The following is a 1,153,433-nucleotide window of genomic DNA, read 5'->3' as shown; positions in this document are numbered from 1 at the left end:
ATCACTGGCCTCTCCCCTCTCCACCCACCTCTCCCTCCTCCTCCTCCCTCTCCTCCACCCTGACTTCATTGCAGCAGGAGTGTGGCCTAATGTAATTGATGCCCTGTTCATACTTTAAGGAAGTGGTATAGGGGGTTGGACAGATGGCAAACTCTGAATTCTTGATTGTTACATTTTATTGCTTTTGCCTTTGTTAAATACTTATTATTTTGTAAATACATTGTGTAATTGTGAAACATGAATGTATTACTTAAGACCATGAGACATAGGAGCAGAATTAGGCCACTTAGCCCATTGAGTATGCTCCTCCATTCAATCATGGCTGACTTTTTATCTCATCCCCATTCTCCTGCCTTTTCCATATAACCCCTGATCCCCTTATTAATCAAGAACCTATCTATCTATGTTTTAAAGACACTGAATGACTTGGCTTCCACAGCTTTCTGTGGCAAAGAGTTCCACAGATTCGCCACTCTCTGGCAGAAGAAATTCCTCCTCTTCTCTATTTTAAAGGATCGTCCCTTTGGCATTTAGAGGTTGTGCCCTCTGGTTCTAGTTTTTCCTACGAGTGGAAACATCTTCTCCAAGTCCACTCTATCCAGGCCTCTCAGTATCTTGTAAGTTTCAGTAAGATCTCCCCTCATCCTTCTAAACTCCAACGGGTACAGACCCAGAGTCCTCAATCATTCCTCATATGACAAGTTCTTCATTCCAGGGATCATTCTTGTGAACGTTCTCTGGACCCTTTCCAAGGCCAGCACATCCTTCCTTAGATATGGGGCCCAAAACTGCTCAGTATTCCAAATGGGGTCTGACCAGGGCCTCATATAGCCTCAGAAGTACATCCCTGCTCTTGTATTCTAGCCCTCTCAACATAAGTGCTAACATTGCATTTGCTTTCCTAACTGCTGACTGAACCTGCATGTTAACCTTAAGAGAATCTTGAACAATGACTCCTAAGTCCCTTTGTGTTTCTGATTTCCGAAGCATTTTCCCATTTAGAAAATAGCCTATGCCTCCATTCCTCCTTTCAAAATGCATAACCTCACAATTTTCCACATTGTATTCCATACTTCTTTGCCTACTTTCCTAACCTTTCCAAATCCTTCTACCGCCCCCCTGGGTCCTCAATATTACCTGTCCCGCTACATATCTTTGTATCATCTGCAAACTTAGCAACAGTGTCTTCAGTTCCTTCTTCCAAATCATTAATGTATTACTTGGGAAGAGTGTATTCTGCAGACACCATCATTCTGAAGCAGTCTGGGAAGCAGTCCCTTAGTTCTACAGGACTGGGAACCTTACTACAGCTGCAAGGTAAGAGGTTTTTTTCTTTTTAGAGGTTAGTCTGTTTGGTGACTTGTTAGTAGTTAGTAACTTTGTTTGTAGTCAGTAATCCTTGGTGGATTGGTGGGTAGAAAAGTTTTGATTGGCAAGTAAAGGTTAGCTGACAATTAATCTTTCTTATCCTGACAGATTTAGGGGGGGAATGAGATTTTAATTACAGTTACCCATTCATAGTCTTAGGGCTACAGGAGTAGGAAGTCTAATAAATTAAGTCTACTAATTCTAGTCAAAGTCATTAATTGTAAATTTAAGAGGTGTCAGGAGAGGCCAGCTGAGTGGAATGTGTAGATTGTGATGTGTGGGGTGTCCTGGATGCTGCTAGCATCCTAGATGACCATATTCCGGAAGTGCTCCCAGCTGCTGAAGCTGGAGCCTCGGGTTTCAGAGCTTGAGCAGCGGCTGAAAACACTGGCGCATCCGTAAGGCTGAGAGTTCCATGGATAGCATGTTTACAGAGCTGGGCACACCACAGCTCAAGGAACTAGAGGAAAGGAGGAATGGTGACTACTAGACATGTAGAAAGAACAGGCAGTCAGTGCAGGAGTCCTCTGGGATTCTGCTAGCTAACCAGTTTTCCATTTTGGAAGCTGATGAGGGCACTGGTACCTCAGGAGTTCAGTTGCAGCCAAGCTTCTGGAACCATAAGCAGCTTGACAGTACAGAGTGGGGGCAAGAAGTAAGGAAGAGCAATAGAAATAGGGGATTCTTTAGTCAGGGGAGCAGACAGGCATTTCTGTGCCTGAAGATGTGACGCCAGGATGATATGTTGCCTCTCGAGTTTTCCTGGGAAGGGCACAAGCTGATTTTAATATGTAAATTCTTATTTTAATACAGCTAGTGAGTCCTGGATGCAACTGTCCGGGCTCAGTTGCCTTAATGGCCTTGCCGGTTAAGGTCCTCACTGGCGAAGATCAGTAATGGGGACCTGTCCTGATGGTTTCGTCAGTGGGATAGGTGATCATTGAGCCCCTCCAGGTGGTCACGGCAAGGGTGGGCAATGGTCCTCGGGTAGTGACCATCGTGATAATGCCCAACACGCACCAGGCAGTGCCATGGGGCATGACCTATAGGAAAGGGTGGAGTTATGATGGGGGACAGGGCAATGACAGAGGCAGTAAGGTACTCTGCATGGATATCAGGGCGGTAATCAGTGGGGGTTATCAGGGAGGCCAGTCATCAGCCAGGGAAATCAGCAATGATTGTCCCCAGTGGACACTGAGTGGATTCCTGTACAGACATTTTAATTCATTCTTTTTTATAGGAGTTCCTCTCAAATTATGTTTAACTATCTTTTTAAAATATGGTTCTATTACTCCATTTATTCCCTTGCCACCAATATCCTTCCTTTATTCTCTCCTCTATTCTCCTTCCTTGCTTTGTTTACATTTATGCTGTTTATATTTCTTGCAGCACCCTCCCCATCTTATTAATTTAAAGCCTTTGCCAGCTCCTTGTTTAACTTTGCAATGAGGAATCATGCCCCATCCAGGCGGAACCCATCCCATCAATACTGCCCCTTCCTGTCCCAGAATCTATTTCTATAGCCCATGGAAAGGAACCAGCTCTTCAGCCACATGTTAGCACTCTTGATTTGTCTTCTACGGTAATTGGCATATAGTGTAGGTAATAATCCAGAGATTATTACTCTTGAGGTCTTGTTTTTCAATTTATAGCCTAACTCCTAGTACTCCATCAGCAGGACCTCCTCCCCATTCTTCTTTCTGTTGTTTGTTCCAACATGGACCTCAACAACTGACTTATCCCTTCCCATTCCAATTTCCTCTCTGCTATTCTGCGATATCTTTACCCTGGCATCAGATAGGCAACATGCCCTTTGGGATTCTTGTTCATGGCTGCAATGGAAGCTATCTATCCTCCCAATTATAGAGCCTGTTATTACTACCACATTTCTATTCTGCTCTTCCTCCTTTGGACAGCGTTCTGAGCCAGGGTGCCTAGGTCTACAATGTGGCTGTCCTCCCCACGATCTTTTTCTTTGTCCTCACACGTAGTGTGTATGTTGTGCCTGTTGGACTGGCATAGTAACTGTGCTACCTCCCTCAAAGTTTTCTTGCGTTGTGTATCTACAGCTTCAACAAATTCTCCAAAGAAGTTGTATTTTCTTGCCTTTGACAGCCCCATCAGTGTTGTGTAGTCAATTAAATCCACATTGACTAGTTCACCATCAGTCACAGCTCCCTTTCCTGAACCAGTGAATTACTCTGGAGTATGCCTGTATTGCCCAGAAATTCCTCCCCCTCCTTTGCGTTGGAGTCTTTCCAATTCATGCTCCTACGCAGTAACATTGAGCCAGAAAAATTTCCAGGTGGAGGCACCTCCAGCAGACATGTTTGCTCAGGACAGTCTCACCATCTGTACTCCCAGGCATATAAGCTGCTCTGCCATATTTTAGACTGGCCATATTGTATTTAATCAATTCAACTCTTCACTCAACCATTATTTGTTTAGATTAAGTATTTAACTAGCTAAACTATAAATTTAATACTTACAAAAAAAGTATGAAAGTATTTATCCTTTCCTGATTCTAGCTTAAACTACTGCCTGGTATCGAGGAAAAAAAAACATAAACCTCCCTGCTTGCTTAATTAAGCCTCTGAACTTCCGCTCTTGGTTCTTGCTATCTCCTGTGTCCTCATTTGGATCAGTTGGTGTCATACTAAATACTAGAATAGCACCTCTCTCCTCACTGTGCCAAATTCCCTCACTCACCAAATTCCCTGAGTTAAGATGGAATAGGAATTCACTGCAGAATTTTGGTTTAACTGGAGTTCCTGAAGCATTAAAGTGAGAAGGTCAGTAAGGAAAACATTCAAAAATCAATCCGTGAGGAATAAAAGCAGTATTATCAGGCCTTGGTAATTTCTAACAAGACAATGGATTGAATAACACTCAACAACATTTTTATTGATGAACATTTTGTGTTCAGCCAGCTGAGGAGTATTGGCACTGGAAAATAAAACTTTTTTGTTCCCCACGTTTATTGTCAGCATCAAGCACAACTAGGCCAGATGCAAATAGAAGTGCTTTTATTTTTCCTCAAAAACATGTCTTATCTCGTTTCCTTATGAACTTTCTGTGTGAGGTTTCTAATTAGCATCAATTTATACTGTGTGCCTACACCTGTTAATAACTATGCTGAGATCGTCAACATTTTTCATGTACAACCTTTATAATGAGGTAGCTCAAGAGACTTTAAACACATTAGTCAGGATTGTATTCACACCCATGTCCCAGATTTGAAAGAAGATTGTGACACCTCAGCCCAGTTCAAAGATTTAAATGCTTTAATTGGTGTATAAGATTTTAAGAAAGGATTTGATGCAGTGGCTTACCTGAGATTGGCATAAACATTTTTTCAGATATAATTTTATAAATTGGCTATAAATTACCAAAATAGTAGGAGAGAAAGGCTACCAATCAACAGCAGTCGCTCAGCAAGCAACCCTAAAGATTACTCAAAGACCTTTGTTCTTAATCCATAATAAAGATTTTGCAACCGCATCCATTCTCCTCTACAAAACCTCACTGTCGTGACATTTTTATGTCAACTTTTTCCATTAGAAATTCTTTGTTCTTTTCATCCTTTCTCCTTCCAAGTGGATAGTATGTTAGGGAACATAATGGGCTGAATGTAAAGGGCATCATGGTTCTCCCCACCCCCTCCCCCCTCAGATTAAATGTTGGGGGGACCCCAGCCAAGGTCCTAAGGAAGCCCTGGCAGCAAATAAACACTGAGAGCAGCATTCATTTCTTTAAGGTGAGACCCACCTTATAATGCTGCTGGTCTATCAGATTGGATGGCAGCTCTGTGGTCACAGCAACACTAGCCAGGAGCAATAGGCACCATTGTGACTACAGGCAGTTTCCTGAGAAGTCTGGACTGACAGGTAATTCTGGGATTGAGGGTCTCAATAAGGGGTTGAGTTGGATGGTAGGAGCTGGCTGCTCAGTTCAAGAGGTCAGAGGGCAGAATGATCCTGTCAAGGTGCCTCCAGTGTGCTCAAGGAGATCCTACTTGGCAGAACACGCACAGCTAAAGCTGCTGGACTTCCTGTGTGGTTTGGGCCTCTCCCTTTCACAAGTGAAATACTAGCGGTGGCAGGATGAGGCCCATTGGCCACTTCAGGACCTCAACAGGCTGAAGGGTGAGCAGGTTGCTTAACAGGTCTCTTCCCCCACCCACCCATCACAGGTCAGGTGGTGGGGGCTACTGGATTTTACATGCAACAGTCCGCCTTCATTCCCACCAGCGGGGAATTGTAAAATCCAGCCTTACATCTTTTCCTTGCCAACTTTTTGTCTCAAGTTTTAGAAATTAGAATCTTTGTCTTGCTGATGCAAATAATCAGCATTGTCTTTCCCTAACTGTTAATACAGCACAGATAAAACAATCAGTTGCCGTTGATATTCAACTTGTGATTTTCTGTTAGTTGATGTAATATTAAATGAGGCCCCCAAATAATGATCTGGAGGTGGGGCGGGCTGTTAACGCGCAAATAAGTGCGACGTGCAGGAATGGGATGGCAGTAGTTATGGGAGATTTCAATCTGCATATTGATTGGTCGACCCATGTTGGACGAGGTGGGCTCGAGGAGGAGTTCTTGGAATGCTGCCGGGATAATTTCCTTGAACAGTGTGTGTTGGAGCCGACGAGGGAGAGAGCTATCTTGGATCTGGTGCTATGTAATGAGGCGGGTAGAATTAGGGACCTTGCGGTGAAGGATCCTCTTGGAGAGAGTGATCATTGCATGGTGGAGTTTCTGTTGCAGATGGAGGAGGAGAAAGTGGGTTCCCGGACACGCGTCCTTTGTTTGAATAGAGGGGAGTATGGTAGGATGAGAGAAGAATTGGCGAATGTGGACTGGGGGAGCGCGTTGGAAGGTAGGTCTGCTGAGGAGCAGTGGAGGATCTTTAAGGAGATCTTTCTTGGTGCTCAGCAGAAATTTATTCCGATGGTCAAAAAGGACAGTAGGAGGAGAGGTAATAAGCCGTGGATAACAAAGGAGGTGAAGGAAAGTGTTAAATTAAAAGCGGAGGAATTTAGAGTAGCTAAGAGCAGTGGGCGAGAAGAGGATTGGGAAAGGTTTAAATGTCAACAAAGATTGACAAAGAAGTTGATAAAGGAGGGTAAGGAGAAGCTATGAAGCTGGGCTAGCGCTTAATATAAAAAAGGATAGCAAGAGTTTTTATAAATATATAAAAAGGAAGAGGCTGGCTAGGGTGAACGTTGGTCCTTTAGAGGATGAGAAAGGGGAGCTAGTGGTAAGGGATGGGGATATGGCTAAGGTATTGAATAACTTTTTTGTTTCTGTCTTCACGGAGGAGGACGTGAATAATTTGCCGGGTGTTAGCGATGGAAAGGTGGTAGGACTGGAGGGTCTTAATGACATTACTGTTACTAGAGAGGTGGTGCTCGACAGACTGGAGGGGCTGATTGTGGACAAGTCCCCAGGACCGGATGGAATGCATCCGAGGGTTCTGAAAGAAATGGCGGAGGTTATAGTGGATGCCTTGGTGGTTATTTTCCAGACGTCACTGGATTCCGGGGAAGTGCCGGAAGATTGGAAAACGGCTAATGTTACGCCGTTGTTTAAGAAGGGTGCCAGGCAAAAGGCGGGGAATTATAGGCCGGTTAGTTTAACGTCTGTGGTAGGTAAAATGTTGGAATCCGTCATTAAGGAGGAAATTGCGAGGCATCTTGAAGGGAATTGCTTGATAGGGCAGACGCAACACGGTTTCATTAAAGGGAAGTCGTGTCTGACAAATTTACTGGAGTTCTATGAGGATGTGTCTAGGGCAGTGGATAGAGGAGAGCCGGTGGATGTGGTCTTTCTGGATTTTCAGAAGGCGTTTGACAAGGTACCTCACAAGAGGTTATTGCAGAAGGTCAGGGGACATGGAGTTGGGGGTAGGGTGTTAGCGTGGATAGAGGATTGGTTGTCAAATAGGAGGCAGAGAGTGGGGGTCAATGGGTGCTATTCGGATTGGCAGTTGGTGACTAGTGGGGTGCCCCAGGGGTCGGTGCTGGGGCCTCAGCTATTTACCATTTATATAGATGATCTGGAGGAGGGAACCGAGTGCAGGGTGTCGAAATTTGCTGATGACACCAAGATTGGGGGAAAGGCAAATTGTGCGGAGGGTGTGGAGAGTCTGCAGAAGGATCTAGATAGGCTGGGCGAATGGGCCAGGAAATGGCAAATGGAATTTAATGTTGGCAAGTGTGAGGTGGTCCACTTTGGTAGGAAGAATGGTAGGAAGGACTATTACTTACGTGGCGAAAAACTGCAGCAGGCGACGGTGCAGAGGGACCTCGGGGTCCTTGTGCATGAGTCGCAAAAACCCAGCTTGCAGGTGCAGCAGGTGGTCAGGAAGGCGAATGGGATGCTGGCCTTCATAGCGAGGGGGATTGAATATAAAAGTAGGGAGGTCTTGCTGCAGCTGTATAGGGTATTGGTGAGGCCGCAGCTGGAGTACTGTGTGCAGTTTTGGGCGCCGCACCTGCGCAAGGATATTTTGGCCCTGGAGGGAGTGCAGAGGAGGTTTACTAGGCTGATACCGGAGTTGAGGGGATTGAGCTATGAGGAGAGGCTGAATAAACTAGGCTTGTACTCGTTAGAGTTTAGAAGAATGAGGGGAGATCTCATTGAGACGTATAAGATGATGAATGGGATGGATAGGATAGAGGTGGAGAGACTCTTCCCGCTCAAAAAAGACAGTAGGACTAGGGGGCACAGCCTCAAGATAAAGGGGAGGCGGTTTAGAACGGAGTTGAGGAGGAACTTCTTCACTCAAAGGGTGGTGAATCTCTGGAATTCTCTGCCCGTTGAAGTGGTGGAGGCTGCCTCGCTAAATATTTTTAAGAAGCAGGTTGATGGGTTCTTGATAAGAGAGGGGATTAAGGGTTATGGGGAGAGGGCGGGAAAGTGGAACTGAGCCACGACAGATCAGCCATGATCTTATTGAATGGCGGGGCAGGCTCGAAGGGCTAGATGGCCTACTCCTGCTCCTATTTCTTATGTTCTTATGTTCTTATGAAAAATGCAGCCCCTCCTTTATTCTCTAATTTTTCTCCAACTCCAATCCGTGTATGTCTCTGATGTTTAAGCAATAATTAGTCTTGACCTTTTCTAACTGTCAATGGAATACAATTAACTGACTTTCAGCTTAATAGACTTTCTAAAGTTTACAGTACTCAAGTAAACAGCTATAACCAATGGATATGCTATCTCATCCGGACACATGCAGTTTCCTTGACTTTTTTTGAGTATAAATGTTATCTCATAGCTTTTAAAATTATTGTTGTTTTTTTAAGAAATTTACTGAGTTAAAAAGTGCTTGAAGAAAAAGCTTCTGAACTTATAATTGGCTATGGATACATCCTGCAAAATTAGGCACACTGAACAGTTATTAACTATACAGTTCCAATTCTGCACCCAATACTGGACGAAAGAACATGTCAACTTCAAACTCAGGAGAAATTGAAATCTTCAAGTAAAATTTCATTAAAATATACAAAAACCCATCAATTGATTCATTTTATCTTGCTATTTGGAGTAATTTGCCAGACTTTTATTAAGTGTATTCATTCAGAGTGTGGCGATTGCTGGCTAGGTTAGCCTAATCCTAATTTCCCTTGGAAAAGTGGTGGTGAGCCAACTTCTTGAACAGTTGCAGCCTATGTGTTGTAGATATACCCACAGTGCTGTTAGGAACTGAGTTCAAGATTTGACCCAATGACCATGAAGGGATAGCGGTATAGATCCAAGATAGGAAATTGTGTGGCTTAAGAGGAGAACCTGTAGATGTTGGCATCCTCATACATCTGCTGCCTTTGTCCTTCCAGATGGTAGAGATTTCAGGATTGGAAGGTGCTATCAAGGGAACCTCAGTGAGTTGTTACAGTTCATCCTTTGGATGGTACACATTAATGCTAATGTGCATCAGTGGTGGAGGGAGTGAAAGTTGATGGCAGATGGGATGCCAATCAAGTGTCCTGCTTTGTTCTGAATTGTATCACATGTCTTGAGTGTTGTTGGAGCTGCACTCAGTGGAAAATAATACTTCACGCTTCTGACTTCTGCTCTGGGAAAGCTTTGGGAAGTCAAGAAGTAAAATATCCGCCGGAGAGTTCACAACTTCTGACTTACCCTTGTAGCCACAATATTAATATGGCAGGTCCAGTTCAGTTTTTGGACAATGGTAATTCCTAAGATGTTGATAATGGGGGATTTGGCAATGTTCATGCTATTGAATGACATGGGGCAATGCTTAGATTTCCTCCTGTTGGAGATCGCCAATGCCTGGCATTTATCAGCTCAAGCCTGAATATTATCCAGGTCTTGCTAATATTTGGATACAAGCTGCTTCAGAGTCTGAGGAGTCGTGAATGTTGCTGAACATTGTGCAATCATGAGCAAACATCCCCACTCTGACCTTATGATGAAAGGCAGGTCATTGAAGAAGATGGTTGGTCCCAGAATACTACTTTGAGCAATTTCTTAGAGCTTGTCTTGGGATTGGAATGACTGTCCTCTAACAACCACAACCATCTTCCTTTGTGCTTAGTAGCGGAGAGTTTTCCCCTGATTCCCATTGATTCCAGTTTTGCTAGGGCTCCTTGATACCATATTTGGTCAAATGCTGCCTTGATGTCAAGGCAGCAGCTCACTTCACCTCTTGAGTTCAGTTATTTTATTAATGTTTGGATCAATAAAGTCAGGAGCTGAGTGGACCTGGCAAAACCCACACTGTCTGTGAAAAGACCATAATGAGATGTGGCCTTCACTAGCAAGGCCCTTGCCTAATTGCTCCTGAGAAGGTGGTGGTTACTCAGTGCAGGATTCCTAGACCCTACCCTGCTAGGAAGCCAGGAAGAAGATTGCCAGTGTGAAAATTAAAAGTAGTTTTAGTGTTGAAGCATTGAAAGTGTTAAGACAGTGTAGTTGTGAAATAGAATATTATTGTGCACAAGTAGATCAAAGTTTTAGCTGAGAAATAGTTCAAATAAATTAAATATATTAGTAAAAACAAAATTAAATGGATGTATTTAATAAGGTTAGAAATAAACATGGAAGTTAATAAGATAGCTGTTAAAAATACATTTTTAGAATAAAATATTTCAAGCCCAGTGAGAACCAATGTAATAGAATGTGGATGTCACAAAGAAAAGCTTCAATGTCCTAATGAAAGATTTTGATCAGATTAGTATGTCAACATATTTTGATGGGAGCTTCCAACGCTCACCAAATCTCACAAGGAAATTGATTTTGATCCTGTTTACGTCTTTAAAAACTTCACAGTGATGCATTTTGTTCCTACTGAACATCTAGGGCAATAACTGAAGTCAGGCATTTGTTTCAAACAGAAAACAAGACTGAGTGCCACCTGGCTTAGGAATCCATTGAGTATACGACACAAACAGACAATTGAAACCAGCCTGTCTATTCCGATGTTCAGGTTTGACTGGAACTTCTTCCCATCCTTTCTTTATCTAAATCTACCATCATTGCCATCTATTCCTTTCTTCTGCAAATGCATGTACAGCTTCCCCTTAAATGCACTCTTCATTATTCACTTCAAACATTCCCTATGGTTGCGAGTTCCACATTCTTGACCCGCTTTGAATAAAGAAGTTTCTGCTGAATTCCTTATTGGATTTCTTGGTGACTATTTTATATTGATGGCCTCTAGTTATGCTCTTTCCCATGAGAGGAAACATCCCCTCTATATGTACTCCATCAAAATCCTTCAGAACTTTTAATTCATCTTTTAAGGCATCCCTGGTTTTCTTTTCTAAAGGGAAGAGAGCCCCAGCCTTTCAATCCTTTCCTTACATGAATGCCCACATTTCTGGTTTCATCCTTAGAAAAGAGGATCCAGAGAAGATTTATATGTCCTTTAATGATATGATGACCAGAATTATGCATAGCACTCTAAATGTGGTCTGACAAAATTTTAATACTAGCTTAGCATAACTTCTGTATTTTTCAGTTCTGTCCCTCTAGAAATGAAGCCTAGTGCTTAGTATGCTTTTGTAAATGACCTTGCTGACCTGTGGCACAATCTTTGGTGATTGGTGTATTTGCACTCTGACATTCCTTTTTTTCTTTTACCCTTGCACCAAGACTTGCACCTTCCATTCTTCCAACAAAATATCCGACCTCACGTTTATCAGTGTTGAACTTGATTTGCCAATTATTTGCCCATTCCAAAATGTTTTACACATCCCCTGAAACTTGTTGCAGTCCACTTTAGTATCGATTATCCTCCCCAATTTTGCATCATCTGCAAATTTAGAAATTGTGGGGAGCAAATTTGACAAAGTGTCATTTCTGGTGAGAAAACTGATGTGAAATACTTCAGCTTCACTTGTCTGATTTCTCTCCAGAACTTGACACATTAACATCTTAAAAAAAAAAGTGGGATTTGTGCTGTCACTCTGGCAGGGCAAAACGTCTTAGAGCTGGGAATCGGTTCCTTAAAAAATGGTTCCCTGATCAGATGTAAATTGTGAACAGCAGTGGCTCCAGCATTGGTCCTCATGAAACATTGTTTCCCACCTTCTGCAACCCTGCAATCCTTTGTTCCCACTCCGTTTTCTGTCTCAAAGTCAATTAGCAATCCATTCTACCACTTGTCCTCTGAATCCGTATTCTTTAACCTTATTCATGAGTCAATGATGGGACCTTATCAAAGCTTTTTGAAAATTCAGGTAAATTATAGCTACTGCATTACCATTGTCTACTCTGTTGTCTTCTCAAAATATTTAAAAGATTGATCAAGCAAAATCTTCCCTTTTGAAATCTATGCTGATTATTCATTATTATATTCTCATTTCCAGATGTTCAGATATTCTTCTATTCTCTCCTTTAGTAGTGATCTCATTATTTTCCAACCACTGGTGTTAAGCTGGCTGTTTTATTTTCTGTTCTGCCTCCTTCTTAATTATAAGAATTACATTAGCTATTCTCTAGTGCTTTGGCACTACCCTTTTTTTCTAAGGAATTGTTAAATATGCGTAGTAATGCCTCTTCATACTTTCTTTAGATCCTTTCAAAATATATGGATGCAGTCCATCCAGAACAGGGTTTTCATCCTTTTTACATTTTGTTAATTTCATTAATACATCCCTTATTTTATTTCAAATACATTTATCACATTGTTCATCTTCTCATTCAATATCATTTGTATCTGCTCTGTCTTCCTGAAAAGTACCAATCGTAAGATAACTATTTAATATTTCTGCCATCTCTCTATTGTTACAAGACTCTATTGGTATTGTCCTGTGTATCCCTTACAGAGCCGCCCTTCAGTATTTTATACTTCATAATGCTGTGATACAACTGAATGAATTGTTGGACTATTATGGAGACCATTTAGGATCAATCACATTTCTGTGGGTCGGGAATCACATTTAGGACAGACCAACTAAGTACAGCAGATTTCCTTCTCTAAGGAGCATAAGTGAAGCAGTTGGGTTTTTACAACAATAGTTCTGTAGTCACCATTACTGATGACTAACATTTAATGCCAGACTTTTAAAATTAATTACATTTTAATTCCATCAGCTGCTGTGATGGGATTTAAGCTCTTGTCCCCAGAGCATTAGTCTGGGCCTCTGTCCAGTGACGTTTTCACTAGCCACCCCCTCTCCCATTCAAAACTGGAGTCAGTGAGAATCGGAAGAAACTCTCCACTGGTTGAAGTCATACCTACCATAAAGATTGTGGTTGTTGGAGGTCAGTCATCTCAGCCCTAGGACATCACTACAGAAATTCGTCAGTGTCAAATCCTGGACCCAACCATCTTCAGCTGCTTCATCAATGACCTTCCCTCCATCAGAGGTGGGATTTTCACTGATGACTCCACAGTTTTCAGCTACCTTCACTGTTCCTCAGCTACTGAAGCAGTCCATGTCTATCAGGAGCAAGACTGAGATATCATTCAGGTTTGGACTGAGAAGCGGCAAGTTACATTAATGCCACACAAGTGGCAGACAATGACCATCTCCAATAAAAGAGGATCTAGCCATCTCTCTTTGACATTCAATGGCATTAACATTGCTGAATCCCCCACTATCAACATCCTCGGTGTTACCATTGACCAGAACCTGAACTGGACCAGCCATACAACTGCTGTGGCTATAAGTGCCAGTCAGAGACTGGGAATTCTGCAGTGAGTAACTCACTTCCTCACTCCCCAGAACCTGCCCTCCATCTACAAAGCTCAAGTCAGGAGTGTGATGGAATACTCCACACTTGCAGTGCAGATGAGTGCAGCTCCAACAACACTCAATTACCAGATCAAAGTAATCCGATTGATTGGCATTCTATCTGCCACATTCACCATTCACTCCTCCTACCATCATCGCACTTTGGCAGCAGTATGTGTCATCTACAAGGAGCACTGTAACAACTCACTGAGACTTCTTCAACAGAATTTTCCTCACTCAGAACCAATTCCACCAAGAAGAACAAGGGCAGCGAATACATGGAAAGAACACTACTTGCAAGCTGCCCTCCTCACCACACACCATCCTGACTTGGAAATTTATCACTGTGTCTTCACTATCAATCCTGGAACACCCTTCCAGAAGGCACTGAGGGTGTACAGACACCACATGGATTGCAGTGGATCAAGAAAGCAGCTCACTACTACCATCACAAGGGTAATTAGGGATGGACGGTAAATGCCGGCCTAGCCAGCAATGCCCACATCCTGTGAAAGAATTTTTAACATGTATTGATGCACCTGTAAAAATGTTACTATTTTGTTTTATAAGATAATTTAATTTCACAGTTCCTTTTTGCCTTCCTTTTTTTTCTCTCCTAACACTTTGAATTTCCTCTTATCGTGCACTCCCCTGCTCTCTATGTACTTAATGAATGCCTCTTTCCTGACCCTCAACCGTTTCTTTATGGTTTTATTCTGTCATGGAGTCCAAGAAGCATTTAGTTTGTTCTTTCCTTTTAGTAGAATAGATTTTTCCTGCACTCTGCTGAATACTGTTTGAACTTTTTTCCCATTGTTGTTCCAAATTATTGTTTGCTTTTCTGGTTTTCCAATTTTTAGTCTTAGTTCCTCAATCAACTTTTCTTTCCAATCTATTAAGTTGGTTTTCAGTATACATAGCTCATTCTCTGTCATAATCTTAAAGCATATTATGTTATAAACGCTATTGCACAGATGTTCCCTACTTTCACTTCTCATATCTGCTCTGTTTCATTTACACTACACGATCCAATAGTAAATATTTCCCTGTTGTGATTTTGCATAATAGGTTAGAAAGCAGACCTATACACCTTGAAGAAACTCCCCCTTCTTGTTTGCATTATCTACATCTTCTGTCCAGCTAATGTCAGCTTTTTGAGATTCGTATTCTATCCCTCTGTTTATTTATTACCTTGCCATTAATGTCAGGGGCGATTCTTCCAAAAAAGTTCTGTCCAATTTGCGTAATACTGGAGTAAGTCACGCTGTTTCTTTCAGCAGGAGTTTCAAAATGAATCTCCCACACTCTGTGACTCACAAGGAAAGCCTGTGGGTCAGACTTATTCCCGTTGGAGAGGACAGCAGCATAATGCTGAGTGGGCTGTTGCATACGTACCAACCTGTCAGGGCCAAGAGCGGCACATGCACAATAGCCCTGGCCAGCACAGAAACCCCTGCTTCCATTAGGCCTCACCCCACTTAGGCACCTTGGCCCTTGCCTGATACCCAGTGGCAGTTCCAAGGTGCCCCTGAGCATTGCCACTTTGCCCCTTGGACAGTGCCAGAGGGCCAGGCTGGCACTGGCAAGGTGACAATGCCTAGGGCACACACCTCTTTCGCCCCGACCCTCCGGGACTTCAGTCCCAGGCCTGCTAATCCAATTAAATGGAAACAATAATTTGAATAAATTATGCAGCTCCCAGTCAACTTCTGGCAAAAAGAGCTGACGGCGCCAGAAATCCAGGGGCTGGAAACTCGCAGAGGCCATGGAACCCAGTAGGGAGCCCACTAAATGGCCTTCACTTGAGTGTCCTGGCCCGCTGTGCTGCCCCCATCATCTTTGATTTATTCGTTCCTATGTTCTCCGACCCTGTTTTTGTTCACAATTGGACTGTTAATTCTTCATGTCATTCCTTCCTACTAATTTAAATGCTTTTCTACCTTCCTATTGACCCTTTTCACCAGGCCAAGTTTTCCTTCCCAGTTTGGGTGGAGCCCATTCTAAAGTTCCTTCTTGCTCCAGAGCTGGTAACCTTCACTTCCACACCAATCCTTTAGCATTAATTCCCCTGATCTGTCTGCTCCTATTTCACTTTGCAAGCAGTTTGCACAGTAATCTACAGATTATTACCCTTGAGGTCTTGCTTTTTAATTCAGAGCTGGTACTCTTCACAGAATCGTTACAGCACAAAAGGAGGTCATTCAGTCTGCTATATCTGTGCCAGTTCTTAGAGGAGCAATTTACCTAATACCACTACGTCACCTTCTGTCTATCGTCCTGCATATTCTTCCTTTTCAGAAAGCAACTGATTCCCACTCGAATGCTTTGAATTGAACCACATTGTCAGTGCATTCCTGATCCAAACCACTTGCTGTATGAAAGAGATTTTCCTCATGTTGCCATTGTTTATTTTGCCAATTATCTCAAGTTTCAATCATAGAATCTCTACACAACCGAAGGAATCCACAACAATTCTCTGACATCTTAACCAGATACATTCCGCACCCTAGTGCATTTACTCCACTGATCCCCCTAACCTACACATCTTTGGACACTAAGGGACAATTTAGCATGGCTAATCCACCTAACCTGCAAAGCTTTGGACTGTGGGAGGAAACTGGAGCACCTGGAGGAAACCCAAGGCAGAAGGAGAATGTGTAAACTCCACACAGAAGTGACCCAAGGCTGGAATTGAACTTGGGTCTCTGGTGCTGTGAGACAGCCTAGCTAACCACTGTGCATTCGTGCCAACCTGTTTGGGTCCTCTTGTTCTTGATCCTTCCACCAATGGGAATATTTTTCCCTTTTTACTTGACAGATCCCTTTTAATTATGAAGCTCTCTCAGATTCTCCTCTTAATTTTCTCAGTCTAAAGAAAAAAGTTCCTAATTTTCCAATTGATCCATGTAACTGAAGTTCCTTGACTGAGGCCAATTCTCAGGAATAATTTCTAAACTCTGATTCCTTTACAACTTTCCTAAAGTATGGCTCCCCAAAATTGGATCTTTGGTCTCTGGGAAGAAACCAGAGCACCCAGAGGAAACCCACACCTACATGGTAGAACGTGCAAACTCCACGCAGATAGTCACTGAAGACCAGAATTGAACCCAAGTCCCTGGCATTGTGAGGCAACAGTGCTAACCACTGTGCAGCTGTGCCCCCAACTTATCTCCTCTTTTTACTGCCTGGCTCAGCATTTTGGTCCTTAGTAAAAAAAAATCAAAGTATTCATTTTAATAGCTCAGCCATCCTCTGCCTCCCCGCGCAAATTCTTTTATCGCCCCTAGTCAGCCCAATCCTCCATTTGTCACCCTTTTACTATTCATATGCAAACGGAAGACTTTTATATTATCTGATAGTCTCTTTTCATACTCTCTATACTTTTTCACTTCATCCCTATACCTTCTACATTCAGCCTGTTTCTTAGTTGTATTGCCCATCTAACATGTGTCAGAGTGCATTTTTTCTTCTTCATCTTAATCTTCATCTGTTTTGCCATCCAGAGAGACTGTGATTTATTTGCCTTGCCTTTCTATTTTGTAGGAATGTACCTTGTCTGTGCCTATTTCTTCTCTAAAGGTAGCCCTTATTTAGATGCTGTTATGCCTTCCAACATTTGATTCCACTTTATCTGGGCTAGATCCATTCTCATCCATTGAACTTGGTATTCCCAACATTAATTAATCTTATGACAATGTTGAACTAACTGGCCTATACTTTCCTGCTTTCTATCTCCTCCTTCCTTGAAAAGAGGTGTTACATTTACAGTTATATGACGTGTTTGGACTTCTCCAGTAACTAGGGAATTTAGAAAAATTACAACCGATGCATTCACTTCATCTGCAGTCACTTCCTTTAAAACCCAGGGAACTTGTCAGCCTTCACTCTCATTCATTTCCCAAATACTTTTTCTCTCATAATCTTGATTGTTTTAAGTTCTTCCCTCCCTTTTGCCCCCTGCTTTTTCTATTATACTTGGCAGGACCTAATCCCTGTCCTACTGCCATTGTTTATTCCAACATGAAGCACAACAATTGGATTTGCATCCTTTCCAAGTTCTTCTACAGCACTCATGAGTTATACTTACTGGATGGACAACAATTCCTTCCGGATTCTTGTTCTTGGCTGCAGGGAATGCCATCTATCCTGTTAATCATAGATAATAGAAAATGCTGGAAAAGTTCAGCAGGTGGACTCAAAATATTGACTCTGTTTCTCCATAGATGCTGCCACACATGCTGAATCTTTTCAGCATTTTCTGTTTTTACATTTCCAGCACCCGCAGCACTTTTCTTTTATTTTCCTAATCATAGAGTCTACTATACCCACCACATTTCTAATCAGTTCATTCTTCCCTGGGGAGCCTTCTGAGCTGTGGTGCCTTCGTCCATATTGTGATTGTCCTCTTTGGCTTGTTGTACTTGTTTGACAGGAAGAATGATTGAGGTACCTCTTTCTCAACTTCTCCTAAGTCCCTGGTGCCTGGTTTTTTGTAAGTCACAAACTCCCTCTCCTAATCCTGTGATTTCCCCTGGGGTGTGACTCTATGCTGGATAACTCAGTACAGAAATTTCTTACCCTCTCTTGTGCGTCGGAGTCTCATCAACTCAAACTCCTGCTCAATGACTCTGAGCCCGAGAGATCTGAAGTAATGATACTTTCTGCAGACATGTTACTCTGGATAGCCTTGCCATCTACAAGCTCCTACGTTCAGTTGAGATACACAAGCTGCTCTACCATATTTTAGCCTAGCTATATTTTATTAATTAATTAAAGAATTCATTCAATTATTATTTATACCTGTATCAACATTTTTAATTATTGCTTTTTGAATCTGTATATTTAATTTCCCTAGTATTGCCCTTCGATGATTTGCCTGTACAGTTACAGACTCACAGGGTGCAGGGAGGTCAGCTCACTCAGTGAGTTATCCACTAGTTGGTCAACATCTATGCACTTGCATAATCAATGACAAGCATGCGCTTTTGAGGGGACAGCATGGTGGCACAGTCGTTAGCATTGCTGCCTCACAGTGCTAGGGACCGGGTTCAATTCCAGCCTCAGGTCACTGTCTGTGCAGAGTTTGCATGTTCTCCCCTTGTCTGCATAGGTTTCCTCTGGGTGTTCAGGTTTCCTCCCACAATCCAATGATGTGGGGGTTAGGTGAATTGGTGATACTAAATTTACCATTACTGACAGGGAGATTTAGAGGATAAATATGTCAGGTTACGGGAATAGGGCTTGGGTGGGATTTATGGTCTGTGCAGACTTGATGGATTGAATGGCCTCCTTCTGCACTGTAGGGATTATATGAAAATGATTAGTCTGCTTGGCAAGTTGACTCAAATCTGTGCCTTCCTGGTTAAGCAACCATATCCTTAAATCTTCTGAACCAGAAAATCATCACCTAACAGTAATTAATTAATAGTTCTTTATAAGTGGCTATATTTGCCTCTTCCAACTACAATTTCCATTTATCTTCCAGCTCTGTTGGCAATGTTCTACTAGCTGGGTCTTTCCACAGCTTTTCAAATTTTTACCAGCAAGCTTCAAATAATATGTTGTGATATGTGCAAATTTTTTATACTGCGCTGTCCACTAACCCACAAGTGAAAACATAGTAAATGGTGGCAAGATAATTTCTGTCCAAATTACATAGTTCCTTAAGAATCCATCTATTTTATTTTCCTTACAATTTGGTACAAGATTGAATTTAGTAAATTTATTCCACGCTTGGTTAGGCCAAATGTGCCCTCAGTTACCTGACATTATGTCATTAAATCTTCTGCTAGTTAAGTGCACATCAATGCTACTGCTTTTTCTCTGTCTTGTGTTTGTGGTGTCTCTTTTTTGTTTGAACTTGTACTATTATTTTTTTTCTCATGCTTACTCTGCCCATTCAATGTAGCCTCTAGTTTAAGCTGTCAATGTACAAGGGGCCTCGCCTGTCTTTTCAGTTTTTTTTCCCCCAATGTGGAAAATTCCTTTATCCCTTTGCTGCATGTTAGCAGAGCTGGGATTATAGGGGATGGAAGATGTGAGGAGTAGTGTTTGGGATGCAGGGATGTTTTCATATTCCTGTTGATTAAGGGGGCTGTGCTCTAATCTGGCTAGGAGCAGCTTGAAATATGTTAAAGCAAATTTGGGGGTAAATGCAGGGCACTCAGCTACAAGTTTTCATGCTGACAGGTCCCATTCAGGTAGAGCCCATTCAGGAGCACCCCAACTTTTGTCTTTGGAGGCACGTATTCCAAAGATTATGGTAATAATATTAATAATAGGAAACAAAGCAATAGCAGAAGAACTGAATAGTTACTTTGCATCAGTCTTCACAGTGGAAGACACCAGTGGGGTGTGCCAGAGTTCCAGGAGAGTCAGTGGGCACAGGTGAGTGTAGTGGCCATCACCAAGGAAAAGGTTCTGAGCAAACTGAAAGGTCTGAAGGTGAATAAATCACCTGGACTGGATGGACTACATCCCAGAGTGCTAAAAGAGGTAGAGGAAATTGTGAAGGCATTGGTGGTGATCTTTCAGGAATCACTGGAGGCAGCGAGGGTATCAAAAGATTGGAAAGTAGCTAATGTAACACCTCTGTTTAAGAAGCGAGGGAGGCAGCAGATGGGAAATTATAGACCAGTTAGCCTGACTTCGTTCATTGGCAAGATTTTAGAGTCCATTATTAAAGATGAGATTGCAGAGTACTTGGTAGTGCAAGATAAATTGGTACTGATTCAGCACAGCTTTGTCAAAGGGAGGTCATGTCTGACAAATCTGTTCTTTGAGCACGTAACAAGGAAGATAACGGAGAACCAGTGGATGTGATTTATTTAGGTTTTCAGAAGGCCTTTGACATGGTGCTGCATAGGAGACTGTTAAATAAGTTAAGTACCCATGGTGTTAAGTGTAAGATCTTGGCATGGATCAAGGAGTGGCTGACTGGCAGAAGGCAGAGAGTGGGGATAAAGGGGTTTTTCTCAGGATGGCAGCCAGTAACTAGTGGTGTGTCTCAGGGGTCAATGCTGGGGCCACAATTTTTCACAATGTACAACTAACGATTTGGAGGAAGGAACTGAAGACCCTGTTGCTAAGTTTGCAGATGATACAAAGATATGTAGAGGGCCAGGTAGTATTGAGGAAGCAGGGGGGCTGCAGAGGGACTTGGACAGGTTAGGAGATTGGGCAAAGAAGTGGTGGATGGAATACAATGCGGAAAAGTATGAGGTTATGCACTTTGGAAGAAGTAATGGAGGTATAAACAATTTTCTAAATGGTAAAATGCTTAGAAAATCAGAAACACAAGGGGACTTGAGTGCTTGTTCAACATTCTCTTAAGGTTATTGTTACAGATTCCGTCGGCAGTTAGGAAGGCAAATGCAATGTTTATGTCAAGAAGGCTAGAATACAAGAACAGGGATATACTTCTGAGGCTGTATAAGGCCCTGGTCAGACCCCATTTTGAGTATTGTGAGCAGTTTTGGGCTCCATATCTAAGGAAGGATGTGCTGGCCTTGGAAAGAGTCCAGAGGAGGTTCACAAGGATGATCCCTGGAATGAAGAGCTTGTCGTATGAGGGATGATTGAGGTCTCTGGTCTGTACTCGGAGTTTAGAAGGATGAGGGGGGAATCTTATTGAAACTTATACAATACTGCGAAACCTGGATAGAGTGGATGTGGAGAGGGTGTTTCCACTAGTAGGAAAAATTAGAACCACAGGACACAGCTTCAGACTAACGGGATGATCTTTTAAAACAGAGATGAGGAGAAATTTCTTCAGCAAGAGAGTGGTGATTCTATGGAACCCTTTGCCGCAGAAGCTGTGGAGGCCAGGTCATTGAGTGTCTTTATGACAGAGATAGGTAGGTTCTTGATTAATAAGGGGGGGGTCAGGGGTTATGGGGAAAAGGCAAGAGAATGGGGCTGAGGAAAATATCGACCAAGATTGAGTGGCGGAGCAGACTCGATGGGCCGAGTGTCCTAATTCTGCTCCAATGTCTTATGGTCTTATTGTGTTGCTGCCTTTAATAGTGGTAAACTTCTCAGCAATCACCACTATTGGGAGCACAACGTCTGACCCTAGCCTTTGTATCATTTCAAAATTTTTAGTTTAGGTCCACAGTGCTACTTTATCATAACTTTCCTACCATCAAATCTTAGGACTGTTCAAACTGTAAAATTTCTGATGCCCAATAGCAGTTAATTTCATCGGCAAACTCATATTTCCTGGAAAGCAATATGTGAACTAATCCAGGATGGTGAGTTACTGGATGAACAATGAACTCTTATACTGATGAGGCAAATAATATGATTACCACTACTCTTTATTTCTCAGACCAGTACTAATAGCACTCTGGCCGATTAGAGAATGTGATCTGTCCAAAACCATAAAAATATCTATTTGGCATGTTTCATCATTCAAAACAAGATATGTAGCTAATGTAATAACGAGCATGTCAAAGTATTTAGAGAAGAATTCAATTCATCTCTGATTCAGCATGGAAGGCGAATTTCGTGTAAAAAGTGGAGGACAAATGGACAGATTGAATCCTGAAATTGAACTTATACATTGGAACCAACAAAATATGCTGAATTATTTTCTTGTTACTGACTTTCTAGAGCCCAATTAGTGAAAGTTTAACATGACCAATTGCACCCTCTTGATGTGGATGTTTTACTATTTAACTTCCACTATGTAAATGGAAAACATTTTCTTCACTTTTTCTTTCCATTTTATTTGCTTTTCTACTTTTCTTTTCAAATCCCCACATCACACCCTGACTAGCTATTTTTTATTCATTCATGGGATATGGGCATCACTGGCTGACCAATTTTTATTGCCCATCCCTGTCCTTCTTGAGATGATGGTAGTGAGCTTGCGATTGCTTGAAGAAAGGTAGATCTGTAGCCAAGCTGTTTTTGTGAGTCCTGCTCTGTAACTGGCTGTGGTCTGAAAAGTTATCGTGTGGTTGATTTTCTCTGGTCTTTCTTCAATATCTTCGAAGAAGTAATTTTGTCTCTTTCAGAACTGTCTGAAATGTCCAATTCTGAGAGTTAAATCCCCTTAGATAAGAAGTCACCGGCATAAACCAGTCTATGATATGACGTCAACACATTGTGCCAGCCCACAACCCAAGTGTTCATAACAGACAGGAAATGGTTAAATCACATAACATAACGGACAGAATCAAGAGAAGCTCCCAAAAGTGAAAAAGGCGGCACGGTGGCACAGTGGTTAGCACTGCTGTCTCACAGCACCAGGGCCCGGGTTCAATTCCCAGCTGGGGTCACTGTCTGTGTGGAGTTTGCATATTCTCCCCATGTCAATGTGGGTTTCCTCCTGCAGTCTGAACGATGTGCTGGTTAGGTTCATTGACCCAAACAGGCACCAGAATGTAGCAACTAGGGGAATTTCACAGTAGCTTCATTGCAGTGTTAATGTAAGCCTTCCTTGTGATGAATAAATAACCTTTCTTTTAAACTTAATTGTGCAGGAGAGAAAACACAGATTCCCAATGGCAGAAGGAAAGTTGGGAAGGAAGTTGATGGTCGGTGAAAGGCATGGATCATTGTTCCCAATAGCAGGAACATATTTTTAATGCATCAGCATATTAATTAACACACATGGTCAAGCATATTAAATTGTCCTCTTGTCAGTAAGTCAGCAGCAAACATGTCTTCAGAATCTGAACTGGGTAAATGTGGCATGGAGCGGGTGAGATAGCCTTCCTGTTGAATTTGGAGTGAGTAGGAACTGTTTCACTTGTATGGAAGTCTTTATAAGCCATGGGAGAGGAAGCTGAGCTGTTGCAATGAGCTTGGGTGGCAACTGTTAAGGGAATTTGGGGGCGTGGCTGTGTGAAGCAGGAAGGGCAACAGCTGCAAAGGCAGGTTAGAGTATGACTCTGTGAAGGGGGAGGGCAATGGCTGCCAAGGCAAGTCCCAGAAAAGCATTTGGCAGTGACCCTGAGCAAGCAAGGTTGTCCAAACAAGGAGATTGAGTTGTGAGGACAGGGAGAGCTGGACAATAGCAGGAAGATCAATCTCTCCCAAAGGCAGCTCCAGTAAATGGGAGGGAGATCAAGGGTGATTGAGGCAAGGTCATAGGCGACTTTGGGAGAGTTGAGGGTATCTGAGGACAGGTCAAGCATGACAGAAGGAGGATAGAGAATTAGTTGGCAGGTCCAGGGTGCGGGGGGGGTGGGAGGGAAATCAAAACACAATGGTTTTGGGGGCAGTTGTTTGTTGACGGACAGTTGATCAAGAGTGATGGTGGGTGGCTCAAGGGTGTAGAGAGTAGGACTAGGCTGATGGAGAGAGGGTTAGGGTTGATAGAGAGAAGGTCAAATGTAAGTAAGGGAGATTTCAGGTGATAGCTTGAATCTCTGGGGTGAATTTTTCTGTTCCGCCCACCACAGGAATCGTAGCGGTGAGGGACAGACCATGGAAAGGTCCGTTGACCTCAGGCAGGACTTTCCACTTTCAGGGCAAGCATGGACGGGAAAGCTGCCCTTAGTGTCAGAGTGGGAATGTCCAGGGAACAGCTGTAAGAGTTGGCTAAAGAGCAGGTCAGAGGAGGAGTTGGCCGTGGTGAGGTGGGTGGAGACCAGGGTGTGCAAGCCCAGTGCAAGAGTATACGATATCCTAGGCAAACTCTCAGCTTTGCATCATCCCCATCCCACTCCCATAATTAACTTTCGAAAATGAATATTATGTATTAGTAGGAATACAAATTCTGCATTTATAATTACAGATTTATTGTAAATGAGAAAGAGAATATTATAATACTGATTGTACTTTCTCGTACATTTTTGCAGGATATGTACTATAATGTGTAATGTGGTTCAATTGTCATAATACTGTGTTCCCATAACAGTTGTGAGATGATTTTACGCACAATTTATACAATCAATAACGGTTTCAATAGAGTGAGCTAGACTAAATTAAATTCTTTGATATTATTTACTGGTTTGAGGTTTTGGAATAGCCATGTAGATGTATATGTTTGTAAGCCTGTTGCATAAATAGAATGAGGGACAGGTATAAAATTTTGGGAAAGACAGCAATGTAAATAGATAAAGTAAAATTTATTTATTAGTCACAAGCAGTCACACTGCAATGAAGTTACTGTGAAAATCCCCTAGTCGCCACATCCCGGTGCCTGTTCGGGTACACTGAGAGAGAATTTAGCATGGCCAATTCACCTAATCTGCACTTCTTTGGACTGTGAGAGGAAACCGGAGCACCTGGAGGAAACTCACGTAGACGTAGGGAGAACATAGGGAGAAACCCACGCAGACATAGGGGGCGGCACAGTAGCACAGTGGGTTAGCACTGCTGCTTCACAGCTCCAGGGTCCTGGGTTCGATTCCCGGCTCGGGTCACTGTCTGTGTGGAGTTTGCACATTCTCTTCCTGTCTGCGTGGGTTTCCTCTGGGTGCTTCGGTTTCCTCCCACAGTCCAAAGATGTGCGGGTGAGGCTGACTGGCCAAGCTAAATTGTCCCTTAGTATCCAGGGATATGTAGGTTAGAGGGATTAGTGGGTATAATATGTAGGGATATGGAGGTAGGGCCTGGGTAGGATTGTGTTCGGTGCAGACTCGATGGGCTGAAGGGCCTCTTTCTGCACTGTAGGGTTCTATGAACGTGCAGACTCCACACAGACAGTGACCCAAGCTGGGAATCAAACCCAGGTCCATGGTGCTGTGAGGCAACAGTGTTAACCAAAGAAGGTGATTGCAGATGATTCAATCACACAAGTTCCAATCTAGACAAGGCCTGGTCATGAATTCTGTGTATTCACTACAAAATATGGAATGTCTCAGCTGCAGGTACTGCTGAGACAACAGCTTCAGAGGGGTGGTAATGTTCTGAGCAACATGTGTTAGCTTACCAACTCAGTTTCAATCCCCAAGAGGTTCAGACGAGGCACCCTCACCTCCCAGCAGGTATCCTTTGGAGTAAGGGAGGTGCCATTGTGTGCCAGCATGAAGGAGGGATGCCAGCAAACTACATTGGGGCATCATCTTAGGGCTTTTCAAGGTTCTGGCCACACTCTAGTTTTTATTCCTTTCCTGCTGTGAATGACTTCTGTTTTCTGCTTGCTTCATATGGATACTGACTCTACTTGTCTTCCAGAACTGCTTGGTCACCACCCCCACCCCCCTCCCCTCCCCCCAGGCTCCTATTTATTGAATCAAATGTTGAGTGTTCCTCACCTACAAACAGTTGTTCCTTAGATTTGCTCCTTCAGAATCTCAGAGTTTAACATTGGAATCTCTCACACAGTCTCCTATTTGTCTTGTGTTGACAACCAGCACATAAGAACATAAGAACATAAGAAATAGGAGCAGGAGTAGGCCATCTAGCCCTTCGAGCCTGCCCCGCCATTCAATAAGATCATGGCCGATCTGTCGTGGCTCAGTTCCACTTTCCCGCCCTCTCCCCATAACCCTTAATCCCCTCTCTTATCAAGAACCCATCAACCCGCTTCTTAAAAATATTTAGCGAGGCAGCCTCCACCACTTCAACGGGCAGAGAATTCCAGAGATTCACCACCCTTTGAGTGAAGAAGTTCCTCCTCAACTCCGTTCTAAACCGCCTCCCCTTTATCTTGAGGCTGTGCCCCCTAGTCCTACTGTCTTTTTTGAGTGGGAAGAGTCTCTCCACCTCTATCCTATCCATCCCATTCATCATCTTATACGTCTCAATGAGATCTCCCCTCATTCTTCTAAACTCTAACGAGTACAAGCCCAGTTTATTCAGCCTCTCCTCATAGCTCAATCCCCTCAACTCTGGTATCAGCCTAGTAAACCTCCTCTGCACTCCCTCCAGGGCTAAAATATCCTTGCGCAGGTGCGGCGCCCAAAACTGCACACAGTACTCCAGCTGCGGCCTCACCAATGCCCTATACAGCTGCAGCAAGACCTCCCTACTTTTATATTCAATCCCCCTCGCTATGAAGGCCAACATCCCATTCGCCTTCCTGACCACCTGCTGCACCTGCAAGCTGGGTTTTTGCGACTCATGCACAAGGACCCCGAGGTCCCTCTGCACCGTCGCCTGCTGCAGTTTTTCGCCACGTAAGTAATAGTCCTTCCTACCATTCTTCCTACCAAAGTGGACCACCTCACACTTGCCAACATTAAATTCCATTTGCCATTTCCTGGCCCATTCGCCCAGCCTATCTTCACTCCATCTACGTAACATGAATTCTTTCTGTGTTCATTACCGTCATGGTGATAAGACATGAAAGAAATCATATGAGTTGTTTAAATCAATCCTTACTTTCTGCTTATTTAAAAATGGGCTTTGCTGGACCATAAACATAGCTGTTGCAAGCCATATGATTGAAAATTGGCTACAAATCTAGAAAACCCAACAGTAATTACAGCACAAAGCTTAACCCTAATCTTGGTAGAATCTCACACCTATCTTTGTGTGGACCCATTACAATCAATGAAACAAGGGAGTCGCAGACTATCTGTTTCCACAGCTTAGACTCATAATATAGAGAGAGAGTATAAAAATTAATTATACCTTCACATGTGCTAATAGCCACAATCTATCTCTGAAGAAAACAATGGATATTGACCAGAGACATAGAAACTGATTGTTAATATGAAACTGGTTCATCAATGGGCAACACCACAAGATCTAAGCTCCTTTGGCCGTAGAAAGTTTTAATGTTAAATTCTTGGACTCTCAGGGCAGCCTGCTGTTAACATCTAGCCTGTCAATACCAATGCAGAACTCCACACTTATAACAAAGCCTGCCTCAAGTCTAAACCTCCTCATAACCTGGTTTTTCTGGAAGATTCCTACCATTATCTGTAAAGCAGTCCAAATTTCTGTATACCAACCTCATCTTGCTGCGTCATCACTAACTTTGAAATAATTCTGCAACTGCTGCTTCCAGCACTTACTGGACTTTGACATTCTGGACTAACATTCCATTTGTGTTGTTGTTCTAGGTTATTCCTAGTTGTAAAGTTATTTTCTTTCTTATCTCTTTCGTGTATGTGTAATTATGTTTGTGATGACCATCTCCCAGGTCTGAATGCATGAATGAACAATATTTCTGACTTAATCCTAAAGACAGTTTGCTACGAGCTACTTTAAAACTGACTTCACAAACAGTGGGGTTGGGGAAACATGTAATTGTTTATTTCAAAAATTAAAACACATCTGCTTATGGAGAGACAGTGAAAAAGATATCATTCAGTTTGCCTTTCTCTCCTGTCTGTAACAGTGCACATATGTTGCTGCCAACCTGGCCCTGAACCCATTATTCCTACCACCCTGTTTTCCCCTTTTGGACTTTCTTGGACCCTTCATAACATGTCTGTGCATTCTTATTGTCCAGTAATATCACCTTAAATATTGCAAATTTTTTCCCTCTTTGATACTTCTGATATTTTCATCCTCTCTTTATCCACAACTTATTATCCCGATCCATTCATTGCTACTCTATTTTTCTACTCTCCTAACATTGTCCTAGTCCTTGGATGAGACCACAACTCTCTAAATCCCTCTTCATCACCTTTATCCCCTGTAAGGTTTTTACGCCTTCCCATCCCAATCGTACCCCTAGAATTAGTAAGTTGCATTTAGAGAGAGCCATGCTCAGCATTCTATGATGTGCCCACCAAGGCCTGCATCTTTCTACTCTTGCTGCTCAAATCTGTCTCTCATCAACTATCTTATTGAGTGTCCACATGAGAGCTGATCTTGCTGATCTGTTCCTGTCCCTGTCCTTGTCCTGCCAATAAATTAACAGGCACCGCCCCTCTCCATATATCCCTCCAGGATGTCAATTTCATCACAAATGAGGCCCTTGGCATTCATGTGGATAATTGAATTGAAATAATGGCTTTGGTGAGAACTTACCTCACAGGTGATGACACAAAATGACAGAATCACAGGATTGTTGTCGTACAGAAGGAGGTCATTCAGCCCATTGTGTTCGCACTGGCTCTCAAAATAAGCAATTAACCTAAGTATTCCGCTGCCGCCACCTTCTCCCTATTGCGCTGCACATTCATCCTTTTCAGATAAAAACCTAATTCTTTTTTGAATACTTTGATTAAACCTGTCTCCACCATACTCTTAGACATTGCTTAAGTACTCAGCGATTGCTTACAAACTCACAGTATGAGAAATATTTTTCTCAAGCACTGACTCTGTTGTGTGATATTATTCTAGCCAGTGAGGCAGGCACCACTGGAGCCAACCACCATTGCAGCTATATCGCAAAATGTGGGAATTCTGCCCAATGTGATCACAGATGCTGTATCCAGAGTTTAACATCCACTTAGGAACAACCCAACCAACATTTAAACAGAGAACAACCAACAGAGCCAAGGAGACATATGTAGTCACTGGTAGCACAGAACTTGACTTTGCTGAACAAAGTGAAAAGCTTAGCAAAATTGAAGATGTGAATGTCTTTGTATATATGGGCTAGAGTCCTCTGACGTCACCTGCGGCTGGGATTCCCCAGTCACGTTGCAGTGAATGGAGTTTTGGCTGAGTGCCAAATTCTCTGTTCTCGCTGGCAAACAAGATTGGAGAATCCTGGCCATGATTTTTGTTTCTTGTCATGAAATGAGAGTGAATGTCATTTCATCCTGTGTGTCGTGGAGGTGTCAGGAGGATATGCCTTTTGAAGATATGGAGCTGAGTCATCCAGGCCCACCTCAAATCAGAAGCTTAGTGTGTGGCAAACTAAATCTGGCAGGAGGCCAAAAATCAATTTCCCAATGGTGAGATCAACCTTTGCAATTAAGCTCTTGGAAATTTAAAGGTTGGTCAAGCTCACTGATACTGAAACTCTTTAAGTAATTTTGCATGTCATGCATGCTCAATAAAAGGCCAGCTCACCAGAATTAAGTGCACCTTCCAAGTTAAGTTTTCCACCAGTGAGAAATTTGTGCGATCATGTTTATGAATGCATATAAGTAACATGATCCTGGACTTTGGAGTCAGCAATTGCTGCTTGGGGACTGCTGTGAATATCAGCATTTTGATCAAGGTCAGGTGTCAGGAGTCTAAAAGATGCAGGATCAGCAAGGAAGGACAAGAGGATAACTGGGGCTGGAAGCCAGATTGTCCAGGACTTGTTGGGAGTGTCGGGGGGAAGATAGACTGTCTGGAACTTGTTGGGATGGTGCCTGGGGAAGGATATCAGATTGTCTGGGTCTTGTTGGGAAGGTAAGCATGTCAATCTTGCCTTGGTCCTACCATAGGATGGTGGATGGGCTCTCTGGCTCTGAAGAAGGTTTAAATTGCAGGATTGGTAATGTCCAGACTTTGGTCCTAAGGGTTTTGATTGAGGATACTGGGAGACAGTCAGAAGCAGCTGTCGGACCAGCTAAGCTGGAAGCATTAGGGACATGGGCTGGTAGTGGATGGTCTCAGGGGGTGTCACAGAGAGTCAGTGTATAGCTGGCCTCAAGTGCAGAAAGGGTCAGAGTCAGGAAAGCATGGGCATGCAACTGTTATGGGAACAGAGGAATGCCTACGTATGTGATTAAAGGGTCAAGGATAATCCAGGGGTTGGGGAAGGTCAAAGAGAAACAGAAGAATGAGGAATGACAAGGTGATGATTATGTCAGAGAATGAGGAAGGCAGATTGGTGAGTAACAGGGGAGGGTTAAAGGTGTTTGACTTGAGGTCAAATCTCACATGCACCACACTGAAGCTGGCAAGGTTGTTGCACAGATCATAAGATTGTATTCAATATGGGAGGCATTTCTTTTTGGGTGGGATGAGTTAATGCTATGTTTTTGGGCCAAGTAAAGAGGCGCCCTATTAATTTTTAATCCATGGAGACCAAGTCCATCTGAGATCTCCTCTCGAGGTTCCAAAATCCAATAAATCAGCATTGCTCCATGATTAATGCATCACATTCCAGAGGGAACCCATCAAGGTCTGGAGCTGCCATATCACCATGTGCTGATTGGCATCGACTGCTATCAGAGGCGGGGGAAGGGAGTCGGGGAGGAAGGGAGATGGCTGGCCCCAATTCCAAACCTCCATTCTCTTGAGTAAACGGTAATAGCTGATGGTCTTATATGGTAAGTCTTTCTCTGATGTTGAGACAATGGTGTCCCTATAGCATCTCAGGGACAATGAAGGCAAGCTGGAGAGTGTTTGAAAGTGGATTCTCACACATCGATGTAGTCATCCAGGTCAATGTGTAACGTTTCTGTGCACATTCTGGTATGAAACAGAGAATTTTTCATCCATGGTTCTCCAGAATGCCCTTCACCATGAAGGGTGGGGTAGGGAGGCCATATCTAGATGGATGTCAAGCTTAGTATTGCTGAAAGGCTCTACAAAGAATATGCTGACTAGATGGATTTCTGCAGTTTGTTCACAGATAAATCAAGGCATATATGATGTTAGCTCCAGGCAACTGGAGAAGCGGAGAAGTGGCAGATGGACTTCAACACGGATAAATGTGTAGTGGTCCATTTTGGCAGGACCAATGGGATGAAGGAGTACAATATCAAGGGTAGGAGTCTTAGCAGTGTTGAGGAGCAGAAGGATCTTGGGGTCCATAGGACTCTTAAATCGGCCTCGCAGGTGGAGGATGTGGTCAAGAAGGCATACAGTGTACCGGCCTTCATTAATCGAGGGATTGCGTTTAGTCGTCGGGAGGTAATGCTGCAACTTTATAAGACCCTTGTCAGACCCCACTAGGTGTACTGTGCGCAGTTCTGGCCGTCTCACTACAGGAAGGATGTGGAAGCTATTGAGAGGGTGCAGAGGAGATTTACAAGGATGTTGCCTGGATTGGGAGGCATGTCTTATGAGGATAGGTTGCGGGAGCTAGGTTTGTTCTCCCTGGAAAGACGAAGGATGAGAGGCGACCTGATAGAGGTTTATAAAATGTTGAGAGGAAGATATAGGGTGGATTCTCGGAGGCTATTTCCCAGGGCTGAAGTGGTTGCTACAAGAGGACACAGGTTTAAGGTGCAGGGAAGCAAGTACAGAGGAGACGTTAGGGGTAAGTTTTTCACTCAGAGGGTGGTGAGAGAGTGGAATCGGCTGCCGTCGGTGGTGATAGAGGTGAACTCGCTGGGGTCTTTTAAAAGACTTCTGGATGAGTATATGGGATCTAATTGCATTGGAAGTTACTGATAGTTCTATGGCTTGGTAGGTATGGATGTGATCAGTGCAACTTGTGGGCTGAAGGGCCTGTTTGTGCTGCCGTGTTCTATGTTCTAACTCTGCTTGGCTCTGGTCCAAGGAATTGGCACAAATTACCTGAGGACCAGGAGGAGAAACAGGCAGAGCAAGGGGCAACAGAGCCTTAAGAAGGTCAGGATACTAGTGCCCAGTGGCCTGAACTTGAGTATATTGCAGGAGGTGAAGTTACCTGCAAATGAGCTAAATGGCAGAGGTGTCTTAGGATGTCTCAGAATGTGGTTGCTCTAATATGCTCATTTCTCCATGAAGACCTGCATTCTTAGAGGCAATCCTGTGCCAGTGACATTAAAAGTGACATGGGAACATACAAATTGGGAACAGGAATAGGTTACTTGGTCCCTCAAGCCTCCTCTGTCATTCAATAAAGATCATGGCTGGTCTGACTGTAACCTTCATTCCACATTCCTGCCCCTTTCCAAAAACCTTTCAGCCCCTTGTTAATCAATTCTCTGTTAGCTCTGCCTTAAAATATTTAGAAACTCTATTTCCAGCATCTTTTGAGTCAGATTTCCACAGACTCATGATGCTCGAAAAATAAAAATTATTCTCACCGCTGTCTTAAACAAGAGACCTCTATTTTTAAACCATGACCCTGGTTCTAGATTTGCCCACAAGCGGAAGCATCCTCTCCACATCCACTCTGCTAAGATCCTCAAGGCCTTAAATGTTTCAACCAAGTCACCTCTTATTCTTCTAAACTCCAGTGGATACAAACCTAACTTTTCCTCATAAGACAATCCATCCATTCCTGGTATTAGTCTCATAACATTCTATGAATTGTTTCTAATGCATTTACATCTTTCCCCTAAATGAAAAAACCAATACTGTACACACTACTCCATATATGGTCTCACCAGTGTCCTGTACAACTAAAGCATAACTCACAGACAACAGTCAGTAAAGGTAGGCAACAACAGCACCTCCACGATCATCTGCAACATGGGTGCCCCACAAGGCTGTGTTCTCAGCCCCCTACTGTACTCCTTGTACGCCTGTGACTGTGTGGTCAAATTCCCCTCCAATTCGATTTTCAGGTTTGCTGACGACACCACCATAGTGGGCCAGATCTCAAACAATGACGAGACAGAGTACAGGAATGAGATAGAAAATCTGGTGAACCGGTGCAGCAACAATTATCTCTCCCTCAGTGCCAACAAAACAAAGGAGATTGTCATCGACTTCAGGGAGCGTGAAGGAGAACATGCCCCTGTCTACATCAAAGGGGACAAAGTAGAAAGGGTCAAGCGTTTTAAGTTTTTAGGCATCCAGATAACCAAAAACCTGTCCTGGTTTCCCCTCAATGCTGACACTACAGTTAAGAAAGCCCACCAACGCCTCTACTTTTTCAAAAGACTAAGGAAATTTGGCATGTCAGCTATGACTCTCACCAACTTTTACAGATGCACCACAGAAAGCATTCTTTCTGGTTGTATCACAACTTGTTATGGCTTCTGCTCTGCCCAACACACAAGGAGCTACAGAAGGTTGTGAATGTAGTCCAATTCATCACACAAACCAGTCTCCCAGCCATTGAATCTGTCTACATTTCCCACTGCCTCGGCAAAGCAGTCAAGCATAATGAAGGACCCCATGCACCCCAGACATTCTCTCTTCTACCTTCTTCCTTCGGGAAAAGGACACAAAAATCTGAGGTCATATACCAACTGACCCAAGAACAGCTTCTTCCCTGCTACAGTCAGACTCTTGAATGGACTTACTTTGCATTAAGTTGATCTTTCTTTACACCCTAGCTATGACTGTAACACTACATTCTGCACTCTCTCGTTTCCTTCTCTACGAACGGTATGTTTTGTCTGTATAGCGCACAAGAAACAATACTTTTCATTGTATATTAGTACCTGTGACAATAATAAATCAAATCAAAAAAACACTACTTTTGTTGTCAATTTATCTCAGAATAAGCAATAACATTCTATTAGCTTTCATAGTTGCATAATAGCCTTTTGTGATTCTTGTACTAAGGTGCCCAGATCCCTTTGAATCTCAAAGCTCAGCAATCTCTCATTTAGATAATATTCTTTTTTATTCTTCCTGCCAAAATGGACAATGACACATTTGTCCACGTTATACTCCAGCCTACATACTTAACCTATCAATGTCAGTTTTTAGCCTCCATACGTCGTCTTCACAGCTTATTTTCCTACCTATCTGTAGTGCCAACCAAATTCAGCAACCATACCATCCAAGATATTTGTATAAATTGTAAAGAGTTGATGCCCCAGCACTGATCCCTGTGGCACAATACTTGTGGCATTCCACTAACTAGAAAAATACCATTTATGGCTACATTCTATTTCCTGTTAGTTAGCCAATCTTTTATCCATTACAATATGTATCCCTACTCCATGAGTTTTTATTTTCCACAATAGCCTTTGATGTGGCACTTTATCAAATTCTTCTGGAAATCTAGTTACAGTAAATCCACCATTTCCCCTTTATCTACAGCACATTTGGCTCTTTCAAAGAACTCTACTAACTTTGTTAAACAAAACCATGTTGATTCTACATGATTGCATTAAACTTTTCGAAGTGCCCTGCTGTAACATCTGTAACAATAACACCTAACATTTTCCCTATGAGAGATGTTAGGCTAACTAACCTGTCATTTCCTGCTTTTTGTCACCCTCAATTTTTGAATAAAAGAATTAGATTTGCTATTTTCCAATCTAATTAAACATTCCACAAATCTAGTGAATTTTGGAAAATTAAAACCAATACTTCAACTATTTCACTGGCCACTTCTTTCAAGACCCGAGGATGATGTCCATCAAGGCCCAAGGACTTGCCGGTTCACAGTTCCAACAATTTGCTGAAACCACTTCTCTCATGATTGTAATTTTCTTAATTTCCTCGCTCGTTCCATTTCCTGGTTTACATCTATTTCTGGGATGATACTTGTATCCTCTTAAGTGAAGAGTGATGCAATGTACCTGTTCAATTCATCTGCCTTCTCCTTATTTTCCATTACTAATTCTCCAGTCTCACATTCTGTAGAACCAACACCCACTTTGTTAACTCTTATTTAAAGCTCTTACTATCTGTCTTTATATTTCCAGGTAACTTTCTCTCATTCTGTAATTTTCCCCTCCTTATTACTCTTTTTGTCATTCTTTGGTGTTCTTTATGTCTTGTCTGATCCTTTGTCTTGCCACTCATTTTTGTGCAATTATATGCCCTTTTTTTAACATTTGATACTGTTTAAAACTTCTTTAGTTAACCACAAATGGTGCATCCATCTTTTCATTTGAATGTATCTATTCTGTGCAATCTGAAATATCGCTTAAAAATTTATCCCTTAAGCTCATTTGCCAGTTCACTTTAGCTAGTTCTGCTTCCATGCCGTCATAATTGTTCTTATTTAAGTTGAAAATACTAGTCTTAAACTCACTCTTCTCTTCCTCAAACTGAATGTAAAATGAAATATTAAGTTTGTTGTTACCTAGGGAATTTTTTGAAGTTATCAATGAATCCCATTATATTACACAGTACCAGCTCTAATATAGTCTGCGCTCTGGTTGGTTTCAAAACTTGCCATTCCAAGAAACTATTCCAAAAATATTGTATGAACTCCTCAGCTATGTTATTTTGCACACCTGACCTTTGTGCGGTCAATCTGTAGGTTAAAATCTCCCATGATTATTGCTGTACCCTTCTGACAACCTGCCATTATCTCTTCTTTTATATTCTGTCCCACTTTAGAGTTATAACTAGCGGAACTGTACAACACTCCCATATTGTTTCTTATTTCAACCCAAACTGTTTCTACATTCTGGTTTCCTGATGTTAGATTAACCTTCTCTAACATGCTAATACCACAATTAATTAACAAAACCGCCCATCCACCTTTTTCTAATTTCCTATCCTCTCTACATGTCACATATCCTTCAGCATTTAGGTCCTAACCTAAATCATTCTCTAGCATGTCTCTGTAATAGCTATCAGATCGTACTTATTTATTTCTATTTGTGTAATCAGTTTATGTGCTTGGTTTTAAATGCTGCAAGTATTTAGATGGAGAATGTTCAATTTTGCCCTTTTAGTGGTTTTGTAGGGTCTGGTTTTATCTGCTGATTTGCTCTTAGATTTCTACATTCTGGTGGGATTTTATAGCCTCACTTGACCCAAGACCGAAAAATCTTGCCTGATGTCATTGGACATTTACACTGTCCTCCACTTACCCACTCTGATTCCATGGTGGCCGGGGCAGTAGAATTCCAGCATCAGTCTCTTCCTGTCTTGTTCTGTTTATCATTTCCCATCTTAGTACCTTTTCCTCTTGCCTTGTCTCTACTCTTTTGGCTGAACACATCATCCAAAATTTGGTCCCTTGTCCCCAATATTTACTTTAAAACCCTCTTTACTTCCCCAGTTATATGGCTTGCTAGAACACCAACTCCAGCACGTTTCAGATGTAAACCATCCCAATGGGTACAGCCCTACTTTCCCCAGTACTGATACCAGTGCCCCACAAACCAGAACCTACTTTGACCATATCAGTCTTCAAGCCATTTCTCTAATCTTATTTGCCTTCTGCCAATTTACACATAGCTTAGGTAATAATTTAGAGATTATTAGCTTTGAGGCTCTGTCTTTTAATTTAGTGCCTAGCTCCTCATACTGCCTGTGCAAGACCTCCTTCCTCATCCCTGTCCACCCAATTTTTTTTTGCTGGTGGTTCCTTCCAGGGCTCTGCTGTGAAGCATTTCCCAGTCAGCAATGCACAAGTGTATCCGGAGATGACAGATGCCCTCTTCAGGAGAGTGCACCAACTTGTCCAATTCTGCTTGGATCCCAAGAACCAGGCTGTAAGAATGTTGAGTTTTGCAGCAATCACAGGATTCACACAAGTGCATGGGGGAAATGACTGCAAAAATATACCATTGAGGGCTCCCTGGGTTCAGTGAGTCACGTACAGCAACAGGAAATGTTTTCACTCATTGAGCATGCAGCTGTCGTGTGATCAGACAAATCCTGCATGTTTGTGCTCAGTTCCCAGTTCACTCTCACATTGCCTACATTCTAAAATACTCCCAGGTGCCACAGGTTTCTGGAGGACCAATTGATCACAGGCCTGGCTCCTTGGGGATGAAGGATACCCCACAAAAACCTGAATGATGATGCCAGTTCACTGTCACAGGGTATCACCAAGGAAAGGTGCAATATTGCACAGGCCTCCGCAAGGTTTGATTTTGATTTGAATTGATTTATTATTGTTGCATGTATGTATACAGTGAAAATATTATTTTTTGCATGCTATACAGACACAGCATACCATACATAGAGAAGGAAAGGAGAGAGTGCAGAATGTAGTGGTATAGGGTGTAGAGGAAGATCAACTTAATGTGAGGTAGGTCTATTCAAAACTCTGATGGTAGCAGGGAAGAAGCTGTTCTTGAATCAGTTGTTATGTGTCCTTAGACTTTTGTATCTTTCTCCCAACAGGGAAAGGTGGAAAAGAATATGTCTGGGGTGCGTGGGGTCCCGAATTATGCTGGCTGCTTTTCCGAGGCAATGGGAAGTGTAGCGGATGAATGGGAGGCTGGTTTAAGTGATGGACTTGGCTTCGTTCATGACCCTTTGTAGGTTCTGGCAGTCTTGGACAGAACCTAGCTGTGATATAACCAGAAAGAATGCTTTCTATGGTAGATTGGTAAAAGTTGGTGAGAGTCATAGTGGACATGCCAAATTTCCTTAGTTTTTTAAAAAATAGAGGTGTTGGTATGCTTTCTTAACTAAAGCTTCAGTGTGGAGGGACCAGGACAAGTTGTTGGTGATCTGGACACCTAAAAACTTGAAGTTCTCGACCATTTCTACTTCGTCCCCATCGATGTAGACAGTGGCATGTCCTTCACTATGCTTCCTGAGGTCGATCACTATCTCCTTCATTTTGTTGACATTGACGGAATGATTATTGTTGTCATACCAGTTCAGCAGATTCTCTAACATTTTCCTGTACTCTGTCTTGTCATTGTTTGAAATCTGACCTACTACAGTGATGGTATCAGCAAACTTGAAAATGAGTTGGAGGGAATTTGGCCACACAGTCATAGGTGTATAAGGAGTACAGTAAGGGGCTGAGGACGCAGCCTTGTGAGGCACCAATGTTGAGGATGATCATGGAGGAGGTGTGTTACATGTCCTTACTGATTGCAGTCTGTGGGTTAGGCAGTTCAGGATCCAGTCACAGAGGGAGGAGCTGAGACCCAGGCCACGGAGTTTGCAGATGGGTTTTGTAGGAATAATGGTGTTGAAGGCTGAGCTACAGTTGATAAATAGGAGTATGACATAGGTGTCTTTGTTATCTAGGTGTTCCAGGGTTGAGTGCAGGGCCAGGAAGATGGCATCTGTTGTGGTAGTCAGCAAACTGTAGTGGATCCAGGCAATTTGGGAGGCTGGAATTGATTTGTGCCATGACTAACCTTTCGAGGCACTTCAAAATGATGGATGTCAGAAACACCAGATGATAGTCATTAAGACGTGCTGCTTGATTTTTCTTTGATACTGGGAGGATGGTCATCTTCTTGAAGCAGATAGGGACCTCAGATTGTTGTAAGGAGAGGTTGAAAATGTCTGCGAATACATCCAACAGTTGGTCCGCGCAGGATCTGAGTGCTTGTCCGGGTACCCGATCCAAGCCAGTCACTTTCTGTGGGTTGACCTTCAAGAAAACTTCTTTGACATCTGCAGTGGTGATCTTGGATACAGTTTGTTTGAGGATCCCGGGGTGGAGGGCATGCTCTTGTGACCTATTGCTCAAAACAGCATAGAATGCATTGAGCTAATCGGGCAAAGGTACGTTGCTGAGGTGATTTTAGGTGCCTTCATCTTTCTGTCTGCTATGTCTTGCAGATCTTGCCATAGTCAGTGGGGGTCCGTGTGGCTTGCCTGGAACAATTGCTTGGTTCGGTACCGTCTTTTGGCATCTTTGATGGATCTCCTTAGATCTTACCTAGCTTTCTTACTTGAATGACTCAGACCTGGACTTCAGCAAGCAGTGGTTTCCGGTTGGGAAACACATGGATTTGCTTCTTTGACATACAGTCTTCTACAGATTTACTAATGAAATCAGTTAGTATAGTGGCATACTCATTCAGACTGGTTGCTAAGTTTTTAAATACTGACCAGTCTGCTGACTCTAAGCAGTTCTGTAAGAGATCATCCGATTCCTCAGATCAACATTGCATGACTTTCTTTGGCAGATTCTCCCATTTCAGTTTTTGCTTGTAAGCTGGGAGCAAGAGTATAGCCTTGTTGTCTGATTTGCCAAAGTGTGATCAGATGATAGAGCAGTAGACATTTTCGTTACAAGGGACACCATTCAGGAGGCAATAGGTCTCCTAATGTTAAGGTTTAGATGTTTGGACTGCTTAGGTGGGGCATTCCAATATTCCACAGTATCCAGATTGTTGTTGTCTGCTGCACCCTGCAGAGTAACAAAGTAGGGATGCCTTTGCAGAGGGATCTATTGGGCAGAGGTTTCCTCTGAAAATCAAGATGGGGAAATGGATGGTGATAATGATACACAGGATATCACAGAGACACCTGCAGAGGCCATTGCAAGTGTATGATGTGGCAGACAGGCCCTTTACAATCTATCAGCAAAGTAAGCTGGCAATACTTCACTGTTACTATTTGGTTTTCAGTCCTCTGTTAGCTGGCAGGTCACAGTCCCTTATTTGCTACACACATTATAGCTTACTCTCATGTACCTTGATTATGACAGTTGAATTAAATTGTATGACTTAGTGATAACCTTGCTGATGTTGTGATCCTTTGCATATACAGACCACTTGTGACAAATGTATGCATCAGAACCAACACAACATTCCACTCTCCCACGACCTCAGGCACCTGCAAGTAGAAATTAAATTCTTCCTAAGTGCTTATAAACTGCATATGCATGGCACATTGAAAGCAATATAAGAAACTTAAGTTATAAGAATAGATTGGAGAGTTTGGATTGTTCTCCTTAGCGAGAAGAAGTCTGACAGGGGATTTGATAAAGATGCTTAAAATCATGAGGGGGTTAGACAGAGTAGCTAGGGAAAACTGTTCTCCCTCAGAAAAGGATCAAGAATGAGTGGGCACAAATTTAAAGTCATTTGCAAAGGAAGCAAATGTCACGCGAGAAAAAGCATTTGGACGTGAGTGGTTCGGGTCTGGAATGCACTACCTGGAAGTGTAGTGGAGGCATGTTCAATCAAGGCATTCAAAGAGGTACTGAATGATTACTTGAATAGAAACAATATGCAGGGAGACACAGGGTGCTTGTATAGTTCTCAAATGCAATGAAGTAAATAACATACCTTAGTATAGAATTATTGAAAAACCTAGAATTGAATGATGATGACCTAAATCATTGAGTGAATCGTGCATTCAATAGACTTGTAAAGTGAAGCAAATTCATTCAACTGACAATAATAAAAGCAAAATATTGCAGATGCTGTAAATGTGAAATAAGAACAGAAAATGCTAGAAAAACTCAGCAGGTCTGGCAACATCTGTTGCGAGAGAAACAAAATTAACATTTCAAGTTGGTATGACTCCTCTTCTGAGTTCTCTTAACTGATTGTTGTACCAACTTTGAATTCATTAAAAGAGATACACGACAAGGCAGAATCGCTGAGCAGAAACTGATAGCCAAGTTCCACACAGATGAGGATGGCCTCAACTGGGATTTTGGGTCCATGTCAGAATACCTGTAACCCCCACAACTTGCCTGGGTTTACAAAATCTCACTAACTGTCCTGGCTGGAGACAATTCACATCTTTTTAACCTGTGCTTAACCCTTTCTCCACTTGCATTGTCTGCACCTGGAAAGACTTGATTATCTGTTAAGACTTGCATTCCAACCATTATCTTGTAATTGAGTTTGTGTCTATATATGCCCTATTTGTGAACCCAACTCTCCACCCACCTGATGAAGGGGCAGCGCTCCGAAAATTTGTACTACCAAATAAACCTGTTGGACTTTAACCTGGCGTTGTGAGACTTCTTACTGTGCCTACCCCAGTCCAATGCCGGCATCTCCACATCATTCAAAAAAGAACTCTTTAGGATAGACTTGGAAGCTAGTAATCTATAATACATCGTCCTGAACCAGCACAAATTATTATTTCTAGAAGTGCAAATTCCAGGAAATAACTTGTATTACGTTTTAATTCTTCACAATTAGTGCCAATAGAGTACTGAAAAATAGCAGAAGTGCCTTTTCCAAACTTAATAAATCTGGAGATTGATAGCTGATTCTCAAAGGGGAAAAATTGTACTATAAAAAATAGTCATGTAGCTCAAGGGAAAGAAAGCAAGGCTTGGTGCAATTATTGGGATTTCACATTATCTCTTTTTTTAACGTTATTTATTTGTCACAAGTAGGCTTATATTAACACTGCAATGAAGTTACTGTGAAAATCCCCTAAATGCCACACTCTGGCGCCAGTTCGGGTACACTGATGGTGAATTTAGCATGGGCAATGCGCCTAAGCAGCATGTCTGTCGAACTGTGGGAGGAAACTGGAGCACCCGGAGGAAACTCATGCAGACATGAGGAAAATATTTAAACTCTGTGCAGACAGTGACCCAAACCAGGAATTGAACCTGGGTCTCTGGTGCTGTGAGGCAGCAGTGCTAACCACTGTGCCATTCCTGGAATTTATTAAAAGAGAATATTTCTATAAAACATTAGTAAAGATGTATTGCTATGTCATAGATAACAATACGATTGAGAATAATCAAAATTAATTGAACTAAATAACAGTATTATCCTTTTTCCAGTTCTTCCCTTCAAACACACACACTTGCTGAAATGCATTCCAACAGTTGCTTGAATCCCTCCAGTAGTTTGTGGTGAATGTTATCACAGATCACATCCAAATCTAACACTGTCCCTCTGACTTCCAAACTGCAGACATTTTCTTGTCCTCCGAAACTCTGCATGCAGATGGACACTGAATAGCAAAAATAGCTGCCTGATTTCTCTCTCCTCCTTAGCATCAAAGCAAGTTATATAGTCAAAGTAGTGTCATGCCTGAGATCTGTTAGTACAGTATAAGCTGGAATCCAACTTGAGATCTTTCCTTGAAAAGATATTAGGCATCTTTACACCGAGTTACAAATCTAGGGTTACAGAAAATCGGCAGAGAATTGAACCTCCAAACCAGCCTTTGCTAGTTCACATTGCACACAAACTTCCTAACACTCTAATTACCTCTTCCCAACCTCCTGCTATGTCGACTATTCTACTTCCCTTTTCCTTATGTATGCACTACAAGTACTTTAAACATGACTAGGGGGCACAGCCTCAAGATAAAGGGGGGGCGGTTCAGAACGGAGTTGAGGAGGAACTTCTTCACTCAAAGGGTGGTGAATCTCTGGAATTCTCTGCCCGTTGAAGTGGTGGAGGCTGCCTCGCTAAATATTTTTAAGAAGCGGGTTGATGGGTTTTTGATAAGAGACGGGATTAAGGGTTATGGGGAGAGGGCGGGAAAGTGGAACTGAGCCACGACAGATCAGCCATGATCTTATTGAATGGCGGGGCAGGCTCGAAGGGCCAGATGGCCTACTCCTGCTCCTATTTCTTATGTTCTTATGTTCTTATGATTTGCTCCAACCACTTCACCTGGCAGTGAGTTCCGTGTATAAATACATTATGTGTAAAATCTTTACTTTATCTGTTAGTGGCTAACTTCATTTAAGTATCCTTCTCCTGGACTCCACCATATGGAAACAATTTCTCCACATTCACCTAATCAAACCCTCTCATAATTTTAAAGACGCCTATGAGTTCTCTTCTTAGACTGTTTTTTTCCAGAGAAAATGAATGCAGCTTCCTCAGTCTTTCCTGTTAGTAAAAACTGAATGATAGTTTCTAATCAATAACTCTAACATTTCAGTATAATTTTCCTTTGAGGATATCTTATTCTTTAGTGCCACTAATCATATTTTCCTACTTATGTCTCTATAGGATAGTTCACTATTTTTCAATTTTTAAAATATTTTCTTTTCATATTTCCTCTTTGCCTACTTCCTTTTCCTTTTTTCCACTTTTCCATTTATTGTTTATTTATGTCTTTTTTTTAGGTTCCATGTTATCATCCTTTTAGTTATCCAAGATATCTGATTTGTGATTTGTTTCTTCTCATTTTCAGTGGTTTATAGTCTTCCTGCACTGCATTGATTTTACCCATTATTTTTCTACCTCTTTGTCAGTCAATATTTTTTCCACTGTATCTTCCTTAACTCCATCCTTATTCCTACATTATGAGCTTTTTAAACAAAGTATTGCTTTGATATTTGTGCTATCTAGATCTTTTAGTCATTATATTAAACTTTATTTTACTGTAAATACTACTCCCCAGATGTACTTCCACACTTACTGTCTTATCTCCTCCAGTTCATTTCCCATTATTAGCTTTAGCAGTGTTTCTTCCCTTGCTGGGGTTCTTATGTATTGGATCAAATTGGAGTCTTGCACATGTTGCAAGAAATATGATCCCCTTCTCGCTTTTACTCAGTCTCTTGCTGTTTATTTGACAGGGAAGCAAACTGGGAGTGGCAGATAGTTAAAATTCTGCATTTGTATGATTCTATTTTTTACTCACGTCATAGATAAGCCTCAATATTTCTCCCTTCCCTTCGTTTCCACTCCTTGGTGCTGTGTGGTGCACACCTAATAGGGTGATCAAACCCCTCCTTGACTTTTATTTCCAACTATATGTAATTGATTTCTATCTTTTTAACCATGTCCTTTCTTGCTCCTGCCATGTTATTTCTGAACAAAACAACTAGCCCACTATCCCTTCTTCCTTCCCAATTATTTCTATATTTAATACCCAACTATATTTAGTTGTCAATCTTTCCCTGTATGAAGCCATATTTCTGTATTCCCTATTACATCTAATTACTTCCAGTTATTGCCTCCAATTTTCCTCTTTGTTGTTGGTGTTCTGTACATTACTGTGTGCACAATATAATATGTTCTTATTTTTAATTACTCTTGCTTTTTATTATTTATTAACTATTACTGTTCCCTAAGTATGTGTTGCCTTTATTTCTTCAAGCATTCCAACAATTGTCCCCTTTTTCTTATCTTTAGCTTACTATTGTATTCATGGAATCACTGCCACCACAAGCAGCCCCCCATTATTAATTCTGTGTCACTTTTACAGTCTATGTATTCTTTCCAATACAGCATCTGTGTAAAAATGCTAAGATGCTGAATTTTGAAGCAGAAATACAAAGGAGTATGAAACATGTAGATGTCATCAGCAAAGGGAAAAAAGAACTCCAATATGATTATTTACCATCAACATGAAGCTATCAATGGGGCTAATCAAATATGGGACTCTGTGGACTTTAACTCTGCATAACTCAATTAGTAAATTTGCACTTAGAATATTGTCTACAATTTTAGGCATCTTATCATCAAAAGAAAATTGAAAATAGTTTAAAGAAGATTAAAGAGAGATTAAAGAGGGGCTTTTATTTTAAGTTTCAAAGAGTTGAACCTTGGCTATCCTGGATAAATAATTGAGGATAAGAGGTGATGTTTGCCTTTAAAATAAGAACATGGATAATGTAAATTTAAGCAGGTATTTAACATACTACGATCCTAGGACAAAAGACCACAAGTACAAGACTAGGATGGAGCAAATGCTGAATGGGTCTCATGAAAAAGTTGTCTGCATTAATTAAAAAATTTTCAATGTACAAATTCAAGTTTAAATTGAGGATTGAATGTTACAGTAAAGATGGAGCGGAAATTCTGCTCCAATGCACTTCTGGCACAAGTGCATTTTGGGTAGAAAACTAGGTCCACAATCAATTTGATTTGATCTGTGCTTGCTTTAGATAAGATAGTGGGCATGCCCTGAAGACAATGGGGACTGGCATTGCTCCATGCCGTAAGTCTTATTATAACAATAAGTTTGGGGCAAGTGTTTAGAGTGGGGCTTGGAAATTCTGATGACTTGTGCCTTTGACATGAGGCCAGGGCTATATACCATTAAAGGTTGGAGCAAAACATCCCTCTGAAAATGAATTGTGACTGAAAATAGTTGGAAGACTGTCCAGAATGGCCTTTCAGTGATGCTAGTCTTCATTTTCTTGCTATTTTGGTATCTTGGCAAAAAAATTATTACTTGCATCTTTAGATTTGATGTTTATTATTTGGTCCCAACTGTAGTGTAGTGTAGTGCATTCACCTCACAAAACACTTGTCTCTGTTATACAGAAAATATATTTCCTGATAATTTCATCCTATCTCATTTCTAGTGCTGACACCTTGCTGAAATATCGTTCAATGGCCACCAGGCATTCTCATCCAAGAGGCCATTATTCAAGTGTGTATCTGTCAATGGGAAATCATGTGAACTGATCCTGCTCTCCCATTACATCCATACACATGCACTTCGACAAAGGGTTCCCTGGTCAATCTTTCTCGCTGCATTGCAAGAGCATTGTTCACTGGATAAACTCAATGATGCATTGTGAGAGCCCAAGTTATATTTCCTCCAATTTTGTATCAGATTATAATTTTTTTCTACTTACTCAAAAATTGTAGAAAACCAACTTCTACATACATACAAAAGTTTGGAAAACAAGATATTATTATGATGGCACACAATTAACAGATGAATTGGGTGCTCTATTTTTCCTCTATTAGTGCCAGCCAAAAAAAATTATGTTTCATGCTTCATTATACATTTTTGTTATATTAATTTGTAAACTACAGCAAGCCAACAATAAATAAAATACTAAGTAACTGAGTTTCTGAGGGATTGATCTGAGTTTCTGGGTTGAGTTAAACCATACAAAATTAAATTGATATTTTCTATTTGTTATGTTTTATGGGGTATAATAAAAGAACCTTCACTTGATGAATACAAATTTGCTTTGGAATAAGACATCAATGATGTCCCAAAAAACTAGTACTCATTTATTTGAACTATAAATACGACAAAATTACTTATTTTTACAAAACAGAAATCTGCTATTTATGCTATAAGTGAAATAGATTATGGTTCTGGGTGATATGTAATGATTAACATAAAGATGAAAAGTTATATTGACTAAATCTTGCTTTCAGATGGGCATAAATTGTGATAATACCAACCCAACTCAATAAACTAGCATTTTAAAAAGAGGAGATATTGTGATTTTTAAGTTAAAATACATTTGTGGTAAGTTTCATTCAATTCTGTTAACATTTATAAAATATGGCATTCCTTATTTATTTAAAGTTACATCCTGATTTGTGGAATTGTTGATTAATTCAGCTACCATGGCTGATTTAGTTCCTAGTTTCCATGAGGGGACAATCTTCTATCTCCATTGTTTCACTAACAAAGATAATTTTCCAACAAATATCTGAATCATCAAAATAAAAACTGGAGCAAACTATGTAATCAGTGTAACTCTGAGATTTTCACTTAATGTAAATGAAAGCCACCCTTGGAAAGGATCAATATTATGGTAATAAGTCAAACTAGAGTGAAAAACCATTGATTCTCACCTAAAGTATTGAGGGGAAGATATTGACTTATAGAATAGTTACGGCGCATAGGGAGGCCATTCAGGCCATTATGTCCGTGCCGGCTCCCTGCAAGAACAACTTTTTTTTCAATACCATATGAAGAGAAATTGTATCTCATTCAAATCAAATGTTTTTCAAAGTAGGCTTTTTTTGCTTTGTGATTTTAATGAAATTACTGAATTGTACGCTGAAGTGATCAAATTTGTATTCCCGGAATGTAGCAGTAAAAAATCAATAACTGCAAGCACAGCGCAGCTGTCTGATGTAGATCTTTGGGTCAGTTTATGATCAAAATAATTAATGCCATGTTACGAATTGAACACCGCGTATTTTACAGAACCGTCCGTCTTTGCTGCATCTTTGGGGGGGGGGTGGGGGAAGGAGCCCATGCACCTCAAAATGATTTCAGTACAAGATCTTTCCTTGTGAAAACGACTGACGGTTTGAATGGCTTAAAAACATTCCGCACCTTCCCCCTATAGATATGTATGTGCTTGGATTCAATCATTGTACTTGCAGTTATTATGTTACAAATGACCGCGGCATGAGGGGGGGGGGGGGGGGGAAGCTGACATTGCCAGATAGCGTAACAACAAAAAAGGACGAGAAGCTTAAAAAATGAAATAATGAATTGTAATGCTCACGTGTCCAGATAGTTTATGATCCTTTAAAAAGAAAAATAGGGGAAGTTTATCTTTTAAAAAGAAGAAAATCCCCAGTTGATTATGGGGGAAAGAGAGGTGTATGTGTTTTTTTGGGGGGGGGGGGCGGTGGTGGAATAAGGAGGGTGTGCTTTGTAGAGACTATAATCCAGTATGTTTTTCCCTGCCGCTAGATGATAAGCCGTTTGGTTTCATTTCGGAAATTTTTTCTTACGTTATAAACGACCACGGTTGTTAAAAGGGGGGAGCTGACATTGTCAGAGAGCGCAACAACAGCAAAAAAGGGACGAGAAGCTAAAAAATGAAATAATGAATTGCAATCCTCACGTGCTCTGATAGTTTATGATCCTTTTTTGAAAAAGGAAGTTTATGTTTTAAAAGAAGAAAATCCCAGTTGATTGTAGGGGGGGAAGAGAAAGGTGTGTGTATGTTGGGAGGGGGGAGTGAGAGGGGAGGAGGAGGGTTTGCTTTGGAGAGTCTATAACCCAGTGTTTTTTTTCCTGCCGCTAGATGATAAACTGGTTTCATTTAGGAAAATGTTTCATATGTTACAAATGACCACGGTGTGAAAAAAGGGAGAGGGGTGCTGACATTGCCAGAGAGCGCAACAACAACGAAAATGATGAAAGAGGGCAGAGAAAAGATGAAATAATGAATTGCAATCCTCACGTGCTCTGATAGTTTATGATCCTTTTCTTTTAAAAAATAGAAAAAAAAGGGGAAGTTTGTGTTTTAAAAAGAAAATCTCCAGTTGATGGTAGGGGGAGAGAGAAAGGTGTGTGGGGGGTGAAGGGGGTGAGAGGTGAAGAGGAGGGTGTGCTTTGGAGAGACTATAACCCGGTGTGTTTTTTCCCTGCCGCTAGATGATAAACTGTTTGGTTTCATTTAGGAAAATGTTTCTTGTAGCAGCAAGTTTCATTGTTTGAGCCTTGCCTGACGTCACCAGTTCGTGAACCACATGCATTGAGAAGCCGAAAAAAAGTCTCGGTCCCTATCTCTCTCCCCCCTCCCCTCCTCCTCCTCCTCCTCCCTCTCCCTTCACAGCTTCTGGCGAATTAACGAATTCTCCCCCTCTCTCCTCCCGCCTCAATTAAAAAAAAAGTTTCGAAACGAAAACAAGAACGTTAAAAGATAATTCTACCATCTGTCCTCCAAACTCCCGACGTATCCGGAAGGGAAGTCGATGACATTTGCGAGCTAGGTGAGTTGCATTTTCTTTTTCGTGTGTTGATGGACATTTTTTTTTATTTTTAAAAAAGATATTTATTATTTGGTGTGGTGATGGGTGGGCGAGAGGAGGAATGGTGGTTTGATGTAGGCGGCGAGAGATGTGTGTGTAAGTGGGGGGGAGAGAGGCGGTTAAAGAGACAAATAATTGATAAATACGAGGAGTTGTTTGTTGTTGGGGGGAGGAGGAGGAGGAGGAAGGAAGGAAAGCGAGAGAAAGAATTAGTAAAATATTTCTCGGGCCGGGGAAAAAGTGCTCGGTAAGGGTCCAGGCCGGTGAGGCTGTTTTCCTCCTTCCCTCCTTCACTTTGTGTCTCTAACCGTCTCTTGTCTTTTTACATGTCGCTTTGAATCGGGATCCTTTTGTAGCCGAGAGCTCGGAGAAGGACTTTAAAAAATAATCACCTCAACGGGCACATTGTGTGTGTGTTTTTTTTTGAGGGGGGAGAGGGAGAGAGAGTGAGTGATTTCCATTCGCACTAAAACTTGTGTTTTTTTTAAGGTTTCTATTTTTTCAAATTATTTATTTTCTGAGGGGAGTGTGTGTGTGTGTAGAGAGAGAAAAAAGACGCTTTTGTGTCCCGCTCGCAACCTCTCTTGTTTACCATTTGATCCACTTTCTCTCTCTCTCTCGTAGTTTATTTTCAAAAAGACACAACAAACGGACGCAGCCTGAGGAAGCGGCCCCGGGGGGGGGGGGGGGGGGGGGGAAGAGGAGGAGAGGGCTGAGGGACAGAGATGTGTTGTTTAAATGTGGACAGGACTCCTGAGGCACGGAGCCCATGTCCCGTGGAGGGAGGAGGGGGTGGTTTGTGGTGTGAAAGTGGGCCTCACACACACCACCCTCTCCCCTCTCCCTCCTTTTGACAGTCCGGCTGCCAGAGGCTGGGCCGGACCAGGCTAGGCCAGGCCGGCCTCAACAACACGGCCCCGGCGTCACCCGTCACATCTGCTGCGTCCCATCTCAGTCCCTTCCCCGTCAGCACAAGAGACACCGACATGCTTCACTCAGATCGATTCTGCGATAACTCCTCTTGTTTTTATTTTAAACCTCTCTCTCTCTATTTCGATATATATATATATATAAATCTGGTGACTCCCCGGGGCTGTGTGAGGGGGTGCCCAGCCCGCTCCGGGTGCCTCCCCCTCGTCCTCCTCTCCATCCCTCTCCCTCCCCTCTTTGCTTTTGTATCTCCGCCGCTTCCTTATTCAAGCCGGCTGCAGGCGAGTTGTTGAAATTTATCCCTTTGTGTATATTACAATATCCTCCATTTTTCTTTTCTTCAAAACAACAACCCTTCGCCATCTTGGGTAATGTGTTTTATTTTGAAGCCTTTTGTTTAGAGGGCGGATTTGAACCCCGCTCCCTCCCTCCTGCTCCTCTTTAAGTTTAGGCATGGTTTCTGGGGACAGTGACGTCATGTAAAGTTTAGTCAGATTTTGCCCCTTCTTGGATTTATGGGCTCTTTTTTATTCATCCTGTTCTTGAAAGGACTTTGTTTCTTTCATCATCTGGTTGTTAGCTGCTTTAGTTGCAACAGTTTTTAAACATGAAAGAAATGAAACTATACAGGAACTTTAGATAAGCTTCATTGTGGGTTCAGAATGACTACTACACTAACAAATTCCCAGTCGTAAAATTCAGCATTTTTTTAGAGTAAGACCACTGCTGCTGCTTTGTCGGGTAAAAATCTGTACATGTGTGCCTTTTTTTGGAAAAAGGGAAATTGTTTCCATGTAGTACGTTGTGAGATTGCTTAACATACGAAAATTTGCTTACGAAACAAACCATTGCTGGCATCCAGTACTTCACAATGAATGTGCATTAATGTGGTTAATAAACTGTATATTCAATAATAATTTCAAAGTGTAGATAGTAGAATGGTAATAAATACAAAGCATGGTTTTGAAGAGATTTTCAAACTTCCATGATTAACACTTTTTCTAGACGTCTTTTATGGTTCTTTCAAAAAGCAAGACCTTTTAGAAAAGACTTGCTTACAAAGTGTACATGAAATGGTAGGCCCACAGCATATTTCCAGTGACATCTGCAGCTTTATGTATTAATTTTAAAAGACTAAACATATGCACAGCCTCATTTTAACTAAAGAGTTGATTTCAACTCGGCTGCATAACCATAGATGGCAATAAGAGCAAAGTTGTAAACATTCTAAGGTTTGAATTTGTTTAAATAAGATCCTTGTATTTCCTCTGGCTATATTCTCTTGTGTCAGATTAGTATGAATTTAAACAAAGTGGTACTGTCCAATTTTTATACCTGTGAACAATAGAATTCTCTTTTCATTGTGCAAAGTTCTGAATCCCTTGGCAGAAAATAATAAAAAGAAAATCAAGCTGGAATGCCAGGCAGAATTGGCCACATTTTAGCTTAAAAATATCATTCTAGCTTTTAAGTGGTTTTGTGGTTTTATGAGCTACCATATTTTTTAAAGTCTTTGTAGTGGGGAAATTTAAAGACATGTAGAAAAACTGCTTTGTCGTTTTTATATGTAACTACTATTTTCACAAGGGAATGCACTGAAACAGGATACTTGAATATTCGTAACAAACCCATTCTGTTGTAACTCTGATCTTAAGTTTTTTTTTAAAATGTAAAAGCCCAAACAGCAGATGGCTTTAAATTATACATGCAACAAAAGCCTGCAAGATTTGGCAGATTAAGCAGGGGAAATAAGCAGATCAAAGGAACACAAAATATTGCTTGCATCATAGTTGAATTTCTTAAGAGTTGCTTGAAATGCTGCATTTCATATTGTACATGGATATTACTTTATTTGGTGATAGTAAGTAAAGTAGGTCTTGGGATTGATGAATGGACTTCCTTTAATTGTTTGATATAGCGTTTATGTGATGCAAGGATTTCCTTTATCAAGGTCAATTGATAAATAGTCTAAAGTTTGTAACTACTTGAATCTGAGCCACATTTTGAGAAAGAAACATATATGTATTTTTATTGCAAGTTACACTAATAATTAGGTGAACTTTGCAGCTGAAATGTAATATGTGCACTCCTTGTGACATCTTTGAGAAAAATATCAATAGTTCACCTTCCTTTCCACAAAGTAATACCAGTTAGAGTCAATCATCAGTTTAATGCAAGAATAAATATGGATTTTGAAATATTGCATCTTAAACTGAAAAGGAAAAAATATTTTGCTGGTGCCTGTAGTATTCACCATTTATTATTTAAACCTGAGAATTCAAGTACAGTGTTTTAATCACTCAGTATTACAGTTGAGACCTGATCACATTTTCAACAATAGCACACTATTAATATGCATTGAGGTTCTGTGAATATTTGTCCATAATAATTTTGTTATCTATCAGAAATGCTTATGTGAAAATTGCACACAGTATTAGTAGTGATATAAGTAAATAATTTTTTTTTTTGTTAAGGTGCTATGCTTCGTTTAAAAAAAACAAGGTATTTCTTTGTTTAGCTGTTTTTGTTTTGTCAGATGAAATGTGAAGGAGCAGATGTTTTGCCAAACATCCTGATGTGCTCGTTTCCTTATGGGAGTGTATGACTTTTTCTTCTGATGCATTGAGTTGACAGCTGCTTGATTTCATGGAGCTGCTAAGAACCCATTAGTGGTGTCATTGAATTGAAACAGAACAGTCACTCCCAGCTTGAATTGTAATTCCAAATGTCTTCAATTGTTCTATATTTGCAACATGAGATTTTAATATCATACATTGATGAGGTCTGTTCCCTACATACTTGTTTGCAGTAGAGATGGAAAGAATAAGCACAAGCTTATGTTTCAATTTAAAAATATTGTAGAAATGTGGTTTTATTAAATTGTACAGTGGCAAATGTCATTATGGAAAATAATCCTTGTGAAGCTAGTAATTCAGGTGTTAATAAGTCCCTTGCATCTAAACAGTGTGTCACTAGTATTCCTGTGTCTTTTATACCAGAAATAATTCCATTTGTTCCTTTTACCAATTCCTACTTGTTCCTAATGGGGAAGATCTGCAGGCCAACTCAACGGGTAACTGTTTGATCAGAATGTAGGGTGTTTGGGTTGTATGCATGAGTGGGTCGCCGGTATATTTAAATTGTTTCAAAATTATCTGCATACTTAATATCAGAAAATAGTTTCAACTTAAGATACTTTTAAACATATTGGCAAAGCAGAACTAAATCAGCAATTTTCTTGGTGGAATCCTTAAAGGTGTGTTAACAGATTGGAAGCAGCGGGCTGATGTTTCTTTTTAAATGTATTTGTTTTTTTCAAAATCTTGATTTCAAAGTGCAATTTATGAAATATTTCTATTAACATAAATGTGTGTCATCGTCTCTTGCCATTATTTATGCAACCAACTCGGTGGTTGTTTAAATATTTCTGCATTCAAAAACATGAACCTGCTCTGCCATTCAAGAGATCACGACTGATCTGACTGTGGCCTTACTTCCACTTCCTGCTTGTCTCCCATAACCCTTAACTCCCTTGTCAATCAAAAATCTGTAACTTGGCCTTGAATATATTCAGTGACCTAGCCTCCAGTGCTCTCTAATGGAAGAGAATTACAAAGACTAACAATCTTCTTGAGAGAAGAAATTTCTCCTCATCTTAGTCTTAGATGGAAGACTCCTTATTTTTAAACTGTGCCCCCTAGTTCTAGAACCCCTGATGAAAAGGAACACTGCCTCAGCATCTACCCTGTCAAACTCCCGGAACCTTGTGTTTTAATAAGATCGCCTCTCGTTCTTTTAAACTCTAATGATTATAGGCCCAGGCTGTTTAATCTTTCCTCACAAGACAACCCCCATCCCAGGAATCAGCTGAGTGAACCTTTTCTGATCTGTTTCCAATGCAAGTATATCCGTCCTTAAATAAGGAGATCAAAGCTGTGCACAGTACTACATGTGCACTGTTTATGCACTCTGGAATTTGCCATGGACCTCAGACCTTTGTGTATTAGTATGCACACACTGCCTTCCTGCTTACACTTTTTTCTGTCTCCTGCTACAGGTGTATGAGATGATCATACTTTTTTTAAAAGTATGATTTCTGTGTTGCTTTAAGCATGTTGCACTGATGTGTAGATTATTTTACAGAATAAAGGTACACTTGCAGCTTGTTGAAAAGTTGGGATTAATCTTTTATGAGTTTCAGCCTGGGTGTCTGTTGCACATTTGGTTCTTGAGGTATTCTATCAACATTAATTTAGTAAACAAGTTGATCTTGGCTCAAAAAGAGTAAAATATTGTCAAAATAAAGATGTGTTGTATCTTTTTTGTTGGATCTAAATCAAAATATGTTTTTAAAAACTTTCCAGTTCAATTGCAAGAACTGCTCTTACAAAACTATAAATGTAGAATTATTAAAAATAACCAGAAACTGGTGAGTTTGTCTTGATTAACCAAATGCACAATCTTTGGTATTCTTTGGTAAGCTATGTAACTTTACTTTGAGGAAGGTTTTTGGGTTTTTTTGATTGGGAGATGTAAAGGGTAGATTAACTTGCTTTAGTTTAGTTTGAGTGGTTGAATTTTAAAGCAAGATAGGGGTGTGATTTTTTTTTCCAGCCGCGCTCATCCAAAAACTGAGAACCATTTGCTTACCTGCTGAAATGTGTTCCAGATTGGGAAAATCAGAGTTTGGTGGGACAGAGATAATCTTTACTTAATATAGGCAATGGTTAATGTAGACACTGCTTCTCAGTAGGTAATAGCTTGAATAGCAGGCATCTTGTATATTGCGTTTGTCTCTTGCTACATATACTCAGTGGCCTGTAACTGTCCTTGGATCTTCTGCAGAGAAATGAAAAATCAAACAGGTCAGCAGTTCTTGTGGGTAGTTTCACTGATCAGAATTTTGAAACAAAAGAAGAAACAGCCTGAAAGCAGCTGCTGTAATAATGTACCAGTTTGATCACTGTCAAAACTGGCAAATGAAAAAGTGTACCTTCAGTGTGATTTTTCTAATGCTAAGCTTGATATTGATACATAGCACAAAACATTGAATTGTCCTGATTTGTGGGTGCTGGGAATGTGAAACTGCTTAGCTGCAGTGTAAAATGCTGATGAAAAAGTCCAATGTCTAAGACCAGTGTGCTGATCATAAATAGGACATCAAGTACATCACCCCTCAAGAGAGGCATCAGGTTAATTATTGCTGTGGCATTTTTGTGCAGGGGATAATTGTGTTTTTACCTTGTTTTTTTGTTCTTACCTTTTCCACAAGCACATACTCATTAATCAAACAAGCATGACTCCTGCTGAGGGCAGAGAGGTTCATCAAATTGGCAGTTGGTTTGGTGTTAAAAACAGTGCTGAGGCTCTTAAAGGATGGGCATAAATAAATCTGAGATCTTTGTATGCAAACCCTGGAGGTTAATACTGTATAATTCAATGTCCTTTCCCTGTTTTGTATGATTGATGTTTTTTTTAAGGATTTGAAACAAGATGCAAGTCTTCCAGTAGGTCAAGAATGACACCTTCTGATTGGTGAAATTGCAAAGTAAAGGGGGTTGGGAAGTGGGGGGAGGCCTTGGGATATTCTGCAGAGATTGCTGATTTTCCCTGGGATCATTGTCATATTGCCTGTGCTGTTATAAGAACATCTGAGTGATTGACGTCTCCTGCTGTGATAATGGGGCCTGGTGTTTCAAATGCCAGTAGTTTTGCCTGTTAGTGCTGCAGATTAATGCTGTTTGCACTCTTAACATAGCTAACATGTATTACATGAATAAACTACTGAGATTTTCCTACAAAAATAATATTGAGATTTGGCTGTGGGAGGAATGGTCTCTTAATAATTTAACAGCAGTTATGGAAAGTGTACTTCCATTTGCAGATTTCATAAAGGCTTGCACATCAAAACTGCATTGGGTAGCAATAGTTTTTATTGATCATCTTCATTTAAGAATCTGGTCACTTCTGTCACATAAGGCTTTCTTTTCTGCTGTGCTGGCAACATGGCTTCAATTTTGAATTAGTAATGTGGCGAGACAAATTGAGGCATATAGTGGAGCAGAGCACAAGCTGTTGTAGTTAGTGGTCTAAAAAAATACAAAATTGTTATTTAAGAATTTCAGAATCTTTAATCTTCAGCTGGGTCAGTGGTTAAGAATTTCTCTGTCCCTTGTTCAATAATGCTTTTGTTACCTTTCTGCCTGAAGTTAGCTGATTTAATTTACATACATAAGAATAGGCAAACTGTGATGAGTGGTTCCATTTTATCAACAAGCAGGAAATGTTACTTTGACACCAATAGATTAATTAATTATTATTTATCAAATAGCTACTGTGAATTGTGGTGTTTAAGTTGACCTTTGAAGCCTCCAAAAACAGGAATCAACTGATATGCTGAGTGTAAAATGTGAACCATTGGTGTGGGTGATTGCTATTATGAAATGTGAAAAGAAAGCATAACATCAGTAATTCATATCAAATTAATGTGGTGCGATTTATTGAATTAATTAATTCTACAAAGATATATCTTTAACCACAGTCAGTGTTTTAAAACCCATCAAATTCATTGTCTTTGGCATCCACAAGAACACAATAGGAATGGGAGCAGACTAGGGCGGCACAGTGGTTAGCAGTGTTGCCTCACAGCGCCAGGGACCCGGGTTTGATTTCCGGCATGGGTCACTGTGGAGTTTGCATGTTCTTTTTGTGTCTATGTGGGTTTCCTCCGAATGCTTCGGTTTCCTTCCATAGTCCGAAAGACATGCTGGTTCAGTGCAATGACCATGCTAAATTCTCCCTCTGTGTATCCAAACAGACGCCGGACAATGGTGACTAGGGGATTTTCACAGTAACTTCATTTTATTGTTAATGTATACCTGCTTGTGACACTAATAAGTACATTTTTTAAACCATGTGGCGTGTCAGACCTACTTTGCCATTCAGTATGATCGTGGCTGAAATTGGACTTGAATTCCATCTTCCTTCCTGCTTCCCATAACCCTTATTTGTTTGAGAGACCAAAAACCTGTCTATTCCAGTCTTAAATGTATTCAGAAGTGGAGCATTCCCAATCCTCTGGTGTAGAGAATTCCAAAGAGTCGCAACCTTTTGAGTGAAATAATTTCTCTTCATCTGGGTCATAAATGATTGGTCCTTTATCTTGAGACTGTGCCCCTGTGTTTTAAGCTCCCTGATGAGTGAAACCTATCAAGCCTTTTCAGCGTTTGTCTGAATGCAATTGTTTTTCATTCTTCTAAGATCTACAGAATATAAGCCCAATTTACTTAGCTGTCATCATAGGACAACGCCTGCATCTCATGGACCAATTTAGTGAAGCTATATATGAACATGCACATGAGCTAGAAACAGAAGTAGTACACTCGGCCCTTTCAGCCTCTTCCACCTTTCAATCAGATCATAGCTGATCTGACTGCAACCTCCCATCTACCCTGGTAACCTTTACCCCTTGTTTATTTACCTCTACCTTGAAAACATTCAAAGACTCTGCTTATGCTACCTTTTGAGAAAGGGAGTTCCAAAGATTTATTACCTTCTGAAAGAAAAATGTCTTAGATGGGTGACTCCTTACTTTTAAGCAGTGATCCATGGTTCTAGATTCTCCCAAAATAGGAATCATCCTCTCCGTATCCACCTTGTTAGGATTTTATTCAATCAAGTAGCTTTTTAATCTAAACTGGAGTGTGTGCAAGCCTACCCTGTTCAATTTTTCCTCGCAAGATAATCTGTCCATTAATGAAATAAAATCAAAATATTGCAGCTGCTGGAATTCTGAAATAGGAACAGAAACTGTTGGAAAGGCTCAGTAGATCTGGCAACATCTGTTGAGAGACAAACAGTCAACATTTTGTGTCTGTATGACTCTTCTTCAGAGCTCAGATTTTAGGTCTCAACGTTAACTCTGTTTCTCTCTCCAGAAGTACTGCCAGACCTGCTGAGTCTTTGCATCATTTTTCTGTTTTTAGGTAAGTGTGGTAAATCTTCCTTGAATTGCTTCTAATGCATTTACTTTCTCCTTTTTTTAAAAAAAAGGAGCCCAGTATTGTACACAATATTCCAGATGTGGCTCACCAGTGTCTTTGTACAACTCAAGCATAACCTCCTTACTTTTGTATTCAATTCGCTTCACAATAAACAATAACATTCTATTAGCTTTCCTAATTACTTGCTGTACCTGTGTACTAACCTTTTGTGATTCATGTACTCAGGCACCCATATTTCACTGAATCTTGGAAGTCTGCAATCTCTCACCATTTAGATCATATGCTTTTTTTAATCTTCCTGCCAAAATGAACAATTTCACATTTTTTCACATCCTAGTCCATTTGCCAGATCTTTGTATCCTCTTTATCCTCTTTGAACTTACTATCCTATCTATGCTTTTATCATCAGCAAATTTCACAACCGTACCTTCAAACCATTCATTAAATCATTTGTATAAATTGTAAAATGTAGAAGGCCCAGCATTTATTCCTGTGGCATACCACTTTTACATCCTGCCAACCAAAAAAAAACCCATTTATGGTTACCCACTGTTTCCTGTTGGCTAGCCAATGTTCTATCCATTCCAGTGTTACCCCTTATGTTATGGACTTTTATTTTCCGCAATTACCTTTGATGTTACACCTTATCATATGTCCTGGGGAAATCTAAGTACAGGACATCCACCAGATTCCCTTTATCCACAATACAGGTGAATCCTTCAAAGAAGTTCAATAAACTGGTTAAATATGATTTGCTTTCACACAATCAAATTGACTCCTAGATATCATCATAGAATTCTAAAGTGCCGAAGGAGGTCATTTGACCATTGAGTCTGCACCGACCACAATCCCACCTAGGCCCTATCCCCATAATCCCATGTATTTACCCTGCTAATCCTCCCGACACTAAGGAGCAATTTAGCACAGCCAACCTATCTAACCCATGCATCTTTGGACTGTGGGAGGAAACCCACGCAGACACAAGGAGAAAGTGACCCAAGCTGGGAATTGAACCTGGGTCCCTGGCGCTGTGAGGCAGTAGTGCTAACCATTGTGCCATCGTGCTGCCCTTTATGCCTGCCTAATTATCTGGAAGTTTTCTAAGTGCCCTGCCATGACATATTTAATAGTAGCTTCTAACATTTGCCCCATGACAGAGGTGAGTTGCCCACTCCCAGATCAGTGGGTAAAGAAATCTGGAATCACAGCAGTCTGGAGAGTTTTGGCACACCACTGTGCTGCAACACAGCAGTTGGGAACCAAGAGAATGAAGAATAGGAGAGTAGTGTACGATGTGGCAGTTACATACATTAATTAGAAGTGGACAAGCTAATCCAGACTAACAGTACTGGTGAAGAACTCTGTCTATTTTTTGATGGAGATATCTGCCTAAATCTGCATAATGTAATTTTCCTGAAGTTGCAGCACTTCAATCAGTAACTGCTTTTGTTCAAAACTCTGAGTTATTTCAATACAAAAATACATTGCATAATGCAACTATTAATGATATCCTCATCAAGTCTTGTCTAGGTACCATTGTGATCTATAAATTATAGAAAAGATTGAACAAAGGAAAGTTTGACCAAACTTTCTTTGTTATAGCAGACATGAAATAGTAGTCATATGAATTCATATTTCAATACTATTCCTTGATGCCATGTTTAACAATTTGCCAAATCAGTTCCCTCTTTTTTTTAAATTTGTTCCTTTTTCAGTTTTCCTTTTTCTACTGGAATGTTCAGATATTCTCCAGTGGGAATTTTAAAAACTCATTATTCATTTGAGTTAGACAGTGAATTTTATTCTTTGAAGCAGTTAACTACTGTAAACTTCATAGACTGTATAAAGGGACAATTTACACAAATTACATCCCATCATGAACATCATTGTTTGTTGCCAAGCTGTGGAAACATAGCTGAGGCTTGCTGATTAAATTGTTACTACTTTTAGATATCATTGAAATGGGAAATTCTTTTTTCTCTTGGATCAGGATGTAAAAGTTACTATATTTACTGATTCATTTTTCTTTGACCACTTTACTTTAAAAAGTACTAGAAAAGAATATGTTGAGGAATTTCACTGAGGGCACAATGCATATCTGATCACAATATATCCTAACTCAAACACATGTAATGTGTGATATTCTTCAGCTTAAGTTGTGGATGTTGCCTAATAATATGTAACATTATTCAGCTAATTAAAAATAAGATTAAATGGGGCAGTTGTGCCTTTTAAGTTAACTTAGTTTTGATTACCTGTGCATCTGCTCACACTTGCTTTTGTAGAATTTGATTTGTACCTAATGTTGACTAGCATTTGAAAAAGTTACAGTTCTTCATAAGTAAATTCAGTTTCAGAAGTACTCCTCCAGCTTTACGGTTTTGTGCCTGGACTAGGCCAATTGATATAGGGAAAGAGGAGAAGAATAATGGAAACAGTTCAGGAATTTTATACTTTTTGAGTCATTTGATCTTGTTCCATTTTTGCATTGCAAACAAGTTACTACAGAACAGTCCTCAATTCCATGTTTTCCCAATTTAAAAACATGTTTCTGAACAAACTTTGTTTTTGTATATTATACTTTTAAATTGTAAGATTCAGCCATTGTTATTCCCATTTTGAAATGACAAAAAACACTGAGCAAGAATCAAATTTTTTTTTTGCTGCATATCCGCAAGGAGGTTTAAAGCGTCCTTCCTGGTATTTCTTTTCAGACACTTAGCCTCCAATTGGTAAAATCGGGCCCTAAGGGCTGGATCCGGGCGTAAAACGGATCTGAGCCTGGCATCCTCATTCTAGCGCGCCCATAAGCTTCTTGCCGGCTCCGAACTGGTCCGTGCTGTGGGTGGGGCTTAGCACTGCCAGAATGATCGGAGCTCTGAACCGTCAGAAAAATAATCTGAAATAGCGCGCCTGGGTGCGAAAGACGAACACAACAGAGAGGGTGGGGGGAGGATGAGCTGCGATCATACCCCCCTGGGAGGCAGGTCCCCCCCCATCCTCCCAGGAGGCAGTCCCCCTGCCAGAGAGCACACCCCCAACCTACCTCGATCGCTGCTGTCCCTCCACCATCCTTCTGACCTGCATTCGTTGATGTGGAGATGCCAGCATTGGACTGGGGTAAACACAGTAAGAAGTCTCACAACACCAGGTTAAAGTCCTGTTTACCCGCCCCCCGCCACACACAACCCAGAGATCCATCTGAGCCTGCCGTCACTCCTCCAGCAGGCGCCAGCGGAAGGCCAGAAAGGTGCTGCAGGCTGTCCAGTGGGTGCAGGTGAGAAGGATGGTGGAGGGAGAGCAGCAATCAGGGTAGGTTGGGGGTGTGCTCTGCTGTTAGGGGCCTGCCTCCTGGGGGGGAGGGTCCGAATGTGGGGTGTGGGGGGGGGGCTCTGCGAAGGATGATCGAGGAGGATGGGCTTCGGAGGTTCCCCTGCAGATTAGGAATCAGCTTCGGATTTTTATTCTGCAGGTTGATTACAGTGCGGATCCGGATTGGACCCGAAGTCAGTAAAGTGGGATTTGGTGGTAGAGTTGGGCACGCGATTCATTAAATTGATTTAAATGCATGCTAATGCTTTGGGTATTGGTAAACTCACGCAGGCATGGGGAGAATGCACAGACTCCATACAGAGTGATCCAAGTCAGGAATCAAACCAGGTTCCTGGCGCTGAGGCAGCAGTGCTAATCTCTGTGCCTATCTGCTCAGATTTGGGTGCAGATCACGTTACAGGCCCTACACCTGAATTTACCGTGATTTTTGCGCCCGTTTTCGGGCACAAATTTTTGGTAAAATCTGGTCCTTAGTGTCATCTGAAATATTTCTGTTTGTTATTGAAATGCACTTTTGACCAGTGTGTTGTTTACAGCCATCTCTTTAGAGTCATTGAAAGACTGGAAAGTTATCTTTGAAGATTTGGGTCAATGTATTAATCTGTCTTTGAAATTGCCTGTAGTCCAAAAGTTAAAGCAGAACTAGTGCTGTAGCTCACAGAAAAACACGTGGAAAACAAACTTTCAGTCTATTAAGGCAGGTTCTATGTCACTTTGTCTAAATTGAAGCTATAGTGTCAGCCTTATCTTGATAGTAGTGCTTTTACCTCTTGAGTCAGATGACTGGGTTCACGTCCCATTATTCCAGGTGAACACATAGTAAAGGCTGGTGTTTCAGTGCAGTATCAAAAGATTGCTGGGAGGTGTAATCTTCCAAATGTAATAATAACTAAGTCTTTGTTATTTCTCTTTAGAACTTTGGGATCTTTTATGTCTATTTTTCATAGAAGTTGGGAGTCTTCTTGGCAGCCTGGCCAAAGGTTTACCCTAAAGCAGCACCATTAAAATAGATTGCCACCATGCTTGAAATCATAGGCACAGAGATTAGCACTGCTGCCTCAGCGCCAGGAACCTGGTTTGATTCCTGACTTGGATCACTCTGTATGGAGTCTGTGCATTCTCCCCATGCCTGCATGAGTTTCCTCCCGGTGCTTTGATTTTCTTCTCCAGTCCGAAAGACGTGCTGGTTAAGTGCATTGGCCGTGCTGAATTCCTCCTCAGCGTACCCAAACAGGCACTGGGGTGTGGGGACAAAATGATTTTCATTGTAACTTCATTACAGTGTTAATGTAAGTCTACTAGTGACACTAAATAAACTTCAAAAATTCTTGTCTCTGGGACAGTGTTGTGTGCAAATGGACTTGTGTTTTTGAGCATTACAACACTAATATTTTAGAACAAATTAATGACTTTTGAAGTGCTACAAGATGATCTGAGATTGTGAAAGGAATGATACAAAGGCAAATTTGTAGTTCTTAGGCAGATATTGTTAGCCTTTTACTTTTTAAAAAAAAGTGTGGGAAGGATTACAGCTATTATCACAGGCCACTTGAGCATTGTGCTAACCTACTGCAATATACAATAGAAAGCTAATGCTGAAAATCTGAAGTTTATAATTACAATTATAATTATGAACAGAATTTGTGTTTCCTTCCAGTTTCTAATTGGTGTTTCTATATAAGGTGTGTATTCACTACCCTCAGTGATATTTTCCAATTTAAAATAAATTCCAGTAGCAAGCTTTTTGGCGGTTTTAAAAATATAGAAGGTTATTTGTTACCATGTGCTTGCTCTGGATGTCTCAATCACTCGTCTCACGTTACCACACACAGATTAGATACAGATGAAGTTAAGGCCATAATTATAAAAATAGAATTTATAACTCAGTCCTGATGTCAGTGCAGGCCTGATGTCATCTTAGTTGATGCTTAGTTGGTGCTTCAGATGGTTTGAAGGTTTTCGAAAAACAGAGGATTCTCATGAAACTGCTAAACTTGTAGATGAAAGCCAGGCGATTGGTTCTTGGGTAGACTTGGAAGTTAGAACAAGTACAGCACTTTTGCTTCAGTTGAAGACTTGTAGCTATGATGATTTGGCTGTTTCAGATATTTCTGGAGTTTTGGATGTTTCTCTGCAAGATTTGCTTTGTTCAGGATATTTTAAACTGCAGTCACTGAAAGTTAGTTTCAGTCACATGACTACAAAGTTAACACTTCTGAGGCCCAGACAACCATGTTACGTTAATAGTTGATATTGATCATTCACTGTTATCTCTGCTCCAACTTGAGCTCAAATATCCTCCTTTGATCAATGTCTTTTGGAAACCAATAGTGTAAAGGTCCCATATTCCTCAAATGCTTGTTCATCATTGGACAACGAGATGTTTGAACTTCACAGCTGACTGCAGAGTATCCTTACTCAGGTCCATGTTCAACTAAATATTGACCACTGATTTGAATACTGTCCCAGGGATAAATACCCATCGTCATATGCTAGGTTGCTATTTTAACAGGTTGTGTGGCTACTTCCGCGTGGTATAATCATACAGTCCAAAGATCCGATACCCTCATGCTTGTAGTGAACGTGTCATGGAATATGACATTTTCCCTTGATTCTCCTGTGAAACAATGAAAAAAGCACATCTTAATTCTGTGCATTCACACAGGAATCTATCATTGTTACAAATTTTCCTATTGGTTGCATTCTCTGGGTAGCCTATGCTATGGATAGCATTTTAGCAATGTCATTATTTTTTCCAGCAATGGAGGCAATCTTTAATTAAAAGACTAAGAGTAAATTCCATTGGAAGAATTTAGCACTGATCACTTTAAATTTCTTAAGGATCTTAAAAGTCTTATGGTCTATATATATATAGGGTCTCTTGGTTTCCATTTTTAATATAGACCTCAAAATGCTGGCCAGCTAATGTTTCTTGAGTAGAATGCTTTTGTTGATACTTATTTAGATTTTTGAGGATTACCAATTGGGTGTTCAAATCCGTAGTCTTTTTCCTGGTATGGGACAGTTGAAATATTTACTGAAATATGGGGCAGCTAGCACGGGCTCATTTGTGAAAATGGATTTTGAGAAGCCATTTGGAATATCTCTGTCCACACTATCTTTGTGATTTTCTACAGCAAATCTGTTATGGATATCAAGGGGGTTAAAGTTGGGATAAACACTTGGTAGAACCCATGCATGTTCAGAAATTACAGGATTTTTCACCTCATTTAGGATGTATATTTTTGTCGTTTTCTTTCTTCCTTGATTAATCTATGTCTTTCTAAATGAAGATTTACGTTTGTCCTCAATTGTTTTGAATAATTTGCCCACAACTAAATGGCCTATGATTATTCCTTAACTGACCTATGCTTACTCTGAATACTCCTTTTTTTTAAAGAATACACATTGGCAGCTCTCCAAACCTATGATGGTCAGAGCCTCCACAATTTTCTCATGTTTTTACAAATTGGGATATATTTTTCACCTGAAACTAGTGGTTTATGTACTTTTAAGGATGTCAAACCCTTTAAAACTTCCTCTTGCATGTTTTTCCAATCTAACTATGATATTGTTATTGGCTATACTATCAACTATGGTATTATTATTGGCTCCGTCTTTTGTGAAGATTTCCATGAAATATTCATTAAGAACGTCCCACTTCCAGACGCAAGTTACTTTTTTGGTCCTGAATGTGCCCTACTCTTTCTTTAATTATCCTCTTGCTTTTTATATACCTGTAAAACATCTTTAAATTTTCCGTGATTTTACTTGCCTGTATTTTTTTTTCATGCACTCGTTGCTTTCCTATTTTTCCTTTTAATTTCATCCCTACACTTCCTGTAGACTTCTAGACTTTCTGCAGTATTAAGCTCTTGATGTTTGGCATCAGCTTTCCTTTTCTTTTACCTCATTTTATGCCCCTTCACATCTTGTCACCCAGGGTTCTTTGCCCAGCTTTTTGTTGAACCCCCTAAATTTATTCTTAAATGTTTGCCATTGCTCTGATATTGATTTATATGTAGCTATTTCTAGTCCACTTTGGCTGAAAAGAGATTTAGCAAAGTAAAATTGGGCGTCCCTTAATTTAGAATCTTTTCTCCTATCTTAACGTTATGCTTTGCCATCACTAGGCTAAACCCAACTGAATATGATTACAACTCAACAAGTGTTTTCCCACTCATATTTGTTCCATATTCTCAGCTTTGTTCCCTAAAGCTAGATTTAGAATTGCACTCCTCCCCCTCTACCTCATGTTGGGCTTGCCACAAACTGGCTAGTAAGGCTCTCAGAATGCAGTTTAGGAATTCTGTACTCTCTGAACCTTTGACAATTGTCCATCCATCTCTTCAATGTCCCATCATTAACTTGTGCTGTAGTAATAATAAGTAAATCTTCCTCATACTGTAGTAAGGTGAAGTCGCCATAGTCCCAGCTGACCTCCCCTTTTGAAGGGGAGAATTGACTGGTGGTGATCTTAACCTGAGGATCACCGTATCTCAGGCAAGGGATAAAGTTGAGAAGACAGTCCTTCATGAATAACCTCAGTTGGTACTGGAATTGAACTTGCTGTATAGGCATCGCGCTACATCACGAACCAGCTGTTCACCCAACGGATTCGATTTGACCTAAGCTGATCCTCATACTCTAGTACTTTAGATCCTCTTACTCTAGTATACCAGGAAATCTCTCACCCCCACAGTCTATAACTTGAATAACTTTTTTGTTTCGGTCATCACGGAGGAGGACGTGAATAATTTGCCGGGTGTTAGCGATGGAAAGATGGTAGGAGTGGAGGGCCTGAATGACATTATTGTTACTAGAGAGGTGGTGCTCGACAGACTGGAGGGACTGATTGTGGACAAGTCCCCAGGACCAGATGGAATGCATCCAAGGGTCCTGAAAGAAATGGCGGAGGTGATAGTGGATGCCTTGGTGATTATTTTCCAAACGTCGCTGGATTCCGGGGAAGTGCCGGAAGATTGGAAAACGGCTAATGTTACGCTGTTGTTTAAGAAGGGTGGCAGGCAAAAGGCAGGGAATTATAGGCCGGTTAGTTTAATGTTGTAGGTAAAATGTTGGAATCCGTGATCAAGGAGAAAATAGCGAGGCATCTTGAGGAGAATTGTTTGATAGAGCAGACGCAGCACGGTTTCGTTAAGGGGAAGTCGTGTCTGACAAATTTATTGGAGTTCTATGAGGATGTGTCTAGGGCGGTGGATAGAGGAGAGCCGGTGGATGTGGTGTTTCTTGATTTTCAGAAGGCGTTTGATAAGGTGCCTCACAAGAGGTTATTACAGAAGGTAAGGGGGCATGGAGTTGGGGGTAGGGTGTTAGCATGGATAGAGGATTGGCTGTCAAATAGGAGGCAGAGAGTGGGGGTCAATGGGTGCTATTCGGATTGGCGGTTGGTGACTAGTGGAGTGCCCCAGGGGTCGGTGCTGGGGCCTCAGCTATTTACCATTTATGTAGATGATCTGGAGGAGGGAACCGAGTGTAGGGTGTCGAAATTTGCTGATGACACCAAGGTTGGTGGAACGGCAAATTGTGCGGAGGGTGTGGAGAGTCTGCAGAAGGATCTAGATAGGCTGGGCGAATGGGCCAGGAACTGGCAAATGGAATTTAATGTTGGCAAATGTGAAGTTGTCCACTTTGGTAGGAATAATGGTAGGAAGGTCTATTACTTACATGGCGAAAAACTGCAGCATGCGACAGTGCAGAGGGACCTCGGGGTCCTTGTGCATGAGTCGCAAAAACCCAGCCTACAGGTGCAGCAGGTGGTCAGGAAGGCAAATGGGATGCTGGCCTTCATAGCAAGGGGGATTGAATATAATAGTAGGGAGGTCTTGCTGCAGCTGTATAGGGCATTGGTGAGGCCGCAGCTGGAGTACTGTGTGCAGTTTTGGGCGCCGCACCTGCGCAAGGATATTTTGGCCTTGGAGGGAGTGCAGAGGAGGTTTACTAGGCTGATACCGGAGTTGAGGGGGTTGAACTATGAGGAGAGGCTGAATAAACTAGGCTTGTACTCGTTAGAGTTTAGAAGAATGAGGGGAGATCTCATTGAGACATATAAGATGATGAATGGGAAGGATAGGATAGAGGTGGAGAGGCTCTTCCCACTCAAAGGACAGCAGGACTAGAGGGCACAGCCTCAAGATAAAGGGGGGGGGGGGGGCGGTTTAGAACGGAGTTGAGGAGGAACTTCTTCACTCAAAGGGTGGTGAATCTCTGGAATCCTCTGCCCGTTGAAGTGGTGGAGGCTGCCTCGCTAAATATTTTTAAGATGCAGTTGATAGGTTCTTGATAGGCAAGGGGATTAAGGGTTATGGGGAGAGGGCGGGAATGTGGAACTGAGCCACGACAGATCAGCCATGATCTTATTGAATGGCGGGGCAGGCTCGAGGGGCTAGATGGCCTACTCCTGCTCCTATTTGTTATGTTCTCTACATCATTGAACTAATAATATGCTAAAGTACCACATCCTGTTCAGTGAAAAACTTAGCTAAGAGATACAGTAGACTCGGAGATATCTGTGGTACAGAAGGAGGCCATCTGGCCCATTGACTCTTTGCTAGCTCCCTGTGAAACAGTCCAGTCAGTTCCACTCTCCAATTTCATCTCCATAGCACTGCAGATTTATTTCCTTAGTGCACATTCAGTTTTCTTTTCCAATTGCATCACCACACACTTCTTTGTATTGAATTCCATCAGCTACTTGTCTGCTCATTCCAGTAGCTTATCTATTCCCTGTTGATAGGTGATTCTTATTGACCTCATTGCTTGTCACTCCTCCAGGTTTGGGATCATAGGCCATTTTTGAGATTTTACTCTATGTTCCAGGTTCCAAGTCATTTATTTACAGCAAAAGAAAACAATGACCCTCGTACCGATCCTTGGTGAACACTACTGTCTATTACCAGCCAATCTGAAAAACAACAATCTACCATGACTTGCTGATTTTCATTCTTAAGGCAGTTTTCTATTCGGTTAGATACTGACTCTTGAAGTGTTGTATCATGGGATCACCCAGGCTTGTCCAAGATGCCGGTTTAAATTTTATGGAGTGGATGTAGTAGTGAATGTGACCTTTTGGTCAGGCAAGGAAGCTGATGATTGTGCATGGGCCAGTCTATGATAAGCTAAGGAGTGTGACCTTGGATCAGGATAGAATAACTTGATGAATGATCAATGAGCTATACTATAATAAATTGATTGCCTGACCTCAGCTAAAATGTGCAGAGCCCAGACGGGTGGTAGAATTCCATTGTTTAAGAAGGGCAGTAGGGATAATCCAGGAAATTATAGGCCAGTGAGCGTTATGTTAGTGGTAGACAAATTATTGGAAAAGATTCTTAGGGACAGGATTTACTCACATTTGGAAACAAATCGACTTATTAGTGATAGACACCATGGTTTTGTGAAGGGGAGGTCGTGCCTCACTAATTTGATCAAGTTTTACAAGGAAGTGATGAAGATGATAGATGAAGGAAAGGCAGTGGATGTTGTATATGTGGACTTCAGTAAAACCTTTGACAAGGTAACTTATGGTATACTGGTACGAAAGATGAACTCACACAAGATTAGAGGAGAGCTGACTAGATGGATAAATGGCTTGGGCGTAAAAGACAGAGGATAACAGAAGAGGGATGCTTTTCTGAATGGAAGGATGTGACTAGTGGTGTTCCTCAGGGATTAGTTCTGGGATCTTTGTAGTATATATAAATGATATGGAGGAAAATGTAGCTGGTCTGATTAGTATGTTTGTAGACAACACAAAAGTTGGTGGAATTGCAAATAATGAAGAGGATTGTCAGAGGATACAGCAAGATATAGACTGGTTGGAGACTTGGGCAGAGAAATGGCAGATGGAGTTTAATGCGGACAAATGTGAGGAAATGCATTTTGGAAGGTCCACTGCATGTAGGAATTATACAGTAAATGGTAGAACCCTTGGGAGTATTGAAGATAGAGTTCTGTATTAACATGTCCACTGATCACTCGAGGATCAGGTAGTCAAGAAGGCATGAGGCATGCTTGCCTTCAGTTAGGGCATTGAGTATAAAAATTGGCAGATCATGCTGCAGTTGTACAGAGCCTTAGGAAGGTCTCATTTGGAATTTTGTGTACAATTCTGGTTGCCACAGTACCAGAAGGATGTGGATGCCCTGAAGAGTGTACAGAAGAGGTTTATCAGGATGTTGCCTGGTCTGGATGGTATTAGCCACGAGGAAAGGTTGGATAAACTTGGTTTGTTCTCACTGGAACTACGGAGGTTGAGGGGTAACCTAATAGAGGTTTAGAAGATGGAGTGGCATTGACAGAGTGGGTAGTCAGATGCTCTTTCCTAAGTAGAAAAGTCAAGTTGTCGGGGATCTATGTTTAAGGTGTGTGGGGAAAAGTTTGGAGGAGATGTGCGAGGCAAGGTTTTTACATCGAGGGTAGTGAATGTCTGGAACACGCTGGCTGGGAAGGTGGCGGAAGCAGGTATGATAATGGCATTTAAGGGGCGTCTAGGTGAATATATGAATAGGATGGAATGGAAGGATATAGACTCCATAACTGTATACAATTTTAATTTAGGCAGACATCATGATTGGTGCAGGCTTGAAGGCCTGAAGGGCCTGTTCTTGTGCTGTACTGTTTTTTATTCTTTGACTGAGCAAGTCAGTAAAGTATCAGGGTAGATAAGTTTATGTTTTGGAATAAACTGTGGGCATTGTGTGCGCTAAAGCTCAGGTCATTTTGTGATTATTTTGTAAACTCATCTGTAATTGCGGATGTACCGAACTAGACGTACAAAAGCACTGTGGGTTCATAACCCTCCACTTTCCAAACCTCTGGCACCAACCTCACATCTGGGAAAGATTGTAAGATTTAAGGCAAGCCCTTCTGCAATCATCACTCTGACCTCCTTCATTAAGCTGGGATGCAACCCATTTGGACCAGATGACTTTTCTATTATTGATACTTCCTGTTTTCCACCCTCTCTACTTCCTTCCATTCCATCCTATTCATATATTCACCTAGACGCCCCTTAAATGCCATTATCGTACCTGCTTCCGCCACCTTCCCAGCCAGCGTGTTCCTGACATTCACCACCCTCTGTGTAAAAACCTTGCCTCACACATCTCCTCCAAACTTTTCCCCACGCACCTTAAACATAGATCCCCTAGGACTTGACTTTTCTGCTTAGGAAAGAGCATCTGACTCTGTCCATCCCACTCCATGTTGTAAACCTCTATTTGGTTACCCCTCAACCTCTGTTGTTCCAGTGAGAACAAACCAAGCTTATCCAACCTCTCCTTGTAGCTAATATCCTCCAGACCAGGCAACATCCTGATAAACCTCTTCTGTACCCTCTTCCACCACCATGTTTCCATCCTAACAAATCTGTCTTTCCTTTTCCTGTAGCAGTTGATAGGTCCTTCGTATAACTCTGCAAGCCTTAGGAGCCTCTCAAATTTGCATGAGTTTCCATTCTTCGTATCTGCAAGATTGTTTTGGGTGGAAAAGGGCATTGTAACTGAGTACAGTCTTGCATTCACCCACGATTCATCTGCTGGAGTCCCTGGAGAGTATTTGGGAGAGAGGATTTTTGGCCACTTTTTTTCCTCTGTGACCGAGGAACTTGAGACCAATTCTAGTATTGCTATCAATATCTCAGCTAGAATTGAGTAGTGAATTGTCTTCCTGTATGGTTCAGTGCTCCACTGTGATGTTGGAAAGGCTAGTTTCTGACTATTTAATGCCATTTTTAAATGACTACAAGCAAAGTTGTATATTGCTTAAAAAAGAGACATGTTGCAGCCTTTCATTTTGCACTGATCAGGACAACACAAGTATCAAATTTCAAACAATTGCAACAGTTTTATATTACAGGAGAAAAGGGTGCTGGTTGGTTTGCAAACACACTTTTCTCTAGTATAAATTGTTGTGATCATTTGAAATTTGGCATTGCTGTGTTTGGTCTGATGAATGCAAGATGAAAAATTTCCAACAACATGTTTCTTTTTTCAGCAATATTTAAGTTCTGTACTGCCAAGAAACAAAATTTTGAAGAGTCTTTTCAACATTAAAATTGATATGTAGTACTGTGATGCATCTGTCATTTAAAATAGATTAGCTAGTATAATCATATGTGAGAACATTGTTTCATGGAATGTTACAGCATAGAAGCAGGCCATGGTGTTCCACATGAATCACCTAATATCATCCCACTCCCTTGTTTCTTTTTCAGTATTCCTTTTTTGCATGCATTTAATTTCCTTTTAATATTGTAGGATCTGTTGTGTTTTGTGGCAAATAATTTCAGTGTTAAAAACTTTCTTCTATTCTCTTCTGATCCTTTTGAAAATTATTTTACATTTATCCCCTCTTCCTCTGAGTGATGGAAAAATCTATCAGTGCATTACTTGATCATAATCCTTAATATCTTGGCACACTCATTTGTCTTCCTATTTGTGCCAACCCCAAGATTGCTTATTTCCACCTCTGTAACATTGCCCGACTTCTCTTTGCCTCAGCTCATTTGCTGCTGAAATCTACATTTGTGTCTGTGTTAGCTTCAGACTTGATCATTCCAATACATTCCAGGCTGGACTCCCGCATTATAGCCAATGGAAATTGAAGTAATCTAAAACTTTGCTTTTTGTGTCTTAATCCGTATCAGTCAGGGCATTGTGGGCATTGAAGTTAGGCTTTTATAAAGCACTAACTAAGCCAGAACTAGAGTATTGTATGCTGTTTGGGTTTTAGGAAGGATGTGAAGGCCCTTGAGGATGCAGAGGAGATTAACGAGAATTGGTTCCAGGGATGAGAAAATGGGTGCTACTCTGGTTGGCGGTTGGTGACTAGTGGAGTGCCGCAGGATCGGTGCTGGGCCTCAACTGTTTACCATTTATATAGATGATCTGGAGGAGGGGGCTGAGTGTAGGGTGACGAAATTTGCTGATGATTCGAAGATGTGTGGAAAAGCAAATTGCGTGGAGGGCGTGGAAAGTCTGCAGAGAGATTTGGATAGGCTGAGCGAGTGGGCGAGGACCTGGCAGATGTTAGCAAGTGTGAGGTTATCCACTTTGGCAGAAATAATAGTAGGAGGGATTATTATTCAAAAGGCGAAAAGCTGCAGCATGCTACTGTGCAGAGGGACCTGGGGGTCCTTGTGCACTAGTCGCAAAAACCCAGTCTACAGGTGCAGCAGGTGATCAAGAAGGCGAATGGAATGTTGGCCTTTATAGCAAGGGGGACAGAATATAAAAGTAGGCAGGTCTTGCTGCAACTGTACAGGGTACTGGTGAGGCCGCAGCTGGAGTACTCTGTGCAGTTTTGGTCGCTGCACTTGCAGAAGGATATATTGACCTTGGGAGTGCAGAGGCGGTTCACTAGGCTGATACTGGAGATGAGGGAGTTGGACAATGAAGAGAGACTAAATAGACTAGGTCTGTATTCGTTGGAGTTTAGAAGGATGAGGGGGGATCTTATAGAGACGTATAAGATAATGAAGGGGATGGATAGGGTAGAGGTAGAGAGATTCTTCCCGCTCAGAAAGGATAGCAGGACTAGAGGACACATCTTCATAAGGGGGGGGGGAAGCCAGTTTAGATCAGAGTTGAGGAGGAACTTCTTCACTCAAAAGGGTGGTGAATCTCAGGAATTCTCTGCGCATTGAAGTGGTGGAGGCTACCTCGCTAAATATATTTAAGTCACGGGTAGATAGTTTTTTGATCGACAGGGGAATTAAGGGTTATGGGGAGAAAGCAGGAAAGTGGAACTGATCCACTTCAGATCAGCCATGATCTTTTTGAATGGCGGGGCAGGCTCGAAGGGCTAGATGGCCTACTCCTCCAATTTCTTATGTTTTAGATACAAGCTTAGGTTGGAGATTCTGGATTTGTTCTCCTTGGAGCAAAGGAGGTTGAGAGGAGATCTGATAGAGGTGCATAAGTCTATGGTGCATGTAGATAATGTAGACAAATAAAAGCTGTTCCCATAACTGGTGCAAAGTTTCAGCAACATTGATTTAAGGTTAGGGTAAGTGATTTGGGAGATGTGAGGTAGAACTTTCTTATGCAGCAAATGATAATGATCTTGAACTTTGACGGTGTTGGAAATGAAATGTGGGTGATCAGTGATTTCAAAAGGAAGTTGGATGAGCAACTTGAAGGAAATGAACCTATAGAACTATAGGGACAGAGCAGGGGAATGGGGTTGATTGGATTGGTCTGGCATGGACTTGATAGGAAAACCGGCATCCTTGTCTGATTCTGACAAGGCTCTGCCCCTCTATCATAGAGTAATTGAGATTTACAGTATAGAAACAGGCACTTTGGCTCAACTTGTCCATGCCGCCCAAATTTTACCATTACCACTATTCAGAGAAGAATAGCAAGCTCATTTGGCTACCATTGTTTCTTCGATCAACAGTATAAAAAAATTAACTAGTCATTCATCTGATTTCTATCCTAGAATTACAGAACAGTACAGCACAGAATGAAGGCATTTGAAACAGGGGTTTGTACCAGTTCGTTTAAAGAGCAATTCATGTCAACCTCGCCCTCCACTCTTTTCCAATATCCTTTCAATCTCCTCCTCTTTAAACATTCATTGAATTCATTTTTGAAAGCTATTTCCAAACCCCCACCCACCCCAGTCTTCCAGCCGGTACATTCCAAATCCAGGCCGACCTGTTGCATCATAATGTGTCTTTCCTCACTTTGTCATTGTTCCTTTGGATGTTCAGGTAAATGACTAATAGCGGAAACTTGCAGTACTATAGCACCTCACATAGCAAAACATCCTTACGTGCTTCACAGGAATTTGACCAAACAGAAATAGATACTGAACCACATCAGGATCCAGGAGTTCAGCCTCAAGTGTCTTAAAGTAGAAGCCAGAATGATTTTGGGAGAAACCGTATGTTGGTTCAAGCAACATATTGATTTTAAAATTTTCATCCTTTTTAAATCCTCCAAGGCTTTGCCCTTCTGTAACCATTTTAAGCCTTTCAACTCTGAGTGATCGGCATTTACCTAATTCTGACCTCTTGTGTATCCCTGCTTTTAATTGCTCCATATTCGGCTGAGCCTTAAATTATCTATATACGCTGTCGTGGAATTTCCTTCCAACACTACCTCTTTTAAGATGCTCCTACCTCTTTGATCAAATTTTTGATCATCTGACTTAATGTTTAGGCATGGTGGCACAATGGTTAGCACTGTCGCCTCACAGCACCAGGGACCCGGGTTTGAATCCCAGCTTGGAGTTTGCACGCTTTCTTCATGTCTGTGTACGTTTCCTCTGGGTGCTCCGGTTTCCTTCCCACAGTCCTGGATAGGTGCATTGGCCATGCTAAATTCTCTGTATCTAAGCAGGTGCAGTATTGTGGCAACATGGGGATTTTCACAGTGACTTCATTGCAGTGTTAATTTACTTGTGGCACTCATTAAAAAAAAATTCAAAGATGCAGATTGAATGAGAGGAAAATGGTGGGAAATACAAATACCAGCACTGATTAATTGGGCTGAATGGCCTGTTTCTTTATATGGGCGGCACGGTAGCACAGTGGTCAGCGCTGCTGCTTCACAGCTCCAGGGATCTGGGTTTGATTCCTGGCTTGGGTCACTGTATGTGTGGAGTTTGCACGTTCTCCTCGTGTCTGCGTGGGTTTCCACCAGGTGCTCCAGTTTTCTCGCACAGTTCAAAGATGTGCGAGTTAGGTTGATTGGCCATGCTAAAATTGCCCCTTAGTGTCCTGAGATGCGTAGGTTAGAGGGATTAGCGGGTAAATGTGTAGGGATATCAGGGTAGGGTCTGGGTGGGATTGTGGTCGATGCAGATTCATAAGAACATAAGAAATAGGAGCAGGAGTAGGCCATCTGGCCCTTCGAGCCTGCCCCGCCATTCAATAAGATCATGGCTGATCTGTCGTGGCTCAGTTCCACTTTCCCGCCCTCTCCCCATAACCCTTAATCCCCTCTCTTATCAAAAACCCATCAACCCGCTTCTTAAAAATATTTAGCGAGGCAGCCTCCACCACTTCAACGGGCAGAGAATTCCAGATATTCACCACCCTTTGAGTGAAGAAGTTCCTCCTCAACTCCGTTCTAAACCGCCCCCCCTTTATCTTGAGGCTGTGCCCCCTAGTCCTACTGTCTTTTTTGAGCGGGAAGAGTCTCTCCACCTCTATCCTATCCATTCCATTCATCATCTTATACGTCTCAATGAGATCTCCCCTCATTCTTCTAAACTCTAACGAGTACAAGCCTAGTTTATTCAGCCTCTCCTCATAGCTCAACCCCCTCAACTCCGGTATCAGCCTAGTAAACCTCCTCTGCACTCCCTCCAAGGCCAAAATATCCTTGCGCAGGTGCGGCGCCCAAAACTGCACACAGTACTCCAGCTGCGGCCTCACCAATGCCCTATACAGCTGCAGCAAGACCTCCCTACTTTTATATTCAATCCCCCTCGCGATGAAGGCCAGCATCCCATTCGCCTTCCTGACCACCTGCTGCACCTGCAAGCTGGGTTTTTGCGACTCATGCACAAGGACCCCGAGGTCCCTCTGCACCGTCGCCTGCTGCAGTTTTTCGCCACGTAAGTAATAGTCCTTCCTACCATTCTTCAGATGGCCTCTTTCTGCACTGTAGGGTTTCTATGATATGTCTTCTGTTCTATTCTAATTTCAGTAAAAAGTCTGACAACACCAGGTTTTAGTCCAACCTATTTATTTAGGACTATTTATTTATGGACTAAAACCTGGTGTTGTCAGACTTTTTACTGTGTTTACGCCAGTCCAACGCCGGCATACCCACATCATGACTATTCTAATTTACCATAGTTGTTGCTGGTTCAGCCCACCAGTTGAAGATCTGGTGGGAAACCTGCATTGTTCCTGAGTTGGAGGCCTGACCAGTTAAATTACCATACTGGCCAGCAACACACCTTCCTTGGGATTCAGGGTACCAGGGGTGGAAATCTGCTTTCTAAAAGCTGCCAACCAATTTGAGGCTGACAGTTTTTCATGCCATGTAGCGCCGTTGTCCTTCTAAATGGGTTTGGAAAGTGATGTCCAAGAAGCCTTGGTGAGTTCCTGCAGTGCATATTGTAGATGGTACACACAGCTGCTACTGTGTGCTGGTGGTGAGGGGAGTTAATGATTGTGGAAGCATTGCCAATCAAGTGAGCTATATTGTCCCTGGTGGTGTCAAGCTTCTTTGTTGGAGCTGCATTCGTCTGGGCAAACGGAGAGTAGTCCATCACACTCCTGACTTGTGCTTTGTAGATGGTGGACAGGCTCTGGCGAGTCAAGAGGTGAGTTACGTGCCGCTGAATCCCCAGCTTCTGACCTGCTCTTGTAGCCACAGTGTTTATATGGCTAATCCAGTTCAGTTTCTCGTCAATTCTAATTCACCAGGAGGTTGATAGTGGGGGATTCAGCGATGGCAATGCAATTGAATGGCGATTGTTAGATTCTCTCTTGTTGGAGATGGCCATTGCCTGGCACTTATGTGACGTATATGTTACTTGCCACTGTCGGCTCAGTCTGAATTTCATCTGTGTCTTGCTGCTTTTGGACATGGATTGCTTCAGTATCTGAGGAGTTGTGAATGGTGCAATCGTCAGCAAACATCTCCACTTCTGACTTTGATGGAGGGAAGGTCATTGATGAAGCAGCTGAAGATAGTTGGGCTGAGGATGCAACTCAGTGGAACTCCTGCATTGATGTCTTGGAACTGAGATGATTGGCCAACCAATAGAGTGTTTTCGCCCTGAATCCCATGGATTGCAGTTTTGCTAGGATTCCTTGATGCCACTTTTAATCAAATGTGGCCTTGATGTCAAGGGCAGTCGTTCTAACCTCATCTTTGAGTTTGGCTCTTCTGTCCAAATTTGAATCAGGGCTGTAATGAAGACAGGAGCTGAGAGACTCTGGCGGAACTCAACCTGAATGTCAATGAGCAGGTTATTGCTAAGCAAGTGCCACTTGATAGTGCTGTTGATGACCCCTTCCATCACTATTGATGGGGCAGTAATTGGCCAGGTTGAATTTGTTCTGCCAATGTATAATTTACCTTCCCAAGGGCTGAGTGGCTCACTAGGGCATTTTAGAGGGCAATTAAGAGTCAACTGTGTTGGTTTGGGGTCGGGAATCGCATATATGATGGCAAATTTCCTTCCTTAAAGGACATTAGTGAACCAGATGTTTTTTTCTCCCCGATCATTAATTCCAGAGTTGACTAATTGAATTTAAATTGCACCACCTGTCATGGTGGGAATTGAACTCATATCCCCAGAGAATTAGTCTGGGCCTCTGGATTATTGCTCCAATGACAAAACCACTATGCCACCACCTCCCCTTAAGGAGAGTGGATTGATAGTTTGAGATCTCAGTTTAATAGAAAGTGAATAAGATGCCTCTTTACAGTGCTGTATTCCTTCTGTAGGTAATACATAGAAGTATCAATTTATATACTTAAGTCTCACAACCTTTAGACTCTGATCATGCTGTTAGTGCTATGTTAACACTGCACCTAAGAATGAGGGTTTTAAGCCTCAACAAGGACAGACTTACTCAATTGTGCCTTTCAGACTTGTGACCTCCACTCTTCAAGCTCCTTACAAGCCGCACACCATCTTGATATGGGAATGGTATTCGTTCATTGCTTTTGTGTCAGCATCCTGGGGCCTACCGAGATAACAGCATGATGGACGCATGCACATAAGGCATAATGCAGTACAGGATGTAGAGAGCTGCATTTTGGACAAGTTATAGTTTATGAAGTATGAATGAAGGCTAGCTAGCAGGCCAGTGGAATAATTGAATCCAGAAGTGACTTGGATTTGATTTGATTTATTATTGTCACATGTATTTAACATACAGTGAAAAGTATTTTTTTCTTGCGTACTATACAGACAAACACACCGTTCATGGAGAAGGAAATGAGAGAGTGCAGAATGTAGTGTTACCGTCATAGCTAGGGTGTAGAGAAAGATCAACTTAATGCAAAGTAAGTCCATTCAAAAGTCTGACAGCAGCAGGGAAGAAGCTGTTATTGGGTCAGTTGGTATATGACCTCAGGCTTTTGTATCTTTTTCCCAAAGGAAGAAGATGGAAGAGAGAATGTCTGGGGTGTGTGGGGTCCTGAGTCATGCTGGCTGTTTTGCCGAGGCAGGGGATGTGTAGACAGTCAATGGATGGGAGGCTGGTTTGCATGATGGATTGGGCTACACTTACGACCTTTCGTAGTTCCTTGTGGCCTTGGGCAGAGCAGGAACCATACCAAGCTGTGATACAACCAGAAAGAATGCTTTCTATAGTGCATCTTTAAAAGTTAGAGAGAATTGTAGCTGACATACCAAATTTCCTCAGTCTTCTGAGAAAGTAGAGGCATTGGTGGGCTTTCTTAACTATAGTGTTGGCATGGGGAGACCAGGAAAGTTGGTGACCTGGACATCTAAAATCTTGGAATTTTCGCCCTTTTCTACTTGATCCCTGTTAATGCAGGCAGGCGCTTTGACACTTCCTGAAGTTGGTGATAATCTCCTTTGACATTGAGGGAGAGATTATTGTTGCTGCACCAGTTCACCAGATTCTCTATCTCATTCCTGTACTCTGTCTCCTCATTGTTTGATATTTGACCCACTACGATGGTGTCATCAGCAAACTTGAAAATCAAATTGGAGAGGAATTTGGCTGCTCAGTCATAGTTGTATAAGATTATAGTAGGGGGCTGAGAACACAGCCTTGTGGGGCACCGGTGTTGAGGATGATCGTGGAGGAGGTGTTGTTGCCTATCCTTACTGATTGTGGCCTGAGAGTTAGGAAATTCAGGATCCAGTCACAGAGGGAGGTGCCATGGAGTTTGGAGATGAGTTTTGTGGGAATAATAGTGTTGAAGCTGAGCTGCAGTCAATAAATAGCTGTCTGACATAGTTGCTCTTGTTATCTAATTGTTCCAGGGTTGAGAGCAGGGCCAGGGAAATGCTGAATGCTGTGGACCTGTTGCAGCAGTAGGCAAACCATAGTCCAGGTAGTTTGGGAGGCTGGAATTGATTCTTGCCATGACTAACCTTTCGATGCATTTCTTATTAATAGATGTCAGAGCCACCGGCCAACAGTCATTAAGGCACGTTCTTGGTTTTTCTTAGGTACTGGAATGATGGTCATCTTGTTGAAGCAGATAGGAACCTCAGATTGTTGTAAAGAGAGGTTGAAGATGTCTGTGAATATCCCTGCCAGCTGATTGGCGCAGGATCTGAGTGCATGTCCGGGTACCCCATTTGAGCCAGTCAGTTTCCGTGGGTTGCAAGTGTTCCATTCTGCAGGGATGCAGGTGGACAGTATTACATACATTTAAATAAACAATCTTGATGATGGATACAATGTGGTGTTTCAGCTTAGTTCTGAGTTGAATAAAATGACAAGGTTGCAGACAGTGTCCTTCACCCTCAATAAGAAAACAAAGGGTTGAAATCTGTCAGTGAAACAGAATTTTTGGTGGGACCAGAGAATAATCAGTTTGATAATGTTCAGTTGAAGGAAGTTTTGGTTCATCTAAGACTTGATGTCAGACAGGCAGTTTGAAAGCGTGGTGGTAGTTGCGGTTCAAAAGAAGTTGTGAAGAGGTAGGGGTAGGAATTGTCAGCAAACATATGGAACGTGACCTTGTGCCTATAGATGATATCAGAGAGGGGGTGCATTTTAACAAGGACAGCTAAGATTGGATCCTTTGGGGATTCCTGATGTGTTGATGCTGGTTGAATTTTGAAGGGCATGAGTGGAATTGTAATTTGTGTGGAAGCTGGACACTTTAATTGTGCTAAATTCAGCAAATAGATCAAGGATAATGAGCATGAGTAATTTCATGATTACTGGGATAGGTGACATTATTCATGATTTCGTCAATGGAACAACACACGCAGCTCAACACCATTCATAATTGATTGGCATCTCATGCACCCCATCCACCATCAGTGCATAGTGACTGCTGTATATACTATCTACAAGTCACATGCCAGTAATTTGCCAAGGTGTCTTCAACAACACCTCTGACCTTTATTGTCTGAAAGGACAAAGGCAAATAGTATATGGGAACGTCACCATCTGCAAGTTTCCCTCCAAGCCAACCATCCAGATTTGGAACTGTAGCTCAGTTCCTTCATCAGGACTATGTCAAAATAGCAGAACTCCCTACATACTTAACAGTATGTACACTACACAGACTGTGGAGTTTCAAGAAGGAGGCCCCATCTTGAAGGCAATTAGGGATGGGCAATAAATGCTGACTTTGCCAGCAAGGCCTTTTTTTCTGTGTACAGAAAACAAATTCAGTAGCAGTATGAGCGACACTGGATGATAAGGGGGACTTTCTGGAGAGATGGACAAGTTGGGAGGTGACTAAAAATATTGAAGGGGAAAGAAAAGTTTTAGAGAATGAGAGAATGGAAGCACCAGGGGTAGGTTTTTAGAGTGGTTGGTATGAAGGTGCTGTGGAAAGAGAACATTTAATGATCAGAAATTAAATGAAGTTATCATGTGAAGGGGATGCCACATGAACACAAATTTGGAGCAAAGTGAAGAGAAACTTCAGAATGGGCACTAATCGAGGCCGGAGGGATTTAAGATGGGGAGATGTGGGATAGTGTGGAAGGAAGCGGAGACAGGTGTCTGGATGGCCTTACTTCTTGACAAAACATCCTAGATTTCATTACATTATCGTATTGGGTGTGGGATTGGAGGGAGATGGTGAAGGGTGTTTGATGGGGCAAAGCGAAGCTGAGTTTTGGCCTTCATCTCCAGGATGATCTTGGATTAGTGTATGTTTTGCCTCCAGTGAATGAGGCATGGTAAAGCTTGATGTGATCAAACCAGAAATAGCAATTGAAGATCAAGCCAATTTGGACCTAGTTATGTTTAAATATATTTTCTTCTGAAATGAGATTGGGAAATGGTTGCATTACAAGGATGTGTGACAGAAATGGGAGACCAATGGATTAACTTGCTGGGAGCAACAGAATTGAAAGTAGAAGCGAGAGGACAGGTTAGTCAGCTGATATTAAGTGTTGCAGTACAGAGTAGTAATAGAAGTAAAGGAAAGGGAGTTATGAGCTAGAGAGAAATATTGAGGCAGTTGGTGGAAAGCTTTTCCATTGACAAATAATGGCCTGGACTTTGCAGCTATAATGACAGTGAACCACTTGGTGTTTGCTGTTGTTATCATGTGAAACTGACGACTTCTGGTGTCCACGCATGCACAGTTAAACCAGGAAATTCGCACGTTGCTATCGATGGCTGCACTGTAGGCTGTGCTGATGAAGTCCTAGTAGCTCGTGATCTTCAGAAATCACAGAACTGTCAAGAACTTCCTATTTTGTAATGTTAAAAGCTCCTGAAAAGTTACACTTGTTTAATGAGGTGTATCGGGGATTTTAATTAAATACTAAATCACAACTACTGCTGAACAACCTTCTTGGCCCTGGAAAACTAATTTTATGTTTGTTTAATGCCAAATGTTTCCATTATGATAATTCCATAGTTTTTAAATATAATTTTAAAAAATGATATTTCAGCCTCTAATGTGTACGTCCCAATTGTTTTTCACTCATAAGTTATTAAGAAGTGAAGTAAGATAATTATGGAAAAGTACAAAGATAAAACAGGAGTTTGGGCAAGGCCAATTTTACTCAGCTGAGGAGCGATTTATCAAAAGTGGACTGGAACGAATACTTGAAGTGAAACCAATGTCAGAGCAGTGGGAAGCATTCAAGGGTTTCTGAATAAACATATCCTCACAAAGGAAAAGGGTGAGTGTCCTAATCTAGAGCTCCCTGGATATTAAGGAGCTGAACACTCCACTCACCTGATGAAAAGAACAGCGTTCTGAAAACTAGTGGCGTTTACTACCAGATAAACCTGTTGGACTTTAACTTGGTGCTGTGAGACTTCTTACTGTGTTAAGGAGCTTACAGGGCAAGATAAAGCAAACAAAAAATCTTATGTCAGACAGAGAGCTCAATACTCAAAGAGGAGTATAGAAAGAGAAGGTGAAATCAAAAAGAAAATTAGGAAAGCAAAGGTGGGGCTTGTAAGAATATTGACAAGCAAATTAAAGGAGAACCCAAAGTTTTTTTTAATCAGTATATTAAGAATAAGAGGGTAACTAAGCAAAGAATAGCGCCCATAAAAGACCAAAAGGTAATCTATGTGTGGAAGCAGAAGATATGGATATAGTTCTTGAGGGGCATCTTGCATTTGCCTTCACAAAAGGTGGGGGACAATGCAAACATTGCAGTTAAGAATGAGGAGCATGAAGTATTGGGTGTGATACATTGTGTAGAAAGGAATTCATAAAGGGATTAGCATCCTTGAAAGTGGATAAATCACCAGGGCAGAAATTAGGGAACGTCCAATCATCATTTTCCATTCCTCACTGAATACTGGTGAAGTGCCAGAGTTTAAAAAGGGAGTGAGGGATAGGCCAAATAGTTAAAAGGCCAGTCAGTCTGACCTCAGACGTGGACAAATTATTGGAATTGAGTCTGAAGGGTAGGGTAAACGGTCACTTAGAAAAGCACGGATTAAGCAAGGACAATCAGTGTTGATTTGTTAAGAGAAGGTCATGTCTGACAAATTTGAATTTTTCAAGGAAGTAACCAGGAGACTTGATGAGTGTACTGCAGTTGTCATGGTCTACATGAATTAGAACAACTTTTCTGACAAGGTCTCATATGGTATACTGGTTAAAAAAATAAAAGCCCACGGGGTCCAGGGGCATGTAACAAGCTGGATTCAAAATGGGCTCTGGCAGGAAACAAAGGGTAATTGTTGATGGATGTTTTTGAACTGGAAGGCTGTTTCCAGTGGAGTTCTGCACGTCTCAATACTAGGTGCTCTGTTTTTGGCATACATTAATGATTTTCTATACATTAAGGGCAAATAATCAGGAAGTTTGCAGACGACACAAAAATTAACCTTGTGATAGACAGTGAAGACAGTTGCTGTAGACTGCAGGAAGATCTCAATGGACTGGTGAGGTGAGTAAAAATGGCAAATGGAATTCAACCCAGAGAAGTGTGAGAGAATGTGTTTTGGGGAAGTCGAATAAAGCCAAGGACTACACAATAAATGAGAGGATATTGAGAGGTGTAGAGGAAGTGATAATCCTTTGTGTGAATGTCCACAGATTCCTGAAGGTAGCAGGACAGGTTGATAAATTAGTTAAGAAGGCATATGGAATCCTTACGTTTTATGCCTCGGCTAATAAATGAAAGAGTATGGAGATTATGCTGGAACTCCATAGAACACTAGTTATGCCATAAATTGAGTAATGTGTGCAGCTGTGGTCACCTCCTTGCAGAGAGAAGATGTAATTGCATTGGAAAGGATACAGAGAAGATTTACAAGGATTTTGCCTGGACAGGAAATTGCAGCTACGAAGAATAATTGGATTGGCTGAGGTTGTTCTCCTTGAAATAGAAGAGGCTGAGGGGAGATTTGATTAAAATGTACAAAATTGTGATGAGCCTGGAAAGAGTGGGTGGGAAGGGCCAGTGACAAGGGGGCATAGATTTAAAGTGATGTTTCACCCAGAGGGATGTGGGGGACGTGACCTCACTGCCCAAAAGGATAGGTGAGGCAGAAAACTCATGTAAAATCTGTCTAGATATGTACCTCAAGTGCTATGGACTAAATGCTGGAAAGTGGGATTAGGCTAGGTAACTTGTTTTTCAGTTGGCGCAGACATGATGGACCAAGTGGCCTCTTTCTTTGCTTTAAACTTTGTATGATTCTATGAAGGCTAATAAAATTTGATGTCATAAGAATTATTTGTGATTGGATGCTTAGGTTGCTTGGTGACATCACTGTTGCTGGAGGTCAAGGAAAAAAGTCCTGGAGTTTCATACTAAAATCACTTTGTGGGCAGCAGTCTTTCAGGCTAGTAGCAAGCCCCAGTGTTTCACTGCTGGGGAATGTGGGTGATCAGAGAAGAAAGCAGTCAAAGATTGTCATACTTGTGATCGGAACTTCGTCTTCAGAGAGAATACGAGCTGGGATCGAGGGATGAGTTGATGAGTATCTAGAGAGTAAAATGGAGGACAAGGGGGGAAATAAATTGGAGGTGGGGTTCTGGTGAAGTGAGTAAAATGGGAAAGAGAAAATTTGACTCCAAGTGAGCCTGATGGATGAGTTGGTTATGGAGTGAGAATGAAGCACTTGAAGCTGGTCTTCTGATTGCACCCCACTTTGTCAGCACTGTATCAATGGAGATACTGGTAGAGGTGCAAAGAAAGACATGGGCTCACACGTGAAAAACATACTTGGACAGCAACAGGAGAGAATGTAAGATGGGGAATAATTCCAGATGGCATTGTGCTTAGGAAAGGAGAAGAGCATAATATCAGATGAAATTAAACTTAAAGGTAGAAACAGCCATGCACGGAGAAAACGGGAGATGGGAATCTTTGTTTGAAATGGCAACCAAAATCTGTAGGTGAGGGATGCAGAAGGAATTTAAATTACATGGCCCAATGGGAGAGCTCTAGGCACAGTAAGAAAGCAGAAAAGGAGCTGATAAGAGATAAAGTAATTAGATCTTACATAAGGGGAAATGGTAATTTCCCCTTATGTAAGATCTAATTGCTTTACCATTTATATAGATGATCTGGAGGAGGGGGCTGAGTATAGGGTGATGACACGAAGATGAGTGGTAAAGCAAATTGCGTGGAGGGTGTGGAAAGTCTTCAGAGAGATCTGGATAGGCTGAGTGAGTGGGTAAGGACCTGGCAGATGGAGTATAATGTTAGCAAGTGTGAGGTTATCCACTTTGACAGAAATAATAGTAGGAGGGATTACTATTTAAAGGGTGAAAAGCTGCAGCATGCTACGGTGCAGAGGGACCTGGGGGTCCTTGTGCATGAGTCGCAAAAACCCAGTCTGCAGGTGCAGTAGGCGATCAAGAAGGCGAATGGAATGCTGGCCTTTATAGCGAGGGGGATAGAATATAAAAGCAGGGAGGTCTTGCTGCAACTGTACAGGGTACTGGTGAGGCCACAGCTGGCGTACTCTGTGCAGTTTTGGTCGCCGCACTTGCGCAAGGATATATTGGCCTTGGAGGGAGTGCAGAGGAGGTTCACTAGGCTGATACTGGAGATGAGGGAGTTGGACTATGAAGAGAGACTAAATAGACTAGGTCTGTACTTGTTGAAGTTTAGAAGGATGAGGGGGGATCTTATAGAGATGTATAAGATAATGAAGGGGTTGGATAGGGTGGAGGTAGAGAGATTCTTCCTGCTTCGAAAGGATAGCAGGACTAGAGGGCACAGCCTCAAGATAAGGGGGGCGCAGTTTAGATCGGAGTTGAGGAGGAATTTCTTCACTCAAAGGGTGGTGAATCTCTAGAATTCTCTGCCCGTTGAAGTGGTGGAGGCTACTTTGCTGAATATATTTAAGTCACGGGTTGATAGGTTTTTGACAGACAAGGGAATTAAGGGTTATGGGGAGAAAGCGGGAAAGTGGAACTGATCCACTTCAGATCAGCCATGATCTTATTGAATGGCGGAGCAGGCTTGAAGGGCTAGATGGCCTACTCCTGCTCCTATTTCTTATGTTCTTATGAAAATAAACTTCAGATAATATTGGAATTTTGCTTGGGAAAATGATGAAGGAGCAAGCTATGGTAGCAATGATAACAACTAGACATGTTGACCAGCTGAGGAGTAGTGGAATTAGATTGATTAAACCCCCGTGAAGCTTGGGTTGATCTGGGAGATCAATGAAACCCAAAAGCAGTTACAAACTAGATAGTGATGCTGAGTACAGAGGACATAGAAGGAGACTCAGAATAGTGGCAAATACAGGGGCTATCTTTGTTATCAGTGGGGGTTGTTATCGTTTGCCTCGGAGTAAGGCCCAAACCAGTGAGTAGTGAGAGTAGACCAAAGAAACCGAGGCAACAGAGCAGCAAGCTTTAATTGGAGGCCAGTGCAATCGAAGTATGGATTACTTATAATTTCCCTTTCCTCTTCATTTCCTTCCTACTCTTTCTCCCTCCTTTTCCTTTCCCTACTAATGTAATGGGAGCTGTATGTAGCAGAAATGTTGGAAACCCTCGGGGTCTAGGTATGCTGGAAATCAACTGCTGGGGCCAAACAGCAAATAGCTAAGTTTCCACACAATAAATGCAAAAATGAGTGATCCATCTCTGTTAGTGGACAAATGGTATTCATGGGGTCATTCAAAAGTAGTCGCATGGGCTATCATATGTGATACTGATTGAATCCACTTACCTCCCCTTCTGACATATTATCTGCACAACCCAACTCATATTCTATGTGTGGTTTAGAGCCACACCATTGGGAGGCAATTGAGACAATAGAAAAGGTACATTAAAGATTTAGTAGGTTGTTGTCTGATGTGAGGAAATACAAAAATGAAGAAAGACTGGAATAGATGAAATTGCAGAGTGATTTAACAGTTATTTAACATTATTAGGAAATGGGACATAAGATAGAAACAGATTGTTTTTGGTAGTTGAGGGGCTCAATGAATGAATGTAAAATACAATATAAAGAGATTTACAGCAGCAGGAGACACCTCTCATTCCTCAAAAGGTTGTAAGGCTATAGGGAGATTTAAAGAAGAGAGCTTGTCATTTTTTTAAGACTATCTTATCTGGATGGTCAAAGGAAAGTGGGACAACAAGAAGGCACATTGTACCACTGACAAGGAAACACTGGGGAAAAAAATACATGAACAATTTATAGGAATGGTACCAGAACTGAGTACAGGTATCAGGAAAATTTAACAGGTTTGGGCATTTTCTTTAGAAAATTGAAGATATAGAGGTGACCTGATTAGATTTCCTTAAAAATCTAGATGGGTTGAACAAAGTAGATATGAAGAGAATGCTTCCACTCGTGAAAGAATCCAATGTAAAACAAGGGGGCATAAACACAAGATAGTTAAAAATTAATCCACTTGAGAAATGAGGGCAGATTTCTTTACTGAAAGATTGGTTAGAATCTGGAACTTGATACTATAGGAAGTAGTTCAGGCAAGTAGCCTAAATACTTTCAAAATCTAACTGGATCAATACATGAGAAACAAAGGAAGTAGAAAGATGTCTTGAAAGGCTGAGTTGAGATGGATAGAAAGGGAGGCAACTTGTGCAATATGAACATTTGCAAAGACTACTTGAGTCAAATGGCCTGTTTCCATGCTGTGCAATTTGTCTAATGGACTGGCTGAACTAAATGGCTTGTTTGTGTTACAATTTCAGTTTAATTTTAATTAATTCCATGTATGCTTATCTTTCTTAGTAAGTTTGGATGGTTCCTTGTTCTGTCATAGCCCCAACCTCAAAATCATCATTTCATCTTCAATTCCCTACATAGTCTGTCTCAATTTAACTTCCATCCTAATTTCCAGACCCATGCCTTCTCCTTTTTAACGTGTTTTTTTTTCCCCCTTCTCTCTCAATGCTTAGCAAACAGCTGCACCACCTGTGGCCATAATGCCCCGTGCTATTATTCACTTTTTCTAAACATTTGTTTTCCTATATCTCCCTCCTTCAAAAGCCTCATCATAACACAACTCTGACTGCTTTCGTCCTTTGTGTTTGATCTACTAATGCTCTTTTAAAACGTACGGGATATTTTATCACACAAAAGGCACCACATTAAAAGTAAAGTACTTCGAATGATTTTGAGTTGTCTATCTTTTTACAGGGAAGGCCTGTTATTTCCTTTCTGGACACTTTGTTTACTATTTAAACCTATAAAATCAAGGACAGAACTATTGTTGCTACAGCAGACTGTATCCATGTAATGTTAATGGCACTAGTAAATTAAGTGCAATAAGAATTTTAAAATCAACTGGTTTGTTTACTTTGATTTGTTATTTTCTAGTAATTAACTGAATATCCCCAACACCTAAGGGAATAGATGCTGAGCTGAAATTTTGAATATCTGCAGGTTTTTCCCAGTTTCATTTGTATTATAAATCATTATTTTGCAATGTCCGAAAGCCTTTCTCACCATGAATTTTGAAGCACAGAGACCTGAAATGTACAAACAAATTGTCTCATCAGGACCTTCCTTAACCAAATAAAGTAACTTTATGCTTTCAAGTATTAAATATGAAGTACAAAGTTATTGCGTCTGTGTTATGGAATCCTGAAGTTAAATCCTACTTTTTGGAAAAATGATATCAAACAGGTCTCTGCACATCAATATTTATATTTTTTATTGTTCATGTAGTCCTGTGTGCACATGCTAAAGGTAGCCTCTCTCATTTTCTATGTCTGCTCCTAAATATCCCTGTAAAAGAACAAAGAAATGTGCACACACACATTATTTGATTCTTTCCCTTGAGCTTTAAGAAAAAAATCTGGAATGCAGGCTTGGAAGGGATACTGTCCTGATGCCATTATGCTGATGCATTAAATGATTACAACCAATTTGAAAGGCCGCCTTGGGAAGCAGTTGTTGCTTATTAGACGGGAGGGAAATATACAGTATTGTCCCCTCGCAGTTGGTATTGGGACCACTGCTCTTTTTGATGTGTACTAATGACCTGGACTTAGATACTGCAGGCATAATGTTTTCAGATGGCACAAAGCTTGAAGATTTAGATAAGAGTGAGGAGGATTGTAGTAAGGAGGGTATAGACATTGTGAAGTTTAAAACAAAATCGTTTCATAAGATGTAAGCATTTATTGCCGATCTCTAATTGCCCTCGAGAAGGTGGTGGTGAATGTTCTTCTTGCGCTGTTGCAGCCCATGTGGTGTAGGTATACCCACAATGCTGTAAGGGAGGGAGTTCCAGGATTGTGACTCAGCAATAGTAAAGAAGTGAAAGGTCAGGATGATGTGTGGCCAATACCAATGTTGCTGCTGAGTGATCCATCTGGTTTCATTGCTTTTTGTACTTCATTGCAATTTTGATGCAACTGAATGCCCTACAGGCCATTTATATGGGAACCACATTGCTGTGGGTCTGGAGTCACATGTAGGTCAGACCAGGGCAGCAGATTTCCTCCCCTTAAAGGACATTAGTGAACCAAGTGTGTTCTTACAGTAATCAATAATGGTTACTATTACCGAAACTAGCTGTTTTTAAATTCCAGATTTATTAACTGAATTTAAATTGCATCAGCTGCTGTGGTGGGATCCTATCTCATGACCCGAGAGCATTAGCCTCTGGATTACTAGTCCAGTGACATTACCATTACACCGCCCCTTTTGTTTTGGAAAGAAAAATAAGTGGCGCAGTAATCTAAGTAAAAGAGAATAGAGCCAATGTTTTGAGCTGGATGACCCTTTGTCAGAGCTGAAAGCAAAGAAAATCAGACAAGATTTACATTACATAAGAACATAATAAGAACATAAGAAATAGGAGCAGGAGTAGGCCATCTGGCCCTTCGAGCCTGCCCCGCCATTCAATAAGATCATGGCTGATCTGTCGTGGCTCAGTTCCACTTTCCCGCCCTCTCCCCATAACCCTTAATCCCCTCTCTTATCAAAAACCCATCAACCCGCTTCTTAAAAATATTTAGCGAGGCAGCCTCCACCACTTCAACGGGCAGAGAATTCCAGATATTCACCACCCTTTGAGTGAAGAAGTTCCTCCTCAACTCCGTTCTAAACCGCCCCCCCCTTTATCTTGAGGCTGTGCCCCCTAGTCCTACTGTCTTTATTGAGCGGGAAGAGTCTCTCCACCTCTATCCTATCCATCCCATTCATCATCTTATACGTCTCAATGAGATCTCCCCTCATTCTTCTAAACTCTAACGAGTACAAGCCTAGTTTATTCAGCCTCTCCTCATAGTTCAACCCCCTCAACTCTGGTATCAGCCTAGTAAACCTCCTCTGCACTCCCTCCAAGGCCAAAATATCCTTGCGCAGGTGCGGCACCCAAAACTGCGCACAGTACTCCAGCTGCGGCCTCACCAATGCCCTATACAGCTGCAGCAAGACCTCCCTACTTTTATATTCAATCCCCCTCGCTATGAAGGCCGGCATCCCATTCGCCTTCCTGACCACCTGCTGCACCTGCAGGCTGGGTTTTTGCGACTCATGCACAAGGACCCCGAGGTCCCTCTGCACCGTCGCCTGCTGCAGTTTTTCGCCACGTAAGTAATAGTCCTTCCTACCATTCTTCCTACCAAAGTGGACCACCTCACACTTGCCAACATTAAATTCCATTTGCCATTTCCTGGCCCATTCGCCCAGCCTATCTAGATCCTTCTGCAGACTCTCCACACCCTCCGCACAATTTGCCTTTCCCCCAATCTTGGTGTCATCAGCAAAAGGGTCAGGAACAAAAGGGGGCTGCTGGGAGGAGGAAGGGGGGTGAGGAGCGGAGGCCTCAGCCTCTTAATCTGCATAACAGGTTTGAGGTTCTTGCTTCCACTCTGGAAGAGGACAAGGCAGGTGAGGTTGGTGAGCAAACTGCACACGGTACAGTGATGCAGCAGGACGTAGGCAAAGAGAAGGGGAAAAGGAACGTAGTAGTGATTGGGGATAGTGGGGTGAAGGGTATTGACACTGTCCTTTGTCACAATGACAAAGTGCACAGAAGGGTGTGTTGTCTGCCTGGTGCTCGGGTACAGGATGTCGCAGCTGGGCTGCAGAGGAATCTGGAGTGGGAGGGTGAGAACCCGGTTGTGGTGGTACATGTGGGTGCCGGCGACGTAGGCAAAGTGCGGACTGAGGATCTGGGGAGGGAGTATGAGAAGCTGGGAATGGAATTAAAAAGTAGAACCGACAAGGTGGTCTTCTCTGGGCTACTGCCTGAACCGAGTGCAGACGGGCGTAGGGTTGACAGGATAAAGGAAGTGAATGGGTGGCTCAGAGATTGGTGTGGGAGGAATGGGATCGAATTTATGGGGCATTGGCACCAGTATTGGGGTAGGTGGGACTTGTTCGGGCGGGATGGGGTTGGTCTGAATCGTGCTGGGACCAGAGTGCTGGCGAATCGAGTAAAGAGGACTGTAGACAGGGCTTTGGTGTGTATGTGTGGTTGGGGGGGGCGGGGGCAGTGGGGTGGGAGATTGGTGGCCGGAGATTGGCTGCAGTAGTACAAAGGAAATGTAACTAGTGATGATAAAGGCTGAGAATAGCACTTCCTGTTTTTGTTTCAGATTCTAGTACCTGCAGAATGTTGCCTTTATTTTAGAGGTGTATAAAGATTGACAATCATTTGAATGAAGAAACTTCTCATCTTAGACCTAAATCATCTTAGGCCTTCTGAGATTGTATCCTGTGCTCTATATTTGTCAGTGAGGGAAATTAACCTTTCTGAGCCTACCTTTCAAAATCCTGTACATTTCAAAAGGACCAGCTCATTCTTCAGATACAGTCTTTGAAGATGGCAGAAAAAGTTGTTAAGGCTGTTTTTTAAAAAAAATTCATTTGCGACCCATGACTTCAAAAATTGAGTCTCTGGGCTGAATTTTGTGGGTGTCAGTCATGTACGCTAGGCAGAAGCCTGTGAAACCCACTTTTGCCCAACATTCCTGGAGAGAAACACATGTTGGAGGGTCAATTAAGGGCCACCCAGCGTGGAAAGCATGTGGTGTTAATACTTCAGCTTTTTGGCTATGAATGATCCTAACTGAAACTTTCACTGCTTCAGTGTTTTTGGATATAAAAGAACAAAGAACAACCCAGCACGGGAAACAGGCCCTTCGGCCCAACGAGCCCGCGCCGCCGCATCACCCTACACCTATTCTACCCTGCATGTCTACGAATGGAACCCTACTCAGTCAGATTCAGGGAAGAAATAGTGTCAATTTGGTAAAAACCGATTAGCCTAAGAGCACATCTTTGGGGTGTGGGAGGAAACTGGAGCGTCCGGAGGAAACCCACGCAACCACAGGGAGAATGCGCAAACTCCCACAGACACAGGCCCAAATCCATGTGTCTGCACAGCCAGCAGTGCTAGTCACTGAGCTGTTGTGGCGCCCGTCTACCGGTCCAGGATCAAGCACTCACACCGACATGAAGTACTAGGCCACTCCTGGAACTTCCAAGAGCAGCCCACGCACGACCCGCCGTGTGCATGCCCCTCGTTTGACACGAGGTGGACCTCCACCTGTGGAATAAAGACAAAAATATTAATCTTACAGCCTGCCTTTCCGGTGTCTCCCGAGGTTTAACCCTATTTAATAGCCCCTACCATATCCCTCCATGCTCGTTTCACTCATGTGCCTATCTAACTGCATCTTATCCCTACTACCTTTTTTGAACAGCGGGACCACATTTGCTACCCTCCAGTCTTCTGGGACCTCACCTGTGTCCAAAGAAGAGACAAAGATTTGCGCCAGAGGCCCAGCAATTTCATCTTTCGCCTCCCTAAGCAGCCTGGGATAAATACCATCAGGCCCCGGAGCTTTATCCGTCCTTACACTACCTAAAAGCCCTAGCACTTCCTCTCTCGTAATAACTATATCCTGCAACTGAACCTCCGCTCCCTCCAAGAGACCGCACGATTCCGAACCCCTCTCCTTCGTGAATACCGACGCAAAGTATTCATTCAGGAGCTCCCCCATTCCCTCCGACTCAATACACAACTCTCCACTCTTGTCCCTAAGAGGACCAATTTTCCCTCTAACTACTCTCTTGCCTCTAATATAGGAATAAAATGCCTTTGGATTTTCCTTAATCCTACCAGCCAAAGCCATCTCATGCCCTCTCTTCGCCCTTCTAATTCCCCTTTTTAGCTCCCTCCTACTCCCTCTATATTCCTCCAGCGCACTCTCCGTACCCATTTGTTTTGACCTAACATACGCCTCCCTCTTCTTCCTGACCAAGTCTTCAATATCCCCCGTAATCCACGGCTCTCTAATCCTACCTTTCCCATCCTTTCGCTTAACCGGAACATACCTCCCCTGCAACCATTTCATTTTGTCCCTAAAAGCCTCCCACTTGCCAACCGTGGACTTGTCAGCTAACAGTCCCTCCCAATCAGTTTGCTGCAGCTCCCTCCTAATCCTGCCATAGCTTGCCTTACCCCAGTTCAGCACCCTCCCGTTCGGACGGCACTCGTCCCTTTCCATTTTTATCCTAAAGTAGACGGACTTGTGGTCACTGTTCGCCACATGTTCGCCTACCTCTACCTCACCCACCTGCCCCGGCTCGTTTCCCAACACTAAATCCAGTATAGCCCCTCCCCTAGTCGGGCTAGTTACATACTGTTCTAGCGACCCTTCCATAACACATTTCACAAACTCCTCTCCCTCTGTACCCCCAGCTCTAGGCCCCCTCCAATTCACTCCGGGAAAATTAAAATCACCTACTACAACCACTCTATTCTTCCTGCACCTGTCCAAAATGCCCCTGCAAATGCCTTCCTCCACTGACTTTGGGCTGTTGGGTGGCCTATAGTACACCCCTAGCAATGTGATCTCTCCCTTTTTATTCCTCAACTCCACCCACACTGACTCAATCCCTATCTCTTCCATATCGTCCTCCCTCTGCACTACTGTGATGTTTTCCTTGACTAACAGTGCCACCCCTCCACCTCTCTTCAACCCTCCTCTGTGTGTATGTAGCTCTGAAACAAGTCTTGAAGATCTGGAGGTGCAGCATCTGCTACTGATTCAACTAAACTTTGTGGTAGCAGTGAGAAAGCTGTAGGTAGAGGGAAGGGGGAAGGAATTGTGGAGGGTGTCCCGTCATCTACTCTCATCAGTGGAAAATAAAAAATAATGAAAAAACATTTCTCCAGCAACTTTCGTGACTTCCGGATGTCCCAGATTACCTCTCTGCTTTTTGAAACGTGATCACTGCTATAATGTGGAAAGTGTGCTGGCCACAGCAAGCTCATGTAAACAGCAATTTTAGATCTTTCTTGCATCACCTGAGGGTAGATATGGGGCAAGTTTCTCCAGCCCTTCACGCCAGCGAGATTGTCCTGTCCTGCTGCAGTGAACGGAAGCTTGGCTGAGCGTTAAACTGTCTCTCTGCTCTGGCAGTGGTGGCGGGGCATGAATGACTGGAGAATTCCAGCTATGGTCTCATTAATATGTCACTTGAGCACTGATACCATAGACTGTGTAGCATTTTTTTTCATGACTGCCCTGGGATTGCATGCCAAAGTGCTCAATTCTCTGGAATGGGATTTGGACCCAGAACTTACAGAACTCCAGAGTGCAGAATGCCCCAATGTGGTAGACATCCATACCATCAAGGGTGTATCTGGTCTATCTGCTGTTGCAGCAGCTCTGCACTGCCAGAGTGTTGTCTAATTCTGGATGTGACACCTTTTAGGAAAATTGCTCAGGCCTTTGAGAGGGGCAGAGGACTTCACATATGTGGAGACTAGAGAAACTGGGATTGTTCTGAGAGGAGAGATTAGCATGGTTGGTGTACTTATGCCACATAGGCTGCAGTAATTTAAAAAAATGGTTCACCACTACCTTCTCAAAGGTAATTGGGGTGGGCAACTTCCCCAATCTCATGAACTGATGAAAGGTAATTAATAGAGGAATTCAAAATTGGGGAGTTTTGATAGAGTAGTTGGAGTAGCCAAGGGTGTTGGTAACCGAAAGACTTAGATTTAAGCTAATGGGGCAAGAATTCAAAGGGGAAATTAGTTTTGAACACATTTGAGTTGCTGCAATTGGGAATGCACAATCTGAAAGGTGATGGGATTAGATTCAGTAGCAACTTTCAAAAGAAAATTGAACTTCTCCTTGAAAAGAAGAAATTTGCTGGGCAATGGGCAAACAGCATGGTAGTGAGGCTAATTCGATAGCTCTGTCAAACATCTGACATGGACACAATAGGCCAAATGGGCTGCTTCTGTATTCTATAATTCTATATGATAGTCCAGAGAGCTGACATGGTGCAAGGTGCCAAATACCATCATCTGTATTGTATGATTTTAATGCTTTACTCATAGATAGTGAAATTGTCATGAAGGAGAGCTGTAATTTGAATGATGAAGGCTAGTTGACAAGCAGTGGGTTTCTTGTAGGGGTATAATCAAGGAAAGCAAAGTGATTTCTAGATAGGCAAAACAAAATTAGTAAAGGAACAGATGAACTGTCTTCTGTAGACTGACATACAGCCTGCATGTTTCTGAGAAATTGTGCTTCCTGGATAATGGAAAATGCTTGAAGCTAAATAAATGTTTAATTCTGCAAGGTACAAAGGGTGGAAACCAGATGCTATTTTTAAGTTGGACTAGCTTATTGAAGGCTGTACTTTGGACATCTGAAAGCAGGACTGTCTCAAGTTAGATATCCTGCCCTTGGGTGCTACAGCACTTAAAGTGCTAAAGTGCACTGTTGTTTATAGCACTTTGAACCAAGTGAACTATCCCCTATAGATCACAGTTGCATAAATTCTGTGCAAGATATTAAATATATATTAATTTAAAAACTTCTACTTCAGTGTCATTGGAAATGCAACTGCAGGCTGACTTGAGTATCAGTTTTGCTGTACGTATTTGAAAACGGAATCCAGTTTTTATTAGGAATGTTTTCAATATGGTACTAGTTAGCTTCAGACAGACGTTGTAGATCATGTTCCTTGTCAAACAACAAAAACACACATTTTTGCATTTTGGACTGGACATGTGACAGTGTTATTGTAGGTTAATACAGTATAAGTACATTTCAGATGAATTTGTTGGCTTGACTAGATTTTTATGAATGTAAACATTAGAGGATGAAAGCATTGCAAAACTGATAATGGTGCTGAAGCATCCATCATACAATTGTTTAATGCTGGCAATTTGCATGAAGATCAGTGCAAGATGGATATGCTTAGTCTAGAAGCTACCAGGTGCAATTTATGTCCTTTTGTAAGCTGTTTTCATAAGAACATAAGAAATAGGAGCAGGAGTATGCCATCTGGCCCTTCGAGCCTGCCCCGCCGTTCAATAAGATCATGGCTGATCTGTCGTGGCTCAGTTCCACGTTCCTGCCCTCTCCCCATAACCCTTAATCCCCTCTCTTATCAAAAACCCATCAACCCGCATCTTAAAAATATTTAGCGAGGCAGCCTCCACCACTTCAACGGGTAGAGAATTCCAGAGATTCACCACCCTTTGAGTGAAGGAATTCTTCCTCAACTCTGTTCTAAACCGCCCCCCCCCCTTTATCTTGAGGCTGTGCCCCCTAGTCCTACTGTCCTTTCTGAGCGGGAAGAGTCTCTGCATCTCTATCCTATCCGTCCCATTCATCATCTTATACATCTCAATGAGATCTCCCCTCATTCTTCTAAACTCTAACGAGTACCAGCCTAGTTTATTCAGCCTCTCCTCATAGTTCAACCCCCTCAACTCTGGCATCAGCCTAGTAAACCTCCTCTGCACTCCCTCCAAGGCCAAAATATCCTTGCGTAAGTACGGCGCCCAAAACTGCACTCAGTACTCCAGCTGTGGCCTCACCAATGCCCTATATAGCCGCAGCAAGACCTCCCTACTTTTATATTCAATCCCCCTCGCTATGAAGGCCAGCATCCCATTCGCCTTCCTGACCACCTGCTGCACCTGCAGGCTGGGTTTTTCCAATATTTTATGTGAAAAACATTCCTTTATTTTCTAATTGATGTATTTCTAGTAAGTGAAAATAACATTTTAGTTTAAGTCCGTTATCTATTCAGCAATTTTAAGTCAGTTTATATAATTGCACCAGAACAGGCCAATCCGTATTCTGCTCAAGTCTTCTCTTGCCATTCCTCATCTAACTGGATCACCATGACCCTCTAGATTTTCTTCTTCCTCATAAGCTTACCTTCACGTGTATCTATACTGTTCACTTAAACTACTATGTTTATATGACAAAAGCAAAATACTGTGGATACTGGAATAGGAAACAAAAACAAAAAATGCTGGAAAATTTCAGCTTTCTGTATTCTCCTTTGTATTCCGTTTGACCAACCCTGCCCCCTCCAAATAGTGTGCTGATTCCGACGGGTCATCTAGACTTGAAATGTTGTCTGTGTTCTCTCCCCACAGATGCTGTCAGACCTGCTGAGATGTTCCAGCATTTTCTGTCTTTGTGTTTATATGACTTTTGAAGTACAATTCAAAACAATGACTGTCATTCTTCCTTTTTTTTCCGGGATAAATGAGACAATAGCAAACAGAAGATTTATTGTATTTTGATGTGCCAAAAATAGTTCAATGGTACAAAATTCTGTAGTTTGGTTACAGCTTAGCAGAATGCAGATTGCAGTATAATTAAGGTAAAATTGACTATTTACTGAATGCGCTTGATAGAATCGAAGAAGCCTTTCAATAATTCACCTCCAGAAAATGAAATCCTTTCAATGTATTAGTCGAATTCTATGCCCGTCAGAGACCTGGAATTGCAGAAATGCGTGCATCGACGTGCTTTTAGCTACTTTTATCCAAACTTGCACTAACGTTCAAGTTGAGTTCTAGCCATCAGATGATACGACATGTTAGAAATGTGGAGCAAAACTTTTTACTCTACTACAAACTCTGACAATACCTGCTGGTATCAACTGTTCTGTTATTTTGACATTTTCATTTTTTATTTTTAATTTATTCATGGGATGTGCATCAGCATTTATCGACCATTTCTCACTACACTTGACCACCACCTTGAACTGTTGCAATCCAGGTAGTATAGTTATAACCATAGTGCTGTTATTTAGGGAGTTTCAGGAGTTCGATCCAATGACAGTGAAAGAACAGTGACATTGTTCCAAGTCAGGATGGTGTGTGACTAGGGAGGAGCTTGCAGATGATGTTGGTGCTTCTTTGTTACTGTAACCCTTGTTCTTCCAGATGGTAGAGATTGTGAGTTTGTAAGATACTGTGGAAGGAACCTTGGTGAGATGCTGCTTTGCATTTTGTACATGATGCATACTCTGCCATTGTCTGCTGGTGTTGTTTGAGATGGTCGATGGGGCACCAGCCAACATTCTAACAGTGACCAGACTTCAAAAATACTTAATTTGCTATAAATCACTTTGTGACATCCTGAGGTCGTAAGAGTCGCAATACAAATGCAAGTCTTTCTTTATTAAAGCCAGTGAAAGGATGGTACATGAAAAGCAGAAAATGAACAGCTTCAGCATTAGTTGCTTCTTTGAGATTGGAGCTGATGCATGATTTGCAGACAGAATAGAGGAAATTTTATTTGGCATCTAGGGGGTGTGATGTATAACTTGGGAGTGGCAGCCAATTCGAGAACACCTGTGATAATGATCAGATCATCTGCTTTAGTAAAGTAAGCAAAATACCGTGGATGCTGGAATCTAAAACAACCAAGGATGCTGGAAAAATTGTCCTGGATGGTATCTCGCTACTTCAGTGTTGTTGGAACTGCACTCATTCAGGCAGGTGGAGAGTATTTTGTCATCTCCAGAAAATGAAATCCTTTCATTGTGTTGATTAGATTTTTGCCTTGTAGTTGGTGGGTAGGCTTTTGGGAGGCAGGTGGTAAGTTACTTGCTATAGAATTTGCAGTCTATCACCTGTCCTTGTAGCCACAAGAGCTGAAGCCATTTTTAATGCCCTTATTGCAACCTTGCGAAACCTGGGTTATTAGCTGAGTGTGAATCTGGGAATTCCCTGGCTCCACTACTGAATAAATTTGATTTGCTTCTGGGGAGTACTTCCAATGACTGCCAAAGAAAAATCAGAAGTTCAATAAAACATGCAATTTTTTTTAAAGAAGAGATTGATGAAAAGGTACTGGTCGCTACTTGAGCAATTTTAATTTTAAACAATATTTTCTTCCAAATTTTTGTACTCCTCAAGGTGTGGAGAATAGAATGCTTCCCATATCAAGCATCTACTGTCTGCGTCAAGAGCTCTCAGGTTGTATATCACACTCCCTAAATGCCAAATAAAACTTCCTCCATTCTGTCTGCAAATCATGCGTCAACCCCAATCTCAGAAGAGTAATTAATGCTGCAACATTTTCCACTTTTCATGTACTATGCTTTCATTGGCTTCAATAAAGAAAGACTTGCATTTATATTGTGACTGTCATGACCTCAGGATGGCACAAAGTGTTTTATAGTGAATGAAATACTTTTGAAGTCTGGTCACTGTTGGAATGTTGGAAATGTGGCAGCCAATTTGAGAAGACTTGTGATAATGATCAGATCATCTGCTTTAGTAAAGTAAGCAAAATACAGTGGATACTCGAGTCTGAATCAACCAAGGATGCTGGAAAACTCAGGAGGTCTGGCAGCATCTGTAAGAAGAGAAATCAGAGTTAACGTTTTGCGTGCATTTGGCTTTTCCTGTTGCTGTATTGCCTGTGCCACTTTGCTGTGTCCTTGCACTGCCTCTTTTTTTTAAGATCCAAAACATTTGAACCTTAGGTAGACCAATTTGGAGAGGCAGAAATTGAAAAACCCTTAAAAACAATTCCTGAAAGAACAGTCAGGGAATTGTTGACTTTGAGCAACAAATAGTGGTTTGTTGAACACTATGGCAGTTATTTTTTATGAAGCCATTTAAACTTTCGGATAAATCTCATTGATATAAGAGAAAGGAAAGCTTGCTGCAAAAAAATGTTGTTTAGCATCAGTAATTCGAGTTTCCACTGTTTCACACAATACATGTTTTTATTTTCCATATACACGGACTGCACTGGCAGAGCTCCACTTGGTTTCATGAGAAGGCCCCTCAAGTCTCCTCCACGGTGGCACAATGGTTAGCACCAGGGACCTGTGTTCGATTCCTGGCTTGGGTGACTCTCTTTGTGGAGCCTGCATGTTCTCTTCGTGTCTGCATGCGTTTCCTCCAGGTGCTCTGGTTTCCTCCCACAGTCCGAAAGATGTGCTAGTTAGGTGCGTTCGCATAACTTCATTGCAGTGTTAATGTAAGCCTACTTTAACTTTTTTAATTTTAACTTTTGTTTCAGTGAGAGCATGGCTGATCCATGACTTAATTCTGCACACCTGCCTTTGCTCAATATCCCTTGGTATCTTTAGTTCACAAAAATATACCAATCTCTAATTTAAATTTAACAATTGATCTAGCGTTAATTGCTGTTTGTGGAAGAGAATTTCAAACTTCAACCACCCATTGTGTGTGAAGTGTTTCCTAATTTCACTTCTCTAATTTTTGGACCAGTACTAAACTCCTCAGTCAGCAAAAATAGTTTCTCCTGTTTCTGTACTTGTTAGCACATGGCACTGGGAGTAATCCAGAGTTTACAATCTGCTTGAAAATCTGCTGCCTAGCTCCCTGAATTCTTGATTAAAAAACCTCATTCCTCACTTTGCCCATATTGTTGGTGCCAATGTGTACCACTACCTCAAATGCATCACCATTTCAGGATGCCTTGGAGCCATTCAGTAACAACAGCAAAGTAACCCGCCATCCTGGAGTCATGTCGTGTCTTCAGCCACAGAAACATCTGTATGCTCCCCTGACTAAAGAATCCCCTATTTCTATTGCTCTTCCTTTCTTGCTCCCACTCTGTACTGTCAAGTGCTTTTGGTGCCAACAGCTGGACTTTGACTACACTCCTCTGAGGTACCAGTGCTCTCATCAGCTTCCAAAATGGAATACTGGTTAGCTAGTAGGACCCCAAGAGACTCCTGCACTAACTGCCTATTTTTTCTGAACTGTCTGGTGGTTATCATTTCCTTCTTTCCTCTAGCCTGGCAGTTGTATGGTGTGAATGTTACCTGCTACTTGTCAATCCAAATCGAGATATTGTCCAGGTCTTATCACATTTGGACGTGATTTGCTTCAGTATCTGACGAGTTGCGAATGGTACTGGACATTGTACAGTCATCAGAGAAGGTCCCCACTTAAGACTTTATGATGGAAGGAACGTCATGGGTGAAGCAGCTGAAAATGATTGGGCCTAGGACGCTACCCTGGGGGACTCCTGCAGTGATGCCCTGGAGCTGAGATGGTTGACCTCCAACCACCACAGCCATCTTCCTTTGTACTAGGCATGACTCCAGTCAGCAGAGGATTTGCCCCAATCCCCATCGACTTCAATTTTGCAAGGACTCCTTGATGCCATAGTCAGTCAAATGCTGCCTTGATGTCAAGGGCAGTTACTCTCACCTCACCTATGGCATTCAGCTCTTTTTGTCCATTTTTGAACCAAGGCTGCAATGAGGTCAGGAACCGAGTGACCATGGCGGAACCTAAACTAAGCATCTGTGACCAGGTTATTGCTAAGTGCCACTTGATAGCACTATTGATGACCCCTTCCATCACTTCACAGATGATCGTAAGAAGGGGGGTGGCAATTTTCCACACTGCTGGTTTGATGACAGTGTTGTAACTATACTGATACAGTGTGGCTAGGGACGTGACAAATCTGGAACAAAGGTCTTCAGTACTGTCAGGGCCCATCGCCTTTTCAGTATCCAGTGCTTTCAGCCATTTTTTTAATATCATGTGGAGTGAATTGAATTGGCTGAAGACTGACATTTGTGAGGTTGGGGACCTCCGGAGGAGACTGAGATGGGTCATTCACTCGGCACTGAAGATTATTGCAAATGCTTCAGCTTTATCTTTTGCACTGATGTGCTAGACTCCTCCATCATTGGGGATCTATGTGGAACCCCCTCCTCCAGTTAACTGTTTAATTATCCACCATCATTCATGGCTGGGTATGACCGGGGTGCAGAGCTTAGATCTGATCCATGGTTGTGGGATTGCTTAGCTCTATCTTATTACTTATTGCTAATGTTGTTTGGCACTCGTTTTTAAAGTATGCCGTGTGTTACTACTGGCATGCCCTCCTGCATTTTTCATTGAACCAGAGTTGATTCCTTTGGTGGTGATGGTAGAGTGGGGGATATGACGGGCCATGAGCTTACAGATTGTGGTTGAGTACAGTTCTGCTGCTGCTGGTGACCCACAGCGCCTCGTGGATGCCTGATTTTGTTTTGTTCAATCTGTTTGACATCTATACCATTTAGCACAATAGTAGTGCCAATAATATTGATGATATTGTTCCAAGTCAGGATGGGGAATTTGCAGGTAATGGTGTTCGTAAGCATTTGCTACCTTGTCCTACTAGATGATGAGATCATGAGTTTGGAAAGTACTGTTGGAGGAGTTTTAGCGAGTTGCTGCTGTGTATCTTGTTATGGTTCAGGTCAGAACTTCCAAAGTGTTTTATGGAGCCCAATTGGATCATAAGTTCTGCATTTTGAATATGGCTTAGGATATGTTTCACTTCAGGTATGATTCAAATTGTCCTCTGGGGAGCTTTAATCAAACAAAGTTTATTTAAGAATGTAGGAATGTAGTTAACATGTATGGAAAGAAAAGTAGCAATAACTTTTATTAATTACAAACAACAACAAAACAATAATGTAAATCCTTAACTAATATATCAAAGATGTTCCAATCTATCTAAAACCTTCAATCAAGTTCAACACAGCAAAGTCTAATGCTCACGTGATACCGGAATTGAGTCCTTTGGTTGGAGAATTGAAAACTGTTTTATAAGTTCTAGTCATCCTCTTGACAAAGTCCGAACAGTTTAAAGTGAGAACAGCTTCCCAGAACCCCAGGTAGACTCTGGTCAAGCCATCAACAGCAGATTCTCCCCTTTAGAAAGGTAAGATCTTATTTTCAATAATCAGCAGAATTTTCAAATGAAACGGGGAGAGAGAAATATTATTTTTCAGCTTGCTGCCTTTCTTAAACTGAAGTGAAAACAGCGGCTCAAACTGAAAACAAAAGAGCTCTTGTCACCTTACCTGCAAACCAATTTTTCTCCTAATGCAGATTCATAAACATCCCAGTAAAAATAAATGCACGTTTAAGGCACAATAAAGAGTCCTGCAGACAAACTGGTGCTATAATGAGAAAACAACTGAAGCCAAAAAGGCTTGCTTACAGCTGCACAAAAAATTTTTAAGAAAAAAAACTCTTAAAGGTACACTAACATCACACTTGTAGATAGTATACACTTGGTGTCAGTGTGTCAGTTGTAGAAGGAACGAAAGTTTACGTTCATGGTTAGGTGCTGATGAAGTGGGGTGCTTTGTCCTAGATGGTGTTGAGCTTCTGGAGTGGTGTTGAAGCCATGCTCGTTTCCAGGCAAGCTGCTGTTATGCATTTTGTATCTGATGCACGCTGAAGCCATGGTGAGCTGATAGTGGAGGGAGTGAATGATGACAGTGATGGATAGGCTGCTCTGGCATGGATGGCATTGATTATTGTTGGACCTGCACTCATCTGTAGAATCCCTACAGTGCAAAAGGAGGCCACTTGGCCCATCGAGTCTGCACCATCCACAGTCCTACGTAAGAACATAAGAAATAGGAGCAGGAGTAGGCCGTCTAGCCCTTCGAGCCTGCCCCGCCATTCGATAAGATCATGGCTGATCTGAAGTGGATCAGCTCCACTTTCCCGCTTTCTCCCATAAACCTTAATTCCCCTGTCTATCAGAAACCTATCTACCTTTGACTTAAATATGTTCAACGAGGTAGTCTCCACCACTTCAACGGGCAGAGAATTCTAGAGATTCACCACCCTTTGAGTGAAGAATTTCCTCCTCAACTCCGATCTAAATTGAACCACCCCCCCCCCCCCCCCCCAAATCTATTCAGTCTCTCTTCATAGGCTCGCCCCCTCATCTCTGGTATCAGCTTACTGAACCTTCCCTGCACTCCCTCCAAGGCCAATATATCCTTCTGCAAGTGCGGCGACCAAAACTGCACACGGTACTCCAGCTGCGGCCTCACCAGTACCCTGTACAGTTGCAGCAAGACCTCCCTGCTTTTTATATTCTATCCCCCTCGCTATAAAGGCCAACATTCCATTTGCCTTCTTGATGACCTGCTGCACCTGCAAACTGGGTTTTTGCAATTCGTGCACAAGGACCCCGAGGTCCCTCTGCACAGTAGCATGCTGCAGCTTTTCACCTTTTAAATAATAATCCCTCCTACTACTATTTCTACCAAAGTGGATAACCTCACACTTGCTAACATTATACTCCATCTGCCAGGTTCTCGCCCATTCGTTCAGCCTACCCAGATCTCTGCAGACTTTCCACACCCTCCACGCAATTTGCTTCTCCACTCACCTTTGTGCCATCAGCAAATTTCGTCACCCTACCCTCAGCCCCCTCCTCCAGATCATCTATGTAAATGATAAACAGTTGAGGCCCCGAGCACCAATCCCTGCAGCACTCCACTAGTCACCCATTGCCAACCAGAATAGCACCCATTGATTGATTCATTACCCATTGATATCCCTATGACCCCATGCATTTACCCTAGCCAATCCCCCTGACACTAAGGGGCAATTTAGCATGAGCAATCCATCTAACCCGCACACCGTTGGACTGTAGGAGAAAATCAGAGCACTGGGAGGAAACCCACGCAGACATGGGGAGAATGTGCAAACTCCACATAGACAGTGACCCAAGCTAGAAGCGAACCCAGGTCCCTGGTGTTTGAAGCAGCAGTGCTAACCACTGTGCCACCATGCTGTCTCCAGGCAAGTGAGGAGTATTCCATTGCACTCCTGGCTTGAGTGCCTTACGGAAAGTGGGCAGGCTTTGGGAGGTCAGGTGGTGAGTTAGACCTAAGATGTAGGAACAGAAGTAGGCCGTTCGGCTTAATACTCATCACAGAATTTATAGTCCCTGATCTGATCTGTGACTAGTCCAATTAAGTTTCTGGTCAATAGTAATCCCCAGGATTTTGCTGGTGAGGAACTAAGCAATGTTAATGCCATTGAATGTAAAGGGGACTGATTAGTTCCCTCCTGTTGTAGATAGTAATTGCCTAGCACTTGTGCAGTCTTAATGCTACTTGTCACTTATCAGCCAAAGCTTCAATGTTGTCCATCTCTTGCTGTGTATGGGCTGAAGAAGTGTGAATTTGAATTGGACACTACAATCATCAACAACATGCTAACCTCTGATATGATGAAGGAAAGGTAGCATATGACACAGCTGAAGGTGGCTGTGCCGAGGACACTGCACAGAGAAACTTCTGCAGCAATCACCAAGGGTTGAGTTGAATTTATTTTCAATGACCAAACCTATCTTCCTTTGTGATAGTGGAGAATTTTCCCCCAAATCCCATTGATTTCATTTTTAATGCCACACTTAGTCAAATGCTGCCATGAGTAGTCACTGCCACCTCGCCTATGGACCAAGATTATCATGAAATCAGAGCTGACAGAGCCCAAACTGCATGGTAAGTTAATTGCTGCTTGATAGCATTGATGTTGATGCTGTTGATCAATTTACTGATAATTCAGTGTAATCTGATGAAGTGGTTATTTGCAAGATCACATTTGTTCTCCATTTTGTGGACAGAATATACTTGAGCAAGTTTACTCTTTGTTGGGTAGATGCCAGTGTTGTAGCTGTATTGGAAAACTTCGCTAAGAATGTGGCTTGTTCTGGAATACAAATCTTCAGCACTACAGCTGTGGTGTTGCCAGGCTCATATCCTTTGCAGTCTCCATTGCAGTCAGTTGATATGACATTTGCTGCCATCTCCATGCATGCGCAGTTCCATTTCTCCAACTGTCTACTTTCATTTCAATCCCAGTTTCTATTCCTGTCCCCCACAACCCTTCTCCCAGACATGTTGAGAATTTTACTAACACCTCTTCCTGCTGAGGAGAAAGTGTTCATGGAGTTTATGCTGTCATTAGTTTAATTGTCCATCACAATTCACAACTGGATGTGGCAGAACTGCTAAGCTTTGATATGACCTATTCATTGCAGGATCACTTGGCTCTGTCTGTTGCAGGCTGCTTTGGCAGTTGCAGTGTGAATGTATCTTCATCAAGTTGGCATCTCATTTTTAGGTGTGCCTGGTGCTGCTCCTGGCATGTTTTCATACACTCACTATTGTATCAGGGGTCTTCCCTTTTGCTAATGCTAGAATGAGGAAATATGTAGTGCCATGGTGTTATGGATTATGCTGGAATGCAAATCTTCTACTGCTGATGACGCATAGCATTTTATGGATGGCCGGTTTTGATTTGCTACTGCTCTGGATCTTTCCCACTTGGCATGGCTGCATGACATAATGGAGGATTTGATTTGACTGCAACATTATATTTACACCCTTGTCTTTCCTTTCCCCCTGTGTATTCTATGAATGATATGTTTCGTCTGTACAATGTGCAAGAAACAATACCTTTCACTGTCTCAATACATGTGACAATAATAAATCAAATCAAAAAGGATGTCCTCAGTCCAAATACAGGACTTTGTATGCACAAGAGCTGTGTAGTGATCAGTCGTTGTGATAGGTTGATGAGGACAAGGTCAAGTAGATTTTCCCCCTGGTGTTAGTTCTTGCAATGTGCCTCAGTTATAATTTGGCGAATATGTTTTATCAAATCTGATCAGCAGTGGTGCTACTGAAACAGTCTTGTAGCTTACCTTTCGCCTAGGTTCTGCAGTGTGTAAACCAGCTTCAGTTTTTGCTTGAGGTTTTCGTAACAATTTTGTACAGCTGAGTGGCTTACTTATACCACTTCACAAAGTCAAAAAACCAGACAATGCTGGAAAATGTCAACAGATCTGATAGCATCTGTGGAGAGAGAATAGAGCCAATGTTTTGAGTCTAGATAACCCTTTAAATGAAGGGTCACAGAGCTGTGTGCTCTGACAAAGGGTCATCGAGACTTGAAATGTGGGCTCTATTCTCTCTCTCCCCAGATACTGTCAGATCTGCTGAGATTTTCCAGCATTTTATGTTGTGTTTCAGATTCCAACATCACAGCTTTTATTTAAGAGTCAAACATATTGTTGAGAGTCTGGAATCTCATTTCCAGGATGTCAGGTTTCCTTCCTTAAGAATGTTAGTGAATGAGGTGAATTTTCACACCAATCTTGCAGTTTCATGGTCACCTTTACTGAGGCTAGCCTTTTCTATATTCTACCTTTTATTTAGTTATTTGAATTCAAATTCCTTAATTGCTCAGGGCGGCATGGTAGCACAATGGCTAGCACTGCTGCCTCACAGCGTCAGGGACCCAGGTTCAATTCCAACCATGGTCACTGTCTGTGTGGAGTTTGCACATTCTGCCTGCGTCTGCGTGGTTTCCTCCGGGTGCTCCCTTTTTCCTCCCCCAGTCCAGAGATGTGCAGATTCGGTTGATTGGCCATGCTAAATTGTCAGGGGTATTAGTAGGGTAAACGTGTGGGGATTATGGGAATAGGGCCTGGATGGGATTGTGGTTGGTACAGACTTGATGGGTCAAATGGCCCCCTTGTGTATTGTAGGAATTCTATGATTCTGTGTTGTGGTGGGATTTGAACTTGCATTTCCAAAGTCTTTGTGCAGATCCCTGGATTCCTAGTTGAGTAACACCATCCCTATGCTATTGTACCCTCTAACCAAGGTCACAGAAAACACTATTGCAAATAGAGTTTCAGTCATTAACTGCTCCTTTTCATGCTTGTGTTGCTGTAAGTTATCTGGGATCTATCACACTGACACTTCAGTGCTGCACTGGTCACATTTTGAAGGTATGCTTTGTACTATTTGTAAAGATTTGCTTCAAAAAAGCCAAAACTGTCTGTACATTTTGATAACAGAACTATAGAATGGAAGTTGACAGTGCACTCCCTTTGATTTTAGTTCATTTTCAAGTGTAAAAGCTATTGGCCATATCCTAGTTGTTGAGAAAGTTACCTATATGATATCTATCTGTTGTATATAGAGCTAAAGGTTTATAATGGCCACTTTAATTTTCAGTGCCTCTGGCATCTTGCAGACTTCTGCTTCTGAAGTGCTTTTTTATGGGGAAATGTCTTTATAGAACTTCCGTTTTGCATTATGACATCTAGCTGTGTTTCAATGATGACAAAAATTAAGACAATTGTGAGTAACATTCCCAATTTATGATGTTACTAGAGTTGAACTTTATGAAGTGCAATTGTGTAGTGTTAGATGAAGTATCTATTAGTCATTCTGAAACATGAAAGTGCAGCTATCATCCTTTTATTTTGGGTTATGAGACTTTTCAGTTGAATTTGCTAATTTAAGTTTTGTTGTGATTTTAGAAAATGTGCTTGATTATAGTAACATACTTTTATAGTGAATGTAAGCATTTATGTATTCCACTACGCAAGGATAGTTCATCTTCAAATCACATAAAGTAATTAGCAACTTTAAGGTAGTGTTTTTTTGGTCTGGGAAGCAGACCAAATTAATTAAAAATAAGAATCAGTTGTTAATTATTTTTGGATTTCTTCTAGGTGAAAACACCACCTATAAGGTGATCATCCTGCAGTCCAAATGAGAGCTGACAATTCAATTGCGATTGGTATGATGTGTGTTATGCTGCACTGAGATTTTGCCCCTTGAAAAGTGGTGAGTTACTGAACTTTTAAAACGATTCTTTCATGGGATTTGAGCATTGCCGGCAAGACCAGCATTTGTTGCCCATCCTAGTTGCCATCCAGAAGAAGGCAGTGGTCCATTTGGTAAATGTGCACCCACAGTGTTCTTTGGAAGAGTGTTCCAGGGTTTTGACTCAGTGACAGTGAAAGAATGGCTAAGTCAGGATGCTGTGTTGCCTGGAGGGGAACTTGCAGGTGGTGGTGTTCCTGTGTGTTAGCTTCTGTTGCTCTTCTAGGTAATTGAGAATGTGGGTTTGAAGATGTTGTCAAAGGAGGGTTGGCAAGTTTATGCTGTGCATTTTGTATATGGTACTACCATTGTGTGCTGGTGTTGGAGTGAGTGAATGTTTAAAGTAATGGGTGGGGTGCTGATCAAGCAGGTTGCTTTGGCCTGGATGGTATTGAGCTGCGTGTTGTTTGAGCTGTGCTCATTCAGAAAAATGGAGAGTATTTCACCATGCTCCTGATTTGTGCCTTGTAGATGGTGGACAGGCTTTGGGAGAGTCAGGAGGTGAAGTTACTTGGTGCAGAATTCCCAGCCTCTGACTTGTTCTTCTAGTTACAGTACTTGTATAGCTGGCCCAATTCAGTTTCTAATCAGTGGTAACTCCTGATAGGAGGGAATTCAATTATGGTAATGTCATTGAATATCATTGGGAAATGGTTGGATTCTCTCATTTTGAAGATGGTGATTTGCCTGGCACTTGTATGGCATGAATATTAATTTTGACTTATCAACTGAAGCTTGAATGCTGTCCAGATCTTTCTGCAGGTGGACAGGGATTGCTCCAACATTTGAAGAGTTGCCAATGCTCCTTAACACTATGCAATCATCAGTGAACGTTGCCATTCCTGACATCATGATGGAGGGAAGAAGATTGATGTAGCAGCTGAAGATGGTTGGGCCTAGAACACTACCCAGGAACTCCTGAAGTGATGACCTATTTGGTTGCCAACAGCCATAACCATCTTTTTTTGTGCTAGGTATGATTCAAACCCATGTAGTTTTTCTCCCAGATCCTCATAGATCTATTTTTGTTGGGACTTCTTGACGATGCTTGGTCAAATGCTGCACTGATGTCCAAAGTGATCACTCACTGGCTACTTGAACTCTGCTCTTTGTCTGTGTTTGGACCAAGGTTGCAATGGAGCTTGGAGCTGATTGGCTCTGACAGAACCCAGACTGAATGTTGCTGAGCAGGTTATTGCAATGCAAGTGTCACTTGGTAGCACAGTTGATATCTTCCATCATCGCGCTGATCATTGAGAATAGACTGGAGTGGGAATTGGCTAGATTAAATTTGTCTTAATTTTTGTGGACAGGACATATTGGGAAGTTTTCTGCATTGCCAGATAGATGCAGCTGTACGAAAATAATCTTGCTTAGGGGCATTCCAATTCTGGAGCACAAGTCTTTAGTACTATCTCCCAATATTTTCCATGCCCATGGCCATTGCTACGTACAGTCTTGTTGTTCAGTGGAGTTATGGCATAAACTTAAGTCTGGCATCTATGACACTGGGATCTTTAGTCCGTGGGCCAAGATGGATCATCCACTTGACACTTCTGGTGGAGGATGGTTGCAAATGCTTTCTTTTGCACTGACTTGCTGAACCACGCCCCACCTTGATCTTTGAGGATGTTTGTGGAGCCTTCCTCTTCGGTGTTTCTTGTTAATTTGTCTGCAACCAAATAACTCTGCTGCTGTTGCTGATGGTCTAGTTTTCAGTTGCTAGATGTGTTCTGAATCTATCCCATTTAGCATGATGATTATGTCACACTATGGATGATATCCTTAGTGTGAAGATGGGACTTTTTCTTTGCAAGGTCTGTATGATGGTCACTCCCTAACCTGGACCCAGAGATGGCCTTAGAGGGAATTGGTACATTAACTGTAAGATATGAATTGGTTAGTAAAACTGTTGGCTAGTTTTACTTGACGAGCCTGTGGGACTGCTTCCCCAATTTTGGCACAAGTCCCCAATAAGGAGGACTTTGCAGGATTGATTGGCCAGGGCGTACTGTTGCTTCCTGATTGTTTTTATTTTTCTATTTTTCTATAGTGGTTTTGAGGGGAGCAGTTAAGAGTCAGCCATGTTGCTGTGGATCTCTGTCGGCCAGGCGGAAAGGGATGGCAGATTTCCTTCCCTGAAAGGCATTAGTGAACCCGATGAGTTTGTATAACAATCTACAACAGAAACAAAAAATGCTGGGAAATCTCAGCAGGTCTGACAGCATCTGTGGGGAGACAATAGAGCCAGTGTTTCGAGTCTAAATGACCTTTCGTCAGAGCTGCTTTTAATTTGTATAACAATCTGGTAGTTTCATTGTCACCATTACTGAGACTAGCTTTTAAATTCAGATTGAGTAATTAATTGAATTTAAATTCAATCTCCCCAAGGTGTGATTTAAACTTGTGTTCCCAGAGCATTAGTAGTAGCACTTTGAATTGGTAGTCCAGTAATATTGCCACTGTCCCATTAATGCAATGGCCCATTGTGTATTTTGTGTTTTATAATCCATGTCTCAGTTCAGTTAAACCCAATAACGTTTAGTGGTTTACCTGTTCAAATAGAAAGCTAGATTTTCAATTCTTTTTCCCCACCTGAGAGTGTTCAAAAGCTAAATTTTCATGCTGAACTGAAATTTATTCCAACTTTCTCACATTAAAATCTCATCATAGTTTTAACATTTTGTGAGTTTTCTTGATCCTTGGTTTGTATGATAATGAATCATATGGCATGGGTGCTTGTCTTTTTTTGTATGTAATAGAATGCTGTAAGTTGCTTCTTATATCTTTTGACACATTATTCATCTACTTTTGTTAGTGACCTAGGTTATATTTTCACCATATGACCCAACTATCTTCTGTAATAAAAAAACAAATTCAGCTGAGTCTTCGTTTGCAGCTTCAGACTAATTCTTCCCTATATATTCATATCCTTCTGTGGGAAGGGGAACCAAAATTACATGCATGATAGCTCAATGTTATAGACTAGTTCAAATATCTTCATGGTAAAGTTGTAAAATGAATTTAGGAACTCTGGTGAGTATGAGCCAGCACCAGAAGATGGTTGTAAATGCTGCAATATTTATTTTTCACTGGAAACCCCGCTGCCTTTACTAATGGAACTTACCACCTATTCCTGATCTGGCCTACACATGACTCAAACCCACACTGCTTGTTTGACTATTGATGCCTTCAAGGCAACAAGGGAGGGGCATAAATACTGCTTTCCCAATGTTACCCACATCCCTAGAGCAAACATAAAACAAAATCTAAACGTGAACTTTCCACTAATTCAGGCAAAGTTCGAGTTTTGTGCCTCGACATAGGTAAATGGCCTTAAGAACATTCTAAATATGTGATGAATCTGCTTGACGACCATTTCATACTGACTTAAAAATTTAGGACAAATAATCAATAATCCTTAAATTGTTTTCACTTCTAAATTGACTAATTGACAATTGAACTAACATCAAATTTTCATTTTGTATGCATTTCATTCTTGGTGTTGCAATATACATGGGCTTATTTGTGTATACACATTAAAATCTGTCTGCTCATCCTGAACATAAAAAGTAACTAGTAAGGGAGTTTCTACTTTCATCAAAGGAATGTAAAGCTGCAGGAGAAATTAAGTGTGTAGTTGAGCACAGGAATTTCATTCAAAGGACCTTAATGTGAAATGCAAGCATGGCTGAGCAGAGATATTTGCTGCTTCAATTTCAAACCACTAGATGGAGTGTGCCACAGTAGTAGTTGCAGTTGAGAAATGGTTCAGTAATATTTTGTCAGGACGCATGTATGCAGAATCATTTAAATTCACATTATCTGCACAACACTGGAAAACTATGTACCAAAACACGTACGGTAGTTTGCTACTTAAAAGATTCTATAACTAGAAACTAAGTTGCACAATTCATGTTCAAGAAGGTCAACCAGTGCAAAATCAGATCACTGAAGTGACCTGAGCTACCAATATTGAAAAAATATTGGCAGCTTTCTTTATACAGATGCAAATGGAACTGCTTTTTCTGATTACACCAGTGAAAATGAACTGGTTAAATGTTTCTTGGAGTCGCTGGAAGAAGCAGTGCCTCCTGATTCATTTACTGCACAAGTCTGGACATCTTTTGACGGTCACTGTAAAGTGAATAGCAACAATACTTTCATCTTTTGATTTATTTGTAAATAGCTATGTGTTGAAGCTTAAAATTGCTACCAAAGGAGGAAAATTATTGGACTTAGTTTTTGAAATTTGGCATTTGATTGAAATGGAGGGAGTGCCTAAATTTTGCGCTAAAGTACAATAGCTATGTCTGTCTGCAAGGAGTTTTGATTTTTGCTACTTTGTGTGTAGTCTACCTGTGCCTTGAAAGATACAAAGATACCTTTGTATCTTTTGTCTAGAAAGATATTTTATGTTGTAATTCTGAAACTGTACTCAGAGGCAAGTAATGCAGTGGTAAAATATCCCAAGTTTCAGATCTGTCTTTTGACACTAAATTGAATGCATAACATTCTCAGCCCTTGCTTGTTTCTGTTCCTAAAATAAAAGTCTTGGGAGTAATATAGATGGGGTGCATGATATATACCAATACTATCTAGAAATGTGACCTTGATTTCCATATTTTAAATTTATAATTTGTAATTTATTGAACAAACACTTTGAATTGCATGATTTGGCATCTGGTGTCAGACGTGGGTGGTTGTGTTGCTACTAAACTGGTGGTTGTTTATACACGTGGATGGTAAGCTAACTTTTTATACAAAATACCAATTAAGATTCAACATGCCTTTTTATAGTATACTAATTACCAGAAATTCTGTCTCTTGCATGCAAGAAGTTGACTTCAGTAAGCAGTAAAGCCCTGAACCAAGGTAGCTGGAGCATTAAATTTTGTGTTGTGTATGACTTGGCTCTTGGTATACCACACAATTTCTCCTGTTTTAGTTTCCAAATAACCATTAGGATAAAATTTATATGTTTGCCTCTTTCCGCCTATTAAATAGTAAATATACAAAAATAAATGTGAAGATGGATATTTAGTTCTGAGTTCAACATCGTGATTAGAAAATAAAAGTAATTTTGCTTTGAACCTGTAGAGTGAATGCATTTCAGCTCACCTTGCATTTCAAATATCCATTTTAAAATGCTGAAATACTATAACATGACTTTGGTTTGAAATATGTAAAAACATTATTAAAAAATCTACATGGATGTCTTTTTAAAATCTGGGCTTAAATTGATTCAGGATACATATGACTGTGATTTCTGCCAAAGAATGGATGCTAAGCATAAATTGGATGAGATTGTTGATAGAAGTTGTGCCAAAGAGGAAGTCAAGAAAAGAGTGCTGAAATTCCTTGATTATAAGGTGTGTTTGTTTTAATTTTGCCAAATGTGCTGGCTTGGGATGTTTAGAGAGATTTGTGTTTATAAAAGCTACTATTATGTAAATCAAAACAAATGTTAGATTTTATCTATGGTGACTGGGGAACCTACTGCTCTCAGTAACTCTCAGCTACTTGCGTGATAAACTCGTTGAGCTATTAAAGGAGTTAGTTTTGACAGGTTTAAACAGGTAATGTTTATAAACAGTAAATGGGAAGACCAAGAAGCCAGAGGCCAGTTTTAGCATAATTTAAAATAAATCATTTGAAAACTAAGGAGAAGGAAAATCTTTGAAATTTGAAGCCAAAATAATTTTACAGTTGGAAAGCATTTGAATGAGAAAGAAAAGTTAATGGATTTCAGCTGTAACGTCAACCTCTTTGTTTGAGATCCCGACCAGCTATGCATTTTCACTGATCTTTCTATTTCATATATCCAACATTGAAGGCTTTTTTATTTTAAGTTTTTGTTTTCACAAAGATTGTTGCTACAAATAAGTACATTTAAGCTAGTACCTGGCTAAAATATTTGAATTTAGATGAAGACAAACATTACCATGATTGAAGCTGATTTATTAAATATCCTCCACTCTTTGTACTGATGTTTTCCCCCCTATATAGAAGCAGTGCATTTTTTTCTTCTTTAGTAAGAATGCCACCATCTCATTATTTCCTATTGTCACGCTCCTGATCAATAATCTTATTTCATTTGCAATCATCTTACTGTTGACCAATTTTAAGACGGTGAAGAGCTTGACATAGAAACAAAGTTTTTGAAAAACACAGCCGGTCTGGCAGCATCTGTGGAGAGAGAAACAGTTAATGTTTCATGTTTGTATACTTCTTCTTTGGAACTTCTTCAGAAGATTTGAAAAACTGAAATTAAAGATTTAATTATCTTATTAAGCACTGGCTCGCCAATGACATTGTTCATTTTCTTGGAGATAACAATTGTAGTTAAGTGGTGACTAAATAATGGAGTAGCCTCCAATATATTTAAAATGCTTCTGCATTTTAATGATTCTTCTATGCTACTGTCAAAAATATACGTGTGTATATATATATACCCTAGTTCTTTCTGAGGATTGAAAACAAATTTGAAGTGAAAGAGAATTTCAGCTGCATGACCAAAAATGTCAAAGTGGTGGATTTTAAAGAAGAACTTGGAGGAGAAAGCTACACAGATGCGTGAGAGTTTAGGCACAACATTGCAGAGCAAAGGACCTAGACAGCTGAATGTATTGCTATCATTGGTGAGACAAAGTGATTAAGGAAATGCACAAGAGACTAGAATGGAGGGAATGAGTGGAGTTTGCAGGCCTTCACAAAGTTTTTAAAAAAGGGTCCTTTAAAGAGTAAAGGTCATTATTTAAATCCAAGGATAAAGCACTTTTGAGCTGTTGTGGGATCAAGAATATGGTAACAGTGGACTAATATGGCTTGTGGCAACCATCTTGAATGGCAGAAGGTTATGGAGTCCAGCCATGATAGCATTGAAGAAATAGTTTAGAGGCAACAAAGGTATGCGTGAAACATTTGTTTACAGATAGATAGATACAAAGACAATATGATGTACATGGCTGTATTAGAGGCAGGATAACGGCTCAAAGGCTCAGCTTTGGTCAAATAGGTGTTTTGAGATTTGTAAATGGTCTAACGGCCTAAAGCAGTGACTGGTAGGGGTGTGAGAATGGGCTTGGGAGATGAGGTGGTGAAGGGGAAAAGGAGAGGGTGGTGATTACTCCAAAAGATCCAGCTTTTGTCTGTTCCTTTTCCTGATCTACATGTTAGACGTTCTGGACCTAATCCCTAAAGCTGTGTGAGATGTAAACCTGCCCAGGTGATAGTGTATGTAAGAGGCTTCCTTACCTCCTTGAGGACCAAGTGGGATTAGATGAAAAATAGAGACAAGGAACTAAAATACAAAGAACAAAGAAAAGCCCTGACTAAACTTAAAAAAAGCCTGTCCTTGCTTGGATTGTATCACACTCTTCCCTCCCTATTTGTGTACCCTCTTAAACATGGCCTGCTTCCACCACCTGGTAATATGTTCCAGACATCCACCACTATGAAATATGAAACACAATTTTGGAAGAACGTAATAAGCATGAGAAGAGAAAAGGGATTGAGAAAAATTGAAGTTTTAAATAATTTTCTCATTGTTATGAAAACACTCGGTTCAATCATAAGAACATAAGAAATAGGAGCAGGAGTAGGCCATCTATCCCTTCGAGCCTGCCCCACCATTCAGTAAGATCATGGCTGATCTGAAGTGGATCTGTTCCACTTTCCCACTTTCTCCCCATAACCCTTAATTCCCTTGTCTGTCAAAAACCTATCTACCCATGACTTAAATATATTTAGCAAGGTAGCCTCCACCACTTCAACGGGCAGAGAATTCCAGAGATTCACCACCCTTTGAGTGAAGGAGTTCCTCCTCAACTCCGTTCTAAATCCTCCTCCCCCCCCCCCCCCCCCCCCCCCAATCTTGAGGCTGTGCCCTCTAGTCCTGCTGTCCTTTCTGAGCGGGAAGAATCTCTCTACCTCTACCCTATCCATCCCTTTCATTATCTTGTACGTCTCTGTAAGATCCCCCCTCATCCTTCTAAACTCCAACAAGTACAGACCCAGTCCCTTTAGTCTCTCTTCGTAGTCCAACCCCCTCATCTCCGGTATCAGCCTAGTGAACCTCCTCTGCACTCCCTCAAAGGCCAATATATCCTTCCGCAAGTGCGGTGACCAAAACTGCACACAGTGACCATTAATATGGCCCCTTTGACCATTTAATATGGTCCAAATTAAGCACGCATGTCAACTACTATAAAACATTATCCATGCAAAAGTTGACTTCATGACATCAGCTAGGTAATTTCAATGACATCACTGATCAGAGGTGCTACAGAATGGCTCGTATTCTGTGATGATGTATCATCTGACTGGTCTGAGCTTCTCTGGCTCCTAGAAAACTATATTAGGGGTTGGAGATGCAAAAATATCTGTAGCAGCTCTTTGTTGCATGAAAATCACGTTGTTTCCAAAGATCCGATCCACTCCACAGACCTCACCATTGTTATTACCGCATGGCAGGGAGTGAGACCAGAATTAATGGACTTCCTGGAAAAAATGGTTATTACTTTAAATAAAAATTCAAATCAAAATTCTTCTCAGGCTGACTTTTGTATACAATTGCTGCAATGCAGAAGGAGGCCATTCGACTTATCAAGTCTGCACCGACTCTGACAGAGCACCTTACCAGGCCCCATCCATAACCCCATACATTTACCTCAGTAATCCCCTTCATCTCCACATCTTGGTATACTAAGGAGCAATTTATCACAGCCAATCCACTGAACCTGCACTTTGTTGGACTGTAGGAGAAAACTGGAGCACCTGGAGGAAACCCACACAGACACGGGGACAAAATGCAAATTCCACTCGGACTGTGTAACAAGAGGAGGGGATATGTTTTATTTCGTGAGATGTGGACATCACTAGCAACGGCATTATTTAGCGTCCAACTCTAATTGCGTTTGGTGGTGTGCCACCTTGTTGAAATGTGGCAGTCCTTGCATTGTAGGTATGCTCCCCATACAGTTAGGGAAGGAAGTCCAGGATTTTGACCCATCAATTTTCAAAAGAGAATCTTGCTAGATTTTCTATTCCCTTCGACAAGAATTCAAAGCTTTTTAAAAATAATTTTCTTGCCTTGCTGTATAGTTTGTCACTGTTTCTTGAAAGTGCTGACTTTATTATGAAGAAGGTACCTTTTTGAGGCTTTATATTGTATATCAATGCCACGGTTTTTATTGATGATGCAGCTAACCAATCAATCATTTTTTAATCACAAGAAACATTAATATTTCATAGGAGCCAGTTTTCTGCTTGTTCCCAGAGTGGGTGAGAAACAGACTTTTCACTTTTTAAAGTGTGAAGCCTTTGTTTTGGAAAAAGATTAAGTGTTTCATTATCTAATGTGTAATTTTAGTTGACAAATAATTCTAATGCTAGCAAAGGGTGGCTTGGTGGCACAGTGATTAGCTCTGCTGCCTCATAACGCCAGGGACGTGGGTTCAATTCTGGCCTGAGGTGACTCTGTGAAGTTTGCATGTTCTCCCAAAGCCTGTGTGGGTTTCCTCCCACATTCCAAAGATGTGTGGATTAGGTTGATTGGCCATGATAAATTGCCTCATATTGTTGGGGATTAGCAGGGTAAATACATGAAGTGACAGGGATATGGCCTGGGTGGAATTGTTTTCGGTGTGAGCTCAGTTGGCTGAATGACCTCCTTCGGTACAGTAGGAATTCTATGATTTTGACATTGTTTAAAGATGACGTTAATGTCTGCTTGCTCATTATTTTATAAATTTTGCACTAAATATATTAGTGGAAGTAAAAATTGAAGCTTTCTAAGGTCATATACACTTTGCCTTTCCATGATTTGACCTCTCTGACCTAATGCATGATGAGTTCTATCATTCATTGACAGGTCTGGATGACCCTAATAAGATCTAATCTGTCTCTCTTTATTCGGTTTATAATTTCGGAATTATTTTGGAAGGCAAATCATAATCTTTTCTCCATTTTGGGGTACTTCATCAAATCTTTTGTGACTCTTTGCTGTGTAAGTGCTGCGCTGTCTGTGTTGTTTTTAAGATGAGACATTTAATCAGTCGATCTAAGAGTTCAAAGTAAAGTGGGGGCATTATCCTTCCAGTGTCCGGGCCCAATATTTCCTGGCAGGTTTTTGCCTTGTGAAATGATGGTTTGCATCTTGGTGATCAATTCTGTGTTCAACTGAAGCCTTGTTTGTCATGCAGTTGCTGTAGTTAATGGCAATGAGTTGATGTGGTCCAGGATTTGCTGGCCTTGGTTTGCTTTGGGCTCTCTTTTCAGCCAGTTGAGGTTTCTGTTTCTCCTTGTCTCTTCCAGTACACTTCCAAATTGTCAGCCTCCAGAGATCCTGGCTGTCAATGTCAGTCTCCCAGTTATCTGTACCAGCGATAAACATATTTGTATCTTAGCTGCACGTGTCCTTGGATTGGCGATATGGGTGCTAATAAGACAGTTCGTTGCCCATTGACCATTTCACAATACAGATACGTCCGTACATATGAATTAGGAGCAAGAGAAAGCCGTTCAGCCCCTTGAGCCTGCCCTGCCATTCAGTAGGCTAACGTGATTACTCCCTCAATTTCACATCCCCCCTATCCCTGATAACTTTAGATTCTTGACTGATAAGGGAGTCACTGTGTCTCTGCCTTTAAAAATATTTAATGACCATGATATTGCTGTCTGTGGATGAGAGTTCCAAAGACATACAGCCCACTGAGAGAATAAATTTCTTCTCATCTCCATCTTGAGTGGGGACCCCTTATTTTTAAACTGAGCCCCCTAGTTCTGTCCTCCTGGAAGGGAAAATAACTTTTCAGTATCCACCGAGTCAAGTCCCATCAGGATTTTGTATGTTTTGATAAGGTCGTCTTTCATTCATTTAAACTCCAGTGGATACAGGCCCAGCCAGTTCACGTAAAATAAACTCCATCTTGGGCCATAGTCCAGTGCATCCTGTTTGAATTGCTTCTAATATATTTGTCTAAATAAGGAGACCAAAACTGTACATAGTGCTCCATGTGTTGTCCCACTAATGCCCTATGGAACTGTAGGAAAAGATCCCTACTTTTATATTCCAGTCCCTTTGCAAATGGACACCATTCCATTTGCCCCCCTAATCACTGGCTAATCACCTGGACAGTAACTTTTTGTTATGTTTTCTTCACAACTTCCTTTCCTGTCTTTGTGCTGTCAGCAAATTTAGCTACCATACATTTGGTTCTTTCATCCAATTTATTGATATAAGTTGTAAATAAACAGTTGAGGTCCAAGTACTGATCTCTGTGGCATTGCACTCATCGCATCTTGCCAACCTGAAAATGACCCATTTATGCCGATTCTCTCTCTGTTCCATGTCTTGCTTTGTGTGATGTGACCTTGTCAAATGCTTTTTGGAAATTCAAATACAGGGCATACACAGGTTCCCCTTTATCCATGCTGTTTGTTACTTCTTCAAAGAACTCCAGTAAATAAGCCAAACATGCTTTCCCTTTCACAAAACTGCCCTGTTTGAGTTGAGAGCCAGAAAAAGGATGTTGAGAACAAATTTGTTAGTCAAGTTTATGCCCTGCTCTTCTCACATTTCCTCAGAATTCCTTCCTTGTCAGATGAACGCATTTCTTTTGGTGATTGACTCTGACTCTGACTAAGTCTTGACTCTTGTTACGTTGAACATTGACATCCCTCTCAAGTTCCATGTTGATCTCAACTGAGTAGTTGTGCATTAACCCCATGCATGTGACCCTGATGTTCCAGCTTGCCAGTTGGAGAATTGATATCTTCTTTCTTTTCAGTTCTCTAGTGTGATGAATTTTGTTCACTTGTTGGGCAAAGACTGTAAGTTGCAAGCACACCTGAAGCACATAGACCATGGCATGTAGTGTTTTATTAGTTGAAGCTGTCAAGGTTAAAGTCAGCAGGAACTGACCAGTTGAATGTGATGGTGCCTCCCATTGTTGGAGATAACCTATAGCACTGGTCTCTGTGCCAGCTTAGTTGGGCTTGTCACTTGTAACTGCTGTCCCCAGAGTTATGTTAATATTCTGCTGCAAACTGGAGAGACCACTCTAGGGCACAAGCCTGGGCAAAATTTAGGGAGACCTGGGATTGCCCAAACAGCAAACAACTTTTCAGCACTCATCCAGTCGATCATCAACGCCCTCTGAAGGGGATTTAGGGATGGGCAGAACCAATTTACTAATGATGCCCACATCCTGTGAGTGAACTTAAAAATAAATATCTAGAGGAAATGAGTTGAATGATATATTCATTTCCTAGCCTGACCAAGCAGATCAAGTCAACCGTCAACTCAGACTGATGCAAGTTTAGTTGTTCCTTTCACTTTCCACTTGCTCTCTCCCTTACTTTAACGATGCTGTGCCTGCAACAAAGGATTGCGAAGTGCTGACTGCACCTGTCAAAGACTTGTAAATAACAGACTCCTGTTATGAATGTGGGATTGGGGATATGATAGGACAATACCTTGTAATTGTTGCTGTAAGCCCTACAGAGACCACCCTGAAACCCATCCTATCCATCTCCCAAACAATGATACTGTACCATATATAAGGTGAAAGGCTAACGGAGGAAGGAGATGGAGACTTTGAGGAAATCTGACCTGTTTGCTGAGTGGAGATTCGGAGGTGACTGCAGAATTAGGTGATCATAACACCAAGGACATTGCAACAATATGTACAGTGTCATCCTTGGCTCAGCAGAAACTCATTTCTGAGTGAAAAGGTTCAAGTTCCCCCTCCAGAGACTTAATCACATCATTTATGCTAATATTTATTTCTTTTCTTCTTTTCCATTCCACTTTTTTCTCCCTTTTCCTGTTTCCTTCCCTCTGAAAAATAATGTTATTTTAGAATCTGAGCACATAACTGGCAAGCAAAAAAAAACTTGATGACCTACACAAGAACAAAGGGGAGAAAATTGTGCTTCCACAGACCATCACTTGCAGAATGCTGAGCTGAGATAAGTCAAATTTCTGACTGGAGGAATCATCGATCCTTTTTGACATACTGCTGGCACCTTGCCACAAGACAAACTTGTAAGGATTGTAATGTGTAAAGGAAGTCCCTTCACTCCATCTCAAGCTGGCAACAGCTCATGACGTAACATCGGGCAAAATCAGGATGCTTTAATGTATGATATAAGGAGATGCGCAACAAAAATAATTTAAATATATTGGTATTGCTGTATTGACTCACTCCATCCCTGATCAGGGAACCATCCCTTTATAGGCTCCAAAATCACCTGATTAAGATTGAGCTAGCTCTCAATTCTAGAATGATATGTCATTGTATGTGACCTCAATTGCATATACATGTTTTTATTTGGATCCTATTTGTCAATAGGTACACGGAGTCCTCACTTAAGTTTGTGTTGCATTCCTGAAAATCGTGACTTTAAGTGAAATGGCTTGAAGTGAATCTCAGGTTCCCAGAGGAATCAATGTTAAAACTGGAGTTAAGCTTCTTTGGACATCCAGGGAAAAAAGTGTGTAAATTGAAATACTAGTGCAACACTGGGCATTCCTAGCTGAAATAATTTGTAAAACTAAATTAATCACAAAATACAAACTAAATGCAATACAATGCAAAATGCTTAAAAGAATTGCAGTGCGGATTCACCGGGCTCTTTCTGGTGGCAGGGGTTAGTTGGTGCAGCTAGCAGCTAAAGCCCAAGGACTACCTGCATCAACCAGCTTTTTCCACCAGATGGATGCCAGTCCTTAGTGCAAGATCAGCAGTCAAGCCATGAATGAGGAACCAGCAATGAGAGCAGAGTGGCAAGAACAGACCCTGGGGACTAAGGTTTAATAGAGGCTGGGGAGTGGCACCAGGAGACAATGCCAGGCTGGGTGGAGGCAAGGTTGGAAATTAATGCTGGGAGGCAAGGCTGGCAGCAGGAGGAAGAAGAAGAATTGACAACGAAAGTGCTGCGGGAAATGCCATGTGAACATGTAGAAAAGGGTGTCTGTGGCAAATTGCTAATGAAATGGGCAACCTTAATTGTTAATAGATTAGTATTAATATAGTCAGTGTTAAAATGAAACAATGTTAACTGAGTTAACATTAAATGGGGACTTAGTGTATTCACTATTTGAAAGTATTTAACTGCTTAAGCTAAATAAAACTGCTCTTAAAATATCTACTGTTGTGCTCAGCAGGTCCTTGGCCCCGAATCAACAATTTAAATGACATTTGTGTATACTACTTCTGATTAATCATAATAATAATACTTGTAAAAATTGTGAACAAACTGAAAAATGTGTTCAGCTGATTGAAATGCGCTGCAATTGGATCTTGTTCAGTATTTTAGCAGTTCCAAGTCTTGGCAAAACACTCTGGTAAACATTTTATGATGGAATTTCTCAGTTTGCAAATTAATTTTTAATAAGGGACACTTGTAAATTCATTTACATCATTACTTACTCACAGGTGTCCATTAAAATTCACCACAATGTTAACACTAATAAATTTGTTGCGATTTTCACAGATAAACAATACTGCTTGAAATTGGCTAAGCTAAATGCTGAATTAGCATGTCTTTTTAGGCTGATTTCAGCTATAAACTAGCATATTGATTTAATTAACATGTCTTTTAAGAAGATTAAATTTTATTTATTTTCACGGTATGCAATCCTTTCCCTCCAACCAAGTGTCACAGTGCAATGAGCCTTCAATGAGCTGGTTTCTTTTTATTTTTTAGCTTTTGCATCATGATTCTGAAATACAGACTCGTGTTACAACAACAAAACTTCTCAAATGTCAGAAGTTTTTTCTTACTGTAATATAATCGCAGCCCACAAAATAAGATCGTAGGTTTTAATTAAAATTTTAATTTGAGGCTTGCTTAGATGCTACTTGTATCAAACTGAATTTCAATTCAAGCTCCTGTAGAGAAAATATTTGCACCTTCAGCTGCACACGTTTACAGAGGTGATGTCAAGGTGAAAGCAGAAATGCAGAATGGTTGGAAGTCATTGATATTCTGACTCTGAAGCTACAAATGGCTCTGTGGCAGATGGAGTCTTTGTCAAGAAAGAAAAATGGCAGCTCAGTAGCATCAGAGCTGTTTCTGCTATCAACTCTGCTCACAGGCTGTGACCTTCTAGTATTCAGTGACCTTTGGTTTCCTCTGATCAATTGTTCTCATTTTATTGCTAGGCAAGAGATGTAAAAAGTGTTCTGATTGCAGAAATCCACTACATTGTATCAAGGTTTTTCGCTTTGGCAAACTGTTTTGTAATTGTGCAGGGTAAATGGAATGAAGTAAGAAAATTGTTTCAGAAGTGAGTAAAATATTGTAGCTTGTATGCTAATTTTTTTTCTCATTAATTCACACTGATTTGGCACTGGTGAACGGCAGTATTATCAAATATTTGTTGTGATACATAGTGATGTGAATTAAATGATTTGTCTTTGGGTTTGATTATTTTCAGCTATATTTCTGTCATTGCTATCAAGTTTGAAATAACAACATCTGTTGTAGCACAAGTCATTTTCCAGGAATTCTGTGATATATGAACAGTTTAAAGAAATATGAAAATTGATTTGCATCCGGAAAGAACATGTTACTCAATTTAGTGGTTTTCCTCTCCAGCGGGAAGAGACCAGAACATTAACATGCATGTCTATATGTACGTTTGCAATATATTCTTTGAGCTCCAAATCATTTGATTCTTCCGTATCTTGTTTACAGGTTTATATCACCAATTGTCATTTGTCTATTTGAAATTGATAGAAATGTGAAATTAATACATTCCATAGTATGGTATTTACGATTGTAATTTCAATTTCAGATTTGGTAATCATTTTTAGTACTTTTTGTGTTTCGCAAAGTTTATCTTTTGTGCTCTGAGGGTGGGGTGGTAGCAGGACCTCTGCCCTCAATCAGGGGTAGAGAAGGCAGAGGTTGCAAACATTGGGCATTAGAGATGTTTGTTTGAATTCTTTTGAGAAATGATGGATAAAACATGGGACAGGTCCTTTGGCCCATAATGTTGTGCCGAACGTGACACCAAATTAATCTTTTCTGCCTGTACTTGGTTCATATCCCTCTTTTCCTTGCATAATCATGTGCTTACCTAAAAGCCCCTTAAACACCTCTACCATACCTGCATGACCAGCCCTGGCAATGTGTTCCAGACATCTACCACAATGTGTTTTTTAAAAAAAAACTAGCCCCTCACATCTCCTTTGAGGGTGCGAGGGGCTTGTTAGTCTTAAAGCTTTGTTTCGGTAAGTGGATGTTGGCTGCTTAGCGAGATGATGACATTTGCTTAATGTTGTTGGAGCATTGACCTAATTGTTAAGAATGTTGGTGCACATATATTGGCTTGGAGAGTGGCTACCCCTCTGCTTGGTTGGTAAATGAGATTTCTACATTGTTGGGGTGATCATAGAATCATAAAATGGTTACAATACAGAAGGAAGGAGTTTGTCTCCTTGAGTTTATTCCTGCTCTCTAAGTACAATTCAGCAAGTTCTACCCCTACCCCTTCCTCACAGTCCTACAAATTATTTCTCTTCAGGTGCTTATTCAATTCTCCATTGAAAACCACAATTGAATCTGCCTGTAGCGCTCTTTCAGGCAGTGCCTTTCAAATCATAACCACTTATTTGCTGAATAAAAGTGTTTTTCCTCATTTGCCTTCAGCACTTTTGCCAGTCACTTTAAACCGGTCGTTCTCAGCCCTGCGCTCAGTAGGAAGTTTCTATCTACTTTGTCTGGCCGTTGTGACTTTGAATACTTTAATCAAATTTCCCCTCAATCTCCTGTTCTCTGAAGAGAACAACCCCAGTCTTTCCATGAAACTCAAATCCTATGTTCCTGGAACCATGCTTGTAAATTGTTTTTGCACTCTCTGTAAAGCCTTCACATCCTTCCAAAGTGTAGCTCCCAGAATTGGAGACAGTACTCCAGTTGAGGTTGAAGCATTGTTTAATCAATGTTCATCGTACCTTCCTTTCTTTAGTACTATATTTATAAAAGTTCAGGACCCTGTATATCTTTTCAACCTACCCAGCTACTTTCAACAATTTGAGCATATTTATACCCAGATCCCCCTTTCTGTTCAGGCTTGAATGTTGGGATGGCTAGAAGCTGATTTTACATCAGTGGAGATAGAAGTGGCATAATTTCAAGTTAATGGAGGTACATGCAATTTGGAGGCAGGGTGTGGTATCCTGAGTGCCTACTCAGTGGGGTGAGAAATCATATCTTGAAGGATTATGGCAATTGCATTGAATGTTCAAAACTAAGGATAATATTTCTTTCAGTGTAATTGCTGAAGCCATTCAGTTTCTTACCTTTCTTTGAAGAGCAAGCCAAACAGCTATTGCTTCAGTTTTTCTTTTCGAAGATTGATTGCTTTATTGTGTCCTTTGACATTTTTCAGTTTTTACCTTTGGCTTTTGGGGTATGGGAATGCCTGGATGTCTGCTCAGCTTTGGTGCAAAGATTAGTCCCAACTTGTACTAGGTAAGGATAGACAATAGCTCTTGGGCCTAAAGAGATCAAGGGATATGTGGGGGAAGGGGGGGATCAGGATATTGAATTTGATGATCAGCCAAAATGGATGGCGGAGCAGGCGCAAAGCATCAGATGGCTTACTACTGTTTCTAGTTTCTAGGTGGAGTGGTGGTACTTAAAGAACTCAGGATATTGAGGTGAGTGGGTGTGGAAACAATATCTACACAACGATGAAAGGAATTTTGGAGTTTAAATGGTTCTGAGCTGGAGTCAGTAACTGTTCGGTTAGTGGGAACAGTACCTTAGTGGAGAGAAGAAATTATGTCTAGAGTTTATTTATATTCATTATCGGGGGCGAGGAGTGTGTTGGGGTTGACCACAATATTTGCTGTGTGGGGATCCTGCTTTGTTGAATGCAGGAGAAGTTCTGCTGGCCTGTTGCATGTACATTTTGGGGAGAAGAGGTCTGACTGGGGAGGAGATGTGGTAACTATTTTCTACATTTGGCTGTGTTGGTGGTTCTGGGTAGATTGTGATTTTTTTTTTCTCAGGGGCGAAACTTCTATATCTTAATTGGCACAGATGAGCGGGGAAGATGTACAGGCTATAAGCTTTCATTTTACTCTTGTCATCACTCACTCCAGCAGCTCTTCAGGTAGCTGATGACCCTCCTGGTTTATTTATTTTTTTTGCTCGTATGCTACCTGCATTGGCATATGCACTTTGTGTGCTGAGAAGTGTGTTGGCAACTTTCCAGTTTGCTGGTTCCAGCCACTTTTTCATGTTTCATCTTTTGAAAAATGTTTTGATGACAGATATTTTTCTCTCTGTTTAGTTTTTCCAATGGTTCTTTTACCATCCTTACCTTATCTCCGTGATTGGCTAATTAAGTATTTTTTCCCTGGTGGTGGCTTGAATGAATGCTGCTTCCATACTTTGTACAAGTAAATGCCCTAATCACTTTCATATTTTACAATTATTTTCAATAACTTATGGGTCTAAGCATGTAATTTTCTTCCCTTGGACAATTGAATCTGGATCTTTGAAGTATAAAATGATGGAAAAGAGAAAGAATTAATGTTCAGGTTGGTGGCTTTCCATGCAAACTAGAAAATAAACTTATGGTTGCTTTAATTAATTTTTTACTGTCAACCAGAAGTTCAGTTGTCAATTTTTGTAGCTCTAGGGCACAAGCATCCTGTTGGTCAATTTTGGACTTAAGCGTTGCTGGGAATTGCACCTGAAAACAGTATTTTAGTATTTGATGGGGATAAAAATTTGAGGACAATTAGCTGGTTTATGTTGTATTATCAGGTTAAGAGACAAAAATAACTTGTGGGATTTTTTTTTGCTCATTAGCAAACAATCACTGTTGTTCTCACTCTATTTATTTTCAGATTATTAATCTAGACAAAAAAATTCTCTCAACCTCACAATAGCTGGCATTTAAAAGATCGATTAATTGTCCAATTTTTAACCTGATTCATCACCCAATCTGAAATCAGAGACCATTCACTGTTAAATTATTACGGGTTGTAGATAGAGGGGAAATAAAGCAATATTACTAAGACAGATTTCTAGGTAACGTTCACAGCCTGAACATGTCTCAAAGCATTTCATAGGCCAGGAAGTACTTTGTTGTTTTGTAGGCAAAAAAGACAATTTGCACACACCAAGGTCCCACAGAAAGCAGTCAGATAAATTACTAGTTAACCTGTTGATTCATGTTGATTTGAAAATAATGATTGGCTAGGATACTGGAAGAACTTTGAGTCATGCTGTGAGATATTTTATGTCTGTTTGAACAGGCAAATTCACATTTCATTGGAAAGCTGGCTCCTTTTACAATGAAGGAATGCTGCATTGTAACAGTGAAAGTCCTGGAATGAAACTTTAACCCATAGCTTTCTGACTCGAAGACAGAAGTGCTATATTTCTCAAAGGTGTATAATGTCTAATGTAAAATTGCATGGCCTTTGATTAGAATTACTTGCCCTGCTTTAAGTAGGTAAACTTCAAATGGGCAGCAGCATTTTTAAAAAAATGCTTAGCAGATCCTTACTCGTTTTCAAATGATGTATGCTGTGAAATCAGTCATGGTATCTTATTGCGTCATTTCTAGAGCATAATTTTCCTCCAAGCAAAGCTTGTTTCTGCAAAATGATACGTCTTTGAAATAACATTGCCCATAGTTTTGATATTTTCTACAGTATACAGAAAAATACAAACTTTCCAATTCTGAGTGCTTTTGCTGTCTCTCTGGGCTATGTTTACACATGATGTGGAGATGCCAGTGTTAGACAGGAAGCATGTTACCCTCTATAAGGCTGCTTAAGTGACCGTTGTATCTGCTTGACCTCACTTTCACCAATCTGCCTGTCACAGGTACATCTGTCCATGACATTATTAGTAGGAGTGACCACTATACCAGTCTTTGTGGAGATGAAGTCATGTCTTAACACTGAGGATATCCTTCATCAAGTTGTCTGGCACTACCACTGTACTGAATAAGATAGATTCAAAATAGATCAAGCAATACAAAATTGGGCATTCAAGAGGTTTTGTAGGCCATCAAAATTACAGCAAAATTATATTCAATCACAATCTCTGTTCTCATGGCCCAACACAACCTTTATTCCACCATTTCCAGCAAGCCAAAACCTTGATTCGGTGGAGAGTTTTTAAAAAAAAATTAGGATGTGGGTGCCAGTAGCTAGGGCAGCATTTGTTGCCCATCCTAATTGCCCTTGAACAGATGATGTAGAGCTGCCTTCTTGAATTGTTGGTTTTTCTAATATAGGCACACCCAACAGTGCTGTTAAGAAGGGAATTCCAGGATTTTGACTCGGTGAAGTGAAGGAAGATGATATAGTTCCAAGTCAGGATGATGTGTGCTTGGAGGGGAACTTGCAGTTAGTGGTGGTGCATTTGCTGCCCTTGTCCTTCTAAGTGGTAGAGGTTGTATGCTTGAAAGGTTCCATTCCCCTTGCAATGAATGACCACATTCAATTTGCCTTACTAATCATTTGCTGATGTTTTGCTGACACTATTGTAGTGTCAATACAACAGTATTTTATAATTTATGTTCCAGGAGACCTAGATCCCTCTGTGCTGCAGTTCTTAATTTAAATTAATGTTGCTTCTCTATTCTTCCTGCCAAATTGGAAAGTTCATATTTTCCCACATATTCCATCTGGGTAGCACTGCTCACCATGCCTGGGACCCGTGTTCACTCCTGACCTCGGATCACTGTCTGTGTGGAGTTTGCACATTCTTCTCATGTCTGCATCGGTTTCCTCCGGATGCTCTGGTTTCTTCCCACATGCCAAAGATGTGTGTGCTAGGTTGATTGGCCACGCTAAATTGCCCCTTAGTGTCAGGAAGACTAGCAGGGTAAGTATGTGGGTTAAGGGGCTAGGGCTTGGAGGGCTTCCTTCTACACTATAGGGATTCTATGATCTGCTAAGTTTTTGCCCACTGACTTGACGTAACTATATCCCTTTACAAATTTTATTCCTATCCTCTTCACAACTTGCTCTACTACCTATCTTCATGCCATCATATTCAGCAACATTATATTTGGTCTTCCAAGTCATTGACGTAGATTTAAATAGTTAAGGTCTCAGCACCGATCCCTGTGGCACTTCTAAGGTTACATCTTGCCAACCCTGAAATGAACTATTTATGTTGCTCTTTGTTCTGATTAGGTAATCAATCATTTATCCGTGCTAATACAGTGCCTCCTACATTATGGGCTTTTGTTCAGTGTAATAACATTTGATGTGACATCTTGTCTGATGTCATCTGGAAATCCAAGTGTACCAACCACATCCACAGGTTCTCCTTTGTCCACGTTGCATGTTACTTCCTCAAAGAACTGTAGTAAATTAGTTAAACATGATTTCCCTTTCACAAAACTATTTGACTCTGCCTGATTACTTTAAGATTTCATTGCCCTGCCGTAACCTCACCAATAGTGGATTCTAGCATTTCCCTATTATTGATATTAGCTGGTCTATATTTGCTACTTTCTGTCTTTTTTTTGAATAAAGTTGCTACATTTGCTAATTTCCAATCTCTTGGAATCTTTCCAGAATCTAGAGAAATTTGGAACATTAAAAACAATGCATCTTCAATCCTGCAGCCACTTCTCTTAAGATCCAAGGATGAAGTACATCAGGATCTGGAGACTTGTCAGCCTTTAGTTCTAATAATTTTCTAAGTACCCTTTCCTGTTATTATTTTAAGTTCCCTCTCTTTCACCACCTTAATTTACCTGAATTTCTGAAGGATAAATGAGTAAAATACTCATCAACAAATCTCTTATCTATTTGCCTACGACGTCGTACTTTGACTTTTTTTCTCAGGTTTATTGATAGAGCCTATGCACTCTTGAACTCTCGCCCGATCTACTCTGCTCACGCCAATTTGGAATTCTCATCAGGTCCACTCTCCCTCTTACTTCCTCGTGTGCACCTTACGCACTCTCACCGGGGACCACGCTCCCTCTTGCCTCACTTCTGAAATGAAGACAGACACAATTATCTACTTATTGCATCTGCCAATTCCTTATTTCTCTTTCAAAGAAATAAACTTAATTTGCAGAGGACCAGTGCTCACTTTTGGTACCATTTTCTTGCTGTGTGTTTTTTACTTTTAGCAAGCTTTCTCTCGTACACTAATTTCTCCCTCTTTGCTGGTTTTTATATTCTGTCCAATCTTCTGACCTGTTATCAATTGTATTCTCTCTCTTTGAATTAATCACGAATGATGCATCCTTTTACTTTCTTTGGTGCTGGAATGTACCTTTACTGAATGTGATAAAATACCTACTTAAATACCTTCCACTGACCTAAGTCTGAACCTAATTTCCCAGTTCACTTTAGTCAGCTCTGTCCTCATACTCTAAACATTCTCTTTATATAAACCTTGAACACTAGTCTTTGACCCACGCTTCTCCTTCTCAAACTGAATGTCATGCTAATGACGCTGGAGACTTCAGGGGGAGACCGTAATTGACCATCCATTTGGCACTTCCGGATGAAGGTTGTTGCAAATGCCTTGTCTTTTTCATTGATGTGTTGTGCTACCCATTGTTGGTGATGGAGGTAATTATGGACCTGCCACCTCCCATTAATTGTTTAATTGTCTACCACCATTCATTGCCAAACACAGACAATTGAGACTAGCTGGGAGGCACTATGGTCGGCTGGATAGGTTGGGCCGAAGGGCCTATTTCCAAATTGTATTGCTCCATGATTCTGAATCTATGACTGGATGTGGCAGGACTGCAGAACTTTGATTTGATTCATTGGTTATGGGATTGCTTAGCTGTAACAATCACTGTTTGGCATGCAAGTTGTTTTGTGTTGTAGCTTCACCAGGTTGATATCTCATTTTTAGGTATGCCTGGCATCACTCATGATCTCTTGTACTCTACATTAAACTAGAGATGATCCACTGAATTGATGGTAATGGTGGAATGAGGGGATAGATCAGTTGAAAGTTTAAAAGCGGTGCCAGAGGGAATGAGCGAAAGAGTGGATCTCATAAGAGTTCAGAAGTGGTATGCAAGGGAGAAAGGGGGAGAGTAGTCCTGGCGAGTGTTAGAAAATGGCATGATAAGGAGAGTGGACCGGGCAAGAGGGAGTGTGGTCCCTGGTGACAGTGCGTAAGTTGCATGCGAGGAAGTAAGAGGGAGAAGGGACCCGATGAGAGTTCCAAATTGGCATGAGGAGAGTGGATCAGGTGAGAGTTCAAGATGCATAGAGTCTGTCAATAGACCTGAGGGAAAAAAATCAAAGTATGATGTCACAGGCAAATAGATGAGAGATTTGTTGATGAGTATTTTACTCATTTATCCTTCAGAAATTCAGGTAATTTATTTGTTTTATTAATAGTAAGGTTTGCTAGCACTTGTAAAGCTTCTTAGGAGTACTAGAGTTTATTAATTATAAGCTGGGGAAAATAAATTAATGAACATGTAATAAAAATGGCAGGGCAGGTGATGTGTTATGGCTACAGTATGTGGAGTTGATGGACACTAGTGTAAGATCATAAGATGAAGGAGCAGAAGTATACCATTTGGCCCTTCGAGCCCATTCTGCACTCAATAAAATCAAGACTGATCTGATGTGATAATCCTCAACTATACTCTCCTGCCTTATCCCTATAACCCTTGATTCCCTTACTGATTAAAAATCTGTCTCTCTTTGCCTTTAGCATACATAGTGACCCAGAAACCAATCACCCCCTTAAGATAGAGCCATTTGATTTAGTCAGCGGCTGCACGTGAGGACTGAGATGTAGAATGATAGAATCTACGCCCTTGCAATTGTCCAACAGGTTCCAGGTTCTTGCAGCTTGGGTGGATGAGAGCAAGGGTTGCAAGGTGGATGAGCGAACTGGCCATGGCACTCTAACCTGAAGCTACTTACGTGAGATCTGACGAAGGGTGATCCTGATTTGAAACATTTGGCTCTATTCTGTCTTCACAGATGCTGTCTGACATGCTAAGATTTTCCACATTTTCTGTTGTGTTAGCAAAGGACAGTGTGGTTAGGGGAATCGACACAATTTTCTGCAGTTCAGAGCATGAGTCCACAAGGCCGTGTTGCATGCCGTCTGTGTTTGAGCTATCTCTTCTGGGCTGGAGAGGAACTTGCAGCGAGAGAGATCATGTCCTATGTTGGTACCATTGACATAGGACTAAAAAAAACGAGGTTCTGCTTGGGAAGTATGAGCAGCTAGGGGCTAAATTAAAAAGCAGAACCTCAAATGTAATAATCTCTGGAGTATTCCTGAGGCACGAGCAAATAGATGTTGGATAAATAAGATTAGAAAAGTGAATACCTGGCTCAAAGACTGGTATGGGAGAAATGGGGTTGCGAATCATGGGTCACCACACTAGCACTGGGAAAGTGGGAGCTGAGCTGTATTAGGTCCAGTGTTATTTCAAGTTGTGTAATTCGGGTGGTAGAGAGGGTTTTGAACTAAATAGTGGGTGAGCATGTGAGATGATATGTGGTAAGCCAAAAGAAAGCAATGAGGTAATAGCGCAGGGTTGTGATTTGAATAATGATAACCAGAGTATGGCAGGAAGGGACAGGAATACAGGCAGATATGACCAGATATTTCAAAAATGGTAAAGAAAAATGAGTCTGTCTGAAAGCATGCAACATTTGTAACAAAATGGATGAATTGTTAGCACAAATACGTCAATATATATGACCTATTAACCATTTTAGTAATGACTGGATAACTGACCCTGATAATATGCTGCCCACATCATAAAACAGTAGTTATGGTCAGTCAAGTGGGAATGGGCAGCCTCATTTGCTTTTTAAATTTCAATGGGTGGGGGGGGGGGGGGGGGAGAGGGGAGTACTATCTTCAGGGATTGCTGTTTACAGACTGGGGGCAACCCACCTAAGTTAGAACTCCCTCTTTCTTCCTAACCGTCTGTTGCATTAAAGGTGATGGCCTAGTGGTATCATCACTAGACTATTAATTCAGAAATTCAACGATCCGGGTTCAAATCCCACCATGGCAGATGTTGGCATTTGAAATCAATTTTTAAAAATTTGGAAATTAAGAATCTACTGATGACCATGAAACCATTGTCAACAATCAAGATAGTACCCACCCTTTCTTCCCACCATTGAAATTTAAAAAAAAGGACTACCCACTCCTACTTGACTAACAGTGCTGACTGTTTTATAATGTGGGCAGTGTGTTATTGGGGTCAGTTATCTGTTTAAATATGCTGAGCAGTCTGCCGATTTTGGCACCCATCCGCCCCATCTATTGGGGGTGAACTCGGGTGGGTGGGAAGGTGTGGGTGGGGTGGGGGGACACCTGCCCTACTTTGTGCCAAAAACGTGTGCAGCAGGTACCTGTAAAATGCGGCCATGGTTGCAGGGTGGTCCAAGGCTGTTGGGTATTTGAACTTTTGAAAAGATGTGAATAGGTGGTGAAGTAGTTCTGTTAATTAAGGATGTCATTAGTACACGATATTTGGAGATGACATTCGTGAAAGAGCAAGTGGAATCAGTTTGGGTAAGGATATGGAATAGAAATGATAAGTCTCATGAAGGAATAGTTTATAGGCCCTCTAATAATTGTCACACTGGATGACAGAGTATAAAGGAAGAAATAAAAGATCATATAAGAAAGATACGGCAATAATCATGGATCATTTCAATCTACATGTAGATTAGGTGAATCAGAGAAGTAAATGTAAACTGGAAAATGAGTTCACAGTCTGTTTTTGGGACAGTGTCTTAGACATGTTTGTTCTAGGGCCAACCAGGGAGCAGGCTGCTCTAGACTTGGTAATGAGCAATGAGACAGGATTTATCAGTAACCTTGTGGTTAAAAAAAAAGCTCTGGGTGGCAGCAATCGTAACATAAGAACATAAGAAATAGGAGTAGGAGTAGGCCATCTAGCCCCTCGAGCCTGCCCCGCCATTCAGTAAGATCATGGCTGATCTGTTGTGGCTCAGTTCCACATTCCCGCCCTCTCCCCATAACCCTTAATCCCCTTGCCTATCAAAAACCTATCAACCCGCGTCTTAAAAATATTGAGCGAGGCAGCCTCCACCACTTCAACGGGCAGAGAATTCCAGAGATTCACCACCCTTTGAGTGAAGAAGTTCCTCAACTCCATTCTAAACCACCCCCCCTTTATCTTGAGGCTGTGCCCCCTAGTCCTACTATCCTTTCTGAGCGGGAAGAGTCTCTCCACCTCTATCCTATCCATCCCATTCATCATCTTATACGTCTCAATGAGATCTCCCCTCATTCTTCTAAACTCTAACGAGTACAAGCCTAGTTTATTCAGCCTCTCCTCATAGTTTAACCCCCTCAACTCCGGTATCAGCCTAGTAAACCTCCTCTGCACTCCCTCCAAGGCCAAAATATCCTTGTGTAAGTGCGGCGACCAAAACTGCACACAGTACTCCAGCTGTGGCCTCACCAGTGCCCTATACAGCTGCAGCAAGACCTCCCTACTTTTATATTCAATCCCCCTCGCTATGAAGGTCAGCATCCCATTTGCCTTCCTGACCACCTGCAGGCTGGGTTTTTGCGACTCATGAACAAGGACCCCGAGGTCCCTCTGCACCGTCGCATGCTGCAGTTTTTCGCCACGTAAGTAATAGTCCTTCCTACCATTATTCCTACCAAAATGGACAACCTCACATTTGCCAACATTAAATTCCATTTGCCAGTTCCTGGCCCATTCGCCCAGCCTATCTAGATCCTTCTGCAAACTCTCCACACCCTCCGCACAATTTGCCGTTCCACCAATCTTGGTGTCATCAGCAAATTTCGACACCATACACTTGGTTCCCTCCTCCAGATCATCTATATAAATGGTGAATAGCTGAGGCCCCAGCACCGACCCCTGGGGCACTCCACTAGTCACCAACCGCCAATCCGAATAGCACCCATTGACCCCCACTCTCTGCCTCCTATTTGACAGCCAATCCTCTATCCTCGCTAACACCCTACCCCCAACTCCATGCCCCCTGACCTTCTGTAATAACCTCTTGTGAGGCACCTTGTCAAACGCCTTCTGAAAATCAAGAAAGACCACATCCACTGGCTCTCCTCTATCCACCGCCCTAGACACATCCTCATAGAACTCCAATAAATTCATCAGACACGACTTCCCCTTAATGAAACCGTGCTGCATCTGCTCTACCAAACAACATGATAGAATTTTGTGTTCAGTTTGAAGGGGAGAAGTATGGGCCTAAGATGATGTTTTAAACCTGAGTAAAGCTAATTATAAGGGTGTGAAGGCAGACTAGCTAAAGTGAATTGGAAAATTAGGTGAAATGGTTGGACAGGAGAGATTCACCGGCTGACATTTAAGGAGATAAACGCTCAGCTGAGACCTGTACCAGTGAGAAAGAAAGATTTTTTTTCTCACCAGCATTTAGTGAAACAGATTGACCATTAATCTTCTGGCTGTTTTGTGGGAACTTGATGTGTGAAAATTGGCTGCCACCTCGTGAGGACATGAAAGGCGCTTTATAAATACAAGCTTTTTTATTAATGCATTGTACATGTATGATGCTTTTAACTAACCATTCTTCTTTGCTCCAGTGATATTGGCAAATTTATCCAGGCATGTATTTTTGTGATTTACATATTGGGATGGTCCTTTATTTGTTAAAAGTCACGTCTTTCTTCCAAGTATTTGTGATCATTGCATTACTGCATTGCCTTTTTTGTAATCTATCTCTTGTGCATTTGAGCAATCTGACATGATTTCCATAAGAGGTCATTATTTGTTTCTGGCACTTGTGGATGAAGCTGTATAAGAGGGTCAAACACCAAAATGCTGTTGCATTTTTCTGCCATATTTTGACTGGTATTAAGTGACAATTATGACAAAGAAAAATGAAGTGATTTTTAAATTTTTCACTGTTATTGGAAAATGGGGAAAAAATTTAAAAATATAAAGTGTAGCTGAGGAAATTGACCTGCACCAAACCTTTGATCAAAGTTCTGTAAGCAACATTGTCTGTAATTTGTATAATGACTTCCCCCAATCCATAATGTACCTTGCATATGTGTCAGTTGAACTGCTGTTGCTCTGTAGCCTTCATTTTCTCTTAGCTTCTCATCTTGTCTGGTTTCCCTAGTGCATGTACCATCCTTAACTAGGATCATGTTTCTTCAGTTTCAAATGCTGGAATGAAATGAAGCACCATCTATAAAGTTTTGGTCACATTGTTTCCTGTGTATATAAAATTTTGGTGCAGTGGTACAGTTGGGAACAAGCAATAGATAGTACTTCAGCAAAATCACCAGAAAATTGTGTGTGTGTGTGCATGTAGGGTTAAAATGTATTAACAGAAAGAGGTAGACTATATTGCACATGATTTCATTAAAACCGTTATAAAATGATTTATAAAGCTTTTAATGAAAAGTGAAACACAATAATGTACTGGTCTGTTGTATAAAAATGTTGATGGCATTATAATGTCAGATGTTGTAATATATTGTATCAGGAAAAATGCATTTTTGTAAATAATAAAAAAACTGAACAGTTACAGTGTAATTGAAAATGAAGCTGAATTTCCTATTTGCAAAACACTATGCATTTGTGTAATGCTGATGATCTTGATTATACAGTCTAATTTCATTTTGGATGCAAATCTAAAACTTCAGATTGAAACAAATAGATTTGAATTGTTATGAAAGTGACGCATCAAAGAAAGAAAGTTAGCAAAGGGAAATTAAGAAGGCTTCAATATGATACATATGTAGGTGTGGGATGATAGTTGATTTCGTTAGTGTTTCTCATTTATATGCACTGCCTGTCATTCTGCAGTAAAATGAATATTCTGATGCCTCCTTTTGAAAGGATGATGCATTTCAATATGTCATACATTTACAGGATATGAAAGTGTGCCTTTTTTAGTTTCTCTTTATTTTCTGGATGCAGAGTTTAAATAAGGAAGCTTGGAAGTGTCCAAGTTTTTCTATTAAGGTAAATGGGTATATTTGCTCTTTGCAGACATTCAAATCTTAATCATCATTTCGCCATCCAAAATATTTCATACAAGGGTATGAAAGGATTTGTATATAGGTGAAACACTAGCATTAAAAGCTACTTGTATCATTGGACAGCAGTTAATGTCTGTGTCTATGCTTGTTATTTTTAACTAAGGTAAAGCCAGAAAGGCACCGTAAACAAAATGGTTCTGGAAACTCCTGGTATTGGGTGGGTGGGGAACAGACAGAAATTTTCAGTATCCTCTGGTGCTGCTGTCACTTTCAAAGCATATTGATAAATGAAAAGTATGTTTTGTTTTCTAATCCTCTTGCTGCTATATCCATTGCTCCATTGTCAGTCAGTTATGCCATTCAAAAACCCCTTCGTTACATCGGCAGTAATTAATACCCTGGGAGTATGTAAGACAATTTTTAATAATCTTGGGCTTTGCACTTATGACAGTTGTAACAGAAGTTTCTTTTCCCGTGAAGATCTCTAACAGTAGAAAGGTCAATTCACTATTCTAATGTAAGATATTTCCTCCACTGGTGTAGTTTCTAACTAGATGGTCTACAAGGAAGAAGGTGAATTTTATTCCTCTCTACAATAAATGGAATCCAGAACTGCAGATGAGGAGTAACATGAATGCTCAGAATTCAACCGCTGGGAAACTTTCTTCCTGAACAGTCTGCTTGATCTTTGTTGCATAAACTTCAATTTTAATGTTTTTGTTTTAGCAGCTAGCCCCTTCCCTTTGTTTTACTCATGTTAGTTTATGACTCCTTGTTTTCTCATTAAACTTGTGTCATTGTTAATTTTTTTACAGAAACATGCTAAAACTACTAGATAATGGGATATTCAATTTTCCTAATGTAGACTGAAATGGTTAGTGTATAGGGGAAATTGGGAGGAATTCTTAAAGTACGAAAGGGGACTTCTTGACTTCTATGTTTTCGACTTAATGAGGAAAGAAGCAGTGCTAGATTTAGCTCTGGGAATCAAAGATTGCTGAAAAAACATGAAATTGAACAAAGAGGACATGATTTTGGTAAAGGGTAGAAACATTCCTATGAGAGGTAACATTCGGGCATCCAACATTAGAAATCTGTGGCTGACTAAAGATATAAAGGTTAAAATGAGACTGAAAAAGGAGGCTTATGTCCATTGAAAGACTAATACAATAGAGAACCAACCTGAAAATTAGAAGTGCAAAGGAAATTCAAGAAAAGAATGAGAGTATGAGTATTGGTTATCGGCTACCAAAAGTATTTTATCAATGCAAATGGTAAGTGAATAGTCAAAGGTGGGCTGATTAAGAACCTAAAAGGAGATCTTCTTGTGGAAATAGAAGACATAATGGTTGAGGTATTGAATGAGTACCTTGCACCTGTGTTTGCCAATGTAGCGATAAAGGAGGATTCAATAGGAACACTGGATAGGATGAAAATAAGAATACATTTTAAAACGTTGACAGACTTCAAAGTGGAAGAGTTAACAGGTTTGTACTTGTGAAGGAAGTGAGTGTGGAAATTACAGAGGCTTCATTCACAGAGAGAACATCAACCCCACAATTTCATCAATCCTACCTGTTGTTTAATCAAAGACTGAATTAAATTAGTCAAAAATGACTTGCTTTTAACAAATCAGGGCTTTCATTTAATAATCCATTTATTTTCCAAATGGCAATGAATTGTTTTCTGAATAATTATTTCTAAACGTTTCTCCACTATTAATGTTAAAGTGACTGGCCTCTTGTTGCCAGGTTTATCCTTTGCCCCTTTTCTTCAGCAAAAATATAAAATTTGCTATCTTCAAATCATCTGGCATCATCCTTCTATCCAAGAAGGTTTGAAAGATTGTGGACAAAGCGTCTATAATTTCCATACTTCCTTCACCGCATCCAAACCTGGTGACTTTTCCACTCTAAGGAATGTCAACCCTTTGAAGTGTATCCATCTTTATTTTTTATCTAATGTCCTTACTACATTCTCCATTACTGCTACAGTGGCAGATTAAACTTAATACCAAGAAGTGACATTTGGGTAGGAAGAATGAGGAGTGGCAATATGAACTGAATCGCACAATTTTAAAGGGAGTATAAGAACAATGAAACCTGGATATCTTTGAAGGTGTCAGAATAAGTTGTGAAGACAATTTAAAACATATGGAATTCTTAGCTTTGATAATAAAGAAGCATGGAATACAAAGCAAGGATGATTTTGCATAATCTTTATAAAACACTGAATAGACTTCAGCTGGAGTAGTGTGACAAATCTAGGCACCATATTTTAGGAAGGAAGAGATTTACTAGCAAGGTACCAGGAATGATGGATTTGAAATCTCTCCTCTCCTAAAATGTGGTGCTCTGATTTGGACGCAATACTCCATCCGAAGGGATTCTGTTATGTGCAGAGTCTGGAGAAGCCGATAGGGGTGTTCCGCTGAAGCAAGGAAGTTGAGAAGAGATTTACTCAAACGAGGAGAAACTGTTTCAGCGACAGGGCAGTAACGGAGGACAAGTTTTAAGTTGAATGGCAGAAGAACCAGAAACAATATATGAAGAAACATTGTTTACGTGTCAACTTCTTGTGATCTGGAATACACTACCGAGGGATGGTGGAAGTAGATTCAATACCAACATTCAAAAGAGAATTGAGTGCGTATTTAAAGAGAAAAAATATAATGTTAAGGGACAAGAACAGGAGAGTGAGATTAATTGGATAGTTTGAGCAAAGAATCGGCTGACATGGGCACACTGGGCACAGTGGCCTTCTGCTGTGCTGTATCATTCTAAAATTCTAAAGTATATCACTAACCACCTATTGGGTGGTATTTATATGGTTTAATGAGGAAAATTTAGAACTTCAAATCAGAAATGTTAAATTCTCTGAATTGGCTAATATTATTTCTCTGTTGAGCAGTGATGTTAAACCAAAATGTTAGGATTAACAAGCAATGTCACCTTCTTCACCCAACCCACAAAAAACAAGGAACCCATGTACAGCAGTGCTACGATAAAGATCATAACTTGAAAAATATTAGTTATACAATTGTCTTTCAGTTGATTTTGTTTGGAATAATGGCTGTAAAATTGGTAAAAAGTCAGTGAGCTGTGGTGCAGGTGTTCCCTTCCACTGGAGGAACAGATAATACTATCTGCATCTTAACTTAATCTTTACTTGAAACTTTATTTAATTCTTTACATAAGAACATAAGAAATAGGAGCAGGAGTAGGCCATCTAGCCCTTCGAGCCTGCCCCGCCATTCAATAAGATCTTGGCTGATCTGTCGTGGCTCAGTTCCACATTCCTGCCCTCTCCCCATAACCCTTAATCCCCTCGCTTATCAAAAACCCATCAACCCGCGTCTTAAAAATATTTAGCGAGGCAGCCTCCACCACCTCAACGGGTATAGAATTCCAGAGATTCACCACCCTTTGAGTGAAGAAGTTCCTCCTCAACTCCGTACTAAAAAACCCCCCCCCCCCCTTTATCTGTGCCCTCTAGTCCTACTGTCCTTTCTGAGCGGGAAGAGCCTCTCCACCTCTATCCTATCCATCCCACTCATCAGCTTATATGTCTCAATGAGATCTCCCCTCATTCTTCTAAACTCTGACGAGTACAAGCCTAGTTTATTCAGCCTCTCCTCATAGTTCAACCCCCTCAACTCTGGTATCAGCCTAGTAAACCTCCTCTGCACTCCCTCCAAGGCCAAAATATCCTTGCGCAAGTGCGGCGACCAAAACTGCACACAGTACTCCAGCTGCGGCCTCACCAGTGCCCTATACAGCTGCAGCAAGACCTCCCTACTTTTATATTCAATCCCCCTCGCTATGAAGGTCAGCATCCCATTTGCCTTCCTGACCACCTGCTGCACCTGCAGGCTGGGTTTTTGCGACTCGTGCACGAGGACCCCGAGGTCCCTCTGCACCGTCGCCTGCTGCAGTTTTTTGCCACGTAAGTAATAGACCTTCCTACCATTATTCCTACCAAAGTGGACCACCTCGCACTTGCCAACATTTAAATTCCATTTGCCAGTTCCTGGCCCATTCGCCCAGCCTATCTAGATCCTTCTGCAGACTCTCCACACCCTCCGCACAATTTGCCATTCCACCAATCTTGGTGTCATCAGCAAATTTCGACACCATACACTTGGTTCCCTCCTCCAGATCATCTATATAAATGGTAAATAGCTGAGGCCCCAGCACCGACCCCTGGGGCACTCCACTAGTCACCAACCGCCAATCCGAATAGCACCCATTGACCCCCACTGTCTGCCTCCTATTTGACAACCAATCCTCTATCCACGCTAACACCCTACCCCCAACTCCATGCCCCCTGACCTTCTGTAATAACCTCTTGTGAGGTACCTTGTCAAACGCCTTCTGAAAATCAAGGAGGACCACATCCACCGGCTCTCCTCTGTCCACCGCCCTAGACACACCCTCATAGAACTCCAGTAAATTTGTCAGACACGACTTCCCCTTAACGAAACCGTGCTGCGTCTGCTCTATCAAGCAATTCCCCTCAAGATGCCTCGCTATTTCCTTCTTGATGACGGATTCTAACATTTTACCTACAACAGACGTTAAACTAACCGGCCTATAATTCCCTGCCTTTTGCCTGCCACCCTTCTTAAACAACGGTGTAACATTAGTCGTTTTCCAATCTTCTGGCACTTCCCTGGAATCCAGCGATGTTTGGAAAATAACCACCAAGGCATCCACTATCACCTCCGCCATTTCTTTCAGAACCCTCGGATGCATTCCATCCGGTCCTGGGGACTTGTCCACAATCAGTCCCTCCAGTCTGTCAAGCACCACCTCTCTAGTAACAATAATGTCATTGAGACCCTCCAGCCCTACCACCTTTCCACCTTACCTTGTTGCTCCTCTTTTTCCCCCTCTCCCCTGCTCTCCCACCACCACCCAAAACAAACTGAAACAAAAATGTTTGCTTTAATAAGGACTCATTGACATTTATGTACAATGCTTCCAAAGGGATGAACCCTTCAATAATACCTAAAGTTGTGAATTAAAACGCCATAAAAAAGTTATCCGTGTTTTACAATGCACTTTTATTTATATTTAACAAATTAGGATTCACAGATACTGGCACAGGTTGACAGTTAATTAAACAAGAAAAATGTTTGAATCTAATTTTCCCATGTTGGCCGGGATTCACCTGACTGCACTGTAAGTGCTTCTGCCAGTGGGGACAACCAGAATATTTCCTGCTGGTGTTAGCAGTGCCTGTTTAGTGAGATTTTCCTACCTTTACAATGTGAACAATGAGCACGGGCTCATTGGGCCGAAGGGCCTGTTTCCCGGGCTGATTTTGTTTTTTGTTCTTTGTTCACACTAGCCAGCTTGACCTTAGAGATTGGGGGCTCCATTTTTAATGGCCACGCAATCTAAGTGCTGAGAAACAGACCCCCTCACACCCACAATGGACAATGGCAAGTCCTGCGGGCACAGGGAGCACCCCAGCTCCTCAGCACAGAAGGGTATCCTATCCCTCCCCCACCATTGAAAGAGCAGGTCAACACCCGCTCTCTGCCCTCCACTCAAATGCATCCCAGTGCTGCCTTTGTTCCTGACTGCAATGTTTATAAACTTCTGCCTTTGATTGACAGGTTGGATCATTTACGAGGTTTCACTCCCTCTTTTCTAACTGCAATGTTTACAAAGCACTCCAGATGCGTTCAACCGTGAAGGGAAAGAAAAACAAACATAGCTCCTGGCTAGTGGGTAAGTGATCCAATCTGTCCATTAAAGCACTTCAAAGGAGCAGGACACCAGATGCTGTTCTTTCTATGTTAAAAGCAGTCTCCCCAGTGAAACTCCATCCCACTGTCCATCAAATCATTTCACAGGTTTCAGAGCAGTTCTGTCCTGTGAGAGAAGGCAAGGGTATATCCCTAGTAAAACTGTCAGACCTTTTCTATAAGAACACTTTAAAGAGGTCAATTAAAACCTGGAGCTTATGACGTTAACCTCAGCCGATCCCTAATTGGAATGGAGTGCTGCAGTGATTTTGAAAGTCTCCAGGTGTCCATGGTGTGTGGATATCAAAGTGACCAGGGCACTTCAGAGGTTTAAAGGACAGAAGTAGTAACAAATATCTTTCCCTGGACGGTGCCTGAAATCATCAGTGTGAGAGCAAACACCACCAATCCCAGGGCATCAATGGCAAGTCCAGTCAAGGAATCCACATCTGTGTGGAGGGTGCCAAGTTCACCACCACCACCACCACCACCCCCACCCCCATTTGTGAGGATCTGCACCAAAGCAGGGGAACATGCATTGTGGAAGGGCTTTTGAAGCAGGCTTCTAGCTGGGTAATCAAAGGCATATTAGCATTTCTTGAATATTTATCAGGTGGGAACCTCATTGGGGCCTGTGCGGCCAGCTGGGAGCATTGCGACGAGTTTGCTGCCCAGTGTGAATTTGGGCATAAGGCCTAAATTGTCATTTTGGCGCTGACAGCTTTATACTACCTGCCATTAATTTGTGGTAGTATTGCAAAAATGTAAACTTTGTCAGATAAATACCATAATAATTGACTGCAAAACCTAAATTTAAATAACTTGGCAGTTTGTGAAAAGTTCTGAAAAATATTTGCAGGTGATGTGTTGTATGCTGTATTCAAATCTAAGTTTTTTGGATAAAAATTATTTTAATAACAGGACTCTGTTTAGCAGAAGCATTATAAATGCTGGTGTTATACTGAGATTTGTAATATTTTTATGAAAAATGGGTGCTGTAAAATTAGTTTTCTTAATATAGCACATTTGATTTGCAAATTGGGAAGCGCTTCATATTTACACTTGCACAGCCTTAAAGCCTGCAAACTACTTGCTTTACTGTTTGTTTGTTTGTCTTATGGAAGACATTTAGCACCACAGAGGCATTGATCTTCCGTGAAACTATGAAGTCTAGCTATTGAAATGAGATAAATTGGTAGCTGTGTGATGGCATAGCATTGATTTTGCTGTGAATCACCAACGTTTGATTTTTTTTTGATTTGATGTATTACTGTCACGTAACGTACAGTGAAAAGTATTGTTTCTTGAATGCGACACAGACAAAGCATACCGTTCATAGAGAAGGAAATGAGAGTGCAGAATGGATTGTTACAGTCATAGCTAGGGTCAAGAGAAAGATCAACTTAATGGGAGGTACATCCATTCAAAAGTCTGACAGCAGTAGGGAAGAAGTTGTTCTTCAGTCAGTTGGTATGTAACCTCAGATCTCCCAAAATGCACTTGTGTGATAATAATTTATTTATTACATAATTGTTACAATTTGATATATTTTTGAAGACGTTTTGAGATATTGGTTGCCTGCAAAACATACTTTTTTAATAAAGTGGTTCATAATCAGAACAATTTCAATTTATTCCAAAACTTTTAACAATCCTCGAAGGAGGAATTTCCTAAACATATTGCCTTTCTTTTACATAGAGTTTGTGTTCAGGCTGCCTTAGAATTGCCCTGTGAATATGTTTATATGCAGTCAGTTCTTTTTAGTGCAGCTACTGCTAAATCAGTGAGTGAAATTTGCATAGATAATTTCTTGCAACTTGGCAACACTTCTCCCAGGGCACATTGTCCTAAATTCAGCGTCAACATTTTTAACAAACTGGACTCGAGAGTTTTCAATGGAATGCATAACTTACTGCTGTGAAGGAGGCCATTTTGTGCTATTTGTAATGATGTTGGCATTCTCTAATGTACGTCATTTTCATTGGATCATTTTGTATTCTTCTCACCTGCTCATGCTCTTTATTTTTTAAGTTCTATTTTACTATTTGCCTCAATAGCACTGGTAGTGAAGTACAGGGAAACAGTAACGCATTGAATCATAGATTAATAGAATCCCTACAGAGCAGAAAGAGGACATTTGGCCCGTCGAGTGTGTACTGACCACAAACCAACATAGGCCCTATTTCTGTAACCCCACATATTTACCCTGCAAATCCCCTGACGCTAGGACCAATTTAGCACAGTCAATCACTCTAACCCACAAACCTTTTGGACTGTGGGAGGAAACTGGAGCATCTGGGGGAAACCCACACAGATATGGGGAGAACATGCAAACTCCACACAGATTGTGTCGCAATGCTGGAATTGAACCTGGGTTTCTGGCACTGTGTGGCAGCAGTGCTAGCCATTGTGCTGCCCTCATTGTTTTGTGGGAGGCACAGTTGCACAATGGTTAACACTGCCTCAGCGCCAGGCACCTGGATTTGATTCCAGCCTTGTATGGAGATTGCACTTTCTCCCCATGTCTATGTGGGTTTCCTCTGGGTGCTCAGGTTTCCTCCCACAGTTCAAAGATGTGCAGGTTAAGTTGATTGGCCAGGCTAAGTTGCCCCTTTGTATCCAAAAGGTGTGTAGCTTTGGTATGTTAGCCGAGGAGATGCATGCCCTATCCAGGTCAGCGAAAATCCAAGCATGGTTGTGAGAGGTGTGTGTTGGAAACCCCTAAATGTTCTCAGAGATTTAACCTAGTACGTGTTTCATTCTAAGTCTTTCCAGAAATGTGGGGGGGTTATGGGGATAGGACAGAGGGAAGGGCCAGGAATAGGATGCTCTTTTAGCGAGTCAGTGAAGACTCGATTGGCTGAATGACCTCTTTCTATACTGTAAAGATTCTGTGGTTCTATGGTATTGTCACTGGACTTGTAGTCCAGAGACCCAAGGTAATGCCCTAGGGACTTGAGTTCAAATCTCACATGGCAGATGGTGAAATTTGAATTTGAAGTCTGATGATGATCATGAAACCATTGTCAATAGTTATATAAGCCCAACTGGTTCCCTAATAGCCCTTAGGGAAGAAAATCTGCTCTCCTTACTTGGTCGCACCTTTATGTGAATCCCGATCCACACCCATGTGGTTGATTCTTAAATGGCCTTACAAGTCATTTTAAGGGCAAGTAGGGATGGGCAATAAATACTGGTCCAGCCAGTGACACCCATATCTCGTGAAATAATAGAAAAAAAAATTAGTCCTTAGTTCTAAAACCTTCCTGCTCCCTTTAATTTCAGTTCTTCCATGAGAATTTGGAATTTTCATTCCCTTGTTCTCCATTTGCCTACTTTTGGAAATAATCTTTCACCTACTTCACAACTCTTTATTAGCCGTTCCTGTCTTGGCACAACTCCCACTTATCTTTTTCTCCCGGCTGTGCAGGAAATACCCATTCCCCACTCATTCTTCCTATCTCCCTGATCCTCTGCACCCTTAACCCACCGCCTACAGTCTATTTTCCCCTAACTTCTAGATCTTGGTTACACGTTCTTATCCCTTGCGTACCCAAATCAAGTATTCCTTAGATCCTGTTCATCTTTTTCCAACTCAGTCCAGCACCTCTGCTCACTCCACGTTTATCACTCTGTCTCGCTCTTTCTTTCCTTAACTGCAGATGGATCTCTGCTGAGAAAGGGAGGTGCAGGAGAAAAGTGATGGTTCTGAGTTGCAAACTTTATGGCAGCAACTGAAGATCTTGTCATGTTTTGTTAGAGGGAAGTGTCAATTGTGCCGAGAAAAGACAGTAGGACTAGGGGGCACAGCCTCAAGATAAAGGGGGGGCGGTTCAGAACGGAGTTGAGGAGGAACTTCTTCACTCAAAGGGTGGTGAATCTCTGGAATTCTCTGCCCGTTGAAGTGGTGGAGGCTGCCTCGCTAAATATTTTTAAGAAGCGGGTTGATGGGTTTTTGATAAGAGAGGGGATTAAGGGTTATGGGGAGAGGGCGGGAAAGTGGAACTGAGCCACGACAGATCAGCCATGATCTTATTGAATGGCGGGGCAGGCTCGAAGGGCCAGATGGCCTACTCCTGCTCCTATTTCTTATGTTCTTATGTTCTTAAACTGAATGGGTGGTGTCTTCTCTGCCTGCTAGCAGTAGTTCCTAGGAGATGCATGCTCTATCCAGAAGTCACTGAAAATCCAAGAGTGATGGCGGGGTGTGTATGTTGGAAACTGTAGAATGTTCAGAGATTTAACCTATGTGTAGTGTAAAGCTAAATTGTTCCAGAAATGTTTCTCATCAGCATTTTGTGGTGTATGGTCCTTAAGTCATGATGACAATGATTAAAATGTAGATGGTAGAATCCTTTCTTTGGCACATGGTTAGCACTGCTGCCTCACAGCACCAGGGCCCCAGATTCAATTTGGCCTTGGGTGATTGTGTGGCGTTTGTACGTTCTTCATGTGTCTGCGTGGGTTTCCACCGGGTGCTCCAGTTTCCCCCCTCAGTCCAAAGATGTGCAGGTTAGGTGGATTGACCGCACTAAATTACCCCTTAATGTCCAAAGAGGTATAAATTAGGTGGATTAGCCATGGTAGATGTGTGTAGTTAAAATGTTAGGATTGAGTCTTGGTAAGATGCTGTTTTGGAGAGTTGGTGCAGACTTGATGGACTGAATGACCACCTCCTGCACTCTAGGGACTCTATTGACCTGTGGAATAGGTTGTCAGTATATGCAATGAATGTGGATTTGCTATATTTCTTCTTCAGTTGCGCACTTTGTAGCAAGCAAAAACCTTGGGATTTGTGGAATGATGTAGTCTATTAGAACTTTTTAGGCAGACTTTGAACACACCTCAGTCACGAGGAACTACAAAATAACACGTGGATCATTCTCTGTGCTTTCATTAAGTGTTGCTGTAAAGTTCATTGTGTGCAGACAATTAATATTTTGGCACTATAATCTGATTTAGAGATTTCTTTATGGAACTCCCCTGCTCTTCGGAATACAGTGGTGTCATGAGATCTTTCATGCCTAATAGAGAGGACTACGGGGACTTTGGTTTAATGTCTCATCCAAAAGACTCCACCACCAGCAATGCAACATTCCCTCAGTACTGTGCTCAAATGTAAACCTAGATTGTGCACTCACATCTGAAGAGTATTGTACTGAGCGAAGTTTAAAAACTAGGTTCATTTCCAGACAATTGTCCATGAACGTGTTTAAAACGAGAATAGCCAGCATATAATAGATTTCATTAGATTTTTGTTTGAGAACAGAAATTTCCTGTAGTCAAAATATTGGGAAGAATGAAGCCATTGTTTTTCATCCCAAAATTCTATTTCCTTGTAACTGACTACATCTGTTTCTGGCAACAGCCTGAGATTAACTGAGCCTGCTTGCAACTTTGGTGTTCTATTTGATCCTGAGATGAGCTTTTAACCTCATATTCGCGCCATCACGAAAGCTGCCTATTTCCACCTCTGTAGCATTACCCAGTTTCATCCCTGTCTTGGCTCATCCCTACTGAAACCCCATTCTTACATCTGTTCCCTAGACTACATCAGTGCACTTCTGACTGGTCTTAAACATTCTACCCTTCATAAACTTGAGGTCAATCTAAAACTCTGTGTCTTGCAGCATTTTCTATTGTCCAATCATTCTTGTGTCACTAACTTGCATTAGATCAAGCAAAGTCTTGATTTTAAAATTCTCATCCTTGTTTTCAAATTCCTCCATGACCTCGTCTCTCCCTATTCTGGAATCTCCTTCAGTCCCACAACCTACCAAGATATTTGTGCTCCTCTAACACAAGGCTTTTGTGCACTCCCAATTTTAATTGCTCCACCATTTGTGGAGCACTTCACTAAATCACTTTTCTCCTTTAAGGTATTTGTGAAACCTTCGGCTCTGCAGCAGATTTCTTTCCTCACTGAGCTCACCTTAGGACACCGATGTTACTGCACCAGTCAAACTTCCCATCTGATCTAATATGCCGTCAAATCTAATTTTATAATGCTCCTGTGAAATACCTGAGAGGTTTCATTACATTAAATGCACAAATTAAAACAAGGGTCAAAGAGCAAAGAAAAGTACAGCACAGGAACAGGCCCTTCGGCCCTCAAGCCTGCGCTGATCTTGATGCCCTAATTAAACCAAAAAAAAACCTTCTGCCCATACTTGGACCTTATCCCTCTATTCTCTCCCTATTCGTGTATCCATCCCGATGCCTCCACAGAGTGCCTGCTTCCACCATCTCTTCTGGCAATACGTTGCAGGCACCTTCCATTCTCCGTGTGAAAAACTTTTCCCCCACATCTCCCTTAAACTTTCCCCCTCTCACCTTGAACCTATGCTCCTTGTAATTGACACTTCAACCCTAGGAAAAAGCCCCTGACTATCCACCCTGTCTCTGCTTCTCAATTTTGTCGACCTCTAGTTTCCCCTCAGCTTCTGTCTTTGCAGTGAAAACAATCCTAGTTTATGCCACCTCTCATAGCCAACACCCTTGAGACCAGGCAACATCCCAGTGAACCTTCTTTGCACTCTCTCCAAAACTTCCTCGTCCTTCTGGTAGTGTGGTGACCAGAACTGCACGCGGTACTCCCAAATTTCGCCTAACCGGGGTTTTATATAGCTGCAACATGGTTTCCCAACTCTTGTAGTCAGTGCCCTGGCTGATGAAGGCAGGCATGTCATATGCTTTCTTAATCATCTTGGCCACCTGTGTTGCCACTTTTAGGGAACTGTGGACCTGCACATCCAGATCCCTCTATGTTAATGTTCCTAAAGGGTTCTGCCATTTACAGTATATTTCGCACCTAAATTTGATCCTCCAACGCATTTATCTGGAACAAACTCCATCTGTCATTTCTGTCTCCAATCTAAGTATATACCCTGTTGTATCCTCTAATTCCTGGCACTGTCAGCACCTCCACCATCCTTCATGTCATCTGCAAATCTATTAATCAGATCACCAAATTTTCCTCCAGATCATTTCCATATACTACAAACAACAGAGGTCGCATCATAGAATCCTTATAGTGCAATGGAGGCTATTCAGCCCATAGTGTCTGCACCAACCACAATCCCATCCTACTAGTCTCCAACACTAATTGGCAATTTAGTATGGCCAGTTTACCTAACCTGCACATCTTTGGACTGTGCAAGGAAACCCATGCAGATACGTGGAGAATGTGCAGACTCCACACAGACAGTGACCTGAGGCCAGAATTGAACCCGGGTCCCTGGCACTGAGGCAGCAGTGCTAACCACTGTGCTACCTTGTCTCCCTCCACCCCTTCAATCACTGATTCCTGCAAAACACTACCAACTATAGATTTTCATTCTGAAAAACACCCTTCCACCACTACTGTCTTCTATAACCAAGCCAGTTCTGTATCCAGCTAGCCAGCTAGCCAGCCAGCCCACCCTAAATCCCAGGTGATTTTAGTTTTTGTACTCGTCTACAATGTGGGACCTTGACAAACGCCTGACTAAAGTCCGTATTTACTGCCCTTCATCGATTATCTTTGTCACCTCTTCAAAAAACTTACTCAAATTGAAGAAACGTGACCTTCCCCATACAAAACCATGCTGCCATCACTAACCAGTTCATTCTCTTCCAAATGTGCATATATCCTGTCCCTCAGTATCTTCGCCACCGCTGACGTCAGGCTCACCAACCTGTAATTTGCTGGGTTATGCCTGCTTCCTTCCTTAAACAAGGGAACAGTGTTGGCTATTCTCCAGTCTGGTAATTCAATTCCAGTGCATAAATTTTTTGCTTTCCGTTGGTGTCTATGCTTGACCGCTCTGTGTTTGAGACTGTTTAGATCTCCTTTACTCCAGTTATATTATTTGAAAAAATTTACAAGACTAACACCAGCAATAGGTGGGTTGTCTTATGAGAAAAGGTTGAAAAGGTTAGGATAAGTTTGGATCCACGGAGTTTTGAAGAGTACGAAGCAACTTGATAGAAATCTTTGAGATCTTGAGTTGTATTGACAGGGTGATTGTGAAGAGGATGTTTCATCTTGTCAAAGAATTTAGAATTAGGGATCACTGTTTAAAAATAAGGGGTCGTTCGTTTAAGACAGAGATGAGGAGAAAACTTTTCGGAGGGCAATGGAACTCTTCTTTAGAAGGCAGTGGAAGCAGAGCCTTTGAATATTTTTAAGGCTGAGCTAGATTTGTGCTTAACAAAGGATCAAAAATCTTATGGGGATCAGCTGGAATGTGGGATTGAAATTACAATTAGATCAGCCATGATCTTATTGAGAGGCCTACTGCTCCTAATATGTATGTTCAAAAGTAAAATTATTTCTTGCTCAACCTTGGTAAAATTGCGCGGCCTATCCATCTCTCCGATGGTTTTTGCTTGACTGGATGATCTCCAAACTCTCTCAAAGGTTAATGTTCAAGCACCTCGTGTACCATCCAGTCTACGTTTCAGCCTCATGTAGCCAATATGACTTTATCATTCCTTAAGAAATAGAAAGTAACGTTAAGCTTGTGGCTTGCATAAACTTTCTGTGCACCATTGCTTCTATTTGTTTATCCATCTACTGTTTGATGCATTTGTTTCACAGTATCGCAAAGTGTTTATTGTACCATCTTTTGAAATCAAGGAAGATCATTTGAGGGTATGTGATATAATCAGCAAGCTCAATTAGATATGAAGGTTTCCTGTCTAACCTAAACTGACTGGTCATATGCTGCACAGGTTCGCCTCCAGGATTTATCTGTGAGGCTGAAGTAGAAAAATATTAAGTCTGAAAAAACCCCCCAAAAAGTAATACTATTTTGAATTGAATTGAATCCTCCACACATCAGCCCTTGACTTGAATTTTAGTTTTCACTGATGCCTTCTGTCACATCTGGCTAAAATCATCTTAGGCTCTGGTCTTATTGCATGCTTCTCCCACATCATGCATATCAAAAGGCATCTTAAAGAGAGATTGTAACTCACAATTTTCACTGAATGTTACAAACGTTCCATGTCTTTTCCTATAATGTGTGAAGAAAGACTGTGAATTAAATGTTCTATCCCTTTTTGCAATATTATTATTTCATCGATACTGCCGTATTCTACTGGATCACTTTGACCAAAATAAATGTTGTATAAACTCTTTCAAATCAGACTAATTACAAATTTAGTATTTTAAACCATTTAATATTAAATAATAACTATATTTCAACTTTCTAAGTCTGGTTTGCAAACATTCATCTTATTTTGACCTTCTCACTTAATGCAGCTTATAATTGTTCCCTATAATTTCTCCTAACATGTGAAAGAGAAAGGTATTTATAAACCTTAAAATGTAAAGGTCTTTATAACTTAGAAAATGTAATTTAAGATATAACTAAAACCTCTAAGAAGTAATTGTTTTATTTATGCCCATATCATGTGCACAAAATTGTAAATAGGTTGTCTAAATCTGGGTTGCTATCTGTTATAGGAAGTTAGTCAAAGTTATTTTGCAGAGGATTTGTGTGGTATCAGGTGGAGCTCCATGTTGTGACGTGCATGTGGTTTACCTGCTTGAGTTCCTATTCAGATGTACAAGCTCATCAGTGTGTTGACTGCTCCACCTGCTTTTTAGTTGTTTCCAGGAAATCATGATGTGTGAACAGCAGGAAGTATTGCTTTGACCCCACAGACAGTATCTCATTACAATAATTGCTAATCTCTGAATAAGACAGCCATGTTTTGCGTGTGAGGCAAGATGGTGTGGTGGAGACCAGCTGCTCTAGAAATCTTTAAAATATATAAGGAAGCTTTGGCTTGTGGTTTGTTTTGAACTGCTTTTTTTTCCTAATAAGAGTTGCCTCTTGTGTGCTCGTGACCTCAAAAGGTCAGTAGCTGTTGGCAATACAGTATGTATTCGTTCCTTCATTCATACAAACTGAAAAACAACACGGTCTGTTACGCGAGCTGTCACTACTGTGCAGTGGAAGGATAATGGCTACTTCCTGATTAAACCACCGTTTATGCAGCTGATATTTAATAACTGCTTGTTCCTCAAGAGACTACACTCAGTATATGGATGTCTTCCTGTCTTTTTTTATAGAAGCAAAGAAGTTATTTCTACACATACCTTTAAAAATTGTGGGGCAACATTATTTAAGAAGAACTAAAAGACTGAAATGCCAAAACCAGCAATGAAGTGAAGAAGTCATTTTTTAAAAAAAGCCTTGATTAAATTGGGAAAGTTTCAAAAATATGCAATGAAACTACAGCAAACTACCTAGATATATTGTGAAAACATTTTCTCCAAGAGTCACTGGTTTGGTTGACAGGTACTGTACTTTGTAAAGATTTGCCCAAATTTTTGGAAATGTGTTTTCAAACTGATATAGCTAACTATTTATTAACTTGTGTGCATGATCTGTTATATGTTCTTAGAAAGATGTTTTAGAAATAGGTTTTATAATTGAAAATAATTATCAGTGGTGACACTAGGAATAATGGTGTTTACAGTAAACAGTTTTTTCCTGTTTTTTTTCAGTAGTCATTTATGTCTTTTACCCCTGCCATTACACACAGTCTTTCTGCTTCCTCTTAAAGTAATGACTCATGTTCATGCAAAGGTACCTGAAATCCTCTAGTGTTTTGCTCAAGCACAGATGTGAGTCTAAATAATGTTGACGATATTCAACAGGAGGGGCATCACCACAGAGCCTGACCCTGTCCTCATTGATGTAGCTGATTTCCCACTCCAAAAAGTGGAAGGTTGTTAGGAAGCTGCAGTACAAATACTCTTGCCCTTGTGATCAACAAACTCAACTTGGAAGAGGAAATGAATTTATCAGTGAGCCAATAACAAACAATTAAAACTTAATTTTAACCTGTAAATATAACTTCTCCAGACAAAATATTGCCAAACTAATTATTTGATTGTTTAGCAGAAAATGTTTGTGGGTGACAATATTCCTAAAATGAATGGGAAAACATAGGATATTACATTGTGTAACTTGGAAACACTAGTCTCTAGTTATAAATGTTACTAAACAGTAATAAACTAAAACAAGTAACTTCTCTCTCACTTGTGGCAGGTCTTCTGCATAATAGTACTATACCTGGATAATGTCACAAGATCTGTTCCCCACCCCACACTTGAGGCCTACTTTTGTTGATGAGATTTGCATTGTGAAATGGCAGATGGTGTCATTATGTTTTGTGACGCTAAATGTGTTTTACAACATGAGTTTGGCCTTGTTTAGTGCTTTTGTATATTGAGGTCTGAGTTTGTCTCATGACCCTACAGCCAGTAGCAAAGTAAACATTGGTAATAAGATTATAACAAATTCCACGTTTTCTAGCTTTAAACATGGCCTTTGTTTCAGAGATTTCTTTTTTGTAACATGAATGAAATTTGACCTGTTAACTTTGATCAGTTGGCAAGCATTTCTGTTTTGCAAACATATTTAAACAGCACTGTAAATTTTGCATTCTGAGTAAATGTGTAACCAGTTCATGGCATCTAGGGATTTTATACATTAGGTTTTCTATTTAGGATTTTTATTAAAACTCGGACAGTGCTTGTTTACATTCAGTAAAGTTTATTTATCAGTCACAAGTAGGCTTGCAATCAAGTTACTGTGAAAATTCCCACCTGTTTAGATACACTGAGGGAGATTTTAGCATGGCCAATACATCTAACCAGCACGTCTTTTGGACTGTGGGAGGAAACCGGAGCACTCAGTGGAAACCCACACAGACATGAGGAGAAAGTGCAGACTCCACACACAGTGATCTAAGCCGGGAATTGAAGCTGGGTCCCTGGCACTGTGAAACAGTAGTGCTAACCACTGTGCCACCATGCCACCCTGTAGGTTAAGTTGATTTCACTTTTTTGACCTTGCTTTATGTAGTTTTAGATTTTTGTTTTGTTTTTATTTGATATTTCAACATGAAGCTGGTTCTTAAGCTCCAAGAAGCAATGACTTTGAACCTAGGCCGACAACTGTGGTTAAGGTGTCAATTTCCTTTATTTATTTATTATTGCTCCTCCCAAAGTTGGACTAAGTTTGAGACAAGACAGAATCCTATTGGAAATCTGCATTGGTGTAAAAATGCTATATTAAGGAGAAACAAATTAAGAACATCAGTTTTCTTATTATTAAACACAATAGGGATGAAATTGGTCAGTAAACAGAATTTTCTGAATGGTAGAATCATAACTGGCCAAAATGAGACACAAAGGATGCTGTGCACGATTTTAGGTGTGGAATTTTGTTGAACAGTTTAGTCTCTCTAGGCCTCTAAGCAGTTTGTTGATTAGAATGTCTCTACCATCTTAAGATCCATACATACCTTGGTTCAGTTGACCTGTGTTGGAGACCAGAGGATCAAGTTCAGGAGCTACGTGCAGACAAAGCAGTGCAGGAGTCTACATTTAATACCTTTCCTCAACTCAGTGCAACAGATGTTAACAGCTTGGTAGAGTCAGTGATTGAACCTGTGCAAAGTACCACTGTATTTTTGGTATGAGCTTCAATAAAATAGTAGATATATGCAAGCCTTATTTGTATAACATTGTGGTAAGGGATTATAATGATCAATGAGGTAATCTAAAATAATGTGTCAGAGCAAGATAATTATATGGGGAAGCTCTCTTCTAATGGTTGCTCTATAATCAGTGCTTTATCTGGTTCACAAGAGCTCAGACCTTGATATAGCAACTTCCAGCAAGAATTGCAGTACTTTTGCTTCCTTCCGAGAGCCTGTAACAAATTTTGGCTGTTCTTTTCTAGAACTAGTAGTTGTTGATGAGTTTTATTTTTAAAAATTTTACACCATTGTGTTCAACTGCATAATTAGGTTTAAGAAATAGACCTGAGTACTTAGTTGAAGTCTTTGAGTGATTAGCAAAAGTGGATAGGTTGGAGGAGATGTAGAATATAAAATTTTGCCCAATAAACATGTTCCTCCTTTTTCTGTGCTCTGCACCTTTTTACTGTTGAACCTAACCACAGTTATCATCAATAAAAGGATTCAGTTAACTTTTTTTTGATATTTTGACTCCATAGTTTTGCAGGATGTATAAAAAGTATATCTATTTCAAATTTGAAAAAATGTTAAAATGCGGTATGAATTAAGTATAACATACGAGGCAATGTAATGATTTATTTAGCCAGATCTCCTCATTCTCTCAATTGCAGTTATTGAAATTACTTGGTTGGTTCTCTGTTCAATGGTATGTTCTTTCCTTTCACTACTGTTTCTTAGCAGGCATCACAATGTTTCATAAATTTGTGCAATAATTTAGTTGGACTACAATTGAATTGATGTGCCCTGCTTTAAAATCAATTTTAGCTTCAACTTTCATTGTAATTTGCTAATGAACAGCATTTGCAGGTATTGCTGAAACATAAGAAATTCTGCACAGTCAAGCTGACTGGCATAAAAATAATTTTAGGACTGCAAAGTTCAGTTCCACAATGTGCAGGTGTTAGAGAAGCCTGGAGCTCATTAAATGACGGCCATACTGTTTCTGGCCACTTCAAGTGCAGCTTGCAGTGATTGAGGTTGCTAGTGTATTGGCTGGATCATCCAGAGTGGATTCCCTGGTGCCGGTTTTACTGGTGTCTTTGTCAGCCTTGGTTTTGCTAAGCAGTGCAATTTGCTCTGCAGCAAAACCTGTGCTTGCTCTACCTGTAAGTTGACACATGTTCTAACCTTTACCCTAGCCTTCCTGCAGCCCAGCACTCACCATGTATTAATCAGGACTCTGTGTATGACTTTCCAAAGCAACTGCAGTTCCTTTTTCTGAGCTAATGTCTGTGAGCACAAGATCAAGAGATGGTGTTTATTCACCAGTAGTTACTTTCACCTTGTGTAATGAAGTTGCTACACTGCTTGACCAGGTGGCAATGGGTATTTGAAAGCAAAAATGCAGAGATGGAGGATTGGCATGAAGGAACAGAAAGGGAGCTTTGGACTTGAGGGCATAGTTGAGAAGTGGTATTGTCACTGGACTAGTAATCTAGAGATCCAGTGTAATGCTGAGAGTCCTGGGTTCAAATTCCACCAAGGTAGATGGTGAAATTTAAATTTGCTGGAATTAAAAGTCTAATAATGACCATGAAACTATAGTTGACTATCGTAAAAATCCATCTGGTTCACTAATATCCTTTTAAGAAAAAAATCTGGCATCCTTACCTGATCTGGCATACATGTAACTTCAGATCCACACCAATGTGGTTGATTCTTTAAAGCCCTCTGAAATGGCCTTGCAAGCCCCACTCAGCTGAAGGGCAATTTGGGCTGGACAATATATGCTGGTCTAGTAAGTGACACCTGCATCATTTGAAAAAGTTTAAAAATTAGAGTCATAATCTTCAGGAATGAAATCAGGAAGCACTTCATGAGAAGTGAGGCACAGCTTTGGAACTTCATTCTGCAAAATCAAATTGACGCTCGATCAGTTGTTAATTTTGAAACTCTGAAAACTGTCATTTTAAAATTCAGACTGTTAAGATTTTTGTTAACCAAACTTATTAAGAGATATGAGGCAAAGGTTGATATGTGGAATTGAGGCTTGAGGCCCTCTGAGCCTCTTTTGGAAACCTTACCCCTCCTCCTCAATCCTCTGTTTTAAGATTCCAGTGCCACGTCAGAGAACCTGGGAACTTCTCTGTGGCCTTTTGTTCCAGTTGGCCATTTTCTTCCTTCCCTTAAAAAATTTTCTGACAGTTCCAGCATCTGTAAAAGCATGGATGCAACCTTCCACTTAAGAGGACAAATTGCCTTTGAGAAGTGCAAGCCAACGGTACATCGTGCTAGCCGTATGCACTCCTGAATGCCCCTGTTGCCCTGTAGTTGCTTAGCAGTGTGGTTGCATTGGGGTGCAACTATTAAATTATTAAAACCACAATTATTAAAATGAACAGGCAGTACAAAGTTTGCATGCTGCCTACTTCAACTCAATTGATTGTGGGGCAATCAACATTATGATGACATGCCTAATAATGAGCTTAACCCTTTTAGTCTGTTTGAGAGTCTTATTTCTGAGATTTACTACAGAAATACTGGCTGGAATTCTCCAGTCTCGCATGCCTCTCCAGCACTGCCAGTGAGAACGTAGAAGCTGGCACTCAGCCAAATCTCCATTCACTGCAGTGGGACCAGAGAATCCCAGCTGCAGGCAAGGTCGGAGAAGTCCAGCCACTAAATTAAAAAGTGCGTGCGTAAGAACAGTTGATTCATCAATGAAGATTCAATCACAAATCTGTTGTAACCATACTTCATAATAAATACAAATATTTTATGGATTTGTTAGTTTAGGTTTGAAGGAGAGGTACTTTTGATACTTTTATTGGGGGAGCGTTGTGTGGGTAATGGATTAGTTTAAAGCTGCCTTAAAGATCATTCATTGATTTATTTTCCAAGCACATTGAACTCCCGCAATGTCTTGCGGCTCTGACTATTTTCACAAGATACCACAAAGTGTGTGCTACAGTGAATGTGAAGTGTATATCAGGATATTTTGGGGAAATGGGTGGGATGGAGAATCTATATCAAGGCACAATTTTATGCCCAAATGTAATTATCTTTGAACTTAACAGGGAGGGGGCTTTGTCTTGCATAGTTTGATACTAAGCCATGTAACAACAAAAACAACTGTTTGCCTTTAATGTAGTAAAATGTTCCATGATACCTGACAATAGTGTTATCAAGCAAAATTTGGTTTTGAGCCACAGATATTTAGGTCAAGTGACTAAAAGCTATGTCAAAATGATAAGTTTTGAGAAGTCAAATGTAATCTAGGGAGGAAGCCTGAAACAGGAAAATCACAGTACTCTGGAACATTGTTTATGGTTGACCAACCAGTCTGTCTCAACAATAGTATCTACAAGGATAAAGCTGTCACTGATAACCTTAAGTTTTTTCTACTTGGCTGTGGATAATTTGCAAATTCTGCTGTGTAAGTTAGTCCTCAGTGGTCAAGTAGTGGGAAAATTTTCAGTGGTCATTGCTGATGGATTGAGTTATCAATTCTGCAGTGTTCTTGTAGATGGTTTGAGTTCCCTTAGCTATGGCTCTTTGCAAGCTGCAAGGCACCCAAGTAAGTGGGTTGTAGAAAATTTGATTCCATAGTTGGAGATTCTTAACCCTTGTGAACGGTTGCTTGCAAATTGGACAACTGGATGACAAAATAAAATGATGTATGAAGTGGGAATATAGGACTTAGGAAAAGTGCCTTGTAGAATAATAGAAGGCTTGCAACTAAATTACTGCATGGCTGTTGAAAAATGTCTAAGTATGACACCAACTATAACACACTACGAAGATTGTAGATCATCCTGCATAATCAAAGGAGCATAATTAGAGAATTAAAAATTTGACAATGAGCTCAACAATAACAACTTACATTTATACAGTGCGTTCAACCTACTGAACCCTGCAAGATTTTTGCAGTCCTCCAAACCTGGCCTGTTGCGCATCCTCGATTTTTACCATTTGCTTTTAGCTGTTTAGGCACTAAGCTCTGGAATTCCCATCCCAAACCCCAGCTCCTTTCTACTTGTTTAAGGCTCTCCTTAGAACCTTCCTCTTTGAATTAAGATTTTGGTCAATTGTTCTAATTTCTCATTATTTGCATGAGTGGCAAATTTTTTGTCTGAAAACATTCCTATGAAGAGCCTTGGGAAGTTTTACCATATTACTAGCACCATACAAATGCAATCTACTTTTGTTGAGAGAGGAAAAGATAGAGGCAGAAATTTGGGGAAAGAATTCCAGAGCTTGTGCCCTAGATGGCTGAAGGCATGACCACCAATTGTATGTTTGGGGGCGGAGGCAGCCCACAAAAGGCTAGAGTGGAGGAACACCAGCTCTCGGGCCAGAAGATATTAGAAGTAGAAAGAAGTGAACTGCTGTTTGGATTGCTTTGAAGGAGTCCTGCAGTGGCAGAGTGAGGTTGAAGATTCATGGTGGTCTGCTGCACATTTGAAGCATGGTGGTCTGTTGCAAGCTAGAATCGTGTTTTATGAAGCCCTGCTACCAGCTGTATGATGAGGAGTAGGGGGATCAAGAGAAAGGTACGAAGTGAGTAACACACCATTTTCTGGCCAAACTGTTGGTGATGCCAGTAAATGCAACCTCAGTTCCCCAAGCATCAACAGTCCAACATCTCATCATCACTATATCCCCTTTGCCAAAGTGCAAAGATAAAAGCCAGCACAATGGTAATAATTCCAAATAACTGTGACTGCAACATGACATGATTCAATTCAATTTCAACCAATCACCCTTGTGCATTCCCTTAGTCCTTGTCTTTTTCATGTCCTAATACTCCTATGAAATATGATGTGAAAGGCTTTCCATGAAGGGGATTTGGGTGACCACAAATTGCTCTGAGTCTCGTAGTCTGGCTTTGGACAGCACCACTGTGTGGTAGGGGTGGCAGCAGTCAAGGCTGACAGTCTGACGGGCAAAGTCACTGGTCGTCTAACAATGGTAGGATGACAATTGCTGTCATCCTGAGAGAGGACAGAAGGCTTGTGCTCCACAAAGTCATTGTCACTTTGAGGTGATGCTTCAGCAATACTGGTAACCTGGAGAATAAGCGGATACATTGCTGGACTATTGTGGCACCCTGTAACAATCCCTGGTATCCACAGTTGTGATGGAAGCAGTCTTGGCTTCATGACAGCAACTGGGCTTGTATGTCAAAGTTTGAGCTTCTGTTGCAGCATCCAAACATTGGGAAATTTCTACTTGTGCTCCAATAGAACTTGACAGATTCTGCATCATGCTGCTTGTTTTCAGTATGCAGAGAGAGGGGTTGTACATGGGCTGCCAATGTCACGCAATGGACCAAATTGCCTACTACTTCTATGTTTTATAGCCTTACAGTCTAAAATATCAATCATTCAAGACTGGCTGTCAGGCAAGCAGTCCGACTTAAGATTGTGAAGGAATTGAGGGATGTGATGGTGAGGTCAGGCATTCACGTGCAACCTGAAGTAATGTGTTTGATTTCTTCCTCATACTCAATTACACGTACAACATAGTCCATTGATACTTGAGAACTCTGGAGATGCCATTGTATGGGTTTATCTGGCTATGAGCAATGAGTAACGGTGGAACCAGATGACAACAATCTCATTCCAGTGCATAACAGGTGAAAGGCATTGGAGGAGGATGGTGTAGTTAACTGTGCAAAAGGTGTCTGATATGTTGATAAGGATAGGGTTATATTTGTGATTTTGGCTCGAGCTGTTTTGTTCTTGTGGCAGGAATGGAAACGAGATTGGAGAGACCCAAACACGAGTTGAATGAAAAGCATGGATTTGGGAACAGATAATTTGTTAAGTACTGTGGAGAATAAAGAAATGTTGGAGATGGGATGGTAGCTTGCAAAGACACGAGTTGGGTGTTTTTTTTTTGAAGCTGCTTTGAAATTGAAGTGGCACGTTATGCGAGGATGGGGAACTGTTTACAGTATCATCCAGCCAGGAAGGCAAGTTAGGTGGTAACCATTGAGATGGAATAGATTCAGAAGACTAGGTGATGGATTTCATAGACAAAATAAATGTGGAAATGACATGAACTGAGTTAGGAGAGAAACTAGATTGTGTATCAAGTGTAGAAGATTGGTTGTTGAAGGTGAGGGAGGGATAAAGTGACTGAAAACTATAAATTTGAATAAACGGATTGTAATTGTTGTAGGAAGATGTTTTTAATGTTTTAAGACTAGTGCTGAAAACTAAGCTATAATCTCTAGAAAGTGATCTGATAAATACCTTCAGGAATATGAAGGGGTATGTAATGGTATTATTTGTTTTGATCAACAAGGTTCTTGTAAGCAGGCACAAATCACCACTAATCACAAAAATAATGAAGTAATAATTATTCCTGTTTTTATGGATGTTTAAGTAGAGTTCCAAAATTATTTTCAAAGGAATTACTTGAAAAGGAGAAATATTGAAAAGTAATTGGAAGAAGCAAAAAAGCAAAATTGGCCTAGGGGGTTCATGGAGAAAAATGGCTGCATTGACTTAGTGTTTCTGCTTGGTAATGTTCGATGATTCTATGATATTGCCATTCAAATTGTGATGAAGTATCACTATCAAAGACGGCTGTAGGATTGCAGGGGCCTACGATTCATTGCTGAGATCTGTCATCTTTTAAAAAAATAACAAGCAAACAAGATCATGTCATGAGGTTGATTTTGTTTCTTTTTGTGTGGGTTAACTTGCAGGCTGGAGTGTGTTATAAGATAGGTGCATCTCAAGGTTTGGATAACCATGGCACACTGCAAACATTTTGTGGTTTGATGGTTCTCTTGATCTTAGTCTGTTGCTACCTTGCAACATAGTCACTTATCTCTTAATCTATATCTAATAGGATTTTTTTATTCTATCCTTTTAACCTAATTTTTTTAAACAGAGTGTGCTGAAATGCAAGAATGCTCCGTTTGTCTGTTTACTTTAAAGGAATCGGAACTTTTTTTAAAAAGTAAATATTTTTTGGAACTTATGAAAAGTTTAGCATTTTGTGAACATGAGCTGTATAGTGTATTTTTTTTAGCAGGGTAACAGAATCACTGAGCTCAAAGACAAAGCAGTGCATGAAACCCCGTTCAGTGGAAGACTTGTAACCAGTTAACAGATTTAATTGCCACTGCATGTTGCAAAGAGTACAATAAAATTAGGGGTGGGTAGGGCAAATCATGTAATACCCACATTTGTTTTTTTTTAAATCTGTGGGTATATCAATAATCTGTACTGCTGGTATCCTAAGCAGAATTCCCTTTTTTAAAAAAAAAGCCTCTGATAAATACCTTGTTTAAATAGAGAATGATTGCCTAAAATTTAAGCAGCTTTTTTCATACCTAGGGTCAACATTATAGACGCTGAGCATTGAGTTCCTGTAACCTAACAACCGATAAATGCCTTGTGTATGTACATAATAGCATGAAAGAAAACCTTTCAAAATGTGCCCAATGTATTTTCATGATTTGGTATGTGTGCTTAAAACAGAATGCTAATTTTATTCTTCTCACACTCCAGGTTGCACTGTGTTGCTGAATTTATTAATATTGTAGCAATTTCTGCAGTATATCTATTTACTTACAGATATAAAATAGATGCAAATATGCATATCAGTATATTTTAAAGGCAGTTGGAAATATTTAAGTAAGTTTGCTTCTTAGTTGTAAAATGTCTTTTTGAAATCTTAGAATTCATTTACTTATTTTGCTGTTTGTATTTTGCCAAAGATTTATTTTCATACAGAATGTTATAAATTGTAATAAGAAAGAAGTTTTATGTCAAATCTTGTAGTTGTAGCACATATTGTGAACATAATCATATTAATTGCCAATTTATATTGAAACAAAGTAGAGGCTTATTTACTTTTGATGTGTTGGTGCAACCCAATTTGAGACTATTGAACATAGTTGAAAAATATGACTTTCCCAGTTGCTGCACAGTGCCTACAGTGGTGATGCCACATCACAAAATTGTTAAATGATGCAGAAGTAAAGCTCAGCTAAACACCTGCCAGACTTGTTTGTCATGTGGATGATTGGCAAACAATAGCTAGTGCTTCAGACAAAGCCAGCTCAAGCAAAACTAACGTCTTAAGACCCTTGGCTAACTATGCATTTTAATTAATGGTTGATTGGTAGGAAGTAACGAAGAATCAATTCAAATGTTAATTGAACCCAATACACTTTTGCTTAATTTAATCTTAATTTCTTTCAAAAAAATTTTTGTTTTTCTAAACTACACCTGTACGCAAATATATAGTTTTATAATTACGCTGACCATCATAACTATGATTTGTGCATTGGTTTCAATCCTGGTCTAAACTCATTAAGGATTAAAGTTTGTGGATCCTGAACTACAACATAATGAAATAATACTAATCTGCCTTATGTGCTTTGTAAATTATGCTCTAAAAGCACTGCCTTCAGTTGCAGTGTTGCCTTACTTGCCTTTTATGCCTGTTAAGCAGCATGTTTTCCAAATAAATTTGCATTTTCTGATCGAGGTATGTATTGATAAGTTCTGAGTGATTGCTAATAAAAAAGGTGTGCATTTATTTAGCACATTTTTATTAAAACAGATGTCCCAGAAGAACCAGCGAGTACTTTTGAAATGTAGTCACAGTTATGATGTAGGAAAGATGGCAACCAGTTCACAAACTGTAGGGACCATAAACAGCAGCATGATAAAGATCAAATAATTTGTTTTTGTGGTTTTGATTGAGGAGTAGATATTTGCTTGGACCCTGGAGACAACTTCCCTCACTCTTCTTTGAAATAATGTTTTGGAAGTGGATGTGCCCTCTGGATAGTTGGTGCAGCAGTCCCCCAGTACTTTGGTGGAGTGTCAGCCTTGGTGTTTTTGCTCTAGTGTCTGGAGTCGGACTTGAATCCAAACCTTCTGATTCAGTGATGAGGATGTTACCAACTTGTAATGCACGTACTTCATCTATTGTTCATCCATTCTGACTGCTCGCATTTCTGCACAATATGATGCTTTATGATGTTGAGCTATTTGTAGAACAGGCTAAATGTAATCAGTGGTGCAAGATGTGAATGACTAGCATGTATTTGTGTAAAAGACAATTTTTCTGCCCAAGCTTGTGTTGCAGTTACATTTTTAAACTTTGGTTCTGTTGGAATATTAAAGGGGTACCAAACTGCAAAATATTATTATTAAAGGGAGATTATTAAATATTTTGGAATGGAAATGAAGTTCAAACTTCTACCTATTAAATAGCACTTTTCAGATTTTTGTAATGTAACCATTTTTGTCAAAAAGATGTCATAATGTACTCCATCATACTAGCTTAGTCATACTGGAGCGAATCCCCCACAATGCACAGCACAGCATGCAAAAACAGATGCTTTTGTTGTTTTTCAGTTGGTTCCCTTCATTTTCAAAATAATTTGCAGAAATTTTTAAGTGTAGTTTAACATTTCTACATCTATTCTGCAACTGGATCAAAATATAAAACAACACATCTGAGTAAAGACCATTTCAAATGTGCTTTTTGAGCAATTTTCACAGAACATGTAAGTGCAAAATGACATTTGCAACTAATCTTAATGTTGTCAAATATATTTTCCGTAAGTTCTAGTACCTGCTCAGTATATGTGCTGTGCATATACGTAAAAGCTGAAAGTGCAGAGCTGTGTAGAAACCAAAAGAATTAAATGGAATGGCTACTGATGAAGGAATGGCAACTGTTTTCCATCATAGTGTGTGTTAAACCTTGTGCCAGGTGAGGTTTTAGGAAATCAGGAAGTGAGCCACTAGTCACAGAATAATGACAACAGTTTATGCTTAAATATTGGCTTTTGTGTATTAAAATGGTAAAGATTTTTTTTAACTTTATTCCAATCCAATCAAGTTAAATTAAAGCCAATTCAGAGTCCCAACAAGTTGGGACATTCCTGATCCAAGCTGACAAGACAGGGCTCTCACCTCCTGTCTCGGGCTTGATCTACATGATCCAAGCTGTTTGGAGTAGGTGTAGCTCCACCTACAACGCTTGATCTAATTTGCATCTTAGCCAAAAGGCCCAGATGCCGCTTTAAAAAATTGCTTCAAATGAAGCTGAAATGTAACCTAATGACTTCAACCAAGAGCAGCATGTCGACACTACGCTTGATCTTAGCCAAAAGGCCGAGAAGCGATGGTAAAGATGCTTTACAAGTGTTATCAAACAAAATTTGAAACTGACCCACAAAAGGAACTATTAGGCCGGATGACCATGATCGTAGGTAAACTTTAAGGAGAGCCTTAAAGGAGAAAAAAATAGAGACTGAGATGTGGCGAGGGAATTCCAGAGCTTTGTGCCGTGCCAGCTGAAGGCATGGCTGCCAATGATGACATGATTAAAATCAGGAATGCTCAACAAATCAAAACTGGTGGAACACAAAAGTCTCTTAGGGGGCTATAGGTGTGACAGGTGGCTGAAAGGGTGCAACAAATTACAGCAATTAAAAAAGGTTGAGGCAATGAAGGAATATAAAAATAAGAATATAAGAACTAGGAGCAAGAGGAGGCCATCTGGCCCCTTGAACATGCTCTGCCATTCAATAAGACCCCACCCCCCCAACCACCACCACAACCCTTAATTCCTTGACTGTTCAAAAATCCATCCATCTTTGCCTTAAAAATATTCAGTGAGGTATCTCAACCTGTTCACCGGGCAGGGAATTCCACAGATTCACAACCCTCTAAGTTCCTCCTCAACTCAGTCCTAAATTTGCTCTCCTCATTTTTAGTTTTAGTTTCACCTGCCAGTGGAAACAACCTCCCTGCTTCTTTCTTACCTATTCCCTTCATAATTTTATATCTTTCTATAAGATCCCTCCTCATTCTTCTGAATTCCAATGGATATAGTCCCAGTCTACTCAGTCTTTCCTCATAAGCCAACCCTTTTAACTCTGGAATCAACCTAGTGAATCTCCCCTGCACCCCCTCCAGTGCTCTTACATCCTTTCTCAAGTAAGAAGACCAAAACTTACACAGTACTCCAGTTATGACCTCACCAGCACCTTATACAGTTGCATTTAAACTCCATTACTCTGGCAATGAAGGACAAAATTCCATTTGCCTTCTTAATTACCTGCTACACCTGCAAAACAATTTTTTGCACAAGGACACCCAGATCTCTCTGCACAGCAGCGTGCTGCAATTTTTTACCATTTGAATAATAGTCCATTTTGCTGTTATTCCTATCAAAATGGATGACCTCACATTTACCAACATTGTACTCCATCTGCCAGACCCTTGTTCGCGCACTTAGGCTATCTGTATCCTTCTGCAGACTCTGTGTCCTCTGCACACTTTGCTCTACCACTCATCTATGAACTTTGACACACAACACTTGGTCCCCAACTCCAAATCATTTTTGTAAATTGTAACCAATTGTGGTCCCAACACTAATACCCAAAGCACATCACTAGACACTGATCGCCAACCCAGAAAAACACACATTTATCGCCAGTCTTTGCTTTCTGTTGGTTAAGTAATTTTCTATCCATGTTAATACATTACCCATAACACTGTGCACCTTTATCTAATGCGTAGTCTTTTGTGTGGCATCTTGTCAAATGCTTCTGGAAATCCAGATACACCACATCCACTGGCTCCCCATTGTCCACCGTGTTTGTAATGCCCTCAAAGAATTCCAATAAATTAATTAAACATGACCTGCCTTTCTGTTGCATCTGCCCAATGGGACAGTTTCTATCCAGATGTTTTGTTACTTCTTCCTTAATAGATTCAAGCATTTTGCCCACGATAGAAGTTAAGCTAAACGGCCTATAGATACGAACCTTTTCTCTACCTCCATTTTAAACAGTGGTGTCACACTTGCTGTTTTCCAATCTGTCAGAACCGTCCTAGAGTCCAGTGAAATTGGGTAAATTACCAGGAGTGTATTTGCTATTCACCTGCCATCTGTTTGAGGATACAGGGATGCATTCTTTAGTGATCGTTTCTAGGTCCTCGCGTGCCATAGCTGCCTTGTCATCAATTTTTGGCATGTTATTTGTGTCTTCCATCGTGAAGACCAACACAAAATACCTCTATAATCCCTCAGTCATTTCCCAGTGTTAAATCCCCCTTCTCGCCCTCTAAAGGACCAGTGTTTACCTTAACCACTCTATTTCATTTTATGTATTTGTAGAAACCTTTGCTATCTATTTTTATATTCTGAGCTAGCTTACTCTCATAATCTATCTTTTCTTTATAGTTTTTTTGTGGCTTTCTGTTGACCTTTTAAGATTTCCCAATCCTCTAGTTTCCCATTAATCTTTGCCACTTTGTGTGCATTTTCTTTCAATTTGATGTCCTCCTTTATTTCCTTAGATATCTATAGCTGATTATCTCTTTCCTACAGTTGTTCCTCATCACTGGTATGTACTTTTGCAGAGCACTGTGGAAAATTGCTTTGAAACTTCTTCGTTGTTCTTCAATTGTCCCACCATAAAGTCTTTGCTCCCATTCTACCTCAGCCAGCTCCTCCCTCATTCCGTTGTAATCTCCTTTGTTTAAGCACAAGATACTGGTATTGGATTTTACCTTCTCACCCTCCATTTAAAATTCAACCACAGTGTGATCGCTCCTTCTGAGAGGATCCCTAATTATGAGATGATTAATTATTCCTGTCTCATTACACAGAACCAGAGCTAGTATAGCTTACTCCTTTGTAGGTTCTATCACACACTCTTCGAGGAAACTGTTGCTGACACATTCTATGAACTCCTCCCTCAAGGCTGCCTTGACTGACCAGGATTGACCAATCAACGTATAGATTAAAATCCCCCATGATAATCGCCATACCGTTGTTACATGCATCAGTTATTTCTTCGTTATTGCCTGCCCCACCATAAAGTATACCACTGTAGGTATGTGAACTCGGGGGAGATGAGTGAATGGGATTTTGTGCGAGACATGGCTAACAAGAGTTTCAAATGACCTCATGTTTGTGGAGGTTAAGATAGGGAGCCCAGCCAGAAGTGTGCTGTAATAGTCAAATCTAGAACCTACCAAGATGAGAGCTTGAGTAGCAGATAAGCTAAGACAGGATGGTGTTGGCTAGTGTTACAGTGGTGGAAATAGATGTTCTTGGTTGTGCAGGTATGTGGTATAAAGCTCATCTTGGGTCAAATATAACAAGGTTGTGAAGAGATTGATTCAGCCCTGGAGTCAGTGATGGAGGACGAGGTTTGTGATGAGGACTTCTCAACATTTGGAGGAAGTTTTTGCTTATTCAGTACTGGATGTCGAACAAGCAGTTTGACAGTTTAAGAGATAGTGGACATATCAAAAGTAGAGGTGAGGAGATGAAGCTAGACATCATCAAAATAGATGTGAAATTCCATGCTGTTTGGATGATAACCTTATATAAAAGATGCATGCACAAATAGAGCATGTCACAGAATGTGTATCAGCCACAGCAGGGGAGATTCTCCGGCCTCCAAATGGCATGTTTCCAGGTGGCAGGAGGCAGCGTGTCATTTGCTGGTGGCAAGATCTTCTAGTCCCACCGCTGTTGATGGGATTTCCCATTGACTCTACCCCATGCTGCCAGGGAACCCGTGGTAGGAGTATTACCGTTGCCAGGACTAGAAGGACTCGTTGGCTTGAACAGGCAGAGAATTCTGACCAGTATTTGTGGTTGGTTTAGTTGAATTTCCTGGTTAATCATGATCCTTAGGTTAGGATGATTCTTGTGGGAAATGCTCATTATCCTGTACTTCAGTGGTGTGGATGTTACTTGCCACGTCAACTGAATACTGCAGTCATCAGCAAATGACCACCTAGTGATAAAGGAAAGGCCCTTAAACAGCTAAAGATAGCTAGGCCTAGGATGCTAGGCCGAGGACCTTCTGTAGCAATGCCCTGCTGCTGAAGTGATGGGTCTACACCATTCACCTCTCTGTCAGGTGTGAGTTCAGTGACTGGAGTGCTTTCCAACTTTTAGTTTTACTGGCAATCCTTGATGTCAGGGCTAATTGCACTGAATTCATCTCTGGAATTTATCCCTTCTATCTGTGATGGGTTGCCAATCAAGCAGGTTGCTTTATCACAGATGGTGTCAAGTCTTCTTAGAATCTTAGAAACCCTACAGTGCAGAAGGAGGTAATTTGGCCCATCGAGTCTGCATTGACTCCCTGACGATTATCGCACCCAGGTCCTTTTCTGTCGCCCTATCCTCGTAACTCCACACATTTACTATGGCTAACCCATCTAACCTACACACCTTTGAAACATATCCTTTCACCTTACCTGTGGAATCTAAATCTCTCGTCCATGTTTTGACCAAGACTGTAATGTGAGATCTGGGACTGAGTAGCTGAACCCAAACTGAACATTTGTGAGTAGGTTGTTGCTGTCTAAGTTGCTTGTCAAGATTATCTGTGTCATCAGCCGACACTTTGTTGATGATCAAGAGTAAACTAATAGGGCGGTAATTGGCTGAATTTCCAGTCTAAATGCCAGTTTCTATCAGATTCGATAGTTTTGTGATGACTTTTACTGAAACTAGCTTTTTGATTTTGGATCTAATTTCAGATTCAATTTAAATTCCACCAGCTCTTATGGTGAGATTTGAACTTGTGACCCCAAATTGCTTGTTTGGGCCTCTGGATTATTGTACTAAACCAGTAATATTTCTAATATATCACTAGCTCCCTGAACCCCTCCAGTTATAATTTGACTGGTCTTTGAGGCAGTTCTCCCAACTTTGATATCAGCCCCAGATGTTACTGAGGACTATTTTGAAGCTCAAACTTGGCTGATGTGTCTTTTCATAAACTTATTTTGTGCTTAGCTCAGCAGGGTGATCATTTTTAAAAAAATTCATATTCTTTGTAGCAGTGCGACAGAATGGTGTGCTAGACATTTTCACATTTTCCCTTTGCCTGGATGAGAAACATTGGCAGTAATGTTCCTAACCCTATGGTGATGGCTGTGAGGGTGTGAAAATTTGGAAAGAAATGTGTTGAACTGGATTCCTGACATGTTTTCAAATCCTAGTGCTTTGTCTGAAGGTGAGCTCCCAAAGGCAAATTAAAGCCATTGAAAGTTCAATTATCCACTATTTTGGCAGTTCCATGTTATTTTCCAAATGTCACGTTGGGGCCCCCTGCTGTGATTGCAGCTGGTCGCAAAACTGGAGGCAAGAGCAGACTGGAAGTTGGAGCGACATGATAGGCACATCCTGAGGTTTTGTAAAGAAGTCAAATTGTTCTTCGCATCACATCTGGTGACAAAAGCTTTCACTTGGAGACATTTTTCCTACAGCTGGATTGAAGGTGTTTGCTAGGTGACTGGTTATGGCTGCTGGTTCCAGCATCGGTATTGTCTCTCTATTTTGTGCTGATCTTACCACTTCTGTATACCTGAGCAATGCACAGTTCTCAGTGGGACTGCTTGCTGCGCCTTGTTTCGATCATGCTGATGGGCTTACCTGGGATTGTCTAATTAGACATTTTCACATTTTCCCTTTGCCTGGATGAGAAACATTGGCAGTAATGTTCCTAACCCTATGGTGATGGCTGTGAGGGTGTGAAAATTTGGAAAGAAATGTGTTGAACTGGATTCCTGACATGTTTTCAAATCCGAGTGCTTTGTCTGAAGGTGAGCTCCCAAATTCTAATTGGATAGTGGATGTGGATGCATCCTTTTAATTGGCTGCCTTCTGTAAGGCTGAGCCAGAGGATGAGCCCCTGACATGAATAGGGTTCGGACCCAGGAATGGTTCTGACGTTAGATTCTCGAGGCTGAATATAGATAATTTTCTTTCTTATAATAAAATATATTTTCCAGAAGTGATTACTGGTTTGCTCTGGGACTTTGGAACCTTTGCTTCCTTTCTCCCTTTATAACTTCAATGGGGTAAACCTGAGTTCAGACGTTTGCAATTAACTAAAGTCATAATTATTTATGGCACAAAAAGATGCTTTTCAGCTTATCCTGGTGTCACATTTGATCCCAGTTGAGCTTCTGACCTCACATTCGTGCCATCACAAAGACTGCTTATTTGTACTACCCAACTTCATCCCTGTTTCAGCCCATCTCTTTCTGAAACCCTTATTCATGCATTCGTCATCACTATACTGAATTATTCCTATGCGCTACTGGTTGCTGTCCCACATTCACCTAAAATGCTACTGTCAGTGTCTTGACTTGCGCCAGGGTTTCTTCACCTGTCACCCTGTAGTTGCTGACCTACCTGGGCTCCTGGGTCAAGTAATGTCTTGACTTTAAAATTCCATTATTGTTTTCAAATTTCTCCAAGACCTAGCCCCTCCCAATCTCTCTACCTGCCTCCAGTCCTGCATCCCTCCGAAATATTTATGCTTCTCTAATTCTGGCCTCCTTTGCATTTCCAATTTTAATTGCTCCACCTGTGGCTGTGCCTTCAGTTACCAAGGTCCCAAGTTCTGGAATATCCTTCCTACACCTGTGTGTCTCCTTCCTCTTTAAGATACTCCTTAAAACCTCTGACCAAGCTTTTGTCCATCTGACCTAATTCTTCTTATGTGGCTCATTTGCTCTGCCTGTAAAGCGCTCTGAGACAGTTCGTTACATTTAAGGCTTTATACTTGCATAAAGTTGTTGTTGTTGGGGCCTTTTTGGTGCCTCAACTATTTGCCAGCTTAAAATAATGTTGTTAGGTCATTCTACAAAGACCTGAATATGGATAATTTTCTTTGTAATAAAATATATTTTCCAGGAGGGATTACTGGTTTGCTTTGGGACCTTGGAACTTTGGCTTCCTTTCCCCCTTTATAACTTAAATAAAAGATATTCTGATTCATTTGGAGAACCTAAAATACTACCTTGGCTGAGATCAGTAACTTGGGTGATTGCCAGAAACATACTAGGGTCCTTCTGGTCTATGTTTCACCAGGTTATTCTTGCATCACTAGTTTCAGCTTTACTTGTGAAATATCATTTATATTTATGCAGCCAATAGAAAAATGATTCTGTAAACAACCTTGCATATTGTTATGTACTGTGGAATTTTCTTAACTGTAGAATGCCTTGTTAGTTTTTGTGACACTGACATTGAGTTAAACTTTCATGATTATTGTATTTAATTTTTCAAAGAGGTTATCTTTTTCTTTTAACCTCAAAAATGGTAAATTAATGAGGCTGAGAATTTGCACATCTGTTGCAGAGTTACATATCTGAGCCCTCAGGTTCCTAGCATTAAAGTATATCCTTTCTAAATGAATCTCAGGAGAGTAAATAAGTGAATGGAGGGCACATGAATTTTGTGAAATTGTCTTCACTGATGTTTATAAGGAGTAGCCTTTTTCCTTTGTCTTGCTTTTCAGATTCACGCCTACTGCATTATGCATATTGTGTGTGACTGGTGCTGTAAATCCCTACACAGCTGACACTTAGCTACAGTGCACTCCAAGTAGCTTCTTGATTTGCTGTTCATTAAATTGGCAGACATAATGGAGTTTTTTTGGTGAAATAAAGAGGCAGGCATTTTCCTTTGTAGAATTGTTTTCCTTTGATTTGATTTTATGTCATACAGATTTAGCATTATAATAAATGTACTGTAGTTACATGTTTAAGAAAGTCTGGCACTCAGATGTATTGACATTAGGCTGAAGGGTTGCATGATTTAGTTTACACACTTTCCATTTAGCACATGTACTGCTTAAATAATGAAGATCAATGAAATAGGTATTCTGTAAAGCTATGTTTATATATACTCTGAATTGCAAAACCATGAGTCTAACTGTGATTATTTGGTTGATCAGTTTGCTTTGTTTTTTTTTAAAGCAATGTAATTCATTATAAGCAAAGATTTTTTTCTACTACTTACACTGGAGAATTTAAAGATCAAAATTGCAGTACAGTTTTGTGCTTTAAGTTCAAAATTATATTGGCTGGATTGTGGCAAGATTATGATGTGTTCTTCCACTTTAAAGAACATTACAAGGCAATAATGAATTTGTTCAAACAATATTATAACATCGTATTTTTATAATGTCATATGTTATATTCATGGGGTAAATGTATGTGTGCCTTAGGTGAGGGATATCAGCAAAAGACTGCAAACGTTGAACGTCTGAAGCGTATGAAGAGTTAAAACCTGCAATATTCATTTTTGTCCTGAATTTTTCAGCATTTTCTATTTTTTGCGCACTTTCCTAATTTTGGTATCTACAATCAAGGCTTTGAATGGTCCAGCAGCCTAAAAACATCCCTTAACCTCCATCTCAAGAGAAGCACTCCACTTGATGGAACTTTTCCATTTCCCAAGCCAGTTAGGTAGATTGCCCATTTTCTTTATTCAATCCACACTCATCAGACATTGGGTTTGCGCTTCACAAACTAGTATTGTGCGTGCTTTGTAGCTACCAGTCATGCCATTTCATCCTGAAATTAGATCATATGAAAAATAAATAAAACTTGTATGTAACAGCTAATTGGCAGCTAATATTGCTTGTTTAAGGCTTGTGTAATCCTACATTGGAAAGTGTATGTTGCATGCTAAAATTCTGATCAGTAATTCATTTTACTGGTTACCTAGTTTTATTGTAGAAATCCAATTAGAATGCGCTCAATTCCGAACAGGTTAAATTATCTCATGGTCTCAAGTATATACATACTGTAGCTGGTTAGGTTTCAAATTAATATAGTAAAACAAGCATGTAGCAAAATGATGCATTTAATTCTCCTCCTTGTTGTGTTGTACTTTGGGTCGTTTGTGTTAGTGATATTTGTCATGATGTTTTAATATTAAGAAACCAAAACATCTTGTGTAGTAACTGCCTGTTAGTTTGGAAGTAGTGCTGATTCACTCCAGTCTTAGACTAAGACTCTTCATTTGTGCTGTGCAAAGAATGAACCCAACCATTTGCTCAAACTATTAGCTACTTTGGGATCTATTCAGTTGTATGCTGAACTTCTGATCCCTTATTCCTTTTCCTTAAGACTGAATCAGCACTACTTCCAAACCAACAGGTAGTTGCAGCACAAGATGATTTGGTTTCTTAAATATTAAAACATCATGATAAATAAATATCACTATCACAAACAACAGAAGCAGAACATAAGGAGGAGAATTAAATGCATCATTTTGCAACATGCTTGTTTTACTATACTTCATAACATTCAGGCAATCCAAAACTCTACTGGCTATATCCTTCTTGGTACCACAATTATACTGACCCGTTAGAGCCATCCTTGCTAATCTACATGGTGAATCACAAGGAAGAGAATTTTAAATTTGCAAGGGCTTCCTCAGTAGCTTCACTCCACCACAATTTTTTAATTTCCTATCCTGAAGCGCTGACCTCTCTATTCTTTGACTCTGACATGTTAAACATCTCTCCCTTCTTCTTGCCCCTTATTCATGGCTGTGCCTTCAGCCAGTCAGCCATATAGAATTCCATCCCAATTGTCATCGAACCCAATTACTTGTTCCTTGATTTAGCCTCCATTTTCGTCGTGACTCATTTAAATTGACGCTTTTTCAGGTGATTTACAAATTTAGTGTGTGATTTTAGTCATTAGTTCCCATGTTTTCTTTACAAATAATAATTTCTTCAAATCTTAATTATAATAGGTGACATAGAACATAAGAACTAGGGGCAGGAGTAGGCCATCTGGTCTCTCGTGCCTGCTCCTCTATTCACTAAGATCATGGCTGATATTTTTGAGCATTTAGCTCCACTTACCTGCTCACCATAACCCTTAATTCCTTACTGTTCAAAAAATTACCGATCCTTGCCTTAAAAACATTCATTGAGATAGCCTCTATTGCTTCACTGGGCAAATACAAATGATACATTTTTTAAAAAATTCATTTTTATTTTATCAAAAATATGAAAAGTTCCTTTTTGTTTACATTAATAATTGGACAGTTGGGACCTAATAGTTTTTGATATTTTCAATATTTTGTCTGGCTATTCTTTTGAATGACTGATTAGTCATACTTTCTTCCACCTTCTTTCATTGGGAAAAAGATACAAAAATCTGAGATCATGTACCAACCAACTTAAAACCAGCTTCTTCCTTGTTGCTTTCAGACTTTGAATAGACTTACCATATATTGAATTGATATTTCTCTGCACCGTAACTATAACTGAAACACTGCCCTCCCCTATGTATTCTATGAACAGTATATTTTGTCTGAATCGCACACAAGAAACAATACTTTTCACTGTACCCCAGTACATGTGTGACAATAAATCAAATTAAAGGGAGGGACAAATGTCTGGGCAGCTTGGAACTTCATTGAGACAGGTCATATGGATGACGGTTTTGTGGCTCCTCACTTCTGTGGTGTCCACTGACCTCACTGTCACTTAGAGTTCACCTGGGCGCCTCCCTTGAGAGCTCCATTACACATTCCTCCAAAGGGGCCAGGAGATGCAATTTGAACTCCCGCCAGTCTTCTCCTGCTTCCTCCTCTATGGGCCACCTTCGTCTGCAGAAACAAAAGGGGATGATTGAACCCTGACGTCTGACAGGCCTGGGGGATGGGTGGGGCTGTGTATGTCAATACCATGCCTAGCCAGGACGAAATAGATAGGCATTCACCCTTGCAACCCAGATGAGGTTGTTCGTGTTCTTTCAGCATTGGGCACCAGTGCTCATTATCAGTCTGCAGGCACTGACTGCTGCGGCTCCCACATCCCAGACTGCATTCGAATCCCTGCTCCTGGATTGTCTGCTCTCTCGGGGGTGCAGGACAGCATGCTTCTCCTCCACAGTGTCCAGCAGCCAAGCTGGGTCTTCATGAAATGTGGATCTACGCACTGCCATCTTCCTGATGTGACTGGCTGTGGGTGGAGTGGGAGCATTTATATGTAGCTCCCATGGTTAATGGCATACAGCTGCAGCCAATTTGGGTGTGTCACACATGCGTGGGGACTCCATAACATTATGTTTCAAGTGGAGACTCTTTCAATGCACTAAGTGTGGGATGATCGCCTGAGAGACTGGCGTGGATCACTCTGTTATTCTCACCGTTATGACACTTCGTTTTTTTTTGGGAGAACTCCACCCAATGTCTGTGGGATTTGTTGTTTATAATTTGGTCTCATACGTACTGAGAAGACCAATTTTGCTGGTAGAATGACTACCTGCTCTGATTTACAGAACATCCTGTGCAGATTTGAAGAAATTATATTGCATTGGAACGAAATGATGCAGAATATTTACATCAATAGTTTTTTCAAATCTGGTACACATGCATGTATCAGTAGATTGAACGGGATTATGTGTTTGAATTTTAATGACTGGATAATTTGGACATGCCTTAATCTGATGATTTACTTGTATTCTAAAAGCTGTTTATAATGGAGTAAATAGCTTGAATAGCAGAAATTATAACATTTGTATGAGGCTTTATGTAATAGTTTAACTTTGCTACTGTTTCTATATTTGTTCTGGAAGAAAGTAGGGCGCCATGATGGTTAATTAAATTAATTTTGGGGAGCAGAGTGGCAAAAAGAGCAAAGGATTGTGACTACATGGTTAATAAATACAAGACAATTAAAATTTGACATAAAACTTATATATTTACATAAAGTAATCCATATGCAGTATGAAGATAGTAGTTTCATTTTATGAAGAATTTGGGACAGAGGATTTGGGTTTTCTTTTTAAAAATTCAGTTAAGCCTGTTGTATAGTGCTTGCATGTTGAATGCAAATAAATGTGTTGACGCAGTTGTGCAGGAATGGTGGTGCCTTAAAATTTACTTGCCTAGGACTAAGTGTGCACAAAAATCTAATTATGATCCAGTCATCAAAAGATGAATTGGATTTAAAGTTTTGAAAATTAGAAGTGCCAGTCAAGTGTCTTTACTGATGCTTTTTGGTTACAGTACTATTATTATATTGAGAAGCATTGCATTGGATTTTTTTTAACGTTGCCTGGTAATTTGATGATAATCAAGGATAGGTGTGCAGTATGTGTGAATGACTATTGTGGTTTCTAGTCAATAGAATTTATTCATGTATGACCTAATTTTGCTTTGCCTTGTTTCAGTCATTAAGCATATCTGCTTCATACAAGAAATGTAAGCCCCTTTGCAAAGAAGTTGCTTTCATCTGTGAAACTGAACATCAGGTTCTCGAGTGTTAATTGCAGTAGTTCATGAAAGTAGATGGACACCCAGGTTTCAGCACTCCAGTAGCATTCTGGAGGTAGTCAAAGTGACTGTCATAATGGCACAAGAGGAATTCTTGCTTGTCTCAAAGGAAGGCAAATAAGAAATAAATACATCGTTGATTTAATTTGGCTAGCTATGGTAATGTTTGCGGTATGGAGTGAATACTGGCCTTATTTTGACACAGACGTTTTGCTTTAACAGTTGTATGGTGATAAATAAATAAACAGCAACGGGAGAATAGAAAATGCACTGAAACCAACCATCCCTGACTTTGAAAAAGGGTCGATGCATTTAAGAAAAAAAATCTCTTTCCCAGCCTGCACCTTTCATTAGCGGAAAGACATTGTGTCCAGCAGCATGATTATTGCTGATCCATGCTGATGACTCTGTTGCAGGGATTATCTCTTGAAGCATCAGCCATCTGTTATGGCACTGTCTAAAAAGGAATTGGACAGAAATGCTCAGTGATGTCTTAGTGCTTTTATTGTTTACAGCTTTAAAATTGTATTGATAACTGTGCTAATATTACAGCAAGTTGTTTTATAATTTAACTATTTTAGAATTATAGAAATTTTAATTGTGCTTTCAAAAAATCTAATAGTTGCTTTATGAATAATTGAGATTAGTTCTTATTAGCAGCAGGAAAGAATCTTGGATTAGCCAGTGTTCAGATTACAATATGCCTGGTATATTAGGTTTCAAGTGACAGCTGTGGGCTTGATTTTATAGTTGTTTACAGAAGAAGTGATGTTGAAACAATTAACATGTAGTTCTCCAAAACTTAAAAAAATTTTCTAGTTGTAAATGTACTGTAAATCACAAAACTTGCCAAAGATGTGAAGACAGTTACATCAAAATGATCAAATCTGCTAAAACAAATGAGAAATAAGATTTTGTAAAGTATTTGGTCATAAGAATGAATAAGTAAGATGGAAACTAATATGCAAAGAGTACAGTCAAATTGGAATATATAAAGTATTCTATATTTCTTAAATGTGATCTTGAAAATCTGTAAAGTGAGATTACATTTTGAAGGCACGAAGTATATATTTCTGTCATTTCTGTAAACACTTGATGGCAATCTACATCTGTGCAGTGAACTGGTGACAACATTTTGACCCATGTCTGCCTTTATTCATTGTTTATGTGAGTGTGAACTAGTTTTAATGAATAACTAAGATAGAGGGCAAAATCTGTTCCCTTGTTTTCTCCTCAAATCTTCCCAATGTGCCTAATCCAGTACAACAAAATAGCTCATGTGCACCATAAACTCGAGGTCATTCAAAACTCTGCTGCCTGTGTCTTAGTTTGCAGCAAAGTTGTGCTTGCTGACCTATATTGACTCCTGGTCTTGATTTCAAAATTCTCATTTTGTCCCCCTTTGCAATTTCCTCCAGCTCTGGAGACATTTGCAGTCCTCTCCTTCTCTCTTGTTTATCTCTAATTTGAACTGCTCCTCTATTGGTGGCCATGCCTTCAGTTGCCTATGCCTCAATTTCTGGAATACCTTGCTTTCCTTCTTTAAGATGTTGTTAAAACCCACTTCTTTGACCAAGCTTTTGGTCAACTGATACTTCCTTACATGGCTCAGTGTTATACTTTGTTTTATAATGTTCCTATGAAGCACTTTAGGATGTTTCTTTACATTAAATTTGTTATATAAATATAAATCAGTGTTGCAAGCTTCAGTGTAGACATATCCTTGTGCACAGCCCTTTGATTTGAGAGACACAAGGTGGCATTCCCTTCCCATGTGCACTTAAGCTTGATTTCTCTTCCTCCACCTCGCATTAGTTGGAGGAAAGGACAGTAACTTGACTGAACAATTTCTTAGAAAATAATATGCTCAAGTACAAAGAAAGCAACTGCACTGTAGGGTGTTAAGATATTGGATTGTGGAGTGCTGTGATCTACTTTCACATCTGAAATGAAATAATCTTATCTAGTATCCTGATTATGATTGTAGGCGGAATCACCTGAACGCCTTGCTTGCTTTCAATTTGTGGCTCCTAACATTGCAAATGAAGTCTGCTGTTGAAAAACTAGAATTCTGAACATATTAAAGTTTATTTTCACTTTTGTATTTGATTTCTATTTTATTCTGATTTCAATTACATAGTGTTCTGCAATTATAATTGTTAAAGGCTCCTTTTACCAAATCTGGAATGGAGCAAACATGGCTATTGCCTATATACAACCAGTAAAATTTTGCCCTCTGCTATATTTGTGATGATTATCTTCAATTGGCATTGTTTTAACATGAAAATGTTAGTATAAGCTCAAAAATCTGTTAGTATATACGCAACAGTTGGTTCAATAGAAAGTACCAAATAAAATGTAATTTGTTTTTATTAATTCCATTTCATGTGTTCTTGTATTCATTAAATTGTAAGTAGCATAAAGGAGGTATTTCACTAATGAGCTAAGGTCTAATTTGGTCTTGAGTTTCCAGCAAGAATATCATAAAGTATGCCTGGCTCATTCATCTGTAGTCATTTTTATTTCTTCCGTGAATATATCTCCATGAGAAGAATATGAAAAAGTAGCTTCAGTATTTCCATTTCCTTGTGGGTAATTTATGTTCATTAAGATTGCTGGGTAATGGGAGTCCTTATCACCTGCTGCCCGCCCCATCCCTTCACCCAGCTTCAGTCATCCAATGTTAGAGCTAGGTAATCACATGATGTGACCAACTGTAAACCTCAGCCCCTCCTCCTCTAACAATGTGTCTTACCTTATCCTCTGAGCACCCTCTGCTGCACATTTTCATTTTCTGCACAAGTCAGTTTTCTGTCTCTTCTGAGTGACTTTGCTAATTTGGTAGCAGTTATTGAGTCTTTGGTTAAGGGTGCCTGAGTTTATTTCACTCTGTACCATCATAGACAAGATACTCACTTTAGAAATAAAAGGTTTGGGCGCAAACCCATTCAATCCTTTCAAAAAATTACTTATGGAGGCCTCATAAAAATGCTATTTCAATTTGAACATTCATGTTTGAAGTTATACATTAACCAGTAATAGAGATTTAGCATGAAGAATCCCAATAACAAATTTTGTTATTTTAAGCTCGTAATTTTGGTGTACTAAATTTTAAGTAATTAATGTAAGTATAATGCTTTTCAATATTTACTGTCACTCTATCATCTGTGCTACCTAATCTGCTTTCCTGAATGGCAGGAAAGATTAAGCAAAATACAGTAGCATATTGGTAATGTTACTGGAGTAGTCATCTGGAGGTCTGGATGAATGCTGTAGAGACAAGTTCAAATCCCATCACTGCAGCTTGGAGAATTTAAGTTCAATTAATTAAATATTTAATATTAAACTATAGGAGGAAAAAAATTCACCAAGAGGATAGTTGGAGTCTGGAATGAACTTCCTGAGAGGGTGGTAGAGGTTGGTCTGATCGAGGTGCTCAAAAAAGAACTAGATTGCTATCTTTAAAAAAAATCCAAGATTATCTATCCTATTGTATTTCAGTGATAGCTTTTCAAGTTTGGATCCCCAGGGGATTCACAAATGCATTGAATTTTGTTGACTTTCTATTTCTGCCCATCTGTTAAGTTTGGCATTTTTGTATCACAGTATATTCAGGATGATGCAATTTGTTATGGATGCCAAACAATCTGTTTTTAAAAAGTGAAAGAAAGTAATATAATTGTTGAGTTGTTCTGACTTGGAGTTTCAAATATATCAACAATTTGCTAATTTCTACTTAGCCTGAGCAATTTAAACCAAACCTACAATCTCATAGGGTGCAGTTGAGTTGTGGCCTTCAAGAGTTTTGAATACTCCTAAATGAACAACACAAATATTCTTTGGATCTGAGGCTGCTTATGAGATCCACTAATACCAATAAACATTATTTTGAACTGAGAATAGTGCTATCTTTAGAGTGACTGATATTGTCTTTTAAAATTTAAGCCAGTGGCTCCTGTGGTCATATCTTGGCATTGGCAAGAATTGGCTGTGGGGATGAGTGGGATATTAATATTTACACAGGATTTTCACACAGCAGTTTGGAGAATACTAGTTTGAGGTTCTATGTCTCAAAAGGGAAAGTTGGCATAAACAATTTGTGAGGTTGTAGCTTTTTTTTTTGAAGCCCCAAGAGCCTTTATTTGATTTTAGTAATAACACTTACAGCCATTGCATTTCTACATTTATGGACACTTAGGAAAAAAGTTCTACAAGGGCATTAAGTGATTATTTTGTACCCAGAAAATACCATAAATGCACGAGAATCTGAGGAAACACCTTTATATACTTAAGATGAAAGTGAAGCATAGCGCCAGAGTATCAAAGAATTGTTGAGAGTGACATTTGGAAAATGAACAGATGTGGAAAGCAGCACACATGGCAAGAAGTTGGTATATGAAAATGTTACAGATATGATGCGGGGGTGGGGGTATTAACTTTAAACAGCATGATTTTCTCCACTCACCATGGAAAAGCATTTTTGATTTGTTTCTTCCATCAATGGTGGTGTATTTCCCAACTCGTTGGTTCAGGTGTGATTTTTGTTTTCTCTTAATAATCCCATAGCAATCTCAAAATGGGATGAACTCAGAGTTAGTTTATTTGCATATGCAAAATGTGGGCAGAGGGATGCAACATTGCCTTCTTGGCATTCCTGCAACAAAAGAGAGAGAGCGAAAGAAAAGATTTACAGTGCAGATGCCACAGAGACAAAAAACATTGTGTCACATGGATTCCAGAGTCTAGAATCAAGGTCCAAAGAGGTATTCCTTCATAGAGGTGGATGAGCTGAAGGTCAATGCTGGATAATTCACTTTTCCAGTGGTATAGCCTTGCAACAATGAATTAGTCTTGTAAGCAATTGTACAGAATTCCCAGCCAAAGCATTGTAGATGGGGTTAAAATGTCCAACTTGAGCCAGATCTCCACGTCTGTGATTCTGCTAGTTAGATGGTAAAATGGCAGACTGAGACTTTGCAATTCAGTATGGCTTTATTACTGGTTCCACTAACCAGTGGCCCATTTCACATGACTTCCCCCTTTCCACCCTGTCTTTAACAAGGGATGCATATCCCTTGTCTGGGTCCCTGAGATTGTTGCATGTCTCAACCATTAAGAATTGAAAGGAAGGTTTTTTGTTGATTTATGGGATGCAGATGTCATTGACAAGGCTAGCATTGCACTTGAGAAGGTGGTGGTGAGCTGCCTTCTTGAACTACTGCAATTCCTGTGGTATAGGTACACCCACAGTGCTGTTGCAGGGCTGTTTGTTTCAGTAGACAAGCAAACTCCTGTTGACCAGCCTGGGTAATGAAATGCAGATGGTCTTTGTATAGCTGTTGTTGAATTTACAAGTGAATCATGAGCGACTCGTAAGGGATAATGAGGTGCAAGTTTCTTGGATACTGCTAGATAGTTCTTTTTGTTTTGTGTCACAGACTGACAGAGATTCAGCCATTTTAGGTTTTTGTCCAGTTTGGAAGTTTTTGAGATGGCATGAGCATTTCACATATGTACAAGATATATTATATAGGATACTGTGTTAGTCACTCAGAATAGGAAAGGCAAAACTATAGTTATGTTGATTTATCTATGTTCCAAGATGCACAGAAGTTGAAGCACCAAGAAAAAGCTGGTATCAGTCTCATTTCTATGATTGTTGTGAAGAGAATGCAGCTGAACACAGTCCTGATGGTGCTTTTGGCTATGGGAACATTACAATAGACCGGTACTTGGTGACCACAGGTTAAATACACTAGTCCATTAGGATTCAGATATTTTTCTTTTGGTGCTGAAACTGTTAACTCGAGCAGTGTTCCTCAGTTATATCATCAAATGTCCACTCTGCTGGTATTTCCAGTCCAGTTTCCAAAGCAGTTGGTATCCTAAAGCTTGTTGTTTTAGGTTGAATTCTGGAAGATAACCACTCTAAGTAACTCCTCACGTTCATAAATTACTGAATCTGATTCTCATAAGCACTTTAAAAAAAATCTACATTTTCCCACTTGAATAATGGATCTCATAATCTGTATCCAAAAATTTGGTCCATGAGTGATTTGTGTCTCAGGGTTCAACTTAAATGAGTAGCTGTACAAAAACACCTTTTGTTAATCTAATCCTTTTCAATCAAACTCTTGTGTCCGTGAGTCATATGAACCAAAAAAGTTTGTCTTAAAACTTATAGGGATAATATGTTCTTAACATCAGTTTTTATAATGTATGAAGTTTGGAAGATGCTTAAATAGCTCAATTCAAACTTGCATACTGACATGAATTTGTCAAATGAATCTCATTGATTCCTAAAGCACTGAGATTAAATGAGTTTGAAGTACTTTTTTATTCTCATCTGTTTATAAAACTATACAAGTTTTGCTCTGGTTGAATTATCATAAGTACTTCCATTGTTTATTAATCACTATTTAGTACAGGCAATCCTCAATTTTACAATGTTCGAGTTACAATGAACAACGTTCGTAAATTGTCGTGGTATTTTAACACAATGTCAGTTGCTTTGATTTTATGACACCATGCCAGTAGACTGGTAGTCTTTACCAACTGTTATGTTCCCTTATCATCCACTTCTTACAACCTCGAGGGCAAATTGCTTCTTGTATACAGTGTGGAACTATTTTTGAAAATGTAAGCACTGTGACATCCTGGGAAGTACACTGCTGTAATGCAACTATACTAAAGCAAGATCTCAAATTTTTCACTACTCAGTGAAAATATGGTATTGCCCTTTGGTTCTGGAACCAATCCCTCAGTTATATCATTGTTCTTTTGGGAAAACCAGTTCAGACTTATGATGTTTTGACTTGCATCACGGTTTTTGGGAACCAATTCAGTTGCAAGTCCAAGGACTGCCTGTAGCCTGGAATTGTGTAACAAAAGTGGCAAGTCTAACTGGCTGAAACATATTATGGCGTACTTAAAATTCACTCCACTGATGTTGCTGTCACTCCAGGTCTTGCAATGTAAAAGACTAAACACCTCAGAAATAAGTCAAAGTGTGCATCTATGTCGGTGAGACATTAGTTGAAGTATGCTTTGAAATCTACAGCCAGGGATTTTAATGATGCTGAGAATTTTCAGAAAATTCAGTGTGTCCATATTGGTTGTGGGGATAATTAGGTGATACTAGCACGAAAGCAAAGAAATATCCAAGCAGCCAGAGTTCAGCATCTGAAATTTGCTTTGACATTTATCAGCTAAAATGCCCATGCCCACCAATATTTGTATTAAGTAGGATATAGAAGGACTGTGGTGTTGTCAGAGATATGAGAATAAAGATTAAGCCATTGATGCATTTGAGTTCATTGGAAAATGGCCAGAATCATTGGGAAATCTGGTCAGTGGGTAAGTTTGGCATCCCTGAAGTATCACTAGTTGCAGCACCATTTAATTGTGCAGTGCTGCATTGCCAAATAATACTGAATTTGCCTTCTGTTGTGTTGAATTCAGTTAATAGAATGGTGTGCCACAGAAATCAATGCTGGGGACTCAACCTTTTGCAATTTGTATAAATAAGTGACTTGGATGAAGAGATCAAATCTATGGTTGCTAAGTTTGCTGATGATACAAAGATAAGTAGGAAGTAAATTATAAAGAGAACATAATAATGCTTCAAAGGGATATGGATAGGTTGTGAGTGGGCAAAAATCTGAGAGCACAATGTGGGCAAATGTGAAATTGTCCATCTTGGCAGGAAGAATAATAAAAGAAGCATATAACCTAAATTGTAGAGCTCTGAAATGCAGAGGTATCTGGGCAAGTAATTAGGAAAGCTAATAGAATATTATCATTTATTGTGAGGGAAATTGAATGTAAAATTAGGGAGATTATGCATCATTGTATAAAATGTTGGTGAGACCACATCTGGAATACTGTATACAGGATTGGCCTACTTAGTTAAGGAAGGATGCACATGCATTAGCAGAACAGAGAAGGTTTACTAGACTAATACCAAATTGGGCAAGTTGTCTTATGAGGAAAGGAAAGGCTAGGCTTTAATGCACCAGAGTTTAAAAGAGTAAGAGGTGACTTGATTGAAACACTTAAGATCCAGAGGAGTCTTGACAGGGTGAATGTGGAGAGACTGTTTCCTCTTGTGAGAGATTCTTTGAGTGAAGGTCACTGTTTTTAAAAAAAAAAGGGTTCCCTATTAAGACAGATGAGAAGATTTTTTTCTCTCTAAGAGGAATGACTCTTTGGATTCACTTCCTCAAAAGACAGTGGAGGGTAGCCTCTGAATATTTTTAAGGCATAGGTAGATAGATTCTCGATAAACAAGGATAGGTGGGAGTTTACAACCGGGTTAGCCATGATCTTATTGAGCAGATGTGAAGGGCTGAATGGCACAGTCAGTTCATTTTTAACTGTTTAGCATTTGAATTGGGTCATTCAGTGTATACTGCAGCATATTACAGACCTCAGTTCCTCTTGATAGAAGGTTCCTCAGCCCGCTCATCAGTATATGTTCTTTGCCATGGTACTAAAGGCTTACAAATGCATCTGATTTTTAAGCAAAAGGACAAGAAGGAAAGATAACAACTCTTGAAGTGCAACATGGTTTTGTTCTCCAGGCCCAATTTCCAAAATATCTCCTGAACTGGAAGGGCACTCTGCATTGGAACTGATTCATTCCTTCTACAAAAATGACTATCCTTTACAATCTGTTTTCTCTTTCATCTATTCAGTGAAAAGTTTGGAATTGTATGTGATAATGAGGGATCATCCAAATTAATTCTGGAATAAATTGATGCAGTTTTTTTTTGAAGTATTGCGTCTTGCCAAAAATTCATATTTTACAATGCATCTTTGATGGACATCGTTTTGTTTTTATTCAGTCATGGTATGTGGATGTCACAGACAAGGTCAGCATTTATTCCCATAGCTAATTACCCTTGGGAAAATGATGGTGAGCTGCCACCTTCAACTGTTGTAGTCTACGTGATGAAGGTTACTTTGTCGTAGTGGTTTGGTACGGAGTAGTTTGCTCAACCACTTTAAAAGGACAGTTAAGAGTCACGTATACTGGGGTCTGGAGCTCCATACAGATCAAACTAGATAAGGGTGGCAGATTTTCTTCCGTAAAGGACGTTTGTGAATTGAAGGTTTTTATGACCACTACTACTGTTGCTAACTCTTATTAAATTCTAGATTTATTTAATTGATTTTAAATGGCCTAGCTGTCATGGTGGAATTTGAATGTGTATCTCCAGATAGTCCAAGCCTCATGGTTACTGTCCAGGAAAATAGTCCTGATGCTAACACTCCGGTGCATATTTTAGTTATTTCTGAAATTAAACATATATAATACTTTAAATGTCTTTCTTAAAAAAAAGACAATTTGTTGCTCACTTTGGATAAATTCCAAAATACTCTCGACAGAACATCCATTGTGTTTTCAACAAGCAGTGTTTTCCTTCTTGGGCAATAGACCTTGAAAAATACTGGACAAACTGGTCTATTTTCCAAAGAATTGATTTTTTTTTTCTCCCTTATTTAGATCTGTGGTAGACTTTAGCAATGAACTAACAAGTGTAGGTGTAAACATGAAAAATACCTGGTCGAGTTCAATTAATATGACAGTTGGTTGCAGTAAGTTTTCAAGTACTTTTATACAATACCATTCTAATGTGCCATATTAATGTTCATCATGAATAGTTTTGGCAAACTGCTGACTCTGCAAAAATATTTCTTGGCTTTAGAAGCTTGCCTGTGTCATTTTTATAACTTGTGGGAAAGTGAGTTTTCTCAGTTTTGTAGGCAGTAGGGAGAAAAAGCACTTCCACTAGTCTAAGGTTAAAATAATGCCGATGCTGGAAATTAAGATAAGAACAGAAAATGCTGGAGGCAGTCAGCAGGTCTAGTATCATCTGTGAAGAAAGAGTTGATGCTTTGGGTCTATGCCCTATCATGCCATCACTGTAACTGGGATGTCACTGGGGTCTGTGGCCATTGATGAAAGGCCACAGACGTGAGATGTTTTTCCCAGCACATGATGCCAGACTTGCTGAACATTGCTAAGATTTTCATAAGTTGCACAGTTTTCACTTGAAGTGGGCATGTTAAGGAGAGAGAAAACCAGTCAAATGGAAATCCAGATTGTAGTTTTCACTTCCTTCAGCAATATAAACATGTAATGGATTTACAGTTCAAATTAGTTCAGACTGACTTTGGAAATGCATGTTCAAAATCTCTATTTTAAAGTCAGATGTTAAAGTACATACATTGAAGAATGCAATTTATTGCTTGAGAATGATGATCAATAGCTGTATAAACTTGATCAAATGAAGTGGATTTTATTTGCTTACGTGATAGGTTTTATGTCGATCTAAGTTCAGGGTGATGTTGCAATGCAAGCATTGCTGGCAGCTGATGTCACAACCTGGATTAAAAGACAGAAGTTTTTGATGAGTCAAGTGGTCTAATCTTTTCATATCTGTTATGGTGCTAAAATCCAAAATCATTATTGCCGTAGCTTGTTTTAGGCAGTTTAATAGGTGTGGTCATATTTAATGGGTGTGATACCTGTCAGGCTGCTTAAAACCTGGGTTTTGCAGAAGGTGTTTTTAGATTTCTATTTATAATTGCAGTTGGACATGGAGTTGATCTTGAAATAGCATTCAAAAAAGCAAAATGAAGTTCAGTGTGCTTGACATTTAGGAAACTGCTTATGTTTATTCCTAAAGCTCCAATAAAATATAATTTCTGTCTCTGTATACTGAAATAAAAGACAATAGTGCCAAAAATACAATTGCCGTCATTCTCTGCTGGTGTGACAATCTTAACACTCACATGGTATAATAGCTCTGTAGTGTTAAGAACTGGGTGATGGTGGGGTAGGTGGAGTGATGTATAAAAATTGCACAGCATGTGTATACACATTTTCCTGAAACAAAACTGCTGGAAGGATTTGGGGGCGAGAATTTAAAAAATAAAATTGAGCAAGGGTTTTTGTAACCCTTGCTATTTGATTTGAAACAAAAACACAAAATGCTGGAAAACTCAGCAGATCTGACAGCATCTGTGGAAAGAGAAAAGAGTTAACGTCTCAAACCCTCTTCAGAGTTAGAGAGGGAGAAATGTGATGGATTATATACTGTGTAAGTGGGAATGGAACAGGTGGAATAAAGTAGATTTGTGATTGGTGGGAGATAGGATAGATTGCAAAAAGATATGTAGGTCATATGGCAGAAGAAGGCGTTAATAGTTGTATAAAGATAAGTTATAAGGATGTGTTAATGAGAGAATAAAGTTCAGTGCTCATGAAAGCAAAACTTAAGAACAAGTGGCAGATGGCTGGTGGGGGAGGAGTTCTTTTGCATTCAGAGAGAAAAGATATCTGGAAGATCAGAAAGGTCACACATTTTTCCTCCTTATTTAGTTCTGAAGAAGAGTCATACAAACTTTGAATTTTAATTCTTTGAATTTTAACTCTTTTCTCTCCCTACAGATGCTGCTTGACCTGCTGAGTTTTTCCAGGATTTTCTGTTTTTGTCTCATTTGAGTATCTGCAGTATTTTGCTTCTCTTTGGTTTGAGTGTGTTTTCAATAATTCCATTGTGTGGAATAAAGTGATGACATGTCAGAATACTACAACTTTATTTTGTTTTGTAGGCATCAAGTGCTAGTTTCCTTGAAGTTATATTATGCTGCTATATTTTCAGAAAATGCTCCGTCTTGTACAGGAATTCTGGATGTCATTTGTGCTCCTCATGCCAGACACCTATCATTAGTTTGCTGTCAGGAAAGGGGCTGCTAAGTTTATGCCTGTTAATATGACACCAATAGGGTGAGTGATAGTTCTGAGAATAGCATTGCTCAGATTATTTTACGTAGTTTGGATCAGAGAATAATTACAATTATGCAGCTATGGTTACAAAACTATGAAGGAAGATGAATGCAACGAACTACAGTAGAGAGCTCGAGGAGTAGACAAGGGAAAGTTATGCAATTCAGTTAAAAGTTCAGTTGAAACACAGCATGTGGCGACATTAAGTTGAAATGATGGTTCTGTTGAAGTGATTTGACATTGAACTGGCCCAAAACATTTAATAAATTAAAAACCATGTTTTACAAGTTCAAGGTAATAGATATTTATAAAATTGTGATAACCATTTCCCTGTTGATACTAACATTTACAAACACGCATTCCTGCTGGGTTTTCTGCTTGACTTTCTGAATTTTGTTCCAGCCAGACTTGCAACAAATTTTATCCCTTTAAAGTATTTAACTACCTGTGCTGCCACCTCAGTCTAAAATACTGGAGCAGTTTTTGTATTCATTCAAAAAACTTAACACAAACCTATTGGTTGATGCAAGAGGAGGGCATCAATACTACAGAGAGTGTAAAGTGTCATTCACACAATGTTACGTCCGATTATGTTTTAAAATAATGCACTTTGATGTTTCTAGATATATCTTTATAGGAAATATTTCTCACGTGGACAACATGACTGTCAGTATTCAAGAGCTAGTTTAATCCATGTACATGGCCACAAGAGGGTGCAATTATACTCCTCCCTCCTCAATGAAAAACAAAAGTGTTCACATGCCACATAATCTTAATACATTTATTGTTGTTCATGTATTACACTTAACCACTACTTTCATATTTCTCCTTTCTTAACCAAACATTCAGAATTTTGGGGGGCGGGGGGGGGGCGGTGGAAAAATCTTGACCCACTCTAGCCTGATTCTTTTGACCTTGATCTTCAATTGAATTGTCCACTTCATTGGTCATGTCTGACTGACTCGGGCCCAAACTGGTTTCTGGTACCACTTGTGTTGGATTAACTATTGGTACTCTACTTATATCCAAACTAATTCATTAGACTCACTTAATTCCTCCAAACTTCCTTCATCCTGTGAACCCCTGAAGTTAAAAACTGATTTGTACATACAAACCTAATCTTTCCACTAACAAACACTGTGACCAAGTCTATCCATGGATGACATTTTCACTTTGTGGTAACCACTTATAATCATGAATCTTCACTTTCACTTTCACGTTTAACTTCAGACTTTTTAAAATCACTCTGCTGGGGCAATCTCTCTTCTACTGACTGCTAAATGCAACTTAAGCAGTGAAAACCTTGATCTGGGCTGTCCTCTAAGAAACAATTCAGCTGGCATTGTATGTATGAAGTATGTTATGATAAATAAGCGGAAAGGTTGCCAGTCTGTGATCCAATTTAAAAAAAATTCTTCAGATTTGTACCTAGCATTTATTTAACAAGTGCGTACTAAATTATTTGTACTGTGTGGTCTGCTGCTCCTTTGGAAGTAGGATGATATGGTGAAACTTTATCGCATTTGTTCTCATGAATTGTGCAAACTCTTGAACAAAACTCTGGTTTGTTGTTGAACATAGTTTCCTCTTGGAACAATTAAACAGCAAACAAACTACGCAAAGTATCTAAAAGTTTGCCAGTTTTTGTTTGGTTCATTGGAAACCCCTCAATCCACTTTGAGTGGCTGTTTATTACATAAATAATTGTTGTCCATAAAATTTGCAACTCTAGTTGGCCATTTCCCTGGTTGCAAAGGTACTCAGGGCAATTTCTTTCCCAACTTCCCCTGACTAGACCTGACTACCCCACCAACTAGACCCAACTCTCTCTCACCGCACCCAACCGCACAACTACCCCCTTGACCTATTTATTCCTTCACTCATTCATTTATAAAATTGGACCTTTGAAAAACATTCATATATGGGAGCAATTGTTCTAAAATGGGAGGCGGCTAATGTCCTCTCCTTCTTTTGTTTCTCATGCACTGCTGGCCTCATGCTGTCGAGGGAGAGGCTGTGATTAGTTGGGATTGAAGTCCTGACTGAAAATGGGCTGTGTCGTTAATCCAGAGAAAACTTTGCGCCCAGCAATGTAGCTTGCATTGAACTGGTCTAGCCTTCCTGTAAACTCAGATGTTAGCCTTGCATCTTTGAATTAATTTTCTGGTTTCACTAATTAGCTTAAGGAATTTGTCGATTGCGTTGTCTTGCAAAATGAATTTTGTTTGTGTGAGAAAGCTTGCTCCAGTTCAACTTTTAAGTGCTGCCAATCAGTTGCTTCCTGATATTAGGGTAGCAGATCAGAAAACCCAAGGTATATATATTATTGAGCTGGATTAGACCCCAGCAATTTTTCTGTTTTGGCATTAATTTGAGGATAGGCTGTTTCACTTCAAGCATGATTCTAGTGACAAGCCAGGGAGTTTTTAATCAAAATGCATTGGGCGGCACGGTAGCACAGTGGTTAGCACTGCTGCTTCACAGCTCCAGGGACCAAGGTTCGATTCCCGGCTTGGGTCACTGTCTGTGTAGCGTTTGCACATTTTCCTCGTGTCTGTGTGGGTTTCCTCCGAGTGATTCGGCTGAGGTCCTGAATAACTTTTTTGTTTCTGTCTTCACGGAGGAGGACGTGAATAATTTGCCGGGTGTTAGAGATGGAAAGTTGGTAGGACTGGAGGGTCTTAATGACATTACTGTTACAAGAGAGGCGGTGCTCGACAGACTGGAGGGGCTGATTGTGGACAAGTCACCAGGACCGGATGGAATGCATCCGAGGGTTCTGAAAGAAATGGCGGAGGTGATAGTGGATGCCTTGGTGGTTATTTTCCAGACGTCGCTGGATTCCGGGGAAGCGCCGGAAGATTGGAAAGCGGCTAATGTTACGCCGTTGCTTAAGAAGGGTGCCAGGCAAAAGGCAGGGAATTATAGGCCAGTTAGTTTAACGTCTGTTGTAGGTAAAATGTTAGAATCCGTCATCAAGGAGGAAATAGCGAGGCATCTTGAGAGGAATTGCTTGATAGAGCAGACGCAGCACGGTTTCGTTAAAGGGAAGTCGTGTCTGACAAATTTACTGGAGTTCTATGAGGATGTGTCTAGGGCGGTGGATAGAGGAGAGCCGGTGGATGTGGTCTTTCTTGATTTTCAGAAGGCGTTTGACAAGGTACCTCACAAGAGGTTATTGCAGAAGGTCAGGGGACATGGAGTTGGGGGTAGGGTGTTAGCGTGGATAGAGGATTGGTTGTCAAATAGGAGGCAGAGAGTGGGGGTCAATGGGTGCTATTCGGATTGGCGGTTGGTGACTAGTGGAGTGCCCCAGGGGTCGGTGCTGGGGCCTCAGCTATTTACCATTTATATAGATGATCTGGAGGAGGGAACCGAGTGTATGGTGTCAAAATTTGCTGATGACACCAAGATTGGTGGAATGGCAAATTGTGCGGAGGGTGTGGAGAGTCTACAGAAGGATCTAGATAGGCTGGGCGAATGGGCCAGGAAATGGCAAATGGAATTTAATGTTGGCAAGTGCGAGGTGGTCCACTTTGGTAGGAATAATGGTAGGAAGGATTATTACTTACGTGGCAAAAAACTGCAGCAGGCGACGGTGCAGAGGGACCTTGGGGTCCTTGTGCATGAGTCGCAAAAACCCAGCTTGCAGGTGCAGCAGGTGGTCAGGAAGGCGAATGGGATGCTGGCCTTCATAGCGAGGGGGATTGAATATAAAAGTAGGGAGGTCTTGCTGCGGCTGTCTAGGGCATTGGTGAGGCCGCAGCTGGAGTACTGTGTGCAGTTTTGGTCGCCGTACTTACGCAAGGATATTTTGGCCTTGGAGGGAGTGCAGAGGAGGTTTACTAGGCTGATACCGGAGTTGAGGGGGTTGAGCTATGAGGAGAGGCTGAATAAACCTAGGCTTGTACTCGTTAGAGTTTAGAAGAATGAGGGGAGATCTCATTGAGACGTATATGATGATGAATGGGATGGATAGGATAGAGGTGGAGAGACTCTTCCCGCTCAGAAAGGACAGTAGGACTAGGGGGCACAGCCTCAAGATAAAGGGGGTGCGGTTTAGAATGGAGTTGAGGAGGAACTTCTTCACTCAAAGGGTGGTGAATCTCTGGAATTCTCTGCCCGTTGAAGTGGTGGAGGCTACCTCGCTAAATATTTTTAAGACATGGGTGGATGGGTTTTTGATAAGAGAGGGGATTAAGGGTTATGGGGAGAGGGCGGGAATGTGGAACTGAGCCACGACAGATCAGCCATGATCTTATTGAATGGCGGGGCAGGCTCGAAGGGCTGGATGGCCTACTCCTGCTCCTATTTCTTATGTTCTTATGTTCCTCCCCCAGTCCAAAGATGTGCAGGTTAGGTTGATTGGCCATGCTAAAAATTGCCCTTAGTGTCATGAGAGAATAGAGGGATTAGTGGGTAAATATGTAGGGATGTGGGGGTAGGGCCTTTGTGGGATTGTGGTCGGTGCCAACTTGATGGGCTGAATGGCCTCTTTCTGTACTGTAGGGTTTCTGTGATATCTATGTAATTGTATTTAACAACACAGTTTAAACTGTAATAAATCAATTAGCATGACTGTTAACAATTAAACAATACTTAAACATGATGAGGTACAATTCTTAACTGTTAATCTATCATTGAGTTTCAATCAAGTAATTTTTTTTCTTGTAGACTTAAATCCGTCTTTATAATTAGTTAGCAAAATACATGCATACTTGTTTGTGACTAGGTTAACAATTCTGGAGCTTTCAGAAAGCCTTTGGAGGGAGAGAGAGAGAGAGCCTTGTTTTTTCTTGCAGGTGTAGGCAGCAACTGCTTGTATTTTTAACTGAAAATGAAACTGCTTGTTATTGCAAGCTTGGCTCCTCCCATTAAACATGACTCTGACTATGTCAATTAACCTAATACAAACTCTCATGACTCTGCGTACCTAGTCTAAAATCCCAGGAGAGCCTAAATAAGCAAAGATCCAATAACTCTACGAAGTAATACATTGCTGGCTAAAATTAGTGATTAGCCAGCATTCTTAGCATCTGTTGCATGTTTATCTCACAAATCCAATCTTGTGACCAAACATTGCCTCTTAAAACAATCCCACCTTACGCGTAAAATATATCAAAATCATCACACAAAGCTGGTTTTTCATCTCTCGTTACATTGGAGGTCAATTTTGTATCTTGCTCATTGTATGTGACTGGAATCAACACGCTTATAGGAATTTACTCTCATTCACAACTGCCTTAGAATATTCACGATATTCCAGCCAATGTTGGCTCAACTTTTCATGATAATGACTCGGGGTTACACTAACTGATGCCTGAGTCAACCTCTGTGTCTACTGGAGTTACATCCAATGCTATTTGGACAGTGATGCCCTAAGAATTTGTGTTGGACATCTTGGTGTTTTTGACTGTGTATGGAACGCAACCAATTCCTCTTTGACCTGCTGATGTTCACCAAACATATGCATTGTCATTTTCTGCAGCCAGTGCTCTCTTCATTTATCTTACTGCGATTAGCCTTAAGACCCTTCTTGCAGCTGTCATACTGTGTTTTCCCAAATGAATAATTTTTTTTAACTTCAGCAGACATTTTCGGTTGTTGACTCTAAACTTCCCTCGAGTCATGTTCCACCAGGTCCATAAGCAATGCTATTTGGAAAACTATTAATGTGGCAATGACATCAACCCACTGTCAATGTTCTCACTTTTTAAACTGCAAACAAATCTGTCGTGCAACGCACTTTCCAGACTCCATTATTGCAATGAATGGGAAGCTTTTTCAAGGCTCCAATTAAAATCTTTCATGCCCTTACTGGGCAGCTGATTCCCAATTCCAAAACATTAGCTTTCTGCAAACTCTGAAGGCTTGGGGTTGTAGTATTAACATAAGAACATAAGAAATAGGAGCAGGAGTAGGCCATCTAGCCCTTCGAGCCTGCCCCGCCATTCAATAAGATCATGGCTGATCTGTCGTGGCTCAGTTCCACTTTCCCACCCTCTCCCCATAACCCTTAATCCCCTTGCCTATCAAAAACCTATCAACCTGCATCTTAAAAATATTTAGCGAGGCAGCTTCCACCACTTCAACGGGCAGAAAATTCCAGAGATTCACCATCCTTTGAGTGAAGAAGTTCCTCCTCAACTCCGTTCTAAACTGCCCCCCCCTTTATCTTGAGGCTGTGCCCTCTAGTCCTGCTGTCCTTTCTGAGCAGGAAGAGCCTCCCCACCTCCATCCTATCCATCCCATTCATCATCTTATATGTCTCAATGAGATCTCCCCTCATTCTTCTAAACTCTAACGAGTACAAGCCTAGTTTATTCAGCCTCTCCTCATAGCTCAACCCCCTCAACTCCAGTAACAGCCTAGTAAACCTCCTCTGCACTCCCTCCAAGGCCAAAATATCCTTGCGTAAGTGCAGTGACCAAAACTGCACACAGTACTCCAGCTGCGGCCTCACCAGTGCCCTGTACAGTTGCAGCAAGACCTCCCTACTTTTATATTCAATCCCCCTCACTATAAAGGCCAGCATCCCATTAGCCTTCTTGACCACCTGCTGCACCTGCAGGCTGGGTTTTTGCGACTCATGCACAAGGACCCCGAAGTCCCTCTGCACCATTGCATGCTGCAGTTTTTCGCCATGTAAGTAATAGTCCTTCCTACCATTATTCCTACCAAAGTGGACAGCTTCACACTTGCTAACATTAAATTCCATTTGCCAGTTCCTGGCCCATTTGCCCAGCCTATCTAGATCCTTCTGCAGACTTTCCACACCCTCCGCACAATTTGCCATTCCACCAATCTTGGTGTCATCAGCAAATTTCGACACCATACACTCGGTTCCCTCCTCCAGATCATCTATATAAATGGTAAATAGCTGAGGCCCCAGCACCGACCCCTGGGGCACTCCACTCGTCACCAACCGCCAATCTGCCACTAGTCACCAATTTGCTCAAACATAGTCAAAATGTCTGACTGCTGTCAGTTTTCCTTTGCCGGGGTGATCAAATTCTCAGCACCTCATACACCTCCGAGCCTGCTTACGTCAATAAGATCACCCTTTTCCTTTTCCACACTGGTTGATAGTTGGACCATCAGGTCCTTCAAGGATATTGTTGGCAGTGAAAACATCTCTACCCGTTCCATGTAAACACCAAAAGGCTCTTGGTGATGGTCATTTACCATAGGTGCAAGCATCTTGGTCAGACCACCCACATGTATAATGAAAATTGTTTTCATCAGATTTTAAACCTATTTCTCAACAAAGAAAACTCAAGTTCCTCGATCAGTTAGCTCCAACACAAAAGTTATATCTAGAGAAACCATTGCTCCCATCCTCGCTTCCAAATTTGTCATGTCTTTATAGACAAAAATTACTGCTGTGGACAATATGGCTCGTAAGAAGTCTCAACACAAGGTTAAAGTCCAACAGGTTTATTTGGCAGCACTAGCTTTCGGTGTCTCGGGCTCCTTCATCAGTTGAGTGAGGACTTGCGTTCTCAAACAGGTTAGGTACCGACACAAACTCATTTAACAAGATAATAGTTGGAATGCGAGTCTTTACAGGTAATCAAGGTGCAGACAATGTGAGTAGAGAGAGGGCCAAGCACAGGTTAAAGAGGTGTGTATTGTCTCCAGCCAGGATAGTTAGATTTTGCAAGCCCAAGCAAGTTGTGAAGATTACAGATAGTGTATCATGAACCCAAGGTCCCAGTTGAAGCCATCCTTGTGCATGCGGAACTTGGCTATGGGTTTCTAGTCAGCGATTCTACATTGTCGTGTGTTGCGAAGGCCGCCTTGGAGAACGCTTACCCGAAGATCAGAGGCTGAATGCCCTCCTAAATATTGACACTAATGATCCAAATACACTGCTGAAGCATTCCCCGACTGGAAGGGAACACTCCTGCCTGATGATTGTTGAACAGTGTTCATTCATTCGTTGTCATAGTGTCTGACAATATGGGTGTCAATAAAGGGGAACCTGTTTAACCCAGTTTTACTGTGTGTACATAAATACATGAATTGCCACAAGAGGGCGCCATTACACTAGGGCACTGCTATTGTTATTGCTTGATTTTGAAATGGCTGAAATATATGGAGGCACAACTGAAAAATAAAGTGTGCCGTAGTTCAGCATTTGAAATCAAAAGTCATCCAAAGGAATTTATTGTGAGATGGTGTTCATGTATGGATTTGGTTTTGTTTAACTTCAAATGTGATATCATAGCAAACTTTTAATAATGAATCTAAATTTATTTGGAAGGAAGAGTCATGACCCCTGATCTTCTGAGAAATAAGTTTTACAGCATCAGAATTCACTTTCCTTTTCTTAGCTCACCATTAGTCATCCAAAATTGCACTTGTGTGGATTTCAACTTTTTTCAGGTGGGGAATATACCACTGAGGAACTGTACTCTTTTGATATCATAATTTTCCTGAGCCATTTAATTGTATCTTTTGATGGCAATCTATAGAAAACAATGTTAGAAATCACTAGTAACTCAGATGGAGATCATTTGCATTCTCTAAATTAACTTTGTTTTGCTTTTATTTTTGATAATGGTTGATTTCCTTTTTAGATATGGAGTCTGGAGAGTGGTTGGCATCTACTTCCTCCACCCCTTCTTCTACATCTTCAGCATCCTGTACAGCTACAGCATCAGCTGCTTCCAAAGGCAGCCTTTCCACAGGGGCTGCAGGGTTTGGCTCCACACTGTCGACCTGCGGTAAGGACAATTATTTGCTTCTAGAGCTTATCACCACGTTATAAGCTAACTGTTGAAACGTTAAGAATAAATTAGGGGTGCACAGGAGTCTTGAAGCATATGTCCTTTACTTGCAGCTGTCTTTATTTCTGAAAATAGTCATTGTATATGCGGCAAATTGGATGAAACAGATAACCTAAGATTGAATAGATCTCCTGAGCATTCATTTCTATGACTTCTCATCTGGAAACGTGTTTACTTCTGGAGTCCTGCGAGTGGAATTTTATGTTCCTTGGGTTTCCCAGCTCATTGCTGTCCTTGAACACTTCTCTGTTGAGGGCAGAATGTATGCTGGCAGCCTCCATAGGGCAAGGCAGCTATTATAGGTCTAGTGCCTGGGTGATTTCAGCCAAATTAGGAAGAAGGGAGAGGGAGGTATTACTTGTTGTGCTGTCCCTCGTTCCCTGTGTTACAATTGCTGTTTGAGTGCTGTGGGTGGGTAGGAGGCTATTTAGCAGCTCATCAGTACCTGACATACTGGTTGAATGAGATGTGATCATTGAATTGCAGCATTACTTCTTTCCATTTGTTCTTGGCTTGTTTTGAGTTGAGTTTTCAACTTGTTGATAGAAGTCTAACCTGAACTTTTCTCGAGTGTCACCTGCTTTGCATAGCTTTAATACCTGATAATGTTCGACAAGAATGGAAACAATCAGTTTCATTGTCTAAAGTTGAAATCTTGCATAAATTGCTAGACTGATGTTTGAAGGGCTACTGTGTTAGAGTTGTCAGCTCTTACCTTTTATAAAAGTTATTACGCCTGTACACAAACTGTCTTGTGAGAGTTCAAAGAACCTGGAGGTCAGCGTAAACAGCCAGAGGGGAAACCAAGTAATTGCAGCATATGAGGTCCCTGGTGCTAGCACTCTCCCCTCTACTCCCCGACTCTCTTCTTTTCAGATATTATTCCCCTTTCATATTAGATATTTGTCTTTGGGGTTAGCCATTTGTGATGAAGGATCCCGTGGTCTCAGTTTAACAGCTTCACCTTTCGGTTCTCGACTCTACTAACTACTCCTCAAAACTATTGCCACTGTATGTTGCCGCTGTTCCTTGCTCTGCAAGTGGTAGTGGTGCTCATCCCCATCCGCACCCTTTCCTTTAAACTTAGGTGTTCCATTGCACTCCTCTTCATCAGAGCCCTTTGTTTTGCACAGAGCCTTTCTCTTCCCTTTCTCCCATAATCCATTTCTCAGCGTCCACATGTTCCTAAGCCCCCATTGCTCTCATGTTCCAATTTTAGAACTCCGAATATAGAGATTCCTTGAAATGCTGAGATTTTCCTGACCCTGGGCACCCTCCTAAATATTGACACCAATGATGCAAATGACTGGCCACTTTCTGAGTATACTCTATATGGTCGCAGCTCTCTGCAGTGGTGGCCAGATGTTATGCTGCAGACGTACTGTAGTCAGGATTTTAATGCATGAGCACTACGTAAATAACCTCCATAAAAGATCCCATTATCTCCTTGGCTACTGGAGGCAGCGTTTTGGAGACATGCCCATTTCATGAGTGTACTCGTTATTCTGATGTTGTGTTAAGCATCCATTTTGGCAGAGAAACCCACTGTCCCTGAAACGAAAGTCATTTTTTTCACCTGTAGTTGCCTTGCACTTGGCCACATGTCCAGTATTTTAAATTTCAATTAAATGTGTTGCATTGAGGACTGTTTACCGTTCACAGTTTCAAGATTCAGCGTGTATCACTTATAATACAAGTTATTTAGGACAGCCAATTAGTGAATTTTTTTTACACTTGTCTGTAGGAGTTTTGCTCTGATAATTCTGTGCTACTGATATATTTGAGGGGGTCTGCTTTTAAGATGCAGTGTTTTGTTACAAGCAGTTGGTTAGGCTGGCAGGAATACAGCAGGTGCTGGAAAGCAGGATATTTACTTCTTTCAGTCGGGAATGTATTTATTTTGCATAAGGATTAATGAGCTTTTGTTTACCAAAGAAAAGCCTGTGGAGTAATGGAGTTAGGTATATAAGATGATGTAATAATGTGATGCTAGAAATGGGATGAGTTAGGTTTGTAGCTGAGATAAATACTTTCTAAGTTCACTGGCTGGGGAGGGCTGTTTAAAGATAGCAACCTACAAGCAGCTCTCTCTCTCTCTCTCTCTCTCTACAAAATCTCTCTGTAAACTCCAAAGCTATTAACAAAGGTTAAAGTAAGTATGCCTGGAATTGCTAACTATTAAAGTGGGGTTTAAGTTTATAAGATAAATATTGCTTAATCGTAATGGAATAGTAATAAGTCAGATGAGTTTTTTTCATGTTTAAAGATTGTTCAACAGTTAAGAATTAAACTGTTTCATTTTGTTGGAGTTGTACTTAAACTGTGTTATAAATAAAGCTTGCTTTGATAAAAAGATCCTAATTTGTCAGTGGAATCACCCTGATGTGAAACATCCTTTCCTCACATTTATGCCAAAATAAAAGAATTGTTGGGTCTAGTCTGGCTTCATAGTATTTCTTGGGATTTCTGACTCGGCACTCCAGCAACCCTCTAGAAAGCATAGAGATCGGTCATTTGGCCCATTTAATCTATACTGGTGTGTATGTTTCATATGAGCTTTTTCCCACCCTACTTTTTTCAATCCTTATCTGCATGTTCTTCTATTCCTTCTCTCATATACACATCTGCCATTCATTTTGCCTCTCATTCAACTTGTCCTAATCACGCTGAAGGATCTCTGCATCATCCTCACAGCTCACTCCCACTTAGCTTTGTGTCGTTTGCAAATTGCCAGAAAGGCGTTTATATTATTAGCCTCAACCACATAAAGTGAGAAGGTTGTACCTACTGAGTTTTGATGTTATCCATACGAATCTTATTTGAAACATATAAAGTAAGAGCAGGAGAAGGCCATTCGGTCCTTTGAGCCTGTTCTGCTGTTCATTATAACCATCGCTGATCATCCAACTCAATAGCCTGATCACGCCTTCCTCCCATATCCTTTGATCTCATTTAACTGAAGTGCTAAGTCTAACTGCTTTTTGGAAACATTCAATGTTTTGTCCTCGACTACTTTCTGTGGTAGTGAATTCCACTGGCTGACCACTCTGGATGAAGAAATTTCTCCTCATCCCTGTTCTATTGAGAACATCCTTATTGCATGTTAGAATTTTATTGGTTTCTGAGATTTCCCCCCCTTGTTCTTTTGAACTCCAGCAAATATAACCCTAACCATCTCAATCACTCATCATGCATCAGTCCTGTCATCCCAAGAATCAGTCTGCTACACCTTCTTTGCACTCTCTCTGGAGCAAGAACATCCTTCTTCAGATTAGGAGACCAAAACTGCATACATTGTTCAAGTATAGCCTCCCCAAGGGCCCTGTGTAACTGCAGCAAAATATCATACATTTGTACTTGAATCCTCTCGCTACTAAGACCAACATACAGTTGTTTTTTTATTGCCTGCTGCATCTGCATGCTTACCTTCAGTGACTAATGTACAGGGATATCCAGGTCTTGTTGCACATTCCCCTCTCCTATTTATGACGATTCAGATGGTAATCTGCCTTCCCATTTTTGCTACTGAAGTTGATAATCTCATGTTTATCCAAATTATACTGCATCTACCATTCATTTTCCCATTCATTCAATGTCCAAATCACACTGTAGGATCTCTGCATCATCCTCATAGCTCACTCTCCCACCTAGCTTTTGTGTCATTTGCAAATTTGGAGGTATTACATTTAGTTCCCTCAAATCATTAATGTGATTATATAGTGAATAGTAAGATTACTAAACACGCCTACATAGTTTATGTAGGAATTGCCTTTATGATCCAAAGTACATTTACAAGATCTGAAATATTTCAGTACATTCTTCTTCCCAGACAACATCCAATCCAATAGATCTATAAGTTCAGGCCATCGTATAGTTATCATACTGTATTTGAATAGTTATTTTGGGGTTTATTGGTTCAGTGAAAATAGGTGTTTTAATTGCCTCTATGAATGGTACTCTTCACAGTGGTTTCTGGTCTGCTAACCAGTACCAGTTTACAGGTTGCTAACTGGACTCTACGCATCAGGCTGCTAGATTGCTACTGTCTCTCCCCTTGCACAAAACAGCTGCCAATTAGACCATTGTTTCCTTTTGAAGATACTCTTTTAGCTTCTGTCTGCTTGGCTTCTGTAGTTCTAACACTAGCATATGCATGTCTTTCCTGAATGGTACTATCATCTACCCCAAAGTATTTCTTATTAGCAGGATGATATATTTCTTTTTTGGTCTGTCTACATCTGCTGATCTCATTATTGGGATTCACATCCTGTGAAATACATTTTGAAATACTGGTGGCTTTGGACCTGCTGGCATATTCATGACACTAGCCTTCTAGCTATTTCTTTCAAACATCTCTGTCCCGATGGATGATATGATGTTCAGTAAATTATGATTAGGTAGTTTAGTCTACACCACTGGTGATGAAGTGGAAATGGTTGAGAGCTTCGAATTTCTAGGTGCTCAGATCACCAACAATCTGTTCTGGTCCCTCCACGCTGCTGCTATAGTTAAGAGAGCCCACTGACACCTCCATTTTGTCAGAAGACTAGGAAAGTTCAGCATGTCCATTCCAACTAACCAATTTCTAGTTGCACCATTCAAACCATCTTTTCCAGTTGCATCACAGCTTGGTATGGCTCCTAGTCTGACCAAGACCGCAAGAAGCTACAAAGGGCTGTGAACATAGTCCAGTCCATCACGCAAACCAGTCTCCCGTCCATTGACTCCATCTGCACTTCCCACTGATTTCAGAAAGCAGCCAGCGTGATCAAGGACCCCACACACCCCGGAACTCTCTTCCAGCTTCTTCCATCAGGAAAAATATACAGAACTCTGAAACATGAACGAACCAACTCAAGAACAGCTTCTCCCCTACTGCCGTTAGACTTTTGAATGGTCTTATCACGCAATAAGCTGATCTTTCTCTTCAACCTATGGATAACTGCAACACTATATTCTGCACCCTAGCCTTTCTTTCTCCCCTGTGTACGGTATGTTTTGTCTGTAACAGCTCGCAAGGATCAATACTTTTCACTGTATCCCAATACATGTGACAATAATAAACCAATTGAATTCAAAGATTTTCACATATCTATCATGGAAAATGTTTGAAATGTAATTGGTAACAATTTACAAAATGAGTGAAACACTTAAATATATACACATAATATTGGTATTGGACTTTTCCAAACTGGCTTCAAACTCTATTAAATGTAAGTTTTTCACTCCCCAATACAATTTTTATATACTATAGCATTAATCTTTATTTCAATTTCAGGGCAAATGTTTAGAGCAGCAGCTGGAGATCAGCCTTTTAACTTGTCTGCAGTATCGAGTGCCTTCCCAATGGTTAACCACGCAGCCTTTGGACTGCACACTACAAGCTCAGGGCGTTCGGAGTTTGGCGGTCTGGGAACAATTGGTGCATCTACAGCCTTAGTGGGACACACACAACTATCATCTTTTCCAGGTATTATAAGGTTTTTAATTAATTTCATCACATTGTAAAAGCCTCCTCTAACTTTGCCTCTAAAACAAACATGCTGCTATTATTTGAATTGGTGCTTGAGTCAGATTGAATGACATAGATCTTCCTGAAGGCTTGCCTCCCCTTCCTTGACACAGGGGCTTCCAAACTCTGCTTCTGTAAAGGAGAGGGATAAGGGTTAGTATTTTTGGTGCGAAGAGTGAGCTGTGGTATAGCCTGTTCTATTATGGGTTTTATCTGTGTAAACACTCAAAACAATTTGAACCTCGGTTGTCATAGATTGGATTCCCACAATTTTCCCTCAAGACATCATGTGAAATTGTTTTCCACCTGGCTATGTTTCATCAGTAACTAAAATTTCTAATGCCCAACAATAAGACTTTAAACATATAAAAAATAAAGCATTTATTTCACAATAACATGATTAAATACATCCACTTTGTTGTTTTACCCATGTTTCAATGCCTTTAATGAAGATTTTAATCCCTCTGCCTCCCCTAAATGTCTGAACTTGGATTTAATATACTTATCTAAAGCTGTGACTGCGCTGAATTTAGTTGGCAGTTTGAACAAGTGTAGTGCACCCATCTTCCCTGGATACATCCATACCATTCAATCAGCAATTTCCTTTTATAAGCTTCTAGCAGTTTCTGCTCAAAGGTTTTCAAAATTACTTGAAAAACTGGAGGATTAATGCAAAATTATTATTCAGGTATAATTCATTCAGATTTATTTAGACATGGAAATATATCACCATTCCTCGTTCGTCCCAAGGTCAAAATTCTGCTACGTCCCCCTTAATATCATTCCTCACAGACTGCAGAGGTTAAGAAGATGGTTCATCACCACCTTCAACGGCAATACGGATGATTGGTAAATGCTGGCTTTTCCAGTGATGCCCACATCCCAGACATGAATAAAATAAATTTAATTACAAGACAGATTTTAGGCTGAACGCACTTATTATTTATGCATCTTAAGCTGGTTTTGTTACCTACAGAGTTGAATATTCAATGAAATACAAGGTATTAAGAATTCATGGTTGAACACTAGCCCCCTCCCTCCACTTCAACTCCTTCCACTTCACCTTCCACTCTGCCCTTCCTTACTCACTCCCTCTTCCTGCTTTGCCCTTCCTTAATCCTGTTCCCCCCTCCCATTAACCCTCTTCCACCTGTCCCCTTAACCCTTTTCCACCCTTCCCCTGTGGGACTGGAGGCTCAGAGGAGAATAGCTAACAAGGATAGAAGTTGGAAACTGTTTAATTGTAGCAATGATCTTGAAATTTTAAATAAATGCATATTTTTTTTCAACAGTTACTCGGTTGAATGTGGCATTAATTCCATTCTTTAAGATTAGCAAGAAAATAAGTTGGCAGCCAAGCTGCCACATTAAGCTGAACATTCTTTTAAGCCATCCCAATGCATAATAATCAAGAAACATTTACATAGGCAATTTTTATTCTAGATGCTGATAGACAAGTTGGTAAAAGGAAAAAAATATCAAAAATTGTGACAGCAGGAAGGGAAATCATTTTGACAGAAACTGTATTTCAATTTAATGGGCTAAAAATTCATCTATTCCTGTTTTCGGGCACAGGGGTCATGATCCTCACTCTGTCTAAACCCAGTCCTGTTGAGGCAGGCAATATCCAAACTTAGTGCTGCCTCCTCATTTTTATATAAGCATTCAACGATGTAGGACCCATACTGCCGGCCGGCTGAATGCTCAACAGGGGGCCTCACAGCATGCAAAGCTAGCATGTTTCAGTATGCTCCTCTTAAAACTGAACTGCTGCTGACTGCCAGTACTATAACTGAAAACAAAGCAAATCTACACTGGGCAAAGAGATCGCCATTCACGTGATGCTAATGTAATTATTATTACATTAGCATCATGTATGCTTCTGATATTAACTCTTTACAGTGACCATTGTAGAAATGGCACAGGTGGCTTAGTTATCTCTTCAATACTCCAAAGGGCATCACTGAATAGCTTGAAATACAGTCACTTATTATGTTGGTGAACATAACATTTTATATGCAAAATGGTCCTACAAACAGATCAGTGAACAATTAATCCATTTTGGTTGTTGTTGTGGTAATGATGTTAAAATGAAACCAGGAAATCTCTCTGGTGTTTTTCAGTTAGTGCAATGACATTTTTAACATTCATTTGAACCACCAGAGCAGGCAAAAGGAATCTTGATTTAATACATCCAAGATGGCATCTTCTGTAATGCATTTAAGTATCAGTCTAGGTTGCAAGTTAAAGATCTGGAATGGACTTGTTACCCAGACTTTGCCGCAGTCACCAACGTTGCAAGGCTCTAGATCTTGATACATTTATGGCCATGAATGGCGAGTTTCTACACACCATCTTTCACTTCGCTCCCAGCAGGCATCATTCTCAAGTTTTAAGCACCTAAACATATTTTTAAATTACTTCCTGTTCTGAGTGTGAGTCTTTTAGCATTAATTATCACATCACAATGAAATATAGACAGAACTGTTTGCCTGAGATTGAGTGTTAGATGGCACGATGATCTAAGCTTATTGGGAGACAATGGGGGGACTTTTCCTGTCCTGCCCACCTCGGGAATTGGCCGGGCAAGGAGTGGACCATGCAAAGATCCGTTGACCTGGTGGGATTTTCTGATTTTAAGGCGAACGCAGCCAGAAAATTTTGCTCTACAACAGTAGGTCATTGAAGAGTGATTTTTTTTTAATTGATGGGGCCAGCTACGTTGCTTTAACTCTGAGAGTTTATGTTGATGTTATCTATGAAGGCATGCTAATTCAAGAATGAGCCCTACTCAGGTTTGTGAAGGTTAACAGGTTTTTCATTTGACAGCCCCTGTTTGATGACAGTTACTTAAATTTGTAAGCTGTTGAGAAAAAGTATTTATTTTCAGTCCTTATTTCAGAGCACAGGATTGGTGATTACATGTTTTGGTGATTAATCCATTTTTTTCAGTGAATTGTTTTGTGAAATTTTGGCAAATATTTTAGCAGATTTTTTCCATATTTTTGTTGCCTCAGTAGATCACAGCTATGAAGCCTTATTTCCCAACTCACCTTTCTTACATTGAAAGGAGCTAACATTCCTTTGATGTGCACAGAATTTGAGTTTAGGAAGGACAAAATACTTGTGCGAAGGACAAATCTTCTATTAAGTATCAGACTTCACTCTGAGTAACCAAAGACTAAAAGTTGGGTAATGAAATGTATTTGTGTGTCCTTGGTGAGGCAGGGCTTACTGAAGGATGGAAATCTGTTAATTATGCGCAAGTGCCACATTCTGGGCAAAGATGAAGGATTTGGATTCAACATTATCTAGAAAGTATTCCATGGTATTTGAAGTGGCAATATCAATTTATCTAATGTTTTGGTATACAGCTGCACCCAACCTATTGAACTGAAATGCTCATTCTGTTTTTACCTCCACAGATGCGGTCTGTCCAGCCGCATGTATCGCAGTGTTTGTTTTTATGTGCATTCTGTCTTTGATCTGATTATGGTTTGAACTCTTTGAATTTGTTATTGTTCTGGAAGGTGAATGGGAAGGGAGAAAATAAATGCATGAGCAGTGGGAAGGCTATTTGCCCTACACTGTACCAAACATGGGGGATTAGAAAATTTGTGACAGAATTTTGCTCAGAACAACAGATATGGATTACATAACCACTGATATTTGAGAAGATGTATTTTCCATGTTTGATTTAAGTCCTTAATTCAGTATTACACAATTATCTAAAAATCTGAACTCTTTATAAACATGTGGTTTTGCCTTTGGAAAGGTACAGAATGGTGGCGAGCTACAGAGACACAGACTCGTGCAGGGACAACTTTTTTCCCATCAGGCATGCTACGAATTCCACCAGTGTTTGCTGCTTCAACTCCAAATCATGATTCCAATCCATTCCATTCCCGAAACACAAACAAATTTGGTAGAGGGATGCAAAAAGGTGAGTGTTAGCAAACTATACTTATGAACAGTCTGAAGAGTTTTATAAACCCTAAACAGCTCTTTAAATATGTGGTTTGGATTTCATTAAATTAATAAAATGCAGTTCCCACTTCTGACTTATGCCTTCTGAGCACCTGAATATATGGCTACAGTATTATATCTTGGCTGTAACTCATTGTCAATTGATAAAAGCTGAAGTACAAGGTGAGATGAAAGTGACGGCCCTTGACATCAAAGCACCAGTGGAATACATGTAGCACTGAAGTTGCAGTAAAATTGGTTGTTCTGATTATGCGGGAAAACTCTCCAGTGTCTGGAGTAATACCTTTCATCTTAGTTCCAGGATATAGCTGCCTCTAAGACACACCCATCTTCAGCTGCTTCATCAATTATCTTCCAGCCATTCATTATAAGAACAGAGATGGGGATGTTTGTTAATGATTGTACAATATTTAATTCCATCTACAATTCCTCAGCTAATGAAACAGCCTATGCTTGCTTGCAGCAAGAACTAGAAAACATTCAAGCTTGGGTTAATATGTGGCTAGAAATATGTATGCTACACTATTGCCAAACAACGGAGATCGCCAACGGAAGACAGCATTACTACTTGCCTTTATATTCAGGAAGTTACCATTGACTGCACTTGCTACATGCATGCTGTGGATATCATCCAGGAAACAGCAATGAGCACCTCATTTTCTAACCTAAACATCATTCCCACCACTATGGCATACTGTGACTCCAGCGTATACTATCTACAAAATGCACTGTAGCTGCTTGATGAAGGTTTTTCAGAAGGATATCCAAAGCCTGTGACTTTAAAGGACAAATGGTGCAGGTGCATGGCAGCACAATCAAGTTTCCCTTTAAGAAAGCATTTCCTAATGCTGTAAGCCTCAATGAGGCGCTCCATGTTGGTATTATTCCTTTTTAACCCCAAATAACCTATGAAAACTGGGCCACCACATTTATTGATTGAGGTTGGGTGGCCAGTTTTCTTTCTTGTGTGTGCTGCGGACAAGATGCCATGCAACTGCTGCTTTGCAGAAGTGGGGTTGTGGTACACAATAGTTTACCTAGCGCAATTCTACTATTATTAATATATTAGTATAAAATTAATGTTAGTATAAAATGTGTTTCTTATCCCCCTTAGCTATGCTAAGATAAACTGCATTCTGCTATCACTTGTGAATAAATGAGCAACTTTTACAAATGTTTTCTCTCTGGCAAATGCATACACACACATCAGAAAATTAACGCCCTTAATTCTTGGAAACATTAATTTTATACCTAAAATTATTCAAAAAGCTTAGATAATAGAGACAAAATGTATCTGATTAGTATTTCATGCAAAACCTTTGCTTCTCCACAATACTGTAGCCAAGAACAAAAAAAACGTTTGGGCATCCTTGCTTCACTCATACAAACAGTTGTTTGACAAATAGTATTGGAATACCTTTTCTCAGTATGCATTTTCTTTTGAAGGTATGAATGGGTCACTGAATGGTAACAGCATTACAGCAGTGTCAGGAGTCAGCACGTCGGGGCTTGCTACCATTGGAATGATTTCATCAGGGCAAGCTAAAATGACAGGTTCTGGAAAGGGACGCAAGTGCATTCTTGAACAAAATAAGCATCCAGAAACTCGAGCAGACAAGCTAAAAGAGAAAGTATGTAGTGTTTTATTTTATGTCCTGTAAAATTTTGTTTAAAGTGACTTTTATTTCAATAATAGCAAAGGCTCACTGTTATGGCTAGTAATTTTTGGCTTAATAATTCACTTCTGTGGCAGCTGTCGGTTTGGCATTCTGGGTACAGTTTTGCTACTATAATGGTATATGTTCTGGGTGTCATTTTGATAAGGGTGTTAGTGCAGTCATTTGGAATGTACACCTGAACTATGGAGTTATCAGATTATCAATCAGTGTGTAATGGTGTTTTGAGGTAAGTGTGACTATTTTTACCTTGGTGCTTTCGCTAGCTCTCTCTTAAAAAACATGCACAATCATTGAATATATTCATGGCTGAGTTAGACAGGTTTTGATTGACGAGGGACTTGAGCGTTATGGGTGCAAGCAAGGCCTCAACTTTATCTGCCATGATCTTGTTGAATCTCAAGGGGCAAAATGGCCTATTCTTGCTCCTTTTTTTATGTCCTAATGATACCAGGCATGAACCTGATTGACAAATGGCCATATCGAGGTGACAGGGTGGATGGGGAGCCCTCATTTAAAGGGTCAGTTGGGGGTTGGGGTACACAAATTCAAGGTCAGAGGGAATTTTAAGGGCAATGTGAGGCAAACCTTTTTTTACCCAGAAGGATGTGATGGTCTGCAATATATTGCCTGGAAGGAAGTAGAAGCAGGTTGCCTCACATCCTTATGAACACTTGGCACACCATAATATTAAAGACAAAAGATCAAGTGCTGGTAATTGGGATTGGGTAGGTAAGTCGCTGCTTCTCACATGATTTGGAGATAATATATTTAGTTCCCTCATCCAAATCATTAATATATATTGTGAACAGGAGGGGTCCTAGCACAGATGCTTGTGGTACCCCACTAGTCACTGCCTGCCATTTGCTAAAAGACCCATTTATTCCAAGTCTTTTCTGCCTGCTAACCAACTTTCTATCCATCTCAAGATACTACCTGCAATCTCATGCGCTTAAATTTTACATAGTAATCTGCTATGTGAGACATTGTTGAAAGCTTTATGAAAGTCTTCCTGCATTGCATCTAGGTTCTCGATGTTAGATTGCTTGCATTGACAGTGATGGCTATCTGCTCCCATTACTTAGTGTCTGCCTGGAGGGCCTTCTGACTCTTTGTGGGTAGAGGACCTCTGTTATCCTGTCCACTTCCAGCACTAAGGCCTCCAGCACTGTGTCAGATAATCTTGGAGCATTCCTTTTCTACGTTGTGCCACCTTTACTCTTGCAGATCAGTGTCTTTTCCAGCCACATCCAGCAACAGTTGCAACCAGAATGAACCTCCCCTTAGAGGTGCAGACTGGTCTTAGGAAATACTAATCTTGCACAAGTTTGACAGTGTGTGGACTGCATACTAATAACATTCAAATTAGCAGACAGCTTGAAGTTTGCACTGCCTTGCAATTAACTCCTGGGAACTGTGATGCTCCTTTTTGGGGGGATTTTTTCCAGTGTTTGCCAATCTTTTGAAATTTGTATCAGCATAGTTAAGCTCTGGCTACATCTTTAGCTGAAGTATTTAAAGGTTGCATGATTTTTTTTCTAGTTTCATAATTTTCAGATAGGCCAGAACTTTGACAATGTATTTTTTTTAAAAGTCTCACACTAGTGATGTCCCAGAGGTAATGAAGATGGTTTACTCATAACGCAGTTTAAATCATTATTTAACTTTTAAAACCAATAGTGACAACTTTTCATTTCCAAGTAATGACTTATCATCATTCAATGAGAAAATGGAGCTATATTTAATGAGAAACTCACAATATTAAACATGTTTTAGGTTAGTTATATTGGCCACTAAGTGACATTAGTTTTGGATAAGTTATCTCATTTGTTGTGAAAATAATTCTCTGGCAGATAACTTAGCCTTGATGGTATTTCTTTTCCGGTTTCATTTGGAGGCATCAAAAAGATTGATGTAAAATGTGAAAAATTCTTACTCAGCAAAAAGATACACATTTGGCATTAGCTACAACTAAATACATTCTGAAAAAAACCCCCAGCTTTTCTATGCACCTTGTTGTGCTGTTGATATTGGTTAAGAATAGGGCAGTCTGCAATTCCTGGCTGCTGCCCCTCATCTTCATAAGATCTAGAATCTTGAGGGCTTTTTTTTTTAGGTGCTGTTCTCAAATGTCTGAATCTGTTTTGCCATGAAGTAGAAGTAATTTTGCATCTGGAATACTTGCTACAGTGCATGTGTCCTGTGTGTTCATTTGGAGCTGCTGCTGTCCAGGCTGGAGCGATTAATTTGAAAAATATTTCAGTCAAAAATGATAATGCTTTAGTTTTCGAGCAGATTGTGTCCACCTTGTGTTCAGCTGCAACTGTGCCATGATACGTGGGAAGATAAAGATGGGGTAGTTTTATATTTTTAACATCAAGTATTTGGATTGCTGAAGGGAAATATCTTGTACAATTCCTCAAATTGCAAAACTTTTAATAGAAACCCAGAAAGAAAGCAATTGAAAGCTCCAGCAATAGTGAAAGCGAATCCGGCACGTCATCAGACTCTTCCAGTGAGGGTTTGAGCAGCAGTGATTCTGACGATTTTGATGATGATGATGACGACGACGACGATGATGACGATGATGATGACGATGAGGAGGAGGAGGATGATGATCATAGTATTGGTGAAGAAGATAGTGAAGAGGGTGATTCAGATTCCGAAACTGAAGCTCCACATGCGAAGAAGACGAAGGTAAAATTAAAAACCCAACAAATTGTTGAGTCCTTAAGTAGGTGTGCGATGTTTTATTCTGATTATTCTTTGATCAACTTTGTACTTACGTAATTAGTATTTTTGTTAATCTGTGCTGAAACATTCATTTTGCCTTTCACCAGCTTGGATTTACATTTGCATTGACTTTCATTCTTTCCACCCCTCCCCTCCAACAGTGGCTGCTTTTCAAAAGACAGTCAATGCATTTCATTAATTATTTGCCTAAGCTTGCTGATGTTCTTTTTGATAAGTTGCGCTCAATTGATTTTAACAATTTTTTTAAGAAAATTGTTTTGCTACAGTTTTCTGTTTCTCATTTGACCTTTTGTGGTTTCATTTTGTTTGGTTCAGTTTTGCACAAAAATGTGTCTTAACATAAATTCCATATGATAACCTGCTGAAAGTTTGTGAAGATCAATTGAAACAGCTGTATGTCATAAGATAGATAAATCATGAATTAGATAAAGAACTTCTAGGTATTGATCAAACAATTTGGTTATACACCACAGCAAGGTTACTGTAGTGTAATCAGTTATGTTGTAAAGCGTAACCATTAATTTTAATACACATGGAAGGTCAAAGGTAACAGATGCAAATATGTGGCAGCATACATTTTAACAGAACTGAAGATAAAACATTCAAATCATGCCATACAAATATGATCTATTTGACACTTTGTACCTGTTGTCAGTTCTGCCTGAATGCTGTTGCAATGCATATTAATCAATGCTGACATCAGTCTGCTGCTCTTTCTTTACATGGTCCAAGTAGTCTTAAAATATAGTGTAAAATCCTGAGCCCGTCAGATAATGACAAAAAAGACTTTGGGCACAATCTTACCTGCCAATCACATCATGCTCCCACTGCAGTGAAGTCGGAGATTTTGGCAGCCAGCCAAATCTCCATTCACTGTGGCGGGATAGGAAAATCTTGCCAGATGGAAAAATCCCACCAGCCTAAACAGTGGTAAGATTCTGGCATTAATTTGTTTATCTGGATTATCAAAACTTATAATTCAGAGGTAGCTTTAATAGCACAGGGTAAATGTTTGACACTCGTGCCTGAGTGTGGATTGCTTTAATATTTTGTTTCCCTCCTGATGGGATGTAGCTACTCTGAAGGATTCAGATTGCTACCTTGAATCTTAATTAACTGTGCAGAATTCAGATTATTGCAGGGGGAAGGAATATTTTGTTACTACATTCTTACTTTTTGCTAAGAACATCAGCCTGGAGGGGGGTGGTGTCAACATTTTCACATAGAAAGGTGCAGCACGGAAGGCCATTCAGCCCATTGTGCCTGTGCCAGCTTTGCGAAAGACCTGTCCAATTTGTCTCATCCTGCCTATAGCCCTGTAGATTTTTCCTCTAAGTATTTAACCAATTTCCTTCTCCAGGTTATGTTTGAATGTGTTTCCATCACCCTTTCAAACAGTACAGTCCATGTCATTAGAACTGATGTCCCTCAGATTGCTTATGGATCTTATTTAAAGTTTTTTATTATTGTCACAAGTAAGCTTACATTAACACTACAATGAAGTGATTGTGAAAATCCCCTAGTCGCCACACTCCAGTGCCTGTTTGGGTACACTAATGGAGAATTTATATCTTTTGGACTGTGGAAGGAAACCGGATTACCCAGAGGAAATCCATGCCTACACAAGGAGAACATGCAGACTCTGCACAGATGGTGACCCAGGCCAGGAATCAAACCCAGGTCCCTGGTGCTGTGAGGCAGCAGTGCTAACCATTGTGCCACAATGCCATCATGTCAGTTACCTTAAATTGTGGCTTCTTATTGACACTTCTGCCACTACAAACTCCATTCAAACCCTTCATGGTTTGGAACAACTTTTAGCAAATCTCTTCTTAACTTTCTTTGCTATAAAAAGAAGTTATAGCACAGTTATTTCCAAATAACTGATGTTCTTTATCCCTAGTGCCAATCTGTTAAATCTGCTCTATGCCAACTCCAAGGCCTGGTGTTCAGAATTTGCACAGTACTCCTTCTGGGACCTAATCAGATGACAAAAAATCAAATAGAATGTGTAATTCAGGAAATGGACTGGAAGGGAGATGAGTAGAATATTTTTATGCAGTTTGATCTGGAGTGCACCGCCTGAAAGAGTGGTGTAAATAGATTCATTAGTAACTTTCAAATTTAATAAATATTTGAAAGGGAAAAATTTGCAGGACTATAGGGAAAGAGCATGGCAGAGGGACTAATCTCTTTCAGAGGGATGATTTTCTGTGCTTAGAAATATTGAAAAGATGGGTAATGAATTAAAAAGTGACAAATGGAACATCATATCAGGAGGTGTATGATGGTATATTTTTGTAAAAGAACCAACACTTGAAATTATCTTCTATATTGAAGTACCCTTATCGATTTAAGGTTCATGGGGCTTCAATTTAAGGCTGTAAAAGAAAAGCTAGTGGAGTTCTAGGTTCTGCTACAAGAGGTATTGATGTTAAAGCCAAGAGGTGATGGTCTGTATCTAACTTATTAAGAATAATTAGTACCAAGTTAGGCTGCATGCTGTTGGGAGGCTAGAGGAAAGAGGCTTTAGCGAGGGTACAGTGCAAACTCAGTAGGGTGTTCCATGATCTCACCAACACATTTTATACTTGCATGTAAGGGAATAATAAAATCACTCTCCATCTGGCCCAAGCTTGCTCTCTCATCTATTCTACTTATCCATACTTGTAACGAAAGGTCTCTGATGATTTAGTTCCTTAAAAGAATGATTAATTCTCTTAACTATCTAAACCATTTAAAACAGATTTGATCCTCTTCACTAGCCTGAGGAATGTTAGTAAGAGCGCCATAATCTGCATTCATATTTCTCAGGAAATGATAAACCAGCCAGGGTTTTTACATATGCACCTTTTGAGAGCTCATTCTTAATATGTGAACCTACTTGATTGCTGTTAGCAAGGATTCAACTGTGCAGAGCATCACAAGCAAACCAAATTGTTTTCTCTTCTCAGCTTCCAGTTGCTTGATTTTCTAAAAAATTAACTAGATAAAGGCAGGAACAAGGACCCAATCTCATTCTTTCCTTGGACCTTTATCTCTTCCTACACCACTGGCTCCAACACAAGTGCTGATGCAATTACTTATGAGGATGTGAGGATAGAGGGGAACTGGTGGATGTGGTGTTTCTCGATTTTCAGAAGGCGTTTGATAAGGTGCCACACAAAAAGTTGTTACAGAAGGTTAGGGGGCATGGAGTTGGGGGTAAGGTGTTAGCGTGGATAGAGGATTGGCTGTCTAATAGGCGGCAGAGAGTGGGTGTCAATGGGTGCTATTCGGATTGGCGGTTGGTAACTAGTGGAGTGCCCCAGGGATCGGTGCTGGGGCCTCAGCTATTTACCATTTATATAGATGATCTGGAGGAGGGAGCTGAGTGTAAGATGTCAAAATTTGCTGATGATACAAAGATAAGTGGAAAAGCAAATTGTGCGGAGGGTATAGAAAGTCTGCAGAGGGATCTAGATAGGCTGAGCGAGTGGGCGAGGACCTGGCAGATGGAATACAATGTTGGCAAGTGTGAGGTTATCCACTTCGGCAGGAATAATAGTAGGAGGGACTACTATTTAAAGGGCGAAAAGCTGTAGCATGCTACGGTGCAGAGGGACCTGGGGGTCCTTGTGCATGAGTCGCAAAAACCCAGCCTACAGGTGCAGCAGGTGATCAAGAAGGCGAATGGGATGCTGGCCTTCATAGCGAGGGGGATTGAATATAAAAGTAGGGAGGTCTTGCTGCAACTGTACAGGGCACTGGTGAGGCCGCAGCTGGAGTACTGTGTGCAGCTTTGGTCGCCGTGCTTGCGCAAAGATGTTGTGGCCTTGGAGGGAGTGCAGAGGAGGTTCACTAGGCTGATACCAGAGTTGAGGGGGTTTGAGCTATGAAGAGAGGCTGAATAGACTGGGCTTGTACTCGTTGGAGTTTAGAAGGATGAGGGGGGATCTTATTGAGACGTATAAGATGATGAAGGGGATGGATAGGGTAGAGGTTGAGAGGTTCTTCCTGCTCAGAAAGGACAGCAGGACTAGAGGGCACAGCCTCATGATAAGGGGGGGGGTGCAGTTTAGAACAGAGTTGAGGAGGAACTTCTTCACTCAAAGGGTGGTGAATCTCTGGAATTCTCAGCCCGTTGAAGTGGTGGAGGCTTCCTCGCTAAATATATTTAAGACACGGGTAGATAGGTTTTTGATGGGCAAGGGAATTAAGGGTTATGGGGAGAAAGCGGGAAAGTGGAACTGATCCACTTCAGATCAGCCATGATCTTATTGAATGGCGGGGCAGGCTCGAGGGGCTAGATGGCCTACTTCTGCTCCTATTTCTTATGTTCTTATTTTCTGTATGGAAATGTCCTAATTTTCCCCAAAAACATTAAAGATAACATTTTTTAAAGTTAATCTTCGCATTGCCAAGTATGGTATAAAAAGCTGAAGAAAGGATCCAAATTTAATTGTTTAAAAATCCTGTGGTCTTGCCTCATGAATTTAAATTTTGTTTGCAGAGCTTGATGCACATTACGAAGGAGCCAAAAGAAACAAGCCAGACTCTTCGTGACCTTATGCATTCACATGACAAAAGAATGAACCAGCATCTACATCTTGCCACAGAATCTCAAACTTCACATTCATTCCAATCCCAGCAAAAACAGCCTCCGGTTTTGTCACAACTTTCCCTCATTTTCCAGACCTCTCACACAAATGATGAGTCTGGTAAAAAACATCAGAGTGTCATTCAGTCCACAGGACTAACAGTTGGGATGAAACCTGTGCCTTTGGTCCATCAGGGAAGGAAAGAATCTTCTCCAAAACTAACTGGTGCTTTGCCTGAACTTCTCAAGGCAGGGAATATATCTGCTTCTGAAGAACTGGGGTCACCACATGATCTTCGTTTGAAGCAGGCAAGTTGATTTAACTTCAGTTATCGTATTTTGAATGCATAAAACTGAAAAATCTAGGCACCACGGCAAAACTCATAATTCAGGCCACCACCGACCTTAAAGGAGTAAGAGGATAAATGTGATAATTTGAGATATAGTTGATCAGGCAATGCAAAGCTTGAAGTTTAAATGCCAGTGATTGTAAATTCAGAGCTTGGTTTAGGTTTTTTACGTTTTGAATTGTTTTCTAAGTATAGTGTTATTGGTAACAAATCCTTTTCACTTGCCATAATGCAACTGCTGCAGCGGTCAGCACTGCTGCTTCACAGCTCCAGGGTCCTGGGTTCGATCCCCAGCTCGGGTCATTGTCTGTGTGGAGTTTGCATGTTCTCCTCGTGTTTCCTCCGGGTACTCTGGTTTCCTCCCACAGTCCAAAGATGTGCGGATTAGGTTGATTGGCCATGCTAAGAAATTGCCCCTTAGTGTCTAGGGATGTGTAGGTTAGAGGGATTAGTGGGTATAATATGTAGGGATATGGAGGTAGGGCCTGGGTGGGATTGTGTTCGGTGCAGACTCGAGGGGCCAAAGGGCCTGTTTCTGCACTGTAGGATTCTAAGGTAATGTAAATCCTTCACAGCCGTGTTTGAAAGAGCTTAAACCATTGCACCAGAACTACTCCACATTGTTCTGTAAGTTTACCTTTACAAAGAGACAACTTTAAAAATGTTTTTCTTTAACATACAGAGCCAAATCTGCCTTCCTCCCGCCCACAAAATCTTGGGGATCTGTCAGATACCATCTTTATGATTCAGACATACTGATAACAGTTCTTGTAATGCTTTACATAAATTTGCACCATCTGATATTTGCTTTAATTCATATTGTCTGTACTTGGTGATTTGCAATATCGGGCTGTGACCAATAAGTGGAGGTCTTGAAGACCAACGAAAATATATTATTTTAATAGCAATGAGCATTGATCTTTGGACCAACTATTGAGTTATATGGTTTAGGCTCCTGCCTTGGCTTTACATCTGTTTTAAAAACCTGACCTTAATGTAGCTCTGGTCTTTATAAAATGTACAGCTATGCTTCTACACTGGATCCTAATGAAAATTTTTTGAATTTATTTGGGCTGATTTTACAAATGCTTATCTATTGGTCCTAGGATTATGTAGAAGTCACACCTGTAATCTGCAGCATGGGTTCATTGTGAGCAAAGTTCTTCACCAGTAGTGTGCTTTCAGAAAAGTAGCATTATAGTTTCTATTTTGAAATTATTGCGAATGTACTAGGTAGTGAAGTGAAACCAGAAAGATAATAGACTCACTAAAATGACAAGCAAGTAAAATTCACCATTGTTGTCATAAGTGTTTGTATATTGTTTTTGGCTTGCATTGTTTTTATTCTATTCAACATTTTACTCCTGCTTGTTAATTCACTATTCCATTTTATGTACAGGAATTATTTAAGCAGTCATTTCCAGCACAATTAAAGAAACAACAAGAACAGTACAAGGCCCAGAAGAAGGCAGCAGCAGGTGGTAACAAGAGCTTCCAGACCCCTTTGTCTAGTCCAAAATCTGCTGCTAGTTCACCAGCACACCAGAAGCTGCCTCCAGTTGATGGTAACCAATCTAATCCCTTGATAATAAGTGCACTTGTAGCACAGCAGCAACCTAACGGGGTAATTCAGAGTGTCATTCAGGAAGCCCCTTTGGCACTTACGACCAAATCTAGAATCCAAATTAAGAATACTGACAAAGTAGTTACAAACTCTGGTAGCACTACATCCATTTCACCACTTTCCCTGGGTTCTAATTTGAAGAATCATTCCAGCAATCATGTGACACCAGTTCGACATTCTACCTCTCCTGTATTATCCCAGAATTCTCCAAAAGACAAATCAATGAGTGTTAAGATCACTGCACCTATCCAGCATCAACATCATTCTACCCAATCTTTGGCTGATCATTTTAGAGGGAATGACTCTGATGTTCCAAGTAGCAAAGATTCTGATGAGTCCAATGAAGAGGAAGAAGAGGATGAAGATGATGATGATGAGGAAGATTCTGATAGTCAATCAGGTTGGATTTTATATTAATGTACTTTATTAATATATTTTGAATGGAGGTTTTTTTTATGAAATGTAGAGGTTGAAGTTCATGTTAGACGAGAGCAAAACAGATGGTAATGAATCCAAAACCTGTTTTGCCCTTTGGCTAATCTTCCTTTCTATTGAAGTTAATGGAAGGGAAGTCAGATGGTGAATAAAACAAGCTGCTGATTTTTTTTCATCTGTTTCATGCTATTGTTCTAGACAACTTTTGCCCTTCATTTTTCCACACGTTCTATTTGTATCAATAGGAATTTCAAGCTTGTATCAATTTCATAACTGTAGATCCTATTTCAGATCACTTAAATTCTCTCCATCCAGTGTTTACCACTGAATGTAAATTTATTTTATCAAACCACTGCAATCTCTTGATTGCTGTAATTTATTTTCATAAACATTTGGAAGCCAATTGAATATTGTGCTAATTATCTGGAAACAATTTTAAAAAATTCAAAGCAAGATAGCTGAATTAATGACACCAATGGGGATAAATGGCTTTGACCAAATAGCCACCATTGAGATATGGTTGAGAACTAAATATTCCAGGATATTTAACTTTTAGAAAAGGATGGAAAATAAGTTAGGGTAATCCTGATAAGGATGAAATAAAAGTAGTAGAGAGAGAGGATCTTAGTCTAGAAAATCAGAATGTAGAATCAATACTGGCGGATCTAAGGAATAGCAAAGAGCTGAAAACACTGGAAGTAGTTTATAAGTTCCCTGATATCAATGAAGCATTGTACAGAGTATATATCAGGGAATTAAAATAACATATAATGAAGATAATACAATACTGTGGGACTTCAATGTTTCTCTAAACTAAATTGGCAGAAATAGCTTGGACACAAGTTTATATGGAATGCATTTTATTTTCTGGGATATGTAAAGGAACCAATTAGGGAATAGACTATCAATATGAGGGGATTTTTTCTAATAGTTACTGACGACAAATTATTGAAGGAAGGCTTCTATTACTGGTCAGAAGCATTTATTTTCCCTTTTTTGTTCTTGCGTTGATTCCATGCTGAGAGTAGTTACATGCAGTTGGCTCTCTCTGGTATCTGACTAAAGTGTTCATTATTTATTTTAGCCAAGATGATGTGTTGATGCAGCCAAATCCAGTACTGTTCTTGTCCAATGTCTATCCATCTGTGTTTCCAGCATTGATACTAAATAACAAGCAGCGGTAGAACTCTGATGAAATAACTCGTCCACAATTTGGACACATTGTTGCTGATCAGGAAGCAATTATTGCAGCTCCAATGTGGCGTCTTAACTGAAAAATTGTACGATCTAACGGAAGCAATCTTGTAAGCAATGGAATTCTGTTGGCACTTATGTTTCTCATTCACGTATCAGGAATATTTGTCTCTCAGTGCAAAGCTATCCTACACCTGACTGCAATTTTGTAAGGGTAAAGACATGAGTAATTAACATAAATTGCTAACACAGCATTGACATTGTGCTGGCACTTCATGGGGTATTTGTGAAAAATGTGGGGGGGAATTTTGTACACCAACGATCTGCGCGGAATCAGCGGTGCAGCCACAAAATCTGGAGAGAATTGGGAAAACCCAAATTTCACCGGCGAGATCGCGATTTCTGATTTTCAGCAGCCCGGCGGAATAATTTTAAATGCCGCAGGAGTCTGGGAATCTCATTTTAATACATTAGCATATCATTATCAAGCACTCAGCCATGACATACCCCCCACACTAAATACTCAGTGGATGCTGCCATGACTGGATCTGTATTAATGTGAACCTGGTGGGCTGACCTCCGACGGAGATTTCAGAGGTGAGTGCTCATGCAGCCATCACCCTTCAGGGTGCCTAATGCTCAGGGGACACAGGTAAGTTCACCTTGGGGTGGGCGTCACTGTGACAGTCTTTTGGGGAGAGGGTACCTTGCAGTCTTGATCTTTCCTGTCTGCTGGGTCGCCTCTTGCTCTATGGGGGCTTTGTGGTTGGTAGACAGGCAACACTTCCCATGCCCTCCATCCAGGGCTTGTGTCCAAACTGGGTGCCCTTCCTTGAAGGGACCCTGAAAGTAGTTGGGGAGTACTGGGGGCTACTATGAAGTCCTTGGTTTCAGATTTGTAAGAAGCTAGGCAGAGTGGGGGTCTCAGTAATGGGCTGCTTTCCTGCCCCATGAGACATGAAGATCCTCTCACTTGAGGAAGGGCAACTACTGTGTGCCTGGAACCCACATTTGGGCAAGAGTGTCAGTCCAAATAGGTTTAGTAGCATGGAAGTATAAAACCACTTCTCAGTCAAGTGTGACTGTCAGGAAGAGCTGTTGATAAGTACAGATTTGCCTCATGAAAGGGAGATCAACTGCTCTGCTCTTGTGACTTGGGAGAATGAGGCTGCCATTTAGAGAATTGCTGGTCATACTAATTGCAGTCTTCTTGAGAATCAGCTGTGCCTGATCAACCAAAAGGGGAAGCCAGTTGCCACAGCAACAATCTTATCCTCCCAAGACTAGTCAATCCTGCCAATTAAATTTCCAGAGCTAAACATTAATGGCACAGATTGGAGCCGAGGCGTAATCCTTTGGAATCCAAGGCGCCCTGGGTTGGAGGTGTTGCTTGCAGCTGTTGCATATAACCGCAGGATGCATTGGTTAATGGACTCCCAAGATAGCCATCCTTTTTGCAATCTGTAGACCATGTTTACGTAGGTTTAGAATGAGGAGGATCTCCTCGTGGACCTGTTCCAGGGCCTGGCCAAACTTGCCAGGTCCAGGCAGTGGGGGCGATCGAGGGGCTTGTCCGACCTGACTCCTCCTCTTCCGCATCAGTTGACAATTGGGTATCCCTGGAGAGGAAGTATGTGGTGTCCACAGGCACCACAGCAAGTGCCTTATAAACTCCATTAATCACATTTTCATTTGACGTTTTAAGTTTCATTTAACATTTTAAGTTTCATTTATGATTTATTTTTGTTTAGGGCAGTACCCCTTAAGGGGCAGTCCCTTTTTACTTTATCCTTCAGGTTGTTTAATTTGGTTTAATAGTTTTTTTAGCAAAAGTGTTAGAATCCAAGGTGCCAAACATCTTGATGTTTAGCTCATACAAGCCTCAACGCTATGGAGATTGCACTGATGTGTACTTGTATATTGATGTCTATCATCACACCCCACTCAACGTCATGTCCACGGCTATCTTTGAGGTTTCCAGTCATGATGTTGTCATTCAGCTGCCCTTTTAGCGTGATGCCCTGTTGGGCAGTGAAGGTGGAATGCGGGGCTTGGATGCAATGAAGGGTTGTCAAGGTTCACCCTGGTGGGGTTGAGAAGAATCACAGTATGGATGTGCGTACCGTGGCAGAAGGGAGCAGCACCACAGATGGTGAAGCCTTGTAGGAGACAGTATTGGCCAAGCGTCTTCTGACATCAGTCATCCTATCTGCAGATGTCGGAGCTTTAGTGCTATTGAGGACTCCGTTTGTCCCAGGGGACAGTGGATCACCATTTTCCCCTTACTGCAAGAGTTGGCATCTTGTGGAGTGGGAGGACACACACAGCCTGTGACCCTTAAAGCTACTGCTGTTCTCAATCCTAATGCAAGCGTCTCATTTCTGGGCAGCACAAGAGACCTTTGTTGCACCTCCAATCAGCCGCACACAAATGCATCAGGGCTTGCATGTATATTAACTTGGACTGGGGTGAGACTATCAAGGACACCAGAGTCACTTAACAGGCATGTACCCGTTGCAGGGCTTGATTGACTGCACCTAACTGGCCCTGCCTATCCATTACGCAGAGCAACACCATTCATGAACCGGGAAGGATTCCACTCCCTCAACGTCTAACTCATTTGCAACCACATGATATGCATAATGCAAGTGTGCCTGCTTCCCAGGCATATGTGGATAAATACATGAATAGGATGGGAATAGAGGAATATGCTCCCTGGAAGGGTAGGGGTTTTAGTTGTTGGGCGGCTTGTTGGTGCAGGCTTGTAGAGCCGAAGGGCCTGTTCCTGAGCTGTAGTTTTTTTGTTCTTTGAATCATTCATGACAGATCCCAGCTGTTTTTGAAGGAAACCGGCAGTCGGAGGGATGGCTCCTTAGGGACAGGGTACCTACTCAGGAAGTGGCTGATGATGCCAGTGCTGATACCACATGCACTGGTAGAGTTTTACTATAATAAGGCTCATGTATCAATGCACTGGGTGAGCAGACAGTTGGACTGCTCAAGATGCGGTTCCAGTGCCTGCGCCAGTCAAGGGGTTCCCTCCAGTGCAACCTCAGGACATCCCATATTATTATGATCTGCTATGCTGTACACAACTTGCCACTGCAAATGGGAGACCATGAGGTTCAGGAGGAGATGTGGGAGTGCCAAATCTCCCAGGATGATGAGGGTGGTGGGGCTGACCACATGGAGGAGGAGGAGGAGGAATGCCAGGCAATGGGCCGATTGCAAGGGATGCCCTCATAGCCTCTCGGTTTGGGGATAAGCAGGACTAGGTGGTGAACAGCTCTCCTACCATGGTGTCTAACATCTAATCAGTTATCGGTCCTTATTATGTTTTCATGATGTTGCCTGAATTCATGGGCAGGGACCTGAAGCCATTGGCTGAACTCTGTAGGAGAATGATGACGATATACTGAGGATAAAGTGATGCTCCTCTCATCGTCAGCGGTATGTCTGATTCCTGCCTGACAGAGAGCTGAAAGGGCCTTGTGTAAGCTGGAAGACTAACCTCACCTACTGTAAGCCCTTCCGGGTTTAGGGCTCCCAGTGTTCGCATGTATCTTACAGCCGACTTGTGCAAGCTGTCAGCACCTCGACAGCCCTTGTCCTCTTCATTGTTGGAGAAGAGAGGCACAGGTGAGAGGCGTGAATGCTGATGAAGGGAAGGTGGTTTCCTTCCTCCATGGAATGTCTTTGGGGAGTGGGGGTGGGGTGCGAGGGAGGGTGGGGAGTGGGGGGTGGGGTGCGAGGGAGGGTGGGGAGTGGGGGGTGGGGTGCGAGGGAGGGTGGGGAGTGGGGGGTGGGGTGCGAGGGAGGGTGGGGAGTGGGGGGTGGGGTGCGAGGGAGGGTGGGGAGTGGGGGGTGGGGTGCGAGGGAGGGTGGGGAGTGGGGGGTGGGGTGCGAGGGAGGGTGGGGAGTGGGGGGTGGGGTGCGAGGGAGGGTGGGGAGTGGGGGGTGGGGTGCGAGGGAGGGTGGGGAGCGGGGGGTGGGGTGCGAGGGAGGGTGGGGAGCGGGGGGTGGGGTGCGAGGGAGGGTGGGGAGCGGGGGGTGGGGTGCGAGGGAGGGTGGGGAGCGGGGGGTGGGGTGCGAGGGAGGGTGGGGGGCGGGGTGCGAGGGAGGGTGGGGGGCGGGGTGCGAGGGAGGGTGGGGGGTGGGGTGCGGAGGGGGGAGGGGGGTGGGGTGCGAGGGGCGGTGGTGGGGGGCGGTGAGGAGTGGTGGCGGGGGGTGGGGGGAGGTGATACTAGCACAAGTGCTTTGTCATTGTGCAGTCAGTTTGGGACGGACATGGCGCTGCCATTCTCACTCCGATGCAACGAGGCCAACACTGCGAGAGTGATGTCTCCAGTGGAGACCTCAGTGCAGGATGTGAACTTTATGGCATGGGATGTCCACTCCATGGTTCACTTCATGGTTCACTTCATGATTCACTTCATGATCTCCATGGACCCACAAGGATGGAGCATTAAGTGTGTGTGGGGGTTCGCTGAGCTTGTGTATGAAATAACGGGGTTGGAGGCTCTGTGGGTGAAGAAAGAGATTTTTAATTATACAACTATATTACAATGGCGACCTATCTACACTGATGCCTGTATTCACTCATGCCTACTAGGTGTCTATATTTCTTTACTCTTCTTACCCTCCTGCTGCATGTAGGAATATCTCCAGGAGGAATATCTCCAGGATCCACAGCTGAGGTTGATGCAGCCTGCTGAGTTCCTTGCCCTGTTGCCTGAGGTGATCTTGATGGGCGTACCACTGGGCCTTGAGGGTCCAGACCTGCTTTCAAGATGGGTGTTGCAATGCTACCCACCTCTGCGTGCGGGGCCAGAGGTGTGTCACTCCAGGGAGGGGGATGTCAGATGGACTGGCCACACCCAGAGCCTCGTGGATGGAAGATCCGGAGTGCGGTCCTTTGGTTGCCTGGCGGCCAGTTTGCCCCTCCATGGAATAGAGGCACAGCAGGAGAAATTTAGAAGGCCTGTGGCTTTTGGCACTAGACTCATGAATTCCCACTGGTGCCTGCACCATGGAACTCAGCCATGGAGTTCACATCCTGCACGCCATGGAGTTCACATCCTGCACGCCATGGAGTTCACATCCTGCACGCCATGGAGTTCACATCCTGCACGCCATGGAGTTCACATCCTGCACGCCATGGAGTTCACATCCTGCACGCCATGGAGTTCACATCCTGCACGCCATGGAGTTCACATCCTGCACGCCATGGAGTTCACATCCTGCACGCCATGGAGTTCACATCCTGCACGCCATGGAGTTCACATCCTGCACGCCATGGAGTTCACATCCTGCACGCCATGGAGTTCACATCCTGCACGCCATGGAGTTCACATCCTGCACGCCATGGAGTTCACATCCTGCACGCCATGGAGTTCACATCCTGCACGCCATGGAGTTCACATCCTGCACGCCATGGAGTTCACATCCTGCACGCCATGGAGTTCACATCCTGCACGCCATGGAGTTCACATCCTGCACGCCATGGAGTTCACATCCTGCACGCCATGGAGTTCACATCCTGCACGCCATGGAGTTCACATCCTGCACGCCATGGAGTTCACATCCTGCACGCCATGGAGTTCACATCCTGCACGCCATGGAGTTCACATCCTGCACGCCATGGAGTTCACATCCTGCACGCCAGGGAGTTCACATCCTGCACTGAGGTCTCCACTGGAGACATCGCTCTCGCAGTGTTCGCCTCGTTGCATCGGAGTGACAGCAGCACCTCCTCAGACAGAAGGGGATGAGACTCCTACAGCAGTCTGAGTAGGGAAGCTGCCATCCCTTCCTGATGCTCGTGGCTTTGCCTTTGTAGCTCCATCAGTTTTAGAATGACCGGATCCAGGGGTTTGTCATTGGCCAGTGGCACAGCAAGTCTGGACCCTTGTCATCCCTCTGAGTGCCGGTTTCCTGGTATGTCCCTGCCGCCGCTTGCTGTGGATCTTCGGCCGTGTGGTGCTCACCAGTAAGTTACCCAGAAGCCTGTCTACTAAGTAACCCTACCAAAGTGTAAGTATCTGCACTGGTGACAGGTATGGATAACAGCTGTGATGCTACTCCACTCCGGTGGGTCCGAGACATTTCCCTTGGAGCTGCTCATGTCTGTGGGCCTAGCTGTTTGAGTGAGTTGCCTGCAAAGGCAGGGAGTTGGCATTAGTGCATTACAGGTGAGATATGAAAGGACATTTACTCATTTGCAGCTTGAAGAATGACTGCCGTCTTGAGGATTCTCACTTTCATTTGATGCCCCCACCGCCATTGGCGCAGGTGCGGACCTCCTCCTCACCAGCCAACTGAATTGCTCTCTTCTTAAAGGGCTTGATGATACCGAACTCTGGCATGACTCCACCAATTTGCACCTGTATGGTGGAGTTTGTTCTGCAGTGAGACAGACGGGGAGACCGAAGGTGGGAGTGCTGCCAGTTCTCCCATCAGCTGGGAGTTCGCTGAGCTTGGTGTATGAAATAACAGGGTTGGAGTCTCTGTGGGTGAAGAAAGATATTTTTAATTATAGAACTATATTACAATGAGATGTGGTACGTTTGGCCCTTGAATGGGTGTCAGAGCATAGTAGCTAATGTGGGGGAATATGGGGATTGGGGGGACCATAGGAATTTGTGGGGGGAGAGGGGTGTACCTCGTGAGAGGTGTAGCCAACCCACAAGGTGGTTGGGTGAGAGATCAACCAGGAGGTGTGAGGGGGTGTATGGGAGGTTCAGCAGGAGACTGGAGAAGGCAGACTTATCCTGACCATGCAAAGAAGACCATTCACCTTCTTATGACACTGCTGGCCTGCCCTCCTGCAGTGAGTTGGCACTGACTAAGGCTGTCACAGCCTCCAGGCAGGGTAGTCACCTTGCTGGAAGGATGTTGCATGACTGTGGATAGAGGACATTCCACCTCTGCTGTACACCATTCAGGAATCTGGCCAAGACTACTTCTGAGAAATGGCTTCCAGCAGCCAGCCTGTCAAAGGGATTTGGAGCAAATGCTACGGAGACATTTATGTGGAGTTCCCAACTGATCGCAGAGATTAGATTGACCTGGGCTGAGTGATTCAGAGGGAGGTCATCATGCAAGTAGCATAAATCTCGAGGAAATATAAAATTATGTTAATTAGACTCAATTCCTGTGAGAAATCTCACCAGCGAGCTTAGCACAGTTCTTCATCCGGAACTGACATTAAATTCTTCTCAGATTTACCCCATGGTTAACATGTGAATTTAAATTGATGAGCCATATAAGAAAGAGTAAGTGGCTGCATATATAGATAAATGTTTGTTTCAGCATTTATAAAGTTTCAAAAATAGTTTTAAATTTTTGTCAGCTTTTGCCATTGCTATTAAAGGTGAGGGGAAGAAAGAATTAAATGGAAAAAGGTCCAATATCTAGGCACTTGCAGACTCACCAGATGCTGGCTGGCCAAGTAGATTTGCAGTTTTATGAGATAAGTATAAAGTTGTTTAACATGTGAATGGCTTCAGTAATGCTTCGTGCTCTTGAAAACTTGCTAACTGTGAAAGATTTTGAGGTGATGTCACCTTTACACAAATGCAAGTGTTTCCTTTTGCAGACAAAGCATCTTGTTACTTTCTTGATGTGATCATTGACAGCAGTTGCATTTTTGGTGTCATTGCTACTCACCATCCAGTTCAAGTGATGATGAGATGTGGTATATTTGGCACTTGAATGGAAGCAGAGTGTGAGGAGCATAGTACTGATTGTTTGCACATTCTCCCTGTGTCTGCGTGGGCTTCCTCCGGGCGCTCCAGTTTCCTCGTACAGTCCAAAGATGTATGGGATAGGTGGATTGGCCATGCTAAATTGGCCCTTTGTGTCAGGGGAACTAGCTAGAGTCAGTGTATGGGATTATGGGGATAGGGCTAGGTGGGATGGTGGTCGGTGCAGACTCAATGGGTTGAATGGTCTCTTTCTGCACTGTAGGATTCTGTGATTCTTGTTAATGGACCCTCCTCTTCCTTATGGCCAGAGTATACTTTTTCCTGCCCAGTATCTATTTAAATGGGAATAAAGAGAGAAAACTTTGTCTTCTCCACTCCAGGATAATTAAATATATTGCATGTTATCATGTGATTTCCTCAACTTCAAGAGGGTAGAAGAATACCAGGTCACAATTCATGCTATAAATGAACAGTATTGAACGTTAAACCAATGAGTAAATGATTAGTAGTCAGCACAAGCCATTTATTAACAGTAATAAAATTTACAATGCTCTGTGTTAAAATGGCAGACACTTTTCTAGCATTGGTGCTTAACCTTAAATTGACCCAAAGATTTAGCTACCATCATTACCAGAGTCCCTGTACAATTGAACTGAAACAGCCAGAGTCTGCTTCCTATAGTTCATTGTTACCAACTTGTCTGTTCAACAGGCTACACAGAATTGGGACCACGTCCCCCTCTCAAGTCTGTCTTAAAAACAGATTTAGCTGTCAATCAAATCTATTAGATTAACAAGATTTCCAGGACATTAATTATATTAAATGTTTGTATTTAATGGTTTAAACTGTTGAATAATTTGAGATGGGTCCCAATCCAAACATAATGGGAGCAATCAATTTATGCAAATAAGTAATAAGTCTCAAAACACCAGCTTAAAGTTTAGCAAGTTTGTTTGGAATCAAGAATTTTCGGAGTGCTGCTTCTTCCCCACGTGGGGAAGAGTCACTCGTGATTCCAAATAAACCTGTTGGACTTTAACCTGGTGTTGTGAGACTTCTTACTATGCCCATCCCAGTCCAACATCGGCATCTGCACATTATGCAAATAAGGCTATACAAAAAAAAGTTGCTAATTAGCAAGCTTGGGATGTGTGTTTTCTGAAGCCTGAGAAATAGTTAGCAGTGACCAACTTTAGCCATGTCCTCTGACCAACACAAGAAACCCAATAAATAATTTATCATAAAATGTTTCAACGTATTCATTCATCAATTCTAGTTGTGGATTGATGAAAGATTTGATTTTCATTGGTTCAAGATAAAAATTTCATAGAATAGAATCGGAATGGTACAGCATTGGAGGAGGCTATTTGGCCCGTTGAATCTGTACTGACTCTCTGGAAGGGAAGCTCAGCTAGTCCAACTTTCCCACCCTTTTGTCGTCCAGCAATCTTTTTCTCTTTAGATGATTATTCAGTTCACTTTTGAAAGCCGCGATTAAATCAATCTCCACCACATTTTTTCAGGCAGTCCATTCCAAATCTTAACTCACAGAAAAATTTTTACCACATGTTGCCTTTCATTTTTCTGAATTTCACCTTAAATCAGTGTTGGCTGGTTCTCCACCTTTCCACCAGTGGGAACAGTTTCTCTGTATCTACACTGTCTAGACCCTTCAAGTTTGTGTACCTTCATTCAAATCTTCTGTCTTTTCCCTTGGGAACAGCCCCAGCTTCTCCAATGTACCCATGTAACTGATGTTCCCCACTCCTGAAACCATTTTGGTGAATCTTTTCTGTATCCTTTCCAATACCTTCACATCCTTCCTAAAGTGTATGGTGCCCAGAATTGGACACAATACTGCAGTTGAGACCAAACCCAGTATTTTAATATTGTTTTAATCCTAATCTAACTTTCCAAACAACCGTTATTAGACATAAGATTTGATCATGTGTTCTCAAATTTACTGAGGACCTGATTAATCAATTTTACGTTAAAAGCAGTAACATTCAGATATTTTTCTGTGAATGTTTTTGTAAATTCTGGCTGAAGCAGACTTTTGTTTATAGTAAGGGAGGATGTACTTGCCTTGGGAGTGCAAAAATCACAAAACTGATCTCCAAGATGAAACAGTTGCCCAAGATGAGAGATTAAGTAGGCTAGACATATATTCCCAGAGTCAATCTCATTGAACTATATAAAAGCCTTAAAGGGCTTGGTAGGTTGTATGCTTGAAAGTTGATTTTCTGGCTGAAGAGTAGAATTAAGGAAGGCACAGTCTTGGTTGACCATTTAGAACAGAGATGAGAATAAATTCCTTTACTCAGAGAATTATGGTTCTTTGGAATTATTTATCTAAGAGGACTTTGGCTGCTCAGTTGTTGAGTATATCCATGGCAAAGATCGATAGATAGATACAAAGGTGATTTAAGTAATATGGAGATTGTGCAAGAAAGTGGAGTGGAAGCTAGAGATGAGCCATGATTGTATTAAGTAGCAAAGCAGCTTTAAAGAGCAAAATAACCTACTCCTATTTCTTGTATTATGCTTTCAAACCAAAATAGCATAGATTGTATGTCATAACTTCTCAACTGAAACAAAGTAGAGAAAATGTGAAGGAATTTAACATAACATTTTAGTTGCATTTTCTTAGTCAAATTTAAAACAATTTAATGGCTTCAGAAATGCAATTGTGATTTCTATTTTACTTATTTGCAATGATGTGAAGTTCAAAGTTCAAATGAAAGGTGGCACCATATATGTATAGTGTCATGACCAGCGTAACCATAGATCTTAATTTTGCACATGTTTTTAGGCAGGGCTAATTATAGAATTTCTAAAATATTTATTCTTTTCCAATTAGAAGCTGATAGTGACTCAGAGACAGAAACAGATGGATCAGATGAAGAAGTTAAGGAGCAAGATAAGACCGAAACAGAGAATGAAGGAGAAGAAATTCCTCATAAATTAAACAAAGCTGCTCATTCAAGTCAGACTTCCAATCAGTCAGCCCACTCAACGCCCATTAGTCCCCATGTATTGAAGACTCCAAAGTCAGCACCTGGCTCATTGGCATCAGAATCTACAACACTGGCCTACACAGGGACCCCATCGTCTTCATTTGCACCATCTGGTAATATTTACTTCTTCCATTCCATTCTCCTCCTCCTCTTTTCCTGAAGACAACAATTTCTTGTCAGAATAATTTTTGAGGGGTGCCAAGCCTCCTGCAGAACCTTTCAATTTTTTTTTATTGACTTACAAAATGTCTACTGATGAGCAGTTCAACCACTTATAGGTGGTGAGGGCAGGGGGAGCAGCAGCATCACTGAAAATCTACTCCTGCCCTCCCTTATCTCCACATTATGTGCACTTACGATGGGGCTGTTGGACAATGACCAGGGAAAAACTGGTCAATTGTTCACTTTCTAAGCAGGGTAATTGAGCTCTGATATAGTGTCCCTACTGCTGCCAGGGCTGAAATCTTAATGCAGCACATAGTAGGTATGGGTGAAACCTAGGCTTTCTTTGTCAGCATGCCTTAGCTGGTTAAAGCATTGAGGAACTGTGTTGTTAGAGGAATGATTCAGTTTCTTTTATGTTGAGAGTACCTTTCATTGTACAGTGATCACTGTAGTAGTTGTATCAATTTTTTTTTAACTTTGCTGTGGTTACATTGCAAAGTGCATAAGTCTTCAATTTTTCAAAATATTTTGGATTTGCTGTTACATACATGGATGAATATTTGGAAAAGTCTTTTTTTTCATAGGTCCTATGGCAAGAACTTGATTACATGTAATATTTTGGGCACATATTTGATTTGTCTTGCAGGGATATTGGGAATTGGAAAGCAGGATGTCTGTATGATGGCACATCACATTGGTGCGTGCCAGTGTGACACTGTTGCTCAAGCAAGACATTGTTGGGCAAGATTTAACTAGTTCAAAATCCATCCATTGAGAGTTAAAATTAGGCCCCTTGTGCTTTCACCTTGAAATGGAAAGAAATCTGGGCGCGTGTTAATGGACTTGTGTCCTCCTAGCTCATGAAGTAATATTTGATATGGGCCTCTGATTTAAAGTTGTGTTACAATCAGCTTATAGACTAGACTGCTAACTTTTAAAAAGATATTTGAGGTTTCAGTGACTGACTGCAAGGATTACACAACAAGATTTCATGTTTTAAGACTTCATAGAATCGTAGAATCACTACAGTGCAGAAGGGGGCTATTTGGCCCATCGAGTCTGCACTGACAACAATCCCACCTAGGCCCTATCTCCGAAACCCCAGATACTTAACCCGCTGATCCCTCTAACATACGCGTCCTGGGACACTAAGGGGCAATTTAGCACAGCTAATGCACCTACCCCGCATATTTTTGGACTGTGGTAGGAAACCAGAGCACCCAGAGGAAACCCCGCAGACACTGGGCAAAGTGCAAGCTTCTCACAGACAGTGACCCAAGCCGGGAATTGAGCCCAGGTCTCTGGAACTATGAGGCAGCAATGCTATTCACTGTGCCATCGTGCCGCCTCTACCACTTCCTGAAACAAATTTAAAAACAACACAACTAAAAATTACTTTTGTTGACAAGTTATACTTTAAACTACAGAAAAGAACCACCTCCATTTACCTGATTACACAGCCAAGAAGTCCACATAACCGTTGTACGTTGTTTCTTAAGTAGACACTTTATGTTCCAGGAACCAGACCAAAGTAATTCTTAGTTTCCGAAAGTTTGCGTCATGTAGTTTCTGTTCCCATACAGGCAGTTTTTAATCCAAGGATTGACTTTTACATTGAGGCACAAATTGGGGACTCTTCCCTTTAGCCAAGTTAGATGAATCTTCTGGTCTTGTTTAAATCTTCACAAACTCAGTCTCTTCAATCTGAGAACAGGCTCCTGCCCATGTTTTATATGATGACTGACAAGTGACAGGGATAGCATTCTCTCTGCTTAAGATTTCAGATTCGCTGTCTCTGTCTTTTAGTTCTCTCTCTTGCAGTCTGCCAGATTCAGTTGGATTCAACCATACCTTAGAAAACTTTCTAAGCTGATACTCAATGGCTTACTATTGATTTTGACTTCCGAAAGCCCATCCCCATGATATGAATCATATGGGCCTTCAAGTAGAAATACTAATTAGCAATCTCCTCCCCGTACTCTGCTCTGTCTTGAAATTAAATGGATGGTTTGAAGTATAAATTCTGAGCCGGGGACATTGGTAGGTGTTGAATGAATACTTCATATCCCTCTTCACCAAGAGAATGAGGAGAATGGTAAGGAATTCAAACAGTGAGGTTCTTGAGCAAATTGATATAGGGAAGGACAAGGTATCGGTATTGGCAGCTTTAAAAGTGGATAAATCTTCAGGTCCAGATTAATTGTACCCTCAGTTGCTGTGGGAGGCGAGGGAGGAGATTGCAGGGGTTGTGGCCCAAATTTTCAATTCCTCTCTGGCCACGGTGGAAGTGCCAGATGACCGGAGAACTGCTAATGTGGTTCTGCTATTTAAGAAGAGTTACAGGAATAAACCGGGAAACTACAGGCTGATGAGTAAAGTATTAGAGAAACTTCTGAAGGAAAGCATCTATCTCCACTTGGAGAGGCAAAGCTTGATCAGGGAATGTTCAACGTGGCTTCATCAAAGAAAGGTCATGCCTAACAAATTCAATTGAACTTTTGAGGAAGTGACCGGGTGTGTAGACGATGTAGTTTATGTGGACTTCAGCAAAGCCTTTGACAAGAACCCACATGGGATTCTTGTACACAAGGTAAATTCACATGGGATCCAGGGTAATTTGATAAAGTGGATTCAAAATTGGCTCAGTTGTAGGAGACAGAGGGTGATGACATGAGGCTGCTTTAATGACTGGAAGCCAGTGTCCAGTGGCATACCACAGGGATCTGTGTTGGACTCCCTATTATTTATTTATACAAATGACATTGATGACTATGTAGGGGGTAGGATTAGTAAGTTTGCGGATGACACCAAGATTAGATAGGTGGTTAACAGTGAGGCAGAGCTAGATATGGATGGAATGGTCAAATGGGCAGGTAAGAGGCAGATGAAATTTAACTCTGAAAAGTGTAAGATGATACACTTTGGAAGGAGTAATTTGACAAGAAGGTACTCAATGAATGGTATGACACTAGAAAGTTCTGTGGAACAAAGGAACCTTGCTGTGTTTGTACACAGAACTCTGAAAGCAGAAGGACATATTAGTAGGGTGGTGAAAAAGGCATATTGGACATTTGCCTTTATCAATTGAGGCGTGGATTACAAAAGTAAGGGAGTCATGTTGGAATTGTATAGAACTTTGTGAAGCCACAGCTAGAATATTTTGTTCTGGACACCACATTGGGGGAGGAGTGGGGGGAGAAGAGAGAGAGAGAATGTCCTGATCAAAGTGTACAAGATTATGAGAGACACGGAATGAATGGGTAAGGAGCAGCTGTTCCCCTTAGTTGAAGGGTCAGTCGTGAGTGGACATAGGTTCAAGGTGAAGGGCAGAAGTTTTAAGGAGGAATGGGAGAAAAAACTTTTTTAACCAGAGGGTGGTATTAATCTGGAATGTGCTGCCCGGGAGGCTGGTAGAGGCGAGTTGTCTCACATCCTTTAAAAAAAATCTGCATGAGTTCTTGACACATCACAACATTCAGGGCCATGGGCCAAGTGCTAGCAGATGGGATTAGGTGGGAGTTCAGGCGTTTCTAATGTGTTGGTACGGACTCGATGGGCCAAAGGGCCTCTTCTGCACAGTATGATTCTATGACATTCATCACACCTGAGACCTGAAGACCAATTGTCTATCTGCAGCCAACACAGGTGCACTTGCCACTGACTACAGGTGTGAATATATTGCATCTTTTTTCCAGGAGTAGAACAACCTGGGCCCCCCTTAACAACGAGGCCACCCAGGTTAGTTGTCTGGCAGAATTCAGAACAGGCACAAACCCCTTCATTCCTCCATTTTTCCCTAAATTAAAGAGACAGTTTTAAAACATACAATTGTTGCAAATACAAAGTTTGTAGGAATGTTATGTTCTCCTTCGAAAGTCTAGCACCTACATTCTGCATGCTCGTGGACATTTGTTTGAATATAGGCATCGTCCTCTCCTCCATTCTGTTTTTTTTTAAACAAAATTTTGTTTACCTTTAAAATAGCTTTACAATTTTCAACCCCAAAAATATTATGAAACAAATCAGTTGAGGTTGGCAGCTTAGTACCCGAGGTGTGGCTGGTGGCTCATGTCCCAGGTGTGGTTGGTTGGCAGTTCATGTTCTAAACACTTTTGGCGGCTCGTGTCGCAGGTGCAGTTGGTGGCTATTGTAGTTGGAATTGGTTATGCAAGTCACAAAGGACTGGGAGGATTTTGTCAAATTGAACATAAGAATACAGTATATTGTGAACATAAATAATAAGGAATTTAAGACAGAATTCATTGCAAGATGCTTATGTTTCATTTATCAAGATAACCTTATTAAAATTTCTAGGTACTTTTCTGTTGTTTAAGAGGAAAAATGGATTATCAGCTACATTTGTTCTTCAAGACGTGTTAACTTATGTAATGGCACTGGGCTAGCAACCCAAATATCTCAAACTCAGAACTAGCAAGTTGTGAAAATTAATTTGATTAATCTGGTAATTTGTTGGTGAGGGCAAGAAAAAATATTACATAGAAAGTTGTTAGTTTTCACCATAAACACAACTGATTTGAAGAATGCAACCAGGTATACTAACCACCCCTGGCCCTTCACTATGTGGTTGATTCTTACACTGAAACCAAGTAACAAAAGTGACAATAGCTGCCTGCATCGTCTTAAGTCTAAGAGGATAAAAAAGCCTTCCACCAAAAATCACAAATTTCAGTTTTTAATCTGAATTCTCCACTTCATAACTCAGTTGCTAATTTTAATGTCGGACGGAAATCAGGCGTTCAAGCAGTTTTTCAAATAATGCAATTCCTAATCTGAGAGTTGCACATCTTTGTAATTGCAAAAACAATTAAATAACACTCCTATTTAAATGGAGAGCACGTGTGCAACAAAAGAAAATTAGAGGGAGCATTGCTGGGAAGGCACTTACTGCTCATCCCTAAATGCCCTTGAGAGCGTAATGGCAAATCATGTCATTCCACATGGTGTAGGTATACCCACTGTACTGTTGGGCAGTTGGTTGAGGGAGGTAGGGTGGGGATGTAGCTTCGTGGGGGCAGGACAATTCCAATACTTCAGCATTCTTTCACTATTGCCAATGTATTTCACTGTGCAATTTCAAGGGGAACTTGCAAGTTGTAGTGTTCCCATGTGCCTGCTGCCCTTGTCCTAGATGGTGGTGGTCAGAGGTTTAGTAGTGTTGTCAAAAGAGCTTTGATGGGTTGCTGCTGTGCATCTTGGAAATGGTACAATCTAAAGCCACGGTGTGCCTCTGCTGGCTGAAGTGAACGGTTGATGGGATGCCAGTCAAACAGACTGCTTTATTCTGGATGGTGTCTGGCTTTTTGAGTGCATTATACTTCTGACTTTTGTCTTATAGATGGTGGACAGGCTTTCAAGGGTTAGGAGATAAGTTACTTAATACTCAGCCCATAATCTGCCCTTGTAGCCACAATGTTTATTTGGCTAGTTCAGTTCAGTGAAGCAATCAGAAATCGTTGTCACTCAATATGTAAGTTTCTAATCAGCAGTTAACCTATGTCACATACTTGTCCAAGTATATTGTTCACATTTTTCTAATCGAGTATCTATCTCAGACAAAAAAAAATTCTTGAATTAAGCTCTGCATACAGTCTTTGCCCAACATTTTCCCTGTTAAGCTTGCAGTATATAACTAAATTTATATTTTTATGACTGTTTATTTCATATGGATGTGGGGCCTGAATTTTATTTTAAATCCAAATTGGAAATTCAACTGCACCTTTGATGCTGGTGATCTCCAGCAAGTGTTGACAAATTTCTTGTGTATGTTTTGATGCCCAATAAAAGCTGTTGCTTACCATTGCTTCTGTGGAAATACACTTTCCTCAGTGTGATGTGGTAACATGGCAACCAGCCAGTTCATTTACAAAGCACAGATCATGAAGGAAACAGAAAATAATGAAGCAAAATAAAACCTATCAAGATTGCTTTATTTCAGTTTGAGCTATTGTAAAAGCGTATAAGTGATGATTTTGAGATGTAAAATTTTGAGTTGCGTAGTAGAACTATTTACACCAGGCCTAAAGGTGCATGATGAGGCAGTGATTTTAAACTTGTACGTCTTAGTTGGACTAGGCTGTATAAATTTGGTAACTGACTAATTGGTCATTGACTCAAATGAGGGTGGGTGGGGGTTCCTCTCAAGTTACTGTAGCACCAAAATCTTCAGGACCAAGTCGATGTTGATAAATAAGAGAGAAAAGCGTATGTTTTATCGTTGTTTGTTTCAATCTTTAATCAGTCTGATTTTACTCGCTCGTTCCTGGCTGAGTGGGTGTGACTTCAGATTTAGTGTGATTTTCTTTTCTGAATGAACCTCTTGTTTGTGAGAAAGGAAAGGTTTGGGAAAGCAATGTGAGAAAAAGAATTGGGGAAAAAAGAATCTTGAGGAAGCAGAAAAGAAGACTGAATAAAGTATTTTAAACAAATAGTAGGTGGTAGAGCAAAAGGTGTTTATTAATGTTAATTAAGGGATTTTCAGAGAGAAAACAGGAAGTTTCACATTTCTTCAGATTTTGATATGTCAAAATTGTATTACAAATACAATGTCTGAGGCTATCAGTAAATTGTTTAATACGTGATATATTGCTTATATTTACCTATTTGCAATGATGAACAATGTGCTTATTGCACCTCAGCTGCAGTTGGGATCACATTAAACATCAGAAGCCATACTCCAGATTGCAGGTTATTAATCAGCATGGCATAGGAGATCTAGTTGTCCTCAATTAGTTTACAGTGCATTTTGTCTAACTATATATAATTGCTAATAATTCACTTGATAGCAGAACATGCTTTCTGATGTATACATTAAACTAAACCTTTATCTTGTGAAATTCTGAAAGGGTAGGTTTTGAGAAAAAGAAATTAAAATTGTGGAATCGATTTAGAAACATTGGCTTCTAGAAGTGATTTACAGTTGCATCTGCTTACCATGATCATCATCAGGATTTGTGTAGCCATTTCATTTCTTGCAAAATTGTCTTGTTTACATGTAAAGTTTATTAGTCCACCAATGACATTTTTATAACACCTGAGTTTTGACTTTATAGGTTCAGGCAAAAGAAGAAGAGTCACGGATGAAAGAGAACTGCGTATTCCCTTGGAATATGGGTAATCATTTTATATAATATGAGTTCCATTTATTTTATTTGTATTACAGTTGAATATTTGGTTTGTAACTCAAGTCTGACTTGAAATACAAATGTCACAGTGGAAACTTGGTGGAGAAAATCATTTAGCAAGCTGGTCTTGTTGTAAAGTTCTTTAATTGCAAGAGAGAGAGTAGTTTTCCTGGCATGTATTTCTACCATAGATTATAATATTTGATAAAAGGATTGATTTTGGAATTGACTGGCTAGTTTATATTGTTTACAAATCAATGCTATACTCTGATACTATTTAAAGGCAGAAGGTTCTGCTTAAGAAGTCCCATAATTTGTTCTGAAATGCTTTGGAAACCTCTAGAGAACATGAAAAGTATGATATAGATGCCTCCCTCACTGCCCTGCTGCAATCTTGTTGGCTGCAGTCAATCTGGGGCATTTCCCAGGCATGATCTTTGTTGCAGTATGACAGACAGGTCATGTTTCAACTCTCACCTTCCCATCACATATAATTCCTCTACATATTGTTTTCAAGAATTTGCTTTCAAAGGAGTCACTAATGCTTATGAATTGGTTATGAGAGTGTTCTGCTTTACTTGACCTCCCATCTCATTTATTTTCCATTTGTCCGGTGTTTAATCTTTGTAACAGATTTTAGAACCAAATAAATATTCAAACAAGAAGTGATTCAGCTACAGAAAGCAGCAAAGGTGATGCACCTTAAGCCAGAGTGACTCGGGGATGAATAAAGGAATTAAAATGAAATTTCAAATGATCATGTAGATAGAAATTAGATGTCAATTAAAGTGGAGCAATATGAGGTAATGTATTTTGGGAGGAAGAATAAGGAAGGGACATGTGCATTAAATTGTAAAATTTTAACGGGGTAATTGTGCAGAATACTGGAGATTTCAGTTGCACATATCTTGAAAGTGGAAGGGTGTTAATTAGGAGACAGCTATGGAGGGGGGAATGGTAGAGTGGGGCATAGAGTATAAAAGCAAAAAAAAGTGCTAAATCAATACAAATGATTGGTTTGGCTGCAGTTAAAATGTAGAATGGTATACCACAGAAAGCAGAGGGTTGGTCCATCATGGCTGTGTCTCTCTGAACAACATAGCTAGTCCTATTGCTCTGCCCTTTTCCTGCAGCCCTGGAATTCTTTTCTCTTCAAGTGCTGATCCAATTCACTTTTGAAGCCATGATTGAATCTACTACTTCTTCACCCTCATAGGCAGTGCATTCCCCATTTAACTGCTAGCTGTGCAAAAGAGTTTTTCTTCATGTCACTGTCAGTTCTTAAGCCAATCTTCTTAAATTGGTGTTCTCTGAAGTATTTCAATCATTCCTGCAATTGAGTACAAGATTCTGAAGGAGCTTGTTAGGGTAGACACAGAGATGGGGAACCTAGGACATAAGGGCAGTGGTCTCAGGGCCGAGGTGAAAAATCTCTTCCCTCAAAGGTTTGGGAATTTTTTTAGCTCTTTTTTGCAAAGGGTTGTGAATGCTTTATCATTGCCCACATGTCAGACTGAGATAGACTTTTGATCTCAGGGAATTGAGGAATATAGGGAACAGTTGAGAAAGTGGAGTTTAGGCTGAAGATCAACCATGATTTTGTTGAAGGATGAAGCTGGCTTTAAGGTTTGTATGGTCTATTCTTGCTCCTATTTCTTATGTTCTTATTCTTGCAAATCTTCTCTGTACCCACGCTAATGTCTTCACATTCTTTCTTAACTGCTTGTCTAAAATTGGATGCAGTTGTGCAATTGAGTCTGAAACTGTTTTCTTTAAAAGTTCATCATAACCTCCTTGCTTTAGTATTCTTTTCCTCTATTTATTCTATCTACATTTTCAGCCGCTTTTTAAACCTGTTCTGCCACTAACAATTTGTGCACATACACCTGTCTGTTCCTGCATTCCCTTTAGAATTGTACCCTTTATTTTATATTGACACTCCTCCTTCCTACCAAACTAAACCTTCTCTGCATTACATTTCATTTGCCATGTGTCTGTCCATTCCACCAACCTGTCTATGCCCCCTTGAAGTGTATAACTATCCTTCTTACACTTGAGAATACTTACAAATTTCAGAATTGTGCTCTGTTCACCCAAGTCTAATCATTAACATGAATCATGAAAAGCAATTCTAGTACCGACCTCTACCTTTCTCCAGTCTTGATACAACTGTTAACTGCTACACAATGTTTCCTGTCACTTAGCTAACTTCAGGTCCATATTTCCATTGTCCCTTTTATTCCATGGGCTTCAGTTTTGATGACAAACCTATTATTGAGCACTTTATTAAACACCTTTTGGAAGCTAACATACACCATATCAATGGCGTTATCCTCATGATCCCTTCTGTTACCTCATCAAAAAAGTGAAATCAACTGAGTTAAACATGATTTGCTTTTGACAAACCTGTTCTGGCCTTTCTAGCTTAATCCACATTTGTCCAAGTGAGTGTTAACTTTGTTCCAGATTATTGGTCCTAAAAGCTTTCCCACCACTGAGATTATTATGTCCACAGTTTTGCGTTCATTACCACAGAACATATGTCAGCAACATGGAGAGGGTGCAGAAGAGACTTAGAATTATAGAACCATACAGTGCAGAAGAGGCCCTTTGGCCCATTGACGCGTTAGAAGCCCCTGAACTCCCACCTAATCCCATCTGCCAGCACTTGGCCCTTAGCCCTGAATGTTATGATGTGCCAGGTGCTCACCAGATATTTTTTAAAGGATGTGAGATAACCTGCCTCTACCATCCTTCCAGGCAGTGCATTCCAGATTGTCATCAGCCTCTAGGTAAAAAGGTTTTTCTTCACATCCCACCTAAACCTCCCGCCCCTCGCCTTGAACTTGCGTCTTCTTGTGACTGACCCTTCAACTAAAGAGCAAAGCACTTCCTTATCCACTCTGTCCATGTCTCTCAATCTTATGCACCTCAATCAGGTTGCCCCTCAGTCTTCTCTGCTCCAACGAAAACAACCCAAGCTTACACAAGCTCTCTTAACTTAAATTTTTCATCCCAGGCAGCATCGTGGTATATCTCCTCTGCATCTCCTCCAGTGCAACCACATCCTTCCAATAATATTGCAACCAGAACTGCACACAGTTCTCTAGCTGGTGGCCTCACCAAAGTCCTATACAATTCCAACATAACTTCCCCGCTTTTGTAATCTATGCCTTGATTGATAAAGACAAAAATCCCATCTGCTCTTTTCACCATCCTACTAACTTGCCTTCTGCTTTCAGAAATGCCAAAGTCCCTCTGTTCCACAGAACTTCCTAGTGTCATAACATTCATTGAATACTTTCTTTTCAAATTTCAAACTCCTTCCAAAACGTATCACCTCACACTTTTCAGGGTTAAATTCCATCTGCCACTTATGTGCCCATTTGACCATTCTATCTATATCTTCAAGTAGCCCAAGATACTCTGCCTCACTGTTAACCACCCGTCCGATCTTTCTGGCAACTGCAAACTTACTAATTCTACCCCTCCCATAGTTATCAATGTTATTTATATAAATGACGAATAATAGGGAGCCTAGCACAGTTCCCTATGGTAAGCCACTGGACACTGGCTTTCAGTCACTAAAGAGCCTTCAGTCATCACCCTCTGCATCCTACAACTTTGCCAATTTTGAATCTACTTCATCAAATTACCCTTTATGCCATGTGAATTTACCTTCCTTACCGATCTCCCACGTGGGATCTTGTCAAAGCCTTTGCTGAAATCTATATAAACTGCATCAACTGCACTGCCCTCGTCTACACCCTGGTCACTCCTCAAAAAATTCAGTCAAGTTTGTTCAGCATGACCTCTCTTTGCTGACTACCTGTGATCAGGCTTTGCCTTATTCAGGAGCTAATTTTGTGTCGAAAATTGAGATTTGCTAGATTTGAATAAAAAAAAGTCTCTCAGAAGCTGTCAGTGTGAATTATAGGAATACAGCCGCATTGATTCTATAGATGAAGAAGATGATGGTCTATACCCTCCAGGGTTAATTCCAATGGCCGTGCCACTGCACAAAATTCGATTCAAGGAAGGAGCAGTTATCATGTAGCTATGAAGCTTTGACTTGTTTATATCAAAAAGTACTATTGCAATAAAGATACTGATGTGACCACAAATGTCTTGCTGGTTTCTGCTAGTATTAAATATTACTGTCACAAACACTAATTATGCTAATTAAAATTAAAACGCAGTAGGGAATCTGATTAATGTTGTCCTTTATCACTTGAAATTAATGGGATTCTTTGTTGATTAGGTGGCAGAGAGAGACCAGAATTAAGACTGTTGGTGGCCGTCTCCAGGGTGAGGTGATTTATTATGCTCCTTGTGGGAAGAAACTTCGTCAGTACCCTGAAGTAATCAAGGTAATTGCTGAGTCATAATTTCACAAAATTATGTTTTCCCAAATCTTGTTGAATCTGAAACATACTTAAGAATTGTAATTTGCAGGTAAAATTAATTACTTTTCAATTTCCTGTGATATATTGTTGGGATTTAATGAGTTGTATTGATTTTAACATTTTATTTGTTTTTGCTTTAGTATTCAATATTTTGTATGACATCCACCTTCTTTCCATGAGCTCACATTTCCTACATCGTGATTTACCAATTCTAATAGGATTCCGATGTTAGAATGTGCTCACTAACTTGTAACAATTGCTTGTAATGCAAGTAGGCAGTGGTCTAATTGGATTGCAATGTTAAGTGATAACGTCGGCCAATTTTGCTACTGAACTGGTACTGTTGTTCCCTTTTTCCCTATAAATCACTCTCACGCAATGCCTTATCTTAGCATTGATAACTTTTCTACAGCAATGGCACAGGCAGTTTAAATGTGACGTATGTACGTTGCCCTGACACTTATACCCTCATACTAGTTCACTCTTCCCTCATTACAGGTCAATAATATGGGCAAAATTTTCACTCAGTCGAAACGAACACACTTATACTGTTAAAATTGAGGCCTAAATATCTACTGCTGCTCTGAAGTTTACATTCCCTTTTCTCTTAAAATTCAGGGCTCTCTTCCATAGATACAAACCAATAGACCCCCACATCCATGCATGCTGTCAAATATCAGCAACAGTATATAGTCAACTCCAAGTTTAATGTTTTATTTTTAATCAAAGTGCAGTTACTACAATCTGTGACTATCCGTATTACTTCCAAAATTTGAGATATCCCCAAATGTGTGAAACCCTATTTTCTCCAGTAATGGTAAATATCAGCCACCTGTAACTTGAGGGTTTTTCTTTTATGGTTTTCACAGAATAATGGACATTGTTGTGGAATTACATTCCAGCAACATCATTAAACATTCAGAATACTATTTAATGCAATGGAATGTCTTTATTTACGCACTGTAAATTAGTGGGAAACATTTTGTTCTATAAATGGCATGAAAAATTAGATTGTCATAAAACGATATCTTTGATTCATTCTAAACACTGAAGTGAGAGATCTACTGTTACTTATAAAAGATATTTTTATTGAGCACCTCCTGTACACATAGCTTGTAACTATCACATTTATTTCCTGTAAGTTCCATGCTTAGCCCCTGTAACACTTTCCCTGTCACACTTAATGGATATTGCCCCATTGTTTAAAAAATGTACCCAATCATTCACCATGTGCAATCCCATTAAAAGATTTGTTAGTATCACTTCAGATTTAAATGTATTTATGTAATATTGTAAATATTTAAACAATCAGTAAAAATACTTGCTGCTGATTTATAAATATTCTTTCACTTATTTTCTTTCTTATAGTACCTTACTAGGAATGGAATAACAGACATCACTAGAGATAATTTTAGCTTCAGTTCAAAAATGAAGGTTGGTGACTTCTATGAAGCCAGAGATGGGCCTGAGGTAATGCTGGTTTTAATTACAGATCGTTACTGTTGACATTTATCATGAATTTGGTTTTCACTAACTGTAAATCTTAGATGGTCTCTTCCCTAGACCAGAGGGCCAGTGGACTTCATGGCAGGGGACTGAGAAATACAAACCAGGATTATCTCTGTTTCGGTCTCTGGTTTATGCTGTTTGCCAATGTCAACCAGAGCGGGATAGTCAAGCATACTCACCACCTGTTAGTTGTAGATAGAGAAAAATGTCCAAGCTTTCCTGCTCTTTGATATCCACTGACTCCTGCTCATGGAGTTACGCATGTCAGGATGGAGAGGGTTATGTTGAGGCCTCCTACTGGCTAGTATGTATTGAAGTTGCTTGCTTGAGCAAGGTAAGTGAGCACGGCTAGTGTCTATAAACTCTTCCCAACATGAAATCAGTGCCTTAACAACATATTGTGGGAAAGAGGAAACTTAGGCAATGCAGTATCATCTTTGTTGACGTGTGACTTACAAAGACCAAATTAAATAATTGTAATACTTGTATCATTAATTCTATACAAATGAGATTTACAACTCCAAATTTCATTTGAAGCAATAACTTTTGACCATTATTTTGGATGAGGATGGCAATCACTCAGGAATGCATCATAGCTGAATTTCCTTTTTTTAACTCCAGGCTTTCATTGTTTGAAATGTTACAAAGAATATTCATCAAACTGATGTGCCCATACGAGATAGAAAATCTTTTCCTGTTCATTTTTAATTGCCTACCATATTTGTTATGATCCGCAAACCGTAATATTCCCCCTCTAATTTTAGGTCATTTGTGTAGCTAAGAATAGGCAGGTATTATTGTAAATGCTTAATTTTAATGAATATCAGCTTGTCTCAATGGTAACTCTTAAGATTCTGATTCCAAAGTCATATGTGCAAACCCCACATAGTCTAGGTTGACTTTAAGCAGTACTAAGGGAATGGCACGTTGTTGGTAATGTAATCTTCCAGATAAGCGTTGATTTGAGGCTTGTCTATTAAAAATTTTATGAAGTGCATGATGGATTCTCGAAGTTCCCAGGCCGACAATTATCCCTTCACTAACACCAAAAGGTGAAGTAATTTGCTATTATCTCACTGCTGGTTGTGGGATTTTACTGTGAATGTATTTGCTGCTCTTTATGCATACGTCACAGTGGTGTTTGCACTTCTGAAGTGATTAATTGGCTGTAAAGCTTTGTTAGACTTCCTAAAAGGTACTGCATAAATGCAAGTTCTTTGTTTCTCTTGAACCCTTGTACTTTTACCAAGCGCCAATTGAAATAGGGTGCAAACAGGTGCATTTTAGCATGATGCTTTGAACATTATCTTCAGCTGTGAGACATACACAATACCACCTCAGTGATACTAATTTGACAGTTTTTTTATTCCCAGTAATATTGCCTTGCATAACCTCTAGAGATTGGTTTAGTATACATCAGTTTTGTACTTGGCAATCCCTTTAGATTTATTGGAAAACCTGTGTAAGGCAGATTCACTTCTCTTCGTAGAATTAGTTATTTTGGAAATAATTTTTAATAAAGGGATGGAAAATACCTTTCCCCATGAAGATATCATAATTATCCTGAGTGATGCAAAATGTCACAAAGTATTCTATTTGGAACAAAAGAAATTCAAATAATCAGATAGCATACATATTTGAGAAATAAGTTCTGCGGTTTCAGGATTTAAACTGCCCATAGGGGTAGTCACCCCAAATAATTTTGCTTGTGATACAAATCAACCTATGAATGACATATGAAATATTATGTAATTGAAAGAATGAAGAATACTGCATTAATAAAAGTGAACAATTTAGGTATGTTGTACATGAGCTTTAATTTAAAACTATTAAAAAAATTTCAGTTTAGACTAATGTAAAAAAAGTTCTGCAAAACATCATTTCAGGGTATGCAGTGGTGCCATTTAAAAAGTGAGGAAATATTGCCAAAAATAAAGGCAATGGAAGGACGGAGAGGCCGTCCACCGAATCCAGAAAAGCAACGCGCTAGAGACGAATCTAAAATGAGACGTCGTAAAGGCAGGCCACCAAATATTGCAAGACCAGATTTTCAGAAGAACAGTGATGCAAAACTGTTAAGAAAATTGGAAGCTCAAGGTAAGCATATATAAACTGGATGCATTACATTTCATTATCAAAAGCCAATTACTTGAATTTTATTGTGAAATGTTTTCAGCATATGCAAGGAAAGCAGCAGAATTAAAGATGATGCAGAAACTTGAAAAGCAAGCATTGGCACAGAAAGCTAAAGAAGCTAGAAAACAACAAGGTAAGTACTTGAAAACAATTGTTCATTGGGATTGGCACCTATTGCACAAAAAGGTTACAGATTTTTGGATTGTTTGTTTAGACCTGCTGAATTTACTGGGCAAATATTCTTTCCAGCAATAATGGCAGCAGAAGAAAAACGGAAACAAAAGGAGCAACTGAAGATGATGAGACAACAGGTACAACTATATGTTTAATTTGCTGCTTTTAACGTTTACCAAGTTATCGTATTTGTATCTTTGAGCAACAATTTTAAGTGTTTACTCATTCATACCAAGCACAGTTTTATTCCACCCTTTTGATGGTAAGTCAGTTATAATGAACTTAAGTGTGCCAAAAAAGTAGGAGCTTTGGGTTTATGCAACTATTGCAACCTCTGTTATGAATTGTGATTGAAATGTACAGTCAATGTATTGATCTGTCAGTTAAACACAAATGTGATTTCCGGGAATAGCTGCTTCTAGATTACAGACTGGCATTTCACATATTTGGGCCTTTCTTGTATTTTTCAGTGTTGTGTTCATTTCATGTAACCAGAACAATCTTTTTTACGGACGCCATAATTATCCCCCAAAGTCCTTGGTAGCTTTACTGCAAAAATTAGAGCTGTTTCTTTCAGTGTCTTATGCTTTATGTATAAAAGCTTTTGGTATCAATTTTATGTCTAACAATTCACTAAAAATATATTTTTAAATTAAATATTACTATGTGCAACAAAGTGAGACTACATATGCACAAATCTCAATACGTTAGCTTTTATGGAATTTTTATCAGTGCTTTTTTTTGGCTATGCACATTTGGCTAACAGTTATGATTGTACCCAGAATAAGTAGCTAGATTTTTTAAATGTTACATTTTATTCACATCCATGTTTATTAAATAAGAATTCAGCAATAGATTTCAAGGCTATCAGATTTTAAGCCAAACATTATTTGAATCTGTATAAATGAAGTGTGACAAAATATTTTAAATGCTGTGAAATCTCCCACATACCCATTACACAGTAGAAGTAGACAAACTCCTCAAGTTTTGAAACTTCTTTAATAATTTTCAGCTGAATTTGAAAAAGACTTTACCTCGTTTTCCACAGTAACTTCATTGCGATGTTAATGTAAGCCTACTTGTGACTAATAAATAAATAAGCTATTTTGGAGGAAAGAAAATACACATGTTTCAAGACTTCAGCAGTTAAGGTTAGGAACATACCAAATTAAACTTTTCTGTGAAACACTATAAAATTATCTGAGCTAATTTCAAAAAATGCTGAAAAGGCTTAATGTCACCTGAAAATTATTGAAGAAATTTCAAAAGTTTGTCTACTTATATAGTGTAATAGATATATGGGGAGATTTCAGATCAAAAATTGAAGATGTCTTTTTACTTAGGACCTTTCTCGTTGCATAGTGGAACCCAAATTATCTCAAACTGCAAGAAAGGGCTATCCATTTTTCTTTTCCAAGAGTTTTCATGGATAATAGGTAGGCAGGTGTCAAGCTGTTACTCTTGTTTGGTGCTGGTACTAGTAATATGTGATGCCAGCTCAATAAGTTGCAGGTTAATGTATGTAAGAGCATAGTAGTTAATGATTTGGGTGCTGTTGGAGAGGATTAAGGTAGACCAAACTGGAGAAACCAACCAATCCATCGCGTTCAGTAATTTGAGGACTCCTGATTCTTTTGCTAATTTTGGTTGATCACCAGGTGAACAGTCCATGCTATGAATATATAAGGAATGAACCTAAATCAAACAGAGGACATAAGGATGCTACAAGGGAACATAGGTTAAATGAGTGGACAAAGATCTGGCAAATGGCGTATAATGTAGGAAGTTGTGAATTTGGCCATCTTAGTAGGAAAAATAAAAAAGAAGCATATTAGCGACATGGTAAAAGATTGCAGAACTCCGAGATTCAAAAGGATCTGGGTGTCCGAGTGCATGAACTACAGAAGGTTAGTATGCAGATGTAGCAAGTAGTTAGGAAAGCTAATAGGATGTTCTTGTTCATTGTGAGGAAAAGTGAATATACAAGTAGGAAGGTTATGCTTCAGTTGTTTTGGATACTGGTGAGACCACATCTGGAATGTTGTAGGTCTCCTTATTTATGAAAGGATGTAAATGCATTGGAAATCATTCAGAGAATGTTTACTAAACTATTACTAGGAATGGGTGGGTTGTCTTGCATACAAAGATTGGATAGACTAGGCTTGTATCTGCTGGAGTTTAGAAGAGTTAAGAGGTGATTTGATTGAAACATGTAAGATTTAGAGGGCTCTTGACAGGGTGGATGCATAGAACATGTTTCCTCTTCAAGGAGAATATAGAACTGGGGCCCACTGTTTAAAAATAAGCGGTCTCCCATTTAAGACTGAGATATGAAAAAAATCATTTTTCTGAGTCTTTGGAACTCCCTTTCTAAGAACATAAGAACATAGGAGCAGGAGTAGGCCATCTAGCCCTTCGAGCCTGCCCCGCCATTCAATAAGTTCATGGCTGATCTGAAGTGGCTCAATTCCACTTTCCCGCTTTCTCCCCATAACCCTTAATCCCCTTGCCTGCCAAAAACCTATCTACCCACGTCTTAAATATATTTAGCGAGGTAGCCTTCACCACTTCAACGGGCAGAGAATTCCAGAGATTCACCACCCTTTGAGTGAAGAAGTTCCTCCTCAACTCTGTTCTAAACTGCCCACCCTTTATCTTGAAGCTGTGCCGTCTAGTCCTGCTGTCCTTTCTGAGCGGGAAGAACCTCTCCACCTCTACCCTATCCATCCCTTTCATCATCTTATACGTCTCAATGAGATCCCCCCTCATCCCTCTAAACTCTAACGAGTACAAGCCCAGTCTATTCAGCCTCTCTTCATAGCTCAACCCCCTCAACTCCGGTATCAGCCTAGTGAACCTCCTCTGCACTCCCTCCAAGGCCAAAATATCCTTGTGCTAGTGCGGCGACCAAAACTGCACACAGTACTCCAGCTGTGGCCTCACCAGTGCCCTGTACAGTTGCTGCAAGACCTTCCTACTTTTGTATTCAATCCCCCTCGCTATGAAGGCCAGCATCCCATTCGCCTTCCTGACCACCTGCTGCACCCGTAGGCTGAGTTTTTTTCGACTCATGCACAAGGACCCCAAGGTCCCTCTGCATCGTAGCACGCTGCAGCTTTTCGCCCTGTAAGTAGTAGTCCTTCCTACTATTATTCCTGCCAAAGTGGATAACCTCACACTTGCCAACATTGTATTCCATCTGCCAGGCCCTCGCCCACTCGCTCAGCCTATCTAGACCCCTCTGCAGACTTTCCACACCCTCCACACAATTTGCTGTTCCGCTTATCTTTGTGTCATCAGCAAATTTCGACATCTTACACTCGGCTCCCTCCTCCAGATCATCTATATAAATGGTAAATAGCTGAGGCCCCAGCACCGATCCCTGGAGCACTCCACTAGTCACCAACCGCCAATCCGAATAGCACCCATTGACACCCACTCTCTGCCTCCTATTTGACAGCCAATCCTCTATCCACGCTAACGCCTTACCCCCAACTCCATGCCCCCTAACCTTCTGTAACAACTTTTTGTGCGGCACCTTATCAAACGCCTTCTGAAAATCGAGAAACACCACATCCACCGCACTAGACACATGCTCATAGAATTCCAATAAATTCGTCAGACACGACTTCCCCTTAACGAATCCATGCTGCGTCTGCTCTATCAAACAATTCTTCTCAAGATGCCTCGCTATTTCCTCTTTGATGATGGATTCAAGCATTTTTCCTACAACAGACGTTAAACTAACCGGCCTATAATTCCCTGCTTTTTGCCTGCTACCCTTTTTAAACAGTGGCATAACATCAGCCGTTTTCCAATCTTCCGACACTTCCCCGGAATCCAGCGAGGTTTGGAAAATAATCACTAAGGCATCCACTATCACCTTCGCCATTTCCTTCAGAACCCTGGGATGCAAGTCCTGGGGACTTGTCCACCATCAGTCCCACTAGTCTGTCGAGCACTACCTCTCTAGTAACAATGATCTCATTCAGGCCCTCAACTCCTACCATCTTTCCATCGTTAATACCCGGCAAACTATTCGCGTCCTCCTCCGTGAAGACTGAAGCAAAAAACTTATTCAAGGCCTCAGCCATTTCCTCATCTCCCCACCACTAAATCCCCCCTCTCATCCTCTAAGGGTCCAACATTCACCCTAGCCAGCCTCCTCTTTATATATTTATAAAAACTCTTACTATCCTTTTTTATATTTAGCGCTAGCCTAGATTCATAGTCTATCCTTCCTTTCTTTATCAACTTCTTCGTCATTCTTTGTTGATATTTAAACCTCTCCCCATCCTCTTCTCGCCCACTACTTTTAGCTACTCTAAACGCATCAGCTTTTAATTTAATAGTCTCCTTTATCACCTTCGTTATCCACGGCTGATTATCTCTTCTCCTATGATCCTTCTTTACCATCGGAATGAATTTCTGTTGAGCACCAAGAAAGATCTCCTTAAAGATCCTCCACTGTTCCTCAGCAGACCTACCAACCAATCTGCGCCCCCAATCTACATTTGCCAATTCCTCTCTCATCCTATCGTACTCCCCTCTGTTCAAACAAAGGACACAGGTCCAGGATCCTACTTTCTCATCCTCCATCTGCATCAAAAACTCCACCATACAATGATCACTCTTCCCAAGCAGATCCCTCACAACAAGGTCCCTAATTCTACCTGCCTCATTACATAACACCATATCTAAGATAGCTCGCTCCCTCATCGGCTCCAGAGCACACTGTTCAAGGAAACTATCCCGGCAACATTCCAAGAACTCTTCCTCAAGCCCACTGCGTCCAACATGGGTCGACCAATCAATATGTAGATTGAAATCCCCCATAATTATTGCCGTTCCATTCCTGCACGCATCATTTATTTGCGCGCTTATAGCCCGCCCCACCTCCAGGTCATTATTTGGGGGCCTACAGACCACACCCACCAGCGTCTTCCTCCCCTTACTGTTCCTTATCTCCACCCACAACGATTCCATGTTCTGGTCTTTGGCGCCTATATCTTCCCTTACTACCACCCTGATACTATCCTTAATCAGCAGAGCTACCGCTCCCCGCCCCCCCCAACTTTTTCCTACCGTCTATCCTTCCTAAACACATGATACCCCTGGACATTCAACTCCCGGTCCCTGTCACCTTGCAACCACGTCTCTGTAATGGCCACCAGATCATATCCATTTGTGCTGATCTGCACCACCAGCTCATTCACTTTGTTCCGAATGCTTCGTGCATTCAGATAAAGTGTCTTCATCCCAGCCTTCACTTGGACCCTAATTTGAAGGAATGCTACCAACCTTACTCATGCTCCCTACTCCCTTCATTATTGGGATGTCCTTGACCTCTTCCTGTACCAGTACCCTCTCCTTTACTTTAGACACTGTAATTTCACCTACCCTCGCACCCTCCCTTCTTCCCCCCCCCCGCCATTAGTTTAAAGCCCTATCTACAGTCCTAGTTATACGATTCGCCAGGACTCTGGTCCCAGTACGGTTCAGACCAGCTCAAAAGCTAGTGGAAGCAGAGTCTTTGAATGTTCTCAAGGTAGTGATGGATAAATTCTTGATTAAAAAGAGAGCGAAATATTGTTGAGGTAAATGGAATGCATGCAGTCAGATCAACTGTGCCCTTATTGAATGACAACACAGGCTCAAAGGGCCAAGTGTCCTGCTCCTAACTGTGTGCTCATGTGTATGTATGTTAATGGCGGTGAAAAGTAGCTAGATATATTTATGGTTAAGAAATGGGTTCAAAGTTATGAATAGAGAGGTGGATAATTGAAAGTATTGCAAAGCTCAGAGGTTAATGTGCACTTGGGTTTATGGAACTATCCTTTGTAGAACAGAGCAGTTCATGTTTGAATGATGGTTTTTAAACTTGCCCAAGAGTTAATAAATTGGACTGTCCATCACTTTGCATTTGAACTTTACCTATTTGCGATCCTTAAAAGCCAAAGAGCAATTTCTTGTTACATTATTTTTGCCTTGTATCCATATTCCTTCACACTGCTCTCTCTTGATAACTGCTTTATCTCTATAATTTGGGTTATTGGTATTTTCTATCATCACTGATCTTTATGTGCAGCATTGCATGTTGTGGTAAAGAATGACCTCGGAGCTTAGGTTTTCTGTCCACCAGTAACTGTCAAAATAATCAAAAGGAGTTTGAAAATTTAGGCTAAATATATAGCACTTTCAACTACTTCATCTTATTTCATTGGAGCCCCATGTTTTAAACTGTGGATTGGAGTCGATGCATGGGAAGTCGGCACTCTGTTGCCAGAGTGCCTAGAGACAAGCAGACAGGATAGACAGGGCTAAAGGGGAGAGAGAATATATGACCAGATGGTGGAAAAGAGAACCTGCCAGAAGTAACAAAACATCAGTTGATGCCAGGCCAACTATTCATCTGTGCCAGCTGCAGAAGAGAATGCAGTTCATAAATTGGCCTCTACAACCACAACCGACTCAGTTAAATCTAGAAGTGACGTTCACCCTGGGTGCCATCCATCCTGGGATTGACGCGTACAATCACTTGATTTTAATTTAGTATGTGCTGATGTCTGTATGCAGTAGTGAAGGTCTTAAAGGAGATTAATCTGCCAGCTTTAACCAGTTTTATAATGCATGCAAATCCACAGCATAAAGCTGTCCATAGTTTGTCACCCATTGCTTGCTGGCAAAGAACATCGAATGTACGAAATGTGAAGTTCACAATAGTGCATCCTGTGAGCTATTTTGTTTTGTTTGAGTGGAATTACGTTAGCAGAGTATAGAGTTTTCCTGACTCTCTGGTTCATGCTTAGCCTAACTTGAGGCTGCTTTATGCCAACAGTGACAGTCTAAGGTGAAACATATTTTTTTTTTTGCTGAGCATTAATGTAGGGAAATTTCCTGACTCCAGCTCCCTGCTTCTAAGATGAAAATCCAGGTCTTCATCTCCAAGTCCCAGGGAAGCAATAAGAATGTCAGGTTTTTAAAAATAAAATGGCTTTATTTTAAAATTATCTATTTTCAAGATAGAATGGAATTTAGAGACTAGCTAATTAACATTTCTACCTGGATATAATGACTAAATGATTCATGTTGCCACAGGAATATGCTTTAAGAGAAGAAAGGTCCATAGGAAATCATTGTAAGAACTGGTTGCAGGTTTCCTAAAAATATCACTGCATCCTACAGACGGTTAGTCTGTAGGGGCAGTAAATCTCTTGTTGCTCACCATGCACGATGCTTGCACTCAGATTGAAGAGAACTAAGCTTGCACTCTGATTGAAGAAACACAACTGGATAATTCACCTACTTTTGGCTAGAGGGAGGGGTCTCCAATTCATCCCTGACCATGAACGACAGTTTTCAGAGTAGAAGTTGTCCATTTGGAAAAGGATAAAGGAACTGAGCATAGCTTTGGACTATCCCTCAAGAATGAAGTATCCACTTAAGGGACGGAGTAAAGTGTAACCATTGCAGGGGAATTTTTCATCATTGTAAAAGTTAAATGAGGGCTCTTTGCCGCAATTTAGTAACCTACTAAAATGGTGTTTAACCAGTGTTGCATTTTGTTTGTTATATTCTCTCAATTCTTTGAGCGAATTCACTGGAAGTTCAAATTTCTTTTCAAAATTTTTAGTCTGTACGGGGTTGTAACATTGGTCAGCTTCTTAATTTACAGAGGCATTTTCTGTTTGTATCCAGCATTTTAAAGAGGCCCCTTTGTGGACTGGCGAAGGGAAAGCTTATTCCATTCCCTTATAAGTGATAGATAATTAATATTAGTATTACTGCTGGTTTATTGAAAATAATTCACTACTGGAACATTGAATAATTTTATAACTAGTAAATGTACAATAAGGTAGACTATTCTTTTTGATGAAATCAACAGAAACATAGTCATCTTTCCACTTTGCCCTTCACCTTAATACTGCGTGGGTGCCATAACTGTGTTTAATTTATGCAAAAATGCAAAGTTAGATGTTAAAATTAAGCAGCTCTGATAGGATCTTAGTAATGGTTACATGAGTGCAGCTCTCGATAATGGCATTTTATGCTACGTTGATTAACATCTGCAAAAGATTATAGTCTGCAGGTATCGAAAGAAGCAAATAGAGTTGTGTCAATTTATTTTTACAATATAAATACTCAACCTGCTTAACCAAAATATTTTGCTTATTTAATTTTAAGAATAGTTATGCACTTTTTAAAATGCTGATACTGTGAATGTTTTTCTACAGGAAAAAATCAAAAGAATTCAGCAAATAAGAATGGAAAAGGAACTGAGAGCTCAGCAAATTCTAGAGGTAGAATCTCCCATGGATTTCTTTTGTGTATGTTGAGACTTAAAATAAGTAATTTGATGTGATATGCAGATTGTTGTGTTTTGATTTTATGTCTTGCAATGCATGTGTAAGGGCTATTCCAGAATCTAACAGATATTTAGGTGACATTGTGTGGGTCTCCTTATTTTAATTTGACACTAAATCATGCTGAGTATAATGGTAGCTAGTGGAGGCCTGTCTCCTCACCTTGCCCCACACTTGCAGAATGGTGCCCTTCAAGCTTTATATAACCAATTGTCCCTCTCGAAAGCAGAAAGATGCCAATGGCTCTATATGGACTGTGGCTAATTACTGGTTTACTTAATGACTAAGATCTTCTCAGACCTCTTGTTTGCAGTGCATATTGTGAAGTAGTTTTGTTGTGGACCATGGGGGAAAGTTGGGCATGTGACACTGGGTGAATTACTCTTGCAGAGAGTGGGCATAGGCACATTTGGCCAAATGGCCTCCTGTGTTGTAACCAATCTTTGGTTCTGCCTTGTGTTTTGTGGATTTGCTGTAGTTGCTTAAGATGTAAGTAGTTAATTTTCTTGTTCCCCAATTTAAAAAAAAATACATTATTTGAAATATATTTTCTCTTGTTTTCTTCCAAATGGTAGATTTGGTAATTGTAGCTGAGACAGTTCTTTAAAAATTACTGTTTCTAATAGTAAAGTCTTCCAAGGACCCACAACATGGGCCCAATTCTCCCATCGCAACGTGCTAATTTTTTGGAGCGTCGGGTTGGGAGATGCGCATGTCGGCCATTTCGCGGGTTTTGCACATGCATTCCCAACGTATGTGTGTCGCCCACCACCAGAGAGCAGGCACGGTCAAGACCATGCTGGAAACTGGTGGGAAGACCAGGTAAGTGATTCTAATCTATTTTTCATGCAATTCATATTCATATCTGGCCCAGGACTGAATTCTCCAGGCCTGATAGCATCTCCCACCCCGCCAGGAATATTTCACTCCAGCTGGGTTTAGAGTAGTTCCCCACATTTGGAGAACTAGTGTGAGACCCTGCTGGCATGAAGGGGGGCAATTGGGGCCTTGCAGGGAGTTGAGTGGTGGACGGATGGTGTTCCCTGAGCATGAGCACCTTGGCAGTGCCAGCCTGTGCCCTGGTACTGCCCAAGGGACAAAGTACCCATGTGCAGGGGCACCTTGGCACTACCCACTGGGCATTAAACATTGCCAAGGGGGAGGTGCTATTGTGGTCAGGCTTGGGGGCAATCAGTGGGGGTGGGGGCTCCATTGCCACTCTGCATGTGGGGATCAGTTGGGCTGGAGGTAGGCCAGTGATTGTTGTGATCGGGGGGGGTGGTGGTGGGGAGAATCGTCATCACTAAGGGGGTTGTGCTGGAGATCAGGGTGCTCCGGCGGTAGAGGTTAAGAGCAGCATTGCCAAGGTCCTGGGCTGGTCAGCGATCAAGCAGGCCAGCAAACAGAAGGTTGATGCATCAGGGCCACTGTGCATGTGCAGAAGCTTGGAACTGTCAGACTCTGGCGTGAATAGGCCCTGCCCCCCCCACCGAGCTTTTAATGATATTCAGGATTGTGATCTCTGCAGCGCACAATGTGTGAGAGATTCGAGTCTGAACTCCCACTGAAAAAAAATGGTGATTTGCACCATTTTTCCTGCCAATTCAGCAGTTAGAATTTTTTTGGGAGACTCGCACCCTCCCCCCCCCATGTGTTCATTCTATGTGGATCTGGCTAGCTGATTGATGTTTGTGGCAGCATCTAAGCTGAACATCCAAATGCTTCAAGCATTACAAACTCATAGGTAAGAAGATTTATTTAAAGTTATCCAGAATATTGGAAGGAAATCCTCTACAAAGACTAAAATTGCTTTTTTTGAATGCGTATTTGTCATGTGACAGTTTGTTTGGGTGTGTGCTGGGCACAGTACTTCCACCTGAACAGACTGAAAACTCCCATAGGATATTTCTGTCTTGCAGAATTTGATCCTTGTAGTCGGAAATTCTCAGTGCCCTGTTCAAATGAAAGCAAGTTGCATTTATATGGCACCTTTATCACAAAATGCCCCAAGTTGTAGTTACAGGAACATTGTAAAGCAACAATTTGACACCAAGCCGCATGAGGCACATGATCAAGCACAATCAGAAAGGTAGATTTTTAGAAGTACCGTAAAGGAGAAAAAAGGTAGAGAGTCAAAGTGCATTAGGGAAGAAATTCCAGAGCTTAGAACCTAGGTAACAGAAGATACAGCAACCAGTTGTACAGCAGTTAAAATCAGAGATATCCCAAGGCAAGACTTACTTGAATGTAGATATCCCAGAGGATTGTAGGGCTGAAGAAAATTGCTGATAAAAGGAGAGGTGAAGCCAAGAAGGGACTTGAAAACCAGGATGAGAATTTTATAATTGAGGTGTTTCTAGACTGGGTACCAATGTAGGACAGTGAGCACAGTGGTAATGTGTGAATGGATTTGGGAACAAGGACACAAGCAGCAGAGGTTTGGATAATCTTGAGTTTACAGAGGGTAGGTTTTTTTAAAAATATAATTAATGGACTGAGCATCACTGACAAGACCCACACTTAATGCCCATCACTAATTGCTCTTGAGAAGGTGATAATGAGCCACTTATTGAAACTGCTGCAGTTCATGTGATGTAGGCACAGATGCAGTGCTGTTGGAGATGGAGTTCCAGTATTTTAACTCAGTGACAGTGAAGAAATGGCATCCTGGTTGGGATGGTGTGTTACTCGGAGGGGAACTTGCAGGTGGTGGTGTTCCCAGTCTGGGACTGTATACCTTGGAGTTTAGAAGAGTGAAGGGTGACCTTATTCAAACATGCAAGATCCTGAGGGGTCGCGGCAGGGTAGATGGTGAGATGTTTTCACTAATGGGAGAGTCTCAAACAAGGAGATATAGCTACAAGATAAAGGGACAGTCTTTTAAAACTGAGATGCAAAGAAATTTCTTCTTGCAGAGGGTAGTGAATCTCTGGAATTCTCTACCCCAAAGGGCAGTAGAGGCTGGATCATTGGAAGTATTTAATGTGGAGGTGGACAAATATTTGATAGATTGATGAACAGAGGGCTATAGGGAATGGCACAGAAAAGGAGTTGAGACCAGCATAGATCAGCTTTGATCGTATTGAATGGTGGGACAGGCTTGAATGGCCTGGTGTTCTGCTGCTTTTGTTCTCCTATTTTGTAGAGGTCAAAGATTTGGAAGGTGCTGCTGGTGAGTGGTTATATTACATGTTACAGATGGTGCATACTGTTGCCATTGTCTACCAGTGTAGGAGGAAATTAGTGTTTTAAGACGATGGATGAGCTGTTGATCAAGTGGGTGTTTTTGCCTCAATCTGTTAAGTGTCCTGAGTGGTGTTGAGGCTGTGCTCCAAGCAAATGAAGAGTATTCCATCACATTCCTAATGTGCCTTGTAGATGGTAGGGGGCAGCTGGGATTGAGTTGGAGTAGTCAGGTCCAGAGGTTACAGAGGCATGAATGAGTGTTTCAGCTGAGCTGAACATAAGAACATAAGAAATAGGAGCAGGAGTAGGCCATCTAGCCCTTTGAGCCTGCCCCGCCATTCGCTAAGATCGTGGCTGATCTGTCGCTGCTCAGTTCCACTTTCCCGCCCTCTCCCCATAACCCTTAATCCCCTCTCTTACCAAAAACCCATCAACCCGCGTCTTAAAAATATTTAGCGAGGCAGCCTCCACCACTTCAACGGGCAGAGAATTCCAGAGATTCACCACCCTTTGAGTGAAGAAGTTCCTCCTCAACTCCGTTCTAAACCGCCCCCCTTTTATCTTGAGGCTGTGCCCCCTAGTCCTACTGTCTTTTTTGAGCGGGAAGAGTCTCTCCACCTCTATCCTATCCATCCCATTCATCATCTTATACGTCTCAATGAGATCTCCCCTCATTCTTCTAAACTCTAACGAGTACAAGCCTAGTTTATTCAGCCTCTCCTCATAGCTCAACCCCCTCAACTCCGGTATCAGCCTAGTAAACCTCCTCTGCACTCCCTCCAAGGCCAAAATATCTTTGCGCAGGTGCGGCGCCCAAAACTGCACACAGTACAGGGCAGGGGTGAAGTTTGGTAATGTTATTGAGATGGAACTAGGAAGTTTTTTGTGGTGGTCAGAGGTCTTTGAGTTGCAAACAGCGTTGTCCAGCTTCAAACAGTTACCATTGTACTGCCATTCAGCTGGACATCAGTGGAAATGTGGCCAGATATGTCAAAGGCTGTAGACACCTCGAGAAGGACAAAGAGGCATCAGTTATTTTGGTTACTGCCACATAGGATGTCATTGATAAGAGCTGCTTTCGTATTGAGACAGTGGCAGAGACTTGATTGGTTGGATTCAAGCATGCAGTTTTTGGGAAGGTGGGCACAGATCTGGGAGGTGACAGCACTTTCAGGGACTTTGGAGAGAAAAGAAAGTTTGGAGATGGGTGGTAGCTTGCATGAATGATGTGGTTCTTTTTGAGGAAAGTGATGATAATGGTAATTTTGAAGGAGAGGGGGACTGGAGGGAAGAAGCAAAGGCAGCTGATCAGATTACCTTAGTCTTAATGACAGAGAAGTTAAGAAGGCAGGGGAGAGGGGCATAAAAAATCTGTTTGCAGTAGAATAGGGAAACCTATTTGCAGCAAAAGGAAATAACGAATCTGGCAGTTTGTTTTGTATTCTGGGGTTATCCTGGAGTAGTAAGCACATTTAGAGGATGAGAACTGAACTCAATAGTTGTTCATGACAGAGCTCTGGCAAAGGGAGAAGGATCATCCAGACTTGAAACGTTGGCTCTATTCTCTCTCCACAGATGCTGTCAGACCCGTTGAGATTTTCCAGCATTTTCTGCTTTGTTTCGGATTCCAGCATCCCCAATAATTTGCTTTCATCGACAGTTGTTCAGGTGTTCTAGCCAGATGTGCCAGTAAATGGCTAAAGCAAGAATCCTGTATATTTTTCAAGTCTGTATTCCCTTGCACTTAAAGAAGCAGAGATAAGCACCTTCCTGGGGAATGGTTAGTTTGAGGAAGTGTTATGATTTTAGTGGGAATTACAGTATCAAAGAAGGAAAGTTAGTAACTGCAGAAATGTCATGGTGAACAGATGACTGACAGCTAGACAGTTGGGATTTTAGAAGTGTGGCTACAATTGGGGAGTAGTTTTTTTTTCATGGATGGCGCAAAAGGCAGGAGGGAAATTTTGAGTTTAGGTCCAGGTTTCAGGTTAAAAGACAGCTTTGTAAAAGTTCTTGGAGGTATTTCTGACATTTTATTGCCAGTTTTAGAACTATCATGATTTTATTTCAATCTTTTTTACACTTATTTGTTTCAAGTTCTTATTTAAGTAAAGAAATGGTCAGAAACCATGGTAAGACTTATTTGAGCAGGTTTGGTCATATTTGTCACTATATGTATTACTGGATGGTTGATTTGGAGAAAAGTGAGATATGAATTTCTTGGATTTCTGCTGTTTGCTTGTTTCTCATTCATTATTCCAGGTACTTTTTACTTCAGTCACGTTTAGTGAATTGGACTACTAATTTATCACAACAGATTTGTTTTTGTACAGCAGATTTTGATGTTTGGAGATACCCTTAGGCCACAGACAGATGTAAAGCTTTTGAAAGATGTGATGCTATTGAAGTGTGCAAGGCATAGTGTGCAGCTTAGGTGGTATAAAATACTTTGCTCTTGTGACATTGAGACCTAATTGTTCAGTCCATCGGATCTCTTTTTTTTGAAAATTGTGAATCACCCAATATTTGAACAGACCTGTCATGCTTTTTTGTTCCAAGGAAGATTTTCTTACAAGTGATGGCATTGCTAGTGATGCTATTTGTTATATCACTTGTCTAATTTCTTTTTGAAGAGAAACTTGACAAGCTGCATTGATTTTGCTTCCCTTTTGTGAAATGTTCCTTTCGGGCCATTTCTCATTTGAGTGCTGCCAGCAGCATCATTATTCAAAAGTGCTATTCAAACTGAATAAAAATACTTAATGGATATGTACAGTTAGGTTTTCCTGGCGCATAGTGCCTAATTTGGAGTCATGGAACCTATGGTACCTATGTTAAGGTACACGCTATTTCAGAAAGAAATTTATGACCTACATAACTAAAGTATTATTTAATATATGCAGTTTTGACTTTTTTAAAGTATTGTTTTAATTAGTGCAGCTTAATATAAAAAATGTCTTCAAAGCTTAGGGCTTCCTGACTTGCTGAAAGTTTGGCCGCAGTATTAACACACCTATGGGGTACATCATTATTATGATACAGAAATTTCAGGAAATTATGGCATCCCTCTCTTAAGATAGCTGGGTTTGCTCAATTAATGCCATGCAATTGTCATAATCACGGTATTTCAGAAAGGCATTGCAGGGCTCAGAAAGAGCATTCAACCATTTGGTATGTTTCAATACATTTTGCATGAAATGCCCACTCATTTGTTGGGCCTAAAATATTAAAGGAGTGTTATATTAAAATGTAGCTATTTTGAAATTTGATTGCTTGTTGAAGAATGACGTTGATTTATTTAAAAATACAACTCTGGTAATGGGAGATGCAAGGACTTGCTGATATTGTTCACTGTGAGTAAGAGAAATTTTTCACATCTGGCTGATTTATCAGGAAAGGAAGTGTAAACAATTTTACCTAAACTTTTGATAGAAAGTAAGTTTAGAGAAACCGAGAACAGAACTCAGGGCAGCATGGTAGCACAGTGGTTAGCACTGCTGCCTCACAGCGCCAGTGACATGGGTTTGATTCCTGGCTTGGGTCACTATCTGTGTGGAGTTTGCACATTCTCCCTATGTCTGCATAGGTTTCTTCCTGGTGCCCCAGTTTCCTCCCACAGTCCAAAGATGTATGGGTTAGGTAGATTGGCCATGCTAAATTACCCCTTAGTGTCTTAGAGACTTGGAGTTACGGGGATAGGGCCTGGGTGGAATTGTGGTCGATGCAGACTTGATGGGCTGAATGACCTCCTGCGCTGTAGGATTCTGATTCTGACCCCATTGCAAAATATAGTTGGCCAACAAAATGTCTGACACATTATGCACTTTTTAAATGGAGGCTTGCAAGGAGACAAACTTTACCAGAATTTTGTGTTCTTTCAAAATAAAGCTATTGCCATCTACTTTCAAGATCGGCTTTTTGGAGTGAAGTGCCATTTTTCACCAGCCTGATATGCCATAAAAATTGTTTGCAAAATAAGAAAAATATTTCTATATGTACCTTTTTTTCAAACATGAAAAGAGAAACCCTGGAGAAATGATTCAGCTCTTTTTTGTATTGAAACATTAAGTATTTATTGCTCCATTCTGTGGAGTGTTCCTGTGTTTTCGATGTGTATTGGATATTGGCTGTGTTGGTTGTAATCGGCTACTATGTATGTTTGCTGCGGCATATTCTAATTGTTTTTCTAAAATTCTGGTGTGAATACAACAGTGGAGGATTGAGGTGAACTAAGGTTTAAGTTATGTTCACTGCTGTTGCTGCAAATTCTGGGTCTTAAACTTGTTTTCATAGAATGAAAAAGATAATCAGTTCTTTGTAGCTAGATGACTTGATGTGTTACTGGCATTATTTGGTGATCAGTTCAGCTTTGCAAATATTTTTCTGCTGTGATCCCATTTTGATCTTGAAGATTGATGCAACCCCTGATTAATAGCAAGGGGTTTGGGGCTTGTTGAATGGGGGCCATGAATTTTGTTTGTAACTGTTTTAGAACATTACAGTGCAGAACAGGCCCTTTGGCCCACGATGTTGTGCTGACCAGTTTAAAAAAAACAATGATCCACTAATCTAAACCAATCCCTTTTCGTCCATAAACCTATCCACGGATCTCTTAAACGCCCCCAAACTAGGCGCATTTACAACTGCAGCAGGCAGGGCATTCCAATCCCTCACCACCTTCTGGGTAAAGAACCTACCCCTGACATCCGTCCTATAACTACCCCCCCTTAATTTAAAGCCATGCCCCCTCGTGCTAGCTTTCTCCATCCGGGGAAAAAGGCTATCACTATCCACCCTATCTAAACCTCTAATCATCTTACATGTTTCAATAAGATCCCCTCTTAGCCGCCTTCTTTCTAGCGAAAACAACCCCAAATCCCTCAGTCTCTCCTCATAGGACCTCCCCTCCATACCAGGCAACATCCTGGTAAACCTCCTCTGCACCTTCTCCAAAGCCTCCACATCCTTCCTGTAATGTGGGGACCAGAACTGCACACAGTACTCCAAGTGCGGCCGCACCAGAATTGTGTACAGTTGCAACATGACGCTGCGACTCCTAAATTCAATCCCCCTACCAATAAACACCAAGACACCGTATGCCTTCTTAACAACCTTATCTACTTGATTCCCAACTTTCAGGGATCTATGTACACATACACCTAGATCCCTCTGTTCATCCACACTATTCAAAGTCCTCCCATTAGCCCTATACTCAACACATCTGTTATTCCTACCAAAGTGAATCACCTCACACTTCTCCGCATTAAACTCCATCCGCCACCTCTCGGCCCAGCTCTGCAACCTGTCTAAGTCTCCCTGCAAGCTATGACACCCTTCCTCACAATCTACCACACCTCCGACTTTGGTGTCATCAGCAAATTTACTAATCCACCCAGCTATACCCTCATCCAGATCATTAATAAAAATTACAAGCAGCAGTGGCCCCAAAACAGATCCCTGAGGCACACCACTCGTAACCGAACTCCATGACGAATATTTACCATCAACCACCACCCTCTGTCTCCTATCTGCTAGCCAATTCCTGATCCAATTTCCTAGACTACCCTCAATCCCATACATCTGCATTTTCTGCAGAAGCCTACCATGGTGAACCTTATCAAACGCCTTACTAAAATCCATATATACCACGTCAGCTGCCTTACCCCCATCCACCTTAATTTATTTTTCTAATTATAGGTGCAGTTAATAGTTCTAGGATTATGATGGATGAATAAGAGAATTTGACTGGAAGTGTGGACCTGCATAGAAGAGTATTGTGAAATGATAGGTTTTCTTTTTACAATTTCAAAGATCAACAAGCAGTGTTGCACAAAATTGACTTTTTTATTCTTCGTTCAGAATCTCTAATCTGTTTTTCAGTGCATTGATTTTAGCACAGAACAGCAGCTCCCATTCATTCAGTCTGTGCCTGAAAGTGTGTGTTTTTTGCCCGTGTCATTTTGAATCATAAGTAGTAGATTTTCTTGGATGAATGGCATTTTCTTTTCTTCTCATAGTAGATATTATTAATGAAAATATCTGAGATAGTTGAGTATGTAAATGTGTGTACATGCAAGTGTTTGTTCAGTGTGTTTGGTGTTTTAAAAACAATTGCTTGATTGCTACACGCAGTTTTAGATATATTCATCTATCTCCATAGTCTCAAGGCTTTTCTTTGGGCACATTTAGTTATGAATTTAAATGAAGTTGACAATTCTGCTGAACACAGTCTCTTCTGATGGTGGTCCTTGTCCTGTATTGTTTTAAGAAATCTCATATTTCTGACAGTATACAATTGCAAGTATTTTGGACTTGACATAGAGAGTTCTTGAATAGCCCTTAAAATCTTTTCTTTATCTCTTCAAACGTTTAAGTTATTTGTAATTTTTTTTGTGTTCAATTTTAAGCTGTTAGAAATATTTGTGATGTACAAATCCTAGCTGAAGTTCTGTAGAAACTGTAGCTCATTGGCACTTTGCTGTGTTGTATAGCATGTAATTCTTAAAAGCTTGAGATTGTTTCAAGTTTTAGTAGTGCTTTTTGCGTGACCTCCAGACCTGTTTTGCATGCACAGGCTAAGAGGAAAAAGAAGGAAGAAGCAGCAAATGCAAAATTATTGGAAGCCGAGAAACGGATGCAGGTTAGTTTAGATGGATCTCTAGACCAATGAACTTCAATGGGCAATTGTGTAGGGAGCTTACTTAATTATTAAGAATATTCAGATACATTGAACATCATCACCTATTACATAAGGGCCTTAACCAAAATAGAAGAAATAATTTAGATACGATAGGACCTTGTTCATGGCGCTGTGCCATTTGATTGTATTGTTTAATATGGAAAGTTTTGTCTTTGGTTGTTTCTCTTTGCAAGTAATTCAAAACAAAGTTACTTTTACCTTTTTTACTAATTTCAGAATCTTGCACTTCATGCCGGTCAGAAACGATTGATTGGCATATTATTAGATGTAGTCGCCATCTAATTAGCCTCTTTCTTGTGTATAAATGCTGTATTGAAAAATTTATATATTCTATTCCTTTTTAAGGAGAAGGAATTGAGAAGGCAACAAGCTGTCCTCCTTAAGCATCAGGTTGGTAATTTATCTATACTGTATATTACTTAGTGAATTATTGCTCTACTGTCTGGTTTCTTCTTTAGCTATGGGTAATATGTTGAAGTAAACATTTGTTCAAACTACAAAAAATGTATCTTTCCTCATTGTAATTATACATAATTTTTTCCTCAAGTTAAGTTGTCTTGCTTTGGTATTGGGAAAGTAATTTTTCTTATAATATGAACTGGTTTTATCATTTTGTGATTACTGTTTCATAATGATGTGCCAACTCTTTCTACCAGGAGTTGGAGAGGCATAGACTAGATATGGTATGGGTATGTTTTTTGTACATCTAACACCGCATCGTGATTTGGTTGTGATATGGTTGTCATAGTAATGCATAAAGTGTAGCACTGGCTGCTGTCATACTACATACTTCTGCATGGCTTTTACAGCACAGTGCATTGCATACATCTGCTATAACTTCAAAAGAAAAAAACTTTTAAAATCAACTGCTGTAGCTTCCATGTTCAACAGTCTCCTTAAAAGATAGCTTCACCTCTTTGCAGGAGACAACAAAAGGATAAATATATAAGCCCTAAAATTGGATCAATTTCTTCTGAGATGATTAGAATATCATTAAATGTTTGATTTGTAGCACAATTCATTTCCTTGCCCCACATTCTATTAAAGTTTATTCTTTACATCTCAGTACAATGCCATTTCCAGCAAACCAAATTTCACATAATTAATCACAGTTGCTTTGAGTTTTATCTAGCTGTTACTAAATTGACAAAGGCATCCATATGTTATTGTGAATGATGAAAATTGCACAATCCATTATTTCTATTCATAGTATCAATTAAGTGGATGTTGTGATATTACAATCATGAATTTATTCAGCTTGTACTTTATGATGAACTTAGCTTCCTTTAACCAGCAAATCTAAAACATAAAACAAAAATACTATGAAACACCTGTTTCTGTGCAGATAACTTGCACTGTAACATTTCAAGAGAATTGCATATTTTTTATTCACTGATGCAGGTTCAATTGGTTTGCTAGTTCATTGCCGTGCCATTGTGCATGAGCAAAGACCAAGATGTTTAGATAAAGTGGGGTTTAAGAGCGTGGGATAATTAGAGCTGAACATGCTAATGTATTTAAAGTATGCTTTTATACAATATTGTGCTATTTATAGTTAAATAGCAAACAATTTGACTAGCTTAGAACTGGAGTTGATTGGGGCTCAGGAGTTTGTCTGCAGTGCAGAAACTGGAAGATGAACATCTGTGACCTGAGTTTTCCATTACAAGTGTGGACATGCAGAAATACATTGAGATTCTACCATTCTTTATGTATTGTAAAGATTGTAAAATTGCTATTAAGTGAAGAATTAAGATTAAAGAGAGAGGGAGTGAGAGAAAAAGCAAGAGTGACCTAGAATAAGCTTCCGGTGACCCTGCAGCTCCACTCCATGATAAAGCTTGTCTTCTAGATTTGAGATTTCTCATTCTGGTTTGAGATTAGTAAAATAAATAATTTTGTTTGCTGGAATTTGAGCATAACATGCTAAAATCATAAATTCTTCCTGAATAAAATTGATGTGGGATAGCTCAATATTTTTCCTCTAGTTGATGTTTTGGAATGCTAATTCTAATCTTGCATTTAAAACTTAGATATGCAGGTAATAAATGTTACAAAATTGGCTAATTACAACAGCTATTTATACTAATTGGCCTTTTACTAAATGTTTTGCGTCTGAAGCAGATGTAAGGTAATTAGCCTGTTGAAGCCGACCATTGCGCTTTATACCTGACAGCTATGGAGAAGCATCGCACTGATTTGCTCTGCTTTTCCAAGAACTACGTACATAACTTAAAGCATACGCTTTCGTTTTACACTGTCTTTACATCTGTTGCTTTTTCTGTTTTGCTTTTGATTGTCCATGTTACTTCCTAATCCTCAACTAAAATGTACACAAACTTGGCCATTGTCCGTTTTTATTGTAAATTGTTCACTATTGTCTAACTTTGCTAAATATAGTAAAACTAAATTTTTGCAACTTAAATGTTGTTATTAATGTGTAGTTTAACCACATAAACCTAAAATTTGTCTTGTGCACTGTCAGGAAAAAGAGAGGAGAAGACAACATATGATGCTTATGAAAGCAATGGAAGCCCGAAAAAAGGCTGAAGTAAGTAAAGAGAACACAGATTGGTTGGGCATGTGGGCATGCTTCTTTCTGCATGTTCTATGTAATCTATAGAATTATAGAAATTTACAGCTTAGATGGTGGAAACCATTCAGCCCATCGTGCATGAAGTGGGCATTTGAAAGAACAGTTTTATTTTGTCCAACATAATCCTGTAAGTCTTGCATCCTGAAATATTTGTTCAACTCCTCTTATGGAATCAGCTTCCACTGCCTTTTCTGCTAGACCTTTCCAGGCTACAACGTCTTTTTAAACAAAGGGATTTCTCCTCAATTTTCTTCTATATTACTTGCAGTGATTTAGATTCTGTGATTTCTAGTTAGGTCACCTCTTAACCTTCTCTGCTGCAGAAGAATAGTCCTTTCCTCATCCATGGCAGCATACTGGTGAACTTCCTTGCTATCCTCTCTAGGGCATCTATTTATCTTCCCTGATATGTAAAGCTTAGAATTGTCTATAATACTTCAGCTAAGGCTAACCAGTGATTTATAACATTCTAGCATCATCTATTTGCTTTAATATCCTTTGCCTCTATTTATAAACTCAAGTAACCCAAATGCCTCAGAAATTTTCCTCCTATCTGTTTTCATGGACTCTATATTCCCACCATTTTCAGGATCCCAAGAACACTCCCATCTAGGGAAATCAATATCATGTTTTAATCTGTCACGTACATCCTACCTATCCTAGTTATATGTATTTGAGCTTTAAAACATTTCAGATAAATATTGACCACATAGTTCAAGAGTAAGGTTGAACCACATATACACAAAGGTGAAAATAGTGAATAAAGTAACAAGAAATAGGCCAATAAAATTAAGGCACAGCACATCTGTGCAAGCCATGCAGCTGATAGTTGCACTTGTGCAACAGGTGAGATTAACAAATATCAAGTTTGACTGTTGATTGTATTAATTTCTCAGTACTGGTGAACATGAAACCTGATGTGTTTCTGTCCACAATTAGGTCCCTTTTGCCAATGATTCCTATACATTGAATGAATAATGAACTGACCTGTGAATAGTCTTAAGCAAATAAGTTTACATTCATTTGACAGTTTAGAGCACTAGCTTTGAAGACAGACGGCAAAATCCTGTTGCCATTCACTCCAACAGGATCTTATGGTCCACTGATAGCGCACGCCTGATGCAGGTATCCAGTATCGGAAGGAAACCCCGTTTATAATGGCGAGACCATAAAGATCCCACAAATGCAACACATGCCATGGAGAGGGAATAAAATCCATCCCATAGGCTAGATTGGCAGATAAATATCAACAGCAGCAAGTTATAATTTAATAGTGCTTTTAACATAATGACATGATCTAAGGCGCACGGACGAGCATTATGAAGCAAAGTATGACAACAAGCCACGTAGGGAAATAGTGGATTAGATGGCTGAAAAAACCTGGTCGAGATGAAGGTTTTAAGGTTTGCCTGAAAGGTGGAAAACCAGGTGGAGTTGGGTGTGTTGGTGGCAGTGTGATTCCAAGGCCTGCAGCTGAGGCAACTCAAGGCGCTGACGCCAGTGGTGGAGCATTTAAAATTCAGGATATACAGGAGACCAGAATTTGAGGTGTGCAGATATCTAGTTATGAGGCTGGAGGGGATTGCAGAGACAGGGAGACACAAGGCTGTGAAGTAATTTGAAAATAAGGATGAGCATTTCAAAATCAAGACACTGCTTGACCTGACCAAAACTATTTGACAAATTGTCAATCAGCCTTTTTGTTTCCTTAATTACCCTTATAATTCTGCAAATCTTTGTTTTTCTCACGCCAATAAATTCTTTGACTAAATCTGTTTCCTTATCATTGCACTCTTCTAACCAGTAGCACAAGGATGATAAGGGGCATATGTCTTGCTGCGAGTTAGCACAAAATGCGCCAAATCCATTTGCAATGCCACGGAGATCTGCCTGTATATATTACTTTTAATGTTAATTTATAATTACAGAGTGTAGTAGTGCTAATGTTCTAAATTTGAATGATTGTAACTGCATGAATTTCTGAATGAAATACATATTAAGAAGAAAAAAAATTATAACCTGTATTATTCAAAGGAAAAGGAACGGCTAAAGCAGGAGAAGAAAGTTGAAAAACGTTTAAATAAAGAACGAAAATTAGAGCAGAAGAAATTGGAACTGCAAATGGCAAAGGAGCTAAAGAAACCCAATGAAGATATGTGTTTGTCAGATCATAAGGTAAGATTATTACAAGCATTAACCAATTTGTTTCAAATTTTAAAAAAGGTATTAATTATCAAGAAGTCAATTCCCTTTCTATCAAGTCTTCTGCAGTGAATGTGTCAATTCAATTGAGTATTTTGACCAGATAAGACAAGATGATGAATGGGATGGATAGGATAGAGGTGGAGAGGCTCTTCCCGCTCAGAAAGGACAGTAGGACTAGGGGGCACAGCCTCAAGATAAAGGGGGGGCGGTTTAGAACGGAGTTGAGGAGGAACTTCTTCACTCAAAGGGTGGTGAATCTCTGGAATTCTCTGCCCGTTGAAGTGGTGGAGGCTGCCTCGCTCAATATTTTTAAGACGCGGGTTGATGGGTTTTTGATAAGCGAGGGGATTAAGGGTTATGGGGAGAGGGCGGGAATGTGGAACTGAGACACGACAGATCAGCCATGATCTTATTGAATGGCAGGGCAGGCTCGAAGGGCTGGATGGCCTACTCCTGCTCCTATTTCTTATGTTCTTATAATACCAGCCCATGAAACAAGATGTTCTGAGATACAACCAGTTTGAAGAAATAAAAGAAAGAATTATATAAATCAAGATTTTTTTTATTTGCTCACAGGATGTAGGCATAGCTGGCTGGTCCAGCGTTTATTGCTCATCCCTAACTGTCTTTCATTTTAGAGGGCGTTTGAGAATCAAACACATTGCTGTGAGTCTGGAGTCACATGTAGGCCAGAGTATGAATGGTGATCTTGGATTTAGAAACTAAAATATTGTAGGTACAAGGGAAAGCAGAAGAGTTTTGAGATTTTTGGAAATTAACTAACTTACAGTAGAAGACTGTTAACCCATCTGAGAGGGAGAAAGGGGAGGAAAATGTATGGAGCTGATTATTTGCAGCTTACGAAAAATAAGTGATGAAAGTTCAGAGGGGTGCTAATCAAAGTACTATTGATAAAAATGGAGATACAAGAAGTAGTCGAAGAGGTTAGAAATGAGATGAGCATTATACATATGTTGATTTTATCTTGTCCCAAGTGTGCAAGAAAATTGTTTGGAAGTAACTTGCCAGCTATTGGTGTTATTTAGTTGTTGGATGCGTTTCGCCTTCATGGAAAGTTAAAAGATGTTGAGACGAAATATGTATTTGGGATGAGAACACAAGCCTCATGACAGTATCTTCACCTACTTCAGCATTTGAATGGTGGGGAAGGTTTCTAGTTCAGTCATGGGATGTAAGCATTGCTGACAATGCCAACATTTAATGACCATTCCTAATTGCCCTTGAAAAGGTGGCGGTGAGCTATGCAATTGTCAGTAGATTAAAAAATTAAACGTGCAGCCATCAAGGAGAAAAGTTAAGAAACATGACGTGTAGGGAGGAAAAAGAACTAGATTTTCATTGCCCTGTCAAATGTACAGAACATATGAGCATGTAATATCTAGCACATTCTGCTAGTGGCACAGATAAAATAATGGTTGGAAGAGTGCAATGATGAGGAAACAGATTTAGTCTAACAATTTACTGGAGTGAGGAAAAACAAAGATTTGCAGAATTATAAGGCTAATTTAAGGATACAAAAAGAGTGACAATTTGTTCAAATAATTTAGACTAGCCAAGGGAATCTACATTGCTGCTAATCTGGTGCAGAGGTGTGGAGTTAAGTGAAAAACATTGATTTATTAAAATTGATAAAAATGTTAGTTTTCAGCAAAGCGAAAGAAGTTAAATTTAGCTTTCTTGTTTTAAATAGAAGGTTGAGTAATCCAAATGAGGGGAAGGGTAGGATGGAATTTAATGTCGGTGACAAAGCTCTTACCTGTTGCATTAAATGTCAATCTGGTAAGACTCCTGCAGGATCAGAGATCAACAGCTTTTCATTGTTTGGCATTGACACCATGGAGATGGTGGCTGCTGCTGGTAATACACCTGCCGCTGCCCTATCTGATTATGCTGCCCCACCATCAAACTCACTGTGGCGAGGAGACATTAAATTGCGCACACACACACGGACAACACGCATCTAGTGAAATATACAGAAGATAAAGTCAGGTGATTCAAGTGAGCTAAGGCAGATAGTGACAATATCACCAGGAACATTCCTGAGTATCACAGTTAGTTTGAAAATTGAGTTGGAAATGCAAGAGGGAAAAATCATTAGAGTTGAAACTTGGATTTCAGTAGAAGTAATAAGTTAGGTTGGGCTGACTTGAGATGGAAATAAATTTAGGATTAAATGGAATCCCATGAATATTAGTGAAATGATGGCAAAGCAAATGGAAGAAATCATAAATGTAGTGTGATCTAGTTAAGTGTGTTTAATGGTTTGCATAGACCAAATAGCAAAGTTGCTGGTTCACTATGTTGTTAAATCTTGCCATCTTATTGATTTCCAGACACGCAAGTCATATTTAGATCGATAATTGTTTCATCAAATTAGACTTGCCAGTCTTAATTTTCTTCTCAAGTTAAGTGTATTTTCAGATATCTTTGAACAACTAGTCAAAGCACTATGAATCTGTGATGCAGATTCTCATTGAGTTTCTTCCCTGAGAGAAAAACCTGTGAATACTTGTTTATTTTGCTCTCTTATTTTTTCACATTGTTCCTTGGAAACATTTTAAAATATGCACTTGGAGATCACAAATTTTATGACTTTATGCTTTTACTTTTTATTCCTTATTTTTCACTCAATTTGCTGGTTATGTTCCATTTGAATGAGCAGGGAAGGAAACTTCATTCTTCTGTTTGGAGAGTCAGAAAAGCGAAACTAATTGCTGGTATGGTTCAATGGAGGCATTAATTGCAAATGATCATATGAGAGAGAAATTCTAGTTAGGCCATCTGATTAAAACTTTTGTTTGAGGAGATGAACTCTCCAGGGAGCTAAGGAGAGTACTATAGAAATGATGATCAAGGGAAAGGAAATGTCCAAGTTTATTGGAATTCTTCAGCTCGGGTTTTGATGTTCAGAAGTGCATTTTGCACTTTTATAATAATGTGAAATGTTAGTTTGACATCTGTATTTAGTTAACTGGAGATGCACTTCAACTTGACTTTCAGTAACCTATTCAGTTATTTCCATTTTTTCCCAATTTTATCATTAATTAAGTACTCATGTTGAGATAAAATCTTTGTTTTTTTTTAAAAGAGGACTTTGCAAAATCTGCTATCATTTCTTGGAAAATGGCATCATTATGGTCTAATAAATTATAAAGAATGGCTGGTTGTTCTTCAGTGAAATATTTCTGTGCACTAATTTTTTTTTTTAATCTGCTGCTAGGCTCTACCAGAGTTCTACCCCATTCCTGGCCTTGTACTGCCTGGGGGTGCCTTTGCTGATTGCCTTATGGTCGTACAGTTTCTCCACAACTTTGGTAAGGTTTTAGGCTTTGATTTGAGCATTGATGTCCCAACTTTAAGTGTACTCCAAGAAGGACTGCTTAATGTGGGTGACAGCATGGGAGAAGTTCAGGATTTGTTGGTGAGACTATTGGCTGCTGCTGTTCATGATCCAGGACTACCATCAGGCCATAAGGTATGACACCCACTTTAGTTTTATTGACAAAAATATTGGAAAAAAAAGCAAACCAGATTATTGCTTGTGTAGCTGATTTTTGTTTAATGACATTCGTCAAAAGTTTCTTTATATTATGTATTTTGTTTCACCATTGTTTTATTGTCAGTGCACTTGCTTACTGATTAAGCTGGAGGATAATTTATCTGTCATTATCAATTCAACTTGCATCATCATCATCTAAGGAATCAGTTCACATACAAAGATGCTCACAAGATAATTTTAAAAACAAAGTCTAAAAATTATTTTGCACTTTTAAATGCTGAAATTAATGATTAACTCTGAGCAGATAGATAAAATTTACTTTAAATAGTTGCTGTCATTGTTTTCTAAGAACACACAAATGTGTGTCTGTATGAGAAATTCTAAACTTAAATAGAAGCTGCAGAACATGGCTCAGTCTGAGTATACAATTATAGATAATTGAGTTAAATCTGTTTGAAGATTATAATAGATATTGTTATAATGTGAAATAATGAGTGGGATTTTCCAGTTGCGTCCACCCAGAGACTGGAAATTCCCACCAGAAGTCAATGGACCTTCAAATGGTCTGTCTAATTTTCTGTCCTGCCTAGCAGAACTGGAAAACTTACTGCAATGTTTGAGTTTACTTTTTCCTTAGATTTAAGCAAGTCTTCTGAAATAATGTTGGAATAATAGCAATAAGTTGTGGCACATTAATGATGCAGCTGTATAAGTACATTCAGCTTACTTTAAGTCTCCATTTAAAACCGTTGTTAAGTATTGTCAAATTGTATCCTAATGAATTGACTAGGAAGCCAACTATTTTTGTTACTTCCAACCTCCATCTTCAACTTTTCTAAAGGTTTTTTCACCTTGTTGCCAATAGAAAATGCAGTTTGAGTGCTATGCTAATCTCTGCACTACCTTGCAATGTTTATTTTAACACACTGTGTTACTGTCATGAACCTATAGGATGCCAGTTGAAAAAATTACAACCCATTTTTCCTGTCCATTTTCAAAACATATTGAAGGCATTATGGGTATTCAATTTGACAGAGAATTTTAATTGGGTAGTTTCTTACATTACTAATTTGACTTGAGATGCATACCAGCATCACAGCTCATCCTATCCTGGGTTTTGAAATAGAAACTTTCTAATTTACAAAAATAAAAAATCCTTTTTTAATGTCATGGTGAACTATTCTGAAAGAAGAACTAGCACATGATCCTTAAATTGTGCCTTTATATAGTGAAAGAAGAGGATAATGCAAGCAATGTCACTAATCTCAAAATATGCCTTGAAAGAATGTCTGTTGTATTTTTGGGTATGAGCATTCTATGTTTGCTTGAATTGAGCCTCAGTTGTCATTTCTGTCAGCAGATGTCACTAGAGTGCACCCTTTTCTGCCCACTGTCTAGACTAATGATGATGGGACTACAGGTTGCAACAGAGAATCCCTATGATGTAATCCAATTTCTAGAATGTATAATATGTAATTGTGTGATTTTGCTCTTTTCAAAACATTTTCTTGTTAGATCAAGGCTAGATTTTGGATCAATGCATTGTTATATTTATTTAATGCAGAATTGAACAATATAACATAGTTGATCTAGCACGAAAGTCTTTTTAAAGGAGGACAATCACACACTGGCATATTATACATTCTGGAAATTGGATTACATTGCAGGGACTCTCTGTTGCAATCCCTGGTCTCATCATCATTTAATCTAGACTGTGGGCAGAAAAGGGTGCACTCCACGGACAGAAATCACAACTGAGGGTCAATCCGAGCAAATATAGAGTGCTTATATATCCAAAAATGTGTTTCTCCTTTTTGTTTACAAAAAGTAATAAAGACAATACTTTATCGCTCTAGATGTTGACTTTGGATACTTCTGCAAAATATAAGGAATTCTGCATTTCAAGGCAGAGATGTTACCACATAATTAATTTTTAAAACTTGTGTCACAGGCACGGACTTTTCTTGGAGACCATGTGACCAATGTCAGGATCAACAAGGACACCGTTTCAGAGATTTTGCAAATCTACCTGGAGGCCCACAATGGACAAACTGAACTTACAGAAAGTTTAAATACAAAACCTTTCCAGGCGCACACTCCAGCTCAGAAAGCTTCTGTACTTGCATTCTTGGTTAATGAACTTGCGTGCAGCAAGGTCGTAGTAAAGTATGTGCTTTTCCTTGAAATTTCATGCAAAATGTGCCTTTTAGAATGGGGCCACTATTAATTTGCAATGCATTTCTTCTAGTGAAATCGATAAAAACATTGATCACATGTCCAATCTGAGAAGAGACAAATGGATTGTGGAAGGCAAACTTCGGAAGTAAGTTGTTATGTTTTTCCTTGGACTTCACAAATTAAATGAATTTATCACTATTTACATTTTAATTTGAAATATTCCTAGATCTTAAACTTTTTTTTCAGTGTTAAGTTGGGAAGCTTCCCCCCTCCCCCATAAATTATTCAGTATTACCACTATCCTTTCCCCTGTTTCAATCAAATGACATAACTGAATAATGAGACTTGTGAAAATTGTATTGACTGGGTGAAATTTATCAGAAGGGAGACTATGAAATTCTTGCATTTTCTTTTCCCATAAGTCTTTGAGCATGCTGCTTGTGAACTGCCAGAGATCATGATACAGTGCTTTGATTTAAAAGACTGCTGACATACTTTAACTATTCCCAGGCTTAAAATCATTCATGCGAAACGAACTGGTAAGAAAGAGACTATTGGCAATGCTGATAGCAATGGAGAGCACCGTTTTTTAGGAACTCCCACTCCTGGCCGGAAGAGAAAAAGAAAATGTGGGGATAGTGATGATGATGATGATGACGATGATGACAGTGATGATCAGGGAGATGATGAAGATGATGATGAAGATAAAGATGAAGAGAAGAAATCAAAAAAATTGGAAATTGCTGAAGATGAGGTAATTGGCACAGTGCCTATTTTGAAATATAGTTAAAACTGAGCTTGTGTTTTGTAACAGAGTCCAGAATTCAGATCTTGTTGGTTGCTAATGGAGACAGTGGAGGTATCAGTTTGATTCGTATTTGCTTGGCGATAAGGAATTGGCAGGTCCAAGTTATATTGTTGGCTTTGCACTATTTTCTGGTCAACTAAAAATGAATTCTGCAGATGCGTGCAGGCCTGATTATGTGTATGCATAGCTGTAATACTACTCTTGTTTGATTTTGGTACAACTTTAACTGGACACAGGATCCAGGACAACATGGCAATGCGGTAATGAGTAAGACCACATCACATTGTAACTAGTACATGCACTCAATTCATTTATGCATTTGCACATTCGTGAATATGGCTTACTGATCAAACTTTTAGTTATTCCACCTAATCTCTACCTGATTTGATATCAGTTTTCCTTGTTGCTGTTTGTCAAAAAAGAAATTGGACAGTTCTAAGATAAATCCTTGTAAATGCAAGCCGGTATGATTGGACATTGCACTATTTAAGTTGAGGCATATTCATAACATATGATGCATCACAGAGTCACTTCATTAAGCTTTCTCTTGGAGTACTTTGTGTGTAACAGAAGTGATACTGCTTAAATGTAGAACTCATAAAATGGCTCTTTCTAGTACTTAAAAATGTTTAATATTATGTAAATGAACTCTAAGCTATTAGTGTGATTTATCAGTATTATCAATATCAAATGCCAATCTACTATTCTGTTGCATCAAAATCAAATTTCAATTGATGAAAATCACAGGAAATAGCATTTAAGTCAATGGTGTTCACTGCCAATCATTTTGACTGTAATAACTTGGCGTGGCCAGGTGACTGGACATGGAGCCCACTTTACAGTTGTTTGCAATCAAGAAAGAAGACATGGATTAAAAATTCTTTTCCTTTTAAAAAAAAGTCAGTCCTTGTCTGTGCTTTTAATTTTAACATGTTGCCTACAGTATATACTACTTTAAAGATTAAATTTGCATTCACCAAGATTTCAATTAATAACAGTGAAGTTAGACAAGACACTATAATAAATGATGGTATTTAACCCTATGATCTAACTAATATGTGCATTTTGAAAAGCTCTGCCCTGTAGGATTATCAGAGTTGAAGTTGATTGCAGTTAATCTTAGGTGAACTTCACTGCACCTAATTTTGGACATCTCTTAAAATGTCACAAGTACCTATTCGTAATTATAGCTGTCTGTGTTTTCTTTTTAGGATGATGGAGAACAGTCGACTAGTGTGGAGGAATTGGAGAAACAGATTGAGAAGTTGAGCAAGGTAGAGATTCTCTTGCTTCCAACCTGTAATTTGTATCCACCTGTAATGAATATTTTAGATCATTATTTTTCTTGTCCTTTGGATTCAGAAATTTCTGACTTGTTGCCTTTGTTGTGTCAGTCTTCAGTCAGGATTAAATTATTTGAGTTGCATGTTTCTAGATTGCATTAATCAAACACATTTTTAAAGAGAGGCTAGAACTGGTTCAGGTTAGGAGCACAAAACCTAGCACTTTGTTAACATAGAACTGTTGCATATTGACCTGTAACTTCCCTGAGTTGGACTTAAGGGTTACTCCAAAGGTCTATTGGGGAGTTCCTCTCTCAGGTTCCCAGGGCAGACTTTATCCAGCAATTGTCCAGAAGCGCTAACATCCCATGGACAATCGCTCTGTGCTTTAGATGGTTCTGCTATTTTTACATCAATAGTTACTCTGAAAGAGTTAAAATAAATAAAAACCACCTCTGGCTTCCATACTGAGACCCGCACAGGGAACCCCACACACTCCAGAGCCCCAACTCATCAACCCCAGGTTGTTCCCAACTCCCAACCCAGCTGCAGTTGAATGTGTTCAGCTGCAGGGTACGTGAGGGAGATTCAGACAGTGGTAATCACTGAGGCTTGGCATTGGAGGGGCGGGGGGGGTCTGTGTCCAGGCTCAAATTCCCATTTTCAATTTAAACCTTGGTGCCCTACATTATTGATCTCAATTAAACTTCTTTCCTATCACTAGGACTGATGTGCTGCAGAGACGGCAGGGGTGCTGTGCTTGATGGACATGATGTTTCAGTTTTCCACTGGTCTGTGGTGCTGGCCATTGTTAGAACACTGAACAAGATTAGTTGGCCTGATGTGAGTGGGTAGAGACATGTGCATGGCAAGCAGAGATGTTTGAGGGCTAGATACAACATGAGGCACTGGGAAGACAAAATGTAACCATGAGCCTATAAATTTGGATTCTTTGTTCAGACTTTAAATTAACTGCTTTGCTTTGCATATGGCAAGAATTTAAGTAGATTCTGGAATTTTAAAAGAGAACTTCTTTGATTCACTATTATATTATTAAAACTCCACCTATTTTGGCCTATAAATGTCAGTATTCAAAGCAATTCAAATGATATATTGAAGTGATGGGAATTGTTTTATATTAACCATTTTATATTAATTGGATAACACACTGCAGTGCATTTTAAGTCACCCTGAACGCTAACTCTGGTTGGTAATCATTGAATTGACTGTATGGACTTTAATCCAAAAACTACAACTTTGAAAGCCCTCACTGAAACAGTTGCCAAAATAATATAAAAACAATCCTCTATTTTAGAGGGGACAAATAACTGATCCTCAGATGATTGCTTTTATAAATGCAGTGGTGTATGCTATGAGCGTGTCTCTGTTCAAATAATCATCAAATACCCTTCAGTGCTTCGAATGAACCTGTCTCCACCTCATTTCCAGGTGGTACGTTCCAGAGATCTGAGCCACTTGTATAAAAAAGTATTTTCTCGCATTTCATTTGCTCCTTTTGCAAATTACTTTAAACCTGTGCCTTCTTGTTCTTGATCCATTTATGAATGGGAACAATTCCTCCCTATTTACTCTGTGCTGCCCCCTCATAATTTTAAACATCTTTATCATATCCCCTCTTAGCCTTCTTCCCTCCAAGGCGAACAGCCCTAACCTCTCCAATGTATCTTCATAACTGAAGTTTCACATCCCTGGAAGCATTCTTGTTAACCTTGTCTGCACTCTCTCTGATGCATTCATATCCTTCCTATAATGTCGCGCTCAGAACTGCATATAATATTCCAGCTGACAGTGTATTTTATAAGTTATAATATTTTATAAGCATAATCTCCTTGTTGTCATACTCTATGCCCCTGTTAATAAATCCCAACATACCATATGCTTTATTAACTGTTCTTTCTACCTGTCCTGCCACCTTTAATGACTTATGCACATAAACACCCAGGCCCCACAACTGCTGCACTCCACCCGCCCCCCCCCCGCCAAAAGAAAAATTACCCCTTATTTTGTATTGCCTCTCCATGTTCTTCCTACCAAAATGAATCACTTCACACCTCTCTGCATTTGAACATCATCGGCTACCTATTTGTCCGCTCCACCCTTTAGAACTTGTTTATGTCCTCCTACACTGTCCTCTTCACATCTTACACTTCCATATTTTGTATTTGTAATTCTGGCTTGCGCTTTGGATGGAACGTTTGACAAAGTGAATTTTGCATTTTGTCTCTCCACTGAGGAGGCTACACATTAAGTAGATGGTACAGTGGATTAGATTGGGGAATCACGCAAGATTTTCTGTTTCATAGGACTATGGGGTTCTGGATAGCACTATGACAATTTGTGAATTGACAGGTGTTCACATTTCTTCTGTCGGCTGCAGTTGAATGAGAAAGAAGTTTAATGTTCAGTGGTGGAATGAAGCAGAGCATCAAGAGGGAATGGGTTTTCTAAAAAGATGGAGGGGAAGGTAAAATGGAATCACATGAAAAGAAATGTCAAAATTGGTGACTAGAAAGACTCAGGATGGATGAGGACAATGATAATCTTGTTATCTTTGTGAGATGAGGGGAAGGGAGTGAGGGCAGAATATTAAGACAAAAATGATCCAGGACCCTATTAACACATTTGGAGAAAGTGTCATCTGAGAATAAAGGAGAATATTTTTTAAAGTTTTAATGTGTAAGTGGAGTAACTCAATGGAAATGTGATGCAGATAGAGAAACTGAAAAATAGGATTTTGATTTACATGAAGCAGAGCACAAAAGTCAGGTAAATTTAAGGATCGTTGGACTTCTAATATCTTTGGAAAGTCTGTTGCTGAGATTGAACAGGTCTGAGGTAGTTCCTGGGCTTGCCCTTCATTTTCCCCCGATTTCCTTCATTTTCCCATGATTTCATTGCACAATTGTGCCATGGTTAGCAACTGTCAGACAATGAGGGTGTTGCATAAAGTGAGCGAAGGAATAGAGAGACTATGCAAAGATGAGAGATGGGGTGAAATCTGAATGGTAGTCAAGAAATTCTTCTGACCAAAACAAAAGTAGGAAATGCTGCTTGTAACAGAAAGCCCAGAATGGTATCTGTGTGGGATTAGAGCTGAAATGTGTATAGGATATGTTTGGCTCTGATCCATGTAAGTTCTCATGGTGACAATTTTCTTAAGAGTGTTTTTTTTTAAATATTTGCACTTGGGGTGTGAGGGTTGCTGGCAAAGCCAGCATTTATTGCGCATCCCTACTTGCTCACGATCAGGTGGTGGTGAGCTGGCTACTACCAAGTGGCTACCAAGGTCATTTCAGGGCAGTTAAGTTGATCATATCGCTATGGGTGTGGAGCCACATGTAAGCTAGACCAGGTAAGGATGGTAGATTTCTTTAAAGGATGTTAGAGAATCAGATAAACTTTTACAACAATCCGATAATTTCATAAATATTATTAATGAGACTAGCATTTTATTCCAAATTAATTAATTGAACTATGTATTAAACTCTGGTTTGGCCTCAGCTGGAGTGTTGCAACCAGTTCTGGGCACCACATTTGAAGACATTAGAGTATGGAAAAGATTCACAAGAATGGTTCCAGGGACGAAGCACTTTTACAGAGGTAGATCATAGAAGCTGGAAGTGTTCTCTTTGGGGAAGGAAGGTTAAGAGGAAATTTGATAGAGGTATTTAGTGTTATAAAGGGTCTGGACACAGTAATAGGGAGAAACTGCTCCTATTGGTGAAAGCATCAAGAATCAGGACTCAAATTTAAGGTAGTTGCGAAAAGAAACAACGGTAATGTGATGAACATTTTTAAAGCAGGGGTTGGTTAGGGTCTGCAATGCACTACCTGAGAGTGGAGGCACATTCAGTCAGGCTCTGCAAAAGTCAAGGGGACTTGAAATGTTATTCTCTCCAAAGATGTTTCCATACTTGCTGAATCTTTCCAGCATTTTCTGTTTTGATGTTCAATTGTGGCTTTCAAAAAGGAAATTGAATCATTATATGAAGAGGCAACATTTGCAGGGCTACAGTGATAAGACAGGAGAGTGGCATTAAGTGAATTGCTTTTGCAGGGAACCAGCACTGACACAATAGCCTCCTGTACTGTAACTGTTCTATGATTTTAAACTCCCCATTGCTGTGGTGAGATTTGAACTTGTGTCTCCTGAGCACTAGCCCAGGCCTCTGGGCTGTTAGTCTTGAGTTACGAGTCCAGTAGCATTACTAATATGCTGCCATTCCCTTGAGTTGAGTGGATTTTAAAGAAAACTTAGTTTGAGATCAGCAGGGTGGAGAAAGGTACTGATGTGGATTTGCTGTTCAAGAAAGAAGCCAAACAAAAGGACAGAGGTATTGATGGGCTGTATACTCTTAGTGGATAAGAAAGGATGCAAAAGAGTTACAAATGTAGGTGGCTAGAGATTAGATAAGGGAAGAATAATAGTCAAGAAAACGTGAAACCAGTTTAGTTGGAAAGGTTACAATAATTAGTTTGTCAGGGACACTCCTATTGATGCATCTAGGAAGGAGATAGAAACCAGAATTCGCTACGTTTGCTACTCCTGTTCAATGACTTTTTGTATTATTCATAATAATAGCTGATAGTTTACACAAACGCTCAATGTAACTTCGTATTCAGTGAACATCTAATTAACTCTAGGCAAAGCAGGACAGTTTATGGTCTGCAGTCTATTCTACCATTGCTTAAACTATCACCAAGTTAAGCCAAATGGGCAGTGACAAATAGCTACATAGCTACAAGTAATAGTGAATGTGATTTATACTTTTAGGACATGGCAACAGTTTATTTTATTCTGAGCTTTGACTGTTACTGAATAAATGTTTATTTGACAAGCCTGTAAGGATACTGCTCTGTATTTAGTACAGTTGTGATTTATCATTTCAGTATTTCTATAGAATTTCTCTCAAAGAAACCTTAACTTATAATTGCTTGGCTATTATTTCAGCTTGATTTTGCTGCAAATTCTACCAAAAGGGACTGATACCAATTTGAATCACATTTAAATAATTCAAGATATTGGTTGTTTGCCCTTTTGTTTTAACAGTATATGAAAATTGAAGCAGCTGGCCAAATATGAGGATGGACAAGAGTCTCCCAAATTGTTTTTTAGGTTGGACTTTCTCCTGAGTCAGGATGTTTATTTTTCCTGTAATGTTTCCTGAACTCCTGCCTTTCACACAAAATGAACTATTGGAGTCATTGGTGGAGTTTTACTCCTGAAACGTCCATATCTTTGCAATTCTTTTGATCTACAATTTCTCCAACACTATGTCCCCAAGCCATAATTATCTGCAAGCTCTGTGGTTCTGAATTTGATCACTTGGGTATCTCCCCTTCCCTTTGCACTATGGTCGTCGCCTGTAATTTCAGTTGTCCAAGTCTTATAGCTTGGTATTACTTCCTTAATACCTTCACCTCCCTCTCGTATTTTAAGATCTTCCTTAAAACCCTTCTCTTTAGTCAGGATTTTAGTCACCTACTACTTTGGATCAGTATCTATTTCTCCCCTTTCAATCTCATTGTCCTTGGATATTTTTGTGTTGGAGATACCATAGAAATTGAAATAGTGGTGGTGCATACATATTGCTGTACAGAAACCTAACTAATCAGGACAATATATTTTAAAACTTTGTTTCACTATAGCATTTTGTTACTCTTTGTTCTGGTCAGAATATCCTTATTTGGTCAGAATATCCTCCTTGCCATGTTCCAGCTCTTCTGTTAACTCAAAAACATGCTTGTAATTAAACTAAACAGCGAAGTATATCTTACTGCAAGTCGTGTTCAATATTGTAGAAATATTTTTGTAAAAATGAATATCATTGCCTGACTATAAATGTTTTATTTCAACAGCAACAAAGCCAATACCGTAAGAAGCTGTTTGAAGCCTCTCATTCATTGCGTGCCATGACATTTGGCCAGGATCGTTATAAACGACGCTACTGGGTACTTCCTCAGTGTGGAGGCGTGTTTGTTGAAGGCATGGAAAGTGCAGAAGGTAAAGTGATGCTGGCTTTTTTTTACTGCATGTGATCTTATTGCTGTGGCATCTGAAATCCTTGGAAATAAGCATGTTACAATCAAACTAACATGATAAATGAGAGAACCTACAATCTTGTTCCAGTCGAAAGTGGATAACTCAATGGTATATTTTTAAAAATTAACATAATTTTGCTTTGATAAAAGGTATGTTCTTTTGGCTTTTTCTGCCTGTTTTCTATTAATAGATCCTTCTCAGCATAAATATCATCAGAGAATGGCTAGATGCTTCTCAGTACACCTATTTGGCCAGGTACCAAGAGATAGGCACCGTGACGTGGTATGGGCAGCTTGTGTCTTTTTTCCTATGACTTTCTACCTATTTCTTTGGGAAATCGTTCTATTTTTTATTACTTAAACAACTTAGAACAAGAAAAATTATGCCATTTATTCAACCACTTTCTGAATTATTGAAACATAGCTATAGAAAATGTACTTTGTAGTTTTACACTGAGGTTGTTGATGCTCAGTCCATTTTAAATCATTTATATAGTAATCCCAATTTAAACCATGCCAATATGGATGCTGTTTTAGAAAATAGTAAATTTGATTTTGTTGAATTGTTTAATATCTTGCAAACAAAAAAGCTTAACAAACTTATTTCTTTCAACAAGATTATATACATCCATATCGCATCTCTGAACCAGCTCAAAGTACTTCAAATACTGTGAATCATTTTCAAATGCACCATCTGTTGTTGTGCAAGAATATGCAACAATAACATTGCACAGAGCAAGATTCCACAAACAACGTAATGGAATTAATAACTAGTTGACTTTGATTAGTCAAGGGAGAGATATTGGCCAGGAGACCAGGAAAGTTTATGCTCCCATTAACATCTCCCTGAATCACTGTGTCAGGCATATGGGGTATTGCTTCAGAATCTCATGGAAGGATGGTACCTCTAGCATTATTACATTTTATATGCTCAAGTTGAGCAGCAATGCTGAAATCCAGCATCTTCCAACTCCATTATCCTATACCCTGGGAGAGGTTGCCACTTTTCAATGTCATTAAATTCAAAAATAATTAAATTAATCTGGAGTAATGTTTTTAAAATCATTTTTGGCTCAAGTTGCCAGTGGGGAATTTTTGCATCTCCTGGAAACTTTCAAAATGTGATCACATTTTTTCAAGTCTATAAGTGAATGCAACAGCCTGTGCACAGCAGGATTCCACAGACAAACATTAATCAATGTGGAGCCCATCTTTATTTTGATGATTGTTGGGAATGGACAGGCAAAACCTTTGGTTTTAAAGCAGTATCATGACAGGGATCACCTGAGCAACTACATATAAATGCAACTGTTTGCCATTATTCCGTAACGTGTCGACCACGGGTAAGTTGATAGTACTCAGCTTTGAGTCACAAGGTTGTGGATTCCAAAGCTGGAGCACAAAAATCCAGCTTGACTCTCCAATGCGATATTAATCAAGTGCTGCACTATCTGAGGTCCCATCTTTCAGATGTGACGTGGCTCTGCCTGCCCCTCAAGTGAACATAAAAAATCCCACAGCAATATTTTGAAGAATTAAATGCTGGCCTAACCAGCAAAACCTATAACCCATAAAGTAATTTTTAAAAAAGAACAGAGGAATTATCCCCAGTGTCCTAGCTAATATTTATCTTTCAGTTAACCTCATCAAAAACAGATGATCTGGTCATTATCACGTTACTGTTAGTGAGAGCTTGTTGTGCACAAATCAGATTAAATTATAGAATTACAGCACAGAAGGAGGTCAGTTGGCCCATCGCTGTAGTGCTGAAATAGGAAATGTAGTCATGTTTGTTACAACTTCAGAAGTACTTGATTGGCTGTAAAGCACTTTGGAATGTTGTCTTGTGATTGTGAAAGTTGCTATATAAATGCATCCTGTACTAGCAGATGTTGCACTTAGCTGCATGCACAGTTCTGCCCTGTACATCAGGAAAGGGGGGGTGTTCTAACCCATAGGAAACAGAGATGGTAAATTAATTAGCTAGAGCTTCATTAATTATAAAAGTTTAGATCCTTGGATGTACACTGAATTGACAATTTTAGCTGCTAATTGGATGGGCATCTGCATGGTGGAACAGGGAGTAAAAAAAATGAACATTTTGGGACCAGGAGGAGCTGGAATACTGTTTGTGCAGAACCATTTTTGGACATCATAGAGAACAGTTCACAGCAACAGAAAATATAATCTTCTTAATTGCAGGATGTTGTTAAGAACAATATATTTCCAGTTGAGCTATGAAACTACTTGTTTACAGATAGTGGACTAAGAGATAATTACAATGGTTATCCTGATTTCATTTGGCTCCTTTCTTGTCAAGTAACTAAAGTCATGTATAAAGTGTAGTGGAAGATCACTTCTGGGAGGTATGCAAGTGTGTGAAATTTGCTAAAAGGGAAAGCTTGGGTTTTACTCTTTGGATTTTGTATCTGGAAAAGTTATTGTATTTGCTTAATCCTGTTGAGACCACTTTGATCACCTTTTTGCTATGTTCTGTAAGTGATCATGTTGGCTTGACCACCAACAGACCATGTGGCATATTGATGACTCTTATGAGGCAGTGAATAGTCCAGTGCTGGAAACCTCTGAACTTGTTCACGGCTGGGATTGTCCAGTGCCACTACAGTGAGTGGAGTTTTGGTTGAGCACCAAATTCTCCATTCTAACTGGCAGCAGTATGTGAATGAATGAGATCTGAGAATCCACATCAGGTTTGTGAGGCCAGTAAAGTAATAAGTCAAATCATTATGTTCACAACGTTGGCTTTGTCTTGTGAAAATTTATGGATGTGGCTGTTGGTTTTCATCTTTTAATTCCACTTTGTTTGTTGTAAATATTTCATAGTTTTTTAAAAATATAATTTGAGTATATGTTATCCAGGATAGCTGGACTTCAAAAGATAGTGTTGCACAGAATGCCATTTAACCATATACTTAATGTAAAATGTTAATATGTTGGATTTTAATTAAAACTGATTTATTATTTCAGGCTTTGAAGAGCTGACAAAAGAAAGAGAAAAACTAAAAAATGCTAACAGTTTGCAGATTAAGGAAGAGCCTTCTGAGCCACCTGAAGAGAAATTAGACAGCTCTTGTTCAGCAACTAACTGTGATGATTTGTGCAAAAGTGACTCAAAAGGAAAAAGTAGCACCAACCTTTTCTTGCAAAAGCCAGGTTCTTTTTCTAAACTGAGTAAGCTCTTAGAGGTAGCAAAAATGCCTCCTGAATCAGACTTTGTGACTCAGAAACAAAATGTGAACCAAGTAATTGCCACTCCATCATCATCTCCTAGTCGTTGTAACTCTCAGAACTCCATCTCAAGTTCCCAGCTTACGATTCCATCTAGTAACTCGGAAAAAATAGACTCGTGTGCAAACCTCTTTAACCCACTGATAGCTGGCACAGGGAAACTCTACAATTCTCCTTTGCTCCAAAATGACCAGTTGCTGAAAGTACTTACAGAGAAAGGTGGACAGTGGTTCAGCCTTTTACCAAGAATGCCTTGTGATGAATCTTCCATCACCTGTACAAATGTGCCTCCAGCCTCCTCACAACAAATGGCACAATCTCAATTTAACTCCCAGTCTTTGTCCTCATCTCCACTTTTGGGTTCAGGATCCCTGCCGAATGCACTGGGACTCAATCCTTTTGCATTATCAGCACTACAGGTGTGTACTCTTTGTTTCTGTTTATTTAACTAATATCTTACCTAACCAGTTCAGTTACACAAAAACAAACTGTTGAAGATTCAAAATTTAAATGTTTTATTATTCAGAACAATTGGAAAGGGTTGATCAATTTCTTTCACATGTCTCCAATATCATTTATGGTTTTTTAAATAAAATGTTTTGAATGCCATGTTTTGTCAATATTCCTCTGAAAGACATAATAGGAAGAGTTTTTTTTTTGTGTGTTCTTCTTTGTGTTTGAGGGAAAGTAGCTCAACTCTGGTTACCATTTTTCTCTTCATTCCTTGGCTGATATCTGGAGCTCACTACTTAGAGAGTAATTCTCTTCCCCTAGTGTACTGCTTCACAAGGCCATTGGGAACATGTTATTCTTAGTTAATATGCAATTCCCAAAGCAGAGATAGCATGAAATTAAATTTCAAGTATCATGTTAGCAAATCACAAGACGCAGGTCTGAAAATTTCACTAACTATACCTTCCTAACATTAATTGAAAGAAACATGCATCTTGATCAGAAAGAACTTGCCAGTTAAAGCTTGTGTTTTATTTTTGAAAATCCACAGAATACTTCCAAGATCCACTTAGCCATTACCTTATTGAACAGTGGACAGCTCAAAGGGCATGTCCCTTACTTCAGTTTCTTGTGTTGTATATTCCTTGAGTCTTTGCTATTAATGCCATTCGATGGGATGGGGAGGAAGAAATTGAAGATAGATGAACACTTTCGACATTAGTACTATTTTGTCATTTTGATCAAGTATACTTTTTAATTTTCGAATCTTTTTAGCCACACTTTTTTTAGGTTTTGACAACATTATCAAGTTCCAATTCTTTCACAGGGTGTTGGCATTGCTAGTTAGGCCAGCATTTATTGCCCATCCCTAATTGCCTTTGAGAAGGTGGTGGTAACAATGTTGTCTTGAATCACTGCAATCTGTTTTGTGTAGATACACTCTGTGCTGTAAGGGAGGGAGTTCCATGATTTTGATCCAACAAGAGTGAAGGAATGCTGATTAGTTCCAAGGCAGGATAGTGTGTGGCTTAGGTGGGAATTTGCAGGTGGAGATATTCCCATGCACATGCTGCTAATCCCCTTCTGGTGCTGTACGTCATGGGTTTGAATGGTGCTGGCAGAGCTTTCGTGAGTTGCTGCAATGTATCTTGTATATTATGCACATTGCTGCCACTCTGCGTTGATGGTGGAGGGAGTGGGTGGGGTACAAATCAAGCAGGCTGCTTTGACCTGGATGGTGTCAAGCTTTTTGAGTGTTGTTGGATAGGGACTGCCTGTGCCTTGTAAGTGATGGCAGGCTCTGGGGAGTTGAGATGAGTTACTAATTGCAGAACCTTTTGGCCTGCTGTTGTAGCCACAGTATTTATATGGCTGGCTCAGTTCAGTTTTTGGTCAATGGTAACCACCCCACCAGGATATTGATACTGGCAAGGTCACTGAATTTCAGAGGCTGATTGTTCGATTGTCTCTTGTTGGAAATTGTCATTGCCTTGGCAGTTGTATGGCATAAATGTTACTTGCATTTGATATTTTGTATTTCCACTTCACGCAAAAGGGACTGAAGTCCATTTTGGACAAATCTAGTTTGATTAACTATTCTCTAGGTCCAGTTGATACTGTCAGTTGGTTCTAAAACATGCAGCAAATTGTGTTGATTCTTCCTATGGCTACTATCTGTTGTGGAGACCAGATTACAGTTTGTCTCCATTACTCCTCATATTCCCTTTTCAACCTAAGGCAGGAAAGGGGATCAGGCTAATGAGTTGGATGATCAGTCACGATCATTATGAATGGCAAAGCAGGCTTGAAGGACAAAATGGCCTCATCCTTCTCCTATTTTTATGCTTCTAAGTCATCCACATGAGCCACTTGCTGCTCCCCTGGTCCTATTCCCACTACACAGCTAACCATCTTCCTTCCTCAGCTGACTCGTATGCTGGTTGACATTGTAAATGATTTCACCTTCACATGCACTGCTCCCCTTCCCTTGCAAAACTTTTTATCAGCCCTTTTCAAAAAAATCCAGTCTCAAAACGCTCAGTTTTCCTATGCTTGCAAATTGCTACTTCATCTCCAAGCTGCTTTTTTTTTTAAGTCCTTGAATATGTTATTGCTTCACAAATCTCTGTCAGATCCATTTGTGGTGCATTCGTTTGGGTTTTGGCTTGACGCCAAGGCATTGAAATGACCCTAATCCGAAGACACGAAGGATGTACTCACCTACGATGATCATGGTGCATTATTCCTCTTGTCCTTTTCTGCTGGCTTTGAAACAATGAACTGCACGAGTATTGTTCAGATTTAATTTCTGGCTATCCACAGCTGTGGCTACAGTGACACCATTTTAACCCCAAACGCTAATTTTAATGGAAAACACCTTCCATATACTCTCATGACACTGTTAAATGTACTTCCTGAATATTTAGTAACAAGGAAGTAAAGCAGTCAACAACCAAAAAACACTTGTATATTATGCTTTTTGTCTTATATTAAAAGGTTAATACATTTATAACATATTATGTTATAAATATTGAGGTCATATGCTCATTGGCATTGTCTTTTGTTCATCTCTTATGTATTAATCAAACTGCAGTTAGCCATATATGTACTTCTCACTAAATATATATGGATAATGACCAACACATTGACTGGATTACATCAACCTTCTCCAAAATCTTTTCTCCATTATATTGAAAACAACATACTCTGCGTGGATGCTGTAAATCTGAAATAAAAATAGAAAATGCTAGAAAAACTCAGCAGGTCTTGCAGCATCTATGGAGAGAGAAACAGAGTTAATAGTTCGAGTTTGTGTGATTCAGGGCTGAAGAGAAGGAGAAATGTGATGGATTTTACACTACTGAAGATGGGGTAAAGCAAAGTAGATGGGAGTTGGGAGAAATCTGACAAAGAAGTCACGGCCTCAAGATAAAGGGAATGTTAATGGTCATGTTAAAGACTAAAGAAAGTGCTGATAGTGTAATAAGGTTGCAGAGAATCCCACAGACTAACAACCTGAGAGAAAACAAATTCTTCTTGCTGCCCACTTAAATGGGAGACTCCTAATTTTTAAAATTGTCCCTCGTACGTGGAAACCATCCTTTCAGCATTCACCCTGTCAATTCCCCTCAGAATCTTGCATGTTTCAATAAAATCACTTCTCATTATTCTAAACTCCAGTGGATACAGATCCAATGTTTCTGACCTTTTCTTATAAGGTAACAGCTTCATCCTGGGAATTTGTTGAGTGAGTCTTCTCTGAACTGTTTCGAAAGCAAATTATGTCCTATCTTAAATAAGGAGATCAAAACTATATGCTTCAGATTGTGGTCTCACTAATGTTTTATACAAATGCAGTAAAAAGCCTCTATTCCATTCTCTTTGCAATAAACGGCAATCCATTTGCCTTCTGAAGTATTCCTTGGCCACACCTCGGGTCATGGGAGAGATCTAGTGAAGACCAATAATGTTTTGTTTGAAGTAGATGAAGTTTGAAATTCAAAGACACTTGCTAAGTGAACGAAGTCACAAGGTTTCACGGGATTGGAACAAACAAAAATTAACTTTATTGTACATGTTCAGAAAGATAAAACAACTTACAAAATCAGGGTAAGTATAAGATGCATGTGAATTAATATGCAAACTGTGGTTTAACGTGTCACACTGTGCAATAAATGACCAATGTGACCAAATACAATTCTATGAATTTCTCAGCAGCCCACTCAGATATTAATCATAGTGTGAGCCAACCAATCTCACTGAAACTTGTCATTCTCATAAAGGTTTCCAATCTCCACCTTCAAAGATCTCAGTTTGAAATTCCCTCTAAAAGTCACTCCCACATGGACAACTTCAACAATGACCCAAATTTTCGGGTTTCAATCTCATCTTATAAGATCCCTTGACTCTAGATCTCTGAAAACACAAGTTGCATGTTCCAAGCACAGTTTCAGATCTTCAGGCATGTCAAGTAGAACATCATTGTTTCAAAAAGCTACTTTTGCCCAATGGCCCCCAGCATAGAGTCAGTACCCTTCGGCTGCTGCCTTGAATCTTCAGGGCTTCTCAATGCCCACTTCACTTAAAATCTACTCCCTGCAACTCTTTCTTTAATTTGGAGCCCATGTCTCTACTTTATTTTAACTTAACAGCACTCATTTCTGTTCCCTGCCTTTTATCCCATGCTCGGGACTTCCTTTTGGGACCTTTTCCTGCCTCCCTCCCTCGTTTGGAACCTCTCCTGTGTCCTGCTCCCTCCTTGATAATGGTGATCCACTCCAGGTTATCTGACCTTACTTTTTTAGCAGTTCCTCTTTCTGCACAAGTGTGCAGGGCTGTCCTTGGCCTGAAGAATGAGATTGGACGTTTGCTAAATAATCCTAAGTGTGCTAAGAATCATGCTGACCAATTTAAGATTGTCTGTTGGGCTCAGTGTGGCAGATGTGTATACTGGAAGCTGCATGTATTCATACACTGGTTCCTGTTCTTTGCAGACAGAAGGAACATGCAAACCCATTAGCTGAATTCCTCAGGGAAATTCCTTGACTAATCAGGGTCAAATTGCTTGGTTTAAATTTCAAACAGCGCTTGGCAGTTAAATGTCAGTCACCGGGTGCATTCTCCATGGTAATACCTCTAACTATCAGAGGCTACTTACCAACCAATCAGCATTTTTGCTTATGCAGTATAAATTGTTGTTACTCTTTATATCAGCATTCTTGCAGTGCTACGATGAGATACAGTTCACGCTGGCATCCTTAATTCTTTTCCCTTTTAAATTCAACCTGGAACTTTTTTTCTACCTCACCTGACTGTAGTGAACACTGTACTTCCTCTCCTCCACTCATTCCACTTCTTCACTCAGTTCAAGTTTGTAGTCTACAATCAACCTTCGTTCAGTTCATGCTGACAGCCTTTCTACCACTCTTCCCAAATTTTCTTCCTTCTCTAAACTAAAACATGACTCCCTGTTTGTTCCCTTTTATGGCCACTTCCCTTATCTCTTAATTGCTGTATATTTCTTCCCTTCCTACCTCCGTTTGGCTGCTAAGTCATCCTGCAAGTGCTTCTGTGTACTGTGGATTTGAGCACCGATTCAGAGAATTTCCATCAATAGTATGCAATGGCAACAATCATTTCCATTAATATTAGGGGCAGCACTGAAGAATGAGGAGCCTATCTTGGGAGGTTTTTGTCAGAGAGCATTGACCTGGAGACCAGAACCCCAAAACACAAAAATAAGGATTTTCCCTGGAACTTGCAGGGATCCTGACCAGATGTGCTATTTTCATGGGGATGGCCACTTAATTGAATGCTGCCACGCTAATTGTCCTATTAAGGAAGCTAGGCTGGTACTACTACCAGTCCAAGCACAGGGTACAGAGCTCTAGAGCCTCAGCATCCCCAACAGAAGGAAGGACATTGTGAAGGCAGATGGAAGGGCACGTGGAGCCTCCAACTCCAGTGGACATTAAGCTGGTGGCCTCTGCAAACAAGAGGGGCCACTTCGCTGATGGCAAAATAACAGTGAACCTCTAAATCATCTTTAATCAGGGCCTTAATGTTGCTGAGAAACTTCCTTGGAAGCAAGAATGCTTTGCGAAACCATACCGATGTGGCTTCCCAATGTTTTCCTGCTCCCTCCCAGCCCATCGCCAAAGGACTGGGACAATCCAGCCTTGAATGCCAATTAAAAATGTCAACTGTCCATGTACAACAATCTAATAAATTAATCTAGTTCATTTTCTTGTTGAGTATCTCTCCTTATGTTAAAGATAAAACAAACTTTCCTAATCATATTATTGGCATAAACTTTACAATTTTTTATAATTATAATTATTGTTTTTGTTAATGGATTTTATAAATTCACTCTACCTTGCTTGTCATAAAGATACGTAGTGATCAGCTGCACATTGTTAACCAGCTTCTGATGAAGCAGCCAATATGCTTTTTCAATATAAGCCATAAATGTTTCCTGTCAATACAATCTTCATGTGTTACAAATGCAAATAAAATCATTTTAAACCTTTTTTTTTCAGATGAAACCAGGGTTACCTCTAATAGGACTTCCATTCTGTGGATGGCCAACTGGAGTACTCAATCCAAGTATTGCCTTTTCCTCACCTGGCCTTGGATTATCTGAAGGAAATGCTAATCCTTTCCTGTTACCTAGCATTCCTACGAATGAATCACCAGCAACGCAAAATGAGAAACTGCAAAACAATGCACCTTCTTCAATAGCTGAAGTAGCAAAACCAGTGGATTATTCTAGTCCAAGGCCCATTGCAGAAGGTAAATGGAAAAACTCTTGAGTTGTGCTATATTCAAACAGGGAACAATGATGCCAAGTTATGATAGAAATTGCAGTCATATCCACAGCAAAAATCTTTTTTGGTCTACTCAAATATCATAGTTCTCATTATCATTCGCCGTGTTTTGATCCTTGTTATTGAGCTTGTAGATTATAGTGTCAGCAGAGCAGAAAAATTGTGTTTTTATGTTTCCAGATATTGGAATGTTTAGAAGATGCACTTTTAAAAGTGGGGTAGAGAATTCCATAATCCAACAACCCACAGGAAGATTTTCTCCTCATCATTTTAAATGGGAAACCCCTCATTTTTCAATTGTGTTCTTTACCTCTAGTCTCTCTCTCTCTCAAAGGAAAGGTTATTCTCATCTTTCCAAATACCCTCACGCACGCACACACACACACACACACACACACACACACACACCCTTCCCCCCACCAAACAAAAGCTAGTGGCCATTTTTGTGGCTCACCAGCCCTGCTGCTGGGAATCCCACCATAGTGGGTCAACCTCGGTTGGATCAGAAGATCTTGTCATTGGAAAAAACTGGAAAACTTCTTCACTCAAAGGGTGGTGAATCTCTGGAATTCTCTGCTCGTTGAAGTGGTGGAGGCTGCCTCGCTCAATATTTTTAAGACGCGGGTTGATAGGTTTTTGATAGGCAAGGGGATTAAGGGTTATGGGTAGAGGGTGGGAATGTGGAACTGAGCCACGACAGATCAGCCATGATCTTATTGAATGGCGGGGCAGGCTCAAGGGGCTAGATGGCCTACTCCTGCTCCTATTTCTTATGTTCTTATGAAAATCCCATCCAGGATTTTGTGTTACAATAAGTTTACCAATTATTCTTCTAAATTCCAATTGCTGTGGGCCTAACCTTTCCTCATATGATAGCCCTTTCACCCCAGAATTGGTCAAGTGTACCTTCCCTGAACTGCTTCTAATTGCTATTATATCCTTTCTCAAATAAGGAGATCAAAACTCCTGACGTGGTTTCTGTAACACCCTATAATTGAAGCAAAACTTCCCTAATTTTATATTCTTTCTCTTTGCAAGAGACAACAGAACTCCATTTGCCTTCCTAATCACTTGCTAACTGTTCATGGTTCATATTACAAGGATATCCATATCCTTCGGCACCGCAGTTTTGCAATTTTGCTCCATTTAAATAATATACTGTTTTTCTATCCTTTCTGCCAAAGTGGACAAGTTCACATATTCCCACGTTTGTTCCATCTGTTGATTTTTTTTTTGTTTGCCCATTCACTGAACTGATCTAAACCCCTTTTTAGACTCTGTGTCCTCCTCACAAATTACTCCCCTACGGATCTTTGTCATCAGCAAATTTTTCAATTATACATTCTATCCCTTCATCCATGTTATTGATGCAGATTATAAATAGTCAAAGCCCCAATGGCACTTCACTAGTTACAGCTTGCCACTCCAAAAATGACCCATTTATCCTTACTCTCTGCTTCCTGTTAACCAACCAATTCTCTATCCATGATAACATGTTACCTCTACTCAGTGTACTCTTATTTTATGTAATGACCTTTGTGGCACCTTATCAAACCTCATTTAGAAATCCAAGTGTGCCACAGTTACAGGTTCCCCTTTATTCACGTTGCTTGTTACTTACTAAATTAACTCTGAGAAGTTAATCAAATGTGATTTCCTTTTCACAAAACCATGTTGACTGTCCCTAATTACACTAAGATGTTCTAAGTGCCCTGCTGTAAGCTCCACACAAAAGGTTAATTCACAAGGTTAAATCACGTGGGATATGGGGTAATTTATTAGCTTGGATGGGTGACTGGCTGATGGAAGAAGACAGAGAGTCAGGATTAATGGCAAGGAATAACCCTGTGGGGTGCCACAGGGTTCAGTCCTTGGGCCCCAGCTATTTACGATCTATATTAATGACTTGGATACAGGGATAGAAGGCTGTGTAGCCAAGTTTGCAGATAACACAAAAAAAGGCAGGACAAGTAAGTTGCAATAAGGAAATGAGAACCTCACAAATGGATATGGATAGGTTAATTCCAAAATGTGGCAGATGGGGTTTAACGTGGACAAGTGTGAGGTTATACATTTTGGTTGAAAAATGGGAAGGCGACTTATTATCTAAATGAAGAGAAATTTTGTGGTGCTACAGTGCAGAAGGATCTGGATATCCTCATTCATGAGTGACGGAAAATCAGCATGCAGGTACAGCAGATAACAAAGAAAGCAAATGGAATGTTGGCATTTATAGCTAAAGGAATAGAATGTAAAGGTAAGGAAGTATTGCTTCAGCTATAGAAGGCATTGGTGAGGCCACACCTGGAGTTTGTGCGCAGTTTTGGTTCCCTTATTTGAGGAAAGATGTAGTGGTATTGGTGGCAGTTCAGAGGAGATTCACTAGATTGCTTCCAGAGATAACGAGTTTGTTGTATAAAGAGAGATTGAATTGTTTAGGCTATATGCTCTGGAATTTAGAAGAATGAGGAAAGATCAAATTAAGGTATACAAGATGATAAAAGGTGTGGATAAAGTAGACATGGAGTGGATTCTTCCACTGATGGGGCATTCTAGGATGTGAGGCCTTAGGATAAAGGGTAGCAAATTTAAAACAAGAGTTGAGAAGAAACTACTTCTCCCAAAGAGTTCTGAATCTGTGGAATTCACTACCCCAAGTGTGGTGGATGCTGGGACAGTGAGTAAATTTAAGGAGGAGTTAGGCAGATTTTTAATTGATAATGAGTTGAAGGGTTATTGGGAGAAGACAGGAAAATGGGGATGAGGAGCGAATCAACAATGATCGAATGGCAGAGCAGACTCAGTAGGCCAAATGACCTAATCCTGCTCCTATACCTTATGAACTTAATAATATATTCCAGCTTTTATCCTGATGACAGAAGTTATGCTAACTGACCTGTAGTTGTCTCCCTCGCCCTCTATTCAATAGAGGTGTTAGATTTGCTATTTTCAAATCTAATGGGACCTTTCCAGAATTTAGGGAAAATTGCAATCGACTGTCTCCACAATCCTGTAGGTCCGGTGACTTGTCCACCTTTAATTCTAATAGTTTTCTCAGTATCTTTTCTCTGGTGATTGTAATTGTTTGACGTTCTTCCCTCCCTTTCACCTCTTGATTTACAAGTATTTCTGGGATATTATTTGTGTTTTCTATTGCGAAAACAGATACAAAATATCTGTTCACTTCCTTTGCCATTTCCTTATTTCCCATTATTAATTCCCCAGATCCATTCTCCAAGGAACTCTCGCTCACTTTAGTTCTTTTCAAACACTTGTAAAATCTCTTATCATCTGGTTCTAGCTAGCTTTCTCCCTTTTCACAATAACATAGAAATAATAGAAGCAGGAGTATGTCATATGTCCCTTAGAGTTAACTCCACCATTCAATAAGATCACAGCTGATCTTTGACCTCAAATTTCCAGCCACAATATCCCTTGATTCCCTTAGACTTGAAGTTTCAGCTTTGAATATATCTGATTGAGAGAATTTCAAAACGTCATAACCCTCTTGAGTGCAGAAATGCTTGTCTCAGTCTAGCTTGGGAAAACTACTTCTCAGCAACTATCCTCTCGAACTCTGTCTGAATCTTATATGTTCTAATAATCATCTCAGGTTCTGCTAAATTGTAAAGCATATGGGGCTCATTCTACTCCAAAAAGAACAAGTCCTGACTGTAAAGTGATTTGAGGCATCTCGTGGTCTGCTGTTAAGTAGCATCAGGAATACCAGACTTCTGCCATGATCAGGCTGATTGCATGCCTGATTCTCAGTAAGCTCTCTCACAACGAATACATGTGACCTGGGACAGCACTAGTGGGTAGATGAAATGTGTGACCCGCTCCTTGTGCGCCCGTTTTCCGATGCAATGGAATTTCTTGATCAATATTTTTAATCATTCCAGGTGGAATTTATTATTGTACGCTGAGCAGATGGGGTATTTTCCTTGAAGTAATTTTCCTCTTGTTTCTTCTACTACTTTTGTTCATGGTTACTTGTTATTCTTGGCACCATTTACTCTATCCTTTGCCAGCAAATCGGTTAGATTATTTTGCATGGTGCATTTAGTATGTTTTCTACCTCTGATTAAAATGACCGTGGTGAGTGATTTTTAATTTCATTGTGAAGTAGGTGCTAGCCACCTTGTAGTGTAACTATGACATTTAGCCACCAGTGTTAAAATGAAATCTGAGCTGTTGAGTTTTCCTGCTTGACTGCCACTCGGGCAGTCAAATTCCTGGAATCCTCACAGTGATGGAAATGTAAAGAAAGCTTTTTGGAAGAATTTAAGGTCACTCTTTAAAAAAAAATATATAGTTGTGTGTCAGTATGTATTTCTTCCTTTCATTAGAAATGCAACAAGGCTGGTGGAGAATAATTGATCCAGAAGAGCTCAAGACTTTGTCTAAAGTACTTCACCTCAGGGGAATAAGAGAAAAGGCTTTGCAGAAGCAACTTCAAAAGCACATGGATTACATCAGTCAGGCCTGCATCAAAAGCAAAGATGGTATGTAGTTTTAAAAAGTTTACTTGTACAAACAGATTTCTTACTTATTAGATGTATTCTCTTTATTAATTACTGAAAGATTAGAATGTAGTCTTTGCAGCATCCTACATCTATATTTGGAGACATAATAGCAACAGAAAGATTTTCAGCAATTCAAAATTATTTCCCACTTAGTTGCAATATTTGAAATTAGTGAAGATGATGAAGAAAACCAGGTTACTGATGAAGCTGTGCACAACTGGTCAGTTGAAGATCAAGCATTCGAAATTGATGTAGCCATACTTCAGCAAGTTGAAGAGCTGGAAAGGAAGGTGGCATCAGCAAGTCTGCAGATCAAGGTATGGGACCCATTTCAGGCATTCATTTTGTCCAAAATGATATAAAAGCTTGCATAAACTGATGAAATGTAAAGTTAGGGACACATGAAATAGTGGTTAAAATTAAAGATGATTAGGATGATACCTATAATTAAATCCAGGTATGGTTGTAGAGTTGTTATTTTACTGGACAAGTAATGCAGAGTGGTAATCTGAGTTTAAATCCCATAATAACTGTTTAGAAAATGTAATTTACTTGAAAAAAACCTGGAAACAAGAAGATGGTACCAATAAATCTAGCTGTCGGAATGCCAAACTGATTCACTGATGCCTTTTAGGCAAGGAAACCTTCCCAGTCCAGCTGAATGGGTAGGCAAGTGAAATTTAATACAGAGAAGTGTAAAAGGATGTATTTTGGCAGAAGGGATAGGGAGAGGCAATATAGACTTAATGGCACAATTCTAAAAATTGTGTAGGAACAGAGGGACCTGGGGGTACGTCTCTGAAGGCAGGACATAGTGGTTAGTAAAACATGTGGAATCTTGAGCTTTATAAATAGAAGCTTTGAGTACAAAAACAGAGAAATTATGCTGAAGTTTTATTAAGCTCTAGTTAGGCTCCAACTGTAGTCCCTGCATCCAGTTCTGGTCACATCACTTTAGGAAGGTTGTGAGAATCCTTGAGAAGGTACAGAGGAGGTATACCAGAATGGTTTTAGGGTTGAGAAATTTTAGCCAGATTATACTGTTTGCCTTGTAGCAAAGGAGTTTGAGGGGAGATTTGATGGAGGTGTACAAGATCGTGACCATTTTGGATTACTTAGATGAGGAAATGTTATTCATATTATAATATTTGGTATTCACGGTTGAAAAAGATCTGGGTGGTTGTACTGCAGGCTTACGGTGGACTGAAAAGGTTGAGTATGTGGACATTAAGAAAGAGGATGTGTTGGAAGTTTTGAATAGCATCAAGATAGATAAATCGCCGGGACTGGATGGGATGTACCCCAGGTTACTGTGGAAGGCCAGGGAAGAGATTGCAGTGTCCCTGGCGATGAACTTTGCATTGTCGGTGGAGACAGGAGAGGTTCCAGAGGATTGGAGGATTGCGAATATGGTTCCTATATTCAAGAAAGGGAATAGGGATAGCCCAGGAAATTACCAACCGGTGAGTCTAACCTCAGTGGATGGTGAGTTGATGGAGAAGATTCTGAGGGACAGGATTTATGAACATTTTAGAGAAGTTTTAGTATGCTCAATAGTAGTCAGCACGGCTTTGTCAAAGGCAGATCGTGCCTTACGAGTCTGGTTGAGTTCTTTGAAAATGTGACCAAATACGTTGACGAAGAGTGGTAGATGTGACTTATGTGGACTTCAGCAAGGCGTTCGATAAGGTCACCCATGCAAGACTTCTTGAGAAAGTGAGAGGGCATGGGACCAAGGGGCTGTTGCCTTGTGGATCCAGAACTGGCTTGCCCGCAGAAGGCAGAGTGGTTATAGATGGGTCTTTTTCTGCATGGAGTTCAATCACCAGCGGAGTGCCCCAGGGATCTGTTCTGGGACCCTTGCTGTTTGTAATTTTCATAAATGACCTGGATGAGGAAGTAGAGGGATGGGTTGGTAAGTTTGCTGACGACACAAAGGTTGGTGGTGTTGTAGATAGTTTGGAGGGATGTCAGAGGTTGCAGCATGACACAGATAGGATGCAAGGCTGGACAGAGAAGTGGCAGATGGACTTCAACCCGGATAAATGTAAATTGTAGTGTGGGACTGACTGGATTGTTATGTGGAGAGCTAGCATAGATCCAGTGGGCTGAATTGCCTTTTCAGTGCTATGTGACTCTATGACTTTAATGTCTAACATCATAAGAGGCTTTACTATATCACATCTGATCTAACTAGCTGAAAATTACGTGGTTGTTGGACTGGGATTGTGATTAGAATTACCACGAGGGAATAACCCTTTTGACTTCACCATCAGTAAACTATCACAGATACACCTGTCCGTGCCAACATTGAAGTGTAGCCACTGCACCGTTCATGTGGAATCAAAGTCTTACCACCTGAGGGCACCCTCCATTGTGTCATATGGACATTCTAAGTGGAATAGATGAATGACAGATATGCCAGCTCTGAACTGGTCACCTATGAGGCATTGTTGGCAACATTAACTGAATTGCCCACCATTGCAATCAGTAACCTCATGGCCTGGAATTTCCTTCACTTCTCTATCATTATCAAGCTAGGTGACTAACACTCTTTATTGGAAAGTCTAGCAGTACATACTAGGAGGAGCTTCGATTGTAACTAGTGAAGCTACATTACAGTACTATCTGCACATAAGCATCAAAAGTAGCACAGGCAGGCTGTTTTGGACAGTGGGGTCCTCCACCCATCATCTGAAGAGTTGATAGGGAATGCATTCCTGCTGATACTGGCAGCCCCACAGCCATTGTATACTCAGTGGGTATTAGTTGGCCAAGAGCAAGTTTCCTGCCTCCATCAGGGGAGGAAGTCTTACCTTGAAGAGTTGCCAGCCAATTTGCCAGCGCTCTGTAGCACCACCAGGTTCAAGTGTTGGCCATGGGAGGAGCAAATTGAGGCCAGACTTCCAGGGGGATGGAGTGGGGGAGGAGAGTGGAGGGGGTGCGAGGCTGTGTGTGTTGTTGTGGAGAGTGTCTCAATAATAGGCATAGGGGTACTTGATGCTGAGTTTGGATTCCATCTCCAGGGTTCTTGACAGCCTTGGTCCAAACATGGATGCTAGCTAAATTCTAAAGGTGAGGTGAATGTAATGACCCTTGTCATTAAGGCAGCATTCAACGGTTTGGCACTAAGGAAATCTAGTCAGTGGGAATGAGGGGAAACTGCAGTAGATTGGGGTCATGACTTAAATATAGGAAGCTGGCTATAGTTCTTGTAGGCCAATCATCTCAGTCTTTAGAGATCATTGGCAGAGTTCTTTACCAAAATGCCCTAGACCAACACTCCTAAGCTAAAAATTTGAATCGCTGTGGGAAAAGACTGAAGGAATTAGATTAATTTGATAGTTCTTTCAAAGCATTGGTACAGGCATGAAGAATTGAATGGTTTCCTTTGTGGCTATATGATTCTGTGATGCAATGACCTCCCCTCCATTTTCGATAGGTAGTGTCCATTAACTAACTACAGGATGCAATGCAGCAAATCACCAAGGCATCTTTGCAAACATCACCCAAACCCATGACTTCCACCACTACAAATTGCAGTTGTAATAGAGGAAGACCCATCACATCCTTCTTAAATTCAGCTATTTTTAATCATTAAGTGCTGGACCTATTATCCAAAGATTACATGTATTATTAAAAAAAAGCATTGCTTGCCTTTTGATGATCTTGCTTTTTGTGTGGATTTTATTTAAACTTTTTACAGCTGTCTTATAGTTTGCTTTAATTATTGGTGATTATTAAGTCTAATAACCCTGTTCCTGGATGGATTGTGATAGATCATGTCCAATAGTTTTTGAATTATTCAGCTCTAACTGTTTTATTAAAATAAATGTTACGTTTTGGAGACTAATCTACAAGAGGAAACCAAGTGTGGATGTCTTTACAGGTTAAGATGCCCATGCCACATTTTTTAAAATATAAACTGCTGGATCCCAATATGCATTCTGTTTATCTAATACATAGATTGCAGATCCTACATCTTTCTCATACGTGTCTATAACAATTGACTATACAATGTGAAAAATATTTCCCTAAATTATGCTGCCTGCAAGATTAGCAGTGGGTAGATCTAGATATGTCAGGTGTTCTTGCTTTATTATAAATATAGTCATCCCCAAAAGCTCAGTGATCTCTGGTCTGTGCAGTATTATTTTACCTCAGTCAGTACAGTGGTAAGGTAATTACAGTGCACAGTGGCATTGTAACCCAAAGGAAAAATTAGCAGGGACTACCCTTGAAATCTTAATGCATGCATTTGATGTCAAAGAATGGAAAGGATCGTTGATTCTTCCTTTTCCCTTCCCCTTAGTTATGTAATCTACCTACACTAATTTTCCAGGCTTTCACATGACTGCACCCAAGAGCTGCCAGCACCTGTAGAATTGTACCTCCCTATATGATTGCATACAGGAGAGCCAATTCAAAAGAAAAAAATATTTGGAGAACAATGAAGCAAACTTTTTTATCCTTATACAGGGCTGGATTTGTCCAGAGCCTGCTTCAGACCGAGATGATCTAGTCTACTATGAACATAAACCTTTTGAAATGGAACAGACTGATGGAGAACACACTGGGGAAGAGGACGAGGAAAATTACAGCAATATAGAACGGCGAGATGGCAACCCTCTAGATATAGCTGTAACGAGGCTGGCTGATTTGGAGAAGAACATAGAGAGAAGGTATCTGAAGAGCCCCTTAAGTACCACCATTCAGATCAAACTGGATAATGTGGGCACAGTTACAGTTCCTGCTCCTGCACCATCCAATACTGGTGATGGTGATGGGTAGGTTATCGAGATTAACTTGGAAAATTATTGTGCTTTTCTGCTAATTGGAGCCTTTTTTCTTGCCTGTTTTCCCCCTTGTTTCTTGTGTGTGTGTGATCCATGTGGATCATCCTTATCTGCATGGTGCTTTGTAGAGACTTCTTTTACTGTGGATGTTTTTGTCTGCAGGAATGTCCTACGTCATATTGGTCCTTTATTAGCTTTAAGGCATGTTGCCACAATGCTATAGGGGAGTTCAAATGCCTAAACATTATATCAACTCTTTACTGGCTGTGCACACTGCTATTTAAAAACTGGTTGGCTTTATGTAATGTTTATGTACTTGGCAATATGATCCAAACTGAATTAACTTTTTAATCTCTAGTTTCTTATTGCTTTCAACAGAAGTGATGAAGACATTGCCCCTGGATTGAAAATGTGGCGTAAAGCCCTGTCACAAGCTCACAACGCTGCTCAGGTAGCAATGTGCCTTCAACAATTGGAGAAGGCAATAGCATGGGAGAAATCAATTATGAAAGTTGTGAGTGCTGTTTTCTCTTTCTGTTATCATTAATTAATGTAATTATCATCAATTCTCCCATTACATCTATAAACACCTGCAGCACACTTCTTCATGAGACAATTTAGCGCAGAGGGTGTCACTTTGATCAGCTTGCCAAAGTGCTCTGTGTGTGAAACTGCAAGCTTTTACCCCTCTTTCAAAATATTCATATAATAATCTAGCAAGGAGCGAGAAAAAACTAACCCTTTTCAGAATAGATAGTTTGAATGATTCCTGCATGTGGCATCCCAAATGGACATCACAAATAGGAGTCAGAGCACAGTTGCACAGACTAGGCCACAGATGATTATTTTATATAAAAACAAAAAATTCTCAAAATTCTGTAGGTCTGGCAACATCTATGGAGAGAGAAAAACGTGTTAACGTTTCAAGTCCATTGTCTCTTCAGAGCTCAATTGAAGGAGAAGTGTAGAATCGTAGAATCCTTACAATCCCGAAGAAGGCCCTTCAGCTGATCGAGTCTGTACTGACCACAATCCCACCCAGACCCTAACCGATAACCCCACACATTTACCCTGATAATCCTCCTGACAGTAGGGTCAATTTAGCATTGACAATCAACCTAACTCACACCTTTGGAATGTGAGAGGAACTGGAGCACCAAGAGGAAACCCATGCAGACACAGGGAGAATGTGCAAACTCCACACACACAGTGACCTGAGGCTGGAATTGAACCTGGGACTCTGGAGCTGTGAGGCAGCAATGCTAACCACTGTGCTGCCTCATGTGATGGAATTTATACTCTTTAAAAGGAGAAAGTGGAGTAAAATAGGTTTAAAGTTTATTTATTAGTGTCACGAGTAGACTTACATTAACACTGCAGTGAAGTTACTGTGAAAATCCCCTGGCTGTCACACTCCAGCACTTGTTTGGGTACACTGAGGGAGAATTCAGCATGGCTAGTGCACTGAACCAGCACATATTTGGACCGTAGGAGGAAACTGGAGCACCTGAAAAAAACCCACGCAGACACGGAGAACGTGCAGATTTCGCCTTGGCAGTGAGCGAAGCCAGGAATGAAACCCGGTTCTCTGGTGCTGTGAAGTGGCAGTGCTAACCACTGTGCCACCCAGGTCGGGGATAGATGCAGGCTTAGGAGAGAATGAACAAATGATTTGATTTGATTTGAAATTTATCATGGGCACAAGGCAAAGGTAAAGACTAAAGAAGATGCTGATAGTGGCATAAAGGTAGCAGAATATGTCAATAGCAGAACAAAGGTCAGCCTTCTGCAAAAGCAAGACTCAAGAACAAGAGACACATGGCCCTGTGAGGAGCAAAGGTGGATTGGGACAAAGGAAAAAAATGATTAAATGGGGTCAAAGTGGAAGAGAGAGTTCAAAGTCTGCTCAAGATGGAGGATAGAGTTCATTGGTCTTAATTTTTACTTTGAGTGCTGCTCCTTGTTTTTCTATTGACACAGTTTATTTTCTTTATGCTGCCAACAGCACCTTTTTTCAGTCTTTAATGCTGCCATTAACACCCCGTTTGTTTCATGCCTATGATATTTTGCCAAATCTCTCCTGAACTGCCACCTGTCCTTAACCTTCTGTTTTGCTCCACCCCACTTAAAAAGTATAAAACCAGTCATTTTCTCCTTCTATTTAGCTCTGAAAATACTATACAGACTCAGAACATTAACCCTGATTTTCTGTCTAGATCTGTGCTGCTAGAGCTGTGTTTTTCCATCTTCTGTCTTTATTTCTTTTCCTGCCCCCACAGTATTTTGCTTTTATTTTGATGACTGATTCAGTGTTGTTATGATGTACCTTTTTTAAAAATTTTTGTAGCAAGAAGCTCTAACAGCTGACAGCTGTCTGCTCAATAATGACCTATTCTAGTGATATTTAACAGTAGCCACGTGATTTCTTGATCCAGTTTAACCATACCTTTTTTGTCATTTTCATCAGTACTGTCAGATATGTCGAAAAGGAGATAATGAAGAATTGCTTCTACTTTGTGATGGTTGTGACAAGGGATGTCATACTTACTGCCACAGACCCAAGATTACCACAATTCCGGATGGTGACTGGTTTTGTCCTGCCTGCATTGCTAAGGTAATATAATTTGAAGATTCAAATCTTGTGCACTTCATGATAGGTGTTTGTGTAATATTTTCTGCTGTTCGTGACATTTGTCGACTGTTACATTTGTGCTTGCAAGTTCAATGGCGTAGCATAACAGGTTGTCTATAGAGGCGAACTGTGAATGTTGTGACTAGATTTGAGGGTGCTACACTACAAAGAACAGTACAGTACAGGAACAGGCTCTTTGGTCCACCAAACCTGCACTGGTCACATTGTCTTATCCTATCCCTCTACTCCCTGCCTGTTCATGCGTCTATCCAGATAAGTCTTAAATGTCACTAACATATCTGCCTCAACAACTTCACTTGACAGTACATTCCAGGCACCCACCACCCTCTGTATTTTAAAAAAAAACTTCTCCCATACATCTCTCCTGATCTTTTCCCCTCTTATCTTGAACTTATGCCCCCTTTTAATTGCCATTTCTGCCCTGGGAAAAAGCTTCCAACTGTTCATTTTATCTATGCCCTTCATAAATTTATAAACTTTTATCAAGTTGCCCCTCAGCCTCTGTCTTTCTAGGGAGAACAATGCTAATTTATTCAGTCTCTCTTCATAGTTAATACCAGGCAACATTCTGGTAAATGTTTTCTGTACTTGCTCCAAAGCCTCTACGTCCTTCTGGTAATGTGGTGACCAGAATTGGACACAGTATTCCAAATGTGGCCTAATCAACGTTTTATATACTGTAACATATCTTGCCAATTTTTACACTCTGCCCCAGCCAATGAAGGCAAGCATGTCCTATGCTTTCTTCACCACCTTTTCCATGTGTCACTTTTAAGGATCTATGGGCCTGTACTCCTAGATCTCTGTGTGTCTATGCTGCAAATGGTTCTGCCATTTATTTTATAGCTCCCACCTGAATGGATCTACCAAAATGAATCACCTCGCATTTGTCTGGATTGAATTCCATTTGCCATTTTTCCGTCCAATTTTCCAACCTAACTATAGCCTACCGTATTCTCTGACAATCTTCATCATCCGCAAACTTGCTAATCAGACCAGCTACCTTTTCTTCCAAGTTATTTAGATGCATTATAAATAGAATTCTCAGCACTGATCCCTGCAGAACACCACTAGTTACAGACCTTCATTCAGAAAAACACCCTTCACCGCTACTCTCTGCCTTCTAAGGCCAACACAGAAAGAAGTCTCACAACACCAGGTTAAAGTTCAACAGGTTTATTTGATAGTAAATGGCACAAGCTTTCGGAACACTGTTCCTTTGTCAGGTGAGTGGAGAGTTCTGATCAGATCTCTCCGCTCACCTGATGAAGGAACAGCATTCCAAAAGTTTGTGGCATTTACTATCAAATAAACCTGTTGGACTTTAACCCGGTGTTGTGAGACTTTTTACTATGTTTACTCCAGTCCAACGCCGGCATCTCAATATCAGTTCTATGGCCAAGCCAGTTCTGAATCCATCTAGCTAGTTTACCCATGATCCCGTGTAGTTTAATCTTTTGCACCAGCTTGCCATGGGGGACCTTGTCAGATGCTTTGTTAAAAGTTCATGTAGACAACATCCACAGCCCTCCCCTTATCAATCATTTCTGTCACCTCCTCAAAAAACTCAGTCAAATTAATGAGATTACATCTCGTACAAAACCATGCTGTCTATCGCCAATAAGACCATTCAGGTCCAACTGTATGGATCCTATTCCTAAGAATCTTCTCCAACAATTTCACTATTACTGACAGCAAGCTCAGTGGCCTATAATCATCTGGGTTATCCTTGTTACCCTCCTTAAATAACGGGACAACATTGGCTATCCTCCACTCCTCTGGGACCTCATCTGTGGCCAACAGGGAACAAAGATTTCTGTTGGAGGCCCAGCAATTTCCTCTCTTTTTCTCCCTCAGATAGATGCCATCTGACTCTGGGGATTTGTCTACTGTAGTGCTTTTTAATACGCCTAACGCTTCCTCCCTCATAATGAAGACTTGCTCTAGAGGGTTTACATATCCCTCTGCGACACCATCAATCAACGTATCCCTCTCCTTTGTGAATACCAATGCAAAGTACTCAGGGATCTCACCCACCTCTTTGATTCTATGTATAATTCCCTTCCTTTGTCCTTGAGTGGGCCAACTCTTTCTCTGGCTACCCCTCTTGTTCCTAATATATGTATAAAATGCCTTGGGATTCTCCTTAATCCTGTCTGCCAAGAATATTCTGTGATTCCTTTTTGCCCTCCTAACTCCCTGTTTGAGTTATTTCTACTTTCCCTGCACTGATCAAGTGCTTCATCTGTTTTTAGTTGCCTAGACCTCATGTATGCATCCTTTTCCTTTTTGACTAGACTCACAATTTCCCTGGTCATCCAAGGTTTCTGAATCCTTTCTTTCCTGTCCTTCCTTTTCACAGGCACAAGCCTATCCTGCACTCTGATCAACTGCTCCTTAAAAGACTTCCAAATGCCAAATGTGGATTTCCTCTCAAACAGTCTCTCCCAAACAACAAGTCCTGCAAATCCTGCCTAATCCAGTTGCAGTTAATTTAGCAAATTTACCTAATTTAGCACCTTAACCCTAAGACAACACTTGTCCTTTTCCATGAGTATCTGAAAACTTGCGGAATTGTGGTCACTGTTTGCCACGTGTACCCCCACTGAAACTTTGAGTTGAGCTCATTCCCTAGTACCAGGTCCAGTATAGCCCCCTCGCTAATCCAACTATCTACATATTGTTCCAAAAAACCTTTCTGGACACACTTAACAAATTCCTCACCATCCGGACTCCTGGCCCTAAGAGATTTCCAGTCGATATGAGGAAAATTGAAGTCTCCCACTACAACAACCCTATTATTTCTACATCTGTCCAGAATCTACTTACATTTCCATTCTTCAACTTCCCATGGGTTGTTGGGAGGCCTGTAGTACACCCCCATCATAGTGACTGCCCTCTTCCTGATTCTCCGCTATACCCACAGTGTCTTGTTACATGATTCTTTCAAGATGTCCTCCCTCTTTGCAGCTGAAATAAGTTCCCTAACCAGTATTGCAACTCCCCCACCTCTTTTGCCTTCCCTGCTGCCTCGCTTAAAATACCTATATCTCAGAAAATTTAGCTGTCAGCCCTTTCGCATTTTTAACTAAGTGTCTATTACCACAACCACATTCAAGTTCCATGCATGAATCAAGGCTCTAAGTTGATCTGTCTTGCATGTATTACTCCTTGCACTGAAGCAGATGCACCTCAGACCTCTAGTCCCACAGAGTTCGACCTCTCCCAGTCTTCTCTTCTTAACTAGCCTGGCCGTGATCACATGCTCATCCCCAGTCTCTACACTTGCTGACCTGTCCAGATTCCTGCGCGCGCGCGCGCACCCCCCCCCACACACACACTCATTTAAACCCACCCGAACCACAGTGGCAAACCTCCCAGCCAGGATATTGGTGCCCCTCCAGTTCAGGTGTAACCCGTCCTTCTTGTACAGTCCACCCTCCTGCACCAGTTCTTTAGCCATGTATTCAGCTGCATTATCTCCCTGTTCTGAGCCTCACTAGCACATGGCATGGGGAATAATCCTGAGATTACTACCCTGGAGGTCCTGCTTTTTAATCTTCGACCTAAATCCCTAAATTGCCATTGCAGGATGTCATGACTCCTTCTATCAAAGTCATTCATGCCAACCTGGACAATGACATCTCTCTAATTTCCCTCCCATTTTAGAATGCTTTGAACCAGCTCAAAGACATCCAGGACCCTGCTGCCAGGGAGGCAAATTATCATCCTGGAGTCCCTTTTGCAGCCACAGAAGTGCCTATCTGTGCTCTAATGGCAGTGAATCCCCCACCGCTATTGCTTTGCTATGCTTTGTATCACCCTCTGTGATGTGGGTATGCTGGCGTTGGACTGGCGTAAACATAGTAAAAAGTCTGACAACACCATTCACCTGACGAAGGGGCTAACCCCGAAAGCTTGTGAGTCTATTATCAAATAAATCGGTTGGACTAAAACCTGGTGTTGTCAGACTTTTTACTGTGTTCACCCTCTATGCAGCAGGGCTAGCTATGGTGCCTTGGCTTTGGCCACTGCTACTGCTGTTCCAGATGGACCTTCCTCCTCATCAGTATCCAAAATGGCATACTTGTTAGATAGGGGCACAGCCGTAGGGGACCGCTGCACTGACTGCCCACCTGTCTGGCAGTCACCCATCTATCTTCCCACATCTCTGTAACTATTATCTGTAACGATTTCAACTAATTATGTGCTCCTTAATTCTTCCAGCTGCTTCTCTAACCAATCCATACATTCGGTGAGCATTTGCAACTGGATGCACTTCTCACAGATGTAGTCCTCAGGGACATTTAAAGTGGCCATGATATCCCATATCTCACAGGAGTAGCACACAACCCCGCTAATTGACATGTCTCTCCCTCGATTGATAGATTAAAAACTAAATACTAGTTAGGCACATAAAAATTACTGCTGCAGTTCTCCCCCTAATAAGTATCAAGTTTTGCTTGCTACCCTCTCGTAAGTATGGGGAAAAAAATCTTACCTTACAAAATGTAGCTCAGATTCTAATCCTGTGAACCTCTGAATGAATGGATTAAGGACACAAGGTCACCTGATTTATAAAGAACCAATCAGGAGCCTCTCTTTTGAAAGTCTGCAGGAAGTAATCCTGAAGGTTCTCCTGGTGCTGTTGAAAATGAGGTGCCGATTTGGGTCTCGTGGGTTGTTCCTCCTCAAATAGGCTTGCTGGAAAAGATTAGGCCGCGAGTCCACCTCGAGTTCTATTTATACACTTACTGTCCTAGGTTTATGCCTCCCAGGTGCAAATTCAGGTCTCGCTGGCTGCTCCTCTCAGCTAGGCCTCCTTGCTCTTACTTTTGCTTGTCCTTCTCACAGTGCCTTTTTTTTTGGTTGGAGGTGGAGGGATGGAGAGAAACACTAATGTAGTGTCTCAGGTTTAATTGGTCCTTGACACCAATTCTTCGGCTACTCACACTACAATCAAGGTGACTGAGTTGACGTCTCCCAGAATCATCATCTGCACCTCTGCTAGATGATCTTCCTCCTGTTTGCCACTGGAGGGAAATGCTACATTGTTCTTTCACATTTCTATCATTATGATAGAAATGTTTGTAAATGGCATGACCATATTGTGTTTTACTTTTCAAAACTCTATTTGTAATATTTAGCTAATTGGTTTGATTTATATTGTTTATATTAATATCTGCTTTTCATGTTGTTTTACTATCAATCTTCTTCCAAACTTGAGTAGTCTGAAGAGAGCATTTAGTTATAAAACATTTAGATGGGTGCTAGTAGCTACAAGACTTTCAACATTGGCAAGTTTGGAAGAGTAGAAAATGGAAAAAGATTTAATAAATAAATTGATTGAAAATCAGAGAAAAAATTGACAGTTAATTTTCAATTAGCTTTTGTACCGTGGATCAAGGCTTTTCCTACTTTACTTCCAATCCCTACTTCTCTTCCATTTATATAGATGATCTGGAGGAGGGAACCGAGTGTAGGGTGTCGAAATTTGCTGATGACACCAAGATTGGGGGAAAGGCAAATTGTGCGGAGGGTGTGGAGAGTCTGCAGAAGGATCTAGATAGGCTGGGCGAATGGGCCAGGAAATGGCAAATGGAATTTAATGTTGGCAAGTGTGAGGTGGTCCACTTTGGTAGGAAGAATGGTAGGAAGGACTATTACTTACGTGGCGAAAAACTGCAGCAGGCGACGGTGCAGAGGGACCTCGGGGTCCTTGTGCATGAGTCGCAAAAACCCAGCCTGCAAGTGCAGCAGGTGGTCAGGAAGGCGAATGGGATGCTGGCCTTCATAGCGAGGGGGATTGAATATAAAAGTAGGGAGGTCTTGCTGCAGCTGTATAGGGCATTGGTGAGGCCGCAGCTGGAGTACTGTGTGCAGTTTTGGGCGCCGCACCTGCGCAAGGATATTTTGGCCCTGGAGGGAGTGCAGAGGAGGTTTACTAGGCTGATACTGGAGTTGAGGGGGTTGAGCTATGAGGAGAGGCTGAATAAACTAGGCTTGTACTCATTAGAGTTTAGAAGAATGAGGGGAGATCTCATTGAGACGTATAAGATGATGAATGGGATGGATAGGATAGAGGTGGAAAGACTCTTCCCGCTCAAAAAAGACAGTAGGACTAGGGGGCACAGCCTCAAGATAAAGGGGGGGCGGTTCAGAACGGAGTTGAGGAGGAACTTCTTCACTCAAAGGGTGGTGAATCTCTGGAATTCTCTGCCCGTTGAAGTGGTGGAGGCTGCCTCGCTAAATATTTTTAAGAAGCGGGTTGATGGGTTTTTGATAAGAGAGGGGATTAAGGGTTATGGGGAGAGGGCGGGAAAGTGGAACTGAGCCACGACAGATCAGCCATGATCTTATTGAATGGCGGGGCAGGCTCGAAGGGCCAGATGGCCTACTCCTGCTCCTATTTCTTATGTTCTTATGTTCTTTCTTTTTTAGTGGAGCCAATGTCCTATCAAGGGAGGCATAGTCCTAACTTGACATGAATCTTTAGACTCTATCATCTTTCTCATCTATGTACTATATTTAAAAGGGCTTCATTCATAGGAGGTTTTCAATAAAAGCTGCACCTTCGCGTTAATAATTTTGGATGATTTGAAACACTTGTACCTTTTTTTAACGGAGAGAATAAGATTAATGACCTGTTTCCCGTTGTAATGAATGTAACAAACTGAAATCCTGGTATTATTCTTGTTGCATTTCAATATCATGTAATAAGTCCATTCCACCAAACAAAGGAAAGTTTCTAGTCAGATTTGACAAACATCATTGTGCTTATATCACCATTTTTGGCTATATTTTGAAATGCAACAGCATTTAAATCTAAAACACAGAATGGCTTCCTTCTGTATCAAAAGGAGGCATTGCTATTGGACAGAGAAATTCCCTTGCCTTGTCTAGTAAGAGATCTACAAATTTGAAATGATTTACTGGATTATCTTTGGTTTGGTTAATCCTAAATTAGTCTGTTTGCTTCCCAACTGCTTTGATAAACAATACTAGTTGGGCTTTTCAAAATAAGAATACTCTACGTAGATTAGGCAATTTAGCCAGTTACAACAATCACATTGAGATATTACTTGTGAGATATTGAGCAAAACTAAATCACCTCTTCGTGTAGTGCTGAATAGATGCTTAGTATTTTTGATAATCTTTTGATTCTGATTCCAGTAGTCATGAAATCCTAGAGGAACAAGTTAGTTGGGTCTTTTTATTGATCTTTATAGTTTACCAAAAAGAGGTTGTGCAATTCAGTTAAATTAATAATCAAAGCCAACAATTGCTAACCTGGAATACGAGTTCAGTCGGAAGTGAATTCTCAATAGATTATGTTGACTGCTTCAAGTTTTTAATACCCATTGTAAACCTTGCTGACATTGTTATTTTGGCGAGTATGAATATTTGGTGAGGGAGGAGCATATTGCAGGGAAGCCCTATAATAATGTAGGGCATGGAAAATCGGGAAATCAGAGATTGCCAGTGAGAATCTTGTTTCCCAACTCCCCTTGTTTTTTGTGCTGATAGCTAACATCAGTTGAGCCAGCTGAATTGAAAAACTCATTATTAGTGAACCAGTTGACTTGCAATTTGTAGTGAGGAAAAGCTGCCCTGTGAATTGTGGATTCTGTGACCTGTTGCACTATTATTTTGTGTAAATGGCACCTAGTGCTTAAACCTCCCATTAAGTATTTGCACATTAACTGTGCATTAAACTTGCTACAGAAAGTTAAGTCTAGTAACTATCAGTGTAAGTACCCTTTTAATAACATGATAATTAGTAATGTCTGTTAATCAACCTCATACCTAGAAAGTGAACAAAAATGAGTGTGGAGTCTAATTCCTTCAGCTTGTGAATTGTTTTAGAAGATTTAAAAATGTATTTTTTTTCCCTACTCTTTCCTTGTTTCTTTTTGTTTCCCACATGATCCAGTCTATGGTTCCCTCTATTTCTCTTTCTGCATTGAATTAGTTGATTGAATTAACCCATTCTAATTCACCCTCGTTCTCATTCCCTTCTCAGTTTATTTCTGAGGAAAAAGATGCACTATTTGTGCCATTGCTCACCAAGATCTCAGGTTCCCCATTGCCCCTGTTGCACTGCTTCAAATGCATTTCTCACAACTTTGGCAGTGTTTTTAAAGCCTAAATGTACAGAAACAAGTCTAACTGATGGGGACGGCATGAAATTTCCAATCCAGTAAATTGTGGCCCAGTAGCATGTCATTTTTCTCAAGGCAACTATGCCCTTGTTCTTGTGGTGCCCTTATTCATGACCTTGTGCTACCCCACCATGACTGCCACCAGGAAATAGCCTGTAAATGCCATTATCAGCGCAAGTATTTTTTGCATTTTTAAATTGCTGTCTTCATATCGTGAAATTTTGGACATTTAGACAAAATTTATAATTTTACTACAGTGTATTCAGTGTTAAGAGCAGGAGAAGACTATATAGTCCATTGAGCCTGCTTCACCATGCAATTTGTTTCCCTCCCCCCTATTGTGGTAGATAAATAGTGTCCTTGACTTTGCCTGTTCCATTTTCTGTAGCTTTACCCTTACCCCTTCCTCCCAAAAAGATGAAACGGGTTCCTGTACTACTCATCAACCATCCTCCAGGACCAGCATTCAACAGATCATCCACCATTATTTCCAGTACCTCCAACGTGACTCTACCAAACACATCCTTCTCCCTGCACTCCCTTTCATAATTTGGCAGGGACCCTTACTTATTGATTTTGGGCTTCACTTTTCTGTCCACTCACCATGCCCCTTGATTCCCTGAGACCAAAAGTCTGTCTATCTCACCCTTAAATATATTCAGTGATGGCAAATCCACAACCCTCTGGGCTAAAGAATTCCAAAGATTCACAATCCTTTAAATGAATACATTTCTCTTCATCACAACCTTTCCTCGTAAAACAACCCCATATTATTATCGTTGTACCTTATCAAGTGTCTTACTGAAGTCCAAGTATGTTACATTTACTATTTGATTTATCTCACTAAGTTCTTCACTAACTTATCCTTGATAAATGAATCTAGAGGTTTCATTGGTACTGGTGAGGTAACAGTCCCTGAACACTGATATTCAATATGGTGACATTGAGTATTGATAAATTTTTGACTGCTGTGTTACTGAATGCAGTGCAGGTAACTTTCAGAATACATAAATGGATGGCATTTCCATTATTTGCTGGCAGAGGGCAAGCTTCCTCCATTGATTCTATATAGACTGATGCTTAAAAGTTTGATCACAAAATTATGCTTTGTAAAATTCTAGATTTTGTGATTTTTGCTAATCTAATTTCTCTCTGTCCAATATTTCCTTTTGTTAGGCAAGTGGTCAGTCTCCACGGAGTAAAAAATTCCTAAATCGCCCAAGAAAGAATTTTGAACAGAAGAAGGGCAGGAGATTATCTGGAGCTGGTGTTAGTGATGAAGAGGAGACAGCTAGTACAAGTAGTACCCCAAAGAAGGGAGGTAAAGAATCCAAAAAACGAAAAGTGGATGACAGCTCGTCTGTGAACTCACCCAGGCTAGAGGGACCTTCACCTACCAAGAAGTGGAAAACTATAAAAGATAGTAGCAAGGATTTGTCTATGTGCAGGTATGAATTGAACTTTTAAATCTATAGATATGTTTAATATAAATAGCGAACTTCATCTGTTATTAACTGAAGCAATTCTCTGACAAAGCAGAGGTGCTGCAATCACTGGCACGTACGATGGAAGAGAAAAGGCATCAGTGATGCAGACCATCTGTCAGCCAATTGCAGATTCCCATCCCAAACACCATTCTCCGATGTGCTGATGTTCCCATTCTACATGACCAGCCCAGCTGAGAAAAAATGGTTAGAATCTGAATTTGTTAATGACTGCGTGAAGGTCTGAAGCCTGTAAAGTGTCTAATGAAACCAAGAGGTGCTATTCCTCCCTATTTTGTTGTTCCAATGAAGCCATTGTGGAAGGCCAAGGAAAGAAAGGTCAGACAGGGAATTAAAGTGGCAGGCAGCCTGAAGCTCAAAGTCATACTTTTGGGAGGAATGAAGCTGTTCAGCTAAGTAATTATTTACTCTACATTTGACCTCCCCACTATAAAGCAGGTCACTTCATGAACAAAACAATACAGTATATTCGTTTGAAAGAAATTCAAGTAGATCTCCATTTTACATGGAATCAGTTTTTTAAAATTTATTATTAGTATCACAAGTAGGCTTACATTAACACAGCAATTAAGTTACTGTGAAAATCCCCTACTTGCCATACTCTGGCACCTGTTCGGTACAATGAGGCAGAATTTAGCATGGCCTGCCTGTCCACCTCACACCACATCTTTTGGACTGTAGGAGAAACCGGAGCACCCTGAGGAAACTGTGGCATGATAGCACAGTGGTCAGCACAATTGCCTCACAGCGTCAGAGACCTGGATTCAATTCACAGTTTGGACCATTGTCTGTGCAGAGTCTGCACGTTCTTCCATGTCTGCTTGGGTTTCCTTCCATTGTCCAGAAGATGTGCTGGTGTTAGGTGGACTGGCCATGCTAAATTCTCCTTCACTGAACCCAAACAGGTGCTGGCATGTGGCGACTAGGGGATTTTCATTGCAGTGTTAATCTAAACCTATTTGTGACACTAATACATTAACTTTAGCAGTGTTTTGGATGCCAAGTGATGTTATTAAAGCAGCGGAAACGGCAGATGTAGCAGCTCCTGTTGTGGACCAGTACTCACTGGAGCAAGGAATGGTCCCTGCCAAATTATGAAATGAGTGCAGGGTGCAGGATGTGTTTGGTAGAGTTATGTTGGAGGTAGTGGAAGTGATGGTGGATGATCTGTTGAATGCGAAGACTGATTTTGGAGGATGTTTGATGGGTAGTGTGGGAACCCTTATTATGGTTCTGGGAGGAAAGAGTAAAGATAAAGCTACGGAAAATGGGACAGACACAGTCAAGGATTCTATCTATCTATCTATCTATCTATCTATCTATCTATCTATCTATCTATCACTGTGGAGGCAGTGGAACAGATGGGGAAAATACTCATTTCAGAAGTGCCAATGTGGAGTGGCACCTTTAGAGCAGTTACTGAAGAAACTGAAAGAAGAGAATGGAACACTCTGAGGAGGTTGGTTGGGAAGAGATATAATCAAAGTTGCTGTGGAAGTTGGTCAGTTTTGTGGAGGACAGTGAAGAGTCTGTGACTGACTCTGTTAAGGTAAGGGAGAGGAATGGAAGTTTGAAGTTTAAAAAAAAATCTTGCATAATAACAAAATGCAGCTCAGATGCAGTCATCATTATATTGGAAGAGAGATTAAGGAAGGGGATCTGAACTTCACTGGAACAAAGAACTTGCAAATGAGCAGCGTGGCGATCTTGGAGGGTGATTTAGGTTTAGACAGTTTGAAATTGCTTATTTAAAAGGAGCTGGTTGAGGCCAAACATTGGAATTAATTAAAGTGACAACATCAGAAGGTTTGTTGATATATGTGGATAGGGTTTGGACAACAAAGAAAAAAATAGAGTTGAGGTAAGCAAAAATAAGATCTGTGGGGTAGGAGTGCTGACATAAGTCTTCTGGAACAGTATTGTGTTTGGATCTGGGGTAAGACTCAGAATTTAAGAATAATAGTAGAATATTCAACTCCTAGAGCGTGGGCTTGCCCATCCTTTTCACTGTGGGGGGAGGGCAGGGCACCCATTTCCATCATTTTCTCATTCAAGGGGCAGATGATTAAATCTCTAAAAGATAAGGTTTGACAAAACATTGAACAAGACTTTTTAAAAAGGTTGAGCTATGAGGAAAGTAGTAAACTTCATAGAAATCATAGAAACCCTACAGTACAGAAAGAGGCCATTCGGCCCATCAAGTCTGCACCCACCACAATCCCATCCAGGCCCTACCCCCATAGTCCAACATATTTACCCACTAATCCCTCTACCTACACATCTCAGGACACTATGGACAATAAGGACAATTTTTAACATGGCCAATCAACGTAACCCGCACATCTTTGGACTGTGGGATGAAACCAGATCACCCGGAGGAAACCCATGCAGACACGAGGAGAATGTGCAAACTCCACGCAAACAGTGACCCAAGCCAGGAATCAAACCCAGGTCCCTGGAGCTGTGAAGCAGCAGTGCTAACCACTTTGCTACCGTGCCACCCGGTTGCTCAGCAAAAATAAAACTTGCTGAGCAAAAATAAAACAATGTCAAAGCAGTAAATTGATAAGTTTTCGAAACATGACCATTGGAATGTGAAAGTATCAGTTTGCATGTGTCCGACACATACCCCGGCTCGGTGTGCTCAGTCACTCACCCAGAGGATAAAGATATGTGTTGGTGTGTTTTTTTTCATTCATTATCCGGGATGTGAGCATCACTGGCTGGGCCAGGATTTATTTCCCGTCCCCAATTGCCCTCCATTTCAAAGGGCATTTGAGAGTCAACCACATTGCTGGGATCTGGAGTCACATGTAGGCCAGACCAGGTAAGGACAGCAGATTTCCTCACGTTGCATTAGTGCACCAGATGAGTTTTTTTATGACAGTTGGCAATGATTTTATGGTTATCATTGGACTTCTGAGTCTGTTTTTAGTGAATTCAAATGTCACCATCTGCCATGGTGAACTCAACTCACTGCCTAACAGCAGCAAACACAGGAATGGAATGGCCCGTTGGAGGAGCAGCTCCATTCAGAATTTTCTACTCCACTTGCACATTTTACTGGCATGTTGAGAACTGGATCTATGGGCTGCAGTAGAAAGGCTTCTCAAGCTGCAGGTTGGATAATCCTGTGCTGGAGCCCATTTCACTGTTCATTTGGATTGTGGTTGATCTGTATCTCAAATTCATTTACCTGTCTTTGTTCCATATTCCTTTGACATCCTTATCTATCAAAGGTATTAACATTGAAAATTTCAATTGGCCTAAAATGCATTTGTTTAGCACATAAAATGTAGCAAAACATCTTGAGGTGCTTCACATGAGAGTTAAACAGAATTGACACCAGCCCATAAAAGGGGACATTAGGGCAAGTGTCCAAAAATTTGGCCAAAGAGCCAAGTTTTACCTGTTGACTTAAAGGAGGAAGAAGAGCTAGGGAGGTGGAGTTTTTTTAGGGAGGAAATTCCAGAGCTTGGGACCTAGGATGCAGTCTTCCGGGAAGCAGTTTACAGAGCTACACTTTTTAAGTGATAGTGTTTTTTGATTTTAGTCCTAGATGATCTAGCTGTAATTTTAAGATTGTTTCCTTTTGTTCTGGAATCCTGATCTGGAGGAAATAATTTATCTGTCTGTATTGCTGAAATGATGTGGAGATGCCGGCGTTGGACCGGGGTAAACACAGTAAGAAGTCTCACATCACCAGGTGTTAAAGTCCAACAAGTTTATTTAGTGGCAAAAGCCACTAGCTTTTGGAGCATTGTTCCTTTATCAGGTGAGTGGGATTTCAGTTCATAAGCAGGACATATAAAGACACAAACTCAATTTACAAAATAATGGTTGGAATGCGTGTGATCTTCAGGTAGGCGTTCTCCAAGGTCACCTTCATGACACACGACAGTGCAGAGTCGCTGAGCAGAGACTGATAGCCAAGATCCCGCCTTAACCGGGATCTTGGGTTCATGTCACACTATCCGTAACCCCACAATGTGTCTGAGCTTGCAAAATCTCACTAACTGTTCTGGCAGAAGACAATACACATCTCTTTAACCTGTGCTTAACCTTCTCTCCGCTCATTGTCTCTACCTTTAAGACTAGATTATCTGTAAAGACTTGCATTCCAAACATTATTTTGTAAATTGAGGTTGTGTCTTTATGTACCCTGTTTGTGAACTAAAATCCCACTCACCTGATGAAGGAGCAGCGCTCCGAAAGCTAGTGACTTTTGCTACCAAATAAACATAAGAACATAATAAGAACATAAGAAATAGGAGCAGGAGTAGGCCATCCAGCCCTTCAAGCCTGCCCCGCCATTCAATAAGATCATGGCTGATCTGTCGTGTCTCAGCTCCACATTCCCGCCCCCTCCCCATAACCCTCAATCCCCTCGCTCATCAAAAACCCATCAACCTGCGTCTTAAAAATATTTAGCGAGGCAGCCTCCACCACCTCAACGGGCAGAGAATTCCAGGGATTCACCACCCTTTGAGTGAAGAAGTTCCTCCTCAACTCCGTTCTAAACCGCACCCCCCTTTATGTTGAGGCTGTGCCCCCTAGTCCTACTGTCCTTTCTGAGCGGGAAGAGCCTCTCCACCTCTACCCTATCCATCCCATTCATCATCTTGTACGTCTCAATGAGATCTCCCCTCATTCTTCTAAACTCTAACGAGTACAAGCCTGGTTTATTCAGCCTCTCCTCATAGCTCAACCCCCTCAACTCCAGTATCAGCCTAGTAAACCTCCTCTGCACTCCCTCCAAGGCCAAAATATCCTTGCGTAAGTGCGGCGACCAAAACTGCACACAGTACTCCAGCTGCGGCCTCACCAATGCCCTATACAGCTGCAGCAAGACCTCCCTACTTTTATATTCAGTCCCCCTCGCTATGAAGGCCAGCATCCCATTAGCCTTCCTGACCACCTGCTGCACCTGCAGGCTGGGTTTTTGCGACTCATGCACAAGGACCCCGAGGTCCCTCTGCACCGTCGCCTGCTGCAGTTTTTCGCCACATAAGTAATAGTCCTTCCTACCATTATTCCTACCAAAGTGTACCACCTCGCACTTGCCAACATTAAATTCCATTTGCCATTTCCTGGCCCATTCGCCCAGCCTATCTAGATCCTTCTGCAGACTCTCCACGCCCTCTGCGCAATTTCCTATCGGACTTTAACCTGGTGTTGTGAGACTTCTTACTGTGTATTACTGATTCATAATTTTCATAATTTTAAAACACTTTGTATCATTCTATAACTTTCTAAACTCTTGGTAATACAAGCCAAATTATGCAGTGCATCTTTCTAAACCCTGCAATCATTCTGATGAATACCCTTTCCTGTGGTTCAGTGCCCTAAACTGAATGCAGTATTTCAGATACAACTTAACCAAGTCCAAGAAATATTACTTTTTCACTTTGGAATTTAAGTCCTTTTGTGATTAAAAACTAACATGCCGTTAGACTTTTGTACCTATTTACTAGCTGTAGTGATTTGTGTACATGGATGTCAAATCCCTTTATTCTGCCACAGCTCTTAGGCTAGAATTTTATGCTGCCCCCATCGGGGTTTTTGGGGATGGGTACTGAGATTGTAGGGACGGATTTCCCACTGGGTTCCTACCTGGCCTGGCATTACAGCGATTTAATGTTCGGGCAGGCAAGGCCATGGGTGGGAAGTCTATCCTTGTGCCAATTGAGGGCATAAATGGCCACTTAAGGGCCATTTCCTGCTCAACCTCAATTTTTAGGCTGGCGGGTACATTGAAACTCCATGGGAAAACCAGAAAATAAAGAATGGAGTTTGGGCTGGAAGAACGAGGATGCCTCCATCAGAAGCTCCTTTCTCACACACTCTCAAGATTTGGTGACCTGGAGCTCCCTTCATCCACACACACACACACACACACACACACACACACACACACACACCACCCCCCCACCCCCCAGCCTGCATTATACTTACACTTAGATTTCTGAGTCTCTGGTTCCGAGGACTTGGATTTGGGCAGTTAAATTTCAGCCAATGGAATTAGCTGGCAGGTCTCCAAGGCGGGCTTCCTGCTGAGTGAGGGATGTAAATCCATTCACCATAAATTTGAATTTGCAGGGGGACAGCCAGAGTTTCCACCATCCTAAGAATTCATGCCCTTGTCCAGTGGTTCCCAACCCAGTGTGCCATGGAGATGCCATGGGAAAAGACAGACAACTGGAGATCTTGCAAAGGGATGATAAATGATCGACCTCTTTGCTTTCTGATTCTATAATAACCTGATCTTCACAAATCCACACAGATGCTTCTGTCATACTCCATAAGATTGTATCTGACACGTTCATATAATCTCCCAATAGTTGACAATTTTTCACTTTCATGACTCAAGATATGAAGCAACATATGCAATTTTCCAAAACAAATGCTGAATCTAAAGAGCATTTAGAAAATTGATTAATGCATCTGTAATCTCATCACCTTTTTTTAAATATCCTAAGATGGAAAGCAGCAGATCCTGGAGATTTGTGTATCTTAAATCCTGTTATTTTCTGTACTTTTTTAAAAAACTTGTTGAATCTATTATGTTTATACCCTTGTATTTATACCACTGCTGCTTTGTCCTCTTCCTTCATGGTGGAAATATGGTACAAAGTATTAACTGAATAAGCCTTTGATTTCCTTATTATCTATTTAAATCACCAGCATCCATCTTTAATTGATTCACATTCGCATGACCACTTTATCTCAATATATTTGTAATAGCTTTTGCTGTTAGCTTTGATATCTCTTGCAAGATTTCCATAGTTTCTTTTTGCATCACTTATTTTCTTTGTATCTTGTTTTGTATTTCTAGCTTTTCCCAGTTATTCCACTTTTTCTTACATTTGTCTGAGTCTTTTTGACTTAATATTATCTCTTATATTATTTGTTGACCATAGTTTAATTAACTACATAAGTGGAACTTATAGAAATTAGAACTGATCTGGCATCCTACCAGATGTTTTGTGAATACTTCCCACTGTTTGTAAACTTATTTATAACAGCTAATCATAGTTTGCTGCATTATTTATTGCCCATCTCTGAGAAGGTTCCCTCAAATTTAAAAAGTTGGGTTCTAACTCTCCTTGCTGCCTCTCAAATGTAATATCAAATTTGATTCGGAAAATGCTGCCTTTACTGTCAGATTGCTAACTAGTTATGTTTTATTACTCATCACTGAAACCAACATGGTCTTTTGCCTTGCTAATACTAAACACATTGGTGCAGAAAATGGTCTTGAATATATTCTCAACATTTGTTGTATTTATCACTTGACTGCATTTCCCAGTCTGACATAATTCTAGGCTTTGTTGTGTCAACTCCTTATTGAAGTTAAGGAACATTACTTTCTTTTAAACAGCATTATGTTATCAGAGCTGGAAACTCATGAGGACGCTTGGCCCTTCTTGCTCCCTGTGAACTCCAAACTGGTACCGGGATACAGAAAGGTTATAAAGAAACCTATGGACTTTTCTACTATCAGAGAAAAACTCAGCAATGGACTGTAAGTGTCTGTATATTTTTTCATCAACTTTTTCATCATTATCTTTAAAATATTCTAAGTAATATAGAATGATCTTCCTTTGGTGATAATACTAATTCCTAAATACACTTTCTTTTCTAGATACCCTAATACTGAAATATTTGCTGTGGATGCAAGACTAGTTTTTGACAACTGTGAAACATTTAATGAAGATGATTCAGATATAGGCAGAGCTGGTCACAACATGAGGAGATTTTTTGAGAAGCGATGGGCTGAGCTTTTTAAGGGAAGCTAAAGCAATCAAAATACAAGTGAAAGTATAAAGACATTGGGACCAGCAGCCTGAAATACTGGTATCTTCATATCAATGGGGAAGTGCAAGATAATTTGCACAAAGCAACAGATACTTCACATCACTTCTTAAAATGTGGAAATGCCAGCCAAGGATTATTCTAGAAAAGAAGGTTCGCTCCTTTGGAAACCGTAGCTCTTGAGCTATGGAAATGTTTTACGGACAGCTTCGGTAGAACAGGGAAGCACACCCAAAGAGTTCAGTGGCATGGGGTGGTCCTAGTGCAATAGCAACCAATATTTCAAAACGCACTGAATTAATATACAACCACCAGAGCTGTAATGGGGGACTGGAAATCCTCTCCCCCTTGTGTAAAAAAAAACATGGAAGTAAATGGAAAAAATCTTGAATTTTTTTTGTAGCTTATATTTTAGTGAATGTATTTAATTTTTGTTAATTTATGAATAAAATGTCAAATCTTCATTTTCTATGAAAAGGAAGAGGCAGCAAAATTGCTTTAAATCTTCAAGGAAATAAAACAACGAATGTTTTTGAATAATAAAACAAAGCCAATTGATAACTGTTTACACTGTTCTGTCCAAAAAGGGCACTGGAGAACCTGTTGTTACTGTAGACAATAAATTTATAGATCTGCTTATCAATGCACCACCTACTTAGTCTCAAAATGAATTCGAGAACAGTGGATCAACAAAGAAACATCTGTATATAATTGTTCATTAATGTTAATATTAATTAAGTCTTGTTCAAATATGTATGATGTGTACATATTGTTTGCAGGCATTGAATATTGTTATGCCTTAGAATAACCGTAGCATTTTATTTTAGTCTTAAAATGATTATACGTATATGGCTTGTACATATCCTCTACAAACACTGTGGAGTCTCCTAAAGTTGGGTAGTGCCTGCCTTTAAAACAGGGTGTAGGGGATATTAGGTTTTCCATTTTCTATTTTGTTATATAATTTTTGAGCCACTGTGGTCTCAAATTCCAATATAATCATTTGTATCCATACAATAAATTACAATTTCCTATACACAGTATTTTTCATAATGCATTTCCCTCCATCTGCCTTGCCACGGAACCTGGTACACAATGGCTCTTTGTGACCGCTGTGTTTAACCATTGTGTTTAACTACTGTGAGTTGCAGTGGCTTGTTGGAGGCAGCTCAGATCAGAAATTTTTGTACCTGAGTCAAAGTACTTGAAGTTATTTTATTTAAATATGTTGTGAAAAAAGGGTAGTTTTCTTTCTTAGGAATATTATTTTTCACTAGTATGTGTGGCACGGACATAATAAAAGGGTGTTTTCCAATTCTATTTTCTATTTGTTTTGATTTCTACAATCTATATACTTGAGCTGTTCTATTTTCCATTACTATGTCAGTTGTGAATAATTTTGTAAATTTAACGTTCCATATAGATCTGGCATTCTAAGTTGTATATGAAAATGTTTTTAGTCTGTTTTAGCTGCTAAGGAATTATACCATGGATTATTAGAATGGTTTGCTCAAACTGATGCTTGCTGAAGTAAAATTGAACTATTTTAACAGCTGTTAAACGAGCTTTATTGAATGTGGTCCACTTTGACAGATAGTCGCTAACTTTTTTTGACATTTTAGAAATTTATCACTAAAATTTGGGATAATTACTGAGAACATTGAAATTCTAATCAATGCTTAAATATTGGAAGAACTCTCAAAAGAAATATGTTAAGCTGGGAATAATGGCATACATGCATTTTTAGTAATGCATTTTACTGCAGTTTTTCAAAATACTAGTAGATCTCGAGTGATGCTCATTCATATTCTAAGACAAGGATGGGGAATGAAGCAGGAGAGAAATATCTGGGCCAAATGGAAGTTGGAGTAGAAAATCAAAGCAAGAGCTTGTATTTGTAAAGTGTTTTGCATGACTTTCAGACGTTCCAAGAAATGTTTTGAAGTTGTTATGAACTAGAGGCCATAATAAAATTAGAATTAGGTCATTCAGGAGCGAAATCAGGAAACACATTTTCAGACAAAGGATAGTAGATATTTGAACTTCCTCCCCCAAGAGACTGTGGATGCTTGGGCAATTGGTGTTTTCAAGACTGAGAGAGATAATTGTTAGGAAGGTAAGGAGGGATATAAAGCAAAACTAGATAAATAGTATCTAGATAAATAAATAAACCCCAAATATTAAATTTAATAGTGTGTGCAGGATGTAAGAAGGACTGAACAGCCTACTCCTGTATTAAACCTTCTTATGAAATACAGCAGCCAATTTCTGCTCAGCAAGAGTTTGAAGTGAGCAACTCAACAATGAGATATTGTGAGCAAACTTGAAGAACTATCCTGGTGTTTTTTGAATAGTGTCATAGGATCTTTTAGTTCCATGTAATAATGCAGCCGGAGCCTCAGTTTAATGTGTCATTAGCAAGATGGCACCCTTAGCAGTATGGTACTCCATCAATAATAATTATTTAAGTCTACTCAAGAAAGGAGGGAGACAAAGTAGAAAGCTCAAAGCCAGTTAGCCTAACGTACAACAGTGGGAAAATGCTATAATTCATCATTAAAGAAGTTGTAGCAGGACATTTAGAAAATCGTAACAGTCAGGCAGAGTCATTCTGGTTCTGTAAAAGGTCAATTGTGTTTGACAAATTTATTAGAGTTCTTTGGAGATGTAACAAACTGGATAGATAAAGGGGAACTGGTAGGTATAATGTATTTGGATTTAGAAAACGGATTTACTAAGGTGTCACGCACGAGGTTACTGCATAAGAAAAGACCTCATGTTGGCAGTAATTTATTAATGTGAATAGAGCATTGATTGATCAACAGGAAACACAAGATCAGGATAAGTGGGTTATTTTCAGCTCGGCGAACTAACTAGTGAAGCATACTGAGGCTTCAACTGTTGATGATCTGCATTAATGACTTGGATGCAGGGACTGACTATTACAGACAAATTTGCTGATGATACAAAGATAGGAAATTAAGCTGCATGGAAGATACAAAGGACGGGATTTTTCAGACACGCTCACCTCAAAACCAGAAAATCCCACCTAAGGCCAATGGACCTTTGCATAGTCCACATCCTGCCCTCTACAATTCCTGTGGCAAGAGGGACAGGAAAATTCCCCCCAAAGAATCTGCACAGGTATTTAGATAGTGTAAGTGGGCAAAAATTTGGCTGCTGGAATATAACGTGGGAAAACGTGGACTTGTATGCTTTGGTAGGAAGAATAGAAAACAACATACTATTTAAATGGGGAGGGATTCCAGAATGCTGTCATAGAAGGGGTGCTGTACATGTACATGAATCACAAAAGGTTAGTGTGCAGGCACTGCAAATAATTAGGAAGACAAATGGAATATTGGCATTTATTGCAAAGGGAATGAAATATAAAGATAGCAAAGTCTTGCTACAACTGTTCAGGGCATTGTTGAGACCACACCTTGGGGGTGGGGTGGGGGGAGAGAAATTTCCATCCCTGTTTTTGACAGATGGGAAAGCTGGTGGGGGGCAGAGAATCCAACAGGAACAGGGGAGGGTCATGTCCAGATAAAGCCTGGGGAGTTCCATTGGGGAGGTTGGGGGGCGCTGGTGGTGTGGTGTTGGGGTAGAGAGGCTTCTGTTTGGGAGGTTTGAGTTAGGGACAGTGTCCCCTGTTTGAGGGGGATGGTGTGCATGGAAATTCAGTTTCCATGAAGAGGATTTGTTTTTCAGTTTGGGGTATCTCTCTGTTAGGGGGCAAGGCTGTCGACGAGGTGGGCTCATTCGCGGCCCTCCCCACCAGCATGACATTGTGCATCCCACCCTTTTTCTAAAGTGCTTGAAAATGTGGCAGGAAAAGCAGCCGAGGGCTGCCCTTCGTTTATCCTCCCTAAGACATGACTTGGGGAAAAAAATGATAAAATTCTCCTCTACAGCGTTGTGTACAATTTTGGTCTCCTTACTTCAGGAGGGGTATATTTGCAGTTCAAAGATTCATCAGGCTGATTCTAGGGCTGAAGGGGTTAGAATAATAGAATCCTACAGTGCAGAAGGAGGCCATTCAGCCTGTTGAAGTGGTGGAGGCTGCCTCGCTAAATATTTTTAAGACGCGGGTTGATAGGTTTTTGATAGGCAAGGGGATTAAGGGTTATGGGGAGAGGGCGGGAATGTGGAACTGAGACATGACAGATCAGCCATGATCTTATTGAATGGCGGGGCAGGCTCGAGGGGCTAGATGGCCTACTCCTGCTCCTATTTCTTATGTTCTTATCAAGTCTGCACCGACCACAAACCCACCCAGGCTCTATCCCTGTAACCCCATGCATTTAACCTAGCTAGTTCCCCTGACAGTAGGATCAATTTTGCATAGCCAATCCACCTAACCCTCACATCTTTGGATTGTGGGAGGAAACCAGAGCAGACATGGGGAGAATGTGCAAACTCCACACAGTGTCCCAAGCTGGGAATCAAACCTGGGTTTCTGGTGCTGTGATGCAGCAGTGCTAAGCACTGTGCTGCCATGCTGCCTCATCCTCTAATGAGGAAAGGTTAAGCACAGTGGGCCAACATACATTGTGTTCAGAAGAATATGAGGTGATCTTATTGAAATATATAAGATCCTGAGGAGGCTTTTATACTGTAAGGATGTTTTCCCTCACCAGGAAATCTTGAACTAGAGAACAGTTTTGAAATAAATGGTCTCCCATTTAAAACAGGTGGGAAATTTCTTCCCTCGTAGGGATGTTAGTTTTGGAATTCTCTTTCCTCGGTGAACAGCAGAGGCAACATCATTGAATATATTCAAGGCTCAGTTCCACAGATTTTTGTTTGACAAGGGAGCTAAGAATTGTGGCGAGCAGACAGGCAACGATTTTATTGAACGTCCGAGCAGGTTTGAGGGACTGAATGGCTCACTCGTATCTATTTCTTATGATTTGAATCCTAGACTGGGGCTTAAACGCATCACTCAACCCGAGGGAATGGAGTATCTTGGGAGTTCTTTGCTTGAGCAGCTGTTTAATGAAGGAAGCTGGAAGGGAGAGCATTTTGATAGTGGTGATCATAATTCAATTAGATTTAGCATAATTATGGAACAGGGTAGATCAAAAGTAAGATTCAACTTGCAAAAAAGTCCATCTTACTTAGCTGAGATGTAATTTGGCAAAAGTGAACTGAAAACAGCTTTTGAAAGTAAATCAATGTCGGAACAGTGGATAATATTCAAGGCAGAGATAGAGAATTTCTATTCCTAAAAAGCAAAATAGTGGGACTAATACATTTTTCCCCTTACCTCTAGATGTTAAATAGAACAAAAGGGAGATATGGCAACAAAATACTGAAAACTCAGGATTGCAGAAGAGCATAGAATGCACATGATGAAATTAAAGGGAAATGAGGAAAAAAAAGATATAGCATTAAAATATTGGCAAATTAAGTCAAGGAAAACCCAAAGAAGTTTTATAAATGCAGAAAGACCATGAGTATAACTAGGAAGATTGGGGCCAATGAGGGACTAAAAATGCAACTTGTGTTTTGGAGAGCAAGACATGAGCATGGTTTTTGATGAATACTTTGTATCTGTCTTCACAGAAGATAGGGGTGCTGCAGACATTGCAGTTGAGATGGGGCATGAAATGTTGCAATGGAAACAACTTAGAGAGGACATATTAAAGGGTTTAGCATGTTTGAAAGTGGATAAATCACCAGGCCTGATTGGATTAAGAACCATTATTTGAGATCTGATCCACAATGGTGGTGTCATCAGCAAACTTGAAAATTGAGTTGGAGGGGAATTTAGCCACACAGTCATGGGTACGTAAGGAGTATAGTAAGGGGCTGAGGAAATGTCATTGCCTATCCTTACTGATTGCTGTCTATGGATTGGGAAGTCTAGGATCCAGTCACAGAGGGAAGAGCTGAGTCCCAGGACATGGAGTTTAGAATGAGTTTTGTAGGAATAATAGGTGTTGAAGGCTGAGGTGTAGTCAATAAATAGGAGTCTGACATAGGTGTCTTTGTTATCTATGTGTTTCAGGGTTGAGTGTAGGGCCAGGGAGATGGCATCTGCCGTGGCCCTGTTGCTGTGATAGGTGAACTGAAGTGGATCCAGGCAATCTGGTAGGCTGGAATTGATTCATGCCATGATTAACTTTTCGAAGCACTTCATAATGGTGGTTGATCGGACTGGTGGACTATATATATATACATATATATTAGGACCATTGCTTTTCTTGAATTTCAAAATTTGTGCATGACACAAAACTTGGAAGTATTGTGAAACGTGAGGAAGATAGTAGCAAACTTAAAGAGAACATGTATTGGTGAAATGAGTGGAGATATGACTGATGAAATTTAGGGCATAATTCTAGAGGGGGTGGAAGAGTAATATTTTAGATTGCAGGGCAGGTCAAGAAAATGTTTAATAATGCACACAGGCCTTTATAGGTCGAGATGTAGAGTACTTAAGCGTGGATGTTATGCTGAACCTTTACAGTGAGGCATCAGCTGGAGCAGTGTACCCAGTTCTAATAGTTCTGAGCACTGCACTTTAGAAAGGATGAGAAGACATTGGAGAAAGTACAGAATGGTTCTAGGGATAAGTCACTTCAGTTATGAGTTTAGATTTCCAAAAAGAGAAGGTTGAGAGGAGATTTAAGAAGCATTCAAAGTCATTAGGGGTCCAGATGGAGCAGATAGGGAGAAAGTGTTTTGAACAGGGAGGGAGGAAATCCTGACTTTATTTTCTCACTGTCCGTAGTGGAGTTGTTTTAATTTTTGAATAGGTTGTGGTGTGTTTCCCCAGATCTTCTGTTTGTGAGATCATTTATTTGAAAATGACGCAGCATATTCTTTAAGATTAAATCAAAATTATAGCTTATTTGCACTTTCAAACCCAGAGAATGGTCACAGACACGCATATATATATACACACACAAACAAGTATACAATAAGAAGGTGGGAAAGAGGAGTTATTACAACTATAAATAACTTAAAAGTTTCGTTTGTGAGGTTGCAAGAGTTAAAGTCAAGAGTCCAGAAAAGCTACCTTCAGGGAGGAGCTACAGTTCAGGTGGGTTCAGAATTGTTTTAAAGTTGATGGTGATACAGAATGATGAGGTAAGTGTACAGAGACTTAGTCTGCTTGGCAGGAATCTTCTAGAGAAACAAGCTCCAAGGAGACACCGATGTGATGCTGGCTGTTGGTCAGCCTGGAGTCCCATTTTAATGTTTGTGGCTGGGGTTTAAACTGCAAACTGAGTTGTGTGTCTAGAAATGTAATAAAACTTTCCAAAGGCCAGAAGCTTGGATCATGTGATACTACCCAAAATTGAGTCAGTTACAGGTAGTTTCTATACCTCTGGTCCAAATCCATTGTTCATCCTAAAAGATAGATACTAGCTTTTAGAAGCTCAGCAGGTTTAATGAGTTTTGATGGTGCTCCCTTTGTTCTAGGACGATGCTGAAGAGACAGATTGACTGCTGGTCCTTGGTTTCATTCGTTATAATGTGTCCACATAATGATAAATCTGAGATTCCACAAGGATGAGGGTTGAGGTTTGGTCCTGTAATTGTTGGGAATTTCCAGAAACTAGCCAACTTATGATTCATGTGACCTCTGGCAACCATTTTTAGGTAGAGCAAGGTTCACTTTTTAAATAATCAAAAATATGTTTGATTTAAACAATTTAGGATCTCTTTCGTGTCTTAGAGACATGGTGGTTTCCATTGGCAGAAAGGTTAAGAACCAGAGGCTACCAATTTAGTGATTGGCAAAAGCCAGTGGCAACAGGAGGAAATTATTTTATGCAGAAAATGGATAGAATGTACTGTCTGGGTATCTAGTGAGGCAGATTAAATCATGGCTTTCAAAAGGGAAGTGGATAAAAGGAAGAGAAAATATTTTTGGGGGAAAAAGGTGGGGCAGTGGAACGAGCTGCACTGCTCTTGTTGACAGCCAGCATGGACTCAATATGTTGAAAGGTTTCCTTCTTTACTGTAACCGTTCTATGATTGTATGTGCCATCTACAGATGGACATCAAAGATATGGAATTTCTTCAGGAAACAAGAAATTATCCATGTGCCCTGTTCATCATCTATCTCTCAAACTATACCATCAGAATAGGTTAACTGGTCCCTTACCTCATTTGTGAGACCATTCCTGCTTTTGCTTACAAAGCACATATGTAATAGCTTGCATTTATGTAGCATCTTTAATATAACACATCCCAAAATAATTTACAACTCTTATGAAACAAAATTTGACATCAAGGTATTTAAGTTATTAGGCCAGCTGACTAAAAGTGTTGTCAGAATTAGGTTTTAAGGAGCATTTTAAAAGAAATAGAGACGAATAAATAAGAAGGGAATCCCAGAGATTAGGGCTTAGGCAGCTGAAGTCATAGTTCCCAGTAGTGAAGCAATTAAAATCAGGAATGCTTAGTGGCTGTGAAGCACTTTCAAATATCCTGTGGATTTGAAAGACGCCATATAAATGCAAGCTTCTCTTTTTTAGCAGATTCTGGTATTCGTACTATCAACTATGTAGGCTAAATTCACTGGCCTTATTTTCATCAGTTAGTTCAGTCCAAATCAAAGATAGATACAGCACTGACCCAAAGTGATTTTAGTTTTACCAATGTTCTACTGAAATATTAATTTTGTCATGGACGAGATATCAGTGAGATAGTTGGAGAATTTAGTAATGTAGTTGATGATATGTGAAGGTGAAGCTGAATATCGTTGTATGCATGTGGAAATTGACTCAGTCATTGCAGACCGTATTAACAATAGACATTGTATAAGTTATGGAGATGGGGACAACTATAGTAGGGAAAACCATTGAAAGAGTTTTTTTTATTCATTCATGGGATGTGGGTGTCACTGGCCGTCCATCTCTAGTTGTCCTTGTTCAATGAAGATAGTTGAGAGTCAATCACTTTGCTGTGGCTCTAGAGTCACATGTAGGCCAGACCAGGTAAGGATGGCAGATTTCCTTCCCTAGAGGGAATTAGTGAACCAGATGGGTTTTTCCAACAATTGACACTGGTTTCATGATCATCAGTAAATTTTAAATTCCAGATTTTTTTAAATTGAATTGAAATTCCACCATTGGCAGGATTCGAATCCAGGCCCCCAGAACATTAACTAAGTTTCTGGATTAATAGTCTAGCGATAATACCACTAGGCCATCAGCTACCCAGTGCAGTGGGTCTGAGTGGAGCAGATTTTAAGACAAGTTTGAATTATAGTGTTGTGACAGTGATTTAATTAAAACATTTTTGTTCTGTCTCAACTCCTTCAAGACCTCAACCTTTGGCTATAGGGCATCTACCTGAAAACAAAACTAGACTACCATATGGAACTGTACTGTTGTGGGAAAATTACCACTTCGGAGTCAGACTGGAGAAACAACAATATAGTTTTATTTAACGAAGATTTGTGGAGAAAAGGCACCAGCACTCTGCAGTACTGGACAGCTACCTTCTCTTGATGAAACAATAGAAGCAGTCCATCTTTATACCCTTGCCAACTTTAAGGGCATTCAAATGGTCAGTGGATAGGCAAATGGATAGTTTAGGTTAGAGGGTCATTAGATTGGTTCCACTGGTTGGCGCAACATCGAGGGCTGAAGGGCCTGTTCTGCGCTGTAATGTTCTATGTTCTTTACACAATAGGTGAACCGGACACTATTATCACATCATTATAGTCAAATGGGTACAACATTTCTTAGCTCATTACTGTGGACAGGTACAGCCATGATAGTTTCAATATTACATTGTTCTATGAATGGGTGCATTTCCTCTTTATCAATGACTTAATTTTATTCTATTCTTGTAGTAAATGGTCCCTTTGTGTTTATGCATTCCTATTCTTAATCTCCCTGTCAGACCCCATTATCCCAGGACTATCTTTATCTCTTTTAAGGTGCCTGGCTTCCTGAAGCGTCTGTTCCCTGTTTTAATTCAATTAACTGTCTGTCCTGTGGTTTAAATTTTAAGTAGTTGTCTGTGTTTGAAAGTCAGCGTCTGTGTTGGAAGTCAGTGCAGGTTTAATGCCTTTTAACCCCTTATGTGTTGGACAGCTATTTTTATGCCAGGTATCCATCTTTATGGCTTTTTTCCGCCTTCAGTACGAATTAAATAGTTAGCCATTGATTCTGTGAATATAATTGCAAATGCCAAATGGATCTGATTCACAAACGCCTTAATAATTTCTGATGATATGGTGCCTCTGCCATCGAAACCATCACAAAGTTAATAGCAGCACCATAGTATTAGGATCTTTGCCCAGACCATCTTCTAACCAACAACTTGGCACAGGTCTTCCTGGTGAGGACATCCATTATCAATTAGTGGACAAAATAAACACACCAAATTTGTTACCAATAGACTTAATTTCACTGGATTTGGAGAAGGAAATGTTAGTCGGGGCTATCTCCATGGACTGGATTTTACGGGTGCAAATCAGGTGGGTATTCTCCCCCCCCCCCCCCCCCCCCTTTGCTTGTAAATGGAAAATACAGCATAATGACATCAGGTCAGCAATACAATGGGACCTGTCACCATTCCTCCACTGTGGTCAGGCCAGAACCCTGCAACTTCCTAAAAGCACTGTGGGTGTACCTACACCACAAAGAAAGCCTCACTGAGAGTGACCAATTATGCTGACCTAGCAAGTAGCACCCACATGTTTTGTGGGCATTTTTGTGTAAAATGTTAGTCTCCAAAATTACAGATAATGATTGAGTATCAAAATCAGAAGCCTGCCCACCATTTTGAAATTAGCAAATTGACAAGATTTGATTCGATTTATTATTGTCACATATATTAACATACAGTGAAAAGTACTGTTTCCTGCATGCTATACAGACAAAACATACCATTCATAGAGAAGGAAACGAGAGACTGCAGAATGTAGTGTTAGAGTCATAACTAGGGTGTAGAGAAAGATCAACTTAATGCAAGGTAAGTCAATTCAAAATTCTCTCAGCAGCAAGGAAGAAGCTGTTGTTGAGTCGGTTGGTACATGACATCAGACGTTTGTATCTTTTTCCCAAAGGAGAAGGTGGAACAGAGAATGTCTGGGGTGCGCGGAGTCCTTAATTATGCTGGCTGCTTTGCCAAGACAGTGGGAAGTGTAGACAGAGTCAATGAATGGGAGGCTGGTTTGCATGATGGATTGCGCTACATTCATGACCTTTTGTAGTTTCTTGCAGTCTTGGGCAGTGCAGGAGTCATACCAAGCTGTGATTAAACCAGAAAGAATGCTTTCTATGGTGCATCTATAAAAGTTGGTGGAAGTCATAGCTGACATGTCAAATTTTCTTAGTTTTCTGAGAAAGTAGAGGCGTTGGTGGGCTTTCTTAACTATAGTCTCAGCACCAGGACAGTTTGTTGGTGATCTGGACACCTAAAAACATGAAGCTCTCGATCCTTTCTACTTTGTCCCCATTGATGTAGACACGGGCATGTCCTCCTTTATGTTTCCTGAAGTTGATGAACAATCTTCTTCGTTTTGTTGACATTGAGGAAGAGATTATTGTTGCTGCACCAGTTCACCAGATTCTTTATCCTGTACTCTGTCTCGTCATTGTTTAAGATCCAACCAACTATGGTGGTGTCGTCAGCAAACTTGAAATCGAATTGGAGGGGAATTTGGCTGCACAAAGGTGTACAAGGAGTATTGTAGGGGGCTGAAAACACAGCCTTGTGGGGCACCAGTGTTGAGGATTATCATGGAGCAGGTGTTTTCACCTTACGGATCCTTACAGATTGTGGTCTGTGAGTTAGGAAGTTCAGGATCCAGTTGTAGAGGGGGGTGCCGAGGCACAGGTCATGGAGTTTGAAGATACGTTTCATGGGTGTGATAGTGTTGAAAGCTGAGCTTTGGTCAATAAATAGGAGTCTGACATAGGTGTCCTTGTTATCTAGTTATAGAGTCATAGAGGTTTACACCATGGAAACAGGCCCTTCGGCCCAACTTGTCCACGCCATCCTTTTTTTAACCACTAAGCTTGTTCCAATTGCCTGCATTTGGCCCATATCCCTTTATACCCATCTTACCCATGTAACTGTCTAAATGCTTCTTAAAAGATAAAATTGTACCTGCCTCTACTTCTACCTCTGGCAGCTTGTTCCAGACACACACACCATCCTCTCTGTGAAAAAATTGCCCCTCTGGACACTTTTGTAAGTCTCCCCTCTCACCTTAAACCTATGCCCTGTAGTTTTAGATTCCCCTATCTTTGGGAAATGATATTGACTATCTAGCTGATCTGTGCCCCTCATTATTTTATAGATCTCTATAAGATCATCTCTCAGCCTCCTACGCTGCAGGGAAAAAAGTCCCAGTCTATCCAGCCTCTCCTTATAACTCAAACCATCAAGTTTGGGTAGCATCCTAGTTAAATCTTTTCTGCACTCTTTCTAGTTTAATAATATCCTTTTTACAATAGGGTGACCAGAACTGTACACAGTATTCCAAATGTAGCCTTACCAATGTTTTGTACAACTTCAACAAGACGTCCCAAACCCTGTATTCAATGTTCTGACCGATAAAACCAAGCATGGTGAATGCCTTCTTCACCACTCTGTCCACTTGTGACCCCACTTTCAAGGAGCTATGAACATGTACCCCTAGATCTTTTTGTTCTATAACACTCGCCAACGCCCTACCATTAACTAAGTAAGTCCTGCCCTGGTTCAATCTACCAAAATGCATCACCTCGCATTTGTCTAAATTAAACTCCATCTGCCATTTGTCAGCCCACTAGCCCAACTGATCGAGATCCCACTGCAATCCGAGATAACCTTCTTCACTGTCCACTATGCCACCAATCTTGGTGTCATCTGCAAACTTGCTAACCATGCCTCCGATATTCTCATACAAATCATTAATATAAATGACAAATAACAGTGGACTCAGAACTGATCCCTGAGGCATTGGTCATAGGCCTCCAGTTTGAAAAACAACTCTCTACACCATCCGCTGGCTTCTGTCAAGAAACTAGTTTTGTATCCATTCAGCTACCTCACCCTGGAGCCTGTGAGATTTAACCTGATGCAACAATCTACCATGCGGTACCTTGTCAAAGGCCTTGCTAAAGTCCATGTAGACAACTTCAACTCCCAGGGTTTAAACAGCAGGGTAACCATTCCAAGGGGTGAAGCCAGGTTGTGAGTTGAAGAGTTGTTCCAGGATTGAGTGCAGGGCCAAGGAAATGGCGTATCCTGTGGACCTGTTGCGGCAGTAGGCAAACTGTAGTGGATCCAGGTAGCCCAGGAGGCTGGAATTGATTCGTGCCATGACTAACCAAAGATGAATTGTTAAAGAACCACTTGTATGTGTTTTTTTTGTTACCTGTGCATTTCTCAGGCATCAGTGGGAAAACATTTGGGAGTGCTTTATGGCAGATATGATGAGGCAGCATAAGGGTGGAAAAAAATCCCTACTAGGACCATGGTTGCATGCAGCAGCAGTTTCTGCTGGTGAAGGTGACAGTGTCTGTATGATTTTTGAGCTCATTTATTGATTTTTTGAGCCTGCCATAAGAAATAAAGACATTCTTTAAATTTGCAGTGGTGAGTGACTTGCTGTTTGCACCATAACTCTTCTGCCATGTGGCATCCTGGCCTAGATGCCAGGGCATGGAACTCCCCCGTTGCTTCTCTAACTAACTGCCTGATGATCTGGGATGCAGCGAGTGGTGGAGCATCCGCATTCTGTTCCACCTTCCTCACCCTGCTGAGGAATGTTTTCTATCCCTGTTCGGAAGTGTGGGAATGGCAAGTGTTAACTAATATTACATTTCCTTCCTCTCAAACCACTGGCTGCTATCGGGACACAGGAGGTCAGTGCAGTACTATTTGCTCAACTCAGTCAAAATGAACAAATGCATCATTTTTGAAACATTTCACTGCTTTCTCAGAGTTAAAAAGCTGATGGTCAGTCGATGGGGCAAACCCCAATCCATCCCCTTGCTCACTCCAAAAAACAGTTCAAATTGAATTCAATTCATCATCTCCAACCAAGGGACATATCAGATCCAAGCTAACAGGAACAGGCATTACACCTGCCCTTATGCTAAATCCTAGACAAAATGCTGACCAGTGATCAGATCTATGGTGTCTGCACCCATCACAAAATCTGACTTGAACAGTTTCAAGGTTGAGATCGATAGGTTTTTTAATCAATTGGGAATTAAGGGTTATGGAGAGAAGGCAGAAAGTGGACAGTGAGTGTTGGCTCAGCCATGACCTTACTATATTGAGGAACATGCTTCAAGGGCTGAATGACCCACAGCTACTCCCATTTCTCATGGTCATATGGTCTAGCAAAGTAAGAAATCTTACAACACCATGTTAAAGTCCAACAGGTTCATTTGGTAGCACAAGCTTTCAGAGCCTTGCCCCTTCATATGGTCCAGATCACTGCAACTGACTCGACTCCCTTCATGGTTCTTGTCTGGGAGTAGGGGGCGGGGCCACTGCCGGGGGGGGGGGGCGACCTGGGCGGAAGGGGCGGGGTCAGTGCCAAGGGGCGGGTCAAGTACGGAGGGGGCGGGGCAAGTGCGGAAGGGGCGGGGTCCGCGCAGTGAAGCGGGGCCAGTATCGAGGGGACGGGTTAAGTACAGAGGGGGCGGGGCCAGTGCTGAGGTTGCTTCCCTCTTCCTGACGGTGCAGCTGTGTCGTTGTTGGTGACATTGGGTAAGTAGCTGCAGGTTCCCACTGCCTGGCCCTCCTGATGTTGTTAAAGCTGTCGGTTTACCGAGCGAGTAATGGCGGCTGTGATTGTCAGCTGTCCCCGGTCCCGGTGGCAGCAGGTGCGGCCCCGGCACCGAGCGGCCTCCCTCCTGGGAGCGGGTTGTTTTTACCCAGACACCGAGTGCTCACCGCAATCTGTGTTTGTTCGCGCTGTGGTGAATGGGCGGGGAAGCCTTTCCCTGTTTGTGGACATACCGGTTGCAGGAAAAGTTTGTTTTTATCATGCGTTCTCTTCCGCGAGGGAACATTCTGGATCCCGGTTTCCCTCTGATGGGAGCGTTCCCACCTCAGGCCACTTTAAACCAGTTTGTAGCGAAACATGACATTGTGTGCAATGCAGTACAAAAGAAGACGTAAAATGTTATTAATTTCCATGAGATCCTGGCGAATGTTCTTATCAGTTTCTGGACGCATTGTCTATGGGTTAGAGAATCACAAAATTGTCAAGAGGCTGAAGACAGTCATTCAGCCCTTCGTCTCCTCACCGGTTGTCTGAATGAGCAACTTTACCTCATGCCATTCCTCCTCTCCACCGGCCGATAGATGCCAGTCAGCCGTGATATCAAAAATAGGCTGAAGGCATTTGGGTACTGCGAAGGCACTGGGTACTGCAAAGGCCCTGAAAATATCACAGCAAAGACACTGAATGTGCTCCAGAAAAACTGCATCCTTGGCTAAGGATGACTGATCTGATATAATCTCTACATTCCTGCCTTACTCTCACAACCCTTAAAAATCTGCTTGTATCAACCTTGAACATTATGACCCAGCCTCCATACCTGGGTTCAACTTAGTGAACCTTTGCTGAACTGCCTCTAATGCGTGTATATCTCCCTTTAGATAAGGGAACCAAAACTGTTTATAGTATTCTAGGTGTGGTCTAACTAGTGTGTTGTACAATTTTAGCAAGACTTCTCTATTTTGCTAGACTCCACAGTTTGGAGTCATATTAAGCACAGTGAAGATGGTTGCAGTTGTTGGAGGTTAAACATCTCAGTTGCAGGGCATTAGAGTTCCTCAGGGTAGTTTTATTAGCCCAACCATCTTCAGCTGCTCCATAAGTGGCCTTTCTTCCAGCATAAGGTCGGAAGTGGGAATGTCTGTTGATTAGACAGTTTTCTGCAATATTTGATACTTCTTAGATACAGAAGCAGTCACATCTCATATGCAGCAAGACCAGGACAATACTCAGTCTTCTGCTGATAAGTGGCAAGTAACATTTATGCCACACAAGTGCCAGGCAATGACCATCTCCAACGTGAGAGAATTCAACCATTTCCCTGTGACTTTCAATGGCATTGCCATTGCTGAATCCCTCATTTTCAACATCCTAGGTATTACCATTGACAAGAAAGAGAATATGGACCAGTCATATATCCCGAAATGGGGAGATGGTTGAATTCTCTCACATTGGAGATGGTCATTGCCTGGCACTTGTGTGGCACAAATGTTACTTACCACTTATCAGCACAAGACTGAGTATTGTCCTGGTCTTGCTGCATATGGGCTGTGACTGCTTCAGTATCTATGGAGTAGCGAATGTTGCAGAAAACTGTGTGGTTATGAGAGCAAGTCAGAGGCTAGGAGTTCTGCAGAGAGTAACTCCCTTCCTGATTTCCCAAAACCTGTCCACCATCTACAAGTACAAGTCAGGAATGTGATGGAATATTCTCCACTTCCCTGGATGAGTGCAACTCCAACAATATGGTTGACACCAATTGAAGAAGGCAGCTCGCCACCACCTTCTCAACTGCAATTTGAATGGGGCAATAAATGATGGCCTAGTGACACCCACATCCCATGAAAGAAAAAATGTAACTAACAGTATTGCATTCGAGTGCTTTGGAACGCATTGTTATATGTTTTCTTATTTCAAGTAAATGCAATGTAAACATTTCTTAGGCTCACACTTTACTGAAATTTAATTGGGGAAAGCTACACTTTATGGAGTAGCAGTATGAGGCCTTGCTTAGCTGTTAAGGGTGATGACTGAACAGGACTTTGTGTAAGATAGGCTATGGGTAACAGAGGTTTGGATGCTCTTAAGTGTATGGAGTGCGACTGATGAGAGATGAGCTAGAAAAGGATGCATTAAAATAGTCAAGCTGGAGATAACAAAGACATAAGTGGGTGTTTCAGCAGCAGTTGTGCTGAGGTAGGTGCAGAGGCAGGTAATGTTGGAGAGCGAGAAACAGGTACTGACGTTGGTGTCTAAGGAATAGACTTTGTGATGGAGTTTGAAGGCAACGGCTCCAATGGTCCTGATGTTTAGTTGGAAGAAATTTCTGTTCGTCCTGTAGTGGAAGAAGTCTGGCAATGTAGAGACAGTGGAGGGGTCGAGCGGTGGAGGTGAAATGGAGCTAGTACCTGGAAGGTAGATACAGTTCAGGTTAATTACAAGCCTCGTATATAATGGTGAATATAAGAATTTCATACTGTCTCTCTTCCCTGCAACAGTAAGTAAATATGTCACTGCTTTAATGAAATTCACTTTTGACTTCCAACTAAAAGCGCCAACAATTTTCATATCTTTGTAAGCAATTGTCAAGCACACACGCAATAACACAAGATGTAGGAACAGGAATAGACCATTTGGCCCGTGGAGCCTACTCTACCATTTAATACGATCATGGCTAATTTTGAACTTCAACTCCACTTTCCTGTCTGCTTTCCACATCACTTGATTCACTGAGGGACCAAAAATTTGTCTATCCCAAAAATGCTTGAAAATCTCAGTAGGTCTGACAGTATCTGTAGGGGGAGAATAGAGCCAGTGTTTCGAGACTAGATGACCCTTCATCAGAAGCAATAATCTGTCTTCCTATGATTGCTACAAAGTGGATAACCTTGCATTTATCCACATTATACTGCATTTGCTATGCACATGCCTGTGCACTCACTCTGTCCAAATCATGCTGAAGCATCTCTACATCCTCCTCACAGCTCACCCTCCCACCCGACTTTATCTCCACATTTGCAGGTGGTACAATACACTCAGTTTGCTCTTCTAAATCATTAATATATAATGTGAACAGGTGGGGTCCTAGCACAGATCCCAGCGAAAACGCACTAGTCACTGACTGCTAATCAGAAAAAGACCCATTTATGCCAACTCTTTGCTTCCTATCTGCTAACCAGCTTTCTACTCATCTCAAGACATTACCTGCAATCCCATGTGCTTTAACTTTACATAATAGTCTGTTATGTGAGACCTTGTAAAAAGCCTTCTGAAAGTCTAAATTAACCACATCCACTGGTTCTCCTTGGTCAACTCTACTACTTATGTCCTCAAAGAATTTCAATAGATTCGTCAAGCATGATTTCCTTTTGTAAATCCATGCTGACTTTGATTATATCACTGTCTTCCAAACGCCAAGTTATGAAATCCTTGATAATACACTCTAGCAACTGACGTTAGGCTCACTGGTCTATAGTTCCCTGTTTTCTCTCTCCTGCACTTTTTGAATAGTGAGCTTACATGAACTACCCTCCAGTCTGTAGAAACCAGTCCAGTGTCCAAAGAATTTTGGAAAACAACCACCAATACATCATTATTTCCAGGGCCACTTCCTGGAAGAGGTCCCAATGCCCTAGGACTCTGAAACCTTCATGATCTTTTCAGCCACATACTCATCCTATGTATCCTGTTGCTTCTACTCTAACTAGCATGTGGCACAAGTAGTAATCCTGAGATCACTACCTTTGAGATCCTCCTGTGCAGCTTGCTTCCTCGTTCCCTATATTCTCTGGAATAAAGATTATCAAGACCTAGAGATTTATCCACCTTCAAAATTGTCAATTTCCCAAAACCATTTCTCTACTTGGGTGGCATAGTAGCACAGTGGTTAGCACTGCTGCTTCACAGCTCCAAGGACCTAGGTTCGATTCCTAGCTTGGATCACTGTCTGTGCAGAGTTTGCACATTCTCCTCGTGTCTGTGTGGGTTTCCTCCAGGTACTCCGGTTTTCTGAGTTAGGTTGATTGGCTATGCTAAAAAATTGTCCCTTAGTGTCCCAGGATGCTTGGTTAGAGGGATTAGTGGGTAAAATATGTAGAGATATGGGGGTAGGGCCTAGGTGGGATTGTGGTTGGTGCAGTCTCGATGCACCAAATGGCCTCTTCCTGCACTGCAGGGTTCTTATGATTTCTATGATTATTAGTGTTGATTTCCTTCAGCTCCTCACTAAAACTTGTTTCTCTCAGCACTTCTGGCATATTATTCATGTCTTCCTTTGTGAAGACGGAAGCAAAGTACAAATTTAATTCCTCAATCATTCCTTTATTCCCCGTTATGAATCTTCCTGTTTCTGACTGTAAGGGGCCTGCATTCGTTTTTGTCACTCTTTTTCTCTTTACATACCCATAGAAACTTTCACAGTCAGTTTTTATGTTCCTTGCAACTTACTTTCATTCTCTATTCTTCTTAATCCGTTGGTCGTCCTCTGCTGAATTTTAAACTGCTCCAAATCCTCAGGCCTTTTGCCTTTTCTTGCCAATTTGTATGCTCCTCCCTTGAATCTGATGCTATCTCTAATTTCCCTTGTAAACCATGGTTGGGCCACAATTTCCTTACCACTCTTGCCCAAATAGGAATAAACAACATGTGGAGTTCACTATTCATTCATTAAATGCCTGCCATTGCTTGTCCTTTCAGTAATGTTTCCCAGTCCAACATTGCCAATTCATGCCTTATGTCATTTTAATTACTTTTATTGAGATTCAGGACCCTGGTCTCAGGATCAACTACATCATTATCCACCTTGACAAAGAATTCTACCATATTATGGTCACTCGTCTCCAAGGTTCTCTCTCAATTGGATTGCCAACTAATCCTTTCTCGTTACACAACACCCAGTCCAATATGGCCTGCTCCTTTGTTGGTTCTCAAAGTATTGCTCCAGAAAACCATCCCATATGCATTCCAGAAATTCCTCCTCGATTGTATTGGGAGATTTGACGCTCCCAATCTATATGCAGATTAAAGTTGCCCATAATCACAGATGTTCCTTTAACACATGTATCTCTGATTTCCCGTCTAATGCTTTTCCCAACATTACCACTACATTTTGGTGGTCTGTATACCACTCCCACCAATGTTTTTTGCCCCTTGGTGTTTCTTAACTCGACCCATACAGATCCCACATCATCTGTGCTAATAGCTTTCCTCAGTATCTTATCAATATCATTTTTAATCAACAATGCAATTACACCACCACCTTTTCCTCTCCGTCCGTCCTTCCTAAACACTGAATAGTCCTCAATGTTTAGTTCCCATCCTTGATCACCTTGGAGCCATGTCTCCATAATGCCAACTATATCATACACCTTTACATCTATCTGTGCAAATAATTCATCCATTTTGTTTTGAATGCTCTGAGCATTCACGTACAATACCTTAAGGTGGGCACTTTTAACATTGCTTTTCCCGTTCCAACTATTTTTTACTCCCCTTATCAGTCTCTGGCCCTTGATGTCTCTGCCTCTCACTTTCCTTATTCTTCTTACTGTCTTTTCCTCTTGTCCTTAATTCCCCTTGCTCTGTGTCCTTGCAAAGGTTCCCATTCCTCTGCGATATTAGTTTACACCCTCCGCAACCACTCTAGCAAGTACCCTCTCCAAGGACATCAGTCCCGCCCTGCCCAGGTAGAACTCTTGCAGTTTGTACAGGTACCACCTCCCCAAAACTGGTCCCAAAGTCATAAAAATCTGAACCAACCCCCCCACAGCCTCTTATTAGCATATTCTGCAGTTTCTACTCTGACAAGGATGTGGCACAAGTATCAATTCTGAGATCACCACCTTTGAGGTCCTACTTTTCAGTTTGCTTCCCAGCTCCCTATATTCTGCTTTTAGGACCGCATCCCTTTTTTTTTTAAAACCTATGTCATTTGTACCGAAATGTACTATGACCACTGGCTATTCCCCCTTTAGAATGTCCTGCAGCCGCTCAGACCCTACCACTAGGAAGGCAACATACCATCCTGGAGTGTCATTTGTGCCCACAGAAACGCCTATCTCTTCTACAATTGAATCCTCTATAACTATTGCATTTGTACAGTTTTTACTCCCCTCCTCTGCAGCAGAACCAACTGTGGTGTAACGGACTTGCCTGTTGCTGATTTGCCCTGAAAGGCCATTCCTCTCAACAGTATCCAAAACGGTATATCTGTTTTGCAGGGGGATAGGCGCAGGAGATTCCTGCATTGCCTGCTAGCTCTCTTGCTCTGCCTGGTGGTCACCCATTCTGTTCCCTGAGTCTATGGAGTCTGAGCCTGCAGTGTGATCACCTCTCTATATGCGTTACCCACGATACTCTGTGCCTCGTGGATGCTCCACAGTGTCTCCAGGCGCTGCTCCAGCTCCTAAACATGGGCTTCCAGGAGCTGCAGCTGGCCCCGGGCACTGGAAATATTCCCGACCTCCCATATGGAGTACAAAGAACAGATCACGGTTTTGAGCTGTCCTGTGTTGGCTTACCCCTTTAAATTAAGATAAATAAGCAAGATTAGTTCAGAGCCCAAATGTGTTTATGGATTAAAGATTGCAAAACAAAATTTTTTTATTTACCCTGTTCAAAATATTTCAGAACAAGGAGTGATAAGCAGAGAAATCAAGGGCCAGAAATTGATAAGGCAGAGTACAAAAAAAAGTAGGAAAGGGAAAAGAAATGTTTAAAGTGCTCATTTAAAGGTTTTGTGCCTGAATGCTCGGATCATTGGAAACAAGATGGGTGAAAGATGTTTTGTTTCAGATTATATCCCATTCTCTAGGGCCTTCTGTGTTCTAGATTCCCCAACGGAAACAAACTGTGTTTCCCCTGTTGCATCCTTTTATAATGTATGTTTCAATGTGATCACCTCTCATTCTTTGAACTTCAAAGAATTCCAGTGAGGCAGTTGCAAACAGTTTTCCATTTGAAGGGCTAATATTTTTGTCAATTGTAAATGTTTTCTGAAAATACTTAAAGGCAATATTTATCTTAGTTCTGAGCCCCAAATTTGTTGATGGATTAAAGATCATAAAACAAAATTGTTTTATTTACCCTGTTCAAAATGTACCAGAATGTGTTATATGTTTCCACTCAAAGTAAAACAGCTATAAGCAAATCTATCAGAACTGTAGTCTTGAGGTGTAAGGCTATTTATTTATTAGCATCACAAGTAGGCTTACATTAACACTGCAATGAAGTTACTGTGAAAATCCCCTAATTGCACACTCCGTGCCTGTTCAGGTACACTGAGGGAGAATTTAGCATGGCCAGTGCACCTAACCAGCACGTCTTTTGGACTGTGGGAGGAAACCGGAACATCTAGCGGAAACCCACGCAGACATGGAGAGAACATACAGAATCCACACAGGCAGTGACCCAAGCCAGGAATTGAACCTAGGTCCCTATTGCTCAGAGACAGCAGTGCTAAGCACTGTGCCACCCCAAAGTGGAAATAATTGAATTATATTTTTCACCCCTTCTGTTTAAGACATATTCTGAAATAATTTTCTGTTTTTCACACTTCATCAGAAAGCTTCCCTGAAAGTTGAAAGTTTGTGTTCAAATTATTTTCAAAATAATGCAAAGTGAAATGTTATTAACAAAATAATTTGACTTTACTGCTGAAGAAAATGCATTATTTTAATTAAATTAAATAAAAAGAGCTAAACACACACGCTTATTACCACCCTACAAAATTTTAAATCGTTTCTCCTCTTTCGTGAACAAAAATCACAATCTATTTAAGAGAATGCTCAGTAAATTTCTTAACTTCATCTGGCTTTTCTTCAAACAATTTCAAAAACCAATCAAAATACTTGCAGAGATTCCAGGGAAACATTTTTTCCATCTGAAGTGATGAAATGTTGCTGATATATGCTGAACAAGCTCAGATTGCAAAATCTGTCTTCAGCTATGTACAGCACTTATAAACAAACGTGAGAGGCCAAAGCTGTAGCATTCTCGCTTCAGAGCCGTTGGTGTCGTCTATATGGATTTCAGTAAGGCGTTTGACAAAGTCCCTCATGGTAGGTTGGTACAGAAGATTAAAGCTCATGGGATATGTGGTCAGGTATCTAGATGGAGAACTGGCTTGCAAAGAGGAGTCAGAGAGTAGTAGTGGAGGGGTCTTTTTCTAGCTGGAGGTCTGTCACTAGTGGTGTGCCGCAGGGCTCAGTACTGGGACCTCTTCTCTTTGTAGTGTATATAAATGATTTGGAAGAGGGAGGAGGTGGTGTGATCAGCAAATTTGCTGATGACACCGAGATGGCTGGATTGGCGGGCAGTGAGGAGCAGTGTCTGGCAATACAGCGGGATATTGATAGGCTGGTTGATTGGGCAGATACGTGGCAAATGGAGTTTAATCCGGATAAATGTGAGGTGATGCATTTTGGCCGGAATAATGTAGGGGGGAGTTATATGGTAAAGGGTAAGCCCGTAAGGAGTATAGAATCACAGCGAGACCTGGGGGTGCAAGTGCACAAGTCTTTGAAGGTGGCAGTGCAAGTGGAGAGTGTGGTGAAGAAAGCCTATGGTATGTTAGCCTTTATAGGAAGGGGTATAGAATATAAGAGCTGGAGTCTAATGTTGCAGTTGTACGGAACGTTGGTTAGGCCGCATTTGGAGTACTGCGTCCAGTTCTGGTCGCCTTACTACCGGAAGGACGTGGAGACTCTGGAGAGGGTGCAGAAGAGGTTTACCAGGATGTTGCCTGGAATGGAAGGACTGGGGTATGAGGAAAGATTGAAGAAATTGGGGCTCTTTTCCCTTGAAAGACGCCGACTGAGGGGGGATCTAATAGAGGTATATAAGATTATGAAGGGTATAGATAGAGTAAACAGAGGTAAGCTATTTCCTATGATAGAGACACACAGGACAAGGGGCCATGGACTTAAGGTGAGGGGGGAAAGGTACAACACAGATATTAGAGGGAGGTTTTTCACACAGAGGGTAGTGGGGGTATGGAATGCTCTGCCAAGTAAGGTGGTGGAGGCAAACACACTAGAGTCATTTAAGAGTAACTTAGACACGTGACTGGGTTGGAGATGGGTGGATATAGGAGATTGTTTTAAATAAGGGTCATTAGCATTGGGGCGTCCCTGGTAATGTAATTGGATATGGTATGATAATGTTTTTTCTCTTTTCATTCACAGGTTTTAAGTCAGTCCACCTCGTGTCCAACGCGGGGCATACACACGATGGGTCGTACTGGGGCTGCTCTTGGTTTTTCAAGATTGGCCTAGTGCTTCATGTCGTTAGTGTGTGCCTAAACTGGACAAGATACTGGGCAAGACGACAGCTCAGTGACTATTGCTGATTGCTGTGCAGACACATGGATTTGGGCCAGTGTCTGTGGGAGTTTGCGCATTCTCCCTGTGCTTGCGTGGGTTTTCTCCGGGTGCTCCGGTTTCCTCCCACACCCCAAAGGTGTGCTGTTAGGCTGATTGGCAGTAATAAATTGTCCCTAAATCAGATTCCCTCAATCTGGATGGCCATAAAACATTAGACAGGGGTCGTGGGTGGAGAGGGGGACTGGTGGTGTTGAGATGGCGGCGCGGGCTCGTTGGGCCGAAGGGCCTGTTTCCCAGGCTGATTTTGTTCTTTGTTCTTTGAGTCTGAAAGCTTTGGAATTATGCCCCAACTGGAGGGTCTTGAGCAATTCTGATGGAATTTTTGAATGACAGGACTGCAATCTTCTAAAGCAGACATTAAACCAAGGCCTTTCCAATCCTCTCAGAGTAATATAAAGGACCATGTGACACTATTTCACAGAGCTCATGAGTTCATGTTGTGCTAACCAATATTTATCCAACAACCAAGATCTTTAAAAAATGTCATTTCCTCTTGCAAATTGAACACCACATTTCTGACACTTCAAAATTACCTAATTGGATGTAAAAATGCTTGGTGACATCCTGAGTTGTGAAAGGTACGAAATAAGTACAAGTCTTTTCAAATCAAAGCGTTTCTTGTGGTGATCAACAACATAAAACAAGGATATAAAGTACTGGTAAGAGATTGCCTTGGTGACCGAGAATGCAGGAGTAGAGGTGCCATGAGAAATCGTAATTTGAGGCTTTGGCTGTAAATATGGTTTGGAGAGTTTAGGCAGAACAGAACTGTGATGAATCCAGTGAAAAGGTAAGGGGATTGGGATAAAAGTTGAAATTATAGGGAATGTAGGCTCATGGTATTGCGATTGAGGGAGTTTGTCTCTGAAAGAAACCTGTGACGGGACTTATGGTGGTAGGTGACATTTTAAAGGGGAGACAAATGGAGTGGAACAATGGAAGTTCTTGAAGGGAGAAACATACCAGAGGAATAAGGGAAACAATCAAAATGTGACTTGGCAATGAGGGTCACACCACTCCCAAGACTCAGGCAAGGCAGCTGAAAAGTGTAACCAAGCAGGAAGCCTTTGGTCAGGGGCAAGGTATTACATCATGTGTCAGAAAAAGTACTATCTCACATTTATTGATGTTCATTTTGTCAATTATGTGCCATTCTGAGAATTTATTGAAGACTTGATTCATTTCAGCCTTGCTCTGTATTAGTTGCAACAGCCCTTCCGCCAAAATTTGTTACCATCTGTAAATTTTGACCTTGTATTTCTGATTCCCAAGTCCAAGTAATTTATGTAATTGACGAACATAGTTGCCCCAGCACTGATCATTCCTCATCGATCATTGCCAATCTGATTAACTGGATCAAGAGCAGCAAAGAATGCAGAACCAGAGAAGAGTGAATTTTAAATCTAAGGGGATCACAGAAGTTGAGAAAGAAGCTCCAAGTACAGCTGTATAGCAGCAGGATCACTAGATTGGGAAAAGTGCAATAATTCGGTTCAGTCCGGTAAACAGAATAGAGAAAGACTAGAGGATTAATGGAGTGGAATTAGTCACCATGAGAAATCATTAAGTTGACCTTTCTCTACACTCTAGCTATGACTGTAACACTACATTCTGCACAATCTCCTTCTCGATGAATGGTATACTTTGTTAAGCGTGTGAGAAACAATACTTTTCACTGTATACTAATACATGTGACAATAATAAATCACATCAAGTGAGAGGATAGAAGCACCACAGGGCATAATTCAGCAGGATGGCAGTAATATAAGGGCAATAAAAGGAGATGTTGGGCTGACTAGGACCTTTAAAAGGGGATTTACAGATGGAGGCAAGGAATGCCTGAAGTATTAAATGAGTACAATGTATCTATCTTTATCTAGGAAGAGAATGCTGATCAAGTCATAGTGAAAGCGAGGTGATTAGAGTACTGAATGGGTTAGAAATAATGAAGAAAAGGTATCAGCTGGCTGTACTTGAAAGTTGTTAAGTCACCAGCACCAGAGGAAACGCATTTGAGGATACTGAAGGAACTAAAAGTGTAAATTGCAGAGCGCCTGATCTTCCTTCTAGAGGTGAGAAGTTTCTGCCATTAGTTGAATTATGACATTTGGAATATGGGATTATGCCATTTTTAGTTTTTTGGCTGATCTCCGCCAATACTGAGATTGGAAGTGCCAAAGTTTAAAGTGTCCAATGAAATTGACAGGCTAGGGAGAAGGTAAGTGTCTAAGGGAAATGGATAGGATTTGGGTGGTCAGAGGTCAGGAGGTGTGTAGGGCTTCAGATGCAGGTCAGATGGGTGGGATGTTGGAGGTCAGTGGTCAGGGGCTGAGGGGACAGAGGTGGGGAGGTATTCAGGTCGAGTCCATGGGGGTGGGTGAATCAGATCAGTTGCTCAGTGGTGTTGAGTCCAGTCATGAGGAGTTGGTTTGGGGTCGGGGGAATTCTTGAGGAGTCAGGATAGTGGGGAAAACTGTCGGGGATGAGGCTATGGGGAGTTTTCTGAAGGGTCAGGGGTGGGGAGAGCACTTTGAGGGGGACCGTTCAGGGCCTTTTCAATACCATCCAGATGTTAAAAGCAATTTCAGTTCTTCTCATGTTTTTGCAGTAGCTACTGCTGTAACCCCAGGTGGAACTCTCCATAGTTAGTGACTTAAATCACATTTTTGGGTGGTTCTTCTGTGCAACAGTATTGTAGAGAGGAAGTTAGCACTTTTAGGCAATTATTGTGCAAACCCTTATCTATGAAGTTCCAATTATCCAGCACATCTTTGGGGTACCTCACAGATTGGACATGGGAGTGCAGAGTTACGGCCCAATTAGTATACATTTTTGTTTGGAAGTCCCCAAGCGTGTCATGATGTCATTGAGAAGGGCTGTGGAGTTATGGAGGGTCTGTGTTAATTTTGTGTGTTTTTGCTTACTGAAGCAGATAGAGGCAGGTGCAGCTTTGGAATTATGTGGCTTACAGCTTAGAGTCAAGGGAGCAAAAGCGATGAATGTTGGCTGGGTCTGCACCTAGGGCCAAGAAAGTGCTACCTTTGTCGTTCACTGCACAATTGCAGGTGAGAGCTCATGCTCAATTTGGAGGCAGAGTTTGTTAGTGAAAGAGTGGCTGGAAGATTTGCTTAGCTTAGAGGTGGAGGAAGAATCTACAGTGACCTTCATAATGAAAACAAAGAGTTTGGTTTGGAATCAGGTAGAGAGAGAGGAAGTCTGACAGAAGATGTAAAATATCTGTGACGAGGGGAATAGAGCTCTTGGAAATCAAAGTTGTTTCTAGCTTTTTGTTGAAGATTCTGTGTATAAATTGCATGAGAAACTCGGGCTTCAATTGAAAAGTCCCGGACATAAGAACATAAGAAATAGGAGCAGGAGTAGGCCACCTAGCCCTTCAAGCCTGCCCCGCCATTCAATAAGATCATGGCTGATCTGAAGTGGATCAGTTCCACTTTCCCGCTTTCTCCCCATAACCCTTAATTTCCTTGTCTGTCAAAAACCTATCTACCTGTGACTTAAATATATTTAGCCAGGTAGCCTCCACCACTTCAACAGGCAGAGAATTCCAGAGATTCACCACCCTTTGAGTGAAGAAGTTCCTCCTCAACTCCGTTCTAAACTGCCCCCCCTTATCTTGAGGCTGTGCCCTCTAGTCCTGCTATCCTTTCTGAGCGGGAAGAATCTCTCTACCTCTACCCTATCCATCCCTTTCGTTATCTTATACGTCTCTATAAGATCCCCCCTCATCCTTCTAAACTCCAACGAGTACAGACCCAGTCTATTTAGTCTCTCTTCATAGTCCAACCCCCCCATCTCCGGTATCAGCCTAGTGAACTTCCTCTGCACTCCCTCCAAGGCCAAAATATCCTTGCGCAAGTGCAGCAACCAAAACTGCACACAGTACTCCAACTGCGGCCTCACCAGTACCCTGTACAGTTGCAGCAAGACCTCCCTACTTTTATATTCTATCCCCCTCGCTATAAAGGCCAGCATTCCATTCGCCTTCTTGATCACCTGCTGCACCTGCAGACTGGGTTTTTGCGACTCATGCACAAGGACCCCCCGGTCCCTCTGCACCGTAGCATGCTGCAGCTTTTCACTCTTTAAATAGTAATCCCTCCTACTATTATTTCTGCCAAAGTGGATAACCTCACACTTGCTAACATTGTACTCCATCTGCCAGGTCCTCACCCACTCGCTCAGCCTATCCAGATCCCTCTGCAGACTTTCCACACCCTCCGCACAATTTGCTTTTCCACTCATCTTCGTGTCATCAGCAAATTTCGTCACCCTACACTCAGCCCCCTCCTCCAGATCATCTATATAAATGGTAAATAACTGAGGCCCCAGCACCGATCCCTGCGACACTCCACTAGTCACCAACTGCCAATTAGGATAGCACCCATTGATACCAACTCTCTGCTTCCTATTAGACAACCAATCCTCTATCCACGCTAACACCTTACCCCCAACTCCATGCACCCTAACCTCCTGAAGCAACCTTTTGTGAGGCACCTTATCAAACGCCTTTTGAAAATCGAGAAACACCACATCCACCAGTTCCCCTCTGTCTACCGCACTAGTCACATCCTCATAGAAATCCAATGAATTCGTCAAACACGACTTCCCCTTAATGAATCCGTGCTGCGTCTGCTCTATCAAACCATTCCTTTCCAGGTGCCTCACTATTTCTTCTTTGATGACGGATTCAAGCATTTTTCCAACTATAGACGTTAAACTAACCGGCCTATAATTCCCTGCCTTTTGTCTGCTACCTTTTTTAAACAGCGGCGTAACATTAGCCGTTTTCCAATCTTCCGGCACTTCCCCGGAATCCAGCAAATTTTGGTAAATAATCACTAAGGCATCCACTATCACCGCTGCCATTTCCTTCAGAACCCTAGGATAAACATAAGAAACAGGAGCAGGAGTAGGCCATCTAGCCCTTCGAGCCTGCCCCGCCACTCCATAAGATCATGGCTGATCTGACGTGGTTCAGTTCCACTTTCCTGCCTTCTCCCCATAACCCTTAATCGCCTTGCCTATCAGAAACCTATCAACCCGCGTCTTAAATATATTTAGCGAGGCAGCCTCCATCACTTCAATGGGCAGAGAATTCCATAGGTTCACCACCCTTTGAGTGAAGAAGTTCCTCCTCAACTCCGTTCGAAACTGCACCCCCCTTATCTTGAGGCTGTGCCCTCTAGTCCTACTGTCCTTTCTGAGCGGGAAGAGCCTCTCCACCTCTATCCTATCCATCCCATTCATCATCTTATACGTCTCAATGAGACCTCCCCTCATTCTTCTAAACTCTAACGAGTACAAGCCTAGTTTATTCAGCCTCTCCTCATAGCTCAACCCCCTCAACTCCGGTATCAGCCTAGTGAACCTCCTCTGCACTCCCTCCAAGGCCAAAATATCCTTGCGTAAGTGCGGTGACCAAAACTGCACACAGTACTTCAGCTGCGGCCTCACCAGTGCCCTATACAGTTGCAGCAAGACCTCCCTACTTTTATATTCCGTCCGGTCCTGGGGACTTGTCCACCATCAGTCCCATTAGTCTATCAAGCACTACCTCTCTAGTGACAGTACAAAGAAGTTGGAGTTTGTCCCAAGAAAGTGAATAACCTTTAGGAACCTGATGAGCTATCAAAGATTTTGGGTGGAACTTGTAGCAGGAGAGGAAATGTTCAATTGAGAATTTTATTCTAAGGTATCTGTGCTGTTTCTTCTTATGTTTATCTGTATACTACAATTAATTACCTAAGGCAGTGTTTCTTTTGTAGTTTTTGCTTTACTTGATGCTTGCAGAATAAAATGCATTTGTTTTAATTGGTAGAATATTGTGGCTTCAAAATTTCAATAATAACTGGAACTTCAAATTTCCTTTTAAACATTTAGTCCCTAAGAAGATTGTAACATTGTTACTTTGTTAATTGCATCATCCACCCAGACAGTGAAATCCTCTGACAGTTACATAATCATAGAGGTTTTCCTGTCGTTCTGTGTAGTGCACTGTATAACTACAGTCCCTGTTGGTGACATGTGTTGGGCAGGTACTCAGAAAGCTGTCCAGGCATGGTAACCTTCTGGTGTTTCATACAGTGTTGCCAGAGCCAGATGTAGATTTGCTATGCTTGTTTATTGTCATTGTTTCCCTCATGGACAAGGACAATCATTTTCATCCTTGTCTGGCTGCAGAGACAATTATAGACAACAGCATGGTATGGGAGTACCATGAATTGTGGCCACAGGCAGCAAGCTATCAGCCAGAGTTGAGCTGAAATCAGTGATCAGAGGTTCTGCAAGCGAGCAAGCTAGGGAGGGTCTGGGTTGAGCCGCAGTCAAGTTTGAATATGGTCACCTTAATTTTTCATGCACAGAAACGAATGAAAGCACTATAAAACTCTGCTGTAAGCTACCAGGGTATAAATCACTGGTTCCAGACAGCTAGCCAATACCTGGATTTAGGTCTGTGACTTGGAATTGCTAATTGATAGATTATAGTCAGAAACTCCGGAAGGGGAAAGTAAAAGTACAGAATCAATCTGAACAATGCAAAAAAGCACCAGTGTGTATTTCGATTAGATATTTCCCCTGCAAACTGAGTGGTGATTGTCGACACCACCTGTTACAGTGGGAGCCATATTTAGCAGAGGTCAAGATGTCATGATTAGATGAGGAGTATTGGTTATGCCTCCTATATCCAGTTTTATTCTCAGAGGTTTCCTCTTTAAGTATTGCTGAGACATATCCTGACATGATGTTTGTCCCTCTTAGCAACATCATGTTGGGGGTCACCCTAGCAATGCAAAGAAAGACCTGCTGACAGAATGGGCGAGTGCCTTCTACTGTAATTTATGTCATGAAGATTCACTCTGTTTCTCTGTGCATGTTGGATGAAGTCTGAGCTGCTAGTCTTAAGTGGAACTGTCCTGGAAAGGGTCAAAATAGAAAGCTGAGAAAATGGAGACGTAGCTAGTGGCAAATTAACAGTGGATACGAGAATAGGCCTGACTCATCCTACTCAACCAGGCTTCTGTTAAAGAGAGATGGTTTGATCCAAGGAAGTGTTTTTCAGGATCTTCGACGCAGCAGTAGTCACAATGGCCTGGCTCCAGGTTAACCACTCTAAGGCTGTTCAAAAGATCAGGCGTCTGACTGAGTGGTGGGGGGAGTGGTGAAGGAATTTGAGAGGGGAGTTACTGAATGAGGTGGAGACGGTTTGAAAAGAGTAGCTGCTGAGTGTGTGTAGCATAGGAGTAAGAGGGATGGGGTGAGGGACTGATTTCAATGTGTATGTGGGAGAAGAGGTGCCTCATTGCATCTTCTGCTCAGGGAACATGCAGAGCTTGGCTCAAATCTACATAAATGCTTTGCCATTTAACTAACATCATGACTGATATTATCCTGGTCTCAGCTGCACTTTCCTGCCTTGCTCCCCATAGCCTTTTATCCTTCTTTTCATCAGAAACATCTATCTCTTTTTTGAATCTGTGATTGATTCTGCTTCTGGGGCAGTGAGTTCCACAGATCCACAACTTCTGTCTATTTTAGGATACTAATGGAAAAAGATGAGTGCTGCCCTAAGGGGAGGGTGCTAAATTGGGGGAAGGCTAGCAACAGCCGGATTAGGCAGGAACTTATGGATACTGATTGGGAGAGCTTGTTTGAGGGTAAATCCACGTTCGGCATGTGGGTATCTTTTAAGGGAAAACTGAAAAGTTGCAGGAAAGACATGTGCCAGTTAAGAGGAAGGATGGGAAAGATAGGATTAGAGAGCCATGGATTACATGGGATATTGAGTACTTCAGGAAGAAGAGAGAGGCGTATGTTAGGTCTAAGCAACTGGGAACAGAGAGAGCATTGGAGGAATACAGAGAGTAGGAGGGAGCTCAAAGGGGGAGTTAGAAGGGCGAAAAGGGGGCATGAAATGGTTTTGGCAGACAGGATTAAGGAAAATCCAAAGGCATTTTACTCTTATGTTAGGAACAAAAGGGCGGTTAGAGGAAAAATTGGTCCTCTTAGGGACAGAGGAGGGGAACTGTGCTTAGAGTCCGAGGGAATGGGCAAGATCCTGAATGAATACTTTGCGTCAGTATTCATGAAGGAGAGGGGCTTGATGTCTAGTACTGTCTTGGAGGGAGCTGTAGACTAGTTGAAGGAAATATCCATTACGAGGGAGGAAGTGTTAGGGTTTTTAGGTAGCATAAAAACTGATAAATCTCCAGGGCCTAACGGCATTTATCCTAGGCTGCTTAGGGAGGCAAGGGATGAAATTGCTGGGCCTCTCACGCAAACCTTTGTCTGTTTGGACACAGGCGAGGCCCCAGAGGACTGGAGGATAGCGAACGTGGTACCGTTGTTTAAAAAGGGTAATAGGGATAACCCTGGCAATTATAGGCCGGTGAGTTTGACATCAGTGGTAGGGAATTTTTTGGAAAAAATTCTTAGGATGTATATGCATTTAGAGCGTTGCAATCTGATTGGGGATACGCAGCATGGCTTTGTTAAGGACAGGTCTTGCCTTAAGAATCTAGTAGAATTTTTTGAGGAGGTGACAAAAACGGTCAACGAAGGATGAGCCGTTGATGTCGTCTATATGGATTTCAGTAAGGCGTTTGACAAAGTCCCTCATGGTAGGTTGGTTGAAAAGGTTAAGGCTCATGGGATACAGGGACAGGTATCTAGATGGATTGATAACTGGCTTGGTAATAGGAGACAGAGAGTAGTAGTGGAAGGGTCTTTTTCTAGCTGGAGGTCTGTCACTAGTGGTGTGCCACAGGGCTCAGTACTGGGACCTCCTATTTGTAATATACATAAATGACTTGGAAGAGTCATGAAGAGCTATGAAGCTGGGCTAGCACTTAATATAAAAAAGGATAGCAAGAGTTTTTATAAATATATAAAAAGGAAGAGGCTGGCTAGGGTGAACGTTGGTCCCTTAGCGGATGAGAAAGGGGACCTAGTGGTAGGGGATGGGGATATGGCTAAGGTCTTGAATAACTTTTTTGTTTCTGTCTTCACGGAGGAGGACGTGAATAATTTGCCGGGTGTTAGCGATGGAAAGGTGGTAGGACTGGAGGGTCTTAATGACATTACTGTTACTAGAGAGGTGGTGCGCGACAGACTGGAGGGGCTGATTGTGGACAAGTCCCCAGGACCGGATGGAATGCATCCGAGGGTCCTGAAAGAAATGGCGGAGGTGATAGTGGATGCCTTGGTGGTTATTTTCCAGACGTCGCTGGATTCCGGGGAAGTGCCGGAGGATTGGAAAACGGCTAATGTTACGCCGTTGTTTAAGAAGGGTGCCAGGCAAAAGGCGGGGAATTACAGGCCGGTTAGTTTAACGTCTGTGGTAGGTAAAATGTTAGAATCCGTCATTAAGGAGGAAATTGCGAGGCATCTTGAAGGGAATTGCTTGATAGGGCAGACGCAACACGGTTTCATTAAAGGGAAGTCGTGTCTGACCAATTTACTGGAGTTCTATGAGGATGTGTCTAGGGCGGTGGATAGAGGAGAGCCGGTGGATGTGGTCTTTCTGGATTTTCAGAAGGCGTTTGATAAGGTACCTCACAAGAGGTTACTGCAGAAGGTCAGAGGACATGGAGTTGGGGGTAGGGTGTTAGCGTGGATAGAGGATTGGTTGTCAAATAGGAGGCAGAGAGTGGGGGTCAATGGGTGCTATTCGGATTGGCGGTTGGTGACTAGTGGGGTGCCCCAGGGGTCGGTGCTGGGGCCTCAGCTATTTACCATTTATATAGATGATCTGGAGGAGGGAACCGAGTGTAGGGTGTCGAAATTTGCTGATGACACCAAGATTGGGGGAAAGGCAAATTGTGCGGAGGGTGTGGAGAGTCTGCAGAAGGATCTAGATAGGCTGGGCGAATGGGCCAGGAAATGGCAAATGGAATTTAATGTTGGCAAGTGTGAGGTGGTCCACTTTGGTAGGAAGAATGGTAGGAAGGACTATTACTTACGTGGCGAAAAACTGCAGCAGGCGACGGTGCAGAGGGACCTCGGGGTCCTTGTGCATGAGTCGCAAAAACCCAGCCTGCAGGTGCAGCAGGTGGTCAGGAAGGCGAATGGGATGCTGGCCTTCATAGCGAGGGGGATTGAATATAAAAGTAGGGAGGTCTTGCTGCAGCTGTATAGGGCATTGGTGAGGCCGCAGCTGGAGTACTGTGTGCAGTTTTGGGCGCCGCACCTGCGCAAGGATATTTTGGCCTTGGAGGGAGTGCAGAGGAGGTTTACTAGGCTGATACCGGAGTTGAGGGGGTTGAGCTATGAGGAGAGGCTGAATAAACTAGGCTTGTACTCGTTAGAGTTTAGAAGAATGAGGGGAGATCTCATTGAGACGTATAAGATGATGAATGGGATGGATAGGATAGAGGTGGAAAGACTCTTCCCGCTCAAAAAAGACAGTAGGACTAGGGGGCACAGCCTCAAGATAAAGGGGGGGCAGTTCAGAACGGAGTTGAGGAGGAACTTCTTCACTCAAAGGGTGGTGAATCTCTGGAATTCTCTGCCCGTTGAAGTGGTGGAGGCTGCCTCGCTAAATATTTTTAAGAAGCGGGTTGATGGGTTTTTGATAAGAGAGGGGATTAAGGGTTATGGGGAGAGGGCGGGAAAGTGGAACTGAGCCACGACAGATCAGCCATGATCTTATTGAATGGCGGGGCAGGCTCGAAGGGCCAGATGGCCTACTCCTGCTCCTATTTCTTATGTTCTTATGTTCTTAAGAGGGAGTACCTGGTGTGATCAGCAAGTTTGCAGATGACACGAAGGTGGCTGGACTGGCAGACAGTGAGGAGCAGTGTCAGGCAATACAGCGGGATATAGATAGGCTGGTATATTGGGCCGATAAATGGCAGATGGAATTTAATCCTGATAAATGCGAGGTGATGCATTTTGGAAGAAATAACGTAGGGAGTTATATGATAAAGGGTAGACCTATTAAGAGTATAGAAATGCAGAGGGACCTTGGGGTGCAAGTGCACAAGTCTTTGAAGGTGGCAGCACAGGTGGAAAAGGTTACGAAGTAAGCTTATGGTATGCTAGCCTTTATAGGAAGGGGTATAGAGTACAAGAGCAGGCGTCTGTTGTTGCAGTTGTACAGAACGTTGGTTAGACTGCATTTGGAGTACTGCATCCAGCTCTGGTCCCTTACTACCGGAAGGACGTGGAGACCCTGGAGAGAGTGCAGAAGAGGTTTACCAGGATGCTGCCTGGTATGGAAGGACTGGGTTATGAGGAAAGATTGGGTGAATTGGGGCTGTTTTTCTTAGACGGAGAATAAGGGGGGATCGAATAGAAGTGTATAAGATTATGAAGGGTATAGATAGAGTAAACAGTGGTAAGCTTTTTCCTAGATTGGAGACAAGTATCACGAGGGGCCACGGGCTTAAGGTGAGGGGGGCGAGGTATAATTCGGATACTAAAGGGAGGTTTTTCATACAGAGGGTTGTGGGGGTGTGGAATGCACTGCCAAGTAAGGTGGTGGAGGCAGGCATGCTGGAGTTGCTTAAGGGATATTTGTATAGGCACATGAGTGAAATAGAGATGGAGGGATATAGGAGACTGTTTTAAATAAGGATCAAGGGCCTTGGGACATTCCTGTGGACCTTCCAACATATTTTCTGTTCTACTTTTGAGCTTCTGGGGATTCCCTCGAATGTTTGCATAAAATGTGCATGTTATTGATGTTTTTCTCTTTTAATCCACAGGTGCTTCGGTCCGCCTTGTTGTCTAACGAGGGGCATACACGCGGTGAGTCGTGTGAGGGCTGCTCTTGGATGTTTTGAGAGTAGCCTAGTACTTCACGTCATTTGTATATGCTTAAACTGGACCAGCTGATGGGCAACACGACAGCTCAGTGACTATTACTGTTTGCTGTGGAGATGCATGGATTTGGGCCAGTATCTGTGGGAGTTTGCGCATTCATCCCATGCTTGCATGGATTTTCTCCGGGTGCTACGGTTTCCTCCCACACCCCAAAGATGTGGTCTTAGGCTGATTGGTGTAACAAATTGTCCCTAAATTAGTCTCCCCTCAATCTGGTTTCCAATGTGGAGCACCATAAGCGCAGACAAGGGTCATGGGTGGAAGAGGGAACTTACAATGTTAAAATGGCAGCGCGGGCTCGTTGGGCCGAGCTGTGTTGTTCTTTGTTCTTGTTTCTCCTCATCTTGGTTTTGAACCTGTCTGTGGCAGCAGCTTTCAGTATACAGAAGTTTAAAAACTGACCTAATAGAGGCTTTCAAGATGACACGAGATTTTAGAATCATAGAATCCCTACACTACAAAACCATTCGGCTCCTCGAGTCTGCACTGACTGTCTGACAGAAGATCTTAACCAGGCCCACCCTATGTCCCATCTCCATAATCCCATGCATTTACCCAAGCTTATCCACCTAACCAACACTTCTTTGGATACTAAGGGGCAATTTAGCCTGGCTAATCCACCTAATTTGAACATCTTTGAACCGTGGGAGGAAACTGGAGCACCTGACAAAACCCATGCAGACATGGGAAGAATGTGCAAACTCTACACAGGCAGCCATCCAAGATCAGAACTGAACCCAGGTTCCTGGTGCTAGGAGCAGCTTGGCTAACCACTGTGTCACTGTGCTGTAAAATAAGTATAGAAAAACCACTCCCTCTGCTGAATAATTCAAAACTCAATAACCAAAAGTCATGGGTTTTAAAATCACCAACTGAAGGTCTAGAGGAAGGATGAGGAGAACTTCTTTTGCTCAAATTTGTTAGGATCTGGAAAAATCTGCATGAAGTAGTGGTGGAAACTGACCCCATAAATAATTTTTAGAAAGGAATTAGACTGTATTTACGTATGTTGATCTTCGAGGTTTATGTCCAAAAGCAGGAAATGGGACTAAACGTGACTGCTCTTTCAAATAGCCTGCACAGGCATAGTGGACTAAAGGACCATTGCAGTGCTGTACATTTCAATGATTCTGTCAGTTGCTTTGAAAAATAAAATTTTGTAAGGCATTGACATTGTAGGGGTAAGTTTGTATGTTTTAATATTGGCAGTTAAATTAATATTTGGTAACAATTCACAATGTACTTTGAATCAAGAATGTTTTGAAAATGTATTTATTTTATTTTCCATACCTATTACATGAGAACAGCTATTTTTACTGACATGCATCATCATTGTTGCAGATAACAGCACTGATATTAATCTCTGCTTTTCTCTGGACTTTGTTACAGGCTCTTTATTTTGAGAGCAAGAAAGAATCCTGCTGTTACAAAATTGCTGATCATGGTAACACTCATCCAAACTCTTACAGATCATACTGATGATGTTAACTGCTGTGCTTTCTCTTCTACTTACCTGGCTTCCTGTTCACTGGACAAAACAATACGTCTTTATTTATTGAAGGACTTCTCAGAGCTCCCATTCTCACCACTAAAAGGTCATAGCTATGGAGTACATTCCTGCTGCTTTAGTTATTGTGAGAGATTTCTAGCTTCAAGTTCAACTGATGGGATGACTGTGCTATGGAACCCCCAGTCTGGGGAGAAGTTGGTGTCATTGAAGCAGCCCAGTGAAAGTCCAGTAAGGGTTTGCAAGTTCTCTTATGATTCCAATTATTTGATATCTGGTGCAGCTGATGGTACCGTGGCATTATGGGATGTTCGCCTGAAGAAACTTCGCAGGTTAGTTAGGTCAAGAGGATGCAACTTTTTCATTGCCAATATTTCAATACATATTTTGATTTAAGCTTTGCACTAGTGAATTTATATATTATTCATTTAAACAAACACTGAAGCAAATGTACATACGAGATTGAATTGAAGAAACTAAATCTCACTATTGAATTACTTCAATACTTTTTAGTCATCTTTCAATCATCAGAATGGTTTTTCTGTAATTTCAACATAAGTCAAATAACCCCATTTCAAAAAAAAGCTATCATCAACCCCTGTGTCCACTTGAACTGTACCCACCTTATCTCTAACCTTGCTTTTATCTCCAAGGTCCTCAAATATGTTGCTTTGCACCCACCATTTCCTATTCGACGCACCTTTCCTAGTCAATCCGCAATGGCATCTATATAACCTCTTTGCCTTTGTGGTATGCTCTGGAGCAATATATATAGTTGATTCTTTCTTGATCCATATTATGACACCTCCCTTTCTTGTTTCACCCCTACCTATGGAAAAGCCCCCAGTCCTTGACTGTCAGTGATTTCTCCTCCCTCTTCATGTGATTTCCACCATGGCTTAAGGCTTTTTACTTGGTCCTGTCCCTTTCCTCAGCTATATGCTGTCCATCAGCATATTTAAGCATTGGAGCAGCTTCTACACACACGCCTGTGAATATACTTGAATTTGCAACTCCAGTTCTATGCTTGACCCTTGATTGCAACTTGTGTTGTTTGTCTGACATCAAGCCCTGGGTGAGCCAGAATTTTCCACTATCCTGTTTAGCTCTTGTTAGAAGTTATCAATCTCCAGGACCAATACTGAGCCCAGTTTTGGATGCTTGGTCAAAATGAATGCAATAATGCACTATCTTAATGCTCTCTTTGACCACAATTTTTTTTTTCCATTTTTGCAGGCTTTCATGGCAGTTTGATCTATTTTAGGTCTGTGGTGTAGAGTTTGAACTGCCACACCTTTGCATGCTCTCTCTATCCTATGGCTTCTCCATACCATCACGTTTCCTCAAAAACATTCCTCAGCTAGGTTTTCATTCATCACAACTAATTTCTCTCTTCCTGCTCAGTATCCATTGTGCTCCCAATAGAGAATCTGTTTAATAAGATTGTCCAGGATTAAATACTATGTTTAATTTATTGTTTTGCAGTAGGTCAGAATTTTTGTTGCATTTTTATGGCCCTAATCTACAGCTCATTGGCTTTACATGTTAAATAAAATTTATATTTGGCACCATAATAATAAGATGCACAAAGTTAGTTTACAACCCTGTTGGTATAATGACCTGTTGGTTTGAGACAATAACCTGAGACAAAATTAATTGGCACAGAAAAAATATAGGTGAATAAATGAAAGCCAGTATGCATTTGTGCCTAATTGTGTTTTGCTAACTTAATGGAGCTTTTTGAGAGGACTGATGAGGGTAGCACAATTGATGTAATGTATAATAATGTTGATATGCGCTTGATGATGTACCAAATAATGAGGGAAAGAGCTAGAACCTCGAGGAGCAACAGCTGTCTATAAATGAAGGATCTTTTGGGAAGAGGGCTTGTGCATTCTTTAAGAAAACATAGAAGGTGATGGAAAACCACCTCGTGTATTCTTTTCCCTAGCTCATTGAAATTTAGAATGGGAGACTCTTGCAGACAACTGAAGAGCAAAGTGCAAGGTGCAGAGAACGATAAAATGGTTATAGCAGAGAAGGGCACCACTCAACCAGCTTTGTCTATGCTGGCCTTCTGCAGAAACAATTCATGTGGTGCTATTACCCTACCCTATCAGGGAAGATGTTTCCACTGGCAGGTGAAACCAGAACTAAGGGGCATGGCCTCAAAATAAGGGGAACAAGATTTAGGACTGAGTTGAGGAGGAACTTCTTCATACAAAGGATTGTGAATCTGTGGAATTCCCTGCCCAGTGAGGCAGTTGAGGCTACCTCATTGAATGTTTTTAAGGCAAGGATAGATACCTTTTTGAACAGTAAAGGAATTAAGGGTTATGGTGAGTAAGCGGTAAGTGGAACTGAGTCCACAAAAAGATCAGCCGTGATTTTATTGAATGGCAGAGCAGGCTCGAGAGCCAGATGGCCTACTTCTGCTCCTAGTTCTTATGTTCTTTTCGCTGTCGTCTGCACGTTTTTTGTTTTTGATAATGATCCCTCTTGAATGCCTCTATTGAACTTGCTTCCGCCACTCGCTGAGTAAAAGATGTTTTACTAAAAGTTATCATTGTTTATTTTGCCAATTACCTTAAATTTGTGCCTTCTGCACATTGCGTCCACGAATGGAAACAGCTTCTCCTTGTCAACTGTTTAGATCTATCAAGATTTTGACTATCTCTATTATATCTCAAAAGCTCACAATACTTCCAAGTGTCATATTGTCTGCAAAGATTGAAATTGTGCCCTGTTTATCAAGGTCTGGATCATTAATACATATCAGGAAGAGCATTGACCCCTGGCCAACTCCACTATAAAACTTTCTCTGGCCGAAGATCAACCATTTGACACTACTCCATGTTTCCTGCCACTCAGCCAATGTCCTATCTTTATGTTGCTATTGTCCTATCTTTTATTCCATGACTCTAACTTTGCTCATGTCTGTTACATGACACTTTATCAATTGATTTTTGCAAATTCATTTACACTACAACAACACATTACCCTCATTGACCCTCTCTGTTCCCTCAACAAAACCCCCAAGTTTGTTAAACACCATTTGCTTAACAAATTTGTGCTGGTTTTCCTTAATCAAACACATTTCCTCCAGTGACTATTAACTTTGTCTTGAGAAATTAATGGAGGATATGCCCGTAAACAGATCACTAATACTTGGATACACAGGCCATGATTTCAATGTTTGCAGATGACCCAAAACTTGGAAATATAGGAGACAGTGTGGAGGAAAGTAGCAGAGGGCATTTGTGGTACTGATATTTGTATTTGGCACAAAATTGGGAGGTACAGTTAATACTGAGGGAGATTGCAACTAAATGGCAAATTAATTTCTGTATAGATAAATTTGAGGTGGTGCATATTGATATGAGGAATAAGAAAGTCACCTACTGCTTGGATGACAGACTGTTAGAAACTGAGATGTGACCTGATGGAGGGCTTCAAAATTATGAAGAAGTCTGATAAGGTAGATGGAAAAGCTGTTTTCACTTGTGGACAAACCCAAAATCAAGGGCCATGAATATAAGAAAATCATTAATCCAATAAGAAATTCAGGAAAAACAACTCAGTGGTCAGAATGTGGAACCTGCAAACAGAATTATAGGGTAAATAGCATATATGCATTTAAGGGAGAGCTAGATCCTTAAATAAGGAGAAAGGCATAGAAAGATGTGTTGATGGGATGAGATGAGGGTAGGTAGGCAAAAATTCATGTAGAAAATAAATACCTGCATAAAATTATTGGGATGAATGGCCTGTTTCTGTGCAGTAAATTTCATGTAATTTATTTAAAGTTTATTTTATTAGTGTCACAAGTAGGCTTACATTAACACTGCAATCAAATTACTGTGAAAATCTCCTAGTTGACTCACTCCAATGCCTGTTCGGGTACACAGAGAGAATTTCATATGGCCAATGCACCTAACCTGTACAACTTTCAGACTGTGGGAGGAAACTGGAGCACCCAGAGGAAACCCATGCAGGGGAGAATGTGCAAATTCTGCACAGACAGTGACCCGATCCCGATCCCAGTCCCTGGCGCTGTGAGGTAGCAGTGCTAACCATTGTGCCATCGCGCGTAATTCTGTCATATTGCATCATTATGATTTACTATCTGTATGCTAATGTTACATCTGTTTACATATCCTGTCAACATTTTCTATTTAAAATTTTTATGACCACGCCTAGACTGGAAAGTTAAAAGATGACCAGTGAGAACACTTCATTGTCAGTGTGGATGTAAACATAGAGGAAGTACTGATGGAAAGCCCTCCTGTTTATGGACTGTCTGTAGAGATTGGATAAAAATGCAAGTCTGAAAAAAAAGATAAAATCAAATAAAACAAATATGACACTAAAATGAGGACCAAATTAGATCAGCCTGGTTCAATGATCCCTGTCCTTAACTTTTTCTCACCAAAAGTTTACATGTTCTTCACTTCATGTGTACAATGCAACTGGTGAAGATAACTGGTATCTTTATTAAAAGCTTCTGTAGGCCAGATACTTCCTGTCCAAAAACCTTGCTACTTGTTATCACTACTTTGTAACATTGTTATTAATATTTTCTTGTCAACATTTAACAGTAAATTCAGATCTGTTAATGTCACTATTGCTTAGGATTCTGCCATTTGGTTATGTGGTGATTTTGTGTCAAATTTCTGATATTTTTCTTGCAGATTGTCATTTTTGTTTTCTGTTTCTGAATATGCATCTCATCCCCCTCTATTCTGCTCTATCTGGGCTTCCACTGTCTTTTTAACTAGCCTATGTCCTCCTTACTATTCATATCACTACTCTTACTCTACCTTCAAACCATCTTCCAACCATTCCAGGACACTACCCCACCCCCAATCACCAAATATGCTCTAACTGTATCCCTAATGATCAGTATTGCTCTATTTGAGTATAATGTTTGTGTAAAATATTTTCTGTTCAGTTTTTTTGTACAGATTATTTAGCTAAAGATGGGCTATGTGTGACATTCTAGTGTAACATTTGTGGCTTATCTGAATGTTACTTCAGGACAGGCTCTGTTGAGGATGGATCAATAATTGCCTGTGACTTTTCTCCTGGTGGTAATTACTTTGTAACTGGCTCAACATCCGGAGAGCTGACTGTTTGGGACTGCCAAATGAAGTGCCTTCTTAATTTGAAAACCGCTCATGACCTGGGAGTCACCTGCTGTGAATTTTCATCTCAGCCAGTCAGTGGTATGTTTTACCTTGAGTAGTTCAGCAAACACTATTTTAAATATTTGAATATTTATGCAATGACATTTTGAGGAAATTATTGATATTTCATCACATTTTGGTTCTATATCTTTTGGAGAGAAGTATCAAAGGGGCACTACAATTTGAAAAGGTATTTTGTTAGTCCTAAGATGAGTCATTTTGAACATGAGTTCAAATAACCCACCTCAACAAAAAAAACTTGCCCATTTAACTGAAAACTTGATACCTACAGATATTTTAAAAATTAGCAGGCAGAATTTTAAAAAATAATTAATTAAATGACCACTGAATCATTGTTACTATGAATTCAACATTATAAGGAAGTAATCAAGCATTTAAAAAAGATGAATTGCAATGAATTTAATATACATTATGTTTTATCTTAAAACTGCCTATTTAAAATCAGGCTCTGATTCACCCTTGCTCCCCCAACTGGGACCCAAGATTTAAAAAAATTATCCACAACTGTCTTAGCGGATGTGTGAAAGTGGCCTAAGGAAGTGGCAGAATTGTGGTCATGATTAAGTGTAGAAATTTATGTCACCATTTTATTTCTAAAAAGTGCACCATTTTTGATGCAGTTCATAGGCAAAACAATAATTCAAAAAATTCAGAATTTTTCTGTGCATTCAAGGATAGAAAGAACAACAGCATTAGGCCCATAGGAAAAGATTTTCTCATGAATTAACTTTTTTTTGTCTCTTGCAACTTGGGTACAAGTTCCAAGTTTAGGGAGTCATCTGACAATTAGCCATAGGAGGGTGGGGCAGGCAATCGCAGACTGTGCCTTCATGGGAATCATATTTTCCAGCATGTGTCACTAGATATCATAGGGGCAGGAACTGGAACCCAAGCCTGCACTGACAATCTTACCCACCCTATCCCCATAACGCCATGTATTTGCCCTGCTAATCCCCCATCACTAAGTGTCAATTTACCATGGCCAATCATCTTAACGTGCACATTTTTAGATTATGGGAGGAAACCCGAGCACCTGGAGGAAACCCATGCAGACATGAGGAGAGTGTACAAATTCCACACAGACAGACACACGAGGCTGGAATTGAACCCAGGTCTCTAGTGCTCTGAGGCAGAAGTGCAGAGGCAGAAGACTGTTCCACTATGTCAGCCTTAATGAATTCTTCCCAGACTAGGGTTCAAATCTGGGACTTTCACAGTCGCTATGACACAGTCTTACTAGGCAGTGCATTTACTTTTAATTAATTTGGGCAGTTTAATAACCAGCATTGACTTGATTTGATTTATTAATGTCACATGTATTAGCATATAGTGAAAAGTATTGTTTCTTGGTCGTACACAGACAAAGCATGCTGTACATAGAGAAGGATAGAAGAGGGTGTAGAATGTAGTGTTATGGTTATGGTTACAGAATCTAAAATAGTTAGAATAGAGTTTTAAAAGCATAGATTGAGAGTAAAAAGTAGAATTAGAGGGAAGTTGCCATGCTCCAGTGCTATTTTGGAAATAGATCTCTGCACCTGTCGCATACATGGAGCTAACCAATGTTAACGAGAGCAAACTTTTGATCTATATCATTTCAACATTATTGCTTTTGGTTTACAAAAACGTATCCCTTAGTAGTCAGAATTGAACTAACCTTGTAGACAAGTGCACTGATGACCCTACTAGAATGCATCTGATCAACACCTAGCGATTCCCCTGGGTCAAAGTCCTGGAATTCTCTAATAGCACTGTAGGTTTACCTGCACCACATGGAATACAGTTGTTCAAAAATGCAGCTTACCTTCACCATCTCAAAGAAAGTTAGGGACAGTCAGTAAGTACAGGCCTAGCCAGCGATGCCCAAATACCATGAAAAGCAACATTCACAACACACGCAGCTATCGGAAGGTTGACTCCTTGCTTGCACCAGGCTGAAAATGCAAACCTTGAAGGTTTTTTTTAATTCAAAGCAGTATACCATTCTGTATCAAAGTCAGGGTTACTGCCGACCCAAATTAAAACCAACAGTTCCTCAACTTAATTGAACAGGAGCTCTCAGCATTCCTAAATAGTCACTGACAGCTGTGACCTCTGGAGGCTGTCTGTTTGGAAGGGCTTTGGAATAAATGAGCTGAAATAAAAAACTCAAGTGACCAAGAAGACTTACTGAAAACTGAACCCAATGAAACCGTCTCAGCCACTATCTTCCTCTGTAGCAAATGTGGCAGAGGTTGCATGTCAGAGTGGGGCCTCTTGAGCCAAACCAAGCAGTGCATGACAAAGTTGATCAACCCTCCTCCATCTGTGGTAGGAGGCAGAAGGCTGCTGCAGATATATTGCGATACTTATGTATAATCACCTTTTGCCTCTTCCTGGAGGTTTTTAGCAGGCCATATAATCAGTTTCTAAGACTTTTGTGAGTCTTTTTGCAAGCAGTGCTGCATTTATATATAGTCTTTTTGCTTTGCCAGGTGGCATGAATAATTCAGGCTCCCGGTGTTTTCTGATGGCTTCCTGTGGTCAGGATAACAAAATAAACCTTTGGATTATGTCACACGAAAACACAGCAGGTGAGTTGAATATGAACTCTTTCAGGTGGCAGACCCATATGTTCCTCGGCCTGTATAGATATCACTCTGAACCAAGCAAGGGGCATACTGTCCCAATCATAGCTAACTGTTCTTATGTATGGAAATTTTCTTGCCTTTGTTTAGTGTCTTCAGGTAACTGACAAGCTGCGAGCAAAGGGATTGGGATCAGGAAGCAGCAAGCATGGGGATGGTGTGGAAGAAACAGTGAGTGGGAGAGTCAGGAGAAGGAAGCTGCAAACAATGCTGTCAGTGGGAAGAAGCAGTGTTCAAGAGTGGGTAGAGGTGGCAAGCAGCAATTTGTTTTCAAAAAAAGTCAGCATTTGGAGTAACTGCGCCAAAACAAAATTGGAGGCAGGGCTATGAGAGGAAATTCCCTAATTTACAAACTGCACTAGGATTAAAACACACATTATTGGAATCTGTTTTAAACAGTGAATATCTTTGTTAACCATAACCATGAGATGCCGTTTTTTGAGAATCAATCCAATATTCCTTTTAAAATTCTGCATGTATCTATTAGCACAGGACTTTTTTTAAACAAATTTAACATTGGCTGCTTGATCCTGGTAGAATGCTGCAAGGATCAATGCTGGGGACCTGGCTATTGACAACCTTGTTAATGATTTGGATGAAGGGAGCAAGTGTTATGTATCCAAATTTACAGCCCATACAAAGCTACATGGGTAAGTAAACTGTGATGAAGACAAAGAATCTACAAAGTGATAGAGATAGGTTTTGTGCATGGGCAAGATGGTGGAGGTTTCTAATGTGAGGTTATTCCATCCTTGCCCATAAATAGTTAACATGCGGATGGATACAACAAGCAATTAGGAAGGCAAATGGCATGTCATCCTTTATCGCTAATGGATTGGAGTGCAAGCGCACAGTCCTGCGGCACTTAATTATATAGAACTTCGTGGGACTATGCCTGTATCCAGTTTTTGTCTCTATAACCAAGGAAGATGGGTGCAATGAAGGTTTACTAGATTGATGGCTGGGTTGAAAATATTATCTTGGAAGAGTGCCCGATGGTACCATTGAAAGGAGCGTGCTCTTGGTAGAGTTTGACAGCAGAGATGCTGAGTGTTTGTTTCCCCTGGCTAGAGAATCTAGGACCAGGAGGCATTGTCTCAGGATAAGAAGACAACCATTTTAAAATGAAACGAGGACAAATTTCTTACCTCAAATGATTGTGAACCTTTGGCATTCTCTACCTCAGAGTACTGTGGAGTTATTAAATAACATATATTCAAGGCTGATTTTTGGACTCTTAATAATGAAGGAATATTGAAATCAGGATAATGGAGTTGCAGTTGAGGATCATCCATGGTCCTGGTGATGGTGGAGTAAACTCAAGGGGTTGTATACTTCACTCTTGTTATGATTTTTTACTGTTAGTTTGTTAGTCTGTAGTGTTATCCATGGTTCAGTTAGTAGCAGTAGCTATCATCACAATCAGATGATTGTTGATTTGCATTCCACTCCAGGAAAATACAAGGCTGGTGCTCTAGTGCAGTACAGAATTACCTTTCTTTTGGATGAGTTGGTAAAATGAAGCCTGTCCATCCTTGGTTGCGTGTGAAAGATCTAATGATACTATTTTGAATAAGAGTTATGCTGGTGTTCTGTCCAATATTTTTCCTTCAATCAGGATCACTAAAAAAGATTGTGTGGCCATTATCCCAGTGCTGTTGTTTGGAACTGGCAGTGTGCCGACTGATCACTGCATTTTCTACATTGCAAAAGTAAATAAGTTTCAAAAGTACTTCCATTAACTGTAAGGCACTTCCCACATTAAAATTAAAACCTGCAAATCAGAAAAGATTACTACTAGTAAAGATAATATATATTCATTGTGATAATCTCTATTGATTGTGAGACATAGAAGTCTCCTTCATTTCAAACGCAGAATTATGCATTTCAGGGGATGCTAGAAAGGAGTAAATGGTTCTTCTGTTATTTACATGAAGATGGTTGGGAGAACGCTAATGTAGAGCATAAACCAGTTTGACTGAGTGGCTGTCTCCAGCCTGTGTCCATTCTATGTAAAATTGGCCTTTACTGCTGTCAATCATACTTTAAGTTAATTTGGTTGAAAATATTGGAATTATGAGTATCTATTGGGACAAAATATGTAGAAGTATCCTCTGCTTTGTTACCTACTACGTTTTTTAGTGAAGATCCTTTTTATATTTGTAGGCTGTGACCTTAGAATGCGATGTTCATTAAACCGTCACACAGCACCTGTTTTGTCCTGTTGCTTTTCACCAGACGGGCAGATCTTAGTCTCTGGGTAAGTGCAGTATCTTTCCTGATACTTTCTAATTTGGTTATATTATATTAAAATTCTAACTTCATTGAAAGAGTCATACTTGCCCCAATTTTCCTCAAAAAAATTATAAGAATTACATGCCTGTTAAATATTAAGAAAATATGTGAATTGATGCTTTGGTTCCTTGAATTTTTTAAGGTTTTTGCAAATAAACTTCACTTTATATGAAATTTTGCTCTGCTTCCATACACTGAGTTGGTAGTTTCACATTGGCAACTTGTGTCCCATCTTACTCATCTCGTGCTGCCGCAATTAAATCTTAAGTCAAATAGTTGAAATGGTTGTGTATTGACACTTCCGAAATTTTTCATTGCTCTTTCTGGATATCATAGAAAATTGTGCAGCCATACGAAGCATAGTGTATACGAACATGTACACCAGGCAATTAAGATAAAGGCAAAATACTGCAGGTGCTGGAATTGAAACAAAAACAAATTGCTGGAGGAGCTCAGCATCTGTGGAGAGAGAATAGAGCCAACATTTTGAGTCAGGCAGACCCTTCAGAGCTCAAATCTGGTATTTTTGTACAGCAGATAATTATACTGATTGACCTCATGTTTTGTGGACTTCCTGGCTTCAAATTCAGAGGTTCTGGTGAACTCTCTTAGACCAAGATCTAGATACATGGGAGCCTGCTTTGGAGATGTTTCTCTAATAATGTTTCTCTTGTGATTGCAGAGCCTATGCCTGTTAGGCCTTTACATGGGGGTCAACATATAAAGATGGGGTGATGGAACAGACTTAGAGCAAGGTTCAGTGGGCATCCATAAAACATGATACAAGGCTGTCCTTTCCAAAACGAAAAGTTATAAGAGTACACCAAACACCCATCATCTGGTTCTTTTAGCAGGCCAGAATAGACAAAATGGCAAAGTGCCTTAGGATTCTTACATTTGGTCGTATAGTTTTGCCCTTTTTGACCATGCATTGATCAAAAATAAAATATCACTGTAAGTTAGTGTGTGTGCCACAGTAGCACCTTCCAGAAAGGTTAAGTACCGTACAAAATGCAATCAATCACCAGTGTTCGCAATCGTTGTATAAAATATTTTTCACCCAAGACTGCAAATTTGTCTCACATTTGGAACTTCTTCAAGCTTTTCCACTACACTTGAAACCCAATGTGCCCAGCAACTCCAATCAGTTATCTCTAAATGTTGGCACTTGATAGTCCTGAGGAAGCTACAGCTGAAAGTTTGTCAGAATCAAATTCTATCAAACTGAAGAATGATTATACTTCACCCCTCTAAAGAGGTAACTTTTGGTTTCATAACCAGAGTTCCATCATACAATTGACCCTGACGGTATGCATCCATTCTTGCTAATTTTGTGTATTTTGCTCTAAAAAATCCAATAATTTAAAATAAACTAAGTAAAATAGCGCAGCAATTATTTGCAGTGCATCAGTTGATTTGAATTCAGCTGCTTGAAGTTAAGAGTAGCAGACTAACATGAAAGCGTTTCACTTTGAGGTCCAAAGCAGCTGGGCGCACAGTTTGGATTTTAGTGGTAGTATGAGCATCTTGAATTTATTTTGGTGAAAAGTCATAAAGTGACTGCTGGACAAATAGGTCATGCTAAATGCAAAATGTCTCATTTTTAGCTTAGAATTTTAGCTTGTGACGTCCTCCCCCTCCCCTGTCCTGCAGCAGCTCAAGCATTCTACTTGACCTCAATATCTTCCTATTTCACTTGCAAACCAAGGGGGATCACAAACAACACGCCCTTTGTCAGCCACTGGCTTTCTCCAGGTGATTCCTATGAGATAGAGTAACATAGCACTCAGTACTTTTCAGCAAATTTAGAGAATTGCTGGCATCAATGTTGGGAAATGAGACTATATAAAATAGAAATGAAAATGCTTTAGTTAGGAAGACAATGGAAAATTGGAAAGGGAGCCATGAGAGAGAGAGGAAGGCAATAAGAGGAGAGAATTGGAAAAGGAAAGGCTCAGTACACAAACTAGAATTAGTGATGAAAGATGGGGATGATTTCGAGCAAACTACTCCTAGTTTTCATTTAGCAAGGAATATTCACTTGGTATCTAAGTTTAATGAGGCAGAGTAAATGTACTTTGTAGGAAGAACAAAATGTTTGGGAAAATTCAACGAACCTGAAGAGGCCTAAGCTATCTTGGACTAGGTCCCAGAGAGTATTTTCAGAACAAAAGGTGTTGAGGGATGCTCATCTTTCAGAGAAGCGCTTGTGTAATAATGATTTGGGAAAGAGGAGCACTTTTAGTTTAAGTATCGATTGCAGGCCAGTTGTGTAATCAATGACACAAGCACGAAAAGTGGCAGAATTAGGGAAATCTGCTGTTAACTTTAAGGGGACAATAAAAGGCCATGTCTAAACAATGTAGGTGGGAACTGAGGTTGAGTTGAGATGGATGTGGGATGACTGCTGACAGAACATGTTTTAAAATGTTGTTGTTAGGTTGAAAAGTTTCCAAAATGTAATTTTCAGGCTTTAATTATGTGGCTAGCAGAAGGAGGGGGACTTGAAGACTTGATGGAGAGGTATTATTAAAAATCTTGTGGAATGGCACCATTCAGTGTACCCTCCAGACAAGAAAACATTTGTATTCACATTTATCTATCCTGCCTCTTTTTGTCTTCAAGCCACACCTTTTTGCTATTCATCTGTCCAATCTAATCTTGAATGTTGACAATCATTATTCCTAGAATTAAATTTCATATCCTCACAATTCTGTTTAAATTTAAACATTGAAGATGTTTTGCCCATGTATGATTAAAAGAAACTACTTAAACAAAAACAATATCTCATTTATGGAACAATGCAATTCATGAGGTAAAACAGTCATCAGTGAAACAAATAGAAATTTGTTTTTACAAAATATGATTAAGCAGTTCAAACGTTTTGTCTTTTAAAGGTCTGTTGACAAATCTATAATTATTTGGAATTCGGTAAGTATGTTCCAGCTGCCTTGATCTAGTTGAAAATGTTACAATGGAGTATTCCAAAGTGTGCAAACTAATATAATGTAATACTTTTTTCACACTAAACAATAGAGCTTGTAAACTCATGTTAAGAGTATGCCGTTGATACCTTCTATTTTTAAGTCCAGTCTGGTCAGCTGCAATTATCTGAAAGCTAATGAGATAATGCTTGTTTAAGGCTAGTTGCATAATATTTTTTACAATGTAGCATAAAATGTTGCAATTTTAAGGTCCAAACTTAAATAAGTTATTCAATAAGCAATTTAGGACTCAGTTTTGGTTGATGACACATTTTTAATTTAAATGATTGTATATTTGTTACAACAAAGAAGGTATCAAATTTATTCCATTTTACTGTCGCTCTTTTGTAATGCAGAGCAGTGGAGCACCACTTTACACACTGACACAGCACGAAAGGTATGTACCTAACATTTAGATGTAGAAATGCCGGCGTTGGTCTGGGCTAAACACAGTAAGAAGTCTCACAACACCAGATTAGAGTCCAACCAGTTTATTTGATAGTAATCTCTCAAACTTTCAGAAACGGTATTCCTTCGTCAGGTGTGTGGGAAGTTCTCTAACCTGGTGTTGTGAGACTTCTTACTTAACGTTTAGAGTCAGAAGAACAATGTTGTTTCCTGTTGTCATTGCTGCGTTATTCATGGCTGCCTATTTTATGAAGTAGTCTTTCATGTGTCTGATGGTGAGGGGTGGCAATGGCTTATCTTTCCCTTTTCTGCTCTCAAAACTTCATTAGCTAATACAAATTAGGATCTTATGGTATACATAAGATCCAACTGCGATTTTGGTCTTTCACTGGGCAGAGTAAGCTATGCAAGCCAGTCAAACTATATGTAGAACTGACTGTGATAGGTACTGCTAGAGCTGCTATGAAAAGGGAAAGGTTTTTTTTGTGGGATCAGGAGAACCAGGTTACTCTTTGACATGCCCTCCCATCCCTCACTGGAATTCAGCTGACTTGGCTTTACAAAGAAGCTGATGGATTTCCTACCTACTCTGTCTGACCCAGAAACAGCTAGCTGCCGTTGGCACCAAATGCACTTAATGAGATCTGGGGATGTAAATTTGTCAGTGACATCAGCCAGGTTCACTCCTCTCATTGCCCAATGCCTAAGTAAACGCAGAATTGCCTCTGGTAATATTTTGCAATTTTATTTAGTAAGTAAACTAATGGAAAAAATGGAGCTAGAGCTTTTACATACTGACTTTATTTATGCTAAATACTACTTGGTTTTAGATTAATGCCCTGCAAGGAAGTGAATGTGCCACTCCAATTTGATCTGATCTGTATGTGACTTGTTCACATTACATGTTTAACTCTTAATATCCTCCAAAGTGGTCTCAGAAATTACTCAGTTGGATGGTAGCCATTGTCTCCTTTATGGTTTATGTAGAACAGCAACTATAATTTTACATTGCATCAGGAATAGTATGTGTAATGCTGTGGTGCCTCCTTTTTATCTGAGTCAGGCATGGTCCGTGGTCTGTTCTGGGTGACTAAAGTTGTATTTGGGCACCAAATATCTGTATTTACCCTGATTTCCAAACACGCAGTTTGGGCTTACCCATGAACTTTGTGGAAGGGATCTACTGGGTCAAGACTTTCACAGGGTATTTATTTACGATTTCTTGTGAACTTCACTTGGTTTTCCAAACTTGTTGACCTTTCAAATAATTATGGAGTCTCAGAGGTAGCAGGAATATGCTACCACCACAGGGCACTGTTATTTAGTTTGGCAGCATCCAAACTTCACGAAATCTGTTCCAGTTAAACTCCCTGCTGTGCACCTAATTTGACATATGAGGATATTCTCCTACATAGTACTATACGTTCTTCTGTACGTTTTTTTTGTCCTCTGGGTTTATTATCTTACAAGTTGATTTTTGATTACATTTTCAGGTATGTGACAGCTTGTGCATTTGCACGCAATCTCCCCTTAATAGCAACTGGCTCTATGGATAAAACTGTGAATATTTGGAGAATTGGATCAGAAAACAATTCTGGTTAGTATTTAACTTTGAAATTTCATGAACATGCAGGATGCATTGTATCAGTTTTTTCACACAGAGCATGGTGTGTGTCTGGAACAAGCTGCCAGAGGTAGTAATAGAGGCAGGTACAATTTTGTCTTTTAAAAAGCATTTAGACAGTTACATAGATAAGATGGGTGTAGAGGGATATGGGCCAAATGCAGGCAATTGGGATTAGTTTAGGGGTTTAAAAAAAGGCAGCATGGACAAGTTTGGCCGAAGGGCCTGTTTCAATGCTGTAAACCTCTATGACTCTATGAATTAACTGAAGACTCAGTTCAGTCAGTTTGTCTGGTAATAATTTCTCAAACCTGAGTATTGTTAAGACTTAATAAAATTATATAGAGATTGTAATGGGAAAAGTGAAAAACGTACAGGTATAATCTGTGGATATTTCAAATGACTGTTATAATTTTTTTTCAAGATAATGATTTGAACGGGAAGCTTAAATGCTCTGTTCAGCACTGGTCGGAAGATGAGGTCTGTTCTTGGCTTTCAGCAGAAGGGCTGCAGGAATTAATAGTTGTTTTCAAATCTAACAACATTGATGGCCAGGAATTGTTGAACCTTACTAAAGAAAACCTTGAAAAAGACCTGGAAGTTGGTAAGATCAGTAAAATAGTAATGCTTAGAACAATGTTGTGATTTAAATCAGATTTTTAAAAATATTAAATGTGAATGGTTATACTTAGATATGTACTCAGTACTATATCACAAAATAATTCAGTTAGCTTTTATCAGTGTCCACAAGACTAAACCCCATATTTCAGCTAAAGCTAGGTTCCTAATTGGGGAAAAAAGACAGATTATGAAATTTGCGGTCTAAGCTAACCTGCTGCTTTAATGAACAAGGTTCAAGTGCTTAACTACTTCGAAGAGGTTGTAAACCAAATGAAGTTTATATCATAAAGTCGAATCTGAATGACTGGCACTTTGAGGCAGTGGTGCTAGCCATTGTGCCACCCCAAGTATCAGAAAGAGACTGAAATACTAGTAAGAGGGAATTAATCATGGTGAGATTTGTCAAGTTGGTTTTTAAGGAAGTAACAGATCCAGAGACCAAGAAGTCCAGGTCTGATGATTAATTTAATTTTAAACTACTGTCCTAGTTTGCAAATTCTACCATGGCCTATCTCTCACCTCCGCAAATCTTGCCACGCTCCTGCAAAAATATATGCACATGCTTAGCAATCAGTTTGTAAAAGGCCTGTTCGTTTCTGCAACTTGTGGGGTGGGATATCGTACTTGGTGACACCAGGATTCTCAGCCTACTGATAACTGTGTGCATGTGCTGAGGACAAGAGCAGGTTTTAAGTCGGTCCACCTCGTGTCCAACGAGGGGCATACACGCGATGGGTCGTACTGGGGTTGCCCTTGGTTGTTCGAGATTGGCCTGGTGCTTCATGTCGTTAGTGTGTGCCTAAACTGGACAAGATACTGGGCAAGATGACAGCTCGGTGACTATCGCTGATTGCTGTGCAGACACATGGATTTGGGCCAGTGTCTGTGGGAGTTTGCGCATTCTCCCCGTGCTTGCGTGGGTTTTCTCCGGGTGCTCCGGTTTCCTCCCACACCCCAAAGATGTGCTGTTAGGCTGATTGGCAGTAATAAATTGTCCCTAAATCAGATTCCCTCAATCTGGATGGCCATAAAACATTAGACAGGGGTCGTGGGTGGAGAGGGGGACTGGTGGTGTTGAGATGGCGGCGCGGGCTCGTTGGGCCGAAGGGCTTGTTTCCCGGGCTGATTTTGTTCTTTGTTTGGCTAGTTTATCTGGTGGATTGGTTTGTTTATGTTTGTGTGACCTATTGGGAAAGAACTGCGTAATGCATATTTCCCGAGAGAGTAGGTCACACATCAAAGTATGGTGCAACAAATGCCGGTGAGTGGTGATGGTGCATAATCCACAATTTTGTGTATAGTGTCTTAAATTGCTGTAAAGTCAGTATTCAGCAGATGCAACAGATGTTGAAAATACAGAAGAGAGCAAAAATGAAGAAAAATGGAGTAATTGGATCATGAGGATTTAGTGTGTTCAGAATGCTGTCACTAGTTCAGTAGTGACGTGATTGCTGTTTTCAGGATCCTAAGGAACTATCTAATATAAGCTGTTTACATTGCTGAGAATGATGCCATTGTCTGTGTTTAAAATGGGAAGTAAATTGAAAACAAATTTGCAGAAACAACTTTTCAGTAAGTGAATGGTCAGTCTGCAGTGGAAACAGTATTGACTAGTTCAAATGTGAATTAGATTTATTTCAGAAAATATCATTTTGGATACATTTTAGGAGTAATTTATGGCATGACATGTTAAGTCATGCATATTTAAGTAGCATAAGTAGTTATTAAGTAGCATAAGTATAAATATGCTACTTAAGTATTAAGTAGCATATTTAAGAGGAAGAGGGACTTTAGACCCATTGTTCCCAGAACGGTCTGCTACCAGAATAAACTTAAAAGGTAAGCTTGGGATGGGTTACAAACAAGGACAACTGTGCGTTTGAGCTAGAAAGGAGTTCAGGTAGGCATTGCCATCATAGGTTACGTATTGGACAATTCTTAATGCATATCTGAAAAAATTCCAACAGAAGGATAAGCTAGATTACATTTGTCCATATGCTTTTGAGCAATGTTTTGCTGTTTACTCATGAAACACAATTGCTATGCAATTGCATGAAGAATTTATAACAAGATGAGTTGATTGCAACACGATTGGGGTATATGTGCAGTTACAGAAATGTGGTTGCAGAACGACTAGGTCTGGGTGCTTAACATTCCAGGGTATACGATATTCCAAAAGAACAAGCTAAAGGGGGAAGGAGGTGGGGTAGCATTGTTAATCAAGGAAGGTTTCAGAGCAGTGCTGTGTCCTGATATAAAGGCAGTAGATAATAATATAGAATCAGGTTGGTTGAAATCATGAATAGTCTGACAACACCAGGTGTTGTCAGACTATTCATGATTTTTTTACTGTGTTTACGCCAGTCCAACGCTGGCATACCCACATCATGAAATGAATAGCAGGGGAAAGAAGACAAGGGTAGGAATAGTCTGTAAACCATCAGAATATGACCTCTCAAAAAGCCAAAGTATAAATGAGAAAGTATCCAGGGCATGTTTGAAAGGAACTGCAATTATCATGGGAGATTTTAATCTGCATATTGATTGTAGAAACAAGCCATGAAGGATGGTATAGAAGAAGAATTTGTGGAGTACATCAAGGATTGCTTTTTAGAGTGGTGGAACCTAGCCAGGAATTAGCTATTTTAGATTTGGTTCTGTGTAATGAAAAAAGATTAATAAGGGATCTTGCGATTAAGGTTCACGTAGCTGGTGGTGACCACAATATGATAAAATTCCAGATAACTTTAAGGTCCATAATCAGTGTCTTCAACTTAAATAAGAGAAGTTTTAATGGTATGAAGGAGGAGTTGTCTAGAGTGAACTGAGTAAACAAGTGAAGACAGAAGTCAGTAGATGAGCAGTGGCAGATATTCAAACAGGTTGTCCAAAATGCTCAGCAGAAGTTATACCGATCAAAAAGAGGGATTCCATAAGAAAGAAGCAAAATCCAAGGTTAAGACAGGAGGTCAAGGCTAATATTAAATTGAAAAGCAGGATATACAAAGTGGCAAGGGATAGTGCTAGACCAGAGGACTGGGAAGTTTTTAGATTTTTAGAATCCAGTCGCAGAAGAAGGGAGAAAATAAATCTTGAGAAATCTTGAGACTTGCATGCAGCTTAAAAACAAACAGTAAGAGTTTCTGTGGATTTATAAATAGCAAGTAGGCAACTAAGGTAAATGTAGATGCTCTACTGAATAGGACAGGTGAATTGATAGCAGCAAACAAAGAAATGGCACATGTGCTAAAAACATTTTTTGCATCCATCTTCATGGTGGAAGACATTGAATTCAAATAACATGGTTGAACTTAAAAAATCACAATCATAGGCATTAAAGTATTAGAGAAACTCAAGAGGCTAAAGACAGATAAATCACCAGGACGTGATGAACTGCACAATAGTGGAGCTATTGGTTGAAATTTTTTTGTAACTCTCTCAATTCCGGGAGGATACCCTTGGATTGGCAAATAGCCAATGTGACACCTTTGTTCAAAAAGGGAGAAAGGCAGGGAACTACAGAACATAGAACATTACAGCACAGTACAGGCCCTTCGGCCCTTGATGTTGCGCCAACCAGTTGAACCAATCTAATGACCCTCTAACCTAAACTATTCCAATGTTATCTGTATGCCTAGCCACTGACCATTTGAACGCCCTTAAAGTTGGCAAGTTCACAACTGCTGCAGGCAGGGCATTCCACGCCCTTACTAACTTCTGAGTAAAGAACCTACCTCTGACATCCGCCCTATAACTACCACCCTTTAATTTAAAGCTATGTCCCCTCATGTTAGCCGTCACCATCTGAGGAAAAAGGCTCTCGCTATCCACCCTATCTAACCCTCTGATCATCTTGTATGCCTCAATTAGGTCACCTCTCAACCTTCTTCTTTCTAACGAAAACAACGTCAAGTCCCTCAGCCTTTCCTCATAAGACCTTCCCACCATACCAGGCAACATCCTGCTAAACTTCCTCTGCACCCTTTCCAATGCCTCCACATCCTTCTTATAATGCGGCGACCAGAACTGTACGCCATATTCCAAGTGTGGCCGCACCAGAGTTTTGTACAGTTGCGACATGACCTCACGGCTCCGAAATTCAATCCCTCTACCAATAAAAGCTAACACACCATACGCCTTCTTAACAACCTTATCAACCTGGGTGCCAACTTTCAGGGATCTATGCACGTGTATACCGAAATCTCTCTGCTCATCGACACTACTAAGAGTCCTTCCATTAGCCCTATATTCTGTACTCCTGTTACTCTTACCAAAGTGAATCACCTCACACTTCTCCGCATTAAACTCCATTTGCCACCTCTCAGCCCAACTCTGCAGCTTATCTATGTCGCTCTGCAAACTGTAACACCCATCCTCGCTGCCTACAATTCCTCCGACTTTGGTGTTGTCAGCAAATTTACTAACCCATCCTTCTACACCCTCATCTAGGTCATTTATAAAAATGACAAAGATCAGTGGCCCAAAATAGATCCCTGAGGTACACCACTTGTAACTGAACTCCAGGTTGAATATTTCCTATCAAGCACCACCCTCTGTCTTCTATCAGCTAGCCAATGCCTGATCCAAACTGCTGAATCACCCTCAGTCCCATGCATCTGCATTTTCTGCAGTAGCCTACCATGGGGAACCTTATCAAACTCTTTGCTAAAATCCATATACACCACGTCAACTGCCTTACCTGTATCCACCTCTTTGGTCACCTTTTCAAAAAACTTGATATTGAGACGTATAAGATGATGAATGGGATGGATAGGATAGAGGTGGAGAGACTCTTCCCGCTCAGAAAGGACAGTAGGACTAGGGGGCACAGCCTCAAGATAAGGGGGGGGGGGGCACGGTTTAGAACGGAGTTGAGGAGGAACTTCTTCACTCAAAGGGTGGTGAATCTCTGGAATTCTCTGCCTGTTGAAGTGGTGGAGGCTGCCTCGCTAAATATTTTTAAGACGCGGGTTGATGGGTTTTTGATAAGCGAGGGGATTAAGGGTTATGGGGAGAGGGCGGGAATGTGGAACTGAGCCACGACAGATCAGCCATGATCTTATTGAATGGCGGGGCAGGCTTGAAGGGCTAGATGGCCTACTCCTGCTCCCATTTCTTATGTTCGATAAGGTTTGTGAGGCACGACCTACCCTTCACAAAACCATGTTGACTATCCCTAACCAATTTATTTCTCTCTAGATGATTATAAATCCTATCCCTTATAATGCTTTCCAAAACTTTGCTGACAACAGAAGTAAGACTCACTGGTCTATAATTCCCAGGATGGCCTCTACTCCCCTTCTTGAACAAGGGGACAACATTTGCTATCCTCCAGTCTTCCGGCACTATACCTGTAGCCAATGACGATATGAAGATCAAAGCCAAAGGCTCTGCAATCTCCTCTCTAGCCTCCCAGAGAATCCTAGGGTAAATCCCATCCGGCCCAGGGGACTTATCTATTTTCATACTCTCAAAAATTGCTAACACCTCCTCCTTAAGTACCTCAATCCCGTCTAGTCTAAAAGACTGTATCTCGGTATTCTCCTCGCCTACATTGACTTTTTCCTGCGTGAATACTGACGAAAAGTATTCATTTAATGCCTCTCCTATCTCTTTAGGCTCCACGCAAAACTTCCCACTACTGTCTCTGACTGGCCCTAATCTTGCCCTAACCAATCTTTTATTCTTGACATACTTATAGAAAGCTTCAGGGTTCTCCTTGATCCTATCTGCCAAAGTCTTCTCATGTCCTCTTTTAGCTCTTCTTAACACTCTCTCTTTAGCTCCTTCCTGGCTAATTTGTAACTCTCCAGTGCCCTAACTGAGCCTTCATGTCTCATTTTTACATATGCCGCCTCCTTCCACTTCACTAGAGATTCAACTTCTTTAGTACACCACGGTTCCCTCGCTCGACCACTTCCTCCCTGCCTGACAGGTACACATTTATCAAGGACTCACAGTAGCTGCTCCTTGAATAAGCTCCACATTTCAGTTGTTCCCAGCCCCTGCAGTTTCTTACTCCAACCTATGTATCCTAAATCTCGCCTGATAGCCTCATAATTACCTTTCCCCCAGCTATAACTTCTGCCCTTCGGTTTACACCTATCCCTTTCCATCACTAAGGTAAATGTAACCGAATTGTGGTCACTATCACCAAAGTGCTCACCTACCTCCAAGTCTAATACCTGGTCTGGTTCATTACCCAGTACCAAATCCAATGTAGCTTCACGTCATGTTGGCCTATCTACATACTGTGTCATGAAACCTTCCTGCACACATTGGACAAAAATTGACCCCTCTAACGTGCTTGAACTATAGCTTTTCCAATCGATATTTGTAAAGTTAAAGTCCCCCATAACAACTACCCTGTTATTCTTGCACCTATCCAGGATCATCTTTGCAATCCTTTCCTCTACATCTCTGGAACTTTTTGGAGGCCTATTAAAAAAAAAAACTCCCAGTAGGGTGACCCCTCCTTTCTTCTTTCTAATCTCAGCCCATACTACCTCAGTAGACAGGTCCACATCAAACATCCTTTCTGCCACCGTAATACTGTCCTTGACTAACAATGCCACGCCTCCCCAATCTTCTACCACCTTCTCTGCTCTGACTGAAACATCTGAACCCCGGAACCTGCAACAACCATTCCTGTCCCTGCTCTATCCATGTCTCTGTAATGGCCACAACATCGAAGTCCCAGGCAGCAATCCAGGCTGCAAGTTCGTCCACCTTATTGCGTATGCTCCTCGCATTAAAGTATACACACTTCAACCCACCCTCCCGCCTGCCAGTACTCTGCTGCGACCTAGAAACCTTATCCATGACCTCCCTGTTCTCATCCTCCTGTACTTCGGAGCTACAATTTGGGTTCCCATCCCCCCCTCTGAATCAGTTTAAACCCCCCTGAATAGCATTGGCAAATCTTCCCCCCAAGATATTAGTACCTCTCTGGTTCAAGTGCAGACCATCCCTTTTGTAGAGGTCCCACCTTCCCCAGAATGAGCCCCAATTGTCCAAGTATCTGAAACCCTCCCTCCTGCACCATCCCTTTAGCCATGAGTTCAAATGTTCTCTCTCTCTATTCTCCATGCCATCCTGTGACACAGGTAACAAACCAGAGATAACAAATCTGTTTGTTTTAGCCCTAAGCTTCCACCCTAACTCCCTGAATTTCTGCCTTACATCCCCGTCCCTTTTCCTACCTATGTCATGGGTACCTACGTGAACCATGACTTGGGGCTGGTTCCCCTCCCCCTTAAGGATCTCGAACACTCGATCAGAGACATCACGGACCCTGGCACCTGGGAGGCAACATACCAACCGTGAGTCTCTCTCGTTCCCACAGACTCTCCTATCTGTCCCCTTAACTATGGAATCCCCAATCACTAATCCTGTTCTTTTCTTCCCCCTTCCACCTGAGCATCAAGGACAGGCTTTACTCCTGAGACCTGTACCCCATGGCTTACCCCCGTTGAGTCTTCCTCCCCAACAGCATCCAAAACAGAGTACTTATTTTGGAGAGGAACAGCCTCAGGGGATCACTGCTCTGACTGCTTCTTCCCCCTTCTAGCGGTCACCCACATATCACTTTTAGGAGTAACTATCTCCCTGTAACTTTTGTCAGTAGCTGCCTTTGCTTCCCGAATGATTCTTAGTTCTTCCAGTTCCAGCTCCAGGTCCCTAATACGGTCCTCAAGGAGCTGGAAATGGATGCACTTCCTGCAGGTGTAATCAGCCGGGACACTACCGGTGTCCCGCACCTCAAACATCCCACAGGAGGAACATCACACTGCCTGCACTGCCATCCCTATTACGTCCCTTACCAAGAAACAAAAAAAACTTACCTGCTCTCACTCCGAGTCACACTCCTTTTTTTCAGGTTAGAGGAAGGGGGAGGGTGGGATACTCTACACATGTAGAGTGTTGGGATTCCTCACTGTTCCAATTTATGGGGGTCCAGAAAAAAAAACTACTACCCAGGCCTCCTTGTGACTACCGGTATCCGGTTTAAAATTTAAAAAAAACTAAAGGTGCTATTTTTAAAAAAAACAGTAGCTTACCCACAAGCTCTCCTCTCACCAATCACTGCCTCTCTGATGTGCTCCCAAGGAACAATGAGCCAGTTAGTTTGACATCTATTATTGGTAAGATGCTGGAGTCAATAATCAAAGACAAAATACCTAATCACTTAGAAAAGCTGTATATAATCAAATCTAATCAACATAGTTTTATGAAAAGTAAATCATGTTTGACAAATTTGCTCGAATTCTTTGAGGATGTAACAGGGAGAGTAGATAGAGGGGAACCTGTAGGTATAGTATATTTAGATTTCCAATTGCATTTGGCATTAGAGGCTGGTACACAAAATAAAAGCCCATAGAATTGGAGGAAGTGTGTTAACAGGGATTGATAGCAGAAAGTTGGAATAAATGTGTCCTTTACAGAGTGGAACAATGTAATTAGTAGAGTACTGCAGAGATCAGTTCTTGGCCCGCAATTGTTTACTATTTACATTAATGATCTGGAGGAAGGAACAGAATGTAAGGTTTTTCAGATTTGCTGGTGATAATGAAGCTGGATGGAAGGGCAGGTTGTGATGAGGATGTTGTGATTCTACAACAGGATATACAGAGTTTAAGTGACTGGGTGAAACTTGGCAAATAAGAGTTTGTGAGGAAGTGTGAGGTCATGCATTTTGGTGGAAGGAAAACGCAGAATATTATCTAAATAGAGAGAGACTGCAGGTGAGTGAAGTATAAGAGTTGTTCTAGTAAATGAAATAAGCTATCATGCAGTTCCAATAAGTAGTTAAGGCGGAAAACAGTATTTTGGCCTTTTTTGCATAGGATTTTAAGTTTAAAAGTAGGGACATTTTATTGCAATTGCAGAATGTTGGTGAGGCCTCATCTGGAATATTGCTTACACTTTTTGTCCTCATTACCGTAGAAAGAATATAGTAACATTGAAGGCACTCCAATGTTTTTCTCTTTTAATCCACAGGTGCTTCGGTCCGCCTTGTTGCCCAACAAGGGGCATACACGCGGTGGGTTGTGCGAGGGCTGCTCTTGGATGTTTCGAGAGTAGCCTAGTGCTTCATGTTGTTAGTGTACGTTTAAACTGAACCAGCTGATGGACAACACGACAGCTCAGTGACTATCACTGTTTGCTGTGCAGATACATGGATTTGGGCCAGTGTCTGTGGGAGTTTGCGCGTTCTCCCTGTGCTTGCGTGGGTTTTCTCCGGGTTCTCCGGTTTCCTCCCACACCCCAAAGATGTACTTTTAGGCTGATTCGTGTAAAAAAAAAGTCCCTAAATTAGTCTCCCTTCAATCTGGTTTCCAATGTGGAGTGCCATAAGCGCAGACAAAGGGTCATGGGTGGAAGAGGGGACTCACCATGTTGAAATGGCGGCATGGGCTCGTTGGGCCTATTTCCCATGTTGTGTCGTTCTTTGTTCTTTGTAAAGTAGATTCACCAGGCCAGTTCCTGGGATGAGAAGATTGTCCTACCAAGAGAGACTAAATAGTCTAGGTCCATATTCCTTGGAGTTTAGAAGAGGGGTGACACTACTCATATAAGATCTTGAGGGGACTTGACAGGGTAGATGGTGAGATGTTTTCACCAGTGGGAAAGTCTTGAACAAGGGCTCATAAAGTGCTGGTCATTTAAAACAGGTTTCTTTTTGCAGAGGGTGGTGTATCTTTTGAATTCTTTGCCCCAAAGGGGCTGGATCATTATAAGTAGTGATGGATAGATATTTGATAGATTGAGGAATAGAGGGCTATGGGGAAATGGCACAGAAAGGGAGTTGAGTCTGGCGTCGATGAGCCATGATCATATTGAATGGTGGGATAGGCTTGAAGGACCTGGTGGCTTACTCCTATTGCTTGTTATGTTCTTTTGTTTTTCATTCCATCAAGTAACATTCATGTTGTTGTTTCATGTACACTTTGGCTTGGAAATCATGTTGCAGGGTCACTTGGACTGCGTAATAAAGCACTGCGCAAAATTGAAGAGCTAAAAGCCAAACTGGAATCAATTTGTATTGGTGTACCAGATGAATTCCTCTGTCCAATATCCAGAGAGATCATGACTGATCCCGTGATTGCTTCAGGTATTTAGATTAAATCAAGTATATAATTGTCAAAGTTGGATCATATTGTGTATAGGTTAAGCATATGAAAATTTTTTGTTACTTTTTTCACGGAATGTGGGTGTTGCTGGCTGAGCTGGCATTTCTTTCCTATCCCCAAATGCCCTGCAGTTGCTGGTTGGAGTCTTAGTTTCATGGAGCTAAATTGAAAGCCTAGCTTTTTCACAATTTGGGGGGGGAAAAAATTGGATATAAATTATTTGCTTAGTATGCAGTATTGGAGCATTGATGCAGCCGCCTGATGAAGGAGCAGAGTTGGGTTCACAAACAGGGCATATATAGACACAGACTCAGTTTGCAAGGTTGGAATGTACGTCTTTACAGGTAGACAACATGTCATAAAAGATGAACTTTTCATCAAGGTTATTCTCACACCCTACTTGCCTTCAAACAATTATGCAAACTGTCCAGTCTTCAGGAGACCAGTGACTACACAACCCAGCCACAGCAACCTCTGCAAGATGTGCTGGATATTGACATGGATGCCATCATCTCACATGAGAACACCATCTACCAGGTACATATGCTGCAGGGAAGGATGTCCTGAGGCATGTTACATTACGAGACCATAGGTCCAGACAGTGGGCGATCAACAGGGTCTGCCCCTCTACCGCGGCCAGGTGTCCCTGGAGAGAGAGCATGTGGTGTCCACAGGTGCAGCTGACACCTTCTGCACCTGCTAGGCACCACAGAGGCTGGGATATATTATATCCCAACTCTGCACTCACCTGATGAAGGAGCAGTGCTCCAAAAAGCTCATGCTACCAAATCTGTTGGACTTTAACCTGGTGTTGTGAAACTGCTTATTGCGTGTACCCTATTCCAATGCTGACATCTCCACATCATAAATAACTATAGCGCTGATGGGTTGGTCTATGGTATGAGCTCCCTTTTGCATGTAACACACACTCACTCACTTCCAAAATGTTTTTTTTCCCTGTGATAGATGGCTATTCATATGAGAGGGGAGCCATTGAAAGCTGGATTAATACTAAAAAACGTACAAGTCCTATGACAAATAAGCCATTGGAGTCATCTTTAATAACACCCAACAGAACACTTAAAATGGCAATTGACCGTTGGATAGAAGCCCAGCAAGTACTCCAACTGCCAGCAAACCAAAGGAGTTGAATCACAGGTACTTTAGCTGCTGCAATACACTTACTTGCATTCCCGGGAGTTTAACAGGATCAATAAGATATAAAGAAAATTTGTCATCACAACTTTTATTCTATATAGCAATTGACAGAAACACATGTCAAGGCCAAATCACTGCTAGTTACAGGTTATTGGTGCAACTAAAGCTGTGGGAAGAACCTTTTTCCAAAGTTTTGTATGCCAGAATGAATCGAGTCTCTAGGGAATGAGTATTGGTGAACAAGATATCCACATTTATTGGGCTCATGGGTTTAAGCAGAAATAAAGTCTGGTAACATTAAAGACAGTTCACAAACCCAGAAGTATTAGAATATATTTTTGTATTTTATTTTGAATTATTATGCCATATATTCCAAGAAAGAAAATTAGTCAAAATAGAATGCTATAAGAAATAAATTATTACAAGTTTATATTGAAAATAGTTGGTGCTCCTAAACGTAAAGACATAGCTTACGTAACTAAAGTTTTGATTTTACAAATTTAAAAGCATAAGCAAATAAATAGTATTGGAAAATTGATAGAACCATTGTATTTATATAATTTTTAATTAGATTAATGTGCAACATAATCCTCGATTACAGATGAGTACTTCATTAAATTTTGAAAGATTACATAAGCCATTCTACAAGTGGAGGAATGGAATTTGTCCAAGAAATTGCAACTTAATGTGGCTGTTCAACAACTCCCTTTTTACGGATAACAATGCATGTTCTTTGTTCCTTAACTGAATCTATACAAGATAACAATTTAAATTACAGCAAAAGCACTTCAGGACATTTTATAATAATTTGTACTTTTAATAAAGTGCAGTTATTGTTTTGTGTTAAATGCCATATTACAATACTCAGTGCAATAGCCAGGTGGATTAAAGCTTACTTTTTATAACCAACATGCAATGCTGTAGCATAGTCAAATTTTACTGATAAGCACCAAACTGACAATTACAATACAAGTGGCTACAAATTCTACAATTAGATTACAAAGTAGTAGTTTTCAATTGTTGCGTACAGGTAGAATAATCCAATTTACACATTAGATTCTATAAAAGAACGCTTTGGTTTTACAGAAGTAATATTACTTGACTGTGCATGAGATTGCGGTTTAGAAACACTCTGTGAAACCATCAAGGGTGAATTGGGTTCTTGAAAGTTTGTAGCTGTCTGACAGGTCTTGGAATGCATTCCATTGGGAAGACTCCCAGCAGAGCCCTGAATTGGAAGTTTTATATGGTCATGATAGGTACTAACAGATTTGGCGAACTGTGTATCACAGTGAATGTTTTGACCACCACCAACTGAAGTTGCATTTGTAATTATTCCATCTGTTGATTGATCATGCCATATGCGAATCTGTTGACTGTTGGACTGATGCTGCTGGATTCTTGCTGTTTTGTCTATTATTCCCATAAATGGTGTAGTCCTTGGTCTGCATTCAGCCCCACTCAAGTTTTTGTTGGACTTCTCCATCTTGTATTCCAGGCTGTTTTTGATTTGAGCTTCTGAAATTTGCCCAATGTCAGAGACACTGCTGTTGGAGGTTAAACTGCTAGTAGAACCAGAAACTTTCATGAATGTTTGATGCACAGGCACAGAAACATTTGTTATCAATGTATCCTGGTTTATATCTGAAGATTTTGCTTGAGTTACATTTTCTGATAAATCCATATTTAGCTGAGACTGTGTAAGAGGACTTTCTGCTGGTATTGTCATATTTGTAAAAGTGTCAGTTGTAGTAAGTTCACTGTTCTGCAAAGACTGAGCAGAAGTGACCCTTTCTCCAGAAGTCCCAGAACATGTTCTACTCTTGACTGCAGATTCTATTTGTTGCACATTTCTATTGCTTGGCAAGGGAATTGGAGTTTTACCGCTGTGTTGATAATTTGTAGCTCTGCCCCCAGGTTGTAATAAATTCATATGCTGGTTTGTTTTCACAATTTGAGCTTGTTTGGGAGGTTGTGGAACCAGTCCTTGCTGTGTGAGTGGTTCTCGAAGGTACTTGTGTTTAGATTTATTCTGAGGAGAGACAGGTCTTGGATTCTGTTGAGAACCTGCATCATTTTGAAGTCCCTTTTTAAATGGAACTAAACTTGGAGAATGTCTTGCTGAGGCAGATTGAATTTCAGTCAGTGACCCAGCACTAGGCTCATCAGTGCCAAATAATGAACTCTCAAGTCCTTGATGTAGTAATTCCTCTTCATTATCAGATTCATTGTTTTGCTGTGGTTGCAGCTTCTGTTGTTGCACTCGATGCAGCTGTTTGTATTCCTCTTCAATCCGAGCCAGAAGCCGCTTAATTTCTCGGTTGTTAGGACAAAGCTTAGCAGCTTCTTGTAGATCTGAAAGTGCTGCAGAAAATTGCCTGTAGAAGAAAAATAAGATTCAACTAATGGATTGGAATGCTGTAGCTATCTTCCTACACCACCAACAGCACTTCTTTGTATCTTTTGCAAAGATATTTGGGAGGCCTGGTTAGAACTTCTCACCTGCTGCTCCTTTTAGCCCTTCCTCTGGCATAGTAAGCTTCATATGATTTTGGCTTTAATTCCAATGCCTTAGAAGCAAATTCCTCTGCCATTCCAAAGTCCTGCCAACAAACAAAAGGAAAACAATGTGATATTTTTACCTTGATCAGTTTCTCTTAAAAAGAAAATTCCTTAGGTGTATAAATATTGTACTGAAGAAGGAATTAGAAGGCTAAGTTGGGTTTGGAATGCATAGAACATGGGAAGTAAGGTTTGAGCTGCAGGTAGTCAAAGATCATGAAGAGCAAGTGACACTATTGATATAAGAAACACACTTGAAAGGTGAGGGTGGTCAAAACCATGTGTGTGTATATAGTATCGTAGGCTGCCAAGTTGTGGAAATGAGATAGAGGGAACAATTTCTGAAACATATGCAAGTTTTATGGTGAGTTTTCAGCCCAGCAGGGCTATATATGATGTAGTTCTGGAAAGGACAAGAAACAATCAAGTGTAAAAAGAAACTTGACTGTAGGACTAAATTCAATGAATTTAGGCAAAACAATAATTATACATAGACTATCACCCAAACCACTGCCTTTTTGAAGGCTACGTAGGGGCAAACAACTGAAAAAAAATTGCCCTGAAGCTGAAATACGTAAGATTGAAAACTCAGGGATGCAAAATAAATTTTTGGAGTTTAGGAAAGGAAGTTCAGATTTTGAAGCAGCATTAAGACTTTTTTCTTATAAGTGACAACATGACATTCATTGGTATTGACATTGCCCCACTCTCAACAGGTTCGTATTCATCAGAAACTGAACCAGCCCTATAAATACTATGGTTCCAACAGCAGATCAAACACTGTAAAATCTGCAGAGATTAGATCTTTAACTCCTCAAAGCCTGTTCCACACCATATGAAAATATGCTGAGTCAGTGCTATACCAATTACACAAGTTTAGCAGCCCATCAAATGCTTCCATCTGAGAGAAGTTCTTGAAACATTATTTTTTATATTATTTATTCATTCAAAGTTAAGTCAGGAACCAGATATGAACTAAAGGAAATTTTTTGAATGCTGCTCTGAAAAGGGTGGTGGAAGAAAATTCAAAAGTAGTTTTCAAAAGGGAATAGAATAAAATGAGGAAGGAAAAAAAGTGCTCTGTGGAAAGAAAAAACATGTGGGATTAATTGGATAATGCCACCAAAGAGCCAACAATGGCATAATGGGCTTGGTCCAAGATGAATCTCATTAATACAGCATACTAAGTCAAACCAAAAGCTGGTAAGTGAGAGAAGTTCCATCTAAAGCAGGGAATGACTGACCCACAGAGGATGTTTATGAGCCAGGATTAACAGAAGAGTGATAAGTTGCGATAACTGTCTAGACAAAGGGAAACAAAATACTTTAAAAATGTCTTTCACAACTACGTCATATTTTACTTCTGAAGTGTACACATTGTGGTAATGTAGGAAATGTGACAACCAATGTCAAAATGATCAAATAATCTGTTTTTATGATGTCATTTGTGCAATAGATTACTAGCCAGGACACTAGCGATAATTCCCCTACATTTTAAAATAGTACTTTAAGCTGAAGTTGATCGTCGAAAGAACCAAAGCTCTACTGAACTGTGAGCCTTGATTTCTGTATTTAAGTCCTGAAATGGAACTTGAACCCACAACGTTCTGACTCTAGCAAGAGTACCTACCAAATGAGGTACAGCTGCCACAACAGAAAATGAAGCAGAAAGGTTCAGGAACATGCATTAGTCTTTGTAAATGTGGCATCATTGGTCTCTGAAATGGCAGACTAAGAACCAGATTCTTGAAATAGAGGCAAGAAACTGAGGGGAATGAAGGCAGTGGAAATAATGTCCAGATTGAGATGTATTAACAAAGCCTGCAAAGACATTTGAGGTGACAACAATGAATAGATATGAAGCTCTGTTTTATCAAAATAACAGTAAAGGTAGTCTCAAAAGTGGTTGTATACAAAATAGGAGACATTTGGATTGAGATATAGTTTGCAAATTACAAGGAGATTACAGTCAAAAGGGCTCTGCAAAGGAATATGACCAAACACCATGTGTAGTAATGGCAATTCCATTAGGATGGTTTATTTACAGTGAGGGTAGCACAGTGATTAGCACTGCTGCTTCACAGCTCCAGCGTTCAATTCTCAGCTCAGGTCACTGTCTGTGTGGAGTTTGCACATTCTCTTCATGTCTGCATGGGTTTCCTCCAGGTACTCCGGTTTCCTCCCACAGTCCAAAGATGTGTGGGTTAGGTTGATTGGCCACATTAAGAAATTGCTCCTTAGTGTCCAGGGTAACTGAGGTTAGTGGGTATAATATGTAGGGATACATAGGGGTAGCGTCTGGGTGGGACTGTGTTCGGTGCAGACTCGATAGGCCGAAGGGCCTCTTTCTGCACTGTGTAGGGTTCTATGATCTACTTATATTAAAGAAACCACTACAAAGATGACAGTGGCAATAATCCATGTAGGGATAAACAACAGAAGCTTAGGAATGCAAAAATAAAGTTTTACAATACATGTTAGGAGTTCAGGTAAGTGAAATCACAGTGTAAATTGAGGATGTAAATAAATGCCTGACAACTTAAGTAACTCAAAACACATTCAGATAAAAGAAGAATGGTACAAGATAGGGTAGCACCTAAAACACAAAACAGAATTTAGAAGACTGATGCAGCAGAGTCAGAGTTTTACAGCAGAGACAAGGGCCCTTCACCCATCTTGCCTGTACTGGCCAAATACCTATCCATTCTATTCCAGCACTTGGTACATAATATATGCCATGAAGAATCATTTAAACTAGACAATATAATGGTTAAGGACAGGGACTGAACCATATTCCAGACAAGCAGCTGAGTAGAAACTGGCTAATGGACAACAATATATTAGAGTGACATACAAGAACTGGAACCAAGGAGTTGATAGGAAATAAAGTTATCCACAAAATGCATCTGTAGAATACTAAAAGCATTGGAGACAAAGTGCCAGAACTGGAAACTGATGACAATAGGGAACAGAAACGAGGCTGAGCCAGAGCATGGAAATGAATTTAACGCTCACTAGATTTGAGTGTTCAGAAAACAAAAGTGCACAGACAACAAGCATACACCTGTATGTCAGGAACACTGCAGAGGTAAATGAAATCAATTTGAGGGAATAAGCTGCAAAATGAACTACCCTGATCAGACTTAAGTCTCTGAAAGACAAGCTTACACCAGGGGTAACTCTCAGACCTTCCAGCCAGCATCAGGAGAAGGGCCGTTTGGTCTGGAGATTAGGAAAGGGCTAAATGCGAATAAACGTGGAAACAATGCAACAAAATGAATTGGAGTAAGTTGCTGTATGGCACATCAGTCAGCAAGTAGAACCTTCAGATTTAGTTTAATCTGACATTTTTGAGATTATAAAGAAAAATAAATCTCTTTTCTCCCTACAGGATTTGTAAAGTGAAAGAAAATGCAGAAACATACTAAGCAGATGCACAGAAGAGATAATAGAAACTAGAAAACCATAGCAACAGAGGATAAATACAACAGTAAGAGAAACGACAGACGAAAATCCTAAAAATTGCAAATGGGCTCAAAACCAAAACCTTTAAAGGCCAAGTCCTCATGTGTCTTAAGAAAAAAAGTTACTTGAACATTTCAACTTGCAAAAATGGCTAAAGAGATTTGGTAAGTAGATAGGGAAGTGAAATAAAAATAAATCTGAATGAGAACAAGTTGGGACATTCATTTAAGCTAGTAAAATTTACAACTAATGTCAGGCGATTTACTTAAATATATAGAAAAAAAACAAAAAAACAGGGCCAATGGTAGATGTAAAAGTTCTGGAAATTGTTGAGAAATAAATTGGACACTGAGATAAGGAACATGAGGTTATTTTTGAATGATTGGTTGCATACCTGCTTCATCTGTAACTTTCTTAGGAAATGGGCCATACACACTTGTCCAAAATCTATTGTTTAATTTTCATGTACAACTAGCAGAATTATTCCATTCTTTGGATCCTAAACTTAATTTAAATCACTATCAGACGCTTAGTTTTTAATTTATTAATACTTGCACGAGTATGCACAATTATTATTGAAAATATAACAAAAAAACAACGGTACCAAATTTGGAAAACGCTGGAATTCATATAAAGCTAGGTTTCTGGGCAGATTGTTAACAAAAGAACTCACAACGAACAGCTAGTAAATTGCTGGTTGTTAATTGAGTCACAAGTGCCATAAAACTGCAGGATAGCAAACTTAAAAGTCAAATTGATGATGCAGCGCTCAAAATAAGCATTCAGTACTACTCTCGAGGAGACTGGTTTGAATTATAGACTGACCATGCTGGTGCTAAATGCAAGAGAATGTTAAATATGCATATTTAGTGATGCAAGGACTAACACGGGTGTTAAAATAAGGTGGTTCTCAAACATTTTAGCCAATACTGATATCTAGTAAAGATCTTGGTGACTAGGATTACCATTTTCATTATAGGTTGATGGTTAAGCTCACAACAGATTGGTTTCAATCATTTCTGAGATAAAATCAGCAATGCTTTTCTCAAGTGAGAAAAAGGCAAGAAGGGAGAGATAAGGAGAAGCAAAAAATCAGCTATTTTTTCCAGAGTGCTGTGTTTAAGTACATAATTGCTTGAACAAAGCTTGACACAATTCTACAAAATCAGAAGTGCTGGGAACAGGGCAGGGAGAGTGAGCAGTTGTAAGTGAAACTATAAGGTTAAAAGTTTATACTGATAGAAGTAACATGTAAATACAATGGTGATGCATTTTGTAAGGTTGTAGTTCTAAATTAAAGGAGTTTATTGACAATCTCGAGAAACATGTATGTCAGGTTAGCTCAAGCACATGATGACAACTGAAGAAACATGAGATTTCAAAGAGGACCATTTGAGAGTTGAACAAAGTATGCTTCCAATTCAGTCAACTTGAAAGACCACGTATGTTCAGACCCAGTGTAACCGAAATACTAAAGCTTATGACTTATCAACATTAAGTACAAACTGTAAATCTGGTCTTGCTAATCTATATACCTTAAACATTACATTTAACAATGTTATGGCAAATTGAGAGAACTCAGCTGCAATGGAGGATATTTTAATACACTTAAATTATATTTGTGCCTGTAATGATGCACTTTGTTGGACTAATCTACACTCAAGCACCTGTTGTAATTTCCAGCCATAAGAGGTGCTGAATATGTAAACACAAATAAAACTGTTTTGACTTCATCTTTAATGACTGTCAAAGTTCATTTCACTCAAACGTTGTACAGGAATCAGTTGGCTTGGGATGAAATTATTAAGTAAACTTAACTTAGGAACGGTAGATGGGTATAGGAGAAATCCAGTTCTACTTTTGCATGCATGTGTTAGGCTTGGTTCCTAAATTGACCCCCTCCCTTTCCCTCCTAATTCCATATTCATTGACATCCATTTGACCATGCCATCTCATGATGCCTTGATAGTCCCACAATGTCAATTCTAGACAAGGACATCTCTCGCATCACTTACCATCCACATGCCCATTACTTACTCCGATCCTACCTCCTCTGTGCTAGTCCTTGGCATAAACTATCCCCCAGTTAACCTAGAATTCAAAAGAGCCCAATTACCAAGCTTTTAGCCCTCCATTCGCTACAACATTTCTGCAGTTATTGATTTTCTTGAATATACCCTCACTTCCATCCTTGATGTCTCAGGACCCAATAAAACTATAACTCCCTCACCTTAGCATTGCCCTCATTTCAACTTCCTTATATCCAAAGGATGCAGATTTGAAATGATGTGGCAGATATTCTTGGTTTAGTCACCCACTGCCAGATCTGTAAGGTTTATTTAAACAACCATTGTATCCTGCTGTCATCTGCTAAAACTACTGCGTATTCCAGGATCACCCTGGAATGCAAAAATAACCCCAACTTTTTTTCTCTACTGCAAACTGTCTCCTTAAATCCCTGCCTCCTCACAAAAAAGTGATTTGTTTCATATTAAAGGGGGCATAAAAAGTACAAGTTGTTGTCAGATTTTTTACAGATATTAAACATACATAGTGAATATTGGAAATACCAATAATCAGCACTAATAGGCATGTTCTACCATCCATAGGTTACCTTAGTCCACTCCTTTCCTTATGCCAAGTAATGTGTAGCTAGACCAAGTTTTATCTCACCACAATGTAGCTTACAAAACCCCCATATAGCCCCTAGAATGTTTGTTGAAAATGCCAGTAGGACAGGTTACTGAGTTTGAAATTTCTGCAGAAGATGACTGCTCCAATCACAGCTCATTTCTCTCTTGCATTTGCTGCTGATATTGAACTTACCAGCAGCAAACAAGCAAAAGAAACAGGCTATGACTGGAGGAACAGAAAACACTTGGGGCCATCATGCTCCTTTCTCATCCCACAATGCTTTAGGCCACATTCCCCCAGTTCTTCCTCTGTTCCCCTGGCTTAGGACCACATTCCCTTATTTCCGCTCTGCAACCTACTGGCTCCTAGTGCTTCCCTTGGCAGGCACCTGTGTTTGGTGTCACTAGACCTGCCTCACTCCAGGCCTCTCATCCATTCTCATGTCACCTCCCTGGCTCTTGCAGCCAATCTGATGAGTGAGGAAGGAAGGTGGGTGGGTGAATGTATATGCCAGAAAGAGCATGTGTATGTCTGTCTGAGGGAGAAGGGTGTGTGTGTGTGTGTCTAGTTCACATTCAGTCTCAAGATTCTTATTCACCCTCACTCCTCACACCAACAGGCATTCTCAGTGGTGAGATTGGACTGTGAGCTGCATACACAGTGTCCCCTTTCACACTTAAATGGTTGTTCCAATTTCAAAAATAGAGTAACAATAAGTCATAAATAATTAACATGTATTTTTTGTTCCGCAAGCTATTTATTTTCATATGCTTGCCTTTATTTTTTGAAAGCCAGTGGATGTTATTTACTTGGATTTCCAAAAACCTTTGAAAAGATGCCACATAGGAGGTTGTTGAGTAAGATAAGACCTCAGGGTGGTGAATCTATGGAATTCATTGCCATAGAAGGTGTGGAGGCCAGGTCATCGAGTGCATTTAAGACAGAAATAGATTGGTTATTGATTGGTAAAGAGATCAAGGGTCATGTGGAAAAAGCAGGGGAATGGGGTTGAGAAACTGTCAACCTTGACTGAATGGTGGAGCTGACTCAATGGGCCGAATGGCCTAATTCTGCTTCTATATCTTATGGTCTTATAAATTCATGTTTGTTGTCATGCCAAACTTTATCTTTGTTAAATTTACTTTCTCTTCTCCCTCCTACTCCAACTGAGAAAAACCCATCTGCTCTTGCCATGCAAAAAGTTTGGATGATCCTGAGATAGACACTGCAGTTTGTTTTGATGTTAATAGTTGGTGCGCTCCAGCGTTCTCAACATTTAAACATCTCTTATGAGGAATCACACCACTGGGAATTCAGCAAACATTCCGTCCTGCACAATCTGTCAAGGCAGCATTAGGTTTCCAAATAGTAGTATGGAGCACATCACCTTCTGACCCAGAGGTCAAAACTGTAACAGCTGTGCCAAGTTGACACTCAATTGAAGATTAGTAATGCCATTTTTGATTGGTATTACTTAATGACCTGTGAAATTGCAAAAGTAATAAGTAAAATCTTCAGAACTCTAGTTACATTTCATGAGAACAACAGAAAATAAAAAAAGTTGAGATAAATACAACCAGTCACCTTTTAAACAAAGAATTTTCAATAAGTCAGGCTTTAAATAAGCAAACAAGTAGAATAACTAAGTCAAATAGTACAGCTTACATTAGTTTTCCTCCGACATCGGGATAGGTTCAAATAAAGAGAAACTCTCAGATCTCTAAAAGATTTCATCTCATCCCCAAAGCCTTCTCGTGGAAATTTTCTTAATGCATACTGATATCTCTGGGCTGCTTCTTTCATCTTTCCTTTCTGCAGACATCAAGAGGATAAAACACATCATGAGTATTATAAATATCACCTCACCTTTGACATATCCAGCCAAAACAACATCTCTCTTCAGTCATGTCTAAGATTATTCATACTCTTAAGACACCAGTTTGTTTTTACCCAAAGGATATCAGGGGAAAAAAAGGATAAACTCAATGTATCCAACACCTGCAATGGACTTGTGTATGAATAAATTGAGGATGCAATATATTGTTGGTTCAAAGAAATAAAACTCCTAAAATTAGGTAATCTTGAATTCTCGATTCCTTCACTCCTTCATGAAAACTGGCAATACCACGGTATTAAAAAGAGGGTCTGTCGATAGAAACAGATTCCAAAATCAAAACACCAAAATGTGAATCATCACAGTTCCTAAGCTTAACCAGTAATCTCACTATATTAGTTTCACAGATGATTTTGATGATTATTTCACTAAATGCCCGCAAGGTGATTGGGGATCTAGTTGAATATCAAAGTAAAATGATTAGTTTTTCTACAATCACTTGGGAACGAAGGGGACATAAAATCTGGTCCTGTCAACATCATCTTCCTTGATAAAGTCCAATGCAATGTAGTAATTTAATATCTTACCCACACCCTCTGCTTCTGTGCATAAAACCCCTTTTTAGTCTCTCATCATCAGCTCTATACCCACTTGGAACTTCCAATATTCAGCTTGATTCACACTTTAAAAAAAATGAACTTCACATCTGGCATATACTTTTTCAGCTTCTTCTCATACTCACCGAATCGTTATCCAGGGAGCTCTGGCTTTGCTTGTCTAAGCTTTCCCCCTATGGAAATGATCGCACCTGAACTATCTCCTCTTTAAACTCAGCTCATTGTTAAATTGCAGTTTTGCTTGCTAATCTTTGATTCCAATTTACTTGGGCCAGATCCATTCACACCCCACTGAAATTGTCCTTCTCACAACTGTATTTTTACTTTGGATTGCTCTTTACCTTTTTTATAGTATCATGATCGATGACCCCCAAATGATTTCCTTCTGACACTTGACCCACTTGTCCCATCTCATTCCCAAAAACCAAATCCAGCAAAGTCTCCTTTCTTGTTGGATTGGAAACATACCGATGTAGAAAATTCTCTTGAAACTGTTCCCCTCTCTGCCCTCTATAGCAATACTATTCCAAGTTACATTAGGATAGTTGAAGTCCCTCTTAGGGATGCCAGAGAATTCTAATGTCTTGTTTATAAATTGGTGAACAAACTGAAGGCTGCACCTCACCGGAGTTTGGAGAGGATTACATGTACAGATCCTTCTCATGAATTGTGAAACAAGATGGAACCTTGGAACACCAAGGAAGACTATTAAGGAACAGCTGATTGAACCTTATTGTACTGGGTTTCAACAACAAATTGAGTATTCAAATATTAAACAAACTATGATTGGAAGATCACAAACCTCCTACATTTGACTTTGTAAACTCTTTCCGATAAAACGTTTCCTACATTCTAACAGGCATTGAAAAATGGATCATCTGCATATGAGCTAGGTTATATTTTAATTTTTAAGTACAGTTGTAGGCCATCTACATTCTTGATGCAACCTAATCATTATTTAATGCATCGTGATCTCTGCTTTTCTACTCAATCTTTGCCCTCATAAAGTCATATTTAAGCTCACCCACCTCTAAGAATTTATTCACCTGCATATTTAAATTGCTTTTTGGTTTCACTGCAATTTGGTCTCAATCAGTGTATGAGTATACAATAAGTATGTTACAGGTGGAAGCCCTGGTCTGAAAGTGATAGCAACACTGATACTGCCCAGTTGCTACAAATGGCCTTATCACCCATGTTTGGGAAGGTAAAAAATCATCCAGCATTCCCACACATTCTGATGTCCAGAATCTTTGAAATGGTCGGACTGGGTTTGACTGTAATGATCTTCATGGTAAAACAGCTTACTGTCTCTAATTGTGAAGGGTCGTACATGAACAGCGATTTGACGTAGTACTGTTAGGACAGTTGGATCTCAGAATACATTTAAGAATCAACATCTTGAAGCAGGCAAAAAAAATGCAATAATCTGGAATTATGGTCACAATGATCAATATGGAGATGGCAAGCGCTTACCCTTCTGCTCTGCCTCATGAACTTCGGAAACTGAGAAAGGGGCAAAATGTAGCTTGACCTTTCTTTGTAAGCAGTCTTTGTAGCCTCCACCCAAATTTGTTCAAGATTCAGACCAGAAGAGAGAGATTTGGCATTTGCTAAGTGAACTATCAGTAGATAAGCCCCAAGTACTGAAGTGTTTGCAACTACTTAGAAATAAATCCAGTCACGAGCTGGGTTATGCCTCACTAATTACATTAACAGTTGTATTGGCCAGCCTGGCCAGGCACCTTTCAATATAAAAATACTCCATGCTTCGAGCAGCAACAAGTCTTGGCATTAGCCACTGATAGAAGATATTGTTATTCTCTCTTCTGAACAGATGAATTCTTGGTACTGATTCTAGGAAGTTGCCCCTTCTCAACCAACCATTCCCCTCCCAGTAGATCATACTGGGTACTGACAGAAATTGCAAATCACTAAATTTGATCACATCTTTCAATATAAGCTGGAACTAGTAAATGGCTAGCATACACTGGATTATCTTCAGGGTTAGTACCATCAAGCCAGATCATTACCACTCTTCAGGGTTCTGAGATGGAGTTAGTTTATGTCAATACAGTGTTGTCTTGGACATGTTAGAAGAGAACATGAGATTAGGGGATAACATCTGAAGTTTGTAGCATCAGACAATACAGAAAAGATTCATGCCAAATCAAATAACAAGACTAATTTTCAATTTACGTTTAAGTTGATGGAGCCCATACATTTGATTCTGGTAGAAACTCTGCGACTAACTTATCTTGCTGCGGTGTTACGTATCAATGGCAAGTGTCAAAGACACATGGCCATGCCTGGCATTGCATTTAATTAATCCACAATGAACATAGCAAGTAAAATGTTTCAACTTTACTAAAATTGGATGAAAAAATACTAATAATTTATTTCTCTTCCAGTATTATGTGGAAGCTGCCAAGATTAGAACTACTTTCATGCTAATATGAGTCACATGTAACTGCTTTTTCTAAACTTATGCATTATAACTATACTCTTTAGTAAAAACAAAAATCACAAATATTGTGGGAATTGCGATTTTAAGAGGCCATTACCTTGAATTCTATTTATTGCTTTTTTTAAATATTGGGAAACTTAATTGAAGGGCCAATACCTTTATTCCAAGACATCAAGTTGAACAATGGGAGGAAGAAAAACAGTGTCTATCAGATCTCTTTGGTGCAGGGAGGAGGGAAAGGTTGAATAAGGTACAGTAAAAGCTCCATAATTTTGAGGTCCTGGGAAAGAGTGGATTAGAGTATGCTCACAGCAAAATATGTCAAACAAATAATGCCTTCTGAAATGTAATTAACTTTATAAATAAAGCTATGTGCATTGTCCCAAGTTACATACATTTCAAAAGATAATTGGACTATACCTTATAAAGTAGATTTCCCTCTTCCATTAGTTTCTGTAATAAAATGATCAAGATGTCTGGTTTGGATGTGGCCATTGCCCAAGCTGCATTACCTACACAGGTAACAATAAGAATTTATTTTAGAAAAGCACAAGGTCATATCCTTACACAGAAAATTTGTAAAGTTGCCCTAGCAAATGATGTTGAAAAGCAAATTCTGTTTAAAACCAATACCTGAACAGTCATAAGAACTTCTGAAGCCTTTGTAATGTATTAATGGAAGCATTTAAGGAAAGGAAAAATGAAAGGTTAAAAAGTTAAAGGACTTTAGTCAATACAATTGACTTTTACTTTCATATAGGAAGCTAATTTATTTTACAGCTTTGATAATTTATTTTAATTTTAATGCCAGATGTCCTACTGAAAATTATATTAGCAATATGGTTAATTTGACAAATCTTCCATTGCTATAACAAAAGCTATTTCCACTTTGCACTTGTTTTCAAATATTCTGTTTGAAATTAATCATCTGTAAATAGGTATGGTAAAGTCGGCATAGTCGTAGATGACCACTGCCTGCTCTCCCCTTTGAGAGGAAGAGCTGACTGGTGGTGATTTAACCTGAAGATTTCCACACCTCAGGCGAGGGGCAAGGTTGACAAGGCGAGGTCTTCAAGGATAACCTCAGCTGGTACGGGAACTGAAACTGTGCTGTTGGTGTTGCTTTACATCACTAACCAGCTTTCCAGCTAACTGAGCTGTGTGTTAATGTTCATAGCTTAAACAGGAAATTTAAAATTCCAACATAAACATTTAAAGCCTGTGCTACCACAGAAGAGGTACTATATTTAATATATTTTGTTAAAAATAATTACCATGGCACTGGATAACATTATTGGTAAGTGTTAAATAGCAGATCAATGCAGTTTAAGAAAATTCTTCCAGAATATATACTGTCATATTGTTGTCCAGGTAAGGTATTTAAGGGAGGCAGTGGTGCAGTGATATTGTCACTTGGCCACATAATGCTCTGGGGACCTGGGTTCAATTCACACCACAGCAGATAGTGGTGGAATTTAAATTTAGTAAATAAAAACAACTGGTTCACTAATGCCCTTTGAGGAAGGAATCCTCAGAAATGTGGTTCATTCATACATCCTCTGAAATAGCCAAACAAACCACTCAATTGTATTCAACTATTACAAAGTCAATAAAAAGGAATGAAACCAGACGCACTGGAAACAACAATGGCAAATCCCGGCAAACTTGCAAAGTCCACCTTATTAACATCTGCGGGGGGGGGAGGATGGTACCAAAATTGGGAGTGTTATCTTGCAAACTAGTAAAACGACAGTCTTATGCAGTAGCACTCAGAATCATAGCGCTTAGATAATGCCTCAGACACCATCACCATTCCTGGCAATGCCCTGTCCCACTAGCAGGATAGACTTAGCAGAAGCAATGGGCACAATGGGCCTGGGAGTCTTAAACATTGACACCAGATCCCGTGAGGTCTCATGACATCAGGTCAAACATGGGCAAGGAAACCTGTTGCTGATTATCATATACTGCCACCCTCAGCTGATGAATTGGTGCTCCCCCATGTTGAGTACTACGGGTCCTAAAGGACATAGCTGCTAGACTGGAACTTTGGCAGGTGGTGAAGGAACCAAGAAGGAAAAACATAATTGACCTCATCTTCACCAACCTGCCTGTCACAGATGTATCCTTCTATGACAGTATCAGGAGGAGTGACCACCACACAGTCCTTATGGAGACAAAATCCCATCATCACACTATACGTTGTGTTCTGTGGCACTGCCACCATGTTAAATGAGATGGACTTCAAACAGATCGAGCAACTCAAGACTAGGCACCCACGAAATGCTGTGGGCCATCAGCAACAGAATTGTACTCAACCACAATCTGTATCCTAATATCACCCACTTTAACATTACCATGAAGGCAAGGGATCAATCCTGGTTCAAAGAAGAGTGCAGGAAAGCATGCCAGGAGCAGCATGCTTACCTAAAGGGGTGGCAACCTGGTGAAGCTACAACACATGACTATTTGCGTGACAAACAGCATAAGCAGCGAGTAATAAAGCTAAGTGATCTTACGACTAGTGATCAGATCCAAGCTCTGCAGCCCTACCACATTCAACTGTGAATGGTGGTGGACAATTAAACAATGGGTTTAATTCCGGCCTTGGGAGACTGTGTGCAATTTTCCCCTTGTCTGCGTGGGTTTCCTCTGGGTACTCCGGTTTCCTCCCACACTTCAACGATGCGTGGGCTAGGTTGATTGGCCATGTTAAATTGTTCCCAAGTGTCAGGGGAATTAGCAGGGTAAATATGTGGGGTTACAGGGATAGGGCCTGGGTGTAACTGTTGTCGGTACAGGCTCAAAGTACCCTCACTGGTACACTGAGCCTATACCCTCACCGTAGAGAGTCTATGAACTCACTAGAGGAGGCAACCCCACATTTACCCCCATCCTCAATTATGGGAGGAGGCCAGCACATCTGAGCAAAAGACAAGGCTGAAGTATTCGCAAAAATCTTTAGCCGGAAGTGCCAAGTGGATGATCCATCTCAGCCTCCTCTGGAAGTCTCCAACATCAAGATGTCAATCTTCAGCAAATTCGATTCACTCCACACAATATCAAGAAATAGCTGAAGGTAATGGATACTGCAATATCATCCCTGACAATATTCCTACAATAGTACTCCAGAACTGCCTCGCCTCTAGTCATGCTGTTCCAGTACTGCTACAACACTGGTATCCACTCAATAATGTGGAAAATTGCCTTGTTGTGCTCTGCACACAAGAAACAGGCCAAATCCAACTTGGCCAATTTTGGTCCCAACAATTTCCTCTTGCTCATCAATAAACTGAGGGAAGCGGTCACCAACAGCGCTATCAAGTGGCACTTGCTCAGCAACAACCTGCTTACAGACGCTCAGTTTAGATTCCATCAGGGTCACTCAACTCCCGGCCTCATTACAGCCTTCACCCAAATATGGGCAAAAGAGCAGAATGCCTTAGGTGAAATGGCTGCCCTTGACATCGAGGCAGCAATTGATTGATTAGGGCATCAAGGAGCCTGGGCAAAACTGGGATCAGTGGGAATGGGGGAAACGCTCGCTGGTTGGAGTCATACCTAGCACAAAAGGAAGATGGTGATGGTGAATGGAGGTCAATCATCTCAGCTCCAAGGGCCCAACCATCTTCAGCTGCTTCATCAATGACCTTCCCTCCATCATAAGGTCAGAAGTGGGTAGGTTCGCTAATGACTGCTCAATGTTCAGTACCATTCACAACTTCTCAGATTACATTTGGACATAGACTGCTTCAGTACAAGACCTGGACAAATCCAGGCTTGGTTGACAAGTAACAAGTAACATTCACGCCACACAAATGCCTGGCAATGACTATCTCCAAAAAGAGTGGATCTAGCCCTGTAACATTTGATGACATTACCATTGTTCATTCCCCACTATCAACATCCTGGGGGTTACTACCATTGACCAGAAACTGAACTGGAAATGCTGTGGCGACCAGAGCAGGTCAAAGGCTAGGAATCCTGCTGTGAGCAACTCATCTCCTCACCCCCCAAAGCCTGTCTACCATCTACAAGGCATGAGTCAGGAATGTAATGGAATACTCTCCACTTGTCTGAATGAGTGCAACTCTTGCAACACTCGAAGCTGGAGACCACGCAGGACAAATCAGCCTGCTTAATTGCTACCCCTTCAACAAACATTCAATCCCTCCACCACCCATGAACAGTGGCAGCTATGTATACCATCCATGAAATACACTGCAGGAGCTCATTAAGATTCCTGAGGCAATACCTTTCAAACCCAAGATCACTAGTATCTAGAAGGACAGAAATGGCAGATACCTGGGAACACTACCACCGGGATGCTCCCCTCCGAGCCACTCACTGTCCTGACTTGGAAATATATCGCCATTCCTTCATTGTTGCTGGATCAAAATCCTGGAACTCTTTCCCTAACTAGCACAGTGGGTGGACGAAATCTCAGGCACTGCAGCAATTTAAGGCAGCAGCTCACCTTCATCCTCTCAGTAAATTTTTCACAGATTTTCACAAGTAACTTCATTGCAGTGTTAATGTAAATCTACTTGTGACACTAATAAATACTCTAAACTTCAAGGGCTACAAGGAATGGGCAAAAATTGCTGGTCTGGCCACATCCCAAAAATGAATTTTTAAAAACCACTTGGCGGAAAAATAATGAGGACGATGGCTTAGGTGAAGTAGCACCAAGGGTGTGGGAAACAATGAAACCATTTACAACCTATTTGCAAAAGCAAGCCGCACCTTTGAGAGTAGCTTTATTACAGTGGAAAGAGTGAACTAAAACCAGAATTATCAAGAACTGAGAGGCACTTCACAAAAAGGTCAACTACAAATGATACATGGCATTTTGGTCTCTAGAACCAACTGCTGCATTTCATTTACAAGATAATTTACACAAAACCTCCACAATTAAAGAAAATGTAAAACTATCACTTCAACAGCCTAAATTTTTCAATCTGAGATATTTCATGACTCCATCAATCCATTTATAATTCAAGAAAAATTGCAGATTGGAAGATCTTGACCTGTTATGCCTGACCAAAGTTGTGGTCTGTGTACATTCACAATGGATATATTTGACAAACAATTTACAAACTCAAAATTACGACTACTTGTCAATGAAAACACAGCTCTATGCTGAAGTCCCAAATTGAATTAAAATCCTCACAAGAATTGTATGTCAAAAGAAATTAAATCAGAAGAGAGAAACAGAACTACCAGCAAACTGAAACATGAACTCTGTTTCTCTTTACACGGATGCTGCCAAATCTGCTGAGTATTTCCATTGTTATCTATTTCTCTTTCAGATTTCCAACATGAGTACTTGCAACATTTTGCTTTTGAAATTAAATTAGGCCTGAGCGTGTAGTGGTCCATTCATTCACAGGTTAAAAGCTCATGCAAGCTAAAACTGCTTTCCGTTGATACTTAAGACTGTAAATCAGATGTGAAGCTTCAAACTCTGAACTGGAGTGGAATGTGATTTGCTTTTTCAAGATCTCACCAGATGTAGGTGAAATGCTGGCATCTCAACACCAAAGTTGAAAAGGCAAGATACTGGCTTTGTTGGCTATGTAAGCTGTTCCAAGGTTATCATCAACTAGGTTTACAACAAAAACAAAGTATCTTCACATTTTCAGAAGTCGTCATGTTGCTCGAGTTATTTCCAACCCTGCAAAATCTAACTCTGGTCTGGAATTGGAGCTTGATCAATACTATAAGACCAGAAGACATAGGAGCAGAATCAGGCCACTCGGCCCATCCAGTGTGCTCTGTCATTCAGTCATGACTGATATTTTTTTCATCCCCATTACTCCTGATCCCCTTATTAATCAAGAACCTATTTATCTCAGTCTTAAAGACACTCAATGACTGGCCTCCACAGCCTTCTGCAGTAAAGAGTTCCACAGATTCACCACTCTCTGGTTGAAGAAATTCCTCCTCATATCTGTTTTAAAGGATCGTCCCTTTACCCTGAGGTTGTGCTCTCTGATTCGAGTTCTTCCTACTAGTGGAAACTTCCTCTCCACGTTCTCTATCCAGGCCTCGCAGTATCCTGTAAAGATCCAATAAAATCCCCTCTCATCCTTCTAAATTCCAATGATTACAGGCCCAGACTCCTCAACCGGTCCTCATGCGACAAGCTGTTCATTCCAGGGATCATTTTTATGAACTTCCTCTGGATCCTTTCCAAGGCCAGCACATCCTTCCTTAGATATGGGGCCCAAAACAGCTCACAATGGGATCTGACAGAGCCTTATACATCAGAAGTACATCCCTGCTCTTGTATTCCAGCCCTCTTGACATGAATGCTAACATTGCATTTGCCTTCCTAACTGCCAACGGAACCTGCACATTAACCTTAAGAGAATCTGATTCTGATTTTTGAAGAACTTTTCCATTTAGGAAATAGTCCCTGCCTCCATTCCCCCTTCCAAAGTGCATAACCTCATACTTTTCCATGTTGTATTCCATCTGCCACTTCTTTGCCCACTCTCCAAACCTGTCCAAGTCCTTCTGCAGCCCCCCGATTCCTCAATACCATCTGTTCCTTGACATATCTTTCTACCTCTGCAAACTTAGCAGCAGTGCCTTCAGTTCCCTGTTCCGAATACTGACTCATTTGTAGCTGTATGGCAACATACTGCTTGCTGCAAATGAAGTGTAGATTGAGGGCACCTGCAGTGTTTATTTTCCTTTTGGTAAGGCAAGATGGGAACCATCACCAATATCAATCATGTGATTAATTGGAGGTCCAACTGCTCAAGTCATTTATCTTGTGTCAGTGTTAATTGGCATGATACGCAATTTTATGTCAAAGAATTATATAGCTTGACAATGATGTCACTGGAACATCGATATGCAATTCAGCCACTTGAGGCTGCTCCACCATTCAGTTATGCCAGTGGATGATTTATACCTCATCTCTATTTAACTGTCTTACCTCCATTATCTCAAGATCCTCATCTAATAAAAATTGTTAGGCAAGATGTAAGAGTCTATGAAACTAATAATTAAGCGACAAAGTACTTGTTTTCCTCTTGCATGCATACAGTGCCATCCAGTGCACATCTGGTAATCAATCCACACAAATGCATGGCAACTAATAGTCCTTCTCTACTGACAATTAAAATCCCTATTTGGTGCTGTCCAGGAGAGACATTATTTCTGCCAATTAATTGAAGTAACACACTGTTCAAAACTTGTGTTCAGTAAGAATTTGTTAATTAACCAATAAACAGCAGCGTTGTGTATTTAAAATGGTCTTAATTTAGGGTGAATAACTGGTTATTAACACATTATTAGTAAAATGTAAATGCAAGGAAATGTTCAGCACAAAATATTTTTATTATAAACAAATGACATCTAAAGGTGCAAATACATCTGACCTTTTTCCTCGAAAACGAATTACATGGCATTTGAATAGGGAACAATTAGGATTTCCGTATGATCTTTACAGGACCTCTGTGAATTTAAAGTTTATTTATTAGTCACAAGTAAGGCTTCCATTAACACTGCTATGAAGTTACTGTGAAATTCCCCTAGTCGCCAGTCTGGTGCCTGTTCAGGTCAATGCACTAACCAGCACGTCTTTCAGAATGTGGGAGGAAACTGGAGTATCAGAGGAAACCCATGCAGACACGGGGAGAACATGCAAACTCCACACAGACAGTGACCCGAGCCAGCAATTGAATCTGGGTCCCTGGCACTGTGAGGCAGCAGTGCTAATCACTGTGCTACTGTGTGGGGATCAGACAAATAACAAAATTTACACTGAGCACCAAATTTCACAGATTTTCAATTGATGATAACAATGAAAGAGGTCTACAGAAAAGTTGGCTGCATTCTTTATAACACTATGTCGAGGACAAATCTATTCCCCTTTTTGTCAATCAAAATTATGAACAAAATTGGCACCATACTTTATGAACAAAGTTACAATTCATTTCTGTAGTCTTGTTTTCTATCGGTCATAAAGCCATACCTAATTTTGCACCTTTCTTGAGCAACATCACCACCACTGAAGTATTGCAACATCCAATTGCTCTGTCTAACGGACGCATTCCACTGTAGTCAACATGCTCAATCATTGCACCTTTTTCCACAAGATACTGAACCTGAAACAGTAAATATGAAAATTAAACATGTTTATTATATCTGATGATAAAACATTTCCTCACCTGTTTTGACAAATCACCTCTGATTTTCCAGGATTATTATTTTCAAGTGAAATGTTTGAAACAGCTTGAATATTCATTAATCCTTCCTCGTTGTTTAGAGGTGATTGAAAATGTGTTCACATGAAACTAACATTCAGTTACATTGAGACAGTGATGGTGAGCAAGATAATGGTTGAAATGACAGTCAAGTTTTTCACGTATACACAATGCAAGTGGAGAGAGAGATAATCACAGGTTAGAGTGGTGTGAATTGTCTCAAGCCAGGGCAGTTACTAGGATTTTGCAAGCACAGGCCAAATGGTGGGGATTACACAGTGTGACATGAACCCAAGATTGAGGCAGTGCACGGAACTTGGCTATCCATCAAGAAGGGGAACTCCAGCCAAATTCAGACACTCACTCACACACCTTATACTGGTGTTTGGAAGCCAGGTACACCGCATGAGTTGAATTCATCACCAATCAGGGATCAAATCTGAACCTTCCCCGATCTTTATGGCTCAGCTATGGACTGCTTACTACCACTGACCCTCCGGAGAAGTTGTCAATTTCATTGACGAGCTAGAAATAAAGAACTCTTTCTATTTGCAGGTAAGTTCCTTAGGTCAAGAGGTACCTGATTGGGTAAACATTTTCATCCATTGAATAATATAGATTACAAAAGGTCCCACGTTCAATCCCTGATACATGAATCATAATTCATCCCACTGTCCCTGATTAGTGAGAAAGTCAAAGATGGATTCTGCTCCCAAATTCAAGGCAATGATTTGAATACCTATTTATAAGCATTGATCAACGCTTTGTTACCAAACTCAACACAATGTATACATCATATGCAAAGGTTGGTAATACTCACAATGTCAGAATCTCCATAAAAAGCTGCTAGATCTAGAGGTGTGCGACCATTCTTATCCGTGTGGTCAATAGCTGCACCCTTCTCCACCAAAGTCTGAACCAAAGGTTTTTGACCCTTCAGACAGGACCAGCTCAAGGGAGTTAATCCTTCCTTATCCACTGAAGATATGGAAGCACCTAAAAATCAAAATGAAATAGAATATTGAAACTTAGCAGAAAAATATAAATGCACAACTTAACAAACAGTGACAATAGCTTACCTTTTGAAAGTAGAAATTCAACAGTGCTCACATGGCCTTCACAAGAAGCCACCATAAGTGGTGTACGTCCCTGCTTATCTGTTGTGTTCATATCAGCACCATGCTGAAACAATAGGTCAGCAATCTAAATTTCAACAAAATTAAAAATGAGTACAGCACTACATTGGTAGATATTACAGTGCTCACCACTTAAATTGCTCATATTTTGATGGGTAATCATTTAAATTAACTAATCATTTTCCATTATAGTCAATTACAATATGTTGAGTGGCTTGGATATTTTAGGCAGAAACAAATATCTATCGAGTAGTTTATACTTTTGGTTACGCGTACAAGGTAACTGTGCTATAATCACTTGCAAGCGTGGTCAGGTTATAGCTCACATTACACAGGACAGACGTCAATAACATTCCATTAACAAAGCAAACAGCATTTTGTGAAAGTCCAAAGTACAAGACTGATAATTGATTTTTTAACTTTATTGTTCAGGTTTCTGACTACACCTACTTAAGAAATATTCACAAATATTAACATATTTATTAAAGTCTATTTCTGCTGAAGTGTAGCTAAATTTTAATGAATATGCTTTATACATCTGTTGACATATTAGCATTAATTATTTCACTGAATTTAATTCCTTGTGCAAAATATCACAAAAGCTGCACTTACGTATAGTCAAATGTGTAGAATCAGAATTGCAGCGCCACAAAAATGCCTTTTATAAGCAGTGGAGACATTACCAGTTATTTTAAATCTACATTTTATGTTGTACTGTAAACAAAAAATATGTTTTCCAAGCATTAAAAGGTAATTTCAACTTGGTATTTAAAGTACCTGCCAATGACCTTGCCTTGCTGCACAAAATACTGGAGCAATTCCCCTTCGATTGGGATGGGATACCACAGCTCCTCTTTGGAGCAGCAGTTCACAGACTTCCAGTTTACCCCTGCCTGCTGCTGCCGTGAGAGCTGAAAAAGGCAAACAATGCACAAAACACAAGAGAATAAGATTCAGCCCATTTTGCCTGTGCTGCCTCCTTGAATGATGTATTCAATTAGGTCCACTCCCAATTTTTCCCTATTGCCCTTGCAAATACATATTCAATTCTCTTCTGAAATTACTGCTGAATCTGGTTCACCATTTCAGGTAGTGCGTTACTTGCCATACAGAATAAATTCTCATCTCCCCGCACCAGTGGAAAATGTATTCCTATCTATTTAACGAAACGCCACATAATTTTGAATACATCCGCTGAATTTGCCTTGAACTTTCTCTTCTCTAATTTCAGTTTTTTTTTCAGCAAGTCTTTTCATTTAGCTGTCTCCCATTTTTGGAGGTGAGTAACATTTGCAACCTTCCCACATCTAGGAAGAATAAAATTTGTGGTGAGAGTGCTGTTTTTCCCACTCTTCCTGTCCTCTGTAACTTTGGCACCTCATCTGGACCAGGTGTCCTTTCTACTTTTGAGTGCTGGCAATTTTTTTAGCACATTTGACTCATTTTATTCCTATCCATCTTCCTTTACTATTATTGGCAGTATTGTCTTCTTTTATGAAGACTGATGGAAAGTACTCACTTAGTATGTCAGCCATGTATTCTGCCACCTCAAGATTTCCTTTTAGGTCTGTAAAACAGCCCAAATGTCCTTTGGGTATCCATTTACTTTTATTCTTCCATTTTATGAAACATATGGTCGGCATCTGTTCTCCTTCACACTTCATTATTTGGCTTGATTCTTTAATTTTTTTTTTAATATAAGCTTAGCATTTATCACAAGGCTCCTTTCCCTTGCTTTGGAACACAGGAACAGAAGTAGGCCATTCAGAACTCCATAGCCTGCTCCAAAAATCAACAAGACCATGACTAATCTGGTTGAATTACTTTATTTATCAAGGTTCTAGCTTGGAATGTTCTTCTTTTACCCCTCATGAGAAGGTATTTTATTTATATCCAAACTATCATCTTCTTTGATTTTCTCATCGACTGTTTTAACTATTAATCTTTGATGCCAATCCACATGGACCAGAACTCATTTCAGCTCAATGAAATTTGCTTTCTTCCGGTCAAGTATCTTCATATTTAAGAACATAAGAAATAGGAGCAGGAGTAGGCCATCTAGCCCTTTGAGCCTGCCCCGCCATTCAATAAGATCATGGCTGATCTGAAAGTGGTTCAGTTCCACTTGCCTGCCTGCTCCCCATAACCTTTAATTCCCTTATTGATCAGAAATTATCTACCTGTGACTTAAACATGTTTAACGAGGTAGCTTCCACCGCTTCAATGGGCAGAGAATTGTAGAGATTCACTACCCTCAGAGAAGTTCCTCCTCAACTCTGTTCTAAACTCAACCCCCCCCCTTATTTTGAGGCTGTGTCCTCTAGTTCTTGTTTCCTTTCTAAGTGGAAAGAATCTCTCTGCCTCTATCCTGTCTAGCCCCTTCATTATCTTATATGTCTCTAAAAGATTACCCCTCAGCCTTCTAAACTCCAACAAGTACAGGCCCAATTTACTCAATCTCTCCTCATAAGCTAACCTCCTCAACTCTGGTATCAACCTGGTGAACTTTCTCTGTACTCCCTCTAAGGCCAATATATCCTTTTGCAAATAAGGGGACCAAAATCGCACACAGTATTGTTCCTTCTCCTTTTCTACAATAGCTCTAACCCTAAGGATATTGTGATCAAACATTTTTTCACACACCTACTTCAAGAGCCAACTCAATACAACCCATGAATGTTTCCAATTTATTCTGAAATGGATCAGCTGATGAAATCAGTTATAAGATTAAACAAATCATCTCCTAGACAAAAGGGTGGCATTGCTAAGTATTATTAAAACAACGGCAAATTCAACCAAAATTCAAAGTAATGAGGTTATACTGAGTTGGCTCTTGAAGTAGGTGTGTGAAAAAGTACGTTGATCACGATATCATTAGATTTAGAATCATTGCAGAAAAGGACAAGGAAGAAACAGGGACAGTAAAGTACATTAAATTGTAAGTTCCACAATATTAGTGCTCATTGCTAACAATTAACTGCAACACAACAATTAAAATGTGATCATAACAAATCATTCTGTTGCCTGATGAAATAACAAGAGTACACAGAATCCTCCTTTATACTTGATTTATACTGCAAACAAAAAACTCTCAAAAATGATCAATTACCTGTTTCACCCCAAAGAGTGTCAAAGCTATTGACCTCTATTTTATGCTCATTGTCAAGTTCTTGTAGATTCCTCACAATCTGTAAGTGGCATAGATGCAAATAAAGAAAAATTGAAAAGGATGCAAGTCAAACAGGAATCAAACATCATTTCCCAAACAGGAGATGCAATGTAATGTTCTTCAACATTTGTCAATAAAATTAAGAACTTAAATGTATGGCTGGCAAACTGATGTCAAAACAATAATTTATATTGCAATAAAATCCTCAAAATAAAAAGGATTGGTGTGGGAGAGATAGATTGCCCACAGATTCAAACTTACAAAACATAGCATCTGGACTTATATTAGGGAATTCTTCTTCACACAGTGATCAATAATTGGAATGGACCTTTGAGCAGAGAGGTAATGATGAAAACCCTAGAATCTTTTAAAATCAATTTGATACAGCAATGGAGTATAATGCTGCTCTGGATGGATGAATTCAAATGCACAGAAAGCTCTCTCCCATCTGATTATATTATGAATAAACTCATTAAACATAGTTGAGCTCTAATTTTTAGGGGTTAAAATCTTCTGCAACATACACTTAGAAAGGATGAGGTACTATTCCCTGTGTTTGGATCTTTCTGCTCTTTATACATTTTCCACCACTAGGCAATGTGGGAGAGCCACCTACAGTGATTCTTCCACTTACTTCCAATATGAGGAACTGCTTGTTCCAAAATATAGCGTGAAAAAAAGCATTTTGCTTACAAACATTTGCAAAGAATATTCACAAAGTAAATCTCGAGTGCCACAATACAATATCCACACAACAACTATTTCATTTCAAACAAAAGAATTGATGAGAAATGCCAGAGAGGCAAGAAGCTACTCAAAAACAAACTTGCGCAGGCCCAGTTAATTGCGTGGCCAATAGATAATCACATGCAAAACATCATGATGCGTTTGCTCCATTAAATGCTGTAGATATGTAAAGGATATATATTCCTCAAAATATTTTGGTGGAAAACTCCATAATTATAACCAGGTTGATCCACTACTTTCTTGGTACTCACTTCAGTATGTCCCATGCTTGCTGCTGCAACCAGAGCTTGTTGAAGAGCCTGACTTTTCTTGAAAGAATGCTGGCGCTGTGTGGTTAATGTCCAATCTGCTTGGAGTAAATATTCAATAACTTCACAATGACCCCGTAAAGCAGCATGAACCAATGCACACTGGCCATTTTTATCTGTGTAATCAACCTGGAAGTTAAAACATTTAAATTACTTCAGAGTAACTGCACATTTCATTGTTTTCAAACAGGAACATGGGATCATCTTTTAAACTCAATATACTATGATTCCTATGAGTACATAGGGTCTGACAGCTTTGCATTTTAAATTTCTGCATCATGATCAAAGGTTTTTCAATCAAGTAGTTATTGAAAATATTTACATCTGAAGATTTTGTATCATCCATAAACAAGAGTATTATAAGAGATTGTTTCATTATGTGTTACTTTTGCTAATTATACCAAATTATTTGAAATAGCTCATTACATATGATTCACTAATTCAATAAACTGGGATAAAATATATTTTGAAACACAGTAATAAGGTGGCAGATGGCCCCAGATTACAACATGAAACTTAGAAGTTTCTCTGGCTCACAAAATAAAGATATGATAATTTACTAACCCACCTATCACTGTACAGGAGTTGCTGCCTATTACATAAAAACAGTTAAATGACATTAAGTCCATGCTATCAACCTTTCACTCATTCAATTTTACATCACCAGGACAGGAAGGCATAGAGCAGATTCCCTTTAGAAGTACAATTATCCAGCTACCCTCAAAAGATCAAAGGTGATTGATAAATTAATAGCACATAATGAGCAAATCTAGTAAATTAAATGAAATAAATTTAGTGAATTAAAACAATTCCTGAACCCCACTAAAGTGTTTTTAAATATTTTGCTTTTGTTCAGTGCTGAAGGCCATTCATGTTATTAGCCCTGGTTCCAAAGAACTGGTGCAACTTTGTACCCAAGAATCTCAATGCAGCTTTACAGAGATTGAACAGAAACCCAATTTATTACAAATTAGCTCACTGAATGGACATAAGTATTGTTGCAATACCCCATAGAATATTGCCAAAATACAGTTTCAAAATTTTCAACTGATCCAGTCTTAACAGCTAACTACCTACCGCCCCACTAATGTGAGTTGCACACTATCAGACAGGAGTATGTGCAATTTCAAACCTATGCATCAGAGGGTAAATAGTAGTTTTTTTATGCTGCACATTGTCACATCAGCAATGCACTGACCGAAAAGTTGGTGAAAGACTCAGTCGTGGGTTTTGAATCAGATATACTCACTGATTATTATATAACAATGGTCCAGAATTTACTAGAGATTTAAGTATTGAAAAATAAAGAGAAAAAGGATGGAGAAGACAACTGAACTAGGTTGGGTGAATTCAATATCAAATCAAGTACAAAAAATGAAATAAAGAGAAGGAAAACAAAGATTGCATTAAGAAAAAAGGAAACTAAATATTTTAATTTGGCATTACATTATAAAATTTCTAACAATTTGTACAAGGAATGAGATTCCATACTTCTAATTGTTCATTTTCTGAAAGGTTGAATGGTAACAATTACAATCATTATTCTGTTGAAAGGCTGCTTATGCTATTAATTACTAGACGTAACTTTGCGGCAATTTTAATGGGTAATTGATCTAGATGAAGTTTTTGCAGTTTCATGAAGTGCATGAAGTGTTTAATGGTGAGATGCCATTTCCTCAAAACTAATGGTGAAATGGCATAAATTGCCCAGCAACTTGTGCTGATTCACAATTCATTACACATTCCTTCCTCTCCACAAGTTGCTAGATGATTTGCACATTTACATCATTCAAATACCAGCACATAATCATCATCAGTCTCTTGTTTGAAGGAATGCCTACTCAATGTTGCAACTTTCCACTATGGGCCAGCATGTGACAGAACAGGATGATTCTCGATCCACAGATCTTTAGACAAAGGACATTGCATGAGGCAGTGGGATCCAGAGTGCAAGATGTGCTTCTTTTTCTTTCTTTCTCTGCCTCATCATTAAGGTGTTTGGACTCAAAACATGATGCAGCTTGACATACAAGCGATCACTATTTTGAACAACTGGTAGCAAGCTCCTTCCAATCATTAGTGTCAATGCTGCACACTTCAACAAGAGCTTCAAAGCATCTTTCTAACTTTTTCTTTGTCCTCTCGTAGAATACTGGTCATTTAATATATACACGTATGCGTACGTGCACACACATGCACAGAAACATTTAAATTGTTCTTTAATTAAAGTCAGATGAACGCAGATAACTACAGGCCAATTCCTTGACTGTAGCTAGGAACCCCACTACGAAGTACACTCAATTGCAATCAAAGAATTTAGCGTATAAAGAGCTCAAAACATGACTCTTTTCTTTGCATTCACTCTGAGGGAGCTGCTTACCTGAAACTCTGGTTCACAGAATGTCTCTTGCAATGAAATACAAGGCAAAGGCAGTTGTATCAGTTTGGTTCGATTAGCAGCACTCCCCATATAATCTGTGCTGGTACTTTTAATGCAGTATTGGTGGAACTGCCACATTTGCCTTTTTACTAGATGTAAAAAAGGTCCATGAATTTGAGCAGTGATTTTGCTCAGTGCCCTAAAGAACATTCCTTTTTCATCATCACCATTAGCTGGTCATTTCCCTTTGTAGGAATCTTGCTGAAAAATGTTTCAATAAAACACGAATCTATTTGAAGTGTTTCAATAACCTTGCTCAGTCATATTCTCTAATCTGCAGTCACAAGATGTAATATATTGTTCTGTATGGCTTCTGCAATTTTCAACTTCAACTGTATATCACTTGGTTTCTCAAAAATTGTGTTTTCTGATGGTTTTGGAAAAACCCGCTGCAGAAAATCACCAATGAAACTAAAAGACATACGTACAAACTTGGGGAATACTTCCAATACTCAAATACTCAGGTTTATTTTATGAATTGTCAACAAAAGCAATTAAAAAGTAAGCACCCTCTTACCTTTGCTCCTTTCTTGTACAGAAGAGATACAAGATTAAGGTGTCCTGCCGCTGCAGCATGACAGAAAGGGGTCATACCACTTTCAGAAATATTGTCAACTTCAGCTCCAAATTCAAGCAGCAGATTTACCATTTCCAGATGACCAAGATGTGACTGAACACACAGAATGGGTGCATTGTTCAACGCCTCAGTTCGGTAGTTCACACTGGCTCCTCCCAAAATCAACAATCGACTTACCTACAATTTGTTACAGAAATAGAATATTACGCCAAAGCCTGCCTTAAATATCCTGCATTTACTTATTCCAGTGGATTAAGATTACACCCTAAACACAAGGAAAACAAATCTGAAATACTGCTGCAAGATCTCCAAAATTGGTCTGTGTGCAATGAGATCAGCAGCAAACTGGACAATTTTGCTAACAATTCTTTTTTTTATATACAAGATGATACAGGTGATCTTATTCTTGCCCATTTTCTGGCAGATTTAGTTATGAAATTGAAGTTTATACTGAAAGTGTTTTAACAGATACAAACTAGAATGCATGTGCAAATTAACCATTTAAGTGAACTCGGCCAACACGGATCAATACTAATGTTCATCTATCATGTGCATACATGACCACTGTCTTCAAGATAATCTTCTGAGTGCTGACAGCAGTACTGAGGACATTGAAAGAGATTCTGTTTTTCAACGAGTTGCTAAACCAAGGTCCCATCTATCTGTTCATGTGAACATAAAAGATTTTATGCTACGAAAGGCCAATCAATGCCAGGGAAGGTGGGAGCTAAGGAAAAGGAGGGCGTGGACTGGTGCTTCTAATGTGTTCCCTCAGGGGAACAGCCGCTGTGGAGCTGTCTCAGGGAGCTGCACAACTGTAAAAAATAAACTGCAACTGAAAAACCATGCAAAGAGTTCTAGACAACACATTCAAACACAAAACTCAGTCCCCGGACAACATTTTAAATTTTACTTCAGCTTCGACATTTCATCCCACCCTGGATTGAAGTTGAAGCTAAACAAAGACCACATAGCCAATTAACCAGCCTGTCAAATTTAAAAGCAGACAGGCCATGCAAAACTGGCCACTTAATAGGCTAACTTGCCTGCTTGCCTGCCACCTAAAATACAGCTCGAGTGAGCGACTGCGTCAAGACATGCACTGTCTCCTTGTGTATTTTCGCGTGCTTTGGATCAGGCACTCTCCATTGTCACTTAAAATTCTGGCCATAATGTTATGGCAGTAGTGCTTGCTTTGCCTTTTTTTTCCCCACACACAGCAAAGGTGGTCTTGCTCAAAAGTGTGAAAATATGTGGCATAATTTTTCAGTTACACTACAAATTGTGAATTCATGGTAATAAATTAGGTACTTGAATCCTTAAGTTCTGAAGACTGACTTGGGAGGCAAGACTGATGGGAGGCAATACCGAGGTTCAAAAGGGCAGATTTTTCCCACTTTTGTTCAACCATCCGTGCAACTAATCTATTCCACAACTTATCAGCAATCACGCCAAAGACATTAGTAGCGCTTACTTGAATACCAAATATGGAAGATCATTGCATAGACTGGGTATACATATTGAAAATCAGTGATATCTGCATCACACAAATCTAACCATGAAGTGCTGTGAGACATTCAAGTGTTTTGTGAGCTGGACTCCAGTCAGTTGGATACTAATGACGGTTTGGATCTTCTACTGAAGTTCTTAGGTGAAATACACAAGGACGATGTACTAATTCAAATGGCTATTCAATGCAGGAATACACCGTGAACTTTAATAGAGTTGAATAAAAGATTGGAGAAATTCAATTTAAAGATCTTTGGTTCAGTGTTAGCAGTTAAATTGCTGGATTACATCAAAGTACCACATATGGACAGGATCCTAGTTCTACTGGCGTTCGGCCTTCACGGCCACTTCCTGTTGGAATAGATTTCCGTCACCTTGAAAAGGTTTCTCAGAGAACTGTCATTCCTAATGGAATGGAACTTAAGGCTAACATGTGGCTAGTTACTTTGGATTTAGGAGGGAAACTGGGTATTAGATGTTGGCGTGGATTCTCCCACAGCTGGAAAACTAATTTTGAAAATTCTTTTAGCTCTATAGATTAAATGAGATAAAAGCTGCATTTCTGCAGAATGATATACCGCTCATATTATGAAATCAACTACCCTTGAATACCCATTAGGAAGATTTGCATACAAAATATCACCAAAATTACGTTTCACATTTTTAGGATCTCTAAAAGGTAGCAGCTTAAGTATGCTTTCCTCCATGTTTAATTTTTCTTGTTGCTTTAAAAAAGCGAAATGTTTCTCAAACCATCCAAAAAAGCAGATGCAGAAGGGCAACTTTGGAGACCAAATGCTTCCTTCTATGGCATCCAGCTCAAAATGTTTGAATGATGCTTCCAGGGCACTTTTTTTTTAAGTGAGAACCGTTTTGTTGAAAATTAGATTGTCTTTAGCTAAAAGTAAATCCTCCAATGCTTTACTGGAATCATAAAGGAAAACTTCCAGGCATCTTCATGATTTTAATGAGCTGGAACTGCGGAATTAAAATTAAAGTCGAGATTGAAAATTGAGAGTCAGGCTTCTGGGGCTTTTAAATATATTGGTTTAGAAACTAAGCAGAGTATGTCTTGAATAATTTTAAATCAACAATTGTATTTAGACAGTGTTACTCCTATCCTGGTAAATTATGCTTGGTCATCACAAAAGGTAAATGTTATATCTAAAGAAGAAACAAAGCAATTGCAAAACTTGATTGTCTAACCAGTTCAACTGACCAGACTACACAAAATGCTGGTTTTGATGTGTTGGAATAAATTATGATGAAACATCCTAAAATGGTTAATATTTTAGGCTAAATAAAGCATCAAGAAAATTAAACACAGAGAAAAGCATAGTTAAGCTCCTATCCTTAAGTTACATAAAATCATGAAATTCTTCATTTTTAGTGATGCTTTGCATGGGAATCTTCCCAATAGATGATCAAGCACAGTTGCTGATGGGGTTAAAAAGAAGAAATTTTGCCTTGAGCTTGAAAAACTATTAAAAAAAAGTTGTTAAAAAATACCTTACGGAAACACAGTTGCTTGCAGAGGCACTGGATACGGGATTCTATTTATCAAATTTTTAGACGAGATTCCACACAAGGTAGAGAGCATACCCATTTAATATTATGTAGATAATCATTCCCATTCATAACCAACCATGCATGCTACAAAAGTTGAGAAAAAGGACCAGTATTTATTGTCCATCCCTAATTGAGCTAAAATAAATGCTAGAAACAAATAGAGTCTTTAGAATGAAATGGGTAGATGCAATTCATCAGTTATCCGATTCTGTTACAAAACTAATCCCTGGTATGAAGAAATTGTGAGGAGAAAGGATGTCTCATAGTATAATGTTCTGTATGCAATTTGAAGATTTTTAAAAAATTTGTTTTGAAATCCCATTTATGCATGTTAACGACAAGTTTTATTTAAAAAGGAATATGTTAACTCAATTGTGTTTAATAATATACAAGTACAGGACAATAATTGAGTTACACTTGAGCACATTGAAAAAAGACTTTTTTGGAAAATCTGTCAGGTTGAGTTAAGAAGTTTCTGCTTGTAATGTTTCACTGTGCAAATAAATACAAGGCTGAATAAAAATTAGCTACAGTACTCCATATTCACTTGCTGGCTTTCTGAAGAATAGCAAAGTGAAAATGTTAATTTTGTCCAAAAGCAATGCTTACAATGTAGAACAAAAATCAAAATGTTACTCCAGCTACAATAATGTTCTTACCTTCACATTGGGAGTGTAAAGATTTCGTAAGGATGTGAGAGCAGCAGACAATCCATCACTGCCATAGCTTATCCAAAGAGCCTGAAGGATACTAGAAGAGATTCCTGTCCTTTTGCTTTGGCCCTGTGAATAAATTAAAATCATGAATTATTACATTTCAAATTGAAATCCATTACATATTATTTTCTAACTCCTTAAACTTCCTGGTTAACATTCAAACATTACGTGAAAGCCGTGTTTTATCTCTGTGAACCAACCACTCTGTTGTACTTTTCACTTGGGTCAAGAAGGTTCTACTGCACAGAGTAAAAAGGTGAATGTCGCATGAGAAGTTAAGTTTGTGGAGGCTCGGCAATTTTTGTGAAACACAAATCTTCTATAGAACAAATGCATCATTAAACCTGAAGATAAAATCATGTGCTTCCAACATACCTCCTGAACTCTCTTTCCAACAGCACAATGAGTGTATCTAACATATATGGGCTTCAGCAATTCAAGAAAGCAGCTCACCACCACCTTCTCAAGGGCAATCAGGGATAGACAATAAATGCTATTCTAGTCAGTGCCGTCCACATCCCATGAATTAATTTTTTTTAAAAAGGTCGCAATCAATGTTTTTGGAGTCCTGTTCACATGCCAATATTTTCTGCCACTTAAGGGGGCTGGAGTGCATCACACCCTCATATAGCTGCTTAAGTCTTGATGTTAAAGAGTGACTCTAGCCCTTGTGCACCATAGTTGGAATTTCTAGCAAAGGGAGAGGGACAGGGCCACAGATGGCACTGAAAAAGAGAAATCTAAAGCTGAGATGGTGGAAAGCAGAAACTGTCAGCTTAAATTGGAAAATGAAAAGCACCAACTCAAACAGGCAACTAGAGAGAAAAATTGTAGATTGAAATTGCATGTCTAAGCTAAGTGAGAACTAGGTTTGAAGGAAACAAGGATGCTAGTATAAATTGATGGGAAACAACAATATGTCCCATTGAAATGGGATGCAGGTGGATGGAGAGGCAGAAAAGCGCCAAGATAAACAGGAATTGGACGAGGAAAGGGCATCTCTCCAAAGACGTGTGGGTTAGGTTGATTGGCCATGCTAATTTGCCCTTTAGTGTCCCAGGATGCCTAGGTTAGAGGGAGTAGCGAGGTAAATATGTGGGGTTATGGGGATAGGGCCTGGGTGGGATCGCTGTTGGTGCAGACTCGATGGCTGAATGGCCTTCTGCACGGTAGAGATCCGATGTAGGGATTCTTCTCTTTGAAAGCTGAGAGTGTGGAAGACGTTGGGGGTATTTCTATGAACTGAGGCAGAAGAGTAGAGGTTTCAATGTGGGAAAATGGCCCAGTGTATCACAAGCAGGCCATGGTACACACTGCAGCAACTTATCAAGGACGTTTTGGCAGTACCTCTAAAACTGTTCCTTTACTAGCTCTTAACCAAAATGATGGAACTCCTTAAGCAGTGATATGAGAACAGATTCACAATACAAACTGCAGTAATCCATGAAACCAGCTCACAACTTCCCAATTTACCTTGGAGGTGGAGAGTAAATGTTAATCTTGCCCACATATTCCAAGACAAGTATGCACTGAGGAAGTGGTGGTCTGCTAAAAATCTATCTAATAACTGCAAAGTATAAAAATGCCCTTAGCTGGAGAATGATGTTGAGTCATCTACAGTAATCTGAGATCAGGATAGGCTGAGCGAGTGGGCGAGGACCTGGCAGATGGAGTATAATGTTAGCAAGTGTGAGGTTATCCACTTTGGCAGAAATAATAGTAGGAGGGATTATTATTTAAAAGGCGAAAAGCTGCAGCATGCTACAGTGCAGAGGGACCTGGGGATCCTTGTGCACAAGTTGCAAAAACCCAGTCTGCAGGTGCAGCAGGTGATCAAGAAGGCGAATGGAATGTTGGTCTTTATAGCGAGGGGGATAGAATATAAAAGTAGGGAGGTCTTGCTGCAACTGTACAGGGTACTGGTGAGGCCGCAGCTGGAGTACTCTGTGCAGTTTTGGTCGCCGCACTTGCGCAAGGGTATTTTGGCCTTGGAGGGAGTGCAGAGGAGGTTCACTAGGCTGATACCGGAGATGAGGGGGTTGGACTATGAAGAGAGACTAAATAGACTGGGTCTGTACTCGGAGTTTAGAAGGATGAGGGGGGATCTTATAGAGGCGTATAAGATAATGAAGGGGATGGATACGGTAGAGGTAGAGAGATTCTTCCCGCTTAGAAAGGATAGCAGGACTACAGGGCACAGCCTCTAGATAAGGGGGGGGGGGAGGGGGGTGCAGTTTAGATCGGAGTTGGAGGAGGAACTTCTTCACTCAAAGGGTGGTGAATCTCTGGAATTCTCTGCCCGTTGAAGCGGTGGAAGCTACCTCGCTAAATATATTTAAGTCGCGGGTAGATAGTTTTTGATACACAGGGGAATTAAGGGTTATGGGGAGAAAGCAGGAAAGTGGAACAGATCCACTTCAGATCAGCCATGATCTTATTGAATGGCAGGGTAGGCTTGAAGGGCTAGATGGCCTACTCCTGCTCCTATTTCTTACGTTCTTATGTAATGTCTCAACCACTGCCATTTTCGCATTTTAATCAGTATTCTGTAAACTGTGGGTGCCTTTATATACCTTGTTTGTGATCAGAACTCCCCACTCACCTGACAAAGGAACAGCGTTCCGAAAGCTAGTGGCGTTTACTACCAAATAAACCTGTTGGACTTTAACCTGGTGTTGTGAGACTTCTTACTGTGTTTACCCCAGTCCAACGCCTGCATCTCCACATCATTGTCGATACAGCCCATGAAGTGATGCTGGACGTTGCTCAGAAACAACCCAAAAGAGATTATTAACTTCCGTCACTACAATTTCCACACCACTGCATGGCGTACTAGCTCTGACTTCCAGCCAGATCCAAAAAGCGAGTTTAGTTCTTGCATTCCTCAACTAGTGAGCTGTAAAATGACAGTCAGCATGCAGAGCTTGCAGAATACCTACAGGAAGCCCAGGCTTCAAAACAACTCTCGTTTCACACCAATTACAATACATCAACATATGACTTCAGTTTCAGTTTAGCAAATCTTGCAGATTTGCAGAGATAAGTTACATCAGAGTTTATAGTTCTGACGCTGCAGAATATTGCACAATTTCATATTGGTTCTGATGTAAGTTCACACACCTGAAATAGTGACCATAACCTCCAAGCTCCAGGGATTCATATTGATCGTATTAAGTGGTAACCCAAAGATATGCTGGGTAAACCACACCTCATCCAGAACTTCACAGGTAAGTGAAGTGCAAACATCCCCATGATAATTATCATGTGCTGGGAACCATGTGAAAATGTGACTTAAAATGGCAAACTTTAAATATTCCTGTTGCATATGATGTCACTGCTGAATACCATGCTGCATTATGGATTTGTTTGTGCTATAAACTATTATTAATCTTTAGCTATTTATAGATCTTAGTTACTATAAGGCATGGTGCTACTATTCCATGCAGGCTGCTTCTTGGAGAGTTCTCAAGATTACCATGAGATTCTATACGAATGTTCTTTTCTAGTCACACATTAACACCTTTTCATTATAATGGCATGCAGGCACATATTACAACAGTACTGACTTGGTTAAATCAATAGTTACCTCGAAAAAGTTGGATGAATTAAAACCATTTTCAACTTTTAGGTAACTATTGCACAGGCCCACACCAACTCCCCATTGGTCTCCTCTTACCTTCTGACCACTTCTCCCACCTCCCTGACACTCCCAGGAGTGTCTCACCTTCTTGCCACCCCAGGCAGAACTGGACTTCACCTAATGCTGTAAAAAGGGGGCATGGACTCCTTGCATTCAAACTGCACTTGACACTAGACCCAAGGACATGCTGCACTGCCTAAATCTTACCCAGCCTGAGTTGGGAGGTCAGGCCAGATGGAATCAAAAAGCTTTTTTTTTTAAAGAACTAGGAGAGCTGTGGCAATCAGACTCTGACGCACAGGCCAATTAACTCTGTTTTCCCTGCAGTGATGTTACCTGGTGTACAGAGCATTTCCAGCATTTTTGTTTTGGATTTGTTAATCTAAAAAAAAATGAAAAGCAAATACAGGAAATGGCATGACACAACAAAGCAAACAATAAGGCTGTGTTCATTGTGCTTTACCTGACTATGTTATTCAGTCCAAATTGCAGGTTCTCAATTATTTGCTAATTATAGCTATCCACACGAAGGGAGATCATTCTCCAGTATGGAGGGGGAAAAAAGATGAGGATTTTTTCAATATCTAGATACGGCTAGTCACACTACATTGCTGTGGAACGTTTGCTGAGCAGGCTGGCCCTATGTCTAACAATTTCTTTTGATTAGACTTGTGTATCTTTTGAATTCCCTAACATAAAATAAACAAGTTCCTAAAACATGAAACTAAAAATTGTGGTCTTCTCCAAACTTAAATATGCATCTAGTAATATAATGTAACATTTACACTATATAAATGACATTACTTTTCATTTCGTGATTTAATTGGATCTGCGCTTACCTTGAAAATATGCGCTTTCAATATGTGATGGCCAAATTCTACTGTCTGTTGTCGGTTTAGTTTTCCTTCTTGGCGAGAGAACATGAATGCCATAAGAGCATGCCCACTCCTGACAAAGAACATGAATTAAGACAGAGTTTTAACTGATTATCTAAAGCTGCCCTGGAAAAACTGTCACTTCAGCATATTCTACTCCACCTCAGACAATACTATAATATCTATGCAGTCACTGTAGTTGCCTTTGCTAACAACTTAAAATTCTGAACTGATGAGGATGAGAGAGTATGGTGGGAACATTTTTTTTATATATAGATACAAAGTTGTAGGCTACTTCAGTAAGACATATGGAATCCCTACGGTGCAGAAGGAGACCATCTGGCCCATTGAGCCTGCACTGACTCTCCAAAAGTAATGCATGTTTTATTACACTAACAGGAATACATAAATATAAGTTCTTGTTGGAAAACTTTGTGGCATCATCCCAAGCTTCAGACTAACGAAGTAAAATAAGATCCATTTGGCTGCTGAAAATAAGCAATAAATAAAAAACTCTTATCTCAGCCCATCCCACTGCCCTATCCACATACTCATCATGGCTAACCCACCTACCTTCACATCTTTGGACACGAAGGGGAAATTTAGCATAGCCGATCCACCTAACTTGCACATCTTTGGCCTTCATAGAACACTATGGTTTCATGAACATTTTCTTTTCAAAAGATTGCAGAAATTATTCGTTCATTTTTTTTCAAGAGATTTAACCTTACCTGGAGGTTTCTCCCGATTGGCTGTTTTCCATGCCAATTAACAACCTTTCATGTCTTGGTTGCAAATTCTAGGGAGAAAATATTTCTGAACTATATGTGGAGCATTAAGGTCATTTCTGCAGCACGGAGGTTATTTCTTTTATGTAAATACCAGACTTTCTTTTAATTTTTGAAGCATGGTTTGTTTGTTTGTAGATATTTATGCTAAATAAAAGCCAGTTGTCACAAAGGTGCTTTAGGATACAAAGGCAAGACAGTGAAGGCAATGGACGGAGTTGCTTGGTGGCCCAAAGCAATAGATTTAGGGCTAACAAGTGGGGGGGCACTTGTCATACCAGAAATGGGAAGGAACTGCTTATTTCACAATTTGCCCAAGCTTCATTCTCCCATAACTCTGTCTGGGCCAGTCTCCTCAATAGTGCCATCTCTCAGCAAACCATCCAACATTGCCAGACACAACTCCCATTCTTTTCTTCATGAAGCCCCAAGGACTAGAATTTCACTCTTTTCTCACAGATCCGGGTGTTCCATTTCAAGAGTTCATAAACTAAAAACACACAACTTAAAGCAGGAAGTGCAGGCATCAAATGCTCTGACAAGAGATTTGTAATGTTAAATGCTTCCCTCTCTACAGATACTGGCAACCTGCTGAGTCTACGATTTTATATTTTTATTTCAGATTTCTAACATCTACGATATTTTGTTTTTGCATAATTTTATGGACAGAGTTCAATGGACCCAGTGTTTCAAGTTCCCTGATGTCAATGAAGTCTCAATTTGTTGTTCATTTGCTAATTTTCTTTTATGGTCAACTAGCATAGTAACACACGTAATTCACGAAAAGATTTTAACACCCTTATTTCCAGCAATCAAATAGATTTGATTTTAGTTTATGTTAGTTTGAAGTTTGGGATGAAGCCACAAGGTTTTCCACACAAGAACTTATACTTCCCCTTTAACATAATAAAACATGCTCTACAGCAGCACCAAAAGCAATAATAAGACATTAGGTCAGCTAACCAAAAGTTGGGTCAGAAGTATGGCTTTTAAGGAGCATCTTAAATGAAAAAAGGGGTATAGAAACAGAGTGTTTTAGGGAGGGAATGCCAGGGCACAGGGCCAACTCAGCCCAAGACACAGCCAATTTTGTGCGGGTACAGCAATCAAAATCAGGGATTCTCAAGAGGTCAGAAGTAAATAGATACAAATATGCCAGAGGGCTGTGGAGCTGAAGGAGATTGTAGAAATAGATGGGATGAGGCTATGGACGAGAATTTTAAAACTGATGTGTTGCTTGATTAGGAGCCAATGTTTGTCAGTGAGCACAGGAGTGATGGGTGAATAGTACTGAAGCAGGGACAGACAGCAAGATTCAAGAAGGGCAAATTTGTCTAAAATAAATGCACAAAAAATACACAAAGTAAATCTTCAGTGGTAAATTGATGTGTGTAAGAGTTGTTTTAAAATCCAAATACACCAACCTGGGGTCACAAAGAAAGTCCATGTTTTCACCATCTGCTCTCCAAACAAGCCACTCCCTAAAGGATGGGTGGCAAAACATTCGGGTTTTGTCCCTTCGTTTGATCAGAAAACATGAAAGGCTCTCCATTCTCTGCTGGAAGTCCTCCCACTCCAAGTCACCCTTCACGCAGCCAGCATTTATCGCTTGGTAAATCTGTTCATCTGTCAGTGGATGAAGGGAAGCCAAGGCTACATTCAACACAGGAAGAGCCTTTTCAAAGGAAGTATGTGTTAGAAACTTCATGTTGCATTGTAACAGATACAATTCAGACAAAGACACTGGAACGACCTTGTAACTTGCACTCTTAATAACCAAATGGCCCTTTTCAAACAAATCCAAGGTCAGCTTCAAATACAGATAAGATCCCTGGCTGCGCATGATGAGATGATTGCTGACTTTGCTCACAGTAATGGTGTCAGTTTTTCCACTCAAAAAGATATTACTGAGTATTCCGTCACTACTGTTAATTCTGTGATGGATGTATGCATTCAGATCCCGGTTAATATCTTCGTTTGCTGGAAAATCATCTAGAGAAATTTTGGCGAATGGAAGTAGACTTGTGATCTCCTACATGAAACAAAAGAACAAAACATGTATATATTGCAAATCTAAACTCAAATATTTATAGAATCCCATAAAATTCCTACAGTGCAGAAGGAAGCCATTTGGCCCATCGAGCCTGCACCAACACCAATCTCACCTAAGCCTCATTCTCATAACTCCACAGATTTACCATGCTAATCCCCCAACACTAAGGGGCAATTTAGCATGGCCAATCAACCTAACCCACACCTCTTTGGACTGCGGGGAGAAATAGGAGCACCCGGAGGAAACCCACATAGACGTGGAGAGAACGTGCAAACTCCACACAGACAGACAGTCACCCAAGGCCAGTATTGAACCCATGTCCCTGGGACTGAGGCAGTGGTGCCAACCACTGTCGCCCTTCTATTACAGCAGAAGCACTTTAGCATACCATTTCATTTTTTTTTCACCATTCTATAATCTGGCAACTTATTCTACTGCAATAATTTAAGGAACTCAGCTAAGCAGTGTTGATTAGTGATGTTTGATACACTTAAATTTTTGTTTTGGAGATCCGAGGATTATTTTGTAAATGTCAAGATATACTATATGGCCCATTACTCCAAGTGATTTCAGATCATTAAAAAAAAATCACTCCCCACACCTTCCTTTCCCCACTGAGACAACCTTACTTTGAAAATTAAAAATTCGAACTGAATTATGTTTTTTGTGTTATATAATTTTGTTATATTAATTTGGAGTGACACACACTTGATGGATTTTTCCAAATGAATTTGCATTGCATCTTTAACTTCTCAAATCTCTTCACAGCCAATGAAGTTCTTTTGAAGCAGTGCCACTGTTGTTAAGTTGGCAAAAGATGGCAGTCAAATATCACATAGCCTGGTCCTACAACAGCAACGAGATAAATTCCATTTCAATTCTCAAAGACAGATTTTCTTCTGTTTCTATATTAATAATTCCTGGAACAGGTTGCCTGTCTGTTGCCAGAGGCTTTCAGCTCGAGGCTGACTAGGAGTCTCTCCTGCTCTTACCACCAGCTTCTGGCATGTTGGAAGGCTTCACAGATTGAAACTCAACCCATTTGGCCATGATGTGAATTCACTTTCACTGGCCACCAAGTCCTGGGGTGGGACTTGAACCTGGAGATTCTGGCTCAGAGGCAGGAACGTTAGCCACTGTGCCACAAGACCTCCAATGAGATAAACAGCTGGTTTTATTTCAATGGTGTTGGTTGAGGGTAAGTGTTAGCCAGGATACCAGCAGAATGTCCCTGCTTCCCCCACCCTCCACAGTACTATAGCATATTTTACAACCACCTGAAGAGATGAAATAGAGTCCAAGCTTAACATCTTTTGTAAAAATGCAGTATTTTTCAATCCCATACTGACGTGTTCAACTCCCTAGAGTTCATACCCACAAACTCAAATTTATATAAATGTTTGAATTTTTTAATGGTCATGTCCGTTTTCTTATGTTCAGTATTGTCAGTGTGCAACAATTCATATTTGCACTGATATGGCAAAGTAAACACTAGAGCAGTACTTAGAAGAGGCATATTGATAAGCCTTGCAAACTCTTTCCGGAACCATCTCGTTGGTGCTGACACAGGTTACCCTGGGTCTGCCCTGACAAATAAGTCAGCACTGGCCACCTGCTGAAAGCAAAGGCAAACTGGGAGCTAGCATTACAAAATGAGCCACTGTCCCCTGGTTGTGTTTAGTTTTTTAGCGAATTAAAGCACTTCTAACAGATGATGCATGCTACAGGGCAGTTCTTTCAGGGCTTTCCAGCTGAATTTTAGTCTTCTCATAAATATCTCCTGACTGATGTTTTAAGGGACAACAGGATTTAATGTATTCCAATAGGGGTTGGGATGTTAAAAATTTCTCATCTGTCTTAAATGATTATTTTTAAACAGTGACACCTAGTTCCAGATTCTTCCACAATAATACATTTTCCATGTCCACACTGTCAAGACCTCTTAAGATCTTAAATGTCTCAATCAAGTCACCTTGTATTCTTCTAAATGTCAGCAGATACATACTTAGCCAGTCTAACCTTTCCTTGTAAGGCAACCCTCTCATTCAAACTATTAGTTTATTAAACACTTTCTGAACCGCTTTGAATGTGGTCACATCCTTCCTCGAATTAGGAAACCCATACAGTGCACCACACTCCAGATGTGGTTTCACCAATGTCCTGTATAACTAAGCATAACCTCTCAACTTGTATATTCAATTCCTCTTGCAATGTACAATATTCTATTTTCATTGCCAATTACTTGCTGTACCTGAGTACAAACCTTTTGCAATTCATACGCTAGGGCACCAAGGTCCCTCACATTTCAGAACTCCATGATCTCTCATCATTAAGATAATATGCTTCGTTTTTATTCTGCCTGCTAAAATGGACAATCTCACATTTTTCCCATATGATACTTCATTTGCTAGATCTTTGCCCAAGTACTTAAACCTATTATATCCCATCGTAGATTCCTTCTGCCCTCTGTATGACTTTCTCTCCTATTTTTGTGTCATCAGCGAATTTAGTTGCAACACTTCTGGTCCTTTCATCCAAAAAAAGTATATAAATTGTAAAAGATAGAGGCCCCAGCATTGTGTTGCAACACTTATTACATCTCGGGGCAATATGGTGGCTAGCATTATTGCCTCACAGAGCCAGTGGCATGGGTTCGATTCCCAGTTTGGGTCACTGTCTGTGCGGAATCTGTACGTTTTCCCGTGTCTGCGTGGACTTCCTCCAGGTGCTCCAGTTTCCTCCCACAGTGCAATGATGTTCTGGTTAGGTGGATTGGGCATGCTAAATTCTCCGTGTACCTGAACAGATGCTAGAATGTGGCAACTAGGGGATTTTCACAGTAACTTCATTGCAGTGTTAACATAAGCTTACTCGTGACACTAATAAAAAGGGAAATTACCCATTATCTAAATTTCTGAAGTCAGTCTGTCAGGTCAATTATAGTTTTTGCTATGGTGAGGTTTATTTTGGGTACGGGGCAGCAGCGTTGTTCCAGGAGTGGAAAGAAAAATGGGGTGTTGTGGTGGAGGGGCAGTAAGCATCATTATTTGGTTCCATAACTGTTAACTTTACAGCAAATTAAATCACACATAAACTAAACATTTTCTGTAATTTTCTCAAAAGTATTGACAGAATATTTTTTAAAGGTGGAATTATTTATTTTGTTCTGGAAGGACGCACAGTAAAGACTTCAAATGAAACACTTTTAGAATGCTTTTAAACTACAGATGAGCCATCTCCAGGAGTCAATTATTTTTCAGACAATGAGCGGTTTGTTTACTAGTGAGCCAGTGAGTTATTCTTTTGAATTTGTTCAGAAAATGAAATGAAGCAAGAATCTGCAAAATTTCCCAGTACCTTCCACTTTTTGCAATTTGAATTGACATTTGGGTGATGCTAGAAGAGTAAATGGACATGAACAAAAATCATAAAGGACACAAGAAAACAGTTGTCATTGTCATTACTACTACGAAATTTCATATAAATCAAATGAGCATCAAATTGAAAACAATTCCTGCGCCCATTGCCAGGTCTTCTCTTACAATGTGCTACGGTTTGAGAAATCTATTTGCACTTGTTCTGATATCACGGCACACTTTTGTGCAGGAGTAATATTAACACGTTGAGCAATTTGTTTTGGGTGGGGGGGTGGGTGGAGGACAGAAAGAGAACTATAAAAACTAAGTATCTAGAGTACAAATGTCAACAGCTGGGAACCCGAATGCAATGTACGTTTTTAAAGTTATTAAAAGGAAACTTTCTTTACCCAAAAGTATATATAGACAGCAGCGTAAGTATGAAACAAATTATAGGTGTTCTGAAGATGGCAAGTGGACACAGCTACTTAGCCTGGATGCTAACAATAAAGTTTTTGTTAGCATTCAGGTTGGTGAGGAAGTTTCTCAGGGTCGGCTGAACAAGGCAAACATCACTCTCAATTTTACAATGGAGCAAATGTAATTGGAAGCATTAAATAACTTACTGGACTGTTTAATGACAGAAAGAGTAACAATTCAATGAAATTGTTTCACTTCCTCTCCTTACACTACAAAAGCAATACGAAAAGCTTGTTTGGGTAAGGTTTTGCAATAAGAAAAAGATTTGCCACTTGAGTCTTGATAGCGTGATCAAAAAGGATGGGAGGAGAAAATGCAAAGGGAACCATATTAAGAAAGGTGATCCCCACTCCCCTATACACAGTTCAGTGCAGTTTTAGTCACTTCTTTCAGATAATATGATAAATAAGGCAGGTAAATTGCATGTACTGTCTAAGAAGAAGTGGGAATAATCTTTCATTTCAAACATTTCCCTTTGCAGGGAAATCTTCTCCCATCCTTCTTGATCACACTATCAGGATAATCTTTATGTTCTTTCTTCCTCATGAGCTTACAATGTGCTATGATCCTTGAATACATCATCTATATCAGCATCAATGAATAGTTACAGCATAGGAAAAGGCCATTCAACTCATCGTCTTTGTGTCAGTTCCATGCAACAACAATTCTGCTAGACCCACTCCACCACCTTTTTCCAGTAACCCTGTAAAGTCTTCTCTTCAGACAATTACCCAGTCCACTTTTGAAAACCACAAGTGAATCCATCCTCACCACAAGCTCAGGCAGTGCATTTTAGATCCAAACTACTTGTTGATTAGAAGCAGTTTTTCCCAGTGTCACCTCTAGTTAATCACCTTAGGATTTTCAACATTTTGCCAAAAGGAAAAGTTCAGCTCCAATTCACTATTTAGATCTATGAGCAAATCTCCTCTCAACTTTCTCCAGGAAGAACAGCCCCAGCTTTGCCAGTTTATCCACATAACTGAAGTCTCTTATCCTTTGAGCCATTCTTGTAAGCCGTTACTAAAACCTTCACATGGCTGCCATTGAAGCTGGACCAGTGTTTTATGGAGGTTAACAACTTACTTGCTTTTGTACTCTGTGCCCCTATTTTTAAATCCAGGATTCAGTATCATTTAACAGCATTCTTAACATGCCCAGTCACTTTCAATGACTTATGTACATATACATCCAGATCCCTCTGCTCCTCTTCCTCCTCCTCCTTCTGATCAAAATATATCACTTTGCACTTCTCTAGATTAAATTCCATTAGTCACGTATCTGCCATTTCACCAGCCTATATCCTCTATCCTATTGTTTACAACACTTCCAAGTCTTGCATCATCTTCAAATTTTGCTATTGTGTCCTGTACACCCAGGTCTAGATTACATTAATATAAATCAAGAAAAGCAGTGTTCTCTCTCCGTACAATCCCCCAGTCAGAAGTAAAATTTTCTTTAATTCATGTTTTAAATAGTCTTGAATTAAATAAAGTGTTGCATAATGAAATTCTAGCTATGTTAAAAACTAATGATTCAAAATACCACGATTCAAACTGAAATGCCAACCTGCCCTAATATTTTTCACTTAAAAAGCATAGATTGACTAATGTTTGGGGGATTCAAATGATTATTACATTGGAGTGCAATATTAGATTTAGATGTGATATGGCGAACATTTTCTTAGAGCTCTGGCACCACTCATCTCAAGATGATAAAAAGTAACTGGTAAAAAGTAAACATCAAGATAACGCTGAGTTGACTGCTGTTTCAACATGAACATTTAATTATATATGGACCATATTGAAATTCAATACTTTTGTCTGTATTCTGATATAGCTAGTGTATTTTGAGTGTCCACAGTTATGATGGAAATAGTCAATGCAAACTGTCAAACTGTATTTACATCCTCTGACCGGTGATGGTACTGCAGTATCTTCACAAGAGTGGGGAATACAGAGGATGCAAGATACAATTAAAAAATGGCAACTTTACGTACAGTTGATACCATCTCTATGCACATCAGAAGCTAAAAATAGAAAAGTTGTCAGGAAACGCATGCTGAAGTAGTGTTTTATTATAGATTTATACATATTACATAATTAGGATTCAAAAATTAATAATTTTTCTTGTGACATACAAACAAGAAAGAATTGTCCAATTTAGATTTAAAACAAGCAATGGATTGAACCCCTCAATTAGTTTTAATTAAAAGACCCCTTAAACTGCGCATTCAAATAATTCTCTGTGCTGGTACCTGCCTGCAAGAAATGTTGTTTATTGACAGTATGTTGCATTGTTCTGAAGGATCAAACTTACTCAGAAATCACTAATGTTTAAGTGATGAGAACATATTTTAGCTTTCGAAGGCTAAACTTGATTTAACATTTTGTCAGCTTCTGCTGACTATATCACCTCAGGATCTGTTAATGAGGATCACATAATGAATGACAACTATTCCTGAGCAACACTGTTAAAATCAATTTGTTATACATCAATAAACAACTGAAATCCTTTCAACAAAATGCCTACAAGTGCAATTATGGAAATTTAACCAGCCAAATGAATGTAATAAACATTCAACCATTTTAATTGCTCTGGTGTCCAGCCACATGGCCATCAGCCAATAAGCCCATTTTCATGTTAGAAAAGCAATGCAATGTGTTTCGGTTTCCTCTTTATTGGTGCCCCTAGTTAGATTACAGGGCTGGTGTTTAAATATTTTGTTAACTTTATCTGTGCAATCTTTGCAGCAAATTAATGCTGTTGTTGTTGGGCTAACATGGAGACTGATTTTCTTTGTATTCTTTACAATTCTGCTATCTACGTGAAATAAGTATATACAGGAGAGTATGAGGAATAAATTGTTTAATTGTTGGAATTCATAAGGACATTTGCCAAATCAAAATATTTTATTTTGGTAACATGAATGACAAATTTACAAATGCTAGCACATAAGAAAAAATGGTATAAGTAAATATTAATTTGAATAGTGTAGTACCAATAAAATTGGTAAACTTGCATAAACTACACATTTATTAACAGCAAAATATCAGTGCTAATTTTAAAAAAAATAAAGTGCTAATTTCAGCCAATGCAACCAAAATGTACATTGATGTTTTACCTGTAGATTAGTTCGAACAGTAACAACCAGCTTTAGCCAAGATGGAAACTTGGAAATTATTTTAGTGATAAAGGAAGCAATTGTGTCACCATAATCAGGCTTGTGGAATTCAGCTTCATTTAAGCCATCTACTAAAATAATATAGTTATCTGCAGGGATCTTCTTTTCTGTAGGACAAAATTTAAAATTAGTTTGTGACTATACAGAATCTATATTATCACAGCTCCCAACTGTCTGTTCTATTGCCTGAAAGAAGATTGAATTATAAAATAGTTACAGCACGAGGGGTTGTAATTTGGCTTGTCAAATCCATGCCAGCTCTTTATGAAAGTAGTATAGATAGTCCTTTCCCCAGCCCTTTCCCCATTGCCTTGCAAATTCTTGCATTTTGGACACTTATCCAATTCCGCTGAGAATCATGGTTGAAGTCGCCTCTATTACACCTTCAGGCTGTGCATCCCAGATCCTATCCACACACTGCATAAAAATACTTTTCCTCATGTCACCTTTTCTTGTTTTGCAAATCACTAAGACTGTGTCCTCTTTTTTAATGCCCCTCCTGCCAATGGAAACAGTTCTGCTCTTGTTTAGGCCGCTTATGATTTTCAGTGACTCTTAAATCACCTCTCAATCATCTCTTCTTGAAGAACAATCCCAGATTCTCCAGTCTATCCATTAAACTGAGTGTAACTGAAGTTCTTCAACCCTGGAACCATTCTCAAATCATTTTAGAACTTTCTCAACAGCCTTCATATGTTTCAAGTGTAGTGATGAGTATTGTATACACTATTCCAGTTGAGGCCAAATTAGTGTTTTATAATACCATACTTGCTTTTATATTCTACAGCATTATTTGTAAAGCTCAGGATTCCATATATTTTTAACCACTTTCTCAGCATGTCCTGCCATTTTCAATGATTTGTGCGCATACACCCCTACGATCCTGCACACTCTTTAGAATTCTACCCTTCATATTTTGTCTCCTCATTCTTCCTACCAAAAATGTATCATTTCACACTTCTCTGCATTAAATTCCATTTGCCATGTGTCTACAATTTCACTAGCCTGTGTGTTGTTGAATTCTATCACTAGCCCTCTTAAACTTCACAATATTTCCAAATTGTGCCATTTTCACATTTTGAAATTGTACCCTCAAATCCAAGTCCTTAACACCTGGCTCTATTAACATCCTGGAGAAACATCACTGTATCCCTTCCTCCAGTCTGAAAAATAACTTCACCATTACCTCTTATTTTCTGTCATTCAGCCAACTTTCCCTTTTATTCCATGGGTTTCAACTAGGCTGACAAGTCTATTATGTGGCACTTTATCAAACACTGCTTTGATGACTAACACATGGTATTTCTACCCACAAGAGTTTGTGTTTAACCTTAACTTGGTGAGTTCTGCTACTTTGTAAGCTAATCAATTCATTTCATATGTTAGAGATGAAAGAATAAAGTATATTACACTACAATGTTTCCCCCTGCACATATGCACACATGCCTGCAAGCACATCATCATCAACCCATGTGCCTTAGAAGAGATCATCAATCCACATGCTTCTGTGCTTTGGATTTAACCTATCCCCAATTTAGTCAATGATTTCAATTGTGGAAAGAAAAATGCAGTACCAATCATACAGAATTTAGCAAAGAAGTCTACATGAACACAATTGCTTTTTTTTAAAAAGCTTAAGTTTTTAAATGAAAAGTTACAAAAATATGAGAACTTATCAACATTACAGGTCATATTTTACATGCATTTATTAACATACAAACAGGCCAGTAATTGGTAATGGAAAAGAAATCTCAAAGTGCAAATCGGCACAGTTTGTTGCCAAGTGACAAAGCTTCACAATGAACTTTGTAAAAACAAGATCTCACGCTTAACTTATTTTTAGATTTTCACTTTTGATTTTTGTAAAATTTCTGAATTTGCACATTATGCCCATTAAAAATTTTAAGGCAAGTTAACTCTTGTAATTAATAGCAAACAGACCCCTTTAACAATCAACACCTCTAGCCCCGGAAGTAGACAATTATAAACATGGACATTCATTCCTCCTGACCACAAATTGTTTCAGTACTTTTTAAAAGTGTTTTAAAATCTTTTCTTACGTTTCCTCTCTCACCATTTATCTAATCTTTCTTTATTTCTCCTTTGATATCTAATTTGACATTGAATATACCCTCTTTAATTCATCCTCCTTCTCAGGCCGTTTTTTCTCAATCCATTAATTTCATTAGTTAAGGACACAACATTAGTCACATTGCTCATTAAAGTTGCAACAGCCTATTAACCCTGCTGTGCAAGTGCTAGTTCTCAATTCCAAAAGCTTTGTTGACAAAACAAAAACTTAAAGTTCCCAAACAAGTATAAATAATAGGGTACATCATAACATATCCTGCATCAGCAAAATCTGGCCATACATGGTCATTTCAAGAATTTTGTATACTTTATTTTTTAACTTAATGTCATATTTAAAGCATGTCCTATGCTGGAACATGCCTCCAGCAGGCATTAATTCTAGTTACATTCACATGAGACATCCAAGGCATACCATTTACATCTATGAGAATCTTACCTTTTATGAGGTTTACAAGAGGTTCCAAAATACCTCTCTTAAAGGCAGCCACAGGATCCTGGACACAGGAACGTAGACTGAGTATGCTCTGTATGTGCGATTCCTTCAGCAGAAAATCTCTGAATGCTGCAAGCTGAGGTGCACGGCAAAGTAAAGCTGCTACACTGTGGACAAATTCTGGTACAAGGCAGGTATAGGTGTTATCAGCCTGGCAGTAGTGATAGGCAACAACCTGTTTTTAAAAAAAAAACGACTTTTATTTCTGTATTTTACTCTTTATAAAGCAAGAGATTTCCTGCGGTGCAACAGCAAAATACCGCAGCTGCTACAACTATGAAGGACAATCAAAGTGTGCTAAAACATACAGCATGTCAGGCAGTATCTGTGGAGAGGGAAACAGTGTTACTGGTTAAGGTCAACGACCTTTCCTCATCTCTCCACAGATGCTGCCAGATCTGCTGAGTATCATCTACATTTTCACTTTTGTTTCAGATTTCCTGTAGTATTAGCCTACATTGGATTGAATAGATTGCAACTACAAAGGATGCTTGGGTTCGTGATTGCTCCTTCTCTTAGGCTTGCTTTTTTATTCTCACTCCTTGCTTTCTTTAATTTTCCTACTTCTACTCCCATTTCTGTCACTACTTAATTATTCACTCTCTTTGTCCAGCTATTATTGGCCAGCAAGCACTCTGCATGAGTGAGCGAATCAGCAAGAGCAGTAGTTGATTCAACAAACAAACAAGCAGGAATTGCTCGAGAGTGATTGTTCTAACAAGTAGGCCAGCCAGAAGACGCCCAGAGGGTAATGAGCGAGCCGAGAAGCACTCAAATTGGACAAGTTAGAGGCTCAGGAAAGTTTCAGAATGAAAAGAAAAAAAATAAATGGGCCAGAAAATATTCAAAACAAACAGACACAAGGTGATCTGCCAAGAAGCATTTTTCCTTGGCCAACCACTATAGCAAGTCAGCAAAACTGAAGGCAAACTGTCTTGTATTGCTGAAAAGGTCACCGCAAGATGTGGGGGAGATCTATTCAGTTTGCAAAGTATAGTTCTACTTCCAATAGTGAGTCACAATCAACTCTGCATCTGTCCCACTCTCCTAACTTCACAGCAAGGACAGTCAAAGTAAAAAAACAAAAATGTACAAACTTAAGTAATTAATTAAAAAATTCCCAACTATCCTGATAAAACAACTTTCAACCTTTGTGATGTTGCTATCTGAGCTGCCCCCCCAAGTACTCACTATAGCCACACAAGCCCTTCAGTCATATTTTAGACATACATCAGCAGAGTATAAGAAAAATAAATTTTATTTTAATGCCACAGGACATTTTATCCATATTTATTAAAGCTATTACTGTGAAACAGTTAAACGTTTTGCTGAAGTGCACTGTTCGCAAGTCCCAAATATATCTGCATGTACCACCAAATGAACCAAACGATCCAAGTAATTCCTCATTTTGTTTTCTGCCACCATTTTACATGGTCTAACCAGCTTAAAATGCATAAGAACATAAGAAATAGGAGCAGGAGTAGGCCATCTAGCCCTTCGAGTCTGCCCTGCCATTCAATAAGATCAAGGCTGATCTGTCGTGGCTCAGTTCCACATTCCTGCCCTCTCCCCATAACCCTTAATCCCCTCGCTTATCAAAAACCCATCAACCCGCGTCTTAAAAATATTTAGCGAGGCAGCCTCCACCACTTCAACAGGCAGAGAATTCCAGGGATTCACCACCCTTTGAGTGAAGAAGTTCCTCCTCAACTCCGTTCTAAACCCCCCCCCCCCCCTTTATCTTGAGACTGTGCCCCCTAGTCCTACTTGTCCTTTCTGAGCTGGAAGAGTCTCTCCACCTCTATCCTATCCATCCCATTCATCATCTTATATGTCTCAATGAGATCTCCCCTCATTCTTCTAAACTCTAACGAGTACAAGCCTAGTTTATTCAGCCTCTCCTCATAGCTCAACCCCCTCAACTCCGGTATCAGCCTAGTAAACCTCCTCTGCACTCCCTCCAAGGCCAAAATATCCTTGCGTAAGTGCGGCGACCAAAACTGCACACAGTACTCCAGCTGCGGCCTCACCAGTGCCCTACACAGCTGCAGCAAGACCTCCCTACTTTTATATTCAATCCCCCTCGCTATGAAGGCCAGCATCCCATTCGCCTTCCTGACCACCTGCTGCACCTGCAGGCTGGGTTTTTGCGACTCATGCACAAGGGCCCCGAGGTCCCTCTGCACCGCTGCCTGCTGCAGTTTTTCACCACGTAATAATAGTCCTTCCTACCATTATTCCTACCAAAGTGGACCACCTCACACTTGCCAACATTAAATTCCATTTGCCAGTTCCTGGCCCATTCGCTCAGCCTATCTAGATCCTTCTGCAGACTCTCCACACCCTCCGCGTAATTTGCCGTTCCATCAATCTTGGTGTCATCAGCAAATTTCGACACCATACACTCGGTTCCCTCCTCCAGATCATCTATATAAATGGTAAATAGCTGAGGCCCCAGCACCAACCCCTGGGGCACTCCACTAGTCACCAACCGCCAATCCGAATAGCACCCATTAACCCCCACTCTCTGCCTCCTATTTGACAGCCAATCCTCTATCCACGCTAACACCCTACCCCCAACTCCATGCCCCCTTACCTTCTGCAATACCCTCTTCAATCCAGAGAAAACACTAATCATATACTGCAGCAATTTTTTTTATATATATAGCTTGCATTCTTGTATTGTTAAATTCAGTGTGCAATGGGTTAACTCCCAAAATTGAACACAGTTTTCTAAACCAATTTATTCAATTTTCCTCATGATTGTATTCAATCTGGTTTACACAATGACAGTCTAGGATGTTAGCTATTCATCCTGAGTGGGAACATGATTTACTCGTTCATACACCTTCAATTTGTTAGATACTGCTCCATTGATCACAGGATGATCAAATAACACCTGGTTCTTTCCCAGGTGGTAACTTGATTTGACAGATATTTCTAAGCCCTTTGAAAATAGAGGTAATCACTCAATTAGCTGGTATCCATTGTGAGTTCAGTTTTTCAGTTCCATGAGTGAGTACAGGACAGTCAACAGTTTGGTAACTTGCAGTTACGAGCTATGTTTCAGTCCCAAAAGAGCTTAACCAGCAAATATCAAGCTGGTTTGATGCTATGTAAAGTAATCGTTAGTGATGAAACCTATTGAGCACAGGGAAAATATATAGTCTTAGTATGTACTGTTCATTCATATCTCAAAAAAAAACTATCTGCTGTGTCACAGCCTGTTTCAATACAGTTAATTTTTTTTGGCCATCAATAACATTTTAGAAGCTGCTGTATAAGGGCTTTACAACTCTTGGGTCATGCTCATTTATCTAGAGTGGAAAAGGGTGTGGCATGGATCACAGAGGGCATAAAAGGTTTCTTACAGAAGTGATACTGAATCTGGAGCTAAGACCTCAATTTTGACACTAGGCTATAAAATTGAGTGCTTAATTCTGACGTTGTTTATAAAAGATTTTCACTGTACAAATTTGCTGTTCTAACTGCAGTGAGTATTCCATTTTAGCTGGTCCATCACATAATCTTAATGAACTTCCCTCCATCATAAGGTCAGAAGTAGGGATGTTCGCTGATGACTGTGCCATGTACAATTCTACTGGTGACTCCTCAGGTGCTAAACAGGTTGATGCCTACAAGTAAAGCCTGAACAAAATTCAGGCTGAGGCTGTTAAATGGCAAATAACATTTAGGCCACACAAATTAGGCAAGACCATCTCCAACGAATGAAATGACAATTCAATGCCATTACAATCACTGGATCCATCACCATCAACATCCTAGGAGTTACCATTGACCATAAACATAATTAGACCAGCCAGTTGGTTACAAGGGCAGGAAGAATTCTGTGACATCTAACTCACCTCCCAACTCACCAAAGCCTACAAAGCACAGGTCTGGGGTATGACAAAATACTTTCCACTTGTCTGGATGAGTGCAGCTCAACTTAATCTGAGAAATTGCAGCCCACTTCAACAGCATCCCATTTGACCCCCCAAGACATTCACTCCCTCTACTGCCAAAATACAGCATCTCATGTGCCACCTAAAATATTCACTCCCTCTGCAAAGTAGTGCATTCCATCTATAAGATGTATTGGGGCAATTTACCAATGTTCCTTCAACAGGACCTTCCAAATCTGTAGCCTCTGTCACTCAGAAGGACGAGGACAACAGACACATGGGAACATCAGGAGCTGCAAGTTCCCCTCCAAGCCACGTAACCATCCTGATGTGAAACTACATCAATGTTCTCTACATTGTCACTGAGTCAAAATCTGCACTCCCTAACAGCACAGTGGGCATATCTACACCAGATGATCTGCAGCAGTCCAAAAAGGCACCTCATCACCACTTTCAAGGGCAATTATGGTTGGACAATAAATGCTGGCCTTGCCTGCATTCTTTCTAGTTCAATAATATTCTTTCTATAATAGGATGACCAGAACTGTAAGCTCATTTCTCAAGAACAAATAAAAAATCATTTTTATGACTGGCAGCTCAGCAGTTAAATGGGGGAAGATTTTTTAAAAATATCTTAAATGTTTTTGCATTAAGCATCAGTGTAAGTTATTTCATCAGATCTACTCCTGACTCCAAAATCTCTGCCTATTCACAAAACTTTTTTTATTACCGTTCAAACAGAAGAGAATTTTTGGAAGAGTTAATTTAAAATGCTAGAATCTGTTGTATTGCTTATTTACTTGTTGTGCAATGATTAAAGGATAAGGGTTCTTTAAAAATGAATTTCTAATTTCTTGTAAATGGGTTTGCCTCCAAAGAACAGGAGATGACTCATCATAACTGACATTCTATGAAATATCGTTGGTAATTCTTTTGAGGGAAGGCTCAGATTTAGTAACTTGGGAACTTTTTTTTATTAAGCAACTGGGCTAGCTAAGAAGAACCAGATAAAACTAGTGGCTGGAGGCATGTATTCAGAAATATTGTAGGCTCAAGAGATACTGCTAGTTCCCATCCACTCTGGATGCCAAGTAGTCACTCCAAAAACAAATACTGGATTACAGTCATGGAACCATGCATCAACTTTTGGGCTGCAGGACTGTACAGCTACTAATAGCAGCTATATGACATATTTCAACCATTGTAACTTGTGATTTTTAAAAATTCTATTGCTTTCATCTGATTGTCCTTTCTGCACTGGTACAGTTTTGATCAAAAATACATCACTATTTTTTATAGCAAGTGCTACATCCTTACAAAGATTGGCTAACACGTCTTTCAAACCACATTGACAAAAGGCTCCAAACACTTGTATTGCTTATTTACTTGTCATGCAACGATTAAAGGATAAGGGTACTTTAAAAATGAATTTCTAATTTCTTGTAAACGGGTTTGCCTCTAAGGAATAGGTTGTGACTCATCGTAATTGACATTCTATGAAATATCATTGGTAATTCTTTTGAGAGAAGGCTCAGATTTAATAACTTGGAAACTTTTTGTTTTAAAAAGCAATTGGGCTAACATGAGTAACATATTTTCATGGGAAATGATGGACTGGTAAATAAATAAATACTGGCCTGACTAGCAACGTCCAAACCCAGAGAAGGAATTTTTAAAAACTGAGATGCAGGTTTCTTCACTTATGTATGTGTGGAAGATGTGTTAAGCAAAGTTTAATAACCTGTCAATAACCTGTTAAATTACATGCCCTTCCCGATCTACACGTAAAACAAAACGCATCTTACATTGCTGTAAGCAACCCTCAAAGCTTTGGGTGGGCAACAACCAGTGCCACAAGCACAGAAATAGGAGTGTTGTGAAGTCACTTCCCACACAGAAACAGATAACTCGACCCATCAAACTATGCACGTCCTCAATAAGTAATCCAGCCAGTCTCATTCTTCTACTCTATGCTCATAATCTTACACGTTTATTTCTTATAAGTGCCCATCCAACTTTCTTTTCAAACCATCAACTTGCACCAAACTCTTAGGCAGCCAGTGAAAAAGTTCTTCCTCACAAAGAGGCTGCATATACTGACTGGTAATAAACGTAATACTAGATAATGAATTGTTGATCAATGCAAATTTTTTAAACAAATAATTATTCACATTTTTAACCTAGTTACAAAGTTAACTTTTTTAAAGAGCAGCTTATCAATTTGTAGTATTTTAATGGAAAGTAAGTAATTACTATTAAAGGGGTGAATAAGCATAAAAAATGTTTTCATGTGCTCTATGCTGCTTGGTAACAGGATTTCCAGTGTGATTTGCCAAATATTGAATCATACTCTAAAATTACATAACAAACAGGTTCTGCTGCTTTTCAAGAGCGTTCTTGCCTCACAGACATATTTCCTTTTTGGGAAATAACTACTTTCCCCTATTCATATACTTCCTGACAATTCATTGGTTACAGGGCAACATTTGCATTTTGATGTTCCCCTTCTCAGCTAATGAATATATAAAGTTCATTTATTAGTCATAAGTAGGCTTACATTAACACTGCAATGAAGTTACTGTGAAAATCCCTTAGTCGCCACACTCCAGCACCTGTTGAGGTACACAGAGGGAAAATTTAGCATAGCCAATGCACCTAACCAGCCATGCTAAATTCTCCCTCTGTGTACCCCAACAGACACTGGAGTGTGGCGACTAGGGGATTTTCACAAACCCTTCATTGCAGTGTTAATGTAAGCCTACTTGTGACTAATAAATAACTTTATACATTCATTAGCTGAGTAGGGGAACATCAAAATCTTTCAGACTGTGGGAGGAAACCGGAGCACCTGGAGGAAATCCACAGACATGGGGAGAATGTCCAAACTCCACAGTGACCCAAGCCAGGAATTGAACCCGAGTCCTTGGTGCTGAAGCAGCAATGCTAACTACTGTGCCACCATACTGTATACATGAAATAAAGTAAGAAGAACCCATGACTATGTATATTTTAATAAAAACAAAAATAGTCAAAATTTTGGTCAATGAAATAAAGTTTTGAATCATTCCATAGATTTTGAAATCTTAAGAGGATTTCTGTTTTTTGGATCAGAAAAATGGAACAGGTTCACAAAATCCTATAAAATGAAGAATTTAACTTATTTAATCATTGCAAACCTGTAACCGGAGAGCCATTGCATCTTAGCATGTTATGAGCAAGCCGTTTCCTCCTGCTTTCTCAAAACAAAAACAGACAATTACGCAAAGCTACTTCCAAAATATTATAAGTGTTGAAATCATATGCATTCTCCATAAATCAGTGCCCCTATAAAGAAAATCTGCCAGAAAATAGATTTCTATGTCAAAACGCTACTACAATGCAAAGAGGCAGTTTACCTGTGTCGCAAGTCTCTTCAAAGCTTCCTCCCTTTGTCTCTGTAGCTCAGGAGTTCCAGGAAAACTCCCATCACTCGGGGTATTGGTACTGCGAAAGGGAGAAGAGGTTTGGGACAGCTGGCTCAATGGAAGTTCCTGGTGTAGGTTTGTATCTGTCGATTGTAATTTGTAAAGAAAATGAGAACGTTAAACAACATCCATTTTGTCCCACTTCCACCCCAAAGAAACATTGTTGAAAATAATTATTAATTCATTCACAAATCAAAGTATATACAGGTAAAGAAGTGTCATTGATTAAAGAGGCCCCTGTTTCTAAAAGTTTACTGCCAGTGTGAGGATAGTCAAGTTTAAACAGAGAGAATCGGATCTTGCTGGAAAAATGAAAGCTCACTAACAACACATTGTCACTAATATACAAATCAGCCAACAAGTGCGAGGGATTAATAGCTAAACTGAAAATTACAAATCTCCAGAATTTATGGCACTTCATTATTTACTTTGCACAAATTGTCAGGCTTCCTGTTTTTCTGGAAACTTGTTAAATTTGCGCACATTAATTCACTAATAAACTTGCCACCAAAAGTTAACCTAATAATTAGTGCAAGTACCCTTTTAACATTATAGTTGTCAATACATTGCCAACCATTCTTGCCCAGAAATCAAATGTGGCTGTTTTAGGCAATATTTAAAGTGTTGAATTTTACTTCTTTTTCCCCTTACTTCTCCTTTTTTCTCCCCTCTTAATCCATTTTTCCTTTCCCTTCATTGCATGATTTGACTCCAGTTCAGTTATTCTAATTTATCTTCCTCTGCTATTGTTCCTGTTCTTTCCTCAATCCTTAATCATGTTGTTTATGTTAAGTTGTTGGTCATATCACTAACTAATATCCCAGATGTCCACTACTCTTGCGCAAATCATATGAGGTGGAAGGTGAAGAATATCTTATAAATGGGGCTTACCATTAGTGTCCTTTATAGCTTACATTTTTATGTAGAAAATATAATGCTAATATTAACAGGAAACTCACTTTTTGAGAGCACACTGGAGCTATTTGATGCAATTTGTCTCATTCGACCTCCATGACAGCTCAGTGCCACCAGCCTGGAAATAATGGCTGTTTTTCCAAATCCAACATTTCCAACAATTATTGTTCCTTTGTTCTCTAGGCTCACTCCATCGTTCAGATTTTCATCTATCTTCTGGAACAGCCAATCCCGACCAATAAATATTGAATCTGTCGTAATGCTTGGTACCTCGAACAATAATGGCTTTAATACAATATCAACTGGCTTGTAGGGGGTGAATCGCACTAAATAAAAAAATTAAAATATACTGGATTAATTTTCATCACTGAGGTCTCTGACAAATATACTCAGAACAGCAATATTTATGAAGCTAAATCTCTGGCCAAAAAATCAATTGTATGTACCGTAATCAGAAAACGTGAAATAAAGCAAAAACATTTCAGATTGTGTCACTGCTCAGAAATATTAACTTTACATAAATTTTAACTTAGCTTATTTCGTAGATCATAGAACCCTACAGTGCAGAAAGGGGCCCCTTCAGCCCATCGAGTCTGCACTGAACACAATCCCACCCAGGCCCTACCCCCATAACCTTACATATTATACCCACTAATCCCTCTAACCTACGCAGCCCTGGACACTAAGAGGCGATTTCTTAGCATGGCCAATCAACATAACTTGCACATCTTTGGACTGTGGGAGGAAACCGGAGTACCTGGAGGAAACCCACGCAGACACGAGGCGCATGTGCAAACTCCACATGGACAGTAACCCGAGCCGAGAATCGAACCCAGGACCCTGGAGCTGTGAAGCAGCAGGGCTAACTACTGTGCTGCCCATTTCAATGTTGTTTTGAAAAGAATATTAATTTGGTATTTAAGTGTTACCACAACACATCTCATACAATATAATTTAATTGAAATTGATTGTATTCATAGTTTGTCACAATATTTTGTAATGTAATGGCAAAAAGGGTCAATTCTGACAATGTCAATAATTAAATTTACTTAGCAATGCTGGGATAAATAAATCCCAGCATAAATGTAATCCTTTAAATGGGATTATTTAACCTTTTCCCACTAAATTTTAAAAACTACCATGTTATTATTTATTAGTCTATTTTCCGTTACAGGTAATATTGTAATCACAAAGTTAACCAAAGCTTTAATTCTGGTATCCATTTGTGACCGAGAAGTGACCTCATAACTGCCAGATATCAATCACTTTGACAGGGCTACAATGGGTTAAAAATAAGTTCATCATCCCTTTAAGCTAAGTTATATTATTTATGCCACTATAATATTTCAAATAAGTAGCCAAAAACTTTAAAGAATAGTCTTCAGGGGTCTTCACTTCACACTTTAATAGACTCACATTTGGATAGGTTTTTTACAATGATCAGTGCCATTTCTTTCAATCATACCAAATTGGGGCACTCAAAATCTCAAACCCTGTTATCCCATTCAAATGTGACACAATCTGGCATGAAGATATAAAAAAGTAATAACACTAGCGAACCTTACAATAGCACAGTTATATAGTGCCTTTAACACAAGCCTGTTCAGCTTATGGCACTTGAGCTGGGTTGCGGGCTCAGTTGGCTTGCAAAACTTATTGGACATGCAACTTTAAAATGGTTTTAAAATAAAAGTTAGCTGAAAGAACAAATAAGGGAAGACAGGTAGGACAAAACAGAGTGCGTGTGTGTGAGCATGGGAACGCACAAAAAGGTACAGCAACTGAAAACCTATTCATCATCACAGGTGGGACTGGCAAGGAGGAACATGCAAGAGAGGGAGGGGTAAGTGTGTGCACAGATCTGGCTCACTCCCAACACAGGTTCTCATTTACCCTCGCCCACTAACACTCTCACAGTTGGCAAGGGGGAGTGTGTGCACACCCTGCAACTAGAAGGGGGACACACTCACACTCTAATATCCAATTCATTGTTTTGTCATGCTTCGCAAGCTGTTTCTTCTTGTAACCATTTTGAAATTCATATTTGATTTTGTGTCAAATCTTATTTTTCCAAAATTTATTCTCACCTGAATGAGTAAAAAAAGTTTGAAATGGGTGTCCATATCAATTTGTATAGATGTATGGACACTTAGGTGATTGTGACCCATTGGGCAGTTCACCATACGGAAGATCCTTGACACACAGCCATTACTTATCCAATGAACATGATTGAGACAGCACAGATGTTGCTGGCTTACTAAAGTGCATGCTCATGGAATTAGAACCTTGGAGATGGTGGCCTTGCCCTGCCAAATTTGCGGAGAATATATCTGAGATAGCAAAGGTGAAAACTATTCAGCCTTTTCATATTTTGTTCAAGTCTCACCACTGTAGAGCAGTGTGCTGAGGATGCAAGCTTGATAGATTCACAGTTAGATGTTTGCACTCTGGCTGCTGCTGTTCCACACTGGTTTACTCAGCTTGGACATAGCTGCAGACTTTTGCGATGCATATGATTTAAGCAAGTGACAGATGGTGGGTTCTAAATGCATGAAGCTAGGAACAATTTCTAGCATTTCAGTGACAATACTGATGTTTGGCAGTTTAGCAAAATTCTGGATCATGATATTTGTTTTTTTTTAATGCTCATGGTCAAACTAAACTCTCTACAGGTATGAGCCTGTCTATTCATTTGTGGCTGAAGATATTCCTTGATGTGGACTTGTTGCACCTGTATTTTAGATTTCAAGTGAACATGGCTCAACAGCTTTCTGTCAGTTCTGGTATTTCAGTAGATGCCCTCAGTGGATGACGAAGGAATATGACAGCAGCAAAGAGAAGAATACTCTGGGGTGTTGGTGGCAGAAAACAACCCTGTCTGACCCCATTGCCATTCTCTACTGCATATCATAGTTGACCATACTCAGTGCTGTCAAGGAAAGGGATCTTTTTGAGCAGATTTGGCACTCAACCAATTTTCTCCAGCGGCTTAAAAAGACGACCTCTGCTCACATGGTCAAATGCCTTGCTGAGATCGATGAAGGCAATATAAAGCGATGTCTTTTGTTCACAGCATTTCTCTCGCAACTACCAGAACGAGAAGATCTAGTTCTGAAACCACACTGCAATTTAGGGTAGATGCATTCAATCAGGTTCTGCAGTCTGGCAAGGTTAATGTAGGCAAATACATTTCCCATCTTGCTCAGCAAGGAGATGTCTCGAAATTTGTTGCAATCCTGCAGTCATCTCTGTTCTTGTACATGGTCACAATCTTTGCATCTCACATACCATGGGACACCACCCCCTTCCTCCAATGAGCCATAGAAGTTTGTGCACATGCTGCAAGAATGCCAGTTCTCGGTGCTCAGGTTCAGGTGACATAGCAACAGCACCTGAAGCAATGCCCATGGCAAACAAGTCAATAGCTTTCCTGAGCTCCTGCACTGTGAGTTTGATATCCAGCTCTGCCATGACAGGCAGGCTTTCAACGGAGTCTTTTCCTTGGTGAGGTCGAGAGTACACCTCAAGATAGCATTCTACCCATGGCTCCAGTTATTTATTGCAGTCAACAATGACTACCCCATGCCTCCGTTTCCATGGAGTTGCTTCTTTTGCTGATGGATCTATTGCCTTTTATAATCCTTTCATGCATGCCCCTGACATTCCATGTTGAAGGACATCTGGATATTCTGGCATAGTTGTAGTCAGTAGTCACTGGCACACTGCCAAGCAATCTGTTGGACTTTGAGTGGCTCTTAGTGCATTCATAATCTTCTTACTTGGATTTATCTTACAATTAATAAGAACAGACCATTTGGCTTCAATGAGAGATTCAATGACAGTGATGTTAGCCTTGAGTTAGCCTTTATTTTTCCACTCTTGCTTCCCATATGATGAGAGTACAGAATGATGTCTCCAAGTATGTTTCACTTTACTTCTATGCTCCATGTGGGAATGCAAAGAGCACCTGTTCAACTGAGTAAAATAACATTTTTAAAATCTGGATAGGCAGTATTGCTGATGTTGACACAAAGATGCCACTTCTGTTTTGAGAATGGAAAAACTTTACAGGTTGCATCCTAACCCTGGCACATACCAGAAGTGATCTGCATCTTAGTTACTGCTATGAAGTTGCATGTGTTGCGAAAGCTATTCACTAGGTTGCTTCTGGGATAAAGCGATTGTTTTATGTGGAAAAGTTGGGTTCTATATAAGAATAACTCTTATTGAAACATAGAAATTTCTGAGGGGGCTTGACAAGGTGAATGCTGAGAGGATGTCTCCCCTTGTTAGGTAATCTATAACTAAAGAGGGAAAGTTTCAGAATCGGGGATGTCTTATTTAAGATAGAAATGATTAGTAATTTCTTCTCTTAAAGGGTCACTAATTTTTGGAACTCACTACCATAATACCTGTGGAGGAATTCATTGAATATATTCCAAGCTGAGGTAAGCAAATTTTTGAAACATAGGGCAGTCAAGGGTTATGCAGAACAGGTAGGAAACAGGAGGTTGAAGCCTGGATCAGTCAGCCATGATCTCACTGATGAAGGGTCCCATACCTACTCCTGCTCCAATTTGTCTTTTTATTGTATGGATTAATAATGCAGAATACAAATTTAATTAGGTTAACAATCCTAATTGGTTGTAATTTTATACATTTGTGGCCATAATTTTAATTTGAAAAACAACAAATAATCCAGACAGGCATTTAAGTATTTAGAAAACAGAGCACAAAATGATTTTATGTAAACAGGTGGACTGGGTGACAGGGAGTGTTTAAACCTATTTGTATATTTAGATACAGGGAAAAGTATCACATGGAAAGTAGTCATGCAGAATGTAAAATAATGGCAGAGTAGGGCCGAATGGCCACTCCTGCTTCTAGTTGCTATAGTTAATTTTCTTCCCATCAACCTGCATTATTTATTTTTAAATCATTGTCACCTATTTACATTCTTTCAGCTTTCATTTACACCACAATGCATTATCCACTTTCTCAATGTTCCATGATTTCCAACTTTCTTCTCATTTTTATGATTTTGTTTCTGCCCAGTTTTACTTTCATTTTTAAGATTGTTGTATTGAAAAAATACAACAGCCTTAACATAAAACAGATTCATAAAATAGCAGCTCAGTTGGTAAAAAAGTTAGTTGATCTCCCATTACATTCAAAATTGAAAAATGGAAGATGCATCTTTCCGTTCCCTCCAACTGTCTCTGCTTTATCTGTCTTCCACTTTCTTTTTGCCTAAAGCAGATGCAAGACTTTTAACTTTAGTGTTGATCATTTCATTTGTCTATTTCCATGGTTTGAAGTATCCCAAAATCAACATTAATACTGAATAGGTTTCAGAAAATTTGACTCATGTGTCAGGGGCATCACAAAAATACTACAGAATGACCAGGACTTAAAAGAATTATAATCTTGATAAAAATAGTTCAGTTGATGCTTGTCACTTACAGAAAATTAAAATAGTTCCTAGTTTTAATCAATAATATTCAACTATAGGTGGAAGAAATGTATTTAAAGAAGTAGGACAATGTGTACAAGTTTGGTTTCTATTCAAGGCTTATTTACCATAACTTTCAGGTTTTACAGCAACTTTTTTAAAAATGGGAATATTATTTGATTATGTAATGAACCATAATGTAGCATTTCTAACCTTTAAACACTGTTTTGTAATTTGCTTCAAAAACATAAATAGCATATATATTGCAATACAACACCTTTCACATTTTGCTGCACTCTTCCTCCAGCTGTGTTATGCCAAGGCATCCTAATAGAGGTACGCAGTGGTGTACTCCTTTCATCCAAATAACTCAAATCTTCCAGTTTTGCTGAACTAGTTGCTGTGACAACAAAGGGTCAAACCGTGCAATATTAATATCAGTTAAAACCATATCCAGGCATCTTTCAAGTATATTGTGCCAATCAAAAAATGATAGACTAATTATTAACATTGCAAATTAATACCCTAAATGCAAGTGCTCTTCTCTATCATTAACACAGCATGTGTCAATAATTTCAGTTCTGTAATGTCATATTTTACTCAGATATTTATATCTTCATTAAAATGCAAATTCCATACTTACACATTTAATAATGAAGAGTAACAGATGGGAAAGCAATGGGTATGATAATTCTAGCCATTTTCCTTGATAGGGTCCAGCAGTCATGAATACTTTAGTGAAACCCTGAACATTTTTAGCACAGAATTACGGTACAACTAAATAGTTCTTCTGCACCAGTGATTTAATCCAGACATTGACAGTTCTCAACTTGTAATTACACTTGGCACATTCTCTGCAATGATGCCACTTCCCCAGAACAAAACACGGTATAGAGGATTAATGTATTTCTTCAGAGTTCATTAATCAAGGCTACAGAATAACAATGTATCTAAGTTCCGAAAGCTCCTGCTCATACTCTGCTGATTAAGCATGGTTTACGTTGGTACTGAACCATCCATCTGAAATTAATCTGTAGCACAACAGCAGCAGACATTCTTCTTTCACTAGTGCAATGAATGAGAAGAGTGAAGACATGCAGGGAAGATGGCCATACATACAAGTTACACAGCCCTGTCGGACACATCACTGTTCGCATCAGACTGCTCTCAACCACAGTTTACATTGAATGGTTTTCACAGACAGACCTCTTCAGCATACAAAACTGATATTTTATTCCATTGTTCCAGACATTAGGGGTGCTTTTAACTCTTGAAGTGCTTTGATAATAAGTAACAAATTACATCCTAAAGCTCCATCAGAAGTTATATTAACTAGAATTTATACTACCATAGCAAGAAATATATACTGAACTAAAGTAAAAATGTTATTTTGGTAACAACTTCATCATAAACAAAAACAAATAAAATGTAACAAATCAATATTCTGTTGAAAAAGGATTACCATGAGGGGATTACAATTTCAATCCTACCTTTAATTTTTACATAGCAGGACTCCTTTAACATATTTTATACTACATGAGCCATTAGTGAATTGGTACTGTAGAGGCGATTATCATTTTTATTAAAAAAGCAATTGATTATTCTACACAAACCCAGATTTCCCACATGCATTTGGTTGAAGTCACATGCTGTCTTTTAGCTTCCCAAAATGCCATGCTTTTTTTTCCCCTGCTTTGCATTCCAATTAACTTATGTCACAGGATAATACTTTTATGCTTTGCAAACTCACAGAGAACGTGCTGAGAATGGAATACAGATTGTGCGCACTCAACTTCATAGGCAGCACTGTGGCACATTGGTGTTGGGCGGGGTGGGGGGTGGTGTGGTGATGGGCAAGATTCTCTGTCAGAATTAGTGCAGACTTGGTGGGCCAAATTATCTCTTCTCCACTGTAGGGATTCTATGAACTTCTACAACTATACAAGTTTATACTTTCTACCACTTACTTATTACACAATTTTAAGAGTCAACGTATTTCATAAAATAAATTTTTTCTTAAAATGAGAACACTGAAAACATTACACGCAGCATCTCATTAAATTGCTACTAATTGTGAATAGACATGACAAATCATTCACTTTCAGTTAGTTGGCTTAATCTCTTAGTTGCTCTTTTTAATATCCCTTTATATCTTTCTACATCAACCATTGGAGTAAAAAGAAAATAACATTCTACTCTCCATATTTAGATATATTTGAAATTTTTATATTTGAAATATTTTGTCCTGTCAAATACTTTCAGCAAGCTAGGTGAAAATTCCTCACTTTGATATCACTATTCAAAAGAACAAAAAAATGTAATAAAAGAATATACTGACAAACAGCACTTGAATGTCCAGCATAATTTGTTCAATAGAATACCACAAATAAAGCAACTAGGTAGGGAGATTTCTTCATGGCCTCCCAAGTTTATATCTAATAGGCATAGAGTCAATCAAGTTTTACGGAAGATTTCCTATCATTCCACAAGAATTTTTCCTGTGTCATCAGCAATCGCTCATCTTTCACTTCAGTGTAAAAGAAAACTTAAAATGTGCTGAATTCAATTGCTTAAAACCAAATCATTCAGGGCATTATCATTGTAGCCCAAGTGTTATACTTCTTTTATGATACTGGCTCATTATATAATTTCACCAATTGACATGCATCAATTTAGCAGGAAAAGAAAACCTAATTATGCAAGTCCCAATTCTCTGAAATGTTACATCTTTAAATATCTGAACCAACTGAGTTCAATCTCAAAAGCAGGGGGTTTGGAGGTCTAGGACCTGAGGAATATTGTATCACACATATAATGATCAATTTAAATCCAAAAATAAGGCCTATGGCATCCAACGTATGAAACATGCAGTAGGATGATTGCAGGCTTGGAGAATTAAAACAACTCATCATGGGCATGACGTGAGATTTTACCTCCCAGCCGAAGACCAAAGTAATGATAAGATGAGTAAAGGATCATAAACAATAGAAGATCAGCCCATTTGCAAAATTATAAAATATGGTGATGAACATAGGAGTAATTAATTTGCTTTTCTGCCATGAGTTAGTATGGATTGAATAAACTAGGCTTGTACTCGTTAGAGTTTAGAAGAATGAGGGGAGATCTCATTGAGACGTATAAGATGTTGAATGGGATGGATAGGATAGAGGTGGAGAGGCTCTTCCCGCTCAGAAAGGACAGTAGGACCAGAGGGCACAGCCTCAGGATAAAGAGGGGGCGGTTTAGAACGGAGTTGAGGAGGAACTTCTTCACTCAAAAGGTGGTGAATCTCTGGAATTCTCTGCCCGTTGAAGTGGTGGAGGCTGCCTCGCTAAGTATTTTTAAGACGGGGGTTGATGGGTTTTTGATAAGCGAGGGGATTGAGGGTTATGGGGAGGGGGTGGGAATGTGGAACTGAGCCACAACAGATCAGCCATGATCTTATTGAATGGCGGGGCAGGCTCGAGGGGCTAGATGGCCTACTCCTGCTCCTATTTCTTATGTTCTGTCATGCATATATTCAAATTCAAAGAAAATTCATTCATGCATTACATGCAGGATTTCACAAGATAACAGTGTGCATGCAAAAAAAAAAATCAGCAGGGCAAGACATTTGTTTCTCATTTGATGACAATCTACAAGTTTATATGTGGAACAAATTGATGACCTATTCATTTGGCAATCCTGTAAATATGGAACAATCAGTATTAGAATAAATTAAAATAATGGCAATTGGATAGGAAAAAATGCTCAGCAATTTTCTTTTTTTGTTATATGCAACTTCCAGCCTTCAACTGTCAGGGGAGTGTAAGAATGTCTTTGCCACATATTTTGCAGTCTAGTAATTTCAAAAGGCTACCAATTAGTTTTCCCAAACCAAAATAAAACTATAAATATTTAAGTTGGCAAAAAGTATATAATATTAAAATATATCACAATCAATACAAGTTTAATTTAAATGTATAAAGAAAAGTCTAATGAACTGAAGATTTCATCCATGAATGTTGGACCTAAAATACTTCTGCATTGAACAGCATGTAAATAAGCCTACTGACAGTGAAGTAACCTCTGGAGAAAAATCCCAGCTGCTGTGAGCAGTTTCTAACCTTGAAACTGAGCAACTCCTAATTTCTATTATAAAAATTCTAACTGGAATAAGTCATAAAGCTATACCTTTGGGAACTGAGTTCAATATGCCAATTTGAACAAAGCACTCTAACTTGAATTATGTTTCTGCATTCAAACACGATATAGAAAACAACAAGAATCTGAACTATAAATAAAAAAATTCTGTTCAGCTCTTCCATCCCATCCAACAGTTAGTAATATTTCACTGAAAGCTCAGTACATACAAAGCTCAAAAGGCACACACCTGCAGCCTTGCTAAGGCATCTCAAAATGATAGGATATTTAGGGTTGCTTCAATACACATTTGAAAGTTTGAGAGATATTTTTCTTCATCTTTTCAAATGCCTCTAATGCTCTCCTCACCAGAATCTCATCCTTCCTTCCAGAAACTTCAATTCATCTGAAACTCTGCTATTTACATCCTAGCTCAAACATCCTGCTCTCCCATCATCCCTTTACTCACTGATGTGCTCAGGTTTCCTGTGCCCCAATATCTCAAATTGAAAATTCTTTGAATGTAATTTTGACATTGGCTAACAGTTTCAAACCTGCAATAATCAAGTTGGCCAGCCATGAAACATCTCTCCAGATTTTCATTTAGGGAGTTATTTAATGGATGGCTGAACCGATATCACGCATTTTACACCATCATCCAAAGTCAAAATGACCCTGCATGTGTTTAAAGCTCTTCATTTTGTCACCTTGCCTCAACTCTATAATTTCACTTGGCATAACAATCATTCTTCCACAAACTATAAATTCCTCTGATTCCAGTCGCCTTATGCACCCTTCATTGTTCTCATTTTACCCGCTGTCAGTAGCTACATCCCTGGTTGTCCAAAAGAACCACACTCTAGATCCTCTTTCTTTAAGCACCCCTTCTCTCTATATCCCTCTCCTTCTTTAAGGCTCGCCACAGAAAGGCATCCGTGTGGCTAAAACTTTGGGCATCACTCTTAATATCTTCCCCATGGCTCAGTAGCAGCTTTTCTTATATCTCTGTGGAGAAACTGTCAACTTTATTCAGCAAAAATGGTGTTAAATAAACACTGCTGTTGTTGCCAAGATCATCCCACAATCTACACCACTGACAGGACAAGGGAAGCAAAATGTATTAGAACACCATCAACTCTAAGATTATACCCTGACTGCCAAAGTCATTCAACATTCCAATTTTAATATAGATCACCTTGCTGGGTCAAAATCGTGGAATTTCCTTCCTGATAGAAATATGGGAGCATCTTTGCTACATGGATTGCTGCTGCTAAAGAAAAATTCCAACTACACAGATATTACAACGGCTGCTGCTTGTAACTACTCCTGCTAGGAGATCTGTAGGTGGGGCATGCCATGCTCAAAAGTCTTACACCATTCTCACATATCCATTGCAATGTATCTGCTACCACTCAGACATCTGTCATCAAATTACACCTAGGTTGGCCCCATTTCCTGATGCTCTCAAGAAGATATCTCTGGGTTTTTTTTAACCTTCGATCAAATGTGTTCCCAAGGGTGGGCACAATGCAATGTAAAATAAAGTGGATCAGGAGCAAAGGAGCAGTTTTAAAAAGCAGTGCAAGGATGAGAATTAAGGAGGCATCAAGTTTAGTGACCAACAAAGCATGATTACTTAAGATGGAGAGCACCTGTTCCACACTAAAGAAAGAAGGATTCTTACTGACCAACTAACAAGGTTAAATTATGTAAAATGACTATTTTATCAATGAAAAATGAATTGTTACATTGTTGATATTAACTATGGTAGGAAACTTACTCAAAAGATTATAAGCTTAAAACAATTATTTGCAGTCAACCAACCATCACACATGGTTTTCCGCAGGAGTGTTTGCAAAGGCCAGAATAAGATTACGTTCAAAACTAAAACAAAACATATCCTTCATGTAAAAGGTTAAACTAATAAGCCTCCAGAACTATTTAAAATTACCACAAATAACTACTGGAGATTGCAACAAGATAAATCAATTAGAACGAAAATACATTTGACTCTAAATCCACAGCTTCAGTACAATTTGTCATTTTTGTTGCACAATAGAACGTTTGATGATCATTTTGAACAATGGCAGTTTTTACTGTAACAAACCATAGGAACAATTAATGAAATGTCACATGTATCACTTAATCTGTGATCACTTATGATCACTGGACCCTGATAAATACATCACAATTTTTCTGCTAACCATTTCTCTTTCAACCTAACCACCACAGAAACAATAAAAGGTGAAATCATGGAGTAGTTTCAATGATTTTCATACTTCTAAAACAATGGCAGGGAACCATCCAAAAAAATCACAAGCTTTGGGCGGTTCTGACTGTCTTACAGCAATAATTATCCAGAAAAGGTTAGAAGAATTACTACTCTAACTTCTGGGTAACTACTGTACCGACACATCCTGACCCCTTGACCATCAGGTTGAGTGAAGTTTTACAGTGTATGTGAGTTTGGGGCTGCTGCAAAATGTTGAAAACAAATGACAAACTGATTCAAAACAGTTCAAAAGGTTACTCCAGGTGTACGAAATTATGAGGGACATAGACAGGATAGATGGAAAGAAACTTTTCCCCTTAGCAGAGGGTCAATAGTCTGGGGGCATAGATTTGAGCTAAGAGGCAGGAGATATAGAGGGGATTTGAGGTAAACCTTTTCACCCAAAGGGTGGTGGGAATTTGGAACTTTGCCTGAAAGGGTGGTAGAGGTGGGATTCTCACAATATTTAAGAAGCATTTAGATGAGCACTTGAACTGCTATATCATACAAGATAACAGGCCAGTACTGGAAAATGGGCTTCTTTCTGTATTGTCCATCTCTATGACTCCATGACCATGCATTATGGTGAAATGGGAAATTAAATACATCACTGCTATTAATACAATATTTATCTCCTTTAAACATCCAAGCTCATAACCAAGCACTATTTTTAGTTGGAGTAAAGGTTTCTGTGGGAGAGATACAGTTACACAAAGATAGCTTTAGGCTCCCATTATTCAGCCTCTCTTCTCAGTTTCCATTTCACTATTGAAACTTATAAAGTATCTTGCTCTTTCATACAAAAGAGCATTAAACATACCTGCAACAGAATTAGGTCGTGGCATCAGGTATGGTGACACACTCTGGTGCGCGCAAGCAGTAGGACCATCAAAGGTGGCTTCTGATTTTGAAAGGCTGGTGGCAGAATCATGTGGTTCTTCCTCTGCTACAGGCAAGCAACTCTCAAGTCTTAAACCCTTTGTGATACCACGTGGTAGACAGTCCCGCATGCTGCCATTTTTGCTCAATTCGAGGCTTGAACCACTTTTTTCTTCATTTTCAGATGAGCTGGTTACTGTAGCTGAAAATAAAAGCAACCCAAGTTAAATGCATTCTAGATAAAAAGGTAAATTCACTCACATTGAAAAGTATTATCCAATGCTGCTGCAGCAAAAAATTGAAACCAGTTTCATATTGGATCACGCATAACTCCATTTCTCCAAGTTCTCTGATTAAAGACAGATTTTTGGCAATTTTTCGCCAAACCACAGCAAGATGTTGTGTTTTCTTTTAAACAGAGGGGATGAGATGGCAGGCCCCTAGTCTACATCAATCAGGACGGGGATCAAACCCTGTACTGTTGACGTTAACCTGATCTGCACAGTAACTGCTTAGCCAAATCAGCTAACTGGACCCCAGTTCAGAACAGAGGAACAGGAGTAGGCCATTCAGCCCTCCGAACCTGCTTTACCATTCAATGAAACTGTGTTTGAACTGGTTTGTGATCTGAACTCCACTTCAGCCTTGCACACATAACACATCATAGAATCCCTATAGTGCAGAAAGGATTCGGCCCATTGACCTGCACCAACAACAATCTCACTCAGGCCCAATCCCCGTAACCTCATGTATTTGCCTTACTAGTCCCCGACACTAACAAGAAACTTAGTATGGCCAATCAACCTAATCAGCACATCTTTGGCATGTGAAAGGGAACCAGAGTGCTGGGAGGAAACCCAAGCAAACACAGGGAGAATGTCCACACACTGAGGCTGGAATTGAACCCAGGATTGCTGGCACTGTGAAGCAATGGTGCTAACCACTGTGCCATCACGCCGCCCCTACAATTGACTTTGAAAATATTAAACCATCCCAGCCTCTGCTACATTCTGGGAAGAGAATTCCACATACTAACAACATTTTGACTTCAGTGGTAGGCAAGTTGATGGAGAGGATTCTTAGGGATAGGATGTACGAGCACTTAGAGCGTTGCGATCTGATTAAGGATACGCAGCATGGCTTTGTAAAGGGGAAATCTTGCTTTACGAATCTGGCAGAATTTTTTGAGGAGGTGACAAAAACAGTCGACGAAGGACGAGCTGTTGATGTCGTCTATATGGATTTTAGTAAGGCGTTTGACAAAGTCTCTCATGGTAGGTTGGTAGAAAAGATTAAGGCTCATGGGATACAAGGCCAGGTATCTAGCTGGGTGGAGAACTGGCTTGCTATGAGGAGGAGTCCTTTTCTAGCTGGAGGTCTATCACTAGTGGTGTGCCGCAGGGCTCAGTACTGGGACCTCTTTTCTTTGTAGTGTATATAAATGACTTGGAAGAGGGAGTAAGTGGTGTGATCAGCAAATTTGCTGATGACACCGAGACGGCTGGATTGGCGGGCAGTGAGGAGCAGTGTCTGGCAATACAACGGGATATTGATAGGCTGGTATATTGGGCAGACATAAGGCAAATGGAGTTTAATCTGGATAAATGTGAGGTGATGCATTTTGGCCAGAATAATGCAGGGGGGAGTTATATGATAAAGGGAAAGCCCATAAGGAGTATAGAAACGCAGCGAGACCTGGGGGTGCAAGTGCACAAGTCTTTGAAGGTGGCAGTACAAGTGGAGAAGGTTGCGAAGAAAGCATATGGTATATTAGCCTTTATAGGAAGGGGTATAGAATATAAGAGCTGGCGTCTAATGTCGCAGTTGTATAGAACGTTGGTTAGGCTGCATTTGGAGTACTGCGTCCAGTTCTGGTCACCTTACTACCGGAAGGACGTGGAGACTCTGGAGAGAGTGCAGAGGAGGTTTACCAGGACGTTGCCTGGTATGGAAGGACTGGGTTGTGAGGAAAGATTGAGCAAATTGGGGCTGTTTTCCCTTGAAAGACGGCGACTGAGGGGGATCTAATAGAGGTATATAAGATTATGAAGGGTATAGATAGGAAATAGCTTACCTCTGTTTACTCTATGTTAGAGACACACAGTACGAGGGGCCATGGGCTTAAGGTGTCGGGGGAGAGGTATAACACAGATATTAGAGGGAGGTTTTTCCACACGGGGTAGTGGGGGTATGGAATGCTCTGCCAAGTAAGGTGGTGGAGGCACGCACGCTAGATTTGTTTAAGCGTAACTTAAGACAGGCACATGAGCGGGTTGGAGAAGGGAGGATATAGGAGATTGTTACAAATAATGTTCATAAACAGTGGGACGACCCTGGTAATGGAAAAGGATATGGGATGATAATAATGTTTTTTCTCTTTTAATTCACAGGTTTTAAGTCGGTCCGCCTTGTTGTCCAACGAGGGGCATATACACGATGGGTCGTAGTTGGGGCTGCTCTTGAATGTTCGAGATTGGCCTAGTGCTTCATGTCGTTAGTGCATGCTTAAACTGGACCAGATGCTGGGCAACACGACAGCTCAGTGACTATCACTGTTTGGTGTGCAGACACATGGATTTGGGCCAGTGTCTGTGGCAGTTTGCGCATTCTCCCCGTGCTTGCGTGGGTTTTTTTCCAGGTGCTCCGGTTTCCTCCCACACCCCAAAGATGTGCTGTTAGGCTGATTGGCAGGAATAAATTGTCCCTAAATTAGTTTCCCTCAATGTGGATTGCCATAAAAACAATAGATAGGGGTCATGGGTAGAGGGGGGCCTGGTAATATTAAAATGGCAGCGCGGGCTCGTTGGGCTGAAGGGCCTGTTTTCATTCTGTGTTATTAAAAAATAATCTCTCAACTCCATCTTAAAAAGGAGTCTCTTAGTTCTAGTCTCCCCACACAGGAGGAAACACCTCATTGGCATCCATCCTATCAAGTTATCTCAGGATCTTGTAAGTTTCAATAAGATCGCCTCTCATTGTTCTAAATGCTAATGGGTATTGGCCAACCTGTTCAATTATTTCTCACAAGATAAACTCTTTATCCCAGGTATGAATTGTATACATCTCTGTGGTCAAAATCCAGATTATGATGATACCAACATTTAGTTCATTTAATTTTCCTGTAATATTTAAGTAACAGTGCTTCCCTCAACACTTAGAAGAGCATAGGAGACAACTGGAACAGAAGAAATAGGCACCCCAATGTCAATAGCGTAAAAAAGGACACGAGGGCATTTTATAGAATAAGTGAGCACCTAACAGATATTGTGGGGTGCAGTCAGCTCGATTTTGGAAGTAACAAGTCATGCCTTATGAACTGACTAGAATTCTTTGATGATGTAACTAAGTCATTGCACAAGTGGAGTCAAGTGGATGTAATTTAGCTTTTTAAAAGGCATTGTTAAAGTTCCTTATGCTGGAGGGTGAGGGAGAATGAGGTTCATTAAACAGGTAACAAGTTCTCCAGATTGACTGAGAAATTACTACAGAAGACATCGTGACAATAAATGAAAAAAATTCTACCTAGGAAAAGGTAACCAGTCCATATGGCTACTCTGTGACTTCTAAAACACGATGGTCAGATTCTGTGGTGATAACGAAGGAAGACTGTCAATGATCACTATCATTATTTCTCTGATACTGACAACTACAGGGTCAAAATTTTTAAACAGTGACAGAGGTGAGACCAGAGGTGGCAGGCCCGCAATTCCCACCAGGCTTGTTGGTGTGTCCCTGCTTCTGGGCCATTTTTAAACATGCAATTTACAGGGATGATAGCCACTTGCCCACAAACAGCAAATAATGCCCTGTGCATTCTGAAGTGATAAATAAGAACAAAAAGCTACATAAAATGAAGGATGCAATTCTAAAGGAGTACAGTAACAGATCTGGCAGGTAAACGTGCACAAATCATTGAAGATGGCAAGGCAGGCTGAGAAAAGGTTTAAAAGAGCATTTTGGATCCTAGGCGCTCTAACAAAGGATCATTCAGACTCAAAATGTTGCCTCTATTCTTTCTCCACAGATGCTATCAGGCCTGCTAAGATTTTCCAGCATTTTCTGTTTTTGTTTCGGATCCTACATTTTATAAATAGAGGCATGGTGTACAATAAGGATGTTTTGAACCACCTTTATAGAACAATGGTTCAGTCTCAATTTGAGTAGCGTCCAATTCTAGGCACACTTTAGGAAGGATGCAGGAAAGTGCAGAAGATCTACAAGAATAATTCCAGGTATGAAGGACTTCAGTCACGTGAAGAGATTAGAGACGGTTGAGAGGAAATTTGATAAAACAGTCTAGACAGAGTAGATAGGGGGAAACTGTCCCAGCGGTGGAAGGGTCAAGAAACAAGACACTGACTTAAGGTGAATGGCAAAAGAATTAAAGGTGATGTGTGGAAGAATATTTTAATGCGCAGGTAGTTAGGATCTGGAATGTAATGCCCAAGAATGTGACAGAGGCAGATTCCATTCTAGCTTTCATAAGGGATTTGGATAAGGACCTCAAGAGAAAAAAGTTGCAAGGCTACGGAGAAAGGGCTGAGGATTACTCTTGGAGAGCTGGCACAGACAACAGGGCAAATAGCTCCTTCTGTGTTGCAACAATTCTATGTTTCTAACACGCACTTAAAGATGCGATAAGGAAGCTCATTAGGAAACATTCATACATTGACTCTGGATGGAGTGGGTTCAATAGACGAAATGGCTTTTGCGTACTTTGTAATTGTACTATTGTTAATTTACATATGTTACGTAGTTTCCTAGACTATGTGCTCAAGTTTAGCAATTCAAACTTCGCTGATCAGGAAAATTGAAAAAAAAATCAGCTTTTTTGGGTAAATTTAGACCATCATAAAAGTAGCCATCAGGTCTGGGCACATACAAAATACTCAAACGTTCCAACAGAAGAAAGTAAGAGAAAAATCAAAGTAGGCATTATGGTGAAGATTGTCAAAGCAATAGTGGTGAGTGGACATACCCAGATCAGACCAGGAGCAGAGTACAAAAGTTTGAAGTAGGAATACAAGCAGTGGAGAACATTAGCCAATCAAACCAATAATAAATATATAATATCAGTCCATCTTCTTGGAGGAGTGGTGGCATTGTGGTAATGGACCACAACTTCCTTGGAATGTCAATCCAATACAACTGCCATTCCGTGCCCAATTAATTGCATTTTTTCCTTCCACTCTTTCTGGCCCAAACTTTGTACGCAGGTCAGGTGATATCCAAACAGCGCAGCTCATCCCCAAGGTCTAGCTCCATCAAACTGAAGGAGGACATGCTCCCTTTATTCATAGCACTAGCTGCCATAAACCAGACAAGTTGAAAGTCACAAAGTTTAAAGCTCCTTGACAGACTAGGAAGAAGTGTCTAAGGTATATGGATAGATTTTAGTGTGGGGAGAGGGGGGAAGCAGACCTGGGCAGGTTGAGGATAGGGAATTGGAACAGGAGGATGGGGGTGAAAATTGGGGCTATGGGGGTTCCTTAGCACAGGGTAATTGCCCAGGCAAAGTTTGCACTTCTGGGAAGTTCTAAAAGGAACATATCTTTGGGGAACCCACCAATCCAATAGTGGGGAGTTCAGAAGTTATGGCCCATTGTCACCGGACTAGTAATACAGAAGCCCAAACTAATGCTGTGCACACAATTTCAAATTTCATCATTTAAATTCAATTAAATCTTGAATTAAAAGCTATCTTAGTTCCAGTGATCATGAAACAATTGATTGTGCATCAGATACGAATATCCTTTGGAAAGGAAATTTGCCATCCTTCCCTGGCCCGAACTTGATCTAGCCCATATGTGAATTACGCCCACAGCATTGTGGTTGATGCTTAAAAATATTCTCTGCATTGACCTAGCGTCAAACTGACAGTTGCATCGAACTACTGGCAGTTCACCATTGCTTCCTCAAGGGCAATTGGGGATTGGTAATAAATATTGGCCTGGCTAGGGATGCCCACATTCTTTGAAAGAATACAAAATGTTGCTTGGTAGTACACAATGTCAGCATGGTATATCAGCACAATGTGGTTAGCACTGCTGCCTCATAGTGCCAGGGACTTGTGTTCAATTTTGACCTTGGGTGACTGTCTTTGTGGAGGTTGTAGACTGTCCCTGAGTCTGTGTTTTCCCAGGCAGACTTGCTATATTAAAATTCCTTTAGTGTCCAAAGATGTGTAGTTTAGGGGGAATTAGCCGTGCTAAATACACAGGATTACAGGGATGGGGCAAGAGTGGATCTGGATAAGATGCTCCTTTGGAGAGTCAGTGTAGATTCGATGGGCTGCATGGCTTCCTGCTACACTGTATAAGTTCTATGGTTCTAATAGGGAACATTACTGAAAAGAAGTCTGATCAAAGAATCCCTACAATGCCAAAGGTGGCCATTCAGCCCATAACAGGATGTCGCAGCTGGGCTGCAGAGGAACCTGGAGTGGGAGGGTGAGAACCCGGTCGTTGTAGTACATGTGGGTGCCGGCGACGTAGGCAAAGTGCGGACTGAGGATCTGGGGAGGGAGTATGAAAAGCTGGGAATGGAATTAAAAAGTAGAACCGACAAGGTGGTCGTCTCTGGGCTACTGCCTGAACTGAGTGCAGACGGGCGTAGGATTGACAGGATAAAGGAAGTGAATGGGTGGCTCAGGGATTGGTGTGGGAGGAATGGGTTCGAATTTATGGGGCATTGGCACCAGTATTGGGGTAGGTGGGACTTGTTCGGGCGGGATGGGGTTGGTCTGAATCGTGCTGGGACCAGAGTGTTGGCGAATCGAGTAAAGAGGACTGTAGACAGGGCTTTAATCTAATTAGGGGGGGGGAGGGTGCGAGGGTAGGTGACGCTACGAGGTCTAAAGTTAAGGATAGGGTACAGGTAAGGGAAGAGGACGAGGATGTCCCAATTGGTGGCGTTACGGCAAATAGGGTCCAGGTGAAGGCTGGGATGAAAGCGCTTTATCTGAATGCACGAAGCATTCGGAATAAAGTGGATGAGCTGGTGGCGCAGATCGACACAAAAGGATACGATCTGGTGGCCATTACAGAGACGTGGCTGCAAGGTGACAGGGACTGGGAGATGAATGTACAGGGCTATCAAGTGTTTAGGAAGGATAGGCAGGAGGAAAGAGGGGGTGGCGTAGCTCTGCTGATTAAGGATAGCATCAGGGTGGTAGCAAGGGATGATATCGGAGCCAAAGAGCAGAACGTGGAATCGTTGTGGGTGGAGATTAGGAACAGCAAAGGGAGGAAGACGCTGGTGGGTGTCGTCTATAGGCCCCCGAATAATGATCTGGAGGTGGGGCGGGCTGTTAACACGCAAATAAGTGCGGCGTGCAGGAATGGGACGGCAGTAGTTATGGGAGATTTCAATCTGCATATTGATTGGTCGACCCATGTTGGACGAGGTGGGCTCGAGGAGGAGTTCTTGGAATGCTGCCGGGATAATTTCCTTGAACAGTGTGTGTTGGAGCCGACGAGGGAGCGAGCTATCTTGGATCTGGTGCTATGTAATGAGGCGGGTAGAATTAGGGACCTTGCGGTGAAGGATCCTCTTGGAGAGAGTGATCATTGTATGGTGGAGTTTCTGGTGCAGATGGAGGAGGAGAAAGTGGGTTCCCGGACACGCGTCCTTTGTTTGAATAGAGGGGAGTATGGTAGGATGAGAGAAGAATTGGCGAATGTGGACTGGGGGAGTGCGTTGGAAGGTAGGTCTGCTGAGGAGCAGTGGAGGATCTTTAAGGAGATCTTTCTTGGTGCTCAGCAGAAATTTATTCCGATGGTTAAAAAGGACAGTAGGAAGAGAGGTAATAAGCCGTGGATAACGAAGGAGGTGAAGGAAAGTGTTAAATTAAAAGCGGAGGAATTTAGAGTAGCTAAGAGTAGTGGGCGAGAAGAGGATTGGGAAAGGTTTAAATGTCAACAAAGATTGACAAAGAAGTTGATAAAGGAGGGTAGGAGAAGCTATGAGGCTGGGCTAGCACTTAATATAAAAAAGGATAGCAAGAGTTTTTATAAATATATAAAAAGGAAGAGGCTGGCTAAGGTGAACGTTGGTCCTTTAGAGGATGAGAAAGGGGAGCTAGTGGTAGGGGATGGGGATATGGCTAAGGTCTTGAATAACTTTTTTGTTTCTGTCTTCACGGAGGAGGACGTGAATAATTTGCCGGGTGTTAGCGATGGAAAGGTGGTAGGAATGGAGGGTCTTAATGACATTACTGTTACTAGAGAGGTGGTGCTCGACAGACTGGAGGGGCTGATTGTGGACAAGTCCCCAGGACCGGATGGAATGCATCCGAGGGTTCTGAAAGAAATGGCGGAGGTGATAGTGGATGCCTTGGTGGTTATTTTCCAGACGTTGCTGGATTCCGGGGAAGTGCCGGAAGATTGGAAAACGGCTAATGTTACGCCGTTGTTTAAGAAGGGTGCCAGGCAAAAGGCGGGGAATTATAGGCCGGTTAGTTTAACGTCTGTGGTAGGTAAAATGTTAGAATCCGTCATTAAGGAGGAAATTGCGAGGCATCTTGAAGGGAATTGCTTGATAGGGCGGACGCAACACGGTTTCATTAAAGGGAAGTCGTGTCTGACAAATTTACTGGAGTTCTATGAGGATGTGTCTAGGGCAGTGGATAGAGGAGAGCCGGTGGATGTGGTCTTTCTGGATTTTCAGAAGGCGTTTGACAAGGTACCTCACAAGAGGTTATTGCAGAAGGTCAGGGGGCATGGAGTTGGGGGTAGGGTGTTAGCGTGGATAGAGGATTGGTTGTCAAATAGGAGGCAGAGAGTGGGGGTCAATGGGTGCTATTCGGATTGGTGGTTGGTGACTAGTGGGGTGCCCCAGGGGTCGGTGCTGGGGCCTCAGCTATTTACCATTTATATAGATGATCTGGAGGAGGGAACCGAGTGCAGGGTGTCGAAATTTGCTGATGACACCAAGATTGGGGGAAAGGCAAATTGTGCGGAGGGTGTGGAGAGTCTGCAGAAGGATCTAGATAGGCTGGGCGAATGGGCCAGGAAATGGCAAATGGAATTTAATGTTGGCAAGTGTGAGGTGGTCCACTTTGGTAGGAAGAATGGTAGGAAGGACTATTACTTACGTGGCGAAAAACTGCAGCAGGCGACGGTGCAGAGGGACCTCGGGGTCCTTGTGCATGAGTCGCAAAAACCCAGCTTGCAGGTGCAGCAGGTGGTCGCTCGGGGTCCTTGTGCATGAGTCGCAAAAACCCAGCTTGCAGGTGCAGCAGGTGGTCAGGAAGGCGAATGGGATGCTGGCCTTCATAGCGAGGGGGATTGAATATAAAAGTAGGGAGGTCTTGCTGCAGCTGTATAGGGCATTGGTGAGGCCGCAGCTGGAGTACTGTGTGCAGTTTTGGGCGCCGCACCTGCGCAAGGATATTTTGGCCCTGGAGGGAGTGCAGAGGAGGTTTACTAGGCTGATACCGGAGTTGAGGGGATTGAGCTATGAGGAGAGGCTGAATAAACTGGGCTTGTACTCGTTAGAGTTTAGAAGAATGAGGGGAGATCTCATTGAGACGTATAAGATGATGAATGGGATGGATAGGATAGAGGTGGAGAGACTCTTCCCGCTCAAAAAAGACAGTAGGACTAGGGGGCACAGCCTCAAGATAAAGGGGAGGCGGTTTAGAACGGAGTTGAGGAGGAACTTCTTCACTCAAAGGGTGGTGAATCTCTGGAATTCTCTGCCCGTTGAAGTGGTGGAGGCTGCCTCGCTAAATATTTTTAAGAAGCGGGTTGATGGGTTCTTGATAAGAGAGGGGATTAAGGGTTATGGGGAGAGGGTGGGAAAGTGGAACTGAGCCACAACAGATCAGCCATGATCTTATTGAATGGCGGGGCAGGCTCGAAGGGCTAGATGGCCTACTCCTGCTCCTATTTCTTATGTTCTTATGTTCTTAAAATCTGCACCAACTCAGCATCTCACCCAGGTCTACCCTGCCAGCCTATCACTAAAACTCCATGCATTTACCATGGCTAATAAATATAATCTGGACACTAAGAGCAACCATGATGAAACTTTTCATCTTGCAATACTCAGGACAAATGCATGAATGCCAAATTTTTAAATGATCACAACTCACACTACAGGAGAAAAAGGAGCAAATTGGTTGACAAAGCAATTCTCAAGACTTTGCCATGGAGAAAGCAATGGGAAACTATAGGCTCCCCAACTTCCTAGGTAATTAAAAAGGTGCAAAGCTGGAACATATTCTTTTTGTATTGAAAGAACAGGTCCCTACATTTGCATGCATGTTCCTTCTAACAAGTATAAGTCAGCCACATTATGAACTTGATTATCTTAAATTGGTTGTTCATCCAGCTGTTAGCATACTCAGGATTGTTTGGCAAGTGCTACTCAATTACAGAAGCCCAACTGCAAGCATTGGCTGCACTTGCTGAAAACTATTCTCCGAAGTTTAAAATTAGATACAGCAGATGGGGTTTCTGTTTTTTTCCAGATGAAGTCAAACGGTTCAAACAGATTACGTTACAAGACTCATCTATTAAAAGTCAAAGGTCAAATTCATGGCAAAGCTGAAATATAAAGAAATCATTGAACTCTCATTCAAAGTCAAGAGTGCTCTCTACTAAGCAAGGAGGCATGCCTAAATGCAAAATTAACCCATAAAGTAGACAAAGTTACCAGTGATAACTTACAGCAGTACATTTTGAAATTAATTTCTAAGATTGTTTATAGGTCTAGGGATGCTAAAGACCAAGTACCAAATCTCTCTATGAGCTGATGCTAAACCAATTTGCTTCTTTACACCAAGATTAATTCCTTACCCACTCGGAGTCAGGGTGAAATTGAACTGATGCAGCAGCAAGGGGGTTATCTCACCAGTCCCAATGCCAACAAAATGGTATTCAAGACTGTTTACAATTCCAAAGTCAAACAACCTTGCGTGGATTGAACTCAAAATAAATCTGTGGATGGCCTCAGTGGATGACAGCCTTGCCAAACTAGCCAAAAATACTTTATTTGCCAAACTGATGTGAATGATCAGTTTTGGCATTTGTCTCTGGAGAAAGAATCCAGATTGCTGACAACTTTTATAACAGCATTAGGTCATTACTATTTCAATAGATTGCAATTTGGAATAAGGTCCATTCCAGAGTTTTTCCAGAGAACACATCTCACAATAAAAAGCCTGGAGAAATAACATACTACACGAACGACATACATGGCTCCACAAAAGAAGAGCATGATCACAAAATCAAATCAGTTCCAAGGGTATTACAAGATACAGACCTAACACTGCATAAAAAAATGAGAGTTTGCCAAACCAAGATCAAGTTTCTTGGTCATGTGGCACCAACCACTTATGGTCTTATGGTGATACACAGTAAAAAGTCTGACAACACCAGGTTTTAGTCCAACCTATTTATTTGATAATATACTCACTAAATATACTAAGTATACTAAATATACTAAGAGTATATTATCAAATAAATAGGTTGGACTAAAACCTGGTGTTGTCAGACTTTTTACTGTGTTTACGCCAGTCCAACACCGGCATACCCACATCATGACTTATGGTGATAGTCAGCTGATGCACATAAATAAAAGTAAACACAAAAAAGGAACTGAGCTTCAAAGATTCCTTGGAATGGTCAATCAAGCGGTAAATTCCTACCAAACCTAACAAAGGTTAAATGAACCATTGAGCTGTTGAGACGGTCAACAGTGGTGCTGCAATGTGGCCAAGCAAAATACTTTCAATGGGATATAACAATTTTTAATCTCTTCTGAAATCCTGGCACGTTGCGATCAAGAATTACCAACCAAAGTAGCAGCAAATAGGGGTAGTTTTATATCAAGTACAGAGATGAAAAGCATAGACCAGTCTACTATGCCTCTAGGTCACTAACAGAAACAGAACATTGATATGCCATTATAAAAAAAGCATTAGCAACAATTTGGTAGTGGGAAAAAATTTCAAACATTATGGGATTTCATTTTGAAATCAAAACAGACTATAAGCCACCAGGCACACTTCTGAACATGAAAGAAATTGCAAAGATGCTGCCTGGAATGCAGCAGTACACAGTAAGATTGAAAAGCTATGACTCCATCATAGTGTACGTTCAAGGGAAAGATCAAATAATAATAACCACACCGTCATGAATACCATCAGAAAGAACCAAGCAATAGGATTTACACTTCATCGAGGTGGGTTTAATTCATTTCATAGAATCCCAACAGTACAAGAGGTGGCCACTCGGCCCATCAAATCTATATCAATAGGAGCAGAATTAGCCACTTGGCCCATCAAGTCTGCTCTGCCATTCAATCACGGCTGATATTTTTCTCATCCCCATTCTCCTGTCTTTTTCTTTAATCAAGAACCTATCTATCGCTGTCTTAAAGACAAATCAATTCTGAGGCAAAGAGTTCCACAGATTCAACACACTCTGGCTGAAGAAACTCCTCCTCATCTGTTTTAAAGGGTCCTCCCTTTAGCCTGAGGTTGTGCCCTTTGCTTCTAGTTTTTCCTAATTGTGGAAACACCCTCTCCACATCCACTCTACCCCGGTCTCATAGTATGCTGCAACTTTCAATAAGATCCCGTCTCATCCTTCTAAACTCTAATGAGTACAGACCCAGAGTCCTCACTCGTCCCTCATATGACAAATTCTTCATTCCACAGATCATTCTTGCGAATGTCCTTAGGTATGGGGCCCAAAACTGCTCTAGACTCCAAATGGAGTATGACCAGAGCCTTCTACAGCCCTCAGAAGTACATCCATGTTCTTGTATTGTAGCCCTCTCAACACGAATGCTAACATTGCATTTGCCTTCTTAACTGCTGACTGAACCTGCGCATTAACCTTCACAATCCCACTCAAGCCCTATTCCCATAACCCAACACATTACCCTGCTAATCTCCTGACAGTAGGGTCAATTTAGCATGGTCAATCAACCTAACCTGCACATCTTTGGACTCTTTATGGGATGTGGGCATTGCTGGCTAGGCCAGCATTTATTACCCAGCCCTAGTTGCTCTTCAGAAGTTGGTGGTGAGCTGCCTTCATGAATTGCCGCAGCCCATGAGGTTTAAGTACACCCACAGTACTGTTAGGGAGGGAGTTCCAGGATTTTGACCCAGTGACAGTGAGGGAACAGCAATTTATTTACAAGTTAGAATGGTGAATGAGGTGAACGACATCCTGGGGAACCTCCAGGTAGTAGTGTTACCAGGTATCTGTTGCTCATTCTTCTAGATGGTAGTGGTCATGGGTTTGGAATGTGCTGCCTAAGGAACGTCGGTGAGTTACTACAGTGCATCTTGTAGATGGAATACACTGCTGCCACGGTTTGTCAGTGGCAGAGGAATTGAATATGGTACACCATCAATTTCAAAATAATTGTATCCAATTAAAACAAACAATATCTGCTGTTTTCTCACATCTGGATTATACCATACAAAATAGTTTTAAGAATAATTAATACGCTTTCAAGTAACGAAGTGATAATCAAGAATTGAAGGTAGTGGCCGGAATTTTACTGCCTTGCCTGCCCCGGAATCGGGGCAGGTGAAGCTCGCAGAATGAATTCTCTGTTGGCCTCAGGCGGGATTTTACGAGCCTTGCCCAAGCAAAGTTGTAAAATCCATCCAATGTATAGGCATTACACATTTTCAAGAACACAAATCTCTTACCTATGATGCCACTATCCTTGCTTTCCAGTGTGGAGCTTAAGCTGGCAATAGTTCCACAGGGACTGGGTTTTTTTGGTGGTGGTTTGCTGATGCAGCTATTCAGGGTTGAGCATGGGCTGTCAGTGCCTGGGGATGCAGTGCTGCTCGTGAGTGTTGAAGACGGACTGATTCCCTGAACACCAGTTGAAAACTGTGAAAAACATAAAACATTTAGTTGTAGAAATCAAATATTTATAGAATAATGATTTGATAACTAATAAGTAAAGTCCAGCAGGTCAAACAGGATTAAAGGCAAAAGATGATTGAACCCGGATGGAGGGAGAGAGAGAAAGAGAGAGCAGGGTAGAATGCAAAATGAAAAAAGGGGGCAAATCATATGGGTAGGAGGGGGAGAGGGAAGAAAATTCTAATAAGAGTATGAGCGAGCACAGGAAAGTGAGATGGTGAGTAAAATTGTAATTTTAAAATGTTTCCAAGTGAATATTAAATAAAATCCAAAATCAAATAATATTGGAAGTACTAAATTGCTACCAAAAATTATGACAAATCAACTTATTTCATACAGTTCAGGTAAATCTTAACCAATAAATAACTTTGTAACTATAGATATATTAAGAGCAAAAGGATCGTAAGGGATAAAATTGGTCCTCTTGAAGGTCAGAGTGGTCGGCTACGTGTGGAACCAAAAGAAATGGGGAAGATATTAAATGAATTTTTTGCATCCATATTTACTAAGGAAACTGGCATGGAGTCTATGGAAATAAGGCAAACAAGTAGGGAGGTCATGGAACCTAAACAGATTAAAGGGGAGGAGGTGCTTGCTGTCTTGAGGCAAATCAGAGCAGATAAATCCCCCGGAGTGGACAGAGTATTCCCTCAGACCTTGAAGGAGACTAGTGTTGAAATTGCAGGGGCCCTGGCAGACATATTTAAAATGTCAGTATCCACACGTGAGATGCTGGATGATTGGAGGATAGCTCATGTTGTTCCGTTGTTTAAAAAAGGCTCAAAAAGTAATCTGGAAAGTTATAGGTGGGTAAATTTGACATCAGTAGTAGGTAAATTATTGGAAGGAGTACCAAGAGATAGGATCTACAAATATTTGGATGGACAGGGACTTATTAGGGAGAGTCAACATGGCTTTGTGCATGGTAGGTCATGTTTAACCAATCTTTTAGAGTTTTTTGAGAAGGTTACCAGGAAAGATGAAGGGAAGGCAGTGGACGTTGTCTACATGGACTTCCGTAAGGCCTGTGACAAGGTCCCACATGGGAGGTTAGTTAGGAAGGTTCAGTCGCTAGGTATACATGGAGAGGTAATAAAACAGATTAGACATTGGCTCAATGGAAGAAGCCAGAGAGAGTGGTAGTAGAGGATTGCTTCTCTGAGTGGTGTGCCACAGGGATCAGTGCTGGGTCCATTGTTGTTTGTCATCTATATCAATGATCTGGATGATAATGTGGTAAATTGGATTAGCAAATTTGCTGATGATGCAAAGATTGCAGGTATGGTGGATAGTGAGGAAGGTTTTCAAAGCTTGCAGAGGGATTTGGACCAGTTAGAAAAATGGCAAATGGAGTTTAATGCAGACAAATGTGAGGTATTGCACTTTGGAAGGACAAACCAAGGTAGAACATATAAGGTAAATGGTAGGACACTGAAGAATGCAGTAGAACAGAGGGATCTGGGAATACAAATACATAATTCCCTAAAAGTGGTGTCACAGGTAGATAGGGTCATAAAGAGTGCTTTTAGTACTTAGGCCTGTATAAATCTAAGTATTGAGTATAAGAGTTGGAATGTTATGGTGAGGCTGTATAATGATGTGGATATGCCGGCGTTGGACTGGGGTAAACACAGTAAAAAGTCTGACAACACCAGGTTTAAGTCCAACCAATTTATTCGATAGTACACTCACTAGCTTTCAGGGTTAGTCCCTGCGTCAGGTGAACGGAGAGTTCTGGCCTCAGACAGAGCATATAAAGCACAGACAGTTTACAGATTACTGATTAGAATGCGAATCTTTACACCTAACCTGCTGTTCAAGTCTTAAAGTGGCTGACAATGTGAGTGGAAGGACCACTGATCACAGGTTGAAGAGATGTGTATTGTCTCCAGACAGTACAGTAAGTGAGGTTTTGCAAACCCAGGCAACTCATGGGGGTCACAGATAGTGTGACATGAACCCAAGATCCTTGTTGAGACCGTCCTCATGTGCGCGGAACTTGGCTATCAGTCTCTGCTCAGCGACTCTGCGCTGTCATGTGTCGTGAAGGCCGCCTTGGAGAACGCTTACCCGAAGGTCAGAGGCTGAATGCCCGTGACCACTGAAGTGTTCGCCAACAGGAAGGGAACAGTCTTGCCTGGTGATTGTCAAGCGATGTTCATTCATCTGTTGTCATAGTGTCTGCATGGTCTCCCCAGTGTACCATGCTTCGGGACATCCTTTCTTGCAACGTATCAGGTAGACAAGGTTGGCCGAGTTGCAAGAGTATTTACCGTGTACCCGGCCAACGTTGCCTACCTGATACGTTGCAAGAAAGGATGTCCCGAAGCATGGTACACTGGGGAGACCATGCAGACGCTATGACAACAGATGAATGAACATCGCTCAACAATCACCAGGCAAGACTATTCCCTTCCTGTTGGCGAACACTTCAGTGGTCACGGGCATTCAGCCTCTGACCTTCGGGTAAGCGTTCTCCAAGGCGGCCTTCACGACACATGACAGCGCAGAGTCGCTGAGCAGAGACTGATAGCCAAGTTCCACACACGAGGACGGTCTCAACAAGGATCTTGGGTTCATGTCGCACTATCTGTAACCCCCATGAGTTGCCTGGGTTTGCAAAACCTCACTTCCTGTACTGTCTGGAGACAATACACATCTCTTTAACCTGTGATCAGTGCTCCTTCCACTCACGTTGTCGGCCACTTTAAGACTTGAACAGCAGGTTAGGTGCAAAGATTTGCATTCTAATCAGTAATCTGTAAACTGTCTGTGCTTCATATGCTCTGTCTGAGGTCAGAGCTCTCCATTCACCTGGCAAAGGTACTAACCCCGAAAGCTAATGAGTGTACTATCAAATAAATCGGTTGGACTTAAACCTGGTGTTGTCAGACTTTTTACTGAGGCTGTATAAGACATTGGTGAGGCCGAATTTAGAGTATTGTGTGCAGTTTTGGTCATCTAATTACAGGAAGGATATTAATAAGGTTGAAAGAGTGCAGAGAAGGTTTACGGGACTTGAGAAACTGAGTTAAGAGAAAGATTGAATAAGTTAGGACTTTATTCCCTGGAGCGTAGAAGAATAAGGTATATAAAATTATGATGGGTATAGGTAGAGTGAATGCAAGCAGGCTTTTTCCACTGAGCTAGGGGAGAAAAAAAAACTAGAGGACATGGGTTAAGAGTGAAGGGGGAAAAGTTTAAAGGGAATATTAGGGGGGGCTTCTTCACACAGTGGTGGGAGTGTGGAATGAGCTGCCAGATGAAGTGGTAAATGCAGGCTCACTTTTAACATTTAAGAAAAACTTGGACAGGTACGTGGATGACAGAACAAAGAACAAAAACAGCCCGGGAAACAGGCCCTTCGGCCCAACAAGCCCACGCCGCCATCTTAACACCACCAGTCCCCCCCTCCACCCATGACCCTTGTCTAATGTTTTATGGCCATCCACATTGAGGGAAACTAATTTAGGGACAATTTATTACTGCCAATCAGCCTAACAGCACACCTTTGGGGTGTGGGAGGAAACCAGAGCACCCGGAGAAAACCCACGCAAGCACGGGGAGAATGCGCAAACTCCCACAGACACTGGCCCAAATCCATGTGTCTGCACAGCAATCAGTGATAGTCACTGAGCTGTCATCTTGCCCAGTATCTGGTCCAGTTTAGGCACACACTAGCGACATGAAGCACTAGGCCAATCTCGAACAACCAAGAGCAGCCCAAGTACGACCCATCGCGTGTATGCCCCTCGTTGGACACAAGGCGGACCGACTTAAAACCTGTGGATGAAAAGGAGTGTGGAGGGATACAGTCCAGTTGCAGGTCAGTGGGACTAGGCAAAAAAATGGTTTGGCACAGCCAAGAAGGGCCAAAAAGACTGTTTCTGTGCTGTCATGTTCGATGGTAACTTGCGCAAAATCAAATTGTTTCACCTAAATGGCATTATAACGCCAAATTATATATCAAGTAGCGTCTTTCCTGTTAAAAAATAAACGCATGTTGATTCTTTTCCTTATGGAATCATACCATTTTTTCATTTTTCTCTTCCAAAGGTATTCGACTAGAACTTGGAATCCCTTCTCCCAACAGAAAGCCCAATCTCGTCATCAGTTCCTGAGCAGCTGGGGAGGAACTTCGTTCATGACTCTTCTGTGGCTCTGGGAGAGAAATATCTGCAGTTATTCAATTTACTACCATCTTAATTGTAGATTTTTGTTTACAGAGCTGGTTTATACATTACCATTATATATACTAGTCTGTCATATATTACCAAAATATATTTTCATCTTATTTTTTGATGCTGATTTAGTACAAAAGCAATAATGTTAAATTAATTGCATGTTGCACAAGTTTATGCCATTTACAAACATAAAGCAAAATAAAGCAGATGCAAATTTTTAAAAATATACAACAAATGCTGAAAGTACTCAGTATGTCAGGTTAAATGCATCAAGAAAGTATTCAACACTTCCCCAGAACTGGGAAAGTTTTTTTCCTCCCAACAGTTGTCTGCCCTGCTGAGTGTTTCCTGCATTTTGTTCTCATACCCTTTATGCTCGTGTTAAGTACTACCTGCCTTAGTGCTCCAATGCATTTGTCATTGAAATTTTGCATACAAAACATTTTCTGCTCAATTTCCTATTGTTCATTCAAGTAAATTCAGATTTAAAACAGTATGCTTACTTTGTAGAAAAACTTAGTACTCCAGAATATAATGACCCAGTTCACAATTTTCAGATGATCAGCAACTATTAGTATTTTTACATTAAGGTGAACAAAAATTTTTTACCTAGCATATGATTGGTAATCTAGAAGCTACTCCCATAAGTTAATGACAATCTGTCACAAAATTGTAGGAACTATTCTAGACCTTTCTAAATAGAAATAGACCTTTCTATTTATAGATAGGTCCATGGCTTAGTAGGTATAGAAGTGATCGGCGCAACTAGTGGGCCGAAGGGCCTGTTTGTGCTGTAGTGTTCTATGTTTCATAAGGACAGACAGGAAGGAAAGGGTGGCAAGGTAGCTTTGTTAGTATGAAGTAAATAAAAACGATAGCAAGAAATGATTTTGGATTAGATGATATAGAATCCATATGGGTAGAGGTACGAAATGACAAAGGGAAGCAAACACTAGTGGCAGTAGTTTTTAGGCCCCCTGGCAGTAGCTATACTGTGGGATTAGTGGTAAGCATGGTAAGAAGTCTCACAACACCAGGATAAAGTCCAACAGGTTTATTTGGTAGCACAAGCCACAAGCTTTCAGAGCGTTGCCCTTTCATCAGATGAGTGGGAGTTCTGTTCATAAACAGTACATACAAAGACACAAACTCAATTTACAAAATAATGGTTGGAATGCAAGTCTTTCCAGGTAATCAAGTCTTAAAGGTACAGACAATGTGAGTGGAGAGAGGGTTAAGCACAGGTTAAAGAGATGGATACTGTCTCCAGCCAGGACAGTTGGTGAGATTTTGCAAGCCCAGGTAAGTCGTGGGGGTTACAGATCGTGTGACAGGAACCCAAGATCCCAGTTGAGGCCGCCCTCATGTGTGTGGAAACCACACTGTTTAATCTGTGCTTATTCTTCTCTCCACTCACATTGTCTGCACCTTTAAAACTTGATTATCTGTAAAGACTTGCATTTCAACCATTATTTTGTAAAATGAGTTTATGCCCTCTTTGTGAGCAGAACTCCCACTCACTTAATGAAGGGCAGCGCTCCAAAAGCTTGTGGCTTGTGCTACCAAATAAACCTGGTGTTGTGAAGCTTCTTACTGTGCTTACCCCAGTCCAACACTGGCGTCTCTACATCAGGATCAGTGGTAAACCAGAGGATTGGGAAGTTTTAAAAACCAAACAAGAGACAGTCAAAAATAATAAAGAGGGAGGAGGAGGGAGAAAGAGGGAGAGCATAGTGGCACAGTGGCTAGCACTGCTGCCTCACAGAACTAGTGATCCAATTTCAATTCTGGCCTTGGGTCACTACCTGTGTGGTGTTTACACACATGTAGAAGTGAAGAAAGAAAGAAAAGTTGATCAATGCACACAAAGAGAGACAGATAAAAATGCTCAGGTATGAGACAGACTAACATGCTCTAGAAGTATATAGGTGAGATGTGCAGAATAAATGCACAGAGAAAGAGACGTATAAATAGAAGAGAATAATAAGTGAGCAAATCAATAACTAAAGCAGTAACCCAGGTATTAATCTTGCAATTTCCTCCATTTTTTCCTAATTGCTGACTGGAAGTTTTCAAGTCCATGACTCTGTTGTTGTGAAATTTTGCTTGCTAGCTTAAATTGCTTGAGCTTACTTCTGCCAAAGTGGGTTTACGTAATTTTTATTTATTTCACTTTGTGAAATGTGTCGTTATTTTAAATTGCATGTGACCTTATTTTAAACATTTGTAGTTGCACTTCCTAGGAAAATAAATGATGCCTTTTCTCTCCAGAAAACATTTTGAATGGAGAAAAAGATATGCATCATCACATAGCAGCGTTACTGCAAAAAATTACAATGTTTATGATAAGACTTGGAAATCCTGAAAGCACTTGCCACAAGGAAGCATCACAGGCAAACGTTAAGAGTAACAGGCACCTTCATTGGATAACAATAACTTCCACAGGGATATTTTCATGCTACACGTGACCCATGAACAAATTGTAATAAAAATCATTCCTTGTAGCATCGCGTGTGGGCCACGCAAATGAACTGTAATGTTTTGAGAGTAAAATTAGGAAGAAGATATAATTGAACCAGCAATAAAATCATGCTTTTACAATTGATTAGAAATACAGGTACTTTTTGCACCTCACACCAAAGCAGGGGAAGGGGAAAAAGAGGCCACCATAAAAACGCAAGTGCAAAAAAGTTCCTAAAATGACTTTAATAAGCATGCTTCTATTTTCAGTATTATTTCTCCACTTAATTCTTGTGAGGGATCCTCTTGGGACAAGTGATCATAGTATGGTTGAATTTCTGTTGCAGATGGAGAATGAGAAAGTAGGGTCCGGAACCTGCGTCCTCTGTTTGAACAGAGGGGAGTATGATAAGATGAGGGCAGAATTGGCGAATGTAGATTGGGGGCGCAGATTGGTTGGTAGGACGGCTGAGGAACAGTGGAGGATTTTTAAGGAGATCCTTTTCGGTACTCAGCAGAAATATATTCTGATGGTAAAGAAGGACCATAAGAGAAGAGATAACCAGCCATGGTTATCGAAGGAAATAAAGGAGAGTATTAAATTAAAAGCTAATGCGTTCAGAGCAGCTAAAACTAGTGGGCGATTAGAAGATTGGGAAAGTTTTAAAAAACAACGAAGAATGACTAAGAAAGCGATAAAGAAAGGAAAGATAGAGTATGAAGCTAAACTAGCTCTAAATATTAAAAAAAAGTAAAAGTTTTTACAAATATATAGGAGGAGGAGACTGGCTAGAGTGAATGTTGAACCCTTGGAGGATGAGAGGGGGGATTTAGTGGTGAGTAACAAGGGAATGGCTGAGGCTTTAAATAAGTTTTTTGTGTCGGTCTTCACGGAGGAGGACACAAATAGCTTGCCGAATATTGAAGATAGAAGGATGGTGGAAGATAAGGTCCTTAATGCAATTACTGTCACTAGAGAGGTAGTGCTTGATAGACTAACAGGACTGAAGGTAGACAAGTCCCCGGGACCGGATGGAATGCATCCCAGGGTTCTGAAAGAAATGGCAGAGGTGATAGCGGATGTCTTAGTAACTATTTATCAAAATTTGCTGGACTCTGGGGAAGTGCCGGAAGATTGGAAAACGGCTAATGTTATGCCACTGTTTAAAAAGGGTAGTAGACAAAAGGCAGGGAATTATCGGCCGGTGAGCTTAACGTCCGTAGTTGGAAAAATGCTAGAATCTGTCAAAGAAGAAATAGCACGACACCTAGAAAAGTCTGATCAAGCAGACACAGCACGGATTCATGAAGGGGAAGTCGTGTTTAACGAACTTATTGGATTTCTATGGGTATGTGACTGGTGCAGTAGACAGAGGGTAACCGGTGGATGTGGTGTTTTTAGATTTCCAGATGGCGTTCGATAAGGTGCCTCACAAAAGGTTGCTGCAAAAGGTTAGGGTGCACGGAGCTGGGGGTAAGGTGTTAGCGTGGATAGAGGATTGGTTGTCTAACAGGAAGCAGAGTGTTGGAATCAATGGGTGCTTTTCTGGTTGGCAGTTGGTGACTAGTGGAGTGCCGCAGGGATCGGTGCTGGGGCCTCAACTGTTTACCAATTACATAGACGATCTGGAGGAGGGGGCTGAGTGTAGGGTAACAAAATTTGCTGATGACACGATGACGAGTGGAAAAGCAAATTGCGCGGAAGGTGCAGAAAGTCTGCAGAGAGATCTGGATAGACTCTGAGTGGGCAAGGACCTGGCAGGTGGAGTATAACGTTAGCAAATGTGAGGTTATCCACATTGGTAGGAATAATAGTAGGAGGGATTATTATTAAAAGGGTGAAAAGCTGCAGCATGCTTCAGTGCAGAGGGACCTGGGGGTCTGTGTACACGAATCACAAAAACCCAGGCTGCAGGTGCAGCAGATGATCAAGAAGGCGAATGGAATGTTGGCCTTCATGGTGAGGGGGTTAGAATATAAAAGCAGGGAGGTCTTGCTGCAACTGTACAGGGCACTGGTGAGGCTGCAACTGGAGTACTGTGTGCAGTTTTGGTCCCCGCATTTGAGGAAGGATATATTGGCCTTGGAGGGAGTACACAGAAGGTTCACCAGGCTGATACCGGAGATGAGGGGGTTAGTTTATGAACAGAGATTGAATAGACTGGGTCTGTACTCGTTAAGAGTTTAGAAGGCTGAGGGGGGATCTTATAGAGACTTACAAGACAATGAAAGAGCTAGATAGGGTAGAGGTGGGGGGTGGGGGGTGGGGGGGGGGGTGGAGTTTAGAACAGAGTTGAGGACGAACTTCTTCACTCAAAGGGTGGTGAATCTCTGCCCGTTGAAGCGCTGGAGGCTACTTCGCTGAATATATTTAAGTCACAGGTAGATAGATTTCTGATAGACAAGGGAATTAAGGGTTATGGGGAGAAAGCGGGAAAGTGGAAATGATCCACTTCAGATCAGTCATGATCTTATTAAATGGCGGGGCAGGCTCGAAGGGCTAGATGGCCTACTCCTGCTCCTATTTCTTTTGTTCTTATGTAATTCTATATTCTTGCAAAATAATTCAATTACTGGTGCAAAATGTCATTTTAACAAATTATTGCGCTCACGTTTCATGAATATAACCCCCACATTTAAGCCACTCATTTCAATCAGGTAATCACAAATTGGGAAATAGTGCAAACATCTGTTATTACCATTATCACCAATTACACAGTTACCATATACAATATGTTAAGCCTGCTGCTTTTTTTTGGGTAATTACAGGTGTTCCAACTGAGCAGTTCACATTTTGTTCTGCTGCAATATTACATTTTTTCTTTCAGCACACCAGCTATTTTAGCCATAGAGCATCAAGAAATTTAGCTAAAGAGATCCTGAACAAAATTGTCTGAACCGTGATAGGCACTGAAGCATGGAAGCATAAATGAGATGGTCATGGTTCTTTGCCATCACATTGTGTGAAAACAACACAGAACATTACATAATCACTGAGTTATATAGGATACAGTGTTCCGACAGAGCCTTCCATTAACAAATTGCTATGGGTAGAGTCAACGAAGAGCAAGCTTAACTAGCTCTGAACTAAATTATTGGAAATAATCAAGAAAATTATTCCAGTCAGTTATGGGCAAACAACATAGATTCAGGTAAGCCATCTATACACTATACCGGGCAAATAACATTTGGATCAATAAGCTTACTATAATGGTGGGGATTGCAAATTAGCACAGCTTCAATGCCATGAAACACCTGTTCGTCACCAATAGATTCTTGTCAAGTCTTCTGGATAAGGACATATTATAACCCTACATGCAGAATAAATGCGTCAGTGTTCAGACTGGAAAATAAATTGCTTGTGATCAGGGCTCGAATAAATGACTTATGATATCAGTGATAAATGCATCACAGGTAATAATCTTGACAAAACTTGTCTCTAGATCAAAACAAAATCATTGGCACATTTCTTGATATCATGCAATATTTTGGCTTACAGGGGCCAGATAAGACAACCAATTATAAGCAAACCAATTATAACTCAGCCTATTGTAGTTTTCAGCTGTTCAAGACACACCTTTAAAGGTCCAATACAATAGTTATTTTTTCCATAAATATGTATACTAAGCTTAATATTTGATAAAGCCCTCGCAAATACACTCAACATGCGCTTTAGAAATGGGCATCCTAAAAGACTTAGGAAAACAAAGGTAGTTTTATGGGATTTATACTGAAGAATAGTTTTAATTGCAATTAATTTAATGTTTCTCTGCCTGGAGACATAAAACAAGTTAGACTCATGGTGACAAAGGTGTTTACATGTGTGGGGGTCAGTTTCAATTCCAACTGTGATTCTATTGTGCTTAGAGTGAATTACAGTGTGAAGAATAAATAATAGCAGCTGTGATTTTTTTTAAGCAGTGGGGGCCTTGTAAGATAAAACAGTTTTAACTCTTAGTTTTAGCTAGATATATTGCAGTTGTGGACTTCTCTCAATTCTGCCAGGAAAAGCTGGATCCATCAAGAGGAGGTGCAAAGAGGCAGGCTTTCTAAGGAACAAGGTACAGTCCAGTTAACAAGGGAATTAAGAGGAAGAATTTCTCAACAGGACTAATGCTAAGAGAACAGAGATAAAGGTATTACCAGATTTGAAGTAGGACAAAAGACTTCAGAAGTAAATCACACATTTGATGCTATTTTACTAGAGCCTGGGAATTGGGTTAAATCAATTGTGAACAGTCTGTGCAGCAGTCAAGACTAAGAAATCCTAAAGGACGATGGCATAAATCCTAGACTGGATTCGCTGTTAAAAGTGGAGCAGAAGCTTTGTTTAAAAGTATTTGGAAAACAGATTTTTGGAATGCAAATCAATAATGGAAAGCATTATTGTGAACAAAGATTTTAAAACATGTTTTTTCAGGGTGCACTTTGGAAACTCTCATGACAATCTCAGGGGACTTCTGAGGAGAAATCCACAGATACTAACTTGCATTCAAAGCAGAGTGTGTATTTGACCACAGTCAATCTGTACGCTTAAAGGAACTATATGTTAATGAGATCATTATAGTTTAATATGTACTTTGTAATCTAATTTAAAATCTGGGAGTAATGTTAAACTGAGGGGGGAGTAAAGGAGTATTGTATCATAATCCAATCTTTTCATGTTTAATAGTTTTGTTGTTAAAACTAATTAGCAGTCCTATGATCAGTTCCTCCATATTTAAAAAAAATTCCAATCTTGAGCCAGGTCCAATTTAGAATTTTTCCATTCAGTTACAACTGGGATCATAAGACAATTACTTGATTTGAGTTCACTTGCCTAGCAAGCAAGCAGACTTGAAGAGAAAATGTGTCTGAGAAAGGGCTACAACATACTTGGCCAAATTCTGCAATCCATGTTCCCATTACATGCAGCTCCTCGTTAAAGGGATGAAATAGCAGATTTGACCACATAACACCAAGAACATTCCAGACTCACTAATGATTTTATATAAACTTTGTAGGAACTTTTCCTGGTCAAAATTGCACATAAAGCATCAAAATGCTGAAGACCTTTAAATGGACTAACTTTTTCCTCCACTTTAATAATGTTTAGCTATAGCAGATTCAACATTTACTCTTAACACTATTAAAAATAAGAACCAAGAAACTCACCATTTTGTGCTAATTGGGAAGGGTCTGTTTTCTGTGCCAGCTTAGTCAATGCCGAAGCAATTACATCATCTCCTGGCACCTTTGGGCTTTCCACATATTTCAGCTTCCTGATTGGGCCTGCATGAAGAAAAAAATTCTTTTCCTGTTAACTTCTTCTAGACACAATCTTTTTGAAGATAAGCATGCATACGATTCTGCTGAAATTTAGTGCAATCATTGGAAACAGACAAAATACAATGTTCTTTTCTTCAATATAGTAGTAATTCACAAAGGAAACTTTCAACCAAAGAAACACTAGGAATATAAACTACACCACAAAATCAAAATCATTACTTAAGACCATAAGACATAGGAGCAGAATCAGGCCACTCAGCCCATCTAGTCTGCTCTACCATTCAATCATGGCTAATATTTTGCTCATCCCTCATTCTCCTGCCTTTTCCCCATAATCCCTGATCCCCTTATCAATCAAGAACCTACCTATCTCTGTCTTAAAGACACTCAATGACCTTACTTGTGAAACTGCTGTAATATAGCCCTTTAAAACACATTTTACTTTAAATGCACAAAGATACAAAATATATTGTTGATTAAAAGCTTAGATTCTGCATTATTAAAAACAGAATTCTGCATATACTAAACAAACAGAAAAATTCAAAAATGCCCAGAAAACATCAATGATCCCACATTATCCGGATGACATACTCCGAATGTAGACATTTTTCCAGAGTTGATAAGAGCAGATTTATAAACAATGAAGTAATAAAGATACACAGCACAGTATTATACACTCTAATGAAGAAATATTTTTGAAGTGAAAAAACCATTTGCCCTGGACATAGATACTACATAAAGGGTTTCTTTCTTTTATTGTTTCATGAGATGGAAGCGTCACTGGCACGGCCAGCATTTGTTGCACATTCCTCATGGGCCTCAAGGTGGTTATAATGCTAAAATATGTTATGAATAGGGAAGAAATGGTAGGATGATTCCCCTTTTTCCACATCTCGGCTAACTGAAGACATGTTTTAAAAAATGTTTTAACCTGTGTATGATAACCATTAAGAACAAGCAAATGATTGGTCATACTTCTCTCTCAGGAGTAAACCTTTCACATACTATGGTATCCTACCATTCACTTCCCTCACCAGAAAAGTTGGAGCAACTGACACTACCCTGCTTTTCAATAACTACAGTAAAATTAATTGCAAAATCTTGTTAGCCTTAACTTTACAAAATCCCAGCACCTGTACCTATGAATTCAAGATCCCACCAACAACCCCCAATTGTTAAGATCTTGGGAGAGACCAATATCTTCTTTCAATTGGAGGAAATCCAAAATTTCAGTTAGTTATTAAACAATGATGCCACAATTCCACATTCAAAAAAGAAATTTTACCACACAAGTTGAACAAAGTCAACACTAAATGCCATCTTCAGTAACGTCTACTCTAACAGCCAAAATCAAGTTAAAAACTCCACACTGTGTGGAGTTTGCATATTCTCCCCATGTCTGCATGGGTTTTCTCTGGGTGCTGTGATTTTCTCCCACAGTCCAAAGATGTGCAAGTCGGGTGGACTGGCCATGTTAAATTCACCCTTGTCAGGGGGGGCTAGCAGGATAAACACCTGGGGTTACAGGGATAGGGCCTGGGTGGGATTGCTGTCGGTGCAGGCTCGGTGAGCCAAATGGCCTCCTTCTGCACTGGAGGGATCATATGATTCTATAAAATCAACAGGCAAATGGCAGATAAACACAAATTGCACATTAAATGGCAGAGGCAGCCATGGGTCATCGTACAAGTTGGTTCAACAGTCCACTCAGATTTTGGTGATCGCACTTTGTCAAAGTCTTTCAAAACTCCTGCCTTCCTCATGAACAATTTCAGTTCCTTTCCTAGGAATCCTCAACCATCAGCAGCCCATAACCAATCCAAGTTCCATTTCACCACAAATGGTATACATCTGTACAGCCTGATTAATTTACTCTGGATCTAATGTTACCATTAACATAGAACATTACAGCACAAACAGGCCCTTTGGCCCACAAGTTGCGCCGATCATATCCCTACCTACCAGGCCTATCTATAACCCTCAATCCCAATAAAACCCATGTACTCATCTAGAAGTCTCTTAAAAGACCCCAACGAGTTCGCCTCCACCACCACCGCCGCCAGCAGCCGATTCCACTCGCTCACCACCCTCTGAGTGAAAAACTTACCCTAACATCTCCTCTGTACCTACTCCCCAGCACCTTAAACCCGTGTCCTCTCGTAGCGACCATTTCAGCCCTCGGAAATAGCCTCCAAGAATCCACCCCATCTATACCTCTCAACATCTTATAAACCTCTATCAGGTCGCCTCTCTTCCTTCGTCTCTCCAGGGAGAAAAGACCTAGCTCCCTCAACCTATCCTCATAAGGCATGCCACCCAATCCAGGCAACATCCTTGTAAAACTTACAAACAACTTATTCTCAGTTTCTCGACCTGGACACAGTATTCTTCAGCTGCCTATTTTTCACCACCGGACTCATCAAGTACTATTGCTCAACTTGGAACTGATCTGGCCTGTTGCATATTTAACCAAGTTCAGTCTGGCCAGAAGTTTTGGTTTCCAAATAGGGAATCAATTTCCTTTCCCTGTTTAATTTAAGCCTCAAGAACACAAGTTTTAAAAGTCGTGATTCCCGCACAAATGCATCAGTGTCACAGATAGTTCATTTGGCTCAACAAATCTATGCCAATGTTTAGATACCAAGCAAGTAAATAGTTTTAAGCATATTTACTCAATGTTCCAAGATTCTTTTTACCCCTTTGAATCCTATAGTGGTCCAATGGTAACACTCTCATCTCAAAGTTAGAAACTTTTGTTAGGAACTTACAATCACAAAGGATGAAGCATAGGAAAACATGCTCATGCTGGTCCTTAAAGCAATTCAATTATTGCCACTCCCCAGCTCTTTGTCACTTATTCAATTCCCTTTTACTAGTCAATCTACTTCCATCACCCTTTGAGGCAGCGCATTCCAGATCATAATAAGTCAGTGCAAAAAAACTTATCTTGTCCACCCTGATTCGCTTACCAATTACCATAAATCTGGTTAAAGAACCTCCTGCCAAAGTTAACAGTTTTCCCTTATTTAACCCAGGATCAATTTGATCAATCTATGATTCTTAACACCGCTATCATAAGTGTTCCTTTAACCTTCATTGCCCTAAGGTGAACAACCCCAGTCTCTCTAGTTTCTCCAATTCCTGCTACCATTCTTGTAACTCTCCTCTACACCTTCTCTAAGACGTTGACGTACTTCCAAAGTGTGATACCCAAAATTGGACAAAAATGCTTCAGGTGGAACCTAATACCGCTAGGAATCAACAGGAGCAGGCCATTTGATCTTTTGAGCATTGTCATGGTCCCCCACAGAGACTACCAATTTTTAAAGAGAAATTCAAACTTCCAGTTAATAGCTAAAGGATGACAATAAGATTTCACTTTAAGACCTTTATTGTAACAACCAGTCTAAACGTAAGCCATTTGACCCATCAAGTCTGCACTGACCAAAATCCCACTCGTGCCCTATTCCTGTAACCTTGCATATTTACCCTGCTAATCTCCCTCCAATGGGGTCAATTGAGGATGGCCAATCAACCTAATCCACACATCTTTGGACTTGGGAGGAAAACCTCGCAGGCATGGAGAGAATGTGCAAATTCCTCACAAACTGTGACCAGAGGCCAGAATTGAACCCGGGTCCCTGGCGCTGTGAGACAGCAGTGCTAACTACTATTAACTACTATTGACTAAACATTTTTTGTAGCTAACACTAAATTACAGTAAAGAACTTTCTCCTTTTACTTCCAAAAAAACCCAGGTTACAGATATACTTTACAGTATCTTTCAAGTAGCTATCTGATTTTCCCATTTGAGGCACAATTGGATTCTTAGCTCCTAAGGGTTTACTTCTATTTGTTTCCTTTCCCAGGCTGGTAACATTTAACCACAGAACTATCTTTTAAGGTGAAGGTTTTTCATGGTAATACTCACTCTAGTACAAACGAATATGAATCTTCCAGCCTTGCTGCAAATCTTGGTCTTTTCAATTTCTCACCCATATCTCTGTGCGATGATCCATAAAGACCTCTAGCTGCTCCCTCTCAGATCCTGCAGACTGCCTGTGCCTAGAGTTTTCAGGGATCTCATGGAAACCCTTCCTTCTCAAAACCCATGACAATGTGAATTACATTAGCTTTGTATTCCAGTAGAGATACCAATTAGCTATTCTCAAGAACCCAACTCCCTTACTTGCATAACTGTTTACAATTTGACACTCAATGCCTTTCCAGGGTTTTGGAGACTAGTAGTCTAACCACCATAAACATAAAGGCTGCTGCCATTGTCTCGAGTGTGAACACATTCCACCTTCTTTCCTGTAAAACAACCAGGGCCTCCCTTTAATCTCTAATAGCCAAGTCACCCAGGCCTACTGTCAGGCAAACTTTAGAACAGATCACACGGTCCCCTTCATTTTCTCCCAAATTAAAGACAGTGCCAAAATATATATTAATAATGTTTATATGATTAACAGACTGTAGATCATGGATGATGATCTTATGGTAGCCTTCATTCCACTTTCCTGCCTGTTCTTCCAATAACGAGTGCTCTATAGATCAAAAATCCATGAAACCCAGCATTTAATATATTCAATGACCCAGCCTCCAATGCACTCTGGAGTAGAGAATTCCAAACATTAATGAGACTCAAAGAATAAATTTCTGCTCATCTTCATCTCAAATGGAAGGTCACTTATTTTAAAACTGTGCCCCCTATTTCTGGATGAGTACAACTCCAGCAACATTCGAGAGGGTTGACACCATCCAGAAAATGCTGAAAATCTCAGCAGGTCTGACAGCATCCTTGGAGAGAGAACAGAGTTAATGTTTGGAGTCTGGATGATCTTCACCAGAGCCAAAGACAAAGAAAATAGGGTGAGATTTATACTGTTATGGTGGCTGTTGTGTAATTGACCAAGATGTCATTGACGAAAGGTCAAAGGGAATAAAACGGTGCTGATAGCGCGTGTTAAGAGATTGGAACGTGTAAATGGCAAAACAAAGGTGCAGAGTGTCAAAAGACAACCTGAGGAACGTGGCAGATGATCCTAATGAGGTGGCCAGCAGGAGGGTTGCAAAAAGAATAAAACAGGAAGGTTTAGAAGTAGACCTCTGTAGGGCCAACTGCTACGTTCCTCAGGTTGTCCTTTGACATTCTGCACCTTTGTTCTGCCATTTGCACATTCCAATCTCTTAATGGATATTATAGCAAGTCTCAGCTTTTACAACCACTATTTACATTGCCTTTCTCTTTTTGTCAATTACACAATTGCCCCACAACATCCTCACTCTTACAATATAAATTACATCCTATTTTCTTTGTCTTTAGCTTTGACAAAGGATCATCCAGCCTCATTATGATGGCTCTATTCTCTCTCCATAGATGCTGTCAGACCTGAGATTTTCCAGCATTTTCTGTTTCCGTTTCAAATTCCAGCATCTACAGTGTTTTGCTTTTAATCTGAATGGCATCCTATCCACAATCATACACTCCCTCCACCACTGACAGTGCCAGCTGTGTGCACCACCTACAAGATACATTGCAAAAATTCACCAAGGTTCGTTTCACCTTGAAAAACCACAACACTACCATCCAGAAGGACAAGGATAAGAAAAGATGGGAACACTGTCAGTTGAAAGTTTCCCTTCAAGTCACTTGTCCATCCAGACTTCAAATATATTATTGTTCCTTCACATTAGCAAGGTACCAGAGAGAGCCAACTATTCCAACAAGGAATCAATGCTTGGAAAGTTGACCAGAAAAAGTTAAAGCAGAACATATTGTTAAAACATTAATGTAAAGTTTTGCGAAAGAAAAACTCCACAGCTATTAAAGCATACATTTGGGCTCTGATTAAAAATTCATACCTGGGGACCTTTTCCCTGTACATGCATGCATTGTAAATGGCTGGCGAGGCAAGAGTGGTGAGGATGGAAGCGACATGGACACCCCTTTAGACAAATTCATTTTGTATATATCCTCTTGCATGGAAAATTGGCTAGAACCATGGTCTGAAATGCCAAGTTGTCCAGAACGGTCAGAGTAGGAGTCACCTGTTGAAACCAAACAGTATACAGTAAACATTTGTCTAAAATGATAGAAAATTGATAGCAGAATAAATGTAAAAGCTTTCAATATCATGTTTAAAAAATAAACTAGAATTGAAGGAAGAAGAGGATGAAATAGGTAAATGAGGAAAAGGAGGATAGGAATAAATAGGAGACGGGGGAACAGTGAAAGAGAAGATGAAAAAGGAGGTTGGAGAGCAATAGGAACACTTAACGAGCTAAGTAAAGAGAGGTGGGGAGAAGAGGACGATAATGGTAGAAGAGAAAGAATATGCTAATGAAAGGAAGAGAAACAGGAAAAGGCCAGTTTTGACCCTGTTCTGCCATTTAGAATATGGCTGATCTGTAGTTCAGTTTTGCAACTCTCGTTTCTATTCTCCTACCACACTGCCAGTTGCAGAAACAATTTCTTTGGTCAGGTCTCCTTCTAGTTACATCCTCTGCACTGTGCAAGAGTCCACCAGCAGCACAACTCAAATCACATAACTGGTTGTCTGGCACAGTGAAGCTCATCGACATGAATGCCATCATCTCACGTGAGAACACCACCATCACGTACACAGTACATACTCTTGCAACTCAGCCAACGTCGTCTACCTGATAAACTGCAGGAAAGGATGTCCTGAGGCATGGTACATTGAGGAGACCATGCAGACACTATGACATAAGAACATAAGAACATAAGAAATAGGAGCAGGAGTAGGCCATCCAGCCCTTCGAGCCTGCCCCGCCATTCAATAAGATCATGGCTGATCTGTCGCTGCTCAGTTCCACTTTCCCGCCCTCTCCCCATAACCTTTAATCCCCTCTCCTATCAAAAACCCATCAACCCGCGTCTTAAAAATATTTAGCGAGGCAGCCTCCACCACTTCAACAGGCAGAGAATTCCAGAGATTCACCACCCTTTGACAACAGATGAATGAACACTGCTTGACAATCACCAGGCAAGAGTGTTCTCTTCCTGTTGGGGAACACTTCAACGGTCACAGGCATTTGGTCTCTGATTTTCAGGTACGCGTTCTCCAAGCCAGCTTTCACAACGCAGAGATTGAGAGCCAAGTTCTGCACGTGACGACAGCCTCAACCGGGATCTTGGGTTCATACCATACTATCTATAACCCCCACAACTTGCCTGGGCTTGCAAAATCTCACTAACTGTCCTGGCTGGAGACAATACACCTCTCTTTAACCCGTGCTTAATCCTCTCTCCACTCACATCATCTGCACCTTTAAGACTTGATTACCTATAAAGACCCACATTCCAACTATTTTGTAAATTGAGTTTGTGTCTTTATATGCCCTGTTTGTGAACAGAATTCCCACTTACCCAACAAAAGGGCAGTGCTTCGAAAGCTAGTGGCTTTTGCTATCAAATAAACCTGTTGGACTTTAACCTGGTGTTGGGAGACTTCTTACTGCATTGAAGCTCTGCATACTATCCCATCTTTTCATCCCTTTTTAATCAGATAGTGTGGTTTCAGTTTGTTTGTATCCCTTAGATTCTGAGAAACAGCCAGTAGTGGCACTTAAGGCCAGCTCAGTGCTGCAGCCAGAGGAACCACCTCCAGGTGTGAGAACAAACTAACAGGACCTACTGCAGAGGCAGTTGGGATATATGGATAAGATCGATCATGACATCTGGGGAGAATGGCACTGCAGCACTTCAAGGTCAAACTCATTCTGGTATCTTTCATAACACATTGTATTTCTCAAGTCTGCAATAGAAGACCTTTCTATCTGCCCTGCTAAACTTCTTCAGCAAATGAATCTTTGAGATTCTCTCCTTGTCGCATAGCACCAAGCATGCTGAATACATCTGTGACTTTTATTTTCGCCTCACTTTCAGAAACAGTTATACCAAAGAATGTCCTGTCTAAAGAGGTACACAATTGTTGCTTTTTTTCCCCTATAGATTCCCTGCAGTACTCTTGTGGACTGCTGATTTAATCCATTGGTTGTGGGATCAGTTAGTTAGCTCTGTATGGTACTGCTTGATTATGCAGTAAATCCTTGCTGTAGCTTCACCGGGTTTATTTCATTTACGATACAGCTGGTACAACTCCAAACATGCTCTCTTACAATTTTTAGTGAAGCAGGAGACCAACACTGGTTAGAGTAGGCTGAAGAACATGCCAGACCATGAGATTGCAGATACAATCCTGCTGAGTCCACAGTATCTCAAGGATGCTTCAAGCTGCTGGATTTAGTCTGAGGCTATCCAGTTTAGCTCAGTGGTAGTGCCACATGTCATAACAGAGGGTGTGCTCTATTACGGAAGATGAGGTTTTAACTCTACTAGGATGGTGTGTTAGTCACTTCTATAAACTGTCATGGACAGATGCATCTGCGAAGGTTAAATTGCTGAAGGTCCAATCAATTTGGTTTTTCCACATTGGAAAGTTCAGGCCCAGACTGACATATGTCTTTCAAGATTTGGTCAATAAGCCTTGGTGGTATCAGTGAATCTGGCACCCAGAGCACAGAATCCTTGGTATCCTTAGTGATTCTTCTGCTGATTCCATGGGGTCTATTATCAATGTGGAGAACTCCCAGCACCACCCTGTCCCAACTGTACATCACTGAGCTACCATCTGTGATAGATCTGTCCTGCCAGTAGGACAAGATAGTGAGAGAAAGATCCAGGGCACTTGCTGTAAGGAATGATTTGGTGCCTATATCAGGTTGCAGCTGGGCTAGTCTGTGGAACAGCTCTCCAAACTTGGGCACAATTCCTCAGGTGTTAATGAGGGGTCTATGGTCCAAAAGGCATGATGGGCATTCCCAGTGCCAAAGTCAACATCAGTTGGATCAAAGTGTTTTTTCCATTCTTTCTTGTTTTCTTCCATACTACTTAGTGACTTGCACTGCCATCTCAGGGAGCAGTCAAGAGTCAACTCTGTGGGTCTGGAGTGACACGTAGACCAGACTGGATCACGGTGAAAGTTTTACTTTTGCGAAAGATATGAGTAAATCAGATGCTTTTTTACGACAATCCAGTAACTTCATGGTTATTAATGAGACTCTTTAGTTTCATTTTTTTAAAATTATTTTTAATTTAAATTTCACCAACTGCCATAATGGGATTTGAACTCATCGGCTCCTGAGCTCTAGTCCAAGTCTCTGGATTATTGGTCCGGTAATATCACCACTTTGGTACTGTTCCTGCAAAACTGCATTACTTATTTTGTATTTCTAATTTATTACACAAGTTTATGGATAATGTTTTATTGATTAATACTTTGCATCAATATTTATTATAATGGCAAAAAATTGACTTGGTTGAAGTAGAAAAATGGCAGGGAGAATATTTTTCCAGTTAATATTGTGGCACCAGCTCCAAGGGAAAAATCAGTGATTTTGACTGTAGTTTGCTCACTACTAACTGGTGCAAAGCTGTTGCTCCCATTGTGACCGAGTGCAATCCCTAATATAAGGTTTATTCAAATACCGCTCTAGAGGCAGACAGGAATACCCAGACTACCTAATTTAGAAACAGTAGGCAAAGAATTCCAAGACTGTGATGTTAGTGTGAAGACTTGACAAATTGAGTGACCACCCACAGTTAATTTGCAATATTCCTAGGGATTATGCATTCCCAGGAGCCATAAAAATAAAGGCATGCCTTAATCAGTGTACTCTTAATAATTTGATGTCATCTTCCATGCTAAAAGAACTGAATTATCAATAATTTGAATTAACATATTTAACTAACCCAGCAAAATAAGAGTATAGCTGAAATATCAGATTTGGTTTTTTGTTAAGCAGCTTCAAACCAAGTAGAGAATAATCAGAAAAAATAAACAATCTACAGGTTTGTTTTGAAAAGGGCCCATGCCTCACAAGAGCAGGTCCCAAGTAAAATTTGCTCCAACTTTGAATAACTAATTTTTACGTTACTACAGTTACGCTTAGCTACTCACAACCAAATTAAACACCCAATAATTTAAAAATACATATATACCCAAAATGATAATTAACCAAATTACATTTTAACCAATGAGAGACTGAAAATATGAAGATGGACAAATTCGCAAAATATTTACATAAGAACATAAGAACATAAGAACATAAGAAATAGGAGCAGGAGTAGGCCATCTAGCCCTTCGAGCCTGCCCCGCCATTCAATAAGATCATGGCTGATCTGTTGTGGCTCAGTTCCACTTTCCCGCCCTCTCCCCATAACCCTTAATCCCCTCTCTTATCAAGAACCCATCAACCCGCTTCTTAAAAATATTTAGCGAGGCAGCCTCCACCACTTCAACGGGCAGAGAATTCCAGAGATTCACCACCCTTTGAGTGAAGAAGTTCCTCCTCAACTCCGTTCTAAACTGCCTCCCCTTTATCTTGAGGCTGTGCCCCCCTAGTCCTACTGTCTTTTTTGAGCGGGAAGAGTCTCTCCACCTCTATCCTATCCATCCCATTCATCATCTTATACGTCTCAATGAGATCTCCCCTCATTCTTCTAAACTCTAACGAGTACAAGCCTAGTTTATTCAGCCTCTCCTCATAGCTCAATCCCCTCAACTCCGGTATCAGCCTAGTAAACCTCCTCTGCACTCCCTCCAGGGCCAAAATATCCTTGCGCAGGTGCAGCGCCCAAAACTGCACACAGTACTCCAGCTGCGGCCTCACCAATGCCCTATACAGCTGCAGCAAGACCTCCCTACTTTTATATTCAATCCCCCTCGCTATGAAGGCCAGCATCCCATTCGCCTTCCTGACCACCTGCTGCACCTGCAAGCTGGGTTTTTGCGACTCATGCACAAGGACCCCGAGGTCCCTCTGCACCGTCGCCTGCTGCAGTTTTTCGCCACGTAAGTAATAGTCCTTCCTACCATTCTTCCTACCAAAGTGGACCACCTCACACTTGCCAACATTAAATTCCATTTGCCATTTCCTGGCCCATTCGCCCAGCCTATCTAGATCCTTCTGCAGACTCTCCACACCCTCCGCACAATTTGCCTTTCCCCCAATCTTGGTGTCATCAGCAAATTTCGACACCCTGCACTCGGTTCCCTCCTCCAGATCATCTATATAAATGGTAAATAGCTGAGGCCCCAGCACCGACCCCTGGGGCACCCCACTAGTCACCAACCACCAATCCGAATAGCACCCATTGACCCCCACTCTCTGCCTCCTATTTGACAACCAATCCTCTATCCACGCTAACACCCTACCCCCAACTCCATGTCCCCTGACCTTCTGCAATAACCTCTTGTGAGGTACCTTGTCAAACGCCTTCTGAAAATCCAGAAAGACCACATCCACCGGCTCTCCTCTATCCACTGCCCTAGACACATCCTCATAGAACTCCAGTAAATTTGTCAGACACGACTTCCCTTTAATGAAACCGTGTTGCGTCCGCCCTATCAAGCAATTCCCTTCAAGATGCCTCGCAATTTCCTCCTTAATGACGGATTCTAACATTTTACCTACCACAGACGTTAAACTAACCGGCCTATAATTCCCCGCCTTTTGTTCTATGATCAATTAGAATAGCAAAAGCCAAGCAAGTCACTAAGTTTTGCCAAACTGATAAATTAGATCCATTTTGTAGGTTTTCAAATTGAAGCAACATACAAAATGGAGCATTATTTTTAGATTGGTTGGTTGAATGAATATATATCGCATTATTTACCTTTCTTCAGTCTCTGCTGTCCACAGTCAACACTGAAGTGTGGTTTGTCTTTCTGTTGCTCCATTCTGTACACATCTGCTTTTTGAGAAAATGAAATAAAGAAAAGTACATCAGAAAAGTGCAGACAATTACTGCATAGAATTTAAATCAAGGCCAACATCATAAAACTTCAGTACCATTTTTTGGGGAAAAAAATCAAATCACTGACACAATTCACATTCCAGTACAACTTAGAACTGATGAGAGTTCTTAAAACGGATAGCCTTTGCAACACAAAAGAGGAAAATAGCTTTAAAAACTGGTACGGGGTAATATTATACCACATGAATCTGTTAGAAAAAAAAAGTTAATTAAAAGAACATGTAATATATATATTTAGAGAATAATATTTTGACTTTTGTATGCAAAATAGCCCTAAAAGTTTCTGGAACAATGAAATCTCTACAAAATCTTTTCAACGGGATTATCCATTGCTGCACTTGATTAAGTCAGAAAATGCACTGTTTTAAAAAGATAGCGTTGCTGATAAACAAACAGATATAGCCGTGAATAATCTAGCCTGCTCATTTAAAGCCACAAACTGTAAAAATGGATTTGCTTTGAGTTTTATTGTTCAGGAGACACTTGTCTATACTCAATTCCTCCCTCTAACCTTCACCATCCCTTTATCATCTGCAAACATTTGACAATTACACATTTAGTTACATATTAGGAATGGGGCTTCAACACATCTCCTGTTCTTCTTCCACCTCATTACTTGTAAATTTTTGGCATCAAGCTAAAAGGAACCAGAGTTTAATGATGGCCTTCCGCTTTTTCAAAAAGTACTAATTACTTTTAATACTTCTAATACTTCAGTTTTTAAAATAGAAAAAGTATGACCCATGCATCTCCCAAAATTTAACATAAAAATCTTAGATCCTGTGCATGATCCAATGACTTAGGTATAAATGGGAGAAATCCTAAACATTTTAAAAAGAGCTAAAAACATAATCACCCCCAGGAGTAGATGATATTTATCCTATTGTACTTAAATTTAGGAGAAGATTCAGACATTGTTGCAACTTTAAAAAAAACTAATTAGAATAGTAACAAGTGAGGGGGCATGGAAATCATGATGGCATGATTTCAAGTGTAGAGATGACCAACGTTTCTGATTTGCAATGATCTGGATTAGAAAATTCAATGCAGAAGTCAAATTTGTCAATGATACCATGCTAGGAGGGACATTAGAATCACAGCAACAGCTCAAAAATAACAGGAAAGGTGCTAAGAAAAATGGCAGACAAAATTTAATACAGGCAAAAATAAGTAATACATACGCTCTTTGAATGGTGCTGAAACAGTTTGGGGTGAAGTCAAGTGATTTAATAGACTCGACACTCAACACGTTCAATCAGATTAAAACTGCCTGTTGTGATATTTCTTTCAGACAGGATAGGCTAATGAACAAGTAGTTACAATAAAAACCATGAGATCAGCAGACATTATTCAAAGGTACTTTCAGTTTAACATGCTGCATGTGGTGTAAAGGACTGGCAGCTGTACTTTCCCACAAACAATAACTGTTGAATCTTCCCAGTTAAATTGTCTGCTGACCAATCATGTACTACAACTTCAAATAAACCAAACCGTTGACCCTGCAAAGTCCTCCTCACTAACATCGGGGGGCTAGTGCCAAAATTGAGACTGTCTCAAACTAGTCAAGCAACAGCCTGACAATTATTTTCACTGAATCATACCTTACAGATAACATCCCAGGTACCCCATTACCATCCCTATATATGTTCTGTCTCACCAGCAGGACAGATCCAGCAGAGGTGGCAGCACAGTAGTATGCAATAGGGAGGAAGTTGCCCTGGATGTCCTCAACAAAGTAAGAAGTCTCACAACATCAGCTTAAAGTCGAACAGGTTTATTTGGTAACAAAAGTCACTAGCTTTCGGAACGCTGCCCCTTCATCAGGTAAGTTCTATTCACAAACAGGGCATATAAAGACACAACTTCAATTTACAACATAATGGTTGGAATGTGAGTCTTTACAGGTAATCAAGTCTTAAAAGGTACAGACAATGTGAGTGGAGAGAGCGTTAAAGAGATGTATATTGTCTCCTGCTAGGACTGTTAGTGAGATTTTGCAAGCCCAGGCAAGTCATGGGAGTTATAGATAGGGTGACGTGAACCCAAGATCCCGGTTAAGGCCGTCCTCATGTGTGCGGAAATTGGCTATCAGTCTCTGCTCAGCAACTCTGTGTTGTCGTGTCATGAAGGCCACCTTGGAGAACACTTACCTGAAGATCAGAGGCCGAATGCCCCTGACCACTTAAGTGTTCCCCAACAGGAATACTCTTGCCTGGTGATTGTCGAGCGGTATTCATTCATCCACTGTCATAGCATCCGCATGGTCTCCCCAATGTACCATGCCTTGGGGCATCCTTTCCTGCAGCGCATCAGGCAGACAACATTGGCCAGGTTGCAAGAGTATGTACCATATAACTGGTGGATGGTGTTCTCAGGTGAGATGATGGCATCCATGTCGATGATCCGGCATGTCTTGCAGAGGTTGCTGTGGCAGGGTTGTGTGGTGTCATGGTCACTGTTCTCCTGAAGGCTGGGTAGTTTGCTGTGGCCAATGGTCTGTTGTCTCACAACCTGGTTTTGAGAGACTTCTTACTGTGTTTACCCCAGTCCAATGCTGGCATCTCCACATCATATCCTCAACATTCCAGACCCCTGAAATCTTATGACTTCAGGTTAAACACGGGCAATGAAAAAATTACGTACCATCCTCCTTCAGTTAATAATTCAATACTTCATATTGAATAACACTTTGAGGAAGTACTTAGGGCAGCAACGGCACAAAATGCATTCTGGGTGAGGGATTTCAATGGCTCGGCATCAGCACTACTGGTCGGATCCTAAATGATATAATTGTTAGACTGGGTCTACGGCAAGAGGTGAGAGAACGAAGAGGGAAAAACATACTTGACCTCATCCTTACCAATCTGCTGGCTACAGATGCATCTGTCCATAATATCATCATTAAGGGTTACCACTGCACACAGTCCTTGTGGAGACGAAGTCCCACCTCCAAATTAAGAATAACCTCCATCATGTGTGGCACCATCATGACGCTAAATGGGACTGGCTAGCAACTCGAGACTGAGCTATCAACAGTAGCGAACTGGCAGCACAGTGGTTAGCACTGCTGCCTCACTGCTCCAGGGACCCAGATTCGATTCCCAGCTTGGGTCACTGTCAGTGCGGAGCCTGCACTTTCTCCGTGTCTGCATGGGTTTCCGCCGGGTGCTTTGGTTTCTTCCCACCATCCAAAAGACATGCTGGTTAGATGCATTAGCCATGCTAAATTCTCTCAGCGTACCCGAGAAGTGTGGCGACTAGGGGATTTTCACGGTAATGTCATTGCAGCGTCAATGTAAGCCCACTTGTGACACTAACAAATAAACTTTTTTAAAAATTGTACTTTAGTATAACTGCAACCTCATGGCCTGCATATCACCCCACTCAACCATTACCAGGAGTCGTGAATAGTAATGAACATTGTGCAATCATTAGCAAACATTCCACTTCTGACCTTATGAAGGAGGGAAGGTCATTGATAAAGCAGCTGAAGATAGTGTCCTAGGCTCAACTATCTTGAGGAGCTCCTGCAGAGATGTCCTGGAACTGAGATGACTGGCCCCCACAACCTCAACCATCTTCTTATGTACCAGGTAAGAATTAATGGGTGCTTTTCAAATTGGCAGGCAGTAACTAATGGGGTGCCACAGGGATCAGTGCTGGGGCTCCAGCTATTCACTATGTATGTTAATAATTTGGATGAGGGAACAAACTGTAACATCTTGAAGTTTGCAGATGTTGGACTGTGACAAGGATGCAGAGATCCTTCAGGATTATTTGAACAGGTTGGGTGAGTAAGCTAATCAATGGCAGATGCAAATAATTTGGGTGAGTGTGAGGTTATTCACTTTGGAAGCAAAAACAAGAAAACAGGTTACTACCCGAATGGCTGCAAATTGGGAGAGGGGAGTGTGCAGTGGGACCCGGGTGTCCTTGTGCACCAGTCACTGAAGGTAAGCATGCAGGTGCATCAGATAGTAAAGGTGACAAATGGCATGTTGGCCTTCATTGCGAGAGGTTGAGTACAGCAGCAAGGATGTGTTGTTGCAATTATACAGGGTCTTGGTGAGGCCACACCTAGAGTATTGTGTGCAGTTTTGGTTTTCTTTTCTGAGGAAGGATGTTCTTGCTCTCAAGGGAATGCAATGAAGGTTTACCAGGTTGATTCTCGGCATCTGATGTACGGAGGGGAGGTTGACTAGGTTAAGATTGTTTTCACTGGAGTTCCGGTGAATAAGGGGGGAATCTCAGAGACTTATAAAATTCTAATTGGATTAGACAGGATAGATACAGAGAGGATGTTCCTGATGGTGGGGGAGTCCAGAACCAGGGGTCACAGTCTGAGGATTCAGGGTAGACCATTTAAGACAGAGGTGAGGAGACATTTTTTCACTTCATTACACATATATTGCTGTTGCTTCACAGGCGCTGGATCAAAATCCTGAAATTCTCTCCTGAATGGCACTGTGGGTAAAACCACAGCACGTGGACTGCAGCGTTTCAAGAAGGCAGCTCACCATCACCTTCTCAAGGGCAAAGAATAGGCAATAAATGCTGGCCTGCCAGCAATAACCATGTCCCATGATTGAGTAAAAACATCTAGCTTACCAGTCCTATTTGAGATTGATAAATTTCATAGATCCATTCTGCGCAGAAGGAGGCCATTTGGCCCATCAAGTCTGCACCAACTCTCAGAGCATCTTGTCCCAGCCCTATTCCCATAGCCTTCTGTATTTACCCCACTAATCCCCCTAACTTACACATCCTGGGACACTAAGGGGCAATTTTGCCTGGCCAATCAACCTAACCTGCACATTTTTGGCATGTGGGAGGAAACTGGATCACCCAGAGGAAACCCACACAGACAAGAGGGGAACTTGCAAACTTCACACGTCACCCAAGGCTGAAATCAAACCCAGGTCTCTAGGGCTGTGAGGCAGCAGTGCTAACCACTGTGCCACCACAAACAAAAATACAACACAGCTTCCTGATTACACCACGTTATGAAACTATGAAATAAATTTGCCAAGTCTGTCCTGTACAAATTGCATTTTCACAATTTACATTTGGATAATTAAGATGTCCCTTTCAAATTACTTCCCTGCTCTATGTTAAATGTTTCAACATTCAATTAATTTGAGTGGCCTATCAACAATGAACCATTGTAAAAGGTGAGGCAGGATTGGATTAGATTTCAGTCCTAACTATCAAAATACATATGCTGTGATTGTGGGTCCTTTAGACAATAAAGCAACCTTCATCAGACTACACCAATTAAAACAGCGAGCAAAGACTCAGCTTCTCTAATGACTATTCAAAGATATAAAGCTATTAGTATCCAATCTTAAAGCAAAAAAACAAGATTTTTTCCTTTGATATTTTCTGTTCAGATCTGAAATCACCAACTCTGACAGCCTTGACATGAATGAGAGCTGATAAAGTAAATCATCTAATGAATAATTTTCAGCTCTATTAATCTAGAAACTGAGCGGAAAACCTGCACGAGGAAACAGGATTTGCTTTAGACGCTCAGGTGATATTGACACCAAGGACATGTCTATTTTAAAAATTCCAAACTATGACACTCCCTCAATGAATACCAAAGCATACTAGCTGGTCATTTTTCTCATGTGCAGTTAGTAAGTCCTTGCTTTGCAGAATTTAATTGTCAACATATAAACAACACCCCAAGTAATGAATTGGTCATTAAGTTGGCTTGATGACATAGAACATAGAACACTACAGCACAAACAGGCCCTTCGGCCCACGAGTTGCGCCGATCACATCAACACCTATCTATAACCCCCAATCCCATAAAACCCCATATACTCATCCAGAAGTCTTTTAAAAGACCCCAGTGAGTTCGCCTCCACCACCACTGACGGCAGCCGATTCCACTCACTCACCACCCTTTGAGTGAAAAACTTACCCCTAACATCACTTCTGTACTTTCCTCCCCGCACCTTAAATCTGTGTCCTCTCGTAGCGACCATTTCAACCCGGGAAAATAGCCTCTGAGAATCCACCCTATCCATTCCTCTCAACATTTTATAAACCTCTATCAGGTCGCCTCTCAACCTTCGTCTCTCCAGGGAAAAGAGACCCAGCTCCCTCAACCTAACTTCATAAGGCATGCCTCCCAGTCCAGGCAACATCCTTGTAAATCTCCTCTGTACCCTTTCAATAGCTTCTACGTCTTTCCTATAGTGAGGCGACCAGAACTGCGCACAGTACTCCAAATGAGGCCTGACAAGGGTCTTATAAAGTTGCAGCATCACCTCCCGACTCCTAAACTCAATCCCTCGATTAATGAAGGCCAGTACACCATACGCCTTCTTGACCACCTCTTCCACCTGCGAGGCCGATTTAAGAGTCCTGTGGACCCGGACCCCAAGATCCTTCTGCTCTTCAACACTACTAAGACTCCTGCCCTTGATAGTGTACTCGTTCATCCCGTTGGTTCTGCCAAAATGGACGACTACGCATTTATCCGCGTTGAAGTCCATCTGCCACTTCTCCGCCTAGTCCTGCATCCTATTTATGTCCTGCTGCAACTTTTGACATCCTTCCAGACCATCCACAACACCACCGACCTTCGTGTCATCAGCGAACTTACTTACCCATCCCTCCACTTCCTCATCCAGGTCATTTATGAAAATGACAAACAGCAAGGGTCCTAGAACAGATCCCTGGGGCACTCCACTGGTGACTGACCTCCATTCAGAAAAAATGACAAAATTGACTTGATGACAGAAGCCAGAGGGTTGTCTTTCAAACCGGGGGACTGTGACCAGCAGTATGCCTCAAGGATCGGTGCTGGGTCCACAGTTATTTGTCATTTATATAAATGATTTGGATGAGAATGTAGGCAGCACGGTTAAGAAGTTTGCAGATGATACCAAGATTGGTGGCAGAGTGAACAGTGAAGACGGTTATTTTGGATTGCAATGGGATCTTGATCAATTGGGCCAGTGGGCTGATGAATGGCAGATGGAGTTTAATTTTGATAAATGCAAGGTGATGTATTTTGGTAGATTGAACCAGGACAGGAATTACTCAGTTAATGGTTGGGTATTGGGGAGAGTTACAGAACAAAGAGATCTAGGGGTACACGTTCAAAGGTCCTTGAAAGTGGAGTCACAGGTGGACAGAGTGAAGCAAGCATGGTTTTATTGGTCAGAACACCGAACACAGAACACAGGAATTGGAATGCCTTGTTGAAGTTGTACAAGACATTGCTTTGACCACACTTGGGTTCTGGTCACCCTATTATAGAAAGGATATTATTAAATTAGAAAGAGTGCAGAAAAGATTTACTAGGATGCTACCGGAACTTGATGGATTGAATTACAAGCAGAGGCTGGATAATCTGCGACTTTTTTCTCTACAGCGTAGGAGGCAAAGAGGCAATCTTATAGAGGTCTATTAAGTAATGAGGAGCATAGATCGGCTAGATAGTCAATATCTTTTCTCAAAGGTAAGGAATCTAAAACTAGAGGGCATAGGTTTAAGGTGAGAGGGGAGAGATACAAAATGGTCCAGAGCGGCAATGTTTTCACACAGAAGGTGGTGAGCGTCTGGAACAAGCTGCCAGAGTTAATAATAGAGGCGGGTGTAAGTTTGTATTTTAAAAATCATTTAGACAGTTACATGTGTAAGATGGGTATACAGGGATATGTGCCAAATGTGGGCAACTGGGACTAGCTTTGGGGTTTAAAAAAAGGCATGGACAAGTTGGACCGAAGAGCCTGTTTCCATCCTGTAAACTTCCAAGTTGTTCAGACATACTGAAGAGATGGTATATGCACCATACATCAAATTATTCCTTGATGGTCTTACAACTATGGAATTATCTTCCTACAGAGGGACAAATTACAATAAAGGTCATTTTTTATAATCTAGTAAATCACAACAGAAAACTTGAAGCAACAAATATAGAATTCTGCACATTACGCAACTGACTGAGAATTATGGATTTCAGGCATTCAGGCATTTCCTGTACAAAACCAAACTGAAATACTTAAGAAATTGGAAGATATACACTAAAAATAAGCATGTTAAGAAGTGGACAACAATGAAAATATTACCAATAAGTTTACTGTACAATACAAAAGCCCTTTTTCCTTCCCATGGAATATTCCCTGTTCATGTGATCATTACACACAGCAGAAGCCAAGTGCCAAGAACTACACTGGCTTTAAAATAATAGTAACGAGTCCCAGAAAATATTTTTGGCAGCTTTTTCTGTACTTATGTTGAGCAAAGCACTGTGTTTTGCAACATTTTTGAAAAAAAAATACATTACTACAATAACAAAAAAGGTTTAACTCTATGATGCCTTCAATGAAACTAACTTTTTTTCACATTGGGGCAGTACAGTGGCACAGTGGTTAGCACTGCTGGCTCAGTGTTAGAGACCCGAGTTCAATTCCTGGCTTGGGTCACTATCTGTGTGGAGTTTACACATTCTCCCCATGTCTGCATGGGTTTCCTCCCACAGTCCAAAGATGTGCAGGTTAGGTGAATTGGCCATGATGAATTCTTTCTCAGTGTACCCAAACAGTCGCCAGAGTGGTGACTAGGTGATTTTCAGTGACTTCATTGCATGGCTAATGTAAGCCTACTTGTGACTAAAACTTCTACCATAAACCTGGTTAAATAAGAACATAAGAAATAGGAGCAGGAGTAGGCCATCCAGCCCTTCGGGCCTGCCCTGCCATTCAATAAGATCATGGCTGATCTGTCGCTGCTCAGTTCCACTTTCCCGCTTTCTCCCCATAACCCTTAATCCCCTCGCTTATCAAAAACCCATCAACCCGCGTCTTAAAAATATTTAGCGAGGCAGCCTCCACCACTTCAACGGGCAGAGAATTCCAGAGATTCACCACCCCTTGAGTGAAGAAGTTCCTCCTCAACTCCGTTCTAAACCGCCCCCCCTTTATCTTGAGGCTGTGCCCCCTAGTCCTTCTGTCTTTTTTGAGCGGGAAGAGTCTCTATCCTATCCATCCCATTCATCATCTTATACGTCTCAATGAGATCTCCCCTCATTCTTCTAAACTCTAACGAGTACAAGCCCAGTTTATTCAGCCTCTCCTCATAGCTCAACCCCCTCAACTCCGGTATCAGCCTAGTAAACCTTCTCTGCACTCCCTCCAAGGCCAAAATATCTTTGCGCAGGTGCGGCGCCCAAAACTGCACACAGTACTCCAGCTGCGGCCTCACCAATGCCCTATACAGCTGCAGCAAGACCTCCCTACTTTTATATTCAATCCCCCTCGCTATGAAGGCCAGCATCCCATTCGCCTTCCTGACCACCTGCTGCACCTGCAAGCTGGGTTTTTGCGACTCATGCACAAGGACCCCGAGGTCCCTCTGCACCGTCGCCTGCTGCAGTTTTTCGCCCCGTAAGTAATAGTCCTTCCTACCAAAGTGGACCACCTCACACTTGCCAACATTAAATTCCATTTGCCATTTCCTGGCCCATTCGCCCAGCCTATCTAGATCCTTCTGCAGACTCTCCACACCCTCCGCACAATTTGCCGTTCCCCCAATCTTGGTGTCATCAGCAAATTTCGACACCCTACACTCGGTTCCCTCCTCCAGATCATCTATATAAATGGTAAAAAGCTGAGGCCCCAGCACCGACCCCTGGGGCACTCCACTAGTCACCATCCGCCAATCCGAATAGCACCCGTTGACCCCCACTCTCTGCCTCCTATTTGACAACCAATCCTCTATCCACGCTAACACCCTACCCCCAACTCCATGTCCCTCGACCTTCTGCAATAACCTCGTGAGGTACTTTGTCAAACGCCTTCTGAAAATCTAGAAAGACCACATCCACCGGCTCTCCTCTATCCACCACTAGGCTGAGATATGAATGGTTTCAATTTCCCTCCCTTTCAGCATTCCAGAAGATCTATTAACTCTGCCAACCCTGGCTCACTCTTTCATCCTCAACACTTCCCATCCAAGCACAGAAGATGCAACACCCATGTTGAAGAATGAATCAGTCTTCACAGGAAATCTCCCATGAACATCCATGTGAGCAAGATCTGTTGTCTTACAATATTTAATATCATGCTAGCCTGCATTACTACTCTGAAAGAAAAAGTTGAGAACTATGGTTAATTTCTTATTACCTCCAAAAACTTCAGAGACAGAAGAGCGTTAACAACAATCTCAAGTTGCTAGATGAGAAGTGAGGGCAAAACAACGCCCATTTCAACAAGCAGATCAAGTGTTAGCATGTACATAAGAACATAAGAAATAGGAGCAGAAGTAGGCCATCTAGCCCTTTGAGCCTGCCCCACCATTCAATAAGATCATGGCTGATCTATCGTGGCTCAGTTCTACATTCCCGCCCTCTCCCCATAACCCTTAATCCCCTCGCTTATCAAAAACCCATCAACCCGCGTCTTAAAAATATTTAGCGAGGCAGCCTCCACCACCTCAACGGGCAGAGAATTCTAGAGATTCACCACCCTTTGAGTGAAGAAGTTCCTCCTCAACTCCGTTCTAAACCGCCCCTCCTTTATCTTGAGGCTGTGCCCCCTAGTCCTACTGTCCTTTCTGAGCGGGAAGAGTCTTTCCACCTCTATCCTATCCATCCCATTCATCATCTTATATGTCTCAATGAGATCTCCCCTCATTCTTCTAAACTCTAACGAGTACAAGCCTAGTTTATTCAGCCTCTCTTCATAGCTCAAGCCCCTCAACTCCGGTATCAGCCTAGTAAACCTCCTCTGCACTCCCTCCAAGGCCAAAATATCCTTGCGTAAGTGCGGCGACCAAAACTGCACACAGTACTCCAGCTGTCATGTAACTATGACACGAGTGAGAAATGGGTCCCAGTCACACTTGGACAAAAAGGTCCAATTTCTTACATGGTTCAAACCGAAAATGAACTGGGTCAGCATGGTGTTACCATACTGACCAGTTGTTGTCACTTGAAATGATTTCTCGGAATAATCTCCCTAAGTACCAACTTCTTTAGTTCCTGGTGTTGTGAATATGACTATGGAAAACTTAGTGGAAACAGAGTTGCCTGATGATTGTGTCTTAGCTGCTATGCCACATGAGAATGATGCAGAACCAGTTTTGAGAAAAAAAAGTCTACTAAAGTTTCAAATCATACTTCTAGAGTCAAGAACAGCCCGATTCCAGAATGTTGTATACAACCAAAGAGCAATAAATGTCCTCCTAATCAACTTTCTTGACTGTGTATCATGATTAATAATGTATAGTATGATGTCTAAAGTACTATTGATCCTATGTTTAAAATAATATTTTGTCATCATGACCACATAAGGAAAGTGGGAAGAGATGTTACATATTTAAAGGGTTTTATGTTTGCTTTAAAAGCTGATCACATAATTTGATGGGGATATCATTAGTGTTGCAGAAGTGCTGTTTTATTTTGAATTTGTACTCTGCAGTGCAGAGAATATCTCTTTCAATAAAACTTGTGTGTTAATGTGAATCTACATGTGCAAACCATGTTCTTTTCTTTTTGTTAAGGACAACCCTTAAGAGTTAGGACATTACATCTGATTTCTAATGTTTACCAATAAAAATATAATTCCTTTAAAACTTTGTTTTCTTAACATAAGAAACGTAAATAAAGTTATCAGGACTTAAAAAGAATACAACTCAAAACAAGGGCCTTCTGTTTATTCTTCCTCATTTGTAGGCATTGCTGGCAAGGCTAGTCTATCCCTAATTTTCCTCAAGACAATAGGGGTGAGGTGCATTTGTGAACTGCTGAAGTTTGAGGGGTGAAAAGTATGCCCAGTGCTATAAAGATGAGAGTTTCAGCTTTTTCCACAGGGATGAAGAAGAAAGACAAAATATTTGGCAGACGAGTCGTTCCCAAATATCTGCTGCATTTGTCCTGCCGGGTTAGAGTTCACAGGTTCATAGAATCCCTATAGTGCAGGTTGTCATTTGGCCCATTGAAAGTGTACCAAAAACAACCCAACTAGGCCCTATCCCCGTAACTCCATGTATTTACTCTGCTAATCCCCCATCACTAAGGGGCAATTTATCATGGCCAATTAACCTAATCTGCACATTTTTGGACTGTGCGAGGAAGCCCACGCAGATGGGGAGAACGTGCAAACTCCATACAGACCGTAACCTGAGGCTGGAATTGAACCCAGGTCCTGGTGTTGAGAGGCAGCAGTGCTAACTACTTTTGTGCCACCATGCCATCCAAAGTAGTGGTATTGAAGAATCCTTGCCAAATTGTTGCAAAGCATCTTACAGATGGTATATATTGCTGCTCTGTGACTGTTTTAAGGTAGTGGATGGAGTGCCAGACAAGCTGATTGTATTGTCCTGAATGGTATTAAGCTTAGTGCCTAGTGTTAGTGTTACACACATTCAGCCAAGTGAAGTGAAGAGCGATCCATCACGTCTGATTGGTCTGGTCATCACACTACCAGAAGGATGTTGATGCATTGGAAAGGATGCAGAAGAGATTTACCAAGATGTTGCCTGGTTTGGATGATATGGACTACAAAGAAAGGCTGAACAAACTTGGAATGTTTTCATAAGAACATAAGAACATAAGAAATAGGAGCAGGAGTAGGCCATCTAGCCCTTCGAGCCTGCCCCGCCATTCAATAAGATCATGGCTGATCTGTTGTGGCTCAGTTCCACTTTCCCGCCCTCTCCCCATAACCCTTAATCCCCTCTCTTATCAAGAACCCATCAACCCGCTTCTTAAAAATATTTAGCGAGGCAGCCTCCACCACTTCAACGGGCAGAGAATTCCAGAGATTCACCACCCTTTGAGTGAAGAAGTTCCTCCTCAACTCCGTTCTAAACCGCCTCCCCTTTATCTTGAGGCTGTGCCCCCTAGTCCTACTGTCTTTTTTGAGCGGGAAGAGTCTCTCCACCTCTATCCTATCCATCCCATTCATCATCGTATACGTCTCAATTTTCCTTGGAGCGTTGGAAGATGGTGGGGGGAGCAATCTGATAGAGGTTTTCAAGATTATGACAGGGTTGGATAGAGTTAATCGTCAGTCTTTTTCCCAGGGTCGAAGAGTCAATAACGCAGGGCATAGGTTGAAAGCAAGGGGGGGGGGGGGGGGAGAGAGAGAGAGAGAGAGAGAGAGAGAGAGAGAGAGAGAGAGAGAGAGAGAGAGAGAGTTTAAGGGAAATGTAAAGGGCAAATTTTTCCACAAAGAGGGTGGTGAATGCCAGGAACAAGCTGCCGGAGGTGTTGGTGGAAGCAGATTCTATAAATTCAAGAGGTATCTGGATAGATACATGAATTAGTAGGGAATAGAGGGATATGGACCTCGTAGAGGCAAGAAAGTATTAGATTAGAGGGGGATCGTGTCAGCAAAGATTTGGTGGGCTGAAGGTACCATTCTGTGCTGTACTGTTCTTTGACTTTTAGCCTTGCAGATGGTGGATAAGCTTTGGGAAGACAGGAGATTATTCGCCGTAGAATTTCCAGCCTCTGACCTGGTTTTGCAGCCACAGCATTTATATGACTGGTCCATATAGATCGCAGGATTAGATAAGGTGGACAATGTGAACTTTTTTCCTTGGATGGAGGTGGTTAGCAAGAGGGGACATAGGTTTAAATTGAGGAATGATAGATACAGGACAGATGTTGAAGTAGGTTCTTTACTCAGAGTAGTAAGAGTTTGGAATGCCCTGCCTGCAACAGTAGTGCATTCGCCAACATTAAGAGCATTTAAATGGTCATTGGATAAACATATGGATGGTATCAGAATAGTGTAGGTTAGGTGGGCTTTAGATTGGTTTCACAGGTTGGCGCAACATCGAGGGCCATTGAGTCTGCACTACGCTGTAATATTTTATGTTCTATATACAGTTCATGTTACACCATTTCATTTTATTCCATCTCAAATGCCTGTTCTGTAAAATAATGGAAAAGGAATAATGATAGATGCGATTTGCAGTGAAATAACACAAGAGGATATTTCCTCCACGGAATCAAACATTAGCACAAGTTTTTCTCAAACATTTAGGATGATATTTAGGTTACTGTACTTACAATGGACTAAAAAAATGTTTCTATGATTAAATTACCATTAGACCGGTCATTGGTTAGGCTGCCTCTGGAGTACTGCAGCCAATTTTGATCCCTTTAAATGATGTACAACATACTGGCTTGGGAAAAGATTTCAACGAGAACATAAAAGAAGCCAAAGCTTAAAGAACAATACTTACTCAAATTGGTTGAAAGAGCTATATCTATTTACTTCATAGCTGATTGAGGGTAAAAGAGCTAGATTACCTGCCTCGCAATAAATTACTACACTTTGACAGACTGGGGGAAGCATTTAAACTGTGAAGTAGGCTAAATGTTAGGTAGCTATCTTTCGAGAGTATTGAGTCTCTGAATATGTTACTAACTTATGCAATATATGCTGATTATTTGGTGAATGTCAAGATAGCTGGACTTCTTGTTGGCTGAGGGCATTGAAACTGCATCGCATAATAAATGGATTTTGTATTTAATAGTCAATATGCTCTCTTGGATTGGCTTTGATTATCTAGGAGGACTGGAGAAGAGTTTTCCAAACTTTTCCAAATCATTATTGCTGGGTTTTCTGCATCTCCTAGAATATTATACACCTATAGCACTGAAGCTCTAGTCATGGTGACCTTGGACCATCTTGGAGCAACTGACATCTATTGGATTTTTCTTTTGTGGGCCTTTCCTGACCACACAAAGCTAAAGCATATTCATTTCCTTAAACTTTTTCAAATTGACAGATCATACAACGCCTGGTGTAATTAAGCACAACAAAACGTCCACCCATTCTTACCAGAAAATTGCACTTGATGTCTTGCAACTGAAACAAGACTCAGATTTGCTTTTTAAAGCAATTCTGTGCCTGTTTCAAACATGCAAATTGCTTGACCAAAGACCTGTCTCAAAATTACATCATGTGGACCTGGAGCATTAATATAGTTGGCATGGAACCCTCACTCCAATCAGGTTTGCAACAGCTGATCACTATTTTTCAGGCAGGAAACTACCAGTTGGGAGTTGAAAATTGGCCTTACGAGCATTTGTAACAACTGCGTATACTGTAACTGTCAGTTACTTGCTTTTACGCCAGAACCACTATCGTACTAATACATTTAGAGTTATTTTAACAGGAAGTAGATTTAAAATAGCTTTTCGCTCCCATTTCCTATTTAAAACATCACAAAGTTTGTTTTACAAAATAACAAAATTCCCATTACATACCAAAATCTTTCTTGCTCCCTTTTCCACCTTCACGGCTTTTCTTCAGAACGGCCTTAAACATTGTACAAGCTTTCTGAATTTCCTTTATCTGTAACAGTAAAGAAAACATTACCTGCACAGGCATCGCAATTTGTTCTCATATTCACGAACATTTCCTAAAAACTGAGATACCACTGAAAATGAACTATTGAAAACTTCAGTACTTTTAACAGTAAAATTATATTTCTGAAATAATTCAAAAGTAAAAAATCCTATATTGTTTAGCATAGGAAAGTGGTGGAATTGGCCATTCAGCCCCTTGAGCTTGATCCACTATTCAATTAGATCATGGCTAATCTTCTACCTCAATGCCATTTTCTTCACACTTTCTCTTTATCTCTTGATGTCTTTACCTTGAACATACTCAGATTGAGCCGTCATAGTCCTCGGGGGGAGTGTAAAAGAATTACCACATGCTGAGTAAGAAATTCGTCATCACCTCAGTCCTAAGTAGCTAACCATTTATTTAAGATTGTGTCCCTTGGCTCTAGATTTTCACTCTCCGCTCCCCCCTGCCTGCCCCCAGATATTACAAAGATAACAAAAAGACAAAATTAAAGGCTATTTGAATGCATGCAACATTCATAACAAAGTAAATGAATTGATAGCACACGCTAAATCATAAAGCCATTACAGAGACATGGCTATAGTGTGACAAGACTGGATCCTAAATATTGAAGAGTATATGATGTTCAAGAAAAATGGGAAGCTTGGTAAAGATGGAAGGGCAGCACTGTGAATCAAGTATTGCATTGGTGCAATTGTTTGAGATGACTTTGGCTCAGGAAATCAGGATGTAGAATCAGTTTTGGGTGAAGATGAGGAATAGCAGAGGAAAGAAAGCACAAATGGCAGTGATCTACAGGTCCCATAACATTCACCGCAATGAAGGACAAAGTGTGCAAGAAACACTGGATGCTTTTGATAAAGGGATGGCAATAATCATGGGTGATTTTAATCTACATATAAACTGGAAAATTCAGATTGACAGTATTAGCCTGGATGAGAAGATCATACAATGCTTTGCTTGTAGCAGCACTTTCTGGAGCTAACCAGGGCACAGGTTATATTAGACTTAATGTTGTGCAATATGGCAAGATTAATTAGTGACCTCAAAGTAAAGGCACCTCTAGACAGCAGCAACCACAATATAATTCAGCTTTACATCAAGGTTGAAAGGGAGAAGAGTGGATCTAAGACTAGTAACCAAAACTTAAATAAGGGCAAATATGTGGGCACAAAAACAGAGCTAGCTGAAATTAACTGGGATAATAGGGTAGAGGATAGATCAGTGGGAAGTGCAGTGGCAGACATTTAAGTGGATATTTCAGAAGACTCAAGTATAGTCCTAAGATAAAGAAACATTCTAAGAAGAGGACCCACCATTCGTGGTTATTGACTGAAGTTAAGTTGGTGAGGTGGAAACAAGAGCAGTAGATCAGCAAGTGAAATGACCAAGGAGTTAGAAACTAAGGCTAAGTAAGTAAGGCTAAGAGTAAGAACAGACAGGGACAGGTTACTGAACACTGCAGGACTGGTGGTCTGAAATGTATTTGTTTTAATGTGAGTAGTATGACAGCTAAGGCAGGTGAACTTAGAGCTTTGGATTAGTACATGTACCGATTACAGAAACTTGGTTGAGGGGGGTAATTCCAGGATTTACATGTTTCAGGCATGAGAGAGGGATGTAGAAAAGGTAAGGGAGCAGCGTTACTGCTTAGGGAGCATATCACAGCTGTACTGAGGGAGAATAACTCAGAGGGCTCAACCAATAAGGATTGGAGATACCAGCACTGGGCTGGGGTAAGCATAGTAATAAGTCTCACAACACAAGGATTTATTTGATAGCTCAAGCTACAAGCTTTTGGAGCAGTGTGCTACCAAATAAACCTGCTGGGCTTTAACCAGGTGTTGTGAGATTTCTTACTCATCCAACAAGGCCATATAGAGTGAACTCAGGAATAGGAACAATGATACGGTTGTACAACAGGCCTCCCAACAGCCAGCAGGAGATAGAGGAACATATTTGTGGATAGACTGTGGAAAAATGTAAAGACAATAAGGTTGTTGTGGTGGGTGATTTGAACTTTCTTCATATTGACTGGGAGTCCCTTAGTGCCAGGGGCTTAGATGATTTGGGGGGGGCGGGGCATAATTCAAGTTACTTACGGAAAAGGACAAGAGTAGTCCTAAGGTGAAAGTACTAAATTGGGGGACAGCGAACTACGAGAAACAGGCAGGCACTGTGGAATTAGTGGAGGCGGTGGCGGCGATCATTGACTCTGGTTATGCCACAAGTTTCAGCCTGCCAACTTGAAAACAACCAATTATTCCTGTTCTGTTTTCTGTTGGGTAACCAATTCCCAATCCATAACACAGCTTATTACCCCCATCTCATATGCTTTAGTTGTTTACTCTCCTTTTATGTGGGGTCTTTTGAAAGCTTTTGAAAACCCAAATACACAACATCCACCTGCATTCTGCACAATACATGCTCAAAAAGCTCCTAGATTTCATAAATTTCCCTTTTATAAATCCAAGTTAATGTTGCCTAATCTTGCCATTATTTTCAAGTGTTCAATTATCACAACTGTTACAGAAGATTCTAGCATTTTCCTACTATCGATATCAGGCCAACACGTCTGATTCCTTTTTTCTCTTTTCCCCTTTCTTAAATAGTGGAGATGCATTTACTGCCTTCCAAGCTGCAGGAGTCTTTCCAGAACATAAAGAATTTGGATAAATGTCCACTAATGCATGCAGAATTACAGAATTATTACCATGCAGAAGGCTGCCAGTTTGTGCCTGCACCAGCTTTTCAAATGAGCAATTCACTTAATGCCATCCTTTGCCTTCCCAACCTTCACATTATTAACAGTCTAATCTCCTTTGAGTTTTTAACTGAACCTGCCATCATTACACTCAGGCACTGCATTTCTGACTTTAAAACTTTCTTTCATATCTCTTTTGCCAATATCTTTAAACCATGCTCTTTTGTTCTTGATCCTTTCATGAGTAAGAACAGTTTCTCCCTTTTCATTCTGTCCAGATGCCTAATGACTCTGAATACCTCTATCAAGTCTCCTTTTTTTTCCCCTTCAAGGAAAGCAGTTCTATCTTGTCCAATCTACATTCATAACTGAAGTTCCTCATCCCTGGAACTATTCATGTAAATATTTTCTGCAAGCTCGCCAATATCTTCATATTCTTCCCAATCTGGACACACCACTCTGGTTGAAGCTGAATGAGTGTCTTATTCAAATTCAACATCATCACCTTGCCATTGTATGCAAGGTTCCCATTAATAAAACCTAGAATACTGTACAATGTGTTATAATACTTGAACAATATTTCAAATTGTTGGATGGTTGCCAGTAATAAAGCTACAGTAGATTAACTTGGCAAATAGCACAGCTAGGTCTGGAGCAGAGGTCTTTAAGCACTGTAGCTTTGATGTGGTCAGGGTGCATTGTCTTTGCTGTATCCAGTAGCTCCACAGGTACCTCATTCAGCACTCTGGAATGTAGATAATCAGGTCCAGGAGAATTACCAAATTTCAGTTCCATTAGTTTCTCCACTTTTATTAACAGTACTAACTTCTTTCAGTTCCTCATTCCTGCTGGTTTTAAGTTTTAATATTTGTGGGAGGTTTTTTTTGTATTTTCCACTGTGAAGACAGACACAAAGCATCTGTTCAGTTTCTCTGGTATTTCCTGATTCCATTATAAATTCTCCTCTTCTGCCTTTAATGGGCGCACATTTGTCTTGGCTAATTTTTCCTTTTTAGCTATGGTTTTATTTTGTCAATTTTCAATTGTTCAATTTTAGTTTCTTTATTAGTTGCATGGTTTTTCCTTTGCGGAATTCAAAAAAATTCCCAATCCTCAGACATACTACTACTTTTGTCAACTTTATGTGCTTCTTCCTTTTTCTAAATCTTTAACTTTTCTTCTTAACTACACTTGGTTGGATCACTTTGCCCGATACGATTTTGTGCCTTAAAAGGAATGTAAATTTGTTGGAAACCATGTATTATTTGTTTGGCTGTCTACCATTATACCTTTAAATGTAGTTTCTCAATCTACCACAGCCAACTTGCTCCTCATATCTTCATAGTTTCCTTTGTTTAGATTTAAGACCTTAGCTTTGGATTGCATGACATCGCTTTCAAACTCAATGTAAAATTCTATCTTATTATGGTCACTCACTCTTAAAGGCTCCTTGGCAATAAGAACATTAATTTGTCATCTCGCTAAAATAACACATTCACTAGTTGGTTCCTCAATATACTCTTCCAGAAAACCATCTTGTATACAGAAATTCATCCTCTACAGCATTAGTACTAATTTGGTTTCCCCCAGTTTATACGCATTTAGAAGTCACCCATAATTACTGCTGACTCTCTAGCAGAGCACCTTACCCAGACCCACCCCCTCCACCCACCCTTAACTTGTAACCCCATGTTATCCGCTTAACCTATACATCTTCTGTGTGGAATTTGCACTCTCTCTCCATGTCTGCATGAGTTTCCTCCGGATGCTCCGGTTTCCGCCCACAGTCCAGAAATGTGCGGGTTAGGTTGATTGGCCATGCTATATTGACCTTAGTGTCAGAGAGACTAGCAGGGTAAATGTGTGGGGATACAGGAATAGGGCCTGGATGGAGCAGACTCAATGGGCCAAATGGCCTCCTTCTGTACTGAAGGGATTCTATGATTTCATTCAGTTCTGTATTGCCAAAGAATCAGAGCACCAAAGGAAACCCATGCAGGGACACAGGGAGAAAATGCAAACTCTACACAGACAGTGACCCAAGCTGGGAATTGAACCCAGGTCCCTGGAGCTGTGAATGGCAGCACTGCTGACTACCATGTCACCCTTCCACAACACATCCAGTGATAAAATTTCTGTATACCTTTTTTATTCACTCACAGGATGTAGGCATCAGTCACTGGGCTAGCACTTATTACCCTTGAACCAAGAGGCTTGCTGGGCCATTTCAGAGGGCATTAAAGAGTCAACCACATTGCTATGAATCTAGAGTCACATGAAGGTCAGACCAGGCAAGGATGCCAGATTTCCTTCCCTGAAGCACATTAGTGAACGAGGTAGATTTATACAATTGACAATGGTTTCACGGTCATCATTAGACTTTAAAATCACAGATTTTTAATTAAATTCAAATTTCTTCTGCAGTGGTGGGATTCAAACCCAGGTCCCAAGAGCATTACTCTGGATTATTAACTCAATGACAATACCATTACCCCACACTGCCCTATTTGAATTCTAAAATGCCTTGCTGTGTTACCATTTAATACAATGACAACTGCTTGGCTTCCTGGTACTTGTAACTACAACTGCAACCACTTTTGGAAGAGTTTCAAATTTATAGCCTTGTTTTTAATAGCACAAGTTTAAAATAGTTAGAACATAAGAACATAAGAAATAGGAGCAGGGAGTAGGCCAACCAGCCCTTCGAGCCTGCCCCGCCATTCAATAAGATCATGGCTGATCCGCCGTGGCTCAGCTCCACATTCCCGCCCTCTCCCCATAACCCTTAATCCCCTCTCTCATCAAAAACCCATCAACCCGCGTCTTAAAAATATTTAGCGAGGCAGCCTCCACCACTTCAACGGGCAGAGAATTCCAGAGATTCACCACCCTTTGAGTGAAGAAGTTCCTCCTCAACTCTGTTCTAAACCGCCCCCCCTTTATCTTGAGGCTGTGCCCCCTAGTCCTACTACCCTTTCTGAGCAGGAAGAGTCTCTCCACCTCTATCCTATCCATCCCATTCATCATCTTATACGTCTCAATGAGATCTCCCCTCATTCTTCTAAACTCTAACGAGTACAAGCCTAATCTATTCAGCCTCTCCTCATAGCTCAACCCCCTCAACTCCGGCATCAGCCTAGTAAACCTCCTCTGCACTCCCTCCAAGGCTAAAATATCCTTGCGTAAGTACGGCGCCCAAAACTGCACACAGTACTCCAGCTGCGGCCTCACCAATGCCCTATACAGCCGCAGCAAGACCTCCCTACTTTTATATTCAAATCGCCCTCGCGATGAAGGCCAGCATCCCATTCGCCTTCCTGACCACCTGTTAGTGTGGTAGTTCTGAATACAGCTGAATGAAAGTACAGGTGTTTTGTGCAACCTTGTTAAGAACATAAGAAATAGGAGCAGGAGTAGGCCATCTAGCCCTTCGAGCCTGCCCCGCCATTCAATAAGATCATGGCTGATCCATCGTGGCTCAGTTCCACATTCCCGCCCTCTCCCCATAACCCTTAATCCCCTCTCTTATCAAAAACCCATCAACCCGCATCTTAAAAATATTTAGCGAGGTAGCCTCCACCACTTCAACGGGCAGAGAATTCCAGAGATTCACCACCCTTTGAGTGAAGAAGTTCTTCCTCAACTCCGTTCTAAACTGCACCCCCCTTTATCTTGAGGCTGTGCCCCCTAGTCCTACTGTCCTTTCTGAGCAGGAAGAGTCTCTCCACCTCTATCCTATCCATCCCATTCATCATCTTATATGTCTCAATGAGATCTCCCCTCATTCTTCTAAACTCTAACGAGTACAAGCCTAGTTTATTCAGCCTCTCCTCATAGCTCAACCCCCTCAACTCCGGCATCAGCCTAGTAAACCTCCTCTGCACTCCCTCCAAGCCCGAAGTTTACGTTACTTATGTTTGGTAGAAGGAATTTTTTGGGGATATGCTGTGCCGTTTGACATTACCAACCAACACAACTGGCGTACAGATCTCTTAAGTGTTGAATAGTTACGTGGTTGGGAAGTGTGGCTTGACTGAGTTAATTGCAGAGGAATCACAAGTGATAGTGCAGCGAACATGATCGTGAAAGAGAATGGAGTTATAAGGAAGCAGCTGGTCAAGACAATGTCTGGAAATACTGCTTCATTCACCACAAGGCATTGGCATTGAAAGGAATTCCATCCAATCTTGATATGGCATTGAATGGAACTGTGAAAGTCGTGAATTTCATTAACCGCAGTGCCCTCAATATCAGGCTTTTTGAGTCTCAGTGTTCTGAAATGGGGGCAGAGCACACACATTACTGTCCCACTATGAGGTACGTTGGCTGTCAAGGGATCAGATGCTTGGCAGAGTTTATGAACAGACGTATGAAATCCATGCTTTTCTCCTTGAAAAATCATCCCCTCTGGTTGATTAGTTTGGTGATAAAAGTTGGATGCTAACTCTCTCTTACCTTACAGGCATCTTTTCAATTTTGAACAGACTGAACATAAGATTGCAAGGAAAGGACGATGACTGTTTTCGGCACTGGGATCAAATAGGTGCTTTCCAATGTCATTGAAAGTTTGGCAAGTGAGAGTAAAAAGAGTGGGAACCGTCAATACTGACAAGCCATATTCAGTTGCTTCTGTCTGCTCTCAACCTTTTGGCTAAGATCAAGTGTAGTATTGACATGCTGCACTTGGTTGAAGTCATTAGGTTACACTTCAGCTTCTTTTGAAGCAATTTTTTAAAGCGGCATCTCGGCCTTTTGGCTAAGATGCAAATTAGATCAAGCCTTGGAGGAGCAGTTACACCTACTCCAATCAGCTTGGATCATGTCTTGGGCTTGATCTACAGGAGGTGAGAGCCCTGTCTTGTCAGCTTGGATCGGGAACGTCCCAACTTGTTGGGACTCTGAATTGGCTTTAATTTGACTTGATTGGATTGGAATAAAGTAAACAAAAAAAAAATCCAGTGTAGTATCGACATACTGTATGTACTTGGTTGAAGTCAGTAGGTTACGTTGTGGCTTCATTTGAAGCAATTTTTTAAAGCGACATCTAGGCCTTTTGGCCAAGATGCAAATGAGATCAAGCCTTGGAGGAGATGCAACGCCTACTACAATCAGCTTGGATCATGCAGATCAAGCCCGAGACAGGAAGTGAGAGCCCTGTCTTATCAGCTTGGATCTGGAATGTCTCATTTGATGACACTCTAAATTGGACTTTGATTGGATTGAACTGGATATATAAACAAAACTAAAAAAATCTGCACTGATGTACAGTGTTTGTCGCAACTTTCCAGAGGCGAAGTTTCAGATTCTTAAAAAGAGGGGGTGAAAAATATCTTTGAATTTAAAAGTCCAGAGTTTGTCATTAACTGACAGTTGACACTGGAGGAGGAGACTGAGCTGGTGCACCTGACCTGCAACAGCATATTTAAAGCATATCACAAGTTTTTAAAGTTTAAGTTTTTTTTAAAAGTTTATTTACTAATGTCACGAGTAGGCTTATATTAACACTACAATGAAGTTAGAGTCATAGAGGTTTACAGCATGGAAACAGGCCGTTCAGCCCAACTTGTCCATGCTATCCTTTTTTTTCAAACCTCTAAGGTAATCCCAATTGCCTTCATTTGGCCGATATCCCTCTATACCCCATTTAACTGTCCAAATGCTTTTTAAAAGACAAAATTGTACCCGCCTCTACTACTACCTTTGGCAGCTTGTTCTAGACACACTCACCCTGTGTGCGAAAAAATTGGCCCTCTGGACACTTTTGTATCTCTCCCCTCTCACCATAAACCTATGCCCTCTAGTTTTAGACTCCCCTACCTCTGGGAAAAAGATATTGACTATCTAGCCGATCTGCGCTCCTCATTATTTTATAGACCTCTATAAGATCACCCCTCAGCCTCCTACGCTCCAGAGGGAAAAAATCCCAGTCTATCCAGCCTCTCCTTATAACTCAAAGATCAAGACCTGGTAGCATCCTAGTAAATCTTTTCTGCACTCCTTCTAGTTTCATAATATCCTTTCTATAATAGGGTGACCAGAACTGCACACAATATTCCAAGTATGGCCTTATCAATTTCTTGTACAACAAGATGTCCCAATTCCTGTATTCAACGTTCTGACCAATGAAACCAAGCATGCTGAACGCCTTCTTCACCACTCTCTCCACCTGTGACTCTACTTTCAAGTAGCTATGAACATGTACCCCTCGATCTCTTTGTTCTGTAGCTCTCCCCAACACCCTACCATTGAACCAGGGCAGGACTTACTCAGTTAATCAAAATGCATCACTCACATTTATCTAATTAAAACTCCAACTGCCATTCGTCAGCCCACTGGCTCAATTGATCAAGATCCCGTTGTAAATTGGGATCACCATCCACTTTGCCACCAATCTTGATATCGTCTGCAAATTAACCATGCCTCCTACATTTTCATCCAAATCATTAATAAATGACAAATAATAGTGGACCCAACACTGATCCCTAAGGCACATCGTTGCTCACAGGCCTCCAGTTTGAAAAACAACCTTCTACAACCACCCTCTGGCTTCGGTCAAGAAGCCAATTTTGTAGCCATTTAGATACCTCACCCTGGATTCCTGAGGTTTAACCTTATGCAACTACCTACCACATAGCACCTTGTAACTGGGATGGCTTCTCAAGTTGAATTGTCTTGAGAAAGGGAAATCAAATGCTAAGTGAAAGGTAGCTGATGTTTATCACTGCTAATTGAAAGAACACTGACAACATACAGGATCTGTTCAGACAAGTGTGATAAAGTTCATGAGAAAGCTGAAAAAACAAAAGGAAAGTTACAGCAGTATCATTTGGTAGCAATTAAAAAAGGCCATGAAAAGAAAGGAAAAACGCCTAGATGGGGAGCGATGACAAATCCCCTCAGAAAACCAAGACGATTACTGGCTTAGCTCCCAGAACAGAGATAATCACTGTTTGTAGCTTGCCTCATAGCAGAAATGCAAATTCTTCAAAAAAACATACTTGTGTATTTGTATCTGATTCAGGAGGGCTATCAAATTTTAATTCTCTAATGAAAATCGCTTCAATAACAGTTTCCAGCCATGAATTCCCCATTCTAACCACTCTTTTGTGGTGAAACAATACAACATACATTTTCTGAACATAATGCATTTCAAAATTGACTTTCCACAAAGATTTCCACAGAAACCATCACATACGTAAGCTCCAGCTGCAAAGCCCATCAAATTATCTAAGACCATTTTCAGAGAATCAAAGGAGCCTAAATATTTATGCATTCTTTAAAAGGTTGCTACAAAAGCTAGATGTCAAAAACAATCAAAAACTAATCAAAAACAACAGAATATTAAAGCAGCTGAAAAACCTTCTTTGCAATTTGTAAGTATTTCCAGAACGAACTTAAAATGAATCACATGCCAAAACATATTCCCAGTGGAAAAGCAGGATTACCTTCAATCGTGGTAATCAATTGCAAATTGAACATTTATCAGCATTCACCATGGATAAGATCCATAAATTGAGTTTTTGATATCTCTACCTATTAGGCCACAGCTTGAACAAGAGAAAAAAACCTCCCTGCTCCTCAGATCAGCATGTATCTTGACTAGGTGCAGCAACGTATAGTTCAGCTGTATTTATTTTTACTTACAATCCTGAATATCATCTGCTCATCTGTTGGTCCAGTTCCAAAACACCACATCCCTGTAGAATTTTCAATCCCTGTGGAAGTGTTTTCATAAAACCTGATGAGCTCTGAACTGTCAATTTGGCTCAGGTGGTAACAATCTTGCCCATGTCATAATTTTAAATCCCATTACACAATCTATGCTGAACTACAATGCAAAGGATACTACATTGCCAAAGGCATCATTTGGATGAGACAAACCTGAGCCCTAATCACCTTCCCAAATAGCTGAAGAGGAACTCTTCAAAAAAAAAGTCAAAGAACAAAGAACAAAGAACAACCCAGCACGGGAAACAGGCCCTTCGGCCCAACGAGCCCGCGCCGCCGCATCACCCTACACCTATTCTACCCTGCATGTCTACGAATGGAACCCTACTCAGTCAGATTCAGGGAAGAAATAGTGTCAATTTGGTAAAAGTCCTCACAGTTCTGACCAACATTCTTCCATCAACCAACACAACCTTAAGTGCTGCTTGTGGGACCATGCTATGTGCAAATTGTTGCCTTCATAGCACTGTTTCAAAAATTAATTGGTTATAAAACATTGGGACATCCTAGGATATGATCAGGCTACATACAAATGTAAATTCCATTATTCAGCTGAATCAAGAAACAATAATTTCTTAATAAACATTTAATCAAACTAATTACTTGTCTGTGCAATCCTGATCAAAAAGCCACAAAAACAGTCTTGAGAATGTTTGCTCATAGGCAACAGATTAAGTATGAAAGCACCACTGGCTCAAAATCATAAGTCAAACTTGAACATTCACAAACTTAATTACTCTGCTAAAGTCTGAATCATTGATGTGAATGAGGGACAACAACAATTAATAACTGGAACACCTCATTCAACAATTACTTCCATTCAGACATATCTAACAAGTAATTGCTGTTTTCTACCTTTTAGCCAATTTCTTGCTCATTCCTAAACCTTTGTCTAATTATTTTCTTATTCTTTCATGATGTGCGTATCAATGGCAATTTCAGCAATTGTTACCCATGCCCAACTGCCCTTTAGGTAAATCAGTCATCTTGCAACTGATATGATGTAGGGAAACAGTGCTGTTGGGAAAGAAAGTCCAGGACTTTGATTCAGCAACTATGAAGGAATGTCAATATAATTCACTTAATATAATGGCTTAAGAACATAAGAACAGCTTGCAGGTGATAGTGTTCACAAGTACCTGCTGTCTTTTAGCTGGTAGAGGTCTTGAAATTAATGGTTAAATAATCGTTATACAAGAATGTGATAAATGCTTTTGAAACTTCAGCTACATTGCAGATGGACTGACAGCTCCTTAAAAAAAAGGTCAGGGAGATTGGTCAGACTAGGTCTTCCTATTCCAAATCAAAATTGATTGCAGGCTAGTACTATTCTGATAAACTGCAAATTTACTCCTGATTCCATTATTTTACCCTGCTGTAAAGCAAGATCAGCTGGTCTGTCATTGCACATAACTGCATTAACAACCTTGCAGAATTGTGCACCACGCTTGCCTAGTTTGTTTTAATCACAGAAGTGCAATTTCATCCACTACCATTGGCCAGCATGTAACACATACACCTTTGTTGCTAAGTCAAAACTGTTAGTTTATTCCTCACCTTTGAGCAAATATTTCATATCTCTGACTACCTGATTTACCATGCATTGTTCATTCATAGTATGGAATTTGCATTGTTCATTTGCAGTATAAATTATAGCTAGGACAAGTACAGACTAACCTGGTTTGTGCCTCTAAGGCCACTATTTTAAATACTTCCTGTGATATGGAAAACTGCTGTAAGAATTTTGTGATTGATGGGTGATCCTTAGTTCCTTAAAAATGGAAATCTACAATTACACAAAGTATTTCTGTGAAAAACTTTGTTTTCCGTAAAGACAACAGTCCACTTCGAGAATTGAAACCTTGTTCCTTGACAAATAGCTTCAGCTGACTGACAGCTCAGAGGACTTATACTTTTGCAAAGTATTAAATGCAACAGCCAAATTTTTTGTCTTTTTTTACATGAAAGGTCCCATAAAAACTTGTGAAAAAAATTTTCAAAGCATCTAGTCTTCAATTTTGATTTAAGGGAAAATATTATTCAGGCTATCAGAACAACTTTCCTGTTCTTCTTCCAAAAGTCTACATAAAATAACCCATGGCACTAGACAGGGCAGGTGGAGCTTCTGTTTAACATTTTATCAAAAGACAGTGCTCCATAGTACTACATGCTAAACCTAGAGTGATACTTAAAACTCCACAACTTTTCAACTGAGGCTTGGATTCAATCCAGGAGCCAAAATTGACAGCAATCTATATTCCTCACATTTGATTTAGGTTTCCTACATTCCAATTGTGATTTATTGCAGTTTCATAAATACCATATCTGAGCCAAAAGACAAAATCTATACTTAAATAAGCACAATGCTGAAATGTGCCAGACAAAGTGCAAGGTTGAAATGACTTCCCATGTGGAATCCTTCTGAATTGTAGGATTTTGTTAAATTGTGTTAAAATGTGAAATACTGCCTATTTAGTACAGTTTGTTTCCTTTTTATATTATTGATGTCTAGGAGAACTTGCGGACTAAATGAGCAAGTGTTAATCGCATATACATATGATTTTACAAGACATCTCACGCAACTATATTTGGTATGTACATTTACTCAATACCTACTCTTTCTGTACCAAAGATTGGAATACAATGAATTTATCAGACACACATCTTAATGATGATTTTAATTTTTTTGCTCAGCAGTCACAAGCAGTTCTTGAGAAGTTCAACACAAAATGAAACATGTTAGACTTGTGTCAACTCATTTAGATGCAGCTTGCTCTTTGCCATGACATGTTCTATTGGACTGGTTTTCAGCCTTTTTGTGATTGGTTGAACTGATTTTATGGCGGTTCTCCATACAATGCTGATCATTCCATGAGGCTAAAGGTTCACATCTTCAACCATATAATGCATAATTTTAGCAGATAACTATAAATTGCAGCTCAGTCAACCCCATTCTTTTATACTCAGCATATAAATCAGTCTACCTCATCAGCCACATTAGTAGTCAGCCTCAATTTTTCACCCACAAATGCATGTTTTACTTACCAGCAGCTCATAATTGGACACAAGGGATCAAGTGAGTGATGAAGGCTGTGCTGCAAAAGGTGCTTGGAATTTCAATACACTCCCACTCTTTGCATTGGAAGCGGATTACATTTCAAATTGGTGACCACCCACAATGGCAGTTCACTCTTACACTTAGCATATAAGTTGACCCCCAATTTGGGAGGGATTTTGAGGCTTCAAAGGTCAAATTATACACCAAGTATAGTAAAAAGTAGTAACCAAGACTCATCTACTTTTAACTTGCTCTTTTACCAACAAATACTGTTAACAGAATTTTCACTGTCAAAGGTGGAATATCTGTTAAGAGGCATTACAAGAAAACACAATAGCTATTTTTTTTTTAAAAAGTCAGTCATGGGATTTGGGCATCATTGGCTAGGCCAGCATTTACTGCCGAAGCCTAACTGAATTTGAGAAGGAGGTGGTGAGCTGCCTTCTTGAATTGCGGCAGTCCATGTGTTGTAGGTACACTCAGTGCTATTAGGGATGGAGTTCCAGGATTACAACGCAGCAACAATGCAAGAATGACAATACATTTCCCAGTAAGAATAGTGAGTGGCTTCTAGGTTACCTGTTGCCTTGTCCTTCCAGATGGTAGTGGGTTAGAAAGATGCTGACTAACAAGTCTTGGTGAGTTCCTGTTGTGCATTTTCCAGATGGTACACACTGTTGTTGCTGCGTGTCAGTGGAGGCTGTGGTATCAATTAAACAGGTTGTTTTGTTCTAGATGGTGTCAAACTTTTGTTTTTAAGAGGGGCAGCACGATGGCAGAGTGGTTAGCACTGATACCTCAGTGCCAAGGATCCAGGTTCGGTTCCTGCCTTGGGTGACCGACTGTGGGAGTTTGCACATTCCTCGGTGTCTGCATGGGTTTCCTCAGGGTGTTCCAGTTTCCTCCCACAGTCCAAAGATGTGCAGGTTAGGTGAATTGGCTATGCTAAATTGCCCCTTAGGTGTCCTAAGATGTGTAGGTTAGGGAGATTAGCAGGATAAATGTGTGGGGATAGGACAGGAGTGGACCTGGGCAGGATGCTTTGTTGGAGATTGTGTGGAGACTTGATGGGCTAAATGGTCTCTTTCTGTACTGTAGGTATCCTATGAAGTTTGGTGGGAGTTGCACTCATCCAGACAAGTGAACAGTATTCCATCACACCCCTGACTTGTGCCTTATAGATGGTGGACAGGTTTTGGAGAGTCAAGAAGTGAGTCACTCACTGCAGGGCACCTAACCTCTGACCTGCTTTTGTAGCCACAATATTTATATAGCTCATCCAGTGGTTTCTTGTCAGTGGTAATCCCCAGGATTGCAATGTCATTGAATGTCAAGGGGAAATGTTTGGATTCTCTTTTAATTGGGATGGTCATCACCTTGCGCTTAGAATAGAATATTGTCATAGCATCCCTACAGTGCAGTAAGAAGCCATTCAGTCCATCTAGTCTGCAGTGACATCTTAACCAGGCCCACCCTGCACCCCATGCATTTTACCCCACTAATCTACACACTAAGGGGCAATTTAGCATGGCCAATCCACCTGATCGTGGGAGGAAACCAGAGCACGTAAGAACATAAGAAATAGGAGCAGGAGTAGGCCATCTAGCCCTTCGAGCCTGCCCCGCCATTCAATAAGATCATGGCTGATCTGTCGTGGCTCAGTTCCACATTCCCGCCCTCTCCCCATAACCCTTAATCGCCTCGCTTATCAAAAACCCATCAACCCGCGTCTTAATGGAGCACCTGGAGGAAACCAACACAGAATCGGGGAGAGTGTACAAACTCCACACAGTCACCCAAGGCCAAAACTGAACCTGGGTTCCTGATGCTGTGAGGCAGCAGTGCTAAGCATTGTGCCACCATGTTACTTGTGTGGTGTGAATGTTAATTGCCACTTATCACCCCAGGTCTAGCTGCATTGGGACATGGATTACTTCAATATCTGAGTCAGTGAGCATCCTCAATGGAAAAATAGTAACTGATGAGGTAACTATCCTGAGGAACTCCTGCACTAATGGCCTGCAGCTGAAATGGCCAACCTCCAAAAAACACACCATCTTTGTTTGTGAGAGGTATGACTCCAACCAGAGTATCCTCCCTGAATCCCACTGACTCCAGTTTTGGTAGGGTCACTGATGTCACTTGGTCAAATATTGTCTTGATATCAAGGACAGTCACCCGCATCTCACTTGTGGAGTTCAGCGCCTTTGCCCATGTCTGAACCAAGACTGCAATGAAGTTAGGAGCTTGAGTGATCCTGACAGACCCCAAACCAAGCACCAGTGAGGTTATTGCGAAGCAAAGAAAATGTCACTTGGTCATGCCAAAGACCCCTTCCATTATTTTACTGACGATTGAGATCAAAAATGCAAAGATAAGCTACAAAGTTATATTATCAAGCAACATAAGAAATATTCTTCAGAAATATAAATTGGGCCAATGATGGATGCACAAAATAAACTCAGATAATAACCATGAAATGGCAGAAAATATTGAATTTAACTAAGTATTTATAAGGGACATCAAAGTGGATACGATATTTAAAAAGGAGAACAAGAGTGAAGTTAAGACACTTAAGTTTGAAAGGGGAGAGATGATTGATAAATCAAACTTACAAGATAAAAGTTAGTAAAGTAATACCAGGTGTGTAAAATACAGCTGCATAAAGTACTAGAAAAGAGAATGGTGCCACTGGACTGCTGATGGGATTCCATATATCCCAAAGAGTAAGTCCAGGAAATGATAGACCAGTTACCATAACTCTTGAAAAACATTTAAAAGTCAGAAATATAAGAGTAGTCAGCACAGATTTCAAAAGGGAATATCATTTTTGAAAAACCTATAGAATAACTGGTATCATCCTTGCTCACTTCATCATTTCAAAGTTGAAATATATTTGGATTTTCAAAACATTAACACAATGTTGATAGACCAGATGCTTTTGTGAATGCCCAAAGTTCTGAATGCCCACTCTGCTCACAGAGTGTCTATTAGGTGCATGTGCAATTTTTCCCACCGTTATCATTAGTGTGCACCTCTCAATTAGTGACTGTGCTAGTTTGCACATCGTCATGACATCATTACACACTGAAAACTGACTGCTGCTTACTCAGCCATTTTCTCCAGCTCTGACTGACAGTGTGCCAGTCATTATACCTCAGCCTCTCACTGCCTGCAGCCATTCAGTCCGTCTCTTGGTCACATCCCGCACATCATGCCATGTAGAGCTCTGGTCTTCTGCCATTTTCAGCCATGGTTTATCAGGCTCCATCTTGCTCCTCCAAGAGCTCAGCATCTCATCCTTAACCAGATACACCTGCATTGGGCTAAAATCCTGGCTTTGAATTGAAAATCCAATTTCATGCAGCTGGCCTAAATCTACTACTGATGGTTGTTGTAGGAAGGGTGATAGATTAGGTCGGTGCCTCCTACTACCTGATGAGTTGAATCTCAGAGTCCACCCACAAATTCCATATAACCTGATATGCCTACAAATGTGGTTCATGTCAAAAAGTTCAAATGCCAAGTGAAAGCACATTAAAACAGTAAATGTGTGAAAAAGCCTTTATTCACACCTTACAATGACTTGACCTTGTAAAACGTTGTGTTTGTTTCCAAAAAGCTCCGCAATCTTTTCCCACATAGCATACTATCTTCGGACATGCATGATATAGTCCACATGTCATCAATGCAGTCAAACATGTTTCTGGTGTTTTCATCCTACAGTGCAAAATCCCAGAGCATCTCCTTGGCCTTTACAGCATCAGCTAGGGAAATGGGGATGGGTGGATTCTTTAGGGCCATTAGTCTAATCAGCTCCTTGGTTGAATAATGTACTGCGTCTATGATTGTATCATTTGTCAAGGTGTTGGCAAGACCATTTTAGAGCCAATCAAGTCACTGCTGCTGTAACCACCGCATCCTCAACTCTTGCCACACGCTAGACGATGCTGTGCCTTAAACCATCAAGCCATCAGTCGCTGCAGGTGAAGTCCAAGTGTGGCCCAGCTTTGTTGCAAAGGCTTTCCTGCAAAATTGGAATGGGCGTGGGAATGTTTACTGCTCAGGCTACCTTGGGCCAAGAGCAGAGTTTCTTCAAAGTCAGGATAGATAGCTGTTTGCATTCTTTTTCTTGCTGAAGAAAATGTCTTCTGGTCAAATTATTCCAAGATGTCTACCTTATGTTTCATAATGGTGGTTAAACCCAATGGTGGAATCTCCCATTCCTCCGAGATGTATGCTTTCCACTCCATGCCACAGTGTCCACTGCTACATCAACTTTACTTTCTCTCAGATGGATAACACTTAACTTGCTCCCAGGTTTAGCCAAACCCATGCTTGCACATCCTGTCAGGGTGACCTCTACGTCAAATGATGGCTTGCCCAGCAGTATGATTTCATGCTCGTGTTGTCTAACTCTACTCAAGCTTAGACAAGTTCGGCTAATGCAGAATCAGCCGTGAGGAATTTCAGTTCATCACGGCATCATTCTATAGGATTTGCTATTTTGCCAGCAGGAATGATTGATAGCTACCACATAACTGGAATTTTGTATCAGAGTTTAATTCATTGTGGTTTCAATGTATCCCATGCCAGAGGATTACTTGCAAACCTATTCTAAATATTCTAAATGTGATGGAATTGTAACTTTTTCCAAGGATAATAACCAGCACAATTTAGGTATCACATTAAATGACAATTGGCAAAACCGTCAGGGCAGATTTTAGTTTGAAATATATAGACATTATTTTAGAGCTGTGTTATCTCATTTGGTGGAATTAAAATTCCAGTTCAGGTTTAACTTTTTTCCCCACTGTGACTCAGTTAAACTGCAAAATAGAACATTTAATGCAACAGCATCCAAATAAGCAATGAACAAAGTCACCGCATTCCAGGTTGTGCTGTGCTCCGGTCGTTGCCAGTCATAATCTACCATGTTCCGTTTTGCTCTAAATTTACATAAATGATTTAGAGCAAGTTATGAACAAAAATAATCCACTCATATTAGGTGGGCAGCATCTCTGATGCAAACAGCTGCCTGGGAGGGAAGTGTGCCCTATGCAACTGCAGCATCAATTCAGCCTTTTCAAACCGCCTTGAATAATATACTGTATGGTAGGCTCAAGACTATGAACATGGCACGTGCAGTCAAGGAACAAGTAGCAGATTAAATAGCAAGTTAGCCACAGATGAGGAAACTGAGTGAGGCTTAAAGATACTTCGTCTGGCAAATAGTGGGAAGTGATTTTCCACAAGGATTTCTGCCAGGATTATTTTTGTTCATAATTTACATAAATGATTTTGGACTTGAGAACTGCTGTTTGCAATTTCAAACTTTGCAGACAGCACCGAAGTGGGGCATTTCACAACTAATGAAGAAGACTGCAATAAAATACAAGACAGCACCAATAAACTTGCAGAATGGGCATGTAATTAGTAAATTAATTTCAATAGGTAAATGAGATGTTACATACTAGCATAAGAAGAATCTAAATGGGGTAGAAGAGCAAAGTGATCTAAATCATGAAGTAGCAGCATTAGTAAATGCAATTTTAAAAAACGGTAAACCCAGGATTTCATTTCTAGATGGATAGAATTAAAAAATGCATGCTAAACTTATACAAGAACTTTGGGTTAGACCACATGGGGTACAATATACAGTTCTGATCTCCATATTATAAAATGGGTATGGAGGCATGAGGGGAAGTACAATAAAAATTCATTAAAAAGTGGTACCGGTACTCATCAGCAAAGGCTGGGGGTCTTTCCTTTACAAAATAGAAGGCTAAGGGATCTTCCAAATTATTGAAATGTTTGATAGGAGAACATGGAGATGTTTTCACTTGGGAAGACAACCAAAGTTAAGGGTTGTAAATAAGTGGTCACAAGAAAATTCCCATAGGAAGAAGTAAAACCTCTTTACCACAGAGTAATGAGGAGGTAGGATTTGCTGCCCAAAGTAGTACTTGAAATGAATACCATAGATAAATTTATAGGACAGATCGCCAAGCACAAAGAACAAATACATTGAAGGATATGCTGAAAGGGCCAGATGAAGAGGAGACTTGGGTGGAGCATGAATGCATGTACGTATGGGTCTTTCGGTCTGCGGCCCCTTTTACGCTGCACACTGTTTATAAAGAAATAGATCGATGAGTAGGCAGAGTGGGAAAAGGGAAGAGGTGCAGGAAAAAGGACAGGGAAGTTAAAAAAGAGTAATGTAAAACAGAAGATACAGGTAATGAATAGATAGGTTACGTTCATCACCTACTATCCGTAACTGTAAAGGAAAGAAGAAAGGATTGTGAGGATAACATGGACAGAGCAGAAAGTATTATGGTACTTCACAATTAGAAGTCTGGAGTACTTGGGCCATCCCTGGAGGCAAAAGTCCTTCATACATTCTCACTGAATACCAGCTTCAGTATTTTGAATTTTGGGCAAGATTGCAGACCACCTACAGGTTCCTCACCGATCACACTTTTGAGAATCACTATCCTATTGTTAGGGGGCCTACAGACTACTCCCACCAGTGACTTATTTCTCATCTCCACCCAAACTGCTTCTACGACTTGATCCGCTCAGCCAAGATCACCTCCACCCCTAGCCTCTTTATCTTCATGCCTATTGTTCCCAAATGTGTCCCTGATGTTTAGCCCCCAGTCATGATCACTTTGCAACTATGTCTCTGTATGGCTCAGTTCATCCACATTTATTTCCATTTGTTCCAACAATCCATCTATCATAATACAAACACTGCATGCATTCAGAGGCATTCAGAGAAATGGTCTTTAATTTTGTCTTTTTACCATGTTACCCCAGTCTAATCCTATTTTCTGTTGTACTCTATTGTTTCTATGCTCTGTCCCTTCCTGTCGCACACTGATGCTATTATCATATCACTACCCATTACTATTGCCTTGTCTTTTCTCCAAGTTCCTAAATTTCCCTTCACTTGTACCCCTGCTCCCATAACTATTTTATTTCAAGCCCTCTCTAAACTTACAGAAGAAGAAGAAGAACAACATTAACATTTGCTGGTCTCAGCATATTCGAAGTGAAGCCCATCCCAACCATAGTGCACCCTATTTTCCCAGTACTGGTGCCAATGCCCAAGAATGAAAATCAATTATTCTCACACCAATCTTTGAGCCACACATTCAAATCTGATCTTAGAGCTTACAGCAATTGCTCACGGCTCAGTCAGGAATGCAGTTTTTATTACCTTCATGATTTTTATTAAATGTAGGCCCTAGCTGCTCATACTCCCTCAACAGAACCCTCTCATCCTACTGATATTGTCAATACCTCTGGATCCATGATAACTGGATCTTTTCCCTCTACTCCAAATTTCTCTCCAGCCCAGGGACAGCCTTGAACTTGGCACCATGCATGTAGCACAGGCTACATAATGTGTGTTCCTGGGTGGCTCCTTTCACCCACCCACCTCTCATCCACACAGGCCGCAAGAAACTTTGATCTGCTGAACAACTGCCAGAGCTGATGTTCCTTCAGTGCTATATCCTGGATTCCCATATCTGCCACACTCAGTCATACCTTCCAGTCCGTGAATACAGATCAAATCTGAAGTACTTAATCTGAGGGGTGACTATCTCCTGAAACCAGTGCCTAGGTATTCTTCTCCTGATTCACTACAAAGCTCAGATTCCAGCTCATCAACTCAAGAATACAGGTTCCTCAAACTGAAGGCACTTATGTCTGCTATAGGTCACACTGGTTTCCACCAGCTCCCATAATGTTACAGCTGCAACATCAGCTGTCCTGTCTTCTCCACTGTATGTTAAGTAAAGTAATAAGATCTTTAAGTTTTGAAATATCATTCAGTTTTCTATTTCCAGATTTTAATTTAGGCAAAAAAACCTTGTTTGATTAGTTAAATTTAGCAAATGCTTTTAGGTCTTCACAGCAACTCAGCCCACAGTATTAATTGTATTCAATTTCTATGGCAAAAATCACCAAATTCCCACACTTGTGGGATTCTCTTATAATCTGATAAAATCAGCACATATGTGAAACCTGTTATAATATTCTCATCAATTCCCTTGGGGACACAAAGTCGAATGAGGTTGAGCAGATTAGATCTATATTCACTGCATGTCAGAAGAATGGGAGAGTGACCTTATTGAACCATAGAAGATTTTGAGATGGCTTGCAAGGGATGTTTTACCTTGTGGAGGAATTTAGAACTAAGAGACACAGTTTAAAAATAAGGGGGCCTATACCAAGATAGAGAAAAGGGGGAAATTTCTTCACTGAGGGCTTTGGTTAGTCATCAGAATTCCCTTCCAGACAGCAGGGGAACTGGGTCATTGAAAATATTCAAGGTTGAGTTAGAAAGATGTTTGATCTGCAAAGGACTTAAGGGTTATTGAGGGGACAGACAGGAAAGGGAAATTAAGGCCACAAAAGTCATAATCTTAATGAATTGTAGAGTAGGCTCAATGGGCTGAGTGGTCTCCTCTTGCTCCTACTCTTGTGATCAGCATATAATTTGAAACTATCAATATTGTTACTGGCCCTGTAAATGCTTTATAATAAATACATCTATAACTCCTCTAGCATGACAAAAACTCTAGTCTCCATCTGTTTTTCCTTGACCATTAGTGGCTGTGCTTTCAGCTTGTTTAAGTCTTCAGCTCCACAATCCTCTTTCTTTCCACCTCTCCCTCCTTTTTTTAAAGCACTCCATAACACCCTACCTATTTGACCAAGCTTTGGTCACCTAACTTAATCCTTTGTGTCCATGCTATTTCTGCCCAATTATGATCCTGTAAAGTGCCTTAGGACATTTTTAACTATAGCAAATACACTATGTTGCTGCTGTAAAGTTAGCATAGCATAAAATATCATACGCTTCAACATTACATTTGGACCAAGCATATATTAAAATAGTGAGAGTTTAGGGCATATTTTATCTAAGTGCAATAATTATTTTGCTTTCTATAATTCAGATCTGTGCTGAAATGCCAAAAATATTCCAAACATCTGTTCATATTTTACTAAATGCTTAGTACGGAATGTAACTAATTATAAAGGAACCATTTTCTAAGCTGAAGGTTGGGTTTGCATCAGTTTTCAGTTATTCAATCTGTTTTAGGCAAAACCATAAAGGTTATTTTAATTTTACGCAATGCATTAGGACACAGACCTGAACTGATGGATCTTGCTTTGCATGCAAGTCCTATTACAATATCTAAACTACGCTTAATACCATATTTGCAAAATACTCCTCTGTTTTGACTGTCCACGTAGCAACTGAAGCCCAATGTATAACTATAATCATCATGGAGTTCACCATTTTGGCAACAAAGTCATGTGTCAATTGATGAAAAACATGTTTCCCAAAGCATTCACTGGCCAAGTCCTCATGTTCGTAAATTACGCTTCATAAACAATACTGCATAACACAAAATTGCTCAAAATCATAACACTTAAACCATACAGTAAAATTAATCTGACCATTTTCACAATGGCTGCCATCATGCATTCTATAAAAAATGCCTCATCTCAGCCTTAAAAGGGTTAACCCTTATTGTTAAAACCATGTCCCTGGTTTTAGTCTCTCTCCAAGAGGAAACTCCATTCAGGATCCACCCTGTTAAGTCCCCTCAAGATATTAAAGGATTCAATAAGCTCACATCTCAAACTCCACTGGCTACAGGCCCAAACTGTCCAATCTGTCCTCAAGATACCCACCCCCATCCTCCCATTCCAGCTATCAGTTGAATGAAAAATTCTCTGAATTGCTGGAGCACATTTATAATCAGGAAAAGCAAAAGTTCTAATCTGAGCCCTGGGGAACTCCACTACAGTCCTTCCTCCAGCCTTATATTAATGATCTAGATGTTGGTGCGCAGAAGACAATTTCAAACTGTGAAAAGGGCAGTGCAGAACTTCAAAAAGCATATACAAGTTGGTGGTCTGGGCATATAAGTGTCAGATGAAGTTCAATACAGAGAACTGAGGTGATTTGATTTTGATTTATTGTCACATGCATTAATATACAGTGAAAAGTATTGCTTTTTGGGCACTATACAGGCAAAAAGTACTGTTCATTGAGAAGGAAACAAGAGAGTGCAAAATGTAGTGTTACAGTCATAGCTAGGGTGCAAAGAGTAAGATCAACTTAATGTAAGGTAGGTCCATTCAAAAGTCTGATAGCAGCAGGGAAGAAGCTGTTCTTGAGTTGGTTGGCACATGACCTCAGACTTTTGTATCTTTTTCCCCGAAGGAAGGAGGTAGAAGACAGAGTGTCTGGGGTGCGTGGCATCCTTTATTATGCTGGCTCCTTTGCTGAGACAGTGGGAAGCGTAGAATATGGGGTAAAATTGTTAAGGGGACCAGGAGCAGAAGGATCTGACTGTATATCTGCACAGATCATCGAAGATAGCAGAATAGATGGAGATAGCAGTTAATAAAAGGCATAGTATCCTTGCCTTTACTAATAGTGGCAGAGAGTACATGAGCAAGGAGGTTATGCTGAACTGGAATGTGTCTGGAATGCATTGCCTGAAAGTATGGAGGAGGCAGATAAAATTGAGATAATCAATGAGACATCAGGTGGTTATTGGAATTGAAACAATGTGCAAGAGTACAAGGATTATTATTTAATGCTCATTTGGATGCTGGTGAAGAGACGTTGGGCTGAATGGCCTCCTGCTACATAACAATTGTGATTAATATCTTGCATTTAATATACGCTTGTAACATTCTCTTAAACCTGTAACATTTAAATGTCAGTAGCCAGTTTAGAATCTGAAATTTATAAGCAGTTAAAACTTCCCTACAACTTTACCCAATGCCATGTAAAACTTTTAAATCACATCATTACCTAAACATTATTACCAAGCTCCAGTTCCAAACTATGGCATAAAACAGAATGCACCGCAGAGGATATATATTGCATTATCAGGGCCACTGATTAACAATTATCAAGAGATTTGCATTTGTATAGCATCTTTCATGATCTCTTCACCTCTCAAAATATTTTATTACCAATCAAGTATTTTTGAAGTATGGTCACAGTTCTAATATGGGAAACACAGAAGTCTATTTGCACACAGCTCAAATTGCAGTGATGTGAAAATGACCAGCTGTGTTGCTGAGGTTGATTAAGTGATAAATATTGGTCAGGACACCACGGATAACTGCCGTTTGAAATAGTGCCATGGGACCTTCTTAAGTCCATCTGAAGGGGTAGACAAAGCCTCAGTCTAACAGTTCATCCAAAAAACAGCATCAAGTAAAACCTCATTTTTCATTCAAGTACTTCCAGATTCAAATTACATCTGTCAATATTTTGTGAAAATTGCAATCAGTGGCCTGATAATTATATTTGTTATCCAACATACTTGATTTTATAACCGTATTTTCAAATGTTGGAACTGGAAGCTGAAATTCCACACACATAGCTGTGTAGCATGAGAGAGCATGGGGAAGAACACTGATGAATTATTTCAGGAAACAGTACTCAATATCCAGGATCAGTACATATGGAGCGCTTGAGGATGGAAGGAGCACAGAGATGTTGAGGAATGGGAATACTGAGACGGGTGCCGAATAGAATTTGGATAGAAAAGCTGGGAGAACAAAGTAGAATCTGAAGGTGCTAGAGGTGGTGTACTGGAAATGTAAAAAAAAGTTAAAATGGCAGAAATGTGGGTACACTGGGATAGGTGGGTTACAGACCTGGGAACATTGACAGCAGTGTCAGCTGATTCAGAACAATAGTGTCAAGAATAGAGTTTGCCCAACAGCTTCTAATGTGTTGGGTTCTGAAAGAATTCAGGGAATAGGCCATTTAAGGTCTGGATACTGGTGAATGCTTCTGCAGTCTGGGGTCATTGGTAGGGATCTACATAACAGACACGGAAACAAGAATTTGGTAGCTCTGTTGAAGTATGAAAGGGGTTTAAAAATGAAATGTTTGATGAGAAAATCTTTGGTCCAGAAGTACTGTGGAACTAATGGAGAGAGACCTATAGCCAAAAGATTTTATTTGAGAAAGGGCGAGGGTGAAATAGAACAACATAAAATCACCCTCAAAAATTTCACTAAGCCCTCCAATTTACTTACTTAAAGCAGTTTGAACATTTACAAATTCAAAATGAAGTTTAAATAACTACTTGTTTAAGTCAACCATGCTTCTGAGTATAAAATGTGAACTGCCAGTATTGGTGTAGGTGGTTGCTATTTGAAATGTACAAAAAAACTTAGTTATTCAAATTAAATCAATGAGACATGTTTTATTGAACTAATTAATTCTACAGGGATACCTTTAGCCACACCAAAATGTTTTAAAAACTGTCAAATTAATCATCTTCGGCATCTGACACAGAGTTCAAATTTATTCTGAGTCACTTTGGCTATGGCATCATGTAAGAATCTTATTTTGGATCAGATTCGGTGCTTCAGAATCGTCCCTCCACTGAATTCGATATTCCACATTTTTTGAATGATCTGATGACAGGTTGTACATGAATAGCATCCCAAAATTTGATGATGAAATCAACAAAACATCAAGCAGAATAGTTTGCATATGTCCTTTCTTTTGTGAAGCTCTATCCTATCTACCTGTCCCATTCTGCATTTCAGTTCCTCATCTGCCACGTGTAGTCTAATCTAAGTGTGCATGTCTTAAACCCCCATTCACTTTTTGAGCAACATAGTCTCAATCACCCGCTTGATCCCATGCCCTCACTTAAGGTGACTAAAACATGCATTTGAGGTGAAAAAATTCATGGGTGTAGCATTCCTAAGCAGAAAAGGGGAGATTGATTTATATGCTGTAAAATGGGCTAAATATGATTTCTGACAAACAAATGTGGTCATCTAATATGCCAGGTCAAATTATATGCCTCAATCCATACCAAGCCAGAGCTACCAAGTAAGCCATTTATAAAAATACAAAAAAAATACTTCTTTGGCCATCACTAACAATAACTTTTAAGCTTTTCAAAGCGTACTTTTCTTTGGTATCTTAGGGCTTTTGGTATCTCAGAGACAGGATATTGGTGGTGGTGGGGATGTCAGTGTGGGAAAGAAGGCTTATAGGTAGATGGGGGCTAAATCAGAGAATAATGATGTAATGAGAATAATAATAAGTAAGCACAAAGGGACAACTATTATGGCAAAAACATAGCCCATTTTGAGCAAGAGGTCAGCCAGAGCACGCCCCCCCACCCTGGAAGCCCTGGATGAACCTGCATCTGGGGTCACCATCACAGATATCAGAGCAGCTTTCCCGAAGGTCACTCCATGGATATGGTACCCAGACATACACTCCGATCCTGCATGGATCAGCTGGCTGGGGTATTTACAGACATCTTCAGCCTCCCTTTACAACAATCTGAGGTCCCTATCTGCTTCAACAAGACGATTATCATCCCGGTACCTACGAAAAACCAAGCAGCGTGTCTTAATGACTATCATCCGGTGGCTCTGACATCCATCATTATGAAGTGCTTTGAAAGGCTAGTCATGAATCAATTCCAGCCTCTGGACTACCTAGATCCACTACAGTTTGCCTCCCGTTGCAACAGGTCCACAGCAGATGCCATCTCCCTGGCCCTGCACTCAACTGGAACACCTAGATAACAAGGATACCTATGTCAGACTCCTATTTATTGACTGCAGCTCAGCCTTCAACATTATTCCCACTAAACTCATCTCCAAGCTCTGTGGCCTGGGCCTTGACACTTCTCTCTGCAACTGGATCCTGAACTTCCTAACTCACAGACCACAGTCAGTAAGGATAGGCAACAACATCTCCTCCATGATCATCCTCAACACCAGTGCCCCACAAGGCTGTGTTCTCAGCCCCCTACTATACTTCTTATACACCTATGAGTGTGTGGCCAAATTTCCCTCCAATTCAATTTTCAAGTTTGCTGATGACACTACCGTAGTGGGTCAGATTTCAAATAATGAGGAGACAGAATACAGGAATGAGATAGAGAATCTAGAGAACTGGTGAGGCAACAATAATCTCTTCCTCAACATCAACAAAATGAAGGAGATTGTCATTGACTTCAGGGAGCATGAAGCAGAATATGCCCGTCTATATCAATGGGGATGAAATAGAAGGGGCCGAGAACTTCAAGTTTTTAGGTATCCAGATTACCAACAACCTGTCCTGGTCCTCCCCTTGCTGACACTATAGTTAAGAAAGCCCACCAACACCTTTACTTTCTCAGAAGACAAAGGAAATTTGGCATATCAGCTATGACTCTCACCAACTTTTACAGACGCACCATAGAAAGCATTCTTTTTGATTGTATCACAGGTTGGTATGGCTCCTGCTCTACCCAAGAATGCAAGGAACTACAAAACATCGTGAATGTAGCCCAATCCAGCTCACAAACCAGTCTCCCACCCACTGACTTGGCAAAGCAGCCAACATAATTAAGGACACCACGCACCCCTGACACACTCTCTTCCACCTTCTTCCACTGGAAAAAAGATACAAAAGCCTTGGGTCACGTTCCAACCAACTCAAGCACAGCCTCTTTCCTGCTGCTGTCAGGCTTCTGAATTGGCCTACCTTGCATTAAGTTGATCTTTTGCTACACCCTAGCTCTATGAATGGTATGTTTTGTCTATAAAGCGTGCAAGAAACAGTACTTTTCATTATATGTTAATACATGTGACAATAATAAATCAAATAGGAGTATTATGCATACATAAAGTCAACACTACACTCAAAACTTGTATAACTCCTTTGTGCAACTCATTAAGAGTCTGAGTTTACACTTTTATACTATATAACTTTAGTGATTAGTAATTTACCTTATTAGAGTAATTGAAATAGTGATAATTATGTGCATATTTAAACAAAAACTATAAATCAGTAATCTTGAATGTTTAAATTTTATTTATTGTCACAAGTAACACTGCAATGAAGTTACTATTAAAAGACCCTAGTCGCCAGAGTCTGGCGCCTGTTCGGGTACACTGAGGGGGAATTTAGCATGGCCAATGCACCTGACCAGCAGGTCTTTCGGACTGTGGGAGGAAACCGGAGCATCCAGAGGAAGCCCACGCATACACAGGGAAACTGTGCATTCTCCGCACATACAGTGACCCAAACCAGGAATCGAACTCATGTTCCCAGCGCCTTGAGGCAGCAGTGCTGTCCATTGTGCCATCCTACTTAAAAATTAGCTTAACTACATTCCTGCCATCCATTTTATCCCACCTTTTAAGTTTCAGCAAATGCTCCAGCTCTGGCAGACATGACGGACCAAGTGCCGTAAACTTTCAACGATTCTAAATAGGAAGCAGACAGGTATTCAAGCCTATACAGTAGCTTTGCAGAGCTGGGGAATTATTTATATCAGGTTGATTGTTTTGGTCGGGTAATCTCAGCAAACTAGATTAGGGTTATATGCATAGAAAGGGATAAGAGTTTCAAATAACTGGAACGTGGCTGCAAACTGTTGGAGAATTGGAAGGGAGGTTCATCACTGGAAAAGGATCACTTGAGAGGGCAATGTCAGGGTATGGAATGGTTTGATAGAGAAAGTATATTGGCAGAGAGGCAGAGTTCAAGATGCCAAAGCTGGGCCATTGACATTGGGTGTGGTACTCATGGGAAAGTTCAATATTCATATGAAAACAATTACGGAAGGGTGTGGAGATATAAACTTTCCTCAGGATCACAAGTGGAAGAATGTGGGCATCCAAAAAATAAATGAGGTAGTTAGAGAAAATGGAGAGGGTGGGGGGAGGGGGGGGCAAGTTTCTCAAAATTATTTCCTCACCAATGACTTCCCACTTATTGGGAACCTGAATAAAATTGATGCTCAACTATTCCACTCCCAATTTCTGATGTTGATTCCTCAATATCAACAATGTCAAAAAACCATCACTAGGAACTAATTATAAGCTTGTCACTATGTACTATTTTCAAAATAGTGAACAGCATACACAGTTTCCCGCAACATAGTTTAACATCCAGCAAAAGATTTAAACTAGATAAACAGGAAAATAACATAACAGAAATGCATTACAAATGTAATTACATGTGCCATGTTTTGATGTTTAATTATTAGGATTCTTTCATTGTAGCTAGTGTGTTAATCAGGACTATTGATTTACTTGAGTTAATAAGTCAAATTCTATTTGTTAAATGTATCCTGAAATCTAACTAATGTTCTTCACTGTGAATAACTTCGTGGAGACAGTGGCGTAACATCAAGAAGCTCGGCACCATCGAGGACAAAGCAGCCCACTTAATTGCTACCCCTGCCACAAACATTCAATCCCTCTACCACCATCTTGGCATCTTGCGTGATGCACTGCAAAAACTCAGCAAGGTTCCTTACACAGCACCTTACAGCCCCATGACCTCTACCATCCTGACAGCACCTTACAACCTCATGTCCTTCTGGATGGTAATGGTCAAGAGCAGCAGAAACCTGGGAACACCACTATCTGGAAGTTGCCCTCCAAGCCACGCACCATCTTGATTTGGAAATACATTGCATTCCTTTACCATCAATGGCTCAAAATCCTGAAAATCCCAAAGGTGTACCTACACTGCAGGGACTGCAGCAGTTCAAAGAGGCACCTCACCACCTTCTCAAGGGCAACAAGAGATGGGCAATAAACACCGACCTAGCCAATGACATCCATATCCTGTAAATGGATAAAAGGGACCATGTCACTGGAGTAGTAATCCAGAGGTCCAGGCTAATGTCTGGAGAATGGGGTTTCCTTGGTAGAATTTAAATTTATTACATCTGAGACTAAAAAGCTAGTCTCGGTAATGGTGACTATGAAACTATCAAAGATTGTCATAAAAACCCATCAGGTTTCCTCCTTATCTGATCTAGCCTACATAACTCCAGACCAACAACGTGACTGCCTCTTAACTGCCCTCTAGAATGGCTTAACAAGCCACTCAATTCAATGGCAATTAGGGATGGATAACAAATGCTGGCCTCACCAGTGATGCCCATATCCATTAAAGAATTTTAAGTCATTTTAATTACATTAACTGTTGTACAGTATTGTACAAACAGAATACAGTAATTAAGTGCATAAAATTAATGTGATCTGATTTAGTGATGGTTGAAGGGTAAATGTTAACCAAGAGAACTCTCCTGCTCTTTGAGCATATACCTTAAGGTGTCAATTCAATGTAGTACAACAATGAGTGTTGTAGGTTTCTGCTCTTACCTATAAAAGATTATGAAGTACAATGGATTTTTCTGACATTATAGAAAGAGAAGTCTCCCTTTATTCATAGAATCCCCACAGTGCAGAAGGTTGTGCATCGAGTCTGCACCGACCCTCCGGCAGAGCATCTTACTCAGGCCCACCCTCGCCCCATCTCCTTAATCCTACTAATCCTACACATCCTTGGACACTACAGGGCAATTTAACATGACTAATCCACTTGCACATCTTGGACTGTCGGAGGAAACCACAGCACCTGGAAGAAATCCATAAAGACAAGGGGAGAATGCACAAACTTCACATATTCACCCAAAGCTGAAATCATCCCTGGCTTTGTGAGGCAGCAGCGCTAATCTTTGTGTCACTATGCTGTCATTGTTTATATTGAACACAATTTAAGAATCATGAATTCGAAACATTAACTGTTTTCCTCTCCACAAATGCTGCCACACCTGCTGAATTTATCCAACATTTTTTGTTTTAATTTCAGATTTCCAGCATCTGCAGTATTTTGTTTTTAAATCATTTTGCTCATTTAACTAATATGTGGGTGGGGAGCTACAAATAATAGGGAACAAGGAGGAGATTTGTTTTGAATTCATTTGAGGGAGGGAATTCCAGAAAATATAACTGTATTGGTTGAAGGAACTACTGAAAACTGTGGATTCAGAGGTTTACAGGGCACAGAAAAGCAAAGCTGAGAGGTTTTTTTTTATAAAAATGAGAATTTTAAGTTTGAAATATTATGGTTAGAACTCAATGTAATAGCCAAGCAATGGGTAAGAGAGATTTGGCGTAGAATGGAATAGTCAGCTGAGTTTTGGATGAATTTACGGAGGCTGATGGACGAGAGGCCAGCCAAGACAGCACTGATACAAATCAAGACTGAAAGTTACAGAAGGTCTGAAGATTTCAACTGTAAATAGGCTGGGACATGCAATAGGTATTTTTGGAAGTTCTCAGAATGTGTGCAGCACTATCAAAGCCGAGTTATTTATTCATCCTTTGTTTCCATGCAGAAGGTCTTCTCCTTATAGCAGTGAGGCCCTTGCAATATAATGTTCCCAGAAAGGTTAGGAAATTACAGGAAATGCTTCAGTAGCACTAAAGAACAGCAATGATCTATTTCCAAGTCAGAATAGTACATGGTCTTTTGTGGTTGAAATCAAAAGCTGAACACCAAATGAAACAGGACAGAAGTAATAAACAACCTGGGTCATCCTGAGAAGCTCATGGCAAAGGCATGGCACGGCTCATGGCAGGGCAAAAGCCAACTGCCAACATTTAACTAGCGAAAACTAAGATTGACATAAGACTGGATACCAAGCAAGCTGTCCAATAAGACAAAGGCAGTGACAGAGATTAAATAGAAAGGTAGAACTAGGCGACGTTGGTATACGTGGATGCTGATCACATGACTATAAAACCATCACCGAATTGCTGCATATAACTGAGGAGCGCAGGGATACATCACTGATTCTAAGGCTGATATGACAAAGCTGGGTGTAGAGATCATAACTAACAATACTATAAATGCTATAGCTACAATTACATAATTAAGATTGGAACCAAAGAAGGACATGCCTACAGAAATCTTGGGGTGCAATTGCACAAATACTAGGAAGAGATGGAAAAAGAATGCTGTGACTGGCCACTTCAAAGGCTGCAGAAACATAAAAGAGGGATAATGCATCAATCACAATTACAGAATAAGAAGCCAGATGGTCCTTTGATGCAAAAAGGGTAATTTTTAGACTTTTTGGTTAGCAAACTTAACCGCAAAGGTCTTTTCAGGTCCTGTATATTCCCATGCTGCAAGTTCATTATATGTTCAAAATGGTGAAATATATTCAGCAGTATAAAATTATATATTTGCGATTAGATATTCAATTTTAGTCTTCACAGAAGAAGTAAATTTGGTAACACCCATTCAAATACTAAGTATTTTTGGAAGGCTGAATAGTATACACAATAGTTGCACAGCACTTCTGGTTCTGAACTATAATCATGATAAATATAGAAAGCTCAGAGAGGGAGTGAAAAAGCGAGGCAAAGAGTATGAGAAGAGACTGGCAGCTAACACAACAGATGCCAAAAATCTTCTCTAAGCATATGCATTGTAAAAGGAGAGCAAAAAGGAACACATTAGGGACCGAACACAGGAATCTACATGCAAGAGATCCTGGCTGACGTGCTAAATCAGTGCTTTACGTTTGTTTTTACCAAGAAAGATGCTGTCGTAGTTATAGTGAAAGGAGGTTATGAGACACTGGATGGGCTAAAAATAAGGATGTATTAGAAAGGCTGGCTATACACACTGATAAGTCACCAGATCACCCAGTGAGCAGTTGAGCATACTGTGTGAAGTAAGGGAGGAAATGGTGGAGGCACTGGCTATAATCCCCTAAGCCTCCTTCGATTCAGGGATGATGTCAGAGGTCTGGAAAACTACAAATCTTACACTGTCGTTCAAAAACAGGTATTGGATAAACCAAACAGGACAGTCAGTGGGGATGGGAAAACTTATAAAAATAACCAAATCAACAGTCACTTAGACAAGTATTAATTACTGAAGATGATCCAGTGGGGATTTGTTAAAGGCAAATAGCTTTCAACCAATTTGTTTGAGCTCTGTGAGAAGGCAGCACAGCAGAACAATGAGGGTAGCGCAGTTGTGATGTACATGAAATTCCCAAAGGCATTTGTTAAAATGCCATGTAAGAGCCTTGCCAGCGAAATTAAAACTAATGGAATTAAAGGCGCAGCAGCAACATAAATACAAAGTTGACCGAGTGACAAACAATAGTAGTGGTGAAATGTTGTTTTTCTGGACTGGAGGATGGTGTCCCCTCAGGATCAGTATTTGGACCACTATTTATTTTGATATTAATGATTTACATTTGGATATGTAGGGCACAAAGTTTGGAAATTCCGAGGAAGACAGATAAATTTCAAGAGGGAATGGAGGAATAGGCAGATAAAAATGGGAGATCAAATTTAAGAGAAATGCAAAGTGATACATTTTGAGGGGAAGAACAAGTGAAGACAATACAAACTAAAGGGTGTAGTTCTAAAGAGGGTGCAGGAACAGAGAAATCTTGAGGTGTAATTGCACAAGTCATTGATGGTTGGCAGGCCTGGTTGAGAAAGGTTTAAAAAGGCATACAGGATCCTGGGTTTTTTAAATGAAGCTGCAGAATAAAAAAAAGGAAGTTATGATGATCCTTGATAAAACACCAATTTGGCCTCTATATCCTGCACACAAGAAAAATTACAAGAATGGTTACACAGAATCCCCACAGTGCAGGAGATCTGGCCCATTGAGCCTGCATTGTCAACAATCCCGGCCCTATCCCGTAACCCCATGTATTTATCCTACTAATCCCCCTGACATTAAGAGGTAATTTAGCATGGCCGATCAACCTAACCTGCACATCTTTGAGTGGTTGGATAGATTGAGTCTGTTTTCCTTATAGAAGCTTGAAAAGAGATTTGATAGCGATGTTCAGTCATTAGGGATGAAATAGTTCCAACTGGCACAAGGGTCAGGAACCAGAGAATACGGATTTAAGGTGACTGGCTAAAAATCCAATGGTGTCACAGGGGCAAAAGTTTGTTGTGCAATGTGTACTGGAGTGCACTGTCAGTGTGTGCTGGTAGCAGATTCATAAACAGCTTTCAAAAAGTTGAAGGGACAAAACAAAAGGGCTATCAGGAAGGGTCAGAGGGGTCAGGGGCCGCAGGAGTTGAGGGAGGGGGGTGGAATTAACCAATTTGATCTTGCACAGCTCTGACAAAGAGTCATCCAGGCTCGAAACATTAGCTCTCTACTCTCGACAGATTGTCAGACCTGTTCAATTTTTGTTTCAGATTCCAGCATCCATGGTATTTTGCCTTGATCTTGCACAGAACCGACAGGAACATAATAGACCAAATGGTCTCAATCTTTGTTATCACCATTCCAAGATTTTGATCTATTATTGTCACATCTACTAATATACAGTGAAAAGTATTGTTTCTTGCACACTATATCGTCAAAGTAGCTTTGACAAAGGGTCATCTGGACTTAAAACGTCAGCTCTTTTCTCTCCTTACAGATGCTGCCAGACCGGCTGAGATTTTCCAGCATTTTCTCTCTTGGTTTCAGATTCCAACATCCTCAGTAATTTGCTTTTATACAGACAAAGTATACCATGCATAGAGAAGGACAGGAGAGGGTGCAGAATGTGATACAGTCATAGCAAGAGTGTAGAGGACTTTAAATATTAAAATATTCTAATGATCTGGATGGTTCACATTTAGGATCTGCTTACTATTTATTTAAACTCGTCACTTTCCTCATTTTGAAGTATGCTTTAAAAAATCATGCTCATCTCCAAATTCGAATTACCGACTTAACAAAAAAAAAACCATCGTACAACGAAATCAGCACAAACTTCAACTTTTAACTGACCGCTAAAAGAAGCGGAACGAAGAGAGAGAGAAAAAAGTGGAGGAGCAACGAAAGTGCTCGCAGAACATACAGCTGCAGAAAGTGATTGGGATCGTCTGCTTCACAGCCGCCCGCCGACATCCACATCAAAAGAAAACTTGTTCTCTCGGTGGTCAGGGCGTTCCCCTCGGCTCGGGAACAAGTCCTCGCAATTCCAGTTCTCAGCCGGTCCGCACCCTGCCAGTCCCCAGCCAGCCACTGGCAACGGGAAAGCCGACTTCTCCTCTTCCCCCTCCTCCCACCACAACAACAAAACACACACAGGACACGGCAGCCTGACAAACCCCGGCTCCCTGCGGCAACGCGTGCCGCCCGCCACCTCAACTTCTTTTTTCAGAACTTTCCTGCACATCAATCAGTGCCGCCCGGCCGCCCACCGTAACGGGATTTTCCGCCCCAACATTAATCACTCGGTTTGTTGGGGGGGGGGGGGGGGCGAGGAGAGAGAGAGAGTCGCGCGACTAACATTTGAAAAAAAAACCGTCCACCCCCACTCCGGAGGCCGGCGGGGCAACGATGGCGGTCGCCTCCTCGGCCTGACTTTTCAAACTTACCGACTCTCGGCAAAACTTTCCTCAGCTGCGACCGCCCTCAACAGTGAGTAATCTCCGCTCACTCACTCTCTTCCCCTCCGCCCGCACCAGTGCAGTCATTGGAAGGAACTCCCGCCTCCTTCCCCATCCCCATTGGCTGGTCCCCCCGTCTCCGCTGCCCGCCGGTGCTTTATTGGTCAAGGGCACGTCAATCATACTCCGTCATCCTCCCCCCTCCTACCCGGGGGGGACCCGCCGTACTTCAAACAGGACAGGAATGTTGCTAAGGTTGGAGGTGTGTCCACAGGAATTGTTGCTCCTCCTGTTTTTTTCTGGGGGGGGGGGATGCAAAGTTTCCTTTCATCCCTACCACAAGTCATTATTGAAATGGCAAGTTGTCTAAGGGAATAAGCAAAAAGTGACCAATAATTTAAGATTTAAAACTGGAGAGTGGGTGGTAGTGGAGTTTGGCAGGAACTGGCGCTTCTGGAAATAGTTAGAATCCATTTTAAAGGAAGTAATAACAGGGCATTTAGAAAGTCAAAATGCAATCTATCCAAGTTTTATGAAGGGTAAATCATGTTTGAATAATTTGCTTAAGTTCTTTAAAGATGTTACAAGCAAAGTGGATAATGGTGATCCTGTAGATCTAAAATATCCAGATTTCCAGAAGACATTTGATAAGGTACCAAACACAAAGTTAATACACAAGATTAGTTCACATGGGGTAATTTATCAGCTTGGATAGAGGATTGGCCAACTAACAGAAAGCAGAGCATCGGAATAAATGAGTCTTTTTTAGGTTGGTGAGATGTAACCAGTGGTGTGCCACAGGATTCAGTCTTTGGGCCCTGACTATTTACAATCTATTATTAATCATTTGTATGTAGGGATAGCACCATAGCCAAATTTGCAGATGACACTAAGATAGATGGGATACTAAGTTGCAATAATGAAATAAGAAAGTTACAAATGGATATAGATTAAGTGAATAGCTCAAAATTTGGCAGATGGAATTTGACATAATTAGTTATCCTGGTAGGAAAAATACAAAGGCAAATTATTACCTAAATAGAGAGAAGCATCAGAGAGATCTGAGTGTTCTCATGCATGAATTGCAGAAAACTGGTACACAGGTGCAGCAGGTAATAAGGAAGGGAAATGGAATCTTGGCATTTATTGCTAAAATAGAAAATGCTATTGCTGCTACTGTATGAGGCACTAGTGAGATTGCACTTACAATATTGTGTACAGTTTTGGTCCCTTTACTTGAGGGATGTAGTTGCATTGGAAGTGGCTCAGAGGAGGTTCACTAGATTGATTCCAGAGATGAGGGATTAATGTTATGAAGAGAGATGGGACAGTTTAGGTTTATAATCCCTGGAATTTAGAAAAATGAGATGAGATCTAATTGAAGTGTACAAGATAATCAGGAGGATTTACAAAGTAGACATGAAGAGGATATTTCCCCTTGTAAAGCAATCTAGAACAAGAGGTTATGGATCATTGTGGGACATAAATACTAATGCACTGAATGAGCTGGCTTTTTATTGGCCTATTCTGAATTCTATATAGCTTTTAGATTGTAGCATTCCAATTTTGGGTCACAGGTGGTCTATCTGGTGTTTTGATAAAGGGTGATTTAAAACAGAGATGAGGAAAAATTACTTCTCTCAAAGGATCATGAATCTGTGGAATTCACTACACCAGATTGTGGTAGATGCCTAGACATTGAGTAAATTTAAGATGGACAGATTTTTAATTACTAAGGGTTTGAAGAACTATAGTGAATGGATAGGAAAGTGAAGTTGAGGCTGATGAGATCAGCAATAAATGAATTAAATGGCAGAGCAGGTTCAAGGAACTAAATTGCCTACTCCTGTCCCTATTTTTTTAATGATTCCTACAATCTGGAAAGTACAACTTGAGAATGCAGTGGGAGTAGATTCAATCATGATTTTCAAAATGGGACAGAAAATATTCATAGGCCTACATATGAAAAAAAAAGTGTTGCTCTTCCAGTAAGTGACCCCAACATGATATCCTCCTCCTCTGCTGTAAACATTCCATGAAAGGAGTGACAATATCTGAAATTAATGAGTGATCATCATGGGACATAAATACTAATGTCTGATTGATGCGCTTCTGGCTTTTTATTCATCTATTCTGAATTCTATATACCTTTCAGACTGTAGCATTCCAGCTTTGAGTCACAGATGGTTTGTTTTGTCGTTTGTACTAAACTCCTTATCACAAAACATCATTGCTCATTAGCTAAAATTACATGTGACAATATTAGTTCAGAAAATGAATTTTCACCTACAAAGTAACAATGATACAGGAAATGATTGGCACTTTTACACAGCCAGCCTTTGGAATTGTCATGAGTAGTTCAAATTGGTTATACAAAAGTAGTGTACTGCCCTTACATTATTCTTTATTGGTGAGATAACATTTTGAAATTTACTCTAGTGAACACCTAGGAAAAAGAGTAGACCATTTACCCTGCAAGCTGTTCCCTCCATTCAATGAGATCATGCAATTCAACTCCCATATACTGGTATAAAAGCAAAATATTGCAGATACTGGAACCTGAAACAAAAACAGAAAATATTGGAAAATCTCAGCAGGTCTGACAGCATTTGTGGAGAGTACAGCCGAAGTAGACTTTAAATGTTAGCTCTATTCTCTTTTGACACTTTGACCCCTCCGCCCCCACCAGACTTGAAATGTTAGCTCTATTGTCTCTCCACAGATGCTATCAGATCTGCTGAGGTTTTCAAGCAGTTTCTGCTTTTGTCCCTTATACTGGACTTTGCCCCATATCTCTTAACACCTTTCCATCAATCACATTTAAATTTAACCATTTTAGTATTAATTGTCACTTTCACCCTGTGCGTGAAGTGGTTTCTAGTTTGACTCCTGAAACATCCAGATCTAAGTTTTGACAGTGCTCCCTTGTCCTCGGCTCAAGCAGAAATGGTTTCTCTCTCTACCTTATCTGTTCCCCTTAACATCTTAAGCTTCAATCAAGTCACCAGTTACCCTTCTAAATTCCAAAGAATATAAACCTAGCTTGTTTAAATCTCTCCTTGTAATTTAACCCCTGGGAGCCCATTCTAGTAAACCAAGACTGCACCACCTCCAATATATCTTCAGATGTAGTACCAAAAACTGTAATCAAAGCTTTTTATAGCTGTGGTACAACTTCCACCCTTTTAGGCAAAATTCCATTAGCATTTCTTGTACCTATCCATAACATTTTAATGATCTATGTGAATGTACTGCTACCATCAACCACATCTGGCTCTATAATCTCTTTGGATCTTCACTCTTAGCTTTTCACCATTTAGAACAGACTCTGTTCTATTCTGTTTTAGGTCCATAGTGGGTGACCTCACATTTGCCTGCATTGAAATCTATTTCCAACCAAAAGGGAAAACACTGGAAAATCTCAGCAGGTCTGGCAGCACCTGCAAGGGGAAAAAAGAGCTGATGTTGAGTCCAGATGACTCTTTGTTAAAGTTGAGCTTTGACAAAGGGTCATTTGGACTTGAAACATCAGTTCTTTTCTCTCCTTACAGGTGCTGCCAAACCTGCTGAGATTTTCCAGCATTTTCTCGTTTGGTTTCAGATTCCAGCATTCGCAGTAATTTACTTTAATCCAGTGTTGAAACCTATTTGCCGCAGTCTTCCATTCACTTAATCCATAATTTATTACAAAGATGGCAACAGAAAATTGTATCATTGGCTTTCTATCCCATCATCCAAGTCCTTAATGAGGTCCCAACACAAATTCTCATAGGACACCACTTATCATTCCAAATAACATACATGCCCATTGTCCCTTCTGTTTGTTCCACTCAGCCAATTTCTGAATAGGTCAATCATTTGGGCACAAATTTCCAATGTTGTAAAAGTCACTTTTCTAAGAATGTATTTAAATAATATCTACATACATTCCCCAATCTACTTTAATTACTGCAGCCAAAGGAAGAAAAAACCAGGCTGGTCAGGCATGATTAACCTTTTACAAATTCACGCCAACTCTCTGGACATTTTAAAATTTAAGGTGTTCAGTCACAACCTTCGATCAAAGACTCAGACAAAAGATGTTAGGCTACTTTATTTACAACGAAAGCAAATACTCCAAATCCTGGAAATTTGGGATAGAAAAATCAGAAGATATTAGAAAACACCAGGTCTCACAGCTTCAGAGAGAGACAACAGTTGACCGTTTCACTCCACAGATTTAGCTTCTCTTTTTAATAATTTGTCAATAAATCTTTTGACTTTTCATAAATGGAGGAGTGATATGCATAATTTTCTAATCAAAAATGAGCAGTGCGCAAATCAAGAGAATATTGGATGATAAATTAGGACACCTGATATACTTCCCTACTTTTAAAGCCCAAGATGGAAATCATCTAGTCCCGAGGATATGACTCTTTAGCACCAATGTACTTTTTTTTAAAAAAGTTAATTTTGGTATACAAATGTCCACTTTTAAAAAAAGCAAGTTATCATCAGGATCCTGGTGTCAGTAGTAAAACTCCAACCAACTTCAAAGAAGATGCCCATGCAGTAAACATTCTCCCATAGTGCTGTTAGGCAAGTAGTTCAAGATTTGGGGTAATGCGTGCACAAGTCAGAACGTTGTGGGACTTGAGGACACAGGCAGCTGACATATGCTAATGCCATCACTTAAGTTCCCTTCCAGGCAAGAGCTGACAAAGTTTTGGTTGGTGCTGCAGTGCATCCTGCAGATTGAACACTGCAGCATGTTGGTGGGAGAAAGTGGACGGACTGCCAAACAAGCAAAGTGCTTTCTCCTGAATGCTGTCAGAAAGCATTAATTGGAGCTCTATTAACTTACTCAAAGATAAGCAGAAATGCATGTTACTTTTCTAAACTTGATTTACTGGTCAGACCTCATGCAACATCCTGCATTGTAAAGCTGTTGAGGACTACAGCCAAAGTTGCTCTGATCTGGCTTCATGGCATAAACCAATCACTAAGCAATTCCTTCAATTTTCCAAATGACAAAATGGAAGTATGTCTCATCAGCACAAACAAGGTCAGATAATGCATCATAGCTCTCCCAATATCCATGCATTTCCACCTAACTATAAATATCAGCACAATGTATTCAATTAAACTGTATGAGAATCTTAAATGAAAAATTGCTTCAACATCCAAAATATCCAAACAGACTACATCCATCATTTAATATGCATGAGACAATTCATGGGATGTGAGCATCACTGGCAAGGTAATAGTTGCCCTTTCCTTAAACAGGGTAGCTTGCTGGCTCATTTCAGGGAACAGTTGGTCCGGAGTCCCATGTAGTCCAGATTTGGTAAGGATGTCCAATTTCCTTCCCTAAGGGGTTGTGGCCAAGTGTCTAAATAACAAACCCAACATAAAATTGGATACTTTAATACACAGCTAAACTGCTTCAACCAGCAAGGCCTGATGGAATACAGACAAGGTTACCACAGGTCAAAGCAGGAACCAGCCAACACTCGTTTTATCTATTGAGGTGTTCAAATTTAACAGTGAGAAGAGGTACTCAGCCAAACAGAAAAAAAATGTTTGCGCATTTCCTAGTTTCAGCCAGATGTCTTGGTACTAACCATACCTTGAAAAAGGGGAAATGTGCATCAGGTAACCTAGGCCCACCTGTCTTAACTTAATTGGGTGCTATGACTCCTGCCCTGTGACCCTATTGGCTGAAAGCCAGACAACATTCCAGAAAGGCTTGGAGAGGAAGGGGGATAAAGACAGGCATCTGGAGACAGTTCTCCAAAAAAAAGACTCAACCATCTTGCTGTGACCTGCAATCCATGATGATGGAAGAGATCTAATTTCGGGTGTGTTGACATGAGCTTAGCTAATTGAATCCACAGTTCAGTCAAGATCAGAGTAGATGTATAGGTGTTTTTCAGGCAGTCAGCCTAGTTTGGAGAAAAAAAGTCAGACTTTGTACTTTCTTTAGCTTGCAAATGTTTTAATAAATCTAAGTTTGAACCACAGTCCTTTGTTTGTCTCAAAGTAAGAGCACCCGAGTAAAGACATTTGAGTAATCAAAGTGTCTGTATGGAAAATTCCACAGGCAACAGGTTATTGGTGAACCAGTGTATCAACAATGATTTCATAGTCACTATTGAGAGAATGCATCCAATTTGAATGCCATCCTGTACTACTAAATTAATATTTTTGAAGGATGGAGGAATCAAGATACAAAATAGAAATGAGAAACAAACACCATTGTGAATGCATTAAGAAAGTTGTTTATTACCAACATGTGGGTGAAAAGATTAACTGTTAATCATTTTGGTCCCAATCACCCCATGTACAAACAAAACTACATGTGGAATTGTCCTATGAAACATGCTACTTACACACTAGCAACTTTACTTCCATTTGTAAAAGCATCTTATTGAAGATCATTTAGCTCAAAGATAACTCTGAAATACAATTTGGATCATGTCTCATTTGGTCAGGAAGATTTCTAGCTGTTTAAGAATATATGTGAGGAGCTGTAGCATTGTGCAGCTTTGAAAGAGACTGGCATTTACATTTTATCATCACTGATTCTTTAAACCTGCATGGTGGCTGTCACACATTGTACAATTAACCACTTTTAATTGCACTTTTCAACATTTGCGTGGCTGATGAATGATGTGAAGTTGTCTTGGTAGTGGAATCTTCTCCAAAGAAGGCTGACACTTTTGTGATGTAATTTCAGGTGGAAATTTACGACTCAGCTAAAAAGGGAATAAAAATAAGTCAGTCTATGAGGAATTGCAGAAAAATTTCTTTGAAGAGTTTGCTTAGGGTTACAGGATCAAAAAGCAATTTCTTTTCCAGGCATGTGCCCTGGAATGCTGTGCATATTGTGGAAACAAATGAAACCAGAGCCAGATTGCCAAGGAATTTTAAAAGCAGCAAAAAAAAAATGCTACACGCACAATCCAGTGATTGTGCTGTGACTGCATCAGAATAAATGGCATTTTCAGGATCACTGGAAAGACCGCACTTGCATGGTTTTTGGCAAGTTAGACTTTGACATCCATATGGCCCACGCCAGCAGAATCTCAGCTAACCATCTACCCACAAGAGGGGGTTTTGTTTGCCTGTTTCTCAGTAACTTCCTTCCCCTCCCTCCTTTGTTACCCCAAGTAACAACTAAAAATTGTTTCTGCTTGAGTTATGGCTTGAGATTTCGAAAAAAAAAGTGAATCTGTCAACATCTGAGGAGAATGAGTTAAAATGTTTCAGTCTTCCAAGCCAAGATGGAGTTGTTGCTCTGTCCACAGATACTACCAGACCTGAGTTTTACCAGTTTGGTTTTATTTCAGATTTCCAGTAGTTGCAGTATTTTGCTTTTACTTCGGTTCTGTTTTGATGCCTCATTATTTAAAATTATCACCAGACTAACTTTTTAAGATTCAGGCCTGGTTAGTACTTGGATGACTGCCTGGAAATATCAGGTGCAATAGGCTTTCAATCGTAGAAGATGCAACACCTACCCTTCTACCTTCTCCCTGTCCAAAGTCCTAAACACTCCTTTCAATCTGGTCTATTGCATTTGGTGCTCCCAATGCAGTCTACTCTACATCAGAGACTAAGCACAGACTGGCTCACTGCTTTGCTGAACACTTTTGGTCTGTCTACCAGCAGGTCTAAGACCTTCCTGTTGCTTGCCACTTCAACATACCACCCTGCTCTCCTCTCTACATGTCCATCCTTGGCCTGTTGCAATGTTCTAAATGAACCTCAGTGCAAACTGGAGGAACAGCACCTCATGTTCCGATTAGACACTTTACACCCTTCCAGACTGAACGTTGGGTTCAGCCACTTCAGAGCATGAACTCTCTCCTCCACCCTATTTATTGCACTCTCCATTTTATTGCACTCTTTTCAACCCCTCCACCCCTTCTTCAGGCCAACTGTCACATTCCTCAGGCAGTCCTTTGTTTTGCCATTCATGCATTCTGACTACTCAACAGACACTTTCAGCACCTCAGCCTTTTGCATGCTCATTTACGTTCCCATCGTTCAATTTCACCACCCCTCCCTACCCTCAGTATAAATCTCTGCTGACTCTTCCCTTTCAGCTCTGATGAAAGGTCATCTAAGACTCACTATTGGCTCTATCCTCTCTCCACAGATGCTGTCAGACTGTACGGAAATATTCCGGCATTCTTCAAAAATTTAGTTGCGTGTGATGGACAAAATATGCTAATAATTATATTTAAATTGAAATTTGGTCCAGGATGCAATGCTTAAATACAGTGCTAAAAATCTTGTACACAGTGGGGCAAGATTAAAGTTTTTGAATATTAAGCTAAAAGTCAGCCCCAACTACAAAATGGACTACATTCCCAGGAATTACCTCGGAGTTCCTGCTACTAATGTGTAGAACCCAAAAACGAGTTGGATCTTATGTGCAAGGACACAAGTTTGAATACAATTCTATAAGTGCTTAATTTCCTGGTGTTCCTGGATACATTGGATGGGTTTTATATTTTTGAAAAGTTGTTTGAAAATTGGGTTACTTGCAGGTTGTGGATTGACAGACTTAAAATGCTTGTTGACAAACTCTTTCAATTGTAATTAAACTTCAAGACAACACTTGAATACATGAGGGTTTTCTTTCCCCAAGTACAAGCAACGTTTTCCAAGCTGACCAACGTACAGTGTTGGTTCATGGCAGCTGGTGTTCTATGATACCCACATTCAGTAGAAACTCGGACATTTCAGCTGTTGCGATTTGCACTTTAACTGTTAACTACAGTCAAAAGTGCAAACTCTACCTTGTTCTTCCTGTTCCATGTGTTGACTAGCAGTTCAGCAAAGTCATGAACCAACACATTGCAATGGCATGGCAGTATTAATATAAAATTTGGAAAAGTCACCAATCTGGTTGGAGAGGACGGGAGACAAAAAAGACAAAGGCAAATCTATATCATTGACCAGGCAGTCCAAATACTCAAAACATGGTTCCTCAAGAGATAAATTTGCCATCAGCAAACATAAATACTAGATAAATTTTACTCTCCAGCGGACTGCTATCAAGACTCAAGTAATAAATAGTTGTTTTGGAGTACCCAGTGAGTAGCAATAGGGCGAGGACAAAAGAGAAATGAGGAAAAAAAATTAAGATCAATCTTGGCCTCATCCATTATCTGCTTAGTCATAAAAGAGTTATTTGACTCAAATGGGAAGCCTGGAAAACGTGTATTTCTAAAAAAGCTTTACAAAAATTGGAAGTGCACATTTGTATAGATTCAACTTTGTTTTGAAAATAGCTTCAATAAAATCCAATTACTCACCTTATTAATTGTTCTAGCCAAGATAAAACTCTTCCTTGATAAGTTGATAGCAGTACTGCAAACAAAGAAAACTTAAATACTTCAGTCACATGGCTGATTGGATATGATTCATAATAGAGGAGAAGCTAAGAAAATACAGTAAGACAAGATTCACACCAAGTCTGGTTCAGCCATTACTGAGGTCCTTATTAAGCAATATCAGTTCCTGGTTAAGCAACAGTTCCATTTCAAAGTCCTAGTTTTCAATGTTTCATGTTTTTAAAGCCCTCCATGGCCTTGTTTCCTGCTATCTCTAATCTCTTCCAGCCCCACAAAACTTCATTATCCATGCTCCTTCAATTCTGAAATCCATAATCTACAAATGGGATATTGACAGGCTATGGGAATGGGCCAGGAATTGGCAGAAATGTGGGTAAATGTGAGGTTATCCATTTTGGCCAGAAAAAAATAAAAAAGGGCAATTTATTATTTAAATGGGAAACAGATTCAAAGTGTCTGTGCAGAGGGATCTGGGTGTCCTTGTGCATGAGTCTCAGGAAGTAGGTCTGCAGGTGCAGAATGTTATGTTATAGAAGGAAGATAAATGGAATCTTGGCATTTATTGCAAAAGGGCTTAGACTATAAAAGCAAAGAAGTGTTGTTACAATTGTATAAGGCATTGTTGAGACTGCACTTGGGAGTATCGTGTTCAGTTCTGATCACCTTTGAGGAAGGACGTGGAGGCACTTGGAGACGGGTTCAGAGGAGGTTCACTAGATTGATTCCAGGTTTGAAAGGGCTGTCGTATGAGGGGCAGTTGAGTAGCTTGGGCTTGTACTCACTAGAGTGCAGAAGAATGAGGGGGGAATTTGATTGGAGGTATAAAATACTCAACTGTACTGATAAAGTAACTGTTAACCAAATGTTCCTCCTTCTAAAATAGTCCAGGACAAGAGGTCATAGTTATAGAGCACGAGGGGGAAGGTTCAAGACAGAGATAAGGAGAAGCTACTTCTCAAAGGGTTGTAAATCTATGGAACCCAGTGTCACAGAGTGCAGTGATGCAGAATCAAATCGATGGATTCAAGAGGTGGTAGATAAATATTTGATCAAAAGCAGGACTATGGGGAAAAGCCAGGGAAGTGGAGTTAGAATGAGATGGAGATCAGCCATGATCACATAGGAAATGGCAGAGCAGGTTTGATGGGCTGAATTACCTACCCACATTCCTAACTCTTATGTTCCTATGATTTTAATTGTGCTGCCTTCATGTGTTTAGCCGGAAAGGTCATAAACTCTGGAATATCCTCCCTAACTCTCTCCACTTTTCTTTTTGGCCCTCTTTCAATAGGCCAAATGGCTGCTGTCTGTGCTGTAAAACTCTATCACATTTAATTAAAGCCTATCCATTTGAGCAAGGTGTTGGTCATCTGCCCCAATATCTCAAATGTTAAATGCTGCTGTATAAAACACTTCTGAAAGTACCTTGGGTTGTTTCACCAAGCACTACATAAATACTAGCTTTTTTGTAGAGGCACTGAAGATTGGGCTACTAATGCTCAGGTTGTGGCAGGTGAGGTTCCTTGATTTTGAATTTTTTTGAGAAAATAAATTTAACTTAACCTTTGTGTAGGGCTGGATTAGGCCACCTATCTGCCTAGTGGCAGCAAAGCTCAGGAAATTTAGGAAATGGTCATGGATTTTGCAATCATGATAACACATTGGCAGTTTTGCCATTACTCATTAGAAGCTGCTGAAACTTATAGAAATCTAGAACTTTTCATGCTTCTCCTTAGCATGTACTGTTGACTACAGTCAACTAGAAAATTGCTGAACAGATCAAAACTTGCCCCATTAAACTCTTGGAAAAAAGACGAAAGTGTAATTTGTTGAATGGGCTTTTAAATGGTAGCATATCAAGTTCATAACTTCTGCTGAACAGCTTGACTAGCCTTTAACTAAATGTTTAGCCAATTGATTGTTCAATTTCTCCATGATATTTCACATTCCTTAAAATGACAGCCCAGATCTTCCTGTAAGCTTCGAATCCAAGGCACCCTCCACTAAATATGACAAAATCTGCATCTTTACCTTTTTATGCTGGAGCTATAGGGATTTCCTGTCCCAGCTGTAGGATACAAACAGGAAAGGCAGTCATGAGATATAGTAGTGAGGCTCAGAAACGCTGAGGCCATACACCCTTTGCTGTCAATAGCATGAGGAATGCCCCTTGAAGTTTAACATCTTGTTATGTTTTTATGGAGAGGTTTTTTTTGAGGTTCTTAGGCTTTTTAAAATACAATTTTTAACCTTTCAGTGAAATTTGCTCTTAAGAGTTTGTGACTTAAAGAAATGCAAGTAAACATCAATGCCTTTAGTTTAAGCATTTTAAAATATACTTTACCAGTTATTTAATTTCAGTATTGCAAGTGCAGCCTTTAAGGCATGTAGCAATTGTTAATTGCTTGAATGTTTTCTTAATTTAGATAGCTGTTGAGATCAGCAGTTCTGTTGTCAAAAATTGTTTATTTGGGGACTTGAGTGCATTCCAGCTTTTATAATAGCAGGTTCATATGTTTATTAAATGCACGATGGAGAGGACATTAGTTGTTTAGCAACTTTACTTTTAAAAGAGTTTCTGTCGTTAATTTCAACCCAGGTCCTAAGTCTATGATCAGCAGGTATAAGTACCGTAAGAAAGAAGAGAGCAGACTATGCAGCTGCCCAGAGCCTGTTCCACCATTAAAGTAGATAATGGTTGAATCAATTGTGACTTTAACTCCACTTTCCTGCCTGCCCTCTCTGGGGAACAGTGACCATAATTCCATAAGTTTTATGTTACTTATGGACAAGGATAGGAGCAGTACTTGGGTGAAAGTGCTAAACTGGGGACAGCTAATCACAACAATATTAGGCAGGAAGTGGGAAATGTAGATTGGGGGGGGGAGGTGCGGTGTGTGGAGGGGTGGGTGGCTGTTTGAAGATAAATCTACACCTGTTGTTATGTGGGAATTTTTAAAAGGCCAGTTGGTTAGAATTCAGGACCAGCATGTTCCTATGAAAATGAAGGATAAGGATGGTAAAATTCAGGAATCTTGGATGATGAGAGAAATTGTGAGCTTAGTCAAAAAGAAAAAAGGAGGCACATGTAAAGGTTAGGAAACTGAGACAGAGCCCTCAAAAGATTATTTAAAAAAAAAGCAAGAAAGCACTTAAACAAAGATGGCTAAAGGGGCCACGAAATGCCCATGGCAAACAGGATTTTAGGAAAATCCCAAGGCATATTTGTACATTTCCGAGGAGCAAGAAGGTAGCTTGGGAAAGGGTAGATCCAGTCAAGGATAAAAGAGGAAATGTGTGTGTGGAGCCGGAGGAAGTTGGTGAGGTCTTTAAATGAGTACTTTGTTTCGGTACTCAAAGGAGAAGGACATGCTGGAAGGTGAGTCTAGAGATGGATATGTTGATATAAAAAGGTTTTGAGTTTTTCGACGTGTCCCCAGGACTTCATGGGTCTATCCCAGAATAGAGGGAGGAAATTGCTGGGGCCTGGTATGAAATCTTTGTATCCTCTTTAGTCACAGCAGAAGTCCCAGAGGACTGGAGAATGGTCAACGTTGTTCCTTTGTTTAAGGAAGGCAACAGGGATAAATCGGGAAGTTACAGGCCAGCGAGCCTTAGGTCAGTAGTGGAGAAGGTTTACTCATATTTAGAAAAATATGAACATATTAGCAATAGGTGGGTTGGCTTTGTGCAGTGGAGGTCTCACAAACTTCAGAGTTTTTGAGGAAGTGACAAAGGTGATTGAGGGCAGGGTGGAGACACTTTAGCAAGGTCCCTCATATCAGGGTGATTCAGAAGGTTAAGTCACATGGATGACCTGTTGAGATCAGCAGTTCTATTGTCAAATTGTTTATTGGGGACTTGAGCACATTCCTGAACTGGTTTGGTCATAGAAAACAGTAGCAGTGAAAGGTGCTTTTCTGATTGAAGCTCTCTGACCACTGGTGTTGTGCAGGGATCAGTACTGTGACCCCAAATAATTTGAAGCAGAATGTAGGGGGATCTGATTAGCAAGTTTGTGCTCAACACAAAGATTGGGAGAGTTGCAGACAGTGAGGAGGATTGCCAGAGGCTACAGCAAATATAGATAGGCTGGGAGACATGGCAATGGAATTTAATCTGGACAAATGTGAGGTGATGCATTTTGGAAGGAAATGTGCAGCAAATAGCAGAACCCTTAGAAGCATCAATGTACAGGGATCCAGGCATATAGATCTACAGTTGCCCGAAAGTGGCAATACAAGTGGATAAGGCAGCTTATGGCATGCTTATCTTCATCGATAATTGCATAGAGTATAAAAATTGGCAAGTCATGTTTCAACCATATTTGGATAATTGTGTACTGTTCTGATCGCCACAATAACCAGAAGGATGTGAAGACTCGAGATGGTACAGGAAAAAAAAAACAGAATGTTGTCTGATTTGGAGGGTACTAGCTATGAGGAGAGATTGGACAAACTTGATTTGATTTCACCTGAGGGGCGACCTGAAAAGGAGTTTACAAAATGATGAGAGGTATGCATAGTCAGAGTTTTCCCCCCAGGGTAGAGATGTCGATTGCCATGGGAAATGCGTTTAAGGTAAAAAGGGGTAAGTTTAAAAAGGAGATGAAGGGCAAGTTTTTTGCTTTTACATGAGGATGGTAAGTGACTGAATGCACTCAGAGAAGGTTGTAGAAGCAGATACAATAGCAACATACAAGAAGCATCTTGACAGATGTATAAACAGGCAGGAAAAGAGGAGGATAGGGACTGCTTTGAGGCAAAAAGTTCATTAATTTAGAAATGTGAAATGGCCCAGGTTTGGTGGGGCTGAAGGGTCTGTTCCTGTGCTGTACTGTTTTGTTCTAAGCTTGGAATGTATTCCATGACCCAGCCCTTGCTGTTCTCTGTGGAAGAGAATTCCAAAATACTAAATTTTCTTAAGAAATCCCTCCATCCCTGACGCCATCTTCATGACATGTATGGGAGAGAGAAGAAACAAGAGAGATCACAACCTCTTAGCTCTACCATGTCAGAATACCTGTTTCATAAGAAAATGGGTTGGGCCTCAACTCCAAGGCCCCACCTTCACAGCTTTTCATAAGGCAAACCCCACATTCCAGGAATCAGTGAACTTTCTCTGTACACAATACTCCAGATATAGTCCCATCAATGTTCTGTACAACTGTAATGAGACTTCCCTATTTATATACGCCATCCTCGCAATAAAAGGGGAACTTTCAATTTGCCTTCTGAATTACTGCTGTAACTGAATGTACAAGAACACCCAGATCCCTCTATACTACAGCATTCAGCAGTCTCTCCAAGTAATATTCTGCTTTTCTATTCATTTGCCCACTCACTTGACCCTACTAGATGTCATTGCAGACTCTTGGTATCCTCTTCACAAACTTGTTTTCCTGCCTATCTTTGTATCATCAGCAAATTGTTACCATACACTCAGTCCAAGTAATTAATGTAGCTTGCAAATAGTTGAGGCTTCAGCATGGGCCCCTGTGACAATCGGCCAACAATCTATTTATCATTACTTTTCTGTTACTTCACTAATCCTTTGTCCATGCTGAAATATCACTCAAATCAACACCATGAACTTCTATCAGAACCTTTTCTGTGGCACCTTGTTGAATGTCCTTAAACAATTCAAATACATCACATCTACAGGCATCCTGGAGTAAATCTTCAGGGCATCCAAACCCAAGTCTACAACTGCAAGCCTAAGAGAGGCATCCAGTGAGGGATACAGGTAGTGTATCTCTCTGCCTATTGGAAGTTTGAAAGCTCCAGGTAAATATGTGGGCACATCAGGACACCCTTTTGGGTCCAGCACCTCCCAAGTTTGCCACCAACTCCATCAGAAGATCAAGGCAATTATTTTTCAGAGCCTGATATTTCAGTTAATCTATATACCCTTTTTACACTCAGTTTTTACCACGTTTGCTGTCTGAAATTGGCTGCTGGATGCCTGGAGAACTATTGGAAAGGAGGGAGGAAATTCACACCAAAGAGATTGCCACTGACCATGAAATCTGGGGCAAAAACTGAGATGCACACAATGGCTTAACCCAGTGGCCAAGCATTCAAATGTACCTTAACAAGAAATATAACTACTGTGGATGGAGAGCCAAAACAAAAATTTGTTCAAAATTGGTCAAGCAGTATCTCTAATAGAAACAGAGTTTCAGGTTGATGGCCTATATAATAGTTTGAGAAAATAGCAGGAGCCAGGAACAAAAAAAAATGTGATTGGGGAGGGCAGGAAGTTTCATGATGCAAAAGCCAAAGAAAATGGTAAATGATTATGGTGAAGAAACAAAAATTGCTTCCAGATAAGGAATGAATAGCTACACAGCAGCCATTTTAATGCAACATAAAAGAAAAGGGCCAGCAGCCTTGGACTAAGTGGCTTGCAATGTTTCTTACCATTTCATTAGACAAAGTTAATCGCAGCTAAGCTGTGTACAAGTCACAATTTCACATGGATTAAAAAGGAAAACTTGTCCTACAGTTACCAAAAGGTGAAATCAGAAAAATCTTCCTTAGGAGTACTTATGTTATTCTACTATTGCCTATACAGAGGAAATGTATAAACATTCATGCTCAGACATCAGTATTCATCTGCTAAATACATGAACTGCAACCAAGTGCAAAAAATTGCTCCGTTTGGCAATTTTACATGTCATAATTTGGATGAGCATCAAGCGTAAAAACAAACAATGAAATGGTCCTCAAATTCCTTCAAGTAGTTACATCATATGTTTCAATAAAATACTTATATATAAAAAAAAGTAACATCCTAATTCTGATTAGTCATATTTAAAAAGCAATTCCACCTCAGGTCAAGAAAGTACTGGTAGCTCCAGTCAGGAAAAGTGCAATCGGGTGACTTTCGGTCTTAACTCCAAACAAGTCTGAATCAATAATGAATCAAATACGACTAATCTACTGCAAAAAAGAGTGAACTGCTGGATGAAATCAACTCTGGAAAATTGTTACAAACTTTCAAAGCTAATTACATTTCATAGGGATATTAAATCACAAAATATTAATTTCTAATGCAAAACCAGTAAGATACAATCAACTACCAACAGATATTCCAGTAATAGTCAAAGTACCAATAGCCTAAAGTCAAGGCAGCATAGGACATAATGGTAATCATAAAATAGAGGCAACATTGAAACAACTTTCTATTGTGGTAGAAGTATGGTGGATACCTTTTGAGAAATAATAGGTGGAATTTTACTAGCACATCTGCCCAAGGTTTGTATGGTCCCGCCCGAATATGCCAGTAAAATTCCAGCCAATGAATATTATCATGAATAGGAATGCGCCAATAGCCAAGTCACGAATAGAAATGCTGTCATCCTCAGATGAATTAATTGAGAAATTGCCTCAGACAAATGAAAGGCCTGGACAGGGTAGGCTGAAGGATCAATTATCAGGCATAAATTTAAAGGTGATTTATAAGAACATAAGAAATAGGAGCAGGAGTAGGCCATCTAGCCCTTCGAGCCTGCCCCGCCATTCAATAAGATCATGGCTGATCTGTCGCTGCTCAGTTCCACTTTCCCGCCCTCTCCCCATAACCCTTAATCCCCTCTCCTATCAAAAACCCATCAACCCGCGTCTTAAAAATATTTAGCGAGGCAGCCTCCACCACTTCAACGGGCAGAGAATTCCAGAGATTCACCACCCTTTGAGTGAAGAAGTTCCTCCTCAACTCCGTTCTAAACCGCCCCCCTTTTATCTTGAGGCTGTGCCCCCTAGTCCTACTGTCTCTTTTGAGTGGGAAGAGTCTCTCCACCTCTATCCTATCCATCCCATTCATCATCTTATACGTCTCAATGAGATCTCCCCTCATTCTTCTAAACTCTAACGAGTACAAGCCCAGTTTATTCAGCCTCTCCTCATAGCTCAACCCCCTCAACTCCGGTATCAGCCTAGTAAACCTCCTCTGCACTCCCTCCAAGGCCAAAATATCTTTGCGCAGGTGCGGCGCCCAAAACTGCACACAGTACTCCAGCTGCGGCCTCACCAATGCCCTATACAGCTGCAGCAAGACCTCCCTACTTTTATATTCAATCCCCCTCACTATGAAGGCCAGCATCCCATTCGCCTTCCTGACCACCTGCTGCACCTGCAGGCTGGGTTTTTGCGACTCATGCACAAGGACCCCGAGGTCCCTCTGCACCGTCGCCTGCTGCAGATATGATCATGCTAGATACCTGGAATTCACTGCCAAAGTTAATGCTTGAAACACTCACTCAATAAAAAAAAAGGTACCTGGATCTGCATGCAGAGTGCTGCAACCTGCAAGGCTACAGACTAGGTGCTGAAAAATGGGATTAAAACGAACAGCTTTCTTTTGACCAGTGCAGGCACAATGGGCCGAATGGCCTCTTTCTGCATTGTAATTTTTTCATGGCTATGTTCAACAAGACCCTACCTCAGGTAATGTCCCAATTATTGTTTGCAGGACTAAATGGCTAGTAGTATAATATTTTTAAATAACCACCTGCCATGTCTATTTACTTAAGCACAACAATCAGAAACAGGTGCAAGTATCATTTACCTTGGAACACATTTCTTGGTTTTTTCATTATTTCCATTTTCTTCTTCTTTTGTGGCAGCCTTCATATTAATCACTTTTTGGGAATAAAAAAGAAATCAGTCAATGCATAATTTCAGTTAACAGTGGTTAAAATACAAACATGTTAGGTCAAAACCTAAAATCAATAAAAATGTGTTTTATAATAGTTAACCAACACTTTAATTATCAACGCTACTAATCTTGCTATGTGGCAATTTCAACTAACCTTTGTTCATGAAATCATAATCTGATGTGGCATATACACTAGACATAAAAAGAAACACAAAATTCTGGAAATAGTCATGTCCAGTAACATTGGTAAAGAGAGAAACAGTTAACATTTTAGGTCCATGATCTTTCATCAGAATTAAGAAAAGTTAGCGATTTTAATCCAATGAGAGGGGAGGTCCGTGATAGGTTAGTGACAAAAAAAAGACTGATGGTGCAAGGGAGTGGTAAGTGTGTACGTGTTTATATAAAATGAAAGATTTGTAATGAAAACATGTTCAATCGTGATTCAAATGCACATAATATACACAAGCTGAATTTTTGATTGCAAATCTGACAGTTGCCAATTGCAGCAAGAACTCGAACCAAATTGCTGTCACATTATTGGGTAACCCTGCCTCACAAATGGCATCCTTTTCCTATGATGTGGAGGTGCCGGAGTTGGACTGGGGTAAACACAGTAAGAAGCCTCACAACACCAGGTTAAAGTCCAACAGATTTATTTGGTAGCAGTAGCTTTCAGAGCACTGCTCCTTCAGGTGAATGAGAGTTCTGTTCACAAACAGGGCATATAAAGACACCAGCTCAATTTATAAAATAATGGTTGGAATGTGAATCTTTACAGGTAATCAAGTCTTAAAAAAGGTACAGACAAAGAGAGGAGAGAGGGTTAAGCACAGGTTAAAGAGATGTGTATTGTCTCCAGCCAGGACAGTTAGTGAGATTTTGTAAGCCCTTTTGCACGTCATGGGGATTATAGATAATGTAACATGAACTCAAGATCCCGGTTGAGGCCGTCCTCATGTGTGTGTGGAACTTGGCTATCAGTCTCTGCTCATGACTCTGTGCTGTCAATATGCCAACATCTTGATGCATAGATTCAAACAAGACCTCTTCACCATACAGGACCTTCAACAGATGCTATACACTAGATACATTGACATTTTCTTCCTTTTGGATTCATGGTGAACAATCACTGAAAAACTATTTGATGACATCAACAAGTTCCATCCCACTATCAGATTCACCATGGGCTACTCTCCAGAATTAGTTGCATTTTTGGACACAAGCATCTTCATCAAGGACAATCACCTCAGCACTTCATTGTACCATAAGCCCACCCATAATCTCACGATGCTCCACTTCTCCAGCTTCCAGCCTAAACACATTAAAGAAGCCATTCCTTACAGACAAGCCCTCTGTATACACAGGATCTGCTCAGATGAGGAGGATCTTAACAGACACCTCCAGGCACAAAGATGCCCTCAAAAGAACAGGATATGGCGCTCGACTCATCGATCGACAGTTCCAACATGCTACAACAAAAAACCGCACCAACCTCCTTAGAAGACACAGCATCCTTCGTCGTCCAGTACTTCCCTAGAGTGGAGAAACTACGACATCTTCTCCAGAGCCTTCAACACGTCATTGATGAAGATGAGCAACTTGCCAAGGCCATCCCCACACCCCCACTTCTTGCCTTCAAACAACCACATAACCTCAAACAGAACATTGTCCGCAGCAAACTACCCAGCCTTCAGAGGAACAATGATCACGCCACCACACAACCCTGCCACAGCAACCTCTGCAAGACGTGCTGGATCATCGACATGGAAGCCATCATCTCACGTGAGAACACCATCCACCAGGTACACAGTACATGCGCTTGCAATTCGGCTGACGTTGTCTACCTGATGCACTGCAGGAAAGGATGTCCTGAGGCATGGTATGTTGTTGTAATGGCTGCATGGTCTCCCCAAAAGATGAATGAATACTGCTCAACAATCACCAGGCAAGAGTGTTCTCTTCCTGTTGGGGAACGCTTCAGCAGTCATGGGCATTTGGCATCTGATCTTCGGGTAAGCATTCTCCAAGGCGGCCTTCAAGACACACGACAACGCAGAGTTGTTAAGCAGAGACTGATAGCCAAGTTCTGCACATGATGACGGCCTCCAACAGGATCTTGGGTTCATGTCACACTATCTGTAACCCCCACAACTTGCCTGGGCTTGCAAAATCTCACAAACTTTCCTGTCTGGAAACAATACACATATCTTTAACCTGTGCTTAAAGCTCTCTCCACTCACATTGTCTATACCTTTAAAACTTGATTACCTATAAAGACTCACATTCCAACTGTTATTTTGTAAATTGAGTTTGTGTCTTTATATACCCCTGTTTGTAAACAGAACCCTCACTTACCTGATGAAGGAGCAGCGTTCTGAAAGCTAGTGGCTTTTGCTACCAAATAAACTTGTTGGACTTTAACCTGGTGTTGTGAGAATTCTTACTTTTTTTTTAGGCAGCAATAAAGGAAACACTAAACCTCAATTTGTCACAAATGGTCAGGTCAGGCATAAAATGGAAACCTGGGACTACAACAACACATTTGCCAAGAGTCATCCATCATAGGAGACAATTTTAAAGGGTCTACAGGTTGAATACACATTTGACCCAGTAACAGTACATTCACATGTCCTGGGTTCAAGCCCTACTCTAGAACATTAGCATATAATTTAGTATTCCAACCGCCCTTCAAATCATCAAAAGGTGCTGCTTTCAGCCCAAAGCAACCCTGCAGTTATCAGATCTCACTGGCCAAAGCCCTTATCACGTGGCACCATTTGAAGATTAGGACAACTTTCCTGGTGTCTCATTCAATCCCTCAGCTATCATCATGAAAACAGACTAGCTGGGTGCGGTTTGGAATTTTATACACAGGCTGATTAGTGTTGGCCTACAAAATGAATACATTTCACAAAGTATGGGAACTCTAAGACTTAAGACTTGCCACGTGGAGGTGCATGAGGCAGCCAAAAATGCTATTTTCCATAGCTAGCTTTTCCAGGAACACACAGTTAGCCTGGAGCCAGAGGCCATGGCTTGAGGAGTACTATTCTACTGAGCATGGCTGATCTGGAGTCACTTTTGTTCTTGTCACCTGTCATAGGGGAAGGATTTGCAGGTTGAGCATCCTGTTTAGCCACTTCTTTGAGTACGCCTTCTGTGCCTGGAGTGGGACTGAACCTGAAGTTCATAGAAACCTTACACTGTAGAAAGAAACCTTTCGGCCCATCGAGTCTGCATTGATCACAATCCCACCCAGGCCCTACTCCAATATCCCTACATCTTTTATCTGCTAATCCCTCTCATCTACGCATCTCAGGACACAGAGGCAATTTTAGCATGGCCAATCAACTTAATCCGCACATCTTTGTAGAAGCGATCATAGAAAGCAATCATAGAAACCCTACAGTACAGAAAGAGGCCATTCGGCCCATCGAGTTTGCACTGACCACAATCCCACCCAGGCCCATCCCCATATACTACCCACTAATCCCTCTAACCTACGCATCTCAGGACACCAAGGACAATTTTTAGCACAGCCAATCAACCTAACCTGCACATCTTTGGGCTGTGGGAGGAAACCGAAGCACCTGGAGGAAACCCTCACAGACATGAGGAGAACGTGCAAATTCCACACAGACAGTGACCCAAGTCAGGAATTGAACTCAGGTCCCTGGAGCTGTGAAGCAACAGTGCTAACCACTATGCTACCATGCCATCCTTCTAACTATACTACAAGACTTCCAGATTGCATGCATCTGTGGAAAAGATAAACATTTCTGGTACACCCTTCAGAAAGATAAATTAGAAACGAAAAAGGGAGAAAAGGACATGTAGAGCACTGGAGTAGAAAAAAAAAGTATTATACATTAGTTCGAGAAATAAAAGGAGATTGAAAACATGACATTATCCAAAAAAAAAGCAAATATTGGAGGTGGAGAGAGGATGAGGCAGTGGTGCTGTGAAAAGAAAAGCAGTTTCACAGGAGGTTTTAATCCAGAGCCCCAATATGTTCCACATTTCCAAATTTATAAAGATTGGCACTCCCATCCCATAACATTAGCACAAAGTGAAAGTGAAAGCATCAATTAAGGTTAGAAGTTGAGGGGCATAAAACTAAAGATGCCCAATTAAAACTGTGCCCCAACCTCCTTCTACACATACAGACCTTCTACATAGTGCCAACGACAGGCAAGAGAAAGGGAACTGACTTGATAAGCAGGGAGCTCAGATTCACACTTAGAACAAAGCAGCAACATAATGTGCATCCAGTCTCAATACAGAAAAGACTACACCAAATATGCAGGCAATTCTCCCAGCCTGCTGTGCTGCTTCAGCAGTGCTGGGAGATATCAAAGGTAGTATAACAGGCTTCCTGCTGGGTGTTATGGCCTCCAGCATTGTCAGTTCCTCGCCAGAAGGCGGAACGGAGACTAAAGTCTCCAGGTCTGCTTGTCTCTCCCACCCCTGCAGAAGTGGATCACTCTAGCAGTGTTTACAACAGCTCCTCACTCGTGGGGGGATGAGTGAAGGGGGCAATGGAAGTGCCCCAGGAGGTTGGGAGTAAGGGGGTGCCTCTGGGCATTGCCAATCTGGCCCCCAGCATCAACCATGGGGCAAAGTGGCAATGCCCAGACAACACCTTGGCACTGCCCAGTAAGGTTGGGGACTCAGGAGGAATTGGTGGGGGTGGGTCCTGCTGCCACTCTGCACTTGGGATCAGTGACAGAAAGAGGGAGGACAGTGATCAAGGCAGGTGGAGAGAAATTGGGGCTGGCCTGGACACCTTTGGGAGGCCAGTGATGCAGGATTGCTGTGTAGCCGGTGATCGGGAGGCTGACAGTGCAGGGCTACTGTGCATGCACCACTATGACAGACCTGTTCAGCGGTATGCTGTCAGCCTCTCCAGCAGGAATAGGCCCTGCCCCAGCTTTTCAGTGTGATTCATGCTGGGGCACTCCATAATGCACAGAGTGTGGGAGATTCATTCTGAGACTCCTGAAAAAAAAAGTAGCAGGATTTACTCCAGTTTTTCCCACAAATTCTGCGCAGAATTTTTTTTGGGAGAATCCCAATGTGTTGTACCACATTTAATTGCTCCCTCATCGAGGGAAGTACTTGGGCCCCTCGACAGTGGAAAAAGGTGGTGAATGGTAAAGGTGCTGGGGAGAGAGGCTAGTCAAAGTGATCTAAAATGAAAGAAGTGCCCCTTCAGAAAGCGGGTAGACGAAGAAATGTTATGATGGCAAATAACCTGTCAAGCATTTGATGAAAAAGAATCCCCATCATTCTTTGTGCTTTAACCTACACTTCCTCAACCTCACAAAACAGAATGGAATGGTCTGGTCGTATAATTCAGAAAGTGTCAATCAAGAAATACTGACAGGAAGAGATGTTGTTAGAACAGATGCAAAACAAAAAGCCAAAAACTAGAAAAGCATGTAGTTACAGGAAGCAGGGTGAAATAGTTGTGGATGTCAGTAAGCTTATACTGTCAGTTATGATCAGTGTGGAAATCAAAGCTCCCAGACACACACAAATGATGAAAAAGACATGTGTTATCTAAAGCAGGCTGGAAGTTAGTTATATAGAGCTCTGCCTAGATTCTGGGCATTGCATCTCAGGAAGATCTTGACCTTGGGAGTGTGGTATAATATTGGGAAAAATAAAAATTGAATTACAAGCACAGGGTGCAATGACAAAGCCTGTATTCCCCTTACATATAGAAGGTTAAGAGGTGATCTCTAAAAGTGTGGTAAAAGGATTTAGTAGCTTCACATACAACTTTAAAATTAGAGCTAGGTGGTTAATAGAAATTTGAAACTTTTCCCAAAGTTGAAGAAAACCGATTGATAATGTTTTTGAACAAGGGCATCGGGAATTACAGGACGAAGATAGGTAAATTGAGTTATGCTACAATCAGCCATGATCTAACTGAATGACAGAACAGGCTCATGGAAATGAATGACTTACACTTTGTATTCCAACTTAAGGGTTGAAGCCAGATGAACCATGTAAAAAGGGAAGGTTAGACAGTGGAAGTAAAGTTTAATTAAATTTCATAGACCAGGTCAAAAGCTTGAAGCTGTCATCTATATAACAACATAAAAGCTGTTCGTGCAAAGAGTTACTGCTCAAGGATAAGAAAGGTGTTAATTTTACCAAGAAGTAGCCTCAAGTAATACAAGATCAGAATCTCAAGAAAGTGTTAGACTAAAGGTGTTTTTAAATTCAACTTCCAAAGCAACCTGCATCTTCTAGTTGCTATATTTTGTATCTAGGGCGGCACAGTAGCACAGTGGTTAGCACTGCTGTCTCAGGGACCCGGGTTCAATTCCCATCTTGGGATGCTGTCTGTGCGGAGTCTGTACGTTCTCCCTGTGACTGTGTGGGTTTCCTCTTAGTCCGAAAGAGGCTCTGGTTAGGTACAGTGGCCTTGCTAAATTCTCCCTTGAACAGGTGCTGGAATGTGGCAACTGAGGATTTTCACAGGAACTTCATTGCAGCGTTAATGTAAGCCTACTTGTGACACTAATAAATAAACTAAGCTAAATAATGGCTCCCAACAAGTGATTTTAATCTCACCTACAAATTTATAGTTCGAATTTTAGCAGGCTGGACAAACCAGCTCAGATACTGGGCCCAAGATGCATTTTGAAAAGCAGCATAAAATAAATTTTTATGAATTAAACCCAATTCAGCTTTTACCACAGTGTAAACTCCGACAGCTTAAAGTTAAAATGGCAAATTCATATAGTCCTTGGGGGAATTAACTTTTGGAATTCAGATACTCTTATGTGGAAGGCAAGGCGATTCTGGTAATACAGTTAGTGAAGGAGATGCTGAGAATGACAAGATGGAAGGAAAATTGCAGACTTATCTATACCTTACATGCAAGTATAATCACAGGCATTTCTTCACTAAGGAAATGAAAGATGATGCCTCCTATTGTGATCGAAGAGAAAACAAGGAGTAGAACAAAAGCAGAGATGCCTTGTGCCACCTTAGCATGCCTTCAGAATTGACTCAAAACAGGAAGCCACCTATCAGCTCAAAGACACTACACTACCAAATGAGCTGTCCATTGTCCCTCAAATAAATCAAATTGTCTCAATAGTTGATTTTACATGAGAAAGTTGTATATAACTACTCAACATTCTACAAAATGTTCAGGACTCAGATGTACAATATTTTTTCATTTTCCAATTTTTAAAAACTGGATTGTGCCCTTGTTTCCCATACTAATAAAAAGGAAAATCATACCTTTTTACCCCCCTCATTACTGGTCCTGTACTATTTTACACCAATTCTGCTTCATCCCCAACCACGTACCCTCCAGTATTTAGAACAAGTTAGTTTCCATAACAGAGTCATCAACCATCAATAGAAAATTCATTATACATTATACAAGCTGCAGGAATTTCATGCTGGAAACGGTAGGCCACGGAATTTCTCTGCAAGTGCATATCTAGTACGCATAACCTGTTGCCTCGCCACATGTGCACGCACGCACACGCGAGGCAATTTGATCTGATGTCTGTACTCAATTAGTAATGCTTGGCTTTAACCATAAATAGATACTTTGAAAAAAATTGTGTAACTGTTAGTTAAAGAACACTGCAGGTTCTTCCAGAACCATTCCATTTCAAATTTAAATTCTAGCCTTCATAGAAAGAGGCCATTTGACCCATCGAGTCAGCACCAACCACAATCCTACCCAGGCCCTACCCCCATATCCCTACATATTTTACCCGCTAATCCCTCCAATTACACATCTCAGGACACTAAGGGGCAATTTTAGCATGGCCAATCAACCAAACCTGCACACCTTTGGACTGTGGGAGGAAACCCACGCACACACAAGGAGAATGTGCAAACTCCACACAGACAGTGACCCAAGCCAGGAATCAAACACAGGTCCCTGGAGCTGTGAAGCAGCAGTGTTAACCACTGTGCTATCATGCCTTGATCCAGACATGGAGAACCCAATGGCAGAAAGAAGAGTTACTGCTCTCTAGTGCAGAACCAGGGAGTCTTAAAAAGAGGCAATTTATTATAAGAGTGCAAAGAGTTCAAATGAAAACACTCCAGTATACCCAATAAAAGGGAAGTGGTCAGATTAATTACACCTCAGAGCATTGCTACAAGAATAAAGTGAGTGTTCTTCAGCTACTTCAAAAGAACCAAGCATGAGTTCAGGAGTTACTCAGTGACAATCTAGTTAGTGTTCACATCATTCACAAATCTAACAATATAACAAATTAGAAATCTGGGAAATGTCTGGTGCATAAAAGGAATATGTTCAAGGCTTGATCTTTGAATTCCTCAAAAAGTACTGTTCCTCCTTTCTTTTCCATGGCAATGCCTCAGGCAAAGCCAACCAGTCAGTACCCTTTCCTCCTTTATTATAAATGAATGTGATGGTTAAAATTCAGCTTGCTTGTGTTTGTCCTGAGTGCAAGGTGAAAAACTTCAGTAATCTGTCTCAGCAATATTCAAATTCTGTACTACTAAGCAACTGTTTACATTGGAGCAATAGTTTCTTGTTTAATAGTCTGTCCAATGATATAACTACTGTCATAAGAACATAAGAAATAGGAGCAGGAGTAGGCCATCCAGCCCTTCGAGCCTGCCCCGCCATTCAATAAGATCATGGCTGATCTGTCGTGTCTCAGTTCCACATTCCCGCCCTCTCCCCATAACCCTTAATCCCCTCGCTTATCAAAAACCCATCAACCCGCGTCTTAAAAATATTTAGCGAGGCAGCCTCCACCACTTCAACGGGCAGAGAATTCCAGAGATTCACCACCCTTTGAGTGAAGAAGTTCCTCCTCAACTCCGTTCTAAACCGCACCCCCCTTTATCTTGAGGCTGTGCCCTCTAGTCCTACTGTCCTTTCTGAGCAGGAAGTGTCTCTCCACCTCTATCCTATCCATCCCATTCAACATCTTATACGTCTCAATGAGATCTCCCCTCATCCTTCTAAACTCTAACGAGTACAAGCCTAGTTTATTCAGCCTCTCCTCATAGCTCAACCCCCTCAACTCCAGTATCAGCCTAGTAAACCTCTTCTGCACTCCCTCCAAGGCCAAAATATCCTTGCGTTAAGTATGGCAACCAAAACTGCACACAGTACTCCAGCTGCGGCCTCACCAATGCCCTATACAGCCGCAGCAAGACCTCCCTACTTTTATATTCAGTCCCCCTCGCTATGAAGGCCAGCATCCCATTAGCCTTCCTGACCATCTGCTGCACCTGCAGGTTGGGTTTTTGCGACTCATGCACAAGGACCCCGAGGTCCCTCTGCACCGTCGCCTGCTGCAGTTTTTCGCCACATAAGTAATAGTCCTTCCTACCATTATTCCTACCAAAGTGGACCACCTCGCACTTGCCAACATTAAATTCCATTTGCCAGTTCCTGGCCCATTCGCCCAGCTTATCTAGATCCTTCTGCAGACTCTCCACACCGTCCGCGCAATTTGCCGTTCCACCAATCTTGGTGTCATCAGCAAATTTCGACACCATACACTCGGTTCCCTCCTCCAGATCATCTATATAAATGGTAAATAGCTGAGGCCCCAGCACCAACCCCTGGGGCACTCCCCTAGTCACCAACCGCCAATCCGAATAGCACCCATTAACCCCCACTCTCTGCCTCCTATTTGACAACCAATCCTCTATAGAAAATATTCTCACCAGCATTTCTGAGTCTGGAAGTTTTAATCTTCCTCTTTGTGAATTCTACCTGTTTTCTGAGCCAAGATCCCTTCTCACCAATGTCCATTTGTCATCTTTTATAATCGGGGTACCCTTCCTTCTGTTTTATTCGAACCATCTTTCTGAAATTGATGCACGGCCTGGAATATTTCTCAAACTTGGTCTTCATGTAGCCATGCCTTTGCAATGGCCATTAGAACCAAACCATTTATCCCATTGTGCCACTTGTACGGACCTTTCTTTCTGATACAATATTAAACTCGTGTCCCACCCCACCTGCTTTTACTCACAACAATTTACTTTGCTATTGGCTAAACCTATCTTACCTGAACATTCCTTTCTCTGTTAGTTTAAATCCATTTGTTACTAAATTGACCATATTTGCTGATGCACTCACATTTGTATCCTCTGTCCCTCCCGCAACACCCTGGTTACACCGTTGTCTTTAACTTTCCGGACCTCCCATCAAAATTTAGTCTAAGGCCCTCGCAGCAGCCCCAGTTATGACTCATCAGGATACTGGTCCCAGTGCAAATCAGACGAATGCCACAATTCCCTCTTTCTCCAGTCCTGATGTCAGGGCTCCATGATTTAAAACCAATCTCTCCCACACCAATCTTTGAACCACGCATTCAACTCGATCTTATTTACCCTCTGCCATTTGCTCACGGCTTAGATAATATTGCTTTGTAGTTGTACAATATGTGTTTCCCATTTTTCAATTAAGCCTCAGTTGCTCATACTCCTTCATCAGAACCTCCAAGGGGGAAAAAAAAAGAGAAAACCATATACAATTATGGCTAACTTGGAAGCCAAGGAATTGGGGAAGTTAGGTCAATGGTTTAATGGAATAGGATAGGGGACCAGGAGGCAAGGCTTATGGGCAAGGAAAGTTAGGGACTCAAGGACAGAGTGTTGAATCTAATGCTCAAACAACAAGTGCAATGCCCACCTCCTGCACCAACCATGAACTGGAGCTTCAATGCATATCACAGCAACTTACAAAAGGCATCTGTCACCAAGGGGAACACCAGCAATATTACAGGAATGCAATTATCTTTAAAATCACAACATAGTGGTTTGGACTTTTTGTCCTTTACTATTTAGGTCAATACCCCCTATTATAACCACAATAATTCTTTGGAAAGGAAAGGCCATCTCAAGACATGTAGGCTTGGCAATAAATAAAGCCTTGCTACTATGGTATTCCCAAAAAAATTAAGAAATCTTAAAGATCAACAAAGTAGAAAGGATATGTGCCAATTTTGAGTGCAAGAATTCAGTTGATGAGTTCAGTTATCAGTTAATGAAAAAAAAATTGATTTATTTACAGGTGAAGATTGTATAGAGGCTTACTGCCTCACGTCTGCAGCTAGCTCAAAAAGATTCTGAATCAGAAACCCGAGCTCACAAGGGTGATTTCCCCACCTTACTCTCCAATTGGTTCCCAGGTCACATGTCCTGCACAGTGGTTAGCACCATTGTCTCACAGCACCAGGGACCCAAGTTCAATTCCCAGTTTGGGTCACCGTATGGAATTTGCATGTTCTCCCTGTGTCTGCATGGGTTTCCTCCCACAGTATGGAAGACGTGCTGGTTAGGTGCATTGGTCATGTTAAATTCTCCCTCAGGTGTACCCAAACAAGCGCTGGAGTTTGGCAACTAGGAAATTTTCATAATAACTTCATTGCAGTATTAATATAAGCTTACTTGGGGCATTAATAAATAAAATTTAAACTCTGCAGATTAGGACAATCACCACAGGGATTGTGTATGAAGAAGTTCTAGCTCAGCACTCCCAAAACAAAACCAAACTTGAATAAAACTAGTTTATCAGGTCTCATTTTTTTCACCCTGGTAAGTAACTGCAGGCACAAACAACTCTTGTGTGAATGATAACTTGTGCGTTATCTAAGCTCTAGTGTCAGTGGCTATTTACCCTGGGGGTGGGTGAATTTGGGTAAGGGAGCATTATAAATCAAGCTGTACCCCACCTCTAGCTGGCCACAAAAAATAATTCCTAGGAAGATGACTAGGTAACTACCAGTTAAATAGATACTTTGAAAAAAATGTTTATGGTTAAAGCCAAGCATAACTAATCGAGTACAGACATCAGCTCAAATTGCTGCCTTTGTGGTTTAAGGAGTCAACCATATCACATGGTATAAATACTCAAAAAACTTAAGGCTTGGGTCTCATCTAATGGAAAAACACTTTTACATTGCTGTAAACAGAATACATTAATTGCTTCACCTCAAATTCTCTTCAAGTATTATAATACCTACACAATTGTACACACAAACCAGGAATATAGAAACCCTATAGTGCAGGGGCCATTTGGCTCATCGAGTCTGCACTGACAACAATCCCACCCCAGGTGCTATACCCATACATTTACCCCCTAATCTACTCACCCCGGGACCTTAAAGGCCAATTTACCATGGCCAATCAACCTATCCTGCACATTTTGGACTGTGGGAAGAAACCGGAGCAAACCCACACAGGCACAGGAAGAATGTGCAAACTCCACACAGACCCAAGCTGGGAACTGAACCCAGGTCACTGGAGCTGAGAGGCAGCAGTGCTAATCACTATGCCACCCACGTTCAGATATTTTTGTTAACTGAGAAGATCGCCAGAATTTAAAGACATGATGGATCAAAGACAAAAATTTAGACTGTATTTTTGTCTTCCTTCCCCCATAACTATCACCTTCAGAATATTCTAATCCACAAATAAATTTGCAATACTCAGATCCAAAACAGATATAGGTATTGCAATAAAGGAAGAAAAGAATCCTGAGTTATCAGATTGATGTCTTGATTACTTAGCTTCTGTTGAAGCTAACAGAGGTTTGGAAACAAATTAATAGTCAAAAACTAACTAGAACAAAATATCTGTACTTTGATTGAGGCCAAAGTACTAATTTATCTTGCACTTACATGCGAATGAACATGAAAAGCTACTTGCTGAGATATTAATGAATAACTTATTCCAAATGCAGAAATTTCATCCTAATTAAGAGTATGGCATTTTGGCAATGCCAGAATGTTATGGGCCATTTTACCCTTCATCATTACCATCTTAGTTCTGAAGTTAGATGTTAACGTTTATTAGTGAGACAAGTAGGTTTACATTGACACTGTAATGAAGTTGCTGTGAAAACCCCTTAGCTGCCACTCTCCGGCACCCGTTTGAGTACACCAAGGGAGAAATTAGCATGGCCAATGCACCTAAATCAACACGTCTTTCGGATTGAGGGAGGAAACTGCAGCACCTGGAAGAAACACATGCATACACAGGGAGAACATGTAGTCTCTGCACAGTGACCCAAGCCAGGAATCAAACCCAGGTCCCTGGCATTGAGGCAGCAATACTAACCACTGTGCCAGAAATTGTGCCTATCACTCTTAAACAGACAGTGGTATGGACGCAAAGATTTCCTAAAGGTATTGGATACATTTCAAGATTAGCACCTTGATAAATTATGCTCAAAATCCAATCTCGAGCAAGTCCTTGACCTACTCCCTTCACATAATCCTCCCATCCCTCCCTAAATAAATAAAGCAGGCATCAACATTCAGTAACACTAAAAAGTTGAAGATCACAGTTGCAGACAGTCAATGTCGTCAAGGAAGTATACAGAAAAATTAACATTTTAAACAAATACTTCATCAAAACGTTCTTGCACCACTTTGCAAGTTATGTAATCGTCAATATCAATTTTCAGTCCTTTCTCTGCGACCCCACCCCGAGAACCCACGTCATGAATTTCGCAATTCAGTAAAATTCCGAATTAGACCATCTTAAAAGAGTGGAAATCTAACAAAAAAAACTTTAAAATATGACAACATGGAGAAAAGAATAAGAATTATTCCCATTAAATAGGGTATTTGCACTCCTACGTAAAGTACCCAACACTTCCGTGTTTATGCATGAAAGTTGCCTGGCTGAGCAATGGAAGCTGGAGTTCTCTGGAAAAACAGACCCAAGAGTTATAAAACAAAACCTGGAACTGAAACAAGGATAGTGCGCTTGTATTTTAATGAATAAAGAAGCTCTCACCTACTCGCTTTACAGCAGGCAAACTCTCTTGTCTAATTCCAAGGAACTACGTGCAACCAATTCCCCTCACGTTTAAGCTGTTTTATTCTGGCTGGAAGCAGCTGTTTCTCTGCGTTCTAGTTTGAGTTTACTGCTACACAAAGGAGGGAGTCATTATCATTGATTCGCGTCTCCAAACAACAATGAACCTCGATTGAACTTCAGACAAAATAATTCAAAATGATAATTACATTAAAATCGTAACATTGTAGAAACTCATGACATGCTTAGTTCCCATTGGGAATTTGGAAAGATTGGAACTATAAACCCCTCTTCAATTGGTTTCGTCCCAGTTAGTATGACATGAGAGTATTTTCTCACCAAAAGAGAGATGCCTCTTTTGCGGACTGGAGCTAATAATTACTTATTTTCTGACGTTTAAACATTAAAGTCTTAAAAGATAATCGTGTCCCCTTGAATGGATTATCACCAAGTCACACACGAGCCTTTGTCCGATTTAAAACAATCGTGCGTTTCACTCATCTCTATCCCCATCTCACCTCACTTTTATTTTACCTCTGAAATAACCCGCTCAGTCGCTGCATCAATTTCTTATCCTTAGTGAATTTAATCATGGTAATAGATACAAATCTCTACATGGGATTGGCTCTCTTCAGGTCCATTATTACCGTTCCAGACTTCTTGTCTCAAGTTCTGTATGCAAAAGATATTCTTGTTAGGGGAGGTGGTGACACAAATTCTAAGTCCCCGAGTTAGTGATTCCCTCAGGGCAGTATGAAAGGTTATGTTATAAGTTATGCATTTTAGTGAATATGGTGTCCAAGAGTAAAGGGACAGTAGTCAGTGCTTTACCTTGTTTGCTCTTGTCAGATTATTCAGCTTCTTTCTACACTGGTGTACAATTCTGAGGATGAGAGAAGCAGTTGATCAGTGCCATGGCCACTTCTTTCTACTTGGCACTGACAACGTTCTTCTGTGGTTTCCTCCCATTGACATTCAGTAGCCGTTTTTCTGATGTTGCCCTTGTCTCAGCTCATTTCTTGTTGAAACTCTCGTTCCTGCCTCTGTTATCTCACTGAGTGACCCCACTCACCTGATGAAGGGCAGCACCCCAAAAGCCCATGATTCCAAATAAACCTGTTGGATTTTAACCTGGTGTTGTGAGACTTCTTACTGCGCCCACCCCAGTCCAACACCGGCATCTCTACAAGTTACCTCTACACATAACTATTCCAACAAATTCCTGGCTGACCTACCCTTTGTAAACTTGAAGTCATCCCAAACTATGCTGCCCATGTCTCAATTCTTAGCAAGCCCTCTTCCCCTATCACCCTTGTGCTTGCTAATCTACATTGACCCCCAGTCAAGCACTATCTTGATTTAAAAATTCTTGGTCTTGTCTCCATGGCCTTGCCCCTTCCCTGTCTCTGAAGGCTCCACCAGCCCTACAGCCATCTGAGATATCTATGCCACTCTAATTCTGGCTTCCTGTGCATCACCAATCTTAATTACTCCACCGTTGGTAGTCTTTTGTTGCATCAGCCCCAAGCTCTGGAATTTCCTCCCTACACATTTCTGCCTCATTTTCCCCCTTTAAGACCTCCTTAAATTCTACCCCTTTGACAAAGCTTATGGTTATCTGACCTAAGATCTCCCTATGAGTCTTAGTATCATACTTGATTTTGTAATATTCTTCTGCTTTGCTGCAGTTATCTGAAGTTTAGTCTGCTGAAATTCTGTATTGTCCTTTGCCATCTTGTAATGCCAGGATCCTCCATTTATAGATGTGTTTTCAAAATGACATAAATCAGCTACTGCAAATAACAGGACAATCAATTCATTTCCTGTCCATTTAATGTTACTCTGCTACCTGCAGCAATCGGTAGCCATCCATAGCTTTTAAACAATTACCCTCTGAATATCCGAGTAACCTGGTTTATCCAGGTGTTAGTCTACTGAAATGCAAATAGCAATTTACAATGGTGCTAATGCTGGACAGCATTGTTGGTCAGAAGTCCTAGTTTATGGGCACAAGAACAGGATTAATGACACCATGGAATTTTTAAGCCTTTTTTTGTACCTATACACCATTAATATTATACAAATCCAACAAAACACTATTAATTCTAGTGTCTCACAAAGCATTAATAAAAGACAGCCCTTATCAAAAAACTATTGCATTATATTATAGGTCAATGAAATTGAGCAATTAACAGTATAACAAAAATATAATGTTCTCTAAGTTTTGATTTAATACTGTCTCTTTAAAATTCAGTCACTGTTCTTAGTATTCCAAAATAATCTAGGATTAGAATACATTAAAATATTAAAAAGAATTATGATTAATCTTAATTAAGTATCACATAGCCAGTTAGTGGTGTAACTTCATTAAACTATATTAGGATGTGATTTATCAGGGTAATGCTTGATTTATCCCTTAATTCTGGAATTAACCTTGTAGGCATTTTACTCATTATTAAATGCAACAATTTGTATAGAAATTAAAATTATTGAATGCCTGCAGTTAATTGCATAAAATGATCTGGACATCCTTTAAAATTCAATGCACAACACAAATAGTGTGAGACACTTTCCTGAATGCTATTATTTGAATGCTGCAACTAATTTTATAATAATATAGTAAAACATTAGCTGCTGGAAATGGGGATTGAGGACATTAAATAAGTAATATGGCAATTAAATATGAATCAGTTGTATTTTTCTTTATCAAAGTAAATTGACTTTGATGTTATAATTAACCCCCAGCCTTCATTATTTTTGGTCAACTAAAAATGGTTTGCATCAACTACTGTTGTGACAACCAGTGGTCAAGTAATGAATAAGGTGAGAGCAACTGCTGAGGACCTATGCTTGGAATTTTCAATGTCAGGAGGACATAAACTGGCGTTATTGGACCTAATGCCTGTTACCCACTTTGCTGAACCTTCCTTTCCACGTACATCAGGAAAACAGAAACAGGACAGGATACATGTAAGCCACACTCCTGCCAAAGTTGAAAGTTCCTTCACATATCTCTTGGGTGGAATTCTCCCAAGTCCACACTGACAGGTTCGATGATGGGTGTGTAGGGAGGATTTGGCAGGAAATCCAGAAATCGGTTTCCAGGGATCTTTCGCTGGTGACCCCCATGGCAGATCGGAAAACCTGCTAGAAGCTGACATGTATCTCATTTGGAGATGGGATGCAGGTGAAGGCCCGAACCTCCATGCCAGATTCTCCGCGATACCAATAGAAAAATATGCCGGCACGAAACACGTTCAGAACAGCATGGCGTGCAGTTATCATGATCCGTCTAAAGAATATCTGGGGATGCCTCTGGAGTTCAAGATGGAGGCTGCGCATAATCCTGAATTCTGGAACACCATAGTAGTGGGTCAGGGATCTGAGGATTAGGTGTCCAGAGGGAATTCACCTTCCAATCTCAGAATGTTGCTGGAAATCCATCTGCATTCTCAGGATCCATTTTTCGGCCTTAGAATGCTCCTGAAGATCTATCTTCACTTTCAGTGTGTCCACCTTCTCTCTTCAATAGTGGGTCAGTGATGCTGGGCATCTTTTCAATATGCCATCCAGACATGACAATGGACTATGAGCTACCCAGCCCCGCCCTGCCACTAAATACCACGTAAATCACCGAGGTGCATAAGTAATGGGGGCGGGGCCAGAAGATTTGGAGTGTTTTCTCGCCAGCCGCCACAGCACTTTGTCTCAAATTGGGAGTTTTCCACCCATGCAATTTCTGGTATTTGTATCTTTCGAGAGCAAGATTCAGCACTAGCATTATTTACCATGTTATATGAATATATTTCAAAATAGTTGAAAAGTTGTTTTAAAAAATCCAAAACATTAGAAATACTGGGCAAAATTAAAGTGTGATGATAAATATACCAAAACTATTTAATTTTTGGAGAAACAATGGCTGCAGAGTTGAACACATTACTGAAACAAATCCCTCCACTACAAAACAAAAGAGTAAAGGTATTTGAAAGATTAACTCAATTCCTTCAGAACAATTCGTATCTGGTAGCTGTTTGAGATATAAATAGTTCTTGCCTAATAATTTACAAGGATGTTGGAGGTGAACAATTAAACAATATTGAAACTCCAGCCTTCTCTCTGGTATGTTTCTTGATGGATTTTCCATAATGGCTGAGTTTCAGTTGAAGATAAGCAGAAATCTTGTTGTTGGAGACTCTACTGAACTTGCATCTAATCAGGAAATCCCCCCCGTAAAATTCCTGGAATTAGGTTTTTGCCCCAGAACACAAAGAACTTCTTTTGAAAATGTCCTCGTGATTTCTCCCAGTCTGCCATTGTAATTTCAGCAGAAGCCTTGATAACACATATAATTGAAGTCTGTACTGAAGTTATGATGGCCAAAATACTATGTTGTGAATTTACCATGAGGGAGTCTATTCTGAAGTAAATTGGAGCATCACTAACAACCTTTTGAGAGGATTCAGAAATCTCAGGACTTTTGACAGGCAGGTATGAATCAATCCATTTCTATGAGCAATAAGACCTGGACAAATTTCAGGCTTGGATTGATAAGTAGCAATTAGCATTCGCACCACACAAGTGCCAGGCAATGACCATCTCCAATGAGAGACCAATCATCTCTCCATGGTATTCTACAGTATTACCATCGCCAAATCCCCACCATCAACATCTGGGAGTTACAACTGACTAGAAACATATTTGGACTAGCATATAAATTCTGTTCCTTCTAGAGTAGGTCAAAGATCTGTGGTGAGTAATTTACCTCCTGATTCTCAAAGCCTGTTCACCATCTACATAAAAGGCACAAGTCAGGAGTAATATGGAATATTCTCCACTTGCCTGGATGAATGCAGCTCCAATAACACACAAGGTCAACCCCATTCAAGACAAAGCAGCCTGCTTGATCAGCATCCCATCCACAACCCTAAATATTTACTCCTTCCACCACCAAAGTACAGTGGTAGCATCACGTATCATCTATGTGATGCACAGCGGCAACTCACCAGGGATCATTTCATAGCACCTTCCAAACCTGCGCTCTGCATTACCTATGATAAGAATGCATGGCAACACCACTGCCTGCAAATTCCCCTTGAAGTCACTCACCATCCTGACTTGGAACCATATTGCTGTTCCTTCAATGTGACTGGGTTAGAATCCTGGAAATCCCTTCCTAACAGCACTGTAGGTGTCACCACCCAGTCTGCAGCAGTTCAAGGCAATGTCTTGTCACTGCTTGCTCACAGGAAAGTAAGGATCTTAGCCAGCAACAATTCACATCGCACGAGAGAAATTTTAAAAAGTTTGAACACATATTTTACTACATTCTATTCCTTTTCTAGATTGCATGGACCAATAATGCAGTTGCATTGTTGATCCTCAACTGTGAAGTCGTCATTTGGTTGCATGGAAACAGTGTGGATGGAGCTGTTACGATGTCAGGCATGGTTTTCAGAGACTCTGAAATCTGGGAACATGGGATTACAGTTTCCATATTGGATCTCACAATTTCTGAGCTGCGCAGACAGACCCACAACCTGACACAGGACCCTGACTCTATCTTCCAACATGAACAGAATGCTCAGGCTTGTTGCTTGATGAGCTGGGAGCTGAAGCTTGATGATTCCTAGTCACTTGGTTGGAGAGTTTGGATCACTGAGTGAGACATACACAGATTGGTCAGGTCCAATGGGCCATAGTTTTGAAAAATAAGGTATCTTAGGCTTGTTATTAATATTACCTGTGTTCCAATCCTCATCATTGGCTCAGGATGCCCGTTGTTGCATTTGAAAGGCGATAAAAGTTGAATTCACAGCAGTTATTGGTAGGAGTTACGTTGGGGTAATTGCTAATATGACTCTAGGTTGTCCATGGCTGTGGCCCTGTGTTGGTGTCGGAGTGATGCACTGGCTAGAGGAGGTACACACCAACAAACCAATGTATATTTTGTTGTGGTGACTGGTGGAAGAATCGGAGGCTATATAATGAAACATTTTTTTCTTGAGATGATCACATTATGATTTGGAATGCCGCTTGTTGAAGAAGAAATGTTAGCAAGGCTCTGCTATTCATTTTAAACAGAGGGTGAGGAGTAGGAGTAGGTAATTTTTATCTACGTTGTAAGAAATTATTTGCTGAAGTACAGGAATTAGAAAACTTTAATTCTCCTCAAAAGCCTTTTCTTTCTCTAGTGTTATAAGGCAGATGTTACTTTTACGTAGTAGAGCGTGATGTAGTGTAGAGGAGCCTCCACCCAGGTTGGGCACCAGCATTTTTGCAAATATTTGTAGGTTCGGGCCAATATGGCTCTATAGATTCCACACACATTGGGTCATCACTATTTTTGTGTACATCTCCAATATTTGGTGAAATAGCTTTATCAGCCTGGTGTAAGAACGTTGCAGCACTTGACAGACCTTATACCTGCCTCTGGGGTTAGGCCAAGCCTGTGGCTGTCTTTTGAACATCTTATTATGTAGCTTACTGCTCAGTGGTATAGAGAGAGAGGCATAGTCCTTGCAAAACTGTTTGTTCAAAATAATCTAGGATTAGAAGACACAAAAATATTAAAAAGTATTATGATTAATTTTAATTACCATATAACCAGTTAGTGGTGTAACTTCACTAAACTATATTAGCATGTGATTTATCAGGATAGTGCTTGATTTATCCCTTAATGGCAATTCTGGAATTAACCTTGTAGGCATTTCACTCATTATTAAATGCAACATTTTGTATATCTGCTTCTCTAATTATGGCCTGAGGATCCTTACATTTAATAGTTATACCATTGATTGCCATGCCTTCAGCTATGGCTTGCTCTCTGAAATTGCCTCTCAACCTTTAACTTGCTACTACTCCGTCTTTCTTAAAACCTACGGCCAGAATTTTAAATGGCTGGGCTGGGCCTGTGCTCAACCTGGAAGTATGTTAAATCATGTGAGAAGATACACAAACACACGATTTCAAGGTCAGCGAGCACATGGGTGCCTGCTGACAATTAAATGGCCAATTGAGGCCATTTCAAGTCTAATTGACAGGTTTCAAGCTGCCAGTGTGATTTCTAGCACGTTCTATGGGTGAAATGGGTGGGTATTACATTTTCTTCATTTCCTGATCCAAGAGCGGGCTAGAGATTGATGTAGAGTTGCCGGCGTTGGACTGGGGTAAACACAGTAAGAAGTCTCACAACACTATGTTAAAGTCCAACCTAACTGGACTTTAACCTGGTGTTGTGAGACTTCTTACCAGGATAAAGACTCCCAGAGTAGTAGTAGTTTCTCTGGGATAGAGTTTGTAGGTGAGTGAGCATAGAGTTTATCTTGAGTTTCCCAGTTACTGTTCAGCATTCCCTAAGGATTAGAAAACAGAGTTCCATCATTTGCATCTACTCCAATGGGGATAGTGTATTCTGCTGGTGGAACTTCCTTTGAAGAAAGCGGCAGGAGGGAGAGGAGGCCAAGTGAGCACAATGTCCCCGGCAGAGACTTGTAAGAGGAGAGGCGTGAACTCAGTTGGTACAAGGCCCGCAGGGCAATAAAGGTGGGGGGGGGGGGGGGGGGGGCATCAAAGACACTATTACCCAGTGGCAAGAGTATACAGGCAGCGCATCAATGCCTACAAATGTCTGAAGTTTAGTGCTGCAGGAGGCTACGCCTCTTCAGGGACACAATGACATCTCTTTGTAACATGATAGGTCCTGAAATTTGCCTCCAACTGTACCAATGCCATGCCACTGGCATTGAAGTTCATAGTGCCCCTCAACTACTAGCTCTCAGGTTCATTTCAGGACTCAGCAGGGGATCTATGTGGTGTCCCACAATCAATTGCACACAGTTGAGTCAAGCTAGTGATTAATGCCATCTTCAGCCACCCACACTTTCATCAACCAATGGACAGATGAGGACAGTGAGTTGGACAGACTCTGGGGGTTTGTAGTAACGTCTGTGTTCCTCTGCCTCTAGGTTGCTATAGACGGCATGCATGTATCCTGCAGGAGAGCTGGGAGCTTTCATCAACAGGAAGGAGTATGATTTGATGCTCAGATTACCTGTGACCATAGGACACAGATTCTACATGTCTGTGCCTGTTATCCAGGGAGGTCACATGATTCATATACTGTATGACACTCCCAGGTACCAAGTCTGTTCATGATTTCTGCAAGATTGGATGGATGGATGCTTCTGAGTGACAAAGCTATCCTCTGTGTAGGAAGGTAATCAAGAATCCATCATAGGTGACTTTAACTTTCCGAAAAATGGAAGAGACCTCAAGTTTTACTTCACTAATACTCCCAACTTCATAGCATTATTCAAATAAAATTAGAATATTGTGGATGCTGGAAATAAGAAATAAAAAGGTAACATTCTGGAAAAGCTCAACAGTTCTTGCATCTGTAGAGAGAAAAAGAGTTGACGTCGAGTCCAACTTGGTTCTTCTTTGGAACTAGGGGGAAGTAGAAATGTGATGAGTTCATGCTGTTGAAAAAGGGAAGGGGTGGGGTACAAGTGGAGCAAAATAGAAGGCCAAAATATTAAATGACAAAGATGTCATGGGACACAAGACAAAGTGAGTGGTAATGATAGTATTAAAGGGTTCTGGTCCTGTTGAAGTTGACCATGCTGTGTGTTCCATGGCGGTAGGACGGACAAGTCATGCAAAAGACTGCAGACTTTGGCGGGACTGGAAGATCCCTGGTGGCCAATGGTAAGCTGCCTCTGTCGCAGGAAAACCTGCGACAGAGGCTGAAAAATTCCAGTCTAATGCTTTGGTCCAGAGTAGGTGTTAGTAGCAGAATAAAGGTCAGCACTGTCTAAAAGCACAATAGAAGAATGTATTAATAGCAGAAAAATGGTTGGCAATGTCTGAAAACAAAAACACGAGAACAAGATACAGACTGGAACTCTGGAGAAAAATTCAAAATAGAGGACAAAGTTCATGGTTTGATGTTGTTGAACTCAATGTTGAGTCTAGAAGGCTCTAAGGTTTCCCATTGGAGATGAAGGCTGGGTTGGCTACCACTATACATTACTAGCCCACCAATTCCCACCGCTGTCATGACCACACCCCCTCACACTGTCTCCTGTAAGAACTCCATTCCATTCTCCCAGTTTTTCTGTCACATCTGTTTTGATGGTGCAACCTCCCATATGGTGCTTATCTATTTTTCTCAGCTGAGGATTCATCCCTACTATTGCTGACAGGGCCCTTGAACATGTCTGACCCATTTCTCATACTTCTGCCTTGCCCTACCTCCCTGAACTACAGTAGGGTGCCCCTTGTCCTCATTTTCCTGTGCACTAGCCTCCATTTTCAAAAGACCATCCTTACCATTTCCACCAACTCCGGTACAATGCTATCGCAAAACACATCTTCCTCTCATTTATCCCATTGGTATTCCAAAGGGATCTTTCTCTCCATGACACCCTGGTCCACTGCTCTATCACTCAACACCTCATTCTTCCCCCACCCTCCCTTGGCACCTTCCTGTGTGATTGCAGTTAATGTAACATCTGCCTCTTACTGTCCGATGCCCCAAACACTTCTTCCAGGTGAAGTAACAATTCACTAATTCTTTCAGCATAGTCTACTGTATTCATTGCTCACAATGCTGTCTCTGCTACATTGAAAAGACTAAATGCAGACTGGATGACTGCTTTGTGGATTACCTTCACTTAGTTCACTCCAACTTTCCTTTTGCTTGCCAATTTATCTTACTCTTGCGCTCACATTTCATAATAGAGTCAATGGGTATTGGAGGGAAAACTCTCCGATGGTTGAAGTCATACCTGGTACAAAGTAAGAGACTTGTGGTGGTTCATCTCAGTTCCAGAACATCACTGCGGGAATCCTCAGGGCAGTGTTCTAAGCACAACCATCTTCAGCTGCCTAATCAAATGACCTTCCTTATGTCATAAGGTCAGAAGTGAGGATACTTTCACTTGTCTGGATAAGTGCAATTCCAATAACACAAGAAGCTCCACACCATCCAAGACAAGAAGCCCGCTTGATCGCTATCCCTTTTACATTCAATCCCTCCCACCACCAACAAATTGTGGCAGCAGTGTATGCCATCTACAAGATGCACTGCAGGAACTCAGGGTCTGGGGCCACACCTTCCAATCCCATTACCACAGCCATCTAGAAGGATAAGAGCAGCAGATACCTGGGAATGCAACCACCTGGAGGTTCCCCTCCAAATCACTCCCTATCATGACTTGGAAACGTGTAATTGTTGCTTCACCATCACTGGGCCAAAATCCTGGAAATCCCTCTAACAGTATTGTGGGTATAGCTACACCTCAGGGACAGCAGTATTCAAGAAGGCAACTTATGACCACCTTCTGATGGGCAACTAGGGACAGACAATAAAAACTGATCTAGCCAGAAATGTCCACATCCTTCAAAAGAACAAATAAATTTAAAAAATTTTCTGTGCTCAGCCTGTTTCAATGTTTCATTGAAACCCAATGCAAGCTGGAGGAAAAGCACTTCTTTTTTGATTAGGTACTTTGCAGCTTTCTGGACTTCTGGACAGAGTTCAAAGACTTTTGTTTTGAAATCACCCACCCACCCTGGCCCAAACTGCCAGTCCATGTCTTATTCTCAGGTTTTTGCTTTTAGAAAGTGCTGATTCTTTTTCTGCTATTAACACATTCTGCAATTTTGCTTTCAGACAGTGCTGATCTTTATTCCACTATTAAAACCTACCCTGAATTAAAGCTTTAGTCTTTAATATGATCATTATCACTCCTTTCCTCGTGTTCCATAACATCTTTGTCATTTAATTCCCCCGCCCCAATCTATTGCTGATTTATTTTGCTCCTCCTGTCCCTCCCCCATTTTTCAACAGCATAAAACCCACAACATTTTGACTTCTTGCCAGTTCCAAAGAATCATCATATTGAACTCAAAACATTCACCCTGTTTCTTGCTCCACTGATGTTGCCAATCCTGCATTTTTCCAGCATTTTCTGTTTTTAATCCGTGGTATCATTCATTGGAGTAATGTATCCTTCCCCAAAACATTCAGCTTACCCCGGAAATGAAACCTCCAAGGCAACTTTCTGCACACTGTGAATGATGTTGTAAATTGTTTCATCTTTCTGAACTTACATAGTAGGTTATTTTTGTTTGTTCCAAACCCATGGAATCTTGTGCCCTTTATTCATTTAGAATGCATCTTGAATCTCAAACTTTGTTTGTTGGTTCTGAAAAGGATCTTCCCCACGACACGTGGTCTGGCCAAAGATCACAATATAAATTGGGAACTCATCTGGGATCCAGTATGTTGAATCCACACACAAATATGAATCCTGATACTTACTGAGATTAATGTTTAAAAGATTCCCACGGTGAATTTTACTATACTGGTTGAAAAGCAGAATGACCATGTAAATTTCTAAATCCTTTTCCTGGAAAAGGAAGACTTATCCTTGACTGATTTGGACCAAATAACCAAGGCTATGTTAATGGCAGAAGAATTAAAGTTAAAGTTAAAAGAGCTAAGAAAGCCGAAACAAATGAGGTAATAGCACATCAGCTGGAATTGGAAGAAGTGAATCCAGGTAGCAATTCAGTTGAATTAGCTGGATTTCCGTTGCAAATGAATCAGCTTTGAAATAGAAAAAGAAATTTAAATGTGAACACATTAACTTGAACTCCAGAGAGAGATATGTTAGCAGGAGAAAGAAAAGGAACGGACAGAGTTTCAAAGAGAGAAAGAAATTAGGCAGCATGAATTGGCTAGAGAAAAACCTAATTTACAGAGCAAAAGATAACCTAGTAGCTTAGATGAAGAATCAAGCCCCATTCAGAGCTTTGATATGGGTCTTTGTCTAATGCCCAACTTCACTTCATTGAAGATGGAGTTGAGACTGCTTTATTCTCGAAACAATCTTCTCATTTTTCTCCGCACAATAAAGCATCTTGCGTATAATGGCAGATTACTTCTCATCTCATGTAGCAGGGTTGTTTCATTCTTAACTGTCACACCAAGAATATTACTCAAAGTCAATTAACACTCTTGTAATTTAGTATCTTTCTCAGAAAAGAAATGCATCAACTGCATTCACAAATAAAGCAATATGACAAACACATCATAAAAGTCACAAGATAGTGTGGTTAAACAAATTCACCACAATATTAATTTTGCTGGTAAGTAAAAGCAGCAACTGCTACATCTGGAGAAATACAACTGCAGAACCTAATTTTCCACTTGAACATTCCCAGAAACTAACACACTGGTAAATTCTTGCCCAAACCTATATATTTTAGCAGTTGAAGGTTCTGCCACCACCGAAGAGGCAAAAAGGATAGACACAGTACAGGCCAAAACTGGAGATTAAAGGGCACAACTGGAGATTGTTGCAGATGTAGTATAGGGGGGGAAGGTCATGGAGGGTTTTGAAAACAAATGAGAATTTTAAATTCTAGATGTGGGCATGAGGAACTAATGCAGTTTAATGATGGGGATGATGGCTGTACAAGATGGACGACAGTGATTGAATTTTTCAATTAGTTGGAGGTTATTGAAAATGAGATATAGAAATAAGATCTAGAGTTGACAAAAGAGGCTGCAGTTAGACTGGAGGAGGAGTGATGAAGATTCTAAGCAATCTTGGTGATTGACAGTGTGGTTTCAAGCTTGATTTTGGGTTGAACAGAGTACCAGAAGTTCCACACAGCCCGGGGGTGTGGAAGCGAGAGCAAATGGTGGCTGAGGCAGAGAGTTGCAGGAGAGAGAAAAGCCATGGAATCAGAGGGCAAAGTTTATACTCAATGCTGAAACTGTGACATTGATGATCAGTTGTATGTAATTATGTTTTGTCCATGATTTAAAGTCAGCCAAGCAATCCAATAGCATAGAGATATTTGTGGCGTTAATGGAGATGGATGGCGTTTTCTCTATCCAAATTGAAACTGTCCTTGCACTTGCAGATTGTGAATGAGAAATAGTATACATGTTCTTTAGAAGCCGTAAGAGAAGCCAAGAAGATACATTAGCTGAGAGGTTGGTGGAAGTGGTGCAATGTGAAGGCAGTTGTACAAAATTGGCAATGGAGGAATGGCTACTTTAGCTTTAACTGTTCCAAATCTCATGTTCCAATAGTATGTTCCAGTTATTGTGGCCAACATGTTATCCTAAGGAGGTTTTAGTCTTAATTTATTATCCATGCTGAATCTACATTTTAAATCAGCTATAAAAAAACCATCACAAATTGATTAACAATGTCACCGTCATGTGACACCAACACAATTTACCACAAAGTTGTATTGTTTTAATAAAATCTTTTGAAAAAAAGGGTAAGTACATATTTGTCACTAATTATTTCTGTCCTAGCATCAAGCTGATCTTGCTATGTAGCAGCATGTAAGGGTATCTTGATCATTGAAAGTCATGAATTTGGTCACGTAAATGCAAACTTGATTAACAGAGAGCTCTTTTAATTTGACTAACTGACAAACATCTATTGAAAGCCAATGTGGACATATGCTGCAAATAAAAGTACTGCACCGGATTTCGAAAAACTCATGGAGATGTTGAACTGACTCACAATCCCAAGTTGCATTTAGAACTAAAAGAACCTGCTACTGCAGTCTTAGTTGATGGGTTCCTTAAGAAGAATACAAAAAAAGTCCTTAGGTTTAAATTGGAATCGTATTCATGATTGTGCATATTAATTACCCATGGTGAAAAGTATAATAATGTCTGGTAGAAATAGCAGTGATAGGAGAAAAAGAACTCAGACATTCTCACTGTACGCTTTATATAGGGTGCCAACTTCTGCTGTGTGTATCACTGAGGAAGGTGAATATATGCTTTTAAAATCAGTATGCGTAACCAGAAAGATCTTTGTAATGAAAAGGAAATTTACCAAATATATTCAAGCCAACATTTGGAAATTACTGTCTTTACCCAAACTTGCCACTAGTTGTTTTAGGGGTGTAAAATTAGAAATAAAAAAAAACCAAAATTAGGAGGCCAAGAAAAGTTAAAGACGAATGCAGAATTATAGCGAAAGAAGCAAAAGGCTGTTTAAAATAGAATCTTACAATCTGGAAGCATCAAATTAATAAAAAACACAAGCATCTAGATACCAAAAACATCATTTGTACCTTGAATGCTAAAAAACAAACTTGAGCAAAAAACTTCAGTGAATGCAATGATCACATTTATTTATAAATGCATATAGCAAATGGCAGTGAAACTAGCCACAGAATGGGAATGGAAAAATAAGTATCCAGTTTACTGGGAAATGCGTATTCTTTGAAATTACAAAACTTCTTTTAAAACAAAAATGTGACTTATTTTCATTTAGAATTATTCATCTATTGTATGACACCTGGATTTTAAACAATTTCAATACAGGACACTGCTTTCAGAAATGACAGCAATCCTTGCTCATATGGCATTTCCATATTTACACCAATGAAAGCAAATTTACAAGGGGAAATGGAATACATAATTTGAAGGCTCATTATTTTAGTTAACCAAAAAGGGTATATATTTAAAATGTCTGTACAAACCAAGAGTAGGACTTTATTCACAAAAGTTTCACATTTCATTGGCCCACTCATTCTCCAATTATTTTCTTCCACCTCAAACCTTTCATCACATGGCCCACACCTCCACCAAGTTACAAGAGCTACACATAAGAAATCTAACATCTAGACACAGAGTTAAAAGACTCTCCCCATCGAATTTCCTTTGCAGTTCCTTCTATGATTTTCTTGTTAAAAAGCACACTCTGAATTCCTTCCTTAAGATTACATTCACATTGTCTCCACTAGAAATCTTTTACATCGATGATCACTTACAATCAATCTCTCAGAAAGAGAGTAAAAAGAAGTTTTTTTTTTAAATTTTGCCTTCCAAGTGTTAAACCCAGGAGTCTGGGGATCCTGGGTACTGGTCTGCTCTATAAGGCGGTCGTGTAGTGGAATACAAGTCTACATAGTTGGTTGACGTTTTAAGTCCATGTTGTGATGTATAATCAGTGGCTGTTGGATAATGCATTTGGTCATCAAAATAGGGGTCTTCATAACTGTGTGGCGATTGCATATACATTCTATATGCATCGTAATTTCTCCTGCTTGATTCTTCTGGGGCATAGTACATCTGTGGATGCTGTAATAAAACATTAAAATTAATAAAGCAGAGTTAACAGACTGCCATGATTTGGGTGCTAATATCAATATATATTTAATGTTGCCAAATAAGGTACAAATCTTTTTAAAAAATGGAATAAATGCGAAAGTTGTGTCAATGTTGGTTTCATAATATGCCTGTTACATATGAAGTTTGTTATATGGAGTGAATCATCCAGAACTTGTGATTTTCTGTTTTTACTCGACCTAAACTACATTTTGTTTTTAATAAATGATGTCCAGTTAGTAAACAATTTTTGTGACCAAAACAATTTACAAATTTGTTTCCATGAATATTCATAGTCAAATACAATATTTCATTAGGGTTGAGAAAGAAATTTCATTCATTTAATAGATTTAAGACGTATTCCTGTGTTTAATACACAAAATCTAATTCCCACTTAATCTGACTTTGTTGCTCATTGCTTGATTCTACAGGTGTTAATTGCCAAGTAGTTAACAAAATGTAGGATAAGACCAATCCACCTAATTATCCACCCATCAGTCTACTCTTGATCAAAGGCAAAGTGAATTGAAGGAATCATCGACAGTGCTATTAAGAGGCACTTACACAACCTGCTCACTGATGCTCAGTTTGGGTTCCACCAGCCCCACTCAGTTCCTGACTTCATTACAGCCTTAGTGCCAACATCATCAGAACAGCTAAATTCTAGAGGTGAGGCGAGAGTGACTGCCCTTGACATCAAGGAGCATTTGATCGAATGTGGCATAAAGGAGCCCTAGCACACAAAGTCAATGGGAACTAAGGGAAAAATCTTCACTGTTTGCTGTTAAACCTAGCATAAATGAAAATTGTTGTGATTGTTGGAGGCCAATCATGTCAGTCCCAGGACACAGCTGCAAGAATTCCTCAGAGTGGTGTCCTAGACCCAACCATCTTCAGCTGCTTCATTAATGACCCTCCCTCCAACAAAAGGTCAGAAGTGGGGATGTTTGCACCATGTTCAGCATCATTTGCAATTCCTCAGATACTGTACAGTTTGTGTCGATGTGCAGCAATATCTGGATGATATTCAGTCTTGGGCTGAAGTAACATTTGTACCACACAAGAGCCAGATAATGACCATCTCCAACAAGAGAGAATCTAACCATCTTCCCTTGTTGGTGTTGGACCCGAGGGAATGGAGTGCATTATGTTCAGGAGGAGACAGTTTGGAGTGCGTGAGAGGAGCAGAGAAATTAACACAACCAATGTCATGCAGACAATTCTCAGTGAAACAAATCAATAGCAGACAAAAGGCCAGAGGACATGTGCAGATAGAGGAATAGTGTGGATGGGTGGAATAATCCATTGAATTGGGGTGGTTGGTGAGTGAGGAACACATATTCCCCTTACCTCCCCTATCAGCATTCCGCAGGGAACATTCCCTCTGTGACACCCTGTGTGGACTATCCTGCCAGTGGGACAGAACATTGTGTTGGTGGTGTCTGGGACATTATCTGTTATGTATGATTTCATAAGTATGACTATGTCAGACTGTTGCTGGACTCGCTTGCGAGACAGCTCTCGCAGTTTTGACATTCGCCACCAGGTGTTAGTAAGGAAGACTTTGCTGGGTTTGCTGTTGTCGTTTCTGGTGCCTCGGTTGATGCTGGGTGGTCTGTCCAGTTGTTGCATCATTATGTAAAGGTGCCTTATGCTGACTGATTTAATCTGTTCCTAGTTGTTGCTTTGTGTTTTTACTTGCTGTGGAATAAAGCAGTTGAACAACTGTTATCATGTCTCACCTCATCAAATATTTCTTGCTCCACATTTGAAAAGACTGACCAAGAACATGAGAGCAAGACAGAAATGTTTCAGGTCCCAAAGGGTATTTTTTGCTACATGGCTCTAAGCCCAATTTACACAACCGTACAAATATAAAGGGATTCTGACTGCTTATAGGAGTAAGCAGTGCCAGTAAGTTCAAAAAGGTACACAAGAAAGACCTGAATTTGTAACAACTGCATAAATTAAAATTTTAACTTTTAATATACAAGGGAGAAAGAAGCTGCAGAAGCAGTTACGTTTGATTGCAGATGCTAAATTAAAATCAAGACTAAACAATGGGCAATTGCAATTATTTTCATTCACCAAACCAGAGGAAATCAAAGCTATGTAGAAAATAAATGTTGAAATTAAGGCACTTAACTGTTGGAAAATGAAACTTGCATTCACCATCTTGTAACAAATTTCGAGACTAGATGTACAAAACTTAAGTCTGATATTGTGATAATGGATACTTTCCAGCTAATTTACTCCTGAATCTAACCTTCCTTTGCAGGAATAGAATATTTACACTCCTTGAAATTTTGAACATTAATTGTTTCCATTGATCAATTCATTTCAAATATTTACTGAGGTATGAACTGAAACTGCGTAATCTCATTTTGTAAAAGACTCAACAAGACTCATCTTATTTGTCTCAGTTGACCCCAAATTAACAGGTGCAAAGATCAGTGTGCTCTCAGGGTTTATGAAATATTCAGGCATAACTTTTTCTCTCTGAGGTATTCAATACTTACGTGAAGTCGTCTAGATTCCTCTCTTGCTGGTGAAGAATAGGAACCAATGTAAATAGGTGAAGGCTTACTGGAACCTAAAAAAAAAATCGCAATTAACAAGAATAAGGGATACATTATACTTGCGTTTGCAATTATTCAGCTAAGAGTATGGGTTTAAAAAACCACGGAAATGTAAGACACCAGAAAACAAAATATGCAATACCATATTAAATTTCAATTAAGAATTTGTCATTTCAGATGCAAGTAGTTTAATAATGGTAGGTCTAATAATGATTGGATAGTAATAATGTTATTACTTGAATTAGGGTCACAAGTTCATTAGTGTTGTACATCAAAACTGAAATGGTGCAGGAGAGAGAGAGAGAGAGAGAGTGTGTAAAACTGAATACAAAATGCTGGAGAAAATTGAATTATGTAGGATTTTGTACATGTGACAAAGCCTAATAAAAGGTTTCCTGCCAAGTGCTGTCAAAATAAACACTCCAGTAAAATACCACCTATACACGAGTTTTAATTTTCTGAATCATGGACGCCTAACTAAAATATAGGTCTTCAACACAGTTTACTTGGAAAATCCTTTTGCAAAACAAATAGCAGAGATATATCTACATCACAGTGTCAGCATCGGTGTGAAGTGGTTTTGGTTTGCATCAAAGCTAAAATGTAGTGTATATCTGAAGTCAAGGAAGTGAGTCTCAGGTTGGTAACACACAGTGGGGCACCAAGGTGCAGGATTATGTGCTGAGGGATGAATTAAAACTTGGGGCAGCTACTGAAAAGTCTCTATAAGCAAGGGACAGTCTAAGGCCATTCTGCCATAGTAGGCAGATAGGCTCCAACATATGTAAAACCCTTTGGCCTATATGTTTGATATGAAATATATATTGTAAATATATATTTCATGTAATTGCAAATATAGCCTGTAATTGTAAGAGTAGAAAGGCACCTCAGAGCGCCACATGCCAAAACATGAAATGCCAGACAATCATAGGTTAGTTAGGCTTACATTGGTGATGTGCAAATTAGTAGAATCAATTCTGAGAGATAGGATTAGCTACCACGTAGAAAGGCATGCACTGGTCAGGTTTTCCAGTATTTTCTCTTTTGGTTTCAGATTCCAGCATCCACATAATTTGCTTTTATGCACTGGTCAAGGAGGGTCAGCATGATTTGCTAAAGGGAGATCTTGCTCACAAATTTGATTGACTTTTTGAGGGAGTGACAAGAAGGGTTGATGAAGGTAGGACATTGTGTACATGGATTTTAGCAAGGTGTTTGACAGTGTCCCTCTAGCACAGTGGTAGTAAAAGCCCATTGGATACAGGGCAACGTCACAAACTGGATAACAAGTTGGCTAAGTAACAGGAAACAAAGAATATGATATGATTGATGGATGCTCGTGAATGGAAAGTTGTTTCAAGAGTGTTCCACAGGGCTCAGTGTTGGGACCCTTGTGTTTATGTTATATATTAACAACTTGGACGTGAACCTGGGGCACGATTGGAAAACCTGCAGACAACACAGATTGGTGAGTAGTGGACAGCTATAACCTCCAAAACGATATAAATGGGTTGGTGGAGTAGGCATTAAAATTGCAGATGGATTTTAACACAGAAGTGTAAGGTAATGCATTTAAGGAGGTCAAGTAGTTATAGAGAATACACAATAAATGGGAAGGGGCAGATGAAATGAGATATCTTGGCATACAAGAACACAGGTCCCTTAAGGAAGCAAGTAGGCAAAATTGTAAAGGTGGCATACGGAATGCTTTCCTTCACTGACAGAGGTATACAATATAAAAGTAAGGGTACAATGTTGGAATTGTACAAAACACTGCTGAGGCCACAACTAAGATACTGTGTGCAGTATCACATTGCAGGGAGGACATAATTACTCTGGAAAGAGGGCAGAGGAGGTTTACAAGAATGTTGCGAGGACTAGAAAAATGTAATTATGAGGAGAGATTGAAGAGGTTGGGGTTATTTCCCTTGGAAAAAAGGTGGCTGTGGGGTGACTTGATTGAGGTGTGCAAAATTATGGGGTGAAGAGGTATGTGTGGACAGGATAAAATTGCTTCATTTGGCAGAGAATTCTAGCACCAGGAGCACAGATTCAAGATATTTGGTAGAAGATGTAGAGGGGACATGAGGAAAAGCTTTTTAATGCAGAGGGCAGTGGGCGACTGGAATTCGCTGCCCGAGTGGTGGAGGAGACAGATACCCTAAACTCTTTGAAAAAGTATATGGATTTATATTTTAATTAAAATTCAGGGTTATGGGCCCAGTGTAGGAAGGTGGAATTAAAAGAGGCACCTGGGTGTTTTTGGATTGGCATGGCTACGATGGGCTGAATGGCCACATTTTGTTCTCTACCTTTTCTATTGTTCTATGCTGAATTGAAAACATTGAACCATATTGCTTTTTCTGTAATGTCAAATCTGATCTGAACTTGCATAAAGTGTACTTTTATACGATTAAAATTTTAACACTTTACAAATGTTAAAATTGGTTTAAACTAATCTGTTTGACTTCACTCCAATACCATTATATTGCAACTACTCTAATTTGCAGAAATCAGTACAAAACGTAAAAGCAAGCTTTGATTTTTAAACAGTTTGCTGACCAAATGCTAATCTGTTGAGAAGAGTTCCAATTTAAAAAAATGACACATTTAGTATTTCAAAAAAATACCTCGACTTCATAAATAAATTGTCATCACCTCATTCCTTACCTATAGTTAAATCTGTATGTGTCATATTGTCTCCTTGGCTGTTGTAATATTGCATAGGTGTCTTTGTCTTCTCATAGTTAGAGCGTTGATCCTTGATTCCCAAGAGTGCTGGTGAAGAGGTTGTGCTCGCTACTGTGAACAAGAAATTAAAATTCAAAGTCTTGCACTTACTCAGCACCTTTTACAACCTCAAGGCACCCTGAGTACTTTACAATCAATGAACTTTCTTTTATATTAAGTACAGTAGCCAAATTGCTCTCAGCAAAATTCCACAAACAGAAATGTGATGATAATCAGATAACCCATTTTTAAAAATCAAAAACATTTGTTGAGGGATAACTTTGGCATGGTACTGTAGGAGCTGGAAAAGATTCTGGAAATGCTCAGGTCAGGCAGTCTCTGTGGAGAGAAGGTAGGGTTAATGCTTCATCTTTCTTGATGTTACAGATGAACAAAGGAGACAGTCATAAAGGGTGAGAAGGAAAAAAAGTTTGAGATTAAGGTGAAGGGCCCTCTATTAATTAGAGCAACTCTGCTGTTAGAAATCATGGAAACCCTACAGTGCAGAAAGTGGCCATTTGGCCCATCGAGTCTGCACTGACCACAATCCCACCCAGGCCCCACTCCCTTATCCCTACATATTTACCCGCTAAATCCCTCTAAACTACGAATCTCAGAACACTAAGGGGCAATTTTTCAGCATGGCCAATCGACCTAATCCGCACACCTTTGGGCTGTGGGAGGAAACCAGAGTGCCTGCAGGAAACCCACGTAGGAGAATGTGCAAACTCCACACTGACAGAGAACCAAGCCCAGAATTGAACCCAGGACCCTGGAGATGTAAAGCAGCAAAGCTAACCACTGTGCTACCTGTTGTTTGGGCTAATGAACCTGCTGGCCAGGCAGATTGGCTGGCAGTTCCAGAGGGCAGGGTTTCCTAATCAATGTGGGATGGAAATCCCACTCAGCCCTCTTTAGTTTGCCCTGCAGCACTTAATGGCTGCAGGGCAGATCAAAGTGGACCATGTCAACCAGCCAGCGTGGTTTTCTGTGGTGGCATGCTGTCTACCCCTTTCCTGGTCCCACCTTCTGTGCACTGTTTACAGCCTTGCACATAACCTTGCCTTCTAAGCACCGTTTATGTTCCCTGTTCCTGGTCTTGCCTTCTCTGCACTGCTTATATTCTCTACTCCTGATCTCGTAATCACTGAGCTGTATAATCCCTGCTTCATGGCCTTAGCCTTCCCCATCTGTCATCTTTGTCGGACCTACCATCTTCCAAGACATCAGTGCTCATCTTATTCTGGGCTCTTCAGGAATGCTGTTTATAAATCACATAATACTAGCAGCTGTGCCTGCAACTGCCAAGGCTTTGAGTTCTGAATTCTCTCCATACTCTCTTCTCTCTCCTTCATTAAGCAGCTCTGTAAAACCTCTTTCTCTAACCAGGTTTTTGGCCATCAGCCCCAATGTCTTATGCGGTTTAGTGCCAGATTTTGTTCATAATGCTCCTATAAAATCCTTTGGAGCATGTTAAAAAAGTTTTCTGAATGCAACTTGATCTGCTGAGTGTTTCCAGCAGTTTACTTGTATCATTCTGATACATGATACATGAGGAGAGACTGACTAGGTTAGGATTGTTTTCGCTGGGAGTTCAGACAAATGAGGGGGGAATCTCACAGAGACTAATAAAATTCTAACAGGACAAACAGGGTGGATGCAAGGAAGATGTTACCGCTGGTGGGGGGAGTCCAGAACCAGGGGTCACAGTCTGAGGATTCTGGGTAGACCATTTAAGACAGAGATGAGAACACATTTCTTCACACAGAGTGGTGAACCTGTGGAATTCATTATCATAGGAAGTAGTTGATGCTAAAACACTGAATGTATTCAAGAGACAGCTAGATATAGCTCTTGAGACTAATGGGATCAAAGGTTATGCATAGAAATTAGGATTAGGCTATTGAGTTGGACAATCATCCATGATCGTGATGAATGGCTGAGCAGACTCGAAGGGCCAAATGCCCTCTTCCTGCTCCTATGTTTCTATCCATATTGGATGATGGGTATCTTGAGCGTGAACAGTAATGGAAGGGACATTTAATAATAGATTGAAAAGAAGTTGAAGGTAGATAAATCCCTGGGACCTGATAAAGTGTATCCCAGGACATTGTGGGAGGCTAGGGAGAAAATTGCTGGTAACCTAGCCGAGATATTTGAATCATCGATAGTCACGGGTGAGGTTCCTGAAGATTGGTGAGTGACAAATGTTGTGCCTTTGTTTAAAAAGGGCGGCAAGGAAAAGTCTGGGAGCTACAGGCCAGTGTGCCTCATCTGTGGTGGGTAAGCCGTTGCAAGGTATTTTGACAGACAAAATCTACAGGCATTTAAAGATGCAAGGACTGATTAGGGACAGTCAGCATGGTTTTGAGAGTGGAAAATCATGTCTCACAATTTGATTGAGTTTTTTGAAGGGGTAACGAGGAAGGTAAATGACAGCAATGCAGCTGACGTTGTCTACATGGAGTTTGGCAAGGCCTTTGACAATGTACCACACGGCAAGTTGTTGCATAAGGTTAAATCTCATGGGTTCCAGGGTGCGGTAAATGGATACAAAACTGGCTTCTTGACAGAATATGGAGATGCCAGCGTTGGACTGGAGTAAGCACAGAAAGTTGTCTCTCAATATCAGGTTAAAGTCCAACAGGTTTATTTGGCAGCACTGGCTTTCAGAGCCTCGAGCTCTTTCTTCAGGTGAGTGAGGACTTGTGTTCACAAACAGGGCATATAAAGACACCAACTCAATTTACAAGATACTGGTTGGAATGTGAGTTTTTACAGCTAATCAAGTCTTAAAGGTGAGTGAAGAGAAGGTTAAGCATAGGCTAAAGAGATGTGTATCGTCTCCAGCCAAGACAGTTAGTGAGGTTTTGCAAGCCCAGACAAGTCGTGGAGGTTACAGATAGTGTGACATGAACCAAAGATCCTGGTTGAGGTCCTCATGGGTGTGGAACTCGGCTTCAGTTTCTACTCAGTGATTTTGCATTGTCGTGTGCCATGAAGGCCACCTTGGAGAACGCTTACCCAAAGATCAGAAGCTGAATGCCTGTGACTGCTGAAGTGTTCCCCGACTGGAAGGGAACACTACTGCCTGGTGATTGTTAAGTGTTCATTCATTCGTTGTCGTTGTATCTGCATGGTCTCCCCAATGTACCATGCCTTGGGACATCCTTTCCTCCAGCACATCAGACAACACTGGCCGAGTCGCAAGAGCATGTTTCATGTACCTGGTGGATAGTGTACTCCTGTAAGGTGATGGCATCCATGTTGATGATCAGGCACGTCTCGCAGAGGTTGCTGTAGCAGGGTTGTGTGATGTCACGGTCACTATTTTCCTGAAGGCTGGGTACTTTGCTGCAAACAATGGTCTGTTTGGGGTTGTGTGGTTTTTTGAAGGCAAGAAGTGGGAGTGTGGGGATGGCCTTGATGAAATGTTCGTCTTCACTGATGACATGTTAGAGGCTCCGGTGAAGATGTCGTAGCTTCTCCGCTCTGAGAAGTACTGGATGACACTCTGTCCATCGTGTCCTGTGTTTGTCTTCTGAGGAGGTTGGAGCAATTTTTCACTGTGGCGCTTTGGAACTGTCGACTGATGAGTCAAACGCCAAATCCTGTTCTTATGAGGGCGTTTGTCAGCATCTGTAGGTGTTGCAATCCTCCTCATCTGAGCAGATCCTGTGTATATGGAGGGCTAATCCAAAGGGGATGGCTTCTTTAATGTGTTTAGGGTGGAAGCTGAAGAAGTGGAGCATCGTGAGGTTATCCATGGGCTTGCAGTAAAGTGCTGGGGTGACCATCCTTGATGGAGATGCGCGTGTCCAAGAATGCAACCAATTCTGGAGAAGTCTATGGTGATTCTGATGGCAGCATGGAACTTGTTGATGTCATCATATAGTTTTTTCAGACTTGCATTCCAGCCATTATCTTGTAAATTGAGTTGGTGTCTTTATATGCCCTGTTTGTGAACACAAGTCCTCACTCACCTGAAGAAGGAGCTTGAGGCTCCGAAAGCTTGTGCTGCCAAATAATCCAAATAGTCACTTTTGGACTTTAACCTGGTGTTATGAGACTTCTTACTGTACTTGACAGAGGCCAGAGGGTGATTGTAGAAGGTTGTTTTTCAAACTGGAGGCCTGTGACCAGTGTGCCTTGGGGATCAGTGCTGGGTCCACTGTTATTTGTCATTTATATTAATTTGGATGAGAATATAGGAGGCATGGTTAATAAGTTTGCAGATGACACCAAGATTGGTGGCATAGTCAATAGTGAAGAAAGTTATCTCAGATTGCAACGGGATCTTGATCAATTGGGCCAGTGGGCTGACGAATGGCAGATGGAGTTTAATTTAGACAAATGTGAGGCAATGCATTTTGGTAGACTGAACCAGTTAACTTACTCAGTTAATGGTAGGGCACTGGGGAGAGTTACAGAACAAAGAGATCTAGGGATACACGTTCATAGCTCCTTGAAAGTGGAGTCACAGGTGGGAAGAGTGATGAAGGCAGCATTTGGCATGGTTTCATTGGTCAGAACATTGAATACAGGAGTTGGGACATCTTGTTGAAGTTCTACAAGATATTGCTAAGGCCGCACTTGGAATACCATGTGCAATTCTGGTCACTCTATTATAGAAAGGATATTATGAAACTAGAAAAGATTTACTGTGATGCTACTGGGACTTGATGGTTTGAGTTATAAGAATAGGCTGGGTAGACTGGGGCGTTTTGCTCTGGAGCGTAGGAGGCTGAGGGGTGATCTTATAGAGGTTTATAAAATAATGAGGGGCACGGATCAGCTAGATAGTCGATATCTTTTCCTAAAGGTAGGGGAGTCTAAAACTAGAGGGCATAGGTTTTAAGTCAGAGGGGAGAAATATAAAAGTGTCCAGTGCGGCAATTTTCTCACACAGAGGGTGGTGAGTGTCTGGAACAAGCTGCCAGAGGTAGTAGTAGAGGCGGGTACAATTTTGTCTTTTAAAAAGCATTTAAATAGTTACATGGATAAGATGAGTATACAGGGATATGGACCAAATGTGGGCAATTCGGATTAGTTTAGGAGTTTAAAAAAAGAGCAGCATGGACAAGTTGGGCTGAAGGGCCTGTTTCCATGCTGTAAACTTCTATGATTCTGTGACAAGCTTGAACTTTCTCAGTTCAATTTACCCTGAAACGTACACCTGCTTCAATGTATACATTGGTGGCGACTTGCTTTCAATTCTCCTGACAATCTCTTCGGCACATATGTGAACATAAAAATTGATGAAAGAAAAAAACAGAAATCAGCATGAATAATCAGAAGTTGAGGGAAATGTATAATATGTTAAATATTAAATGGCATTTCATAAAAAAAAACTCTCTCAAACGCAACAGATGTTGATACCACCATAAATACGATATCAAAATGTAGAAAATACAGTGTAAACCTCAGCGAGGGAAAGAAATACCAAAAAGAATGTCTTTGGGTTTTGCAGTGCCTTAAATTTAGGCAAATTCTAATGGACACAAATGTAGGAAGCTGATGTTACTATTGTTTTGCACAATGATGCACTCATGAACTAAGAGGGAGTTTGACATGTAACTGCGGAGTGGTGCAAATTTGTACATAATGGTGCTTTGGCACAATAGCAACATAAATCAGTTACATTGAAATTTCCTCAGGAAAAAAATTCTACTCTGGCATTGTTAACACCAAGAATTGCCAGAAAATTCCTGCTTGATTGTATTGCAGGCATTGTTAACTTGTTTATAGATTTGAACATTATTACTGCACTAAATTGAAATGCAAAAGTTTAACAATGAATGGACAGTTATTGGACAAAATCAGATTGAAATAAAAAAAAAATCAGCATTGGCACAGATAAACCAGGGGACTATTAAGCAAAATTTGCATTATGTCCTGTAGTTTAGGCCCCCATTTAAAAATTTATGTTCCAGCACACTTATGATAAGTATTCACATGGAATTTACAGTCCTTGTCCAAGGTAACACAAATATTTATAAGAAAAGATTTCTTGAACAAAATAAAACCACTTATTAGTTGTATAATTATGCATTACTAAAGCTTGCACTGCTAAAGCTATTTCTCTGAGCATTAACATATGCTGTAATAGCAAGGTAAGAAACAGTACAATCACAATAATAATGCATCTTTAACCCAAAAAGTCAATTGACTTCTTTGTTTAAGTATTAGTTAACAAAATTAATACACAGTATGGAGAGAATACAATACTGGATTTCTCACTTGTAGTCACATATATTGCACAGAATACGTGTCACAGAAACTGGGCTGAACTGTTTCACTCCAGCCACCTCCCATTTTTTCCTCGTCTAAGTTGATCATTGTAATCATCTATTCCTTTCTCCTTCATAAGCTTGACTTCCCCTTAAATGCATCAATGTTATTCACTTCAACTACTTACGGTATTGAGTTCTGCATCCCACTTTTTGGGTAAAGAGGTTTATTCTAAACTCCCCCATTTGGATTTTTTGGTGACTACCATACATTGATAGCTTCTAGTTATGCTCTTCCAACAAAAAGAAAGATTCTCTCTCTTCTATCTATCAAACCTTCCATAATTTTAAAGACCTCTATTAGGTCACCCCCTCAGCCATTTTATTTCCAAAAAAAGCCAGCAATATTTCCCTGATACGTATGCTCATGTATTTCTGGTACCATTCTTGCAAATCTTTTCAGCACCCTCTCTAATGGGTATAGCGACATAATGGTAATGTCATAGACTGGTAATCCAGAGGCCCTGACTGTTCCTCTGTGGACAGAGGTCCAAATCCCACCATGGTAGCGGGTGGAACTTAAATTAATAAAATCGGAATTGAAAGTTAATCTCAGTAATAGTGACCATAAATGGTCATTTATTGTCATAAAACCCACTTGATTCAATAATGCCATAATAAGGGAAATCTACCATCTTTACCTCATCTGGCCCACATGCAACTCTAGATCTTAACCTTCCTCCGAAATAGAACATAGAACATTACAGCGCAGAACAGGCCCTTCGGCCCACGATGTTGCGCCGACCAGTTAAAAAGCAATGACCCTCTAACCTAAACCAAACCCTTTCCATCCATAAGCCTATCCACGGATCTCTTAGACGCCCCCAAACTAGGCGCATTTACAACTGCAGCAGGCAGGGCATTCCAATCCCTCATCACCCTCTGGGTAAAGAACCTACCCCTGACATCCGTCCTATAACTACCACCCCTTAATTTAAAGCTATGCCCCCTCATGCTAGCTTTCTCCATCCGAGGAAAAAGGCTATCACTGTCCACCCTATCTAAACCTCTTATATGTTTCAATAAGGTCCCCTCTGAGCCGCCTTCTTTCTAACGAAAACAACCTCAAATCCCTCAGTCTCTTCTCATAGGACCTCCCCTCCATACCAGGCAACATCCTGGTAAACCTCCTCTGCACCCTCTCCAAAGCCTCCACATCCTTCCTGTAATGTGGGGACCAGAACCGCACACAATACTCCAAGTGCGGCTGCACCAGAGTCTTGTACAGTTGCAACATGACGCTGCGGATCCTAAATTCAATCCCCCTACCAATAAACGCCAAGACACCGTATGCCTTCCTAACAACCCTATCTACTTTCAGGGATCTATGTACACATACACCTAGATCCCTCTGTTCATCCACACTATTCAGAGTCCTACCATTAGCCCTATACTCTACACATCTGTTATTCCTACCAAAAAGTGAATTACCTCACACTTTTCCACATTAAACTCCATCCGCCACCTCTCAGCCCAGCTCTGCAACTTGTCCAAGTCCCCCTGTAAACTAAGACACCCTTCCTCACTATCTACCACACCTCCGACTTTGGTGTCATCAGCGAATTTACTAATCCACCCAACTATACCCTCATCCAGATCATTTATAAAAATTACAAACAGCAGTTTAGTAAGCCATTTAGTTCAAGTGCAATTTGGTATAGGCAATAAATGCAGGCTTTGTCAGCGTCAAGCACATTCCCTGAAATAAATACATTCTCTTTATATTATTTGGCGAGAAGAAGAGCAGGCAGTACTCCAAGGGTGGTCTGACCAAGATTTGATACCAGTTTAGCACAACATCTCCATATTCAATTCTGTCCTTCTAGAAATATAGTTCAATGCTTTGCTTGCACTAAAAAATGACCTTGCGAATGTGTGGCACATCTTTTCATGATTAATGCACCTGTACTATGAGATCCCTTTGTTTCTTTCTTCTCCTAGACTTGCACCTTCTTAGTAATAAGTGACCTCCCTACTCTTCCAACCAAAATGTAATGCCTGCAACTTTGTTAATATCCTCTTGTATTTTGTTACGGTCAGTAATAACTGCCATTCTCTCCACCCCAAAATTTGGTGTTGATTCTGAAGTTGGAATCATTAATGTAAATATAAATTGCATTGTTGTTACGTGATGTAACCTCAATAGGTTAACACCTCAATTGTAAAATACATTGATTACTTTTAGAGCTAATGGAGCATCAACTGGAATTACAACAGTTAATTTATTTAGATAGCTATAAATGGCTTACCAGATTGAAGAACAGGTGACATATTCTGATTGGTTGTTGATAAGGATGGGTGGGATGTGGAGAATTTATGTCTGTCACGTTCCAGAGTAGAAATTGGTGTAATGAAATGGCTCTGATTCCAACCATCCTACAAAGATAAAAAATAATGCGAGGAAAAGTACAATGATTAGACTATTGATTTCCTATAAAACAACTGTGCATTGGGACTTACCTTTTTATAAATGCTGCGAAGATCACGATATTGCCACAGTGTGTTTAATACTTGAGCTGCTGCTTTAACTACTTTCAGCGAATACCTTAATGAAATACAAAACTAATAAGCATAAATATTAAAATCAGTCAACTCAGCCTATCAAACAGTACAATATTAATCCAATTCAGTCAAGTATCATTCCAGATTAAAAATTCAGTATGGAAACGCAGTATGCGACTATCAGAAAACTGCTTCAGGGACCATACAATCCAAACTGTTCCTATTTCCAGTTCAATATTTTACTTCTGTCTGTAAGGGCAAGTCGCTTGCCATCTTAAGTCTCTGCCTCACCTCTCTGATGGTCCTCCCCCATATCTCCTACACTTTCCAATGAAGTTTAACAGCATGGTGACCACTCCTTCGCTGTAACTGGGTCAAAATCCTGTCACCTTTTCCCTTAACAGAACTTTGGGTGTATCTATGCCACAGGGATTGCAGTAGTTCGAGAAGCCAGCTCACCACCACCTTCTCAAGGGAAATTAGTGATGGGCAATAAATGCTGGCTTGAGCAGTGGGGCTCACATCCTGTGAAGGAAGAAAAAAAAGTGGCCACTCTTTGAAAGTCACCACAGGTGCAAATCCAAATGGCCTCCTTCTGTGCTATATATTTCTAAGAGATTTTAAAAAATTGAATTGTAGCATCTAGTAATTTATGCATCACTAATTGTGAATTTAGTATCTCAGCTCCTTTGTTCTGCTCTTTCTCTGTCCCACACACACACATTTTTCTCTTTTATTCATATATTAATCCACTTCCCTTTCAAAATCTTACCAGTTTTAGTTTTGCCACTATTTCTGGTAGATCCTTAACACCCTTTACATAACAATTTCTGTTAACTTCCAAGTTATAAAAAAATACAGCGAAGCACTGGAAAGTTTCAGAAAAGACATACATAGATGTTATGAGAACGGAAAAGATGCATATGGAACAATGGGATCTGAGGCCAGAGTGGGAAAAGGTTGGCACAGACCAGATGCATTAAATGGCTTGTGCATCTATAATAGAGGTTCAGCTAGGATGATAATGTCTCATGAGGAAATTAATTCAAAAATGCAATGCTTCTAGAACTCAAAGGAATTGCCATTCTTGCAGGAGACTATAGAAAACAAAAACTAATTCTTAATTTGACTTTACAGCAAAGAAATGCAGGAAACAATTGTTATAAAGTTTAGTATATTTCCTCCAGAAATCTAGCTTTAATAAAGCAATTTGAATAAACTGGCAGATTAGTTGTATTTATAGTAGTAGGATGTGCACATGAAGGGATAAAATAACCAGAGAAAAATGAATTTCAGTGTGGTGCCTGAAACTAATAATATCTGCAATAAGATGAAGCTTTGTGCTAGTTAAGAGAACAGCCACCTCCTGCTAATTTTCTTCAACACAAAATATTCCCAGTCAGGCCCACATTGCTGTCAGTGGAGCTATGCACCATTGGGGACACATTAGCTATTCACATCAGTTGAGAAAAAAATGATTGCATGACAAATGTAGTGATATGTTCAGCTGCAGGGTGCATACGAAGTGACTGCAGCTAATAGCTCCATTAACCCCAGGTAAATCTGCAATTCTACATTCTTCTGAAAGACAGACCAGATCTAGGATGGGCTAAAGAATTATGCCCACTTAAAGACGTTCCTTAACTACTTCTGAAAGCAGTAAATGCCTGGACAGTTTTCCTGATTTTTTATTCTTGGATCACATCATCTGCCTGTCTACTAATAAATGGTAGCCCCTGAACCAAGTACTCAATCAATGCCACCCGACTTTGTGAAAACCCCAAAACTAATATGCCATCCCAAATTAAAGACTTTTTTGCTGCATTCTTGATAGCTATTTTCTCTGTCCAGTACACCAGGTGAGTTGGCAAAGATTTTGAGATGACTGCGTTAATTTCAAGCCTTTCATGACAAACAAACCTGTCTAACACCAGAGTGTTGGCTTTTAGATGATAGGGAAGTCATTTATAACTGTGAAACTTCTCGATTTGTGTTTTGCTTCGCTTTTGAGGATGTCAGCTGGCAGCCTTAAAAATCACTTGTCCTGGTTGCTGGGTCATATATGTTTGGCAAGAGTTTCACTGTAAAAATTGGTACCATCATTCCAAAGATGACAACGGAAATAGTCAGGGCTATCTTCACCTTTTAATAGGTTAAAAACATACCAGGTAATAAACAACTGTGACCAGACATTGAAAAAGAGTGCAAAAAAAAAATCACACGGACCACATGAAGGCATTTCCTATTAATGATAGAAGTCCAAGAACAGTATCTAATTTTTAGAACTGATTTGCAACACATAACCAGGATGTACATTGAAAATTATGCAAAATACAATATTTATCACATTATGTTTCCCAGTTGAATACTTGCCTTTCGCCCTTTCCCCTTGTAATATTTACAAGTTTCTCAACTCCTCCAACATCAGCTAATGCTTTGGCATTCTCCATGTTCTTAATGGTAACCTCATGTAAAGCGCAACAAACAGCAGCAACTGTGTCATCAGAAAGCATCATCAGTGTTGAACCCCCTGGAAGACGATGTACAAGATCCCGCATTGCGTATTTGCCTGGAGAATGAGTTAATATAGAATCGTTATACAATATTGGTACTATGTGGTTCTTTCCATTGTAGACATGTCACCCTTCAGAATAAACAAAAGCAAACTAAAATGTTAAAGAAGCTACAGATTAGACTAGTGAGTCTCACATCAGTGGTAGGGAAACTATTAGAGGACATCTGAAGGTGAGCATCTATCTCCACTTGGAGAGGCAAAGCTTGATCAGGGATAGTCAGCATGGCTCCATCAGAGGGAGGCAATGCCTAACAAATTTGACTGAATTTTTGAGGAGGTGACCAGGTGGGTAGACGAGGGTAGAGCAGTCGATGTAGTTTAAATGGATTTCAGCAAAGCCTTTGATAAAGTCCCACATAGGAGGCCTGTAAAGAAGATAAATTCACATGGGATACCAGGGTAATTTGATGAAATGGATTCAAAATTGGCTCAATTGTAGGAGACAGAGGGTGATACATGAGACTGCTTTAGTGACTGGAAGCCAGGGTTCAGTGGCGTACCACAGGGATCTAGGTTGGGCCCCCTATTAGTCATCATTTATATAAATGACATTGATGACTATGTGGAGATAGGATTAAGTTGGCAGATGACACCAATACTCAGTCTGGCTGTGGAGAGAAGCACAGTCAATGTTTCACTTTTTTGACCCTTTATCAGAATAGATCTGTAACAAAAATGTGGTCATCCAGAATAGACCCAAGGACAGAGCAAGATGTTTTCTAAATGCTGAAAAGCTAGGAACAGTGGAGGCCCAGATATACATTGTTAAAATGCCATGAACAGGTACAGAAAATAATCAACAGGGCAATGGAATGCCAACCTTTATATCTACAGGAATGGAATACAAGGGAGTAGAAGCTATCCTACAGCTATACATGATTATTTCACACTTGAAGTACTGAAAGCAGTTCTGAACACTGTCTTCAGGAAGGTTATTTGGTCTCTGAGAGAGTGCAGTGTAGGTTTATCAAAATGACACACGAGCTCAGGGTTAAATTGAGAGGACAGATTACAGAAACAGGGGCTACATTCCCCAGAACTCAGAAACTTCAACCAAGTCATCCCTTAAGCCTAAACTATTCAAAGGGAATTGATAGTACATATAGAGAGAAATTATTTCCACTAGTTGGTGAATCCTGTGGAAATTATTCTGATAAAGCAGTTAAGGTACAGGGATTAAGATTTGTGATGCCGTAAATGAATATTTTTGTCAAAGTGCCCACTGTTCTTGCATATTATGCAATAAGAACTTAAGAGTTATAAAGAAGTAAAGTCAAACTACTGGATTGAATATAAAAGTAGGGAGGTCTTGCTGCAGCTGCATAGGGCATTGGTGAGGCCGCAGCTGGAGTACTGTGTGCAGTTTTGGGCGCCGCACCTGCGCAAAGATATTTTGGCCTTGGAGGGAGTGCAGAAGAGGTTTACTAGGCTGATACCGGAGTTGAGGGGGTTGAGCTATGAGGAGAGGCTGAATAAACTGGGCTTGTACTCGTTAGAGTTTAGAAGAATGAGGGGAGATCTCATTGAGACGTATAAGATGATGAATGGGATGGATAGGATAGAGGTGGAGAGACTCTTCCCGCTCAAAAAAGACAGTAGGACTAGGGGGCACAGCCTCAAGATAAAAGGGGGGCGGTTTAGAACGGAGTTGAGGAGGAACTTCTTCACTCAAAGGGTGGTGAATCTCTGGAATTCTCTGCCCGTTGAAGTGGTGGAGGCTGCCTCGCTAAATATTTTTAAGACGTGGGTTGATGGGTTTTTGATAAAAGAGGGGATTAAGGGTTATGGGGAGAAAGCAGGAAAGTGGAACTGAGCAGCGACAGATCAGCCATGATCTTATTGAATGGCGGGGCAGGCTCAAAGGGCTAGATGGCCTACTCCTGCTCCTATTTCTTATGTCCTTATGTAAAAGGCTATAATTTTTGTTATCTACTAGCAACACCATGGGAAGTAATTAGTTACAAAAAATCCATTTATTTCATGTGAAAAGATTTTGGTCATGTCCCAATGAGATTGCAGAGATTTTAAATCTAATCCTAAGAATTAATTAAAAAACAATTAAGGGTATGCACTTGAAACAGTAATCTCCTTACAAATCTTGACTGACCTATCGTACATTTTGTGCAGTTTTGTTTTTAACTAAGAAATTAACATTCATTAAATAAATAATTTTGAGGCGTAGTGTAAAAACCATAGCTGGAAATTTGTTCTTGGAGGTTCACAATTCACCTCGCTATCCGATCCAGTGAGAGGCCCTCTACAGGGCATCAGTGAGCAGGACAAGAAATAGTAATGTTCTTCAATCAATCAGACTGAAAAACACTCAGATGTGGATATAGCAGAACTCTCATCACTATTCTTCTCGCAAACTCTGGACCTAAGCCTTTTTGACTTGTGAAACATTGTTTAATTGTCACATACCTATCAGCTCTTTGTTTCGTACATCAAGGGCCATGTTCCGCAAGGCAGTTGCAACAGAGCAAACAACCCGATCGTTGTCCATCCTCAGAAGTTCCACAAGGATTGGAAGGCCTTTCTCTTTTCTGACTGCAGCGCGTATATACGCTGCCCACTGACATCAGGAGGGGGAAAAAAAAAATAGAAGTTACTCGATTCAGAACTTGAGAACTTTGGACAGAAGCATTATTAAAAAATCCATTCATCCATGTGTCTTTAAGCATCAAAGCTTTTTTCACCCACCACAGCCATTTTTAAGTACAAAATATCTAAGGTGCCAGAGCCAATTTCTAATCGCCCATTTCGCTTTCTAAAAAAGAAAACCCTTCAATTATTATGCATTGTGGTACAGAATCATAGAATCCTACAGTGCAGTAGGTGGCCATCCAGCCCATCGAGTCTGTACTGACCACAATCACACCCAGGTCCTATCACCATAATCCCATGCATTTACCCTAGCTAGTTCTCCTGACACTAATGGGCAATTTAGTATCACCTAACCCGTACATCTTTGGACTGTGGGAGGAAACCAGAGCACCCAGAGGAAATCCATACAGACACGGAGGGAATATGCAAACTCCTGAGTCAGTGACCCAAGTCAGGAATCGAACCCGAATCCCTGGTGCTGTGAGGCAGCAGTGCTAACCACTGTGCCACTGTTCCGCCCACAGTGTTGTGATATGCTTCAAGATACCTGGTCAAAAACATTAATGCAAGAGAAGTTCTTGCTCAACTCAGCTCATGAAGCACAGTTAAACAATGAAGATTCTTATTTAATTCAGTTCCAACAGTAATTTTGCTATTAGTAGTTGGATGATCAAAAATCAAGAGATGGAGCAAGATTTTTGAGGAGAACAAGTTGGTAGCTCAGGACCATAAGAAGTTCCTCAACTGTTAATGGTGCATACTAATTACATGCAATTTTTGCTCATCTTCAAAAATCTAATCAAATTGTTAATTTTACTCTTACTTAATCTTTTCGTTTGTAGCTCTATGGAATGGCAGGCTTTCACAAAGTAGGGTTTAGCAATTCTACACAACAGCTGTGATATTCCTGGTTTAAATAACATGTGCGGTTGTGTGCATTAGAAGCTAGTAAAAAGGTACAGGGTCCAACAATCCCAGGTCTCTATCCTTGCAAACTGTGAAGTATATTTGCAGTACAATTTTAATAGCTGTTGTAACCTTTCCTGCATCCTTTCTGGCCTTTACTTGGTAGTCTGCTTCCAAAAAATAATCCATATGAAAGGATTTTTAAGAGTTCCTAGCTATTGGCGAGCATCTGGATAACTTTAAAGGATCAGAAAGATGACCAAACCAATGGTTTTACAGAATATTTGACATTCTGTCCCCATTTGAGCAGTTCAAATCTCATGAAGATCAGCTCATCCAAAGTGCCAAGAAGCTATGTTGTTAATTGTTAGACGGATGGTATAGATTCTATGAAGTTCTGACTAACTATTATATTGAATCATTATATTTGCCCTCTGCAGGCAAAAGGAACATGTCCACACATTGGCCCTTCTTTTAATTTAAAGGCGGCGCAGGGGACAATAGTTCCCTAGTGTATTCTCCAGCAATGTCTCAAACAGAACTTGTTTCTCATTTAGTTTGAGATGTCACTCCCTTTGAAATTTGATATTCTTATGTTTGTCCCAATAAGTGCAAGATGGCATGTCTCTTTTCAGCAATACTTATACTGAATTGTTATCTACAAGCACCACAATCAGCTCATCACATCACTTTGTGAAACTTAGTCAGAGGCGGCATAATTGTAGGAAATTAGCCTTTTTATACCTTTTGCATTATTTTTATACTTGTGCATGTTGCAACTTTCTTTTTGAGCATTTTGTGTGAATTCCTGATACGTGAAGGGCTAACTCGGAATACATGCTTAGGACATAGGACATGCTTAGACACCTCTCTTGGCTGTCTTTATCCTCATTCACATTCCATTGTCCTTTTACAGCCTCCCTCCCACTTTCACGGTATAAATCTTGTCTGATTTTCTTTGTCCTTAGCTCTGACAAAGGGTCATCCAGACTCAAAACGTTGGCTTTATTCTCTCTCCACAGATGCTGTCAGACCCGCTGAGATTTTCCAGCATTTTCTGTTTTTGTATCCTGTTCAAGTGTCCATTACCATTGACAAATGGAACAAGAAGATCAAAGTACAACAGCAATATTAGAAAACTGCCTGGCTTCTGAGGATAAAAAAAGGTAATGAAGTGAGGGTCAGCAGGCAGATATGAAGAAGTCATAGAGAGATAATGAAAAGTTATGAGCCATCTGCAGCTATTGGGAGTTAAGGAGAAGTAAAAACTACCTGAACTAGGATATTAACTGCCCTTTTTTGTGAAGTACATCTTTTGTTGCTTAATAAATTGCCCTATTATCACTAACCTAATATAACACATCAAATGAACCTCTTGCATAATGAGGTGATGGTGAGTCAGTGCTCATAATACCAGAAACCATATTTGTAGGAACTGTCATTCCTACCCGATAACAGTCAGGTGGAACAGTCTTCACAGGGTTTAAGGCAGTAGGAAGCCAGATATCAAACTATGCCATTTGGTGATAATGTCCATATAGTTTTGGTACAGCCAGTGATGGTGCCAGTTGGCTACAGCCCTAACCCTTCATGTGGGGTTCCTTCCCTTTCAATTGTATCCGATACTACTTAATTTCTTACTCATTGGGCTTTGGCCAGGTTTCCAATGGGCTGAAATGATTTTTGAGCCTTCCAAAGGATTGAAATAATTTGAGCCTTTCCAGAGGCTTTTTGAATTACATTCCCAATTGTGACACTTCCCATTAAATTTGCGCATTCATTAAGTTTTAAACATACTTTCAAATTGCGACTTCTACCACTAGTGTGCTACCTATATCTGCCTGAGTTGGAACCCAGGTCAGTGAAAAGTTATGCAAATACTAATATTCTGCCATTTTAGTGATATCAGTAACAGTGCATTACCACTTAGTATTGACTGACAGAAGAAAATCTATTCCAGTGTTTCAGGTTATAGAAAATTTGCAGCTAGAAGAGATACTCTAAATATATTTTTGATGCAATTTAACATTGCTATTAACTTTTACATTTATGTAATATTGCAAGTGTAGGCTATGAACAAAATAAATATTTTCTGCATTTTCACTGACACATCAGCATCATAACATTATCAGCAGCAAAAAGCTTATTTTTGTGAAAAAAATAAACTTCAAATTCTAGCAATGCAAACTTATCTCACACATTAAGTGGTGCACAAATGTGATGGAATTTGCTAATAATAATGTAATAACAGCTCAATGAAGGATGCATAGAGAGATTGGTTTGGTCAAAATTTCAACAAATGGCTCAAGTCAATTCTGGTGTTCTTAAGCTGAAGATGAAATATACGTAGCTTTAGTGAGTATCCATGTCAAACAGACCAGGTTAAGTTCTTTGGTTATCTTATCTCAAATGAAACAGAGTAAGAAAATTGTAATTGGCATCATGAGTTAGGAAGCAAAGAACAAATGGTCAAAATTTGCATTCAAAATCGTTTTCCAGGGACTCCCCTTAGTCTGTCTCAAAGTTAGAGGGTTGGGGTGTAATGTGAGGCAAGAAAAGAATCTAGCTTTTACAAAGCTAGTGGTATCAGAATCTTAAAAGTATGGGAGGAAGATGTTTAATCCATTGTGTCTGTACAGCATCTCTAACTCTTCACTTTTCCTCATGCCCTTTCAGATTGAACTGTTCATTCGCTTTCCTTTCAAAATACATTACAAATTTTGCTTCCACCAGTGTTACTGGTAAAGCATTACAAGTCCTAACAATCTTCTGCAGAGAAGAAAAATTCACCTAACCTTTCCTTTCATTCATTCTTCTGGTATCAATGTTCCCTGCTCAGTTTGCATTGCTTCCACATAACGTCTGCCTCTCCCAGCTTCAGCCTTTCCTGATGCCTAGATGCACTATATAGGTGGAAGATACAGAACTTAATAATATAACAGCTAGACTGAATAGCCATAATATGGAATACAAAGAATAGTGCTGTATTGATAAGTCACATTCAATTTTATGAAATGTTGACTGGAATGGTGGGATCTGGTGATTTCTGGTGACTTTATGCAGGTGACTTTAAGTACAATTTCCATGTCACATGCATGTTTTCTAATTCTGTTCTTGACCTGAAGTTGAGCTTTTGGGCATTCCAAGGTGACAGTCAACAATACAGACAGACTAAATGGAGGACATAAACTAATAAGATTTAAACAGAACACACCCCAATAATCTGCTTTATTGTAAAAATGTAATATAATAAAGATTACCAATTGAGTGTTCTGAAATTTACTTTAAATCAATAGATAACTCACTCATGAATATATAATGTAAATCTGAGCTGTGCCAAGTACCAACAGGGAAAGAGGAAGCAAAGTACAAAATGAAGGTGCAACAAAGTTCACTACGCTATAGACATACAAACCTGATACTGCTAGGTTCAGACAGCATCGAAATAAAAAACATGGAAACATGCTCATACATCCTAAATAATAGCTTTGCACGATGGTGCAATACTCAATTTTAGTTGCTAGGTAATAAGGCCTCGGAAACAAGGCAGAATATTTCAATGGTATAGATTTCAAGGAGGAAAGTTACATCACTTCCACACAGATATTTCAAGGCAATGTGTTACTCAAATTAATTGGCCAGATTTTACAGTGCTATAAGTAATGACACATTCAATGATTGCCACTACTTCATATCAGTGAGGCTCCACAACTTCTGAGTGTACCTATATTGGAGAACATTGATCATAAAGTTGTCATGCATCAACCAGTCCTATTTGAGGTTTTGTTACTCCAAATGGCATTATGAGTGCATATTTAGGTTAAGTGCCCACAAATTCCATATTAATTACATTTAAAAATTTCACATCAGTTTTCCAAGGATGAGGCCTCTCAATTTACAAGCAATTAAAGCTGAAGCTTTAAAAAGTTAAAATGGATTGTTTTCATATTTTTCAACATGAAAGCTTTTAAACATCTGTTTAAAATGTTATAGATTTTAGTTTTTAAGCATGATTTGTCAGATTTTTAAAATATCACTGTTTAGTATTATAGCCTTAGAGTCATAAGGTTTACAGCATGGAAACAGGCCCTTCAGCCCAACTTGTCCATGCCACCCTTTTTTTTTTAAAAACCCCTAAGCTAATCCCAATTGCCCGCATTTAGCCCTTATCCCTCTACACCCATTGTACCCATGTAACTATCTAAATGCTTTCTAAAAAATAAAATTGTACCCGCCTCTACTACTACTTCTGGCAGCTTGTTCCAGACACTTACCACCCTGTGTGTGAAAAAATTGCCCCCTCTGGACACACTTGTATCTCTCCCCTTAAACCTATGCCCTCTAGTTTTAGACCTCTACCTTTGGGAAAACATATTGATTATTTACCTTGTCTATGCCCTTCAAATACTTATTTGATCAAAATTATTTACATTTACCAAGTGAAGTGCTTATACTTTTAATTTTGTTAATGTTTACTAATGTGATTTTTAAATGCTTGTTTTCCTCAGTGTTTTTTCACTGTAGCAGCTTTTTTTTTTGCAAGTCACACCTTCAACTGCCTGCCTTTTTTGACTGAACTGTGCTGCTGATCATTGTTGCAATCTACAATGGGAGGTAATCTGACGCAGGATTCCCAAAATTCTTGCCATTGAGATCGCAGTAGGTTAATACAGATTTATTCATGTCAGCAGTCTGTTGTTTCTCACTGTAAAAGCAAAACTATTAACGCTTTCTATGAGACAAATGACATGCATAAACTGATCAAATGATCAGACCAATATTTTGCTTTTTTAATTAGAATGCTCAAACCTCTCTTTTGGAAGCTTGCACTTTTCATAAAGCTTGGGAAATGCAGTGGATTGTCACATCACACTTTCACGTTAAATTCAACTCAGCCCGAAGAACTAAAATTTCTGACATTAAAAGAAGGATAATAAGTTGAAAAACTATTAAAACATGTGGGATTCTAGGTTCTATAAATAGGAATACAGGACACAGAGCAATAATAGTAATGCTATTTGGTTAAGCTCTAGTTTGAGTAGTTAGTTTTATGTTAGAATAGGACGGATATTGAGAGCATCAAGAGGTACGAAGTAATGCACAAAGGTGATGGGATGGTGGGACGACAGGCTTCGGTTACGAGAATACTTGTTTTGTAATTAAACAAAAATCCAACAGATGTTCAAGAAATTTTGATGGGTGACTGGGGGATAACTATGGCCATCGAAAGGGGGAGTTGGTAATTAGGTTGTCAAATTTATCAACTGAATGAAAAGAGTTTCTTCGATACAGAGTCTTGGAATGCTCGACCACAGCGTGCTAGAAATGTAGTCTTTAATTATTTTTTAAAAGAACTGTACAGAATATAAAGCTAAACTTAAATCATAAAGTGGAACAGGCTGTCTGTTTATACTTCATGAAGATTCCATATTTAAGTTCAGGTAGTAATGGGGAAAGGGCAAGGGAATAGAACCAAGTGAACGACACCTTTCGCTATACAGCCAGCAAACACATAATGGACCAAATGATCGTTGTTGCGATGTAAAATTTTATGGTAAGCTGTAAACCTATGTAGTGGGCATGAGCTCGAAAATGTTGGTAACTTTTTTTTAAGCTAGTTGAGAAATGCCAGTGTGAAAAAATGGAAAAAAGCATTAACGCAGTAGTTGTGCTTGTCAGAGGTTGTGGCAAAATGCAAAGAAGCTTCAGCCTGTTTCTGAACCAATACAAATGGATTTAGGAAACAGTGGGTTTCAAAGATGGTTAAAAAAATGTTGCAATTCCTAAGGCCATTACTTAGATGGAACACAAAAGTGCTCAAATTGTTATTTATAAATAATTATGTTATATATTTTGGACATACCTTCCAGTTTCCTGCTGATAGGTTCTGTAGAGATCCAGCAGATCCTTCCAATGTAGCTGGGTTTGAACTTTCAGCAAGAAGAGTGAGATACGGTTTCACTATTGATGGATGCCACAACATTTCAACTCCTTTAGGAGATTTAGAAAATCCAGGGATAGGACCTACACCATCCCACTGCAAATAAAGATATTGGCTTAAAAGCAGCAGGATCCCTCAAATTGCACTCTGCTTGCAATTGAAAGTTAATAATTTAGTTGCCCAAAATCATACCACTTGTCTATGCATTGTTTAATTCACATTATTGTTCCGATCCCAGTCGATCTTGCTATTGAACAAGAGATCCCAGAATGGAACCCTGCCTCAAAAGACCTTAACTTTTACTTGTTTTAAGAAAATGTGGATGAATAGAGTCACAGAGCAACCAATTAGCTTCCATAAACAAAAAATATTAAATCTAAAAAGTTTGACAATACAATACACCTTAAATCCCACATATCTTCACAAATGTACGCAGATTTTATGGAAAACACAAATTACAAAACATATCTTACGCCATAGTGCTCTCCGTAAGCACAGTCCCTTTAAACCCACAGGCTAACTACGGTCAGACACACTCCACTCCGAAACCAAATGGCCAATGCCACCTGATTGAACATCTGTGGGTTTCTCCTCAAATTCACCCAGATATGAGCATCAGCCTGTTCAGTCTTTCCTAATAAATGTATCCCCTCAATTCTGCTATCATCCTTGTAAATCTTGTTTTGCACTTGAAAATGCCAGTGCCTCTATATCCTTTTCATAATAATGGAGATCAGAACGATGCACAGTACTTCAAGTATGATCTAACCAAAGTATGATATATATTTAACATAACTTCTCTGCTTTTCAACTCTGCCCTTCCAGAAACGAACTCCAGTGTTCTGCTTGTTTTTTTCTGAATAGCCTTATTATTCTATCTCACTAATTTGTGATTTACGATTTTTACTTCAAGATCCCTTTGTCTTCTACAGCATTATGTGGTCTCTTTATTCTTTCCACTAAAATGCATAATCTCATCACCCTTATCCAAATTGACATTAATTTGTCAATTATACACCTATTCAGCAAATTTACTGTACTTTGTTGCATTCCCCCTTTGTGCTCCATCTACCTCAAATTTGACACCTTCTGCAAATTTTGAAAATTCCTTTTATGATGACTGATGTGTTTAGCAGAGAATAAATGATCAGAATATTGATAAGGAAGGCTCGCAAACTCCAGATTTTTTTAGTGAAGACTTCAGTCACGCATTGCAGTGATTGTTTTATGTTCACAGTCAGTTTGACCGTACTGCCATTTTTAACACGATCGTGGTGCCCCACAATTTATTTTAACACCCATTAGTTTGTTTTCAGTGCTTTAGCTCCCATTGGAAACTCAAAATAGTGTTCCAAATCATGTCATAGTTTCAGTGAGAGGCAAACTTTTACCTGATCTTCCTGGGGTTCTTTTTTTTTCTTTTTCTTCTTCTTACCCCAACAACCAGTCTCAGCATCTTTGTTTGGAGAATCAGTACCAAGTAATCCATCAAGCTCACTTGTTCCCATCAGACGAGCTTGTGGAACCTCTAGCTCTAAGCGATAGGACAGGTTTCTCAAGATGCAAACGCAGTTTTCAACAGTCTAAAACAACAAACACAGAATGCCACTTAGATCAGTTATATTTAAATGAACATTGTCATTTTCATCAATATTTGCCTCAGTAAGGCACAGAACCACTTCAGATTCCTGACATCTAAACTTAGCTACATTTCTTGGACAAGTTCTTTGTTTTTGTTGGAGTTTTCCATGAAAAACGCAAGATTCCAATTTAGTGTAGGGATTACAAAATAGTAAAAGGGACCTTTCATTAGATCATTAAAAAAAAGCAGCAGCAGAGAGCCATTTGGCAACTCAATCTTGCCCTGATATTTAATAAACTCATGGTCGATCTGATTGTGGCCTCAATTCCATTTTCTTGCCTGCCCCTTAATAACCCTAAGCTCCCTCGTAGATCAAAGATTCAGCTCAGCCTTGAATACACTCAATAACCCAGCCTCCAAAGCTCTCTAGGGTAGAGGATTTATAAGACTAATAACCCTCGAGAGGAAATTTCTCCTCATTTCAAACAGGAGATCCCATATTTTGAAACTGTGCACCTAGTTGTAGATTATTCCACAAGGGAAACATTCTCTCAGCACCTCTATCAGTTCAGCTTCCTTGGAATCTAATATTCCTTGGGTCCTTGTACAGCAATCTCAAGGAGTTGGTTTGCAGGTGCAGCAGGTAATTAAGAAGGGAAATGGAATTTTGTCCTTCCATTGCTAGTGGGATGGTTTTCAAAAGTTACAAGGTTATGTTGCAACTGTATAAGATGCTGGTGAGGCCACACCTGGAGTACTGTGTACAATTTTGGTCTCCTTACTTGAGAAAGGATATACTGGCACTGGAGGGGGTGCAGAGGAGATTCACAAGGTTGATTCCGGAGTTGAGAGGGTTGGCTTATCAGGAGAGACTGAGGAGACTGGGGCTATACTCATTAGAATTAAGAATGAGGGGAGGTCTTATAGCAACATATAAAATTATGAAGGGAATAGATAAGATAGAAGCAGGGAAGTTGTTTCCACCAGCGGGTGAAACTAAAACTAGGGGGCATAGCCTCAAAATAAGCAGAAGCAGATTTAGGACTGAATTGAGGAGGAACTTTTTCACCCAAAGGGTTGTGAATCTGTGGAATTCCCTGCCCAATGAAGCAGTTGAGGCAACCTCATTGAATGTTTTTAAGACAAAGATAGATAAATTTTTGAACAGTAAAGGGGAAAAGTACTGAAAGAAGGTGGCGGATTTTCAAGGAATGTTTGACTGGAGCTCTGCACAGCAACGTTCCAATGAGACAAGGAGGTTTTGGTAGGTCGTGGGAGCCGTGGTGCACGAAGGTTGTAGTGAACCTGGTCAGGAAGAAACGAAAGGCATATAAAAGGTTCAGAGAGCTAAGCGCTGTTAAAGATCTAGAGGAGTATAAGGCTTGTAGAAAAGAGCTTAAAAAGGAAATTAGGAGAGCCAGAAGGGGACATGAGAAGGCCTTGGCGGGTAAAATTAAGGAGAATCCCAAGGTGTTCTCTACAAATATGTAAAGAGTAAAAGGATGAGAAAAGAAGGGATAGGACCTATATAAGGTGAAGGGGAAAAAGTCTCTGGAACCGGAAGAAACGGCAGAGGTGCTTAATGAGTACTTTGCCTTGGTATTCACGGTGGAAAGTGATCTGGGAGGTTGTACTACAGGTTTGCGGCAGACTGAAAAGATTGAGTATGTGGATATTAAGAAAGAGGATGTGTTGGAACTTTTAAATTCTATCAAGATAGATAAGTCGCCGGGACCGGATGGGATGTACCCCAGGTTACTGTGGGAGGTGAGGGAAGTGATTGCAGAGCCCCTGGCGATGATCTTTGCATTGTTGATGGAGACGGGAGAGGTTCTGGAGGATTGCAGATGTGGTTCCTATTTTCAAGAAATGGAACAGGGATAACCCGGGAAATTACTGACCGGTGAGTCTGACCTCAGTGGTTGGTAAGTTGATGGAGAGGATTCTGAGGTTCAAGATTTATGAGCATTTAGAGAAGTTTAGAATGATCAGGAATAGTCAGCACGCCTTTGTCAAGGGCAGGTCGTGCCTTACGAGCCTAGTTGAGTTCTTTGAAAACGTGACTGAACACATTGACAAAGGAAGAGTGGTGGACGTGGTTTACATGGACTTCAGCAAGGCGTTTGATAAGGTCCCCCATGCAAGACTTCTTGAGAAGGTGAGAGGATATGGGATCCGAGGGGCTTTGGCCTTGTGGATCCAGAGCTGGCTTGCCTGCAGAAGGCAGAGAGTGGTTGTGGATGGGTCATTTTCTGCATAGAGGTCGGTCACCAGTGGAGTGCCCCAGGGATCTGTTCTAGGACCCTTGCTGTTTGTCATTTTCATAAATGACCTGGATGAGGAACTGGAGGGATGGATTAGTAAGTTCGATACGAAGATTGGTGGTGTTGTGGATAGTCTGGAGGGATGTCAGAAGTTGCAGCGTGACATAGATAGGATGCAAGACTGGGCGGAGAAGTGGCAGACAGACTTCAATGCGATAAATGTGTAGTGGTCCATTTTGGCAGGACCAACGGGATGCAGGAGTACAATATCAAGGGTAGGAGTCTTAGCTGGGTTGAAGAGCAGAAGGATCTTGGGGTCCGGGTCCATAGGTCTCTTAAATCGGCCTTGCAGGTGGAGGATGTGGTCAAGAAAGCGTATGGTGTACTGGCCTTCATTAATCGAGGGATTGAGTTTAGGAGTCGGGAGGTAATGCTGCAACTTTATAGGACCTGTGTCAGACACCACTTGGAGTACTGTGCACAGTTCTGGTTGCCTCACTACAGGAAGGATGTGGAAGCTATTGAGAGGGTGCAGAGGAGATTTACAAGGATGTTGCCTGGATTGGGAGGCATGCCTTATGAAGATAGGTTGAGGGAACTAGGTCTCTTCTCCCTGGAGAGACGGAGGTTAAGAGGCGACCTGATAGAGGTTTATAAAATGTTGAGAGGTATAGATAGGGTGGATTCTGGGAGGCTATTTCCCAGGGCTGAAATGGTCGCTATGAGAGGGCACAGGTTTAAGGTGCTGGGAAGCAAGTACAGAGGAGATGTTAGGGGTAAGTTTTTCACTCAGAGGGTGGTGAGTGAGTGGAATCGGCTGCCGTCAGTGGTGATAGAGGTGAACTCGCTGGGGTGTTTTAAAAGACTTCTGGATGAGTATATGGGATCTAATTGCATTGGAAGTTACAGATAATTCTATGCTTGGTAGGTATAGATGTGATCGGCGTAACTTGTGGGCCGAAGGGCCTGTTTGTGCTGTAGTGTTCTATGAATTAAGGGTTATGGTGAGCGGGCGGGTAAGTGAAGCTGAGTCCACGAAAAGATCAGCCATGATCTTATTGAACGGCAGAGCAGGCTCAAGGAACCAGATGGCCTATTCCTGCTCCTAGTTCTTATGTTGTTATTTCAATATGATCACCTCATCCATCTAAACTCCAATGTGTATAGGCCTAAGAATTCATCATAAGACAACCTCTTCATTCCTGGAATCAGTTGAGTGAATCTTCTCTGAACTCCTTTGAGTGTAAGCATATCCTTCCTGTATAATGTATACTAGGTATGATGTCATCGTTGCCCTGCACAGTTATAGCAAGGTTTCCATATTTTTATATTTCCTTCCCCTTGTAGTAAAAGTCAACATTACATCTGCCTTCCCAAACTGCTAATTCTATCTATATGCTAACTTTTCATGATTCATACGGCCAATCAGATCTTTCTGCACTGCAGCATTTTGCAGTCTATCTACACTTAAATGTAGATAGATTGCAAAATGCTGCAGTACTTAAATATCATTCTTCCCACCAAAGCGAGCACCTCATTTTCAGCTGTTATATTCCATATGCCAAATTTTTAACTAATCACTTAAACTATGCTGACTCCTTGGTAGCTACTCACAACTTGTTTATTTGTATTGAGAGCAAATCTGGCTACAATATACTTTGCTAATTCATCCAAGTCATTAATATAGATTGTAAACTGTTTGTGCTCCAGCACTGTTCGCTATATTACTTAGTTTGCCAACATGAAAATTACCCCTTGAAACCAACTTGGTTTCCTATCTGTATCCAGCTAATCCTCTATCCACACTAACCATTATTCCCAATGCCATGAGCTCAGGTTACGAAGTCACCTTTTGTTTGTCACCTTATTGAAAACGTCTGGAAATCAAAAAACACTACATCTACTGGCTCTCCTTTATCCATTTTCTGTAACTAAAATAAATTTGCTTAATAATCAATCCATCAATTTCCCCAAGACAGATATGAGGCAACTAGTCCATAGTTTCCTCCTTTCAATCTCCTCCTCTTGTGAAGAGGGGTGTTATACTTGTAATCTTCCAATGTGCTGAAACCTTCTCAGAATCTAGGGCATTTTGGAAGACCACAAATGCATCCATTCTCTACAGCCACTTTTTATAAGACCCTCAGGTGCCGGGAACTTGTCTGCCTTTGGTCCAATAAAATTCCCTAAGTGTTTTCTTCAGTGATAGTGATTGCTTTAATTTCTCCCTCAGTCCCTCTTGCCCTTTGATTTACTATTCTTGGGATGCTCGTGTCCTCTACTGTAATGACAGAAACAAAATATTTGTTCAAAGTCTCTGTTATTTCCTTATTTCTCAATTAATTTCCCAGACTTGTCCTTTAGGGATCAACATTTACTTTAGCTACTCTCTACCTTTTTATATACACTTGTAGAATCTCTTACTGTCTGTTGTTTTATTTCTTGCTAATTTACTTAGTCTAATTTCCCCTACTTTCCATCATTTTTTGATTACCAAATTTTCACAATTTTCTGGAATACCATAAATCTTCACAGCAATTCTTTCAATTTGGTACCATCCTTAAGATTCTTCAGTTAAGAATGAAAGTGGATCCTTCCTGCAGAGTCTTTCTTGATGAAATTGTACAATATCTCCTGAAATGACTCCTATTGTTCATTTACTGTCTTATCTTTTAACCTATTTTCCTAGTCTACTGTTGCAAACTCTGTCTTCATACCTTTATAATTGCCTCAAGACAATAGTCATGCACCCATAGTTCTCTCCCTGAAACGAAATGTTTGGAATTACATTAGCGGATCCTTAACTATAAGATTAATTAAAGTCGTCTCATTAGATATCATCTCTAAAATAACTTGTTACCTGGTTGTTTTAAGAAACTGTCCTGAGTACACTCTATGAACTCATCCTCCAGGCTACCTTTGTCAATTTGATTAGTCTAATCTAAAGGATTAAAATCAGTCCAAAGATGTGCGAGTTAGATTGATTGGCCATGCTAAAATTGACCCTTAGTGTCCTGGGATGCGTAGGTTAGAGGGATTAGTGGGTAAAATATGTAGGGATCTGGGGTAGGGCCTGAGTGGGATTGTGGTCGGTGCAGACTCAATGGGCCGAAGGGCCTCTTTCTGCACTGTAGGTTCTATGATACTCTATGAGCTATAATTATTGCAGTACCTTTCTTATAAGCACCCATTTTTGTTTATGTACACGCTGTTCTACAGTGTAGTGACTGTCAGGGGACCTATAAATGACTACCACTGGTGACTTCTTTCCTTTATTATTTCTCATTTCTACTCAAACTGATTGTACATTTTCATCTTCTGAGCCAAGATCGTTTTCCACCCATGTATTGATCTCATCCTTTATTAACAGAGTTACTCCATCTCTTCCTGAATGTCAATAGCCCTGAATATTGCATTTCTGCCTTGGCCACTTTGCAACCACATTTCTGGAACGGTTGTCATATCATATTGATTTCTAGTTGTGCTATTCCACCTTGCAAAGTGGGTCTTGCTTCTGCCATTAAGGAGCAGTGCTGGTGATATTTGATAAAGTCACGGCTACCTCCCTTCAATGTGGAGATCAACAAGGATCTTCATCACTACACCAGTTGAGGATTCTACAATGAGTCCCTACGACATTACCGATGAGAAATAGTTAGAAAATAATTTTACGTGAAAAATACTTTGTTACATCTAATCCATAAGATTGTTTTTGTAATTACAAAAACCTAAATTTGAAAGACTATAAAAAAGAATGAAAATATTACTACTTTGAAGTGAAGTCTAGATGTCATATCAATAAAACTCAGTGCCTTTAAGACAGAAGTAGACATCAGGTGGGAAAACTAGGAACTGAAAAAAGGTCAAATGCTTTAAACTAAATTGAATGACTGTTTACAAGAATTATGCGGTATATACAGAATCAAATTACATGAATAAAATAATTAAATGGAGCAAATCACAAACCTTGCTATCATAATCTGCAGTGTTAACGCACATCTGGATTACATATAGTAATGAATCCACCAATCCCTCACAAGATCGGATCTTCTTCCTAGCCTCTTCGCCTGCAGAGCTAAGATTTCTGCAAAATAGCAATGTTATTAAAACATAACTAACACACCCAAATAATTATAAATATTTCATTGAATTAAAGATGATGAAACTAATCATTTTTCAAAAATGAAGAATAGCCACTTGCACAAGGCACTGTGGAATTAAACTCTAGGAAAGTTGACATTTTGTTGAGTGGTGATAAAAAAGGGAAAATTGGCAAAGAAAATGAGTGAGAAAACAAACAGAAAACAATTTAAACTAAAAATATTTTGTCTTATCTAGCAAAATCAATTCTTTGAAAACACTAAATTTTTGTACTTGAATACATAGGACTTAAAATTACTTCTAGTTCTAGCTTCAATTCTTCAACATTCTTCTATAGTTACGACCATTGGGCTGAAGAGGATAATTTACTTACTCACCTCAGACATCCAGTAGTATTTCGTAGTACTAAAGACGTATGAAATTTCACTTTTCTGTCTTCATCAAATGAGGAGCTGCTCCACCCAGAATGAGGTATCACCACACTATTTGTGAGAGTTGTTAGAGCATCACGAATAATTGGCATCTTCACTGCATCACATGAAGACAAATTCCAGAGGACTCCTAAAACATATTGCAATTTATATTAATTCCCCAGCACTTACTAGCTTGATGACTGCAGAGCATTGTTTCCCTTCTCTATGGGGTAAACAACTCACAAATCTTCAAAATTGATTCTGAATGGGGTGGTGGGTCTATGCATTGAGATACACGAAGTAACAATTTGTGGGACAGGTTGAATGGATCAGGTATTCTTTTTCTGTTCATCTGAAACAATTCACAACTGACTGAGGGAAACTGGAGTATAAGTTCAACAGGATTTACCTGATTGTCCACTGTAATTTGGGTATATGTGCTGCAGAAATAGCTTAATCATTGCTCCAAGTTTTCTGACAAATCTCTGCTGCAGTTATGGTGGACAATTAGGAGAACCCTGATAAATATCTTGAAGTAAAATTTCAACATATAAATTTGTTATCGTTTTCTTTATAATGCTGACAATAACAGGCATAAGAGTTAATTTCCATTTACTTTTTAGCAATGAAAGTTGGCATTGCAGATATTCATTTCAGCTGCTCAATGTATACAACCCCAAGAAAATTCAGAAGGCATTCTTAAAGTTCTTAGCACATGGTAGAGATGAAATATTTGTTGATAACTGCCAGAATAACCAGGATTAGTAAAATAGAAAATCCAAATTTGCAGCCAAATCTTAATTTTGTAAGTATTTTTAGGATGCTTTTTGTATTCTCTACATTAGACTCAGACACAAATTACTTCTTCAGTATTCCCACCATTTCCTTGTTTACCATTTCTCTGTCTCACTCTGTAAAGGATCAACTCTCACTTTAGTTACTTTTTTTCCTTTTTATAAACTTGTAGAAGCTGTTACCAGATCTAAAACAACCTGTTCCTGATAGGTGCTAGAATATAATGTATTGTCCCGAATAAACTACGAATTCATCCTTCTGATTCATTTAATCTATGTGAAAATCACCCATGATTATTATAGTACCTTTCTTACAAGTGTCCATTATTTCTTGATGTACACCTGTCCTACAGTATAGCTAAAAAGTTATTTAAAAGCCCACAGCTATTTTACCATGGATAGAAAATTGGCAAACTGATAAGAAAAGCATTTTCATGATAGCAATCAGTAACAAAAGGAATGCCACAGGGATTATATAAATATATATTAATTACTTGGATGAGGGCAATGAATATACTATTATGAATTTGTGGATGACACAAATAGGCGGGCAGGCAAGTGGTGAGGATGGAGAATCAGTAGAATTTTTTAAAAATCTCAGAGGGTGTAGAGGTTGGGTCATTAAATGTATTCAAGACAGAGATGAACAAATTTTTAATCAGTAAGGGAATCAAGAGTTATGGAGATAAGATGGGAAGAGCAGTTGAAGATCAGATCAGATAATCTCATTGAATATCAGAGCAGACTCAATGGGCCAAATGGACTATTTCTGCTCTTATGTCTTATGGTCTTTCTTATGGGGCTATAACCTACTCATAGAAGTGACTTCTTAGCTTTGCTATTATTTCTATCCAAACTGATAGGGCAGCACCATGGCAGTGGTTGGCACTGCTGCCTCACAGCGCCAACGACCAGAATTTAAATCTGGCCTTGGGTCACTGTCTGTGTAGAGTTGCCCATTCTCCACGTCTGCATGGGTTTCCTCCGGGTGCTCTGGTAACCTCCCACAGTCCAAACATGTGCAGGTTAGATGGATTGGTCATCGTAAATTGTCCATTAGTATCAGAGGGATTAGCAGGGTAAATACGCGGAGTTATTGGGATAGGGCCTGGGTGGAAATGTGGTCGGTGCAGACTCTGTGGGCCAAATGGCCTCCTTCTGTATTGTAGGGATTCTATGATTTTACATCTTGATCTTTTGAATGAAGGTGGTCTCTCACCCCTGTGGATCATCCTTATATTACAGAGCTAAGCCACCATCTTTTACTAGCTTTTTGTTCTGCTGAAATACCAAATACCTTTGAACAGTTAGGTCCCAGCCTTAGAAAACTTGCAATCATATCTCTGAAATGATTGTTAGGTGTCATTCTATTTATGCTTTCAATTCATCCATTTGTTACAAATGCTGTGCAAATTCAGATGGTCTTTAATTCTGTCTTTTTATCATTCTTGCAAACTCTGGCCTTATCAGCTGGTGCATTCAAATTTATTTACTCTGTCCATTCTTGCCAAACTTTGGTTATCATCGGTCATGTCGTTAACCTGCTCTACTTCCTTGCCCTTTTTCTTTATTTTACCATATCTCTCCTCATATGATCCCGCACTGCACACTATTTAGTTTAAAGCCCTCAGTACTGACCTGGTTATACAACCCACCAGAACACTGGTCATAGCATGATTCAGGTGAAGACCATCTGAACAGCAGAACACCCACTTCCCCCAGTATTGGTGCTGGTGCCCCGTGAATTAAAATCCATTTCCGCATCAATCTTTGTGCCATGTATTCAACTCACTGATCTTTCTTATCCTTTGCCAATTTACTCATGAATGAGATAAATTACCACCTTTGTGGTTCTGCTTTTTAACTGGCCACTGACCAAATCAGAAGACCCTAACCTAAGGGGTTAACCAACTCTTGAGGTTCTCCTTTTTAACTGACCACTGGACAAATCAGAAAATCACATTCTAAGGGATGTAACTCCTGGAGCCAAGAGTCTAAATAACATTTCCCCCTCCCTAATGCATTGCAAAGTAGAAGGTTCAGCCTTCAGCTCATCAACTCCAAGCTGAAGTACTTCAAGCCACAGATACATAATATATTCATGGAACAAACTTGCGTTCATCAACTCATACATATTACAGCTGCAACACATCATTTGCCTTGTGATCCATTTTAGATTTAATTAATTGTTTTCTTGATTAAATGTTAATCAATGTCATTAGTCCTGCTTGTGCTTGTATTATTTCAATTAATGTTATATTCTTCCAATTAAAATTCCCCTAGTTTAAATAAAAGAAATTTCCAACCAGTCACTTGCTTTCTTTCCTGTTACACATCCTTTGATTTTCTTCAGAATGCCCTGAATCCTCAGACTCAAACCCCATCCTCCCATCCCAGTTCTTCAAATTCTCAACGCTCTCTCTCTCTCGGCAACTCTATTTCTAGTACGCAACTTATGTCTTCTTTAGCTACTGGAGGTTGAAAACAAAACAGAAAAAGGAGTACCCTCTTTCTCCACTGTATCAAATTCTCACATGGACCCAATTCCCAACTTCACATTTGGTTTGCTTTGTTATTGTCGCATGTATTAATAAACAGTGAAAAGTATTGCTCGTGTATCATGCAGACAAAGCATACTATACATAAAGCTGCTGGTCCTGTACTTATCAAGAAGCTCACTGAATTGTTCCAATCCTTTTGGAAGCAAGGATCCATTCTTCAGGAACTTAAAAATGCTTCTATCGTACACGTCTACAAGAGGAAGAGCAAATCGGCAAGTATGCGACAACTACCAAGGAATCTCGCTGCTCTCCACCACAGGAAAAACCCTCGCAAGAGTCCTGCTAAATCGTCTAGTCACTCATCTGGAGTTGGACCTGCTTCCAGAGTCACAGTGTGGCTTCCGCAAAGGTCGTGGGGCTATTGACGTGATTTTTGCTGTGCACCAACTTCAGGAGAAGTGTCAGGAGCAGAATCGTGAACTCTACGCAACCTTTGTTGACTTCGCGAAAGCCTTCGACACTGTAAGCCAAGAAGGCCTGTGGAGGATCGTGTCAAAGTTCGACTGCCCCTCCAAATTCATTCGGATGGTACACCAGCTCCATGATGGCCAGAGTACTGGATGGCGGAGAATCCTCTGAGGCATTCCCAGTCACCAATGGCGTCAAACAGGGCTGTGTGCCTGCACCCACACTATTCAGCATGATGTTTATTGCCATGCTGAATGATGCCTTCCAGGAGTCTGTTGCTGGAATCAGCCTCAAGTACAGAGCAATAGAACCTGAGGAGACTTCAAGCTATTCCTAAAGTAAAGGAGACTGGTCTGAAAGACTTCCTCTTTGCCAATGACTGCACCCTGTATACTGGCTCAGTGCCAGAAATGCAAGTCAGTATGGACAAATTTTTCACAGCTTGTGACAACTTTGGACTCACCATCAACATTAAAAAGACCAAAGTCATGCACCAGCCTGCTCCACATGCACCGTACACAGAACCCATAATCACAAATTACAGGCAGTGGACTAGTTCACCTATCTTGGCAGCATCCTCTCCCAAGCAGTGACTATTGATACAGAAGTTAACTGCAGAATAGCAAAGAGAAGTTCTGCTTTCGGTATATTGCGCTCCACTGTATGGGAACATCGAGGAATCAGCCGAACAACAAAACTGAAGGTCAACAGCGCTGTGGTACTCACTACCCTCGTACGCCTGTGAAGCGTGGACTGTGTATCGAAGGCATGCAAGTCAGCTCAAACTTTTCTACATGACTTGTCTTCACAGAATATTATGCATTAGATGACAAGACAAAGTACCAGACACTGAAGTTCTCTCTAGAGCAAGTCTACCAACACCCCACACACTGCTGATGAGAGCGGAGACCCGGTGGGCAGGTCATGTCATCCGTCTGCCAGACAAGCGCATACCCACGCAGCTCCTTTTTGGGGAACACTCTGCTGGAAGATGCTCGCATGGAGGGCAGAAGGAACATTTCAAAGACACACTCAAGGCCTCCCTGAAGTCGCTTGACATAGACACGACTACCTGGGAAACGCTGGCACAAAACTGCCCTACCTGGCAGTAAACATCCACAAAGGCTGTCAAGCTTATGAAGCAAGGTGTATTGCTGAAGCACAACTTAAGCGTGAACTGCGCAAGTCCAGAGCCACCAACGCAACTACTATAGTGTCTACACAAGTCTGTCCAATATGTGCCAGGACATTCCGTGTCCAAATTGACCTGATCAGTCATCTTCGGACACAACGCAACCAGTCTCAAAATGACTGTTCTGTCATTTTGCCGTTGATGTCATCTATATGGATTTCAGTAAGGCGTTTGACAAAGTCCCTCACGGTAGGCTGGTAGAAAAGGTTAAGGCGCATGGGATACGAGGCCAGGTAGCTAGGTGGATTGAGAACTGGCTGGGAAATAGGAGACAGAGGGTAGTTGTGGAGGGGACCTTGTCGGGCTGGAGGCCAGTGACCAGTGGTGTGCCGCAGGGCTCAGTACTGGGACCTCTCCTCTTTGTAGTCTACATAAATGACTTGGAAGAGGGCGTAGGTGGTGTGATCAGCAAGTTTGCTGATGACACCAAGATGGCAGGGATGGCGGGTATGGAACTGGATTGTCAGGTGATACAACAGGATATAGATAGGTTGGTGCAGTGGGCAGATAGGTGGCAGGTGGCATTTAATCCTGACAAATGCGAGGTGATGCATTTTGGACGGAATAATGCAGAGAGGAGCTATGTGATAAAAGGTAGGCCGATTAGGAGTATAGACATACAGAGGGACCTGGGAGTGCAGGTTCACAAATCCATGAAGGTTGCGTCACAGGTGGAGGACGTTGTTAGGAAGGCTTATGGGATGTTAGCCTTTATAGGAAGGGGCATAGAGTATAAAAGCTGCCGTCTAATGCTTCAGTTATACAGAACGTTGGTTAGACCGCATTTGGAGTACTGCGTCCAGTTCTGGTCACCTTACTACCGGAAGGACGTGGAGTCTCTGGAAAGGGTGCAGAGGAGGTTTACCAGGATGTTGCCTGGCATGGGGGGACTGGGTTACGAGGAGAGATTGAAGAAACTGGGGCTATTCTCCTTGGAAAGATGGAGATTGAGAGGGGACATGATAGAAGTATATAAGATACTGAAGGGAATAGATAGAGTTAATAGTGAGAGACTGCTCCCTAGACTGGGTACGAACACGAGAGGTCATCATTTAAGGGTGGGGGGGGGAGGTATAATTTGGAGGTGAGAAGAAGGTTCTTTACGCAGAGAGTTGTGGGGGTCTGGAATGCGCTACCGAGTAGGGTGGTGGAGGCAGGAACGTTGGACTCATTTAAGATGCAGTTAGATAGGCACATGAGTGAAACGAGAATGGAGGGATATGGTAGGGGCTATTAAATAGGGTTAAACCTCGGGAGACACCGGAAGGGCAGGCTGTATGATTAATATTTTTTGTCTTTATTCCACAGGTGGAAGTCCACCTCGTGTCAAGCGAGGGGCATGCACACGGCGGGTCGTGCGTGGGCTGCTCTTGGAAGTCCAGGAGTGGCCTAGTACTTCATGTCGGTGTGTGTGCTTGATCCTGGACCGGTAGACGGGCGCCGCAACAGCTCAGTGACTAGCACTGCTAGCTGTGCAGACACATGGATTTGGGCCTGTGTCTGTGGGAGTTTGCGCATTCTCCCTGTGGTTGCGTGGGTTTCCTCCGGGCGCTCCGGTTTCCTCCCACACCCCAAAGATGTGCTCTTAGGCTAATCGGTTTTTACCAAATTGACACTATTTCTTCCCTGAATCTGACTGTGTAGGGTCCCATTCGTAGACATGCAGGGTAGAATAGGTGTAGGGTGATGCGGCGGCGCGGGCTCGTTGGGCCGAAGGGCCTGTTTCCTGTGTTGGGTTGTTCTTTGACTAATTGATGATGGTGGACGAACAACTAATTAACCATACATAGAGAAGGAAAGGAGAGAGTGCAGAATGTAATGGTATAGTCATGGCTAGGGTTTACAGAAAGATCAACTTAATACAAGGGAGGTCCATTCAAAAGTCTGATGGCAGCAGGGAAGAAGCTGTTCTTGAGTCAGCTGATACACGTCTTCAGACTTTTGCATCTTTTTCCCCAACGGAAGAAGGTGGAAGAATATGTCTGGGGAGGGTGGGGTTCTTGATTATGCTGGCTGCTCTTCCAGGGCAGTGGGAAGTGTAGACAGTAAATGGATGGGAGGCTGGTTGTGTGATGGACTGGGCTTTGTTCATGACCTTTGTAGCTTTTTGCAGTCTTAGACAGAGCAGGAGCCATACCAAGCTGTAACACAACCAGAAAGAACGCTTACCATGATGCATCTGTAAAAGTTGGAGAGAATCATAGCAGACATGTCAAATTTCCTTAGTCTTCTGAAAAAGTAGAGGCATTGGTAGGCTTTCTTAACTAAAGCGTCAGCATGGAGGGATCAGAACAGGTTGTTGGTGATGTGGACATCAAGAAACTTCAAGCCCTTGACCATTTCTACTTTGTCCCCATTGATGTAGATGGAGCATATTCTCCAGTGCCCTTCCTGAAGAATATCTCCTTTGTTTTGTTGACATTGAGGGAGATTGTCATTGCACCAGTTCATCAGATTTTCTACCTCTTTCCTGTACTCCATCTCATTGTTTGAGAGCCAAGTGGTGTCATCAGGAAACTTGAAAAGCAAGATGGAGGGGAATTTGGCCACACAATCATAGATGTATGAGGAGTAAAGGCCTGAGGACACACCAGGGCACTGGTGTTGAGGATGACGGTGGAGGTGGTGTTGTTGCCTATTCTTACCGATTGTTGTCTGTGGGCTAGGAAGTCTAGGATCCAGTTGCAGAGACAGGAGCTGAGCCCCAGGCCACTGAATTTGAAGATGAGTTTTGTAGGAATAATAGTATTGAAGACTGAGCTGTAGTCAATAAGCAGGAGTCTGAATAAGGTATCTTCGTTATCCAAGTGTTCCAGGGTTGAATGCAAGGCCAGGGAGATGGCGTCTGCTGTGGACCTGTTGCAGCGATAGGCAAACGGTAGTGGATGCAGGCAATCTGGGAGGTCGGACTCGATTTGTGCCATGACTAACCTTTCAAAACACTTCGTAATGATTGATGTCAGAGCTGCTAGACGATAGTCATTAAGGCACGTTGCCTGGCTTTTCTTGAGTACCAGGGTGATGGTCGTCATCTTAAAGTAGATAGGGACCTCAGATTGGTATAAAAGAGGTTAAAGATGTCAGCAAATATTCCCGCCAGCAGGTCGCGCAGGATTTGAGTGCTCATCCGGGTATCCCACCTGGGCCAGCTGCTTTCCGTCAGTTGACTTTGTAATCTGCTCTATGTCCATGCAGTTTGAAATCTTTCTCCATGACCTCAAATTGCCTTGACCGATTACTTTAGTCTTTGGGACATTTTTGTTGTTTTAACATAGAACTTGAAAAGTTTACAGCAATATTTGGCTTATTGTGTCTGTAGTAATAATGCAGGAATCATAATATGGTTCCAGAGGCTATGCAATGAGTCTTGATTGCAACACAATGAAGATGCAGAAGACATCATTAAAGATAATATATTTCCAGTATGAAGAAAAAGTTCAGAAAAACTGAACTTTGGTAGCTTTGGTAAAATAAAGAAAGATAAAAAAGATTATATGAAAGATAAAACAGTAAACATATGAAGCTGAGGATAGCAGAAGCATCATGAATCAATCATTTTCTTGTATTAGATCCAGGAATATGAGACATTGGGATGTGGCCAGAGCAGTATTTATATATTAGAGAGAGTTGGGCTATATAAACAGTTACTGAAAGGAAAATGACTTGGAACAATGGAGGAAACAGAATTTCCTGCAGCCAGCTTTAATGATGGGAGCTACATTTGAGTCAGGGGATTAATAAGCCAAGAATCTCACAGAGGAAGGACTAAAGCTGAAACAATACAAATTCAAGAGACAATCATTGTCGGTTGGATTAGGGGGAAAACAGACTTCAAGAAATTGTGACTTTGAAAAGTCCTAAAAAAAATTTTTGGGTTCAATTTGCAAAATGTACGAAGGGATAAACCGAATCGAACAGGATGGAGATAAGAATACATTGAGGGCATGGCATTTGAAAAAAGATAAATGTCTAGAGAATCACTATCTGCATTCTAGCACACTTTTTAAATATAACATGTCCACAACTATGTCTAAATATTCCAAAATGTTGCATATTTCATATTAACCAACAGTGTGATTATTATCTATTCTTAAAAAAATGACCACTTTCTTTTTTAGCTTTACTAATTAAAATCAATTTACACATGGATTCATGTTGGAATACGCTTATGCTTTATTCAGTCACAGTAAACGTTGGGTATTATTCCTCAGCCCAGTGTCTTAGTGATTAAGACACTTCCAACCTTTTATACTAGTCACCCAGCTGCAATATATTTTGAAAGGCAGTAGTTTTTTAAAGATTTGTTCATGTTGATGTTACTGGCTGGGCCAATATTTACTGCACATCTGAGGGATCTACACTGCTGTGGATCTGGAATGACATATCGGCCAGATCAGATAAGAATGACAAATTGCCTTCCCTAATAGGACGTTAGTGAACCAGATAGGTTTTTGTTTACAACAATTGACAATGGTCTCAAGGTTATCATTAGACTTTTTTTTACTGAATTCAAATTTCACACCTGCCATAATGGGATTCAAACCCAGTTCCAGAGCATTACCCTGGGTCTCTGAATTACTAGTCCAATGGCAATGCCACTATGCCATAGCCTCTCTGCTATAGTATCCTGGTTCTGAAACCATATTGACCAACTATTTTGTGGTCTCTCAAAGGAAAGTGACATTATGAATAATAATTTAACATGTTTCATTCCTTTTGTTAATACTGGGACTACATTTTGTTTCTTCCCATTTTTGAGTGCAGCTACCGTATTTGTCAACTTGTTAATAACCTTGATTTTCTTGCTCGTTTTCTCAAGAACTCTCGGCTGATCAAAACATAACATGGTCATTGAGGGTTAAAATTATGAGGCCACACCTGATGCCAAAGCACATCACAAAAATCTCAGCCTTGAGATTTTCTCAAGGCACACCCTTCCCCATCATGTCTCAAAGTATCCTTTAATTCTTTTCATAATACATGCTTTACTAATTTCTATGGTCTAGATTCAGGAAAAAGAAATAAAAACAATAAGTTCCAGTTTCTTTTATAAACACTGATCTAAAAATGTATTAAATAGAGGTCATTCATGCAGCCCTTAAAACGGACCAATGTGTTTTTTTTAACCTCTTATCCTCTCCATATTCAACAAAAACATTGGTGGCTTCCTTTAGTTGCCATTAACTCCCTTTACTTGCCATCTTTCAATTGCCTTTCTAACATATTCATATATTATGTAATATACATTATCAAATATTGCTTTTAACTGTTATTATCAATCTTACCTTTGTATGACTCCTGGTTGCAATACAGTTTGATTGTTGTACTTTTAAAACTTTTTCTGCTAAGCAATATCAGCTGTGCCGGCTTTGGTTTTGCTCTTAAAAATGTTTACTCCTACCGGTCTTGTGTTGCAATAAAATATTTAAGATAATTCAATACGTTCCATTCTTATTTATTCCTTATTCATTATTTCTTTCTCTGCCCAGATCATTTCCTCCTACCTCTTGATAAACTACATTAAGAACATTAGCTCTTTACCGTACACTTCTTGTCTCACTCACGATAACCTTTCAAACTTTTCACATTTGCAGATCATCTATAGTCAGGTATTTGAGGAAGCACCTTAAATGTTCTGTACGCTGCCAGTGTGAAGACTTTGAATGCTATAGTTTGATGCATTTTCAGACCCTCAAATCAAAATACAGCATTCTCCTCATTTAATGTTGCAGTTATGTTCCTAAAAACACAACTTTAAATGAAATAATCAGATTTTCTCATTATAACCAAAGCAAAAGCTGCAATTAGGTTCTGCACTACCGTTCCCATCCAAAAATAATACAAATGTAAGATTTACAGAATACAACATTTTAAAACTAAAATAATTCTAAAAATTTTATTTAAAATCAAGAAATATTCAAATTTTTTCTACCTGCCAACCCTCCTGCTCGCCGCTTCTGTCTCTCAAAGCCACAGTGTGAGCATGGACTTGAGAGTTGACAAGGAGGAAGCAAGCAAGCCAAGAAGTGAGAGGAGCTATTAATTGGGAGAGCTAGGGGAGCTGGATGGGTAGCAAATAGGAGGATCGGTGAACAAGCTGGGCAGGAGAGAAGGGTGGAATGGGAGAGACATCCCAAAGTGGCATTGATCGGGTCACGTGTGCTGCTTTGGCCAGATGTGAAACAATGCTGCAGCAGAAATCACGTCAGTGAGCGCATGCTGGCCCTAATATAAGGGTGGTTTGAAGTGGAGCAACTTATAACCGGGCCACCTAGAACAGGACCTTTCTGTACTGCAAAGATTCCTGCTTCCAGCAGAGGAGTTTTTGAATTTATCACCAAGATTAAAGAAACATACACTTGATGCCAAGAACTGTAAGAACTTCTAAAATGAGTAAAATTGCTAGAGTTTGCTACTTTTGAGAGGTTTCATAATCATGCTTCTTTTAAAATTCCCTTCTAAAGATCAAACATCTACATGACAAGATTACATTAAAACTTTTGTGATCAGATTTTTCTCAAAACAGTCCAATTCCTACTTCACAACCTTTTCGTCCCTCTTTATTTGGCAGATATCTTACTCCAGACTAAAATCCGAAAATGGGTTTGGCAATTTTGGAAGAGCATCAAGAGCTGCTTGATTGTTCTGAATTCCATTAAATATGTTACCAGCAGATTTTCTGTGACATTGTTCAGAGTCCGTTTGATCTTTCCCTCTCCCCCTCAGACTCCCACCTTCACTACTTCTCCCTTTCTCACTTTGATTAGGCTCTCCATCCAGATTTACTTTTGTCCAATTCACTAGTACGCCCATAGCATTGCAACGAATGCACACTAAGCAGGAAAGCAGTGGGCTTAGACCAAGATAAAGACTAAAAACAAATTAGATATCTACTAAGGGTGCTAGAGGTCAGCAGGGACAAGAGCATTAAAGTGCTGAGAAGGAGCACTGTAAGGTTGAGGACAGTAATAAAAGCAGGGAGAGAACACAGGTCTTGCAGAGTGCCAAGGTAATGGCAGAAAGGTGTCAGATCATAAATGAAATTTAAAATAAGGAAAAACAGATAAAAATTAAAACAAAACTTACCAGTTTAAAAGGTTGATAAAGAAAATGTCAGATGGACTATGTGGGAGAACTGAAAAGCATGTATAACAGCAAGAAGGTGTAACAGTATTACCTATTAAAAGTAATGCAGGCATATGTTATTTCAGATAGTACCAAGTCAGAACAAAATCATTACACAGGATGTGAGGCAACAGAAATAATTTACAGTTATAAGACAGTGATGTGGGGATGCAGCAAAACAAAAATATTGAAGGCAAATCTCCTGTGATATATTGAATAGCAGTGACATGGTCTGTAAACAGGGGGCCTGAATTAAAAATAGCGGATGTCACCTGAAGTGTCTGAACATGTATTTTCCTGAATTGGTCCCTATTTTGCAGCACTACTGGAATACGAAAGAGAGATTCCTGTTCACCCATTTTGTTAGCTGCTAACTGTACTGCATAGCAATTGCCAAGACTCCAGGAGTGTCCACCATAGCAAGTTGAAAGCTTCAACAAAAAGACAAAATTGCAAGAGAAACGCTTCCTGTTCAAAAAGAACTAGAACTAACATTCAATGAAGCAACGGAAAGAGATAATATAAAGGAGGCCAGACATATTTCCTCCTTCGACTATAGAATTATAGGAGCTTATTAGATGTGGGTGAGTTATTAATAAAAAGTTACATCATCACAATCAGAATGTTATTGCACTGAAACACACAAGACAAAATACGCTTAAAAGCAAAAGCAATAAAATAACCGGATTGATTTATACTGATTTTCTTCAATGATGCTACTATGTCTTGGACGGTGGAATATCTTGAGCTGTAAGCAACTCCATAGCAGTCAATAAGTGTATTTCACAATTAGAAGTAATGATATTACTGCCCATGTTGCTAGATGTATTGACTGAAAACTGCCTCAAGATGGCTCATAGACTACATGGACTATATACTGTAGTAGAGGTATAATTCAGAAAGGATGTAGATCTGAGCCTTTGTCCACAATATGCAGGAATATCAGCTGGGGCAAAATCACTTCACAAATAATAATTAGTCACATATTTATTAATTTAGCCAAATAAATTGTAATTATGTCAACACTCACCAGTAATGAGCTCTCTCATTTCAGCATCCACAGTTTTCCGCAACAAACGCAGTAAGGCTGGGATTCCACCGGCATTTTTTACGGCAATTTTATTTTCATCAGTTGTTCTTCCATAAACCAGGTTCCGAAGAGCTCCACATGCATTTTTATGAACTTCAAGGACTTTATGATCCAGGAGATCAACTAAGTGTTTAATTCCACCCAACATGCACACCTTGAACAAATAAGATACACGGCTCAGAATACTTAAGTTATTTTTACTGTAGATAGAAATATGCAATTTTTAAAATATTCACTATTAATCTCAAACACAAAAGATATAACTCTCTTGAATTCATGTCTCAAATTAATTGAGGTGAGGCATAATCCTCACCCTGCCACCACCAAAGCTTTTCACTAAATAGATTTGTACAACCAGTAGAAATATAATTAATGTTATGCATTAATTATTATTAAACGTTTTTCTTATTCAACAAAAAAAGCACAAAATGAAATCAGATGACTATTTGCAAAAACCCACAATTTGCGTTGTCCAATTCTCTTCAGGTTATTTAGATATGAGGGAGATTAAAAAAAGGGGGCAAATTTAACATTCAAATTTCTCTCGCCCCAATAATCTGTAAAGTGCCATATTAACAATCTAGCATACAAATTACACTATTTCACATGTTGCAGGCGTGCAATTTGTAAGGTATCGGACAGGCACTCAAGATGGAATTGCCTTTAGGCATTACCATAGGTACACGGATCGGGACTAAGAGCCCATGCCAGCAGGAAAACTGAAGTGTTTCCCGCTGGAGCTGGGAGCATCCCACCTAAAGATACAAATTTGTGCATCCTGCAAATCATGCCGGCCAACCTGGTTTTTTAGAGATCAGGGTGCCATTTGTAAAGGGTGCCCCGATCTGTGGTCACAGACAGGTTCCCCCCTCAACACTCACACAAAAAACAGAAATGGTGATCCCCACTGACCAGGGGAGCGCCACCTATTCCTCAGCAAGGAGGGGCTTCCCTGCCACACCCCTCCCCAGCTACTCAAGTAAACAGGTCAATCCCCCTCCCACCACATCACACAGGCATGGGGGTGACCAGACCACTCAGCACCCCCTGCCCTGGCAGTGCCAATGGTTCTCTGGCCCCTGACACTGACCCCATCAGGGTTCAGGAGGTTAGTCCAATGCCCATGTGCCCTCTGCTACTGCAAGGGTGCAGAGGAAGAGTCCCTGAAGAGCCCTGGGGGTTGGGTGGGCTTGGACGGATGTAAGGGATTGATTTCAGCACTATCCCCTGGGATTGGGGGTCCTTGGCTGGACTGTCCGTTTAGTCCTGGTAGCATTCCTGATTGGTAAGACCATAGTGATTTCAGGCCACTCTGTTCAATATATTAATTCCTGTCTGTCATCTGTAAATTTTGATCTGGCTATGTGATGTTAGTCTCCATGTGCCCTAATCACCTGTCAGACTTTTAAATCATAGCAGCACTCCATTTTGCATCAGGGATTTCTCTTCCTTTCTCCCAAAAACTACAGGTGTGAGTAAATCCCTTTGAAATTCTTTGATTGTCAGAAGACAGTCACTTTAACGAGGGGGGTGGAAATTCCCATCTCCACAGCTCACTGTTTTAATACTGCATTTATTTCAAATCTCTGAGCCGTCATAGAAAGTGCAGTGTCATTGAAATACCTTTCAACCCTTCCTTCAGTCCAGTCCTTCTATCTCATTTGATTGACAGCTTAATGGTTTTTACTCAGCATGCAGTGGGCCATTTATCACATATTGATCAAGAGGCTGGCAACATGGGGCTACTGTGAAGGTACCAATCTCAGTGCTGAAAGATCAGTGTATATGTAGTGTCCCACTCTGGACTATGCCGCCAGCTTCTCCAGTGGGAATAGCCCACTGATATTTGGATTGATTTATGCCAGTATGCCCTGCAGTGCACAGTGTGGGAGATTCATTTTGAAACTCCTGCTGAAAAAGGCAGCATGATCTACTCCAGTTTTTGCGTGAATTCGACACTTAGAATTTTTTTGGTTGTGTTAGTTGCTTCCCCATATAAAGTTCACGGGAACACATGGAAGTTTGTCTGCTGGACCCTAGCAGTTTTCTAGCAACGTGGGTGTTAATGAAATCACAAAATAGGCTACATCCAGCAGAAGTCAAGGGAGTAATCTTTGTGACAGTATTTTCAATATTGCTTACTCCGCATGTCATCGAGGCTATAATACAACCACATAACTTCAGAACAATATCCAAGCGTTGCCCAAGAACTTAAAAATATTTTGTTCATAAGATCAGTCTCTATTATTGACATGTTACAAGACTGAAAATAACAATGAAGATCCATAGATTTTCGACCCACTAGCAGATGCCTCCAATTAAGATGGACAGTAGAGTGAAATTAACACATTTATGCAAGCCTTGTGAGAAGTCTAGCAGTTAATTAAAGAAAGCCAGCATGGATCTGTTAAGAGCAAATCGCATTTTACCAACTTGCTTCATGAGGCAACAGAGAGGATGGTGAAAGTAATGCTGTTGATGTGGATGGATTCCAGAAAGGCATTTGATAAATTGCTGCACAACACATATACAATCGGTCTGGAGTTTCCAGAATAATACTGCAAACATCTCAGAAGCAGAATTTGAGCAGCATTAAATAAAAGTGTGCATTTCCTGTATTTTCAGTGAATACTTCTGGTTTATTAGTTATGAGAAGAGGAGAAAAGGCTATTTTGACTGACTCTCAACAATTGAGCAATCAGCTAATGAAGAATTTTTACATTTCCAATTGGTTTGGGAAAGAAGCACAAAAAGTTGGTTGTGCTATAATGACCAATGGTGAGAGCAGGAGGTCATACGATAAAACCAACAAAAATCCATTCAATCCAACTTACAGCAAAGTAAAGTTTATTTATTAGATACAAGTAGGCTTACATTAGTGTAGTTACTGCAAAAATTTCCTAGTTGCTTGTTTGGGTACACAGAGAATTTAGCATGGCCAATGCACCTAACCAACACATCTTTGGAGTGCGGAAGGACACCGAAGCACCCGGAGGAAGCCCACAGACACGAGAAGGTGCAAATTCTACACAGACAGCGACCCAAGCCAAGAATCGAACCAGGGTCCCTGATGCTGTGAGGCAGCAGTGCTAACCACTGTGCACTGTGTTGACTTGGCAACTTAACTTGTAAGCAAAGTTTTAATGTATGGAATAAAAGGGCAGCAGCAACAAGAACACAAAATTGGCTGAGTGACAAGAAACAGCAGTGATGAATGTTTATATTTTGGACTGGAGAAAGATTCACAGTGGAGTTCCCTGGAGCTAGTATTTGATTTCTGCAGATGAGGGGTAGATGAAATTTAATGCAGAAAAGTGTGAAGTGATTCATTTTGTTAGGAAGAACAAGGAGAGGCAATATAAACCGTAAGGCACAAGTTTAAAAGGTGCTGAAGGAGCAGAGGGAGCTGTGTGCAAATGTGTATAAATCATAACGTGGCAGGACAGGTTAAGAGAGCCATTAATAAAACATATGGCATGCTGGGGTTTATCAAAAGGGGACAAGAAAATGAAAGCAAGGTTATGTTAAGCCTGCATAAAACACTGTTTTATCGTCAAGTGGAGTATTGTGTCCAGTTCCGGGTGCCACACTTTAGGAAAAATGTGAAGGTATTAGGGAGGTTATAGAATGTATTCCAGGGTGAGGAACTTCAGTTATGCAGATAAAATGGGGGAATCTGGTACTGCTTAGAGAAGAGATATCTGAGGAGGGATTTAATAACGGTATTCAAAATTGTGGGCTATCTAGACAAATTAAATAGGGAGAAAGTGCTCCCACTGGTGGAAGAGTCAAGAATCTGTAGGCATATATTGAAGATAATTGATAGAGCAATGACAATACAAGGAAAACAGTTGTTTTTAAACCACAGCAAATGGTTAGGATCTGGATGCACTGCCTGAGTGCATGGTGGGGGTAGGGTCAATACTATTATTCAAAAGGAAGTGGATCATTATGTAAAAAATAAAAATGTGCAGCAATCAAGGGAAACGGCAGAGAAATAGCACTCTGAATTGCACCTGCGGAAGGCCAGCACAAACAAAACATGCCAAAATGCCTCTTTCCACGTTGTAATCATTCTATCATCTTTTTGAACATAACATACTTCCAATTCTTCCGAAAGAACCAGTAGGGAAGGACAGAAAATATGCAAAGCACTTTACCTGCCAAGGCTAGACATGTATCTTTCAGCCAGGAGGAAATCCTTCTTGATCAATGTTCCTGCTCTAGCTAAGGATTTTTGTCACCTAGAGAAGTCTCACAACAGTTAGCACTGCTGCCTTACAGTGCCGGAGGCCCAGATTCGACTGCAGCCTTGGGTCACTCTGTGGAATATGCATGCTCTCCTTGTGTCTGCGTGGGTTTCTGCCAAGTGCTCTGGTTTCCTCTCACAGTCCAAAATGTGTAGGTTAGGTGGATTGGCCACACTAAATTATCCCTTAGTGCCCAAGGATACGTAAGTTGGGTGAATTCGCCATATTAAATGCCCAGGGCATGGAGATAAGGAGGGAATAGGAGCCTGGGTTGGAGAATCAGTGCAGACTTGATGGGCTGAATGGCCTCCTTCTGTACTGTGGGGATTCAATAATTCTTCTATGTAACCCCAGTAAATTGAGAGTCATCCTGTTGTTTTATTGAGGCTAGCAATATTGGAAAGAACAAAATTACCATCTTTGGCATCTGCCAAAAGCACCGTATCCTTGGCAATAACAACCAGACTTGAGCTCAGGTTCTGTCTTCGGCCTTAGGATAACTTTAATGTTATTCTGATGATAGTCAATGACCTGAAATATCAGCTCTGTTTCTCTCTCCACAAATGCTGCAGATTTACAGAAACTATAGTATTTGCTTTGGGGTCATATCAAAGCTTGGTATTTCTACCACATCTAGGAAACCTGGACATCAAATAAGTAGGCTAACAGTGTTTGGGTAGTGAAGGAGTCAAGAGGATCTAGATGCTTTCAAAGTTTGCATGGAACCTGATGCATGTCTTCAGCTGATGGTGCTGAAGGATAATACATGGATGAGGAAAGGATAGATCTTTAGGGGACTCCAGAAGTGATTGTGTTGGGAAGAGAAGCCATTGCTGCAGGCGTTCTAGTTATGATTGCATAAGCAGAGTGGATTAAAGCAAAGAAAGTCCCAACTCAGCTATACAAGGGGGAGAAGTACTGAAGAGGATCATGTGGCTGATTGCATTAAAAGCAGCAAGAGATTGAGGAGACGTAATGCACCGTGATCAGATAGGAGTTATCATTTGAGACTTTGATCATGGCTGTTTCAGTGACACCGAACAATTCCTTTAAATCTATCCCCTTAAGTATTTGGTAACCCCTCACAACTTGCTTTTTTCTGAGTGGGGGATCTCAACGTCCACAACCAAGAGTGGCTTGACAGCAGCACTACTGGTCGAGCTGGTTGGGTCCTAAAGGGTATAACTGCTAGGCTGGGTCTGCAGCAGGTGGTGAAGGAACCAACAACCTCATCCTTACCAATCTGCCAGTTGCAGATGCAACTGTCCATGATGGTATTGGTCAGAGTTAGCACTGCACAGTCCTTGCGGAGATGAAGCCCCACCTTCACATTGAGAATAACCTCCATTCTGTTATGTGGCAATATCACTGTGCTAAATGGGACAGACTTTGAACAGACCTAACTGTTCAAGACTTGCCAGCCATGAGACGCTGCGGGCCATCAACAGCAACAGAATTGTACTCCAGCACATTCTGCAATCTCATGGCCCGACAGCTCCCCCACTCAACCACTGTCATCAAGTCAGGGAATCAATCCTGGGTCAACGGAGGAATACCAGGAATAGCAGCTGGCACACCTAAAAATGAGGTATCAACTACAAAAGCTACAAGACTACTTGCATGCCAAACAGCATACACAGCAAGTGGTAGCGCTAAGCGATCCCACAACCAACGGATCAGATCTAAGCTCTGCAGTCCTGCCACATCCAGTCGTGAATGGTGGACTTACCTAGATGGAAAAAAGTTACTGTGCATCTATTTGAGATCAGAAATTAGCTGGGACAGAAATTAATTCTTATACAGTTACGTTTTTTTCCAATGCTAATTCAGGAATGGATCAAATAATCAGCACTGTGAAGTTAGGCAGGCACGTGTCAGGAAGATTCTCAATTTACGATGTGTATTATTGAAATTTAAGAACAATTAACAGCAAACATTGTAATTTTAGCTCATAAATGCTACACTAAAATACCTGCATATGTCAAGATGATTCCAATTGCATCAAAGAATTCAATGTGCAAGTGAGCAGAAATGCTGTAGTTTGCAATTTGGAGGGCATGCTTCTGCACTCTTATTGGTGTCCCCAAAAATGAAATACAAATGGTATATACCATACCTCGGTTTTCACTTTATTATCACCAAAGCAGAGGTGTTGCAAGTAGGCTGCTGCATTTGCCTGAACTGAAGGAAACTGATGTTGAAGCATGTGAATCACTTCTGGCAACTCTGGGTCACGCCAAGCAAACTCCCTAACAAAGACAGAAAATCCCTCATTAGTAAATCTCATTGATAAGAATTTTCAGATTTTAAACTAAAAACAAGTGTGGCAAAATCAAACCACATTTTCAGCAAAATGAAATCACCTTTCTTGTTGTTCAGTGGTCTTTTAGGGTTTTTACAAAATATTACGATTTTAGTTTTTGAATTTGCAAAGGGAATGCATCCCTGGTCTTTAATAATGACCTTTTTTTTTAAGGCAAATTGTATCCATCTGCAGAAAGTCAGCTATTGGATATTAAAGTATCCCTCATCAAATGTAGAAACCTGGCAATTTTAACTGCTTTTGGGAAATCACGTTTTGTCAAAGGTCCCCAGTTGACACTTCGTGGTAATAAAAGGTACATGTAATGCTCACGTTTGTTTCTTCCTCAGATTTTAGATGATTGCCTTATCTCTCAGCATTCATTTTTTTGCATTTTTGATTTTGCACCTGCAATTTTCAGCAACTCTATTTTCAATTTTTCCTCCAAATTGATTTAAAATGAAAGCTCTGGAATACCTACTTGCTGCATCTTTTTTGGACACAAAATTCATTGTGGGTTTACTAATCCTTGCTTGAAATTGATTTTGATACTTAAGATTTACTCTTTGGTTTCATAGGAATCCATCAGGCTTGGAAATCTGAACTTTGGTAACACCAATGCAGCAAACGTTAATCATGATGGCAGGTTGCATTAACTTGCTTTATACTCCTTAGCGTTAATTTAAGTGATTTAGATAAAAGGATACAAACATATGAATTTGAAGCAAGATTAGGAAATTTGGCCCCTTCGGCCTGCTCTGCCATTTGATAAGATCATGGTGGATCTGATTGCGGCATCTATTTCCCTGCCTAGCTTCCATACCTTTTGACTCCGCTGTCAGTTAAGAATCTAATTCAGCTTTAAAAATATTCAACAACACTGCTGCCATTTCTCTCATGGAAACAGAATTCCACACACTAATGATCCTCATGGAGAAAATAATTCTCACCTGTCTTAAAGGGAGTCCCTTTTTTTCTAGTTCTAATCTCCAGTAAATGCAAACATCCTTTTCACCCTGTAAAGTCCCTTTAGGTTTTTGTAAGTCTCAAAAGATCATCTCTCATTTTCTGAAATTCCAGTGGGTCTAGCCTTTCCTCATAAAATAATTGAGAATCATGTATCAAAACATCCAGATCTCTCCGTACCTCAGAATTCTGCAATCTTTCTCCACTTAAATAATGGGCTGCTTTTTTATTCCACCAGCCAGAGAACAAGTTCACATTTTCTACAGTATATTCCATCTGCTTAAATTTTTGCCCTCGCACGAATCCTATCTATATCCCTTTGCAGGCTCCTTTAGTGCCCTACACAACTTACAATTCAATTAGATAAAATAGGGAAGCCAGGAACAAAGGAAAAAAATCTTAGCATTTGATTTGGGCTCAAGAGCAAAATCAGGATGCAATTCTTTCCCCTCCCATACAGTGTGGAATTTCCCCCACAGCTCCCTGAAATGCTTTTAATGCTTGGTTGGTGGACACCTACAATTCATAGATTTTTGTTAGATAAAGTTAGCTAGGAGTATGGGGCAAAAGCAAATAACTGGAGTTGAGATACAGATCAGCCATGTTCTAAATGAATAGCAGAATAAGTTTTGAGAAACTGGATAGCTTAAACTAGCTTTGTTCAGAATTAAAGCAGCAGACCTCTGGTATACTCCTTCTGACTGCTTTGGGTGTACCCAAGATGTTTAACATCATTTGGGTAAAATATTCATATCATCTTTCAGGCACAGTTCCAATGCATGTCTATTCTACACTGGCTTCCTTTCAGCCTCCTGATCTCTGGTTCCAAGTTGCTTTGAGGCTTTCACCCAACCAACCAAGATTCTCTACCAAATGGGTGATTGAATAAAGTGAATAAAACTACATAATATTGCTTTGCACAAAGACTGAGACATTAATAACTAATATTAAAATGCAGTGGTGTATTCAATTGATTTTATTCAGATTCATTTGTGGGGGTTTGGGATTTTTGATTTTATTTCTGGTTGGGAATGAGCTTTGTTCAAACATATTTTAAAACACAGTGATTTCATTTAAAAAGCTAAAGACATGACAGATTGTGCAGCTAGTAATGCACAGTACCCTACAACGGATACTTGTTATAAGAAGTCTCACAATGCCAGGTTAAAGTCCAAAAGGTTTATTTGGAATCACAAGCTTTCGGTGTGCTGCTCCTACATTAGATGAGTGGAAGGATAGGTTTCACAAACATGGCATGTATTGACAAAATCACAGCAGCAAGATAATGGTTGGATTATAAGTCTTTTCGCCAAGCAGAAAGCATTAGCCAAGTTTCACATGCATGAGGATGACCTCAACCGGATTTTGGGTTGTCATATAACCCCCATCATTTGGCCTGGGCTTGCAAAATCCTAGTAACTGAACTAGCTTGAGATGATTCACACCTCTTTAACCTGTGATTATCCCTCTCTCCACTTGCATTGTTTGTACCTGTAAAGACTTGATTATCTGAAAAGACTCACATTCCAAGCACAATCTTGCTATTTTGCCTTTGTCTATATATGTTGTTTGTGAAACCTACCTCTTCATTCATCTGATAAAGGAGCAGTGCTCTGAAAGCTTGTGATTTCAAATAAACCTGTTGGACTTTAGCCTGGTGTTGAGAGACTTCTAACCATGCCCATCCCAATCCAACATCAGCATCTCCACATCATGGATACTCATCAGCTTACGAGATAAATTGCACTCTCCTTGCTTGGAGGCAACAAAGAAGACACAACGAACTACTGGAAACTGAAAATGGTAGAAAAATAAGTACTTCATTCCCCCTTCACTGAACTCTCTCATTCACCAAGCTTCACAAAATGTACCCATTTTGTGAAGCTTGGTGAATACCCCTTGTTTGATCAAAAGTGGGATATGTTTAATAGACAAACTAATTTAGGTCAAATGAGCCGTCTCATCTTCACTTATCTTTTTGCGATGTGCAGAGTTTATTTCAGGTTTAATAGAAGGATAGGTACTAATCAATCTTCCTGTTTATTGGCTATAGTTTACGATAATAAAGTCAGCATAAATGTAATTTCAGATAGTAAGATAAACAGTATCTTACAACACAATTCTACGAGCCAATGCTAATTACACTTGCCTTGGATCCTTCTGAATGCTGTCAATTGATGGAGACCTTGTTGTAGTTTCATCAGCTGGAATGGTATAATGAAGTCTGGAATAATTAGATTCAGATGGTCGGTATTGAACTGCCCTGTATGGATCACCATAATTACCCACTGAATTTAGAGAAAAGTTATTTCTTTGGTAAGTCATGGTGCTGCGTTGACTTGCTGATCTCTGCAGGTTTCCAATGGCTAGAAATAAAAAAATGATAATCTCAAAACTACATGTGAATGTACATCTGATGTGTTGTAACAAAGGATTTTAAGCACATTTTCTTCAAGCAACAACATTAACTCATTTATTCTGAACAAATTGATCAGGACGCATTTAACAGAACCAGGTTCAAAATGATGACCATCACATATGACAAGGGCTATGTTATTTAAATTTAAGAATATGTACAATTTTAGCTATATTCTGGAAAGTACATCATTACATACTTAGAAATCTATAAACAGAGTATCAAATGACAATTACTCTTACACACTATCGATGCACAGATTTCACAAGGTCTCTAATTTTCACAAATTTAATTTATCAACGTATATGAAAATTGTTTTCCTAAACCACCCCCCTACCAGCCCCACACACAACCTCAAAAAATAATTTACCCATGTTATTTAAACTCCCAATCTGGTTGACTCTTAAATGACCGAACAAACCACTCAGCTAAAGGGCAATTAGGGATGGGGAATAAATGTTGGTCCAGCCAGCAATGCTCTCGTTCCATGGACAAGTGCAGATTAATTCTCAGTGCCACAGAGTTTATAACAATTATAGATTCAATCACATTAAAGGAGGGGAGATGGTAATGCAGTGGCAATGTCATTGGACTAGTAATTGAAAGGTCCAGGCTAATGCTCTGGAGACAAGGGTTCAAATTCCACCATAGCAGCTAGTAGAATTCAAATTCAATTAATAAAATCTGGAATTGAAAGCTAGTCTCACTAATAGTGATCATGAAACTGTTGTAACAAGTAACCCAGTTCACTAATATCCCTTTTAAGGGAGCAAAGCTGCATCCTTATCTGGTCTAACTTGCACACAACTCTAGACCCTCTTAAATGCCCTCTGAAATGGCATAGCAAGGGCAAATCGAGGGCAATAGGGATTAGCAACAAATGCTGGCCTTGTCAGTGGCGCCCACATCCTATGAGAGAATAAGTTAAAAACAATTATTTTCTTTTAATCCCTCATTTTATTATTTCCCTGAAATCTTTGTCACTGTCCTCAACCTTTGGTACGCTTTAAATTTTGTTAAATTTCAATTGTTTACTCAACATTATCTGCTGCACAATGCACAAATTCAGCTAGAATCAAGTGTGTGAATAATCACTTTTTTCTGGGTACTATTCCTGAGAAATGTTATAATCTCTCATGGCCTGTAGCTTTTCTGGGACAAGATTTTACTGTTTGTTTTAAAACAAGATATAAATTACAACTAGTAGCCAATCTCAGTAAAAAAAAAAGCAAACCAAATATCTGCATACAAAATGTGTCAGTGTTCTTTTTTGAAGCACTTGAAATTGTTAACAAATTCAAAGACATGTGGTGTACATCTCAAATTCTGTTCGCTTTTGCAAAGACTTGTTCATGTCTTGGCTCCAATATTCATGGGACTCACCCCTGAAAAAAGCCCCATTTTAATTGAGAATATAACTTCTAAAATTAATTCTTGGGAAATGGACATCAATGGCAAGGTCAGCATTTATTGTATATCCATAGCTTGCCAAAAGGATGATGGTAATTCATGCAATAGAGTGGCTTACCTGTATATGTCAGATAGACATTAAAAATGAAACACATTTACATGTTTATAAGCCAGATAGGGGAAGGGTGGCTGGTTTAGTTTCCAAAACACCACAAGTGAACAAGTTGGATTTTTACATGACAACATGGGAAACCACAGCTGATCTTCCACCTCAACACCACTGCTGCAAGACATCTTTACACTCATACTTAAATCCTCTTGCAATAAAGGCCAACGTGCCCTCAGCTTTTATAATTGCTTGGTGTACCTGCAAGTTAGTTCTCAGTGACTCAAGAACTAAGACACTTTTGGATGTCAATGCTTTTCAATCTCACACCATTCAACTCAGCATTTCTGTTCTTCTCACCAAAGTGGATAACTTTACATTCTATCCACTTGTTCTTGCACATTCACAGATGCCTGTCTAAATCCCCTTGAAACCTCTTTACAAACATTCGCATCTAGTTTTGTATCATTAGCAAACTTGGAATGACTACATTTAATCCCTTTTACTGATACCAGCTTTTCAATTCCCGAGGTGTTTAAATAGAATTCACATTCTATTGATTTTACATCCAGGTCACTGTATTACTGGTTATGTACCATACTCTCTAAACTACTGTGTTTTTTGCCAACTAACAGATTAAATAAACTAAAAGGAGAGGATTCAGATGGTGGAATATGTTGGATGGAGTTTCACCTCTGAAACCTGGGTTCAAATCTATCTTGCATTGATGGGACAGATGGCTGTAGGGGATACAATGCAAAAATGAATTGGGGCAGACTAAATTCAGTTCTTCTGCACATGGGCTAACAGCACAAAAGTATCTCTAATTTGGCATCCGGTGCCAAGAGACAAGCCCAAGAATGATCAGTCATGGAAAATGTTTCATACAGTTAGGGTTGCTTTTTTGCAGGCTAGTAAAGAGCATTCAAGTCTGCATCCAGATGATGTTCACCTTTTTGAGCAGAGAGCAAAAAATGAAGTGACGGTGAAGAAATCAAAACATGGGGTAGTCGACAAAGACCACAAATGCAAGAGGTTGTGCTAGGGCTGGGGGGACATATTGCAATAGAGTATCAATGTCAAGTGTGTGTGGACAAATAAACTCTTCCTAATGATATTGCCCCGTTTCTGATTCAAAAATAAGCAGGTGCTTTTTTAAAAAATTGTTCATCAGATATAGCATTGCTGACTGGACCAGCATTTATTGCCATCCCCAGAGGGCATTACTCTGGATCTGGAGTCACACATAAGCCAGATGAGGAAGACAAATTTCCTTTTCTAAAGGACATTGGTGAACCAGATGGGTTTTTACAACAATCGACAATGGTTTCCTGGTTAGCTTTAGACCTAATTCTAGATTTTTATGGAATTCAAATTTCACTATCTGCCTCACAGCACTAGGGACCCAGGTTTGATTCCCAGCCTTGGGTTACTGTCTGTGCGAAGTCTGCATATTCTCTCCCTGTCTACATGGGTTTCCTCCAGGTGTCAAAGGTAAAACAGATGCAAAAATAGACATTGGACCATTGGAAAATGAGGCTGGAGAAATAATAATAGGAAACAAAGAAATGGCAGAGGAACTGAATAGTTATTTTGCATCAGTCTTCACGGTGGAAGACACCAGTGGGATGTCACAGCTCTAGGAGAATCGGCGGCAGAAGTGAGTCAGGATACAACAGGAGTCAGGCCATCACTAAGGAGAAGGTTCTGGGGAAACTGAAAGGTCTGAAGGCAGATAAGTCACCTGGACCACATGGATTTCACCCCAGGATTTGAAGAGATAGCTGAAGAAATTGTGGAGGCACTGGTGGTGATCTTTCAGCAATCACTGGGACCCTCCCTGCCTCCAGAGGACTGGAAAGTATCTAACACTGTTTAAGGGAGAGAGGCAGCAGACGGGAAATTAATAGGTCAATCAGCCTGACTTCGGTCATTGGCGAGATTTTAGTGTCCATTATTAAAGATGAGATTGCGGAGTACTTGGCATGATAAAATTGGACTGAGTCAGCATGGCTTCATTAAAGGGAGGTCATGTTTGACAAATCTGTTAGAGTTCTTTGAGGAGGTAACAAGGAAGTTAGATAAAAGAGAGGCAGTGGATGTGATTTATTTAGATTTTCAAAATCCTTTAACAAGGTGCCACATAGGAGGCTGTTAAATAAGTTAACAGCCCATGGTGTCACGGGTAAGATCCTGGCAGTGGATAGAGGATTGGCTGATTGGCAGAAAGCAGAGTGGGGATAAAAGGGTCTTTTTCAGGATGGAAGCCAGTGACTAGTGGTGTGTCTCAGGAATCGGTGCTGGGACCACAACTTTTCACGATATACATTAACGATTTGAAAGAAGGAACTGAAGGGACTGTTGCTAAGTTTGCAGATGATAGAAAGATATGTAGAGGGACAGATATGTTGAAGCGGGAGGCTGCAGAAGGACTGGACAGATTAGAAGAATGGGCAAAGTGGCAGATGGAAAACAATCTAGAGAAGTATGAGGTTATACATTTTGGAAGGAGGAATGGAGGCATGGGCTATTTTCTAAGTGGGAAAATGCTTAGGAAATCAGAAACACAAAGTGACATGGGATAAGTAGGTTCTTGATTAATAAGGGGATCAGGGGTTACGGAGAAAATGCAGAAGAATGGGGATAAGAAAAATATCAGCCATGATTGAATGGTGGACCAGACTAGATGGGCCAAGTGGGCGAATTCTGCTCCTATTTTTTACGGTCTTATGTTCTAGTTTCCCCGAAAGACATACTGGTTAGGTGCCTTGGTCATGCGAAATTCTTCCTCGGTGTAGCCGAACAGCTGCCAGAGTATGGCAACTAGGGGATTTTCACAGTAACTTCATTGCTGTGCTAATGTAAGCCTACATGTAACACTAGTAAATAAACTTTTTAAACTAAACGTGTAACCACTTATTTCTAAATGGTGGCCCCTGGTTATGGACTCTTCCACAAAAGGGAGCATCCTCTTCACATCCAGCTTGTCAATACCCTGCAGGATCACACGTTCAATCAAGTCACAGCTTACTCTTCTAAATTCCAGTGGACACAAACTTAGCTCATCTAACCTTTCCTCTTAAGATAACCCATTCATTTCCAGGTATTAGTCTGGCAAATCTTCTCTTCTATTTACATCTCTTCCTTAAACAAGGAGACAAATAATGTATACAGTACTCCAGATATGGTCTCACCAATGCCTGATATAACTGAAGCATAATTTCCTTATTTTTGTATTTAATTCCCCTTACAATAAATTATAACTTTTATTAGCTTTTCTAAATACTTGCTGTACTTGCATGCTAATCTTCTGCATTCATGCACTTGGACATCTAGCTCCTTCTACATCTAAGAGTCCTGCGATCTCTCATGATTTAGATAAAATGTTTCTTTTTCATTTTTCCTGCCAAAATGGACCATCTCGTATCTTCCCACATTATATTTTATTTGTTAGATCTTTGTCCAGTCACTTAACCTCTGCCCGCTTTACGTCTTATTTTCCAACTGTCCTATCTTTGTGTCCTCAGAAAGTTTAATCAATCTCTTCATCCGTCATTTTATATGAATTGTAAAAGGTTGAGGTCCCAACACTTATCCCTGTGGTAGACTAATCGTCACATTTTATCAACCAGAAGATTACCCATTAATGCCTTATGTTTCCTGTTCGCTATCCAATTTTCTATTCATGCCAATATGTTACCCCCCATACCATGAGCTTTTATTTTTCACAATAACTGTTGTGGCATCAAATGCCTTCTATAACTCTTGGTATAGTACATCTACTGATTCCCCTTTATTCACAGCAGATGTTACTTTTTCGAAGAACTCCAAAAAACTGGTTAACTCTTTCATAAAACTATGGTGACTCTGTCTGGTTATATTGACTTTTTCCTATTTGACTTCTCAAAGTATCACAAAATAAAAACCTGGAGGAAATAAGGCAATAGTAGTGATGTTTTCCCAGCACCATTCCCCCAAACCACCTCCCCTAACTGCACTTCACAATGTATACTAATCTCCTGAAAAAAAGGGTTAGAATAGAACTTGGTTTGTGAATAAAGTGGCTAAATGCTCAAACTCTTAAATAGAGTTGAGGTTCAATTTAATTCTGCAAATACTTCCCATTTTGTAGTTTAACACTGCAAAATCACGTATTAACTTTATAAAGGCAAATCATTCCTTGCATTCACTCAGTCCTTACATTTGAATTTACCAAATTGGAAAGTAAAAACAAAGCACTTTCATAACAAAACGTGTTATACAACAAAAATTTTAAAGGATCAATTCTAGCTTACAATCTACAATTTTAATAGCAAACTCTTTTTATTTAATTATTGTAATTCATCAGTAAACCAATATTTTTGCTCCTACTTCTTATTAAATACATATTCAAAGAGCTGGCTCCTAAATAATTCAGTGCAAAACTGTTTTCTTTAGGAGTGTGGCTTTTCTTGATGCTCCCAAGAGAAAAGAAACCTCAAAACCATTACCTGATCCCGTACGAAACACTGCAGTTTGAGTGCCATGAAGAAGTTCAACGCCTGCATGACTGGGACTGCGATAAACTGGACTTTGAAGTGTTCTTCCTTCATAGATTGGAGTAATATGCAAATCAGGAGACATGGCAGAACGCAATTCATGTCCCAGTTGACTGTGTTGACTGGCATATGAACTACGTAATCCTGAAAAACAACAGGATCTATGGTTGATTGAATCAAAGCTGATTTCTACTCAGTGTAAACAATTGCTTAAAAATAAAGATGCACTGGTCCCTACATCAAACAGCACTTGTATAATGTCATAAGAATATGCAATTTAATAAAATACTGCAAATAAAATGCACCTAAAAATAATTGCTGCCTAGTACTTGTTTCTTATTTTGTCAGTTTAAAATATTATTTGATATGGTATATACTGATATATGATAATATGACTTTTTAAATTCATTCGTGGGACATGGGCGTCGCTGACTGGCCAGCAACCCTAGTTGCTTGAGGGTAGTTGAGAGTCAATCACATTGCTGTGGCTCTGGAATCACATGCAGGTCAGACCTGGTAAGGACGGCAGATTTCCTTCCCTAAAGGACACTAGTGAACCAGATGGGTTTTTCTGACAATTGACAATGGTTTCATGGTCATCAGTAGATTCTTAAGTACAGATATTTTTTATTGAATTCAAATTCCACCACCTGCCGTGGCGGGAAGTGAACCTGGGTCCCGAGCATATTAGCAGATTTTCTAGATTAATAGTCTAGTGATAATACCAATAGGCTATCACCTCCCCATAATATCTAATACATAATCATATAATGATATATGATCTGATTTATGTAATAAATGTGGTACATTTTGTCTTGGAAAATACAAATGTAAATTGCAGGCGGAGACCAAAAGTAAAGTCATAAATATTGGTTAGTTATTAATAATAGATCAGGAGAAGCTTCTTTGTCCAAACAGAGTGAATGTGGAACTCTCAACCTCAAAGATTAGTTGAGAAAGAGTGGCATTAAGAGGAAGTTTGATAAGCGTGAGGGAGAAAGAACATACTAAAGAAGAATAGAATCAGAATCATAGAATTCCTACAGTGCAGAAGGCCATTCAGCCTACTGAGCCCGCACTAACAATAATTCCACCCAGGCCCTATCCCCGTAAACCCATGCATTTACCCTACTAGTCTTCCTGACACTAAGGGGCAATTTAGAATAGCCAATCAACCGTACCCATACATCTTTGGACCAAGAGGTGAAACCAGAGCACCTGGAGGAAACCTAAGCAGTCACGGTGAAAACGTGCAAACTCCACACAGATAGTCACCTGAGGATGGAATTGAACCCAGGTCCCTGGCACTGTGAGGCAGCAGTGCTAAGCACTGTGCTGTTGTGCTGCCCTAGGTGGTGGCTTGGGTGGCACATAAATCAGTTGGGTCTAATGCTTTATTTCTATGCTGTTAACATTATATGAATTTATATGAGCTGTAGAAGTAAATAAACTGCCTACATTGTATGTACTTTCCAATCAATACTCTAGAACCAAAACATTCTACTTATACTTCAATTATGAGTTTGGACACTTGGAACAGTACTATACAGTCAATGCACAGACATGTCATATCATAAAAATGTAATTACGAAACAACAAGTCAGTTGCTTCTTCCCCCCGTCTTAAGTTCAATGATAAACATATGTCTGCGTGATGAACTGTCAGGGCTTTTCCTTACACTCTGTACAGATACTTGTACAGATTTTACTGGCTGGTTATGTCAGTTTTCTGCACATTCATTGTAAAGCTCAGAGATTCATTGATGTGTATTTCCACTTACAGTCCCTCCTATTCACCAAATGAAATTTGGACAGAGGATTTTAAATAGTGCAGAGGTGGGGTGGAGAAAAAAATCAAACTGCTGACAAGAGTGAAGCGAATGAGGGAAGAACTGCAAACGGCATTGATATACATGACAGATGGAGGAGCGGTGGAGCCACAGAAATAAAGCCAAGTTCAACTATTTAGTCACAAAGTTTTAAACTGGGCAATGAACAAGACATCAAATTAAATCAATTTGCTAATTATAATTTATTAAAATGAATTAATTAGCACTTAAAAATGCAGTAATAACTGTTGTACACAGTAATTAAGCATATAAAGTAGATGATGGTAGCACTCACATTATGTTGGCACAGTAGAAAATGGTCATTTATGCACAGTATCACTACCTTAAATGACCACAGCTTTAAGACGTGTCAGAATAAGGTGAGGCAAATGGTGTTTACTGGTAATTATATGCAGGTGGTACAGAAAAAGCAGCTGAATGCCTAAATGCCAACATCCAAAAAAGATAGTGAACTTGTGTTGCTTTGCCATTAAATAATGAAATCGGCATTTCATTCTCTGCTGCACTATTGACAGCCATTGAACGTTATGAAGTTGATATTTGTGCACATAGATACAAACCGAACTTGCAAAAGTGAAATCAAGTTATTGCAAATATCCTTTTAACAATAGCGTAACTGATATACTACCAATTGACTGTGGCACTGAAGATTAATCAGTACAAACGTAGAATCTAATTCCTTCACTTAATAATTGATAGGTATTTTAGGAATACCAATTTTAAACAAATATTACTTTTTTTGTTTTTTTTCCCTCTCTGAATCTGTCTTTCTTGTCTTCTCTAATTCTGTAGCTGCATTGGGTCTGAATTCACCCACACTAATTTACACAGAAAAAAACAGAACAAAGTGCATTTTCCAATGCATCAGCTCATTCATTAAGATGAGAAAGTAATCAATAAGGGCAGCACAAAGAGGCTGAGGATAGAAAGAATGGGTGAGTAGGCAAGAACATGACTATGACTAAGTGTGAAGCCATACATTCAGATCTGAAAAATCAAAAGGCACAATGTGTTTTGAATGGTGAGAGATTAGGAAATATATAAATTCAGGAGGGTCAGGACGCCTTGTATATGAATCACAAAGTTAACATGCATGCACAGCAAGCAATTGCAGAGGCATATATAATGTTAGCTTTTGTTGCAAAGGGACTAGAGTGTAAGATTAAGAGGTTTTACTACAACTATATTGGTTAGGCACTACTTTGTCTCCTTACCCAAGGAAGGATATATTTGTCCCAGAGGGAACACAACGAAGTTTCACTAGATGGATTTCTGAGATGAGGGGATTGTTCTATGAGGAGTAATCGAGCACGTTAGGCCTATATTCCTGGGAGTTTCAAAGAATGAGGTGTGATCTAATTGAAATATATAAAATTATAAAGGACTTGAGATTATAGATGCTAAGAAACTGTATCATAAGAACATAAGAACATAAGAAATAGGAGCAGGAGTAGGCCATCTGGCCCTTCGAGCCTGCCCCGCCATTCAATAAGATCATGGCTGATCTGTCGTGGCTCAGTTCCACTTTCCCGCCCTCTCCCCATAACCCTTAATCCCCTCTCTTATCAAAAACCCATCAACCCGCTTCTTAAAAATATTTAGCGAGGCAGCCTCCACCACTTCAACGGGCAGAGAATTCCAGAGATTCACCACCCTTTGAGTGAAGAAGTTCCTCCTCAACTCCGTTCTGAACTGCCCCCCCTTTATCTTGAGGCTGTGCCCACTAGTCCTACTGTCTTTTTTGAGCGGGAAGAGTCTTTCCACCTCTATCCTATCCATCCCATTCATCATCTTATACGTCTCAATGAGATCTCCCCTCATTCTTCTAAACTCTAACGAGTACAAGCCTAGTTTATTCAGCCTCTCCTCATAGCTCAACCCCCTCAACTCCGGTATCAGCCTAGTAAACCTCCTCTGCACTCCCTCCAAGGCCAAAATATCCTTGCGCAGGTGCGGCGCCCAAAACTGCACACAGTACTCCAGCTGCGGCCTCACCAATGCCCTATACAGCTGCAGCAAGACCTCCCTACTTTTATATTCAATCCCCCTCGCTATGAAGGCCAGCATCCCATTCGCCTTCCTGACCACCTGCTGCACCTGCAGGCTGGGTTTTTGCGACTCATGCACAAGGACCCCGAGGTCCCTCTGCACCGTCGCCTGCTGCAGTTTTTCGCCCCGTAAGTAATAGTCCTTCCTACCATTCTTCCTACCAAAGTGGACCACCTCACACTTGCCAACATTAAATTCCATTTGCCATTTCCTGGCCCATTCACCCAGCCTATCTAGATCCTTCTGCAGACTCTCCACACCCTCCGCACAATTTGCCTTTCCCCCAATCTTGGTGTCATCAGCAAATTTCGACACCCTACACTCGGTTCCCTCCTCCAGATCATCTATATAAATGGTAAATAGCTGAGGCCCCAGCACCGACCCCTGGGGCACCCCACTAGTCACCAACCGCCAATCCGAATAGCACCCATTGACCCCCACTCTCTGCCTCCTATTTGACAACCAATCCTCTATCCACGCTAACACCCTACCCCCAACTCCATGTCCTCTGACCTTCTGCAGTAACCTCTTGTGAGGTACCTTATCAAACGCCTTCTGAAAATCCAGAAAGACCACATCCACCGGCTCTCCTCTATCCACCGCCCTAGACACATCCTCATAGAACTCCAGTAAATTTGTCAGACACGACTTCCCTTTAATGAAACCGTGTTGCGTCTGCCCTATCAAGCAATTCCCTTCAAGATGCCTCGCAATTTCCTCCTTAATGACGGATTCTAACATTTTACCTACCACAGACGTTAAACTAACCGGCCTGTAATTCCCCGCCTTTTGCCTGGCACCCTGAAGGTCTGTCTCAAAATAAGAAGGTGGACCATAGGAGAACACAAGAACAAACTAAATAGGTGCTGGAGTCTGCTCTGCCATTCAACAAAATCATTGCTGATTCTCCAATGACAACTTCATCTAACCCTAATTCCCTTAGTATTAAAAAAAACAATCAACCTCAATTTTGAACCCATCAATGAAACGACTATGACTGGGATGTAGAATTTCAAAGATGCACAACATTTTCAGCGAAGAAAGTTCCCATCTCAGTCTGAAATGTTCAAATCCTTCTTTAAAGCTGAGCTCTTGTTCTTAATGGAGGCTACACACTGGTTGCCCTTAAACTTGGGGCCTGAGTGCCCAAGTTACCCTTGCTGCATTATCAGCATGCACTTTTGGCAACTTAATGAGAACATCAGAAGGGTTCAGGGGAAAGTCTAACAAATAATAGATGGCTGTATTATTCTGGCTCAGTACGTGTGAAATGAAAATACTCTTGAGGTGAAATAGCAAGATAGTTTCCTTCAGAACACAGGCAGACCAGAGAGATAGATATCAGAGGGAGAAAAAATAGAACCTGTGTTTATATAGCATGTTTCACTGTCTCAGGATGTCCCCAAATGTTCACAATCAATTACATATTTTGAAGCATAGTCACCATTATAAAGTAAGATGTGGCAGTCAATTTGCACTTAGCAAGGCTGCACAAATGGTAATTTAGTAATGATCAGTCTTTTTTAAATTGATGTTGATTGAGAGTTAAGTTTGCAGATGACACCAAGATTGGTGGCATAGTGGACCGTTAAGAAGGTTATTTGATTTGTCACATGTATTAGTGGACAGTGAAAAGTATTGTTTCTTGAGCACTGCAGACAAAGCATGCTGTACATAGAGAAGGAAAGGAGAGAATGCAGAATGTAGCGTTACAGTCATAGCTAAGGGTAGAGAAAGATTAACTTAATATGAGGTAGGTCCAATCAGAAGTCTGATGGCAGCAGGGAAGAAGCTGTTCTTGAGTTGGTTAGTATATGACCTCAGACTTCTGTATCTTTTTCCCGATGGAAGGTGGTGGAAGAGAGTACGTTCGGGTGTGTGGGGTCCTTAATTATGCTGGCTGCTTTTCCGAGGTAGCAGGAAGTGTGGACAGTATCAACGGATGGGAGGCTGGTCTGCGTGATGGACTGGACTTCACTTACAACCCTTTGAATTTCTTGCCTTTTTGTTCAGAGCAGGAGCCATACCAAGCTGTGACACAACCAGAAAGAATGCTTTCTAAGGTGCGTATGTCAAGGTTGATGAGAGTGGTAGCAGACATGCCAAATTTCCTTAGCCTCCTAAGAAAGTAGAGGCGTTGGTGCGCTTTCTTAGGCATTGCGTCGGCATGGAGGGGCCATGGCAGGTCAATGGTGATTTGGACGCCTAAAAATTTGAAGCTTTCAACCATTTCTACCTTATCCCCATTGATGTAGACAGGGGCATGTCCTCCACTACACTTCCTGAAGTCAATAACTATCTCCTTCGCTGTGTTGACATTGAGGGAGAGATTATTGCCATTGCACCAGTTCACCAGATTTTCTATTTCTTTCCTGTACTCTGTCTCATCATTGTTTGAGATCCGACCTATTATGATGGTGTCATCAGCAAACTTGAGAACGGAGTTCGAGGGCCACACAAAGACACGGCCTGGTGAGGCACTTGTGTTGAGAATGATTGTGGACGAGGTGTTGTTGCCTTTCCTTACTGATATCTAACATTGCAACAGGATCTTGATCAATTGGGTCAGTGGGCTGATTAATGGCACATGGAGTTTAATTTAGATAAATGTGACGTGCTACAATTTGGTAGATTGACCCAGAGGAGGACTTACTTAGTTTACAGTACAGTTTGGGAGAGTTATAGAACAGAGGGATCTAGGGGTACCGGTACATAGCTCCTTGAAAGTGGAGTCACAGGTCGACAGGGTAGTGAGGAAGGCAATCAGCATGCTTGGTTTCATTGGTCAGAACATTGAGTACAGGAGTTGGGATGTCTTATTGAAGTTGTACAAGACATTGGTAAGGCCACAATTGGAATACAGTGTAACAGTTCTGGTCACCCTATTATAGAAAGAATAGTAAACCAGAAAGAGTAAGATATCTCCAAAATTTGAGTAACAGGTGAAGCTAGCCATTTCATGCTGCTACTATGCATAGCAACACAAGTAGTTATTTCTCAGTGACAGGATGTTGCTGTCAAGCCAAGATGATGTTTTGCTTGCCACGTAGATGAGTAATGTGGCATATATCTATTAATTTTGGTGCTTGTGCAAGTCCAATTATATAAGCAGTATATCCCAGTCACTGGCAGACTGTACCGAACACCATAACCCCTTTGGGTCGTTCACTCTGGCATGGGTACTGATTATAATGAACCAGCCTGTGCTTACAAAACTCAGAACATAATATTATAAATGAATCTGTAATTTCAAAGCACGTGCTGAATAATCCCAAGTGTGTCAAGAATTACACTAACAATTCAGGACCTGCCGGGCTCACAATGTGGCTTGCTTATGCTTACAAGAAGCTACATATATTCAGATGCAGCCACCTGCCCTCTGCAAGCAAAAGGAATATATCCAGGCATTGGGGCATTTTTGAATTAAACTAAAGTGTGTGTGACAATTGTTCCCTGGTGCATTCACCATGGCAATGCTATCAGATTCAACTAGTCAACTCCTTTTCTCATGCAGTATAAACTGTTGCTACCTGTGAAATTTGGTATTCTTGCATCTGTCTTGATGAGTGCAAGATAAAAAAGCTTTGAAAACTTGTCTATCTGCTCCAGTAATCCTCAGGTTCTGTGCTACCCAAGTGACTAGAAATCACAGTGTACAAGTTCAGGAGTGATGGAAAGCTACAATACTGAGGAGATATGAGAAGTACTGAGACTATTTTCAATGTAACAGAGGAGGGCAAGAGATAAAAAGTTTTAAAGACTATTTCAACTGGTGGGAGAGTTATGGCCATGTAAAAAATAGGAGCAATAGACCATTTGGCTCCTTCAGCCTGCTCTGCCATTTAATAATATCATGGTTAATTTCATTGTGGCCATAACTCCAATTTCCAGCCATAACCTTTGTCACCCTTGTAGATAAAAAATGTCTATCTTAGCCTTGAATATATTCAATGACACCTGTCTCCGTTGCTCACTGGGGTAGAGAATTCCAGTCACTAATAACCCTCTGAAGAAATCTGTCCTTTTCTCTGTCTTAGATGAGAGACAGATCTTCTCTCCCCCTTGAGATCATCATCTAACTGAGGACCTACCACAATCTGTTGCTCTTTGTGTCTAGCAGACAGCTGCATCTTGGTGACGACAGCACTTTATCCTGAGGTTAACAACAACCTTTGTATTAAATAAAAAGCTGACTTTTAAAAAAGGTGAGCTGTCTTTTCAGAGAAAGTATTTGAGCATAATACTGTAAGGTCTCATAGCACTACCAAAGCCATTCCATGTACAATTTTTAAAAAACATTAAATTAATTCAACTTAGAAAAGAAAGAAATATCAAATCTACTGCAAAGTCACGGTCAGAAATCAGACTCCAGTTTGATAGCCATGTGACCACATCCTTGTGCTTTTTGATATTTGCAAAACTAAACAGGTGAAACAATGTTAGAATTTGATTAGGCAGGTGTGAAATTTATCAAGAGGCAATTTACACACTGACTGACTGACTGAAAAACACTCCCCTGGGGATGGCAGGTTACCTTGTTCTTCCACACATGTGACAGAACTGCACCACATGGGGCAGTTATCATTTGATTGTTATTTTCCAAGGAGAAAGAATAATGATATTGTTCCCTTCAACATTCAATTACTTTTAAACCCAATTATTCAGACAATAACTCAATTACTTTAGAATATAACATCCGTGAAATAAACAACACTCCCATGGCATTCATATACACACTACTGCTTCTGCAAAGTTGCAGTATTTGAATAACTATGGAATTCATTTTTTTTTAAACACAAAACACAAGCTGGAATAGTGGGATTAGCAACATGGAGCAAAGGGTACAGAGGACTCAATCACAGGAATGTGGAACATGGGATTGGTTGGGAATGAGGAGTAGTTGGGGCAGAGTGGAGAAAAACAGTTTTCAAGGCATTTATGAGGCAAGGCAAAGCAAATTAAAGACAAGGATTTTAAATGTGGCACAGGTGGGGACCCAAAGTGGGCCCATCTATGATGTCAGGTCAGACAAGTTGATACATTGAGAGAAGTGGTGGATCAGTAGACTTAGGTATCCACCACGTATGCAGAAACTGACCCTATATCTGTGATGTCATTGCAGGATAATGCAGATGGGATGATTGTGCGTGGTGGGGGATAGAGAAGCAAGGATCAATCCATAGGAACTTGAGGAGAGTCGCCAGGGTCAAGGAAATAGAATTTTGCTAGTCTGCTCTGGTTAATTTCAGCTATTTCTCAAAGTCAGTGGAAATGGAAGATAAAATCTTTGGGAAGAATTTGCTTCAAAGTCTGCAACTGATCTTTATACTAGAGATTTGTTGTTTCCATTTCCCGCACAACTTATGCGATGATCATCCACTACCAAAACTCCTACTCCAAACTGATCCAGATAACTTAGTCCTTTGGACACATTCAAATTACATTTATTACTATATACCATTTCTGTTCAGCTGCTAAGTTAGCAAAAGACATGCTGTCATATTATCCTCCTGCAGGCTTTGCATGTCGTCTGATGATAACAATTGGTGTAACTTAAACCTGGTAAACATAATCAAAACTTAAGGTTTTCTTGACCCTAATCCTTTGACATATCAGATTCCTTGCGCAAGGAATTTCTGCGAATGCAAAATTTCTCAATAATTTCATATTTATTCCTCCATTAATTTTTGTCTAATTCTCCCATAAATTCCTGCTCAAATTCCTTAAGTTGAATTTACACACACCATGCCAGACTGTCCTTGGGAACAAAATCCTCTATCACCATTGCATTTCTTGACTTATTTTATGGAGCTTTTTATGTTAGCTTCCTCCACCCCATCAATACAGTCCTTGAATAGTGTCTACTCTTATTTGCTCCAATATAAAAAGCGCATTTTTTTTTTACACACAGTTCTTCAGGGTCATTGCTGGGTCGCCCTGTGGGATCCATTCATAGTCTTTCCCCCTCATGTTAACACTACCCTTTCCACAAATTTTCAATCTCTCTTCCACCGACAAACAGTGGCAGCCTTGGTTTTTGACAGACAAGGGAATTAAAGGTTATGGGGAAAAAGCGGGAAAGTGGAACTGATCAGCCATGATCTTATTGAATGGCGGGGCAGGCTCGAAGGGCTAGGTGGCCTACTCCTGCTCCTATTTCTTATGTTCTTATTGTGTATCACCTACAAGATGCACTGCAAGAGCTCACCAAGCTTCGTAAGGCAGCACCTTCCAAACCCACAGCCACTACCATCTAGAAGGACAAGAGCAGCAGATGCTTGAGAACATTACCACACAGAAGTTCCATTTACCATCCTGACTTGAAAATATATTGCTGTTCCTTTCACTGTTGCTGGATCAAAATCCTGGAACACTCTCCCTAATAGCACTTTGGATGCAACTACACCTCAGGGACTGCAGAGGTTCAAGAAGGCACCGCACCACCACCTTCTGAATGGAAGCTAATAAATGCTGGCCTAGCCAGTGACGCCCACATCCCATAAATGAATTTTTAAAAAGTTACGAATACACACGGTACGGTGCACTTCCATGTGTATGCCTTAGGTACTCAGTTCTACTCCATCACTTCCCTTGACCATAAAATCATGTCGTGCCTTCAGACACGCTTTTGAAATCTCAACAGTTGAAAAATTAGAACTATTATAACAGAGGAGTTTGAGGTGGAATTTGAGAGTTATCAAAAATTGTGATGGGATGTGGCAGTACCAATACAACCAAACCACTTCCAGTCTTGAAGGATCTAAAACAAGGGAGCACTGATAAAACAACAAGCACAAAAAATTTAGGACAGAGAATAAAAATCCCTTTTCTTTCAAAAGACGTTGGATAGTAAATTTCTTAACTTTCCAAGTAAATGACAAGTACAGTTTGATAATTGAAAGCAAGGGAATAAAGGGGATATTAGAATTGAGCAGGTACATGGGATTAGGACTACTCAATTTGTACGGGTACAAAAAGCAAACAAAACAAAAATTATACAGTGACACAAGCACCACATAATTACGTGATGGCTCGTAAATGATAGTAAGGGCTGAATCTAAACAAACCGGAGACAACTGGAAAGAAAATAAAACATTCGTTCCATTAAATGGAAGTGATAAACTGAGAGTAAAAAAGACTATTTTAAGATCTCTACTTCTGTGAAGGATGAACATCAACATGGCCCATTTAAGCTAAGCGAGTTGCTTCTGTGTTGTAATTCTTTGTAATTAAATTGTGGATGAGCCAGAATTCAACAACATAATGAAGCTAATGTTTTGCACATATTTCAAAATCTTTGCACTTCTACAACAGACAACATACCCTTTTTTTGGCTACACACTCAGGTCAAATCAGACTGCACACAACCTCAGCACTGTTTGACCCACAGCTCAAATTACATACCCATTGCCCAAGACTACTTACTTCCATCTCTGCTCTATTCCTTGGCTCCTCGTGTCAAAAATCACCCATGTCTGTTGCCTCTAAATTCAAGTTTTGGAGACTACAAAGAAGCAGTTACAAGGCATAATGCCAAAAATCATCCAAAGCTTTGTTACTAGCATTTTCTTCTGCACTAAGCGCCACACAATCATCACATCAATCTTCACTGGCCTACGTCAACTCCCCAAACGGACTGATTTTAGAACATTCATACAAAATTATTTCACTTAATTTGTATGGGCACAAAAAGCAAACAAGACAAAACAAAAATTCTACAATGACAAGCACCACATAATTATGTGATGGCTTGTAGATGATAGTGAGGGCTGAATCTAAACAAACTGGCGACAACAGGAAAGAAAATAAAACATTTGTTCCATTAAATGAAAGTGATAGTCTTTTTAATCTCAGACTATTTTAAAATCTTTACTTCTGTGTTTAGCAAATGGAGACCAAAGTATTTGCAGATTCTTTTCCCTAATGATCTCTAAAGCATTTAAGAAATTAAAAAGGCCAAAGATTATTCATAGGCCAATTTTCTTTTGGTCTCTGCTACCCGTTATCCCACTGGCAGTTATGAACTCACTATATATGAGGAAGAAAGGCACAAATCCAATGGTGGGAGAATAAAGGATTTTATTGGTGAAGAGAACAAAGGCAGAGGTGAAGACAATTCAGTAGATTGACAGCTACAGATGCACCACGGTGAACAGAGGGCCAAAAGGTAAGAGAGTTTAAAAGTGCTTAAAAGTGACTTGACTTAAAAAGTGTTGCTGCAACTGATTTGGAGGAAAAATGCTTTTTCAGTGCTGAATGCAGAGGGAAGTGAGAGGAGGTGGAGGATGCAAATGGTGAGGGTTATAACGAAATGATCAGAGTTATCCTTATCTGTAATCGAGGCAGTAGATAAAGAGACCAACATGAGATGGCAAGGTTGAGAGGATGACCATAAATAATTTTTAAGCATGTTTTTCTTTTCGTTGCCTTCCTTTGTCATTACACTCTTGGAAGAAAAGCACTGTTGTTTAAGGAGCTACAATTTATAATGGTTATCAGAGTGCTGCTAATTAAATAGAAAAGTGAGCACAAGTACAAAATGGGGAGACTTCAATTTTTTTTGTTGGGATTACTTTTAATTGACTGAATACTTTAAGCATATAAAGGCAAATAGTAGCAAATTCCTAGAATTTTATTTGTTTTTCATCTTTGTGGGAAACTTTAGGAAGTTTGAGATGTTAATGCAGAAGGCAAATTGAATGCCAACTGAAGCAATTCATATTATACACCATTTACTCCACAAAATAAACTTTTGCCTGAAAAGTGTTGAAGGTTTTGTTATCACAAAACAGACCTGCAAGGCTGTCCGGTCGTGGTGGAACCATCCTCTCATAGATTTCTGGTGACTGGAGACAATAAAAATCAGCATCAATGGCATGGGATCTTTGTAGTGGTGCTGTCATACGTTGAGGAACAGCAGTCATAGTGGACCGTGCAGGGGATGATGATCCGGTTTGAGCTAGGGGTGGAGAATTTACTCTCGTTTGTGCAGCTGCTAAAGTGAGAGGCGAACCCAGTCTCATTGAAGAACCCAAAGTCTGGTACGGAGAGGTGGCTCTGCTGGAATTAGTGGGCTGTCTTGTAACTGAACCAATTCGTCTAACTGTAGCTGGTGATGTAGACCTCTGTGCAGTATGTGGAGAACCTGCTCTCTGGGTTGGCAATGTTGAAGACAAATACACTGTGGAGTTACTGGACCGAGGTTCAGTTAATGCTGGTGATCCATAAGCACTTCCTAGAGATGTTCTCAGTGATCCCCTTGATGGTGACATTCCAGTGCCATAAGCTGGTGATTGCGTTCTAGATGGAACCGAACTAACTCTTCTCATTGCCCTATTGGTTGTAACAGCAACATTCACCTGTTTTTACCAAAAAACAATGCCAAATGAATTAACAATGTTTCAAAAAAAATAAAGATGAGTGCATACACATTAAACCTTTAACATAATCCTTATCCCTTCTGCGTCGTCTTCTTGATATGGTGGAATGCAACTTTTGACAAATCTATAGATCCCATCAATCCCACACCGTGCAAACTTTTCTCCAATCAAGTGAACCAATATAGTTGTCAGTTTCCCGTATTACACATCCAAGACACCTGGTCAAAATTGGCAATTCATCTTCATGGAAATGGAAAAAGTCTCGAGTTTTTCTATATTTAATTAGCAAACTTGAAATTGGCATTAGATAGTCAGCATTATTACATAAATCTTCATGAATATGTTGGACATATAGATTATCATCCACAAAAACATGGAGCACATATTACAGTCAACTGCTGCAAATGGAAACATTAATAAAATGAACTTCAAAAAAGACATACGAATTTAAAGAACAAAGCTGTACAGCATAAGGAAGCAGTGCCATGGAGTGACAGAAGGGAGCAAGGTCAACTCCCAAAGCTACAAAATTTCTAATCTCATTGGCACTGCTGTAGGGAGGAGATACCGACTGGGGGTGAAGCACCTCATCATAGGGTGAGAAAGACCAGAAATGTGGGTTGATAATTCTAATAACAGGTTTACAGCAACAATGATGTGCAGCTTGGAAGAAGGTCGGCCCTCGCTCAGAAGCAGAGAAAGTGAAAGTTAAAGATTGAATATCTAAATACAGTAGTGATCTTAGAATAGAAATCCTCAATTTTGCAATTACCCTTCAGAAGGTTTGTGCAACCTGCTAGTAGCTCTTCAGTAGTAGGGTAGCTAAGTGTACTATTACAAATGTGTATACATTATGTTAGGTTTGAAAACTGTAAATTTTAAATGTTGGCAGGATGCTGGTCTGAGGGATGGCAGACGGATCAAAATTTATGTTATATTAGTGAAGCCATGATGAATTGCTAGAAGTTAAGCAATAGAAGCCTCAGTAAATATCTTGAGGTTTTATATTATTCATGTAATTTTCCCAGAACAGAGAAGGTTGAAGGCCATTGATAAATGACAGTAGTTTTAAAGCATCTTTAGACTTTTAATTTTGAACCTGTCCTTTTATCTTAAAGATAATTAACTAACATTTTATATCTGGGAACAGGCAAACATTGCCATGGAGATGGGTTAGAAAATTTTTTAAAGTGTAGACCAAATAATAATCAGTCGCTAAGCTGGTCAACCTATGAGCAGCTTAGAGAAAGCAGAAAGGGAATGTGGAGCAGAGACGAATCTGATTTGGAGTCACTATGCAAGGATGCAAGTGAAGCCCATGCTCAAACTGGGGAAATCCAATTTGGTGAGATGTTGAAGAAGGGCGAAAGTCTTGTTATGTGGTCTTTTTCAGTGAAAAACGAAAAATTTGAATTTCTTTCTAAAAGTTGCCAATCTACAGTAACTGAAACAGTGCTCTCGTATAAAAAAAAACACAGCTTTAGTTGCAATTTCTCAAATTTCCAAAATTTGCAATACGTTACTGCCAGTTGAATTGTAAAGTCCATTTCATATACAGTTTAATATTTTCTTTAGCATTCAATACAGAAAATTTAGCTAGAGATAGTTTTAGTAAACTGAAAACTTTGATTTTTCCACAGGCTTTCCGGAACTTTCCCACTTTTAGGCTGGTTGGAAGCAAGTCAGAATGCAAGCAAATTTGTTCAGGACCTGGATGTACCAGAGTTTTCCCCAGGCTCTCACTTTCTGTTAGGGCTTGAAGGCATCATGTCTCTTCTAGAATGATCTCCTGCCTCAGACATTGCATATTAGGGAAGGGAACTCCCAGATCTGGCCTATGATGTGCTAGGTAGCTGTTGTTCCTACTCAAACACACCCCTACTCCTAACTACTGTAGTCTTATTCTGTGGACTGGAATAAGAAAAACCCATATCTTGGTCAGTCCTGGACCTGAGAAACAAAAGATAGGAATCCATGGTTAAAACGCAACATAAAGGCAGCTAGGTCTGAGATTTTGGGACACTAGGGATATGTCTAGATTTTCACCCCTTGTTATGACAGGTACCCAATGTGCCAATAGTGGAGTGGGCACCAGAAACATTTAAAGTGGAATTGCGCTGTAACCTTACATATAGAGCAGGAAATGTGGTAGAAGTTTATGATGAGCAGGTCCCAGTGCATATGACAGAATTAATGATTTGTGGATAGTCTGTTTAAAATACCAGAAAAGACTGAGGAGATGTTTTCTGAAGAAGTCTTAAGTTAAGCCATCAGCTTCCTTAAAATGTAGTACCTGGCCAACAGTCTGACCCTCTGGCCTAGAATTTCGTACTAGGTGATTACTGTTGGTGCTGCTCTGAACAGGTTCCTGTTGGTTTCTTGGGTTAGTCTTGATCAAGTTCTGGCTGCTGTAATAACTGCCTGCCTCCTGGTAACCACTATCAGAATAGGAGTTCATTTGTGTTGAGCTTCGCGAGTTTCCAATAGATCCTGCAGAGTTGAAGTAGAAAAGTATAGCTGGTCATAATACAAATGAATTGAGGAGAAGACAAAAGTCATTTTTTCTCCATAAAAGACTTTTTAAAACACAGGATCTGAAAAGGTTGGTATTTGTTCTACTAAAAATTCATATACAACAGACCCTCACTTTCATGAAGAGAAGTTTGTTCGGGTGCGAGAGTTGGCAGCTGTTCACGACCTGCTTCAATATTAAAGGACTGGGGATGAGCGTTTTCAGAAACTCTGCGTCTATTAATTCCTCCTATTGGTTCATCTGTAAGAAGAGTTATGTGCTTTAGAACTCATTTTAAGCTAAAAATTTTCAATAAGATTAGTGCCTTTCTACAAGAAGTTAATTCAATTGCATTACTTTTCTTGATCAGGAATTTTTGATTTGGAATTTGGTAATTACATTTCATACTGTGTCCATGGAATCTCTACAGTATAGGAGGCAGCCATTCAGCCCACCGGTCTGCACCGACCACAATCCCACTCAGCCCTATCCCCATAACCGCATGCATTTACGCTAAGCGGCAAATTAGAATGGCCAATCCACCTAACCTTCACGTCTTTGGGCTGTGGGAGGAAACCAAAGCACCTGGAGGAAACCCAACACAGGCATGGGGAGAAAGTACAAACTCCACACAGTAAGTGATCCAAGCCGGAAATCAAAACCAGATTCTTGGCACTGTGAGACAGCAGTGCTAACCACTGTGCCACCATGCCGCCCAATATAGACCTAATGATTTGAACAGTTTGTTTCTATGCTGCATATTCTAATATTCAAATGAATATGCTATGATTTAAACCAGGAAATCATTGAAACTACGTCCCCTCTCCCTGGTAAACCCACCTCAGATGAAGGGAAGTATGTTCAGAGATCCATCATGTGGTTAAACAGTGTAAGAGGGAAGGTTTCAGTTATCTGAACCATTGGGATCTCTTCTGGGCAGGTGGGGCCTACAAGGAGGATGGGTTGCATCTAAACTGGAAGGACATAAATATTCTGACTGGGATGTTTGCTAGTGTCACACAGGAGGATTTAAACTAGTTTGGCAGGAAGGTGGGAACCAAAGCAAAGGTGAATTAACAGAAGGGGAAGTAGAGAGTAAGGCCATTAAGAGAAAGGGCAGGCAGGATGTAGTTGCTGATCAAAGAAGGCTGATGGACTGAAGTGCATTTATTTCAATGCAAGTAGTATAACAGGTAAAGTGGATAAACTTAGAGCTTGGATTAGTACTTAGAACTATGATGTTGTTGCCATTACAGAGACTTGATTCAGGAAAGGACAGGATTGGCAACTTAACGTTCCAAGGTACAGATGTTTCGGGCAGGACACAGGGGGATGTAAAAGGAGTTGCACTACTGGGTAAGGAGAATATCACAGCTGTCCTATGGAGCATACCTCAGAGGGCTCATACAGCGAGGCAGAATGGCTAGAGCTCAGGAATAGGAAGGGCGCAGTCACAATGTTGGGGGTTTACTATAGGCTGCCCAACAGCCAGTGGGAGATAGAGAAACAAATATGTAGGCAGATTCTGGCAAAGTGTAAAAATAACAGGGTTGTTGTGGTGGAGGTTTTAAACTTCCCCTATATTGATGGGACTTGCTTAGTGCTAGGGGCGTGGAGGGGCAGAGTTTGTAAGGAGCATCAGGAGGGCTTCTTGAAGCAGTATGTAAATAGTCCAACTAGGGAAGGGGCTGTACTGGACCTGGTATCGGGAAATAGCTCGGCCAGGTGGTTGACATTTCAGTAGGGGAGCAGTTCGGGAACAGTGACCACATTTCAGTAAGTTTTAAAAGGTACTGATGGATGAAGGCAAGTGCAGTCCTCAAGTGAAGTTGCTAAATTGGGGGGAAGGCTAATTACAACAATATTAGACAGAAATTGGGGGCAGATGTTTGAGGGCAAATCCATATCTGCCATGAGAGGCTTTCAAGTGCAAGTTGATAGGAATTCAGGACTGGCACATTCCTGCAAGGATGAAGGGTAAGTATGGCAAGTTTTGGGAACCTTGGATAACGAGAGATATTGTGAGCCTAGTCAAAGCGAAAAAGGAAGCACTTGTCAAAGCTAGGAGGCTGGGAACACACAAAGCAAGTGTGGAATGCAAGGAATGTAGAAACTTAAGCAAGTGAGGAGGGCTAAAAGAGGTCATGAGAAATCATTGGCCAGCAGGATTAAGGAAAATCCCAAGGCTTTTTATACATATGTAAAGAGCAAGAGGGTAGCCAGGGAGAGGATTGGCCCACTCAAGGGCAGGGGAGGGAATCAATACATGGAGCCAGAGGAAATGGGTGAGGTATTAAATGGGTACTTTGTGTCAATATTCAGCAAAGGGAAGGACTTGGTGGATGATGAGTCTCAGGAAGTGTGTGTAGATAGTTTCAGTCATGTTGAGATTGAAAAGGAGGTATTGAGGTTCTTGAGAAACATTATGGTAAACAAGTTCCTAGGGCCTGATAGGATATATCCTAGAATACTGAAAGAAGGGAAATTGCTGGGGCCTTGAAAGAAATCTTTGTATCCTCACTGGCTACAGGAGAGGTTCTAGAGGATTGGAGAATAGCCAATGTTGATCCTTTGTTTATGAAGAGTAGCAAGAATAATCCAAGTAATTACAGGCCATTGAGCCTTACATCAGTGGTTGGGAAATTATTGGAGAGGATTCTTCGAGACAGGATTAATTTTCACGTGGAAATAAGTGGACGCATTAGTGAGAGACAACATGGTTTTGTGAAGGGAGGTCATGTCTTGTGAACTTGATTGTGTTTTTTGAGGAAGTGAAGATGATTGATGAGGGTAGAGCAGTGGATGTTGTTTACGTGGACTTCAATAAGGCCCTTGACAAGGTCCCTCTTGGCAGACTGGTGCAGAAGGTGAAGCTGCTTGGGATTAGAGGCGAGCTGGCAAGGTGTATATAGAACTGGCTCGATCATGGAAGACAAAATAGCAGTGGAAGGGTGCATTTCTGTATGGAGGGCTGTGACAAGTGGTGTTCCTCAGGGATCACTGCTGGGACCTTTGCTGTTTATTATATATAAATGATTTGGAGGAAAATGTAACTGGTTTGATTGGTAAGTTTGTGGATGATACAAAAAGTTGGTGGATTTGCGGATAGTGACAAGGACCATCAAAGGATACAGCAGCATGACACAAGATCAGTTGGAGACTTGGATGGAGAGATAGCAGATGGCATTTAATTCAGGCTAATGTGAGGTAATGCATTTTGAAAGGTCCAATACAGATAGGTAATATACAGTAAATGGCAGAAGCCTTCAGAATATTGACAGGCCGAGAGATCAGGTCACTGAAAGTGGCAACACAGGTGGAGAAGGTAGTCAAGAAGGCAGTCAAGAAGGCATACGCATGCTTTTCTTCAATAGCTGGGGCATTGAATTTAAAAACTGGCAACTTTATAGAACGTTAGTTAGGCCGCATTTGGTTCAATTCTGGTTGCCATACTACTAGAAGGATTGGGAGGCTTTGGAGAGGGTACAGAAAAGATTTACCAAGATGTTGCCTGGTATGGAGGGCATTAACTATAAGGAGAAGTTGGAGGAACTTGGTTTGTTCTCACTGGAACAACGGAGGTTGAGGGACAACCTGATGGAAATCAAGATTGTGAGGGGCATGGACAGAGTGGATAGTCAGAAGCTTTTTCCCAGGGTGGAAGAGTCAATTGCATGGGGGCATATGTTTAAGGTGCGAGGGGCAAGATTTAAAGGAGGTGTACGAGGCAGGTTTTTTTTTAAGAAGGTGGTGGGCGTCTGGAACTCGCTGCTGGGGGAGGCAGTGGAAACAGATACAATAGTGACTTTTTTGGAGTGTCTTGACAAATACATCAGTGATTGGGAAATAGGATGGGAATAGAGGGATACAGTCCCCAGAAAGGTAGGGAGGGTTTTACTTCAGTCGGGCAACGTGGTTGGTGCAAGCTCAGAGGACCGAAGAGCCTGTTCCTGTGCTTTAATGTTCTTTGTTCCCTATGGGTTTTCTGAATGGCGTCTAGCAGTTCCTCTCAGGACCACTAATGACTACTTAAAATAATTCTTATTTTAAGAATAAGAATTCCAATAATCAAAGCACATGCATATTGTAGACAGAAATTAATTCCAACACATGATACAGTACTCCATTTCAATTATTTTACTGAGTCCAAACTGCACACGGTACAGTGATGCAGCAGGACATAGGCAAAGAGAAAGGGAAAAGGAACGTAGTAGTGATTGGAGATAGTGGGGTGAAGAGTATTGACACTGTCCTTTGTCACAATGACAAAGTGCACAGAAGGGTGTGTTGTCTGCCTGGTGCTCGGGTACAGGATGTCGCAGCTGGGCTGCAGAGGAACCTGGAGTGGGAGGGTGAGAACCCGGTCGTTGTAGTACATGTGGGTGCCGGCGACGTAGGCAAAGTGCGGACTGAGGATCTGGGGAGGGAGTATGAAAAGCTGGGAATGGAATTAAAAAGTAGAACCGACAAGGTGGTCGTCTCTGGGCTACTGCCTGAACTGAGTGCAGACAGGCGTAGGATTGACAGGATAAAGGAAGTGAATGGGTGGCTCAGGGATTGGTGTGGGAGGAATGGGTTCGAATTTATGGGGCATTGGCACCAGTATTGGGGTAGGTGGGACTTGTTTGGGCGGGATGGGGTTGGTCTGAATCGTGCTGGGACCAGAGTGTTGGCGAATCGAGTAAAGAGGACTGTAGACAGGGCTTTAAAATAATTAGGGGGGGGGAGGGTGCGAGGGTAGGTGACACTACGAGGTCTAAAGTTAAGGATAGGGTACAGGTAAGGGAAGAGGACGAGGATGTCCCAATTGGTGGCGTTACGGCAAATAGGGTCCAGGTGAAGGCTGGGATGAAAGCGCTTTATCTGAATGCACGAAGCATTCGGAATAAAGTGGATGAGCTGGTGGCGCAGATCGACACAAATGGATACGATCTGGTGGCCATTACAGAGACGTGGCTGCAAGGTGACAGGGACTGGGAGATGAATGTACAGGGCTATCAAGTGTTTAGGAAGGATAGGCAGGAGGAAAGAGGGGGTGGCGTAGCTCTGCTGATTAAGGATAGCATCAGGGTGGTAGCAAGGGATGATATCGGAGCCAAAGAGCAGAACGTGGAATCGTTGTGGGTGGAGATTAGGAACAGCAAAGGGAGGAAGACGCTGGTGGATGTCGTCTATAGGCCCCCGAATAATGATCTGGAGGTGGGGCGGGCTGTTAACACGCAAATAAGTGCGGCGTGCAGGAATGGGACGGCAGTAGTTATGGGAGATTTCAATCTGCATATTGATTGGTCGACCCATGTTGGACGAGGTGGGCTCGAGGAGGAGTTCTTGGAATGCTGCCGGGATAATTTCCTTGAACAGTGTGTGTTGGAGCCGACGAGGGAGCGAGCTATCTTGGATCTGGTGCTATGTAATGAGGCGGGTAGAATTAGGGACCTTGCGGTGAAGGATCCTCTTGGAGAGAGTGATCATTGTATGGTGGAGTTTCTGGTGCAGATGGAGGAGGAGAAAGTGGGTTCCCGGACACGCGTCCTTTGTTTGAATAGAGGGGAGTATGGTAGGATGAGAGAAGAATTGGCGAATGTGGACTGGGGGAGTGCGTTGGAAGGTAGGTCTGCTGAGGAGCAGTGGAGGATCTTTAAGGAGATCTTTCTTGGTGCTCAGCAGAAATTTATTCCGATGGTTAAAAAGGACAGTAGGAAGAGAGGTAATAAGCCGTGGATAACGAAGGAGGTGAAGGAAAGTGTTAAATTAAAAGCGGAGGAATTTAGAGTAGCTAAGAGTAGTGGGCGAGAAGAGGATTGGGAAAGGTTTAAATGTCAACAAAGATTGACAAAGAAGTTGATAAAGGAGGGTAGGAGAAGCTATGAGGCTGGGCTAGCACTTAATATAAAAAAGGATAGCAAGAGTTTTTATAAATATATAAAAAGGAAGAGGCTGGCTAGGGTGAACGTTGGTCCTTTAGAGGATGAGAAAGGGGAGCTAGTGGTAGGGGATGGGGATATGGCTAAGGTCTTGAATAACTTTTTTGTTTCTGTCTTCACGGAGGAGGACGTGAATAATTTGCCGGGTGTTAGCGATGGAAAGGTGGTAGGAATGGAGGGTCTTAATGACATTACTGTTACTAGAGAGGTGGTGCTCGACAGACTGGAGGGGTTGATTGTGGACAAGTCCCCAGGACCGGATGGAATGCATCCGAGGGTTCTGAAAGAAATGGCGGAGGTGATAGTGGATGCCTTGGTGGTTATTTTCCAGACGTCGCTGGATTCCGGGGAAGTGCCGGAAGATTGGAAAACGGCTAATGTTACGCCGTTGTTTAAGAAGGGTGCCAGGCAAAAGGCGGGGAATTATAGGCCGGTTAGTTTAACGTCTGTGGTAGGTAAAATGTTAGAATCCGTCATTAAGGAGGAAATTGCGAGGCATCTTGAAGGGAATTGCTTGATAGGGCGGACGCAACACGGTTTCATTAAAGGGAAGTCGTGTCTGACAAATTTACTGGAGTTCTATGAGGATGTGTCTAGGGCAGTGGATAGAGGAGAGCCGGTGGATGTGGTCTTTCTGGATTTTCAGAAGGCGTTTGACAAGGTACCTCACAAGAGGTTATTGCAGAAGGTCAGGGGACATGGAGTTGGGGGTAGGGTGTTAGCGTGGATAGAGGATTGGTTGTCAAATAGGAGGCAGAGAGTGGGGGTCAATGGGTGCTATTCGGATTGGCGGTTGGTGACTAGTGGGGTGCCCCAGGGGTCGGTGCTGGGGCCTCAGCTATTTACCATTTATATAGATGATCTGGAGGAGGGAACCGAGTGCAGGGTGTCGAAATTTGCTGATGACACCAAGATTGGGGGAAAGGCAAATTGTGCGGAGGGTGTGGAGAGTCTGCAGAAGGGTCTAGATAGGCTGGGCGAATGGGCCAGGAAATGGCAAATGGAATTTAATGTTGGCAAGTGTGAGGTGGTCCACTTTGGTAGGAAGAATGGTAGGAAGGACTATTACTTACGTGGCGAAAAACTGCAGCAGGCGACGGTGCAGAGGGACCTCGGGGTCCTTGTGCATGAGTCGCAAAAACCCAGCTTGCAGGTGCAGCAGGTGGTCAGGAAGGCGAATGGGATGCTGGCCTTCATAGCGAGGGGGATTGAATATAAAAGTAGGGAGGTCTTGCTGCAGCTGTATAGGGCATTGGTGAGGCCGCAGCTGGAGTACTGTGTGCAGTTTTGGGCGCCGCACCTGCGCAAGGATATTTTGGCCCTGGAGGGAGTGCAGAGGAGGTTTACTAGGCTGATACCGGAGTTGAGGGGATTGAGCTATGAGGAGAGGCTGAATAAACTGGGCTTGTACTCGTTAGAGTTTAGAAGAATGAGGGGAGATCTCATTGAGACGTATAAGATGATGAATGGGATGGATAGGATAGAGGTGGAGAGACTCTTCCCGCTCAAAAAAGACAGTAGGACTAGGGGGCACAGCCTCAAGATAAAGGGGAGGCGGTTTAGAACGGAGTTGAGGAGGAACTTCTTCACTCAAAGGGTGGTGAATCTCTGGAATTCTCTGCCCGTCGAAGTGGTGGAGGCTGCCTCGCTAAATATTTTTAAGAAGCGGGTTGATGGGTTCTTGATAAGAGAGGGGATTAAGGGTTATGGGGAGAGGGCGGGAAAGTGGAACTGAGCCACAACAGATCAGCCATGATCTTATTGAATGGCGGGGCAGGCTCGAAGGGCTAGATGGCCTACTCCTGCTCCTATTTCTTATGTTCTTATGTCCTATCAGGTTCAGGTAGGAATGCTGTTTGTCGAAGGGCCTTCTCAAGAGCAATTAGGGATGAGCAACAAATGTTGGCTTTTCAAATGATGCTCACATCCCATTAAAGAATAAAAATGGCCAACTAAAAAAAATTGGATAGGCCTCAGGCAAAGGGAATAGAATTTTACAACACAGACAATTTGACCCATTGTGTCTGCATTGACTCCCAAAAGGAACAGCTACCCAGATCATCCCATTCTCCAGCCCTATCTCTGTAGCCCTCTAAATTCATCACTTTCAAATATGTATCCAGCTCTCTTTTGAAACCCCCTATGGAATTCACCTCCATCAGTGTCCCAGGTAGCATATTCCAAATCCCAACAGCTCTTTAGAAGTTTCTCGTCATCACACTCCTAGCTCTCTTGCTAACCATCTTGAAATTGTGATTCCCTCCTTAGTCACTGACATACCAACTAGTGCAAACAATATATCCTTCTTTACCCTGAAAAAAATGTTCATAATTTTGAACACCTCAATAAGGTCAGCTCTTAATCTTCTCTGATCCAAGGAGCATAAATCCAATTTCTCTAATCTTCCCTTGTGAAAGGGTTAACAGTCAGTCAGACAAGTTTAAAAATCACATAAGCTGCGATGAAAAACAAAGGTCTTTTTATAAGCATCTTCATAGACAGACACCAAGGCCATTAGTCTGGCAAAGCTCATAAATCAGACATCTGTAAGTGAGCCACAGATACAGAAACGAGCTGTGCTATGATAATTTGTAGCCATGATGTACAAGTTTTCACGCTGATTGGATATTATAATAAAGCAAGCATAAAGTGGTTGTGATTGATTTATGCAAATTACTTGCAATTGATTTTGAAAGCTATAATTGTCTTGGTATTTTGGAATACACCACTCCAGCTAGCTACAGGGATGTGAACTATAGCTTTCCAGAATCCTTGCTATAGCTTGCACACAAGTACCAGGCATCACTGAATGTCGAGAGAAGGTGGATAAATAAATTGTTTATTGTTGGTGGCTGCCTGGTACTTTCGTGGCGTGACTGTTACTTGCCACTAAGCCCAAGCTGAATATTGTCCAAGTTGTGCTGCAGATGGTTGGGCCTAGGGCAGTACCCTAATGAACTCCTGCAGTGATGAACATAAGAACATAAGAAATAGGAGCAGGAGTAGGCCATCTAGCCCTTCGAGCCTGCCCCGCCATTCAATAAGATCATGGCTGATCTGTTGTGGCTCAGTTCCACTTTCCCGCCCTCTCCCCATAACCCTTAATCCCCTCTCTTATCAAGAACCCATCAACCCGCTTCTTAAAAATATTTAGCGAGGCAGCCTCCACCACTTCAATGGGCAGAGAATTCCAGAGATTCACCACCCTTTGAGTGAAGTCCTAGGTTAAGACTGACCTCCAACCTTCCTTTGTGGTCAGCGTAACTTCTGCCAGATGTGCGTATCCCTTATTCCCATTCATTCGTCAAGAATAGTCACTCTCATCGAGGTCAGTAATGTAACCTGTGTTTGGACCAAGGTTGTAATGAGGTCAGGAGTTGAGTGGCCCTGGCAAAACTCAAATTGAGCATCCGTGAGCAGATTATTGCTGAATAAGTGCTGCTTGATAGCAAGGCTTGGAATCCAGAGATCAAGGTTTCATTTAGAGGGCAGCCTGATCTCCAACAAATAAAAGCCCACCATCCCCTCCCGAATTTTCAGACATCTCCGTTCTCGCCTCCTCTTGTTCCCTCCTCCGGCATTGGGCTCTTCTGGCTATCCCCTACCCTCCCTCTCTTTACTACCCCCCCACCAGGCATGGGGGCTGTCTTTTCTCTTGCTGCTCTCTCCCTAAATGGGGCCCTCTAGAGGACTCACCCTGGCAGTAGCAACTGGCTCGCACAGCCACTAGAGGGTGGCCTGGGATAGCAGACTTCAGAAGGACAGATAGGTGAAATAGACAGGAGATGCAACTTGATGAGGATAAATGTAAAGTGATGCACTTACTCCTTCCAAAAAGGGAGATGTAGTATATTCTAAAATTGTGCATGGGAAGTAACAGGAAAGGAACCTCAGAGTTCATGTTCATAAACCTGATGAAGGTGGCAGGGCAAAAGGTGTATGGGATACTTGGTTTTGTAAACAGAAGCATCAAATACCATGAAAAGGAAGTCATGCAAGACCTGTATAAAGTTTTGGATAGGCCTCAACTGTGATGTTGCCTAGCAACAGGGGATCAGAGACAAGAAAAGCCATTTTAGTTTCAGCTGGTATGGATATATCGAGTGAAGAAAAGTCTCCAGCTGAAACAGATGCCAGGCTGTTGAAATTAGTTTTAGGAATTCATGTACTAATCTAAAATAATAGAGTTTTTTGGATCTGAGGGGACATCAGTTGCGGAAGGACTTCTAGAGAATGTTCAGATGTCGACTGGAAAAGAAAACTGCAACTGAACCAATTTTATCTTTGGTGTGGAGATAGTGGCTCCCCTTCACCGACCTGTTGGGTCTGTAGGAGTATTGCTGGGATAAAAAGGGATAGCAGGAGTTTGATTTTTTTTGGTGCCTAAGTTGAAACTTAACTTGTTGCATAGGAAGTTATAGAAAAAGGGCCATTTGATTCTTTGAGTTTGCTCTGACTTTCGTTATCATAGCTGATCATTCAACTCAGCAGTCTGCTCCCCCCGCCCCTGCTACCCTCCAATATCTCCTCTGGCCCAAGAGCCATACTCAACTCCTTGAAAATATAATGTTTTGGCCTCAAGTGTTTTGTGGTTAAGAAATCCACAGGCTCCCATGCTCTGGGTGAAGATATTTCTCATCTCTCCTAAATGGTCTACCCTATATCTTCAGACTGTGGCCCCTGGTTCTGGACACCCCCACCATCAGGAACATCTTTCCTTCATCTACCCTGTCAGAATTTTATAGTTTCTAAGACACTCCCCCCACATTCTTCTAACCTCCAGTGAATGTAGGTGCCAGACTGTGGTGACTTTCACAGTAACTTCATTGCAGTGTTAATGCAAACCTTATTTGTGACTAATAAGTAAATTTTAACTTTATAATCTTAACCAATTCAATCTCTCCTCATGTCAGTCCTGCTATCCCAGGAATCATCTGACAAACCTCTGCGCTCCCTTTGGAGCAAGAACATTCTTCCTCAGATAAGATGACCAAAATTGCACACAATATCCTAGATTGGCATCACCTGAATAACTGAAGCAAGACATCTTTACTCCTGTACTTGAATCCTCTTGCTATAAAAGGCCAATATCCCATTTGCCTTTACAGCCTAGTGCACCTGCATGCAACTAGTGTAGGGGGATGCCTATTGCACATTCCCCACTCTCAATTTACACTCAAAACATAATCTGCCATCCTACTTTTGCTATCAAAGTGGATAACTTCATTATATTGCACCTGCCATGCATTCATCCACTCAGCTCAGCTAGTCCAAATCACACTGATGCATCTCTTGTCCAGTATAATACAACATCTCTTGTTTAATAAAAAAAAATTAATTTAAAAGATCAAAAGCAGACTGAATTTATTCAATAAGTATCCTTCACTGTTCCATTCTGGGATTTGACTTGTCCAGTAATATCAGCTGTGTTCATGTCAGATTCTATAATCACGTATTTGATTTATGAGCTTGCGGCTATGGATGCACATTGATTTGTGGGGTTGAAAAATCTTGAATGGATCAGAAAATATGGGAATTTTCAGGGTTTTGACTTAACATTCAAAAGGTGAAATTATAAAGATACTGCATATAAACTTTGATACCTCAGTTGAAACAGGTAATCCCAATAATTAGTTTATTCCAAGTGTTCTAAATGGTCCAAGAAATTGCACAACAATACAGAAATGTCAAATGCATGAAAGACAGATTCAATCCACATTGTGCACACAAAAGTACCATTATTTTCTTTGCTTAAGATTGATCAAGGGAACATTTCATTTTTTTCTCTGCAAGAGTTCAATTTGCTTAAAGCACCTCAGCTGAACTGGAACACACTTGCCAGAACAGGCCTTTGTTAACATATAACCATGGGTGGGGTGGAAGGCCAGGAGAACTGCGACTTTCAATTACACAGAGGGCAAACCAAAAGATACTGAATTAACTCCTTCATAGTCAATGTCCATTTCTAAAAATCAGGATGGTTAATTATTCCAAACAAATCTAAATTTTTATAAAGGCGTAATTTTTATGGACAAACAACACAAAAATTCAGACACATTTAGCAGATCACACTGTGGCAGAATTATTTAAAGTGCACAAAAACATGTTTTCACATGTAATCGATTTCACATAATATTTAATGTGACCACTTCAGCTTTCTGCCAATTATCTTCCATTCCTGAAGACATTGCCCTTCATTGTGGAATTATTCATGGGCAAGATATCTGAGACGGTTGATGACCAGGGCCAGAATTAAATATGAAACTTGGTTGCCCACCTAAAGTAGAAGCATGCAAAACTGCGTGAGGTGGCATCCTTTCAGCTGGTGGGCACGATCTAAGCACACCTACCAATCAAGAAGCCAAATTAAACAGCAATTGATTGGGATTTTATGTTGCTTGCCTATCTTTGCGGGTGGCAGGTGGACAATTGACAAGGTGGCTATCATAGTTAAGCTGCTACCTTTTTCCAGGACAGGGTGAAAGGTCAGGGCTCAAATAAAATTTAAAAATATATCTGAGGACTGAGATTGGTGTATGATTGCTCTGCTTAGCTACTCGTGGTATATCTTAACGTATTTATTTTCACAGCTGGCCCCTTGAGTGAGTACATTGGAAAAACCAGTCCCCACCCTACTTTTTCCTCGGTGCCTGTCCTTCCTGGCAGCATTCCACCTTTCACAGAGCACATTTCAAATTGGCTTCCCATTAATTGGCCAGCCGGTGTGAAATTGTGCTCCAGGGCTGACCATAGTCAGGAACACATTTCACACCAGTTTCTGGACTTCCTGATGTGTGTAAAATTCAGGCCCAAGTATCCATTCTTAATGTATAAAGAAAAACTGATCAACCACCTCAATCTAGATTAATATTTATTCATTTGATTCCCATACACATGTTTTTACATTAGGGATCACTGGAAAGTAAGCAAAAGTGGGAATTATTAATCCAGAAGAATTGAGGGCAATTCCATAGTCTAAAGTGTTGCTACAGTTGGAATCACCTAGCCCCATATAGGCCAGGAATCAAACATAGACTTTCTAGTCTGTAAGATTTTGTGCTACAACAGGCAGCAGGATCCTTGCCCAAAGAATCGGGCATTAGCAGCTTAATTAAACTAGTTATAATCTAATAAAGTCATAACCTTTATTCCACATATTTTCAAATTTAAAATGGCTGGATAGGCAATTTTAAATCCATTTAGAGTCCATGGGGGTAAAATGCCAATTACAATGCCACAGGTCATTGTCTCAAAAGGGATGAATTTAGTGCAGAAGACAGGACTCCTATTGGCATCTCTGGAAGTCAATGGCATTCTCAAGTATGTGGGAAAGGGCTGAGTGCAATCATGTGGCTGCTGGACAACTAGAAAAAGTGACATGTTAGGATGGGCCCTTTTGCTATCTCACTGACAACATTGCTTCTGTTGCCTTCCTTGACTGCTCAGCTCACAAGCCCAACATTGGTGATTTATATTAAAAAAGGTAGAGTTGAACTGTCTTTCACAGAACAGCTTTAATTGTGTCCCATGCCAGACAGTTGCAAGATAACATAATAAAGTGGTAGGTGATTATGTTCTATAATTCCAAACTCTGCTGTTATTGGATCATTTTTGTGCCATCATACATTTCACATAATCCAGGATCCAACGTCAAAAAGGTTGTGCTGTATTAAGTTTAAGTTGACAAAAGTTTCACTGGCTGCTCGTCCATATTCTGAACTGTACTCCACAGACTGTTCCATTACAAACTCCTCCTTTCCTTCTGTAGAAGGCAGCTGCAAAATACCTGACTTTGCACCTTCCTACTTCAGCACCACCAGCTTTCAGTTGTTGGGGATGGAGTTGCTGACCACTCACTTAAATCACCAAAACCTATTCATGCGCATGTAAATTGTCAACAGCTGTGACCACCTCTCAATTGGCTTCACACCATTTTGATGTGGGTTTACTGTCTCGTTGCCTTCCTGCCACAAAACCCATGTCAGTGGGTTGCACTAAGTTCTGCCCAATGTTTCCCAACCACTGACTTGGCTAGGTTTAGTCCTCTTCTGTTATCAAACTATAACATTTGTAATTCTCCGGTCCACTGGCACCAATCCCATTTTGAAGAAAGTTTGAAAGATTGCACCTGCAGTCTCAAATTATGGTTACAAAATATCATGACACCTTATTTTAGCTATCCATTTTTCTATTTGTCTGTCAATTCTTGGTTCCCTTGTAGGTTAGCCAGTAATCATTTCCCCCCACTCTTTGCCTCTCAATCATTTTTACTTATCTTCTGCAGCTTCTATACTCGGCTTGTCTTGCTACTGTATTTTTAATCTTACAATTGTCATTCTCTTTTTTCTTCTCCTCTCCTGCCACACCAACCACCCCATCCCCCACCCAAGGAGCTCAAGCTTTAGATACTCTTCCCATTTCCCTCCATGAGCAAACTGAATGTATCCTTTTAAAGGCATACCACCGTTCAATTCTAATTCACTTGGACTAAATACCTTTCCAAAGGACTGAAGTTAATCCTTTATCAGTTAAGTAATTTTACATTTGATTGTATATTGTCTTTTTCCAGAACCAGTCTAAAACCGATGACCTTTCATCTAAATGAAACACCCCAGGGCACTTCACAGGAATGTTATCAAATAAAATTTGAACTGACCCAAGTTTGGTTAAAGATGCTGATTTTAAAGGAACATTTTAAAAAGATGGAAATTGAACTAGGGAAGGTGGAGAGGTGCAAAAAGGGTAGTCCTAAACTTGGGGTCCAGGCAACCGGAGGCATGATCACCATAGTGGAGCAACTAAATGAGGAGGCACACGGTCAGAATTAGAGATAAGTGGGGCTGAAGTTTAATACCAAGATGGAAAGATATTTGAAAACAAGAATGAGAATTCTAAAATCAAGACAGTGCTTCACCAGATGTCAACATAGAAATCCTGTTCAATACATCCCTGGAGATTGGTTAACTATTCCTTTCTTGTCAATTGGTCACCCACTAATTATCCTTCCGAATTCTGTAAACAAATCCGAGAATGTACATTCCAAGAATTTTATTTTTCTTTATTTATGAAACATGAATTGGCTGGACCAGCATTTATTGCACATCGTTGCTTGCTGGGCCATTTCAAAGAGCATTCAGAGTCAACCATATTTCTATGGGTCTGAAGTCACATGCATATCAGACTGGATAAAGATGGCAGATTTCCTTCCCTCAAGTACATTAATGAATCACAGAACCCTACAGTGCAGAAAGAGGCCCTTCGGCCCATCGAGTCTCCACTGAACACAATCCCACCTAGGCCCTACCCCCATACCCCTACATATTATACCCACTAATCCCTCTAACCTACGCATCCCTGGACACTAAGGGCAATTTTTTTAACATGGCCAATCAACCTAACCCACACATCTTTGGACTGTGGGAAGGAACCAGAATACCTGGAGGAAACCCACGCAGACACGAGGAGAATGTGCAAACTCCACACAGACAGCGACCTGAGCCAGGAATCGAACCAAGCCCCTGGAGCTGTGAAGCAGCAGCAGCTAATCACTGTGCTACCGTGCCGCCCATGAATCAGGTGACCCCATGGTCATCAGACATTTAATTCCAGATTTTTATTGAATTCTAATTTCACCATCTGCCATGGCGGATTTGAATCTGGGTCCCCACAGTTTTCCTCTGGAGTGCAAATCCATGGACTACACAACAGCTTCTCTAGCTCCCATATGCCCTGCAATGATTCCATTGAGCTCAAGCAACTGGAGACACTGCCTACATATCTTACTTTGAGCTTCCAGTCACTTGTCATTTCAATTCTCTGCCCCACTCAACATGACCTTTTTCCTCAACCTCCTACACCATTCTAGCAAAGCAGAATTGAAGCCTGAGGAATAGCACAACGCATCCTTCAAGCGTTTTTGGATTAAATGTAGATTTCAATAATTTAGATAATAATCAATGGTCCCAATTTTTCAGTCAACAGGTACCATTAATGGTTCTGCTGTTGCCATTTACAACATATCTAGATCCATGTTTTTTTTTACTTACCCCATAATCACCACCTTTTTGCCTTGTACCACTATTTTTGTTATTAAAACAAGCCACCCTTTCATTTCCCCCTACTTTCCCTGCCTCAATACTTGCTTAAAAACTGTTAGATAAGAACTAGAAAAGCTCACCATTTTTTAATAATCGAATTTAATATTAGACATGGAAATTTAATACATGCCTTAAAACAAAGGGTAGCATGGTGGCACAGTGGCTATCATTGCTGCCTTTCAGCATCAAGGATCCAGATTCAATTCCTGGCTTGGGTCACTGTCCATTTGGAGTTTGCATATTCTCCCTGTGCCTGCGTGGGTTTCCTCCGGGTGCTCTGGTTTCCTCTCAGTCCGAAAGATGTGCTGGTTAGGTGATTTGACCATGCTAAATTCTCCCTCAGTGTACCCGAACAGATAGCAGAGTGTGGTGACTAGGGGATTTTCACAGAACGTCATTACAGTGTTAATGTAAGCCGACTTATGATACTAATTAACTAAAACCTGAGGTAAAAAGTGAATCTCTGGAATTCTCTGCCCGTTGAGGTGGTGGAGGCTGCCTTGCTAAATATTTTTAAGACGCGGGTTGATGGGTTTTTGATAAGCGAGGGGATTAAGGGTTATGGGGAGAGGGCGGGAATGTGGAACTGAGCCACGACAGATCAGCCATGATCTTATTGAATGGCGGGGCAGGCTTGAAGGCCTACTCCTGCTCCTATTTCTTATGTTCTTATGTTCTTAAAAGGAAAATTATTTGGCCTCGGGCTAACGTGCAGAATTGTCAAGTCAATATAAACAGATACAGAAACAGGCCATTTAGTTCTAAGCCCAATCTGTTTTTCAAATCATGGCTGATCCATACCCTAATTCCTTTAACTTTGTTCCATATCCCTCCCCTTCCTTTCAAATCAAAAACTATGGTCTTGAAAATATCTTTTGACTCAGTGTCCATAGCTTTTAAGACCATCATGTCATGCAAAGTGTTTTCTGAATTCAGTGCAAAATTCAATTGCAAATGGCTGGATAGAAGAACACAATTTAATTCCCTATATCAAGAATTGCTCATTTTGTACAGCACGTTTTCTTCAATTTTTTTTTCAAGCATGCATCAGAATAGTGGAATTCAAGGGTCCCAGAAAATTCTGGTACTGTTAAAGCACAGTCAATTGTTTAACAATTTTCTTTTTTAAAAGTACGCATCCAACCTCTCAATTTCTCCAAAATTAACATTTTAAATAATCTGAACTGCACACGTAAAATTTGACAGGAAATTAACAACCTCGCTCAAATGGAGGGATGCAATTTCCACTTTTCTGCAGTGGAATTTACTTTTAAACATAAATGTCAAGTTGACTTGGATGTTAATACCTTGTGTTATATTACACCCAAAAGTATGGCATAACTATTAATTTGGATTCTCTGTAGAGAGGAAAACGCAATGGTAAATTTTGCAAAAGGCAAAAAGAATGGACTTCCAAATTTACAGGTCCACAGATATTGAATATATAGTAAACTTATGTTGTTCTACTGTTCAGCTTACATTTAGAAGTATTGCATACAGAATACAAACAGTATTTGGTTCAATGTCAATTTCTGCTTAATTATACATTTGATAAGCTTCTTGGAATTTTTATATTATGCAGATTATGCAAGGGGCTAGGGGACTCTAACTTACGCAAGCAAATCAAAATTTGCAGCAACTTCTGAAGCTTCAATACAAACTGCTGCAGGTGTCTTGAACTTATAATAATCTTCCCAAACTCAGTATTTTCATTTTTTAAAAAATCAGTAATGCCTATTAATTGGTTGTGCTCCGATTTTCCTAGTCACTTGCTATGGACATCACTCAGCTGGTTATTGCATCAGTAAGTTTTTGCCAGCATTTCATGGGAGAAATGATGCAAAAAGTGCTCATTTTGCATGTTGCCCGCACCCCCCCCACCCCGCAATGGATCAATATAAGAACAAAAACAGATTACAGGTTTGACCTATTTTACAGTATAATTTAGCATTCCTGCCTTAGGATACTACTTCATGATTGCCACTCATCAACAGCAAAGCACTCATGCTGTGTACACCAAAATATATCTTGTTGCTTTACATGTGGGAATGGTAAAGGGAGAATGGAATTATAGGATGCTGAATGGAGGTGGAGGTGGAGGTGGAGGTGGAGGTGGAGGTGGAGGTGGAGGTGGAGGTGGAGGTGGAGGTGGAGGTGGAGGTGGAGGTGGAGGTGGAGGTGGAGGTGGAGGTGGAGGTGGAGGTGGAGGTGAGCTGAAAAGCTGATTAAAACACGTGGAATTTAGGAAATTTCCGTAACCAAAGAGACATGTGGATGCGTTTAGGAAAACAGCCCCAGAATGCAGGGACATAACCACATAAACAGCATTTGGAGGAGAGGATAGCACAAAGCAAGGCTTCAAACTTTCTGAAAGCAAAGTGAAATTGCAAATCTAAGTCAATTTGATGAGTAATGGAGAGGCAGAGGAACTGGACATGGGGTTGCACCATTTTGAATGAGTTGTAATTTGTTGGCGGGGACAAGATGGCAAGGTTCAAGGTTTTTGAGCTTCATGTTGAAAGTCATCTGACTAAAATATCACCACTCAATGAATTACCTTAAGATGAACGTCTGCTGCTGAAAGGTCATTTAGCAGAATGTCAGTAATCAAGTCTTGCACTGTATATTATGACAGGGTTTGCTAGATCAGGAAATGCTTTCACTTGTGGTGGAATCACAAAAATTAGGGACTATAAATGAAAGATAGCCAGTAAAAAATTAAGTGCAAATTCAGAAACTTTAAAGGATAGTAAAAAATGCAAACTTTTCTATTGGGAGTAGTTGAAGCAAATAGCATTGATGCATTTAAGCAAAAGCGTGATAGGGTTACAAGAAGTGAGGTGGGACAAAGCTTTAAGGGTCTTAGGCACTTGTACTGATCAGCTGGGTTGAATGATCATTTGTACTGTAGATATTGTGTAATGGAAATTTTATGCACATATCCTATAATTAAAATTTGCAAGATACTAACTGAATACATTTGGTAATTAAAGCAAATCCATCCTTACATTTACATTTTTCCCCCCTTAGTGATAAAATCTGTAAGATGGAATTATTCAATGTTTTCAATTAACAATATCCTGCAAGTAAAAACAACAAAGCAGATTTCACGACTCCTGACAAACTAGCCATTTTATAAGCTCCATCCTCCACCCAGAATTCACTGTTCTTTTCTTGTGCCCTCCCAGGAAAACTGGGAAGGCAAGAGAATATTACGAGGCAAAAATATCTGAAAGGGCAATATTAAAATGATGGCATCTTTCCTTCAACGTGTATTTAACGTAGAGCATTTGAGAGTGGTTGTTATCAAAATAAAAATATTGCTTGGAAGTTCACATCAAAGTTATTATTAGTTTTAAGAGTTTGCTGACAGTCATGTGGATGCAGCACTGAGTGAAAAGAACTGAATAAATTCCTCTTTCCAATTTTAAGAGAATAAGTGCATGCATCAGAACTTTAGCTTTCTCAATAATAGAGCAAAAAAAGTACGATCGACTTCCAACCGGAAATGACAAATGACTGCTTCAAAGCACCCTTTGCCCCACATCACCTAAACTCCCATCACCAATCAGGTCTAAGATATCACACAAAAGAGTTGAAGCCTAGATTGTTTAAGTAAGTTACACAATGAATGCACGTTACAAATACAGAATTATAAATTAAATTTTGAATTGGAAATTAGTTACCTATATTTATTTACAGACAAGAGGAAGTACAAATAAAATGGTAACTACAAATCACGCAGTTCTAATACCTGCTGGTCTCCAGTGGAAGGATTTTTCAGTTGAGCTGCAGGCAGAAAAAAGGAAAATGTTATTTCATCCATTCCCAATATTTGTAACACAACAGGTAAACTTGCATTCTCGTGCACTAGACATGCCTATTTTTCATGACACTAAAAACATTTGCAGAAAGTTTTCTATTAAGGCTTACTGGAAGCCTGCTTTTGGAGTACTCCAAGTTCTTACATTTTGGCATTATTAGACACCCGATAAAAAAATACTTGACCAATGGACAAATTACAAATAATCGAGAATAATTCTAACTCTAAGCTAGACAATGGACAGTTCCATTATGACAATTGCTTACACTTAAATAGCATTATTGATATAGTAAAATGATTCAGAGTGGTGGGCAAGGCAAGAATGGAATAACTTGAGGACTTTAAGAGGAAAGGAAGAGAGCTGAGGAAGATGAGGTGTAGTTGTCACTTGGTGAATGATGAGCCAATGAGAGAATTGTGTGGTTGGAACTGGGCAAGAAGGGTGCAGGTAGTGGGTACCTGAGCAGATGAGCTGAATAAATGGGCTACAAGGACAGAGATGGATTTCAGGGTAAAACTGCAAATAACAAAACTTGCAAGAAGGTCAGCTGTAGGCTTTAAATGGGCATGGACAGGTTAGTAGAATGGGCAGGCACATGATGACGAGTATGCAATACACACTGGTGGGAACAATTGTAAAAGGTGAAACCTTAAATACAATTTCAAAAGCAAGAAAGCTTGGAGTGGTAGTATAATTCAGAACAGGTTAACAAAAATCAATTGAAGCATATGGGATCCTGGGTTTTAGAAATACAGGCAGAGTTCAAAAGCCAGGCAATTATGCTAAACTCTCATATATAAAAGAAACTAGTTCAGCTCCAGATGAAGTACTGTGCCCAATTCTGGGCACCACACTTATGCACAACAAGACTTGAGGGGAACAGAGATTTACCATAAGGTTTCCAGCAACATGCAGTTACAATTATGTTGAGAGACTGAAGAAGCTGGGGTTATTTTCCTTACAGCAAAAAGGGATAAGAAAAGATTTGATGAAGGTATTTAAATCATGAAAGGTTTGGAGTAAAAATATGAGACAACCTTGGATGACAGGTAGATGTGTCAGCAACTGGGAAGGAGATGCGTCTAGGGCGGTGGATAGAGAGCAGCTGGTGGATGTGGTCTTTCTTGATTTTCAGAAGGCGTTTGACAAGGTACCTCACAAGAGGTTATTGCAGAAGGTCAGGGGGCATGGAGTTGGGGGTAGGGTGTTAGTGTGGATAGAGGACTGGTTGTCAAATAGGAGACAGAGAGTGGGGGTCAATGGGTGCTATTCGGATTGGCGGATGGTGACTAGTGGAGTGCCCCAGGGGTCGGTGCTGGGGCCTCAGCTATTTACCATTTATATAAATGATCTGGAGGAGGGAACCGAGTGTAGGGTGTTGAAATTTGCTGATGACACCAAAATGGGTGGAAAAGCAAATTGTGCGGAGGGTGGTGAGAGTCTACAGAAGGATCTAGATAGGCTGGGTGAATGGGCCAGGAAATGGCAAATGGAATTTAATGTTGGCAAGTGCGAGGTGGTACACTTTGGTAGGAATAATGGTAGGAAGGATTATTACTTACGTGGCGAAAAACTGCAGCAGGCGACGGTGCAGAGGGACCTCGGGGTCCTTGTGCATGAGTCGCAAAAACCCAGCTTGCAGGTGCAGCAGGTGGTCAGGAAGGCAAATGGGATGCTGGCCTTCATCGCGAGGGGGATTGAATATAAAAGTAGGGAGGTCTTGCTGCGGCTGTATAGGGCATTGGTGAGGCCGCAGCTGGCGTACTGTGTGCAGTTTTGGGTGCCGTACTTACGCAAGGATGTTTTGGCCTTGGAGGGGGTGCAGAGGAGGTTTACTAGGCTGATGCCGGAGTTGAGGGGGTTGAGCTATGAGGAGAGGCTGAATAAATTAGGCTTGTACTCGTTAGAGTTTAGAAGAATGAGGGGAGATCTCATTGAGACGTATAAGATGATGAATGGGATGGATAGGATAGAGGTGGAGAGACTCTTCCCGCTCAGAAAGGATAGTAGGACTAGGGGGCACAGTCTCAAGATAAGGGGGGGGCGGTTTGGAATGGAGTTGAGGAGGAACTTCTTCACTCAAAGGGTGGTGAATCTCTGGAATTCTCTGCCCGTTGAAGTGGTGGAGGCTACCTCGCTAAATATTTTTAAGACGCGGGTTGATGGGTTTTTGATAAGAGAGGGGATTAAGGGTTATGGGGAGAGGGCGGGAATGTGGAACTGAGCCACGACAGATCAGCCATGATCTTATTGAATGGCGGGGCAGGATCGAAGGGCTAGTTGGCCTACTCCTGCTCCTATTTCTTATGTTCTTATGTTATGTTCTTATGATCTGGAGGCAGCAGCAAAGGAAGTCAGAAGGTGGTTGGGGGACCTTGGCCAGTTCAGCCATGACTCTTGGGAAGAGCAGAGGCCTGTGGAGGCACGAGAGGGGAGAGAGATCAGCTGACCAGAGTGGGTGGGGTGGGGAAAATGGGCGTGGATGGATGCTCCCATAAAGGTAGCAAAAAAAGGCTTGAAAAATAGTTGTTGAACAACAAAAATACGTTTGTACCCATTGCAGAATACAATTTTTTGTGTGGTTTAATTCTTCAATTTAATAAGAATGTTTCCCAGGGGTTTCATCAGTACTCTTTGGGAGGTCAAAAGGTTTCTGCAGCTGGGAAAGTTTGGGAAACCCTGCATTAAGAAATCAGTTTTCGTAATAAACATTGCACAAAAAGGGAACGAAGGATAAGAAGAAGCTGGCCAAAGGTAAGAAAAGATTGGGTGTATGGTGGCAGTCAAAACCCTACATTCAGTGATCAGTGAAGTGGTTTAGAATAAAACATACAACATTATCCTATCTTGCCATCTACCATGGCTGTGATAAAGCTCATTGAGGGGAGTATGGTAGGATGAGAGAAGAATTAGCGAATGTGGACTGGGGGAATGTGTTGGAAGGTAGGTCTGCTGAGGAGCAGTGGAGGATCTTTAAGGAGATCTTTCTTGGTGCTCAGCAGAAATTTATTCCGATGGTTAAAAAGGACAGTAGGAAGAGAGGTAATAAGCCGTGGATAACGAAGGAGGTGAAGGAAAGTGTTAAATTAAAAGCGGAGGAATTTAGAGTAGCTAAGAGCAGTGGGCGAGAAGAGGATTGGGAAAGGTTTAAATGTCAACAAAGATTGACAAAGAAGTTGATAAAGGAGGGTAGGAGAAGCTATGAGGCTGGGCTAGCACTTAATATAAAAAAGGATAGCAAGAGTTTTTATAAATATATAAAAAGGAAGAGGCTGGCTAGGGTGAACGTTGGTCCTTTAGAGGATGAGAAAGGGGAGCTAGTGGTAGGGGATGGGGATATGGCGAAGGTCTTGAATAACTTTTTTGTTTCTGTCTTCACGGAGGAGGACGTGAATAATTTGCCGGGTGTTAGCGATGGAAAGGTGGTAGGAATGGAGGGTCTTAATGACATTACTGTTACTAGAGAGGTGGTGCTCGACAGACTGGAGGGGTTGATTGTGGACAAGTCCCCAGGACCGGATGGAATGCATCCGAGGGTTCTGAAAGAAATGGCGGAGGTGATAGTGGATGCCTTGGTGGTTATTTTCCAGACGTCGCTGGATTCTGGGGAAGTGCCGGAAGATTGGAAAACGGCTAATGTTACGCCGTTGTTTAAGAAGGGTGCCAGGCAAAAGGCGGGGAATTATAGGCCGGTTAGTTTAACGTCTGTGGTAGGTAAAATGTTAGAATCTGTCATTAAGCAGGAAATTGCGAGGCATCTTGAAGGGAATTGCTTGATAGGGCGGACGCAACACGGTTTCATTAAAGGGAAGTCGTGTCTGACAAATTTACTGGAGTTCTATGAGGATGTGTCTAGGGCGGTGGATAGAGGAGAGCCGGTGGATGTGGTCTTTCTGGATTTTCAGAAGGCGTTTGACAAGGTACCTCACAAGAGGTTATTGCAGAAGGTCAGGGGACATGGAGTTGGGGGTAGGGTGTTAGCGTGGATAGAGGATTGGTTGTCAAATAGGAGGCAGAGAGTGGGGGTCAATGGGTGCTATTCGGATTGGCGGATGGTGACTAGTGGGGTGCCCCAGGGGTCAGTGCTGGGGCCTCAGCTATTTACCATTTATATAGATGATCTGGAGGAGGGAACCGAGTGCAGGGTGTCGAAATTTGCTGATGACACCAAGATTGGGGGAACGGCAAATTGTGCGGAGGGTGTGGAGAGTCTGCAGAAGGATCTAGATAGGCTGGGCGAATGGGCCAGGAAATGGCAAATGGAATTTAATGTTGGCAAGTGTGAGGTGGTCCACTTTGGTAGGAAGAATGGTAGGAAGGACTATTACTTACGTGGCGAAAAACTGCAGCAGGCGACGGTGCAGAGGGACCTCGGGGTCCTTGTGCATGAGTCGCAAAAACCCAGCTTGCAGGTGCAGCAGGTGGTCAGGAAGGCGAATGGGATGCTGGCCTTCATAGCGAGGGGGATTGAATATAAAAGTAGGGAGGTCTTGCTGCAGCTGTATAGGGCATTGGTGAGGCCGCAGCTGGAGTACTGTGTGCAGTTTTGGGCGCCGCACCTGCGCAAGGATATTTTGGCCCTGGAGGGAGTGCAGAGGAGGTTTACTAGGCTGATACCGGAGTTGAGGGGATTGAGCTATGAGGAGAGGCTGAATAAACTAGGCTTGTACTCGTTAGAGTTTAGAAGAATGAGGGGAGATCTCATTGAGACGTATAAGATGATGAATGGGATGGATAGGATAGAGGTGGAGAGACTCTTCCCGCTCAAAAAAGACAGTAGGACTAGGGGGCACAGCCTCAAGATAAAGGGGAGGCGGTTTAGAACGGAGTTGAGGAGGAACTTCTTCACTCAAAGGGTGGTGAATCTCTGGAATTCTCTGCCCGTTGAAGTGGTGGAGGCTGCCTCGCTAAATATTTTTAAGAAGCGGGTTGATGGGTTTTTGATAAGAGAAGGGATTGAGGGTTATGGGGAGAGGGCGGGAAAGTGGAACTGAGCCACGACAGATCAGCCATGATCTTATTGAATGGCGGGGCAGGCTCGAAGGGCTAGATGGCCTACTCCTGCTCCTATTTCTTATGTTCTTATGTTCAAACAGTTTGAAAGTTTCAGGAAACTCTCAGTTAACTGCTTCAAGTGGACATTAAGAGCTGTTTCCATTGAGGTTTTCCTTTTCTTCTACTATTTGAGACTATTTATGAATGCACCAAATAGGAAAGCTGATTTGAAGAGTGCCAATGCTCATCAGCTTGGTAACATGAAGTTTCCGAAGCAAATTTCATAGATATGAAAAATAGCTATTGCACTATTACAACTGTCTAGACATCTGCACAAGTAGGATTCAACAACTCCAATCAAATTTATACAAATAGTGCACATTTGTCAATTAGCAGCCCTTACCAGTTTTAAAACATGTTTAGATTCTAGAAAACTATTCAGGGCAGCAAATTTAATTTCTTCTCCAAATTTGTACTCAAGAGCCAATGGTGTATTTAAAGGTGACTAAAAAACTGCTTGGAACCAGATCAAGGTCACAAACTGAAGCATATATGGCCACAGTCAACGTCAGTCCTCTGTAATGCAGTGATGGGTATGTGACCATGCTCAACATCGATTAAGAAGTGCAATCTCTGACACAAGGTGTAGTCCGTACATTAAACAGCCAGAAAAGAGTGAATTACAACAATATGGACTTCAGAATGCAAAAAGAGGGTCCTGCAGTGTGCTAGGAAAGGATGAACAGGCTAAAGAGAAAAAAAGTAATGGAATATTGTAAATGGGGAGAAAATGACAGATGAAATGGAATATGAAACACAAGGAAAAACAAAAAAAAATCACTGACACAATCAATGGAGTAACAGTTAACGCTAAAACCACAAAAAGTTTTGGATTCAACATATTCAACTATTGTATAGCAGAATTCAGAAGTTCAAAAAAGTGCTGAGTAGAATACCAAAACAACAGAATTAAAGTCAGGAGTTCATCAAGCTATACAGTACTTGTCATTATGCACAGTACCATGTCTAATTCTGAGCAGCAGGATGCAAAGCAGATATTCTAATGCTGGAGGCTATGCAGAGAAGAACATTCTGCAATGTCAGGTGTCTCAGTAATGAGACAAGCCTACAGAAAGTAGGACTTTTTGAAAAAAAAATTCCAAAAGGTGATCTTAAGGGATGTTAAAATCTAGTAAACAACATGGCCATCTATAAAATTTAAAAAAAAAAGTACGGGTTAAAACCAATAACAGGAAATCCCTTTTCCCAGAAAGAGTTTCCTGGTCAGCACGAGGCAGAAAGTGAAGTGCTTCTAAAAAAAACAACGCTACATACCTTATAACTGTTCTGAATGAACAAACGTATGTGGATCTAAAGGCTTTGTGATCTTGTGATCAGTTGAAAAATCACAAATTATAGGCAATGATATGTCAGCTGACTATGAGCAGTGTGTAGTTTACTGAAGGGAAATTGGCAAGTGTAAACATCTGCCGAAATCCTATGCCCTCATTCGTGGCTCAGATTCTCTGGTGCCATTGGAACACCAAATTCTCTGTTCTTACTTGCAGCAGGATGAGATCTGAGAATCCCACCCTCTATGCCAAAGTCAGACAGGTTATTTGTGTCAATAAAGTATACAAATAGAGTTTCACTTTCATTTTGGTCTTAATAGTCATTAGCGTACAGGTTCTCTTTCCAACAAAAAAAAACTGGTCATAGTTGAGTGTAAAAGACTACTACCAGTTTACTTATAAGCATGAAAATTCACAAGAAAATGACTTCTGGGAAGATTAAAAAGGTCTATTTGGCACACCAACACCCTGCTTTCCTAACCAGAGGAGCAGAGACCATGAGCCATAACTTTCAACTAGTGACGGAATGCGATGGCCCACTGGAATTAAGACTTTAAAGTGCACTTGTAAACTTTGGGGTACCTTCTAAATCTGACAGGAAATTACTGGCCCACATTTCACTAACGTTGAATATAAAGCGATTAAAACCAGAAAGAATTCTGAAGCATTCAAACCAAAACATAGTAAACAACAAATAAAATTTTAACATAGCAAGTTTTTTTGAAATATTAAAAGCATCTGCCTAAAAATGTTGTCCCAAGTATAACAACTACAATGTGCAAATCAGTGTATCAACTTTGCTTAATTAAAATCTAGCTCCAAGGCTGGTACTTCAATATCTAACGGTTGCATTAAGAAGATTGTATTTGAAACAGACAGTTTTAGATCAAAATTAAAAATAAATTTCACTTGGGTTCCAACTCCTATTTTGTAACACATTTCAAAAAGGTACAGCTCCTTTTAATATTGAAACCACAATAATAAAATTTGACATCTTTTAGAAATTATGAACCAAAAGATTATGGGAAGAGTATCTAGAAACGATAAATAATGCACAGTCAGCATACATTGTAGAAGGTCACATCTTACATGAGCAATCTTATTGAATACTTTGAAGGAGGCAACAAGAGAGTTGATAATGGTAATGCAGTGGATGCAAGTTTAAGTGTCCCATAGTGGACTGATGAATGATGTCAGAATGTGGAGTCAGGGGAGAAGTGATCAAATGGATTGCTAGCTCGTTTCATTACAAAGCCAAGCGTGTGATTAGAGTCATTTATTCAGAGAATGACAGAAAATGGAAAGTGTCCCACAAGGATCAATGCTGGGACCAACGTACATCAACAATTTGGATTTTGCACAATTTCCAAATTTGCAGATGATACCAAAGGAAGGGGTGAGAAAGACTTCACCAAATTACACAAAGGCATTAATAGATTTGCAAAATGGATACAGGAGGAAGGGCTGGGTAAGATACTCCGTCAGAGGGTCAGTAAAGATACTGAGGGCTGAATTGCCTCCTTCTGCAATGTAGGGACTCTATGATTAACAGTTCTATGGGTTAGTATAGCCATAAAGTAAACCAAGCGCTATATTCTATTTCCAAAAGGAAAGGACTGAAATGCAGCCAAGTTATGCTAACCCTGTGTCAAAGCTTTGTCAGCACCTTGTGCGCAATTCTGACTGCCCTATTACGAAAAGGATACGGAGACCAGTGCAGAGAAGATAAGGATGTATACACATCAAGAACTAACAAGTTATGCCTCTTTTCTCATGAAAAAAAGGCTGGGGGTGACCTAACAGAGGTCTCCTAATTATGAAAAAATAAATACAGAGAAGTGGGAATGAGCATAACTAGAGGCATCAATATAGGATAGTCACCAAGAAAACCATTAGGAATTAAGAAACATTACCCAGAGAGCGGCGAGAACCTGCTACCATGCAGTGATTGAAGTAGTGAATGGTATAGATGCATTTAAGGAGAAGATAGGCAAACATTTGAGTGTGAAGCAAATAAGATAAATAACAAGAGTAGATTTTGTTGATGGAAAGAAGATCAGAGGCCAGAGTGGAGCATATATTTCAAGACTAAATGGAATTTATGTTGTTTCATTTTGTATTTGGTACACAGCTCAGTTGTTTCTTTGGTCTTCAGATATTATATTACTAAGTCATTATAGAATAGTCACCTTCTGTGCTGTAACCATAAGGTCAATATGTTATGTCAACTCCCAGCAAGAGAAATGTAGCTAGTCCAACTCCATGATTTCAACGTAGTCCTGCAAATAATCTCTCAGTGCTCGGCCAATGTATTTTCAAAAGCCCAGAATTTACGTGCCTCTACCACCTTAAGGTGGTGCATTTCAGATCCTATCTAGTTTCTTACAATTATTCCTTGAAAACAAAAAGTATCAAATTTGGAACACTATAAAGACCCACCTTTGAGGCATTCTGAATGAATATGAATATCTTTTTCTTGCAAAAAGTTGATATTGCTGGTTTACGAAATTTTCTCATTCATACAACTTAGTAAACCAGATGTTAAACGAATTGTTAATTAATACCCAAAATCAGCTTGGGCCAGAATTAGCTGCATTTCTCTTCCCCACCCCCACCACTTTCTTCTAATGAAAGAGTGAAGGTAATTTGAACCAGCATGCATGGTATGTGTACAATTTTGTTCTATTCAGGAAGAAATCAGGCAAAGTAAACGTTTAAAACAAAAGAAACTAATTGAACCTATGTCAGAGAAAGGACAGGATTAGAGTAAGAAATGGCCATTTTAGCATTTGTAACAACTACAATTTTTGTAAAATGTTATATTCAATAGTGGGAGTTTTACAGTAAAAATATATAACTTTTAATATTATATACATATTTTACAGATTCAAATTTTAGCCTGAATATATACTTTGTTAGTATAGAAGTTGAAAATTAACATCTACAGAGAAGAATGTAAACAGACAATGTAAAAAAGCATTTTGGGACTAAAACTGAAGTGGCAGTATAATTTTCAAACACAAGTAGTTTTTAAGTGAGTAACATTTTTCATTTTGCTCTGAAATTGTACTGGTTTTCATTCAAGTACTGAGATGAAAAAATAATTCTGGGCATCAAGAACTTAAATTATGGGCTCATTTGATTATGCTGGATTTGTTTATTGAAATAAATGTGGATAGCATCTATGAAAATGAATAGCTGTAATCAGTTCCTAAAAATCATGCTGTCGTGCGGCTGAGCACAATAAGCATGCTCTGTGCTTTCAGACTGACATTTAAGATGGGTGCTGCCAGCTTTAATTTAGGACCAAATTTACAAGTGGATGTAGAAGAGGCGCTCTTCATGTGGAAGATAGGCCAATGTTAGGAAGCTCTACCCAAAATGTGTCACCCAAGATATCAGTTTACCTCCCTCTCTCATTTGTAACAATTAATAGATTAGTATTAAAAAACAGACAACATATTGATAGCAATCAGAAAATCTAAGTTGTGTTAAAGTAGGAATCTCATTAGGATTTAGCAGTAGAATTGCTAATGATTCAATTACTAGTTTAACAAAAAAGTTATTAACCAAAAAAATGCAAATTCCCCACATTTGTCCCAGATTCTGGAGAAGGTGGAAGCTAGCTGAATCTATAATAGCATTCTTTCACTGATTTAGAAATTATGTAGTATTTCTCCTTTAAGTTTCTGAATTTCATCAACAGATGTAAACGTAAAGGCATAGCTTGACATCTAGCAGAACTAACTGGATCTTGGGTTGCTGCTATTGTAAACACCCTTCAGTATTTTTGCTATTCAAGAGTCAAAAATGATCACAAGCCACTCATTCAATACTTTGTCAGTGCCATCCTAATCATCAAAACAATTTAATCCTGCATAAGCAAGTCTTGTGTATAATACTGTACCAGGATACCAGAGATGGCTAGGCTAGCAGGTTTCTGAGTTGACATGGTTACAAGAACTACTGCTGTCTTTTCTCACAATGCTCCTATTGTCAATCATATTCCATCCTCAAAGCACCACTAGTTCCAAAAAGTGTTAGTTTTAACTATCCATTCATTCTTATAGTCCTATTATACATCATATTTATTGTTTTGCACTTCAAGTTTTGAAAAAAAAACGAATTTAAGTCATAGACTTTACTATTCTTTTGGATACATTATGGTTCATCCCAACTTTGTTGTTAAGATTTTCTTCATTAGAACAATATTTACTATAACAATAATTTGTCAGTTAACAATTGCTCAGAATGATTTGGTGAAAAAGAAAAGTACCCATGCAAGCAAGTTGTTTAGAACACCAGGCCCATGTGCTCCTTTTCAATAATTTGAAGTAGAAGGCAAAAATCTGCACTCACTTTTTTTTGTAGCTAGGAAACCAAAATTTAAAAGAAAGCAAATTAATTGTTCAAAACTCTTCAATTTACTGCATCAACAGTGGGTAGTGTATCATTTGATGATGAACATTTAATCCATTAGAAGAAAAACCTATTCTAACGCACCATCTTACCATTTATATCAAGTGATATTCATACAAAGTTATTTTACACAACAGGAAAAATTAACCCACAAATAGAAAATAATTTTTTAATTTTGAAAAATTTATTTTCAATGGGAAGAGTGCAGCCAAAGTTGATATGTTCAGGTAATTAGTAGCAACAGATAAAAACGCGGGCCTCTACCTGATACTGGCGACACTTGGCGATTCTGTTCCCAGCTTGCATCTTTCTAGCTGATTTGCAACAATCTGCCGTTCCAACTCAAGCTCTCTTGTAAGTCTTTCAAACTGGAGCTCCTGTAAAGAACAGAGTGCTTAACATTAGAAAGCTGTATTATATACAAGATTCAAGTCTACTCCATATCAAAATCAGTTTTATTTTACTTAAATGATTGCAATCTACTTTATTCAATACAAAAACAGTTCTCTTCCATTTTGCCACTCCCACTCATCGACATCAAAAAACAGCCTGTAGCCAAAAAAATCTTTACTCTTAGCAGATCATTCAGCAAGAATGCTATGCCCCTTTTCAATTCATGTCTCAACATCAAAGGTCTTCAGAGCCCTTTGCAAAAGATCTACAGCCACTTATTTATGCTCCTGTACACGTATATTTCAGCAATCCTTCCCACAGTTCCATCAATTACTAGTACTGCAGCATGCAGTATATGACATGGTGGTTTGAGCACAAAACTCCTTCCATTCTGTCTTTTGCTGAGGAAGATGTAATACATCATTTATCATTGCCTAATGTTTTCCTCAGCATTTTCCAGCAATTTATTTTTCTTTTCAATGCACAAATTAGCTAACATACCTGCACTCATACCACTGTGGCAAGCACTGCCTGTTATTTTTTTTTACTTCAGGCTACAGAGGATTTTCTCTCAGCTCTATTGGCCAGATTCAGCAGCATAGCTTTACATCATAATAGCACCCTTCCCCAGCAAAGCTGATCACATGTAAACTGTGCTTGGGAGAGGGGGGGGGGGGAAAGAGAGAGAGCGCGAGAAAGATGAATACACAGAAGACTCTGCTTTACTATCTGAAGACACTTAATATAGCATTCCATAATTAATATGTATAAGAAAGCAATGTACATCATTTCAGGTCTTTTCAGGAAATCTAGCCATATTTAATTAAAATTAGTGGTTGCCTAGCAGTTTAGCAATACCACCTACCGACACTCCTTACGAACGATATAGTTGTTTTCAGACATGCTGGATAAAGACATACATTGGATGCAAAATGCTTTTAAACACATCCAATTTAAAGGCAATTAAGATTAAAGTTAATAATATATAAATTTTATTTTCTTTCTACTGTAGATTTAATTCCATTTGGCTAGATCAAATTAGTTCTGGACTATTGAAGTTTTACACTCAAGTCACGCTAGCACGTAACTTACTTAAACGTGATTTATTTTTTGGATGCTTGAAGATGAGCTCAATTCTTCACAGCAAGATGACCATAACAACAGTATTCTGCAGAATGAAATTCTATGCTTGGAAAAAGATTTCACATAATCCTTTGAATGTGATAACTCTTTCCTAAACTATTCCCTCTTGATCAGTTCCATCACTATTCAGAGTCATAGCTAAAGCATAGCTTCTATTTCTCAGCTCTAGTCTAATTAATTCAAACATCTGGTAAAATTCACCCACAATTTAGGAATAAGTTTGGATATATCAAAATTAGATCAATAAAAAGGATAAAAAGTGAAAAAAGTAATAATCTTCATGTCCATTTTTTAAAAAAAAGCACCAACTCAAATTGTAGAAATATAACTTTATTTAACTTTAAAACTTTAGTTTTAAAAATTAAATTTATTTATTAGTCACAAGTAAGGCTTATGTTAACACTGCAGTGAAGTTATGTGAAATTCCCCTGGTCACCACACTCCGGCGCCTGTTTGGGTCACTGCACCTATGATGTGGGTATGCCGGCGTTGGACTGGCGTAAACACAGTAAAAAGTCTGACAACACCAGGTTTTAGTCCAACCGATTTATTTGATAATAGACTCACAAGCTTTCGAGGTTTCCCTCTTCGTCAGGTGAATGGAGAGTTCTGGCCTCAGACAGAGCACATAAAGCACAGACAGTTTAGAGATTACTGATTAGAATGCGAATCCTTACACCTAACTTGCTGTTCAAGACCTGAAGTGGCTGACAATGTGAGTGGAAGGAGCACTGATCACAGGTTACAGAGATGTGTATTGTCTCCAGACAGTACAGTAAGTGAGGTTTTGCAAACCCAGGCAAGTCACAGGGGTTACAGAGAGTGCGACATGAACCCAAGATCCCTGTTGAGACTGTCCTCATGTGTGCGGAACTTGGCTATCAGTCTCTGTTCAGCGACTCTGCGCTCCATTCACCTGACGAAGAGGGAAACCTCGAAAGCTTGTGAGTCTATTACCAAATAAATCGGTTGGACTAAAACCAGGTGTTGTCAGACTTTTTACTGTGTTCACTGCACCTAACCAGCACTTCTTTCAGACTGTGGAAGGAAATGCACACAGACATGGGGAGACTGTGCAAAGTCCACACAGACAGTAAGCCAAGCTGAGAATCGGACCCGAGCCCCTGACCCTGGGAGGCAGCAGTGCTCTAACCACTGTGCCCATCGCACTGCCCTGTCAGTATTTACACCATGTGTGTTCGACTGATGTCCATAGGTTTTTGGTACTTCAATGTTTAGATATTGTACAAGTTCAATTTTCACAGCTACTCTAAGGGCTAGGTCAATGTGAGGAAGGTACACACCTGCCGCTATGACGAGAAAGCCAATGTCTCAACAAATCAACCACATTTTTATCCAATTCAGCACTCAAATATAGCATGTAGTGCTGAACCAAACATTCTGAATCTATAGTAACATTTGTGCTAACAAATTATTTCTACAATTCTGCTGCCAACACAAGCTACTCAAATTGCAACTAATTTTACAGAAATGCTAACAGCGACATTTTGTTCACTTGTTTATTTTAGGCAAACAGCAGGAATCAGCTGATAAAGACAGTAACAAACAACAGCGAAGGTGTGCCCCTATTGAATAAATTCAGTATTATCAAAGAGGAAATAAGCTGATATTACTTATAAATAAACCACATTGTTTAAAGGATACTCAGTTAAACAGAAAATTACATTATTCAAAATCCAAAAATTATAGATCAAGTAATTTAAACTTTTCTTCCCTTTCCAAACGCATCAAAATTAGTGATCAATATACTTATAATACAGCAGGCATGACAACTGGACTGGTCCAACAGAAATCCTGCCACATGCTGAATGGACTTATCTTTTCACAAGATTAAGTCCTTCCTGCACATTAATTTTCACAGCAATGATCACACAACTTTAGAATAATAACAAGGAATTTGTCTTAAATAAGTTTAATTTGAATTTGTGAAGTAGCAGTAATCACAGAATTGTTACACAGTGCTGGAGGCAGCCATTTGGCCCATTACAATCTGCACCAGCTCCCCAATTAAGCATCATGATTTAGTAACCCTGCACATTTCTTTTCAAAGTAATTATCTAATGCCTCAATTAAATCAGGCTCCATTACACTTCCAGACGGAGCATTCCAGATCCAAACCACTCACTGTGTTGTTTCTCATGTCACATTTGCTTCTTTTGCAAATCACTTTAAATCTCTGTCCTTTTGTTCTTGATCCTTTTATAGTCGAGAACAGTTCCTTCCTATCTACTGTCAAATCCTCATGATTTTGAGCATTTCTCAATCTCCTTTTAGCCTTCTTCTTGCCAAGGAGAACAGTCCCAACCTTTCCAATCTATTCTTATAATTTATTTGTCAGTCACAAGTAGGGTTACATTAACACTACAATGAAGTTATTGTGAAAATTCCCTAGTCGCCACACTCCTGTTTGGGTACACCAAGAGACAATTTAGCATGGCCAATTCACCTAACCTACACATCTTTGACTGTGGGAGGAAATTAAAGCACATGGAGGAAACCCACAGACATGGGGAGAATGTGCAAACTCCACACAGACAGTGACCCAAGTCAGGAATCAAACCTGGGTCCCTGGCGCTATGAGGCAGCAGTGCTAACCACTGTGCTACTGTGCCAACCCTAACTGAAGTTTCCCATCAATGGAACCATTCTTATAAACCTCTTCTGCACACTGTCCAATGCATTCATATCCTTCCTATAGGGTGGCACCCAGAACAGTACACAATACTTCAGCATAACATCCACACTCTTGAACTCTTACGTCCCCAATAATAAAGCCCAGATATTGTATGCTTTTGGTTTTCCTCCTGGTGCTGCAGTTTCCTGATGTGGGTATGCCGGCGTTGGACTGGCGTAAACAGACTTTTTGCTGCAGTTTCCTCCCATAGTCCAAAGATGCACGGGTTAGGTGGATTGGCCATGCTAAGTTGCCCCTTAATGACAGGAGATTGGTAAGGTAATACGTGGGGTTTTGGGGATAGGGCCTGGGTGGGACTGTTGTTGATGCAGGCTCGCTGGGCCAAATGGCCTCCTCCTACACTGTAGGCATTTTATGATTAACTGCTCTCTCCACCTGACCTGCCTGCACATATACTCAGGTTCCTCTGATCGTACATCTTCAAGAATTGTACTCATTTTACATTGCTTCTCCAGGTTCTTCTTGTCAAAATACATCAAACTACACTTCTCTGCATTGAACATCACCCATCACCCACTCCACCAACTTGTCTATGTCCAAAAAAGGTTTTTCAGTTTACAACTTGCAAGTTTTATCTACAAATGTTTAGTCATTACTGCTTTATAATTCTATCATATAATGAGATGTTAAATTCAAAAAGTTGTCATTCTTTCATAGGAATACAAATTTTCATGTGACAATGATAAGAATTTTAGGCACTAACAGATTGATTAAACATTTGTGAATCATTACAAATATATGGGCAAATGGGGACTTGTTCACTGCACCATAATTATTCTGCAAGAGTTGCTGAAAAGTAACTCCTGTTTCTCACTAATGTTCTAGACTTTGTCCATTTCTGAACTTGAGCTTCCAAATTCATTCTGCAGCATGCCATCAACTGGGTTTTATATTACATGGAATACAAGTCCAATATCATGTTAAAACAATTTGTTAATATACACACGGGGGACCCTTAGTTAACGTAAAAACTTCTCCAGAACACGCATAAATATGTTAAATGCAGGGAGCACAGCCCCAGTGGAATTTTCAAAACAACTCACATAATAGACAGGATTGGAATTCCCCAAGTCAAGGAGCATAAAACAAGGCACAGTCAGTTGCAAACGAACACTTACTACCAGTTGCAGATTTGTAACCAACATTTATTTCCTAAAGTACTGTTGGGAAATTGCACATTGAATGACAGCTAAGCACACTTTAAACAGGTATAGCACAGCTGATGCAGAGGAAATCATCCTTTACTAGTGCCCCAAACTCAATTTACCCAGCACACCATCAACAATTTTCCCATTTCCCTAAAGAAGATTGCCAATTCTGTAAACCATTATAACCTGTACAATCTTTTTAAAAATACCAAGAAATAGTAATAAACTTATTCAGATTTTATAACCCAAATCAATGTCCAATAAATGGCACGTTTGCTCGACATATTGAATACCACAAGGGGACTCATTATATCTCAGAAAAACCATAGACAATGACTAGGCTTCTGATTGACCATGCACGTTAAAATCAGATATACAGTGGATAAAGGCTTGGAAAAGGCTCACTTCTGCAGCTGGTATAGTAAGGAGCTCTTTATGTGTGATGGGCATGAACTCACAGTAGATGATTTTTAAAATATCTTTAAATTGCACTTAGATAATAGCACAAATACTCAGAAGCAATTATTCAGAATATTTACTATTTTGTGCTCATGTTAAATGCTAAGCCCATTTATATTCATGGCTCTTTCCACTTTTTGAAATTATACTTACTTTGCTAGCACTGCAAATATTGTTATATTGTGTTAGAGCTGAGCCCAGAACAATCTTACTACTCAGCATCGAGTACATCTTGTCCACTAAATCCACCACTTGCTCCCTCACATTTCCATAAACAAGCACCAAAGTTTTACTATTTCAGGTATGTTTTTTCCTTAGACATCTCTTTGCCACTCTGATCACAACTTGTTTCTGCATGCTTCTATATACCCTAGTGGTATTCTTCTCCCAGCAGGATTCTTAGATTATGTTATATTATTTTTAAACTTAAGTTCCATATTTAGTATGATTTAGCTTAAACTTGATTATAGGTTATATACTTCAACAGCATTGAGAACAATGTTGCTTTATAAAAAAATTCTAAACTTGTCCTTTAGTCAGGTGTTGGATATCTCTCCTGGATAACTTTTAAAGTTTATTTACTAGTGTCATAAGTAGGCTTACATTAACACTGTAATTAAGTTACTGTGAAAATCCCCTGGTCACCATACTCCAGCGCCTGTTCAGGTACACAGAGAGAATTTAGCACGACCAATGCACCTAATCAGCACATCTTTCAGACTGAGGGAGGAAACCAGAGCACCTGGGAGGAAACCCACACAGACACAGGAAGAACATGCAGACTCCACACAGACAGCGTTCAGAACCAGGAATTAAGTCCAGGTCTCTGGCACTGAGAAGCTGCAGTGCTAACCACTGTGCTGCCTCTTGCTTTGATTGTTCACTTATTTCATTGTATTAAATTCTTTCAAAGTTGTATACCTGGCATTAAATCTTTGGTATACCCAAATGCAGCATTTTCATTAAATATGATAATTCTACGACTACTGTTTCTCAGGGATATTATAACTTACATTTCCTGTACAGAGTCCTTAGCTAATGTCAGGTCAAAATAACATTATCTACAATGGTTCCTTGGCACACAAGGTCATTAGGTATTACATTTAAACAATGATTAATTTTCTAATTTTTCTTGTTTAAGTTGGGTTTTTCTATTAAAGTAATTTTCCTGTTACTCCATACCCATTTCACCTCTTCATTTAGAGGTGTGCCCCAAACTTTGATGTTGTTAATGGCAAATCTTGTGTTTGCAATTTTGAGAGTTCATTTGTAACTTTCGGCTACCACAGAATCAATTTTACTTACCTTCCGAGCGCTTCTGCCTTCACTTTGTTCCTTAACTCAGCACAGTCCTTAAAATTGTACTCAATTCCATTTTCTGGGTTGGATTTTGATACTCCAACTACATAGCTGCCTACTGCCAATTCCACCCAATTCCAGCATTTTATTTTTCAAGCTCTGGTCTTGGTCTACATACACCTGATTGTAGGTGTATTCTTTCTACTCTTTTCATATTGAGCAAAGTGCTAGCTTCAGGCGATTTGATTACTATTTACTAATCTTCTTAAAAATCAATACACAACGATCCACTTTCCCAAGTGAAGAATCCCCAAAGACTACATTTTCTCCGTGATGTGGAGATGCCTGCGTTGGACTGGGGTAAGCACAGTAAGAAGTCTCATGACACCAGATTAAAGTCCAACAAGTTTATCTGGCAGAAATAGCTTTCGGAGTGCTGCCCCTTCACCTGATGAAGGAGCAAGACTCTGAAAGCTTGTGCTGCCAAATAAACTTGTTGGACTTTAATCTGGTGTTGCGAGACTTCTTACAGTACATTTTCTCCAACATACAAACTGAACGTGAAGATCTCACTGCTCATGTTTTCGTGAGCGTTTTTACTTTTGGAATGTTACGACAATGGTGTGTGAATTATTTAAATCTTTTTGCCACCTTCACAATGTTCATACATTTCTTGCTACTTTTACCCACCACTATCCAACTTCATTTTGGTTCTGCTCTTTGCATTGCACCAATCTGTTCATTTTTACTGACCTTGAGCTCTGGCTGTTGGTGGTTTACTCTCAGGGACTACTATTTCACCCGATCATTTTGCTGACCAATTATGACTGTGCTGCCCCTGGCTGTTGGCTTGTTCAATTAATTCCATCTTGTGGGTGTTCTTGTATCCAACGTAAGCATTTTAAGTCTCCAACCCTTCCTAGCTGTTGCCTCATATGACCTCTCTCATCATAAAGTCCAACAGACTACAGTACCATTCATTGGCTTAGTCATTCACTGCCATATAAAGTTCTACCCTGTCTCATTTTTCTTTCCAAAACAGCTACCTTTTTGGAGATCAGTGACTCCTGGCTTCCTTCCTCCATTAATAGTCCTGCCTTAAAATCTTCTCTCCCCTATTTCTCCAACTTCATCTTAGGCATAAAAGAGGTGCATGATCTTGTCACCAATTCATTCAGTTGCTTGTTCCTCAGGAAGTCACCTACTACCACCACCCTCCCCTAAAAAAAAAGAGGACTCATGACCAGAGCTCCAGCTTTCTTCCAGGTCATTTCAAATACATCTTGTTCATTAGGCCAATCTTCTATTCCCTTAACGCCAATTCTATTAAACTCCTGAGCAGTCAACTTTTCTAGTCAGCTCTAACAAATTTAAATGTCTCTTTCTTCCAGTATCAAAGGACATTGCCTCATTCCTCAAAGTAATCCTTTTGCTAATGGAAAATATTACTATATCTCCATTTGCCTTAATCCCAAAACTTCTTGAATGTATGATCATATCTCAGATTTGTGCCCAATTCTCCTAGAATGCCTTCAATGAATTTCTTCATTTGGCTTTCTACTTTCCCACAGGACCAAAATTACCCAAAGGCATAAATATCATCTTTGGTGACTGTGCCCTTCTTTCAAAGACATCTACACCACAAGCTACACTAGTTTCTTTTTCTCTTCAGCTCTCACACGGATCCAACAGTAGCCACAGAATTTTCATCACTTGTTTCTCTTTCCACCATTTTCTTCATTGTCTCCAACATTAAGCAAGAGATTGGGATCAAACACATGCTGTCTTTTGGCAACATGATCTATGCCCAGGGATCAGCTTCCAAAACCAAAATGATCTCCAATCACCCTTATTTTTGATATCGTCTTGGGTCAGCTGCAATTTCCTCAAAGCTGGGAAGACCAAAGCCATTCTTTGGCCCTCAAACATTTTATATCACATCATCTGTTTGTGCTATAGTTTTTCTATGATTCTAACATGAAACAAAAATCTCCATCACAAAAGCTATCCACTTTCATCTCTGGAACACTGAGTGCCTGCATTTTCACTTCAGGCCATGTGCTGCTGAAACCCTCATCAACCTATTAGGCATTGCTAGGCCATTAAAGCAGCGTGTCTCAAGTCCATTCTTAAATCCCTCCAATCAAGTCTCTGCCCATGCAACAGTATTGAAACTGCTCTGATCAGTCACAAATGGTATCCCACGTGACTGTGACAAATACAAACTCACCCACTTGGTCGATCAAGCTTTTTGCTGCCTTTGACTGGATCCTCTTCCACTGCCTCTCCACTATCATTCGGGTTTATCTAAATCACAGCCAGAGAATCATTTGCAATGGCTTCTCTTCCTGCTCAGTTACCTCTAGTGCAGTCCAAAAATCTATCCTTGGCTCCCTCATATTTCGCACCCTGACAAGGTCCCTTGGTGACACCCAAAGACATAGTGCTAGCTTTCTCATGTACATGAATGACACTTAGTGCTACCTCACTACCATCTCTAGGCATGACCACTGTAGCTAAATTATCAAACTAAATTATGGTGTTGGATTAGCATAAATTTTCTCCAATACTCATTCCAAACGGTTCCTTAGTTATGGGCCTCATCCCTTCCTACTGCAAGAGGAGATTAAGCTAGTGTCACATCTGATCTAGATGTGGATTTCCAACCTCATATTCGGGCCATCATTAAAATTGCTCATCTCCACCTCTAATACGGCCTGACATCACACATCTCACTCATCTGTTGCTGAAAACATATTACTTTGTAAGCTCTACATTCAACTATTCCAATACGTATCTGGCTGGTATCTCAGATGCTGCCCTCAGTAAACTGGAGGTCATACAAAACGCTGCTGTCTGTGTCTCCACTCGCAAGAAGTCCTGTTTCCCTGTCATTGCAGTACTTGCTGACCAACAGCAGCTCCTAATCAAACATTGAGTTGGAAATTCTCATGCTCTTTTCAAATTGTTCCCGGCCTCGTCTCCATCTCTAAGTTGCCTCCAGCTTATAATTCACCCGAGATACCTGCATTCCCCCAAGTCTGGCTTCCTTTGCATTCCCAATTATAACAGTCCCAACATTAGTATAAAGCACAAAGAAAATTACAACACAGGAACAGGCCCTTCGGCCCTCCAAGTCTGCACCGACCATGCTGCCCATCTTAACTAAAACCCCTACCCTTCTGGGACCACATCCTCTATTCCCATCCTATTCATGTACTTGTCAAGACGCCCCTTAAAAGTCACTATCATACACGCTTCTACTACCTCCCGGCACCCACTACTCTTTAAAAAAAAAATCTGCCTCATACATCTCCTTTAAACCTTGCCCCTCGCACCTTAAACCTATGCCCCCTAGTAACTGACTCTTTCACCTTGGGAAAAAGCTTCTGACTATCCACTGTCCATGCCTCTTAATCTTGTAGATTTCTATCAGGTCTCCTCTCAACCTCTGTCGCTCCAGTGAGAATAAACCAAGTTTCTCCAACCTCTCCTCATAGCTAATGCCTTCCATACCAGGCAACATCCTGGTAAATCTTTTCTGTACTTTCTCCAAAGCCTCCACGTCTTTCTGGTAGTGTGGCAACCAGAATTGAACGCTATATTAAACGCAATACCTTGGCCGATGAAGGCAAGCGTGCCAAGGGCCTTCTTGGCTACCTTCTCCAACTGCATTGCCGCTTTCAGTGATCCGTGTACCTGTACACCCAGATCCCTTTGCCTATCAATATTCTTAAGGCTTCTGCCATATACTGTATATGTCCTACCTGTATTAGACCTTCCAAAATGCATTACCACACATTTGTCCAAATTAAACTCCATCTGCCATCTCTCCACCCAAGTCTCCAACCGATTCATATCCGGCTGTATCCTATGATGGTCCTCATTGCTATCCGCAAATCCACCAACCTTTTTGTGTCATCCGCAAACTTACTAATCAATCCGGTTACATTTTCCTCCAAGCAAAGGTCCCAGCACTGATCTCAGAGGAACACCACTTGTCACAGCCCTCCATTCAGAAACACACCCTTCCACTGCTACCCTCTGTCTCCTTTGACCGAGCCAGTTTTGTATCCACCTTGCCAGCTCACCTTTCATGCGACTTCACCTTCTGCAGCAGTCTGCCATGAGGGATCTTGTCAAAGGCCTTTCTGAAGTCCATGTAGACAAAATCCACTGCCCTACCCTCAATCATCTTTGTCACTTCCTCGAAAAGCTCAAGATCGTGAGGCATGACCTCCCCTTCACAAAACCATATTGCCTCTCACTAATACCCCCACTTATTCCAAGTGGGACTAAATCCCATCTTAAAGAATCCTCTCCAATAACTTCCCTACCACTGATGTAAGGCTCACCAGTCTGTAATTACCTGGATTATTCTTGCTACCCTTCTTAAACGAAGGAACATTGGCTATTCTCCAATCCTCTGGAACCCCTCCTGTAGCCAGTGAGGATACAAAGATTTCTCTCAAGGCCCCAGCAATTTTGTCCCTTGCTGCTCAGTATTCTGGGGTATATCCCATCAGGCCCTGGGGATTGCCTACCTTTCTCAAGAACCCCAATCCCCCCTCCTTTTTGACCTCAACATGACTCAAACTATTTACACACCCTTTCCCAGAATACGCTATTCTGTCCATCAAGTCTGCATCAATCCTCTGATAGAGAATTTTACCTAGGTGCTCTCCCCTGCCCTGTCTCTATAATTCCACACATTCACTATGGCTAATCCTATCTAACCTACACACCTTGGGACAATAAGGGACAAGTTAGCACGTGCAGGATTGTACATGTTTAGGCTATGGGAGGAAACCAGAGCACCAGGAAGAAACTCACACAGACTATCACCCAAGACCAAATTGAGCCTGGGTCCATGAAGCTGAGAGGCAATCATGCTAACCACCATGCTGCCCCTTGAGTTTTAAATTTTCATATGTGCGCAAAATTATTTTTACCTGCCCTCAATATAGCTAGCTTCCTGCAATCCAATCATCCTCCCACAAAAACTTCCTTCTTATTCTAGCCACTCATGCATCAACCCTGCTCCCTCAGTCATCTTATCCTCAAAACAGGTTGCTCTCAAAACCCTCTTCAAATTTCCTCTCCTCCTTTAAGGCCATCTTCACTTAAGCACGTGGTCACTTCTTACAATTGCTTCATGGTTAAGTAAGTATTTTGGTGGATAATTTCTTTGAAGTGCCTTGGGGCATTTTTCTGCATTAAAAGGTATTTAAATTCAAGTATTCAATGTTGAGTCCAACTATCAAACCTGATGCGTAGCCTGTTCCCAAAGAAACGAGAGCAGTTCTCTTCAAAACCACTAAAGAAAAAATACTGTACAAATGCAAACACAAAAATACTCTACATTTTAGCTATGGATGGTGAGCTAAGTCTCCAAACAGTTATCTATTGTTACAACTGTGTCATCATTTGTTGATTGGGAAAGGGAGGATAACAATTTCCCAACAATTGCTAGCTGCCCATTCATTACTGGTGAGTAAATTTGCCATTCTACATTGAATAAATAAAGCCTGCAGATACTCAGCAGGTAGGCTCACATATGAAGGGTTATTTTACTGAAGTATCAAAATTGCTAGCAGCCATAGAAACCTACTGCTAGCATAAAACATGCATTTCAGACAAGTCGTCAAGGAACAAATGCCCAAAAATGATGTTTTGTGCAAGTAAAAAGGAAAAGCACAATTACTGGAATTTTGAAATAGAAACAAAATGCCATCAAGCAGAGCCATATTTTAAGGATTTGGTACAATCTTGCCTCAGATGCTGACTGATATGCTGCAAATTTTTAGTTTTATCACATTATTTAATTATGTTCAAATATATAGCACCTATGAGCCAACAGCCTGCATGGCAGCTAACTGTTCTTAAAGCTTCTATTTTTCTGAATAGATATTTTCATAAGTATAAACTTGCTTCACTATACTTCTAACAAACATGAACATGGCAAAAAAACTTCACACAAGGAAGAAGCTTGAATAAGAACAATGAAAGAAAGCCAGTTCAACAAGTACATATTACAGCTCAGTCCCTGTAAAGTACAAAATAGTGACAGAGATACTGCACATTGACATACAACCATGATTTAAAAACATCCTACAGATTAATTTTGACCATTTACAAAATTAAAGATGGTACAGTACTATTAAGTTTCTCAGCTCTCCAATCTACAAAATTATCCAGAATAATGTGCAGAGCATAAAATATTAAAATGATTGAGCAGAATTCTATCTGTACCTGTTCTTTCACTGAAGCCAAAATGGTGGTTGCTGTGGTCTCAGACTCCATGGCTGGATCAGTGGGAGGTTTCCCACGTGGGCAGCAGCCACTATTCCATCAATAGGAACTTGTAAGTGGTTGACATGTTACCTAAACACACCAAAAAACAACTTTGTAATAGTCTTAGTTACCATCTTTCTCACAATCGTGCCTGGAAAAGCATGCATAGTTTTAAAACAGAAATCCACTCAACACACTCTTTTTGCTTGCTTGTCTTTTAATACAACTTCCTGGCAGCAGGAACATTAGAAAATACCTTTAAATATCCATGAGAATAATTGAGAAAGGCATTTGACCTGTCATTTTTGTACCAGTGGTGGTGCCACTTCTCTTGCACTTATCCCATATCCTCTCATTCCTTCTTTTTCCACAATATCTAACCAATGTTGTCAATAGCAACCAACGGCAAAACAGTGAACTTCTGATAACCAAAAACATGAAGGTGTTGCAAACAGTCAAGTCAGCACGCATCTGTGCCACAGCACAGAACTCTTCTTCACATCCATAACATTAACTCTTTTTCACTGCAAACGCTAACTGACTTGTGTTTCTGACGTTTGCAATTTCTGTTCTAGTAATGGGGGTGGAAATTTTTCACTAGACCCCTGCCTCAACTTTTGCCACAATGCAAATATTTCCAATTTTTCAACATCCATGAACAGCAATGATTTGATTTTTCCTTTCTCCAAATGCTCCTGAGCTAATATTTGGAGTGCAAGGCCCTTTTGCACTACAAGCGTGCAGCTAATGGAGAGAAATGCCATATCTTACCCAGCCAGCCTTCATCAGGCACACTAAATTCTACTAATTTATCCCAATGCTATTGTCGACCCATTTGTGATGCAGAATGCAGCCATGGAGAATACATTGCGAGAAAAAATTGAAAAATGTTGCAGAAGCAAAGAGAAAAAAGATTAACGATCATAAAAGGAGCTCTGTTTTTAATTATTTTTAACCTCAAAATTCAGATACTCCTTTTCTGTCCGACCTTCCCTCAGGCTGGGCAGAACTGTGAAGTGCAGCATGGTCCTGAGGCCTCGTGTTGAGGTAAGGAAGCTGTGCCCTTTTTTCAAAATTTGAATCATGGAGTGGAAAATTATAACTGCTGCCCTCAGGTTCAAAAAAGGGGAGAAATCTGGTAATAAGTTAGTCAGTCCAATATCATTAGCAGAAAAAGTACTTTACACCATTGCAGAGGAAAAAATATTTATTTCTTAGAAAGATAGGTTAATAAGAGACAGTCGGTATGAATTTAAGGCAGATTGAATTATTTGACAAAGTAGCAGAAGGTTGAATAAGGTAGCGCAGATGTTTATCTGGACTTTCAGAAAACATTTGATTAAGTAGCAGAAAACAAACAAATGGGATTAAAAGGGCAGTGAAAACTTGGGTACATAAACATTCAACTATGAATCCTATAGTCAGAATGTAGGATCAAGGTAGGAAATTAGCAAGCTGAACCTTGAAGATAATAACCTCCAGTTACTGTAGAAATAGAAAATGTGCCGGATTTCCCAGAATCAGTATTAGAATCATTGCTGAATTTGGTACGGGAACACAACTTACGTCTGCAAATAATACAAAACTGGGCAAAGCAGTAGTATAATAGACTTGGGAAAAACAAACTGAAGAAATGGACAGACGTGGCAGTACAGTCTAATGCAGGCAAGTGTGAGGAACAAAATGCAGGTGGTATCATCTAAATGATTAATACTTAACGTCCAGTGGATGCTGGAAACCTGAATTAAAAAAAATAGTGGAAATCCTCAGTAGATCTGGCAGTACCCCCCCTGTGGTGACAAAGAAAGTTAACCCTTCAGGTCCATGACCTTCCACTAGAAATTTTAAAAAAATGAATGAATTAAGTTTTGGGAAAGGGGAAAAAGGAGAATTAAAAGGGAAGGTCTGTGACAAGTTGGACAACAGGAGAAATGAAATGACCAACAGCTTTATGGTACAAGGTCAAAGGAAGTGGCAGCAGGACAAGCAAAGAAACAGGAGTGGGTACGACTGACACTTTTGGTATCATTTAAACACAAACAAAGAAATGAGGGTGGGAGAGAATACAAACCAAAAAAAAGAAACAAATTGGGACGGAGGTTATGATCTAAATCAAATCCAGAAGGCTGTAAAATGCCCAACTATATTTATATAGCATCTTTAATGTAATGAAACATCCCAAGGTGCTTCAGAGGAGCATTGCAAAACAATGGAAGACACTAAACCACATTAAGAGGCATGACCAAAACAGGTAGATTTAAGGAATAAAAACAGAAAATGCTAGAAAAACTCAACAGGTCTGACTGCATCTGTGGAGAGAGAACCAAAATTAATGTATTACGTCCACATGAAGAGTCATATGGATTTGAAATAGCTGATTGGGAAGACATGCAAGCTGAGAAATAGAGGCAAGCAGATATTGGATGATATCACTGAGTGACAACTTGCAAATCAGAGGGGGTCAACAATTGATCCTTCAAGGAGATCAGATGTAATGGTGTGGGAGCAGGAAGTGAAACCATTGGTAAATCATTCTTTACTAGTAACAGATAAAAATTGAACTACAGTAAAGCAATTTCACCCAGCTGGATAATGAGGAGAGCATTGAAGGAAGACGATGGAATAAATTGTGGGCTGCAGACTGATAAAGAACGAGGAAGTTTGTCACTATGCACATTCGATGCAATTAGAGATCTCAGGGGCAGCATTTTGGTTCTGCGGCAGGGTCAGAATCCTGATTTGAGGAATTCCGAGTTCTGGGGAAGACAGGAACAGATTTAGGAGATGACAATATGGTCAAGGATTTGAGAGGAAAGGGAGGTTAGAGATGGGAGGGTAGTCCAGTGGCAGAGGGGTCAAGGGCACTTTTTTCTTGAAGTGAAAAATGATGGCAGATTTAAAGCAAAGAGGAACAACTGAAGAGAGAGGACTGTTATTATATGGAGGCCGACAGGGGAGTTTGGGAGATCAGGAGTTTAGTGGGAGTAGGATCAAGGGAAATGAAGGGCACATGTTCAAGAACTCAGAACATGATGGGAGATAGGATAAAACTCGAGAAAGTGTGTTTGGAACTAGGGTGAAGGGAAGCATTAAAGGAAATTTGGCCATGCAGGCTAGTTGATGGGTGAGACAGCAGATGCAGCAGCTGAAATGGATTGAAAGTTGAAACTGTAGTTGGAATTAACTTGGGGAATAGGTAAAGGATTAAAATGACAGGCGAAGAAGTTCTAGTCATACTTGCAAACTGAATGGATGAGTTCCACAAAATGATCAGTCTTAGCGTTTAATCCCCCAAATGTAGTGGACACCACATTGTAAGCAGTTAATATAGCATAGTGAATTGAAAGCACAAGTAAATCACTAAGTTGAAAGGGCAGTTCGGGGCCAAAGAGCATCTCCTGAATTTACATGGAAAGGGAGATGGTGCTGTGGTGACTTAAGAGCAGACCAGAGTGCTGTGGACTGAATAGTCCCTTTGGAATGATGAAAGAGGAAGGGGGAGAAACGGGAAAAGGGAAAATGTTGAATACAGAGGCCAGTGGGCTAGATGGTGAGGACAGGGAAAAGCCGTGTGGAATTGTACAGAAGAAAGTGCAAGCTCCCCTTATTCTGGAAAGGTCCAATCAGGTTGGAAAATTGCAAATAAGGCTCCACTATTCAAGAAAGGAGGGCAACTACAGGCCAGTTAGCTTATCAGTCACAGGGAAAATGCTGGAATCGATGAAGGAGGTTATAATGGGTCACTCAGAAAATCTCAATACAATCAGGCAGAGTCAACTTGGATTTGTGACAGGGAAATCATGCTTGGAAAATTTACAAAAGGGAACCTGTAGATGTGTGATACTTAGATTTCCAGAAGGCATTTGAAAAGGTGCCTCAAAGGTCACTAGACAAACTAAGATCTTACAGTTGTTAGGGTTAATATATTAGCATAGAGAGAGAGGATTAGTTAGCTAACAGGAAGATGAGAGTAGGCAAAAATGCATCATTTCCAGGTTGGCAAGCTGTTGCTAGAAGAGTGTAGAGGGATTGGTGCTGGAGCCTCAGCTGCATGCAATCTACAGCAATGACTTGGATGAAGAAACTGAATTTGTGGTTGCTACATTTGCTGATGACACAAAGATATGTAGAATAGTAAGCTGTAAAAGGGATGTGAGGAGGAAGGTTATCTTATAAGGAAAAGTTGGACAGGCTGGACCTGTAGGCATTGCAGTTCAGGAGAATGAACAGTGATCTTATTGAAACACAAGATCCTGAGGGGACTTGATAGGGCAAATACTGAAAGGATGTTTCCCCTTGTGGTAGAGACTAGAACTAGCAGACAGTATAAAAATGAACGGTCACCCTTAAGATAGACGAGGAGACTTTTTTCCTCCGAGGATTGTTAGTCTTTGGAACTCTTCCTCCAAGAATGGTAGAGGCAGGGTCATTGAATATTTTTAAGGCAGAGGTAGATTGATACTTATTAGTCAAGAATCTAAGGTTACTGAAGGATAGGCAGAAAATGGAGTTGAGGCCACAATTGTATCAATGACGATCTTATCAAATGACAGTAGGCTGTAAGGCAGTGTTTTTCAAATATTTTTCCAGTGACTCGCCTTTTACCAAATGGACACCTTTCATGACCCATGCCATATTCACTTATACTTGTCCTTAGCGCTCTCTTTCGCATAACAAAACTATCCATGTTTATAATAGACTTACTAGAAAATGAAATTGGTGCCACGCACAGGACGTCTGATGCCAAGTGCATGTACAGGACACACTGACCTGTTTCTCCTTGCCTCATATGGTCATATACTGTACTGCAGCAAGAAGTTACCCAGAGAAAACAGGAAAAGGAGTCAGGCAATCTTTGGAATCATTTTTCAACATCCCACAGTTATAACCGTCACTTAAAATAACACTGTTCTAACAGCCCAATGGCTTACTCCTAAGTCACGTGCAAAACAGTTAATAGACACAGAGAAGCTGAGAGCAAAAGGTAAACATTGGAGCTGAACCACGTTTTCTGAGAGAGAACGGTGGAAATTGGAAGCAAAGTAAATAACATTTTCCAGGACCAGACAACAGCAAGAAATAGTACCAATACTACTGAAAGGGAGAATTGAGGGAGGGGGTTTGAGTTGGACAGAAATTGGTTAGTACTGCTGACTCTCAGCACCAGGAGCCCAGGTCAATTCCAGCACTGGATGACTGTCTTGTCTATGCTGTGTTTGCATATTCTCCCAGTACGTGTGTCGGTTTCCTCTGGGTGTTCCAGTTTCCTCCCACTGTCCAAAGATGTCTGGGTTCGGTCAATGGGCAATTTAACATGGTCATTTAGTGTCAGGGAGCCTAACAGGGTAAATATGTGAGGGTATGGGGATAGAGTCTGGGTGGAATGGTTGTTTGTCTGGACTCGATGGGCTGAATGGCCTCTTTGGCACTGTAGGGATTCAATAAATGCAAAATATTTCACAAAAAGGCAGACTCAGTGAGCAGCTGTGCTGGTACACACAGCGACACCTTTTAATGGAGAATTAGTTCAACGCGAGAACAAGTTTACTTAGTTGAGAATGGTTGAGTCTTTCTTCAAGAAGCAGAGACCACGAGACTTTCCTGATGGAGAATGGATTGGAAGAAAGACTGGATGCCCTTGGGAGAAAAGGGACTGGTTAGGATGCAGCAAATTGAAAACCCAAGGGCACAGAAGCGCCACATAAGCGGAAAGAGACTGAACAAAGGAAGCAAAAAAATAAAGTCATGAAAGTAGGAATTCCGTTAGTGGGAGAGAAACAGGTGAAATACTGGCTCCATCAGGCAGTCCAGTTTCTAGATCATGGACAGGAAGCAGAAATGGGTTGTTTGAGGTTGGGCTAAGGAAGGAATTCCAGAAGCAAGGTGGTCCTGATTTCTGGGTAGAAATGAGATGGTGTTGTGGAAGTTGAAGGTCAGCCTTTATTAGGTAAAGGTTGGTACGCCAGACAACACCACTGTCGTTAACAGATTTGATGACAATATTCATGTTGGACCTGAGAGAAAAGAGTGCTGGAAATTCTGAGAGAGAAGTCAGTGTGAATGAAGACAGCAGAAAAATTGAGATGCAAATGACGTGGTACTTCTCAATAACTCAGAGCAGACAAGAGGCCACAGGGAGGGGTTCCAGGTAGAGAGCAAGTACGAGACCCTAGTTCTCAACATCAAGTTAACAACTTTGGATCATAACCTCTGCTTACTGTTTGGTTTTGGTATTGCTTTGTGAGTTCATTTTTCCTCTCAATTTCCTCTACCTTGTGTTTGGGCAGCAGCTATCCCGCTAAACCTCGTGACACAGCTTTTGGTTCTTTGCTTATTCCATCACTCTACCCTTTGGCCTTATATTCTGAAAACTTGGGTCATTTATCTCTCTTGGCCTCCACCTATCAAAGATATTTGCCCTTCTCACTCTCCCCTTTTACTCAAAATCTGTCACATTTATAACTTCAGTTCCAGTTATAGGTCAGACCCGAAATGTTAACTCTGTTTTCCTCTCCCTGGATGTTGCCAGACTGACTGATATCAGCATTTAGTTTTTTATAATCTAAATGTCAACTTTTAAAGCAATTGAGACTCTCGTCAGTCTGTTGTTTTCTGGGTTTTTCCATCATGTAAATTTGACTAGGACGACTTCCTTTATCCTGATCGAATTAACTCCTCCCTTTCAGCTTTGTGGAGATCATAGTTTGTGCTTATTGCTAACCGCTCATTTTTGTCATGGGGTTTGTATTTACCACTATCTGAAAACTTTTGCATTCTGTGCTTTATCTCGTAGAGAAAAATCCACATTCCATTCTTACTCTAGCCGTTTTGCACAGACGGCCTTCAAGGTCTCAGCTTTTTGCTACAGTAAGCAGAAGAACTTGACAAACATGCAGAGTCCAACTACCTTAGCATCTTTTCCAAACTGTACCTTTCTTTCAACTCTCCATTTAACTACCAAGACTAAGTTCTTAACGTTAGATTGCAATAATTAGTATTCTGGTGGTAACCAAATAATCTTATAAATTTTGAAGGGTTCTTTTTGAAAACACCATAAAATGACATTCCAAGTTTTCTGGCCGGGGGGGGGGGGGGAGGTGAAAACAAAGAGATGACATCATAACTTGTATCAATTATAGCACAAGAGACTTCAAGAACCAAAAGGAAATGCATTATAAAAGGAAGATTTAGCTCATTACTTCTAAATGTTTATTGGTAAACAAAAATAGTGTAGTCAAAAAGGGGAGAAAAGTTAAAATGGGAATTAGAGGAGAAAGTGGTATCAGACAAGTGTGGATTAAAGCAAGCCGCGTGGATTGTTTACAGACAGACTTTCAGCCTACACCACTGACCTTTAAACAATTACTTCTATGCCTTCAGCACCAATGTCTCATTTAAACCATCCTGAACATCACTTATGTACTTTCAAGTTGTGCACATCTGTGCTTGTGAGCAAACCACTAATGGAGCATGGCCATGCCAAAATTATCAAAATTGCTAGCTGTTTGTGCCCTATAACTACAGCCTGCTTTGGAGTCAACACATTGGAGGAACAGGCAGGGGAAGAACTGGAAATAAAAACTGAAACATGGTTGGAGTTTAACGACAAATGAAATAACTAAACATGATCAGATTGTAGCACTCACTTCAACCTATTAGCTATATAGGAACATAGCAATTAGGAACAGAATTAGAAACAGAAGTAGGCAAATGCCATCCTTCAAGTCTGCTCTGCCATTCAATATATACTACTGATGGCAAGAACATTTAAATGAGGCCAAGTTTTAATCCTACAAAGATATGCAATCCTAAGAGCTTTATGAAACAAGGTTTGTTAATAGCAGTTTTCATACTTAAGAGTTTGTTGATTACATCGCTCACTGAAATCTGCATGATGAGTGTGGAAAAAGGAAAATAAGTTGAGAAAATTATTTGGGCTTCACTGCACAATTGCCTAATAATGTAAATCATGCTTAGAACGTCTGACTTTATTGCATTGGGTCAAAATCTTGGAACATCCTCCCCAACAGCATTGTGGATCAACCCACGGCGCATGGACTGCAAAGATTCAAGGCTGCAGCTCACCATCACATTTTCAAAAGGCAACTAGGGATAGGCAATAAATGCTGGCCAGCCAGTGAGATGCCACGTCCCACGAATGAATAAAAAAAACTTAAAAACTGTCTCTTCACAATGTTCTGTCAGTTCTTTCTAAATTCTGGAATATAAACAAAATCTTTGATCATTCTATTAAGATCTGATTGCATTTTAAGTTGTACTGATGCTATAAGAAAATGGTCTACATTCCCATTGAAGTCAAATAATAGTACTTTCTCCAACTTTGACCACAAGGGGTAAGAGTGGTGAAAACAAGTACAATTCTGAATTTAGAAATTGCACACTCTCCATTTCCTGCACTGAAGAACAAAGGAAATTACAACACAGGAATGGGCCCTTCAGCCTTCAAAGCCTGCACCGACCATGCTGCCTGTTCGAACTAAAACCCCCTACCCTTCTGGGGACCATATCCCTTTATTCCCATCCTATTCATGTATTTTTCAAGATGCCCTTTAAAAGTCACTATCATATTTGCTTCCACTACCTCCCTGGCAGTACATTGCTGGCATCCAACACAAAAAAAAACTTGCCTTGCACATCTCCTTTAAACCTTGCCCCTCGCACTGTAAACCTGTGCCCCGTAGTAATTGGCTATTCCACCCTGGGAAACAGCTTCTGACTATCCGCTCTGTCCATACTCCTTGAAATCTTGTAAACTTCTATCAGGTCGCCCTCAAGCTCCATTATTCCAGTGAGAACAAGTTTCTCCAACCTCTCTTCATAGCTAATGCCCTCCATACCAGGAAACATCTTTTCTGTATCCTCTCCAAGGCCTCCACGTTCTTCTGGTAGTGTGAATGTAGGAGCAGCAACTGTGAATTACCTTTCTTGGCTAGAATGTACAATCACCCATACCCAAGACACCACTGCAGATAGTTTAAGGCTCCAGTTATACAGTAATATATTATGAAATGCACAAATTTGTTTGCAATTAATTAAATTCAACTAATTTTCACTTTGCTGCTTAAAAACTCTGGAGGTAATGCATCAAGAATTTTGAGGTATCAAGTATCAATTTGGGAAAAAAAACATGAGATTATGTACTCAGATGCTTGGATAGATACAAATAATTGCACTTTGACTCAAATGTTGACTGTTATTTTTCACACCCTACAACTTTCTACATTTAAATGAAATTACACTGCATTAGTCACAGCAATCCATATCCTGCAATTATAAAGAACTATGGACTTAACAACAGCCACTACATGTTTTGGGAGTGGCTAACGAGGGAAGGACTGTAGAAAAATATTGCAACTTAGAAGCAGCTGCTTGAGCAATGTGGCAACATGTTAAGGCATTTTCTTCCAGACGTGCCCCTTTCATTAGGTCATTACCACTTACTCATTTCAGAACACAATTCCTATTTAATCTCAATCTTGGTTCATAGCGAACTTTATTATACCTGTTTTTCAGAATGTTGTAGGGTTTGAAAACAGTATCATTGGCATTTAAGGGGTAGGGGGTCATGTTAAGTCAGATAGTCGCTGAATTTAAACCATTATTCATTTATCTGCTGTAAAATTGCAGCCAATTTGGTTTCATATATGGTATAATGTTAATCAGAGTGACCGAAGAGCTTCCACCATATCTAATATCATAGTTTGCTCAGCCAGTAGCTGGAAGAAAAGGTCAGAGTTGGATTGGAGTCCCATTTTGAGACTGACTTGCTAAGTTACCCACTGCAATTATTTTCTCCATCTACTCCCCGTTGAGCCTTATTAACATCACGTGATACTACTGAAATGTTGGTAGTGTAGTCACCATCATGACAAGATTTAGCTAGGTAACTTACGTGATGGAGACTCCCTGCTCCATTCTTGCCACTCTGGCTGCAGCAACTGTAACCACTGGTTGCTTTCTGCCTTTGATTTCAGTATGCCTGCATATATAGCCTCTTTCTCCAATTTAATATCAGCCTTATAAACACCCCTTCTCCTTGTTACCCCTGACTAATTACCTTCTTCCTTACTTGTTCGTTTTGTCCCCCAGTTTGATACTGACACCTTGGAATTTGTTAAAGTCCTTTCCAGATTTATTCCTTAGTTGTTCCTCATTTCTTGCCTCATGCTCAGGATCAAATCTTCATCTGATGCTCCGAAGTTGGGTCACCATCCTTCCACTTGGCACTCAGCCTTCGCCCCAAATTAACATTCTTGTCCAGATCACTGCTGCAGTCAGTCCGAACTGACTCGGTCGGCAGTAATCCTTGTTTAAATGCCAGGCTCATCCTCTTTCAGCTCAAACCTGCACGCTTTTACATTCTTGCCGCTAAAAGGCTGCTTTTGTGCCAATTCCCTTCCAGGTTCTGGCTTATGCTTCTGCCCTTTAGTATTACTCATCATATTCTCCTGTACAAATTTCCAGGAATCTCTCAACTGGCTCAGCTGCTGAAAATCAAGTGTGCATTCATTTACTGAAAGCTTGTCAACGGAAAAGGTTAAATTGCTTTAACACCAAATTAGGCTCAGAGACCTGAAGTAACTCTAAAGAGGAATAGAAATTCTAATTTAACTTCATCCTGTGCTGGCATGGGCTGCATTCTAACACAAGAGGCTTGACACCATCCTAGACAAAACAGTTTGATAGGTACCTCACCCTCGCCTTGCTCCTCCTCCATGGTAGCAGCAACGTACCATCCACAAGATACACTGCAGCAATTGGCCAAGGTTCCTTTAACAAGACTTTCCAAACCCATGAACTCTACTACTCTGAAGGGGAAGGGCAAGAGCAGTGGATAAAATGGACCACTACCACCACCACCTCCAAGTTTTCCTCCAAGCCATGCACCATCTGACTTGGAATTTTATTGCTGTGTCTTCACAATCACTGGATCAAAATCTGGTATCTCCACTACCACTTCCCCCAAAACAAAAAGCAATGTGGATGCACCTCAACCAGACATCTACATTGCAAATGAATTAAAGAATTGTAGGATCAGTACTTGGTCAGAGCCTATGTTACAGCTGCCACCCAAAAACAATACCATTTTCCTTTGAGAGAGATCGGAGGCTGGCTCAAATAGGTTGATTGAAAGGCCTCCTGTGCTGTAACCATCCTGTGTCATACCCATGCTGACTCCTTGCAAGAGCACAGTTATTCCCACTTCCCTGCCCTATCCCAACAAGTCTGTAAACTTATGGATGCCCTTGTGGGCTAAGGGTGTATAAAGAATCACAAGGTAGGCTTGAAGTTTGTGCTCATTCACAATCAGTTCCAAATCTACCCAGAGTCCCCACTGGGAGGAACTGCTTGTTACCCAGGAGTTACCTGATCCACACTTAAAAGATGCACTCTGTACTCCAAACCCCAACAGACAAATGTATGTGCATCACACCCCTTCCTTTTAAGTCAAAACTTCCCCAACTGAGGCACACAAACAAGGCAGAACATATTTACATACAATGACCCCTATTTTGTTGCAAACTACCACATGTCCCAACATAAATCTCTTCAGGCAGTTCACATAAGTTAACACATTTTTTGGAATAGGGCAGGCAAGCAGGTTGCTCTTGCAAGGAGTCAGCATGGGTATGACATAGGATGGTTACAGCACAGGAGGCCTTTCAATCAATCTATTTGAGCCAGCCTCTGGTCTCTTTCTCAAAAGAGGAATGGTATTGTTTTCGGGTGGCAACTGTAAGAACATAAGAACATAAGAAATAGGAGTAGGCCATCTAGCCCTTCGAGCCTGCCCCGCCATTCAATAAGATCATGGCTGATCTGTCGTGGCTCAGTTCCACTTTCCCGCCCTCTCCCCATAACCCTTAATCCCCTCTCTTATCAAGAACCCATCAACCCGCTTCTTAAAAATATTTAGCGAGGCAGCCTCCACCACTTCAACGGGCAGAGAATTCCAGAGATTCACCACCCTTTGAGTGAAGAAGTTCCTCCTCAACTCCGTTCTAAACCGCCTCCCCTTTATCTTGAGGCTGTGCCCCCTAGTCCTACTGTCTTTTTTGAGCGGGAAGAGTCTCTCCACCTCTATCCTATCCATCCCATTCATCATCTTATACGTCTCAATGAGATCTCCCCTCATTCTTCTAAACTCTAACGAGTACAAGCCTAGTTTATTCAGCCTCTCCTCATAGCTCAACCCCCTCAACTCCGGTATCAGCCTAGTAAACCTCCTCTGCACTCCCTCCAAGGCCAAAATATCCTTGCGCAGGTGCGGCGCCCAAAACTGCACACAGTACTCCAGCTGCGGCCTCACCAATGCCCTATACAGCTGCAGCAAGACCTCCCTACTTTTATATTCAATCCCCCTCGCTATGAAGGCCAGCATCCCATTCGCCTTCCTGACCACCTGCTGCACCTGCAAGCTGGGTTTTTGCAACTCATGCACAAGGACCCCGAGGTCCCTCTGCACCGTCACCTGCTGCAGTTTTTCGCCACGTAAGTAACAGTCCTTCCTACCATTCTTCCTACCAAAGTGGACCACCTCACACTTGCCAACATTAAATTCCATTTGCCAGTTCCTGGCCCATTCGCCCAGCCTATCTAGATCCTTCTGCAGACTCTCCACACCCTCCGCACAATTTGCCTTTCCCCCAATCTTGGTGTCATCAGCAAATTTCGACACCCTACACTCGGTTCCCTCCTCCAGATCATCTATATAAATAACCATGTTCAATCTGCTGGTCAGAGGCTTTCAATTTTTGGCTAAACAGCAAGGAAGCTGAGGAGCACTGGGTTGCTGTGAGTGATGTGTTTGGGTATATACTCAAAATTTATCTGCCACCTTAGCAAACCCTCCCATTACAATGACTTCAGAGTTCAAGGTCTGAACAAGTAATTCCACCAGGCAATTTGTTGCCAGGTGATATGATACCAACTTCATATCTAATTCTATGATGTTCCATGTACTCAGTGAAAATGTTGTGCTACAAATTGGGGTCAATTGTCACTGACCACTTGTTTTGGAATGCCAAACATTTCATCAAGTTTATCTAGTGTTTCCTCTGCCAACCTGAACTTCATAGCTACAACCACCAGCCACCTAGAGTGGAAATCAACTACCATTAAGTGCATCACCCCTGTACTGGCCCCACAAAGTCAATGGATTTGCTGCCAGTGATTGGGGCCATTCCCACGGGTGAAGAGGCAGCAAGAGCGGCACCTTCTGTACCAAAACACAAGATGCACATGATCCCACTTCTTCAATTTGTGCATCAACATTTAGCCACCAAAAATATCTTCATGCTACTTCCTTTATTGGCACCACCTCTGGGTGCCCTTGGTGCACTGCTCTAGCACCTTTCCTTTTAATAAGGGAATGGCAACTCTTATCCCGTATTAAACATTTATCTAATACGAACAGCTCCCATCACTGGGATGCATACAGCCAAAACTTCAGATGGTTTCTACTACACGATCGCCAGTTCAGAACAAGATCCATTACTTGGCTCATAATTGGATCATTCCGGGTGGCATTCCATACCTGGTTAGTACTTACTGGAGCTTTACTTTCCTGTGTGAAGTACATTATCTTCAGATTCCAGCCTGGTGCATCTTTCTTGCCAGGCAAAAATAGGCTCGACAGAGCATCCGCGTTGCTGTTTCTCTGACTGATGGTACCGGACCTCACTTGAGTAAGCATCAATGCCCACTTTTGCAACTGAGCAGCTGCCATGGACGGAATCCCAGTGTATGGTTCCAAGATGGATGTCAACAGCCTATGGTCTGTCAGAAGTACGAAATGCCTAGGAAGTTAGAATCTTTGACACCAAAGACAGTGCCCAAGTCTTTTTCTAGCTAAACATACTTTCCTTCAGCCTTTGTCAATGATCTAGAAGCAAATGCTATGGATAGAGATGGTCACTGAGCTGAGTTTATTGTCATGATGGCTTCCATCTTCTTAGATGCTTGGTGTTACCCATCACTGTCAATTACATGACCCAGGTATTCAATAGGGTCCTTGAACACCCGTTTTTCTCTCTCGATTTGTAGGCTGTAGTCCTGCAACCTCCAAGGCATTCACCAGGTTCTTCAAATACTCCTTTTCTATCGAACATGCAACCACGATATCATACAGCTAACACTGAACCCCTGTCAACCCAGTCAAGATTTGGTCCATGATCCTCTGGCAAAGAGCCAGAGCTGGTGAAATGCCAAAGGGAAGCCACTTATGGCAGAACAGGCCTGTGAGTGGCTATTGTTAGCAGTGGTTGTGAATCCTTCACTACCCTCCTCTGCAAATAGGCCTATATAGGTCCATTTTGGATAATTCCTTTCCTTCTGCCAGGTCACTGAATAAATAAGTCCTTTGAGAGGAAGCAGGTATTATTGTTCAGCACACGGCTGAATTTACTGTCACTTTAAAAAGTCCCACCAATCCATCAGATTTCATGACAGGACTTTGGGGTGGCCCCTTCATTGATGGTCACTGGTTCCAATGCCCAGGATCCACCTTCCATTCCAAACCACCTCCACCTGTACAGGATGTGCCTTTAAACTCTTTGGACAACCATCCGGCTTCAGCCATAATTTAACCTCAACACCCTTTATCTCTCCAAGGTTTCCTTGAAAGGCATCCTTGTGTTTTTCCTACGTCTTGTAACCTTGTGTTTGAGTCTGCCAGCCTATTTAGCATACCCTAGATTTCAACTTCTGTAATCAGGAGTGTCCAAATAATGCAGGGTCATCACCATGTCAGGCCATCATGACAATAAACCCAGCTCAGTGACCATCTCTAAAATTGGTGGAAAGATCCATAGCATTCACCTCTAGATCAGTGACATATCATGGTAATTCTGCACATTGGTCCCTCAGCTGTACATTCACTATCACATAATTCTGAAGGGGAACTACTTGCATTGTATATGGTCGTATTGTGATCTTTGCAGGCTTCAATGGCAGGGCTTTTAACTTCTCCCTGCATACTGATTCGTATATCAAAGACACAACTGCACCCCAAATCAACTTCCATTTTCAGAGTTTTCTCCTCCAGTTTATGGAGAACTCAGAACCGATTAGTTTAGCCTTGTACCAACAAAACGTTCAGCCTGACCTCTTGCTTCTCTGGACTGCCTGTTTCCACTGCAGACCCTGCTGACTCCCTATCCTCCACAGCTGGCAACATGGAGCCTTTCCCCGCCCCCTTCCCTCTAGGCTTATTTGCTTCTGGTAATTCCAGGCGATGTGACTAACTCGCTTGCACTTGTGACCCTAGGCCTCTTCTGTCCAGTCTTGTCACATTGCAAGTGGGATGCTGCCAATGCCAAACTCTGCTTCTGCTACCTTGTGCACCTGGGCACTGACACACAACTGTGCTGTTTCACTGGCTGCTAATTCCATGACATTGTGATCGCTAACACAGACTTAAATGGTAAATTCTTTTCAGCCACTAAACTGCTGAATGGCTTCGTGCTGGCCGCAAACCAGCTGGTCTTGTAAGCACCCTGTGCTCAGCCAGGCTCTTCAGAGTTGCCATGAATTGCAAAATGGACTCTGTTTCGAGTTGGTCTCGCTTGTGGAGTTGAAAAAGGGTATGACTGGGGAATTAATAATGGGAAACAAGGATTGAACAAATAATTTGCATCCGCCTTCCAAGGTGATAAAAATATCCACGAATAGTAGAAAAGCAAGGGGCAAAAGGAAAGGATGAACTTAAAACAATCATGACCACTACTGCAGTGCTAGCTAGACTAAAAACTGACAAGTCTTCTGCAAATAGCATTTGAACTTCCTAAATAACTTGGTATTTCAGTAATGTGAAATGAGGGCCACAAGCAATCATTCAAAAATCGACCTGAGCAAGTTTAGATATGCCATAGGGCAGCCCACATAATTCTCTTTGGGAGTGTGATCTGCGACATGGTAGCACAGCGGTTGTCACTGCTACCTCACAGTGCCAGGGACCCCTGTTTGATTCCCAGCTTGGGTCACTGTCTGTGTGGAATTTGCACATGTCTGCGTGGGTTTTCTCCACGTGCTCCGGTTTCCTCCCAGTCGGAAAAAGTTGATAGGTAGGTGGATTGGCCACGTTAAATTCTCCCTGAAGTGAGTTTGGCAAGCCACATCTATCCATCTGGGCTTTCAGAATCCTGGATGGGCAACATTGATCTTGATGGTCTTTCCAATCTTGGTGGCTATCAGCGTTATATCAGCTCCGATGGTACGCAGGAGCTTAAACAGCTTTGTCTTTGATGCTGATCGTTAACTGCAAGTTGGGAAGGAGTTAAGTTTATTTATTTTTTAGCCACAAGGCTTACATGAACATTGCAATGAAGTTACTGTGAAAATCCCCTAATCACCACAGTCCAGTATCTGTTCGGGTACACCGAGGGAGAATTTAGCTTAACCAGCACATCTTTTGGACTGTGGGAGGAAACTGGAGCATCTGGAGAAAAGCCATGCAGACGTGGGGAGAACATGCAAACCCCTCACAGATAGTGACCCAAGCCATGACCCAAATTACGAGCAACATTCTCATTCGCGATGACCTGAAAAGTTTCCTGCACTAGTGCTTATAATTAAATTGGCCATTTCAAGGGAACAGTAGGGATGCATATGGTATAATAACCAACATCACCTATGATTGACCCAAGAGTGAAGATTCTGTGTTTCAATTTCTCTCGAAGATAGTATTCAATCGAATCCAGGGAGTGGATTATGATGCAATGACAAATGAAGGGGAGGGATGATCAGAAGCAAGACTGTAGCCATGAGCCCACATTCAAACTAGCCAGCCTGCGAAACTCTGGTTGCAGGTAGCACCTTGTGTTTCCAAACAGCAAGCAAATGACCAAAACTCAACATCTCACTATTAACTTTACCAGCCATGAAATAGTACCTTACCTATCTAATATTGTAGATGTTCAAATTAAGTTAAATAAAGTTAAGAGTTTCTGCATAAATTATAACTTAAGAATTCTAAAGTTAAGGCACTACACTTTTTCTTCACAAACACATGGCTTGGCAATCCCTACTCCTTCAAATTCTCAGTCTACTTTAAACTTTGATGCAAGTAGTCAATAGTTTCACCACAGAGGGCGAGGGGAATCTCAAAATGACGGTCATGTCCCAATAGTTATTCATCATAATTCCTGAACCCTGTCATTTACTTTATTCATTGACAAAATTATTTCAGTTCATTAAACTAAATTAGTAAGCTGACATTTATAACTAAAAAAAGAAAAATGCTGGAAAATCTCAGGTCTGACAGCACCTGGTTTCAGATTCCAGCGTCCACAGTAATTTGCTTTTATTTTGACATTTATAACTGTTGATCCGAAAAAATACATTTGAGTCACCTGAATTATCTTGTATAACACAAGTTTTATGTATAGCATAGCGTGTGGAGTGATGCGACTGAAGATTCTCAGGCAAATAGTATGACGCAGCAGTTACGTTTTTACAAGTTCATAAAACATACTTTGGATAACCAAAAAGACTACACGGTATCCATCTCTGCCTTGCAGTAGAATGGCAGATATATCTTTGCATTGATGTTTATTTTTTAACCTGCCAACTAGTAACATTTTTATCCTTTGGAACTGAATGAAAGGGATGAAACTTCATGCAGGTAAGTAATTAATAATCAAACAAAATGAAAATTAAGGGCAGCACGGTGGCAAGCTCTGCTGCCTCCCAGTGCCAAGGATCCAGATTCAATTTCAGTCTTGGGTGATTGTATGGAGTTTGCATGTTTTCCCAGTGCCCGTTTCCTCTTGGGTGGGGGTGCTCCAGCTTCCTCCCACAGTCCAAAAATGTGCAGGCTAGGTGGATTGGCCATGCTAAATTGCCTCTTGGTGTCTTGTAGGTTAGATAGATTAGCTATATTAAATGTGTTGGGTTATGAGGATTGAGCAGAGAGATGGACCTGGTAAGATGGACTTTTGGGCAGTTGGTGCAGATCTGATGGGCTGAATGGCCTCTTTCTGCACTGTAGGGATTCTATGACAAGGGTTGTGATCCTGAACGGAAGATTCAGGCTTGTCTTTTCACACCAAAATGGCTACGAAAGCTGTCTCAGATTGTGTCCATGCCATCGAATCACTTCCCAGTAGGCAGTAACATGACCACAATTCATTTCTGCTCCGATGGAACTTATATCTATTGGATCTGGTCACCTGCAGGCTTGAATGAGAAAACTCCCAAAGGCCATTCTGTCTTCATGGATGTCTTTGAATTAAGATTCTGCATGTTTTTGCTTTAAATCTAAATTAGATATGTTTGTTTTATTAAACCACCATGACCTTGCCTTCATTTTCCAGAATATATAGTTTTTAAATCTTTATTGGATGATGCAATGGCTAATTTTCTCTGGCTATGGTTTACACACTTATTTATATGGATGACGCCTACAGTGGTATAGTACAAGATTTTGATTTAAATAATTTGTGTAATTTGCCATGTGCTCTGCTCCTTCCAAGTGCTGCTTTTAAAATATTCTAAAAGATTAGTTTATTGCTCAAAACCTTGTGAATTTGATGGACCAGTACAATATTTTGCATAAACCTTCAAGGTGCAATGAAATTCAGTCTATATAATTTATAAACTCTGCATTGAAGATGGTGGTGTAGTGGTGTTGTCACTAGACTAATTTGTGGGGGTGGGGGCGGTTGCAAGGGTAGGTGAAATTACAGTGTCTGAAGTAAAAGAGAGAGGGTACAGGTACGGGAAGAGGTCAAGGATGTACCAATAATAAAGGGAGTAGGGAGCATGAGTAAGGTTGGTAGCATTCCTTAAATAGGGTACAGATAAAGGCTGGGATGAAGACACTTTATCTGAATGCACGAAGCATTCGGAACAAAGTGAATGAGCTGGTGGCGCAGATCAGCACAAATGGATACGATCTGGTGGCCATTACAGAGACGTGGTTGCAGGGTGACAGGGACTGGGAGCTGAATGTCCAGGGGTATCAAGTGTTTAGGAAGGATAGACGGGAGGAAAAGAGGTAGCTCTGCTGATTAAGGATAGTATCAGGGTGGTAGTAAGGGAAGATATAGGCGCCAAAGAGCAGAACGTGGAATCGTTGTGGGTGGAGATAAGGAACAGCAAGGGGAGGAAGACGCTGGTGGGTGTGGTCTATAGGCCCCCAAATAATGACCTGGAGGTAGGGCGGGCTATAAATACACAAATAAATGATGCGTGCAGGAATGGAATGGCGATAATGATGGGGGATTTCAATCTACATATTGATTGGTCGACCCATGTTGGACACGGTGGGCTTGAGGAAGAGTTCTTGGAATGCTGCTGGGATAGTTTCCTTGAACAGTGTGTGCTGGAGCTGACGAGGGAGCGAGCTATCTTAGATCTGGTGTTATGTAATGAGGCAGGTAGAATTAGGGACCTTGTTGTGAGGGATCCACTTGGGAAGAGTGATCATTGTATGGTGGAATTTTTGATGCAGATGGAGGATGAGAAAGTAGGATCCCGGACCTGTATCCTTTGTTTGAACAGAGGGGAGTACGATAGGATAAGAGAGGAATTGGCGAATGTAGGCTGGGGGCGCAGATTGGGCGGTAGGACTGCTGAGGAACAGTGGAGGATCTTTAAGGAGATCTTTCTTGGTGCTCAGCAGAAATTTATTCCGATGGTAAAGAAGGATCGTAGAAGAGATAATCAGCCGTGGATAACGAAGGAGATAAAGGAGAGTATTAAATTAAAAGCGGATGTGTTTAGAGTGGCTAAAAGTAGTGGGCGAGTAGTAGAGGATTGGGAGAGGTTTAAAAATCAACAAAGAATGACTAAGAAGTTGATAAAGAAAGGAAGGATAGACTATGAATCTAAACTAGCGCTAAATATAAAAAAGGATAGTAAGAGTTTTTATAAATATATAAAGAGGAGGAGGCTGGCTAGGGTGAATGTTGGACCCTTAGAGAATGAGAGGGGGGATTTAGTGGTGGGGGATGAGGAAATGGCTGAGGCCTTGAATAAGTTTTTTGCTTCGGTCTTCACGGAGGAGGACGTGAATAGTTTGCCGGGTATTAACAATGGAAAGATGATAGGAGTTGAGGGCCTGAATGAGATCATTGTCACTAGAGAGGTAGTGCTCGACAGACTAGTGGGACTGATGGTGGACAAGTCCCCAGGACCGGATGGAATGCATCCCAGGGTTCTGAAGGAAATGGCAGAGGTGATAGTGGATGCATTAGTGATTATTTTCCAAACCTCGCTGGATTCCGGGGAAGTGCCGGAAGATTGGAAAATGGCTAATGTCACGCCGTTGTTTAAAAAGGGTAGCAGGCAAAAGGCAGGGAATTATAGGCCGGTTAGTTTAACGTCTGTTGTAGGAAAAATGCTTGAATCCGTCAAAGAAGAAATAGTGAGGCATCTTGAGAAGAATTGTTTGATAGAGTAGACGCAGCACGGATTCGTTAAGGGGAAGTCATGTCTGACAAATTTACTGGAGTTCTATGAGGATGTGTCTAGGGCGGTGGATAGAGGAGAGCCGGTGGATGTGGTCTTTCTTGATTTTCAGAAGGCGTTTGACAAGGTGCCTCACAAGAGGTTATTGCAGAAGGTAAGGGGGCATGGAGTTGGGGGTAGGGTGTTAGTGTGGATAGATGATTGGCTGTCAAATAGGAGGCAGAGAGTGGATTGGCGGTTGGTGACTAATGGAGTGCCCCAGGGGTCAGTGCTGGGGCCTCAGCTATTTACCATTTATATAGATGATCTGGAGGAGGGAACCGAGTGTACAGTGTCGAAATTTGCTGATGACACCAAGATTGGTGGAACGGCAAATTGCGCGGAGGGTGTGGAGAGTCTGCAGAAGGATCTAGATAGGCTGGGCGAATGGGCCAGGAACTGGCAAATGGAATTTAATGTTGGCAAGTGCGAGGTGGTCCACTTTGGTAGGAATAATGGTAGGGAGGACTATTACTTACATGGCGAAAAACTGCAGCAGGCGACAGTGCAGAGGGACCTCGGGGTCCTTGTGCATGAGTCGCAAAAACCCAGCCTGCAGGTGGTCAGGAAGGCTAATGGGATGCTGGCCTTCATAGTGAGGGGGATTGAATATAAAAGTAGGGAGGTCTTGCTGCAGCTGTATAGGGCACTGGGGAGGCCGCAGCTGGAGTACTGTGTGCAGTTTTGGTCGCCACACTTACGCAAGGATATTTTGGCCTTGGAGGGAGTGCAGAGGAGGTTTACTAGGCTGATGCCGGAGTTGAGGAGGTTGAGCTATGAGGAGAGGCTGAATAAATTAGGCTTGTACTCGTTAGAGTTTAGAAGAATGAGGGGAGATCTCATTGAGACATGTAAGATGATGAATGGGATGGATAGGATAGAGGTGGAGAGACTCTTCCCGCTCAGAAAGGACAGTAGGACTAGTGGGCACAGCCTCAAGATAAAGGGGGGGTGGTTTAGTACGGAGTTGAGGAGGAACTTCTTCACTCAAAGGGTGGTGAATCTCTGGAATTCTCTGCCCGAAGTGGTGGAGGCTGCCTCGCTAAATATTTTTAAGACGCAGGTTGATGGGTTTTTGATAAGCGAGGGGATTAAGGGTTATGGAGAGAGGGCGGGAAAGTGGAACTGAGCCACGACAGATCAGCCATGATCTTACTGAATGGCGGGGCAGGCTCGAAGGGCTAGATGGCCTACTCCTGCTCCTATTTCTTATGTTCTTATGTAACAAACACCCTACCAGGTCAAACCTGCATGTAACTGGAGTTCCACAATATAGTTTTCATGCATTTTAAGTTTGAAAGATGACTGTAGTGAATTTAGATACTAACCCAAAATATTTCTTCCTGATGTATGGCTTTCGTAATAACGTGTGTACAGTCTACACTCACCACTTTCACTCAATTTATTTAAACCTCCATTTCTTGTACAGCATATTCAAATTAGTGGTCTGGTAATTCAAACAAAAGATCTAATTCTCAACCAATCGCCACAGAATTGGGACAAAGTGCTAGAGGTTACATATAAATTTGGAAATAATTCATCTTTCAGATGGTAGGAGAGAGAAAGGCTGCATTTGCTTCAAATGCAGCACATGCACATCTGTACTCAGAATCATCATAGAAACCCTACAGTGCAGAAAGAGGCCACTTGTCCCGTTGAGTCTGCACCGATAACAATCCCACTTAGGTCCTATCTGTGCAGCCACATATTTACCCTGCTAATCCCTCCAAACTACACGACCCAGGACATTAAAGGGGCAATTTAGCATGGCCAATAAATTTAACCTGCACATCTTTTGATTGTGGTAGAAAACAGGAGCACCTGGAGGAAACCTACACAGACACAAGGAGAGCATGCAAACTCCACACAGTGTCCTAAGCCAGGGATCAAACCAAGGTCTCTGAAGCTGTGAGGCATCAGTGCTAACCACTGTGCCGCCCTGTACTGCTCAACTCTGATCTCATTGGAAATGCGGAGATCAGAACTTTAGTATTATGCTTATCCTCCCTATTTGGTCTCTTTTAAAAAATGATTTGGGAACCAGAGATTACAATTTGATTCAGGTCACACAATACTCATTTCTGTCTAGGTAATTTTCTTTTTCTATGAAATGCACCCATTTCAATCCAGTGAACTACATACATAAAGGTCAGAAACCTCAAACTTCCTTTAAAATGCAATAGAACAGATTTTCACATTCCTGCTTCTGGAGCTACTAAAACAGCTGGATACAGCCACAAATGTTAAAAATGGGTTGGAAATTGGTTGGCTCCTTTATAGGTATTTCGAAAATTCTAAGAATACTAAATACATAGATCATAGTACCTCAAATTCAGAGTGGTAACTTAACCGTGTGCATCCATTTTCTGTTATCCATGCACATGACACAGGGAAGAAACTGAAGAATAAAGTATACAGCCCAGGTTACCGCAATAGTAATGTGTCATTAGCTTGTCCATTGCAGTATAGTGCCAATGTAAAGGATGACAATGCCTATTTTCAAAAGGAGAACCCAACTTTTTTCTCTCTCATTGTTGCATCAGTTTTGCTCCTATGTAACTTATCTTTCATTTTAAAAGATCTCAACCGCTTGTGGCAGGTTTCACATTCTAACCATTAAGTTAATACATTTTTCATTTCTTCAATGATCTTAGGAACTATCTTGTATTCACCTTTTGCTTTCTCTCCACAGTGATCTTACCTAGCCATTTTATTAATTGAAAGCCCCCCTTCCCCCCAACTCAGGCAGTCTATTACTCCAAATCTTTTTTTCTAAAGAAAGTCATCCCAACACATCAGTCTTCAACAGTAGCTGCAACCTTAGTTCTGATGCCACTATTTCTGCACTGCCGCCATCTTTGTAATTTTTCTCTGCACACTCTCCACTGCTTTGTGCCTTTTGTCACATGGGGATCAGAACTGTATGCAATACTTAAAGTGACCAGGTAACTATACAAGTTTAACATAATTACTTGTTAATTCCATACCTCAAAATAAACTCTTCACTCCACTCTCTGCTTTCTACTTCTTAACCAATTTGCCATTCATACAGCTATTATCCCAACTTTGCATGTAGCCTTTACTGACAGTCTATTGTGCTGTACCTTAAAGACTTCTTTCTTTTATATATTATGAAGTTGGCAAAACAACTGCCAATTCAATTAAGTCAAAATTTTCACTTTAAAAATATCTTCTGGCATTGCTCAAATTACAATATATAGCTTTCAGATTTACTGAGATAAAATGCTAATTTGATTTTTATTACAATTCTATAACTCATGAATCAGGCACTAAATTGGTCATTGTTAATTTTTTCCAGAAAATTGTGCATTTTTATTTCACGTTGGTTATAGCCTAGTATATTCAATTGTGTAAACTGTTATAGAGGTGGATTACTGACATTCAGTACCAGCAAAGCTTTGCATTGACATACAACAGACAAGCTGGAATTCCAAGACAGTAAAATTGATGAAAAGGTAATAAATAAGTGGCTGATTAGCTAACATGACAACGTGGAGAAGACTCTCTGATGCCTGAAGAAATGAAGCAACAGAAATACACTAAAACCAATATTGTAAACAGCTTCAACAAAAACAAAATCTCTGCAGGTCTGACAGCATCTGTGGAGAGAGAATAGAGCTTCAAGTCATCCAGATTGGAAACATTAGCTCTACTCTTTCTCCACAGATGCCAAATGTGCTGAGATTTTCCAGCATTTACTGTTTTCATTTTAGATTCCATCATCCAGTAACTTGTTTTTATATTACTGTAAAGAATTTCCTCTCCTTGTACCACCCCCCTTCTTTTCATGCTGACCAACACCTCGGATTTTATGTCCTTAAACTATCATCCTATCTCTAACCCCCTTTTCCAATACAAAGTCACATTTTAAATCTGTACCAATCTAACCAATAATTGCAGTTTGAACCTCTTCAGCTGGGTGGGCATCTGCCCTTTTCAATGCTATTGACTGCAGTGCACAACACTCCTCATTTTTGATCAGTCTGCAGCTAAACCATTTTTCTAGTCCATTTGATTCCATTTTTACCTATCCAGTCATAACCAGACAATCTCCTGCTTTGCTTTCTACTACTAGTCTATCACCTCAGCAGTTGCCCAAGCATTTCTCCTTAGCCTCCCATTTCTTGCTTGCAACATAATCCAAAAATCTAAGAGATTCCACACCAAGTTCTACTTTACCACCAATCTCCACTGCCTATCATTGTCATGCTGCTTGCACACAAGATTACAAATTTTCAAATGAAATCTACAACCTACATAAATTTCCCCACGATAAACTATTCGCAATAGAAAGATAAAGACTTTCCACCCTGCATTTTCTCACTTCATAGCAGCTCCTTGGCCACATCTGCAAATAAAAGGGGCACATACCTGCGGCATCTCCTCTTCCCCTCCCCAAATCTGAACCAGAGTGGGAAGATTAAAAGCACGTTACCCAGATGCATTGCTATGGGTGGGTCCTCCCTATGTACTTAACTGGTCGCTACATAAAAAGTGTAGTTCACAGTCGGCAAAAAAAAACTTCATCCAAAGCTCTGCAGACAAGTCACAATCATCTATCATTTGTGCTGCTGGCCTACACTGACTGCTGGTCGAGCAACACATCAATTTTCAAATTCTCATCAAAGCCACAGACAGCCCTCCCTTTCTGCAACCAACACCAACCCTATAACCTTCCATGATCTCAACATATTTCCAAATGTATCCTTGTGACATATATGATTTTAATTGCACCAGCATTGTCACTGAATTTCACCACCTCTACTTCACTCTTCTCCTTTAAAGTGCTCTACCAAATCCATCTCTTTGCTGACCGTTTGTCCTAATATTGATGTATGGGGCTGGTTATGCAATTTGATTTCATAATTCTCCAGTGAAATATCTTGAGACCCTTTATGACATTAAAGGTGTTAGATAATTGCAAGCTGTCAGAGAAGGTGAGTGTTTTTGGACAGCTGCGGTTGTGAAAGCTTACTTTAACAAAAAAAAACTGTGTGGTGACACCATAAGTCCATCTAAAATTTGTAACAAGTTCAGTTATCTCATTCTTTGGAAAAGCAGCTCATTGCTAAAGAAGGCAAGAATTCTAAGAATGCCTCAATAAAACTCTACAAGCAGAGCAGCTAGTAACTGACTCACCTGGTGTGTGAGTGGCAAGTGCTGTGTGCGTGTGGTGGGGGGAAGTGTGAGAACAAACCACACTGTGGCCTCCCAAAATTGTGAGAATTGGTTTTTCCTGCACTTTCCATCTTCACTTCTAGCCTCCTGGAATAGTGGCAAGCAGGAACTTGAGCATTTTAATATGCTCTTAGCGTGCTAATACTTGTAGTCGCATTCCAAACAGGGAAGTACAGGTTACTAGTAAGGATGTAATTCAGATGTACCCAATCCTAAATTGATTTATGTCTGATATTCAAAATTAGTAAACTAATATACACTGACACTTAGAACAAAAGATGAGGTGATAACTCGCATTGATTCATACTTCCAAAAGGTAATACTTATGCAGGTAGAGAAAAGTGCCAGAAGAAACATGCAAAGTGAAAAAGAGATACAAGTTACACCAAAATGGCTCATGTAAATAGCCTGACAATAAGGGTGAAAATATAATGAAATTATCAGCACTTCCATAATTCATACATAGTTAAAAATGCAGAAATCTAGAAGTTACTGTCAGTGATTTGATGCTTCGTCGCGGGTCATGCTGTTGGAGGTTCTTCCTCCTCCTCACCAACTCCCAAAGTGCTTTCCCAAAGCAACGGTTTAATGAAAACTTTCATTAACAGTTTTGCCGGTACCCTTGTAGAAAAAGGAGTAACAAGGTTTTGAACAGTTCACAATGTCTGCCAAACAGCCTGACAATCCCTGAAAAAAAATTGACCTTATTTTAGAGAAATCTAATTTCTTGATTATAGAATTTTTACAGGGCAGGAGGCCATCTGGCCCACTGAGCTTGCACCAACAACTATCTTACCCAGGCCATCCCTGTAAGCCCATATATTTACCTTGCTAATCCCCTGACACTAACAGACAATTTATCATGCACAGGCCATCTAACTCATACATCTTTAGACTGTGGGAGGAAACTGGAGCACCCAGAGGAAACCCTTGCAACATTTGGACAACGTGCAAACTCTAGACAGACAGTGACCCAAGCCAGATTCCTGGAGCTATGAGGCAGCAGTGTTAATCACTGTGCCATCATGCTGCCCTTAAATTGTAAAAATAAGCTTAAAACATTGGATTAATATTCAATTGAATTAAAATCAATAAAAAATTATTTATTTTGCTGCAAAAATTTAGATTAACGATAAATTACTTAACTTCCTGACTCTTCCTTCAACGTAATTGACTGTTTATTCTGCTTGCTGACATCACTGCTGTTGCATACCTGGAAGACCCCTTTGACATGGCACCAGATTTAAACTATTAAACAAGGGGAAGTCCACAACAAAGGCTGCTAGAACTTTGTGGACAGCTCTCAGGGGCCAGCTGTAAGTGCTGTGGCATCACTGTCGATTATAAAGTCTATGCATTAATAAAAGCAGTTATTCCAATATGAAATAAATCTTGAATTGATACATTTAATACAACATTAAAAAGGTAGCATTTCAAAGTATAAAATCAAATTAGCCCTTGAAAGATTTACTCAGAGATAGGGGAAGAGTAAGAAGAAACCTATGGGTAAGAAATAATAAAGCTGCATTTATACAATGCATTTTTCAACCCAAAGCCCTTAAAGTCCATATATAGCATTTGCAAAGTGCTTACATGACAACACAGCAGCCAATATACATAGCAAAGTCCCACAAACAAGGACAGAGTTACAATGCTCAAGATGGGGCCAAAGCTGGCTTTGGTCTCCCTGATGTTTAGTTATAGAAAATTGCAGTAGTCAGGAACGCATAATGAACAAGCAGTTTAACAGCACATTATTGGAGGCATTGAGAAAGATGGTAAAGTGAAGCTGGATATCATCTTACATATGGAATCTGACCTTGTGTCAGAAGCACCATGTGGATGAGGGAGTCTGGCAGAAATGCCATTGTTGGAATGCTCAGCTATAATCTGACGGGGAGAAGTTCTTAAAAAAAACTGGTGAGCAAAAGGAGGGAATGATACACTATGATAACAACCAGTGTTTTAGTGACTCTGGTGAGAACTTGTGTGCAAAAAAAATTCAGGTAAAAACTGGATTGGAACAGAGTGCATGAATTTGGTAGGCAACATGTTCAAGAATTTAAGGAGAGGGAGGCTAATTGAACTGTAGAGTCAAGTGTCTTATCCAAAGGTGAAGCCAGCAGTTCTCAATGGGAATCACACAGTCCCTACAGTGCAGAAAGAGGCCATGTGGCCCATCAAGATTATACCAACAATCCCACATATTTACCCTGCTGGTCCTCCTGATACTCGGGCAATTTAGCATGACCAATCAACCCAACCTGCACATCTTTGGACTGCGGAAAGAAACTGGAGCACTGGCAGGGAACCCCATGCAGACATCAGGAGAATGTGTAAACTCCACCCAGTCACCAGAGGCAGGAATTGAATCCAGGTCCCTGGAGCTGAGGCAGCAGTGCTAACCACTGCGCCACTCATGGAAAGAATAACAGAGTACAAGAAAGAAGATTGTTTTGTTGGAGACATAGGTGAAGATGGAGCTAAGGTTAAGGAAATCAATGCCTCTGCTGTATACCTCTATAACTTTGACTGTTGAGCTGAGTTCAATACTGCGGATACACCCCATACTTCTTGATGGCACTAAAGACAGCAGGAAACTATGTCAATTATTTTTGAGTGTTGGGAAATATATTAGAAACTTTGCTAGAGGATCAGAAGCCAGGAATGGAAAATTTAAAACAATAGCCACAAATGTAGCCTTAAAAGGTCATGTTTAACCAACTTTTTTGTATTCCTTAAGTAACAGAGCAGACACGCAATAGTAGAATGCCTTAGCACTCACCACCAAGCCAGGAAGTTGTTTTTATATTTTACTTATATTTATCCAAAACAAAGGGCATGAAGATGGACACAAGAATTAGGGGGAGTAGACCATGGCCTGTTGAGCTGCTTTGCCATTCAATACAATGATGGCTGATCTTGGGCTTCAACTCCAAATTTTCTGCCCTTCACGCAGATCTCATGATTCCCTCAGGCCAAAAATGTGTCCTTCCCGGTCTCAAATGTATTAAATTATGGAGCACCCACAACCTTATGGGGCAGTGAATTCCAGCAATTCACAATCCTTTGAACGGTGATTTCCCCTCATCTCAGTTCTAGACGATCAGCCCCTTATCCTGAGATTGTGTTTTAGATTCTCAGATCAGCAGAAACAATTGTCCCATATCCACCCTATCAAGCCCTTCCAAAATCTTATAAGTTTCAATGAGATCGCCTCTCATTCTTCTAAGAATCAGAGAAAGTAAACTCAATTTGCTCAACCTCTCATCACAAAAATCCCTCACTCCAGGGACCAACTTAGTGAACCTTCTTTACATCACCTTGGATGAAAGTAGGTCTTTTCATAAATGAGATGACCAAAACAGCGCACACTACACCAGATGAGGTTTCATCAAAACCCTGTACAACTGTAGTAAGATTTTTATTCCAATTTACTTGCAATGGTCAACATACCATTTGCCTTCCCAAGTGCCTGCCATATGTTTTCATTGTACAAATATACCCAAGTTTCTTTGAGCACCCAAACTTACAAGTTTTTCACGTTTTAAACAAAAATCAGCTCTTCTATTCTTTTGACCAAAATGAATAACTTCACACATCTCTGCATTATAATCCATCTGCCAGCTTGTTATCCACGCACTTAAACTTGTCTATATCTCTTTGCAACTCAAGCCCTTACCACAGTCTAGATAGAACAACATGATCGGCACAGGCCTGCAGGGCCAAACGGCCTGTTCCTGTGCTGTTTTTGTTCTGTACTACACCTACTGACTCCCCTTTATCTACTTGACTAAATATATCCTCAAAAAAAAATTTGTAAAACAGGATATTTGATTTATTGTCACCTGTATTAACATAATGAAAAGCATTGTTTCTTGCGCACTCTACAGACAAAATATACCGTTCATAGAGAAGGAAACGAGAGAGAGAGTGCAGAATGCGTTAGTCATAGCTAGGGTGCAGAGAAAGATCAACTTAATGCAAGATAAATCCATTCAAAAGTCTGACACAGCAAGGAAGCTGTTCTTGAGTCGATTGGTACGTGACCTCAGACTTTATCTTTTTCCTGGAGAAAGAAGGTGGAAGAGAGTATGCCCATGGGATCCTTATTTATGCTGGCTGCTTTGCTAAAGCAGCAGGTAGTGTAGACAGAGTCAATGGATGGGAAGCTGGTTTGTGGGGTGGATTGGGCTTTTGTAGTTCCTTGCTGTCTTGGGCAGAGCAGGAGCCATACCAAGCTGTGATACAACCAGGAAGAATGCTTCCTAAGGTACATCTGTAAAGTCTTAGCCGACATGCCAGATTTCCTTAGTCTTCTGAAAAAGTAGAGGCATTGATGGGCTCTTAACTACAGTGTTGGCATGGGAGGAGCTGGACAGATTGTTGGTGATCGGGACACCAAAAACCCAAAGCTCGCAATCCTTTCTTTCTGCACTGTAGGGTTCTATGATTCATAATTCTACTTCGTCTCCATTGACGTAGAGTGGTATGTTCTCCTTCACACTTCCTGAAGTCAATGACAATCTCCTTCATTTTGTCAACATTGAGGGAGAGATTATTGTAGTAAAGCCACGATGCTCTGTTCTAAGCGTATTTTGCTTTTCTAAGTGCATTGTTAGCACTTCCCCATTTCACTCTCCCTCTTTTCTTGAAAAGTGGATCAAATCCAATGATTCTGGAAAATCACAACCAGTGAATCTATTACATCTGCAGCAAGCTCCTTTAGAATCTTAGGGTGTTGGCCATCAAGTGCCAAAGATTTGTCACACTTAATACCATAAATTTTTCCACTTCTTTTTCCTCGGTTGATATTAATTTCCTCATTTGTTTAGTGCCTATTTACTGTTCAGTTCTGGAACAAAACTCGTGTCTTCCACGAAGACAGAGCAAATTTTTGTTCAATGCGCTCACTAGTTCCTTATTCCCTATGGTAATTTCTCCGGTCTGATTCTAATAGATCAAACTGGCTAGTTTACTCTCATTCTATTTTTTCTCCTCATCAACCTCAAAGGTTTCCCTTTGCTAGTTTACAAAACACTCCTAATCCTTAGATTTGATTTTTTTTTGCAATATTCTAAGCCTCTTTTAGTCTCATTGACCAGCAAATCATTTGAAACCGCATGCTGCTTCAATTGCCCACAACTCACCGTACCCAACCAGCCTGTGCTTATAAGAGTCAAAATTGTGTCCAACATTTGATGTGGTTCCGTGATTGGACAACATTTGCTGAACAATTGTGAACATGCTCAGAATTGCACTGACAACCAATGTTATTAGGCAAACTCGCAGTGTGGCACATTTCCTCAAGCTAGAAGATACATTAATACCCAAGGCCCTGTACTTTGCAAACAGGTAGAAAATGTACACACATTGTACCACTTTGAATTAAACAATATAGGTAATAGCCATTCTCTGCTTCATTCCCCAGGGCAACACCTTGACCAGAGTTAAATTTCCTGCTTCAAATTTAAATCAAGCTTGGCAGATAACTATCAGTTAACTGGTGCATTTTCCACACCAATGCCTCTACCAGGATGCACTACCCAACTAATCAGCAATCCCTTCTCATGCATTATAAATCGTTGTTCTCTTTATATTTGACATTCCAGTGAATTGTCCTGATGAGTGCAAGGCAAAACATTAACACCATCTTTTGAGATATGCAAGTAATTGGCTTTGTCTAAGTTTAAGATTTTTTTATGTGATCAATATTCTTGGGTCAAGAATTTGGGATGAAGCTATCAAAAACATAACACAAATGTGCCTTCTAGATCATTCTTGCCAATTTGATTGTTCCAGTCAATAAGATTAACACCACTCTCCTATTATTACATTGTCTTTGTTACAAGCTCCAATTATTTCTTATTTATGGTATAACTACTGTTAGGGGATTTAAATAGCGAGAATCAGAAAACTCTGGTTGAAGTAGTTTTAAGTATTTTACCCATATTCATTTTACTTCTTGATCTTGAAGTCAGATTTCTTTGCTCAAGTCCTTATGGCATCCTTTACCACCAAAGTTATCGCTCTTCCTCCATCTTTGTGCCTGTATATCCAAAATATTGTGTACCCGGGAATAGTTATTTCCCACCTTGCAACCATGTCACTAATGGCGTTTAGATTCAAATCATTTACTTCTTTGTACCATTAGTTCAACTACTTTATTGCAACTGCTTCATGCAGATAAAAGAACTTTTAATGACTTTTTTTAAAACTTCTATTCCCAGCAATGAATTTATCCATTGATGTGTAATTTTTGTTAAACTCTGTCCCTTCTTTTCCTGATTGTTAAATTCTGTCCCTTCTTAGCTGTTGAAAACTATAGGTTGACTAATTAGATAGATAGTGGTGAAATGTGCAACCCTGCCACATGGAGTGATTGAAGTTCAACAAATACACAAGTGAGATGAAAAGACAGAAATCTCAACCAACTCACTGAATGGTTGAACCAGTTTGACGGATTAAATGATCTACTCCTACACCTATTTATATTAGAGTGTGAAGTAGTAATTAGCGCGAGGCAGCACTATAATCACTGGTATAACCAGTTGGGTCACATGGGTTGCTTCTGTGCTGTAGATTCTATGTATAGCTCATTTGCTTGTGGGATCCCCTTTAAATAATATCTAGCTAGGTATGTTAAGCACAAACACTTGAGAGGCAAAGTACTCTGTAAAATCTGTTTTCATTTTCTTTGCTTTGCTCTCAGCAACATTTTCAACGTTTCTCTAATCAGACAGTATTGAAATACTTGTTTGAAGAGCAAGTTAAATTTAGTAAGCAATTAACATTGGGAAGGAGCAGGAACAATGCCAATGCAAGATCTGCAATTTACCAAATGGCCCATTATCCTACATACTCTGCTTATCTCTTCAGTTCCTGCAGTTTTTCACCTTTTTTTGAATCAGGATAGAAACGTGCAATATCATTTGGGGCCAGACTTTATTCAGGTGATCCAAACAATTTGAGCTCTCCGCAGAAAAATCTGAGTACCTTGCGAGAGCAGGACAAATACAATGAGTGCAATGAATTGAGTTAAATTAACAAACGCAGCATGTTATGTTCAAACAGGTATGATCTTCCGAAGCTCACGGGAGTCTGTAAAATTCTTGTAGAAAAATACTCCGGTTCCACGAAATAATTTTGTGCACTTTTAACAAGTAAAAAAGATGCGTGAAGATCGAGTCTATTCCGAGTCAGGATACACCGTGAAACACTTTCATTTAAATGATCGAATTTGAATCCATGCTTCCAAAATGCCTTTTGATAGTCAATTTCAGAGATTGTCAGGGTCAAGCTGCTCATCTGAATATATTTAATGCTATACTTCTGCTTCAAAAACATTTTTATTCCATAGTATCGGAAATTGCTCAAATTAAAAAGAGATGTTTTTAACAATTAAGAATTGTTAAACAACAGAAGTACTACACAGTTAAAAGTTAAACAGAAAGCACAGTCATACAGAGATTTGGTAACGCCCAATTACCGCACAAGGACTGGTTTATCACCATTCACAATCAGGGATCGTATTCGACAGGCCAGCACAGCCAATGCAGCACACACTGGCGCAAAGGCGTATTTCTTTTCTTCATAATGATGCAAAACAAATGCTCAAACCCTTCAGTTGTTTTGTAATTAGTGGTCGCATTCCACGATTCCCCGACCGAAAGAAAATACACTGAACAAGGGGCGGGGAAAGAAAAGATTAAGTAGCAAAGGAAGGGACAGGGAATCAAAACGCTGTTTGTTGAAATGCAAAGCTTCGCTCTATTGTCGCCACACCTTCACTGCAGGAAATACTTATCCAAGTGAAACACTCCACAGTTGAGGAGCACCACGGAAAGCCATTTCAAATTAAAATTCAACGTTTGAGGGGGCATTCTCGCCTCGGTTTTTCACCCTCAAGAACAATAGAGGAGCAAATGGTCACGGAGGTCGTTTTGTCCCCGTCCACCCCCAAAGCATGACGATGGACGTGGAGACGGGGGAGTTAATAAAGCAGCTCCGGATCCCACTCAACCCAAACCATTGCCCATCTTCCCGCTGGGTTTACAAACACCTGTGTGTTTAGCCCGAGAAGCCTCCCACTCTCTCCACTCACTCACTCCACACACTTTAAAAAAAACACTTACTGTTCCGGCTGACCGCGCCTGATTTCGAAAAGGGGACCCATGGAAGATTTAGAGGGGGACAGGATCCCCGCTCATGCAGCACATTTTTACCTTCCTCTCACATCTCCTCCCCACCCCCCGACTTGGGCGTGAAGGGAAAATCGGAGCCGATCGCCCGCTGCGTCACCACCCTGCTCCCCGCGGCACGGCAAGCTTCGCCATTGGTCAGGCCCAGCAACTAACCTGGCCGCCATTGGGCCGCTCCGGCTGCCGGAACCAGCCAATCGGGAAGCGCGTACTTGGTTGCCAACACGGGGTCGCCTGTCAACAATCCGCTCCCCGCCCCCTCCCCCTCCGCCAGGGTCTCGGGAAGATGGGGAGGTGAATACCGCCACCATTGCAGCCAGCTCACTCACCTGTCTCTCCCCCCCCCCTCCCCAGGCACTGGAAACCACCTCTGGGAAAGGATCACCCGCCGACGTGATCACAGCCTTTTAGTAAAATGTGAGTTAAAAGTGTGGCAATTCCGACATTCAAGGAGGAAACATTGTAAGATCGTTCTCCAGTGAACTGGATTTTTTTTCTCTCCAAAATTTATTTCTTTACGTCGATTACTCATGTCAGCATTGTGAAACCTTGACCAAATTTTTCCGCCAAGATGAACTTTGCCATTGATCGTTTCTCTGCCATTTCTAGTGAATGGATATGCACTTATTAAGCTGCAGTTGTAATTTTAAAGTGAGTTTTTTCAATTCAACTATCTGAATATTTGATAATACTTGATAAGTATTAAGCAAAACTCTCAGTCTTAATTATTAGAGTGTTGATTACTCAGACAACAAAGCAGTAGTTCAACTCATGTAGATCATCAAATGAACTTCCAATGACCACATACATATGTGGATGATGGGGAGTTGCCGGCGTTGGACTGGGGGTAGGCACAATAAGTAGTTTCACAACACCAGGTTAAAGTCCAACAGGTTTATTTGGTAGCACGAGCTTTTGGAGTGCACTCCTTCATCAGGTGAGTGATCAGCTCTGATTTTCCCTTCGCACCAAAGTCAGGGGAGATGTGGGAGGAATATATATGGATGACAGGGTCCTCAACTGTGTCCATTCCATTTCCTGCAATTCTGGTATAATATAATATAAGAAATAGGAGCAGGAGTAGGCCATCTAGCCCTTCGAGCCTGCCCCGCCATTCAATAAGATCATGGCTGATCTGTTGTGGCTCAGTTCCACTTTCCCGCCCTCTCCCCATAACCCTTAATCCCCTCTCTTATCAAGAACCCATCAACCCGCTTCTTAAAAATATTTAGCGAGGCAGCCTCCACCACTTCAACGGGCAGAGAATTCCAGAGATTCACCACCCTTTGAGTGAAGAAGTTCCTCCTCAACTCCGTTCTAAACCGCCTCCCCTTTATCTTGAGGCTGTGCCCCCTAGTCCTACTGTCTTTTTTGAGCGGGAAGAGTCTCTCCACCTCTATCCTATCCATCCCATTCATCATCTTATACGTCTCAATGAGATCTCCCCTCATTCTTCTAAACTCTAACGAGTACAAGCCTAGTTTTTTCAGCCTCTCCTCATAGCTCAATCCCCTCAACTCAACTCATCTCTTCCCCTCCCTCCTAGGGCCACAACAGGTTTTTATTCATTCTCACCACCCCCCGCCCCATTCAATGGATCATCATCTGCCATTTCCACCTCCTCTAGTATAATGTCACCACTAAACATATCTTTTCAACCCCTCCCCTTTCAGCATTCCAAAGGAACTGTTCCCTCTGTAATATTCTGGTCTGCTTCTCAATCATACCACAACAGTGACTCATCTCACTGCACGTTTTGATGCAAGTGTAAGAGAAGCAACACCTGCCCTTTTACCTCCACCCTTCTCGCTGCCCAAAACCTCACCTATTCCATCCTAGATCATACTGTGATTTATTAGCAACTCTTTCTATGTTGGGGAGACCAAATGAGATTCAATAACATATTGCGGAACATTTCCATTCATGGCATTGAGCTTCCACTCACCTATCATTTTGATGTACAGCCTACTCCCACTCTGGTCTTTTTGTTTAAACTTTTTCGATGAAGCATAAGGTCAATTTGAGGAACAACACTTCATTTTTAGGTTTAACACTTTACTACCATTGGGGTTCAACACAAAATTCAACAATTTCATAGCATAACTTCTGCCCCCATTTTTCTGATTGCAAATGTTAGTGACGATTCTGCTGATCCGACTTACACCTCCCCTAAACACACCTTTTATTTTCCGTCCTATTACCACCTCCTTTTGCCTCACACAATCGTCTCATTTGTCATATAATCTCTCCAACCTTCTACCTAACACAGCCTTTCCCCTTCAATCCTGTCACCATTTCTCCTTTCCCTGCCTCTGTACTTGCTTGATTGGTTAGCTCAGTTGGCTGGATGGTTGATTTGTGATGAAGAACGATGCTAACAGTGTGGGTTCAATTTCTGTACTGGCTGAGGTTATTCTCAACCTTGCGCCATACCTGAAGTGTGGTAATCCTCAGGTTAAATCACCAACCTATGGCCATCTGGAACTATAGTTACTTTGCTTTTACTTGCTTGAAACCAGTTATATCTCTAAGTTTTTCTGATTTTGATGGAAGGTTATCAACTTGAAGTGTTAACTCTGTTTCTCCCACCACGATGCTGTCTGATCTGCTGAGTATTTTCAGTCTTTTCTGTTTTTTCATTCAGATTCACAATATTTGCAGCACTTTACTTTTGTCAATGTTCACCTTGTGCATTTTTCTCGTATTAACTTCTGCTCTCTTCTTCCTCCTCTTGTGAAAATGCTAATTCATTGCTCAGGTGATGGTCACTTTGCAATACCTTACTACTAGTTCAAAATGTTCCATGATAGTCTCAGGGTTAGATGGTAAATTTATTGTCACATCAACCTGCCAGGCCAGCACTGTTGTACAACTGCACAAAAAACCTATCAAATATTGTGTCAAATGTACTATTATGTCAATGTTCACAAACATAATCATGTTAACTCCAAAATCTTTTCTGCAATCCTCATATCATTATTCAATCCTAACCAGCTGTGTTCCATTGACAACATTCCTTTTGCCTCCCTGTCAGTGTCGGCATTAGTTCATTCTGAAGCCAAATGGTGAGGTATGAAACCAGACATCAATCTTTTGACCTAATGCTAGATTTATTTACAGAAGGTAACATTACATATGCCTGCCTCCTCCCTAACCAAAACCCAGAATCACAGCAGCCCTTTTTGTATGTGCTCAAGGCACTTAAACAATGCTCGTCACCCGGTATTCTTAATCTTGCTCGTGCGACTAACATCCATTAACAGATTCCCCTCTTCTAAAGTAAGACTTTCTAACATATAAACAATATTTCAAAACAAATTGAAAAAAATGAGAAAGAAAAAATGATTTTTAGATTAAAAAAAATCCCTCTTCCAGAACGTTCAATAATTTATTTGTGCAAGCATTCCTTTTTGTAAATCAATCTGACAATTGCTAATTTGTTCAACCAATTTTATCCTGAGCTATTTTCTCTCTACCATCTTTATTTTACTAGCAAGGTCATCAATCTTTTTTTCAGTCACAATCTTTGTTGAGTATACATTACCCCAAAGGGAGTGGTCACCTACATAGCATTCAATGAACCAAATACTCTCAAAATGCCTGTTGCATTATACTTGTTATGATCCCAGCTGATGTTAGGATTGGACATCTGGCTTGATTGATCCAAACTTTTTATTTTTGTTTAGAAACATGGAGGGTGACCATTGAACAGAGTCACATGAGTTAATTGATTAACTTTTAACAAAAGAATAAAACATTTAATAAATAAAAAAAGATGAATTACACCTTCATCCCAACTATATCTTTGTAGTATAAACCAATTTGTAAGGATAAAGCGGGTTACAAAATCTATCTTATATTCAAATGTTCACAATCAGTACTCCAGGAGGCTGAATTAGGGGGCAATGACAGGAAGTAGTGCTGGGGGAGGCTCTTTGTGGAGCTCCATTGGGAGGATTTCCCTATTGTGTGAGAAATTTCCTGTGTCTATGGGGAGAGTATTCCCTGTGTTCATGGGTTGGAGAGGGTGTCCACTGTGTCTCTGGTGGTTGGTGGTTGGGGGTGTGGGGGGAAGCCTCTATCTGCATGTGGAAGAGATTCCTGTGTTGCCTATTGGAAATCTCAGGATTTCTGGCTGCCAGTTTTTTCCAGCCCCGCCCCCACCAGCGTGACAGTATGGGCCACACCTCCAGATTTTTCTGCACTGAGTGCTGGATTATCTGGAGAGAAAAGCTGGTTGTGCAGCCTGAGAGCTACGTGCTGGTTTTCTTGCCTCAGCTAATACGCTGTACAGAGAATGGGAATTCTGCCCTTGGTGTCAATTTTTGTCTAATTACTCTCCTGTAAAACACTGTAGAACATTTACTGCATTAAATGAAAGTTGTTGTTAAATTTGTAGCTGTTAACCCATCAAAAACCAAGGACTTAACTGGAGATGCTCTTCGGCTGTAAAATTCACCTATTGGAGAAAATAGTTAAACCAAGTATTTGTTTCTGATCCCGCTCCAATATCTTTTGAAAACCTGTTTGACAAAATAGATTTCTCAGTTGACTGCAGAACCTGGCACTATTGGTCAAAGTTTTCAAATTACGAGAAATGTAATGTGAACAGTAAGAGCAATAGAGCCCATTTTAATTAACAAAGACATTGTAAGTGAAAGGACAAGAAAACTATCAATATGATTGTGTTAAATGAAACAAAGAAACGGTAAACGCTGTTAACATTTTGCATGTCTGTTAATTTCTGCAACAAAAACAGATAAGTTAATTAAAAGAGAAAATGCTGGAAATCCTCAACAGATCTGGCAACATCTGTGGAGGGAAACATTAAAATTTGAATTTAACTTTCTGCAAGTGGGTGACATTGAATAAGTTAAAATTTCAGTGTTTCAAGTCAATGACTCTTGGTCAGATTTTGAATTGTGACTTTAAATGTCAAAGAATTAGTTACTTGATTTCAAAACTGAATATATTTTATTGTGAACTTTTCCATCAACTTTCCTCATATAGAGTATTTTAGTTAACTAAAATGATTCTTAATGATGTATAAAACTGGTGTGAACCACTTTTCCTGTAGGCACAATGAGCGGAAGAGATCTTCGAAGGTTCATCACAAATCACAGAGCAGAAGATGCAGGTAAAGTACAATAAATCTTGCTTACAATAACCCAGCCAATTACTCAGCTTGTTAATGCTGTAACTCGTGCAATTCAGATTGTGCAGAGTTAGGTCATCTGAGGTGGGCAATGCTCTACCATTGGTCAACAAAAATATTTGGGAAGGGAAAATCTTCCAGCCTTTCCAATTCTAACTCTGATATTTCAGTTGGTGGAGGTAGTGTGCAGCTGAGATATACAGATCATAGGTTTCAGATTTGAATCATAATTTGCTCTGAGTTCGCTGATCTCGAGACAGTGACAATAAGGTGATTACAACTGGCATTAACCAGGGGAAGAATAAGCCAAAGCTCTGAATTGCTATCAATTGAAAGGTTTGTTTTCATAGCGTATGTTGGCTGTTTCCAGGGAAGCACACCGAAACAAATATCAGCTGCTGGTGGAGGGCCATCAACTCGGTGAAGGACGCACTTTGGTCCACCCGAAACTTGCTGATCTTCCAGTTGAAAGATTTGTCCTCGACCATGTGTTGCAGACAGGCACTTCCCAAGGTCCAGGGCTGAGGGACGCGCTCAAGCTCGGGGCACCACTGCAAAGGCACAAAAAGGGAAAGGCCACTGTGTAAAGCCTTTCAGCCAAGGCAGACCGAGGGGCTGGTAACTGTAGAACACCCTCGGCCTGTGTAACTGTGTGCTGATCTGAAAACAACAGCACACAGTAAAATCTGATGTATGTACATAGTTTTAAGTTTTGAAATGTAATTAATGTAATGTTGTGTAAATAAGCATCATATAGTACTGTAAAAATGACTTTTCTTTGCACTGTCTGTAATTATTGGATTTGTCGTTTTGCAGTGGTTTATTTGAGAGTTTTTTAATGAATAAAGTATATTTTTGAAATTAAAAAAAATGTTGGAAAGCTTTCTAAGGTTTACTCAAATTATAAATTCTTATTTACCTGAACTTTAAAGCCAACCTGCTAAAGATGTAGTGTAAAATTTAGTGTTCGTTTGTTGAAGTCAGTTTTAAATAAACATAGGTGAATAAAAAGAAAAACAAAATTAGTGAACATACAAATAAGTTGCAGCCATTACTCCTGTAAAACCTAAAGCTGGCTGAATATAAGACAATTTTTTATTCAGATTTTAAATTCAGAAGTAAACAACTATAAAATTGCATTTCTAATAGATTAGTATTAATGGTCCTGGTTTTAATATTCGTTAAGTAAACACAGTACTCATTGCCTAAAGTAAACTACTTACTGTTTCAGCTTGAATAGTTTGCATTTATGTTGACCATTATACACTGGGATTTAGCACAAAACAAATATAAAACAGGGGTAATAAAGGTAGAATTGGATTCAGGAAATACTGAAATAATTTAAACACCACAGAGTAGTGAACAATTCATCAATTAGGTTGTACGTTACCATGATGCATTGTTTGCACCAACTGTTGATTTAAAGTACGATTAAATATCTGGTTTTAAAGTTAATTTCTGTAGTTTTTCTTATGATGTTATTTGCTATATTATTTGTTATGTTAACAAAAAGTGTTTTTTGATACTTACTGGTAGTTTCTCACTTAGTGAGAATCAGGAATTATTAAAGAAAACATAGAAAATTAAATTTGTTTGTAATGTCACTGCCTACATTGCAAAATATTAATCAATTAATATTAGTATTTTACAGTGTTATTTTTGTTCTATCTTGACAGGATTTTATGAATTTTGTTAATAACTAATAAAACTTCAATGGATTTAAAATATATCATGTGAATTGAATAGGACAGTCAATTAAGTAGTTAAGTAGCAGTGATGTAGAGGTGCGTATTTTATCAAAAGCAAAACAATATATAATTAACATAAATCCTCACATCAGTCTGTCTGGTAAAAGGAGGAGTAAGTCTGATTAGGGATCAAAAATGGACCTATTCAGGGAGACAGGGGGCATGACTAAATAAGCACATTGCATCCATCTTTACCAAGGAAGATGCTGCTGCCAAAGCTGGAGTATAAGAGGTGGCATTTCATTCACTTGATGGGCTAAACATTAATTATTAAAAAAAAGAGGTGAATAGAAACATTGATTGGCAGAGTGTTAGGGATCTCACCTACTGTATAGTGAGCCAGCCAGCGACCCATGCTGTCTCTTTTCATGAAGGCTTAAGCAACCACAAATGAATTAGGCAGAGGCGAAGACAGTGTAGGCCTTGCCCTGGACTCAGGACCCCAGGAGGAAGTCACATCTACCAAAAATTGTAGGCCAATTAGAGGCCACTGGTTCTTGTGTTCAGCAGTGTCACTGAGTTTGTGGCTTCTGCTGGAAGGATAGACACAGGAGTCACTGGATTGACAGACCTGTCCACCACTAAGTTAATACCAGTGGTGGCAGGATAAGGCCTTTAGGTCACTTAACCAATGACTTAATTTGTCTCTTAAGGGCCTCAATGTATAATGGGGAAGGGAAGTCATGGGTTTTCCCACTTAGGACTTAATTCTAGTGGAGGTGAGAAGGCAGCAGGTTTCTGGCACACCTGCCTAAGTACATATCTTTCTCACTTCCAACTCTCTACCAGTGAAAACACAATATTTTGCCCAAAACGTCACCAGGATCAGATCAGATGGAGCAAGGATAAAGAGGGAAGTACATGGGGAAATTGTAGAGGCATTGGCCAAAATCTTGCATTCCACCTTAGGTGCATGGGTGGTGTCAGAATGTTCTAGAATTGTAGATGTTATACCTTAGTTCAAAAAAGTGTATGAGAATGAACCCAGCAACTACAGTTTGATCTTGTTTGTTGGGAAAGCTGTCAGAAATGATAATCTGAAACAAAGGTAACTTCAACAAATGCGGGTTAATTAAGGCAAAATGTGTTTAATTAATTTGATTGAGTTTTTTTTAAATAAAGCTATGTCAATGAGATAACAAGATTGATGGTAATCAATGTGCTGTACATGAACTTCCAAAGGCCAAATGAAGCCACATAACAGACTTGTCAGCAAACTTAAAGCCCCTGTAATAAAGGAGACAGTGGCAGCGTGGATACAACGTTGGCTGAGTGACAGGATCCAGGGAGTCATGGTAAACTGTTGTTTTCCAACTAGAAGAAGGTATATAGTGGGATGGTCTTCACAGTTTGCTGATCTATGTTAAGGTTTGAATATGCAGATGACAAAATTTGCAAGTATTATGAACTGTGGGAAGGATAATGATAAACTCCAAGAAGACACTGCCAGTAGAATGGGTTGACAAAATTTAATGTGGAGAAGAGTGAAGTGATACAAGCTGATAGGAAGAATGAAGAGAGCAATCTAAAATAAAGGATACAGTTCTAAAAGACATACAGGACCAGGCAGACCTTGGTGTATGTGTGCATAAATCATTGAAAGGGGCATGGCAGGTCAAGAATGCATATGAGACCCTGAGCCTTATAAATAGAGGTATAAAAGCAAGGAAGTTCTTGGGAACTTTTATAAAATACTTACTTAGCATCAACTGGTGTATTGTGTTCAATTCTGGACAACACACTTTAAGAAGTACGTGAACGCACTAGGGAGCGTGCAGAAAAGATCTACAAAAAATATTCCAGGATGAGAGACCTCCGTTGCATAGCTTTATTGGTGAAGGTGGGGCTGTTTTCCTTAAAGAAGAGAAAGTTGAAAGAAAATTTGGTAAGAGTGCTCAAAATGATGAGGAGTCCAGACAGATAGGGTGAAACCATTCCTGTTGGTGGAGGGTTGAGAACTAGAGGACACCAATATAAATTGATTTTCTAGAAGCAACAGGAGGAATTTTATTTCTTAGGCACAGTGAGTCATTAGGATCTGTAATATATTGCCTGAGAATGTTGTGGAGGTGGATTCTGGTGTGAATTTCAAAATGAAATAAGATAACTATCTTCAGAAAAAAAATTGCAGGCCGATGACAAAAAGACAGAGGAGTGGGATTAGCTGAATTGCTCCTGAAGAGATGGATGTGGCAGGCTGAATGGTCTTTGTATGTGCTATAATTGTCCTATGATGCAATGTAAAACTAAGTATTAATTGAAGAATTAAGATGTTGACCGCAACATTTTATTTTGTCTTGTACAATGAACCCTGAGCATGCATTGATAGTTTTTATGTTTTTATAATTTTTTATTAGAGAAGTTGGTGATAAGAATGATGAATGGCCTTGGAAGTCAGAAGTACAAACCAGTTGACTATGGACAACTTCACGCTCTGGCTGAAGCTAAAAAGATGGCATGCCTTGATACTGATCTTAAGGTAAATCATTTTTGTGCATAGTTAATAACAAATAATCCATATCATGAATGGTTATTAACAAAAGATTATAAAAAAGTTTATCAGAAAATTCCTCTATTTTCTCATTGCCCTACGTGGCAAGTTCTCAATTTTATCTCTTTCATCGCAGAATTACAGAACAGGCATCAATTTGTGTACTCAGGTGACCATTTCTACACATCTCTCCACATTGACTTGCAGAAAGCAGGTCACCACCTTGCCTTACAGCTGGGGAACTTTGCAGAATGCAGTGTTTTGGCATAGAAACTCAAACAGAAAGGAAAAAAAATCACCACGATTGCACGCCAGCTATGAAAATGTTAATTTCAAAACATATGCTTAACCTTTGATCTGGTGGTAGCTTGCTGATTGGATTTTCTTTAAGATGCTTCTTCATCTATTATGACTGTGAAACAACTGTAAGAATAAAAATACATAAATATCAGACTATCAACCCTATGTAGTAAAAAATAAATTTTAAATTATAAGTAGGATTTAAAGAGTTTATTCTGTTCACTGTTCTTCCCTTTTCTTTCTTCATCCCCATTCTCCTCTTGTATAGAGACAGGGTCGAAAAGACCATCAGTATCTCATGTATCACCATCCCATATTTCTAGTAAACCCTAATACCTGGGGGAAGCAATGGCACAAAAAAATTGCTATGACAAATTTTAGGGACAACTAAGGCAATCAAATAAACTCCATTTGGACGTGGTTAATGAAGATGCATGATGTTATGTAAGCAAACTAACTATTCAACCCACTTGATCCAATTCCTTTGTAGAACATTAGGGATGATGTGGAGATGCCAGCATTGGACTGGGGTAAGCACAGTAAAAAGTCTCACAACACCAGGTTAAAGTCCAACAGATTTATTTGGTAGCACAAGCCACAAGCTTTCAGATCACAGCCCCTTCATCAGGTGAGTGGGAGTTCTGTTCACAAACAGGGCATATATAGATACAAACTCAATTTACAAGATAACGGTTGGAATACGAGTCTTTACAGGTAATCAAGTCTTAAAGATAAAGACAATGTGAGTGGAGAGGGGGTTAAGCACAGATTAAAGAGATTTGTATTGTCTCCAGCCAGGACGGTTAGAGAGGTAAGTCGTGGCAGTTACAGTGTGACATGAACTCAAGATCCCGGTTGAGACTGTCCTCATGAGCGTGGAACTTGGCTATCAGTTTTTAAAGAGATGTGTATTATGCAGGGAAAGGATGTCCTGAGGCATGGTAAATTGGGGAGACCATGCAGACGCTATAACAACGGATGAATGAACACCACTCAACAACCACCAGACAGGAGTGTTCTCTTCCTGTAGTGTAACACTTTAGCAGTCTTGGGCATTCAGCCTCTGATCTTCGGGTAAGCATTCTCCAAGGGGGCCTTCATGACACATGACAACACAAAATCACTGAGCAAAAACTGATAGCCAAGTTCCGCACACATGAGGACGGTCTCAACCGGGAAGTTGGGTTCATGTCACACTATCTGTGTAGTTGTTTGTCCATCATTGTCGATGAGGACCTCGACACCATTATTCATTTTGAGGCTGGATGCAATGTATTCGAAGATGGCTGATCAGGCTAATTTGGGCACGGAATGTCCTGGCACATATTGGACACACTTGTGTAGGCACTGTAGTTGTTACGCTGGTGGCTGTCTGGATTTGCGCAGCTCGCGCTTAAGTTGTGCTTCAACAATGTACCTTGCTTCATAAGCTTGACAGCCCTTGTGGATGAGGCAGCAGCAGGTAGGGCGGTTTTGTGCCAGTGTTTTCCAGATGGTCGTTTCTCTGTCAGGCGATTTCAGGGAGGCCTTGAGTGTGTATAAAAAGGAAGAGGCTGGCTAGGGTGAATGTTGGTCCCTTAGAGGATGATAAGGGGGACTTATTGGTAGGGGATGGGGATATGGCTGAGGTCCTGAATAACTTTTTTGCTTCTGTCTTCACGGAGGAGGACGTGAATAATTTGCTGGGTGTTAGAGATGGAAAGGTGGTAGGACTGGAGGGTCTTAATGACATTACTGTTACTAGAGAGGAGGTGCTCGACAGACTGGAGGGGCTGATTGTGGACAAGTTGCCAGGACCGGATGGAATGCATCCGAGGGTTCTGAAAGAAATGGCGGAGGTGATAGTGGATGCCTTGGTGGTTATTTTCCAGACGTCGCTGGATTACGGGGAAGTGCCGGAAGATTGGAAAGCGGCTAATGTTACGCCATTGTTTAAGAAGGGTGCCAGGCAAAAGGCAGGGAATTATAGGCCGGTTAGTTTAACGACTGTTGTAGGTAAAATGTTAGAATCCGTCATCAAGGAGGAAATAGCGAGGCATCTTGAGAGGAATTGCTTGATAGAGCAGATGCAGCACGGTTTCGTTAAAGGGAAGTCGTGTCTGACAAATTTACTGGAGTTCTATGAGGTTGTGTCTAGGGCGGTGGATAGAGGAGAGCCGGTGGATGTGGTCTTTCTTGATTTTCAGAAGGCGTTTAACAAGGTACCTCACAAGAGGTTATTGCAGAAGGTCAGGGGACATGGAGTTGGGGGTAGGGTGTTAGCGTGGATAGAGGATTGGTTGTCAAATAGGAGGCAGAGAGTAGGGGTCAATGGGTGCTATTCGGATTGGCGGATGGTGACTAGTGGAGTGCCCCAGGGGTCGGTGCTGGGGCCTCAGCTATTTACCATTTATATAGATGATCTGGAGGAGGGAACCGAGTGTAGGGTGTCGACATTTGCTGATGACTCCAAGATTGGTGGAACGGCAAATTGTGCGGAGGGTATGGAGAGTCTACAGAAGGATCTAGATAGGCTGGGCGAATGGGCCAGGAAATGACAAATGGAATTTAATGTTGGCAAGTGCGAGGTGGTCCACTTTGGTAGGAATAATGGTAGGAAGGATTATACTTACGTGGCGAAAAACTGCAGCAGGCGACGGTGCAGAGGGACCTTGGGATCCTTGTGCATGAGTCGCAAAAACCCAGCTTGCAGGTGCAGCAGGTGGTCAGGAAGGCGAATGGGATGCTGGCCTTCATAGCGAGGGGGATTGAATATAAAAGTAGGGAGGTCTTGCTGCGGCTGTATAGGGCATTGGTGAGGCCGCAGCTGGAGTACTGTGTGCAGTTTTGGGCGCCGTACTTATGCAAGGATATTTTGGCCTTGGAGGGAGTGCAGAGGAGGTTTACTAGGCTGATGCCAGAGTTGAGGAGGTTGAGCTATGAGGAGAGGCTGAATAAACTAGGCTTGTACTCGTTAGAGTTTAGAAGAATGAGGGGAGATCTCATTGAGACGTATAAGATGATGAATGGGATGGATAGGATAGAAGTGGAGAGACTCTTCCCGCTCAGAAAGGATAGTAGGACTAGGGGGCACAGCCTCAAGATAAAGGGGGGGCGGTTTAGAACGGAGTTGAGGAGGAACTTCTTCACTCAAAGGGTGGTGAATCTATGGAATTCTCTGCCCGTTGAAGTGGTGGAGGCCACCTTGCTAAATATTTTTAAGACGCGGGTTGATGGGTTTTTGATAAGAGAGGGGATTAAGGGTTATGGGGAGAGGGCGGGAATGTGGAACTGAGCCACGACAGATCAGCCATGATCTTATTGAATGGCGGGGCAGGCTCGAAGGGCTAGATGGCCTACTCCTGCTCCTATTTCTTATGTTCTTATGTCTTTGTAACGTTTCTTCTGCCCCTCATGTGAGGATCTTCCAGCAGAGAGTTCCCCAAAAAGGAGCTGCTTGGATATGTGCTCGTTTGGCATAAGGATGACATGACCTGCCCACCGGGTCTGCACTGTCATCAGCAGTGTGTGGATTGATGGTAGACTTGCTCTAGAGAGAACTTCAGTGTCTGGTACTTTGTCTTGCCATCTAATGCGTAATATTCTGCAAAGACAGGTCATGTAGAAATGATTGAGTTGTCTTGCATGCCTTCAATACACAGTCCACTTTACACAGGCATGCAGGAGGTTAGTGAATACCACAGCGCTGTAGACCTACAGTTTGTTGCTGGGCTGGTTCCTTGATGTTCCCATCAGCGGAGTGCAGTGTACCGAGAGCAGAACTTGCCTTTGCTATTCTGCAGTTAACTTCTGTATTAATAGTCGCTGTTTGGGAGAGGGTGCTACCAAGAACTGGTCCACTGCCTGTAGTTTCTGCCCTTTGATTGTGATTATGGGTTCTATGTACGGTTCATGAGGAGTAGGCTGGTGCATGACTTCGGTCTTTTTAATGTTGATGGTGAGTTTAAGTTGTCACAAGCCGTGGAAAATTTATCCATACTGACTTGCATCTCTGGCTCTGAGCCAGCATACAGGGCGCAGTCATTGGCAAAGAGGAAGTCTTTCAGAACAGTCTCCTTCACTTTGAAGTCTCCTCAGGTTGAAGAGCTTCCCATCCGCTCTGTACTTGAGGCTGATTCCTATTTGTTGCCATTGGCGACTGGGAATGCCTCAGAGGATTCTCCGCCATCCAGTACTCTGGCCATCATGCCATCGTGGAGCTGGCGTACCATCTGAATGAATTTGGGGGAGGCAGCCGAACTTTAACATGATCCTCCACAGGCCTTGTCAGCTGACAGTTTCGAAGGCTTTCGCGAGATCAACAAAGGTTGTGTTGAGCTCATGATTCTGCTCCTGACAGTTCTCATGAAGTTGGCACGCAGCAAAAGTCATGTCAATAGTCCGGTGACCTTTGCAGAAGCCACACTGTGATTCTGGAAGCAGGCCCAGCTCCAGATGAGTGACCAGATGATTTAGCAGGACTCTTGTGAGGGTTTTACCTGTGATGGAGAGCAGCAAGATTCCTTGGTGGTTGTTGCATACTTGCCGATTTCCCTTCTCTTGTAGACGTGTACGATGGAAGCATCTTTAAGTTCCTGAAGAATGCATCCTTGCTTCCAAAAGGACTGGAACAATTCAGTGAGCTTCACAATAAGTACAGGACCAGCAGCTTTGTAGATCGTTGTGGGTATGGCATCTGCCCTGGGGCTTTGCCACTGGATAGCTGGCTGACAGCTTTCATGACTTTAGCTACTACCGGTGGGTCATCCATGGCACTGTTGATATTGACCTGGGGAATCCTGTCTATTGCCTCATCATTAATGGATGATGGTCGGTTGAGGACAGCTTCAAAGTGTTCAGCCCATCTCTGCAGGACCTGAGTCCTCTCTGTAATGAGGGTTGTACCATCGGTACTCAGGAGGGGGGATCTCCCAAGAGACTGAGATCCATAGAGAGTGTTGAGGGCTTCATAGAATGTTTCAAGTCATGTCTGTCAGCATATCTCTGTATTTCATCTGCCTTGGCACTCAGCCAGGCATCCTGCATTTTATACAGTTTATTCTGGACTGTCCTGCAAACACTGGTAAAAGCATTTTTCTTGGCAGCTGATGATGGGTCGTTCTGACAGGCCCGATGAAGATGGTGATTTTCAACAGGTAGAGCCTGTATCTCCTCATCATTCTCATCGAACTAGTCATGCTGCTTGTGGGTTGAGGGCCCGAGCATCTTCAGTGCAGATGATTGGACAGCATCCCTGAAGCGTTCCCAGTCGTCCACAGTGCTGCCTGTGAGGTGTAGCTCAGCAAGCTTGATTTCTAAGTCTTCAGCCAGTGCTGAAGCTATGCTGGGGTTCTTTAGCTTGGCTGCATTGATTCTTTTCATAACCTTGCTTCCTTCTGGTCGCCTCTTGGTCTGCTGCAGAGCCTCATTTTGGAGACAATGAGCCTGTGATCCGTACAGCAGACAGCACCATACATAGCCTTGGTTACTCTGACATCCTGTTTGTCTTTTCTCCTGACAATGACATAGTCGATAAGATGCCAATGCTTAGAGCGGGGGTGCATCCAGGAGTCTTGTTACGGGTAGGCAGATGGAAGGTTATGTTGGTGATAAGGAGGTTGTGTGCTGCACGGGTCTTCATTAAGAGTAGGCCGTTACTGTTACATTTGCCCACTCCATGCCTCCCAATGACTCCCTGCCAGATTCAGAGTCACACCCTACTCTGGCATTGAAATCGCCAAGCAAGATCAGCTTGTCAGTCCTGCTCACTGCTGTTAGTAGGGCGGCTAGTTCTTCGTAGAACTTGTCTTTCATCTCGTCCGGGTTGTTCATTGTGGGGGCACAGGTGCTGATCAGGGTGGCTTGACTTCTGTTCTGTAGTGGAAGCTGTAATGTCACAAGCCGGTTGTTCACACCCTTGGGTAGACAATCAAGTTTCTGAACAAGGTGACTCCTGACGGCGAATCCAACTCCAGCATCATGATGCTGATCGCTGCCGTGACTGCTCCAGAAAAAAAGTGTATCCACCTCCAGTTTCAGACAACTGACCTACGTTGGCAAGATGAGTTTCACTCAGGGCTGCAATGTCAATGTTGTATCTTGCAAGCTGTCTGGCAACTAAGGCTGTTCTTCTCTCTGGTCTATCTACTGTGGGATTGCCCAGAAGCGTGCACACGTTCCAAGTGCCAATGGTGAGCGGTGTCACCTTTTTTTTTAATTTGTGTTTGTTTGACATGAGGATGGTCTCAACCAGGAAGTTGGGTTCATGTCACACTATCTGTAACCCCCATGACTTGCCTGGGCTTGTAAAATCTCACTAATGTCCTGGCTGGAGACAATAACATCTCTTTAACCTGTGCTTACCCCTCTCTCCATTCACGTTGTCTGTACCATTCCAACCATTATCTTGTAAATTGAGTTTGTATCTATATATGCCCTGTTTATGAATAGAACTCCCACTCACCTGATGAGGGACAGTGCTCCAAAAGCTTGTGGCTTGTGCTACCAAATAAACCTGTTAGGCTTTAACCTGATGTTGTGAGATTTCTTACTGAACATTAGGGGACCAGAGACAATTATTTTGATCCAACTAGCTGATTTCAAAGGATCAAACTTTTTATTCCACTTTACTTCTAGCCTTCCACAGCCACTTGCCTCTCTCTTAAAGCATAAAACATCTCAGCACCACACTTCTGGGAGGGGTACTCTGCATTTATATCTTTATAGCACATTTACTGTTTCGCATTTAAGGATGAATTCATGTCCCGTTATCATAAAGTGTGGTTGGCGACGGCTTAATTATTTCCAAACCATTTCTGAGTGCTTCTATAAGGCCAACTCCACGCACCTTTTTCCACTAACGTGAATATCCGTATCACTTTTATCTTTCCTCAGAGCTTCTGACCTTCCAACATTGTTGTCCTTTTTCATACTCTTCAATTCCAGGATAGCTCCAACATAATATGGTGCTCAGTTGTTTGTTACTAAATTTGTTGCCAATTTTGAGATGTTCTGGTCTGGTCTGGTCCCTTCATTCACTTATATTCACCAAAACATCATTACCTCAAAACTGATTTCTCTGATTGTGAAGGATATATATGAATAAATAGATGGAATTTATGTATATTTAGGCTATTGTACTTTAGAATTGAGAAAGTGGATACATATTCAAGTATAGCCATTTTTACCCAAAAGTTTTGGTTTTGACAGGTGTTAAACAGACTCTCGTCTGTACTATACATAAAATAACATCAGTTCTCTTCACACTAAGCAAGAATAAGAAAAAGCCTCTAAAGTGATTTTTCAAAGGAACTTAAAAGCTTTTATGATGGTATCTGTCTTTATTTATTCAGGAGTCTTACCTTAGCAGATTAGAAAAACAAACTTTAAAAATGTATTACTCTATAAAATGTTTAAAATCATTCCTATAGAAATAAAAACAATTGGAGGTAAACAGGAAGTAGATTAAGGGCATATTTCAGAACATGATGATCATATGCCGGCTTATAATGAGAATAATAAAACCACTTTAGCAAATAAATAATAGGGAATAATAAGGACTCATCTAAGTGGAAGAGTTAAACAAAGAGGTAATACCTTTTGCTGCTAAATAATTATTTATTCCTTTCAGAACAACAGAAACAGTGTAGAAGGGTACTGGGAGAACCCCTTTAATGTTTCTCCAGTTGTCAAGGAGTTGGATACTGTAAAGCAGACAGCTTTTCTGTCCAACTGCCCTAATTTGGGACTCAGGTGATGCATTCTTTTGAATGTTGATGAATATTCTTAAATTTGTGTTAGCTGTAGCATTTTATTTTTAAAGTCTTATTGGATTCTGTATTAGAACTATGTCTATGTTTTTAATCTTTACAGTCATATTTGTGATGCACTTATCCACTTTAAAGTATATTGCATATTAAATAGTTCTGTAATAAACTTGTAAGTAAGTTGGTAAAGTATAACATCTCTTTCAGTCTTCCACATGCAGTTTAAGAACCCATCTCTCTTGTATTTTCTGAAAGTGGGAAGAGACAGGGGGCGAATCGCCCAAAAAAGTTCTAAGTGCTGAATTTGTCGGAAAACTGGTGTAAATCACAATTGTTTTGTCAATGGGAGTTCAGACAAGAATCTCCCCACTCTGCGCAATGCAGAGGTCACGACCATGAATATCATTAAAAGCTTGGGGGGGCAGAGCCTATTCATGCCGGAGTCTGACAGTTCTGGGCCTTTGTGCACGTGCAGTGGCCCTGAACTCAGCCTGCACTTTGCTGACCAGCTCGATTGTTGGCCAGCACACAACCCCCACAATGCTGCCCCCCTCCCCCCCACCCCCCCCAACAGCCCCATCATGGCCTCCATGGTAATTCCGGGGCCAGCCCCAAACCCTCTCCTGTCCTAGAGCACCCTGGTCTCTGCGCGCCCCCACCAGCAGTTATGATCGCTCTCCCCTTCCATCCAGGCACACCCCCTCCCAGCGGACCCCTCCAGCCTGCCCTGAGAATTAGCCCCTGTCCAGTCCTCACCAATCCCCATGCAGATTGGCAGTCGGATCCCCCCCACCCCCACCCCCATTAATTGCTCCTAAACCCTGCCCCTAGGCCCCACCCCAACTGACTCTGCCCCCTTGGCACTGCCCAATGCCTGGGCATGGGCATTTTGCCACTTGGGTAGTGCTGGGGGCACAGGCTGGCACTGACAGGGTGCCCATGCCCAGGAGGCATCCCCCACCATTCTGACACCCTAGGAGTCCCCATTGTTTCACTCCAGCAGGGTCTCCTGCTAGTTCTCTGGAAGTGGGGAGCTGCTCTAAACCTGCCAGAATGAAATTGTACTGGAGGGGTAGGAGAATTTAGTCCAGGGCCCGATAATCTCACTTAAAATAAATTCAAATAAGATTAAAATCACCTACCTGCTTTTCCCACTGGTTTCCAGTGTGATCCCGACTGCCAGATATCTGTCACTGGGAGATATGCATGCATCAGGAATGCATGCATGAATCCTGTAAATTGGCACATGTATGAACCTCCCAGCTCGACCCAACAAAAAATTAGCAGGTGGGAATGGGAGAATCACCCCCACAATCTTTGAAGAGAGACCCCTGGACCCTCATAATATCTCGGTAGTTATAACCTGGGCACCAAATTACTTAAGAGGATATCTGGGAAAATATAATACCTGCTAATAGTTGGTTTCCTTGGAGGAGACGTTCACTTTCTCTGACCCAAAATAAATATCTGTGAGAAGTTACTACCTTGAACTCTGGTGAGGGCGATTGTTGAGAGAGTGCTTCCGATCTAAAAAAGCCTGTATTTGTGACTAAAGTTGGTCGTCATGTTGTTTCATTGCCTGCTTCTTTACTTTTGCTTTCTTTGAATGGGGTAAAGTTTAACCTCCAATGAGGTAGATTGAGTGCAGGTGGGAAGTGAAAAAAACAAAAATTCTCAAACCTGACCCCCAGCCCACTTCCTTCCAAGTTGGATGGAACTGGATAAGTAAAAGGTGGTGAGAATGGATGCATCTATGACCTAAGTGCATTTACAGCATTGTTTGTGGGTAAAAAGCAGTACAAATGTTTCCTCAGACGGTCCACAAACTAACCTATTTACAAATTCTGCAGTTGGATCCCACAGTCTCTGACTCCCCCATTACTATTACTCATGCTCTACAACCTGTGACCACAGGCTACTTATCCCTACCATGATCTCTGTGCTGAGTTATCCAGCAGTTCACCCTACCTAGAGTTGTTTTTTGCTCCCCATAAGCTCCAAATTCTCCCAACCCTCTCACACATATCCCTTCCCCCACACACCACACCCCAATGAATTCCAAATGTCCCACTACAATGTTGGACACCACCACCATTAGCCCAGGATTGGTCCCACTTTCACATCTCATACTTATCTAAAATCTGCACGCCAGCTGCTTTCTAATTCCCCACTTGCCAATTAAGCTGCTTCTAGGATGGGAAACCTTTTAAAGTCATTAGAAAATAGGTTCTACCATTAAATTCGGCAGGACCTGCAAAAATCCATATTTCCTTGTTTTCAATCCACTAAACTGCCACCTCTGATTTCTTCCCAGCTCTAAGTAGATATCGGGGCCAGTTAGCAACTCACGAGAGAAGATACAGTCCCATATCATTGCATGATGTACCGCATTGTAACATCATTTTGCAAGATATATTACATTGTAACATCAGTTCCTATATAAATCAAAAGCTTTGCTATGGTTTAATAAGTTTCCTTTGTCAAGTAACTCAAAAAATGTTGGCTTTGTTAAGAAGGACCTGTCACATGTAACTTTATATTAATTATATTTAATCATTCCTTGATCATTAACTATTCTGCATTATTTTCCCAACTATCAATATCAGGTTCGTATATTTATAGTTCTCTGGATTATTCTTCCATTTTTTATAAATTGACACCACATTTTTCTCTGAGGTCTATGACACAGCTACTTTTATTTTATGATTCACTTCAGATATGCATCATCGATGACCAATTTCCTTTGCCACCACCTGCAGTACTTTGGCCTGAAGTACATTAAGATCGGAATCTTTACTCGCTTTCACTTTTGATCAGTGTTATCACATTTTTTGTAGATAATTTCTAGATCAAATAGTTTTTCTTCCTCTGCCCTTTAATTTCCAACCTTGTATAGAAAAGGTATTGCTCAGGTTAATTTGTAAATTCTGTTACATATGATAAATAATTAAGGATATCTATTAGTTCCATGGTTATAATTGGGAACTCATTTTTCCCTCAAAAATATTGAAAACTAGCAAATTCTATTTTTTGTTTTCTAAAACCATTTTCTTATTATCTTTTTTGGCTCTTCTAATCAATTTCTTCACCTCTTTTACTTTTTTAAAAAAATACTCATCTCAGCTTTAATCATACTTGCAATTTTATACTTAATGAAATCCCTATTTTTATTTCTAGCACATATATTGAATTCCTTATTGACCACATCTTTTAATGTTGCAATTTTTGTCTGACAAAATATATTTACTTCACAGTCTCTTAAATGAGTTTCTCAACATGATCCATTTACTATTTGTGCTTGTCCTATCCAACAATATACAAGATTCCATCAGCTTTGGCTCAGTGATTGTACTCTCAAGAATTTGTGTCCTACTCCAGAAACATAGACCAAGACTTTCTGCTCCCATTTGCATCAGGCATGTTCAGTAACAGGAGGGAAAATATTACAAGAAGGCCAAAGTTGTGTTTCACGATGATGTCAAAGCAAGAAGCAATTCCCATTCTCTCTGTCAGTGACAGACCATGTTTCCTGATGTTGAACACCAACAACTTCATTATAATAAAATAATTATTGGATTCATACGCTAGAATCATGCCCCACACCAAAAAATTCATCCAGGGCAGCATGTTGCCAGAACAGCCTGAAGCACGACTGGTCTCAGAAGGCATGCACCTAGTGAGCAGTACTCCGAGGAGAGCTTGAAGATGAGTGCAACATTCAGGAGGGAGAGGGTACTGCCAGGATAGTGCCAGCTTGATACAGAGGGTGTACCTGGATCTTTTTCCTGGTCTGTTAGTCGTCCGTTGGGGCAGCCTGTAAAAATGCAAATCATCATGTTTGATTTGATGGCAGGGCAGGCAAATCAAAGGCTGCCCACCCACGAAACATTCTGAAACCCATGTCTACAAGTGTTTTTCCTATGTTTCGATTTGTATGGCAGGAAAAGCAACCATTGCCGTTAGCGGCCTCAATGCGACTTTTTCTGCCTGACATGAGACTTTGCCATCATCAGAGAAAATCCTGGCCGTAGGACTGAATTTTGATGTCCCACTCTATCTGGTGGCTTTACTTACTATACATTCCTCCCAGGCATGAACCTGATCACATCATCAGAACAGGCCAAGGAAGATCATGTTCAGAAATCTCAATGGTGCAAATATCATTTTTTGCCTCTTGTGAGATTTAGCGGCCATTGTGGGATTTGCATCTATGGCTAGAGGAGCGCTAAATTGCAGCAATTGTTTTGAGTCAGATGTGATTCTTTTCAGAATGTATTAAGGTGCTTCAGCTTCTCATGAGCTGGTGCTCCAGTTCCTGATTGGTCATATATCTAATTTTTCAGCCACCTAGATAATGCTACCATCATTTGTTGTTGTAAAGAAACTGCAAAGGATGTTACGGTAGTGAGCATAAAAATACCTGACTCCGTATCTGTGGTGACAAATCAACTGCAGTCTCTTGCAGTGAAATCACTTTCTGATTATGAAAATGCTTGGGAGTCTGGATTAGTGCAGCACGTCATAGCATCAATAATTTGAAGAATCCAGTCAGTCAGTATAAGTGATTATAGCTGCTTCTTCCTAAGAAATAAATGAAATTACAGGCATGGAGGAATATTTTCCACTGCACAATGCAGCAATGCCCTTCCATTTGTGAGATTTAACCGGCATCTTAAGATTTCGATTAAAAAGAGCTCATCGCAGAAAATCCAAGGCAGTACTTTATATGATAGACACTGATAATGCTGCTCCAATCATGAAAGTTGTTTCAAGGTCTGACTCCAGGAGATGGCACAGTTTCAGCATTACCGTCCTCATGAATTGTAATTTTTGTATACAATTTTGTTTCGGCACACCCAGGTTTTTGTGGAAGACACTCCTCTGCTTCTACCATCTTTTGCATGAATCCTAACTTCCCTTCTGAATGCTAGCTTTGATTGTTGTCCTGGATAAACAGAAATATTTATCTCTCTCTCTATCCTATCAATTCCTTACAAAATTCGAAAAGCCTCAACTTACTCCTGAAATATTCCAGGGCCCTCGCATGTGTAATATCTTTTCATTATGCGTCTACCTCTGAAGATAGCTGGAAGTATGTTTTCATCCATGTTTGTTAGTCTGTAAGCAATATAACTCAAAATTGATGGATTTCTTGGTACACTGATAGGGTTTGGCCCAAGGAACAGAGCTGTCTCTAAAATGTGTGAATTGTTTTGGTTGCTGTTGGAATTTGTCACAGATGTCAAAACATGAACAGAGATTTCTGAGTAGGTTGTTGGATCTGGATTGGCCTGAAATCTCCTCAGTGAGTTGGAACCTATGAATAAAAAGATTTATTTTTTCAACTTTGTAGTTACAGAGCATCATCCAGGCAGAGCAAAAGCTCAAGGAAGAGCTGTGTGATTGTAGTTCTGTTGGGTTAACATGGCTAAAGTGTGTGCTGTACTGAGTGCACTCATCACTTGTTTAACCCTTGTACCCCTGGTAATATTCTTCTGAATATACACTATGTTTGAAATGTGATCTAATCAAGGCTTTATATAGATATAGCAAAACTTCCTTCTTTTTATGTTCTATTGCTCAGATTGTCTCTGACCACTAATTTAGTATCTGTATACATAGGCCTTGAAATCTCTCTTAAACTTCACTTCTGATTTCGCCATTTTAAAAAAATTCTGACTTTTTCATTTTGGTCCAAAAGTGGTGGCCTCTCAGTTACATGCATTGAGATCCATTATTTTTAAATTGTTTCTCAGGTTGTGGGTGTCACTTTCTATCCAGCATTTTTATTGCTTATCTCTAATTGCCCTTGAGAAGGTAGTGGTGAGCCATCTTTTTGACTCCCTACAGCCTATGTGGTGTAGATACACACACAGTGCTGTTAGGGAGGGAGTTCTGAGATTTTAACCTAGTGATATAGTTCCAAGCCAGGGTGGTGTGTGGCTTGGTGGTGTTCTTGATCTTCTAGATATCAAGTGCTCTTGATCTTCTAGATGTCAGAGGTTGTGAGTTTCAAAGGTGCTACATCTGCTATATTTTTCCCCATTTGCTTGATCTATCACCATCTCTTTATAATTTTATGCTATCTACACTACTTACCACACCAATCCTTCTATCACTGCAAATTTAGATATATTGCTCTCTATTCAAGTATTATTCATGTCATTAATAAATATATTTATTGATGGCCAACAAAGATCATTATGGGATGGCACTAGACACTTGCTTCCAATTCAAATTTATGCCCATTGTCTCCACTGGTCTTCTACCTTCCAACCAGTTTTCTAACCAGGTCAATAATTTGCCTTCATTTCCATAAAATTTAACTTTAGTTAAAACTCTGTAACATGGAAGTTTATCAAATGCCTACTGGAAGTCCAGAAAAGTGATCCAGAAACAAAGAAATGTTACAGTTACGATGGGTACGGGGGATCAGGAACAGACCTCCCCATGAGCCAAATTGAATATGAGCTCCTCTATTAGATGAGTGAAGTCTCATCCATCAAGGAAGGAGCAATGGGGGGTTTAAAACCACTCAGGCTCCACTCAGGCTGGTATTGATATTCTCAGGACTGATCTGCGCTCTGTTGAACAATGCTCAGACATCACTGTCAGTAAAAGTGTGATTGGTGACAGAAGACTAGCCTCAGTAAGGTTATGACATTGGTAATGAGCAGTAAAATTATTTTTTTTTCTTCCCTGTGGACCATCTTTACTATCGAGACAAGTAATCCTCTGGTAAAAAACATATCTCTTTTTGGGAAACTTGAAGCCTATGATGCAAGCATTGAAGACTGAGCTCAGCACACAGAGTGCATGTGTTACTTTTTTCAGGCCAACAGTATTGAGGGGTATGCGAGGCAGAAAGTGAACCTGTTTATGGCATGTGGGGTCCTGACTTTCGGTGTAATCAAAAACTTGATCTACCCAGATGCCTCTGGCTCCAAACCTTTAATGAATTGATGGATTTGGTTAAAAGCTATTTTAACTCTAAAGCTACCAAAATACTCCAGCAATACCACTTTAACATGGTAGGGCAGACCCCTGGGATATCTGTCACTGGATTTCTGACCTGGCTGAGCACTGTGAGTTCATGCCAGTCCGGAATGGCATCTTGTGAGATAGACTGATCTGTGGAATTAATGAGGTGATAGTGCAAAAAAATTATTGGCGGAGTCGAATTTGGATCTAAAGAAGGCAATTGATATAGCTCTAATGTTGGACAATGCAGAGAAAGGAGCTCAGGAACTACAGGGAATGTCAGATAGTGGTGTTCCCCAATTGAGGTGAGGAGCCTTATGCAACATCCGTTCTTCGACTGAGAATGATGATATCAGTAAACTATCCTAACATCCCGAGCAGCAGTGGAGCCAGGCAATCAATGGAAGTCAGGGACAGCCTTCAGATTCCTAGGAATTATATTCCAGAAAGTTGTGGAAGTATATTGCAGAAGAGATAGGGACAGTCAAAATGTATGCTATCTCGAGAGAAGGACAATACCAGTACTTGACCATAACTTGCAGCCAGGTCCATAAACAGGAACAATGCAATTAAATTGCATCTCCATGGCAAAGGCTGCCCCATAATGGTGGAATTGTTAGTAAATGGCCACCCAATAAAAATTGAAATGGATACTGGAGTTGCAATCTCCATTATTTGGCAGTAGACTTATAACCGCTTCTGGGCTGAGGTTCAATTCTTCAATTTAGAAAGCATGAAGGCCAGGCTGGTCACCTACACAGGGGAGCAATTGGAGGTAAAGGGCACCATGGCTACCCTAGTTACTTACGAACAGCAGTAGGTGCAACTTACGCTCATCATTATATGGGAACAAGGACCTAGCCTTATGGTGTGACATTAGTCGTTTTGTTTTTAAACTTTATTCCAATCCAATTCAGAGTCCCAACAAGTTGGGACATTCCTGATCCAAGCTGACAAGACAGGGCTCTCACCACCTGTCTTGGGCTTGATCTACATGATCCAAGCTGACTGGAGTAGGTGTAGCTCCTCCTCCAAGGCTTGGTCTTATTTGCATCTTAGCCAAAAGGCCAAAATGCCTCTTTAAAAAATTGCTTCAAATGAAGCTGAAATGTAACCTAATGACTTCAACCAAGTGCAGCATGTCGATACTACACTTGATCTTAGCCAAAAGGCCGAGATGATCCCTAAAAGTATTAGTCTCCCTTTAAGAATCGTTTTTGTTAAAAATGTGATTTCTGCAGCTCACAGCTTCAGTGATGCCATTGTTGCTGGCTTTGCTACCAAATGCCCTTTTATTTCCATTTCAGTGGGGTTTGTTTTTACATTGTTTTTTTTTTAATGACTGTTCGGAGAGGAAAAACACTGGTTGGCTGTTCAGGTTACAAGAAGGTTTTTTTTCACTTTCAATTCTGAGCTGTAGGTTTGAGTTTAGCTTAAGGTAGTGGACCTCAGACTGAAAGCAATGTCTTTTCTCTCTCCTCCTGATTTTGGGAAAATTCTGCTGTTTAGCTGAAAGTCTTCCTGGAGTAGAAAATCTGCTGTTGGGGGCTGGACCAAGAGTCCCTCTGGTTCTTTGGGAAATTGTCTTGTCTTCAGACTGTTCTGAGTCTCAAGAACATCAGCCTGCAGAATTTAACTAATGTCCTTGATCTCAATATCAAGTGAGCATTAATCTGTGCAGTGTTAAATCTGTGAAAAGCATTTTTTGTTGTCTATGGGTTTTGATTTTAATTGGAACACGTTAGAGATATTCATTAAGGTTATATATTATTGTAGTTGTTTTGTTTCTTGTTTGTAATTGATAAAAGTTCTTGCTAATTTTCTATGGGTTTTGTTTATGGAGTTTGGTTGGAATGGTATTTAGCATTAAGGTTTATACAATATCATGGTTGTTTTTTTCTTGTTTGTAATTGGTAAAAGTTATTGCTAATTTTCTTTCTATACACGTTACCTATATTCTTAAATAAACTTTGTTTGATAAAAGCTTCCTACTGGGTCATCGGAAGTGAAGCATCTCACTTATCCTAGTCAAATTCAAGATGCAAAACTTATGGTTCAGACAGGCTTCATAAAATGCTTTAGAGTTTCTGCCCTGAGCCATAACAGTGGAGAGAGATTGGCTTCAATGTATCAGACTGAACTAACTGAAGATTTTTAGGCTCGGCATGAGGGAATTATAGAAAGTCACCAATAAGTATTCTGAAGTCTTCCAAGAAGAGCCTGGGAAAATGAAGGGATCCAAAGCTAAGATTTATGTTTACCCCAGTGCTACACCTAAGTATTTTAGAGCGAGATCAGTTCTATACTCCCTATTGCAAAAACTAGAGTCAGAACTGGAATGCCTGGAATAGCTGTACAAAATAAGACTCATACATTTTGCAGAGTGGGCTGCACCTGTTCATATCCTTAAGCTGGATAAGTCGGTCTGACATTGTGGAGAATTTCTAAACTTGGTAGATACACCATGTTCTGGATCAAAGACCTATGCCCAGTTAACTGGGGACGCCTACTTTGAATTGGACAAGTCTTCCTGAAAGTACGTAACAATAAATATGCATAAAGTTTCATATGAGTACACTCGTCTAGCCTTTGGGGTCTGATCTGCATGCAACATTTTATAAGGATTATGGAGAAAATACTCAGAGTTACCTCAGGTAGCAGTGTACTTGGATAATGTCTTGGTCACAGGAACTTCGGAATGTGAGCACCTAGTAAACCTGAAAGAAGTCTTAGGGCGATTTTCAAAGTATGCCTGAAAAGAGAAAAATGTGTCTTCCAAACAAGTGCCATGACCTATTTAGGCTATCAGGTGGATGCCAAGAGCCTTCATCCAGTGGAAGACAAAATGATGGCCAATATACGGCACCAATTCCAAAGAACCCTACAGAATTGAAATCTTTCTTTGAGTTATTGAATTATGGGAAGTTTATTCCTAACTTAGCTTCTTTGCTGCCTCCTGCACCTGCATGCCCTACAATGAAATTTCAAAGGTGACCTTGGGGGGCATGCAGCTGGAGGCCTGCAACAGAGTTGAATAACAATTTTTGCCCTCTAATTTATTGACTCTCTTTGACATGTGATGCCCCCCCTTACAAGGTTGGGGCACTACTGGCACATCACTGGAGAGATCGGACAGAGAAACTTATTAGAAGTGCATCCATGAACCTCTCAGACTCTGAGCAGAGATATTCCCAGATTGAGAAAAGGCAGTTGTCTTCAGCACTAAAACGTTCCATCAATACATCGATGCTTAACATTTTTTCATAGTGACTGATCATAAACCACTGCTGGGATTTTTTTAAAGAAGACAAGGCAAAACCCTCCTTTGCCTCCACCCAGAAACAGTGTTGGGCCTTGTAATTGACAGCTTATGAATACCTCCTAGAGCACTGCCCTAGGACCTGGATGGCTAACACTAACACTGAGTCATCTGCTGTTGCCCACAAGTCCAACTTCACCATAAATCTATATGAAAATTGAACTCTCATTAAAACAATTCTGCTTTTGCTGAAACCTATCTAATTGCTGAATAAATATCTTTGATCACTTGACCACTACTAGCAAGAGACCTGTAGACATTATGTCTCTTTCAGATTTAACGAATTACATTCGCTTATCAATTTAATATGTTGTCAATGCACCATTCTTTTCCTTTCATATATTTCCTTTTACGATTGTTATACAAATATCTTCTATTAGTTTCCCTATCTCTTAACAGCCAATTTGAAAGACAGAGATAAAATCAATTAAAACAAATGTCCCCTTTTTAAAGGGTCACAAATAACCAATTCCAAATTATGAGTAAAACCAAAGGAAACTTAATAAGCCAAATCATGTCATCATGTTATTACTCATGTCAATTATGCACTCCAGTTCCCACTATCCATAGAAAAACTACTCTTTCTAAAGACCTGATAACATAGCCATGTTTCAGTAATGACTATTTTAAGTAATTTCTATTTTCTTTCTAATGGATTTGCCTCGGATCAATTGTTCAACATTTTCTCTTTAAAGTTTTTTATTTATAAAATAAAATGTTTCAATTAGTAGTTCTACTCTTTCATCTAATCCCATCGTTCATTTTTGGATCCAAGCCCAACATTGAAAGTAATTTAAAATCTGACAAAATTGATATGAGCAGGTCAGCTTTTGATATGATTATTTTGATGTTGAGCATAGATTATGATAGTGTACAAATCATCTTGTCCACAGTGCCAACCTTCAGGCATAAGCATATAACGTTTTTAATGCTTTCATGATCTTATTCAATAATCTGTTCTATTAATGTAATGCACTTTTTCAAAATTAACTGATTTAGAAGAATAATCTCCTGATAACTGTGATAATACTTAGAAGTATTAATTGGAAAATACACCCTGTCATAATGTATCTGAATTTGAGTTTGTTCTTCCAGTCACCCATCCAAGCCTACATGTCAGGACAATCTGCCAACCAAATACTTCAGTAAAAAGTCTGACAACACCAGGTTTTAGTTCAACCGATTTATTTGATAGTAAACTCACAAGCTTTCGAGGGGACTCCCTCTTCGTTAGGTGAATGGAGAGCTCTGGCCTCGGACAGAGCATATAAAGCACAGACAGTTTAGAGATTACTGATTAGAATGCGAATCTTTACACCTAACCTGCTGTTCAAGTCCTAAAGTGGCCAACAATGTTTACACAGTCCGAGGCCAGAACTCTCCATTCACCTGACGAAGAGGGAGTCCCCTCGAAAGCTTGTGAGTTTACTATCAAATAAATCGGTTGGACTAAAACCTGGTGTTGTCAGACTTTTTACTGTGTTTACCCCAGTCCAACTCCGGCACATCCACATCATAACCAAAAACTTCCCCAGAGGGAGGGAGGGAGGGAAGATCGAAAGGGCTAATCAAACAATTCTGAACTTACGCACCTTCTAGTATTGGTTCAAAATTAATATTTGTAGAGCTATAATAATAGGTCATTCCTGCACCTTCTCAATTCGCATAGAGTGGGGAAAAAATGCAAAAGAGAAACAAAGCCGTTATAAAGTAGGTAACACAGGCCTGTGCACACTTAGTGGATGATGTAGAGATGCCAGCGTTGGACTGGTTTCGCAGCAAGAAGTCTCACAACACCAGGTTAGAGTCCAACCAGTTTATTTGATAGTATTCTTACAAGCTTTCGGAAATGGCGTTCCTTCCACATACCTGACGAAGGAATACCGTTTCTGAAAGCTTGCAAGATTACTATTAAATAAACTGGTTGGACTCTAACCTGGTGTTGTGAGACTTCTTATCACTCTTAGTGGACCCAGAAGTAATTTCATTCAGCCCCTTAATGGGCTAAATTGTCTGTTGATTGTCAGCAGGGGCAATTCTGACTTCTACTTGTGCCTGCTGACAAAAATATCACGAGTGTGTGATGAGATCAGGATGTGCGATATCTTCTTGTACAATTCCACATGCTTCCACCTGAACCACATAAAATTCTGGCCATAAATTTGACTTTTTAAATAAAACTGCAAATTTAGTTACTGATTAATTTACAGTAACTGTATTATTCAATTTTGCAGATCCAAGTCTGTTAGTGTGGCATATTGTTGAACATAATGCTGAGTTGTTATTTTCAGGGATTAATAGAACCTTCCACACATGGTTTACTTTTGACAATATGTCTATGTACAGTGCAGTGACCCATGCCAATTCCCTATGCAATGCCAACTAATTATCAATGTTTTGTGTGGCATTTGACTCTGATAAGCAAAGTCTGTTGGCACTTTAAATAATGATTCTGAAACATTTTGATGTTAAAATATATATTGGATAAAATATTACCCTTTGCAATTTTTATAATAGTACTGTTTAAAAAACCCAATGTACTGTAATGAGGGTGAGGAGGGGGCAGGGTGTGATGTGGTGGTAGCACTGAGGATAAGCTTCCCAAGAAAGATAGGCAGGAAAGAATGATAGAAGAGAGATCCTGAAAACTCTCATATTTTCTCCTGTGTTCAGACTACCATTGATGGAAGCCTAGGGGCATCAACCTTTTTGCCTGACTAGAGATAATAGTAGAACGTAGACATAGCAGAGGTGAATGGTAGAAAATGTCTTAACTTCAGATAGGAATGCCTAAATTCTCAGGCGTCTTTCCAATTACATTGTCAGATCTGGACATGTGCTGTATCTGTTCAAATCTAGTAGCTACTTGTAACCAACTGAGTTTGCAACCCTCTCTGCAGCTTGCAAATTTTGCCTTTGTAAATGTTGAATAAAAACAATTTTACAACAGCTTACCTTTATATGGAAAGTTTATCATTAAAAATCCTATTAAAGAAGGTATTAGGACAGATGAACAAAAGCATGGTCAAATAATCAGATTTTAAGGAACTTCTGAAGGGAGGTGAGAGAGTTGGCATGGCAGAGAAGTTAGGAAGGAATTACAAATCTTAAGGATATAAAAGATATAACCACCAATAGTGAAAGCAAACAAAGTGGGTTGAAAACAAAATTGAAGGAAAACATTGCAAGGCTGAAGGAATTTACAGAGCTAGGGAAGAAAGAAATGCAAATGGTTCACTATTTTAATTTTCTTCTCTCTCTTGAAGGCTTTGAATAAGACTAGTGCGTAGTTTCTCGGGTGTTTCACTTTATTATTACGAACAGAGGACAGACTGATACCCCCAATTTCCATTCCCATAATCAGTGTAGTTTAATTTTGATAAGGCTGATATGAGTTCCCAATCCTCTGTTAGTGTGCAGTCAATTTAAAAACCACCAGCAGCAAACTTTCATGGATTTAAAAAAGGAGTATTAATTATTCACCCAGAATGGCTATCAATATGTCAAGCACACAACACACCCAAGAAAGATAATAGTGCACTTTTACAAATATTAAAACTAAACAAAATACTTAGTAGTTCACATCTCTTGGAGAATTCAGTAAGGGAGTTTTTCCCATTCTGGAATTGATGTTCAGGTAAGTTCAGATGGATGGGTGCAAAAACAGATTGACTCAGGGTTCCTTGAAAGTAAAGACTTTCAGCAAAGTGTGTAGACAGGCGCTAACTGGTGTGATCAGTATAGTGTATAGACAGACCCTGATAGCTGGTGTGACTGGAGGTCCAATTCCTTGTAGGTGAATTCAAAGCTGTTCAGAATTCCCTGGGCGATGCGCTCACCAGAAATCTTTTGACAGTTTGTGCTCACCAGGTGCATGCATTGGGAGACCTGTCGTAATAGGTTATTGTTTCATAGAAATTTCACAGAATCTCTACAGAGGCCATTTGGCCCATTGAATATATACTAACAAAAATTCCACTCAGGCCCTACTCCTGTAACCCCATGTATTTACCCAGCTTATCCCCCTGATGCTAGGATGAATTTATCATGGCCAGTTTACCTAAACTGCACATCTTTGGACTATGAGAGGAAATCTGAGCTTTTGGAGAAAACCCACGCAGACATGGGGAGAACAGTGAACCATGTGCAAACACAGACAGTGACCCAAGGCCGGAATTGAACCTGGCGCTGTGAGCTAGCAGTGCTAACCACTGTGCCACCCACTGTAATCGGCTTCCCAATGTTGAACGTTAGGATTTTCGCTACATCACTGGTGGAAATAATTGTATTATGCTTTTATGTCAGCGTGAAATGTTATTTGGGCCTCCCACTGGATTTTCCACTCCCAACGCCGATCTTCCCAACTAAACCAGGAACAGAAAATCCCTCCCAATATCTCCATGTTTGCACTGGCATGACACTATTCTCCACGTCCGAATGCTTTGACATTAAAGATCGATAAGCCATTTTGCAATGTTAGAGTATCATGGCATGATCCTGGCCTCAACTATTGCCCACACAAAGTTTCATAAATGGATAATTAAGGACTGACACCTTTTCTCATCTTCCCTTGCGAATTGTAGTATTTTTACTGTTGCTTGAGGTCAAATAATTTAGTATCTATCAGTAATTCTTGATTTGTGTGATTCAGTACCAGAGTACGCAGTGTGCCTTAATGAGAGAATTTTACTGTTTTAGTCTTTCTATTATAAATATAGATTCAGAAAATCTTGCAAGCAGCAAAGTTTAACAAGGAACATACTCTGATTAAGCAACATCAACGGGTATGGTGGCAGGAGCAACCAAAACTGATGGAAGTAAGGTAAGAATTAACAACTGAGATGTTCCTTTAAAATAAATTTATCAATGACTCTCACAAACATATTGTAATAATCATATGTATTTCCATTAATGAAACACCATGGTTGGAACTTTCCAGTCCTGTCAGTGATGGGAATTGTGGCAGACAGGGGCAATAAATTTGGTATGACTGAAAAAGTTAGTTTCCGGTTGGGAAATTAGTTTAGAATTTTGTTCCCCCTGACTTTGATGGCGGGTTGAAGGCGGGTTGAGTTTCATGCTGACCTATGTTGGAAACCACATTTGCATTGCAAGAGGCCAACTCACCGGAATTATGCTCCCCCTTAAGATTAAGTGCCCCGCCAATAAATAATTAGAATGGTGTGTTTCTCTACTGTACCTAAGTGGTGCACATCTGGCAAGCTTCACTTCATCAACAACTTCAAGGTACATAAATGCTGCTTTTGGCTACCTTTGATAGTGTCGCTGCAAGATTTAGGATGCCTGTATCACAAACTGAGCTAAGGATGGGCATGAGAAGCAATACTAGTGGGAGGAATTGAGGAAAGGCATGTAGCCTTACGAATGGGAAGGTCAGGCTATGGGAACATCGACATTAAAGGGACACCTGGTGCGACTAAAGGTCTACAGAAGACTGAGCTCATACACGAAGATGAGTGAAAGACAGTGTGACTGACGCCCTTTCAAGTCTAAGAATATGGTAGTCCATTGTTACCACATTCTCCATGAGCACTTGGAAGGCATCTGATGCCAGTTGCTGTGAAAGTTACTGCCACACTCAACTTTTTTGTCTGCAATTCTTCCAGGGTTCCACTGGGGGCCTTTGAGGAATCTCACAATTGGCTAAACATAAATGCAGAAGGAAGGTGCCTTTTTCAAGAAAGTTTACCATTCTGTACAGTTCTGAATGGATGCCTTTTTCAAGAAAATTCACCCTTCTGTACAGTTCCACATGGATGAAGTAAGTCAGGCAGTCAGAGCTGTGGAATTCGCTGTGACCTCAGGCTTTCTGCAAGTGCAGGCAGATCAGATGAACACATATGGCCTTGAAAGTGCCCTGGCAGCAGCCTGTGAGAGTCATTAATGAAAAATGATTTCACTATCTAAATATCCAACTGAATTGTGATCATGGAAAAAAGATTTGGTATTTAATGAAAAGGTTGCAGAGAATTCCCATGACTTATGTGTTTCAAGTCATTCCCAGATACCAGTGATATTTGAGGGAGCTTTGTGCTTAAAGGGTTGAGGGTTGGTAAGGTATTCCCCTCTGAAAACATGACTAATAATGCCTGTTTGTTTTCCACAAAGTTGCATCTGAAAGAAGATATAATGCTGCATCTTCAGCCATAAGATTTATTAATGGAGCAGACTATTGGCTTCTTTAAGATACATTTTGGAGATTCCGACTGCACAGGTGGAATTCTCCGCAACTCACTGCAGAGAGTGTCCCACATCATTGTTGTTCCACATCATCATTGTTTGCTGTGCCCTGCACAACTTGGTGCCTCAAAAGGCTATGTATTGCCAAAGGAAACATGGAGGAGCTAGATGTCTCCTCAAGTGAGAAAGACGAAGGGGAAGATTCTGAAGAGTTTGAGGATTCACACAATGCATATGAGGATGCAATTGCATGGCACAACACAGATGTGCTTGTGACAACCTCAAGGCTATAAGATATATGTGAAATCACATCTGGATTACTGTGTATAATACTGGGTTTCTTATTTAAGAAAGGATGTAAATAAGTTGCAAGCAGTTCTGAGAAGATTTACTAGATTAGAACCTGGAATAGGCAGGTTATCTTCTGAGGAATGGTTGGACAGATTACACTTGGAACTGCTGGAGCTTAGAGGGGTAAGAAGTGATTTGATTGAAACATATAAGACCTTAAGGAGTCTTGACAGGATGAATGTGGAGAGGACATTTTCTCTTGTAGAAAAATCAAGAACTAGGGATTACTGTTTAAAAATATGGGATTGCCCATTTAAGACCGAGATGAAAATTTTTTTCTCTCAAGGGTTACATCTTTTCAACTTGCTCCTTCAAATACAGTGGAAGTAGCTAAAGTTTTTGGCTATTAAGGCAGAGATAGATAGATTCTTGGTAAGCCAAGGAAATGAAAGGTTACTGGGGTTATGTGAGAATATGGAGCTGAAGTTGCAATCAGATCAGCCATGATCTTATTGAATGACAGAGTAAGCTCGAAGGGCTGATCAGCCCACTGCCACTCTAGGTCCTAATTCATATGTTTGCATGCATATATCTTCAACATGTCATAAAAAGATCAACAGATCATTGAGGACCCATAAGTCAGTCAGCTTCAACTCTAATGATGGGGTCATCCTTGGAAGGTACCTAGATACCATGGGATCACTGTGGAATGTAATTAATATTCCAGAAACACACATCATTAAGCAACTACACATGATGTGGTCCTTTCCTCCATGGTGTCATAAAGTCAGTGGCTATGGCATCCTTCGAGAGATTGAAATTTATTGCACCTATGGATGAACTCAAGTTTGCATGATAGCAGCTTAGCAAGTCAGCTCTAAGCCAAAATCATTTGTCAATGGTGAGCACTTGTCTGTCTCATATAGGTGCTAAATCTGGACAGCGCCCTCTTGGAACACCAGTTCTCATGCCAAATTAATGCAGAGGCCACAACTTGACAGGATACACTCATTCCCATCGAGCAGACAATTCAAATATCCCTGAATGGAACCAACTTCCATCACTCTGTGTCATGCATGGGAAAAGTAGGGGACTAATAAAAGGAATAACATTCAGCCTTAAACACAGAAACTAAATTACACTGAAGAGAGGCATATATGACTATGGTGCTCAATGATAAATATTACTTAACCAAAACCTCTCAGTTATAAAATAAACTCCATTGCAAAATGCATTTGGGTGGTAAGGCTTCAATGTTGGTCATGACAAATACTTTTAAAATCCACAAACTGCAAACTTCAGTGTGACATCATCAAAATAAGCGCTAATCTTGATGAACAATTCTCTTGAAGTCGCATGATGTCTGCTGAAGATCCAAGGGTTACATGTGTCATATCCAGCCATCATTATTTTTAAAGTTTAATTATTAGTGTCACAAGTTGACTTACGTTAAACTGCAATGAAGTTACCTAGTCACCACATTCCAGCACACCTGTTCAGGTACACTAAGGAGAATTTAGCATGGCCAGTGCACCTAATCAGCATGCCTTTCAGCCTGTGGGAGAAAACTGGAACACCCAGAGGAAACCCATGCAAACGCGGGAAGAATGTGCAAATTCCACACAGGCAGTGACCCAGGCTTGAATTGAACCGGGTCCCTGGTGCTGTGAGGCGAAGTGCTAACCACTGTGCCACCATGCCTCCCCTATATATAGGAAGCGCCTTTCTTAATTTAGGATGTGCCTTTGTTCATTTCAGTGATGTGACAAGATTGTGTGAGATTTAATGAAACTGAGGGATAAGATGGGAGATAATTGGGAGCAAGGTTCAGTTTGTAATTTTGAATGAATGCAGGACCTTGCACTACATCGAATATCCATTCAGTACCTTTGATTTGGAGAGGGATAAATGCAAAATATATTTGCAATAGTGCAGATTATGTACAGTCTGAAAATCTGAAAATCACAGAATGAAAATCTGTGCCATCATTGTGCTTTCAAACCTTCCTAATTTTCCTAACTCTAACCGGCATGTCTAGATTGTTGCCCTGAAATTCACAGCAGAGGTTGAGGCTGATTGCTACACCCTGTTGTCATGTGTGGGGAGAGTGGGGGACTAATAAAGGAATAACTCTCAACCTTTAATGCGAAGATTAAGTGAGACTGCGGAGAGGCAGGAAAGGCTATGGTGTTTGACAGTGTATACTACTTTAACCTTACTGTCATGAAATTAATGGCACTGTAGGCATCCTCTGGAGGCCAGAGGCCTGGATGGCTCTGGCCTGCTAGGGTTCTCCTGTTCTGGGGCAGGTACACTCTTCTTGACCTGACCCACAGGCAGAGGGATTTGGAGTGGCAGGATTTCCTGACTGATGCATAATTAATGATCTGGAAAGCAGAAAATCGGTCCTGAAAATCTCCCCACTGCCCAGTGGGAATCAAACTGACTGTGTTGCCTGCCACCGCACTTAGTTTCCAGAACGGAAAATTCTGCCCTATGATACTAACTTGTTGGGTTTTATTTTATAATGTACTTGGATGATCCCAATTGTCTTGAATCCTGGAGCTATTCAATTATTCAAAATTTAAATGAGTTATCTAAGTCACAAAGGCCCCTACCAAAAGTCTGATCTTTGAAGTTTTGTTGATTTTTCAAATAATTAGAAACAACAGAATCTAGTGTTATGATTTGGGCTTTTGAAGTAATACTTCCTTACTCAGCAGTGGTGCAGTGCCATTCATGAGCACATTTTATGCTCCAGTGAAAAGGAAGCCCACATTATGTATAATCTGTTCCTATCAAAGTTTGGAGTTTGAGCATAATAATTAGCTCAGCTGTGGAAAATAGTCAACTGCACTTTACATAGACTGAACATTATGAGCTGAACTCCTGCATTGGGGTGTGAAATTGAAATCAAAACTGTTTTAAAGTCCCAAGCCTACACCAGTGTGAAAGAGAAATGAATCCTGAGTTTCACGGACTGCCTTCCTTAACTCATAAGCTGATAGGTTTGGCGGCCAATTGACAGATGTGGTTGGGGGTGGGAGCCTTGGTAGTGGAGATAAGCTGACTAAAGTGTAGGCCCAATTTAAAATCAACATGGCAGCAATAACTGTGGCTGCTCTTTGAGTGGTGGAAGTGGGCAGTGAAGAACATAAGAACATAAGAAATAGGAGCAGGAGTAGACCATCTAGTCCCTCGAGCCTGCCCCACCATTCAATAAGATCATGGCTGATCTGTCGTGGCTCAGTTCCACATTCCAGCCCTCTCCCCATAACCCTTAATCCCCTTGCCTATCAAAAACCTATCAACCCACGTCTTAAAAATATTGAGCGAGGCAGCCTCCACCACTTCAACAGGCAGAGAATTCCAGAGATTCACCACCCTTTGAGTGAAGAAGTTCCTCCTCAACTCCGTTCTAAACCACCCCCCCTTTATCTTGAGGCTGTGCCCTCTAGTCTTACTGTCCTTTCTAAGCGGGAAGAGCCTCTCCACCTCTATCCTATCCATCCCATTCAACATCTTATATGTCTCAATGAGATCTCCCCTCATTCTTCTAAACTCTAATGAGTACAAGCCTAGTTTATTCAGCCTCTCCTCATAGCTCAACCCCCTCAACTCCGGAATCAGCCTAGTAAACCTCCTCTGCACTCCTTCCAAGGCCAAAATATCCTTGCGTAAGTGCGGCGACCAAAACTGCACACAGTACTCCAGCTGCGGCCTCCCCAGTGCCCTATACAGCTGCAGCAAGACCTCCCTACTTTTATATTCAATCCCCCTCGCTATGAAGGCCAGCATCCCATTCGCCTTCCTGACCACCTGCTGCACCTGCAGGCTGGGTTTTTGCGACTTATGCACAAGGACCCCGAGGTCCCTTTGCACCGTTGCATGCTGCAGTTTTTCGCCATGTAAGTAATAGTCCTTCCTACCATTATTCCTACCAAAGTGGACAACCTCACATTTGCCAACATTAAATTCCATTTGCCAGTTCCTGGCCCATTCGCCCAGCCTATCTAGATCCTTCTGCAGACTCTCCACACCCTCCGCACAATTTGCCGTTCCACCAATCTTGGTGTCATCAGCAAATTTCGACACCATACACTCGGTTCCCTTCTCCAGATCATCTATATAAATGGTAAATAGCTGAGGCCCCAGCACCGACCCCTGGGGCACTGCTCTAGTCAACAACCGCCAATCCGAATAGCACCCATTGACCCCCACTCTCTGCCTCCTATTTGACAGCCAATCCTCTATCCACGCTAACACCCTACCTCTGCAAGCCAGATTTCTCATTTCCATGATGATTCAGGAGTTGAAGGTCAGGGCAGGGCAGCCCCTTGCTTTTCTGATGCCAACCTAGTGGTGGTTCTGGAGGCCATGAGGAAAAGAAGGGAGGTCTTCTTCCTTGAAAGTGACAGGATGAGGCAATCCACACAGACCAGGCAGACTTAAAAGAAAGTCACAGTCACTATTATGGGACTATTATGAGAGAAACTTGGATCCAGGGAAGAAAATGTTAATTGAACTAATTTTTCTGGTAAGGCAAGTGCTCTCCATAATCCTCAGGACAGACATCTGTGTGTTATCCCTCTAGCAGTCACACCAGCTGAGAAACCTCCGAATGTATATTGCCCCTGAACATGGTGTATGCACAGATGACTCATTGACCCCTCAGAATGCCTTTGAGCCATAGCATTGCTGAGGGCACATCACCATAGAAACATGCACCCTCCGATGTATTAGGCAGCTAATAGGTCATAGAGGACAGCAGTGCCTTATAACATGCTCTTTTCAAGAATCAGATACATAATGCCCATGAGAAGGCTCAAACAGGCAGAAGGGGAAGTAACCAATATCAAAAATAAATCATTCCTGGTTGAGTTGTGACTGCAGAGCACAATGCGCTCAAGAAGCGGGTGCTTTTAACTCCACTGCAGCTGAAGGCAAACTAAACACTGAGGAATATTGAAAAGTCTCAGCATTGCAGAGGCTTCTGCTCTCCAAGGCTAGCTCTCATGGTGTCTTCTTGTTTTTCCTACAAGTGCAGACATCCATAGATATAAATTTTCTCCCACTCAATCAGTGGTCCAGATGGCTAGTAAGGAACTGAAAATACACTGTCACAATGTATAAGTGCACCAGTCGAGAAACTGTCACCTGAGTGGGTCCTTGTACACATTCAGACAGGTGGCATTGGATAAGGAGCTTGGCACTGGTTTGTAGAAGGAGGTGACAGAAACAGTCAGCTATGGTCAGTTCTCCCTGGAGAAGCAGACTTCAGTGGTCGGATCAGACTCGATGGGCCAAATGGCCTCTTTCTGCACTGTAGGGTTTCTATGATTTTTTGATTCTGAGGAAGTCAGACATAGCCTTGCTCAGTTGTGCACAAATGTAGGTTCTCAGTAGCCACTGAAAAGGAGGCTCTGCTAGACCACCAGTTGAAGTTCCCTGGGCATTGAGATCAGTGGCTGAAACTAGAGGAGGCATTCAACAAATGCCACTATGGCTTAAGGCTTTGAACATATGAACTCCACCATGGAAACCTCTGGGACAGCCATATGCAGCCATACTTGAGGAGCATGCAGGAACCTTCCACTGATTTATACAAGATGCATACCACATTGTGTAGCCAGAGTGCTCAGTTGTGCTAGTGGCACAGAAATGTTTGACAAGGTGCCAATTACACCCTAGATTCCCCCTAGCCATCCAAAGCCCCAATGACTCCAATGACACTGGTTCTCAGTCGTTTTCTTGTAGCTCCCTCCTCAACGGTAGATTCTATAATGAGGGTACGGCCTCTGTTGCCTTCCTGCCCCTCATCCCTCTCCTCTGCCCTTTTGATGCTTAGGACTGTGCTGTGCCTGTACAGGATATTGCTTATCACCACGGGACTCAAAATCTGAGAATCTTATTCCCGATAGCTGCGGACTTTCTTGTAGTCAGATGAATATCAAGTATCCGTGGCAGTCTTGCACCGTGATCTTCCATACCCACAATGCCAAGAGGGTGACTATCATCTACACTTTCTGATTTCTTATTTCTTACTAACCACTCCCTTCACTAACTGTGCAGCACCAAGCCTCCCCACCCACCACCACCACCCCCCGCCCTCCAAAAATCATCTTGATTGGCCTTAATCAGGGATGGGACAGGATCTTGATGCTGCCCTCCCCTTTGCCCTGGTGAACATGGCCAGTGCTGGATATGGCATTGGGAAAACAGCATGCTGGCCTCCATTGGTATTTTCGGCCCCCATTCCCACTCCAGCAGAAACTGAGGATTCAGCCCTATATCTTTATTCTCCCCATATTGATGAAATACGGACCAGAACTAGAATTAAACAGAATTAAATAATTGCTGTATTGATTTACAAATTGAATAAATAACGCAATAAATTATAAAGTTAAGAAATAACGACTGAGTCCAAAAAAATTGAAAAAGTTGATTTTCATAAGAGGTCAGTTTACCATTGTCAAAAATCATTGGGCTAAAAACCTTTCTGATCTTACCACAAATCCAGAAACTTACTGGTTTCCTCCAGCTGTTGTACAGTTAATAAGCCTTTCCCACACTTAGCTTTCTCTTTAGCTCAGAATTCTTTCATAGTATTATTTCTTTTGAAGTTAGGGCTGTTAAGCAAGCTGATGCCAGATTAACCACCAAACTATACACGTACAGTACTGATCAAAAGGTCCTACAAAAGTTGTCACAATTACTTTTACAGAAAATACTTAAACAACAGCTATGCAACTTTCCAGTAAAACAACAGTTTCAAACCACATTCTTTGGAACAACGTGACATGATACGGTTTGACATGCAGACAGATTTTCCAATGAGTGTTAAAATAGCGCTGATAAAAAGAATCTGGGCAATAGTTCCAATTAGAGTGTCAAATCCATATACTTAATTAAAGCCAATTTCAAAGAATAATCCCTCTGTTTCCCATGGATAATTAGGTGTACATCAGCCATTTTAAAATTGAAAATAAAACAGAACCAATAAAGTAAATAGTAAAATTGGAAAATGCTTAGATCTGGCAGCATCTGGAGGAAGAGGTAAGTGCAGTTAACCTTTTGATGACCCTTAGAACTCAGTTTTTAAACATGTAACAGATTTTAAGAAAGGTAGGACAAGAAAGGAAGAGGAGGTGTTCTAGATTCTTGAGTGTTGTTGTAGATGCACTCATCTAGGAAAGTGGAGAGTATTCCATCACAGTCCTGATTTGTGCCTTGGTGGGCAGACTTTGGGGATTCAGGAGGTGAGTTACTCACTTCAGGATACCTAGTCTCTGACCTGTTCTTGTGGCCACAGTATTTATATAGCTAGTCCAGTTGGGTTTCTGGTTAGTGGTAACCTCAGATGTTGATCATGGGGGATTAAGTGATCATAATGCTATTCAACGTCAAGGGCTGATAGTTAAATTCTTTTTTGTTGGACATGGTAATTTCCTGGTATTGTGTGGCATGAATGTTACTTGGCATTTGTAACCCAAGCTTGGATATTGTCCAGGTCTTGCTGCATTTGGACATGAGCTGCTTCAATATCTGAGGAGTTGTGAATGGTGCTGAACATTGTATCAACATCAGTAACATCCCCACTTCTGACCCCTTATGGTGGAAAGATGGTCATTGATGAAGGTGGTAGAGCTTGGACACTATCCAGATGAACTGCAGTGACGGCCTGGTGCTGAGATGATTGACTTCCACCAATTACAATGACTTTAATTTTTCTGAAGTCTGATTTCAGCCAGTGGAGAGGTTTCCTCCTGATTCCCAATGTATATCAGAGTGGAAGCAATGGGGGTGGGAGTAACTGCTGCAGACAGAGGAACCAATACCATCCTTGACATCCTCCTGAGATGCTCACCATGTTTAGTGACTGTCTCCACTTCCTTATCAACAGGTACAGATTGTAAAAGCCCATATATATGAAGACAGAGGAAGGAGCATGAGCAGCCCAAGTTTTGGTGATGAGTTCCTGTGTACCCTCCTCCAGGCTATAACTGAACAATGGGAGGTTCACCTCCCACAGCATTGTAAAAGGAGATATGCTTATCATACCAAGCAAGCTTGGAGGGAGGCTTCAGAGGGGGGTCAGTAGCTCTATAATTCCACAACAAGCTGGGACACTTTCTCTGTGCTGCAGGGGTACTTGAGCATTCTCCATGTTGAAGTGGTCACACACACATGGTAGAGTTTGCATGCTGTGGAAAGAGCTTGGCAGTGTAAAACCAGCTGCATGGGCAGTGAAAAATCACGATCAATTGGGTCATTCATTGCCTCAATCACTCTTAAATTGGCCCTCTACAAGAGGTGGGCAAGACTGTGACTTCGTGTCCTGTTTGCCTTCTGTATTGTTCTAATCGGGCACAATGACATTGGGAACGTATAAGATGTTGAATGGGATGGATAGGATAGAGATGGAGAGGCTCTTCCCGCTCAGAAAGGACAGTAGGACTGGAGGGCACAGCCTCAAGATAAAGTGGGGGTGGTTTAGAACGGAGTTGAGGAGGAACTTCTTCACTCAAAGGGTGGTGAATCTCTGGAATTCTCTGCCTGTTGAAGTGGTGGAGGCTACCTCGCTCAATATTTTTAAGACGCGGGTTGATAGGTTTTTGATAGGCAAGGGGATTAAGGGTTATGGGGAGAGGGCGGGAATGTGGAACTGAGCCACGACAGATCAGCCATGATCTTATTGAATGGTGGGGCAGGCTCGAGGTGCTAGATGGCCTACTCCTGCTCCTATTTCTTATGTTCTTATGAACAGGACACAAAGGTGTAAAATTCTGCCCATTAACTCCAATTCTCTCTCAATAGGTGCTACCAGACATGTCAAAAATTTCTAGCATTTTCTGTTTTTATTTCAGATTTCCAGCATCCAAGGTATTTTGCTCTTGCATTAGAACAAATCTGACCCTTGTTAAATCGTATTTAAACATTGATAATCCAGATTGGGAGAAAGCTGTTCAGCCCATCCAGAGTCCCTGTATAATTATTTCATCATGGCCTTCCCTCTTAATATCATCTTCAATAATCCCTTACATTAGGAAACATAGTGGGCTGACTCTCCCGTGGAGTGTTAATCACTGTCGGATTGCCACTTTATTCCTATTTTCTTTAAGCATTTTCAGTAAAACATGGCGGAGGAGCATTATTGCTGCAATACACAACACATTTCCCTTATCAGGAAGATGGAGAATATGCCAGGATATCTCAGAAATGCTACAATTGTGACTATCTAAAGAAAGGTGACAAGCCCGACTACAGAGGAATTTCCCTGCTGCGACCATAGGGAAGATCATCACAAGAGTCTTTCTTAATTGCCATCTCCCGATAGCTAATGAGCTTGTCCTAAAGTCACAATGTGGATTTCACCCACTAGGGGGCACAACAGACATGATCTCACCCCACTATAAGAGAAAAGCAGGGAACAGCACCAACCCTTGTACATGGCCTCCTTTGACTTCGCAAAGGTGGGATTATGGAGCATCCTCCTGCATTTTGGCTGCCCATCCTCTGCCCGCTCCACGATGACATGCAAGCCATGATCTTGACCAACAGATCCACTATAGACTCAATTCATATTTGGACTGGGGGTTAAGCAAAGCTGTGTCATTGTGTAAACACTCTTCTCAATATTTCTTGCTGCAACGCTCCATCTCACCCTCAGAAAGCTCCCTGCTGGAGTAGAATTAAACTACCGAATAAATGGGAATTTGTTCAACCTCCACTGCCTGCAGACCCAGATTCAAGGTTGTCCCATCCTCTGTTGTTGAACTAAAAGGCATACAAGAGCATGGGCCTTAGATTAAACATCTGTAAGGCAAAGGTCCTCTACCAACCTGCCCCCGCCACACAGCTACTCCCTCGTTATCAAAACCCACGACAAGGCCTTGGATTATGTGGACCACTTTCCATACCTTGGTAACTGAGTGTTAACAGGGGCAGCAAACATTGACAATAAGGTTCAACACTGCCTTCAATGTACAAGTGCAGCATTTGGTTGCTTGAGGAGGAGAGTGTTTGAAGACCAGGGCCTCAGACCTAGAACCGAGTTCATGGTCTACAGGGCATATATGGTGCAGAGATGTGACATATATTACTGACTAACCAGTCTCTGTCAGTAATTGAACCTAAGGGATAAATCTGGGAGTTGAATACATCTAATTTTGTTCTAGATGACTATAATCTGCTGTTGTAATGTGTAGAATAGCCTTATAGCTGGACAAGCTATCTCTCTGTAGTGGTAAGCTGTTTAGCAGGTCAAACTTCAACCATATCTTGTGCATATCTGGGGTCTCTAAAATTTGGATTTGTCAATCTATTTTTAGGTTTTCTGAAATTTATGATGTTTCTCTCTTAATCCTCAATGCCATTTTTAATCTTCTGTGCCATTTGACTCCACACACCTGCTTACCTCTTATCTGCCCCAAGCTTGATGTCCTCCTGAATCAACCCTGTAGTTTTCCTCTGTTCCAACCTAATCAGTGTTTATCACTGCTTGCTGTGTTGAGTTCACAGAGCAGCAATGGCATTTTACTTTCTGAAAGAAATCTTCCATCATTACTCTCATCTCCTCCAACAACTCAGTGGGTCCCCTACAGCTCATCCAGTCAAACTATTCTGCAAAATATTCACTACTATACAAACAATGATCTCCACAATTTCCTCCTGAATTAACGTATTGGTATCATTGCCTTGAGCAAAACCCATCTCACAGTTCTTGACTCTTTTCACTGAGAGGACCTTGTTTGATGACATGTCCTACCATGTAACACCAAATTACTGTAATCTCCAGGTTCTACTGTATTCTGACTCTTTATTTTTCTCGTTCCATTCCTCATTTGACACTGTGTACAATTCTGGTCACTTTATTATAGAAAGGATATTAAACTGGAAAGAGTACAGGAAAGATTTGCTAGAACGCTACTGGGGCTTGATAGTTTGAGTTGTAAGGAGAGGCTGGACAAACTGGGACATTTTTCTCTAGAGCATAAAAGGCTGAGGGGTGATCTTATATTGGTCTATAAAATAATGAGGGGCATAGAATCAGCTAGGTAGTCAATATCTTTTCCCAAAAGTAGGGGAGTCTAAAACTAGAGGGCATAGGTTTAAGGTGAGGGGGAGAGATACAAAAGTGTCCAGAGGGGCAATTTTTTCACAGAGAGGGTGGTGAATGCCTGGAACAAGCTGCCAGAGGTAGTAGTAGAGGCGGGTATAATTTTGACTTCTAAAAAGCATTTAGACAGTTACATGGGTAGGATGGGTATCGAGGGATATGGGCCAAATGCAAGCAATTGGGACTAGCTTCAAGGTTTTAAAAAAAGGGCAGCATGGTCAAGTTGGGCCAAAGGGCCTGTTTCCTTGCTGTAAATCTCTATGACTCTATGACCTCTTGTTTTTCTATACTTTCTTTACAGACCTTACTGTTTGCTACATCTCTAAATCCCTGTTGACTTATTTGTTGTAAATTCTGCCATATAGTTCTGCGTCCAGTTCTGGTCGCCTTACTACCGGAAAGACGTGGAGACCCTAGAGAGAGTGCAGAGGAGGTTTACCAGGATGCTGCCTGGTATGGAAGAACTGGGTTATGAGGAAAGATTGAGCAAATTGGAGCTGTTTTCCCTTGAAAAACGGTGATTGAGGGGAGATCTAATAGAGGTATATAAGGTTATGAAGGGTATAGATAGAGTAAACAATGGTAAGCTTTTTCCTATGTTGGAAACGCACATTACGAGGGGCCATGGGCTTAGGGTGAGGGGGGCGAGGTATAATTCGGATGTTAGAGGGAGGTTTTTCACACAGAGGGTAGTGGGGGTATGGAATGCTCTGCCAAGCAAGGTGGTGGAGGCAGGCATGCTGGAGTTGTTTAAGAGTTACTTAGACAAGCACATGAGTGGGTTGGAGATGGAGGGATATAGGAGATTGTTTTAAGTAAGGTTCAGGAGCCTTGGGACGTCCCTGGTAATGTATAAGGATGTAGATGATACTGATGTTTTTCTCTTTTAATTCACAGGTGCTTCGGTCCGCCTTGTTGTCCAACGAGGGGCATACACACGATGGGTCGTACGAGGGCTGCTCTTGGTTGTTTCGAGAACAGTCTAGTACTTCATGTCGTTAGTGTACGCTTAAACTGGACCAGATGCTGGGCAACACGACAGCTCAGTGACTATCACTGTTTGCTGTGCAGACACATGGATTTGGGCCAGTGTCTGTGGGAGTTTATGCATTCTCCCTGTGCTTGCGTGGGTTTTCTCCAGGTGCTCTGGAGAAAATGGCAGACTGACTTTGCAGTTTCACAAGACAATATTACTGGTTCCACATATCAGAGGCCTTGCCACATGACACCCATCTCTCCACGCTGCCTTTGACAAAGCTCATGTATCCCTCGTGTAGGTCCCCAAGATTGTCAAATGTCTCAACCACTAAGAATTAAAAGGAAAGTTGCAGGGCCGGTTGTCTTAGCAGCCTAGCAGACTCCTATTGGCCAGCCTGGGTTATAAAATGCAGATGGCCTTTGTATAGCTCTCTTTGAATTTGTTCAGTGCAGCCCACAATGTGTGTCATTTGTGAGAGATAATGGAATGTGATTTTCCTGATAATGTCAAGTAACTTTGTTTATTCAAAGCTCACCAGCAGACATAGATTCAGCCATTTTAAGAATTTGTGCAGTTTTAATTTTTTTTAGAGAAAGCAGTGGGCATATCTGTATGTATTTTAAGCTAATAATAGACGTGGTGAGGATTTAGTCCCTCATCCTTTGCAATTTCAGTCTATACCTTAAATTTTCTTTCCCCTCCCCTTTAGTTTTTATAGTAATTTATAGTCATTCAATCTTAATTTACATATTGAAGAAATTTTCCTGCCCCACCCACCACAGGAATCGTAGCGAATGAGGCAGGAACCATGAAATGTCAGTTGACTTCAGATGGGATTTTCTGGCTTTGGGATGAGTGCGGCCAGAAAACGCTGCCCATCTACTATCCCATTACAGGCAGGTCAGAGGTTTAAATATGTTAAACAGCTGTTTTAACCCAGGATTCTTTTAACTCTGAGCACATGAGTTTCCTGGACTTCCTGAAATTTACTGAGTAAAACAAGGTGAGAAGAGGACAGCAGAGACTGACAGGCTGTGTAATCGAAAAGCAAGAAGAGCTTTAAGTACGAAGATATATTACAACTGCTTCCTACCTTAAGTTAAAGGTTTTTAGTCACAGGACTTGTAATAAGAATATGCTTTAACTGTTTTGAAGATGAGTTTCATTATTTTGGATAACAGCAACAGACTGAGGATGCAAATTTTCCAGCATTTTCTGTTTTTGTTTCAAAATTTTAGAGATCATTTCTGCCATTTTGAGTTTTCACTGTTGATCTGCATTTCCAAGCTGTCACCCAGCTGTTAGCCCTCACAGCAACATGGGAACTACTTAATTAACTCTATCTGGACCTCTGATGAGGAGCAAGAGCAGCATTAGAAATACCTGCAGCAACAGAAGCAGCAGCAGTCTTTTTGTCTCTGACCTGCTGCTCCAGCAAACAGATGAAATGAGGCACAGAGCTCCAGCTCACAGGAATGATACCCTTAACACAGAGCTTTCTGGATTTGGCTGAATACCAGTATCCCAGAGGCTCAGCTTTCTCCATCAGATGGTTGCTGACATTTGCAGCCCCTTGAAATATGGCATCCTTCCAAGTGAACCAGGTGGGCATACATGGTTTGTGGCAGTTAAGGGCACCACAGCAGTTTATTTCTTCACCTCCTCCTCTGGCTTCTTCTGGGGGTCTGCTAATAACATTTGTGGGATCTCACAATCTTCAAAGTGCTGAATGGGTGCCATCCATGTTTGGCAGGGCAGCACCTGAGTGCACTTTGCTTCTCATGATGCTGGTCAGAATAAGAGGGCCTTTAGATTTTCTGCACTGACTGTATTCCCACGTCCAAGAATACATAGATTTCGCACATGTTGCAGTCAAGGTTCTCTTAGGTCACAAATCAGTATTTATTGACTGAAAGGAATTCCACTCCATGAATGTTCCATCACAGAAAGATCATCACGCATGTTTGTGCAAGGTAACCAGGAAGCTGCCATAATGCCATAACCCTCTTCTAGTCAAATGCCCCACGATATTCATACCTCCAAGCAGAATCAGCAAATGGCTACTTGGAAACAAGGGCTACCCTCTAAGGAATCCTTCTATTGATGATAGAGTTGTCACTGAGCAAACCAACAGGATGCTGAAGATGTGATTCGTGTGTCTGGACAGTTCTGGGGCTATTCTTTGGTATGCAGAAGTAAGGGTTTTTAGAAGATAGTGGTGTTGGATTTCGGGATACCAGAATCAATTAATGCTTTTACTTTTCATTCTCAAGTACCCTAATGATTCAAAGTGATAATCCTTATTGGTGACAGTGGTTATATTTCATTAAATGCAGCAAAAGGCCGGATTCTCTGATCTCACCCGTAGATGGGATTCTGCAGTCCCACTGCAGTGAATAGAGATTTGGCTGAGCACTTTGCTGTTGACATTTCCAGGTTCTCAACATGTTGCCAAGCACCTCCAGCGTAAGCAGGTCTGGCAATTAAAATCCAGCTTAAAGACGCTCCACCTTTATACAATATAGAAATAGACAGTGCTGCTTATATTTCAGATTTCCAGCATCCACAGTATTTGGATTTTATTTTCCGTCTTTATTTTACGTAACCTCAGTCTATTCTGATCCACCACCAACCACAATATTGCCCTTCTTCATTTATTTACTCAGTAGTTGCTTGCTTCTGCTTAAAACTCTTCAGGGACAAGTTAATCTGCCCACTGGGAAACTGCAAGATTGGGTGCAACACTTCTTTATTCACCAGATAATTTTTTTTCTCCATTGAAGTTAATGGAGAGCAATTCTGGGCAGGGGTGCAAAAGTCAGTGATTCACTAATCCCATTGTTTTCGATGAGCAGGCTGGGTAAAAATTAACCTATTCATATCCCTGCTAAGACACTCTTGTTTCCAGTTATTCCATTTGTCTATCCATCCATCTACTTTAACCATTTTAGGTTTTTCACCTCAAATTCTCCTTATGCATCTCCAAACATTTTTCTACACCAGCATCTCCTTTTTTGACTTCTTTTCCCTTTACCTTTAATAAATAAATGTGAAAATCTACAAATTTCCTAATATCGTAAGCTCAGGATATCTACTAAACAGCTCCTTCCTCTAACACCCCTTTTCATGGTCCTGAAGTTCCCTCTCCTACTCAGCAATCTTTATTGACACTGCAGGTACCATAAATGATTATTGAATGTTAATAATATGCCTGATAAAATGAATAATTACTGCCAAAACACAATATAATTTAGTGATTTTTCTTTTTAAAGGCAAAAGGTAGAATCACAACTTCAGAAATTACTTGAAGATGGAAGCCCTGAAAATGTATTCTATGTTGAAATGAAAGAATATGGTATGTGTAATCCATATGCTACTCTCATTGTTTGCTGAAATATCTGAGTGTTTTTATCAAATTCCAGGGAACTTCTACTTCTCCCCATTGTAACTGAAACAAAGCACTGGTTGAAGTCCCAAGAAAAATGGCAGAAGACCAGTAGTATTCTCAAACTTTGAGTGCCCATTCCCTTTCTGGGCTGCATTTTCTGAAACATTAAATTAAGTTGCTTATCCCCTGATGGTTCAGCAAGTTTATGTTATTGATAGCTGAGCTATCTCAAGGGCCAAAGGCAACAGATACACGGGAACACCACCACCTGCAAGTTCCGTACCGATCCTGACTTGGAACTATACTGCCATTTTTTCACTGTTACTCGATCAAAATCCTGGAACTTCCTTCCTAACACCACCATGGGTGTATCCACACCACATGGCCTGAAGCAATTCAAGAAGACAGCTCACCACCACCTTTTCAAGGACAATTAGAGATGGGCAATATATCCTGGTCTAGCTAGTGATACCCACATCTCGTGAACAAATTATTGAAACACCCCAGCGTTGCCGTCTAATGCTTGCATCCCTTCAGCTGATCCTGGCCATGATAATGGTAAAGATGTCCATTTGTTCTAATTACTCCTGAGATAAGTTTGTGATTTGTTGGCTCAGTCCATAAAAATGACTAAGAGCTTTTGGATTTTTGCACAGATTTGGTTCAATTTTGTTTTTCAAGGAGTGGAACCTGCCCCCTCACCTGGTCTGGCTTCCATCTGATGCCAGTCAATCAAGTTATGATATCTTAATATAAGCAATTATTACTGTCCTATAGCTATACCCACACTCAAGAGAAAATAACAATATTGTGTGTATGCAAAGACCAGATGAAAACTAAATAAGTCTTGGTTGAAGTGAAATATTAAGTCTGTCAAACCTCAGTTATGAAAAATGACCATTTGGATGAAGCACTAAAAGGCAACTAGTGACCATGAGCTTTTTCTCTAACAAAGAGACAGGAGAGGAGCATGAAGGGAAGAAAAGCAGCAACTTCTTAATATAATTTTTTCTTCACTTCATTTTTGCAGTTGTCGCTCTTGCATCTTCAAAATAGGAATATGGTGAGATAAATTAAGTGGCATTAACATTGCATTACAATTCTGAAGTCAGTGCTCTCGCCATTAAAGGGTCTATTCCACTAAAAGAATGATAAAAGACCCAAAGATTATTGCGTAGATGGCTCAGATAGTACATGGAGCAAGGAAAGAATTTGAAGAACTCATATTGTTACCACTCAGGACAGCTAAAGATCTTTTGCTATTCTAGACCTTAGATTGTGCAATAATTGGGAAGATATCCACAGAATAAGTACCTAAGCATTCACTGCACCTGCTCATTGTGCACTGGAAATATATCATCTAGCATTTTAGTTTACATTGCTCCCAGGGCGCCCAGGCTGCACAATTCAAAACAATAGACAAAATATTCAATTTAAATTTCCAAACTTGGAGGACTCCCCTGAAATTGGTCAGCATCAATGCTGGACGTGCTGGTTTCCACAAAGCAGACATAGGCCGGGACCAAAAAAGATCCAACCTTATGTAAAATAAGGCACAGATCCTACATGGTGGATTCCAAGGGTAACCCTTCAAAGAAATGAAACCTTACCTGATAAAGAATGGTGAACCTAGTATTGAGGTCACATTCATTCTTTGGGGATCCCGAGTAATTGTTCCGTCACCAGCATGACATCCAATATTACCGGAACTACACAATGGCCACCCTGAGGTATCAAAAATGAAAATGCTGGCCAGGAGTTATGTCTGGTGGCCCAGTCTTGACTCAGACATCACAGACTTGCTGAAGCGATATGGCCTGTACCAGGAAAATCAAAAACTTCCTCCCTCAGCTTCCCTGCACCCAGGGGAGTGGCCTGGCATGCCATGGCTGTGTACGTGTGGACTTTGCAGATTCCATGTTTTTAATCATGGTAGAAGTATGCTCCAAATAGTTGGAGGTGCATCAGATAGCTTCCATGACTACTCAGGCTATGATTGTGAGATTACAACAAAGCTTTAGTACACATGTATGCTGGAATTCTACTGCCCTGCCTGCCATGGAATCAGAGCAGGCAAGAGACGGACCATGGAAATGTCCGTTGACCTCAACGGGATTTTCCTGGGTCGAGCGAGGCCGTAAAATCCCACCCGTTATACCGGAAGTCCTAGTTTCCAATAATGGCACAGTCTTTACGAGTGGTGATTTCCAGAGTTTTGGTATTTGGCATGTCCGAACAGCACCTTATCACTTATCGTCAAATGGGCTGGCAAAACAGGCAGCTCAAATCTTCAGAAATGGTATTAAGAAACAACTAGCGGCATTCATGGAGACCAAGCTGGCACAATTTTCGTTTGGTTATAGGACCACACGGGACACAACAACAGGTGTTGCACCACACCATCAGAGCTGTAAATCGGACAACAGCTTCATACCAGGTTATGTCTATTATCCCCAAACTTGGTGGTAGGATGGAGTCCCAACAAGAAAACCAAAAAAAAGTCTGATTCACATAAAAAACTTTGGGGATGGTCCTGGTTGGGTTCCTGGGATCATTATGGAGAAAATAGGGCCAGTATCATACAAGGTCAAAGTCCAGGGTTAAACCTTAAAGAAAGAGGGAGCATTGCAGGGTTTAAGTTTATTTATTAGTATCACAAGTAGGCTTACATTAACACTGCGATAAAGTTACTGTGAAAATCCTCTATTCGCCACACTTTGGTGTCTGTTTGGGTACACTGAGGGAGAATTTATCATGGCCAATGCACCTAAACAGCACATCTTTCAGACTGTGAGAGGAAACCGGAACACCCGGAAGAAACCCATGCAGACACGGGAAGAACTTGCAAACTCCTCATAGATAGCAACCCAAGCTGGGAATTGAACCTGGGTCCCTGGCGTTGAGAGGCAGCAGTGTTAGCCACTGTGGCCGCTGCCCACTTCTTCAGCCCCCATCTTCGAATCCATACCTTCACCATTGGGAGGGGCTAATGCGAAGTCAGTTCTGAGCTGACAGCTGACTCTGGAAGTAGCCGTCTGCTTCCAGACTGAAGAAGTGGACCTCTGAGTTGAAACTCTTGAGGGGGAGCCCACACTGGTAACCCTGTGACCCCCTCCTCTGGAAATGAAGATCCTTGCCATTTGACCCAGCCCCATCTTTGATGGACCTCAGACCGGCCGCTAAGCGGGAAAAAGGATCTCCTCACAGTGGGGGTGCTGGGGGAAACACGGATCTAAGGGGGGAGGATGTGATGGCCATGAAGACCACGGGGATAGATCTCCCCATGTGCGTTGTAGAATATGGGTTTCCTTATTGAGCAAGCAAAGGCTTGCCCACTGAAAAGAGGACAGCAGAGGCTTAGAAACCTGGTGCTCGACCTGGACTGGCTTTGTAAGACCCAAGGTGCAGACTATCTACCGGTAAGTTGCATGTGTGGCCCTTCTCTTTGGTGCACAATAAAGGGCCTTTGGTGATGGGAAACTGGCATCTGGTTGAATTACTATGACATCCTGTCAGTGCTCTGAAAGAGAAGGTTATTCCCAGAGCATTTCAAGTGAAGCATTCCTCCCATCCTTAATACACCAACTGCCCTCACTTTTTTACAACCACCACCAACAACCTATTCATTTCCTTCATTCGGTACAGCCGTCTGAATCTTGCCCTCACTTCATTACATGCCCTCATTGTATTAATCATTTACGGGGACTAATTAAGAATCCACCTTGTTACACCCCCGTTGTGCTCGTGGACTTATCCTTATGGTCCTCTAGGATACATTCTCAGTGGCTTCAGCTCACCAGGTGTTATTGAGGATATTTCAGATGGCTGTGGTGGGCAAGATCAAGGAACTGTGTGCAGTGAGGCTCCAGCTGGAAATTGTGGTATTGTAACATGCTGGTTCTGTGGCGTAGAAAATGCAACTGACAGAATGGCTGGCACTGAAATATAGACCATAGAATCCCTACAGTGCAGAAAGAGGTCATTCAGCTCATAAAGTCTGCACTGACTCTCCGAAAGAACATCCCACCCAGGCCCATCCCTCCACCCTATGGGGTAACTCCACGCATTTACTATGGCTAATCCACCTCACCTACATGTCTTTGGACATTAAGGCTCAACTTAGCATAATCACTCCTCCTAACCTGTATATCTTTGGGCCATGGGAGGAAATTGGAGCACCCGGAGGAAACCCACACAGAATGGGTAGAATGTGCAAACTCTACATAGACAATCACCCAAGACCAGAATCGAACCTGGGTCCCTGGCACTATGAGGCAGCAGTGCTAACCACTCTGCCAGTGATGGGGAGGGAGAGGGGTGACCGGGCCTGGCCACAAGGGGACAGGTTGGGCCAGGTGGCCAACCACTGGGGGGAGGTGTGGGTCGGGCAGCTGACCGCAGGTGTGGATGGGTGGGGGGGGTGTGCAGCCAATCACGGGAGGCCGTGCAGCCAATCACAGGGGTGGGTAGAGGGAGGGGTTGATCGCTCCAGGCGGGTGGGGGGGGGGGGTGGTCATGATAGGCTGCAGGTCTCTGCGGTAGTTGTGGGGGGGGGGGGGACGGTGCTTTGTTTAGGCTGGGAGGCAGGCTGAGAACGGCAGAGGCTGAATAACGTCTCTTGCTGCTAGAGACCCACGCATGCGCAAATGCGCCCTCCGCTGTTCTCAGCCAGCATTCAGGTGACTTAAACCCCACCTCTCTCCCCACAGACAAGGAACCGTTTGCGCTGTTTTTTCATGAATTGTGTGCAAAAGGTAGCAGATTTGAACTTGCCTAAAAAACAGATCTGACTTTCTTCCATTTTCGCGCCCTTCCTGGACTTAGAATTTTTTTGGTAAGATTGCCCCCTACGTTTTCAAGAGAGGAGAAGTTGAGAAGAAGTGTGGAACATTTGAAAGGATAATTACAAATTATTTTGTATGGAAATATACTTTGTTTTTCTTTATGCCGTCACAGGATGTGGGTATCACTGGCAAGCCCTGCATTTATTGCCCATCCCTAATTGCCCTTGAAATTGTATGGCTTGTTAGGCCATTCCAGAGGGCTGTTAAATGTCAGTCACATTGCTGTGTGCCTGGAGTCACACGTAGGCCAGACCAAGCAACGATAGTAGATTGTGCATAGTGGAGTTCCCCAGGGGTCAGTATTAGGCTTTCTTGATCTATATTAATGATCTAGACTTGGATCTGCAGGATAGAATTTTAAAATTTGTAAATGACATAAAACTTGGAATATTGTAAGGACAGAGGCAGGTTAGTGGACTGAGCAGACATATAGTAGATGAAATTTAGTGTAAGAAGTGTGAAATGTTAAACGGGAATGCCATGTTGAGAAGACATGAAAAAATAAATTCTTTAAAAATTTGTTTCTCTTTCATATTCTCTTAGAATCATAGAATGCAAAAGAGGCCCTTTGACCTATCAAGTCTGCAGTGACACATGAGAAACACCTAAACTTGTTTAAGTTCTTTGTTTTAAAAAAATGGACAAGTGGTGGCCTCAGCTGGTCACATATTGGTAGTCTTGGAAGATTCTAATTCATTTCACTGGACAAAGGCTAATTTATTAAACTCCTGGAATGTGACTTCTATTGTATGAATATTTCAGCCAAGCCAACACAAAGGATTAGTAGACAAGATGTTTGTACCAGCCAACTTGGACAAAGGCAGAGCTATTGGGTCTCCTCATCTCCAATGTTGTGTTAATGGTTACCCTCTCAGAGTACCATTTATTTTAATGACGGTTCGTTGTTAGCTAAGTGGCTCGACCTGAAACCACCCTGTCACATGATCAAGACTTGAACTTTTCGAATTGCTTTGAATTCTATCTTCAGTTGTGGTTTAACCACAGAAGAGAAAACTGGACTGCGGGCAAGCAGTTTGCCTTTGACTTCCATCTCTTTCAATGTCGAGTCCCCTGAAAGAGTCTGTATTTCACTTACAGAGTGAATTAATTCCCAAAATATAAGAATACTTTGCTGCACCTTCAACCTGCAACTGATTTGTCAGAACCAAGACCAGGAATTCTGCCACCCCAGAAAAAACCATCATTGGACATTTACTTAGTGGACTCTATTCATATGAATTAATGCTAATAACTAATGATTTTTTTTAAAGGAACTTGCACTTGTAATTTGTAAATTCTTTCCCCTTCTTTCTCTGAGTTTTTACCTTGTGAGCTTGTGAATGTGAATGTGAGTTGCGATCCATCTCTTGGGTTTTCAATGTATTAATAAATTCTAGTTTCACTTCACCTTAAATAATTTTCTGTGGGGTTATTTTTAACATTGGACCTCATAAATTGGAGTTTGGGAAACTTCAGCCCATTTCAACAAGGGAGAGGATACTGAGGGAAACAAATTAAATTAGAAATTAAGACTATCACTCTCAGACAGAAGAATGGAACTATAATAATAATTCAATCCAACACACCCAGATGTCTGTAAGAGGAGGAAGAATCAGGAAGGCAGTCAAAATATAGAGTACAATTCTAAAGTAGTGGAGGAGCTGAAGGACCTGGGAATATTTGTGCACAAATCATTGAAGGTGGCAGGTCAGATTAACAAAGATATAGGATCTTGGGGACTCTATAAATAGAGTACAAAATGAATACATTGAGTACAAAATCAAGCAAGTTACAGTAAACTGTTATAAAACACTGATTCAGATTCAACTGCAGTATTATGTACAAATCTGGAAAACACAGGAAGTATGTGAAGTTGTGGGAAAGATTTAAAGAATTATTCTGGGGATAAGTGATTTCGGCTACCTGGATAGATTGGTAAAGAACATAAGAACATAAGAAATAGGAGCAGGAGTAGGCCATCTAGCCCTTCGAGCCTGCCCCGCCATTCAATAAGATCATGGCTGATCTGTCGTGGCTCAGTTCCACATTCCCACCCTCTCCCCATAACCCTTAATCCTCTCTCTTATCAAAAACCCATCAACCCACGTTTTAAAAATGTTTAGCGAGGTAGCCTCCACCACGTCAACGGGCAGAGAATTCCAGAGATTCACCACCCTTTGAGTGAAGAAGTTCTTCCTGGGACTGATAGAGATGTTCAACATCATGAGGGGTCGGGACAGAGTAGACAGAAAAATTACCAGTGGTAGAATGGTTGAGAATCAGTGGGCACCAATTTAAGGTGATTGACAAAGGAACCAATGTCATGAGGATTTTTTTTAAATGTAACGTGTTTAGGATTGGCAATGCATTGCCTAAGATTGTGATGGAAACAGAGTCACTTGTGACTTACAGAAGAGAATTGGATACTTACCTGAAGAGAAAAGATTGATAGGGCTTTGGTAGAGCATAGGACAGGGACTAGCTGAGTAGTTCATGGAGAGGCTGTGTAGACATGATGGGCTGATTAGCCTCCTGTGCTATCACTTTTCTATGGGTGGTTTTTAATATCCTATCCGATGGCAAGTTTGGAAACAGGGAGAAATTTCAATTGGGAAGGATGGTGGGCAGTTATGGACCTTGTCTCCTTCCTGCCTCCACCCAATTAAGTCTGAGGCAAGAATGCCCAGGAACGGCTTTCCCACACTGCTACCAGTTAAGCCTCTTAAAGGAGAACTAATGCAGTGCGACCTGGGGAATAAGACATGCAAATCTATGTGAGTTGATATTCATTGCCCCCCTCATTTGCATACAAATGCTTGGCCAAAAAACAAAACAAACAAGTCTATACAGATGGGCACTGGAGAAAATTCAGCAGACAAGTCTGAAGAAAAAGTATACATGATACAACAGATTGGTTCAGTCATGTCCATTGGCAACAAGTGGTTTGTGACTGTTACAATAAAGACCTCAGAGGGAAAGTATTAAGCGAACAAGAAGTGTCAAATAGATACGTATGCATCATGAAACATATGACCTTCACAGATCTGCATAAAGTGGGTCAACATGGTGATGAAAAAAATGAAGCCCTCAGAGTAAGATTAGGACCCTATAATGGCACAGTACTCACACTAAGAGGACAGATTAGTCTGACAGTCCAATTCAGTGGCAAGAAGGAAGATCTCAAGTTCTAGGTAGCAGATGGGATGCAACAACCAATCGTCCCAGCTAGAGCAAATCTAAAGCTTAGGCTGATAATCTTGAATGTGCCAATAAAGAAAGGGCAGAAGAAAACCCATAAAGAGGGAAAAGAAAACTGTAGAGGGAGACAGACACCAGTGAGAAGGAGACGATATTCAGGTAAACTACAAGATGGTTGCTGACCAATTAAGTTCAATGAAATGCAAAAGCCAAAGGTAACTTCTAAAGTTAAGTTCTACAGAAAAAAATGTTCATATCAGATTAGAACTGGAAGGGTTGAAGAGCAAGATTTCAGCTGAGTTTATATCTTTGAAGACATACGCTAAATTGAAGTCTTCAATGAAGGAAGCTGTGCAAAACCTGACCAAACAAATTTCAATAATATCCACTTTCCATGAAAGAATAAAAAAAGGTCTGAAAACTGCAGATCAAAACATTGTATGTTTCTTAGTTTTAATCATAAATAGTTTCTTGTATATACAATTTGTTGATGGTTTCATATGAGGGTGATACAATATAACTTGAGGAATTTAAAACAAAATAACTTATGTATTTTATTTGTTTTTCAGTTGTAAACTCTTGAACTGTTTGAACTCTTTTCATAAATAATCAATATCCTTTGGGAATTTCTCTCTAACTTAAGGTGCAATGTTGCGGGAAGACCAGGAAGCTTTTAGAATAGCTACAGTAGAGCCAATCTTACAATTGAAAAACGACTTGAAACAAAGACTGATTGAAATGCAGCGTTGCCCCTTGCAGCAACTCAACCAGGGGGATGAATTTAATTCTATCCAAATACTGCAGCAGGTATGACATTCCTTAATTTAACCTGTTCTATTTTAAGCTTCATGTCATTCGCAGTTTATTAACAAATCATTGAACAATTTTCACCTATAAAATTACAGAGGGATGTAGACAGAATAAGTGAGTGGGCAAAATTATAACAGACAGAATTCAACCAAGTATGACGTTGCTCATTTTGGAACTGAAAAATACAAAAATATTTTATTAGTGGTGAGAAACTAGGAGCAATGGGACAAAGAGATTTACGTGTCTGTGCACACAAATCAGGTGTTCGCAGATACAAAATATAATCAAAAAAGCAAATGGAAAGTTGACCTTCATCTTGAGGGGATTGAAATTCACAGTAAGGAAGTGGTGCTTCAGTTGTATAAAACCTTGTTCAGATTCCATCTGGAGTGCTGTGTTCAGTTTTGGGAAAGATATTTTGGCCAAGGAGGGATAACAGTCTAGATTAACCAAGATGATACCAAGTTTGAGGATATTTCATTTTGTGTGGAATTCAAAACAAGAAAGCATAATATTAAAATTAGAGCTATGCCATTACACAAACAGCCATGGGAATGTGGAATTCACCAAAAAAGTGATGTGTCTAAGTCATTTGAAATTTTCAAAACTGAAATTGTGAGATTTTTGTATTTTAAGGATGTTTAGGAATATCATACAAAGGCAGGTAAATGGCGTTCAAATAGGAACCAGCCATGTTTTAATTGAATGGCCACACTTGCCCCAAAGCCAGAAAATCCCGCCAGAGGTCAACGGACCTTGCCATGATCCCCCTCCCCAGCCGCTTTGATTCCCATGGCGAGCAGGATGGGAAATTCAGCCCTATATTCAAGTGCAGGTGATTGAAAGTAATCTGACTCCTAGGGTGTTGCTTATTTTAAATCTCGGAGCTTTGTGGAAACGCCACCAGTTTCCATGTATGCAACAGGAATTTATTAAGTCATTAACTTTGTGAAAATATCATCTCACTGTCTACCTCAACATTTGAATTTGAATTTGCAGGGCTCGATTCTCCCATTTTGACATTAAGTACTTCCACCAGCGAGAAAGCGGGAGAGATTTGCTCTTCCACTGGCAGCAGTGTTCACAAGCCACCTTGCCTATTCAGATGGATTAGCCCATTACACAAGTGAAACCCATGGATTTTCTGACTCCAGTGGCTGATTTGCTGAAATTGGGAATCACCTGAATGAGCAACAAGCAGGAGCAGCTTATAAAAGCTCCCTACTCACCCCACAGTCACATCAGAGAAGATGGACGGAAGGAGACTAACCCCGTGCTTTCTGGATTAAACATTGTCCATCTTATGCCCGAGTGCCTTTTACTTTGTGCAGTCAACTTCACTAGAGGGGATGTTGGAATGGGAATGAATGGTTCTTCTGTTTCCGGCACAGAACGCATGGTCACACAGACTGTACAGACCTACCCTCTGGTAGAAGGCCATGTGAGCCAGAATGAGACATGTGGAGACCACTCTGTCTGCAGGAATCCCTCACTTTCGGCCAACCACTCCCCCCGACTCTCACAGAGAGCATCTTTCACAAAGAGCATCTTTCAGAGAGAACATTTTTCACAGAGAGCATCTTTCACAGACAGCATCTTTCAGAGAGAGCATCTTTCAGAGAGAGCATCTTTCACAGACAGCATCTTTCACAGACAGCATCTTTCACAGAGAGCAGCTTTCACAGTGACTGTGGGCCGGCTGAAAATGCCCCCAACACGCACTCAGGGATGGAAAGGGATGTCAGTGGAACATCTCGAGGTGGACAGGAATCGGATCTCTTGTCATTATGAGGAGCATCATAGCTTTCCTCACACCAAGCCATCATCACCCTCCTGTCTTGTTTTCCCAAGATGACATGCATGATACTCAGCTAGTGGTCGTGCACTAGCACATCAGCTGTATGTTTAGAGAGTGGAACCTTTTTGGAGCATCTCCTGTGTGTCTCAGCTGCAGCTGTTTCTGTGACATAGGTCGCTTGGCAGCACTTCTTTCAGCTGTTACTGGGACGCCTGACCCCTGTGTGCATTCACCTTTCCGATTCCTCTCCCTGATCTGGTGTGGGAATGTGAATGAAGTGGGTTCCATGAGGTGTGCCATTATCCAGCACTCATGTAGAGTTTGAAGGGTCAGTGACACTTGCCATGTGTGAAGGGAGTTAATACAGGGCTGGCCGGAATTGGGGGTTTCAGCATGAGGATAGGACTATGCCAGACTGTGAGAGGTTAACAGGTCCAGGTATGTAAGGCTCCATATGTCCTTGGTGCATGGTTCCCATAGAGCCAGAAGGTCAAAGCTGAGATCGGACACCAAGGAGAACCAATACTTTTGACATACAAATGTCCAATACTGAAATGGATTGGGTTAGCTGCTTCAAAGTGTCAATGAAAGCAGTCGGGCAAGGCCTCCCCGACCCAGCCCCTGCTCCCCCTGAGGCCACCCTTTCCCTCCAGCTCGAACCGCAGTTGACCCATTGAGTCAGACACACCCCCAAGCAAGACAAAAAATTTTAAAAACAGTTAGCTCCTAGCTAACTGTTTGTCCCCAGTTGCCAAGAGTAACACCAAACTATGCCTGGGTGACTTCCAGTACTGAGGGTGGGTGATTATCACATGGCCTTTACATCTGGAGTCAGTCTCTCTAATGACATGGAGATGAGGGTGTTTTACATGCTTATTGGGTTGCCTCCCACCCTCAGCAGAACTGGTTGGAGCGAGCAGGCTGGGTTGGGTGAATCTCAAGAGCCCTAGTGCCTGTCGATTTTCCTGATTTTTGGCCAATGCCTCATTCACCGGGGCATTGGGATTCCCGTGAACCATCTGAAGAAGTCAAAGAATCAGGCCCACTGTATTTTTGCAGTTGATACAAACTCCAGATTGGTAATAGAAAGTTAAATCTTGTATTATTTTAAGCATAAGTTCCATTTTACTGATGTAATGATTGTTAAGATTTTTTTCATTGATGGGATGTGGGTGTCACTGACATGGTCAATATTTATTGCTTACCCTAATTACCCTTTAATTGAATGGCTTACTAGACCATTTCAGAAGGCAATTAAGAGTTAACTGCATTGCAGTAGATCTGGAGTCAGGTCGATGTCCTAAAGGGACATTACTGAACTAGGTGGGTTTGACTATAATCAATGCTTTTTGTTATTGTCACTATTACAGAGACCAGTTTTCAATACCAGCTGTTGTGGTGGGATTTGTACCCTGATCCCGGGAGTTTAAGCCTGGACCACTGGATTACTAGTCCAGTGATATTACCAGTACAACACTGTTTTCTCTCAAATGATTATCAAATTAATTACTGCCATTCAACTTCTCTGGCAATGAAACTCAAATATTTGAAGTGTGGGATCTAATTTCTTTAGGCACTAATTGACGTTGAGGACTTTATACAAGTCAAAGCTAAGCATTTTAATATTTTTACCTTTTGATTCTGTTTCCTTTTTCTCTCTTGCTTCAATATTTATTTCCCTTTTATTGCTCTTTCTCTGCACGATTTGACACTGAACCAACCCTTCTAATTTATACTCTTTTTTTAAGTCCTTGCATGGTTAATTTCACAACCCTTCAATTTGACTGCTTCAGAAGATAAGCAATTGCTTGCCTTGTTCAATCAGGTTCCAGCTGCCCTGTTTTCTTCACCATTATCGTCTTGGGCTTTTTTTTGCAATTTGCCTTGCAAAAAATTTTAAAACCTGAACACATAAAGGCAATTTTGACTTACAGCAAATTTTGGCCCATTATGTTTGCCTTAAGATCCACCCAAGAATGAAAAAAACATTAAAGCCAGACAACATCTTACAATATTTCCGATGAAGTATAACTGTTTATATTACTGTGAAGGGAAAGTAATTTAATTGTTATTTTTTAACATTTGCTGTTCTTATATTTTTTGCACAATCAACTCATAAAGCACATTTATTTCTGAATCTTTTATGAAATTAGGTAGAATTTGTGAGAAACCAACAGAAGGTCATCACAGACAAGCTTGAACGAGAGAGAAGCATCTTGGAAGAACAGATCAATAATATTGTATTTGAGGTAAATGTTTTTTATAAAGAACATGGGAGTACATTTTCTAGTCTTCTAGTGTTGAAGCACTGGAAGTGGAGTGTGTCTGCTTTTGGGTTCATTCAAATTATGAAAAGCCAAATCTTCTTTGCTCAGCCATCAGTTAAAATTCTAAATTAGCTCTTTTCATTATTGGAAAGGTATTAGAGAATTTGCATCAGAATTGTATTTCTGTGTTGCAGGTTAGTTACAGCTTTCTTTGCAGTGAATGTCGCAGCTTTGCAATTGGCACTATGATCATACATAATGCATGGAAGCATCAGGCCCCCCCACAATCCCCTGTACCAGCAGCCCCTCCCCCCCTTGGCTCCCTGACAATTCCACTGGCACTGCCAGGTTGACACTACCAGGGCTAGTGCCAGGGCGCTATTCAGCTGAGGGCTACAATGGCCTCCGGGTCCTCCAGCATGGTCATTACATCTATCCAGAAAATCCATCAGTGGCTGTGAAAATGTACTCATTGTGGTCTGAGTGCTGGTTGCTTGTATGGTGGAAACCAGCCTTCTGTAAAACATACTGTTCAGGCATAAGAGATAGAAAAAATCTCCTTTGAAAAAATAAGCTCAATCTGAACAGTTAATTTGATTTATTAAAGTCACTATTATTATACAATGAAAATTATTGTTTCTTGTAGACTGTTAGAGGGGGTTTAGGATATCCTGGGAGTAAAAGACTAACAGACTAGAATACATTAATTTAGAGTGAATATAGTATAGAAACATTACAAAGTACCTGGAGTTACAAAGGTACTGTTTGCATAGAAACACATATAACCACTGTTAGAGAACTTAAACATGCATTTTTGAAAACAGATTGTATTATTTATTAAAAGCATACATCTTGGCTAATTACACACTGCTCCAAGCATGATGGGATATAGCTAAGTAAGAACAACACGTTCCTCAAAAACAATACAGCCACTGAGTGAAGCAAAAAACCCTCTCATCAGCATGGGTCCAAGACAGTCCAAGTTAACACAGACAGTTGAATGAATAGAACATACAGCTTCCTGGTAAGGAGTTGCTAGGTGACAGAGGGAAAATAATTTACCTATGTATTCCTATGATATTGGAGAGTAGAATGTTATTGCCCAAGGTAAATTATCTATACTAATAATGATTAGTTCACATCTGACAGGGGTGAAAGGGGATGGGTACATGATTTTTCAAATTGTATAATTGTAATACTGAAAGTAATGCAATTTAGAGTAATTTGGGCTGCCTCAAATTGCTCTCCCACATGTGTGGACCAAGCTTGGGCAATAAACAACATCTTCTACCAGAATTACTGTCCCTGGGAGTCCTTTGTATTAGCTGAGCTGCAAATGAGTGAAAGCGAACATAATATTAACATAACATGGTCCCTGAGAAAACTCCTACATGCGCTATACAGACGAAGCATGTGCTTTCTAGAAAATACTTAAGAGTTAATGAACTGTGAAGTGTTGTATAAATAAATAATCAAAATCCCTCACACAAAAACAGCTAGAAAATCTCAGCAGATCAAAACATCTGTGGAGAGAGAATAGAGCTAATATTTTGAGTCTGGATGGCCCTTCAGAGCTCCAACGACAGGACTCTGATGGAGAGTCATCCTGACTCAAAATGTTGGCTCAATTCTCTATCCATCGATGCTGTCAGACTTGCTGAGATTTTCCAGCATAAAGGTTTTACAGTAAGCAGAAAGGAGATTGTTTACTGTTCACTAATGTCCTTTAGGGAAGGAAATCTGCTGTCCTTACTGGCCTGGCCTACATGTGACTCCACAGCCACAGCATTGTGATTGACTCTCAACTGCCTTCTGAAAGGCCTAGCAAGCCACTCAGTTGTATCAGTTGCTACAAAGTCTCAACAAAGAAATGAAACTGGACGGATCACCTGGTATTGATCTTGACACTGGAAAAGACAACAGCAAAATAAACAGCCCTTCGCTTCTTCTTGGTGATGGTCATTGCCTGGCATTTGTGTGGCACTATTGTTACTTGCCATTTGTCAGTCTGGACATTGTACAAATCTTGTTGCATTTGAACATGGACTGCTTCAGTATCTGAGAAGTCACAAATAGTGCTGAACGGTGCAATAATCGGCAAACATACCCATTTCTGACCTTACGACAGAGGAAAGGTCATTGATGAAGCAGCTGGAAGACTGCCAGAATGTTATCAGGGTCCATTACCTTTGCAGTATCCAGTGCCTCCAACCGTTTCTTGATATCACGTGGAGTGAATCAAATTGGCTGGAGACTGGCATCTGAGATGCTAGGGACCACTGGAGAAGGCCAAGATGGATCATCCACTTGGCACTTCTGGCATAAAATTGCTGCAAACTGCCTTGTCTTTTGTATTGACATGCTGGGCCCCTCCATCATTGAGTCATTGAATGCTGCTGTAGCTGCACTTGTTAAATTTGTAGCTGTCATTTTCAAGTTTAACAGTTACCTCAGAATTAACATCATTGATTCAATTTCAAATATTATTAGTGATGGAAATAATTATATAGAGGAATATCAGTATTCATGATTTTCTCTCTTTTTTACGATTAGGAAGAAATTGCCCTGCATCTTGATGAAATTCCAGAAGATGTACATTACCTGGAATGCCCATACCCTGACTTGAAGGCCTCTGTTCTGCAGGAGTTCCAGAATCTGAATGCAAAATACAAATCTCAGCTGGAGGATATCAACCATCAACTTAAATTAACAGACAGGTAAAATAACAATTATGCAAGAATAAATTATAATGTAAATATACAAACTATCTTTCTGCAATATAGGTGGAAACACTGTTGATGCTGCAATAGGTGTGCTTACATAACCGTATGAAACCACTTCATTCATCCTGAAAATCAGGGTGGTTGACAGATTATTTTTAAAAATCTCCTACCCATCGATTCAAAGTTGCTGTTAAGTGTGATTTTAGGCAAGAACTCATCAAATGTATTAGTTCTGCATTGATTTTTTTATTTGATTTATTATTACCACATGTATTGGTTTCCAGTGAAAAGTATTGTCTCTTGCACACTATACAGACAAAGCATCATAGAATACATAGGGGAGAAGGAAAAGAGAGTGTGCAGAATTTAGTATAAAGACAAAATTCGCGGATGCTGGAGTCTGAAACAAAAACAGAAAAGTGGAGTGGGGGTTGGGGGCAATATGGAGAGTGAGATTTCAGAAGTGGAAAAATAGAAGTAAGAATGAGAAGTAATAAAAATGGATGAATGAGATGAAAACAAGAAATAAAATAAAATAGATGGAAATGGGGTGATGGTGGAGGGGAGAGTTCATGCTCTGAAGTTGTTGAACTCATTGTTCAGTCCAGAAGGCAAATCTTCCATTACCCAGAGATGGTGCCAGAATAAAACTGATGTAATAGCAGAAACTGATGCTACAGTGCCAGCTAAAATCTTGTGGGTTTCTTCAATGTCAGTGTCAAGTAACTACAAAAAGTGACCACTGACCACAAGATGTGTGCCATTGCAAGAGGGCATCTCATTCCCAACCTCATTTTTGTCCTGAATTTCTGGTGGAGTATCCATAGCAAGGAGAGTTTGTAGTAGGTGGACCTTAGGCATCACTCCCAGATAAATTCTGATCTGAGAATTGGGCAGTGGAAAGGCAGTAGCAACAAAGTCAGTTATGGCACGGAAGGAGGCCATTCAGCCCATTAAGTTCTTCCCCCTACTGTACTTCCATAAACTTACAAGTTCATTTAAGTCTGGTCTCCATCACCTCAGGGGCTGCCTGTTCCAGCAGTGGCAACTGTTTGATCCTGGCTCATAATCCTGAGGCAACCCACAAGAAGCCTTTTAGAGATGCACAGCCATGAGAATTGGCTTCCTGGGCACATCTCCTTTATTAAAGAACAAAGAGCAACCCAGCACGGGAAACAGGCCCTTCGGCCCAACGAGCCCGCGCCGCCGCATCCTCCTACACCTACCCTACCCTGCGTGTATGCGAGTGGACCCCCTAACTTAGCCAGATTCAGGAGAGAATAGTGTCAATTTGGTATACCAATATTGTTAAAGCATTCTAAATGCACCAAAAACAGTGTGAAAATGCAATCCAATTAAGCTTTCCTTTCTTATATTTCAATGTTTTTTTGTATGTTTAGGCTTGCAGTTAAGGGCATTTCTCCTTTTTCAGGAATTGTGGATGGACGGAAGAAGAACATTGGACATTTCAAGTTATTGTAGATTTGTACTCTCATGAGACACAGAATCGAAACATGCTCTACATGGACATGCTGCTGAGACTGCTGCCACACAAATCCAAGCAGGAATTGGTAAGTCCCTAATTTTGAATGTTGATGAATGTGCATGTGGGATTTCAAAATGTTATCATTTCTCTTTGTTAGGATCAGTAACATATAACAATTCGAGGTTCTTGAAATGTTCAGTGAACTTATTCAGAAAACTGACAAATTTGCAACAAATACCTGACTGAGAAAGTATTTGACTCTGAAGTGAGTTAGCCAAAGACCTATAAATCCAGTTAGCTAAAATCTGGCAGAATAATATTCAATATGGATAATTGTATGGAATATTTTAAGTAATAAAGAAGAAATGTGCAACTTTCTCCAAGAATGATATTGAAGTGGTTACAGTTGTAGTAGAAAGACCTGGACATACTTGTAGATACTTGGGTGGCATGGCACCACAGTGGTTAGCACTGCTGCCTCACAGCTCCAAGGACCTGGGTTCGATTCCCAGCTTGAGTCACTGTCTGTGTAGAGTTTGCACATTTTCCTTGTGTCTGCGTGGGTTTCCTCTGGTTTCCTTCCACAGTCCAAAGATGTGCGGGTTAGGTTCATTGGCCATGCTAAAAATTGCCCTTAGAGTCATGAGATACATGGGTTAGAGAGATTGGCGGGTAAATGTGTAGAGATATGGGGGTAGGGCCTGGGTGGCATTGTGGTCAGTGCAGACCTGATGGGCCAAATGGCCTCCTTCTGCACTGTAGGATTTCTATATTCTAGACAGTGTCTAACATTTCCACTTCCAGTCATGCTGCTGAAATATATTGCCAAAACAGTAGATCTGTGCTAAAATCATTCAGTCCTCAGGTCAGCATGAATCTTGAGCATTGAGTCCAGTTTTTTGGCACAGAGGTATTTAAGATTGCATACAAAATATAAACTGGGTACTGCTCTGATGGCAAAATAAAAAGTCACAGGTTCAAATTAACAGAAGTAAAATTTGGTATTGATATCAGGAGACATTGTCCTCACACAGAGTGATCAATGTATGAAAACTCATTTAAAAAGGGATGGATTTCCAGGATATGAATTAGACTTAGTATTATGCTAGAAAATCTTATGCAAGACATCCATTGCCCCTTCCCACTTCTGACTACCCAACTGGAATTCTTTGGCTGGGAGCTTTCACTATAGATTGTAGACTTGACTGGGAAATCTGTAGAATGAGTAGAAATCAGCTCCAATAAGTTTGCGCATTAGTCTAATAAATTGGTGTCAATAGCACAAAAGTGTCCCTAATTTTTATAATTTTCATTATATGAACAGTCCGAATGTTCCATGCTGTAGTAACACATTACTCTTTTGAAACTAGGATGAATGCATATTATTGATTTTGTGTGAAGAATGTTTTATATGTCTTGAGTTGGGAGTACCTTGCATTATATTGGAAAATTAATTAAGTATTCCATCCTTCAACTGACTGAGCAAAATAATGTCCAAAATAATTAAATATCATGAGCATATATTCCTTTTACGATTTTTGATACAGAATTCAGAATGACATATATAGCTAAGAAAAATGTCCCCAAAGGTGTTGGAAAAAGTAACAAAATCTTTGTTCTAGATTGACCATTGGAGATTATGGGATGGATTTCAGTTTAAGAAAGAGCACCAGAAGGTTCTGATTCAGAGCTGGACCCGTGACAAGAAAGACTTGCTGATGAAGACAGTGATGATATTTGCTGAAGCCTGTGTAGCTCATGAGGCTGATGTGTTGTTGGCAAATGACAGACGGAAGCAGCAGGAAATCTGTGCTGAATTAAACCACAAGGTCAGCAGAAACATTGATTTATACAGATATCACAATCTGACTGCAGACCAGACTGGAATTTTTCTGTACATTACTTTACATAAACATTTAAAATGATTTGATTCTCCTTATCCTCCCATAAGCTGGTGTCCTTATTCATCATTCCTTTCACATTGACTGATTTAGTGATGTTTGGTGGCATGTGACTATTTACAGATTTTAATCGTCACTGTTGAGATGAATTTCTGACAATGGATAAATCACTATAAAGTTGCGTGAAGGTATTTTATATTTTCAATTTTTACTAAATTTGAGTCCTTATTCCTCACAGCCTGATATGCTGAGAGTTATTGTACCCAGAGCAGAATCACATTTGGATCTCTATACGTTGCTTGAACATTTGCAGAAAACAGATAGAAGATCATTTTCAAGGAAATAAAATGAATAAACAGTAGAAATGTTACTTGCAATTAAAAAGTTAGCATCTGATGAAGCAAATTTAAATTGAAGCATTTCATAAAACCATTCCATTCAGTGTCAGAAAGAAAAACATGTTTCGATGCCAATGAAATTAATGCCAAGTTAATGTTTTCACTGTATGATTGTTGTTTGCGAACAATATTTGAAATACAGTAAGAGATTGAAACGATAGGTATTCAGTTTCATACAGTATGATTTTAGAATTTTTCAACAACTTTTTAGAATGCAATATAGATTAGTACATGCAATTAGGACCAACTTTTGAGACTGGAGTCTCGGATCTGGGCAGGATTTTGCCTCTAGGGCAAAAGAGCAGGGTCACGGGTTGAGAATGGAAGCGATCGTTCAGTGCATTTGTGCTACTATGTTTTAGAGCTTCTGAATGCATGAGTTCGTCTACTGAGAATGTGGCCAACCTCATTAAAAGCCATATGTGTCAGTGCTCTCTAGAGAAAGCAGGAGCAGCGGACTAATATGCACAGAATCCATGCAATGTTCTGTAGTACGGACTGGTCAGTGACACTTGTGGCACAAAGTTGCATCAAGTGGATAATGTCATGTATGTTGAGGCTGTTCCTTTAAGAAAATAGGTCAGGTGACCCAGGGCGCAGGTTCCACCCTGGGTGGAGCCTACCAATCCAGTGCTGTGCTAACTGTGCTCAAGATACGATGTGTTAATATTCCAATTCGTTTACTCCCACTTACCTTGTGATTTTTATTAGTCCATATTCAACATCATACATAATAACTGGCAATGAGGCTGAGTCACGGCCCACAGATTGCGTGCCACCACCAACTCTTCAGAAGAAGGGAAGAAGAATGATGTTGAACTGGGTCCGAAAACGGTGTGAATGGCTGAGGTACCAGGCTAGACTTGTGGCAACAGGTGTAGCTGTCAAGGGAAGCAGTTGTGGGGGGACTCAGGCCGCATTCAGTGTCACAAAAGGGATACCCATTGGGAAAAGGGCTGAAGGCAGTGGTCACAAGGTAACTTGGGCTACAGTCAAAGGCCAGGAATAGGTGAGGGAATTCTCCATCAGGAGCACCAAGTGGGAAGCATTCGCAAGGGGACTCAGGCTGCATTCGATAGGCAGAGTAGGAGCACAGTTTGTGAGGGAGCCATGGCGTGAAGCATGCAAAAAGCAGCTGCAGAACGCAAAGGCGGGGGAAGCTCCTACCAGCGGGAATAAAAAATGGTGGGGCAGTTTTGGGCAAGAGGGCTATTCAGTGAAGACATGGAGAGCAGGACACCGTACACAGAGTATTTTCATTCATACTTAAAAGCAAGTAAGGTAGATGAAGAATTCATAGTAGCAGTTTTCCTGAGTACTATAGGGAGTAAGATGTTTGCTATGTTAAGAAGTCTCATACAACCTGAAAAGCCTGCAGAGAAACCCCTGATGGAGTTGTGTGAGATATTAAGGAATCATTATGTCCTTAAGTTACTTATGATAGCAGAACATTTCCAATTTTATAAAGGAATAGAGTTGGCAGGATAATCAATCGCGCAATTTGTGGCCATGTTAAAAAGGCAGGCAGAGCACTATGAATTTAGTGGGTTTGTGCAAAATGCTTTATGGGATTGTTTGGCTTGTGGGCTCCAAAACAAAGCCATGCAATGAAACTCCTGACAAAAAAAAGTCTTAAGACTTTAAAATGGCTTTTAAAATAGCTACTTTTTTGGAGTTGGCTGTAAATGCAGCAACATGGTTGGGTGTCGATGCCTGAGTACACAAAGTAACCAAAGCACAGCAGAATACAGTGTTAACCAGATTCCACCATTGTGGCAACTCTGGCTACAAAGAGTCAACATGCTGGACTTGTGAAGCCCAATGCCGCAGGTGTAAGTGACTGGTGCAGAATGCCCAAAATTGTAGGGCGTAACTGAAAGAGGAGAAGGGGAGTCGGAGAGAGACAAACCTGAGGACTAGGCACAAGTACATGCCAGCAGCGAAGAAGGGGACAGGAGTCCGTCGACTCTGCAGGGAAAGCAGAAGAACCTAAATCTAGAAAATTCCGGCTTAATATGTTATTGGTTCAAGGAAAAGCCAATTGATTATGCTCCTTCCCAAGGTGGAAAGGAAGGTAATTAAAATGGAAGTGGATATGGGGGCAATGATATCACTGATTTCTGACTCAGTGTATAGAGACAAATTGGAAACACTGTCACTGAAGCCTTCCAAAATCACCTTATGTACTTATACAGAGCAGGTGGTGCCACTGCGATTTCTTTAAAGATTCAATTGAATACCTGGGCCATGTCATTGATAGTGAGGGACTACACAAGGCACCAAAGAAATGGATGTCATTATGAAAGCTCCCAGACCAGAGAACATGTCGAAATTGCGATTGAAATTTTCAATTATTATAGCAAGCTCATGCTGGACCTGGCCATTAAACTGTTACACCGACTGCTTGGTAAAGGCCAACCATGGAGTTGGACCCGGGGTGTGAAGAAGCACACTAGGGAGGTAAAACAAGCCTTACGCAGGTCAGCAGTACTAACCCATTTTAACCTGAATTTGACACTGTAATTAGCCTTTAAGATGCCTTGCCTAATGGGGTTAAGGCTGTATTGTTACGTGTATTGCCTTTGTGTTAAGATCTTTGACAAACGCAGGAAAAATATGCCCAGGTTAAGAAGGAAGGTTTGAGTATTGTATTTGGGGTGAAAAAATTCTCACATTTCCTTTACGGCTGGCATTTTGTTCCATTAAGTGATCACAGGCCCCTCACCCCCATTTTCAGGCCATATAATGGAGTACCATCCATGGCAGCAGCACTTACAAAGATGTGTACTACTTTTACCAGTGGACTGCTATGATATATGGCATCGACAATCAGAAAAGCATGGCAATGTTGATGCTCTGTCAAGTCTGCCTCTTCCTGGAGGAATGGATGTTCCTGATTGGCATTTGAAAATTATGTATTGTCACCTAGATGATAAGGCACCAGTGCCACAGCCTAAGTACGAAATGCCATAAAAAAAACGACCCAGTTTAAAGCCATGTAATGGATTTAGCCTTATAAGGGACGATTATTCAGAGAAATCAGCCTAATTTGTGTCCCTATCTGTCCATGAAGTGGGAGTTGTTCATAACGGACAGACGTCTATTGTGGGGAATAATGGTCATTCCTCGCACATTAAGAGGGAAGGTGCTGAAACAAGTGCACTGAGGATAACCGGCGGTGGTGCAAATGAGGGAGATTGCTAGGAGCTATTTTTGGTGGCCGAGTATAAACTTTCAGATCGAGGAGAAGGCAGGTTCTTGTGAATCATATACTGTAGTGCAGAAGGTACAACTGTTGTCACCCCTCCACCAATGGGAATGGCCTGAGGCTCCTTGGCAAAGGATATATGTAAACTTTGCCGGTCTGGTGGAAGGTAAAATGCTGTTGGAGTGCTTGATATCCACTCAAAATGGCCAGAGGTAGCAATTATGAATTTGGTGTCTGCAGAGGTGACAACAGATCGACTCAACGAATTGTTTGCTTGATTTGGGAGTCTCAACATAAGAACATAAGAAATAGGAGCAGGAGTTGGCCATCTAGCCCTTCGAGCCTGCCCCGCCATTCAATAAGATCATGGACGACAGATCAGCCATGATCTTATTGAATGGCGGGGCAGGCTCGAAGGGCTAGATGGCCTACTCCTGCTCCTATTTCTTATGTTCTTATGTTGAGACTCCCAAATCAAGCAAACAATTCGTTGAGTCGATCTGTTGTCACCTCTGCAGACACCAAATTCATAGTTGCTACCTCTGGCCATTTTGAGTGGATATCAAGCACTCCAACAGCATTTTACCTTCCACCAGACCTGCAAAGTTTACATAGATCCTTTGCCAAGGAGCCTCAGGCCATTCCCATTGGTGGAGGGGTGACAACAGTGGTACAAATAAGTGGTGAGTGACAACGGGCTACAGTTTGTGGAGAAGTAGTTTTAGGAATACTTGTACCACTGAGGATTCCGACAGGTGAGATCAGCTCCGTACCACTCTGCAACAAAAGACCAGGCGGAAAGATTTGTCCAGTCCTTAAAACTGAAGGTTTCCCAAAGGGATGATTCCTTGGAAGATGAGTGAATCGATTCCCAGCGTCTTTGATGTTTGGTCACAGATTGAGGACCATCTTTGAACTGATGCAGCCAGGAGAGCTGAGAAAAGTGGTAGCAAAGAACCAGAAGGTCAGATGGCACAAAGGGACGTGTATTCCAAGCCAAGGAATTTCAGGAAGGGAAAAACCATGTTGACGAGGAACTACATGTCAGGTGAGAGATGGGTTCCAGTGACAATGTTGGCCCAGTCGGGGTCATTGTCATATATTGTACAGACCCAGGATGAGAGGGTCTGGAGGAGGCACATGGATCAGTTGGTGGCTGCTCCACATCAAAGGAGGGAAGTCCTCCCCAATCCAGAATCCTTAGGCAGAACTGATTCTACTGATTCTAGTGCTCCTGAAGCAGAGACAAGACATTGGCAGAGTTTACTGGAGACAGTAACTGAGTGAGAGAGGAAGCTCGTGAGAATTTAGAGAAGAACGACTGAGAAGATTTCTGAGGCAAGAAGACATTTGTCCAGGAACTGTCATCATCCAGACAGACTGATTATGTCTATGTAGACGTTTAAGTAGATGTTGATATTGTAATTCATAGTTTACGTTCATGTTCTTGCATATAGTTGAATTGTGTACATATATATATTTGGTTCAATCATTATGTAATTGTCTTAAAAATGTGTATATGTTATATATGTAAAACATATCATTTTCAGCTTCATGCCCAGATTACACTGTCAAAACAGGGCCTGTTGATTTTTGACCTCTCACTCAATCTTACTGGCTCACTGTGCTGTTTGACCAGTGCGGTGAGCCTGTAAGATCATGCCGTAAGTGTAATTTCAGGTGAGAAAACCTGTGTGTTCGCAATTTTCCCATATTTAGTCATTTTTTGGGAGAATGGTGAGTTTTGCCTGGTTCTCAGAGAGACAGGGCCTAAACACCCAGTCAGTCCAGCCTCACAGAGATTGGGAGCCATTTTTAAAAAGCGCCCTGATCTCTAATTGAAAGTATGAACCCCCTCCTTCTCTCATGGACATCGGGTACTTCCCTCTCCTCATCGAAGGGATGTTTACCTAACCCAACAAAGATCATCCACATCGGGGCATTCCAGTGGGACCCCTTTCTTGACCCTCTTCATGACAGCCCTTGTGCTCCAGCCCCTTGGCACTACTTCTGACACCCTGGGTGGGAACGGGTGCTTCAATGCCCCTCCCCACCCCTTATTTCCCCAACCTCAGCATGGCCATGATGCCTGGTCTCTGGGAAGACCAGTAGCGATTCTTGCTGGGCTTTCACTGTGCCCGAAGATCGGAAGATCCCGGGAACAGGAAAGATCCAACCTTGAACAGACTCAGCATATTTAAGATCACTCCCTTACTGGACGGGAAACCAGATTACATATGGGAAGATACCAATGAGGCTTTGCACTGGTGCAGAATGCACTAAACCATTGACCCACGAGCACCAAGGCCCTGCTCTTAATGCCAGCTGCAATGTAGCCGGAAAATCACAGCCACTCTCACCTTTACCCTGCTTGCTTTACCTGAAGAGTACACTTCTGCTAAACCTCTTGTGTGCAATGCCATAGGAGATCAACCAGTAAAATATTAATTATTATGTTTACACATGTATAACCTTTTCATTACAAATCTTTACACTGTCATTTATTATAAAAACTGCCTCACTAAACTTGTTATGCTGCAATTGCACTGTCCTGCCAATAGTAACAATGCAATGCCTCAGTTTTACATATTTCAGCTGCTTTAACCTGTCCTGCAGAGAAGCTTCTATATGCAGCCACCTCTACCTCCAATGTCCCCAAAGCACCCTAACTTCTGTCAAAATATTATAATTGCATAAAAGAAAATCAGGATGTTGGACTTTAAAATGAGGATTACATTATGTTGGTACATCTAGTCTAACTCTTCCCTATCCTCCCAACCATGCAATTCCTCACCTCCACCAACGCCACTCCATCCCCCACCCCATGCCTTGTTTATGGTGTATGTGACAAATACAAAGCAGTTGTAATATTTTGGCATAGTAACTACCCATTTAAACTGTTCATGGTATATGACAGTTTAAATGACATCTACTTTACCTCAGCCTATATTGTTGTATATATTATGAAAATTGTTATTGCCTTCTTGGCTTTAGATGAGGTCAAACATAAAATTTATGCAGACGTTGTTTAGTGGTTTAGTTATGGATATGACAACCACTTTTATATGAAGCTGACAGCTACAAATTTCTAACAAGCTTTGACAACCTGTCAAAGTGTTTGAAATGATCAAAATTTAAACAGTTCTGTGAATGGAAAACAAATAACAAATTAAATAGTGTCAGGACACTCAAATCAGCACCCCAATAGATATTTATGAAAACATCAGACAAATTTTAATCCCTTTACCTTACTTAACAGATTGTGAAGGAATTGTTTGGGGTTACTGGCCAGCATGAATAAACAATGGACAAATTCTGATGTAGATCAACCAATTTGCGCTACGTTCAGGTTTACCTTCCCAACTACCAATCTGGATTCACACAAACTGCTGAATGATTGACAATTTGGCAAGAAAAGTTCATTCAAAGAAATGTCATGTACTTAGAAATTGTTTATTAACTTTAGAACCCTAATTAGTAGCATTTGAACGTAAAGATCGAGAATGTCAATAATTAGTGGATGGGGTTAACCATCAGGACGAACAACAAAGACCACAAAAGACAGGCTAGTAATATCTCAGTGAATTCGACATTAACTAGCTGCTGATTTCAATTTATAGTCGGAATTAGTATCTAAGATGCATATAAATTGGTGAGTTTAAATTAGAATTAGGTTTCTTAAATAGCTGACAAGTAACAGCTTCGGTAGAGAAAACATTAGGTAGCAAATCTGTTGGATAGGTTAGAGCTTACATGCTGTTAGTTAGCAACATTTGCAGAATTTATAGCGTTGCATCTTTAGGAGCTGTATAGTTGAGTTAGATTCTCTCATTTTTCCCTGATCCATGACGTTAGCTTCTGGAGTGGTGGGTGATGAATTACTTTCTGAGTAGGTGTTATCTGTGGCTCTGTGCCACTGGGCAAATCTATTTTACTGTATCTGGACAAGCTGGCGTAAATCATGCCTTGCTTGATCACAGAAAAACCTCCAAACATGTACATGTAAGTGACTTTGAAAGTAGCTAGTATAACCTTATAAGCATGTGAATGATAGAATGGTTACAAGGAGGCAATTAGGTCCATCATGCCAGTATTGACTCTCTGCAAGCGCAGTTCATCTGGCCTCATTCTCCTGCCTTTTCTCTGTGGCCCTGCAAATTCATCTGCAAATCTTCTGGAAATGTCAGAAGAGTTCACCTCTGTTTGATGTCATTCACCTCGAACAGCCATATTATTGGCTCTGATGATTTCAGGTTACTGGAAATGAAAAATCCAAAAGCAGCAGGCAGCAAATTCACTCCCTTTATTTCCCAGTTACCTTGTAACATGTGCTTTGGTACTTTTTTCAGTTAAGGTGTTGTAGGCTTACAAATATTTGGGTCTGTGGCCTTGTTCTCTATTTGGATGAGAATTATCCCCCAATACACCTGGCTGTTTGCATGCATCTTGTATTCAGCTTTCACACACATACAATGATGTTGTAGAAATGGTTTAGTGGTAGGATTAACCTTACCTTGTTAGTCTTACCTTGATGGGCAAATTATTGGGAGAAATTCTGGGTGACAATAAAAAAAGTCACTGGTTAGAATGATAGAGAATAATTAAGGATGATTAGCATATATTTAATAATAATGTTAAATTGTACCTGACTAATTTGATTGAACTTGCTTCTTTTTTTATTTGATCTTGGGATGAGGGAATCACTGGCTAGACCAGCATTTATTGCCCATCTCTACCTCTCTGAGAAGATCCTTTCATGAACTGCTGCAGTCCATATGTAGGCACAAGCACAGTGCAATTAGGGAGGGAATTCCAGATTTTGACCCAATGATGTGAAGGATGCTGAGTAACCTGGAGAGGAACTTGGTGTGTTCCCATGCAGTTGCTGCCATTGTCCTTCTAAGTGGTAGAGATTGCAAGTTAGGATGATGCTGTTGAAGGAACCATTGTGATGTACTGCAGTGCATCTTGTAGATGGTACGCACTGCTGCCACTGCGTGCCAATGGTGGACTGAGTGAATGTTTAAGGTGTTGGATGAATACCAATCAAGCAGTCTGCTTTGCCTTGTATTATGATAAGCTTCTAGAATACTGTTGGAACTTGACTCCTCCAGGCAAGTATTCCGTCATTCTCATGACTTCTGCTTTGGGGGATCAGGAAGTGAGTTATTCACCACAGGATTCCCAGCCTCTGGCCAGCTCTACAGCCAATATATTTATATGTCTTGTCCATCGTTTTTGGTCAATGGTAACCTGCAGGATATTGATGGTGAGGGCTTCAGCAATGGTAATGTTGTTGAATGTCATGAGGCAATGGTTAGATTCTTTCTTGGTCTAGATGGCCGTTGCTTGACACTTTTGGGATGCAAATTTAACTTGCCATTAATCAGCCCAAGCCTGAATGTTGTCCAGACGCTTCATCAGAACTCCTGATTTGAAATGTTGGGTTTATTCTCTCTCCACAGATTTTGACAGACCTGTTGAGATATTCCAGGTTTTTTTCTGTTTTTGTTTCAGATTTCAGCATTCACAGTATTTTGCCTTTAAGATATCAATGAACTGGTCATTTGGGTACAAAAATGGCAAATGGAATTCAGTCTGGAGAAGGGTGAAGATATACATTGAGAAGGACAAACTAGACAAGGCACACAAAATAAAGGATAGGAGACTGAGAAGTGTAGAGGAATCTTGGAATGCATGTCCATAAGTCCCTGAGCGTAATTCTCCAACCTCAGCGCGCCTGGCACAAATCATGCCAATTCCGGAGAATAGCGTGTGGCCTATGCAGGAGGTGTATCTGTGATGTGATGATTTTAGTTTTACTGGGCTCTGGATACAGCAAAATCTAAAATTGTTCTCAATTATTGAGATTCATAGATTTGTTTAGCTGTTCAATATTGTTCCATAGGATGCATATTGTGTTCTCTAAGGTGTTGGGTTTGCTTTATAATGTAAATAACAGAACTGTACTTTTCACTAGGTTCAGCAAATGCGTGCACATCAGGATGAAATGGCTCGACTGGAAGCAGTTATTGCTGCACAGAAGAGGGAAAGAGAGATAGAGCAACAGAGAAAGGAAAGGGAAAAGGAAATGTGCCGTAGAGCCAGAGATAAAGAAAAAGTAAGGGGATTTCTAAAATGTAAAAAGTTGAGTTTGGCAGTCCACCCATTTCTCCTACTCTTATAATTAATGGCAGTAAAATTATTTTTAAAAGTCTGATTTAAATGTACTCTCCTCACGGCTCTTGATGCAGCACCTCCAAAGGATTCACACTGTTACACCACTTTGAAGACTAACATTGAACACAATTATGCTGCAAGAATTAAAATGGCTGAAACATAATTTTCAATTAATTTTAGTAGCTTGTGTGCACAATGACACCCCATAATCTGCTACCATGCATTGTTAAATTTAAAACAATGGAACTAGTGTTGTACTTTTGTTGAAGGTTTCTTTTACTGGCATATCAATTGTAATAGTGTGGCTGATTGATTTTAATGGCTTTAAAATTGTTACTGTGCATTGGACAAGGTTTTGTTATTGCAGGACATTTGGTGGCATCAGTTGTTAGACTTGTCCTTTTATGTTTAGGTTCTTACATTTTTTGCATAGGAAGTTGCTGAAAGCATGAGCTGATAACATCATAGTGAAACATTTCATTTGAGGCTAACTTGAACAGAGCAAGCAATTGTGTATGTTCTTAACCAACTGGAATAAAGGATTGTGAAATCAACAGTGCATGGATTATGAAGAAAGTATGAATTCAATGTAGAATCAATTACGGAGACAGAAATAAAGGGAAAGAAAGATTGTAATGTGAGAGAGAGAACAAAACGTGACAGTAAGAAAAAAGTTAAAAAGGTAAAACAATTGAAACCTAAAACATGAGTCACTGCACTTGTAATAATTAATATAACCCTGTGCCTGGGTTTTCAAAAGGCTCTGAAGGCAAGTTTGGGGACCGACACACACTGAAAATCAAAGAACAAAGAACAAAAACAGCCTGGGAAACAGGCCCAACGAGCCCGCACCGTCATCTCAACACCACCAATCCCCCTCTCCACCCACGATCCTTGTCTAATGTTGTATGGATCATGTCCCCTGTCTTCAGATCACATCACTAGATCCTAATACCTCTGCAATAGGTTTTCAAAAGGAGGGCTGAGGGGGTGGGTTTGCGACAACCCACACACTTCCAATGAACAGAACATTGAACTTATTCTGGAGATCATTATCAGCCTTTGGAGCAGTAGTTTGCTATTCTCAACTGAGAGGCAGGGATCCGTAAGACCATAAGATGTGGCAGCAGAAGTAGGCCATTTCGCCCATTGAGGCTGTCATTCTGTAAGATCATGCTAAATATTCTAAATACTATTTAGTATGCTAAATACTATTTAAATTCTGACCGTGCCTCGCAGTCGACTCTGGGAGACGCAAATGCCGCAGAAATGCTCATGGGAAACCCGTGAATCAGCCGACATATGATTCTCCCAGCCCGCTGTGCTAAAAGACTAGTGCAGTGGGTGGGAGAATTGGGGCCATTGTGTCATCTTCACCACTTGCTTTGCCACTTAGAACCATAGAATCCCTACACTCCAGAAGGTGGCCATTTGGCCCATCAAGTCTGCACCAATTCTCTGAAAGAGCATTTTACACAGGCCCACAACCCAATCTTCTATCCATGCCAACACCATGAGCTTTTATTTTATTAAGTAACCTTGTGTGAGGTACCTTATTGAACATTTTTTGAAAATCCAAATATATTATGTCTACTGGTTCCCCCTTAGCTAACCTGCTTGTTGTCACCTCAAAGAATTCTAACAAATTTGTCAGGAATGATATCTCCTTCATGAAGCCATGCTGACTCTGTTTGATTACATTATCTATTCCTAAATGCTCAGCTATTACATCCTTTATAATGGACTCTAAAATTTTCCCAAATGTTAGATGTTAAGCTAACTGGCCCATAGTGATCTATTTATTGTCTCCCTCCCTTTTTGAGTAAAGGTGTTGCATTGGCAGTTTTCCAATCCCCTGGGACTTTCCAGAATTTAAAGCTTCTTAGGAGATCACTACCAATGCATCCACTATCTCTGAAGCTACTTCCTTTATTATCCCATCAGTCTTTAGCCCCATTAATTTCCCTAGTACTTTTTCTCTGGTGATCGTTATTCTATTTATTTTTCCTCCTTTTGACCCTTGGTTTTTTAGTTTTGGAATGCTTCCACTGTGAAAACTGATGTAAGGTAATTGTTTAACTCCTTTGCAATTTCCTGATTTCCCTTTGTTTTTTCCCCAACCTCATTCTCTAAAGGGCCTATATTCACTTTGTCCTTTTTATGTATTTAAAAAAGCTGTTGCTAGTTTACCCAAATAGTCTATCTTTTCCCTCTTCATTATTTTTTGATCAAATTTTGTTGGTCTTTAAAACTTTTCCAATCCTCTGGCTTAGCACTAATCTTTGCCACATTGTATGTTTTTTTTCACTTTTCCTTTAATACCATCCTTAATTTCCTTGGTTAACCATGTTTGATTTATCCCCTTCCTAGAATGCTTCCTCCTCACTGGTATATATCTTTGTTGTGAGTTGTGAACTATTTTCAGAAATGTCTGCCATTGCTCATCTTTCCTGCGCAACACCTTTCCCAGTTCACTCCACCAACTCTGCTCTCATTCCTTTATAATTACTCTTATTTAAGTGTAGCACAGCTATTTCTGACCCAAGCTTCTCACTCTCAAACTGAATGCTAAATTTAACTATGGTCACTGTTTCCTAGGGAATCTTTTACTCTGAGAGTTTTATTAAATCTGCCCCATTACACATTGACAGATCCAAAATAGCCTGATCCCTGGTTGGATTCACAACATATTGTTGGAGGAATATGCTTCATGAATTCTTCCTCATGGTTACCTCTTCCAAGAGGTACTATGTGGAATAAAGTCACCCATGATTAAAGTACTGCCTATTTTACATGCCCTCATTATCTCCTGATTTATTCTCTGTCCTACAGTGTAACTACTGTTAGGGGAGTCTACAGATTCCCCTTACAGTTTCTTCTTCCTCCCATATGGATTTCTAACCCAAGATCATTTCTTGCTATTGTCCTTATTCCATTTCATACTAAAAAGCTATTCCAGCGCCCTTTCCTTCCTGTCTGTCCTTATGAAAAGTCACATATCTCTAAATATTTAGTTCCCAGTTTTGATCTCCTTGTAACCACATCTCTGCAATGGCTAAAAGATCACACCCATTAACTTAAATTTGTGCTGTTAATTCATTTATTTTGTGCCAAATATTACTTGCATTTAAGTAAAGAGCCATTAGCCTCACCTTGTTACAATTATTTTCCCATTTTGACCCTATTTACTGTTTGTATACTCTGGCCAGAAATTGCTCATCCCGCCTGCCCTGGGAATCATAACAGGTGGGACAGAAAGCCCTCTCCATTTCCCTAGTCTTGTGATTTACATGAACATTTATCCCAGCACGGTTCAGATGTTCAGATGTAAGCTGTCCCAATGGTACAGCCCCCAATTTCCTCAGTACTAATGCCAGTGGCCCACAAACCAAAACCCAGTTCTCCCACACCAGTATTCACCCATCTAATTTTATGTACCCAATGCCAATTTTCACTTGGCTCAGGTAATAATCCAGGGACTATAACCTGGGAGGTTCTGTAGTTTAATTTATTGCCTAGATCCTCAAATTCTCTGTGCAGAACCTCTTTCCTCATTCTACCTATGTCATCAGTACCTATATGGACCATGACAACGAGATCCTCCCCTCCCACTGTAAGTTCCTCTCCAGCATAGATGTCCCAAACCTTGGCACTGGACAGTCAATGCATCTGGACTCTTACTCCTTGCTCAATCCCCTTCACTATATTGTCCCCTTCTACCTCTACCTTATATGCTCCCCCCATAGTGCCCGGTCAGTCAGCTCATCCATCCTCAAGCCCCCATTCTCATTCAAAGAAGCTGAGGGAACCTCAAACTGTTGTACAATTGCAGTGACTGACACTTCTGCACGCCTGCCCTCTGGGTCCCTTTACCTGACTGAGCTGCAGTCATACCCTCCTGTCCCTGACCACTTTCTAAACTTGAAGATTTTAACCTGAGGGGTGTGACCGCCTCCTGAAACAAGGCATCCAGGTAACTCTCTCGTCAGCCCAGTCTCCAGCTCAATGACTTTCAGCTGAAGTTCCACAAGCCGCAGACACTTATTGCACATGTGCTTGCCCTGGATAACAGCAGTATCAATGAGTCCCCACATGCTGCAGCCTTGACACATCACCTGTCCTGCCATACATATGGGGCTGGATTTTACAACCTCACTCGAGTGTTTCCGTGGTGGGCGGAGGCAGAATTCCAGTGATGATCTTTAACTAATTACTTGATTTTTTTTTCAAATATTTATTTTATTTTAGATATTAATTAAGTTTAGCAGTAACTAACTGCAGGACAAATTTAAACCTTCAGAAAATAGACCTTGACCTACTGGATATTCTCCAGATGTTCACCAATAGTTCACCTCCTCCACAATTGCTACAGGTTAAATCAAGTGAGAAAAGCAAATGAATACCGTCCTCTCCTCCTTATTAAACTTCCTCTTTTCACCAAACTTCCATATTCTGTCCAAAGCTGCACTCAGTGCTGGTTGCAGAAAGAATGTCCGTACTTATTTGTTTTGAACAAAGAGACTAGCTAAACCCAGGTACAGCAACAGACCAGTTCAAGCCAGCTTTCTGAATTAATTGATTCTTCCAGCTGCCAGTAGATAGCTTTTAGTGGGCCCTATTTGTGAGAAATGGAAAGTTAAACTTAACTGCACAACCAGTGGCACAGAGTTGCCTTTGGTGGTACTGAGAGACTAACATATGTGAACAGTGATTGGTTGGACACTAGAAGATTGTGAGGTTCTTGGCATCAAATGAGTATTAGAGGTGAGTAGGAGGAAGCCCTTGTGAACCAATGTTTGGCAGATAAGAGAGGCCACATGAGAACAGGATACTCTGACATTGGACAGACTAGTGAGAAGGAATTTCAGCAGATGCATCTTCCTGCTCAGGAGGAGGCCAGATGAGTGCTACGAGAGGGTGCAAGGGAAGAAGACACTACATAAGTATTGTATCAACAAATGATAAAGCACCAGGGCTGTAGGAGGCTGTGCCCATCCACAGCTTGGACATTTGTGTTTTGACTAACACTGAACTGATGACTCAATGGCTGTCTCCTAGCAATCGTCAAGGTCACTGTGAAACTGAAGTTTTATGCATGAAAGTTATTTTACTTCACTAAACCTGACAGGTTCATCTGTCTGTCTTTAGATAAAGCAATTTTATACTGAGAAGCAACAGAAGAGGGAAGAGTTAGAACAAAGACACCAGCAGCGACTCAGAGAATTGAAAAATGAAATGGCAGAGCAAGCTGAAAGGGATAGAGAGAGGTAAGGATGACTTGGCAGCGCTTGAGTTAACTGCTCCCTTCTTTCATCTGCTGCCTTTGTTTTTTAAGACTATTGATTTTACCTTTGTTGTGAAGAACAACATACCAAAATGTAGATATATGTGTAGCACTGTAGAGCTGCACATGCACCGTGTTTCTCAATGTGGATGTGATCAGCACTTTTTCTCTAGTGATCCATGAAATAAAAGATTTTTCTCATCAATTTTCAGTACAGTGTGTTTCTCAGTGTGGATGTAATTGGCTTTTTCAAGTAGTGAAGAAGATTATTGGTTTGGACAAAAAATTTTGTGTGCATTGCATTGAACATGCATCTGAGTATGCAATGAGAGTAGTTTCAAGGAGTATTGAATATCTTGGAGAGATCTGCAATCATGTGTGAACCTGAAACAGGTTTATTGAGATACCTTACTGCATGTAACCAAAGCCACTAAGTTAGATAACAGAAAAACTCCTTGCAATTTGTTTCAAAACTGCTTCTCCATTAAATACTATCATCCACACAGTAGGAACATAAAAGGTAGTTTGATTACTGACAGGAGAACCATACTGGATGCCTGGGCAGGAGGTTAATAACTGTTTGAATGGTTGACATCCATTTCACTGGCTGACACCATAACTGACTTATAGTCATTGGATTTATGAGCAGAAGATTGTATAAGTGCTGACTATATATTGTATTGTTAATGATAGAGTGAAACACAGACAGGAGTTGTTGCAGAAACATCGCCAAGAAAAGCAAGCATTAATTTTGCAGCAAATGCAAGAGGAAGAAAAACGGCAAAAGCAGCTTGATGCTTACTGGCAAAAGGTACTTTTTTTTTAACTTGAAGGCCTTGACCTCATCATAAAGTCTAATGCTTTCTAATTTTTGTTTCATTCATTTTATTTCATGTAAATGCATGCTGTTGATACATGTGCATTAACTAGTCAGCCAACTAAGAGGCTGAATTTGAACTGTGTATCAGAACAACAACCCAATGCTTCATGCAGGCATTAAGATGCCTTGTTTGATGTTCCTGTTTTAAGAAGGACTGTGCTTCTCCACCACAATTTTTGGCAGTTTGGAAAGCTGTGGGTACAGAGAATACAAAGGGAGTCCTCAAATGGCTTTTACATTACGAGATTTTCCATTCCCTTGCCCCTGCCCCCTGCCAATGGATTAATGGGGCTCCCACCATGAAAGACAGGAACCACATTGTCAAACATGAATATATCATTAGTGGGCTTCTCACCATGCATCATCTCACCACATTAAGGTTTTAACCCCATTGATGTGATGTTATGTTAACGGGGTTTACAACAGCTTTTCTCAAATGAAGATCTGCCAAATGGTTCTCACTAGGAATGCATAAGTAAGTATAGCTCCCAGAGCTATACCTATATAGGGAGAGGGTGTCAAACCCAGGGAGTACCCCAATAGTGACTTGGCAGGATCACTTTGAAATTTGCCTCTAGCATTGCCAAGGGGCAGTGCCATGAGGCGGTTGCTGGGAGCAGTGCCAGGGACAGTGTGTGGGTATTGCCAGGGGAGAGTATTCAGGAAGTGTCAGGGTACATTGCCAGGGAGAGGGGGCCTCCGTTGTGGGAGTCAATGGGATTTGTTCCTGCATGTCCATGGAGATCCATTTTTAGATTGGGTGCCCATCTCTTGAAAGCCTGCCAGTGTGACATCATGGGATCTGCCTGCTTGATTTTTTTGCCTAACTGCCAAATATATGGTAGGAAAAGCTGGCAGTGGAACTGGCCGGTTATGCTTCGTTTTTCCCACCTGAGTTGACAATTAAAAAATGATAAAATCCTGCCCAAGATCTTTGTAACAATCAGTTTACCCAAGAAGTACTAGAAGAGTAAGGTTTCAAACTAACCAATAAGGCATTGGCAAACCATTGAGAATCTGATGTCCTTTTGTCGTTAAAATCATAATGATATTCACTCTGTTCCCCCTTTTTAATTGTAATAACTGGCCTTCTGTTTATGTTGCTCAATGGCAAACCAGTTTGTGTGGTGATCAAAACAAAGCCTAATCTGTCTCACTTTCTTCCATAAACTAAGGAGGGGAAAGGAAGTGGCTTATTGCAATGACCTAATTACCAAGTAAACTGAGATCAGGTAAAGGTATACAGACGGAAAATGATCCTGAATACCTCTATGTTGAACTTAACTTGCCAAAACAGCAGTAGTGTCTTCAAAGTGGCATTTAACGACTCAATGCCCTGTTACCATTGACACTTTGCCTACTGTCACCTTTACTAGGGTCTGCCACAGGACAGGTAATGTGCTTGCCTGTTTTAGGTGGGAATCCCCATTTAATATGAAGCACCAATGACATTCATAGGAATCAACTTGCACTCTTCCTCACTCTGTGATTGCCACCACTCCCCGGTTTACTTTCAATCAGCTTGAATTCAGTGAACTACATTGGCACATTTTTTTGGTACCTACCTGTTGGCAGCTCCGTTTAAATGATACCTGGGACTCAAAATATCTCTACCTGTTCACTATTGTAACAGATGGGCTGCCAATGTGTTCTGCCAGTTGATTAACCAGAAGTCAAAATTGATCTTAATATGTAAATTTAGTGGCTAAACAAAATTCAGAAGTATGGGTCTAGAAGTTGGTCTGCATGTAAATTTTGGTGTGATTTGGGTGCAGTATCTACTGCAGGGTCTAAAGAAACCAGTGACAGGGCCACAAGAAATTGGATTCACTGACCTCATCTGTATGCTACCAGTGAGCTGCAGGTGAGAGTTATGGCAACTTGCCAATCGAGAAGCAAATCAAGATTGGTCAATGGCTGAATGCAGCAGATAAGTCTTGGGAGTGCGGGGGCTGTAGTTGAGATGATCAGAGAGGAGAACATGCATTGATCAGCAGCTGCACACAGTTTTAATATGGAACCAGGAAAAGCATCTTGCTTCTCCCAGCTTCGCAATCAGGTAAGTGTAATATTTTGTACTTAACATTAATTTGGCTGCTCTGTACCCAGGAAATCTGATGGCACACACGTGACACATGCTACACTTAGTTGAAATCCAATTTGTCAAAGAGGTTTGAAACAAGCATTGAGCCCCCAGTTTGCATAAGCCATGAACCGAACATGTATTCTGGTGGGCACCCTGGATGAGCACAAGGCACTTTAACCAGTGAAGCATATGGTGCTGCGTGCCATATTGAACTCTTCAGCCCCCATTTCTCATATTCTCATGATAAACAGGTGCTGTGCAATCTGTTTTCTCAACCTTTCTATTTTGAATAGATTTGTTCTGCAGTGCATTACATTATTTGAGAAAGTAATTAATTTAAGTAAAATCTAATGTTTAAGAGATTACATTTATTTACCCTAAAGATGATATTCACTTATGATTCTAATAAATTTCTGGAAAAGCTATATTTATATGTTACATAGCAAGTAAATATCATAGTCTCTGAACTGAAACCCATGGATTAATTGTTTTCACAGTTTGCGGTCACCGCTCAGTTTGATCCTGTCAGGATGATGAGTGACACAGAAGCATCAAAAGCTCGATTTGGAATTGGGACACAAGAAGAATTTTTCCTCCAAAAGCCATTATTTTGTTTGTCTACATACACTGATAAACAGGTATCGTACAATCACATTTCCTTCATATAAAGTACTGTTTGTCACGGCTACATACGCAGTAGGATAACTCCAGGGGCTAGTATTTAAAATTAAACTGCTGGACTTGTTCTCAAAATCTTTGTAATATTTCCTTTCAGCATTATTCTGCCAGCTTTTACTCTTTGGATGAACAAAAATAATTTGCAGTTATATAAAAACACAGATATTCAAAATAAAAATATGCCCCAAGGTACTTCACAGACACATAATAAAAAGGTGCGAAGCCAAAAAAGAAATGGTGATGAAAAGCTTGCTCAAAAGGATTAAGGATGGTCTTACAGGAGAGAAAGTTGGAGATATGGAGGATTTTAAATAGAGAATTGCAGAGTGTATATATTAGGGAACTGTTTTTCAAATCCTGACTGTTAGCCATGTAAAAAACAGTTTTTCCTCATGTCACCACAGCTTCTTTTGTCAATTAATTTAAATCTGTGTTCTCCTGTTCTCGATCCATCTACCAAAAAGCAATGGTGGACTTGCACACTCACCTTCATTTCTGCACCACCAGCACCACGCAACACCCCGCCCCCTCCCCCCCGCCACCCCCCATGATGTCAAGCACTACTCCCATAATACCCTGCTCCAGCCCAGCCCAGCCCAATGATGTTTGCTAAATTGTTCTTGGTCTTGTTCATCTTTCATGAGAACAAATTATACCAGGATGTATAGGAGAATTTAGTACTTGATGCAGGTGTCTTTTAAGTTTTTAAAAAAGAAACAACCTTGATCAGACACATCTCATTTCATTGAACAGTAAATGCTAATTTAAAATGATGATTGGGGCAATCTTGAGCCTACATTTGCCATCCGTGCGACTACTGGTGGGGTCTCAAGTTCCAGAAGTCACAGTTCTTCTGGCAAGAACACAATTTTGGATCTACCCCGTCCCTCACCAGCGTTATCATCAGGTTCACACTCATAACAAGTGTGAACTGGTTTTACATTCAAAATGTCAATCATCCAGACCCTTTTAAGCTTCAATTGTAGAAACTTCGAGCACTTACAATCTATTTATCTTATATAAATAAACATGGTGAAATTGACAGAAAAGATCAGAGAGCCAGAGCTCTCAATCACTCCATGTTTTCCCTGGGACACAAGTGTTTCAATAGGCTAATGCCTTTCTGGGCACTCAGCCAAGCCTTATTATGTATTCTTGGCTGAGAACCCAGACATAAATTATTGTACTAAAACACCTGAGGTGGACATAGTATTTTTTTGAATGAAACATACTTATAATGCAGCAACAAACAACTTGTGCACCAAATGTACATCTTAGAAGTGAAATATTTTTTATCTGGATGGGTAGGAGGACTGGAGATGAGAGATGTATTTAATTACATTATCGTCATTTGATACTGTGGAAGTATTTTCAGAAGCTCGTCACTTCCTACATTATGCAGACTCCGTATTATTATTACATTTAATTACTCTGAATTAATCCTGCCCTCTTCCTACTGGGTTTCAGTGCCATCACTTGTCATGCACCCTCTGTTACTTGCCTAAACAGCCATTCTTTATTTTAAGCACCCAGATGTGCCTGTAACAGCACAAACATTTAATAGAACCATTGAATCCCACAGTGCAGGAGGAGGGCATTTAGCCCATCGAGTCTACACTGACCACAATATCACCCAGACCCTATCCCTATAACCCCATGTATTTACCCTTGCTAGTCCCGCTGACACTAAGGGGTCATTTACCATGGCCAGTCAACCTAACTTGCACATTTTTGGACTGTGGGAGCAAACTGGAGCACCTGGAGGAAACCCACACAGACACAGGGAGAATGTGCAAACTTAACACAGTCACCTGAGGCTGGAGTTGAACCCAGGTCCCTGGTGCTGTAAGGCAGCAGTGCTAACCACTGTGACACCCATGATTTGTGTAAGTGAGCTACTCTCCCACTGATGCCACAGGTGCTTCTAAGACACATCCCATGAATTTCTGACACAATAAGATTTTGTCATTAAACTTCCAACTGTCACATTTAGTTTTTGAACATAAAAAAACTATGCAGACTTTTATTTCTGAGCAGGTAGTAGCTGACCCTCGTGTTCGAATTGAACAAGCACTACGAGAGGCAGGACTCCACAATACCTTTTATGCAAGAGAGGTTTTATCAAAGATACCTCCTGCAAGACCTCCAAGGAGAGATATGGAATCCACTCTTTTTAAGGATTGAATTTACTCAAGGTTAGCACTATTTTTTTCGTGTAAAGTAGCAATTAGTTCATGTCTTCAAGTTATCTGTGCCAGTTATCTAGTTTTTATGTCGAATGTATTGGGCAGCTCCCTTAAGGATCTTTTTCTTGTGACTTAAAGTAGGTCCAACATAGAAAAAATTGTATTAGAAAACAATTTTAATCCAAGGTTACATGGTATAAGGTAATTCAAAGCTGACTAATTACTCAAGATAGCCAACCCTATTGAATTATTTGAAAGAGTAGCAAAAAAATGGCCACATGGATAAATTTCCAGTAGTGGGGTTAACAGGAGTTATCAGGAATAGGAATGTATGATCTGTGTTATTCCACAAGATAAGTACTGCTCCTATTAATGATAAAATATAAGTAAGAGCAGGTTGTCTTGTTTGCTCCATAAATAATCTGGATTTAGGAACTGAAGCAATTTGCTGATGACATCAAATTGAAGAACACGACACATCTTGATAAAGGCAGTGAAAGACTGCAGGGGAACAAAGATAGGTAACTAACTCGGCTGATGAAGATCAATGGTAGAAAGTGAAGAAACAGTTTGAATTTGCAGGTTTATATGGAGATTATTAACATGACAGAACCAATAAACAAGGCTTAAGTGATCCAAAAGGACTATGTAGAAACTAAAAGAATGGTTCTGGGGTATGGGATTGCAAATAGGGTGTTGGAGTCTGAGAGTTGTGGACAGATTATGGTTGAATGGGCAATTGTGGGAAGGGGTGTATGGTTGAAGCCTTCCTTTGCAGCAACACCACGGCCCATGGAGCATCCCTCAATGACAGTGGCCATTTCTATTGGTTATGAAGATGCTGCTGGAGGATTTACCCCTCTGATCATGAGGACTTGCTTCCCTGGCACTAAAACATTAAATCAGAATCCTACCCAGTTTTCAAGGGTGCATCAACATGAAAACATTGACTGTAATTCTCCAGTGTTCAGCCACTGCTGCCAGCAAGAATGGAGAATTTGGCGCTTAGCCAAATCTTCGTTCTCAGCAGCGCAACTGGAGAATTCCAACTGTAGAAGAGGTTGGAGAATCCCAGTCACCTTCTTTTTCTTTATTGATACTGTTGCCAAGTTGCCAACCATCTGATTGGGTCAGCAGCCCTGAGAGGCATAGCACTGTGCTCAATTGTATGACGGTCAAGCAGCGGCTGTAATATTCCACTCAAGAGTCCTGCTATCTGTCTGCTTTGACTCAGGACCCAATTATTGTGTCAGCAGCAGCACAACCTAGAATGAGGAAAAGATGTTGCCAGAGTTAATGTTTCAAGTAAATGCCCTGCATCAGAATGGGAGCTCTGCTTCCTTGAGTATTAGTTCACTGTCGTAAATTCAATTCACCCAATTCATTCAGCTGAGGATCCTGACCTGCCACCCTTCCATATGGTTAAGTGCAACCTTGTTACCAAACTCACCATGGGGGAGGCTCAAGATTGCAGCTATTAACCCTGTTTCTCTCTCCACAGATGCTGTGAGGCTGCTCAGGATTTCCTTGGGTTTCTCATTTTCTTTCAGATTACCAGCATCTGTAGTATTTTAGTTCTGAATTTTGTTTTAACCTTGAGTGTAAATAGTTGAATCCCTTTTTACTAGGATTTGGATATAAAAGAGTTGTTAATACTGTAAATATTACTACATATTTGGTTTAATTTTCAAATATTTAGTAGGATTATTGTATTATAAATGACCTTAAAGATCTCATGAGCTGATTGCATTCTGACTTGTGGATATTTTGTATAAAATGATGCATAATATATCTCCCATGCTTGAGAGTGAAAATACTTCATTTTATATGAAAGCAAAAAGCATATTAAGGTAACTGCATTTACTTTTAATTAAAAATATCAATTCTGCCAGATATTTAGCAGCAATTGTAAAAATATGCCATTCTTATTAAATTCATTTAAATTGTCAAATGGGACCTGCTATATTTGAAAATTGCGTTATGCCATTAATGTATCATAAATACATTGTGATTAGTAAGGCATTTGCATGTCATTGATAATCATATCACAAGTAACAAGATCCATTTATAGTACTGTAAGGTCCTGAAACCTCCCTGCATTTAGAAGATGATGGACGGAATTTTTCCAAAAAAATTCTCAGTGTTGAATTTGCGGGAAAACTGGAGTAATTCATGCTTTTTTTTCAGAGTTCAGACTAGAATCTCCTACACTCTGTGCAATCAGAAGCCACCAGCATGAATATCATTAAATTTCAGGGGGCGGGGCCTATTCCCACCTGGGAGGCTGAAGCCAGTGGGCCTCTACGCATGCACACTGGCTCCAAACAGTCAGCCTTCCGTTTGCTGGCCAGCTTGCCCACTGGCCAGCCCGGGACCCCCACAGTGCTGGTCCCCCCAAACCCTCCGTGGCCTGATCACAGCCCCCTGACCATTCCTGGCACCCATTCCCCATCTCGGACTACCCTGATCTACAGCTTCTCCATCCCCCCAGCACTGCAGACTCCTCCCTGCAGACCCCTCACTACTCCCCCTCCCCACCCCAAACCCCCTACCCCCAGCAGACCTCTCCCCCACCCCCAGCCAGCACCGATCGCTGGTTTCCTTCTTGCTCCTATCGATCTGTAGGCAAAGTGGCAGTGGGATTCCTCACCCCCGCTGATTGCCCCCTAGGCCCAGGCCCCATGCCCTACGTCCCACCCCAGTAGGCTCTGCCCCCTTCGTAGTACCAAGGGGACCCCAGACAAGGGCACCTTACCCCTTGGGCAGCACTGGGGGCACAGGCTGGCACTGCCAGGGTGCCCATAACCTAGGGACATCCCCGCGCCATCTCACCCCCTGCTGAGGGGCTCTCATTGCGCCCCCCCCCCCCACTCCAGTGGAGTCAGGCTGCCAGCTCCCAAAAGTAGGTAGCTTGTGTAATCCTAGCTAGAATGAAATCTGGCAAGTGGGAAAGGCTAGCAGGCCCAGAGAATTTAGTACCAGGCCCGCGCATAGCGTTTAAATGACATGTAAAATATCATTTAAATACTAATCCGACCTCCCTGCTGCTTTTTGGCACGGAGAAGACCACGCAAGGAAACAATTGGGAGATGCTTGTGGGGCACGAACTCTCACAGGAATCCCGCAAATGGCACCCTCCCCACGCGATTCCCCAGCCTGCTGTGCTAAAAGATTAGTGCAGCGGGATGGGAGAATCGCCCCCGATGTGTAGGAGTTTAAGACATATCCACACAGAGGAGTCCAAGTGTGGCATGATGAGTGCAAACAGAAATGGTTTCTCCAACAAAAAGAATGAAGTACGAAGCTTTTACTCAAAAAGTTGTAACTTCTGAAGTAACTGTGCTATAAATGAGGGAATTTTATGTCTGTGAAAAAGTGGCATGAGAATTGAAGAAGATGCCCAAGATCAAATGTGCTATTAGAAGAGGGACGAGTCACTGGCCTGATCTTGAGAATCATGGATTGGAATGAGTCCCTGAAAATTGTCAGAATGATTATGTTGCCATCAGAAATGCAATGCCTATATCTGTGCTAAGTGAGCCAAATCAAACCCCAAGTCCAGCAAAGATTTCAGACCAAAAGCTAGTTAGTGTTACAACTTTATAAGCCAAAACAGCTGATATTGTGACATAGACCAAGATTGCTTGGAGACTACCAAGAGACCTTGGTACCAAAATGGCCAGTTTCCAGTGATTCATCATCAGACAATGACAAAAATACAAGTAACTGTTAAGTCACACCATCAATATAGATGAAGTAACCATGAATTTCCATATACCCAACGGCCAAAACTGTGGATTGGAAAGGTTTGAAAACAGTTCTAGTGAAAAAGGCAGGACATGAGAAAACAAAATTCACAGTGGTACTAATCTTCATGGCTGGCTGAACAAAATTAGAGCTTATGGTAATTTTCAAATGTAAATTCATGTTTGCTGCAGCAGTTTTTGTGAATGGCCTTGACAATGTTTGGGTAGATGAGGATGGAGTGAAGGTATGGATCGATAACTAGCAGGAAGCAGTGAATAGCAATTAGGGGTCTTTCTCAGATTGGAGTGTAGTAGCCAGTGGAGTGCCACAGGGATTGGTGCTGGGCACTTCACAATATGTATTAATGATTTGGAAGAAGGAACTGTGGCCAAACGTGGGAGGGAAGGCAGATTGTAAGGATATAAATAGTTTACAGAAAGATATTGACAGGTTGAGTGGGCAAAAAATTGGCAAATGATATTCAATGTGGGAAAATGTGAGATTGTTCATTTTGGAAGAAAGAATGAGAAGGCTGATTATTATTTAAATGGAAAGCTACTACAGAAAGCTATAGCATGAGGGGACTTGGGAGCTTAAACCCAGAAAATTAGCATACCTGTGCAGAAGGTAATAGGCAAAGCAAATGGAGTACTAGCTTTTATTTCAAGAGAGCTGGATTATAAAAGTAAAGAGGTGTTGCTGCAACTGTACAAGGTACAAGTGAGGCCATATTTAGAGTACTGTGTACAGCTTTTGCCCCATTATTTAAAAAAACATATTATCATTGGAGGCAGTACAAAGGGACATACTAGGATGATCCCAAGTATGGACAGACTGCCACTTAAGGAAGATAGGAAAGGTTGGGTCTGTACTCCTAGGAGTTCAGAGGAATGAGAGGTGATGTGATTAAAATATATAAGATTCTTAGGTGGTTAGACAGGGTAAATGTTGAGAGGATGTTTCCACTCATGGGAGAGTGTCAGACCAGAGATCATAGACGCAGAATAAGATGCTCATTTAAGGTGCCTTTGAGAAAGAATTTCTTCAAAGAATAGTGAATCTTTGGAATTCTTTATCCCCAGGAGGCTGTGGAGGCTGAGTCCTTGAACATTTTCAAGGCTGAGATCTATAGGTTTTTAGTCAGTAGGGGAATTAAGCATTATGGAGAGAAGGCAGGAAAGTGGACTTAGTTCACTAAATCTTACCAAAAAATGCAGTGTTGTTTCCAATGAGACAAATTGGTGTGTTTCCCTCCAGAGCAATAGGTCAGATTTCTTCCCAGATTTTATGACACGCTGCCAAAAATAAGTCAAGGGGACGTGTTTCATACCATCATATGGAAGGGTGTGGGGCCTAAAGATGCCAGCAAAATTCAGCTCCCATCTTTACAGGTCATAGCCTGTATAAACCTCCCTCCAACACACCTCGGTGGTCTCAGGGGCTGCCCCCCCATCCCCGATTGGAGTTGGTCCCTTCTCCTCCAGACCACTGGCCCCTCCCCCCCCCCCCCCCCCCCCCCCCCCCGCAACAGCTATTGGCAGTATCCCCTGCTCCTTCGTCCACTCTTGGCCCCACCTGAGGCTCCTGCTGGAGCCCACACCTGGTATGTTAGCACTGCCAAGTTGGCAGTACCAAACTGGCATGGGCTGGTGCCAAACTGGCAGTGTCAACACTTGCCAAGGAACAATGCCAGGCCATTGTCTGGCCATGTCCTTCCCCCTACATTTACTTTTGCATCCCTGAGAGGACCTCCATGACAGGTTTGCAACCGTATGAACCTGTTGTAAACCATGCTGATGTGCTGGCAAGGGTATGGGTTAATAATATTTAAATACGTACAAATCAATGTAGGGCAGGTTTACGTCCATTATGGGCATAAACCTGATGACATTGCCAGCAACGGGTGGGGAAGGTCTGAAATTGTGTATTCGATGATGTGAGCTGCAAATTCCATATGTTGAACCCCCAACAGGCATTTGCACGGACAGTGAATATGGGCTCAGGATCACCCCCAATGAGCTTTGGCTCAAAGGGCTGAAAGGCCTACTTCTGTTCCTATGTCTTATCATCTTCTTATGATGGGTGGAATCGGTATGAAGGATGCAACTTTTGTTCAGAAAATGGGAAATATCCAATTCTGTGGATGGAGAGGAAGATGATTTGTTGTGGAGGGGTGATCCCAAAAGTATAAGTGCCAAATCTGCTTTAGAGAGGGTTTCACCAATACCATAGTCAAAGTGACACAGAATAAATTAGATGAACTCTTTTCATTTGATGCTGAAGGCAATGGGTGAATTTTTCCAACCCGCCCGCCACCGGAATTGTAGTGGGCGGGACAGGACCATGCAGTGGTCCGTTGACTTCGGGCAGGATTTTCCGATCTTGGAGTGAGCACGGCTGGAAAATCCCACCCAATGAATTTGATGATTTTAGAATGCTTCATTGTGTTTTAAGGTATATTTTTGCAATTAATTCATTCAATAAACTGTGCCACATTAATATGAATGGCTGTTTTTTTCACATTTCTAAATGGTGACTACCCACACTGACTGTTGACATATTATACTCGGTATTTAAATTAATCCCTGTTTTTGGAAAGATTTTTGGAGGCTTCAGAAGTCAACTTAATACACCTCAATCTATGGTATTTTTGTGAAATTATAGTCAGGAATATAAGCCCAAAGTTTGGGTGCTTGCACGACCCAGAAGTGTATGTGTGACATCGGGTGCACATCCTGTGGCTGATTCCTTGGATCTCTAACTTCTCGCAGCCTATTTCGATTGGCAGCTTGCAAAGAGTCAGAATTGTTCCCACCGACAATCGAAATGGCAATTTTAATGAATTAAAAACCAGTTGGCTGGAATTTTACATTGCCTATCTGCCTTTATGGTCTGTGGGTGGGCCAATTGGCAGAGGAGTGGCCTTTACATTTAAGCTGCAACCTTGACCCAGGAATGAAAGGTCAGAGTTCAGATAAAATTAACTAATGTGCCTGGGAACTGAGGTCTGTGCATGATTGTGCTACTTTGACATTCGTGGCATAGTTTTTACGTTGGTATTTATTTTTCACAAGTCATGAGCATCTTGAGGCAGTGCCACAGCTGGTGTCCACCCAAGAGAGCACTTTGGAAGTCTCGGTACCTGCTTTCTTTTTGCCCTCCCATGCAGTCTTTCACCGCACAAGTTTCAATCTGGCTGCTGATATATTGACCAGACAATATGCAATTAGGCTCTGGGGGCCAACAGTGGCCGGGAGTGTGCTTCATAACCTGCCTGCAGACCTAAGTATGCACACACAAAAGGTGAAAAATTCAGGCCCACGTGTGCTGTCCTTGGAATCATATTTCAGATTCTGAAAGAAACATTATAAATCAATGTCAAGTTATCTCCTCAATTAAGTTTATGTATTTGGCCAGAATCTTATGAGCCATGAATTCTTTTCTTTCTATGAATTACAGTTTGAGACACCCTTATTTGCGCTGATATCATTTCAATTATACTTTAACAACCCAAGCTGTTTTTTTATGAACATCGACACCAGTTTCTGTGGACGCTTTTGGTACTCAAGCAAAACTTCATAAGAAATTGTGATTTGGTCACCATCAAATCGATTTAATAAAGCCACACAGACGACAGCAGCTGAAAGGGAAAAAAATACGTTTCATGTTTAGAAGCTTCTTATTTTATGTAATTTACCAAATAATTAGAATTTGAATAACCTAACGCTAATGGGGTGATCGGAACGGGCTGGGGACATCAAAGGACGTCGTTTCGTGGGCTACCCTCCTGGGCTTCCCGCCAGTCTCTGCGCGCCTCCCGGCTGAAGATTTTCAGAATAATCAGCTCCGCGTTTGAAAATGGCATGGAGCTGATTTCAATATGGTAATTCAGATTTACATTTCATTAGGGAGACTGGGACTGAAGTCTCTGGGCCTGCTAGTGTCTCCCCCAACCGTGTCGTGTCCCCCCCCCCCACCCACTGACAGGAGTGGTTCACTCAGCGGGGATTTAAAACTGCTCCCCACTAACAGGGAACAGGCAGCCCAACCCTGTTGGACTGAGGAGAAGCCATTGAGGCCTGCCTAGGAGGTCACGAGTAAAAGTGCTAATCTGGCACTTCGGCACTGCCCAAAGGGTACCTTGGCTCTGCCTTGGACAGTGCCAAGTGAGGGTGAGACCACAGGGAATGGGGCCAATTGGGACCAGGACCTATAATCTTGGTGATTGGTGGGGGTGTAATGTCCAGTTGCCACTCTGCATTCAGGATTGTGGGCAGAGGGGGGAGGACGGCTGTCGAGGTTGTGGGGGGGGTGTGGAAACACAGGATTGCCGGGGAGTTGGAGCTGCTGGGGGTGTGCTGGGGTGAGGGAGGTCAGAGCTGCTGGGGGATGGTTGTTTGGGACTGTTGAGGGGAGGTCAGGATTGTTGGGGGCGGGGGGGAGTCAGGAGATCACAGCCTGCCAGGTATGGAGGGCAGGGTTAGTCTGGCCAGCAATGGTGGGCTGTGGGGCTGGCCAGCAATTGGGAGGCCGGCAATACAGGGCCATTGTTCATGCGCTGATCTCGGTGCTGACAGATGAGCGCACGCGCAATGGCCCACTCAGTGCTATGGCCTACTCAGCATGATGCTGCCAGCCTCGGACTGGAATAGGCCCCGTAACCTGATTTTTAGAGTGAATCCTGCTAGGGCACTATGTGATTCACAAGAGTGTCAAATTCATCTGGACACAAAAAAAATCAGTGGGAGTTACTCCCATTTTCACGCGAATTGGGGACTTAGAATTTTTTTTAGAAGAATCCCGGCCTAATTGTTTCGTATTGCAGATAAATATTTAAATACTTACAAATGTTTGCTCTTTTGTAGTGGATTTTATTGAACTATCTGAATTCAAGGCACAGGGAAATTTGAGCACAGCCTTTTGTGTTGCCTGTTTGGCACTGCATGGGTGAGGCCCAGGAGGAATACAGAGACCATGGCTGCAATTCTCCCATCACGGCCTGCAACTTTTCTGGCAGGTCAAGGTGGGAGATCCGTGTCACCAGCTTTGTTTTGGGATTTGCACGTGTGACGAGAACGCACGTGCATCTCCCAGAGACGACAAACAGTCCCTGGTCAGACCACACTTGAAACTGGTGGGAAGACAGATAAGTAATTTGAATTTTTTTTAATATGTTTTAAATGTTGTTTATATCTAATTATTGGGAACTTTCCGGTCCCGATTGAATCTCCCATCTTGCCAGGAGTACTTCATTCTGGTGAAGGTTACACTAGCTCCCCACTTTTGGGAACTAGTGGGAGACCCCACCGGAATGAAGGTGGTGCAGTTGGAGCCCCCCCCAGGGGCTCAAGTGGCAGGGAAAATGCTTCCGGGCATGGATACCCTGGCAGTGCCAGACTGTGCTCTCTGGCAGTGCCCAAGGGACAAAGTGTCAAGTGTCAAGGGGCACCTTGACACTGCCCAGTGGGCATCAGGCAGTGCCAAGGGGCGGGACCTACTATGGGCAGGGCCTAGGGGTGATCGGTGAGGGTGGGGATTCTGCTGCCACTATGCAGACAGGATTGATCTGGGATGGAGGGAGGGCAGTGATTGGGGTGGGCTAGAGGGTGGGGGTGGTCTGCTGTGGGGGGTCTGACCCCGAGAAGGGGGTGTCAGTGGGGGTGGGGGTGGGGTTCTGATCTGGGAGGGGGGCGTCAGCAGGGAGGAAGGGGGTCTCCTGGGGTGAGGGGGTAGGGGTATCACCACTGCTGAGGGGGTGGGCCTGTACATCGAGGTGCTCCAGGGCAGGGGTTGGTTGGGGCTGGCCTGGGAATTGTGGGGGCCACGATCAGGCTGAGGGGGGTGGGGGGTGTGGTTGGGAGGGGCAGCACTACTGGGGTCCCAGGCTGGCCAGCAATCAAACTGGCCAGCAAACGGGGAGACTGACAGATTGGGACCACTGCGCATTTCAGAACTGTCAGACTCTGGCGCAAATAGGCCCACCCCTCTGGGTTTTTAATGATATTCACAACTGGGCCCTCTGCAGTGCGGAGTGCAGAGATTCAGGTGAGAAGTTGAATTGACAAAACAGTCAGAATCGAGAACAGTTTTCCTTTAGCGCTTTTGGGAAAATTGCGGCCCATGCTTCATCTTAGCAGCTTTTATCAGAAAAATAATAAGAAGTTATTTCCCCTTAGTAACCTGATGAATGCAACTAGAACCTTCAAAATGATATGGCACATGCATCTGAAGGAGCAGACTCTGTCTCTTTACTGCTATTTCCTGAGTTGTTTCAAAGCTCAGGGTCAAATGTTTTTAGCCAGAATTCCAGTTCTTTAATTTGCTGCTGGGCCAGCCATACCATGGCCTGTGCATGCCAGATTTCCACAGAGAGATAAGATGGTAGCTGACCATATCATAAAGAGAGGTCCATCCAGTCCTCTTGTCAGCACAAACATCATGTGATTTTGAGCAGATCTGCCACTACTGCGTTAAGACCATAAAATCTTAGCTTATCAAAAAAGTTGGAAAACTGTCTAAAAATCACTTTCCAGCTACAAAATTTTAAACATTGCAGATAAAACCACATGCAAAGTCTCCACTTTGTGAGTCGTATCTTAATCCTACTTCAAAGAGACACGGAAGAAAAAGGGAGAAAATCCTATGTGTGTGCTAGATTTGATCATTTTTATAGTTTTGCATGAAACCTAGTGCCTTAGAGGGGCTATGGCATGAAATAGGTGCAAGCTGTCTGAAACAAAATGCAGCAGACCACAGAACTGGAGTTCAGTAGGAAACAAATGCAAGGCCAGAACACACAGTCCTCTAATCCCCCTACACCTGCAGTGCTAAAGCTCTCCTTGAGCACAACTTAAAATCTACCTCTTAATACCTACCCTTAGAGGGATAGCAGTGATGTGATTCTCAAATAAAAGGTTCAGTGACAGTTTATGAAAAGACATAACTTAATTTGTCTTTAACAAAAGACAAATTGCTTGAAATGTAGATGTATAACTAAGCTTTCTTTCTGCCTCTTATCCAAGGATTCTGTTCATTTTTTAGTTGCTGGTGTTTGGAACCACACTTCACTTTGACTAATAATAATAATATTATTGCCTGTGCAATAATAATTTGCACAGGCAAGTTTGTGTCTGACCAATGTGAGAAGTTTGATAAGAACAAAAGAATCACATTTTGTCCTTAAATCAGTCAACTTAACACCTTGATTTAATAGCATTTTTGGGAGAATTAATTGATATCCATTGGAGAAGAAAAGAAAAGCCAAAATATACAAAAATAATTCAACTTATCAAGGGCTTATAGGACTTCAGAAATTTAAGTAACCAGGAACTGATTCTTCCAATTTCTCAAAGTAATGAATTAGAATTTGTCAGCTAATCCTGTGCTTGTAAATTTTAAAGCATTTGCTTGCCTTTTAAATCACAGCTCTGGCACATAGCAGCAAAGACAGTGGACTCCATTTCAATGTTTCTGACTCCAGCTTTATATGCCTTTTTCAAATACTCCAGTTTCTCTTCATTTGAAAATGAGCATAAAGCACCATCCAAACGTCCTTGCCCTGGATCAAAGACAATTATGATTTTGTTCAGTGTTAGGAATTAATTGTTGAACATTGAGTGAGCAATGAATTCTTTAAAAATTCAATTAAAGTAATTGCGTTGACCATGGGATCAAGGCTGGATTATAAACTTCCGTGCTGTGCTACACAATAATGTACCACACTATTCATGGAGGCTTTAAGAGTTATGCTATACTTTTTAGGAAAAAAAATGTTTGCTTGTTTAGTTTAGGTTTGCAGAGTATGTCTTACGACTTTTTAAAAAATACCTTCATAGAAATCGTCAGTGCACATTGTGTTTCCAATGATAGTAGGATAATCAGCAATTTCATTGCCGCAGTTCAATAATGCTTGCGCTAGATCCTTGTCCAGTTCGGTGCTTCGGGTAATTATTTTTCCCAGAACCACTTGTTCAAATTGAGGTTGGAAAAATGAATCTACTGCTGTACCTGTAATCACCACAGTCCCAGGAGCCAAACCTGCAGAACAAGCATCAGTTCAATAATAAAATGCCAAATAAGACATTTAATACAGTGTTTTAACAGAGTAACTTAAGATGTCACACACTATCACCTTTTTCAGGTTAAATTTGTCAGATGAAGTTTGCAGCATGGAACCTCTAAATAAGGACACAGCTTTGAGATAGGTTCTGTGGCCCACATTCCAATCTAGTGAGCTGTCATGCCTAGAGCTTTGTCCTGCAAAATGTACCTATTTCTGTTTTGTATGGTAACATTCAAAGCTACGTTTGTCTTTTTAAAAGTCTTACATATGTGTGCACTTTGTCTACAGTTTACACTTCAGTGGTCACCATTTTTACGTTGCACTTTTATGTCAATTTTTAATACTCGATTATATGTAAACATTTGTATCAAAATTTTACATACATAGTTGCCTATCATTGTTGACAAACAAGTTGAATAATTCAAAATACTGATTATGGTCCTTAGTCTGTCAATCTGTAGGCACTATGCTTGGATTCATATAGAAATCATCCCAGATGTCAGATTGCTTCCACATCATTAATAACACCCATCTCAACACTTATCTCAGCTCACTGTTCCTCCCAGACTAGACCATTCTAATGTTCTGCTGGAAGCACTGCATCCTCCTTGCTCAGTAAACTTGAATTTTGCACCTGATTGTAGAATTAAAAGGAAGGGGAAAGGGCTTGACCAATACATTTTTTATCACATACCTACACCACCTGATGTCCCCAGGCGTATGATAGTGACACCACAACACTTGGCGTGGTGAAGTAACTTGATGAGTTCATGAAGCATGATTGATATCGATGGCACACCCATTCCATGCTGCAACCAGAAATGAGATTTGAATCAGTATTCTGTTCATTTTGGCCACATCATTAGTCTGAAGAAGACAGAGAAGCAAAGAAATATGGAGCAAACCACATTTCCTGTCATGATTTTTGGTAATATTACTTTGTCAGCATTTATCATTGAAGTTGCCAGTGTGAACATTTTGTACTGAAATTTCTCCATATGGGCAATAGTTTGTCACAGTACTGAACCAGTCACCCACTCAGAATGCTTTTTGATGAACATTTTACCTACCAGTTGTCTGTGGCCACTGTAGTTAGGCAACCCCTACACGACAAGCGTTCAAGTGTTCTTGTAGCAGAGATATGCAGTAGGATTTACTGAACAACCTGTTGCATGTTTCGTAGCGGCAAGAGATGGCCTGCCATTGGATGTCAGTGGGATCTTCTGGTCCTGTCATTGCCAGCTGGGTTTCCTGTTGAATGCACCCTTCAATGTCAGGAAATTCACGTCATGGGCACACCATTGATGGGATGAAAGATCCCACTGAAGATTTGAGCCATGATGTCCAGGAGGTCATGACATCATACAGTGGTATGGTGGCACAGTGGTTAGCACTGTTGCTTCACAGTTCCAGAGACCCTGATTCAGTTCCGCCCTTGGGTGACTGTGCGGAGTTTGCAGATTTTTCCTATGTCTGTCCGGTTTTCCTCCCAGATGCTCTGGTTTCCTCCCATAGTCCAAAGATGTGCAGGTTAGGAGGACTGGCCATGTTAAATTACCTCTTAGTGTCCCAAGATGTGTAGGTTAGATTGATTAGTCGTGGGAAATGTGTGGGGTTATGGGCATCAGGCAAGGGAGAAGGGTTGGGTAAGGTATTCTTTCAGAGAGTCGGTGCAGAGTCAATGGGTCAAATGGCCTCTTCTGCACTATAGGAATTCTATGATGACCCACATGGCCAAGCCAAAGCAGACATCGTTGGCTTAGTAATGAATGTATGCTGATAGAATTAGCACACTCCAGGACCTCTGAATTGTTGACCTGTGCTGCCAAGAGATGTGGAGAACTTGTCTGCGACAGCGAGGGTGGAAATTTTTCTCCTGCCTAGCCAATGTCGTCTAGGTCTCACCACTGTAGAGGAGTGTGCTGAGTATGCAATCTTAATAGACATGCTGTTTAGTGACATTGCTTGATAAAACAATCCCACTCTTATATGAAAAAATCTTGACTTTCACCACGAGTCTGCATATCATGGGCTTTACAATGACCTATTTTACAAGGAGGCTGCTGTACTGGAATAAAGAAGTCATATTACAATTGAATGGGGCTTTTCTGAGACCCTTATGAAATTTTATATGCAGCTTTGCTATCCATATTTAAAGAAGGATATACTTGCAATGGTAGCAATATGTGAAGATGATCAAATTGGTCCCTGGAATCAGGGGTTTGTGCTATGATGATAGTAAACTGGCCCCATATTCTCTGGAATTTAGAGGAAAGAGAGGTGATCACATTAAAACATTCAAGGTTCTGAAGGGGCTTGACAGGGTAGAGACAAAAAGTTTGTATCCAGGAAATCTAAAACATGGGGGCCTAAATTTTCTACGTCCAACTGGGGCAGGCGTGTTTAGTTGCACAGCTGAAGAATAAAGCCAGAAAGCCCAAGACGCATTTCCCAATGATGTAAATTCAGGACTGGAATTCTATATCCCTGTCATTTCCTCATGGGGTTGAACTCCTCAAGCTTGTCTTCAACAGATGACCATGACAACAGAGTTGCACCTCACTGGGCTATGCCTAATTTATCCTGGGCCCAGCTCGAGAAAATGTGGATTTGCTCCGTCTCTGGCTTTTATTTTGACACATTCAACTAAGGCCAGCAGTAACTTGGTGAACAGATTGTGGGAATATCCGGCACATGAGGAAACTCGGGAGAAGTTGTTTAAACATGGAAGTTGGGCAGAGGAGGCTACCACCTGAATTTTCTCACAAACAATGGAAGTGAACTAATATTGTTCCAGTAAGGCAAGTGCACCCAAATGACAAGGAAATTCAACCATACAATCTCCTTTGTAATACCTTGTATACTTACACTTATGGACAACACAGGACCAGTTTTGTACATGTTGTATCTGTCAGTTCCTGCACAAATATCCAATATGTCACTGCCACTTCCATTCAGACCAAGTTCCATATGCATGAACTGTGCAAAAGCTTTCATCCGGTTTGCACTGCCTCCCACACAAACAAACTGAAAGACACAGTGCTAAATTTTAGATTATAAGTTAAGACAGGTTTGCAATATTATGCTTTTTAACTCCATTTAAAATTTCCTTAGCAGTTGACATTTAAACTATGCATTACTTCCAAATATTTCCTCTTTAAATGAGTGCTTGACTGACGAGCTTCCACACGCTTCATGCATCCATTGTTATTCCAACTATACACCTGTCAGATTTACCACGACTGGTTGGCAAGGGTAAAAATTGCAGAATGAGGAAAGTCTCCCCTAGTGAATTATGCCTAGCTTCTCACAACATTCTGTATGCATTCGTATTCCATTTAAGATCTTAATGAATTCCTGCAGTAACATCTTGCCTGGTATTTCAGGACTTTTTTTAATGATGTCACGCATTTAGGTGAGGTGCCAGAGGGTTGTCACTCATGTGGAATCGCATGTCAGTATGACTCACATCTTTAAGCAGAGGAGTCAAGGGAAAAATTGATTGATTTCCTAATTTCTGTCATGTCTAAGATTTCAGCTTCCCTGTTGACAACAAGATGCCTTGGATTGATCCCTGTTCAATGTGATGTATCTAACTGACTATGGGCTGCATTCTCCAACCTCAGCAGCAGCTGGAATTCTCTGGTCCTGCTGCAGTTCATGGAGAATTGACTGAACACCAAATTCTCCGTTCTCGCTGGCAGTGGCAGCAAGGCGTGAACAGCGGAGAATTCTATGGTCTATGTAATCACAAAGCAGAGGACCAGGCAGGATGTGCAAGCAACAAAGGCTATTTGCAGCATTGACTGCTGGACTGAACACTATTTCAAAACTAAACATTGAGATCTATCCCCCAGATGCCCCCAGGTCATTGAGGTCCAGAAGCAGTTCAATGTCTCGAGGTTCCAACAGATAGTCATGAAATCCCTCTCAGAAAATCTCAAGACTTACCTGTGTAGAGTGAAAATGGACACTCACTGAATTGAGGATGTCTCAGTGATCTTCAGGATACAGTGTATGCCACTGTTCTAGAAGCCTTTGGCTCTATCTCTTGTGAACATCAAGATTAATTCAACAAAAGCAGTGAGGTGATCTGAAAAGTACCAGAGGACAAACATTGCCTCCATGTGATTTGCCACAATGACATATTGTCACTATTGTGGTGAAACATGTGGTGATATTTCATTTTAAAAAGGCATTTGGAGCTCAGGACCTTAGATGCATGTGCTTACCAGGAAGTGGCTGCACATGTGTAATTAACGGTTTTTCTTGCCTTCAGGTTGGGAGCTAGCTCTGCTCATGTACAGCAGAAAAGGAAGGAAAAAAATGATAAGGCACGAAAAGTAGGTCAAATGACCAGCAACTACAGTGACATTGCAGAGAAGGTATCCCAGGGAGAATTTTCATGCTCATTTGGCACTTAGAACTTTTGGAAAGGTTGCCCCAAAGGCCACAATTCTCCCAAATTGTGATAAACTGCGTATGTCATTGAGAAACCTGGAGGTTTCCCACTGGCATTAGCAGCATCCATCAGATGGGATTCTCCCACTTTGTGATTTACATTTGGCTGATGACTCTGTATTAGCTGCTGGTTCAGAGCTGGACATGCATCGACTTATACTCCAATTTATGCAGCAGCTTTGGTCCTACTATCAGCATGAAGAAAGCGAAAGTATCAGCCACCTGTAGGAAAGCCCTATCTCAGGCCTAATGTTTCAGTCCAGTCCAAAACCTATCAGCTGCAGTGACTGCCGGTTCCCTGGGGTGCCCTGGGTCCTGTCCACGTGCAGTAGCAAGTCATTGTCTCTGTTGCTGGTTCAGTCCTGATCTTTGGAAACACCATCTCAACATGATCCATGATCCTGTTGAATCATGCACTGAAAGAGCGAGAACACCACAGTGAGTGCTGAGGGGTCCTAACAGAGCCCTGACCCTCATTGCTCCTTGCACCTGGGACTTCCACCCCAGTGATTCTCAATACTGTGAATTCTGCTCCCCCTCACACCACCCCTTCTGACACTACAGCCACATCCCCACCTAGCTTCCTCTATACCCCAGCAGGATGAAGAGTGTTGAGCCTCCATTGTCTTAAGGCATCTGACCCATACATTTTCCACCCCATCCCCAGCAAAAAGATATGTAAGTTTTGATTTTGTACAGTGCAGGAGAGAATGCATGACAACAAAGTCTGCATCCTGACGGGGTACCTCAAAAGATGGTGTCAGTCATAGCATTGAATAGGGTGAATGATGCCAGCTATTACCATCATAGCTTGCCTGGGGGTCTGCCACAGTATGAGCTGTGTACTGCTGAGGCTTGATTTGAAATATGCTTCTACATCCTTGGAGCTTTTTATTCCAAAGGGTTAACTTTTGTCTCCAGACTGCCCAACAAGATCTAATTCTGGCTATTAAACTGGCATGCTTGACTCCTCAAGGAATGGTCAGTTAGTCTGCTCTGGTAGCAACAGTCATCTTGATGTGTCACAGCTGAATCCTAAGAGGTATGCAATTAGCTTTTCAACCATTTCCCTAGAGGACAGTCTCCTTCTGCCAGGTCTTTAATGCTGTTCAGTTAAATAGCTTTGCATGAAGGCATATATGCCAATTTTTCTGCCCTACCTGACTTGGAGTTCTCAGAGAAGTGGATTTAAATTTCCTTTCCAGTAATCCCTCTGGCCTCACAGCATTGAAGCATGAGGATTTTAAGGTTTCACTACACTCATTCTCCCCCAAGTGAGAGAATCTTTATGCCTCATGAGGTAGAGTAGCTCCCCATCATTGATATCTCGGTATTGTCCTTGCAGCCTGGACTCTCCCAAAGCAGGATTCCAGGACCTCAGTCACCCACATACTGCCCCTCTGTTGCAGCCTCCCCTCACCCAATTTGCAGCTCCCAGCTAGGAAGGGCGCCCACTCAGGTACTGTATGAACACTAATCCAGCATGGAGGAGTAGGGAAACTATGCATGATTGCTCGTCAGCACATCCCCTTGCTTCGATATGAAGGGAAGGTAAGACCTGTGAGCGACCACCTACACCTTGCAACTGCACCCCAACACCCTCGGGATGGTGATAGTGACCCTCACCACTGGCCCCAAGCTGCACTTGTGTGGTCCCTAGCATTGTCCTTGGACTCCCCAAGAAATAATGGCTGCCTGAGCACTCAGCTTCGATATTCCCATTGGACATGAGGTCGCCAGGTTCAAGCTTATCTAGAGCTGTTGTAAATGGTGCTGGCATGACATTATGTCGGTGTCTGCTGAATATTTGATGTGGCCTCAATATCCAGAGTGAGTTCTGGCTGATGAGATGCTAATGCATTCTAATTAGGTTCCCCTTCCCCGACATATTCACATCCCTCCACCAGCGTGGTCGACCCAAAATTAGAAAACATGATTTCGCTAACAAGGTTTGCATTTGTTCAAACTTTTCACACTTTGAACTTTCACCATCTTTCCCATGTACAGAATCTGGGCTCAAGATTCCACCCATACATTAACATAAAGTAATCAATGAACCTATTTTGAGCGACCCAAATTGTTATTAATTTAATTAAATAACACTTGAAGGAAGTGAAGTTCTAATATTTCACAATTATGTGTACTTTTTCAGTTCTATTTCAAACATGGAGGAATGCAAGAAAGCTTGATTAAGATGCAGGAGTAATACAGTCATGGAAATCACTGCAGTGTTATAGATTCTTGCCAATTGGATAGTGGCCATCAATTATCATCTGCTGCTTGTCAGATACACTCAAATAAATTAATTGAACCCTACTTTTATTATTCAAATTAGCCATTCTCTCTTCCATCTTCTTCCGTCAGGAAAAAGATACAAAAGTCTGAGATCACATATCAACCAACTGAAGAACAGCTTCTTCCCTGCTGGCATCAGACTTTTGAATGGACCTACCTTGCATTAGGTTGATCTTTCTCTATACCCTAGCTATGACTGTAACACTACATTTTACACTGTCACGTTTCCTTCTCTGTGTATGGTATGCTTTGTATAGTGCACAAGAAACAATACTTTTCACTGTATACTAATACATGTGACAATAATAAATCAAATCAAAGTCATTCCTTTCTCCAGCAGAAAAGAAACGTTGAGGTAAAAATGCATTTTATGGCTTTGTGCTGTCATTCTGTTCTGTCCAACTCCAAATAACTGCCTACCTTTACATCTCCAAACATTTCTTGAAGATTGTGCGTTTTTGTTCCCAGATCAAAATGATACAGAAAGTCTTCAGACATCGAGGCCAAGTGAGGGTTCTTTACTTGTACAATGGCATTTCTGGAATAATTGAAAAGGCTTTTCATTTTAGTTTCCTCAGCAAACAGTTCTCACTGATCAATTCTAGTGTTTCACATTGCACAACCATCACTTCGCTTGTTAGAAAAACACATTTATAATCCCTTTTAGTTCAGCATAAACATCCAATAAAAAGGTTTCCCCTCTGACTATGATGAGTTCTAAGAAAATAACAGAAAGTACTCACTCTTGATAATCTCCCTGTTGGTTTACAATCGCATCTGCATTATTGGTTAAAATTGGCGCCATGCTGATGGCTTTCTATATGTGTTAAACAATCTGCAGAAATTCAGATAAAAGTTTATAAAAGCGGTAGGTTGAAGTAAATCATTTCTAAATAGAAAAAAATTAAATTCAATGTTTATAATAATGCCTAGTTATCAGAAAGGAAGATATGATAGTTCACTTACTGTTAAAAATAAAATGGCAAAGTATCCTGGAAAGTACAAAAAACTGCTGTAATTTGGATATGATGGTGATTCTTCTTTAGTTCCCAGGTTCAGTTTTCCTACTATACTCCCTTATAAATAACATGATGTTCACTATTCTGTTTTATGTGCATTGAACTTTCATGTGATAAACATTGCGTATACAGTATTGTTTTTCTTCCCATTGGTCACTTACAGTATTTGATCTGCCCTGGTACGTGGTGCCACATCAATGTTAAGGAATTTACACAGCTTTACAGGTCACTGACACAGAAGATCCTGATGTAACTACAACCAGCTGATGGCGGTTTATTATTTCACAATATCATTAATATAGAACTGATAGGACTTCAGCATTTCAGCTGCATTAATGGAAAGGGTGATTTTAGGTGGAACTAGATTGTCACACAGAGACATAACTGGGATAATAAAAACAGAAAGTGCTCAAAGAACTCAGCAAGTCTGGCAGCATCTACGGAGAGAAACACAGAGTTAGTGTTTTGTGTCCCTATGACTTCTTCAGACATGAACGGGAGAGTGTCTCAGAGATTATTGCTAAACTGTTACACTACACATATGAGACTTAAAAGGGAGAGAAAAATAAATCTCTGCAAGTTTCAGATAACGTCAAACTGGTCAGACCTGCATAAGGAGGAACATAAGGGTGAAATGCAGAAAGGCCTGAATAGTTTGAAAGACGTGCTAGTTAGGTGCATTGACCCAAATAGGCGCTGTAATGTGGCGACTAGGGAAATTTCACAGTAACCTCATTACACTGTTAACGCAAGCCTTAGTTGTGACTAATAAATAAATTTTTAAAAAAATTGGGAAACTTGACTGAGAGGCATGTGGCTGGGACCTTTTGTTTGGTCAAAGGCATAAGACATGTGATTGGGAGAGAGTAATAAACAATATTAATATAAATTAAGCAGCATTAATCTGCAGGATAAAACACAGGAGAAATTGAGTCAGGTTGATAGATTATTCATGTCATCAAAGCATTGCACAGCACCAGAAAATAAAGAAAATAGTTGCCCAAATCTTCCAATCAGAATCAGAACTGTCTGACTCAGATCAGACAGAAAATTACACAATTACCTGAATAAGTTTAAAAGACTCCGACCGAGTAAACTCCCTCAGTGCAGCGATCTGTAGACAACAGCAGGGAAAATCAAAGCAGAAGACACACCCCCTTTTAATGGTACTAACTCCCAGAAGGCAAGTTCAAATGTCCAATGTTAATGGTAGTGACAGGGTGATGAATAGGTTCTTGAATAGGTGAGTGCATGAATGAATGAATAGGTAGAGTTGTAGCGTTGATTGGTTAAATGGGTAGAACTGATTGGTTAATTGGAAAGGTGGATAGGGTGGTAGGTGAATAAGGTGGTTGAGTGATGTGGGTAAGTGGTAGATGGGAAGGGTGGTATGTGGTGAGGGGGATGAGTGGCTGGGTTTGGTCAAAAAGGTTTGTTAGGTCAGAGGCTAGTCAGGGCGGATTGCTGAGTAGTTGAATAGTGGGGGGCTAGTCAGGTTGGGTGAGGGAAATAATTGAGTCAGGTCCAGTGGGGGTTGAGGATGGAGGTTGGCGTCAGTCGTATGGTTACCCAGGAGTCAGAGTAGGATTTTTATGTCTAATGCCTCCTGGGTAATTATCCATGAAGCAAGTTGGAAGTGCTCAAAGTCTCTGACCCTATCTCAGAGTCAGACACTATTACAGAGAGTCCCAGGAAGCAAGGGAATTGCCCATCAAAGCTCAAAATTCCTGGGCATTTTCCACAGGGTTAAAGCATTGGGAATTCTATGGCAACCTGATGTGCATCTGAGCTATACCTCTCATCTCTCCAATCTGGAGACTGAAGGACCTGGGCCAGGATCCTGAACTGTAGAGCCAGGAAAATTTTTCTGTTCAGAACATATAAAGCAATGGAAGTTTTGTGGTGCAGTGAGTAGCGCCCTACCTCTGAGCCTGAAGCTCCTTGATAAAGAAATTGAAAGAATGGTCAGCCACTGCCCTGGTTGTGAAACCCATAGGCACTGCTCTCACCAGCGAATATGCATTCTTGGGAGTAGCTAAGTAGGACAAGGCTACATATCAACTTGCAGGGCTATTCATGGGACATATGTTTCTCATCTTAGTTGATGTGCATTCTAAATGGTTGGATGTCCAAATGATGAAGTCTACAACAGACGCAGCCACCATTGACAAATTGTGGCAGATTTTTGCCATCCACGACATTCTAGAGGCCTTAGACAGTGGTACATCATTTACAGCAGAGAAGTTTCGAAAATTCTTTAAATCAAATGGTATTTGCCATGTCAGGGTCAGCACCTTACCAGCCAGCCTCCAGTGGTTTAGTGGAACGAGCTGACAAACATTAGAATCATCAGTGAAAAACAAGTTGTATTAATCTTTACGTATGACTAGTTTCTTGTTGTCATTCAATACCATATCAAATATGACCACTGGGGTCACGCCAGTTGAGCTCTGATTGGAACTGCTTTTGGACAAGGTTGGATTTGATATTCCCAAATTTGATGGGGAGAATGGAGGCTTGACGTTCCTCCCAGAAGGAAAATCATGACTCGAGAAAAAAAGACAGTTTTCCAAGCTGATGATTTAGTTCTGGCCAGAAACTTTGCAGCAGGACTGACATGGATGGCTGGAAAAATTGTGGAAAGAACAAGACCAAAGAACAAAGAAAATTACAGCACAGTGTCAGGCTCTTTGGCCCTCTAAGCCTGTACTGACCATGCTGCCCGACAACTAAAACCCCCCTACCCTTCCGGGAACCATACCTCTTTATTTCCATCCTATTCATTTATATGGCAGGATGCCCCTTAAAAGTCACTCTGATTCCACTACCTCCGCTTCCCCCCCGCAGTAACGAGTTCCAGGCACCCACCACCCTCTGTGTAAAAAATCTGCCTCGTATATCTCCTATGTTGTAGATACAAGATTGTCATGTCAAAAAGCATATAGACCATTTGAGGAAGCGAGCTGGGGCTGATAGAGGGGTTCAACAGGTGACCTCTGCAGTAGATTTGGGTTCATCTGTGGTTGAAACAGGAATCCCTGTTTTAAATGCGGAACCGCAGCAACAAGCTGTTTCTGCAGACGAGACAGCAGCTACAGAGGAGAATGTCAACCCCGGATTGATGATTTTCCCTTTTGCGCCCAGATTCATCACTTAATGTACAATATAGATTTGAGATGTTAAGCACATAAGAACTAGGAGCAAGAGTAGACTATTTGGCTCCTCAAGCCTGCTCTGCCATTCAATAAGATCATGGCTGATCTTTTCATGGACTCAGCTCCACTTACCCACCCGCTCACCATAACCCTTAATTCCTTTACTGTTCAAAAATTTTTCTATCTTTGCCTTAAAAAATTCAATTAGGTAACCTCAACTGCTTTACTGGCAGATTCTCAATCCTTTGGGTGGAGAAGTTCCTCCACAACTCAGGCCTAAATCTGCTACCTCTTATTTTGAGGTTATGCCCCTTGGTTCTAGTTTCATCTGCCAGTGGAAAAAAACCTCCTTGCTTCTATCTTGTCTATTGTCTTCATAATTATATATGTTTCTCTAAGATCTCCCCTCATTCTTTTGAATTCCAATGAATATAGTCCCAGTCTACTCAGTCTGTCCTCATAAGCCAAACCTCTCAACTCCAGAACTAACCTAGTGAATCTCCTCCGCACCCCCTCCAGTGCCAGTAAATCTTTTCTCAAGCAAGGAGATCAAAACTGTACACAGTACTCCAGGGTGTGGCCTCACCAGCACTTTATACAGATGCAGAATAATATCCCTGTTTTTAAACTCCAGACCCCTAACAATGAAGACAAAATTCCATTTCTTTCTTAATTGCCTGCTGCATCTGCAAACCAACGTTTTGTGATTCATGCACAAGGACACCCAGGTCCTCCTGGACAGCAACATGCTGCAATTTTGCTGTTATTGCTGCCAAAATGGATGACCTCACATTCTAGCAGCACCTAGAATTCTAGGTGCTGCTAGAATGTCTGATGCATTTTTTCTTGGCTATTAATGATATATTGTTGTGAAATTAGTGTTTATGTTTAATGATGTTCCTTTTGTTTCATTCATAGGTGAACTGAGGAGCTTTGGGGGGGGAGGTGGGAGTGTGGTAGCATTGTCGCTTTAAGGGAGCGAGCCATAAGAGCCATGTGATTGGGTCAGACCCTATGGAGAGGCAACAAGCCAATCAGATGCAAGGGCTTGTGTCCTGGGTCAGGAAGGAACCTTAGTTGGAACCAGGGAAGAGGGAGAGTCGATGTGTATCCAGTTCTGTCAGACCCTTTGTGTAAATATGTATAAAATATCATTGGTAATAAACCCTTTATGATTTGAAGCCAGAACAAGTTGTGAAGTTATTACAGAAATCTGACCCTGATCTTCTCTTCTTCTGAAAGCACTTACAGCAATCACAAGCAGAAAGCCTGATCAGTTTTCTTATTCATAGTGCAAGGATGATTAAGCTATTTGGTGCATTTATTACTGACACAGCTGAGACAGATTAACTCAGAGCGGATAACGAACCGAACCTGGACTCTTCTGTGAAGAGTCTTCGAAAGAAACAAAAAGATTAGAAATAATAGAACTATTCATTGTCAACAGATGACATTGCTATACCCTATATTCCTCTAATACTATAATGTGTACTTTGCCAGATGCACGTGAAGCTGAATAAACTCAGAAATGTGTCTGAATAATGTATCTGTGACTTTTGCAATGATGTACTACTGTTTAATTTATACAGTTAGTGTCACCAGGGAAAATTGAAGCATCTAAGTGCTGTTGTTATCTTTGTTGCCTTTTACTTCCAGAGGTACTGCTTTTAAGTCAGATTTCAGCATCTTTGCCATGGTTTGAGGGAGAAAGCACAACCTTCTTCAGCATTGTCTACAGAAAAAGATCCAGGTAGGTCCACTGTGGTCTGTTGACCTTGTGGTACCTGACGTTAGGTGTTGTCAACATATTCCTACCATTCTCACGTAGAGTCCTTTCTTCTTCCGTGCCCTTTTCACCTTTTCAAAGCAAAGATACAATGGAATCTCCAGAGGAAAATCTATGATTTGACTGGGCAGGGCTCCATTTAATCTCCCAAAATGCGCAGTTACATAATTTCCTAAGAGATGCAGAATTACACATCTATGTGCCTGTCACTTCCTGCCCTCTTGTGCATTGTTGCAAATGAAGAATATTAAAGCTCACAAATTCAAAAGGATCTTTACAAATTCTGGGTGGAGAAATGGCAGGTGCAATTTAACATAAGAAATGAAAGGTTGAGAGATGTGGCAGAGGCTGAGTTTAAATTACTTACCTTTCTTTCTGCTGGTTTCCAGTGTGGATCTGATGGTGCCAGAAATTTGGCACTGGGTGATGCGTCTGTGGCCGGAATGCATGCGTGAATTCCACGCATGCCCAGCCATGAGATTCTACCACCCCACTGCATCAGAAAATGAGTGTGGCGGAGTGGGAAAGTCCCCCTCCCCCCACCAAGATTAGGGTATCACATTCTTTGTAAAACAGCTTAATTGGTGATTTGCATCAACCCATTTTATCTGGGGAGATTTTGCCGTCCAACATTTCCTTTTGGGCAATCCTCAACATTTTCATTGCAGCACTCTTCGTTGAATGAACATTTTACCAAAAAAAACGATTACCCACATACCACTCAATGGACAAACTAATGTCCCTTGTAGAATTTCCTTTAGAACAATACATAGGAACAATCCTGTATCTATTGTATCCATCAGCACCAGAGTTTCTGCAGCTAGGGCACTTTTAACCACTTTTTATTTTCCTTGCCACCCAAATCACAGGACAACATTTTCCATTTCACCAAGAAAATGATAACTGAGATGTGATCAAATACCCAGATACCCACTCAGAAAATTAGCATGGGAAGCATCACTAAAAGAAGACCAACTTTATAGCATGAATTTTTAGTCAGCAAGGAATGTATCCCTGCCGACTTGGACAGCCTGCTGTCATTATACGCTCTAGTGAACTTGATTTGCTTAAACCACGACTTCCGCCCCTCACTTGGGAGGTAGTCCCATCTTTAAAGAGCAGCCAGCCAATCAGATTGCAATCCTGGGCTGAGGTGAAGTCCAACGTATCCGGGTCAAAGCCCTCCTTTTACACTGTGACACAAACCATCTTATGTAAGACTTGTATAAACGCATGTTAGGAAATCAATATACAAAGATAACAGTAGCAGATCAACTTGGCCTGTGATTACAGTGATACTATCATATGGTGCAAAACACAACTGCATCTCATCCAGAGGTTCCCACAGCCTGGGTATTGCTAAGTTGACCGGCAACTATATTAACTGTTTACTTTCTATACAGATATAAATGGTACAATCAGTATTTATGAGGATGAAATGGTGAGAATGATGTGATAATGGGTTGGTTTAATTTTGAAATGATGTAGGCCTTAGTGGGAGGCTATGATGGTGCACAAAGATACCAGTGGAATTCTCAAGTGGCTTCACGTACACAGATCAACTAAAATGTGCCCAGCTGGCCTGTCATGGGCTTTTCAGACAGCCAGATGCATGGCTTGTGTAGACCATGGCTACATGTAGCTCCTAATCCTCTTCCTCTTTCTCCTCCACCTCTTTTTCCATCTTCTCAGATGCTAGGAATTCTGCACCATTCTCTTGCAGATTCAGTCCCCTCTACAGTACCCAGCAGACCACAGCAATCATCAAAATCCTATTGGATTATATTGTATGGCACCTCCAGACCTGTACAGGAGCCATATCTTGAGCAGCCAGTTAGGTGTTCTATTACTGACCTTGTGATAATAGGGCTCCTGATGGATCTCCTCTGATTCACTGGTAAGGATTCCTTATTGGAGTCAGAAGACAGACCTTCAGAATGTTAATTGTGTATCAGCAGCCAGCCCCCTGTGTTTGACTGGTCTCATCCATGGCAAAGTTCACACAATTTGCAAGCTTGGCAATCAAAACCAGCGGAGGTGCTCTTATGGGCAACAGATTGAAATACCCTTGACAAGTTCCCAGCAGTTCCCTGGAAGGAGCCAAAGGTGAGGAATCTTGTTGGCCACTGGCAACATGTCCACCTGGTTGACTTGGAAGGAAATCTTTTTCCAGGAGGCTGTAGATATCAGCAATGACCTGCTGAGCAAGACTGAGCCTCTGACATGGTGTTACTCTGTCATGTTGAAGAGATTGCCAGTAGAGCCTGTGTTGGGGGTGTCACATCCATTGCGCTGCAGCCCTCTGTCTATCCCCCCTGTCATGTGGAACGGCACGTGAATGTGGAGAAGACAGCTACTCTTGGGTTTTCTTGCTGCTGCTCCTGTTGGTGTGGCTGCTCTCCTGCTGCTCCCATCAGACATCTATAAGTTGTGCCCATGCCGCAGTGAAGACTTGCAGTGAGGAATTTGAGATGAAGGTGAGGTATGCTTTGTTGAAAATGGAAAGTTGCAGAAAGCTTGGGAAACCTGTGAGTTGTCTGTTAAAACCATAAAGCCAGGTTACATCCATAATCAATGGTCTCAAATTACTTAACTCACAACTCCATAGGGGTTTCTCGCTTGTCTGCAAACCATATCGGGTTAAACCGGAAGTGGGCAAGACCATGTCAAGCTCCCAACTCAATGCCACCTTTTGGGAACTTAATCCCACCCTATTTGTATCTGAGCTGACCTTCATTCTGCCCTATGTTTCTGTTTATAAAGCACAAATTTATAAGAAAAATGCCATGGAGTATTTATGTTAACCTCAATGGGCAAATTGGACCTTATTGAACATTCCCTCCCAAAGAGAGTCTCTCCAATCATAGCCCTACCTCAAAATAGAGACTAAGAAGTCTCATAACACCAGGTTAAAGTCCGACAGGTTGGACTTCTTACTGTGCTTACCCCAGAACAAAACCGGCATCTCCACATCAAAATAGAAAGGTCAGTTTAGATTATCGGCTCAAAGTATTGCCGTGAACCTTTGCTGACTCATATGGAAAGGAAAATTAGCCACCATGGCTAGCTGATTTGCAGCTGGCAGTTTTCTGGCCAAATCTGAATTGAAAATTTCCATACAATCCCTGATTCAAAAGTCGCCATGCCACCTATAGCACAAAGCTGACATCTTCTTATGTGTGATATGACTTTTGCTGTAAAGCATCTTTGTAAAAGGTTAACTGTTAATCCTGTAATATACTGCTCCCATTGAAAGCATGCTTTAGTTATAAAAGCCTTATGTAAGTAGATGTCAAACAAAGTCTCCTGTTAAGTGTCTTGAGATATTTCATGACATTAAAGGCACTTTGTAAATGCAAATCATTGTTATAAGTTATAGATTATAAAGGATCAGGTAAATATATATATATAATTGCAAAACATGGTGCGCATCAAGAAAAAGAATTGGGGTAAAATTTGAATTGTAACAAGCTGTTCATCAGACAATGCAACAACAGTAATTAGGGCCACTATTGGATGGGTCGATCCAATTAATTGGAGTTTCTGAATATTTAAATGTTTCATACCCATGTTGACTACGTGTTGAGTTCAGAGCTGTCATTAATGGTCTGAATAATTCAGTAAACGCAGCAAGGGGATTGCTGTGTGGTAATTATCCTGTCATGGTTGCCATTAACCTTTCGCAGGAGGGTTAGGTGGTAAAGAAAAATCTGATTGGCATTGGGTTATTCTATTAATAAATGATCCATGTTAAAAATACCAACATTCTTTTTTCTATTGAAGGCGATCTGATTGTGATTAAAAAATGTATTGATATAATTGTTCATCTGAAGCATCCCCTAGTTTATGTGCAGTCGCATGTTGCTTGAAAATTGAGTAGAATATTTAAATGCATTTAATGCACATTAGCAGTGAAAAATCTAATTAACCTTGAAATACATTTTAATAGCAGTGGAAGCAGCACTTTGTGCCACCTGAAGAATTATGCTGAAGCTGAATTTAAAAAAAAATCTTTTTGCTTGATGTTGTCACCTGATTTGCAAAGGTTTAAATGGTAAGAGATATGACAAATCATTTGCTAAAATCCCCAATTCTGAAAAGACTGAAGTTTATCGACAACCTAACAGAAGGAAAATATATTTTGTTTAACACGCCAAAAATCCGCAGCCAGAATCATAAAATAATTCCTGACACGTAAGGATTTGAACATACATAAATATTGTGTATGTGTTGTTGTTCCAGTTTGCTACTGATCTCAGAATTTGCTTTATATTGTAAATAGATGAATTAAGGATTATACATTGAAAAAAATGACTTCTATTCCACGGGAATTCTGTATTCATTCTATAGCTTTCCAAGGTCCACAACAAGCAATTGATAAGCTCTTGGCTACAGACATCCCACCACCTTTGGCCAATTCCACCTTAAATGAAGATACTTGGGTAACATATTGGCATGGATAGAAGATTGGCTGGCTGGTACAAAGCAGAGAGTATGCATAAATTGGTCTTTATTCTGATTAGCATGATGTGGCAGGTGGAGTGCTGGGATTTCAAGTTACTTAGATGAGAGAAGTGAAGGCATGGTAGCTAACTTTGCAGATGGCACAATGATAGATAGGGAAGTATGTTTTAAGTGAGATATTAGGAGTTGCAGACAGATATAAATAGGTTGAGAGAGGGGGAGAATTCTGGCAGATGGAACATAATGTGGTAAAACGTGAATTTGTTCCGTTTGGAAGAGACATCAAAAAGTAGTTGAGTTCACAGCTAGAGGGCAATGTTTTAAAATTAGGCATCGCCCTGATAGGACAGAGTTCAGCAGATTTTTTTTCTCTGAGAGCTGTGCGACTTTGGGACTCTTGGCCTCAGAAGACAGAGAGGTGGGGTTATTGAATATTTTTAAGGCAGAAGATGATATGCTAGGCAAGGTAATAAAATTATTGAGGGTAGATGGGAATTTGCAACACAGCTGATCAGCTATGATGTTATTGAATGGTAGAGCAAGCTCATGAGGGCCAAATGGCTTACTTCTGTCCTGCCTTGTATATCTTTCCATTCAAATGCACTAGGGGTGGGATTTTCTGCACCCAAGACAAAGAGTGGCAGCAAGTGTGAAAAAAAACACATTTCCTGTCGGCAGAATGGTGGGTTTCTGCACCAGATTGCCTGCTTTTCATCTCAGTAAAATGCATGATCAGGAATCATGTTGGATTTTGTGATGGGGCAATCTGCAATTCATCTGCCCTGCTGTGTCCCCATCACTTCATCTTTCTGGGCACCATGTTTAAACTGCACCAATAAGCATCTTTCACTGTCTGCAGCCCAAGACTGTTTGGAGAGAGTAATAGCCGCAAAGGAAAGAGGCCTAATGTCCCCAGTTCAGTGACAATGCACTGGTGCAACATCTGGATGCAGAGAAGGCACACCTTTACTCCAGTGTGGGGAAAATTAGGTTCACCAACCACATTGTTTTGAATTTTGTGTAGCACTGTGTCTTGCAATTGACACAGCATCTTACCAAATAGGTGAAATAGAAGCACTACTAGATATTGGTTAAGGCTTGAATCAACAGGTCCTCAACCCTGCATCTGTAGCTGTGAACCATTAATAATATTGTCTTCTGCTAATATATCCAGAACAGCTTTGGCAGTGAGTTTATTGACTTTTTTTATTAAAGTGAGGTGAGAGCTGCTAAACAAGGCGGCTGTGATATAGAGAGAGGATAAGCCTGATACAATGGATTGATTTAATTTTAAAAAGCTGGCCCAGGGTACATTGTTCAGCTACTAATTGCACTGCTGCTGAGAATGACCATATGGATTTACCTACAAGGGTGTGTGTATGTGTGTAAGAGATAGAGAGAGAGAGAGGTCTAATGCAAGTTTGCCAAACCCATGATTAAGTTTCATGGTCATATTGTATAAGTCTTTGGAATCACAGTCGATCTGCACAAATGAATTTGATCAGAGAATTTCAGCAACCCAGGAATATAACTGAGCTTCATGGATTCCTAGGGGTGATGAACCCAAGTGGACAAGTACCTACTGAATTTAGCAGAGGTCAATGAACTCTTGAGATGGCTTCTAAGACAGGGCCAGCAATGGTGTTTAAATGTGGACCAGCAAAATGCTTTCAAAAGGTTGAAACAACTTGTAATCTCTTCTGAAACTTTGACACATAGAATCCAAGCTTACCAACCATAGTAACAACAGAAGTGTTGTCCACAGGTCTAGGGGAGTACTATTTCAAGTCCAGAAAGATGGTAAGCATGGACAAGTCTACACGTCCTCAGCACACTAACAGAAGCAGAGCAATGAGACACCGTGATAAAAAAGAAAGCTTTGGGAGCAATGTGAGTGTGTGAAAAGTATTTAGACAATGCCATGGGATTATGTTCAAAATCAAAACAGAACATAAACCATTAGTCACCCTTCTGAACATGAAAGAAATTGTGAAGATGCTGCTCAGAATCCAGTGATTCAGGTTAAGATTGATGAGATACAGCTCCATCACAGAAGATGTGTGAAGAAAATGTCAGACAACAACACTGTCATGAATACCATCAGAAGGAACTGAGCAAGAGGATTTACACTTCACTGTGGAAGTAAAAGCATGTACATCGTTAATCACTGAGCACTTACCAGCTACTGCAAGAAAGTTGCAGGAAATAAAGAATCCTAGAAACTGGATGAAGAATGTCTTCAAATCCGAGAATATTGTCTGGAAAGGTGGCCAGATAATGCTGCCAGTAATCCGACACTACAGCAGTGTTTTGAACAGCGCAAGAACCCTACTGTCATTGATGATATACTGATCTTCAATGAGAGACTGGTTATTTTGAGGGCCTTTTAAGGGTTTAATATTACAACCATTGAACCACAGAAAGTTACAGCTCAGAAACAGGCCTTTTGGCCCTTCTTGTCTGTGCTGAACCATTTTTTGCCGAGTCCCACTGACCTGCACTTGGACCATATCCCTCCACACCCCTCTCATCCATGAACCCGTTCAAGTTTTTCTTAAATGGTAAAAGTGACCCCAAATTTACAACTTTATCCGACAGTACTCCCACCATTCTCTGCGTGAAGAAGCACCCCCCTAATATTCCCTTTAAACTTTTCTCCTTTCACCCTTAACCCATGCCTTCTGGTTTTTTTCTCACCTAGCCTCAGTGGAAAAAGCCTGCATGCATTCATTCTATCTATACCCATCAAAATCTTATACACCTCTATCAAATCTCCCCTCATTCTTCTACGCTCCAGGGAATAAAGTCCTAACCTATTCAAACTCTCTCTGTAACTCAGCTTCTCAAGTCCCAGCAACATCCTTGTGAACCTTCTCTGCACTCTTTCAACCTTATTTACATCCTTCCTGTACTCTTCAAAAACTTCACTAAAGACATTGAGGAGTCACAAAATGTCATATGAGAGCACAGCAATCTGTCTGGTAATCAGGTATTACTCACTCTGTAGTAGAAATGCTTTCTAACAATGGGGAGGCAATGGCCCTGTGGTATTATTGCTAGACTATTAATCCAGAAACTCAGCTAATGTTCTGGGCACCCAGGTTTGAATGTCACCATGGCAGATGGTGGAATTCAAATTCAATAAGAAAAATCTGGAATTAGGAATCTACTGATGATCATGAAATCATTGTTGATTGTCGAAAAACCCATCTGGTTCACTAATGTCTTTAAGGGAAGGAAATCTGCCATCCTTACCTGGCCTGGCCTATTTATGACTCCAGAGCCAGAATGTGGTTGACTCTCAACTGCCTCACGCAACTAGGGATGGGTAATAAATACTGGCCAGCCAGCTATGTCCGTGTCCCATGAATGAATTAATATTATCTGCGTCATTACCATCTAGGAACAGAAGGAACTACTGTTATATTGCCTTGTTCTTTTCCACCAAGAGCGTGTGAGCACCTAGGAATAGTTTTACCTGAATTTAAGGGGAAACCCTTCCTTATTGTTGGTACGACTCACAAATGATTGACCTAAAAAGATTGCATTTTATCAGGATAGAAACAGACATTCAATCCCTAAAAAAAATGCATTCAACAAATGATATTCTACACTTCGCGGTGTTAAGAATTGAGGAAAATCAAGATTAAAAAATAAAGAAATGTGATAAAAGCGGAACTGGTAAGTACAGTTTTGACATGTGAATTAACGTTTACCTAAGTGACTAGGAGAAAACAATGATGTATAGAAGAGGTCACTTCAATGGCGAGATATAGGAGTAATTTGTTGCTATGTGCTAAAAGCCTGGTCCATGGAGTGAGTAGCATCAAAGGGAAAATATTATATATCCATAGCAAGATAATTGGAAAAGCCAGTAGAGAAACATCTACCATCATGGCCACATCAGCTAGGGAAAAACAGGCTCTCCTGAAAAACAAGTTGTCACTTAAAGAATGCTGTTCAAAATCAAAATTTGAACAGTGAAGAATTTCTATGCCGAAACTGAAGATAGTTTTCTCAAACCTATGGGGTGGTAACTAAATGTTGGATTTAGTTCATATAACATTGGATGTTGTTTGGAAAAAGAGTTTCTCAGAGTTCAGAAAACATAGGTAGTGGGAAAGGAAATGAAATACTGGGTGGGATTTACGGCCTAGGTCATCCCAAACTGTAAAATTCCACCTGAGGTCAACGGACCTTTCTATTGTCAATCCCTCGCTCGTTCCGATTCCTGTGGTGGTGGGGGCTGTAGAATTCCGGTGACTGTGTATGTATAGTCATTAGTGTAGTGAAGTGTATTGTTGTAATGTATTATTGTCTTCCTTGTCATGTGTTTTTTTAAGTTAATAAATATTATTTATTATTTGATCACAACAAGACTAGAATTTTCCTTCTTGGTTTGCATATTTTTTCTCACAGTAGACAAATTTAAAATATTTACCATATTTTACCATGTGTTCTAAGTTACTCTTCAGGGTTTTTGGATATCCTTGCAGTTAACATCAGCAGGGTGCCCGATCATGGACTACCCCTTGCAAATGAACAAATCTAGAATTTTGCAAACGATTATGGCTTTATTTATGTTGCCAATTCACTTCACTGTCCTCAAGGAAATGGAAAGGCCAAAAGAGGGGTTTAGAATAATTTAGGTGTTAATAAAGAAAAAACAAGGATCTGAATCTAGCTCTTATGAGTTATCAAACTTCACCACTATAGAATGGTTTCTCAACATCAGGGTTATTAATGGGTTGGAGATTGAGAACACAGCTTTCGTCTGATACAAAATACAATGATGAGCCTCTATACAGTCCTGTGGGTTGGAGAACTCCAAAGATTCACCATTCTCTCAGTGAAGAATTCCCACTTCATCTGTGTTAAATTGTCTACTCTTATTCTGCAACTGCCTCTGTTTCTGAATCCCCAGCCAAGAGATCTACCTTTCCTGCAATTGCAGCAATCCTCTTGCAATAAAGGTCAATGTAATATTTTCCTTTCTAATTCCTAACCGCACCTGCATTGGTCTTTCGGTGACTCATGAATGAGATCACCCGAGGCCCTTTCGAAATTAATACTTCCTGATAACTCACCAGTTAAGAAACATACTGCATTCCTGTGACCGCACCCCCCCATTCATCCAACAGTAAGGATACTTCAATTGCAAGCAGTAAAAGAACTAACGTCACAAAATAAATCAAAGAAAAAGGTTTAATGAAGAACCTTCCTTACACAACACTCAGGCCACACCTGGGCTGCACAGCTCTGCACAATATCCATCTGCTTTCTATTTATACTGGGTCAGCTGACTCTCACAGCATGTTACCATTGGTTACATTACAACAGATTGCAATGCTATCATTGGTTGCATTATAATACTCCCCCCCACCACCCCAGGTCCAGGGCTCCCCAGGGGGCCCACAGCTGGCACAGGCCCAGCAGCAGTGCCACTCTGATTGTGCCACCCAGGTTGGGGCCAGGGCACTGCCTGGGCATGCTCCTTTCCCCTGGAGGCTATACTGGCTCCGCATTTGGCCTCTTGCACATCACCAATTTCCTTTGCTCCACCACTGGTGGAGATGCCGTTCGCTGCATGCCTCAGCCTGGAGTTCTCTACCTAACTCTCCTCACCACTCTCTCCCCTCTTGAGATACACCTCGCTCTGACTAAAGTTTTGATCAGCTTGTTGTGTGGCTGAGTAACAAATTTTATTTGGTAATATTCCCATGAAGTGCCTTGGGGTAATTTACTATGGTTAAAAGAGCTAAAAAATACAAATTTTTATAAGCAAGTCATAGGAATTTGTCTCCACTATTCCCTTTACATTCAATCCTAAATTTGCATTTGGTTTAGTGCCCCATTCTGATATCATGTTTTAGGTTGAGGCAGCGACCCAGATCTACATCTTCTATAACACTTCACATACCTGTGATAAAGTCACTACTCCAAACACCCCATAAAGACTGAGAAGTCACATGTTTATGCACATTTTTCTGATTAGCATGGGATTAAGCTCTTGTGCATAGCCTCTAGGGCTCAAATATGTTTCTTGTGATCCATGACCAGATCTGAACCCTCTAATTAAGCATGTGGTTCTGGTAAAGTACTGTAAGATTTAACATGCTTTTCTTGGGGCTGTTTTGCACTGTTTCATCTCTGGTGTTGAAGATGACGAACTCCAGTCCAATTGTAAACAATGACTTGTCAAAGCGTAAACTCTATTGACAAGTTCAAGGAACTATGGATTTCATAACACATGCTATATGTTCATTCCGTCCTTGGGATATGTTGCACAATGTTATTAGCAACAACCAGTTCTCTGCATTTTACAGAATGTCAATGAAGTCCCAGACGTGAAGAGCTATAATAAATTGTGGGCAATGTTTTACTCATTGTGCTTGTGAGTCGTTGGGCAGAATTTTCCTGCACTTCAGGCAACTGGCTGGGAGGCAGGTGGACTGACAAAATGATGGGGCAACTCATTGAGACAGAACTCAGTGGGTAGAAATTTATGGCCTCACTCATACTGAAACTGTAAAATCCCACACGAGGTCAATGAACTTTTCCATGGACTGCCCCTCGCCTGTTCCAATCCCCATGGCGGCTGGCCAGTAAAATTCCAGCTAATGCATTCCCAGTGCTGCAGAGGTTTTCTGAAGCAGCTGGGCTGTCGAGGGCAGACTTTCAATGAGACAATTAATGGGTATTTTCCAGAGGTTTCCAGACATTTCCAGGGATGCATGTGAAGAAATGAGCTTCAGAGCCTCATCAGCCAAAAGTAGGCAGGAGCTGAGAGGCAGGTCAGTGCTGGCTGGGGTTTACAGATGTTATGATAAGAAGTGTTGCAGTGTAGGGAGGTTAAGCACAGGATGACAAGTTGAAGGCTGGACAAACTTTCTGAACATATTGAAGGCATAAGGGGAAACTAAAAGGAGAGAAATCTTCAAGAGACGAGCACTGCAAGTTATCATGGGTCCTATGTACTTTGGTTTTGAGATTCCCAGTGAGGTGAATCATGAGAGAGTGAGGGGGGTGCAACTGGGGCAGCATGGTGGCACAGTGGTTAGCATGGCTGCTTCACAGCGCCAGGGACCAGGTTTGATCCTTGATTTGGGTCACTGTCTGTGTGGAGTCTGCATGTTCTCCCCACATTTGTGTGGGTGCTCCGGTTTCCTCCCACATTCTGAAAGATGTGCTGGTTAGGTGCATTGACCCAAACAGGCACTGGAGTGTGCGACTAGGGGAATTTTATAGTAACCTCATTGCAGTGTTAATGTAAGCCTTACTTGTGACTAATAAATAAGTTTTATCTTACAGTGAGTGGAGCTCCAACATGCAGCGGGGCTGGAGATTCATGAGGGTAGAAGGGGCGCAGACAAGGAGGGTGCACATGGGCACGCAACCAGCCTCGTGTGTGAAGAAGGTGCCACCCACCAGAGAGTTTACAAATCAAGGCTCTGCTTCCTATTAGAGCAGCAATGTGACTGTAAATTGTGCCTATCCAGGGAGGCAGTCAGGGAGCTGTACACAATGATGGAGAAGGACCCAAAGGGAAAAGTTATGGGTACATGTTACAAATGGGTGAAAAACACCAACAGTGTTTTTTAACTTGTAAGTCTCAGGATCATTCCAGGAGATATTGGGAGATCTCACATTCTGTGGCACATTGCTGCATCAAGCTGGTTACGGCTGCCATATTTGCCCAATATATGCAATTTCACACAAATTCAGCCAATCAGCCTGAGACAGTAGGTTTTGGCGAAATTGCTGGTTTCTCCCATGTTTAGGGTGTAATCAATTGCATACATGTATACCTTCAAGGCTCCAACTGACCAGGGAATCATTCTCAATTGCACATCTTTCGAGGAAACCGCAGCACCCAGAAGAAACCCATGCTAACGCAAGGAGAACATGCAAATTCCACCCAGACAGCTGGGTTCATGTACTGTGAGGCAGCAGTGCTAACCACTGTGCCACCATGTCAGATAAGTGCTTGAAGAGAAAGCATTTGTGGGGTTACAGGAGGAGGACAGTGGAGTGGGATGAGCTGAGTTGCTCTTGTGGTGGGCCAAATGGTCTCCTTCAGCATTGTAACCATTCTATGATTTGATTATTCCTATGTTACTGAACAGCCACTGAATATAAAAATTTACACTGGGGCAGAACTGGAGAGATCAGCAGGCTCACCTGCAGGATGCAACACTCTCTGCTAATTCTCAGAGCCTCTCTTTTTTGCAATACCTTCCTCACATATGAAAGAGTTTCAAATCAGGGCCACGTCTGCTAATGCTGCTTCGAGTCAGTGCAGTCCCTGGCTTCTCGCTCTTGGAGCACTGGCAAATTCTGATCAAAGGCCCCCGACTAGTTCCAATCACAGTGTTGTTGCTGAGTGACTGTTGATATAACTCAGCGACCCCAGCTATCCTGCTGGTGTTGGGGTTTTCAGGTGAGCTGGAGGAACCCAATCCTATTACCTTTCACTCACTTAATGATTACAGGATTTTATTCCATAAGTTAGACCCCAGCTGGAGAACTGTGCTGAATTCTGGACACAAATTCTTCAGGGAAGATATCAAGACCACAGGCAGAATATGAGAAGATTTATTAGAATTTTGTCATAAATGCAGGACTTCAATTTCCTAGAACTAAAGTAACTGGGGTTCTTTACATGAGAGCAGGGGGGGCACAAGGTGATTTAGTTCTTTATACAAGAGCAGAGGGGGACACAAGGTGATTTAATAGCAGCATTCAAAATAATGAAGCATTTTTCTGGAATAAATAAAGAAAAGCTGTTTCCACTGGCAGGAGAGCCAATAAGCAGAACTGATAGATATAAGGCTGTTGGCAAAAGATCCAGGGTCAAGATGAGGATTTCTTTTATACCGTGAGTTGTGATTGGGAATGCAGTGGGGAAAAAAAATGAGACTGCTGAGAAAAGGATGGGGGAGTGAGGCTAATTGGACAGCTCGGCTAAAGATCTGGCATTGGAACCTAAGCTACAAGATTCTATGATTACATGAATCATCCTCTACAAAAAAATATAAGCCTGGAATTACTTAGTGAATGTAGTCCCTTTGATGTTACTGAAATGGCTGCTGTGTGGGTCTCTCTTCCCAAATTATATAATGTTTGTTTCTTTGAGAGAATATGTCAATTATTGTCCAGGGCACCCAGAATGTGCAGAGACACCTGATACAGTATAAATGCAAAGCTTGGTAGAATGGCACCTGACAAGACTATGCAAAACATGGAGGAAGGTTCATTCAAAAAAATAAAGAACCTGCAGGTGAGTTTATTTCTTTGTCAGGCAGCATCTCCCACATCCTGCAGCACTCTGAAAAAAACAAAGGAGCCCTTCAGTCTGGAATAAACACCTAAAACCCACTTACACTGATGCACCCTCCTGGCATGGCACCTCGCCCACTGACAGGAAATTGCAGACGTGCTCTGCATTATTTTTCATCTACTCATTTTTAAGGAGAGTAAATTGTGTGAAGGATGCGATTGATCTGCAGACGTGTACAACCAGATGGAGAGGCTCTGTACGCATTTATCAAATCAACTCTTTGCTCAGGACTGAGTTTACTATAGATCATCCTTGATTTAACAATTCAAACAATCTATTGCGGCAAGAATATGAGGTTTTTTTATTGCAAATCTCTAGTGATAGGAGGGATCTTGAAATTAGTTCAAGATTTGATAGTAAGTCTAATGCCTGACTTTACCAAAACATGTTTTACCCTTAAAATAGAGCCAATAGTCCAGCTTCTTTGTCTCTATTTACAAATTTCACAAATGGGATGATGCTGAAAAGTCACTTAACACAGATTTACCTGCAAGCATGAGCACATTCCTCTGATTTCCTTTCTGAAGAGAAGGTTGTCCATTCCTTCAGTTGCTTACATCAACTTGGCTCAAAGAACAAGAGTGTGCACAGCCAGGGTAACAAGATAGAGCTTTGTTACCCAACTTCAGAAAGCTGTCAATCTCAGTCACATTGTTGTGAAGGATAAGCACTGGTCAGACATCCCCCTACCGTAAATAAATCCAACTCTCAGTTACTGATATACACTCACGAGTTCTCCCCCCCAACCGCAACTCAGGAGTAGTGGACTGCCTATTATTTTCCTTTCTGGTTGCAGGAGGTGGTGCATGGCTGGGGAAACTGCAAAGGGGAAAAGCAGGGGAACAGAAATGATCAAAATATTTACTTTCCTGCAGGCATGCACCACTGAAAGCATTAAATTCACTGCCTTGATCTCAGTTTCCCTTCTAATCGGGAATCTTGCTCCTTTCCCCCTGCTGCTGATTACAAATGCCATCAGTGTGGTGGAATCCATGGCCCGCTTCCCACCTGCCCACCTAGTTACAGCTGATTTCCAGAAATAACCACCCCAAATTCTTGGAATTTAGGACAGGGCTTAATTATTGAGAGGAAACTTGCCTTTCCCTCCAGTTATCTACGTAGGCTTCGATTGCAGCAAGGCCCAGAAAATGACAAGTCTCGAGATCATCTGAGATTTTACAGCCAAGATTTGGCGGGCTCCCTCTGTGCGAGGAATCTTGTCCCAGTTGGGGGTTGGGGGAGCGGGGTGGGGGGAGTGGTTCGTTTTTGTGGGGGATCCTTTCTTGTAATTTCATTTCTTCAGATGGGGGCATCTTTTCAGAAGGTGCCCTAACCTGCCAGGGTCTGGGTTGCTGGGTGAACCCAACGTGCCAGCATGATGTGGGTCCAGCTTCTGCCAATTTTCTTTTCCAAAGTGCTTGAAAATCTGGTGGGAAAAGCCAGCCAGGCAGCTGTCCTCCACTTAAGCCCTCTGCTCATCCCCTTAAGGTTTTCTTGTCTGCCATTTAAAGCCAGTCAAATTCAAGATGGAGTCCATATTTCACCTTTACACAGCATTTATTTTGTCTGCACTACTGGAATCAAATTCAACATTTATACAATTTGAAAAGAAAAGTGTAAACCACATTTTCACTTTTTAATTAAACTTTAAACATTGTATTTGCATGAAATAATGTAAGTTCAGTTCAAAAAAATTGCAGGTGATCTAAACTGTAACAGTATTTTTTGTGTGAAAGAATAGCATTTTATTTGTTTGTTCATGTTAATGTATTATTCATTTATTCAAATATCAATTTGATGACAAATATAAAAATTTTCAGCACTGCATTAACAATCAGTATTTTTACATTAAACTATTTATTATCTTCCCCCAGCGTCTGCCACCATTTCAGGCAAGAGCAATTTCAGACTGCAGATGGTTCTCCACGCTCCGAGGAATATCTGCTGGCCTAGGATACAAGAATAACACTATTAAACCGGGCATCAACAAGTAATGGATCACTACCAATGAACATTTTTGGAAACCTAACTTTACATGTACATATGAATTAGAAGCAGTAATACGCCACTCAGCCGCTCAAGCCTGTTTTATCATTCAATAAGATCATGGCTCAACCCCACATTCCTGCCTACCCCTGATAACCTTTCATCTCCTTGTTAATCAAGAATCTACCTCGCTCTGCCTTAAAAATGCTCAAAGAGTCTGCTTCCACGGCCTTTTGAGGAAAATAGTTCCAGAGACTCACGACCCTCTGAGAGAACAAAGGAAAAAACAGCACAGGGACAGGCTCTTTGGCCTACCAAGTGTGTGCCGACATAGATGCCTCTCTAACCTAATATTTTCATGCCTCTACGTGGTCCAAATCCCTCTATTCCCTGCCAATTCATGTATCTTTCCAGATGCCCCTTGAATGTTGTTATAGAATCTGATTCCACCACCTCTTCCAGCAGCACATTCCAGGCACTCACTACCATCTGTGTGAAAAACTTGCCCCATATATCTTTTAAATTTTCCCTGTCTCACTTTCAACTTTTACACCTGAGTAATTGATCCTTTGACCTTGGAAAAGGACTCTGACTATCCACTCTATTCAAGCCTATCATAATCTTGTAAACCTCTATCAGGTATCCCCTCATCCTCCAATGCTCCAATGAAAACAATCCAAGTTTGTTCAACCTTTCTTCATAGTCCGTATCCTCCAAGCTAGCTAACTTCTTGGTAAACCTTTTCTGCATCATTTCCAATGCATCAACATCCTCCCGGTTGTGGCGACCAGAATTGTACACAATACTCCAAACGCGGCCTAACCAAAGTCTTATACAGCTACAACATGATTTTCCAAATCCTATACTCAACGCCCTTATTGATGAAGGCCAGCATGCCATACGCCCTCTTGAATACCTTGTCCACCTGAGTTTCCATCTTCAAGGAACTGCAGATCTGCATACCTAGATCCTTCTGTATGTTAACATTTCTAAGGGTTCTACCATTTACTGTATACCTTCCTTCTGTAGTTGACTGTCCAAATTGCATCACCTCATAATTGTTTGGGTTAAATTCCATCTGCCATCTTTTAGCTCAGGTTTCCAGCCGATTTATATCCCGCTGTATCCTCTGACAATCTTCCTTGTTACCCGCCACGCCCCCATTTTAATATCATTTGCAAATTTACTAATCAGAGACCACCTACATTTTCCTCCAAGTCATTTATATATATATATGTCAAACAACATTGATCCTTGTTGAACACCACTTGTCACAGACCTCCAGTTAGAAAAGTACTCTTCCACTGCTACTCTCTGCTTTCTATGCCCAAGTCAGTTTTGTATCCATCCTACCAGCTCACCTCAGATCCCATATGACATCACCTTCTGTATCAGCCTGCCATGAGGAACCTAATTGAAGACTTTACTAAAGTTCATGCACACAACATCCACTGCCCTGCCCTGGTGAATTCTTTTTTGTCACTTCCTCAAAGAACTCAATCAAGTTTGTGAGACACCTTGTGAGACTCCTTTACAAAGCCATGCTGCCTATTGCAAATAAGCCTATTCTCTTCAAATGTGAGTACATCCTGACCCTAAGAGTCTTCTATGATGATTTCTCTACCACTAATATAAGGCTCACAGGCCTGTAATTTCTGCTTTTCTTAAACAGAGAAACAATGCTGGCTACTCTCCAATCCTCTGGTACATCACCCATGGCTAAAAAAGATATAAAGATTGTGGCCAAGGCCTCAGCAATTTCTTCCCTTGCCTCTCTCAGTATCCTGGAATAGATCTTATCTGGCCCTGGGGACTTGTACAACTTAATGTTTTTCAAAACCTCCAATACCTCCCTACTTTTTATCTCAACAGGTCCTAGTGTGTCAACATCCTCCTTTCTATACTCACAATTCACCACATCCTTCTCCTTTGTGGATAATGATGCAAAGTACTCAAGATGATTGATGTATCAGTCTGGGACCATTTTGGGAATAGTGATGACAATTCTATAAGTTTCAAGATACTTGTAGAAAAGGATAAAAGCAGTCCAGAGTGAAAGTACTAAATTGGAGGAAGGCTAACGACGACAGTATTAGGCAGTAGCTAGGGAATGTACACTGGGGACAGCTGTTTGAGGCTAAATCCATGTCCAATATGCGGGAGCCTTTTAAAAGTTAGTTGTTAACAATTCAGGACAAGTATGGACCTCATCCACTTCATCTGCTTTCACACACTAATTCCCTCCACTGTCCTTGAGTGGACCTACCTTTCCTTAGCTACCCTCTTCCTCCTTTTATATGCATAAAAAGCCTTTGGGATTCTTCTTAATCCTGCTTGCCAAGGACATTTCATGGCCCTTTTTTGCCCTCTGAAGTCCCTGTTTATCTCTTACCTGCTATCTTTGTATTCCTCAAAAGCCTTATCCATTTTCAATTTCCCGAAATTTATGCATGCCTCCTTTTTCTTTTTCACTAAGCTTGTAATTTCTCTTGTCATCCAGGGTTCCCAAAAATGCCATTTTATCCTTCATTTTTACAGCGACATTGTTGTATGTCATATCTCCTGTTCTTGAGTTCTACCCATATGGCCTCACTGCATGATCCCACCAAGATGTCCTCCCTCTGTATAGCTGTGATATTCTCCCTAAATAGTAAAGCAACACTCCTACCTCTTTTGTCACCCTCTTTATCTTGCCTGAAGCATCGAAATCCTGGAATGCTAAAGTACCAGCCCTGACCTTCTTTCATCCATTAATTGCCACTACATCATAATTCCGTGCAGTTATCCAAGCTTTAAGTTCATCCACCTTACCAGTCATACTCCTTGCATTAAAACAAACACACTCAGACCATCTATCCTGTCATGTTTTGTACACTTTCCCGTTTTCTCTTAGCTTTACTGGGCACTGAATTCTTCACAGTCTCTGTAAGAAGTCTCATAATGGCCAGGTTAAAGTCCAGCAGATTTATTTGGAATCATGAGCTTTTGAGTGCTGTTCCTTCATCAGATGAGTCTGTATTCTCATCTGTACTCTCTGAATTACTGCTGTGGATCCCACCACCCACGCACCTCCCCCCCCCCCAAACCCCCCACACTTCTTAGTTTAAAATCACTTGAACTGCACAATCAGATCTCTCTGCTAGGATGTTAGTGCCCTTCCAGTTAAGATGCAACCCATCCTTTTTGTACAGGTCCCATCTGCCGTGGAAGAGATCCCAGTGGTCTAAAAATCTGAAGCCCTCCCTCCTGCACCAACTCTCAAGCCACTTATTAAGCTGCACTATCTTCCGATTTCTTGCCTCACTACAAGGTAGCACAGGGAGTATTCCTAAGAATACAACCCTGGAGGTCCCTACAGTTCAGCTGCCTTCCGAACTCCGTGAACTCATTTTGCAGGACCACATTTTCCTTCCAACCTATGCTGTTAGTTCCAACATGGAGCATGACTGCTGGCTGTTCATCCTCCATCTTCAGAATGCCCTGTGCTGCTGAGAGACGGCCTTGACCCTGGCACCAAGGAGGCAACAGACTATCTTAGGTTCTCAACTGTGGTCTCAGAAGTGCCTGAATGTGACCTTTACTAAAGAATCCTCGAGAGAATGAATTTTTCGTCACCTCCATCTTAATTGAGCACTGCCTCACTTCCAAACTCCAGTGGATACTAATCCAATTTCTCCAACCTTCTCTCATAAGACAATCTGCCCATTCCTGGAAATTGATCTAGTTCTCACGCACTTATTAGACCCAGGATTAACCCTGCCCAGAGACAACAGGGTGGACGGGTAGCTAAAACAGTGGTTGCCATTACAGGGCTTGTCTGACAAGCTTCTGTAGGCTGCCATTTTAACCACATACTTTCCAGAGGTAATAGATGCACTTATTTAAATTTGACTGATATGATACAATTCTGGTAGCCTTCTGTGCCCCTATTTCTTGCCTCACTACACATAACACATTCCTGAGAATACAACCTTAGAAATCCCTACATTTCAGATGCCTACAACCATTTTAACAAAAAATCATGTAAATCCTAATGCTGAGGTTTCCAGTAAAACCCAGCTGGATTGGGGCTTCAGAATTGCTGAAGCATTATATCAAGGGGCCCTCACCTACAGACATTTGGATCATCGGAGCATATATGTGAACAAAAATGAAAGGATAGGCTTAATGGACAGAATTCCAAGGACACTCTAGAAATTCCCTTAGAAATATCCCTTGATATCCCAACATTTATCACCATTCAAACAAATCCCAAACCAGAAAAGAGTGCAGGTATTCCAAAGGAACTGGATTCCATTGCACTTTGCAATAGCCCTGCCAGAGATTTCCTATTGATCTTGGCTGCACCTGGAATATCCTGGACAGTCCAAAGATTCCTGGATATTTTCAGGATAATTACAGGATCAGGGTCGAGCTCGTTTCACTGAGAGAATGTTCCTGTAATTTTATGCTTCAACAAAATGCAACTAAGCATGAGTTCCTTTGACGATCTGCACCATTTCTGAGATAGATCAGCTGATTTACTTAACTCTGCTCACCTCATGCAAAAAAACAGCATCTATGAATTTTCTGGATTTACATGAATTATGCACTTCCGTAGGTCTCAGATTTCTGAAGTTTGGTAGCAATTTTCTCTGCGATTTAAACAAAACTTCTTACTGAGGCCTGCACTGAACTTAAGCAAACTGCTGTCAGTTACAGGGTGCCTGAAATTGTCTGGATACCAGCCACTCCTCACGAATCATAGAATGATATGGCACAGAAGGAGGCCATTTGGCCCATCATGTCTGTACCAGTTCTTTGGAAGTGCAATCTATTTAGCCCTACTATCCTGGTCTTTCCCCAGATCCCTGCAAACCTTTAGCTTTCAAGTATCTAACCAAATCGCTTCTGAAAATTATTACTGAATCTATTCTCACAACAGTTAGGCAATGAATTCCAGATCATAACAACTTTCAGTGCAAGGAAACTCTCCTCTTCTCATCTCTGGTTCTTCTGGCAGTGTCCAGAAAGTTCTACCTTCTACCTTCCAACCAATTGCCATTGACCAAAATCTACAGCGGTACGTTCTTGCCTATAGTGTACTCAATGGAATGAAAATCAAACAGGTTCTATAAATTGCATGCACTCCACCTCGACACAACTCCATTCAGGTGGCGAAGTCAAAAAAACTACCCCACTGCATATTACATACAAGTGTGAATAATGTTCTTTCTCTGTAATCCCATCATTAACAAACTAAAGGAGTAGATCTAAATCTACTCTTGCAGGTTTTGGGTATTTTGGGACACATCATAATAAAGTGATTCCAATATTTTGAAAGGTAAAATTACAGTTTTGGTCCCTTCACATGGAGGTTTTACTGTTTCCACCTTATAACATAATGAAGCCTCTGGTCTTGTAAAGAAAGAGAAATGAATCCCTTTAAATTAATGGAGTGCCTCTAATTTTGTTAAGACAAAAGCTATCTGTAGAAGGAAGATATTCTCTACAGTATCAAACAGTATCCTTCTAAACACACCATTATAACTACAAAAAAACTGGTCTTTGACCAAATCAAATCAGTCTACAAATGAAAATTTATACTGTTCCCTTACTGGAATTATTTAAATGGAGTAGCAGTGAATGTAAAAAGATGGCTAGCTGACATTGTATAGTATGTATTCAAGCCACATGAGTGTCAAGCAATGAACATCTTCAAGAGGGAGAATCTGGACATCCATCTTTGATATTCAACGACATTCCCATCACTGAATCCCCATCATTCTGGAAAGGTCAGCACTGATCATAAATTTAACTGGATCAGCCGTATAAACAATGTGGTTACAAGTGTAGATTAGAGTTTGGGAATTCTGTGGGAATAATCCCTTCCTGGCTCGTCAAAGCTCATCTACAAAGCACAAGTCAGGAGTGTGATGATGTAATCTCTATTTTCCTTATCCAGTCACACTCAAGAAGCTCAAGACTATCGAGGACAAAGCAGCCTGCTTGATTGGCATCTCATTTAACACCTTAGATATTCACTCTCTCCACCACTGTGGATCACCTCCAAGATCCACTGCAGTAGCTACCCAAGGCTCCTTTGATAACATGTTTCCAAACTGATAGCCTTTACCACCTAGAAGGACAAGGGCAGCAGCTGTATGGGAATACCACCACCTTCAGATACCCTTGCAAACCATATACCATCTTGATTTGGAACTACATTATCAATCCTTCACTGTCATTGGTGGGCCCAAAAAATCCTGTAGCACCAATGGCAGGTGTTGTGGTACTGGGTGAGGTGTTATAGTCTGGTGATGCAATAGATGAGCTGTGGACTCAAAACCACCTGGGAAGTTGCTTAACTGTCACTGTTCTGTTATCCTGCCTTTGAACTGTCACCATGCTTTTTTTCCATTTTCAATCCTAAATATTTGGGTGGAGCTGAGGGATGAAGATCACACAAAAATGGAGCATTGTGGGACATGAGGCAGACCAGGCTAGGAACACGTGACAGTTTGAGATGAACCATACACTCAGTCCTTTTGCAGAAGTTTGCTTTCAGGGGCTGGAAATTCTTGTGAGTTTTTCTGACAGACAGTTGTAGGTGTAAGCTAAAATAGTTTTGTTGTTTTTCTGCATTATTGTGTCAGTTACCTCAGAAATTGAGCTTGTTCTCAGGGTAGAGGACAGGGGTGCTGAGAGAAATAGATAGATGATGATTTTTCCAAAAATAATTTGAAGCAATTCAATTGTTTTTCTTCACCATTTGCAGCTTAAAACATTTGCATATGACCAAGTTACAGTTTGAATTCCAATTATTGAATTTGCATAAAAGATAATTAGATAGAAGAAATGTAAATAGAGGTTAAGTTTTAAATGTGGAGCCGAAATTAGTTAAAGACTGTGTTACATCTGAGGTGAGGTGACAATCTGAAGTCAATATTTAAAAGCTGTAGAAATGAATCTTCCATTCTGTTGCTTTCCGTGCGATTAATAGACCAACGTGAACATGTTTTGTCATCTTCCACTCAACATAAGGTATGGAATAAAGGCCAGGATGTTTAGGATGGCAGGGTTTCCCTTCCTGGCCACTGAATGTACAGGCAGCCCAGATCTGATGAAAACCTTTTTGAGTGCCAGCATTTAAGTGGAATGTTTCTCATAGAGCAGCAGGAAATTTCTGAAACTTACTGTAGAAAGATTTCTATATTCTCAATATAGAAAGAAAGGATGTGCATCTTGAAGATGCACTGCTGCCACTTTGGTGGGGGGATGAAAAGAATATAACAGTTTCAAAGCTGGGAGACTGGTGACTGACCTTTTGCTGTGATCTGTCACCCTCAATCATGCAATGGCACACTACTTTAAAATGCCTTTATCACCTCAGGATGCCCCAAAACTTTACAGCAAATGAAGTACTTTTGAAACGTAGTCAATTCTGATGGAAGAGAGGTGGCAGCCAATTTGCACACAGCAAGGACCACTCCCCCCTCTCCCCCCCAACATACAGTAATGTGTTAATGACCAAATAATCTGTTTTTCTGAAGCTGATTGAGGGATATTGGTCAAAACACTGGGGATACCTCCCCTGCTCATCCTTGTAATAGGATCATGGTTCTTTCATGTGCACCTGGGAGAGAAGAGAGCCCATGTTTAATATCCGACGTGAAAGACAACACCTTCACTCATCTGGCACAAGAATTGAACTGTATTTGGGTGGATGAATTTCCCCAAGGCTTCTCAAGATGCACCACTGTAACTGAGGCAAAATCCTAATAGAAGCCTTATATATTTGTTGAAATTCTACGCATTCATTTTTTCGAAGTGCAAATTTCTTGTGTTTTTGACAAAATAAGGAGGCATCAAACAGCGGCAATAGTAAAAAGAAAACTGGCACCCTCCTGCAGAATTCTTCATCTTCAGATTGGGGGTGAGATTGGCACAGATCTGAGAACTGATCTCCTCTCATCTCATTAGGCATGGGGGCCAAAAAGAGGAAAATAAAATAAGTAAATGCACAAATGGGATGAAATACTTCTGTTAATTGCAGTTAAAAATTAGGAGAGAGTTCAAACCCCCAAGATCTATGCATCTAGACTACCTTTCCCAAAAAGGGCGAAAGGACTCGAGTAGCATAACAAAGTCATTTTGGGTACAATCGACAAGCTGATATGCTTCCAAAGTAAGAAACAATGGGAGAAAACTGGCTGAATTTAGCACCTACCCACAAGCATGTCAAAAATCAAGATCCCCATAGATTTTCCCATAAAATAATGTGCATTGATAAACTGCAAATAGTATTAGAGCTAACAAAAGTTGGTTGGTTTTGTTGAGGAAGTATGATTATTTTGTAATAAGATTTCCAACGCTGACAAAATACTATGATACAAGCTAGCATCAAGACACACCTGTGTGTACATGATGCTTCCCACCAGCATGAGGGAGAAACCAAACAAAGGACAGGTGTTCCTCCACAGGAAGGTTAAAATTGGCAGGTTAGTCACCACAGGCTAATTTCATGTTTTGAACAGCTAATCCTGTGCCGTGAATGACAGAGGCGATTGGAAAATGGTACATATTGTGCAGACCTAAACTAAAAATAACATATATTGTTAACCCTCAGCACCTTGCTGTTATATAAAGTCTGTAGATTTGCAAGGAAGGGATGTAGTTTGACACTCTAAAGATTTTTAGGTACGAATCTGCAGCTTGCCTGTGTTCTCCAAAGATTTTGAAGAAAGAATCATTTTCTGCAGTCGCTTTATTTTTTCCATTTCCTCTGATGCCTGTCATTCTCTTTCCTCTGTTAATGGATTGATTTTCCTCAGGCAAAATCTCATCTTTCACAGCAACTGGATGTTTTTCTAAAGAAACCAGATTTGGTGATTAGGGAAAAACGTGGTAAACTATTGACACTGTACATTTTACAGTGATATCAATTAAACTTAAATACCGCCAGGGATCCTTGATTGGGATTTTCTGGTGCTGCAAAAATTGTGGCAGGTTGGGAAAATTTGGAGCACGGCGACTTTTGGCTGCTCCCCAAGTTTTCCCACCTTGCCCATAACTACATTCACTGCTGTGGGACCAGAAAATCCCACCCCTTATGGTTTTCATCCTTTTAAATTTAGAGAAGAAAATAGTTTGATTTTAAAATTGGACCATTTCTGTTTCTGATATAAAGCAGATAGAATGTGACAATCAACTTTCCAATTATACCTTCTCTGACTCTGGTATGTTCCATTAAGGCACACTCCAGGGTGAGCATTTTGCTGAAAGCTTGTTCTGTGGTGGAAGATGGAAGGTTTGCAATCTCACAGGGACAGTAAAAAATATTTTAAGGGGAGTTTTTTTTGTTGTTCTTTTTACTGTCAAAGAGCACCACAGAATCATAGAATCCTACATTGCAGAAGGCGGCCATTTGGCCATTCGAATCTGCGCTGACCACAATCCCACTCAGGCCCTATCCTCATAACCCCATGTATTTCATAGCTAGTTTCCCTGACACTAAGGGGCAATTTAGCATGGCCGATCCACGTAACCAGCATATCTTTCAGACTGTGGGAGGAAACCCACGCAGACACAAGGAGAACATGCAGACTCTGCACAGGCAGTGACCCAAGCCGGACACTGAACTTAGGTCCCTGGCGCGGTGAGGCAGCAGTGTCACCACTGTGCCACCCTGTAAAACCATGTTTTACAGGTGAAACTTTGGAACTTGTGTATTGGGTAATATATAGATGCAAAATTCATCTATTTGGGTCCTGGCCCCTTGAATATGCTGCAAGACCTATTCTGTCAATTGGGAAGTCGCTAAATATGTTTCACATCATTGTCGTTTTAGCAGTGACAATTGAATATCTCAAAAAGCAAAAACATTTTTATAAATGTTCCAACACTTGAAATTGGTGGGGGGTGGGGGTTCCAGCTCTCTACTTGAGATCAGTGTGGGGGGGAGGGTGGGATCACTGCCACTCTGCCTGAGACAGTGGAGGGGAAGGGAGAGAAGGGCTTGCAATCGCTGTGGTGGTGGTGGTGGTGGTGGTGGGGAGGGGTGGGTGGGGGGGGGTGGGGCAGGGTGCAAGGGAGTCACTAATGTTTGTGGGGGCCAGGGGAAGGCATTATGTGGCCCAGTAATATGGCAGGGGAGCATCATTCTATGATTTTTTGTCTGTGCATGTGCACTTGGAGGTGCTGTTGGGTTTTGGGCGCATTAAGCCCCACCCATAGGCTTTTGTAGTGCAATTTGGAATCGCTGATATTTCTGCAGGCAGAGTACATATGGAGATGCCTGAGAATGGGTCTAAAAGTCGGATCTGAAACACTCTCAGTTTCAAGTCCACCTAGCACTTAGAATCAAAATAGTAATATGGAGCCCATTATATCAGTTTCCATTATTTTTTAACAATTTAGGATGTTCTTAAACACTTATGGTAAAAAGTGCTTTTCATCCGCAGAACTTTGAAGTTGTATTTCTGATTGATACTAGTCATTAGTGCAAGAAAATATAGAGTGATTTGCCAGAAGTGTGCCTAAATTATAGGTGCAATATGAAAGAAAAACAGCTGGAGTCCATTTGGACAGGTCTGCACTCCAATTGCGTTGGGCCCAAACTTATGTTTATAAAATGCTTAATTTCTGAGTACCAGGAGGAGGTGTATACAGTTAAATTATTCCAGCCACAGATAAGGGCAGTTACCCATAACCATTCAGTGATTCTTGCTTTTTTCTGGTCATTAGTGACTGGCATCCCCATTTGTTTCTTCAGGATAGATGTATCACTTGGAATCCATCTATCCTTTGCTTATTTGGAAGTGAGTGAGCAGGATGACAGACTGTGGTGCTCACCCAGGATTCTACGGAGGGCCCACCTTATGGATCCCAAGATATTGCCATGAAGACCTACAGCATCATCCTTCTTTTCTCATGGTACCATTCTCCTGGCCTTAGGCACCCAAGCTCGATATTACAGGGTGGCAATGCATGATATACAATAGCATTAAGGTCATCAAATGTTACATTATTGGTTTTATTGCCTAAAGGCTTTTGGAGTGCTGAATTACAGTCCATATGCAACAAGACCTGGACAACATTCAGGTTTGTGCTGATAAATGACAAGTAACATTCATGCTACACAAGTTCCAGGCAATGACCATCTCCAACAAGAGAAAATATAACCATCTCCTTTTGACATTCAATGATGTTACAGCGCTGAATCCCCTGGGGTTACCATTGACCAGAAATTGAACTGGACCAGCCATATAAATACCAAGGCTACAAGAGCAGGTCAGAGGTGGGAATTCCGCAGCAAGTAACTCACCTCCTGACTCCCTAAAGTCCGTCCACCATCTACAAGGCACAAGTCAGATCGACTACTCTCCACTTGCCTGCATAACTGCAACTCCAACAATATTCAAGAAGTTTGAAGCCATTAAAGGCAAAGCAACCCATTTGATTGGCACTCCATCAACGACTTTAAAATTTCAATCCCCTTACCACCAATGCACAGTGTACCATCTATAAAATGCATTGCAGCAACTCATCAAGACTCCTTCAAAAGCACCTTCCAAACCTCTACCTTCACCACCTAGAAGAATAAGGGCAGCAAACTCATGGGAACAACCCAAACTGAAAGACTGCCCACAAGTCACTCACCATCCTGACTTCGAACTATAAAACTATTCCTTCTTGGGACAAAGTCTTGGAACTCCTTTTCTAACAGCATTGTGGATGCGCCTACACCAGATGAACCGAGCTGTCAACAAGGTGTCTCGCCACACCTTCCCAACAATTTGGAATGGGAAATAAATGCTGCCGTAGCCAGAAATGTCCACATCCTGTGAACAAATAAGGAAAAATTGTACAGTACCAATACTTTGTTCTTTGTTGTTCTTTACATCCTTACGTTCCGAAAACCAATCATCCGCATAGCCAAAACTAAGCAACTTCTGCATGCTGACTGGTGGTTCCTTTCTGCGTGAATATCTGTAATTTAGCAAAATCAAATACAGTATATTACAATCCAAAAGATTTGACTAGCCAGGACACAGTTTACAAACTGTAGTTAATGGGAAACTAATTCACATACATCTCAGACGATATTTTGGAAGCATCGTTTTTCAAAGTAAAGCATGTAACAAAGTCATAGATATTTCAATCTACTTGACAGTATTACAAGAAACCTTGATCATATTGCTACATAACATCATGTTGGATTTAAATGGAAACCATCAATCTGTCAGCTGATGACATCAGTTTGATCCACAGCAGCAACCCAGCCAACTGAGGAATCATAGAATCCCTACAGTGTAGAAGAAAGGAGGCAATCTGGCCCATCAAGTCTGAACTGACTGTCTGAAAGAGCATCTTGCACAGCACCACCATGCCCCGAACCTCCCCCTCCCACTCCTGGCACAGACAAATTTTTTTAGAAATTACTAAAATTCTAGAAACTGGATATTGATACTTACTGGCAGATAGAAAATGTTTAACCTGGACTACACTCAAGTTCTGGGTTAGTAATATCTAATCTTTTTTTCTGTGAATCAACTATTCATTAAATCACAGGAGATCAGCTTTATTCTATTGGAAATGGCTCATTCTTCAAATCACAAATCACTCCACAGGCTTCCCTCAGGCACCCTGCCCCAACAGTACATTTTCCTATTTGTGTGCATGGATATGGAAGATGGGCTGTGGATCATGGATCAAAGACGTGGTCAATGTCATGGGCGGACTTCCTCCAGGTGCTGACTCTCACCATAATTGCACAGTTCAGGAAAATAACTGTCAAGTTTGTGGATCTAGGAATAAATAGCTCCACCTTATCAATTCAGACTCCAACAATCTTCTTTCCTTTTTATATTGGTACTCAAGTGGTCATTACAGTTGGTCACACTGTCCATGCATCAATATCCACACCCCTCAGCATAACCAAGTATAGCACTTTCATAATGAGCCAGCCGATTGTGGTTTCAAGACCTATTTTGCAACTTGGCCTCGTAGTCTGGGTGAATGGAAATTCAGTAAATATTATAGGAACCCTGAACTGTTGGAGGTGCAGCCTCTTGATGAACCATGAAACTGAACTCCCAATTGACTAACAAAGGGAACACAAAAGATCTCGTTGCATTATTTGAAGAACAGTAAGGGAATTGTTTGTAGATTAGTCCACATTTATCATGATTCAACTCATTTTATGTCTTCAGATGCCTGCACAGATATCATGCTGGGTTTGTCTGCATAACAGCGACTACACTTCAAAAGAATTTCATTAGCCACAGCAGATGGTAGATTTTGAATTCAATAAAAAAAATCCGGAATTAAAATTCTAAATGATGACCATAAAACCATTGTTGATTGTTGGAAAAAAACCCATCTGGTTCACTAATGCCCTTTAGGGAAGGAAATGTGACATCCTTACCTGGTCTGGTCTACATGTGACTCCAGAGCCACAGCCATGTGGTTGACTCTCAACTGCCCCCTGAAATGGCTGAACAAGCCACTCAGTTCAAGGGCAACTAGGGATGGGCAACAAATGCTGGCCTTGCCAGCAACACCCATGTCCCATAAATGAATAGAAGAATAAAAAAGTCACTTGTGAAGGTCCTGAAGAGATAAAGAATGAACTTGCATGACATCGTGGTTTGAAGAATTAAGTTACGGGGACTGATTGCATAAACAATATTTGTATGCTTTTGAATTTAAAAGGCTAAGAGGTGAACTAATCCATTGCTTTAAACATCTTCACGGATTTGAGAAGGTGGTAAAGAGTTTTTTTTCTGGGTTGGTGAGGGGGTACAAGGTGGCATGGAGGAGTGAAAGCAGAAAACGCCTCTTGAAAGATATTGGAGTGCAAATTTGAAACTCGCTTCTCCAGAAAGGCTGTGTGGCTGGGTCATTTGAAATTTTCAAGTCTGAGGTTGATAGATTTTTGTTAGGTAATGATATAAAGGAATATGGAATAAACGTTGGTAAATTGAAATAGACATGATCTAATTAAATGGAGGAGCAGGCTTAAGGGAATTAATGAGTGAAACCTCTTCCCATTTTCATGTACACCACCTTCCACATTCTCAGGATGTCCCACACAGCTACACAGTCACTGAAGCACTTTTGAAATGTAATGTAGGAAACAGGCCAGTAATTCAGTGCATAGCAGCATTCTACATCAGCTTTGAGGTAAATGATCACCAAATCCTTTTTAATGACGTTGGTTCAGGGATAATGATGGATAGGACATCTCCCCTGCTCTTCATCCAATGATACTGTGAAATCTTTTATTTCTATCTGAGATGGCAGGCTTGATTTAACTTCTCATTGGAAAGATGGTATTGCTGACAATAAAGCATTCCTTCAGTATTGCACTGGATGTTAGCCTAGAGTATATGCCCAAGTAGCTGGAGTGTGACTTGGACTAATGACCATCTGGCTCAAAGATGCAAACACTTGCCAAGTTCTTTCTTTTCTTGTTTTTCACATTATACCACATCTTCTCTACGGGCACTTGCTCACATTGCTTTGTTTCTATCATTGACAAACACTGCACCAGCTGTGCACTGTGCTACTGGACCCTGGGGAATTAAAATAACTGCGTAGCCGCTTATACAAACACATTTTGCCTCCATACACCTTTCTGTTTTGTTTCTTATGATTGCTTTTTAGTTGAAGCACAATCAAAGGTTGGCTTTATAATTCCACACTTTACAGTAAAAATATACTAATAAACAAAGCCTGTCCTTATGGATTTAAGAAAGAACAGTGGGCCCAAACTTATCAAAACAGGATTTGTTATCCAGATACACATGTACTGCTATTTTCAGATCATGCAGCTAACAACAATTTCAGTGAACAGAGGGTAGATTAATAGGCAGGCTGTAAAAGTGGAGGAATTGATAGACACTGACACGTGCCAAGAATTACACAGAGCTCTTCCTTAGCAAAAATATTTGTTCAACCCAGTTCCATGGATACAGTGTTCTACCACTAAAAGGTACCTGCTAGGGCATGAACTATTAATACAAATAAAAATGGTTATGCAATCAGCCAGACAATCATACTGTTCTCTTGTTTATGTCACAACATCCTTTTCATGGAAAAATTGAGCCAGCTGCATTTAAAAATGCAATCACTGAAAGTCCACGGGGCCACGCTGCCACTGTAAGTGCTTAGAAGTGTCTGCCAGTGTCCTGTATTCCCAACTGCACCAAAATACCCAGTGACTGTGCCACTAAGGGTGCGTCATTGACATTTACTAGATGTGAGGTCTGGAAATGCTGCCTGAGAAGCTGCCAGTGCCCATGCACCAGCCTCAATGCAGCTTGTTCCTGTGTTGTTACTGGACGATGGCCTTCATCATGAAAAAGAGCCGCACTCACTTGGTGTTTCTCATCCAGCAGACCCACCAATTTAACGATGCAGTGCTGTCTAGACATCTCTGCAGTGGCATTGTGAATAATTAATAATGTTTTGGTTGCCACTGCAAATATCCTTTAGGGTTGCAACACTTAAGAACTGCTGCCTTGCTTGATTTTCTCCTGCTGAGACCTGTCTATTACAGGTCAAATTCTCTATCCAGCTTTCTCATGTGCCAGCACCTACTTAAATTTGGACCACCTGCATGCAAGGCTGACTGTATCATGTGCTAACTCGATCCACTTCTGTTAGAAAGATCAGTCCTGAAAAGTAAATACTGCAGAAAAATATTGTGGGGGACATTTTCTCATCCCGCTTACCACAGGAATCAGAGCAGGTGGGGGCGGCGGCCCATGCAAATATCCATTCACCTTGGGCAAGAATTTGTGGCGAGTGTGGCTCGAAAATCCTATCCATCCAGCGAAATTTCCCCAAAAATAGCAGCATGTCAGGTATCAGGGTTAGAATGAAAACCAATGTGTTTCTCCCCAGGGAGACAGGCAGGTTTTCTCTCTGGATCTTACGCCACTTTGCCATTTTAAAGCTGGGGGCGTGTTTTGTGCCATTGTTGTGAAGGGCAGGGCCTAAGGACACAAGCAAGGCCAGCTCTGCAAAGGTGCTGCTCTCTGCCTGGATCTCAAATTAACTTTAAAGATCACCAGGCCCTGGCAATGGGGCATTGGTGCCACCCCCATCGCCCTCCCTTCCCCACATGAAGCAAAGTCCTGCTATGGAATCAGTGATTGCGCGTGCCCTTTAGGAGCTGCCCCTTTAGGCCCCACTCCCTGCCAGTGACAGGGGGCAGTCCATGTCCATGACCACCCCAGGGCTACACTGGTCTCTGCCACCGCCGCCCCCCCCCCCCGCCCCCGCCCAGTTTGGTTGACTGCGTGGAAATTGCACATTCTCCCACTGTCTGCATAGGTTTCGTCTGAATGCTCCAGTTTCCTCCCACAGTCCAAAAGTGTGCGGCTAAAGTTGATTGGCCTTAATGTTAGGGGAATGTTAGGGAGATTAGTAGGGTAAATATGTGGGTTACAGGGATAGGGCCTGGCTGGGATTGTTGTCAGTGCAGGCTCATGGGCTGAATGGCCTGCTTCTGCACTGTAAGTATTTTATGATTCTATGTTATGTAGGTAGTCCCATGGTGTTGGCTGGGACGAGGTTCCAGCGTTCTGACCCAGCAATAGTAACAGAACAGCAATGTAGGTTCAAGTCAGTATAGTGTGTAGTTTGGGGAGGTGGGATTTGCATGTAGTGGTGTTCCCATGCTTAGCCTTCCATGTCCATCGAGGTGATAGAGGCTGCGGCTTTGGAAGGTGATGTTGAAGGGGCCTTGGCAAGTTGTTGCAGTGCATCTTGTAGATTGTACACATGGTTGTGACTGCTCGATAAGATGATGGACGGGGTGCAAATCCACCAGACTGCTTTGTCCTGGATTGTGTTGAGCGTCTTGAGTGTTGTTGGAGTTGCAAACATCCAGACAAGTGGAAAGTATTCCATCACACTCTTGATTTGTGCCTTAACTCAGTGCATTTCAAATGATATTTACAAAAGCTTTGATTGAGTAGAAATTACTTAGGGATGAATGTTAAACATGCTCATATGCAAATTCTCTGTCAGTTATGCTAATCAAGGTGTTATAAATAAATTTATGTTAGAACTGAGACAGGGGTGTCTTGAGAATGTGTTGAACATTATTTGTTAATGTCAATTTCTGCAATATATCTCTTTCTTTGAAACACAGAATTGAAACATGCAGAGTTTCAAACATTTGTTTTGGAAAAAAAATTACCTGCACTCTAAAATGTTAGCAGGTTGTCAGTATACTTTAGGACACTCGCATGAGTTCTTAATATATCAGAATGAAACATGCCAAAGAAACAAAGCTTCATTTTCAAAAATTATGGTGGCATGGTAGCACAGTGGTTAACACTGCTGCTTCACAGCTCCAGGGGCGTGGGTTCGATTCCCGGCTTGGGCCACTGTCTGTGTGGAGTTTGCATATTCTCCTCGTCTCTGGGTGCTCCGGTTTCCTCCCACAATCCAAAGATGTGTGGGTCATGCTAAAATTGCCCCTCAGTGTCCTGTGATGCATAGATTAGAGGGATTAGTGGGTAAAATATGTAGGGATAAAGGGGAGGGCCTGAGTGGGATTGTGGTCTGTGCAGACTCGATGGGCCGAATGGCCTCTTACTGCACTGTAGGGATTCTGTGAGGTACGCTTTTTCATCTTCATCTTAATCTTTATCTCTTTTGTCATCCAGGGAGATCTAGACTTCCTGGGCAGTGGGTATCACTGGCTAGGCCATCATTTATTGCCCTTCTCTAATTGCCCTTGAGAAGGCCGTAACTCACCTTCTTGAATCACTGCAGGCTACATGGTGCAGGTACACCCAGAGTGCTATTAGGAAGGGAATTCCAGGATTTAAACCAAGTCTCAGGATGATATGTGGCTTGGAGGGGAACTTGCAGGTGGTGGTGGTCACATGCAAATGATGTTTTCTCCTTCGAAATGATATTCATATTCAAAAATACCTGCACATTGGGAGAATCATATCTTCCGGAAATTTTTTTTTATTTGAAAGGCAATGTATTATTCAGACACTTGGATTTTTTAAAAAACAAGTCATAAGTTCACCATTACATTGGGAACAGGCATTCCTTTTCCAAGAATTCATCTGACCAGCACGGTACTTGAGGTTTATTTGAACAGTAATTATTTTAGTGGCTGGGAAAAAAAAAACTGTTTTCAAAGCAAAGCCCCTGGTGATAACATGATGAAGATGAACTTTAGGCTTTCAATTTGTTGTTTGAACTCAGTTGAGAAATAACCAAAGAAGGAAAAAAGCTGCCTGACTAGTGCTGCCCTTGGTTTGCCTGAAAAAATGTGGTTATCTGTATCTAGCTAGGAATCTTTATCTTCTAATGGGACCTGCTTGCATTTGGAAACTTGAGAGGCTGAAACAAGAAGGCCTGAGCTGGCTCTATTCTCTTTCACAGTGTAACTACTTAGGTGAAAACCTTCAGACATCTACCAGGACTAACGGTTCTTCTTGACACAAAACAGCACCAGATCAAAAACCTCAGAACCCTGCGAAATTTATCCTTTTATAAAGTTTTTCTTCAATTTCCCGTCTCTGCAGAGATTTTATTTGTTTTTGTTTTGTTTGTTTGTATGCAAGTGTGCTGGGTGTTTTAAAAGGAATAGGTAATTCTATTTCCAGAATACAAATTTTATGTAAGCCAGTTCTTGCAATATGTTTTGAAAATAAGTTTTGTTTTATAATAAATCAATCATTCTGAGATTATTCAAAGAACCTTGATTAAAGTCTCTTTTATTCTGGATTAAACTGTAGTGAAGATAAATAACTGGCCATTTTGGTGAGTGAATTAAACATTTACACCAATGTTGCAACCTATGGAGCGGTGGGGCAAGATCAACAGTGCACTCCTGCCATCCCAGCTGTAACACTGTAACAGATGTCAGGCATATAATACAACTGAAAACCAGACTGAACATAGAAGCTTCAGGAGCGAATCAAAAAAGCAAACAGGAGAAGCAAAGAGAGAGTAAGAGAAAAGACTGGCAGCTAGCCTAAAAGGGAATTCAAAAGTGTTCCGTAGATGCATAAATAGTAAAAAGATGGTATAGGAGAAGTGGGGTCAATTTGGATATGAAATGTATTGTCTACGAGTGTGGAGGAAACAGATTCAATTGTGGCTTTCAAAAGGGAATTGGATAATTATCTGATGATTAAAGATTTACAGTGCTATGGGGACAAGATGGAGGTGTGGGACAAGCTGAGTTATTCTTGCAGAGCTGGCATGGACACAGTGTGACAAATGGCCTCCTTCTGAGTTGGTAGCATTCTATGATTCTATGAGCAAGGTCCAGACTTCTGATAATACAATACTAACCTACTCTGAAGAAGCACCAATGAGGGGCTCACAGAACCTCGCCCTCCTTGTCATGTCATGTCCAATTGCTCTGATAGCAAATTACTCATTGAATTGGGCATGGCAGGCGCAATTCTGTGTTCCAGAGCTCCACAGTTATAGATCCTAGTTTAAAAATTATGACCTTGGAATATGCCAAAAGTACAACACTGTGAGAAGTCTGCCTATATGGCTGCTGTTCCAGAGCAAGGCTAAGATTAAATTAAACACTGCAGACTGGTCCACCATTATTATCCGGTGATTTTTGATTCCATAATCAGTGATATCTATAGGTAGTTATATTTTGTAATGGATATCTTAACCCTCTGTTAGAATCTGTATCACTTACCTTGCTGCATTAGCTGGTATGCCAGGCTGCATTGTACTCTGGTTTGGTTCAGTACTTGATGTCACGGCCTCCATCTGAAGCCGAGATGGAATGTTTGTGTCCAGCTCTCGCCTACTACCAATTTCCGGAGTCCCTGACTGAACACATTACATCAAGGGAAAAAGTAAATGAAAAATCTCAAAACACTCCTTATTTCTGCAAATATTAAAAACAGCTAATCATAATAAACATTGTGAATTTCTAGTTTTAATCTTTTTCTCTATTCTTAATCTTTCTACCTGATGTTTATTCTCACTGGAAAGGCTGGGTGGGTGACCTTGTTCCCAAGCCTCTGGTGATACTAATCAACTGCTTGAAAATAAGCAACGGCCTCAAATGGCCAGCTCTCTGGTTTTCATTCTCTCCCTCTCTAAGTGCCGACTAATGGTTTGGCAACTGAGTTTAAACTGCCCACACAGAAACAACTTCCTTAAAAATCAAAGTTACCTTTGACATCCTGTTTTTTGGAACATGATTTACATTTCAGTTGAATTATCTAAAAAGTGCATTTTGGTTTGGCACGAAAGTGTTGACAACACGAGATCTGCCTGGAAAAGTTTATTGAGCTGTTGCTCATGACACCGGCAGCTGAAATAATAAAAGCCTTTGAAGCATCCTAAGTTAATGACTGTGTTTCTACTGATTGCATGAGACTATAAGGCTCATCAACTCCTTCAAGACAATTTCCAGACAGAACAAATACCAACTCAGTGTTTACCAAAATACATTACTGGAGAGCTAAGCATTTTAACACTGACTGCACAAACCTTTCCTTTCAGCTCTCTCAAATAAAAAAGTTGTAAGTCTTCTAGTCACTTGAAATACATCATAAATTCAAGTTCCACATTCCTACCTGTGGCCAAGAACATGACACCATCATTTTACTCAAGTAAAATCAATCATATATTCAGATTGTGAGCACTTCTATTGGTTTAATGGAGAACAATGCACCATAACTTCATCAGAGAGGCACCCAGTGTTAGATTGCCTTTCCATAACCAATTACCTGACCAAAATGTCTTCTGCACCTGCCATGCCCCACTCAATGAGTAATTTACAGCCATGCTATCAGAGAGATTGGACATGACATGCCAGGGAGGGTAAGGTTCCATGAGTTCGTCATACGTGCTTCATCAGAGCGGATTAGTATTGTGTTGTCAGAAGCCTAGATAAGTAGACTTTGCTCGTAGAATCATGGAATGACGTTCCTGACTCAAGCTGAACAAGATTCAGGCAGCACAACTATCACTAAAGCCCATCATCAAAGTCTAAGTTTTTTTTACCGCACTAGCTGCTGGAAAGCAGGTATGTTTAAAGATCCAACTGAAACTAATAGGCCAGGGAGAAAATAAGCCTCTAAGGTAAGTAGATAAGGCTTGGGGGGTGGGGTATCGGAGGTCAGCATGGTGTGGACGGTTGGTTATAAGGGGGTAAGGTGAGGGTTGAGCATTGATGGGGGGATTGGGTGGTCGCACATAGGTGGGGGTGTTATCATTTCAGGTTGGGGTTGAGTTGGTTGGTACGGGTTGGGTTGGCAGGTGGGGGCTTCAGGTTGGGGCAGGTGGGATCAGGCAATTTGTGTCGGGGGAGTCCAGCTGGATTCGAGGGTTGAGTTGCGGGAGGTCCAGAGCATGGGGGGGAGTGGTTGAGGTCGGGATTAGAGTTAGGCCCATGGGTTGGGGGGGGGGTGCAGAGTGCCAGACATTTGGTGGGGGTAGGAAATACTATAGGGGTGTGCTTAGTTAGTTAATCAGTGGAGGAGTCCCCTAGGCCATCCGTGGTCTCAGCTGGTGATTGGCCAGAGTGTTCAACATAGTTATGAAGAAGTTAGAAGGGATTTTCATAGATCATAGATCATTTTGTTTCTTCTAATTTTTTCTAAGTAATTATTTGCACAATCCTGGCAGAACCATCGAAAGTTAGTGATCTAAATCACTTTTTCGGATGGTTCACAGCACAGCAAAATTGCCACAGGGCAGTTAGCACTTCTGGACAATTGCCGTACAAATGCTGACCTGGAAACGTCTGAGAGGGATTCCACAGCGCATCCTTGGTGTAATCCCCAAATTCCAGTGCTGTGGAGCTGGGATGTTATGGCCTAATATTCTTTTTGATCTCAGATTGTGATATGAAGGTGCAAATCATTTTTTGCCTCTGTACTGGCGAGGAGTATGGTGGAGACAGATTCAATCACAATTTCAAAAGGAAATTGTATGTTTACTGGAAGAGAAAGAGTTTGGAGGGCTATGGGGAGAAGACAGGGATGTTGGATGGGCTGAGTTGCTGTTGCAGAGAACTGGCATGTTTTAGTGATAGTTGAGAGATGAGTGTTGACCAGGGCATCAGAAGAAGTCTCCTGTTCTTCCATCATTTAAAAATGTAAGTACTGCATTGGCTTTACAAACCATATCCAAAGTGCCCACAAATCAAAGCCGCCAAAATACATTGTGTGTTATTGATAGTTATTATGAATTTCTCCTTTATAATGGAGTAGCTTTAAGCTTGGTACGTACAATCTGTAACAGTACCTTACTGTTTCTTGAGTAACCACGATTTTCTTCATTTTCACAAACATGTGTGTCAGTTGTTTCAATGGGAGTTGAAGGTTTATAATTTCCACTCTCTGACATGTCTGGTATTGTGCCATTAGGCAAGTCTTCTGGAGGCTTCACTTGCATTGTCCTTTAAGAAGGAGAATTTGATGATTACCATTTTGTCTTACTCCAATATTAGCAGGTGCATTTAGAGGATTAGCCCTGACATGTGGTAATGAGATAGCACAAGTGTTGAAATTAAAAACTTAGCTCCCATCTCCAACTGGTGAGGGAGTGACATGACCACAATTACCAAATGATGTCCACACAACATCCTCAGAAATATTCCATAGGTGATCTTTTGGCAGAAGATGAAAGAGGATGCATATTGGAGTACAGATTGTTTACTGGGAGAAGGACCAACAAGCAATGCAGTTTGAAATAGACTAGAATGGGTACTATGATTAGGCAGTTTAAACATGCTGGAATCTTGGATGGGCAATGATAAACACTAATTGGTTTTATTGTGGGGGGATGGGAGGAGGTGTGGAAGCATGACAGCACGCTGATTATGTTTCTAAACTAGTCTTCTAGCAGCTGGACTACTGATCCTGAAGGTTGAGTTTGAATCCCGCCATAGCAGCTGGCAATTCTAAAAGTGCAGTTAATTAAATAAATCTGGAATTAAAAGTTACTTTTAACAATGGCAACAAGCAGCCACTGGATTATCATTAAAGTCTATCTGGTTTCCGTCATATTATTCAGGAAGGAAATCTGCCAACCATACCTGATCTAGCCTATATGTGACTCCCAATCCATACTAATGTCGATGATTCTTAACTGCCACAGGGCAGATTGGGAAAATTATTAATAAAGCATATGCGATCCTGGGCTTTATAAGTAGAGGCACAGTGTACAAAAGCAAGAAAGGTATGATGAACTTTCATAAAACACTGGTTTGTCCTCAGCGGGAATACTGGGCAGGACTTTATGGCCTCACTCGTCCTGAAACCATAAACTCCCACCCGACGTCAACAGATATTCCCATGCTCCATCCCTCACTTGCTTCATTTCCTGTGGCAGGCAGGCTGATAAAATTCCAGCCATTGCATCCAATTCTAGGCATTGCGCTTACAGAAGGATGTGAAGGTTTCTGACAGTGCAGAACAGATTTACAGGAATGGTTCCAGCGATGAGACTTCAATGAAGTGGATAGTTCAAGAAGCTGGGTTATATTCTCTGGAGAAGCAAAGGTTGAGAGGAGATATAACAGAGGCGCTCAGAATCACCAAGGGTCTGAACAGAGTACATTGAAAGAAACCATTCCCACTGGCTGAAGAGTTGACAACAAGAGGGCTCCAATTTAAAGTGACTGGCACAAGAAGCAATGGAGACATGAAGAAAACTTTAAATGCATCAGTTTTTCAGATTTGCAATGTGCTACCTACGAGCAGGTGAAAATAAATATAATTTGGATTTTCAAATGGGGATTAGATAAGCACCAAAGAGAAAAGATGTGCAGGGTCACAAGGAAAAAGCATGGAAGTGAGCATGGAGTTTCTCTTGCAAAAAGCCAGCATGGTTTGGATGGGCTAAATAGCCTCATCTGTGTTGCAACTATTCTATGATACCATGCGACAGACTATGGGCATGATTCTCCAGTCATTCACGCCAGCAGGTTTCTCTGGTCCTGCTGCAGTGAACGGAGATTTGGCTGAGTGCCAAATTCTCCCTCCTCGCTGGCAGTGGCGGCAATTCGTGAACGGCCGGAGAATTCCAGTCTTTGTCCATCCAGAACTGGCTTGTTCAGAAATCAAAAGAAATTTGACAGAAGACCTCCTCTGACCTCACCAAAGTTCTGAAATTGCATTCCCATCGTCTCTCACAGTTGGAAGGATCCAAACACAGAAACACGGATGATTGGGAGAGTTTTAGAAACCAGCAAAGGGTGATCAAAAAGATAATGACAAGGGAAAACAACAGAATGAAAGTAAACTGGCCAGGAATATAAAAACAGCATGTAATAGCTTTTGCAAGTACACATAAAGGAGAGCAGCTCAATTGTTTCTTTTGAAGCAGAGACAGGAGAAATCATTATGGGAATGAGGAAATGACAGAGATGTTCATAGAATCCCTACAGTGCAGAAGGAGGCCATTTGGCCCATTGAGTCTGCACTAACCACAATCCCTCTCGGGCCCTATTCCCCGTAACCCCACATATTTACCCTGCTAATCCCCTGACACTAGGGTCAATTTAGCATGGCCAATCCACCTAACCTGCAGAAGTTTGGGCTGTGGAAGGAAACCGATGCACCTGGAGGAAACCCACACAGACACGGGGACAATGTGCAAACTCCACACAGACATGGACCTGAGGCTAGAATTGAACACAGGTCCATGGCGCTGTGACCCGGGAATGTTGACGAGGAAGTTGAGAGAACTGGGGCACAGTCCCAACTCCCTGTCTTTGCCTTGAGCCCTGATTATTGATTCCTCCTCCTGCTATCCCATTGGTCTCTCTCTCTTTCTCTTTCACTCTCCAGCCTGAGTCACTGACTTTCCCGCTAATGCTAAAGGCACAAGAGTTTTCGTGTTCACTTCAGCAGTTAACATTGCAGTAGTGGCTCATGATGCTGTTGGACATTATGAAGCAGGACCCTGTCAGATTCAGGCCAATCTCCCTGTCGCCTGCCTTTCCTGGAATATGAGGAGTGCAGGAAAGGCATTTAATTTGTGAAGATGGTCCGTTTCATTGCTAAGCTTCACAATAGAAGACAGCAGCATTTATGTAAGATATCAGTGGCTGAGTCACCCAGCCAATTTTTTGTGTTCTGCTTCCAATGGGCAGGTGGTGCTAAAATTGTCCTTAAGTCTATCTTTGCTTCTGGCAACCACCACAATCAATTTTGTCAGACATCTTGTCATCATTCCTTCTTCCTGCATCTTTAACCTAAGATACAACGATCTAAACCCCTTGCTCCTTGTGTTCAGAATTTGGGAGGTGGAGTGTAAATCAATGAGGTACAACCATCACTGCTCACTCAGTGAAAGAGCACAGATGGTGCATTAACTCCTCAGAAAAGCTGGACAAAAATGGATCTGGACTAAGCTGCCTGCCACGTATGTAACTCGTATAAGGGGATGGGAACCTTTAGGTGATAAATTATTTTTCAATTGCAGAAAGCTGTGTTTTCACCCTTCATACTGTCTGCCTCAGCAGCTCTGAGCAGCTTGGCAACAAATGTCAACTTGCCTTGGAATGCAGACTGTGAGAATACACAGAAAGCATAAGCCAGATCCTAATACATTTATAGCTTTTCAGAGGATAGAATAAAGAGCACAGCCATCTCCGCCACTCATGGGAGATACCATTAAATGTTGTTCATAGAATCCCTGCAGTGCAGAAGCAGGCTATTCAGCCTATTGAGTCCGCACTGACTCTCTGAAAGAGCATCTAACCCAAGCCTTATCCCTGTAACCCCACATATTTACCCCACTAGTCCCTGCTAACATACACATCTTGGGACACTAAGGGAGAATTTGGTATGGCAAATCAACCTAACCTGCACATCTTTGGACTGTGGGAGAAAACCAGAGAACATGTAAACTCCACACAGACTGCCACCCGAGGCCAGAATTGAACTCGTGTCCTGTGCACTGTGAGGTAGCAGTGCTAACCACTGTGCTGCCCTTATTGGGTTGGTCTTCTGCGCAGTGGAAGCAGTTAGATCCGTTTATCCAAAAACTACTACTTTCATCACTATTCATCTTTACAGGATTACAACACTGCTTTTGCTGCCCTATGCAGATGGGATTTGTAGATACTTACTGATGGTTTTCTTGGAGTAAAGGCTCAGGAGTCAACCACTCAGGTTTCTTGGAGGGAGTACATGTTGACTTGGGTGACAACCCGCCAAAAGTTAGCAGATCTTAGCAAAACAAAGAAAAATGCATTTAACCCATTTCTAGACATTTCCCTGTACTGTTGCTACTTAATTATCAATAATAATATCTTATAAAAGTAGCGCACAAAGTTCTCTATCCTTTGGCAGAGTTAGCAGTGGATTAGGAATGCCACAGCCAATGTGAATTTGAAGTTAACTTACTCAAATGTCCTCGTTCCAAAGCAAGGTTGGATTTAACTGGATATGCTGTTGCTGTAAGAAGTCTCACAACACCAGGTTAAAGTTGGACATCTCCACATCAATGCTGTTGCTGCCAGATTTACTGAGCCTAGGGAGGGAGGAAGTTTCAGTTCTGCTGCAGCATTTCAAAGGTTGTGTGGGAGTAGAGACAATGGCGAGGCTCGAATGTGATGAGGTACTTGGGAATTTGGTGCGGCTGGGAATTTTTCCTCAACTTTTCAGTTAGAATAGTAGTCAGGCTCTGACTTACAATTTTAAAACTCAAATGCTCTCTCCTTCTGTCACCGACGCACAGTGGAAGCAGTGTGTAGCAGCTACTCACCAAGGCTCCTTTGACAGTACCTTCCAAACCAGTGACCTCTACTACCTAGAAAGATAAGTGCAGCAGATGCATGGGAACAACACCACTTGCAAGATCCCCTCTAAGCCACACACCACGTGGGATATTCCCCTTGGTACTCTAAGTGCAGTGGCAGGCCGGAAAATCAGCCTTTATCTTGCCAGCCAGGCGGGTTTTTACGCTGTATTGTGCATTATCGTATTAATGATGTGTGCACAGCTAACATGCTGGATTGTGGGAGGGTGGCCTCTTTTTCTCCACCGTGCCGTGCCCTCACCAGTACACACTCCAGATGCCATAGTTAATGAGCTGTTGTGCAGTAATCTCACTGCATACAGCAAAGGACTGTCTACACAACCCCGCAAACCCTGAGGTGATCTCCCTTGGGTCACTCCATGGTGGGCCGCCAGAATGTCTTTTACCCCTGTAATGCCTGCAGGAGGTCCACCCACATCACCACTTTGGCTTGGCATTTGTGCGGCAGAGGTGATCAGTTCCAGCGCTCTGCAGAAAAGTTCGGCCACTTAGTGCGGAAATAGGATGAATCATCTCAACCATTTCACCAGAGTAAGTCAACCTGTTTATCACTCTCAAATCACACACTCACAAACCCACCAGCCATTCACAGGATGACACTCCACAAGGATTTCACATGCTGCCAGCTAAAGGGACATTACAACTCACTCTCATGCACCTTCATAGCTCTATCAGTGCTCATATCCTTGCAACCCATGTCCTCATCCTGTCTATGGGTCAATTCAGTGCCGGCACAAGGCAGGCATCCTTATCGTCTGCCTTGGCATTGCTCATGCTCATGTGTCTTCATGTAAGATAAGCTGGAACACAATCGGAGGGAGAGATCCCAGGCTGGGAATGGAATCCTTACAGAATTTGTGAAGAGCCATTGAATTGGCAGGAGAGGATGTGAACCATTCCTGTGGCGACAGAGAGGTTGCCCAAGTGAGTATCCTGCACCAGCTTGTTCCTCAGAGCCAATTGAGCATTTATTGAGTTGTATGCCATGCACTAATCATCTCTACTTTCTTCCATAGGCATCTCGGCCAAGCACACGATGTCCTTAGCTCTCATCTTAAGCCTGGACAACACCTTAGATAAGGAAGCTAAGAACAGCACTATTAAGAGCTTTGAAATCACAGTGTTGACCCATACCTTTCGCTAGCATAGGGACACACACCTCGGTGGGACTTAGTTCTAGAGCAACCTCAGGGTCGTGATCTGGTAAGCACTGTACACAATTCAGTCCATTGCAGGCAGGGACAGGGATACCTGAGTTTGCCACCATTCTGCTAAGTACAAGTCAGGCGATGAGCCTCTGGACTCAGCCCTAAATTAGTTCCTGGAGCTGCAGCGACAATTAGGGGAACATCAGGAAGGGATGTCAGCTGCATTTTTCAGATTGAAGGTAGGAGTGCACTGTTCTCGAGCAGATTGGTGGCCTCCATGGAGACCTTGATCCAGGACGTCAGTCCTGCACTGCTGCAGAAGCAATGCCCTGTTACTGTAGCCCTTGATGATATCCATCAGTGGCTATGTGAGAGGGGGATGGGGCACTGAGATCTCTGTCCAGTTGTCCCTTCTCCTCACCTGGGGCACTTGAGCAACTCTTGGGAGGTGCATTAGGAGCTGGACACCACTCAGCCATTAAACCTAGATGGCTCTGGCAGTGTCCAGCTGATATCAATCCCCTCTTCCTGTGACCCCATCAGGATCATTCCACACGCTGAGGCGGGTACAGCTGCCCCACACCAAAAGACCCAAAGCAGGCCAGGAACCTTCAGGTCTCGGTCTTCCAGAGGATGCCCGCTGAAGGAATCACATGCAACAGGGTGTAGCAATCAGCAGACTGACTCCATCTCCTCTGTGGATGTTGGGAAGCACCAGGATGTAGCAACGGGTCAAGAAGATAAAACAATATTAGAATCACATCAGTGGCATAGTTTTTAAGCATATACATAGTTTCCACAATGTACATAGACTTGCACACATTTCACATTCTGTCTTGTATATAACTTCTCTTACTGTTGTCAGTCATGTGTTGACAATGTCTGTACCTTTAAGACTTGATTACCTGTAAAAACTCGCATTCCAATTTTGTAAATTGAGTTTGTGTCTTTATATGCTGTGTTTGTGATTAGAACTCCCACTCACCTGATGAAGGGGCAGCAAGTGCTCTGAAAGCTAGTGGCTTTTGCTACCAAATAAGCCTGTTGGACTTTAACCTGGTGTTATAAGAACATAAGAACATAAGAAATAGGAGCAGGAGTAGGCCATCCAGCCCTTCGAGCCTGCCCCGCCATTCAATAAGATCATGGCTGATCTGTCGTGTCTCAGTTCCACTTTCCCGCCCTCTCCCCATAACCCTTAATCCCCTCGCTTATCAAAAACCCATCAACCCGCGTCTTAAAAATATTTAGCGAGGCAGCCTCCACCACCTCAACGGGCAGAGAATTCCAGAGATTCACCACCCTTTGAGTGAAGAAGTTCCTCCTCAACCCCGTTCTAAACCGCACCCCCCTTTATCTTGAGGCTGTGCCCCCTAGACCTACTGTCCTTTCTGAGCGGGAAGAGTCTCTCCACCTCTATCCTATCCATCCCATTCATCATCTTATATGTCTCAATGAGATCTCCCCTCATTCTTCTAAACTCTAACGAGTACAAGCCTAGTTTATTCAGCCTCTCCTCATAGCTCAACCCCCTCAACTCCGGTATCAGCCTAGTAAACCTCCTCTGCACTCCCTCCAAAGCCAAAATATCCTTGCGTAAGTGCGGCGACCAAAACTGCACACAGTACTCCAGCTGCGGCCTCACCAGTGCCCTATACAGCTGCAGCAAGACCTCCCTACTTTTATATTCAATCCCCCTCGCTATGAAGGCCAGCATCCCATTAGCCTTCCTGACCACCTGCTGCACCTGCAGGCTGGGTTTTTGCAACTCATGCACAAGGACCCCAAGGTCCCTCTGCACCGTCACCTGCTGCAGTTTTTCGCCACGTAATTAATAGTCCTTCCTACCATTATTCCTACCAAAGTGGACCACCTCGCACTTGCCAGCATTAAATTCCATTTGCCAGTTCCTGGCCCATTCGCCCAGCCTATCTAGATCCTTCTGCAGACTCTCCACACCCTCCGCGCAATTTGCCGTTCCCCCAATCTTGGTGTCATCAGCAAATTTCGACACCATACACTCGGTTCCCTCCTCCAGATCATCTATATAAATGGTAAATAGCTGAGGCCCCAGCACTGACCCCTGGGGCACTCCACTAGTCACCAACCGCCAATCCGAATAGCACCCATTGACCCCCACTCTCTGCCTCCTATTTGACAACCAATCCTCTATCCACGCTAACACCCTACCCCCAACTCCATGCCCCCTTACCTTCTGCAATAACCTCTTGTGAGGTACGTTGTCAAACGCCTTCTGAAAATCAAGAAAGACCACATCCACCGGCTCTCCTCTATCCACCGCCCTAGACACATCCTCATAGAACTCCAATAAATTTGTCAGACACGACTTCCCCTTAACAAAACCGTGCTGCGTCTGCTCTATCAAGCAATTCCCCTCAAGGTGCCTCGCTATTTCCTCCTTGATGACGGATTCTAACATTTTTCCTACAACAGACATTAAACTAACCGGCCTATAATTCCCTGCCTTTTGCCTGCCACCCTTCTTAAACAACGGCATAACATTAGCCGTTTTCCAATCTTCCGGCACTTCCCCAGAATCCAGCGACGTTTGGAAAATAACCACCAAGGCATCCACTATCACCTCCGCCATTTCTTTCAGAACCCTTGGATGCATTCCATCCGGTCCTGGGGACTTGTCCACAATCAGTCCCTCCAGTCTGTCGAGCACCGCCTCTCTAGTAACAATAATGTCATTAAGACCCTCCAGTCCTACCACCTTTCCATCGCTAACAGCCGGCAAATTATTCATGTCCTCCTCCGTGAAGACCGAAACAAAAAAGTTATTCAAGGCCTCAGCCATTTCCCCATCCCCTACCACTAAGTCTCCCTCTCATCCTCTAAGGGTCCAACGTTCACCCTAGCCAGCCTCTTCCTTTTTATATATTTGTAAAAACTCTTACTATCCTTTTTTATATTAAGCGCTAGCTCAGCTTCATAGTTTATCCTACCCTTCTTTAGCAACTTCTTTGTCAATCTTTGTTGACTTTTAAACCTCTCCCAATCCTCTTCTCGCCCACTACTCTTAGCTACTCTAAACGCCTCTGCTTTTAATTTAACACTTTCCTTCACCTCCTTCGTTATCCATGGCTTATTACCACTCCTCCTACGGTCCTCTCTAACCATCGGAATAAATTTCTGCTGAGCACCAAGAAAGATCTCCTTAAAGATCCTCCACTGCTCCTCAGCAGACCTACCTTCCTACGCGCTCCCCCAGTCAACATTCGCCAATTCTTCTCTCATCCTACCATACTCCCCTCTGTTCAAACAAAGGACGCATGTCCGGGAACCCACTTTCTCCTCCTCCATCTGCACCAGAAACTCCACCATACAATGATCACTCTCCCCAAGAGGATCCTTCACCACAAGGTCTGTGAGATCTCTTACTGAGCAGAAAGTTGCCAGTGTTGCTATGTCTAGATTTCATGAGGTGTTGATTAGGAAGCAAACCCCACCTCCCCTCGCCTTGCCTGAGGCCACTGTATGGTCCATTCGATGGATTGAGAGCCCTCTGCTTGTAGGGCACTGTCCAGGAGTGAGCCACTTCTCCGTGAAACAAGTACACAGCAGTCCCTCAGTTCTCTTTGGAAAGTGAGTCTGGCTCTAAGTTTGTCTAGCTTGTTTTCCAGAGATTGGACATTTGCAAGCAGTAAGCTGGGGAAGGGGGCCTTGGGACCATGTTGTTTCACTCTCAGCTGCAGGCCTGCACATTTTCCATGCTTCCTGGAGTGCCGCCCTTACTACCTTCCTCGGAAATCTACCTCCATCATCTTGATGGCAGCTTATATCCCATCCCAGACGGATGTGAAGATCGCTCTGGACGAAACATACACCGCTACGAATAGCCTTGAGGCGAAACATCCCAAGGCCTTGTTCACCATGGCCGGGGACTTCAATCAAGCCAAGCTCAAGAGCGTCCTACCAAGTTACCATCAGCACGTCTCCTATTCCATCAGAGGCCTAAACATCCTAGACCACTGCTACACAAATATCAAACATGCCCACCGCTCTATTGCACGTCCACACTTTGCAAATCAGACCACAAGGCTGTGCTCCTGCTCCCGGCTTACAAACAAAAACTGAAGCAGGAGAATCCATCAAAGAAAGTCGTGCAATGTTGGTCTGACAAATCGGATGATCTCTTACGAGGCTGCTTGGAGTCAGTGGACTGGTCAGGATTTAAAAACTGTGCGACGCCTGAACAAGTACACCACTATGGTGGCTGACTTCATTAGTAAGTGTGGAGAAGACTGTGTGCCAAAGAAGCAAATCCGTGTATTCCCCAAACGGAAACCATGGATGAACAAGGATATCCACTGCTTGCTGAAGTCCAGGTCTGACCGATACAAGGCAGCCAGATACGATCTAAGGAGATCCATCAAAGATACCAAAAGACAGTACCAGACCAAGCTAGAGTCCCAGGCTAGTCACACTGACCCCCGCTGACTATAGCAAGGTCTGCAAGACATAACAGGCTACAAGACGAAGGCATGTGAAATCACCGGCTCCAATGCACCTGATGAGCTCAATGCATTCTACGCCCGTTTTGAACAAGAGTCAGCGAGAGCATGCCCTCTACTCTGGTAGCCCTGGATGCACCATTCTGGGGTCACCATTACAGATGTCAGAGCAGCTTTTCCGAAGGTGAACTCATGGAAAGTGACTGGCCCGGATGGGATACCTGGACGAGCACTCAGATCCTGTGTGGATCGGCTGGTGGGGGTACTCACAGACATCTTTAACCTCACTTTACAACAATCTAAGGTCCCTATCTGCTTCAAGAAGACGACCATCATCCCGGTATCTAAGAAAGACTAAGCAGCGTGTCTTAATGATTATCATCCGGTGGCTCTGACATCCAACATTATAAAATGCTTCGGAAGGCTGGTCATGGCACAAATCAGTTCCAGCCTCCCAGAATTCCTGGATCCACTACAGTTTGCCTACCACCGCAACAGGTCCACAGCAGACGCCATTTCCCTGGCCCTGCACTCAATGCTGGAACACCTAGATAACAAGGACACCTATGTCAGACTCCTTTTTATTGACTACAGCTCAGCCTTCAACATCACTATTCCCATAAAACTCATCTGCAAACTCCGTGGCCTGGGCCTCAGAACCTCCCTCTGTGGCTGGATCCTGAACTTCCTAACTCAAAGGCCACAATCAGTAAGGATAGGCAACAACACCTCCTCCATGATCATCCTCCACACCGGTGCCCCACAAGGCTGTGCTCTCAGACCTCTATTATACTCCTTATACATCTATGACTGCGTGACCAAATTCCCTCCAAGTTGATTTTCAAATTTGCTGACGACACCACTGTAATGGGTCGGATCTCAAACAATAACGAGACAGAGTACAGGAATGAGATAGAGGATCTGGTGAGCTGGTGCGGCAACAATAATCTCTCCCTCAATGTCAACAAAATGAAGGAGATTGTCATCGACTTCAGGAATCATAAAGAAGAACATGCCCCTGTCCACATCAACGGGGACGAAGTAGAGAAGGTTGAGAGCTTCAAGTTTTTAGGTGTCCAGATCACCGACAACCTGTCCTGGACCCCCCTATGCCTACACTATAGTTAAGAAAGCACATCAACGCCTCTACTTTCTCAGAAGACTAAGGAAATTTGGCATGTAGCTACAACTCTCATCAATGTTCACCGATGTACCATAAAAAGCATTCTTTCTGGTTGTATGACAGCTTGGCATGGCTCCTGCTCTGCCCAAGACTCCAAGGAACCACAAAAGGTTGTGAATGTAGCCCAATCCATCATGCACACCAGCCTCCCTTCCATTGACTCTGTCTACACATCCCGCTGCCTCAGCAAAGTAGCCAGCATAACTAAGGACCCAACACACCCTGGACACGCTCTCTTCCACCTTCTTCCATCGGAAAAACATACAAAAGTCTGAGGTCTTGTACCAACCAACTCAAGGACAGCTTCTTGCCTGCTGCTATCAGGCTTTTGAATGGACTTACCTTGCAGTAAGTTGATCTTTCTCTACACCCTAGCAATGATTGTAACACTACATTCTGCACTCTCTCATTTCCCTCTCTATGAATGGTATGCTTTCTCTGTATAGCTTGTAAGAAACAATATTTTTCGCTGTATGTTAATACACGTGACAATCATAAATCAAATCAAAATCAAATCCAAAGCTTGTAGCATTCCCCCCTCTCTTGCAGGGTTCCTGCCTGCTTAAGCCCCCCCAACATAGCCCTACCCACAGGCCACACACCCTGGCATTGCCCATGGCACACTTATGGTGCCCAACTGGGCATTTCCATGGTACCAGGTTAAAGTTTGTTTAAAGTTTAGTTATTTATTTATTAGGTGTCATAAGTAGGCTTACATTAACAACATTGCAATGCAGTTACTGTGAAAATCCCCTGGTTGCCATACTCTCACACCTATTCGGGTACACTGAGGGAGAATTTAGCATGGCCAATCCACCTAACCAGCACATTTTTGGACTGTGAGAGAAACCGGACCACCCAGAGGAAACTCACACAGACACGGGGAGAATATGCAGACTCCACACAGACTGTGACCCAAGACAGGAATCGAACCTGAGTCCCTGGTGCTGTGAGGCAGCAGTGCTAACCACTGTGCCACTGTGCTGCCCCAGGTGGACAATGCCAGGATGTCAGATGGACGGTGCCAGATTGGCACCACTCAATGGGCACTGTCTGGCCATGTCCCCAACCACTTAGGGGCTTCAAAAGCCTCTGATCCCCCTGGTGTGGCTGTGGTACCTAATTTCTTCTGTAATCCTTGGTTTTGTGGTCAATCATTTAGGACTGAGATGAGGTGAAATGTCTCTGTTTAAAGGGTTGTGAATCTTTGGAATATTCTACCCCTGAGCTTTTTGGATGATTGATTATTGACTATATTTAAGGTTGGGGTAGACAACTGTTTGTTCTCGCAGGGACATAGAGAATGGTGGGAGAGTGGAGTTAAGGTGAAAGATTCACCATGATTGTATGTGATGGCAGAGCAGGCTTGAGGGGATGTATTGTCAACATCTGCTTATATATTTTCTGTTGTGTTCTCTTGGATAGGTGTTGGGTTGGGGGAGGTACAGGGGAAAGTTGTTTGGATGATAATAGGGAAGTGTGGGTTTGTGTCTTATCAAGGTACGTGCAGAGGTTTTTGACAGCAAGAAATAGTGGGAGGAAATCAGGCAAATGGGAAGTGATTGCTGCCTCACAGCGCCAGGGACGTGGGTTTAATTCCTGCCTTGGATGACTGTGTGGAGTTTTCATGTTCTCTCTGTGTCTGTGTGGGTTTCCTCCAGGCACTTTGGTTTCCTCCCACAGTCCAAAGATGAACAGGTAAGTTGGATTTGCCATGCTAAATTGCCCCACAATGTCTAAAAATGCATAGGTTAGGTGAATTAGCATGAAAATTGCACAGGGTTACAGGGATGGGGTGGAGTGATGGACTTGGGGGAATGCTCTTTCAAAGTGTTTGTGCAGACTCGATTGGCTAAAGGATGTTTTTCTGCACCGTGGGGATTGTATGGTTTTATGGAAAGTGCACAGCCAGTAGTCATAAGCAATGTTATTTTAGCTGCTGGCTGTACAATCCCATCCTGTGTTCCTTTGACATACTGTGAGAATGAAGGTTCATCCTACTCTTTTCAACATCATCACTTGCAGTTTTTGGAAGCAGTAAGCCTTGTGTTATTGAGAATACCATTGAGCCATTGTGAGAGCAATGTATGTTTTTAGCTACTTTGGACTTACCTGGAACACCCCCTCGCTTTGCCAACTTCACATAGTCAGAATCGGAATCAAAAACAACATTACGTCGTCCTCGGCATCTTTCTTCTCCAGTCGTCATGTAGCCAAGACCAGGAATCAGTGAGGTTTCCCGTTGCTTATTGTTCGGAATTCCTTCTTTCAAATGCAAGGCAGCTTTAAATTGCTCTGTACAGAAAGTAAAGTGTATTTTAAAGGCTTCAAAAAATAACATTCATGCCAATAATATCTCTGTGGTACATTTTACATCTTGGTTTGTTGATTAATAATAACAAACCTTAAATCCCTTGAATATTAGATCGGATGTAACAAGCCCCCAACTTGCCTGCAGGCATTTAGGCTTGGACTTTCTGCCTTAACGGAATTCTAGTTCAATTTCGGTGGTTTGAGAGATCTGCCCACCCAAAGTTCCAGCCCTGCTTCTGGCCAGTTTGCTGGTGTTGTGGTCATTTAAATAATGGTCTGCATTAGAAAATATGTTATGGGAAAGGAAGGAAAATCATTGATGTTGTTGTGCACCACTACATATCGGAACTGCCAGCTCCTGGCAGTGTATATTTATTTTTCAGATGTTGATTTTGGTTAAGGGGCATGGTGCCCAGTTTCATAGCCCTCTCTGCCTGTTCCCAGGGGCTGTAAAATCCTGGCCCATGTCATGGAGAATGCAATGGGAAAAACATGTAGGGGAAACGCGATGCAGTCTTCCTGCTTTGCTCTTCCATATCTTGAATCTTCCACCGAAGGTTGGCATAGAATATTCTAGCCTAAATTTAGACCAGCATATTCAAAGGCTACAAGAACATGCTACCTTATGTGTCATCAATTAATCTCCCAATATGAGTTGGGGAGTAATTCTGTGCTAGTCCTGTAAAGATTAAATTACCCCAACCATGTGCCATAGGAATATGGATGCTAAGAGAGCATAGAGTTCATAGTTCCTAGGGTTGCTGAGATATTAATTGCCACCATCCCTGGAACATGTACAGTGCTTGCTTTCTGCACATTATTTCTCCTTAGTAATAAACTTTATATGATGATACAGTAGGTTCTATTGAATAGAAGCTAAACGATATACTTATTATAGTGTGTTTTGGTGAAGCCAGCTGCAAACATCCTGCACTAGATGCTTCTGTCGTGTTGAAAGCAGAATGTAGTTAGCACATATTTAGAATATTTTCACCTGTTAACTGGGTTGGCAGCAGATTAGACATTAGCCTTGTAGCTTCAAACTCAGATTTTGACAGGCTGATGAAATATAACTCCCATCTACCCCTGTTGAAAGCAAAAGCCTTGTGCAAACAAGTAGCCTTTAGCGCACTGTTGTAAGATATTATCCTTCGGTTTCAACCCACTTCCTAGTGGATAAGAATCAACTGCACAAAACTGTCTTCACTTATTTGCATTCATTTAAAAGTAGGAGGCATCCTGGACCCATAGAATAAATGGCAATAGAATATGGCACAATATTAAACCTTTGCTACTTAGAATGCAGAAGCATGTGTAATGTCGCAGGAACTGGATTAATGATCTGGAGGGTAAGAGTTTAAATCCCATCATGCTGTTGGAGAATTTACATAGATTAAAATTCTGGAACCAGTGAGTCCAAAAGGACCAGATTGTCGTGCTTTCAACACGATAGAAGCATCTTGTGCAGGATGTTTGCAGCTGGCTTCACCAAAACACACTATAATAAATATATAGTTTAGCTTCTATTCCACAGAACTTACTGTATCATCATATAAAGTTTATTTCTAAGGAGAAAAAATGTACAGAAAGCAAGCACTGTACCACCTGCTTTACTTTAGGGGAGGAGATGATGCATAATCGTGTGCAGAAAGAAGTAAGCTTGGTGCATTTTTCTCCTTTTTATCCATAGTTGATGTTGATGTCCGTGTTGGGGAGGATGGGAAAACAAAACTGGTAGAACATGTTAGGACGACTGTTGAAAATGTAGATCTCAAGTCACTAAGTCTGGGCCTGCACCCCTGGCCTAGGCTTTGGTATGCAAAACTTGCAGATGACATGGAAGTGTTGTAAACTATGAAGAGGACAGCGTAGACCTTCACTAGGATATAGACAAGTTGGTGGAATGGGCATATAGGCACATGAAGTTCAAAGCAAGGAAGTGTGATGTGATGTATTTTGGTTGGAAGAACATAAACAGACAATATAAAAGGGTACAATTCTTAGGGGGTGCAGGAGCAGAGGGACCTGGCTGTATACGTGCAAAGATCATTGAAGGTAGCAGGGCAGCTGAAGAGAGCAGTTAAAGCATAATATCCTGGGCATTATTAATAGGGGCACATGTACAAAAGTAAGGGGGCTATGCTGAACAAATACAAAATATTAGTTAGACCTCAGCTAGTATATTGTGTACAGTTTTGGGCGCCACACTACAGGAAGGATATGAATGCATTGGAGAGAGTGTAGAAGAGGTTTACAAGAATGGTTGCAAGGATGAGAAACTTCAGTTATGGGGTAGGGGATTTTCACAGTAACTTCATTGCAGTGTTAATGTAAGCCTACTTGTGGCACTAATCTAAAAAAAAGATTGGGAGGTTGGGACTGTTCTCCTGGGAGAGAAGAAAGCTAAGAGGAGATTTGATAGAGACGTTCAAAATCATAAGTGGGTTGGACAGAGTAAATGGGGAGTAACTGTTCTCATTTGTAAAAGGATTGAGAGCAGGAGGGCAGAGATTCCAAGTGATTTGCAAAAGAATTAAATGTGATGTGAGATAATAGTTTTTCACAGAGCAAGTGGTTTGAGTCTGGAATACACTGCCCGGAAATGCGATGGAGGCAGGTTCAATCAAGGCATTCAAGAGGGCATTAGATGATTAGATGCTCAAAACAATACACAGGGGTACAGGGAAAAGTCAGGGGAATGGCACAAAGTCATGAAGCTTGCTTGGAGAGCTAGTACAGACACAATGGGCCAAATGAACTCCTTCAGTGCTGTCTCAATTCTGTGATTCTTTGATGGGGTTATAATGCTGAAATAGATCTGAATACCGATTACATTACTGAGTCTCAGCATAAACAAAATGCATCTAATCACTATACGGCAGCAAGGCTGAGAAGAATTATTATGAGCAATCTAGTCAAAGAACATTGCTAAATATAGATTTTTGTTCTGAACTTATTGCAGAATCTGCAATGTTTCTAATCGATTGGACATGGGTGGATTATTTAGTACTCATAGGGATGAGAGTATGGTTTTAGAGGCTAGAAAATTCCAGTGCTCATGAAATTCTGTTCTTAATCCTACTGACTAATGAGTAAGCCTCTCCAAATGGCCAGTGAACAATGATGCATTCTCTCACATAAAATGCACTCACTGCCATTTTTACATGCCTGGGATCGGGCACCATCCTTCTGGACCAATCTAGGCACGAACAATAGAAAATACACACACTGTCACCAGACACCAAAGAATGGACACACTGTCCATTACATTAATAGAGACTACTCATCATAGATACTTCCCAGTGTCACTTCCCAGTGAACTACCTTTGTGGTTCTAACCTGCAACCTACCATGACTTCAGAATGTAACATAGGAAATTGGAGAAGATGAGTAATAGCACTCCACAGTCTCCACCGTTCATTAAGATCATTATTGATTTTTTGTTTCAACTCCACTTTCCTGCATTATCTCATACCTCTTGCTTCTTTTCAGGCTGGATTATTTACTGCCTCGCTGATGGGTTTGAAGGTAGTGAGACATGGAAAATCCAACAGGTGGCCTTCCCGCCACCTACCTGCCCACCCCTGACCTGTCAGGCAGCCTGTCCATTCTTGGGCCTCTGGAGGCCCTTAAGTAGCCAATTAGTGGCTGCTTTAGAGCCACATCCCGCTGTAGTGGGTTTTTCACCTGTGGCTGGGATAGGCCCGCACCACACAGGAAGCCCGGCAGTGTCAGTGTCATGCAAGGGGGAAGACTTCATTTGTGGGCCCCCAGATTGGAGGCACCTCTTACCCTGAAGGCCATTTCCCTTTCACCCTCAGCCCCGGTCTCTTGCACCCACTCTCCTCTCCCCCATTGTCGAGACTCCTGACCCAGGACTAACTTCTCTGTGGTGGGACTGTCTGTAGTCCCAGTAGTGGCTAGCACTCCCACTGGTGCTGTTGCAACTACAAAGCTGCTGGCCACCTGATTGGCTGCCAGCTCTCTAAGGTTGTATTTTCTCCTGGGAAAGGGATGTAAGTCTCACCTTAAACATAAAGCAATTAACACTGCTCCCACTGCTAAATCCCTGCAGGACAGCTGTCAGGATCCTGAGTGGTTTTTCCCCACGATCTTTTAGCTGTGGGTGGGAAGTGATGGTGTTGGGACTGTGGCATCCCAGAAAATCTACTAAGTGTCCAAAAGACAGTTAACACAAAGAAAATGAATGATTAAATATTGAAATACAAAAGCAGCAATTAATATTTTATAACTTGCTTTTGCACATTAAGTTTAAAATAATCCCCAGTTTTCACCTTCCCAAAAGGCAATGACAATTAGCTGGTAGATGTTCTCTGTAACTCATAGAAGAGCTATTTAATATTATCATTGTGCTAGGAGGTTCATAAATCATGGGGGACACAATCGCATCCTCATTCAACTCCCTCAGGTTTCAGTATAATTCGACATGTGATCTCCCCATTATCATCCCTGCATCTAATATCAGTTAGGTTAGCACAAATCATTGATCAAACCCAGAACTTTCTTGGTTTACATCATTCACTTTTACACAAGGTTATGGCCTGAATCTCAGTTTACACCAGGATTGCATCGACAGAAGCCTTCCAGTTCTGACTCCAGAGGAGTTTGCAATTGTTCCTCTGATCTTCTGACAATATTGCTGGACAAGATAAGTGGCCACTAATCACAGAATCAAGAATCCTTTGGCCTATTGAGTCTGCAGCGACGCATGAGAGGTCCTGATCTGCCCAGCTAATCCCACTTGCCAGCACTTGGCCCATAGCCTTGAATATTAAGTACCATGCCAAGTACTCATCCAAGTATTTTCAAAGGATGTGAGTGAGGCATCCCACCTCCACCACCCTCCCAGGCAATGCATTCCAGACTGTCACCACCCTTTTTCCTCAGATCCCCTCCGAACCTCCTAACCCTTGCTTTTAACTTGTGTCCCCTCGTAACTGACCCTTCCACTAAAGGAACAGCTGCTCCCTATCCACCCTGTCCATGTCTCTCATAATCTTGAGGATTTCAATCAAATTGCCCCTCTGTCTTCTCTGCTCCAGTGAAAACAACCCAAGCCTATCCAACCTCTCTTCATAACTTAAATGTTCCATCCCAAGCAACAATCCTGGTGAATCTCCTCTCTCCTTCCAGTGTGATCACATCCTTCCAAGATGTGGAACCTTCCAGAACTGCAGCTGGTCTCACCAAAGTTCTATACAACTCCATCATGACCTCTCTGCTTTTCTAATCTATACCCTGATTGATGAAGGCGAGTGTGCTGTATGCCTTTTTCACCACCCTTTTTACCTGTCTTTCTACCTTCAGAGATCTATGAACAAACATGCCAAGGTCCCTTTGTGCTTCAGAATTTCCCAGTGTCAGACCTTTCATAATGTCAAATGTCAAATTACTCCTTCTGAAGTGTATCACCTGACACTTTTCAGTGTTAAATTCCATCTGCCTCTTATCCACCCATCTGACCATCTTGTCTATATCTTCCTGGAACCCAAGACACTCAACCTCACTGTTAACCACCTGGCCAATCTTTGTGTCATCTGTAAATTTACTGATCCTACCCCCAACATAGTCATCAATGTCATTTATATAAATGACAAACAATAGGGAGCCCAGCACGGACCCCCGTGGGCCTCCAGTCACTAAAGCAGCTGTCTGTCTTCACCCTCTGTCACCTGGGCCACTGCTAAGCCAATTATGAATCCACCTGATCAGATCACCCTGTATCCCATGTGCATGTAATTTCCTCCCTTATGTTTTACCATTGTAGGAAGTCCATTCCATTCCAGTTCAAGCTGAGAACTTGTGGAAGGTGGATTTTTTTTTGAAGGGGGAATGATTTGCTCTGACCACAATTTGCAGTGGAATTATAAACAAGATCCTTCTAAACATATTTGTAATTTGTTGCAAAGGACAAAATAGAGGAAACCTCCAAAACAGTTGACATTTTCCACAAACTAACAATTGGTAGAAAACTCAAAACTATTTTTAAAATCATTGGCCCATAATTTCCAGCCTTTCTCACAGTCATTGGATTAAGCTGGAGTGTGCCTTTGAGCCACCCACAACCAAATCATACAGCACGGTGGCACAGTGGTTAGCACTGCTGCCTCACAGTGCCAGGGACCTGGGTTCAATTCCCGTCTTGGATGACTGTGTGGAATTTTCATATTCTCCTCATATCGGCGTGGGTTTCCTCCGGGTGTGCCAGTTTCTTCCCACAGTGCAAAGATGTGCAGCTTAGGTGGATTGGCCATGGTAAAAAAAAAATGATCTCATAGCATCCCAAGATTTGCACATTAGATGAATTAGCCATGGTAAATGTGTGGGGTGACGGAGGTATGAATGTGGCGAGGTCCTGGGAAAGATACTATGTCAGAGATTCGGTGCAGACTTGATGGGCTAAATGACCTCCTTCTGCACTGTAAGGATTCGATCACAGGGCCATTCAAATAGTTGGGGAAAGGATGTTCTGCATTAATTCAATTTCAACAGAGACATTCGCTCGATCTAAATTGATGAGTGTAATGAGTGCAGTTGGGACAGAAGCCTTCAGGGGTTGAAGAGAAATAGCACATTGCTTTCAAAATCTTTTCCAGAAGGGCATTTGAAGTCAGATGGTGATGATTGATCCTTCCTCAGTTTAATTCCCTGCGTAGTCTAGGATCTATCTCCCAGAAACACCCTCAGATTTGTCAATGCACCAAATGAGGATGGGCAGAATATGGGAACAAGCTGCAGGAGCTGGAAACCCAGCAAATCTAGGGAGTGCTGCAGGTTGGGTCCTCTCTATATTGAGTGATAGGAATATGCAAATAGAAAGACTGGATACTGAAAAATAACCATCAAAATTGAAAACAATGGTGAATAATTTAAGCAACTTATATCAATATTTCTGAGATATTAATCTTAAAAAACTCTTTTTAGGGATGGTTTTCTCAGTATAAAAAAAAGTATAAAGGCAGAACCTCCACCCAGCTCAATGTTTCTGTGTGTTTCTGCCTTTGTTGTTGAAATAGTACAGGGCTGAAAGATACTGCACGTACTGTAATCTTTTTGCTGGAACAATGTCATTTGTATTGAAAACACGATGCCATTCTTCCAACACTGCTGGAGGTTTTGTTTATTATTGAATTCCCTGTGCTAGTATTAATCCATCATCATATAATGAACATATAAATGAAGCTTAATAGGCAAAATATGATAATTAGAACATACTTTGGTAATGATGGCATTAATAATGGTTTACAAAAATATAAATTGTGTTTCTTAACATGTGTCAGGATGTGTTACAGATTTACTCACTCCAGCAGTAATTTATTTCACAACAAATTGTTTACAACATTGAAATATATACACAACCTAATAAAATTTCAAAACTTCTTACCAGATTGGTCAAAGATTTTACTGTCAGCCATTATTCTCCTTCAGTTGATGATTGGTTACCCTGGAACTGTGCAAAATAAATCTTATTTTAATATTTGCACAATACCTGTGGATTGTTTATATTTTAAACTGTAAATCGTTCAATGAATCCCTCAAGTTACATGTTCCATTAAAGTAGTTGGGAAGGCTGTGCTAGGTGGCTGAATAGTTGAAGAATTGCATTCAGTATTCAGCTGGGAAGCAAAGCTCAAACCAGTCCTAAGACTGCATTATCCTCTGCATTTCTATCTGTTTCAGTTTTCTTGCTTTTCTCTCCCTCTCACACATAGACACATAAATCATTCGCTTCTCAAAAGGTAGGTTCAGCTTTGTCAACAATTCAGTAGCTGTGTGAGTCAAATGGAAATTTAAAATGAACAAAAAAGTCTAATACAAAACACAAGTAAGAAAAAGACAAAATCCACTGCTGCGTTAAAAATGAAACTCAGGCGAAATTGAATGAAACCATAGAAAAATAAAATAGAAGGTTTGAAAAATCTTTTTGGAGGAAGGTGGGAAAGGAAATAACCATTGTAAACTAAAGGATACAGATTTGAAACCAAAAACAAACTTAATTTAAAATGAAAAATTGAAGAAAATAACCGAAGGGAAGGCGACTGAAACAAATGTTTTGTCCTCTGTATCTTTGTCTTTACCAAGGAAGATGTTACTCACACTAGGGTGAAACAGGCGGTAATTTGGACACAAGAAGAATTTACAATTGATAAGGAAGAAGTATTGTACAGGCTGTCTGTACTTAAAATTGGTAATGCTCCAGCAGCAGAAAAGATACATCCAAGAATACTGAGGGAAATGAGAGTGGAAATTATGGGGGGGTCATCATTTTTCAGGCTTCATTTGACTTGAAGTGATGTCAGAGAATGTTTAATTTCAGTGGTTGGGAAACTTCTAGGTGCAATAACTTGGACAGAATTAATAGTCATATGGGCAAATGTCTGTTTATTTAGGAAAACCAGTGTGGATTTCTGAAGGGAAAATCACGTTCAACTAACTTGCTGGTGTTTTTCGAAGAGGTAACAGAAAGGGTTGATGAGGGCATTGCTGTTCATGGGATGCATATGGACTTTCAAAAGGCATTTAATACAGTGCCACACAATAGACTTATAAGCAAAGATATAGCTCATGGAATAAAAGGTGTAGTAGTAACATGGATACAAAATTGGCTGAGCGACAGAAAACAGAATGCAGTGGTTAAAGGATATTTTTCAAGCTGGAGGAAGATTCATTGTAAAATTCCCCGAGGATCTGTGTTGAAATCCTGGCTTTTTCTGATATATATGACCTTGACCTTGGTGTACAAAATACAGTTTCAAAATTTGCAGTTGATATAAAACTCAAAGGCATTGTAAACTGTGAAGAGGATGGTGTAAAACTTTAAAAGGACAAGACAGGTTGGTGGATTGTACAGGCAGGTGACAGGTGAAGTTCAATGTGAAGAAATGTGTGGTAATTCATTTTGATAGGAAGAACATGGAGAGACAATATCAAATAAAGGTACAACTCAAAGGGGTTGCAGGAGCAGAGAGACCTGGGTGTATGTGTGCATTAGATAGTAAAGGTGACAGAACAGGTTGAGAAAGTGGTTAATAAAGCATACAGTGTTCTAGACTTTACTGATAGGGGCATAGAGCACTTGAACAAGGAGATTATGTTGAACTTGTATAAGACATTACTTTGACTGCAGCTGGAGTATAATGTCCAGTTCTGGGTGCAGCACTTTAGGAAGTGTGTGAGGGCATTGGAGAGAGTAAAGGTTCCAAAGATGAGGAATGGTTCCAAAGATGAGGAACTTCAGTTATGAAGACAGATCGGAGAAGTTAGGACTGTTTTCTTTGGAGAAACAATGGTTGAGAGATTTGATAAAGGTATTCAAAATCATGATGGTTCTGGACTAAGTAGTTAGGGAGAAATTTTCCCAATTGTGAAGGAATCAAGAACAAGAGGTCACAGATTGCAAAAGAAGCAATAGTGATATGTGAAAAAATGTTTTCACAACTGAGTGGTTAAAGTCCTTAGACAGTGTGCTGGAGGGACGTTCAATCAGGCATTCAAAAGGAATTAAGCTGTTAATTGAAGAGGGACAATGTGGAGTGTTATGGGGCAAAGGCAGGAGAATAGCACTAAGTGAAATGTTCTTTTGGACAACAAGTGTAGACACAATGAGTGAATGGCCTCCATCTGCACTGCAACAATTTTGTGTCCCTTCTCTCCTTTATTGCCTGAACCCGGAGTGTGTTCTGATGTCACAGGAACAGCAACAGGAGTTGAAGTATTAGTATGAGGACTGAGATCAAGCAGAGGCTAGAATTATGAAATGTTTGAACCTAAAGCAGCATTGCTGGTGGGGTTGGGAGAAGCATTGTGATCTATGGTGACAACAGGAAACAATGTGATTATTCAATAAGTGGAGGTGGAGTAACAGACTGCTATCGGACTGGACTAAAGACTTTCTTCAGTTTGCCTTTAATAATTCAATGGTTACATTATTGACAGGCCTAATGATCTTAAGGCACAAATTCAAATCCCATGAGGGCTGTTAGGGAATTTTGATATAATTAATCTGGAATAAAAAGATGATATTAGTGATGAAGACCATGAAACAACCAGATTCTTCTAAAAATCCACAACTTCATGGATGTCCTTTAGTGAAGGAAATCTGCCATCTTGTCTGTTCTGGTCTGATAGTGACTTCAGGCACACAGAAACATGGATGACTCTTAACTGTCCCTTGAAATGGCCAAGATTATTATATATTCTTAAAATATAAAATATTAAATATCAGTAACACTCAAGGATATAGCCCACCACCATCTACTCAAGTGGAGATGTTCAATAAATGTTGACCTTGTTGGTTATGCCCAAAGCCCATTAATGAATACATATAATGTGTTGTAAGATTGAACAATAAGAACTTAAATGGTTTTTAGACAGTGCGCTCATAAATCAACCTGGGATCATTTAAACTTGCTCCCCATATCTTTTCCCATTCTCAATGCTCAGGGCAGATTCCACTGGCAGCCTTTTATTCGTATCATCAGAAACTTAAACTGAAATGTTTAGTATTTTGTATACAGTATGCCAACGGATAAACAAGTATACATCTATGGTAACTCACTCTGTATAGTCCTATGGATTCTAGCATGCATTACATCACTTAACAAAGATATTAGCCACATCACTTTCCATAACAGATCTATTCAATGGATTTCTTCACAAATAAAGTTATGTACAAAAACATGTAAGTTATTGGATGTTTCAATACAGAACAAGGAGTCTGTAAACAGTTTACAAAATTTTAATTGAACAAATCTTTTAGGCTGGACATTTAAAGTTTGCCTGACAGAATTTGAGAGAGTGTACTTCTCAGGAAGAAAGTAAACAATCTTAGCCTGAATGAAAAGAAATACAGCGTACTTTGTACAAATGATGAAAGTACAAATGACAGAATTCACCTCTACAGTGGAACAAAATGAATGACATGCTGACATTAGGAATATGCTGACTACTCACACTCAATCCACCTGAAGAATGGGCATTGTTGTTGACAGTCAGCATAACAATATCACTCAGATTGTAAACTAGATACACAAAGGCATTTAGATTATCCTAAGCAGCCTGTATTGAACCCAGGTATACACTGGTAATTTTAATTATGAAATTATGGTTTCAATTCATAATAGATAATAGACATGTTATATTCAAATCTTGTTCAAAGCATCTTTATTTATTTCAATTGATTCATTTCAAATCAAAAACAAGCATCTTCTTCCTACAGCATGTGTCCTAATCAATTTGATACCATGTTGTTACCTTGTCCACTTGGAAGAGATTCTGTGTCAATAACCCCAAAATATCACCTATATTGAATTTGAGTGATATTGTTATGCTGACTGTCAACAACAATGGCCATTCTTCAGGTGGATTGAATGTAAATAGTCAGCACATTCCTCATGTCAGCTCTGCCATTCATTTTGTTCTATTGTAGAGGTGAATTCTGTCATTTGCACTTTCATCATTTATACAAAGTCTGCTGAATTTCTTTTTGTTCAGGATAAGATATATCTTTTCCAAAGCTGATATCTTTACAATCAAGTAAAAAAACAAGAGAAACAATGGTCAGAATTTATTTTTGAGAGCATTGTGATCGTTATTGGCAAACAATAAGCAATAATAAGTAGTGACATGGTCATGCAAATAATATCTGCCCCAAGATAATGTGGAAAGCCAAGCTAGTCTTTGTGCTTGTCAATAAACTCAGAGGTGACCAGAATTGATTTGAAACAAGATTTGCCACCTTGAGGCGCTCCCATTTATTGGCCAGCTTAGCAGATGTACACTTGGAGAGTGGGTAACATGGTGGCTGACTCACTGCACATGAATGCTGAGTATGGGCTCAAAGCATGAAAACCTTGCCAGGAGACAGAGAGCACGTGGAATTGCAGAATATATGACCCTTTACCATGCATGTAACTGCAGCCATGGTGTGGAGATGCTGGCATTGGACTGGGGTAAACACAGTAAAAAGTCTCACAACACCAGGTTAAAGTCCAACAGATTTATTCGGTAGCAAAAGCCACTAGCTTTCGGAGCGCTGCTCCTTCATCAGGTGAGTGGGAGTTCTGTTCACAAACAGGGCATATAAAGACACAAACTCAATTTACAAAATAATGGTTAGAATGCGAGTCTTTACAGGAAATCAAGTCTTAAAGGTACAATGTGAGTGGAGAGAGCGTTAAGCACAGTTAAAGAGATGTGTATTGTCTCCAGACAGGACAGTAAGTGAGATGTTGCAAGCCCAGGCAAGTTGTGGGGGTTACAGATAGTGTGACATGAACCCAAGATCCCAGTTGAGGCCGTCGTCGTATGCAGAACTTGGCTATCAGTCTCTGCTCAGCGACTCTGCATTGTCATGTGTCATGAAGGCTGCTTTGGAGAATGCTTACCTGAAGATCAGAGGCCAATGCCCGTGACCGCTGAAGTGTTCCCCAACAGGAAGAGAACAGTCTTGCCTAGTGATTGTCGAGCGGTTTTCATTCATCCATTGTTGTAGCGTCTGCATGGTCTCCCCAATGTACCATGCCTCGGGACATCTTTTCCTGCAGCATATCAGATAGACAACCTTGGCCGAGTTGCAAGAGCATGTACCATGTACCTGATGGATGGTGTTCTCATGTGAGATGATGGTATCCATGTTGATGATCCGGCATGTCTTGCAGAGGTTGCTGTGGCAGGGTTGTGTGGTATCATGGTCACTGTTCTCACGAAGGCTGGGTAGTTTGCTGTGAACAGTGGTCTGTGTGAGGTTGTGCGATTGTTCGAAGGCAAGAAGTGGGGGTGTGGGGATGGCCCCACTTCTTGCCTTCCAACAACTGCACAACCTCAAACAGACCATTGTCCGCAGTAAACTACCCAGCCTTCGTGAGAACAGTGACCATGATACCACACAACCCTGCCACAGCAACCTCTGCAAGACATGCCAGATCATTGACACAGATGCCATCATCTCACATGAGAACCCCATCTACCAGGTACACTGTACATACTGTTGCGACTTGGCCAATGTTGTCTATCTGATATGCTGTAGGAAAGGATGTCCTGAGGCATGGTACACTGGGGAGACCATGCAGACACTACAACAACGGATGAATGAAAACCGCTCGACAATCACCAGGCAAAAGCGTTCTCTTCCTGTTGGGGAACATTTCAGTGCTCACGGGCATTTGATCTTTGGGTAAGCGTTCTCCAAGGCAGCCTTCACAACACACAGTACAGAGTCGCTGAGCAGACGCTGATTGCCAAGCTCTGCACACATGAGGATGACCTTAACCGGGATCTTGGGTTCATGTCACACTATCTGTAATCCCCATGACTTGCCTGGGCTTGCAAAATCTCACTAACAGTCCTGTCTGGAGACAATACCCATCTCTTCAACCTGTGCTTAACCCTCTCTCCACTCACATTGTCTGTACCTTTAAGACTTGATTATCTGTAAAGACTCGTATTCCAACCATTATTTTATAAATTGAGTTTGTGTCTTTATGTGCCCTGTTTGTGAACCGAACTCCCACTTACCTGATGAAGAGGCAACGCTCCGTAAGCTAGTGGCTTTTGCTATCAAATAAACCTGTTGGACTTTAACCTGGTGTTGTGAGACTTCTTAGTGTATCTGCAGCTCCAGTGACTGATTTAGGATCAAGCTTGAACATGGGCAGTATGGTGGCTCAGTGGTTAGCACTGCTGCCTCACAGTGCCAGGGCCCGGGTTCAATTCCCAGCTTGTGTCACTGTCTGTGTGGAGTTTCCTCCGGGTGCTCCAGTTTCCCTCCATAGTCTGAAAGACGTGCTGGTTAGGTGTGTTGACCCGAACAGGTGACGGAGTGTGGTGATTAGAGAAATTTCAAAATAACTTCATTGCAATGTTAATGTAAGCCTTACTTGTGGCTAATAAATAAACTTTACTTTCACTTTGACTCAGAATTGTGGTCTCATTTGTCTTCCAAACACTGGTGATCTCTGAGGTCCCTACCTCTGCCTGCTGTGGACCAGACTGTGTGCTGTGCTCACCAGACTGTGACCCCGCGGCTGCTCTAGAGCTAAACCCCACCAAGGGGTATGTCACTGTCCTGCTGAAGGGTGTGGGTGAGCACTGCGACGAGTCTTCTATTCTGCTTTGTTCTCATTCACCATCTGAGGTGTCGGCTGGAGCTGAGGGCTTAGCTTGTGGATGCCCTCGGGCACTTGATAGAGGTGACAATGGTAAAAAGGGCAAGACAATGGTAATTAGTCCATGGCAGGTGATTCTCATAGTTTTGTTTTCTGAGAGATGGAGATGCCGGCATTGGACTGGGGTGGCACAGTAAGAAGTCTCACAACATCAGGTTAAAATCCAACAGCACTATTCCTTCAACAGGTGAGTCACATGAAGGAACAGCGCTACAAAAGCGCTGCAAAATTCCAAATAAACCTGTTGGACTTTAGCCTGGTGTTGTGAGACTTCTTGTTTTCTGAGGGGTGAGTTGGTGAAGGATTCTCACTCAGCATCATCGTTGGCACTGTTCACATCTTCTCCGACCAGCTCAATGGATTGATTCTCATCAGGAACAAGGACCTTGATTTTGGCCACTCCACCGCTAGCCTGAGATTTCTTCCTTTGATTGTGTGCAAGCTTGTCCTGTATAAAGACAGATGGTGAATGAGAGCAGGACACATGCCATGGCAGATGATAAGGATGTCTGCCATGTGTGGGTGGTGAGGACGCAAATTGCAGAGGATTTGAGACCAGATGGAGATGTGAAAGTGTGTGAGAGAGAATGAGTGATGATGTCCCTTTGAGCTAGCAGTGTGCAAGATGCCAGAGAATGTCTGATGGATTGGTGAGTGCGTGGGTTAAGTGATGAAATGATTGACTTACTCTTGCTGCATGGATGAAATGATTCATCCTCTTTCTTCACTTGGTGCATAACTTCGTCAGTGCAACATTCGCACTGACCCTCATTACCACCACCTTTCAAGGCAGATTGATGAGGTTGGTGGACCTTCTCCAATCATCACTGGGGTAGAGGTCATCACAAAGGGGTTTGACTGCACCCAACAGGCATTCCAAGGAAGTGGCACTGAATTTGGGTGCAACTGCCTTCTCTTTTAGGGCCATCTCTCTCATCTGTATCAGTCCTGAGCTAGAAAGATTAAGAAAGTGGTGCACGGCGCCGGTTAAATACGGCGCTTGCAGTGAGGAACCAGTGGGGTGGGCAAATCATCGGCCGCCCACTTGTTAATCCAGCATGTTCCTGTATGTGCATAATTAATGAGATGGGAAGTGGGAGAGATGGCATAAAAACTGCCATTGCGCTGCTAGGCAAAATGTTGATTTTCACACCTACCCACGCACTTAGTGCAATGAGGGGTAACTTCCAGCCAACATTTAATCATTGATAGTTCAGATTGCTGCCATGCTGCATTTTTATGAGGTTGCCGCCATCTACTGGATGAAATTTTTTAATGCAATATTACTGTCAAGAAAGAAAATCAATCCCCTGGAGACCCAACTGAACTCTTGATCATTTCTTGTTCTCTGACTGCTGTTCCAGAAAATGATAGAAAAGGTGATAGAAACAAGCTTTAAGGTCAGTGGTCCAAGCATCCACTCTACATGCACTGACTTATGGGGAGACTTCACTTTCAATATGATGGGTGCAGATATAACTGGTGCCACCACAGTTTACAGATTACTGATTAGAATGCAAATCTTTACACCTAACCTGCTGTTCAAGTCCTAAAGTGGCTGACAATGTGAGTGGAAGGAGCACTGATCACAGGTTAAAGAGATGTGTATTGTCTCTTACACATCTCTTACAATACGCATCTCTTTAACCTGTGATCAGTGCTCCTTCCACTCACATTGTCAGCCACTTTAGGACTTGAACAGCAGGTTAGGTGTAAAGATTCGCATTCTAATCAGTAATCTGTAAACTGTCTGTGCTTTATATGCTCTGTCTGAGGCCAGGACTCTCCATTCACCTGAAGAAGAGGGAAACCTCGAAAGCTTGTGAGTTTACTATCAAATAAATCGGTTGGACTTAAACCTGGTGTTGTCAGACTTTTTACTGAGAAATGCGCTCAGATCACCCAGTCTTCATGTTACTTGCCCTAGAACCTTTGTTGGTAAGATGGTCTCACAGCCATGTCCTCTGCATTGTGCCCATGGTTTCTACTTGTGGAGCATCAGTGTCCTTGTTCTCTTCAAATTCATCCTGTTCCATGCCCTCCTCCACATCTCCATGTGACAACTGATCCCCACGTTGCAACGTTAGGCTTTGTAGGGGAAAGCACACCACTGTAATGCGGTGCATTAAAGAGTGGAATCTATTTCAGTTGAAAAATCCTAATGACTGCTGCCAGAGAAGTCTGAAGCTCACAAATGTACGGTTGCTGGTGCCCTGTACTCTTGGGAACCCCCACCTCTGGTAGCCTGGCCTGCTTCATCCATGATGAACTGCATGTAATTGTGAGCTTTATTGAAAAGGGCATTGGCCATTTCCTTTACCATTTATGAGTGGACGTTTGTGATATTTTGCAGAGATTCCCAGTGGAGCTCTAACCAGGTTATGCTGGAGAAGAAAATACACCTGTCACCAGCCCTGTCCCCCAGCCAAAGCCTTCAAAATGATATCTGAAGCGAGAAGAGTTTTGGCCATTTTTTAATTGATGTCTGTGAGAGAATTGTTAATAGGAAGGAAGTCAACGTTACATTTTAAAAACATAAACATGCAAGAACAAATCAAACCCATGTCAGATTGTGTTTGATTTATTCCTGTAGCAAATTATGGCCTTGTCCCTGTTCTCACTGACCCATTCAAATTTACTTATTGGCTACTGTAGTGCTAAGGTTCTGACAACTGCCACATAATAACAATAAGGCTTCTCCAACTGCTTATGTTGTGCTGGACAGGCCAGGACTGGTTCAGATTCAGTCTCTACTATGTGCTACTTTATTCAGATGATCTCACCAGCCTAATAATGAGTGTTCCAGTTGACCTTGTATCTGTGGCCAGTTAGAGGAAAATTAAAAATTCAGCCCCAGACCTATATCTGTACATCAGCCATTGCCCCTTGCTAGAAAGAGTGAACATTGGATGTGGACAGGATTAAGCCCAGGTGTAATGACTTGCTTGACTGAATAACCTGTCAGCAATCACAGTCTGTGCTGATATAAAAAGAATAAATCACTTGCCGCAGTGGAAGCGCGAATCATTATGATTCACCACAGTGATTGGTGAAGGTGAGAGATAATCAGAATAAGCAAAAAGCAGCTACATACTTTAGTTGTGTTATGGTGCAATTAACACCAATAACTGGTGTTTTTGCCACATGCAAAGCCAGGGTTGCAGGAAACATATTACAATTAAATGTTTTATATTAGTACAACTGCTACCTTCAAAGGGATTTTGACCTTCTAGCAACATTGCTGTGTTGTTCAAGGAGGAAAAAAATGAGTGTTATTCCAATTTAATCTTATCTTCCCCATGTGCTTCTATAATGTTATACTAAAGTTTATGTACATTATTATGTCATGAGTTTGTAAAGGAATATAAAAAACCTATTTGTTAACCTGGCCAAATTCATTTGTTAGCAATTCATTCCCAGGATGTGATTGTCATTGGCAAGGCTGGTATTTATTGCTTATTCTTAGCAGAGCTGAGAGTGCGGCATTAGATGCTCTTCCTGAGCTGCAGCAGTTCCTGTGGCACTCTTTGCAATTCAAAGCAGCTGAGTGACTTCCTAGGCCAGCAGAGAGGCAGCCACACTGATGAGGGACCTAAACCACTTTGTGGCCAAACTCTTTAAGGACGATAGATTTCATTCCCTAAAGGACCTTTTATGAACAACCTATATTTGTATTAGGGGAAGGAGATTAAAACAGCAAGGCTTTAGGAGAAGGAGGTTAAAACAGTGAGACTTTGGGACAGAGATTCAGAAGTCTACCAGGAGCCAGTCAGACCCGACATTCAGAAACAGACATAGAGGTGTGACATTACAAGGAAATAGCTAAGTGATTGGCTGGTGAGTATCTTGTATTTATCTGATATAAACTGGGGAATTTCAGTCAGAGTAGCGGAACATTAATTGAAATAATAAGAATGCACACACATGCAGGATTAGAGACATTAATTAATGCCCACTTATAATTGTCTTTGAAAGGGCATTTTAAGAGTCAATCACAGTACTATGGATCTGGAGTCACATATTGGCCAGAGCAGGTTACCTTTCCGAAAGGACATGATTAGTAAATTAAAATGTCATAAAAATGGCAGAGCAGGTGATGTGCTACAAATTGCAGGAACTGGGTGGGTGTTAATGTGATCAAAGGCAAACATGGCTGCAGTAAGTGTCATAAAAGTGTTCATGGCTTGAGGAACTTCGGCTCAGAATTAATGGGCAGGAGTCAGAGCTTCAGGCACTGCACTTCATCAGGGAGGTTGAAAGATACTTGGATACTTTGTTCCAGAACCCATCACACCCCTTAGGCTAGTGTCTTTTGATTTGGTCCAGGTCAGGGTCAGAGGGTTTGACTGTGAGTGAGACAGATATAGAAATTGCAAAGATAGAAGTGGAGGAGCCTCAGGCCTTGTAATTGTCCAAAAGATTTGACATTCTTGCAGCTTGTATGGGTGAAAGTAGAGTTTTCCAGGATGGATAAATTAACTAACCATGGTCCTGTGATACAGGAACGCATTCAAGAGGGGTGAGGGAAGTAGATAGGAATCTGGTAGGAGGAGGGGACTCATAGTCAAGGAATAGATAGAGTTCTCTATAACCGAGAGTGAGAGTCCAAAATGCTGTGCTGACTGCCAGGTGCCATGATTCACACACCTGCTCTGGACAGGGCAGGAACTTACAGTGGGAGGGAGAAGATCCAGCTGTCATGATCCAGGTAGGTACCAATGACAGACAGGACTAGGAAAGAGGTTCTGCATAGGGAGCAAGAGCATAAATTGAAATGCAGAACCTCAAAGATAATAATCTCTGGATTGTTACCTGAACCATAAGCAAATTCACATGGAATAAGTAAGATTAGAGAATTAAATGTGGGGGGTCAAAGAATGGGAGAAATGGGTTTTCATTCAATGGGGCATTGGCAGCAGTACTGGGGAAAGTGGGAACAGATGGGACAGTCTTCACCTGAATCATGCTGGGACCAGTATTCTGGTGAGTCACATAACTAGAGTGCTAGAGAGGGTTTAAACTAAATGGGGAGTAAGGGATCAAATGGGGAAAATGTTATAAAGAAAAGAGGAGGACAAGGCAAGAGAGTAGGGTGGCAATACGGGTAATTATAATCAGTGCTGACAGGAAGGGGCAAAGTGCACCATCAGATAATACCAGAGCCTAGTTGGAACTACACTCATATGTAAATAATAGCCATGCCTACAAGATGAAAAGGTCTGGGATGTGAATATTCACCCAGTACATGATATTTCAAAAAGACAAGAATCCAAGAAAAAGTTGTGGGGTAACTCTGTTTATTAAAGATGACATTAGCACAATAGTGAAAGAAACCTTAAGTTCTAAAGATCAAGATATAGCATCAGAGGTAAGGAATATCAAAGGTAAGTAGTCTCTTGTCATCATAGTTTATAGCTCCCCTAATAGTAATTACACTGCAGTACAGGGTATACAAGAAGAAATATAGGACCTTGTGAGAAAGTTACAGTGATAATCATGGGTGATTTTAATCTACATTTAGATTGGACAAATCATACATGCAGTTTTTTTTTGGGGGGGTGGAGAGAGAGAGACACACAATTTAGGAGATCTTTCATAACACTCAGAAAAGATGCATTCCAGTGAGAAAAACTCAGAAGTATGCAACTTTTTGGTTAACTAAAGAAACAAAAGGTAGTATCAAATCGAGAGAAAAGGCATTGAATTCTGTGAAGATTAGTGGCAGGTCTGAAGATTAGGTGGGATATAAGAACCAACAAAGAATGACTAAAAAATGAGGGAGAAATTAGAGTGTGAGAGAAAGGAAGCTTGAAATATAAAGAGAGATAATAAGAGAAATCATAAACATTGGATGGTCTGACTGTCTTACTAGAATAGTTACCCAGAAAAAGTTACAAGAATTCAAATTTAAGTCCTGGATAACTATAGTACTGACTCTCACAAGACTCCCCTAACCACTTGAACTCTCCTGACCTTCAACCCCACTAACCACCCAACCACAACTCCGACCACCCCACTGACTATCCAGCTTCCACAGTAAGAAGTCTCTCAACACCAGGTTAAAGTCCAACAAGTTTATTTGATAGTAAACCCACTAGCTTTCAGGGTTTGCAGCTTCCATCAGCCGCTTACCAGTGATCACCCAGTAGCCACCCAATCCTCATTCCCCACAGACCCTCACATTCTCACCCCGCCCCCCCGACCAATTGATCGTCCCTCATCCACTCCTCAACCCTACCCACTTATCTTACAAACCTACCTTTTCCCTGGCTTCTGAAGGTGGACCTTTAAACTTACCTGCTTAACAGCAGCTAGTGCCATAAAGAAGGGGGGGGGGGGGGGGTTGGTGGCTTCCTTACCTGTGACTCTCCAGCCCTTAACACAAGGCCTTAGGAATGCGCTACATGAAAATTTCTCATCCAGTCTGGGTTGGAAGGTTTTGTGAGAAAACAGAGGCTGGATATTAATGTGAGAAAATAGAAGCAGAGTGGCAATCCTACTCTGATTTCCACTGCTCGGAAGCTCAGAATCAATAATATATCAGTGGTGGGGTGCATTCTCTAGGTGAGAGGTTAAACTGGAGTCCTGCCTGCTTGGGCTAGTAAGAGACCCTATGCCACTGAATCAACATTTATCTCTCAATCATTGTCACCAAAATGCAACTGATCTCATTGTTATTGGTGGGATGTTGGCTGCAAATTGGCTGCTGCGTTGGTCTACATTATAAATGAATGTATGCCAAAGGTGACTCATTGGCTTTAACTGTCCTGTGTACAGACATGAGTTTTTTGTTAATAAACAAGGTTTTTCTCTCTTTAAATTCATAATTGAGGCTCATATCTCCTTTTTATCATGATTCATTATCTCCCTTCCCTCTTCTCCTCCCCGAAGGCACTTCCTGTCTCCTTTATAGACTTGGGTAAATATCTTTGCTATTTAACGTAAGCCACCATCATCTGTGACTGTCAACAAGCTGTTCAACAATGGGAGCCTCACAGCCCAGCCTAATCCTGCGAGCACGTGTACACTCGCAGCAGAAATCATTGGGCAATTAGGCTCAGGGAGATTTCCCCCCACCCTCGCCCAATGCTTTTCCTTCCTGGTATCAATTGAAATTCAGATCCAATTTAGACATTTTTGGTCCCTTCCGCCTTCAACTGCGGAAATTCACAAGCAACGATTAACTGTGTAAGGGGGTGAGCAGAGCCACCGCCTCCAGCAACCAAACTGTAATCATTTCCCCCAATTCACTGCCCAGCTGCCCGTGGCTGGAGCCTTGCTCTTTGCAAGGGGGGGGAAGCGAGGGGCTCCAGCCGGGATAGTGAGGGGCTCCAGCCGGGGCAGCCGTGGGGTTCAGCCGGGGCTGCGAGGGGCTCCATTACCTGCAGTCGCCGGAACTGTTGGTTCTGTGCCTGGAGCTGGAGGGCAGCCGTCGTTAGAAACCACTTTCACCGAATGTTTTCAGTCCCAACTGCCGGGATGTCACCATAGCAACGCCAAGCCGTGACCTTGGCAACCAGAATGTTACAATCTGGCTTCCTCTTATGCCGGTCACATGATCCGCCCTGGCCAGTGGAAACAGCAACAATCCCACTGTAACTGGCTTCTTCCCACTCACAGAGGCAGTTCCTGAGACAGTGTTTGGTGGTAGTGCTGGTGATAGCTGAGCAAGATAAAAGTGAATTTTAGAAATGCAGACAGGAAAATTAAACTTATTGTGTTGGGGGTTGCAAGTCAGTGAGGATATGGGAGTGATAGATGAGGGTGGCATGGTTGCACAGTGGTTAGTGCTGCTGTCTCACGGCGCCAGGGGCCTGCGTTGAATTCCAGCTTTGGGTGATGGCCCGTGAGGAGTTTGCACATTTTTTTCATGTATGCATGGGTTTCCTCCGGGTGCTCCGGTTTTCATCCAAAAGATATGTGGGTTAGGTGGATTGGCCATATTAAATTGCCCCTCAGTGTCCAAAGATGTGTAAGCTAGAGGTATTAATGGGGTAAATACGTGGGGTCATACATGGGCAGTAGTGGGCCTTGGTAGGATGTTATGTTGAAGAGTTGGTACAGACTTAATGGGCCAAATGGCCTCCTTCTGCACTGTAGGGATTCTATGATGAGCAGGGTTTAGAAGACATGAGCGCTATAACATAAATGTTGCACAAGTAGGAGTTTATGGAAGAAAAGAAATCAGCAATGTGGGCATCTGAATACTTGGGTCCCGAGGTGATGAAAGTATGGATAAAGGTTTCTGTACAGGAAGGACAAAGGTGAACAACGTTATGGAGGTGGAATGTGATCTGTGTGGTCAAGGGGTACTTTGCCAAACCAATCCTTTATCCATCACAAAGACTACTTGTTACTCCTCCACAACTTTGCTCCAGCCCTTCCTTGTATCACTTGCAGGCTGCAACTTCCTATCCTTATCAGATTTCCCTCCCACCCTCTGCCTGACTTTTCCTTCCCTGGCCTTGGAAAAATATCTCCCTTCCAAGTTTTTTTTACAACTACTACTTTTAAATGCCAACCACCTTGTTTGAGCTTTTTCATTAAATTCTGCAGTAATTCTGTAGGCATCAATTTTACAACCACTCAAATTCAACTTAGAGACCCCTGAATAAGTGTCCCAAAAAATATGGAAAAAGCAGCAAGTCTTGTGAAACACAGTCATAAAATCATTCATTAAAATATATAAGTCATGCTGCAACTAAGTATTCAAATCTGCAAAAATGGAATCTAGAAAATGAATTCATGCAGTCCAGTCACAAAATATTACTAAGAAATGGAAAAAACAATGGGTGAGATTGTCTGTTTTCCCAGCCATGTGTTTCCCACCAGTGGGAGGTGGTGTGTTGTTTACTAATGGCAGGACTCTCTAGTCCCAGCGCTATCAATGGGAAGTCCCATTGATGTCACCCCATGCCGACAGGAAACCTATGGGTGGGGTTGCACTGCCAGTGGGACCAGAGAATCCTGCCAGGGTGAATGGCCAGAGAATTCGAGCTAATGTGTCTGTGTGTACTGGTGAAATATAACTTGACTGGACTGCATTGCAAGGTTCAAACTTTATTGTGGTGCATAAGAGCACAAAACACATGGAGCAATAACCAAATAAACAATGCAGAAACTAAAAAAAAGTAAAAGTGCAAAAATGTTAAACTTTAGCCATATGTATGTTCAATAAAAACATACATATGGACAGATGAAATAGAAGTAGGAGTAGGTCACTCAGCCCCTCAAACCTCTTCTGCCATTCAAATAGATCGTGGCTGACCTGATTGTAATCTCAACTCCACAACTCCTCTGGTAACCTTTCACTCCCTTGTTAATCAAGAATCTAGCTAGCTTTGTCTTAAAAATATTCAAAGACTCTGTTTTCATTGTCTTTTAAGAAAGAGAATTCGAAAGATTCATGACCCTCTGAGAGAAAAATTCTCCTCATCTCTGTCTTAAATAAATGACACCTTATTATCCCCTAGTTATAGTTCTCCCAAAAGAAGATGCATCCTCTCCACATCTACCCTATCAAAGTCCCTCGGGATCTTAAAGGTTTTGATCAAGTTCACCTCTTACTCTTTAAACTTTAATGGGTACAAGCCTAACCTTTCCAACTGTTCCTCATAAGACAACTTACTATTCCTGGTATTAGTCTAGTAAATCTTCTCTGAACTGCTAATGCATTTTCATCTTTCTGTGTGGCACAGTGGGACTGTGTAGTACGGTGGCACAGTGGTTAGCACCGCTGCCTCACATCACCAGGGACCCGGGTTTGATTCCCATCTTGGGTCAATGTACGGAGTCTGCACATTTTCCCTGTGTCTGTGTGGGTTTCCTCCAGGTGCTTCAGTTTCCTCCCACAGTCTGAAAGATGTGCTGGTTAGGTGCATTGGCTGTGCTAAATTCTCCCTCATTGTACCTGAACAGGCATCGGAATATGGCGACTAAGGATTTTCATAGTAACTTCAGTGCAGTGTTAATGTAAGCCTACTTGTGACACTATTAAATAAACTTTACAACTTACCTGCACCAAATTCTTTCTGCGTCTGCCTCATCCAATTTTCAGACTCGGGCCAGGCAAGATTCAGGCAGTGTAGTCCTGGAAACCCAGCGTTGATGCCTAAGAGAGTTGGAGTTGTGATGCTATTGAGCAGGGCAGGGCAGTGGATATTGTATACATGGACTTTAGTAAAACCTTGGATAAGGTTCCTCATAGCAGGCCAACACAGAAGGTGAAATCATATGGGATCCGAGATGAGCTGGTAAGATTGATACAAAACTGGCTTGGGCATAGAAAGCAGAGAGTAGCAGTGGAAGAGTACTTTTCTAACTGGAGGTCTGTGACAAGTGGTGTTCCACAAGGATCAGTATTGAGGCCTCTGTTATTTATAATATATATAAGTGATCTGGAGGAAAATGTAGGTAGTCTGATTAGTAACTTTGCAGATGACCCTAAGATTGGGGATAGTGAGGAGGATTGTCAGAGGATACAGCAGGATATAAATAGGCTGGAGTCCTGGGCCGAAAGATGGTAGGTGGAGTTTAACCCAGACAAATGTGAGGTGCTGAGACTTGGGAGGTCTACTGCAGAAGGAAAGTATACAGTAAATGGTAGAGCCTTAGAAATATTGTGAGGGAAAGATTGATTGAGAAGTAAAAGTCAGCTGGTTCTTCCCCATGAAAAGAACGTAAGGATTCATTTCAGTTTTTGTTTAGGAGGGAGTGAACATCAGACGGTAAGCAGTGTTTCCCTCTCTCTCCCTGATATTGGAAATTCTGCTGGTTAGCTAAAAGCAAGGCTTCTTACCTCCCTGGAGTGGAAAATTGTGGGAGGCATTGAAGGGGAGGAGGGGAGCAGCCAGATTGGGAGTCAGTTTGGGGATGGGGTCCTGTTGGGTCAGGTCTGTGGGTTAGGAAGACAGGGAGAGCCCTATGTGGGTGGGGGTGGGGGAGTCAGGGAATGGGGGGAATCCCATGGGACACATTAGATGGGGGAATGCCTGGTTGTAGTTAGTCAGGGGGTGGGTGTGTTGGGAATGTTCCATGCAGCAATCAGTCTGGGTGTTCAGTCTCAAATATTCTGAATTCTTTTTCCAATCTCCAGTCATGAATGAATCATAATTTCTTTAAGTTAAACATTGGGAAGACTCCAAAACCATTTCTTCAACTCTCACTTTAAACCCCTTCCAACCATTGTGTCAAGCTGAATCAAACAACTCACAACTTCTGTATCCTATTCAAACAAGCTGAACTTTTGCCATTATATCCTTTTCATCAGGAAGGCTGCTTACATCCAGCTTGGCAACATTGCCATCCTCTTCACTGAACTCAGTCATATCTTTGGCACCTCCAGAATTGTCTACTCCAGTACTCTCTTGACCAGAGACCGATTTCCACTCTCTATAAACTCCAAATGATCCAGAATTCTGCTGCCTATTCTTCATTCCATGATAAGTTCTGTATATCCAATATTCCTCACCCACAAACCCACACAGGCTTGCAATCCCCCAATTTAAAGTTTTTTTAAAAATTTAAATTCTTTTATACTGCCTGCCACCATCATTCATGTAACCTCCCACAGTCATTCATACACCACATCAAGGCCCCTATAGGAAGGGAAAGGAATGAATTTGTGCTGAATCTGGATAAAATGGGGTGCCAAGTTGGCAAAATGTGTATTGCTTTGTCACCTGTTTCAGTAATGCACTGGTTTTCACATTCGCTTAACATGCTGGAGGTTCCCGGTTCGTAACCACATGAGTGACAGTTATGTGCCAAATGACAATGCAATATCTAATGCTGTCACCTGGTCTCTGAGTCACCCCAATCTCTCTATCCTGTCCTGCCACTCTCCAGGGCTTCCTTCTCCATCATAGTCAGTGTAGCCGTGGCTGCAATTTTCTCCCAAGTTTTCTGCCTCTCCCTGGAGTTGTGGGCTTCTGCCCTTGCAATGAGAAATGGCAGAGAGTTATGAGCATGAAAAGTTATAGTGAGGAATGGAAATGAGAAGACAATAAGTTGAGAGTTTGGGAGTCAATTTAGCTTAGTTGGCTGCCAGCTGGTTTGTGATGCGGAGCAATGCCAACAGCACAGGTTCAATTCCCGTACCGGCTGAGGTTATCCTTCTCAACTTTGCCCATTGCCTGAGGTGTGGTGACGATCCTCAGGTTAATTCAGCACTAGCTAGCTCTTCACCCTCAAAGGGGAAGTGAGAAAATGACTGATGCCAGTTGAGTGTTTCAGGACAATCACCATGCTATGAAACCTTTTCCTACATTGAACACAGGTCCTGGGCACCATGCTTCAGAGACTGTCAGCCTTTGGGATTGAATCTATGCCTGCTTAATGTAATGTCAATCCGCAGGGACGATGACTTCTCTTCGTTTATAGAGAGTGGAAATCGGTCTCTGGTCAAATAGAGATCCTTCATTGCTAGTTTAATTGTCTAATTTAATTGTCATCCCGCCTGTCTCCCTAATTGGTCGGGGAACTGGAGGTGGGTGATAATTACCTTGCTCTAGCAACTACAAGGTGCACAGGTAAATTAGTTGGATTCTTGACCTTTAAGTGATCTTGTCTATTCTTGATTTTTAGGTTGGTGAGCTGATGACAGCCCACAGGGGAAACCCGGAAATTAAGAAAGGTCGATCACAAGCATGAAGGGAAAAAGATGGAACTTCCACCTGGCTGAAAGGCAGAATCCCACCTTATGCTTTTTAATACTTGCTAGAACATAAAATGGCAGCAAGGCTCTTGGAATTAGCAAGGATGTGTTCTCCACTGACTCTTCAGATGACGGGAACAGAATGCCAGCCACCCTAAAAATTGATACCCAGATCCTTCTGTTGTCTCAAAACAAGGAAAACCCCAATTGTTGTGTAGCAGCCACAGATTTATCGTATTCATCAACATAGTTGATCAAATTTTACTAATTCTGGATCATAACTTGAAAAAATCTACTTAGTGTTCTAATAAATAAAAATGAACAAAGGCCCTGCAAGGACTGAGTGAAAATTGAGAATTGTTGGAAAAGTCCACATCTGAAGTATTAGCTGACCTTTTGTCTTTACAGATGCTGATGGACCTCTGTGTACTTTCACAGCTTTTATTTATGGTGCTAATTTAGTCATGATTAAATGGTGTTATTAAAGGAAGGATTCAATTAGACAATATGTGGTCTGGTCACTACGCTTTTTCAATGTGGGCAGTGTACAATGGCCATCCCTTTACCCCGGTTTGGATGTTGATTTAGGGGAGACTGGTTATTCACTTTGATACCACTTCAAAATGTATGATTCTTGGTGAGGTATCTTTCCCATTTCTGATGGAGTGAACTATGTGACATGTTTGCCTGCTCTCTCTTTTACGCTTTAGTTTGCAGTTATAAGGAAAGTTGCTGGCAAGAAGGAAAGTTGCATTACTACTGGATGCATATCATCTCCCACTAACAAACATTTTCTGTTTCTGAGAAATGAAACAAGCCGCTCCAAAATAATTAGATAGCTTAGCTCATTTGTTTCTAACCTTCACACACTTGTTTCTTTTTCGGGAATAAAGGGTAGGTGGAAGAATTAGCCGGCTGATTATCAACCTCTTGAACAGTGTGATGAATGCTCCTCCCGATACTGACAAACACTGGTGGGGGAGTTGAACCCTTTTAGTGGCAGGGATGATACCCACTGGGCCGCAAGACCCCCTGTAAGTTAATGGGCTGTGAAGTTACTCAGTGGATCAGTAGAAGGCATAAGTTTTTAAATCCTATATGTGAGCTTCTTTGGCTCAATTTTCTTACACTGGTAAATTATTGATGTGTGAGGTTACTCCTACAACCTGCTACATTATGTTAGCCTTAGGTGGGAGTAAGCACAGTAAGAAGTCTCACAACACCAGATTAAAGCCCAACAGGTTTATTTGGTAGCACAAGCTTTTGGAGCATTGCTCCTTCTTCAGGTGAGTGAACAGTTGTGCTCACAAACAGGACATGCATAGACGCAGACACAATTTACAAGATAATGGTTGGAATGCAAGCCTTTACAAGTAATCAAGCCTTTACAGATGCAGACAATGCAAGTGGAGAGAGGGTTAAGTACAATTAAATAGGTATGAAGTGTCTCAAACCAAGACATTAATGAAATTTTGCAAGGCCAGGCAAATCGTGGGGGTTACAGATAGTGTGACATGGACCCAAGATCCCGGTTGAGGCCATCCTCATGCGTGCAGAACTTGGCTATCAGTTTCTGCTCAGCAATTCTGTGTTGTCATGTGTTGTGAATGCTGCCTTGGAGAATGTTTACCCAAAGATCAGAGGCTGAATGCTTTTGACTGCTGAAGTGTTCCTCGACAGGAAGAGAACACTCCTACCTGGTGATTGTCGAGTGGTGTTCATTCATCGGTTGTTGTAGCGTCTGTATGGTCTTGCCAATGTACCATGCCTCGGGACATCCTTTCCTGCAGCGTATCAGGTAGACAACATTGGCTGAGTCACAAGAGTATGTACTGTGTACCTGGTGGATAGTGTTCTCACGTGAGATGATGGCATCTGTGTCGATGATCTGGCATGTCTTGCAGAGGTTGCTGTGGTAGGGTTGAGCAGTGTTGTGATCATTGTTCTCCTGAAGGCTGGCTAGTTTGCAGTGGACAATGATCTGTTTGAGATTGTGCAGTTGTTTGAAGGCAAGAAGTTGGGATGTGGGGATGGCCTTGGCAAGATATTCGTCTTCATCAATGACAAGCTGAAGGTTCCGAAGAAGATGTCGTAGCTTTTCTGCTCAGGGAAGTACTGGCCGACGAAGGGTACTCTGTCTGTCGTGTCCTGTGTTTGTCTTCTGAGGAGGTCAGTGCGGTTTTTCACTGTGGTGCGTCGGAACTGTCGATTGATGAGTCAAGCATCATATTCTGTTCTTATGAGGGTGTCTTTCAGCATCTGTAGGTGTCTGTTGTGATCCTCCTCATCTGAGCAGATCCTGTTAACGGAGGGCTTGTCTATAGGGGATGGCTTCTTTAACGTGTTTAGGGTGGATGCTGGAGAAGTGGAGCATCGTGAGGTTATCCATGGGCTTGCGATACAGTGAAGTGCCGAGGTGACCATCTTTGATGGAGATGCATGTGTCTAAGAATGCAACCAATTCTGGAGAGCAGTCCGTGGTGAATCTGATGGTGGGATGGAACTTGTTGATGTCATCATATAGTTGTTTCAGTGATTGTTTGCCATGAATCCAAAGAAAGAAAATGTCATTGATGTACCTAATGTATAGCATCAGTTGAAAGTCATGTGCGGTGAAGAGGTCTTCTTCGAACCTGTGCATGATGATGTTGGCATTGAAGTGCGAATTTGGTCCCCATGGAAGTTCCATGTGTCTCGATGAAGAATTGGTTGTTGAAGATGAAAACGTTGTGGTCCAGGATGAAATGGAAGAATTGTAGAATTGCATCTGGAGATTGGTAGTTGTTGGTGTTGAGTACTGAGGCAGTTGCAGCAATGTCGTCATCATGGGGGATGCTGGTATAGAATGTGGAGACATCTATTATGACAAGGAGTGCTCCTGGTTCAACTGCTCCATGTGTGCTCAGTTTCTGTAGGAAGTCCGTAGTGTCGCGACACTAGTGTAGGAACCCTGGGGGTTCTTTGTACAATGGGTTTCAGGATGCTCTGGACATAGCCAGAAAGGTTCTCACGCAGGGTCCCATTGCCTGATCTGATAGGATGACTGGTTGTGTTGGTCTTGAGAATGGGCGGCAGTAGAGATCTCCAATGCGTGGCGTATGTGAGATGAGAGCACAGAGGGTGCTCCAAAGGTCTGGATCAAAGTTCTTGCAACACCAGGTTAAAGTCCAACAGGTTTATTTGGTAGCAAACACCACTAGCTTTCAGAGCGCTGCTCCTTTGCCAGGTGAGTGGGAATTCTGATCACAAACAGGGCATATAAAAACACAAACTCAATTTACATGAATAATGATTGGAATGTGAGTCTTTACAGCTAATCAAGTCTTAAAGGTACAGACAATGTGAGTGGAGAGAGCTTTAAGCACAGGTTAAAGAGATGTGTATTGTCTCCAAATAGGACAGTTAGTGAGATTTTGGCTAAGAGCAGAGACTGACAGCCAAGTTCCACACACAAGAGGATGGCCTCAGCCTGGATCTTGGCTTCATGTCGCATTATCAGTAACTCCCACAACTTGTCTGGACTTGTAAAATCCCACTAACTGTCCTGTCTGGAGATAATACACATCTTTTTAACCTATGCTTAAAGCTCTCTCCATGCACATTTTCTGTACCTTTAAGACTTGATTAGATGTAAAGACTCGCATTCCAATCATTATTCATATAAATTGAGTTTGTGTCTTTATATGCTCTGTTTGTGATCAGAACTCCCACTCACCTGATGAAGGAGTAGCGCTCTGAAAGCTAGTGGCATTTGCTATCAAATAAACCTGTTGGACTTTAACCTGGTGTTGTGAGACTTCTTACTGTGTTTACCCCAGTCCAAAGCCGGCATCTCCACATCAAAGTTCTTGATCAGTCTGTTGAGTTGATGGGTGTGTTCTTTGGTCGGATCTGTGGGTAACTGTCTGTCGTGTTCCTTATTGTTCAGTTGTCGGTACACTTCTTTGTATTAATCCGTTCTGTTCAATATGACAGCGGCCCCTCCTTTGTCTGCCAGTTTGATGACAATGTTGCGGTTGGTCTTGGGAGTGTGGATGATGTTGCATTGTGCTTGGGTAACATTCGGGGCTGTCTTGTGAGATGAATCTGGCATTGACACACCTTCTAATGGCTTGGGCATACATGTTGAGTCGAGGGCAAGGCCTTCCAGAGAAGTTCAATTTGATTCTTTCCTCTTTGGTTGCTGCAGTGCGGATTTCTCTGTCGGCTGTTCCAGTTCATTGGCTGTCTCATTGGGTTCACTGTTGGCCTCTTGTGGAAGAATTCCTACAGCCTCATTCGCCTGATGAATTCCTCTCTGTCCGCTGTGGGACTGATGGGGCCCATTTTGGTGGTGGGGCAGAAACTGAGCCCTCGGCTGAGAACTTCGACTTTGTCTCATTGAAATATGTAGTCCAACAAGTTGACAATGGATTTCCCTGCAGTGGTACTGTTCTCTACTGTGGGGGAGGCTTGGTTGCTGTTGGTGGTGATGCCAAGTTTCTGTTAGGACAGTAAACCCTATAGTGGCTCATGCCTAACTCACAGTCATTGCTGACCTACCTCCATGCCTAGGGATCTATTGGCTGTTGCTTTTTGCTACTGAGTTTGTTACTCAGTCTGAATATAGTGCTCCTTACTTTGGATTAATTCAGGCAGCCACCCTTGTTTACCTTGGGACTTGCTTTTAATTAATTGTCTGTTTAAGACACTTAATAAGTTTAAAAATAATAACATTTCTCCTTCTAGCTTTCAGTGATTATGATATAACGTTCACACTAACATACTTCCCACAGTCTTCCTGTGAAGCTCTCAAGTAAGTTAATTAATGCGCTCCCCAACCCTCAGGATACAATAATAAATAAATGATAAATCTCCTTTGACTGCCTCTCAGAAGTTCATCAATAAATTATTGTCCAATAAATTATTTCAATAATCCTCTACATTAGCTCAATTATAAAAAAAACCACCCTTTCCCAATATCAGCTCATGTATTACTTTGAATGAGAAAGTATCATTGGCTAGTAATACTTAATAAATTAGGAATAACCACTGTTGAATTTATTTAATAAATTAAAGACTCATCATTTGTTTTTTTAATTATGCTCTGAATAGTTCCTGCTCAGGAACGCCTCTCAAATTTCACAAGTTAGGGACAAGTTATGATGCTATCAGAGGACATACTAACATACAAATTAGGAACAGAAGTGAACCACCATACATGTGGCCTGTTCTGCCATTTGATAAAATCATGTCTGTCTCATTGTGGCTTCAACTCCACTTTCCTGTCCACCCTTTGACCCCATCCCACCCCTGTCAAACAGGAATCTATCTAGCGGAGCCTAAATATATTCAATGGGTGGAATTTTATGGCCCTATCCATTGGCAGGATCTTCCAGTCTGTTAAAGTCTCTTGGTTTTAGTCCTCCTCCAAGGAGAAACATCTTTTCAGCATCGACAAATCCCTTCAGGATACAAAGAGGCTAATACAAAGAATACGACAGCACAAGAACAGGCCCTTCGGCCCTCCAATCCTGCACCGACCATGCTGCCCGACTGAATTAAAACTCCCTACCCTTCCGGGGACCATATCCCTCTATTCCCATTCTATTCAGATACTTGTCAAGACGTCCCTTAAAACTCACTACCCTATCCGCTTCCACTACCTCCCCCGGCAACGAGTTCCAGGCACCCACCAACTCTATGTTAGGAATCTGCCTCGTACATTTCCTTTAAACCTTGCCCTTCGTACCTTAAACCTGTGCCCCTAAGTAATTGACTCTTCCACGCTGGGAAAAAGCTTCTGCCTATCCACTCTGTCCGTGCCCCTCATAAATCAACCAAATTCAGTTAAAAAAACCCCTGAACAATCATATAATTAAAATGGCATCTTGCTGTGCAAGAACTGGCTACCAATTTCCTCATTCAGCAGAATGACTGCATTTCAGATTGTATTTGTTTAATTGGTGATTATGTGGGGAGGATCTCATATGTTTCAATAAGATTATCTCTTATTTTTCTAAATTCCAATGGATACAGGCCCAACACGTCCAGCCTTTCCTTATAAGACAACCCTTTCATACCAGCAATCAGTGAACAAATGAATCTTTCAGTGTAATTATATTCTTTTCTGGCAGAAAACTAATTTTGGATTCAAAAGCACTGATACATGTGAACCATTGAGAATTGGCATGTATAAGAATCACTGGGATCATTCTCTGCATTTCCTGAAGCAATTGCGGGAAAGCTGAAAAAAAGTTGACTATATTCATAGCCTAAGTTATTGCACTGTATGTGGAGAATAGATTTCAATACAATAAGACCATAAGACGTAGGAGCAGAATTAGGCTACTCGGCCCATCGAGTCTGCTCCGTCATTCAATCATGGCTGACTTTTTTCTCATCCCCATTCTCCTGCCTTTTCCCCATAACCTCTGACCTCCCTATCAATCAAGAACCTATCTATCTCTGTATTAAAGACACTCAATGACATGGCCTCCACAGCCTTCTGTGGCAAAGAGTTCCACAGATTCACCACTCTCTGGCTGAAGACATTTCTCCTCATCTCTGTTTTCAGGATTGTCCCTTTAGCCTGAGGTTGTGCCCTCTGGTTCTAACTTTTCCTACTGGTGGAAACATCCTCTGCACATCCACTCTATCCATGCCTTGTAGTATCCTGTAAGTTTCAATAAGAACTCCCCTCATCCTTCTAAACTCCAATGAGTACAGCCCCAGAGTCCTCAACCATTCCAGATGCTCTTATGAATCTTTCTTTACCTCTCTGTTCTTCCTTGTTTATACGCTGACGTTGGTGACATCATCCACAGGTATTGGGTCTGTTTCCTATCGTGTCAACTGTTGGATGTCTGTCAACTGTGTGACTTCTGGTTATTGAAAACCTTCTCCTGTGACAGAAGACAAACAGAACTGGACCTTGATTGTGTGTCTTCTTCCCAAATACAACTATGGAGATCTCAAATCCCATCATGTTCAGAGAATTGAGGTCCCTTCGTACGGATGGCATGTGACACAGTGGTTAGCACTCCTGCCTCACAGTACCATGGCTCTGGGTTCAATTCCTGGCTTGGTCACTATGGTGGAGTTTGCATGTTCTCCCCGTATCTGCAAGCGTATCCTCTGTGTGCTCCAGTTTCCTCCCGCAGTCCAAAGATATGCAGGTTAGGTGGATTGGCCATGATAAATTGTCCATTAGTGTGCCAAGGTGTGTAGGTTAGGAGGATTAGTGATGTAAATACATGGGGTTACAGGAATAGGGCCTGGTAAGATGGTCTGTCTGAGAGTTGGTGCGGACTTGATGGGCAAAATGGTGTCCTTTTGCACAGTAGGAATTCTTTGACTCTTCTAATCTTTTTCAAAAGAAGACTGATCTCAGATTGCTGAAGTTGAAGTCTCTTGTTTTTAATCTGTCTGTTATGGTTGCTGTTCCCGGTTGTACACCTTTTCCATTGCTGCCATTGTCACTTTAAGCAGCTGCAGGTTCCATGTCCTATTGTTACACCTGTTCTCTGTCTGTCCCAAAATGCTGTCCACACCCCCAGACCAATGTTTTGAACATTCAGAATACATCAATGCCATTATTACTCCTGCCTCCCCATGTGCTCTCCTGTGATCCTGGCCCCAGATAGAAATTACACAGTTTACAATGCCACTGTGTTTCCCCTTGTGGGAGAGTCTAAGACCAAGAAGGCATAATCTCAGAGTTGCTCATGTAAGACAGAGATGAGGAAAAATGTCTTCTCTCAAAGAATGGTGAATCTGTGGAATTCTTTATCACGGGGACGGTAGAGACTTGGTCATTAAGGGGCTGAGATCAACAGGTTTTTAATCAGTAAAGGGATGAAGAACGGGAAAGTGGAGTTGCGGTTTATCACATCAGATCAGTAATGATCTCATTGAATGGTGAAGCAGACCCAATGGGCTGACTGGCATACTTTGCTCCTATGTCTTAGGTATTAAATGTTCTAATTAGTTGATTGAGTCACATCTGGTGGCAGAAACAATATGGCAGATGAAAGTAGTGACACATACTTTCTTTGCGAAAGGATGCAAACTGATTGACGTGTGACATGTCTATGAATTAACACTAGATGGGGTGTAATGCTGTCCCAATCTGGGATATGGGAGAATTAAGTATAGGAGAGTGAATTTTAAGTAAGGATTTTGTTCAAAATCCCAATATCATCCTTACTTTCTCAAAAAAATAAATCTATTAGTTATTTAATGCAGAAGTGCTCCAAGTTAATAGGATGCAACGGTTTTATGTTAATTTTCCAGGGTGACCGTGCCTCAGGCCATCCCAGATTTGTGCCAACAATTTTGTGCCTTTAATATTTGATTTTTCTTTTCAGTCTCTCCTGTACAATGTATTTTATTCATCCAAAACAAATGAAGGATTGTTGTGTATACCTCAGGTTTGAGGCAAGTACTTGTGCAGCCCATTTTATTCTACATATCAGGGTCAATCTTGTGTTGCCTTTCAGTTAGTTGTCAGCTTTGCTTTCACTGTTTGTCAACCTTTAAATTGACATATGTATTGGGGTGCGGGCTAGATTGCTACACCAATCTGGAATTCCAATTCTCTTTCCACAACTAGTGGTGCACTAAGGCAGACTTTCATTTGTTTCCATCACTAGTTATTCCTGGGACAAGTCGCTAGCCTGTCACCAAGGACTTATAGCTTGAGGGGTGCCACTCCACATCAAGCATGGCTGACCAAGAGTTTCTCCCACTCTCACTACCAGCCATTGGCATATTTGGAAGGATTTACAGGTTGATACACTCAACATGTTTGACTGTGTTATGAACTTACCTTCCTTGGCCATCAAGTCCTGCGGTGGGTCTTGAATCCAGAGCTTCTGGCTCTGAGGCATGGATGCTAACCACTGACTTTATTTGATTTAACTTGATTTATTATTGTCACATGTATTAGTATACAGTGAAAAGTACTGTTTCTTGCACACTATACAGACAAAGCGTACTATACATAGAGAAGGAAAGGAGAGAGTGCATAATGTAGTGTTACAGTCATAGCTAGGGTGTAGAGGAAGATCAATTTAATATGAGGTAGGTCCATTGAAAAGTCTGATGACAGCAGGGAAGAAACTGTTCTTGAGTTGGTTGGTACATGTCTTCAGACTTTGGTATTTTTTTCCTAACGGAAGAAGATGAAAGAGAGTATGTTTGGGGTGCATGGGGTCTTTGATTATGCTGGCTGATTTTTCAAGGCAGCGGGAAGTGTAGGCAGTGTCAGTGGCTGGGAGGCTGATTTGTGCGATGGACTGGGCTTTGTTCACGACCCCATTCAAACATGGGCTGCTTTCTTAAATATAGTGTCGGCGTGGAGGAACCAGGCAGGTTGTTGGTGATCTGGACACTGAAAAACTTGAAGCTCTCGACAATTTGCACTTCATCTCCATTGATGTAGACAGGGGCATGTCCTCCACTGCACTTCCTGAAGTCGATGACGACCTCCTTTTTGTTGACATTGAGTGAGAGATTATTGTCGTCACACCAGTTCACCAGATTCTGCTCCATGAGCCTGCCAAGTTTGGAATTAACATTGAACATACAACTTTCTGACTCAGAGACAGTGGTCTTACCAGCTGGACAAAGCTAAAACCACTCACATTTCCTTTCTGAGATAGTTTATTGTGATTTATTTTATGATTAGCTTTCTCAGCATTTAATTGAAATATCGATTATCTCTCATCTGTTCATTCTTGTGTGATTTCCAGAAACATTGCAACAATTTCACGGATTCAGTTCATCTGTGCCCACTGTAGGGATGGTTGGAATGATGCAATGGGAAGCCTGTAATGCTTCAATATCTTTGTTCTCTCATGCAGATTGAACCCATGAGCACAGAGTTGGAGATACAGGTGGCCAATCACTTCTCAGGAGGAGTGGGGGACCTCAGGGATGTACATTCACAAAATGCCCTTGCATCTTCCACCAGAGCAATGGATATCCGTTCACACATAGCACAACCTGAGCAGCTAATGGAGGCTTTGACAGCCCTGGACAACTCCAGTCAAAGGACTGTGAAAGGTTAGGGGGACACAAATCCCTAAGCTGATGATGTACATCTGCAAATGCTGCAACTACAGTGTGAGGTAAGGGACTATCTGACAGAGCTGCCAGACACTATGCATGCCTAAGTGCTGATGAAGAAGAAGTCCATCCAGGCCTTGAGTGCAACCATGTCTCTGGCATGTTTATGCTTGGGTTCTTCCATTGAGAGATTGATAACCCTCATAGAGATCCAGCAGACTGGTCAGTGAATGCTGGAAGTGTGCACAATCATAGAGTCCATGAGCTCTATGCTGCAGTGGCAAAGTGAGAGGTGAGGAGAGGCACCTGGAAACTCTGCATATTTAGATCAACAAGAAGTTTCATGTTCTTTAAAAGGGAAGAGGAGTTGCTACTTTCTGCTTTGGGGGCCCCTCTGAGTGAAGTCCTGTGGCTGCAACTCCTCAGCTCCTCAACCAGTTTCACATTGAGTGGGCAGAAACCTTTCCAATCAATGGTGGCTGCTGCCGTGTCTGTGGGTACATTGAAGGCCATATACATGCAGCTGGTCATACCCTGTACCTGAGGGAATCCAGCCACAGCCTCGAACCCAAAAGCTCTTTCAACTTGATTCTCCAGATCGCTGACCCTTCAGAAAAGGACGTTAGTCACTAGTTTAATGCATTGATGTACTGCTCACTGTGAGATGCTACACATATCTCCAGTGGGTCAATGGAAAAATATGGATATACAGGAGCTCAGCACCACGGTGCTCTTCATTGTTACTGACACTGAATGGCCACCAACTCCCATAGGGCTCAGCTCATCCTGCACATGGCACACAGATCAGCCACATAGGAGAGTCTGCAAACAGCCTCTTATACGCTTAAGAGTTTCCTTTCCAGAGAGGATGTACTGTCCTAGACTCAACTATCTGCAAATGTCCAAATAGTTGTGATACATCTCTTTAGTTCATGTGCCACTGCCTAATGGCAGTCTGGGGTAATGCTCTGACCATGTTGACTCGTTGTTTGCTGATGCCTCCCTAGAATGCCACACTGGCTCTCCCGGTGGCCATGAGAGAGAGCCAGCACTGCACTGCCACCTCCTTTTACTGGATGAAGCTCTGAAACTCTTATGTTCCCATTAGAAAATTAAAAAAAAACATAAAATTGCCCTCTGTTGACCAATTAGTTACCTTAACTGCCTTCTTGTTGCATACAAAGGTGCAATCTGCCCTTCATGTAGCTGCCACCACACAATTGTAGGAATGACATGAAGATGTCAGATTTCCAGTCCAACATCTTCCATTGAGATTTTACATGCCTTGCTACTCCCAAGCCCATTCCCAAAGGGCCTGTAAAATACTGAACAAGGAATGGCCTTGACATTGTTGCTTCCTGCCTGAGGTAAAATTAGAAGGAAGGTATTTAGTTCAGATCGATGTCAGTAACATTGGTGGTGATGAAGGTTTGCGTTTTCTAATAGAACTTCTGAATGTAATCTACAAGATTCTACACTCCAATGCCTGCAAGGGGGTTGGCCCTATGCCCGTAAGGGGAGTATGGGGTAAGATGCTGTCACTTTGATACCTGTGAAGTGGGGGGATGCCCTGATGTAGGATGAGATGGGAGGTGGGGCAGGGAACCCTGTTGCATGTGAAGGGATCCTAACCTGTACATGGGGGTGTGCAGGGGGCCATTCACTTTCAGCGCTGATTGGGGTGTCCTGATTTCTGTGTGGGGTCAGCCTTGCTGGCTCTATCAAATCCTGACCTGCCAGAGCAATAGCATAAATCACCAGCTATTTGCTTTTCCCCAGAGAGGCTCAACACCGGAACTAAAAATTGGGCAGTGCAGCTGGAGAACTACACGATGGTTTTCAATCAGGACCTGACAATTTGAAAAAAATATGGAAAATTACACCCGTAATGTACAGGGACTTCCAAGTGGCATTGGTTAAAACATTGTGTAACAGACTTGTGAGCAAAATCAGAGCTCGTAGAACAAAAGGGACAGCATCAACATAGGTACAAAATTGTTTGACAGGAAACAGAAAGCATTGATGAATAGTTGTTTTTGGGACTGGAAATATTGTAAACTGTGAGGAAGATAGCATTAAACTTCAAAAGGACATGAATATTGTGGAATGGACAGACAATCTGCAGGGAGACATTTTGGTAGGAACACTGGGGAGAAGCAATAAAAAATAAAGGGTGTAGTTCATAGACTAGAATCATAGAATCCTACAGTGCAGAAAGACGCCATTCAGCCCCTTGAGTCTGCACCGACTGCAATACCACCCAGGCCCTACCCCTATAATGCCATGCATTTACCCTAGCTAGTCCCCTGACACTAATTTAGTATGGCCAATCCACCTAACCCGCACATTTTTGGACTGTGGGAGGAAACCAGAACATCCGCAGGAAATTCACGCAGACACTGGGAGAATGTGCAGATTCCACACAGACAGTGATCCAAGCGGGGAATCGAACCCAGGTCCCTGACACTGTGAGGCAGCAGTGCTAACCACTGTGCCACCAATTTGCCCCATGGTGAAATGGGTCCAAGAATAGAGGGACCTGGGAGTATCAAAGGTAACACAGCTGCTTGAGGGCACAGTTAATAATGTTTACAGGATCCAGGGCTTTAGAAATAAGAGTATAGAGTACAAAAGTTAGGAAGTTTTGATAAATGTTTATATATAACACATGCATGTTGTAGCTTGGAGCAATGGAGGGTAATGGTAGAGGCTCCAATTCCTTTCCATCACAAGGCTGACCAAGGATCTCTCTCACTCTTTCTACCTGCCATTGGCATATGTTGTAAGGATTGTCAGATTGATTTTCAACCTATTGGCCATATTATCAGTGCATCTTCCTGGGTCATCCAGTCCTGGAGTGGGGCACTGAGCTTCAGGCTCAGAGGCAGAGCTGTACCCACTGCCCCTCCAGACCTATCAAAAAGGTGATTCCATCTAAATAACTATGAAAAGTTACTTATAATTATGGATGTAGTCTCCAAAGTCTAGTGAGTAAACCTCCCATGAAAAATCACAAATGAAATCTGACATGGAATATGATAAGGCAAGAAAACTGGTTAATCTTCACCCAGCTTGGATATTCTTACATCTGCTTAACAAAGCTTAATGTTTCTCATCTGAATGTTAGGCAAGTATTAATGGAATCATATGGTGAGGATAAGAGAAAAGAAAACATTGCTTTAAAGTTATGTAAATGATGTGCCCATCCAAAACTCTGCTATCTGTATTCCACCTTGCACTAAATCCCATTCACCCTTCACCCTTACACTGGCTGGCTTATATTAGCTCCCAGTCAATTTTAAATTTCTCGTACCGTTTTCAAATCCCTTCACAGTCCTGCCCTTCAAAGAACAAAGAAAAGGCCCTTCGGCCCTCCAAGCCTGCACCAACCATGCCGCCTGGCTGAACTAAGACCCCTTACCCTTCCAGGGATCATATCCCTCTATTCCCATCCTATTCACGTAGTTGTCCAGATGCCCCGTAAAACTCATTACTGTATCTGCTTCCACTACCTCCCCCGGCAGCGAGTTCCAGGGACCCACCACCCTCTGAGAAAAAAAGTTGCCTTATGCATCTCCTTTAAATCTTGCCCCCTAGTAATTGACTCTTCTATCCCGGGAAAATGCTTCTGACTAACCACTCTGTCCATGACCATCATAATCTTGTAGATTTCTATCAGGTTGCCCCACCTCAACCTCCGTCGTTCCAGTGAGAACAAACCAAGTTTCTCCAACCTCTCCTCATAGCTATTGCCCTCCATACCAGGCAACATCCTGGTAAATCTTTTCCAAAGTCTTCACATCCTTTTGGTAGTGTGGCGACCAGAATTGAACACTATATTCCAAATGCGGCCCAACTAAGGTTCTATAAAGTTGCAACATGACTTGCCAATTTTTAAACTTAATGCCCCAGCGGATGAAAGCAAGCATGCGCTATGCTTTCTTGACTACCTTCTCCATCCGTGTTGCCATTTTCAGTAACCTATGTACCTGTACACCCAGATCCCTCTGCCTATCAATACTCTTCCTTATCACTGTACCCTCCTCCAGCCCTACAACCCTCCAAGATTTCTGTGCTCAGCAATTGTGGTATCTCGCACATTATTGATTTTAATTGCATCTTCATTGGCAGACTGTAAACAAGTAAATGCCTCAGGCCAGAACGTTAAGCATATTGGAGAAGGTAACTCAGCTGTGATTTAGCAGTTTTTCGCCATATTGCTCAAATGCATTCATCCTTTGCTCCATACCCTTGTTGTGTACCTGTATCTGGTAAAGTCCAAGACTTGTTTCTTCTGGGTGTATCTTAAAATAGGAACCTAACTGGTGATGAGAGAGGAAAGTGAGACAGAGAAACTATTAAAACAATTTCATTTTATTTCCATAAAATTTCCAAACTTGCACCTACTGTAGGGACTGAGTGAATCTCTGCCCCTTCTTCCTCTATGTTGTGTCTGGAAAGTAAGCTGTTTGACTGAAGTGTAAAAGAAAAATCAATGTCGCACCTTAAAATGAAGGAAATTCATGCAGACACTGGGAGAATGTGCAGATTCCACACAGACAGCGACCCAAGCGGGGATCAAACCCAGGTTCCTGGCACTGTGAGGCAGCAGTGCTAACCACTGTGCCACCAATTCGCCCCCATGGTGAAGTGGGTCCAAGAATAGGGGGACTTGGGAGTATCAAAGGTAACACAGCTGCTTGAGGACACAGTTAATAATGTTTACAGGATCCTGGGCTTTAGAAATAAGAGCATCGAGTACAAAAGCTAGGAAGTTTTGATCGCTGAAGGAAAATGCGAGTAGGCGCAGAGCTCAGTCGATATATTGATTGTGTAAATATGACTGGATTTCAACCAAAAATGACATTTGCTTTATTTCTAAAATTGGAAAGAAGCAGTTTCTGAAACAAAATGGTTGTAGTTGTAATGTTATCTGTTCTCTACACCAATGCTGATTTTCCCGATGAGCAATTTCCCAGCATTTGATGTTTATGATTCAGGTTTCCAGTGATTGTTTTGAATTTTACATTTTAAAACACTTCACTGTACCCCAATCACTTTTTTCTGTATTCATTGTTCTTTTTTGTGTCCATCAATTCTATTTTCAGACTTATTTTGTTTTGAGCGTTCCAGACTTTTTCCTTGCTTCTGTTGCTGCTGAAACTCAAATTGAACAAGAAGCCTTTGCAAATATGATGGCAATGACACCATCCAGCAACTTGCAAATCAATGAGCAAATCAGAACTAAAAACTTATTGGAACAACTTGCAAAAGGAAAAGCCATTGTGTGTCATTTTCTTTACAAACTCTTTTGGAGCTTTCCAATGTCTTATATGTCTTAGGTGGTGAAGTGAAATGTTTGTTTCAGTTGTTGCTTAAATAACTCCCTTTGCTTTGATGTGGAGTCCCCAAAACGCGCTAATTAAAGTGTCTGTAAAAGTGCTAAGTTTTACTGTTTGGATAACTGCTCAGCAGGATACAATTACATGAAATTGCTCATTGCTGTAGAGTGTTATTTCATTCAGTCATGGTATTTACTATGAGATTCTTTATGGGACCTGGGAGTGATCTCTGAGTAGTTTATCCCTCTACCTGGTTCAGGAACGGAGTAGTTAATGTAAAATTCCTACTGCTGGCTTGGCTGAGATCCACAACCTCAGCATGATCATGTATCAAACCTGGCTCTTGTTTTAGTCAGAAAATTTAGAACTGTATGCAATTACATATGCAGGCTCTATCCCCTAGACACCAAATTTATTGGCACATTTTTTTAAGGATGTGGGTTGAGGTAGCTCGTAAAATTTGAATATTTACATTATAAATAATTCAATCTAGTTAACTTTAAAGATTTTTAACTTCATAATTAATAGACTTTTAAACATCAAAAATTAAGTGACACTTGGATTTGTCATTATTGAACAAACTAGCTTCATAATCACTTAGTCAAAATCTACATGGGCAGCACCCTTCTTTTCTCAGGAGCATTCCCCACCCCCTCTCCCCCTCCTCCCAACCCACCCTCTCAGTATTTCCATGAGTTCATATGGGAACACTTTTCCTCCCACTTTACAGACATTCTTCCCCCCTCCAACCACCCACCCCCACTTAAGAGATCCATTTTCCCTCTTCAAACTGCTCCCTCCAGTTCACAAAGGCACTCTTCTTGTCTTGGTTATCTAATCATACTGAGTGTAGCTGCAGTCCTTTCCTGATACTGTTGTTTTTTTTGGGGACAGGAATTCCTGTAAAGAGACAGGAATTCACGATCAATCATAAGATCAGGAATTTCAATATAAAGCTTGCAGCAAAGAACCACAGAGTGAAGCAATGGTGTCAGGTATGAGCTGCATGCAGATTTCACCAGAAGTGGTGCATTTAGCAATGTTGTGGCAGTGATTGATATGTCGAATGAGCATTGCATGACACATGTGATGGCTCAGAGGGTAAGAAGGTATATAGATCAGTCAGACCATGCGGGGCTTCTCCCTCAATCTTACTTCATTCAGAACTCAATAGTCGAGCTGACTGGCAGTTTGACTTTCACAATCCATTCTTCTGCATGAAGATTCTGAAGAATAGCCTAGAAAACCTCAATCCCTCATCCGATCACTGATGGTACATTCCCTTCATGATGTTTGCCATCCCCCTAAGTTGCAGCCACTCCCAATTTATAATCATTCAATCTCCCAGTTTTTTTTATGTTAGGACTTACCCAAGGGTCACTGCTGACAATGCAACAGTTCGATCTTCAAGGCCTTTTACTGAGCGAGCTGCCTGGACATGTCTATTTGGTGTCCACACTTTGCCCGTTTTGATAAAGTGAGAGTCACTGTTCACTGATGTGAAGCCAATTGATTGCTTAATGCAGAGATTGGAAGCAATTAGGAATGAGGAGAGGGAGGATTGCGTGGTGGGGGTGCTGTGGGGGTCTGGGGAGGAAGGAGATGAGGAAGATAGAGAAATGATCAGGGCAGAAAAGGCTGAGACATTTGACTGCAAAGAATGAGTTGGGGGAATGGGAGGGTAGACTGAAGTGGGTACCACAACAACAGCTATCAGAGCAGGGGAAGATATCGTGGAACATTAAGTAGTGGGCAGTCTTGGTGATAGGTTTATGTTTCTTAAGATCCTGACATTATGAAGAGCAACGTGAAAGTAAAGGAACATTTAGAGATCTGTGAGAAACAAGGGCAGGATGAGTAAGTTTCAGGGTCCAGAAAGTAATCCAGGGTCTGTGTGGATATGGAGAATAATCTGGAATTCTTGAGCAAAGGCTGTAGTTGAGGGTCTGCAAGGAGGTTGGATGGAGGTTGAAGAGTAGTTCAGAGGGCTTTGTGGTCACTGGATTAGGTCAAGGTAGCAGAAACAATAAGGCAAGCATCACCTAAGACCCAGAATTGTAGCATCTAACAGTGCAAAAGGACACCATTTGGACCATCCAATCTGCATTGACCACAATCCCACCCAGGCCCACTGTTAGGTATACCTTGGGCCTAAAAGTTCTGAGCATTCTTGCAATCAGCTCGCACCAGTTTGTTCTCAGTCATTGGCTAACACCCTCAGCACTAAATATCAGTGATGTTGTGATCTGCTAGTGTATTTTTCAGTGTAGTCAATAAATAGTAAACTGTTTCAACACTAAAGCTGCTTGCTGAATTTTCCCTGCTGCTGTGCCAAGCCAGGGAATTTAGGGGCAGCATGGTGGCACAGTGATTAGCACTGTTGCCTCACAGCATCAGGGATCCAGGTTTGATTCCTGGCTTGAATCACTGTCTGTGTGGAGTTTGCACATACTCCCCATGTCTGCATGGGTTTCTCTGGGTGCTCCAGTTTCCTCCCATAGTCCAAAGTTGTGTGGGTTAGGTGGTTTGGCCATGCAAAATTGCCCCTTAGTATCAGGGTCACTAGCTGGGGTAAATGCATGGAGTTATGGGGATAGAGCCTGGGTGGAATTGTGGTCAGTGTAGACTTGATGGTCCGAATGGCCTCCTTTTGCACTGTTAGATGCTACAATTCTGGGTCTTAGGTGATGCTTGCCTTATTGTTTCTGCTACCTTGACCTAATCCAGTGATCACAAAGATCTCTGAACTACTCTTCAACCTCCATCCAACCTCCTTGCAGACCCTCAACTACAGCCTTTGCTCAAGAATTCCAGGTTATTCTCCATACCCACACAGACTCTGGATTACTTTCTGGACCCTGAAACTTACTCATCCTGCCCTTGTTTCTCACAGACCTCTAAGTGTTCCTTTACTTTCATGTTGCTTTTCATAATATCAGGATCTTAAGAAACATGAACCTATCACCAAGACTGCCCACTACTTAATGTTCCACAATATCTTCCCCTGCTCTGATAGCTGTTGTTGTGGTACCCACCTCAGCCTACCCTCCCATTCCCCCAACTCATTCTTTGCAGTCAAATGTCTCAGCCTTTTCCTCCCTCATCATTTCTCTATCCTCCTCATCTCCTTCCTCCCCGGACCCCCACAGCACCCCCGTAGTGCAATCCTCCCTCTCCTCATTCCTAATTGCTTCCAATCTCTGCATTAAGCAATCACTCGGCTTCACATCAGTGAATTCAACCTCCACCTGCACACACAATCTCACAATACAACCAACTTCCTGCCCTGTCTCACCTCCTTCTATCTCCATCCTCCACATGTGATTGGAAGATATCTGAGGTCTCAATTGTCAACAGGATTCTCACTCATCATTTCCTCATCTGCCTCTGGGCAGTCCACTGTTATCAAACTTCCTTGGAAAAAAACACTTCGACACTCTCACACACAAATCTTCCCACCATTTTAATGTGTCCAAATCCGGTCCACCACTTAGAATGACATTGATGATACATTTAATAACTGCCTCACTGTACTTTTAAATGTCAAATTCTGGATAGAACTTTTACTGGATAGTAGGATACCAGAGGGTTAGGACATTTACTAATAGAAAGGAGTAAAAATCTAATCAAGTAAATCATCAACAAAACTTTTTTTTGGCAATAAGCCATGTCATGCGTTTAAGAACCTTCGTTTAAAGTGACCATTTGCAAGCAGTTTCTTTTTGCTCCAGAGAGAGAGAGAGAGGAAAGGTGTTCAATGTCCCTGCGCTTTATTTTTAAAATGACAATCAAAACACAATGATTTATTTTTCTCAATCCAAAATCTAACTTTGTCTTTATTCAGATATGGCACGACCTAAATGGTTGGCTTTGTAAATGAATTGAAACAAGTTAGAAGATTTTTTGGGCGAAGATTTAATAGATTCTATTCTACGAGATAGTCAAAGCCATTGACTTACAGAAATATGTAGAATCATGGCATATTCGGAGGTCAGTGCAGACTCGATGGGCCAAATGGCCTCTTTCTGCACTGTATAATTCTATATTGATCTGTGTAAGTGGTTTAAAAAAACCCTAAGACTTGAAACAGAACTCGAAAACAAATGAAACATGTTGTCCCTGTGTCTCCATGGGTTTCCTCCGCGTGTTCTGGTTTCCTCCTACAGTCCAAAGATGAGCAGATTAGGTGGATTGGCCATGCTAACTTCTCCCTTAGTGTCCCAAGATGTGTAGGTTAGGTGCATTGGCCATGCTAAATGCCCCTTAGTGTCCAGGATTTGTAGATTAGGTGGATTAGCCATGGAACTGTGGGGAGGGGGGAGGGGGGAGGCCTGGGCAAAATGCTCTTTCAGAGAGTGGGTAGAGATTCGATGGCACTGTAGGGATGCTATGAATTATTTAATCAGAACATAATTTGATTCAATCTTTCATCATATGTCAATGCACTTTAACACCAACGCACTGTAATCATCACAAGGCAGGTCACCTTTATTGCTTATGGTAAGATCTGTCAGGATGGAGAAGACTAAAAGGAGAAATGTGCACCGGACAGGCTACGGCTGCACGACAGTTGTATCATCGGATTGAATTCTAATAACTAGCAACTTTCACTTTGCTTTCTGTCACTGGGATAGAATAGATTCCTAGTTGTAGAGGGCTTTCCTGATTAACTTTACCATGGGAGATACTTGAGATGACAAATAAAAATGCAATCCCAACATTTGCAACAGAAAAGGAATGTACTGTGAAGTCTGAACAGAGTGCCTGATATTTAACTGGCCCGGGTCCCCCACCCCCACATTTCCACCCCTCCCCCGCCCACCCTCCCCGGCCCCAGCCCCTGGGTGTCTGCCTGGGGAAATTGGACAAAGAGGAAATGATGTGGTAATGGGTTTGTTAATTACAGCCTGGAACTGAGCAAAGTGAGAGATAGACTCCACAGGGAGGAGGAGGAATACGCATCGGATCGGCAGCTTTGCAACTCCTTCACTCGGGGGGGGGGGGGGGGGGGAGAGGAAATCCACCCATCGCGACAGAACCAACTTGGGAGTTCCTGGGAAAGCGATGCCTGTTGAATTGGGCTGAACACTGCCTGGATCCGGAGCCGGCTCAGGGAACGCTCCCTTATCCATCCCGAAAGCCGAGGCCCCATATTCCAGCAGCGGCCAAGTCCGGTTGAAAGTTTGGATCGATGTCGACTTCTGGCCAAGAGGAGTTTTGAGTTGCCCGGAGGTAAGTTTAAACTGGGGGGGGGGGGGGGGGTGGGGAGGAGAGAGAGCTGTGTGTGCGGAGCCGGTGGTGGAGGTAACTTTGGGATGTCAGCTCATTGTGAACGGGATAAGTTCGATTGGAGATCGCGGACTGGAGAACAGGGCAAAACTCTGGGGCAAGTTATTGTTCACTGTGCCTCCCCCTGATAACTTCACAGACTGCAGTGAATGCAGGCTCAGTGTGGCAGCCGCAGTGCTCCCAGCTGTTCCGCATGACAATGCCATGTTTGAAAGCTCTCTGCAGCAGGGTAACCATAGGAGCCTGTTCACAATCCTGGCGAAGGCACAGCTACCACCCCCCCCCCCCCCCTCACTTTGTGCTGGATTTCTGGTTTAAATGGCGGCCTGGTATTGAGTTATATTCCTTCTGGGAGTGGGGGTCGGCTACATTAATCTCATTGACCGGCCATATAACGTGCTTTCTGCATTTTATTTCCAATCGAGCAACACCATATCAGAGCTTCAGTACAGAGAATGTAGCTACACTGAAATGATTCAACCTGACGCTAGTCTGAAGGAGTCAGAAGATTTTAAACTCCTTCTACAGCACAGGAAGGAATCGCTGTTACTCGCCTCAAATGGTTTTCTACTCTCTGTGCCTGCAGTTTAAATATTCATAACCAGAGGTTTCCTTGGGCTGTGCTCTGCAGGCTTTTTGACTCAATTCCATTATTTTCTAATTTAGGGTTTGAGCTTAGCACTGGCTTCCCTTCCCTGGATCGGCGATCCCCCTTCCAACTCATACCCCGGATCGGTGAACCCTCTTCCCCACTCGTACCCCGGATCGGCGATCCCTCTTCCCCACTCGTACCCCGGATCGGCGATCCCCCTTCCAACTCATACCCCGGATCGGCGATCCCCCTTCCCCACTCGTACCCCGGATCGGCGATCCCCCTTCCCCACTCGTACCCCGGATCGGTGATCCCTCTTCCCCACTCGTACCCCGGATCGGCGATCCCCCTTCCCCACTCGTACCCCGGATCGGCGATCCCCCTTCCCCACTCGTACCCCGGATCGGCGATCCCCCTTCCCCACTCGTACCCCGGATCGGCGATCCCTCTTCCCCACTCGTACCCCGGATCGGTGAATCCTCTTCCCCACTCGTACCCCGGATCGGCGATCCCTCTTCCCCACTCGTACCCCGGATCGGCGATCCCCCTTCCCCACTCGTACCCCGGATCGGCGATCCCCCTTCCAACTCATACCCTGGATCGGCGATTCCCCCTTACCCACTCGTACCCCGGATCGGCCATCCCCCTTCCCCACTCATATCCTGGATCGGCGATCCCCCTTCCCCACTCGTACCCCGGATCGGCGATCCCCCTTCCCCACTCGTACCCCGGATCGGTGATCCCTCTTCCCCACTCGTACCCCGGATCGGCGATCCCTCTTCCCCACTCGTACCCCGGATCGGCGATCCCCCTTCCCCACTCGTACCCCGGATCGGCGATCCCTCTTCCCCACTCGTACCCCGGATCGGCGATCCCTCTTCCCCACTCGTACCCCGGATCGGCGATCCCTCTTCCCCACTCGTACCCCGGATCGGCGATCCCTCTTCCCCACTCGTACCCCGGATCGGCGATCCCTCTTCCCCACTTGTACCCCGGATCGGCGATCCCCCTTCCCCACTCGTACCCTGGATCGGCGATCCCCCTTCCCCACTCGTACCCCGGATCGGCGATCCCCCTTCCCCACTCGTACCCCGGATCGGCGATCCCTCTTCCCCACTCGTACCCCGGATCGGCGATCCCCCTTCCCCACTCGTACCCCGGATCGGCGATCCCCCTTCCCCACTCGTACCCTGGATTGGCGATCCCTCTTCCCCACTCGTACCCCGGATCGGCGATCCCCCTTCCCCACTCGTACCCCGGATCGGCGATCCCTCTTCCCCACTCGCAGGGGCAGCACAGTGGTTAGTCATGCTGCCTCACAGCGCCAGGGATCAGAGTTCAATTCTCGTCTGTGTAGAGTTCTCCCCATGTCTGCATGGATTTCCTCTGGGTTCTCTGATTTCCTCCCACTGTCTGAAAGATGTGTTAGTTAGGTGCGTTGACCTGAACTGGTGCCAGAATGTGGTGACTAGAGGAATTTCACGGTAACTTCATTGCAATGTTAATGTAAGCCTTACTTGTGACAAGTAAATAAACTTTATAAACCCTGGATCAACTCTCCCTCTTCCCCACTCAACTTTGGATCAAATTCTTCTCTTCTGCTGGCTCCTAAACTACTGGGGAGGTGATGGCCTGGTAGTATTATTGCTAGACTATTAATCCAGAAACTCAGCTAATGTTTTGGGGAACCAGGTTCGAATCCCACCAGGTTCGATGGTAGAATTTGAATTCAATAAATAAAAATCTGGAATTAAGACCAGGTGACCATTGTCAACTGTTGAAAAAACCCATCTGGTTCAGAAATGCACTTTAGGTATGTCGTTTTTACCTGGTCTGGCCTACATGTGACTCCAGAGCCACAGCAATATAGTTGACTCTCAATTGCCCCTTGAACAAGGGCTGCCAGGGCAATAAATGAGACTTCTCCCTCAAGTCAGGGCCTGAGATATTGGATTGTGATTTCTTTTCATCATTCTCATCACTTTCTGCTACAGCCTGTGCAATCTAAGCTGTGTATTTCTATCTCCTTCTGTTTCTCTATTTTGCTTTTTGTTTCTCTTGTTTTGTCCTTCCATCTCTTTTTCATCTTTTACTTCATTTTCAGTAACACCCTGCCATCTTGATCCTTCTCCCCAGCATATTTTCTCTTCTGAATTCCCAAGTAAGTGTTCCTCTTCCATTATCCCATCACCTATTATTCCCCACCTACTGCATAGTCAAGGTGCCATATATATGTTGACAACGCCCAGTTCTGCCTTCACCACTTTCCTCGGCCTCAGTGCTACCCCTGTGCTCAGTAAGAAGTCTCACAACACCAGGCTAAAGTCCAACAGGTTTATTTGGATTCACGAGCTTTGAGTGTTGCTCCTTCATCATGAAGGGGCAGTGTTCTGAAAGCTTGTGATTCCAAGTAAACCTGTTGGACTTTAACCTGGTGTTGTGAGACTTCTTACTGTTCCAACCCTAGTCCAATGCCAGCATCTGTCCATCTTGGATACCCCTGTGCTGTCAGCCTATTTACTTGATATATGGTGACACAGTGATTAGCACTGCTGCCTCACAACATCAGGGATCTGGGTTCGATTCCCGGCTTGGTCACTGTCAGTGTGGAGTCTACACATTCTCCCAGTGTCTGTGTGGGTTTCCTCCAGGTGCTCCTGTTTTCTCCCACAGTCTGAAGATGTGCTAGTTAGGTACATTAGCCTGCTAAGTTCCCCCTCAGTGTACCTGAACAGGCACCGGAGTATGGTGATGAGGGGATTTTCACAGTAGCTTCATTGCAGTGTTAATGTAAGGCTACTTGTGACTAATAAATAAACTTTGGATAAATTGCAATTTATTCCAGTTGAACAATTGATGGAATTTGGCTCCAAGAATAAACTGTCCTTCCTTGGCATTGACTCTGTCGCTTTCCCAAGCACTCTGATTCAAGCTGTAGAAAACATCAACATCCTATTTTATCTAGAGCCAAACTTCAAACTCAATCACTGAAACGTGTTATTTGCACTTCCACGTTCCTACTTTTGTTCTATCGGACCCACTGTCACTGAAACCTTTAACCATGTTTTGTCATTTTGGCCCCTCACCCATTCTCCATAAACACTAATTGTTGTCCAAAACTCATATTCTCACTGCACTATATTCCGTTCAGCTATCAATAAAACTTGATGATCTCTCCTGGCTCTCTGTCTCACAACATGTTGAATTTTAAAAATCCATCCATTAAATGTCTTCACAATCTCACACAATCTATTTCTCAAACCTCTTCTAGCCTTATGATGCCTCCTGCAACCATCAGTCCTGTGATTCAGCTCTTCAGTGTTAGTCCTAGCATTACTAATAGTGTTTAGTTGTTTTAGTGCTACTATCCAAAATTCTCTCCCTCTGCCTCTCGATTGCTCTCTACACATTTTTAAAAACCTTCTCAATACTAATTTTTCACCAGACTTTGGTGTCTTCTCTTAACTGTCCCATCAAATTGTGAACTTTGTTCCTTTCTATATTTTCTTCTCTCAAGATGACCCTTGGAAAATTTTCTATCGTAGGAGCATTGTCTAAATTCAAGTTTTCACATTTAGTTATTTTACTGAAGCAGTCAGTGTCTAAATGCAGCAAGCTGAGACAATGTTTAGGTTTAGGCTGATGAGTGGCAAGTAATGTTTGCACCACACAAGTGCCAGGCAAATGACCATTTCCAACAAGAGGGAACCTAACTATCTCCACTTGATATTGAATGGCATTACCATTACTGAAACCCCAGTATCAACATTCTGGCGGTTACCATTGACCAGAAATTGTTCTTGACCTATAAATATGCTGGCTACAAGAGCAGGTAAGAGGATGGAAGTTCTGCAATGAGTAGCTCTCTTCCGGGTTTCCGCAAAGCCTGTCCACTATTTATAAGGCACAAGTCAGGACTGTGATGAAATACATTTCAATTGCCTGTGTTGCAGTGCAGCTCCAACACTTGAGAAGCTCAACATCATCTAAGACAAAGCAGCCTGCTTGATTAGCATCCCATCCACCACCTTCAATATTCACTCACTCCACCACTGATGCACAGTAGCAGCAGCATGCACCATCCACAAGATGCACTGTAGCAACTCAGTAAGGCTCCTTTGACAGCACCTTCCAAACACATGGCCTTTACCACTTAGGAGGACAAGGGTAGCAGATGCATGGAAACATCACCACCTGCAAGTTCCTTTCCAAGTTACTCACCATCCTCACTTGGAGCAATATTCACTGTTGCTAGGTCAAACTCCCTTCCTAACAGCAGTATGGGTGTACCTACATCAGATGGACTGCAGCAGTTCAAGAAAGGGGCTCACCAGCACTTCCAGGGCAATTGGGGATGGATAATAAATGCTGACCTAGCCACTAACACCCACATCCCATGGAAGAATAAAAATAAAGAATTTCCTTTATTTCAAAAAATGTTGATGATTCAAATGTTCTTAAATTGTAAAGATATAGGGCATAATTTTCCTGTCCTGCCCACCATGGGAATTGTAGTTGGTGGGACACGGATGATGCAAATGTCCGTTGACATCGGGTGGGATTTTCCTGCCTTGGGGAAAGCACAACTCGACAATCCCGCTCATAGGAGCCATTATTGAGATATCGCTGCTGGATAGTCAAGAATGGGAATAGAATATTGCAGGTTATAAGATCCACAAGAAGTACCGGAAACTGTTACAAGGTGAGGAGTGGAATCAGCAATTAGGGATAAAATTACTTCCATGGCAAGAGGTAAACACACATGCAGGCTCCATGGGTAGAATTTAGAAATTGAAGATGTTTGAAAATTGTTTGTGATGTGGAACCAGTTTATACCTCTAAGCAGCAAGAGGATGGTGGAAAACAAAGCGGGGAGCTAAAATTATAAATGAAAATAAGATAATGGTGAACATATTAAATTATTATATTGTCAGCTTTTACAGTAGAGGAAGAAGTCAGACATCCTGAGGAAACTAATGAATTGGGGATGGGGACTTGCCAAAATTAGCATTAGCAAAATAGCAGAAATTAAGAAAATGATCGCATTAAGGAGTGACAAATCTCCAGGGCTCGATGGCTTTTTATTTTGAGCCAGTTAGGAGGTTTGCTGAGCAGCAGGAAACAGTATGGATAATGGACACACCTTTTTAAGTGGCAGACACTAGTGGTGTTCTGCAAGTATGTATTGGGGTCTCAACGTTCTGTATTTATTAATAGCTTTAGCCATGTATCCCAGTTTGCTGATGACATAAAGATGGGCGGCACTGCGTAGCAGTGCAGGCTGAAGCATAAAATTACAGATATTAATGCATTACGTGAATGGGAAATACTGGCAAATAGATTTCCATGTAGGCAAATGTGAAGTCATCCATTTTGGATCTAAAAAGAATAGATCACATAAGATAGATTAATACTTCGCGAAAAGCTGGAAGTCAAAGAGACCCAGAAAGACCTGAGGACTGATGTACATTGAGCATAAAAATGTCCTGGATAGGTGTGAAAAATAATCAAAAAGACTAATGGATTGCTCACATTTATATCTAGAGGACAAGAATGCAGAGGACAAGAATGCAAGCTAGTGCTATGTAAAGCCCTGATTAGAACATGTGTTTGAGTTCTAAGCAATACGCCTTTGGAAGGATATATTAGCATTGGAGGAAATGTAGTGTTGATTTACTGAAATGATACCAGTGCTCCAAGGGATTAATTAAGAGGAGAGATTAAACATACTAGGGCTGTAGTCTCTATTATTTAGACAGTTAAGAGCTTATTTGATTGAGCTTTTTAACATATTAAGAGAAACAAAAGCAGTGGGCATAGAGAAACTACTTTTGCTGGTTGGGAAATCCAGGACTAAGGGACATGGCTTAAAAATTAGGAAGGTCTTTTTGGAATGCAGTTAGGAAACTTCGAGGGTGATAGATGTTTGGCATTCTCCTGCAAACAGTAGGTGATGCTAGGTTAATTGTTAATTTTAAATCTTGAGTTCAAAGCATTTCTACTAATCCAGGATACTAAAGAAAACAGGACAAAGTGGGTAGGTAGAGTTAGGTTTTTTTAAATTCTTTGGTATGTGATCATTGCTGGCAAGGCTCGCATTTTTGTTGTTTATTTCAAATTGCCTTTGAGAAAGTAATGGTGAGCCACTGTCTTCAAGTACTGCAGTTCATTTAGTGTTGGTTCACCTGCAGTACCGTTAGAAAGGGAATCCTAGGATTTTGATCCAGTGACAATGAAGGAACAGCGACATAAATTAGGATGGCATGCGGCTTGGTGGGGATCTTGCAGTTGATAGTGTTCTAGCATGTCTGTCACCCATGTCCTTGGGTTATGGTTTGGAAGGTAGTGTCATTAGTAAGTGTGTAGAAAACTGTGCCAAAGAAGCAAATCCGTGTGTTCCTCAACTGGAAACCATGGATGAACAGGGATATCCACAGCTTGCTGAAGTCCAGGTCTGAGGCATTCAATTCAGGTGACACTGACCTATGCAAGAAAGCCAGATACATAAGAAATAGGAGCAGGAGTAGGCCATCTAGCCCTTCGAGCCTGCCCCGCCATTCAATAAGATCATGGCTGATCTGTTGTGGCTCAGTTCCACTTTCCCGCCCTCTCCCCATAACCCTTAATCCCCTCTCTTATCAAGAACCCATCAACCCGCTTCTTAAAAATATTTAGCGAGGCAGCCTCCACCACTTCAACGGGCAGAGAATTCCAGAGATTCACCACCCTTTGAGTGAAGAAGTTCCTCCTCAACTCCGTTCTAAACCGCCTCCCCTTTATCTTGAGGCTGTGCCCCCTAGTCCTACTGTCTTTTTTGAGCGGGAAGAGTCTCTCCACCTCTATCCTATCCATCCCATTCATCATCTTATACGTCTCAATGAGATCTCCCCTCATTCTTCTAAACTCTAACGAGTACAAGCCCAGTTTATTCAGCCTCTCCTCATAGCTCAATCCCCTCAACTCCGGTATCAGCCTAGTAAACCTCCCCTGCACTCCCTGAGGAGATCCATCAAAGATGTCAAAAGACAATACTGGACCAAGTTAGAGTCCCAAGCTGGCCACACTGACCCCCGCCGACTACGGCAACGTCTGCAAGACGTAACAGGCTACAAGATGAAGACAAGTAAAATCGCTGGCTCCAATGCACCACTCCCTGATGAGCTCAGTGCATTCTATGCCCATTTTGAGCAAGAGGTCAGTGAAAGCATGCCCTCCACCCTGGAAGCCCTGGATGAACCTGTATCTGTGGTTACCATTGCAGATGTCAGAGCAGCTTTCTTGAAGGTCAATCCACAGAAAGTGACTGGCTTGGATGGGGTATCTGGACATGCACTCAGATCATGTGCGGGTCCACTGGTGGTGGTATTCACAGACATCGTCAACCTCTCTTTACAACAATCTGAGGTCCCTATCTGCCTCAAGAAGACAACCATCATCCCGGTACCCAAGAAAAACCAAGCAGCATGCCTTCATGACTATCGGCCGGTGGCTCTGACTTCCATCATTATGAAATGTTTTGAAAGGTTAGTCATGGTACAAATCAGTTCCAGCCTCCCAGACTACCTGGATTCACTACGGTTTGCCTACCACTGCAACAGGTCCATGGCAGACGTCATTTCCCTGGCCCTGCACTCAACCCTGGAACACCTAGATAACAAGGACACCTACGTCAGACATCTATTTATTGACTACAGCTCAGCCTTCAACACCATTATTCCCAGAAACTTATCTCCAAAGTCCATGGCCTGGGCCTTGGCAATTCCCTGTGCGACTGGATCCTGAACTCCCTAACTTAAAGGCCACAATCAGTAAGATAGGCAACAATACCTCCTCCATGATCATCCTCAACACCGGTGCCCCACAAGGCTGTGTTCTCAAACCCCTATTATACTCCTTATACACCTGTGGCCATGTGGCTATATTTCCCTTCAATTCGATTTTCAGATTTGTTGACGACACCTCACTAGTGGGTTGGATCTCAAACAATGACGATACAAGAATACAGAAATGAGATAGAGAATCTGGTGAACTAGTGTGGCAACAATAATCTCTCCCTCAATGTCAACAGAATGAAGGAGATCGTCATCGACTTCAGGAATCATAAAGGAGAACATGCCCCTATCTACATCAATGGGGATGAAGTAGAAAGGGTCGAGACCTTCAAGTTTTTAGGTATCCAGATCACCAACAACCTGTCCTGGCTCCCCCCCTCCATGCCGACACTGTAGTTAAGAAAACCCCACCAATGCCCCTAATTTCTCAGAAGACTAAGGAAATTTGGATGTCAGCTACAATTCTCACCAACGTTTACAGATACACCATAGAAAGCATTCTCTCTGGTAGTATCAAAGCTTGGGATGGCTCCTGCTCTGCCCAAGACCGCAAGGAACTACAAAAGATTGTGAATGTAGCCCAATCCATCATGCAAACCAGCCTCCCATCCATTGACTCTGTCTACACTTCCTGCTGCCTCGGCAAAGCAGTCAGCATAATTAAGGACCCCATGCACTCCGGACATTCTCTCTTCCACCTTCTTCTTTCAGGAAAAAGATATAAAAGTCTGAGGTCACGTACCAACTGACTCAAGAACATCTTCTTCCCTGCAGCTGTCAGACTTTTGAATGGACTTGCCTTGCATTAAGTTGATCTTTCTCTCCACCCTAGCAATGATTGTAATACTACATTCTGCACTCTTTCGTTTCCTTCTCTATGAATGGTATATTTTTGTCTGCATAGCACACAGGAAACAATACTTTTCACTGTATATTAATCCATGTGACAATAATAAATCAAATCAAAAACCAAAAGAAGCCTTTGGGAATTGCTGCAATGCATCTTCTATGTAACACACTGCTGCTGCTAGGAATTGGTGGTGGAGGGAGTGAATGTTTACGTTGGTTTTAGGGTGCCAATCAGCAGACTGCTTTGACTTGGATGCTGCTGAGTTTCTTGAGTGTTACTGGAGCTATCCAGGCAATGGAGAGTATTCCATCACGCTGCTGGCTGTGGACAGACTTCAGGGAGTCAGCAGGTGAGTTACTTCCTGCTGAAATTTCAGTCTCTGACTCACTCTTGTAACCATAGTATTTATATGGCTGATCCAGTTCAGTTCTGGTCAGTGGTAACCCCCAAGATATTGATGCTGGGAGATTGTGATGATAATGCCATTCAATGTCAAGGGGAGATGGTTAGATTCTCTCATTGGAGATGGTTATTTGCCTGGCACTTGTGTGATGTGAATGTTACTTACCACTTATCAGCCCAAGTCTGAATGCTGTCCAGGTCTTGCTGCATATAAGCAGAGTGCTTCAGTGTCTGAGAAGTTATGTATGGGGCTGGGCTAAACTCTACTCATTAGCAAAAATCTCTATGTCTGACCTTATGATGGAAGAAAGTTCTTTGAAACAGTTGGAGATGGTTGGATCTAGGCCACTACCCTGTGAATCTGATGCACTGATGTCTGGGTGTGCGATGATTGGCCTCCACCAATCATCAAATTACCAGGCACAATCTCATTGAATGGTGAAACAGGTTCATGGGACAAGATTGGGAGGAGGTGCCAGACAAACTGTAAATAACTAGAGGGAAATGAGTGATGTCATCATATTAAGGATTGGTGCACTATCTGAAAGGGTGGTGCATTTTGATTCCATTGGAACTTTCAGAAGATAATTCAACTTGTTATTGAAAAGGACTAACTTGCAGGATTATGGAGAAAAACCAGAGATGTGGGACTAAATTGAGCATCTCTTTCACAGTACTGACACAAGCCCCAATGTGCTTAAAATATCTCTGATTCTATTATGTGTACAGATTTGAAATAGCAAATGTGTTTTAGTTGTGGCTTATTGGAAACAAACAAACATACCCTGAACTTTCTGAGAAGTGTATGTAAATTGCTGAAGACTTGTTAAAATGCTTGAGCTGTTTTAGATTGTGGCAGTTTCTTTTGGGCAAACACAAGATTCAAATCTCTGCCATTTAGTATCAGTCTTTGATTCAGTTTGAAACATTCATTAATAATCACTCAAGCTTCTTGGATACTTTGTTGCATTAATTTTAAAGATTATTTTAAGTTCTGAATTAGATAAACTGGCACTAATGTGTCTAAGGAGAGATCTTAACATTTAGTGCTGTCTGAAAGCTTTGATCTATACAATGGTACAGTTCAAATATTTCTTCAGACAATTGATATTCCTTTGTATTTGAGGACATGATAAAGGTCTTTGCATCAAATTTTACCATCTGATATTGCAACTTCTCTCTTCTGTTTGTTGAAATCATTTTGGCTTGAGATGGTCTTGGGTGTCATTGAACCTCTGGAGTGTCTCATTTCATTTGTTCATAGCATAATCTTGGTGACAGTGCAGATCAGTTTTAGTTTATCTCCACAATAGGTTATGTGTTCTGGCTATTTAGCTGATTTTCCAACAGCTGATGACAGAAACTTGACAAGTGTTTCTGCAAACCTCTGTTTATGTATAATTGTTCATGTAGATGAAGTGAAAATGTCTTTCCAGAAGGGAACATTCTCGTAATCATGCACGTTCTTCCTTTTTAGATAACAATCTATTTCCCTTTGATTTGAGTAGTTCAATTGAACCTGCCTCTGCCACATTCTCAGACAATGTTTTTCAAATCTTAACCTTTCTAGACTTGCTGTATGAGAGAGGTATTTTCTCATCTTGCCTTTTTTTGCCAGTTGCATTAAATCTCTTGTTCTCGATCCTTTCATGAGTGGGAACAGTTTCTCCTTGTCTATTCTGTTTAGACCCCTCATGATTTTTTGACTTGCCTCTAGCATTATTTTCACTCAAGGAAAACAGTTCTAACTTCTCCAATTTATCCTCTTTCTCAGTTTCCTAAGGAACTTCAGGAAAAGTTCTTCATTCTGAAACCATTGTCATGAATCTACTCCTTCTAATGCCCTCACATCCTTCCTAAAGTGCAGTGCCCAGAAGTGGATGCAGTACTTCAGCTGAGGCCAAACTAGTGCCTTATACAAATTCAACATCATTTTTTTTGCTCCTCCAGAACCTCTCTTTCTTCTGTTGTGTCTAGATTTATTTATCCTACCTTTTCCTTTTGAAGGAATTTACCTTACCCAAACTATCTCTTCGTTAAATATAACACATTGTTCAGCTGTCATCTTTTTTCCTGTCAACTTTTGACTCCAATTCATTAATCCCAGATTTCTTCTTACCCCAATGTAGTTGGCATTCCCCCAGTTAATTATTCTTGCTCTGGTTTGTTCTTTGACCTTTTGCCTGTATAATCAGTGATCACTGTCACCTAAACATTCTCCTCCTCCCACCTCATTCCCAAGAATCTAGACCTGATTCGAGCAGTGTCTTTTTTCAGTAGAAAATCTTCCTGAACACACTCTTGCCTCTCTCTAGCCTTTACACTACCATTATCTCAGTTCATATTTTGGATAATTTAAGTCTCCCATTATAACTACTGCAATTCTTGCACCTCTCCATCAATTCCCCTTGCAAAAGTGTTCCCCTACATCCTCCTCACTAGTTGGTGGCCTGTTGACTATGTCAAGCAATGTAATTGTATCTTTTTTGTTCGGATCCTGAGCTCTGAACAAATTTGATTCTGTCCTTGACCCCTCTGAGTCATCCTCTTTCTCCAATACTTAATCACTACTGCACCTCACCCCCTTTTCTTCCTTTCTTATCTTTCCTGAATACCTTGTATCCAGGAACATTTAACACCTAGGCCTGCTGTTCTTTGAGCCTGGTCTCTGGTATAGCCAGATCATCGTATTTCTGTATAGCAATCTGTACATGTAATTTACCAATTTTATTAACCACACTGCGCATTCATACATATGTTCAGGAACTGATTTAGACTTAATTACTTTCTCTGTTACTATGACCCCACCTGTTAAATTACTAGGAGTATTTAACCAGCACAAGATATCTTGCGTCTTGGAACTCATTAGATTCAAGAGCATGGGTTTACTACCTGTCAGGGCTGATAGCAGGGAGTTGTGGTAATGTGTGAATATTTTCCACTTTTTTTGCAAAATTGAATTTTAGTTGGTATAATATTGACCTGAAGAGTCCCTCCAATCAGGTTAACTACAAATGGTGCCAATCAGATATTTACTGTTTCAATTAGATGTGGCAGCACGGTAGCACAGTGGGTCGCACTGCCAACTCACAACGCCAGGGACCCAGGTTCAGTTCTGGCCTTGGGTCACTGTACGTGTGGAGTTTGCACTTTCCCCCCTTGTCTGCATGGATTTCCTCCGAGTGTTCCAGTTTTCTCTCACAGCCCAAAGATGTGTGGGTTTGGTTGATTGGCCAAGCAAAATTGACTCTAGTGTCAGAGGGATCAGCAGGGTAAATGTGTGGGGCTACAGGAATAGGGACTGGGTGGGATTGTGGTCGGTACAGACTTGATGGGTCGAATGACCTCCTCCTAGTACTATAGGGACTTTATGATGTGCCATTAAATATTATTTGTTTCATAAAGCAGACTTTTCATTATATTTGAACATTTCTTAGTAATTAAAATACTGCTTATGGTGCTAAATGACCAGGCACTGAAAATGCACTAGTTATAGTCCTTGCTCTTACCAGAGAAAAGAAGATTGAGCGGCAGTATAATTGTGGTTTTTAAACTGATGAAATTATAATACAATTGAATGATACTTTGGATTGTGAATTTGATGCCAATACAGAATTAGCCAGTCATGACAACATTGAGATTAATAAGAATTTAATTTCCAACAGCAGAGAAAAATCATCGATCTGGCAAAACTCTTATCTTAAGCAGTTAATGGTGACCATTAAAACTTCTAAAAAATCAGATACAGGCATCTTATTAGGAACAAGATAAGGGTTACAATGATGAATACAGTAGGAGTGGTTTAACGTTAGTGTGGGACATGATTGTTCCAGCGGTACTGGAATGTTTATTGTGCAAAGTAGAAGATTAGATTTATAACGTCTATGAATAATTGTTGAGTAATTTTATCTCAATTGATGTTGATGTGGTCTACATAGACTTTAGCAAGGCCTTTGATGAGGTACCATATGGTAGGTATAAGATTAAATCTCACGGGATCCAGTGTGAGGTAAATGGACACCAACTTGGCTTGATGACAGAAGTCAAGAGTGGTTGTAGAGGGTTGTTTTTCAAACTGGAGGCCTGTGACCAGCAGTGTGCCTCGTGGATCAGTGCTGAGTCCACTGCTTTTTGTCATTTATATTAGTAATTTGGCTGAGACTATAGGAGGCATGATTAGTAAGTTTGTAGATGAAACCAAGATTGGTGGCATAGTAGACAGTGAAGAAAGTTATCTAGGATTGCAATGGGATCTTGATCAATTGGACCAATGGGCTGACAAATGGCAGGTGGAGTTTAATTTAGATAAATACAAGGTGATCCATTTTGATAGATTGAACCAGGACAGGACGTACTCAGTTAATGGTAGGGCATTGGGGAGAATTACAGAACAAAGAGATCTAGGGGTACAGATTCATAGCTCCTTGAAAGTGGAGTCACAAGTGGACAGAGTGGTGAAGAAGTATGCTTTGTTTTATTGGTCAGAACATTGAATACAGGAGTTGGGACGTCTTGTTGAAGTTGTACAATACATTGGTAAGACCATACTTGGAATATTGTGTACAGTTCTGATCACCCTGTTATAGAAAGGATATTATTAAACTAGAAAGAGTGCAGAAAAGATTCAGTAGGATGCTACCGGGATTTGATAGTTTGAGTTATAAGGAGAGGCTGAATAGACTGGGATTTTTTCCTCTGGAGCGTAGGAGGCTGAGGGGTGATCTTATAGAGGTCTATAAAATAATGAGGGGCACAGATCAGCTAGATAGTCAATATCTTTTCCCAAGGTAGGGAAGTCTAAAAGTAGACCACATAGGTTTAAGGTGAGAGGGAGAGATACAAAAAAGTCCAGAGGGGCAATCTTTACACACACACAGAGTGGTGAGTGTCTGGAACAAGCTGCCAGAGATAGTAGTAGTGGTGGGTACAATTTTGTCTTTTAAAAAGCATTTAGACAGTTACATGGATAAGATGGGTATATATGGGCCAAATGCAGGCACTTGGGGTTTAAAAAAAAATGGCATGCACAAGTTGGGTCGAAGGGTCTGTTTCCATGCTGTAAACCTCTATGATTATGAGTGTAAAATTAATTCAGTAATTTAAGTGACTTTGAATTATCAAGAGTCGACTGTTTCAAGGAGAATTATTTGATTTATTTTTGATAAGGAGAAATTTTGCCAACTTTCCTGGAAAATTCCATGGATTCACTGCCTCTCCTCTACTTAGCCCTAAATGGCCTACCCCATAACCCATTTAACTCAGTGATACAGTGGCATCTTTATTATTTATGTACTTCAATGCACTGTCCAAGTCTTATTTACATTATAAGGAAATGGAGTTGCTCGCAAATGAAGTTTTTAAGTGGATTTTTTTCTCCCTTTCCACAGCGTGTTTCGCGGCTGTGGGGATGGCATGCCACTTGCGGGCGGCAGGATCTTATGGTCCCACTGTCGGTCAGCAGGTTTCCCATTGAATGTACCGCTCAGCACTGGGAAACCTGCAGTAGGAGTGCGCTGTCTGGGACCATCAGATTCTGCCAGCCTGAACAGTAGCAATATTTCAGTGCTAGAGTTTTACAGTACAGAAGGGAGCTCTTTAGCCCATTGATTTTTCACCAGCCATCATGCACCTCTCCTAATCACGATTTCCAGCACTATGCAAGTATGTTGAAATGTTATTTGTGTGTAACAGCTGATCATTCATTTGTAATGCAATGATTTTGTAAAACAAACAGGGCACTGAACTGTGTCTGCTGGACTATCCAATAAAAAACTGAAACATGCCATTTTGTTCCTTGGAAGACCTTGGTTATTCCTCACTTGGAATGCTGCATTGAGCTTTATAATGCATGTTGTTTTAAATGAATAGTGATCTGAAGGTATTGGAAAATATTCAAAGAGCCCCTAGAATGATTCCTACTCTAAAATGCCTTTGCTCCCAGCTGAACTTAAGAATACTTGATCTGTTTTGTTCTGACCTGGAATGCTCTGCTGAAAGCACTGTGGGAGTAGAATCAATAGTAACATTCAAAAGAGAACTGGATAAATATTTGAAGGGCAGAAGATTTATGAGGTAAGAAAAGGTGTTACTTGAATGGCTCCATTAAAAAGCTGGCGCAAGCACTGTGGGCCAAATGGCTGCCTTCTGTGCTTATATTAGCCCATAGTTTAGAAATTTGATAGAGATCTATTTAAACAAAAAGTGGAAGGGGCTAACTTGTGACTAGGAGTTATGGTGTGGCTGGGTGTTGCCATGTGCTGAGGGTTGGCTAGGTGGTAACCTTGCTGTGAATTTCAGTACTACACTGTACTTGACCAGTGCCTGGATTAAATAAACTTGGAGTCTCAAAAACTAAGCCATGTTTAAATGTTTGTGCTCAGTAAGCAATGGGAGACATTCCTGGATCTGACTGGCTCCCATCCCACTTTCCAAATTATACGATTTGCCAGCACTGGCTAACCTCCAGTGACAGTGGCGAAAGCTTTTTTTATATAAAATGTTCTGAACTTGGCTGCCTTGAAAAGTTGATGGTTAACCAACCATGCAGTTTAATGAGGCTGCTTACAGTGAAGAGAGAAACCAGCAGATTTTGAAATGGGCACAACCTATTTTTCTTCATGCCATGCTGCTGAATGTCTTTACTTAACTACCCCAAACTCAAACATGGTTAGTACTGCTACCTCACAGTGCCAGGGACCAGGGTTCAATTCCGGCCTTGGGTGATTGTCAGTGTGGAGTTTCCTCTCACAGTCCAAAGATGTTCAAGTTAGGTTGATTGGCCATGCTAAATTGTCCCTTAGTATCAGGGGGATTTGCAGGGTAAATGCGTGGGGTTACAGGCATATGGCCTCAGCGGAATTGTTGTCGGTACTGGCTCGATGGGCTGAATGGCCGTCTTCTACACTGTAGGGATTCTATGATTGTGACAGTCTTTTGAGTATGTAATTCTAAGAATCGTGAATCAATTCTTTCTGTTGTACCCTTTGTGAACTACTTTCCAGTATTCCCCACGTTCCTTTATAAACCTAAGGAAATTTCTATTCAACACCTGCCCCTTCGGCATTCTGAAACATGGTTGTGTACATTGTATCTGATTCATGTATTCTCCTTAGTTTTCAATCATTTTTTTCTTCTTGACAGGGCATTTAATGGTGTTTCATCTGTGATTTTCATTCTTATCAATTTGAGTACGCCTTGCAAATATTGATTCTTCTTTTGCCCTTGGAGAAGCTCTTTATAACTTCCGTAAGTCTGCAAAGGGAAACGTTGCTATTATGGCATAAAACCATTTGGAAAATGCTAGAAAATCAAAAGTACAGAAAGTTGACTGTGGATTTAGCCGTGAGAGATTATGGCCACAATGAATATAAATTGTTCTTACTTAATCTTTCATCACTGGAAAATCCGATTTTCAACGTTCTTGGGGAAAATGATAGTTTAATGGCTAAATCTCTTCAATTTCTGGCAGTCTTTTAACATTTCTGAATTTAAAATAGCATGCAGTCTCACTGGGCTCACTGGGATCTTTGAGTTGTATTATTCTATGTTTAATTCAATTAGAATGCATAGAATCCTCGCAGTGCAGAAGGAGGCCATTTGGCCCATCAAGTCTGCACCAACTCTCTGAAAGCACATCTTACCCAGGCCCTCCCACCCTCACCCTACCTCCATTAACTCACATATTTACCATGGCTAACCCACCTAACCTACACATCTTTGGACATTAAGGGACAATTTAGCATGGCCAATCCAGCTAATCTGCACATATTTGGACACATAGAACAATTTAGCATGGCCAATCCAGCTAACCTGCACATCTTTGGACACCATGGAGCAGTTTAGCATGGCCAGTCCACTGAACCTACACATCTTTTGGACACTAAGGGGCAATTAATATTCTTTGCAATACTTTGTTTTGATTGGAAGTCCTTAACTTGACTCTAACTCAGCAAACATTTGTGCTGGGCAGTGGCAAAGTGGTCATCCAGAGGCCCAGGCTAATGCTGTGGGGAAATGAGTTCAAATCCCACCACGGCAGCTGGTGAAATCCAAATTCAATTAGTAAATCTGACAGCTGGTCTCAATAATGAACGATCATTGATTTATTGTTTAAAAACTCATCTTGGTTCACTAACTTCCTTTAGGGAAGGAAATGTGCCATCCTTATCTGGTCTGACCTACATATGTCTCCCTACCCACAGCAACGTAGTTGACTCTCAATTGCCCTCTGAAATGTACTAGTAAGCGATTTGGTTCAAGGAAAGCTAGGGGTGGGTAACAAATGCCCACCTGTGGCCAAATGAAACTGGACTCTTGTTTTTCTATTCTTTCAGGGGATGTGGGCACCACAGGCTGTGCAAGCATTTGTTACCTGTCCCAAATTGCCCTTGAACTGAGTGGCTTGCAAGGCCATCTCAAAGGCAGTTGTTTGCTATGGAGTTCCTGGGTCTGAGAGAAGAGCAGCTCACATTTGAGCTGTCAGTTCATTTCAGTGAATCAGCCAAGGTAATGTCTATTGGTTTCTTGTTTTCTGTTCAGCATTATGTTTGCAATAGTGGAGAAGCAGAGAGGTGAGTTCATGGAACACATAAGTGCCACCAGGAATGGAAGAGTAAAGTAACTATTGTAACTAACAATACAGTTTACAAATCATTGCAGAATAAGTTGCTAAATGTTGAGTATGGCAGCTGAAAATGCTAAACTAAAATATTGTCGAAAAAGACAGCCATTGTAGCTTTGTAGTTGGATGAATTTTGCAATCATTTTGTCCCATCATCAGACAATGATTAGAACATTTGCAGCCAACATTTCTGTTGGATTGTGAATGAAATTATTGCCAAGAAATAATGTCGTTTGTTCGGTTAGTGCTATTCTTGCTTCCATATCTCAAGATCGAGGGTTCAAAATCGCTGCAAACTTGAGCATACAATCTGGATCGGCACTTCCACTTAGTAACACTGCAATGCCTTTTGGGTGGAGTGCTGACACAAACTGGTTTGAGCCAAAATAAAAGGACCCAAAGCAATATTTTGAGAAGCAGACAAATTTTTGTGTAAGAACAGAAGATGCCAGAATAGATGAGCAGGCAGGGTTAGGATGTCTGATCTATGATCCTTCTCTTTATGGATGTTCAGTCCCCTGATGCCAGTCTTTCTCAAACTGGGGTCTCATGGAGATTTTCCACGGGGTATGCAAAACAATCAGGCAGTTTGCAAATGAGGGGCTGAGTTGGAGGTGAGACTGGAGTATGGCTGCCAGATGAGGTGCAGAGTGGGCTGGCTGTTGCACCATGGAGAGCAGTGAGTATAAAGTAGCAGGAAGAACAGCAGATAGACCATGGTAGATGTGCTATTAGTAGTGAGGACCAAGTGAGTTTTGTCTATTTCAAAGAGGCTTTCTTTTAAATAGTTTTATACTGAAAACTCAAAGGACCACAAAATATGCTTGCCGTGAATATTGTACAGTTCAGGGAGGTGCAGGGAAGTGGGGAGGCAGTGCAGAGAGGGATTTGTGATCACTAATTTAGTTGAAAAAACATTTTTCAACCAAAAACGGTTTTGAGAATAACTGCTATAGACCTCTATCCCTCACCTGAATGACGTGAGGGATTTGGTGTTCCTTAGAGAGCAGTTCAAACAGTTTCTAACCACCACCCATCCTCACTGCAACTTTTCCTTTAATTCTACTAACGCTGTCCAAATAAAAGATGTAATTGTGGGACCTACACGGCTCTGAAACCAAATAGGCCCTTGATCCCATTTGCTGTCAGTAGGATTTTGTTGTGTGTAAAACTGACAACAGCATTTTCTTATGTACTGGCAAATGTAATGCATTTGTTCCAAAGTGCTGGATAAATGCAAATTTTTGTTCACATTTGCTGTAGCATCTTTAAAGTTTAAGTTGACTTTTTTTTGCAGCTTATTTGATATAAATACTTGCACGGATTACTGGTCATGCTGCTCATGGTAGATTGGATGTACAGTTTAGAATAAAATGGGGCATGATCCCATATTGGTGTTTTTTAGATAAAATAAGGGGGAGAGTGTGTCCATAATTGTCTTCTGTCCTTATTCTTTTGTACTGTCAAAGTAACCATCTGAAATTATTTCTGATTTAAACAAATACATTAAATTTACAAAACTCCTCCTGTAGGATGGCACAGTGGTTAGCACTGCTGCCTTATAGCTCCAGGGGCCTGGGTTCAATTCCCAGCTTGGGTCACTGTCTGTGTGGAGTTTGCATCTTCTCCCTGTGTCTGCATGGGTTTCCTCTCACAGTCCAAACATGTGCAGGTTAGGTGGATTGGCCGTGCTAAATTCTTGTTCAGTGTACCTGAACAGGTGCCAGTGTGTGGTGACTGGGGGATTTTCACAATAACTTTATTGCAGTGTGAATGTAAGCCTACTTGTGACTAATAAGTAAATAAACTTTATTGATTCCTATCTGAAACCCATTAGCGGTTGTATATTGTTTGTTGCCCGAAGCTAGTTGTATTCTAATCCTTTTGGGATTTGAAACTTATTTTACTTTTCAAGTGTTATTAGTGTTACCATAAGCTGTGGTGAGAAGTAAATGCACATTTTCCTCCTTTTTTCTTGCAGCTTCGAATTAAAAGGTAACCCAAAACCCGAAACCTAGGTAAGTTATTGGATTTGTTTTATTTAATACCCTGTCTGTCTCCGAGATAGCAGTAGATTTAATTTACTTTTTTGTTGTTGACTATAGCTCTTTTAGCTTACAAAAGTCTGCAGAGTATTGGTTTAAAAAAGACCGGAGCCAGTTTGTGGTCTTCTTGGGAATGTGGTGCCTTTGTGTGTGATTAATTTTGAGTTACAAGTTGATCTTGTGCAACAAAAGAGATGGGTGATTTCAGAACTGCTTTTAGAAGCTTTGACAGTGTAACATTCTGTGTGTGTTCAGTTCAATGTAGGAATAATTGTTGTTATTTCGGAAGTTGGAAAGAGGTTCTTTTGGGGGTAAGAAACTTCAGCCTTGGCTCAAAATTGTATTTTGAACTGGCTTCTTAATGGTGGAAGAGTACAATTAGCTGATGGCTTTTGTTCTGGTGCATATTAGGTGCAGTGGTTGTTGGTATCTTTCGTGGAGCGGTTGGATTGAGGTGCATTTTGTTGAAAGAAAAATGATTGTTTACAGGACGACGAGTGAAAACAAGGTCTTTTGCTGATGGTAATATTTTAAAAAAGCACCTAAATGAAAAGTGGTTAATATACTAATTGAAAGTATCTCCTCTGAGAGTATAATTATTAAGTGATTCATCAGTTTTTCTGCTTTTTAACAAAGGAGATTTAAGTTGGTTCTATGACAGTTGTAGAAGGCTGTGAAAAATGAGATTTCAGGATGATGGTTCTGTTTTGAGCTGTGGGACAGGATAGATTTTAGTCAAGTTTTTTTGCAGTCTTGCACAAATACACCATTTAAGATTAATTGATTCTGATCATATCTGCTGTTGTACGAGGAAGAAGCACTTCCTTGGGTGGCAATAGAATGGAATGTAACCTCAGTGGGGGATTCAATATCCATTATCAGGATTATCTCAGTAGCACCACTACTGACCCAGTTGGCTGAATCATGAAGGACAGAGTCACTAGATTGGGCCTGTGATGGGTGGTGAGGAGCCAAAAAGAAGAAAAAACCCACTTGACCTCATCCTCACCAATCCACTGTCACAGATGCATCTGTCAAAGCCATTATTGATAGGAGTGGTCGCCACTCAGACCTTTTGGACATGATGGCCTGCCCATTGAGGAAACCTTCACATTGAGGAAACCTTCCATATTGTATGCCACTATATAGGACTAATCAAGCAACTCAAAACTGGGCATTCATGAGATGCTGTGAGCCATTAGCAGCAGAATTGTATAAAACTGCAATTTGTGAGCCCAGCATAATCCTCACTTTACCAGTACCATCAAGATGGGAGAACAGCTCTGGTTCAATGAAGAGTGCAGGAGGACATGCGAGGACCAACACCAGGCATACCTAAAAATGCTGTGTCAACCTGGAGAAGCTACAACACAGGACTACTTGTATATGAAACAGTGGTGTGATAGACAGAGCATTAAAAAAACAAAACCAACAGATCAGATTGAAGCTCTGCAGTATTACCACATTCCATTGTGAATAGTGATGGATAATTAAACAACTAACTGGAGGAAACTCCATGAATACCCCAATCTCAATGATTGTGGAGCCTAGAAGATGCATCCAAACTGTGGAGCTGCCAGCATTGGACTGGGGTAGGCACAGTAAGAAGTCTCACAGCACCAGGTTAAAGTCCAACAGGATTCACCTGATGAAAGAGCAGCACTCCAAAAGCTTGTGCTACCAAATAAATCTGTTGGAATTTGACCTGGTGTTGTGGGACTTCTTACTATGCACCCAAAAGACAAGGCTGAAGCATTTGCAACCATTTTCAGCCAGAAGTGCCGAGTGGATGATCTATTGCAGCCTCCTCCGGAAGTCCTCAATATCACAGATCTTCACCTGCTTCATCATTGGCCTTCCTTCTCCACCACAACAATTGTGAGGGCAGCGGTGTGGATGTTTACAGAGCATTGCGCATACAGATGATTGCACAATGTTCAGTACCGTCCGTGACTCCTCGGGTACTGAAGCAGTCCATGTCCATATACAGCAAGACTTGGACAATATTCAAGGTTCAGCTGAAAGCTGACAAGTAACATTTACAGCAAGCAATGACCATCTCCAGCAAGAGAAAATCTAACTATCTCCCAATGAAATTCAATGGTATTATCATCACTGAATCACCACTGTCAACATGCTGGGAATTACCATTGACCAGTAACTGAACGGGACCAGCCCTGTGAATATTGTGGCTACAAGAGCAGGTAATAGGCTGGGAATTCTGCGGTGGGTAACTCACTTCCTAACTCCACAATGCTTGTCCACCATCCACAAGACAGAGGTGCGATGGAATATTCCCCAATTGTCTGGATGACAGCTCCAGCAACACTCAGGAAGCTCAACAGCACCTCACTCCTGACATTTTCCTTTTGGCAGCATGATGACACAATGGTCAGCATTGCTGCCTCACAGTGCCAGGGTTCAAATCCCAGCTCGGGTCACTAATGTGCGGAGTCTGCACATTCTCCCTGTGTCTGTGTGGGTTCTTCTGGGTGCTCTGGTTTCCTCCCACATCCTCCTGAAAGAATGTGCTGGTTAGATGCATTGACATGCTGAATTCTCCCTCAGTGTAACCAAACAGGTGCCGGAGTGTGGCAACTTTGGGATTTTCACAGCAACTTCATTGTAAGCCTACTTGTGATACTAATAAATAAACTTAAAGCTGTAGGGTCAAAGCATTGTGCTTGACTGGCCTGCCATCAACCACTCTCAACATTCACTTCCCACGACCACAGTAGTGTACGTCATCCACAAGGTGAACTGCAACAACTCACTAAGGCTCCTTTTGACAGCACCTTCCAAACACTCAACCCCTACCACCTAGAAGGACATGTGAATACCACCGCCTGCAAGTTCTACTCCAAGCCAATCACCATCCTGACTCGGAACTATATTGCCATTCCTTCGATGTTACTGGGCCAGAATCCTGGGATGTCCTTCCTAACAGCATTGTGTGTACCAACACTACATTGACTGTAATGATTTAGGAAGATGGCTCACCACTTTCTCAAGGGCAATCATTGACGGGCAATGAATGCTGGCGTAGTCAGCGATGCCCACAGTCTGTTAAAGGAAAGTTTCACTGTGTGGTGTGAAATAAAGAGGATTGCAGTTTGAACCAAACTTATAAAGAGGTGAAGCAAGCTCATTGTTCAATGTTTTAAAGGTAACAATGTCCAGAAAATGGACGTTTCTTGTCCCAATCAGAAATAAGTGATAGAATTATAGAGCAGTGTGAATCAGCTCCTGACCACTTGTGGGAACAGAAAGCATCTGTGACAGATATCAATTTTTAGTTGATTGTAAATCCCATTGGGCTACTTCTAAGGTGACAAAGTAGAGTTGAAATTTGTCATCTGCACACTGCTTGTAAATGGTTTCCGTGGCAATGAAAGTACCATATTGCTGGCTTATGTAAATGTTATTAGGGTAAAATCCTTAATAACATTATTTCCTGTTACCTGCCCACTGAACCGTGTCATACAATAGCATCGAAAAGCTGAAGATTCTGGAAATATTCAACAGGTCTGACAACATCTATGAAGGAAGTTGGTGAACTTTCATCAGAACTCATTGCTGACAATAATACTGATGTAAATTCCATCAACCTCTGAAAAGATCCTCACTGGCACTAATCATATATGGATAAGGTTGAATTTTAATCCTGTATTTTTTAAGAGAAATGTTTAACTCTATAACCTGACCGAATGATTCTATCAGAACAATATGGGAGTAAAGCATAATAATACACCTGTAATGATTTGTACAGCTGCTGGTAACCTCTGCAGGGGCTGAGAGCCATCTCTGCCATAGGGCCCAAGAGATGCTGACGGTCCTTGTCCCATGCCAGTTCTCTTCTGCTTCCTTTTATTGTGTGCTGCCACTTCCTTTAAGAGATGGCAGAATGCCAGTAGTCTTTTGTAGTGCTCTATTTCGGTATTGTGCCTGGAGGCAGAAGTGGGTGTGAGGCTGGCAGCTTTGGTAGATGTGTGAATGTGAAAAAAAGTATCTGGTTATTCACACCTAATATACTCCAATACTAAGTGTTGGAGTATTGCTGAGTGAGTGATGGGCCTGTGCATTGAACAGCATGAACTTGTAGTAATGTGGTGGGTAAGGAGATGCTGTGTGAGGATGTAGTCGCTGACATTGATCACCCATGTGCGGTCATGGGAATTTTTGTGACATTGCTACTAGGTCCCCTTACCATGTTGTTGAAAAGTAATATACCTGGAGGGCCCCCATTAGAATCATGGTGTTTCTTCTACTGTCCACCTTCACTACAAATGCCTCCAGCATTGCATCCATCCATCTGAAACCTGCTGTCAGACCTGATGTTTCCATTACTATTTTTAAATTGCAGCAATATTATTTGGTGCAGTTTCCCTTTTAAGAGGGACAGGCTGCCTTTAGGAACAGAAGACTGTGAACAAAATGCTGCTCAGCCCTTGCAGAGGCTATGAGCAGTACTTGAGGCAACCAACCCTATGCTACAGTTATGGTAACAGTGACAGCATTGAATGTACGTGCTGCCCACCTCCAATATTACCCTAACAGGTAGGCTATACAGCATGACCCCTGTGCCTGAAAAACTGGACATGGTAATTTTGGTTGTTGGCATTTACACTGCTTGACCTACTTACTTATCCCTGTCCCTGTTCAAAGACCCTTTTTTTAAAAGCTACAGATTCATCATCAGATTAGAAATGTAAAATATCAAAGCTACCCTGGAGATATCAGTTTCCTGACAATCGAATCAAAAGAATGTTGTTTGTTCTTAGTTTTTCTGAAGATTCGGCATAAGATACTCTACTATCCTTTGATCTTTTTATCTGTTCAGTTTGTTTTCTCCTGCTTTATTGCTGGAATGTTATTGTGGGAGGGGTTGGGGAAGAGAGACTTTTGCAGTCAAATTCACTCATCTCAGAAAGCTCTAGAGAGCTTGGCAATGAAAAGTAAATAATAGAGCAAGGCTGCATGAGCTAGAGAGCACAACTGAACTGGGACATCATTCCATATTAGGATATAGAAACCAGAATGAGTGGAGAGAGAGAACAAAGCAAGAGGAAGAAAAAATCTCCCTTGTGCTCCTGTGGTCTGCTGTCCTGGAAATGTTTCAAGTGGGTGATACCAGAATGCAAACATTCCTGATTTAGATTCCTGCTGGCAGAATGTGTTTGAGAGAGAGCTGGAGTTTGTTTTTTTGACGGAATAGGGAAAGTGTTTACTTAAAATGAAATCTGATCCATCTCAATATATTGTATACTTCAAAATGTTGTACAATACACTGTCGACTCCATTGGCTGACTCTGTTCTTGCCTTTGCTGATCTGCTAACATCACCAGCCATGCTTTTTCTTGATTATTGCAATGCTTTCCTCCACTCTCCATATACTTGGGCTCATCCATACCCCAGATGCTCATTTTATCTTAATTTGCACTGAGGCTCATTCACCCACGTCTCCTTCAGGCCTACATTCTATTTTGATGTGTGGTTGAGTCCTAGAGTTTTGGGGATCATCTGTTCTCCAAAAGAATGCTGCTCGAGTTTGTAGTTTCTGAAAACCATTGCACTTTATTTACGGCAAATACTTATACATTTGCATCTCTACAGTTATACAAAGCAGTTTTGATCTCCTTTTTTAGGGAAGGATGTAAGAGGCAGATCAGAGGAGGTTGACCAGATTGGTACCTGGAATGAATGCGTTGCCTTATGAGGAAACGTTGGACATACTGGATTTATTTCCAGTGGAGTTTAGAAGAGTGAGGGGTGACTTGATTGAAGGCTGTAAGATCCTGAATGGCATTACCAAGGTGGATGTGGAAAGGATGTTTCTCTTGTGGGTGAGGCCAGAATGGGGGAAGCACTGTTTTAAATTAGGGGTCACTTTTATAGGATAGCGATGAGGAGATTTTTTTTCACACAGCAGGTTGTGCAACTTTGGAACTTTCTTTCTCAGAAGGCAGTGTAAATGATACCATTGAATATTTTTAAGGTAGAGATAGATGGATTGTTATTGGGTAAGGGAATTGAAGGGTTGTGGGGTAGATGGAGAATGTTTGTAGAGCTCAACATGATATTGAATAGCAGAGCAGGTTCAAGGGGGCTGAATGGCCTACATCTGCTCCTATTTTGTATATTCTATGCAAGGTTGGAGCTTCTCCTTCCAGATCACTCTTCTGTTAGCCATGTGATCTGACATCAGCATCCTGAATGCTTCTGGTGCTAACCCTTGACTTTGCGTCTGCATCGTCAAGGTCTTTAACTGTATCATATTTACATCCTGCTACATCTCTCCTTTTTCCATCACCACCCACAAAGTCTCTGATCTCACATGGTTAGTCTCTGAGGTGCTTTAACCAACCTCATTGATCTTGTTCTGATCGCCTTTTGAGGTTGAGCATATTGTATATTCACCCTTTTGTCGATGTGAGTGTTATTCCTCTAGGTGGCTGAACTTGCGGTAAGTCTTTCATCTTCTTCAAAATCAGAGTAGTAAGTCCAAGTTACTATTGACGTTCTCTCCAAGTATATTAAGGTGCTGTGGTTTCTTCTTATGATATCTTGGGCTATTTCTCCAATGGTTGTGTCCTCCTTCTCTTGGTCTCGAACCCATACATTCTCTCTGGCTTTCAAAGTCACTTGCTCCATCACTGGAATTTTCCTGTCCCGCCTGCCACGGGGTGGGAAGGGTGACCATGCAAAGGTCCGTTGACCTCGGGTGGCATTTTCTGGTTTTGGGTTGAGGATGGGAGGGAAAATCTCTCCCTATGTCTGTGGTTAAAAATCTGATCCTAGTTGCCTTACCCTCTCCTGGTTGGTTGTGGCAATATTGGATTTGGGTATTTGTTCAAGAGAAAGAAGCTATGTTCTCAATCTCCTACCCAATCAAAAAGTAAAAGTAAAATTTATTTATTAGTCATAAGTAAGGCTTGCATTAATGGAGAAACGTTACTGTGAGGTTACTGTGAAATTTCCCTAGTCGCCATGCTCGGGTGCCTGTTCGGGTCAATGCACCTAACCAGTGGATCATTCAAATTGTGGAAGGAAACCGGAGCACCTGGAAGAAAACCACACAGACACGGGGAGAATGTGCAACCTCCACACAGACAGTGACCCAAACCGGGAATCAAACCCGGGTCCTTGGCACTGTGAAGCAGCAGTGCTAATCATTGTGCTACCATGCCACTCCCCTCAATACCTCTAATGGTGAGAAACCATTTTGTAATGGTGAAGTGTGATAACTTGGAAAAGCGAGATTAAGATCCTCATTTTTTTTCAATAAGTTGTATTGTTTGTACTTTTCTCAATTTCTCCATTCGGTTAAGGATAGCAAGGTCAACTGGTTACACGAACAAAACCATACTTGCCTGTGAAATTGTAGAACAGCTCATGAGCAAATTGTGGCCCATTTTTGGACATAATAATGTCCAAGTTGCCATCTGTTGCATCAATTCTGTTCAGGAATTGGATGACAGTTTCTGTTGTGATGCAGTACAGTCTATTTACTACAATTCACTGTGAATGGCAGTCAATGACAATAAGGAAAGTTTCCCTCCTTAATTCAAATAAGTCCATTCCTGGTGCCTTGATGCAATGCAGAAGGTAATTTTTTTTTTGTTCTTGGCAGTTTATGTCACAAGTAAGACAGATAGAAATAATTGATTCTGTGGAGTGAGTAATGCCTGGCCACCAGACTGATTTGCTGTGCTCCTGAACAATATTTTGCTATTCCTCAATGCCCTTGGTGAAGTCTATGAAGAATATCCAGCTGAAATGCACTCAGTATGACTATTCTTCTTGTTGATGACCAGTAAGTTGTCAATAATAATGAGGAGTTTGTGATGTTTAAAGTGCAGCTGTAGCATCGGATTTGTAAGGATAAAATCTAGCCATCCTTCCAGACAATATTCTTGGACTTGGAGACATTTTTCATCTTTCTGTTGGACTTGATTTATTTCCTGGAACTTTTTCAGTAGATGGTAAGAGCTGAGTGATTCAAGATGTACATGCTTCGAGCTCTTCAATGAAGCGTAAATCCTATTGCTTGATTTCATTTGATGGTATTTGTGACCAGCTGTCTGCCAGTGTTGATTCTTCTTTTACATGTATTCTGTGATGGAGTCATATCTACTCAATCTTAAACTGTGCTGCTAGATTCTGGGTGGCACCTTTGCAACTTATTTCATGTACAAAAGAGTGACTAGTTGTTGTGGTCCGTTTTGATTTTGAGAAACAACGCCATAACATACTCTGAGAACATTTTGCATGGCCACATTGTTGTCAGTGCTTCTGTTAGCATCACTTTGTTGGATGATCTGGCCTTTAGCTTCTCTAGTATTGTAGCCAATTTTGCAAGTTAACTTTGGAATGGACAGCTGTAGTTCTCATCAGTATCTTTGCCCACTTTGTGGGTTAATTTCAGCTTCAGGCATGCCTTTCTGCTTAGTAGATATCACTCTTGATTCTGGATGACATGGAGAGGTTTGAGAATCTTGGTGTTTATATTTCAGTGTTGCTTTGAGTTGAATTTTAAAATTGTTCCTCCCCCACCCCCCTGCACATTGTAATTTGATAGATGAGGATTCTAATATAACAGAAACTCTTGCTCCTGTATTCGGTTTTAATCTCGCTGGGGTGTCCATCCACAGTGAGTTTAATACTCCAATATTCGGTTTTAATCTCGCTGGGATGTCCATCCACAGTGAGTTTAATACTCCAATATTCGGTTTTAATCTCGCTGGGATGTCCATCCACAGTGAGTTTAATACTCCAATATTCGATTTTAATCTCGCTGGGGTGTCCATCCACAGTGAGTTTAATACTCCAATATTCGGTTTTAATCTTGCTGGGGTGTCCATCCACAGTGAGTTTAATACTCCAATACTTGTTTTCAGTATCATTGACCTCCCCAGGGACAGTTAGTTCCTTTGCTTGTGGTTTTTCTGCTTGTATGCGGCATTCTTTTTAAAAAAATAAATTCCTGCCTTTTACAGGTTGTCAACATTTATGAGCAACAAACAATTTTGAAATGGCCTATTTTTCAACAGTTGTGGCACTCTGAGCACCTGATGGGCATTCTTCATTTTATGCTAAAGACAGACACTTCAAAATGGCAGGTGGCATTCTGTCCCTATCTTAGCGGGTGTAGGTTTGTCACGGATAAGAGAGGGATTCATTAAACTTCTGATTTTCCCACTCTCTACCTATGTGTAAACAGAGAGGTTTGTCTTATTATTCTGATTTTTTCCCCCCCTTTTTTAAAGGGTGGCATATTTTGCCTAACCTCCTCCCTCCTTATTTTTATAACCACTTTTAGCTCTTTAAGCCCCCTACCCCTCCAATTTTAACATATTGAGCATCTCTGACTTTAATCAAGTTTCTAGTGGTGGTTGTATATTTAAGCTGCCTTGGTGCTTAGCACTGGAATTTCATCCTTAAAACTTCCCCTTTGGCCAAGCCTTGGTGACTAGTGGGGTGCCCCAGGGGTCGGTGCTGGGGCCTCAGCTATTTACCATTTATATAGATGATCTGGAGGAGGGAACCGAGTGCAGGGTGTCGAAATTTGCTGATGACACCAAGATTGGGGGAAAGGCAAATTGTGCGGAGGGTGTGGAGAGTCTGCAGAAGGATCTAGATAGGCTGGGCGAATGGGCCAGGAAATGGCAAATGGAATTTAATGTTGGCAAGTGTGAGGTGGTCCACTTTGGTAGGAAGAATGGTAGGAAGGACTATTACTTACGTGGCGAAAAACTGCAGCAGGCGGCGGTGCAGAGGGACCTCGGGGTCCTTGTGCATGAGTCGCAAAAACCCAGCTTGCAGGTGCAGCAGGTGGTCAGGAAGGCGAATGGGATGCTGGCCTTCATAGCGAGGGGGATTGAATATAAAAGTAGGGAGGTCTTGCTGCAGCTGTATAGGGCATTGGTGAGGCCGCAGCTGGAGTACTGTGTGCAGTTTTGGGCGCCGCACCTGCGCAAGGATATTTTGGCCCTGGAGGGAGTGCAGAGGAGGTTTACTAGGCTGATACCGGAGTTGAGGGGATTGAGCTATGAGGAGAGGCTGAATAAACTAGGCTTGTACTCGTTAGAGTTTAGAAGAATGAGGGGAGATCTCATTGAGACGTATAAGATGATGAATGGGATGGATAGGATAGAGGTGGAGAGACTCTTCCCGCTCAAAAAAGACAGTAGGACTAGGGGGCACAGCCTCAAGATAAGGGGGAGGCGGTTTAGAACGGAGTTGAGGAGGAACTTCTTCACTCAAAGGGTGGTGAATCTCTGGAATTCTCTGCCCGTTGAAGTGGTGGAGGCTGCCTCGCTAAATATTTTTAAGAAGCGGGTTGATGGGTTCTTGATAAGCGAGGGGATTAAGGGTTATGGGGAGAGGGCGGGAAAGTGGAACTGAGCCACGACAGATCAGCCATGATCTTATTGAATGGCGGGGCAGGCTCGAAGGGCTAGATGGCCTACTCCTGCTCCTATTTCTTATGTTCTTATGTTCTTATGTTCTTTAGCTGACTGAACTGATCTCTCCTCAGTGCCAAATTTAATTTGTTGATCGTCCTGTGAAATGCCTATGTACATTTTGGTACTTTTTTAAAGTTATCATACAAAGGCACACTTGTTGTTTATAAATCGATTGTGCCAGAGTTTCCTAAATGAATGTTTCCACCCAACGTGCCACGACACATTGGTGTGCAATGAAGACCCTCCAAATGTGCCATGAAAAATGATTCAAAATTCACATAATTAAACTAAAACCAATCTTCTTTAGCTCTGTAGTTGGCACCTCCAAGACTGAAGAATCTTGGGCCTCCCATGAATGCGCCAACTGGGAAAGAGCCACACATGCATAGGGGCAGTACGGTGGCACAGTGGTTAGCACTGCTACCAAGTTCGAATCCCAGCTTGGGTCACTGTCTGCGTGGAGTCTGCACTTTCTCCCTGTGTCTGTGTGGGTTTCCTCTGGGTGCTTTGGTTTCCTCCCACACTCCAAAGACGTGCCAATTAGGTGCATTGGCCATGCTAAATTCTCCCTCTGTGTACCCGAACAGGTGCTGGAATGTGGCGACTAGGGGATTTTCACAGTAACTTTATTGCAGTGTTAATGTAAGCCTTTTTATCACACTAATAAATAAACTTTAAAACTTCAAACTTTAATTTTGATTTTTTGTGTTGGCCAAGCCCATGTGCGTGACCAACAGGACTTGGAGCCGAAGGCAATGGTCCCATGAGCCTGCACAAAAAGCAGAAAGTCGAAAAAGGCACAAACTCAAAGAGGCTGCAAAAACCCTGGGACAAGCAGGAAATGATGTGGAGGTGGACTTAAACCTGGTGTTGTCAGACTTCTTACCCTAGAAACAGGAAAGACAGGAAGAGGTTAAAAAAAAGCAAGAAGACAGGGAGAAGTTGAAAATGAATTTCCAAGTAAGGGAAGAAGATAGAGAAAGTAGAAATTGTTGGGAACCATTAGACTAAATGACCAGACAAAGAAATGCAGAGGAGAAAGTGTGAATCGAACAAGTGGAAACAGTGTACAATGGCAGTTACATTTTTAAATGAGTTTAGAAATTTCTACTGAAACGAATAATGCAAAAATTGGAAAAATCAACCAGATCAATCAACATTCTTTTGAAAGCAACATGCCATTTCTCATCACAGCTATTGACCGCTATATATTTCCAAAATTTTATTTTTATTTGAATTTAGAAAGCCCTGGAGTAAAAATTTGAGAAGCAAAATGAACATAGGTGAATCGGCAATCTTTATGACTTCATTGACCAAAAGAAGATCTTATGAAGTATAAATGGGCAACAGATTTGCTATTGCCATCCCACCCTAGACCAATTTAAATTCCTTTCCCAGTATTTTCAAGGTGGCCCAGCACTGCTTTCAGATTAGCATAGAATCATAAAATGCTTACAGCATAGAAGGTGGCCATTTGGTCCGTCTTGTCTCTCCTTGTCCTCTGACGGAGATTCACTGGTTGCCACTCCTTTGCCTTAACCCATGGCCTTGCAAACTTTTGCTTTTCAGATAACCGTCCAGTTCCCCTTTGAAAGCGTCAATTGACACTCGCAGGCAGTGTATTCCAGATCGTAACCCCTCACTGTGTGCAAAAGATTCCCTCATGTCACTATTACTTCTTCTGTCAATCATCCTAAATTTGTGTCCTTTGGTTCTCAATCTTTCCACCAATGAGAACAGTTTCTTCTTCTTTGCTCTGTCTAGGCATTCACATGATGGGTGCCACAATGGCACAGTGGTTAGCACTGCTGCCTCACAGTGCCAGGGACCCGGGTTCAATTCCAGCCTCAAGCCACTGTCTGTGTGGAGTTTGCACGTTCTCCCATGTTTGCGTGAGTTTCCTCTGGGTGCTCCAGTTCCCCCCCTCAGCCCAAAAATGTGTGGGTTAGGTTGATTGGTCAGGCTAAATTAACATGAGTGTCAGGGGATTAGCAGGGTAAATATGTGGGGTTAAGGAAATAGGGCCTGGGTAGGATTGTTGGTGCAGACTCAATGGGCCGAATGGCCTCTCCTGCACTGTAGAGATTCTAAGATTTTGGGTAGTTTGATCAAATCTCCACTCAACCTTCTCCAAGGTGAACAGTTTTGACATTTTCAATCTTGCTAAGTTGTTGAAATCCTTCATCTGTGGGAATTTCTTTTGTGCTGATGCCTTCACATGCTTTTAAAGTGTGGAGCCCAGAATTGGACTCAAGATTCCATTTGAGTGTTTTAATAGTGGTCACTGCAACTTCCTTGCTTTTGTACTCTATGCTTCTAAGCCCAGCATCCTGTAAGCTTTATTAACCATGTTCTCAATCTGTCTTGTCACCTTTATCCACATATCCATAGATACACCCAAGTCCTTCTGTAAAATAATTGTTTCAAAAATGGAAGTTCTTTGTCTTTCATTTCTGGGACTGAAATGATTCTTCTTTGTCAACATCATTGGTGTTTTTTGCACCATGACTAGTAAAACCACGTCATTTACAGTGTAGAGGTTTCTTTTTCTTTTATCCCCCAAAAGTGCAGAGGGAGGCCATTTGTCCCATCGAGCCTGCACCAAAAACAATTCCACCCATGCCTTATCTAGATAACCCTAAGTATTTACCTCGCTAATCCCCCTGACACTAAGGGGCAATTTAGCATGGCCACTCCTTCTAGCCTGCATATCTTTGGAATGTGGGAAGAAACCGCGCACCCAGAGGAAACCCACGCAGACATGGGGAAAATGTGTAGACTTCATACACACACACATGAATGTTGCAGTTTGATTTTGGGTTCAGCTTGAACTGTTTTAAATGTAGAACACTAAAAAGTTAAGTTAAACAAATTCACTCTCTTTGGGCAGATAGCATATTGATGTACCAGTAAAATAAAAGCATGGCATTCTAAAATCTGTTTCTGTTGCCGTGTGATGTACGGTGATGGAGAAGCTCTGTTTACTTTTGTTGTCACATCTGTATGGAAGGAAAACTGAAATCAAACGATTGTACGTTGGATTCTTGACTACTGGAAATCTACCAGAAGTGTGGGTTTCATTTTGAATCGATTTGTACTTTTAATATGTAGTGACAAATGGATTGCAGAATTGTACTTTCAGTTTGCTGTTAAAAGTGAAGCATCATTCTCGTTTTCTTTTTGCTCAATTGGTTTTCAAGGCAGGTTTTCATTAGTATTCCTGACTCAACCCAATCTTATTTTCTGTCCAACTGCCTGCTGTTTCACTTGTGTTTTCAAATATTATAGCTATTGTGTAGTTTGCCACTGTCCACAGTTGACTGGTTCACCATTGGCAATGCTTCTGTGAAAGAGATTCCGCATTTGCTGTTTGAGTTCTAATGTGTACTTTAATTTAGTATTGTGGTTATAGATAAGCTATATTTCAGCACAACCTGACCCCAATCTATGATTCAGCCTTCTGAAATGTTGGCCAGTTTGCCAAGGCTGCTGCACCTGTTGGTTTTCAGAACCAGACTGTTAAAGTGCAGTTTGAACACAGCTGAGGAAAATCCATGCAACGTTTATTCTGGTTCTGATTTCATTGAGACTAAATATTAAAGTGTTGGGAAGTTTAATTGGAGCTAAGTCAGAACAGCTCCAAGATTTTTTTATATGTGTGAATGCTATGTCCTACCACTTAATTTTTTTTCCTGGTAGGCAATGTAGTTCTTGTTTTCTATTTGAATTGGATGTGGCTGTAAATCCCAGTGGCTTTTTTGTTAACTGTTTTACAGTGAAACTGTGCTTGAAACTTGGAAGCTATTTGTGCAAGTGTCCACTATAAATTGAGTAGCTGTCTCTAACTAATGTGAAAGCCAAGTATGGGATTAATTTGTAAACAGAAAGGTTTGGAAGAAATGTATTGCAATTCAAGTTCTGGTATTCTGTGCTGCTCTCTGGATGTTATTAGTGTATGAAAATGGTTGGTTTTATTGTGCAAAGCAGAATTAACCTCATCTGCCTATGAATTAACTAAATACACCCTAACTTGGACCTTTCCCAGGTAGCTTTACCTGAAGTTGGGCCTAAAATACGTACATGTATAAGTGTGCTCTAACTTTGCAGCTAAGGCGAATTCCAACTGCTTCAATAAACAGGCTTTAAAACGACCTTAAATAAATCAAAGCTTCTTGCCAAATACCAAGTACATGGAAGAGACAGATCAATGATTTATTCAGCTGCCTGACTTAGCACGTTGGGCATCACAGCCAAACCCAATCTGAACCCACTTGGTTCCTGTACAGACCACTGAATAATGATCTAAAGCAGGAAACATAGCCACTTTTCCTCCGCCAAATGCTGCTAATAGAGGCCACTTGTAGTGGTGATGGTGCTGCTTTGACTGAGAGCGGCTGAACTTGGTCTACGAAAGGAAATAAACCTGGTACAGTATTTGCTTGTTGCAGATTGTTGAGCAATTCACTGTATTAAGTTCTGAAGCCAAACCTGATTTTTAAAAATAAAATGACATTTTGCCTTATTTTCTGTCTGTGAGCAATTATCTCTAAAAATCCAGCAGAATCCACCCTTGATAAATGTTTGAATTGTCGGTTCAAGCAAACGATTGAATGTTTGCATAATTTGTCTTCAGTTCTATCCTCTGCCCAAGCCAAAAAAGGCCTGATTACATGCTGCTTTACTTGCCTCTCCTGCTGGTTCATTGCCATATTCTGACCCTGCCGTAAGCTGCTGGGGATCCTGTTATGTACGATGGCATACTTGAAATTCCAATAAAATGAGATTGTTTTAATGTTGATGCTACTGCATCACTAAGTTTTAAGTCATCTGTCCTACAACAGTGAAGGTTTTGGGGCATCTACCACAAAATTGATATCCGTTGGAAATGCAGATGCATGTTATTCTGTTACTAAATTTTCCAAAGCTTGTACTACAATTTCCTTGGGTGCTATTTTTACAGACAGTACATTGAGACTGGGTATGCCTTCTGCAGGATCATGATTTGCATGTCTGGTGCCCGGACCAAATCCCTTGCAGTCTAGAACAGCGTTGTCGTCCAACGAGAAGTTCAGAATCATGTGTGCTGGTATGCGTGGATTGCTTTGAAATTGCAGCTTGCGCCCGAGAGCACTGCCAACAGCAAAGGCTATGGGCCCCCACGGCTATGGCCGTGATTTTAAAGACTTGTGCAAGAGAAGCAGTTGTATCCAATCTGTGCCAGTACAGTTCCAATATGGGTATCCACTCAACAGCATAGAAAATATATTCAGGTTGGCCACAAAAAACAGGGCAAATTAAATCCAGCCAATTAATGCCCCATCAGCCTTCTCTCAGTCTTCAGCAAGGTGATGAAAGGTGTTATCAAGTGGCATTTCTTCACCAATAATGTGCTCAATTTGTCCTAGGACTGCTCAGCTCCAGACCCCATTGCAGCCTTGGTCCAAACAAGGACATTGAACTGAATCCAAAAGTGAAGTGAGAGTGACTGCCCTTGATGTGAAGACAGCATGGACAGGATTTACCTGTTGCCGAACGGGCAGCCCGACATTGACCGTGGTGAGATCTTCTGGTCCTGCCGTTGTCAACAGGGTTTCCTGCTGAATACACCCTTCACCTCTGGGAAACCCATGGTGGGGTATGCTATCAGTGGGACAGGAAGATTCTGCCACTGTGAATGACTGGCCCACTTGCCTGAATGTTGCATCAAAGGGCCCCAGTAAAATGGAAGTTAATGGGTTCTGAGATGAAACCTTTCCACTGACTGGTGTCGTACGTATGGTAAAGAAGGATGTTTGTCTCTGCTGGAGGCCAATCACCACAGCACGAGTTTCTCAGGGTAGTGCCCTGGGCTCAACCATCTTCAGCAATGACTTTTTCTCCATCATAATCAGAGATGGGGATGTTTGCTGATGATTGCACAATGTTCAGCACCATTCACAACTCCTCAGATACTGAAGCAATCCATACTCGCATGCAGCAAGATGTGAATAACATTCATTCCTTGGTGGATAAGTGGCAAGAAACATTGCACCACTCAAGGGTCAGGTAGTTAACATCTCTAATGAGAGAACATCTAAGCATCTCTGCTTCACATTCCATCGCATTACCATCACTGAATCCCCCACAGTATCAATATCCTGGAGTTTACCATTGACTAGAAACTGAACTGGACCATGCAAGTATTGTGATTACAAGAGTAGGTCAGAGGTTGGGAATTCAAGTGCAAGTAATTCACCTCCAGACTCTCAAAACCTGTCCACCACGTACAAGGCACAAGTCAGGGGTGATTGAATACTCCCCACTTTCCTGGATGTTTGCAACTCTAACATCACTCAAGAAGCTCAACACCAGGACAAAGCAATCATGCACCCGGTCAACCATCGTAAACACTTAATTGTTTCTCTAGATCCTAAATTATTCTATCTCTTCTGTACTCCTCTTAACTTCTTTTCCTTTAACAACATCATGCAATATTGTTAATTTTTGATAGAAACATTTCCTATTAGTTATTTATAACAATGTGCAGACAATAATATTGAATTTGGTGACCTTGCACACCTTGCAGGCTTGTTCCTAACCCAAACGATTTATGTAGGACTCTGGATTTTAAGAGGTTAAAAACAACTCATTTGATCCATTTCTTCTTGCAAGCTTTGTAGTTTAATTCCACTCTTCTGCTTGTTGCCCAATTCTCAGATCTTGTCCGGTTTATCTGGGTCTGAGTATTCAATCTGCTCCCAAATGTGTATTTACTGTCACTGTGTCCATATGGTGTAACATGTTGATGGGGACTGAGGCAGTCACCAAATTCAATATTATCGTCTGCACATTGTTATAAATACCTAATAGGAAAGTCTTCTATCAAAAATTAATAATATTGCATGATGTTGTTAATGGAAAATGAGAACTCTCTGGTTTGTTTAATAGTCATTGTGGAATCGCTTCTTGGGCACACCCAAGCTAACACCGCACTACAGTGCTGCTGCTGTGAATATTTGTAACCCACACTACGTCTGTGTCAGGCAATATTTGTAACTAGATGTCAATAATGGGTGTGCTTGAGTGTGTGAGCACGTGTGTGTGAGGAGAAACAGCAGGGCCCGTGGCTCTGGCGTAGGTACATCCACAGCACTGTTAGGAAGGGAGTGTGAGGTTTTTAGTCCAGTGATTATTTTATAGCTGCTCTATAAACGTGTTGATGATGGTAACGATGACATATTGTCGAAAGGACATGCTATGTAGTTAACGTGCATATAGTTAAAAGAACATGGTATGTTGCTGTTGGAGATCCCAAGTCCAAACATGTTCTTATCAGTATGGGTATTTGATTATCGTTTGCGACTAGTGATAATTGTGAATACAACAACAATAAAGACTGTAATTAGGTGCTGCCGCTCCCTACCCCCACCCTGGCAATAAAAAACTATTGCGGGAGATAGCTTTGATCTGTATCTAGTACCTGCTAGACAGGGCTGGTCACAGCTTCTAAATGTTACCAAGAAAGTGAAACCACAAAAATGTCTGGCTATGGCAGCCACAATTGCATTGCCTTTCAACATGGTGTTTAGTTTAAGACAGCTGCATTTTCAGGATTTATCTCTGCAACAGGAAACTATTTATCCCAGAGACTAATGGCTCAGGGTCCCCACTGGGTAATGCTGTGCAGAAAGAGCAATGGGACAGGCTACAGGCCTCACCTCTGTCTCTCACATGTCTCTCTGTCTCTTTATTGGGGCTAAGGCGCTCATCGTGAACAAAGTATCGAATGACAAATAATTTGAATAAAATGCAGCGCTCTTTCTGCTCCCACAGTCCAGCTTTGGGACTCATAACCATTTCCCCCTTTCTAACACAACAAGCCAGGCACTGAAGGAGAGGCGTTTTCAATATTTCCTTGGATCTGTGCAAAGTGTTTACTTAAATACTCCCACTCTGAGATTTTTATGTCTTGTTAGCCTGTTTAAGATTTGCTGGACTCTGCTGAAATCTGCACTGTGACGTCCAGCATATTCGCAGTAAAGTAGCAACCAGTTGAATGCTGATGTTTCAAAAGTGATTGGCATGATTTCAGCTGTCTAAACAGTGCTGGATAGAGCCAGATAACCTATTCTGAGAAATGTCACCATTGTACAGTGTGCAAGCTGGTTGGTTCAGTGGAATTGTGGTTTCAGAAATGCCCTGGAGCTAGGGAGTTGGATTGCACAAGTATACTGTTGTCTCTGTTTGTACGATTGTTTCCCGCTTCCATTGTCTATTTGCTTCCCCTTGGCTTTATTTTTAACAGATCTTAAAAAGTTCAGATGTATGTAGGTCAGGCAAAGATTCATTAAAATGTTAATTGTAGTGTGTTTTGTTTCAGTTCTACGATGTTAACTGGTACAATGATCCTTCCTGTGTTGATGACACTGACCTTTCCCAGTTCGAGCTGTGAAGGTAAGGAATAATTGCTGCATTTTAACCCTGTGTTTGCAGGATAAAATGGGATACTGTGCAGTTTTCTAGCTGCTGTCAACAGTCGGTAAATAGTTACATGTTTAGTCACATGTTTAGATGTGTTGTTGAAGCAGCATCTCCGCTTCCAACATGTCTCATCAAAGTGCATTTCCAACAAGTACATTTCAAGATCATCTGATACATTCGTCAGCTCTAACATGAACCAGCAAGTAACCTGTATGGAACATAATCTTTGACAACTGCAGAACATTCAATCTTAACATTGCTCAGTGAAAGGGTCGCATGGTGGCACGATTGTTAGCATTGCTGCCTCACAGTGCCAGGGACCTGGGTTCAATTTCAGCCTCAGAGGTAACTGTCTGTGTGGAGTTTGCACATTCTCCCCATGTCTGCATGGGTTCCCCGGGTGCTCCGGTTTCCTCCCACAGTCCAAAGATGTGCAAGTTAGGTTGATTGGCCACAGTAAATTGACCCTAGTGTCAGGGGAATCAGCAGGGTAAATATGTGGGGTTACGGGAATAGGGCCTGGGTGGGATTGTGGTTGATGCAGATTTTTTGGGCTGAATGGCCTACTTCTGCACTGTAGAGATTCTATGATTCTATGCTCCTTTTTGAGATGTTGCCCATATGCTCCATAGTCTCGGATGCGTGCAGGTCGTTGGCTGACTTGACCAGACTTTGTAACCACTACATGTGGATGTGATTTCGAGCCATCTGCTCTTCACTCTGAGGATTGTGTTCAGACTGTGTGCACAGTTGTGTGTTGCTCGTTGTCTCTTCATGTGCAGAGCATGCATCCTTGTGCGTGGAAGATGCTGTTTGGTCACTTTATGCATGGCTTGGCAGAGAGTTCCCTGATGTGAGATTGATTCCTTTACAGTACCTCACTGTTTGATCTTGGATACCTCCTCTGGGGTCCAAGTCTGTTCCTGTGTATAAGACCCTGCTCACCTTTTGGCCAATATGTAGTGGTGGAAGCTCCACATCTTGCGGCATGTTTTTCATCTTATCCTACCTCTAATGTAGATGGCCTGTAATCTTGAACATGTTGGTAAGATGTGGTTCTTGTGGCCGAATCTCAGGTGGTGATATTAAACTGAACTCAGTGGTTCTATTATGAAAAGATGCAATAATGCTACTTGGATATCTTATCTGGTTTCTACACCTTTTTTGACCAAGGATTTGACTGACCTGAGCATATATTTAGCCATCCCATTTGATGGCCCATTATTTCCATATGTTCTGGAATGGTTTTCCAATTGTACACCATTGTCAGATATTACCTCTACTCGCTCACCAAAAAGAGTAAAAATGGTGCAAACTATGCTGGTCACTGCTACACTTGGTGTGTCTTGAAGCTGCTGCATGATTGGGAACTTTGAGTGGTAGTCAGTTACAAGCAGATGGTCTTCTCTTCTCACTGTGAACAAATCTGTGGCTATTTTGCTCCATGGTGATGATGATATGATGTGTGGTTGGAGAATTTCTTTCTGTTAGCCCGATGTTGTTGAATTACATCACAAAATTTCAGCACCAGGCCAACGTCCCTACTGATAGTGGGCCAGAGCACTGACTCACCAGTGAGTTTTAAAAAATTTTCTTTGTGAGATGTGGGCATCTTTTGTGCGCATTTCTAACTACCCTTCCAGAGAAGGTGACGGTGAATTGCCTGCTGAACTGCTGCAGTCCATGTGTTTTAGGTAGACCCACAGTGTGGTTCGGAAGAGAGTTTCAGGGTTTTGATCCAGCAACAGTGAAGGAACAGCAATGAGACAATATTGCTCATTTTCCTGGCATCAACATCAACTTGCATGTAAAGCACCCTTTAAAATGATAAAAAAAAAGCCCTAATTGTTATCAGAGGAGCATAATCAGGTAATAATTAGGACAACTAATGAAAAGCTTGGCCAGGAACATCTTTGAAGAGTTGGATTGATTTTAAGGAGGGAATTCCAAAGCTTGGACCCCAGATGCCTGGAGTTTCAGTCAAGGGGTGAAAGAAGTGAAGCTGCATAAGAGTTCCATTAGAGGGATACTGAGGATTATATGCTGACATTCAACTCTATCTCACCACCAGGTCTTGACTCTGTCACTGTCTCAAAATTGATACTGTTTGTCCAATGTCCAGTACTTGATGAGCAGAAATTTTCTTTGACATTACATCGGGAAGACAAAGCTGTTGTCTTTTGTCCCTGACACAGACCCTGCACATGGTCACTGACTCCATTCCTGTTCCTTGAAGCTAAGGACGGAATAGACTGTTGGCATCCCTGGTGTCACATTCAACCACACCGTGGCTATCACTGCTTATTTTCATCCCTGTAATTTCACCTCTGTTTCAGCTTACCTGCTTCTGAATCCTTCATCCGTGCCTTTTTACCTCCATGCTTGACTGTTACCTCACAGTCCTCACTGGCCTCCCAAATTCTAACCCAGGAAACATGAAGCCATTTAAAACTCTGCTGTCTGCATTTGAGCTTGCTCCAAGTCCTATTCACCCAACATTCCTCTACTCTGACCTACATTGGCTCCTGGTTAAGGAATAACTTTATTTGTAAACCTTGTCTTCCTTTGTTTTCAAATCACTCCTGGTCTTTAATCTTCTCCAGCTGCCCAACCCTAATTTGTTTTCTGGTGAGTTCTTTGCATCACTCAATTAAATTGTTGACTAGTCAACATTTCTTACTTTCTCCATCCACCTGCTACTTCAACTGTAGGCAGGGAGTGGGGATGTCAAGTTTACATCAGTGTCTTTTTGGCTAAAGATTAAGATCGCTAAAATAATTTTGATTAGTGTTTTGTGCTAGAAAAGGTGGCCTTGTGTCAAGTGAAGTAACAGAGGACAAAATTAAGAAATGCTGAAACATGGTGTTTATTGTTTGTAATTTAAATATATTAGGTTGACTGAAAGCATTACTTCAGTAGGGTGGTGACAGTCTGGAATGCACAGCTTGGGAGGGTGGTAGAGGAGGGTTGCCTTACATTCTTCAAAGAGTTTAGGATGGCACAGTAGTTAGCAGTGCTGCCTCATGGTGCCGGGGACCTGGGTTCAATTCTGGCCTTGGGTCACTGTCTGTGTGGAGTTGGCACATTCTCCCCATGTATGCATGGGTTTCCTCGGGGTGCTCCAGTTTGTTGCCACAGTCCAAAGATGTGTGGGTTAGGTAGATTGGCCGTGCTAAATTGCCCCTTAGTGTCAGGGGATTTGCAGTGTAAATATGTGGGGTTATGGGAATAGGGTCTGGGTAGGATTGTGGTTGGTGCAGACTTGATGGGTCAAATGGCCTCCTTCTGCATTATAGGGATGCTACGATATGGCATAGCATTCAAGGCTATGGGCCAAGTGCTGGTAAATGGGATTAGAAAGGTAGATCAGATGTGATCTCAATTGTCAGTGTAGACTCAGTGAGCCGATGGGACTCTGAGATTCTGTAAGTTAACCTAGTATTGTAGTTCTGAAATTTGAAACATTTGGAACTCTTATGTGAAGGATACACAGTGACAGTTAAATTGAGTTTTGGTACATCTTGTGTTAGCACAATCCTTAGTTCATTATATTTGCATCTTGTCATTGTTGGCTGGCTGCTTGATTTTCTCCAATGACTGAGCTTACTTTTGAATTTTGTTTTTGCAGATGAGGAGCAGAAATTAAATGCAGGCCTCTATAAGTGTGTTTGTGAAGGAATGTTTTGTGGAGGAGAGGACCAGTGTGTGGGGCAGCAGTGCTTTGCTTCACTGAGCATAAATGACGGCCATCGAGTTTATCAGAAAGGTTGCTTCCAGGTGTATGAACAGAGTAAGCTGACATGTAAGACTCCTCCATCAGCGGACCAGACAGTGGAATGTTGTCATGGCAATTTGTGTAATATGAACATTACAGCTCAACTTCCACCCAAAGGTAAAACTTAATTATAAATATTGGAGCCTGTCAATAAACTGTGATCAAATTGCATAATTTCCAAATCTCTGCATTTGGCAGACATCTGGGGTGGAATTCTCCCAAAAACTTTCTAAGTGTTGAAGTCACGTGAAAACTGGAATAAATCACACGAGTTTTTTCAGTGGGAGTTCAGAGAAGAATCCCCCACACTCTGTGCATTGCAGAATGCACTAGCGTGAAATTAGTTCAAAAATCAGTGGGCACTTTGACATGACATAACATTCAAGGCTATGGGCCAGGTGCTGGTAAATGGGATTAGTGGGTAAGTCAGGTGTTAGGTTGTTTGGCCATGTTAAATGGCGCCTTAATGTCAGGGGATTTGCAGGGTAAATATGTGGGGTTACGGGAATAGAGTCTGCGTGGGATTGTGGTTGGTGCAGACTCGATGGGCCACATGGCCTCCTTCTGCACTGTAGGGATGGCTATGCTGTCACCCCAGATGTGCTGATCTGTCAGCGCCGAGATTGGTGCAGTGGACTCTGATTGCTGGCCAGCTCGGTCAGTGGCCTCCCATGCATTCCTGGGCTAGCCTCGGCCACCCACCTCCCGCTGCTTGATTCCAAAATGCAGAGTGGCAGTGGGACCCTCCTCCCCACCCTTAATGATTGTCCCCCCCCCATCAGGTTGTGCCCCTATTAGGCCCCCCCCATACCTGATGGACAGTGCCAAGGTGTCCCCTGGGCATTGGCACTTTGCCCCTTGGGCAGTGCCAGGGATATTGGCTGGCACCGCCAATGTGCCAATGCCCAGGAAGCACCACCCCCCGCCGCTCCACCTCCTGGGGAACCACAGTTGTCCCCCCTTCATTTCAGCGGGGTCGGGCCGCAAGCTCCCTAAAAGTGGGGAGCTGATGTGATTCCCGCTGGAGTGAAACGCTAACCTGGAAACTTCAGTCCCAGGCCCACTAATTGTATTTTTAAAAGTTAAGTTAAAAGTTAAAGTAGGCTTACATTAACATTATAACAAAGTTACTGTGAAGTTACAGTCGCCACACTCAGGCACCCGTTTGGGACCACTGAGAGAGGATTTAGCGTGGCCAGTACACCTAAGCAGCACGTCTTTCGGACCGTGGGAGGAAATCGGAGCACCCAGAGGAAACCCATGCAGACACAGGGAAAATGTGCAGACTCTGCATAGAAGTGACTCAAGCTGGGAATTGAACTTGGGACACTGGCGTTGTGAGACAGCACTGCTAACCACTGTGCCACCGTGCCACTCCAGAAAGTGCTGGAACCTCATATTAATACATTTTAATATGATTAACAGACTTCCCCACCTTATGTTCCCTCCACATTTAGCATTCCTGTGGTGTCGGTGAGGTTTATAATAGGTATTTAAAAATGTGAAGCAGTTGGACGGGACCTGCCAGGACACAAACAGTTAAGAATAGCCGCTGGGGGGTGGGGGGTGACTTGCCCAGGCAGTGCAGTAATATTGCCACCTTTGACCCTCCCAAGCACTGCCCCTGATAGGGCAGGTATTGGGGAGGAAGGGTTTGCCTCCGTGTGTGTGTGTGTGTGTGTGTGTGTGTGTGTGTGTGTGTGGGGGGGGGGGGGATTTGCTTCAGGGTGGGTGGCTGGGGGGGAGTGGTTTGCCCCAGTGTGTGTTTGGGGTGTGGGGGGGGGAGCAGGGGGATTCATTTGAGCAGATTGAGGCATCCCAATCTCTGAGGAGCCGCCTTTGCTTGCTCTGTCATGCCCTGCACAGCCAGAGCGACGGCGCCAGAGATACCTACAGCATTTTTTAAACTCCAAGTGCTGTATTGTCTGGCGAGAAAATCAGAAAGCTGATAGAGTAAATATCAGAAAAATCCACCCGTATCCTTTCTAGCTTTATAAGACTAGACAGTCCTGCTCAGGATACCAAGAGTTATCCAGCTGTTTTTGATCAAAACAAGTGCTTTTCACACTTGCTATCAGTTGTGTTGTTAATTTGGTGAATTGTTCAGAAGATTAATATCCACATTGTTCTTGCCTCCTTCTGTCTCGTCTGTTTCTAGAGATGCAGCTTCTATTTAAACCTGATCCATTAATTGCTACTGATCACTAGAGGGGAAAATGTGATGCCCTCGTACCATTTCTGTCAGTTCCATGGACCCTGTTCAGATTCTCACTATTTTAATCACTGAGCAATTGTACTTTTTTCCCCAGAAAATACATGAATACCTAGATCAGCAGGCTAGGTTTAATGTGTGTGGTTTAAACGTTTGCAGGGTTCAGTGATTTGATCTGAATAACCTGTTGATGTTTATATATGCTCCTAACATCCTTCATATCTAAACCACAGTTTACACACTAACACCATTGTCAACTTCTGATTTCACTTTTTTGGACATTAATGTTTTACCTTTATTGCATTAATTTTCCCCCATTAAATTGAGTCAGGAAGTTAGAAAGCTGGAGGAGGGGTTACAGATGTAGGGAGAGGAGTCAGGCCGCAAAGGCATTTCAGTACAAGGATGAGAATTTTCAATTTATAGAACATAGAACATTACAGCGCAGTACAGGCCCTTCGGCCTCAATGTTGTGTCGACCTGTGAAACCAATCTAACCTACACTATTCCAATATCAACCATATGTTTATCCAATGACCATTTAAATGCCTTTAATGTTGGCGAGTCCACTACTGTTGCAGGCAGGACATTCCATGCCCTTACTACTCTCTGAGTAGAGAACCTACCTCTGACATCTGTTCTATATCTATCACCCCTCAATTTAAAGCTATGTCCCCTCGTGCTAGCCATCACCATCCGAGGAAAAAGGGTCTCACTGTCCACCCTATCCAATTCTCTGTTCATCTTGTATGCCTCTATTAAGTCACCTCTTAACCTTCTTCTCTCTGACGAAAACAGCCTCAAGTCCCTCAGCCTTTCCTCATAAGACCTTCTCACCATACCAGGCAACATCCTGGTAAATCTCCTCTGCACTCTTTCCAATGCTTCCACATCCTTCCTATAATGCGGCGACCAGAACTGTACACAATACTCCAAGTGCGGCCACAGCAGAGTTTTGTACAGCTCCAACATGACCTTATGGCTCCAAAACTCAATCCCTCTACCAATAAAAGCTAACACACCGTATGCCTTCTTAACATCTCTATCAACCTGGGTGCCAACTTTCAGGGATCTATGCACATGGACACTGAGATCTCTCTGCTGATCCACATGACCAAGTATCTTATCATTAGCCCAGTACTCTGTATTCCTGTTACTCTTTCCAAAGTGAATCACTTCACACTTTTCCACATTAAATTCCATTTGCCACCTCTCAGCCCACCTCTGCAGCTTATCTATGTCCCTCTGTAACTGGCAACATCCTTCTGCACTGTCCACAACTCCACCGACTTTAGTGTATTCCGCAAATTTGCTAACCCATCCTTCTACGCCCTTGTCCAGGTCATTTATAAAAATGACAAACAGCAGTGGCCCCAAAACAGATCCTTGCAGTACATCACTAGTAACTGAACTCCAGGATGAACATTTCCCATCAACCACCACCCTCTGTCTTCTTACAGCTAGCCAATTTCTGATCCAAACCGCTAAATTGCTCTCAATCCCATGCCTCCGTATTTTCTGCAATAGCCTATTGTGGGGAATCTTATCAAATGCTTTACTGAAATCCATGTACAACTATCAACTGCTTTACCCTCATCCACCTCTTTGGTTATCTTCTGAAAGAACTGAATAAGGTTTGTGAGGCATGACCTACCCTTCACAAAACCGTGTTGACTATCCCTAATCAAATTATTCCTTTCTAGATGATTATAAATCCTACCTCTTATAATCCTTTCCAAAGCTTTGCTCACAACAGAAGTAAGGCTCATTGGTCTATAATTACCAGGGTTGTCTCTACTCCCCTTCTTGAACAGGGGACAACATTTGCTATCCTCCAGTCTACTGGCACTATTCCTATAGACAACGACGACATAAAGATCAAAGCCAAAGGCTCTGCAATCTCCTCCCTAGCTTCCCAGAGAATCCTAGGGTAAACCCCATTTGGCCCAGGGGACTTAACAATTCTGGGAAGTGTGAAAATAGATAACATCTCCTCCTTATGAACCTCAATCCTGTCTAGTCTAATAGCTTGTATCTCAGTATTCTCCTTGACAACATTGTCTTTTTCCTGTGTGAATACTGACAAAAAATATTCATTTAGCACCTCTCCTATCTCTTCAGACTCCATACACAACTTCCCACTATTGTCCTTGACTGGCCCTAATCTTACCCTAGTCATTCTTCTTTTCCTGACATAGCTATAGAAAGCTTTCGGGTTTTCCTTGATCTTACCTGGAAAGACTTCTCATGTCCCATCCTGGCTCCTCTAAGCTCTCTCTTTAGGTCCTTCCTGGCTAACTTGTAATTCTCAAACACCCTAACTGAGCCTTCATGTCTCATCTTTACATAAGTCTCCTTCCTCTTCACAAGAGATTCAACTTCTTTAGTAAACCACTGTTTCTTCGTTCGACCACTTCCTCCCTGCCTGACAGGTACATACTTAACAAGGACACGCGGTAGCTGATCCTTGAATAAGCTCCACATTTCAATTGTGGCCACCTCCTGCAGTTTCCTTCCCCATCCTATGCATCCTAAATCTCGCTTAGTCGCATCATAATTTCTTTTCCCCCAGCTGTAACTCTTGCCCTGCGGTATATACCTATCCCTTTCCATCACCAAATGTAACTGAATTGTGGTCACTATCACCAAAGTGCTCACCTACCTCCAAATCTAATATCTGGCCTGGTTCATTATCCAGTATCAAATCCAATTTGGCCTTGCCTCGTATTGGCCTATTTGATACTGTGTCAGGAAACCCTCCTCCACACATTGGACAAAAACTGACCTGTCTAAAGTACTCAAACTAATTTGAAGCTTTGGAGGAGCAAAAACTCATAAAAAAGAATCATAAAATCCCTACATTGCAGAATGAGACCATCCGGTCTATTGAGCCTGCACCAACAACAATTCCAGCCAGGCCCTATCCCCGTAACCCCACATATTTACCCTCTTAATCTATCTGACACTAAGGGGCAATTTATCATGGCCAATCAACCTAATCCACACATCTTTCTGACTGTGGGAAGAAATTGGAACACCCAGAGGAAACCCACATAGACACAGGAAGGGTATGCAAACACCACACAGTCATCCAAGGCTGAAATTGAACTTGGGTCCCTGGCACTGTGAGGCAGCAGTGCTAACCATTAGCACATTAGCACATTAACATGCTATTGTGTGGGATAGGATATTGATTTGGATGAGTTGAAGTTTATGAAGGAATAAGAGATAGGTGAGGAGAGCAGCAGATTACCCATGTCCAGAAGGACACGCAAGCTATGGTTGAGTATTGTCGGCCACAGGTGAAATGGGATTGAAGTGGCAACTTACAGTCTCAATAATGCAGAAAATAGAGGGTGAGAGGCACAACTTGGAGTCAAATAGGACACAAGTTACCAACAACCTAGGGCAGCTTGAGGCAGTGGCTGAAGAAGGGAAACAAAATGGTCGTAAGAAATTGTGAGGGACCAAAGATGGGGCCTTTGCAATTCTGAAATGATTGAAATTCTAGTTTATTCAAGCCTGCAGGTCAGACACATTTGGCAAAGAAGGGAGTCAACCCAGATATTGGGTGCCAACAGCATGCACAGGGTAGCCCAGGCATTGGCTGCACTTGGTGCTTTGAGTTTTGGAATGACAACACATATTTTTATGTATCAAGCTACCTCTGACATCCTTGTGCATGTAACTGCTTTTATATCCCAGGCAAAGATATTTTACATTTTGCTAATATCTTTAAAAATCACTGCTGCTAAGCTTTTGAATGGATAGTGCTTCAGGTAATGTTATCTTTGAAGAAATATCGCAAGAGTTTCTTAGATATTTGAAGCTATTCTGCTGGTATTCTGTGCAAACATTTTGGCTAGTTCCAGAATATTGAAATGCATGTTTTGGTTCTTGGATTTGGAGGTGTGACTTTGGCATGGCCTGTTCTTGGCACTGGTGATTCTTGGTCTAGTAACAGACTGACTGCTTAGCCTCAGTTTTATGACATTGCTCTAGGCAACGCTTGTGGATGATTTTATTTCTATTACACCAGTTTGTCAGACTTTAGACTGCCCTCGAGTCCATCTACAGGAAATGTGTTTCTGACTACACACTGATTGCTCTGATGTGGTATCCTGTGTCTTATGTTGAAGTTGCTGATTCTGGTAACTGGAGGATTTTCACACTTCTGTTGGCTTTTCAGCTACCTTGTTTCCCCATACCTTTTAATATCGGTACCAACGAAGAGTTACATTTCTCTTAATCGATAATCTTAGTGATTTTGTCAACAGGTGAGCAATAGGGTTAATCTTTTGTGGCGATGTATTTTTGTTAAGGAGATAGTCTATTTGTAAGGTTGTTCCCTAATTCTCCTTTGTCTCTGCAGTCTTTCGGGTTTGTAATTTAAATTTTGCTGACTTTAGCAATCTGACAAATGAGGAATGAAGGCCTGAGGCTATTCCCTGCTTATTTAGGCATTGGATTAAGATGACCGACCTTGCATTGGTATTCCAATGTGATGAAGATCTGAGACGGTGAAATGTCCGGTTCAATTCACGGATATGTTGCAGAAGGACAGCTCCTCATTTTAAAGGGACTTGAAGCAGCTTCCCCGACTTGATTCCAGGCCTTGTGGGAGAACCTTTCCCTTTCTTGATTTTTGTCTGATGTTCTCGTTATATTTTAGATGTGTAACTTTAATTATATGGTCATTTTTCTTGGAAATTTCTCTCAGAAATAACATTATTATAGAATAGTAATTTTTCATCCCTAACATATAATCTCTGCAGGTTACCATAGTCCCTCTAATCATTTAAATGTAAAAATTAAAATGTACGGTTAAGTGGCAGTGATGATGCGGAGTAATTAATATGCAGCTGTTATGACACTTATTAACTGGGCCAAGCCTCAAGGGACTTTTTATCATCATGAACTGACACAGCTTTATTCACACTTCAGTATAATTCTTCAGTAAATCAGTACTTCAATTTGGTGTATCTGGTGATTGCTATCAAATTCCAGATTTTCTGAATCTCTTTGGACAAGTTATTGATGGGATAAATTCTCAGGCACTGTCATACTGTCATCAGTATTTGCTATCACCATCTTTCATTTCTTTGCTGCCTGAAGTAAAGATAAAGCCATACAGAAATTCAATTAATTAGGCTTCCAGTACTTCCCTCGCAACAAGTCCTAATAATTGATTTTTATTAGAAAATTGATTCTGCACCTCCATTGAACCCTTTCCAATAATAGGTGTGAGATTTTGCGACGGCCCAGCTTTTCACAGAATCAGGCCAACTCTGGGACCATTTAAAAATGGAGGGTGGGACCAAACTCTGGGGTGTCTGGCTTCCCAGCACCCCATTCTCAGTGCTAATTGGGACATAAGGGTGAATGTAGTCAGCCCACACCCTGCAGTCCAACCTGGCTGGCTCCATCACCAGGACAGGCATCTCCTAGCACCCGGCAGTTTTTGTGGAATCAGGTTTCTTCATGACAAGTGATAGATAGTTCTCCAGAGCAGTTGTGAACCATGGTCTGAATTTGGGAACCTGTTGCAAGGTAAGTCCAAAAGTTCATGTCCATGGCCCTTCCATGTCCATTTATCCAGTTTGCGCTATGTACAGAACCATGTAATAACAGTGGCAAGTGTTGAAATGCTGAGGGGAAGAAAAGACTCATTCAGAAATCTTTGTCAAATTCTCATGGATTGTAGGACTGACATTGTTTTGTTTTCAAATAGACAGGGCAAATATAGGATCAGTCAAGCATTCACCTGGCAACTGTTTTAGGGGATACAGATGACAGACAACATTATGAATGCTTGGCTGAGTTCCAAGACATTCAAATAATTTAGCTTAACAGTGGGTTCTGTTTTGACAACTGTGGTTTACTCTGCTTGCTTGGCAATTTTAGTGTGGCTGTAATTTTTTTCTGTGATCTCTTCATCAATGTATGCACATTTATTTGGACAAACTTTAGATGTGAAGTGGTTAAAGCCCCTATCACGAATCACTATAATTATTATAGGATTGTAGGAACAGTTATTTTCAAGAAGGTTTCTGAATGTGTGTTTTTTTTCTCAGCAGTTCAGTTCAAACATTTTCCAGAATCCATGGGCCGTAGAATAATTGAATAAGGTTAAATAAAAATATCCAATGGATGTCCAATTCTTCTACACCTTCATCTCCTACCAGGAGGATCTCGGGGCTCTCTACCTCTTTGTTGAAGAGAGGCCTGAACAGTCTTCATCTGTCATCACTCCCTGCCATCACTCTCCTCCACCTGGCTGAACTTGATCTGTCACTAAATAATTCCTCTTTGAACTGGGGCCCCACTTATGCTGCCTTTGTGTGGGCAATGTGGAACACGCATTGCTCCAGTCCATCTCAGACCCACTTCCACAACTCTTTTTCCATTACTATAGGGCTTCATGCTCTCATCTGGACCTGGAAAAAGTTATTAATTTTTACTTCCAATTTTTATCTCTCTTCAAGTCTGTAGAAGGGTCATATGTAGTCGAAAAATTAACTCTGTTTCTCTCTCCACAGTCACTGCCAGACCTGCTGAGTATATCCAGCATTTTATTTCAGATTTCCAACAGTTTTTTGCTTTAATTTGAACAAGGTGACTGATAGGAAAATCATTACTGATAGGCCAGGCAAAAGGCGGGGAATTACAGGCCGGTTAGTTTAACGTCTGTGGTAGGTAAAATGTTAGAATCCGTCATTAAGGAGGAAATTGCGAGGCATCTTGAAGGGAATTGCTTGATAGGGCAGACGCAACACGGTTTCATTAAAGGGAAGTCGTGTCTGACAAATTTACTGGAGTTCTATGAGGATGTGTCTAGGGCGGTGGATAGAGGAGAGCCGGTGGATGTGGTCTTTCTGGATTTTCAGAAGGCGTTTGATAAGGTACCTCACAAGAGGTTACTGCAGAAGGTCAGAGGACATGGAGTTGGGGGTAGGGTGTTAGCGTGGATAGAGGATTGGTTGTCAAATAGGAGGCAGAGAGTGGGGGTCAATGGGTGCTATTCGGATTGGCGGTTGGTGACTAGTGGGGTGCCCCAGGGGTCGGTGCTGGGGCCTCAGCTATTTACCATTTATATAGATGATCTGGAGGAGGGAACCGAGTGTAGGGTGTCGAAATTTGCTGATGACACCAAGATTGGGGGAAAGGCAAATTGTGCGGAGGGTGTGGAGAGTCTGCAGAAGGATCTAGATAGGCTGGGCGAATGGGCCAGGAAATGGCAAATGGAATTTAATGTTGGCAAGTGTGAGGTGGTCCACTTTGGTAGGAAGAATGGTAGGAAGGACTATTACTTACGGGGCGAAAAACTGCAGCAGGCGACGGTGCAGAGGGACCTCGGGGTCCTTGTGCATGAGTCGCAAAAACCCAGCCTGCAGGTGCAGCAGGTGGTCAGGAAGGCGAATGGGATGCTGGCCTTCATAGCGAGGGGGATTGAATATAAAAGTAGGGAGGTCTTGCTGCAGCTGTATAGGGCATTGGTGAGGCCGCAGCTGGAGTACTGTGTGCAGTTTTGGGCGCCGCACCTGCGCAAGGATATTTTGGCCTTGGAGGGAGTGCAGAGGAGGTTTACTAGGCTGATACCAGAGTTGAGGGGGTTGAGCTATGAGGAGAGGCTGAATAAACTGGGCTTGTACTCGTTAGAGTTTAGAAGAATGACGGGAGATCTCATTGAGACGTATAAGATGATGAATGGGATGGATAGGATAGAGGTGGAAAGACTCTTCCCGCTCAAAAAAGACAGTAGGACTAGGGGGCACAGCCTCAAGATAAAGGGGGGGCGGTTCAGAACGGAGTTGAGGAGGAACTTCTTCACTCAAAGGGTGGTGAATCTCTGGAATTCTCTGCCCGTTGAAGTGGTGGAGGCTGCCTCGCTAAATATTTTTAAGAAGCGGGTTGATGGGTTTTTGATAAGAGAGGGGATTAAGGGTTATGGGGAGAGGGCAGGAAAGTGGAACTGAGCCACGACAGATCAGCCATGATCTTATTGAATGGCGGGGCAGGCTCGAAGGGCCAGATGGCCTACTCCTGCTCCTATTTCTTATGTTCTTATGTTCTTATGCTGGGTGAATGGGCCAGGAACTGGCAAATGGAATTTAGTGTTGGCAAGTGCGAGGTGGTCCACCTTGGTAGGAATAATGGTAGGAAGGACTATTACTTACGTGGCGAAAAACTGCAGCAGGTGACGGTGCAGAGGGACCTCGGGGTCCTTGTGCATGAGTCGCAAAAACCCAGCCTGCAGGTGCAGCAGGTGGTCAGGAAGGCGAATGGGATGCTGGCTTTCATAGCGAGGGGGATTGAATATAAAAGTAGGGAGGTCTTGCTGCAGCTGTATAGGGCACTGGTGAGGCCACAGCTGGAGTACTGTGTGCAGTTTTGGTCGCTGCACTTATGCAAAGATATTTTGGCCTTGGAGGGAGTGCAGAGGAGGTTTACTAGGCTGATGCCGGAGTTGAGGGGGTTGAGCTATGAGGAGAGGCTGAATAAACTAGGCTTGTACTCGTTAGAGTTTAGAAGAATGAGGGGAGATCTCATTGAGACGTATAAGATGATGAATGGGATGGATAGGATAGAGGTGGAGAGACTCTTCCCGCTCAGAAAGGACAGTAGGACTAGAGGGCACAGCCTCAAGATAAAGGGGGGGCAGTTTAGAACGGAGTTGAGGAGGAACTTCTTCACTCAAAGGGTGGTGAATCTCTGGAATTCTCTGCCCGTTGAAGTGGTGGAGGCTGCCTCGCTAAATATTTTTAAGACGCGGGTTGGTGGGTTTTTGATAAGCGAGGGGATTAAGGGTTATGGGGAGAGGGCGGGAATGTGGAACTGAGCCACGACAGATCAGCCATGATCTTATTGAATGGCGGGGCAGGCTCGAAGGGCTAGATGGCCTACTCCCGCTCCTATTTCTTATGTTCTTATGTTCTTATGTTTTTGTTCTAAAAGGATATGTCTTTGCATCCTCTTTATCTTCCACACTTAATCATCTTCACGTGTAAATACTTCAAAATATTAATTAAATATCCGTAGAACATTGTGGAGGTTTGAGCTTTTGAAGTTTAATATGTAAATAAACACTTGATACATTTTTCATAATGTCCTTCCTTTCATTTCAAAGAAAAGTCAAAGCAAGAAACAGCATTGGGTTACAATGTAAGAACCCTGGCAATTGTTGTTATCGCTCCAGTAATTGTACTGATCATCGTGTCCATGGTAACGGTCCTGATATTGCGGAAGTTCCACCAAAATCAGATGCAAAGACTAAATGCTCGAGAGGTTGAGTACGGTGCTATTGATGGACTGATTGCCTCGAACGTTGGAGACAGCACGTTAGCAGTAAGGATTGTTCATCTATTTGTTTGTTCTTTATTATTAGTTTTTTTTTGACTGTTAAATGCACTACTGCACCATGTCATTTTTTTCATATGAAGTAAGTTTCGGCTACATTATTTTAAAAGCTGGCCAGAATTAAAAAAATCTAACGCTTCGATATGTTGGTCTACCTTTTGCATTTTCTCAATGTGTACTTGCAAAAATAAAAGTGACAGTTATTCTTCTCTGTTCTTGGAAATAGGTTAGAGTCCCCTTTTGATCCCTTCACAACCCCCTTATAAAAAAGATATGCATGCCATTTGCTTTTTAAAAAGATTAGGACTTAGTGTGGTGTAATTATGAGTGGACTCTATGTCCTGGAGTACAGCTCATGTCCTATCAGTATGAGAATGTTTTATGTACATTCGTAAGCTATGCCACCCATCCACTTTTAATTGAAGACCTACTATGTATGTTACGATGTGAATATGTATTGGGAAATCTGTAGAGCCATTTCGACATGCAGAAGTTTCAGTTTTTTCTTCATTTGTGGGAAGTGGGCGTTGCAGGCTGAGCCAGCATTTATTACCCATCCCTAACTGCCCCATTTTTTTAAAGAGTCAACCACATTGTTGTGGACCTGGAATCACATATAGGCCAGACCGGGTGAGGATGGCAGATTTCCTTCCCTAAAGGACATTAGTGAACCAGAAGAGTTTTTACAACAATTGGCAATGGTTTCATGGTCACTGCGAGATTTTTGATTCCAGACTTTTTTTTAATTTCACCATCTGCCATGGTGGGTTTTGAACCAGGGTCATTAGATCTTGCTCTGGGCCTCCAGATTACTAATCCAGTGACAATACTGTGATGCTACCGCCTCCCCATTTTTTAATCTACCTTGCTAACAGGAATAGTGCTGAAATTTTTCACAATGTTCACATCTGGTACATGTGACCTGAGGCAGCGGGGTCTTGCCAGAATCTCATATGTTGATAGCTGATCAGAGAGAGATAGAAGGCACCTAGCGCAATTGTTTTGTGTTCAAAGGACATAATTAGATGAGAAATTTTGCAGCTATGCTTTTTCACAGAGCAAAATATCTTGCTTTCTTTTTAATTCTTTAGATTTTAAAAACTTTTTTTCCCCAAAAACAAATAATTTCAGTTAATTTTCTCAGATCATTTGAGGCACAGTGGTTAGCACTGCTACCTCACCGTGCCAGGGACTCAGATTCGATTCCGACCTCAGGTGACTGTGTGGAGTTTGCACGTTCTCCCTGTGTCTGCGAGGGTTTCCTTTGGGTGCGTCGGTCTCCTCCCAAAGTCCAAAGATGTGCAGATTAGGTTGATTGGCCAAGCTAAATTGACCCTTAGTGTCAGGGGGATTAGTTAGGGTAAATAGATGGGGTTATGGGGATAGGGCCTGGGTGGGATTGGGCTTGGTGCAGACTTGATGGATTGAATGGCCTCTTTCTGCACGGTAGCTATTCTATGATTCTGTGATTTCTTCTTCTCCCAGGATCTGTTGGATCACTCCTGCACATCAGGCAGTGGATCAGGTCTTCCTTTCCTCATACAGAGAACAGTGGCTCGGCAGATTACCCTTGTGGAATGTGTAGGTGAGTCATAATGAAGGTCACAATGACGTGAGTAAGTTTTCATTCTGTGTTCAAGGTATGTGGCTTTATCGCTCCTCTTTCTGGGAAAGGGCAAAGATGGAAAAAATAGACAAGCATAACTTAGCTTTTCTTTCCTTTTTCAACCCCTTTCCTTCCTGCACTGTGATGTACTCTAAAAATGACACTATAATTAATTATAAGTAATTATTCTTCAGGGTGTATTTGGTGCTCCAGTTTGCTTTTGGACTTTATAAACTTTGATCTTCAAAATCGGGAGCTGTTTCTCAGACAGTTGAATTCTACAAGTTAGTAATTTTGTTGTAAGTCTCTAAGTAGCATGTCCCTATACTTTTTTATGTTCGATCTATAAGTGTGTGATGTGTGTGTCAGGTGGGGATGAGGAGAGAGATTTAGAAAGCCAGAGAAAATTAAGATGTTTTTAACTCGATTGTCCTGCCTCCCTTTATATTGTCAATCCAAATTCACAGCAAGTAGTGTGGATGGGAGCGTGATGTTGCAAAGGGACATCGGCAGGTTAAGGAAATGGACAAAACTGTGGCAAATGGAGTTCAGTGTGAGAAGTCAGAGACTTACAACGTGGAAACAGACCCTTTGGCCTAACTTGTCCATGCTGCCCTTTTTTTTAAACCATTAAGCTAGTCCCAATTGCCTGCATTTGGCCCATATCCCTCTATGCCCGTGTAACTGTTTAATGCTTTTTAAAGGACAAAATTGTACTCGCCTCTACTACCACTGGCAGCTTATTCCAAACATTCACCATCCTCTGTGTGAAAGATTTGCCCATCTGGATCCTTTTGTATTCCTCCCCCCTCTCCTTAAACCTGTACCCTCTGGTTTTAGATGCCCCTACCTTTGGGGAAATGTGTTGACTACCTCGCTGATCTGTGGGAGGTGAAGTTTAGATCTGAGAGAACCTATTTTCAAAGTTGTGGGGGAAGCAAAGACAGTGATAACAGGTCACTAAAAGCTAGTAAATGGATACAGAAAATCAATCTAAAGGCTAATGGAATGCTGGATTTTGTCTCGGTGGGCCTTCCTCCAGTCTGAAAAACATCCAGTAAGCACTATTCTCTGTTTCTTGTCACTTGGACAAGCTTGTGTCCATGTTGCTACCTCTCCTTTTATTCCATGAGCTATGACTTTACCTTCAAGTTATCACGTGGCACTTCTATCGAAGGCTTCTGGAAGGCCGTGCACACCACCTCAGCATCATTAGCCTCATCTACCTTTTCTGTTACATCATCAAAAAACATAACCAGGTTCATTAACATGATTTTCCCCCAACAAATCTATGCTGGATTTTCCTTCATTAATCTGCATTTCTCCAATTGTCTGTTAATTATGTCCCAAATAATTATTAATAGAAATTTCTCCCACCATGAAGTTAAATTAACTAGCCTGCAGTTGCTGGAATATGGACTGCAGCAGTTCAAGAAGCCCTTGAAGGGCAATTAGGAATGGGCAATAAATATTGGCCTAGCCAGTGACACCCACATCATGTAAATGAATATAAAGAAAGTAACAGCCTGTGTTGGATGAATGGCAAACAGTGGGAGTGGGGGGGTGAGAGAGCAGGGCTGAGGGGACTGGGTGTGACCTTGTGGACTGTGGGTGTGCGGGACGAGAGCAAGGCCTTGGGGTCTGGGGGCAGGAGGGAAAAGGAGGCCGGGGCCTTGTAGATTGAGTGGGGGTAGCAGGTCTGTGGCCTTAGCGACCAAGGGGAGTGAGAGCACGTCTTGCTCACTCCCAGACTTTGGGTTATCATTCATCCTCACCTCCACACATCAACACACACTCTCACAGTGGTGAGCACCCTGAGACTTGGAGCATGTGTGCCACACGCGCGCACACAGCAATGTAATTGCTCCTTTTTTTGGTTCCTTGGCTCTAACCAACTAAGTTCTGTTCATGGCTGCTCTGGGACAGCCTCTCTCTCCAGCACTGCAATCTTCTCCTTAATCATGCTGTCACTTTCCACGGCACAGTGATTAGCACTGCTTGCTGCCTCACAGTGCCAGGGACCCAGGTTTGATTCCCAGCTTGGGTCACTGTCTGTGTGGAGTTTGCACATTCTCCTGATGTCTGCGTGGGTTTCCTCTGGGTGCTCTGGTTTCCTCCCACAATACAAAGATGTGCGAGTTAGGTTGATTGGCCCTATAAGTGTCAAATTGCCCCTATAAGTGTCAGGCAAACTAACAGTGTAAAAACATGGTGTTACAAGGATAGGGCCTGGGTGGGATTGTGGTCGGTGCAGACTGTGGGCTGAATGGCCTCTTTCAGCACTGTAGGGATTTTATGATTCCTTTCCTGAGCACCTTGTATCCAAGACTGTTTAATACACAGGCCTGCCTTTCTTTGAGCCAGGTCTGTGTTATCCTAACATTCCGCACCAATCTGATTGAAGACCGTCCTGCTTTGGTGCATTTCTCCCCACACCCAGCAGCCCACCTTTTGATTGTGTTTACGTCCAAGCTGCCCAGCTAATCCCATAGATTTGTCTGCTCAGTGGGGAATAAATGGAAAGTCAGCTCATGGCATTTAAACAAACTCCAAAGGTTAAAATGCATTGCATCCTTCACGACCGCATCAAAACTCACCTGCGAAATAAACAACAACCCCCAGTTCAAATAAGGTCCAAAGATGTTCATGATTTGAGAGAGGTTTTTATTCCTAATGGCTCTCTTGGGATTCAGTGATGGCACGCATTATTCCTGTGGAGAGTCATATGATTAATGTTGTCAGTGGCTCTGAAGTCCATCGAATTTCTTCCCCATCATCATTATATTTCTCGCTGTGGCTTTCACGATCCCAGGATAGGGCATGGGTTATGTGAGGGATGGGCCTGAAAGGACATCACAGTGGTGAACTGCTCCATCTGGTGGTCAAACTGAGCAGTCCATTGTTCACTGTGGGCTTTTTTTCTCTCTCTCCCCTTGGATCACTTTGTAATTTTTTTAGGAAGCCAATTTAAGATTTTAAAACGAACATTGCTTTATAGGAGAGTTTGGTTTTGTTGGCCACTGATACTTAATTTCAAAGATTATTGTATTCCACATTCTGAAATTGTACCAGGAATGTAATTCCACTGTTTCAGAAATTGAGATTTGGTATAAAAGCCTTTTCTTTTGTAATCTATCATTTTGTTATTTATTGACATATAAACTTTTTTACTTGATCACTAACTGATCAGAACACTTTATGGAAGGTATATTAATGTCTCTGAAAATGTTTTACAAAAAAACTTTTACAAACCCTTACCTATGTTCCAACATGTGTTAAAGGGATATCCACTGTCCCATTGCGGTAGCATGGTGCAGCAAAGAATGGGGCCATTTGGCCCATTGTGCCTGTGCTGGCTCTTTGTTAGATCTGTCCAATTACTCCATTGCTTTTTTCTTTTTCTTTCAAGTATTTTTCCAGTTGAGTTTTGAAGCTACTGTATTTGCTTCCACCAGCTTTTCAGGGAGAAGTACATTTGAAATGATGGCTGCAGTTTGTAATGGAGAAATGAATAGAAGTGTAAGCTGATAGGGTTAGATGAAATAAGGCTGGGGGAGGCTGGTATGGAATATGAATGCTGGAATGGACTATTTGGGTGGATTGGCCCTTTTCTACTTTTATTAGAACACGTTTAGAAGGTTTAACGTGGCTCAGGAACTCCTTCCTAGTGCATGCTTGCAGCATTAATATGAAGATTTCTTGTAATTTTGAGCTGGGAGGGAGGGGGGAAACAACACCTTGACTATTTTTAAAAAAAAATCCTGTTCATCATCTCCAGGGAGGGCAGTAAGGCCAGGTCTGGATCCCCAGTGAGATTAGCTCAGCAGAGAACAGAGAGCAAACACGGGACCTTCCTGATGTGTGTGGTTTTGCTCCATATGCAGCTCTGAGCGACTGAAGATTAATGTTGTGGTAGTGCAGGTTTTAAACCTTGATTTAACTGATTCAGCCACATACAGGATGGGTGACTTTAATCGAGATGGAAAGATAGGTGAACTCTGGCTTTGATAGTATCCCATTTCTCATAGACCAATAGACTGGGTAAAACATTTCCTTTTGACTGAAACTGGATTGGGCCACACCAACTTCAATTTCTGTTTAAGGTCAAAGAATAGTCCTGAGATGATTAGGTGCTGATTGCAAAAGGAAATGGGATGGGAAGATACCTAGAGAGAGGGAGTATTTGAGAAGAGCTGATGAGCTGTGATTGTGAGGCTGTCAGCTTTGCCTCTCAGCACTGGGCTCTTACTCATGCAAAGGTGCAGGGCACAAGACAGAAACATTCACTTTCATCTCAACTCCAAGATAAACTCATTCTGACAATCCAGAGATTGGAGATACTTCTTGTGCAGTTGAGAGGTGCTTTACAGTTTGCTGAAGAATTGTCCTACATGATAAATCTGCAAGAGTTGGTATGTCTGGAGACGGTTCAGGTTACATTTTTGATCAGTGCTTTCTGATCAAGATTTCTTACTGTTGCAGCCTGGCCAGATCCTATCTGGTGTATGTTGGAGATGGTGGATGACTTTGGGTAGCCTATGACTTACTTCAGTACCACAGTGTAGGACCTGGAACATCATGCGCAGGACAGGCTGGTGAATGTGGAAGTCCACGATTCTCTGGTAATGGGAGGTCTTGAGGAGTTTCCAAGGGGGATTGCTGCCACTTCTCATTACAGTCCTTTAACCTGAGCCTTTGCCCAGCACAAATGGTCTGTGGGGAATGGCTGCAGATGTCACTGATTCCCACAACGACAGTGTGGTTGTGGATATTCCAGGCTTCTTCAGTACCGCTGTGGGAGCAATCTTCTGTTACCACAAAATATGCCAATGAGGCTCCTCGATGCCAGGAAGACCCAGGGGAAACTGTTGGTCTTGATGTTAAAACATGAATCTTTATGTTGGTGACTGCAGGATACAAGTGAATAGTAGAAAATTTGAAGAGATGTTTAAAAACACCGTTGCTTTTTTGAAGTGATGATTCCAGTAATGAACAAGTATGTGAAATCCGTGAGGATTTCAGATCAATTTTTTTAAAAAAAGGCTACCTATTGAAAATTACCTTTTTTGTACCATCAACCCTTTTTGTCTCGAGATCTTTTTCATTTTGTATTTTTCTTTTTACCCCCTTACCTCCTTACATTTTTACATCTCGCTATTTCATTTTCCTTTGTCTTCATTGAACTGTTTGTGTGTTTTGCTTTTGAACTTTGCTTTGTTTTATCCTTTCTCTTTCCTGTTCACTTGTTTGTTCTGTGATTCGGGCCACAGTAAGAGCAGTTTTAAATCCACAACTTCCACAGGTGTGTTTTGGGGGAAGAGGACACTGGATCTCTGAGAGCAACCAGGTCTTTAGGGCAAAGAGGAAGTAGAGCCAGGAGGGAGAACTTGTAATGTCGCTGAGCCTTTGTATTTCCAATGCATGGCACGGTGGCACAGTGGTTAGTACTGCTGCCTTACAGCACCAGGGACCCAGGTTCAGTTCCGGCCTCAGGCCACTGTCTGCGTGGAGTTTGCATATTGTCCCCATGTCTGCGTGGGTTGCCTCTGCATGCTCCAGTTTCCTCCCACAGTCCAAAGATGTGCGGGTTAGGTGGATTGGCTATATTAAATTGACGTTAGTGTTAAGATGATTAGCAGGGTAAATAAGTGGGGTTACAGGAATAGGACCTGGCTGGGATTGTGTTTGGTGCAGGCACGATGGGCCAACTGGCCTCCTTCTGCACTGTAAGGATTCTATGATACATCTGGCTGATCATCAGTCTCTCACTATGATAGTCAGGTGCTGCTGTTGGAAGTTGTAGACATGTGTGAAGTTGCTTTCATTGAGCTGGTAGAAAATAATGTGATGTTTCTCTTGTCTTCTGCTCCACAGGTAAAGGGCGTTTTGGAGAGGTTTGGCGGGGTCAGTGGCAAGGAGAAAATGTGGCAGTAAAAATATTTTCTTCTCGAGATGAAAAATCCTGGTTCAGAGAGACTGAGATCTATAACAGTGTATTGTTGAGAAATGAGAACATATTAGGTGAGTTGTTCCATTTCACATATTTAAAATTAAAACTCTGTTAATAATGTTTCTTTTGGGAGTTACACATGATTGGTTTGATTCCACTCTCTGATTTGACACTTGTGTAAACTTTGCTGGGTCAGTATTTTGGGGACCATCATTGGCATCAAGTGGGGAGCTGGTGTGGGAGCCTGCTTGTGTTTTCATTCCCGTTGGCTATCCAGTGACCCCAGTACGTAAGTGTATGTGCAGTAACGCGTACAGAGTTCAGAATCTACTTCCCATGTTCACTCCTGGAAGCCTCCCACTTTACATTCTCTATCTCTATTTCATCTTATCCTAAACTTTGCTTCCTGGATCTGATTCTTAACCAAATTCTGTTCACCAAACCAACAGACCTATATTGATACCATGTCTTCAGATTTAAAATTACCATGTTTAAATCCAGTCATGACCTTGGCCCTTGCTTCCTTTAGCTGTACAGTCCTGCCAAGCTCACACTCTTCCTTTGATTTTGACTACTATATGCTTTGCCCCTTTGATCTGCCACCTTTACATCCTGGAACTTCTTTTCAAAGCCTTTTGGCTTTTCCACCTCCCTTTCCACCTATAAGACCTGTTTTGACCAAGGTTTTGATTCTCCCCTTCTGTGAGGTTTGGTGAGGTTTTTGTGAAGTGCTTTGGAATTTTTTTTACGTTAAAGGCCCCATGTAAATGGAGATTGTTGGAATGGAGGTGGGTGGGTAAATACTAGGAACAGCACTCAATTTTACACCCTATCCCCCACCTGCCACTCCAGCCCTTGGGAAGGCAGTACAGTGCAGCTGTAGAGCTATAGAATATCATTGCATAGAATGGGGGACTTTCAGTCCATCGAGTGTGCAATGGCTCTTTCTAAAAGCAATGCAATTAGTCTGACTAATTGGTCCCCACTGCACTGCAATTTTCACTCCTCCAAGTGTTATTCAGCCCCCTTTTTGAAAATGACTACTCAGGGCTCGATTTTACCATTGTGTTGCACTGTTTGTGGGCGCGTAAACATGATAAAGTTGGGCGTGAGGCCATTAATGCAATCTGCACCCACATCTGCGCAGATGCCCATTTTTCCGAGTCCCAGGAATGGCAGGGATTCTAATTCACATCCGAAATGGGCGCAGCAGTGATTTAAATGCACTTGCATGTATTTAAATTGAATTAATGAACTACCTGCCCAGTTTTATCAGCATTTCCCTCTTTACCACCGTATTCGCCAATCCTTAATCGCACTGAAATGGATACGCTAAATAAAAGTCTGTTTTGGGTGCTCCAGCTGCTGAAGAGGTGAGTTCAGAGTTTCCAATAGCTCTCTGACTCAGATTGGTAGTGGGAGAGGAAGGCCAGATCATTCTCTGGTGAGGGAGGGGAAGAAGGAGGGAGGCCCGATCATTGGTTGGGGGAGAGGGGGCGGGAGGCAGGTTAGATGTACCTCTGCGGGGATGGGGAGGGATTGAGACCAGATCATTCTCTGAGGGGGAGGGGGTGGGGGAAGTGAGGTCAGATTGTTCTCTGGTGAGGATATGGCAGGGGGGTCCACTGCCACTCTGCAGGTGATCGGGGGAGGTAGGGGGTCATGATTGGTCTGGGTAGTGGGGGGGGTGGGATAAGGAAGACGTATGTGGGGGCATCGCTCCTGCTTTTCACTCCCGGGCCACTTTCTCCGCTTTCCACAGCCCAGGGGCGATCTGACATGGGCGCGCTTTTTCAAATTTTTTTCGAACTGTGCATACACAGGTCAGAGCTCCGATTGTTTGGGCTGCGCTAAGCCCTGCCCACAGTGCAATTCAGACCCGTGATCGTTTTCAGGCTGAGTGCGTATGGGGGTGCCTGAAAGCAGATTTCCAAGTCGGACCTGAATTGCGCCCAGATTCAGCACTTAGAGCGAAAATGGTAAAATCAGTCCCTCAGTATCCACCACTCTATCAAGCAGTTCAAATCCTGACTACTTGTTCTATTTTACTTTTTTTTTGAAAAGGTATTTCTAATATCACCACTGTTTTTTTGATCAATCACTTTAAATCTGTTCCCCATTTATCATTGTCCCAATAGCCATTGGAAACGGTTTCTCTTTACTTATTCCACACAAACTCTTGAGTTTAACACCGCAATCAAATCTCTTCTCTGCTCTAAGGGGAGCAAACTCAGTTTCTGTAACATCTGTAATCCCTCACCTCTGGTACTGTTTATAATAAATCATTCATGTATCTTCTCAAATCCATCAATTCCTTTGTAAAGTGTGGTTATCAATAGGGCACAATAGTACGGCAGGGCCTGAACTTGTGTTTTGCGTTTGTTTGGTATACTTTCTGGCTTTTGAACTCTGTACCTCTGTTTATAAAACCCAGGATTCCAGATGCTTTCTTATCATGTCCGGGCACCTTCAAAGATTTGCATGCAAACACACTCCAATGCCAGAATTTTACCGTCATGCCTGCCCCGGAATCAGGGTAGGTGAGGCTCACCGTTGGCCTCGGGCAGGATTTTATGAGCCTCGCCTGAGCGAGCCCAAGTCTTTGTTATTACACTTCCTTCAAAATGGTGCTATTTAATTTGTATTATCTCTCCTCTGCTTCCTATTAAAATGTTTCACCTTACACCTGCTGCTTTGATATAAATAGGTTGGACTAAAACCTGGTGTTGTCAGACTTTTTATTGAGTTTCATCTGCCATATGTTTGCCCATTCCACTAGGCTCTCCATAATCCTTGTGAAGTCCGTTACCATCTTCCTTATTGTTAACTACACTTCCAGCTTTTATGGCTCACCACCATCTGGTGAAGGGCAATTCGGGATGGGCAACATATGCTGACCTCATCATTGACACCCACATCCCAGGAAGGAGTGAAAAGAAAAAATGTAATCTGCAAGTTTCAAAATTGTTCCCTGGTCCCCCAAAATCCACATGATTAATGTGCTTCGAAAACAGCAGTAGTCTCAGTACTGAATCCTGGGGAACAGCATTCAGTGTGAAGTATAACCAGTCACCGCAACTCTTCTTTTAACATCCCTCATCCAACTTTATATTCAAGCTGCCACTGCCCATTTCATCTCATGGGCTTCAATTTTGCTAACTGCTGTTATATGTAATACTCTGTCAAATGTCTTTGAAAGTCCACCTTGACAACAACCTCAGGTCTTATCTGCACTCTAACTTATAGGAGCGTAGGAACAGGATGAGGCCATTCAGCCCATCAACAGCCTTTCTCATTTAATACGATCACGGCTGATCAAACACTTCAATGCCTTTTACACTCACTGTCTCTATAATCAGTTATGTTATTGTTAATCAGAAATCTATTAATCTTTTATATATATATATCACTACTGCTGTAGTTCTTGAATGGAGAATTGTGGGGTCTGTGGGTAGCGTCCCTGCCTGTTAAACAAAAGCTGTGGGGTAGGAGTTCCACCCTAGGATTTGTTGGACAAGGAAGGTGCATTTATAACATGGTCAGACAGGTTGAATATTAAGCTGCAAATCCTTCCAGCACAGAGTGGGTAAGACTGCTGGTCAACCATGTGGTGGAAATAAAGTTTAAGCCTCCTATTCTACGAAAGCAATCCATTGCTGCTGCCTGCAATACGTATGTAAAAATGCACGTTGCCACAGCAACTCCAGCTTCCTCAATGAACTGTAACACGCACCATAGTTCTTGTGCCTCTAGTAATTTATTTGCAAATTTGCTTCCCTCCCTCCTCTTCATTATTTGATTGTCTATAAAATACACTGAGCAGTGCAATAGCTTGTTTATTCTTTATTAACTCCAATCAAACAGATTCCAGTCATTAACTCTCATGGACATTTTCTCCAGCACCAATATTTTCCTTAATCCAAACTGTTACCCCTTCAACTTTTCTCACTCTCTTTTGTGCCTGAACATCTTGCGCCTTTGACTATTAAGCATGTAATCCTGCCCTTGTAAGATCTATCCCAACTATTGCCACTACATCGTGTTCCAACCTGGCTATTCGCAGTACAACTCGCCAAACCATATTAACCACTCTTGCACTAACGTGCATGCATTCCAATACCAGACATCTTTTTTGTATTTTCTATGATCCAACCTAATTCTGTACTATTTCGGTCTCCTACAATGCTTAGAATGACATTGGTCCCAACTCTGTTCAGGTGCAACTGCTGCATCTCGAACTGGCCCCTCCTGCCACAGAACTGGTCGCAGTATCGCCGGAATCTGAAATCATCTTTGCTCCAAGCCTCTAGCCACATGCATTAATGTCCCTTTCCCTCCTGCTTCTACTCTTGCTTGTGGGAGTAATTTTTTGAAAGTAATTTGAAGCTTACTATGTTTGAGATCTTGCATATTATTTCCTATCTGGTTATAGCTTATTCCCTAGCTCCTTAAACTTTGACTTTAGGAATTCAACCCTCTTCTCTCCCATCTGGCTTGGAAGTCGTTCTGCTATTTATACACAGTTAAAGAATGATAGTTCCCAAAGTAACTATTGGCGCATGTGGCATTTATTTAACATGTAATACCCACGTAAAATACCATTCAGATTTATTGTGGAATATTGCTCAATGCTTATGTTTCTTTTACTTCTATAGGTTTCATTGCCTCTGACATGACGTCCAGAAATTCTAGCACACAACTGTGGCTGATTACTCATTATCATGAAGCAGGATCCCTCTATGACTACCTGCAGCACACAACTCTGGATGCTGTTGGTTCCTTGCGAATATCACTGTCCATTGCCAGTGGTCTCACGCACTTGCACACAGAAATCATTGGGACACAGGGGAAAGTTGCAATTGCGCATCGAGACCTTAAAAGCAAAAACATCCTTGTTAAAGAGAATGGGCAGTGCTGCATCGCGGATTTGGGTAAGCACTCTCGACATCGAAGATAATGGACTGGAGTTCTCCCACCTCGCCTGTGACTGGGATTCACCAGTCCCGCGGCAGTGAACGGAGGTTTGGCTGAGTGCCAAATTCTCTGTTCTTGCTGGCAGTGGTGGCAGGGCAAATGAGATTGGAGAATCTGGCCCATGTTTTCAGTGAGAATTATGACCATGGTACCAGTTATATATGGGCTATATGCATTTTTAAGATTAATGTGCTTGGAAAGTTTCTTTTTTAAACCAAAATACATCACTTTAGAATAAGAAGCAACAGGTTTGCAGCTTCACCAATGAAAAAATTAGATTTATATTGTGTCTTTTACAACTTCTGAACATCACCAAGCACTTAAGAGTAAAAGATGTACTTCTGAAGTTGAGGAAATATTCTTCGTAAGATTGCTGATTAATTTTAGTTTTGTTCTGCAAAAAAAAATGCAAAAAATTTTGGGCAATATTATATGGTCTGATTCTTTTTTATTGTACTAGCAAATCAAAAATAACTTTGTACTATTGGCTCTTTCAGACCTGGTACCGTGTAGTGAAATAGGATTAATTAATGATTAGACCTTAAATCTACAAGGAAATTGAGGGATATGGGGTGTTGGGCAGGCAGGAAAGAGGAGTTAAGCTCACAGTCAGATCAACCATTATCTTATTGAATGATAGAGCAGGACCAAGGAGCAAATGCTCCACTTGTGAACCTACTTCTTATGTTCTATTGCACATTTATTTTTAAAGCATCAAGTCATTGAAGGGTGAAAGGCTGTATTTCATTGGTGAGACTGGTGGGATATTACCCTCGTGATTCAAACCCCTGGTTATCGATGTTACTTTGGGCGTTGGGTCGAGGGTTGATAGTTCCTCATATAGAGGAATGGGATGTATTTTAACTCCTTGCAGATCATTATTGAGAAGTGTCCACACTGGGCTTGGAGCTGGTCACTTGTTCATCCTGCAGCATGAGTAATTACATTAAATATTTGTCTTATTTTTCTGCTGCCAGTGTTTGCTGAATGAAATTTTTTTAATACCCTTTTTCAAATTAATGGTCAGACTATCAACCATTATTTTTACTTTATTCCTGGCACAAACAGGTAAAGAGCCTAGAAAGAAGACCAGGGATGGGGGGGTGATGATTCTCCCAGCCCGCTGTGCCTGGAGACATCAGCAGAGGCCGTTTAGCTGCCTCCACGCTGGGCGTCGTGGCCTCCGGAAATCGGCACAGAGCTGATTTAAATATTAAAATTATAATTTCAATCCCAATAATGGGCTTGGGACTTAAATCCCTGCGCCGCTAGTGTCTCTCCAGCCCCCTCCCCCTTCCCAGAATGGTTTCTTCCAGCGAGGTTTACAACAGCTCCCTAATAACGGGGACTTGGCGGCCGAGCCTGCTGGACTGAGTGGAGGTCCCCCCAAGAGATCAGGGGTAAGCGGGGATGCTCCCTGTGCATTGCCAGCTGGCAGTGTGAGGCTACTGCACATGTGCCGATCTCTGCTTTGACAGATTAGCACATGCGCAGTGGCCCGTTCAGCGCTATGCTGCCAGACTCTCCAATGGGAATAGGCCCCGCCCACAGACTTTTGAGCTGAATCTTGTGAGAGTACTCTGCAGTGCTCAGAGTGTGGGAGGTTATCATGGAGTCCCTTTGGTCCGTTCTCAGGGCAGGTCTCCCCTTTCTAGATCCGTCAATCAGACATTAAGTGCCTTTGAATAAGACACAACCCACTGCTTTGCCCTTCCACTGAAGCTTGCCAACAACTCCAGTGGGGTTTACTTTTAAGGATTTGTGCTATGTTGGTATCTGCAGACAAAGAGGCAAATTTGAGAGGCAGATAGTAAGCTCAAAGACCAGACCTCAACTTGTGGTACAGAGATGTGTTTTAATTCTGCAGTGCTTGGTAACTTTTGGCTAATACAGGGAACCAGTGTGCGGTACTTTTGACACCAAAGACATTTTCCAAGAGGCCTTTCAGACTGTTAATCCCTGATGGTACACTGTGAAATTTTGTTATAACTTTCTGCCTTTGTATTTGTTTTTAGGGCTTGCTGTGATGCACTCCCAGTGCACTAATCACTTAGATGTTGGCAATAATCCCAGGGTAGGGACCAAGCGATATATGGCACCTGAAGTATTGGATGAAACAGTCCAAGTGAATCTGTTTGACTCCTATAGGAGAGTTGACATCTGGGCCTTTGGTCTAGTCTTGTGGGAAGTAGCAAGGAGAACAGTTAGCAATGGTGAGTGCTTAGAAGGCATTTTAGATTCATCTAATAATCTTTGTAAAGAATATTATCATTGTTTTGCAAACACATTTTCCATATGTCCATTATTAAGTACACAAAGAGTACAGCTTGGTTTAGTACTTACTGATTAGTTTTTATGACGTGTGTGTGTGTGTGTGTGTGTGTGTGTGTGTGTGTGTGTGTGTGTGTGTGTGTGTGTGTATTTTGCCTTTTGATTTCATTAAAGAGTTTAACATGCAATTGTACAAAATTCATTTTTATGTAGATTACAATTAAGTATAACTACAATTTGAATTTCCCTGGTATTCTTTCTGCTGGTTCAAGTGAACAATGACACAGTTCATTACTTTGTTTCTGAGCTACCTTATGTGGTTGGACAAAATGTGAAATGATGAATTGATAATATCTCAAAGCATGTTGCACAAAGTTGTCATGAAAGTAGTTATCTCCAGAAAATGTCCATTAACAGTATTTGGTGTCAGACATTGTAAAACACAACTGAGAGAACAATACAGTGACTTACCTTGTTGATTGTCCACACAGTTCTTTTTCTATTAGTTCATGGGATGTGGGCATCACTGACTTGGCAGCATTTATTGCCCATCCTTAATCACCCTTGAATTGAGAGGCCGTTTCAGAGAGTAGTTAAAAGTCAACCACGTTGCTGTGGATTTAGAGTCAGATGTAGGCCAGTCCGGGTAAGGATGGCTGCCCTCAAGGACATTAATGAACCAGATGATTCCAGATTTTTATTGTTCAAATTCTACCTGCTGTGGTGAGACTTGAACCTGGGCCTCCAGAACATTATCCTGAGTCTCTGGATTCCCAGTCCAGTGGCAATACCACAATGCTCAAGAAGTGCTCAATCACTGGCTGCAATGCTGGCTCTCCAACCTCGATCACTGCCCTTACCAACACCTCCCCTTCCCAGCTGCCTGCCCTGATCACTGGGCCTGGCATCCCTCCTTCCTCTACCGATCCCTATACAGAGTGGCAGCATGGCCCCTCCATTGATTGCCCCCTAGGCCCCTCCCCCTAGGACCCCCATATGCCTTGCCTCCTGGCACTGCCCTGTGCCCAGTGAGCAGTGCCAAGGTGACAGTGGTGGGGGCCAGGCTGGCACTGCCAGGGTGGCAATGCCCAAGGGCCACTGTCTGGCCATTTGGGGGCCCTGATTGCCCCTCCTTCACACCAGCAGGGTTGGGCCGCTAGTACCCCAAAAGCAGGGAGCTATAGTAATCCCCGCTGGAGTGAACCAATCTGGCGTGGGCCGATTTCCGATGCAGAGCAGACACCGCCAGAAATCCGGTGCTGGGAGATGCTACCGGGGTGTGAACGTGTTCACAAACCCCATGACACTCCTAGCCCACTGCGCTAAAACGTTAGTCCAGAGGGATGGGAGAATTGCAGCCCATGAGTGTGATTTGGTGATTACTTGAAGTAAAACAAAACCTTTTGTACAGTATATTTTCCCAAGTGATTTTTAAAAAAAATACGTTATTTGCACTTCTGCATTTATTTACAATTGTGCATGCATCCAAGGGTTCTGAAAGAAATGGCGGAGGTGATAGTGGATGCCTTGGTGGTTATTTTCCAGACGTCGCTGGATTCCGGGGAAGTGCCGGAAGATTGGAAAGCGGCTAATGTTACGCCGTTGTTTAAGAAGGGTGCCAGGCAAAAGGCAGGGAATTATAGGCCGGTTAGTTTAACGTCTGTGGTAGGTAAAATGTTAGAATCCGTCATCAAGGAGGAAATAGCGAGGCATCTTGAGGGGAATTGCTTGATAGAGCAGACGCAGCACGGTTTCATTAAGGGGAAGTCGTGTCTGACAAATTTATTGGAGTTCTATGAGGATGTGTCTAGGGCAGTGGATAGAGGAGAGCCGGTGGATATGGTTTTTCTTGATTTTCAGAAGGCGTTTGACAAGGTACCTCACAAGAGGTTATTGCAGAAGGTCGTGGGACATGGAGTTGGGGGTAGGGTGTTAGCGTGGATAGAGGATTGGTTGTCAAATAGGAGGCAGAGAGTGGGGGTCAATGGGTGCTATTCGGATTGGTGGTTGGTGACTAGTGGAGTGCCCCAGGGGTCGGTGCTGGGGCCTCAGCTTTTTACCATTTATATAGATGATCTGGAGGAGGGAACCGAGTGTATGGTGTCGAAACTTGCTGATGACACCAAGATTGGGGGAACGGCAAATTGTGCGGAGGGTGTGGAGAGTCTACAGAAGGATCTAGATAGGCTGGGCGAATGGGCCAGGAACTGGCAAATGGAATTTAATGTTGGCAAGTGCGAGGTGGTCCACTTTGGTAGGAATAATGGTAGGAAGGATTATTACTTACGTGGCGAAAAACTGCAGCAGGCGACGGTGCAGAGGGACCTCGGGGTCCTTGTGCATGAGTCGCAAAAACCCAGCTTGCAGGTGCAGCAGGTGGTCAGGAAGGCGAATGGGATGCTGGCCTTCATAGCGAGGGGGATTGAATATAAAAGTAGGGAGGTCTTGCTGCGGCTGTATAGGGCATTGGTGAGGCCGCAGCTGGAGTACTGTGTGCAGTTTTGGTCGCCGCACTTACGCAAGGATATTTTGGCCTTGGAGGCAGTGCAGAGGAGGTTTACTAGGCTGATACCGGAGTTGAGGGGGTTGAGCTATGAGGAGAGGCTGAATAAACTAGGCTTGTACTCGTTAGAGTTTAGAAGAATGAGGGGAGATCTCATTGAGACATATAAGATGATGAATGGGATGGATAGGATAGAGGTGGAGAGACTCTTCCCGCTCAGAAAGGACAGTAGGACTAGGGGGCACAGCCTCAAGATAAAGGGGGGTGCGGTTTAGAACGGAGTTGAGGAGGAACTTCTTCACTCAAAGGGTGGTGAATCTCTGGAATTCTCTGCCCGTTGAAGTGGTGGAGGCTGCCTCGCTAAATATTTTTAAGACGCGGGTTGATGGGTTTTTGATAAGAGAGGGAATTAAGGGTTATGGGGAGAGGGCGGGAATGTGGTACTGAGCCACGACAGATCAGTCATGATCTTATTGAATGGCGGGGCAGGCTCGAAGGGCGAGATGGCCTACTCCTGCTCCTATTTCTTATGTTCTTATGCGCTAATTCGTGTTTCAATCTACTGCAGAAGCCAGACAGGGGACTTCTGTTTCTCTGCTTTTCAATTTGCATAAGCTGCATATGTGGACAATATAGATTCAAATTGCATATAATATTCACACACAATGAAAATCCTTCAAATAACTATTAAATGTTATTAATCTTTAGGGAAAATTAAATAATTATTGTTGTTGAGGTTCATTATTTAGCACATAGCTGAAATGATATGCCACCCAACCTCTCTCCAGGCAGTAGGCTGGGGGATGTAAAATCGGTTGGGATGTGTATCTTCCTTGTTGCCTATCTTGTTGCTATTTTCCCATGCTGCTTGCCCTTGGGTTAATTGAGGATCTTAAGTGTCCCTTAAGGTTCTCTTCCCATTGTTGCTGGTATGTTGCCAAGAGGGTGAGAGTCATATTACATGATTAAGTTGCCTGGTATACCATGCTGCCTGACTGGACTGAGGGGGTCCATCCTGTTAAAATACCTTATGCCCCTTGTCACCCCAGCACTGGCAAAGGCTGCTCCTTAACCTCTTAATACCTAGTCACTAGGGCAAGCTTAACTGGCCCCGATGGACCCACTCCACACCTTCATTCCAGGCCTCCAATCCTGGTCTGAGGCCTATCTTAGCTATTGCTCCTGGTAGTACTGTCGGAACTGAAGAGCTTTCAGTCCTCTGGCTGTCAGCTCTCCAAGGAAGGACCTGCCTTGGGGAAAAAGCCATGACCTCAGATGATTCATTGCCTGATGACAAAATCCCGTAATGGCTTTCAGCGCTGGTGGACACGGTCTTGCTCTGGTTTTCCAACCATTGGGTGGGGTCACCATCTCTGTGCTAAATCCCAGTTAATAAGTAGGCTGAGGCAAGTGGTATAATTGAAGTTTCAAGTTGCATTTTAACTTTGAATTTTTAAATTGCATTCTGCTCCTCATGGTATGTGCTCTGCTCTTCACTCAACCACAAAATGTATGTAGCACAGAAGGAGGCCAAAGATGTGCAGTCCAAAGATGTGCAGGTTAGGTTGATTGGCCATGCTAAGAAATTGCCCCTTAGTGTCCAGGGATGTGTAGGTTAGAGGGATTAGTGAGTATAATATGTAGGGATATGGGGGTAGGGCCCGGGTGGGATTGTGTTCGGTGCAGACTCGATGGGCTGAATGGCCACTTTCTGCACTGTAGGGTTCTATGAAGCCATTTGGCCCATTGAGTCTGCACCAGCTCTCTGATTGAGCAGTTCACCTGTTGCTATTCCCTTACCTTCTCCCTGGAGCGCACCGCACATTTTTCTTTCTCCCAGATAATCCAACTCCCTTTGAATGTCTCATTTGAACCTGTAGCACATTTCGGCTCTTAGCTGCTCACTATGTAAAAGTTTCTCCGATGCTTCTTTTGCCAATTATCTTAAATCTTTGTCGTCTTATTCACCGCAGCAGGACAGGAGAATCTCGCTGGTGTGAATGGACGGAGAATCCCGTTCGGTGTTCATGCAAACTTAACATAACTTCCTTATTCTTGTACTCTGTGTTTCTATTAATTAATACAGTGTAGGATACTGTATGCTTTATTAATTGTGTTCTCAATCTGTTCTGTCATTTTCAATGGTTTATGCATATGTACCCACATCTCTCTGCTCCTTTAGAATTGGACACTTTATGTTGTGTACCCATGTTCTTCCTGTGACGCTGAATCACTTCCATGAGTGCGCTTGCATATATATTTCAGGAATCCAATTTGAATGTTGTGCTGAAGGGCGTGGAGTTTGATATATCCAGTTTTTAAAAACATGATTAGGTTTTTAAAAAACAAAATCAGTAGCTTATCTATCACCCAACACTGTCAAATTTAATTTGACTGTTTTCACAATAAATGAATGCAGTGTGCATCATTTCCAGTTTTTGAATTCTAATGAGCAAGAGTGGAGAAACGACAGCAATTCATTAAAGCAAACAGGGTTAACAGGCGATCTGAAGAATTTTGATAAAGTAAATAGGAGAAAGCTATTTGTACTCTGCTGCGATTCAGTAACTAAATGGTGTAAATTTAAAATCAGTAGAATAGCAGAGAGAATTCATATTAATGGAGAGAATTGTTATGGCATGAAATGCCTTTACAGACACTGCAGTGGGAGAAGAATTCAAATAAGCTTTAAAAGAGCCAAAGCAAGTGTAGGGGATAACAGCCCCGGCATGGTTTGAAATGGAAAGGCTTTACAAAAAACTCAGCTAGGTACGTTGCAGTAATTGACCTCCATCTGTACTGATACTGTGCTGTGACGCATACTAAGCATGAAGATAATCGTCTAGATTTCTATGTAGCCAGGCAGCTAATGGTATCTGCCATTTGTTAGACTACCCTCGCAAGTCACCCTTATATTTAGGTGCAAGGTGTGTACATGTTCTTTCTACATAAATTGTTTCAGCTAAACAAAAATAAGTGATCGTGGTTCATTCCTCAGGATAATGCCTTGACCACTTAGAGCTGAGATGAAAAGCCTCAAAAAGAATGTCTTTTTTCACATTACTCAAGTTCTGTGCTACCAGACAATTGCTAATGGTAGGGTGTCATACAAAGTTCAAACCTTTTGCTTAAAATGAGCCTTCAATTACAGGTGGTGTAATTAAGGCAGATGCAATTGGGCAACGTTTTGTTATTTAGTTCAACAAGACCAATTCATTGTGGCCTTCCTGTTCCCAGGCAGCCTTAACTGTTCATTGTCTCACTAGCATAAATTCAAACTGAACTATTCAAAAAGATAGCTATGGCACAATCCTGAAATGTTACTTCAAATCGATGTAGAACTCTTAAAGATAAGTAATTTTATTAAAACCTTACATTAAAAAATTTGTGTTTTCCTATGTTTTATTAAAATAATTAATTTAAAACTAGTTTTTAAGCTGAAGGTTTGATGATTTCCAAGTATTCACAGAAATAGCATGTCAGGTATGAATCTTTAGCACTAATGGCATTGTTGAATCATTGATTATGGATTGTATTTCCTCTTTCCAAATGTCATGGATGTGTTATTTCTATCGTTGCACTTAGTCTGTGATGCACTTGGTGATTTGATTTCTGAGAAGTTTCACTTTGGTTTATCATTCCATTTAATGCTGAGACTTCACATTTCCCAGAAGTTTTACCAACTTATTTATTTTCAAACTGCATAACCTAGAAAATAAAGCACCTGACTAATATAGACTTTATATTTGGATGTGTGTTACCTGAATACAAAGGACTTGTTCAAATACTCTGTCATGTATGTATTTCAAAAATTGCTTTTAAGCTAGTTTGCCAGAAGGAAGGACCTATACCCGTACTAAATAGAACCATAGAAAACTATGGTGCTGAAAGAGGACAGTCATGCCAATGTGTCTGCACTGGCCAAAAAGGAAGAAAATAAATGAGCCATTCATTTTAATCCCATTTTCCAGATCCTGGTTTGTGGCCTTTCAGGTGACAGCATTTCAGTTGCAGTTTCTGATACCTTTTCAAATGAGTTGAGGATTTTCGCCTCAACCACCAATTTGGGTAGTGAATTCCAGATGCCCACCACCCTCTGAGTGAAAACACTTTTCCCTCTAATCCTTCTACCAATCACCTTTAACCTATGCCCCCTAGTAATTGATCCCTCAGCTGGGAAAACAAATTATTCCTGTCCACTCTGTCTAGGCTCCTCGTAATTTTGTATACCACAATTAGGTTACTTCCTTACCCTCCTCTGTTCTAAGGAAAACCCAATGCTATACAATGTTTTGTCATAGATGCAATTTTCAAACCCTGGCAGCATTCTTGTAAATCTCTGCACTCACTCCAGAGTGTCCTTTCTGTGATGTGGTGAGCAGAACTATGCACAAAACTTCCAGCCGTGGTTTAACCAGCATTTTTTACAGTTCCAGCATTTTATCCCTGCTTTTGTATTCAATACCTCGCCCAATAAAGGAAGCTTTCTTGACCAACTTGTCCACTTGTCCTGCCACCTTCAATGACCTGTGGACAATCACTCCAAGGTCTCTCATTTCTTCAACTCCTCCCAATATCTTCCTGTTTACTGAGTATTCCCTTCCCAAATGCATTCCTCCTCACTTCTCCGGATTGAATTCTGGCACAGTGGTTAGCACTGCTGTCTCACGGCACCAGGGACCCGGATTTGATTCTTGGCTTGCATCACTGTCTGTGCAGAGTTTGCACTTTCTTCCTGTCTCTGCATGGGTTTCCTCTGAGTGCTCCTGTTTCCTCCCACATTCTGGTTAGGAGAATTGGCCATACTAAATTCTCTCCCTGTGTACCCGACTGGGGGATTTTCACAGCAACTTTATTGAGGTGTTAATATCAGCCTACCTCTGATACAAATAAGCTTAAAAAAACTAATTGCCACTTCCCGACCTACTCAACCAAACCATGAATATAATTCTGGAATTGACAACTATCCTCTTCACTATCGACCACACAGCCAATTTTTGTGTCATCTGCACATTTCCCAATTGTGCCTCTCACATTTAAATGTAAATCGTTAATATATAGCAGGGGCCCCAACACTGAGGCTTGTGGAACCCCACTGGAAACTGTTTTCCATTCACAAAAACATCCATCAACCATTAATTATTATTTGTTTCCTGTCACTGAACCCGTTTTGAATCCTGCCATCTTTCCTGTATCCCATGAGATCTCACTTTTCTGACCAGTTTGCTGTGTGGGATCATGTCAAATGCCTTACTGAAAATCATTTAGACATTATCTACTGCATTACCCTCACCCTTGTTACTTCCTCAAAATGTTCCATTAAGTTAGTTAGACGCAATCTTCCCCTCTCAAATACGTGCTGATTGCCCCTGATCGATTTGTGCCCTTCCTCAGTGACAATTTATCCTGTCTCTGAATTGTTTCCTATAATTTGTCCATCACCAAAGTCAGATTGACCAGCCTATAGTTCTGTGGCTTATCTCTCGCACCCTTTTTAATAATGGTACAATATTTGCAGATCTTCAATCGTATGCTACCTCACTCTGTATCTAGTGAGGATTGGAAAATGATCCTCAAGGGTATTCACCATTTCCTTCCTGGCTTCCTTCAACAGCCTGAATGCAATCCATCTGGCCGTGGTGATTCATCCACCTTCAAGGATGTCAGTTCTTCCAGTACGTCATCTAATATTTCACACTCCTTTTCAGAATGTCTGAATCAACCCTCACTTAGTGAAGACAGAGACAAAGTGCTCATTGAGCCCTCTGCTTACATTTTCAGAATAAAACAACAAGTTGCTATGTACATCTTTGAAAGGACTGACTCTTTCTTTAGTTATTCTCTTGCTCTTAATATAATAGTAAAACATCTGAGGATTGTCTTTGATCTTACCTGCCAATATTTTTTGTATCATCTCCTTTACTTTCCTAATTCTCACTTTTACTTCACCTCTGTACTTCGTGTACTCTAGGCTTTCCACAATATTAAGTCATTTTTGCATATCATAAGCTTTCTTTTTCTGCTTTATTTTGGCCTGGATGCTTCTGGATAACCAGGGGGTTCTAGGTTTGTCAGTGCCACCCTTTATCTTTGTGAGGACATGTCTACACTGTGCTTGTAGAATTTCACTTTTAGCATGCCTCCCATTGAGCTGACACAGTTTGCCCTTTTAATAGCTGTATCCAATCCACTCTTACCTTATCTCTTGGTTTTTTAAAAAATTTGTCTTCTCCCAATTTTACTCCAGTTCTATCTTTTGTCCTTTTCCAGAATGATGCTGACTCTTATAGTCACTCTTCAAAATAGTGCCCACTGCTGCTTCATCCATTTGCCCTGCTTCATTCCCTAAAAGTAAATCTAGAATTGCCCTCCCTCTCATTTGAGCTTGTTGCGTGTTGGCTTAAAAAGTTCTCTTGAATGCAAGTCAAGAATCTTTCCCCCTCTGTGCTGATCAGACTGTTTGTCTCTCAATTGATAAGAGAATATTTAAATCTCCGATGATTCCTACCCAATTACTTTTACACGCAGAATTCTGTCCACATATTTGCTCTTTTAACTCCCTCAACCCAAAAGGCCTCATTTGATGCTTTGGTTAGTACATCATCCCTCCTCATCACAATTGATTCTTTAACCAATAAACTGATGGCTGTTCCTACTTGGTGACTTGCATTGCATGATGGGTTTTCCATTTTCAGGTTTTAAAAGTAAATCCAAAAAAATTCTAAGTCCAGAATTTGCATAAAAATTGGAGTAAATCCTGCTTTTTTTCAGCGGCAATTTCAAAATGAATCCCTCACTGTGTACTGCAGAATGGCGTCAGCGTGAATCATGCTGAAACTCAGTGGGAGGGGCCTATTCCCATTGAAGAGGCTGGAAGCATAGTGTTGAATGGGACACTTCACATGCGTTGATCTGTCAGTGCCGAGATCAGCGGATGCTCAGTGGTCCCATACTGCTAGCTTCCAGCTCGCTGGCCATCCCCTCGACCCCCACATCATTGGCCTTCCAACACCGCCATGGCCCGATTGCTGTTCAACTGCCTCCCCACGCTGAACATGTGCAGGCCAGTCTTGAGCCTCGACCACCACCCCCCTCCACCCCGCCCGTCCCCTACCCTGAACCCCACCCACACCCTACCCCCAACCACCTCTACCCCCTCCTCCCCACCCCTACCCTCTCCCCTGCGAGCTGGGAGAATAACCCCCGCGATATCAACCCTGAACTGGCTTTTGGTCTCGGAGAATGGGAATGAAAATCGGGTGGGTGCTAAAATGGGTGATGTGCTTCGCCAGATAATCTAGGCTTTTATTTATAAATATCACGCTTGTAACATTTATCAACAGCTGTTTTCTTTCTTGTTTCAGTAATCTTTGTAATGTTTCAATAAATATTTACATATATAAATAAATACATTCATTAGATTTACATTCCTTCAACTATAATCCTCTGAAAACAAACCTTTCATTTAATTGTTTAATCACAGATTTGTAACAACACGGAAAGAGGCCATTTGCCCCTTTGTGTCTGCACCGGCTTGCCAAACGAGATTATATCTTGGTGCCATTTTCCTGCCTTTTCCTAATAGCCCTGCACATAGTCTCTATTCAAGTAATCATCTAATGCCCTCCTGAGTGTCGCAGTTGAACTTGTTTCCACCACACTTACAGACATTGAATTCCAGAATCGCACCACTCATTGTGAATTTTTTTTCTCTGACTTCACATTTGCTTCTTTTGCAAATCACTTTAAATCCATGCCCTCTCATTTTTGGTCCTTTTGTGAGCTGGAACGGTTTTTCACTATCTACTCAGTCCAGCCCCCCTCATGATATTGAACATCACCATCAAATCTCCACTTAGCCTTCTTCTTTCCAAGGAGAAAATCCCAACCTCTCCAATCTGTCCTCATAAATGAAATTTCTCATTGCTGGAACCATTCTTGTAAACCTCATTAGTATTCTCTCCAGTGTGTTCATATCCTTCCTCTACCATGACGCCCAGAACTGTGCACAATATTCCAGTGGATGTCCAACTAGTGTCTTGTATAAGTTCAGCATAATCTCCTTGCTCTTGTACTTTATGCCCCTGTTAATAAAGGGGCATAAAGTACATAAATTAAGAAAACAATATGCTTTATCCAATATGCATTGTCCAACTTCAAAGAGTCTATAATCACTTGGAGCTGTCAATCAAACTGAAATGGCAGCCACTGTGTGTAGATAAACTCAATAATGAAGGTTGTAAAATTAGTCGTGCACCGTTAACGTGGTTTGATAGCCTCAGTCTTATGTCAACAGACAATGAAATAGCAAGCATTTTTTAAATAACTTCACACAGTTTTTTCAGGGATTTAAAGGACAGGAGTTTTTAAATGCTTTTCAGCTTGATGTTGGCTTTGACCCTTGTTTCAATGGGTTTATGCACCATTGTCTCCACTTTTAACAATCCTAACAAGGTAAGAGCATCATACCTTTCCCAAATGGCACTTCACCTCCACCAAAGGTGTCCTGGGACCCTATCCCTACTTCTCCAAAAGCTTACCCCACCTCTTCAAAGGACGGCACAAAGTAGAGCTGCTGCAACAAGATCTAATCTACACACATTGGGTGGAATTTTCCCATCCCACCCACCACGGGAATCATAGTGGGCGGGACACGAACCGTGCAAAGGTCCGTTTACCTCAAGTGGGATTTTCTAACTGTGGAGGTGAGCACAGCCGGAAAATTTCACCCTTTGTGTTTCCCACTCCTGGCTAATGAAAATCAGATGTGACTGGAGGCAGCTTCTGCTTTATATTGGCGTCTCTAAAATGTCTATGAACAAATCTTGACCTGGTCCCATTCCTATTCCTGTGAAAATTGTTGGTGCCTTGTTCGGGGGCAGGATTTTGGCTTCCTCTGCCATTTCACAACAGCATTGATGTGAAAAACCCAAGCCATAATGTTCATTTGGGCAACACAATGGCTCAGTGATTAGCACTGCTGCCTCACAATGCCAGGGACCCAGGATCGATTCCCATTTGGGTCACTGGCTGTGCAGGTTGCGTCCGGATGCTCTGGTTTCCTCCCACAGTCTGAAAGACGTGCTGATTAGGTGCATTGGCCGTGCTAAATTCTCCCTCAATGTACCGAGAAGGTGCTGGAATGTGTCGACTAGGGGATTTTCACAGTAACTTCACTGCACTGTTAAACCACCTTGTGACTAATAAATAAACTTAAATAAATAAATACACAAACTTCAACTCATTTTAGGAATAAATAAGCCATTTCCCATTTGTTTCATGAAATGTTAAATTCTCTTTGTTATTAAACCTACATACCTAACCACTGCACATTGTACCTGTTTGACAAATGGTGAAATGGATTGAATTTTGAGTTGTTTCCCACAGTGAATTTCCCTGTGGACAGCTGGAAGGACTTAGCATCCAAGAAAACTGGATAAAGTTTATTTTTCTGGTCCAGTTTTTATTTTTTTATTATCAGTTATATTTTGATTGCAACGCTTGATTGGTAGCACTGCATTTTAACACATATCTTTCTTTTATTGTTTCTATAGATATAGTTCTAGGAGCTAAAGGTATTGAGAGATATGGGGGGAAGGGGGGGAAATGAGGATATTGAATTTGAAGATCAGCCATGATCAAAATGAATGGTGGAGCAACTCGAAGGGCTAAATGGCCTACTCCTGCTTTCGGTTTTTATGTCTCTATTCCCTAATTAAGTAATTCTTCAGGGAAATTTTGTTTTTTTATCTAGGAATTGTAGAAGATTATAAGCCTCCATTTTATGATCTCGTTCCTAATGATCCTGGTTTTGATGATATGAAAAAGGTCATTTGTGTGGATCAACAAAGACCAAATATTCCTAACAGATGGTTTTCAGATCCAGTAAGTACTGATATTTTATCATCAATGTTTCATTACTCTCATATTCCAAATATGTTGCAAGTCTATATATTACAAGAACCAACATAATATAAGTAATCAAAAGTAGAATAAATTGAAAGTAAGGGCAAGTAAAGTTAAGGCATGGCAGGGCATCTCAGTTGAGTGTAATACATGTTATGTAATAGGTGCACAGTCATATTTAAGAACACAGTTAGAATATAGCAAAAAGAATTAGCATAACTTTTATCAATTAAAATACTTAAACATGACAAAGTATAATTCTTATCTAGCAATCTCAATAGTTCCATTTGAGAACAATATCGCCATAGACACATACTCTTCTTCAGAATTAGTTAATACAAAAAAAAAGTATGTTCATGTGGTGCTAGATTTCTAGCCTTTTAACATTTCTGGACAGAGATCCAGATAGCAGTTTCCAGAGAAGGATATATCCTCAAACAACAACTCTGAGAAAGAAATGCTCTCATATAGCATAATCTCAGAGAAAGAAATTTATCTGCTGGCAGATTCCAGTCTCCAACTTCAGAGAGGAGAAAAGTGAGGCATTGCTCTCTTTCAACTCCAAGCAGCATCTAAACAGCAGCTAAGCTTGAATTCTCTGGGTAAATTTAGCTCCACCCAAACATATGATCCTACCTGTCAATCAATCTGATCAAACCCTACTGTGCAAAATCCCAGGGAAGCACACTCAAAAACAACAGAACAGCAATTGTCCAGATTAAAACAAACATTGTAACAATTAAGATCAGTTGTGCTGCTGCAGTAACAATAGAGGATGCTGGTTATAGACAGAATGGCACCGATAAAATAGAAGGGGCTGCTAAGAACATCCTGCACAGAAACATGACTAAAATGCTTTTCAAAGGCACAGTGTTGTCACAATCCTCAGACTGTGACCCCTGGTTATGGACACCCCCACCATCGGGAATATTCTTCTCACATCTACCCTGTCTAGTCCTGTTAGAATTTTATGTTTCTATGAGATACTTCAGCAGATACAATCCTAACCAAATCAATCTCTCCTCATACGTCAGTCCTACCATCCCAAGAATCAGTCTGGTAAACCTTCTTTGTGCTCCCTCCAGGGCAAGAACATCCTTCCTCAGAGAAAGAATCCAAAACTGTGCATAATATTCTTGGCACGGCCTCACCAAGATCCTGTACAATTGCAACAAGACATCACTCCCCTGCACTCAAATCCTCTTGCTCTTAAGGCCAATATACCATTTAATTTTTTTACTGCCTGCTGCACCTGCATGTGCCCCTTCAGTACCTGCTGTATGAGGACACCAGTGCAAGTTATCTTCTTGGTATAGAAACTATAGCACGAGCCACAGATGATGTTTCAAAGACGTGAAGAAGTTTGAGTGTGAAAATTATTTCACTTTGATTTGTTACATGTGTATTTGAATAATTGTGAGAAAATTGAATTATCCACAACATGAGGGAAAAAGTAAAGAAACTAAAACATCATAATATTGAAATATCAAAATATTGAAATATAAAATAGATTTTTGTTCAACGTAGGTTATTATGTTCTTGACGAAGCAGACTTATTTATTTTAGGGTGCATTTCTACACTATTAAGGGTACACAAGTAAATTGTTCATGAATTTTCTTTAGAGTTGCAAGCCCCATTCATGGAAGCACTTTCAAAACTTTATGTAAGGTCATCTTGTTGATGTCATGGCGCAAACAATAGAACATTTTGATGTTTTTTTTCTGGAAGCGATACAGTTGAGGATTTTTTTGGGCAATTTAAATGTTCTCTTTTTGGCCCATTGTTGTTACATACCTGGAACGTGTTCATTGCTTCACTGAAATGATCAGTTTGATTGTCTGGATAAAAGCAAATTACTGAAGATACTGGAATCTGAAACCAAAAGAGAAAATGCTGGAAAATCTCAGCAGGTCTGGCCGCAGCTGTAAGGAGAGAAAAGAGCTAACATTTCACGTCCAGCTGCCCCTTTGTCAAAGCTGGTAATTATACTGGGACCAAATTATGGTGTACTCAAAGCTTTGACAAAGGGTTGTCTGGACTCAAAACATCAGCTCTTTTCTCTCCTTACAGATGCTGCCAGACCTGCTGAGATTTTCCAGCATTTTCACTTTTGGAGTTTGATTCTCTGCATCATCTGAAGATTTAGTAGTTCTTGACTTTGGCCCTTGCATTGTCTTGTAAACCTATAACACAGTTCCTCAAGCTACAGAATCAAAATGCTCTTCCTGGACAGTTGGTCATCAGATAAGTGGCAGAGACAATGATATGGAAAAATTATTTGTCTTTGGGTTTCAAAAAGCAACGGTTCTAGAGAAGAATGGAAGACTAATTGCATGAGTAGCAATGGTGAATATTTTAAATATTGTAATTAATATTTTAGTAACCTTATTGCATCTTTCTCAACAGACATTAACATCTCTTGCAAAGGTGATGAAGGAATGCTGGTATCATAACCCATCAGCGAGACTAACTGCCCTACGCATCAGAAAAACTCTGACCAAAATTGACAACTCATTTGATAAGTTTAAAATGGATTGTTGATCATTCAGTTTCCTGAAGATTGCCCAATGTGTGTCTTTCCACATTTAGGTATATAATGGACTGAAGAGAGGTGGTTTTGTGGTTTCTAGGATGTTACTTCTCAATATTCAAAGCTATTCAGTATAACTAATGAAAACAGAAAATGCTGGAAATATTGTTGGTCAGCAACTGAAGATAAAAAGATTGATATTTCATTTGTACATCCTTATCATAACTCATTTTTTTTTCCTATTCATCTGAATATCTTTGAAACACCTTTTAAGAAATTAAAATTGCAACAATACCAAGGTTGAAAGCACATGAAACTAAACACCAACATTGAATTTAGCTGATTAACATGTAACCAGAAAGGAAGCTGATGTTTAAATTTCTCACAGAAGTAACACAACTTGGGGGCATTGAAAGAAAATTTTACCTGCTGTTATAAGTCGTGATAGTGTCTTAAGATAATGGTTTAATATTTATACTCAAATGTCATACTCATTGTGGCCTTTCATAATTATTTTGCACTAGTGACTTTTGCTTTCCTGCACTGTATATGTTACAGTTTTAAATGCATAAAACCTTCCAACTAGCCAAATTTTTAAAATATGATTTAGCACCTATCTAATGGCAATTACATATATTATTTGGGACAAACTCTTCAGCTGTAATTGATTTTTCTAACAATTGGTATATGTTACATGCACTGTTAACACGCCTGCCTTTTTGAATTTGTGAATTATTTATTGCAATAATGCCCAGTGTTCACTTGTTTCCATAACTGAAATGGTACAGCAGTTGCATGTTCTCTTTTTATAGGTAGATTCTTGACTGCGCTCCGTTTCACAATGTTTACATTTAACACAGTAAATATTCTGCCTGCATTGTTAGATCACAAACTATACAAACTTGTTCATTTATACCTTCGTGCTTTACATATTACAAATGCTTTCACAGAAGCAAAAATGATTTGAGTTGCACAACTTTCTAAGTAATTTTATAATCAATGAAATACTGTATCACTTTTTTTTTAGAATGTGAAAAACTTTGGTGGTACAAGGTTTTATTTGTAAAATGTACATTGTGAACTTTACCAGAGAATTAACGACTGTATTTTTGTTTTAAACTATATTTTATACTATCGTAGTTGATTGTATAATTTAAATAGAACATTTTATAAATGCACCCGCATATACTGTTTGATTATTTCCTTAAAGTAAGTGACCCTGCTGTCTCCTGGGCAGTTTACTTACTGGGCCTAGACTATGTGGTCAGCAGCAAAGTATAGATCCTCACCACTGACCTTGAAGAAAGCTGCAGTCTCTGTGGAATGCAATTCTTCTCCTGACCTCAGTTTGCATCTGGCACCAACATAAGGAGGGGATTTCTCGGGATTCAGTAACACTGATGTTATCAAGCTGGATGAACAGTCAGTCATATTGAAGTATTCTCATGCATAGCAAATTGGGAAGTAAATGCACTTTTTCTTTCTCTGAATTAAATGTTTTCTTTTTCTTTATGCATTCATGGGATGCGGACCGTGCTGGCAAAGCCAGCATTTGTTGCCCTTCCCTCATAGCCCTTGAACTGAGTGTCTTGCTAGGCCATTTCAGAGGGCAGTTAAGAGTCAATCACGTTGCTGTGGATCTGGAGTTACCAGACTAGGTAAAGATGGCAGATTTCCTGCCCAAAAGGACATTAATGAACTAGATAGGTTTAATGACTATCTATGATATTTTGATGGTCATCATTACTGAGATCAACTTTAAAAAATCCTGATATATTAATTGAATTTAAATTACACCTGCTGCTGTGGTGCTATTTGAATGCAAACCCCAAGAGCATTAGCCTGGGCCTCTGGTCCAGTGATATCCCTCTCTCTCTCTCTCTCACACACTCACACACACACACACACATGTACAGCCCCACACACTTGAATTCAGAAATTTTACACACATAAAATTAGTAAGGCTGTTATTAGTAATTATGAACTTGGTAGATGGTTTAAAAAATCAGCCACACCCCATTCAGCAGAGTGAAGGTTAGCAACTTCTGAATTTCCACATTTAACTGCATATTTGTGAACTCCAGAGGTCTCCTTTGATTTCAGAAAAGCAATGTTTTCTTACTCACAAGCAGATCTAGTAAGCAAACGCTGACAACTTCACAAGTTATTACTACTGCAAAACCTGGACCGTTGTTGTAACCTCATTCTGTTTCATATACAAAATAATAGAAGACTGGCTTTGGATTTTTGTTCACGTGAACAGTTTTCATATTCATATTATTTTTGTAAATAAGAAATCCTTTACGATGAAGGGCACTGGTTTGAGTTGGATACTTATTTTTGATTTTGACTTATAACTACTTTTTTTGCACAAAATAATGTTTCAAAACTTAATTAAAACTTAATTGGTATCAGTCACAATCCACATCTCTCCAGAAATCAAAACCTATTTTGTGGTTTACAGCAAAAGTTTCAGAGGACCCTACTTTATGGAAGATGTTATTAAATCAAGGATGAAACTCTTTAAATTGTAAGGCACAACAATGTACACCAAGACAATCCACAGCTCTTATTCCTTTTAGATCCACTTGTGAGCAAGAAAACATGCAAACAAATTAGGCATGAGATCATATTTGCCATTCAAGCGTTTGAAAATTCTTCCCACATTGGGATAAACGTGCAAGCAGAGACCACCACCATTCCATAGCTCAATCCTTTCTTAGATTTACAGAGATATGAAGGGGTGAATTTTGTCCTTGCACTGCTGGCTCAAGTCAAGCCCCCTAATTTTCTGAGCACTGAGTGCCAGAAAACCTTGCTGTGTGTCTGGTGAGATACATATCAGATTTCAGTCAGAGCCCGACAAAATTTGGGAAGATTGTTGAACAGTGGGTCAGATAATCAAGGGACCATCATTCATGAGGAATGTGTTGGTTACCAAGGTGCAAGTTGTTAACCCTGAACCAGGAGATTTTATTTTTGTTGTTTCTCTTTAGTGCTTTGTTGGATCAGAGTCAAAAGTGGCAATCCGGCAGTACTCCAGAGGACGGAGAGCAATTTATGAAAGTACTTGCACTTGGATAATCCCTTATGTCCTCAGAATTTCTGAGAATGCTTAAAAATCAATTCATTACTTTTGAATATGGGGCATATTGTTCTTGTCCATGTAATACTGCAAAAAGCAGATGTTTCTGATGGTGTCGTTTGAGGGAGGAATGTTGATATGGACACAGGAAAAGTGTAGTCCTTTACAAATCCAATCATTTCAAGCAATAGTAAAACATTTATTTATCTGAATCACAAATAGCTGAATCAGCAGTATAATCACTGTTTACCTTTTGTTCTACTTTCTTGAGTTTAGGTAGGGATTGGGAGACAGTTTAATTCTCTTCATGTATTACTCTTCTGACCCCCAAACAAGTAAGCTTTCATTCTGACATGACAGCATTCATATCAGTTACTGTCTATTTCCGGATTTTATTTGAACTTTTAAAGTCGTTTTTCTTCCTTTTCACTACTATTATTATGCAGTTACAATTCTTATTTACTTATTTCTTTCAGCCGTTTCTTCCATTTATTTGGAAGTGTCCAATTTTTCATTTTACTGGATGTGGGCAACACTGGCTAGGGCAGCATTTGTTGCCCATCTCTGATTGCCCTTGAGAAGGTGCTGGTGTGCTGCCTTCCGGGACCACTGCAAACCCTGAGGTGAAGGTACACTCACAGTGCCGTTGGGGAGGGAATTCCAGGATTTTAACCAGCAATAGCGAAGGAACTCCAAAGTTGTGTGGGTGAGGTTGATTGGCCATGCTAAATTGCTCCGTGGTATCCTGGGATGTGTAGGTTAGAGGGATGTATGAGGTAGTGGGGGTAAGGCCAAGGTGGGATTCTTGTCAGTGCAGACTCGATGGGCCAAATGGCCTTCTTCTGCACTGTAGGATTTCTATGATTCTACGAATGCTGATATATTTCCAAGTCAGGATGGTGAAAGGCTTGGAAGGGAACTTTTAGGTAGTGATGTTCCCATGTGCTTGCTGTCCTTGTCCTTTCAGATTATAGTTCGTTTGCAAGGTACTCTCTAAAGAGCCTTGATGAGTTCCTACAATACATCTTGCAGATAGTATATATGCCTGTCACTGTGTGTCAGTGGTGGAGGGAGTGAATGTTTGTGATTGGGATGCCCTCAAGGAATCACTTTGTATGTTAGAACTGCATTCATCCAGGCAAGTGAAGAGTATTCCGTTGCACTCTTGGCTTGTGCCTTGTAGATGGTAGACAAATTCTGGGGAGTGAGAAGGTGAGTTGCTCACTGCAGGGTTTCTAGCCTTTGATTTGTGCTGGTCATCACAGTATTTCCAGTTCAGTTTCTGGTCATTGGTAACCCCCAGGATGTTGATAGTGAGGATTCAGTGATGCCATTGAATGTCAAGAGGTGTTGGTTAGGTTCTCTCTTGTTTGAGATGGGCATTGCCTGACACTATGACATGAATGTTATTTGCCACCTGCTGCATTTGGACATATCTGAGGAGTCATGAATGGTGCTGAATGTTGTGCATTCATCAGTGAACATTCCCACTTCTTTATGATGGAAGGAAGGTCATTGAAGCAGTTGAAGGTGGTTGGATCTAAGGCACTACCCTGAGGAACTCCTGCAGTGCTGTTCTGGAACTTAAATGATTGATCTCCTAACAACCACATGCATTTTCCTTTGTGCTAAATATGATTCCAACCAGTGGAGAGTTTTCCCCCTGATTCACATTGACTCCAGTTTTGCTAGGGCATCTTGATCCCACATCAAGTCAAATACTGCCTTGATGTCACAGGCAGTCACACTTGGCTCACCTCTGGAGTTCAGCTCTTTGATCCATGTTTGAACGAAGGGTGTAATAAGGTCAGGAGCTGGTGAAACCCAGACTGAGCATCAGTGGACAGATTATTGTTAAGCAAGTGCCACTTGATAGCGCTGTTGAAATCCCCTCCCATTACCTTACCTTAATGGACAATCAGTAATCAGCTGGTTTGGATTTGTTCTGCTTTTTGTGTATCGAACATAATTGCCAGGAGATGCCAGTGTTGTAGCTGTACTGGAACAGACATGCCGAAACAAGCCTTCAATATCAACTTTTCTTGCAAAAATCTCTCTCTTCCTTGTACCATTCTCAAACTCAGTAACTATTCCTGGTTAACCTAATTACCGGACCTGCATTTCTCATGTTCGTTGCTTCAGTGAGATGTTGGACAGAATTTAAAAACAAAAGGCAATGTGTCAGGATCTGACTGAAAGTGTGTATTTCTGGAGATTAACACACACGTAAGTTTTTCTGGTGCACAAAAAATCTGGGGGTGTGGTTTCCACCATCACTCTGGCAGGATGGGACCTGATAGAGCTGGCGCCACAGAGATCAGGATGTTCTTTAAAGATGACATTTAAACATGTTTCCCCACCATCCTGGACATGAACGATCACAGAATTATCACCACAAGCTCTGCTGTGAGCCCACTGCCACCACCACCAAAGAGGTATGAGGGTAGCGTTCCTTCCCCCCTACCCTTCTTTCCCCCTCACCCTACTTCTCTCCCCCCCTCCGCCCCCCCCGACCCTCACTGTCATCAGTGCTCTCTCCTTGCTCCCTGCTGTCATCGGGCCTCCCGCTCCATGGTTGCTAGCCTTCTACCCCTCACCACCCCCTCGCGGCTGCTGGCCTCCCTCCCCCACCCCCCACCATGGGCCCAGCCTCACAGGGGGTCTCAATGGCCTCCAGTCCTACTGGCGAGGGCATCACAATAGGTCCTGATTGATGGGGACCACACGTGATCCTTGCTGGTGAGGACTTATGCCAGCGAGGCTGCTAAGACAAGTGAGACAGAAAGAAATCTCACAACACCCAGCTCAAAGTCCAACAAGTTTATTTGTAGCAAAAGCCGCAAGCTTTCAGAACAGGCTGTCCCTTCGTCAGATGGCTGGGAGTTCTGATCACAGACACCTGATGAAGGGAAGCCTGTTCCGAAAGCTTGTGGTTTTTGCTGCAAATGAACTTGTTGGACTTTAAGCTGGTGTTGCGGGATTTCTTTCTGTTTTACCCCAGTCCAATGCCGGCATCTCCACATCAAGGCAGGTGAGCCCAGATGATTGTGCCCCCAGGTTCACTAATTCTATTAAAATGAGACTGGGAGCACATGCAAAATATCAGACAGACAGTCACCCACTGCCAGAGTTGAACGTTGGCACTGTGAGGTGCTAATCATTATTCACAGCACTCATCCACACCCTCAATCAGCACAGAGACATACACCTTGGTGGGACCTAGTTCTAGGGTAGTTTTGCAGTCACAAATCTAGTGAGCACATCACATTTTCAGATCCTCAGCAAGCAGAGGTAGGGACAGCTCAAGGTGCCGGAACTCAGAGGATCGCTGAAAGCCAGGAATTGGCTGAATCCCAGGCTAATGATTAGCCCCTACGCTCAGTCATACCTCCATGGCTGAAGCTTCAAAGGCAAATTCAGGAAAATCAGGGAGAGATGTCTGGTACATGGTGATTGTGCTGACATTCAAATGTAATGAGGTCAACATGGTGAGGGTGGTATCTGCTGTGGTGGCCTGGGTGCAAGAGTTTTGCTGCAGGGATATGTACTGTATGGTGCAGGCATTTGCTACGATCTATAAGTGCCAACCCCAGGGGATGGTGGGGCTTCTTCAGTTCACTCTATCACCCTGCTATTCCAAAGAGGAAGCCAGGGCACCACTGGGAGGAGGATCAGCTGGTGCACACCTCGGAACTATCCACCCAGGTGAGTCCAGGAACGTGCAGCCTCTCAAAATCCTCACGTTCTGCCACTACTTCAGCTTCATAGGCCAAACAGGGTGGCACTGCCCCACAGCAGTATCCTGGAAACAGAACAGTGGACTCAGTCCCCCCCCCCAAGACCATCACAGATAACAGGACTTGGAAGACAGTGTGCTGTCCCCTTCTCTGCTGGGAATGCACCAAGGTCTAGCAGCAGGGTTAGAAAGGTTAAGCAGTAGTTGCACAAGGTGAGCATGAGTGTTAAGCACTTATACAACATGTTCACCTCTATGAATAAACTCTCACTAATTACATGCTTTTTATGGCTCCTTATACTGTGTTCCTCTAGTCCCCACCTGAAAAGTGGAGCCCTGGAAGGAGTCACTGGTGTAAAAATTGAGGACTGCTGTAACTTTCACTAACACTAGCAGTGAATGCCCTCCATGTCTCTGTTTTGCCAAATCCTGCAGAAAGCAACAGATGTGATTAACATCTGATAGTCCTGCTTAATTCTAGTTCTGGAGGTGGTATGTTAACAAGGCTAATGCAAAGATATATCACTAATCAGTCATTCATTGCAGCTGGGACCTTTCAACTGACATTCCTGGAGTCCAACTACTCATGCAATTATGCTTGCTTAAGTGCCACTAAATTGTGTGAGTGACCCTGTTTGCTGCTCAGTATTTAACACTTGATGCATGGACTTCCAAAATTGCTGCCTGTACTATTAGCTGACTGGGTAAGCAACTATATTTCCATAGAGTTGAGGAAAGACTGGAAAATGTGTAAAGCACTCTTTCTGCAGTTGCCATTTGCTGCTGGGCATGGGTTTCTTAGAAGGGCCTCACAGAGGGAAGAGAAGCCACTATTAATATTAGTGATTCAGGATCCTTAATCCCTTAGGTAGGAGATCCTGTATACAATTTGCAGAGACCAAAGTAACTGTGTTCCAAAAGCAGGTTTGCTTTACTAACAATGGTTAGTAGATAGGAACATGTCTGTGTGGAGGACCGTTGATGGCCAAGGAAAGAGAGGATCGGAGACTAAGAAAATCAAATTGGGATAGGAGATTTGGCATAATCAGTAGATTGAAGGTAGGCTTGGAAGGAGAGGAAAAATGAGTGAAATGAGTCGGAAGAACAGGAAACAAGTTGGAGAATAGGAAGATGAAATGAGCTTACATGTTGAAGAATGGACTTATGTGACTATCCATTCATCCCAGAAGACTGGTGAGTAGTTAATATAGTTCCTCAGTTCAAGAAAGGAAAAAGGGCTAATCCAGGAAATTATAGACTGGTGAGTCTCACATCGGTGGTTGGGAAGCTATTGGATAGGATTCACACACATTTGGAAAAGCATGGCCTAATTAGGAAAAGTCAGCGCGGCTTTGTGTGGGGAAGGTCATGTCTTACTAACTTGATTGATTTTTTTTTCGAGAAGATGATAGTGGTGGATTGATGAGAGTAAAGCAGTGAATGTTGTCTACATGGGTGGGTGCGTTAGTATGCTAGCAGATGACACAAAGATAGATGGAAGAAGGTTGTCAAAGGGTACAGTGGGCTATAGATCAATTGCAGATCTGGGTGGAGAAATGGCAGGTGGCGTTTAATCTGATCAAGTGTGAGGTGCTGCATTTTGGGAGATCAAATGTTAAGAGTAAATCTACAGTTAATGGCAGGACACTGAACAGCATTGATGTACATAGCGATCTTGGGGTTCAAGTCCATAGCTCCGTGAAAGTGGTCACACAAGTAGATAGGGTGGTAAAGGAGGTGTTTGGCGTGCTTGCCTTATCGGTCAGGGAATTGAGTATGAGTCAGGATGTCATATTGTAGCTTTATAAAACTTTGGTTCGGCTGCAGTTAAGAGTATTGAGTTCCATTCTGGCCAACACATTACAGAAAGGAGAGGCTGGACAAACTAGGACTGTTTTCTCTTGAGTGGTGGAGGCTGAGGGGAAACCTGACAAGTCTATAAAATTATGAGAGGCACAGTTAGGTTTGATTTGATTTATTGTTGCCACATGTTTTAGTATGCTGTGAAAAGTATTGTTTCTTGTGCGCTTATACAGACAAAGCATACCATTGTTAGAGAAGGAAATGAGAGAGTGTAGAATGTAGTGTTACAGTCATAGCTGGGGTGCAAAGAAAGACCAACTTAATGCAAGCAGGTTCATTCAAAAGTCTGATGACAGTCGGGATAAAGCTGTTCTTGGGTCAGTTGGTACATGTCCTTAGACTTCTGTATCTTTTTCCCCAGTGGAAAAAGGTGGAAGAGAGTATGTCCTAGGTGTGAGGGGTCCTTGATTATGCTGGCTTCTGAGGCAGAGGGAACAGTGCCAATGAATGGGAAGCTGGTTTGCATGATGGACTGGGCTTCATTCACAACCATTTGTAGTTTCCTGCGATCTTGGGCAGAGTAGGAGCCATACCAAGCTGTGATACAACTAGAAAGAATGCTTTCTCTGGTGCATCTTGGTGAGATGGAGAGATGGGATTGACGGTCAGAATCTTTTTCCCAGAGTTGAATGTCTAATATTTGGGGGCTTGCACATAAGGTGAGAGGGGGAAAGTTCAAAGGAAATGTGAGGGGTAAATCTTTTACACAAAGACAGGCTGCCAGTGGTGGTGGTGGAGGCAGATAACTTGGGGACATTTAATGGGCTTTTAAGCACATGCAAGGAATAAAGGGATATGGTACAAGGGTGGGCAGAAGGGATTAGTTTAATTTAGCATCACATTCAGCACAACATCATGGGCTGAAGGCTCTGTTCCTGTACTGTTCTATTAGGAAATGCTAATGTTTTAACCAATGGCATGTGAAACAATATCACAAAAGATGCTACAATTTAATGGGTAAAAAATTGAAGTTCCAGATCTGGTCCAAATTGCATCGAAGGCTCCAAACAGAAAGGTCATCCTATCCACTGTGATGTTTTCCAGGCGTTTGAACCATTAAAACAATTCCATGTAAAATTTTGTACGATCGTTTTTAATCGTGCATAAAACATTTTAAAATAAAATTCTATCATCTGAGCATATTTACCACTATCTGACTAATCAAGATATTGGCTCAAAGCAGGTTCTCAGATGTATTTTGTGTGATTTATTTAGTCACTTGCAGCTTGCCAGTTCAGCAGCTGTGACTTTGGGAACAAATCTGTGGACTTAACCGGTCCGTATTCCGTAACTTACTCGTTTTACTCTGGCATTTGTCCTACTGGTTCATGTTGAATCAATTAGACTGCTGCTTGTTGAAGTGTTAGAAGATGCTATAGAGAGATGTGGTAAGAAGTCTGTCAACACCAGGTTTAAGTCCAACCGATTTATTTGATAGTAAACTCACAAGCTATCAAATAAATCGGTTGGACTTAAACCTGGTGTTGTCAGGCTTCTTACAGTGTTTACCCCAGTCCAACGCCGGCATCTCTACATCATAGAGAGATGTGGCCACGTGTCTATGTGGAATACTTTGTGACACTAATTACGTGATGGATCTGTACTGGATTTACAAAAAAAACGAAAATAAGATGAGCCTTGACAGGGTTGCATGGTAACAGCAGCCAGCACCTTTCCCTGCAAACACACACAATCAAACCCTACATGACCTTTATTGTTTCCATTGGCGAAGCTGACTGCGCCACACTCAATCTTCCGGCAAGCGAATAGCCTGGGTCGCCGGGTTGAAACTGCAGAAACATCCCTGCCCTGTCCCACTCCACATGCAACAAGGTGTCTGCTCACCTGGGAGGCAGAGCACGAGTGCTCCTTTTAGAGCGAGCGCTGCAAAGTGAAGTGAACAGCACCTCTGCACTAACTAAAAAGTCATTTCCAAGTAGCAGGGCTTTGATGTGCCACAATGGCCAGACTGAGGTGTGTGCCCTGGACTATAATTCTCAGCTGTATTCAACTAACTACCGGTAAGATGCTGTCATTGTGTGAATATCTTTCCTCTAGCTCAGCGCGATCAAACCCCTGATCTAAATGTCAGTGGCATTTTTTATTTCTAATGCGAATTTGATGTTTGAACTGATCTCGTCCTAATATTGCGGGTCTATGGTCGTCTGCTGAGACAGGGATGGTATTGTCGATTCCAGCGCTGGTGTCAATGTTGCTCACAGTCGCTTCCTTTTATTTACGCTTTGCAAGTAATTGTTAACTGAGAAGTTACTACAAGCATGTGCCTAGCTTCTCTCTTTTTAATTGCTGGGGCTCAAGTTTAATTTGACAGAAATGTGTTTGTCAAATGCTTCTGTTCAACAGCCTTCACTGAACCTTTCTTAGCTTCTAAATTTAAATCAGACAAGGCTCCTGTACTGTGAATCTGAACTTGTTCTGATCCTGAAACTTGATAGAATGAAACTTGAGCTCATTATTTCTTTGGCTGTAAGGTCTGGTAAGATTTTCCCAAATGTAGTTTGCAAATCTGTTTCTGCTTCCCTGATCCCTCACCTCAAAAATCAGCTTGATAGCAGTTTATTAAAATCAATAATGGGTAGGTTTTAGAGTGAAGCTGAAGTTGAGGCAGAAAATCAGTTAGCGATTAAATTGAATGGCAGAGCAGGCTCAAAGGATCCAAGTGGTCCACTCTTGCTTCTGTTCCTTAGTGTGAGGTATGTTTCAGGTTTGTGGGAGGAAATGTACCTGTGCAATAGCAGACTCTTTGGCCAGGCTAGCTGCAGACCACACAAATTAACCTATCTGAATTTGAACCTTGTTAGATTGCCGAATACATTCTTTGTGTCATCTACAGAGGTTTTTCACAAATTTAGTAGAATTAATGTAGAATAGATGAGTTGGGGAACAGGTTCCTGAAATGCAGATTAACAACTTTTATTCTTCTTGTTGCTAAAATATTAATGTATTGAGGTCAACTTGTGTGGCAGGGGCATGGGGACTGGAATCATAGAATCGCTACAGTGCAGAAAGAGGCCATTCAGCACTTCGGGTCTGCACTGACAACAACCCCACCCAGGCCTTATTGCTGTAACCCCACAAATTTATCCTCCTATTCCCTCTGATCTACACATCCTGGGGCATGAAGCAGCAATTTAGCATAGCCAATGCACCTAACTTGCATATCTTTGGATTGTGGGAGGAAACTAGAGCACCAAGAGGAGACCCACACAGACATGGGGAGAATGTGCAAACTCCACAAGGACAATGGCTCAAGGTGAGAATCAAACCCAGGTCCCTGGAGCTGTGAGGCAACAGTGCTAACCACTGTGCCATCATGCCACCCAAACAGCAGGCCAATAAGCGTAGGGGCTGGGGAAGAAAGTGAGACTGAGATAAACATAGTGCAGAATAAGTGCAGGATTAGGGAAGTCGTGGGGCCTGGTGGGACTGGAAGTCTGGAGCGTATTTGCTTCAATGCTAGAAGTATAACAGGTAAAACAGATGAACGGAGAGCCTGAATTACTGCATGGAATTGTGATATTGCAATTACTTTGTTAAAGAAGGGACAAGACTGGCATCTTAACATTCCGGGATACATTATTTTAAATGGGACAGAAGGGGAAAGAAGAGGTGGGGGAGTTGCATTGCTGATTCAGGAGCACATCAGCATTGTTGAGGAAGGACACACTGCAGGCACAGTGGTTAGCACTGCTGCCTCAGTGCCAGGGACCTGGGCTTGATTCTGGCCTCGGGTCATTGTGTGGAGTTTGCACGTTCTCCCCATGTCTGCATGGGTTTCCTTCAGTTGCTCTGGTTTTCTCCCACAGTCCAAAGATGTGCAGGTAAGGTGGATTGGCCATGCTAAATTATCCTTAGTGGCAGAGAGATTAGCAGGGTAAATATGTGGGGATGCAGGGATAGAGCCTGGGTGGGATTGTTGTCAGTGCAGACTCAATGGGCTGAATGGCCTCTTTCTGCACTGTAGGGATTCTATAATTCTATGATTATGGGTGGAGCTCAGGAATAGGAAGGGTGAAATCAATGTTGCGAGTGTACCATAGACCTCCCAACAACCCACAGGAGTTAGAGGGGCAAATGTGCAGCCAGATACTAGAAAGGTGTGAATAAAGCAGGATAGTTGTGGTGGATGACTTTAACTTCCCTCATATTGACTGGGACTCCCTTACAGCCAGGGGCTCGGATGGGGAGAAATTTGTCAGATCTATCCAGGAGGGCATTTTGATGTTGACATTCCAACCAAGGAGGGGGCCATCTTAGACTAGGTACTGGGGAATGAGCTGGGTCAGGTGATCGATGATTTAGTTGGGGAATCATTTTGGGCTTAGTGGCCATAATTCTGTAAGATTTTGGGTAGTCATGGATAAGGACAAAAGTAGCCCTTGGGTGAGGGTGCTTAATTGGAAGAGGGCCAATTACATCTAAATTAGAGAGGAACTGGGGAATATGGATTAGGAGCAGCTATTTGGGGGTAAATACATATCTGGCATGTGGGAAACTTTTAAGTCAGTTGATTGAAGTGCAGGACAGGCATGTTACTGCAAAAATGGAGGATAGAGCTGGCAGGATTCTGATATCATTGATCACAAGGGAAATTGTAAGCTTAGTCAAAAGGATAGAAGTAGCATACAATAGATTTAGGCAATTAAAAACCGATGAAGCCCTTGAGGAGTGCCATGAAAGTAGGAAGGAACTTAAATGTGAAATTCATAAGAACTAGAAGCAGGGGTAGGCCCTCAGCTGCTCCACCATTCAATAAGATCATGGCTGATCTTTTTGTGAATTCAGCTCCACTTACCCACCCACTCACATAACTCTTAATTCCTTTACTGTTCAAAAATTTATCTATCCTTGCCTTAAACATTTAATGAGATAGGCTGGACTGCTTCACTGGAATTCCATAGATTCACAATCTCTTGTGTGAAGAAGTTCCTCTTCAACTCAGTCCTAAATCTGCTTCCCCTTATTTTGAGGCTATGTCCCCTAGTTCTAGTTGCACCCGCCAGTGGAAACCACTTCCTTGCTTCTATATTATCTACTCCCTTCATAATCTTATGTTTCTATAAGATCTCCCCTCATTCTTCTGAATTCCAATCAGTATAGCCCCAGTCTACTCAGTCTCTCCTCCATAAGCCAACCCTCAACTCTGGAATCAACCTAGTGAATCTCCTCTGCATGCCCTCCAGTACCAATATATCCTTTCTCAAGTAAAGAAACCAAAACTGTACACAGTACTCCTGGTGTGGCCTCACCGGCACCTTATGTAGCTGCAACATAACCTCACTGTTTTTAAACTCCATCCCTCTAGCAATGAAGGACAAATTTCCATTTGCCTTCTTAGTTACCTGCTGCACTTGCAAACCAACTCCTTGAGATTCCTGCACAAGGACATCCAGGTCCCTCTGCAAAGTAGCATGATGCAATTTTTTACCATTTAAATAATAGTCCATTTTGCTGTTATTTTTACCAAAATGGATGACGTCATATTTACCAACACTGTCCTCTGTCTGCCAGACCCTTGCCCACTCACTTAGATTATCTATACCCATTTGCAGACTTTCAGCATCCTCTGCACACTTTGCCCTTCCACCCATCTTCGTGTCATCTGTGAATTTTGACACACTACACTTGGTCCCCAACTCATCGATGTAAATCATAAACAGTTGTGGTTGCAACACTGATCCCTGAGGCACACCACCAGTCACTGCCAACCAGAAAAACACCCATTTACTCCCACTCTTTGATTTCTGTTAGTTAATCAATACTCTATCCATACTAATACATTATCGATAACACTGTGCACCTTTGTCTCATGTAGCCGTCTTTGGTGCAGCACCTTGTTGAATGCCTTCTGAAAATCCAGATACACCACATCCACAAATTCCCCATTGTCCACCGCACATGCAATGTTTTCAAAGAATTCCACCAAATTAGTCAAACATGACCTGCCCTTTATGAACCCATGCTGTGTCTTACCAATGGGACAATTTACATCCAGCTGTCTTGCTATTTCTTCCTTGATAGATTCAAGCGTTTTCCCTACTACAGAAGTTAAACCAACCTACCTTTTGTCTATCTCCTTTTTTAAACAGCGGCGTCACATTTGCTGTTTTCAGATCTGCAGGAACCACCCCAGAGTCCAGCGAATTTTGGTAAATTACCGCTAGGTTACGGGAATAGAGCATTGTTATCCGTGCAAACTTGATGGGCCGAATGGCCTCCTTCTGCACTGTAGGGTTTCTATGATTAAGAGGAGGCACAGGTTCAAGGTGAGAGGCAGGAAGTTTAAGGGAGATGTGCAGGGGAAGTTTTTCACATTGAGTGTGGTGGGTGCCTAGAACACATTGCCAGAGGAGACGGTGGAAGCAGGCACGTTAGCAACATTTATGAAGCATCTGGATGGGTATATGAACAGGGAAGGAATTGAGGGATATGGACCAAGTAGGGGCAGAAGGTTTATTTTAGTTTAGTTCGGGCATCATGATCGGCATGGGCTTGAAGGGCAGAAGGGCTTGTTCCTGTGCTGTACTTTTCTTTGTTCTCTGTCATGTACTGAGGTTGATTCAAGACCTCCCCAGTAACAGATGATTTGTGTGAACTCCAACTTTAATATGCTTTTCCACTCATTTGAAGCATGTACACCATTATGGAAAACCAGTTCTCTAATAAAGGGAGTATTTATATTTTATCAGTTTGGCTCATTCTTGCCTTTGAAACCTTAGATTTTGCATTCAAATCCCACCATGGACTTCAGCACAATAACCCCAGGTGGCACTTCAGTGCAAATACTGGTGGCTTTTGGATGCTACACAAACTGAGATTCTGTATTCCTGTTGATCTTATGACATTATTTGAAGAAGATCAAGGATCTTTTCTGGTGAAAATTCTTATTTGAACCAAGTTCACTTTAAATACATTGGGGGCGATTCTCCCAAATGGTTAATTTAGCGTGGCCAACCTTGAATCTAATACTCATAAGGGCACTCAGGTTTTGTTGAAGAGTAAGTTGGGAGGACTTTCTCTGAAGAATTGTATATGGACCTCTAAGTCAGCCTGTTGTAATGGTGATAGCTGCAGAACATGTGCATTAAGGAAGTCTTCATAGTCTCCTGCATGTTAATACCAAATGTTTATTAACTACTTGTAAGTATATACCAACATGCACTAAAGGGTACAAGTATGGAGCCATCTCCATCTCTGGCCAATGCCAAATTGACCGAGCAGTCAAAGGCACTGACTTAAGGTTCCAGTCTCTGCAGAGGCATGGGTTTGAATCCCACTGCTGTCAGAATAGGTTTAAGTTTGGCTTGGGGATGTAACTCAGTGGTAGAGCACGTGCTTTGCATGTGCAATGTCCCGGGCTCAATCCCCAGCATCTCCAGAAAGCTGCATTTGGGTGGCACAGTGGTTAGCACTGCTGCCTCACAGCACCAGGGTCCTGGGTCCAGTTCCCGGGTTGAGTCACAATCTGTGTGGAGTTTGCACATTCTCCCTGTGTCTGCATGGTTTTCCTCTGGGTGCTCTGGTTTCCTCCCACTTCCAAAGATGTGTGGGTTAGGTGGATTGGCCATGCTAAATTGCCCCTTAGTTTTGGGGACTAGCTGGGTAAACATATGGGGTTATGGGGATAGGGCCTGGATGGGATTGTGATCAGTGCAGACTCGATGGGCTGAATGGCCTCCTTACGCACTGTAGGATTATGATCCTATGATTCCATCACTTTTGCTCTAGATCTTGTTTTTGACATCATGCTCTTTAGCAGGGGAATGTCACAGTAATTTCATTGCAGTGTTAATGTAAGCCTTACTAGTGACTAATAATAAACTTAATAAATAAATAATAAAAAATAAACTTGTTTGCTGGAGCAGATGAGAATTGTTTGCTGGAGCAGAGAGCCAGATAAGAAATTACCTGTTAAAAACCTGTTTAAATAAGTTTAAAGCACTTTGTAGTAAGAACTTACCTTGTAGAACTGTTTAAATCATTTAAAAGCATTTTTGCAGGCTTTTTGTATTTACTGCTTTAAGAATTCTGAGGGAGTGGTTAGAAGGGAGTTGTGGGCCAGCAGGCTTTAAATCAGCGCCAGGTTTAAAAGGAGGCCTGGTATAGACAGTGGGCAGCGGAGTGAGAGGGAAGCAGAGTGAGCTATTAGGGCTTAAGATCAAAAGGGCCAGGTAAGTTCGTGTGGAAATTTTCAACATTACTACAGTGAATAATGGAGGGGCATGTGATGTGTTGTTTCTGTATGATGTGGGAACTGGTGGACCCCAGGGTCCTTCCCAGTGACCATGTCTGCAGTAAGTGCAGGTTGCTGGAGGAGCTCCAGCTCAAGGTAGATGAGCTGGCCCCTGAGCTACAGACACTGAGGCTCATCAGGGGGAGAGAGGGTGCCATTGTCAATGGGGTGCAAGTGACATCCATCCCCCCGGACTGGCTAACTCTAAGGGTCAGGAACAGGAGGGGGCTGCTGAGAGGAGGAAGGGGGGTGGGGAGCGGAGGCCTCAGCCTCTCAATCTGCATAACAGGTTTGAGGTTCTTGCTTCCAGTCTGGACGAGAACGAGGGAGGTGAGGTCAGTGAGCAAACTGCACACGGTACAGTGATGCAGCAGGACATAGGCAAGGAGAAGGTGAAAAGGAACGTAGTTGTAATTGGGGATAGTGGAGTGAAGGGTATTGACACTGTCCTTTGTCACAATGACAAAGTGCACAGAAGGGTGTGCTGTCTGCCTGGTGCTCGGGTCCGGGATGTCGCATCTGGGCTGCAGAGGAACCTGGAGTGGGAGGGTGAGAATCCGGTTGTTGTGGTACATGTGGGTGCTGGCGACGTAGGCAAAATGTGATCTGAGGATCTGGGGAGGGAGTATGATAAGCTGGGAATAGAATTAAAAAGTAGAACTGACAAGGTGGTTATCTCTGGGCTACTGCCTGAACCGATGGGCGTAGGGTTGATAGGATTAAGGAAGTGAATGGGTGGCTCAGGGATTGGTGTGGGAGGAATGGGTTTGCATTTTTGGGGCATTGGCATCAGTATTGGGGTAGGTGGGACCTGTTCAGGTGGGATGGGGTTGGTCTGAACCATGCTGGGACCAGAGTCCTGGCGAATCGTGTAAATAGGACTGTAGACAGGGCTTTAAACTAATTGGGGGGGGAGGGTGCGAGGATAGGTGACGTTACAGGGCCTAAAGTTAAGGAGAGGGTACAGGTAAGGGTGGAGGTCGAGGATGTCCCAATAATAGAGGGAGTAGGGGGCGTGAGTATGGTTGGTGGCGTTCCGGCAAATAGGGTCCAGGTGAAGGCTGGGATGAAGGCGCTTTATCTGAATGCACGAAGCATTCGGAGTAAAGTGGATGAGCTGGTGGCGCAGATCGGCACAAATGGATATGATCTGGTGGCCATTACAGAGACGTGGCTGCAGGGTGACAGGGACTGGGAGCTGAATGTACAGGGCTATCAAGTGTTTAGGAAGGATAGGCGGGAGGAAAAAGGGGGGGTGCGTAGCTCTGCTGATTAAGAATAGCATCAGGGTGGTAGCAAGGGATGATATAGGAACCAAAGAACAGAATGTGGAATCGTTGTGGGTGGAGATTAGGAACAGCAAAGGGAGGAAGACGCTGGTGGGTGTTGTCTAAAGGCCCCCGAATAATGATCTGGAGGTGGGGCGGGCTGTTAACACGCAAATAAGTGCGGCGTGCAGGAATGGGACGGCCGTAATTGTGGGGGATTTCAATCTGCATATTGATTGGTCGACCCATGTTGGACGCGGTGGGCTCGAGGAGGAGTTCTTGGAATGCTGCTGGGATAGTTTCCTTGAACAGTGTGTGTTGGAGCCTATTTCTGCTGCTCCTATTTCTTATGTTCTTATGTTCTTAAAAACTTTTAAACTTCCTCCTTCACCAGCCATTCAATTTTCTTGGTTTTCATCTCTTTGTATACCTCTTAAGGAATGTAATGTCTTTTTTCAAGATTCCTTCCAAAAGCACAACTGCTTTTTTTCGATGCTACGCTTTCATTCTTCTGTCTCTCTATTCCAGGAGGAAGTGGTGAACATTCTTGAGTCTTCTCTCAAAGCTAGTTCATCAGTTCTTTCAGAGTGGCATTAAATTAACATTGTTTTGCTTTGTAACGTTTCAGAGGGACAAACTCAAACCTGAGGGATCCTTGCAGCATGTGTAGGTCCTTCAACAGGTTTCCTTTCCACTGAGTTTGTTCTTGTGCTCTGCCATTCTGTTGATCAAAGTATTCTTTATTCCATGTTGCCAAAGGATTGTTTTTTTGAATCTGATCCTGAAGAATAATTAGCTGCTCTTTCAACTGTTTATTTTCTTGTTCAACTCTGCACATCAGTGAATAAGTGTACAGTTTTGTCATTGCTGGTAACTCCAACGCAGCTTTTGCTAAAGTAGCATTTGCTGTCTTTTCCAACAGCTTGCGCCTTTTCAGGGGCACGTATCATTTCATAAGAGTCTTTCAATGCAATGTGCTCTGAGTGAATTTCTTGTTTGGTTATACTTCAGGTTGAATTCTCCCAGCTCAACTTTGAGATAAATATTCTCTGATTATACTTCTACTTTTTCTTGATCTACTGCAGACATTTGCCTTGTTCTTGACCAGCTGCTGGTACAATTCTGTTCATGCCTTTGAAAAGGAAATCATTTGGGACTTCTGCCTTGGGCTTCTCAAAGATATATTACTGGGACTTCTGGAGAGTTTTGCATGTCTCTGATGCTTTCATGCAATTTGTTGTCTTTTGCCTTTTTGTCATTTTTACTGGGGGTTTTTGATGTCTCTTTTTAAACATTGAATTCTCCTCAGCTTGAAAGATTGAAATATTGGCCAAGATCGGTGATGTTTCATTGAAGCTGGTTGAGGACTCCTCAATACACTGCATTAGGATTACGCCATCAGTATTTTTATCAAACAAGGATAAAATACTGGGACTTTGATTTCTTTACTGAGACTTGGCATTCTTCAGCAATATAAAAGTTCTGTTCTCCCAGGCATCCAATGTTTTGTTAAATCTGACCCTGGAATGATTCTCTAAATGGATCTGGTAAGTTGCAGTAACCATACGCGTCCCCAACCCTGTATTTCAATTTACAGCTTTATAAATCATTGCCTCATTGATTATGGGTGTGCAGCCATTGTTTATTTTCTCCCACCTTCCTGTGCTTGCTGGTTCTCAGTGTTTGCAAATGACGGCAGATCATGTTGGCATGGAACAGGGTTGGAGAATTGAGGTGAGGGGTCTAATGCATTCAGTGCCAATGGGAAACCCCATTGGAATTCTTACAGCCACTGAAGGGCAGGAACCAGGTTAGGATATTTAAATAAACATTTAAGTATGTTTGAGGCTGGATTTTTTTCTGCTCCTGGATTCTCCAATCCTCAGGTGCAGCGGGAACCCAGCAACAGTCACTACTGGTATCTGCAAATGGGGGCAAGGCATGATGGCTACATCAGGGAATTGGAGGCCATTGAAGCCCCTGGGTGGTTGGGAATGTGGCTGGTTGGTGCCACCTGCAGTGCCAGCCTGGCAATGCCAACTGACACCCTGGCATCTGCCCAGGTGGATATTTCCAGGGTGCCAGATGTCACTATCAGGCTGGCACAGCCAGGCAGTGAATTCACCTGCACCGTCCACCAACAATTCATTGTCATCCCTGCAGCTGTTGTCTAGACTACTCTGAGAGGTTAGATGAAGTGACACAACACCAGATGGCCCAGCCTCATCAGACAATCTTCTGGGAAGAGAGAGGACATGGTTTAGCATTTGGGATCCTCAATGGTGTGGACAACGTTAAACTCAGTTGAAATATGAATGAATCTGTGTTGGACTTTGGCCATCCTGACCTCTCAATTGGCTACTGACCACTCCTGGCCCTTGCCTGTGATTTCCTGGCTCTTTTGTTTTTTGAAGGGGGTAGGGCCTTCAGTGCAGTCTTGCCTCTGCCTGTCTTCCCTCAGTCACTCCTCTTCCCTTCTGTTATCTGCAGCCTTATCCTTTATGGAGAGTAGAAGGTGGCCAGGTGAGTTTGGGGGATCTGGGGCAGGCCTGTGAAAGATCTTGATGGGTGTCAGAGGGAAGTGTTAGAGCGGAGGGATGGGGAATGGGGTTTCTGAGGGAAGTGTTGGTAAGCTCGCTGGTTGAAGGCCGGAAGTGCTGATTGTAACATGGCTGCGGTAGGTTTGGGAATGATAGGGTGGACAAGTGAGTACCCAATCTTGCAGCTCTAAGGAGTTTGTTAATTTTCTTCCTGCATTGATTGGCTGTCCTCCAGGTCAAACTGTTGGGCTGACAGCCTCAGCCACCTCCTCCCAGGAAACTGCCACCATGTTAGCAGGTAGTCTCCTGCCTACCCTGGGGAATAGGGACAGTGGCACAGTGGTTAGCACTGCTGCCTCAGTGCCAGGGACCCAGGTTAGATTCTGGCCTTGGGCCACTGTCTGTGTGGAGTTTACACTTTGTGCCTGCATGGATTTCCTCCGGTTGCTCTGGTTTCTTCCCACAGTCCAAAGATGTGCAGATTAGATTGACTGGCCATGATAAATTGACCATTGGTTTTTGGGGATTAGCAGGGTAAATACATGTGTTTACAGGGGTAGGGCCTGGGTGGGATTGTTGTTGGTACAGACTCGATGGGCTGACTGGCCTCCTGCACTGTAGGATTTTATGAGCAGAGTGGCACTTTTCTCATCAGTGGCAAACAACATCAAGTTAATGTCCACAACATGGGGCTGGTCTCCTTCCAGCCATCTTCCCTGGTCATGTGACTGTGGGATGAGCAGGGAGCGTTTGAGCTCCACCTGCTTGTTGCTTATTCAGGTGATTCCCAATTCCAGTGTATCAACTGCCGCTGGAGTCAGAATCTGTGTGTCACTTGGGGAATGGGCTAACCCATTTGAATAGGCCGAGTGGCTTGTGAACACTGCTGCCAGTGGAAGCATGAATCACCCCTCCCACTTTCCCACTGGCGGCAGCATGAAATGTGAGAATCAGACCCCAAGACGGAGGCTATAGCCCCATTTGAAGAAAATGATTGTTAATGATCTTCATGCAGGGACATCATTGAGGCAACAGGGACCTGCTGCAGGCTTGAATGGAGAGGGAAGTGGGAGATGAAGGGATGGTGAGCAAGAGGAAAAAGAGACACACCTATTATTTAAGCTTGCAATTAATAAAATCAGGGTTTCCAGGAAAACCTGGGGTGATCTTAGTAAAAAAAATCTAAGTGCCAAATGAGCATGAAAATGGCGCCAATTTTTTGGCATGTTAACAATCCAATCTTACCATATTGAGGGAAAACTAAAGCAAGATCTGATTCCCACTACCAAGGGGGAGATGGGTTGGAGAGGGGAAGGGGGCAGGGCCTAACTCATTGGAAAGCCAGCAGATTACACTAGACGATGCCATTGTGCATACCTCTCTCAGACACCTCCCCCTCCCCCTCCCCCTCCCCCTCCCCCCTCCACTTGCTGTTAGCATTGGCCTTCTCAACTGCTATTGCTGGCCTGGCCCACCTCAGTCAGTCACGGTTTGAGTGCGCAGCGACCCTTCCATGTTCCCGGTTGCAGAGTTTGCAGCATCCCACCACCACCTCTTGTGCCCCACTCCCCTCAGGCCCACCACTTGGCACTGCCCAGTGGGCACTCAGCTGCCAGGCTGACACTGCTGAATGGGCACCCTCCTGGGGGGGACCTCAGTGGCCTCTGGTCCTATCGGTGAGACCATCACAAGAGATCCCTGTTGATGGAGACCATACCTGATCCTCACCAGTGAGGACCTCCATTGGGTGAGGCTGACAATCGTCAAGGCTAACTTGTTTTGTGTCCTGGGCTCAGATGTGATATTTAAATCTGCATTTAAATAGATCCAGTAAGAAGTCTCAACACCAGGTTAAAGTCCAACCAATTTATTTGATAGTAATCCCACAAGCTTTTGGAGATGGTGTTCCTTTGTCAGGTGTGTGGAGGGTTCTGATCAGAGAAAGGCATATAAAGACACACACAATTTACAGAATACTGATTAGAATGCAAGTCTTTACAGCTAACCTGCTATGTCACGTTTTAAAGATGCAGACAATGTGAGTGGAGATGTGTATTGTCTCCAGCCAGGACAGTTAGTGAGATTTTACAAGCCCAGGCAAGTCATGGGGCTACAGGTAGTGCAACATGAACCCCAGATCCCAGTTGAGGCCGTCCTCATGTATGCAGAACTTGACTATCAGTCTCTGCGCAGCGAATCTGCGCTGTCGTGTGTTGTGAAGGCCACCTTGGAGAATGCTTGCCTGAAGATCAGAGACTGACTGCCCATGACCGCTGAAGTGCTCGCCAACAGGGAGGGAACAGTTTACCTGGTGATTGTCAAGCAATGTTCATTCATCCGTTGTCATAGTGTCCGCATGGTCTCCCCAGTGTACCATGCTTCGGGATATCCTTTCCTGCAGCGTATTAGGTAGACAGCGTTGGCCAAGTTGCAAGAGTATTTACTGTGTACCTGGTGGATGGTGTTCTCATGTGAGATGATAACATCTGTGTCGATGATCTGGCATGTCTTGCAGAGGTTGCTGTGGCAGGGTTGTGTGGTGTCGTGGTCACCGTTCTCCTGAAGGCTGGGTAATTTGCTATGAACAACGGTCTGTTTGAGGTTGTGTGATTGTCCAAAGGCAAGAAGTGGGGGTGTGGATGTTTGAACATCCCACACACCTGACAAAGCAGATGTTCGAATCTTCCACACACCTGACAAAGGAACACCATTTCCGAAAGCTTGTGGGATTACTATCAAATAAACTGGTTGGACTTGAACCTGGTGTTGTGAGACTCCTTACTGTGTTTATCCCAGCACAACACCGGCATCTCTACACCACGTTTTAAATGAATCTACATATTGAGATTGGCCTCGTGCCTTTGTTGGGTGTGAGGCTGATCTTGCCGGATATCTGGGCCCAATAAGATCACGAAAAACTGGGCATGTACCTGATTTCCTGCCTATGTCGCAATCTTACTGGCTCACCCCATCCATCGATCAGCAGGACAAGATGGTAAGATCGCCCCCCAATTATTTATTTTTGAGTTAAAAAATCTGTCCCAAGAATGTATAAAAAGAAACATTAACCACTTTAACAATGCATTCTATTTGTATTCTTAGATTCTAAAAACAAATGTTGGAGTCAACTCTTGAAGTAATTCCTAAAGTAGTTGAAAGCGTGACTGTCATTTCTAGCAGGCACTCACTGGTCAATGGAATTCAGCACTGATTCAAGACATGTGAATATTGAAGTATAGTATGGATATATATTTCATTTTAATATTTCTCATGGGTCAGTGGAAAAAAAAACTATTACCCAATGTTCCTTTTAAGCTGCCCTGCCTCAGCAACCTGAAAATTCCTGTACAACCCTTTTGGTTGCCACATATGAGTAGCCATGTTTTTTTAAAAAAAAGTCAAGTGAATAAATCACTCTCATAATCCTAAAGAATAAGAGTGTGGGCTGGGCTGGATTTCACAGCAGAGGTGGAGTGGGTGGGTGCAGACATCTCAACCCTGTTGCGAGAGTTGGTTAGCAGCCCATGTGCAGATAAGAAACTCGCTGCAGGTGAGATAAATAGATTGAGAGTGGGACATCCACCTCGCAGTTGCCCAATCTGGCAGCCCCCACAAAATCCAAACTAGGATTGCCACCATGGCCATGAGGAAGGCAGTAATGGCATCCAGAACCAGGTAAGTCAGGAGTCACAAATGGAGAGGGAATGGGTAGCCCAGGGTGGGGGACAAAGTGGGTGAGATGTTGCATTTTGAAGGCCAGATTGGCAGGGCCAAAGGGTAACATTTTGGGGCATTGTCCTAATCAGCAAATGACTCCCCCAACTTGCGTGCCCACCTTCCTTCCTTGATGTTGCAATTTTCTTTAGAAATTGGCTGCCTGCCCATGTCCTCCCACCAGTCCACACCACCACTTTGTGGGGTGGTGTCACCTGCACCATCCACCAAAGATACACTCACCTCGGTGAGAAACGTTAGCAGTCAGATTTCTGGGGCACTTTATGATGAGCACCACACAGCTGCTGCTGCATGTTGCATAGAAGTAGGAACCTCCAGGTGAGCCAATGGTCTGAGGAACCAGCTATTGATCCCATGGGAAAGCTCACCCAAGCACTGCTACAGATGCAGTAGCAAAGCCATGCTTATCAGGGGGTGTCCGGGACCTTCCTGCAACTGCAAGGCCATCTGGAGGAACTCATGAGGCTTCTGTCGCAGGAGATGGTGCCAGCAATATGTGCAACCAGGGCAAGGGTGGTGGTCGCAGTGGAGGGCTTAGGGCAAGAGATCCGAGCAATGACTGACAATGGTCAAGGCCTTGCTCACTCTGATCTGTCCATTAGTGAGGGCCAAGACAGCAGATCCAGCGTTCTTATCTGGATCTCACTGCAGCTGCCCCCTGCCCATTTGGAATGACCCAGGGGCTCCCAGGCCCCCTGAAGGACAAGGAAGAACTGGAGCTCCAGCAGTCTCTAGCCCTCTGAATGTTTTCCCCCCTGACACCCGCGCATCTACTGACATATGGGAAGAATACGGTGACATGACATCAGCAGAGATACCTGAAAGTCAGCTGGGCCCCTCCAAGTCTTGGCCCAGCAGAGGCCTCCTGCCAAGAGCATCATGGGCCAAAGGGTATGGAATGCAGCAGACTGCCTCCACTTCTGATGTGCAGTCAGGAGGGAACAACTAGGAGTGAGAGGCCTTAAGTGAAGAAGTTGCTGGATAGCCAAGTTGGCATAGGTGAATATAGAAGGGTTAGTAATGGAGATGAGGGCACCGAATTACACTTTCACCATTAAAACATTATGGGCATAATTCTCTGCCTCTGTCTAAAAGCCGGAACTTTCCACCCGACTGTCAATGGGGTTTCACATTGTCCGCAAGCTGCCTGCTAAAATTCCACTGGCATGTGGGATGGGAGCATTCTGGGCCTTTCACGTTGTGCAGTCAGCCTTATCAGTGGTGGATGGTGCAATGGTAAATGAGATGGGGGGGTGTGGGGATGGCTCTTCTGTTTCTAGCTCAGCACTTTGTGGTCTCACAGATCTTACAGACTTGCCCTCTTGTGAGCCAAAGTGAGACCAGCTGTTTCATACTGTACCACTGTTACTGCAGGAATCCCTCACCTTCAGCCAATGCCTCTTCCCCCTGACCCCCCCCACTGGAATGACTGGGCCGGATGGAAGTGCCCCCAACACACAGGGATGGAAAGAGGTCAGTGGAACATCTCAAAGTTTCTAGGAGGTGGATCTCTTGTTATCATTGAGAAGCCGTGATGTGGAGAGGCCGGGTAAATACCGTCAGAAATCTGGTGTTGTCAGACTTCTTATCATGAGAAGCATCATAGCTTTCTTCACAGCGAGTCATCATCACCCTCCTGCCTTGCAATCAGACTTGCTAACATTACCACCCAAGCCCATCAACCCCTGATGTTATGTTGAGCCTTCAGTGGGATAGGGGAAGCATGGGAAGGCTGGAGGACCAGGGCTGCAAGAAGAGTGGAGAACAAGAGCTGAGGGAGGGGGAAAGGGTTGGGGTGGAAGGGCAAAGACTGGGGCAGGGGAAAGGGGAAGAGGAAGGCTAGGGGGCAAGGGCTGGGGGAGGGAGAAAGGGAAAGGTGGAGGGCAAGGGCTTGGGAAGGGGAAGGCTGGAGGGCAACAGCTGGGAGGAAGGGTTGAGGGCAAGCCCTGGGAAGAAGGGGAACGGGGAAGAGTGGGTGTTCCAGAGGAAGGAGGGGGCAGAGTGGAAAGTGTAGAATCTATGATGGGTCTGAGGATGTGGTGGTGGTGGTGGATGGGTTAGTGGGGATTGAGCTGCAGGGCATGAGCTTTCCTGGTCCCTCCTTCTCAGGGATCACCTGTTCCTCCTCCAATATGTCACTTCACTGCTGTGCAAGATTGTGGAGCACACAGCAAACAACCACCATCTTTGTGATCTTCTCTGGGCCACACTGCAGAGCCCTGCCAGACATCTGAACCACATCTTAAGACCTATGCACTGCTCAATAACATTCCTGATGGCAGTGTGGGCCTCATTGTAATGGTCCTCAGCTTAGGCGTCATTAGCCACGACTTCAGCGGGTAACCCTTGTCTCCTACTAGCCAACCCCTCAGCGAGGGTTACCCTCGAAGGCAAAGGGCACCTCAGAATTTGCCAGGTTGTAGGCATCATGTATGCTCTCAGCATAACGTGCACAGACATGCATGATATTCAGCTGGTGGTTCTACACCAGCTGTATGTTTAGGGGTGGAATCTTTTCCTGTTGATGGACATCCCCTGTCAAGACAGTGCTCATACAGTGACATGTGTGCCATTGATTGTCCCCTGGACCTGGAGCATCCTGGCAGGGGCACTGAATCCTGCAGCCTGGGCATCCTGATGGGGGGGGGTTCTGCATGATTATGTCAGATTGTGAGAGGTTAACAAGTCCACTTATGCAAAGCTCCATATGTTCTCAGTGCATGGTTCCCATAGAACCAGAAGGCCAGAGCTGAGATCGGACAGAGGAGAACCAACACGTTTGACATACAGGTGCCCGAAACTGATGTGGATCAGGTTAGCTGCAACACTTCAAGAGTCAATGGAAACAGTCAGACAAGGCCATTTTCCCAGATGCCTGACATTATATAAGGCTCACTACCATCTGCTTGCTGTTTGTTACATTAAATATGTGTATTTAAAAATTGCTTGCCATGTGCAGCATTTGTGATTGGATAACACAATGCTTGTTATATATTTATTTTAATTATTGTCCATAATTGTTATGATTACTTGTTTGATCTGTATCACCATCACAATTCAATACTTGCCACCATGATGATTTTTCAATAAACCATCCATCCTTCCACTGATAAAACTATTCATCCCTCAAAAGCCACCCATTGAAATTCATCATGATCTATCCAGCCATCAAAGTCCATGTAAGGGCATAATGTTGTTGTACTTGTTACTAGTTATCTACCACGTTACTCTGCATCATAAAATGGCTGGTGGTGATTCAATGCAAGTGAATTTTTAACAATATAATAACTCTTAATTATTGCTAAACAATCTCTCTAGCATTAACAATTTAGTTTCACAATGTGGAGTGACATTCCAACAGAATGTAATTATTGTTGGAAATATTTAAAACTTTTTACTTTCCTTCTTGGCTTTGGACAAAGCTCGGCACAACATTGAGGGCTGAAGGGCCTGTACTATGCTGTACTGTTCTATGTTCTCTCTCTCAACCCCATCATTTTTTTTTATTTTGTGACCTCTACATGATTTTATAATAAATTGTTATAACTTATTAATTTAGACATGTTTTGGTGAGGATTTTTCAATCTAGTTGAAGTTGCTTGTTCTCCTCACCCATCCACTGCAGAAAGCACCACTTACATCAGCTACCCAATGGCTGCAAGATGTAATTTAAAGGCCCACAATAAATTCACGGGCATTTGTCAGGGTAGTGAATGGCAAATGCTGTTCCTCTAAAATAGCTTAGAGTGCAGAAGGAAGACATTTGGCTCATCAAATTTTTGCTGGTTCTCTCACAGTCCTATTAGTCCCACAATCCAATTACTCTCTTCTCCAACCCTATAGATTTGAAAGTTTATTTCCCTCAAGTACCCATCCAGTTTCCTTTTCAAATCAGCAATTGTCTCTGCTTCCAGCAGCACCACAGACAGAATGTCAGGTTAGTGCTGCTCTTACAATTCTTTTTCACACCCCCTCAGCATCTAATCTGTGCTTGTTCATGCCATCAGCTACTGGGAACAACTTTTTCTTTGTCTATCTTCTCTAAACATGTCATAATCTTGCTCACCTCAGTTTCCTTGGCTCCAAGAGGAACAAGCCCAGCTTCTCCAAACCAATCATGCTAAAATCCATCATTATTAGAACCTGCACCCTCTGAAGGACTGAGGTCATGCTGATTTGCAATCCAATTTTGGAGTTTTAATAATCGTTACTGGTTGCAAATTTTTCTCAAAAACATTATCAATTAAAGAGCATTTTATGCAAATGTGAAGTCTGAGTCAGCAAGAATTTGTTTTGGAGCATGTTTCAAATGACTTAACGACCTTCATTTTGACTTTGCTAATCTAATCCGTTGGAGGGATTATACAGTATGAGCAGGAGTATCTTTTGGATGCACAGCAGGTGAGCCTGCACCAATAAAGGAGAGCAACACCTCAGCTGTGCAGTCAAAGGGTATAGTGACCTTGGTGAGCAATCTTGACATTACAGTGGCAAAACAAGAACATTGGATAATCCAATTTAATATGGAGGTGGTGAGAGTTGTCACCTACAACGGCAGAACCTGCATCCCCTATTGTGGCCTTCAAAATGCACAGACAATGTTGTACAGATTGACAGGTGTGTGGTGGTGGGAGGATGCCACCAGGGCCAACTCACTGTGTATGTTTAATTGTCCTTTGCTGCTGGGTGCTGTTATTTCCAATTCAGGACAGAAGACACTTAAAATGTAAGTGCTAATAACCTGAATTATGTCATAGCATACCATCAGCGCCACTTCCGGCCCTCCCTCTCTCTCTCTCTCTCTCTCTCTCTCGCTTCTCCTCCTCTGTTATGTCCTTTTTGTTCTGACTATTTCTTTATATGTTCGTCTTCTAACACTGGCTCATCTTAATTTATTTTAGGTCTCAAATGTTTTTGCATCACGTGTGTGAATAAAAATTACACTTGTGAAACAGATGGTATTTGCCTGGCTTCTGCCACACTTAGTGGTGAAAAGGTACAACAGTGGAAGACCTGTGTGCACCGCCGGGAGATGATTCCTGCAAGGAAACCCTTTGTCTGTGCCAGTTCAAAACATGTGACCAAAACATTTTGCTGTGACACTCATTATTGTAACAATATTGATATACAGCTACCTTTACCCAAAGGTAAGAATGTACACTTTTCAAAATGTGAAGACATCTGAATCTGAATGTAAAAGTAGTGTTGATTGAATGAATGTTAAATGACATGAATTGCAAAGTCATAAAACAAATCTGAATGTTTTATGTTGTAATTATGGACCACAGATGCTACTTAACATTATTGATTTCAGTTTGTAATTTAATGTTTCTGGTATCAATGATCATGTGACTGATTTCAACCCCCCTCCCCTCCCCTCACCCCATCCCCACCTTTATTTCTGCTAAGGAGTTTGCAGTTTGTCACTCATCGGATTGTATAAAGATGCCATTCACTATTTATAAACTCTACATGGGTGGACTGGTGGCACTGCTGCCTCGTGGCACCAGGGATCCAGGTTCAAGTCCTGGCTTGGGTCACTGTCTGTGTGGAGTCTGCATGTTCTCCCCATGTCTGCATGGGTTTCCTTTGGGTGCTCCGGTTTCCCCCCACATTCTGAAAGACGTGCTGGTTAGGTGCACTGACCTGAACAGGCACCGGTGTGTGGCGACTAAGGGATTTTCACAGTAACTTCATTACAGTGTTAATGTAAGCTTACTCATGATTAATAAAGAAACTTGTACATTATCATACAGCATTTGATTTTTGTATTTGAGTTTGTATTAATGATGCATGTTTTACAAATTGTCCTGCTTACAGATGTTGTTGGACTACATTTGCAATTTTGCAAGCTATATTCTGTGGCCAATTTTCATGAATAATTAAACTCCATGTCAACTTGCACTGAACAGTTTTCAATACTGAGAGTTAATGATATCTCTTCCAAAGAGATGCTGATGAAGGGGAATAAGCTGTGTGAGTTTTGCTTACAGAAGGAAGGAGAATTCCATTGTGAACTGATATGGGCTGGAGATTGAAGTTATACATAATACCTGAAAATAGCCTTCAGAGAGTGTCCTCAAATTGGAATCAGTTGCTAGATAAAACTGTGGGACACCAAACAGCTAAAGCTGAACACGGTAGTGTGGTCCCTTTTTAAGGGTCATCATCAGCCCAGCAGGTAGCAGCATGCAAATGGTTACCTATTCCTGTGTTAGGGCTTGGGCTCAGGTAGTAGGGAACCTTTTTAGTGTGAGCCTGGGAGTCAGTGAAACTAGACCTGCACTGAGCTTGTTTGTATATAGTTTTAACTTCCCTTCAATAAATCAGCATTATGATTCAAGGCTTCCTCGTTGGGTTCATCTGATGCTCACTCGAATACTGGATGTCAACCTGGCTGTCGGTCATCGTTCTCTGCTCTGCTTCCCTCGCCAGCTCCAGGTCACACCGCTCGAACACCATCAGCAGCTGCACTCAGTTACCCCACCACGAGTTTCTCTCCCTCTCTCTCTCTCTCTCTGCAGTTGTCCATTTGAAAAGAGAAACTGACGAGGTCACGTATTTATGATTCAGAGTCGGTGCAAAAGGATTATAAACGCTAGAAGAAAAGCTAAAGGCAACAAGGAAGGTGCCTGCGCTGAAGAACGTAAGAGTTATAATCCTCCTGAGGGCTGTTCCATGATGATGGCTGATTTTTCCCCAACCTGTCACGCATTTTAGCACCGCAGCACTGACTTATTAAAAAAAATGCTGGCAATGGGAAGATTCTCAGAGGAAAGCCTTTGATCAAGTGAAACAAGCCCTACAAACCTTACTTATCCCTTTTGACCCAGGCAAGCAGATTATAGTGATACATCACCTTATGGCATAGGGGCTGTACGTTCCGATAAGATGGAAGATGGTAAGGAGTGGCCTGTCGATTTTGCTCGCAGGACCGTGTCTGATGCTGCAAGGAAATATTTACGGACAGATAAAGACACTCTGGCAGGTATATTTGCTGTCAAGAAATTTCCACCAATATGTTTACAATCACCATCATCTCTGACCACAAACAGTTGCTAGGACTATTCCACCCAGTTCTGTCAATCTCATTGGCAAGAGTACAAAGATGGGCCTTACTGTTAACTGCTTACAGCTACACGTTTCAGCACAAGCCAGAGACACACATCTCCAAAGCCAATGCTCTAAATTGACTTCCACTTCCACAGATGATATCTTTTCCTCCCATTCCACGGGAGTTAGTTCTTCCTTTAAACTTTCTGGACATTGCCCATTTCCTCAGCCTGCATCAAAATGTGGATCCAAAGGGACCCGGTGTTTTTGGAAGTTAAAGGAATGGTATTGATAGACTGGCATTTTGACAAATCCAAGCAAATCTGCTCCTATGTGCAGTGCTGAGTTGAGATCAGCTGTGAAGATGGGGTACTTTTGTTGGGGCAGCACAGTGTTTAGCACTGCTGCCTCAGAGCGCCAGGGGCTGCGGTTTGATTCCCAGCTTGGGTCACTGTCTGTGTGGAGTTTGCATGCTCTCCCCGTGTCTGCTTGAGTTTCCTTCAGGTGACCTTGTTTCCCCAATGTGACTGGGAGGCTGGAGGGTAAGCAAGCCTCACAGAAGGAGCATCACGACTCAGTTAGAGGAGAAGGACGTTTGACTTGAATGACTTGGGTTTTGTTTGGAACTTTGGGAGTGGGGGAGGGCCAGCTTGGGCACATGGGAAAATAATTCGAAAAAACTGGCCCAGTATTTTATATCATCGACCTGCAAGGCTGCAAAGTGTGGAAGCACATCAATCACATCAGAAGGTGGGAAGCTGCAACCACCACCGCCAGTCATCAGGACTCAGTGACAGAGCCCAGTGTGTCAGCAGCTGAGTCAGTGCTGGCAGAACTGAATCTGGAAAAAAAGAATCTGGACTGTCAGTGAGAGCGGAGAAAGAGGGTGCTGCCCTAGTTCACTGCCTGAATCTCTCAACCCGCCAATCACTATTGTAGATGTTACTTATGTAACATCTCCTTCATTCTCTGTCAGATATTTCCTTATTCTTCCAGGACCCACTTGAGGCACACATCAAATAAAAACAATTCATCCAGATTCTAAACATTAGCTCTGTTCCCTCTCCATACAGGCCGTCAGACCTGCTGATATTTTCCAGTATTTTCCCTTTATATATTAATAACCATGGTGATCTCAGGTTGCTGGTGGTGATTCACTTCACTTAACTTCTCAGATTTAGTACAAAAAAAACTGGCATTTTCCTTTCTAGTTTTAGAGCTATCTTAAGATCTATGACCTCAAAGTTACTTTTTCTGTGAAAATGTCTTTCCTTTGCAAGCTCTCAATATTGTAGTGTGAGGTATCACGATGAGGAAGCCTTGAATCACAATGATGGTTTATTGAAGGAAGGTTAAAACTATACACAAGCTCAGCACCGATATAGGTGTAGTTCCACCGATTCCCAAGTTCACACTGAAATTTCCTTCCTATCAGTACCCGCACCCTAACACCCACCTGGTGATGGTTTGTGCGCCTAGCTGGGAGAACCCAGCTGCCGAGTTGCGACACTCCACAGAGACCAGGAAGTCGTCAGGACAATTGACTATGTGAACTTTGCTGAATGGGCCCTTTTAGATTCTATTTTAACTGTATGTCTTTGCACATGAGTTTTTGTTTGTATGATTGTCAGGGAACCTGAGGGGGGAGGAATGTATTCGCATAACCCCTTTTAAGGGGTGGGGTGTTTGTGGGTTACATGACCCTCCTGGCCTCTATGAGGAAGAGGTGCACTAACCATCACCAATCGGGTGTGGGGGTATGGTACTGATAGGAGGGGAATTTCAGTGTGAACTTGGGAATCGGTGGAACTACATCTATATCGGTGCTGAGCTTGTTTGTATATAGTTTTAACCTTCCTTCAATAAACCATCATTGTGATTCAGGGCTTCCACATCACGATACCTTGCACTACAATATTGAGAGCTTGCAAAGGAAAGACTTTTTGACAGAAAACGTAACATTGAGGCTATGGCTCTTAAGATAGCTCTAAAATTAAAAAGGAAAATGCCAGTTTTTTTTGTACTAAATCTGTACTAAATTTTGTACTAAAAGTTAGGTGAAGTGAATCACAACCAGCAATCTGAGATCACCATGGTTATGAATATAAAGTTTTCAAAGTTTAAAATTCATTTATTAGTGTCACAAGTAGGCTTACATTAACACTGCAATGAAGTTACTGTGAAAATCCCCCAGTCGCCACACTCCAGTGCCTGTTCTGAGGGAGAATTTAGCACGGCCGATGCACCTAACCATCACATCTTTCAGACTGTGGGAGAAAACCGGAGCACCCGGAGGAAACCGACGCAGGCACAGGGAAAACTTGCAGACTCAGCACAGTGACCCTAAGCAGGGAATCAAACCCTGATTCTTGGTGCTGTGAGGTAGCAGTGCTCACCACTGTGTCACTGTGCACCCTGGAAAATATCAGCGGGTCTGACTGACAGTATCTCTGGAGAGAGAAGGGAGCCAATATTTTGAATAGAGTTGGCTTTACTTAATATATGTGTCAGTTTGGTTCGTAAACTGGTAGGGTAACAAAATTTGCTGATGGCACGAAGATGTGTGGAAAAGCGAATTGCGTGGAGGACGTGGAAAGTCTGCAGAGAGATCTGGATTGGCTGAGTGAGTGGGCGAGGTCCTGGCAGATGGAGTATAACGTTAACAAAGGTGAGGTTATCCACTTTGGTAGAAATAATAGTAGGAAGGAATATTGTTTTAAGGGTGAAAAGCTGCAGCATGCTACAGTGCAGAGGGACCTTGGGGTCCTTGTGCACGAATTGCAAAATCTCAGTTTGCAGGTGCAGCAGGTGATCAAGAAGGTGAATGGAATGTTGGCCTTCATAGTGAGGGGGATAGAATATAAAAGCAGGGAGGTCTTGCTGCAACTGTACAGGGCACTGGTGAGGCCGCAGCTGGAGTACTCTGTGCAGTTTTGGTCCCCTTATTTGCAGAAGGACATATTGGCCTTGGAGGGAGGACAGAGAAGGTTCACCAGCCTTACACTGGAGATGAGGGGGTTAGCTTATGAGGAGAGATTAAATAGACTGGGCCTGTACTCGTTGGAGTTTAGAAGGCTGAGGGGGGGATCTTATAGAGACTTACAAGATAACGAAGGGGCTAGATAGGGTAGAGGTAGAGAGATTCTTTCCGCTTAGAAAGGAAAACAGAACTAGAGGGCACAGCCTCAAAATAAGGCGGGGGGGGGGGGGGGTGCAATTTAGAACGGAGTTGAGGAGGAACTTCTTCACTCAAAGGGTGGTGAATCTCTGGAAATCTCTGCCCATTGAAGTGCTGGAGGCTACATCACTGAATATATTTAAGTCATGGGTAGATAGATTTTTGATCGACAAGGGAATTAAGGGTTATGGGGAGCAGGCGGGTAAGTGGAACTGATCCACTTCAGATCAGCCATGATCTTATTGAATGGCGGGGCAGGCTCGAAGGGCTAGGTGGCCTACTCCTGCTCCTATTTCGTATGTTCTTATGTAAAAGTTAAGGAAGTATCTCTGACGGAGAAAGAAGGAGATGTTACACAAGTCAGATTGTAAAATTGTACCTGCCACTTACAAGCGGACTTCGTGTAGATTTTGTAGACATCAGGTAGTTAAGATATAAGCTCGTTAGCTTGGGCAGAGTAAGGTAATGAACTCAGGAGTAGCGGATTCATGAGAATGGATACATCACAGAATGAGATTCATCACCTGTGCCACAAGATGTCACCACTGTCATCTCAAGGAAACATACCTCAACCCAGAATGAGTTAAGATCTGGACACCAGAGTCAGCTGGGGATGCTGCGCCAGCACTGTGTGGGGAGCAGTCACTCTGCATACCCTTCCCTGTATTTGCCAATAAGAGATTCTGCAGCTTGAAACAAACTGCAGCCTGCCTTTTCAGGTAAGGGAGAGACAACGAGGGCACATGCATCTCAAAACACCTCCTCAACAATTTTCAGTTAAAAAAATGGATGTGAGCCACCATCATGGAAATAGTACCCTTCCACAGGGGGTGGCACAGTGGTTAGCACTGCTGCCTCACAGCGCCAGGGACCCAGGTTCAATTCCAGGTTTGGGTGACAGTGGAGTTTGCACATTTTCCTTGTGTCTGCATGGGTTTCCTCTGAGTACTTTGGTTTCCTCCCACACTTTAAAGATGTGCAGGTTAGGTGGATTGGCTATGCTAAATTGTTCCTTAGAGTCTTAAGATGTGTAGGTTAGGGCAATTAGTGGGGTTATGGGGGTAGGGCCTGGGTCTGATACTCTTTTGAAGAGTCGGTGCAGACTTGATGGGCCAAATGGCCTCCTCCTGCACTGCAGGGATTCTATAATTGCACACACCAGCCTCTAGCTGCAGCTGTGATGAGGCAAGCGAAGAGGACCTCAAAGCCTACCTGGAATACTGCCTCTCCAAGCCAGTCTGCTGCTGGATGGCCATGTCCAGCTCTCGGCAGCTGTCCTGTTCCCCGTATCTATCAGCCTCTAATAATTGGCCCTAATTTATCATTAATATCTTTACTGGCGATTTTCCACTTGCATGCAGGTAGCCCTTCTACTCCTTAGGGAGGGGAGAGACACCCACAGGCTTGAATCAGGACTCTGGCTGGGAGGTCAGGGTGTGTTAGTGCTTCTGGCAAATACTTTAAAAAACATGCAATATTCAGCATTGTTTTTCTCTGAAGCAGCTGGTGCTGACAGACCAGGGTTGGGCTAAGGATTTGAAGCAAATGTTAAGCCTTTATTTGCACATACAAAAAGATTAATGCCTGATTCAGGTGTGAGTAAATTTTGCCTCTTGTTTGTCCTTATTCAGTTGGCATGTATAAGTATTTGCTTGTTCCCTGCTTGCTAATTCGGAACTTTAGGAGGCTATTTACACATCCCAATTTAACTCTGAACTGTCTGGATCCATACACTGTTTTGTTAATTGGATCTGGAGAAGCATTAAGTGCCTTTGAGAATTAGGGTGTGAGTGTGTTGCCAAATGTGGAGGAGTGATTAAAGTTTAAAAGCTTATTTATTAGTCTCAAGTAAGACTTACAATTAACATTGCAATGAAGTTACTGTGCCACACTGCACTCTGGCATCTGTTTTGGTCAATGCACCTAACCAGTACATCTTTCAGACTATGGGATGAAGCTGGAGCACCCGGAGGAAACCCACACAGACACGGGGAGAACGTGCAAACTCCACACAGACAGTGACTCAAGACTGAATCGAATCTGGGTCCCTGGCGCTGAGAGGCAGCAGTGCTAACCACTCTGCCACCCATTAGGGTACATATCAATTTGTATATAATATTAATGTCACTTCAAGCTTTAATGAAAACTCTTGCTGAAATATAAAGATGCTTAAATGAATCAGATTGCAATTTCATTTAAATATAAAAATAATGGTCATAACTTCTGAGCTCCAGGGCAGTGTATCTGAGAGGTACCCCAAAAATACACTGGGAAACCCCCACCCCCCGAATTTCCCAGGTAAGAATTACATGACACTTGCCCAGGAAGCTCAAACTTCCTTTGGGCATTTGTCCACCACTGGGAGCCATCCAAAAATGTGATTTAAATTGCAAATTTTAGATGGTTCTGTCTTACATCAATAGTTACTCAGAAAAAGTTAGAAGAATTAAAACCATTTCTAACTTCTGGGTATCTATTGTACTCTCCCCACTCTCCTGATCCCACCACTGAACACACTCAGCCCCAATCAATTATGAGACCCCCAACTACCCATAGGACACCCTCCACCATCCTACTACCTCCCTTGATTCCCCCCTCCACTCCACCAATACCAGCCTCCTCCTTCCCCGTCCCTCCCCCAACTACACTCCCTCCCCCTGATCCTCCCAGATTCTCCTCTATCCCCACAGAATTCCACCAACCTCCAATAATCTATTGCACCCCCCCAACCTACACTTTAGGCTTTCCCCTTAACCCTCCTGAACCAACAAGATTCCCCTCCCACTTTCTCCACCACTGTACTCTAACTAGTAGTGCCATTAAAAGTGGTCAGGTCCTCCTCCCCTCTGATGCTGCAGCCCAGAACTGAAGGCCATGGGAACCTGCTGCCTTACACAGCCCGAGTGGGAAGGTTGAGTTAGATACGAACAGATCGAGTTCAAGATAAATAAAGACAAGCGGAGTGGCATTCCGATTTAATTCCAGTCTGTTGGACATTACGGGTGAATTGTCTAAGTCTATCTGGTGGAAGGATCTTTTATCAAAAATGACAGGAGTTTGTTCAGTGACCAGGGAACGCTGATACTTTGTTGCAAGTGTGAGGAAAGAGGGCAGCACAAACATGGGGTGGGAATTGTAGCAGGCGGGACATGGACTATGCAAAGATCCGTTGACTTTGGGTGGGATTTTCCGACCTTGGGGCAAGAGCGGCTGGAAAATCCGGCCTATGGCCTCTGGCCCCCATCACCTTTATATTGCCTTGAGGTTTGCCTGTAGTAGAGCCAATGCTCACAGTATTCACAGACCAAGTATTACTATGAGCCTGGAGAGAACGTTTCTGATGCTGTGTCAAAAGAACACCAGATACCTGGAAAAAGCTGACAGCGTGTTTGGATTCTGAACGCTCGTCACCAAGGTGAAGAAAGCCCAGATAGCACAGTGATCACCTTTTAGTCAAGGGGCCCTTTGTATCTTCGAATCTGGGTTTCAGGGGTAGAAATTAATGAATCAAGGTAGACTTTATTTTTGGTTTTAATTATTTCTTTTAGGACTTGCTGTGTCATAATATGTCATCACTGTTTGCATCAAAGTTTATATTAAATGAGTGGTTCTTAGTGGTGATTTTTAAAGTTACTTAGCCCTTAGATCTTTCTAATTATCTTGTTTTTTGATATTAATTCATTTATTATGAAACAAAATATCAAATATTTTATTCAGGGCTTCATAACAATATGTACAACTGAAACTGCAACAATTATGTGATCAAATGTCACATGATTAGAACTCACGTGAGCGGTATCACATGATTGAATGTGAATGGCCAATTGTCAGGTGATAAAATCTCCAAGAATATATCAAGCCAGAGTTGGCAATCCTAGATAGTATAGGATTTGAAATAGATTCTACAATAGTAATTCATTTTGCCGATTAATTTTATTAAAAATTGGAGTAAATATCTGACAAAGGATAGATACAAGTAATTGAATGTTTAAGTGCACTGGATTTAGTTCTGTGTCACTGAAGCTGGGGAAGTGATCAGATATGGTGTAAGTTGCAAATTTCTACTGATACCCACCATTTTGAGGCCAAAATTTCACAGATTGTTGCCTCACTGGAAGTTTTATTTATAGAATCACAGAATTGTAACTGCACAGAAAGAGGCCATTTGGTCCATTTTGTCTGCACCAGCTCTCCAATGTAGCATCATAAGTTGGTGCCACTCCTCTGCCTTTTCTTCGTACCCCTGCATATTGTTTCTATTCAAATAATTGTCTAATACTCCCTTGAATGCCTGGATTGAACCTGCTTCCACAACACTTCCAGACATTGCAGTCTCAACCTGAATTACTCATTGGGTGAAAAAGATTTTCCTCACATCTCATTTGCTCCTTTGTTGCCAGGGGCAGTGCCTGTGTACAGCCCAGGCATAACCCACTTCCCCTGAGGGGTGCACTCAGCTGCACACCTCTGGAAGGTTCATGTTGTGGGGGATCTGGCATGTCAAAGTGAATGGACAATGGACAGCCTAATGGCGCGGGGAAGGAAACTGTCAGGTGTAAAGGCTTGATAATTATATTTAGATATATTCAGATGGGAATCTCAATGTTGAACATGCACTAAGATATGTTTACAATTTTCTCTTTTCATAGGAAACCACTTCAGTGAATCAAGCTGGGGACCCAAGAAATTGGCAGCCGTAATAACGGCACCTGTGTGTTTCTTTTGCTTGGCTTTGTTGGTGGCTGTTGTCTACAACAGGCACGCACTGTGTGCCTATATAAAAGCAAAGAAGCATCATGACAAGGACTCTGTTTGTAGCTCTGTTACAGTAAGAAAAACACTGAAGGATCTTATCACAGAAACCAGTACAGGATCAAGCTCCGGTAGGTCAACAACAGATGAACCAATTGCTAAGGAAATTGTTATAATGTCCATTAGTATCCTCTGTCTCCTCCATTTCCTTTTGGATTTTCAAATGAACTAATAATAATCTAACCATTATCTTCACTTTCCTTTTAAAATAACTTACTCTGCAAGGATTCTCCCAGGGAAAAAATCTTTTAATCCTTGACAAGCTAAGTTGCTGTTCTATATTTCTTATACTCCTAGCATTGATTTAGCCTTTGGGTCGGCATGGTGGCACGATGGTCAGCACTGCTGCCTCACAGTGTCAGGGACCTGGGTTCAATTCTGGCCTTGGGTCACTCTCTGTATGGGGTTTGCACATTCTCCCCGTGTGGGTTTCCTCCGGGTGCTCCGATTTCCCCCTAATGTCCAAAGATGTGTGGGTTAGGTTGATTGGCTATGCTAAATTGCTCCTAGTGTCAGAGAGATTAGCTGGGTAAATATATGGGGTTAAGGGAATAGAGAGCCTGGGTGGGATTGTGGTCAGTGCAGACTCGATGGGCTGAATGGCCTCCTTCTGTGCTGTAGGGATTCTATGATTCTAATCTCGGCTGTTTCACCACCATTTCTTTTTAAAATGCTGACTCTTACAATAATTCTTATAGTCCTCTGATGCTCATACAGGGATACATGACCGATAGGGAGGACATTAAATGTTAACAGGTCCTACTCACCTTTGGACCATCAGGTCATCGGAGCATTAAAATTGTTTTCAACACTTCAAAATTACATAATTGCCCAGAATATGTTGGAGAGGGACATCTCATGCTATGCTCTGTTAGTTTGACATATTCATGGACCCTTTAGCTCAAAGAGTTTTTCCCCACATGATTTCTGGAACTGCAAGTTACTGACAGTACAGTGAAGGCACCTAACCTTGGTGACGGTGGGATCAAATTATGTTATCTTCTTAAGTCATGAGATTTAAGCATTGAGAAATAAACAGAAGGAGGACTGACAAAAGAGGGTGAATTAGATTGGGTCACTTCGATGTCAAGTCAGCAACCAAAAGAAAAAGAGAGAGGGACAGAAAGATTACACTGAGAGAAAAATAGATGGGAAACAAAGTAAGATTTATTTTAAAAAATGATAGTATATTGACTGTATATCATTTGAGGTCAGAGTTCAAGCTCAAGTCTCCAGTTATCAAGTTTAAAAAAAACACCTGGTTTGATTTTTGATTTGATTTATTATTGTCACATGTATTAACATAGAGTGAAAAATATTGTCTCTTGCGTGCTATACAGACAAAGCATACCGTTCATAGAGAAGGAAATGAGAGAGTGCAGAATGTAGTGTTACAGACATAGCTAGGATGTAAAGAAAGATCAACTCAATGCGAGGTAAGTTCATTTAAAAATCTGACAGCAGCAGGGAAGAAGCTGTTTTTGAGTTGGTTGGTACATGACCCGACGGAAGAAGGTGGAAGAGAGAATGTCCGGGATGTGTGGGGTCCTTAATTATGCTGGCTGCTTTGCTGCGGCAGCAGGAAGTGTAGACAGAGTCAATGGATGGGAGGCTGGTTTGCATGATGGATTGGGCCATGACCTTTCACAGATCCTGGAGGAGGTGTTGTTGCCTATCCTTACTGATTGTGGTCTGTGAGTTCGGAAGTTCAGGATTCAGTCACAGAGGGAGATGCTGAGGCCCAGGCCATGGAGTTTGGAGATGAGTTTTGTGGGAATAATAGTGTTGGAGACTGAGCTGTAGTCAATAAATAGGAGTCTGATATAGGTGTCCTTGTTATCTAGGTGTTCCAGAGTTGAGTGCATGGCCAGGGAGATGGTGTCTGCTGTGGATCTGTTGCAACGATAGGCAGATTGTAGCGGATGCATCTATGCATGCTGTGCAAGTAAAACTCCAGAAAGCATGGACCAGAACTCCTCTCCCAGCCTCAATTTCCAGTGTCAGAGAAGTTGTTTGATGATAAAGATTTACTGTGCTATTAAAAATTTACTTGCATGTTAATGAACAAGCTCTAACATGTAAGCACTCAAGAAGCTTGTGTTAGGGACCAGATCTGAAACTCCAAGGTAAAGAATGAAGTTAGCCTAGACCCTAACTTTATATGATTTTGGCATTAGGGTGAGCATAAGATGTTCTGCTTGAGGTATGATTTGTTTGATCCACTGGGATGCTTTTATCCAAACAAATTTTATTTAAGAACATAGTTAGAATATAACAATAAGAATTAGTGTAACTTTTACCTATTTAAATACTTAAATATGCTAAGTTATAATCCTTAACAGCTAGCTATCTCTATAGTTTCAATTGTAAGCAGCGTCCCGTGGACATATATTCCTTCTTCAGAACCAGTTAGCACCAAAAACAGATATGTTCATATGGTTGCAAGATTTCCATCCTTATAGCATCTCTGGACAGAGATCCAGACAGACACTCACCTTCTGACTCCCATACCACAACCTCCAGATAAAGATCTACTCCTAAACAGCAGAATCTCAGAGAAAGAGACTTATTTCCTGGCAGATTCCAGCCTCCAACTCCAGAGAGGAAAAGAGAGGCATTGCTTTCTAACAACTCCAAGCAGCATCGAAGCTTGATTTCTCTGTGTAAGTCTAGTTCCACCCAGTCACCTGATATTACTATCAATCAACCCAATCAAGTCCTACTCTGAAAAATCTCTGGGGAACACAAAAAAAAGCAAACCAGCATTAGTCCAGATGGGGAGCTCACCTCTGGTCCACATTGCAAACTGGGTTAAGGCTCAGATAGTTGCCAGGTAGTGGGAAGAATTCCATGGTTAGCAAACAGAATTTGTGGCAGGGATCAAAGGCAGTATCTTCAGTTTTTGAAATATCTAGTTGTAGAAAATTACAACTGATCTAGTCTGGAAATCGGGCAAGCAGTCTGATAATTTTGTGACAGTGGAGGGGTTGAGTGAGATGATGGTGAAGTAGAGGTGGGTGTTAACATTGTGGAAGCTGGTTATGGAGGGGCAGAATGTAGATCAGGATCCAAGGATAGTTTGTTAGGGGATCCCAGAGTTAATGGTGTGAGAGCAGCAAGAAAATCCAATGCAAGTGATTGGCTGACTGGATACAATTGGATAGATTAAAAAAAACCAAAGTGATCTGAGTGGAGGATAAAAAACATTTCAGAATGTTTTGCAGAAAATTGGGTCATCAGAGACAGCAGTTTAGATAGAGAAGCTGAGACCAGAGTTGAAATGCAAGACTTATTGAGAAAGTGAGGGGGCGTGGGCTCCAAGGGGACGTTGCTTTGTGGATCCAGAACTGGCTAGGCCGCAGAAGGCAGAGAGTGGTTGTAGATGGGTCTTTTCCTGCATGGAGGTCAGTCACCAGTGGCATGCCGCAGGGATCTGTTCTGGGAACCTTGCTGTTTGTGATTTTTATAAACGACCTGGATGAGGAAGTGGAGGGATGGGTTGGTAAGTTTGCCAATGACACGAAGGTCGGAGGTGTTGTGGATAGTTTGGAGGGATGTCAGAAGTTGCAGCGTGACATAGATAGGATATAAGACTGGGCGGAGAAGTGGCAGATGGACTTCAACCCAGATAAATGTGTAGTGGTACATTTTGGCAGGTCAAATGGGATGAAGGAATGTAATATTAAGGGTAAGACTCTTAGCAGTGTGGGAGATCAGAAGGATCTTTGGGTCCAGGATCATAGGACTCTCAAATCAGCTTCGCAAGTAGAGGATGTGATTAAGAAGGCATATGGTGTACTGGCCTTTATCAATTGAGGAATTGAGTTTAGGAGTTGGGAGATAATGCTGCAGCTGTATAAGACCCTGGTCAGATCTCACTTGGAGTACTGTGCTCAGTTCTGGTCACCTCATTACAGGAAGGATGTGGAAGCCATTGAAAGGGTGCAGAGGAGATTTACAAGGATGTTACCTGGATTGGGTGGCATGCCTTATGAGGATAGGTTGAGGGAGCTCGATCTTTTCTTCTTAGAGAGATGAAGGATGAGAGGGGACCTGATAGAGGTGTGTAAGATGATGAGAGGTATTGATCAGGTGGACTCTCAGAGGCTTTTCCCCAGGGCTGAAATGGCTGCCACAAGAGGACACAAGTGTAAGGTGCTGGGGAGTAGGTACAGAGGAAATGTCAGGGGTAAGTTTTTCACTCAGAGGGTGGTGGGTGAGTGGAATCGGCTGCCGTCGGTGGTGGTGGAGGCAAATTCATTAGGGTCTTTGAAGAGACTTCTGGATGGGTACATGGGACTTAATAGGATTGAGGGTTATAGGTAAGCTTGGTAGGCAGAGATAAGATCGGCACAACTTGTGGGCGGAAGGCCCTGTTTGTGCTGTAGTTTTTCTATGATTCTATGAAATCTGTCCATGAAGGAGAATGGCAGGAAACTTTAAAGAAAGCTCAGACTTCTCAGTTCTTTTATTTTCCTGGATTTTCTCCATGTCACATTTAGTTTTGACTTCAATTTTGGACCTGGTTTGCTCACTTTTAATTGAAGCCTTTGGCTGTCCTGCTGAAATTATTTTTATCACCATCATTTTACACCTTACCAATTTTTAAAATTAAAAACATGTGATGTCAATTAACCTGTGCCTACTATTAATAGTGTAAAATTAGTTGGTACTACCAGTAATATTTTCTAAATTTAATTCTCGACATTTACCTGCCGTTTCTGTGCTGATTTAGTCATACCATGTTTCTATATTTTACTTCCTGGCAAAAGATTTCTACACAAAACTTAAAACCTATTTTTTTCAAATGGACCAGTTGTAAATATGTAGTATTTTCTGCTTTTGTAATGTAATTTGAAACATTTTTCTTGGTAGTAGGTGTAACAAAAAGAAAAAATACCAAGTGTACTAAACATCTGCCGAGGTATTTACTCTTCAGTATTGTTGTGCAGTCTTTTAAGATTGTCAAAACTGAAAATAGTTCTACTGTATACTGAATCTATGATAATTTATTATCAGGCTTGCCACTTCTTGTCCAAAGGACTATAGCCAGAACAATTGTTCTTCAGGAAATTGTGGGGAAAGGGCGATATGGAGAAGTGTGGCATGGAAAGTGGCATGGTGATGACGTGGCTGTAAAAATGTTCCCCTCGCGTGAAGAGAGGTCCTGGCTCAGAGAAGCAGAAATCTACCAGACTAGCATGTTACGACATGAAAATATCCTTGGTTTCATTGCTGCAGACAATAAAGGTAAGTATAAAAGAAAGAAATTCTACAACAAAACACATATGCTACTTAGATCTGTTGGAGAATTTCCCATAACAATTGTGAAAAATGTCCCTGCGTAAGACCATAAGATATATAGGAACAGAATTAGGTCACTCGGCCCACCGAGCCTGCTCTGCCATTCAATTATGGCTGATATTTTTCTCATTCTCATGCCTTTTCCCCATAACCCCTGACCCTCTTATTAATCAAGAGCCTATCTATCTCTGTCTTAAAGACCTGGTCTCCACAGCCTTCTGCAGCAAAGATTTCCACAGATTCGCCATTCTCTGGCTGAAGAAATTCCTCCTCATCTCTGTTCTGAAGGATTGTCCCTTTAGCTTGAGGTTGTGCCCTCTAGTTTTTCTTACTAGCGGAAGCATCGTCTCCAAGTCTATCCAGGCTTCACAGTATCCTGTAAGTTTCAATAAGATCTGCAATCAAAAAACAAGATGGTAGCATTTATTGCCCATTCCAGTTGTCCAAGGGTAGTTGAGAGTCAACTATGTCACTGTGGCTCTGGAGTCACATGTAGGCCAGACCAGGTAAGGACTGCAGATTTCCTCCCCTGAAGGACATTAGTTACACAACTCATTGGCTGGAATTTTCCAGCCGTTTAAGTCCCGCCACTGCTGCCAGTGAGGATGGAGAATTTGGCGCTCAGCCAAATCTCCATTCACTGCAGTGGAACTGGAGAATCCTGCCAGCATGAAAGGCCAGAAAATTCTGGCTATCATGTTCTTGTGCCAACTATACTTTGTGCAGCAACTCTGACAAATGACAGCAGAGATTTTCCCTGTAGTATCTGCTATTTTACCTTGAGTAATACAGTTGTGTAAAAATCAAACAAGACCTCTGATTTCCAGCATGATATACTTGAAACCCAAAAACAAATAATTTCTAAATCTGTGTATATTATTAGTTCTTCAAGAGGAACATTGGATTCTGTTTAATATGCAAAGCTATAATTGGAAACAAATAGCTGCAAGGTGATTTTTTTAATTTGGCATGCATTTGCAAAAAAACCTAACAGTAATTAGATATTTTCTTCATCCATGTCAGAGTTTAAAAAGGATACTGGAATTCTCTGATCTCACCTGCTGCTGAAATTCTCCAGTCCCGCTGCAGTGAATGGAGTTTTGGCTGAGTGTCAAATGCTCCGTTCTCACTGGCAGTGGTGCTGAGGTGAACAAGATCAGAAAATCCCAACCATTATGAAAATAGTAGCGTAGCTAATATTAATGAGTTTTGAATTTGACTGAAAATCTCAGTGCATCATATTATGTCATCTTGGGTTATAATACTGCAGCTGGAATCATAAAAACAAAGAAACAGTTGTGTCATGGGGCTTTTGACACTTGTTGAAATCTGCAACTGATCTTTGATAGTCCAGTTGTTGACTTGTAACAGATACTTGACTATCGTATTCTTTGTAGAAGTTCGCATGTGGTTCCATGAGGCGTGATCCATCGACATGTTGCATTGATTTACTATTATTGATTTCCCCTAGAACCTCATTATTTATGCACTCGTACAGTTGTTGTATTCGCAGCAAAATGATAATGGGAACCAAGTGTCTGCTTTAGCAGCACTGTCAGATTTGAGTTCAACTATAATGGAGGAAATCAAATTTGCACTCAGTTCTGTTCTCCTGCATTATCAGTTAATTTTCATACTGATTCTAAAAATAGAATAGCTGAAAACTCTGAGTAGGATAGAGTAACCATCTAAACATACAGATAAATCCTGCAAATCTGACATACACCTCCATCCTGAGCTCAGGGTCAGAGACATTTGCAGACAGTGCAAATCAGGCCATCAGAAATATAAATTTCCTGGGCAATTACAGCACACATCTCTGCCTCAGGACTTCGCTCAATTTACAGTGTATCTCTCAATTTACGTTCTATCTTTGACAATCCAGAGGCTGCAAGGTTTGGGCCATCAAGCTCTAAGCAAGAAAAGAACTAACTTTAGATGAATTATCTAGGCAATCTATATTATCTTAACACTGGCATTAAACCAAGTAAATAAAGTGGTTAACCTCAGTGTTAAAATAATTTAAATTGCAACCTCTTGGTCACTATGGTGAGTTGAATTTTGCTACTATTGTTAACTGAGAGAATATGATTCATATAGATCCCCGCAAGATATTTTCTCAAAAACCTAAGAGGTATTTCAACAAACACTGTGACGAATTATTATTTACCAATTTTGGAATAAGGGCTAATCTCTTGAATTACGGAGTATTCTAATTGTAATTTTACACTTTGATGGCCCTGAAAGAGGTATTACTAGTCAAATTAAATTCATTGCCACAGAACTCTGTGGAGGCCAGGTCATTGATTGTATTTAAGACAGAGATAGATGGGTAATCGGTCAGGGGATCAAAGGTTACAGGAAGAAGGTGGAAGAATGTGCTTGAGAAACCTATCAGCCATGATTGAATGGCAAAGCAGATTTGATGGGCTGGAAGGCCTAATTCTGTTCCTATCTCTTATGGGCTAGAGTAGAGATTTCGGAGTGAATTTGTTTAAAATCATACTTATGTAAGTGACTTAAATGTTGAGTAGTGACTAATGCAATTGAAATGAGCATTTAACAAACAATGTAAGCTAATTACAGTTTTTTAGTGTTTTTAAATGAAATATTCTATATTAATAATTATAAATATTGTATTGTTGAAATTTTCCTTTTTTTTGTTAGATGATGGCATGTGGACTCAGCTTTGGCTTGTTTCAGATTACCATGAGAATGGTTCTCTGTTTGACTACTTAAACAGATACACCGTGACAGTAGATGGTATGATGCAATTTGCCAAGTCTATTGTAAGTGGACTTGCACATCTTCATATGGAAATAATTGGTACAAAAGGTAAAATAATTTTGTTACCAAATTAAGCAGCTGGTTGAAATGGGGACTATAATTCATCTTACTTCTATTGATACTACAGGATTTTACTGGATAACAAGTTTAGAAACCCAACCAGATTTGATTAAATTTATTCAGTTAGGATTATGCTTCCTACGTCTGTCTGTGTGGAGTTTGTACGTTCTCCCCGTGTCTGCATGGGTTTCCTCCAGGTGCTCCGGTTTTCTCCCAAAGTCCAAAGATGTGCTGGTTAGGTGCATTGGCCAAGCTAAGTTCTCCCTCAGTGCATCCAAACAGGTGCTGGAATGTGGCGGTTAGGGAATTTTCATAGCAACTTCGTTGCAGTGTTAACGTAGGTCTACTTGTGACTAATAAATAAACTTTAAATAAAAAGGAACTCGAGAAGCACAATGCCACCTTTCCACAGCCCTGCTCCCCCTGAATCATAACACAGATTGGAGTCTTATCATTGTTTATGCCGATGAGTTGGTGATCAGGGATTGATCAGATTGCTGAGGTAATCAGGCAGTAAAAGCAAATTACTCTGGGTGCTGGAATCTGAAACAAAAACTGAAAATGCTGGAAAATCTCAGCAGAAAATCATAGATTCACACAATCTCCACAGTGCCAAAAGAGGCCATTCATCCCATTAAGTCTGCACCGACCACAATCCCACCCAGACCTTATGCCTGTAACCCCATGTATTTATGCTGCTAATCCTGCTGACACTACGATCAATTTAGCATGGCCAATCATCCTAACCCCCACATCTCACTGTGGGAGGAAACTGGAGGAAACCCACATGGATATGGGGAGAATGTGCAAACTGCACACAGGCGGTGACCCGAGGCTGGAATTGTACCTGAATCCTGGCACTGTGAGGCAACAGTGCTAACCACTGTGCCACTGCATGTCTACTTATGGCAGGTGTCATCAGTAGTGTTTTCAAACGGATCTTACTCAGCAATAAACTGCTCACCAGTTTGAATTTTTCCAGGGCCGTTCATCTCCTGATAGCCTTCCACCAAATTTGGAGAAAAGAACTTCACTCAAGGCGTAATGTGAGAGTAACTGACCTTGGCTGAGAATGGCATCAAATAACTTAGCAACACTGGAGTCAATGGAATTGGGGTGGGAGGGGGAGGGGGACTCTCTGCAGTTGGAATCATACTTAATAAAAAAAAAGGTGATTGTGGTTGTTGGAGCCCAATTGCCTGAGCCCAGGATATCACTGCAGGAATTCCTCAGGGTAGTGGCGTAGGCTTAGCTGTATTCATCTGCTTCACCAATGACCTTTCTTCCTTCATGAGAGCAGAAGTGGGAATGTTTGCTGATCTCTAAACAGTACTCAAACCCATTCACAACTGCTCAGGACCTGAAGCAGTTTGTATCCATCTGTAGCAAGATCTGAATAACATTCAGGCTTGGGCTTATACATGACACTCACACCATACAAGTGCGATGCAATGATCATATCCCACAAGAGAGAATCTAACCATTTCCCCTTGACATTCAATGGTATTTCCATTGCTGAATTCCCCATTATCAACATGCTGGGGTTACCATTGACTAGAAACTGAACTGGACTAGCAATTTAAATACTATGGCTACCAGAACAGGTCAAAGGCTAGGAATCCTGTGGCAAGTCACTCACCTCCTGGCTCCCCAAATCCTGTTCACCATCTCAAGATGCAAATCTGGAATCTGATGGAATACTCTCCACTTGCCTGGATAAGTGCCGTTCCAATAACACTCAAAGTTTAACACAATCCAGCACAAAGAAGCCCACTTGTTTGACACCCCATCCACCATCTTTAACCTTCACTCCTTCCATTACTGCTGCATGGTATTGGCAATGTGTACTAGCTACAAGACGAACTGCAGCAACTAACCAAGGCTTTTTTGGCAGCACCGTCCAAACCTGTGACACACGAGAACACTGCCACCTGCAAGTTCCTTTCAAGGCCACACACTATCTTGACTTGGAACTACGTTGGTGGAACTATATTGGTATTCCTTCACTGTCACTGGTTCAGAATCCTGGAATTCCTTCCCGGCAGGTGTACTTACACCACGCAGGCTGCCTTGGTTCAAGAGGGCGGCTCACCTTTTTAAGGGGATTAGGAACGAACAACAAATGCTGGCCTTGCCAGCAATGGTCACATTCCCAAAAGGATAACAGAAGTTTCCCCCAAAACCATTATGGACAGGGCAGTGGTATGAGTTAATTTACTCCTGCAGAGAGAGAGAGCAAACATGGGGTGGGGTTTTCCAGCAACACTCATCCAAAACCGTAAAATCTTCACTGAGGTCAACGGACTTATGCATGGTCTGCTCCCTGCCTGCTGTGATGCCTGTGATGGGCAGGGTGAGAAAACTCCCTCCATGGACTCAGCAAGCTGAAGAGCTTCCTTCTCTGCTGTAACTATTCTATGAATCAATGATATTTTAATTATTTTACCCTTATTCATCTATCTTCCATTTTTTTAATAAAATCAATTAAAACGTCTCTTTTAACTTTCTTCAGTAGGAAGTCTCACAACACCAGGTTAAAGTCCAACGGGTTTATGTGAAATCGTGAGCTTTCGGAGTGCTGCTCCTTCAACCTGGTGTTGTGAGACTTCTTACTGGGTCCATCCCAGTCCAATACCAGCATCTCCACATAGTTTTCTTCCTCCTTGATTTAACTGCCATGTTGGCGAGGATAGCATTTCCCAAAAACACAGTCGGCTTTTGTTGACCAAAATTGAGCCCCAGAAATTAGGAAGGGTTTGTATCTGCAAGTGTTTAGTCAGTCATCATACTGATCTAAAATGGAAGACTAAGTGAAATAGTGATGTGAGTTAGCAGAGTGTCCTTCAGTTTTAGGTCTGATTCTGAGTCTAGTCCATGTTAATTGAACCAAAAATCTCCTCCGTCTCCTAGTTTGAAAAGATTCAGTAGAAAATTATGTGGTCAATTCAATTGAATTTTTAAAATGATCGTAACATTAAATTGTCAGTTTACTTTAAAGAAGGCAGTAAGGTGGTTAATGTGAGAGGTGGAAAATTTCACACTTTGTATTGAGGTTACAATAAGGAAGTGATGAGCATGTGCATGGGTTGCTAAGACTTCGTTATAAGGTAGTTCTGCTTATGCAATTACATTTAAGTGCTAGGTAGAATAAGGGAAGTGTTATTTGTTTGCATGTATGTGACTTGAGGATGTTGACACTTGCAGTAGAAATTGAATGATGTCTCATTTCTTTGCAGTGACATGATTTTTTAAAATAAATACGAATATCTACCAAGAAATAGAAATGTAATGCTGCTGCGACAATATTACCTTTAGAGCAATCTAGGTTAATATTCAAATCTGTGCTGTAGGCCCAGAGCCTTGTCCGCCATCATTGCACGTTGTAAATTTATATGTATATTCCTCACCATTTTACAAAGGAAGTGGGTTCCAAATGTTCAAAGTACTGTATGCATTGGTTGATGTGGCTTCTCTTCCACAGCACAGACTTGTAATAAGCCCGATTGTGTAGAAATTAATAACAGTGTAAGTACTAGTGACAAGGTGGCAAATTTAAATGAATCATGATTCATGTGACAGGTAAACCTGCTATTGCACACCGTGATCTCAAATCAAAAAATATTCTCGTGAGAAAGAATGGAACATGTGCTATTGCTGATTTTGGTTTGGCAGTGCGGCATGATTCAACGACAGATACCATTGATACATCACCTAGTCACAGAGTGGGAACAAAGAGGTATTGTTTAATATCCTTCCATATAATTTTCACTTTTCTTTTTAGTGTATGGACATGGCTATTATAAATATTTAGATTGATGATTCTCTGTTACTTCTATGTAGAAGGTACCAAGCAGCTGTATGTCTAAGCACAAAGCATTGATAAATTCCAAGATTAAAAAAGACAGAAGAAGTTAAGAAGCTTCCTCACAGGAAGAATAAATGCAATATTTCATAATTCCCCCTTAATGTTTTGTGTGGTAAGAGACCAGAAAGATTTGCAGTGAGGGAGACGTGGCTGAACTTATGCACAAATCCTTGCGCACGAATCACAGAAAGTTAACATGTTGGTACAACAAGCAATTAGCAAGACAAACTGAAGGTTAGCTCTTCTAAAAAAGGTTGAAGTATAATTTTATGGAAATCTTACTAAAGTAGGCAATTGGTGAAGGCAGACCTGGTGTACTGTGTACAGCCGTGGTCTCTGTAATTAAGAAGGACGTCCTTGCAGTAGAGGGAATGCAGCAACATTTCAGAATATATTGCCTCCTCAAGGATCATGTTCCACAGATCAGCATTCTTTGGAAAAAGTGAGACTTTAGAACATACAACCTCAATGACTGCATCCTCAGTATATTTGGGTGGCAATAGTTCTATCTAATCCTATCATATTCAACAACTTGCATTTTCATAGTTCCCTTAACATATAGCAGAGATAAATCTGGAGCATATTAACCGAATAATACAATTATCACAGACAAACAACGTGATATTGGTGACGTGTCTAGAACAGAAGGAGGAGGTCCAAAGCCCACTGTAAATCAGTCCTTGGGGCACATCAGTACAATACCAGTGAGCCTGAGAGACCAATTGAGCAGCTCAGCAGTTAGGGGTTTCTCAAAGTCGTCCAGTTTCGCATCTGAACCAACCTGCAGATAAGCCTGGGTTTGGGGATAAGGTATGACAATGGGCTGGCAATAGCCCATAATAGATTGTAAAGCATTCCTGCTCCACATTAAAGTAGATGAATAAAGTGAAAAAGAGAAAAATGTGCTTCCTTTTCTGTGCCCTCCAGGGGTCTCTTCAAGAAATGCTTATTGGGTTCCTGTAGACCTACAAAAATAAGTGGTGTGATTGATGCATGTTCTGCCCAGTTTGGGTTAAATTTGACATTAGAGTCTTAAAATGGGCATGAGTGTTCTACTGAGCATATTCAATGTTTGAACACCTGTTGGTGCAGCATACACTTCAAAGTTCTCAACTGCCTGGAAACTGGTCCCTCTGAGGTGTGCTTTGTGCCCAAAATGGTCCCTCCATGCCGACACTATAGTTAAGAAAGCCCACCAACGCCTCTACTTTCACTAAGGCTAAGGAAATTTAGCATGCCCACTACGACTCTCACCAACTTTTACAGATGCACCATAGAAAGCATTCTTTCTGGTTGTACCACATCTTGGTATGGCTCCCCTGCTCTGCCCAAGACTGCAAGAAACCACAAAGGGTCATGAATGAAGTCCAGTCCACCACCTAAACCAATCCATTGACTCTGTCTATGCTTCCTGTGCTTTGGAAAGCAGCCAGCATAATCAAGGACACACTCCGGACATTCTCTCTTCCCACCTTCTTCCATTGGGAAAAAGGTACAAAAGTCTGAGGACACGTATTAACCAACTCAAGAACAGCTTCTTCCCTGCTGCTAACAGGGAATGGACCTCCCTTGCATTAAGTTGATCTTTCTCTACACCCTGGCTATGACTGTAACACTACATTCTGCACTCTCTCATTTCCTCCTCTGTGTACGGTATGCTTTGTTTGTATAATGCACAAGAAACAATACTTTTCACTGTATACTAAAACATGTGACAATAATAAATTAAATCAAAATAATCAGGAGCATGTCATACAATTTCTCCCCCATTGTCAGCCCTGAGTTTGAAGTACAAACTTGGGGAAATGATGGGAAACTACTATTGCTATTTTATATATCCTAATATTGTGATCATCGTCTTGTATTGACTAAACTCAGTAATACAGCATGTGACTAATCTTCTCTGGATATGCCCCAGTAATTATATGAAATTTGAGTGATTGATCACTCCCAAAAGCTGTCTGTCTCTCAGCTACTTGTAACTAATGCCTGTTAATTGTGGATCATGTTGAGACCCAGGCCAGAGATTCCAAAGTGTTCTGCGAAGTTAGCCTAGACCTTAAGTTTATATTTGTTTTGACATGGATGAGCATATGGTGTTTCACTCCATGTTATACAGATTTTAAGTATTTCAGTTTAATGAGACAAACAAGGACCATAATTCAATTATTTCTTTATTTAACACTTCTGGTACCAACTCGAACAGTAGCAGTTACAACACATTAACTCTTTACTGAACTTTAACTCGAACTAAACATTAACTTTCAAGTGAACTGTAACTCTTAAATTGCACTTTAACTGAACATCAAGTTTAACTAAACTTTAACTATTTAACTGAAAATAGATACTACCGAGTTTAGGAAAATCTTGGCCAAGAAATATCCTCAATGTAGAATCTATCTTCTCCTTTTCTGAAGCATCCTTCTGAAGTATACTTCTTCTTGCGATCGTTGGTCTCTTTGAGTTATCGCTGCCAAACAAAGGATTCACATGTCTTTTTAACCACAATTCTCCCCTTGCTTCCAGAAGATTCTGTCATCCAGCCAACTGTGTCATCAGAAACGAATCACATGCCTTATCTAATGAAATTACTTTTGAATGATACCATTACACTCAGTTCATTTGACATGTCCCATACATAGCAGCCATATAAATTAGAGCCATGGTTTCTTGGTTAATGTAAACAACTTCCTATATCTGGGAAGCTTCAAGTCACAGCTCCCAAACCAGAGTCTCATTACAACCTGCAGATGGTTTTAATCTATAAATTGACCAAAAATCCCAGCACGCTTAGCTCACAGCCAGAATAACCATTTTAAAGCTACTGTGACCATTATTGTTGTTAAATCATTGTTGTAGCCATTCTTTTTCTGTCCACATTCCAGGTATGATTTAAGTGACCCACTTGGGAACTTTTATCAAATAAAGTTTATTAAGAACACAGTTAAAATGTAACAAAAATAATTAGCATAACTTTTACCAATTACATGATTTAAACATGACACAATATACCTCTTAACAGCTAGCTATCTCAGTTGTTCCAATTTAAAGCAATAGCTAATAGACATACACCCTTTTTCAAAATTAGTCAGCACTAAAACAAGTAGGCTCCTATGATGCTGTATTTTCAGCTTTGTAACATCATTTGGACAAAAATCCAAGCCAGCAATTTTCAGAGCAGGATATATCCTCAAAACAACAAAACCTTAAAGAGGTAAACCAGTCTGTGGCAACTTCAAGTCTCCAGACTTCAAAGTGGGGAAAGAGAGAGACTGTTCTCCCTTAACACAACAGCAGCATCTGAACAGCAACACTAAGAGAGCAAAAACTCCAACTCCAGAGAGGGGGAAACACACTGCTGTTTCTTTTAGCTCTAAGCAGCTTCTGAAAACAGAATCAAGCTGGAATTCACTCTGAAAAACATAGCTATCCCCAGCCATGTGGCCTGACCCATCAACCAAGCTCTACTCTGCCATCCCAGTGGAACATTGAAACAACAAAACACTGCATTTGTTCAAATTAAAACCAATGTGTTGTCCATTCTACTACTTCAGTAAAATAAAGGATACCAGCTGCAGACAACACAGCTCTGACAAAATCCTAGGCCCTGCTAAAACATCCTGCAGAGAAGCACGATTAATATACATTTCTTAAAGGCACAGTACTATCACCATCAATTAGATATACACCCTTTTTCAAAATTAGTCAGTTGATTATATTTAGGTGATTGGTATAATGGGGTCACCCCCACTCTTTCAAGAAGAAATTTGATAAAGTTCTTGGAGCTAAAGAGATCAAGGGATATGGGGGGCAAGGGTGGGATTAGGATATTGAATTTGATGATCAGCCATGATCATATTCAAAGGCAGAGCAGACTCAAAGGGCTGAATGGCCCACTCCTGCTTCTAGTTTCTACATTTCCCATATATTTTGGAGCAGGCTGAAGGACTGGATTATTGTTAGAGGAGCATGGCATGCAGTGAATGTCTCTGCTAGTAAAAGATGAAGACTGGGGATTAGTATGTTACCTGAGTTTTGACCACACTTACTTATTATGCACCTTTATATACACAACTCCATACTTGTCTACATTTGAAGCATTTTTCCCCATTTTGGATTCACTTACCTAATCTATTCAGATCCATCTTCAGTTTATTTTACTTTGCTGTATGACTTGCTGTACCTGCAGGTTTAACTAACATGGTGCCAATGCTCACCTTCAGCTCTTTAATGAATGCAATAAGTAAAAGGGAACCCAGCAATGAATCTTGAGACAATGGTTTTACGAGTCACCACCATTGATAAGCTATCCAATTTAAAATACATTTGTAAATTGTGCTCATGTTAATTAAAGAAAAATCAAATTCTTATTTTATTCCTCAAACCATACAAAATTTAATTTGCTTGCACAATTCCATATATGGCACTTTGTTAATAGCTTTTTGGAAATTCAATTAGATGATGTTTACTGCACTGCTGGTAGACCATAACCATTACTTCAGAATTTGAGGTTGCTTTTTCATTGTAATAGCATTCACTAATTTTTGCAAATTAAGAACAGAAGAAATCTTCTCCCATTGTATTAACCCATATTTTATCGATGCTTAGCTCTGCTGCCTCACAGTGCCAGGGACCCGGGTTCAATTCTGGCCTCAGGTCACTGTCTGTGTGGAATTTGCACATTCTCCCTGTATCTGCATGAGTTTCCTCTGGGTGCTCCGGTTTCCTCCCGTAGTCCAAAGATGTGCGAGTTAGGCTGATTGGCCATGCTAAATTGCCCTTTACGTCAGGGAGACTGGCTAGGGTCAATGCATACGTTTATGGGTTTAGGGCTTGGGTGGGATTGTGGTCAGTGCAGACTCAATGGGCCGAATGGCCTCCTGCACTGTAGGATTCTATGATCAGAAGGTCCGTGGAAAGGACATTCAGAAAATTATACATAACATGCATTATGTCCTCCAAATATTATTTTTTCAATTTTATGGTTATAAAATGAAATAGATGGATTTAAATGAAAAATATTTCAGGACATAAAGTTTTAAAAATCATAAGTTGGTTGCTTTTATTGTTAAGTTGAATTGATGTTAATTATAACTGTTCCAATTTTATTGAATTACAGGTACATGGCACCAGAAATTATTGATGACACTATCGATAAGAGGCATTTTGACTCATTCAAATTTGTTGATGTATATGCCTTGGGTCTGGTTTTTTGGGAGATAGCACACAGATGCTCTGCTAGAGGTAATCAATTTTAAGATTTATAAACTGGGGGGTAAATATCAATAGACAAAGGCAGGAATTTCTCTGTGGACTCATGAACCCTGCCATCAGGATGAAATGTGAGTCAATGACCATGGGTGGCATAGTGGTTAGCACTGCTGCCTCACAACACCAGGGACTCGGGTTCAATTCCAGCCTTGGCACTTCAAACTGTGTGAAGTTTGCATGGTCTCCCCGTATCTGTGTGGGTTTCCCCTGGATGCTCCAGTTTCTCTCCATAGTCCAAAGATGTGCAAGATGGCCATGCTAAATTGTTCCTTAGTGTCCAAAGATGTGTAGGTTAGGGGGACTAGCAGGATAAATATCTGGGGTTTCAGGGATAGGGTCTGGGTAAGAGTTAAACAGTTGATGCAGGCCCAATGGATCGAATGGCCTCCTTCTACATTATAGGGATTCTATGATTCTATAACCTGTGTTATGTGCAAAAACAGCTACTCTTTGACATTTTCATTGCACCAGTCAATTAACAGCAAGAGGATGGGCTCACTGTTCAAGTAAAGACAGCAGGTAAGGTCTTAAACTGGAAGGTTATTCAGCGGCCTTCCAGCCTGAAAGCACCACCAGGCTTCAATGGAAAATAAATAAGTAAGCTATTCTGCATTACCATAGACACACTCACCCCCTTTAGTTTTTCCACAATAGTTATCCAGGTGTCTGAAAAGCCCCATATTTAAATGTTTTGAGGTTTCTTTGTCTGCTGTGTTGAAATTTCTCCCTGTTCCGCCCAGTTGTTGTTGGGGGTTAGCAGTGGCATCTATTTGCTGTCACCTTCATTTAATTGACAGAGTCCATTATTAGTGAACACAAATTTTGCACATTTATATCTGAAGGAAAACCTGATTAAACCTGAATGGATGCTATGAAAATCTTTTGGGGTCAAGCTAAGTAAAGTTGAGGGAAAAGGATTACGCAAAATGATTATGTTAAAATGTTCAGGTTGTGGAAGGGGTTCTTCACTGGAATTGGGCAATTTTTTTTGTCTCAATTTATTTATACATTCGCCATTATTGAGGTGCAGGTGTTTCATGAATATTATGAGATAGAAATTCAGATGTGACTATTTCTGGAAACACTGGGGCAAATAACAGTTCTAACATCTGAATGTAGGAGCCTGAAAGGCTCTCAGTATTGGGCATCGAGACTCATTATCATCAAAATTACAAAGAATGATTGAAGATCAGGCCACTGCTAGCATTTCAGTGTTCTTCCCTTCCCAAAATCTGCAATCTCTACAGTTTAACAGAACAAAGACAGTAGATATGTGGGAACACTATCACCTGCAACTTCTCCTCCAAGTCACACACCATCCTAACTTGGATATGCATTACCATTCCTTCACTGTTGCTGCACTAAAATCTTGGAACTCTCACTCTAACAGCAGTGTGGGTGTATGTAAATGACATGGATTGTGCCCAGCCTTTCAAGAAAGCTGCAAACCAACACCTTCTCGAAGATAATTAGGGATGAATAATAAATGCTTGCCTTGTTTGTGATTCTAATGAAGCATAAACAAATAAATGAACAGATGAGGTTTAAAGCTCAGGAGAATCATAGACCAAAAAATTGGGGATTGAGTATTTGGAAGTAAGGAATTGGGGTATTGGTTGGGGGAGGGATGGAAGGATAGTAGTGATTTATGACAGCATCTTAAATGGGGAACTCAGGAGGAGATGGTGGTAATGGCCACTCAAGCAATGGTGTTACTGTTGTAGATCAAGGCTGGTGGCTGAACATTTTCCCAATGGAGATGATCCTGGGTGGCACATTGGTTAGCATGACTGCCACATAGAGCCAGGAACCTGGGTTCGATTCCCGGCTTGGGTCACTGTCTGTGCGGAGTCTGCACATTCTTCCTGTGTCTGTGTGGGTTTCCTTTGGGTGCTCCAGTTTCCTCCCACAGTCCACAGTGCTGGTTAGGCGCATTGACCATGGTAAATTCTCCTTCAGTAGTACCTAGACACGTGCCGGCCTGTGGTGACAGAAGGATTTAACTTCACTGCAGTGTTAATGTGAACCTACTTTACAACTGGCACGCTTGTTGTGCAAATGAAGACTGCTAATTGTCAGCTAAAATTGGATGTTGACTGTTCATGAAATCAGTTCACATACAATTACAGCCATTGTTTGTTATATTGTAGATTAACATGATTACATGGAAGGGCTTTTGTAATGATTCAAAATAGATTTTTTTGAAGTATTTTCAAATGAATCTAATATAATATGAATGTTCTAATATAAGGAAAAATGGCAAGTGTGTGAAGTATGATAATCAATGATGCATACGCCTATAATTTTAAATAGGATTCCATGGTGACTATCATTTGCCTTATTACGATCTTGTTCCTTCGGATCCCTCCATAGAAGATATGAGAAAAGTAATCTGTATTCAAAAGCGTAGACCAACCATTCTAAATCAATGGCAAAGCTGTCCGGTATGTCATGCACTGTTTATCAATTAATATTTGTAATTTTAGATGGATTCAATTTGCAGCTAAGTTCATTATTAATGGTGGAAAATATATTAGCGCTCAGAAGATAGTTATCAGCTTGCATTTATTACCACCAAAAATGTATATTTTTATCAGCATTTATTTTCCATAGAGCTCAATGGGATTCATAAAAATGGTTTGAAACAACAAATTACATTTAAAGCATGCACTGTAAAAAAAAAGCACTTAAGCTAAGCTATACTAATTGACTGCAAAAAACAGCATGATTTTGCTTGAACAACAACTAACACTCTCCCATCTACTTAATCAGCAAAGTGTATAATAAATTATCAATCTTGTCAGTTGCTAAATGTAGTTAGACCTCACATGCATGTCAGACATGCCATTAATTTATCCTTAATGCACAAGATAGAAGTTTCAGACTGTATCTTTCCATCAAAATATATTATAGACTTTTATCTAGTTCCAGAGTAGGAAAAAAGTTGACCTTTCCCCAACCATTTTGCAAGCCCAAAAATTAAGCAAGTGTAAATGAAATTGAACTTTATATTCTATGGTAAGTCAGAGCTGGGTTTGCACTCATAAAGCTGGTCTGAAATGAATGATGTGTGAGAGAAACTGCAGCATTGCTATTGTAGTATCAGGGACAGCTGGGTCCATGTATCGCGTTCCCTCAAATGTAGACATGGATGCAGTGTTAAGTAAATTGTCTTATTGTCACCAACAACTACTCCTCTCTGTCTTTGGGAACTGGACATGATGTGGGTATGCCGGCGTTGGACTGGCGTAAACACAGTGAAAAGTCTGACAACACCAGGTTTTAGTCCAACCTATTTATTTGATAATATACTCACAAGCTTTCGGGTTAGTCCCTTCATCAGGTGAATGGAGAGTTCTGGCCTCAGACAGAGCATATAAAGCACAGACAGTTTAGAGATTACTGATTAGAATGCGAATCCTTACACCTAACCTGCTGTTCAAGACCTGAAGTGGCTGATAATGTGAGTGGAAGGAGCACTGATCACAGTTTAAAGAGATGTGTATTGTCTCCAGACAGTACAGTAAGTGAGGTTTTGCAAACCCAGGCAAGTCACGGGGGTTACAGATAGAAGCTACGACATCTTCTCCGGAGTCTTCAACATATCATTGATGAAGACGAACATCTCGCTAGGGCTATCCCCACACCCCCACTTCTTGCTTTCAGACAACCACACAACCTCAAACAGACCATTGTTCGCAGCAAACTACCCAGCCTTCAGGAGAACAGTGACCACAATACCACACAACCCTGCCACAGCAACCTCTGCAAGACATGCCGGATCATCGACATGGATACCATCATCACACGTGAGAATACCATCCACCAGGTACATGGTAAATACTCTTGCAACTCGGCCAACATTGTCTACCTGATACGTTGCAAGAAAGGATGTCCCGAAGCATGGTACATTGGGGAGACCATGCAGACGCTACGACAACGGATGAATGAACATCGCTCGTCAGTCACCAGGCAAGACTGTTCCCTTCCTGTTGGCGAACACTTCAGTGGTCACGGGCATTCAGCCTCTGACCTTCGGGTAAGCATTCTCTAAGGCGGCCTTCACAACACACGACAGCGCAGAGTCGCTGAACAGAGACTGATAGCCAAGTTCCGCACACATGAGGATGGTCTCAACAGGGATCTTGGGTTCATGTTGCACTATCTGTAACCCCCGTGACTTGCCTGGGTTTGCAAAACCTCACTTACTGTACTGTCTGGAGACAATACACATCTCTTTAAACTGTGATCAGTGCTCCTTCCACTCACATTATCAGCCACTTCAGGTCTTGAACAGCAGGTTAGGTGTAAGGATTCGCATTCTAATCAGTAATCTCTAAACTGTCTGTGCTTTATATGCTCTGTCTGAGGCCAGAACTCTCCATTCACCTGACGAAGGGACTAACCTGAAAACTTGTGAGTATATTATCAAATAAATAGGTTGGACTAAAACCTGGTGTTGTCAGACTTTTCACTTTGGGAACTGGACACAGGTTGAGTTGCTACTGGTCAGTATCATCATAGATTGGAGAGTTCAAATCAGGTCTTTGAAGTCCTGTGAAAATGTGCTTTGGAAATATTTATTGCAGCACAGAATAATTAAGGAAAAGGATGCACAGGAGAAGGGCACTGATTAAGTACTTTGAGCACGCATAAATAGAGACTGCTGGGATGTTAACTGGGACGGAGGCAGATATATGTAATATATTCTGTAACTAAATCCAGTATGCAATAAAAGAACAGATGAGGTTTAAAGCTTAGGAGAATCATTGACCAATCTGGTTTTATACTTCATTATCTGGTTTCAGAATGAATTAATATGGTAACAGAGAATGGTTGCCTAAAGGTCAAGGTTGGAAACTAAGATGTTATTTTTATAACAGAAGATTGTCATCTGAATCACTTTTGTGACTTCTTAGCAACAATAAAATCAGAATCAAGATATTTTGTGATGCGCTTGTCTGTTGAATACCAATTAAAAGGTTTGGATTTTCCATTGAGCTTAATAATGTAATTTACCAGAAAGGTGTTCTATTAGATGCCATTGAGGCATGGTGACACTTCGATAGTTTTCAAAGGACGAGAGTGATCATTCCATTGAGGAATATATCATGGACTTTAAGTGTGTAGGAAAGATTGCAGAAACTGCTGGATTGTGCAAAGGCGTCACATGTGGATAGCCTGCTGGTCTTAACTGGCGATCAGTTTTCAGAAAAAGACACCCTTTTGGATCTCGCTCCTTTAAAAAAAACCCTGGGGAAACAGTCATTTCCAGCAGTCTTGATGGTGCATATGGGACATTCTGCATTGACATAAAGGATGGAAGACTCAGTGATCATGGTATGTGGTGGTTGTTCAAATATGGGCAAAGGTATCACAAAAGACTTAGAGATGAAGGAAAGCGCATGAAGGCATTTTTATTAGATCTGGTATTAAAGCAAAATGGATATACATTCACATGACTATATCTTGCAATTAACAATGCTGTCAGGATGGAAATTTATTAGCTCTAGGATTAAAGTAGCAATAATAGACAATGAACTCCAACAATGCCTGGGGAGCAGTTAACAGATGCTTCAGGTGTGTCTCAACATATCATTACGTAATAGACTGGCCAAAGTGGATCATCTGGTTTTTTGAAGCAATACATGACACAGAATTCAGAAATAGAAGATAATAATAATCAGATTGAGGAATTGAATTAGTCACTAGCTTTAGTCCAGTAATGAATGTATTGATTATGGATTTGTTTAATAATGCAGTAATAGATAGTGGTTGTGCCTTGGCAATGTGTGGAACAAACTGGTTAAAATGATGTGGAGATGCTGGTGTTGGGCTGGGATGGATAAAATCAGAGGTCATATGACACCAGGTTATAGCCTGAATTATATACAGTCTGCAAGAGACTACATGAACGTAGCCCAGTCCATCACACAAACCAGCCTCCCATTCATTGACTCTATCTACACTTCTCACTGCCTTGGAAAAGCATCCAGCATAATCAAGGACCTTACGGTCCCCGGGCATACTCTTTACCACCTTCTTCCATCGGGAAAAATATACCAAAGTCTGAGGACACGTACCAACTGACTTGACAGCAGCTTCTCCCCTGCTGCCATCAGACTTACCCCATATCAAGTTGATCTTTCTCTACGTCTTAGCTTATTCTGCACGCTCTCCTTTTCTTCTCTGTGAATGGTATGCTTTGTCTGTATAGCATGAAAAACACAATACTTTTTACTGTATACTAATGTGTGACAATAATAAACCAAATCATTGACTCAACCCTCCTGTGATCACGGACCTACTTTGGCTCCCATTTAAGCAAAGTTCTCATTCTTGTTTTCAAATTCTTTGTCATTCTCTATCACTGTGACCTTTTCCAGCTCCACAACCATCCGAAGTATCTGCATTCCTCCATTTCTAGCCTCCCCAGTTTGGCACTGCTGCTCTTACAGTTCATTTGGTTCATATATCTTTCTGTTATACCTACAAATTTAACTTTTGCCTCATTCCTGTTATTTGGTACGTGGTACACACCAATCGCTTAATAGATCCTCATCTCGGAACTCGGTACATAAGAACTTAGAATTGGAGCAGGAGTAAGCCATCTAGCCCTTCGAGCCTGTCCCGCCATTCAATAAGATCATGGCTAATCTGAACTGGATCAGTTCCACTTACCCGCCTGCTCCCCATAACCCTTAATTCCCTTGTCTATCAGAAGTCTATCTACCCGTGACTTAAACATATTCAATGAGCTAGCCTCCACCACTTCAATGGACAGAGAATTCCAGAGATTCACCACCCTCTGAGTGAAAAAGTTCCTCCTCAACTGTGTTCTAAACTGCAGCCCCCGCCCCCCCTTATTTTGAGGCTGTGCCCTCTAGTTCTGGTTTCCTTTCTAAGCAGAAAGAATCTCTCTACCTCTACCCTATCTAGCCCCTTCATTATCTTGTAAGTCTCTATAAGATCCCCCCCTCAGCTTTCTAAACTCCAACGAGTACAGGCCCAATCTATTTAATCTCTCCTAAGCTAACCCTGGTATCAGTCTGGTGAACCTTCTCTGTACTCCCTCCAAGGCCAATATATCCTTTTGCAAATAAGGGGACCAAAACTGCACACAGTACTCCAGCTGCGGCCTCACCAGTGCCCTGTACAATTGCAGCAAGACCTCCCTGCTTTTATATTCTATCCTCCCTGCTATAAAGGCCAACATTCCATTCGCCTTCTTGATCACCTGCTACACCTGCAGACTGAGTTTTTGCGATTTTTGGTAGGATCATATGCTATCTGATTCGCCAAAGTATATTTATAAATTTTACAAATTGCCTAGGTTTGATTCACTTGATGGGTACTATTAAAATTTCTTCAGAGAAAAGAAGCTCTACACTGGGTACTTAGACCAGATGTACAGCTCATTTCCTCAATTTTACAATGGAAGTAATAGTCCACACTATACTACAGCCTGGGAAGTATCAACCAATTGTTACCAGCAGATACTGGAGGCTCACTCCATATAACTATCCTGTCTTTCTCAGAAGCGCAGTTGTGGTTGCTAGGATAAAGAAATGGATATTCATGTGAGAAAAATTGAACTGAGAACTGAACACTTCAGCTATTGTTTTAAAATGGTGTAGAGGTTTGAATTACGTGGCGTGAATGAGGTCTGCATTTATTTCATCCAACCATTTTTAAATTGTAATTAAAATATCGCCACTACAAACTCAAGAAATAGTCAATACCAAAAGATAAATAACACAGCTTATTTTTCATTGTTATTGGTAATTGCAATGCATGCTGTAATCTCGACAGCAGTGCTGACTTGTTTTCTGAAGCAACTGAAATAAATAAATGTGAAATTTGACTTTATTCTTCTTTTAAAGATGCTATGGAAGATGGGTAAGATTATGCAGGAATGTTGGTGTGCCAATGGAGCAGCACGACTGACAGCACTTCGCATCAAGAAAACCATCTCCCAACTAAGTGCACAGGAATAGGAAGTGTCCAATGATCATTAATCTGCCTAATGTTGAAATCTCAGTATTGAGAAGTTGCTTTTGCAAATAAATTGAGGACCAGGTACTGTTAGTATCTATCTTCACTAAGGTCAGAATGAATATTTGTCAATAGATGCCAAAAATATTGCTGGGTGGGTTAGTTAAAATAGCATAACAACATATCACACTCAACAATAAAAAATACTTCTCTGCAATTAACAATTGGTAGGAGAGGAACCTTTATCGCGAACAAATGGGTCTTTGGTTTTGGCATGTGTGCAACTAATAGACACACAATAGGCCAAGTAGCTTCTCAGGGTAAATTATCTGACCTATTAAATTATTTATTGCATTTTTCTTGTGATGTTGTTCCATGAAAACAAACATAGAAAATTACAAAATGTCTGATTTGTGTCACAAAAGCATTGTAATTGTAATTTTAAAATGTTTGTTCTCTTGAGAATAATACATTAGTTTGGAAGCAAAATGCGAGATTGATGTTAAATCATGTCAATGAATAAGTTAGTCAAGCTTAAATGTCAGTGTAATGTGATTTGATAAGTCACATTAAGTTCATCCACAGGTTAATCTTAAGGCTTTATCAGTGCTGACCTCATGGAGGCTTTTGCTGAAATTAGTGCAAGTCAAATTCTAAAAAAGGCAGTGTGTTTTCGGTTCTATTGAAACTGTGGCAAATACTCTCTGGTATTGATCGTTTATATTCTGAAATTTCACCCACTAAGATACCAATTGTGCTAGCAGAATAAGATTTTGTACAGGTCACTTTGTCATTGCTTAATCAGTGTACCAAAGCACAAAAGTAAAAGATGCATTTATTCTTCTACAAAAAAAAAGATCCTGTTTGAGGAATGCTAGAAGAGATTTTCCAGATTTGAGATAAAACATTTACGATGTTTTCTTGCTTTTTGCCCCCTTTCATGTAATACTTCCTCTACTACAAAACCTTCACACATCTTGTTTTTACCATTCTGTCAAAAGCCACATGTATATGTGTGCATGAACAATTCTAGTCAAATTCTCTCAGTAATTTTAAATGCCTACCTTAAAGAATTATCAGCTGGGACATAGTGATAATGGCAGAGATTGGATATAATTATGTGGAAAATACATACACAAATATTTGAGCTAAGTTTTGACTCTTCTAGTTTTTCTTTTGATCTGTACTAGTTTATATTAAGGATCAACCAACAATCAACTGATCATTGTTCAAAGCTGAGATTTTAAACCAAGCTATGTGTGGCTGTTCCTGATGACTGTCCTTTCAATCAGGGGAAGGCAGTGGTGTTGTAGTATTGTCACTGGCCTAGTAATCCAGAGAATTGGGGTAATGCACTGGGGAATAGGGTTCGTAATCCCACCACAGCAGATGGCGAAATCTGAATTCAGTGAAAATCTAATGATAGTTGCCCAAAAGACGGTTTAAAAAGTGGCTTTGATGACTACAATCTGGGCTGCGGACTGACGTTTAGATAAGACTGAGTTCCAGTAATGAAGCCTATTTAAAGGCTTGCTTGGTAGATTTCTAAATGATCATTTACAGCAATGGTTTGTGTGTGTGTGTCTGTTCATGTGTGCCAGTGAATGTGCGTGTGTGCACGTGTCATTCTTCCCTTGCAAGATTTGGCACTGCCTGGATAGCTCCCTCTGAGTGTGTTCACCCAGAACAAGCACGTGGATGGGTATCCTTCTTTTCCAAACATCAATTAAACTGGGTACTCATAGGTAGGTTGTGCCATTCAATTGATTCCATCTCATTGCCAATGTGTTAAGTAGTGGCATTCTGGCGCATCAAGAGACTTCCGATTTTGTTAGGAACAAAAGTTAGTTGTTGATAAGGGAAATTAGGTACAAAAGTTGCAGCTCTAAGCTGTATTGGAGGAATTGCCACAGTAAGAAGTCTCACAACACCAGGTTAAAGTCCAACAGGTTTAGTTGTAGCAAACACCACAAGCTTTCAGAACTGGCTGTTCCTTCGTCAGGTGAGTGGGAGTTCTGATCGCAAACAGGGCATATAAAGACACAAACTCAACTTACATGAATAATGATTGGAATGTGAGAGTTTATAGCTAATCAAGTCTTAAAGGTACAGACAATGTGAGTGGAGAGAGCATTAAGCACAGTTAAAAAGTAAAGAAACAATGCACATCTTTTTAACTGTGCTTAATGCTGTCTCCACTCACATTGTCTGTACCTTTAAGACTTGATTGGAATGTGAGTCTTTACAGCAAGTCAAATCTTAAAGGTACAGACAACGTGAGTGCAGAGAGCTTTAAGCACAGTTAAAAAGATGTGCATTGTTTCTTTACTTTTTAACTGTGCTTAGTGCTCTCTCCACTCACATTGTCTGTACCTTTAAGACTTGATTAGCTATAAACTCTCACATTCCAATCATTATTCATGTAAGTTGAGTTTGTGTCTTTATATGCCCTGTTTGTGATCAGAACTCCCACTCACCTGATAAAGGAACAGCCAGTTCCGAAAGCTAGTGGTGTTTGCTACGACTAAACCTGTTGGACTTTAACCTGGTGTTGTGAGGCTTCTTTCTGTGTTTACCTCAGCCCAACGCTGGCATCTCCACATCTTGGAGGAGTAGCTCCAGTCCTTACATGACCGCTCGATCATTCTGCCCGAGAGAGGCCTACACCCTCTGATCACTCACTCTCGTATCCCATTGGTTCCTCAAGTTAGATGACAGTCTTCTGCAGTGCTGTCATAAAGAGATAGAAATGACATACACAACGATCTGGCAAGCTACTTGGTTTAAGGATAATTAGTGGTGAGCAGCGTATGTTGCCCTTGTCTGTGATACCCACATCCCAATAAAGAAGGATGTTCAAGGACTTTGGAAGGACAAGAGAAGTTGAAGAGTGGGCAGTAGTTGGAGGAGTCACGGGCTGATATTTTTCATGGGGTGAGTGGGAGAATGGCAGCTTTGGGTGTGGGGGGGCGTGGTGGTATGCGGGGGACAGCAGTGGCTGAGGTGACAGAATTGTTAATGATATCAGATAACACGGGAGCCAGGAATGTCCATTCTTAGCAGAAACTTTCCCTGAAGATCCCAGGCTCTGGTTTCTTGGCTGTTGGTAGTTTTACCTGTCTGCCAGCATCCTATTGATCGGATCAGCTGCCAGATGGGGAACTGAAGAATAAAAAGTATAATGAGGCCCTGCCATTAAATTTAGCAGGATATCTGTGTTTGCCTCTGGATTTTTCTCACTGCTGGTCTACCCTGTGCTCTCCCTCTCCATAAATATCTGGGATGTATTTCAGGATAAAATAAATGAACACAAGCCAGTCAAAATAACCGACATATCAGCAGTTCATTTAACTTATACAATTGTTATAGAATCCTTAACATTATTGTAGTTTGTCCAACATTCATTTGACACTTTACAAATGAAAGAATTAGTTAATTCAGCATTCGACTAGCTCCAGTTTGTAGCTCTCTGACAAATCACACATTCACAGAAGAATGATAGAAATAGGCCCAAATGATTCTCGCTCTCTTTATTTTGTAATGTAACCAGGTCTAAGATAGATCAAAAAGATTGGCCAGAATTCTTCCAAAATAATTCTGAGTGTCAAATTCATATGAAAATGAGAATAATTCATGCTGGTTTTATCAGTGGGAGTTCAGAGAAGAATGTGAATGTCACTAAATTTCAGGGGCTGGGGGGCCTTTCCCCACTGGAGAGGCTGAAATCAGTGTGTTGTGTGGGTCATTGCGCATGTGTCAATTTGTCAGTACTGAGATCTGTCAGTATTGAGATTGGCACATGTGCAGTAGCCCTGTACTGACAGCCTCCTTATTGCTGGCCGGCTCAATAACTGGCCAGTCCCATTCACCCCCTTGCCCCCATTGCAACGAGGTCTCTCTACGGCCTGATCACTGCCCCTCCCCGACCATTCCAAGGCCCAATCTGGGCCACCCCATTCCAGCCCGCCCCAATTGCTAACATCCCTGCTTCCCCCAACGGATCCCAATGCAGAATGGCAGCGGGATCCCCCTCACCCCCAGCGTTCACCCCCAGGTCCTCCCCTATCTGCCCCACCCCTTTGGCACTGCCCCATGTCCAGTAGGCATTGCCAAGGTGCCCCCTGGGCACTGGTACTTTGCACCTTGGGCAGTGCTGGGGGCACAGGCTGGCAGTGCCAGGGTACCAATAACCAGTGGGCCTAACCCCCTCGGGAGCCCTGATTGCCTTCCTTCACTCCAGTGAATTCCTGAAAGTGGGGAGTTACAGTAATCCCTGCTGGAGTGAAACGCTCTGGCGGGGGGAGGGGAGGAGATGCTAATGGGTCTGGAGACTTCAGTCCTGGGTTAATTGTATTTAAAAGATATTTAATTTGGCATTCAAATCTTTTCCACATTTCCCCGCTGATATCCAGAGCGGAGTGGACACTGCCTGAAATCTGGTGCTGAGAGATACTATCACGGTGGGAACGCGTGCACAAATCCTGCCCATCGCCCGCTGTGGGATTCTCCTGGCCCACTGTGCTAAAAAATTGCCTTTCAGAAAGGCAGCTGTAAATCACAGGCTTTTCTGAAGAAAAAGAACCCTTCTTCCTGGTGGTCTGGTTAGCTGTATTGCTGCTTAGGCTGTACATCGAAATGGAGATGAGTCACCTATCTTTAAATTGCTTATCTACACATCCCCACTGGGTCAGCTGGGGAATTCAGTCCGTCGAGAATTTCCCCCAATATGTACTTCTCGTTACTGAGAAGTAACCACAAACTGAAACACCACAAAACCTTTGCAAAGCAGTGATAAATGACAATGACCTGAAATCATACCAACCTTGCCAGCATTATACCGCTTGTCAGGGTCGTGCAAGGGCTGCTCTTGGATGTTGCTTCGAGAGTTGCCTAGTGCTTCATGTTGTTAGTGTACGCTTAAACTGGACCATCTGATGGGCAACACGACAGCTCAGTGACTATCACTGTTTGCTGTGCAGATACATGGATTTGGGCCAGTGTCTGTGGGAGTTTGTGCATTCTCCCCGTGCTTGCGTGGATTTTCTCCGGGTGCTCCGGTTCCCTCCCACACCCCAAAGGTGTGCTCTTAGGCTGATTGGTGTAACAAATTGTCCCTAAATTAGTCTCCCCTCAATCTGGTTTCCAATGTGGAGTGCCATAAGCGCAGACAAGGGTCATGGGTGGAAGAGGGGACTCACAATGTTACAATGGCGGCGTGGGCTCGTTGGGCCGAAGGGCCTGTTTCCCATGCTGTGTTGTTCTTTGTTCTTTGTCATGCTTCAGATGGTTATGACACTCTAATGTTGCAAAGAACCGTCACAAGTCTGAGGATTGGCAATGTTTTAAGAATAAACAAAGGACAACCAAAAAGTGGATTAAAAAGGAAAATAAATAGAAGAAACCAAACAGAAATATAAAAGTGAATTGGGCGGGGGCGTTGATGGGTGCGTAATCTGAGCACTTCAATGAGGAGGCTGCTGCATTTAAACAGTTCCTCAACACTTGCTCTCATTCAACCTGGGAGGATGGCAGCAAGGAAACCAACTCTTAGATTCACAGAAGGGGCTCTCTGCTGTTTGCTGGATGCCGTGGAGGAGAGACCGGCAACAATATACCCTCAGACCGGCAGGAGGTCTTCCAGCAAGGTGATGAATCCAGCCTGGGAGATGATGGCAGCACTTGTCAGTGCTGGCAGCCTGATAAAGAGGACAATGTGCAATGTAGGAAAAAGATGAACGACCTATTCCGATCAATCAGAGTAAGTGCTCCCTGTCTCCCCTCTGCACTCCACTCTTCTGTCAGCTGCTAGGTGTCGTGAATCTCTGACCCATCTATCACCTACACCATCCGACATCACATAGACACACACCTCGGTGGGCAAACTTAGCAGGCAGGCTTCTGGTAGCACAGTCTGTGAGTACTGCACTGCCTCTGATGCATGTTGGCACAGTGGTTAATAGTGTCTCACAGAGCCAGGGTCCCAGGTTCAACTCTGGCCTTGGGTGACATGTGGAGTTTGCATGTTCTCCTTGCGTGAGTTTCTTCTGGATGCTTTAGTTTCCTCCCACAGTCCAAGATGTGCATGTTAGGTGGATTGGCCATGGTAAATTGCCTCTTAGTGCCCAAAGATGTGTAGGTTAGGGGGATTAGCCATGGTAAATGCACAAGGTTACAGGGATAGGGCCTGGGTAAGATGCTGTGTTGTAGGGTTGGTGCAGAGTCTGCAGACCACGACAACGCAGCAGACCCTCTGGGCAGTATTGAAAGGCCCCAACGAACTGCTCAAGGCAGTGGAACCGCATCTTCAACAGCTCAATGCGCTGCTCAGTGACCACTCGGGTCACACTGTGCCTCATTCTACTTAGCCTCTGCAGTGGTCTTGGCCTCCACATTGCTGTCATCAGCTATGACCTGAGGGGAAAGCCCAGGGGACATCCCTGTAACCTGGGGTGTCTTTCGATGATTCTAGGGATCTGCAACTAGCTGAGGATGAAGCTGTCAAGCATACTCCTTGGAAAACGGACACATGTGTATCAAACACATTTGGTCGCACACCAGCTGGACATTGGGGGATATCCAGTTGATGATGGGAACTTCCTGATGTCATGGAGTGCGGAGACTGACGTGGGTGCAGTCTATCATGCCTCCTGCACCTGTGGCAATGCCAGCTGTGTGCCTAAACCCTGTAGCTCTCTCATCCTGCTGGGCCAGTCCAGGTCTGGATATAGTCCAGAGCACATATATACAGTGCACCCATGACCCTGTGGTGCTTGTGAAATACCACATAGGTCCCTTATGGAGCCCTGAAAGGACACTGTGGCGTAAAGGTTTACGGCTGCCATGAGCTTGATGGCTACAGGGTTCAGGTGTCCCCTACCATCACATGGCACCAAGTCCACAAGAACATGGCACAGGCTCCACACAGTCTCCTTTGTGAGACAGATTCTTTGGCAGCAGATAGTGTCGCACACGAGTCTGGTAGACCCTTTGCACATTCACACCTCGGATGCCCACAGCTCAGGTGCCCTCCCATCTCCAGAAGAGGACTGGTCCGGGCCTATGCTCTCGCCCACAGACTCGCCGATAGCCTTCAATCTTGTTCTCCCCTCCGAAGCTCACTACCACTGGGGGTTCTTACAGGAGGATCATGTGCTCCTCTTCTCATTTGTCGAAGCTCAACTGGATGGTTCCATCTGACCTGCAGGGGCTGCTGGATCCTGACTAGCAGACAATGGAGTCCTGGCAGAGAAGCGACCCCACTGCCTCTTGATCCACCGCCATCAAGCTTTGAGTCCCAAATCCTGAGGAATCATCTCGTTCCTTGACTTTGAGTTCACATTGCTCAGGGTTAGGGCATGGCCAAGTAGAGTCATGAGAGGGCACAGTTGCTTTCTGCTTCTAGGAGAGGTAAAGCTAACAGGCATCCTTACACAGACTGTGTCACTCAGAGATCTCACTGCTATCATGCCTCCAGAATAGCTACTCCATAGGTTGAGGCACACCCCAACCTCGCAGCCACAATCCCTCCCCCAAACCTCCCCCACCACCATCACCATGGGTGACATGTTGCTTTCTCTTTTGGGGTCTCATCTAGCCACCCATTAGATCCAGCTCCTTGACACTAATCACTTCCCAGCACCCCTGTACATATTACAGCCCATCCCAATCTCCCGCACCACATTCAACACACTCACTCAGCACACACTTACACAGCACACATTCGCACAGCACACACTCACTCAGCACACTCACGCACAACACAGCACACACTCACTCAGCACACACTCACTCAGCACACTCATGCACAACACAGCACACACTCACTCAGCACACACTCACTCAGCACACACTTACACAGCACACTCACACACAGCACAGCACACATTCACACAGCACAAGCTTGTACAGTACACACTCACGCAGCACACACACAAGACAGGCTCGCACAACACACACTCACACAGCACACACTTGCACAGCACACACTCGCACAGCACACTCAACACTCGCACAACACACTCAACACTTGCACAACACACACTCAACACACTGACTCAACACTCACTCAGCACACATGCAGCACACACACAGCACAGGCTCACACAACACAGCCTCACACAGCACAGGCTCACACAACACAGCCTCACACAGCATACACTCACATAGCACACACTCACTCAGCACACTCAGCACAGTCACACAGCATACACACAGCACAGGCTTACACAACACAGACTCACACAGCACATCGTCTCACAACACATGCTCATACAGTACACACTCTCACAGCACACAATCACACAGTACACACTCTCACAGCACACACACTCAGCACACACTCACACAACACACATTTTCAACACGTACGACACATTCACAGCACACACATACAGCACATACTCAGCACACACTCACGCAGCACACACTCGCACAGCACACATTCACAACACACTTACACAGCACATACTCACACAATACACACTCACACAGCACACACTCGCACAGCACACACTCACACAGCTGGATTAGCGACATGGATGCCATCATCTCACATGAGAACACCATCCACCAGGTACATGGTACATACTCTTGCGACTTGACCAACGTTGTCTACCTGATACACTGCAGGAAAGGATGCCCCGAGGCACGGTACATTGGGGAGACCATGGATGAATGAACACCACTCAACAATCAACATTCAGGAGTGTTCTCTTCCTGTCGGGGAACACTTTAGCAGTCATAGTCATTCAGCTTCTGATTTTCAGGTAAGCGTTCTCCAAGGCAACCTTCATGACACTCGTCAACGCAGAATCGCTGAGCAGAGACTGATAGCCAAGTTCTGCACACATGAGGATGGCCTCAACTGGGATCTTGGGTTCATGTCACACTACCTATAACCCCCACAACTTGCCTGGGCTTGCAAAATCTCACTAACTGTTCTGTCTGGAGACAATACATATCTCTTTAATCTGTGCTTAACCCTCTCGCCACTCACTTTGTCTGTACCTTTAAGACTTGATTACCTGTAAAGTTTCGCATTCTAACCATTATCTTGTTAATTGGATTTGTTTACTTGTGCCCTGTTTGTGAACACAGCTCCTCACTCACATGAAGAAGGAATGACACTCCAAAAGCTTGTGCTACCAAATAAACCTATTGGATTTTAACCTGGTGTTGTGAGACTTCTTACTGTAGAAACTTACACAGTGACCCTGGAACTAGAAGCCATCAGCCTGCAACCTCTCATTCACCTTTGACTTTCCCTCGATCACCACTGGCCTCACTCCGTCACCTTGCCTGCCTTTGGTAACCTTTGAACAACTCCCATCACCCTTGACCAGCTATCACTGAACATTGAGCTTGATCTGGAATTGATCCAGTTACCCTAATCTGCCATCCATCATCCTTGACCTTCTCACTGTTGCCCTCGACTCTGAGGACCTCACTCGTAGGGCCCAATTCTCTCAAAAAATTTCTAAGTGCTGAATTGGTGAGAGAAATGGTGTAATTCACGATTGTTTTATCAGACTGTTCAGATTCAAATCTCCCACACACTGCGCTATGCAGAGGCCACAATAGTGAACATCATTAAAAGCTCGGGGGGGTAGGCCTGTCTATGACAGTTCTGGAACTCTGCACATGTGCAATGGCCTCAAACTGTCTGACTGCAGTTTGCTGGCCTGCTCGATCGCTGGCCAGCCTGGGACCCTTGCACTGCTGCCCTTCATGACACTCCTATGGCCTGATCTTGGCCCCCCCACCCATTTGTGAGCCAGCCCCCACCCCCACACCCCAGTCCCAGAGCTCCACAATCTCCAGCTCCGCACCCCCAGCAATGAAGGTTCCTCTCTGCTCCTGCAGACACCCTTCCCTTCCCCTAGCAGGCCCCAATCACTGTCCTCCCTCCAGTACAACCAATCCTATCTGTAGAGTGGCAGCGGGACCGCCACCTACCCCCACCAATCGCCCCAGGCCCTGCCCACAGCAGGTACTGCCTCATTGGCCCCACCCTCTTGGCACTGCCCAATGCTCTGAGGGCAGTGTCAAGGTGCTCTCTGGGCAGGGGCACTTTGACCCTTGGGTAGTGCCAGGGGGCACATGCTGGCAATGTGAGGGTGCCATGCTGACAGAGCGACATCCCCACCACTGTCCAACCCCCTGGGGGGCCCCAATTGCCCCCCTTCATTCCTGTTGGGTGTCCCGCCAGTTCCCCACAAGTGGGGAGCTACTCTAAACCTCGTTGGCATCAAATAATCCTTGTGCGGTGGGAGATGCTATTGGGTCTGTGAATTGAGACCCAGGCTCGGTAATGGTATTTAAATAAGATTAAAAACAGATTTAAATCACTTAGCTGTCTTCCCACTGGTTTCCAGCGTGGTCCTGACTGTGCGTACTCTCCAGGTGTGGGAGATGTGCATGCCCCGGGAACACATGCATGAATCCTGCAAAGTGGCCGACACATGCATCTTCTAACCCAAAGCACCAAAAAACCTGCGTATTGGGATGGGAGGATTGAGCCCTTAATTTTCCTGCTATAATGCTTGATCTCCCCATAACTTGTTTGACCTACGTTTGACATTGACCTTCCCTGTATAGTCCAGATTCCTTCCTCTGTCCCCATAAGAATTTGTAGGGGCGACATCTCCCTCCCTCCCTCCCTCAGGTAGACATGCCCTGTTCTCCTTTCGTTGCTGCTATCCCATCTCAATCATCAATGCCTCCTCTCCAGCGGCTGAACTAAGCTCCCCAGAGCAGAAAAAGTAGCTCCTATTTACTTCGAATCCACCAGAAAGACAGCCGCCCTTGCTACACACATCTTTAATTAGTTGTGAATCTGAAGGCTCATGTTTCTCATTCACTGAGTACTTCATTGAAAAAGGTGTACTTGATTCTGGTGAGGTGGGGGGAGGGTGCGAGGGTAGGTGATGTTACGAGGTCTGAAGTTAAGGAGAGGGTACAGGTAAGGGAAGAGGCCGAGGATGTCCCAATAATAGAGGGAGTAGGGGGCGTGAGTATGGTTGGTGGCGTTACGACAAATAGGGTCCAGGTGAAGGCTGGGATGAAAGCGCTTTATCTGAATGCACGAAGCATTTGGAATAAAGTGGATGAGCTGGTGGCGCAGATCGACACAAATGGATACGATCTGGTGGCCATTACAGAGACGTGGCTGCAGGGTGACAGGGACTGGGAGCTGAATGTACAGGGCTATCAAGTGTTTAGGAAGGATAGGCAGGAGGGAAAAGGGGGGAGCGTAGCTCTGCTGATTAAGGATAGCATCATGGTGGTAGCAAGGGATGATATTGGAGCCAAGGAGCAGAGGGTGGAATCGTTGTGGGTGGAGATTAGGAACAGCAAAGGGAGGAAGACGCTGGTGGGTGTCGTCTATAGGCCCCCGAATAATGATCTGGAGGTGGGGCGGGCTGTTAACGCGCAAATAAGTGCGGCATGCAGGAATGGGACGGCCGTAGTTATGGGGGATTTCAATCTGCATATTGATTGGTCGACCCATGTTGGACGTGGTGGGCTCGAGGAGGAGTTCTTGGAATGCTGCCGGGATAGTTTCCTTGAACAGTGTGTGTTGGAGCCGACGAGGGAGCGAGCTATCTTGGATCTGGTGCTATGTAATGAGGCGGGTAGAATTAGGGACCTTGCGGTGAAGGATCCTCTTGGGCAGAGTGATCATTGTATGGTGGAGTTTCTGGTGCAGATGGAGGAGGAGAAAGTGGGTTCCCGGACACGCGTACTTTGTTTGAATAGAGGGGAGTACGGTAGGATGAGAGAAGAATTGGCGAATGTGGACTGGGGGAGCGCGTTGGAAGGTAGGTCTGCTGAGGAGCAGTGGAGGATCTTTAAGGAGATCTTTCTTGGCGCTCAGCAGAAATTTATTCCGATGGTCAAAAAGGACTGTAGGAGGAGAGATAATAAGCCGTGGATAACGAAGGAGGTGAAGGAAAATGTTAAATTAAAAGTGGAGGCGTTTAGAGTAGCTAAGAGTAGTGGGCGAGAAGAGGATTGGGAGAGGTTTAAATGTCAACAAAGATTGACAAAGAAGTTGATAAAGAAGGGTAGGAGAAACTATGAAGCTGGGCTAGCGCTTAATATAAAAAAGGATAGCAAGAGTTTTTATAAATATATAAAAAGGAAGAGGCTGGCTAGGGTGAACGTTGGACCCTTAGAGGATGAGAAGGGGGACTTAGTGGTAGGGGATGGGGATATGGCTGAGGTCTTGAATAACTTTTTTGTTTCTGTCTTCACGGAGGAGGACGTGAATAATTTGCCGGGTGTTAGCGATGGAAAGGTGGTAGGACTGGAGGGTCTCAATGACATTACTGTTACTAGAGAGGCGGTGCTCGACAGACTGGAGGGGGCTGATTGTGGACAAGTCCCCAGGACCGGATGGAATGCATCCGAGGGTTCTGAAAGAAATGGCGGAGGTGATAGTGGATGCCTTGGTGGTTATTTTCCAGACATCGCTGGATTCCGGGGAAGTGCCGGATGATTGGAAAACGGCTAATGTTACGCCGTTGTTTAAGAAGGGTGCCAGGCAAAAGGCGGGGAATTATGGGCCGGTTAGTTTAACGTCTGTGGTAGGTAAAATGTTAGAATCTGTCATTAAGGAGGAAATTGCAAGGCATCTTGAAGGGAATTGCTTGATAGAGCAGATGCAGCACGGTTTCATTAAAGGGAAGTCGTGTCTGACAAATTTACTGGAGTTCTATGAGGATGTGTCTAGGGTAGTGGATAGAGGAGAGCCGGTGGATGTGGTCTTTCTAGACTTTCAGAAGGCGTTTGACAAAGTACCTCACAAGAGGTTATTGCAGAAGGTCGAGGGACATGGAGTTGGGGGTAGGGTGTTAGCGTGGATAGAGGATTGGTTGTCAAATAGGAGGCAGAGAGTGGGGGTCAACGGGTGCTATTCGGATTGGCGGATGGTGACTAGTGGAGTGCCCCAGGGGTCGGTGCTAGGGCCTCAGCTTTTTACCATTTATATAGATGATCTGGAGGAGGGAACCAAGTGTAGGGTGTCAAAATTTGCTGATGACACCAAGATTGGGGGAACGGCAAATTGTGCGGAGGGTGTGGAGAGTCTGCAGAAGGATCTAGATAGGCTGGGCGAATGGGCCAGGAAATGGCAAATGGAATTTAATGTTGGCAAGTGTGAGGTAGTCCACTTTGGTAGTAATAATGGTAGGAAGGACTATTACTTACGGGGCGAAAAACTGCAGCAGGTGACAGTGCAGAGGGACCTCGGGGTCCTTGTGCATGAGTCGCAAAAACCCAGCTTGCAGGTGCAGCAGGTGGTCAGGAAGGCGAATGGGATGCTGGCCTTCATAGCGAGGGGGATTGAATATAAAAGTAGGGAGGTCTTGCTGCAGCTGTATAGGGCATTGGTGAGGCTGCAGCTGGAGTACTGTGTGCAGTTTTGGGCGCCGCACCTGCGCAAAGATATTTTGGCCTTGGAGGGAGTGCAGAGGAGGTTTACTAGGCTGATACCGGAGTTGAGGGGTTGAGCTATGAGGAGAGGCTGAATAAACTAGGCTTGTACTCGTTAGAGTTTAGAAGAATGAGGGAAGATCTCATTGAGACGTATAAGATGATGAATGGGATGGATAGGATAGAGGTGGAGAGACTCTTCCTGCTCAAAAAAGACAGTAGGACTAGGGGGCACAGCCTCAGGATAAATGGGCGGCGGTTTAGAACGGAGTTGAGGAGGAACTTCTTCACTCAAAGGGTGGTGAATCTCCGGAATTCTCTGCCCGTTGAAGTGGTGGAGGCTGCCTCGCTAAATATTTTTAAGACGCAGGTTGATGGGTTTTTGATAAGAGAGGGGATTAAGGGTTATGGGGAGAGGGCGGGAATGTGGAACTGAGCCACGACAGATCAGCCATGATCTTATTGAATGGCGGGGCAGGCTCGAAGGGCTAGATGGCCTACTCCTGCTCCTATTTCTTATGTTCTTATGACATGCAAATGTACAAAAAGAGGCTCCGATGCTTACTGATGGGAAACTTGACCTGCTGTCAATTCTCTACCAACTTAACTCTGTAGTTTCACTGTGGCAGCCACATAATTAAGTGCCCCCACCCACCTAGTGAAACTCTGGATCTTCACAAAGTTCTGTTCTGAGAAGTTGGTCCCAAGGCCTGGAGAATCTGGCGCAGAGTTGCAGGATAAGGGGGAGAATCATTTTGGACTGAGATGAGGAGAAAATACATTGTTCAAATAATTGATTGTTTGGAATTCTGTACCCCAGAAGGTTGTGGATACTTTATCATTGAATATGAGTAAAGCTAGGATGGACACATTTTTGACAGATCTCAGGGACTTGAGGGATATGGGGAGTTGATGGGGAAGTGGAGGTGGAGTCTGAGATCAGCCATGATAGTAGAACAGAAAACCTACAGTACAGAAGGAGGCCATTAGGCCCATTAAGTCTGCACCGACTGCAATTCCACCCAGGTCCTATAAACCCCACATATTTACCCTGCTAATCCCCCGACACTACGATCAATTTACCTTGGCCAATCAACCTAACATGCACATCTTTGGAGTGTGGGAGGAAACCGGAGCACCCGGAGGAAACCCACACAGACACAAGGAGAACATGCAAACTCCACACAGACAGTCACCTGAGGCCGGAATTGAAACCAATTCCCTAGTGCTGTGAGGCAGCAATGCTAACCAGTGTGCCACCGTCATAGGCTTGAAGGGTGGCACGGCCTACTTCTGCTCCATTTCCTATGTTCTTGTGTTCTATTTATGATGCTTATTCAATTTAAACTGAATTAACCTTCCAGGATTTGCTGGAGTGAGCACATCATTTGTTTTCAGTTTTTCCCTTAGCCTTTAACTGCAAATGGTAACAGCAGTAAGTAATGGAACATCTGGAACTTTGGTAAACGATTAACTGTCCCTTAACTAATAAGACTTAAGAATTAAGAAATAAACAGAGAAATGATAGGGCAGGAAATAGGGTGAATTAGCATCAAATTAGGTACCGAACAGAAATAACACATGGAAAATAAACATTGATTGAGAGAGAAAAAGGAAATGGAAAGAATAAATCATAAAAGACTCTACAAACATTAATTGCCCACAGGAATGAAACTTCGTAGTTTCAGTCGTTCTCTTTCTGTGCCTAGGAAATTGGGTAGTGTTGCAGGATCACACATCTTGTCATTATAAGAGCCCTTATGAGGTATTCACAAGGGCATCGGATGGCGGAGTTGAGGGGGTTGAGCTATGAGGAGAGGCTGAATAAATTAGGCTTGTACTCGTTAGAGTTTAGGAGAATGAGGGGAGATCTCATTGAGACGTATAAGATGATGAATGGGATGGATAGGATAGAGGTGGAGAGACTCTTCCCGCTCAGAAAGGACAGTAGGACTAGGGGGCACAGCCTCAAGATAAAGGGGGGCGGTTTAGAACGGCGTTGAGGAGGAACTTCTTCACTCAAAGGGTGGTGAATCTCTGGAATTCTCTGCCAGTTGAAGTGGTGGAGGCTACCTCGCTAAATATTTTTAAGACGCGGGTTGATGGGTTTTTGACAAGAGAGGGGATTAAGGGTTATGGGGAGAGGGCGGGAATGTGGAACTGAGCCACGACAGATCAGCCATGATCTTATTGAATGGCGGGGCAGGCTCGAGGGGCTAGTTGGCCTACTCCTGCTCCTATTTCTTATGTTCTTATGTTACTTGAATAGAAACAATCGCTGGAATTCTACTGACCTACCTGCCACTGAATTGGAACGGGCGAGGGGCGGATAACAGAAATGTCCATTGACCTTGGGCGGGAATTTCCGGTCTCGCTTGAGCAAAGCTGTAAAATTCCACACAATGTTCAGGAGTACAGGGAAAAGGCAGGGGAATGGCACTAAGTCATGATGCTCATTTGGAGAGCCGGTGCGGACACAATGGGCCAAATGGCCTCCTTCTGCAATGCAACAACTCTGAGGTTCTATGATGTTGTTAAGTGCCAGCATTAACTCTCTCAGTGAGTTTAATATATCTCAACAGCCTGAGTGCAGCAGTTTGTTGAACCACTTGCAGGGGAGGCAGGGAGTTAGGGGGAACGGGGGTGGGGTGGATGATGACCTCCTGCTTTCAGGTGACCTAATAGTGGAATGATGCAAATTGTGTAGTGGTTTATGGAGTTTTACAACTCTTAGTATCATCTTCCTCACCACAATCTGGTGCACTATTTACCCTAACGTTCTCAATAAAAACTCATTGACTTTCCTTGCAATTTCTAAGCTATTATCAGTTAAGCTTTTTGCTATTTTGATTTCATAACTACAAGATAAATGCGTCTTATTTTCTTTAGTATTTGTCTACGCCTTTCTGTAAATCTAAACACATATTCAATATAGATTGCAAAAGAATGCGAATAGGCCATTCAGTCTCTTTTGCATTTAATTCGATCATGGCTGATCTGTACCTCAGTCCATTTATTTGAATTTGACCTACATCTCTTGATACACTGCCCTAAGAGATACATGACCCCCTTTTTGCTCTTGAACATTTCTATTGATCCAGCATCCCCAGCCTTTTGGGGATTTCTACATTTCCACTATAAAATGCTCCCTAATTTCAACCTTGAATGACCCAGCTTGATTTGAGATCATACCCTTGTCCTAGATTCCACCCCCTCCCCCACAACAGAAGAAGTGATTATTTTAGAGATTATAGTTTCAAACCCTACTCTAGAGACTTCAGCACACTGTCTGGACTGACAATTCAGGGCAGCACTGTCAGAAGTGGCGTCTCTCAAAGGGGAAGTGAAACTGAGACTCCAGCCATCCTCTTGCATAGATATAAAATTGCTTTAATGGTATTATTGGAAGCAGAGCATTCAATAATGTAGTGCTCCTTCGTTGATGGACATGTTTTGTCAGGAAATTAGCACCATTAAAACAGATCATCTGGCCAGTTAGATCATTACTGTTTGTGGGATCTTGCTTTGTACAATTGGGCTGTAAAGTTTCCTACAATTACAATAATGAGTTAAACTTAAAAGGTACAGCAATGGTTGTGGAGCCGTTTGGGAGATCCTGAGGTTATGAAAGGCCCTGCATAAATGCAAGTTCTTTCTTTTAATAAAATGTGCGTGTTATTGTTGGTTTTGTTTTAGTCAAATGTCTCATTTATTAGTAATATAAAAGTACATAACTTGAAACTAGAATTAGAGGAATTTAGAGAAATAGTTTTCCCCATAGTTTGCAGTAACTAGCTGCACATCTGGAGTGGTGTCTCAAGTGTTCTGGATTCCATAAGGCTGCCTTACCTGAGCATTCTGTTGTTTGAACTGGCTTGAGCCACCTACCTATTCATGTGGACTGCTGCAGGATGAACATTGACAATTTTAGACCTGCTCTGCCTCCAAGCTGAAAATTTGTTTATGCTGATAAACAAACTAAAGCTAATAATACCTTGCCAGGACTAGGTAGGCATCGAGTACCTGATGTGAGCAAAGGTTCCAGGTCTTTGGCATGACTTTTCTGGGATTGGATATGGGTGGTGGGAATGCAGACTGGTAACCAGAATGCAGCTTCAAGATGCTTTGGAGAGCCATAATCAGAGGCCTGAAACCCAAAGATATTGTGTTGGAGAAGAAAATGTAGCGTTTGCTCGGGGGCCACTGAACACCTTCAAGTTCCACCTGAGACTTCCAGTCTTTGTACAGAATTCTATACTCAGATCCTCCAGTCTGACCAAATAGAGGCCTGTTTCCAGCTGTTGGGACACCTCTGCATTTAGGCACCCATGGGCAGGTGCATAGAGAACTAAGGAGGAGGAGGGGTGAGTAGACACCCTCCCTCTTCATTCTGATAGTAACTCTGTGCCTGCAACTGTTATAGGATTTACAACTTACTGTGATTCTCCAGAAAATCTTGAAGCTGTATTACAGCAGGAGAGAACTGATGCAAAGAGATGTCCTGCCCTTCTCTCCCTAGCTGCACCTGAGGACTGAGCTTTTCCCAAATGTACTGAAGAGGAAAGTGCACTTGGCATTGAATTTATCTAGGTGTAACGAAGCAATAGGTGCTGGATTTAAAACATGGCATGTTTAATATGGAGGGAGTTGACTGAAATGATTACCAAACAAATTACTTCTTTATGTTAGTGAATGGATTTGATGCAAGTGCTTTTTAAACCGCTACTCATATCAAAATATTTAAAACTAATCTTGCAACACTCTTCTGTGTATAGCTGAATGTATTTGTGTTATTATTCATTATGTGGGAAGCTTTTGTGCATTGTATTTTGCATTATAATAAATTAATTTTTGAACCAAGTTGACTATGGAGTAATTATTAAATCTGGGCAGAAATGAATTATTCGTTTTGAAGAGATGGCACTCTTTCCCAGTTTCAATGTAATTTGTTTTGAGAAAAGACATTTTCACCAATTAACTGTGTAGGAGTTTCAGAATCTTAACATTCTGGTTCAAATTCACTGTCATTAAAGGTCTCAGTCCCAATCACACATAAAAGCAATTGGTTTTCGTTCAGTCACATACTGTGAAAACAACCTCAGTCGTACAATCCCTACAGTATAAAAGGAGGCCATTTGGCCCAATGAGCCTGCACCGAGCTTATTGCTTCACCAAGGGGTAACCAAGAAGGTAGATGAGGGCAGTGCAGTTAATGTTGTCTACATGGACTTTAGCAAGGCCTTTGACAAGGTACCATACAGTAGGTTGTTGCATAAGGTTAAATCTCACATGATACAGGGTGAGGTAGCCAAATGGATACAAAATTGGCTTGATGACAGGAAATAGAGGGTGGTTGTGGAGGATTGTTCTTCAAACTGAAGGCCTGTGACCAGAAGTATGCCTCATGGATTGGTACTGAGTACACTGTTATTTGTTATTTATATTAATGATTTGGATGACAATTTAGGTGGCATAGTTAGTAAGTTTGCAGATGACACCGTAACCCCACGTATTTACCCTGCTAGTCCCCCATGATTCTAAGAGGCAATTTTATCATGGCCAATCAACTTAACCCATGCATCTTTGGACTGTGGGAGAAAACTGGAGCACCCATGGGAAACCCATGCAGACGCCACACGAACATTTCACCCGAGGCTGGAATTGAACTCGGGTCCCTGGCACTGTGACGCAGCAGTGCTAACCTCTATCTAGTGCTATCCAGTCAGCACTAGATAGAGGAGGGCCATCTAATGTAAACACCCTCCTTATGCCTACTCCAGCCGTTCCAACATTGCTATGTGTTGAAGGTACATTCATTTATGATTAGAGACTTCATTTATTCCTCAATCAATAAGGCTCTTTAAGTATTGCATTCAGGCAGAGGATATGACTGAAGGGCGATTTTAACCCTGAGACTTCATTTGTAAATCTCTTTAGTGGTTTAATTAATCTCTAATTTGTTCTGTGAAGTTACACTTAAACGTCCACAGTTTACCTACGGTAATAAAGGCATGCCCAGAGTTTGGTGCTTGAAGATTCTTGGTCCCCATGCTACTCTCCCCATATTTTATATTTGTCTTGGGACGTAGATGTCTTTGATCAGGTCAGCACCAACAACACAATCCTAACTGTCCTTGAGAAGAAGGGGTGAGTCACGTTCTTGAGCTGTTATAATTCATGTGGTGTAGGTACAACAACACTGCTGTTAGGAAGGGAATTCTGGATCCCAAAAAACTGAAGAGATAGCCATATATATCTAAGTCAGAATGGTGTGCGGCTTGAAGGGCAAATTGCATATGGTGGTGTTTCGATGCATCTGCTATTGTTCTTCTAGGTGGTGGAGGTTATGGGTTTGGAAGATACTATTGGAGCATCCTTGGCAAATTGGTACAGCTGGGGAGGTGATGGCATAGTGGTAATGTCACCAGACTAGCAACTCTGAGCTTAATGTTCTGGGGATGCAGGTTCAAATCCCATCACAAGAGCTAGCAGGATTTAAATTCAATTAGGAAATCTGGAATTAAAACTAGTTTCAGTAATGATGACCATGACACCATCATCCATAAAAATCTGGTTTACTAATGTCCTTTAGGAAAGGAAATTGGCCGTGCTTACCTGGTCTGGCTTACATGTGACTCCAAATCTATGACAATGTGGATGACTCTTAAAATGGCCTAGTAAGATAGTCAGTTGTATCAAATTGCTCAGAAGTTAAAAGAAATGAAAGCAGATGGCCCTCTTAGCATCAATCTAAGCACTGGAAATGACAATAGCAAATTCAGCCCTATCAACCTTGCAAACTCCTCTTTACGTACCTCAGGGGTCTTATACTAAAATTGGGAATGCTATCTCACGTACTGGTCAGGCAACAACTGACATAGCTATAATGAATCGTACAATACAGATAATGTCTCAGACGCCATCACCATTCATGTCCCACTGACCAGACCAACCAGAGGTGGCAGCATACTGGTATACAGTTGGGAGGGAGTTGTCACAGGAGTTCCCAACATTGACTCTGGACTCTTATGGCTTCTGGTCAAACATCGGCAAAGAAACCATTGATTATTGCTTACCTCAACCCCTCTCCTCAGCTGATGAATCAGCACTCATCCATGTTGAAAACCAATTGGAAGAAGCACTTGGAATGGCAAGGGGATGCGCTCTGGATGGGGGACTTCAATATCCATTGTTAAGAATGGCTGGGTAGTACCACAACTGCCTGTGCTGGCTGAGTCTAAAGGACATCACTGCTATGCATTGTCTGCCACAGGTTGTGAGGGAAACAAGATGGAAAATCCTACTTGACCTCACGCTCACTAATCTACCATTGCGGATATAGTAGTCCATGACAATTTCAGTAAAAGTGAGCATCACATATTCCTTGTGGAAATGAATTCCACAAGATGTCACAATCACAGATATCAGTCTTCAGCCAATTTGATTCACTCCATGTGACATCAAGAAATGGCTGAAGGCACTGAATACTGTGAATGCAATGGGCCTTGACAACACCCTGGCATAGTTCTGAAGACTTCTGCTCCAGAACTAGCTGTTTTCCTAGCCAAGCTGTTCCAGTTACAGTATTGGCATCTACCCTGCATTATAGAAAATTGCCCAGGTATGTCCTGTCCACAAGAAGCAGGACAAGTTCAACCTTGCCAATTACTGGTCCATCTGTTTACTGTCAATCATCAGCAAAGTGATGGAAGATGTTGTCTTCAGTGTCATGAAGTAGCACTTAAACAGCAATAACCTGCTCATTGATGCTCAGTTTGGGTTCCACCAGGGTTACTCAGCTATTCAGCCTTGGTTCAAACATAGGCAAATGAGCTGAACTCCAGAGGTGAGTGAGAGCGACTGACCTTGACATCGAGCCTACATTTGACTGAGTATGACAGCAACGAGCCCTAGCAAAATGGAGGTCAGTGGGAATTTGGACAAATTCTCCACTTAGCACAAAGATTATTGTGTTTGTTGGAGATCAGTGATTTCTGTCACAGAACATTGCTGCAGGAGTTCCTTAATCCTTAATCCATCTTCAGATGTTTCAATGACTTTCCTTCTACCTTAAGGTTGAAGTGGGGATATTTGCTGACGATTATATGGTTTTTCATGTAATCCTGATACCTGATTACCTGAGATACTAAAGCAGTGTATGTCCATCTGCAGCAAGATTGGGACAATATTCAGGCTTGGGTTGATAAATGGCAAATAACATTTGCACTACATAAATGTCAGACAATGACAATCTCCAAAAAGCAAGGATCTAACTATCTCTCTTTGACATTCAATGGCATTCACATCACTGAATTGCCCACTGTCAACATCCTAGAGGTTACCATTGGTAAGAAAGTGTACGGGACCAGCTAAATAAATACTGTAGCCACAAGAGCCAGTTAGAATCTGGGAACTCTGATGAGTGACTCCCCAAAGCTTGTTCACTATCTAGAAGGCACAAGTCAGGAGTAGGATGGAATACTTTTCGTTTGATTAGTGTAGCTTCATCAAGATTTGTGTGAAGTGGAGAGTTTGTCCAAATTCCCATTGACGTCCATTTTGCTAGCGCTCATTGATGTCATACTCAGTCAAATGTTGTCACTCTCACTCTCACTCACCTCTGTCGTTTATCAATTAGAACTAGGAGGTATTGCCTCAAAATGAGGGGAAGCAGATTTAGGACTGAGTCGAGGAGAAACTTCTTCACACAAAGGGTTGTGAATCTGTGGAATTCCCTGACCACTGAAGCAGTTGAGGTTACCTCATTGAATGTTTTTAAGGAAAGGATAGATCAAGTTTTGAACACTAAAGGAATTAAGGGTTATGGTGACAGGGCGGGTAAGTGAAGCTGAGTCCACGTGAAGATCAACCATGATCTTATTGAATGGCAGAGCAGGCTCAAGGGGCCGGATAGCCTACTCCTGCTTTTAGTTCTTATGTTTTTATTAACAGCAAGAAGCTTGATAATATGCAGGAAAAAGCAGCCTGCTTGATTGGTATCCCATCCACCACCTCCAACATTTAGTCTGTTTATCAGTGGTGCAGAGTGGCATAATGTATACTATCTATAAGATGCATAGCTGCAGCTCACCAAGTCTCCTTAGACAGCAACTTAAATTCTCATGAACTCTATCACTTAGAAGGTCAAGGGCAGCAGATGCATGGAACACCATGACCTACAAGTTCCCTTCCAAGCCACTCACCATTATGATCTGGCACTATATTAGCATACTATTAATGTCACTGTGTCAAAAACTTAGAACTTCCTTCCACTGGGTAAAATACTCTTATGCATCTGGACACTTTCAAAATACCGGGCATTAAAATGATCACCTACCTTTTCTAAGCAAAGCCATTTTTCAATGCTGTTATTAGGTTATCAGTATATGAAAGTGTCACCACCTCTTGAGTTTCCTGACTCCAGACTGAACTTCCACAATGGTTCTCTCTGATGCCATGAACCATGCCTTCTACCAAAATGGACTTGACTCAATGAAAATGGCAGGGATTCTCAAACATGCAACATTATAATGCATCAGGCATGTGCAGGATTGCTGCAGGTTTGCTACTGACATCATTGTGTCTCGCCCTTAAAGATCCCATAAATTTGGAATGGGAATCCTGGAATCCTTTCTGGAATCCTGAAATCGTCCAGGTTTTGCTGCATGGGGTTATGGAGTGCTTCATTATCTGAGGAATTGTAAATATAATTGAATACTACACAATCATCAGTGAACTTTCTCAATTCTGAATGTATGATGAAGGACAGCCATTGACAGCTGAAGATGGCTGGGTCTAAAACATTATCATGAGAAGCACCAGCAGTGTCATCTTGGGACTGAGCTGCCTGGCTTCCAACATGAACCATCTTCTTTTGTGTTCGGCTGGAATGAGGTCTGGAGCCGAATGGTTATGGTGGAAGCCAAGCTGAGCAGATTATTGCTGAGTAAATGTCGCTTTACAGTACTATTGTCCACACTTCTATCATTTTGCTAATGATTGAGAGAAGGCTGATGCTACAGTAATTGGATGAATCGGATTAGATCTCCTTCTGGTGGACCAAGACACAGCTGGGCAATTTTCAAACCCCCAGTGTTGTACCCGTACTGGAGCAGCTTGCCTAGAGGAATGGCTGGTGCTGAAGAACAACAGTTGGTATGTTGTCAGGGCTGATAGTTTTTGCTGAACAGCATGCTCAGCTACTTTGTGATGTTCTGTGAAGTGAATCGAATTAGCTGAAGATTAGCATCCATAATAATGGAGATCTCAGGATGAGACTGAGGGGACTCATTCAATTGGTGCCCTGGCTAAAGGTGGTTACCAAGGCTTTAACCTTGTCTTTTGCACTCAGATGTTGGGCTCAGCCATCATTGAAGATGGTGATATTTGTGGAACTTCTTTCCTCTGTAGTTTTTCATTACAACTAGATGCAGCAGGATTGCAGAGCTTTTGTCCAATCTGTTGTTTTTAGGATTTCTTTGTCTACAAATTGATGCTTCCACTGTTTAGCATGCACGTAGTCCTGGGTTTGGTAATGGTAGCATGAGGGATATGTCCAGCATAACCTGGGTTGCAGGTTACACCGGAATACAATTCTGCTGGGCCACAGCGTCTCACAGGTGCCCAGTTTCTGAGCTGTTATACCTACCCTGAATCATGCCTATTTGGTACAGTGGTAGTGCCATACAACACGGTGGATGTTATCCTTAGAATGAAGATGAGCTTCATCTACACATGGGTTGTATGGTGGTCACACCTGCCAATGTTATCCTGACCATTGGTTGCTTTTAGCAGAAGTCTTTTAAACAGATTTAAATAACAATGAATGTCCATGCTTCAATACTTATTCAACTGAACACTAAAATTATTTTCTTTGTTTTGATGACTATTTCAGTTGGAAAATTATTCAGTATTTTACCATTTTAAAATATAAAAGTGGAGTCAAATTAAATGAACTTCATTAATCAATTATAAATTGAATTATACCATAAATATGTTCAATTATAAATGTTTTTACTTAATGCTGATAAAAGGTGCTGTCACATTATGCACATTTATGCAAAAGTTGGGTGTAGGGAAATATATAAACTTCTCATAATGGTTTGTAGGATTAATATGTGTTGTGCCTTTAACAATACTTACCTTTTTAAAAGTGATGAGTTGTGTTTTGTGGGAAGTATTCAGGGGCCGACCCTGGATTATAAATAAAGCTAATAGCAGCTTTGGGGCCTTGCAGAACTGACTGTCTTAAACCAAATCATCTAACAACAGACAGAGATTCAACAACCCATTCCTGACCCAATTCCCTGAGTGGCAATCAAAGGGATATTCTGGAAAATGTGGAGATGCAGCCACCATCTTGAAGGCAACATGGTGACATATTCACCAGGGATATTTGAGGATAGTGCAGTGGAATAATGCACCATTGACAGCATTTCAACCAAGTACAAACTTAGTATCATATTTTAATATCTCGGGATAATTAATTTATAGGGGGATAAAATAATATTTAATGAGGAATAAGAAAATTGCAATCATTACACTTCAGTTGAAGGGAAATTTCTCTTGCTGGATGATGAACTTCTCAGTAGGAGTTAACCCTTTGCCTATTTTGAAATATTTCTAGCTTCTTCCTTTTCCACTTTAATCCTTTCCATATATTTTTACTCTTCTTGTTTCTATTTAATAGGAGGATTATCTATCCACTGACAGGAAGGAAGCAACTGTGTTGGAATTTGTAGACCATTGTTTGAACTACTTGTCCCCGATCCCCTTTAGACTAATTGGATGAGTTTATTAATCTAATATCCACAAGAATCTTTATTGAGAGAGTTAAAAAGTAAGGGAAATATAGAATTTACAAATAGGGAAGTTATATTAAACCTGTATCGAAACTTGGTTAGACCACACGACATGCAGTTCTGGTTGCCATATTATAAAAAGGATATATAGAGGCACACAGGGGATGTAAAGAAGATTTACAAGAATATCAGAAATGTGGGAATAAATCAGGAAATGCTTGACAGGCTGGGTCTCTTTTATGTTGGAAAAAGACGGGTAAGGAGTGGCCTAATTATTTAAAAATATATGCCAGGACCTCTGAGAAGTGACAATCATAGTTGGATTGTCAATCTTCTCCTTTTTACTGATTTTAGTCAGGACCTGAGCATTTCTCAACCAACCTTCTGACTTGGGCCTGCTCAGAAATGGGCAGCATATCAGCCCCTTGACTCTTCTGTGCAATGCAGCAGCATTGGTGGAGGTGAAGCTATGTCCCCCATTTTTATGTATTTGTCAAGATGCCCCTTAAAAGACACCATCGTATCTGGATCCATGACCTCCCCCAGCAGTGAGTTCCAGGCACCCACCACAAAGCAGTTAAGTTTAAAGATCGCAGCCGCTTTGAGAAGTTGGGGAGAAGTTAAGTAGGTAGAAAGGGGGGGGCTGATGTGTCGGTGGGGTCAGGTGGTCAGTCGCAGGGTTGGATGCAGTGGTCGGGGTGGAGAGGGGTGGTCAGGGGTAGTCAGGGAGTCCAGTTCGGCGGGGGGGGAGGGTCATTCTTAGGATTACCCAGGAGGTAGAAGTGGTTTTAATCCTTCTAACTTTTCCTGGGTAACTGTTCTGCTCAGAGAAGGAGTATTGATGGTTCCCAGTGCAGGGTAATTGCCCATCGGAAGTTTAAACTTCTCAGGCAATTTCCATGCAGTCCTTGCATGGGGACTTCCATCCCCAACACATCTTCTTGTGTACCTCCTGGGCACAAACTTCCAGGTGACTGAAGTTCTGGACCTGTGAAAACCTTTAATAGTGATTATAGAGAGAGAATAGTTGCCAAGAAATCCAACAGGGAATTCTGAAGAGATTTCTTGACCCAAAGAGCAATGAGAATGTGGAACTTGCTACCACAGAGAGTAGTTGAATTCTACAACTCATCCGTTTCGTCCTGGATCACAACGTCTTTACCCTCAACAACTAGTTCTTCATCCAGATGCACGGAACAGCCACGGGGACCAAATTTGCATCTCAATATGGCAACATCTTTACGCACAGGTTCGAACAAGACTTCTTCATGACACAGGACCTTCAACCGATGCTATACACTGAATACATTGATGACATTTTCTTTCTTTGAACTCATGGTGAACAATCATTGAAACAACTATATGATGACATCAACAAGTTCCATCCCACCATCAGACTCACCATGGACTATTCTCCAGAATCAGTTGCATTCTTGGACACACGCATCTCTATCAAGGACGGTCACCTCAGCACTTCACGGTACCAAAAGCCCACTGATAACCTCATGATGCTCCACTCCTCCAGCTTCTACCCCAAATACATTAAAGAAGCCATCACTATGGACAAGCTTTCTGAATACACAGGATCTGCTCAGCTGAGGAAGATTGCAACGGACACCTACAGACACTAAAAGACGCCCTCATAAAAACAGGAAATGGCATTCGACTCATCAATCAACAGTTCAGATGTGCCACAGCGAAAAACCACACCAATCTCCTCAGAAGACAAACATGGGACACGATGGACAGAGTACCCTTTGTCATCCAGTACTTTCCCAGAGCAGAGAAGCTATGAAATCTTCTCCAGAACCTTCAATATGTCATCGATGAAGATGAACATCTCGCCAAGGCCATCCCCACACCCGCTCTTCTTGCCATCAAACAACTGCACAACCTCAAATGGACCATTGTCTGCAGTAAACTACCCAGCCTTCAGGAGAACTGTTACCACGACACCACACAACCCTGCCACAGCAACCTCTGCAAGACATGCCGGATCATCGACACGGATGCCATCATCTCACGTGAGAACACCATCCACCAGGTACATGGCACATACTCTTGCTTCTCAGCCAACATGTCTACCTGATACACTGTAGGAAAGGATGTCCCGAGGCATAGTACATTGGGGAGACCATGCAGATGCTACGATAAAGGGTGAATGAACGTTGCTCGACAATCACCAGGTAAACTGTTCCCTCCCTGTTGGCGAACACTTCAGCGGTTACAGGCATTCAGCCTCTGATCTTCAGGTAAGCGTTCTCCAAGGCGGCCTTCATGACACATGACAACGCAGATTTGCTGAGCAGAGACTGATAGCCAAGATCCGCACACATGAAGATGTCCTCAACCAGGATCTTGGGTTCATGTCACACTATCTGTAACCCCCACAATTTGCCTGGGCTTGCAAAATCTCACTAACAGTCCTGTCTGGCGACAACACACATCTCTTTAACCTGTGTTAACCCTCTCTCCACTCATATTGTCTGTATCTTTAAGACTTGATTACCTGTAAAGACTTGCATTCCAACCATTATCCTGTAAGTTGAGTTTGTGTCTGTATATGCCCTGTTTGTGAACAGAACTCCTCACTCACCTGATGAAGGAGCAGCGCTCTAAAAGATTGTGCTGCCAAATAAACCTGTTGGACTTTAATCTGGTGTTAGAACAAAGAAAATTACAACAAGGAATAGGCCCTTTGGCCCTCCAAGCCTTCACTGACCATGCTGCCTGACTGAATAAAGCCCCAGACCCTTCTGGGTACTATATCTCTCTTTTCCCATCCGATTCATGTATTTGTCAAAATACTCCTTTAAAGACACCATGGTATCTGTTTCTATTCCCTCCCCCGGCAGCGAGGTCTAGGCACCCACCACCCTCTGAGTAAAAAACTTGCCTTGCGCATCTTTAAAACTTGCCTCCCACAACTTAAACCTATGCCCCCTGGTAATTGACTCTTCCATCCTGGGAAAAAGCTTCTGACTATCTACTCTGTCCATGCCCCTCATAAACTTGTAGACTTCTATCAGGTCGCCCCTCAACTTTGATCGTTCTAGTGAGAATAAACCAAGTTTCTCCAACCTCTCCTCATAGCTAATGCCCTCCATGCCAGGCAATATCCTGGTAAATCTTTTCTGTACCTCTCCAAAGATTCCACATCCTTCTGGTAGTGTGGTGACCAGAATTGAACACTATATTCCAAGTGTGGCTTAACTAAGGTTCTATAAAGCTGCAACATGACTTGCCAATTTTTAAACTCAATGCCCTGGCTGATGAAGGCAAGCACTATGTGGGCGTGTTTGAGTAATGGCTGTTTCTGTGCTCCAACATTATCCTAGGTCTTGATTTTATTTTAATTCAGAGTCCTTGTGTGTAATGGCTTAGTTTTGCTGAAAAATTCTTGCGATAAATTGGCATATTTGCAGTCAGAACAGGTAAGTACTGGAAACTGTTATAGTTTCCTTTAAATATGCAGGTTCAGGTCAAACTGCGATTTAAACAATGTATCTGAGCAAGAGAATGATTATGGTTTTACCACAAGCTCCTTCTCACCTTGATGCTTCAAGATCAGAAGATAGCGAAAACACAGATCTTTACTTTCTGTTCTGCAAGGTCCCACAAGAAAAGTTCAGGTTTTCCAACTTGGGCTTCTTCCCCCACCCAAATCATGAGGTCCAGTGAAAAAAACTGTCCTTCAGTTCAGTTGAATTCTGGAGATTCTTCTTTTGGTTCCTGGCTGTAACCACTTGCTGACAGATGCCCAGTACCCATCTGCCACCAGATGCCAGTTTCAACCAGCTGAAAAATTCTGCAAGTTGTAATCTCTTGGGCCTCATGCTGGTGACAATTTGTTGTTTGTTACAGTTGCCACCCATTTGATTCCTGCTCCAAGTTAATACTGGGGCTTAGATGTAAACAAAAGGTTACATATGATGATAATCTATCCTTATCTGTCAGAAATCTGATTGACTTGTTGTCCATCTCTTCATTCTCTCTGACCCTACAAGTTGAAGAAAAAAAGATTTTCAGTATGTTGGCAATTGATAGTAAAATATGAAGTGTAATTAATGCACTTCTGTAATTAAAATTTTTATGAAATGCTTGATTTGATAAAGTTTGGAATAAGTAGAATTTCAGTTTTGTTCCATTCGTTGTCTTTCTTGCTTCTAATTTTTATAAAGGTACTATTCTTGACCTGATTTTAAAGTAAAGCCTATTTATTAGTCACAAGTAGCTAACATTCACACTGCAATGAAGTTATTGTGAAAATCCCATAGTCGCTATACTCCGGCACCTGTTTGGGCACACTGAGGGGCAATTTAGCATGGTCAATCCACCTAATCTGCACATCTTTGGACTGTGGGAGGAAACCGGAGCACCCAGAGGAAACCCCCACACAGACACGGGGAGAACGTGCAAACTCTACCGTCACCAAGGCCAGGAATCAAACCTGGGTCACTGACGCAATGAGGCAGCAATGCTAACCATTGTGCCACCGTCCCACCCCCTGTTTGATTCTGCAGTTCCTGAGATGAGGACCTTCAAAGCAGGTAGTAAATTACAGGAGAAAGGGTTATGTCCTGTCATTTCCAGGACAGTTCTCAAATGATGATAAACATGGGCTGAGATATTTTCGATATGCATCCAAGATAACATATTTTGTTACACAAATGATCACTGATATTGTGGATGTATTCTCTACAGAAGTTGAAATCACCTCAAAATGATGAAGTGTGAGATTAATTAGTCTGAGCGATGCCCTAACATGCAAAACTGCTTGTTGGCTTGCGGATGACCTCGTATGGAGGATATTTTGGTTTCAGTAATCAGATACTCAGGATGTGATGAAATACTATGTGATCCAATTAAAGCTAATTGTGCTCATGAGATTAAGACCACGTTTTCCTCAAAAATGCACTTTGCTGTTTCTGATTGTCTTTTCCTTTAAAAAATAAGCAGAGAAAAGCATGTTTTACTTTCATAGAAATATTTTGATCATGAATGGGTGCGATCAACTGAGAAATAAATTGGAAGGGAAACACAATTCTTCTTTTATAAGTATCTAATGAGTCTGTTTTCATGTCACAATGCCATGGGTGGAGATCGATGGCACTGGGTGTGAGCTGCCCACTTATTTCCTCTGTGGCTGAGTGTGACTGCAGTGCTGAACCTCACAAAGGTGTCTATCTAAATGGCTTTTAAATCATGGGCTATTGATTTTTTTTTGTTTACATTAGTTTCAGTTAGAAGATAAATTGCCCTCATTTAAACTGTCCTTGTTGATACTCTCCTCCTGGCCTTTAAAATGGTGCTCCTTATAAATACAGGCTATTTGTCCTGCACTAGTGCAAAATTCATACTGAATTTGCTTAAATAATGACACTTGCTGCGAGGAGTGCACTGACAGTGTCTTCCTGTTGTATGGGGCTTCCAAAGTGAGGATCACATGTCTTTGATTTGAAAGATGAAGACATGTTACGGGAAGGAATTGTGGATGCCAGGTGGATAACGCATCAAAAGATCTATCATAACCACACATTCCTAGACGTTACGGAGGAGCAGTGTCATTACAGGCTGAAGTCCAAATGGGAGGTAGTCTGAAACTTTTTGATCTGTGGCAGGACTGTTGGATACACTCCACTGCGAACATTTTCACACTCCTTCCAGTCTCTTCACAGTGACACTGACCTGTTTCACTCTCATCCCAGTCTCTTCACAGTGACACTGACCTGTTTCACTCTCCTCTCAATCTCTTCACAGTGACGCTGACCTGTTTCACTCTCCTCCCAGTCTCTTCACAGTGACACTGATCTGTTTCACTCTCCTCCCAATCTCTTCACAGTGACACTGACCTGTTTCAATCTCCTCTCAATATCTTCACAGTGACACTGATCTGTTTCACTCTCCTCTCAATATCTTCACAGTGACACTGATCTGTTTCACTCTCCTCTCAATCTCTTCACAGTGACACTGATCTGTTTCAATCTCCTCTCAATATCTTCACAGTGACACTGATCTGTTTCAATCTCCTCCCAATCTCTTCACAGTGACACTGATCTGTTTCACTCTCCTCTCAATCTCTTCACAGTGACACTGATCTGTTTCAATCTCCTCCCAATCTCTTCACAGTGACACCGATCTGTTTCAATCTCCTCTCAATATCTTCACAGTGACACCGATCTGTTTCAATCTCCTCTCAATATCTTCACAGTGACACCGATCTGTTTCAATCTCCTCCCAATCTCTTCACAGTGACACCGATCTGTTTCAATCTCCTCCCAATCTCTTCACAGTGACACCGATCTGTTTCACTCTCCTCTCAATCTCTTCACAGTGACACCGATCTGTTTCAATCTCCTCTCAATCTCTTCACAGTGACACCGATCTGTTTCACTCTCCTCCCAATCTCTTCACAGTGACACCGATCTGTTTCACTCTCCTCTCAATCTCTTCACAGTGACACCGATCTGTTTCAATCTCCTCTCAATCTCTTCACAGTGACACCGATCTGTTTCACTCTCCTCCCAATCTCTTCACAGTGACACCGATCTGTTTCAATCTCCTCTCAATCTCTTCACAGTGACACTGATCTGTTTCACTCTCCTCTCAATCTCTTCACAGTGACACTGATCTGTTTCAATCTCCTCTCAATATCTTCACAGTGACACTGACCTGTTTCACTCTCCTCCCAGTCTCTTCACAGTGACACTGACCTGTTTCACTCTCCTCCCAGTCTCTTCACAGTGACACTGATCTGTTTCACTCTCCTCTCAATATCTTCACAGTGACACTGACCTGTTTCAATCTCCTCTCAATATCTTCACAGTGACACTGATCTGTTTCAATCTCCTCCCAATCTCTTCACAGTGACACTGATCTGTTTCACTCTCCTCCCGGTCTGCTTCACAGTGACACTGATCTGTTTCACTCTCCTCTCAATCTCTTCACAGTGACACTGATCTGTTTCACTCTCCTCTCAATCTCTTCACAGTGACACTGATCTGTTTCAATCTCCTCTCAATATCTTCACAGTGACACTGATCTGTTTCAATCTCCTCTCAATATCTTCACAGTGACACTGACCTGTTTCACTCTCCTCCCAGTCTCTTCACAGTGACACTGACCTGTTTCACTCTCCTCCCAATCTCTTCACAGTGACACTGATCTGTTTCACTCTCCTCTCAATCTCTTCACAGTGACACTGATCTGTTTCACTCTCCTCTCAATCTCTTCACTGTGACACTGACCTGTTTCAATCTCCTCTCAATATCTTCACAGTGACACTGATCTGTTTCAATCCCCTCTCAATATCTTCGCAATGACACCGATCTGTTTCACTCTCCTCTCAATATCTCCACAGTGACACTGACCTGTTTCAATCTCCTCTCAATATCTTCACAGTGACACTGATCTGTTTCACTCTCCTCTCAGTATCTTCACAGTGACATTGACCTGTTTCACTCTCCTCTCAGTATCTTCACAGTGACACTGACCTGTTTCAATCTCCTCTCAATATCTTCACAGTGACACTGACCTGTTTCACTCTCCTCTCAATATCTTCACAGTGACACTGACCTGTTTCACTCTCCTCCCAATCTCTTCACAGTGACACTGACCTGTTTCACTCTCCTCTCAGTCTCTTCACAGTGACACTGACCTGTTTCAATCTCCTCCCAATCTCTTCACAGTGACACTGACCTGTTTCACTCTCCTCCCAATCTCTTCACAGTGACACTGACCTGTTTCACTCTCCTCCCAATCTCTTCACAGTGACGCTGATCTGTTTCACTCTCCTCCCGGTCTGCTTCACAGTGATTCTGACCTGTTTCACTCTCCTCCCACTCTCTTCACAGTGATTCTGACCTGTTTCACACTCATAGAATCACAGAATAGAATCATTCTTTAGAAGGAGGCCTTTCGGCCAATCGAGTCTGCACCAACAACAATCCCAACCGTGCCCTATCCTCGTAACCCTGTATATTTACCCCACTAATCTCTTTAACATATGCATTCCGGGATACTAAGGAGCAATTTAACATGACCAATCAACCTAACCCACACATCTTTGGTCTGTCGAGGAAACTGGGGCAGCCAGAAGAAACATGGGGAGAACATGGAAACTCCACGCAGACAGTGACCCAAACCAGGAATCAAACCCAGGTCTCTGGAGCTGTGAGGCACCAGTGCTAACCCCCGTAGCACTGTGCCGCCAGACAGTGATACTGACCTAGTTCACACTCCTCCTGTTTTACTTCACAATGATGCTGACTTGTTTCACTGTCCTCCTGGTCTCTTTGCAGTTATACTGTCCTGTGTCACTCTCCCCCCAGTCTCTTCACAGTGATGCTGACCTGTTTCACTGTCCTCCTGGTCTCTTTGCAGTTATACTGTCCTGTGTCACTCTCCCCCCAGTCTCTTCACAGTGATGCTGACCTGTTTCACTCTGCTCCCAGTCTCTTCACCCTGATACTGTCCTGTGTCACTCTCCCCCCAGTCTCTTCACAGTGATGCTGACCTGTTTCACTCTGCTCCCAGTCTGCTTCACATGATGCTGACCAGCTGCACACTATTCCCAGTCTGCTTCAGTGATCCTGACCTGTTTCACTCTCCCCCCCAATTTCTTCACAGTGATGCTGACCCATCTCCTGGTCTGCTTCACAGTGATTCTGACCTGTTTCACTCTCCTCCTGATCTGCTTCACAGTGATGCTGACCTGTTTCACTCTCCTCCTGGTCTGCTTCGCAGTGATGCTGACCTACAGTCATAGAGTCAGAGGTTTACAGCATGGAAACAGGCCTATCAGCCCAATTTGTCCATGCCACCCTTTTTTTAAAACCCCGATGCTAGTCCCAATTGCCAGCATTTGGCCCCTATCCCTTTATACCCATCGTACCCATGTAACTGTCTAAATGCTTTTTAAAAGACAAAATTGTACCAGCTCTCCTACTACCTTTGGCTGCTTGTTCCAGACACTCATTGCCCTCTGTCTGAAAAAAGTACCCCTCTGGACACTTATGTGTCTCTCCCCTCTCACCTTAAACCTATGCCCTATAGTTTTAGATTCCCCTATCTTTGGGAAAAAATATTGACTACCTAGCTGATCTATTCCCCTCATTATTTTATAGACCCCTATAAGATCATCCCTTAACCTCCAGAGGAAAAAAGTCCCAGTCTATCCAGCCTCTCCTTATAATTCAAACCATCAAGTCCCGGTAGCATCCTAGTAGATCTTTTCTGCACTCTTTCTAGTTTAACAATATCCTTCATATAATATGGTGACCAGAACTATACACGGTATTCCAAGTGTGGCCTCATCAATGTTTTGTACAACTTCAACAAGATGTTCCAACTCCTGTATTCAACGGTCTGACCAATGAAACCAAGCATGCCCAATGCCTTCTTCACCACTCTGTCCATCTGTGATTCCACTTTCAAGGAACTATGAACATGTACTCCAAGATCTATTTGTTCTGTAACTCTCCCCAGTGCCCTCCCATTAACTGAGTAAGTCCTGCCCTGGTTCAATCTACCAAAATGCACTACGTCGCATTTATCTAAATTAAACTCCATCTACCATTCGTCAGCTCACTGACCCAATGGTTTCACACTCCTCCCGGTCTGCTTCATAGTGATGTTGACTTGTTTCTCTCTGATAGAATCACAGAATAGAATCATAGATTCCCTACAGTGCAGAAGGAGGCCTTTCGGCCCATTGAGTCTGTATTGACAATAATTCCAACTAAGCCGTATCCCTGTAACCCCACATATTTACCCCACTGGTCCCTTTAACCTACGCATTCTTGAACACTATGGGGCAATTTATCATGGCCAATCAACCTAACCTGCACATCTATGGACTATGGGAGGAAACTGGAGCACCCAGAGGAAACCCACGCAAGCACACAGGGAGTGATCCAAGCCAGGAATTGAATCCAGGCCCCTGGAGCTGTGAGGCACCAGGGCTAGTATCTGTGCCACCCCACTGTGATGTTGACCCGTTTCACACTCTTCCCCGTCAGCTTCTCAGCAATGCTGATGTATTTCACTCTCCTCCCAGTCTCTTCACCCAAATGCTGACCTGTTTCACTCTCCTCTCAGTCTGCTTCTCAGTGATGCTGATCTGTTTCACTCTCCTCCCAGTCTCTTCACAGTGATGCTGACCTGTTTCACTCTCCTCCCAGTCTCTTCACAGTGATACTGACCTGTTTCACTAGAGGTACTAGTAGAGTGGATTATCTTCTCTTCACAGAACTCATCTGCTTTTTATATCAGTGGAATGAAAATCACAGGGACTTCTAATGCACTCCACCAGCTTACTCCCTAGGAAATTGAAATGAAAATTACTTCCATTTTTAGGATATTCCAACTAAGTTTAATCCCATTTTTGAGAATTGTCTATTGTTTTTAAGATCTCCTGCTGATTTGACTTTAATATACCTCTTTGATATACCTCTGCATGAGGCAGAAACCAAGAGCACCAAAATCTCTTCATTGTTAATTTTACTATAGCTGCTTTGCAAGTGGAAATAATTTTGATTGGATCAGTTTTTTTCTTTACTCTTTCAGAGATGTCACTCACAAGATCAGCATTTGTTACCCATCGCTAATTGCCCTTGCTAGGCCATTGCAGAGTCAACCACATAGCTATTGTCCTGGAATAACTTACAGGCAAGGCATGAATGGCAGATTCCCTTCTCTAAAGCACATTAGTGAAACAGATAGGGTTGTAACAATAGATAGTTTCATGATCTGTTTCTCTCCTGCCAGTCTCTTCACAGTGAAGCTGACCTGTTTCACTCTTCTCCCAGTGTCTTCACAGTGATATTGAAAGCTATTCTCAGGGTCCCTGAGACTAGCTTTCAATATTCCAGATTTTATTACTTGAATTTAAATTCCACCAGCTACCATGGTGGGATTTGAACCTGTGTCTCCAGAGTATTACCTGGGCCTCAGGATTACTAGTCCAGTGACAGTACCACTACATCACCATTGGATAATAGGAAACACAGGCAACAATCATTGCCATGGTCCCATCTCTGGTCATCCACTGTATGAATGAAATTAATACAATCATCAAGTAACAGATCAAGGTTTATAATTTATTAATTTGATCATTAAAAAATATGATTTCTCAATCGATCAGGATTTTTATTTGTTCCCACAGACTCTTTCCTTCTGCCATATAAAAAATTTCCAATACTCCCTGCACATTTTTCTATGCTCCATGGACAAACATCAGACAAAGGACTTTTAATTATGTAAATAACTTCAGATCAGTGAGTTGTTGCACAACAGTCTGTACCATTTAGTTTCCAAGTCAATGCTTCTGAACCATGAGTAAATAAATTATGTCGAGTGCTGATAATTTTGCACTGACGCCATACTCTCCCAGGGAAATTGAAAAGTTTCTACTTTTCGGAAATATGAATTCAATTGGCCTCAAGCCTTATATCTAAGATTCAGGTCAGAATTTCTGTAAAGTTTTATCAACAGATGCATTTTGCTTACGTGACGAAGGCTTTTTTTTGTTTCAGATTCAGTAAGCTGTGTGTTCGTTAAGATTTTAATTCTGATTACTGCTTGTGGCTTTTGTTACTGGAAGAGATACAGGTTTCTTGACTTTTTTTTGCTACTGCAGATAATTCACAAGAAACCGGCCAAAGAATGAATCACATTTTTGTGCAGTTCATTTAAAAGGAAATAGAAATGACTGTGACAATGTAAATGATTGATAAAATTGAGTTCACCAACCTGCTTTCAGAAATACTTTTTATTTTTCTTGACATAGAATACAGTTGACTCCTAGGAAGACCATGTTGTTTCCTGATTGTACAGATATTGTAATGGTCACATTTACATTATGTGTACAAACAAATATTGAAATATCCTAATTCTATCAAAATATTTTTTATTATTAGTATTTTGAGTATTGAAACATTTTCAGCTTTAAATGACATCAATGAGTAAATTTCATATAAGAAAAGTCATTATAATCAAATCTAAATGAAATGGAGGAATGGTGGCACAGTGATTAGCAGTGCTGCCTCACAGTGCCAGAGACCCAAGTTTGATTCCCAGCGTGGGTCACTGTCTGTGTAATGTTTGCACATTTTCCCCGTGGGTTTCCTCTAGGTGCTCTGATTTCCTCCCACAGCCAAAAATGTGTAGGTTAGGTGGATTGCCATGCTAACTTGCCCCTTAGTGTCAGGGGGACCAGCTAGGGTAAATGCATAGGGCTATAGGATAGGGTTTGAGTGGGATTGTGGCTGATGCAATCTCGACGGACCAAATGGACCCCTGTACTATAGGACCCTATGAATGACTCTGTGCCTAGCAAATGTTATTTCATACATATAATGTAGCGTTGTGCAGGTAGCTGGGTTCCAAAGAAAAAGGCTGTCCTAAGTGTTATAATACAGAAGTCTTTAAAGGTTTGCGATCAGTATTGTGAATCTATAGCAACAGAAAATAACAATATTAAGGTATTTGGCTCAGATGATCTAATATAAAACACAAAACATTACACTTTCATTGCAATATAAAATCTAATACAGAATACTATATTCTGTTTTGGTCTCTCCTCAAATGATGGATAATATAGCGGTCCTGAAAAATGAGGAGAACCATGAGATTTATTGCTTACAGACCTTTAGAAACCATAATCGATTTAGAAAGTTACATCTTTCTCCTCTAGAGAAGTGCAAAGTTTAAAATAACAAGCAGGTTAAACAGTGCCCACAAAGACTAATCACTGGATTAGTAATACAGAGACCCAGGGTAATTCTCTGGGTTCAAATCCCACCATGACAGATGATGAAATTTTAATTCAATAACAATCTGGAATTAAAAGTCTAATGATGACCATGAAACCATTCTCGGTTGTCAGAAAAACCTATCTGGTTCACTATTACCCTTTTAGGAAAGGAAATCCTCCACCTTTACCTGGTCTGACCTACATGTGACTCCATACCCACAGCAATATGGTTGATTCTTAAATGCCCTCTGAAATGGCCTACCAAACCACTCAGTTCAAGGGCAGTTACGGGTGGCAACAAATGTCGGCCCAGTCAGTGATACCCAAAATTTAAAAGACAAGTAAAAAATAAATTGCATGAGATAGGTTATGTCAAATCAGAAGCATTAATTATGTAACCACAGAAGTAGGTCAGGATGTTTTTTACCTCTTATGGTTGGTCCTTGATCTTCAGAATATGTTACCAAGTTTTGGACTGACTGCAATTGTCCAACAGGAAACTGGACAATGTTGTACAAAAGGTAGGTAGGGCCTTGGGTGACATGTCTCATAGCACTGTGATCTCTTGGAGCTCAATTTGAATTCTTTCAGAGAGTGGAGATCTGTTTTGCAGACTTTCTTCTCTTCGATTAGCCTTTCTTTGCTTTCTTCGGCCTTTGCCAAGAGATGATGTGTCATTTCAGCAGATTGTGTACTTGCACTTTCAGATTGTTTCATCTCTAGTTCTCTTTGTTCATCTATCCCTTTCAGTGTTCTCATTTTATACAATCTCATAGAATCTATAGCATGGATACTGGACCTTTGGCCCAAACTGGTCCATGCCGACCAAA

General features: G+C 41.3%; 10 protein-coding genes and 1 non-coding gene across 40 annotated transcripts; 5 read left to right on the top strand and 6 right to left on the bottom strand.

Moving 5' to 3' along the window:
- The first annotated feature begins 47,965 nt into the window (after window positions 1-47,965).
- Window positions 47,966-324,087, top strand: baz2ba (bromodomain adjacent to zinc finger domain, 2Ba). 11 transcript variants are annotated; one of them, XM_080199124.1, is made up of 40 exons: window positions 47,966-48,207; window positions 57,114-57,161; window positions 107,675-107,789; window positions 142,456-142,570; window positions 197,575-197,721; window positions 203,063-203,254; window positions 207,072-207,239; window positions 208,730-208,914; window positions 211,402-211,656; window positions 216,206-216,601; window positions 218,042-218,666; window positions 230,462-230,731; window positions 237,854-237,914; window positions 242,187-242,295; window positions 243,700-243,801; window positions 245,727-245,937; window positions 246,017-246,109; window positions 246,226-246,287; window positions 254,385-254,450; window positions 264,274-264,339; window positions 264,745-264,789; window positions 265,056-265,082; window positions 266,885-266,950; window positions 269,030-269,170; window positions 272,442-272,696; window positions 274,672-274,886; window positions 274,969-275,043; window positions 275,409-275,652; window positions 276,918-276,980; window positions 282,870-283,014; window positions 286,041-286,720; window positions 292,793-293,045; window positions 297,430-297,585; window positions 297,760-297,923; window positions 302,086-302,393; window positions 302,781-302,916; window positions 304,870-305,016; window positions 314,394-314,665; window positions 322,104-322,247; window positions 322,368-324,087. In XM_080199124.1, the coding sequence occupies exons 4-40, from the start codon at window positions 142,519-142,521 to the stop codon at window positions 322,519-322,521; spliced, it is 6,750 nt and encodes a 2,249-aa protein (XP_080055250.1). In that variant the 5' UTR covers window positions 47,966-48,207; window positions 57,114-57,161; window positions 107,675-107,789; window positions 142,456-142,518; the 3' UTR covers window positions 322,522-324,087. The 11 variants fall into 11 exon arrangements, with proteins under 11 accessions (XP_080055250.1, XP_080055253.1, XP_080055259.1 ...); XM_080199127.1 differs by lacking the exon at window positions 57,114-57,161 and having other exon boundaries at window positions 243,700-243,765; XM_080199133.1 differs by lacking the exon at window positions 57,114-57,161 and having other exon boundaries at window positions 302,086-302,288.
- Window positions 324,088-337,147: 13,060 nt separating this feature from the next.
- On the top strand, window positions 337,148-394,796 carry wdsub1 (WD repeat, sterile alpha motif and U-box domain containing 1). Its single transcript, XM_080199122.1, has 13 exons — window positions 337,148-337,225; window positions 358,348-358,390; window positions 359,855-360,304; window positions 365,010-365,197; window positions 367,654-367,752; window positions 369,973-370,066; window positions 372,999-373,032; window positions 373,442-373,482; window positions 374,987-375,090; window positions 375,542-375,721; window positions 385,712-385,852; window positions 386,838-387,029; window positions 392,983-394,796. Exons 3-12 carry the CDS (start codon window positions 359,907-359,909, stop codon window positions 387,020-387,022), a joined length of 1,464 nt encoding a protein of 487 aa, XP_080055248.1. The 5' UTR covers window positions 337,148-337,225; window positions 358,348-358,390; window positions 359,855-359,906; the 3' UTR covers window positions 387,023-387,029; window positions 392,983-394,796.
- LOC145350141 (protein TANC1-like) lies at window positions 387,212-547,835 on the bottom strand. Of its 4 annotated transcripts, none has more exons than XM_080199119.1 (27): window positions 547,197-547,218; window positions 511,876-511,963; window positions 496,491-496,568; window positions 490,652-490,837; window positions 484,673-484,789; window positions 476,905-477,035; window positions 472,649-472,838; window positions 458,912-459,172; window positions 451,975-452,097; window positions 446,290-446,571; window positions 445,262-445,413; window positions 437,905-438,136; window positions 435,318-435,484; window positions 427,729-428,336; window positions 425,481-425,589; window positions 420,945-421,067; window positions 417,148-417,384; window positions 414,134-414,319; window positions 413,076-413,154; window positions 410,744-410,877; window positions 409,910-410,033; window positions 409,651-409,826; window positions 408,599-408,731; window positions 401,029-401,120; window positions 397,356-397,502; window positions 389,532-389,632; window positions 387,212-389,407 (listed from the first exon to the last, which is right to left on the bottom strand). In XM_080199119.1, the coding sequence occupies exons 2-27, from the start codon at window positions 511,934-511,936 to the stop codon at window positions 388,075-388,077; spliced, it is 5,562 nt and encodes a 1,853-aa protein (XP_080055245.1). In that variant the 5' UTR covers window positions 511,937-511,963; window positions 547,197-547,218; the 3' UTR covers window positions 387,212-388,074. The 4 variants fall into 4 exon arrangements, with proteins under 4 accessions (XP_080055245.1, XP_080055244.1, XP_080055246.1 ...); XM_080199118.1 differs by lacking the exon at window positions 547,197-547,218 and adding an exon at window positions 547,720-547,835 and having other exon boundaries at window positions 387,213-389,407; XM_080199120.1 differs by lacking the exon at window positions 547,197-547,218 and adding an exon at window positions 547,720-547,835 and having other exon boundaries at window positions 387,213-389,407; window positions 496,491-496,565.
- Window positions 547,836-553,968: 6,133 nt separating this feature from the next.
- Window positions 553,969-580,486, bottom strand: LOC145349716 (death-associated protein-like 1.S). 6 transcript variants are annotated; one of them, XM_080198252.1, is made up of 5 exons: window positions 580,193-580,207; window positions 579,529-579,657; window positions 565,650-565,722; window positions 557,040-557,094; window positions 553,969-554,468 (listed from the first exon to the last, which is right to left on the bottom strand). In XM_080198252.1, coding segments are annotated over exons 2-5 (240 nt in total). In that variant the 5' UTR covers window positions 579,530-579,657; window positions 580,193-580,207; the 3' UTR covers window positions 553,969-554,357. The 6 variants fall into 6 exon arrangements, with proteins under 6 accessions (XP_080054378.1, XP_080054382.1, XP_080054380.1 ...); XM_080198256.1 differs by lacking the exons at window positions 579,529-579,657; window positions 580,193-580,207 and adding an exon at window positions 580,377-580,486; XM_080198254.1 differs by lacking the exon at window positions 579,529-579,657 and having other exon boundaries at window positions 580,193-580,256.
- Window positions 580,487-593,702: 13,216 nt separating this feature from the next.
- Window positions 593,703-752,187, bottom strand: pkp4 (plakophilin 4). Of its 6 annotated transcripts, none has more exons than XM_080199112.1 (22): window positions 752,007-752,187; window positions 718,159-718,290; window positions 705,013-705,125; window positions 693,913-693,947; window positions 674,267-674,398; window positions 673,919-674,115; window positions 671,040-671,604; window positions 658,300-658,491; window positions 652,023-652,243; window positions 648,726-648,854; window positions 642,300-642,513; window positions 629,154-629,337; window positions 628,642-628,759; window positions 622,221-622,412; window positions 620,752-620,925; window positions 613,800-613,950; window positions 611,177-611,372; window positions 608,762-608,846; window positions 608,551-608,677; window positions 599,952-600,080; window positions 597,222-597,295; window positions 593,703-594,675 (listed from the first exon to the last, which is right to left on the bottom strand). In XM_080199112.1, exons 2-22 carry the CDS (start codon window positions 718,207-718,209, stop codon window positions 594,427-594,429), a joined length of 3,528 nt encoding a protein of 1,175 aa, XP_080055238.1. In that variant the 5' UTR covers window positions 718,210-718,290; window positions 752,007-752,187; the 3' UTR covers window positions 593,703-594,426. The 6 variants fall into 6 exon arrangements, with proteins under 6 accessions (XP_080055238.1, XP_080055237.1, XP_080055239.1 ...); XM_080199111.1 differs by having other exon boundaries at window positions 599,952-600,083; window positions 752,007-752,186; XM_080199113.1 differs by having other exon boundaries at window positions 599,952-600,083; window positions 674,273-674,398; window positions 752,007-752,186.
- Window positions 752,188-752,365: 178 nt separating this feature from the next.
- LOC145350138 (coiled-coil domain-containing protein 148-like) lies at window positions 752,366-844,085 on the top strand. 5 transcript variants are annotated; one of them, XM_080199109.1, is made up of 17 exons: window positions 752,366-752,489; window positions 752,682-752,723; window positions 757,150-757,209; window positions 761,333-761,454; window positions 784,530-784,633; window positions 801,674-801,756; window positions 810,475-810,638; window positions 814,593-814,688; window positions 817,260-817,423; window positions 818,862-819,000; window positions 820,538-820,744; window positions 830,403-830,543; window positions 835,751-835,869; window positions 836,580-836,697; window positions 839,350-839,490; window positions 841,568-841,725; window positions 843,218-844,085. In XM_080199109.1, the coding sequence occupies exons 3-16, from the start codon at window positions 757,155-757,157 to the stop codon at window positions 841,712-841,714; spliced, it is 1,800 nt and encodes a 599-aa protein (XP_080055235.1). In that variant the 5' UTR covers window positions 752,366-752,489; window positions 752,682-752,723; window positions 757,150-757,154; the 3' UTR covers window positions 841,715-841,725; window positions 843,218-844,085. The 5 variants fall into 5 exon arrangements, with proteins under 5 accessions (XP_080055235.1, XP_080055233.1, XP_080055236.1 ...); XM_080199107.1 differs by having other exon boundaries at window positions 752,366-752,534; XM_080199110.1 differs by lacking the exon at window positions 752,682-752,723.
- LOC145350441 (U2 spliceosomal RNA) lies at window positions 777,485-777,674 on the bottom strand. The gene has a single exon (XR_013888212.1). It is a non-coding gene; the product is annotated as a U2 spliceosomal RNA (small nuclear RNA).
- A 4,869-nt stretch (window positions 844,086-848,954) lies between the features above and the next one.
- On the bottom strand, window positions 848,955-861,086 carry upp2 (uridine phosphorylase 2). The gene is made up of 7 exons (XM_080198250.1): window positions 861,025-861,086; window positions 860,702-860,819; window positions 856,394-856,552; window positions 854,220-854,334; window positions 853,291-853,500; window positions 852,875-853,021; window positions 848,955-849,103 (listed from the first exon to the last, which is right to left on the bottom strand). Exons 1-7 carry the CDS (start codon window positions 861,084-861,086, stop codon window positions 848,955-848,957), a joined length of 960 nt encoding a protein of 319 aa, XP_080054376.1.
- Window positions 861,087-881,600: 20,514 nt separating this feature from the next.
- c11h7orf57 (chromosome 11 C7orf57 homolog) lies at window positions 881,601-939,608 on the bottom strand. The gene is made up of 9 exons (XM_080198249.1): window positions 939,503-939,608; window positions 925,340-925,405; window positions 917,734-917,916; window positions 908,121-908,220; window positions 904,286-904,439; window positions 901,719-901,855; window positions 893,886-894,001; window positions 890,730-890,880; window positions 881,601-881,994 (listed from the first exon to the last, which is right to left on the bottom strand). Exons 2-9 carry the CDS (start codon window positions 925,368-925,370, stop codon window positions 881,934-881,936), a joined length of 933 nt encoding a protein of 310 aa, XP_080054375.1. The 5' UTR covers window positions 925,371-925,405; window positions 939,503-939,608; the 3' UTR covers window positions 881,601-881,933.
- Window positions 939,609-965,175: 25,567 nt separating this feature from the next.
- Window positions 965,176-1,050,986, top strand: LOC145350137 (activin receptor type-1-like). 3 transcript variants are annotated; one of them, XM_080199104.1, is made up of 12 exons: window positions 965,176-965,399; window positions 982,273-982,377; window positions 985,734-985,770; window positions 1,004,623-1,004,696; window positions 1,008,352-1,008,615; window positions 1,019,838-1,020,055; window positions 1,021,553-1,021,652; window positions 1,027,548-1,027,694; window positions 1,032,279-1,032,554; window positions 1,034,613-1,034,810; window positions 1,047,126-1,047,256; window positions 1,049,685-1,050,986. In XM_080199104.1, the coding sequence occupies exons 4-12, from the start codon at window positions 1,004,630-1,004,632 to the stop codon at window positions 1,049,817-1,049,819; spliced, it is 1,536 nt and encodes a 511-aa protein (XP_080055230.1). In that variant the 5' UTR covers window positions 965,176-965,399; window positions 982,273-982,377; window positions 985,734-985,770; window positions 1,004,623-1,004,629; the 3' UTR covers window positions 1,049,820-1,050,986. The 3 variants fall into 3 exon arrangements, with proteins under 3 accessions (XP_080055230.1, XP_080055229.1, XP_080055231.1); XM_080199103.1 differs by lacking the exon at window positions 982,273-982,377; XM_080199105.1 differs by lacking the exons at window positions 982,273-982,377; window positions 985,734-985,770.
- Window positions 1,050,987-1,056,285: 5,299 nt separating this feature from the next.
- On the top strand, window positions 1,056,286-1,114,616 carry LOC145350206 (TGF-beta receptor type-1-like). Its single transcript, XM_080199269.1, has 8 exons — window positions 1,056,286-1,056,598; window positions 1,079,191-1,079,436; window positions 1,094,352-1,094,582; window positions 1,097,304-1,097,471; window positions 1,101,063-1,101,219; window positions 1,106,468-1,106,592; window positions 1,108,933-1,109,063; window positions 1,114,503-1,114,616. Exons 1-8 carry the CDS (start codon window positions 1,056,286-1,056,288, stop codon window positions 1,114,614-1,114,616), a joined length of 1,485 nt encoding a protein of 494 aa, XP_080055395.1.
- The last annotated feature ends 38,817 nt before the right edge of the window (window positions 1,114,617-1,153,433 follow it).

Source organism: Carcharhinus amblyrhynchos, chromosome 11 (assembly GCF_965287045.1).
Source record: "Carcharhinus amblyrhynchos chromosome 11, sCarAmb.v2.hapA, whole genome shotgun sequence".
NCBI classification, from domain to species: Eukaryota; Metazoa; Chordata; class Chondrichthyes; order Carcharhiniformes; family Carcharhinidae; genus Carcharhinus; species Carcharhinus amblyrhynchos.
Note: the sequence above shows the minus strand (reverse complement) of the source record. Positions and strands in the feature narration are given on the sequence as shown.

Excerpts from the sequence above, each read along its gene's own strand:
- upp2 (XM_080198250.1), bottom strand. The coding sequence starts at position 861,086 with ATGGCGCCAATTTTAACCAATAATGCAGATGCGATTGTAAACCAACAG. Across the intron at positions 860,820-861,024 it reads CAACAGGGAGATTATCAAGA|AAATGCCATTGTACAAGTAA; the intron begins GTGAGTACTTTC and ends CAATTATTCCAG. Across the intron at positions 856,553-860,701 it reads AAATGTTTGGAGATGTAAAG|TTTGTTTGTGTGGGAGGCAG; the intron begins GTAGGCAGTTAT and ends TGTGTCTTTCAG.
- LOC145350137 (XM_080199105.1), top strand. The coding sequence starts at position 1,004,630 with ATGTTAACTGGTACAATGATCCTTCCTGTGTTGATGACACTGACCTTT. Across the intron at positions 1,008,616-1,019,837 it reads AGCTCAACTTCCACCCAAAG|AAAAGTCAAAGCAAGAAACA; the intron begins GTAAAACTTAAT and ends TTCATTTCAAAG. Across the intron at positions 1,027,695-1,032,278 it reads GAGAAATGAGAACATATTAG|GTTTCATTGCCTCTGACATG; the intron begins GTGAGTTGTTCC and ends TTACTTCTATAG.
- c11h7orf57 (XM_080198249.1), bottom strand. The coding sequence starts at position 925,370 with ATGGCTGACAGTAAAATCTTTGACCAATCTG. Across the intron at positions 908,221-917,733 it reads AAAGCGAGGGGGTGTTCCAG|ATCTGCTAACTTTTGGCGGG; the intron begins GTAAGTCCAAAG and ends TGTTTTGCTAAG. Across the intron at positions 890,881-893,885 it reads CAACAAAGAACAAAGTATTG|AAAAACATCCAGTTGCTGTG; the intron begins GTACTGTACAAT and ends TGGTTTCTTTAG.
- pkp4 (XM_080199111.1), bottom strand. The coding sequence starts at position 718,209 with ATGGAGTCTGAGACCACAGCAACCACCATTTTGGCTTCAGTGAAAGAA. Across the intron at positions 608,847-611,176 it reads ACAAGGGGAAAGGGCGAAAG|GTATTCGCTGAAAGTAGTTA; the intron begins GCAAGTATTCAA and ends TATTTCATTAAG. Across the intron at positions 594,676-597,221 it reads AGGAATCTAGACGACTTCAC|CATCCACAGATGTACTATGC; the intron begins GTAAGTATTGAA and ends GTTTTATTACAG.
- LOC145350141 (XM_080199118.1), bottom strand. The coding sequence starts at position 511,936 with ATGTTTAAGGCCGTTCTGAAGAAAAGCCGTGAAGGTGGAAAAGGGAGC. Across the intron at positions 425,590-427,728 it reads GACTTTCTTTGTGACCCCAG|GAGTGGGCATGCTCTTATGG; the intron begins GTTGGTGTATTT and ends GTTCTTTGTCAG. Across the intron at positions 397,503-401,028 it reads AGGGAAATCTACTTTATAAG|AAAGGAAAGATGAAAGAAGC; the intron begins GTATAGTCCAAT and ends TGATGTCTGCAG.
- baz2ba (XM_080199123.1), top strand. The coding sequence starts at position 142,519 with ATGCGTTCAACCGTGAAGGGAAAGAAAAACAAACATAGCTCCTGGCTA. Across the intron at positions 264,790-265,055 it reads CTGTCCTCCTTAAGCATCAG|GAGTTGGAGAGGCATAGACT; the intron begins GTTGGTAATTTA and ends TCTTTCTACCAG. Across the intron at positions 272,697-274,671 it reads GACTACCATCAGGCCATAAG|GCACGGACTTTTCTTGGAGA; the intron begins GTATGACACCCA and ends CTTGTGTCACAG.
- LOC145350206 (XM_080199269.1), top strand. The coding sequence starts at position 1,056,286 with ATGGCTGAAGCTTCAAAGGCAAATTCAGGAAAATCAGGGAGAGATGTC. Across the intron at positions 1,056,599-1,079,190 it reads CCTCGGAACTATCCACCCAG|GTCTCAAATGTTTTTGCATC; the intron begins GTGAGTCCAGGA and ends AATTTATTTTAG. Across the intron at positions 1,101,220-1,106,467 it reads CACAGAGTGGGAACAAAGAG|GTACATGGCACCAGAAATTA; the intron begins GTATTGTTTAAT and ends ATTGAATTACAG.
- wdsub1 (XM_080199122.1), top strand. The coding sequence starts at position 359,907 with ATGGTAACACTCATCCAAACTCTTACAGATCATACTGATGATGTTAAC. Across the intron at positions 365,198-367,653 it reads TTCATCTCAGCCAGTCAGTG|GTGGCATGAATAATTCAGGC; the intron begins GTATGTTTTACC and ends TTGCTTTGCCAG. Across the intron at positions 373,033-373,441 it reads CTATAATTATTTGGAATTCG|AGCAGTGGAGCACCACTTTA; the intron begins GTAAGTATGTTC and ends TTTGTAATGCAG.
- LOC145350138 (XM_080199110.1), top strand. The coding sequence starts at position 757,155 with ATGAGCGGAAGAGATCTTCGAAGGTTCATCACAAATCACAGAGCAGAA. Across the intron at positions 817,424-818,861 it reads CAACTTAAATTAACAGACAG|GAATTGTGGATGGACGGAAG; the intron begins GTAAAATAACAA and ends CTCCTTTTTCAG. Across the intron at positions 835,870-836,579 it reads GCTGAAAGGGATAGAGAGAG|AGTGAAACACAGACAGGAGT; the intron begins GTAAGGATGACT and ends TGTTAATGATAG.
- LOC145349716 (XM_080198252.1), bottom strand. Across the intron at positions 557,095-565,649 it reads ACCAAGAAATGTGTTCCAAG|TACTGCTATCAACTTATCAA; the intron begins GTAAATGATACT and ends CTTTGTTTGCAG. Across the intron at positions 554,469-557,039 it reads TGGCTAGAACAATTAATAAG|CTGAGTCGTAAATTTCCACC; the intron begins GTGAGTAATTGG and ends TTCCCTTTTTAG.